This window comes from Vulpes vulpes, chromosome 9, assembly GCF_048418805.1.
Source record: "Vulpes vulpes isolate BD-2025 chromosome 9, VulVul3, whole genome shotgun sequence".
Taxonomy (NCBI): Eukaryota; Metazoa; Chordata; class Mammalia; order Carnivora; family Canidae; genus Vulpes; species Vulpes vulpes.
The window spans coordinates 78410468-79352753 of NC_132788.1; the positions used below are offsets into that span (position 1 = coordinate 78410468).

General features: G+C 40.5%; 2 protein-coding genes, 1 non-coding gene and 2 pseudogenes across 26 annotated transcripts; 3 read left to right on the top strand and 2 right to left on the bottom strand.

Annotated features, from left to right (window-relative positions):
- Positions 1–34877: 34877 nt before the first annotated feature.
- On the top strand, positions 34878–671789 carry MAGI1 (membrane associated guanylate kinase, WW and PDZ domain containing 1). Of its 24 annotated transcripts, none has more exons than XM_025985127.2 (25): positions 34878–35860; positions 422722–422838; positions 545257–545376; positions 559166–559372; positions 567574–567775; positions 574629–574711; positions 579731–579769; positions 585432–585489; positions 588028–588164; positions 590719–590811; positions 595719–595901; positions 596465–597085; positions 628732–628763; positions 639203–639419; positions 643278–643361; positions 646267–646358; positions 647931–648123; positions 651233–651526; positions 654589–654792; positions 662436–662529; positions 662679–662739; positions 663675–663818; positions 666540–666678; positions 668728–668816; positions 670747–671285. In XM_025985127.2, exons 1-25 carry the CDS (start codon positions 35551–35553, stop codon positions 670807–670809), a joined length of 3876 nt encoding a protein of 1291 aa, XP_025840912.2. In that variant the 5' UTR covers positions 34878–35550; the 3' UTR covers positions 670810–671285. The 24 variants fall into 24 exon arrangements, with proteins under 24 accessions (XP_025840912.2, XP_025840920.2, XP_025840928.2 ...); XM_025985135.2 differs by having other exon boundaries at positions 579734–579769; XM_025985143.2 differs by having other exon boundaries at positions 579734–579769; positions 654592–654792.
- On the top strand, positions 373303–376729 carry LOC140593792 (NADH dehydrogenase [ubiquinone] 1 beta subcomplex subunit 1 pseudogene; annotated as a pseudogene).
- A 226285-nt stretch (positions 671790–898074) lies between the features above and the next one.
- Positions 898075–898444, top strand: LOC112913235 (large ribosomal subunit protein eL27-like). Its single transcript, XM_072720517.1, has one exon. The coding sequence runs from the start codon at positions 898097–898099 to the stop codon at positions 898427–898429; it is 333 nt and encodes a 110-aa protein (XP_072576618.1). The 5' UTR covers positions 898075–898096; the 3' UTR covers positions 898430–898444.
- Positions 898445–913005: 14561 nt separating this feature from the next.
- LOC112913347 (U2 spliceosomal RNA) lies at positions 913006–913103 on the bottom strand (annotated as a pseudogene).
- Positions 913104–930541: 17438 nt separating this feature from the next.
- On the bottom strand, positions 930542–930675 carry LOC112913346 (U4atac minor spliceosomal RNA). The gene has a single exon (XR_003233674.1). It is a non-coding gene; the product is annotated as a U4atac minor spliceosomal RNA (small nuclear RNA).
- Positions 930676–942286: the final 11611 nt, after the last annotated feature.

Below are 942286 nucleotides of genomic sequence, written 5' to 3' on the forward strand. Positions count from 1 at the left end.
CACATGAAAGAGGGCACATCTTTCCTGACTGTCTCAGCAAAAACTCCAGGCTTCTCATGATCCCCAGCTGGGTCACAGGCCCATTCCTGAACCAATCACTGATCAGGGATGTGCACTGCTCCCTTGACCACGTCTGGATCATGTGCCTATCCCTGGGAAAGAGAAATGGTGTCAGATCGACCAAAATACATGAACCTAAGAATGGCATTGTTTCACAAAAGAAAATCAAGGTGTCATTTGCAAAAGTTATGAGCAAGAATGTTAGGTAGATGATGGGAAAAAGGGTCACTAATGACCTCTGTCCAGGTAGACTACCAATCCCTACCTCCTCCTCAATCCTAAAGGACAGAGAAAAGCTGGTGTTCTATCACTACACTTGGAGAATACTTTTCACCCAGAGAAATCCTGACATTTTCTCTCTCCAATCACTTTTAGAAATTAGAAGTTGTGGCAAGGGATTCTCTTTGCTTTCAAATGGAAAACTTAATGTGCCATGAACTTCTGGTCATAAGCCTAAGAAGTAAAAACCCTCTTTGGGCCTTTTAGAAATCATCTCTCCAACTTTATGTCTATGGTTTGTAATGTCGTAATTGCCTCCACGGTCGTGCTGCAGCTGCCTTTGCAAACAAAGTTGAAACCAGCAGGTCACCTTGGATTAACCGATGTATCTATCGTGTGTTCTTCTGATTGGCTGAACTGGAGTCATGAATACTTGCTCTGTCTTGCGCTGAAAAACACACAGACAGGGAAAACACACACTCACTCAAAACAACTTTGACTAAATCTGACAAAAAGGAGAAAAGCATATTGGAGAAATATGGCTCGGGTATGATTATTTTCCTGCATTTTGCTGAATACCATTTGTCTTCTGGGAAGCAGTGCAAACAGAGCTGTGACTTTCAGACTCTGCAAATATTATTGCTGTGCCTGGGAAGAGATTAACTTGCTGAAACATAGAAAAAGACAGAATATAAGGAATGGCATAGATACTTTCTGCTGGCAGATGCCCTTCTCATACCAGGTTATCAGAGCCAGAGTTTGGCTTTTTGTTTCTTTGGTTGGTTTGTTTTTAGTTATGGTGTTTTCCTTGTTTGTTTGTTTGTGTGTGTGTGTGTGTGTGTGTGTGTGTGTGATTTCTTAAGAATAGTTCAATTCAAACTGAGGGGTGCTTGGCTGGCTCAGTAGGAAGAGCATGCATTTCTTGATCTTGGGGTCATGTGTTCAAGCCTCATGTTGGAGGTAGATTGTAATTAAAATAAAATGTCTTTTTTTAAAAACTGAGGATCTCTGGGTGGCTCAGCAGTTTAGTGCCTGCTTTTGGCCCAGGGCGTGATCCTGGAGACCTGGGATTGAGTCCCATGTCGGCTCCCTGCATGTAACCTGCTTCTCCCTCTGCCTGTGTCTGTGCCTCTTTCTCTCGGTGTGTCTCTCATGAATAAATAAATAAAATCTTAAAAAAAAAAAAAACCTGAGATGGGCAGCCTGGGTGGCTCAGTGGTTTAGCACCGCCTTCAGCCCAGGGCATGATCCTGGGGTCCCGGGTTCAAGTCCTTCATCAGGCTCCCTGCATGGAGCCTGCTTCTCCCTCTGCCTGTGTCTCTGCCTCTCTCTCTCTCTCTCTCTGTGTCTCTCATGAATAAATAAATAAATAATGTTTTAAAAAATAAAAAAACTGAGAAGCGGCAACTTTGCTATGATGTAGGCACATTTATCACCTTTGAGAAACTGACAGTTTCCCTTTGATAACACTATTTAGCCTTGGGTTTAAGATACAAAATACGATAATTGTTACTTTATAGGTGCCACATATGGAACAAAGAAACTAGTGCTTTCCCCATGGCTTAGAACACTGTCCCTTCCCTCTCCTTTGGTGCTTTCTTTTCCAAGCTGTCTGATCTTGGCTTAAACGTCAGGCCATAGTTTCTTAAAAATTAAACATAAGCAAAATTAAATAAAGTTACCATACAATGGAGCAATTACATTTCTAGGCATGTGCCCAAGAGAAGTGAAAACATATGTCCACACAAAACCTTGTACATGAATGTTCATAGCAACATTATTCATAAGAGCAAAAAACTGGAAAACATCCAAAGATTTATCAACTATTAGCTCACAAATGGGTTCTTGTGAAAGTTAAATGAGATGATACACATATGTGCTGATATATATACAGGGCCTGGCCCATAGTAAGTGCCATGTAGATGGTAGCTATTATCCCTTCTATCCAGACAGATACAAATAACATACTCTGCTGGCCTTTTCACTTCCCAGAAGTGCTTGTGTGCACTCTAAACATACACCAACAACCAGCACTGGTAGTGCTCTTCAAGAGCAAGTGATGATCACCTTGACTTCTGAACAACCTGGTTCTTTGTGCTCCTTGTTTAATCCCTTGCCTCAGTTTCTCATGGAAGCAGGTTATCTGGTAGTCATGACTCATCAAACTCTTGTTTTCTTTCTTTCTTTTTTTTTTTTTAGAGAGGGAGTGCATGTGCATGGGCGTGAACAGAGTCAGGGAGTAGGGACAGGGGCAGAGGGAGAGAGAGAATCCTAAGCAGAATCCCTGCCCAGCATGGAGCCAGATATGGTACTTGATCTCATAACCCTGAGATCATGACCTGAGCCAAAATCAAGAGCCACCCAGGGGCTCCTCAACAAACTCTTTTGTGCTAGCATTTATTCCATTATTAATTCACTGAATCATTTATTTAGTATACGTGAATTGCATGCAACTCTGTGCCAGTGTCCCAGGAGATGGGGATTAAATACAGAACAAGATAGTCCTTGCTTTTATGAAGTTTATGGTCAGAATCAGAGGTTCCTAAACTCACTGAGCATCAGAATGACCTGGAAACTATAGGGTGATAAGGTAAGGCATAAACAAGAAAGATTTCAGCATTACTCCCCTATGCTATAACCTCCATCATAAAGCCTCCCACAAAGGCGCTTCTAATGTAAAAACGATTTTTTAAAAAGAGTTTTAAAAAATCCAATGTAATATCTGCATAAAAAACATCTTTAGAAATTCTGCTATTTTCATTGATCTGTAACATGCAATCAATTCAAAAGCATCACATTTGCTGTGCAAACACATGCTCAGGGAAATCTCCCAGGGGGGGTCACTCCCCCAAACCAACTCCTGAGTTTTCCCAATTTAGAAATTTTAGAGCTGTCATCAAAATAGGAGTCTTTGTTCATCTACTTATTTAAATCAGTATGGTGGTGCATTTATAAAATATAGATCCTCGTTCTGATTCAGAATCTCCAGAGGTAATGCTCAGGCATCTGTATTTTTTTTTTAAGATTTATTTATTTATTTATTTATTTGAGAGAGAGAGAGAGAGAGAGAGAGAGAGAATGAGAGCACGGATAGAAATGGGGAGAGAAGATCTCAAGCAGACTTCCTGCTGAGAGTGGAGCCCAACACAGGGCTTGATCCCACCAACCAAGATCATGACCTCAGCTAAATTAAGAGCCAGACACCTAATCAATTGAGCCACCCAGGCACTTCAGGCATCTGTATTTTTAACAACCTTCCTGAGGTTCAATTTACCTGCTTTGGGAACCAGTGCTTTAAGTCATGGATGGCAGGGAAGAAGAATGGAATATACTAAAGGTGGAGAGATCAGTTGGGTGAGAGATGAGGACGAGGGAGCCAGCCTAGGAGGTGAGGTGAACTGAAAGACAGCCTTCTAAGATTTCCACATCCTAATTCCTTGAACCTGTGAGTGTTACCTGACATGGTGGAAAGGACTCTGCCGGTGTGATTACAGATCTTGGGCAGCCTGGGTGGCTCAGCAGTTTAGCGCTGCCTTCAGTCCAGGGTGTGATCCTGGAGACCCAGGATCGAGTCCCACATCGGGCTCCCTGCAGGGAGCCTGCTTCTCCCTCTGCCTGTGTCTCTGCCTCTGTGTGTGTGTCTCTCATGAATAAATGAAATATTAAAAAAAAAAAAAAAAAGATCTTGACAGGGGAAATTATCCTGGGTTATCTGAGTGGGCCCTAAATGTAATCACAGAATCCTACTAGGGAAGGGGAGAGGGAATTTAACTGCAGAAGAGAAAGAAGACCACCTGACTATGATGCAGGGAGGGTAAAAGATAGTATGTTTGGAGGAATCAGCCATAAACCAAGTAACGCTGCTGTCTTCCTGAAACTGGAAAAGACAGGGAAATGGATTCTGTCCTAGGGCCTCCAGAAGCAACCAGCCCTACTGGCACCTTGATTTAAAAAAAAAAAAAAATTTAAGGATTTTTTTTTAAAGGATTTTATTTGTAAGTAATCTCTACACCCAACATGGGACTCGAACTTACAACCCTGAAATCAAGGTACATGCTCCACAGACTGAGCCAGCCAGGCACCCCTGGCACCTTGATTTTAGATCTAGAAGACTCATTTCAGATTTCTGGTCTCCAAAATTGTAAGAGAGTACATTTGTGTGGTTTTAAGCCACTACTTTTTTTGTATGTGTATGATCTGCTACAGCAGCCATAAGAAACTAATATAGAGGACTAAAAAAAATGAATACAGATGCACCTAGCTGGTTCAGTTGGTAGAGCATGGGACTCTTGATGTCAGGGTTGTAAGTTTGAGCCCCACATGGGGTGTAGGGATTACTTAAAAAATTTTAAAAATTGTATAAAAAATGAATACAGAAATACATAGAAGTGAAACCATTACGCTGTGGCAAGTAACAGAATGTACAAAGTAAAATAAAAAAGAGAGGGGGGAAGAAGGTATCAGAATGAGCTTAGATTTCTAATCATAGATGGATGCCATTGATGTCAATTAAAAGGAAGAGGTTGGGCAGCCTGGGTGGCTCAGCGGTTTAGCACTGGCTTCAGTCCAGGGCGTGATCCTAGAGACCCAGGATTGAGTCCCATGTCGGGCTCCCTGCATGGAGCCTGCTCTTCCCTCTGCCTGTGTCTCAACCTCTCTCTCTCTCTCTCTCTCTCTCTCTCTCTCTCTCTGCGTCTCTCATGGATAGATAAATAAAATCTTTAAAAAATAAATAAATAAAAGGAAGAGGTCAAGAACATAATATTTGGCTGGTTGCTTGAGGGATATCTGGAGAAAGATGGTCAGCAGGCTGTTAGATGTAAAGTTTTGGTTCTCTCACTTGCAAAATGGACAGAATAAAATATTCCATGTCTGGTAGTTGTGAGGACTAAAGAAGACAGTGTATGCAGAAATCTGGCATGTGCAGGTGTTCAACAGAGATGAGAGAAAACAGTTCCACCACTACCTAGTCCCATGATCTGGTGCTTGGTTCGCAGGCAAGGCTGGCTATGAGACTCTGCGTCCTACCCCCACCCCACACTGACCAGTCTATTCCACAGGATGCAAAATACTCCCTGGAACAGTCGTTAAAATAATCACTGATAGCAACCAGATAGCTCTGAGCGCTTGGCGTAAAGTGCCTCTATTGATCATGGAGGAAGACGAAGGCTAATGCAGCAGGTCAATATTTACTCAAAATTGTGTAAAGCATCATTAATTGGGACAAAGGCTCAATGGAAGTTTATGTTTTCCTCTTTTTAAAGAGAAAGAGTTTGGAAAGCAAATGAAGAGTTTAACAAGATTTCCAGAGGGAATATTTAAACTGCTTAGAAAAACAAACTGCCTTTAATCACCTTCAAACACTTGAGAAGCACCACTTGCAGTCCAGCCAATTTGTGAATTACAAACTATTTCTAATTTTTTTTTAATTTTATTTATTTATTAAGGAGAAACACACACACAGAGAGAGAGAGGCAGAGACACAGGCAGAAGGAGAAGCAGGCTCCCTGTGGGAAGCCAGGCGCCAGACTCGATCTCAGGATCCTGGGATCACGCCCTGAGCCGAAGGCAGATGCTCAACAGCTGAGCCACCCAGGTGTCCTTATTTCTAGTTCTTTATTAAACAAGTGCCTGGTGCAGTTAAGGGGAAAATTCTATAGCCTGGTTCCTCTTCCTCAAATTAATGAAATTGTTTCCTTTAAAATATTTCATCATTCTGACCTTCTGCTAATTCTGACCGGTTTTCCTCTGACAAGGAATCAGATGACTAGGGTTTGACAGATCTTTTCCTTCAGAGCTCCTCCACTACCATCTACTCTTGCCATGTATTTTTGGGTTCCTGGACTCAATTCCAATGTATGAGTGTGTATGTAGACGGGAGGGTCCACCCACATTACTAAGCAATTCTTGGACATTAACTGGGTGCCTTAAAATTCAACTCAATTCAACTCAAATCTCAAATTCAACACTGTCTACCAGGAGACAGCATCATATTCCACAAGTTAAGGATTCATTCCCATAAGACCGCAAACCTCCCTTCCACTTCCTATGCCAGCCACAAACCTGTGCTTCTGACTGACCAGTTACACAGTGTAGGTTCTAATGTCACCCTCCAACTCAAGATGCCAATCAAAGTCCAGGTTGTCCCCAACTGGCTACAAACCAGAGGTTCCTGTGATCTCCTTCTTGGGTTAGATTGATTTGTTAGAGATGTCCACAGAAGTCAGAGAAACATTTTACTTACTAGGCTGCAGGCTTATTATAAAAGGATATAACTCAGGAACAGCCAGATGGAAGAGATGCATAGGGCAAGGCTTGGAGAAAGGATGGGGAGCTTTCAGGCCTGTTTCAGGTCAGTCTCTCAGCACCTCCATGTGTTCCTTAACCCAGAAGCTCTCTGAACCCCATCCTTCTGGGGTTTCATGGTGGTTCTACTACATAGGCATACTGATTCAACCTCTTCCCTCCCCAGAGGTCAGGGGATGGGACTGAAAGTTTCAACCCTCTAATCACATGGTCGCCTCCCCTAACAACCAGCCCTCATCCTTAGGTGGATCCAAAAATCGTCACTTCAATATAATAAAAGACATCTTTGTTTGCTCTCATCACTTCGGAAATTCCAAAGGTTTTAGCAGCTCTGTGCCAGAAACAGGGACAAAGACCAAATTATATTTCATACCATGCCAGGGAAAAATTCAGGGTTTATCCTCATTACTACCCTCTCCCACATGTACCTATCAAATCCATCATTAAGACCTGAGCATCGGGCAGCCCCGGTGGCGCAGCGGTTTAGTGCCGCCTGCGGCCCGGGGCGTGATCCTGGAGACCCTGGATCGAGTCCCGCGTCGGGCTCGCTGCATGGAGCCTGCTTCTCCCTCTGCCTGTGTCTCTGCCTCTCATTTTCTCTCTCTGTGTCTCTACGAATAAATAAATAAAATCTTAAAAAAAAAAAAAAAAGACCTGGGCATCTGGGCAGCCCCAGTGGCTCAGCGGTTTAGTGCTGCCTTCAGCCCAGGGCCTGATCCTGGAGACCCGGGATTGAGTCCCATGTCAGGCTCCCTGCATGGAGCCTGCTTCTCCCTCTGCCTGTGTCTCTGCTGCTCTCTCTTGCTCTCTCTCACTCTCTCTCTGTATCTCTCATTAATAAATAAATAAAATATTTAAAAAAAAAAAAAGACCTGAGCATCTCCATCTACTCACCCTCAAAATTCTAGTCCATAACATCCATTTGTGTAAAAATTTTCACAACGTGCATATGGAGGGGAACATACTTTAACATAATAAAGGCCATATATGACAATCCCACAGCTAACATCATACTCAATGGTGAAAAGCTGAAAGCTTTTCCTCTAAGATCAGGAACAAGGGATCCCTGGGTGGTGCACCGGTTTGGTGCCTGCCTTTGGCCCAGGGCATGATCCTGGAGACCTGGGATCGAATCCCACATCGGGCTCCTGGTGCATGGAGCTTGCTTCTCCCTCTGCCTTGTCTCTGCCCCTCTCTCTCTCTGTGTAGCTATCATAAGTAAATAAAAATTTTTTAAAAAAATTTAAGATCAGGAACAAGACAACGGTGCCTACTCTCACCACTTTTATTCAACAGGATGTTGGGAATCCTAACCAGAACAATTAGGCAAGAAAAAGAAAAAAAAAGCATCCGAACTGAAAAGAAAGAAGTAAAACTGACTATTTGCAGATGACGTGACATGATGTATAGAAAACTCTAAAGACCCCATCAAAAAACCATTAGAACTAATAAATGAATTCAGTGAAGTTGCAGGATACAACACCAATAACAAAATCAGTTGCATTTCTCTGTTCTAATAATGAATCACCAGAAAGAGAAATTAAAACAATCTACTTTAAAATTGCATCAAAAATAGGAATAGGAATAAATTTAACCAAAGAAGTGAAAGATTTATGCATTAAAACCTTAAGATATTCATGAAAGAAATTGAAGACACAAATTAATGGAAATATATTCTGTACTCATGGATTGAAGGAATATTGTTAAAATCTCCATACTACCCAAAGCAATCTATAGATTCAGTGCAATCCCTAACAAAATTCCAGTGGGGGCAGCCTGGGTGGCTCAGCGGTTTAGCACCGCCTTCAGCCCAGGGCCTGATCCTGGAGTCCCGGGATCGAGTCCCACGTCGGTCTCCCTGCATGGAGCCTGCTTCTCCCTCTGCCTGTGTCTCTGCCTCTCTCTCTCTCTCTCTCCCTCTCTCTCTCTGTGTCTCATGAAAAAGTAAATAATTTTTTAAATTACAATGGTATTTGTCAAAAAAATAGAATAAATAATCCTAAAATTTCGATGGAACCATTAAAGACCCCAAATAGCCAAAGGAATCTTGAGAAAGAAGAACAAAATGGAGACATTGTTCTTCCTGATTTCAAACTGTATTATAAAGCCCACAGTAATTTTTAAAAAAGTATTTTATTGGCATAAAAACAGAAATGTAGATCACTGGATCAAAATAGAGAAATAAACCCATGTGTATATGATCAATTAATTTACAATGGATCCAAGACTATACAAAGAGGAAAGGACAATCTCTTCAATGAATAGTGCTGGGAAAACTGGAATCCATTTGCAAAAGAATAAAACTGGGTCCCTATCTTACACCATACACAAAAATTATCTCAAAATGGATTATAGACTTGAATGTAAGACCTGAAACCATAAAACTCCTGAAAGAAAACATAGGCAGTAAACTCCTTGACATAGGCCTCAGCAATGATTTTTTCAATCTGACACTAAAAGCAAAAGCAACAACAAAAAACAACAAAAAGAGCAACAACAACAACAAAGTAAAAGCAAAAGCAACAAAAGCAAAAATGAATAAATGTACTACATCATACAGAAAAATTTCTGCTCAACAAAGGAGACCAGGGCAGCCCGGAGGGCTCAGCAGTTTAGCGCCACCTTCAGCCCAGGGTACGTTCCTGGAGACCTGGGATGGAGTCCCATGTCAGGCTCCCTGCATGGAGCCTGCTTCTCCCTCGGCCTGTGTCTCTGCCTCTCTCTCTCTTTCTCTCTCTCTCTCTCTGTGTCTCTCGTAAATAAATAAAATCTTTAAAAAAAAAAAAAACTAAGCTGAGGTATTTATTTATTTATTTATTTATTTATTTTAAGCTGAGGTTTTTAAAAACAACAACAACAACAAAGGAGACCAATAAAATAAAAAGGCAACCTACTGAATGGGAGAAAATAAAAAAATAAAATAAAAAAATGAATGGGAGAAAATATTTGCAAATCAGATATCTGTTAAGGGTTTAATATCCAAAATATATAAAGAACTCACAAATATCAATAGCAAAAAAACAAATTGACAAATGAGTAGACGATCTGAATAGACATTTTTCTAAAAAAGACTTACAGGTGGCCAATAGGTGGTACATGAAAAAGTACTCAACATCACTAATCATCAAGAAAATAAAAATCACAACCACAATGAGATATCATCTCACATCTCTTGAGAATAGCTAGTAACAGAAAGGCGAGAAATAACAAGTGTTGGTGAGGATGTGGAGAAAAGGGGATCTTTGTGCAGTATTGGTGGGAATGTAAATCAGTGTATCCACTCTGGAAAATACTATAGAAGTTCCTCAAAAAATTAAAAATATAACTACCATATGATCCAGCACTTTCATTTCTGAATATTTATCCAAAGAAATAAAACACACCACCAAAAAAATTTTTGCACCCCCATGTTCACTGCAGTTATTTATAATACCCAGATATAGAAACAACCTAAGTGACCACGACAGGATGAATGGATAAAGAAGACAGGATATATTTATACAATGGAATATTATTCAGCCATAAAGAAGAATGAAATCGTGACATTTACAAGAATGTGGATGGACCTCAAGGATATCATGGCAAGTGAAATAAGTCAGGCAGAGAAAGACAAATACTATATGATATCTTTTATATATGGAGTCTAAGACACACACCCCACACACAAACACCATGCTCATAAATACGGAGAATAGAATAGTGGTTGCCAGTGGTAGGGGGTGGAGGGTGGGAGAATGGATTTTAAAAAAAAAGGAATTAAAAAATTCCAGTTCCAGTTGTCATTACCTCTTACCTGGACTACTGCAGTAGGTCCTTGTAGAACCTAGTTTGCAGAACCATTCAATCCCCTTCCAATTCACCCTCCTGATGACTGCCAGTGACTGTGCAGTGACTGATGACTGACAGATGACTGCCAGGCTGTCTGTGCAGCCTCTAGAGACACATTAAAGGGAAACATTCGCTGTGGAGCTTTCACTCATTCTCAGCCTTTCTGAGCCTCACTGTCTTCATTTGTAAAACTGATTACAACAGGGGCGCTGGTTGGCTCAGTCCATACAGCATGCAACTCTTGATCTCAGGGCTGTAAGTTTAAGCCCGACATAAGGCAAAGAGCTTTCTTAAAGAAATAAATAGATATATTTTTTTACAAAATTGATCGTAACAATCACTGTCTCCGAGGTTTTAGGTGAGGATTAAATGAAAGTGAATTGCTTCCCTCTATGCCTGCAAATAGCAACTGCTCAGTAGTTACTAGGGGCACTTACTACCACCACCTGGCCTGTCCACCAGCCACTCAGGACAGCATCATGCCAGTTATTGTAAACATGCACATATTTATTATACCACACTCATTCATCTGTTTATATAGATAAAGTGCAAAAGGAGGTTTATGTCTTCTTTTCTTTCCCATAATTTTTGAGGCCAGGACAATTAGGAGAAAATTCATATAACTTAAATGAAATCAATCATACTTATGGATACTTAAATCACACACATAGAGACGCCTGGGTGGCTCAGCAGTTGAGCGTCTGCCTCTGGCTCAGGGCCTGATTCCGGATTCCCGGGATCGAATCCCCCATCAGGCTCTCTTCATGGAGCCTGGCCTCTCCCTCTGCCTGTGTCTCTGCCTCTCTTTCTGTGTCTCTCATGAATAAATAAATACAATCTTTATAAAAAAATAAAAAATAAAAAAGGAATGTTTAAAGTATGAGTCGCTGGACCATTTCATGATCCTTCTTTAAGACAATATAATTCCTTTCATACTCTTAACAGACTCTCCCCAAAATGTGTCCCCCTATGGACCTCAGTAAAAAACAAACCAACAAACACTTAAAGAAATAAAAATCAACTATAAGTAGAGTGGGCTATTAAGTGTCCAGATGGGCACTTTATCTGAATATGAAGAAAGAATTTAATCCTTAGCTGACCAAAGAGAAACAATGACAAATCAGAAAGGGAGGCTATCCTGCAAACTCCACTGTAACTTTCTCTTCACAGAAATGTATATTTTTCTATCAGGCAATTCTCTTTATTTCTGGAGCTGTTCTAATTGTTCCATAAGTGCTCTGAGTCAGGGAATTCTAAAGCAAAGTCTCTCACGACTGTATTTTGCAGGAAAAATTCATTAACTCAGTGTGGGGGAAGCTTTCTCTAAAATAATAAAAAGAATATTTTTAAGTAAAATGATGTTTTATTATTTTTAAAGGACCCAAACCTGGATTTAGAACTTTATGAGGCTCTGAGCATTGGAAAGATTATGATGATTACTTCTCACACCCCACCTACTACTTTCAAAATAAAAAATCACCTTAAGACAAGTGAATAGAAGACCAAAATCCTACTTTTCCCACAATACTACATTGTTGATCTCCTTAAAATAGCAGTTTTTAATTCATAAACAATCTTTTTTAGTGAGGTCACTTTGCATGTGCGTGAGCACATATAATTTGCCTCCTAGAAATCCAGCACTGTTAGGACGCACACCATGCAAACCAATCTGGCACACAGTAGGCCTAGCCAGGGTGGGATTTAGAGACGTATTCAAACCCCTGCTAGGCTGCTTACTCGCTGTGTGACTTGTAGGCTAATTCCTTCTCTATGAGCATCAATCATCTTGTCTCCAGTTGAAACATGGCTGTGTGTACAAGTAAACAGAAACACAGTCCCCCCCCCCCATTTGATCCCTACATTTGGTAACTGCATAATAATAGTATACTGCTATTTGCAATGAACTCCTCCCTTGTTTGTAAACAGTACCTAAGCAGGGCGCTATTGATTTCCTTAAGTAAGCTAAATGGCCATCCTTACAACCCTTTAGCTTTTAAGAATTGCTTAGCAAGTTCAGCTGACAGAGAACATTTCAAAAACTTCACAAATTTCAACTTAGCAGAATGTAAGTTAATGAGTTTTGAGCATCCTAAATTTAGTGTAAAGAGAAGGAGTGAACAAAGATGACAGTAACAAGAACCACAAAAGCTACATTTCTCAAAAAAATTTTTTTTGTAATCTATTTAAAAATGGACTTGTGTTCTTCAAAAATGTCAATGTTGGGCAGCCCAGGTGGCTCAGCGGTTTAGCGCCACCTCCGGTCCGGCCCAGGGCGTGATCCTGGAGACCCTGGATCGAGTCCCGCGTCAGGCTCCCTGCGTGGAGCCTGCTTCTTCCTCTGCCTACATCTCTGCCTCTCTCTCTCTCTCTCTCTCTCTCATGAGTAAATAAAATCTTTTTTTTTTTAATGTCATTGTCATGAGAGTTAAGAAAGGCTGAAGAACTGATCGAAATTAAAGGAGACAGTAACAAAATGTAATATGCAATTTTGGTCTGAATGCTGTACCAGAGAAAAATGCAATAAACGTCCTTAAAATGGATGGGTCAACAAAATTGGAATATGAACAGTGGATTAAATAAAAATGTTGATCAATGGTTAATTACCTGAAGGTGGGAACTCTAGTGTGGTTATGTAAGAGAATGCCCTAGTTCCTAGGAAATACACATTGAGGAATTTAAGGATAAGGCAACATGATGAATGCAACTTAGCTACAGATGGCTAGGGAGAAAATTTTACATATGAAAATGACAAGTAAATGGGCAAAACATTAACAATTGGTGAGTCTAGGTAAGGGATATATGCAGTACTTTGTACATCTTATGACTTCTTCTTGATACCTATAATTCTTTGCGAATAAAGTTTAAAATTTTGTACGTCTAAATGTAAGATCTGTCACAGCACAAAGGTAAGGATGAAAATTCCAAGCACATACTCTCTGCAGCTGGGTATCATTAAGAATGATGTCCTGTTGTGACCAGATATTAAAAGTTTGATCCGCCATGGTGAATTTCTATGGATTTGGGCAATAAAATGGAACATTCTCCCAGTCTAGGATTTTATTATCATTCCTTTGAGAATGTATACTTGGTCAGATATTCTTTATTTTGGCTCCAGGTCACCTACATTTTCAGAATGTGTTCTGAAGTCAATTCATCTCTTAGGCCATTCGAATATTGAAAATGTCATTAAAATATGAAGTAGAACTGAGACGATTTTTGTCTTGAAAATCTGCCAGTCAGTTCCCATTTCCACGCATCACTGGGGAATTTCTACTTGAAATCTAAAATCTCTAATGAGCTTAGTCTCCTGATAGCTCAAACATTAACTCTGCCCTGATGTAAAGTTTTCTTTAACAACGTGATTTATGTGCTAACTTACACGCATCTCAGGAGGTGAGGGATTCAAAGAGCCGTCATGACTTGGGACTCTGGGAGAAATAATTTTATGTAGGCTCAGTTATAAATGGGGAAAATAATTCTTACCTCAGAGGGGATGATGTAAGAGATAATTATCATTTGCAAAATGCCTCAAGGTCTTGAGATGAAAGGAGCCATTTTGGTGTATCAGACTGTCGTTTTTATTATGGGTTCTCTTATATTTCTTTTACAGTATGTAGAACACAATCATTTTAAATGGATTGTTTCCTCAGAAGTCTGTGAAGGTGGTTGCCTCACTTCACTGATGAAACAGACTAAATGATTTGCCCTTGGCCACAGGTAGTATTCCTATCAGTAGAATGAATAAAGAAATTCCTAGCCATGTTGCTTTTCCTTCCTTTGCACTGGATTACAAAATGAGCTTTTGTATTTTCAATATATTATTTTACTTTATGTCCATGTTTTTAGTTTAGTTTTGTTATATAAACTACTCTTGACTTAGTACATTTTAATAATGGATATATGGCCTGATGAATTCAGTTCCAGCCTTGGTCTTGCTTGGGCTGCTGAACCAAAGTACCATAAATTGGGTGGCTTATAAATAACAGAAATTTATTTCTCACAGCCATGGAAGCTGGGTGTTCAAGACCAGGGTGCCAGCAATGGTCGGGTTCTGATGAGCGCCCCCTTCGGGGCCATAAACTGCCCTCTTCCCATTGTATCCTCACATGGTGGTAAGTGGGCAAGGGAGCAATCAAGCCTCTCCTTATCAGGATGCCAATTACATTCATGGGGGCTCTACCCCATGACCTAATTAGCTCCCAAAGTCTCCACCTCTGAATTCCATCACGTTGGGGATAGGATTTTGAGGGAATACAAACATCAAGTCCAAAACATCCACCAATATTTACTGCATACCTGTTATGTCTTTTAGGCATTGAGGAAAAATTGATGAGCTAATGGATCTGCTTGCCGATCTCATGAAGTTCAGAGTCTAGTATTCATAAAATAAATATTTCCTTTTAAAGTTTGACAAAAGACATAAATAGAAAGTAAAGAATGAGACCTGAGATTATAAGGATAAGGCCTTATATACACTAACTTCTAACAGGTCTTCCTACTTCCATTTGTAATAAATGTGATCTCAGATTTCCTCATAGGTAAGACATTTTATTTTATTTTTTTTTAAGACATTTTAATAACATACTAATTGGTCAGAAACAGTATATCTAGGTCACAGGAAGAATTCAGTCTGATTTTGTGAGCAATGCTCCTTATTTTCTCAGAGTTTTAGTATGTTTGAGGATATGATGGAATGGAACATTGCACCTGTAGAGAAAATTGCAAATGCTGAGACAAAATTGCTTCTTATATACTTGATGGTAAGAATCAAGAGGAAATTAAACATTTTTTAAAAGAAAAATACAAAATAATGTTGCAATAACAAATTTAGGGATAGAATATTTATAAGATTCATTGCGATTCCTGAGAGAACATCTAGTTATCATTTATTGAATGATTTCTATCTGTACAGAATAAGGGCTCAATATACAATAGCTGTGACTGTATTCTAGTTGTTAGGCTCATATTGTGGTAAGGATTCATTCGTATTAGCTCAAATAATATGGAGATGTTATAAGGCAATCAGGAATATCAGCTTTGTGGTACAATGGTATCACAGGGATTCAGAAAATGGAACACTCCAGCCTAACAGTAAGAACAGGACCCTTAAAAAAAAAAAAAAAAGAACAGGTCCCTTATGCTTCACAGAGACTTGAATGGGTGGAAGATTTCTCTAGAGTAGTGGTTCTCAAATTGTGGTCCTTGGAATCCCAGCATCAGCACCAACTAGCAATTTGTTGGAAATGTAAATTCTTGGCACCAACCCCTAGATCCACTGAATGAGAGATTCTGGTGGTGGAACAATCTTCTGTGTTTTCACAGGCCCTCCAGGTGAGGACAGAAAACTATTTCTGAATTTCATGGACCCTACCATGTAGGATGATATGTGTTAACCAATAACAGAAGTTTCAATGTAAACAATAAACAGGACATATGGCCTTACTTAATGAAATAGTCCAGAGGCAAGGACTGCCTGCTCAAGTTTGAGAACGGTTGCCCTAAAATTAAGGTAAATACTTGACTTGGTTAGCTCTGGGTAACCACAGGGTTTGAAACCATAGGGTTTGAAAACATTGACTACAAGACCCCAACAGTTACATGACTCAGCCACTACTCTCTTTTGGGTTATGCTTCCTTAGCTAAACATTTATTCTGTTTTCTCTGCAGCTCAACTCAAAGAGAGAATCTGATTGGTGCAATGTTGTTACCATCATTCCTTGTGGGCAAAGCTCTAGAGCCAGGCCAGCTCATACGCCACCAGTCAACTTATAAAGTGGCTGCCTTTAAGTCCATGTCTTCCCCTGATCCAATCAGGCTTGGTGGGGAAAGCAAGAGCCAACAAATGGCCTGGAGCCGTTTCTTGAAAGTAAAGGATCTTGTGGAAGGTTCTCTTTAGAAGGCACTATTGGTTCCTTGCTTTTCTCACTTAGAAATTATCCAGCACTGGGACACCTGGGTGGCTCAGTGGTTGAGTATCTGCCTTCGGCTCAGTGTGTAATCCTGAGTCTGGGGATCGAGTCCCACATCAGACTCCCTGTGAGGAGCCTACTTCTCCCTCTGTGTCTCGAAGGAATGAATGAATGAATGAATGAATGAATAAATAAAATCTTAAAAAAAAATATCTAGCACAGAAATGACCCCTTCAGGTCCAAGACTGAGTTACTTTGTTTTATTATGTTTTTAATGTTCTATTTATTTGAGACAGAGAGTGAGAGAGCACGAGCAAGGTGAGGGGCAGAGAGAGAGAGGCAGACTCCCCGCTGACCAGGTAGCCCAATGCCAGCCTCTGTCTGGGGACTCTGGCATCATGACCTGAGCCAAAGGCATATGCTTAACCGACTGAGCCACCCAGATGCCCCCAAGACTGAGTTGGTTTGTACTGAAGTTAAGTGTGAAGCTGTTAAAACCAAAATCCCTTAGATATTAGAGTATCTAAATGACCACAGAGGACTGTATATTCATTGGACTTTCCTCCCTTCTTCTCAAATGAACATATGTTAGTTGTTAGGCCTTTGAGGTAAGAACCCAAAATATTCCCTGGCAAGGAGTGAGTACTTAATAAATATTTGTTGAATAAATGAATGAGTGGGTCAATGAATGAGAAAAAGCAGTCCATCTATTTGTAGGGGGGAGGGTTAAATGCCCCCCCCCCCCAAAAAAAAGCCCAACAAAACCAGATTTTGAATTCTTTTGTTCGGGGTCTTAAATTTAAAACTTTTGGTTCAACGGCGTCTATTTATACAGACTGTTGTTTAGGACATTTTATGCAGTTTTCCAACAAAGGAGCATACATAACATTTGTTGACAGCTAAAGGTTACAATCTAAATGACTCTCTATAGGAGATTGGTTTAATAAGTTACAAAACCGAAACATGGGATAGTTTGGCACTGTTTAATAATTTTAAATGGATTTCCTCAGAAGCCTGTGAAGGTGTTTGCTATTATTGCTTCACTATGCTGATTAAACAAGCTTAAGTACTCCCTGTTTGCAGGTGACAATGAAATGAACCAAAAATTCTTTGCCATGTTGCCTTACATAAGAAGCAGCTGAAATATTTTCTGATAGGGAACAAACTCTGAGATATGTTTCTAAGCCAAAGGCTGACAGCACAAAACACCATTTTGTAAACAAAAAGGGAGCTCTATGTACAGAATCTCTTAGGAAGTATACACAGTAAGTTAAAAAGTGTAGTTAAAATGTTTCCTTTGGGGAGGGGAGCTGAGATGGGAGGATGGAGACTCTCCTTTCACTGTATACCTTTCATACTGTTGGCATTTTTAAAAAAGATTTTGTCTATTTGAGAGAGAGAGAGAAGGAGAGCATGAGTGGGGTGGGGGTGTGGAGGGAAGGGCAGAGGGAGAGGGAGAGGCAGATTCCCCGCTAAAGCAATCCCAGGACCCCGAGATCATGACCTGAGTGAAAGCAGATGCTTAACCAACTGAGCCACCCAGGTGGCATTTTACTACTGGCATTTTAAAAGAAAATACATGCATTTTTACTTATTCAAAATTTCATAAACATATTTAAGGCATTAACTCTTGGAAGATCTCACCGAAAAAAATTAAGAGAAGATGGATTTGCAGAAGTTCCACCATATTCTCATTTCTTCCAGGCAGCCATATTTTTAGAGGGCAGAAAATTGTTTCTGGATTTTCATCACCTTTATCATCTACGATGAGCCACCGATTACAGAAGTCTCAGTTTAAACAATAAACAGAATGTATGGATTTACCTAATGGAAGAGTCCAAAAACAGGACAGAATTCAGATGTGATTTGATTGCAAGGTCCACAGTGTTTTGGGGGCTGCACTGCTCTTCCTTTCAACCTGTCACCTCTGGCCTCCTCTTAATGAGCGCTGGCCCCAGAGGGGCACAGCAGGTTGGTGCAAAAACGTGCACTGCTGTTCCAGGCCGGATATCTGCAACGCCACCACACAGCTCAGACTGAAGGGAGCATCTGTCCCCGCGTTGCATGTGCAAGGCCTGGGGGCCCGTGTGAAGCCCTGTACCAGCAACCGTAGCCAGGTGAGCCAAGTGGACCTATTACCTGCGCCTGCCCTAGGGAGGATGGCATTCACTCCCTCAGAACCACAGCTCTGCTGAAATGGAAGTTGAGGGCTTCTGGGAAGGAGGCGAGGGAGACATGGAGGCTGAAGAGACAGGTATGAGGAAGGGTCTCCAAAAGGTTAATCTTCAGGCTTACACAATGAGGGCTTGGCTAAATCTCTGCACCTTGTCCCACAGAGTTGTTACACTTTTTATTCCCTCACAGTGAAGATGTCTTGGCAATCAGTCTACCGGGTGGGTTTCAGGTAGCTTAAGTAATACCACACATGATCCTGAAATAAAAGAACAGTATTGTTTTCATATCTGACACTTGTACTCTTCAACACTGTGCAAATGAGCATCCATCCGAGAAGAGCATGATGGCCAAGTCGAGATGAAATCTCTGCCCCACCTCAGTATGGCTAAGATAGAAAAGTGCCATTTAGGGGCGCATCTGCCCTCAGCTCAGGTCATGATCCCAGGGTCCTTGGATTGAGCCCCATGTGGGGGTCTCTGCTCAGTGAGGAGTCTGCTTCTCCTTCTCCCTCTGCCCCTCCCCCTCCTCGTGCTTGCTCTCTCTCTCTCTCTCTCACCCTCAAATGAATAAATAAAATCCTTCTTTCTTTTTTTTTTTTTTTTTTTTTTTAAGTGCCATTTGGATTTTGCTTCTCAGTGGGAGGAGTTGTCCAATGTCATGGTCAGTTTCTATCTATGATTTTGAAACAGAAATCACAGCTCTGAATACTGCCGAGTTGGCTTGGCCTTTTCTAAACCCTGAATCTGGCAGAGCCAGCTGTGCACAAAATGTAGGCTGCAGTTTCACTCTTGAGGCTGGTTTGTTGTTAGATGACTGGAGATGTCAGCAAGCAAGCCAGCCAGTCGGTAAATACAAACCCGTGCTGTGGGCCACATCCTGGGCTTGAGCTGGGGACCCAGTAGAGAACAAGACAGGGTCCCAGCCCCCTGGAACTTGCTCCAGCAGGGAAAGCAGACAGTAAGCATAGTTCCTTCAATGATTAAGTAATTACAAACTGTAGAGAACCTGGCTGATTTGTCCCCCACTCACATCTTCCAGCTTATCAAGGATGCGTTCCTCTTCATTCTCTGCAAGGCAGACCCCTGGATATTTTATTTCTTTGAACTAGCCCTGTTCCCTTCCACCCCTTTGAATACTCACTGCTCCCTGTATGGGAAATACCCTCCCTAACACCCCAGAGTCTTAGTCCTCTTCACTAAGTTAACGTCTCCTTCTTTGCATTTCAGTTTAAACCACATTGTTGGGGACACCTGGGTGGCTCAGCAGTTAAGTGTCTGCCTTCGGCTCAGGTCATGATCCTGTGGTCCCGGAATCGAGTCCTCCACGCTGACGGCCTGCTTCTCCCTCTGCCTGTGTCTCTGCCTCTCTCTCTGTGTCTCTCATCAATAAATAAATAAATAAAATCTTAAAAACAAACAAAAAAAGAAACCATATTCCCTAAAGCAATCCTTCCCTCAACTTTGATCAGGTGTCTTTGTAGGATCTTCCAGCACCATCTGTGTATTCTTCTTGGCACATAGGTCCCCTCGGATTTAGACAAAGGAATATTTGATTCCTATGCCCTACATTCCATGAAGGTAAAAGCATGGTCTATTGTATTTCCCTGCCACACCAAGCACCCTCCCACCTCGGGGCTCTGCCCCTGCTGTTCCCTCTGTCTGGAACACTGTCTCCAGGCCATCCTCTTGGTCCTGCGTCTCATTCTGTCAGGATTCTGCTCAAATACAAATTTAGCCAGGAGGCCTCCCGGACTCCCTTATACATAAGAGCAATCCCCAACCCGGGCCTCACAGTCGCCTCTTCCCACATTGCATAGTACCTATGCTACTCACAGACTATATTCTCATTTTTAAATCACTCCACTAAAATGTAAGCTCCATGAGGATGGAGCCTCTGTCCATTTACTTGCTCACTTCTTCTCTCGTAGGTCAAATGCCTGATGTGTGTTAGGTGCACAATCAATATTTCTTGAATGAAAGGCTGAATTAGTACCCAGCACTTAGCAAATTGTCGGTCCATAGTAGGCACTCAGGAAACATTTTAGAAGGAAGAAATGCCTGAAAAAAGTATAGGTGCCACTAAAATGAACACAGGACATTCCACTTTGTTGGAGGAGTCAAATAAAGAATACAGAATAAGAAAGAGGGGTTCAGCTATTTTGATGGTTTTAATCCGGTAGGGCAGTCAAACTTCATTACCATTGTTAGGAAGACCAGAATGTGTGAGCAGGGATGGGAACTCTGCTCAATCTTTCCCTCGTCAGATATCCATCTGACTCCCCCGCCAACCACCCCTCCTCGAGACCTTGGACGAAGATTCACTCAGCTGGCAGCTCTTGTCTTGCTGCAGCTCAACGCCAAGAACGGAGATTGAAAATGTCCCATAGAGAAATCAGCATCGGGGTTGACCAACTGAGAGCCAAACCCTGCAGCTCTTTTCAGCATTCCTCAACTCCCTGGAGAGCCAGAGAGGAAAAGGAGCAGAGGCTACAGGGCAGGGTTCTAGAAGTGTCATTGTCTTCCTTACAAGGCTGAGTTGTGTGGGTGGAAGAATTGTGTATGGTGGAGGGCAGAGAGTCTTGTGTTTGAACCTTTTGGGAGATGAATTCCCTCTGCCTCTTTAAATGGTTTGGCCTTTCTGTTACTGGTGACACTTAAGGAGCTATAGGCTTTCTGCAGGAGCTATGTCAAGATTTGCTCCATAAATTACCTGGGAGGATGCCATATGCAAATAGAAGAAGAAATAGCAGTCTTGATATTCACAGTGACAGCTTAGTTATCCTCAAGGGGAAGGGAAGGAAAAGTAGATATCTTTTTTCTTCATAGAGTCTTTTCCATCAATTCCTAGATAACATGATTATTCTTACTTAATAATAGGTTGGGACCACTCTAGAAATTTTAGTAATAGCAATTTAGCCTAAATTTCAACATAGCCCCAAATAATAGTTATAGTGGATTGTTATTCTTCTTTGGAAACTACGTTATAAAGACCTGTTCACAGGATACATATCCTAGGATGTAGAAAGCCACATGTAGATATAAAAAATGTGATTGTTATCTCCCCAAAACCAGATCATTTTGCTTTTAATGTAATGATCACCAGGTAGGTTAGCAACACTCAGAACAGATACAAAGGAAAAAGAGGAGGAAGTATGCATTCAACCTCCTCATCATTATCACTTTTATGCTGACAACTAATAGAAAAAGCATTTCACCATGCCAATGGCACTAATACACAGTTTATGAATGAGGACAGTGAGTCTCAGGCAGGGTATAAAACTTAACTAAGGATATGTAACCGTGGGGATCCCTGGGTGGCTCAGCGGTTTGGCGCCTGCCTTTGGCCCAGGGTGCGGTCCTGGAGTCCCAGGATGGAGTCCTGAGTTGGGCTCCCGGCGTGGGGCCTCCCTCTCTCTCTCTCTCTCTCTCTATGTCTATCATGAATAAATAAACAAAATCTTAAAAAAAAAAAAAAAAAAGGATATGTAACCGTGATGTGACACGCAAGGCTTTAGTTCTAGAGCTGCCAATTATGAAAGTCCATGCTCTGCAGCTAGGTGCTGTACCGAGCGCTGGTTTTCATGGAATAGTTAATTCTTTTGCTTTCTACATTATGTTGTCTACTCCAGCACATTCTATATAATTATAGTATAATCACAGTTTTTTTAATGCTGTCAGAGTATTTTTTTAAATTTAGGTAAAATTTAGACAACATAAAATTCACCATTTTAAACATTTTAATGTATATAATTCAGTGACATTTAGTACATTCCGTTGTGCAACCAACACGACTATTTAGGTCTAGAACATTTTCCTCCCCACAAAAGGAAATCACATAACCATTCATGGCACTTCTGCTCCCCTCAACTCCTTGCCTTCTAACAACCTCTAATTCATTTCCTCTCTCTATGGATTTGCCTATTCTGGGCATTTCATATAGATGGAAATGTAGAATATGTGGTCTTTTCTATTCAGCTTCTCTCACTTGACATCATGTTTTCTTTTTTGTTGTTTTAAAGATTTTATTTATTTATTCATAGAGACACAGAGAGAGAGGCAGAGACATAGACAGCAGGAGAAGTAGGCTCCCTGACTGATGCAGGACTCAGTCCCAGGACCCTGGGATCACGACCTGAGCTGAGGGCAAGTGCTCAACCATTGGGCCACCCAGCCATCCCTTGACATCAAGTTTTCAAGGTTCTTCCATGTTATAGCATGTATCAGTATTTTGTTTCTTTATAGCTGCATAGTATTACATTGTATGGATGACCACATTATGTTTCTCCATTCATCTGTCTACAAACATTTGGGTGGTTTCCACCTTTGGCTATTGTGAATGCTGCTATGAACATTCATGTACAAGTTTTTGTTTGTACACTTATTTTCAATTCTTTTGGGTCATAAATGCCTACGAGTGGAATTGTTGAGTCATATGGTAACTCTGTTTAACTTACTGAGGGAATCATTAAACCGTTTTGCACAGTGTCTACATCATTGAGAGTCCCACCAGCAACATATAAGTGTTCGGATTTCCACACATCTTCATTTGTTATTTTCCATAAAAAACAAAAAAAAAAAAAAAAAAAAAAAAAACAAAACTATACCCATCCTGGTGGGTGTATGGTAGTATCAAACCCTCATTGTGGGTTTGTTTTGTTTTTTAAGATTTTTATTTATTCATGACAGACCCAGAGAGAGGCAGAGATACGCAGAGGGAGAAGCAGGCTCCTCACAGGGAGCCCGATGTGGGACTCGATCCCGGCACTCAGGATCACACCCTGGGTCGAAGGTGGCGCTAAAGCTCTGAGCCACCCAGGTGTCCCTCATTGCGGTTTTGGTTTGCATTTTCCTAATGATGAATTAAACATTTTTCATGTGCCTCAGTGGTTTTTTAAAAATAAACTGTTAATTTAATTTTATTTTTTTGTAAAAGGTTTGTTTATTTATTTGAGAGAAAATGAGAGAGAAAGAAAAAGAGAGAACGAGCTGGGGTAGAGGCAGAGGGACAAACAGACTCCTTGCTGAATGGGAACCTGAGGTGGGGCTCAATCCCAGGACCCTGAGACCATGACCTGAGCCTAAGTCAGATGCTTAATCTACTTACTGAGCCACCCAGGCACCTCAAACCTGTTAATTTAAATTTTTTCAAACTGTTAATTTTAGAATCATTTTAGATATATAGAAAATTTGCAAAGATTATGCAACAACATTTTAATAACACAATCTTTATATCAAATGTACTAAAATACATCTCTATACTTCCTCTACTTCTTCCACTTTGGGTTTTGAATTTTTTGATAGAGAAATATGTGATTATAAAACATTACAGTTATTAATGAAGCCTGTGATGCATTGTTTATTTTGCCTGAAAAACCATGGGGTATTACAGTGGCGTTAAAAATTAATAAATGGGGGCAGCCCTGGTGGCGCAGCGGTTTAGTGCCACCTGCAGCTCAGGGCGTGATCCTGGAGGCCCAGGATCGAGTCCCACCTCAGGCTCTCTGTATGATGCCTGCTTCTCCCTCTGCCTGTGTCTCTGCCTCCCTCTCTCTCTCTCTGTCTCTATGAATAAATAAGATCTTTTAAAAATAATAAATGGGGTGCTTAGCTGGCTGTGAATTCAAGCCCCATGAATTCAAGCCTTGTGAATTCAAGCCCCATGTTGGCTGTAGAGATTACTTAAACAAATACACTTTAAAAAAACCAAGAAATTAATAAATGGAGGCACATGGCATTGTGATTATGTGGAATCAAGTCAAATGTGGGACTTGATTCCAGGACCCAAATGTGGGACTTGATTCCAGGACCCCAGGATCACACCCTGAGCCAAAGGCAGACCCTCAACCCCTGAGCCACACAGACGTCCCGTGAATACTGGTTGTTTTATCTTAGCAAGGTACTTAACCTCTCTGAACCTCAGTCTTTTCTGCAAAATAGGGATAGCACCTGCTTCCTAGTGTCATTATGAGGGTCAAATGAGAAAGGGTATTGAAAGCACTTACATGCACTTTTTGGCACCCAATAAATGAGACATTTACTTTGCTTGTTTATTTATTTTATTTTTAGAGAGGGAGTGTGTGTGTGTGTGTGCGCGCGCATGTGCGTGCAAGCAGGGGGAAGGGCAGAGGAAGACAGAGAGAGAGAGAGAGAGAGAGAGAGAGAGAGAGAGAGAGAGAGTGGAGCCTGACTAAGGGCTCGATCTCAGGACCCTGAGATCATGACTTGAGTGGAAGTCAGATGCTTAACCAACTAAGCCTCCCAGGTGCCCTGTTTGCTTGCTTTTTAAAGCACAGAGGAATCAATTTATCTGTGTCCCCATAGTTGGTTAGAATCATAAGAAATCATCATTCTATCCCTGTATCCTTCATCCATTCATGTGTGTATTCATTCATTCTTCAAATATGTGTCGGGCCCATCCTATGTGTCAAGTTGTGGTTAAGAAGCTGCAAACACCAAGAGCAGTAAAAACCACAGATCTGGAAGCAGAGAAGCCTAAGATCAAATCCTAACTGACACTTCCTAGTTGTGTGAAACTGTGCAAGTTACCTAGCCTGGTTAAGCCTCGGTTTCTTCATCTGTAGAATGGGAATACTAATACTCCCTGCCTCACAGAGTAGAGAAGATTAAATAAATGCAACATCTAAAGCATTTACCAGGGCACCTGGGTGGCTCAGTCGGTTAAGTGTCTGCGTTTGGCTCAGGTCATGATCCTGGGGTCCTGGAATCAAGCCCTGCATGGGGCTCACTGCTTAGAGGAGGGCCTGCTTCTCTCTCTCCCTCTTCCTGCCATTCTGCCATTCTGCTCTCTCTCTCCCTGTCAAATAACTAAAATCTTAAAAAATAAATAAAAATAGATTTACCAAAATGCCCAGCACACTCAAAACTCAAAAACTGTTAACTAATTTCTATTATGTTAACCATTTCTATTATGGCCATGATTTTGATTAGCACAAAGACAAATTAGTATAAAGATGTAATGAGATAATAAATGCAAAGATTAAGGGTTCATGACATTTTTTAAATATGCCTCAATATAGATGTTATTCTTTTCATTTGTTTTTCAGTCATTTATACATGTAAGACAGTCTTTAGCTCATTGGTGATGCAGGGAAAGGTTAAAGGGTAGATCTGGCTGTGGGCCATATTCCCCTTACATAGGGCATCCTATGCAGAAGGGAGAAATATAGTTTTGTGAAACTTTTGTTTCAATCATATGTATACATGTGTATGTGTGCTAGATAGAGAAACAAAATGCATTTCTTATTTGAACAACATTCAAAAAAGTTCGAAAACCCTAGCCTAGAGAAGCATCAGGAAATGCCAGCTTGCCTTAGCAAGTGGATCGTATAGCTTTAATAGTTTTGGGCTTTAGTGATGTCAATTAAAAAAGTAAAGTCAGCTTGAGGTGATATGTTAACATAAAATTAATAACTGAAGGGGAAATTGGGTCTACTGTGAAATGGGGTAACACAGGATTTAAATGGGGAAAAAAAAGAAAACAAAAAATGATTTGCTGTCTAGTTTCTGCTCCCATCACTCAGCTCTGTGAGTGTTCCCAGAACTCTCAGGATTCTAGAGGAAAGGTCACAAGATCAAGGTCAAATATCTGAAAAATGCAGATGCTGTGAGTTTGGAAGGGGAAACATTCCCAAGCATATGCCAGCTTGTGCATTCGCTAAAGCAGAGGGCTAACTTAATAATTAAAACTGCAGTGTCTTCCAACACTTAGCTTAATTCAGCAGTTCACTGCTGCATGTAAAATCCTTGGGGTACCCAAACTCAGGCATGCTGAATTTCTCAGCCAGTTAATGCTAGAAATGTTCTGGATGCAAAGACTCCAAATTTGGGCACTGACTCCCTGGGGAGGGGGGTGTTGCTCATAACCACTCTGGGTTTGGCTAAGGCTCCCCTTACCTGGGCAACAGTCCATAAAAATGAGTTTAAAATTCTAGGAACGTGCTAAATTTGGAACGGGAATAATAACATTTTTTGGGTCTTCATTCATCTGGCTACAAGATTTCCTGGGGAACAATTTTCCAAAGATGGCACAGTTCAAGGAGCAAGGTTGCTTAGATGCCAGATTGCTTCATTATCCTGAGTCATCTTCTCAAACCCCACCTAGTGTTTGCTGGATCAGCTTTGTGGCAAGACAGAGTTGTGCTTTATAGAACTATATATTCGCATTGTGGGTGACTGTAGCTATCTGAGAACTCTATGAATGGCTCCATAAAACACACCTTCACATACCATAATGTGATCATAAAACTGGACTTTGTCTTTCAGTTCTTAAAATACCCTTAAAATAAATTAGAGGGGGAGGAGGCAAGAAGTTCTCCTAACAATGGCACCTTTAATTTCCAAAGCCATGTTTACAAATCACAATCTTCCCTTTTAAAATCTCCTTCAGGGGGCTCCTGGGTGGCTCAGTTAGTTAAATCTCGAAATCTTGGTTTCTGCTCAGGTCATGATCTCAGAGTTGTAGGATCAAGTACTGCACTTGGCTCCAGCCTGTGCTGCGTGTGGAGCCTGCTTAGCATTCTCTCTCTCTCTTCTTCTTCATTCCCTCCCACTGCCCCCTCACTTAAAAAAAGAAAAAAAAAATGCCCTTCAGGATCCACCCTGAGCTCCCTGTAACTAAACTTACCAAACACTATTGAACTGGTTTCTTTTCTTTTCTCTTTTTTCTTTGCTCTTCTCTTTTAATTTTCTTTTCAAAGTAAATTCTATACCAGTATGGGGCTTGAATTCACAGCCCCTAAGATCGAGAGATGTAGGCTCTACCTACTGAGTCAGCCAGGTGCCCCTTGTCTGTTTTCTTGTTCCAGTATCTAGTTAGGAGGCAAGCTTCCTCTAAAGGAAAAAAAAAAAAGTGTATCATTTAGTTCTGTATCATTAGTGCCTAGAAGGGTTGACAAAATAAGTATTTAATCAATCAATATTTGTTGAATGAATGAATGAATGAATGAATGAACCATCATGGCCATCTTGGAATATATAATTCTTTTTTTAGTTTTGCCCCAGAAAAACCAGTTTCAGAGCATTTGAAACTGATGTTAGGTAGTTTAACAATTCATCTATATTAAACAAGTCTTACATCTGACAGGCTTCCTTTGCAAAGGGTTCCATCCTGCACTGTTGCCAGCTTCAGGACCAACCACTGCAGTTGGGGTGGAATAAAATTCCTACAACTATTGGAATTCTTGGATGTCTGAGGTCACTAGAAAAGGGGATCATGATAGCAGTCTACAGAGGAACCCAACTTGATGGGATTTCTTTAGTCCCAAGGTCTAAACACAGACCCTGGCCAGGTTTGACAGGCAGCTAATGATGTTTGTGATGGACTTGTGTTTATTGCCAAAGCCACTGCAAGGGAGGTAGACTTTACCTGTACTTTGAACAATTGAAACTGAAAGCTTTAATACAAACTGAAATTTCCCTGATTGCTTTTTCCATCTGTTACTGAAAATCTCCTTTCTTCTGGGATTGCTAAGTTTGCATAGTGAAAGCTGTTTCCTGGCTGTCTGGAGAAGGCCAATCTGGATGTGGTTGGAGAGGCTGAAGGCAATGGAGGAAAGCAGAGCCAAGAGACCGAGGGAGAGAATGCCAAGAGCATGGCTTCCAGCCTCTTCAGCTGGCTGTGCTGAAAACTAGTTTCACCTCTGGGCTTGCAAGTTACATGGGCTAATTCACTTACAGTTTTTGCTTGAGCTAGTTCAACTGGGTTTCTGCCACTGGCAATCGAGACATTCTAATACAAATGATGACTTTAGCCCCACTGAGAATCTTAAAGGATCAGTAACAGGGCATTGGTTAAATACCTTTTGGAACATTGAAAGAATAAAATATTGAAAAATAAATAAATATTGTTGAGCTACTAAAGTGGTAACTATGGGTTTATGTTTACAAATAGGAAATTGACAGCATATTGGTGAGTGAAAAGGCATAAAAAGGATTACTTTATTCCATAAAATAATTATAACTTCTGAGTGGAAAGAGAGAGAACCTAAGAGGGTAGACTCTGGGGCACCTGGGTGCGTCAGTGTTGAACGTCTGCCTTTGGTTCAGGGCATCATCCTGGGGTCCTAGGATTGAGTCCCTCATCCTCCATTGGGAGCCTGCTTCTCTCTCTGCCTATGTCTCTGCCTCTCGCTCTGTGTGTCTCTCATGAATGAATAAATAAATAAAATCTTAAAAAATAAAGAGGGGTAGATTCTGTATGTGCGCACATGTATGTGTATCAGTATGTTTGTATTGGCTAAAGTCCAGGAGAAGACCCACTCAAATGAAAAATATTAACTTTTGGGAACACGATTTCAAATGACTTAATTTAATTCTGCCTTTTTAATATTTTTAAAATTGTTCTGCAAAAACAAATATTACTGGAGTATTTTAAAAAAATATGGGCATCCCATGGGGTGGGCACCTGGGTGGCTTAGTCAGTTGAGCATCCCACTCTTGGTTTCAGTTCAGGTCATGAGATCAAGCCTTGTGTTGGGCTATATGCTTAGTGCAGAGTCAGCTTAGATTCTCTCCCTCTGGGCAGCCCGGGTGACTCAGAGGTTTAGCACTGCCTTCAGCCCAGGGCGTGATCCTGGAGACCTGGAATCGAGTCCCACGTCGGGCTCCCTGCATGGAGCCTGCTTCTCCCTCTGCCTATGTCTCTGCCTCTCTCTCTGTGTCTCTCATGAATAAATAAATAAAATCTTAGAAAAGAAAAAAAGATTCTCTCCCTCTGCCCCTCTCTCCTCCTCATGCTTATGCACTCACACATATGCTCTAAATAAATAAATAATAAATAAATAAGTAAATAAATAGGGGCACTTGGGTGGTTCAGTTGGTTGAGCATTTACCTTCTGCTCAGGTCATGATCCCAGGGTCCTGAGATTGAGCCCCACCTCAGGTTTCCTGTTCAGGGGGAGTCTGATTCTCCCTCTCCCTCTGCCTTTCTCCACCCCCTCCCCATGCTTTCTCTCTCAAATAAATACTCTTTAAAAATAATAAATAAGTCTTTTTTTTTAAAGATTTTATTTATTTATTCATGAGAGACTGAGAGAGAAAGAGAGAGAGAGAGAGAGAGAGAGGCAGAGACAGAGGAAGAGGGAGAAGCAGGCTCCACGCAGGAAGCCTGATATGGGAGTCGATCCTGGGATTCCAGGATCACACCCTGAGCCGAAGGCAGATGCTCAACTGCTGAGCCACCCAGGCGTCCCAAAAATAATAAATAAGTCTTAAAAACAAAGTGATGTCAAAAGACAGAAACATTAGTTTACAAAAAAATATGGGCATCCTACCCTAGGTTTCAAAGTATGTTTTCCTCTTCTCTCAGTTCTGTTTTAGCACAGTAAATTGTTAAAGATATAAAACAAGAAATATAGAGTGCAAACAACTTCAATAACCAAATCCTGTATTATTTAAGCATCTACCATATTCAAATGACTATATTTTCAGAGTCAGTGGGAAATAGAAAGGAGATAAAACGTCTGTTATCAAAGAATGCAAATATCCTGTTCCCAAGAAAATTAACAATACCATCAGGTGTGTTGTCAGGGGAATTAGGCAGGAGGATACTTTGTGTTTTATATAGTGGAACCATTTGTGAAATTTCAGGAGAGAGTCCCAAGACACATTTTTGGGTTTCTCTGGGTTCCTCAAACCCAACATCATATTTCAAATTTTGTAGTTATCAGTTATTTTTCACATGGAAACAAACTGCAACAGTAGCCAAGATTAGACCTTCCAGGATTTCTTTTGGGGTATTAAAAGAATAGTTCATGTGTGATATTTTGAAAGAGCCTAAGAATTAACATTTTATTTACTCTTGCCCATCTGGAAGTACTGAAGGAAAGAATACTAGGATCAGAGAAGACCACCCATCTGCCTCCCCATGAGGAAAAGAACAAGTTATCAAGTATATCATAAAAGTGCCTCCCACAGATGACTAAGAAAATGGCTCTCATTGCCATTTCCCTTCTTTCTCAACTAATGGCTTCAACCTCCTCTGCTGATCCTCTGCTCTAAATCACCCGTATGGAGTCAGTTACCTTATTGAATACAGAGTATTTATCTTGATATCTCTAATTTATGCCTCTTGATGGCATTCTTCAGAAATTAAAAGATAACTGATTTATATGTCCTCCTTTGCCCCAGAGCTTGACCAACTCATTTTCCATCCTCACATTATCAGAAAAATGAAGTAAAATGCCACTTTAGACTGCTATGATAAATTTCTTTGGGAAGAAACGTATTTGGGAGAGAGAAAAGAGATGCACATTATTATCTTTGTGGGTTTTTTTTTCCCTTCTTTCCCTTTAGTGGAATCAGTTGTATGAAAATAAGATTTTTTTTTTTAAAGATTTTATTTATTTATTAATGAGAGACATACAGAGAGAGGCAGAGACACGGGCAGAGGGAGAAGCAGGCTCCATGCAGGGAGCCCGATGCGGGTCTCAATCCCGGGACTCGGGGGTCCCTTTGGCCCTAAGCCAAAGGCAGGCGCTAAACCACTGAGCCACCCAGGGATCCCCCCCCCTTTTTTTTTTAAGAAAATAAGATCTTAATTTGCATAGAGTTTATCGTGTTACAGTTTACTTCCCATCTGAATATATTGTGCTTATTAAGATTTCATTGTTAAAATGCTTGTGCAATAGCAGTAAAAGGATGTTTGGCACGTCACCTGTACCACAGCCCACAGATCTCCAAACAATTTAGAAATGTTTGCAAATTAATCCTCTTTACATCCCAGTGTATTATTCATTTTGAGTCCATGGATGGGGAACCGGGGGTTGGATTCCATAGTGGAACACCATATTCCAGCAGATTACAGGGAAAAGATAGGAGGGTGACTTAATTAGGGTCACACACTATGTGGCAAATTCAGGAGCCAAAAAAAATGCTATTACTTAAATATGCTAAATGGCAGATGGCCACATCCTACACTCTCACAGTGTGGTGGTTCTGAGTGTGGACTTTGGATTATGCCCCTGGATTCATATCCTAGCTTTGTCACTTCCATGCTTGGGAGCAGGTTTCTTTACTTGTTTTGTTCCCCAATTGTAAAGTCAAGGTCCTTCATGTAAAATCCAAGTCATATCTCCCTCACACAGTTGTGATGATTAAAAAAAAAACAATATACAGAAAGATCCTGGCACATATGGTAAGTCTCAAAGTTAGATATTTTATATTATTTTCTCCATTGGAATATATTGCCAAAGTCATAGCATAAGTGAAAGAAGCCAAAGTCATAGCATAAGTGAAAGAAGCCAAGAAAGAATAGAGGTTTCTTGAACCTCTAGTCAAGAAAAATCTACTTCAAGATAACTATAAGCTTTTTCAAGAAAGCAATCTATAAACAACTTAATTCTAGCTACCAAAACTAAATGGGTTTTGTGTCAAAGGTCTTATAGTTTAATGTCACACTTTTTTTTTTAAGCAATCTCTACTCCCATTGTGGAGCTCAAACCCACAACCCTAAGATCAAGAGTCATATGCTCTACTGACTGAGCCAGCCAGGTACCCCAGGTTAATGCCATACTTTATCCATGCATTCATGTACTCACTCAGCAAGTGTGTATGGGGTACACTCTAAGTAAGGCATGGGTTTACATGCTGAGGACTCAAAGTTTGGATAGGATAGATCTGATTTCTGCCCTGCTTCCAGACTGGGACATTGGAAATGGACCAGATGTAATGGCAGAGATATAAAAAGTCATATGAGGAGCAGAAAGTTTGGGAACATCATAAACTTAGTACCTGGAAATTGGTGGTTTTAGCTGCTTTGGAGGTTCAAGTTACTTATGTTCCTGGATTTATAATGTGTCTTTCTATACCTCTCTCCATTCTGCCCTCTGTACTCTCAGGTATCTCTTCTTTTCTGGGGTTTATTCCACATCTGAAATCTGAGGGATGCTAAATTCCTGGTCCTTTCCTCTCTTGGCGGCAGAGATACCTGGAATCCTAGAGAAGGAAGATGATATTGCTGCACTGGGAGGACCTGCAGACCACTTGGTCTCAGCCTTCCTTTAGAAGGCTCCAGGTGGGAGTGAGAGTTGAATGGGGAGGTAGGAGTCATTGATTCCAGGCAGGTGGGGCATTCTTGGCAAGAGATCAGACTACTAAAATACGGAGTAGGGAGGAGGGGGAAACATAAGGTCAAGCTTACCAGTGATTTGTAGGGGCATCTGTGACTCCACTTTAAGGTGGTATGCAAAAACGTGCATTTTTGTGGGGAGATTCATTCAAGGAATCCTTTGAGAATTAACTAGGTACAATACATGCTGGGAACTGGGGACATGTTAGCAAACCAAACTGCCAAAGTTCCAGGCCCTCCTGGAGGTTACACTCTAGAGGATGGTGTGGACCCTAGTTTTTTTTATCCAAAAGGTTGTGCTTTAAAAATGCTCAGGAACCAAGATGCTAGACTTGTAGTCCTCAGTGTTGTGTACCAGCACCACTTGGGGGGTGGTGGGGATCTTAAAAGTCTAGAGGCAAGAGCCCATTCCTAAGATTCTGATTAGGTGGATCTGTCTGTGTCTGGGCTTGGGAATAAAGTTTTGAAGCTCCCACTCATTCTGATTCAGTTAAGTTTGAGACAAACTGCTTCTTTGCAAAGAGAGTGGAGATGAAGTTTCCCTCATTAAGAAGAGCCAGGAAAAATTGGCCACTTGCTTCTTCCACAAATACTGGACAATGGGATTTTCAGTTCTGATACCCAGGAGAGAAGCATCAACATTCTTCCCTTATTTTTAATAGCTTAGAAGAGTGACCTACAAAGAGTGTTTCCAAAACATTTAAGTGTGTGCCAATATATTTTTAAGCTATAGAAAGAAGAGGAGGAGTCATCATCGTCATCTTACTTGAGGCCCCCCCAAATGATTTCCTAATTGTTTTCCCCAATACTACTACTACTAATACAAGTTTTTATTACATGGGACTTTACAAGTATTCGCTTTACAAGCTGGGCACTTTACAAGTGTTCTCCCATGTAATAATACTCCCAAGAACCTTGCAAGGTATTGTTACACTTAACAGGGGAGAGAGGAAGGCTCTGAGGGGTCTTGGGGCTTGCTCAAGGTCACGTAGAGACTGGACCCGTGGGAACCTAAACAACCATAGCCTGGCTTTCAACCTCGACTTCTGCAGCATCCCATCCTTTCTGCGTCCCCCTCCCTTGCTTTGCCCTTGGAACCTCTTCTGTGACCCAAGATGAACATATATGTTATAAATCACCGAGAAAAAGATATGGCTTAGGAGACTCTCGATTTGGGTGTTATTTGGGTAGGACAGCCTTCCCCGTGCAGGGTATTCTTTCTGTTGGAGGCCCCTGAGAGCTCATTCCCAAACCTAGCGGGGACAGGCCCTCCTGGGCCCGCACCCCAGGGCGGCACTGCTCCCGGGGGTGTGAATTCCGGGACGCGGCTGCTTGGCCCCCGCCCCCGCCCCCGCGGGCGCCTGGGCGCGCTTGCAGCTCCAAGACCGGTGGGTGATCCTCATCTCCTGGCCCCAGGGCGGGTCGGAAGGAAGGATTCTGGGCTCAGCCAGGAACTTGAGCCTGGGGCATATGACTGGCTCCGGGAGTCTTTGCTGTTAAAAGGCAGTGAAAAAGCTAGGTCCCTTTTAGGTCGAAGACCTGAGCCCCCCCCTCCAGCCATTTGGCTTCTTTCTTGTGCCTATAGTTTTCCCTCGTGTCTTGAAAAGTTGGCTCCAAAGTTTAAGGGGATCTCAAAGTTCCCAGGGATCCCAGGTTGGGGGGGGGTGTACCAGGGGACCCAGGGTCTGCAGAGATGCTGGCAGTCCCGGGTCCAGGACCCGCACCGGTGCGCGCAGGCTGGCGAAGAGCAGGCGCGCGCCTCCGGGTCGGGGCGGGTCGGGGCGGGTCGGGTCGAGCTCCGGTGCTGCAGGGAAGTGCCGCGGGCGCTGGGGGCGGGGTGACCGACAGCGTGGCCAGCCACTGGCCGAGGGCGGTGAGAGGCCGGGGCCGGCGTGAGCGCGTGCGTGTGCGCGTGACTGCGAGCGCGAGGGTGAGGGTGAGGGTGAGGGTGAGTGTGAGCTCCCCAACCCCCACCTGTTGGAAAGGGTTTTAAAACGCCAAAGGCGAGGTCGCCCCTATTTCAAAAGTTGCAAAGAGTGGGAGGAAAAAAAAAAAAAAAAGCACGTGCGCATCCCCGCATCCCCAAGGGATACGCTGGCTCTAGGGCTCGGAAAGAAAAGGAGGAGTAAGACGGGTGCGCGGAAGGGGGCGGGGGGCGAAGTCGCCTCTGGAGGGTCGGCTTTAGGACCCAGCGGGAAGCACACTGGAATCTCTCCCTCCGGGAGGGGGAGGCGGGGCCGGGCCGGCCGGCAGGAGGCCGCGGGGCGCATGCGCGCGCGTCTCCTCTCGCCGGCCGCTGCGCTCGGCGGCGCGGAATAGAATGAACTGTAACAAAACAAGCCGAGCCTTTGTATCTGCTTAAAGGGGCCGCAGGCGCTTCCCTCCTGGGCCCCCCCCACCCCCGCTCTGCAACCGCGTCTCCAGGGCTCCCAGCAACTGGCTGCAAGGGCTGCCCTCACCCTCTGGAACAGCCCGCCAGCGAGGACAGGCGAGCCAGGCGGGAGGCGGAGAGGAGACACCGCATTTCCAAGAGGCAAGAAAGGAAGGAAGGGAGGAGGAAAAAAAAAAAAAAGGAAAAAAGAAGAAAAAAAAAAAAACCACCCAAGCGGCGCAGAGTGGACTCTGGTCCCGGGGAGAACGTTCGGGCGCCGGAGCGCGGACCGAGGAGCCCCGGGATGCAAACAAAGCTCGCGGGCGCCTGTGCAGGGCTCGCGGGGGAGCCCAGAAAGTTTGTTTTATGATGGCTTGAGTGCGCGAGTGTGTGCAGGGGAGCGAGGCTGCCAAGTTTCTCTCTCCCGTGGCGTTATTTTGGGGGAGATGTCTCTCCCATGAACCAGCGGGGGCCTGGGGGCTTGTGCGGTGGGGGGCACCTGTCTCTCATTGCATTATTATTATTATTTGTGTGTGTGTGTGTGTGTGTGGGTGTGTTGGGGGGTGGTCGTGGTGGTAAGGAGAGGTGCAGCCCATCATGTCGAGAGTGATCCAGAAGAAGAACCACTGGACTAGCAAGATCCACGAATGCACCGTGAGGCGGGGACCCCAGGGTGAGCTGGGGGTGACGGTGCTGGGGGGCGCGGAGAATGGGGAGTTTCCGTACGTCGGAGCGGTGGCCGAAGCTCCGAAGGGGCTTCCCGGCGGCGGCGAGGGCCCTCGGCTGGGCGAGGGGGAGCTGCTCCTGGAGGTGCAGGGGATCCGGGTGTCCGGCTTGCCCCGCTACGACGTGCTGGGAGTCATCGACAGCTGCAAGGAGGCCGTCACCTTCAAAGCCGTCAGACAAGGTAAGACGGGACGCGCCTCCGGGAGGTGCCTGCAAGCCGGGGAGCGGCCTGCGGGGTCCCCCCACCCCCGCCCCAGCCGCCGCATCTCGATTTCCCGCGTTCCTCCTGCGAGCGCAGCTGGGAGGGGAAGTTGGGGCCGTGCGCCCTGCGGTGGTGAAATAAGCAAAGTTGTTGAGAGATTGTGGGTCGTGTGCCCACCTGCGTTGGAAAGAGGTGGTGGTGGTGGTGGTGGTGGTGGTGGGGGGGGTTGGGTTTGCGCCCGCAAGCGGGGAGACTTTCCCCAGGCCTGGCTTGCTTGCCAACCTGTTATCCCAGCCACCAAGTGAGGCGCAGCTTCGCCTGCGGGAGTTGGGAAACTGAGGCAGGGGTGAAAGTGGACGGGCTCCGGGGCTCCCCTGGGGAGCGGTGCAGCCGATGCAGCTGGCGCAGCCGCTGCGTTCTTGGGCCACTTCTCCGTTTCCAGACCCCGAGAATGGGTATGAACGAGGGGTCTGTGGTTACGGACGAGGAATCAGCTTCACCCGGCATCCCTCCAGGTGGGTTGGGGCAAGACCGCCCTGCGGTTCCAGTGCACGCCCCGCCGCCTGAAGATCCTGCATTCACCCCAGAGCTGGATGACGCATGTGTCTCGGTCGTGTGGCCCAGCCCCAGGCGTGGGGGGAGGGAAAGAAGGAGTATTTTCGGTCAGCGCGAAGGAAGCCCAAGTTCATGCTGCCTCCAGCACCACTATCATCCTTATCGTTGATAATGACAGTGGTAGCTACTCTTCACTGGTGGCTCACTGCGTGCCGGGCTCCGTGTGGCATGCTTTCCTTGGCTGTTTTGTTCTGATTGACAGTTCTGAGAGCGAGGTGAATTTGTAAAACCTCGGGTTACAGGTGAGGAAACTGGGACTGACATTGGATAAGTTACTTGCCCAAGATCACACAGATATCCAAAAGCGAGGGTTTCAGTCCTTAATGCAAGCCGGGTGGGAAGAGGTGAGTGTGTGTGTGTGTGGGGGGGTGGGGGGTGGGATGACCCTCCTGAACTGGAGGGCTTGATTTCTGGGAAGGAATGAAGGCAGATTTCTCTCTTAGAACCTGTAGAGGAGTGCCTACCGCTCTAATGACCGCAGGTGTGGTGGGGAGTCCCTCCAGTCTCAGTTTGGTGCAGGCAAGGGGCTGTCCCCAGATCAGTCCAACAGAGGACTTGATTCAGGTAAAGGATCACTTGTACCACCAAGTGCCACGACACTGGTTCTCCCCCATGAAAGCACCAAGGGGGGGTCGCAGAGTTGAGCGTGGTGAAAAGTTCCCATATGTGCCTGAGGGCCTAGAAGGGCTAGCAGCAGCTGGAGGAATGTGTTAAAGGAAAGGAGGGCTGGGCTGGGCTGAGCAGGTTCTTGGAAACAGGCCTGTTCCAGATGAAACTGGAGGGGGCAGAAGGAGCGGTCAGGCCTTCTGGTAGTTTGGGGAGCAATGGACTGACAGTTATGAAAAGCTCCCACTATTTATGTCCTCATCTTCCAGTTGGACACCTCTTCCAGGAAGCCCTCCAACATCCCACCACGCTGAACAAACCTTTCTTCTTTTGGGCTCCCCTCAGTGTGTGTACTTTGTAGTTTTTTTTTTAACTTATTCTGAGCTATGAGTTATGACCCTCCTCTCATTTCCATACAAGGTGGTAAGCTTATTGCAGAGAGGCTGTGCCTTATTCATTGTGTATCTCCTCAGGCTTTGCTTGAGGTCTAACACCTCCTTCACCTGAGAGTGTGTCCTCATCTGTAACCTGGCTTTCATTTGGGTATTACATAAGCTAATAACTGGAAAGTGTTCAGAACAGGGCCTGCCATATAGTAAATGCCCAATAAAGATGAGCTGTTATTATGGTTAATTGAATTTGACTGGTGATTTATTTCTAAGCCTAGCTTTTAGTGTTGGGAACCTGGATTAGAATTCAGTGCCAGTACCTGGATTGTTAGGACTTGATAGAACTGTAGAGGAAACACTCTGTCAAGGCATTTGATGGGAGCACCCACAGGTTTCAGCGCAGGGCCCTTTTGGAGAAAGGGTTGGCGGAGGGTCAGGCAGGGGTACCTATCCACCTATTATCTGCTTAGTGGGTCCTGTATAGTCCTGTTCTTAATGTGTGGTATACTGTCTGTGGCTGAAACTCTTCTATCCACCAATAAGCGAAGGTCCAAGAGGCATTGTGCCAGGGCTGCCTCATCATGGAACCGAGGAAGGGTGGGTCAGATAATCAAGTGTGTTTGGAATCGGACACTCCTGGATGGAAAGGAAACTGTAGTGTCTCCAAAGTGTTATTTCCCTTTATCCAGAACCATTCTGTGTACTGCACAGGATTGTTCCCAGCAGGTGCATTTGTGTGTGTGTGTGTGTGTGTGTGTGTGTGTGTGTAAATCTACTTGATCTACTCAGAATAGCATAAAGATGTGGATGGAATCCACCGCAGTGTGAAAGCTACTATTTTATGTAATAATTACATGGGCACAGTTCTTCCAACATCTTCATTTTAGAAACATGGCACTAGAAAGCATTTCACTAGTCTTCGCTTCATAGCAAGAATATGATTTAAATTATATGACAATTGCTGTTACTATGTCTTCATTACTGTGTTTTAATCATATTAGATAGGCTCATCCTTGGTACGTGGTAAAGGAAAATGTTATGTTTGTGTTATCTGCACCCTGAGCTGGCCACTCCCAGGGACCCAGGGCACTTTGGGTGCCGTCTGTATGGAAATGTCACGGTCTTCTTGTGGGAGAAGATTCTGCTGTTTCTATTTCATGGCAGCTCCCTGGGAAGATGCACAGACCAAAATAGTCTGTAGCAAATGGTATTATATGAAGCAGGACTAGATTGTGAAGGAACCAAGCTAAATGGATCTATCAGATCAGACTTGGTTCATTTTAGATGGAGAAGACAGTCTTTTGTCACAAAGTGCCTAAAAAAACTACAGATACATATGTATGTTACATAAAATATGTTATTTTGCATATATAACATAACATATACTTTATACTTTGTAAGTATATATTTACTTGTAGTGAAAGCTCGGATCTTCACTATATAGTTTGATAAGTTTTGACAAATGTATATGTTCATTTTATCTTCACTTGAATCAAGATATAGAATGTTTCCATTACTTTAGAAATTTCCCTCCTGTCCCTTTCCAGTCAGTTCCCCACCCATCCTGCAGAGGCAAAGGCTGTCTGATTTCTTTCACCGAGGATTAATTTTGTCTATTACTGAAGTTTGTATAATTGAAATAATGCCGTATGTACTCATTTGTGTCTGGCTTTTTTCACTCAACAAAATATTTTGGAATTTCATATTGTGTCACTGTTCTTTTTAAGTTTATGTATATATATTTTATTTTTAAGTAATCTCTCTACCCATTGTGGGGCTCCAGCTTATAGAGTCACATACTCTACCGACTGAGCCAGCTGGGCACTCCTCATTGTTCTTTTTTATTTTATGTTTTTAAAGATCTTATTTATTTATTCATGAGAGACACAGAGAGAGGCAGAGACACAGGCAGAGAGAGGAGCAGGCTCCATGCAGGGAGCCTGATGTGGGACTTGATCCCGGGACCCCAGGATCACACCCTGGACAGAAGGCAGGTGCTAAACCGCTGAGCCACCCAGGCGTCCCTCATTGTTCTTTTTTAGTGTTGAGTAATATTCCATTGTAGGTATACATATCAGTTTTTACTTTTTTATTTTTATATTTTTAAAAGATTTTATTTATTTATTCATGAGAACACACACAGAGAGAAAGAGAGAGAGGCAGAGACACAGGCAGAGGGAGAAGCAGGCTCCATGCAGGGAGCCTGATGTGGGATTCGATCCTGGGTCTCCAGGATCACGCCCTGGGCTGAAGGCAGCATTAAACCGCTGAGCCACCCGGGCTGCCCCCTACATATCAGTTTTTAAATATTTTTGCTTGTCAGTGGATATTTGGACTATTTACTGTTTTTCGCTACTATGAATATAGGTGCCAAAAATATTCCACTTGCTCCACATTTTTGCCAGTCTTTCATCTTTTCTGCTATTTGGATGGTAGCCATCCTAGTATATGTGGAAAAAGAAAAAAGTAATTAAGGAAACTTTGCTATAGGATATAAGCTAAGCGCTTGCTTCAGAATGTGCCAGGCCCTTGGTAAAGCTAGTACTTTATGGACATTTTGTTTTTTATTTCTCGCAGCTGGATGCAGATGTCAGAAACTGAGGTCCTTAGAGTTTGAGTACTCTTTCCAAGAGTCATGCAAGTGGTAGAAGTCTAGCTGGAAGTCAGTGGTATTGCATTCCAAAAGCCCCTGCTCCTGTTTCCTGGGTCAGCGTGTCTCAGAGTAGGACCCAAAGACCCGTGGCCATAGTCACCTGGGAACTGGTTAGACATGTACATTCCTTGACCTCACCCCAGCCCTCCTTATTCCAAAACTCTGAAACTCTAGAGGTGAAGCCTGTGGAGCATTTTTAAACAAGCCCTCAGGTGATTCTAAGGCCTGTGCTCGGTCTTGAGAATCACTGCCCTAAGGTATAGACACATTGAGAATATGACCCATGACACAGGCCACATGTGTTTCTAGAGCAAGCTTTGTCGGCTAGTGCTGTTCTCCCTGGCAAGTCACCCTCTTTGGGCCAATGTCTCTTCATTTGTTCATGCCAGAAATAAAATGGGCGTGCCCTTTTGGTCCTTTGCACTCATAAAATGCTGCAATTCCATGAGTAACCCCGACTCCAGAAGTTGAAAATGGTGTGACTGTAGTTTCCCAGAGTGGTAATATTGTAGGTCATGCTTACAGATTTTTGTAGGTGAAGTCTGTGGATTTGCAAATTACCTGGAAGCCAAAACTGTCCCCGTTTGACAGAACCGGGGAAATAAATAAGACACAACTTAAAAATCACACCACCACCACCAGACCCTTTCCCTCACCGTAATGAGGGAATTATGACCACATACAATGGAATATAGTTCTTTGTGGTTTTTTTGTGTTTTTTTGTGATGTTGGGTGTTTATTTTGACCAATTGAAATATACTATGACAGCTCTGTAACAAAGCAGTTCTCACTTTAAAACACAGGGCCTTGGGAACAGGTGAGTGAAATCCAGGAATGGTAGATAAGGCAGCCTTAGCAAATACTGTACATTGACAATCTTTCTATTGGTAGGAAAGAGAAAGAAAGGAAGGAAGGAAAGGGAAGGAAGGAAGGGAAGGAGGGAGGGAGGGAGGGAGGGAGGAGGAAGGAAGGGACCCCTGGGTGGCTCAGCAGTTGAGCGTCTGCCTTCCTCTCAGGGTGTGATCCCGGCGTCCTGGGATCGAGTCCCACATCGGTCTCCGTGGAGGGAGTCTGCTTCTCCCTCTGCCTATGTCTCTGCCTTCTGTGTCTCCCATGAATAAATAAAATCTTAAAAAAAATAAATAAAACAGGGCCTTGTCTTTCTTGGCATCCCTTGAATTCTGCTTCAGGGCCTCTGGGTTTGCTTATTCTTCTCCCCAGATGGCCACAAGATTGATTCTTTTCTCTAGTGTCCCTTAAGAGAGAAGGTCATCAGGTAGTGTACTGCTAAATGGTTAACAACTGGCTCTGGTGGAGGCCACCTGTGGATCTGTAGTGTATCTGGAGTGGAGAAGAGCCAGTGTGAGCTAGTCCCTGCACGCCACTGACCCCCTGTAAGACAACTCCTGAGTCGTATGCTGTCCCTTCATCCTGCTTTGTGAATTCATGGCCTTGTCACCATTTATTTCTTCTTCTTCTTTTTTTTTTAAAGATTTTATTTATTTATTCATGAGAGACACAGAGAGAGGGAGAAGAGAGAGAGAGAGAGAGGCAGAGACACAGGCAGAGGGAGAAGCAGGCCCCATGCAGGGAGCCTGACTTGGGACTCCATTCCGCGTCTCCAGGATCAGGCCCTGAGCTGAAGGCAGCGCTAAACTGCTTGGGCACCCAGGCTGCCCCATTTCTTCTTTATTTAATTAATTTTATTTTTAAAGATTTTATTACTTATGAGAAACACAGAGAGGCAGAGACACAGGCAGAGGGAGAAGCAGGCTCCCTGTGGGCAGCCCGATGTGGGACTCGATCCCAGGACCCTGGGATCACACCCTGAGAGGATGGCAGACGCTCAACCACTGAGCTACCCAGGTGCCTCAAGTTAATTTATCTTTTTGAAGTCATCTCTACACCCAGCATGAGATTCGAACTCCTGACACCCTGGGATTAAGAGGCTCATATTTTACCCACTGAGCCAGCCCGGGGCCCCTTGTTTCTTCTTTTTTGTCTGTCTCTCCTCCCCTGAAAATGAAAGGTCTGTGAAAACAAGAAGCTTTTCTCACTTGTGAGATAAGGACCAAAGAAATGATTATAAGTAATGGATTACAAAAAAAAATTTTTTCCTCTGGCCTAAAATAGTACCAGCAGGGCGCCTGCCTGGCTCTGTCTGCTTAGTTTTTGCCTTCGGTTCAGGTCATGGTTCATGTCCCAATCCCAGGGTCCCTGGATCAAGTACGCATTGGGCTCCCTGCTCAGCCGGGAGCCTGCTTCTCCCTCTCCCTTTACCCCTCCCCCTTGCTTGTGTGTGCTCGTTCTTTCTCTCGCGTGCTCTGTTCTCTCTCAAATAGATAAATAAAATATTCAAAAAAAATAAAACAGTACCTGGCAAAACCTTGGTACTCATTACAATTTGCCAGACAGATGAATGAATTTTACTTTGTTGCTTCTCATTCCTAAGATAAGTGCAGACCAGGCCATCTACATCCTTCCCCCTTTCCTCCCTATTCGTCTTTTATTTCTCCTGATATAGGATCCTCATATGTTCATTTTCCCTTTGCCAGATCTTCCAATCAGCTGATTCCTCATGTCTAATAATTTATACTGATCTATAAATAAATAAATGACCGACAAGGCTTAATGAATTATATTGAAATATTTCTGCCTGTTGACTCTTACTGGAGTTGAAGAAGGGAAATTTCAGATGCTGAGCAGGCAGAATGGTGGGGGGTGCTTTTCTGTTTTCTGTTGATGTGCGATCTGTTCTATGTCAGCATCCGTAAGAATGACGCCTTACCTCCGTTTTCTTGTAGCATTGTCCCTCTGTATGGTTTTTCCAGCCAGCAGCAAATCAGGTCTTCGCTTCAGAAAACAGTCTGATTTTTGTCCTCTCTTGCTCTTAAATTGTGCTTTGTGTTTATATGTCTTTTTTTCTTTGACTTAAACTTTCAAAGTCAATCTTTTTATTCTTCATGCTAAGAGACCACTTTCCGAAGGATATTTTTAGGTTACACTGTGGAACATTCCACAGCTTTTAGAAAAAAATAATGCAAGGACAGGCAACCCAACTTGTCCATTGTTTCCAGTGGCCACCCTTCGCCAATGGCTGTGTTATTTAAAAACAGATTAACTTGACCTTATGATGCAATGGCATACTGTTGGCTTACTACATTTGTTGGCATTCATTACCCAGCTAGTTCAGGATAGCAGAATTGATGATATCCACCAAGGGGAATTAAGTGGTTTATAAGAGAAAACATTCTGACATCTCCTTACCACAAGGGTTTACATGAAGGATGTTGCTTTATAAACGATGGTTATTTAATGCAAAACACCGGTCTCTGATGTTAGTGGTCTCTTCCTTGAGTTTGTATATATGTGTAACAGGATATACTGATTTTGTATACACTGAGAATAAGGGCTGTCAAATTCGTTAAGGGCTGACATTCACATCCTAAAAAAGTAGGTTACTGCATTCTTGCCTGTCTTTATGCAGCTTCTATGTGAGATCTATAACCTTGAAAAATCCCTCGTAAACACTAGAGCTTTGCTGTACTGTACCCCTATGGATGTCTGCATCAATATAGTATTTCTTGTGAATTTGTTTTGGTGTTTCTACAGCTGGACTCCCACAATCTCAAGGCCATGCCTATCATATTGATGGCTGCTTGACTATAGTAAAGTGTCCTAGGGAGTGTCCAGTCTATTCTGGATGCTAACCTTTCTTGAAGGCTTGTCGCAAAATTAGAAGAGGGAATTTGAACAGTGGTTTTTACGATTAAATAATTCTCTTCTCTTTTTATGGCTAAGTAATTAAAGAATGATGTAATCCATTACTTCTTAAAAATTTTTTTTTTTGTAATCCATTACTTATAATCATTTCTTTGGTCCTTATCTCACAGTGAAAACCGACATCCTCACAGTAACTCACAAGGCCGCCCCCCCATCCCATCTGGCCCATTGAAGTTCTTTACTCTCCCCATCCATGTCCTGCCACTCCCCACCTCGACAGCTAGAAGGCCTGCTCCCTCATGAACTTCAAGTCTTTCCCAAATGTCACCTTCTCAGTGACACCTTCTTTGACTTCATTATTGAAAGCTGTCATCCCCTGTAACCTTTCTCTGCTTTATTTCCACTCCATTTCAGATAGATCATTTCAAAATAAGTAAAATCCTTATTTTGTCTCTCCTAGAATAGAAGCTCCGAGAGGGCAGGGATGTTGTTGATCTGTTTGCTGCTGCATCTCCAAGTACTGAGGGTAGTGCCTGGTACATAGTCGTTGCTCGAGTATTTGTTGAACGTCTGCTGTCAAATTGAGAATGAGAAATCTCCCCTGAGCTCATTTGCCTCTGAAAATTCCCATATTTGAAAGTCTCTGAAACTGTGGGTAATTCATGATGGATCACATTAACCTTGATGAGGGTTTGTCATTTTGCAGTCTGCGAGTGTGGCTGAGTAGAGCTTAGCTGATTGATGGAGGAATATTCCTGAAGGCAGCATCGACAGCCAGTTTCATATGGTCTTCATGTGACGGGTTTCGGGCAGCACCTGAGAATGTCAGGGAACTTTGCAAACTCTTCTCACCCTCAAATGGACTGTGAGAAGTTCTTCTGGGCACTGCCCTCTGTGTGAATAGACTTTTTCTGTTACCACCTCCAGTGTCATGAGAAAGAATTACAGAAGAGAATTACATTCTCACAGCTCAGGTGTCAACCCCACCATTATTGCCATTGGAGGCATTTGTGTGCACCTTTAATGGGACACAGTTATGTTTTTCATAATAAGGCTAATCTTTGAGCTTGTCATGAGACAAGACTCTAAGCTCTCTTTATGGACAGTGGCATGATGGGGCAATTAAAAGGCGATTATGCCCTGGTTATAAGAGCCATATTTCAGAATTATTGCTATATACAGTGTTAACAGGATGATAGTGGTGCTTGTAAGAGAACCTGGAGATATCAATTTATTGATGTATAATAGATGTATAGGTTTTGGATTTAAGCCGGCCTGGATTTAGAAGCCAGATTTTTAAAGTTACTAGCCAGGTGACTCAGGGCAAGGCACTTCACCTTTGTGTCAGGGCTTCACCTTTGTGTCAGGGCTTCCCCATCTGAAAATGGGGATAATAACGATACCTCCTTTCTAGAGTTGATGGCAGAACAAAATGAGGAGGTTTTAGGAAACGACATGGCATAGGGCCTGGCACATAGTGAGTGCTCAATATATGTTGGCTTCTGTTATTTTTTTTTAATGTTCCTCATTTGAAAGCAGTCCAGAGAGAAGAAAGAATCTCTTGAGAGATAAAAATTGTGGGATAGTTTCCTGGAGAGCTTTTTAAAGTCTAGAAAAAGGCCTCATTTTTCTGCATGTTTCAGATGCCACTTTTTTGAAAAGACTGTGGTTGGATTAGTTCTGACAAGTGAGAAGGAAACTCTGGATGTCACCGTCTGTTGGTAGAACTTCTCTCACCTTGTCACACTGGTGGTGACATATTGATCCTAATTATTGTCATTAGGTCCCATGTTGCATGAAGGTATAGAGGAAGGGGAAGTCATCTCTCTATTTCCTGGAGGTCCCAGGCAGAATGATCCTTGAGAACTTGACCCTGAGGTCCTCTGACCTTCCTGACACTGTATCTGGATTCTCCAATCACGAATGGCAAGGGAAGCAGTGGGACTTGGGATTATAAGGGTTTGGAGTCAGGCTGGTTGGGTTCAAATCCAGGCACTGCCGCTTCATTTTTCCCAGTTAGAAATGAGAATAATACCTACCACATTGGCTGGTTGTGAGGATTAAATGGGAAAATGTACCCAGAACACAATCCTCTGCTTGGTCCCATAGGTAGGGCTTACCAAATACCTACATAATAGCAGCTGTGATGATTTTCAGTTGCGAAATGGACACCTGTGGGTGAGTTCCTCTATAGAGGTGATTTAAAACTGAGGGTGGTTTTGCCCCCTTGGGGAACATTTGGCAGTGCCTGGGAACATATTTGGTTGTTATGACTCAGGATGGAGGAGTGCTACTGGCACTTAGGGAGTAGAGGCCAGAGAGGCTGCTGAACATCCTACAGTGTACATTACAGTCCTCCCCCACCCCCAATCAAGAGAGAATTATCCAGCCCCAAATGGCCATAGGGCTGAGGTTGAGAAACTCTGCTCTAATGTATAACTTCAGGGTAGAGACTGGGCATCTGAATTAGGAGGAGTAAACTAATCATAACTGTTACTTATTGATCTTCTGATAGGTAGCTGAGACCCAGGTTAGGGTTTTTTCTGGGTAGATGATGTCATTCTCATTTTCGCCATGAGAAAATTAGCTGGAGAGGTCAAGTAATTTACCCTCACCCCCAGGCACCTGATGCAGGTGAGATTCAAGGTCAGGTCTGCCCGCTTCCAAAATTCTTATCCTAGGTTTAACACACTAGAAATGTGTTGACTTTGTAGCCAGGAGCCCCTCTGCCCTTTTACTGGGGGAGGAGGGGATCACTGAGGATGCACCTCTTTTAGGCTGTACCATTGCTGCCTGAGAGTGTACAGTATGCTTAGTGACCCCGCTGGCAATTGGCCTGGGAATAGAAATGGATTCCCAAAGTGTGTATGGGCCAGAACACAGAATGTACCGCTCCATATTGTTAAGCTCTTCTACTCATTCGCCTTCCTCTGTTTGCCCTGTTCTCCCTCCCCCAACACCGTTGATTCAATCCTTCCTCCGTGCCCTCTTTTTTTCCCCTACATACATCATAATTTCAAGACAATAGTGTCTTGTAATTGTAGATTTGCCTGTCTGTCTCTCATACTGGATTGCATGTGTCTTGAATTCTTGAAGGCAGCGTCCCTATTTTCTCTCTGTTTGTAATCTCTGTCCTCTGTAGGTGCTCAAGAAATATCTGTTCAATTGAAATCTTTTGAGGGTAACAAGTAAGCATAACTTTTAAATAAATAAAGAAAAGTCTTGCCTAAGATCTTGTTGGCTAGAAAATCCGTGGCTTATTTTTAAGGCATATTAAATATACTTAGCCATATGTCTGATTTTTCCGTGATGATTTAAGATGGTTCTCTGCCAGTTGTTGTAGCATTTTGAACTGTAGAGAAAATATTGAATTAATTGTGTTGAAGGTCTTAGAGGGCCTGTATTCTGACCAGATGTGTGCAGTGATTGTGCCTGTTGCTTATGTAATGTGGCCACGGAAGGCATCACTTTGGCTTGATTTAAATAGAGTCAGTATTTTACCACCTGGACTCTTGGCCAAACGTTAGAATTTACATCTGATAGGGAGAGAGCATGCTCATTTCCTCCTCCAACTATCAGCCTGTTTAAGTCTGTGTGACTTGGTTAAGAATTCAAAACTCCAGATCAAGTTGTTAAAAAAGAACTTTCCTTGGTGTTCGAGCATGTGGGGTTTTTTTTAAACCAAGCATTGGCATCTAGATCTTGGTTTCTAATCTTTTAAAAACTCAAATATTATTGTAACCTTGTAGAACTGTCAATCACTATTTATAGTTAGTGTGTGCTTCCACAGCTTATGTTTTTTCCCCTGTGAAATTTATTTTTTCCTCATTTAAACAATGTGTACAATTCAGAAAGATGTGAATATGAAAGGAAAATGTATCTACATTGTCTGTAATCCCACTCAGAGAAATACACATGTTCATACTCTATTTTTTTTTAAAAGATTTTATTTATTCATGAGAGACACACAGAGAGAAGCAGAGACACAGGCAGAGGGAGAAGCAGGCTCCATGCAGGGAGCCCGATGCAGGATTCAAAACCGGGTCTCCAGGATCATGCCCTGGGCAGAAGGCAGGCACTACACTGCTGAGCCACCCAGGGATCTGTGTTCATACTCTATTTTTATCCAAACACACCACACACACACACACACACACAGTTTTTTTGGTAGGTTTTTTAGGAGGGTCTTTTTTTTTTTTTTTTTTTAAGATTTTATTTATTTATTCATGAGAGACACACAGAGAGAGAGAGAGAGGCAGAGTCTCAGGCAGAGGGAGAAGCAGGCAACACACAGGGAGCCTGATGCGGGACTCGATCCTAGGTCTCCAGGATCACGCCCTGGACTGAAGGTGGCACTAAACCTCTGAGCCACGTGGGCTGCCCAGGAGGGTCTTTTTCTTATAAAAATTGGCTAATACAACATAGGCTGTTTGTGGATTTTTGTGTGTGTGTGCACCTAACAGTATATCATAGATGTTTTTTCTATACTACAAATATATCTGTTTTGTCATTTCAGTGGCTGTAGAATAATTTCAGGTTGTGCTATATTAAACCATGCTCTGAGGATAAACATTGAACATTTAGGTTGCTTTCCCTTCCTGTTTTACACAACACATTGATGAATATCCTTATACTTAACATTTTGGTGAACTACTTCGGATATTTTCCTTGCATAGATGCCTAGAACTCTTGGCTCACATGAATTTTATCCTCTTATTTATTAAAAATATTTATTTGAGGCAGCCCTGGTGGCTCAGTGGTTTAGCACCGCCTTCAGCCCAGGGTGGGATCCTGGAGACCTGGGATCGAGTCCCATGTCAGGCTCCCTACATGGAGTGGAGCCTGCTTCTCCCTCTGCCTGTGTCTCTGCTCTTTCTCTCTCTATGTCTCTCATGCATAAATAAATAAAATCTTAAAAAAAATATTTATTTGAGAGAGAGAGAGAGAGAGAGCAGAAGGAGGGACAGAGGGAGAGGGAGAGAGAATCTCAAGCAGACTCTGCACTGAGTGTAGAGCTTGACTTGGGGCTCAGTCTTAGGACTTCAAGATCATGATCTAAGCTGAAACAAGAGTTGGACGCCTAACTGACTAAGCCACCTAGGCACTCTTGAATTTTATCTTCTTAAGACTCAGAGAGCATATCAACTTGTTGTATCCCTGGTGCCGGTATGTGGGAGTCCTGTATTTCTTCACTTACCTCAGTTATAACACATACTACCTAGCACTGGGACTATTATTATTTTTGAATAATAGTACTCACAAATGCAAATGCTGAGTGGGTATTTCAGAGGGCATTAGGGACGGCTGAGGACTGGGGTAAACTAGAAGGACACAATTTGTTCAGAGGGAGCAGTTGTGACTTAGCTTCAGCCTATTGCTGACATGTTGGGAGCATTGGCTAGTGATGCCAGATTTTTCAAATGTTCAAGAGACTCCAGAAGCTTGAATTGTTAAAAAACGCACTTCGACAATCTAAAACTGTTGGTTCAGAGTTCTTCCAAAAGCATGGATGAACCAAACAAAACACATCTGGGAGCCATATTTGGTAGGGGCGTTGAGCTTACAGCCCCATGTTTATGTGTTTGTTTCTCTCACTTGATGTCTTTCACACTTTATTTGTTTAAGAGCCATAATCTCATTTCTTACTCCTGTCTGTATTTTCAGGGCCCAGGATAGTGACCAATTCACAGTGAGGGTCAATAAGTATGTGTTGAAGTGAATAATAAGTTCCAGAAGCGGTCCAGTTTGTCACTGTGGTCTGCTTGTGTTTGTTGGAGGCTCAGCTGGTGACAGTTCCCCCCTTCCAGTTGTGAGGAGCTGGGGAGAGGGTATATTTTGACAGCTGATCATAATTTTTGGAGTATTCTGTCTCAGGGTCCTGGTCTGCTGAGTCTTTGAACTGGGTGCAAAATGGCCTCTTGACGATGACATTTAAAAAAACATTATTTATTCATGAGAGACACAGAGAGAGGGAGGCAGAGATAGAGGCAGAGGGAGAAGCAGGCTCCATGCGGGGAGCCCGATGCAGGACTGATCCCAGGACCCCGGGATCTTGTCCTGAGCCAAAGGCAGATGCTCAACCACTGAGCCACCCAGGTGCCCCTTGACGATGACATTTATATGAATATGTACTGGGAATGGTATATGTGCTCTACTCGGAGATGACCTTACTGTGAAATGTGTGGCCTTACAAATAAAAAAACGAATGAATCATGTATTCCTCTAGGTTTTAAATATAGCAGGAAAGACCTCAATACCACAACTTTCTTGGACATTCTACAGATAAATTAGGACCTTGCCCTTTTTCCAAGAGTAGATGCTTTTAGAATACGATTAACCTCTAAGACCAGTGGGTATCCGTTCTTCAGGGCCAGGGTTATATGGTAGAATTTTGTTTTTTGAAAACAAAGGCAGCCCTTCTTGCTTTTCTGCCTGCATAATGGATCGTTCTGCATTGCATAATTCATGTCAGGCACCAGGTTTGCTGTGCAAGGATGGGGAAGGGGTAATTATTTAGGTAATTCAGGTTACAACTTCGGTCAATGCAGTTTTTCTGTCAAAGAGCAAAGCAAGGGAAGACCTCTATAAAACGAAAACTATAATGTTGGCAGCAAAAGCCCAAGATGGTGTTCAGATTTTGCTAGGTTTGGATTTGGACTGTGTTTTTTCTCTCCTTCCCTTGTCCCCTTCCTTCTCTCCATAACTGATTCAGAATAAGAACATTCTAATAGCTTGCCTAGGATTCAAATCTTATGTTATTCTCTATGTCATCCAGGACTTGGGATGGGAGAGAGGAATTAAGGAGAGTTTTCATCTTGAGACTACTATAAGCACTGATCCACTTCCTGCGTTATGGTACTTTAGGGGGCATCCAGAATTCTCCCAAATTGGCACGAAATTTGGGTTCCTTTCTACTTTATTTATTTTTAAAGATTTTATTTATTAATATGATATGTATATATATGTATATATATATATATATATATAGAGAGAGAGAGAGAGAGAGAGAGAGAGAGAGGGAGGGAGAAGGAGCATAAGCATAAGGGAAGCAGCAGAGGGAGAGGGAGAAGCAGACTCCCCGCTGAGCAAGGAGCCCAATTAGGGGCTCCATCCTAGACTTATGACCTTAGCCAAAGGCGGATGCTTAAATGACTGAGCCACCCAGCTTCCCCTGAGCCACCGAGCTGCCTCTCCTTTCTACTTTAAAATGTTCAAGGTTAAGATGTGGCTGGAAAAGCTTATATTCCGTGATGTTTTAGGCTGGGTAATCCTTGACAAGATTCCTGAGCTTTTTAGTCTTTGGTAAAGTGAAGGAGAGTCTCTAGCCATATTGGATGATACCATAGTGCACAGTGTTAGTTGGGTACCTCCATAGTGTAGATTGAAAGTACAGTGTTATCTCAATATTGATATATTGCCTGTGTTATGGCATTATTTATAAGAAAAGTCAGAGAGACAGGATGCTCAGCAAAGGAAAAATTCACACAGCCATTGCCTATTTCTAAGTCTGTGGGAAATACTACCATAAGGAAGAAAGGCCTTGGCTTTCATAAGCAATGTGAGTCAGTTTCTGATACTTCTTACCTAAAAATATAAGCTCAATGGGCACCTGGCTGGCTCAGTCAGTAGAGCATGTGAACCTCGGTCCCTGGGTCATGAGTTTGAGTTCCATGTTGGGGGTAGAGGTTACTTAAAAGAAAAAAAAAAGTCAGCTTAAGCTCTTCCATGTGAAATAATTATCTCTAAGGAAGACGTTTGTGGGAAGAGGGCATTAATGGTAATGATAAGTTGTTTTTTACTCTTGGAGTCTTTTTTTGGTAGAGGGAGCCTATTCCAGGGATTTTAATAAAACCTGGTGAGTCCCCCTATTGCCTGAATTCCTGAGGGAAAAGAGACATCAAGAAAAAGTCTGTGGGGGGCCGGGGGTGCAGAAGTGGAATTTACAGCCCTTTGCACCTGTTACCAGGCACTTCTATTCACCTGATGGCTGCTAACAGATTGCAGGCAGAGCTGCTTGGGGAAAATGATCAGCTTTGGCAACAGTGGCCCATAAATTGGGTTTGGGTGAATGGAAAATGCATCAGAATTACCTGGGAGAGTTTCAAGCTTTGGACATCTGTGGTTGACTTCATTAGTGATTCTGAGTCATGTCTTCCTGCCCAGTGGAGTCTGGATGCCCCAACTCTGAAGAACAGTCCACAGGACTGCCACTGATTAAGAAACATCCAGGGTGTTTATTTAATGTGGGGATTACCTCTGCATTCAGAATCCTGGGGGGTGGGCCCTGTGAATCCACAGCATTTATACAAATTCTGGCTGGTTTTGGGAAGTCCAGAGTTGGAGGCTCGTGGCTCTAAAACACCGACCTTTTCAATTCCAGTTGCCTAATACGTGTTGGTAACAGACCCCATTCTACTCTCGAATGAACGTTGACTAGGGAAGGGAATCAAGAATAGAAAGACTAATTGAGTTATTTGAGCTGAAAGTTCTTCTAAGGTGGCAACCACTGGCTGTGTGTATATGTGTTTGTGGAAAGTCATTTTCTTGCTTCAGGATTCCAGTATCAGTCAGATAATTGAGAGAGACCTCTTCCCCAGCACCGCAGTTACCATGTTAAAATAGAAAGGGAGCTCTGGAGGAAAGATGACACTCTCCAGCAGAAATGTGTGCAGTGACAAAAATGTTGTTTATCCACGATACCCAGTGTAGTATCCACCTGCCACTTGTGGAGATTGTATGCTTGTAATGCGGTGAGTGTGGCTCCCTGTCACTAGCCATATGGTGAAAAGGAAAACTTGCATTTTATTTAATTGTAATTAATTTAAATCTAACTCTAAGTGGTCACATGTGGCTAGTATCTACCAGATTGAACAGTGCAGGAGATGATACCCTTACAAATGGTGACGGTAGTCATGGTGCCTTGGTGTCACATCGACTTGCTCCAAGAGGAAGAGGCCAGAGTGACACTTTGGGTTGATGCTTGTTAAATGTGGAAACTTGGGATAAGTAGTTTTGAAGTGTACTTTGATGATTTGGGTCACTGTGTTTACCGATGAGATTTTTTTAAAAAAAGATTTTATTTATTTATTCATGAGAGACAGAGAGACAGACAGAGGGAGAAGCAGGCTCCTCGCAGGAAGCCTGATGTGGGACTTAATCCCTGGACTTGGATCACACCCTGAGCCAAAGGCAGAGGCTTAGCTGCTGAGTCACCCGGGGATCCCTGATGACATTTTTAAAAAAGATTTTATTTATTTATTTGAGAGAGTGAAAGAGAGTGAAGGAGCATGAGTGGGGTGAGGGGGAGAGGGAGAAGTAGATTTACTTCTGAGCAGAGAGCCCAAAGTGGGGCTTGATCCTGGGACTTGGGGATCATGACCTGAGCCAAAGGTAGATGCTTAACCGACTGAGCCACCAAGGTGCCCTGATGACATTTTTTTGTAAAGAGCCTCAGTTTATGGCAATGTGCTAATTCTCTTAAAGTACTTTATATGGAACAGATTATGTTCTTTGAGGCTGGGGATGATGTTTTTTCTGTGGGCTGCTCTGTCTCCAGCACCTTATATATTGGGATGGTTGAACAAATCCTTTCAATCTGAGTATTTTATCCAGAGAGGGAGACTCTGAGTTACCCTGGGATGGCAGAAACCATTTTATCACCTTGATGCTTTCGGTTATAAGTAATAAAAAACAACTCAGATGGCTTAAGCAACAAAAGGGATTAGCTGATGCATATAATTTAAGAATTTCAGATGAAGGTAGGAGCTTCAGGTATGGTTTGATCAGGGCATGGGTCCTGTTTCCCTCATTTGCTTCAGAGCTGCCACTAGCCCATATTGTGACTTTGTTCAAACTAGAAAATAATCTCTTGGGCAGACACCATTCCAGAATGGCCTGGAGAGGTGAGTGTGGGTTATATGAAGACAGGACCTAGATATAGTAAGGCACAGACTTGATCTCTTTAGGGCTGCTCTCCTAATTGTGCAGGCTTTGGCCTTACAATGGATTCTGCTGATGGGTGACTGGCAAAAGGGGGTCACATTCCTGCTTACTTACAGCCAAGTAGAGAGAGACCCAGAGGAATGCCACATTCTGTATGCTGAGTCACAGCATACAGCATGTGATGATCCCTGTGGCTTGAGCCCTCACCTCCCCACTTGTCATATACTCTGCCTGTTGGGCTCCAAGGATGGAAGTGAAAACCAGGGAAAGAAGACTAAAACCCACGATGCCAGCAGTAGCAGATAAGTGCTTGTCAGGTCATGCTATGCTCTAAAGGCCACATGTGCATGGTCTTTAATCCTTGGGGCGAGCTGTGAAGTGGTGTTCGAACCTCCCATTTTACAGGTGAGGACACTGAAGCTTTAGAAGTTGTTGCTAGTGCCAGGTTACTGAGCGGATGAAGTGACAGTGAGGAGCTTCCTCATGCTTGGCAATGCTCCAGGTTCTCCCTAGGATGCTGCATTAGTGCCTTTGTAGCTTGTGATGGGAGTCCCTTTAGACTCTACTGCTTCGTTGTGTGAATTTGGAGCATGGAACTTGCTGGAGCGTGGTCTGAGGAAAGCTGGAAGCTGGGGCCTCATCCTGGCACCTGGACAGGCTGCAGTCTCTATGCCCTGGGGGCAGGGGGCTTGCAGCAAGGCTGGCCCGTTGCAGCAGTGAGCTTCTTTCTCTTTTTTTTTTCTTTTTTAAAGATTGTATTTATTTATTCTTGAGAGAGAGAGGGGCAGAGACCTAGGCAGAGGGAGGAGAAGCAGGTTCCCCACGGGGAGCCTGATGCGGGACTCAATCCCAGGACCCTGGGTTCACAACCAGAGCCAAAGGCACACGTTCAACCCCTGAGCCACCCAGGTGCCCCCAGCTGTGAGCTTCTCCGTTTGTCTGACTGTGGATGCACCGTGTGCAGGTCCAGACTTAACTGCCTGTACCTTCCGGCACCGATGAACACAACTTTCTCCTCCGACACAGCCCCTAAGTTCTGGGCGTGCTTAGAGACCTAGCACAGTTGTATTCAACCTAGCAAAGATTGTGGTAACATAGACGTCACATACGATTTGCCATCTTAGCCAGTTTTTAAGTGTCTGGCTCAGTGGCATTACACACATTTACCCTGTTGTGCAACCGGCATCCATCTCCAGAACTTTTTCTTCTTCTGTTGAAACCTTGTTCCCACTGAGCAGTAACTGGCCCTTCCCCTTTCCCCCAGCCCCTGGCAACCACCATTCGACTTTCATCCTGATAAATCCCCACTATAGGTGCCTCATGTAAGTGGAACCATTATGCTATTTGTCCTTTTGTGATGAGCCTGTTTCACATAACGCGGTGCCCTCAGGGTTTGTTCATGTTCTAGCACATGTCAGAACCTCCTTCCTCCTACAGGCTGAGTAATATTCCATCGTGTGGACAGACCCCGTTTCGTTTTATCCTTTCATCCATCAGCGGACGCTTGGGGGTTGTTTCCACCTGACCGTCTTCCCCTGCCTTCAGAAGCAGGTGCAGTTAGGACTTCTTGAGGCCTTTGGCTTCCTCCCTTCGCGTTCTTCCCCTGCCGCAGCCTGGCCTGACCCTTCCCGGGGCTGTCAGGAGTACCACTGGCCAGTCTTCTCCAGCTCTGAGGATGGGAACTATGTTGCCTTGATGGAGTTTTGCCAGAATGTGTCCTCGTCATCTCTGTGGCACAGAGAGCATTCTGCAAAGTACCGGTATGCGTGCTGGTCGTCCAGCCTTAGGGGCGTCAGTCCCACCAGCAGCCCTGCTCTGGCCAGCTTCCCACCTTTCTGGGTTGGAGGCCATATGCTCCAGGCTCACAGGCTTTGCATTTCAGATGGGCCGGTTCAAATCCAGATTCTCTGCTTACTTGCTCCATGGCCTTGGGTACATGATTTTACACCTTGTCTGGTTGTTGCAAGGATGACGGGCAATGTGGCAGCGAAGCTCTCAGCATGAAACATAGAGCAAAGGCAACGCTGGATAAACGGTAGTTATTATTACATTAAGTTTGTCAGTTTTCCTCTTTTGAATCTGATAACTTTTGATTTTAGGTTTGCGGAGGCGCCGAATTGACTGCGTAATTGACTCAAAACACTTCTGTTTAACACTCTGGGTTTTAATCTTCTTTCTTGGCACTACCACCTCCTCTTAGATTTTATGGAGCTGAATTTGTTGGACCAAATTATATGGAGCAGCTTTGATGGAAACACATTCTATACTCTTTATGTCTTCATGTTATTTCCCTTAGATTTCTTGCTTAAAGTAGGATTTAGTCACCACTCTGTAGGAAGCTACAAATTATTATAGAGCAATTAAATGATTCCTGGATCTTTAGAATTCTAGAATGATTGGTATAACAGTAGAAGGATAGCAAATGCATACAGGCACTTTCCAGTAAACTTTATACCAGGGTAATTGCCTGGTTTGTTCAGTTTTCCTATCTGCTGATTATTCCAGGTGTGAATTTTATCAAAGGGGAGGCACTAGACATTTATTGCTTATAGAAATTTTTGTATAATTTTCTCTCCTTTAGTCCGTAAAAGCCCTTATTGTGTGCTATGCGTTGCTGTAAGGGCTGTCTATTAACTCATTTACTCCTCAAAGCACTCCATGAAGTGTAGGTGCTGTACTCATTCCCATTTTACAGAAGAAGGCATTGATGTGCAGAGAAGTCGAGATGTTCTCTGGCGCTGCTGTTAAAGGCAGAGCTAGGATAGACCAGGTTCTCGGGTCAGGAATGATGGGTGCTCTTACCTGCACTGGGAGGTGGTTGCTTGCAGGGCCTAAGGCCAGCTGAGCCGTTTATATCTAGGTCTTTTATGCTACGTTCTGAACTGATTTTTTTTCTTTAAGATTCTTATTTATTTTTTTGATAGAGACAGGGAGAGAGCAAGCAAGCACAAGCAGGGGGAGTAGCAAAGGAAGAGGGAAAGGCAGATTCCCCACTGAGCAGGGAGCCCCACGTGGGGCTCCATCCTAGGACCCTGGGATAGTGACCTGAACTTAGGGCAGATGCTCAACCAACTGAGCCATCCACGTGCCCCTCCTGAGCTGATTTTGATTGACCACAGCTACCTCCATTTATCAGTTAGTACACGTATATGAGGTCTTTTCTTTCACATTTTTCCCTATCAAGAAAGACCATGGACATATGACAGGGGCAGTTAGGGGAAGCCCAGCAAATGGTGCCACAAATTGGTGTGGCTTTGTCAGGAAAACATTGTACTTCCTGGCTGTCTCACTTTATTTCTTCTTTCTTTTTAAAAGATTTTATTTATTTATTCATGAGAGACAGAGACAGAGACACAGGCAGAGGGAGAAGCAGGCTCCATGCAGGGAGCCCGATGTGGGACTCGATCCCGGGTCTCCAGGATCAGGCCCTGGGCTGAAGGCGGTGCTGAACCGCTGAGCCACCTGGGCTGCCCTATTTCTTCTTTCTAATCATTCAGGACTCTTGCTTTATAATGCTTATGCCTCAGTTTCTTCACCTGTAGAAAGAGCGGAGTGCTGTATTTACACATGTGAAGGCCAACCCCTAGAATTCGGTGAACATTTATTTTTTTAATTTTAATTTTTTAAAGATTTTTAAAAAATATTTATTTAAGTAATCTCTACACCCAAGAGGGGGCTCAAACTCATGACTCTAAAATTGGGAGTTGGATGCTCTTCTGACTGAGCCATCTGGGCACCACTCAGTGAGCATTTATGAATTGTGTGTCTACCAAGCCCAAGCAGGCTGTCATGAGGACATGGTCTCTCTGCTCCTTCAGTGCCAACAATAGTGGCCCTGTGGGCTGAGAATATGCAGTAATCCACTGTGGGGCATGAAGTTTCTGACCTGGTGCTTGTGTGCAAGGCTCACTTTTGAATTGTCCCAACTGCCGCAGTGCCTAGTCATGCTTCCTGTTCAGAGCAGCACTTTGCAGTAGGACACTTTGCTTGGATCTGAAGGCTTCCATGTGGGTCAGGTCCAGGATGCAGGATCCAGAAGAAGCCTTCACTGGGCCTTGCCTTAGAGACCTGGCATTCTTCCTCTGTTAGATTTTTTTATCTGTCTCTGCTCTCTGTGCTAATTTTATTTTTAAAGTAAAGATTTGGTTTCATTGGGAGAGAGATACAGTAGAGGGCTGGATGAATAAGGGTAGTAATTGCACTAAGCAGCAGGGTTTAACCCCCTTTGAAAATCCAGGCCCATGCCTATATATATATATATTTTAAGATTTTATTCATTTATTCATGAGAGACAGAGAGAAAGAGACAGACACACAGGCAGAGGGACTCCATCCCGGGACTCTAGGATCACGCCCTAGGCCAAAGACAGGCATGAAACCACTGAGCCACCCAGGGATCCCCCCAGGCCCACGCCTATAAAAGGTATTTATATTCTACGAAAGATTTTGTTTGTGAGAAAGAGTGGGAGTTTTTAGAACTCTGTTACTACTTCTCTCATGAACATGATGCTTGATCAGCATGGGGTACAGCTTAGGGGCACAGATTCCAGAATGTGTTAAGGGTAGGACTCTGGAGTGAGGGAGCTGTGGGTCTGAACCTCCTGTCCCCTCTGGCCTTGGGTAAGATTTGTAACCTCTTCACACCTCAGTTTTCTTATTTGTTTAGTTCCTACCTCCTAGAATTGTTTGTGAGGCTCAAAAGAGATTATGCATGAGACATTATTCTAAAGAATACTTAGTATATAGTAAGCACTTAATACATAGTAACTTCCATTATTATTATGATTTGATCCAGTGAGCAGCTGTGATTAAACACCGCATTCAACAAACACATGTATTCTGTGATTTCTTTGTACAAATTAATGTGCTGGATTTGCATGAATGAAATATGCCCTCAAAGGATCAGTCCTATGAACACAGTAATACACTGTTAGCATCCCCTTATCGTCTCCTCTATGTTAATGGCTTTCTATACATTTTCTCACATAATTTTCAACATCATATAACAATATAAGTATTTAGGGTAGGTTCTATTTTAAAATCCCCGTTTTACAGATAAGGAAATTAAGGCCTGGAAATTGGGTCAGGCTATGTCTGTGTGATTTTGTGCCTGTGCATGCCTATAACCACTTGTGTCTAAGTCCCCACGATGTGTCCCCATGATTTAGGAGTGACTGTGGACTTGATTCAGATTATGGGGTGGGGTGCAGCGGGGGGAATAAACAGTGTTATATGGGCATCCCCAGGAGGAAGGGATGATGTGAAGACAGTTTGTAGTCCGGCTTGGGACAGGCCTGAGGAGGAGGTTGTATTTGTCATGAGTAGGATATTTATAGCGATTGTGTGGAATGTTATTGTAAGTGGAGGGAACAGCAGGAGCAAAGGCCTAGAGCAGGAAATTTTCAAGTACGCCCACGGCCCAGACTGTCTGGAGTTAAGAGAACATGCAAGGCAAGAATGGAATGAGCTAGCATGCTCCCTTTATCAAGCCTGGCAGAAATTCAAAAGTGTTCATTAACTGTTGGTCTTGATACGACTTGATAAAGACTTTGCGGAGAGTGTTGGGGAAGGGCCCATCATAAGGGGCAACATTTGGACCTAGCTTCCTCACCGCTTGAAGCCCATTCTCTGGAAATACTCAAACTCATAGAAGTTCTATTCTCTAGCCCTCTGCACATAATGACAAAAATCTGAGGTTGACCTCTAGGTGTTGTGGGTGATTGAAAAATTATGGCACCACCTCCAAGTGGCATATTCTGTATGTAGTCAGTTGAAAAAACGGAAATGGCTCTCTGTGCTCTGACATGTAAACACACCAGAATCCATTAAATAAAAAATGCAAGAGACACAACAGTGTGTATAGGATCCACCCCGTTTGTAGGACTTGTTTATAGCTGACCTGAGTGGGTGTGTTTGTGCGTTAAAAGTAAGAATGTCTGGAACCACATAGAACCTAAGGCTACCAAGAGTGCTGGTCGTATGTCCCAGGGTGCTTGAGAAATACCTGGTCTGTACCTGTTGTCCTGGTGTAATTATTAATAGTACCCTCTTTCAGTCTTCGGTGTCCTGGCTTGGACAATGAATTGTAAGTTACCCTAACCTTCCTCTGAGGATTGGAAGTGGGGTAAGAGCAACAAGAAGCTACCTCTTACGTAAGTGACTTGGCATTGCTTACAGCAGGCAGGTATTGTTTTCCTAAGGTAAATTGAGGATTACCACCTTCATACATTAGGTAGTGGTTTACAGCTGAGCCACCAAGCAGGGTCATTAGCAAGGAAGACATTATCTTTTTTTCATTTCATCAGATAATCTGAGCACTTACTTAGTTTTACTTATATAGGTCTCCAGTTAACTCTGTGAAGGTATTCATGGCCTGAGGAAAGTGTGCATTAATTAACATATGCCACTAACAAGCTTTTCCGAGACCTACTGGGGATTTTTGCATTTCCTTCTTTGATTTGGCTCCTAGGCTATTGAATTGAAATCCTCCTTTGGAAAAACAACACACCTTTTAAAAAAATGTAAAAGTTGCAGGCTTCCCCACCCCCAGGTTCCTCAAACATAAATTTAGACACAATAGAAGTCAAAATTATTAAAGGAGCTCCATGTAAACTATTGACCTAGAGTGGGCTTTAGAGTTGGCTGGGCTCCTCTTTTCTTTGCTTCCCCATAAGATCCTAGAGGAAATGGGGATGGGTGGGAAATCGCTAGAGTTGAAACAGAGCAGTGATTCACATTTACCAGACGTCACAGGCATCTTTGATGTGCCAAGCACTGTGCTAGCTCATTCCTCATCTGTTCTCTCATTTATTTTTCACCCAAACTCTTCCAGAGTATTATCAGCCCATTTTATACACATGGAAATTGAGGCTGAGAAGGGCTAGTAAGTACCTGACCAAGGTACGTGGGACTCAAACTGGGATTTTGACCTTTGGTTTGCAATGTTAGTGTGCCCTCCACTCTGCTGGAGTTTCTTAACCTTGGTGCTGTTGACATTTTGTGCTGGTTAGCTCTTCACTGTTCGAGGCTCTGGTGGGCGTTGTAAGATTTTTTTTTAAATTTTATTTATTATTTATGATAGTCACACAGAGAGAGAGAGAGCGGCAGAGACACAGGCAGAGGGAGAAGCAGGCTCCATGCACCGGGAGCCCAACGTGGGACTCGATCCCGGGTCTCCAGGATCGTGCCCTGGGCCAAAGGCAGGCGCCAAACCCCTGCGCCACCCAGGGATCCCAGATGTTTATGTAACATTCTTGGCCTCTCTAATGAGTATTAGATGATTATGAGCCCCTCACCCCCTGTTGTAATAACCAAAGAATATCCTTTCGATATTGCTAAAAGTCCCTTGGAGGGCAGAATAGATCCAGGTTGAGAATGAGTATACGCCAAAATTGAAGAACATCATAGAATTCAGACAACTCAAAAGTTAAGAAGTGGTGCAAGCCAAGGTAGAGGCTCTCCTACTTGACAGGTGACATTTTCTTCACATGCCGTTATTGTTTATAACCTGGGGAATCAGGAACAAGTAGTTGAGAATCATACTGGTTAATGATGCCTCTAGTGGAAATGCTGAAAATATTGAACTAGCATAACATTTCTTAGTTTATCAATCTCACTCATCCTCTGTTCCTCTTTGCCTGCTCGATCAGGGATGTGCTCTGACCATGAAGGCTCTTATTAATGAATTCTGCGTGACTCCATTCACAGTAAGAGGTTTAAAAAAAAAATGCCACTTAGAGCATGCTGTGAAATTATTCCAGTGATATTTGGCTTTTATGCCATGCATTTCTTTTTTCCTTTTGGCGGTGGTGGGGGGGCGGGGGTACAGAGGTAGAAGGAGGGGGGAATCCTAAGCGGGTTAGATGTCCTGGACGGAGCCTGACACAAAGCTCGATCTCATGACTCTGAGATCATGACCTGAGCTGAAATCAAGATGCTTAACTGATTGCACCACCCAGGCCCCTTCGTGCCATGCGTTTCTTCTTAAAGACTGTACAGGCTGTTGCTCAGCCAGTTAATGGCTCATTTTTGGGAAATCCTCTTAAAGTGAGTTAACAAGGTGTTGCCATCTAGTCTTCTCTCTCATCCATTTCCACTTCTGCTCTTTGTAATTACCTGTTTTTTACTGAACCTCAGTGTCTTTGTGTTTCCAGGCAAGGCTGGTGAGAGGCAACTTTTAATACTATCTCTTCTCATATTTATATTCATAAGAAAAACTTGGAACGAATGTTTAATAGTATAAATTATATTTTATCTAGCAAACTGTTATGGATTGCAGTGTAATTTCTTCTGTTACCCTCTGTTAAAAAAAATATTTCTAAGCTATTAATGGATTACTTATCCATGAGAAATTTTGTCTAAGTTTTGACAGATTAAAGCTGGTCTACATTTTAGAGTTCACTGTTTCAGGTTAGCTGACTATAGATTGTGTCAGTCCCTGTCATTCTTTTTTGATTGAAAGGATATAACTGGAACACCTGGGTGGCTCAGCGGTTGAGCCTCTGCCTCTGGCTCAGGTCATGATCCCAGGGTCCTGGTATTGAGTCCCACGTCAGGCTCCCCACAGGGAGCCTGCTTCTCCCTCTGCCAATGTCTCTGCCTCTGTGTCTCTCATGAAAAAATAAAGTCTTTTTTTTTTTAAAAAAAGGATATAACTTTCAAATTTCCACTTTGCTCTTCATCTTAATTAAAACGACAAAAGCAAATCTGATGTGGACCAGTTTGTGTGATGTAGGGGGAGTCAGGACTAAGGCAAAAGGGAATGTTGAGTGTCTGTTTAGTATCATATTAGCCTTTTAGAAAAGTTAGCTTTAGAAAGGGTGGTTTTTTTTTTTTTTTCATATTTGCATTTCACTTAACTTTGTAAAAATGACAAACCAAATAGTATAGTACTGTGAACTGGTCATAGTTCACGGTCTGTTCTCCAAGTTGGACAGAAATTACCACCCAGGACTCGTGTTAGGAAATACTCTAGGGGTCCACTCCCCCGCTTTTTTTTTTTTTTTTAAAAGATTTTATTTATTTATTTGACACAGAGCAAGCACATGCAGGGGGAGTAGGAGAGGGAGAGGGAAAAGCAGACTTCCTGCTGAGCCCCAATGCAGGCTCCATCCCCGGACCCTGGGATCATGACCTGAGACAAAGGCAGGTGCCCAATTGACTGAGCCACCCAGGCGCCGCTCTAGGGGTCTATTCCTCTGGTGGGATGGCTGAAGACAAAGTTAGGTTGTGAGTCATTAATGCTTAGTGAACGCCCCAGCTGACCCACAGGAAGCTCCGAAGTTGAGATGGTTTTGCAGCATTGTCTTGAGTTAGAAGACAGAGTTGTTCCCCCCAGTCCACATCCCCATGTCCAGTGGCCATTGGAAGCGGCTCTTCTGGAAAGGGGATGTGACTTTGGGGAAGGTGGCTCTCTGTAGTCAAGACAAGCACTGCAGAGGGATTCTGGAGGGAGGTCTAGCACAGTGTGCACTGTATATGAGCATGGAGTGCAGGTGAGTGTGTGTGTACTAATTTAATAAGTGGCACTTTATTCAGTATCTTGACCAACAACACGCATCTGGGAAGTGGATGCGTTTGGATTTGAAATCACGTGTGACTAGTTCCCAAACCCACAGTTTTGCTGCTCTATGACTGTTACAATGTTAGTTGCCATCGAAAAGAATACCTTTGGCAGTCCCTTTCATTTTCCATGTGGCTTTACGTCTGCTGCAGTGTGGGGACACCCTTGAAGTCTGCTGAATTGGCTTTCTCCAACATACCTTTTGTCACAGGGGATTGAAAGGAAAGGTAAAATCATTTGTCCTAAATGAATCATCAGCCAGAACAGAAGCCTGAACTCTAGCCCTCTATTATGTTCCCAGCCAGGGGTGAATTTGAGCAAATTGGTGTCTCTCCAAGTCCCTGGGGAAGCATTTGACTCAACAGGCCCCTTACCATTTAAATACCACGTGTAACACTTGGCTTCCGCCGAGAGAGCTTTTAGGCCCTGGACCTTTGCTTACAGCTGGCTGGCATTCTGCACACCCCCTACAGCACTAGAATAGGACCAGCCATAAAATATTTCCTCTGTGCTTTTATCACTGTTTGGAAATCCGGAGGGCAAAGGTGCTTTGTAAATACCAAGCTGGTAGTGAGTGTGGTGTGCAAAAATTTTGGAAAATAAAGCAGTTCAGTTCATGGTTGAAATAAAGCAGGGATTATGCATTTCCTCCAAATCCCCCAAATAGGAAATTTAGAACCAGGAGTTACGTTTTCTATCAAAACTGAATCTTTCGGGATTTTCAGGTAGGTAGGTGTACTAAGGGCACTGGAATCCAGCCAAGCCCAAGGAAGCCTCTCTTCACTAGAAAGGCTTTAACTCCTGGGAAGTACACCTGTTTTAGCCTTTCTTACCATTCACTTGATTTTGAGGGCCAGATTCTTTAAGTGGACAGTTTCCTTCATTCAAGCTTTTACTTGGGGGCCTGAATTTGAGTGCAGCAGGCCTTGCTGAGGATCAGTGAATACCGTGCCAAGAGTCCCAGGCTTCAGAGGAGCTTCCCGGTAGTGAGGGAGCCCTTTGTGAATTGCCAACTTATTGCTTACAAGGTTAATTCCCATTTGGGAGCCCTGAGGGGTCATGGAAGCCTGCTTAGAACCTGGGCTCACACTTTGTGCCCGAAAAGCCTTGCGTCCTCTCTGCAGCTCACTGTAAAATGGGGTTGATAGTGGTAACCACTCCATAGAATTATTGTGATGACCTTAAGAAATAATAAAGGTAAAAAAAAAAAAAAGAAATAATAAAGGTGAGGTGAGGGCTTAGCACTGTATCTTAAGCATTTGCTACATGCCATTTTTTAAAAAAGATTTTTTAAATTTATTATGAGAGACACACAGAGAGAGAGAGAGAGAGAGAGAGAGAGAGAGAGTCAGAGACACAGGCAGAGGGAGAAGCAGGCTCCATGCAGGGAGCCTGATGTGGGACTCGATCCGGGACTCCAGGATCATGCCCTGAGCCAGAAGGCAGATGCTTAACCACTGAGCCACCCAGGCTTCCCCATCTACATGCCATTTTTAAACAAAGAAACCATTTGGTTTAGCTTCAAGAGTTGATCTGCACAAAAGGGTAGAACAATAGCAGTATATGAAAATATCTTTCATTGAATACCTACTGTGTATTAAGTGCCACATGCAAGGCTTGTAGACTCGACTTTATCAGTATCCTTGTGATGTGGGCATTATTATCCCCTTTGAATAAAGAAGACTCAAAGAAGTTACGTTGCCCTGGTGGTAGTGGTAGAACCAGGTCTGAATTCAGATATTCTTTACTACTCAGAGTCTTCAGTACTATTCAGCACTCTCAACATCCTTGGACAGTCATCCAGGCTTATTCTCTAGCTGTGTGTATATAGTCTATCTGTTTTATCACTGGGGTACTGCTTGCCTATTTTTTTGGTAGGAAAAGGACTCGTTTTGTTTGTGGGTTTGGTGGGAGGCCAGATACAGCTTAGGATCACAAGCAAGGGAAGTTAAATTGTACAAACTGGGTTGTCTGGGGTCTCACTGACTCTTGCTTCCTTAGTAAAATCCTTAGATCTACCCATTTTTTCTTTACCCCCCCCCCCCCCCCATTTTTCTAACTAATTAAAAACCTGTCAGGGGGCTTCCCTCGGTTCTTAGAATCAAATTCTTCATGGAACTGCAAGAGCCTGCATGGTTTGGCCACTGCCTCCCTTGGCAGTCCTATTTTGTACATGCAGTTTCCTGTTGTTATTGAATGTGTGGTCCTTCTTGCCACAGGGTCTTTGCATATGCCTTTCCTCTCTGCTTGGATGAGGAGAGGCATCCTCTTCCTTTTCCTCTTCCTTTCCCTCCATACCCAGGTTACGTTAGTATCTAGTGCCTAGTGTCTGCTCATTTTGCAGATCTCAATTTTGTCATCACTTTCTCCAGGGAGCCTCCTCTGACAGGCTCTGATCCCCTTATGTTATGCTCTCATAAGACCACAAGTTTCCCCTTTGTGGTACTCATCACACGGTGGTACTTTTACATGTATCGATGGTTGTATGGGTTGTATCCCCTCAGTACTCAGGTGTAAGCCACATGAGAGCCAAGAGGGTCGCTGTTCTCTACATCACCACCTTATCCCTAGTACCTGCTGGGAATGGTACCTGCACGTAGTGGGTGCTCAGAAGTTGGAGATGAGCTGAAGGAAGAGATGAAGACAAGACAGAACTATCCAGCTTCACCAAATGGTGCAGGGCCCAGCATAGTAAATCCATGGGTGGAACATGCATGTCAGTTGGCTGGGGATGTGGATTCTGCCAGGAGGCCCTGGTTGGGCATCTGGAGCAAGGTCCCGGGTGGTGCCGATGATGGTCAGAGTCTGTGGAGCCAGTGGAGATCCGGAGAACAGGTATGGCTGTGGCTTTGCCCCCCACCCCCCCATTTTGTGCCTTTTATTCTTTTCTGCTCCTGAGGAAGGGGGAGTGGATACGGCGGTTACTGCCACCCATGGCTTGTCACATTTAGTCCTCTTTCCCTTCTCATTTTTCCCTCTGCAGTTTATTTTCTCTTTTGTATGAAGCTCATCCATCTCGCCATCCCAGCACCCTTGCTAAATGGCCCTGTAATGTTTCCTCTGAAACATGGCAACCACAGACCTTCCTGACAGCAGCTTCTTTGGATGCAGTTAGGAATTTGTCCTCAGGATCTACACTGTTGTTCCTACTTCTGCACATTTCTGCATTTGAGTCCCTCCTTCCTTCATCCCCCCCCCCCCCCCCCCCCCAATCAGAGTTGGACTGCGTTGGTCCCATGCTACTAGCTGCTGATTTCTCAGGCACTGGTCAGGCCTCATGAGCAATTGAGGATAAGGGGCTCAATGAATCCATAGGTTTCTGTTTACCTGGCAGCGTGATGCAGTGGCCAATCACAAACTTTAGTGACAGGCAGCATTGACTTGTTGCTTTACCAGCTCCTGACCTCTCTGCACCTCATTTTTCTCAGCTGTATGGAACTCCAGGAAATCCAGAGATCCTAAGTGACCAAGTCCTGGAGTGCATCCAGGGAAATGGAGCCCAGGAGCCAACAGTAGAATTGATTCCAGTCTTTTATCTCTTGAAGAACAGTTAGAGGGACTCAGTTCTCTTCTACAACACGTAGAGTCTTGCCTTTTCCTCTGTAATCTAGTTCTAAGTACCTGGTAGATGCCTCGATGGTGTCCTCATTGCAAGTCCATTGCTCTTTACCACATCCCGCCCTGGACGTCACGCCACCCTTCCTCCTTAAGGGTCTCTTCTGTCCTTTCATTTAATTTATCTTCTAGTTGCTACTTTCTTTCCTTTTAAAAAATTATTTTATTTATTTATTCATGAGAGATAAGAGAGAGAGAGAGAGGCAGAGACCTAGGCAGAGGGAGGAGCAGGCTCCCTGCGGAGAGCTTGACACAGAACTCAATCCCAGGACCCTGGGATCATGCCCTGAGCTGAAGGCAGATGCTCAACACCTGAGCCACCCAGGTGCCCCTAGTTGCTACCTTCTAATCTCCCTTTGCTTTCCTGCCCTCCACTCATATACACTGATTGTCTCATATTAAGACAAGGGGACAGGGTGGATGATTTAGGAATGGGGTTAGCACCTAATGGGCAATGCCAGAGATTCTCTTAGTGGGTGAGGAGAGGCAGAGAGGCTCTGAATGATGATTACCGAACAACCGAGGTTGGACTGTTACTGATAAAATACCTGATAGTGATGCTGGTCCTGGTTAATGATGGAATGAAAAACCTAGGAGGTGGGCCTATTACATCCTTAAAATGGAAGAAGAGGCTGGAGTCTGGTTTTTAGATTTAAGAAGGGGAAGTACAAGATACTGAAAATCGAGCTATATAATATTCATGGTCAATCATCTCTGCCTCCCCTCCCCTGCCGTCACAGAGAACAGGACTGCTACGAGATGCTGCATTATTGAAGGCTGAGGTCTCCCTTGCAACATGTCCAAAGATCCATAGGTCACATCAGCTCCAAATTAAACCCAACCCACGGCTTTGCGTATGTGGCTGCTTTAGAAACAGCGGCTGTCTGTATTCCATTAAAAATAAAAAACCTATTTAACATGGTGAATTCGTAGTTTCATAGATTTCATCTCAATGTCATCTGAACTTTGGAATTGTAATTCAGCAGATGTTTTAATACTTTTGAACATTTAAATCAAATGTCAACGGGATACAGAAGGAACCAAGCTGTAATAAAACAGCAAAGGTGTACAGTATGTCTTGAGGACCCTTCTAATTGTTATCGGGATTAGTGTTTGTAGTCAATGGCTTTACAGGGAGCTTGGGGGGCTTCTGTGGCTAAAATCCCATTCCTCTAGCTCTTGGCTATGATCTTTTGCCTATCAAAGTGTTTGCTTTAAAACTCCAATGGTCAAAGATGCCCGAGACCCAGATTTTTTATTTTCTGTTCTTGGGATTTTTTTTTTTTTTCAGTGTAGCAGATTGCACTGTCCACAGATGGCTGCAAAACTATTTCCCATCCCACATGCTCATCTTAAAAGACCTTGACTTTGCCACAGAGTATGGAGGGGGCATCCATATCTTCTCCTCTTGAACCTGGCCAGACCTTTATGACCATTTCCACCAACAGAGCACAATGGAAGTCACACTCCTGTGATTTTTGAGGCAAGACTAAAAATGCTGTGTGATCTTGCCTCCCACTCTTGGGGTGCTTGCTTTTGGGATGCAGCCACCATGCTGTGAGGAAACCCAAACTAGCCTCTGTAGGGAGACTACAGGAGGGGCCTTGTGTAGGAGTTCCCAGCTGACAGCCGATGTCCGCCTCCAGACACGTGAGCAAAGATGGCTCTAGACATCCTAGACCCCAGCTGTCAGGTCACCTCCCGCTGAGGCCCCAGGAATTGTGGCATCCTACCAGTTCCATGGTGCCCCCACCTGAATGCCTGACCCCAGAATCTGTGGGCATAATAAAATGATTGTTTGGGGGTGGTTTGTTCTGGAGGAGCATTAGTAACTAGGGAGAGGAGATTGGAAAAAGGCATTCCCTTCAAATGATATGTGAATAGGATTCCCCCCCCCCACATTTCTTTTTTGGGAGCATAAAGCATCACCTTATAAATTGTTTTAGGTTGCCCCCCACCCCCCAAGTATAAAGCATGGTCACATTTAAAAGAAGGTAGAGGTAGACTACTGGGATGTACTCACCTTCTCTTGATACTGTTCTTTTTTAGAAACAAACAAAAAGTGAGCATCTGCTCCAGGCAGTTACCAGGTTAGCCTTCAGAACAGGTGAGGCTTCTCCCTAGCTTGGGCCTTGAAAGCATTTGGTTTCCTGACATCCCATAGGACCTGTTGTGTTCCTGGTTTCAAGTTACTATCTTCCTATGAAGATAATTGTTCTAAACCAGATTTGACAAATATTTGGTAGTAGAACATTTTCTGGTCAAGAGTCTTGGGGCTACGAGGGACCTTCGTACTTACCTCATCTGTTAATTTTCTGTGACAGAAAGATACCGATGCATCGAGAGAAGTGACTTAGCTGATGTCATGTAGCTAGGATGTGGGAGAGCAGAGCCTGGCCTTCTGGTCTCAGGGCTCTCAGGCCAGTGCTCTTTCTGGAACACCACGCTCTCCTTCAAGTGGAAGTGGCCTGAAGCTGGATGTTGTGTCCATGAAGGATCTTTGCATTCATAGGAGATGTATGGGGATGAATGTGTTCCTTTCTTTCCTAGTATAGGAATGAATGAACATGTTTAGAAAATTGTATCTAGGGATCCCTGGGTGGCGCAGGGGTTTGGCGCTTGCCTTTGGCCCAGGGCGCGATCCTGGAGACCCGGGATCGAATCCCACATCAGGCTCCCAGTGCATGGAGCCTGCTTCTCCCTCTGCCTATATCTCTGCCTCTCTCTCTCTCTCTGTGACTATCATAAATAAATAAAAATTAAAAAAAAAAAAATTAAAAAAAAAAAAAAAGAAAAAAAAAGAAAATTGTATCTGTCAGGGCATCTCAGTTGATTAAGTGTCTGACTCTTGGTTTCCGCTCAGGTCATGATCTCAGGGTCATAGATTGAGCCTGCATCCAGGTTCTGGGCTCAGTGTGGAGTCTGCTTGAGATTCTCTCGCTCTCCCACTCTTCCCTCCATCCCTCTCCCTGCTCATGCTCTCTTTCTTTCTCCTTTTTGTTATTTTTTAAAAAGATTTTATTTATTTATAAGACAGAGAGAGAGAGAGAGAGAGAGAGGCAGAGGGAGAAGCAGGCTCCATGCAGGGAGTCCAACGTGGGACTTGATCCCAGGTCTTTAGGCTATGCCCCAGGCCGAAGGCAGGTGCCAAACTGCTGAGCCACCCAGGGATCCCCCATCTTTCTCCTTTTGGAATAAATAAAATCTTAAAAGAAAAAACAAAAAAGAAAATTGTATTTTCTTAAAAGAAAAAAAAAAAGAAAATTGTATTTGTCTATAATCGATGGTAACAAATGATAAGACAGTTGATTTCCCCTATTCTCCAATATAGGAATTGTGTTCTTTTGTGTCTGCCCTGTTTGAGCCTTAGGAATTGACAGGCATATCAACACTTGCCCTGTGGCTGGACCACCACTGCCGCAGTCTGTCCTGGTCTTCATACACAGGGGAATGGCTGGCGAGGAAAGAGAAAGGCAGAAAAAGGAGAGTTTGGATTTGACTTTATGGCCCTCCTGTGATGTTGCCGTTCGAGGGGGAGAGGGTCTTACAGTTTGCCACTGACCGTCCTGTTGGTCTTTACAGTTTTGCAGACATCATCAGTTACCATTTCTCCTCCCGTATGTTCATGGCAGACAGGTCACAGGAGCTCGAGGGACATTTTGCCTAATCTATGAATCCTGAGCCAGTATCTTCTCTATGTGTGTGTGTGTGTGTGTGTGTGTGTGTGTTTCCATTTCTTTATTTATTTAAAGATTTTATTTATTTATTCATGAGAAACACCCAGAGAGAGAGAGAGAGAGAGAGAGAGAGAGAGAGAGAGAGGCAGAGACACAGGCAGAGGGAGAAGCAGGCTCCATGCAGGGAGCCCGATGTGGGACTCGATCCGGGGTCTCCAGGATCACACCACCCTGGGCCAAAGGCAGCGCTAAACTGCTGAGCCACCCCAGCTGCCCTGTGTGTTTCCTGTTAATTGCAGCCCTGTACCAAGTCTCCTGGTAGTGTCTGCCATTAGATGTCATTTACCTACCGGGGCAAGTGAGCCTTCCCATGTCTCCTGTACCTGAAAACTGGGGAGGCTAACTTTGAAGTGCAGAGCATGAGCAACAGCGCTTTTGAAAAACAGTCCCCATGGGACAGAGTCTTGGGAGAAGACACACATCTTCTTTCTGTCTCCACAGTGTCTTTATTTTTATTTTTTAAGAAACTTTTTTTTTAAATTTTTTTTTTTAAATTAATTTATGATAGTCATACAGAGAGAGAGAGAGGCAGAGACACAGGCAGAGGGAGAAGCAGGCTCCATACACCGGGAGCCTGACGTGGGATTCGATCCCGGGTCTCCAGGATCGCGCCCTGGGCCAAAGGCAGGCGCCAAACCGCTGCGCCACCCAGGGATCCCTCCACAGTGTCTTTAACCTGGGCTGTTATTCTAGCCTTGAACTTGCATCCTTTACAAAACCAAAAACAAACAAACAAACAAAAAACCGGAGCTATAGTGTTGTCTCCCGTCTGCTCACATGAAGAGGAAACAAAATGTCAAGTGATGAAAATTGGTAGCTTAGGGAATTCTTTATTGTAGAGACGTCTAATATAGTCAGTTCTTACTTCCCCAGCCAGACATATTTTCTCTCTTCTGCAGATTTGCCCTTTGTTTCCAAAAATGCCAATTAAAAATGCTTTCTTTCTAAGCTACTTATTGAAGTTAATGTTTTGTCTGAGGAGAACGGAGAGGTCCCTTTACTGGCAGGAGCTTTCTGGGCTGGCCATTTGTTTTTGTTTACGAGCCTCACTCTGTGAAGGGGAGGCAGCAATCCATGTGAAATGGCCTCAGAGGCTCTGACACACAGGGGCCTGTGAGATATGGGGTGGGAAGTGGTTTCTCAGACCTCAGCTTTCTTTTGGGAACAAGTACCTAGGCCAGGGGAAGATTTGGACCTTGACAGTCATTGTGCTGGGAGCTTTTTGTTCTGTATACATGAAAGCTTTCAATGTCCAGCTTTTTCTAACGGCTTTCACAGCTTGGCCTATGGGCAAGCAATTATTTCATTAAAATTGGCACAGATGGCCAAAATTTTCCATTTGTCTTCAGACTGCTTGTTTTTGATTTGGCAGGCGCATTTTTAGGAACTGGACAGGAGGCAAACCTGAAGGGCAGATAGGAGCAATCTTTAAGGGCCTGACGATGGAAGTTTCTGCAATCTATAAAAATGAAGTCTAATCACTTACTTGCCATGTTATTTAAGCTCTCTGAGCCTCCATTTTCCCTTCTATAAAGTAGGAATAATGAGAGAATCTACCTCCTTCAATTATGAGGGTTCAGAGAGACCCTGCCCGTCAGGCATTTATGACAATGCCTGGCACATAATCACGATGGTCTTGAGCTGTTCTATACGTTCCTTGAATATTCAAAGTTGATTTCAAAATTTTCTTTGTTGAAAGCCCCATGGAGATGATTTCTTTCTTCCTGGAAGGTCTTCATCCCTCGTTGTCTCTGCTACCCCCATCCCAATCAAACCAACCCTTATTTGTTCTTCAAGACTGAGCTCAAATACCCAGGTCTTGGGAACCTCTACCCCCAGTACCAGCCTACGGACCTCCTCTAGACACCCTTCACTTGATTCTCAGTTCTTAACTACTTTCATTTATTGCCTGAAAACCTTTTTGGGACCTCTGTATGATAGCAGGACCCTTGAAGGAAATAATCCTATTTTTTTTTTTTTCACTTTATCATCCCTGGTGTCAGGACAAGGTATCTTCATACTGTCATACCACATGCTGACTGCAACTCTGGGACCTTTAATTTCTTTCTTGCTCACTGGATCCTTGGGATGATGATCAAATGAAATAATGGGGTATGAAGCACTTTAGATAGGACTTAGCCTGCAGTGGATACTCCTTCACATGGGTGTACTGGGCAAATAAATAATTGCTGTATTTTTATAAAAGCCTGCTATAAAAGATTTAGCCTATGATACAGGGAATTGCTGTCTTGCTGACAGGGAGTAAACCTTCATTAAGGACCTAGTTTGGGTCTAGCCCCTTGTGCAAAGTCCTTCCTCTCCAGAGGATGCATGAGGCTTAAAACGTGTTCTCAGCCCGCCTGCATCATTATTCAGATACTCTGATTTGGAACACCTTTCATCTTGTCTGGTGCTTTTTATTTTTGAAAGATTTTATTTATTTATTCATGAGAGACACAGAGAGAGAGAGAGAGAGGCAGAGACACAGGCAGAGGGAGAAGCAGGCTCCATGCAGGGAGCCCAACGTGGGACTCCATCCCAGGTCTCCAGGATCACGCCCTGCGCTGAAGGCGGTGCTAAACTGCTGAGCCACCTGGGCTGCCCTTATGTGGTGCTTTTAGATGGCCTTAGGTTTCATTCCCCACAAGGCCCATCCTGTGCATTATTGACAGTTGGTAAATAACTAGGCTAGAAGCATCGCAGTGTGTGTACTGGGAGTATTTTTGTCTCAGTCTTACTGTTTTTTTTTTTTTTTTTTTTCCAGTCTTACTGTTTTTTAAACCTACTTTTATTTCAGTAAGGAAATGTAATTGGGATGGAAAAAAGAGAAAGGGGAAATCAGGATTAAAACTCGACACCGGATCCCAACCCGGTTTCTTAAGTCTCTTTTGAAGTCCTTAAAAGGCCTTTGAGGAGGGAATCTCAAGTGTTTTTCAGTATTAAAAGAGAATAAAACCTACTGGACAAGAAGAGTACTTTTTTTAAAGATATGGTTACAGAGGTTAACTAAAATGTCAAGTTTTGTTGCTTTTAGATGGAACTGGCTCAACTCTGTTGGTTACACTGGCTATCCTAAGGGCAGATAAGTTACTCATTATTAGTTCATATGTGCAGTGGGGGAGCACAGACTTCTCATGATTGGGCTGTATTTGTGAAACATGATGCACATAGATCTCGACAGCAAAAGGATTGTGGACCACTAGTCTATCCTATCAGTGCTTATAAAGGAAATTAGAAACTTGTTAAAAAGAAAGGAGTGAATCAGCATTACTGCCATGTATCAAAAAGTGATTTGAGCTTTCTGACATAGAAGGTGGACTTCCCAAAGGGGCCTGGAATGCATTTTGGATTTATCAGAATTTTAGGTCATTAAAATACATGTTAAAAATAGACTTTTTTTTTTCCACTGAATATTTCACCATATATTCACCATAAGGCCTGGATACTCTGTTAGGTGCTTCTCTCATATTTTTTCACACTTGGAGGGGGTGGGGGAAGGCATTGATAGATTATAACCATCTGCACATATGAAATTTTGTCATTTCATATGCTTGGCACATTCAAATTAAGCATATCAATACCATAGATGGGGAACATATTGGTTTCATATTTTATTGGTCCTGTCTCCTGTCTGTTCTCCACCCTCTCTTGAAATTGTAATTTCATTAAAAAGAGATTTCTTTTATAGCCATTGGCTTGAGTGATAAAGGGTCAGAATGAAAAAGTACTTATGTGACATGGTTTCACCCCCATTTAGATGTGATTCTTTTCTCTGTTAAGAAAGGAAGTAATTGTAAATACAATATTTAAGTGAATTGTAAAACTACTTACATTAAATGTTTAAAGTAATGGAAATACATCAATAGTAACCCTATGAAGCTATATGCCTTAAAAGTTTACAGCCTCAATTTTATGAGCTTCAAGGCTTTTTGCACTAGATGAAAGGAATACTACCCTATAAAAATTGGTGTCTTGTGAGCTTGAAGCTTTCACCACGGTATCAGGACAGGAGAGGGTAAAAAAAATCCCATCAGTGGTTTCAGAGTACAATCTACAAATGGAAGAAGTGTTCATTATCTTTTGGCTCTGGCTAAAGAAGGAGGGCCTAAAACATTAGTCTTGGTCTCCTAAGTCCCAATATCTGAATATATATTCCTTATTACACAAAGGAGTACATTTCAAAGCAAAAATCAGGCTTAAAACTTGAGGTCTTGCAGAATTGTCACAATTAATGAATCTTTGAAAGTACTAAGTATAGTGAAAGTTTTTCATTTGATAATTTAACAAATATATATTGATAGCCTTGCTGTATCAGTCATCTGTTGGCACAAGAATGCTGTGTAACAAGTCACCCAAAAGTCTGTGTCTTTTGACATATTTATTTTCATACTCTCAGGTCTGCAAGTTGTTTGGGGAGTTCTGTTCTAGAGGTCTCATTCTGGGGCCCAAGCTGGAGGTGGCAGTGGTTATCTGGGGGTGGGATTCATTCATTCATTCATAGAAAGGGAGAGCACCAGCAGAGCAGAGCAGAGAGAGGGGCAGAGTAGAGGGAGAGTGAGAATCTCCAGCAGACTCTGTGCTAAGTGCAGAGCCTGACGTAGAGCTTGATCTCATGACCCTGAAATCATGATGGGAGTTGAAATCAAGAGTTAGATATTAACTGACTGAGTCATCCAGGCACCCCTGGGGGCAGGTTCTTTTTATGGCAAAAATCAAAGTTCCTAGAGGGGCAAGCAGGAACAAGCACAGACGAGCCTGGGTTTTGAACTGACATGACCCTGTCATTTCAGCACATACCCAATGCACATTAATGGTGTAAATTACTCCCATGTAGGTTGGAGGAGGAGGAGGAGGGAGAGAATATTTGCCAAAAAACAATGAAATCCACCACAGCTACCAATTGCTCTGCCTTGTGCAACTAGAGTTACTCTGGTGAACAAGACTGATGAAGGCCTAGCTCCCATGGGTCTTACATTCTTGTTCTGGGGGTGGAGGTGGATGGAAAAGATCATAAATACAAAGAGTTAAAATAATTTCAGATAGTGGGTAGGGTAATGTAGAATGACTGCTTGAAATGTAGCATCTATATTTTGTCTTTTTTTAAAGATTTTATTTATTTATTTATTCATGAGAGACAGAGAGAGAGAGAGAGAGAGAGAGAGAGAGAGAGAGGCATAGACACAGGCAGAGGGAGAAGCAGGCTCCCTGCAGGGAGCCCCATGTGGGACTGGATCCCAGGATTCCAGGATCATGTCCTGGGCCGAAGGCAGACACTCAACCACTGAGCCACCCAGGTGTCCCTATATTTTGTCATTTTTATTGGGTTCTGTCGGGCTGATACTCTAAGTATGACATTGCTATAGTTTTATAAATCTTGGCACATCTGAACTTTGGTCTGTGGATAAGTTGGTAGAGGTTTTAGTGGTTTGGATCTTGTATGAAGTTTCACGTATGCTGGCGAGTGTAAGTGAGGAAGTGTGCTGGCAGACCGTGTCCTTCAAACCAGAGGTGCGTACAAATACACATTCGTAAGTACTCCTTAGAGCCCAAACTATTCTAGGAAGTGTAAAGTGCTGGTGGCAGTGTAACCTGAAGAAAATCTAAAAAACTATATATCCCAATTAAATTTCCAGTTCCACCTGAGCAAATTGAGTCAGCAGGGGAGTTCCCTTTCAGGTGTGAGAAATTGGGAGCAGGACACCCAACAAGGTGTGTTTTGGAGATGATGTCATTTGATACCGTGTACAGCTAAATAGCAGGTGCTTAAGATGCAGGCTTGTGAATTGTTGGGTGGTTGAGCCTTTTACCCGTGCTGGCTGGGGTCCCCTCACAGTTCTGGGCACCGATGTCATTGGGAGTAAGGAGAAGGAAGGGTATCAAGCTTCCTGAGTTCCTAGTTCCTTGTCCCAGCTGTCCAGCAGGAGCCTGAGTGTCTCTCGCTTTACCTGGCAGAGCATTCCCTGTTCAGCGCAGGAAATGTGGGACTTCACCCGGCCCTGGCAGGCGGGAGTGGAAAGGAGCAAGGCTACAGGAAGCTAGCGGAACTTCATTTTTGGTTTTCAGACTGTCAGACTGGGAGGGTGACGTTAAGTTGGGATTTTTTTTTTCTTAGTTTTTCATTTATAGTTATCACTAAATATATTCCAATGATGGAAAATTACGGCTTTTTACTTGCCATTTGGCAGCTGCGTCTGTATCTCTTTTTTAGTTTTTGGTGTATATTTTAAATTCAGTTAGACTTGAATGGGGTGGAATTATGAGACTTAAAAAAAATGAAGTGTCTGTTAATTTAGGGTTAGGTGCGGTATAAAAAGACAAGCTATAATAGTAGCTATCAATTATTGAAAGCTTAGGGGGTCCCATGTCCTGGGCAAAGTGCTTGACTGACATGATACCATTTTTATGTGTTTTTTTTTTTTTTTTTTTTAATTCTCACCATCCTATGAGATGGGTGCTATTATTATTTCCATATTACAGGTGAGGAAACAGAGGCTCAGAGAAGTTCAGTAGTGGCCCAGTGCTAGATTCCATTCCACACTTGTATGGTCTGGGTCCCAAATTCTTAGAACTGGTTTATTTATTTATTTTTTTAGAAAGCAGAAAAAGAGCCTTTTGAATCATTGCACAAACCTGTGTCGGTATCTGTTCCCAGGATTCCCAGAGTGTGGATTTAGATAGATGTTGAGTACTATGGAAACGCATGCACCTAAGTACTTACTAATGGGAATAAAGGGTCAGCAGAGCCGTGCACTCTCAGCTGGAAGAGATTATGGCAGGTTGTTAAATTGGCCAGTTTAGGAATGTGCTTGCTGGTTCCTTCATTTCCTCTCCTTCCCTGACTATAGCTGGAGTAGGATTTGAATTCGTTGTTTGGAGCCTGGTGACTCACTTTAGATCTGACCCCTATCTAGGATAAACCTTTTTTTTTTTTTTTTTTTAAGATGTTATTTGAGAGCGAGAGAGAAAGAGTGGGGGGAGAGGCACAGGGAAAGGGAGAGGCAGACTCCCCACTGAGTAGGGAGCCTGATATGGGGCTCAACCCAAAGACTCCAGGACCATGACCTGAGCTGAAGGCAGGTGTTTAACCAACTAAGCCTCCCAGGACCCCTGAAATAAACCTTTAAGGGAGCTGTAAATCTCTGCAGGGAAAATGGGCGCAAAGCGTGTCCCTTGTTTCTTTCAACTGTAGTGTTTAAAAAATATTTTCAATTTCTAATAAACTTGAGCTTGCAGTGGAACCAAGTCTGTCGTCTTATTATTTCTCGGCTCGCTGTGTTGGGACTCAAGCCACATACCTACTAATGACTTACTGTAATTATTGACTATGGCCAAACCCCTCTGGACTGGCACCTTCTGTCCAGTAGCACATCCATCCTGAGACAGTATTGCATTTGTTTCTTACATTGCTGCTTATCTCAGCACCTTTATGGAAATGTGTTTCTACTGCCTGCACCAGAGAGATGTTGAAGCTAAGGGACTCGTTAAAGGGTCACAGTTCCTTAACGTGTTTGGGGACTGTAGTGCATGAGCATTGGGGGTTAGTGGGGAGCAAGACCATGTTCTTGCTCCCTAAAACTTATACGTTGGTGAAGGAGCTTCTTGTCTGAGGACTCTTTGGCCCTTACATTTAGCACCTGACTACCCCTTTCTAAGCCTATCAGACTCAGCTGCCTCAGCCATTCTAGCTGGGACTCCAGACTGGTGAGTGTGGAAGGCGTCTTGGGTGCTCTAGCTTCAGCAGATACCACAGGGAGCCAAGATCCTGCTGTTTGCTGTTCAGATTCTGAATTCACAGAATGGTGAGAAATAATGAAATGGTTGTTTCTTCTAAGCGACTAAGCTCTGGGTAGTTTGGTATAAAATGGGTAATTGAAACAAATGCATTCAGGAGATATGTAACATCAACCATGAATCCATCACTGGGATAGTCTATCTCAAGGAGCTTAGTATATGGGTTGGAAGAAAGATATATATATATATATTTAAAGATTTTAGAGAGAGAGCAAGAGAAGGGGCAGAGTGAGAGGGACAGAATCCTTGAGTAGACTCTCCACTGAGAGCCTGACATGAGCTCCATTCCAGGACCCCAAGACCATGACCTGAGCCGAAACCAAGAGTCGGCTGGCCACTTAATTGAGCCACCCAGATGCTTTGGGAAAAAAGATACTTAAGAAATGTTTCCAAGTTAAAAATATTTGGGAAGGACAGTTGGCTTCCTACTGGGTGCTGAGTTCTAGAGCATTTTGTGTTGCGAGCGTTCACTTAGGCTTACCGTTGGTCCTTTTATGTTTGTTTAACTGCCTCCCAGCTGTGGGTTGTTCTCCGTTTTTTATGAGATGATAAACTTGAGGGCAGGTAGGGAATTGCTTTTCTCCTATGAGGAGGGAACACAGGCTGTAGATTAAGAGCATGGATCTTGCAGTCAGGTGGGATTTTGTTACATTTCCAAGGTGTTGGCGATTACTAGTTGTGTTACTTGGGAGTTTACTTGAGTACAGCCGGAGAGCGTGTGTGTATGTGTATATGATCTCTTAACTATGGATGTTTACCTTGGAGTCTGAAAATTAAGATGATGAATGATGTAGCACAGGGTCTGATGCGATATTATTTCAAGTGCCTAACTCACAGGCCTGTTGTGATCAAATTTCATTCAATTCAATGAAAAAAAGAAGTGTGTCAAAAGTGAAAAGGCTATCGTGGTGAACAAGTTTTTAAGTTCAGTCCATGGAACCTAGAACAGTGCTTGGCCCACAGTTCTTGCACTCTAGTGCCTTGCAAGCATTTGTTGCATGAGTAAGCGTGAAATCTGTTTGGATGTGAGTTACTCTTGATCATTAGGTGTTCAGTAAGGGCTCCCTGGTTCTCCTAACTGCCTGTGGATTCCTATGGCCACTCACCAGTCTCTAGCTCCATGGTTTCTTGTTCTTCTGCTGACGTAGGGCCACACTATGCAGGGTAATGGCAGACCTGTCAGTTTAAAGCGTCAGTGGGGAAAGCATCAGATGGGTTGCTGGTAAAATAATGAGAAGTAAGCAAATTAGTAACGTGTCATGATAACCAACTTCATGAGGCCTGTCACAGTGGTTCTCCACTAAATGGGATGTTGGGATGTTCTGTTAGACATTTTGTTCCCTGCCTGGAACATCTGGAAATAAAGCTGGAATGTTGGCCAGACTCTTGGAAAGAGGAGGGAATCTGCGAAGTCCTCCTAATGTCTATGCCCTTTCTTCCTTTGTTCTCCTTGCTGGATCTGGAAGGTGTTGGTGTTTTTTAGGGTTTTGCCACTTAAAATGCTTTCCGTGGACCAAACAGCAGCCTCAGCGTCTCCTGAGAGCTTATTAAGTATGGAATCTCAGTTTTCTTCCCACACCTATTGGATGAGAATCTGCATTTTAACAAGATCCCCAGGTGGTGCCTTGGCACGTGAAACCTGTGCTTGGGAGGGCCCCTGGAAAGTTTCATTTAGATGGTGCTGGTCTTGAAGGGAAGGCAAAGCTGGGGTCTGAAAGAGAAGGGACCACTTTTGGACGGACAAGACACAATTATTACTGCTGTAAAGTGAACCTGATCGCAGAGCTGTTCTCTGTTTTTGCTCAGTTTTCTTCAGGACAAACTGCACTCAATCCATGTTATTTCATTATAGAGAATGAAGGACCTGGGGAAGGAGAGTAAATACTTGCCCTAAATTATTAACGGAGTGAGTGTCTTTGTCGGTATATTGGTGAGGTGCTATTTCCTTAACTGCATAACTCCCTCAAGAGAGGGAATGAGAGCGGACATTATGAAGTGTCTATTTTATGTCAGTGCGAGGCGTCTTCTGTACATTATTTCATTTACTCCTCTTAGAACTTACTAGAGGTTTGATGAGGTTAATTAACTTGCCCATGATCAAACTTCACATTGCTCTGGCGTCTAAATCCTTCTGTGCCAAACACCCTGCCATGGCAATGGGCTATGTTTTTTAAGCTGATGTCAACATACCACTTAGGGAAGAATTGAAACAATAAAGAGCCTACACCAGGACTTCTATTTGGTCACTCAGAGCAAAGTCTTAAGTGCAGGTATGGTTGGTAAATATTTGAATTTCATTGCACCAGAAGCAGGCTAGGAGACAGTCTGCTAGGATTAGCTCATCCAAGTTATTTCTGCAGTTTCCTGGGAATGAGAAAAAGTAATGTCTAGTTCTGCATTTCCAACACCTACATTTTGTAAATACACTGAAGCAGTAGAGAAACACTTTTAGAATGCTATTGAAGAAGATGACTAAAACATGGGATCTGGGGGGCACCTGGGTGGCTCAGTCAGTTAAGCGTCTGCTTTCGGCTCAGGTCACCGTATCGGGCTTCCTGCTTAGTGGGAAATCTGCTTCTCTCTCTGTCTGCCGCTCTGTCTACCTGTGCGTGTGCTTTCTCTCTGTCAAATAAATAAAATCTTTAAAGAAAAAACAAACACGGGATCTGAAGCAGTAGTCCTCAAAGGTGGCAAAATCATGCTTTTTGCCATATTCACATATTATTACTGGACCATTGGCCTTTCCTCCAATAGCTATTTCCCTTTTAAAAAGTTGTATTTAAAAAAAATAAAAAGTATTTTTAGAGCAAATTTTATATCACAAAAAGTGGAAACCTAGTGCTCTATTCATAAATACAAGCTTATGAACCCGAGTCCTGTTGTCCTTTCCTTAAGAGTGCAATTAACTACTGTTAGGTGGAAAAACCTCCAGTAGTTCCAAACTGTGACCTTCTGAGATCCAAAATCTGAAGGGTGGAAAGAATAAGAAAGGAAATAAGTCTCTCAAAATGTGATTCATTATTATTTCTTTTCCTGTATACCATCTATATTCTTCTTCACTTTGGCAAATATGAGTGAAGATAAGTATAGTTGGGAGTTCTGTTTTGAGAATACATGGTCCAGTTTACCACACGTGGGCTTCAGAAACATGTTGTATTGAGTTCATAGTAATCAGGAGGGAAACTGGCTCAAAGAACATAGGGCCATAGCAGGAACTGAATTTAAAGAATGAAACTTGAAGTGTATGCTGGAGAATGGCCTGACAGCTATGCTCATGTGGTTTTAGAAGTTGGTGAAGGGCACCTGCTTGGCTCAGTGGCTTAAGCTTCTGCCTTTGGCTCAGGTCATGATCCTGGAGTCCCAGGATTGAGCCCTGTGTGAGGCTCTCTGCTTCACAGAGAGCCTGCCTCTCCCCCTCCTTCTGCTCTTCCCCACCTCCCATTCTCTCCCTCTGTCTCTCAAATAGATAAATAAAATCTTAAAATTTTTAAAAAGAAGCATTGGCTAGGGAGAGTCTCCTTTACCATGGGGCCAGTGTTTGGCAGGTAGCCATGTTAGGCGGTATCATCCTCTAGGAACTTCTAGATTTTTTGTGTTGTTGTTGTTGTTGTTGTTGATCTGTCTAAGGGAAGAAGCTGGAGCTCTTGATTTAAAGGTTGGTGTTTCATTAGTAACCTCCTTAATCTTGACCTTTTCCATTTCTGCCCATGGTGGAATGTTTACTGAACACCTATCAGGTATGTATAATACTTGGAGCAAGATAGAGAACTTGACTTCATTATCTTGCACTTAGTCATGGTTGACTTTTGTTAACTCTTCCTCTTCCCACCTCAGCTCACTCCGCAGATCCTGGCAGTTCCTTCTCCTATGCCTTCCTCTTCCTCCTCATCCCCTCCCAAGATCTTCCTCAGCTTTTATCATCAGATATCTAGACTTTGGTCATTCTGGAACTACTTTTGTAATTTATTCCTGTGTACCACCTGTACCTTATATTTTTCTTTCAATCACAAGCTTTTAATTTTAATTTTTTAAAGATTTTATTCGTTCATGTGAGAGAGAGAGAGAGAGAGAGAGAGGCAGAGACACAGGCAGAGGGAGAAGCAGGCTCTATGCAGGGAGCCTGATGTGGGATTCGATCCCGGATCCTGGGATCATGCCCTGAGCCGAAGACAGACACTCAACTGCTAAACCACCCAGGCGTCCCTCAGTCACAAGCTTTTTAAACTTTAGTGTAAAAATAGGTAAAATCATTAGGTTTATATGACAGCCAACTTTTTCTAAATACTTATTAAAACGAACATACAACGGTTAACATTTAAAAAAAAATTGTATATGGGGCATCTGGGTGGCTTGGTCTTTAAGTGTCTGCCATCAGCGTGGGATGTGTTCCTAGGGTCCTGGTATTGAGCCCCGCTTTGGGCTCCCTGCTCAGCAGGAAGGCTACTTCTTCTGTCCCTTCCCCTGCTTCTGCATTCTCTCTCTCAACTGAATGAATAAAATCTTAAAAATTTTTTTTGTGGGGCACCTTGGTGGCTTGGTGTTCAAACGTCTGCCTTTGGCTCAGGTTGTGATCCCAGGGTCCTGAGATCGAGTTCTGCATCAGGCTCCCTATAGGGAGCCTGCTTCTTCCTCTGCCTATGTCTCTTTTTCTCTCTCATGAAGAAATTAAAAAAAAAATTGTGCATGGTATGACAATATCATTTCACTTAGCATTCCTTGCCCATATATTATTGGTACCTTTGACCTACAGCGGTGGTTCTTAGCTGAAGCATTACATTAGATTCATGTGGGAAGGTGTTTTCAAAAAGCAATGTTACAAGATTCACCAATTAAGCCAAAATTTTGGGGGAATATAAGTACAGAGAGTTTTTTTAAAGAGTTTTTCAGATGTGTGTAATGTATAGCTGAAACTGAAAAACACTGAGCCTAGAATATGGTAAAATACAACGTATATATATTTTCCTGCCTTTGTCTTTTTTTTTTTTTTTTTACTTTTTAATTTTATTTATTTGACATACAGCACAAGCAGGGGGAACTGCAGAGCCAGAGGGAGAAGCAAGCTTCCCCCACTGATTACTGAGTCTCACACAGGACTCAATTGCAGGACCCTGGGATCACCACCTGAGCTGAAGGCAGATGCTTATTAGCCCACTGAGCGACCCAGGTGCCCCTATTGGTGGTGATTTAAAAAAACAACTTCTTGGTAATTACAATTCTAGAATCCATCCCATATTTTCTTCACTCTTGGACTGCTCTTAATTCTCAGAATGGGACAGCTGGGCTTGTCTTAATGCTTGAACTGAACAGTGACTGCTAATTACAACTAAAACAAAAAACACAGGCTGGTCTGATTATGGTGCCTAGAGGTTAGACTCCCTTTCACTGTATCTCATTGTATTTGTTTTGTTTTTGCCACAGTGAGTTTGCTCTGGATTTGCCCTTACTTATGGGTAGTGTCCTTGGAACTTGAACATTTCCACATTATTGGTAGAGATCTAGATGCTGACAGTTCAGATGGAGTTACATGGGTGAAGAGAGACATCCACCCTCTCCATCTCCCACTGAATTTAGGGGTGTGGTCTGGATTTCTCCTTTACTGCAGTTAGTTGCTGACATTGTCAAGAACACAATTATGCCTGATTTAGCCTTCATCTCGAAAATAGCTGGCCACTCTGGCTTCTGGGAATTCTAGGCTGAAAAAAAAAAAAAGGAATCTCATAGACCTAAATGATTATCTTGAATTTCAGGACGAGTGTAGATTTGAGTGATTTGGAGAGTTTCCTGAATATTTCTCTTACTTACTGATTTAGGTTTCTTACTTGATTGGAATGTTCTAAGTCCCCACTAATCTGAAAAGTTGAGAAGTTTTTGGTTTTGTTTTTCAAACTTCAAACAGTATGTAGATAATAACTTACACTTGTCTTATATCTTCAGTACATTTTCAGTTCCATGATCTCATTTTACCTTTATAACACTATGAGGTAATTGGGAAAGGAATTTTCTTTATTGGACATGAGTAAATGGTGCTGGCAGGTGAAGGGCCAGCTGTAGGATGGGTGTCAGAAGGCAAGTGTCTTGAATCATGGCTCCTGCCATTTATTAGCTGTGTCCCAAGGGCAAATTGCTTAGCCTCTCTGAGCCACATTTTCGTGGATTCTAATAATATAGGGTATATAAAGACGAATAGAGTAACATGTGGAAATTATTATGAATTAGCACAGAGTTGCTAATTAGTAGTTGAGGTTCAGGCTGGTTAAATGATGAGTGTGGGTCAGAGAACTAGTTGGTACACAGGACTCCTGATGTTTGATAATGTGGAAAGAGCTCTGGCCTGAGTGCCACTCAGTGCTCAGTTACCAGCGCCAGCCCTCTATGGATCATGGTCTCTAGAGCTTACCCTGCCTTATGTTTATGCTATTTAAATGTAGATAATTACAAGCAAATGAATTACAGTAAAATAAATATACAAATTTGCTTCCATAGTCACATTAGCCACATTTTAAGAGCTCAGTAGCTACCCATGGCAGGTGTCTGGCATATTGGATAGCATCACTATGGAACATTTCAGTCATCCCTGAAAGTGCTATTGGACAATGTTGCTCTAGCAGGTGGGTGAACCTGACAGCATGTAGTTTGCCTTTGGGGGAGGGGTTGGTAAAACAGGGCCTTTAAGAGGATGATCTTAGAATTATGCTGACTTCCTGTTACCATCTTGGCTAATCCGACAGACCTTTGACAAACTGCTTAGCCTCTTTGAGCTTCAGTTTGATCATCCATAAGATTGGGATCATGAAAGCCCCCTACATATTTGTAAATATTACATGAGATATGGTGTGTACTAAGTTACTCCGGAGATGGTATACATGTGTTTTATGAATAACTTAGTGCTTGGCTCTGGTTTCATAAGTGGGGGCCTCTGGCCTTCAGAGCCTGCCCACTGTTCAAGCACCCCTACAGTGCAGCCCCGTTCTGTACTTGCTGGAGTGGAGACCTTAATTATGTAATTTAAAATAAGCAAACAGGGGCACCTGGGTGCCTCAGTGGTTGAACTTCTGCCTTTGGCTCAGGTCCTGATCCCAGGGGTCCTGGGATGGAGTCCTGCATCAGGCTCCCTAGGGGAGCCTGCTTCTCCCTCTGCCTATGTCTCTGCCTCTCTCTGTGTCTCTCATGGATAAATAAATAAAATCTTAAAAAAAGCAAACAAAGGGATATTTTTCCTGCAGTACGGTTTTGGCTGGAGGTAGATTTAATCTGAAGACAAGTGCCTGCATCTCTTGGCCCAGTCCCCGGGCATCTGGCCCTTTCCCTAAAGGCTTTGGGAGGAGATCTTGACTTAGGGAGAAGGTTTTCATGATCACTTCAGCGTCAGACTGGCCTGGAGTTTAACTTTGACCCTCTGCTTTCGTCTAGGGCTAAATTTGGGTGAGCCGCATGCTCCTTGTCTTGTGCTAGATCTTCATATGCAAGGTACATCTTAAAAAAAAAAACCCATATCCCTTGGTGACCTTTCTCTTCCCTGCCAATGAGATGCCTCATACTTGGGGATCCCCGGGTGGCGCAGCGGTTTGGCGCCTGCCTTTGGCCCAGAGCGCGGTCCTGGAGACCCGGGATCGAATCCCACATCGGGCTCCCGGTGCATGGAGCCTGCTTCTCCCTCTGCCTATGTCTCTGCCTCTCTCTCTCTCTCTCTCTGTGACTATCATTTAAAAAAAAAAAAAAAAAAAGATGCCTCATACTTTGTCATGTGCAGAAGTCAAGAGACACTGGGGCAACGTCCATGGTCATTCGCAATAGGAAGAAATGCCAAAACGTGGTTATAAAAATTATGGTATATTTTAAATATTTATGCCTAATCAATTCGTGTGTTTTTTTTCTCCAAGATTTTATTTATTTATCCATGAGAGACACAGAGAGAGGCAGAGACATAGGCAGAGGAAGAAGCAAGCTCCTCAAAAGGAGCTCGATGTGGGACTCGTTGTGGGACTCGATCCTGGGGACTCCGGGATCACAACCTGAGCCCAAGGCAGATGCTCAACCGCTGAGCCACGCAGGAGTCCCTCATTTAGTGCTTTTAATGCATATATGCTATGCCGTGTGGAGTGACCACCATCATTTACATAATTATGGGTGTGTAAAAAATACTGTCCATGTCTTGGAGGATGTGTGGTCTGGTAATGGGGCTTATGTGTAAAGTTGTAATGACTGCAGAGTAATTTCAATCCAATCAATAGAGCATAGTCCCCGTGTGTCTAAGCTCAGCGTGACACAGTGCCAGGAACCTGAAGCTGAAGCTTTCTGTGACTCACATGCCCCGGGGCTGAAAGCTCTCAGAAGCCCTCTTGATAGGCCCTGAGAGTTCAATTTTTGTCTCATAAAAACTTAAAAAGAAAGTTTTAGTAGCAAAGAACATAGATATTCTCGTGCATGGAGTTTCTTAGAAAAGAGGAAGAATCCGGGATATATCATAAAGAAAAACTTGTTTGCTCTCTGGCATACACATTTGCTTCGCTTTTCTTTATTATGTGGACTTACTACTTACTTCCCTTGTCTCGCTTTCTGCTTCAGTAGTTATGATCTGTGAACCGTGTTTACTTGCGCTCCCCTTTGAAGTTGTGAAAATTAAAGTCCGTGTCTCCAAATAATGTTGAGTGCAGTGCGCTTCTCTGAGGTCTCTGCGAAATGCCTTTAAAACTACTGGTGAGCGTTGCACTTCGGGGGTTTTTCATCTCTTAAAATTTGCTCACATCATCTGGGTTAAAAGAATCTGAACAGAAAACACGGTTAGACGGTGTGATTCCAAATTTGGAGGCTTTTCTGTAAATACCTTTTCTTTTTTAGATGAATATTGTGTCTGTTAAATCATATGGAAGGGTTTGGTGGCCATTTCTTGGTCCCCCCTCTTACCCAACCATCCTCTTCTTCATTCATGCCTCACCCAGCACTCTGAGAATGGATAGTGTTAGTTGGGTGCATTTCCTATGTAGCTTAACTTTGCCAGATCATATAACCTCTCTCTTAGTTTTCGGGATTGGTAAAAGAGGAGTAGTGATGGCGCTAGCCCCAGAAGGTAAGTACCCTAGGTATAGTTTATAGGTTGGTGAGAGGGTTGAAAAGTTAATGCATCAAAGTACTTTGAGAAGTACCTGGCAGCCAGGGTATCGTCTGTACGTTGTCATTATTACTTCTTTGTTATTAATTTTATCATCCTTTCATTCACTTGCTCCCTGACTCATCAAATATCGAATGCCTTCTTCAAAAGGAGTGTGCCAGCTACTGAGGACCTAGTGGTTAACACAAAGATGTAGTTTTGTGTTCATGGACCTTTAAACTTAGCATTTACTTTCTTTTTTTGTTGTTGTTGAAGTTTACTTATCTTTTTTTTGTTTCGCTTTAGTAATCTCTACACCCAACATGGGGCTCGAACTCATGACCCCTAGATCGAGAGTCACATGTTCTCCTGACTGAGCCAGCCAGGCACCCCTAGTATTTACATATTCTTAAAAAACTCTTTCATATGGGGTGGAGGTAGAGGTGCTTAATGAAACTGATGGCCAGTTTGCTTGTTTATACCCGTCTTTTCCTTAAAAAATATTTTAGAATAGTTTTGTGTTCAAAATATAATTCTTTTTCTCAGATTAATGTGGTATCCTAGAGTAGAGGAGAGGCCTTACCTTCGTTTGCAGATAGAGCAACCTGAGGACAGAGTTTAAATTCTTGCTCATGGTTTCCAGTGAAGTTGAGGCCCCAGGCATTTTAACTGCGAGTCCTATTCTCTGCAGTAGCCCTTTTAACCCCACTTTTAGTGGTGATGACCATCCCATCATGTCCTCATTTGTTGAGCATGTGTGACTTTCAAAAGACTCCGTTAGCCTGTCGAGTTCCATGATGAATTAGATAGCCATGCTCTCATCCTGCGCATGTAACTAGAAGCATGCTGCCTATTGGATGGAGTTTCAAGTGTTTCAGGAACATATGTTGGGTTGTTCTTTATATCATTTGAAAAGGAGGTGGTGGCAGGTCAAGGAGATAGCATTTAAGTTGAGATCTTGTTCATGAATGGCCAAAATGACCACAGTGGCCAATTTGGTAGCCTATTTTGGACATATGCAGATATAGTTAGTCTCAATAGCTGGTTGGAGCTAAGTGATGTGTATATAGGCTCCTTTTTGTTGGAAATGTATGTAATAAGCAATCAGGAAAAGGTGGAAGTGCGTGGAAATGCGTGTCCCATGCCTCCCTAAAAATTTCTATAGTTATCACATTACAGAGGATTCGATGGAGGGACACCTGAGTGGCTCAGCAGTGAGCATCTGCCTTTGGCTTAGGCATGATCCTGGATTGAGTCCCGCATCGGTCTTCCTGTGAGGAGTTTGTTTCTCCCTCTGCCTATGTCTCTGCCTCTCTCTGTCTCATGAATAAATAAATCTTAAAAACAAAAACAAAGGATTTGATGGAATCAAAAGTTTTTGGACTATAAGACTAATAAACTATCTCAGGAATCCCTTGCTTTTTTACCCCTTGTACTCTGGGAGGCTAAAATAAACTTCATTTCCAGTATTTGATTGTTTGTTTACTACCTATTTGTAGGAAATATCATTTTGTCCCAGAACAATGGGGTCTGTGGTCACAAGAGGGTGGGGAGTTAACCACAGTGAGTTAGGATCCACCCACTTTGGCTCAAAGTTTTTGCATCTCTGAATGCAGGTGAAAAGGAAAGCTGCATTGCAGAAGATTTAGGAGAACTGGAAATGGAAAATTGAAACAAAAGTAAAAATTAAAATAGAGCCCATTTTGGACATGCTCCATGACTTAGTCTAGAGCTGTTAGTCAAGAATGTATTAAATGTAAAGATGTCTACCCTAGTTCATAGATTCTTATCCTCCATTGACTTTTAATTTCTGTGTGTGTGTGTGTGTGTTTAAGATTTACTCACTTATTTTAGAGAGAAAGCAGGGGAAGGGCAAAGGGAGAGGGAGGAGGAGAGAAGCCGACTCTGTTGAGTGGAGAACCTGATGCAGGGCTCCATCCCATGACCCTGAGATCATTGCCTGAGCCAAAATTAAGAGTTGAGGCTCAACTGACTGAGCCACCGAGGTGCCCCTCTTGGCTTTTAGGTAATCAATTCAAGGACAAGCATTTAGGATATGTGGAGCAAGTTTGATAGCTATCATTGGTCATTGCCTCCCCATGCCCACAGTGGTTAGAGCTAAGCAGTCACGGCACATTTTCCCATCAAAGGTATTGGTTTGCAAAATTATTATTTTTAAAACTATTTTATTTGTTTATAGACACACAGAGAGAGGCAGAGACATAGGCAGAGGGAGAAGCAGGCTCCCTGCGAGGAGTCTGATGTGGGACTCGATCCCAGGACCTGGGGATCGTGACCTAAGCCAAAAGCAAATGCCCAACCACCCAGCTGTCCCTGCAAAATTGTTCGTAATGTATTGGAATTGGCACATGAAATGAAACCTGTTTACTATTCATCATACAGGATATTGTTTTTTCTATTGATGTGGTCTAGATCTTACCTGTATTCAGTTAACTTAAAAACAAATGATTGCCTTATCTTTACAAGAGTTAATATTTGCAGAGATCCTTAGGTGCAGCTGAAGAAATAGATTCTATAAATACATTTACAACCTATACTAATTTTATCCATAGATGAGTTGGGGGTGTGCACCTGAATTTGTCTCTCGGATCTGAATCAGGGCCAATCTCTAAGTTCTGTTAGCAGAAGTATGTAATTAAGGTAAAGGGATTCGAACCGGCCAGCCAGTCCTAAAATTAGCTCTTGCTTTAATGTTCCCCAGGTGCAAGTGTACCCATCCCTGGTCCTTTCACCTTTAATGCACTTGATTTCTTTTTTCGTCTGTGTGTGCCTGCCTTACCAGAATTGCAGCAAGTTTCTGGGTTCTGGCTCAGGTGGGAAACTGAGATTGTTTTCTCATGTGGTTCATTTACCACATTTCAAACATCATTTGGAACCTTAGAAGCTTGTTTGAATATTCTTCTAAGGATAAGCGTCACATTTCTTACGTTTAGCGAGGATTGTCCAACAAGCTATTTCTTTTTTCAAGCTGTTTTGAGGCTGATACTTTGAGAATTATGTTGTATTCATTAGCTGCCTTTGCTTTTAAGTGAAGGCAGGCCGTATAATCAAGGAGGGGGTTTTAAGTTTACCTGTCCTGGAATACCAAGTGTGGCTACATATTCTGCTGCGGCTACTTTGGGAACGGTGTCCTTGGACTCTGCTATTACTGGTGTGCACCTTGGGCCAGTTTTGCAAGCTGTCTTGTGCATTAGAACCCTGAGTAAGATGGAGACAATAGCAGTGCCTCTCTTACAAAGTTTACGAGGATTAAATCAAATGACACAGCAGAGATGAGTAAATCAATTGGCACACAAAGCTTCAGATGTAAGCAGTGACTCCATAGAGGCGGGATGTCAGGGCAGGGACAAGGGAGAGGCAGGTGAGGCACTTGCCTTGGGCACAAAATTTAAGGGCAGTAACAGCTTCAGTAATCAAGGTAAAAAAGAGTTTAACGCAATATTTTAGGAAGTGAAAATTCGTGAAAAGAATTTATGATGGAGAATATCAACCTTATTTTTTAGATTTTTATTTTTTAAAAGATTTCACTTATTTGAGACCTAGAGAGAAGGAGAAAGAGAGAGAGAGAGAGAGAGAGAGAGAGAGAGAGAGAGAAGTGTGAGTACACAAGCACAGGGGAGGGGCAGAGGGAGAGGGAGGAGCAGACTCCCTGCTGGGTAGGGGGCCCAGTGTGGGGCTCCATCCCAGGACCCCAAGACCATGACCTGAGCTGAAAGCAGATGGTTAACTGACTGAGCCACCCAGACACCCCTCAACTTTATTTAATTTTTGTTTTTCAAAATATCAACTCTTTAGCCCAGCAGCCAACCCTGCACCTGTGTGGCCCCACCTCACTGCTCTTGCTCTAATCCCAGTCCTGGTAGCTAGTCACTCAGGTCACCAGGGCCATGGGCTTGGCAGCTTTTCCAGGAATGGCCATCAGTTTGTGCTGACCAGTTCCTCTTCAGTCACCAGCGCATACTTTCAGGATGACTCTCTGGGGCCGGGGGTGCAGCTGGATCCTGGGATATTGCTGAGCTCACCGTTTGTAAGAAGACTAATTGTATATCCTTGGTCTCATGGCCTGGTGCTTGAACTGTCTGAGCTATGCAGTGCCAGACATTGGAGTCATTGGCATGTCTTCATAACATATAAGCTGTTGACTTACGAAGAACTCCTTTGGGCCCTGTATCAAATTTATCAGTTGAGCTCTTTAGGCAGGTGAGGTATAGTTCCCGGTTCCTAATGCTGACTTGTACTCTGAAAACAAAATGAGGAATGGGGAAGAGAAAGAATATTACAGAAGAGACATCCGTTTTTGCCCTGATTTCTCTGGGTATGTGAAGGCTGTAGTCAAAGAGAGGTGCAGAGAGCCAGGAGTTGTACAAGCACATCCCCACAGAAGTTAGTCAAGTTTCCTTTGGGTTGCTGGGCTACCTTGCTTTGAGGAAAAATAGTTGAAACCACGTGTCCCAGTGAGCTCTCGGCCAACTGCTCCTGAAGGAAACTAAACCTAACCGCTAGGAAGGTTTTTGTTGGATAGTGTTTTGATGAAGCAACAGGCTACTTCCCAGACCTAGGAATGTGATCTCTTAAAGATAGAAATACTATGGCCCTAATAGAAGCTGGGGGTAGCCACAAAGGCTTGTAGGCTGAGGTTTGCCTTGTTTAATAAATTGTTGTAAAAAAAATAAATTGGGTTTAATGTTCAATTCTTATTTATTGTCACAGAGATCTCGAGATCTCTGTGACATAAAATTGGCTGTTCTAACTTGACTCCTTTTTCTGGAATTTAAAAAAAAGAATTGAGTGAGTCAAATGGATATTTGGGCTCTGAATGAAGAAAGCTGTTTCCTGGATTCTTTTTTTTTTCTTTTTTAATATTTTATTTATTCATGAGAGAGAGAGAAAGAGGCAGAGATACAGGCAGAGGGAGAAGCAGGCTCCATGCAGGGAGCCCAACCGGGTACTCGATTCTGGGACCCCAGGATCAGGCCCTGGGCTGAAGGCGGTGCTAAACCACTGAGCCACCCCGGCTGCCCTGTTTCCCGGATTCTTAAAATCATTACCTTGTGAATGAAGAAGTGTACAGCAGAGCTGCTCGTGTTGTATGTTTTCACATCACACTTGGAGTGAAGAAACAGTACACTGGTGGGGTGGAGGATAGGATCCCTGACTTAGAAGGATTTGGAGGTGATGGGAGAAAAGGCAGATGATCTGGAGTAGGCAATGAGTTAGCTCTCTTCTTCTAGCTCTCTCTCTCTAAGATTCATTCATTCATTCATTTCAGAGAGAGAGTGTGCACACAACCATGAGCATGGGGAGGGACAGGGAGAAGCAGACTCTCCGCTGAGCAGGGGGCCTGATGCTGGGCTCAATCTTAGGATCCTAGGATCATGACTTGAGCAGAAGGCAGATACCCAACTGAGCCACCCAGGAGCCCCTCTAGCTCTCTCTCTCTCCTTTTTTTTTTTTTCCCCCTCTAGCTCTCTTTGTTAAGCATTCCAGGCTCTGGGAGATTCAGCACTCAGTAGAGCAGAGAGGGTCCCTCTTCTGATGGGAAGGCAGCAAGGTGTGATGATTAAGAGCATGGATTCTAGAGCCACACACTTCTGGATTTGAATCCTGGCTTTACCACTGAGTAGCTGCGTGTCTTGGGTGAATTATTTAACCTTTCTGTGCTTTAGTGTTCACATTTATAAGATGAGGATAATACTGGTACCTGCCAAATTGTTTTTGTGAGAACAAAGGTACTTAGAAATATGCCTGGCCTTAGTAAGTTTAAATACACATTATAAGCCCTAATTTTTATGAACTACTATTATTATGGACCTTATATTCTTATGTGCACCCATATGTCAGGTGATCCCTGGGTGGCTCAGCAGTTTGGCACCTGCTTTCAGCGCAGGGCGCGATCCTGGAGTCCCTAGATCGAATCCCACATCGGGCTCCCTGCATGGAGCCTGCTTCTCCCTCTGCCTGTGTCCCTGCCTGTCTCTCTCTGCATGTGTATCTCATGAATAAATGAATAAAATCTTTTAAAAAAATAATAAAAAAATAAAAAGCCACTCTAGGGCAGCCCGGGTGGCTCAGCAGTTTAGCGCTGCCTTCAGCCCAGAGTGTGATCCTGGAGACCCAGGATCGAGTCCCACGTCGGGCTCCCTGCATGGAGCCTGCTTCTCCCTCTGCCTGTGTCTCTGTCTCTCTCTCTCTCCTCTTTGTGTATTCTCATAAATAAATAAAAATAAAATCTTAAAAAAAAAAAAAAGCCACTCTGGATCCTCTCTACCTGTGTGTGCTCTCAGGATGATGTCAAGTGGAATGCCTGCAGGTTGAGGGTGACGATGTCCCTGGAAGTAATGTTGATAGCCTTCCGAGTATGCCATTTGTGGGGGTGAGTTTTGGGGGGCCAAGGGTCAGACTCTATGAAGAACCTCTGATCTCCTTTCCCATACTGAGATGCACAAATTAAATGAAAAGAAGCCCTATAATGCCACCATCACTGCCAAGCAGGTATTGAGCATCACTGTGAGGCCCAAGGTTAAGCACTTTAATTGACATTTTGGTTTCCTGGAATTAGAACTTGAAAGATTGCTTCCTGGAGTGGTTTCCATTTCTTGTTAACTTGAAATAGTCAAACAGATTTCTGCTTCAAAATACCTGTGAGGGATACCACTGAGAATGAAGGTGGTGTTTGAGAAAGCCTCCCCGCCTTTGTTTCTTTCAAACAAAGCAAGTGTAAAAATGTGTAATTTGAATTAGGGCAGGGAATAAAGCTTCTACTAAGTGAAGATCTTGCTGCAAAGCTTGTAATGCATCGTCATGGTTTACCCGTCCCCCGAGCTACGTAAGTTTTGATTGATTTTTGTATGTAATTGCGTTTATTAGTTCAATAGAGTAACAAAGTCAAATGCAAGAGTAATTAACTCTAGAACATGGTCAAAATTTTTTTTACCAGCGATAAATCCCTGACGAGAAAGGTCTTTTACATAAATTTTGCATGACACCCCCGTCCTCCCCCCTGAATGTTTAAAAAGTAGTCACACACAATAAATTCTATCGTTGATGGTGTTGGTGATGATTTACTTTAGTTGCGAGTATCTTGTGACTCAGCAGCTCTCACAGTATCATCTAGTGTCACATATGGGCTGACTCAGAGGAGCAGCCTGGAGTGACAACCCATACAGAGACACTACTGAGTTTACCAAATGCTCTTGGCTTCATAGCACTTGGAGTGGAAGCCTTTGCAAAGGGTAATTGTGAACGCACCGGGATAGGAAGCAGCCATAAATAAAGACTGCTCTTGGGGATAGAGATCCTCTCCATCATTCAGCAGTTCCTGAGTTCAGCCTGGCACTTGTTTCTCCTTCATTCCAGCCTAAAAACATAATTGGAAGTTCTTTATATTAATACATGCTGGCTGCTGCCACCATCCTCTGGAAACGTTTAAAACGAGGAAGAATGTGCCAAACATGGATATCCAAGGACTTGATTCAGTCATGGAAGAGCTCAGACTCAGGAGAGTCAACATCTGTCAGTTATGACTTAATTAAAGTCCAAGTTTGAGTGACATTTGATAACAGATGCAGAAACAGAAATCAACACAAAGCTTTTGGTGATGTAAAAATCAGCCTTCCAAATCAGACTTGGATAATAAGGCATTCTAGAGAAGTGTTTGATTCTATTTGATGCTGTATGAAAAATGCAACGTGTTTGTGTGAGGGCTGGAGATGAGAGACCATTTTGTGGTCTGAACTTCTCTTTCATTTAGAACCAGCATGTGCTCCAGAAAGGGAGAGATGTGATTTTGGAAATCTGCCTTCTGGGCACTGATGTGTTTGCTGAGTCAAGTCCTGAATTTTTAGAATGAAAATCACGATAGCTATGAGTTGAAAGTTAGGCAGCAAGAGTATTTCAATCATTTTTGGATCAAGAAGAAAATCAGCATGGACATTTCTCATAGTTTGTTACCTTTTCTTATTTATAGATACATCCCTTTTTACCCTAGCAACACAACCTGAATGATTTGTATATTTTTACAAATGTGCAAAAATACTTGCCTGTGTTGCTGTGTTAATTTGTCACTGTCTGAGCTTGGCTGCAGGATTTACAAAATTTGATGATTTCAGAGTTTATCATCTCCAAGATGTAATGATTCCTGGTATCTACGCTCTTACCCTGTTTTCTTCCGCACTGTCAGGGTTGGTCTGTGATGGTCTATCACTTCCAAGATTAGATTATAAAAGTTTGCCTTCCATCCTGGCGTTCTTTCTCATTCCCTCTCTGTTGGATTCCTCATTCTGGGGAAATCCACTGTAAGCAGACCTACAGAGAGACCCATGCTGTAAGGAACCATAGCCACGTGAGTGAACTTGGAAGAGTATCCTTCAGACCTTGTCATGCTGCAGATGACCGCAGTTATCTAACCCACTAACTGTGAGATAATAAATGTATGTTGTTTGAAGTCAGTAAGTTTGGGGCATTTGTTACATAGCAGTAGGTAACTTATACAAACTGATAACATTAAATTGGCTAACGTATGCACCCATTCATATACCCGTCAATCCACCTACCCACCCATTCACCTGCCCAGTTATGCACCTATCCACCCACTTTATCCATCCATCCATCCATCCATCCATCCCACTCTTTATGCTTTCAACAGATGTTTGAGCCCTGTTCTGTCCTAGGCACTGTACTGGTGATGAGGATGCTAAGATGAATGCCACAATTCATGTTTTCAAGGAACAGAATACCTTGTTTTCTCTAGCAAAACTATAGTTGAATGCTACCTTGCCACTTCCTTAGGATTAAATTTGAGTTTGTTTGTTTATTTATTTTTAAAGATTTTATTTATTTATTCATGAGAGACAGAGAGAGAGGCAGAGACACAGGCAGAGGGAGAAGCAGGCTTCATGCAGGGAGCCCGACCTGGGACTCAATCCTGGGTCCCCAGGATCACGCCCTGGGCTGAAGGCGGCGCTAAACCGCTGAGCCACCCGGCCTGCCCTATTTTATTTAGTTTTTAAATGTGAGTTTTAAAAGTAAACATTTAAAGAAAGTTCTTATTTTTCTGTATCTCTTTTTTAGTGTTCTTTATGCTAATTCAGAACAGGGAACAATAAGCATCAATTTAAATCACATTTGGTTTACACTATAAAAATGGATTTTAGATGAAATTAATGCAAAATGCGTTTTATGGCATCAGTATTTATAAGTTGTATAATGCTTTGCGTGGATTCCTCACATTCATTGTATATATTTTTTTCCTCATTATGTGAATTGTTCCATAAATAAAAAAGTTCTAAGCAATTCAAGAAAGAAAATCTGATTTGAGCCAAATCAATACATAATAGTAAATACTAATATTGATAGAATGCCTTCTCTGTGCAGCTTCTGTGGTAAGCAATTTATGTACATTTCTTCTATTAATACTCACAAAGAATTATTACTATTATCCTTTTTTTGGGGGGGGGTAATGAAGCTAAGGTTTAGAACAGTTAATTAGTACAAAAATCCAAAAGTCCATAAAGGTTGAAGGTGAGTTTCAAACCCAGATCTTAAGATCTTATTGTGCCATACTTAAATGTACATATGCTTGTGTATTGATAGACAGTACCATGCTGCATGTTTCAGGAGTTTATAGTTTTTCTAGGATACACTCAGTTATAATGTTTGCGATGTATCTATCAACAGAGACATTTAAAGCAGGGTTTGGGGCAGCCCTGGTGGCTCAGTGGTTTAGCACCGCCTTCAGCCCAGGGTGTAATCCTGGAGACCTGGGATCGAATCCCATGTTGGGCTCCCTGCATGGAGCCTGCTTCTCCCTCTGCCTGTGTCTCTGCCTCTCTCTCTCTCTCTCTCTGTGTGTGTGTGTCTCATGAATAAATAAATAAAATCTTAAAAAATCAAGGTTTGGCCAAATTTGTATTAAAATATCATGGGGACTGCAACAGTCAGAACTATCTGTCTGTCTGTCTGTCTGTCTACCTACCTTCCTACTTACTTACAGTCAGAACTTTAGATGGGGTATCTTATCAATTCCTGTGCAACCCAAAAGAACTTTCTGGTTCTTCCTTCATAAAGGTGCTAAATTTGGGGGTGGCATGGGGAAAGAGAGAATCTACTAGATTAGAGGTCTCCTGAAGATTTACTTCCTCTCATTATATTTCTATCACTGTCAGGATAAAGAGCAGAGATGAGTGGACTAATATCTCCTGGGGAGAGGACAAGTCTCTTACATTTTTTTTTTTCTTCAGAAAACTGTATTCACATACTTAATAATTGTTGACTGTTGGGTCGCTTTTCTTTATTTTTTTTCCCCCTTTCCTCTTCATCATTGCCATCATCATTGGCAGCCTTTGTCACCCACTCTGAACCTTTCAGAGGTTTCATAATTATTTTAGCAAGAAAACATGAGATTTCAGGCTGACCAGAGACTTTAAATAAAGATTAGGGAACAGAAATGATTCTAGCCAAGTGAAGGTCAAGTGGTGTTGACAGCCTGGGAAGTTACATAATAGAAACTGAGTGAAAAGGAATACCTACTTAATTAACTCTTTATAAGTTAACTAAAAGGAGCAACAAATGTGTACATCAAATGCATACGACACACACATAGGGTAATGGAATGTTATGCAGCAGAACATGTTTAAAATTGCCAGCAAAATTTCAACGGTTGGTGAATTTCTTTCTCAAGTATTTATATTCCCTGTGCTTTTGGCATTTGTTAATACTTTGAATTTAAAACAATGGCGTATGTCATAAATCTTTCTTTTAACGATCTTTTCTCATACTTCTTTGCTGCCGGTCTGTGTGCTCATCCTAATCTGCTGCCTTATGCCCTTGTCACTTTTTCAGATGAGCAATGGGAACTGCTTTGGTGTATGATATGCAGAATTAGAGATTGGTTAGGCAACACAGATAGAGCACTTGAGCCTCAGAAAGCCTCAAATAACTTCCCTCTTTTCCCCTAAAATCAGTCTTTTCCTGGCTGCTATCCCTCTCATCCCCTGGATAGAGTCTTTTCCCATTTGCCTTTGGATTCCTTCTCATTCCTGCTGGATGTGGCATCATGATTGAATGTGCCCAGAGGAAACTATATTGAGCTTGGGACATAACAGGGTAAGACGTTTGCTCTGGAGGAAAAAGAACTCCAAACCACTCCCCATGTTTGGTCATTTGATGTAGGGGTGAAGTGATGCCAGAGAAGGGCATGCAGCCTGTTAAAGCCCAAAGAAGCACATCAGGCAAGAAGCTGGGATGGCTTCCTTTCAGCAGGGTGCAGGAAGGCATCCGTGTCTTTCAGAAGAGATGGTGCGCCTGAGTCTTCTTCATGAATCTTTGTCAACGATGACAGGGCTTCTGTGAGTTGTCTGATTGTTCATGGTTTAGTTCCTTTGAATTGGATAAAAACATGTGCTTGACTTGGATGCAAATTTTATTTCCTCCCGGGGTGAAGGGGTCTCAGATAGTAGAGTATATTGGCCGCTCTCTCAAAATGACTGCCAGGGACTGCGGAAAGTAGAAATTTTAGAAGGAGAAGGCTGAGTGAGGCCTGAAGTGCTTCAGGGAGCGTTTCAAGTTGGATCCTTTTGAAATGAGATGGTCTTCTGGGATGATGATGAGTTATGAGAGGTGCCAAGATTTGTTTTCCTCAGATTCTACACCATTTAAAACCATAAGCCACAGGCCTTTAAGGAATGTAGCAGAATTCCACATTGGACTCACCTTCTTCCAGGTTCTGATGCCTAGTGGGCCTTTTAAATAATGATTCCTAACAGTTCATAGTTCAGGGCATTATATTTAACAGAACTGATGTATCTTTAATTCTAGAAGGCAGCTGATCCTGGAGCACTTTTTTGGCTTCCGCTACAATATTCATTATGCTTTGATGATTCTCGTGGTGGAAAAAGCCATGACCATTGAAACTCATTGTGTCAGGTACCTCTTGCTATTAATGTGCTGTGTGACAAACTGCCCCCCAAACTTGCAGCCTCCAACAAGGTTGCCCTTCTCTCAATCACAGGTTTATACAGTGGCTTTATGTCAGGCTGTGGGTTGGTTGGTCTTGTCTCTGGAGATTGGGGTTGAGGTTGGGTTTATTGTATTTCCTCTTTCTTCTCTGACTAGCAGCTACTCTGACATATTCTTACAATGGCGAATCACCAGAGTTTAAGAGGCCAAGACACACTACAAAAGCACAGTTGAAGTCTCTGCTTGTATCATATTACGCCTGGCCAAAGCAGGTTGTATGGCCAAACTTTACATTAATGGTGCAGGCAAGTATGCTCTATCCATATTGGAAGAAACTGCAAAGTTACATGGCAAAGAGCATGGACATATAATTTTAATTAATTAATTAATTATTTATTTATTTATTTATTTATTTATTTATTTATGATAGTCACACAGAGAGAGAGAGGCAGAGACACAGGCAGAGGGAGAAGCAGGCTCCATGCACCGGGAGCCCGACGTGGGATTCGATCCCGGGTCTCCAGGATCGCGCCCTGGGCCAAAGGCAGGCGCCAAACCGCTGCGCCACCCAGGGATCCCAATTTTAATAGAGACAACATGCATCATGGGCAATGATTCAGTCTACCATACTGTATTAAGCTTTCCTGGTTCTTCCCTCTCTTCCTCCCTGCTTCCCTTGCTTTCCTCTCTCTCCTTTCCTTCTCTGCTCTGCTCTTCTCTCTTTCATAATAAAATATATATAATGTAATAATTGCCATTTCTACCATTTCTGTGCCATTAATTACATGCACATTGTGATCCAGCTATCCCCATTATCCACCCCCGGAATTTTTTCAGCTTTCTAAACTGAAACTCTGTACTCAGTAAACACTTACTCCCTCTTCCCCCTCCCCTGGACTGCCTTTCTATTCTGTGTGTCTATGAATTTGACTACCTTAGGTATCTCTTTAAGTAGAACTGTGCAATAGTTATCCTCTTGTAACTGGCTAATTTCACTTAGCATAGTGTCTTCAAGATTGATCCCTGTTGGAGCATGTGTCAAAATTTCTTACCTTTTTAGGGTTGAATAATATATTCCATTTTATACACACACATATACACCCCCATCCCCATTTCATTTATCTATTCATCCATTAATGGATACTTGGGTTATTTCTACTTCCCTGATTCTTTATTGCTGTGTTTTCGTTTTTCATATGGCTGGAGCAATCTGACTTTGTCTAATAATCTTTTTCACATCAGATCCTGGGGCCAACCTTGTCCATTCATTTATTCATTAATTCAATAAATACTTGTTAAGCACCTACTATGTGCCAGGGGCTGTTGTAAAGGAACCTGAAATCTCTCAATACTTAGAATTATGCTGCCCTGTTTGGTAGCCAATAGTTACACGTGGCTGTTCAAATAGAACTTAAAGTGAAATAAAAATGAAAACTGCAGTTCTTCAGTTGCAGTAGCTGCATTTCAGGTCACCACCTGTGGCTGTTGACTATTGTATCAGACAGCACTGACTTAGAGAGTACAGGTGGTGTAGTACAGAGAGTATAGTAGCAGTGATTGTGATTGACAACTTTCTCTTTCTGGAAACCTCTCTTAAACCGCAAGACTAGGAAGGGGTCACCTTGTGAGTGCAAGTTTGCCATAGTCTATTTGTCCATGTTTGCGCAACAAGCCAGCTAATCAGTGCTGTTTCTCAACACTTAGGGAGGGTAAGTTGAACAATTGAGTTTTTCTAGGTCAGTGGCACTTTTACCTCTAGGAGGCATTTGACAATGTCTGGAGGTATTTTGATTGTCACAGCTTGGGAGGGAGGGAGGTGTTACTGGCATCTCATCTAGTGGGTCAAGGCTGGGGATGCTACTAAATATTCTGCAATGCACAGGGCCATGCAAACAAAGAACTATATGGTCTCAAACGCTAATGATTGGAAATTTGAGATATGTTCCTGCTCCTGGTAAATTACAGATAATTGCTGGGGACTGAGAGCTTTCACCTCCAGCATTCAGAAGAAGCTGGTGTGTAATCAGGGAAAATGTATAGAGAGGGAGAGATTCTGATGTGGGTCCAGTCTCCTGTTCCTGTGTGCCTGAGACCAGCCTTTTCCCTTTGCTTGGCTTTTGAGAAAGGACCTCAGAATTATAAAACTTTATTCTTTCACTTGAATTATTTTGAGATGTTCATAATACAGCGAGTTATTCAGCAATTTCTTCTTTTAGTTCTTTTTCTTATATCCTGTCTAAACTGGGTATTATGTTCAAAGCAGTCCGATGAAATGTCCATCACATACTCAGAATGGCATGTCCTGCCAGCAAGCAGAGGTATGGGGATTCAACTTCAAATAAACTGTACATTTCCTGTGAATCAAATATTTCAAACAAGCAGTGGAGCCTCATCATATTTTACTGGTGGCCTTGTGACTGGTGATAGTCCTGTATGTTGTTGGTGGATACCAAAGCGCTTCGGTAAAAAGGGCTTCAGTAAAAAAGGCTTCAGTAAAATGTCTCTCCAAAATAGTTTTTTTTAAAGATTTTATTTATTTATTTGAGAGAGAGAGAGCACGTGCTTGTGCCCTGGGCTGGTCGGGGAGCAGAGGGAGAAAAGTCTTATGGGAGACTCTGTACTGATTGTGGAGCCTGGCGGGGGCTTCAGTCTCAGGTCCTGGAGATCATGACTTGAGCCTAAACCAAGCATGGGCCACTCAACTGACTGCATCACCCAGGTGCACTGGCCTTTTCAAAATCTTATCTCAGCATGCAGAGGCAGCATCTGAGGGTTTTCTGCACTGAATCACCTGTAGGGACTGAAAGCCCTCCATGTATCTTCAGAGGGCCTGTGATTTTAAAGGAGAGTAACTTTTAATCACTTGCAAACTGTATGAATTGCATGATTTCTAAAAATCAAGATAGCTCAAGTCTTTGATTTTATCACTCAAGAAATCCTTGAAGAATGTCGATGGGAGTGATACCTCCTTGTCTTGGAGATTTTAATCATGAAGAATTAATGCATACCAATAAGAACTTTAAAATCCGACATAAATTTATGTAAAGAATTTTAGGATAGGCTACTAATTATCATGTCCCCTAGGAAATAATTCAGTACGAATTTACAAACAATACAATAAATGTACTGTGAAATCATTAAAAAAAAAAAGTCATTTCAGTGGTCTGGTTTAGAATATACATGGTTGGGATGCCTGGGTGGCTCAGCGGTTGAGCGTCTGCCTTTGGCTCAGGGCGTGATCCTGGTCCCGGGATCAAGTCCCACATTGGGCTCCCTGTGAGGAGCCTGCTTCTCCCTCTGCTTGTGTCTATTCCTCTCTCTGTCTGTCTCTCATGAATAAATAAATAAAATATTAAAAAAAATAGAATATCCATGGTGGCTATGAAACCAACATGTTTAAAGAAATAAAATAAAAAAATGTTTTCCTTAAAAAATTCATATTTATTTCCTTTCATTTAAAGTGGAAAAAGAATAGAGATGAATAAAACATTCAAACAGTAGAAAGGGTAGAGAGTGAAAAGTCTCTGATCTCCTGACTCCTCCATTTCTCCCAGAGCAAGTCGGGGAGGGATGGAAGGGAAAGGAGAGAATCTCAGGCTGACTCCATGCTGTGTCAGAGCCTAAATGCAGGGCTTGATCTCAAGCCCCCGAGATCGTGATCCCAGTGGAAATCAAGAGTTGGAAGCTCAACCGACTGAGCCACCCGGGTTCCCCATTGGTATCTTGTTCTAGAAATTGTTTATACTATATAAGCATATTCCTTTTCCTCTTCCATTGCCCTCCTTCCTTTTAAAAAAGATATGTGCAAGAAAATATATATAGAAAAGAGTGTGTGCATGTGTGTATATATATATCATGTATTTATAATATATGGTGTCTTTGTGTACATATACACATGTACACACTGATGTATTTTTTGGTGATTTGTACATACCAGCTTCTGTTCCTTGTTACTTACAACTAATATTTGCACCTCTCTTTTGGAGTTCTTTTTATATTAGTGCTGAGATTGGTTTCATGCTTTTCAGCGACTTGGAGTTTGCCTTCTTGTCAGTGTTCCATACATAATTTATTTAACTGGTCCCCTGCTGATGAACATTAAGGTTCTTTCCAGCCTTTGGTTTTTACAAATCATGCTGCAGTGAGTAAGATATCCTTCCTTGTACCTTGATCTTTATGTACATATAATTGTATTTGTAAAATAAAATCCCAATAGTTTTCTGGTTCAAAAGGTAGACACATTTTATGTTTTGTTATATATTGCCAAATTGCCCTTCCAAAAAGATGCACCATTTTCTATTTTTCCCAGCTGCATATGGACATGCCTAAAATTCCATCCCCTTCTTTCCTCACCATCCTTTCCTTTTCATTTCTCTCTCCAACTTCCCTTCCTACCCCCAGACCCAGTCTAGCAGTTGGGACGCCTTCAGTGGAAGGGCTCACATCCAAGTATGTAGAACACAAATTGCAGGAGCATTCTTGAAAGATACAAACCTGCCCTCTTTGTGAGCACTGAGAATTTCCTCCCTGGTGGGGGTTTGCAGTGCTGGATACCAGTTCCCCCTTCCCCCACCCCTTAGGTGATGGCTCAGCCTCGTCCTGGGGAGTTCCCCTTTCCATCCTTCATTCCCTGGGAGGCTTTTAAGAGCTGGTCCTCATCTGTAGCGCCTGAGAAGTCGGTATCTGTTCACTTGTCTTGGGTGCTTGCCAGTACTTAAAGATAGGCATGGCTGGACCCTTGCATTCTTGCCATTTCAGAAGATGTGGTATCTGTTTGCATGTACAGTGTCAAGCAACGGTTTCCAGATGACTGCTTTAGTCTGGCATTTCCATTAACGCTTTCAACCGGGAGATGGTTTCTCTAGCTACTCTGGCAGGGGACCCAGGTTTTCATCCCACTTGCTCCTGTATCTTTCCCAGCCTTTGACCCCAGTTGGGGTCACCTGTAACTTGATTCTCTGTTCTGTGGAGTTTAACTGGGACACTTAAAAAAAAAAAAAATCCTTTCACCGTGGCATTGTTGGCAAATCCTCTCTAGTGCTCTTCTATTTTTGAGCAGGAAATGACATTCTGGGCTCTTCCTTGCTCTCCTCCCAACATTTTATTATAAAAATTTTAAACACACAGCACAACTGAAAGAATTTTATCATGAACACCTGTATGCCCGCTAATTGATTCTGCCATAAACATTTTACTGTATTTGATTTATTGCATAGCTGTCCCTGTATTCATAGTTTGGGGCTCGTTTCATGATCCCTCTCTGGCACTTCAGAGGCAGCACGGCTTGTTAGGAGTGTGATCTGTGGAGCCAGACTGCCTGGATTGCAAGCCTGGCACTGCTGTTGACTAACCCTGTGACCTTGGGCAAGCTACTAAGCCTCTCTTTGCCTCAGTGAACTCATCTATAAGATGGAAATAATAGTAGTGGTGCCTTCATGAGCTTTTGTGGGATTAAATGAATCGGTACATCTATAGCATTTACACCAGTATGGCTACAAGATATTAAGCATTTGGTACATAAATCCTTTTCAATTTCATGGATTTTTAAAAATATTTTTATCTTTAAAAGTAATAGATTTCATGAAGTTTAGGGAGGAGCAACTGTGTCTGGTATGTGCCAGACAGTTTATGTATATTGCCTCATTTGATTCTTGGAACAACCTAAGGAGATTATTCCCATTTGCAGATGAGTAAACTGAGGCTTTGTGGCAGCAATGGAATTTATTTATTTATTTATTTATTTATTTATATTATTTATGATAGTCAGAGAGAGAGAGAGAGAGAGAGAGAGAGAGAGAGGCAGAGACATAGGCAGAGGGAGAAGCAGGCTCCATGCACCGGGAGCCTGATGTGGGATTCGATCCCGAGTCTCCAGGATCGCGCCCTGGGCCAAAGGCAGGCGCCAAACCGCTGCGCCACCCAGGGATCCCCGCAGCAATGGAATTTAATCACAAATCTATTGTACTTCAGTGGTTATAACCTCCTGGCTTTGCTCTCTCTCTCTCTTTTAAAGATTTATTTATTTATTTTAGCGTATATGAGGGGAAGGGGCAGATGGGGAGGGAGAGAGAATTCTCAAGCTGAGCAAGTAGCCCGATTCTGGGCTCGATTCCAAGACCCTGAGATCATATCGTTTCTCGGCCTTTTGGCTAAGATCAAGTGAAGACCCTGAGATCATGACCTAAGCTGAAATGAAGAGTCTGATGCTCACTTGACAGAGCCCCCCAGGTGCCCCTGCCCTTTTTCTTTTAATCACAAGATGAATTCCAGGATTGTAGAAGGTGGCAGAAATTTCCATGGTCAGGAAAAAATACCATCATCTCAACTTAGAAAACAGGTACCAGTACCTAAGCTTTTATCACTTCGGTATGACCTTGAGCTGTCAAAGGTCAGTCATGCAGAAGAAAGAATACCCTGCTATTTTTTGTATCTTGTTGAAATACTTTCCTTGCCCATTAGCATTTCCAGTTCTGGGTCCTCTTGCTATCTGGAGTTCTGGGTGACCTCGCTTGTGTAGGAATTACCTTGGGGTTTTCTGGCCTTGTTGTCATTTGTGAACTCTTAAACATCTCAGATGCTAGAAGTTTCTTTCCCCTGGTCTGCTATTCAAAATTGTTTGTGAAAAGAAGGGCAGAAAGTGGAAATCAGTATGACTCCCGACTCTGGCGTGGACCTGGGTGTTTGGAGAGGAAGCCTTTCCTCAGTTGGTCATGTGACGTTGAAAGTTGTCACCCTGATAGCATCTGTACCCGAGAAACAGTCTTTAGGAAGCTATCTACTGTGTGTACCTCAGGCCGCAAAGAAGAGGTGGAAATAAATCCCTCAGCTTTTCTCACTGGAGCTCCTGCCTCAATTCAGATTCAGTCCTTTCCCCCTTTCCATGAAAGCACATTCCGCCCTGCATATTTGCTAACCTTCCTTTCTGATTGAGAGGCCATAGTTTTTAATGTCATCATTTTGCTTTCATTGTATTTGCTTTTGGAGTTATCTGATTCTTCTGGCAGCTGATTCTATATGTCTACTTACAGGAGTGATAGAAAGTTTCCATTTAAAATACATTTAATTATATGCAGAAGAACTGCTTTTAAAAAAAAGGCTAAAATGGAATTGTACAGTGAATGGTTCTCAGATGTTGTAGAAGTCATAATGATGGGATGGAAATGATAGAGACTTTTTGTCTCTAAAAAGATGAATCTATTAGAGAGTGTGCATGGAGAGTAGGGGGAGGAGCAGAGGCAGAGGAAGAAAGCGAATCCTCCCTGCCTGCTGAGCCTGATGTGAGGCTCCACCCTGGAGACCATGACCTGAGCCCAAATCAAGAGCTGGATGCTCAACTGACTGACCCACCCAGGCGCTCCTCGATAGAGCCTTTTTAAAACACCAAATGATCCTCAGGGCTGTCCGTCTAGCCCCCACCAACAGTGGATGCTCTGGGCAGAGGGAACAGGTATCGGGTAGTTGTATCTGTGTTGAAGATGCTTGGAAAATCATGTACACTCCGCATCTGTTTCTTGGCTAAGAAAAATAGACTCTGTAGGTCCTGGCTTCCCTGGAAGGGTTTAGAGCAAGGCTAATTATGCCTTGGGGCTTTGGCCAAACTTGTTTGTTTTCGTGCAATTGTCCTTGGTATCATCAGCACCCAGAATAGGTGAGTTGAATGCAGACTATTTCCAGCTTCTCATTGAAATGCTGTTTTTTTTTTTTTTTTTAAATTGTGGTCAGATATCCAAGAAATGGGTACCATATATCTTTTAGACTTAGAGTGGCTTCAGAAGTCAGGAACATCACAAAGGGGCATCCTTAGGGAGTGCCTAAAAGTGAATTCAGGGTAAGCCTGAGGATCTGCATGATCCTAAGGGATTCTGTTTAAGGAGATATAGGTGTGCATCTGCTCAAAAGATCTGTCTGAGCTGAGTTAGCGCTAAATAACCTTAAGTTTGGAAAGGAGGAAAGGTAAGGACAAGATCCTTACCTTGGAAAGAGAACCAGGTAGGTCCTCAGGTAGAGCTCGTTGGTGATTCATGGAGCCCTGAGAATAGGAGCAAATGATTGAGTGTGTTTGGGAGCTGGGGAAAACTGGGAGATGTATAGGAGTCTAAAGGATAACTCCTTTCTTCATATCTCTTGGTAAGAGAGGAGCCAGTGATTCAAGCTCCTGCTTTATGAAGAGTTCCCTTTGATTCACTCCCTGACACAGGGATATTAGGCCCTGTTGGGATATCAAGATGAGCCTATCTTCCCTTTTTCATCCCGTTGTTTCTGCTGCTAGTGTCTGATTTTGATAGAAGAATGGAAATAACTTCCTCTAGCAGTTAGGGGCTGAGGTATCAGCCAGCAGGGGTTGGCTTCTCTCAAGTCCTGATGGTTTTTAGACCATTTCCCCATTTAGATCCATTTCCCCATGGATCTGTGACCCTAAGGTAATTCCTGGGGGCAGAGGGACACTGGGAAAGAAACAGAGAAAGGGTAAGGAAAGACAGGCAGGGACAGTATTGGGTTAATGTGTGAAAATTGTATCTGTTTCTCAATCTGCAAGATGGGATCTCGTGGCTGCCTTGTAGGGATGTGATGTGCTAAGGATTAATGTTAACCCCCTTAGAAGGACTGGACTCACAGAGTGGTTACATGTCAGGTTTTGGAAATCCCACAGCCCTTCAGTAGAACTGTGGCTTATTCACTTACCAACCTGTGGTCTGGGACAAGTTGCTTGAGTTTTATGAGCTACATTTGTCTAGCACATGAAAAAATGTTAACCTTCCATCAAGAGATTTTTTCCTTTCCTTTTCTTTTTTTTTTCCATCAAGAGATTCTCTTAAATACTCACTGTATGCCTGGTGCTGTGCTCAATCTTGAGATAAACAGATGAAAAATACAAGCTAAGCTCTCTGCCCTTAGGGAATTATCTCCCCTTCCCCCATTTTAGGATTGTGAGATTTAAATAAAATAGTCTATGAAAGAAAGCTTGGCATAGACTCTTCTTAAAATTATAAGATAATTATTATGGAAAAGTTATGAAATGCCTATTCATTGGGCATACATTGGGTTGTCATTATTTAACTCTGGGAACAAACTACTTCATTATTTTATACACAGTATTTTTTTAAAAAAACCATGATATTCTTTGAGTGTTCTTTTTTTAGCCTACTCATGAGATGAAATCTAATTTCTCTGCCCATTATGTCATGACATTTTAAAACAAGAGTTAAAATTTTTTTTATTTGAAAGAGAGAGTGTGCACAGCAGTGGAGGGGGTCAGAGGGAGAGGGAGAAGCAGACTCCTCCCCGCTGAGTAGGACTTGATCCCTGGACCCTGAGACCATGACCTGAGCTGAAGGCAGATGCTTAATCCACTGAGCCACCCAGGCGCCCTGATTATATAGTGACTTTTTAATCAATGTTTTGATGTAACAAAGCTCTCTTCTTCAATAACTGAGTTGGAAAGTACATTGTGTGTGTGTGTAAAACCCCTGGGAAAACTTGAATACACTTGACTGATACAGTTCAATGTCCATGAGAACAAACATGCTTTAAATATGCTTACTTCTTATCCTGAAACTACTGATATGAGAGAATTAGTAAAAGAAAAACAACCTCTTGATGAGTATTATGCCAATTCAAATCATGGAAACTGTCCCACTTGGAGAAATAATCTTTTCCAAATAATTTAGTTGATTGCTCAGGTGGTTCCCAAGCGTTCAGCTCCAACCAGGCAATTTCATGTAAGCTTCTTTCTTCTTAGTACAATAGAACATTCATGATGTTTATCAGGCAGAAACTTTATTAAGGGAAGCCTGACAGGAAGATTGGGGGCAAGAGGAATGGAGGCTGTCTTTGTAGGAAAGCTTGTTTTTTGAAACACGTAGAGTGACATGAACAGATACAGTTTTGTACTCTCAGTTTGGCTTCTGACTGTGTTGGTAATGAGGATACCTGTTCTCTGTAGAGTGCCTTTGGAGGCACTGTCTATGCAGCAGACCTTCCTTATCTCGTTGGTGTTTACAAAAGGGTTCCATCTTCATACTATTTCCCGAGATAGCGAGGGTCGCTTGTATCCAAAGGTATTTCTGCCGTGTTAGCCAGCCATGTAGAATGCACAAAATATTCAAAGGATTTTTTTTTTGTTTTATTATTTATTAATTTTTTTGGTTAATTTACGTAAGGAATCTTCAAGATTCATGACACTTATTCTGTCCTGACAGTGCATAGTTCACTTATGCACGTGTGTTGCTTAGAGAACTTGAGTTAAAGATAACCGTAGTAACTGTTAAGAAGGAATGGGTTGAATCCCTGAAGGAATTCAAAGAGGAAAGGGTAAGTGCACGCTGGGTAAGTAGCACCAAGGTCAAGGTGACTTGGATTTCTGTAGATTTGTGTTGAATATTTTTTTTTTTACTGTACAGAGACCAGTTCATTTCCTGTTTGTTTGTCCTGCTTCTGACTGATCTCAGCCAGTGGAAATAGGCTGATGTAGGGATATACCAGAGGGAAACAAAAATATCCCCACCTCTCCTCGTCTGGAAGCATAGTGTCTTGGAATCTCAAAAGGTTATTCTGGGATTTCATGTTATTGCAAAGTATAAGAGGAACCTGATTCACTTATTCACCCATTTGGTCTCCCATTATTTGTACGTGTGCCATGTTGGGCTGGCCTATGCTCTGTGCTACCTATAGCATGGAAAAGATGAGTTCCAGGACACCTGGGTGGCTCAGCGGTTGAGCATCTGCCTTTGACTCAGGTTGTGATTCCAGGTTCCGGGATCGAGTCTTGCATCGGGCTCCCTGTGGGGAGCCTGCTTCTCCCTCTATCTATGTCTCTGCTTCCCCCTCTGTGTCTCTCATGAATAAATAAATAAAATCTTTCAAAAAAGAAAAGAAGAGTCCCTGTCTGCTAAGAGCTTATAGCTTAGAGACAAGGTAGGGAAAGTCAGTAAGAGTGGTGGGTTATTAATAGACAAGGAAGGAGTGCATGTAACTGGCAGATTTAAACTTCTTTCTCAGAATATTTTCCCTTGCAGCCACACAGGAGGAAGGATGGAAAATTAAATGGAAACCAAGATGGTGGAAGTTATATTGAGAAGTGAGAGAATTGAAATGGGTGAAGGCTACCCAGACACCATCTCTATATAGTTCTTCTCAAGGGCAACCTTGTATATATTTGTGTGGACAATGAGACCTGTAATTCCAGCTTCAAACCTGGGTGATTTTCTCCTCTGTGATTCCAGGGTAAAATATTGTAATTAAATCACGATTAGGTACTTTTTCACTTCTTTGGAGTCATTCTATAGGACAGACCTCCTTTTTGTTTGGTGATCACAGGGACCAGTGACATCCTAGTCTTCTTAGAATTGTTTGTACTTATCGGTTTGTTAGAAACGACTCTAAAGACAGATGTCTGCCCACCCTTCCCCCAGCTCTCTTCTCCAAAGATGTCAGAACCCTCATGAGGAATCTGTGAAATGTGAACTATGACTTGGTTATATGAAGTTCAGTGAAATAGCTGGAGGTTTTCCCAGCAGAAGGCTGAAGCAGAATTGTGTAGACATCACTTTCTCTGTATCTAGGCAAGCCTTTCTGGGAGCTTTTCCACATGGGGAATCCAGGCTCAAAGAAAAACCAGCTTGACTGTCTAAAAGCCCATCTGGGGTGAATTTAGATCACTCCTGAAACGCACCAGGCTGGCGTTGCTGGTTTGAGAAGAACACAAACATATTTGCTTATGTTGTTATTGTTGGTATTGAGAAAGAATTTATACATTTGTGTGTTAAGATGTTATTAAGTACCTGCTATCTTCAGATGTCTTGGTTAGCCCTGGGGAATTGCAGATGGGCAGAAAAGTGATGTTCTTTGTGGTAAATGAAATAATTGTGCAGATAAGATAAGTTTGAATAAGAAATAGCATTCTAAGGGAGAAAATGAAGGGACTCAACTCAACTCCAACACAATGGAGGTCAGGGGAAGCTTAGAAGCCATGTGCTTGAAGTGAGTCTAGAATATTTTTAAAAAAGATTTTATTTATTTATTAGAGAGAGAGGGATGAGGGGGGAGGGGGGAGGAAAAGAATCTCAAGCAGACTCTGTGCCAAGTGTGGAGCTCAACACGGGGCTCAATCCCACGACCCCAAGATCACAACCTGAGCTGAAACCAAGCCTCGGATACTTAACCTATTGAGCCACCCAGGCACCCCAAGTCTGGAATATTTTTAGGAGGTCTCCAAAAGAAGGGACTGGAGAGTCCCAGGTTGTATGTCTTTGGAGCTACTGTGCCTTTCCTCACAGGCTTCTGGAGAGTTTGAAACTTTATTTGTGCTTTGGCAGATGTGAGAGGCACTAGAATTCTTTGCACGCTGGCCAAGGGACAGAATGTGTATTTTTGTTCCCTAGGACCATGGGTGTTGGCTTTTTACCTCACATATCTCGGTCATATTATGTAGAGTCCTGTTGTCTTCTGTAGGACTGTTGGACGTCCATTTATCCCCATGGAGGAGGACATTTAAGGACAAGCTAGCCCCTGTTTCCCTAAGTAACCACTGCAGAGGATGTTCAGTTTTTACCCTACCTCAGAGTATTTTATGCCAAAAGAGTAAATGACTTTATCATTGCAACAAGAGAGTTTACTTTCAAATGCTAGGCATTGTATGTCTATGCCTCTCTTTGAGATGGGTTGTACATGTGTCTCTTTGATGCCACAATGAGCAGGTCTTTATTGAATATAAACAGTTTAAAATACTGCTGAGGTGATTTTCCCATGGTGTTGCTCCTGAATGTTAAGAATATTGAGTTAGGTTTAGAATGTCTTCTGTTGTACCTGTTTTTTTCCTGTGCATGTCTTAAAAGCCTGGTTTAGATTTCAGGGTTTTACGAATTTTTTTGTGTGTTTTGGAAAGGAGGGAGAAGGAGGAAATCTAAAAGTTTCATACATCCTAAGTATATAATAGATGAGATATCAAAAACTCAACACACCTAAGTAATCCAGCCCAGTCCGGATCTAGAAGACTTTGGCAACCAAGAAGCCACCTTTTGGGTTCACTGTCTCCTCCCCAAAGGGAACCTCATTGTCCTGACCTGTGTCCCACTGATGAGTCTTACTGTTTTGGGGACGTTGTGGGTTCGTTCAGCATTTTTAGTCTTTGTACCTGGCCTCATCTCTTCTTCCATGCTATGCTTCGGCTTTGTCCATGTTGCATATATCAGTAGTTCATTCATTTGCATTTTTGTATAGCATTATATGTAGCTTGAAGATACCAACATGTATTCCACTTTTTTTTTTTTTTTAAGATTTTTATTTATTTATTCATGAGAGACACAGAGAGAGGCAGAGATACAGGCAGAGGAAGAAGCAGGCTCCAGGTGAGGAGCCCAGTGCGGGACTCAATCCCAGATCCTGGGATCACACCCTGAGCCGAAGGCAGTTGCTCAACCTCTGAGCCACTCAGGCATCCCATGTATTCCACTTTTTATGATATTTGTGTTGCTTATAATTTGGGATTATTATGAATAATGTTACTGTCATTATGGCCATTCATGTCTTTTGGTATACATGGAATGTACTTGCATTTCTCTGGGGGGTAGCTGGAGTGGAAATGCAGGATTGAGGCATAGACTATGCATTTATCTTGTTCCACTAGATGGTTCCAGATAGCACTGCAAGGTGCTTGCTCCAGTTTACATTTTGAACGGCAGTATATGAATTTCCTTTGCTTAACACTCTCAGCAGCTCTTGGTATTAGCAGTCTTTTAATTTCAGACATTTAGAATATGCCTGCTTTAAATGTTTTAAGTTGATCATTATGGCGTCTGGGTGTTTTGTTGAAATGCTTCAACAGCATTTAGCTTCAGTCCTGAGTGAAGGGCTACAGGGTGACCTCTTGAAGCCTTAACTGAATGTGGAGCCGGCGTCTTGGGACCTGACTTAGTCTCCAGAACCTGACAACCAGGGTCTCTGAGCCAGTGGCAAACCGTGTGAATTTACACAGCTATTCCACCTCTGTGAATCTCAGTCTCTTCATCTGCAAAATGGGAGTAATTTTAAATTCCTCCCAGAGCTGCTCTCAAGAATGTGTGAATCAATCCACCAAAAAGCACATGGTTTCTGGCCCATAGTTGACATAACAAAAGAAGTTATGAGGTTGCTGTGAGTCATAGGAAGAAGTGGCTGGCTGCATTGCTTTGGAACACTCCTATATTTATTTTTGTTTATCTTTTTTTAGGGGAAACAAAGTTATTTCACTCAGAGCGTTCGACGTCAAAACCTAATATATCCCTTCTGGAACCACCTGGTTGGTTTCATGTGCGGGTGGCTCCGTGTGTTGTTTTGAAGGATGGCATGTTTACTGCTCAGCAGGGCCATAAACACTCCTCCAGCCTAGGGCTGCTCTGGATTTGTGAGCAGTTGACACGAGGGCAGCCGGAGAAGGAAATCATCCTCAGCTTGGGTTTTGACACAGAGGAGTTTTGTTTTTCCTTTGTCAACCCTCTGCATCCTCCACCAAAAACAAACAAAACACTCCAGCAATGGTAAATATTGTGATGGCAGCCAGCCAGCCAGCGACGTTTCCTTTTCTTCCACGCAGGGTGACCGAGGGTGGCATTTTAAAAGACCAGTGGCCGTCATTCTGATATGTGAAAGAGCGCCGGCGCAGTCCCAGAAATGAAAAAGCAAAGTGCAGAAAGTGACGAACCACAAAATCAGTGTTTCTTTTAAGGGAAGTTGTGAGCATTTCAAGAAGGAAGAAATGGAGGGGAATGATGGCTGTTTGCATCCCCCCCGATCCCCAAGGGCACCCAGATTTCTCATGCCACCCCTCCTGGGCCTAACGAGACACCCCTAAGGCCCGAGGAGCTTCCTCCCTGGTGGATTTGTTGGTGGCTTTGCTGTGAGCATGGCTTCAATCTGTGTCATGTGCCCTGCTCGGCCAGACTCTTCTCCAACCTAATGGAGAATGAGGAGAATGAGCCAGGCCAGGAGGGTAGGGGCTGGGGAGCCCCTTAGCACACAGCTTCCCAGAGTTTGACTTGAATTTTGTCATTGAAGTCACTTCCATTAAATGAAGTATAGACATATTTTCTTGACTTTTCCTACCCCCCTTTTTTTTGAAGGAGAAAGTAAGCAAAGAAGAGCCAGACAAGAGAGGGAGATTAACACGGCGGGGCTCTTGTGTTCACAGAAAGGTGTGCATCCTTGTACGTAGTTTCTTTTTAGTTATATATTTTTAAGTACTTTTAAAAATCTTTTTAAACTAATTCTCTGTGCCCAGTGTGAGGCTGGAGCTCACGACCCTGAGATCCAGAGTTGTAGGCCCTCCTGACTGAGCCACCCAGACACCCCTATAGTTTCTTTTTAGTTGTCCAATTTGGAGCAAGTTCCTTCAATTCTCCAAGACTCACTTCTTTCCTCTCTCCACGGAGGCAGCAGTCCTAGCATTTATTATGAGGGTTATATTAAAAATGACAAGTGTTGTGAAGATTGCGCCCAAGTGCCTGGCCTACGTCCATTCGTTAGTCCTTACAGCAGCCTCTAGGGTGTGTGCTCCCATGTACAGATGAAGACACTGAGGCAGAGAGTGTTTAAGTGATGCGACTGTTATAGATTACTCAAGTAATTAGTGGCAGGGTTGGGGTTTGGACAGGAGGTAGTGTAGTTCCAGGTTCTGTGTCCTTAATCCCTGGATGGCCATTTCCCACTGTTCCTCCAAACCACGCACCCCACCCCTCATTTTTCTCTCTATAGATAACCGTTTTTTGCAGTTTGGCATAACTCTTAGTATGTAATTTGAAGCGAGAGGCCTGGGATCCTGCAATCCACTCTCTCTGTGCGTCTTGCCTGTGGCACAATATGCTGTGTTACAAGTGTTTTCCATGTCCATACCTATGGCTCTACCTAGGTCAAAAATTAACCACCTTGGTGAGAGCTGGCCATTTAGCCCAGCCTCAGCGGGGGCTGGCTTTCTTTCAGAGCAACCCGGTTTGAGCTGGCTTGCTGCCTAGGAACTGGCTTTCTTTCCCACAAAGTAGCTTCTGAGAAAAACTGTGGGAAACAAATGACTTCAGAAGTTTTTAGAAACAAAAGTGCAAACTCTAACAAATTTCATCTGGTCCAAAAATGTTATTACCCCAAATCTTGAAAATATTTTCTTATAGGATTATTCCCCCAAGGTTGTTAATCTGAGAACGATCCAGGCCTATTAGGTCTGACTTTTTGCCCCTTGATATTAGAGTCCTGTGTATTTGAGTGCCAGAGTGTGGGGGTTGAGGTAAAAATATTTCTCTGGAGGAAATGAGGTCATTTTATTTAATATTATAGCGACCACTGGGACTCTATCATTTCAGAAAGGGGATGGCAGTTCACATAGCCGAGATGAGGCTTTTAAATTGGTCCAGGGGACCTTTTAAAAGGTAGCATACGGTTTTGTAGCCATAAATGTTTACTGATTGTATCTGCCCTAAAGATTCTTGCTGTAGGTAAGCTTTACCAAATGAGCATTGTTTTTCTAAATAAATGTTTCTGTAACATTACTTTCCTCTTTCTTTTCCTGGTAGACTTTCAAAGCCCTTTTACCTTAGCTATTACAGAGTGGCAGCCAGCTGACATGTTTCTGTATTGAGATTATTGTGTGAGGGAGGCTTATCTGGCCCTGTTGAGCCCAGCACAGCGTGGAGACAATCCTTCATTTGTTCACAGAAGGCAAGAATGTGGCTCTGTAAACCTGCCTCCCTGGATACACCTGTAGGGCTGGTTTCACCGCTGAGCTCTTGAGTTTACCTTGCTCTGGCAACGGAGTGTCAACAGTGACTGGACCCCAAGGTCCCTAGGTTTCTGTGTCCTTCTCTTGCTGGTTAAGTCTCGAGTGTGTGTGTAATCGCTGTTAAGCTGATGTGGTGAAGTCGAAACTTGGCTTATCGCTAGGCCTAGATTCTCCTGGAACATAGTTTAGATAAGAGTGGAAAAAATGCCAGGCCTAGTAGCATTCATTGCCCTAAGATACTGAGGAGCTTTGTTTTCCCTCACAAAGAAAGCCATTTGTTTTAATTTTGAAAACTGCTTGTGAGTAGGCCGGAAGATACATAGTGGTCTTCCTTACCTCATCTAGCTTTGATTTTTCAGTGAGTGATTTGGAAGCCGGGAATGAAGGTGGTAAGGTGATGACCTTTGTTCACTTGCAGTGACTAGAGTCTTGGGGTTCCGTTACCTTGTCATAGGCATCATAGACAGTTGGTCTCTGTCAGAAGCCCAGCTGTGTGACCTTGGGCAAGTTACTTAACCTCCGAGGCTCAGTTTTCTCATATGTAAAAAGAGTATAATACTAATGGCACTCAACTCATAGGATTGTATTAAGGATTAAGGAATTAATACCTGTAGTCCTTTGAACAGTACGTAGGACACAGTAAGTGTTGTAAATAAAAACAGACTGGGAGATATGGAATACATTTATATGAAGTGTCGCTGAAATTTATGTGGTCTTTCTGGTTGCTGAATATTCTGACACACAGAAATGAATCATTAACTTAAAAGAATTGGTTTTTTTTTTGGTACATAGTTAAGATCCCTCCCCCCCTTTTAAGTATATATTCCTTTTCTGCTTTTCCTGTTCCCTTTGGAGAGCAAAAGTATCGGACAAAAACAAGTGCAAGCGCTTCCTTATAATATTGGTTTGGTCGTAGTCAAAACAGGAATTGTGAGTCATGAACTCCAAATTAACAGGAATGAGCCAAGGTGAAATGACATCCTAGAATGGGATCGTCTTTGGCAAACAGACTCAGGAATTCATCAGGTATTAAAACAGCGTTCTTAACCTGGAATCTCTGGATAGAAGTCAGGGACCCGTACACCTTTGGTAGACTAAAGATCACATCTACATTTTCCCTCCTTACCACTAACTGAATGTAAGCATTTCCTCCGGTTACACACAGCAGCAGAATGGTACCCATGGCTTTGTCATCAGTAGAAATCTCAGATATTTTGATATGGCATTCTGGTTTCATTTATGTGTATCATTATGGAGAAATTACAGTAGTTATTGGACTCACCACTATTTATTTCCTATTCAGTGCCTTCATTAAGAAAAAATACCTAAATGTATTTTTACAGTATTCTGTTAGTATGTTTCAGCATAATTGATTTCCTGCGTCCTCTTGCACATTTTATTTTACTCATTTATAAACATCATTCCATCATTCTCAGAAGGGCCTGTAGACTTCATCTGACTGCCAGAGGAGGCCAGGCACGAAAAAAGATGAAGAGGGAGTTTTAAAGCTGAACATACAAACTGATTTGAAACTCCAGAGCTATCCAGTCTAAATATAATGTGAACCGCATGTGATTTAAATTTTTCTAGTAGCTACTATAAAAGGAATAAAATGGAACAAGCTTAGTGTGTATTAATAGTATAATCTTATTTTGTTATTTGTTAAAAAGGAAATACTTTTTTATTTAAATTGTTAGCCAACGTATAGAAGAATGTAATCTTATTGTAATAAGTAAAAATTCAATTGTAATTAATCAAATTAATTGTGATCTATTTAATGAAATCTGTTCAAAATACTATCATTTCAACGGGTAGGTAGTCAATATCAAGTTACTAATGAGATATTTTACATTTTTCTCTTCATCCCATCTTTGAAATTAGGTGTATATTTTGCGCTTAGAGTAGCATCTCACTTTGGATGCTGCAATTTCATTGGAAATACTTGATCTCTGTATATGTTTAACAGGATTTTGTTGGAAAAGTAGACTCAGGTCGGAATACAATGAAAATGTTTCCATTAACTACATTGTCATTTAAATTGCAATCAATGAAGAAGAAACTCAAGTCACACTGCCACCACTGTGCCAGGCAGCCCAGCTCCAATCTGGCTGGACACAGAACCTTGAGAGAGAGAAACATGAATAGGGCACTAGGGAAGATTTCATTAGGATAGCATTTGCTCTTCTGTTACTTTGTTTAGTGACTCAAATCCTGGTTTGAGACCCTCTTTCTTCGAGGTTCTCCTTATCCTTCCACCTGTCCTTGAGTAGACCCTCACTGCTATAGTGACAACACTGAAGGCCGAGCTCTGGCTGGGGCTTTGTGTGACTTACAAGAGGCATTTCCATTTCAGTGGTGACTTTTGTAGATCCCCTGGGGGTGGAATTTTGTAATTTCCATTCCAGCCTGTTAAAGGGGGATTTACAAATTCTGGGAGAGAAAAAAAGAGTCTAATTTTTTTCCCCTTGGGCAATTCTTTGGCCTAACAATGGGATTTAATTTACATTGGGATTTTTAGTAGTTGTTTGTATTTTTCCCCCTCCTGTGGTGTCTTGCAGGAATCAATTTAATCTTTTATCTTAGCCCCTGCTTCCTGGATTCACAGTTTACCTTCTCAGGCTGTTATTCCCCTGCTAGGACAGGCACAACTCTGGTGGTTTTTAGTTTTCTGGATCCTTGAGAGAAGGTGCAGATCCATGTGGAGTACCTTTACCACAGAGTTGAGCCGGGCTACATGTTTCCCACTGTTGGCTACTGTTGTTAGATCTTTTCCCTTCCAGGAGTGGATGTCTGCAGTTAAGCTAGGTAGTTGCAGCCAACTCTAAGCTATGTACTTGGGCGGTCTTGCTGTACTTTCATATCCTCACGTGCGTGTCTCATTTTTGATACCGGATGTGGCTTTTCGTTTCATTTGCTGGAAATTGTTAAGTTCTAGAAAAAAAATTATGAACCAACATAGTGACCAGGCCTGATCTAATTGACTGTTTCCGAGAGAAAAGTTGAATTATTTGGGGGTTTAGTAGATACGAAAGGGCCATCAGCTACTGTCAGTAAGTGAATTCTGCAAATGAGTGACTTCCTGATGCGTTTGGCACTTTTGGATAGAATGTTGAACTGTTTGGGATCTTAGAAACTTGGAAGCCTGTCTGTCTCATACCTCAGCTGAACCCTGGGCCTGAATGTTGAATATTATACTGCGCTCATCCTTCTGAAGGAGCATACAAGGTGCATTTCCTGCTCTTGAAAAGTTGTAGACTTGGTCAAATGAAGCCATAAGCTTGGACAGGTCTAATGGTTGATTGAGATGGGGAAGGTACATTTGTCAGTGGATTCTGTTTTGGTTTTAAAAATTCTATACCAAACAGAAACGTAGTCATTTCCTGCCAAGTAGTAGTGATAACAACAGAAATAGCAGTTGGCATTTATTGATTCATTCAGCCAGGGTTTAGTGGGTGCTTACTATGTGTCAAGCGCTATCCTAGAATAGAGCAGCCAACACAACGGGCCCAGAGTGTGCTTGGGTTTATTATGCAGGTGTTGGGAATGTATCTGATGTGACACATGCACACTTGCATTTTAATGAGTTGAGTGAATAAAAATTTATAGCTGAATGTCATCACGGCTGCAATGGAAGTATGCGCAGGAAGTGATAAATGCTTTGAAGAATACCAAATGATAGGTCTGCTGAGGACAAACTTGAAGGAGTGACAGTTGCTTTCTTTACATATGGTTCTCTCTGGGCTTCATTCAGTCAGCTCTAGTCATCTTCTCGGATCATGAGTGGGCAGTTGGAGGAGTGTGAATGATTCAGTGCGGTCATTTTGCTTTTGAGCTGCATGAACATGGGCAGTGTGTCTGTACCATCATCCTCATACTGAGTAGGCTTTGTTTTCTCAATGACTGCTAAGAGAGAGTGAGGCTGACCAAATGATTTTAGTCTCATCTCAAAGTTACTGATGTAGGAGAGATATGGGGGTCCATAGCCAATGGCCAAGAAAGAATTCTTGAGACATCTTTGGTGTGAAAAGGTGGTTTTTATTAAAGCATGGGGATGGGACCCATGATAGAAAGAGCTGCAATAGGGTTGTGAGGGGTGGTGATTATATATTTTCAAGTTAGGAGGTTGTTAGGGGTAGCATAAATCTTTAAGGAATTTTGTAAACAAGGTTTCCAGGACCTTGAGAGGGCTAGTTATTGTTGGGGAAAGGGTCATTTATTGCTGTCTAATGAAACCTTGTCATGAGACCCTTTGGATATATGTCAATGGATCATACGCTTAAGGGATGGTTGCGAACATGTATCTTGCAGGGGGGGTGGGATTTTAGTGATAAAGAAAATTTCCAAAATAATTTTTATATGTTGGAATAGACTTACTGTATCCTGGGGGGTCGGGCTATGATTGGCTTTTGCCCTTAGCAAAGTATTAACATCAAGGCAGCTGAGTTCCTAGAGGAAATGTCACTCTGCCTGTTTCCAGGACTTGTTTATGGAGTGTAAATAGTAAGGAAATTTAATTTTTTTTCCTTTGCCTTTGTTTCCCATGTCAGTTCCATGAACCCCTCTTGGGCAAGTTGGACTCTATTTTAATGAAAGAGCCAATGCACCTGGCATTTTATTCAGACTGTTGCAATAGAGAGAACTTGCATTAGTGAGGAAAGTCTCATAGTAGAGAGAGAAAACTTACGGTTTTATATAACAAGGGAATCATTAAAGAAAATGGGAGGTGGATCTCATCCCAGCATATTCCAGGACAGAATGGTCCTTTGCATGGAGTCTTTGCTCTGAACACAGAAGGGTCACAAAAGGGGGGTAGTGTGCCTTGAACAGGGCTCTTTCCCTTGAGCATGGGCTCAGATAAAGTTCAACATTGTCAGAACACGCATTGGAAGTATTTTTAAAAGGCTATTGCTGATTAAAGCTTTCACTTAAAAGCTTCAACAGTTAATCAGAAATGTGCAATTTATAATTAGTGTAATTTGAGCATAATGATTTCATGGTAACTATCTCAATGTAGTCATTTGATGATTTTAAGATATAAACATGGGGCTTTTAACCCTCACAAGTTATTTGATGCCAGAGCTAAGAGAAATGCTGTTGTTTATTCCCCCATCTTAGGTCAGTCATATGATTTTTGTGTGTCCTTAATTGTATTTAGGAGATATTTATGCCATTGCATGTTCTGTTTACAAATTTGAATCCCAAAGTTTGTATAAATAAAACAAGAAATATAAAAGGACACAGGCCTGTTATCTTACCAATTTTTTAGTCTGCTTTCAGGAACTGTTTGCTAGGGTTTACAGATCTAATTCCCTTGCAATACCAGGATTGGAGTTTTCTTTAGGGAATGCAGAAAGCATAAACTGGGGAATTATTTTACATAACAATCGGGATAAAGTGTTATTTATTTATAAGTTACTTGGGGCCTAAAGGCCTTAGGGCACCAAACATAACACGATATAGAAAACAAACCAATTTTCCTTGACATTTAGCTGTAAATTAAAATTAATTCATATAAAATACCTGAGATGAAACACTTTAGCAGTGGAATTTGGGGTAGTGCTTAGCTTTCATGGTTTTGTCGTTGTAGATTTAACTTCAAAACTGTGTTGTATAATCTCATTTGCTAGATAAAATTTTCCGGCTATCCACTTTTTATTCTACTTTCACACTCTGTAGGTGAACAAATATTTTAGTATTTAAAATTCTTACATGTTTTTTTCTTTTTCCACATGGATTGTATCTTTTCTGTTTTTCATTCCTTTGTACATGGTCCTACTTATTCTGGAGCCAAAGCTGGCCAGGGGTGCAGTGTGCTGCTGTATATGTCTTTGTGTGTGTCCGTGTCCGTGTCCTTGTGTTTATGTGTGGTCAGGATACCATTTTTGGGAAATGGATGACTGCAAAACAGCGAGGCCTGCCCACTTGTGGGCAAATGACATAACCGACAGCTTACTGAATGCCTTGCCAAGACAAATAGGATTGAGTTGTCCCCATTGGTGGCTGCCCCCACCCATGCTAAATTTCATTCCACCCTTGGCTCTGCCTTCCTGTAACCTGGAGAAACTTGCTGAAATTTGTACCCATAGGGGGTGGGGGGAGACCAAAACAGGATGTAGTGAAGTTTAAATGCGCCAGATGAGGAAATCAATGATAAAATGCAGAAAAGGCAGGGAGCACATTCTACCTGGCACAGAGTTCAGAGGTCAGCATCAAAATCTTGAAGGAGGCAGAGAGGAATTGGAATTTCTAAAAGTTCCTTAATTTGTGTTTCTTAAGAAATGAGGTAACACTTTTTTTTTTTTTTTTTTTTTTTGTTCTCTGCCACCACCATTTCTGGTTTCCAGCAATCTCCCTTCATTCTCTGGGAAGGGCATACAGGAATGGCAGGAAATGCTAAGGGCCTCCTTTGTGGAGCCCCTCTCCAGGTGGTGGCTAGCCCTGTGTGGCCAGCTAATACCACTCCCTTCCAGTGTCCATGCCAGAGGCTGACCTGAAGGTCAGAGCTGTCTCATGTGTTTTTCCTCTTATGTAAAAAATAAATTAGGCGGGGAAATTTTGGCTGTTGAATTATTTTTTCAAATTCTTTTGAGAAATGTCATTTTAAATGTAAAGAATTAAAAAAAAATTACTACTACCCAAATGGCTGTTCCTCAAGTGTGGTTTTATTTACTGCTCGGATTTAGCACCTAGAGCAGGATTTGGCATGTAGGTAGCCAGTAAATTTTCATTGAATTCAGGTACATATGGTCCATAGACCACAGGCCTTGAAGCTCTTGGGTGGTCATTACAAATGCAGGCTCTCAGGCACTCTTTGGGCCTTCAGAATCAGAATGTCTAGGAGAGAGGCAGGAGAATCTGCATTTTATTTTATTTTTTAAAAAATATTTTATTTATTATTTATTCATGATAGAGAGAGAGAGAGGCAGAGACACAGGCAGAGGGAGAAGCAGGCTCCATGCAGGGAGCCCGACACGGGACTCGATCCCGGGACTCCAGGATTGCACCCTGGGCCAAAGACAGGCGCTAAACTGCTGAGCCACCCAGGGATCCCCAGAATCTGCATTTTAAAACAGGCTTCTCCAGCAGATTTCTGTGTGCCCTAAAATTTGATAACTGCTGTGCTAACACACTAAGGATTTCCACTTGTTGCTTTTCATATACATTGTACAGGAAAATTTTAGGTTCAGTTCTCCTAGCCTAGCCATCTATACTCCTCACCTCACCATAGCAGTATTACATAACATATATTTTCCCAGTTATACATTAATTTTTTTTCTTGATTCACTTCTTCTTTCTTCTTTCTTCTTTCTCCTTTCTTTCTTTCTTTCTTTCTTTCTTTCTTTCTTTCTTTCTTTCTTTCTTTCTTTCTTTCTTCTTTCTTTTCTTTCTTCTTTCTTCTTCTCTTTTTTTTTTTTTTTCCCAGTAGGCTCCACACCCAATGTGGGGCTCGAACTCACAACCCCGGTGTCAAGTGTGGCAAGGTTTACTGACTGAGCTAGCCAGGCACTCCCATCCAGTTATACAATACACTTTAATGCTATCTGACAAAATTGAAATGTGCCATATACCTATTTCCCTCTTGTTGGAGTCTTCCTCCCCCACCTCATTATTCTTTAATGCTGTAGTGAGTCATTTAGTCATGTATAGCTATTCTTTCTGTGATTTGGGGTTTCTTTCTAGAAGTTTCTAGCAGAGAGGAGATAACAAGATCTAAAGGGTTCCCTTCATGGCTTTAAAATTGCTATTTATTTATAAGGCTTTATTTTTAAAAAGGTTTTACTTATTTATTTGAGAGAGAACATATGTGCAGGCTGGGAGTAGGGAGAGGGAGAAGCAGACTCCACACTGAGCAGATAGCTCAATGTGGGGCTCAATCCTAGGACCCTGAGATCATGACCTGAGCCAAAATCAAGGTCCACCCGCTAACCAACTAAGCTGCCCAGCCACCCCAACTTTATTTATTAAAAAATTTGTGAACTATGTATGGTGATGGATATTAACTTATTGTGGTGATCGTTTTGCCATATGTACATATAATCATTATGTTGTACATCTTAAATGAATTCAATCTTACGTGTCAGTGATGCTTCAGTAAAACAGGGAAAAATACCCGCCCCTCCCCCCCCGGAATATTTCTGGCACCTTAGTACAGTGTCTGGCATGGAGTAGATGGTCAATAAATATTTAATAGATGACTGGATAAATGGGTGAATGAGGCAAAAAATAAAAAGAGTTTTGGAAGCTATTAGCATTTATATAGCACTTTCAATCTTTGCTGTCTTACTTGCTTACCTAGTAAATTCCTTTTTAAGGAAAAACCATTCCAGGTCACATTTCATTAAATATTACTAAAGAAATTGCAAAACTACTTACTGGGGATGACCAAGGATTCCTAATTACTTCCTTTGAGTTAGGCAGGAGAGCTAGGTAAGAAGGCACGAAGAATGTTTCTCCCTAGGAAGTTTTTTCCCCCTTTCATTTGAGAAATAAAAAAAAATTTTTTTAAAAGATTTTATTTATATATTCGTGAGAGACACAGAGAGAGAGAGAGAGAGGCAGAGACACAGGCAGAGGGAGAAGCAGGCTCCATGTAGGGAGCCCGATGTGGGACTTGGTCCCAGATCTCGAGGATCACGCCCTGGGCCGAAGGCAGCCCTAAACCGCTGAGCTACCCGGGCTGCCCTTGAGAAATACAAAAATTAGCTATGATTCCTCACACTATGTGACACTCATCTTTTACAACAGAAGTAAGGAAGATCCCAGTTCCCATGTAAGTTTGGGGCCTTTTGAGTTCTACATAATTAATACATTTTTTAAGCCTTGTTATTTGAATATACAAAATAAACTGTTTCCCCAATTAATTTTAACTCAGAATCCTTTCCTTAATATCTCTTGAAATTTTTCTCCAGAACAGTCTCTGAGGAATACTTGCCTAAAGTAGTGTTTTTCAAACCAATAGTACAAAATTCATGGTTTGGGTCATGGAATTAGTGTATGACCAGAATTTACATATATTACGTATACATAAAAACACGATTTGTGTTTCCTGTAAAACTTGTTTTTAAAGTGTGTGTGTGTTCTGAGAGCTCAGAGACAGATGGCTACACTTTGTTTCTTTTTTTATGATTTATTTACTTATTTCAGAGAGACATGAGAGAGTGTGTGTGGGGAGGGGGGTGTGGAGTGTAGGAGAGTCGGGGCAGGAGCAAAGGGAGAATCTCAAGCAGATTCCCTGCTGTGCAGGGATCCCAACTCTGGGTACTATCCCACGACACCAAGACCATGACCCGAGTTGAAATCAAGAGTTGGACACTCAAGCCACCAAGCCACCTAGGTACCCAGAATGGTACATTTCACAAGATTCTTTGTGTGTCTCTTCCCACTAAAAGAAAACCAAAATGGCACAAAAGCACAGTCAATTTAATATGAAGAATGAAAACATTAACATTATTTCTTGTTCAAATAACAGAGCAATATTAATTTTATTTAACAAGAACATATTAGTACTTAATATGTGCCAACACTATTGTGATCGTTTTACAAATGTGAACCTCATAATAACCCTGAAGGTATATGTGCTCTGATTATCCCCATTTTATGGATGGGAAAGTAAAGTACTTAGTAGCATTCTTTATAGTAAGTTAACTGTAAAATCGGAAAGTGACAGTAATAATTCATATACATAACTTTGACCTCACATTTAATAATGGTAATTAAAGACCAAAACGGGAAGTGAAGCTAACCATATTATATTAGAGTTAGGATCATGCCAAATGTTCTTTCTGGCCCCATGGCAATGGGGCTTGGGGACAAATCAAATTATGTTCAGATCCTAGAAGGATAATCTGTTTGAGGGCTTTTAAAAGATAACAGTTCTCTGGAACATGGATAAAATGTCTTCAGATATTATTTGCTCATTTATGGCATCTGGCCACTGCGTGTAATGGCAAATCATCCACTAAAAGGAATATTTTTGTTTTATAAGTGGGCATTTCTCTAGTGTCAGGATTACTCCTTTTGCTGGTTTTCTTCTATCTTTCCTACAGATGGTATAAACCATTTGTAAAAGTAACACTTGTCACAGACTGTACTGTGTATCTAGCAACATGCTGAGTGGTGAGGCTCCCAGCCACAGGTGTGGAAGATGATGGGTTTCAAGACCCACTTCCCCAAAATATGACACCTTGGCATAGTGCATATTTTAAGTTTAAGGAGTTTGAGAAATGCAAGTACAGGAGGGATGCTGTGACTTTGCCCTGATACAGTTGATATGACATTCATATGACAGATGCCCTTCTTATACCTAGAAGAAAGGATCACCCTTATTTCCTAAGACATAAGAGAAATTCAAATTAACAGGCCTTCCTAAGTTTCCGCCAGTTTACCACCCTTAGCTCATATCCTGTCATGTTTGCCCATAACTTTCCACTCTTCATCAAGGCCAGTGTAAGAAATACTCAGGTTTAACCACTTCTTGGGTCTTATTTCCTTATGAAGACTATGGGTGGTCATGCAAAAGTTATATTAAATAAGTATGAATGTGTTTCTGTTGTTTATGTTTTGTTACAGAGCACCAGCCAAGAACCAGGAAGGGTAGAAGGAAAGGTTTTTCTCTCCCCTATAAAGTGGTATTTTCTAAGAAAGTTAATCATCTTCCTTTAATTCCCCCAGAGCCACTGGGAAACCATTTTTGTTTCTGAAGAGGTTATTTTATTCACTTATAAGAGCAGCCACACCCAAGGGCTTCAGACTTCAAAGCTGTGGTTCTCATTTCAGTGGTTTTAGTGTAGTGTGGTTTTCAGTAGGGTTAGCATCATCCCTTGGGGACATCTGGCAATGTCTGGACGCATTTTTGGTTGTCACAACTGGGAGGGCGCTGTTGACATGTCGAGTGGAGAGGTGAGGGATACTGCTTAAACGTCCTATAACATACAGAACAGTTGCCCCCACAAAAAAATTACCCACAAATGTGAACCCTGCCAAGGTTGAGCAAGCCTGCTTTGGAGCCGTTTGGTACAACTGTCCGTCCCTCAACCATCTTGGTTTAAACTAAGGGCAGTAGATTTTGAGTTCTTTGTGACTTGATTCCATTAACATTATTTCTCTCAGATCTCTTCTCATGACCACATGAAAACATTACAGATGTTTTATGGGGAAGCTGGAGTAGAGACAAGAGGCAAAAGATGGTGTCTGTTGCCAGAAGAACTGTGGTACTTAGATTTTCTTGAACTGTTGAATTTTGGAGTAAGAGGGGGCTTTGGAGTTTGCGAGGTGTCAGAAGCTCTTCCAGAGAAACATGCTGTGAACAAACTAAATCATGGTTAGTATGTCTCAGGTTGTCTCTGGGTTGGGCAGTGTAACCAACCAATGGTTCACGTGTATTGTTTTGCTTATTCATAATATCCAGTAAAATAAAAATGTCACCTTTTTAAAGATGGGGAAAGGATCTCAGCAGTATAGTAACTTCTCTAATTTCTTGTTGAAGCATGGCTTAAATAATACATTGTTTGGCCATTCCTAAGTTACTTTCTTTGTGAGCTCTGCTTTGCTTGTGATAAAGAGAAGTGAGGTTTGGAGAACTTTCTGAATGTATTCTGGTGCTTTCAGACCTTCCCTCCCTGCTGTGTGCCTAACCTAAGACCTCCCATCTGGTTGCCAGTGATATGGAAGGTCTCTTACTTAGGGACAGAGATGTAGAATAGACAACATTTAGATAACTTGCAGCCTCTACCACCCTGATACTTCAAGATTCTCCCCTGATCTTTTCATTTTTGTCTCTTAAGATTCTTCTTTCTCATTTTATCCTTTCTTTATCCCCAGAGACTATAAAATGATCCAGAAACTTAGTAATATCATGAATGACCATTTATCAAGTGGCCATGATCTGCTTACTTACGTGCAAAGGATATAAGGAATGTCAGTTTTGTTTCCAAATCCTCATTATCTCCAAACTACTTGATACCGTGCTTGCTTGTCTTTCACTCCCCAAATCAATCACCCTTTTATTTCTCATAGGGTCTTAGGTGCAGAGGACACATTCTAGGGAATTTAAGGCATGGTCTGAGTGATGGGGATGTAGGAGATGGTATTTCATGTAGCCTGTGTCACTCCTACTGACATAATTCAGGTGGGCTCATAATTCAACATTCATCATTGAAATATTTTCTCTGAAGTTAGAAAATGAACCATCTTCACGACCACTTGACAGTGTTTCTTTGGGATACGTTTTGTTATCAAGTATGTCTGTGAGTAATTCAATATCATTTGTAGCTGTCTACATTTAACTTTTTAGAATTTGTCCAGAATTAGCTTTGATGATCTGTTTGGTTGTTGGTATCCGCCCCCCCCCCCTCAACCCCCCAGTGAACATGAAAGAGTATGAAATAATGAGCTTGGTGGTAAAACAAAATTTGTATGTTTTTAAATAATAAAGATTATACAATTTGCTATGAGATTGGTTTTCCTGCCCATAATAATAGACATGTGGAAATCTGCAGGACTTGGAAAAGGCAATTAAAAAAAAGGGAAATAAATAAAAAGACTCTTCATGTCCAGCTGTGAGGCCGCAAGTTCAAAAGAGTGTATTTCATTGATGATCTGAGTACACCACTGGATGTGTGATCTGTGTTAGTTTAACATATTAGCAGACTGGTTTGCATTTTTCTTTCTAGCTACATAGCCATAATGAAATGATTTGAGGGGCGGTCACAAAAGAATTACTAATGCTAGTGTTTACTCTAGTGACTTAGGGTCTCTTAAATTAATGAGTTAAACAGGACAGGATATAACATCAGAAGAGGGTTTTTGCTGTTTACCTACATGATTGCATCCTCAGTGAAAAAACATGCCCAGCCCTCTGCTACAAAGACAGTAGGCAGAACTTTGTTCCTGCCTTTGAGGACTGGTTTCCCCCACCCCCTGCTCTCCCTGCCTCCCACGGTAAAATGATTTCAGTGACATGGTCTCATTTCAGGAAATGTTTCATGAGTCTTAGGAAAACTATAAATAAATCTTATGTCACTGTGACATCAAGGAACAAGTACATCTCCAGGCCCTAGATAATTAGGATGTCCACCTATATTCATTAGGAGTCATCTGCATTCAGGGGATGCATACTTGTGACTTTTGATTTCTGTCTTTCTGGGCTTCAAATTGTCCTGTCTAAATGCAGAAAAGGGAAAGGTGTCAGTGAATGTGAATAGTGGGGAGGTTGTCAGGTGAATGATGGATGTCCTCAAAAGACTGAAAGGGACATCCAGAGGCTGGTCATCTTGTCCACTCCCAGCCTCTGTGTAGTTAGTACCTGAATCAGTTGAGAACAGAGCCTTTGTTAAAGAAGCATGCTTCAGAATTTCCCCTCTGAGTCAGACGTAAGTGAACTAAGCTAAATTGAGAGGAATAGTTCATTTTTTCTCATGGCAACTCTATTTTTATTTGTAACTTGGATAGTTGAAAAAAATCCTCAGTGGCCAGAAGTTTGTTTTCCTTGTACGTATTTGAACTTGAGAGGAAGGATGATGATACTGACATTTAATATGGAATATACTTCTTTTTTTTAACAAAATATGGAATATACTTCTTGAGGTCAGGGTATGTGGTGAAATATTTTGTCCTTGGAAGAATATTACTGCGTCTGTATTCTTTTGCTTCTGACAGCTGCTCTTTTTGTAAAAAATAAAACAAAATGGAAAAACCAAAATGCTGAATACATTAAATAAAATTAAATAAAACATAGAAGAATTGCTATTTTTTTGTGTTTCCTTGAATTGATTGATAGCCTGACTGAGCCTATTTATAACTCTTTGGGCTAAAGTAATCAGAAGAGTGTCCTTTAGGTAAAAATCTTATTTAATTTTGAGGTAGTTTAATTATCTTCTCCCTTTAAGTTTCTTCTCCTTTCTTAGAATAAAACGTCACCTTTTGCAGTAGCTCTCCCATTTGTCAGAAGTTTAGAAAACAATAAAATAAAACAAAAGGTGTGGCCTAAAAATTCTGCTTGCAGGTGAGGGATAGTGAGCTGTGGTTTATGCTTTCCAAAGCAAGCCACATAGCAAGCACACAGTGTACTCAGGTGCCTCATGCTACAAAGACTGCCTGTGGCCATGTGGTCAGACCACATGAATTGTCCTTGAATTGGCTAGCCAGGGGAGTGCTCTCAGCTGCAGAGACATCCTCCCTCTCTCCCTGTGGGCAGTCGGCTACCTCCAGGAAAAAGCTGACTTCCAAACAATTTCCTGGTGAGCCAGCTGGGGAAGGAGGGGATTTCCTTAGTTGGACACTGTGCACTGCCATTCAAAACAGACAAAGCCAGCAAGTCTTAGTAATTTGAGGGAAAAGGGCAAGGGAGATGTGACAAGGAGGGGCAGGCTGGGGTCTCCAAATTGGTTGAAAGCATTTTCAAGGCATTTGTTTGGCTTGCCATTCTCTTGACAGCTCTTGGAAATCTCAAACAGTAGTAAAACTGGTTATTAGAATTTATTTATTTATTTAAGTTTTGAAGATTTTGTTTATTCATTTGAGAGAGAAACAGAGCACAAGCAGGGGAGAGGCAGAGGGAGAGGGAGAAGCAGGCTCCCCCCTGAGCAGAGCCTGATGATTCTGGGCTCTATCTCTGGACCCCAGGAACTTGACCCAAATTGAAGGCAGACGCTTAACCATCTGAGCCACCCAGGTGCCCCTGGCTATTATAATTTAGATTTCAGAATATAAATCTTCCTCTTTTTGCCAGTTGACTTTCCTAATGAGATTTTCTCGCTGCTATAGCCACACTGGTATAGGGTTTGATTTTGGGGAAGCTGCATAAACTTGCCCATCATCAGGATGAAAGATATTGTCTAGAGAAAATTAGATAGAGACTTTTTAAAAAAGTAGTTACACTGAAATTTTGCTGAATTTTCTTTATTATATTTTTGGCTTACAAGGCAAGTATACTTTCTTCTTTGCTGTACTGATAGATCAACCTACTGCTGCAGTGAGTCTTTTTGTCTGTTTCTTGCTACTCACTTCTGAGCTTTTTTTTTTTTTTTAAGATTTTATTTACTTATTCATGAGAGACACACAGAGCAGAGAGAGAGGCAGAGACACAGTCAGAAGCAGGCTCCATACAGGGAACCTGACGTGGGACTCGATCCCAGGTCTCCAGGATCATGCCCTGGGCTGAAGGCAGCCCTAAACCGCTGAGCCATCCAGGCGTCCCTGAACTCTTCTGTTTCCATCTTTGCCTTTTAAAGATAGGGAGAGTCCCCTCTCCATGACTAATCAAACAAATAAATATGTCTGATTTTTAATTCAAACACTTGAATTCAATATTTCCAGATGAAAAAGAATATATGTTACCACACAGGAATTGGTTTGCAGTTGACCTGCTCTGGATTGCATGGTTTGCAGTTGACCTGCTCTGGATTGCAGTCATCTAGTAAAACATGAGTGCATTCTGATTCTGTCATTTTTGTTTTGTGTTTCTTAAACCATCCCCTTCCAGCCACCTTGTTTATGAGATTTTTTTAGGCTTTTGGAGAGCTTTTTGGCCTAGGTACTGTGTCTGTGGTACTAATGGATTAGGCTTATGTTATTCCATTCATAAAACCCTTCCGTGGCTCTCCATTGATCTCAGGATAAAGAGCAGTGTCCTTAACCTGGAGCCATATGACCTGGCCTGTTTCTATTTGCTGCCTGACAAAACTGCCACAGTTTAGTGGCTTCAAAAAAAAAACACAAAACCCACAACTCCAATAATCTGTTATTTCTCATGATGTTTTGGGTTAGCTAGATAATTCTTGGGCTGCTTTCACATGGGCTCACTCATGTCTTATGTCCAGCTGGAAGGGAGAGTGGGTTTGGCCAAGGTGGTCTCCTTTATGTGTTTGGGCAGTGGGGGCGTATTGGTTCTCTTCCACATGGGCTCCTGTCCTCCATCAGGCTAGACTGGCTTCTGTACCTGGTGGTTTTAGGAATGGCATTTCAATAGAGGGAAGGTGGGCAGGCAAGGTCTCTTGATGCCCAAGCTGTAGAGGTCACACACTGTCACTGTCAGCACATTTAATTGTCAAAGCAAGTTGCCAGGCCAGCTAGCATTCAAAGGCAAGGAGACAGACTCTACTTCTTTCTGGGATTTGTTGCAGAATTCAATCAGCCAAAAATATTCCTCTCTCCTATTTCCACTTACCCCCTTTCACTGTATATTCTAGTCACTAAACTTCTTTCAATTCCTTAAATTCATCTTGTTCTCTAGTTTTTGGCCTGAAAACATGTATTTATCTCTACCTAGAATATTCCTTCTTGCCTATATCATCCCCCCCGCCCCAACTCCTACACAGACTTCAGATTTTAGCATCATTGTCATTTAATCAGGTTGTCCTTCTTTGCCCATATCCTAGATTTAGGGAAATACCATTTCTCCTCTGTCATCTAATTGTTCCCTTTGTTTTCCTTGTCATAGTAGCACTCATCATTCCTTTATGAGAATTAAAAACAAATTCTTTTTTTGGGGGGGGCTTGCCTAATATAAACTCAAAAACTGTAGGTGGCAGGACTGGTAGCTGTCTTATTCTCACTGTGTGTCTCGTACCCAGTACAGTGAGTGGCTTATAATAGCTGGTGTTACATAAACACTTATAGAACAAAGATCAAATTGGTGCAGATTCCTTATTGGAGTTTGCTCACAAGATAATTTTGATGTTTCCCTTTGGAATACCCCTTGACTTCCTTTTCGTGAAAAATCTTTTCTGTGGGACGCCTGGGTGGCTCAGCAGTTAAGCGTGTCTGCCTTTGCCCACCGCGTGACCCTGGGGTCCCAGGATCGAGTCCCACATCAGGCTCCCTGCATGGAGCCTGTTTCTCCCTCTGCCTGTGTCTCTGCCTCTCATGAATAAATAAATAAAATCTTTTTTAAAAAAAGTCTTTTCTGTCAGCCCAGCAATCTAGCATCAAGAAAGTAGCCCAAAGGGCGCCTGACTGGCTCCTTTGGTTAAGTGTCTGCCTTCAGCTCAGGTCATGATCTTGGGGTCTGGGATTGCCCCGCTGTGGGGCTCCCTGCTCAGCAGGAAGTTTGCTTCTCCCTCTGCCCATCCCCCTTGCCCACTCTCTCAAATAAATTAATAAAATCTTAAAAAAAAAAAGCTCAAAAGAAGAGGGACTTGGTTATAATTAGGTTGCAAGCCTTTTTTTTTTTTTAATATTTCATTTATTTGAGAGAGAAGAGCTCTAGTGCACAGGAGCAGATGAGGAGCAAAGGAAGGGGGACAGGCCAACTCTGCTGAGCGCAGAGCAGGGGTGGGGGCTCAATCCCTTGACACTGAGATCACGACCTGAGTGGCAATCAAGTCAGAAGCTCAACTCTGAAAAAGGTTGCCAGCCTTTTTCTTAGACTAACTGATCCATTAGACCTGGTAAATCACTTGCTTAAATTAACATCAAGCGAACATTTGAAAGAATTTCTACCTGTATTATATAAAGTAGGTGGCTAAAGTGTTAACTTAAGGGTGCCTGGGAAGCTCAGGTGGTTAAGCATGGACTCTTGATTTTGTCTCAGGTTGTGACCTCAAGGTCCAGGGATTGAGCCCCCTTTGGACTCCATGCTGGTTGTAAAGCCTGTTAAGATATTCTCTCTCCCTCTGCTTCCCCCAGCCCCTTGTTTGCATGCACATGCGTGCTATCTTTTTTTAAAAAAAGAAAGATACTAACTGAAGCTAAGCCTTTGTTTGTAAAGCATGGACAAAGACCTTCCCTTAATTCATCCACCCTATTAGTCCTTATTTTTCTGAACCTGTACTGCATTCAGAATCAGATTGTCAACCTAGTTGCTTTCTAATTAATTATTCCACATGTAGGTCTCAGTTTCTTGCCTAGACTCAATTCTTGGAAGGAGTAGGAGCATGTTTTATGCCCAATTGATTTTCTTCACTATCATAAATAACTAATAAACATTGGCTTATCCAAGATGCCTTCCTCCTTTTTTTTTCTTCTAAGCACTATATTTGGTGTTAAGAGTTTCAAATGGGAATATATTCTGCTATAGCCTGTTATGGTAGCTCTACTCCAAGATGCCCTCCCTACCTCCACAATTCTCACCTCCTTGTATTCATGCCCTTATAATAGTGCCCTCTCACACTAAGTAGGACTGATATTTGGGCCAATATGATTTCATAGAAGTGACAAGGTGTCACTCCCAAAGGTAGGTCTCAAAAGACATAGGGGCTTCTGCTTCTGCTTTGCCTTTTTTGGGGGTGGAGTGGGGCTTGAACTCACCACCCTGGAATCAAGACCTGAGCTGAAATCAGTTTGGGTTGGATGGTTAACTGAGTGAACCACCCAGATGCCCTCACTTTGCCTTTTTTGATTACTTGCTCTGGGGTAGTCCAGCTGCTCTGTTAGGATATGCAAGCAGCCTTCTGGAATGGGCCACATGGTGGGGAACCTAGATCTCTTGCCAACAGCCATATGAGGAAGCATCTTAGAAGCAGATCCTCTAGACTTGATCAAGCTTGTAGCCCTGGCCAACATCCTGAGTGCAAGAACCACCTTGCTAAACTGCTTCCAAATTCCTGACCTACAGAAACTGTCTAAGATAATAAATTCTTATTGTTTGAAGCTCTTACACATGGGAGTTATTTGTTACACAGAAATAGAGAACTTCCATATTAACCACTTTACATTTTCTTGGGACTCCCAAGAAATGAACATGGAGTTTTTAAGTGCACTGACTGAGTTTACCCCTGATGGACACCCTTCCAGTCATACATATTTACACAGTGTAACTTGTACTGAGAGATGTGTAAATATAGCCTTTGCTGGCTGTCTAGTTTTCAGTGGAATTTTTCGTTAGGTGCTACTCAGAGGCAGATGTGATTGTATTGTTTTCATATCATCCATACCTCATAAGATCAAAATTTTGAAAAGATAGAAATGTTAACTAAGTGATGCCTGGTATAGAATAATATGGCCCAGTGCTTTGCCTAAACTTAATTTTGGATCCGGTTACTAGGTTGCAAGTAACAGGTAGCATAGCAGGAAGGAGAATTTATTCTATCGGAAAAGGAATGTCTCCTGAAATCCCAGGGTAAGATGGGAATGGGGCCTCAGGAAATGTCTGGAGCTGGAATAGATACTTGCAAGGACTTCATCTCTTCTTTGCTCTGAATGTCTTTCTTTCCAGACAATCTTTTTCTGAATTTCCACTGACAAGGTGGTATTTGGGAACCCTATAGCCCCCTAATTTATCAGCATGCAATTTGAGTCACACAGAGGTTCTTTGTTGCAGTTCCCTCCAAAGAGAGAATTCGATTGGTAGAGCCTCACTCCGCCATCCATTCCTGGGGCAAATCAGCTATTGCCAGTTGGGAGGGACTCCAGGGTTGTCAGGAGCACAGTCCTCTTGATGGTCTATGTTTGCAGAGGGGAATATCCTGAAGGGGAAGATCAGGTTCAAAAGGAGGAACCCATGGAACAGATACTTTAAGGGCGTGTGCTACCATAAAGAGAGAACTAATTTTAGGGAACATAATGTATTATCTTAGCTTTATGAGGCAGCAAATTCTGAACCCGTTGTTCCACAAAGCAGCAATTGATGATAAAACTATGAATGTGATTTTTCCTCTTCTCTGTTATTCCCCACTTAGATCCTGACTTATAAATTTTACTATCAAGAGCTTTAGTGTTTTTGGGTAATGTAGTGCCTTAGTATGCATCCTAAAAGGCAAATTCAGACACTATCTTGGTAATGTACTGTCAGCAAGAATATCCTATGCATCGAGGTTCTACTAGCTGGACTGAGAATCGAATTGACATGAGACAGATTAACAGGAGAAAATAAAATTTAATAGTGTGTGTACGTATGGAGAATCCACACCGACATGGAAACCCCAAAGACAGGCATAATGAAGTATAAATGTCATTCTGACCTATGAAGAAGGGGCTAGGGGTCTGGAACTTCAAAGGGAAGGAATGCAATTCACAGGAAGATGGAAAAGAGTAAATGTTTGGTAAGCAGATGTTTGTTGGGCCACTCAGAAACAATGAGACTTAGAGGACTTTGATCAAACAGGCCTTGCCTACTTCCTCCCTGTCTACCATACCTAGTTCATAGTAAGGTGCTGAGAGCTCTCTTCCTAGAGCAGATTATTTAAATTCTTTTTTAGGCAGTGGAGAAGAGAGGTAAAGAGCTTTTCCTGAATCTGCTGCGTTTGATTGTTTCTTTTAACTCAGTCTTCATGCCATGGTGACCCATCTTGAGGCAGCTTGTTCTTGGCCTCTATAGTATTTGTATGGCATCTATAAAGAAAGTCATTGTTCATGTCTATTCCAAATCATCACCTGTAAATATGCATTTGAAAAACTACAGCGAGTCAGAGCAAATGTCCATCTTCTGGTCAGTGTAAACTCAAGCATTGTCTTTGAATTTGGGCTGAATACAAGTGGCAATTCTGATGTCTTTATTTACCACATACAACTTTTAGGGTCAGGATGTCTGAAATACTTCCTCCTTGAACAGTATAATGAAGTAATTGGAAAGAGTGTAATCCACAGGTGTCCAACAAGGGTTTTCAGTTGTTTTAAGAAAAAAGGAAGAGAAAATGAGAACACACATACAAAAATGAGGTACCAATCAGATTAAAAGTTGGAGGCATTCTTATGGTTAGTGGGATTATTTTGACCTGTTTATAACAGTTTGTGCCCACAAAAAGATAATTTAATGAGGTTTCTTTCTATTCCAAAATGCTTGACTTCTCAATCTCTTGATTTCTCTTGTTTATTTTCTAGAATATTTGGATACTTCAAGTTTTAATGAAATATTCTTACATGTGGTGGTATTCCAATGAGAATGTCTTTTAAAATACAATTTAATTACTGTCAAAGTTTTTTTTTTTTTAAGATTTATTTATTTATTCATGAGAGACAGAGAGACAGAGACATAGGCAGAGGGAGAAGCAGGCTTCATGCAGGAAGCCTGATGTGGGACTCGATCCCAGAGTCCTGGGATTATGCCCTGAGCCAAAGGCAGACCCTGAGCCACCCAAGCATCCTATGTCAAAAGTTTTTTATGAGAGTATGTACTTAACTCTAGTTATAGTGCAATGAAATATCAATTGTAAGAAAGCTAAAGTGGGGGATTTTCACTGTATCCGATGCAGAATTGGGTTCAAATCTACGTGTAATGGCAGATTTTTATATGTTCTGGGTAAAAATGCATAACCCATTTTTTACACTTTAATATAACTTGAAAAGAAGTCAAAGAGCATAAAAATGCAAACAGTCTTTTTGATAAATACTCTGAGTCTGTGTGGCTCAGAGAAGCTAATAGTGAAGACCAAAATGCAGTTGGAAAAAACTGATGACTATGTTAGATACCAGTACCGTATACTTTTTTGTTATTCAGAGTTTGTTTTTAAAGAACTTACGTTGTCATATTTTAAGTGATTTGCTCTTCTAGGGTAGGTGTGAGGTACACAAGGAAAGTATTTTCCTCTTCTGTTGATTGAAGGAAACCACCGCTTGCCTAATTGCTTGGCCAAAGTCAATAGCTATTCATTAGTACCACAAAGAATGGACTAGAACGTGGGATTTCTGACCAAACTCTCTTCCTATTCTACAACCTTTTGGTCCAGCTTCTCACCCTGAATTATTACCCTGAGATGGTTTTCTCTGAGGCTTCCTGGTTTGTGGTATCTTGTGTGTGGGGATTTGTTTTAATTTTTCACCTTTATATTTGTAACATAGAAAGCCGTCAGTTACTTGAGGTAGAATTATCCAGTGTCTTATATGGATTACATTGAATTCTTGATATAAATATTTTTATTTCATCTATGTTCTCTGTGTGGTGGCTGGGTTTTTGTCAGTTGGGGAGTGGATTCTGTATGAAATGAATTGTTGGTTACATTGAGGAGAAAGGTGAACAAAGTATGGATGGGTTGAAGGACAATGCCCACAGTTTGACTGTCAGGCTTTTTTTTCATTGAATACATTGAAAGGCATCAATGATAACTCATGTCCCACCCACTCATTATCTTGGTATCTCTGGAAACTCATGCTAATGACATCATTAATTAAAGCTGTTTCAGTCATTTTCAGGATCCTTTTGAAGAACAAAATGATTTCATTGTTTTGCTTGGAGGCTGGAATGATAAGAACACACTCTAAAGTGTGGTTGTCTTTATGTGATAGCTCCCATTGTTGCATTTTTATTTGATAGGTAGATTTTAGAAGGAGTAGCTATACCTTTCATACTTAAGAGAAGGCATTGACCCATTTTCTCTAGTAATCAGAACCATGGAAATTAGGCCTCGTGAAGTATAACATGTGTTATAGAATTTAAGAGTCATGAGGGTAGAAGGGAATGATAGAACCCAGCCACTATATGCATCATGCTTGCTACAGCAGCAGTTTGGGAAAGGGGAGTTGTAGGCAATTCAGGTTCCTGTCCTTAGAGTCCAGTGGGAAAAAAGGGGCATTAATTACATGTCATGGACTCCTGACGGGTGATGTTCAGTTTCTGTTTAAACATGCTTATGGTTCCAATGTGAAGAACTCTCTCACCTGTAGGTTTGTCCTTACATTGCTGTTGCTCTTACTGCTCTTAACTCTGTTCTCAAGTGTAATCGGTGTTGTGCTGGTTAATGGTTAACTTGCTCTGGGGAGGAAACATTAATTTGTAATTTGCCAGTTTCCCTTTTGTAAATACTCCCACCAAGGCCAATAATAAGTGACTAATGTCAAGGCACTGAACACAAACTTGGGAGGGATTCCACACAGCTGGCTTTTTGGTGTGCATACCAGTGGCTTCTGCCATCATGGAGCTCCATAGGCAGTGAGGTATCATGACTACTAATAAAAACCATAAGGGATCCCTGGGTGGCTCAGCAGTTTGGTGCCTGCCTTTGGCCCAGGGCGTGATCCTGGAGACCCGGGATCAAGTCCCGGCATGGAGCCTGCTTCTCCCTCTGCCTGTGTCTCTGCCTCTCTCTCTCTCTCTCTCTCTCTCTCTCTCTCTCTCTCTCCCTCCCTCCCTTCCTCCCTCTCTCTCTCTCTCTCTCTCTGTGTGTGTCTCTCATGAATAAATAAATAAAATATTAAAAAAAAAACCATAAATGAGGATAGATAATGGTTCATTGAGATCTGGAGTTTTAAACGCTCTTTTATACACATTATCTTGCTTCACTACTCCAGTAATCTTGGGAAACAAATGCTGTTACCCTCCCATTTGAATATAATCTCTATTCTCAAGTGTCTGGGTTCTCAATCTCTTTAGGTATCTCTGAAAATTGAGGTCATCCCCATACTCAGAGTGTATTGCTTATATGCAGCAGGTCTGAGATTCAAACCTGTGTCATTCTTTCCAGGGTCTGCATTTTTAATTATTGTGAGATCTAAATAACTATTCAAATGTTTAAAAACTGCCTTGCATTTCATCCAAGCTTTCTCCTTTCTGGTTGTAAGCATCCACAATTCTTATGAAATAATTCAGTAATTCATTCAGGTTACTGAGCATCTGTTATGCGTCGGGCACTGGCCTAGGCAGTAAGCATCAAAACAGTCAAATATCTTCATTCTCATGTAGAGTGATAGACAATAAATTCATATAAAAGCAATGATCGTTGTACATTAGGAGGTAAAAATGCTATGAAAAAGAGTAAAACAGAGTAGGGGGTATTATGTATACTGGAAGGAACTTTGTTACAGTTTTAAATAGGGTGGTAAGATTCCTCAAATGACTTCATTTTCAGACCTTTTACCACTACTGACTGCCTGTTGTGGAAAGGACCTGCTGTGTTCAGTCGCATTTCCTGTGGCCTGGTGTGGCTCACAGCGCAGACTTGGCTTCCTTTCTTCCCTTGATTTGGTCTCTAACAAGTTAGAATCGCAGCCTGAGGCCCTTCCCTCTACTTGGACCCATGTCACATTCCTGGCTGGGGTTGCTCTTGTGGTCATGTCTAAACCACAAGTCCCTTTCTGCAGGAACACCTGTCAGCTGAGCCAGGTTTCCCTCAGCATATCATTTTACCATTGATGGATTGAATCTAGAAGTAGTACTTTACATTTATCTCTGTGGTTTCTCATTATGTAGAAAACTCATAGGGGCAACTTGATTTATTGGCAAATAAATCTGTATTTGTGACATCTCTAGTTCTTAATGCTCTTTGAAGCAGTTTTTTTTTTTCAGAATGTGGGACCACCCTTGATCCATGAAAGGATTAGCCATGAATATTAAGGTAAGATGGTCATTCCCTTCAGTGGATCTTACTGTCTTGAGACGCGGTCTCATTTTGGTGCCCTTGAGTCTTTGCTATCTTTTAGCAGTTGCTGATCTACCTTTTCAGAAAAGAGAAAGAGAGAACTTAAGTCTTGAACCCTCTGTACATGACGTTTTTAAGCTAGAAATTAATAACATTCTTTTATTGATATATATCTCTTTAGGGCTCCCTTTTGCTTGGAGTAGATGATACTTGTTTTCCTGATCTAGGGATGTTAAAAATGTGTTTATTTAATAAAGACATATGAAATAAATAACAGGTGTTTTTCAAGTGTGACACATTATGAAGGTGGCTCTTCAGTGTCTGAGTTTGTTTAATATTTATCTAAATAAATTTGCAGGGTCAGGAGTAGTTGTAAATCCTTTTAACAGCCCAGGTCATAAAATAAGCAACAAATTTTTAAAACTTAAAAAAAAAATACCTCATCAGAGCATGACCTTTGGAACCAGACTCTTGATTTGAATCCCTCTTTTACTAGTTGTGTGGTCTTGGGTAAGATACTTTATGCTTAATGCTTTAATTTGCTCATCTGAAAAAATGGGTATAAAAGTATTTACCTTGGGGCACCTGGTGGCTTGGTCTATAGAGCATGCAACTCTTGATCTTCGGGTTGTGAATTTGAACCCCATGTTGGGCATAGAGCTTACTTAATAAAAGTATTGAGGTGCCCAACTGGCTCAGTTGGTGGAGTGTGTGACTCTTGATCTCTAGGCTGAGTTTGAGCTCCACGTTGGGTGTAGAGATGACTTACAAATAAAATCTTTTTTTTTTTTTTTTTAAGTATTTTACCTCAAAGGGTAATTGTGTTAATACATAAAGGATAGTTCCACGTGTGTAAGTGTGAGCTATTTTTATTTTTTTAAGACATCAAGGTTCTTCGTCACTATCGGTCTAACAAATGTGTTTCTGGTTGTTAAAGAAGTGTTATTTAACGTTCTAGGTTATGTCCCTAGAAAAAGGGATAAATAAGCCGTGTTGTGGTTATTTTTCTCCCAGCACTGCATTGGGGCATCATGTTTTCAATGGCCTGGGTTGTTTATAATTGTCCTTGTGGGGTCAAGGTGGACTTTTTTGCACTAAGTCCGGGCAAGGTGCCCTTTATTGTCATTTCACTTGACCTTTCAACCAATTTCTTATGTATAAATAACACATAAAAACACCACCTGGACTGAGGCCTTTTATTACTTTGGAATTAAATTCCAAAGGAAGTATCAAGGACAATTCACTGATTGAGAGACCAGAAATGCAAAGGTGGCTTCACTATGTGTCTGCCTTTTCTTCTTTTGCCATCTCATGGTTAAATTATAAATAAAGTCTCCTTCAGGATTACTGGATGAGCAATGGAAATAAATAAGGCAGAGACACGTGGCTCAGAGCACCATATCCTGTGATGAGCTATGTAGGGCTTCAGCTCCCCTAGTGATAGAAGAGGTTTTATGGGGAGATAAAAGGATCCAGTGGCCAGATAAGTTTGGGAAAGACAAATCCATAAAGGTGAACAGATTTATCTATCTGCATGTCTTCTCAGTGGGTTTTATGTATGGAAATCTGGTATGATGCCCTAAAAATGAAAATAATAATAGCAGTTCATGTTTATGTGCACTTACTATGTGCCTGATACAGTTCTGAGCACTTTTTCCATGTATTAACTTGTAAATCTTTGGAACGGTCCCCATGTCTATTCATTCTCATTTGATATATGAGGACATTGAAGCTTGAGGTGTAGTTTGTGAGGTTCCATAAACTCATCCAAACAGAGATTGGTTTTGAGATGTGCCTTGTGTGATTGGGCCAGTGGGAACTTGTTCCTACGGTCTGAGCAAACTGACTCATAGGTCGGTAATTGTGGAGGTAGGATGGCCTCACTCTGGTTTCTGTTCGGGAAATGATGGCTTCTCTGAGAATCCCCATGTTATATAGATTTGTCTCCCTGTGATAGTCTCGCTTGATGTGATACTAGAAATTCTTGAGATGGAAACTCATCTATCTTGAAGTGGCAGGTTTAATTATCCGACATCACAGTCTCATGGATGGGGAGAACAGATCTCCTTTCTACAGACAGACCCTTTGTCATTTGAGCATTTTACTAGGTTCTCTGGAAGGCAAGAACTTGGTAGGTGGAAAGGCAAGACAGGTTTGAATGGAGCCTGTGATCCCACTTTAGTCGAGTGAAAGAGCATTAATAAACCATTGAAATCCTCCCGAAGTTAAAAGAATGAAAAAAAAAAACTTACATTTTTCATCAAGGTTTTAAATGCACATCAATTGGTAAAGAGCCAAAGTGGCATTTTTACAGATGGTCTTAGTTTCAATTATTTATATATTTCTTTGAATTATTTCAGTATTACACAAGTGATGAAATCATGTTGGATAAATTACTGCCTCTGCTCCCCTAGACAGCTGATTCTAATATTTTAAAAACTCTACAGTTATTTCCCATTACTTTTAATATAAAATACAAATTCATTAATACTGCCTATGAGATCTACCCTTGTCCTTTACAGCTTCAGGGCCAATCCTAGTTCAAATGGCTTTTTTGTGCTAATAAGATAATAACACTCTTCTAGTTAGATTGTACATATGGAAAGTAATGTATTTTAGCCCCTGCATGTTCCTTGGCCAGGTGCCCTTGGGCAGTGCACAGCTTGAACAGTTGCACATGCCTGACCCCCCCCCCCCATTTCATATTTCCTATAACATCCTTCATGTCTTCTTGGTGACTCTCCTCCCACTTAAAATGACTTGTTGAATGTCTCCTAGTCTCGCTAAAGGATAAACTCCCTAAGGGATGGGCCTGTATTTGTCATATTTACTATAGTATCTCTAAGAATGAGCAAAATGTCAGGTACCTAGTAGGCTCTTTATGATGTTTGTTGTTTATGATGTTCTTTGTTTTTGTTTTTGTTTTTTTTTTAGAGGGAGAAGCAGGCTCCATGCTCCATGCAGGGAGCCTGATGTGGGACTCGATCCTGGGTCTCCAGGATCAGGCCCTGGGCCAAAGGCAGTGCTAAACCGCTGAGCCACCCGTGCTGCCCCTTATGTTCTTTGAATGCAGGCTTCACAGTTGTCATGCATGGGTGGGTGGATGACTACAAATGGAAGGAAAAAGCAAGCTTAGATCTTACATGGAAGAATCAGAAATATTTTGCTAGGGCACATGAACCTGGGGTCTTAGAATCAAACTTCCAAGTTGATATGGAATAATCAAGTTTTATCTAAGCACTTCTCAGCCTTTAGGGAGGCTATATTTTGCAAATCTCTGTTGTAAGTCTCTTGTGTTGTGTTTGGATAACCAGATGTTCCTGCTATCAAGAAAAAATGTTATGTTTCCCCATTATGTGCAATGCTATCAGAGCTCATAATAGACATAGCTGCAAGCTGGAGCTTCCAGTGACCATTGGGAGGGGCTAGGAATACACCAGTGGGTATTATTTGATCCTAACCTGGTGATCTTTTGACATGCTGGTTTCCATTACTGTTTCTCTGTTCACAGATTTTCTTTGGGATGCAACACTGCATTGAATCATTACATTCTCTTCCCAGGTGTATTGGTTTCCAAGGGCTACCATAACAAACTACCATAAAGTGGGAGGCTTATAACAAGAGAAATGCAGTCTCCCATAGTTCTAGAAGCCAGAAGTCTAAGATCTGTCTGCAGAGCTATGCTTCCTTTGAAGGCTCTGGGGAAGAACTCTTTCTTATCTCTTCCTTGGTTGCTGGCTTTCCTTGGAATTCCCTGATTCCTAGCCTCCTTCTTCACATGGTTGTCTTTGCTTGTGTATCTGCGTGTCCTCTCTTTTCTTTCAAGGACACTAGTTCTACTGGATATAGGCCAGTATGACCTCATCTTAAATAATACCTGCAAAGATTCAGTCTCTAAATGAGGTCACCTGAGGCTCAGGTGGATATGAATTTTGGGGGAATGGGGACACTCTTTAACCCAGTACATGAAGGTTCAACTCATAGGCTTCTAGTCTGTGAGTTAGGTCTATGCTCCATTGTTCTTTGTGTGACCTTGTGCATGTCATGTCATCTCTTAGAGTCTCATTTTCTTTAAAAAGGGGCTAGTTACAGTATCTGTGTTTTAGGAGGTTTTCAGGATTAAATGAAACGATGCAGATAAACTGTGTAAAACCTAGCCTGCACATGGTAAAAGCATTTAATGCACTCATTATTATTTCTTTCCTTCATACCTATCCTGAACCAAAAAATTTGTCTGAATTCCAAATCAATTCTGATTTTCTTTGGTGCTTTAATTTTATTATTTTTTTTGGGCGGGGGTGTGCTTCCTTAATTTTTATTATGCATCTGTAGCTAATGATCAGTCATTTTGATTGATTTTTCTTGGGCAGAATGATCACTCCTTGAGGAGGACTGGGTTACAAGAGAGATAAAAGCCTTTGTATTAATTGATGATTACTCCAATATATTGGTAAAGTTCTTAAGAAACATGTAAGTCAATGCTAAAACAAAGTGCATTAAGAAAATTCTTTTCAGGGGCGCCTGGGTGGCTCAGTGGTTGAGCATCTGCCTTTGTCTCAGGTCATGATCCCGGGATCCTGGGATCCAGTCCTGCTTCAGGCTCCCTGCAGGGAGCCTGCTTCTCCCTATGTCTCTGCCTCTCTCTGTGTGTCTCTCATGAATAAATAAATAAAATCTTAAAAAAAATTATTTTCAAATCAGGTTTGTTTGTTTGTTTTTTTTTTTGATTGCACATTGGCTTGAACAAATATTGTGTGGTAGGGTTCTTCCAACTTGGCAAAACCATGTTAAATAATTTCTGTAGTGGGTTGAAATGGTAATAAAAGTCAAAATCATATGTTTGCATTTTCTATGCAATTATAATTTGAGCTGAACTTATTTGGCAGTGGAGTAGATTATAAGTGTAAAATTGCAACCTAGTTCCATTTTGTACTTAGCAAATGTAAATGTTGTAATATAAATTAAAACCCATGTATAAATAATCATGAGGGATAATTCAATTTAGTTAATTTTCATTTTCTTCTGAAATGTGAAATGGAATAAATGTTGAGAATCTCTCTGAGAAAGGACAAAATGGGCTAAATTAAATTATACTGTAATTGTTTTAAAAAATATTTTTTAAGTCCCAGGAGAGAAAGAAGTTTATAAATATGGAATGCCTTAAGGTGATTGATTCCAAGAGAGGAGAGATTAGGTTTTACCTGACCTTTACCATGTACTGCAGCCTTAAAAAGACATGGCTCAGGATTAGAAATTCATACAGTGTTTGTATGTGACAGAATTTGATTGAAGATCCAATATGTTCTGTTCCACACTGCTTAAAACTAAAAGGAAGGTAATTTTAAAGCCACTTGTTCTTGAATATCATTGTGTCTTTAATGACAATTACAAAGATCTTAGTGAAAATGAGGACACAGTCTGGGGTATTTAGTTGAAATAAATTAAAACAGCAGAATGGATGTGGAGACCATCCCTATAAGTGGATGGAAGGCTAAGTGGAATTGAAGCTCTCTTTGTTTTCTGTGGCCCAAAGAGATGTGAACAGAGCTACGGGAGCAATTGGTGACATGTGAAGCTCCCTAAAATAAGATGTGGCCACCTAGAAAGATGTTCCATTCATTGACATATGTGCTCTCTCCAAGCCTAGGGTTGGTTGTACCAAACAGAAGTTGTGATTTGATTCATGTTGGATGAGAGGTTGGACCTGAGATCTCTTTCATTTCTGAATTTCCAGGAATCCTGAGTTAATAGCCAGTGGGTTATGATTGAAAAATTGAAAGGGACGAGGTGATTGAAGGTCTGGGATATTTGGCTAAAAATAGAGTTTGATATACAAAGTACTAGCTGGATATTAGGGAGAAGCTAAGAGTGTATATGAGGAAAATGAGTAGTACTTAGTGGTCATTGTTAACAAAGCCTCAGATGGAAGAAAATCACCTTTTTCTAATTTGGCATAATGAGAGGGTTGAGGGCATGGAGACCTAAGAGAGATTGAAATGTGGAGAGAGAGAAAAAGTATGAATAAGAATATATCCAAGTTCCATCCTGGACACCTCTTGTGTAAGCAAGGTTAAGGAATGGAAAATCAAGTTGTTCTTACATATATAGTTTCAGAATGAGAAGTCAGCATTTTATCTCCTGGATGGAAAGAAAAATCTCAAATTCAGTGGCATTAATTCACTCTTCTCCAAAGGAAAAGCTGACAAAATTCTGTTGAGCAACAGTCATGAAGACAGTCTCCAATCAATGTTTACTATATTGCCTGATTCCATGTGCCATGTGCACCCCAGTAGACACACTATTGTCTGCCAGAATAATAAGGGACTCAAATCTTATACCTTTGCAGCTAGTTCTCATTTTGCTTTGGTTGTTTTATTTTTTTGGAAAATGAAGATTATTAGCCTCCTTTAATAAAAAATGGGTGTCTTTGGGGTGCAGTTTAACTCTTTTTTTTTTTTTTGGCCTTAAAGATTTATTTATTTTAAAGAGAGAGAGCATGAGTGGGAGAGAGAATCTCATGCAGACTCTGCACTCACTGCCCACTGTGGGGCTAGATCTCATGACCCTAAGATCACTACCTGAGCCTAAACCAAGAGTTGGACACCTAGCCGACTGCACCACCCAGGCATCCCTGGGATGCAGTTTAATGCTTAAGCACTTTTTATAATCATTCTCCTTACCTTGCATTTTGTTTATTAGTGTGACAGTTTGTTTTTTATTTTTATTTTTTAAAGATTTATCTATTTATTTTAGAGAGAAAGAAAGAGAGTATGCACATGAGCAAGGGAGGAGCAGAGGGGAGAAAGAGAAAGGGAGAGGGAGGGAGAGAAGCAAACTCAATCCTAGGACCCTGAGACTGCAACTTGAGCCAAAACCAAGAGTTGGATGCTCAACTGACAGAGCCACCCAGGTACCGCATTAGTGGGACAATTTGAAAAAGAGAATAATATTTTAAATATTCTGATTTTAAGGTAAAATTAATTTTAACTTGACAGGTTTAGCCACCAAACAATAGGATGAAATAACTCATTTTTTAGTAAGAGAAATCAGTTGAATATTATGGAGCTTGATATTTCCATAGATCCTAAAAAGAGTGCAATGTGCAGGTGAACATTTTCAATTCCAGATTTGTAATCAAGATCAACAAAGATAAAGAGTCCAGAAAGTTAACCAGTTATAATTATTAAAATTCTTTTTAAAATTACAAGTCTCCTTCTGGGCATTTAATAAAAATGCTTAAGGATAGGAATTTATTTGTAATGATTCTGACTCTACCTCAGTATATAACCTCTCTCTTTGTCATCATAAAAATAATCCAGTCTTATTCTGTGTAGCTTTTTAAAAGTAGATTGTGGTTTTTATAGCAGTTTTAGGTAACAGCAAAATTGTGAGTAAAGTATAGAGGTTTCTGGTAGACCTTGTCCGCATGCATGCACAGCCTCCTTAGTTATCAGCATCCCCTACCAGAGTGGTACATTTGTTACAAATGATGACCCTATATTATTATTATCATATATATCATACATGTGATGACCCTATCACATTATTATCATCAGAGTCCATAGTTTACATGGGGGTTCATTCTTGATGTTGAACGTTCTATTGGTTTGGGTTAAATGTATGATATAAAACCATCATTTGAGCATCATACAGAGTATTGTCACCGACTCAGTGATTCTGTGTTGTTCTTATTCATCCCTCCCTCTCCCCAGCCCCTGGCAACCATTGATCTTTTTACTTTCTCCATAATTTTGCCTTTTCTAGAGTGCTGTATAGTTGGAATTACATAGTATATAGTTTTTTTCAGATTGACTTCCTGTGCAATTAAGGTTCCTCCATGTTTTTTTCATGGATTGATAGCTCATTCCTCTGTAGTGCTGAATGATAGTCCATGGTCTGGATGGACCACAGTTTATCCATTTACCTACTGAAGAACATCTTGGTTGCTTCTATGTCTCTGGAATTGTGAACAAACTGTGTGTGGGTTTTTGTGTGGATTTATACCAGGGAGTGTGATTGTATGGTAAGACTATGTTTAATTTTGTAAGAAACTGCCAAACTGTCTTCCAAGGAGGTTGTACCATTTTCTTTTCCCAGCAGAATGAGGGAGAGCTCCTGTTCTGCATCCTCACTAGCATCTGGTGCTATCAGTGTTCTGGATTTTGACCATGCTAATGGATATGCAGTGGTGTCTCAATGTTGTTTTTCTTTGAAGTTTTTTATTTTTTCATTTGAAAAGGAATATTATTGCAGAAGTGTAGAGAAAAAAGCAAAACTACTAGCTCCAGGTAACACATCCTTAGAGTTAATGGTCTGATGTAGATATTTTTCAGTTCATATGCAAAAAAACAAAAAACAAAAACAAAAACCCAACCAAAACCCCCCCAAAAAACCCCCAAACATACAAACAAAACAAATAAAAATCTGTGGTTATGTTTAAGAAATAAAAACAGTTGTACCTGTGTGGCTCAGTCAGTTAAGTGTCCAATTCTTAATTTTGGCTCAGGATATGAGCTTGTGAGATTGAGCCCTGCATTGCGCTCTGCGCCGGGTGTGAAGCCTGTTTAAGATTTTCTTTCTCCCTCTCCCCTTCTTCTGCTCACATGTGTTCACTCTCTCTCTCAAAATAATATAAAAAAAAATACAAACAGATTAAACACTTTTGACATGAGTAATTTGAAATGTAAGAAGACACTTGGCAGTCCAGATAAATTAAAAAACCCAAAGGTACATTTTTAGGGCCATTACTATATTCATTAGGTGCACAGTTTTCAAAAGATAAAAAGGGTCTACAATGAGTATTTGAGCTGGCTTCCCTTCACCTGCATCATGGACTTTCCTAGAGGCAGTGACAGGGAGTTAGTATGTGAAATACATGGATGTATATATATGATCCAAATGGTAACACTGGACACAAGTTTGCATCTAGCTTTTTCTCTACTGACAGTATACTTTGGTTCAATATAACTCAAAGCATGATTTACTAAGCTTTGAGCCTCTTGCTTGAAGGTTACTTAATTATTTTTAGAATTAAGGAAATACAAATGGACTGGGATGTCCATGGGGAGGAAAACCAGGAAGCAGAAAATACCATTAGTTACCTGATAGTCATCATTTTACCAAGCTAGGAGAAGGCAGTTTTCAGGAAAGCATATGGAATATGGCTCTTGATGGAGCTACGTGCCATTTGAAGGATACACGTGGATAACCCACAGGGATGATTCACTACCAGTGCAGCTGTAAACTTCTCATTTAATTAGGTAGGAAGCACCTGTGTGTTATTACTTCGTCATTTTTCCTCTTCCCCGTCCAGTTTCTTCAGGGATTAAAAAAAGAAGAAAAACGACCCAACAAGTTGGAATTTAAATTTTTTGTAGGGGAGAGCGTTCAGTGCTAAAAAAAAGGGCAAGTATGAAGATCATCTGCTTGAAGAGGAGGCAAGAATAGTCACATTAATGGGTGTGAATTGTGGAGGGCAAATGACTGTACATTGCAAGGTGTTTGGCAGGAAGCTGTGTATTAGCATCTTGTGTGTTTGGATTTGCTCTTTTGAGTGTTTAAAAATATTTAACAGAATTAATGCTACATGTGTTCAAGCTGTTGTTCAAATTTGAATACCAGTACGTTTGTTGTTGTTGTTGTTGTCTCCTGGGCTCTGAGCATTTCCATGAGATGGCGCCAGGATCTTTATGTGGCTTCTGGAAGGTGGCTGAGATGGGTCACACAATTGGAGCACTTTCCAAGGCCTGATCAGCATCATTTACATGACAGCTTGCCTATGAAATTCACTCTGTCCTTACATACATTGTTCTAAACACCACTTAGGATAGTTACCAAAATATACATGTAATAAAAGTTAACTACCATTTAATCAAGCACCTGCTATATGCTGAGAGTGTTATAAATGTATTATTCTTGTATAACCTTCATTACCAAAAGGGGCTGGTATTATCATCTTCATTTTATACATGTGAGAGACTGAGGCCCAGAGAGGTGGCATACCTTGCCCAAGGTCACTCAGTGGGTTACTTTACTTGTAAGACGTTCAGCTCAGTTGTACAGTATTGAAAGTGTATTACATTTGTACATACACCTGCGAATATTCATCCAGTATAAGCAAATTTATTTGACACATCTGGGTTGATGATATTCTCAAATTGGTGATTTGTAAATTTTTATGTGCTCATCAGGCATTTGTCGAAGTCCAGGTTCAGATCCTCTTAAGGTTGGTGGCTCTCCCAGAGGTCTCAAACTGGCAGCCTGTGAACTGAATTTGGACTGCACCTGTTTTGTTTTGTTGGGTTGCGGGGAGGGAGTGCTGTGTTTTAATTGAACTGAGCACAAATGTCTTGAGTTTGGCTTGTATTCTCAGATTGCCTCTTAGTTCCCTTAACTCCCTAATTTCTTAAGCTCTGCCTGCTTCACTCATTAAGGTTTTCTACATGGCCCATGATGGCATTTGAATTTGTGCTTCCAGAAACCATTAAACCAGGAAGTATCCCAGTGAGGATGTGTTCTTTTGGGGGTGCAGATTAATTAACAACATATCGATTTTTGCCCTGAGGTAAACATTGCTGGTGTTTACACTGCTCAGTATAAAACAGTGGGTTGGCTTTATTACCAATTCACTTTTAACATTTTTCACAGAAGGGCCTTTGTTAGTAGAATTCCCTACCTCATTTGTGTTTGCTGAATGTATGTCTGCTGACTTGTGGATAGAGTCATATGGTTTATCTTCTGAAGACTTATCTTTGGTTGAGGTTAATAGTATCCTGAGGCGATTTTTATCATATGTGGAAATCTGGGGCGCCTGCCTGAATGAGCCTGTGGAGTATGCAACTCTTGATTTCGGCTCAGGTCACGTTTTCAGAGTCTTGAGATTGAGTCCCACACTTGGTGTAGAGTTAACTTAAGAAGGAAATCTTAGGTGTGCCTCGATGGCTCAGTTTTGGATGAGCGTGCGATTCTTCATTTCAGCTTAGGTTGTGATCTCAGGGGTCATGAAATTGAGCCCCAAATCATTCTCCATGCTCAGTGGGGAGCCTGTTTATCCCTCTCGCTCTACTCCTCCCCCTGCTCTCTCTCAAATAACTAACTTAAAAAAGATAAAACGGTAAAAAAATTACATGAACTCTATTGAAAAAAAATGAAAGCAAGTTAGTTGTTAATCAGCATTAGTATTAAAGGAGACTCCAATGATTCTTTTTTTCCTCCCTGCCCTCATTCCTTCTTTACTAATTGACTCTTCAGCTGTGGGCAAATGACCTTCTGGTCCCAGTTGAGTGTCTTCTAGATTATCAGGAATATTCAAGAGATTTAGGACTCCTTGACTAAGAACCAGAGAACATAAGGCACTGGATCAGTGGCGGAATTCCTGCACACAACTATTTGTGTACATTGCTTCTCAAAATGCAGTATGCTCTGAAGGAATTCCTATGACATGTATGTCTTTTTTTAAATTTTTTTTTAAGATTTATTTATTTGAGAGAAAGAAAGAGTGGAGGGAGGAGGGCAGAGGGAGAGGATCTCAAGCAGACTCCCTGCTGAGTGTGGAGCCCCACACAGGGCTCAATCCCAGGACCCTGAGATCATGACCAGAGCTGAAACCAACAGTTGGCACCTTAAACCACTGAGCCATCCAGGTACCCCTGTATTTCTGTCATTAAATGTCTCCTGCCACGTTTTCAGTGTGTATCCCATGGAACACTTGCCCATAGGATGCTCTGTACAAGTAAGCTTCAGAAATGCTTCATATTCCAACACCTGTGTAGGAATGTGAACTACACAACTTGTTAAAAATTCCAAGCAGTACTGTATTCAAGGAACATATTTTGTTTTGCCTAACACAGTGTTGCCCAAACTTAGTTGACCACAGAACCCCCTCTAGAACCTGTTTCTGTATACCTTATTTCTATCTTCCAAAACCTTTTAGGTATCTACAGAATATACTTTGAGAATATACTTTGAGCCACTCTGTTGAAATTGTGTAAAAACATGGAACCTTATGTTTTTGACTATTTGTGGGAAGGTGGGGGAGCTTAATCCCAGTTCCACTGAAATGGCTTTATTTTGTGAAGCGCCAGTCAAATATGAAACAATGATTAATGAAGAATTCAATTTCATGGGTTGGTAGTATTTAAAACGATCAGAATAAATATGAGTTGATGTCATTCTTCATGATGTCTGGTGGGTTGCTTGGGAATACAGGGACCGTGTTTCTTTCTATTTTGGTGACTTGTAGCTGATGCTGCAATTTATAGCTTGTTGGACAAACGTGTCTAACTATAGACTCAGATGCTTGGCCTGCTCTGCCTCCTCTGGGTATATTTGTTAATATCTTGTTACAGTGGTAAATCTTTTCCACAGAAATGATTTCTTTGATTTGCGTAATGATCTTGTGAGATAAATACAAAAAAATGTATTTCCCCATTTTATTAAGGAAACTTTCTAAGAGAGTCAGTCTCTTGTTCAGGGTCTCCTGGTGAGTTAATTTAGTGGATTAGGTTTTCTAGTGGCAGGTCTTCATTCCCAAAACTAACCCCTTTGTGTACTCCTGGTGGATGTCTGAAACTGTGGCTAGTGCCAAACCCTATGTTTTTTGGTATAACTACACACTTATGATAAAGTGTAATTTATAAATTAGGCACAGTAAGAGATTAACAATAAGAACTAATAATTAAATAGAGCAATTATAACACTACTGTAATAGAAGTTATATGAATATGGTCTCTCTTTCATATCTTACTGTACTGACACTTCTTGTAATGTTGTAAGATGATAAAATGCCTGCATGATGAGATGAGGTGAGGTTAATGATGTAGGCATTGTGACGTAGTATTAAGCTACTTTTGAATTTGTCCTGATTCAGCAGAAGGAGGATCATCTATTCTGGACTTCTGGACCTCTGTTGACCATGAGTAACTGAAACTGGAAAGTGAAACCACAGATGAGGAGGATTGCTGTGATTTGTGGGGATTAAATTCAACAATGAATGGGAAGTCCCTTAGCACAGTGCCATACACATAGGAAGCACTTAGTAATGGTAGGTAATGAATTTTGTCACCTTCCAGGTGGCAGATTTGATGCTGGAAAATCACATGTCAGTGGCATACAACATTATGATTTTATATTTTATTTGTATTTTTTAAAGATTTTATTTATTTATTCATGAGAGACAGAGATAGAGGCAGAGACATAGGTAGAGGGAGAAGCAGGCTCCATGCAGGGAGCCTGATGTGGGACTCAATTCAGGCATTACAAGATCATGCTCTGAGCTGAAGGCAGATGCCCAACCATTGAGCCACCCAGGTGTCCCATGATTTTATATTTTATTTGGAGAAGCATGGCAAGTGAAAAATAAGAGTCTATGATAGGACTTATAAAAGCTTTGAGGAGAGATGGTCATGCTGTTGGAGTGGTGATTTTGAGGGTCTTGAAAATAATCATAGAGTGGATTTGGTACCAAGGTACGGGAATGACCTTGGTAAGCATATGAGTTAGGATACTTGGGTTGCAAGCAGCAGAAAGTCTATCCTGAATCTACCTGAAGTAGAAAGTAAATTCATTAAAAACAAAGAGCAGAGACATGGGGTAGCTCAGGTGTCTGAGGGACACCTGAAAAGTTGAGTCAGAAGGGTGAATACCCATCGGCTCCAGTACTGTTGGGTGGAGGGTACTGATGAACTACCTTTGTTGAGTGCCCCCTGGAGGCTGAATCAACCATTTTCAATCTTTTTCTTCTTGAGATTCAAATTCTGTGAGCAAATGTCCAGATGGCCCAGTCTGGGGAGCCTGGGTTCAGTCAGTGCAGCGTGCCGCTCTTGATCTCAGAGTTGGGAGTTTGATCCCTATGTTGGGCTTAGAGATTACTTAAAACTACAACAATTTCACAAACAAATGCCTCAGTTTGGAGAAATGCCCACACAGAGTACCTTGACTGGTGATACCAATAAATCATAGCCAGTGAAGAAGGAGCTCTTTCCTTCAGCAAAACAGGATTGCTCCTTCTGAGGGCAGGGGAAGTAGATGCAATGGCAAAAGTCCACCATATAGGAGAAACCTGGAGGTAGAAATCTATCCGTAGTGTTGGTTGGATGATAAGCAGAGATTTGACTAGATCAAGGCCTTTGTGCCAGGAGGATGCTGGGAAGTAAAGTTGGGGGAATAGTTTGAGATTGTGTCCGAAGGGTAATGGGAAGCCATTGTAGAATTTTGGTGGAAGTTGAGGGTTACTTCTGTGTTTTTACAGTGAGATATCCTAAATAAGTACCTCCTTAAAAAGTAGTAGTGACTCTTAGATTAGTTTTTATCATTCTTCCCAGCTATATCACACCTCCACGTCCCTGATCATATTAATTTTTAGCATTGGCCTGCCAAGGAACTGCTTTGATTAATATATTAAAAAAGATACAAGTGGTGACATATTTTATTGTTTTTTACTGATTCATTTTGAAGCGTGTTTATTTTTCCTTGGAATATGCGTTTGAGAAATTGTGTGTTTTCAGTATATGGTATTTATTGTCATTTTCTATGTATTTGCTTTGAAATAACTGGTGTATTCTTTTCATGGGGATGAAGGCATCCCCAGATTTGACTTTTCCAGTTACATCTGTCTCTTAACAAAGCTACTCCATTAAGTCTTTAGTTTAATAGCAAAAACTACAAACAATATTGTTTTACATTGAGTTATTCAGTATAACTGTATCTGAACACGGACATATGGTTATGAACCAGCATTGTGTAGATTTAATCTGGGTTTGCTTATCTCACTAGGGATCCCCAAATCCCTGAAATAAAGCTGACAGCAGCTACTTTGAGAAGAAGTGGGTTGTAGGAAATAGTTGTGACACAGGCCCTTTGTTGATGGTGTCAGTGCAGGAAGAGAGATTTTGTATGTGTGAATACAACTTGAAGGGATTCTTGAGAGGGGAGGAACTGTGAGAAGAAAGCATCCCATAATAAGAATTCATATACTCTCCTTGGAAATAGGCACACTTTAACTTGACTCCCATTTGTGCGTGGGGTTGGCATTATAAAAGGCCTAGAAAATGGACTATTTTATCACAGCTGGAAGTCATCCTCTATATTTTTAAATCATAAACTTAAAAAAAATAAATTTTAAACTTACCACTTTTATTAAAAAAGTGTTTTGCATCAGCATAACATGCTGGGAGTGAACCAGCTTCTGAGTCCCAGCCCTACTGGGTTGCAGAGGGAAACGAGGGACCCATGATGGTTTATGGTTAATGACCAAGAGAATCCTGCCATGATAAGGCCACTGGAGCGTGGCCCGGTTGGGTCTGTTGGAAAGACAGATCCAAGCTTTCCGGAAGGGAAGCTGCCTAGGGAGACTTTATATATTTTCTGTTGCACTGCTTAGTTATCACTTTTTCCTTCACTGATTTCTAGAAACTAACTGGTTCCAAGAGGGTGTGGTCCAGGAGATAATTTGTAGCCACAGTTTAAAAAGTTGTTCATTTTAGAAATGTCAAGGATCATTGTGGACAAGGTTGGTGGAGGGAAGAGTGTTGAATAGCAGGAGGAAGAGGTTGGAGTTCTGTTGTTTGGTGAACATTTCCTATGAGTACCACGTTTAAATGTTTCTTACTATGTGCTGTATGTGAGCTAGCAAAATAGTCAATATTTAGTCTCCTTATTTTGAATTTATTTACTAGGAACTTCCCCTCAGGGTGTGTTTGTTTATGATATGTGTGACATCTGGTTTATTTTTTTCTGTGTTAATGTTGATTCTTTTTCTCTTTTTGAGCTGTGCTCATGTGGAGTTTGCATGTCGAATGAATAAGAATCTCAGCGAAGAGCCCCAGCAAGAGGGTAAAACTGGGGAAGCCCAGAGAGGGAGAGAGGGTGGGTGGGTGGGGGACATGTGATGGGCCTTCTGGAGGTGGTGATGTTTGAATTGAGACACAAAATACAGGGTCAAGCCAGGCATATGGATTTGGGGCAGAGTGTTCCCTGCAGAGGGCATGGCAAGAGTCAAGTCCCAGAAACAGGAACAAGTCTGAAAAAGCCCTGGAGGTTTGAGGAAGGTAATTGGGGTGGAGAAGGAATAACTTGAAACCTGCTCCAAGGACATTAAAGTGAAGTTACCTCGAAGGATTAATGGTGATTCTAAATGAGCATTCAGGGCTGGGCAATGTGAAACACCAGGTCCTCTGATCTCTTCACCCTGAAAAATGTTGAACTTTTTGATTAGTTATTTCCAAAGAGCAGAATATTTCAGATTTAAAAATAATAGGTGCTTTTGCTTTTAATGGGTCCTCTTTTTTCAAATTTACTTACATTGCAATAGCCAGAGCTTGACTGGCTGAGGATCTAGAGAGGAAGCAGGAGTGAAAGCATTTCCCAAGTGGTGACCTTCAAAGGACCTGGCACCAGAGATGTGAGTTTGAACCTTAGTTTTGTTACTGACAACCTGAGGTAATGTCAACTCATTAGGCCTCAGTTTGTAGAAAGATGATGATACCCAACTGTTAGTATTATCTGAGGGATCAGTGGGAATGACATAAATAAACTGTTCATTGTTATTAATATTACATATCATGTCATATTTGCAACCAAAAGGACCTAAGAAATAATATTCTTGGCCACTTGAAGAATCTAATTGAGGGCTGTCTTTAGTCAGTAGAGCAGAACTAATTTTATTTTTGTAATGAAGCTATTTCTTTTTAAAAATCCTTAACTTTCATTAAGAGGAGCTTCTGGGTGTGTTTTTTTTTTTTTTTTTAAGAGGCAAGATTATTCTCAGTGAATTTGTGCATCAATGCTAGAGGCATTGGAAATCTCATTTTTTCCCACCATTCTTCAGGTGCAGAAGTACATTATCAAATTCTGTATAAAAACTTACTAGGCAGACCGTGGACTTTGGCTTAGATCATATTAAAGTTTGTCTTTGTCTTTGGTATTTCCCTTGAGAGTTTAGTAGAAGCATTGGCTTTGATGGACACTCAGGGCAGGAAGGGGGGCACCCGGGTGGCTGAGTCGGTTAAGTGTCTGCTTTCGGCTTGGGGCATGATCTTAGGATCATGGGGTCCAGCCCCACGTGGAGCTCCCTCCTCAGTGGGGGGTCTGCTTTTCCTCTTTTTTTTTTTTTTTTTAAGATTTTATTCACTTATTCATGAGAGACACACAGAGAGAGACAGGCAGAGGGAGAAGCAAGCTCCATGTAGGGAGCCTGATGTGGGATTCGATCCTGGGAGTCCAGGATCATGCCCTGGGCCAAAGGTAGGCTCTACCGAGCCACCCAGGGATCCCAGCTTCTCCTCCTTTTCCCTCTCTCTCTCAAAAAATAAATCTTTAAAAAGAAAAAAAGGGCAGGAAAGAATGGACCTCGTGCTACAACTGGCCATCTTTGTGCTGCAGTCTCTCCTTTCCTCAATCTCTCCATCTAACCCTAACGCCCCTTAAGTCCCACCCTAGTGCTCCTTCTACCTGAAGTGTTTCATTCACCTGCTCTTCTGACCCACCTGGATCTCTTCTCCCCTTGAATAGCTTATATGCAGTGAGTCGCCCCTTCTTAGTTTAGTCCTACTGCAAGTGATAAATTCTCTTTATTTTTAAATGCTGTCATTTTCAGTATGTGCCATCATGATAACAGTGTTGTTTTTGGGGAAAGATGACACACCTCAACATTCTTAGGTAATGCAAAACACATGTTCAGATACAGAAATGTTACCCCCCCCCCACCAAAACCCCCAAAACCCCAAGTGGACAAAAGCAGGTTATATTTTTAAGAAAAAGATATTTTAATTGTGCATAAAACATCCCAGAAATTCCATTCTTCCAACATTCTTTAAACTCTGAGAAAATTCTTTCCCTGTGCCCAGAAGCAGCACAAAATCTGTTAGATGACAAGTCTGTCCTGATCCTTATGGCATACTCCCTTGTTTGGATATGTAATTGTTTACTGCTGTGTAGTATAAATTGAATGGTGTGCGGTTCCCCAACTAAGTACTTAGATTGTATTTTGTCCTTTTTCTGCACTCTCTGGGCATTGATATCCTGAATGTCCAATGTAGACCAATGGAGGTGCAAACTGTTTTTGTTACTAGTGCATTATGGGTGTAAATGCAGAAATTGAGGGTAAGCATTTAGAAATTGAATAATTTCACAGAGCAGTTGTACTTCTGTCAAGTTTAATAATAAAACAAAATTTGAGGCTTGTATTATGTGTTTTCCTTTTATTTTTCTAGTAATTTATTTTTTTTTAAACATATTTTTAAAAATTTTTTTATTTATGATAGTCACAGAGAGAGAGAGAGAGAGAGAGAGAGAGAGAGAGAGAGAGGCAGAGACACAGGCAGAGGGAGAAGCAGGCTCCATGCACCGGGAGCCCGATGTGGGATTCGAACCCGGGTCTCCAGGATCGTGCCCTGGGTCAAAGGCAGGCGCCAAACCGCTGCGCCACCCAGGGATCCCTCTAGTAATTTATTTTTACTTGTATTTTTGATACTTTTGGAAATAACAAACAAATGTGCTTCCCCACAAATGGTATGAAGAGCAATTCTCTAAAGCGGTGGTTTTTGGGTACCTGTGTGGCCCAGTTAGTTAAGTGTCTGCTTTCAGCTCAGGTCATGATCCCAGGTTCTTGGGATTGAGCCCCACATTGGGCTCTCTGCTCAGTGAGGAGTCTGTTTCTCCCTCTCCCTCTACTCCTCCTCCCTGCTCTCGCTTTCTCTCTCTCTCTCTCAAATAAATGAATAAATAAAATCTTAAAAAAGAAAAAAAATGGTGCTTTTCAACCCTGATTGCACAGAGACTGACATGGTGGAGTTTTGAAAGAAATGCCCATGCTCAGCGCCATACTGCATATTAGTGTATTTTTCTCTTTCTAAAGTATTTTTTTAAAAGCCCCTGTGTTTGTAGTAATGGGGAGTTAAGTTTGAGCATTATCTTCCACCCTTTGCAGGTGCCAGGTGCTTTCTATTCATAGGTATCAGCACATGGGCCTGTCCTCACTGAGCTTCCAGTTTAGTAGGGTGGGGTCACTGGCTGTAGAACTGGCTGTAGACTGAATGCTTAGGGGACTTGTATTAGGGCAGGTGGTCTAAGAGAATGACAAGGAGCTAGAGATTGGAATAACAGAGAAAGGACGGACGTTCTGGACTTAAGGATGGTGGAAATGAAGTGGGCGGGATTTGGAAGATTGGATGAGGGTGGGCTCAAGGAGAGTGGTGGGAAGTGGACTGGGAGGGGCATCCAGTGCTTCTAAAACCCCTGAAGGCCATGCTAAGGGGTTTGGATTTTATTACAAGGGCAGTGGCCAGCTGTTGTGAGATTCTGTGTTTCTTATTTATTTTTTTTAAGATTTTATTTATTTATTCATGAGAGAGACACATACACAGAGAGGCAGAGACACAGGCTGATGGAGAAGCAGGCTCCATGCAAAGAGCCAGATGTGGGACTTGGTCCCTGGTCTCCAGGATCACACCCTGGGCTGAAGGTAAATGCTAAACCTCTGAGCCACGCAGGCTATCCTGTTTTTTTGTTTTGTTTTGTTTTAAGATTTTGTTTATTTATTCATGAGAGACACAGAGAGGCAGAGACCTAGGCAGAGGGAGGAGCAGGCTCCCTGAGAGGATCCTGATGTGGGACTCGATTCCAGAACCCCGGGATCACCACCCAAGCCAAAAGCAGACACTTAACCACTGAGCCACCCAGGTGCCTCCATTCTGGGGTTTTAAACAGGCAGTGGGCTTCCCATCACCACTTTGACATTTCAGAGACTGAGATGTGGTAGGTGAGAAGGGCCTTGAGATTGGGTGGCCACATTTTGCCTTTTACTCCTGAGAATCTGATTTTGGGTAAAGCAGGCAAAACAGAAAATGAGGTAGTTCCAGCCACTCTGGCCCTTGCCAGCTGTCCTTCATGCCAGCTCCATAGTTTATAGCAGTATCTGCCACCAATGTGTGGTGTTGCTGCTCTGTCTGGTGTTGGAAAGGTACGAGCTGAATCAAAACGTTGTACAGTCCAGATGACTTCCCCAAAGATGAAGTTTTCTGTGCTCCTTTCTAACTCCTGAGATTTACATGGTTTCAAGGAATTTAAAATGATTTTCTGTGCTCGATTATAGGCAAATTGAAAATTGGGCCACTTATAAAAAATGGCCCACTTAGGAACTTTGATTAAAGCAAACCAACTGACAAGGAATAACAGCAAAAACCTTTCAGGAAATACCTTCTTTTCTCTCTCTTGAGGAAACTGATCTCTGGGGAAAGGGTGTATATTTGTGTGTGTAAAGTCTCTCAGTTTGTATGACGCTTAATCATGACATTTCATGAGTACTTTCTGTGTGCTAGGAATCCCATGCTCACTCCACCCTATGGGGTGGGAACTACAATTATTCCTGTTTTGTAGATGTGGAAACTGCACCCTAAAAAGGAGAAATGACTTGCCCAAGGTCACACCCAGCTAGGAAATGGCATCATGGGCATGCGAACCCAGTCCCATCCCTTAGCTCTTACTCATTGCTCCTCCAACACCTCAAGACTTCAAGCTAAGGATCTCTTGCTAAATGTGGATAAACATCATTGCTTTTTTTTTTTTTTTTTAACCCAATTGACCCTGTGGCCTTGTTTCAGCCATTTCCAGATGCCCATGGCCTCCCTTTTGTTCTCTTTGTTTCATCTTTAATTTCTGATTCTCTTAAAGCTCCTTAGGGCAATTTTAATTTTCTCTTATGTTTCCTGAGGTTAATAGTAATGTTGGAAGGTCAGTGCTGCTGGACTGGTCTTACTCTCTTGTTTGAGCTGAGAGCGTGCGTGCCTGCCCAGTGCTTCTCCCTGGTGGGGAGCATGCGCAGTTTCCTGCACTCAGGTGCAAGCAGAAACTCAGGCAGTCCCGCCCCATTTGCAGAGTTACTGGGAGAGCCCTGGCTGTGTCTCCCAAATTGGAATAAGGGGGAGGGAGCCGCAGGCTGGTACAGGTAAGAGAACCCAAGCTGTGTTTCTTCACAGCTAAAACTCAGCCCTTCTGCTTGTGACTACAGCAGGGCCATGGGTGCTTCCTGCAGGAGTGAATGTCTCCATGTGGGGGTTGACTTGTGACATCTTCAGGGGGCCAGAGCTGTCCTCTGCTTTCTGAAGTCAGCCTCTGTGGGCTCTCTCTTCTTGTATTGCTTGGAATTTCATTGTGAAGGAGCCATCTTGGCTCTTTTGCTTCTATTCCACTCTTTGAAGCTAGACTTCCATTTAGATGGGTGGCAGTCTGTGGCTTCTGTCCTTGTTGGAGACTCTGGAGGTAGGAGTGGTGTTCCAGAGACCAAGTTCTCTGTGAAGACAAGGCTCAGAGAGATGTAGGAGAGTTCCCTCTCCTTCGACTTTCCTCCTTTGCCTTCCTTCTGTTTGTACAGGACTAACTTACCATCCTGTATGACTTTTCAGCAAGCAGAAGTAAATCCAGACCCTCATGCTCTGTATTGCTATATTAAAAGTTATCATTAATTCATATCAGAGGACTTTCACAAAGAGATTTTATGATTGCATTCTTTAGTGTTTAGTATCATGGGGAAAAATTAAGAAATGTGCTGTCCTTTAGGGGAGAAAGTCTTGGTAGTTCTTTTTGTATGGTGAAAATGGTGCTTTTTAAAAATAATGAATTTTGAGCCCTGGTGGGTAGCTTCTGAAGCAGAATGAACACTGGCAAAAGCGATAATTATTGGAACTCGGTGGGATAGCAGGCATTTATGGGAATTTTTAGGCATTCTTGGATACATAAATGCAAAATCGTGGAGGTCGCTTAAGAAATGAGAACAGTAGAATTAGTCTATACAAAATTTGCTGTTTTCCCAGAAATGGGGGATTGGACCGGAGCCCTGGTATAGCTCGAACAGAAGTTATTTGTGTATGTAGATAAACGATTTGCACCATTCTGAAGCTTAACAGAAATATTTTTTCAATAGGAAAAAAAAAGCCTCTTGCCATCGCAGTTCTTTATTTTCCGCAGCGGTGGCAAGCAGCGAGTGAGAGAATGTTTTTAATTGAAATCACAGAACTTCATCTCAGCCAACTTTCAATTGCTTCCCCTGTGCAGCATTTTGCCAGAGTTTCAAACAAGCCTGTACAAGAAAGGAAAAGAATGTGGTATTCACAGATACTAAAACACTGTGAAAACAACGCTGATATCTCTAGCTAATTTAGTCCCTGTGCTTCGCTCTCCATTCCACAGAGGCTGAGCAGAACTGTAATTCATGCGCTTGCTCCCAGCTCCCCCGTCTCTGAGCTGGCCCTGCGCGGTGAGACTCTTCATCTGTGCAAGCGCCACCCTGGCTTACGTGCCCCTCGCTGTCTGTGGCCTTATCTTTTGCTTTCTTGTCTGTTGATTATTTTTGTTACCGAGTCTTTGATGTAGGATACGGAGTTGCAAGTAGTAAGTGCTCGTGAGCAAAAATAATAATAAAAAAATAAGAAGAAGGAGTATGCTTTAAGGGTATAAGGGACCTGAGAGTACCCAAGTTAAGGGATTTCGTCAAGCCTCAGAAACACTCTGGCATGCAGGACTTTGAACTTCGTCAGGTTTCTCTGTAGATGTCTTTCCTCCCCCCTTACCCCCCCCCCCCCCATGTGCCATTGCTTCATTTTTCTATTCTTCTCTTAAAATAGACTGATCTACCTTCCTGAACAGAGACTGTCTACCCGCAAGTCTCCACCCACAACTCTCTGCATATATTTCTTCCTCTCCCAGGCTCAGGCAGACCAGGGCTGGAATCTCTTGGTCCTTGTTGTACATTTCAGGGAGAAGGACCATGATTGGTTCATAAGGGTCTGGGTCAATAAACTGGGGCCAATGCAATGGAATTTCATGCAAATAGGGTGGCTGGAAGCATGTCTGTTTTAACCAATAGATTGGAGTGAGATCATGGCTAGATAAGTGTGTAGGGGGGGCACAGAGTATTTGCCAGGGAACCCAGCTGTGTTCTCCACAGTTGGATATTTTGCTTGTTTGTTGGACCCCTTATTAACTCTCCCCATCTCAACTCCAGCTTCAATAGAACCTAGTCAAATTGTGATGAGTATTTATATGCATGGTGTTGGACAGCCAGATACAGCAAAGTAATTGTGTCCAGTATACTATTAGTAAGTATTTATTGAGTGCCTACTGTATGCTAAATCCTATTTCTAGTCTAAGACGACTAATACATGCCTCATTTTTATCTACACCTTCATTTCCTCTTCCCAGTTACAACCTGTTTTCTGTTTACCTCTCACTCATTATGTTCATTGTAGTGAGTGAGAAGTTATTTTGAAGGTTGGTTAGCAAAGAAAAAAAAAGAAGGTTGATTAGTAATGTTTGAGTTAAACCTTTTGTGTCCTGTTGGGGTGATTTAAAATGTTAATGAATTCAATGAAGCCTGACATAGGAAAGATTAGAGTAAGAAATGCATGTCTTTTTACAGTAATATCCAAGGTATAATGACTGGGTACATACTGCCCATCCCTTGTCCCAAAGACATGCAGAGCAAAATTTCCCAGTAAGATGGAAAACTCATTATATTGTTGGTCCAGGTGATTATAATCATGGGGCACACGATAATGTGAAAGCTGATCTGAAATTCTTTTTTCAACCTTAATTATTCTCTTTGATCTAAGTGTACATGTGATTAACTCCAAGATATGTGATAAACATTCATTTCTGTTTTTCTTTGGGAACAAGATGTGGATTTCCACGGATATGAGGCCATTTTTGCACTCTCATTTTGGACTTCTATGGTATCTGGAAAATTTAATGCATCAAGGAGAGTTTGTTTTAATTTGCATTCCTTAATCCATTTTTAATTTTAATCCCCCTTTGCAAGTCTAATTCAAAATGTAAGCAAGTTAGCCGAAGTGTATTAGAAATTATATTAAAAATCTCTGTGGGGTCTTTCGTGTACGTACGCAGAATTAACACTGATGCCAAGTTCCTTGCTATAAATTAATTTTCCAGCATAAAAAATGAGGAGAGCTTGTAATTGTTCCTTCTGTTTCCAGCCTTCTTCATTTTATTCCTCTACTGTTGTCTATAAGAGATTTTAATGCAGTCATGTCAAAAGGGATGGTAATTTTTGGCATGGGTCACAGTTCCACTATCCATCAACGCTCCCGAATAGATCTCGTTTTTTCCTTTTTTTAAATTTTTTTAAAATAATTTTGTTTTAAAGATTTTATTTATTTATTTATGAGAGACAGACAGAGAGAGAGAGGCAGAGACACAGGCAGAGGGAGAAGCAGGCTCCATGCAGGGAGCCCGATGTGGACTCGATCTCGGGTCTCCAGGATCAGTCCCTGGGCTGAAGGCGGCGCTAAACCGCTGAGCCACCCAGGCTGCCCGATCTCGTTTTTTTCCTCAGGTTGACATTCTTCTGTGTTTCTGTGACCCGTTTTCATGTCATGGTAAGCCTGATTTTCTTCAGATGAATGACCATAAAGGTACATGTTATCAGAAAGAATTATGGAGAGGAAATGGAACTCCATAATTGTGGATTTCCTACCTCTGATGGCTATTTTCATGGAGTCAGATCCTCTTGCTGTGGATTTCACAGTGTGAATGCATTTTCTGTTTCTGCAAGACGTTCATCTTACCTCGAGCATTTATTCTAAAGTATTCTACAGAGAGTAAGAGCTATTTATGGATATATCTTGAATTAAATATTTGGATTTAGGCTACAAGTTAATTTAGGGAGCAAATATTTGTCTTTTCTGAAAACAGTATGCCTTTAAAAGTGGCTCATGTGTTAGAATGTTGGGGAAGTGCTTAAATGCTATTCATTAATTTTCTAATGCAAGAGTGATACATGTTTATTACAGAAATATTAGAATGAACAGACCTCCCACAATTGCATATAATCCCACCAGTCAAATATAACCAATAGTATCCTTTCAGAATACGTTATTCTAGATATATTGTGCATATGTGGGTAAAGTTAAAATTTATATCGAATTGTAATACACTTTGCTACTTGAATTTTTACTTCCTAATAAGTCATGCATGTATTGTCTTGTCAAAAAAACACAAGCCCACAGGATTTCGCACTGTCGTTTTAAAGGTTTGCTAAGGGGGATCCCTGGGTGGCTCAGCGATTTAGTGCCTGCCTTTGGCCCAGGGCGCGATCCTGGATCCCCGGGATCGAGTCCCACATCAGGCTCCCAGCATGAGCCTGCTTCTCCCTCCTCCTGTCTCTCTCTCTCTGTGTCTATCATAAATAAATAAATAAATAAATAAATAATCTTTAAAAAAAAAAAGGTTTGCTTAGTATTGCATTATATGACATTATTAATGTAACTTTTATTTCCAGTTATCTTGGTTATTTCCAGTTTTTTGTGCTTTAAACAACTCTGTGATGAACATCCTTTGGCCAAATCTTTGCCCGCATGATTAATGATTTTCCTGGAAGTGCTTCCCAAATGTGGAATTGCTGAATCCAAGGTTTTTCTAAGGTTTTGGTTTTTGAAATCGCATTTAACCAATGTGTCCTCTGTTGAGAGCTTCCCATCAGCTCTGGGCATGGTTGTGCTTTTATTGTTGTGACTACTGTTGCTGCTTATTTTTATTATGATTATTAGTTGACATTCTGGTGGTTTTAGTTTTGACGAGGACTCTGTTTTTTTTCCTTATCCACGTCTTTTGCTTGTGCCTGATTTTGAGATCTGTTGCAACATTGGCCTATGGCCATTGGTCATTGCCTTTAGGGCGAAAAATATCACAGCTGGTACAAATGTGATCTGGCTGGGGCTTCCTCAGCTGGGCTCCTGGCTGTTACTGATCTGATCCTCTTGGATTATCCCTTCTGAGTGTTGCCGGCATGCACTAGTAGTGAGTCAGTGTTCCTCTCCACACTGGAGGAGCGCAAAAGTAAGTGCTTCCATTGCAGAGCAACCAGCCTCTGAGGCAGCTAGGTAAATGCTGAATAATTAATTGGTTCCAGGGAGATATTAATTGCTATGGTTGGATATTCTTTTGAGCTTAATGCCAAACATAGTTTGATTATTGAGATGTCCTTTTAGAGGATAAAGATGTTTAGAAGTGTATCGATGGCATTGATATGCATTGTTTTTCAATATTAATATGGAGGGTAATTTGGCTTAATTTTGGATGAGGCTTCACTATCTAGATGACTTTGATTTTAGCCATTAACCATGCACTTGGCACTTTAAACTGTAATTAATTTAGCTCAAGTTATCCCTTTAAAAAAAAGAAGCTGCAGGATAAGTGGTCATTAATCATATCAAGATTCTTTGTAGGGGTTTGGAAAGAAAAAATTTGATTACCGTGTGCAGACAAAGGTAGTGGCTGCTGTGCTTTGCCTTCTGGAATGAATGATAGTAATTTTGAGAATTCTGGCCTCTGACTCTGAGGTGGCAGTTTGATTCTGAACCCTCAAGATACCACTTATGCAAACCCAGATCAGCAAATCCTATGCATATATCATGTTGGCTTTTTTTTTTTTTTAATCTCAGTATCCAATGCAAGCTTGAACTCATGACTCTGAGATCAAGAGTCGTGTGCTCCAGTGACTGAGCCAGCCAGGTGCCCTCACATTTTGTTCTTTAATGTCTCAGTTAAAGCATCCAGCGCAGAGAAAAGGGATTGACAAAGAGGTACTGAATTTTTCTATATTTTTATTTCATTTTTTATTTTAAAGATTTAAAAAATGTATTTATTTGTGTGTGTGAGAGAGGGATTGTATGCAAGAGCATGTGCACGCAAGAACCAGTGGGAGGGGCAGAGGGAGTGGGAGGGAGAATCCTGAGCAGACTCTTGCTGAGCATTGAACCTGATACTGGGCTTGAGCTCATGACCCTGAGATCACAGCCTCAGCCAAAACCAAGAGTTGGAGGCTCAACTGACTGTACCAGTCAGGCTGAGTGCAGAGTCCTATGTGGGGCTCTATCCCTGACCCAGGAGATCATGACCTGAGCTGAAACCAAGCATCCATGCTTAACCAACTGAGCTGTCCAGGTGCCCTGAGGTACTGAAGTTTTCAATAAGGCATTCTGCCTATTGTACTAGCTATGAACCCATCTACGGAGTTAGTGCTGCTGGCACTGCCCACTTACAAGACACATCTGTGGAAGAGGTATGGTATCTTTTACACCTGGCATTTTACTCAACCCCATCATGAAATGAAGGACTAATGGATTTATTGTCAAGTTTGACAAGATCATGTACATATTGCTAAGTCTTCCGTGATGATACAAATAGCTAAAAATGAGATGTCTTGATTTTTTTTTTCAATTAATAACATTATTAAGTGTCACCATTTCCAGTCCTTGTTATTGTTCAGTCCTGTTTGGAAATGTCACAGTGATGGGTGTGTGTTATTTTGGTCTCATGTGAAGGTTCCATGACAACAGTAAACATTCACATGGCAGGTTTTCATAAGGCAATAAATCTAGATGATGCAAGCAGGCTCAGCCTCCAATAAAGATATATTGTGAAATTTCTCATGCCAGACAAGACACTCATAGCTGGGATTGGCACTTTCAAGGCCACTGATGATGGTGACAAAACTCTCCTTTTGGACTTGACATCAGATGGAGTTTGTGGCTTGTTGGGTTCTGTGTTGTTTGGCTATGTCTTATTTTGGCTTTATTGGATGGTTTACACCACTGACCTAGGCGTTTCCTCTTCTCAAGGAATCTCTTTGCAGAATATGTTCATTTTTTTTCTTATACTAATCCTCAACTAAAAAACGAACAAACAAAATCCTCCCAAAACAAACCACGGCATTCAACATCATTGCTGAGGCTAAGAATACTTTACAGTAGGATTTCCAATCAAGATTGCTACCTTTCCAAAATCTGAAATTTAATTTGTGTTTGGATACTGTTTTGCCAAAAATTTCATGGGATGATTTCTTTCTTTAAAGCAAGCAAGCAAACAAAGGGGCACCTGGCTAGCTCAGCCTGAAGAGTTTGCAATTCTTGGTCTGACTCTTGACTCTGATCATAAGTTCAAGCCCTCATGTTCGGCGTAGAGATTATTAAAAAAAAAAACTTATAAGAAAATATATGGGTCCCAGCTTTCACCAAAGAACAGCACAGTATTAACGGCATGTTTTACTAGTATGGTATAATGGAAATCACAACTTATGGAAGTCACATAGGCCTGTTTTAACCTCCTTGTACCATTTGGTATTAATTGTATGACTTTGGGCAATTCACATAACCTTCCTAGAACTCTATTTTTTTCACTGTTAGAAATCTTAATATTCATGTGTATTAGGGATTGTGGGAGAAATTGCAGTATTATCTCCCATATTCTTCTTAGATTGTGACAGGGACCCTTCTTCCTTTGGGAGGTAGGGGGTTTTGTGTCGGTGTACCTTCTCTTTGCATCACTTTGTGCTTAGGGTGGAAGTGGTACTGTGGAAATGCCCAGATGTGGTCATCAAAAATGATAGAGCTTCCATGTGCTTGTCTTGGGATATGATTTTGGAAACCAGCTGATAGGCTGTGAGAAACTCAGGCAGCTACCATGAACGCCAAGTGTTCGTGGGTGTTGCAATGGACAGCCTCAACTGAGGTCCCAGATGATTCTAGCCCCTAACTGTGTATTACCTTCATTTACCCAGATGAAGCTCCAGAAGTCAAGAAACAGAGACAAGACATTTCCATTGTGTTCTATATAAAATCTTGACTCACAGAAATTGTGAAAGAATTATTGTTGTCTTTTTTCTTTTCTTTTTTTAAGTGAACTATGCTCAATGTGGGGCTTGAACTCAAAACCTTGAGATTAAGAGTTGCATGCTCTGTGACTGAGCCAGCCACATTATCGTCTTTTTTCTAGTGACATGTCACTGACACAGAACATTGTTTTAGTTTCAGATGGACAGTGTAATGATTTCCTGTTTGTGTATATTGTGAGACCATTACCACATAAAGTCTAGTTAACATACATCACTATAGATGGTTGAATTTTTTTTCTTGTTATGAGAACTTTTAAAATCTATTGTAGTTGTTTATCTTAAGCCATGATATTTTGGGATCATTTGTTATGTAGCAGTAGATAAGCATAACAAGTTTATTATGAGATTCAAATGAAACAGTAATATCTTTCTAGGCTTGATGGCTATGTGACCTTGGGCAAGATATTTAACTTCTCTGTTTTTTTTTCACTCTTAACTTTAAATGGGGCCTATAGTACCTCCCTCTTAAACTTATTATTATGAGAAACAGTGATTTAATACTTGTGAGGTACTCTGTAAATGTTAGTTGTCATTTTCTTTTAACTTATGTTGTTGGAAACTGAGGATGTATGGAGAGACTTATGTTCATTGTATTATGATTTTTAAGTGAATAAATGAAATAAGTTTTGTGTAAGTACCTTTCTCTAGGCAAGAAACTGGTGGGGCTTTTGGATGTCAATGTTTGAATGTGATTTTCATGAAATAAATAAAAAAAATTAAAAATAAATCTGTTATCTACTATTTGCCAGACATTTATTTTATATAAATACATATATTTTTAAGAAGATTTTATTGACTGATTGATTGATTTATGAGAGAGAGAGAGAGAGAGAGAGAGAGAGCAAGAACAAGAACAGGGAGGAGGGCCAGAGGGAGAGGAAGAAGCAGGCTACCCACTGAGCAAGGAGCCCCAGGTGTGGCTCTACGTGGGCTCATCCCAGGACCCTGATATCAGGACCTGAGCCATATGCTTAACTGACTGAGTCACCCAGGTGCCCCTATTTTATATATTTTACCAAGATTGTATATGTCCAGGAACTTTTGGCTTCCATTGATGGAAGGAGGCATAAATATTCTAATAGAGAACGTCAGTAGAAAAAGGGTATTTGAAGAATGGGAGGTAGGAAGGAAATCTTACTTTATTCATATTGCATTCCAGGAGCTGCACTACAGGCTTTTTACCAATGTCTTTGACTTAGATACTCTGAGGCAGACATGAAGGAACTAATGGTGTGTTACTAAGTCTTTGCTGTCACTGAAGGGGGGTTTGTGTATATCCTTCTCTGTTGCATTACTTGAGGAGAGAGGAAGTTGGCCTTAGGCAGTTTTACTTTGAGGCTATAAGCTAGTGTCTGAGCTCACATTTGTGTTTGTTTCTTGCCTCTCCCTTCCAGTAGCTTGGTGACCTCTATGCCTTTTTTTCTTCTCTTGTCAAATGATTAAATGAAGGTAGTTATCAAATGGGTGGTCTGACTTCCTAGGGTTTTTAGGAGGATTTCATGGAATAACCCACTATTTCCCAAACTTGCCTGATTGTAAGAATCCCCCTAAAGCATTTGTTAAAATATTGGGCCCCATCCCAGACTGACAGAATCTGTATTTCCAGGGTTTCTGTGATTTTTGAGTACACCAGATATGTCTTATGATTAGACTTCTCTGGGAGACAGTAAGAAGAGGCATGTAAAGCCTATTAGTTGAGACTTAAGAGGCCCCTGGGGTTCTGGGATCGAGCCCCCCATCGGGCTCCCTGCTCATTGGGGAGCCTGCTGCTTCTCCCTCTCCCTCTGCTGCTCCCCCTTCTTATGCTCTGTCAAATAAATAAAAATAAAATCTTCAAAAAAAAAGACTTAAAAGTATAGTATTTATATTTATTGTAATGTTTAGGTATGCTCTTTTAAGTTACGTTCTGTAAGTTTATTTCTGTAGTTCTCTAACGATTCCTGAAAAAAGAAACCAGGGAGTGTGTATAAATGTTGATAAGCCAGTTAAATAAAATCTGTTTCTCCTTTTATTTTAATCTCATTATTTTTCATTAAAAAGTTATGCTTTTTCCTTTCTTTTTTGGGGCATGGACTATTGTAAGCAAGTTAATGAGTTTCCTCTCAACTACCCAAGCCTTTTGAGGCTCAGCAGCAACACGGATTGAGATTTTTTTTTTTTCCTGTAAGCTAATTAAAGAAAAATAGCTTTGTAGTTAGGGTCACTGAATCTGGAGGGAGTTTACCCACTGGCTACCCATCTGGCTGTGACTGGGAGTCTTCATGTTGTATGTTATATGATAATTAGATTGAGAATAACTATGTTAGTGACTCTAATTAAAGACAGTGTGTTTTCTATATAATGAATAACTTATAATGAGTTTTCTATATAAAGAATCTGTTTACATTACTGTGTGTTTGTGTGTGTGTATCTCATTGTTTGCCATAATCTTGTTATAACTAGTTACTTGTCACAAATTTCAACTACAACAACATGGGTTTATATTAGTCTTAGAACTTCCCAGGACTTGGGACACCTGGGTGGCTCAGTGGTTGAGTGTCTGCCTTATGCTCAGGTCGTGAATCCCGGGTCCTGGGATCGAGTCCCCTACAGGGAGCCTGCTTCTCTCTACCTATGTCTCTGCCTTTCTCTCTGTGTGTCTCTCATGAATAAATAATAAATAAATAATCTTAAAAAAAAAAAAAGAACTACCCAGGACTGTGTGTTGCTGAGTACTTTGACTTATGGTTGGGTTTGTCATCATTGGTTACATTGTGCATCACATTGTCTTCTGCTACATAATGAGGAAAAGTAACCCTGATGTTATATATAATATTGTATATATATATCATTAAATATATTGTATACATAATATAAATCATTATATATTATATTTTATATATTGTATATATGTCATTATAATGTATATATAATATAAATCATTATATATTTTATATATTATATTGTATATATATGTTATATATAATGTATATATATTGTGTGTATGTGTATATATATATATATATATATATATCATTATAAAGCAATGAATACTTCTGTCTCTTAATTTAATATTTTAATTTACTGGATCTTAATGCTCTAGTGGCCTAGGCTTGTCTTAGGTTTATTTTACTTCATCTTTCTATAGTTTTAAAATTTGAGCTTTTTTTTTTTTTTAAAGATTTTATTTATTTATTCATGAGAGACACAGAGAGAGAAGCAGAGATATAGGCAGAGGGAGAAGTAGACTCCCTGCAGGAAGCCTGACATGGGACTTGATTCTGGGTCTCCAGGATGAGGCCCTGGGCGGAAGGCGGTGCTAAACTGCTAAGCCACCAGGGCTGCCCTAAAATTTGAGCTTTAATGGTGCTATTGATTATACTCCCCTATGGCCTAGTTCAATGGTTGGCTAATAGTGGATGCTAGGGCCTGTTATATTGCCAGATTTAGGATACGAGCTCAATAAATTATTTCTTGTCATTATAATTGTCTGCCTTATTGTTTTTAAAGAACAAATCAATGTTTAAAAATTATAAATGCATTATAAGAGATTTTTTTTGTTTAAACAGTCGAAGTGATAAATTTCATTCTGTTTTCTTTCTTAGTTTATTTGTAGTGTTTCAACTAATTGTTAACAAATATAGTGTGAGGAGGTCAGTTGGTGTAGCTTGCTGGGGTAGTTCTAAAACTGAGAGTTAGGTTGCAGTTGCAACCTTATGAATGGCCTTGGGCAAATTCCTCAACTTCAGTGGCCTTCATTGTGAACATTTAGAAGTGGGTGGCCACTGTCTTGTGTTTATTTCAAATTATAGTTCTTGGCTAGGTGATTCTGCTTTACCTCCTGTTTGGGTTGCATATAGTGTTGAAGTTTGAATGTTTGCAAGTCCTTTGGTCTTTTGGGAAGTTGGTTCTCAAATATTGGTCCTTGGATCTCTGTTGGGTCTTGTTCAGATGTAAATTTGGTGAACGTGAGACACAGGCTGCACTTCTGGCATGATGTTTGCGTGTGAGTGCATGTGTGTGTGTGTGTGTGTGTGTGTGTGTGTCTGTATGTGTCTGTGTGTCTGTGTACATCAGAGGGCATACAGTGAGTTTTAAATGTCAGTGAGGGCTGGGACCTGACCTAATGTTGCCAACTTTCATGACTCTTTTTTTTCTATGAACAGCGTGAATGGGCATTAGGATTGCAACCTGGTGAAGGCTATAAAGCTGCTTCTACATTTGTCTTTCGTAAGGAGCACTGCAGTGAACATCCATATACATGTGTGAACATCCCCATACATATCCCTTGTGGACAGATGCCAGGAAATTCACATTCTGCTCAGGCTTTTGATGTCAGCCTAGCTGGCACCTCCTGTAGGAAGCCTTACCTGACAACTTGTTCCAAATCCTCCTGCATCCCTTTTTCCTCTACGTTTGACGCCCTTTCTGTGCTTCAGTTGTGCACCACACATATCTTTATTAAAGTATATCTCCTTCTCCCACCCCCCCTTACTCAAAGACCATGTTCTTTGAGAGTAGATGTGTCTTCCTGCATATTTATATCCCCACATGACATATCATAGAGGGATGGATTTAAGGATTGTTAACTAGGAGCTAATCTTCATGTCCGACTTCACCTTCTACTCCTTCTCTTACATATTACAAAATCTATTCAGAATATAGATATTTCATCATGAGGTTGCTGTTTTTCTGATGTTTTTTTCCTCAACTTATGTGAAACTCAGGGAGGCATTTCTCATACTCTTCCACTAAGTTATTAAGAAATATAAATGGGAGGGGCACCTGGGTGGCTGTCAGTTAAGTGCCGGACTTGGGCTCCTGTCATGATCCCAGGGTCCTGGGATCAAGCCATACATCAGCCTCCCTGCTCAGCAAGGAGTCTCCTTCTCTGCCTCCATCTGCACCCCCTCCCCTGTGTATATTCTCTCTCTTTCTGTCTGTCTTTCTGAGATAAATAAATAAATCTTTAAAAAAAAGGAAGAAATGTGAATGAGATAGTTTGAATTATTCAAAATGGTATCAATTTGGGACGCCTGGGTGGCTCAGTGGTTGAGCATCTGCCTTCAGTGTAGGACATGATCCTGTGGTCCCGGATGGAGTCCCACACTGGGCTCCCCGCAGGGAGCCTGCTTCTCCCTCTGCCTCTGTCTCTGCCTTTCTCTCTCTGTGCCTCTCATTAATAATAAAATCTTTAAAAAAAAACCCTATTATTTTATTGACAATGTCTCATTAGGAAAATGGGTAATAAAAGATTCTTTAATTCCAGTGTGAGGTTATTAACTCTTCACACATTTTTGTTCAGTCTTCAAGTAAAGTTTTATTGCCAGTTAGAAATTAATCAGTCTTACAATTCTGTTTTGAGTGATGATTCAGAAGTTTTTGTAGTCCTTTAAAAAAATAATGTGCCTTTTTTTCTAATTTCAAAAGTGATAGAAGTTGATTGATAAAACTACAATTATCTCGTATTTTATCACTCAGTAAAGATCACTGTGAACACGTTTCAGCATTTAAGAAAACATGCCTTTGATTATTATCCTATCAAGATGTTCTTTAGAAGAATTCTCTTGGGAAAAAAAAAAACAGAAGAATTCTGTTGGTGAACAGTTTTTGAAAATGCTGCATATATTCTAGAAAGCCTGAATACACATTAGCTAGCATCTGACCTCCAGGAGACTTCTAGCCCTGTCTCTCTCCCCCATTTTAGCCTTTATTAAAGTGCCAGGGAACTAGTATTCCCTGGAGTTGACTTTGAGAAATGCTGGTATGGCACTACGTTTCTTTTTGGTGTTTTAAAATCTATGTGTAATAAGCACCCATTATAACATAGGTTCATTTACTTTTAAATTTACTTTTAAACAAAAACAAATTCATTCCTTAGGTACTGTTCCATCTCCCTTTTTTATTTTATGATTCCTGACCATCTTTCCTGTCAATATATGATCTTCTACAACATAGTTTTTATAGTCATGTAGGACTTTATTCTGTGGCTTACTTCATTCGTTATTCAAACAATCCTCTATTGTTGAAAATCTAGGTTTTCGAAAATGTCTGTGAACAACTTTGCAGTGCAAATCTTAATTTCTTATTTCTAGTGACTGTAATTACGTGTGTGCTAGTGCTGAAAGCATGTTGCTGTTTCATCACCTTTCTCAGAGAAAGGTATCTTTCCTAGCTCATTGATAATTTTTGTTTTTGATATCTGGCTCTCCCACTGGTTAGATTATTCACAACCGTGTTGCATATACTAGCTTAAGCAAGATGAAATTCAGAAAAGTGGTATTCCAATATTTGCTGTGGAGTGACTTTTGAATAATATGCTCTTTCATCATATGGGAAATAGAATGTTGCCTGTTCTGTGAATTCCAGGGCAAACATTAACAAAATGGAGAGTCCATCAGTGGTTTTTCTTGGCTCGTTTTCTTACTCCTCTGCATCGCATGTATTTAAAACTTGTTTGGCATAAGTTTAGAGTTTGTTGGAAGTCACTAATAGTATGCAAGAGTGGTCATCACCATGACTCATTGGATAGTTGAAGAGTTAAGAGGACAAAGAATTAGCACCCTGGCCTGAAAGTAATGAGTATATTGCAAAGCCCAGAAGAGGAAAGTCTCTCTGTGCTGATTCCAGACTGGCAGCACCAACTGAACCTCTAAAAACAGTAGCAGTAAAAGAGAATTCTTGCGTTTTTAAATTGATGGATCTTTCTCTTCTCCTTTCACACATTTTCCAATAATATGAGATGATTGTGGCCATTGGTAAGTTAATACAGACATCTTACTCTGACCTAGGGCTAATTTAATCACTGTTTCCATCTCTCAGGCGCTCTATTATCCAGGTCAGCTGAAAGACCACTCAGGATAAGGGTTCCTGCAGAGTCTGTATTTCAAAAAATTTCAGACACTCAGGATTAGTTAATATTACTTGTACTTTCAGGATCTGTTTGTTTTGGAAAACAGCTATGAATCCGGTAATGCCTTTTCTATGTTATGTGTGTGTATATGTATGTCTAATATCTACATTGTAATCACATTATTTTTTTAGTATACAAATAATTCTTGGATGTTCAAATAGAATCCCATATGCCTAGGAATAACTGTTTTCTATCAGATTTTGTGACCAACAGCTTATGGGGAGCATTAGATTGGAATATCTTGAGCATCTTGGGCAGTCTTTATGTTTTCTTGTTTCTTTTAGATGGGGTGATTAAAGGCTTTTTAGTTCTTTATAATCAGTATATAATTCTTGAGGTTTTTTTTTAATCATCAAGAATATTGTTTTAGTGTTTTAAAATTTATTATCTGCGTGTGTGTATGCATTTAAGACTGTTGTGAATTGGTTTTCTGGTTTGTGGTTTCTAAAACTGATTTCACAGGCTTCATTTTCCTATTTACTACTTGAATAATTTTATTTTCTTAATTTCTGCCCATAGTAATTCACAAGATACACTTGGTTTTTCTTTCTTCTCAACTTAGCCTCATAGGAGTTCATTTGGACCTTTTTTATTTTCTTTTAAAGATTTTATTGATTTATTCATGAGAGACACGGAGGGAGGCAGAGGGAGAAGCAGACTCCCTGTGGGGAGACTGATGTGAGACTAGATCCCAGGACCTGAGGATCACATCCTGTGCCAAAGGCAGACGCTCAATCACTGAGCCACCCAGGTGCCCCTCATTTGGACCTCGAGGGTTACATTGTGTCTCGAACAATTTTCTTGCCAGCACTAGACGTTTACCTAGTTTCTGCTGTATGCTCAACACTTCCTTGGTTCTGACTGTGGAGACAAAAGATAAACTTTTTTTCTTTCTCCACCACTGTTCAAACAAACCTTTGGATTTTTGTAAAATTGTTGAGATGGCTTCTAGATGCTTAATATAGCTCCTTAGATTATAAGTCCCATAAAGATTAGGAGTACTTTTTTTCTGAGGAAACTTAATGTTGATTGTTTCATACACAGGTGGCTATTCTTTTACCATGAGACTGGGTAGTGAGAATTGTTTTTGCAGTAATGAGAATGTGATTTATCTAATTATCTGGGTACCTTTTATAAAAATTGGGTGTTGCTGATCTAAAGAAGTACTTCTTTGATGGCATGTTCTCCATAAAATACAAGATGCTGAACTACTTGTGGCCTGAATGATATAGTCGGTTACTGCCACTGTATTATACAGGCTCTAGTATATGCTAATATTCAGTATATGTGACATTACTGTGTGATGGGCATTATCATTCAGTGTAGTGTAGCTGTGCTGTTCTGAGGTAGGAATAAGTACTTTGCAGTGAATGATGTTATCAATGCCCAAGTTGGGTCATGGGCTCCCCACCACGTCCTTGGGAGGTCTTGGTAGCCTTCAGGCATTGACTGAGGCACACAGATGAACTGACTGAACATCCAGTTGGAAAATGCTGTGCCTCAGATGCCAGTGGTGGCCCGTGATTATTAATGTCTTAACCAGACCTAGAATGTTTATTCTTCTGTCTCCTTAATTTTGCATTAATTTTCCTTTTTCTGTTTACTGTTTCTAAGAGAATATTGTGTTATCCTTTAAAGGCAAGGAAGGTCAAGAGATAGACTTAAGTTTTGGGGTGTTCTATAGTTTTTTCTATGTAGTAAAAGTTAGTTTTATTAACTTTTATTCAGAAGACTGAGGTTTTATTCATAGATGGCGATTCCAGTGCCTCTCCCTGCCCTTGCCTTTTTTTGTTCCAGTGTCACAGTGTTCTAATATGTCCTTTATTTTTGTAGTTTTTATTTTATTTTACTTATTTCTTTTTTGAGAGTGAGAGAGTGTGTGTATGCGCTTGTGCACACACGTGTACGAACAGGGAGAGGGGACTGAGGTTGGGGCAGAGGTGGGGGGAGAAGCAGACTCCCCATTGAGCATGGAGCCCATTGGGCTCCATCCCACCACCCTGAGATGACGACCTGAGCTGAAATCAAGAATGGAAAGAAAACGACATTATTTTTGTGATCTGCCTCTGCCCCTAACCCAAATTCCAATCCCTCAGAGGTAGCCAATTTGAGATGTATTTTTTCAATTTTTCCACAATATAAAACATGCATATGATATTTGGATTATTTTTTTTTATCTAGATGATGGATATCTAGTCTTATTTTACTTCTGTCTGAAAATCTTGCATTTGAATTAGATTATCCTTTTTTTTTTTTTTAAGATTTTATTTATTTATTCATGAGAGACACAGAGAGAGGCAGAGATATAGGCAGAGGGAGAAGCAGGCCCCATGCAGGGAGCTTGATGTGGGACTCCATCCTGGGACTTGAGGATCAGGCCCTGAGCCAAAGGCAGAGGCTCAATTGCTGAGCCACCCAGGCATCCTTGAATTAGATTATCCTTTGTCAACATTTTATTGTAACTACACCTGGTACTCTGTATATTTGCACAGAAGCCCTTGATATTAACTAGGTACTCTGTTTTCTTAAGTGATTAAGGAGTGACAAGTGGCATAGTCCCATCGTGAAAGGGTTTTGGGAGAAGAGGTGTAGAAGATCAGGTTGGAGACTTGAATGGTTCAACTGTATTCATGTTTTCTGTGTATCAGCCAAAGTACATTAACAGAAGCCACCAGATCACAGTGGCTTCACTATCTATCCTTCATGTTCATTTCGGTCTTACATGACAGTCCAGCCCTAGAAGAGTCCAGGGCTAATGTGGTTCTGTGGGGATGGGAACTTGTGTTCCACTCTATTTATTGCTGCCATTATGCCTGGCATTCCTGTCAGTGGGAAAGGGACAAGGGGAGGTCTGTTGTCTTTACAGACAAGTCTTGGAAATTACACACTTCACTTCTGCTCACATCTCATTAGCCAGACCTCATTCATATGGTCATAACCAGATGTAGTGTTGTAATCAGGGCCACCATATGCTCAGCTGAGAATTTGGAGAAAGGGGAAGATGCATTTTAGGAGGCAATTCAGTCTTTAGTGAAGGGTATGACTCTCATTTTGCTTAAAAGGAAGCTTGGGACATAAATGCTTATTTGAGATGAAGTGAGAATCCCATTGATGTACCAAATTCAAGTTAAAAAGAGTAGTTTTCCATTTAAATATTTTCCTTATTTTTATTGATTTATGTAGTTTGACCAAAACTGTATCATGATTTTGCTAATAATGGGTCCTTTACATATGAATATTCTGCAGAACAGGTGTGAAGCAAGATTTTATTTGGTAATGGAATTTTGTAAAAATAGATTTAGAATATAATAGTTCATTTCTCAATCTAATGAAAGGTTGACCCATTACAGTTCTAACCTTTTTGTAAGTATAGCACATTATCCTTGTTAAGTTGTTTTTGCTTTAACTTATCTAACTTGTTTGCTATAGTTAGAAAATCTATATAAAGCTATAATACCATACACTTGATTTTTTAAAAAAAGATTTTATTTTTTAGTTTACTCATGAGGGACACAGAAACAGTGGCAGAGACATTGGCAGAGGGAGAAGCAGCCCCCCGCTGGGAGCCGTATAGGGGACTCCATCCTGGGACCCTGGAATCATGTCCTGAGCCCAAGGCAGATGCTCAACCACTGAGCTACCCAGGTGTCCCATACACTTGATTTTTAAATAGCATTATATATATGAATGTATATACATATATATTTACATACACACACCTACATATGGCACTTACAGTTCATGAGCATTTATCCCATAGATTTTAAGTTATAGCCTGAATTTTTTTCTCACATGATGTAGATTTAATAGGGAATGATGTTTATAATACCTCTGAATACCATTTTGTACCCACTATCCCGATACTCATTTTATAGATGTTTTATAACTGAGTTAATAAGTTCTGTTGTTGAATATTTAGGTTGTGTCTGAACTTCCGCTTTTATAAATAATGCTGTGATGAATATCTTTGTGTATATATAATGTTATCTATTTGAATATTTCCTGAGACAAATACTTTTGCATGCAGAATTGCTTGGCGATGGGATTTACACTATTTTAAAGTTTTTTGTTACACATCGTGTTAATACAAATTTCATTATATTCTGCATATCTCGGGAGTTTTATCTTTTACTTAAATATTTGTTAATTGGGTAACAAGATTGGTTGTTTGATCAGTATTTTATCAGTCAGGGAATTGATTCAAGTTGTCTTAAATTTTCTCCCTTTAAATTTTATCCTGGGGCTCCTGGGTGTCATAGTTGGTTGAGTCATAATTGGTTGAGTACCCAATTCTTGGTTTTGGCTCAGATTGTGATCTCGAGGTCATGGGATTGAGCCCCATGTTGGCTCTGCACTCATTGTGGAGTCTGTTGAGTTTCTCTCTCCCTCTCCTTCTGCCCCTATCCCTGGACTCTCTTTCTTAACTAACTAATTAACTAACTAACTAAATCTTTAAAAATTTTTGTATTTCAAACTTTGGAGCTATGTCCTTTAATCCTTTGAGGAAAGTACTTTTGTTCATTGTTTATACCTATTTTGTGTGTTCCTATGTGGTAGTGTAGACAACTTCTCTCTTTTTCCACCCCATGTGGTATAACTCATTCATTCATTTGGTAGTAAGTCTGTACTTAGATACCTCATGTTCTGTATGTTGGGTCATTAGATCCCTTTTGTATCTAAGGATAGGCAGCAGATGGCAGGGTGGTGGGGAGAGGAGGATGGTAGACTATGTGGGTGTATTTTTTTCTGTTGCATTGTGAATTCAGAATTGCATTAATTGACCATCACCTTTAGAGCTCTTTAATGTTTGGTTGGTGTCTTTTCTCTGTCCTCCCTTTTTCATTCTCATTCTTTTCTCTATCTTTCTTTTCTCCTAGAATCTCTCTCTCTCTCTCTATCTCCCTCTTTGCCTGTTTAGGGCACAATTCTGAAAGAATTCTTTTCTTTTTCATTTTGGTAGACTGAGGAATTAAGACTGAAAAGCTTATTTCTTTCTGATGAACAGGAAATGTACTGGCCCCATCAGTTTATTTGGGGAGTCACAATTTACCAAATGCCCATGGGCAATTCATGTATACACAAAACCCAAAGTAAACCCTTGGTATTGTGGCAGGTGTCCTTTCTTGTTCTGAGAGTGGGAGACAGGGAGAGGGTTAGAGCAGTGGCAGTTCTGGAATGTATCTTGTTGTCCCACCACTGAATATTCTGATGCGAACGTTTAAAGCAACAACTCTCAAAGAATATCTTTTGAAAAGTGTGAATATTGGTTATTCAGTAATTGACACATTCCACGTAAACTGGGTGGTCTTTCAGAAATAGAATCTTAGAGCAAATTGCCAGTTTCAGTGGAATTCCAAAATGAAGTCTTTGTTATAATTGTTGCAAAGAATTATTTGTCTAACACGGATTAAGTTCTTTGCTATGACCCAACCCACTTGTAAGAGATACTCTCCATTCTTGAGGGCCACACTTCACAATTACTTGATTTTACTTCTTTTAGGCAAAAGGTTTCTAGTGCATCTTTTACATGCATATGTTTTTTGAAACACTGTGACTTGTTTAGGTAACACATAATGCAAGTACAATAAAGATTGTGTAATGAAATACTTGAAATCTTTTCTTTTAAATGGTTTTTGCAGGCTTTTCAATTCATTTTTAATACATGTGTTTTAATTGTGCTCTTTTCATGAGGGTTGACTTCTAGCCTGCATTTCAACTCTTTTCTTGGGGCTCGACCCACTAAGTGATTGGGATGTTAAAGAAATTGGGAAGAGAAACAGTTTTGTAGTTTGCTGTTGTAGGCTACTGAATTGCTTGTGAGATGCACCAGTGTATTTTTCAGCACACAATTTCTTTTCTTGTTTTCTTTCTTTCCTTCCCCTCCTTTTCCTTTTCCTCCCAACTCCCCCCCCCCCCCCCCCCACACCTTACTCTCCCAATTGGGGAATTTTTCTGTCTTTTTTTTTTTTTTTAATTGAGGATAATTGTCTTACAATATTCTATTAGTTTCAGGTGTATATCATAGTGATTTAATATTTTTCTACATTACAGAATGATCTCCATAAAAGTCTAGTTACCATCTGTCACCATACAAAGTTATTACAATGTTATTGGCTATATTCCCTATGCTCTACATTATATCCTCATAACTTATTTTATAACTGTGAGTTTGTATCTTTTAGTCTTCTTACCATTTTTTGCCTACCTCATACCCCTCCCCTCTGTTCCGTGTTATTTATGAGTTTTATTTTGTCTGTTCCTTGTTAGATTCCTCATGTAAATGAAATCAGATGTCATTTGTCTTTCTCTGCCTGACTTATTTCACATAGCATAGATCCATCCATGTTGTCACAAATGGCAAGATTTCATTCCTTTATATGGTTGAGCAATACTCCATTGTGTGTATATATATACCACATCATCTCTATCCATTCATTTGTTGCTTCCTAACACAGATTCTTCCATTCATAGATTGCTTCCAAATCTTGGTTTTTGTAAATAATATTGCACTGAGCTAAACAAATGGGATTACATCAAACTAGAAAAGCTTTTACATGTGAAGGAAACCATCAACAGAACAAAAAGGCAGCCTATTTAGTGGGAGAAGATATTTACAAGTCTTAAATCCAAAAAGGAGTTAATATCCAAAAAATAAATATTTCAATCTTAATGGGATGGTCAACCAAGGTTCTCTGTCTAGCAATAAGAGAACATGTAATTTAAGCCAGTCAATCAGACACACTCTTCCTGAAGTTGAATATGGAACAGAGTGATGTCAGAACTGTTTGCTTAGAGGTAAGAAAAGACTGGTAGCTCCTGGTGCCTTAATCTTTAGAGAGTTAACTTTGGTTTTTGTCCTTTCTAAGGCTTCTGTTTTTTCCTTTATTTTGTGGCTACATAATAAACTTCTTTTTTTTAAAAGATATTATTTATTGGGGATCCCCAGGTGGCTCAGTGGTTTGGTGCCCCTTTCTTTTTTCTTTCAAGTTAGCTAGAGTCGATTTCTGTTGCTAACAAAAAGCCTATCTGAAATGTATACCTCATATGGTTAAGGGAAACTTGTATAGCAGCCATATGGCTTTCCAAGGGTATTTACCCAAGTGCCAGGATCAAACTCATTAATTCACCTCACAGAGAATGACATGCAAATTAGAATGATCATCTTATGGATTTATTTTTTAAAAAATAAACAAATCTTAACCATTGGAGTAGAATGCTTATTGTAGCATTTTAATGCATTCGTTTTTTCTTGGCAAGCCAATGTAGGAAGTCACAATTTTCTCAAACAGAATGGTTACTTGGTGAATGGGGTAAATTGGTTGTATGACCCATGATTGAAACATGGTCTCCTTTTGGCAGTGCTTTGATGGGTACTAAACCTCTGGCACTTCCTTTGCGTAATTTCCAGAGGCCCTCATGACTTCTTGACCACTGTCTGCTTAGGTGAGGGAAAGAATTCTGAGCTTCCTCTGTCACCTACCTGACTTATTAGAAAAAGTCCCTAGATGAATTCAGATGCCAGGAGCTGAGGCCCTCCACCATAAATTTGAGAACACCTCCTGTATACCTAGACTTTCTTAAGGCTAAGTACAATCATTTAATGAACTTTGCTGCAAATGTGAGATGAGCTTATTACATGCTGATTTTGTCTTCCTAGGATCACAACCAGACCACCTGGATTAGATTTTGAGTGCTTCTGAATTCTTCAGTACACATTAGAGACAATCTCATGTTCCTACTATTAAATGGCTTTTCACAGCCATTGACCAAGAAGAACAGTTTTATTCCCTGCCTCCCCCTCCACTTCTTTCAAGTTCTTGGTGGAAGCCTGATAATAACACTCTTGATTACAAGTTGGTCAAAGGACCCAGTTTTCCCAGAAAATAGCTAGACTTGATTTCCCCAGATGTTTTACATTATGTGTTTGAATCTGGTAAGTGTTAGGAAAGGTTGGTACTACTCACGCTATTACTTTCCCTTTCTTGTGAATTTCTCTATGGGGTTTTCCTGGTTTCTATGATTTTAGTCTCCTCCTTTTAAGGAGTTTTGTTAATAGGATCAAAATAATTTTCCCAAGAAATTACTTTGATTTAGTATTCTCATGCTTAACAGTATTAGAGGGACTCCTTTTTTCTATGGAGGGGCCATTGTAGCATAGTGATCAAGACTGCAGGCTCTGGGCTTTTGACTGCCTGGGTTGACCAGATGTTCCTTCAAGTAAATGACCCTGTCAATAATTTCTTCACTTATAAAATGGGAGACAGTAATAGTACTCATATGGATATTGGGAGAATCCAGTGAGTTAATATATGTTGGGGGTTTTGAATATTATTCTTAATTTTGACTCCGTTTCCTGGCCCAGTGAGATCTATGCTTATGGTGGGTGCTGAATCAATGGTCATGGGTCCTCAAAGCAGCCTATCTTGTTTTCATTTCTAAGGTTAAGGTGATTACCACTTTTTGAACATCTGGAACGAGCCATATACCATGCTAAGCTTTGTTTATATATCATGGAATTGTCTGCAGTCTTGAGCTCCATTTCTACATGGTATGTGTTGGAATGGTTAAGGCCCACAGTCATGCTACTTAGCTAGTAAGGTGGTGGAGGATAGATTCTAAATGCCACCTTCCATTTTCAAAGCATAGCTCTGTGCAACTCTTGTTACCATTGTACTCTGGAGTTCTAAAGCATGGGGTCATGATCATTGGGCCAGTAGTGCGTTACTTTCAAGTTTTCAGTTGTTGCATGACTTGAGAATTGGACCATTATTATTTTTCCAATTAAGGTAAATGCTCTAGCAGAGATTTTAAACTACTTAGATAAAAAAAAAGACATGATCTTTTGGAATAAAATTCCTCGACATCAACAAATCAAGCAAATTTTAAGTACTTTAAAACAACTTTTTAAACAGTTTTTATTTATCTGAGAGCCCAGAGAGAGAGCATGAGATGTAGGAGAGATAGATGGAGAGGGAGAGACAGACTCCCTGCTGAGCAGGGAGCCTGGCGTGGGGCTTAATCCTAGGACCCTGGGATCATGACCTGAGCCAAAGGCAGATGCTTAACTGACTGAGCCACTCAGGTGCCCCTAAACGATTTTTTTAGTTGAGTATATTGCTGAATCACTTTCAAGCAGATTCACTGGTACATCCTTTCAGATCTCATAAAATTCCAGTGTCTTTAAGAAACAGGGTCATTCTGGATAATCATTTTATAGACAGAGAAGTGAAGACATAAGGTCGTTTATCAACTTGTCAAAGGCCACCTGGTAAATTAACAACAAAACTGGCATTAAAACACAAGTTCCCTAAATCCTTCTGTGCAATTTTTACGCTGAGATCATCTTGTCCTTTAAGATAAGAGAGTGATTTTAAATTTATGTGTGTTGCTTCCTGGGAGACTGTTTGGAATGGTATTTGGGAGGAATTGACACATCTGCCAGGCAGGATCAGGCTGCTATATGTGGAGCGTAGTGGTGAAAGAAGAAGGGGTGAAGGAAACTAAAAATTGGTTTCTTTCACAACTATTAGACGCCTACAGTGTGCTCGTTATTCATAATCTTGACTCCAGGTTTGACATAAATCTGCTGTTCCTTACTCCTGAGAGGATCTACATCTTTTCTGGCTCACATCCTCTTCAACCCACCTATCTGAGTCATAGTCATAGTTTAGATCTCAGAGATCTCAGCGTAAAACTCTTCCTTGGGGAACACTTTGCACATTCACTACTCTAATCCTTCCTCATTTGACTTTGGTTGTGTTCTTTAAAAGTCTCCTCCAAAATCTTATTCCAGTTTTCCCTCCTTCTTTTGGTCACCAAAGGTCAAAGCTTGACTTTGAATCATTGCTGTTGACTGTACTTCCCCAAACATACTTTTCTTGTTGGTGGAGTCATGGTCATTGAACTCGTTGGATTGAATACATTGTACTCCTGATCCAAAACATTTAAAACATTCCCAAATGTGCATGACCATATGGAGAACCTCTTTCAAGGGGCATTACCCTTCTTGCTTCCTGCAAGCATTCCTCCTCACTTAAATACATATTTCACCTTATGATTCCATACCACCCATCAGTATTTGAATAATTCTTTAATGTGACTTTTCCCTTTTAAGAGTGAAGACTGCATTGGTGGAAGTTCAGTTTCTGTCTTTGTCATTGTTATATCCTCAGCATGTGAAGTAGGAGCTTGGTAAATATTTGTTGGGTAAATTAACATTTTAATGACTATGTAGAAATGTGCAGGGTGTAGGAGACTGGGGATGAAGGGGAGAGAATGGGAGACTAGAAAGATGAACCCAGCCATCAGGGAGCTTCCAGTCCAGAGGAAGAGAAGGGAGGTGAGTGATAACATTTATTACAGGATCGAGTGAACCACAGATAACTGACAGGTCAAGGAAAGGGCTGAATTGTTGACATAGAATAAGAAGTGATTGATCTCATCTGGGCAGGAGGAAGATAAGGTAGACCCCATGGAGGAGGTTACATTTAATTTGGCCTTGAAAGACAAACTGATTTAGTATGGCAGGGAAGGTGGCAGGCATGACAAATCATGGCTATGTTTCTGCAGCTCTGGAGCACTCATATAACTATCTCTTCAGTCAGGGTAGTAGAAACATCATAGGATTGGGAACTGGGAGATCTGAATTGGCTCCTATCTCTGGGATATTGCTCACTGCTCTTGACATGAGTTTATGTGTCACAGAAAGGTGCATATGACCTGGAATGACTCTTCCCTAAAAATATAAAATTCTATGGATGCCACTTTGTTCTTGATCACTCATTTGTATGAAAAATGTAATTTTGTGTTGTTCCCTTTCTTTCTAGGAACCAGGGAAAATGTCCCTGAGGAATTAGGGAGATGTCATTGTCCTCTCTGTGGCCTGTTGACTGAGAACATGTTTTAGGGTCTATCTGGCTTTAGTTTAATAGATGAGGGACACCTGGCTGGCTTAGTCACTAGAACACACAATTCTTGATCTCAGGGTCATGAGTTCAAGCCCCACACTGGGCATGGAGCTTACTTAAAAAAATAAAATAGATGAGATTTGTGCTTATATCATAGAGCATGTGGTGTAGCCACAAATGCTTGACCTCTGGTTGGATCACTCCAGGCATAGAAGCCAGGACTTCATCAGATTGGGTTGGACCTACTTGATTTGGGGGAATAGTGATGGCAGGCAACCATGTTTTACCCATTGATCTAGATCTCATGGCTTAGGTCTTTACCACTTCCTCCACGTGGATTTGGGAATCCTGGTTCACTTGTACCTGCTGAAAGACCTTCTTGTACGTGAATTCCTATGAGAGATGTCAAGTTACAGGGAAGATAGAATTTAAGGGTATAAAAAAGCAGTAAAGCAAAATTGCACATATATACAGGGTAGTAATGGCTTGTCCAGATCTAAGGTCAGTTTGTGTTAATTATGTTATGTTCTGAGAACAGTGAATATGACAACGTAATTTTGTTTTCTCATGAAATTGCCACATCTCTGCTTTTACTCCATTGCTAAAATGTGACATTGGGACAGTAGATAATCTTTGATATTGTTTAGTTACGAAGTTCTGTCAATTTTTTTTTAAGGTTTTATTTATTTATTCATGAGAGACACACAGAGAGAGAGAGAGAGGCAGAGACACAGGCAGAGGGAGAAGCAGGCTCCATGCAGGGAGCCCGACATGGGACTCAATCCCGGGTCTCCAGGATCACACCCTGGGCTGAAGGCAGGCACTAAACTGCTGAGCCAACCAGGGACCCCCCAGTTCTGTCAATTTTTTAAATGAAGACAGGAGCATGGGTGAAAAAATTGGCAAGGGAGAAGCATCTCCTTTTTGTTAAAATTTTATTAGCCATCCTCAAAAGAAGTCTGTAATTACCTCTAAAATCTCATCCTTAGCATTCATCTGTTGTTGTTGTTTTCTTTTTTTTCCTGGCCTACTGGAAATAGCAGTCTTGGATTTAATCTCTTCTCCAGTGTTTACCCTCAAGGAGTTTGCTTTTTGGGCAGAAAAGAGGAATACCAGTGATGAGCTTCCAGGTTGTAATATTAAAAAAAAAAAAAGTCACTGGTTAATTACCTTTTCTACTATGTGGATTCTTTTGTCTCTCCAGGAAAGAAATGTTCAATATATATACAGAAAATTGCAGAGTTTGTGTTTTTGCCTGTGTGTGTATGATTTTAGTTTCATTTAAGTCCTCATTTATGACGGTAGGCATCTGTTTGGGAAATTGTGGCAAATATTTTTTTTTTTTTTTTTTTATGATAGTCACAGAGAGAGAGAGAGAGAGAGAGAGAGAGGCGCAGAGACACAGGCAGAGGGAGAAGCAGGCTCCATGCACCGGGAGCCCGATGTGGGATTCGATCCCGGGTCTCCAGGATCGCGCCCTGGGCCAAAGGCAGGCGCCGAACCGCTGCGCCACCCAGGGATCCCCATCTTTTCTTTTTTTTTTTTAAATTAATTTTTATTGGTGTTCAATTTCAAATATTTTTTTCTTTGTTTAGTCATGAAGTACTTACTGAGTATGAACTTTGCATTTAAGACTTGCAAATTGTGGGGATCCAAAGAAATAGATTGATCTTTCTGTAGAGAAAAATAGTAATGATAATCAGGCATCCGTTTATTTACTGAGTCCTTAGTGTTTGCCCGTTAAGAGATTTAGATAAATGATTTATGCATTCAGCAAATATTTATTATCTACCTATTATGTGCCAGGCATTGTTCTACATACTGAGTGTATAGCCATGAATAAGACTCGATCCTTGCTGTTATAGCAATTAGGGTGCAAAACAAGAGCTAAAATCAGTCCCAAAGTCATTTTATTTGCCATAAAAATGTAGAAGTTGAAAGTGATGTGGCTTTGTTAAAATGTGTCCCTGGCCGAGAGTACTGTCTTAACCCCTCCTTTTTTTAAATCCAGGAGCAGAACTCTTACAGAGTTACAACTCTTTCTTTGAATTTTACCCTCAGTGCAGTGACTTTGCTATGATGTTCTCTAATGGAGAAAAATCAAGGCCATTTCTTCCTTGCCTTTAACGCTCTGGTGTGTTAGCAAGGACTGGCTCTCTAGTCCACGGTTGTCCACTGTTCATCAGCTCCTCAAAAGTGAAGTGTGTGATGCTTATTATATGACACGGCCATTTGATATGCTGGTCCTTCCGCCCTGTCTGTATTAAGGGCCCTTGTTTTGGGACTGTTCAACTGTATTTCTTGTTAACAATTGTCCTGCCAATACATAGCTCTCTTTCTATGCTACCACTTCGAAATTTCTGATGTTTTTGCTTAATTTTGACATGGGGAGTCTCTCCTAACAGGAAGTGTGAGATGTTGAATATACACAGCCCACAATGGCACACCATAGGTCACTGACTGCTTACTACTAGGGTGATGCCAACAATAAGAAAAACAACCATTTTGGGTGCCTGGGTGGCTCAGTTGGTTAAGTGTCTGCCTTCACCTCAGGTCATGATCCTGGGGTCCAGAGTTTGACCCCCATGTTTGGCTCCCTGATCAGCAGGGAGTCTTCTCCCTCTCTGCCCTTCCTCCCATTTATGTGCTCTCTCTCTCTCTCTCTCTCTCACTTTCTCTCTCAAAGTCTTTAAAAAAAAAACAGAAAGTAAAAAGAAAAGAAAAGCAACTATTTCAAGCAACTATAGCTCAAGGATAGAGCATTTGCAGAAAAACAACCATTTCTTCTATTACTACAATCTCAGTCTTTTATATGTAGTAGGTTTTATCCAGATTATCTCCTTCCAACATTTTAACTCCCCTCTAAGTTGTAGGAATCAGGATTATTTCCAAATCACAGATGACTGAGCACAGAGAGGTTAAGAAATTTGCCTGTGGACACATAGCCTGAATGGAGGGGAGCTTGGATGGGGACACAGGCAGTCTGGTTGCCTAGGGCTATTAGAACATGTGAAGCTTGGTGCATCATGTCCCTTCGTACATTGTAATATTTATTCAGACTGTAATAACATGATCACAAGCTGGTTTTACTCACAAAGGGGACCTGCTTCTTCCATAATGCAGGTGGCCATAACTTCTCTGCAAAAAGCCTTGACTCCTATCTTGAAATTCTGTGTGCTGCAGCTGGAGGTCGGTTCACTCTTCCACAGTCCTTCAAAGCAAATGCAGAATGATCACTTTTGGGGAGTTTAGCTTTGGAGCCTGGAACTCTCAGTGAACTTAAATTATTTCTATTCTTCCTGTGATTCCATCTTAATTTCTGGCTTAACATCAACAAGTTGAGAAATGTTCAGTAAGGTTTCAGCCAAAATCTCCAGTGCATTGATGAGCTGACTCACCCCCAATTAGGCTGTGGGTCTGCCTGGTGGGGATACTTTTGTTTACTGAGGAGCTTTTTTTTTTTTTTTTTTTTAAGGTGGTTTGATGGCATGGAAGCCATGCCAAAGCCAGACCTGCATAGACCTTGATCACTCCAGCATCTAACTGGAAGAGCCCTAGCCACAGTGGCAGGTGAAGGCTGCTCAGATAGGGTGAATGATGAAGCTTAGAGGAGGAACCTCTCCTATGGAAAAAACATTCCCACCCCCTGCTCCTCCCTCACCTGCCCACCTGTTACATAGATAAATTGGAGGCAAGTTCTGGTCAGAGCTGGTCATTAAATCAATCCAGGCAGCCTTCCTTGGGGCTGTGATGAGGAGCAGGGCTCTGAGCTATTTGTAAATAAGCTGACAGCCTTAAAGTGAAGTATCATATTTAAACTGTCACAAATGTAATATGCCACGATGGGAGGAAACCTATCCTTTTTGTCTCTTTGATTTGTCCTTTAATTTCTTCCTTTTAATTTTGGGGTATAATAAACACTTATTTTAGAGAATGATGATTTTTATTAATAAACACTTATTTTAGAGAATGATGATTTTTCTCTTTATTTTGGACAGCTAAAGAATGGACCTACATTTGTGTATCCAAACTGTTGACATGAAGCCTGAAGGTTCTGTTAGGTTAAAGATTTCGTCAAAAGCCAGAGTGGCTTTGTGTGATATACCATGGTCCTGTTTTGTTGTGGGCTGTGCTATTCTTGAAAGTTATGATTGTTTTTGTTTGTTTGTTTGTTTATTTTTTTTCCTGATGACCAGAAAGCATTTAAAGATTGGTTAACTGAAAAATCCAGGTGACTGTGTTGGTGGCTGTTTCAGGTGAAAGTATTTATCCACCTTATTAATTCCATGCCTGAAACCTAAGGCACTTTCTTCAAGGATGAGATGTGCTCTCTGCAGCTAGATATAAGCAGAGGTAGTCTCTGGGGAACCTGTCCCCATGGGTGGAAGGAGAGAAAAACACATTAAAATATCTGCAGGCTTTTGAGAGCTGCTCATACTTGCAGGGACACTGCCAGTGTTTCTGGCTCTGCCTTAATGACTGGTGTTACTCATCCCAGTTAAATGTTGGTAGGAGTTGAGCTGAGGGCTCCATCTCTTTTCTGGAATGAATGAACTCATATTAGTGACTATGTAAAAAATGTCTTAATATATAAAGGTGTTTTCTAAGACCTTGTCAAGAGCATTTTATATAAATTCCATGGGAGCAAAGTCCCATAGGTGAGATCACAGAATATGTTGGTCGTTACTTGGATTTTGGACTTCCACCAACATTTGAATCCCAGCTCAAACTTGAATAAGATTTTTGTTTGGTTTTAACTTAATTTTTATTAAAGACTCTAAAGTCATACATTAGATAATTTTAAGATGCTCAAAAAGTACTTTGATAAAAAACATAGGTGTTCCCAGCATCACCCTCCCCACCTTTCGATAGGACCCCGGAGAGGGACCATACTTGACTCTATAAGCTGTTTCTTCTCATACTTCCTTCCAGATTTAGAAATCATGTTTGTGTTCCTACTTCTTGCAGTTTCAAATGTAGGTATTATCTATCATTAGTGACCCTTTTCCCTAGTAAGGAAGTTAAGGACTTAATTTTCTCACTCCAATTAAAACTTGTTTTCTTTCTTCTGTCTTCTTAATATCTACATATCAGTGTCAGCATATCCGCATTTTTGGATTAACATTCATAGTTGAGCCACATAGTATACTATAATCATATTGCTTTCTATTGAACACTAATGATACCAGACTTTGCTTTTCTGTTGCTTTAAGTTTTTTGTTTTTGTTTTTGTGGCCATCTCCAAAGTGTCCTCAGACTTTCAAGAAGAACTGAAAAATGCTCCTAACATAGCCAGACTACTCAAAGAATCCATCTGTTCCTTTTTAAAAAATAATTATTGAAGTCCTCTACTATTGTTTTCCTGCTCTAAGTCAGACTGGTTCCTGTCTATGTCCTTTCCACAGTTGTCATCCTAGAATTTCCCTTCATAATATCTTTGAAAGGCAAAGTGTCTTATGCCTTCCCCTCTGGACTCTTCTGTGGAATGGGGTGAGTATTATGTATTCCACAAGATTCCTGGTAGAATTGAATGGTGCTCCTTATATAGAAACATATACTAAAATTGGAAGAATTGAATGGGCTAATAATTGTAAGGCAGTGGCATGAAGTAAAAGCTTGATCAGTTTTAGTTACTCTATGTTTTTCCTCTTCCTTATCATGTAATGATAGGATCTGTAATGCATTTTTAAGAATCAGGAAAGAATAGAGGTAGAGGAGAAGTGAGACATAACCCTTCATTTCACAAGGAGACCCAGAGGAGATGTGCCTTTCCCAAAGTCACAGGGCTGGTTAGATCAGCGGAGATTCAGCCCTAGGTCTTTGCACCACTAACTGAAGTCGTAGTCTTCTGCTCATAAAGCTTCAGTGGCCTGTGAGGTTTTTTATTTTGTTTTTTATTATTTAATGTCATAGCCATTTCTTCTCCCTTTTCCTCATTTCTTTCTTTAACAAAATATATAACAGCTCTATGGAGATATAGTTCATATACCATACTATTTACCCACTTAAAGTTTATAGTTCACTAGTTCTAATATAGTCACAGAATTATGTAACCATCAGCCAAATCTTTTTTTTTTTTTTAAAGATTTATTCATTTATTCAGAGAGAGAGAGAGAGAGAGGCAGAGACACAGGCAGAGGTAGAAGCAGGCTCCATGCAGGGAGCCCAGCGTGGGACTCGATCCCGGGTCTCCAGGGCCTGGGCCTAAGGCGGTGCTAAACCGCTGAACCACCCGGGCTGCCCCCCATCAGCCAAATCTAATTTAACATTTTCATCATCTCCAGATAAAGCCTGTACCTGTTCATGATGACTCTCCTAAACCTCAGCCCTAGGCAACTACAAATTAACACTGTCTGTATAGATTTGCTTGTTCTGGATATTTCATATAAATGGAACCTACAATATGAGGTCCTCTGTGAATGCTTCTTTTACTTAGCATAATGTTTATGCAGTTCATCCATGTTGTGGCATTTATCAGCACTCCATTCCTTTTTATGGCTGAACAGTATTTCATAATATAGATATACATTTTGTTTATCCATTCCACCAGTTGGTGGACATTTCGGTTGTATCTACTTTGGGGCTATTATGAATGCTGTTGCTATGAATATTTATGTATAAAGTTTTGAGTGGACATATGTTTTAATTTTTTTGATGGGGAGGATATACCTGAGAGTGGAATTGCTGGTTCATATGGAAACTCTATGTTTAACTTTTGGAGGAATTGCCAGACTGCTTTCCAGAGCAGCTGCACTATTTTACATTCTCACCAGCAGTGTATGAAGGATCCAATTTTGTCACATCACCGCCAACATGTATTATTACTTCAAGTGTATGAAGTACACTGATCTCAAGTGTATGAAGTGGTATCTCACTGTGGTTTTGGTTTGTATTTCCCTGGTAGTTAATGATCTTGAGCATCTTCTCCTGGGCTTATTGGCCATTTGTGTATCTTTTTTGGAGAAATATCTATTCAGATGCTTTCCCTATTTTTAAACTGTGTTATTTCTGTTATTGAGTCATAACAGTTCTTTTGGTGTTATGGACACAAGTCCCTTATTGGTTTTTAATTTGCAAATATCTTCTCCCATTCTGTGGAGGCATATTTTAATTCTTGAGATGGTCTCATTCATAGTACAAAACTCTCTGTAACTTTTCGTTTGTGTTTGTGCTTTAGGTTCATGTTTAAGAACGCTTTGCCCAACACAACAGCTGTGAAGATTTACTACTCTAAGAATTTTATAGTTTTTAAAAGAGGTTTATTTATTTATTTATTCTTAAAGATTTATTTATTTATTCATGAGAGACAGAGACATAGGCAGAGGAAGAAGCAGGCTCCTTGCAGGGAGCCGGATGTGGGACTCGATCTTGGATCCTGGGATTACGCCCTGAGCTAAAGGCAGACACTCAAACCCTGAGCTACCCAGGCATCACAAGTTTTATTTATTTAAGTAATCTCTACCCCTAATATGGGGCTCAAACTGAAAACCCTGAGATCAAGAGTCGCATGTTCTTCTGAGTCAGCCAGGTATCCGAAGAGTTTTATGGTTTTAAGTCTTATATTCACATCTGTGATACGTTTTGAGCTAACTTTGTGTGTAGTGTCAGGAAAGGTTCCAACTTTGTCCTTTTTGCATGTAGATATAAAATTGTCCCAGCACCATTTCTTGAGAAGACTCTTCTTTTCCCATTAAATTGTCTTGGTACCATTGTCGAAGACCAAATCTAGAAGAATTTTGAAAACTTTTGTTGTCCAAGGGAATCAATATCTTGCAAGAATGCATTCCAGGTCAAATAAGGGGGAGATAGAGAACCAGAGTATCATAATATTCCAACAAAAATCCATCAAATGTGCCAGGAAATGTGAAGTAGGAATTAATTTTGAGGGTTACCAAAAGAACATGATGTAGAATAAGCATAAACAAGCCAGCTGTGGATGAGCTGTGTTTCAGTTTTTGCTGCAGATCTCTGCAAGCCTGAGAGCTTGCATCGGGGCCAAGAGATGCAGAGAACAGCAGATGAATTTGGCTGTGACCCCGTTGGATGTGCCCTGATCTACAGCATTCTCATTTCCACAAATAAGGTTGTCTCAGGTCTCAGCTAAGAGGCAAGTCAGCACTTCTCTTTGAATAGCACCAAAGCCCACCATGTTGGCTGCTGCCTCAGAACCCTGGAGACTTCGGCCATGAAATGAATTCAGATATTTTTATTACCTTTTGTTCTTTTAAAACTTTTTTTATTGAACACTAGAATACCCAAGATATAGAAAGTGCAGTAATATTAAATACAGCTCTGTGACCTTTGAACCTGAAGCCATACCCCAGATTGAGATCTAGAAGTACCCCCATAGGTTCCTTGGTGCTTCTTTCTACTTGGTGCTCTCTCTAAAGAGGTCACTGCCGTGCTGGCTTCTATTACCATACATTTTTTTGCCTGCTCTTGAATTTCAAATAAGCAAAAACTGTATACTGTATATTCTTTTATGACTGGTTTAACTTGTTTAACAGAATATTTGTGAGCTATATCCTTTTTGTTGTATGTCTCATAGTCATTTACTATTGCTTGTGTAATAGTCTATTGTATGCAAATACCATAGTAGATTTATTCATTCTTCTATTCAAAGGCATCTGGGTAGTTTGTAGTTTGGGGTTATTTTCAATAAAAATTCTGTATTTATTCTTGTCGGAGTGTTTTAGTAGACACAAACGCTAATTTCTTTTGTGTATTTACATAGGTGTGGAAAAATTGGGTTGGATGGTTGGTAGAAGACACACCAAATGGAGTCTGATTTTTTATCTTCTTTTCCTTTTTACGTCTCATGTTTGAGCTCTTCGGCTCAGAGTATGTGTTTGCATCCTTAGATATGTGTAGGCCAGAAAGAGGACAGTAGAAGAGGAATAGATAGAGGAATAAAGGAATAGAGGTATGGGGTAAAATATATTAAAGCAAGATAGTGAAAGAAGTGGGAAGACCTGGAGAGAATATAATTATGAATTGGGAACATGAGTTTTCAATCTGGATTCAAAACTCTGGCTCTGCCATTTATGTCCTAGCTATTTAGCTTTGGGAAATTTACTTCACTCCTGAGACACGTTTTTGTAAAATGGAACTAATAATATAAACACTTGGATCATAGGGTGATTGTGAGCAGTATATGAAGCACTGCCTAAAAGAAACAACTTTTTATCAAGAGCTTCCTATGTACTAATCACTGTGCCAATGGAATTAACTAGTTTAATGCTGATAGCAACCCATGAGCTCTGTACTGTTACTTTCCCTGTTTTCCCAGTTAGGAAGCTGGAGGTCTGAAGAGACCAGGTTCCAGCCCCCATTCCCCCCCCCCCCCTCCCCGTCCCCCAGCTAGTAAGTTAGTAAGTAGACTGAGAACTGTGATTGCAGTGTGTTGATTGCAGAGACTCTGGGAGGCAGACCTGACGTGAAAGAGAATGTTCTTGCTTATAGACATAAACACGTGGGAACTACTGTGGATATTGCTGGATCACATATGCAAGAGTGATTTATCCAGGATTTTCTGGAATAGTTCAAGAAGGATCACTGATTCACTGGGGTGAAGGAAAAAGGAAGGGTGGCAATCCCTTCCCATATATATAGCTTTGTCTTCAAGGCAAGGCTTTGTTTCTTTCCCAGCATTCACTAGAAAATTTTGCATTGAGGTGGTGCTGAGTAGCCCAGATCCACCACTAATGTCTGAAGTCCTTTGTCCTGTCCTGTTCATGAGTCTGGTCCCAGGTGAAAGGGTCTTCCTTATTCCTTTCTCTGCACCTTACTCCACCTGCCATATTTCTTTCAGGCTGTGCTGGTTTGGCTGGTGGCCACTTGTTCCCCCTGAGATCAAGTACTTGCCTAGTGGGAAGTACCAGGATCCCCTAATTATTTTGTCCCTGCTGCAGTTGTTATGTTCTTTTCTCTCAGTGCTGTGCTCTCAGCGGGATGGATCCTCTGTTTCACAGTCCCCATAGCAGAGCCAGTCAGGCATGACACAAGTGCTTGAAGAAAAAGTTCTGGCATTCTCTCCCCCTCCAGTCTCAAACCTTTGAGTCCCACCCCAGGCATCCAGTGTTACCAGGATGATCATCTCTTCACACCTATAGGAAGGTATAAAAGCATAAAGACCACAGACTTTTTATTTCTTTATTTTTTTTACTAAAATGGCAGTCTCCCTTATGCACACAATCCTGTTCTCCCTTCCTTTCCTCTCCTCCTCCTTCCTGTCACCTTTCCACCCTCTTTCCCACCTGTCCTCCCTAGACATCCTTACTCTCTCCCTTTCTTCCCTCCCCTTCCCCCCTGCACTGCCACCTCAGGGAGTACTGCTGCTTCAGTCCAGTCATCTTGCTGGGGCCAGGAGGTATAAAGATCCATTGAGATATTGCCCTTACCCTCTGGAAGATCAGGGTCTTGTGGGAAGATCAGAATGTGAATACAAGCATACATTTGACACATTGCATGTTCATTAGACATATTGTGTGTTCAGTTCCGGATCACTCCAATAAAGTAAGTATCATAATAGAGCAAGTCGAATGTAAGTTTTTTCTTGGTTTCCCAGTGCATATAAAAGTTATGTGTATACTATACTGTAATCTACTGAGTGTGCAATAGCATTATGTCTAAAAAAACAACGTAAAGACCTTAATTAAAAAACACTTTATTGCTAAAAAGTGTAACCACCTGAGTTTTCAATCAATCATAATCATTGATCACAGGTCACCATAACAAATATAATAATAATGAAGAAGTTTGAAATATGCAAGAAATTACAGAAATATGACACAGGTGACACGAAGGGAGGGAGTGGCTGCTGGAAAAATGGCACCCATAGACTTGCCTCATGCAGCGTTGCTGCAAACCTTCCATTTCTAAAAACGCAGAGCTGCAAAGCCAGTAAAAGGAATATGCTTGCACTTGATTGTTACAGAGTTTTTCTTTATTACTTGGATAGTCCCCCTCATTCACTTGGATTGAAATTGAGGAATCAGTGGAGGCCCAGACTGTCTACCCCAGTGTTGAATTGACCTTGAGCCCTGGAAATTTTTATTTTACACACACACACACACACACACACACACACATATATATATATATAAAATATATAATTATATAATAATATATTATTATATAATTATAATATGTATTATATATGATATATATTTATTTATTTGTTTATTTCAGGGTTCAGGCAGCCTATTAAATTCCATCCAGTCCCACCTTTCCATATTTGTTTACCGATCATTACAGACATTTGTCAACATTATAGACTTCTATCTGCAGTATAAAGAAATAAGTTCTCAGCATCCTTCATAGAATAAATAGCTCTTTCTAAGAGGCATTGTACGTAATGAATAATGCCTCTCCCAACCTCAGAAATGGCTTGACTCATGGCAAGAATAGCAGTTAGTGGCTCAGTCTATGAAGCCTGGTACAGAATACAGCACAGATTTCATTTTATGGGTAAAAGAATAGGCAAGAAGTACTGAATGCTCACCGTGTGCCAGGCCTTATACCAAAGCTCCGCATATGTCTCTTGACCTTGCTTTCTCATGACAGTGCACGGAGCTGGCAGTACTAGAACTGCTAAATTGAAGAGGAGGAATTTGAGGTATCAAACAGTGAGAACCTTCATTTCGGCTCAGCACGGTTAGAGATATATATTGAATGCTTCTCCACGCCAGGCTCTGTTGCAGCCCTAAGAGTATATTGGTTAAAGAAACAGACAAATAGTCTTGCCTTTGGGTACTGTATTCTAGCAAGGGTAAGCAGGTAGGGTAAGACAGTTGGTAAGCTATCAATTGGTAATTTTGAAGTATATTAGAAGTTGATAAGGGTTTTGGAAAAAGAGTAGGGTCAGGGCATTGAAAATTCCCGGGGTGTAGTAGATTATAGTATTTAATTTTTATTTTAAAGATTTCATTTATTTGTCAGAGAAAGCACAAACAAGGGGGAGTGGCAGGCAGAGGGAGAGGGAGAAGCAGGCTCCCCACTGAGCAGAGGGCTTGATCTCAGGACCTCCAGCTCATGACTTGAGCTGAAGGCAGATTCTTTTTTTTTTTTAAAGATTTTATTTATTCATGAGAGAGAGAGTGGCCGAGACACAGGCAGAGGGAGAGGCAGGCTCCAGGCAGGGAGCCCAACGTGGTACTTGATCCCAGGACGCCAGGATCACACCTTGGGCTGAAGGCAGTGCTAAACCGTTGAGCCACCCGGGCCTGCCCCCGTGAAGGCAGATTCTTAACCAACTTAGCCACCTGGGTGCCCTAGTAGATTATTATAGTATTAAGTGGGATAGTCACAGTGGGCTCATGGAGAAGTCAGTAAAACATGCAAAAATATTTAAAAGGCCATTCTGTCCTATAATCTAGCTAAAAGGGTTTAAGAAGTCAACGAGTCTTTGTCAAGCTGGGTGATGGCAGGATGGTCCATCCTGTCACCCAGGCCCCTTGATGGTTCGTAGTTTTTGTTTTTTTTGTTTTGTTTTGGTTCGTAGTTTTTTTTTGAGGGAGCTCAGTCCTCAGGAAATGATTAACTGCTCAAGTGAATGGTGTGGACCCATTTCCAGTGGCGTTTGGAGGAGGAAAGACTGGATGTCCCCGAATGCTCTCCAAGTGATAGATGCTAAGTGCACTGTGTGTGGGGGGGCCCTGTGGCTGATACAGGGACAGCCTGACAGGTTTTCCCACAGTATGGAGACTGTCTCTGGGAAGTTAAATGATGAAGTGATTAAGGGCCTTGTCTTTGGGGTCAAATTCCTTTTGGAATTTGAGTGCTACCATTCGATGTTTGGCGTGTTCCTTCACTTCTTGGAGATGTGCTTTCCTCCTCGGTAAAATGGGAATATTAAGCCGAACGGCTTGTTGTTGGGTTGGTATACGGATGGTGAACATTGTGGAGGGTGGAGTCTGACACACGTCCTACCAGTGGTTGCTATTGTATATCCTGGTCTGTGGGATGATTTGAGGTTTGGCCTCAAGGTAGGGCTTACGGGCCTGATGGCTGAGGTAACAATTCTTTGTACAAAGACTCCCAGGCCTGGGCCAGGTGAGATGCCTGTGGTAGGAAGGCATTTCCCACTTCTTCTGACACAGGGCCAACTTTCCAGAACAGCATATGGACCAAAAAACCTACAGTGATTTTTCTCAGCAGGGAGATTCATAAACAAATGACAGGGCAGGGAGGAGTGGCTTCTAGACTCCTGATAGATCAGCAGTTACATGGAGTCACCCCTGGGACAGCCATCTGTTTTCCTCTTGCCCACACTTGCCATATCCCAAGTGTCCAACCAGAACAGAATTCCAAAAGCGCAAGTAAAAGGCAGAGGCTCTGGGGGCCGCCTGCAGGGCAGCCTGACCAGGAGCTGCTTCCTGTGGAGCTTATTCATGCCCTTGATGCTGGGTGGGTCTGGGCTGGTGATGCAAACAGGACTTGGTGGATCCTAACTAGTTAGGAATTATTCCCTGATTGATTCATGCATTCAGGAAACACTGGTGCCCGCAGTGTGCCTCCTGCTATCCACTGTCATGCCTGTGGCCAGGCAGACAAAGCTAGTGGTGTCATAGGCCCTGTGCTCAGGGAGCTTTGTCTCCATCAAGTAGTGGTCTTTCCGGATAGCCGGTGGGGGGTGTTGATTGGATAAGGATTAACACTCAGGCCTCACCTTGGGCTGGGTAACTTTCATTCTTTGTTGTTTAAAATACTTTATTTATTCATGATAGAGAGAGGGAAAGAGAGAGAAAGAGGCAGAGAGAGAGGGAGGCAGAGACATAGGCAGAGGGAAAAGCAGGCACTGTGGGGAGCCTGCAACTTGATCCCAGGACTCCTCGATCATGACCTGAGCCAAAAGCAGATGCTCAACCACTGAGCCACGCAGGTGCCTGGGCTGGGGAACTTTCTAAGCACTTTGTACAGATCGCCATTTAACTATCACAACAACCCACAAGCTACCTAAATAACTCACCCATGGGTGCACTCGTTTAGTAATGGCCACTTCAAACATCCCAGAAATCTGAGTTTTCAGTTGTTCCTTGAAAAGATCTGAAGATGGGTAGACACTCAGGTCCTGCCTGGTGAGAGCTAGGAGCCCTTGAGTGGCTCGCTGCCCATCCTGCTGGTTGGCCACAATCCCCATCATGGATTGTTCCATGTCTTACCCTCTCACCTGTTGTGCTGACTGCCTAGCCTCTTCCACAATTGGTAAGCAACCCCAAGTTAGGTCATTTTTCTAGTATTTGATGAACATGGTAGCACTCCACCCTTAGAAAACAGCCAACCTTAGGAAAGAAGTAATGTTTACACACCTGGAGGGAATGGAGAGGCAGGGAGGGGCACTTGTAGAGGGGAAAGGGTTTTTTTTTTATTGTTGTTTGTTTATTTATTTATTCATGAGAGACACAGAGAGAGGCAGAGACTTAGGGTGAGGGAGAAGCAGGCTCCCCATGGGGATCCTAATGCGAGACTCCTTCCCATTACCCCAGAATCATGATGCTCAACCACTGAGCCACCCAAAGGCCCTGGTCATTTTGCTTTTAATGTAATGATCACCAGGTAGGTTAGCAACACTCAGTACAGATACAAAGGAAAAAGAGGCGGAAGTATGCATTCATCCTCCTCCTCATCACTTTTACACTAAGTGACAACTAATAGAAAAAGCATTTCAAAAAAAAAAAAAAAAAGAAAGAAAAAGCATTTCACCATGCCAATGGCAGTAATACGCAGTTTATGAATGAGGACAGTGGGTCTCAGGCAGGGTATAAAACTTACCTAAGGATATGTAACTGTGATGTGACACGCAAGGCTTTGGTTCTAGAGCTGCCAGTTATGAAAGTCCATGCTCTGCAGCAAGGGGCTGTACCGAGCACTGGTTTTCATGGAATAGTTAATTCTTTTGCTTCCTACATTATGTTGTCTACTCCAGCACATTCTATATAATTATAGTATAATCACAGTTTTTTAATGCTGTCAGAGTATTTTTTAAAATTCAGGTAAAATTTAGACAACATAAAATTCACCATTTTAATCATTTTAATGTATATCATTCAGTGACATTTAGTACATTCCGTTGTGCAACCAACACAACTGTTTAGGTCTAGAACAATTTCCTCCCCACAAAAGGAAATCCCATAACCATTCATGGCACTTCTGCTCCCCTCAACTCCTTGCCTTCTAAGAGGCACTAATTCATTTCCTCTCTCTATGGATTTGCCTATTCTGGGCATTTCATATAGATGGAAACGTAGAATATGTGGTCTTTTCTTTTTTAAAAAAAACTTTTTTAAAAAACATTTATTCATGATAGAGAGAGAAAGAGGCAGAGACACAGGCAGAGGGAGAAGCAGGCTCCATGCCGTGAGCCCAACGCGGGACTCGATCCTGGGACCCCAGGACCGCGCCCTGGGCCAAAGGCAGGCACCAAACTGCTGAGCCACCCAGGGATCCCTATGTGGTCTTTTCTATTCAGCTTCTCTCACTTGACATCAAAATTTCCTTTCCTTTTTTTTTTTTTTTTTTTTAATATTTTATTTATTCATGAGAGATGGACAGGCAGAGATAGAGGCCGAGGGAGAAGCAGGCTCCCTGTGGAAAGCCAGATGTGGGACTTGATCCAAGACCCCGGGATCACGCCCTGAGCCAAAAGCAGATGCTCAACCACTGAGCCACCCAGGGTCCTATATCACTTGAATTTCTACACAATGCTATGAAAGGAGGTACTCTGGTAATCTCCACTTTTACCGAGGAAGTGCAAGACACTCAATTGCTGAGCCATCCAGGCGTCCTGAGGGGAAAGGTTTAGAGGGGATGCCCAGGGTGCAAATACTGTCTTGGCTCTGTGAACATGCAGACCATACCCAGTATCTCTTTATGTTCCTTGGGTTCTGAGCCCAAATTACACAGGTTATTCTGATGGGACCTGGTTTCTCAGCTGGCTCTTCTAAATCCCAGCTTAGGGTTCTTACTCTCCCTTTTCCCTTTATAGTTTCCTTTCTTCCTTACCACCTTTTTTTTTTTTTTTTTTTTTTAAAGATTTTATTTCAGGACACCTGAGTGGCTCAGTGGTTGAGCATCTGCCTTTGGTTCAGGCCATGATCCCGGGATCCCGAATTGAGTCCCCCATCGGACTCCTTGCAGGAAGCCTGCTTCTTCCTCTGCCTGTGTCTCTGCCTCTTTCTCTGTGTGTCTCATGAATAAATAAATAAAATCTTTAAAACAAATAAAGATTTTATTTCTAAGTAATCTCTATACTAAACGTGGAGCTTGAACCTACTTCCCTGAGATCAAGAATTGCACGCTCTACTGACTGAACCAGCCGGTGCTCTGGTTCCTGCCTTTTTTAAAATTTAAAAGAATTGTTCATTTCTGTGCTCCTGGGTAGCTCAGTCGGTTAAGCGTTTGACTCTTGGTTTCAGCTCAGATTGAGATCTCGTGGTTGTGGGATTGACCCCTGCATTGGGTTCCACACTCAGTGGAGTTTTGGCTTTAGATTCTTTCTCCCTCACCCTCTGCTCCACCCACATGGGGTGGGTGCTCTCTGTCTACCTCTCAAATAAATAAATCTTTATAAAAAATTGTTCATCACATTTTTAAAGAAAAAAATAGAAAATTAAAAAAAGATGGAAGACAGCCACATCAATAATCCCTCCTAACCACAACTTCTCTTTCCATTTGTATTATACTTTCATTAATGTTATAAAATATATTTTATATAAATAAAGATAAAACCTATATTTTAATATACTGACATTACCTTTATATTAAAGTATATGATTGTTTCTAAAAATTTAATCAAATAATAGTGTTTCAAAACTTGTTTCTCTCTTAATATTGTATCATGAACATCTTTCTACATTCACAGCTGCATTTGCGGTTTTAAAAGCTTAGAGTGCTCTGCTTTTTGGTGTACCATTAGTCCCTTAGTCACAGTGTAGGATATTTCCCAGTTTTCATATTGGCATATATCCTAAATGATTTATTTGATAGATTTTCAAGGAGAAAATGGTTCCATCAAAGGGCAAAGAATATAAACCTATACTGCCTCAGTTTGTCCTGTTTTTGATTTTTTAATAAACATTACCATACATATCCTTTTCTACATATGTGTATGACAAAATTACAGGTGTACTTATCCAAAGTATCGAAGGGAAGTGCTGCTTATGTCTACCATTATGATAATGATGAACATTTGTATGTATTCCTTAATCCCTGCCAGCCTTCCAAATAAAAAAAATCTTGATTTTTCTATTTTTTGCAGCTTTAGTAAAATATCCATATTGAGCCTGTAGTTTGAACAGTGACTGAGTAGGTGGGACTTTCACATTAGTCCAGTATTTCCAGTAAATCACCATGAAAAGCCACCTGGTTCTCCCCCAGACATTCTGCAGGGACATGACAGGGTAAGGACGTAGAGTATTTTTGCCTCTTTCATTCTTCATCTTCTCCTCTCCATGGTGAATCGGCTCAAGCTGGGAAACTAGAATGAAAAGCCCTATTTTTCTCAATTCTGATATGCAGCTCGCTCTGCAGTGCCAGATGTGGCTGGTCTAGCACTCTGCATGTGCCCTGGGCTCTGACATCTTGCTGTGGCTGATGGTGGCTAGAATGGTCCAACTTCACTTTCCTATCACAGCTGTTGCTTTCATAGTTGGTGAACAAGGCAGAGAAGCAGGCTACCTCCTCCTCCTGCTCACAGAAGCTGTCCATTCTGACCATTACTCAGGGGCAAACTACCCTGAACTGCACCAAAGAGAAAGAAGAACCTAGAGTCTTCAGAATGAAGTCAGCATCACCCCACACAGATCTTTTAACCTTTGCTAGAAAATTCATATTTTGACATCTTGGTGAAGCACCTTCCAGAGGTTCCTCTATGTGTGTATGTGTGTATGTATGTGTGTGTGTGTGTGTGTGGACATGTGCAGCTGAGTATAACATTTTTCCTTCATAAAATAGGATTATGCTGAACATGCAATTATGTTATCTTTTTTTTAAAATCCACATTCTTTTTTTCTTATTAAAGATTTTGAGAGACAGATAGTGACAGAGCACAAGTGGGGTGGACAGGGAGAAGACTCCCTGCTGAGCAGGGAGCCTAGGCTGGAGCCCAGGGCCCCAGGATCATGACCCAAGGTGAAGGCAGATGCCCTACCAACTGAGCCACCTAAGTGCCTGCACATTATTTTTTCATGTCAATATTTGTTGAAAGTTCATTCATTGATTCATTCATCTTTGGTAACTTGTTTAAAAATTGAAAAAGACATTTTTTTCCACTGTCATTCACTTAGTACTTGTGGGAGATACAGACTGTAATCAAATAATCATACCAGTGAATGTGGCAGAACACCAAAGGAAAGTTACTTGAGTACAGCACAGGGGTCCTGATCCTCAAGAATAGGGTTTACCTTATTCTGAGGACTAAGATGTAGAGGTTGAATTGCAATGGGAAAAGTGGGTCTGTATCAGTTTTTATAGTTCTAGAATATTCCATTTGTGGATATGTTATACATTATGTAACAAATTATTTAGGGCACTAATTTCCCCCCCGGTTTTATTGAGGTCAAAGAGAACATTTAGATTATTGCTGAGTTTGTTTTCATTCATTTCACTCATTTTGATGGCTGAATTACAGGATTTGAGCTTCTGGTGTAGCAGTGGAGTGGATTTGCCTGAGTTTACCAGCATTCTTGTATGGCTCCCTGGTATTCAGTGTGTTATTTTTTTTTTTTTTAAGATTTTATTTATTTTTTCATGAGAGAGAGAGAGAGGTGTATTCAGTGTTCTAAATCTGCAAATATTAGACTGGGCTATATATACACAAAGGTAACTGACCTGCCAAGGAATTACACTACGGAAGTGGCTACCCTTTTGGGATATTGAGACCAAACAGGTGCACTGGGGCATACTACCAACTGATCCCTAGAATATGCCCTTGTTAATTTTTGCATTTATGAATTTACTCATATGATACTGAGTCCCTACTTATGCCAGCTAGTGTGTTAAGGGTTGAGAATGTGAAGTTGAAGAGCTCTTAGCCCTTTATTCTCCAGAAGCACATAGGAGATGTGGACATGCCGAGGTAAATTGTATTTAAATAGTATATAATAAATAGTATTTCTATACTGAAGGAGTGAACCTAGTCTGTTCTTGTTTTTCTTGGAGCCAGAGTACATGGTGACCAGCTCCACATGGGCTTCTCAAAGTAGGTGGTGAATGAACTCATCCTTGAAAGCTAATCAGAATTTTGTCAAATAAAGAATTTGGGACCGTCTGATAGAAGGAATTCTAAGGGTACAGATGTCAAGGATTGAGGAGGTCTGGTGATGCCTGGTACTTACGGAAAGTAATGGACACATTATTGGCTTTTAGTGGGATATGGGCTTGGAGAGTATTTTGGGGTTGGACTGGGGAGACCCTGATCCAATTCTTTAAAGTCAGGTTTCATGTTGTGCATGATGGGGAGAGAGTAGTCTCAAATTTTATTATGTCAGGGTAATGTTAGGTGCTGAACTGATGAACTCTGGAGCCTCTGTATCTTCATGTAACAGAAGCTAACTTCTTCTTCACAAATGTCTCGAAGGATTGTTTCTAACTGGCAGGTGACTCTCTTCCAAATAGTGATTCAGGGCCCTAGGTCCGTCTAAATTTTTTCCTCTGCCATTTTCAACATGTGGCTTCCAAGTCACTTTACATATCTGCAATAAGCTGATGGAAGAGGAGAGAACATGGAGTATCATGAAATTTTTTTTATACGTCAGGCTGAGAAATGGCTTTCTATCACTCTACGCAAATTTATTAGCTAGAATTCAGTTTACTGGCCCCACCAAGCTGCAAGGGGGAACCTGCAGAATGAAGTCTAGATGTGTTGCCCATGATAAAGAGAAACCGCATAGCTGACCCTGCTACGTTGCTATTTTGGACAAGTGAGTTGTGGTGGTGATGATATTAAGAATGATCTAGAGGAGGGGGAGCCCAGAGACAGGGAAGGAAAGGGGAGCAGGGTGAAGGCATGAGTAATTCAGGTTAGCCTTTACTGAGTGCTCCCTCTGTGACAGGAGGTGTTAAGTGCTTCAGAAGCATCAGCCCTAGGAGAGAGGTGCAGCTATCTCCTCATTTTCCAGGAGAAAAACCTGAGCTGAGGTGTAACTTGCTGAGGATGGGAAGGTCCAGGGTTTAACCACTGTGAGCTGACTCTTGTGAGGCATGCCCTTTCTGGAAATGTGGGAGGAAACAAAGGAGCCATGTCTGAAATGAGGTGGCCAGCACCTCATTAGACTAAGGAAAATAGAGGAATAAGAGATGTGTCAGACTTGGGAGCCTAGTGGTGGTGCCAGTTTCTCTAGACACAGTATCTCATGTGTGACGTTTGGGCCATCTCCCAGTGCCTGGCCCTGATTTAGCATGTGGTTTGCACATGCCTGTTAACATCTTGATAAATGCTTCATAATAGTTTTTATTGGTTGCTCTGTACTGGTTGTTAAAGTAAAGTTAGATGTACAGTTTAGGTGGGCACAGTCCCTGTGACTTAGGCCTTGACTCATGTAGGTTTGTCCTTGTGTGAATGTTTTGTCTCCCCTCTACAAGCTCCCACTCACCTTCCAGGCTGAGAGCGGATGGCCCCTCACTTTGAAATTTTCTGTAAATTCTTTGGGCAGAATTCATTTTCCCTCTTTGTTCATGCTGTATGGTTAATGATATTTATTTATGATGAACTATTCTGGAGTCTGTTTCCCCTATTAAGGTATCATCATCTTGTTTCTGGGGGTTTTATACCAGAGGGGTTAGAATAGAGGTGATATAATTTTTGTGTTGTTTTGTTATTTTTGTATTTGAACATACAAAATGGGGGTGGCAAACACAGGGAGGTGATATAAGAGTGACACTGATTTGGCTGGGTGTCAGAATTGGTGGGGTGGTGGCTGCACAGGAGAGTACATACCTGGTCTATGAAATACTCAGGATAGAAACAAAAAAGCTGGGACACTTGGGTGGCATAGTTGGTTGGGCAACTGACTCTTTGTTTTAGCTCAGGTCGTTGATGTGGCAAACAAAGGCAGAAAAGAAATTATTAAGTTTCCTTACTACTTATAGCCCACTGACAAATCCTTGAAGCAGGAAGAGTGACATTCCTTTAGGGACTCAACTTCCTCCATGTTGATACTTTGCTAAGGGCAAAAGCAATCTTGGTCCAACCCCCAGGACCTTGTAAGTCTACTTTAACATATAAATATGCCTTTGAAAACTTCTTTTATTTCTATCCCCCAAGATACATGTTGGCAATCATCCCCCAAGCATATGACCCACTGATAAACATTTGAAGGGTCTCATGACTCAGGTTTTATTAGACAGTAATAAATGATCTTTTCCTAAGAATAGGTAGCCCCCTCAAGGTCCTGGATTCTTTGCTTCCAAAATTCCTTAGAGACTTAAACTACCCCTAACCCCTTCCAACTTGAAAGTATATAATGGGCCACTCATGACCCCAGTGCAACTCTTTCTGCCCAAGGGTCCTGTCCTCGCACTTTAATAAAATCACCTTTTTGTAACAAAGACGTCTCAAGAATTCTTTCTTGTCCTTTTTAAAAAAAAAAAAAAATTTTTTTTAAAATTCTTTCTTGTCCTACATCAGTTGTGATCTCAGAGTCTTGAGATTGAGCCATGCATGGGGCTCTGTGCTCAGCATGGAGTCTGCTTGGAGATTCTCTCTCCCTCTCCCCTTCCCCACTACATTCTCTCTCTCTCTCTCTCTCTCTCTCTCTCTCAAATAAATAAATAAGGGCACTTGGGTGGCTCAGTGGTTGAGCATCTGCCTTTGGCCCAGGTCATGATCCCGTGGTCCTGGGATTGAGTTCCCCATCGGGCTGCCCGCAGGGAGTCTGCTTCTCCCTCTGCCTATGTCTTTGTGTCTCTTTCTTGGTTTCTCTCATGAATAAATAAATAAAGTCTTAAAAACAAACAAATCTTTAAAAAAAAAAAAAGCCCTGAAAAACATGGTTTTGGCAGGTAATATATTTACAAGGAATATGTTCATTCTCCGGGTTTGTGACTTGTGATAAGGAATATAGCTTATTGGAGAAATCTTTGAAAACAAGGAGCAGCATAGAGAGATTGTAGTCAGGTCTTTCTCTGTAGCTGAAAAAACTATAGTTAAGGGGAGCTTGCTTCCTGTTGCTTTTAAAATAAAACAGGGCATGCTGTGACCGTGTCACATCCTCAGACATGCCAACCGTCATTAAAAGGACAACATGTGTCACATTTATTTGAATTCTGTGTTACTTTAGAGGAAATGAGAAATGAAGGGAAAGTAATGATTGTCTGCTACTTTGAAATGGCTCAGAGTATATTTGTCATACCACCCTAGAAAGGACAGTTTCATTTCCTAAAGGAGTTGACCAAAAGGGAAGAAGAGGGAACAGTTTTCACTGTAAGCCTACCATAGTACACATCCTGCTTTTAGCCCAAGAGGACTTCCCTTCAGTGGCCCTAGCTGCCCTTAGGGAGGGCAAGCTTGTGACAGGATCCTAGAGGGACCTTCCCTGTGGCACCTGGCTGAAGATGCCATTACCATGGCAAATACTCTTGGCTCCTGTTAAAAGATTAGTACCCAGAGATCCCTGTGGCCTCCCCCGAGGACTTCTCCCTCATTTGAGTTAGTGTGGAGGGAGGGAAAGGTGGTTCTGTCAGTATGTGCCTACAATTTCTGGAATAAGAACTAAATAAAGTGCCATCTTTAAGCCAGAGAACAAACCACCTGGCACATAGCCAGCATCCAGTATATAGTTGATATTCTCCTGCTTGTGGTAAGAATTTCTTGCTGTGTAAGTCAGAAGACTTCAGCTATATTCATGGGGGATGCAGAGAAATTTGGTGTTAGCTGATTCACAAGTGAACATGCATTAACTCAGAAATAATAATATAAGTCAATGAGAAAATAGGCTTTGATTTATTGCTATTTTAATTCATATGCAGTTGGAGATGATATATTTGCATAAAATAATTCTTGAAAATTGCAGCATCGTCTCATGCCATGTTATCACAGACGAGGAGTTTCTTGCAGAAATAAGAAGAGCACGCCCTTAGTGGTTTTAAAAAGCAGAGGTTTAGGGTCACAATGCAGTCCTCCTTCCCCTTTCCTCTTCCCAGAGGACAGAGAGAGTTACAGTTATATCCCAGGAAGAGATAAAGAGTACAAATGAATTCAAGGTAAAGGAATTTTCAGTTCCTGCTGGGAGGAAGCAGTGATTTAGTTTTCTCTTATTAGAACTTTGTAAATCCTGGTTCTCATCTTTTCAAAAATTCTAATAGCATTACCCAGCCAAGCGTTCTTACAAATCTATAAGATTAAAAATTAGTTGAATGCAGCAGAGACCCATTGATATATTCTCTCTGTAACAGCTGGCCTGTGTTCTAGTTGTGAGTCACAGAACTTTTTCCTAATCACACTGTTGAACTCTGTAAATTATAACATAGCTTCATATCATGTCAACACGGAGCAGTGAGTTCTTTCTGAAGTCATCTGGAAGCTTCTGTGTCATGAATTTTTGTTCTATAGTAAGGATCATATTTATGCTTAAGCCATTATTGAAACATTGTGTTTGTTATCCCCATTTTAGAATTAGTATTGTTGAAAACAGTAGGGTTTGATGATTTTTTTTTTTTTTCAACACCCAATATGGGACCTGAACTCACAACCTGGAGATTCAGACTCACGTGCAGTAGGGACTGAGCCAGCCAGGCACCACACAGGGATCTTTATTAGTCACTGAAATGTTGTCCTGAGGCCAATTCCCTCCTGCCTTTCCTTTCTATCTCCTTTTAAAATGCCTAAGGGTGTTTTCAGGTTTGTGCCCCCCCCCCCCCCAAAAGAATGGCATACTGGTGAAGCAGGAACTGTCTCAATCTGTCTCATCTATGTGGGTGGCTGACTATAGCACCACCTAACTAGCTTCCTAGTGCAGAGCAGTAGTCAGGATTTCCTGAAAAGAGTGTCCCCGATTTATACCAGTTTAGGTTTGTGGGGGAGAAAAATAATTTTTCCTCTTCCCTTCTAGGTTCTTGGCTAAAATCTCCTACAATAAAAGACAGATTAACAGGAGAAAAACAAAGAATAGCACGTATGTATTCTGTTTACAAAAAGGAGACCCAGGAAAACTAAATAACTCCCTAAAATGCAAGCCAGCACCTTAAATACCCTCTCCAGCTAACAACGAAAGAAGGATGTTGGGGGAAGGGGAAGCCAGTTGTGGGAGGTACCTGGAGGAGGAACGCCGTAAACAAGGATAACATTGTTATGCAGATTTAAGTCCCGGGCCTTCTACATTGATTAGAATTTCTAGAGACTTAGCCATTCCTCGCTTCCTGGTACAGAGAGGAAGACACATCTCTGAATAGAGATTTCCCTTATAAATGTAAATATCCCTTACAAAAGAGTGACTTCCACTTAGTTTTCAGAACTTTATATCTGCTATTTCTTAAAAATAATCTGCTCAGGATAATCCTTTGCCAGAGGAGTGTTTGGGGGTGTTACAAACTGCTCCCCTGTAGATTCTTTTCTGGAAGAAATACTCAGGAAAAAAACCAAAAACCACAGTCTTGCTGACCAACTCCCTGCAGTGTGATGAAGCAAATATCCCTTGTGGGAGGTCATAGCTCCTGGGACTTGCCTTGACCCTTGATTCTTGTTTCTTCCCATATGAATTGGGGATGGTGATATCTGCTGTGCTCAGAGCAACGAGAGGATTAACAGGTGTAAATTAGAGATAGCCCAGAAAGGGTACTGATTTGCAAACAACCGTAGGGTGATAATTACACAATTGCATTCATTTTTAAGTTGTTAAAATGTGAAAAATAGGATATATCCAAAATCATAGATTATGTGACATTGTTTTGTGTTTTGTTCATAAAGTCTAACACAGTTTTATTTTTTTTTAAAGATTTATTTATTAGAGAGAGAGAGAGAGAGAGAGAGAGAGAGAGAGAGCGCCCTCTTGTGTGGTGGGAGGGGCTGAGGGAGGAGGAGAAAGAGAGGGAAAGAATCTCCAGGAGACTCCCCACTGAGCCTGGAGCCCTACCCAGGGCTAGATCCCAGGACCCTAGGACAAAACCAAGAGGTGGATGCTTAATTGACTGATCCACCCAGGTGCGCCAACAGCCTTATTTTAATTTAATTTAATTTTTTAAGATTTTATTCATTTGAGACAGAGACAGAGAGATAGCCCAAGCAGGGGGGATAGGCAGAGGCAGAGGGAGCCAGCCAGGAGTCCCAAATCTAAAACAGCCTTAAGCCTTGAGTTTGTGAGTGCTCTTGTGTTACCTCCTTCCAGGAGACCACTTGCCAGTCCTCAAACTAGCTCTTTTGTTTTTTTAAATTTTATTTTTTTAAAAGATTGTATTTATTCATTCATAGACACACACACATACACACACACAGGCAGAGGGAGAAGCAGGCTCCCCATGGGGAGCCCAATGCGGGACTCCATCCCATGCGGGGCTCGATCCTGGGTCTCCAGGATCACGCCCTGGAGTGAAGGCGGCGCCAAACCGCTGGGCCACTGGGGATGCCCGACTAGCTGTTTTCTCTTCTGAATGCCGCTGACCACGACATTATCAACCGACCCTCTGAAGAAAGGCCAACTCCCATTGAGAAACAAGACTTCCTATCTGTCAGGTGTAGTGCGTGTGTGTACAGTGGCCATAAGCCCCGCTAAGCCCCATTACCTCTTTGGGCTGGCTGAATCCTGTCCAGTGAACAGGGCAGTCAGGTTATCCTGGTTTACACGTGATTGCTGAGTTTCTGGTAGCTGGCTGACACCTTCTAATATGTCACTCAGTTGAGAGAAAAAGAAGTGCAGCCCCAGGGGCGATTTGAGTTCCCCTCCATTAGATGTCTTGTAGATTTTGAGGCTGCTCCAAAACTCCCCTGGAAAAAGGAAGGTACTTTTCCTTCATGCTGCTGACTGCAGTGAGAGCCAGTCCAGCTTTATAATTGGGAGGGAGATTATAAGCTCCCAGCTTCTGTGTCCCAGGTGTCACGTAATGAGGACATTATGACCTCTTGAAAAAGTGCTGTTGACACAAATGTTTAGCACATGACATCCGTACTCATCTGAGATCTGTTAGAATGGAGACGGGTAAATCCTGGTGTTCTCTTAGATTCCTTGTTTTCTGTGGTACCGCAGCATTCTTTCACCTGATGCAAGGTGACCATGTCATTCTCTGTGCCAGCATGCATGGGAAGGAAACAGTACCAGGCAGCATGCAGTCTGGACCGAATTGGCTTGGGTAGCTGAGTTCATTGACTCAGTGCTGTGGCGGACACTTGAATGAGTAGGACCTCCAGTGTTCATAACAATCTGCCATTCATCTTTTTTTAAAAAAAATATTTATTTATTCATGAGAGAGAAAGAGAGAGGTAGAGACACATGCAGAGGGAGAAGCAGGCTCCCTGTGGGGTACCCGATGGGGAATTCATCCCAGGATCTGGAGATCACACCCTGAGCTGAGGGCAGACACTCAACCGCTGAGCCACCCAGGTGTCCCTCTGCCATTCATTTTTAACTTCTGCCACCTGGGAGGGCATGTTACAGGATTGGGGGAGGTAGGAATGGAGAGGCTTGAGACATGAGCTATATTTAATTGGCCCAGAGAGTTATGAGTATATAGGGGAGTGTTGAGCTAAGTCTGGCAGTCCATTCCTCCATCGTCTTCCATCTTCCTTGCTTGTCCTTGTCTTCTTCCAAACCTGAGGGCTGCATCTCAGACATGCCTAGACCTGCACCATCCAGTGTGGTAACCATTAGCTACGTATGGCTATTTAATGGGACATATAAGTTAATTTAACTACAGTAGGGGTGCTTGAGTGGCTCATTTGGTTGAGCGTCAGACTCTTGATTTCAGCTCAGATCATGATCTCAGGGTCATGGGATCGAGCCCCATGTTGTTCGGGCTGCGCGTGGAGTCTGCTTGGAATTCTCTCCCTCTGCCTCTGCCCCTCCTCTGCTCTCTCTCTCAAAAAAAAAAAAAAAAATTCAGTAAGAAAACCCTAATCCTTGTATCACAATAGCCTTTTCCAGCACATGTGCCTGCTCACTATCAAATGTTCAGTGCTGAACGAGGGCTGCTTGCCCCTGAGAAGCTCCCAGTGACTGTCCCTTACATGAACAAAGTGCAAGAATTATTGAGTGCATATACGTGAGTAAATGAGGGAAGGGATGTCACTCCACATGTGCTAGGCTTAACCTGTCCTACATCTCCTGGCCTAAGTTGATGAACCTGCTGGGGGTAATGGCTCTTTAGGCTTGGTTCTTAAAAGTTTACATGTGCCATCTGCCCCCTTCTGGCTTCCTGTATTTGATTATGTTTCTCCCAGTTCTTTAGTGCCCTTGGGCTCCTCCTGCCTACAGGTCTCAGAGCAAATGTTTCACAAACCATTTTCCATCTTGTGGACTCACATGGGTTCCTCCTCCTAAGGCCATCTTTTACTGAGCCCATCCTGTATGCTGGCTAGGGTGCTGAGTGCCTCAGGTAAATAGTTCAGTGTGATCCTTGGGTTCCTCTTGGGAGGTGGTTATTACTAGAGCCTCCATGGCACAGCTGAGGCCTGCCAGGTTAAGAAGCTTGCCCCAGGCGGGCCAGCTCCCTAGAACATGGCAGAGCCATTGGTTGGTCATATCTGTACCCAAGATTCCAAAGCCACCAGGCTGGTCTGCCTTTCACTGTGCCTTCATTGCTTTCATTTCTATCAATATTCTGATTGATCTTTGAAGCATATAGGCCAGGATCCCTGGGTGGCTTGGTGGCTAAAGCACCTGCCTTCAGCCCAGGGCGTGATCCTGGAGTCCTGGGATTGAGTCCCACATTGGGATCCCTGCATTGGTGCCTGCTTCTCCCTCTGCCTATGTCTCTGCCTCTCTCTCTATGTCTCTCATGAATAAATAAATAAAATCTTAAAAAAAAAAAAAAGTAGTATGTAGGCCTATGTATCATTTAGGAATTGCACTGTAATGATAATGCAGAGAACCTAAAATTGAGGCCTAAGCCACATTGGTTTTTCTCCCAGGAAATGAAAAGTTTGGGAGAAGATAGTCCAGTGCACCTAAAGCCTATGGCAACATCACAAGTTTTCTCTCTTTTCCATCCTAGATCAGGCTCTTTGTCCTCCCCTCCAGTAGGGCTTCTAGATAGAGTTCCAGGTGGGAAGAAGTGAGAGGGAGAGAAAGGGGATAAGATCAAATGACAGCTGTCTGTCTTCTTTTAAGAAACTGTTTTGGAGGGCAGCCCGGGTGGCTCAGCGGTTTAGCGCCGCCTTCAGCCCAAGGCATGATCCCAGAGACCCAGAATCGAGACCTACGACAGGCTCCCTGCATGGAGCCTGCTTGTCCCTCTGCCTGTCTCTGCTTCTCTCCCTCTCCTCTCTGTGTTTCTTGTGAATAAATAAATAAAATCTTTAAAAAAAACCAAAAAACTGTTCTGGAAGTTACATGCACGGGCTCTACTGGCACCTGACTGGCTGGGCCTCCCTGCAAGGGAGGCTAGGACCTGTGGTTTTTGGGCTGGACACACTGCCCTGCGGTGAAATTGGGCTGCCACCAACCAGCACAAAGAGAAGAGTGAGCACTGGATGGGCACCTTGCAGCCTGGCACCACTGCATATCTATATATCCGTTTTAGAGGTTGTGAACTCATTCCCCATGAATTTGGGCAGGTGTCTTTTACTGACACAGAGCTTAACTACTCATTTTTGTCCTTGAGGTCTGACATACCCTCTCTAGCGACAGTCAGCACTATCCTCTCTTATACAATGCCCGACAGATGTGCTTATTTATGTTACTTCCTGGTCCCTGTAGACGTTTGCGTCTCCAGGCCCTCATCAGAGGAGGATGTTTGTATCTCCAAGGTGCCCTACCTCTCCCTCAGTTGCGGGCTCTTAGGTATTTCCTTTTTCAGTGGTGTGATCATTTGTCATGGCTTGTCACCTGGGAGTTGTGTGGTAACTGTGGGTTACGGGTGGGGGGGGGGGGGACCAGATGAGCCTGGAGACGGAGCAACCCGTGTAGCTGGCAGACGCTAGAGCCAGTGTGTGTCTCCTAAGCATAACCTACATGGCTGAGCTCCGCTAGTGGGACATTTTGTGCACATGCCTCCCAACAAGGCCCTGGAGTGGTCTTTTTTTATGAATATATTTGCAAGTGACCAATTTTGCAGAAAGGATGGTTTTTCTAACTCTGGGCTTTGAAACCACTTTTGTTTATTTGGTGTGCTCTTCATACAAAACGTATGGAGATGGTGATTGTGGAGCTGCTGCTATAAGGATTCTAAGCTTTCTGAGAGTGGTCATCATTCAGTCATTTACTCAAAGGTCAATTTTTTTTTTTGTATATGCAAAGTACTGCCCAAGTTACCGGCATGGCAAAACACTAAAGTGAAAAAGAGAAAGTATGTTGCATTTGCTTATGTTTGTTTCTGTCTGCTTAAATAATTATTTCTAAAATTTTAATAAAGATTTTATTTATTTATTTGAGAGGGAGAGTGAGCAGGGGGATGGGCAGAGGGAAAAGCAGACTCCTCTCTGCCGAGCAGGGAGCTGATATGGGGCTCGATCCCAGGACCCAGGGATCATGACCTGAGCCAAAGGCAGTCGCTTAACTGACTGAGCCACCCAGGCACCCGTAAATAATTATTTTTAAGAAAATTTTAGAATTTTTACATAACCATTCTGTTGTCTATTTCTGAGGGTTCTTGCTCCAGGAGACCATTTTCTCTAGCCACTTTCAGCGTTAGCAACAAAATGCATCAGGCAGAGAGCATTTTAAAATAATTTAATAAAATGTGGTCTTGTGTAGATAGAGACTGCTTTTGATTCCTTGTCATCTGGTTGCCCTCTTTGGAAACATCTTAAGGTTTATTATTGATCTAGAAGTTCACTGTATGTTTCTGTAAGATTATGTTGATGGGGAAACTGTGTGGGTTGAGCAGAGAAATGAGTTAAGGGTTTAATCTATCAGAACTTCCCAGCAGTGGAGAGGGAGGGAGTGTGGTGTTTTTGACTTTGGATACTGCAGCATTTGAGGGATGGAACTTGTGTTAAAAATTTTATCAGCACAGGGTAGTACTGAAGAGTGAGGGAAGACTTCACCCTGTGAGGAACTCACTTATCAATGCAATAAATATGCACTTATAAAACTATTCATATCACAAAGCAAGGCAGTGTTTACAATTTCCATTGATCTGTTTACTACCTCCGTGTTGAGTTGGGCTATTTAGAGAGTGTCATAAACACCACAAGACTCCCTTTTAAATCTCGAGTTATGAATCAATAAAGGATGCTGGTGGTGGTTGTCAGACATGTCTTCTAACATTTTTTTATAGTAATGGATGTATGTGTATACATACATGTCTACTTTTTTAAAAACCTATTAGTTAGAGGTTTACATTTTGATCCATCATCCTAAACATGAAGTTGGGCAGTGGTAAAAAGTTAAAAATGTTTGTTCGCTATCCTCTTCCTTTTGTGGGTAGGTGCAAATCTGTTGGTGGCCAGGGGCAGAGAGCTCCTCAGGCAGTAGGCTGTTCGAGTTACTAGATGCGATATCACCTTGTGGAAGTCACCAGAATAACCTTGGCCAGGATTTCTTCCATAGGATATGCCCGAAAAGATGCAGATATAGGCAGTGTTGTCCCACAGACACTTGGTGTGTAGGCTAGTCCCACCCCCACCAGGTAGAAGAATGCCAGGCTTGCCTTGGGCCCTAGTGCTCTGGAGCCCTCCTCTCCTGGCTCAGTGAATTCTGTTATCCCCACTTAAAGACCTTCCCCATATAGTCTCAGCATTTGGCTATCATCCACATTTCTCTCAAATTCTTGCGCTGTTCCTTTTCTTCTTGGAGGTGAGAATTGTAGTCTCTTCCTCCTTATGATGCTTATGTCTTCAAACTTTTTTTGATTAAACTTGGTTTTATTTTATTTTTATTTTTTAATTATTTTTTTTAAAGATTTCATTTATTCATGAGACATAGGCAGAGACATAGGCAGAGGGAGAAGCAGGGTCCCTGCAGGGAGCTTGATGCGGGACTCCATCCCAGGACCCTGACCTGAGCCAAAGGCAAGATGCTCAACCCCTGAGCCACGCAGGTGCCCCTAACTTTGGTTTTACCTTTGTGAGTGTAAATATTTGATTTCTGTCGATATATTTTAGAAAATATTCCCAATCATATGTGGCCATCTATGTGTGTTGTCTACACATGCACATATACACTGATACATAAAATTTAGCCTAACAGATTTTTCCCCCACTCAAGTTTACAAGTATATCACCACTAACCATCAAAATCCAAATAAGGCAACAACATAATATCCATAGCTCACCGAATGGAAGAAAATATGGTAATAAAGAGCTTTGTAGGGGCGGCTGGCTGGCTCAGTGGAGAGTGCAACTCTTTATCTCAGGATTGTGAGTTTGAGCCCCATGTTGGGTGTAGAGATGACGTAAAAGTAAAATCTTTTTTTTTTTTTTAAGATTATTTATTTATTCGTGAGAGACACAGATAGAGGAGCAGAGACAGTCAGAGGGAGAAACAGGCTCCCTAGAGGGAGCCCGATATGGGACTTGATCCCTGGACCCAGGATCACGACCTGAGCCCAAGGCAGATGCCCAACTGCTGAACCACCCAGGCGTCCCTTAAAAGTAAAATCTTAAGGAAAAAAGACAGTGTTAAAAAAAATTTGCAAGCACTTCCACTTCTGTGATCTGCTAATAACATGGACATTAGTTTCATGCCTGGCTTAGAGAAAACCCATTTAATAAAACCTATCTTGTGATCTTGTGTGTCAGGTATAGTTCTAGGTACATGATGCATAGTAGTTAGCAAAGCAAAGTCCCTGCCTTCTGGGGACAGTGTTTTGAAATAAAGGAAATGTGACTGGGGCACAGAAGACTTGCTTGTAGCAAGTAGAGGTAGGGAAATGAACTTTATCCCCAGGTGTTTTTAGGTCCGTGGCATTTTTCTTCCATTCTTACTCATTGGTCCTTCCTTTCTGTGGTGCCTACAGGGGGTGTCTGCCGATCAGATGGGGTCCCCAGATGTGGGGTAAGGATTAGGTGAAAGAATTCCCCTGAGACAGAACAAAGGTGATAGCAGTTTATGGAATGCACCTCCAGGGAGTGGCAGCTGGACCACAGAGGAGAGTCTGTTGGCCGGAGGCAGTGGGTGGGGGCCTTTTTTAAAGGGGGAAGGTGACGAGGCATGACAATGTATAGACTTATCCCTCTTGGTATGGGTACCTAGTTGTATGTAGCCTATTGGTTAGTTAGGGCTCTGGATGTTTCCATTGGGTCCCCGATGGGCCTGTGTGTTTCAGCCAGGTGGGTGATGTGGTATATCTGCATTCCATCACTCAAGCCTGTTTGAGGATGACTCTTTTACATCATGTAAGAGTTTGACATTAAAAAAAAAAGTTTAGTACCCACCATTTGCTTTGACATGGATGGAACTGGAGGGTATTATGCTGAGTGAAATAAGTCAATCGTAGAAGGATAAACATTATATGGTCTCATTCATTTGGGGAATATAAAAAATAGTGAAAGGGAATAAAGGGGAAAGGAGAAAAAATGAGTGGGAAATATCAGAAAGGGAGACAGAACATGAAAGACTCCTAACTCTGGGAAACGAACTAGGGGTGGTGGACGGGGAGGTGGGCGGGGGGTAGGGGTGACTGGGTGACGGGCAATGAGGTGGGCACTTGACGGAATGAGCACTAGGTATTATTCTACATGTCGGCAAATTGAACACCAATAAAAAATAAATTTATTAAAAAAAAGTCTGATATTAGATATGATTTCCACCTGTGTACCCCTGTGAAACAGGACAGAAGGTTCAACATTACCTGGATCGCTTACATTTTTTTTCCTGAAAATTCATCTGCAGTATATGTAGTATTCTATTATATATCTTTGTCTTAATACCGAACTCTTTTAGGTGATGTAAAGTACCCCCTGTATCTTTATACTGCAGGAAGATTTGTCTTGCTTATTTGACACTTCAAGGATGTCTCTGTATTAGGGTGACCAGCCATCCTTGTTTGTCCTGGATTGAGAGTACTCCTGGGGATGTGGAATGTTCTTAGAACTAAGACAGTTGTAGACTGTCTAGGTTGGCCTGGGACCGAGTACTTTCCTGGGTTTACAGTTTTGGTGCTAAAATTGGGAAAGTCTTAGGCAAAATGGGACAAGTTGGTCATCTTAGATCGTATACTGGAAATCCACCGAAAAGTATTGCATGACACAAGCACACTGGTTGAAATTCTTAGAACATTCCTCACGTGGTTACCTTTAAGTTAGCATTATTTTTATAAAGAAACAGGGTGTCCAAATGGTTTTGGTTGATGATATTTTATTTCACTTCTCACATCAGTTATTTAGAAGAAAAATATGATGTGACTGAACCACAGTGGTGCATAATTGATAAATTGACTTATATTCATGCTTTGTGCTCTACCATAAAGTAGCTTATATACCTGCATTGCAGAGAAATTTTCTAGTTTGAAGTTAAATCTCAAAGGGAGAGCTGGTTTTTTGGAGTTAAATTTCTTTAGGTTCCCAAATACCAACATCAGATCTTTAGTGTAACCTTGGAAAAAAGAAAAAGATTTTTTATTGATATATATTTCAGTTAAGTTCCTTCCTTATTAGGTGTAAAGAAAAAAATATATCTCCAAAGTACTCCTGGAGTACTGTTTAATCATTTGGTACCTGTCTAGAAGAAATGCTTGTTTCTTACAAAAAAAAAAAAAAAAAATCAATCATTCACTGAATACTTATGGGCATCTTAACAGCATTATTTCATTTACTGCTGCCATCCTTCCTCTCTTCACGATAGATTTTCATCTCTTAATAAATTCTGAGGTCACTTTTTCCCCTTCAATAAAAACTGCACCTAGAAGGAAAACACATACACAGAAAACTGGGTAAGTTGGGTAACTACCAAAAAAAACAGTTATTTTTATGTCCACACTGTGCCTCAAGTTATTTTCAGTTCATTTTAATTAAGGATTGCCTGTCAGCTGTTTTAAGTGTCGAATTATCGAAAGCTGAGCAATAATGGGTCCATGGGGCTAGGAGTAAATGTATTGCAGTGCTGTTGTGGATTCCCAGTCCATAGGAGGTCAGAGTGAGCATCTTATTAAAATTGTCCAGAACTAACATGGGACATGAAACATTCCAGGTCATGTGGCTTCTGTTTGCTCACTTTTTTTTTTTTAAAGATTTTATTTATTCATGAGAGAGAGAGGGCGGGGGGGGGGGGGCAGAGACACAGGCAGAGGGAGAAGCAGGCTCCATGTAGGGAGCCCCATGTGGGACTCGATCCTGGGACTCGATCCCGGGACTCCAGGATCACGCCCTCGGCTGAAGGCAGGCACTAACCGCTGAGCCACCCAGGGATCCCCCCTGTTTGCTCACCTTTTTAAATCTCCCATGTGCTTCCCATTTGGTTTTCTCTACCTGGAATTTCGTCCAAGATAACACACAGGTCCCACAGTCATCGTATATACTTCTAGGAGCCTAGAGACACATGGTTGGATAAGTGGATTCCTTCTGACCTGTTTCTTCTCCTTGATGCTGGCTGCAAGTTTGACAAATGCCCATCCTATCCTTTGGGTAATTCTGACCCTCTGGCTGTCTCCTTTGTGCTTCTGTCTGTGAAAAGCGTTTAATGCTTCAGAGCTACCCAGGGTCAACTGAACTTGAAAACTAATTAGCAAACGTTTGAGCACTTGTTATGTGTCCAGTACAACTGCATCTTGACTTGGTAGGATTTCCAGCAAAGGAAAATTTCAGCATAATTTATATTAGTTTAATGAGGTTTCAAAGTGGGGCTTTTCCATTTTCATGCAAATATGTTAGGATTAATCAGCATCATCTAGTCATGGCAGAACAAATGGTGGTACAGTGAGGACTATGAGAACAGATAAAACTGCATTTAGAAATCCCACGTCTGTAATTTACTAGTTCGGGGACATGTTCCTAATTTAGACTGAGCCTTGGTGTCCTCACGTGTAAAATGGTGAAGAGCCCAGTATCTATTGGAGTTAGATCATCAAAAGCACATTTAACTTATACACAATCATCTCTTTATCCCCAGCATGAATGAATGAGTGAATGAGTGAGTGAATGAATGATATGGATAGTTCTCTATGTTGTATAAGGTCAGGCAGGGTTGCTCAAATGGAACTAGGTATGAGTCTTGGGGATTGTGAATTCCTATGTTTCCTTATAACTTCTATATTTAAGAGAATACTCTAGAGATGAGAATTTCTCCATATGGAGAAATACTAAATTTGTTCAGCATTTTAGTTGAAATAATATGAATAAGACACAAAGTTTGCTTGCTTTCTTACGTGGTTAACTTTGACAACAAGAATATCATCTAGATCTTAGGTTTATGGTTCAAGGGGAGTTGAGAGGGAAAAAAGAACCACCAGGTGGTGCCAGCCATTTTCTAATCTAGAGAAAAGAAATACAAACGCAGCTAGGGAATCTCCATCCCATCCGGGATACCCTTAGCAATTGGGATTTCTTAAGCCATTCAGCCATCTGCCTCAGATGTAATGTTATTAAGTACATTGAAATTCTTGAGCTCTAAATCCTCTTGTAGAAGCCTCTGTCTCTGATTTGTGATTTGTCATGCTACACTTTTTTGGCCTATAGGATTTTTGTATTTACAAAGAAAAAAAAATTGCCTGTTGTGAAGAGCTGTTGTATTTTGCACTGTTATTTCATTATGTGGTAGTGTTTAAATAAGTACTCACCCTCAGGGTAGTAAAAATTTGGGTCAGGAAATAATCGTCTTAAAATCAGTATAAACAAATTAGCTTGGTTTTTAGGAAGACGCTTCTGCTCCTGGGATCTGAAGGGAGAACAAATCAGTGTTTTCCCTTTGGTTTGGAAGGGGAGAAAGAAAGTCCCAGAGGGTGAAAATGCAAGATAATTGTATTTGTCAACCCATCCATCCTTTCACAAATATGTATTAAATGCTTCCTCCGGGAGGCAATGTGGTATAATGGTGACGGCCTGAGGCCCTGCAGTCAGACTGCCTGGATTTGAATCCTAGCACCAGCATTTCCTGGCTGTCTTGCTTAGTCTCTCAGCCCTACAGTTATCCCATCTGTCGTGGGGATAATAACAGAACCTACTTTGGGGTTGTTATGAGGCTAGAAACAAAAAACACATATTTTTTACAGACTAAATGCTCAAAACATATTGGTCACCATGAATATCAGTACTTTGAGCCAGTTGGCTACTTAGGATTGATCAAAGGCCTCTCCTGGAGCTGGAGGACCCATCCCAAATTCACTGCCCTACTGCGCCCTTGGTGGCAAAGCATTGTTGACCTCTTAACAGCCTAGAAGATCCAGACCAGGATTCCATTTTGCAAATGAGGAAATGTTGCTTGGGAGGTTAAGTGCCTTGTTAAGGTCACTCAAAGGCCCAGGGGCTTCCAGTGACTTAAACGTTGCTGTAGAGCTGCAGTGTGAGAGTCTGAGTTGACATTTCCCTCTCCAGCTATTATTTCCCTGAGACTACATCACATTAGGTCTTGTATCCCAGAATGACACTAGTTTTCAAGCAGCCTCTAGTTGAAGTTAGAGATTCTAGTGAGCATCTTGAAATTAGCACTTTTGCATAACCGCTGCCTTGTGAGTGTGAGGATGGGGCTGGCGGATGCTGCATTTATAGCTGCCTTATCTCCCCTCCCCTTGCTTGGTGTACGTGCCCACATGCCAGGTCCATTTCCCTGGGTTCCAAACTGACCATCTCAAGTACTAAATGTGGCAGTGTTCCTACTGGTTTGTAGCTCTGATGCCCAAATTTTATGACAGGAAGATTTAAGCTTTTTTTTAGCCTGGTCATCTGCCTACTTTTCATCTTTGATGGAAGCAAAACAGCAAAGCTTACCTTTTGTAGGTGACAGTGCCACTTCTAGAATTGAGGTGGTGGTTGTAGCACTGTCTGCAGTTTGGAACCTGAGAAGGTTGTGACAGATGTGGTTGAAACAGGTGGGGGTGAAGAGCTAAGAATCGTCCCTTGAGAGTGAAGTGAAAACCTCAGATTCTTTATCCTGGCAATGCAAAGGCATAACAAGGACAAGAAATCTGTGCAGTTGTGAATGATGTGGTTGAGATGTGTTGAGATGATGGGAGTCTGTTAGAAACTTATATTGGTTATTTTAAGATCTGATGCATTGGATGGTGATCACAGTAGCAGTAGGTGGCATTTATTGGGTGCCTATTCCGTGCCAGAAACTGTGCCAAAACTAAACATAAATTCTCTGTCATCCAACGAGCTAGGTATTTTTATCCCTATTTTACAGATGAAGATAGTGAAGCTCAGCAAGGTTAATTGACATGTGTTGTAAGTAATGGAGCCAGAAATCAAGTTCAGAGTTACTCCAGGACTCATCATCTTAACTACTATGCTGTATATCCTTCAAAATTCCACTTAGCAGGTAAAAAAAAAAAGAACGTGGAGGTCTCCCTAACGTTTAAATCTGAACTGATCGTGATCTCATGGTGTCCTGGCCTGTACTTTGGAGGAAGGTTGGTAAATCATAATCAAAATTACTTCATTAGAAATTGGATTTTCATGCTTTTAGAGAAGGATCTGATTTGCATTGGGAAACACACTGTAAAATAAGACTCAAGGCTTGTGTGAATTAGGTTTTCACTTCCATTTCAAGCTGCACTTTGAGAACTGGTGTTCTGGACCCTTGTTCTCCATAGTATGTCATTCAGAATGTTACTTCAGTAGGATCTTAATAAAAGATTGAATTGAAGCAGAGTTTTGTTGCGGGATTTCTTTTTCTTTTTTTTTTTTTAATTTTTTTTTTTTTTTATTATTTATTTATGATAGTCACAGAGAGAGAGAGAGAGGCAGAGACACAGGCAGAGGGAGAAGCAGGCTCCATGCACCGGGAGCCCGATGTGGGATTCGATCCCGGGTCTCCAGGATCGCGCCCTGGGCCAAAGGCAGGCGCCGAACCGCTGTGCCACCCAGGGATCCCTGTTGCGGGATTTCTCAAAGCTTTTAATAGGCTAAGAAATCTTCAGATTTTCCAAGAAGAGGGCATAGCTTGCGTTCTTAAACACTTTTTATTCTGAGTATCTCTTTTCTCAGAACTTCTCTGTGGCTAGCATTCAAATCTTACCAAAGGGGCACCTGAGTAGCTCAGTTGGTTAAAGACCTGACTTCTCAGATCATGATCTCAGGCTCATGGGATCAAGCCCCTCATTGGGCTCCACACTGAGTGTGGAGACTGCTTGAGGTTCTCTCTCCTTCTCACTGTGCCCCTCCCCTCCTTGTGAGCTCTCTCTTTCTAAGTCAATAGATAAATAAACTCTAAAGAGAGAGAGAGAGAGAGAGAGAGAAAAGAAAAAAAACCACTGACCAAAAATCTCAACCTTACTATCTCTTTCTTTCACTACAGTTTGATTGCTTCAACATGAAAAACATTCCACACAGTCGAAGTCATGGTGATGACTTATTTCCTTCACCTAATGAGGATAGCTGTAGCAGGGGATCCTCTGAAATCGCATGCTCTTTGTACATGAATGAGCTAAATGACCATTGATTATGTATTTTGTTGGCTGTAGATATGTCCAGCTGAGAAGGTATATTAGGTATCTATGGTAGTGTAACAAGTTACCTCCACTTTTTTCAGTTTACAACAGTAAATATCTGCTTTTCAGTTTCTGTGGGTCAATAATCTGAGCACAGCTTATCTTGGGAACTTTGGCTCAAGATTTCTGAGGAGGTTGTAGTCATAGTGTCAGGTGGGATTGCTGGCTCATCTGAGGTTTGACTGGGCTGGTGGGGGTGCTCTTCTTCCAAGATCACTTTCATGGTTGGCAAGCCGTGGTCCCTCACCACAGAGACCTCTTCACACAGTGGCTACACAATATGGAACTTGGCCTCTCCCAGAGTAAAGGATCCCGGAGAAGGTAAGAGAGAGAGAGAACTTAAGACACAAGACATAGTCGTTTTAAACCTTACCTTTGAAATGGTATCTCATCACTTCTGCCCATTTCCTTTAGTTAGAAATGAGCCATAATGTCTCACACACATAGGAAAAGGATTATTTAAGGGCATGAGCACCAGGAGGGTGTGATGATCACTGAGAGCCATTGTAAGGCTACTTAGCCCAGTAATATAAGGGCCTTGGATAGAGTTTTCCTGATACAGAAGACATCTTTCAATTTTTCAGCTGTGGTAAGGAGACAGAGGACAGTTTCACAAAAAAAGCTCCCACCTCCCCCTGTGAACATCATATTTCTTGGTCCAGGAGTAAGCAGGGAAAAGTAAGGTGCATAAGGAAGTAAATCAGGAACAGTTGGTCTCCATGATTTTGCCCCTGGGAATCTCTGTGGGCTCTGAACCTCGTTAGAAGGAAGGAAGGAATTACAGAGAGGCATTTCACTGTAGTCCAAATACTTCTTTTGGCAGGAAACAATATTAGGTTCAAACTACACATTTATAAAATTCTAGAGAGTACCAAAAAGAGAGCGAGAGAAAACAGGTGTGAATTTGTTTACTTGATTAAATAACCTTTTATACCTCCTCCCTTACTGGAGTATAAATTGTGGTGTTGCAAAAAGGTGCTATTGTTTATTTGCTATCTCTTAAGACACCCAGGAGGGAAAATCAGCTGCTTCCTGCTCTAAAGGAAACAGCTCTATAACTCAGGGCTGTGACATCTGTTTTGATGTTAGAGAAATGGCAATAAAAATTTGATTGAAGCAAAACCCTGCTATGGGGAGAGGTCTGGAACAGGAAATGGAAAGGTGGAATGATAAAAATGCTCACACTGATATTTAAATATTTAGCTATCTAAATATTTCATTACTGGGATTGGCTTTTTTGTGTGTCTTTATTCTTAAACTAGATAATGAACCTGTCCCTCAGGCGTTTTGAGTTGACTCATTTCAGGCCAGTAGTAATAGGGGTCATTTGTTCCACAAAAGTGAAAACAACCCCTGCCCCCAAGGGAGCATATTTTATCAAGTCTGGAGGAAGTTTTGATGGTCACAATTGGTGGTGGTGGAAGGTGCTACCTTAGAGGCCAGGGATGCCATTAAACACGCACAGCATAGCCCATCACAATAAAGAATTATCCAGCCCCAAATGTCAGTGGCCTGAGTTTGAAAAACACAAACAAAGTGCGAGATTTGGGGTTATGCCTTTACAGAACCAGACATAATAGGAGGCACAGAAGATCAACATGGAGTAGAATGCTGACAAAAACCATTCCTGGGCAGTCTGGGTGGCTCAGTGCTTTAGCGCTGCCTTCAGCCCAGGATGTGATCCTGGAGACTGGGGATCGAGTCCCACGTCCGGCTCCCTGCATGGAACCTGCTTCTCCCTCTGCCTGTGTCTCTGCCTCTCTCTCTCTCTCTGTTTGTCTCTCATGAATAAATAAATAAAATCTTTTTAAAAAATTAAATAAATAAAAGATTTTATTTATTTATTCACAGAAGACACACACAGAGTGGAATGGCAGAGACACAGGTAGAGGGAGAAGCAGGCTCCATGCAGGGAGCCTGACGTGGGACTCGATCCCGGGTCTCCAGGATTACACCCTGGGCTGCAGGCAGCACTAAACCACTGCGCCACCAGGGCTGCCCCATAAATAAAATCTTTTAAAAAAAATTCCTGTGAAGCTAGAGGGAAAAAAAGTATAGCATAAGCATAAGAAAACCAATCAGAGTTGCTTTGTGCTTTATATTCATATGTGGTTTTTGGATCATAGGTAAAATGCTCACTGTTACCAAGCAGCAGGAGTTTGGCTGGAGCTGGGGTGAGCAGCTGGTTGCACTGGCTGGATATTTTATATAAGCAAAGGACGAAGGCATATACTAGTTGTGGGATTCCCTTGTGGTGAGCTGGAGGGATAGATAGAATGGGGGTCTGACCCTGCAGGTGTATGGCATCAGAGAATGTGGCCGGGAGACATCCAGGAGCCCTGTCCTACCTCTGCAAGGCCATTGTACTCCCCTGAACCCCCAGCCCTTACCATTTCATGATTGTGCCCTATCTTCTTACCCTTAGCAGGCATGGAAGCTCCAGCTGGCGCTGACCTGAGGGGCTGTTCAGCCAGCTGCTGCAGAGACTACAGAGGGCTCAGGATGGAGGTGGCAAGGCTAGGGAGGCACACATGTGCTTTGAAACTACCTTTTGCCTACGATTATTTGTGGCCCGAATTGGCTCTCCTATCCTGCCTGTTCTCTTTGGACCTGAAGTATCTTAGTGCTTCACAAGGAAACCGATGTGATTCAGTCATCATCTTTTTTTTTTTTTTTAAGATTTTATTTATTTATTCATGAGAGATAAGCAGAGAGAGGCAGAGACATAGGCAGAGGAAGAAGCAGGTTCCCTGTGGGGAGCCTGATGCAGGACTCATCCAGGGCCTTGGAATCATGCCCTGAATTGAAGGCAGATGCTCAACCACTGAGCCACCCAAGTGCCCCCCACCTTTTGAGATTTTATTTATTTATTTGAGAGAGCAAGAGAGCGAGAGCAAGAGAGCACAAGCAGGGGGAGCAGCAGAGGCAGAGGGAGAAGCTGGGAGCCTGAAGCAGGGTTTGATCCCAGGACTTTGAGATCATGACCTGAGCTGCAGGCAGACGTTTAACCGACTGAGCCACTCAGGCACCCCCATCCCCCAGTCTTCATTTTGAACTTCCTTCTCTTTGACCTTTAGTTGCTGTCCCTGTCACTAAGCCAGCGGAGGCAAGGAGATCCTTTGTTGAAGGAATCCTTTATGAAACTAGAAAAACTCCAGGGGCATTACCCTATGCCTGCAGAATTAGATGACTTTCTTTGTTACCACTCAGTTTTTCAGTGGATAGAGCTGTTCACTCTCCTGATAGTCCTCTTGCATGTATTTGTGGGGAAGTGCTAGTGAAAAGATTCTTTCCTCGACTTCATCGTGTTATATGCTGTACTTTTTACCTCCTTCTTTTTTTTTTTTTTTTAAGATTTTATTTATTTATTCATGAGAGGCACAGAGAGAAGACAGAGACACAGGCAGAGGAGAAGCATGGCAAAAGCCAGCAAACGAGCCTGTCCTGATGCTGGGTCCTAGGATGGAGCAGGCCACACCCAGATTGTTTGCAGTGATGGGGACTTCAGTTCTACTCTCGTCTACATGAGACACCAGTCTTATAATTAGAGCAGGAAAACAAGAAGCCTAATGTAATCTGTAAGGGAGAAACAGGGTGGCTGAACAGAAGGGCTGCATTCTGGTTGCAAGCACAGGGCAGAAGAGTCTATATATGGTGCAGTGGGTGCTAAAATTATAAATGTAAGTCATTAAATCTGCCAGATAATGGCTTATAAATACTTAGTGTAAAATAAGAACGTTCTTATTTACATTTAAATAGTTTGGATTTCTCAGATTTCACTATAAAAAATGTAATATTGATGCAAATGTTGTTTGGCAATGAGAGTAAATACACCAGACAGAGTTATTAATTTCTTATACACAGTCATCCATTTTCAAATATTGGCTTACCATGAATGGCCCTTATCATACTTATGAGTTCTGTTTGTTAAAGTGGTAAGAATCAGATACTCAGGAAGTGCAGATTCATGGAATTAGATAATGCATTGGCTTTGGGCTTAAAGGGAATCTTTTCTGCAATTGCTTGATATAATGATAGAAATTAACTTGCTGGTACATTTGTCATTGCTATTAAGAGTCCCTTCTGACACTGTTTTCTCTTCCTGCCAGATACATCAGAACCAATGAATTTTTAAATATCTTTATGATATAACTGTATTCTCTTATTTCCTTGAAGTGAGTAGTTATATCATATTTTGCACCTAAGTCCCTGGACAAAAATAAAATAAATATTGTACCAAAGCGACACACCCCAAAATACCATAGACAAATTAAAATGGAATTGTAAAAAGTGTTCAGGGAAACCACACGAAGGCAAGAAAAAGAAAAATGAGGAAAGAAAATAGGGAACAAATGGAACACCCCCAAAATAATATGGTATACTTGAGCCATAGCACATCAATGATTTTATTAAATGCTGATGGTCTAAGGTCACCAGTTTGAGGGCTGGCATAGTGGAATGAAAACACGACTCATCTATTCACTGTCTTCAAGAAACTGACTTTAAATAAAATGCTGTAGGCTGGTTCAAGGATAAAAGATAAAAGGATGGATGGAGCAAGGTATATTCTGGAAGATTAACCAAAAGAAAGAAAAAGTGGATATATTAATATCAGAGAAAGTTGACATCAGAGCAGATAAGTAACTGGGGAGGGGGACACATTTTATAATCATGAAGGGGTCATTTCCACCAAGTTGATGATTCTAAATATCTGTGCACCAAACAGCAGAGCTGTGTACTGTGTGAAAGAAAAACTGGTAGAGAGGAAAGGAGAAAGAGACAAATCCATAGTTCAAATTTAACACCCCTCTCTCAGCAGTTGAGAGAACAACTAGAGAGCAGACCAGTAAAGATATAAAAGAACTCAGCAACACCATCAATCATTATGATCTAATTGACATTTATAGAATATCCTACCAGACGAAAGGAGAATACACCGTTTCTTTTCAAGCACCCATAGATTATATGTCACAGAAGCCCATATCCTGAACCACAAAACCAGCCTCACTAAATCTGAAAGATTTGAAATCATACAGGATATGATCTTCAACGACCCTGGAATCAAAACAGAGATCATGAAGAGAAAGATGGCCCCATACTCTTGGGCTTCCTCTATTGTTCTTGAACATATTAAGCCCATTTAGACTTTGTGTGGTTTCTGTCTAGAATGGTCTTCCATCAGATTTTTTTCCTGGCTATTCCTTCTGAGCTCTGAATTCAACAGCAGCTCAGAAACTTCTGTAATTACCTAACTAAAGTAACCTCCACATGGCCTCTTCTTGTTACCATCTTTCTGTCTTCTCCACTCCTCAAATTTTGTATCACCCTATTATTTTCTTCTGAGTCCTCAGTATCTGAAGTTGCTTTTTATTTGTTTATTTATTCACGAGTCACTGGTACACACAAGAATAATGAGCTCCAGACAGGCAAGAATAACGTGTTTTGAGTTCATCACAGTTTCCCCAGGCCTTAGGACAGATGATGCTGAGTAAGGATTTGTTGAATGGATTGTAGATTTCTATCACCTAGCTAGCCACATGTGCTAGTTATCTAAGGATATTCTCACTACTGCAGAAAGCCACCAGGGAACTTGTGAAAGTTAGTAAGCAAGCTCTTTCCTGCATGCCAATGACAGAAAAAGAACTACCCTTTTTCTGTTTAGCTAACCTTTGGTTTCATATATTTGTTTACCCAAGTATGGGAACTCTTGTGGGAGCTTGGATTGAAATAGGTTGAATGTGCTCAAAAGCTTTCAGAAGCCTGCAGGCTTAACTTGTGGAAAAAGACTGTGAGTTCCCTAAAGCTCATTGTAATGATGAAGTAAAAATCTCACTTCAGTCTGGAATTTAAGAATAAAGATTCTTTATGTCATACAGCGTAACAAAAACTTGCAAATAGGTAAATGGTTACCAGTAGTGGTTGTGCTCATAAGTAGACACCTGAATATATACAGGTGCATTATGTGAAAGGTCATCCTCAAGTTTTTTGGTCTTTCTCTTTTCAGTTGGAGATGTGCATATGCTGTTGGGTAGCTTGGAGGTTTGTAAAGTATGAGTTTTAGAAGTTGGGTAGATCTGGGTTCCAGTCCTTGCTCTGACACTGATTTTTTTATTAGGAGACAAAAAATCATTTGCCCTCCCAGGCCCTAGTATCTACTCCTAAAGAATGGGAATGAGAACAGCACAGCTGTAGCCTTGTTGGGAGGATTTTAAGGACCACCACAATAATAATAACACACATGTAAGCTGTTCCCTTGACACAGTCATATACTGAGTGAAAGCGGTGAGGAGGGCTCAAACCTCCCCCACACTGCATAGAAATAACCAGACTTACATACCCAGCAGTATCTGTAATGGTGTGCCATTTTTCATCAAAGTGGACAGAGACCCTAGTGGCTACATGTAAGGCAGATGACTTGCTTAATAACTTGATGGTCATGGAAGTGAATATTAAGTATCTCTTGTGTGTCTCAGATGGGACTAGGCTGTGGAGGGGAAGAAATGAACAGGAAGCTCAGGTCTTCTGTGAGAGATGGCCAGAAAGAAAAAAAGAAGGAACAACTACAAAGCACATGGAAATTGCTGGAACAAAAGCTATGGGCACTTTTGTGGCATGGGGAGAGGAGCTGTAGCTTTATCCAAGAGTCTCGAAGGATGAGTGACTCTTCACCTGATAAGGATGGAGGAATCTGGTAGAGGCAACCTACAAGACAGATGAGCATGGAACACCCATTCAGAGAGTTGATAGCATTTGGGTTATGAAGAATTGCCTGTAAGCTTTTTATTTTTGTGATTTCCCAATCCATGAGAGTTTTATTTTCAATGTGTTTAGTTTCATTATATGTGCTAAAAGCACAGTGAAAGTCTTTCACTATTGTTTTGAAGAATCTTTCTCAGCTCCTCCCTCGGCATAAGTTTTAAAGGGCTTAACCAACTTATAAGGCACAAGGACAATACAGAACCAGCTGCTTTTGCAGGCACTGAGTTGGGAGACGTCAATTCTGCCAATTAAATGTGGTGGTTAATGGATCTACCATATGGTGTGTGCCGAAGGCTCTACAATTGTTCTCTTTCTAGCCATGCTTAAACATCCATCCATGGGCAGACAAGAGAGGTGCTCTTGAGAAGAGGGATGGTTGGGAACATCAGAGACCAAATGGCATTGGGAGTGATGACAACAAAATGGTAAAGACCTCTTGATAAATGACAGAATGGAATCTTGCAAGGGAGCATTGGCACGATATTAAAAGCAAGTCCTCCACAATTACGCCTCACAATTCAGAAAGTCTAGGTGTGGATAAAGTATGTTCATTAGAATTCTGATGGTATTCTCCTCACTGTAACCTTGTGTCTCACATATGTAGGGGCATGTTTTGGATTTACCTTTTTCAGTTTCATTATCTGCAGTAAAGACTTTGAATACCTGCCACCTTTCCCTTCTTGTTTTTAAGTCAGTATAGTTCAGTGTGGCATATTATCTGACACATGTCAGTATGGCATATTATCTGACACATGTGAGTAGGTTTTCTCCAGTAGGTGCTTTTTAAATTCTTGCTTGCCAAAAATCTTTGTGGAATTTTGTTTTGTTTTGTTTTGGCTTTCCTGCCTGAATCCAAAGACCAGGAGTCATTTAGTTCTTTGCTGCTGCTGCTGCTTCTTCTTCTTCTTCTTTTTTTTTTTGTTCAAAAACTTGGCATTCTTTATTATGGTTCCATGCCAACTGTCAAGGGTCAGAAGCCATTCTTCAAATCTATTTTATGGATTAAGTGTTCCATTTTGTGTACTTTGGAAGAAGAATGTCAAGTTCAACAGTGTACTTGGTTACAATGAGATGTTTTATCTTTATTCTTTTCCCCTCCACACATTCCCCCCCCTTCTTAAAAATATAAAGGAAATCGAACTCACTGGCTTTGAGCTTTATTTTATGCTTGTTTTAGTTTTTATAAACAGTAATGCTACTTGGTTATATAGAAATATCTCCCCAAGTGGCTTTGCTTTACCTTACTATTAGAATAGGAAGCGTTTAGCAAAGGAAAAACTGAAGCTTCTTGGGGAACATACTTGCTAGAGGTTGTTAATTAAATCAGGGGCAAGATTAAAGCAGTGTGCTGACTTCTAGCTCGGTGTCAGAAGTAAGGAACTAAAGGTCAAACTTGGGCAATGCTAGTCCACATAGCATTCATGAATTTAGAATGTAGAGTTAAATGAGACCAGCTCCCTCATTTCACAAATGAGAGGGGAAATCACTTCAGCTCAGAGAGGTCCAATTACTTGCCTAAAGATGCACAGCCGATTATTCATAGAATCTAAATGCTAGTCTAGTGTTTAGGTTTTAAGATACCACGTAGCTTTCTAAAACCATCAAATGTCACCCCCACTCCCCATTTTACAGGCTTATTTGCTTCAGTTCAATAATAGAAACCTTTTCATTTATCATCATTACTTGTTACATGTAGGATTCATGATAAACAATGGAAGTATTGTCATCTCTGTATTTTAATTACCCCCTAATATTGAACCTTGATAAGCTTTGGTAAGTGTTCCAATGTTTAGTCATATGGACACTTGATTATTTTTAAAGGATTGCATAATATAATACTGTTAATTATAAACCATATTGGCAATTGATCAACAGTGTAGGACAGCCTTGAATCATTTGGCTGTAGCCCATAGGAGACTGAATTGATAAAGAGTGTGATACAAAGCCTAGCATGGTAGTCTGGGGGAAGTCATTTCTACCGAGAGAAAATGTGATTGGCAGCATATTTTCCCAAGTACTGTTTTTTTGTAGTTTAGTATTTATTTAATTTTTTAATTTATTTTTTTTTAGTAGGCTCCACACCCAGCATGGAACCCAATGTGGGGCTTAAACTAACAACTCTGAGATCAGGACCTGAGTTGAGACCAAGAGTCAGATGCTCAACCCACTGAGCCACCGAGGTGCCTCTGTGGTTTAATATTTTGAAAAATGATTGAATCCATTTCCCTTTTAAAATTTCTTTTATATTTTCCTTGTAAACTTCCACTGGAGTCATGGTTCAGCGTCATGTGTTGGTGATAATCTGAACCATGGCAACTATAACTACTACTGTAGGCTTTTGAGGGGGGAAGAAGCTTTTTTTGATAGTTATTCTTTTACAGTATTGTTTTTTAGCAGTGTGTCTTTAGCAATGCATAAGTAGCCTCTGGTGGATTTGTGATTATTAAAAAAATCTTTAAAAGGTTTAAAAATCCTTAAAATGTTAAAAATATGTTCATACTCATCCTTAAGATAGAAAGTAGAAAAACTGTGATGTCCCAAGCAAAGGTACAGTGACAGTGTGTGCCAAGATCCTAATGGTTTCCTTAGTATGACACTGGTTTCCATATTATGGGTCTAGGCAGTGCTGGTGGTCAGGGTCCAGAAGGACGTTTGGATCCATATTTGATTGTCTCACGTGTGTCTGGAATACAATTTTTCACCTGTATGTAGATATTGAATTCAGAGTAGATTTGGGGATTATGTAGTTTATCATTCCACACTTACTGAAAAAACAACTGTTCGTGTAGGAGGTCTGTGCCAATTTTTTTTTTTTTTTTTTTTTTGCCATTTTATAAGCTTATACTTGAAAAAAAAGCTTGGGATTATTTTTTTTTTTAAGCTTGAAATTATTGATCAAAGTTAATTATCTTTGTCTTTTAGAATAGACTGGGATGATTTAATATCTTTGGTAATAATCTCTTGGAGACTTTGCCCAACACCAGCAGCTGTCTGTGGGGTTGCAAATGTGATTCTGCAGCAACTCTTCCTAAAGCACATTTGTAAACAGTGAACTCTGTAATTAGTTCCTTTTGATTTTAAGACTGAGAGCCTAAGATGTTCAGAAATGGGGTTCATTTTGCTTGAGCCTATATGTTAATTTTCTATTGCTGCTGTAACAGATTGCCACAAACTTAGTGTCTTAACACAAATTTATTTTGTTTTTGCAGGTCAGAAGTCTGACACAGGTCTTACGGGGCTAGAATCAAGGTATTGGCAGGGCTGCATTCCTTTCTGGAGGCTCTAGGGGGAAGATCTGTTTCCTTGTTCATTTGGGTTGTTGGCAAAATTCAGTTTGTTGTAATTATAATAGGGAGATCCCCATTTTCTTACTGAGAGCTGTTCTAGGCTTCTAGAGGCCACGCATATTCCTTAGTTAGTGGCCATCATTTCCAACTTTAAAGCCAGCAGCAGGTTGAGTATTTGCCACTATTAGAATCTCTCCTCCTTCTGTCTCATCTCTCTGACCAGGAAAGTTTCTCAGTTCTTAAGGACTCAAGTGACTAGAATAGGTTTATGCAATAATTCAGGATGATCTCCACATATCAAGGTCCATATCCTTGGTCGTATCTGCAAAGTCCTTTTGTGGGGTATTCACTGGGAGTCAGAATGTGGACATCTTTTGGGGACCATGATTCTGCCTACCACAGACTATCTACTCTGATTTTAAATTCGAAATCATATTAATGGGCTTAGATTCCTGCTCTTGTAGTTTGGAGAGTACACCATTAATCATTAACTAGGCATCCACAGGCATGGTACTTACCCAATTTCTTCTAGTGCCCCATCTTAGTGCTTACTCTTTCAAGAAGTTCTATCTAAAGAGATGTAGCCATAGATTATATATCATATTACCCCAAAGAACAACAACAACACATAGCTTGTTTTAGGTCTAGAGAAGTGTTCACATTAAGATTTGATGGTGGGGCACCTGGGTGGCTCATTCCATTGAGTGTCTGACTCTTGGTTTCCTCTCGGGTCATGATCTCAGGGGTGTGAGGTTGAGCCCTGCATTAAGCTCCATGCTCAGCGCAGAGTCAGCTTGGTATTTTGCCCCTCCCTTTTCTCTCCCCCTCCTAATGAATGAATGAATAAATACATGTGGTTTTTTAAAAAATTTTATTTATTCATGAGAGACACACACAGAGAGGCAGAGACACAGGCAGAGGGAGAAGCAGGCTCCATGCAGGGAGCCCGATGCAAGACAATCCTGGGTCTCCAGGATCGTGCCCTGGGCCAAAGGCAGGCACTAAACTGCTGAGCCATCCAAGGATCCCCCAATAAATACATGTTTTTTAAAAAAAGATTTGATGGTGAAAATTTTGTTGTGGAATTGGCTTCCTCTCTCTTATAAATGTTGAACTCCAGAGTTAGACTATGATGCTGGGTGCTTGCTGTTCACCCTGTTTGTGATAGAACTTGATGAATAAGCAGTCTTCCTCTGGCCTGCTGAAGAGATCTGTTAGGATGCTTTGAGCTAACAGTAAAAAATAGGGCTAGATAAGAACTTTCCAGATTGATGTGCACATAGAAATATTCCAGGCTCTGGTCTCCCTGAAGCTGACTTGCAATCCATCTCTTCTTTGGTGCCAAGAAAGCAGATGGGCTCTTGTCACTGCAGAGTGAAGCTATGTTAATTAATATATTATGAAGCCAACTCTAGTTGAACGTGCACTTTGTATAAGTGAGTGGTTACTGGTTTATCTGGAAGGGAATACTCAGGGAAATTTTTGGATCACCATTGTCATGATAGATGAAAAGATGCTATTTATTTTTATACATGACTCTTTTTTAAAAAATTGTACTGCAGGCAGGCGAAAGTATTTGGTGATAAAATAACTTACATGTTGGCATCAATGTAAGTAGAGTAGAACTGTACTTCTGAGTGCTGAAATGAGACAGGAGAAAGCTTATCCCTTCTCTGAAATAATTATGTCAGCGATCTTATATAACTTTCTCCATGCCAAGAGTGTGTAACTTGGGAGTTAGAAATGTAGCCTGTGGTAGAGGGAGTGCAGATGAGTAGCACTAGAAGTAAAACTGCATCTGACAAGTCTGCATGTGACTACCTGGACTCAACCATCCTAGGTCAAAGGCATTTTAAGGTTAAGACCAGGCCTCCTTGGAAGCAGAAAAGTCTAATGCATAAGAGAAAGGGCTTTGGAACAGGGTGATTTTAGTCCATGGCTAACTAACCAGTTGTGTGTGACTTTGGCATTATCTCATTTTGCTGAATAAATTCCATATGATAGATAATATTGTCTCCTGAAGGGAGTTTTGAGCTTTGAGAGATACTTAAAACAATTAATATTCTTTGTTCTGTGCCTGACATATGGTAAATCAATTGATAAATGGAAGTACTTGTCTTCTTCATGTCTTCCCCACTTGCTGTCTTATTTTCCAACTCAGCATTAACTTTCTAAAGTTAAGTTTCTGGTAAGTCTCTTAGGCTCTTGGTCATGAATACTGCTGTTTTGCCTGTATTAGGGAGAGGAAGGGTCAACAAAGAGAGCTACCGAATAGTTAGTGGTAAAGACTGAATTTTTTTTTTTTTTAAAGATGCATTTCCTTTTTCTTTTTTATTTATTTATGATAGTCACACACACACACACACAGAGAGAGAGAGAGAGAGAGAGAGAGGCAGAGACACAGGCAGAGGGAGAAGCAGGCTCCATGCACCGGGAGCCCGACGTGGGACTCGATCCCGGGTCTCCAGGATCGCGCCCTGGGCCAAAGGCAGGTGCCAAACCGCTGCACCACCCAGGGATCCCCTAAGACTGAGGTTTATAATCAGTAACAGGTTCCTTGGGACTAGAGGAAGGAAATCCTTAATTTTTTAAAAATTGTTTTGTGATTAGTACCCCCTGGCGCTCTATAGTGTGGTGACCCTGGAAATGCAGACATTTGTGTAGGAAATTTTAGAATCCTAGAACTATGGGGCAACCATTGAAACTGAGAACCTATAAATTTGAGAGAAATGAAATATTTCTAACATAGTTGAACGTGCACTTTGAATGCATGAGAAAATCCTAGATCTCAATTTCTCATATTTCGGTGTAGGCTGAAAATAGAAAAAGCAACAAAATAAAGAATAGTACTGGATTATGGCCCAAAGAAGAAAATGATTAATAATAGTTAAATGACGAAATAGATAGGTAAGTAGGAAGAAGACTCAAATTTTCTTTACTGAATTCCAAGTACTACATACTGATACTTTTACCTCCAGAAGGCGGGGCTTAATTTGCTCCCTCTGAAGTGCGGAGTTGATTTAGTGACTCCTTTCCAAGGAATGGAGAATGGAAAATAATAACGACTATATAGTGGAGAAGACCTGACAGATACAACCTTAACTAAGTAATTCAAGGTCAACATCATCAGTAATTAGCCATATTGACATCATGTATGCCTAACATGATGCAACCAGAAGGGCATCTTATCCTTTGGTATTTTTGAGAAAACATCAGACAAACCCAAATTGTGGGTTTTTTTATTTGTTTGTGTGTGTGTGTGGTGTTTTTTTTGTTTTGGTTTTTTGTTTGTTTTGTTTTGTTTTTAATAAAACACCTGACTTGTACTCCTCAGAACTCTCAAAGTCATGAAAAACTGGAGAAATCTGAAAAACTTGAATAAGAATAAGCAAAACCTGATTTTGAAGCCTTTAGTCAGATGGTTCCCCAGGAATATGGCAAGTGAACCCCAATATGGGAGATGGTGCTAATAGGTAGCTGGGGCCAGGGTCCCCAACAAGAAAATACAGAGTCAGGAGAGCTAAAATAAAGCTGCATAACATCTCGTTCTGTAGCTTAGACAGGAACACACGAATATTCTGCTTTGCAGCCTTTGCAGAAATGACTCCTGTAAAACGTCCTAACGTAAGACAGTTAATCGCAAAGCGTTTGTCAATATCATGGGCAAGAGACAGCTAAGACATAAGCCCCCAGATGTCACCAAGAAAAGACCATTAACACCGAGACATTAACTTAATAGGTAGTCAGGTGACCAAAGCCCTGATTGGCATGACTCAGCACACCCGGATTGTTTAAGATTGTCCTGCAAAGGAGCTAATATAAACTCCTAAAGTTATAATCTCCAGGGGTAGCCCTCTCAGCCCCTGTCCGTCTCCGGGACCTTTATGTTCTTGCTCAGTAAACTCTGCTTTGCTGCCTGCTACTCTTCGTCTGGTCTACCTTTTCATTCTTCCAAACGGCATGACCAATAACCATGGGCATTAATAGGACACAAGTCCTGTAACACTAAGGGCAGGGCTAATAGAATGGATTAATTTCCTCTTACTCCTTTTTAAAGGCTTTCTTATTCCTCTCACTAATGTTATCGTTGATAACATGTTTGAAGGGTGCTGGGAAAAACCTCAAAATTTGAAATGGGAAGTTGGTCATATTTTCCATCTTTAAAATCTACTGCAAAGGAATTCTGGAGGATCTGAGATTATTAGAGCTTCCCAATGGCAAAAGTGTTGACATCTCAAAACGATGCCCTGAGTATAATTAGATAATTAAAAAAACAATTCCTGCTGGTAGATGTCCGGTTGGTCTGGTCTTTTGGATTAGGCACAAAATGTACCAAGTGTTGAATGACGTAGACCAGTGTGTGTAATGATAGGAAGGGTCACTAAGAAAGATAGTGTTCTTAATTATATATTAATTTATTTTTCAAAATTTCATCAGACTGGGTGGCCATATGTAATTAGCCCATAAGCAGAAGGCTCATTTAGGCAAGAACAATTTTTGAGAATTTACATAGAACTCTGCTAACTAATTCATTTCAGCACATTTTAAAAATAATACTCCCCTCTACATCTTATCCTAAGCATCTTCATCTAGAAGTAGCTCATCATGGTAGCATTGAAATGCGTATGCCCATGTTAGTATAATAATTTCTTTTTATTTAAGTTTTGTTGTGATCCCCTTCCCATTATGAAATCATAGCTATTTATTCTAAAAACTTTGGAAACTTTAGGAAAGATCAACAAGTTAGAACTTACTCATATTCCTACCATCCATTAATAATGTGTTTCTATCATTTTGATGTGTATGTTTCTAGATTTTTTCCCTATACATGTGTACAGGTACATAAATATATTTTATTGAAATGGCATCATGCATATAAAATACATGTGTTTGTATATATGTATGTAACTTTTAAATTAAATGTAATTTTTTAAAAAAGATTTTATTTGGGCAGCCCAGGTGGCTCAGAGGTTTAGTGCTGCCTTCAGCCCAGGGCCTGATCCTGGAGACCCGGGATGGAGTCCCACGTCACACTCCCTGCATGGAGCCTGCTTCTCCCTCTGCCTGTGTCTCTGCCTCTCCGTGTGTGTGTCATGAATAAATAACTTAAAATCTTTTTTTTTTTTTAAAGATTTTTAGTTATTTATTCATTAGAGACACACACACACACACACACACACACAGAGAGAGAGAGAGAGAGAGAGAGAGGCAGAGACACAGGCAGAGGGAGAAGCAGGCTCCATGCAGGGAGCCCGATGTGGGACTCAATCTTGGGGACTCTAGGATCACGCCCTGGGCCGAAGGCAGGCCCTAAACTGCTGAGCCACCCAATTAAATGTAATTTTAACTTAAAAGTGCTGTGGAAATCTTTACTCATTAATAAATATATAGTTCTATACATACTAGCTTCCAAGGTGTTTTGGAAAGCATTGTACAATTGTGTAGTAATTTATAACTCCTCCCTTTTTGAGGGACATTTAACTTCAGTAGTGTTTAACAGCCGGTTCACTGATTTTTAGCATTTCCTCAAATTTCTACCATGTAAATATACCCACCATGGCTGAACCCAGGCTACCAAAATGAAGTCATTGAAGAAGGATTTGGGAAGAGATGCTCTTGTGAGCCAGTACTAGCCAGCCTTGGCACTCCTCTGCTAAGGTGAAAGTTTTAACAGTTGACTTTAAAGCTACTTCTTTGTTTAAATGCTACACAGATTCTAAACATGATAAGAGCCCCCCTCAGTTTGGGGGTTAAAAAATATGTGCCCTTGGCCAAAATATTTAATTGACCAGCTATAAACTCTTTCCTATTTATCTCTTCTCTCACTTTTTCCAAAACTAACCTCAGGCTTTGATTTTTCAAAGATTATCTTTTAAAGATCTTAAACCTGTATTCTCTTTAAAGTGGCTAATGTGCCTTGGTGCTGTTTGAAGATGGTACTGTCTCCTCTTTATTTTAAGCCATCTGTGTGTGTATGTCTGGTGGTGTGGGCTTAGGGAGTACAGGTCTTGCTCCTGTCTGGAAGCATCTGTAAGTATTTAGTGTCCATTTAATTTTTAAATATTTTAAATATTCCCACAAATTTGTTGGTGTTGAGTAGCAAAAGATATTTGGGTGTAGAAAAACATGGCATTTTGCAGCAAGCAGATATTGCCTGTAACTTACTAGGAGTTTAAATTATTGATAGACAAGAGAAAAAACATGGCTTCTAGTATTACTGCCTTCCTGAATAAAAACCGAAGCCCAAAATGCTACATTAGAGGTGAAAGGTATTTAGGTGGCTACTTTCAGGAGGAAGTGGAAGGTGGTTGTGTCCGTTTCTTTGTTCATGAATCCATTAATGGTGGAAAAAGGATCGGTCAGCTGAGAGCAAAGGACTGATTTATTTTTTAAGATAATGGACCTTACGCGAAACCCTTCCAAAAACCCATTTGGCTTTTCTGTGCAGCTTTCTTTAGGTCTCCATCACTGGTCATATATATATATATATTTTTAAACACCTTGGAGTTTGGAAACTTCCCTAGGGCTTCTAGACCCCACTGGGCCTTTTGCTTTCTTCCATCCCTGCAGTGGGATGCATTCATTTCCCTTGTGCAGCAAAGGCACAGATAAGACCTATTGCTTTGAAACTCCTGAAATGTTCTTGGCCGCCAAGGAGTTGGAAAGGTTTCCAGATGTGATGTGCAAATAAGTGCCACTATTTGCACATCTGCACCTCTGGCAGTGAATTACTTCTCTCCTCCAAGATCCCACAAAGGCTTAGGGAAAAGGCAAGACAGGTATTCCTCAAATCATGTCTGCATCTACATTTGCAAGGGTAGTGGGGACATATGGTGCCTTGGCCAAACAACTTCTAATCCTCTTTTAATTAAAACAAATTAATTTAAAATTTTTTCCTAAGGAAAAAAATTTGATGCAGCATTCAGTAATTTTAATGAGTGTTCAATACTGGGCATTGTGATCAGCACTTGATTTAGTATCAACAGCAACTCTAAGAAGATTTTTTCTTGTTCTCCGGTTTATCAGTGAGGACACTGAGGTGAAGAGAGTTCAACTAATGCCTGTGATGTCCAGTATCTGGGAGTGGTAATACCAGGATTCATACCTGGTCTTGTAAATTTTAGAGCTCAGTGTACCCTGCTGTCTCTCATGTGGTGAGATTGGAGAAGGGTGTGCTAGGCAGGTGTCCACCACTAAAAGTGTGAGTGCAGGAAGCATCCCCAGTACTTAGATCAGTTCTGGCACATAGTGCAGGCCCAGTAAGTATCCACTGTTTTAAAAAGAAATAAGCAGGTCGCTTTGGATAGGGTTTATTTTCTCACTTTTATTCCATTCCCATAAAAATGGCAGTTATGTGGGTCCTGAGCTGTCAGCACCACAGGAGAAGCCACCTAGAGGTTTAACAATAGTGACAGAGAGGAAGTTGGTGAAGCTGCTGCTGACCACAGCAGTGTGTGTGATGTTAGCAGAAGCAGCCTGGGGAAGGTTTTATTGAGCTTTAGATGGTATTCTGCATTGCTCCTTCTACCTTTAGATTAGTGAAATGAATAATAGGAACTAAATGGACTGGATGTAGTGGGAGTGTCCTCTCCTTCCTTCAACAGATACTTATGGAGCCTTTTTTTCCCCCCTTTTCAGTTGCACTTCACTGATTGAACCCCTTTTTTAAAATCAGGAACTGTGCTTGGGCCTGGGAATAGGACCTACAAGATGGTTAAGACCCATGCTTTTGTGAAACCTGTTTTTCCCTCTTGTCTCCAGAGACTAAAATGGAACATAGAAAGAACAGACAAAAATATAATGAAGCCCAGTGTGCCACTATATACTCTCAATCCTTTCCTCTTTCCTGTTTTATTTTGAAGCAATTCATAGATGTTCTATCACTTGGTATATATGTATTCAATATGTGCTGGGAGAGAGAATTTTTAAAGTAATTAAAAATTTTTAAGTTAAAACAATTAATGGTAATACCTTAGTCATCAAATATCTAGTCAATATTCATATTACTAATGATCAAATGCCACAAAATCTTTTTTCTCTTCGATGGTGTAAGAATCTAAATGAGGTCCAGGTGGGGCATGTGGGTGCCTCAGTTAGTTAAGTGTCTGCCTCTTGGTTTCAGCTCAGGTCATGATCTCAGGGTCATGAGATGGAGCCCCTGCAGAGGGGCTGCGTGCTGAGTGCGGAGCCTGCTTGAGATTCTCTCTCTCCTCCTCCCCCCACTCATACGCACTCTAAATATAAATTAATTAATCAATTAATCAAAGTCCATGTATTGAGATATTTATTGATGTATTTTGACTGCCTCCTTGATCTTTTTTTTAAGTAGGCTCCATGCGCAACATGGTTTTATTTATTATTATTTTTTTAAAGATTTATTTATTTATTCATAGAGACACAGAGAGATAGAGGGGCAGAGGCACAGGCAGAGGGAGAAGCAGGCTCCCTGTAGGGAGCCCGACGTGGGACTTGATCCAGGGCCCCCAGGATCACACCCCAGGCTGCAGGCGGCGCTAAACCGCTGCGCCACCGGGGCTGCCCTCCAACATGGTTTTAACTCACAACCCTGAGATCGAGTTATATGCTCTACTGACTGAGCCAAATAGGCTCCCTATCTTTTGTTTCTTTCTATCTGTTTAGTTTCTTCTCTATTCCCACTGCTCCATCCTGCATCCCCACCCCATTCCTTCCCTCTCTCTCTATTTTTGAGGAAATTGGATTGTCCTATAGTTTTCCATAGTGTGGATTAGCTGATTCCATTCTTGTGGTGTCTTTTTATGTGTTTACATGTTCCTCTGCTTTCTGTATTTCCTTTAAGTTGGTAGGTGCACAAAGACACTTGATATCTTCTTTCTTTGCGTGAATGAAAAGTAGTGATTTGGTCAGATGGAAATGGTTGCCTTGAAATGTAGAAAAGAAATTCTACAAAGGAATATTTGTCTCAAGGTTTATTAAATTTATGTAAGCCATTGTTCCCCTGGAACATGCCTTAATAGGAGCTGTTTCCTCATTGTTAAGTATCTTCTAACTTTGCCCTCTGGTGGGTTTTAGGGGCTTGTCCTTAAATTCTGCCCAGTCTAAATATGTTAAGTCACAGGGGCACAGAGAAAACCCTTTCCCAAGCAAATAATGACAGATTGTATTGTGATTATGTTGCTTCTTTTTGGTTTGGCATTTGCTGTAGGTGGTGAACGATTTTTATTCATTTTTATTCATTATTTTGATATCTGTCTATGCTCCATGTGGGCGAGTAAGAATTGGGTCCCTTATTATGTAATATCTTTGCTGAGAAGGTTGGATTTCTTTAGTGGCTCATTGGTAAGAAAGAGCATTTGCAGGTAAAGATCCAAGAAAGTATTCAGTTGTTTTAGTTATGTTGCTATTTATTTAATTTCTCATTCAAGAAACACTTACTAACTTCAGGAAGTGTGCTAGATGTGGAACAGTACCAATGTGGGAGTTGCCTACATGAAGCTTATAGTCTTGGGCAAGATACTAGTCCTATAACTATATACCCTGTGGCTGAAGTACAGGAACTCTCGGTGCCTGAACAGTACAGGGAAATGATCCAGTCCTGGCATGTCCAGAGAAGGACCCCAGGGCTATCCCCAGGAGTCCATGTCCATACTTTGAGAACTACTGTTCTAGTTCACTATGTTTGTTTCCTTGAGTTCTGAGATTCTGTGATTCTCTGATTCTAATGCAAAAGATAAGTCTACTTAAATTCAGGGTGTAGATCAGTTTATAATTAGCACCCACATCCCTGTCTTCCAGCAAAAGCCTTTTAGATTTTCTTTTAACTACTACCACCACCACTACCACCACTGCCACCACCACCATTTCCTCTGCCTATTTCTCCTGGGATTGGTGGCATTGTGGCACAAGAGTGAGCAATCAAAAAATCCCATCTTCCTGGCTATGGTGGTTGATTCACAAATGGGCATGTGACCTGATCAGAAAGCAGTAGAACTGATACTGTGAGTATTGATGTGGTAGGAAAAAGAGTACCATCACCTGTCCTTCATACTTGAACTGGTGATGCAGTTGGCCTGGAGCTGCTGGCCACTTATGTCAATGTTACATGGATCCTAAGAATGAAGCCCACAGAGATGAAAGAAACAGTCTTGATGATACAGACTGTACATTCTGATTCCAGTTGTGCCATGTTATTCAGTAACACCTTAAGCATTATTTCTGCAAGACAATAGATCCTGGAAGGTTGGGGGGCTTGAGTTCATGTGACTTAGATCTCCTGTTTCTTGGAACCCAAAGAATCCTCACTGGTCTAGATGTATTTGGGGGTCTGTGAATGAACTTCACAAGTTACATTCAAGATGTTGTGATTTGAGGGAGTCATGACTCCATAGGCTTTTGACCTCAAAGGTTAGGGACCCCTGAAGAATGTGTTTCTGAATTAGAGTGGAAGTTGTACTCCTTAATGGAAGCAGATGAGATCACTATCCCACCACTTTCCTGCTACACATGGGCCCCTTGACATGGAAGAGGACACCGCAGATGTAACTGGGATGGCAAGTGATCACAGATTGGCTGTAAACAGCAAGAAGATGCTAGAGAAATCTCAAATAATAATGAGCAGGCTTCCAAAACTCATCCAGGGGTACCTGGATGGCTCAGTGGTTGAGCATCTGCCTTTGGCTCAGATTGTGGTCCTGCAGTTCTGGGATCAAGTCCCACATCGGGCTCCCTACAGGGAGCCTGCTTCTCTCTCTGCCTATGTCTCTGCCTCTCTCTCTCTCTCTCTCTCTCTCTCTCTCTGTGTCTTATGAATAAATAAATAAAATCTTAAAAAAAACACAAACTCTTCTTTTGTGACAAAAGCACTAGGGAATCATCTCTGAGAATCTCTCAGGAAAGGGTAATTGTATATAATAGAAGTTGAAAGGCAGAAAAAAAATTGCTATGGTAACACTATCTTCAAGTATGGTGGGTTTTCCCCCCCTTACTTTGAAATACTTGCTTGCACAGCGGTAAAGATTTGTTTCTGTTTAGGTGTTGATTGTTGGATAGTCTAGTAAGTCTGTTTAAAGGTCAGTCAGGTGATTGATAAACTGCCATACTGATGCCCACTGTTGTCCATTGGGAAGTTTCTTGGGATACGTACCTGTGGAAAGCAGTGTATTTGCTTAATGTGCAGATACGTAATTCTGTCCAACAGTTTCTCAGTGGGTGAGCTGTCTACCCATGCTGTCCTTATTCTTGACCTTTGCTTTTTATTGTATTAATGCTGGGGTGGAGTCTATCACTCCATGTGATGGAATCACATGTTCTAAAAATGAGTTGACTTCAGGGGAAGATCGTGTATCTCTAACTCTGATCTTCCACTGTGTAGTTGAGTCCATTGATCTTTAGGACAACCAATGTGAGGCTGTTGGAAGGGAGATGGAATGCATACAAATCAGGACAAGCTAATGCAGTAATAAAAGACAGCTCAAATCCCATATTCTCGTGTTGGGGAACATCTACATTGTTAGTTAGGAATGATAGAAACATTTTTTTTTCTGAGTGAATGGGCAAATGGATATGTTTTCCAGCGTGAATTAAATTGAATCAGCATTATTGATCTTGCATTGAGGCCTGTTAAACTGCATCCGGGGAGGCCATCTGCTTGGGGAGGCTCCTGCATTCTGCCTTCCTTCAAATTCCAATACCCTCTCTCCCAAGGCTAGCGATGTTTGTCGAATGAAACTGGGATCAGGCTCCACTTGCTGTCAGGATAAGAGGTGAAACTCCTTAACAAGATGTATAAACCCTTTGGTGGTTACCTCTGGCTCATTTTCTGGCCTCATTTTTTTTTTTTTTTAAGGTTTATTTATTTATTAGAGAGAGAGAGAGAGAGAGAGAGAGCGCCAGAAAGAGAGGGAGGGGAAGGGGCAGGGGAACAGGGATAGAGAATCTTTTTTTTTTTTTTTTTAAGATTTATTTATTTATTTATTTATTTGAGAGAGAGAGAGAGAGAGAGAGAGAGAGGCAGAGACACAGGCAGAGGGAGAAGCAGGCTCCATGCCAGGAGCCCGACGTGGGACTCATCCTGTGGGCCCCCAGGATCATGCCCCTGGCCAAAGGTGGAGCTAAACCGCTGAGCCACCCAGGGATCCCCAGGGAAAGAGAATCTTAAGCAGACTTGTGCTAAGCACAGAGCCCAACCTGGGGCTGGATCTCAGGGCCCTGAGGTCACAACCTGAGATGAAACCAAGAGACAGATGCTCAACCAATGTGCCACCCAGGTACCCACCCCCCCCCCCCCCCCGGCCCTGTCTTGAACCCATTCCCCTCCGCTTGAGTTTACTAAACCCTGGCATCTCCTTCATTGCAGTGCTGTGCCTCCCACTCAGCTGTTGTTCTTTTTATTTCTTGGGCCAGCCATGCACTGGCCCAACTTTCCCTACCCTCTGCTTCTCTGCTGCTTCTGTTGGCCAGTTTGGATTCATTCTTCAGGTCCTTCTGGAAAACCTTTTCCCACACCCACGTCCAGGCTGGATACTCCTTCTTCATGTTGTATTGATAGCTCTGTGTACTGATCAGCACTTATCATCACTTTATTCAGCTGTAAATCTATATATTGTCCCATTGGACCACTAAACTTAACCATGTTCAGTCAGATAGTCAGCATCTGGTATGGTGCTCAGCAATGGAACCTCAATAAATCCTCGTTGAATGAAATGTGGAGATAGAAGTACAAGTACAAAATAGTACAGTGCATGGTTAGATAGAAAAATGTATAACCCATGGGGAATTAATTAACCAATATTTTCAAGACCAGGCAGTGTTTGAGTAGTAGAGAATATTGTGTTTAAAAAAAAAAAAAAAAAAAAAGACTGCAAGTCTTTTAAATTCTATTTGAAAAAGGGAAGAGAGACTGCTAATTTCACTTAGTTATTCTTTGCAGTTAATGTGTTCCATCTTTTGGCTTTCGCCATATAACTAGAAAGGAACAATTAAGAGATAGCATGGTCGTTTGCATTGCAAATGGCTATTTTAGGCCATTATCATAGTCCAAATTTCTTTTAAGATTTGTTTTTCTTTTTTATTAGACCGTTGTGTCTTGTCCTATTACATTTGCTGTGTCATTAGCCTGAAAACATGGGCAGACTCCTCCTTTTCATTACTGTCATAAAAATCGAATTTACTAAGGCCAGAACAGTACTTATTACTTAGATAATAGAGAGTAGAATAGGAACAATCTGGAAGAATTGTGTCCTCAAAGCACTGAGCACATGTGACACATTTTCAGTGTCATTGATCACTTGCTTTGTCTCTTTTCACAGAGCTCCTCAGTTGTTAACCTAGCTGCATTTTGGAAAATACAAGTTCAAATATAGACCTGGGTTACTGAGAAGTATATCAATTAGTGTTTTGGTTTTTATCAACAGACAATTTAATTTACCAGACAAGGCTTTATTTTTTCCCCCCAATTGGTACCATGCCCAGGCTTTACCATTATGGTATTAAAAAGGTTAATGTAGAGCCACAGATGATGTTTCCTTTTTGCACGTGCCCTTCAAAACATGATAAATCACTTCAAACTATGGAGGCATTCACACTTGCAATTAGCTAAGTATAATTTACTGCAAAGCATTTCTAAATTAAATTAAATTCAGATATAAAATATGTTAACATCTGATATGCAAAGCTCAAATAATATGAGGCTTTTAAAAAAGCATATCATTTTATGGCAAAATTTGGGGAGATATATACAAAATGCTAAGCAGGATTGAATTTGAATGCTCTTAGCAGGTGTTCTGTCTTGAGAAATGAGCAGGGCTTGTGGTAGCTCCCTTCTTCAGAGCAATCAACAACCAGTTGGAGGAGGCCAGATCATCTCATTCCAAGACCTGGTGGAGGCCAGATCATCTCATTCCAAGACCACCGTGTGCAGTAGTCTTATGAGAAACTCTGTCTAGTTCCTTGAGTCACTGAGACCACCACAAGTTTCGAAGGGGAGGGTGTGAGCGAGGGGCAGATACCAAGTCTGTGCTATGCTGTTGGCTCCTGGAACCCTTGAGATAAGGGCAGCAGCTGGCTGAGGACTTAGCAGTATGTCAGTGCATCTCTGGGTTGTTTCCCAAGTGGATGATCTTGCAGTTTTCCCAAATCGAAACTAAATGCAGTTATATTTTATGAACTTCATTCATCCTTTTCCTCTCTGTAGACATTAGTTTTTCTTTCAAAAGGTATGTTTTCTTAAGGCACCTATTAAAATGCCAAAGCTCTTAGCAAGTGGTTATATAAATGAGCCATTTTATGTCTGTGTTTTAAAATGATCAAATCAAATCACTACAGAAATGAGACCTGAATTAGCACCATTTCTCAAAGTCATAAAAACACGACAGTCATACTCTTCTCCATAAAAGGTTTCAGTGTTGCTCTGAGTGTTCTTTGAGTAGTCCTGTGGTTGTGGTTAACAGGAGTGTCCTGTTGGGGTTGTAAGTAGGGTTATGCAGTTGCTTAAGAAATGAAGTGCTTACTTCCTTAGCTGCAACCCCCTGTCCCCCAAAACTGTACAGTTCAAAGACTGGAGTCCTTTGTGGGAGCAGTCATCTTTTACCAGCTAAAAGATTTGGTTTTATGGATGCCTTCTAGGAGTTCTGACCTGGTGATGGTTTCGAGTCCTGCATGAATTGGAAGTAGGACTAAATCCTGGCTCCATGTGAACTTCTAAGCTTTAGGCTGATGTATATCAAAAGAACTTCCATCATGGAATATCTTGTACCAGGCATGGAAGTGAAACACTTTTAAATGCATCTTCTCAATTAAATTTCATCACCATCTTAAGAACGAGATTTTAGGGACGTCTGGGTGGCTAAGTGGTTGAGCGTCTGCCTTCGGCTCAGGGTGTGATCCCGAGGTCCCAGGATCAAGTCCCGCATTAGGCTCCCCACAGGGAGCCAGCTTCTCCCTCTGCCTATGTCTCAGCCTCTCTCTCTCTGTCTCTCATGAATAAACAAAATATTTTTAAAAACCTGAGATTTTATCATTACTGCCTCATGCAGATGTAATTAAAAGAAGGTTACACCATTATTAAGAATTTATATGTATGGTGTGTGGCAGGACAGTCTATGCCTCTAAGTAGTAGGTGTTAAAGACTCAACCTTCGCTGGAATGTCCTAGGTACTTGGGACCTAATTACCCTTCTTAGCTTGGATATATTTATATATAACTTGATTTGTAATGGTTGTGTATTAGTCCTTATTGTCCAACCATTCTTTTTGTTTCTTAAGTGGTAGAACCATTTCATGACACTTCATTTTAGGAGGATGTGTACTGTGTGTAATGCAGGTTAAATTTGGGATGAACCGGGAAGAAACCCAGCCACTGAAATTCCCTGGTTACTTTAGATAAAGTACCCAGGGGGACTTTTAGATATGTGAGCATTCCTGGAGCTTTTCAGAACAAGATTTAAAGAACCCTGGACTTAAATCTATGTTTGTTTTTTTTTTTTAAGATTTTATTTATTCATTCATGACAGAGAGAGATAGCGAGAATGAGAGTGAGGCAGAGACGCAGGCAGAGGGAGAAGCAGGCTCCATGCAGGGAGCCAGATGTGGGACTCGATCCTGGGACTTCAGGATCACTCCCTGGGTGGAAGGCAGGCACTAAACCGCTGAGCCACCCAGGCATCCCTAAATGTATGTTCTGTTTTCAGAGAACCACTGCATTATTATGGAACCTTCAGATTGATGACATTTTTTCTCTATTAGAAGCTCATTTTTTTCATCTTCTTTGTTCAGAACACCTGTGTACCCTATGCACTCTGCATCTTTCTGATTATTTCTGTGGGATAAGTTTCTTACAGTGGGATTGCTAGGTCAAAGACTACGTGTTTTTGAAAGACATGGGAATTGGCCACCACTCCCTCTGATAGGTTGAAACAAGGTATCTTCCCACCAGTCAAGTCTGGGTTGGCTCTTCTTCTACATCCTCACCATCACTATGTAGTATATATTTTTTTCTGAGCAATTGCCAATCCCATAGGTCTCAAAAGAATCTCACTGTTTCAATTTGATTTGTTTAGCTGTTAGTGCAGGGGATAATGAAATCTTACCACTTTCCTTTTTCCCTTTGTTCCCCTTCTTGGCCCTACGTCTGCTTTTGTTTGAGGGTAGTCATGTTTTGCAGTAGGATTTCATAGAGCAGGTGGATAGTGAACACTCAAAGGACCCTCAGCTGTTACAGGTCTCACTCAGCCCAGGCTAGATCCATGAAGGTGCTGGAAGGAATGTGAGTGTGAGACTTGGTGAGATTCAGAGAAGGCAGCTTGAAAAGGGGTCTCAGTGCGTGTGCAAATGCCATCCCGACATCTTGTTCCTTCTGGATTCTTGCCAAAGAAAGAAGATGCTTTCATTTTCTCAAATGCCAATGTGACTATATGTTTCTTGTATTGTTTTTAATAGATACACATTTACAAAGTTCCTTTTTAAAAATGTAAACCAAGGATACCCAGGTTGCTCAGTGGTTAAGCATCTGCTTTTGTCTCAGGTCATGATCTTGGGATTGTGAGATTGAGTCCTACATCAGGTTCCCTGCAGGGAGCCTGCTTCTCCCTCTGCCTATGTCTCTGCCCCTCTCTCTCTCTCTCTCTCTCTCTCTCTGTGTCTCTCAGGAATAAATAAGTAATATCTTCTTTAAAAAATAGATAAAAAATGTAAACCAAGACTAGCCAGTCACTTATGTTGTTAATTTTTCATCATCTTGAATTCCTTTGGAACATAGAGTGCCACATTTCATTGCTAACTCTTAGAGTTATCCTGCAATTTTAATCAATCCTTGCTCAGGGAAGATGTTTTTAGGGTCCCAGCAATGTGTGTCCCCTCCCCTTGCCAGTTCCACTGGGGAACACTGGGTCAGAAGCAAGTAAGTGATAATCATAGCAGCAATAACAACAGTGAACATTTCTGGAACACCCACTTGGTGCCAACTTTTTTCTTTTTTAAAAGATTTTATTTATTTATTTTAGAGAGCAGGGAGAGGGGCAAAGAGAGAAGGAGAGAGAGAATCCCAAGCAGACTCCAGACTGAGCATGGAGCCCCACACAGGGCTTCATCTCCGAATCCTGAGATTGTGACCTAAGCCCTAATCAAGAATCAGATGCTTAACTGACTTAGCTACCCAGTCACCACTGTGCCAACTTTTTCATTGTACTTACAGAGTCAGAGATGTGATAAGAATAGCCAGCTTGGGACACATTATTATTTTTCCCTCTCCACTTAAGTTATCATTTGATTAGGAATATGTTTCCTGAAAGCTCTTTGGATAGCTTGGCTTTGAGTTGTAAGGATACACAGATCAGTTTCAGGGTGGATTAATTCAGAAATCATGAGATTACCTCTCTTCCCCCAGAGTTTCTGCGGGAGAAATAGTTTGGTGTTTATAGCTGCGTATATGCCTGCTCACACATGGGCGTATGCAAATATACAGAAGATTTTCATATTCTCAGTGGATTGCAGCATACATATGAGATCACAGTACACGAGGTAACTAGCATCGAAGCTGACTTAAGTAAAAAGAAGAAAAAGAGGGAGTCTTTATGATATAGGGGTCTCTTTTTTACTTTCAGGATCAGGAATGAGCTGGTACTTGGGAATGGGCTGGAATCGGGACCTGGAAAGCCATCAGCACTTTATTTTTCCCTTTGTTTCTGCTTTTTTGTTCTTTGCTACATTCTCTCTTTCTTTGCAGAGCAGCTTTCATGTGGAATAAAACATGAATAACCCCTCACTCCTTCTACAGCCACCCACGGAGGCTGGCTAGCTGGCTCTCAGTCACAGTTCCACATTCCCTGGAAAGAGTCTGCTTTGCCAAGCTTGGGTCACATGACTGCCCTTGGCCAATGAGTGGAGCTTGGACTCCTGGCGCAATAGTGGCTGCCTAGGGCCCCCCATGGAGGTCTGGCAGGATGCTTCCCAAGAAGACGGTTGGCTTCTGGGCTTGGCAGACAATCCAAAAGATGTCCAATGTAATAAGAAAAAAGCAACCCAGGATTTAGACATTAATCTCCTAGACTCTAACCGGAAAATGTTAGCAAATGTAGATTTAATCATTTGGTCATGTCTGTGGGGGCTGAAGATGAAAAAAGTTCCCATAACAATAAATGCTCAACAAATATTATGAGGTTGTGATTCTTTTGTGAAATTACAAGCGATAAATAATGAATGTGTGGCAGTGTTTTGTTTTCCCATATAAATATGTATTTTCTGCAGTTAGTTTCTAGTAGCTAAACATCAGTTATCCATTGAGAAGAAAAATCTTTCTTTCCTTTGTCCATATGTGTTATGGACTGAATGTTTCTGTCCCTCCAGATTTATGTGTTGAAGCCTTAACTCCTAATGTGATGGTTTTTGGAGGAGGAGCCTTTTGAGGTGATTTGGTTTAGATGAGGTAATGAGCATGGAATCCCCTTAATGGGATTAGTGTCCTTGTAAGAAGGGAAAGAGAAACCAGAGCCTTCTCTCTGTCTTCACCATGTAAGGATACTGTGATAAGGCCCCCATCTGAAAGCTAGGAGGACAGCTCTTACCAGGAACTGAGTTAGTTGACACCTTGACCTTGGACTTCTCAGCCTTTGGAACCATGAGAAATTTCTCTTGTTTAAGCCATCCATTCTATGGTATTTTATTATGACAACTACAGCTGTCTAAGACAATAGGTAGCTGTTCATTAAGTTATTTATCAATCCCCTGTTTTAAACCAGTAGGTTAATTCCCCAAACAGTTGCTTACTTGTATGTTAGGTATTTACAAGGTGATAAGGGTAATGCCTGGTGCCATCCTGAAATACACAGTTTCTTGGAAGAGAAAGGGGAGGGAGACTGAATGCATATGCAAATAGCAAAGCAAACACAATTACCAGGTATGTAGGTGCCACAAAGGCCATAAATAGGTTGTAGTTTACAGTCAGTGGAACTGAGGAGGCAATAGGACTATTTTCCATAGTAGTTTTTCTAGGCCATGAGAAAGACCTCTCTGACAAAATGACACTTGGAATTGAGACTACAAGAATGGAAAGAACTGGACAAAGACCTTTCCAGGTAGAGAGAAAGGCAGTGTTGCATTGCCGGCTTACAATGGGCAAGGCAGATTGTGGTGCAAGTGAGCCGATGTCATGAGGGCCTGGTAAATGGTGAGTTTTAATTTTTTCCCAAATGCATCATAGCCCATTTTGGAATATAAGACAGGTATGGCAATAGACAGGTGTCTCTGGGAATGAGAGGTATGGGGGTCTGTGGGGTCACAGCAGAGGCAGCATCTATACTTCTCTGGAAGGAGGAAGCCATGCAGGGGAAATCTGTGACCATTCCAGTCTACTGAAATGTGTCAATAGAAAGTCTCCATGCCAGAGGTTTCAGTTTCGTCTAAAGCATGTGAAATGTTTTGTCACCAAATTCAGAGGTGTGGATTGAGAGAGTTTTGGGGCATGGGGGGTACCACTGAAACTTGAAGACAGATGTCATGGTTGACCTTAAAAAAATCTGTAAGCTATAAGAAAAGAACTTGAACAAGTGTTTCCTAAGAAAGCTGATATGTCCTTCCATGGGTAACAGTATTTGTGAGGTATCCTGCAGTTTGACTCAATATGTGGTTGTATGTTCTTGAACTTGTGGGTGTATGTGTTTATGTTGTGTAAGTAGCTGAGGAGAAGGATTTGAACTTGTATTTCCTGGAGTTTGTCAAAGTGGAGAGAAATCCGTTCCTTTCCATATGTTGAGATTGGCCTATCCCCCCTTTGGCTGATGGAGGAATGCAAGAACTCCAACAGAGGGCTGCCTTCCTCTTCCCCTGAGACCAACTCTTTAATATCACTGACAGAGAGGGAACCTTCGCTGGATCCTCGGAAATTAGAGAAGGCAAATACCCGACAGTTCATTTGATTCTCTCTGGGGAGCCAAGTTGGAGTTCATTTTCCATTTGTTGTTGTAGTTACTAGTTTCTTGTCTGGAGCAGTTTCTGACTTGTGTTCCTAATCAACACTCTAATGGAATTACTCATGTTTCATTTAACAGTCTGTCTTGAAATAACCTTTTGGAAGTATTACTTTTCCAAGGAGAGGCATCACTGGCACACTAATTGGCCTTTTAGGTGAATGGGGTAAAGATTAGGTAAAAGAGAGTCAGTCTCCTGCAGGGTAGATGTCAGAGGCCTTCTCTATCTCTGTGGCATGATTTCAAGGCCATGAGGAAGAAAAGTCCTCTTGGTATCCCCGAAAGTGCCACAGTATCTGCAGTTTTATTGATAGCATCCGTGCCTTCAAGTTGTGATGTTTTTCCCTAACATGGGGTGTCACAGGCAAGGATGATGCTGGTGGCACCTTTTGATGAATGAAATCATGTACTGGCTCGGGTTTCTGCTATAGATGAAATCAGAAGTACTTGGGAAAAGAGGAGATCCTGAAATGATTGCAAATGAGAGAATAGAGAGGAATGTGTGTGGGTGAGGAGGGGAGGGAAACTTCAAGAAATGAGTGCGTAGTAGGGCAGGAGAGAGGAAAGGGACCTGGGTAAGCTTTGAAACCTGACTGAAGTTTTCTAGAAAGTGGAAGTGGGACATGTTCGCCATTATATATGCACAAGAAGACTGACGTGAATGCCAGCATATCTGTTCTTGCCTGCATGGCATCCATTCTCCATTGCTGCGGTCACCAGTTACCACTTTTCCTCCATTTTCCTCCAAACAAATGCTGGCCTTTTCATTCGTTTCCAGGCTCCAAGGCTAGGTGTGTGAGTAGGTCAGAAAACAAGAGCATCCTGTTTTTAGCTAGAGTTGGGTTTGCCATCATAACTAAAAGGGTTTTTGGATTGTTCACGATTTCTACTGGATGATGGGACTAAGTGGAACAAAGTGAACAGCCCAGTGCAAAGTGTTTCTGAAAGACCTCTGATTTGAATTGTTCTTTAATTTAATGATGTCTCTTCAGTGTCCATTGATGTCTCTCTCTGCCACCTTTATTGCCTCCAGTTGTTTGATTTGCCTGAGCCCTATTATTTCCATATTGCAAAGGAACATAAAATGGATGACATCTGAGAACTGTATTTCTGTGATCCTGGTAAACGTTTGTACAAAATTCTCTCACCTACTTATTTAACCTCCCCTTGGAGATGGTGACAATTGTTCCTGTGTCCTAATGGCCTTACATTTAAATTTATCTTTTCCATGTGAGCTGCTGAAGTGTCCAGAAACAAGCTTAGGGTCCCAGCGTGGTCAATTATCCCAGCTATTAGAGCATATCATCACTGTCTGTGATGGGAGTGCTGTGTGAAACCTCAAATAGCCTTTTTACACCGCTCTGGTGTATGCGTGTGTGTATGTAGCATTGTATTTCAATGTAAATGCATTTCTTAATAACAGCCCGTGGGTCCTTCTGGACCATAATCATGGTCTCAGTTCTCTTTTGGAATTCCCAGTATCCAAATATTTCTCTCAGATTAAATATCTGTACTTTAGATTATTCCCACTTTGGGTATTGCTCTCATTTTTCCCACCATAAATCTCCTTTTGTTTCTTTCCTTTCCCCTTTGGATTATCCATGAGACACATTGTCCATGTACCTCACATTCCCACCTGAGCTTCAGCTGTGAATTCAATATTTTTGTGAAGGGAGAATTCACTTCCCAAAATAAAAAAAAATCTGGATCTACTTAAATAAGATATAAAAAGCCAAGAGCCAAGACCCATATAGGATATAAGTAGATCCAGAGTGATAGGACACAGGAAGAGTTTCCAGTTTGCGAGGTGATTGGAGCATGAGGGTAGAGTTCACTTGGTCTTATGAAAGTCTCACCATGCAGTGGGACCCAAGAGCATTTAGCCCGTGTCAGTTACTGCTAATAGTATGTTGGCATGCTGGCTCTTTATTATTGTTGCTCAACCCATAAAATCATTGTGCTCCAAGCAATTGAGGTTCAGCCATGAGACCAATCTTACTTTAAACCATGACTCCATCTGGAAAGCCAACTATTTGACCATGGATCATTTACTCAATCTCTTGGTACTCAGTTTTCTTACCTATAACATGGGAATACTGGTATCTATCTTGAGAGATTGCTCTGAGGAGTATTGAGATCCTATATAAAGCATATGTTACCGAAAGAAGCCACATGAGATTTTGCTGTCCATTGGCGGCCTGCTTTCTCTGCCACTGGACATGGTCTGTATCCTTTGGCTACCATGTTGTACATTTACTTGTTTGGAATAGCCTGGTACTCTGTTCAAAGAGCACTCTCATAATTCTATGTGGAGATGGCAATATATAGTACACTGGTTGATATTCTAAATTTAAAAGTTAGGCTTAGATGTAAACCTCGGGTCAGCCTCTTACTGTGTGACCTGTAAGAGGACAGTTAACTTTTCTGAACCTCAGTTCTGTTATCTGTAAAATGTAAAAAACTATAGTACTTATCTCAGGGTTGCTGTATAGAATGAAGCGTGTATAAAATTCTCAGTGCAACAGCCAATATAGAATGCTGTGAACAGGTAGAGGTTGCTTTATTATTATTATTGCTATCATTTTTACCACCACCACCACCACCATCACCATCATCATCAGTGTCTTCATTATAAATCAGTGGTTCTCAACCAGAGGTTATTTCACCTCCCAGGGGACATTGGCAATGTCTGGAGTTTTTTTGTTTTGTTTTTGTTTTTGGTTGTGACTACAGGAGGATATGCTACTGGCATCTACTGGGCAGTGATCAGGGATGTTGCTATATATCCCGCAATGCCCAGAATAGCCCCTCAAAAAAGAGAAATAGCTGGTCCCAAGTATTAATGGTGTCAAAGTTGCAAAACCTTGATATAAATAAATTGTCCACACCAGTCAGTGATGTCATCTAGAAATCGTTCCTCTGTTTTAAAGTTCTGGCATTACCGTGTCCCTTTTACTAAGCTATCTGAAAAATTCTGTTTTGCAAAATGATGAATTCTCTGGAACTTTCTGTTTTTCTTATTTGTGTTCTGTGCCAAACAGAGTCTGTGCCAGGCTGTGTTGAGGAGCTAATGGTGTGATACTTCTCTGGGCTTCTACATTGATAAGACAAGTGTTTGTTTTTCATAGTTCTTGAATGTTATAAATGGGACTTGAATGTTCTTGGAGTTGTCCCAGAGAGAGATGGAGAGTGGATTTTAGAGATGCCCCAAATAGTTTGTGCTAAATTCTTGTTAATTTATCATTATTGCCTTAAAGGTTTAAGAAGTCTCTATGGGCCTTGGTGACTTTTTTTTTTTTTTTTTTCCTTTGGAAGCTCTCATGTTTCCTGTGTAAGAAAAGGTCTGAGGTATTTTGTCCTTGGCAAAATTTATTTAACAAATTATTTTGCCTTATGACATTCTCAAATGATGGATGGCACAAGGTTTCAAGAAGGGAACAATTATAAGATGAGAATTTTGAGGGGCACATTGTGTCATATCATGTCACATCTATTTCTTGGGTGAATCTTTTATTTATAGTCAGTAAACATGTAAATTAAAATTATTTAAGCATCGAGTATTGAGAATAAAGGTATTTCAGTTAGAAACCTTTAATATATTTTCATATCCTTAATGCACTTTACAATAAATGTCACCAAAATCATTTTAGTTCAGTGTTAAATTTTCATTTTCTTATAGAATACTACTAGATTTCTCATACTACTTTTTGTCTATATCACTTTATTAGATTAGAGATTTTTGGTTTCTCTAAGTAAAAAAATGAACTTCTTAGCTGTTGTCTTATTCAGAACCTCTTCCACTTTGCAAATAGAAAAAGAAAGAAACAAAACAAAAAGTGAGTGAAGTTGTGGTTTAAAGAATGAAAAGAGGTGGTATTGAAGGAGTCTGTTGGGGTACTGGAACCTTCTTTACTTTCATATGCTTAATGGTTATGTGGGTGTATCCATCAGCAGACAATATCCAGGTGTAGAGTTGAAACCTATGCTTTTCACTATGGGTAAGTTAGATGTCAGTGAAGTACACACACACATACACAAGGTGATCCTTTTAGGGGAGTCTTGGAGAATACATTGGAGTCACCACAGAAGAAAAAATGACCAGGCATTATACTTGAGACAGGAGACTCCATTTTCTCGTGCCCCCATTCTCTCAGTCAGCATTTGAATAATTACTCATTTGAGTGTTAGTTAACTGCTGGGTATTTTGTACTTGAGGTTCCAGGGATGGACAAGAGAAAGATGGTCCTTGCCTAAGGATTGGCATCATTTTACTAATTCTCATTGTTATGAACAATTGGGTAGAGTCTGTGGTTTTTGATCCCCATGTGCAATGTGGGGTTATGTAGTATCTCATATTCTTAGGAGGTCTTAAGGTAACTGCAGAGGGCTTTTAGATTTTCCTAGACATCTCTTACACAAATGCTTCACCCACCCTCTTCCTGTTATTTTTAGTTACATGAGTAATTCATGAATCCATTCATAAGGTCAAATATTAAAACCCCAATGAGAAAGGAAGACTTGCCTCCATCTCATCTTCACTCCTTCCCTCAACCAAAGACTTTCCCTATCAGGAGGAACCATTTTGTTCAGACCTTGTCTGAGAGGGAGTAAGAGAGAAGCAGAAGAGAAAGTTTTCTAGGGCACAATTTGTATCTCCAGTTCTGCAAACAGTGCCTAGCACAGTGTAAGAGTCAAATAGATTTTAATGAAATGACTCTATTTTTAAATGAATACAGATGCTTTGGAGGTTAATAACATAAGAAGTCTTTTAGTGGATTTCTTCTCAGTTTTGGTTGATATGTTTCTTCTTCTTCCTCCTCCTCCTCCTCCTCTTCCTCTTCTTCTTCCTCTTCATGTAATTACTATCACATTAGGTTCCAGTATACTTTGAAACCTATTTACGTATTTGGAAAAGTTGGGAGCAATTAGGATGAGTGGTAGGTGGGAGTTGTTAGAAAATGAGGCGGGCTACTGCGGGGATAGACACCAGACATGTACCTTGATAATGTGGAGCTTTCTCCTGCCAGGTTGCCTAAGATGCTATGTCTGCTTAGTGATCCAAGTGAAGAGATTTCCTCCCACAAATCTGGTAGTCATCTTGATGAACACTAAGATCTGGCATTTATCTAGAACCTATGACTTTGTATCTAATCTCAAGACCTAGCTACTTTTACCAGTTCAAAGCTTTAGATATTTGTTGTTGTTGTTTTTAACTATGAAGGTACATTTGTTAGATCTAGAAATACTCAAGCCATTGGTACTGATTGCATCAGTGTTTTTGTATAACTGAATTCTAAATGCCTGCTGTTTTTGAAATCTCATTTCTCCCCCTGACTTTCTGTGTTTTTTTTTTCTTGCCATTTCAGAAATGAATATTCCACTGGAAACCTTAGATTCACAGTGTAAGCATAGGAGAAGTTTACCCAGAGTTGTTCTTTATTTCTCTTTTTCATAAACATCTGAAATAGAAACCATTGTTATTTAGCAGTGTGCAAAGAAAAGGTGACCAAGAAGAAGAATTAAATAAGAACTTCCAGAGAGGGATCCCTGGGTGGCGCAGCGGTTTAGCGCCTGCCTTTGGCCCAGGGTGCGATCCTGGAGACCCGGGATCGAGTCCCACATCGGGCTCCCTGCATGGAGCCTGCTTCTCCCTCTGCCTGTGTCTCTGCCTCTCTCTCTCTCTCTCTCTCTCACTGTGTGCCTATCATAAATAAATAAAAATTAAAAAAAAAAAAAAAAGAACTTCCGGAGAGATATACCTGGGGTTATATACCCTCTTGCCTCCAAGAAAAGACAAAGAGCTTTGTAACAAATTTGTTTTGAGACAAAGGAAGTAAATACAAGAGTAAAATGCCAATTAGTTCCTGGGAGAATCTAAGAACATCAAAATACTTGGAAACCATAGGAATGGATACATTTTTATTTTTTATTTTTTTATTTAAGGTTTTTATTAATATTGCTCCTTCCCAGAGACAATATGGGATGTATTGCCAAGATGGCAGTTTCTTATATAACAGTTTTTTCTCCCTAATTAAAAAACATTTTCCATGATGGGAGTACCTATTATAGTGGATGCATTTCAGATCTTTTTGGGCTATTCTGCTTTGCCTCATCGAGCTCCTGTTCACTGGGCTGCTGGCTGGATGATAAGACTGTGATAGTGGTGTTTTGGACTAGTTGACACCCGAGGAATGGTCTCTTGCGAGATTTCCCTCTATCTCCTGGGGATAAGAAGAAATTCAGAATTACCAAAGAATACTCTTCAGTTTTAAGTGACCCTGTGGTAATGAAGCATTGATTGTATTTAACACTCTATCCTCCTGATTTTATGTACTCTGACATTGAACAACTATGGTGCCTTTCATTGTGAAGAGTGAAAATTAATGATGATGATGATTAACACTTATGAAGGGCTTACTGTGTGCTGGGCATTGTTCTCTCTGCTTTCCATGATGAAGTCATCTGTTCTCCCCTAGAACCCTAATTGGGACAGGCATCATTAGTATCTATATTTACAAATAAGGAAACTGAAGCATCGGAAGATCAAGTAACATACCTAAGATCATACAGTTAAGTGGTAGACCTGGCATTAAGAAGCCTGCATCTTCATTCAGAGTATCAAAAAATTGGGAAAGATGGTTATGCAATTATTTTTGAACAGTGTGTTACTTGTGCATCCAGATAATACAGTTGATTTTTTTTTTAACTACTAGACCATTTAGATGTAAAGCATTGGCTACTATTAATAATCTAGGGGAAAATGTGTAATATGCTACAGCATTTCTAAAGACTCTTGAAGTCCTGGCCAAAAGAATCTACTTTTAAACAACATATAACTATGGGTGTTAATATCCATTTAAAACTATAGTCCACTGACTTGTGAACTGCCCTTTTAATGTAGCCGTAGCATTACTGGAAATTCCTTTAATTAAAGGAGACCTCAGTTCGCAATGAGGGTTGCCTTAGATCTTGGGAATATTTATTTTGACTGCAATCAGCATGAGTCTGTAGAGTTTAAAGAAACCCAAGGCGTTCTTCCAAAGCCAAGATAGAGAGGCAAGAACTGCAGAGCTGTACACCCATCTTGATGTGAGTCCTACTGCTGAAGTCTTTGGGAGTTCAGAGTGGCATTTTGATGTGTGTTTCAGAATGATGTCTGCCCTATGGGTTCTCGTGACTTATGTATCCTGTGAGGTAGAAGGGCAGGGAAGTGTGGTGAGGTCCTTGTTCAAAGCGTCTGGGGCTCTGTTTATAAGGCGAGGAGTTGAAGATGTGTTCTAGAAATTCAGCTGTGTTCTACCCCTTTCAGCAGCTGTAGCTCAAGAGGTATATATACTGTCCACAAACCATTATAGGTTCTCCCAGTTCAAGGATGCACTTGGCCATGGTGCTGCGTAATTTTCCAACATACTGAATAAACTCCAGTAGACACTTGTTGTTTTGCCTGTGTCTCTATTCCGACTAAAATGTGAAACCAGATGTTTCAAAGTTGAAAATGTAAAAAATACCAGTTAAAATATTAATATTAACAGAAACCTGGTTTCTGTTTTGTTTTTATTTTAAATCTGTTTAATCAGAAGCAGCAATTGCCAGGCATTTATCAGAGTAATTAAAAAGCTTTTCTAGAATAATGCTGTTAATCCTAGATTCTCTCAAGGCACCTTGTCCCTATTAAAGCTTTCCTAAGGGATTTTTAATTTAAAATTTTTTTTTTTAGTGTTGTCTGTGCTACAGTGTTTATCTATCTCCACTCTTTCTTTTGAAAACTTGAGAGACCATTGAAGCTGTGTAATGGCTTGTATTGTCCATTCTAATTAGGCTTGGTTTGTATCTCTGAGACGGAGGGTTTAAATTTTTTTCCCTGAAGTTCAAAAATCACCAGCAAATAATCACTTCAGCTTCTGTGTATAATGAATAATCAAACTCATGAGGCATAGCCAAGGTTTTCTTTTTGCATCCACTTATTTTTCTTCCCCTGCAAATGGCTTTCTTTATTATCACATGTACATGGAAAAATGGCCATGGCAGGCTGGCTTTATGGGATGTTTCAGCAACAGGACCATACCAAATACCTAGAATTTATGTCTCAATTCTGAATAGTGGGGGACAGCTTGAGTCAGTCAGCTGTGATGGGTAGATCCCATGTTCCTCACAGAAGGCTGGCTCAGTCTTCAGGGGCTTGGTGTGAGAAGTTGACAGTCATGGAGGAACGAATGGCCAACACAGTGAGGCTGTCTGTTGCAAGAGGGTCACATGTTAGCCTGTGGATTCGAACACTGTTTTATGATATTTCTTATCATCATAGAATTGAATGGTTCTTCCGTCTTCCCCTGGGAGGCTGAGATTTTTAGGTTGAAGCATCATGATGCTTTGAGTCCAGGTTACCGTTTCCTACTGTATTAGCTAACGCTTAACAATTTTTATCTTGTAGTCCATTTAACAGGGCAGGTCAGATGTTAATCAGTTGAGATCTAACTTTATGTGTTTTGGCAAAAAATAGGGTATGTTTTTGTCTGACTTTCATATCTTCTGCTTAACCATTAGAATGGCTACCCATTTTGGCTTTTAGTCCAAAGGAGGACCATTATTAGACATCATAGGGTTGGATTAGAAACTTGCTGAGCCGGGAGCCCCAGTGGCCCAGAGGTTTAGTGCCGCCTTCGGCCTGCGAGTGTGATCCTGGAGAGCTGGGATCAAGTCTCACGTCGGGCTCCCTGCATGGAGCCTGCTTCTCCCTCTGCCTGTGTCTCTGCCTCTCTCTCTCTCTCTCTCTCTCTGTGTGTGTGTGTTTCATGAATAAATAAATAAAATCTAAAAAAAAAAAAAAAAAAAAAAGAGACTTGCTGAGCCTGTGTTAATAAAAGACTAATTTAGGCAGAGCTGTGCTGAGGACATATTTTCCAAGGAGGCCTCAATGGGCTTCCTTGTCTTTTTCCTTTATTTGTCCCCAATTCTGTGAACTGTTGTAATTAAGAAGGCAGTAAGATCAAAAGGTCAAACAAAACCTGTTTTGTTTTCCTTTTTCCTTATTATGGTGCAGTTGCCTTGTTGTTGTTCTTAATTTTGAATGCTGCATTTTTATTTTTAGTATTTTAAATTTTTTAAAAGATTTTATTTTTTATTTTTTATTTATTCATGATAGACACAGAGAGAGAGAGAGGCAGAGACACAGGCAGAGGGAGAAGCAGGCTCCATGCCGGGAGCCCGACGTGGGACTCGATCCTGGGACTCCAGGATTGCTCCCTGGGCCAAAAGGCAGGCGTTAAACCGCTGAGCCACCAAGCAATCCCTAAATTTTAAAATTTTAATTGCAGTATAGCTAACATACAGTGTTGTATTAGTTTAGGTATAGGATATAGTGATTCAGCAATTCTGTATATTACCCAGTGCTCATCATGATAATGTATCTTGAATTTTAAATGTTGGGTTTGGTGAAATTGAGGGGAAGCATAAGTTTGTTTTGGCTCTTAGGAACATTAGAACTAGTTTGCTTCCCAGATACTTATTTGCTTTTTAAAAAGAATAATCTTTCTTTTAGTTCATCTTGACCCAGCAAGTTCTGAAATGGAAGGCATGCAACATATTTATTACATTAAGAAGGACTACATATGATTATGCTTCTAATAATAATATTTCTTGTTCAGAGCGTTCTGGAAAGAACATCATCTTGAGGACTTGAAGATTTTCCTTTGTGTGCATGATGCTTCCTTTTTGGGAAAATAGAACAAAGACAGGAAAATTTGATGAAATTATTGAGACTATATATTATTCAAGGACTTTTTTAACAGTAAACTTTGTGATCCTCTCCATAGTGACCTGAGAGATTAAAGTATGGAAGTACCTTGTATGCAAAATGATAAAAGTGACTGTTAGGACTCAGAGATTTGGGTTTGATTTCTGAATTTTCCTCAGACTGACTAGTTGACCCGACTTCACTGATTTTAATTTGCTTCAGGGGTAAAGTGGGAATGAGTTAATGACACCTCTTAGGTTTGGACGACGGATTAACTAATACTCAATATTTTGTGGAACTAAGGAGTCTTACAGCTAAGCAAAATATTCTGTGACTTGTGACTATACAGGAAGGTATTTTAGCATCTGTGCCAATCGCTTGGCTGCAGTCTGACTTCAGAGGGCTTTGGTTAGCCTGCGGGAGCTCAAAAATTGAGGAAGATGAAGCATCCTTCTAGAACAGGGGTGAGGGAAGATCGCCACAGGCTGGTACAGCCTCACTGGTGTCTCTCCTTGCCCACTGACAGGAGGTTTTTGATCATTGTTTTGTTATGTTGGTTTTCCTTTTCCTTTTCCTTTTCCTTTTCCTTTTCCTTTTCCTTTTCCTTCTCCTTCTCCTTCTCCTTCTCCTTCTCCTTCTCCTTCTCCTTCTCCTTCTCCTTCTCCTTCTCCTTCCTTCCTTCCTTCCTTCCTTCCTTCCTTCCTTCCTTCCTTCCTTCCTTCCTTCCTTCCTTCCTTCTTTCCTTCTAATTTTCAATTGGTTTGGTGCTTGGGAAATAAAACAACCTTTAAAAATTTTCCTTTTATTCTCACTGAGCAACCCACACACGTCATTGTATAAGACATCTGAGATGAATGTGATTTTCCTTTGAGGTTACCTCATTTGTCTGAATATTGATTTACTTTCTGAGATGCTTCAGTTTAGTGAGAGTAGCGATACAAAGAAAAATGCAAAGTAGAGCTCATTTGTAAAGAATATTTTATTTTCTTTAAAGTAACCTCCAAAACCAGTGTGAGGCTTGAAGCTGCAGCCCTGAGATCAAGAGTCATACTCTCCCCTGACTGAGCCAGCCAGGCACCCCAGAACTCATTTGGAGAGAAATCCTCTAGAGTTGATTTTCTTACAACAGAGGGTCTTGAATGCACGCCAACCCTGAAACTCTGTCTTAGTGGTCCATAGACCATTAACCCCTACACATAGCTGGTACTAGGGCCTATGAGGAGTGAATCCAGGTACAGCCAACTGAAAAAGCAGCTCCCTAAAATAGCTTGGAATTTTATCACTGGAAATGCTTAGGGAAGAGTGGTCATAACTTATGTACGTGCTAGCAACTTGTTCACAGAGGGAAGTAGCTGTTAGCAAACAACCAACCAACAAGAGAACCAGGGTTCTTGTCCAAGTCTTGTTGCCGAGTTCATAGTCTTGGCTAGTCCATTCTTGTTTTTGAATCTCAGCCATATTATTTGTAAGTTTGAGATGAGAACACCTACCTCTGAAAACTCTTTGTAAAACTTTAATATACTTTTAACCTACACCTGACTTGTGAATCTTGCTCAAATGCACTTTTGGAAAAGTTCTCCCACTTGTTTCCTGTGAACTTGCTTGGGCACAGTTGAGTGACAATGTGGGTTAATCACTTTTTAGCGTTTCTGGTTTGACCTCTAGGAAATTTAAGAGAGACTAGAATGTGTGTATGTGGAGTGGGAATGCAGCCTCCAGACTTGCAGGCCATTGCAGAGATGGCTCCCTAAGGATCTAGCCTAAATGAGCATCTTTCATGATTGGCCTGCCTTTGCCTCCTTAACCCCTCTTTGTTCCGTACTCTGCTTCTACTGTATTGAACTCTGTCTTATTTCTTGAATTTCCTAAGCTCTCCTGCTTCCAGACCTTTGCACAGGCTTTTCCTTCTATCTGGGGTGCTGCTTTTTTATTTACTTCATTGGCTACCTCCTGCTCATAAGCTTCAGCTGTATTATCACATCCATTTATAGCTATTACTAACCACCAAAATTTAAATTAGGTGTTGAACCCCTGCATTCCCATAACACCACGTGCTTACCCCTGACATTCCACTCTTTTGTTAGTGCCATTTGTATCTGTCCATCTGGTCTACCAGGCCCTGAGCTCTTAGAGGACAGGGAATGTGCCCTGTTTGCTGTCATATTTCCAGGCACCTCATATAGTCTCTAGTTAGTTACATGGAATAATTTTTAGGTATATAAATGAGTGATGTGTGAGAGTTGGTTCCCTTGTCGCTCAAGTACAACGTGTTTTGGTTTTCTATTTAAAGTTTCTGGGCTGCCTAGAACTGGCTAAGCATAACATCTTTGTTTTGACAGTAGACTATGCGCTAAAAAATGGCAGAGGAGGACTTTTCAAGTTGAGTTTATCGTTTGGTGATCCGGTTTCTTGTAGAGTGTGTTGCTATGAAAATGCTCCAGTGCCTGATAAACTCAAGGTGCCTTAAAGATGATTATGGCCTGTGTGTGCAGCAGCACATCCTTCACCCATTTGTTAATCCCAAATGAAAAAATCTGTCTAAAAATCATGTATAATTTTTATTGTGACTGAGCTAAGAGTGCTATAGAATTTTTGCAACTGTATATGGCTTCTGGAGAGGATAGATAGTTGGTATTATTACTATTACAGATGCTATTCTGATGTCAGATCATTTGAAATATGAGATGGATGGAGTAGAATGTGGTTTCTTCTAATGAAATGTTCTGTGCTTGTGGTTTATTAAGAGGTGCATTGATTAAAGAACTTTAAATAGGAAGACCAAAAAAAAAAAAAAAATAAATAAATAGGAAGACCAAAAATGATGCATTAGGAGAGCTGTGTCTGTCAATATTAAAGGATGCCTTGGCCAGAGGAATTATCCTTGACACCACAGAATGTCTCTGTGAACTCGTTTGGGAGATATTTATTCAGTGACATGACTGTGTAATGTTTTATTCATTTGTGTTATGGATCAAGGGAAATATTTTGATCTGGTTTCCAAAGCATAGTAGATAAACATTTTTTTCCTGAAATTTAAGAAGTGTAGAATGAACTTGTCTATTCATTTATCTGATTCATTTAATAAATGTTTATTGAGTACCATTTATATGAGGCTTTGTTCTGGGGCTGGACATGGAGAGCAAAGAACCAGAGCCCAAGTATTTATAACACATTTCACATTGTGTAATGATTTCTCTTATCTGGCTGAATTTTATGCTAAATAAATAACTTTGTATAATCCGTTGTGTGACAAGAAGGGAAAGAAAATGAGTGCAATGCAGTGTCTTCTGTAGTTTCTGTATTATTGAAGTTTAAACATTTACTTTTTATCTGTGTTTGTCATGACTTTCTCAGCCTGTTGTCAATTTTGGTCACACTGTTGGCTTAAATGGATGAGGCGAAACATACTAATTCCCTGCCCCTGCCCCTGCCCCCTGCAGCCTGCCCCAACTAAAAAGAGAGAATAAAATCAAACTGATAAATAGTACTCAGGTAGTCTCCTGGTTCTGTAGCTGTGAGCAGCGCGCCCTCTTGTGGTTGACCATGGTTGGTTTACAATTATTTCTCAAAATACCTGCTTCCTCATATAAAAACTGTAGCAATTCATGAATGCATGTGAGTGTAGAGGTTAAATCAGACTGGAAACAGCTTTATTGATATGTAGTTAATATGCCATATAATTCATTCATATACCATATAGAATTCAGTGTTTTTAATAGTTCCCAGAATTGCCACAATATAATTTTAGACATTTTTTGTCCCTTCCAAGACGAATTCTGTACCCAATAGTAGTCACTCCCTGCTCCATCCTTCCCTGTACCTCCAAGTCCTAGGAAATCACTCATCTACTTTCTGTATGTATCAATTTGCCTATTTGGGACATTTCATATGAATGGACTCTGAGAACATGTGGTCTTTTGTGACTGGCTACTAGTTACTTTTCTTGTTTTCAGATTCATCCATGTTTTAAGATTATCCATACTTTATTCCTTTCTATTGCCAAATAATATTTAATTGTATGGATGTACCACTTTTTTTTATGCATTCATCTGTTGATGGACACTTGAGTTATTTACACTTTTGACTCTTAAGAATAAGGCTGCTTTGAACATTTATATACAAGTTTCTGTATGTACCTGTGTTTTCATTTCTCCTGTGTGTATATCAAGGAGTGGAATTGCTGGGTCATATGGTGACTTTACGGTTAACTTTTTGAAGAATTACCAGACTGTTCTTCAAAATGGCTGATCCATGGATGTTCCAATTTCTGCACATCCCCACCCAAGCATATTATTGTGCTATTTTATTTATGCTATCCTAGTGGGTGTGAGGTGGTATCTCATTGTGGTTTTGATTCGTATTTCCCTAATGGGTAATGATGTTGAACTCTTCTCATGTACTTATTGGCCTCTTCTTTAAAAAAATACCTACTAAAATTCTTGATCTGTTTGTAATTGGGCTGTCTTTTTATTGTTGAGTTGTAAGAACTTTAAAAAATATGTATTCTGGATAATAGATGCTTTTCAAACAGTTGCTTTTGCAAATATTTCCCCCATTCTGTAGTCTGTCTTTTCACTTTTTTGATAGTAGCCCTTTTAACACAAGTTTTCAATTTTGATGTAGTCCAGTTTATCTGTCATATATCAGTGAAGGTGAACCTCTTTCATCTAACTTGTGATGTTAAAAAAAAAATCCATGTAATTCTTTTTAATCTTCTGGTTTTGAAAAAACTCAGTAGTTACTCCCTGTACTAGTCTTCTTTTTACTGCTATAAAAAATTATCACAAACTATCTTAAAACATACAAATGTATTATTTATTACATTTCTGTGGGTTAGAAGTCTGATGGATCTCACTGGGCTAAAATCAAATTGTTGACTGTGCTCTGTTCATTCCTAGAGGCTGTGTGGGAAAATTTGCTTCAATGATGTTTCCAACTTCTAGAGGCTCCTTTCTTATATCATTAAAGCCAGCAATGTGGCATCTTTGTCTGCCTTTCTTCCCTAGCCACATCCCCCTCTGGTTCTTCTTGTCGCTTTGTCTTCCATTTTTAAGGGTCCTTGGGGTGCAGATTTGGTTCACATGGGTCACCCAGGATAATCTCACTATTTTAATGTACTTGTAATTAGCATCCTTAATTCTCCATTGCCATGTAGCATATTCATAGGGTTCTGGGGAATAGCATGTAGACATCTTTGTGGTGGGGGAGCCGAATAGCAGTATAATTTCTGCCAACTGTGACTATGGAGTATTTCACTTGGATAGCCTTGGATTCTGGATTTGGGACATGTGTTGTACCGATGTGAAATACATCCCATTCCAACTCCATGAGACAGTGAAATCTACCTGTCTGCCCAGAAAAATGCTCTTTCCCTATGTGTCTGTTTTTACAGAACAGTCTTATATTTGCATTGAAGAGGCTCTTCAGTAGGATGGTTTGCCTCCCACTGGCCTGGGACTCCAGGAAAGCCACCTCAACCATGTTTTTGAAGCCTCAGAAGGAGGGGCAGGGGGATGGAGATGAATCAGAATTGAGCTAGCACTGTTAGCAAGTCGCTTTCTTGCTTGCTGTTGTTATTACAAATATTGCCAAAATCGGCCCCGGAGCAGTTATGATTCTGTAACAGCCTCTCAGTCATGAGATGCAACTGAATTATCTATAATATGAGTTTAATGTCAAGTCAATTTCATTATATCCTTGGTCTTTGAAAAGCTGCAGTTGCTATATAATTTGTATAATAATTCTTTTAATGAACCTATTTATGTGAAACAAACTATTCAGTTAGAAAAGAAAAAAAAAAAACCAACAACCCACATACTAGTCTGTCTATTCCCTGATCTGGTAGATAAGGCCATCAGGAAGATGAAACCATCAAATGCCCAGATGATTAAATGAAGTCCTTAGCCTTGGTGGCTGGCACATAGAAGTGCTTAATGAGTGCTATGAAATATCTTATGGTGTACCAGTGTTTGTTTTTGAGGATGCTATTAGCAGGTACTGTTCTGATTTTCTTCTATAAACTTAGAAAAACAAAATACGGAAGTACTGAAACATAAAAACTGAAAAAGACTTAAAAAAAAAAAAAAAAAGTAAAAGTCAGCCATAGTCATACTTCTTAAAAAGTACTAGCAGTGCTAATACCTCCTTCTGCCCCAGGTGGGCTACATTCGTTTTCTCTCTCATCAGCCCCCTTCTGTGAGCCACTTGTAATAAGTTGGTTTCCATCCTTCCTGAATTTTTCTAAATTCTTATAAACAAATCCACACATGCTTTTAAAATATGCACTGGGTTTATTCATCCAAGTGATCCACTTAAAGATTTATTTTAAATGTTAGAATCTTTTTAAAAAACTAGATTCTTCCCTCAAAGAGGAAACTGTAATTCAGCTTTTAAGTTTCTTACCATGTGTCCTCTTGAGTCTGAGTGTTAAAACTTTCTGCGACTAAAGGCACAGATGAGCCCTCCAAGACTCTTCTTTTCAATAGGTTCAGATCTGGTTGCTTACCCCTTTCAATCTCCTCGGTATTGTGGTTATAGAATGCTTACTTTAAATCTTTAGTTTTGTGAGGCGCCTGAGTGGCTGGGGTGGGTTAAGCGTTTGCCTTCTGCTAAGGTCATGATCCTGTGTTCCTGAGATTGAGCCCCACCCACATCGGGCTCCCTGCTTGATGTGTATTCTGCTTCTCTCTCTCTCTCTTCCTCTGCTCCCCCTCCCCCCCAACTTGCGCTCTCTCAAATAAAATTTTAAAAAAAATTTTTAAATCTTCACTTTTGCATGTCTTTAGGACAAGTTTGTAATTTTAGAATTAAGTACTGGTTTAAATACATCAGTATGTTTAGAGGGGAAGTATTATTGCCCTCCCGCCTGCGTATTTGGTGATACCTTTGAGTGAACCGCCTTTCCTTCTTCTGGAATCTTCATGAGACACATTAAGTTGACAGCATGATCTCAAACGGCACCTCCACCTTTTCAGATTAGTCAAATGTGTCACAGTTGTCATTTTCCCCACCCTTAACTGCTTTGTTTGCTTGATAGTTCAAGACCCCTTCACAGGTAATCAGTAACAGATCATCTCACCAGTAAGAAAAAGGTAAGAGTTGCTACTGCCTTGGCTTAACAACATACTTGTCATTTCAAAAGATAGATCTTTTTTGGAGATCTTAAGGAATCAAGACCTTTTACCCTGTGGTGTAAAGTTCATTAGACTGTGACTTTAAAAAAAGGCTTGTGTTCCCACAGGAGAACATTCATCTAAGTAGACCCATAAATTTAAATTGAATATTTTGGGGAAGGGGCAGAGGGTATCAAATTAAGAGATAAATCTATCAGATGACCATACAGTTTCTGCTCTTAGAAAGGAGATTCAGTTTCACCTTTTCAAAGTTTAATTTTAAATGATTTTCCAGTTCCTTATGTCAGAAAGCACAGGTAAAGGAAAGCACATTGCGTGAGTTGAAGATGTCTTACATCAGGAAAAATCTCGAGTGTGATGCTTTATGACATCTGTAAGAGCTGCTCTTGACTCTTCTTTCCTTGACTGAGCCCTTCCAGAAGCTAATAGGATCCTTCTGTGTCAACTGGAGACCAGCATTGGTCCATTTGTTCACTTCTCCATGGAGAAGAGGGCCACCGGCATGAATGTTGACTGAGCCCAGCAGAGGAGTGATGGAGGGGTCATGTAGGCAGTGATGCGTGTTGAAGCCTGACCTTCACACTGAAGAAAAAAGTGAGCATGCTCAGTGACTATTCTTGTGGAATTCTAGAACATGACCAAACACAGGACAATGTTTTGGAAACTCAGAAAATTCTCATTTTATTGGTTAATACAGGATTTTTTTTTCTTTAAACCTTACCACTGTTGGGAGTTTTGGACTGGATAATCCATTGTTGTGGAGGGCTGTTCTTTGTTTTGTAGCATATTTAGCTGCATCGCTGGCCTCTACCTTTAGACCCAGCAGCAGCTTTCTGCTTGTGATGACTATTAATGTCTCTGGACATTGACGGTATTCCCTTGGGGCATAAATACCACCAATAGAAAAAAAAATACCACCAATAGAGAATGTTTTGAATACACTGGAATCTTGGGGTATTTGTTAATAGCTGCCTGAGAGGAGCTGAGAGTTGTCTTTTTAAAAATTGCTAAAAATGAAGATATGTTTTGGCTGGCTTTATTCATTTTTGTCTTTTCTGGTTAAGCAAATTTTAGAGAGATAGGCATAAGGCCAGGTAGATCAGAGTTTGAATTGTGGCTTTGTAACCTGTGTGGTTTTGGTAAGAGTTTAACTGCTGCTTTCCTGACTTGTGCAGGTAATGTGATCATCTTAATTTTCTTGGTATATAGTAATGCGGATGAAATCAGGATGTATATGTACAGGGCTGTCTATGAGACATGAAATATGCTTGATATTCAACAAATGTTACCTTTCTTTTATCCCTCCTACGCTTCTCAAGAGCTTTTCTTTCAATTTTTAAAAGAGATTTATTTGAGAGAGAGAGCGAGCAAGAGCATGAGTGAGAGGGGTAGATAGAAGGGAGAGAAAATCTCAAACAGATTGAGTGCAGAGCCTGATGCAGGGCTGAGTCCCAGGACCAAGAGATCATAACCTGAGTGGAAACCAAGAGTCTGACACTCGGCTGACTGTGCCCCCAGGTACCCCTTTAAATTCATTTTTTTAAATGGAAGTTCCATAGACTGTGTTCTACATGGCTGTTGTGGGGCTTTGCAGAATATGCCATCTAGAATTCCCTAATGTCATGTAAGTGCTCAATAAGTATTTTTTCCCAATAAGTATTAATACATGAATAAATAATATGCAACATACAAATTATTATACAGTACCTACTTGTTATGATGTTACCAGACCATTAAATTGCTATTTAAGATAGCAATGGAAGTGTTAGTTAAAATGTATGTATAATTAACTGTCAGGCATCTTGCTAAGTTCTTTACAGATGTTACCAATCTTTAGAAAAAAATTTATAAGCTGGGAATTATTATTATCATCTGCATTTAAATATTGTTTACACAGAGGCCCAGAGATTATACAACACACCAATCAAACAGGCAGGATTTGAAGCCAGGTGTGTACATTTGTTCTTCATCTGTTAGAGACTAATCATACATTTATTTTTTTAAAAGATTTTTCAAAAAAAAATATAAAGATTTTATTTATTTATTCATGATAGTCACAGAGAGAGAGAGAGAGAGAGAGAGAGAGAGGCAGAGACACAGGCAGAGGGAGAAGCAGGCTCCATGCAGGGAGCCCGACATGGGATTCGATCCTGGGTCTCCAGGATTGTGCCCCGGGCCAAAGGCAGGCGCTAAACTGCTGTGCCACCCAGGGATCCCATACATTTCTTTTTTTAAAAAAATATTTTATTTATTTGAGAGAGAGCTTGCATGCATGCACAGAATGTGGTGGGGGAGGGACAAATGGAGAGGGAGAGGGACAAACAGACTCCCTGCTAAGTGTAGAGGGGGCTTGATCCCACAACCCTGAGATATGACCTGAGTGGAAACCAAGAGTTGGCCTCCCAGCTGACTGTGGCACCATGGTGCCCCAAGATTGAACATGGTTTTCAAATCTACTTGGTATTTATGCTAAGTGTGACCCCTGTGGCTTTTTTTTTTGACCCCTGTGTTTTAATAAAATAGTGATAATGCTCATTGTCTCTTTCTTATTCCCTGCCCTTGCCTTGCAGCATTTATTCTGTTTCATTTACTCTGCTAAGTACTTTATAAGCAGTAACAAGTTAGCCCCCATAACACCTTCCTGAGGCAGATATTATAATATAACTCTGTCTAGTTTACCAATGAGGAAATGAAGTCCAGAGGCTAAGGAATTTCCCTCAGGTCATACAAGAATGGGGCATATTATCTATTCATGGTTACTTCTAAATGATAGAATATAGAGATCCTCAAAAGCTTGAAAATAGAACTACCATGTGATCTAATAATTCCACTTCTGGGCATATATTTAAAGGAAATGAAAACACTAACTTATAAAGATATCGGCACCCCCATGTTTGTATATGCATTGTTTATAATAATGGAAACAACTCAAGTGTCCATTGGCAAATGAATGGAATATTACTCAGCCATAAAAATGCTGAAATTGCCATTTACAACATCATGGATGGACCTAGAATGGATTATGCTAAATGAAATAAGTTAGACAGAAAAAGAAATACTATATCATCTTACTTACTTTTAAAAATAAAAACAACTTGTAGGTAAAGGGATTAGATATGTGGCTACCAGAGTTGGAGGGTCGGGGAAGGGCAGATTGGATGAAAGGGATCAAAAGGTACAAACTTCCAGTTATAAGATAAATAACTATTAGGGATGGAATGTACAATATGGTAACTATATGTAACACTGCTGTATGATATTTATTTATTTATTTATTTTATTTATTTTTTAATTATTTATTTATGAGAGTCATACAGAGAGAGAGAGAGAGAGAGGCAGAGACACAGGCAGAGGGAGAGCAGGCTCCATGCACCGGGAGCCCGACGTGGGATTCGATCCCGGGTCTCCAGGATCGCGCCCTGGGCCAAAGGCAGGCGCCAAACCGCTGCGCCACCCAGGGATCCTGCTGTATGATATTTATAAAGGGTGAGAGAGTATATTCCAAGAGTTCTCATCACAAGGAAAAATATTTTTCCTTTTTATTATATCTATATGAGATGATGGGTGCTCACTAAGTTTATTGCAGTCATAACTTTACAATATGTGTAATGCAGACTGTTACACTAACCAACTTAAACTTATATGCTCTTGTGTGTCAATTATATTTCAATAAAACTGGGAAAAATGGAAGAAAAAAGTAGAATATTTGCTTTAATATATGAAGTAATTTTAGAATCAGAAAAGTCTTCCAATTTTTGATGTTTGCTCTTTGTTTCTACATTTTTGATCTATTCACACTTAACTCATCATCCACTCTATCGACCCATAGCTTTTTGCTGAACATCTGCTGTGTGTCCCAGGCACTGTGCTAGGCTCAGGCATGTCCTTCAGGGACTGTAGGAAAATTAAAAGCAAGGAGAACGTAAAGGTCTTATTGGAACCAGAGGTACAAGTCAGGAGTAAAGTTGGGCACAGATATAACCAGGGTATGAATGAAACAGCAAACGATGGACATAAATGTAGCTGAAATGCAGAAAAGGTCTAATGGAAGAGTTTGAATGATTCTTTGTTCATGAATCACACAAATGTCTTTCAGCTGCTCTAGGCTAGAGGTCTCATGGATTCATGTTTTACATTAAATCCGTGGTTATTTTTTGGGGGGGAGGGGTGCCATTTTTTTGTTGCTGTCATGAATTTTTTTTCATTATGTTGCCTGAAAGCTGGCATTAATTACTGTAGTGGTGTGTCTGCCCAGAGATTTCCTGCAGCTGCCAAGAAAACCAAATATTCGAAGAGAGTCAAAAATCACCCCAGATGTGTTCTATTATAATTTAGAAGTCAGTCTTTACAAAACTGATGTCCAATTTATAATTTAATATGTTTGACAAGGAGATGTGTGTGTGTGTGTGTGTGTGTGTGTGTGTGTGTGTGTGTAAATAAGCATAACCATTTAAAAAATTGTGTTTTCTGGGATTCCGGGACCTTGAAAAAATTTTTGGAAATACATCTTACCTTCTTTCGCTTCATTACTTTTGTTGACGTTAATGTTTGTGTGGCTTTTCATAAAAAAAAATGTTGAGAGTAGGATTTAATTAATGGAAGGTAAGACATTCAGAAGCCATGAAAAATACAGCTGTCTACTGCCAGTCGTGTGTCATGCTGCATGTAGTAAAGAATGCTGCATTGATTTCTTTTATTCTTTCTGTACCACCTGTGGGGAAGACAGGCAAATTCGTATATTTCAAGGAACTGGTAAAAATTGAAACTGTAGATAGATGGCAAGGGTGTTCAAATCAAAATGCATTCACATAATGTAGTCCATGAGATTTTGGACATGCTGTAAGTTGGTGGTTCATGTTTTATTTCTTTTATGGGAGCAAAGTTTGTTCAATTTATTTCAGAGTTCATCAACAGCTAGAACATGCTGCTAGAAAGATCCGTAGTCAAACCACTCCTTATAACCACAGTGAACACTTTGGTGTAGATTATAACAGAGTATCCATTCACATACAGATATGTTATATCTATTATTATTTTCTAAAAAGTTTTGTTTATTTATTTGAGAGAAAGAGTATAAGAGACAGAAAAAGAGCACAAGCAGGGAGAAAGGGAGAAGCAGGCTCCCTATCAAACACGGAGCCTGATGAGCTCGATCCTCGGCTCCAGGATCATGACCTGAGCCGAAGGCAGCACCTAACTGACTGAGCCACCCAGGCACCCTTGTTTCCTCTGTTATAAGATGCTATCTGTTGTAATATTTATCACTGTTCATGAAAATAAGCAGCAGTACTTTTGCAGGTAGTGGGGAAAGGGAATATTTTGTGTTATATCACAAGATCCCAGAAAATGAAAAAAAAATGCATTTAAGATGAATAGATCTGGGGTGCCTGAGTGGCTCAGTTGGTTAGGCATCTGACTCTTGATATCAGCTCAGGTCATGATCTCAGGGTCGTAAGATCGAGCTCCGTGTTGAACTCTGTGCTCAGTATGGAGTCTGCTTGTTCCTCTCCGTCTGCTCTTCCCTCTGCTCTCTCTCTCAAATAAACAAATAAATAAAACCTTTTAAAAAATAAAATAAATCTGTATGTTACATTAATGTGGCTCCTTTGGATAAGAAGAATGATAATGGTAATGAAATTATAGTTACTATTGTTGAGCTCTTACTGTATGCCAGGTACCATGAACTTCATTGTAGAATTGTTTATTTATATTTTCACTTATGCTGATGCGAATATTATTATCCCAACTTTATAAACCCAGGAAACTGAAACTTAGGAAGGCTTAGTAATTGATTCCTCTAGTTAATCAGTATGAGAAACAGCGGTGAAACTGTGGCCTATCTGGTTCCAAAGGCTGACTTCCTGGTACTGTCTCCCTGCTTGCCCAAGTTGACTGGAGTCCTGGCACCTTTCTTAGATACAGAATGTATGCTCAACACCAGTTGGCCCTTTGGTTGAATTTCTCTGTCCCTTACAGAATGTCACTGGTGATCTTTAAATTCCATGTAATTGTTCATTACTGAATGGGGAAAATATATTAAACGTGCTCTTTCCCTTAGAAGCAGGGGCAGATGAATGTCAAGGTCAAGAATAGCTCCACAGACTCTTGAGTTTGTAGGGAATACATGTCAGGGGCATTTTGGGGTACGTATGTGAGTACTGATTATCCTGTTCCATCAAAACCTGGGTGTTCAAAATAAGAAGGAATCCTTCACCCCAAGAAGATTTTAAATGTAGAACAAATTTGGATGACAGAAACTAATTATCCCAGAAGCGTTATGGCCCAAAGATTGTGCACATTTTAGACACATCTTCCGTAAATTCATGGGTGAAAACAGTCAGAGGGAGGTGATAGAAGAAACACTGCTATCGTGATAAATATCTTCTATGCCTTCGAAAGCCGCATCAAAAATGATTACCACCATTTGACCCTGCTTAGAACTCCTGTTTTGTTAAAAAACAGAATTTTGGTTCAGCTGGAATTTTATGTTGTAAATAGAAATTCGTAGCAGTGAACATTTCATCCAATATGAAAAAAATGTTATTATATACTGATTTTTTACTTTTGTTTATTAGCTAGAAAATCTGGGGCTATGGAAACAAATGTCCATGTGCCACTTAATGATTGGGTTGGTTACATTTGCGGATTCTGTAGTGTGTAATTTCTGCAACAGAGCTATTTGTCCTTTGGTATTTTCTCTCTTCCTGTGAACTCTTCCTCTTCTTTGTTCTTTGGAAGAAATTATTCTAATTTGTAACTCGTTCAGCAACCACAAGGAATTCATATTAAAAGGAAAGTACAAAGGGGTATAAAAAATTCTAATCTTTGTATCTAATTATAAAAATGTCGTTAAAATTAATGACTTCAGTGTAATTAAGGCATAACCAGCCTAGTCAAGGCAGAGACCCGAGAATGGCAAATTAGAATATGGTTATATTTTCCCCCCGAATTCTCCGTATTCTCCAGAAGGCAGTCTTGTGAACTTCTAGATCATAGAGCAAATTCAGAGGTGATCGCAATTCAGAATTCCAAGGCTCGTCTACCAGCCTACCAGCATCGCTGCTTGTGGAACTTTCCAAGAGGGTGGCTGACTTTAAACCATCACAATGACGTTGCTCCATCTGGTGCCAGAATATATGAAGTTTGTTTGCCGGTGATCCACCCTCCACCCCTTTAGGTGACTCATCTCTTCGAGGGGTTGGCTGTTGTTTTAATATGTTGTTCCGTGGTCCTAGTGATTCAGGGTCGGTGAGAACTTGAGAGTTCATATTTTCTCTTCAACTTTACATTTTATGGGAGTAAAGTAATAACAGCTAACATTTATGGAGAGCTACTCCGTGCCAGATACTTTTCTGAAAACTTCCTACATATGATTTCATTTATTTCTTACAATAGCCCTGCCAGGCAGGTAGACTTTTCCCTTTTAACGCATGAGGAAACTAAGTCTTAAAAGATCCAATAGGGTTTTTTTGTTTGTTTGTTTTTTGAGTAAAGGAGGCAATGGCTGGTAGGAGGCAGTTTGGATCTTAACCCGGTTCTGCATATCTCATGACCTTCCAATTCCTACCATCGCACATTGTTTCCTCTTCCTAAATTCTCACATTGTTTACTGCTTTTTGTTCATCTTTTCTGTCATCCTGCAAGATAAGAAATCCCTACCATCCTGTTCATTAATCAGGAAGTGGGTCATATAATCAGGTCCCAGAAAACATGTCTTGTCCCATACAGACTGATATCCAAATACCACCCCTGGTTTCTCTGAGGTTTGCTAGCTTCCCGGTTTGGAAGGTTTTACTCAGGACTCATCAGTAATCTTGTCTCTGTTCCTGTGTAGTTCCCTGCTTGTTTTATTTAATTTTTATTATTATTGTATTATTTATTATTATTTTATTTTTAAAGATTTTATTTATTCATTCATGAGAGACACAGAGAGAGAGGCAGAGACGTAGGCAGAGGGAGAAGCAGGCTCCCTGCGGGGACCCTGATGTGGAACTTAATCCCAGGAGCCTGGGATCAAGCCCTCAACAGAAGGCAGCAGCTCAACCACTGAGCCACCCAGCTGCCCCCTCTCTATTTGTTTTAATCCCAGGAAAGTGTTCTCCAGGTGACAGCTCCAGGTTTAATTCTCATACCCGAAGATCATGAGGAAGGAGGTACCTCTCCCTACCAGCATCCTTATCATTCTCTGAATAAACCTCAGTTGGCACAGTTGGGTACTGTGCTTATCTCATGGTTGATTAGTGGCAGGAATGGCAGGGTTTTGAGATGGACAACTCTGCCAGAGTCTCAGGAAGTCTGGGCGGAAGAGATGAAGAGGGAATAAGCTTCCTCAGTCTGTCAGTAGTAATGGGTAGACCTTTGAGCATAGAATCATAGAGCCTATTTTGATAAGGAAAGAAAAAATTGATCCCTGCAGGGAAGGAGTCAGGCCCAGTGAGTTAGATTATTTTTTATTTTTTATTTTTTTGAGTTAGATTCTTTCTAATTATTCACAACCATAAATTAAGATCTTACATGATAGGGAATCATAAAATGGACTTCAGATGCCATCTGGTTCCTGGTTCTCATGGCACATTCCAGCCAGCCTTGGGGATTCATGACTTGGGCTGGACTAGTATAAACAATGTAAAAAAAATTAACATCCATTAAGCTTTCCCTTTTATCAATGTGCCTTAACATTTTGGTGTTTACTCTAGCTTACTTACTTTCAAATGCTAGCAGAAAATGAAACTTTATGAGCTAATAGTAAATCATTTACCACATTTGAAAAAGCCTGGTTCTACCTTCTTTTGGTAGCCGGTATTTTTTTCCAAATTGCAGATATGGAATCTGATAGTTCTGATTTTATATTAGTTATCAGATTTTCTTCCTATTTAGGATGTAATGGAATATCTCCATATTTATCCATGTTCTTTGAATAAATGCTTATCTCCAGGTGCTCTGCCACCTGAGAAGTTTGAAGACCACCTTTAGTGTTTCTTTTCCCCTATTCATATATCATGAGCTGATATTTGCTGAATAGTATTCCTTCAATTGACTTTCTTAAAAAGTAAACAGTTTATTAAAAAAAGAAAACAGACCTATATACAAACCGCCGGTGTTTTTCCTGATGCTCATTACCTATCAAAAGCATCTCTCTTACCCCTTCCCCTGACCCTCGGTGTGAAGTGTACCCCACTTTGAGAAGTAGTTGAGGAGTCTATGTCTTTTACATAAGAGTGACCTGAGGCACATGGGCTGACTTGCCCTGTTTGGGGCTACTGGGCAGGATCAGAAAAGGGCTAACCAGTGGGCTTTCTCTCAGTTCTATTTCTTTTTTACACCCGGCAAGATGGATCGGAGATTAAATTCACCAGGTACTGTCCCAGGGTAACGAAAAGGGCAGAGATGAATGCATGTTAGCATTTTACCCACACTAATAGTGCTTGAGCACATTCCTTATAGGGACTGGGAATCCCAATTCTAGTTTTCTCAGAGGCACTCTTCTTGGGAACTGGCAGCAACTATACAATCTCCAGAAAATGGTGATGGCTTCAGAGGTCTTGTCCTGGGGGTTGTATTTCTGCAGGCAGGAGATTAGAACAAGCTTGTGGAAGAGAGAGGGAGCAGTTTGCCCAGTGATGTATTTTCTTCAGCTTCCCTCACCTTCCTTACATCCTCAATAATAGGGTGCATGAAAGCTATAATAGTGTCAAGGGCCCAGGGTGGCAGTCTCCCAAGTGGCACATAAATCTGCAAGTTGAGACTTTGATGGGCGAATTTTGGACATGAACATCGTTGCCCCAAGGTCCCTGTTGGATACAGTGACTTTCATTAGAGTTTGTGACAGGAAAGGCCATCTCATTGGAGATGTTTGAGGCACTTTATTGGACAAGTAATGCAACATGGCCAAGCTGTTCCCCACCATCCTGCACCACCCTGAAAGGGGGCTTTTAAACTCACTATGCTTCTGTTTCCTCACAGGTCGAACAGGTCGAACATGGAATTTATTTATTTTATTTTACTTTTTTAGGGGTATGGAATTTATTGCACCAAGATTAAATAAGATGGATAGTAAAATCAAATAATTGCTTACTGTGGTTTGGCACTAGGTGTTTTTTTTTTTTTTTTTAATTGTGCTTCTCTTTTCACAGCAGTTGAGAGGTAAATAAGACATGTTATTGTCTGTGGATGTGCTCTCAATAAAGCAGAGCACACTATTTTTTTAAGACATTGTTATGTAGACACTTTACAAGTTTAAAACAAGGCACCTGCATATTTTTGTTGTTGTCCAGAGATGTGTATTACCCTCTCTGGATCTGGACCTTCTGACTGAAGAATAGGGATTGGTGTTTTATTAACCATTTTACAGCCTAGGGCTTCTCTGACTTTCATTTTTTTACAATCCCGCACTCCTGCCCCAAATATCCTTAAAATGAAACTTGTTCCTGGGGTGGGGCACGAGATTGTGTATTTTTAATAAGCTCCATGTGATGCTGATGCACTTTGAGCAGCTAAACCAAGGGCATCTCCAGGGTGAACCCATTTTTGTAAAAAGATCAAAAGGAAACAAAGTCATCTCTATATATACATGTTTAGGATTAGGTACACATAAGTAATTATTTGACCTTGTCATCAGAATAAAAGATGGACAACTTTGTTTTTTAAAGAATTTATTTCATTTTATCTATTTATTTTGTGTGTGTGTCAAGATTTTATTTTTAAGAGAGCTCTCCACTCAATGTGAGGCTTGAACTCACAACACCAAGATCAAGAATGACATGCTCTACCAGCTAAGCCAGCCAGGCGCCCCCGGATTTACAACTTTTAAAGAGTGTTTTCCTATTTCTTTTCTTCAATGAAGAAAGCAAATATTGAGTTTGCGTTTTGCAAATTTAATTTCAAGGCACTGCTTCTTGTTAAGGAGTCGTTGGCTTTAAAACTGAAATACATCGATTTAAGTCACCAAGAGGTTATGTGCTGGTTTTAAGTTTCAAGGAATTCTTAGCACTGATTTTGGATAGATCTGCTTTTTCAGGATCCCAGTAGGCTACAGTAAGATGGCACTGGAAAATTCGCCTTGTCTCTGGAGTTGAAAGGGGAAAGTATTATTCTCTGTGTGGCACAGTTTTTATCTTTTTAAAACATGTTTCTCACATTTTCCAAAAGATAATGATTTCTTTTAAGTAATGCCACTGTAGAGTTGTCTAAAGCAGAGATGTTAAAAATTAAACTCTAAGAAGGTTCAAACCCACACTTCTGTGTGCTCTACCTTAACTGGAAAAAAAATGGGCCTCCATTTTTTGCTGCATTTCGTCTTTGTCATTTATTTAATAGGTATGAGTAAAGGTATTCTATCCCACAGCTGGCTTTATTATGTGAACCCTGCAGGAGTGATTAGTTTTTCAGGAAGTATTCTAACTTTATGCTGTTTGATTTCAATAGTTTTTATCCCCCAGTAGCTGTGTGTGTGTGTACATGCTATAGTAAAGCAAAAAAAAAAAAAAAACCAAACCAAAAAGATTAAAAAACCTGATTGAGCAAGTGACCTTTGTTTTACCAGTTCTTGGATTTGATACTGTGAAACCAGCATCCTTAAATACTTTTTTTCTGCAGTTGATTTCCAGTAGGAAGAGGATGCTTGGTCTTCTGTTGTCAGAGCTTCATTCTGGGGGGTACTTTCCTTGGTGGAGGAAGTGGATGGCTTTGTGCTTTCTAATGCTGTAAAAATACTCTCCAATTTAGGATAACAAGGATTTTCAAAATAGTTTGAGGAAAGTATTAAAAAATAACCCAAACTGTGGGTGACTCAGAAAGAGAAAGCATGATTATTTTTGGATCTGGAAGAAATATTCTATGACTTAGGGATCACACATGGGTCAGACAGGAATGCTAAGTTTGTGAATAGGTGATTATTTGGTAAGCTGGAGGTCACAAGCTGTGGGGATCTGGAGTGCATGCTGGCCAAACAGAATATGTGTGCTGGTGATTTTACACATCATCATTCTGCCATCCTGGCTAGATAATCTAGACCAAATACTCATAGAAGTGGAGGATCTGACTTACCCAAGATGGTGGTCTGTTGGACAAGAGCCCAAGCATCTTTACCCTCAGGCTAGTGTGTTTTGTGTTACTCCACCAGTGTAATGGCCATGACGAAGATTTTTCTTTTCTTTTCTTTTCTTTTTTTTTTCCCCTTAATATCAGCAGGCCATATTCCCCATAGTCTCTGTTTTACCAAGAGATCTCCAGTTTGTTATTTTCTTCTGTCTCTAAAGCTCTTGCTGGTGATTGGTTGCCAACCATGGTGAAAATGATAGATCATTGATGTTTAGACCCTGTGAAGAAACTTGAGCATCTATTCCCTAAACATACTTATTAGAATGTGAATATCTGTTTAAACTCCAAGAGGGAGGCACCTGGGTGGCTCAGAGGGTTAAGCGTCTGCCTTTGGCTCAGGTCATGATCCCAGGGTCCTGGGATCAAGCCCCATGTCAAGCTCCCTCCTCACCGGGGAGTTGGCTTCTCCCTCCCCCACTCATGTGCTCACTGTCAGTCTCTCTCCCTCTCAGATAAATAAATAAGATCTTTAAAAAAAAAAAACTGTAAGAGGAAGGTAAATGTAACATATCAATTCCAACTATTTGACTATGAGACCCCCTCCCCCCATACCTTTTTCTTTTGGTGTATCCCATTAAACTCCTATCTTGAGCTAATTTAAGGAACACTGTTTGAGTGTGTGTGTGTGTGTGTGTGTGTGTGTGCGCTGCTTGAAGCAACTGTAGACTTCCTTTTAATCTGGTTTCAAATTTCTGTCATTCGTATCACATTTGGACACAATTCATTTTATGTTCCTCTTAAAATTGGACACCCAAAATGGATTGCCAACCATGGTGAAAATGATAGATCATTGATGTTTAGACCCTGTGAAGAAACTTGAGCATCTATTCCCTAAACATACTTATTAGATGTTGGCCAGCAGAGCAGGACTCCTACTCCCTTCTTCTAGAGAATATACTACGTTGAATGCAACCAAAGGTCATTAAGAGCACAACCTGAGTTGGAGCAGGTATCCCCTAGTACCCAAAGGAAGTGTTCTGAGGATTAATTTGTTAACTTGTGCTATGCCTTGTAGAAAAAGCTGTGCTGAATCTGTGAGTTTAATTAGTACTAAATATGTTAGGAAGGCAAATGCAAATATCCATAGCTGTTAATTAAACAAGCAGGAAAATGTTAGGCATAGTTCAGCCCTGCCTATTCATCTCAATTTAATAAAGTAGCAAGAAGAAAGCCACAGATGGGACTGAGGGTTGAAATGGTCAAATTAAATTATTTAGTTAAGGGGAGCAAATATTTTGGTTATATGATCAGGGTCATGCACATATTAACCATTTAGGCAGGTTTTGCAGAAATGTGATTATTGTACAGGAAGGATCATTGTCCTGCTTAGAAGTGCAGTAGAGCAGGACAGAAAATCTGAATGTCCACCCATGTTGAGGATTGTCCATTGACTTGCATATGGAAAACCTGAATTGATTTCATAGGGAAGGAATCACTGGCATTCCCCAGCCAGTGATTAAATTCTCTACACAATTAATACCAAAAGGCTATGTAGCTTCTAGTTGGATATTTCTAAAGACCATCTCAAAACTTTTCCAGACAACTTTTTGGGGATGGAGGACAAGCACAATAGCTTAATGGATTTGGTGTTAAGCTGTCTTGGGCTTGAATCCTGACTCTTGCAAGTTTCCAGCTGAATGTCTTTGGGTAGACTCCCTAAATATCTTAAAATTAAATTTTTCTTTATTATACAAAATAAGAGTTAGTAATATACACTTTCTAAGGTTAAGAGCACTAATGGGCAATAGTTCGAATACACTCAAACTACTGCAATCTATTTTTTGTGCTTAATAAGCACTCAAATATTACCAAGTCTATAGTTTCACCACCACCACCACCATCACCACCATCACCATCACTACCACCAATTGTTGAGATAGAGCCATATGTGGCACTAAGCTAAATAAAAATCAGGGCCACCTAATTTGCAATCCTGTTATTGGTTGGATAGTCTTTACGCTTAGTATTAGTCCATTCTCTAACACCAGAGCTATAAATGGGATATAGGCACCCAAAGAGTTTCATTTTACAGGAATTGTTCTCATATATTACTTTTTAAAAGGAACAGGCAAGTCGGTTGTTAGTTGCTTAGTATGTTGGACTAAGGACACCACATTGGGGGCTATCTGTTGACCTTTACAATAGAAGGTGTACATTGTGTACCTTTTATGAAATCCACCTCACTGTTTGGTTGACTTAATTTAGTACCTATAATGCTTTTGAAGAATAAGTGCCCGTTTTTCTGCCATATTCTTGGCTCACTGGTGAAACTCTAAGGAAATAATAGTACAGAGTCTGTTGCCATGTCACTTTGTGAGGCAAATAAAAAGGATGTGAAAATAGACAAATCAAGAAGTACTGTTTTTAGCTGTCCAGAAGAAATCAGCAGGCCAAGGCATATACAGAAGCTGTGTGTGCACATGTATGCTTACCCCAGAAACAAATTAATTTCTAAATTCCTTTCAAAAGTTATATTCAATGACACTGTTTTTCCTCACTATATCCTAAAGATGATGCTCTTTTTCTTTTTCTTCCTTTTCCTTTTCCTTTTCCTTATCCTTATCCTTATCCTTATCCTTATCCTTATCCTTATCCTTATCCTTTTTCCTTTCCTTTCCTTTCCTTTCCTTTCCTTTCCTTTCCTTTCCTTTCCTTTCCTTTCCTTCCCTTTCCCTTCCCTTTCCCTTCCCTTTCCCTTCCCTTTCCCTTCCCTTTCCCTTCCCTTTCCCTTCCCTTTCCCTTCCCTTTCCCTTCCCTTTCCCTTCCCTTTCCCTTCCCTTTCCTTTCCTTTCCTTTCCTTTCCTTTCCTTTCCTTTCCTTTCCTTTCCTTTCCTTTCCTTTCCTTTCCTTTCCTTTCCTTCTTCTGATTATAGTAGATGTCTGCTGTCTGCAAAATGTAGGGCTTTTGATAAATTTTTCCTCTAAGCAACTCTATCAAGTTAGGTGATCTTTCTAAAAGGTGTCTGTTGTTAGGCCTTCTTCAAAACTTTAGGGCAAATTGAACTTAGAGTAAAAAGTGAAGAACCAAGTTAAATAAAACTGACATTTCCTTTCTTCTTTTAAAGTGTTCGTTGTTTTGGAAATACAGCAAATTTAGTAAAATAGAACATCAGCAACCATTGCAATGTCAAAGCTAGACATTCAGATTTTCCTTTCCCTTTTGATTAGTGAGGGGAGGGAGCAGGGTAGTGGGGAAGAAGCAGAGAGAGAATGAATTACACTAATAAGTAGTATTATACTGGCTTGCATTAAATGTTTACCTGAGACTCTCTTGAAAATTCATTACCATTTGGACATCTCTGACATTTTTTAGGGGGAGGGAGCTAGAAATTCTGCTAAGCATATATAACTATTTCATGCTCCTTATAAAAAAGAAGAGGAAGATCTTCTTAATACCCAATTATAACCATTGTTAATAATCAGGAGATTTTTTTCTTAAGAAATACCTGTTTTAAAATATAACATGGAGGGACACCTGGGTGGCTCCGTGGTTGAGTGTCTGCCTTTGGCTCAGGGTGTGATCCCGTGATCCCGGGATCGAGTCCCACAAGGGCATCCCTGCACAGAGCCTGCTTTTCCCTCTGACTCTGTCTTTGCCTCTCTCTCTCTCTCTGTCTCTCCTGAATAAATAAATAAAATCTTAAAATATAACATGGAATATGCATACATGCCCAACAAGGAAACTGTGCTGTTTTTTGGTTTGTTTGTTTGTTTGTTTTTACCATTACTGTGGAATAATGCTTAGGAGCATAGAGTTGGAAGCCAGGCAGGCCTGGATTGGAACCCCAGCTATTGCACTTCATAGCTGTGTGATTGGGCAGGTAACTTTGTTTCTTTGCTCATCAGTTTTCTGGGGTTGTTATGATGCTCAAATGAATTAATACATGACAAATGACTAATGAGCAGTGAGTATGGTACAAATATTGTCACCATCACCTCGCTTAGCTCTGCATTTTTCTTTGAAAGGACTGCGTGTATTCCATTGTATGGCTCTTGCATCATTTATCGAACCACGCCTACTTTGGGGAATAGATGTTGTTTCCATTTTTCCATTCCAAATTGTGCCGCAATGAATCTCTTTGTATGTACATTTATGCCTGCATTTAGACCACATTATGGAGGTGGTAGAGTGATACATACATTAATACCATACAGAGAATGCTGCTCTATCTCTTTTTCTAAATGCAGGAAAGAGGGACTGATAACATTCTTGTTTCCCCAGAGCCCTGTTCTGGATTCTCCAGTGAAGGAATAAATGAGCAATGAGTGGTGCACTCTTTTCTTGGGATTATTATAAAGTAAAATAATGGCATCCTTCTGAGAGCTGTGCATTTTTGCTTCCTGTGTTATTTCCCCCTCCCTCTCTCTCTGCCTTCCTTGTCCATCTGCTGTGCCATAATGAGATTGCTCGGAGAGGCCAGTTTTTGGGGAATGAATAGGTGCCCCAGAGTCCGCTCCACCGCATGTGTCCTTTTTCCATCATCAGAGGTCTGCAACCGCTGTCCAGAATTTCTGATTTGGAGAAGAGAGAAGTGGAAGGTCAAGGAGCTGCCAATGGAAACCCCCTCTCAGGACAGCTGTGGCTTTTGTTGCAGAGGGAAAAAGGGGAACCATTTGAGCTGTGATCCTTCCTGAACTGCCTGCCTGAAAGGACCTGGGTATTTGAAGTGGTTTGTACCTTTTGAAATGCAAACGTTCTGGGTATTATAGGAGCACTGGATAAAGGATAGTTTCTGTAAAGGAAAAGGAGACATCCACCCCCCTCCACCACCACTGTCCTGGTGACCTCCTAAAACCTTCTGGGTTCACCTGCCAGTCTGCTCTATTGAGGTGTGGACCCTGAAGGGTTAAATAGTCTTCCTGTTGTCTGTCTAGGCCCATTTAGAACAAGATGGAAAATGCAGCTCTTTATCATGTCAAGATCATTTTTCATTTCCCGTAGCACTGGTCCCACCCGCCAGCCCCCCTCCCCCCAGGCCCTCCTCCCGCCACCACCTGACTTATTTTCACAAACACTTGGAAGACCAGCAACCCTGGAAGGAATGAGTGCAGTTGAGACAGATCACATTCCTACCAAGTGGTACTGAGAGGCAGAAACAATCGGCTTTTACCTGCAGCCATCATGGGCATCTGTTTTCTGTGATTACCACGAAATTGTGCATTCCAGGCTCATTCTCGGCTGGTTAATGAGGAGCAGGCTGGCTGACAGAATAAAGACTTCTTTTGTGGCATTCCGTATTCGCTTTGTGGCTTGTTTGAAACAAAATGGCTCTCTCCTCTTAACCTCTCTGCCTTTGCCACTAGAAAAGAGACAAACATAAAAGCGTTTTGAGTGGTTAGAAATGAAACCTCATGTAATTACTATAGGAAATGGCTTAACGAGGTTGGGACTGGATATTTTGCTCTAGTTCTGTAGAGTCCTTAGGACAAGACTACTCCTAGGCCTATTAGAAATATGATTTAGTCTTCATAAAAATGTTGAGCAGTGTTCTTAACTTGACTCCATTTACCTTCTCTAGCTGTATAAGAGTCTCCTGTTACAATTTTTTAAAAAAAGATTTTATTTATTTATTCAGGAGAGACAGAGAGAGAGGCAGAGGCACCTGCAGAGGGAGAAGCAGGCTCCCCGTGGGAAGCCTGATGCGGGACTCGATTCCTGATCCCGGGTTCATGACCTGAGCCAGAGGCTCAACCGCTGAGCCACCCAGGCACCCCTACGATTTTGTATCAAATAATCATGTCTCTGAATTTCGTTTGTGATCAGACAGTGAAGTTGTATGGCTGTGGAGTTGTAATACCTGAAAGCTGTTCCCCCTGCCAAAACATACCATCTTTTCTCTTCTACATCTCAGGGACACTCTGGAAATTGGACTTGCCCCATAAGAGTCTGGATGAGTTGAGGGTTTCAAGTCTCCTATGTTATTTTGCTGCATCTATCATGTGGAAACACTCCATCCTTTCATTCTTAAATATCTTTTTCAGGGATCCCTGGGTGGCACAGCGGTTTGGAGCCTGCCTTTGGCCCAGGGCGTGATCCTGGAGACCCGGGATCGAATCCCACATCGGGCTCCCGGGGCATGGAGCCTGCTTCTCCCTCTGCCTGTGTCTCTGTCTCTGTCTCTCTCTCTCTGTATGACTATCATAAATAAATAAAAAAATTAAAAAAAATATCTTTTTCAGTGACTGGGATCCCTGATTTCAAGAAATTTCTCAATCCCACTTTTACTTTTCCAGGGTTAAAAAGCCATGTTGTATGGTAGCTAAGGATGCAAGCTCTGAGGCTCAATCCTGGGCTCCGATCTCAGCTCTGCTACTTGCTAGCTGTGTGACCTTGGGCAAGTTTCTTAACCTCTCTGGTGTCCAGTTTCTTCCTTCTTTAAAGTAGAGGGCAATAATAGCTACTAGCTGATAGAGTGTTGTCTGGTAGACAGTAAACAATTCTTAAAAGTTTGCAATTGTTAATCAGACATTTATTGTGAGCCTTCTGTGAGCAAAGTATAGAGCTGGGCATTACAGATGTTGCTGCTGGTGTTGATAACCGCAACAACAAGAGTCATGATGATGAACATTAGTCTATGTATTCAGTATATGGGACCCTCTTTTAAGAGTTTGACATGCATTATATTACTTGAATTTCTTTTTGTTTTTAATATTTTATTTATTTATTCATGAGAGACACACAGAGAGATGCAAAAACATAGACAGAGGGAGAAGCTCCCCAGAGGGAGCCTGATGCAGAACCCGATCCCAGGACACCAGGATCACGCTCTGAGCCAAAGGCAGACCCTCAACCACTGAGCCACCCAGGGTCCTATATCACTTGAATTTCTAAACAGTGCTATGAAAGGAGGTACTCTGGTAATATCCATGTTTACCAAAGAAGTGCAGGGTTAGCAGTGTTACATAATGTTCTACTGGTCAGAGCTAGTAAATGGGTGAGGCAAGATTTGAATCCAGGCTGTCTGTTTCTAGGACCGGAGGTTTTATTTCAGTGCCATGGCACTCACATCAAAATGACCTCCATTTTGAGCCTGTTTCACCTACTTGCTCTTCCTTTAAGTAAGGGGATTTGGACTTAGTTTTTCTGTACTAGAGATCTCCACACATATGTTAGCCATAACTTTGCCCCATGGCTTTGTGTCTTTAATGGCAGAAAAGGAAATACCGATGAATGCCAAAGACTTCTGTTTGACAGTGTACCCATTATCACCTGAGAGCAGCTTTCCTACTCCCTGTGTTCTTCTGCTTGCTTGGATAGTATTTTTTAATAAATACTTCTTATGTTGGGGGTGCCTGGGTGTCTCAGTGGGTTCATCTCCCCACTCTTGATTTTGGCTCAAGTCATGATCAGGTCATGAGATTGAACCTTGAGTCAGGTTCTGGGCTCAGCAGGGAGTTCTGCTTCGGATTCTCTCTCCCACTGTCCCTCCCCTGCTAGTTCTCTCTCCCTCACCTCTCAAATTAATAAATAAACTGTTAAAATTTTTTTCTTGTGTTGGCTGAGCTCTCAACATTTTTGTTGCTTGTTCAAATATGATTCTGCTATTATTACACATACTGGCTTGGGGGCTCACAGCAAGAATAACCACAGCAGCTGCTTGTTCTTGAGAGCTCCTCTGGTACTAAGTATGGACCAGAGGAGCCTTATCTCATGTACTCCTCTCAATACATCCCCATTTTTCAGGTAAGGAAACTGAGGCTTGCACAGGCTAAGTAACATCTGTGAATGTTTGACATTGGTGGTTACAGTCTTAACAGCTCAGTTTGGTATTTATAAAACCATCCTGGAAGGGAACATCATTGTAGTAGGAGGAAGGACAGCACGGTCAGAGATGAGACTGAGCTCTGTTTTCCTGGGTATGTGCTGGGAGAATCCAGACAAATGGCTTTACTTCCTTCATGCTCAGCTTCCTTTCTCCATAGTGGGCATGATGCTTTTTTGGGGGGCTGCAGTAAGGTTTCTGTATATAAGATACGAGGTAACATATAAGAACACTTGCCAGTAGTAGATAGACTTAAAATGGATTTACGGAGGTGCCTCAGTGGTTCAGTCATTTAAGCATCTGCCTTCGGCTCAGATCATGGTCCTGGGGTCGAGCCCCCACATTGCATTGGGTTTCTTGCTCAGCAGGCAGTCTGCTTCTCCCTCTGCCTCTCCCTCTGCTTGTTCTCTCTCTCTCTCTCTCTCTCTGTCAAATAAATAAAATTCTTAAAAAAAAAGTGTGAATTCTTACATTCACATGTGTATCTATTCACTGAGTGTATTATTTTTTAAATGCAGGTATTAAGTAAATATTTGCCTATTTTTCAGACTTCTTGTCAGGGTATGTTGGAGTCATTGAAGAATTTTTTTTAAAAGATTTAATTTATTTATTCATGAGAGACACACACACACACACACAGAGGCAGAGACACAGGAAAATTTACCCTTTTGAGAAACGTTGCTCTCAGTGAGTAATGGCAGCACAAATATGGTCATTGATTTCTCTAGTGTAGTGTTTGTCAACCTGGACCCTGTGGACATAAAGGCCAGGGACTTGTTGTCATGGTGGGTTTGTGCATTGTAGAATGTTTAGCAATATCCTTGACCTCTATCCATCAGATGCCAGCAGCATCCCCCAAGTTGTGACAGCAAAAAATGTCTCCAGACTTTGCCACATGTCCTTTGGGGAGCAATACCACCCTGTTGAGAAGCATTGTTCTGGGATTATATGTTGGTGACTAAATCATTTAAAAAGACATATACCACCGACTGGATAAAATGTGATCATGGACCTATGTGGATAGTTTGCAAAATCTGGCTCACTGAAGACAGAGGAGATTTTTTTTTTTCTTTTGTCCACCTCCCACCCCCATGCATTTCAAGAGTGCCTTTCTTGGGAATGAACTTCATGTGATCAGAAGAAAAATGAAGTGAGATAGACTGGCTGTCTCATGTTTGGAAACTTTGGAATATAAGAAAACCAATAGGAAGAAGCATCTTTGGAAAGGATAAATACCCTTTTCCCCCATCCCTTTGTTTTATTTATAAGTCTTATTCTGCTCCCTCCCCTCCCCTCCCCTCCCCTGTCTTCCTTCCTTCCTTCCTTCCTTCCTTCCTTCCTTCCTTCCTTCCTTCCTTCCTTCCTTCCTTCCTTCTGATTTTATTTGTTTAAGAGAGAGAAAGAGCACTAATGGGAGGGACAGAAGCAGAGGGAGAGGAAGAGGACTCCCCACTGAGCAGGGAACCTGCATGCGGTTCTATTCCAGGACCCTGAGATCAGGACTTGAGCCAAAGGCAGATGCTTAACCATCTGAGCCACCCAGGTGCCCCTCTAGATTGTTGTCTTAACATGGAAGGTGATTGGTTCAACAATTCCATTTTAGATGGTCCTTATTTGCTTAAGAGACTCAACTAGGATGGGGAGATCGATCTTCTCTAGAGTCATTGCATTCTTGAAGTCAGCAAGTGTCCTTTTTTTGGTTAGAACCCACTTATCCAGGCTCTAGGGGTTCAAGTGCCTTCCAGCTCTGCGTGTGCAGGGTGCTGAGACATCACACAACAGGCCTCTCAAGCCAGCTCTTCCCGAGAGAAGTTTCTGGCAAGAGAAGAACTGCTCTGAAGTATCTCCCTGGAACAGAATGCCTATCTCTTTTGTTCAAAGGAAATTAGGTGATTCGTTTAGTTAAAAGTCAAGTGTATTTTGCTTTCTGTTTCAGAGATGAAAATCACAGTTTCTAAACTAGGGGGACTAGAAATGAGTCGCGTCCTCGCCCCCCCCCCCCCCCCGCCACCCTTATAATTTCTGAAATAATTTATTCTGGAGTTCATTATGGATCAGGTGGCAGAGAAATCTAAAACTGAAGTAGTGAGTTGGTCCTGTATAATGAGAAGATGGTTCAGTCACTAGGAGGGTAGAGTTTTATTTATAGAAATATAATTTACACTACATTAAAAAAATCAACAGGTTTATGTGGATGTAGTGGAGTCTCTTTGCTTTTATGTTTCAGAAGGTCTCTTTTCTGTAATCTTTCTCCGTCCCCCCACCCCCCAGCTTCAGAGCGGTTATAAATCAGGGCTTGTTGTGAGCTCAAGCTTAGTGGAGATTAAAAGAGACACAATCAAATAGGTTTTTCTCTCCAAGTTACTGCTAAAAAATAGCAAATGGAAAGCTACATAATTGGAGAAGGGGTTTTAAGTGATTTTTTAAAACTTTGCATTCAAAAAGGTAACCACCCAAAGCTATGATACATTATGAGATTCTGAAGTGTATCTCTTTAAGTGCCTGAAGTAGAATTATTTCATTATTCATTATGGTTTTAGAGGGTTTGTTTGGTTTTTTTTTAAAACTGAAATGCCTTCAAATTTGGCCTTCTGTGTGCAGATTCAGATGTAAGTTCCTTATTATCAAATAAATTCTATTTTCCATCAAGGGTTGATAATAGAGTTCTGTCTCTGATTTGTATGATGATTATGTTTGTGTATATTATTTTTAGTTAAGATGGAAGTGTAGGCACTGTGCGTAGCTTTCATTTTACTGCTGTTCTCCGAGTATTCTGTGTTGAAGATAAGAATATCTACCAGTGACCTCAGAATGTGTCATTTGGGAATATGACCATAATTTTTCAGAAATGTAGTTTACAGAGAGAGAGTATGCCACCATAATTTACCTCAGAACATGTAGAGTGGGCAAAGGACATATCTCAGGATGAACATAGATACTTATGAAAGGCTTGACAGCAGGTGCCGGAGGTTGGGACAGACATGTAATATTTATAAGGCCATGCTCTTGCTGTCCAGTCTTTAAGTAGCATTGCATTTAAAGAAGCATGGTCCCAACAAGAATTTTTTTAAGATTTTATTTTTGAGTAATCTCTACACAAAACGTGAGGCTCAAACCCACACCCCCGAGATGAAGAGCCTCCCGTTCTACCGACTGAACCAACCAGCAGCTCCACGCTCCCACCAAGAATTTTGACCTCTACGTGTATTTTTATGAGATACTGTAGGTGGTCCCAAATCACCACCTCCGTGACTACTCTTACTGAAATCTTCTGGCTTCTATTTACTCCACAACACCTGACAACCTTGCTGTCATTCAAACCATCATGTCCTGCCCTTTCAGTTCCTGAGCTGTGCTGCACAAAAGCCTGCACCATTTCTTCCCCATGGATCACGTTCCCCCAGTGGAATGCAGCCTCCATTCTAACTCCTTCTTTCCCTCAAGTATCCAATGGAGAAAGACTACAGATTGTCATTTTCCTTTTCAGCAGGTGGGGGTAGAGAGGAAACTCAGTTGGAAGGACAGAGGAAAAACTCCACGAGCATCCCCTGTACTGCCCATGTTAATGTTTATTAACCACATGAATTGTGTAGATGTTCCTAGGTTTAGAATATCTTTGGAGTCTTTCATTGTGAAAGCTGAAAGTAGTTTAAAGAGTTAAGGGCAGAGCTTATTCACAGGTGGAAAAGTGATAATGGTAACACTATACGAATTTAACATGTAAGACATCAGAAATGACAGATTTTGAATTATCCAGGTTCAGATTATTCATTACTTGTATTATAGCATAATAATGCATGAAGTTGCCTCTGGGGTAATGGTTTTCTCGAATTGGTGCTGTCTGAAATAAGTTGGCAGAGGGTTAATGAGATTTTATTTTAATAATTATGGTAACTTTGCAGAATAGCTGTTGCCTTAATTTTTTTAGACTAACTTGATTGTGGGAAGTTAATTTCATTATTCACATGAGAAAATATTAAAGCATTACATTAACCTTCCCGAAGGCCATAAATATATATAGTTGTATCTTTGGGTCTCATTTACATTTTCTTAGAAGACATTCATTTTATATGCCTGTATGTAAATTTATGTCACCTCATGCTGGATCCTATCATAGACTATATGGAAGAACATAATTCTAATACCGCCCACACTCTTTTTCTGCCTCCTGCATGACAACACAAAATGGTGGTTTTGAAATTTAGGATAAACACCTGTTTGTGCAAATATGCTAATATCAGAGACCACAGGTATAGGGCAAAGAGTAAGGCTGGACCTGGGCAGAAATGACCATGAACCCAGTCAAATTAACTTTTTTTTTTTTTTAATTACTTAACTTTTCAAAGCTCTTTTTCTTTAATTGTTGAAAGGGCATAACTACCTCCTTGGGTGAATTGTTACAACATTAATTGAGTTAATGTGTAAATTGATGAAGCTACTGTGGAAAATACTGTGGAGATCTTCCAAGAAACTAAAAATAGAAGTGCTGTATGATCCAGCAGTCTGACTTTTGTGTCTGGGTATTTGTCCAACAAGAATGAAGCCATTGTCTCGAAAAGACTTATTCACTGCCGTGCTCTTGCAGCAGCATTTACAATAGCCAAGACATGGAAGCAACCTAAGTGTTCATCATGGATAGATGAAATTATAAAGTAATGTGATACACACACACACACACACACACACACACCATGGAATACTACTCAGCCATAAACACAAGAAAATCTTGCCATTTGTGACAACATGGGTGGGCTTTGAGGGCATGATGCCATGTGAAATAGAGAAAGACAAATCCTGTATGATCATGCTTATATGTGAAATTTAAAAACTGTACTCTTAGAAACAGTATATACAATAGGTTGCTAGAAGAAGGAGGGGGAGGGGAGGGGAAAATGGGTGAAAAAAGTTGAGATAATGTGAATACCCTGTGTCTTGGAGGTGTAATAGGTGTTTAAATGGTCCCCCACCACCGCCTTTTAAAATAGTAGTCAACTGATCAGTACTCCAAGTTGAACTTCCAAATTGGTTGACTAGTAATTTGCCATGTGTTTATCTGTAACTAGGCACATTTGGTTTCAAATAATGGGAATAAAGAATTTACAACCTGATGGACCTTCTTCAACATTTTGTTTCCTTCCACCTGCCTGGAATTCATACTATCTTTGAGGGGGAACAACCACTTTATACAAAACTGTTTTTCTTAAAGCCCTGCCTTTTATAGTGGTGCTGATAGAATGGTAAACTCACCCTTATCAACAAGTACATTGTGAAATAATACATCTAACAAAATGCTGTTTGGGGAGCTTGTGAAATTACTTTCTTGCTCTTGAAAAATGATGATGAGGGTAAAAATCTGAGAACCAGAACCAGTGAGTGAGCATAAAATGGGGTGAATGTGTTTTCATCTACCCTGAATATTAATAAGTCTTTGAGAGATGTTTTAAATACTTAATTTTTTCATTTTGTCACTAATTAGCTCTTTTTTTTCCCCCTCTTGCAACTGTCACTTGAATGGGAATAGGAATGAATTTTTCATATGCCATTGTTTTTACATTAGATCCTGGCATATTTGCTTGGCTCAGTCTTTGTGGTGGCGATCACGATTCTGTTTCTTAATGATACATAGGGAAGTTGGGTTTTGCTTTTAGGCTTTAAAATAATTAGTAAAAAGTTACTGTATTATAGCAGTAGCTATTTTGTGCTAGATTTCAAGTGAACAGTGAATGGCATTAGGGAGGGGAAGAAGATTCTCTCAGGGAATATTCAATTCAAAAGAGAATATGAGAAGGATGTGTGGTTGTAAGTAGTGTGAAGGGCAAACTAATACATTCTGTTAGACGTTGTCTATTTAAAGATTGCCCACGTTCATGGGGGCGGTTCTTATGCCTGTGCTGTTGGGATGGGGGTTCTCTAGTGCTGGGTCCTCCCTGCTTCTCCTAGAATTGCAGATTTCCTTTTCCTCCTTCCTCCTGAATATTGCTCCCAGGAAGTCACCTTTGTGTAGTAGTGGTAAGAATGGGCTTGGGAATCCAACTGCCTGGGTTCCATTCCAGGCTTTGCCATTTTTGAGCTCTGTAACTTGGTATAGATTACTTTTGTGGGCAGCCTGGGTGGCTCAGCGGTTTGGCACTGCCTTCAGCCCAGGGCCTGATCCTGGAGACCCGGGATCGAGTCCCGCGTCGGGCTCCCTGCATGGAGCCTGCTTCTCCCTTTCCCTCTGCCAGTGTCTCTGCCCCTCTCTCTCTGTGTCTCTCATGAATAAATAAATAAAATCTTAAAAAAAAAAGATTACTTTTGTAATTGTTAGTTATTTAAGAAATAAAATGGGGATAGTGATCATACGTATGTTAAAGGATAAACTGAAGCACATTACAATTTTTTAAGAGTTTATTTGAGCAAAAATCGATTTGATTTGGTCATAGCCAATCTGGATGTGCTTATGAACACTCCATTGGGAGCTATAGGAGATGCTTTTCCAAAGAAGGGACAGGAGCAAAACAAGGAAGTTGTTTGATTGGCTGTAACTTAAGCACTTGTCTTGTTGAGGAAAGCCTGGTGGGCCGTGTGTGATTGGTTGTCCCTTGGTTTCAGTTTCTGAACCTTGAGGCATTGCAGACTTAGGTTTTAGGTAGCTTATGGAGGTGAAGGCTTTATGGGCACCTCAGTCTGCTGGCCTCCTTGTTTAACACAACACCAGGTTAGGTTTTCTGGGATGACTCCGATAATTCACGTAAGCATGCTTCCCATTAGTGCTTTCTCTTGTTTTTTCTCATTGGCAGTGTGTCTGGGCTGCTGCAAATTCCAATGAGCCTGGACAGTTTAGGCCTCTTTACTCCACTGAGAGAGAGAGAGAGAGAGAGAGAGAGTGTGTGTGTGTGTATGTGTACGCCTGCGTGCATGTGTGTGCGTGTGTGTGCGTGTGTGTGTGTATGTTTGTAAGAAAAGCTGCTCCCCTGTAGTTCTCAGGCACTCATTTCCCTTCAGTATATGGTGGCTTTTCCTGATGTTCTTATGTCTGTTTCTGCCATCCTTGTCACCGCCCTATGGCATCAGCTCATGCTTTCTCTCCTTATTTCCCTGTGACATATTGTTAAAGAAAAAAAAAATTGATGCTGACACTTGTTAAAAAGTTGAGGAAGACTTTGTTCAGGACGATTACAGTAAGTGTTTTCAGTAGGGGTGAGAGATTGGGCTCAACTCCAACTACAGGAAGGACAAGTGGGAATTTATATAACCAATGAGCAGAGTAGGGGGAACAGTGGATTGAAAATTCCTAAGAGAGAAAGAACATCAAGAGTAGGGAGATTCTTGCTGAATCTATAGGACTCTGGCTGAACGCAGGTCAAGGCAATCAAGTATCAAGGGTGGTGAGCGACCTAGGGATTCTTTGCCAGAACGGCACTGGGCAGGCCAAAGATAAGACAGGGACCAAGATGGAGGTCTAGTCCAAAAGAAGGCTCTGAGGAGCCTAGCAGACATTTAATGAAGGATGTCAACACACAGAGATACATCCAAAAATAGGTGCTTGTTCCCAGCCAAAGATGGATGCTTGCAAGATGCATCCCCACAATAGCATGGTTCTGTGTGCTTAAGAATCCTACGTTTGGGGCTTGTAATTGTAACTTTTTTAAAAAAAGATTTTATTTATTTACTCATGAGAGACACAGAGAGAGGCAGAGACATAGGCAGAGGGAGAAGCAGGCTCCCCATGGGGAGCCTGATGTGGGACTCGATCCCTGATCCCAGGATCAGGGCCTGAGCTGAAGGCAGACACTCAACTATGAGCCACCCAGGTGTCCCTGGAATTATAACTTTGTAAGATCATTTCTAAAATTTTGTGGAGAGCAACCGTTACTTTGGACTAATTCCATGATTAATTTAGCCTTTAAATTACATTTATGCGATTTGCTGCCATTTGTAAAGCACTTTTCTGTACATAATTCATTTACTCCTCATAAGAAATCTGAGAAGGCATTTCCTATCTTAATAGGAGAAAATTGAATTCAGAGGTTAAGCGACTTGCCTAACACTGTACGAAAGGAAATGGTAAAACTTGGGTTTTGAATCCAGGTCTTTTTTTTTTTTTTTTTTTAAGATTTTATTTATTTATTCATGAGAGACACAGAGAGAGAGAGAGAGAGAGAGAGGCAGAGACACAGGCAGAGTGAGAAGCAGGCACCATTCAGGGAGCCTGATGTGAGACTCGATCCCGGGTCTCCAGGATCACACCCCGGGCTGCAGGCGGTGCCAAACCGCTGCGCCACTGGGGCTGCCCTGAATCCAGGTCTTAAAGATTACCTTTAAGTATCTTTAACGATAAATCCTTAAAAAAATATCCTTCCATAAAGAATTCTGTATTTGTAAAAGGCTGAACAGAACAGAGAAATATTAAAAACAACTGGTTGGTGATCAAGTCTTTTGACTCTAAATATTATACATCTTCTAAACTATAAAAGGGTTGCATAAACGTAATAGAATTTGTATGTATTTCAATTAGGGAAAAAAATAAGTCTAATATACGCATGCATATACAAACACACACACACATCCTTCCGCACGTGTTGTCCACATGTGACATTTGGAAACTGCCTTTGTCATCTCTGTCTCTTTCCTACAGCCACTATTCAATGGCATGATCATTGTCTTGTCCTCTTCATAAGAAGGACTACTAGCCTCTAGAAAGTGTTTTTTTCCGAAGGCAGCTTATCAGAGCCGTGTAGAACAGTGCCCTTTTCTCTGGAGGTCAGTGCGACATCATAATCTTAGATTGAAAAGAGACATCAAACTAGACAAACAGAGACACCGTTTGTTCTGTGGAGCTGACCCTGCCACACATTGAGCCCACTCTGGCCTGGCTCTGATGCTAGAACTGGCTCCCTTCTCCCTCCCTCTGTGAATCCTCCCTTGGCCAGCAGGGGGCAGGACAGTTTGTTTCTTGAGATGCCAACCAACCGAAGCCTTGCTTTGACTTTGGAGACTAGGGCAAATTTAAGGGCCAAAGGGTAATCAATGCTGTTCTCCTCTTTTGAATGCAGGACTGTTTATACCATTTTAATCGGATGTTGCAAAAAAAAAAAATCAGATGTTGTAACCAAATAATTATAGCTTATACTCATCAGGCACTTTCTATGTGCCTGGCACTGTGCCTAGTAAACGTGTTAGCAAGGTCAGTCCTCAAAGTAAATGTATGACGATATTTTTAATCCCAGTTTTAAGGATGTGGAAACTGAGACTCAGGTTAAATAATATGAGCGTTGCATCTTGTGTAAAGGAAGTTTCAGAGATTTTTATAAGCTTCTTGGAAACTCATTTTCATGTCCAATGATACTTCCTATTGTAAAATTCTTTGGCTTAGTAAAGTTCCAAGTAGTCGAGCATTTTATCTCTTGTACTGAGAGCAGTTGAGTACGTAAGAATCCTTCTTTTAAGATCTCCTTGCTTTCTCCCCCGGTGGTTTTCAAATTGCATTTAATGTAAAATACTGTGCAGGAGGCTTGTGAAAATTTCCCATTCCTATGACCCAAAGATTCTAATGGGAGGGGTCTTAATTTGAGCCTTAAAAAGGGTGTGTTTCTCTCAGATACCTCAAGGGAGAGAGAAGGAGGCTGTCTATTGACCCCCACTTGGTGAAATTCTGATCTGCCTAGCAAATTTTGAACTGATTATGCTTCTCAAAGTCACTGACTATGTTGTGTAGATTTCTATGATGTGTATAAAGCAGCAGTTGTTAAATAAATCACAGTTTAGGGGACCCATGCTGTCAGGTCTTTTATAAACTTTATGACTCATTCTGTCATTCATCTAGTTTGTTAATTGATTTTTAATACCAGATTTTGTGTTGGAGGGAGCTGCAGCTCTACATGAGAAGGCATAGTAAAGGTTCCTCTCTTACCTCCCTAGTTATAAATCCAGTTCCTCAATCCCTTTTTGAAAAGCCTATTTTCGGGCACCTGGCTGGCACAGTCGGGAGAGCATGTGACTCTTGATCTCATGCTTGTAAATTTGAGCCCTACATCGAGTGTAGAGACTAATTAACAATAAAATCTGAATTATAGGGCAGCCCAGGTGGCTCAGCGGTTTGGCGCCGCCTTCAGCCCAGGGTCTGATCCTGGAGACCCGGGATCGAGTCCCATATCGGGCTCTCTGCGTGGAGCCTGCTTCTCCCTCTGCCTGTATCTCTGCCTCTCTCTCTCTTATGAGTGAATAAATTAAAACGTTAAAAATAAACAAACAAACAAACAAATAAATAAATAAATAAATTCATTCTTGATTATAAAATAAATGGACGAGGCACCTGTGTAGCTCAGTCAGTTAAGCATCTTCCTTTGGCTCAGGTCATGATGTCCTGGGATTGAGTCCTGGCTGGGGCTCCCTGCTCAGCTGGGAGACTGTTTCCCCCTTTCTTCCTGCTTATGCTCTCTCTCACAATCTCTGTTGCTCTCTGCCCCCCTCTCTCTCAAGTAAGTAAGTAAATAAATCTTAAGAAAAAAAAAAGTATTTTCCTAGCCTAGTTTTTAAAAAAATACTATTTATTTTTGAGAGAGAGAGATAGAGAAGGAGCAGGGGGGAGGGTAGATGGAGAGGGAGAAGCAGACTCCTTGCTGAGCAGGGAGCTCTCAGTGGGTGGGTGGGGGAGCTGGATTCCGGGACCCTGAGATTATGACCTGAGCCGAAGGCAGATGCCCAGCCGACTGAGTCACCCAGGCACCTGGGTGCAGCCTCTTTGGTACATATGCACCTTGCCTCTGCATATGCCCTTCAGGATCTTCAGATTTCTGTCCCTGCCTCCATAAGCACACTTTGCAGTATCACAGGCTGTTGATCTACTGTCCCCAATCATCATTTTGCAGATAGCCACTCATCTTGTTTGGTGTTTGTGTGCAGGCTTTAACCTTTTTCTTCTTCTTTTTTAAAATATTTTATTTATTTATTCTTGAGAGACACGCGCAGAGAGACAGAAAGGCAGAGACACAGGCAGAGGGAGAAGCAGGCTCCATGCAGGGAGCCCGATGTGGGACCCGATTCCGGGTCCCCAGGACCACGCCCTGGGCTGAATGCAGGCACCAAATCGCCGAGCCACCCAGGGATCCCCTAGACCTTCTGATTGGAATCTGTGGCATGTGTCCCACTGTGGTGGCAACCGTTGGACCCCTTCTTTTTCTGCCTGCCCTTAACAGAGCCTTGGCCTCGGGTGGCTGGATTTTCCTCATTTGTGGTACAGTCTTCCTCAGCCCGTCTCCCCTGCGTCACTGTCTGGACTTGAAATGCTCACCCTAAGGTTACGGAGCAGGTGGAAAGAGTGTGTGCTCTGTTTGTATCACCTGAACTTTGCCTGAGGACATTAAAACAGAACTTGCATTTTGAAATCAGGATTATAGAATGTAAGTGGAGGCCACCATTTGGTTCAGTAATAGCTCTTCCTGGATATAACCTTCACCCTCACTCCATAATAGAGGATTGGCCAACCGTGCAGTTTTACAGCTGATTTTGGTCACGTTTTACATAGAATAGAATCCAATTCATCTGATTGGTTTGGCCTGATGCTCAGTAGTAAGGACAGCTATGACAATAGTGACTAACAACAACTTTTACAAATTGCATTTTTCAGGCGCTTAGAGACACTGAGGATTCTTTTATTTAATCGTGGCCACTAGGGTTTGCTGGCACCTTCCCCTCTTAGGTGACTGAGTCTTAGAAGCCTGTCAGCTCTTCCACATAGAACATTGGTTGTTCATGCTGTGCTCCTCTCTTTCATCTCACGCATCCAGGTGTCACCAGAGCTCCATCAGCGCAATTTCGAAATACCTGGGAACCTGTCTCCTCTCACCCTGCTGCTGGCCTAGTTAGGGATGCCATCTGGACTGCCATAGTCCATCCTGTCTATTCTCCTGCTTCTAATGTAGTCCCTCTTCCCAGGGATGCTTTGGGATCCTGTGTTGCTTCTGCTCTTGGCCACATGTGGTCCCCTTGGTCTCAACAATGTTATGCGTTCTATCCTCCACTCTTCACTTGCCCAAACCATGCTTGTCAATCAGGCCTCAATTTGGATAGCATCCCCATCCTCACGTCCTTCCTTTGGGCATTTATGGCATTCTTCCTTTCTCTCGTAACATATATCAAACTCTATAACTGTGGTCTTTTTTTCTCTTGGTTCCTCCACCTTGATCACCAGGCCCTTGATACCAGTTTTGGGAGGCAGTAGCTATAATGTCAGTTGTAAGAATGAATGGATAGGGAAACCTGGCAGGTCTTTTACTATGAACCAGTACTTGGCAGTAGCTATAAATATGTATCATCCTGTGTCTGAAATGATACATAATTGCATTTCCCTTATATTCTGCATTGCTCAGTTTTTAAAAACCCTAACCCAGAAGAGAACCAGAAGTTCCAGAGGCTCATACCTTATCTGGGTCTTGCATTAATCATCTCCAGAAGGCTTGAACTTGAGAATGGAATGTCTGCACCCATAGCTTCGGTTCCTTCTCTTTGCCACAGGAGAAGTAACTTTTGTAAACACGCGCTGACTTCGTGCAATTCTGCTCAGTGACTGTTTGAGGACACTTTTTGAGTTACCTGGTGTGTGTTAAAATAACAGCAGAATCTCAATTTTAATCTTTAAGAGCAAACCTGAAACCCTTCATGTCTAAATTCTACTAAGATGCATGCAGGTCTTGGTTGCAGCTTGCTTGTCTTTGAGACTTTTATGTTTTCTTGGTTCCTTTTGGCTATCATAATAGGAGAAAGAGAGTCCTTTTCCGGCAGGCATGCTGTGAGCATTATCTTGGTAACAGTTTTCTTTAGAGCTACACCTTTGTTCTAGTTACCATTACCTCTTACTTTCTCACCTGGTGCTCTGCTCACTGGTTTCTCTCTGCATCTGTCTCATGAGCTTCAGTTTTGCTTTTCCATAGGCCAGTGGTTCTCAAACTTTTTGGCTCTTTTATACTTTCTCTTTTTTAATAGACTTTGGTTTTTAGAACAGTTTATTTATTTTTAAATTTTAAGGAGGCTCCATGCCCAACCTGGGGCTCAGACTTATGTCCCTGAAATTAAGAGTCACATGTTCTATTGGGCGAACCAGCCAGGTGTCCTAGAGCAATGTTAAGTTTACAGAAAAAAATGCACAGAAGACACATAGAGTTCCCACATATGTTTTTCTTCACTCATTCTGCAGTGATCTTGTGTTAGTATGTACATTTGTTACAATTGACTAACCACTATCAATGTGTTATTTATCTAAACTTCAGAGATTATGCCTTTACAATTGTAAATATATTGGAGAACACTAAAGGGCTTTTGTTTCATGTGTATTTATTTTTCTAGAATTTGAAACTGAGAAATTAAAAACTATTAATAGCATTTCTTCACAATTTTGCCAATTTCTTTATGATCTAGTTTAATAGAAGGCAGCTGGATTCTCATAATTGCTTCTGCCTTCAATCTGTTGTGGTGCCACTAGTCACATAGTCTCTGGGAAATACCACTGTATACTCAGAAGAAAATGAAATGAGGGTAAAAAGGCATGTTTGTGCTGGTGTTACAAGGAAATCGTTTGAACTTGCGGATCCTCTGGAAGGCTCAGGAGTCCTCAGGGGTTCCCTGGCCACACTTTGAATACTACTTCTATTTACCAAAGTGATACTTCCTTTAAAAACTGCTCATTCTTGAGGTTTTAGTTTAGATGTGTGTCATCAAGAAGGCCTTCTTTCACCTCAGACTGCATCTCTGTGTTCTACTCTCCAACCGTGCACACTTGTAATGTATTTGCTACTAGACTGGAAGTTCCCTGAGGGCAGGAAGTAGAGCTCTGTTCTCTGTTGCATGGTGTATCCCCAGCACAGATGTTATGGATATACTTATTGAATCAATGAGCAGAAGAAGTAGAAACTAATGTAATTTTTTTCTCAGGAGTTTACTAATAAGGAGAGAAGAAGCTTGGACATAATTTATTTCTGCATTAGACTGGAATCATGCTTTTTCTATGTGTATCATCAACAGACATAGTTTGTGCTCATTACATGTCGTGCTGAGTGAATGGATGGATATTCAACCAGCAAATAGACGGATGCAGGGGCTGGATAGGATTTCAAGTGGGAGTTGAGAGTCCATTTGATTATGTAATTATTGTGTCCTGAAAATGACTAATTGCACTGTTAATAATTGCTGTCAACTCTAGGTTATGTTTGATACAGTGATTTCATATACTTGCATTAGGAGCATTACCAAACGTACATCTGAGATGGGAGTGTTTACATCAAAACAATCTTGAATTAGGGGGGAAAATGTGCATTGAATTAAGAATTCAATATCCAGTTGCTATTGCCAGCCTGCCATGAGAAGAATGAATAATTGATTAAACATGTGGCTTAAACTACTAAGAAAGATAAAATTATGCCAATTGAATTTTAATATGTGTTATGTGTTTATGTTTTTCAGGTAAGGAATAACATTTGGTTCTGCCTGGTTTCCTATGGAACTTGACAGATGCTGTCTTCTTGTGTTCGTTTGTAACCTGACAAATCATGCAAAATATGCTTGCCTGCAGTATTAGGGCTTCAATTGTAAGTAATATGCTTTGTGCTTTTGCCGGTGGAGCGGATCTTGTGGTGAGAGCTTTGCAAGATACTTTGGGTTTTATATATATTCTCTGTTAGGCTGATTTCACAGGAGCATTCAGACTTACTGACCACTGATCATTAGCACCGCTGCACACAGCGCTGTGGAGACGCTGCACCATGTATCATCTGCCCTCTGCACCTTTGCCTGCCCTGTTCTTCCCACTTTGGATGACTTCCTTTTCTCTTCTGTTCACTTTACCTCTCTCATTACTTAAAACACAAAGCCTAATGATTTCCTATATATAACATTTCCATTATGTAAAAAAAGAATCAGATGTACAAAAATATATTTTAAAAATCCTGTAAATGAACCTTGAAAATATTATACTAATTAATTAAGCCAGACACAAAGGGACCAATGTTATAGGATTCTACTTTTTTTTTTTTTTAAGATTTTATTTATTTATTTATTCGTGAGAGACAGAGAGAGAGGCAGAGACACAGGCAGAGGGAGAAGCAGTGGAGGCAGATGTGGGACCCGACCCTGGAACTCCAGGATCACGTCGGGGCCGAAGGCAGGTGCCAAACCGCTGAGCCACCCAGGCTTCTCCTAGGATTCCACTTATATGAAATCTCTAGAATGTACAGAAAGTGGACTAGAGGTTACCAGGGTTTGGAAGAGGAACAGAATGTAAATCTGTTGCTTAATAATTATAGAATTTCTGGGGATCCCCGGGTGGCGCAGCGGTTTAGCGCCTGCCTTTGACCCAGGGCACGATCCTGGAGTCCAGGGATTGGGTCCCACGTCGGGCTGCCGGCGTGGAGCCTGCTTCTCCCTCTGCCTGTGTCTCTGCCTCTCTCTGTGTGTCTCTCTCTATCACAAATAAATAAATAAATAAATAAATAAATAAATAAATAAATAAGCAAGCCTTTAAAAATTTAAAAAAATTAATTATACAATTTATGTTTGAGGTGATGGAAATGTTTTTTCCCTCTGGGTTTTATTGAGATATAATTAAAAGAGTTTTGGAAATAGATAGTGGTGATAGTTGTATGACACTGGAAATGCCACCCAATTACATACTTAAAAATGACTAAAATGGTTACTATATATATATAGAACTACAATTTTAAAAAATGTTTAAAAAGAAATCAGCCATAATCCCATTCTTTAGAGATTTCACTCTTAATACGTGGGCACATTTTCCTCACTTTAGTAAAATGTTTTAAAATTTCTTGATAGTCTTTCTCATTAGGAAGTGAAGGAGATAGAGTATAGCAAACTCTGCATCTTAAAGGTTTTGTTTTGTTTTGTTTTTTTTCATCTTAAAGGTTTTGATCAACCTTCTTCCATGCATATATTTCCCATCCCATTGGTACTGTTCCATCAACACTGTCAGCTGCATAAGATTTCATTCTAATCAGATACATCCATTAAAGACCGAGAACCATTGGATCTTTCTCAGCCTGCTCTTGTTTACACTGACGTCTCCATTTCCTAATTCTTGAGCACTCACTATGCACCAGTGACGCTTCTGGGCCCTCTGAGGGAGCGGAAGCCAGTCATGGGGCTTGTGGAGTAGAGTCACATCACCTGATCTGTGCAAGCTGGTTCTGGAGGGGTGTATTTTGGGAAACACTGGGTTGCATGATGATCTCTGATTCTAGACCATTCGTTGAGTCCCAGCATTCTCTGATATAGGACATTCAAGCCTGACACCTGAAAGCAATCTGAAGGTAACCTGGCCATCAACGAAATATTGTAAACCTTTTCCAAAGTCAGCTCTCTCATTTCTTTGTCAGTCAATACTCAAGATGTTTTTTACCTCTCCTAAAAACTGATTTTTAATCCAGTTGACTCTTGAACATTGGGGGTTAGGGGTGCACGACCCTCTTTCTCCTCCAGTCAAAATTGTGAATCTAACCTTTGACTTCCCCAGAACTTAGTAATAGCCTGCTGTTAACCAGAAGCTATACAGGTACCATAAATGGTTGATTAATACTTTTTTGTATGTTATATGCATTATATACTATATTCTTAATATTAATTTGAGAAAAGAAAATGTTATTAGAAAATCATAAGGAGAACCACATTTCCAGTAATGTACTCTGGAAAAAATGAACAAACCATGTATAAGTGGATCTGCTCAGCTCAAACCCATATTGTTTCTGTAATGAACAATTTGAAAGAGTTGTAAAAAAAAAAAAAAAAAACCAACCAACTCAAGTGCATCTCCTTACCAGAATTCTGATAAAGGAGCATGAAGTCTCATTTTTTAAGAAGTAGAAGGACAAAGCCCAGGTACAATAACGGTGTCTTGGTGAATATGTCTTTTTGATGTGTAAATTAATTCTCCTCAGACTTCCTTTTCTTGTATTAAAATATATCCTACTCAAGATTTGAGAACAAAACATAAAAAAGTATATACTAAGTATATCCTAGATACAAAAAAGCCCTGATTTTAACAAATGAGACTAGTGGAAATGTGTTTTAGACTTTATAAATACTGTCAGAGACTATGATTGCTTCAGAAACATTTTTCTTGCTTGACTTACAAAGGGGATGATGGAAAATGAAGCCCTGGATGGACAAACTCTAGGAATCTTCCAGACTGTCTCCTTCTTATATACCAGCTACATAGTAGAATCTTGATTTGCAGTTGCATAAATGAGTAGGTTTTGAAAGGATAGAACTTTTATGCTAGGATATGAATATTTTTACCACAGAAATAAAGACATATTTTTTCTTTTAATACATGATCTGAAGAAAATTGAAGTGTTAATAGGAGGATGGTGTGAATCATGCCTGTATGCCTGTATGTATGGAGCAGCCAGGAATATGTGGGGATACCTTTGTACATAGAAAGGATATAGGATTGTTTTTTCAATGGTGGATAAAATAGTGCCTACTTCGCCATACTTCCCATTTTACCCCCTTTCTTTAAAAGCTAATTTTCAAATCTGTTTTCAAACTTTTATGTGGGCAGATGTTTCAGAGTTTGTTTGCAAACATCACCCAGACATAGTGTCAATCAGCAGGTTTCTTCAATTAATGGCAGATTCTTCAGTCTGTTTTCTGCATTCTGATTGGAGGGCAAATGCTATAGGATTTTGTAGATGTGGAGATAGAGAAATTCATCAGCTTAGCAGAATCTAAGGGATATCAGGCAACGAATCTTAGGAGAATTTGTGTAGAATGGATTCATTAAAAGGCTGAAAACACATGAGGTAGCAAGGTAATCAGCCCTGTTGATTAAAAACCATCCCCAGCAAATCCCAGATAGGTGAGGCTGCTGCTGTTTCTGGTAACTTTTCTTTTAGATTTGAAATAGAACCATAGGATGAAAGTCCTCTTGTGGTTAAGACCCATGTAAAACCATAGAAGAGTCGAATGATAGGAACAGAGAATGAGGGGTAGATGACCTACCATTTCCTCTTTGAATTCATGTTAAAAGATGTGATTCTTGAAAATTTGTTATCTGGGCATTTTAATTGATGGAGAGGGCAGCCTGGGTGGCTCAGCGGTTTGGTGCCTGCCTTCGCCCCAGGGCATGACCCTGGAGACCTGGGATCGAGTCCCAGGTCGGGCTCCCTGCCTGGAGCCTGCCTCTCTGTCTCTCTGTGTGTCTCATGAATAAATTAAAAAAAGTAAAGAAAAATAATTGATGGAGAATTTTAGGTAAGAATAATGACTTTGGGGGCATCTGGGTGGCTCAGTTAAGCATCTATATTCTGCTCAGGTCTGGGAGTCCTGGGATTGAGTCTTACTTACATCAGGCTTCCTGCTCAGTGGGGAGCCTGCTTCGCTCTATACTCCTCACCTATGCTCCTCACCTCGCTTGAGCTCTCTCTCCTGCACTTGCTCTCTCTCTATTAAATAAATAAATAATCTTTAAAAAAAAAACACAATAATGGCTTTGGGGGTAAAGATGTGGGGTTCACTTACAACTTGAGTATTCACTAGTGGTATGACCTTGATTGGGCCACCTTTATGGGCATTATGAAATCTGACTGTGGGTTTAAGAGCAGCAGTCTCACCAAGACATCCTGTGGGCATCATGCCTATAAAGTGCTGGCACATTCTTAACACTGAATGGATGATGGCAGTTCTCGTTACTAAACTCTTTGTATGAAAATGTCTAATTTTTTTTGTTGAAGTGAGGATTAGTAGAGATTTTTTTAATTGTGGAGCTTCTGTGGTCATCATGTGTTGCCTTTTTTTTTTTTTTTTTTTAAGTCTTTGGTAGGCTGTTGATAATAATCATCATTGATTTACTGTTCTGGGGATTGGGGGTGGTGTTTTCACTCCAGCTCAGGAAGTTTCCCTGGGTTGGAATGATCCTTAACAAGAGCTGTGGATAACCACATTGTGCTCTGTCTGAGCATCAGCTGAGTCTTCAGATTGCCCTTGACCTTTGGGCAGCATTACCAATGACTATCACTCATAATGTACACACAATATGGCAAGTCCATGGAACCCCACTGATCCTATACTTTTTATTGGCCCCTGTGCTACTTCTTACTGTTTTATATAACCTTAGGTACCACTTCAAATATTTATATTTTCTATAGACCTCCTGTCCTTAGAAAATTTTTAAATGGGTTTTATCTACTTTTAAAATGAGGGACCAAAACAGTACATAAATTCTGCTTCCGTTTGCCTATTATTAGAACGCTTGCAGACAGCAATCGATAGAAAATTTTAAACAAAGCAGTCTGCAGGGCTGTCATTCATTCATTTTCAAGGAAGAAATTAAATGCTAGGAATATAGCACCATTCCATAGGGATCTGAGGAAATCTTGGGAGGTTAAATGACATCCACGGTCTTTAAATTTAACTTTGTATGTCCTTCAGGAATAATTTATTATTAAATAATCAATAATGATTTGGCCAGGTTTTCAAGTAAATTATATGCACAGGGATATACATTCTTTAATATATAGAGAAGAACTCTCCTGTGAATTGTAGTGATCGGTAGAATAATTTTAGGATTTGTTCTCTCTCACTCTCTTGCTCTTTTAGTCTCTCTCTTTTCCAGAGCTGTAAATCCAGATATACTCAGTTTAGCCCCTGGGAATCTCAAATAAATGCCTAAAAATATTCAAAGGGATTGGGTCCTTTTAATTAGATTTTAGGAACTCTGCTCCCTTCAGGAATTTTCAAAGGTCATATACTTGAGTTGGGAAGAGTCACTAAGGAGTTTTTAATGATGCTGAAATAGAGATTTGACTAATGATAGCAAAGGTTATATAGATAAGACAATGTATTTAACCTGCAAATGAAAATGAGTTGGCATCTTGCCAGCTAATCCTCATTTACTGGATCTGTTCTACGTCCTTTGGTCTGCCAGCTATGGAGAAAATGGATGGGGAGTTTGTTTTTATTTTTGAAAAAGATAAATGGATATAAGGAAGAAGGGCCATGATTCTGATAGAAGAGTAGATTTTAAAGAATTTAAGTTTGACCCAAGATGGGGGAAAGTAACTGTGGGAATTAAGGCTGTAACTTTTCTGTTTAACCAGACTTGTACTGCTCTTTCCTGGGAGAGGATTCCTAACAGCAATAGTGATATGTCTCCTACAAATATGAAGGCTATTCCATTGTCTCTGTTTCTTCCTTGGGACTGTCCATCTGTCTTCTGAGTTTTTGGACTGAGCCATGAGGGGAAAAAATAGCCCAGACTATTGGAATGATTTATTTATACTTTAATATGCCATATAAAGCCACTTTGTTTCCAAATTAAGATGAAACACCCAAGGAAGGGACTGGCTAAAGATTTAAGCAGTCTTCAAATTACCACATCTGCTACATCTGTCCCTATTAACCAGATGGTTTTTTGATAGGATGAATCTCATTGTAGGAGAGATGGATGAATTTTCCTTCTCTCTTTTTTTTCTTCTTGTTGGTTTGCAGGTGCCATCTACAGATGATCTCCTAGCAGAGATGTCTGCTATGGTGGGCTAACTGCTATCTATTGTCATGATTTCCTTTTCCCAGTAAAGTGTTTTGAAGTAATTGAAATATCTAATATGGAGATTTTTCATAAAACTGTTTTTGAGCTTTTCTTTTTTTAAAAAAATTAGTTGATTTTGCAACCTTGATCCCACATAGTCACCAAGAACTAAGTAGATCCTTACCCCCTTAGTGGATGTGAGATCTCCAGTTTGCTACAGTCTTCACCATTCCGTAATGCATTATACTAACATAGCTTATTTCACTCATTTGGGTTTCTAATCAATAAATTTGAAAATCATCAAGTCATTGTTTTTTAAACTTAGAGACATATCATCTAACCCCTTCAGTTAATGGACATGTAAACTCCAGAAAGTAGACCAGACCTGGGGGCTCTGGGGGATGGATTAGTTATTCTTAGTTGAGATGTATAGTCTGTGGCAAGATTTTGCGAGGTTTTTTGATGATAGTCGAGATGTAGAAACATAAGTCTCTAAAGAGTTCTGAGTATTATATACAATAATTCCTCATTTTAAATCAATCTTACACCCTTGTTTTCTAAATCATCAGAAATATGTGAAGAAGTGTGTGATGACATGGAAGTTTAGCCACCTGACTTTTTTCTTTTCCTGCTGTAAGATTGAGATCCTCTAGAGGGCAATAGAGAGCAGCTTGATGTTTGAGTCTGAGACAAGGATGCTGGTTTGGAAAAAATTAAAAACCTCTGCTTCTTCCTGATTTCTTTCATGGCAAATCCTGTGATGGATTTAGGGATGGAAGTATTATTCTCTGTTGGACATTGTTTATTAGTCTTCCTTGGAATCCATCAAATAAGAAGTGTGTGAGTACAAGTATTTGCAGGTTTGGGGGTCTTTTGTAACGAAGTAGCCAAATACGCCTGCACATGTGTTTTGTTTGCCTGCCAAACCCACTGGTCTGTAATCCTAACCTAGAGATACTGAAAGAGAGGCCAGAGCTTTACCTTTCTTGATTCTGTTGTCTCTCTTAGGTTTGTGGCTTCATTTAATTCCTCAGTAGGTTAGCAAGAACTAATTTGTTTAATTGGTTTACATGGTTATTTACTACCAGGAAGCAATATAATTTAAAAGGGTAGGATTTTTCACGAGACTCATTATAGAATTGGTTAAATTGTGACTTTTTATTTTATTTTCTTAAGATTTTATTTATTTATTCATGAGAGACACACAGAAAGAGAGGCAGAGACAGAGAGAGAGAAGCCAGCTCCCTGTGGGGAACCTGAATGCAGAACCCGATCCTGGGACTGAGGGATCACGCCCTGAGCTAAAGGTAGCTGCTCAATCGCTGAGCCCCTCAGGCGTTCCTAATTGTGATTTCAAAAAAAAGATTTTATTTATTTATTTGTTTGTTTGTTTGTTTATTTATTTATCTGAGAGAGAGCGGCACACAGGAGCCATGGGGTGGAGGAGGAAAAGAGGGAGAGGGACAAGTAGACTCCAAGCTGAGTGAGAAGCCAGAGGCAGGGATCGATCTCATGATCCTTAGATCATGACCTAAGCTAAAACCAAGAGTTGGATGTTTAACCAAGTGAGCCACCCAGGTGCCCCTAATTGTGACATTTAATTATCATCTTAACATTATATTTGAACCCTGAATAATCATTGCCAACAGTATTTGGCAGTTTCTAAAATTTGGAGACTCGTTTTGCCCTGTGCTTGTAAACTTAGCAAGAATGGAGATTACACCTTATGTAACATTTTTGCCTATTGTCAACATTTAACATTCATCTCCATGTCAGTTCTTAGTTCCTGGGCATAAATATGCACGGTTTGCTTATTGGCTGAGTTTTAAGAAGTGCCATTTACTATTTAAAGCACTAAAAATTGCTAATTTATGCGTGATAATGTAAACTTCTTTATATGCTGCTAGAATTCAATTTTAGCCAGACTGCAGGCAAATGTTAAGGTTGGCTGTGCAATGGTGTTTTTAGCTATAACATGGAAATTACTTGTATGTGTGTCTGACTTGGCAAACAAACATTTGATATTTTCTTTGGAGCATTCACACTCTGAGGACAAATTTCTTTCATGAGAATATTTTTAAGTTTTACCTTTTCTTTATATACTACCCATTATATCATTGGGGTATATGTTAAACATTTAAAATGGACTTTTAAGGGGATCCCTGGGTGGCTCAGTGGTTTAGCGCCGCCTTCGGCCCAGGGCATGATCCTGGAGTCTCGGGATCAAGTCCCACGTCGGGCTCCCTGCATGGAGCCTGCTTTTCCCTCTGCCTGTGTTTCTGCCTCTCTCTCTCTCTCTCTCTCTCTCTCTCTCTCTCTCTGTCTCTCATGAATAAATAAATAAAATCTTTAAAAAAAATGGACATTTAAATCACCTTCCAGGGAAACTGGATGAAATATCCCGTTATCCTGTGGTTGCTTTTTGAGTTATCCAATCACTGAATTTTGTGGCTGGAAGATATTTCCAGAAGTGACTTGAGTCACCTTGCTTCCTTTTAGTGGATATGGGAAAACTCGGTTTGGAGATGACCACCTTTCATATTAAAAATAAAGACCAAACAATCCAAGGAGTATAGTTACATAATCATTCATTCTATGCTCCAGCTCTGGCAACACTTCAGCTTCCCACAATATTTAGGCTTTAGAGAAAACAATATATGCTATTTATTGCTTTTCTTTTTTAATGGCCATTTGTTTGTTTCTTCATAGATATTTCCATTTTGTGAAACGTGGCCTTTCAGCAGCTGTCTCCCCCGTTCTTACTAACAGAACCCTGATTTTGTGTTTAGCCGATACAGTTACTTGACCTTGGGCAAAGCAGGCCTGTCCAGAGTCACGCTTGATGAATTTTGATTGGTATCAGCTGGTCTGGTCAGCCCATTCTGCTTCAGCACTGATTGGTCTGGAGTTGTACATGTGAGCCAATTCTGGCCAATGAGGAATTTTTAGAAGTGGGAGTGATTCCCTTCCTGAATGAAAATGACAAGTCACCCATGAAGATAAATCCTTTTGCCTCTGTCTTGCTTCCTGCTTTGAGTGAGGATATATTTATTGCTTGGAAGTACAGCAGCCATCTTGTAATAATGAGGTGACAGTCTGGAAAACATGCTGAGAGGATGGTGGAATAGAAGGAGAGAACTGTGTCTTGGATAGCATTGTTGAATGGCAGAATGGATCTCTGGGACCACCTCCCTCCATTTCTATGAGAAAAGTAAACCAGTAATTATTTAAGTCACCGTAACTTGGTATTCTCTTATTTGCAGCCAGAAGCATTCCTAACTGATAAACCACCTAAAAGGCAAATTATGTAATGGAGATGTTCAGCAATTCAACCAGATGAAAAGGCAGCAGTATATTTTGTCTCAATCTGTTCTTCTGTAAATATGATTTCCTTTTGGCCTAGAATGAAAGACAGATGTTGAGAAATGTAATTAGACTCTTGGTATACGTGGCCAAGTTTTAATTTTTAATTGAACACGAGGCCCCAAAGTGTTTGGTAACAGAAAGAAAATAATGCAGCATTTCTTATTTAATTAAGTCATACTGTACTACTGTATAGCCAAAGATCAGAGCTAGCAGGATTGCATTACATGGTGATTTTAGTGTTGCTGTCTTTTGTTGCTAACCATTGTTTTAAAATCTAGTCCAGTCCACTGCTTAGACTGTGGTACTGTATTTACAGTAGACTTCTTTAGAGCTTCTCCCAGGAGACTCTGGTTATGGCTACATTCCCGGAGCAGCTGAAAAGGTCAGGAGGTAGAGTTCACTTTCGTTGGTGATGGGGCCCTGAAAGATGAGTTCCAGGGAGAGCAAACGCAGGTTTGCTCAAGGAATTTGGCCTTGCTGGACAGTTGTTTTGTTTAAATAAAGCAGAATTAGCAATAACTCCTCTCTGAGTTGGATTCAGCGTCATTTCTAAACCCAAATGACTGAAGGTAGATCTACTTTTAAATTCAGATAAAACTAAATCTATAATGACTGGAGAAAAGATGTCCATTTAGTATTATCATTTGTACATAGTGTTATATATCCAGAATGTGAAAGCACTCTGATTTCACGTGAGTCTAGCCCACCTCAAACTTTTATACTAATTTCTATTATAAGGTTAGCTGGAATTACTGAAAACTTTGAACTAGGAAGTATTTTTCAATGAATATATTTATTTGTTAAGATATAGGTGCAGTTAACCTCAAAGGAGGCTAAAAATGTAGTAGAGATCTCTAGCTGGCTTGCTATAATGAGTAGATAAGCAATTTGTAATTGGTGTTGTGGTTTTTTTTAAAGATTTTATTTATTTATTCATGAGAGACACACACAGAGAGAGAGAGAGAGGCAGAGACACAGGCTGAGGGAGGAGCAGGCTCCATGCAGGAAGCCTGACGTGGGACTCGATCCTGGGTCTCCAGGATCATGCCCTGGCTGAAGGCGGTGCTAAACCGCTGAGCCACCCGGGCTGCCCTGGTGTTGTGGTTTTGTATAAATATATTTCTATTTTGTTTGTTCCTTTCCTTTCTATTTTGTTTGTTCCTGCCCCCCACCCCCCGTCTTGTTAATTACTCATTTGTAGAACAGATTTTTTTTTTTTTTTAAATGGGGTAAAGCAGGATACAGATTCAGGTTACCCAGGTCCACATTTTCACAAAATATGATTTAATAAGGTTAGAATTAACCAGGTTTTATTGTATGTCATTTCTTTTTCATTTCAAGAGTTTGTAAACATGGTAAGTTATCATTTTGTGTGGAGATGTCACGGGATATTGATTAAGAATCAAGGTAAAGCCTTACCTATTTTTAAAAATAATTGGCTTCAATATACACTTGAGTTCTGCCAGAAGAATATGCGTATGTAGTTAAAAAGTTTTATCTTCAAGTTTTTTTTTTCCTTCAAGTTTCAAAGAAGGTCATTAAGAATAATGTTGCCCCAAATGAAATAATGTTGAAGCAAATATGTTTTTTCTTTGCATCATTTCTTTGGGATGACTGTAACTCTTCTAACACTTTCGTTTGAAAGGTAAAAGTGTCTCCCTGAGACAGAACATCTGTTTAGTCCTTAGCTTGGTGAACATCAAGTTTGACTCATTCCTTCAGCATTTGGAATGTAGGGCCCTGAGGTTTGAGGAGGTGACTACTGTGTTTAGGTGTGAACTATTCTGCTCCACTTCTTTGGGCTTTTCTTTAGTCTTCAGTGTTTTCCGCAGAGCAGCTCCCCTTTTTAACAACAGAAATCCTATTGTGGCATTTTTCTGCTAAAAGCTACTTCCTTTAGATGAACATCCACATTCTTTACTATCAATGGGCTCCGTGGTCCATGTGATCTGTTCACTTCTGTGTTTGCAGACTCATCCTTTGCCACCATTTCTCTCTCAAAAGGCACTCTAGCTGCTATGGTTTGGAGTTGTGTGCCACCACCACCCCACAACAGTTCAGGGCTGTCACAAAGCATTTGTACCTGTCATTTGGCTGGTGATGAAATCTGTTTTCCCAGGTCTTTGCTTGTCTGACTTCTCATAGTCCCAGACTCAGTTCCTTTGTCACCTCCTAAGAGTAGCCACCCCCAGTCTTTGTCACATTACATAGGTTGACATACCACACTTATAAGTATAACATAATTTCACTTCTGAATTTTTTTTTAAGATTTTATGTATTTATTCCTGAGAGACACAGAAAGAGAGAGATGCAGAGACACAGGCAGAGGGAGAAGCAGGCTCCATACAGGGAGCCCAATGTGGGACTCGATCCCAGGACCCCAGGATCACACCCCGAGCTGAAGGCAGATGCTTAACCACTGAGCCACCCAGGCGTCCCTGAATTTATTTTTTATATCAACATTGCTTTTAATCTGTCTCTCTTTAAGAAGATGGAAGTTTGATGTTGCCTACCTTGTTCATCTGTCTTGTCTGTCTCTCTAAGGGGAACTGGATTCCTCAGTGCCTAGAGTACATAGTAGTCACTATAAGTTCCTCGAAAGAAATGAAATGAAATGAAATGAAAAGAAATACACAGTGTACAAATACACCTGGAATACTTTAGAAGTCAAATGGCAGAATTAATTTATGTCATCCAAATTTGTCATTATTCCCTTCTCCTAGATCACGTACAGTCCTTTTTTTCCTGAAGTACCTACCTTATTAGGAACTCCATCTGGAATAATTCCCCCTTTCTTTTTAAGGTTTTTTTTTTTTTTTTTTTTAATTATAGTCACAGAGAGAGAGAGAGAGAGAGAGAGAGAAGCAGAGACACAGGCAGAGGGAGAAGCAGGCTCCATGCACCGGGAGCCCCACGTGGGATTCGATCCCGGGTCTCTAGGATCGCACCCTGGGCCAAAGGCAGGTGCCAAACTGCTGCGCCACCCAGGGATCCCCCTTTTTAAGTTATTTTTCAAAAATAATTCAGATGTGGGAAGCCTGGGTGGCTTAGTTGATTAAACATCCGACTCGATTTCGTTTCAGGTCATGATCTCAGGGTTGTGAGATAAGGCCCCAAGTCAGGCTCTGCTCTGCATAGAGTCTGTTTGGGATTCTCTCTCTTTCTCTCTTCATCCCTGCCCTGCTCACACACACTCTGTCTCTTTAAATAAATAAATAAAATTTAAAAAATAAAAATAATTCAGATGCAACTCAAATGCCTCATGAAGACCCTTCATCAGGTGACAGAAGTCAAATGCTTAAAGCAGTCATTCCCAAACTGGATTCTACACATTTGTAATCCCCTGAAACTCCGTTAAAATGAATGTGCTGTTAAATATATTGAAATACAACAATATCATATTCCTTTAGCATATTCCATGAACATATTAAATAATTTTTTTTTGAGGTGGAGAAACCTCTTATTTGTCTATTACTATACTTACAGGCCACAGACTCTTCTCCATCCCCATGTGTTTTGCTTTCATCCAAATTCCTCTTAATGCTGTGCAAAACTCTGTCCTCTCCCTTTGTCTCCCATCTTTTCCAGTCATGGCTGAAATGGACAATGGTGATATTTGCATGGCCCTTTGGAGGCAATTTAGAGACGTGACAAGATGCATGTAGGATGAGATCATCCTGGGTAACAGTTGCCCATGTCCCCACCCAGGGCCCTGGGGGCCAAGGGCATTAGTTTCTCTAGGAACACTGATTGAGAAGCTGTGCTACTCATTTCTCATTCATGCCCATTTATGGATGATAGTCTAGAGAATTATGGTTTCCTTTCAGATCAGTGTGTATAGAAGACTGTAATTCTCTCTGGCTCTTTTCGAGATATCATCTGTGAACAGAGAATGGCATTATTCAAAGATATCTGGGCTTTCTGAATGTGGCAGAAACTTGGTGCTCTGACAAGAAAACATGGCAGTATATGCCTGCTTTATGGCATGATTATCAAAGCTTGGTAGAGTTTCTAAATCCACTTCCCAACACTAGGAAAATGTTCATCGCACTAGTTAACCAATGTCAGAGACTCAGCATTTTTTTCCAGATTGAATGGCTAGCATCCCAGACACTGAATATTCTATTATCCTAGACTCCCATTTCAGCATAATTTAGTTCAAAAGTAAGGTTTTTCATTGTGAAATATTAAGCCAGGGTGTTTTATATAAAAAGCATTGAATTATTTTATTCTCCAGGTGGCACAGTTTAAATAAGATGGAAGTGTAAATCTAATCAACTATGAGACTATGTCTATTTTATACTGTGTAGCTTCTTTAAAAAAGACTGATTTATATGCAGCAGTAATTCATTTAATCTCAACAAGTTTTTGCATAACTTTATATTCTTCTACTCTACTCTTTTTGCCAAGAATATGTTCATATAAATCACTTTTCCCCTGCTAAAGTGACTTTGGAAAGTATCTGAAAAGCAACTAGAGTATTAACCCTTTGAATAAGTTTCTTTTTTCCTTTTCTTACCATTATTTTTATTGCTAATTAAATTACCTGTGTCAAGTTTTCTGAGAGGTTGAGTTTCCACATTTTTTTTTTTACAGTGCACAGACTTTTCTAGTATCAGAGCATCCAGCTTGGAGAGTCTCAGACTCCTCACTTCCTGATCTTTTGTATGTGATCATTGACTTGTACTGCTTCCATTTTTTCTTTTCTTTTTTTTTTTTTAAGATTATTTATTTATTTATTCATGAGAGAGAGAGAGAGAGAGAGAGGCAGAGACACAGGCAGAGGGAGAAGCAGGCTCCATGCAGGGAGACTGACGTGGGTCTTGATCCCAGGTCTGCAGGATCAGGCCCGGGGCTGAAAGCGGTGCTAAACCGTTGAGCCACCCGGTCTGCCCTGCTTCCATTTTTTCAGTTGGATGGAATGAAGTGTACTGCCATTCATTCTGGAATCTGGGCAGAACACGAAGGAGAAGATTTGCTAATTCCTGGTTTTCAGCCCCCTTAATTTTGTCTCACTGACATCCCTTGTATTTCTTCTTTTCTGAGGAGGTTCAGAAAGCTAGCCTGCCTGTTTGCTTTCCAGCCTTAATTTTTGAATAGCTGATGGAGGTGTAAATCTATTTATTGTGGTGTGATCCGCAAGAATTTGGTAGAGTTTCTAAACCCACTTCCTAACTGTAGGAAAATGTATACCAGCTTTTGCATAGTTCAGACAGTAGAAGTGTATCTGATAATTGTCATTTTGCCTTCTGTGCAGTCATAAGAACTGGTGGCTATTTGCCCTTTTATCTATAGGGTGCACCCAGTTACAACAGCTAACATTCAAGGTAGGTGCTGTTACTCAACTTTTCAGATGGAAACACTGAGGACACAGAGATGAAGTGGTCCCCTTAAAGTCATGCCATGATAGAACCAGGATTCAAACCTAGGCTTGTTGTTTTCAGAGTCTACACACTTAACTATTGCACTGTCCTGTCTCAATTGAATGACCTAATGATAACCAGAAGGGAGAAAGAATCAACCTGTGTTGCATAGGAATCTTATTTGGAGTTCTTCAAAGCAGAGAAAAGAGGTAAATTTTTTCTGACCGGTCCTCAGTCTTGTGACCTTAAATAATATATGGAGGGGCACCTGGCTGGCTCAGTGGGTAGAACCTGTGACTCTTGATCTTGGGGTCTTGAGTTCAAGCCCCACATTGGATATAGAGCTAACCTAAACAAAATGAATTAATTAAAATAAAATAAAGTGAATCTTGTAAAAAAATAAAGTATGGAGATTTGAGCTGTTTCATAAGTGCTGTGTGTTTTATAGTGATCATTCATTCGTTTATTTAACAAATATTTATTGAGTGCCTATTATATGCCGGGAATTATCCTAGGCAATGGAGATTCAACAAAGAAGACAGGGGAAAAAACCCTCCTCTCAGATAGCATCCAGTCTAGTGGGCAGTTCTGATTGATCTGAGCCAGAGAAGCAGCAAAATTCATTACCCAAAGACTTGGCAGTTAGGGCCGTACTCAGGTGATTGAGAACAATCGGAGTCCTTTGCCTGAAGGATTTAGTTCTGGAAGGCTGATGGATAACTTGAGCAAGTCATTCTGGCAAGAACCTGAGAGATGAGATAGAATCACTCAGACGTCTCCAGTGTGGTGGCGATTTTTGTTGCTATGGTAACCACTTCTCTTAGCATCCCTCTCCACCACTACATCATAATTTTGACAGGACAATGTGAGTGAGTTTATGTACAAACACATGTGCTTTTATAAAGCCTGGTCAGGGTAGAAGAAAGCTCTAAATATGTGTATTGTCTTTTCAAAGATACACAGTGTTCAGGCTAATTAAACCTGTCTGTGCAGGCTTCTAATTGTTGATGCTTCACTTGGAGGATCAAATTGCTGTGTTTGGAATGATGGCATGTCTGCAAAAGATGGGATTTTTATAATAGATACGTTCACAGATACATCTAGCTAATTCTCACTTTTCCTAATCCAAAAACATGCTAATTTTGCACACAAAGTTCGCTGACATTCACAGTGCATCTCGGAAGATGAAAATCCTCGAGGTTCTAATGAGGCCCTCCTATGTGATTAAGATTTCGTTGTTCTCACTTTAGCCTAAGTTCTTCACCCAAACTGCGATTATGATGTGCATTTCTCATGTCAAAATCACTAGTTTTGTCATCCTTTTGTTGTTGTTGTTGTCAGCTTCCCAACATTAATGAGAAAGCCGTCCTTAAAGAGGAGATATGTGTTGAAGAGCTAGAGATTCCAGTATTTATTACCTATGATGGCTGAAGTTACTGGTATGTTACAAGTATGGCATCTACAGAATCTGGTTCCCTTCATGAGAAACTCTGTGAGCATGGAAAAGGGCTTGGGAGACTAATTTTGAAGAGTGTAAAGGGATCCAGAAACTTTGAGAACATTCAGATGTGCCAAGATAAGACCCCTCCTGTTTCTGCCATCTGGATATTCTGAGCTTTGCTTTGAAGCCACCTTGGGTTGGAGGAACATTGGATGTTGGATGTTCTGCACGAACCATCCAATATTAAAGCTTTTGGTAATGTAGCTTTTTTTTTTCCTCGCACATACCCACCCACACTCACACAGTATCTCTCCTTGTTATATCTGTAGTGCTATAAGGGAGTTCACTACTAAGTAGATTCTGTCCCAAATTGTCCCGTCTCTCAATCCATCTAGGTTTTGCTGAGGACTGGTCACTAGTGTAGACTCGAAGGTAGTTTTAGCCTTGGTGTCCTCCCTGACATCTTCAACTGACCAGTGCCCGCATTCCAGACAACACCATTCCATCAGGGATGTCCTACTGTCATTGTGCCTGTTCAGACATCTCTGAGTTCCAAACTCTCTTTTACAACCCCTTTTATAACTGGATACCTTCTCCCTGCATCTATAAAGTCAAAGATACTATTCAAGTGTCACCCCACCCCCGCCGCCCCAATAGGTATCCAATTCTAGAAACAGAAGAGGCTTGGAAACTTACATGGTGATGGTCCCTGTTCCTTTCCAGAAATGTGACCATCTGGAGGGCTGAATTGTGTTTGTCCATGTGAGACTTCTGCTAGCATTTAGTAAGAATTTCTTGAGGCTTTTCATGTCATGCTAACATTTTGGAATTTAGATAAAATTTAGTCTTCATTATCAGAGAGTTTAGCATCCAGATAGAAGGAAAATGGGTCCAAGGTAATTTGTTGCATTCATCCAGCCCCACAAATGTTTGCAAGAGTTGTTATGTTCAGTATGGCATTTAACCCTTAAAAACAATCAAACAGGCACCCCAGAAAGGACCAGGTAGGGTGACTCTGATGAGGACACCTGGGTTAGAATGCATGTACCACAGCTTACTAAATTCAGTTTCCTAATTTGCAAAATAAGGCTACTACTCTATTTCCTTCTCAAGATCATTGTACAAACTGATTGACGTAGTTCTCAACTTGTGGAAAGTGCTTTCATTAGGCACTAAACAGGCGAGTCCTATGGAGGGAACACCGACTGTGAGTGGGGAGATGGGGGAGAGGGCAGAGGGCAAGAACTTTTAGGGCAGAGTGAGATGGTTTCAGTGAGGGCGTTTCAGGAAGCAGACACAGCATGAGCAAAAGCCCAGAGTTGAGAAACACCATGGCTGGTGACAATTAACAAGTTGTTTAGGAGGCTTTCAGTGTGGGCTTTATTTTACCTCAGGCCTCTTCAGTAATTTTCAAGTCTTTTGTAATCCCACTTCCTTTAAACACAGTAACAAAACCCAACAGAACCAAAAAGTAAGAAATCCAACGGGCAAGTGTACATGGATGTTCCTTGCTACATTGTTTAATATAGCATAATAAAGAGGGTGAATCATTTTGGGTTCATTAATATGCTTTTCTGTTTTATATTTGTGTGTGTGTGTGTCCACCTTCCTTGTCACCCAGAGGCAACTATTTGCTTCAGGAGATTAGTATTCTTGAAGCAGGAAGGCAGGAAAAATCAGTGTTCAACTTCTTTTTTTTTTTTTTTTTTAGAATTTTTTTTTTTAAATTTTTATTTATTTATGATAGTCACAGAGAGATAGAGAGAGGCAGAAACACAGGCAGAGGGAGAAGCAGGCTCCATGCACCGGGAGCCCGACGTGGGATTCGATCCCGGGTCTCCAGGATCGCGCCCTGGGCCAAAGGCAGGCGCCAAACCGCTGCGCCACCCAGGGATCCCCAGTGTTCAACTTTTTGTCTGCCAAATAAGATTTTCTAAATCCCTTAAGCCTCCATTAGCATATCAAGAACTAGGTCCATTGGGTTTGAGTGTTGGGTTTAGTATAACTAGGGTGACCACACTTACTAGCTTGCCTGGGACAGTTCCAGGCCATGTCCATTGTCCTGGCCTAATTATTCACTCTCCAACGCGTTCTGGTTTGGATGATACATTATAGGGAAGGTCAATCCCTGCTACAGAGGAGGTGGGCTAAGATGAGCCCAGCCCTTCAAGGCATAGTAGAGTGTGGGAAAGGAGAAGAAGATGGGAGGGGAGGGCAGTCAGCGTATCTATCTGTGTCATCCTTTCTCCAAATCAGAATTCCAATGATGGTATATTTGGGGTTTTATTGGACATCTTAGCTGACAGCAGCAGGGTTTTTTAGCCTCACAATGCCTAGAACCCTGGGAAGGCTATAATACAGGGTTCACCCATGCAAGACAGGTTGGCAGTATCATAATAAGAAAAGCAATACACTGGACTCAGACAGAGAGAGAGAGAGAGAGAGGCTGAGAGATCCTATCAATCCCGAGCTTCTTGACCTCCCACCTCCTGTGAAAGAAAAGTTGTGACACATTCCTCAGGGGGATGGATACATATCTGAGTAGAGAACAGCCAATTTGCTATGGGGGATGCCTTAGTGAGCCTGAGGTACAGTGGCCTGTACCATCTCGGGGGGAGGGTATAGGCCAAATAGGCCGAGACAAGGATTGGTTGGAGGATAGGACCAAGGCCCAGATGGTTCATCAGAATATGAAGGAGTTCAGGCAGGAAGGCCCTGAGAAAGGAAGATGTGGGCTCAGTCTGAGCTTAGAGAACAGAGAATAGTCACCCAGGGCCAGCCTCAGTGTCCAGTGCCCATGGAACACTGAGTAAGCTGGTAGGTAAGGTGCTTCAGAGCATGGGGCAGAGGACTCAGTGGCCAGCACAGGTCCCCACTCCCCAGTGCCATGGGATTGTGTAAGCCTCCTGTATACCTGCCTGTTGGCTTGGAGGTTAGCAGGGATGGGGAGAAAAGGAAGGGTGGAGTAGGCATTCTCATGAGGGAGATAGATCCTTGCATTGAAGATATATTTATTATACGTTCATCATGTCCCAGAACCTGCTCTATATCCTTGTGGATGCAGCAGTAGGTAAAAGTGACCAAAATCTCTGCCTTCGTGGAGTTCACATTCTGATGCCTTTACCCAAGGACTACATTTACACTGGAAAAATTGGAGTACTGTTAACAGTACATTAATACTATTCAGCTACAGGTGAGGAGGAGAATTCGTCAGGTCAGCTAAATAAACTATAGAAAGTTAGGAAGCTGCATTTAGTTTTGTCTGTCTCAATAGTAGCATTTTAAAATTTGATGCTACAGCGACGCCTGGGTGGCTCAGTGGTTGAATGTTTGCCTTCAGCTCAGGGCATGATCCTGGGGTCCTGCATCAGGCACTCTGCATGGAGCCTGCTTCTCCCTCAGCCTGTTTCTCTGCCTCTCTCTGTGTGTCTCTCATGAATAAATAATTAAAATCTTAAAAAAATTTTTGATGCTAAAATTATAAAATTAGCAAAAACCTAAGTGTATAAGAATAAAGGACTGAATAGGTAAATTATGGTACATCTTTAATAAAATACTAAATATTAACAATGATGTCATAGATGAATATTCATTGGTATAGAACAGTGTTCATGATGTGTAGTGTTAAGTTGTATGGAGCAAGTTACAAAACATAATATTCCACTGATTTTTAAATTTAATACGTACATTAAATGTAGTATGCTTTCTCTGCTTTACAAAAGTGGAATTAGATATAGTAAGTCCATTTATGTATGTGTATGTACTGAATATATCTTATACACATATATGTGTACATGTATGATATACAGTTAAAACTAACTTATAGCAATATGTTTATACTGGGTATCTTTATGTAAGTAGACTACTATTTGTGGAATTCTTTGTATTTATCTGTGTCTTCTGTTTTTTCTTTCTTAATATATAACATTTTGTTTTAAAAGTTATTTTTCAAATGAGTTTTAGAAAACCATTTTCAGTATCTAGCAATTTAGTGCACTTGCTTTATGACCTTTTCTTTGCAGAGTTGTATGCTACTTGGTGAATATTCTGAAAGTCAGCATGAAGGGTGGAGTGAGGAGCAGAGAAAGGGCAGGGAGAAGGAATTAAAATATTTCTTGGTGGTTTTTGGAAGAAGGAAAGAAGGAGAAGCAAAGAAAGGAAGGAAAAATACCGTGTCCTGATTTGAAGGAAGAGATGTAAATTTGTAAAGGATGCCTAGTGATATCTGACTTGGGAAACATGAATACAAGCATGACAAATACATTGTTTCTGGGAGATTGATATGAAAAAAAGAGGATTTTATTCATCTTTTTATGTTGTCCTTCTTAGTGTGATAGCAATTTCTGTGATCATCTATCATGTTTGTCTGTGAAACCTGCAGGAATTTGACTTCAGTATGTGTTCAGAAACTTACATCATTCTTGATCACAGGTCACTTTGACTATTTATACCACAGTTTTGAAAATGTGAAAAAATTTGAAGGCATGGCACATCACTAGTGCTTAACTAAAGTGACCTGCCTCTGCTTTGCAGAGAACGGGTAATAGGAAAAGTAGATGTAAAAAGATAAAGCAAAGGCTCAACATTCCAGGGCTTGGATTGAGGCATTGAGGTCATTTCTCTTTCTTCTGTCTATTGATATGACTGATCAAAGATTAGTTCTAGAAACATGTACCATGAAGGGAATTGCATCAGCTTCTCACAGTAATCTTTTTTTTCAATCATTTTAGGACGCTTTTTTTTGGATCCAGGTATAATGCTTTTGGCAATTCATTAGAGCTTATTTCTACCATTATAGAAATAAGTGCTTGGTCATAGCATTCTTAGAAACACTTTGTATAGACCGAACTCATGTCATATTAACCTCAGATAGCAGAGTCTATCAGTTGTGTGTCATTGTGGTCTCTTGAAAAACACGTTGAATAGTTAGAGTCATAGATTAGTCAATTCAAGAGTCCCAAGAGGAGTGTTGGAGGTACAGAGACCTGTGTATGGAAGATAGTTGTTATTGTAAGTATTCACAAAACCTTCCATAAGAACTCATTGTTCTTTTGGTCAGATGGTCTACTGCAGTAACAGACACTTAAAAAAACCCCAACTCTCTTACATTGTTTCCTTCTGGTAACCACCCTCTGCTTTTGGCTTATGATTTGTGTGGAGCTGAAGCTGATTCAGCCTCTTTGGCCCTCAGGAGAGGGCATGTGACCAAGCTTAGCCAATCAGGCTAGTGTTCCATCCTAAGGATAACTGATTAGTTTAGGAGTCAGGGAGTGATCCTCGCTGAGTCAGTCTGAATTAATCCAAGGACTTTTGCCAGATCTATTAAAGAAGGGATTTCTGAGATTGAAAGTTGTATGCTTGAAGCTGTTTGCAGCCATGTTGTTACCATGGGAAGAGATCTTACCTGAGAATAAAGCCAAGCCAAGCCAAGATATAAAGACAAAAGGTGTTGAAGACCAAGAACTATTGACATTTGGGGATGGATAATTCTTTGTTGTGAGACACTGTCTTATGTAATGTAGGATGTTAAGTAGCCTCTACTTAGTAGATGCCAGTAGCACCATCCTCAACTCCCCAGTTATAATAACCAGACAAATTTCTAGGTATTACCAATATCCTCTGAGGGACAACCTTGTTTTCAGCTGAGAACTAGTGGTTAAGCAACTAGGTCTCACTGGATTTGAAGTCAACTCTGTTTAATTATTTGTAGTTTATTAGTTTTCTATTGCTGCTGTCTGTTTGACCTGCTTCTATTGTTATATCTTTATGAAAGGAAAACTTTTCCTCTTTTAAGGACTCATGTGAGTACAGTATCACAGTCAAAAATACATTAAAAGGACCATTTTCCCACGATCAAGTAGATATATTCCCCAGACATAAGGATGGTTCACTAGTTGTAAATCAATCACCATGATACATCATATCAACAAAACAAAGGAAAAAAACTTATGATCATCTCAGCAGATGCAGAAAAAGTATTTGACAAAATTCAACATCATTGATGATAAAAACTCTCAATGATGTGGGTTTAGAGGGAACATACTTCAACCTAAGAAGGGCTCTATATGAAAAACACAAAGCTAACAACATCCTCAGTGATGAAAATGGAGAGCTTTTCCTCTGATATCAGGAGCAAGACAAATAGCCACTTTCACTTTTGTTCAACATAGTGCTGAAATTTCTAGCCAAAGCAATCAGACAAGGAAAAGAAATAAAAGGCATGCATATTAGTAAGGAAGAAATTAAGCTGTCACTATTTGTAGATGACATGATCCTCTATGTAGAAAACCATGAAGACTCCATCAAAAAATTATTAAAAGTAATGAATTCAGTGAGGTTGCAGGATACAAAATTAATACCCAGAAATCAATAGCATCTTATACTAATAGTGAAACAAGAGGAAAAATTAAGAAAACAATTTCATTTACAATTGCACCAAAAAAGAATAAAATACCCAGGAATAAATTTAACCAAAGAGGTGAAGGACCTATACTCTAAAAACTAGAGTATTTCAATGAAAGAAGTTGAAGATCACTCAAACAAATGGAACGATACTCCATGATCACAGATTGGAATAATTAACATTGTTAAAATGTCCATAGTACCCAAAGCAATAGTACAGTACATAGTACAGAGTCAATGCAATTTCTATCAGTTTACCAACAGCATTTTTCACAGAAGTAGAGCAAATAGTACTACAATTTGTATGGAACCACAAAAGACCCTAAGTAGCCAAAGCAATCTTGAAACAGAACAAAGCTGCAGGTATCACAATTCCAGATTTCAAGATGTAGTACAGAGCTGTAGTAATTGAAACAGTATGGTACTGGCACAAAAATGGATACATAGATTAAAGCACCTCAGCAGCCTAGTCAGTTAAGTGTCTAATTCTTGATTTTGGCTCAGGTCATGATCTCAGGGTCCTGGGATGGAGCTTTACACGTTGGTCTCCCTGCTCAGTGGGGAGTCTGTTTGTTTCCCTCTGTCTCTGATCACTCCCTCCTGCTTGTGCTCTCTCTCTCTCTGTAAAATAAATTAATTTAAAAAATAGAAACACAGATCAATGGGACCAAATAGAGAGCCCAGAAATAAACCCATGCTTCTATAGTCAATTAATCTATGACAAAGGAGGCAAGAAATGTAATGGGAGAAAAGACAGTCACTTCAACAAATGGTTTTGGGAAAACTGGAGAACGTCATGCAAAAGATTGAAAGTGGACCACTTTTCAACACCATGCATAAAAATAAACTCAAGATAGATTAGGGACCTAAATATGAGACCTAAAACCATCTAAAAGAGAACATAGGCTATAATTTCTCTTACCTCAGTTGTAGAAACATATTTCTAGTTATGTCTCCTAGCTCAGGGGAAATAAAAGTAAAATTAAACTGTTGGGACTGTTTCAAAATGAAAAGCTTTTGCACAACAAAGGAAACAGTCAACAAAACAAAAAGGCAACCTGCTGAATGGAAGAAGATACTTGCAAATGATATATCCAATAGGGGCTAATATCCAAAATATATGAAGAAGTTATATAATTCAACACCCCCAAAACTGAACAATTTGATTGAAAAATGAGTAAAGGATCCAATATAGACATTTTCTTAAAGAAGGCATACAAATGATCCAAGAGACACATGAAAAAATGCTCAACCTCACTAGTCATCAGGAAAATACAAATCAAAGCCACAGTGAGTTATTACCTCACACCTATCAGTATGGTTAAAATAAGAAGTAACAAGTTTTAGCAAGGATGTGGAGAAAAAGGAACTCTTGTGCACTGTTGATGGGAAAGTTAATTGGTACAGCCGTTGTGGAATATATTGTGGAGGTTTCTCAAAAAAAATTAAAAATAGTAATGCCACATGATCCAGTAATTCTACTGCAGTGTACTTACTCAAAATGAAAACACTAGTTCCGAAAAATAATATGCACTTCTGTGTTTATCAAATTATTTACAGTGGCCAAAATATGAAAATAACTCGTCTATCAATATATGAATGGATCAAGAAGATGTAGTGAATATGTGTGTAATGGAATATTATGCAGCCATAAAAAGATGAGATCTTGGCATTTGCAACAACATGGGTAGACCTAGAAGGTATTATGCTAAGTGAAATAAGTCAGACAGAGAAAGAAAATACATATGATTTCACTTATATGTGGAATCTAAAAAATAAATGAAGAAACAGAAAGAAGAATCAGATCTCTAAATAGAACAAACTGAGGGTTGTCAGAGGGGAGCAGGGGGATTGGCAAAATGGGTAAAGGGGAATGGGAAATACAGACTTCAAGTTATGGAATGAAGTCATGGGAATAAAGGGCACAGCATAGGGAATATTGTCAGGGATATTGTAATAGTGTTTATGGTGGCAGGTGGTAGCTACACTTGTGAGCATAGCATAGTATATAGAGAAGTTGAATCGCTATGCAGTACATTGAAACTAATATTGTGTGGTGTTGGAGAATAGATGTATACACAAAAACAAAAAAATCAGGACACCTGGGTGGTTCAGCGGTTGAGTGGCTGCCTTCGGCTCAGGGCGTGGTCCCGGGGTCCTGGGATCGAGTCCCATGTTGGGCTCCCTGCATGGAGCCTTGCTTCTCCCTCTGCCTGTGTCTCTGCCTCTCTCTCTGTGTCTCTCAGGAATAAATAAACAAATCTCAAAAAAAAAAAGAAAGAAATCCATGTGACTAGATTGGCTCCTCAAAATAGTCCAAAGTAACCTCTCCATTTCAAGGGCCTTCACTTAACCACATCTGTAGAATGCCTTTTGCCATGTAAGGTGACATATGCATGAGTTGGGGGAGTACGACATGGACATCTTTGGGGAGGCCATTTTTCTGCCTACCACATTCACTGATTAATTTCTGTTTTGGTCGAACTAACACGACTTGACTTTCAAGTCTTGTTTCAAGTCATTCAACTCTTGCAACCAAGAGTTATCCCTAAAGGGTTTGAGACCTAGTATGCAAAACCTCTTCTCAATCATACTATGGTTAATAGAATCCTTTTTTTTTTTTAACTCCCAATTCCCTAACACAAAGCCTCCACATGGACTCAAGGCATATAGGTTTATCCTTTCCATTTGTCTTGCGTCCCATGAAGAAGAGTTTTTAGAGACTCTACCACATGAATTGTTAAGCAGGACTCTGAGAAAGAGAATGCAGAGAAAAGAAGTAAACATTCCCTGCAAAGAGAAGCAATTAAGTGATTTTAAAGAGCTGGGGATTTTAGAATCAGGTAGCAAGGAAGGAACAGCAGCTCCCCACTGTTCCTACCACTCTGTGAAATAAGATAGTCTGTCTTTGTGTTGGCCTAATTGCTGTGCTCTTTCTTCCCTTTGTTTTTTGGGCGTTGCACATTGAGGTAAGTGACTGATAAATCAATCCTGGGTAGAGAAGAATATATTCTTTTTATTTTCCCTCTCAGCGCAGTTTCTCAAGATACAATATATCATGTTCTTAGCCTTGTGTATTCTGGAGTGTGCAGGTTTTCTAACTGGGAGATTACACAAATCTCTTTGGGATTACAATTCACTGGCCCGTAGCATATCTGGCAGTCCCTGTGATTCCTTCTGTGTCCTAAGAGACTCTCCCCGATTTGCAGGCTGGTCCTGCATCTGATGCGGTGCATCACTCCTGGGAAGATGGTATCTGACCTGGCAGCCCCAGAGATGAGGACCGGAGGATGCTTTTAATTTAAAACAATCCAAGGGAGTGTGAGTGATTTAGTTTAGAAAATGGTCTCTTGGAATCCATTTTTTATTTTGCTTTGTTTTCAAAGGCCTTAGAGAAGAGAGAGACCTCAGTCTCCGGTGCCTTTAACTGTAACACAGAACTTTTGAACATTCTAACAAACTGCTTCCAGCACCTCTGGTTGCTCAGAGGACATCTCCATTGATATGGGAACTGTCCTGGCTTTGGTTTACTAAATTTTTAAATCCAGGCCACAATGAATTCTGCAACCTAAACTCTTCCTGCTTTTTTTTACTTAAGCAGCACAAAATCTTGGTTATAAAACAGAGTGTTTTCTTATAATGAGTATACATAAATATTTCATTGATGCGATTATCCTTGACATGAAATAATTCCACAGCATGGCTAGTGCCTGGGTGAAGTGATAAATCTGCTTCCTTTCCCCAAGTGATTTCTTATTTTAAACAAACAAGACGTGGGTCTGAAACTGTGGTTTGTATGTGTACGCATGTCTTTGTACCTGCTGTTTCATTCCCTGGAATGTGCATATGACTCCTAGGAGTAAGTGATAATGAGGAAGGAAGGCCATGTTGCTTTTTTTCATTTAATAGGAAATAGACAAATGCTGGTTCAGTCGGAATTTCCAAACTCTCAGCAGTATACTCAATTAAAAATGCATTTCAGATTCTGAGCTTTTGCCATACATAACGAGAGTTAGCAAATTCAACTTACATCTTGGCTTTTAAAATAAATTGGCCTGGAGAGAAGGAAGAAAGTGCTTTAAGGGGACCAAGAAAACCTTTGTGACCCTGCTGAAATGATAACTGCCGCCCGTGCATTTTTTACTTTTACTTGGGATACAGAAGATTATTACACACCATTTTTATCATCTGCTAAAAGTGGTGTGCCCTTGACAGAATGCCTTTGTGCAAAGCATTGCTGATTAAAGCTTACTTAATATGAGATCATTTTTCTTCCTAGATAGGTCTCCATTTTGAGAGCAAATCTATATACTATATAATATTTGCAAATTGGCCACCTTCTTTGCTTTATGATCTCTTAGCCATCTCTTTTTTTTCTCTTTCTTTTTTTGCATCTTGCATCTTTGTTACCATCCTTTGTCTTGTATGCTGATTTTAAAGGTTTTTTTTTGTTGCCCTTCCTCTTTCTGACTTTCTGGGAGAACACATAAGTACCTGTAATAGTTCTCCAGTGATGAAGAACGAAAGAAACTACCAGGCTCAGTGGTAGTAGTCTACAGAAATTTGAAATGATTTGGATTGGTGTTGTGTTGTGTGTCTGTCTACGTGAATGTGTTTCGTGATGGTACCTAAGAACTGTCATCAAAAGAAACTACCGTGTCAAGGGTGAAGTTACTGAAGACTTGCCTGTTTTAAACAAAGTTAAAGGTCACTGGTGATTCTTGGGAAGACACTGTCAGGGTTTGGGATTTTACCCTTCTTACCAGCTAATACATTTACCTGTTAATTACCACTTTGTGCATGCTGGCAAAAATCATGTGACTCTTGGGTCGGCCGTAAAGGGCTTCAGCACTCCTGGCACAGCAAACAGCATGAGCATTATGTTTGTGTCAGTATTCTCCAAGCTCCCCAAATCCCAAGGGGTAGATTTCAAGGGAAATCTGGATACTCTGGATCCTGGGATTCCATCGAAGTTGAGGAACCCTGAGTTTGGGGAACCTGCCTACTTTGTGGCAAGCCTCTTTTCCCTGGGGGGAGATGTGATTTTTATCCCTCAAGATTGCTCAGCGATGGCTGGGGGAAAGAGCAGTCAGGGCTTAGCATGCTTACTAGGGACAAGCGGGCTCAGGACCCATGGTGGGTTGCACTCTCTGGGATCACCCAGTATGCTTTCATAGATGATAGTAATGACAACACTGGCTGCTGTTTACTGAACATCCCTGCATGGCAAGTGTGATACACATGCTTTGCATGGGGTCATTTGCAACAAGCCAGTGTAGTGGCATGCCTGTTTCCAGACAGGGAACCTAAGATGACTTAAAGAATTTAAACACGATTTCCTGCTCTGACTACTGCCCTTAAAGTAAGATTCTTATTTCTTTCTTGCTTCCTTTTTTTTTTTAAGTTTTAATTAATTCCAGTTAACATACGGTGTAATATTAGTTTCTTGTGTATGATGTAGTGATTCAACACTTCCATATATCAGCTGGGGGTCATCATAAACACCCACCTTCATCCCCATCGCTCCTACCCGCCTCTCCTCTGGTAACCAGCAGTTCTTTATCATTAAGAGTCAGCTTCTTGGGTTTGCCTCTCTCTCTCTCTCTCTCTCTCTCTTTTCAAGACTCAATTTTTGGGACACCTGGTTGGCTCACCGGTTAAGCGTCTGCCTTTGGCTCAGGTCATGATCCTGGAGTCCCATGATGGAGTCCCACATCGGTCTTCTGCATGGAGCCTGCTTCTTCCTCTGACTGTGTCTCTGCCTCTCTCTCTGTGTGTGTCTCATGAATAAATAAATTTACAAAAGACTCGATTTTTTTTTCTGTTTTAGCCTCCCATGTTTCTCTTTCATGGCTCTTATAACAATATGTCAAAAAATTTAAAAAAAAAATGTTTTTACTGTCTCCCCTGCTAAAATGAAAGCTCTTTAACACCAAGGAGTTGATTTTGTTCACCTTTGTTTTCCCAGCAGCTAGGTCAATGGTGGTATGTGGTAGGCATGAGGTACATATTCCAGGACCATGTCTATTTTGCACCTTAAGGTTTTCTCAGTGTTTAGCAAAACATCCATGAGCTAATATTAAGGCACACAAAATACTTTCGTTGAGTGAATAGATAAATAAATGAATGGATTTTCTCAGCTGCTGAGTAATGGGATCAGGACTTGAACTGAGGTCTGTCTGAAAGCTTATATTTAATTATATTAATTTATTTTTAACATATTAATTTAGCTTATATTAATTGCTATCCTTCACTGGTGGTGGAATCAGCCCAGTGCTCAAAAATCCTTGTGGCTTAGGTTTCTCTATGGCTTGTTTCATAGTCCCCACAAGGTAGGTCCTCATTATTATTTTGGAAGTCAGTTAGAAATGAAAATTTCATTTTTTCTTTCTTTCTTTCTTTCTTTCTTTCTTTCTTTCTTTCTTTCTTTCTTCTTTCTTTCTTTCTTTCTCTTTCTTTTTTGTTTGAATCTCTCTTGTATCCTAGTAGGGAGAAAATAATGGAAGAAGGGAATGAGTGTCTCTCAGAATTAGAAAAAACTGTTTTTACTTAAATACAAGCCTCTCCTTCCAGCATTCCCTGTGGCTGACGGCATAGAGGGTTTGACCAAGAATGTTGAGCTTCTTCCCAGGCTCGTTTCCATGGTGATAGTTGCAGCTTTCATAGGGTTGGGGTGACTGGGAGAGGGAGCAGAAGGCAGGGTGATGCTGCATCACAACATTATCAAAATCTTTGTGAACACTGTCTGCAGCCAATGACCGTGGACAGAACCTTACCCAGAAGCCGAAGAAATGGGTCCTGAAATGCTGTTTTTGTCTCTACAACTTCTCTCATTCTTGCATTTTTGAGTGACTTGGCTCTCTTTGGGTTCAAGTGTCAGTAGGGTTATTTGTCTAATTCTGACTTTCATGAACGGACATTTCATTGGAGAGCTTACCATTAGGTGAACGGTGCTCACCTGCTCAGGGTCCCAGAGACATCCCAAAGCACTTACGGACATTTGTAGAAATAGCCCAGAAAGAATTCCATCGAGCACGTATTTAGAGGGTGCTGTTCAGGTGACCCATTAGTGCATAACAAACCATCCCCAAACATAGTGTCTTAAAATGGCAGTTTTATTATTATCTCTCATATTCTAGGGCTGCTGTGGCTAGTGGTCTATCATGTCGCAGGTCAGGTGGTGGCCGCCCCTGGTGCCATCCCGCAGGATTCCTAACTCGCAGGGCTGGCGTTGGCTGCTGGCGATGAGCTGGGCCCTCGGCTGGGCTTGTCAGCCGGAACGCATGCTCGTGGCCTCTCCACATGGCCTGCTTTTCTCTCCGCATGGTGGCTAGGGTCCAAGAGTGGGTATCCAGGAGACAGGAACTAGAAGTCTCGTAAGCCCTCAGCCTGAAAACCGTCACAGCATCGCATCTGCCGTGTCCTGGTTCCTGGTGGTCATGTTGTCCAAAAGCCCGCAGTGAAGGTGAGGGACATAGACCCTAACTTTCAGCGGAAGGAGGGTGAGTGAATTTTCACGTTGCATTTATAAGTCACTACAGCTGCCAATTCTACCCTCTTTCTGTCATCATGGAGTGTATAGACTGGGGGATCGAAAATCACACCACTAAAGATCAATTGCAATATGACAAGGCCATGAAGGGGGTGTGCTCTGAGAGTCTTAAATACAGGGATGGTATTAGCTTGCTTGGGCTGCTATAACAAAATACCATGGCCTGGGTGGCTTTAATAACACAGATTTGTTTTTTCACAGTTCTAGAGGATAGCAGTTCAAGGTCAAGGTATCAGTAGATTTGGTTTCTTCTGAGACCTCTCCTTGGCTTGCAAGTGACTGCTTTGTCCCTGGGTGTCCTCACATGTTCTGTTCTCTGTGCATGACCTTCTATATCCTAATCTTTTCTTTACATAAGGACACCAGTCATGTTGGATTACAGGCCATCCATATGACCTCCTTTTACCTTGCCTCCTCCTTACAGGCCCTGTCTCCCAGTCCAGTGGTATTCTGAGGTACTAGGAGTTAGGACTTCAACAAAAGAATCTTAGAGCGACACAACCTCATACTAGGGATATGAATATTTAAAGTATTTTTTATAGAGCTTTTTTCTGTTGAATTACCTTGCTATGGATATAAACTCAAATTGCCAAGTTTTAGATTGTTTGGGATACTCTTTATTTTTAGGGGCTGCCTTTTAATTCAGTTTTGTTTTACATTTAAATAGATGTTTACATGGTCTCCAAGTAAAACCTCCAATGTAAAGTATATTCAGAGATATCTAGCTTCCAACCTCTTTTCCTCTGGAAGTCATTTTCAAATTTTTATTTATTTTTATTTTTTATTTATTCAGAGGCAGAGAGAGAGAGAGAGGCAGGCAGAGGGGCAGAGACACAGGCAGAGGGAGAAGCAGGCTCCATGCACGGAGCCTGATGTGGGACTTGATCCCGGGTCTCCAGGATCACACCCCAGGCTGCAGGCGGCGCTAAACCACTGCGCCACTGGGGCTGCCCTGGAAGTCATTTTCAGATTGATTCTGGCTATATACTCATAAAGAATCTGTTCGTTCCAAGACCATGACATTATGGAGTCTATAGTAATTGTTTCTCCCCTGTAAGACTGCAGGTTCCATGAGGGCAGGTACTTGTCTTCTCTAATTTCTAGTATCGTTCCCTGAAACCTAATATTGTGATAAGAACAAATTTGGCATTTGGTGAATATCTGTTGAGTGAATGTGGTGCTGGAAGTACAGTCACTTGAAAATTATCTACATCGGTATCCCTGGGTGGCGCAGTGGTTTAGCACCTGCCTTTAGCCCAGGGCGTGATCCTGGAGACCCGTGATCGAATCCCACGTCGGGCTCCCGGTGCATGGAGCCTGCTTCTCCCTCTGCCTGTGTCTCTGCCTCTATCTCTCTCTCTCTCTCTGTGTGACTATCATAAACAAACAAACAAATAAATAAATAAAAAGAAGCCAATATGTTAAAAAAAAAAAAAGAAAATTATCTACATAGAGGTCATGAAAATGGACATTTATTATAGCAGTTGTCTCATGTAGCTATGGAGGCTGAGAACTTGCTTGATCTGTTGTCTGCAAGTTGGAGAACTAGGAAACAAATGGTGTAATGCAGCCTGAGTCTGAAGATCTAAGAACTAGGGCATCCACTGGGGTAAGTCCTGGAGTCCAAAGGCCCAAGAACCAGGAGTGTGGATGCCCAAGGGCAAGAGCAGATGGACATCCTGGCTCAGGACGAGAGAAAACGAATGTGCCTTTTTTTGTTCTATTCAGACTCTCAACAGATTGGATGATGCCCACCTACATTGGCGAGGACACATCTTTTTTACTCAGTCTACTGAATCAAATACTATTTTTTTTTTTTTGTGGAAACACCCTTGTTGACACACTCAGAAGTAATGTTTTCCCAGCTCTCTGAGCATCCCTTTGCCCAGTCAAGTTGACACATAAAATTAATCATCACACCATATTTAGGGGATAGAGCTAGGAGAGTGAGCAAGGAGAAAAAGCAACAGTCAGAGAGATGGCAGGGAGGTAGGATTCCAAGAAGGGCTGTGTCTGTGGACGTCCAGAAAGAACATAATCAGGATGGAGCTGTTGGTCAGGAAGCCTGTGGTTGAAAGGAGTGCCTGACTGGAAATTAGAAGACATTGGTTCAAGTTTTGCTGCTACACTTAATTCATTATATGACCTTGGTAACCTAGTCTCTCTAAAAATCTTAAGTGAAAAAACAAAAGGATCTTCTAAACCTCCCTGCTTTAAGCCTTCATCTTTTCAGTTATACTTTAGAGGTCTCCTTTCTGTAGCATTTTGCTTTTCTAAACCAAGCCTCAGAAAGCTTATGAAATCTTGGGCAATGAGTTCTTTTTTTTTTTTTTTTAATTTTATTTATTTATGATAGTCATACAGAGAGAAAGAGAGAGGCAGAGACACAGGCAGAGGGAGAAGCAGGCTCCATGCGCCGGGAGCCTGATGTGGGATTCGATCCCGGGTCTCCAGGATCGCGCCCTGGGCCAAAGGCAGGCGCCAAACCGCTGCGCCACCCAGGGATCCCTTGGGCAATGAGTTCTTAGCATACTTTCTTTAATGACAAAGTGATTTACAAAAGAGAACTTTCAAAAGGCGAAACTTAGGCTTTTTATGTGCCACAGTTTCCTATTTCCTCATCAAGCAGGGTTTTGGGAGTAGCTTTGATCATAAGGTTACTAGTTTCGGACACAGCTATTCCTCATAGCTTAAAGTACACCAGGTATTCCTAGGTGGGAGTGTATCAAGTATGCTCTGATTTACACCAGTTATAATTAGTGTCTCAATTAATATGGAAGCTAATGCCGTAAGTAAATTGGAGCCTTTCATATTCTTTTCATATTGCTTGCCAAAAGCATATGGTGAATTTTTAACCTGTTACATGCAACGCCTGAAATAAGCACCGTTCTGATTTGCTGATTGAAGTGGCAAAATTGGGTATCAGCATGCTCATGTGCGTATCTGATGGATACAATATCCAAAGGAAGGTATTACTTGCAGCTGGTCTTGCTAAAAGTACATATTGGCAAGGAAATATGGTAAGAAGACTCGTTTTCACAGAACTCACCTCTGGTGTTCCTAAAAGAGGGTTAAATATTTTGTCCTCCCATCTGTTTGTTTGTTTTTCCAGTAGCTCTTACAGATGGAAAGAGACCTCAGAAGGAGAAAGAGATAGAGGTGGATCAATCATCTCACTTTTAGAGACAGAGACTTGGCAAAAGACACAGCTTCAAGGATGAGTTTTCTTGAAACTTTTGAGAACTCTGTAATCCAGTGCGCTAAGCATTAGACTGGAAACAAAGAGATAGAAGGTTTTCATTTTTGGCATGTCACTAACCGCCTCTGCCTCAGAGATTGGTTTAAGAAATGTGTCAGGCTGCATATTCTTTTTCTCATCCCTTTTCATACTTGGGAAAAAAAAACGGAGAGATAGTGATGTGAATGCAGAGCACATTCTTCTCCCACAAAAAGGACAGAGATCTATTATGTATAATATCTATCTCTCTCTCTCTATCTTTATTTGAAAATGACTGACTAGTTTTAAACTTAATTTCTGTCTTGCCAAAGTTGAGGTGTGTTTGTGTGTGTGTTGTGTGTGTGTTGTGTGTGTGTGTGTGTGTGTTTCATCTTCTGGGGTTTAGTTAAATTAAAACAATTTGTTAATTCTTACGAAACTGCAGATTTTCCTCTGTAAGGCCACAGATTCTGTAGAGCTTTGACAGACAGGGCCAGTGGGTTGGAAATTACTCTCTTTCCTTGTGCTGGATCTCCCCTCCTTCCCCACTGCTCATATTTTTCAGATACCTTGGTGTTTAGTGGGGAAGAAGAGAGTATAAAGGAAGGGCTAATTGACATGAATGGCAAGGTCTCTTTAGAAGCTGCCAGAAGGAATGGAATGCTATTTTCTGGCTGTTTCTCGTCTTTGCTTTCTCTTCTCTTTCTCTCTTTTCTCTTATTTCTTCCCTTCCTTCTTCCCTACTCCCATCCTTCTACTCTTCTCCCCTTCCTTCTTCTCTGGAGTTATCTTCCTTCTACTTTTTTCTCTTCTCTGCACTACAAATAATCCACTTACCAGCCTCACTGTTTACTTAAGCCCTAATTAGAGGAAATGATTGAACACTTCTTCACAAATTTAAGAAGATGAAGCTTTTCTGAATTAATGAGAGACTGGCATCTCTTAGCCAGTCTTCTTTTACTCCACATATGAGGCGACTCTTTTCCTCCATCAGTGAACACCCATGACTGCTCCTCTGACCACATTCTCTCTCTTCCCATGGGGATAGAAGGGCTCTGCCCAGACTCCTCACATTGACATGCAAGTAGCCAGATGATACTTATTTCAGTGAAAGCTGACCTTCCTCCTCTTGTTTTTTTTCCTTCCTCTTCTACCCTCACTATCTTCACCTACTTTTTTTTTTTTTTCAATTTTCATATTTTAAGTGGGATTTTTAAAATTATTTTTTATTTTAGAGGGAGGAAAAGCCAGATTGATTCTCATCTGTTAATGGATGGAGCATTCTTGAACCTCTGGTTGGAGAATATTTAATTCTGAGAGAGCATTGGTTTTGTCAGACTGGTTCTAAAGATTATTTTTCAATTTATAGAAAGTCGGTTACATTTACAGGGTTGATATTTTGATAATTAGACTATATGTAAAATGTGTCCAATTCTGTACTCTTTGATGATGAAATCCTTTTTATGTGTCCACTGATACTTTGTGAAATGTTGCTTGATTCTTTGTACCTATTGGTTTCTTTATTTTTCACACAATCACAAACAAGCTTCATGTTGGATTTGCATGGCCGCAACTTTGGGTTTTTATAGGCCTTCTAATTGTCAATATTTTATTGACTTGATTTCCTCTGGTTCAGCTATTGATGGAGTTTTAAAGGCTTTACTGAGAGAGGAACTTGAGAGGGAAATTTGAAATCCATGGCTAGTGAAATATCTTTTATCTTTATGACTTTAATAACTCTCTCTTCTCCAGGGATGCCTTTGCCATCTTGAGTGCTTATTTTGGTTATTTACAAAGTGCTTCCATGTGGCACAGCATCAACCCCAAAGCATATGAGTAATGAAATATTTAATTTGGAAGGTGTGAAATGGAAGGTTCAGTTTGAAAGTTATGCCTTGGGAGCCCTGCCAATCAGCAGTGAAGAAAAGTTTCTTACATCTCAGATTTGGTCATACTTTTGGGATAGGTCTTCCTACGCCATGTACAGTAACTATGGCAAATATTTCATGTTTGATCAATGAGCTGTCAACTCCTCAAATCCTTTGGCAAGCTTTTAGTTTATCCTGCTGCCATGCTGAGACAGTGGTTCACTTGGAATGACGAATGAAACCCACAGTTTTGGTAGGGAAGTTTTTTTTGGAGGAGAGAGAGGGCAATCCTTTGGGTATTTTTGTTTACATCTAGTGAAGATGGAATTATAGGACTGGATTTAAAGCAAATTGAACATCCTGAATAAGGGCCTTCAGTGTCTTCATGTTGAAATGAAAATAAAATGCAGAAACTCATTATCATGGTCACTAGGGCCCTGTGGTACTCGGCCCTTTCCTGCTTTTTCAGTTCCATCAGATCCTGCTTTTCCCACCCACCCATCCATTCTACTGTAAGCAATAGAAAGGCAGTAGAGCTGTCTGACCTACTTTGTTGTAGGATCTTTGCATTTCCATTTCCTCCATCTAGAATCTTCCCTTTTCCTCTCATTCCTGGATCCTCATCATCTTTCACTTCATGCAAGGCTATACCAGGTTTCTTCCTAATACCTCAGGCTTCTCTTGGCCATGCAGGGCTATACCAGGCTTCTTCCTAATACCCCAAGCTTCTCTTGGCCATGCAAGGCTATACCAGGTTTCTTCCTAATACCCCAAGCTTCTTTTGGCTCTCATCACTTGGCAGATTCTACTGTAATGCTGTCTGTTTCCCAGCTTGTGGAAACAGGGGACCTTGGCTCATATTTGACAGCTTCTCCGTTTGTAGCACTATGCTTGGCACCTAAGAGGTGCTCAGTACACAATTTTTTAATCAGCAAATGGAGCTTGGATAATTACATGGAAGACAGAGGCTTTAGTATGGCTCCTTATTCTTTCTGGAACAGTAGCTAAATAGTCCAGTGAGGCTTTAAAAAATGCTGCTTAGATTTTGCTCATTCATGTCAGCAGTTGCCATGGTTTGCCATTTCAGAGCATTAAAAAAAAAACACACACACAACAAACCAACATAAATTTTGGTCTTTTCAGACAGAGCCATCAATCTGATAAATACTATATTGTTTTAAATCCCATCTACAAAGCAAGGAGGATTGTAAGCTTCCTATGTACCATCTATTAATGGTTTCCTTGACAAAACATAGCAAAGGTGCTAATATTTTCATGACATCTTTCAGAAAAACATTTGTTTGAGGAACTCAGTTTGGACCTCTTGAATTGTTAAATAGGAAACGATGAAAGGCATATTGTTACAAACATAGTCGGAGTTTGTATTTTTAGTGAAGAATTTGTTAACTCATGGACTCAGGATAAGGTTTTATGCTAAAACTACAATTCATCCACAGAAATATAATGCAGATAAGGAACAATCTCTCCACCACAAGAATTTTTCTTTGTTAATCAATAAGAATATCCATGCTAACCCCCTATTAGATCCTGTATTGAGAAGATAGATAGTTCTAAATCTGTATGTTAGCCCTGTCTGAATAAGAAATGTGAAGGTTCATTCTGCATTAGTTAGCTTAAAGTTCAGTAGTCATTTGATTTTGAAATCCTCTTTCCACATACAAATAGTATTTGGGATGAGACAAGTTAAGATCTAATCATTGACAGAGTATGAAGGTGTTTCAGATCTATTATGATTTAGGTTGGGAGGATGATTCAAAGCTATACATGCAGGTTTTGTGATTGATTGTGATAGTCATAGGCTGATCCGCATGTGAATAAAACATCATCATCAGTTTGTTTAGACTTTGTACGTTGCACATTTGTGATTTTTAAAAATCGAGCAAAAATTCACATAACAAAATTATTTAAATCCAATTCAGTGTATACACACAATTGCATCTTAAGAGATTAGGTGTCATTAGTATGACTCATCTTTGCAGTTTACCAAGACCCATCTCCCTTAAGTTAGAATTTTGGTAAATTGGAAAAATACTTCCTAGCTGGCCTTGGTGTGCCACTGAATGCCAATCACTTTGTGACATTTCATGGGGCCGAAAAAAATATTCACTTAACACACTCTAAAAAAATTGAATTACTTAAAATAACACTTTATTATCCAAATGTAAGCTTAGAAATCATCTCTTCACATAGACCTTGATAAAAACGTAGCTTGACTTAATACCATGAGAATGAGAGTTTTTATAAAATCTCCTGAAATTCTCTGCATCAGTGTCCTACCCAGTATTTGTGTGCAAGTAATATGAGATGAGTTGTGGCTGATCCTTAACCTCAGCAGAGGTCTCTGAAAATTCAGCCAGGCAGAGCCATTTTTAATTGATTGGGGATTTGAGAAAGCCACAATGGAGTTTGTGCAGCTTTAGAAAGCCTTGTTTTGAGTCTAAAAGGAAAAGAGGGAGGATTGGAAAAGGCAGGTAAATATGAGAAATAGCCCACAGTACACGTCTGCAGAATGGAATGAGATGGGGTCTAGCGTACAACTCACGTGGAGGAGAAATATTTAGCTCACCATACAGGCACATTTCTACAAAGTGTTAACACTGATGCTCCTTGTACCATTAAAAAATGGATCTCTGCAGAGTAATGCATTGCAATGCACAGGAATTCCCAGGAACAGATGAAGATGACTATAGAAAAAAGAAAACTGACCTAGAATAGGATTCCTAAATTTAAAAACCACATAAACCCCATTGACTCTTTTGTCAAATGTGCAAATTCTTGGTGCCAAGTTAGATAAGGAAAAAAAAAAGGCCAATTCAGAATAATCTGTCTGGACAAAGAGAATTAGAACCTGAGTAGATCAAGGGCGGGAGAAACTTGACAGGGGTTAATGTCCGGAACATCCCGAGGAAGTGTGCGGAAATGAGGCATTTTAGGGACAGCCCTACTGGTTGGAGCCTCCTACTGCTGAGGATGGATGAGTGTCCCTGGGCCAACGGACTGAGTTGATACCTGGGCCGGTGCTTGCTTGTTTGGTGGCAACTGTGTCTAAGAAAATGAGAAAGATTTGAAGCTTGCAAACTGCAAATGAAGTGTGTCTCCTAAGGACAACAGAGTTCTGTTCAGGGATGGGGCTAACAAAACCTATTTGTGTTGGTGAACTAAACATAAATGAAATGAGGTAGAACATATAGCCAGCTGGACTTGGACAACGTTGCTTGAGACGTGGTATTTTCCTATGAGGATGAGTAAAAGAAAACAGTGGACCGGCAGCCCCCTTGCTTCTTCTGTCCCTCCTCATCCTCTGTGCTGGAAGATCCTTCATTGACTGAGACTCTTACAAAATGACTGAGACTCTTCTATCCCTCCTCATCCTCTGTGCTGGAAGATCCTTCACTGAGCATTAAAGAGCTGTGCACGTGGTACCAACTTCTCCCCAAACTCACCAAAATGTAGTCAGTTAAATGTCTTGAAATGACTCTAAGCCCATCATTGCCTAAGAAATCCATAGCTAACACTGAAGTTAATGATTCCCAGGTTGATGGGAAGTTGGGTGGCATTTTATTGGCAGTCTTCACCATGTCTGCTCTAGAACTCATTTACCTGAGGTCCATTGACCCAAGCAAATCAGTACAGTCATACCTTCCCTTCCACCTTCCTACAGGTATCCCCGTCAACGAGGGGAAAAGACTATGTGTATTCTTTGGTGTCATAGAAACCTGAAATCAACCTGTCACTTTCTATCAGTACGACCGTAGACAAGTTTTGCATGTTTTGAGTTTGAGAAGCCTGCAAGATATCCAAGTAGCAGTGTCCAGGGGTTGGTTGGCTATATGGTGTGTTTGTAGGTGGGGAAGCTTAAAAGAAAAGTCCAGCCTGGAGGACTCCTCGGCATCAAGATATTAATTGAAGCCCTGGGTTTGGATAGAACTGCCTAAGGACACTGTATCTAATGAAATGAAAAAGGGCACCAAGTGTGTATTTAAATTTTCTTGGACAAGTTTTTATTGGGTCTTTATTCTAATCAGTGAGAAAAGTTGTCCCGGTCAGCCTTGCTAGCCTTTGGATAGATAATTGACTCACCAGTCATAGGTCCTTACCCACGCCCACTCCTGGGTTCAGCAAACACCCTCCTGGTGGAGGGCTCACTTAACACTGGAGCAGCTGTCAGATTTGCTCATCTTCTGATTTCCTAGTCATACAACATGCACCGCAACAAAGACTGAAGGCCAGCCCTCCTCTGCCTGCATGGTAGGGAGAAGCACATCATATCTAGAGGCTTGAGGCAGATTTGCAAGTGTGCTGTGGAGTTCCTGAATTTGGAGCATGGGCTGCCTCTCTTGCCCCTCGCCCCAGAGTCTCTGCTCCAGATTCTGCTTGGAAGCATTCTAGAAGGTAAGTGCCTTCCATCATTGTTAAGACTGAGGAAGCCCTGTTGTTTGGGGATCTAAGGAATAAAGTTTTTCCAGTATATGTAGAGCCCAAGCTTTTAGGAATGGAAGTACAAAAGGGAAGTGCTTATTTATTCATTTCTTTGGCAAGCATGCAGTTAAAGACCAAGGCTTTGAAGATACCCTCTGTGCCAGCACAAACAAGGTCCCTGCTTTTAAGGAGTTGAGATTCTGGAAGAGATGGATAAGAGAACTAAAATAATTATAGGTGGTTGAAATATTTTTCTAACAAATGATGGGGTGGTCTTGATCTAGGGAAGGCCTTTCAGAGTGGGTGACATTTAAGCTGAATCTTGAAGAATGGAAAGGGGATAAATGTAGGAAAACCAAGAGTGATGAAAGAATAAATGAAAAGGCCATGCAGGAGAGGCCTTGGTAATCCTTGGAAATGAGAGGAGCTTCATGGGTGAAATGTCTCTTGGGATAACCTGTAGATTGCTCTGTGACAAATTATAGCAGTGGCCCAGAAGGCTATGGTGGCATTGGGCTTTCTTTGGTTTCCATTATATCCTCATTTCAAAGGCACTGAGTTCAATTGTGAAAACCATTTCTATCTAATGAGTGCATCCAAAGAGATGGTTTGGGGAGTGTGTGTGTGTGTTGATTTTTAAAGAGGCAGGGTGGCAAGAGTCTGCCTCTGACTCTAACTGGACTGAGGGTTTTTAATCTGACACTTAAAAAATATTTGTATACAAAGTCTTCTTGATGTTTGGATTTAATGCTGCCTTTGTAAAAGACCAGTGGGCTCACCAGTGAACATCTGTACCAAATACTGATCAGAAACTTGCCTCGGATTTGTCATCTCCACTACAGTAAATGTTCCATCCAGAGCGCTGAGCCAGGAGGGCTATCAGAGCTCTGTTGTTTCTGCTTGGATTTCCCAAGGGCCACATCCTCGGGAGAGGGGGGAGGAAAACAGACAGGCTGGGGGAATATATGCAGGCATTGTGTGAACTCTGCATATGATTTGCATAGTGCTTGATAAGCCGAAATCTGGTCTTAGAAAATGTTCAAATTAAAATTTTATCATGGCTACCAGTGCAGACATTTCTTAATATTTCCACCCCCCCTTTTGGAATTCTTTTGCTTATATTGACTTTCTGTGATTCACATATCTTTTTGTTAGAAAGTTACAGCTGTGATTCAGAGCATCCATGAAGGAAAAAGGGGAAAATCTGGATCCACCAGAGACCATTTCTTGGTAAATGAAGTTTGTGTTCAAGGCCTTCCTAGGCATATCTTTCTCAGTCTTATAGTAAAAGTGCCTTTATTTGGAGCCTATCTTGGAAGCTCAAGGGAGCCATATGTGTGGTAGGAAAAAAATAAAAAAAGTCAGGCTTGCATTGAAAGCTACTTGGATTCAGTTCAGGCTTTATTCTTATGAATTGTGCAATTTTAGATAAGTTACTTTTTCTTTTGGGACCTCAGTTTCTTATAACTGGGGATAGATCTAAACTTCCTAGGGCTATTGTAAAAATAAAACAATATGTATGTAACAGCACAAACCCAGCAATTAATATTGCTAATTTGTTTATATAAACTGTCCTTGAGCCATATTATGTGCATAGTTTTCAACTCCAGAATATGGTAATGAGTGCCTGTGTGCATTAAGAAGGGGATATTGACTTAGTAACTTTGGAACCCAGCCCTCCCTGTTCTCTAGACTTGGGGAGTGACCGAGTTCTTTGGTGCTCTGAAGAGCTATGATGCATCTTATAAGTACTCGCATTTGCATTTAATAGTTAATTAACACATGCATCGACTTCATTAGAAGCAATTAAAGAAACAGCTTCAGGTAAAGGCATTTTGTGAAATTTCTGGATGTAGAGCTGTTACACATTCACATTTTCTATCCTTCGAGGGTTTCTTATAGGGCATTTTCCTGTCATTTTTTTAAATTTGCAGATTCCTGGTGATAATCAGAACTGCTCCCTAAAACAATTACAACATTAGGATGAAATCAGATGTGGTTGTTCAGTTTTATGTATAAGTAGTCCAGGGCAGCCCTGGAATACAAAGCTTGATTTAAAAAATATATTTAGGGGCACCTGGGTGGCTCAGTTGGCTAAGCCTCTGCCTTCAGTTCAGGTCATGATCTCAGGACCTTGGGATTGAGGCCCGCATCAGGCTCCTGCTCTGTGGAGAGTCTGCTTCTCCCTTTTCTGCTCCCTCTGCTTGTGCATGCGTACCCTCTCTCTCTGTGAAATAAATAAAATCTTTAAGCACACACACACAGACATTTATATAAATTTCTAAAATATCATGTCTTTGTTCAGGGCAGTAGTTCTCAAACTCAAATGAGCATCAGTCCTTTGGAAGGCTTGTAAAAACACAGATTTGTGGGTCCCCACCTTCAATGTGTTTGCTTCAGAGTGTCTAGGGTGGCACCCAAGCATTTGCATTTCTAGCAAGAGCTGGTGGCGTTCTGGTAGTGAGTTCATGGATCACATTATGAGAACCACTACTTTAGGGGAGATTTGCAAAGGGCCTGCAGGAGAGTTCTCCCCCTCTTGTTTCTTTATTACGTGTATTTCATGGTGAGATACATTGCTCTTTGCTGAGAATCCAAGTGTGTATTTCTCTTAGGCTTTTCACCACAGTTGTTTCAAATTGGGAGATTGAATTTGGGTGCCCTCCTACCTGGTAGGAGGGTAGCAAGATAGGAGGCTCATATGGACATGTTTTATTGGGTGGGTAAGTTGTTCTTTAGATGAAAATAAGCCTTAATCATTTAAATCACCCCTGGAAATTAATTCAGTCATTCATCCAACACATATTTTATGGGGGACTCCTTATGTACCAAGTTTTGTTCTTAGTGGGTGCTCCATAAATAAATAGGACAAAATTCCTTCTGTGCTAGGATTGTAGGCGCCAGGAGCAGGCCACTCCAAGATGGACCACTTTGGCCTGAAGATGACTTTGAGTTAAAAAGCAATCTACTCAGCAGATTCAAGAAAAACTTTTTACTTTCCCCATCAACTCCTGAAAAAAAATTTGAATAGAGAACCTGCTTCAGGAAGAGAGCTATCATCATAGATAATGACATTATGATATAGACTAGTTGTGGTATGTCTAGGGGCGAACCTAACAAGGCCTGATTAATTGAAGTCCTTTCTTTGTCCCATTATTTCTGAGTAGCCCACCAAACATTTGTTTAGGAAATATTTACTCTGTTTTCATCTTCCTGTAACTTGCATTCCTTTCCTCTAATGTCCCAGGGCCACCACCCCGTCCTTGGGTCAGAATGACATGTATACCTCATTTTGCCTGTTTTTGGAATTTGCTTTTTTTTTTTTTTTTTTTAAGATTTTATTTATTCATTCATGAAAGACACACAGAGAGAGGCAGAGACACAGGCAGAGGGAGAAGCAGGCTCCATGCCAGGAGCCTGATATGGGACTCAATCCGAGGTCTCCAGGATCTCGCCCTGGGCCAAAGGCAGGCGCTAAACCGCTGAGCCACCCAGGGATCCCTGTTTTTGGAATTTCCATGTCTGTGTGGATTCCTTGCAGGTATGCTATTCAATATTTTCTCCTGTTCATCTTTTTAATGTCAATTGGAGTCTTAGTCCAGCCAGAAGGACCCTGAGGGGTCAGGATGTTCATCCCTCTCCCCAACACACACACACACAGGGTTTAGGTAAAGGATGAGACATGGTAATGAGTGGAGGGAGGAAATGGACAATAAATAAGTAAAGTTGGCCCTTGAACAACACAGGCTTGAACTGCACAGGTCCACTGATCCCTGGATTTTTTTTTTTCAATAAATATGATATATATATTGTAAATGTATTTTCTCATGATTTTCTTAATAATATTTTCTTTTCTCTAGCTTACTTTATTGTAAGAATTTAGTATGTAATGCATATAACATATCAAATACACGTTGTTAATCAACTGTCTATGTTATTGGTAGGACTTTCAGTCAATGGTAGGCAGTAAAGTTTTGGGGGAGTCAAAGTTAATACGTGGACTTTTGTGCATGTTTGGGTCGGTGCTTCTATCCCCTCTGCTGTTTAAGTGTTCCTTGTATATGTCAAGTAGAAAATGTTCTAAAGAAGAATAAAGCTGGGTGAAATTATGGAAAGTGATAATGAGGAAGGGCTATTTTACACAGAGTGAGCAAGGGTGGGTACTTGGATAGAGTGGTACTTGGATCTCTTACTTCCAACTCACAGGAAGTAAGAGATCTCTGCTCCAGGGTATTGAGGGAAGAACGTCTTTCTGATGGAGGAAAAATGCTTTTGTGACAGGGAGGCAGGAGAGTCCTGGTTGCATTGTGAAGAACAGGCAAGGAGGCCAGTTCAGTTGGAACCCATTGGGTAAAAGAGGAGGTGGATAATGAATGGCTGCTTGATTTGATTCCAAGTGAGAAGGAGTGTCATTGTAGGGTTTTAAGAAGTGCAGTCATGGGACTTGCCTTGCCTTCAGAAGGAGGGACATTCTGACTGCTTAAATAGAGTGGAAACCGGGAAAGGGTCCTAGGTCATGTAGGATGAGCCATGCATGGGTGAGTGAAACCTGCACATACATGTTGCCATACTCGTGGCAGACCTCATAAATTGATTACAGAGCCCCTTCCCACTGGTCTGACAATTGACTGGGATGACATCCCAACACAGTGTGCAGCCAGAACTGAGCTGTACGATGCTGCACTTGAAATGAGATCTCAGCCTTATCTATCCTTACAAGAGGTCTGGGAATCTGCTCCAGATTCATTCAGTCATCCACAATGTATATTGTGTACTGTGAGGCAAACAAAAAGTCTATGAGTAAATGAACTTGATAGTGTCAGATCATAAGGGCTGTGAAGAAAAATGACGTGATTGAGACCTGAAAAATGAGGACTTGGCCATTTCAGTAATGGGGCAAGGCATTCCAAGCAGAGGGACAGTGGTACAAAGTCCCTGCAGGGAGTGTGTCCAGGGCACATTTCCTGTCTTGTCTTGGTTCACACATCTTTTATAGTCCTTGTGGAGGGTGAGCTCTGCAGTGCTCTCCCTGACACCATTGGCAAGTCTCTGTGTTGCTTGATGGGAGTGATGCTGGAACTAGTTCTGGGCTTTCTCTTAACATTCTCCGACCCTAAATACCTCCCTTCTCCTGTACTCATTCCATCTTGTCTTCCTTTCTCTAAGGCAGTTATCTCTTAGCCACCTGTTACCTTTTTAAAGAGGATTATCTAGGGGAATATTTTAGAATGGATTTCATATGGCAATTATGTATTTATTATGTAAGCTTATTAGTTTGGGGACCTTCCCCCTTCCCTCTTTTCTTCCATAATTATTTTTTTGTAATAAATATCTACCTAATTTGCTGAATTTCTCTTTGAGCACAGGCAACCTTATATATAACAGAAATTTCTCATTTGGAATCCTGATATAGTGGTTTCTAAAATGTACACACAGAAAAAAAATCACTCAATAGGAAAAAATAAAACATAAAGGAAACCAATTATTTTATCTGTTCAGAGAATCATCCGGCCATAGTAGTGAGTAGTAATTGCAGTATTTTGTCATGCAAGTCTTTGGTTGTAAATAATAGATTTCTGCTTTTGCCCACACTTGTTTTATTGCCCATTAGAAGGCCTTGCTTTGAGAAGTGCAGCTGAGGGTTAGTCCCAGGAGCTGAGATAGGGCGACGTGATAGGGCAGCTGTATTTGCAGCAGAAGAGTTTCTAGGGTGGGCAAGAGCAGAAGACTCAGCCAGAATCAACTGATGTTGTCAGTATCTGTGTTAATCAAGTGTCTTGACAGTGAGTCCTTTTTGCCCTCCAACTCCTGAGGATAGCTCAGCAAGCTTTGATTTATGTGTCTGTGAAATGATTTGATTAAACCTACCTTTCACTTTGAGGATGAACCCAGGGTAGTGGTGATGGAACAGTTCATACTTTGAGCACTTTCTATCTGCTAGGCATTTTCTGGAAGCACTGTTTACATGCCCTTTCATTTAATCCTCACCATAGATGGTGAGATAGACACTTCTGTCCTCTTCTTCCTGTTGAGGAAACCATGACATGGGAAGATGGACTGCCCAAGAACATGCCACTTAGTGTGCTGCTGGACACACATTAAGTGTTTATATCAGCAGAATAACTGCAGTTGCTACTGTTTAAATTAAAAAAAAAATAAAGATAGTTTGAATATATTAGAGTATAGGAGATAAGATTCTTAATATCTCTTGTTTTCTGTTTGCTTAAGTTATCTGGCTCCATTTCACAACACTAATTTATGTCTTTATGATTTTCTGATGATGAAAAAATTCTGTGAAAAAATTTTAACCCATTTTTCCATCCTGTAAATGCTCTGAATATGAACCTCCTGTCAAAGTACAATCAATACCTGTTGGTCTTCTTGGATCAGGTCTTCTTTGGGTCTTCCAGGAAGATTCACCTTGATTCCCCTTTGATGGCAGAGAGTCAACATTTCAAATAATTCAACAAATCTGGGCACCTGGGTGGCTCAGTGGTTGAGTATCTGCCTTTGTCCTAGGGTGTGATCCCGGGGTCCTGGGATTGAGTCCCACATCGGGCCCCCTGCATGGAGTCTGCTTCTCCCTCTGCCTGTGTCTCTGCCTCTCTCTTTCTCTCTGTCTCATGAATAAATAAATAAAATATTTTAAAGAAAATTATGCAAATCCTCCAGAAATTATGATGATGAGCATTCTCTCACTCTTCTTCTAATTATCCGTGTCTTCAGAATCTTGCTTGGCTTCCTTGAAAGCATGGCCAACCTGTGTGCTATTTTTCATGTTCCAGGGTCCACGTCTTATTTCTGTATTTAAAGATTGCATGATCTTAGGCAAGTCTCAACATTTTTAGATTCTTAACTCCCATATCTCCAAAGTGAGCACAGTGATGATGATGATGATACTCATCTCATAGGGTTATATGGACTATATAAAATTATGTTGCTGAAGTCAAGACCACTGTAGGCTTTTATTTTTTTTCTCAAATAGTATACCCATTTTCTATGTGTTCTACTTTTCCCTCAATATCTAGTTTTCTCCTCAGTCTCCAACTTGGTCTCCAGCTCTGAGCCTGGGTGGCTCAGTCGGTTGAGCATCTGGCTCTTGATTTCAGCTCAGGTCATGATCCCTTATAGGGCCTCTGAGCTTGGCAGGGAGTCTACTCAGGATTCTCTCTCTCTCTCCCTCTCCCTCCCTCTGCCTCTGCCCCTTCCCACTGCTCTCTTTCTCTCTCTCTCAACTAAATCTTTTTGAAAAAAATAAATAATATAAAGATAGGATAAGCAGGATTTCTGGGTGGCTCAGTGGTTTAGTGCCTGCCTTTGGCCCAGGGCGCAATCCTGGGGTCCCGGGATCGAGTCCCGCATTGGGTTCCCAGCATGGAGCCTGCTTCTCCGTCTGCCTGTGTCTCTGCCTCTCTCTCTCTCTGTGTTTATCATGAATAAATAAATAAAATCTTGGGGCAGCCCGGGTGGCTCAGTGGTTTAATGCCACCTTCAGCCCAGGGTGTGATCCTGGAGACCCGGGATCGAGTCCCACATCAGGCTCCCTGCATGGAGCCTGCTTCTCCCTCTGCCTGTGTCTCTACCTCTCTCTCTCTCCCTGTGTGTGTCATGAATAAATAAATAAAATCTTAAAAAAAAATAAATAAAATCTTTAAAAAAAAGATAGGATAAGCAATTAGTGATGTCCTTTTATGAAAAAAAAAAGCAATGAATCTTATGATACACTCAGGGAGCTGGTTTAGAATATTCTGAACATTAGGCTGGGATGCCAAGAAGTAAGATATGCTTGTTATCAGCTACTATGTCATGGCCATATAAATGTTAATCTATATCATGATCATCTCTAAGTACTTTTTTTTTATTTTGTTAATTTTCTGTCTACTCTCCTCAGCTCCCAATATTTTTTGTTTAATGCTATAAGTACAGCTGTGTCCTCACTGTCTAAAACAGTGCCTGGCACACACTGAACACTGAACACATACTTTTGAATAAATGAAGTGAAACTTAACCTGTAGGGAAATTGAGAAATGGATGATCCTACAGTTTGTGAGAACCTGGGGTTAGTTAATGGTTTTGACAACACAGAATAACAGGAGTACCCTGTAAGAAAATAACCATGACCGGTTTTCAAATTATGGTCTCTGTAGATTTAGGAGTTTCTTATAAGTGTGTCCAAATTGATTGGGAGGAAAGAGAAATGCTGAGCTAATGTGATTCTGGACTCCACACCCAGCTTCAGTAGGAGTGGTTCTGCTTCTATGATTTATGTATCTGCCTTCTACTTAAGATCTGATTTGAAAAATGGTTTCCTCTACTAAAAAGTTTCATATTAGGTTAGGATATTCTTCAAATGTGGCACTGCTCTTGCTATCCTCTATTTTGGTCACCACTCTGACCCCTTTCAAGTATTCTGTGTTAGAGCCAGAAGGATCTTCAAAGCGTAAACTTGACCATCATCACTCCCTCAACTTAAAACACCACAATGCATTTTCATCAATAATAAAACAGTATCTGCTATTTATTAAGTATTCCTAAGTCTGAGCACCATTTAAACATTTTGTATGTATCAACTCATTTGATCCACTGTACTGGATAGAGAGAATATTATCAATCCTCATTTCACTAATGAGAGAACCAAGGCTTAGAGGTGTTAAAAAACTTACCTAAGTGACACACTAGTAATTCATCTTCGAATAAAAACAAACCAGGAACCTTAAGAGGTCCTAAATTTCTGTGCCTGGACCCTCCTGACAGTCTGGTAAAGCCTATGAGACCTTCTCAGAATACTATTTTTAGCTGTATGAAATAACATAACAAAGGAAACAATTCTATTCAAAGTTAGTCAAATTTTTTTCTTTTTTTTTTAGTCAAATATTTTTTAATAAATATGTGCTACATGGATCATAGGAGTAACATATGAGCTTCTTTAAATGGGTTATGTAACAAAGCATAATAACTTAATAATTTCAAAATAGTAATGAACACAAATACATTTCAAGGTGTCTGCAAAAACCCTAATGTGATCTGAAAATACTTCTAATTTCTATTGGTGAAAAAGTTGCAGATATTGCTATAATATTTTCAAAATCTGTTATCAAGATTCATAGTAGATGGAAATGCTGAGTTTTAGTTAACAGTTAGTGAAAATCAGAATGTAGCTTTTTCCATCTAGATTCGTAGACCCTTGGAATATGATTGTAATAATAACTCCTTCCTTTTTTAAAAAATTTATTTATTCAGGAGAGAGAGAGAGAGAGAGAGAGACAGACAGACAGACAGATAGACAGACATAGGCAGAGGGAGAAGCAGGCTCCATGCAGGGAGCCCGATGTGGGACTCAATCCCAGGAATCCAGGACCACATCCTGAGCCAAAGGCAGATTCTCAACCCCTGAGCCATCGAGGCATCCCAATAACTCCTTCCTTATCTTGAACAATGTGGCTTGGCCTTTTACTATCTGCCAGCGACATATCATCTCCTATGGCACTTCCTTGCTTTCTGCTCCCTCGCCATGCTGCTTGCCATTGGTCCCACATATTTTCCACAGGGCCTTTGCACATCCTGGTTTTTCTGCCTAGAAGGTATGTCCTGTCTCTTCTCACCTTGCTACCTCTTCTCCTTTCCATCTCAGTTCAGGTATGCTTTCTTGGGGAAGGAAGGCCTTCTTGGTCTTCTCTACTAGGTCATTCTCTTCTCTTTCAGCTCCTTTTGTTGGGTCACACTGCACCAAGTCAGAGCTACAGGTCTGGGTTTATTTGTGTGATTAGTTGATCAAAGTCTGGCTCTCCAGGGGCAGCCCGGGTGGCTCAGCAGTTTAGCGCTGCCTTCAGCCCAGGGTGTGATCCTGGAGACCCAGGATCGAGTTCCACGTCAGGCTCCCTGCATGGAACCTGCTTCTCCCTCTGCCTGTGTCTCTCCCTCTCTCTGTGCCTCTCATGAATAAATAAACAAAATCTAAAAAAAAAAAAAAAAAGTCTGGCTCTTCAGATAGAGTTTAAGCTTTACTTTTTAAAAATATGTATTTATTTATTTTAGAGAAAGAGTATGTGGGAGCATGGGGAGGGGCAGAAAGACAGAGAAAGAGAGCATCCCAAGCAGATTCCCCTCTGAGTGCAGAGTCCTACTTGGGGCTTGATCTCACGACCCTAAGATCATGACCTGAGCCAAAGCCAAGAGTTGGATGTCCAACCTACTAAGCCACAATTTGAGCCCAGAGTTTAATCTTTATAAATGTATTAATTTGTTAGGGCTGTCATGACAAGGCATCACAGATTAGGTGGCTTAACCAACGGAAATTTATTTTCTCACAATTCTGGAAGCTATAACTCCAAGATCAAGGTATCAGCAGGTTGGTTCTTTCTGAGACTTCCTTTCTTGGCTTGTAGATGACTGTTTTTCTGAGTCTCCACATGGTCTTGCGTCTGTGAATGTCTATGTTCTAATTTTCTCTTCTTATAAGGAAGGACACCAGGCGTATTGGAGTGAGGCTTACCCTGATGACCTCATTTTAACTTACTTATTTAAAGACCCTGTCTCCGAATACAGTCACATTCTGAGAAACTGAGGGTTAAGACTTCAACATACGAATTTACAGGGTTGGAAGTGGGAGCACAATTCAGCCAGTAACCTGAGAGAAAGAAGAAGTCTGATTTTGCTCACCACTCTCTTCCTATCACCTAACATAGCACTCAGCCCAGGATAGGCCATTAGCAATCTATTAAATAAATGAATATGCATACAAGTATGAATGAATGATACCATACTTTGTTGACCATTGAAACATTTAAGACATGCATTTGTATCACATGTTCTAACATTGAGTTTATTCTTTGAGCTCTATTTTTCACTGTTTCTGAGTAGGCATATCTGATCCAGGAATACCCAGATTACATTAAAAAATAAATCTTCTCTGCCTAGACTTATCTACTTGTTTCAGCTCAAATAGTGTTAGGGTCGTGTGATTAAATCACAAATACAGAATTTTAAATTTCAACTCTAGAGTAATTAGCTATAACCTGAATTTTATTCTGTTCAGAAATGTAACACTTTGACTTTGATTATTAAATCAAGTACAATTTGTCATAGAAAGCAGTCTTAGCTTCTTTGAGAAAGTAATTAAGTTGGGATTGGTTTAAACACTTATTTTCTGGGGTGATTTCAGTTACACATACCTTTCTTTTTGCTTACACACGAGCACAAGTAGCTCCAACAGCTCCAAATACAAGATTAATAACTGTAACACAGTGCTGACAGCATAACTTCTGGAAATGTATTATCGTGAGATATGCTGAGAGAGTGAGATTTACATTCTGTTAGGTTTTGAAAATCAAGGTTCTTACATTGTACCCATACAACAGCAACCTGGCAAGAGCAGGAATAGTGACGGTGCTAGTAGATCCTGGAGTGCAGTGACTTCCTAGTGAAATGTTACTGGCTGTTGCTAAAAATAAATAAATAAAAGTTATAATAATAAAAGAAACTTAGGAGGTCAGAGAACACTGGGAAGCAGGTTTCTTAAATACGTAAGTTCCAGTGCCCTTAAAAGGCTAATTAGACACCCTGATTTCTAAGTAGTGAACATAGTAGGCAGGCTAGCACACACATTTGCCCCCAAACTCTTTTTCTTAAGGGACTGGTGTCTTGAGAAACACTCTTTGAGAATGGTCTTTCTGGACAGTCCAAAGTTAGTTCACATGTTTTGCTGTTTTTGTAAGGGGGGCGGTATACTTATCAAAATTTCATCTCTTCCCATATAGGATACCCTAGTATTGTATCATGGGATTTCACAGGTGTCCTAACAAGGATCCATTTTTAACATAGACCCTTATTATAGTGGTTAAAGTTTTATAGATTTGGTTGGAAGTCTTTTTTTTTTTTTAACTAAATTTGGCAATTAAAATGAAATAAAACTAAAAACAATAAATGAAATGAAATAAAACTTGAAGCATTTGTATTTTTTGTTGCAATTGTCAGAAAGTCAACTCCAGTCACCTTTGGCAAAAAACAGGGCAAAAGTATCCGGAGAAGGATTTTCTAAGAATGTGTCAACAGGATTCAGACCTGCTCTGTCAGCTGGATTCCCTTTTCCTCACCAGTCATTTGACTCTCAAGGAAGATCTTTGCCTGTGTGAGCAAATGGACTCCAATAGGTCTACTCACTTAGCATTAGCAGTAGAAATTGGACTTCTCCTTGCCATTCTTCCAACAAAGTTCCAGATTTAAATCTCAGTGTTTTGATTTGGGTCCCGTGATTCCCTTCTTCCCACCTTCTTAGACCTGTGACAGGCAAAGCTAGATAGTGTGCTTTTCTTATGCCAGGGAATAGGGTCAACCCAGTGGAAACCACAGACACTGAGCCAGAGAAGGGCCATGGGATATGCATTCCTAGAAGAAAATGACAGTGCTGTGACCCAAAGAAGCAGAATGTATGCCTGGCATGTAAAAATAATGGATATGCCATTCACCTGCCTTTAGCTTATTGGTTTATGGAAACCTCTTTTCCTGTAATTTGGACGAAAAAGATTTCAGTTAATTGAGCTTCTAGTTAGTGAAGCTGCAACTGATTACGTTTGTTAGATAATTAGGTGCTGATGGAGTAAAAAAATGGAACAGATGCCTGAAAAATAAAATGAACAGGTCCTGACAGTTCAGTCAAGGTGGGAAGCTAGTAAGAGGCAGGATTCAAGGATGGCTTTACACATTGTGGATTTCCTTGTTCATGAGCTTCTCTACTAGGGAGACTATCTGTCTTTCATCTTGTTGTCACCAGGGCCTGGCACATAGTGAATTCTCAGTGATTTTCTTTTTTTTTTTTTTTTTTTTTTTAAGATTTTATTTATTTACTTATGAGAAACAAAGAGATATAGACAGAGGGAGAAGCAGGCTCCCTGTAGGGAGCCCGATGTGGGACTCTATCCCTGGACCTTGGGATCACGACTTGAGCCAAAGGCAGATGCTCAACCACTGAACCACCCAGGTGCCCCCTCAATGATTTCTTTTTCATTATTGTAGAACCAAGAGCTTGGGTCGGTTTACTTTTGGGGAGGGGGCAGTGTCATTACTGAAGGAACAGAGCAAAAGAGAAAAAACAAGTTGAGGTGAAGATACTTGAGTATGATTTTGAAAGTCAAATGCTCGTTTGAGCTGCTTGTGGGACAATTTGGCAGTTGGGAACATGGAGCTCAGGTCCCTTTGACAGTATTCTGGGACCATCCAATCTTGTTTTTACAAGCATTTCTGTGATAAAATCATAGAGATATTTCCCTATGAGAGCACTAGGTGTGGACTTATTTATCAAGTAATAAGACTGTTCAGGAGAAGGGTTCATAGATTATTTGTTTTTCCCTTAAAGGCATTGATGTCTGGGCCTCAGAGGGAATATGTTTCCACATGTTTACATTTGTGATTGGCAAATTGCACTTGATGCCACATTTTGGTGACATAGCACCACATTGCCTCTATAAGGACAATTTGGGGCACAAAGATCAGTCCAGGAAAATCATATTTGTTTCCTTTGTAGTCAGCTGCAATTTGACTATTTTTTTTTTTCTGGAGCTGGAGTTAATGTAGAAAAACCTGACAACAAACAGAACTGGTAGTGTGTAACTTATTTCTTACTTCGGGCTTCTCAACTCAGTGACTTCTTGTTTGATAATAAATATTTTTAGTGTTCTCCTTATTATCCTCAAATGAAGTTAATGGATAATGCATCTTTTTTAAAAAAAAAAAGAATTTATTTATTCATGAGAGAGACAGAGAGGCAGACTCCGTGCAAGGAGCCCGATGTGGGACTCGGTCCTGGGTCTCCAGGATCACGCCCCGGGCCACAGGTGGCGCTAAACCACTGCCCTAATGCATCCTTTAATATATCCAATTCTCTAAGTCCTGTAGTGACCTAACTAACTATAGAAAATAAAAATCAAAGGAAAGAATTTCTAATAAATGATGCTTATTGCCATACGTATAATATACTCTTGGACTTGAGTTCACTAGAGCCGTGCTTCTGTTGGGAGTCTTGTTAAATGCAGATTCCAGTTGACAGCTCTGCTGGGAGACTTGAGATACTGCATTTCTAGCAAACTCCCCATTGAAGTCAGTACTACTGGTCTTAGACCCCACTTTGAGTAGCAAGGCTCTAGAGGACACAAGGAACTATCAGGTGCTTGCCCTTCTACGCGGAACCCCTGTGAATGCTTCAGCTATAAAACTCACTGCTACAGACGGATTGAACGGGCTATTGAAAATTAGAAGTAGCATTGCTGCCGGTGATGCAGCTTTCTGAAATGGTTAACAATCCTTAGCAAAGTTCCCAACAAACCAAAGTAGCATTTTCTTCTCATTCTGCAGAATTTTGCGTGCGGCTTATATTAAAAATACATTAAAAAATGCTTTGCATTTATGTGAACCAAAGGAAGGTTCTAGGCTTAGATGCTTGGCATTCCATTTGCTGACCACTGGGGCAGTCCTCAGTTACATATGCCATAACACAAAACTTGGAGACCCCTTGCCCACTGAGTGCCGGTTTGCCTTTCAATTGCTGTGACAGCTCCCTTTGTCTCTATATTCAGAAAACACCCCCAGATATATCCTGCCGGGAGGAGGTGCCATCTGTTGAGAACTTCTGAACCCAGAGACCAACAAATGGGAAGAGGTCACAGGGGGGTTCATAGGTGTGTTTAGACTCTAAAGTTTCTTTCGGCAAGCTGTCCTACAAACCAGGGCTCAAAGGAAATAGTCACAGTCATTGCACAGCACGTGACAGCAGTGTGGCACATTCTTTTTGGAGGTGTTTTCTCTGCTGTTCACTTTGTTACCCTAGTAATTGGGGAAAAAGTTGCTAGGGCCATATTTGCAGCAGACAGATTTGTTTTGTACTGTGTTGAGAAAGGGTGTTAAATGCAGGCCGGGGAAGAATCTGAAGCAAATGGAGAGAGTTTTTGGGAGAAAAAAAAAAAAAAGTGAGTCTAACTTCCTACTGTGAAAAAAAAAACACAGAAATTCCACTGAGTAAATTTAAAGATCAAATTGGCTTTATTCAGTGATTCACGAATCGGGCAGCATCCGATGGAAAGGAACTCCCAAGAGCTACAGGAAAGGGAAGGTTTTTAAAGACAGGGAGGAGATGGGAAAAAGAAGCTTATAAGCAGAGAGTGGATTGTTTCTGGCTTAGGTCACCTCTCCGTGCAGGTGGAAGGGTTCCCATCGGGAATGACCTCACCGTGCTGATCAGGTAAGTCCATGTTGACTGGTTAAAGGTGACTAGTTCCTGGGAGAGGTTAAAGTTGCAACTGTGTTAGGGATGAAGTCTTGGTTTGCTGACGTGAGGTTTCACACATGTGACTCCATTGGGTCTCTTGCTCCTTTTTAACACTAGTAACCACAGGCTCAATTGTTTTTCCAGCTGCTTCTACCTCTCCCAGTGGTCCTGTATTTCGAGTGTCAGTCTGGTCAGACTTCTCCTGACACCAGAAAGTAAGAGAGCTGTTTTTCAGGACTGCATAATCCTCTCCCTTGGCATTTTATAGTTCTACTGAAAGCCTCTCTAAGAGAAGATGGGATTGGCTGTGTAAAAATATGAGTATGTAGAAAATATGAATATGTTTCATTAATTATATCACAAGAGGCATTTCTAGTCCAGGGATAATCATTTCTAAATTCAACATTCCCACCTAAAATCGCTTAACTTAAAATATTTTAACCCTCAGAGAAGCTGTGTGTTTTGATATTGTTTGGTAAGAAATATATACGATATGGGTGATTTCTTTTCCCCTTTTGATATCAAGTATTTTTAATACTACTGGAGCATAAAAATGATATGTTTGTTATAGACCACTTGAAAAATAAATTAAAAACTTGAGAAAAAAGTTGAAAACTCCTTACACTAGTTGAAAAGTAAATAACTATCTGTAAAACCAGCACCTAGAAATGACAAGTATTAGAAGAAAATACAAGTAATTTTTTAAAAAAGATTTTATTTATTTATTTGAGGGAGGGAGGTAGAGAGAGAAAGAGAGAGGAAGCAGAGGAAGAGCAGAGGCAGAGGGACAAGCACTCCATGCTCAGCACAGAGTCCAACACGGGCCCGAGACCATGACCCGAGCTGAAACCATGAGTTGGCCTCGCAACCCACTGAGCCAGCCAGGCGCCCCTCCAATCTGTTTTTAAATGTAGAAATACATAAGCACATGCTTACATTTTAACAAAATTAGAATAGTTTCACTAGTTTTGTGTGCTAGTGTTTTTACTTAAAATTAGAAAGTATACCCTGTTATGATGTTTCCTATTTCAACAATATACTAGGTAACTGTATATTCGCATGCAATTGTGCAGCATCAGTGAGATCCCTTGTACCCTTTGCCGGTTTCCTCGCAAGGTAACATTTTACAAAACTATAGTATAATATTGCATCCAGGATATTGAAATTGATATAGTTTGTCTTATTTGGATTTCTCCGATTTTACTTGTACTCATTTGTATGGGTGTATACGTTTACTTCTGGGCACTGTTATCACCTGCATAAGTTTGTATGTCCACCTCCAAGCTCCAGATCCTGAACAGTTTCCACATTACAAAGTGTCACTGTGACTGTCTTTTTACAGTCACGCCTATCTCTTTCTTGCCTCCTTGGCAATCTGTTCTGAATTTCTAAAATTTTGTCATTCAAAAGTTTGATGTTAATGGAGTAATAATACCTGTTAACCCTTTGGAATTGGGACTGACTCTGGAGATTTATCCAAGTTGTTGCCAGTATCAGTGGTCTGTCCCTTTTTCATTGCTGAGTTGGGTGTGTCATCACACACACACACACACACACACACACACACACACACCGGTGTGTTTACTCACCTGTTGAATGGTGTCTTGGCTGAATTAGGTTTTTGGCTATTACAAATAAAGCTGCCATGAACATTCGCAAATGGGTTTCTAGTGTTTTCTTTCTGAATAAAGATTTTCCCTTTTTGGGGGGGATAAATTCACAGGAGTATAATTGCTGGTCAAATGTTTAGTTTTATAAAAAACTGACAAATTGTTTTCCAGAGTGGCTATACCATTTTATATTCTCACCAGCAATACATAAGCATAATCCAGTTTTTTCATATCCTCACTAGCATATGGTGTTGTCACTATTTTCATTTTCTTCGTTCTGATAGGTGTGAAGTGATCTCACTGTCGTTTAAATTTGCTTTTTCTGAATGCAGTAATGTTGATACAAAATAATACATGCATACGTAATAATAATGTTGAGCAATTTTTGTGTACTTGCCATCTGCACATCCTTTTCAGTCAGATGTCTGTTCAGGTCTTTTGCCCCTCCCCCCCCCCTTTTTTAAGATTTTATTTTTAGGTAATCTCCCTACCCTATGAGGGCCTTAAACTCACAACCTCAAGATTGAGAGTTGCACACTCCTCCAACTGAGCCAGCCAGGTGCCCATTTTTTGCCCATATTCTAATTGGTTTTTAAAAAATCTTGAGGTTTGAGAGTTTTTTATATGTTCTGGATAGTAGTCCTTTGTCACATATGTGATTTGCAGATCTAATCTCCCAGGCTGGATGTTGTTTTTCTCATTCTCTCTACATGGGCTTTCATTGAGCAGAAATTTTTAATTTGACAAGGTTCAAATGATCAAGTTTTCCTTCTGTGTATCATGCCTTTAGTGTCAAGCATGATAACTCTGATAACATTAGCCCTCGATCCTACAAAAATTTTTTTTTTTTAATCCCTTAAAGTTTTATAGTTTTACATTCTCCATTTAAGTCCATGGTCTGTTTTTTTTTTAAGATTTTATTTATTCCCCCCCCCCCAAGAGAGAAGTGGGGAGAGAGAGAGCACATAGGCACAAGCTCGGGGAGGGGCAGAGGGAGCAGCAGACTACCCACTGAGCAGGGAGCCCAAAGCAGATCCTGATCTGAGCCAGAAGGCAGACACTTAACCAGCTATGCCACCAAGTGCCCATCATGGTCTGTTTTGAATAAGATTTTTGTAAGAGGTATGACGTTTAGGTCAATATTCATTTTTTTCTTTTGCATATGGATGCCCACCTCTTCCAGCACCATTTGTTGAAAAGCCTGTCCTTCCTCAATGGACTGCTTTTTGCAACTTTGTCAAAAATCAGGCATGTTTGTGAGGTCTGTTTCTGTGTTCTGTATTCTGTTCCATTGATTTATGTGTCTATCCCTCTGCCACTACCACACTGTCTTGATTATTGAAGCTGTGTAATAAGCCTTAATACTGGGTAGAGTGATCCCTCCCTCTTTATTCTTCTTTGGCAGAATTATTTTTGTCAGACTCCTTGCTGTGGTTGGATCTTCTTTTCTGGTTTTGCCTTCATTTTCAATCCTGGACTCATTACCCGAGTATCCCTCCAAGAAAATATTTTGTTTTACTGTTAAAGAACAAAATTCAATTGAGTAAATTTGAAGATCTAATTTTCTTTATTAAAGGATTCATGAATTGGGCAGCATCCCATCTAGCAAGGAGAAGGGAGTGCTGAGGAGTTGTACAAAATGGAAGGTTTTAATAGGAAAGAAGGTGGGGCAAAAAAAGCTTTTAGCAAAAGGAAATGATTGCTCCGGTGGCTTTCCCTTAGGGAAAAGAGCAAGAAGTCTGTCATATAGATTACTTCATCTTATTTTGGGGATGGAGAAAGCCTGTGGGGCAGATTCATTGGATGTGAAGATTCCTGATTGGGCTATTAAGACTACATTTTGGAGGAGAGGTTGAAACTGCAGTTAGATTAGGCATCAAGCCCGGGTTTTTGGACTCAGCCTAAGGAATGCCATTCTAATGGGGCTCGTGGTTTTCTTTTTAACATTTACTAAGGGAACATTTTCTCTTCCCAGGGGGTTTATCTTTCTTTCTTTCTTTTTTCTCTGAGTTCCCTAAAAATTAAAATTGTAGATGTGTATGATTGTATTTATGTCCACCTAACCCTGCCAAACTCAATACCTTGCCATGGACTTGTTCTGCTTTTACATCATGTACTCACATGGGCATCATCTAATCTTTAAAATCTTTTTGTTTTGTTCAGATTAATCTACATGATTGTGGATGGGGGACAAGGGATGGAAATTATTCACTGGCCATCTACCAGTGTTCTGTTCAAAAGCAGGATGGCTTTGCATTGGAGTCTTAGTGAACTTGAGCATAAATATAAGTGCAGAGGGTCTGCGGTGCTTATTTAAACAGAAAGTTTTTTGGAGTTATCTTCTTCAGAAAATGTTTCCAAACACTGTGACAGCAAAATGATAGTGTAAATTGTAATGTCTGTCCCAGTTGGGTATATAAACATATGAAGAGTCTTTTTCTTAAAAATGTTTGGGTTGTTCATTTACAGTGAAAACTCTCTAACTCACATTCAAAAATATGGGCAGGGTAAAATAATGATTTTATCTTTCAGAGTCATATAGGTCCTTTGTTACTTTCAAGGAATTCTGTGGGAATGGCTTGTTTGGGATAGATGCTTCTAGATTGTGGGTTATGAGTAAGAACAAAGCCTTTGGAAAAGAGAAGGAATAAATTCAGAGACAGTGATTTAGAATTATTCTTAATGTCATAAATAATGGAGTGGATGTCCTTAAGTGTCTTTAATGGTGTTTTAGCCTATAAGCTAAGGAACACCTAAGTTCTGTTCTCAAAGTTCCTGAGACATGTGTGCAGAATGATGAATCAAAGTATAGATGCTTTGTCCCCAGACCCCACCACAGATTTTGATTAAGCACATCTGGACCTATGGACTTAAGGAGAACTCCTTTCGTGAGCCTTGTCAGTGAACCAAAACTGCTTAAAAACCAATGTAGGCCAAAACCAATCCTTTATCCTTCCCAAAGTTCAAACTTGAATATCTAATCTTTCCAATCTGTTATGAGAAAACTCATACCATAATTTCCTGGTTTGCCTGGGACAATTCTAGTGTATATCCCTCACTATAATTATTAAAATACTCCCTTCGGCCCTCAAGAATTGTCCTGCTTGGATGGTAAATTATTTGGTAACTACAGTCTTAGCACACTCAGAGACAAATCCAAAAGAAGGAATGAGTAACAGCATAGGTTTACCTAAATGGTTGGTGGAGGGCAGCCCCGGTGGCTTAGCGGTTTAGCGCCGCCTTCGGCCCAGGGCGTGATCTTGAGACCCGGGATCGAGTCCCACATCAGGCTCCCTGCATGGAGCCTGCTTCTCCCTCTGCCTGTGTCTCTGCCTCTCTCTCTCATTCTGTGTCTCTCATGAGTAAATAAATAAAATCTTGGGATCCCTGGTGGTGCGGTGGTTTGGCGCCTGCCTTTGGCCCAGGGCGCGATCCTGGAGACCCGGGATCGAATCCCACGTCGGGCTTCCGGTGCATGGAGCCTGCTTCTCCATCTGCCTGTGTCTCTGCCTCTCTGTGTGTGTGTGACTATCATAAATAAATAAAAATTAAAAAAATAAAATAAAATCTTTCAAAAAAAATGGTTGATGGAGAGCTACCTTAGGCAACTGTCCACTGGTCTGTCTTGGCCAAGGGGAGTTTGAGGTATCCAAGGGAGATACTTCATAGATTATCCTACCTAATTTCATGAGAGAATGGAAAGCATATAAAGAAAAATGTTGAGGTGTAAGGCCTTTTTCTCTAGGATGCCATTCTAGCTTCCTTACCCATATTTAAAGGGGAGAACACTTTGGGATCAGGATGGGAACTAGGCTCTGTCTGCCTTTCATCCCACTTCTCAGGAGAAGAAAGAAGGCCATAATATCTATGTCATCTGGACCTGCCCTTGTCCTATAACAGCCTTAACCCTGCTATGGCTCAAGAATCTCTTTGAAACTATGGAGATCGGAAAGATTCCACAGCCCCGGACTCAGACAACAGAATGAAACACCACCTGGTCTGGAGACCACTAACATGCTCTTCCTTCTCTCCAACCATTACAGTACTTTTCTTTCTGGTGGGTAGAGGGAAGAGGGAGCAATGAAGGATTTTCTTAAAAGCTACACCTATCTCTTGCTCTTGATCGGTTATTCTGGGGCCTGGTCATTCTTCTGCCTCTAACAAATGTGTGACATGATACCTTTCCATGGCAAAAATTAGAGTAACATCACCATTGTAAGCTCTAAAATTTTTAGCAGTATTTTTTTAAGCGTGTAAGTAATGATATCAGCAATTTATGTAAAATTCATTTTAGAAGAAAATTAAATTGAGATCTTAAAAAATTTCATTAGTGTCTGTTTGTTACTATGGGTTCCAACATAAATAAGGACTCTGTGGAACACTTGACATTTTAGTTATAAATTCACACATTTCTCATTGAACTCAAGAAGACCTATTAGAACGCAGATCTGTGTGGACCTTTTTAATAAGAATGCCCCCAATTCATTCTACTTTATTGGAAAAGTAGAAAATAATTTGCAAACCTGAACACTCGGTGATTTAGTTTCCTGTGACATTCCCCCTCCATCCCTTGTGGATAGTCAGTGGGGTTTGAGAACTGCTGGCCAAAAATAGAGATGTTACCTGGTTGTGAGCCTTGTGTCACCTGTACAAGTAGGTAATGGGCAACCGTCTGAAGGATGTCTGGGGTTGTGCTTTGGGTTTGTTCTCTTTTCTTTTTCTTTTTATGTGTGTATGAATGTATTTATTTGAGACAGAGCGAGAGGGAGGGAGGGAACGAGAGGGAGAATGTGTGCAAGCCAGGGAAGGGGCAGAAGGCAAAGGAGAAAAATAATCTCAAGCAGACTCTGCACTGAGCCTGACGTGAGGCTTGACCCCACCACCCCAAGATCACGATCTGAGCCAAAATCAAGAGTTGAATACTTAACTGACTGAGCCACCCAGCTGCTCTTGTTCTCTTTTCAATTTTATGAGTTTTCTGATTAGTCCAAGGGAGACTTTCGTTAAGCTGTGGGGATGGTCTTAAAGAAATAGTAAGATTTATCAAAGAATCTCCAGGGAAACATGAACTCTACAGTTCTTATCACCTTGGATGCCTGTACAGGGATGGTCCTACGATGAAGTCATCCCTGCAAGTTAGATTTTAAGACCTGGCTCATTCTGTGTTAAATTTATGTGTCAAACACAATGCAAGTGCAGAATATTGGAGACAGTTGAGTATACCACGTTCATATCTTTGAGCTAAAGGATGTTGGCAGGGTAAATGGAAAGCCTTCACTGCAGAAATGACACGGTCTAGGGAAAAACTGTTTTGTTTGTCCACAGATATGCTTAGCTAATGAGAAATTAGGCAACGTGATTGCAGAGGAAAACCAGAGCAAGTGAAACATGGAGATAAAAAAAGAGTCCTGTCACCACTTAGGCCATTATGCACTGTGGAAGATTGGATGGCTCTTAATTATTCATTTGGGTGTCAATGAGGATAGAAAATAGCTATCTTAGAAGTAAAAGGGACAAGTTGAAGAGATTCTCAAAATTCACAGAATAAGTATGTGTGGAATTTTGCAGATTTTCAGAGGCCTGTTGAGTTTCAGGGTAGGAAAGAGATACTACACCACTTGACAGTTTTCTTGTTCACAGTGTTAGCACAAGAGGCTAATGAAAATCTGGAAAACAAAACAGCACTGGGAGCAAAAGAAGGGAAAAAAAAACCAAGATGGTCCTGAGCTGCCAACATAGCAAAGCAAGTCGTAGGTCAGTGACAGTGTAACCCAATATGCCTGTGCTTCCCAGAGTCTTTTTAAAGTCCAAGAACAGAGTGGACACAAGGAGGTGTGGATTATCCACTCCCTCTACTTAGGACCAGAGGACCTCTGTATGTTTCCCTTAATCCCATTATGTTGTTATTTGAGCTCATGTAACACTCACTTTTATTTTGTTAGCAAGGAAGACTTTGATTTCATTTCTTGATCCACACAGTGGTTCCTTAAAACACAAAAATACTCTCACTTTGCAGTATGAGTAACTAATGTTTTTAATAGGAAGGGAACACACATAGCCTGCCAACAGTTCATAGAATTTTGAGCTTTTGTTCTGACAAGTGACATGTTCTCTGATGTTTTGTTCTGTAGTTCACACCTTTGCAGATTTGGATTAGGCAGAAATGGGTCACTTGGCATTTGAAGGGTTGTACCTTTTGACATGGGTACAAAGAGTGAGAGATAGGAATGAGTGAGAGAAGTAGAGAAGTCACCCCCCACCCACACTTTGACACTAACTGCAGAAAGTTGTAAGGTGTAGAAAGGGAAGAGTCAGCACTCAGTTGTGATTCCCTCTCCCAAGGGATAAATTTGCGTCCCATTTGACTTTTTTTTTTTTAAACTCAATACTCTGGGCATCTGCATGGCTCAGTGGTTGAGCATCTGCCTTTGGCTCAGGTCATGATCCTGGGGTCCTGGGATTGAGTCCTGAATCGGGCTCCCCACAAGGAGCCTGCTTCTCTCTCTACCTGTGTCTCCGCCCCTCTCTGTGTGTTTCTCATGAATAAATAAATAAAATCTTCCAAAAAAAAAATAAATAAGATCAATACCCAATGTGGGGCTTGAACTCATGAAGCTGAGATCAAGTAGCATGCTTTACCAACTGAATGAGCCTGGCTACCTCCATTTTGAATTTTTTTTAAAGATTTATTTATTTGAGGAAGAGAGAGAGGGAGAGAGAGAGGGAGTGAGCTAGCAGGGAGGGACAGAGGGAGAAGGAGAGAGAGAATCTGAAGCAGACTCTTCACTGAGCACGGAGTCCCATGTAGGGCTCAATCCCATGACCCTGAGATCATGACCCGAGCCTAAATTAAGAGTCGGCCACTTCACCAACTCAACCACCCAGGTACCTGAGACCCATTTTGCATTTTTAAACTGTCTTCCTGTTTGCTCTTCTTGACATGGTTTCTTCTCCATTACCTTAAGCAACCTTCTCCAATCTAACATTTTCCTTCACTGTTTCTGTAATGGACCAAAACATGACCTTTTGTCGTGGACACCCAAACCTTGTTGGTCTGTCTCAAACCAGGTCAGATCTTCATTGATACATCTGGGCCACTGCCCCCAGCCCAGCTTTTCCGCAGGGTGCCTCAATGACTGCAGAAATTTCTTAGACTTATTGTTCGCCCCAGCCTACTTCCCAGGCTCTTCTTTTCAAAGCTTGCTGGACCTTTGCTGGCAGATAGTAAATATCAAAAGATTTTATAAAGGGGGGGATCCCTGGGTGGCGCAGCAGTTTAGGACCTGCCTTCAGCCCAGGGCGTGACCCTGGAGACCTGGTATTGAGTCCCATGTCCTGCTCCCTGCGTGGAGCCTCCTTCCCCCTCTGCCTGTATCTCTGCCTCCCTCTCTCTCTGTGTGTCTCATGAATAAACAAATAAAATCTTAAAATATAAAGATTTTAAAAAGAAAGGCAAAACAAAACAGTAAATTTTGAAAAAGTCCTGAAAGTTCTCTGCACCCTGTTTATCCAAGGCTCAACTCTAAACATCTTGTTCATACTTTGATAATACTAATAGGGCAGCCCGGGTGGCTCAGCAGTTTAGCGCCGCCTTCAGCCCGGGGCGTGATCCTGGAGACACAGGATCGAGTCCCACGTCAAGCTCCCTGCATGGAGCCTGCTTCTGCCTCTGCCTGTGTCTCTCCCTCTGTGTCTCTCATGAATAAATAAATAAAATATTTATTTATTCTCATAAATGAATAAATAAAATATTTATTCTCATGAATAAATAAAGTATTATTTTTAAATAAAATTTAAAAAAAGATAATACTAACAGTAGTACTAGTAGTAGTAGTAAAAATGAGTACATTCTCCTAATTATTTTTTTTAAGATTTTATTTATTCATGAGATAGAGAGCAGAGACACAGGCAGAGGGAGAAGCAGGCTCCATGCAAGGAACCCGATATGGGACTCAATCCCAGGACTCCAGGATCACGCCCTGGGCTGAAGGCGGTGCTAAACCGCTGAGCCATCCACCCAGGCTGCCCCATTCTCCTAATTAATCATAAAGTACTCTGAATTATTTATCCCCTTGTTATCATTTTCTTCCTCCCAACCATGAAATTTTACATTTCTAAAGGACCCTCCACAACTCATAATAAAATACCAAGTGCATGGGAGACACTGAATTAATACTTGTTTTTATTAAATTAAATATATCTGATAGAGCGCCTTTGATTAGCTCATTAGTAATGAAGTCTGGTGAGTTGCCATGTGAAGAGCGAGCTGGGATATGTCACTCTGTATTGTCAAACACAATACTGTCCCTCTGGAAAAATGCTGTTGGTTTTGTGTGATTCATTGATAAATTCAAAGGATGATGTGACCATCTGTTTTCTGTAGCTCCTGAGGAAAGTAGAAAAGGATTGGCCCTGAGCTGAGACTGAGGAGAAGGGCATAGATAAAAGGCATGTTCACCGATGAGGTTGTTTAGCAATTGCCTAGATTATCCAGGAGCTCTGCCCTCGTGCCCTCGTGTTCCCCAGAGTCTTCAGAATAAGGAGCGTTGTCTTTGATGGAGGTGATGGCCATAGCCTTCCCTGGATGACCTCTCTGCGCTGGTTCCCATTCTGTGTTTTTAATTCAGATTTCCCCCCTTTATCCTTCATATATATATATATATATATATATATATATATATATATATATGCCCCCATTCTTTGTAATTATATATATAATTACAAAGAAAATATGTTCATTTAAAAAATCTGAGATTTCAGAAATTTATAGAGTAAAAATGGAACCTCTGCTCCAGTTTTTTTCCTCAGAGCTAACCACCTGTAATTGGTTGCTGTATGTCTTTCTCCCGTGCTTCTTACTTTAAATATAGACAAATATATACATGTACATGTATACATTTTATAAAAATGTGACGATAGCTTCCATCCTGTCCATTATAATTTTCCTCTCATTATTGTGTGTAGGTCTTGTCCTTTCTAACGGTTATGTAGAATTTCTTTGTATAGATATAGCATCATTTTTTAATTACAGCTGCTGTCACGCAGTTCCCACAATTCACTATTAAATATAATGCTGTAAATGTCGTCATGCTATACTGAAAGTGCGGCAGTAATATGTGTTGTTCAGACCCCAGCAGATCTTTTTACTGTACTTTTCTTCACTTTTGGGATTAAGTAATACTTGGTCCCTGGTGGGTTTGATTTTTGTTTTGTTTTTAATACACCATTGAATTCCCTGTGCTGCAATGCTATATGCGTTCACTTGAGTTCACCTCTGCTTATTTTTTACACATTCCACAACACATAACTTTAAAAAAATTGAAGTATAATTGATGCATAATATCTTATGATGAGTTTCAGGTGTACAGTATGTAACTTTCATATGTGTGCTCTAATGTGATCTTGCTAAACGTTCATGTATTTTTCTGGCACTTTAGCCCCTGTTTTTAAATTGCCATTTGCACTTTGGCAGAGGTTACTTTGAAACTGATGACGGCAAGTTTTCTGAATTGGTTTATTCTTACCAAGCGTCTTTCCGTGATCCTTGAAGTGTGGAGGCCATGGGGGTTTCATTTTTAAGGCCAGTATGTTGCTGTTTTAAATTATACTGCAAACTCCAAACATATGGGGTTTTTCATCTATCCTTCGATTGCACATGTCCCTGAATATCATAATCGTATTTTTATTTGGCCTCATGAATCTCCCTGCCCACATGATGTGATCGAGACTGATGGTGTGGTTGAAGGTTCGTTAGGGGGATCAGAGAGCATCAAGTCAGAATGTTCGCCCCCTCTAATTTCTGATTCTTTCCTCTTCCACGATACAGCCGAGCCGGCTGCTCTAATACTTGTGTAGTGCAGCCGTAGAATATCGATGGAGCTCTCCCCCTCCTCCTTATTAGGAACCAGGGGCGAGAGCAAATTGGGAATGCACTTTACAGTGTCTGCAGGAAGTTTGAAGTTTATTTATTAACACTAAATGCATCCGTCAGGCTGCAGTGATGAGATTAATCCTCATTTTTAATATTTGATTTGCAACTGATTAATCGCTTGAAACTCTTGTAGTAGTACAAATTTAGACTACTGATCTGACTGGGAAGTGTACCAGAGTGTGAATTATACAGCAGGGTGCATGAGGGGGCCAACTTCTAACTGCAGAACACCTGGAGCAGGGCTGGAGGGGGAATCCCGAACAGGTGAAAGGCACACTGGGATTCTGGTTTGTGTTTTCGGGGTTTTCTGGTGGTCACTTTAGGGGAAAGGTGGTGTTGGAGCTTGTCTGGAAATAGCTGCTGTAGAACGAGGGGAGGCTGAATTGTGTCTATGAAAGCGGGATGGAAGGGATTAGGCTGGTGATACACAGTCTCTTCTTACACGTTGCACTTTTTCCTGAAAATAGAGTTGCCATATGTAGAGTTTCATTGGCACCTTGAGGGACTGGGAATATCTGTGATCAGAGGGAAGAAATACAGTGACTCGTTTTGTTCTTAAAAATACATTTGAGGGACGCCTGGGTAGCTCAACAGTTGAGCGTCAGCTTTCAGCTCAGGGTGTGATCCTGGAGTCCCGGGATTGAGTCCTGCATCGGGCTCCCTGCATGGAGCCTGCTTCTTCCTCTCCCTGTGTCTCTGCCTCTCTCTCTCTCTGTGTCTCTCATGAATGAATAGATAAAGTCTTTACAAAAAAAAAAAAAAAAAGAAAGAAAGAAAGAAAAAGAAAATACATTTGAAGGCTTGCATTCTTCAGGGTTTGCAAGAATATTAGCAAAAGGCTCATGCTCATCAGGCTTCTCTGTGCTGGCGCATTATCTTGTTGGGCTTGTCAGAGTGTGAAGAATCCACAGGCCACCACGTGGGAAAACCAAAGCTGCTGAACAATCTTTCTTCTTTACGTACACACACATTTTGTGAAGAGTTTCTTTTTTTGAACAGTTTTGGGTTCACAGCAAAATTGAGAGGAAGATAGAGAGTTCCTGTATCTTCCCCACCCCCTCTTGTAAAAAAGCCTCCCCCACTCTCAGCATCCCCTACCAGGGTGGGACACCTGTTACAATTGGTGAGCCTGCATTGACATGTCCTTACCACCCAGAGTCCATAGTGTATGTTGGGGCTCGCTCTTGGTGCTGTACATTCTGTGGGTCTGGACAAACGTGTGATGACATGCATGCATCATTGTAGGAGTGTTTAGAATGTTTGCACTGCCCTAGAAATCCTGTGTGCTCTGCCTGTTTATACTTCCCCTCAACCCCAACCCCTGACAACCACTGATCCTTTGTCTCCCTAGTTTTGTGTTTTCCAGAATGTCTTATAGTTGGAATCATAGAGGATGTAACCTTTCAGATTGATTTCTTTCATGTAGTCCTACGCATTTAAGGTTCCTCCATATTTTTTCATGGCTCGATAACTCATTCCTTCTTTTCGGTTAGTTGTTTGATGGCACATTCCTTTTTTACACTGAATAATATTCTACTGTCTGGAGGTACCACAGGTTATTTATCCATTTATCTACTGAAGCACATCTTGGTTCCTTCCATGATGTGGTGGCTACAAATAAAGCTGCCATAAACATCTGTGCAGAGTTTTGTGTGGACATAATTTTTCACCTCCTTCGGGTGAATACCAAGGAGTGTGATTGCTGATACTATGGTAACAGTATGTTTAGTTTTGCAAGAAACCTCCAAACTGGCTTCCAAACTGGGTATACTGCTTTTCATTCCTATGAGCAATGAATAAGAGTTCCTGTTGCCGGACGCCTGGGTGGCCCAGTAGTTGAGCATCTGCCTTCAGCTCAGGGCGTGATCCTGGGATTCCAGGATTGAGTCCCTATTGGGCTCCTTGCATCATGGAGCCTTCTGCCTCTGCATCTCTCTCTCTGCCTTTGTGCCTCTCATGAATAAGTAAATAAAATCTTAAAACAAAACAAAACAAAAAACGAATTCCTGCTGTTTCACATCCTTGCCAGCAGTTGAACTTGTCAGTATTCTAGACTGTGACCATTCTAACAGGTGTCTTCTTGTTTTGATTTGCATTTCCATGACAACACATGATGTGGAGCACCTTTTCATTTGCTTATTTGCCTTCTGATGTGTTTGTTAAGGTCTTTGGTCCATTGTTAATTGGGTTGTTTTCTTATCATTGAGTTTTTAGAATTCTTTCTTTGAGATCTCTTTTGATGTGATTATTGCTTGAGTCTTCAGCATCAACTTTTGCTCCACTCTTGAGCTCTTAAGTCTATCCTTTAAAAAAAATTTTTTTAGGGGGATCCCTGGGTGGTGCAGCAGTTTAGCACCTGCCTTTGGCCCAGGGCACGATCCTGGAGACCTGGGATCGAATCCCACGTCGGGCTCCTGGGTGCATGGAGCCTGCTTCTCCCTCTGCCTATGTCTCTGCCTCTCTCTCTCTCTCTCTCTCTCTCTCTATGTGACTATCATAAATTAATAAAAATAAAAAAATTAATAAATAAAAGGTTTTTTTAGGGGATCCCTGGGTGGCTCAGCGGTTTGGTGCCTGCCTTCAGCCTAGGGTGTGATCCTGGAGTCCTGGGATCAAGTCCTGCATCGGGCTCCCTGCATGGAGCCTGCTTCTCCCTCTGCCTTTGTCTCTACCTTTCTCTCTCTCTCTCTCTGTGTCTCTCATGAATAAAAAAATAAAATCTTTAAAAAAATAATTTTTTTTGGTAATCTCTGCACAACCCAACATGGGGCTCAAACTCACCACCCTGACCTCAAAAGTTGCACACTCTTCCGAGTGAGCTAGCCAGATGCCCTTCTAAGTCTATCCTTATTGAGTTATAATGTGTGTAGATATGAGGTGTGTTGATATTGAGTTACAATGTGTGTAGATATGAGGTGACCCCACAGGTAAAGCATTTCCCCATTTTGCTAATGAGAAGAATGGGGGGGAGCTTGTATTTTGCCAGCTTGAATAAAAAGCCTTTAGGAATATATATGAGATAGGGAATGCCTATTTACAATGTTTTATTAATTTAATTTTATATTATATAAAATATTAGAATTATTTCATTTTTCTGACCTTGATCGCGGGGTCGTTGGAGTTACCCAGGCTCCAGCACTTAAGATAAACGTAATTCAGATTGTTGGTGACCATTGGGTACGTATACTTGTGCCTATGGGGTTTGTCCTTGGATGTTACGTAGACAGAAAGAATGATGAAAAGCTAACTGCCTTCCGGAATAAAAGTTTGTTGTTTAGAAGGGAACTGAGACCCAATGAAGAAGTCACCTGGAAGTAAAGGCCGTGACTAAATTACAGAATGTTCACATTTTAAAAGTTAGGAGAGAAATAAAAGCACATTAATTATTTTTTTAAAAATTCCATTTTTTAACAGTGTGCACCTGTTGCTCACTAGCAGGGAGAAGAGTAGAGCTTGCCTTTGCAGGTCTGATGGCCATTGTTGCAGAGGTGACCAGCGCTGGAAGCTCCCTAAGAGTTCCTGTTCAAGATCCTTACATTACACATAAGGAAAATGAGGCTCAGTGTAGGCACAGAGCAGACTGTGGCAGAGGCAGACTTGAATTCATGCTTATTTTTCTTTTTTTAAAATATTTTATTTATTCATTAGAGACAGGGGGAGAGAGAGAGAGAGAGAGAGAGACAGAGAGAGACAGAGACACACAGAGACACAGGCAGAGGGAGAAGCAGGCTCCATGCAGGGAGCCTGATGTGGGACTCGATCCCCAGACTCCAGGATCATGTCCTGGGCCCAAGGCAGGGGGCTCAGCTAAGCCGCTGAGCTACCCAGGGATCCCCCATGCTTGTTTTTTTTTAAATGGGGCAAGAGTATTTCTGGAGGTTGTAAATATCCAGGATAACCTGAAACCAGGGGCTGGGCTAAGTATGGTGTTCTCAAATGAATCCTCAATTTAGCCTGAATATTTGGTGGTAAAACATAAGTGGTCAAAGTATAAACACTCTTTAAACATTTTTACATAGAACCGGACATGGATTACTCTAGTGTACCATGCAAAGTCATATGAATTTTAAGATAAAATGTGAGGCATCAGGAAATTTGAGGCAATTATTTTAGGTTTTACCTCCAGATCCCTTCAGAGAATTCATTTATTGTCTGGTCATATAAGGGATAAAATCATGAGAAATATTTCGGAATATCTGCAGTATACCATTACGAATGGTCTAAAGATGTTCTTCCATTTGTAAAATCCAATTAAGGAACTTTGGGGTTTTTTAAATTTAAATTTTAGTTAACATACAGTGCAATATTGATTTCTGGAGTAGAATTCAGTGACTTACAAACTTACATTCACTTACATACAAGAATTTACTTATGTACAACACCCAGTGCTCATCACATCAAGTGCCCTCTTTAGTACCCATCACCCATCTAACTCATCCCCTACCAACCTCCCTCTATCAGCCCTCAGTTTGTTCTCTATTGTTAAGAGCCACTTGTGACTTGTTTCTCTCTCTCCTTTTTTTTTCTTTTCCCCTTTCCCATATGCTCATCTGTTTTCTTTCTTAAATTCCACATATGGTATTTCTTTCTCTAACAGACTTATTTCACTTAGCATAATGCCCTCTAGTTCCATCCATGTTGTTGCAAATGGCAGGATTTCATTCTTTTTGATGGCAGAGTAATAGTCGTGTGTGTGTGTGTGTGTGTGTGTGTGTGTGTGTGTGTGTGTATGCTACATCTTTTTTATCCATTCATCAGTCAGTGAACATTTGGGCTCTCTCTCCATAGTTTGGCTATTGTTGATAATTCTACTATAAACATTAAGGTGCATGTACCCCTTCGGGTCTGTATTTTTGTATCGTTGGGGTTAACTACCTAGTAGTGCAATTGCTAGATCATAAAGTAGTATTTTTTTTTAACTTTTGAGGAACCTCCAAACTGTTCTTCAGAGTGGCTGTAGCAGTTTACATTCCCACCCACAGTGCATGAGGATTCCCCTTTCTCCACATCCTTGCCAACACCTATGGTTTTTTGTGTTGTTAATTTTAGCCATTCTGACAGGTGTGAGTTCGTATCTCATCATGGTTTTGATTTGTATTTCCCTGATGGATGAAAGTTCTAAATGTGAGACAGGAGACCATCAAAATCCTAGAGGAGAACACAGGCAGAAGCCTCTTTGACCTCAGCCATAGCAACTTCTTACTAGACACATCACCACAAGCAAGGGAAGCAAAAGCAAAAATGGACTATTGGGACTTCATCAAGATCAAAAGCTTCTGCACAGCAAAGGAAACAACCAACAAAACTAAAAGGCAGCCTATGGAATGGGAGAAGATATTTGCAAACGATGTATCTGATAAAGGGTTAGTCTCTGTAAAGAACTTATCAAACTCAACACCCAAAAAAACAAATAACCCAGTTAAGAAATGGGCAGAAGAAATGAATAGATACTTTTTCCAAAGAACACATCCACATGACTAACAGACACATGAAAACATAGATACTCAATTAAGGAACTTTGATCCAATGTGAACAAAGAATCCTGCAAGCCTAAGTAAAAGTTCAATCCTGCCTGCCACCAACAGATGGCAGTAGGAGTCATCTAGGTGATGCCCTGTTGGGCTTGGACACAAGTATTCTTTAGCACCTGCCTTCTCAGAACCCATCTAACACATCAAATGAGAAGCTGGGATAGAAGAAAACAATTTTTCATTCTTGATCACAGCCTAGTGGTATCTCACTTAAGATCAATAGATTCCCTTCTTCTGTAATTCCATACTCACCCAAAAAGTTGGAATAATTTTGTTAACACTTTAATATTAAGTTGCCCTGCCCTTCCTAGAGTGTACTGGTAGTACATATTTAAAAGGGTGATTTGAAATTACAGCTATAGATCTGTTTACTGCGTGATCAGTTTCTCATAAGTTGATTTAGTGTTATCAGGGTCATCTCTCATTTAATTGATAACATACAATTTCTGGGCAGAAGGCTATATCATGAACTCCTAATCCAGGAAATTTCCCACTGTCCCCTGCGACGCCCTTCCGTTCAACATTCTTGTAAGGAATTTTTTCCCTCTCCTTCTTGAAGAATAGTTATTCTCATTTTTGCTTAAACAACTCCAGACACTTTCCAATGTAACCATTTTCATTTCATTTTTACAAACAGGCATGTAAAGTAGAAGTGATCTGAACTGATGTAACCTGCAGATTATTCACAAATTGGTAAAAGCAAAGGAAAATGTCTTCTTTTAAGCTGTTGCTTTGGGTCATCAGCAATTTTCTCATTTTGGGCTTAACTAGTATATACAGGTATTGCAATGATGGTTTGATTCTCTAAAGTTCTTACTTGTCATGGAATGAATTCTGTCCAGTTGGGAATTGGATGTGGGATTTTCAGATGAAGGCCTGCATATCTAGGGTATAGAAAATTTCCATGTTTTTCTTTTACATTTTATTACATAAATAACACAAATGCAGTTCATGAATCTGAAAGCATGAACACATTTTCTGGTGTCGCTTCAAGTCATAGATTTCTAGTGAATACACATTATGGTGATCCTGGTTTGGGAGATTTTTTTTTTCTCATGGATGCAGCAAACATTTTGCCTAATCCCATTTCTCATTTGGGATTAAGTTTTTACTCTCTTCAATGTGAAGTGGAAATCAGCCTTTTCCTAGCAGTGATTCTGCACTGGATTGGGTCTACAAGGAATAGATTGTATTTCTGTCAAGGATCTGTCCTTGGCAAGATTGTTGCATAGTCATATAAAGATTGGAGTTGTACATACTTCTTCCTTTGAGGATTTGGGCTGCTGTGTGCAGTGTGGAATGGAAGCCTGTCAAGGAGAAAAGCGATGGGTGTCATGTGATTTCACAAAATGGATTGTTAGCCGGCTGTGGAGAGGTCTTACATATAGTCTAGCCTTGTCCATTCAATTTATAGATAAGGGATTTGAGGCACAGAAAAGGCGAGTAATTTCCCAAGATGACGTGACTAATTGGTGTTCAGCTGTTTCCCCTAATAGTTTTTCCAGGACTATTATCCTGGGCCCCTATAAATTCTGATTTTCTGAATCAGTGGTAGAGCCTGGCATCTGCATTTTTAATCTTATTTTTGAATGTATCCTTTAGGCATTTCTAATATATAGCCAGATTTTGGAATTCCTCTACTCTATTTCTCTTAATTTTTATAGAAGTAGTTCTCAACCAATGATGATTTTTGGTCCAGAGGGGATTTTGGCAAACTCATATGAATGAGTTTGCTTCTTACTGGAGACACTTAATTGTTACAAATGGGAATTGCTAGGGCGCCTGAGTGGCTCAGTCACTTAGGCATCTGATTCTGGATTTCAGCTCAGGTTGTGACCTTAAGATTCAGGCTCTGTAGGAACCCTGCATCAGGCTCTGTGCTCAACACAGAGTCTGTTTGACATCCTCTCTTTCTCCCTCTCTCTCTGCCCATTTCTCCCCATGTTCTCTCTCTCTCTCTCTCTCACACACACACACACATAATTAAATAAATCTTTTTTTTTTTTAAAATGGGACTTGCTCCTGATACCTACTTGGTTGAGGCCAGAGATATGTTAAACATACGTAACACATAGCATTGCAGAGCAGGGAATTACCTAGCCCCAAATCCCAGTGGTGCAGAGATGGAGAAGCACCTGACTTATAGTCCCAGAGTTCTCAAACTCCAGATCAAATTTTAGTTCACTCCAGCTCTGTGACAAGTTGTGTAATCTTTTAAAGCTTAGTCTTCACGTCTGTAAAATGGGAATATTAACAGGATATGTCACAGGGTTATGAGGAGTTAAGTGTAATGGAGTATTGGAAAGTACTTAGAGGAATGTGCATGGCTGATGGTTAATTCTCAATAAACATTAGGTGTTATAATTAACTCTCATTACAGTCTGACTTTCAGTTTTTTCTTAAAGATTTTATTTATTTATTTTGAGAAGGAGAGAGAGAGCACTAGCAGAGGGGAAGGGCAGAGGAGGGAGGGAGAAACAGACTCCCCACTGAGCAGGAATCCTAACATGGGACTCAATCCCAGGACTCTGAGATCATGACCTGAGCTGAAAGGCAGACTCTTAACCAACTGAGCCATCCAGAAGCCCCTGACTTTTTCAGTTTTGATGTATGATAAGATGTGGCTAAAAACAGTGAATGAATAGCTTCCAAAGGTAGAAAGTTACTAAAAGTACTTTGACACGTTCTAAGGGCTGATACATGTTTGTTGATTTTTATTAATTTGAAAAAGATGTAAATGTAGGTGTGGCTTGGGTTTTTTGTGTATGTGTAGTAGGAGAGATGAACAGCAAATACAGCTTCAAGGCAATGGCTGTATTTGTCCACATTAGCTGAGATTTCTGGGCACAGGGAATAAGATCAGACAAGCTCTAGTGGCTCCAAGGAAAGCAGTGCCCACTAACTATTTGGTGCCAGATTCCTACTCGTTCTTCCTTTCCTGTGAAATGAGTAGGAGGTAATGGTGCAGGTGAAATGGGGTGAGTTTGGGTCTTACTTCAGCTATTATTTTTGCAAAAAATCATAGCTAGGTTGTATGCTCCTTAGGCGGGCAAGACCCTTCACCATGCTTTTTTTGTAGCCCCAGTGACAACACCTGTGTCACACTTGTTGCTGGCACCCCATAAACATTTGCAATTTGGAGCAACCTCAGATTTTTCATGTCATCTATATCAAAGCCAGGAATTCAAGATTCAGTCTCTTTTGGGGGCACCGGGCTGGCTCAGTCACTAGAACATGCAACTCTTGATCTAGGGGTCACGAATTTGAGCCCCATGTTGGGTATAGAGTTTACTTAAAAAAAAAAAAAGATTCAGTCTCTGGTTGAGTCACACTTAAAAAAATCGTAGTAATGATAATAATGATGGCAAACACATTTGTATATATGCCTGCCCATATACACGTGTATATGTACACACTTAACACGTGTGTGTGTGTGTGTGTGTGTGTGTGTGTGTGTGTGATATGTCATAAATTTTTAACAACTGACTCTCAATGTTTAACAACTGCCTGTGGCTTTGGTGAACAATGGCTGATATCAGTGAAGATGGAATTGGGAAGGGTTTGGATCTCATGAGACAGTATGAGCCAGCTCTGGCAACATGACTGCTTAATAGTGCTTGCATGTGCCAGGTACTGTGCCAAGTGGTAAGTGCTTTAAATGCTCATTTAAATTTCATGTCAACCCTTTGGAGGTAGATGTACTATTAACATCTCCATTTTGCACATGAAAAACCTGAGGCACAGAGAATTTAAGCAAGCAGCCCAGGTCACACTGAGTGAATGGGAGAGTTGGGATGGGGATCCAGGCAACCTGGGATCAGAATTTATATTGTATTTCAACATTATAGCATTATTACTTTAAAATCTCTGTTACTAATTAAAATTTTCCATGAGTGCCCCAAATTACTTACCCACCCCCCCTTTTTTTTTTAAAGATTTTATTTACTTATTTGAGAGAGAGCAGAGCTAGAGAGAGACAGCACAAGCGGGCTAGCAGGGAGGGTGGTAAGGCGGGCGGGGGGGGGGAGGACAGAGGCAGAGGGAGAAGCAGACTCCTTGCTGAGCAGGGACCTCGATGTGGGGCTCCATCCCAGTACCCCAGGATCATGACCTGAGCTGAAGGCAGATGCCTCACCAACTGAGCCTCCCAGATGTCCCCCTGAAATTACTTCTGAAAATTCACTCCTTCCTCCTGGCTCTCTCTCTTCTCCCACACATGCAGTCCTTCCCTCCCCTGCATCACACTCCTGCAAGAATGTCTCCAGTGGCCTCAGAAAGTATAATTAAGTTTTATCTTCTGGCTGCGTTTCTCACAGGAATCGGCCACCGTGGAATTCTGATGAATCAGACTCTTCTCCCTGTTACATTTGTTCATTTTCTTCAAACTACATCGAAGCATGCCCCTCGTGTCAGCCCAGCCAGCACATATACCTGCATACCCTGGTCTCACTTAATCCATTTTTGAATTGATACCTGAAGTCTAGCCCCATGCTCCCTTCTTCCTAGAGGCCCTTCTAATATCACCAAATAATTGAGATAAAGGCCTTTTGAAAATGAAAATGTCACAATTTGAAGACTTTTCTCCTCTCTTCTCCTACTTTTTTCTCCTACTTTTCCTTGTAGGGAGAAGGAAGCCGTTTTTACTCACTGTGAACAAACAAGACAGTTATTTTTATTGGATCAGAACATTCTTTTCTCATGCTTGTCCCTTTCAGTGGGATAATTGTAGGTGATTCTAAAAGGCTTAACTGGGTCCTCTGGTCTAGTTCGGGATCGATATTGTCATGCAGAAGCGTTTCATGAGGCCCAGTGTGCATCTCCTCCTAACGATGGCTCTTACTTGTGGTCATGCAGCAAATGGTGCAGTTTTTGAATTTCCAGTGGCGGGGGCAAAAGCTGTGTGGTGATTGATCTGGAATGCCCCCTCATACTGAAGAAGCGAGAGTGAGGATCTGTCAGTGCACTGAAGGAACATAGTGCTGGATTGTTCTGTCTTTCCCTGTGGCCTCAGCCACCAAGATATTCAAACATTTCTCAACATTGTTCCCTGGAATTTATAGGCGTTTAAAAGAAATCCATCGTGAACTCGGTCAGGGAACTGCTCACTGAAACGTATTTTCGGCATGTTTCATTCCTCTCTTCCCTTCCGGGTTTCTCAGAGCTTCTATTACAGTAATATGTGATTGAATGTCTACAAAGTTTTATCCAGTCTTTTCCAGACTCACCTGCCATAGAATTTTTTTTTAAAAAAAGCATTTTACGTGACCTGTGTTCAGCTGAGTAGCCTCTGGGAATTCTATATTAGAGATACACATTGTTGGACGTTTGGGGATGACCCTAAGATCCCACCTGGAGCCAGTCTTTGTTCTCTTAAGAAATTCTATTTCCAACTCACTATTCATAATCATGTGATTGTCTCTGATTATCTTTCGTTTCTTTTCTTTTTTTTTTTAATACTTTATTTATTTATTCATGAGACACCCAGAGATGAGAAGCAGGCTTCCCTTGGGGAGTCTGATGCAGGACTTGATCCCAGGACTCTGATCACGACCTGAGCAGGTGGTCAACCACTGAGCCACCCAAGTACCCCTCTGATTATCTTTCATTGCTAAACATTTTTCTAGATACTCAATGCTAAAAAATTGCTCTGGTTAGCAATGTGATAGTTTGTGGTAAACATACACACAAATAGAAAGTTTCAAAGACGTGGGAAATTAAAATTTAAGGACAGTGATAGAGAGTCAGTGACAAACCCCTACTGTGTATTGATCAGCACAATTACTGTCACTATAGTCAGTTATAGAAAGGCTTCTGCCTCAGTGGGTAGACTTCTGGCTAGAATATGTGTGATGTTACTTTTTGAATAACCATATGAAGGGTGATTGGAAATTTTTTTTGTCTAATGGTTTAGGGAAATTGTTGCCTATAAGCAAAAATATAAACCAAATCATTGTACAGCATGAGCACTGTAGGACTGTGGGCCCCTCTCCATGCCATACAAATAAAATTTGAGGTGATGCCAAAAGTGAGGATGGATAGTTAAGTTTTGTGAGAGAACATCATGTATCACAATGATTAATTAAACACAGGTTTATGGATGAAGAGCTTTAAAACATTGTTTTCTAGGTTCCACTGCTGAAAAGTTTAATTCAGGAGCTATGAAGTGAAACCCAGAAATATGGGATTTCTAAGAGTAATCCAGGTACAATGTCTTTATTCACTCTGTAGAGTTGTCATGCATGCTGAATTAGCAGATTCTGAGCCATTGTTCCAAGGGGTAATAGGGGCATAACATTTTCATCATTCACTCAGTACATAATCTTGTTTTATTGTGGTTCTATTTCAGATACTTTATTTAATATCTATTCCTTTACAAATCATATATGTAGTATATCTTTAAAATAAAACAGTGAATGAGAAAGATTTAACATTTTCCTGACCCGGGTAATGTGACTATAAATGTCTTTGGCTCTTAGTCACAAAAGAACAGGGACCACTGTGATTATATATATATATATTTGGTTGTCATCTCAAGAATCCACATATTCAGCCACTTTTCTGATTTTTTTTTTCCCCATAGCTTTATCCTTCATCCAATGTGTGATCTTTAGCACTTTATGGATTGGCCACATGTATAGATTGATGAATTTTCTCTTCCTTTTTCTGGGTGTACCATCCTTTTTGTTTATTTACATTGATGCCTTGGCCAACAGCACTTTAACGTATGCCTGAACAAAGCTTATCTTTTGTGTGTTTTCTATGTAAGGAAAACACAGCCTTCTCGCACATAGGAATACTAGACAGCACTTTCATGCTTGATGGTCATCTAAAATAGAGAAATCACCCAAACACAAACATGTGAAAATATGGCAGTAAATAGACAATGAAAAGGGCACTTGTTTTATATATCAAGAGTAAAAGATGAGGGCAGCATGGTGGCGCAGCGGTTTAGCACCGCCTGCGGCCCAGGGCATGATCCTGGAGATCCTGGATCGAGACCCACGTTAGGCTCTCTGCATGGAGCCTGCTTCTCCCTCTGCCTGTGTCTCTGCCTCTCTCTGTGTCTCTATGAATAAATAAATAAATAATCTTTAAAAAAAAAAAAAGAGTGAAAGATGAGGCCGAGCATCACCCTATTTGGTCCCTTCTGATAACATGCACATTGGGTGACCAGAATATCTCACCAGTCTATGCATGTCTGCAAATACATGTCTGCAGAAGTGTGGCGAGTGTTAACTTTCAGTTTACAAATACATTGCAGGGGCAGCCCAGGTGGCTCAGTGGTTTAGCACTGCCTTCAGCCTGGGGTATGATCCTGGAGACTAGGGATCAAGTCCCACGTCGGGCTCCCTGTATGGAGCCTGCTTCTCCCTCTGCCTGTATCTCTGCCTCTCTCTCTCTCTCTCTCTCTTTCTCTCTGTCTCTCTCTGTGTCTCATGAATAAGTAAATAAAATCTTAAAAAAAATACATTGCAGAGGGGAAGTAAGTTTGTAAATGCATACTCCATGAATAATGAGGATCTACTGTGTGTCTACGTATGAAGCTTGATTCGGGAGCCACTATAGTGTGGTAAAATTTAAATCCCTCTTCTGCTTAACGGTGCTGTGACCTTGGACATGTTATTTAATATCTCTTAACCTCAGTTTTTTTGTCTGTAAAACGTGGCAATATTAGATGTTCCCTAATAGGATCATAATGAGCATTAAATGTGAAAATGGTCTTAGAATAATAGATTATGTATATATGTACTCAGTAAATGTTACCTTTTGTGTTATTGGTGGTGATAATGATATTACCTTTGTTTTCTCTTCCTTGTAGTGCAAAATGCAGTAATTCCTTGGCAGGGCTATTGTGAACCTTCCATGACATACCACAGGTGATGGCATCTGGTCAGTTCTAAAACCCAACACAATTGGGAACTGTGGGAATGTCATGGAGCAGGATAAATGTAGTCCACCATTTTCCTGACAGTCATTGTTACCACATAGTTGGATTTTTGTTTTTTCACAGACCCCTTCCTGCACTGTTTGGCATATTATAGTTCTTGTTCACTGTAATTAGTCTTTACTTTGGGCCAGTGGTTCACAGTGGAAGTCATTTTGATGCTTAGGGGGCATCTGGCAATGTCTGGAGGGCTTTTTAGGTTTTCTCAACTGGAGAAGGTGCAACTGGCATGTAGTAGATAGAAGCCAGGATGCTGCTAAGCATACTACACAGTATAGGACAGGATGGCCGTGCACAGCAAAGAACTGTCCAGCTGAAAATGTCAGCAATGTCAGTGTGAAAAACCCTCAACCAAACTGAAAGCTCCCTGAAGGCAGCAGGCACTGTGACTTATACTTCTGAGCCTTGGCCCAGGAACGGGTACTTACCTGGCCCATAGCAGATACCTCTTGGATGAAAGAAGCTTCACATGCCTCCCCTTTTTGGTTGGCATGTCAGCAGATTGGCTTCATGGCCTCCAAATGTTCAGATTTAGTCTTCAGTTCATCTCTTCCTTCCTGATTTTATTGTTTTAAAATTTTCAGTTGTGCCATATTTCAAAAACAAGGGGGGAAGTAACCCCCTAGAAAACAGTATCCCCAGGGCTCAAAGTATGGTCTGAGGACAGGTGCCAGTCTGCAAACTGTTACCAGTCCAGAAGGAGGCCCATAGAGAAAATGGGAGTAAGAGTTGAGACATTTTTATAGCAATTGCCCAATGCTGTGGTCTTTGTTTTATATATAAAAGTATCAGTCTGCAGCGATGTGGAAGTTAAAGGCCCTGGTCCTTCACCTCCAGTACTCTGAGAAGCACAGATAACCAACTCAAGACTGCCACTTCCCAGATTTCACAGATGTTGACATTGGTATCTTAAAGTCATTTGTATTTGCACCTGTTTCAATCTCATTCTGTCACCTTGCCTCTTATTTATTTATTTTTTAGTACAGTGGGAGAGAGGGGGGAGCAGATGGAGAGAGAGAGAAATTAAGCAGGCTCCATGCTGGGAGCCCTCCAGGGGCTCCATCTCGGGACTCTGAGATTGTGACCTGAGCTGAAAATGCTTAACCGACTGAGTCATCCAGGTGCCTGGCTCTTTTTAAAAGAAATAAAGCATCTCAGAAATATGTATTGAGCTCCCACTATGTGATCAGCATAGGTTGGTGCTCTTTGGAACAGGTTCTTCAGAACCCGGCCCTGTACCCTACTCCTCTGCTCTGCTGTTCATTCCCTGCCCTCAGTTGTCAGGGAATTTCAGGAAGTGGACAGAAATCCATCTGCTAGAAAAACAACAAACAATACCAAACCTACCATTGGGGAGCCTGGCCAGCTCATTTGGTGGAATGATTTCGAAGTGACTTGATCTTGGGGTGGTGAGTTTGAGCCCCATGTTGGGTGTAGAGTTTACTTGAAGAAAACAAAAACCTACCATACTGACTTCTCAAACTTCTGTTTAGATCAGGAATGGGTACACTACCTGTTTCAGTTAAGTTTAATTGGAATATATCCATGCTTATTCATCTGCTCGTTGTCCGTGGCTACTTTCATGCTGAACAGCTGATTTGAGTAGTTGCTACAGAGTCCTAATGGTCTGCAAAGCCTAAAATAATTACAGTCTGGCCTTTTACAGAAAATGTTTGTTAATCCCTGATTTAGACAAGTACTTTTTCAGGTGAAACCAGTCTGGGCTACCCATTTGCATGTCAGTTATAAACAATTTGGCTTCATGGATTGGTGGAGAGGGAGTGGATCCAGTTTTCTGATTATTTTTATTTTTTTCTCTTATAATTCACCTTTTGGTTTGTTCTTTTTGAGCCTTTATCCTGAATTTGATAGTAGAGTTCTTGGTAATTCCTGCTTTTTTTTTTTAGAATGTCAGTGGCCTTCTTTCTTAGTAGCAGCACTAAAGATACACACAAAAGATTATTATGAGGATGGTGATAACAGGTAACAACTACTAGTTCCAGGTGCCACACCATGAACTTTATGTGCTTCACATTACATCCATTGTTCCACTGTCCAAGATCTTCCATCTTAAAAGGAGCAGGGTGGGGATTCCAACTCAAATGTCTTGACCTGAGCCCAGTTTTGATACCAGTTTTTTGCAACAGGGCCTACTGGTCATCAATGTGTTACTGTGGTTTGTGTTGCGCTATGTATTTTAGAATGTTAATTTCCAAGCGTTTTTCTTGAAAAACCATGATGTCATTTTAAATGGCTGTTTTCCACTGAATTTGTTCTTGTTTAAATATGAAAATGAATTGTGTGTTTAATAAGATGCCACTTCCAAAACAACATACAGCATTCATTTTGTTGACAGGAAATCATTTCTTCTGTAATTTACATATGATAATGGGTGTGTTGTTTGACATTTGCTTTGCTTCTCACTCATTGGAGATTCTAGACGAGGGATGGAAGAAGGCTGGTTTTACCCCCTGGGGGGATATATACTCACAATTAATCTAGTTGCAAACCATCCTGTGAGCAAATGTGCATAAGGGTATGCATTTGGGCTTTTCAATTTGTGTTTTACTTTCTAGAGCTCTAAAATAATGTCAGGAAAGATGACTCCGTGTCCTGAAGGGTGCCTCATTTACTTCAGAAAATGAGTATTCATGCTGGAATCCTGGGGTGTAGTTCAGTGTTCTGTATGAAGTGCCTACGAGGTGCCAGTTTGATGAGTGTATTTTTGTTTGAACTTGATGCTTTTCTCCCTACCAATCTTATTCCCAGAATTAAATTCTAGTAATAATTGGTCCTTTGGCGTCGTATGGATGATTCCAACGTGTTGTAATAGCTTATTATGGAAGACGAGACATCATGGCCTCCCATCGAGATGATGTTCCCTGTTCATCTTGTTTCATTATAGCCAAATTTGTTTAATCTGAAAGTGGAAAGAATCATTAGAAGACAGATGTCAGGAAACTTTCTGACACTCCAGCTTTCTGTGATTTTAAGCATGGCTGAAGTAATCATATGATAAGAGTAGAAATCTGGCCCATTTTCCCCTAATGAGATCTGGAAGCTTTTTGCAAAAGACAATAATGTTCTTTGTTCCCAAGGAATGTGTTGATAGCAGAGCTGTCTAGGGATAGTTGCTTTGTGTAGCCAGTCCCTCCCCAAAACATTAATAAATGTGGGTGTTTGAGTATTTATCCTAACCTTGTCTAAGTTTTCTAGGAAGTTATTCCCATGCCCATAGACTAAGCCAAGTCTCTTGGAGCATCTTGTCCATGATCCTTATTGCATTCATCACAGTTGTGAATATTTGTGTAATTGCACATTTAATGTATGTCTCCACTGCTTGACTGTGAAGTCAGAGAGGGTGAAGCCTTGTTCCACATGTTCCCCTTCACACCCCTAGTATTCTACAGAGTGGGTAACAGGGGGCGGTCACTGAGTGAATATTTGTGGAATAAATGAATAAAATCAATGAAGTCTTGCATCACTGAAAATACTGAGTTCCATTGTAGGTGAAACTACACTGTCTCTTTCTTGTGTTTACCCCACAACACAGCATAGAGGAGTCATTTTATAAGTACCAGTTAAATTGGAGAGCTGAGTGATTTTGGTGTGGCCAACTTATAATTTGTGTCTTTTCAGTATTGTTGTGGGCAGGCTGTAGACCACAGGCAGGATCTCACATGTGGAGAGACTACAGCAAACCCTGGGCACCTGCTTCCTTCACTGTCTACTCCTGTGTAGATTTGGGGCTGGGAAATGTGGGGCCGGAGGCTGGCATCTCTGGCACAGGGAGTAGTTTGGTGCTGTTTTTCTCCATAAGCAGAACTAGAAGTTCTGGAATAATTGTACATCATAGCAGAGTAGTTACAAGCATGGGCTTGGAAGTCAAGCAGACTCTGTAATTCCTATCTGGGTAATATTAGTCCAGTTACATAATCTGGATGAGCCTTACTTTGCTTTTCTACAAAATAGGAATCAGAATAGGACCTACCTGGTGATGGATGGGATCAGGAGAATATAAAGGACTGGCATGAAACACATAAAAATGGAGCAACTATCATTAATCCTTGAAAGGAGATGTGGTTATAAGTGCTGGTTGATTTCTACTATCATTTTGTCTTCAGCCTGAGGGAGTCATATCGAAGCACCCAGCAAGAAAGCCCTTAGATTTAGACCCAGCACATTTTTGTGCATTGTTGGCATTTTATTTAGTTTTGGCTTTGGACAGAAATTTCCTCTGAGTAGGCAGGTGAAAAGTGGCTTGTGAGCTGATTAAAAAAAAAAAAAATCAGAGTTGGATTTTTAAAAAAGAGAGAGAGAATGTTGGATAACTTGTGTCCTCTAGCTTTACTACTCAAAGTGTGGCCCATGGACCAGCAGCACTAGCATCACCTGGGAGCTTGTTAGAAATGCAGAACTTCAGGGTTTACTTCAGTCTTAGAGAACCAGAATCAGCATTTTCACCCAGGCCCTAGATGATTGAGAGACACATTAACATTTGAGAAGAGTGGTTCCAAAGAATTCATTTGTTTAATACTTTGATTTGGTGCTAGCAAGCTGGAATCTTGGGGCTTACAGACAGTATTAGAGGAAAGAGAAGGCAAATACATTTTCAAAGTTCAGTTTGAAGCCAAACTATCATTAAATATAGAATAATATTTTTAAGCAGTGTTCAATTCCAAATCTTATGCATATCAAATGTTATGAAATAGAAAAGAGGCTTATAGGTTAAGGTCACCACTAAAGGTAAAAGGACACTGGAATCTTCTAGTACAAACTTCTTTATTCCAGGGGGGAAAAATGAAGAGGGGCTATCTAACAAAAGATGGGGATAAATGAAACAATATCTATTATGTTCTACTGCAAGCACAGGATCTGTCTGGGGATACCAAACAAGAAGCACAGTTACAAATATGATGATAATGAAGCTAAGGATAATGATATCAATAGCTTGTGTTTTGGAATACATACCCCCTGCCGAGTGGTGTGATAAGAACTTTATAGATCCCCACGTTCAAACCCCACACCATCTCTAGGAGGTAAATACTGTTGTTATCACCAACTTAAAGAGAAGGAAACCCAGCCAGAGGCAGACTAAGAATCTTGCCCAAGGTGTAGTGTGAGTGTGTGGCTGGGATTCAAACTCTAGAGCCTGTGCTACTACTGCCTCCCAGATAGAACAAATAGAAGGTATGCCTTCGGATTAAGAATAGTGAGGGAAAGAGCCTTCTGTCTTGTATATACAGGAGCAAGGAATGTGGAAAGTTGCATGCAACTAGTTTATTTAAAGAGCAAACTGTACTTTTTCCTCAAATAAACACCTCTGTTAAAGGAAACATCTTTGTTAAAGAGGGCTTGCAGTTGGGGAATGGCCTTGTCTTGAAACTATTTCAACAGCCTGGTTGACCTTTGGTTTCTATGAAAATCTCTACATAGCTGCATGCTTTAAAGATATGTTTTTTGTATTTAATGATGGTTTGGCATATGGAATTTACTCCCTTTGGATCTGAGATATACTTTGAATATTGACACCAGGATTTTACCTAATTTCCAATATGAAGCCTCCTGGGAAGCCAACTGGAAGACCCAAGCAGAACAGACCCTTGCTGTGTTCAGTGTCGCATGTAGGCTTAAAGGACCATAAAATGCATCAAGGCACATGGGCTCTGAAATGGATGCAACATTTTCTAACTTTTGATTAAGAAGAAGGGATTTTGGGGCACTTGGGTGGCTCAGTTGGTCAAGCATCTACCTTCAGCTCAGGTTATAATCCCTGGGTCCTGGGATCGAGATCCATGTTGGGCGCCCTGCTCAGTGGGGGGTCTGTCTCTCCCTCTCCCTCTTCCCCCACTCATGCTCTTTCTCTCACTCCGTTTCTCTCTCAAGTAAAGAAATAAAATCTTTAAAAAAAAGAAGAAAGAATTTTGTCAATATATGGCCTGAAATTTCCTTGCTGATACTGAGGGATTTTTTTTTAAACTAGTCATGAAACTTCATTTCTCTTTCCCTGATGCAGACTTGGTGACATTAGAGGATTGTATTTCTATTACACAACTGAAATCTGGAAAGAAAAGATTATACTTACTGTTGAGCATAACATAACATATAGAACAATATGGAGTGGTTCCAGAGGGGACCCACACTGTTATGCCCAGACAGCTCTCAAGTCTTTGACACAGAGCTTTCTGTGTTGAACTCCAGGTAGAACCAAGAGCTTTGAAAAGAGACTCAAAACATAAAACAAAAAAACGAGGAAAATTATTTCTTTGTTCAATAAGAAGACTTTTCTCAGAGAATGAAGCAGCGCCAGACAGTGGAATTTTGCTGCCCACGTTCCAGTCCGATTTCTGCCTCTTACTAAGCTTGAATGAACTTGGATAAATTTCTCAACTTGTCTTCCATCGTTTTCTCGTTTCTAGACCAGAGATAATGATAATTCTCATTATCATTATCATGGTGAGGATTGAACTAAATAATGTGTGCCAGCGCCTAGCACAGTCCCATAATAAATTGTGGTCACCATGTGATGGATGACAAAAAGTCAGAGTTCTCCAACATGTGTCCGAGTGAGCAAACTGGAAAAACTCTTTGAACTAATAAATCTGTGTGAATTCCTTTGTGCCTTCAGTAGAAGGAGGAACAGAAAAGCTCTGTTTTCTTATCTGCGTTTTGCTGGTGTTTGAACCGGTTCTGTTTCTGAAGTCACAGTTGGTTGCGTATGGAATAATCTGTACCACGCTTCATGCAGCTGAATATAGATTTTGTTTCCTTTTAACTAGTGCATCACTGTCTGTGTTTTTTAAGCCTTTCTGGATTCTCGGTGAAGTGTCTTCCATTGCTATCTGGAACTGCAGGCAGTGAAATGTTGTCTCCTCTTCTCTCCTCCCTGTGTCTGTGTTCCCAGTCACAGTCTGTGTTCCCAGTCACAGTGCTAGAGTGCCAGGTAATAGAATGAGATCCCCCACATCCCCGCCTCTTGCACCTTCCACTCCCCACCACTGGCCTTCATGCTGGTTAGAAATATATTATGGGTAATAGAGGGCGCTTTTAAAGGCCCCTGTGACAATTGGAACTGGGTTTGCTGTTCCAAGGCAGGAGACAATTTTCATCTCTTGAAATTGATATGAAAGAAATGGGGTGATAGCAAGAGGCATTTTCATGTTTAATTGTAAGTTGACAATTGCAAAATGTATATACTCTGTGAGCAATCTACACTTAAGATTTCACATTTCTAAAATAACTGTCCAATAAAGTCAATGTAGCTTATATTCTTAATATTTGAGATCCAACACTCAAAAATTTAGGAATAGAAATGCAGTGGGCAGGAGACGGAGCAATCCGTGGTCCCTACAGTGATGTTCGTTTCATACCCTAACCAAGACTCATACTGTGGCTTTTGGGTAAATAGAGGTAAGAGTAGATACGATTTAGCAACTTAGTATTTAACTACACCTATAGTGAAAAAGACCTTCTTTGGTGCATGAAGTAGGCAGTCACTGCTTCTGTTTTACTAGCACAGAGAACGGAATTCAGTAGTATGTGTTGAATGAACCTGTGAATTTGGAACTTTTACTATTCATGGAATGTTTGATTTGAAAGTGGCAGGAAAACCTTTCCACTGAATATTATATGGTGGCCACACTTCAAAATTATACTTCTCCCTTTGTTTACATTCAGGCTGGGTTAGCATTATACAGAGCTCTCTACGCCTTTAACATATGCTGACTGTCTACTGCAACCAGTTAAGGATTTTTTAAAAAGGGCTTTATTTATTTATTCATGAGAGAGGCAGAGACAGAGGCAGAGGGAGAAGCAGGCTCCCTTAAGAGAGCCCGATGCGGAACTCGATTGCAGTACCCTGGGATCACAACCTGAGCCAAAGGCAGACACTCAACCACTGCGCCACCCAGGCGTCCCCCAGTTAGGGATTTTACTGTACATTTCTGAGCCCTCAGTTTTGTGTATTTTTCTTTGTGTATGTTAAAAACCTTAGAGATGATTGATTTGGGGAGATAATTTGTGAAATCACCAAATAACAATTTCCATTCTGTGCTCACAAAGATCTATAGCCTTAGAAGAAAAGGACAAATGGTAAATCTTTCCATTCCAAAACAATTTGATGCTACCTTTGCCATCTGTTCTATATCTAGGCACATATATATAATTTTTAAAAGAAGTATCCTTTTAGGGGCATCTGGATGGCTCAGTTTGTTAAATGTCTGCCTTCAGCTCAAGTCCTGGGATCAAGCCCTGTGCCAGGCTCCCTGCTCAATGGGGAGCCTGCTTCTCCCTCTCACTCTCTATCTCAAATAAATAAATAAAATCTTTTTAAAAAAGAAGTAAACTTTTAGAGTTTTTATTTATTTTTCTTATTGCATTATTGATGGCAGAAACCACATGGAAGTATTAAGAACCCAATTAATCATTTCTAATCTCACTATCCAGAGATATTGCTGTTACCGTATGACTATTTCTTCCTAGTTCATTCGCCTTGTATAACTCTGTGTATAACAGCCCCTCCTTCTCCTGCCACCCCATGGAAATATAATGAGTATGTGTATGTATATTTTGAACACAGTTGGAGCTATGTTTTATATAATGGAGTCACAGTGTAAATAAAGTAACTTCCCAATCTCTACTCCTGCCAGATTTATACTAGCCCTGGCTTAGCTCGCTCTCACTGTTTCAGGGAAAGGAAAGGCACATAGACATTCAGAGAGAAACTAGAAAGGTTGATGCTTGGCCTTTGAACTTCCAAAAATCCAGGCCCTGGCAGTTTAGGGGGAGTTTTATTTATAGTTTGGAGTATCAGTGGTCTGGCTTCTTTGACGCTTTTAGTAGTAAGCCCGGAATAAGATATGATTTCATTACACATGACATTGTTTTACGTGTCTCTCCCTTCCCCTCATCTAACCTTAAATCATGGCCCAGATAACACTGAGACCTGAAAGCACTTGAATTTCATTTAAGCACATTAGGAAGCCCATGAAGGAATACAAGCCAGAGAAAGGTAATTAGACTTGTGGTTTTGAAAGATTGCTTTATGTCCTTTGGAAGAGGCCAAAACTAAAAAGGGGGTGACTGGTTAGAAGGCGTTTGTCTGTAATAGTCCAGCAAGGAGAGGTGTGGTGGGAAGAAGTGGGCCTGTTCCAGAACCATGAGGCATGGAATTGATTGGTGTGATGTGAGGTAGTAAAGATAGAGGGAGACGAAGATGACTTTGAGGTACAAAAAGGTACTTTGTCTTCCTCCCCAACTTGTGAGTTTCATGCAAATTTCCATTGGGAAGAGAGAGAAGAGAAGAGAAGAGAAGAGAAGAGAGAGAAGAGAGAAGAGAAGAAATAAAAAAACAAAATAAAAAAATATTGATGTCCGGGGTTGTATACCTCTGATATTATTTTGAAAACACTGGTGACCTTTGGATGCTTGTTGGGTGAGTGAACTCACCTGGTGGATTTCTACTCACATTTCCTGTATTCCAGCAATTTAGATTAATGGAGGTTCATATTTTTTATGGTAACATAGGCCAGGACTATAGCCTACTTGCCACATTTGTAGACCTAGTGACTTCTTTAGTTACACTTCATAGTAATTCTAGTCATGGGCTTCAGACTTCAGAAGTATATCTTCATTCTCTAGAAAACCAGTGACCAGTTACCACTATTATTTCAGTACCTCTAAAGCTGGGGCTCTTCATGTATGGCCTTGTATGGATATGCTAAGACTTAGATGATTCCTAAAATGGGGTCAAGAAGCAGAATGGTGGCAATCATTTTGTTGGGTTAGCAAGACACTGAACCCACAGAGGTGAAGAGAGAGTTCAGCTGTTCTCAGGATTCAACGAGGCTGCTGAATGCTTACGTTAAAGCAGTGCTTCTCAACTGAGGATACTTTATTTCCCAGGTGACATTTGACAATGTCTGGAAATGTTTTTTTTGTTTTCACAGCTGGCAAGAAATGAGTATTGGCACCTCGCTTCTAGTTGATAGAGACCAGGGATACTGCTAAACATCTTACAATACACAACACAGCCCCCTGCTCCTAACAACAACAAAAAAATCTGGTTACATACATCAATTGTGATAAGGTTGAGAGCCCTGAATTAAAGTAATATTTTATTTTTTCCAGGTGTTATTATTTTATTTCTCTCTTCTGTTATTCCCTTGAATGACTATGCATCCTACTTTCTTTTTGAAATATTTAAGTAATGGCAGGTGACTTCATATTTAGAAGTAAAAAAATTTCTTAGAAGATTATTTTGTAAATATTTTATTTATTTGACATAGAGAGTGCACAAGCATGGGAAGCAGAGGAGGGAGAAGCAGGCTCCCTGCTGAGCTCGATCCCAGGACCCCAGGATCATGACCTGAACCAAAGGCAGATGCTGAACCCACTGAGCCACTCCTCTTAGAAGAGTATAAATATGTATCTACACTTTAATAATTAGAATTTTAAGATATTTAAATGATGACGTCACAGCATGAGTTTGACTAGTATAGAAACAATAATAAGACGCATTTAGTTTTAACTTTGGATGGCATGTATATAAATAATTGTTGAAGTTTGGAAGTAGATATTGTTCAGCCAACTTGGCATTCTCTCTTTAATTAAAACGTTTGTTTTCTCTCACCACCACTGTAATAGTTAAAGAAGATAGGTTGTTAGATGTTTACATATAAATATTCCCAGAACACGTTTGAACTGGAGCACTACATTCTCTAAAGATAGGCTGAAAACTTCATATAAAATGTCATTTTCAAATGGGGGGGAGGGGGAAGTTGGCTTTTAGTATAAATCATTTGGAGAATTAACTTTGAGGTTGAGTGAGGCATATTGTTGCTTTCAAATATGTGAAAAAGATTGTCTCGGAGTCATTGAAAATCTGGTTGTGTTTTCTTGGTGCCATTTACAAGGATGCATGCCTGGGATGTCTGCCTGCAGAGAGAAAAAGGAAAATTCTCAAAGAATTTAAGAGTTGACTCACTGATGAGCAAATGATTTCATTGTCTGGTATTGCTTATCCTTTGTGGCCAAAAAAGTGGGCTTAATGTGCAAGTACATAGGCTACAGCATCCAGGGAACCCGCTAACCACTATCATAAGCAGAGCTCTGAGCATTTCCAGTGGGCACTGGGTCCTAACTGCCAGATCTGTATCCTGGCACAAATGAGGACCCATAGATCAGGATGTGAAAGGAGATTGACTATACTGGCTACTTGACCTTATCTCCACAGTGCAACTGAGCTGCTTTGGTTCCTCTTCAGATGAGAACTTCTGAACTATTATTTTGTCTTGTTTATGAGAGATATTGGTCTTTGTTGGTACGTTGCCTTTGTTTTGTTTTGATATCAGAATAATACTAGCTTCATAAAATAAATTGGGAAATGTTTCTCTCTTTTCAGTTTTCTGCAAGAGACTGTAGAATTGATATTAATTCTTTGAACATTTGGTAGGATTCTCCAGCAAAACAGTGTGGGCTAGGAGATTTCCATCTTGGGTTTTTATTTTTATTTTTAAAGGTTTTATTTATTTATTCATGAGAGTCACAGAGAGAGAGAGGCAGAGACACATGCAGAGGGAGAAGCAGGCTCCATGCAGGGAGCCTGACTTGGGACTCGATCCCTGGCCTCCAGGATTATGCCCTGGGCTGAAGGTGGCGTTAAACTTGCTGAGCCACCCAGGCTGCCCACCACCTTGGGTTTTTAGTTTGCAAATTCAATTTCTATAATAGTTACAGGGTAATCCAAATTATGTATTTCATATTGGGTGAGTTGTGGTAATTTCCATTTTTCAAGATCTTTGTTCATGTAATCTAAATTGCCATTTATACCTCTATAGAGCTGTTAATAGTATTCTCTTGTCCTCTAGATGTATGAAAGGTCATTAGAGATATCTTCTGTTTATTTCTTGTTATTGACAATTCATGCCCCCTTTTTTGCGTAGCAGGGGTGAATCTTGTTAGAGATGTGTCAGTTGTTCTTTTCAAAGAAGTAGCTCTTTGTTTCATTGATTTTTCTTTGTTTTTCTGTTTTTAATTCTATTGATTGTTGTTATTTATGTTTTTCCTTCTCTTGGATTTATTTTTGATTTCTTTTTTTAGATGCTTGGGTAATAACAGATTTTTTTTAAAGATTTTATTTATTTATTCATGAGAGACATACAGAAAGAGAGAAGCAGAGACACAGGCAGAGGGAGAAGCAGGCTCCACACAGGGAGCCCAATGTGGGACTCGATCCAGGACTCCAGGATCATGCCCTGAGTTGAAGGCAGATGCTCAACCACTGAGCCACTCAGGCAACCCATAATAACAGATTTTGATTTGAAACTTTTTTTCTAATACAATCCTTTACTGCTGTAAATTTTCATCTCAGCACTGCTTTAGCTATGTCCCAAAATTTTGTTATATTCTATTTTTATTTATGATCAGTTTAATGTATTTCATTTCCCTTGAGATATTCTCTTTGACCCATGGTTGTTTTGTTTTGTTTTGTTCTTGTTTTTTGAGAAGTGTATTGTTAGGGGCCTGTGGGTAGCTCAGTTGGTTAAGCATGCCACTCTTTAGCTCAGGATCATGGGTTCAGACCCCAGCATGGAACCTACTTGAAAAAAGAAGTGTATTTTTAGTTTTCAGTGTTTAGAGGTTTTCCTTGATCTTTCTTTTGTTGATTTCAAATTTGATTCCATTGTGGTTAGAGAATACCCTGTATGATTTCAATTATTTAAAATGTGTTGAGGTTTGTTTTATCATCTACACAATGGCCTGCCATGGTATGTGTTCCATGTATATTTGAAAAGAATGTGCATCCTGCTGTTGTAAGATGTTTTGTAAATGCCCAATGATCCTGTGTTTGAAGGTGAGTTTTTCTTCATTTTGCTGATTTTCTGTCTAATTCTTCTGTTGAGAGAGTAATGTTGAAGTCTCCAACTATAATTGTGCTTTTGTTTCTTTCTCCTTTCAGCCCTATCAATTTTTGCTTTATGTATCCTAAAACTCTTGTTTGGTACATATACTTTTAGGATTGTCATGGTGGTTTGACCCTTTTGTCATAACATGTTTCTCTCTGTGTTAACTTTCTTTGCTCTCAGTTCTACTTTATCTGATATTTATATAACAACTCTACTTTCTTTTGATTAATGTTTGCATGATATATATTTTTTCCATTCTTTTACATCCTTTTTACATACCCATGTTATTGTATTTGAAATGTGTTTCTTATAGATAGAATATAGGTTATGTTTGTTCATCTACTCTGCTAATATCTGTCTTTTAATTGATATAGTTGGACCGTTTACATTTAATGTAATTACTGACATTTTAGAGTTTAAGTCTGACTTTTTAAAAATTTTATATTTGGTCTTTCTATCTGATTTGTTTTCTTATTCCTGCTTTCCTGAGGGCTATTTGAACATTTTAAAAGCGTTTTGTTTTGATTTATCTCTAATGTTTTTGTATCTCTTTTTATGGACTTTGGTTGCTGTATATATACATACACGTATACATGTAGTTATATATATTTTCATTTATATTATATATTTATTTATTTTTAAAAAGATTTTATTTATTCATTCATGGGACACAAGAGAGAGGCAGAGACATAGGCAGAAGGAGAAACAGGCTCCCTGCGGGGAGCCCAATACGGGACTCCATCCCAGAACCCCAGGATCACAACCCAAGCTGAAGGCAGATGCTCAACCACTGAGCCACCCAAGTGCCCCTATATTATATATGTTTAATCACAATCTATTGTTGTTGTCATTTTACCATTCAAGCGAGTGAAATTTTTGCAACTTTGCCTCCGATTACATTCTTCATAATAATATCATTTGTCTTAAGTATTTCCTCCTTGTACACTTAGACCCACATCAAGACAGTGTTATACTTTTTTTAGAAAACTCAAGGGAACTAAAACTATATATTTTATTCATCCATCTTTTTGTTCTTTCCATTGTCTTTTCTTCTTTACTCTTACACTAAAATTTCTCCTTTTTGGGCAGCCCCAGTGGCTTAGTGGTTTAACGCTGCCTTCGGCCCGGGGTGTGATCCTGGGGACTGGGGATCGAGTCCCGCATTGGGCTCCCTGCATGGAGCCTGCTTCTCCCTCTGCCTGTGTCTCTGCCTCTCTCTCTGTGTGTCTCTAATGAATGAATAAAAAAAAATCTTTTAAAAAAATCTGGACATTTTGGATATTTTGTTATCAGACTCAGGATCTTATTTAAATTTTCTCTTTCGGGATTCCTGGGTGGCGCAGCGGTTTAGTGCCTGCCTTTGGCCCAGGGCGCGATCCTGGAGACCTGGGATGGAATCCCACGTCGGGCTCCCGGTGCATGGAGCCTGCTTCTCCCTCTGCCTGTGTCTCTGCCTCTCTCTCTCTCTCTCTGTATGACTATCATAAATAAATAAAAATTTAAAAAAAAATAAAATTTCTCTTTCACTTAGTTTGGTTTGACACTGCTTTGGCAGGGGAATTATGGATGACACCTTGTTATGGCTGCAGCCAGGTAGACATCAAGGGTCTTTATTCTTCCATTGACACTTGATTTGGGCAGCGGCTTTTTATTACTGCTGTGTGGGACAGGAGTTTTGGCTTATGTGGGGTTTCCACATATGGGGAAGGGACAGAGTAGGATGGAGAAAGGATTCATTTTAGCCCAGAGGGGTTGAAAATTCTCTCTCTCTACTCAGTGTTCTCTGGCATCACCCTGGCATAGGGAGAAAAGATTGGGGTCTACCATCATAGAGTAGGGAAGGTAGAAGTCCAGGGTTTCAACTTGGTCATTTCTGGATTGCATGTTGCTGGGACCCTAGGTTTTTATTTTGTTTGGTTTCCCTTTGATGTTTGAGCTAGAGCAGTTATTGTCTAACAGTTTTCTGTCTTGCTTGACTACTTCTTTCCCAGTTCTTCAGGTAGAGAGAGTAGGCTTTTGTTGGACTTTTCTTGTTTGTACCTATCATCACTTACTGGTTGTTGGCTTCTTCAGCTCCAATTCTGGGATATATGAGGCATAGGGAAAACTCATGGAACTCATTTCCATGCAAAGGTCTGTCCTAAGGTTCCTGGCTGGTCTGGCCTTCCTCTGTTTACATTTCAGAGACTTCTTATTTGTTTTCTAGATGACATCCAAGGTCTGTTGTTGTACTTAGTGGGAGGAATAGGGAAACGTACATCTGCCCCATCTTCCCAGAGTAAGTGTTAACCTTTTTAGGTTTATAGACAGCAGGTTAGACATTGACTTGGCTCTATGATCCAGAACATTTAATAATGAGAGCTGTTGAATTGGCATAATACGTTTGCCATCAGCATGATTTTAAAGGGGGTAATAGTCACTAACAAAACTGATGATACACCTTTATCTAATTCTTCTCTTTTCAGCTCTTCTAAGGGACCCTGAACTGTGAAGTCACTAATGGGCAGGCAAAGCGTGTGAGGAGCTGAGAAATGAATAACCTACCCCACCATCTGGCCTGCTGTAGTTCAGAGAGTCACATGGCACCACCCAGTTAGTTTTTTTCTGTGTTTACTTGAGGTGCCAAATGCTATATTTAAGCCAAGAACTGATTTTGAAAATATTTTTCTACTTCTGTTTTGTCAAACGTATTCCTTGGCATATTCTGTTAGGGCTTGTTCTGCTAAAGCTTAGCAGAGCCTTCTGTTTTTTCAAGCTGATTTGGCTTGCACAATTCAAACATTAGACCCTCATTTTGGAACAGAAGGTCTTCTCTAGAGATAGCACCAAGTGTGTTTTAATTTTCAGGCAGGTAATACCTATCAAGTGAGAGATGGAGCTTTTATTCATTGCCACTCTTTCCTATATCAGACTTTTAAAGCTACTTTTTGCTCAAACCTGTTTGACTACATTTTCTCTTTCCAGAATCTTTCTAATTATGGGGAGAAAAGCAAATGTTAAGCTAGTCATCTTTTAACAAGAAAAAGGAAGGAAAGTGTTATTGCTTTACTTTTGTAATTTGATTTAGCTTGAACTTTAAAGATAACAGTGTGATTTCAGTATATATAAATAAAGCCTACATATCAAGGTTATAGATAGGGTACATGTCAAGATAAGCTACTCTAGAAGCACTTTATGGAATATTCTGGTATCTGGATGAAGACAGGGTTTTCTGCTGGCCTTTATTATTTTTAGTTTGGTGATGGAACATTTTTGAAGCCTTTTCACTTATTTCCTGGGAGTCTTTTGGAGAGAGGGCATGATCGTAGTAGCTCCTGTATCCAGTGGTGGAATAATATCTCATTAAATGAAATCGATTGTTTCCATGAACAGTAAAGGGCTTGATATGAAAATGAAAGTGACTCAAGGTATCAACTGGTGCTGGAGCTTGAGGAAACCTTTGAAGGGAGCGTGTGGTTCAGTGTTCATGTGAGTGTGGAATCCCATCAACAGAATAATTACCTGGTTCACAGCAGTCACATTTGAGTTGTGTTTAATTTGGGGGAGACTTCTCTTTGTTCTTTCATCTTCTCTAGATCTTTCTAAGTGTGTTGGTGCTTTATCCCACTTCAGGAGTCCTCCTGTGCCACTTTGAAGACATCAGTGTTTTCCTTTCAGTGTGGGAAAGCCCTGCATTTGTGCCATGAGCACGCCCTTTCTCACCTTGCTCTTTGTCATCCATCACAGCTGGGCAGAAACCTTGGTGCCCCTATCGCCTATCCCACCCTTGCTATTTGATGTATGTTCTTCAAACTAAATATAAGTAACTCATGACTTCTCTCAAGAATAGGTGTGAAAGCGAAAAGTGTACTGAGCTGCAGTGAGAGACATCAAAGTACGGGTCACCCGGAGTCCCCTGATCCTTTGAGATGAATTTTCTACCCAGCTAATTTGAGTTTGCTTCCTCAGTCAGGGCAGGCAGAAATGCAATTTAAATTCCCAGAGCTGTGACTTTAAGAGGGTGTGAGAGGTTTTTTTTTTTTTTTTTTTTTTTTTTTTACCTCCCTTTCTCCTTGATGTTCATTCCTCCAGCCCATCCCACCCTGCTACTGGTTCAGAGTCTTACATTTCTACTTTGAAGCTCAAAGTACTTCATCTTAGGAGATCCTAGAGGATGCTCTATAAACAGAAGGTTCTGCATAGATAGTCTCACAATTGGTGAGTCCCCTGAAGATTCAGGATCAGAGAACTGGGTTGGACTTCGAACCCTGGCTGCACATTGGGATCCCTGAGGCGGGGTGGGGTGAAGGGGGGGGTAGTGAATAGCAATGCCTAGTCCCTCCCTCTAGACACTTAATTTGTCTGATGTGGAGGCTGAGGCACCAGAATTATTTCAGATGTGTCTGCAAGTGATTCTATCATTCAGCAAGGTTCAGGTCCTTTTGAGAGAATGCTCAGCTACCACTTAAATTCTGAATACTCCTGGCTGGTTGCCTGTTATTGAAGAACATTCGACAACCTAAAGAGAATGTAGCTCTCTGCTTTTGCTGTTAGGGCCTTGTGAGGGAAGCCCAGCAAACTGAATTCCTTCGGGTTCTCATTATAACTCCCAATCAGCATCACTTAATATTTATTTATTTATTTATTTATTCATTCATTTAGATTTTATTTATTTATTCATGAGAGATACACAGAGAGAGGCAGAGTCATAGATAGAGGGAGAAGCAGGTTCCCTGTAGGGAGCCCAATGCAGGACTCAAGCCCAGGACCGCAGGATCATGCCCTGACCCAAAGGCAGATGCTCAATTAGTGAACCACCCAGGTGTCCCCATCATTATCTAATTTTAATACTGGCCTACTACCAAGTTAGAATTCTCAGTTGTGATTCGGCATTCCTCTAGGGTATAGGGGAATTTGAAAAGGCATGGCAATATTTACTTAAAGTCATCTTAATTTCTTTTTTTTTTAAAGACTTTATTTATTTATTCATGAGAGACAGAGAGAGAGGGGTGGGGGAGAGAGGCAGAGACACAGGCAGAGGGAGAAGCAGGCTCCCTGCATGGAGAGAGTCCCGACGTGGGACTCAATCCCGGGACCCCAGAATTATGCCCTGGGCCAAAAGCAGGTGCCAAACTGCTGGGCCACCGGGGATGCCCAAAGTCATCTTAATTTCTAAAGATAAATTTCCCTCTCCTAAGGACAGGTCTGAAATCAAGCAATGAAAAGAAGGGTGTCAGAGGTTTCCAAAGGCTGAGGTGTTGGGATGGTTCAGTTTGTTGGTCTGACAAATGTTGGATCCTCTTCAATGTTTTGGTAACTGTGGAGTGTCAGGAGTTTGCTTGCCTGAGAATGGCAGTCAGTAATTGGGTTTATTGGGTCATTTGGCATCTTTGTTGCAGTGTTAAAAATGTTTATCTTAGAAGTGGGGCGAGCATGTCTGTTAGTGATGTGTTTATAGGAGAAACAGAGAATTCCGCAGCTAAAATCCCTATTGTGAGTAAACCCTCAACTTTGAACTGTTAGCGTTGCCTCCACACAGTGAAGCAGACAGGCCGTAACAGGTTTGTGTGTAGCAGGCGCCTGTTAGAATTACTGCTGAGTTGATTAGCCTGGAGGATGTTTGGTCACTGTTTCTGAGAGGCTCAGCCAGATTAATTTTGGAGGAGGACAACCAAGGGAGAAGGTGTTTCTGGGTTAGAAAGGTTGGGACTGGGACGCCTGGGTGGCTCAGCGGTTGAGCGGCTGCCTTTGGCTCAGGGAGTGATCCTGAGTCCGGGGTCGAGTCCCTGCGTGGAGCCTGCTTCTCCCTCTGCCTATCTCTCTGCCTCTCTCGCTGTGTGTCTCTCATGAATGAATAAATAAAATCTTAAAAAAAAAGAAATGGAGAGATAAAAAACGAACACCAGATTCTCTGATGTCTGGTGCTGAGCTTCAGGGTGGAAGGTAGTTGTTTGGTACTTTGTACTGTTGTCATTCATACCAACCTTGAAATCCTGTCCTTTGCTCACACACCTTCAGCCATACAATGTGCTATGTACAGAAGTAGGAGTGTGCAAGCAATCTGGGGATAACACATAGGTTTTAATTAGTTTGCAGTCTAGCAAGATGGGAAGGCTGGCTTGTTTCACTTGTTTGTTTTATACATTTAGTTGTAATCATGAATCTTAAAAAAAATTGCACTTCTCAAGAACAAACAGAATTCCATGAAAGGTATTTTTGAAATAATGTTTCTTTCAAGCCAGATGATGATGGGAGGGGTAGCTACCGTTTATCGAGCATTACATTGCATGCGCTCATGTGTTCCTCAGGACAATCCTGTTTGGATTAGGTGCTCTCATTATCCTCACTTTCTTTCTTTTTTTTTTTTTTTTTAAGAGGAAGACACATCAGAGCTTTCTCTTTCTTTTTTTTTTTAATTTTTAAAAATATTTTATTTATTTGATTGGGGGAGAGAGAGCACAAGCTGGGGGGTGGAAGAGGGAGAAGCAGGCTCTTCACTGAGCAGGGAACCTGATGTGGGGCTCAATCCCATGACCTGAACCAAAGGCAGCCACTCAACCAACTGAGCCATGTAGGCACCCCTATACTCACTTTCTTGATAAGGAAACTGAGATTGAATGATTTAGGAAATTGCCCAAGAACATAGAGGTAACTAATGTCAAAGTCAAAATGGGAGCATCTGTCTGCTTGGTTCTTTTTAACATTTTTTTAAAGATTTTATTTGTTTATTCATGAGAGAGACACACACAGATAGAGAGGCAGACACACAGGCAGAGGGAGAAGCAGGCTCCCTGCGGGGAGCCTGATGCAAGTCTCTGTCCCAGGACCCTGAGCCAAAGGCAGATGTTCAACCACTGAGCCACCCAGGTGTCCCTGTCTCCTTGGTTCTGGTTTAGCTACCACTTGTGTAATTTTAACTAGTATTATCCTTCATTTCTTAATTTAATTTAGTTACTGTGTCTCAAAAGGTTTGCTAAGTCTATGACAACTCCTCCTCTATGCAGAGATGGGCTCAGCTCTCCTAGAAACTCATGGTGGCCGAGGTAACCGTTAATAAAGAAAAAGGAAGATAAATCGTTTCAAAGAATGATATGGCTATGAATGCAATAAGGCAAAGCAATGGGAGACATGCTGATGGAGGGCCTCTGTAGTGATACTTGTCAGAGAGGGAGGGCCTCTGCTGAGTCATGTGAAGATGAGCTCAAACCTCTGATTTTAGTTCTGAGCTCTGCTGCCACTTGGTGAGCAGCCCTACCCTAGAAGACATGTATGCTTATGTATGCATGACCGTATCACACATATAATCTTAGCAGTTTGGAACCATCCCCAACATGGTCCTTTTTGCATTTTTCTTTTCTAATATGCTCTTGGATCTAAATGGAAAAAAAACAATTCTATAGTTAAACATGAACTGTCTCTGATTGATATTCATTTACTTGTCTCCCTGGGATGGGACTGTCCTGCCTGGGTTGGTATAGTGACTGGGGAAAATTTCAGATTTTATCTGTGAAATGCCAAGAACGGGGATGCTGATGTCCAGAGGGTAAACCCCAGCAACAACAAATTGTCTTGCCCACAGTGCTAGTGGTACTACTGTTCAGAAACATTTGATGAATTCTAAATAGGCTTATGCTTGTGTACTATAGTGAAGTCTCATGAGTTGAGTGGATGAGATTTGGTTGGCTAAGTCTTTTGTTCTTGGATTTCATTAGGTCTTTCCCATTATGCGACAATGGGCAAGACTTGGACCTGACGGAGTTTACGTTCTGTACTCCCCCCCCCCCCCCACCATTCTCTGGGTACGTGAAATCCCAAGGCAGGAAATGGTTTGTTGAGTTTGTTTTTCTTTCTTTGTATATAAAACTTCAAAAGCTTGAAAACTTTGGCTTGTCAGTCTGTTTTCTAGTCAAGAAAAAGATGGCCATTAAGAGCAATGTTAATGTGCAACTAGAGAGCCTGTCAGAGGCTGGCAGATGTGATGGGGTTGCCTTACATAAATCACCTTCCATTGTTGAGGTGGGCATATGGCCAGTGAGTGTCCTAATTATTGAATGGCTTTTATAGCCCTATTATTTATAATCACTTTTGAATAACAGCCGAAAGACTGCAGTGAGATGGAATGAAAATAGTTGAGTGTGAAAGTGATCATTGCTTACAGAATTATGGAGATTAAAAATCTCTGGTGACCAGCCTATGAAGTAAGAATGAACGCTTCCAAATATTTTTTTAACCAGGTCTGCTACTACTGCATTCTGAAAATGGGGGCTGTGGTCAACCCAGGAAGGGAAATCTCTTAAGAATTCTTACCTGAATAGATTTGCAACATATAAAATAGCCAAGAGCCATGTACACAGTCATATTCCATATAATGGTACGCTGTATATATTTTTTAGAAATAAACTCCATTTTGGAATATTTGAGATACATAAAATGTTTGCAAAGACAGTACGGAGAGTTCCTGAACCTCGTGAAATTTTCCCTAATGCTAACATCTCGTATAACTACGATCCATTTGTTCCATTGGAACATTACCTCCAATCTTAATTCAGATTTCCCCATTTTTCTTTTTCCCCACTAGCATTCTTTATGACTCTGAGTCCCATGTAGGATACTATGTTACATTTAACCTCCATGTGTCAGACTCCTCTAGTCTATACCACGTCTTAATCTTCCCTTGTTTTTTCCATGACATTGACAATTGTGAAGAATATCAGTATACAGACTTTTTTTTTTTTTTAAGATTTTATTGATTGATTTGAGAGAGAGAAAGAGACAGAGAAAGCATGCAGTGGGAGGAACAGAGGGAGAAGAGCAAGCAGACTCCCTGCTGAGCACAGAGCCAATGCAGGGCTCCATCTCAGGACCCCAAGATCATGACCTGAGCCAAAATCAAGAATCAGAGGCTTAAGTGACACAGTCACTCAGGTGCTTCTCAGTATACAGTTCTAATAAAACAAAGTTTCACTCTTTGGATGAGTGAATGAGTACCTCATTTGGAGTCACAAAGGTGGAGACAGGAAAGCGTAGAACTTTGGCAATAGAACATCTGGTTCTAGCCATGCACCAGGAGTCTTTCCCATGTGTTTTAAAGTGAGGATGATGCCACCTCCCCCCGCCTTCCACCACCACCCGGGTTGTAGAAGGATTGAGTGAGGTAATGATCAGAAAAATAATTTATGAAAAAGCATGAAATTTACAATCATTGAAAGGAAATCTGTGTTTATAATCTATGCATTTTTCCTATTCTGTATTTTTTTAAAGATTTTATTTATTTATTCATGAGAGACACAGAGAGAGAGAGAGAGGCAGAGGCATGGGCAGAGGGAGAAGCAGGCTCCATGCAGGGAGCCTGATGTGGGACTCGATCCCAGGACTCCAGGATTATGCCCTGGGCTAAAGGCAGGAACTAAACCACTGAGCCACCCAGGGATCCCCAAGTAACATTTTATTCCAGGAGTCATTTGATAACTTTCCCTGAAGGCTAGCCAGGTCTTTAAATATGTGAAATTATTCTACTTTATAGAGGATATGGGATGGGTAGCTTTCACCTGTTGAGCATTTTTGTGATAGCCCCATCTGCACAGACCCATGACTTCCCTTCCTACTCCATTTCTGAGGGAACGGTTCACATACCCAGAGTTACCTCGACAGGCACAGGTGCATAAATCCGCACACCTCTGCCAGTCTTAGGAAAGTGTAACATGTTTTATGAGAGAGACATAATCCTCTAGAACAGGGAGTGACAAACTACAGCTTAGGGCCAAATCTAGCCTGCTGCTTGTTTTTGTGATGAAGTTTTATAAGAACACAGCTATGCAGTCATTACTTGGTATCTTTTCCTGCTAAAAAAAGCAGAGGAATTGGTGCATAGGCCTTACAATCTGCAAAGCCTAAGGAATTTACTGTATGACCTCATGGAAAAGTTTTGCCTACGTATATTCTAGAATCCTACTGATGCCTGGCAGCCTGACATGTTTTCCTTTCCATTCTCACCTGTCTCAGACCACATACTTGTGATTCTCTCTTTTGTCCCTAGCTTTTTTTTTTTTTTTTAAGATTTATTTATTTATTCATGAGAGACACACAGGGAGAAGCAGAGACACAGGCAGAGGGAGCAGCAGGCTCCTCGCAGGGAGCCCAATGTGGGACTCGATCCTAGAACCTGGGGATCATGCCCTGAGCCAAAGGCAGTTGCTCAACTGCTAAGCCACCCAGGCATTACAAGGAAAACCTGTCTCCAGCTTTGAAAAATATTTAAAGAGGGGTGCTGTGCAAAGAATACTCAGAGGGACGCGTGGCTTATGGGAAACGGTCTCACCTTTTTCAGACCCATGAAATGATGGGATGTTGCTGGTGGTCTCTGTCCTCCTGATCCAGCAGAAATTGGAGTGGCACGCTCAACTGTAACCCTGTTTTGTATGAGATTTCTTAATATAGGTCAGAGCCCCTGGAACTCTGGCCCCAGCCTATTGGTGCGTGAATGATAGCAGACCATATTAGGATATAGTTTGTGACCCAGATTATCCATTCCTGTCTGAGACTAAATTGGGCAAAGGCTCAAAGTCTCACAGGGTAGGGGCAGAGCTGTGCTAATTACTATGGATGTTCCCAGCCTTGGGATGCTGATGGGATCTGTTTGCATTTGCATAAAAGCATTTAAAATACCTTACTAATCAACAGTGTCCTAAGAGCCAAGAGGACAGGTTCTGGTTCCTGGAAAGAAACTTTGCTTGGACTCCCTGGCTGAATGTTCTTTGGAAGTCAGTGCTACTCAGATGTCACTTTCTTGGTTTCTACATATGCTGAACGTCGAGAGGATGTTGGAACAACTGTGTGATTGTTTAGATGGGAAGTCAGTCTTTGGTATGTATTTATTTATTTAAAGATTTTATTTATTTATTGATGAGAGACACAGAGAGAGGAAGAGACCATAAGCAGAGGGAGGAGCAGGCTCCCCGGGAGGAGCCCGTTGCGAGACTCGATCCCAGGACCCTGGGATCATGCCCTGAACCGAAGGCGGATGCTCAACCGCTGAGCCACCCAGGCACCCCAGTCTTGGTTTTTATATTGAGATGCACATAGGGGCAATTTGTGCCCAATTATCTGAGTGGTGGGGCTGTCTGTGAACCTCAGTTTATTCTTCTATAAAATGGGATTAGAAATAGAACCAATCTCGCCGGGTTGGGATGAGGATTGTAAAGTTAAGGTTTAGCACTGTATTTGGCCCATCGAAAGTGCTCACTTAATGTTCACTGGCATCACTTGAGTCCAGCAGGTCACCTGAGCAGATTCAGTTAGATCCCAATGAAGTATCTTTTTAAGAATTTAGTGTCTTCTTGGCACACCAGTCCAAAGAGCACGCGCGACTCCTGATCTGGAGTCAGAAGTTCAATCCTCACATTGAGTGTAGAGATTACTTAAAAATAAAGTCTTAAGGGACGTCTGGCTGGGTCAGTGGTTGAGCACCTGCCTTTGGCTCAGGTCGTGATCCCAGGGTTCTGGGATTGAGTCCTGCATCGGGCTCCCTGCATGGAGCCTGCTTCTCCCTCTGCCTGTGTCCCTGCCTCTCTCTCTTTCTCTGTCTCTTATGAATAAATTTTTTAAAATCTTAAAAAAAATAAAGTCTTTTAAAAAAAGAATAAAGTGTCTTCTTGAAGAACACAAAAATGTCTTCAGATTCCACTCAGGGTTCTGAGCGTGGAAACATCTGACTTCAGCCTTGCTGTTGATTAGCTCATGTCAGCTATATTACTTTGCCAACAGAGCAACATTGTCTTTTGCCTTTCCATATGTAAATCTTTTATTTTTTTTCTGAACAGATGTTATTCTACTATACTAGTTTAACTGAAATAAATATACGAAGCACAAAAGGCTGGAAATAATGAAAAAATAGAGATGATGGAATTTAAACTGTACTTTTCTTTCCATGCTTAATTCAAGCCTTTTCTCACTGTGGGATGAAATTTGTTATAAAAAGATTCACCAGGAGAAAAAGAGAGAATACAGGCAGAAAATAATAATAAAGTAGATGTCCTGAAGTGCTAGCAGAATGTTTTGTGCTCATCCATGTGGGGAGTTAAATGTAAATAGTAGTTTATAGAGCTTTATCCACATTCACAAATCTATCCTGCAGCTTCTTTTTCCCTTCCCTTCCCTTCCCTTCCCTTCCTTTCCCTTCCCTTCCCTCCCCTTCCCTCCCCTCCCCTCCCCTCCCCTCCCCTCCCCCTTCCCCTTCCCCTTCTTTTCTCTTTTCTTTCTTCTTTTCCTCCTCCTCCTCCTCCTCCATCATCATCATCATCTTCTTCTTCTTCTTCTTAAGTTTTACAGAAACAGGACTGAAATAACAACTGTCTTTGTGCCACTAGGGGAATGGACTCAATCTCTGCACGTTTGATGACATCCCACCTTCCTGGAGTCATTTGTGTTGTGCTTGTTATTGTAAAGTGTTATTATTAGCCTGGGAGGACTAACAGCACTTGTGGTTTGCAGAGAGATGGAGACCATTGGTGACAATAGGGAAATAGGCCCATTTTCAGAGCCTGGTTCCCAACACTTTGTTAGGGGAGCTTTGCTTTGGTTTAATGACCATTGGTCACAAATTTCAGCACGTCTTAGAATCATCTGGAAGGTTTATTAAAACATGGATTGCTGAACTGGACCCTAAGAATTTCTAATTCAGTAAGTTTTGGGTGGAGCCCAGAAATGCAGGTTTCTGGGTTATCCTGCAACGGCTACCCTTGGAGACAATCAATGCCCTCTACCCTAAGAATTATATAAGAAGAGTAGCTCACCTGGACCAGCATCTAGGTGAGGAGTTAGCAGACTGGTCGAAGGGACAAATCTGCCAAATCTGCTGCCCTTTTTGGTAAATAAAGTTTTATTGGAAAAAACCTTCTTTACATATAATCTATGGCTGCTTTCATACTATAAAAGCAAACTTTATAGTTGGACAGAGTCCACAGGTGCTTCCAAAGGTGGAAAATACGTGCTTTCTGAGCCTTGCCTCTTTATAGAAAAATTTTGCTGATCCTTCATTGTAACCAATGCTTGCATGTCATTTGGAAGAAGCAGGTTTGGAAGTAATTCTGTAAGAACTGGCACACTGAGTGTTCTCAATCTGTGTGTGTGTAGAAGCAAAGGGTTTTGTTTGTTTCTTCATTTTACTTAAATACATATGATAATGGAATTCATCCATTATTTTGCCACAGGCCATTCTCCACATAAATTTTCTCATTGCAACCAGCAGTTTCTCAAAATGAAAAGAAACATATTTTTACCATCCATGTTGCTTGTATAATATGATGTTGGCATGTTTGAATTATTGGTGGAAAATTTTTTAAAATGCATACTTAAGGATGTGTGGCTAGCTCAGTTGCTAGAGCATGTGGCTCTTTTTTATTGGCTTAACTTTTTTAATGCTTCTTTTACATTTTTTAAAATTTATTTTTATTTATTTATTTTTTTAAGATTTTATTTATTTATTCATGAGACGCAGAGAGAGGCAGAGACATAGGCAGAGGGAGAATAAACAGCCTCCATGCAGGAGCCTGATGTGGGACTTGATCCCAGGACCCCGGGATCACTTCCTGAGCTGAAGACAGACATTCAACTGCTGAGTTACCCAGGCATCCTACATTTTTAAAAAAATTTAAATTCAATTTTCCCACATATAGTATAACACCCAGTGCTCATCCCATCAAGTGCAGCTCTTGATCTCAGGGTTGTAAATTTGAGCCCCATGTAGGGTGTGGAGATTATTTTAAAAACAAAACAAAAATGCATACTTAGAAGGGGAAAAATGATCCTCATTTTGACACTGGACTTGTCAGATTAGTGATATGTTACTTGTTCTAGACTTTAGTAGAAGTTTTTCTGGGAAGCAATTTGTTAATATGTTACTAAGAATCTATAAAGTAATATTCATTCTCATTATTCTAGTAATTCCACTTCCAGTAGATTTCAGCAAACATACATATTCAAGGTTTTTCCATTACAGCATTGTTTAAAATAATTTTTTTAAAGGAAAGACATCAAAATGTCTGATAACATAAAACTGATAATATGATGATGATTCCACATTACTATTTTGGGGCCATTTAAAATCAAACTGGATAAGAGTCTTTTGGGGGAGAGTTTGTATCATTTGTATGCTTTTTGTTCTAGTATTTCCATTGCAAGGATTGTGAGAAAATAAATACAGATAGATTTATCCAAGAAAGATAATCACAGTAGAAACAATTCATTTGCTTACTAATTGGTAATAGGTAATAGATTGTGATGGAATGAGATGATGAAATACTATGAATTATTAAAACTTTTTTTGAGCACTGCTAGTAGGTTGGAAATGTTTGTGAATTATTTGTTAGAACATTTAGATATAAATCCACATATAGGGCATGATCCTCTGCATCTCATTATTTTTTTAAAAGATTTTATTTATCTTTTTGGGAGAGAGAAAGCACGGCCACAAACAATGGGGAAAGGGAGAAGCAGACCCCCTGCTGAGCAGGGTGCCCGACTTGGGTCTCCATCCTAGGATCCCCGGATTATGACCTGAGCCAAAGGCAGATGCTTAACTGCCTGAGCCACCCAGGTGCCCCCACATCTATTTAGTAGGTATCTGATGGAACTTTGTATTCTATTCCCACATGGTCATCAACAGTTAAGCTCAGACACTGGAGACCCTTTTGAATCCTCTCTTGCATTTGATATCTTCCCTCATCACTTGAACAAACCTTCAGTTCCAGCTTGAAATGACATCTCCTCTCTGCCCTCCTGCCCTCCGTCTTCTTATCCATTTCCTTTGTCTAGGCCACTTCCAGTCTTGTGTCATCAGCAACATTGGCTGCACCCTATCACCTCCCTCTGCCTGCCCTACTACTACCCAGCTGCAAGAGGGATCTCAGAATTCAGACCAGGCCTTCCTTAGCTCCCTGAATGACATCACTTCAGTGCATTCCTACTGAGTTTGGAATAAAATGCAAACTCCTTATCATGGCCTGTGAGGCACGGAATGATCTGCCCCAGCTTCTCTTTTTAACCTCAGTGTGTGCCATCCCTGTCCAAGCTCCATACTCTTTCTCTAACAGGCCAGCCTCTTTTCTATTTCTGGACATTTGCACATGTGGTGTCTTCTGCCTAGAGCACTGGTTACCCGACACTTGGCAGAGCTAACTTGCTTCTTATCTTCCTTTTACTTCTCATCTTAACAATGACCTCTGCCTAGAGGCCAGCCCTGTGCAGTTTTCCTAAAACACGTGTGTCAGTCCCTTCTCTGTGTTGTCAGGCCCACAGATTTTTCTGGCTGTAGGTACTTACTAAATATTTATTGAATGAGTGAATGAATCTCCTCAAATGTGTGCGTGTATTATATAAGTTTATCTGTGTGTATGTTTATGTGTACGTACACAGGGCATTCAGTACTAGCATGAATGGTGATACAAACGAAGTTCAGTTGATTTTTAACTTTCTTTGTCATACTTTTGTGTATTTTCATAATTTATTTTACCTTTTTATTGTGGTAAAATATCTATAACAAAATTTATCATTTTCAGCATGTGAAGTAGGCAGTTCAGTGGCATTAAGTACATTCACACTGTTGCGCAACCATCACTACCATCCACCTACAGAACTTTTTCATCTTCAGCTGAAACTCTGGACCCATTAAATACTAACTCCCCTGTAATTCATATTTTTTGTACAGTAAGAAAAGTGTTAGGAAAAATGTATTAGAAACGCATAGCAAAATCTTTTTCAGACAAAGCTCATTAAGTGTATTTCAGATTGTAAGTTTAAGTGACAATAAAACTAGCTGATATGTATTTCAATTTATAATTTTGGTGTTTTTTTTTTTTTTTATAAAAAGCCCTATCCTTTATAAATGTAAAACTGCTAAACTGACACAGATTTTTTTCCTGTAATAACTCACTGCAATACAAACCATTTGTGTTGCTTTAATAAATACATCTTCCCTACAACTATAATCATTCCTTGAAGAAATTGTGTGCTAACCATTATCACCTGAAAGTGCTATTAATTTAATATCCTTACACAAGTTTTCCTGGGCAATGAAAATTTGAAATGTATTAAAGTCGAAATTCTAGTTGTAATGAAATACTGTTCTTTGACCTTCTCGAGGTAGATGTTCTGGAGCTTATACGACACAGAGAGAGTTATGTTTTGCCTCCTTGGTTGGATAGAAATGGATGATTCAAGAGAACTCACAAGTAATAGCTCTGGACACCTAATTTCTTGACTGTGAAGATTATTTCTATTGACTAGTATTTTCCCTTGGGATCTGTACTCTAGGAGATAGAGATGAGACCAAGCAGAGTCCCCTCATAATCCATCACTTTGAAAATGATGCTTCTAGTTGATTTGGCAGAAAGCTATCTAGCATGTGAGTAGAAAGTTTGGAAAAGCTACACAGTTATGTTTAAGGGATCATTTCATGTTTAAGCAGTAATAGGCAAAATTTGCAATTTAAGTAACTGATAAAGGAATCATATCCAGAATGTATAACGAACATCTTACCAAAAGTAACAGGATGGCCCATTAGAAAAATGCACGATGAATATATGAATATGAATAGGCAGGTTACAGAAGAGGAAATGTAAAAGAAAAAATATAGTATATGAGACATACATGAAATAAATATATGAGATGTGTGCGTGTGTGTGTGTGTGTGTGTATGATAGAATGCTCAGTTGTCACTAACACTATTGTCCCCCCTTATCTGTGGGGGATATATTCCAAGACCTCTAGTGATGCCTACAACTGTGAGTAGTACTGACCCATGTATATATACTATGTTTTTTCCTGTATATACACACATTTGAAAAGAAAAGAATTACAGTGACATTTATTATAGCATTACTGTATTGACAACAACATTCAAAATAGCCTAATTCCCTACAAGGGATAACTTTTTTTTTTAAGATTTTATTTTATTTATTCATGAGAGAGACAGAGAGGCAGAGACACAGGCAGAGGGAGAAGCAGGCTCCAGGCAGGGAGCCCGAATTGGGACTCGATCCCGGGTCTCCAGGATCACACCCCGGGTGAAAGCAATGCTAAACCGCTGAGCCACTGGGGCTGCCCGATACATTTTTTTTTAAGTGGAATATTATACAACATTTAAAATAATTAGCAAAAATTACATCAGTTGATATGGTTAAGTTTCTATAAACTAATGTGAATGGGAAAAGCAGCAGTTATTGTAAATTTAAAAGAGACAGAATTTCAGATACATTGATATGAAAATAGAAAATAATGGCAAATCCAGGACAGAGAGTAAGCTTCATTATTGTCAATGAAATTATAAAATTGTCCTAAAATAAGCTCTGAATCCTTTCCTTAGAAAGAGTTCCATATATTTCTGACCTATGTTTTCTTTTCCATTTGCAAAAACGAATCTTGTATTTCAAAGAAAGTGAAGATGCTATGACAAACTCTCTAGCAATTTATTATTTCATTGGCTCACTGCCTTGACAATTAGGAGAAGATTTATAGACATAACCCTGGAATAATTGGCAATTAATTTGAGATTAGATGCCAAAAAGTACAGTATTCTTAATGTAATGGGAAGGTTGAGGCTTTTCGCTTACAAATGTCACAGAACACAGAGTAAATGTTAACCGGCAGCATAGTTAACCCTGCCCTTTTGCACATCTGCAGTAGAGAGGAGTTTTAGTTTGATGATCATAAACTTTAGCTAGCTTGGCTAGTTTTAACGTAAAGCTCAAGTGTAAACCAAGAGTGCCTATGTCTTGAGAATGCCTTCTAATCTATAAGCTCCTGGTTTATCTTGATAGGTACCTGCTTGTAATCCATAAGAATGTGTAAACCTGTATTCTATATAGGGTAAAGAGATACTGTAACCTGAATCTTCTTTGGGATGTTGCTTTTGACTCAAGCAGTATATTTGGATCCCATAACATCTTTTCTACTCATGGCTCAGTGTCTTTCTAACGTATAAAATTGGGCCTCCTAAGGGAAGTATAAACTCTAGGTCCTAAACAATGAAGATTTTGATGGTAAACATTGTTATTCTTTTGGTCAAATTCCAGGTTATCTTATACCTAGAGATAGAGGTGATAGGTGTGACTATTAAATATCAGTGATTTACCAGTTAGGTTCATTTCAACTCCAGCACAGTGCCAAAAATAAGTGTGCACTAAATGCTAACCAATTTACATATGTCTAGACAATTTTAGCAGAAGCAGAGTTTTATTCCCTTCCAGAAACTCTAGAAATATCTTTTAATCCAAATTTCCCTATGCCCGCATTTTGTGTACAGCTTTTTCTAAGTAATAGAATGGATTTTACGCTTATGCATTTTCAAAAAGAGTAGAGGCCATCTTTGAACTAACTTCGGGTATATCCCTCCTCACCTTAACAGTTGTCCACTCTACATTGTCATGACAATTTCCATCTTTCATTGAGTGATTGAGTGCTTTTTCTTTGCAGGCACCACTGGAACCTCATTTAATCCTCGTGACAATTTTGTAGCAAAGCTACTGCTTTGGGTAACCCTGGTGGCTCAGTGGTTTAGCACTGCCTTTAGCCCAGGGCATGATCCTGGAGACCCAGGATCAAGACCCACGTCAGGCTCCCTGCATGGAGCCTGCTTCTCCCCTGCCTGTGTCTCTGCCTCTCTCTCTCTCTCTCTCTCTCTCTCTCTGTCTCTCATGAATAAATAAATACAAATCTTTTTTAAAAAAGCTACTGTTTTATCAGTGCTCTATTTTTGCAGATGAGATTCAGATATGAATCAATGTGCCTGATTCACTAGCTAATAAATAGTGGAGCCAGACTTTAAATCCAAGCTTTAGTCTTAACTGCTACCAAGATTTACTCTATTTTTCTTTTAGTTCATCTCTCCAATGGGAAATTGATAATTAAGCATTTAAAACAGTGCCTATGGGATGCCTGGGTGGCTCAGTGGTTGAGCCTCTGCCTTTGGCTCAGATCCTGATCCAGGGTCCTGGGATCCTGGAATTGAGTCCCACATCAGGCTCGCCACAGGGAATCTGCTTCTCCCTCTGCCTATGTCTCTGCCTCTCTCTCTGTGCCTCTCCTGAGTAAATAAATAAATAGTCTTTAAAAAATAATAAAAACAATGCCTATGACATAGTCATTCTGTAATTATGTATGTATTTTTAGACATTTGAAGTCCGTTTTAGAATAGTGTCATATACATACTATAGATTATACACACGCCAATGGAATATTACTCAGCAATTAGAAACGACAAATACCCACCATTTGCTTCAACGTGGATGGAACTGGAGGGTATTATGCTGAGTGAAATAAGTCAATCGGAGAAGGACAAACAGTGTATGTTCTCATTCATTTGGGGAATATGAATAATAGTGAAAGGGAATATAAAGGAAGGGAAAAGAAATGTTGGGAAATATCAGGAAGGGAGACGGAACATAAAGACTCCTAACTCGGGGAAACGAAGTAGGGGTGGTGGAAGGGGAGGAGGGCGGGTGTTGGAGGGGAATGGGTGACGGGCACTGAGGTGGACACTTGACGGGATGAGCACTGGGTGTTTTTCTGTATGTTGGTAAATTGAACACCAATAAAAGTTAATTAAAAAAAAAAAAAGATTATACACACGCACACACACACACACACACACACACACACACACACAGTTCCCTAAGTTTTGATAAATGTATAAACCCATATTATCACTGTCCCAATTCAGATTTTCTGTATTGGCATCTACTTCAAAAACTTCCCTTGTGGGCAGCCCCGGTGGCACAGCGGTTTAGCACCACCTGCAGCCTGGGGTGTGATCCTGGGGACCCCGGATCGAGTCCCATGTCGGGCTCCCTGAGTGGAGCCTGCTTCTCCCTCTGCCTGTTCTCTGCCTCTCTCTCTCTCTCTCTCTCTGTGTGTGTGTGTGTTTCTCATGAATAAATAAATAAAATCTTTAAAGAAAGAAACTTCCCTTGTGTTCCATCTTTAAAAAATCTTTTTATCTCTAGGCTCTCAGGAAGGTATAAAAAATAGTATAGAGATCCCCTGTACCCTTCACTCAGTTTCCTCTCATTGATAACCTGTTACATAAGTATAGTGCAGTCACAAAGGCAGAAAATTGACATTGGTGGAATCCCAAATCTTACTCCCCTGTGTACCTTTGCAGTCTGTCTCTGCCTGCCCTCAGCCTCAGGTAACCACTAACCTTTTTGTCACTATAGTTTAGATTGTTCTAAACTTTTTATATAAATGGAATCATACAGAATGTTGCCTTTTGTGTCTAGCTTCTTTTGCTCAGTATTCTGTGTTTTAGATGCATGAATATTACTGTGTGTTAGTAATTTGTTTCCATTAATTGTTGTGTAGCATCCTATTTGAATATAGTAATTTGCTTACCTGTTTGTTGATGGACATTTGCATTGTTTCTAAGTTTAGATTATTATATAGTGAATGAAGTTGCTGTGAAGCACTCCTTTTCTTTATTCCTTTTTACACAAAAGGAATCAGACAGTCTGCACTACTCTGCATATTTTCCTTTGACACCAACACATGCAGGTCTAGCTTTCTTGGAGTAGTTACGATATGAATGAACTGTGCTTTACTCATCCATAAGCTTTGTGTGTTTGTATGTGTGTGCACTTATTTTAAATTTTTTTTTTTTTTTTTGCATAAATGAGAGTTGAAATGCTGGGTCATTTTGTTAGTGAAGGTTTAGCATTGTAAGAGTCTGCTAAATTCTTTTCCCAAGAGAATGATCCATTTAAAACATTTTTAAAAAGATTTTATTTATTTATTTGAGAGGGAGAGAGAGAGAAAGAGAGAGAGAACACGCACGTGCACAAGCAGGGGGAGGGTCAGAGGGAGAAGCAGGCTCCCCACTGAGTAGGGAGCCCAACATGGGACTCAATCCCAGGACGCTGAAATCATGACCTGAGCCAAAGGCAGACACTTAACTGACTGAGCCACTCAGGCACCCTGAGAATGAACTGTTTTATACACCCACTGACAGTGTGTAAGAATTCCTTTTTTTCTACATCTTGCTAACAGTTGATACTGTCAGTCTTTTAAATTTTTGTCATTCTAGTAGTTATATAGTAGGATTGCACTGTGGCTTTTATTTGCCTTTCTCTGATAATTAATGATATTGACTATCTTTTCATGTGGTTAACGGTCACTCAAATATATTATTTTGTAAGTTGTTCAGATCTTGTGCCCATTGGGGGGAAGGGTGGTCAGTGAATAGATGGATGTTTGTCTTTTATTCACCAAATATTTGATGAGTAGTTGAATATTTATTAAATGACCTAAAGTTGACTCAAATATATTTGTTTTCCTTTTGGGTTTTGTTAGTCTCTTCTAAAATGATCATCTCGGGGATCCCTGGGTGGCGCAGCGGTTTGGTGCCTGCCTTTGGCCCAGGGCGCAATCCTGGAGACCCGGGATCGAATCCCACATCGGGCTCTCGGTGCATGGAGCCTGCTTCTCCCTCTGCCTGTGTCTCTGCCTCTCTCTCTCTCTCTCTCTGTGACTATCATAAATAAATTAAAAAAAAAAAGATCATCTGTAATAGGGAATCTTGTTTTGAACATGATATTTAAATAAAGATTGGTAGTTTCCTGCCCTGCATGGGACATATCATCATCTTAACCATCACTGTCATTCTCATGATTGACTCTTTTTGACCATGGGGAAGTTATCATCTGAAGACATGAATTTTTGTGGCTCACATAGATACTGCATTGCTACATTGTTTCTCTAAGGCTAGAAATGCGCTTACCTAATTTTTATCTGGTCTAAAAATGGAAGGACGAGTTTAGCCTGGTTATTTTTAGCTGTCACTGAACCATCTTTCTCCATTAAGAATAAATGTGAGCTAAGTTGATCTACAAGCCTTCTGTTGATCCTGTAGACTATAATTTGTGTTTGTAATTGAAAAAGAACATTTGGTTACCTTCTCCTTTCTGTGACATTATTTCTGTAATAGTAATATTTTTAGCTGTTGTTTTGTTAATGTAGAGAATTACAAAGAAATACACAGACTCACTCAGGTAACTGTTGCTTGTACAACAGCAATGAAAAAGCAATATGTATCTAGTGTTTGGAAACCAACACAGCATAGTAAAATCTCTGTATCTCTGTCTATGGAATGAAGAGGGACATCTTCACCCTTACTTCCCAAGCTATGTCCTTCTACCCAGAGGAAACTGATGTTAAAACTTTGTGATGATTCCTTACATCAATGCAGTGTCTCTCCTTTTCTTTATTCCTTTTTACACAAAAGGAATCAGACAGTCTGCACTACTCTGCATATTTTCCTTTGACACCAACACATGCAAGTCTAGCTTTCTTGGAGTAGTTACGATATGAATGAACTGTGCTTTACTTAGTTGATCCCTCGTGGTTTTTTTCCAGGTTTTTTGTTTGTTTGTTTTTTGTTTATTTTCTGTTATAAAAATGCTGCAATTAGCAATACTGGAGATGTTGCAGATTTTTGCAAGTATATTCATAGGGTACCTTTGTACAATTGGATCCCTGGTCAAAGAACATTTTATACATTGTTTTCTTTAAGATTTCAGCCATTTACTCTCTTTATTTTATTTTTATTTTATTTTATTTTTAAAAAGAGTTTATTTCTTTATACATGAGAGACATAGGCAGAGGGAGAAGCAGGCTCCCTACTGGGAGCCTGGTGTTGGGACCCAATCTCAGGACCCGGGGATCATGACCTGAGTTGAGTCAGAGGCAGATGCTCAACCACTGAAACACCCGAGTGCCCCTACTCTCTATTGTTTGCAAGTGTCTGCAGCACGCATTTTAAATGTAATAGCCAAGATTAAATTCTTTGTTATTTGAGCTTTCTAGTGTTCAGGAAAACCTGGAGTTCTCCTAATGACTGAGGTGGACTGGCTAGAATGGCTTCAGGTGGCATTCCTACACACAGCTCTCCAGCTGCTCAGTCTCTCAGAAGCCCAAATGTTGATGTGTTCTTTCTATTTTATATATTGCTTACAGGAGGAAAACTGAACAAGGATCTGCGACATTTTCTCAATCAGCGATTCCAGAAAGGGTCTCCTGATCATGAGCTCCAGCAGACCATAAGGGATAACCTTTACCGCCATGCTGTGCCTTGTAAGTAGCCAGTTCAGGGCATCTAACTGGTGGGTGGATGCGTGCAAAGTTGAGGGAGCCAGAAGAGCTCACAAGCTGGTTCTGGAACACTGTTCGGCTTGATCACATTAGTGACTCCCTAAGTCCAGGGAATCATAAATGACCATGGGACATATAGCATAGCACAAGGTAAATTACTTGACTTTCGGGTTCTGGCTCTGCCACTTGCTTATAATGCCAGGTAAATTAGTTGTCCTTTGTAAGGGCCGGTTTTCACATCAGTGGAAAGGATGTCTGAGTGTTACTAATTCAATAGGACTGCTAGGAGGAGCCCATGGGATGAGGCACGTAAGTGCATTTTGCAAAGCATGGGCATGGTGTAAGCCTGCGTAAATGTTAACTATCACTGTTGTTAATGGGGTGGACCAGGCCAGAAGCTTTCAGATTGACTTCTGCAGAGATCAGGGAGTTAGTTCTTCATGGCCTCTCAGCAGAGTGGATGCCTCAGTGGACCCTCTCTTCTTCCCCAACATGACCCAATTCATAGATCTGGATTTCATGCATAATTTCATTTGAGGAAATGGTTTACACCAATTAAAAAGTCAAATCTCACAAACCCATTAGATCAGACCAAATCTGAGAAAGTGAGACATAGAACAGGGACTGTGAAAGCAAGGTTTTTGTATTGAGGGAAGGAAGGATGAAAGGAGGAAGAGAAGGAGGAAGTCAGTCTATGGGGCCGGTAAAGTTGCAGGGAAAGATTACCGTGCTTTATCAAGCTACATCCCTACATAGCTAAATATAAGGAAACCTGGGGGTGGGGGGTGGGGACTTACAATTATTTCATTTTATTTAAAATTAAGAAGAAAGGATGGTTTTGGTTTTAGTACTTGGCATTTTACTTTTATTACCACTTCCTTCAAAACTTGAAATTTTATTTTTTTAGCAATAACATCTTTTAACTAGCAAAAATGAGAGGAATCATTTGGAGTTGAAGGTACCCTGCTTATTACTGTGATTTGTTTGCCATAAAGGCTTTCTTTTTCTTTTTTTTTTCTTTTTAAGTATTTTTAAAAAATGGTGCTAATGGTGTGCTGGAGTGCTAATATTTCCTGATACTACTGCAGAATGATAAACAGAACTTAACGTAAGGCACCATAGATCTTCAGGGACTTAGGCCAGAAGTCTAGGCTGGGACTTTTAAAGATAAGCTTTTAGAACAGCCCCTTGCTCTTCATTTTACTTATTAATATAAGCAAGGCTCCAGAGGGTAAGGAACTTGGGATAGTGCCCCAAGGTTGTCTCTTTCTGCTGAGAGGCAGAGCTACATTTGAACGAGAAAATGTTGTGATAATGCATTCATGTGAATCTCTGGGCCTCAGTTCTTATAGTCTTTCAGCATTGGAATCCAACACTGTAGCCTTATATCCTAGTAATAATTCTTTACACTTGGATTAATAATAATTCCTCATGTAAATCGCATGGATTGTGAAGGGATTATCATTCTTTTTATGGATCAAGAACCCAGGGCACCAAGGTAAGCCAGTAAAAAGTCTGAAGGTGACCAGGACTTGTGGTCTCCTGAGTCCACCATTGTTCTGACTCTGATATACTCTTTGAATAACTCTTTGAGGTTGGGATTTTTCATACCCAATTTACAAATGGGGAAACAAGTCATGGGGACATCAAGTCACTGATAACTCAGATCTGGGTCTTCTGGACTCTCCCCATCCAGGGCTGCTCCTGTAGCTGTATCATAGCTGTTCTGAAGTTCTGGGATGGCAGTTTGAATGTAGTTTTGCAGAATTTGGTACTTGCAGAATCATGAGTGTTCTCTGTGTAATTTTTCCCCTACTTAGATTCCAATTTAAGAAATGGGGAATGAAGCAAATGAGCACACCATTTCTTGACGCATCTGTGGTGTTACTATGGTTACGTTTTGGCATGCTTTCCCATTTATTTTTTCCACTGATTTATAGGACCTGACTGTGAGCTAAATGGCTTGATTTTAAGCTTACCACTATATAGGAATTGGGGCAAAAATGACCTCAGCCTTTTAAAAACAGTGGAAAATCATGTTTTGTCTTTGCATGTATAAAGCCCTTGCTATTAATGTTTCATTTCTCTGAAACCCTAAGTCAGGAATTGAGAAAGTAGAAATGGTCTTTCTCCTGAAAGAGAAAACAAGTAACATTTCATTTTACATTTCCTTCATAAAATGGGAAGGGAATTTCAGAAGGGGTCTGTTTCTGAGTCTGGCACAGTGTGGGTACCTTTGAACATGAGCAGACCAGGGGTGACTTGGGATTCTGATATAGGCTTGGGACAACTCAAGCTATGCTTGTGTTTATTTTGATTCTTCAGCCCATGTGATTGGTAAAGCAGAACTTTCTCCCGACCTTTTGTGCCAACAGATTAGGAAGCCCTTCATTTGGAAAATACATCCTTCTGATTATGTTGTAACGGTGCCACAGGGAAGCAAGCTCATGTAATCTGTGTTTTCCAGAACTTCCTGCTGCTGATATTTTAGTGACTTTCAGTATTTTGAGAAGGGATGACCTCATGAACAGGTGTTTGAGAGTTGCGGTAGACGTCTTTTCTTATACATTTTAGGAGGTTCATGTGTCACTGGAAATTAATAAAGCCCCTTTGTTCTCAAGTTCTTTTTTTAAAATTTTATTTCAAGTTCTTTTTTCTGAGATTTTATTTATTTGGCAAAGAGAGCAAGCACAAGCAGGGGGGAGGGGGAGAGGGAGAGGGAGAGGGTGATGCAGACTCCCTGCTGAGCAGGGAGCCTGAGACAGGGCTCAATCCCAGGATCCTGGGATCATGACCTGTGCCCAAAGCAAATGCCTAACAGACTGAGCCACCCACCCAAGCACTCCTCAAGTTATTTCTTTCCTCTCCCTTCCCCCCTCAAGTTATTTTTTAGTGTCATCATAGCATCACAATGTATTTTATCATTTGAGATCCCATCTTATGTTAATTCCTTGGCACAGACTGTGCAGGTAATAGTACCTCGATTTTACAGGTAAGGAAATGGAGCAGCAAATGTGACTTCCTGAAAATCCTACCGCTCCTAAATGCCACATTGCTCACTTCACTTCTCACCCAGTACTATTTTAATTTTTCTTATTTTTAACAGCTTTATTGAGATACAATTCACACACCATGCAATCCACCCAAAGTGTTCATCCAGTGCTATTTTTGCTACAGTTCTTATTATGCTTCACTCCCCTTTTATTTTGTCTTTATTCAAAAACTTTTATTATTTCCACAGTGTGAAAAAGGTCATCAGAGTTGAAATTTAATTATATTTACCATTGAAAATCATCACCCAAAAAAAAAAAAAAAAACAAAACAAAAATTAAAAAACCCAAACCATAATTGTGACAGAAAGAGAACTGGATTGCAGAGTGAGTCAGAAGCCCCGGTGTGAGGTCTGAGGGCTTTTCTCTAGCTGTGTGGTCTGGTGCAAGTCATGTAACCTCTCTGAGTCCCGTTTACTCTTTTTTTTTTTTTTTTTTTAAGAAAAAGATTTTATTTATTTATTCAGGAAGAGACATTGGCAGAGGGAGAAGCAGGCTCCCTGAGGGGAACCTGTTGTGGAGCTTGGTCCTAGGACTCCAGGATCATGCCCCAAGCTGAAGGCAGGCGCTTAACTGCTGAGCCACCCAGGCATCCCTCGTTTACTCTTTATTAAAACGGAAATAGAAAGACCTATTTCAAGCTTGTCTCACCAAATGTCAACAGTGTCCCTAAGAGATGGGTCTGTTAGAGGAAACAGAGGCTCAGAGAGGTTAATAGCTTGCTGAGGGTCACACAGGTTAACAGGTAGCATGGTCAGAGTTAAACCAGTTCTGACTCCTGTGCCGGGCATCATTAATAGTGGTGTGATTAGAGCAGTATGACATGGACCATTGAGAGGGAAGAAAGCAAAAAAGGTTTCTCATTGCTGAGTTTTATAGTTGTAGCTATGTAAATCAGGGGGTCTTAATGGCAGCGAGGGCTATGTAATGCACCATACCTTAAAGATAAGTATCTTCTCTCTGATTTTCAAGTAATTCACTGATAGGTGCCATAGAATTTTCCTAATTCTTTAATGGTAACTCAGCTTTCAATAAAACATTGTAGGATTTTTTGGGATATCTTGGTTTATCTTACTCTTCACTGAATCTCTTCTTAATATACCTGTGGAAAACCAGCTCTAAATAAATGGATTTGAAATCCAGGTACACATCATCTGTGTTGCTCACTTCTCTCATTCCTTAGAACCATCTGCATGATGGTCTTGTCTCCTGCCCCTCAAATTCTTATACATGCCCAGTGCCCTTTGATGCTTCAGTCATGCAAATTTCATCTATTCCCCAGACATACCTGTTGCCTTCTTCTGAGTGGGTACATACTGTTCCCTCCTCTCGCCCTACCTTGCCATTTGACCAGCACACAGACTTCTTTTAAGCTCTAACCCAGATGCCACCTCCTCCACAGATTGGGCCTTTCGCCCTCTTCACTACTGCCACAGCTACCGGCCGTGACCCGCTTCTAGCACCTGTGCCCGCTTGCAGTGCCTGCCTGTCCTATTAGAATCTGACTGTTGCAAAGTCAGAGACTGTATTTTCCTCAGTGACCAGCCCACACCTAGCTTAGGGCCTGGACCATAGAATAAATGCTTGAATGAATGAACAAATGAAGAAATGGATGAAGTTGCTCTTTATTTTTCTGGTTTTATTTTTTTTCTCACCTACGTAACGTTTAGCAGAAAAAGCAGAGCTGCTTTTGCCATAAAGCTTTCAGAATTAAAGGCTGCTCAGAGACTTGAGCCCCGAGATGGCTGATAAGGACTCCAATGATTACTTGGCTGGTAATCCAGACCCAGAGGAAAGAGTCAAGGCTCCTACGCGCTTGGAGCTGGAGTACCCATTCTCAGCTCCTCCTAATTACAGTCTAGATAACACTGTCCCTCCCGCATTGATAGCCTTCTGCTTTATGACTTCTTGTCCTGGCTGATGTGACAACATCTGAGATTCTTGCTTTGGCATAGCCGCTTTTCCAGTGAAGATAAATGTGTTACCTGACAGGGCTTGTCATTTACTATACTGCTGCTGTCAAAGCGAGATACAACTCATCCAGTAGTACTGGTTCCGTGGAATGCTGAACACTACCCCTTCCATTCTGTCTCCCTTTTCTGGGTTCAATCATAAGGGATTCATCTTTCTTTTCAAGCAAAGGTCATCTGAAAGAGGAATGAGATAGTTTTGTTTTGTTTTGTTTTGGGGGGGGGGTTTGAAGATTTTATTTATTTATTCATGAGAGACTCACAGAGAGAGAGAGGCAGAGACACAGGCAGAGGGAGAAGCAGGCTCCATGCAGGAGCCTGACATGGGACTCAATCCCAGGACCCCGGGATCACACCCTGAGCCAAAGGCAGATGCTCAACCACCGAGCCACCCAGATGTCCTGAAATAGTTTTGTTCTGTACTTTAACACTTTGTGTATTTTTTAAAGAAAGATTTATTATTTACTTTTGAGAGAAAGAGAGAGAGAGAAAGAGAGAGAGAGAAATCTCCGGGAGGGGCAGAGGGCGAGGGAGACAGAATGTCAAGCAGATTCTCTGCTGAGCATGGAGCCTGATCCCAGGACCTTGAGATCATGGCCTGAGCCAAAATCAAGAGTCAGATGCTCAAACTGACTGTGAGCCATCCAGGTGCCCCTGTACCTTAACACTGTTGATCAAGGCTCTCACTGATACCAAAACCATTGTATCTTGTGTAAGAGGCATTGATCAGTGACTTAAAGAAGTTTACAAAGAGATTAAAACTGTTTGATCTATAAGACACTTTAAATTTGATGTGGTAAACATAGGTGACCCCGGTCTTTCTTTGTAGAGGTGCCATATTTAAACAGGCACCTTAGCATCTGTTAACAGTTGGCATCGTTGTTATCTCGAATGAGACTGCGACATCATAGATTCTTTGAACCTATGAGTGTCTCTTAAGCACAGCCATCTGCATTACTTCTTGCCCAGAATCAAACCATTCTGCAATTTTTTAAAAAGATTTTATTTATTTATTCATGAGAGACAGAGAGAGAGAGAGAGAGAGAGAGAGAGAGAGAGGCAGAGACACAGGCAGAGAGAGAAGCAGGCTCCATGCAGGGAGCATGACGTGGGATTCGATCCCGGGTCTCCAGGACTCGATCCTGGGCCGAAGGCGGTGCTAAATGGCTGACCCCCCGGGGTGCCCCACCATTCTGCAATTTAAGCTGATGATATTAACTAGACCAATTTATCCGCAAGAAGCCAGGACAAAGATCTGAGTGTTGAAGAATTCCTTCTCTCCTGGAATGTGCATCTCTGTGTTCAGGTTTTGTTTGACACAAGTGGAATGCTTCAGGTCATAATTCATGAGCCAGATAGTTTTGGAAGCATCCCCGAGACTGTTCAGGTAAGAGTCACGGGAAACTTTCTCACCGTGGTTATTGCCCTTGTCCTATAACCAAAGTAAGTGCTGTCTCAAATAAAAAAGGATTGTTTCAGGCTTTACTAAGCCTGATCTCTTGTGGAAATGTGGCTGGTAACTAACACCCATAGCAGCTCTCTTGTTTGTGGACTCCTGCTGTGTATAAGGTGCTCTGCTGTGATGCTCGTGTATGTGTTGTCTCTCATGCTGGCCTCATTGAGGACACACAGAATGTAGTCATCTGAACTCAAGCCCATTGGACTGGTAAAACTTGCCTCTTTTCTATTTGTTTGCAAAGGTTTGCTGGCTGTATACAATCAGTATCTGCCATCATCTCTTCTCCATCACTTATCAAGTCTTTCCCCCTTCCTTACCTTTTACTCATTGGTATTGTATTTTCCCATGTATTCCCAGCTAGTCTGCAGTCTGGGGACCCCTCCCACTCATTGACTATCCTGGTACAGCCTCCACTTGACCTTTCCTTCCACCTCTGTCAAAACTAATTTGTTCCAGGGATACCTAGTTGGCTCAGTCAGTTGAGCCAACCATGACCTTGGTTTCAGCGCAGGTCATGATTTCGGTGGTGTGAGATCAAGCCCTGTGTCAGGCTCTGTGCTCAGCAGAGGGAGTCTGCTGAGATTCTCTCTTCCTTTCCCTCTGCCCCCTGCTCCCATGGTCTCTCTCTCTCTCTCTCTCTCTCTAAAACAGTAAATAAATCTTTTTTTTAAACACCAACTTACTTGTGCCAGGCCGGCTCAGTCAGTGGAATGTAGGACTCTTGATCTTATAAGTTATGAGAATTCATGAGGGGTCGTGAGTTTAAGTTTCCTGTTGGGTATAGAGCTTGCTTTAAAAAAATCAACCACATTTAATAAAACTTAAAGTAAAAAAAAAAACTTATTTGTTCTACATTGATTAACTATTGGGTTGTCCTCAAAGAAGCCAAGAATAGGAATGAAGAAGTGAATCATTCATATTGTGGCATAGGGTCCTTTATCTTCCATATTATGTATCTTTTAGCAGGTGACTTTAAAATGTAGTGCTGCTAGAAATAGCCTATAAAATGGGAAGTCTGGCAAAGCAGACCAGACAAAGCCGGTTCATGAGTAGGGTTAGATTCTTATGCTTTTGATGTGTTTTTGTACTTTTTATAGTGGTTAACACAGTGTTCTATGCACAGAAAACACTTTAAACACAAGATTGTATCAAGGGACCTATCCCCTGTGCTTGCTGCTGTATCACTTCTCATATATAGTTCAATTCTACCAAGTATAAGCTGGGATAGGATTTGTATTTAACAAAGTAATGCTATAGTCTAGGCAAAGAGCGCTATGGCAAATTAAAAAGAGAATGGGACTAGAAAACATACTTTTGTTTAGATGTAATTTGGAGTTAGAATCTAGATTCAAAAAAAAAAAGAATCTAGGTTCAGGTAATTATAAACAAATTTTCATCAACATGAATGTCTGGTGGGGAGTTGAAGGGCTGTGAGGGAAGTGGATATGTTCTTTGTTACTTTGATAACACCTGTCTGATAAAAGCCAGGTGCACACCACAGGTTTGTGACAACCCAAAACAAAACACCACTTCTCATTCCTGGAGTGCCCCTCAAGGAGCATTGAAACCACTAGTGTGGCATCTATTCTGCTTCTCCTTACCACAGGAGAGGAGAGCTGTTCCATCAGCAAATTCATGAGAAGGACCTGGTCATTCATGAATAGGACAGTTCTCTTCTCCTCGGGGTTAGAACATTCAGGTATGAGGGGCTTGCTGGAGTGGTGGCCTGGAGAGGCTGGCAGGCTCTACCACTTAACACTTTTGTCAACCTGGGCAGATTACCCAGGCTTTCTGGAGCTCCACTTTCTCGCTTTTTTTTTTTTTTTAAAGATTTTTATTTATTTATATGACAGAGAAGGAGCACAAGCAGGGGGAATGGCAGAGGGAGAGGGAAAAGAAGCAGCAGGCTCTCTGCTGAGCAGGAAGCCTAATGTGGGGTTCAATCCCAGGACTTTGGGATCATGACCTGAGCTGAAGCAGATACTTTAACCGACTGAGCCACCCAGGCACCCCTCTCACTACCTTTTTTGGTATTTATAAGAAGTACCTGAACACCCAGCAGTGTCTATGACACTTCAGAGGTCCGCCAGAAATCCTCTGTTGGGGACAAGCTTCTTTCTCTCATACCCTTTCCTTCTCATTTTTATTATTTTTTATTTTTTAAATTTTTTTTTTTTTTTATTCATGATAGTCAGAGAGAGAGAGAGGCAGAGACACAGGCAGAGGGAGAAGCAGGCTCCATGCACCGGGAGCCTGACATGGGACTCGATCCCGGGTCTCCAGGATTGTGCCCTGGGCCAAAGGCAGGCGCCAAACTGCTGCACCACCCAGGGATCCCTCCTTCTCATTTTTAACATCATGACTTGTCCAGTCCAGCATTCTCCCTTTTTTCTTTGCAGTTTCTTTTTTATTTTTAAGATTTTATTTATTTATTCATGAGGACACACACACACACACACACACACACACACACACACACACACACAGAGGCAGAGGGAGAAGCAGGCTCCATTGCAGGGAGCCCGAGTCCCTGGATCCTGGGACTCCAGGATCACGCCCTGGGATGAAAGCGCCTCTAAACCACTGAGCCACCTGAGCTGGCCTCTTTGCAGGTTCTTATTAAGCTTTGGGCCTTGTTTATATGATTATCTTTTTAAACGATTGTAATAACTTATGGAATTCTTTTCGAGAACACAAGCTAAGTTTTCAAAAATAAATTTCCAGGGGTGCCTAGCTGGTTCAGTCAATAGAGCATGTAGCTCTTGATCTTGGGATTGTAAGTTTGAGCTCCACACTGGGCATAAAGAGTACTTAAAATCTTAAAAAAAAAAAAAAAAAAAAAAAAAGATTGGGCAGCCCCAGTGGCGCAGCGGTTTAGCGCTGCCTGCAGCCTAGGGCGTGATCCTGGAGACCCGGGATCGAGTCCCACATCGGGCTCCCTGCATGGAGCCTGCTTCTCCCTCTGCCTGTGTCTCTGCCTCTCTCTCTGTGTCTCTCATGAATAAATAAATAAAATCTTAAAAAAAAAAAAGATTTTCTGACATTGGTTGAGTAACAACCCAACACTGAATGCTAGACAAAAACATACTGAAGATTAATAATTGGATGATTTAGCCAATAATAGGCATGCTTGAAACAGCATTCTCTGCACATTCCCAACATCAGCTAATTCCCCAGTGTTTTTTTTCTCTGTATTTCTTATTATGTGTTGTTAACCCTAATCACCATTGTATATTTGCCATGTGGATGGAGTCCTATTGGATGAAACAAAGGAAAGAGAAACTACAAACTTAAAGGCTCCTCACACTGCACTTGATTTATACATGTTCATTAATAGCCTCATATAAACATGGCATGACTCATGTTCTTTGTTGTAAAGTTCTCAAGGGTGTAGGAAAAAGGAAAACCGCAGGAGTTTAGATTTAAGTTTAATTAGAGTTGATATTATTGATAATCTTCTTATGAAAATATGTTAGGCCAGCCTTACTGCTTATTAATAACCTCTATCATTAATCCAGTGTTACTATACGTACCAGTCACTGTGCTCAGTGATTTACAAGTATTGTTTCTTTTAGCCCTCTCCAAACCCTGACAAGTATGATGTTTTCATCTTTGTATTGTGAGTGTGGCAGTTGAGGTGTGGAGAGCTTAGGTAAGTGACTCAAGCATTCAAGGATGCAGTTTAATAATGATAGAACCCAGATTCATTCCAGTTCCAACTGCTCCCAAGAGTCCAAGTTCTTGGTTTATTTTCTGGGTGCATCACCTTAAAAACCACATTTTAAATTAACCTATTGGATTTGAAAGAGTCTTCTCTTAATACCATATGGATTAGTCCTTGGCTGGGTGTAGGATACTAATATATCTATTTGGCAGACATGTTAATTTATTTAATTGCTTTATAATTCTGGCTGAGATTTTTCATCAAGATGTGTTGCAATTATAAAGCAATTTCCACAGCAATTTATGTAGGGACATGGAAGTTTTCACATTATTTTTGCCATTTATTATTTTAAGAGAAGGTTTTATCAAATTTACGCTTCCCAAGAATCATGGGTCAAGAGAATGAAGTACATATATTTTTAAAGAAACCTCCTTGTATCAGACATGTTAGTAAAAATATGTACAAATAAATATTCCAGCTTCTGTAATGGATTATGTGCATTTACGCCAAGGTCCAAGTGAGGATACTTAACCAGTTATGCCCTGATGGGCTTATCTAAATGACCTACCCAAAATGATGACCTTAAATTTAAACAAGAAAATGTCACTTGTATTATTTCAACCATAATATGAATAAACTAGACTTATTAACTGCTCAGGGACGTATTTTCCTCTTGTATTTAAAATTAATAAATTGGGGATCCCTGGATGGCTCAGCGGTTTGGTGCCTGCCTTTGGCCCGGGGCACAATCCTGGAGACCCCGGATCGAGTCCCACATCCTTGCATGGAGCCTGCTTCTCCCTCTGCCTGTGTCTCTGCCTCTCTCTCTCTCTCTCTATGTCTATTATGAATAAATAAATAAATCTTTTAAAAAATAAATAAAATAAAATTAATAAATTATATGTGCCTATTTTTAGGAAGTACACTCTAACGTATTTAGGGGTAGGGGGCCATAGTGAATGTACCTTAATCTCAAATGGGTACACAACATTTAAAACTATTAAAAATATATTATGTGTTGGGAGAAAGGGAGAAAGAACAGATGACAAGCCAGTGGGTTTAAATATTAATAATAGACTGAGTAAAGGGTATACAGTGTTCTTTGTATTATTCTTATTCTTGTAACTTTCTTTAAATTTGAAATAATTCCCAAATCAAATATTTTTAAAATAGACCCATGGCCCTCAAGAAGTTAAAAAAGCAACCAATATAGTTGGGAAAAAGGAACTGATTATATATGAATGTTATGTTTTGGGTTTTTTTTTCTCCTTATAAATGTCAGTGTTTTTACCCCCGAATTGAGAATCTGTTAGTACTTTGTTAGACCTTGTGTATTGCAGTATATAGAGACTAACCTGGAAGACATTGTGCGCATATGTATTAAGACAAAAATTTAACACTTCTGGAATGCCAAGTATATGCTATGTGCTTTCTTTATAGTTTCTCATTTAATCTTTGTGAGATCCTAGGAAGGATGTACTACTATTATTCTCCTTTACAGATTTTTTTTTTTTTTTTTTTTTTTTGAGGGAGAGAGAAAGAGATTGTGTATGCATGCAGGAGGACGGTGGGGGTGGGTGGGGAAAGTGGCAGAAGGAGAGAGAGCGAATCTTAAGGAGGCTCGATGCCTGGCACAGAGCCGTTTGTGACGCTGGATCCCATGATCCAGAGATCATGACCTGAGTCAAAATCAATTGTCTGATACTTACCTGACTGAGCCACCCAGGCACCCCAATTTTCTTTACAGATGAGAAAACTGAGGCTTACTAAGATTAAGTGTCTTGCCTTCCATTTGTGAAGAGACTGGAACCCAGGCTGTGAAGATGAATACTCCAAGTCCCACTAGCAATCATCATGTTTTCTTTGCTCAGACTATGTATGTGTACATCTACATGCTTAGATACATATACACCCACTGAGCATATTTAGAAAATTATTTTAAATGGATTCTAAATACCTGCTAATGAGATTCTGGATCAATACAAAAGTATAATAAAATTATTATTATTATGGGCATATATTGAACTCTTGCCATGGGTGAGGTGTTATTCTTTCTTCAAAGTGAAATAACTTCTCAAGATGTCACAGCTAATAGGTGGTAAAGCTGTGCTGTGTTTTTCTAGAAGTTTCACTCCTAACCAGTGGCTTATATTGCCTGTTACTTATAGCACTACAGAATGTTTTCAAAAAAATAGAGGGGGATGCCTGGGTGGCTCAGCGGTTGAGTGTCTGCCTTTGGCTCAGGGCGTGATCCCAGAGTCTCAGGATTGAGGCCCACATTGGGCTTCCTGCATGGAGCCTGCTTCTCCCTCTGCCTATGTCTCTGCCTCTCTCTCTCTCTCTCTCTCTGAGTCTCTCATAAATAAATAAATAAAATTTAAAAAAAATAAGAGGAGAGAATCAGTAATTAAGCATATTCCTTTTCTTGGTGAGGTGGGATCCCATCAAAGCGCCACATTAGGGTGCCTGGGTGGCTCAGTGGTTGAACATCTGCCTTTGGCTCAGATCGTGATCCTGCAGTCCTGGGATTGAGTCCCACATCAGGCCCCCTGCAGGGAACCTGCTTATCCCTCTGCCTATGTCTCTGCCTCTCTCTCTCTGTGTCTCTCATGAATAAATAAAATCTTAAAAAAAAGCAAATAAAAAGCACCCCATTATATTGATTCCAGGGGGGCACTATTCAGTTTGCAATCTATGTGAATGGGGCCCTCAGTGGTGGGAAGCACTCTGCCTACGTGATTTATGCACTGGCTAAGTACCAGTAGTAGATACTCAGGGAGACATAAAGCCTGAAAGATCAAATTGCCATTCATCTGGGAGGTACATGTCCCAACCATGCTTTGCAAATATGGTTACTCCAGTGAGGAAAATATCCACTGGATACTTTAATGCCAGAAACCTAATCCAATCCAGTTACACAATCTCTTCATTTTTAATTCAGCTGATTGAAGGATGGAGACAGTATTAGAATTGGATCTTATTGGATAGTAGCTATTATTTCTTTTATTTTCCCTTCCATCAATCCAGTGATCCATCTACTCAACCAACCAACCTCCACTTACTTCACTTCTCTGTCCATTCAACAAACATGTATCGAATGCCATCGTGAGCAGGTCACATTGTTAGGTGTTCAGCAGTTAGGAGTAAACTGGTTACATTTCCTGTTCTAAGAGTGTTTATAGTATAGTGGGGAAGACAAACAAGAGGCAGCTGTAATAGAATAAGGTAAATGCCTTGGTTTAGTAAGCCTAGGACAATAGGACATGGAAGAATGGACACCAGGACACCAATGAGTGGGTGTGATGAGGAACTGAGGTAAATACGAAGGGAGAAGCAGAAGAAAAAGCAGAGCATCCTTTTTTCCAGGGAGAATCAGGAAGCATCTACTTGTGTGACTGTGGTCAAGTGACTCTACTTAACATCTCTAAGCTTAATTCCTCAGTTTTAAAATATTTTATTTATTTATTAGAGACAGAGAGAGAGAGAGATTGAGAGAGAGAGGCAGAGACACAGGCAGAGGGAGAAGCAGGCTCCATGCAGGGAGCCTGACGTGGGACTTGATCCCGGGTCTCCAGGATCACACTCTGGGCTGAAGGCAGGTGCTAAACCGCTGAGCCACTGGGGCTTCTCTAATTCCTCATTTAAAAAAGAATCTGGGGATCCCTGGGTGGCACAGCGGTTTGGCGCCTGCCTTTGGCCCGGGGCGCGATCCTGGAGACCCGGGATCGAATCCCACATCAGGCTCCCGGTGCATGGAGCCTGCTTCTCCCTCTGCCTGTGTCTCTGCCTCTCTCTCTCCCTCTGTGACTATCATAAAAAAACATAAATAAATAAATAAAAAATAAAAAAGAATCTGTTTATTAGGAACAAAATAGACACATTAACCACCCTAATCTCCCAAGCCCAGTCCCAAGGTAATGTGGTCTTTTTTGGACAGTGCTTGCTCCTTAGAACCTCTTTTTTTTTTTTTAAGATTCTATTTATTTATTCATGAGAGAGAGAGAGAGAGAGAGAGAGAGGCAGAGGCAGAGGGATAAGCAGACTCCATGCAGGGAGCCTGTTGTGGGACTCGATCCTGGGAGTCCAGGATCATGCCCTGAGCCAAAGGCAGATGCTCAACCAGTGAGCCACCCAGGCATCCCTCTTTAGAACCTCTTAAGGATTGAGAGACCATGTATATTTTTGACTTCTAAAATATTTGAAAACAATACCACCACCAACAAAAAACAATACTCCAGCAAAAGTTAGGACATGGTTTTAATGTTTGTACTTAATTAATGCTTTTAACATCCACATAGCAATGTGGTATAATTGTGCTATTCACTAATTGCAAGATGCATAAAATACTAACTCCAGGTACACTAAGGACAGTGTAGTATGGTAATAAACACTATATTTAAATATCTTTCATTCCTTTTAGTGTATCTTTACAACTATAGACATAACTTTATTTGAAGAGAACAAAAGTCTAGATTCGAGGCCCCTCATGGAGGCTTAGGGCAAATGATTTAGCTTTTCCATTCCTTGGCAACTTTGATAGGTATGGAAGGATAAGCGATGATGCCTTTGGATGAAGGCTTGGCTGTTTCAGATACAGCTTCCTATTGTTTGTTATTGGAAAAAGTCTAAGCAGAGTAAGTGACTTCATACAGGGACTATCTAAGCAAACAAGATGAGTCCTACCAGAACCTCAGTTTTATCAGGGTACAGCCTTCTCATTGTGTTTCTCTTCAGCTTCAGTCGTTCAGAGGAAAACTCTTTATTCTTTGGACCATTTCTTCTGAGGTTGCCATATCTCTGGTTGGGGCTTCTCTACCCTCATGACCTGCCTACTAGAAGTGAGGCCTTGTTATTGTCTTAAGTGTTTTGCTTTGAAAAGTGAGACAAAATTTGGTTACACTAGAAGTAAAATCAGTGTAGTTGTTATGCTTAAATGAACTTGACATTTTTCTCATTTCCCATCTCATGAGATGAGATCATTACAAACATATCTTACAGGATTATTAGGAGCTAGTTTGCACCATTAATTGATTTGAGGGATGCAGGTTTCTTCTTTCCATCTCTCAATGGTTTTGTAGTCTCAATTTCCCTTAACTAGTGATTCTGTTGGGGGAGGGGCCACACCACATCTTTCTCAATGGCATTTTAGAAAAAAATGTTGCCTGAGCTATAGATAAAATACTCTTTAAATGTATAATATAACTCGAAAATGAGACATCATATAAACTACCAAGTGGAGGGAAATTCAGCCTAAATTATGGCAATATTGCTTGGAGGGTTATAGCTAATTCCAGGAATCTCACGTGTTTCCTCCTAGTAGATAGAACTGTTTGTAGCCAATAGAGATTTGACTGAGTTTCATGTTTGCTGCCTGGCCTAGTCCCCCCATAGGCCACCTGTGGAGAGGTGGGCCTCAGCCTCCTTTATTGTGCTGGAGTTGGGCACTCCATGCAAACCCATTGTAGTTGGGAGGCCTGTTGAGGGATTTTGTACCTTCTCAGGTCACTGTAGATGTGGATCATCTAAACATTGAGAAACAAACTATCAGATATAACTAAAAAATATCATATTGCTAATATTGAGTAGTTGAAAAAAATAACTTGTCGATTTAATACTTGCTGTTTTGTTTTGAATTCTTATTACACGCTGTAGCAGCCTGGCCTGGCATAGCCTATAAACCTTCTCTCTCCCTCCCTCTGTTCTTTGTTTCCTTCCCACCTTCCATGTCCTTTTTTTCCACCACAAACAGATCCATTTCTTCCACTCGTTTAGATGCTGGCATTACGGCATGACAGTTTTGACAGTTATTACAAGCAGCATATTTGGGTTCTATCAGAGACCTTTTTAAAAAAAAAATATTAAGGGGTGCCTGAGTGGCTCGGTTAGGTAAGGGTCTGACTCTTTGTTTCAGCTCAGGTCACCATCTCGAGGTTGTGAGATTAAGCCCTGTGTCAGGCTCTGTGCTGTCATGGAGCCTACTTGGGATTCTCACTCTCCCCCCTGCTCCTCCCCCAACTCTAAAAAAATAAGTAAATAAAATAAAAATACATACAATGTGATATAAACTTTAAGTGTATAGCTTGATGGGTTTTTTTTTTTTGAAGATTTTATTTATTTATTTGACAGCACAAGCGGGGGAACAGTAGGCAGAGGGAAAGGGAGGGAAAGGCACACTGCCCACAGAGCAAAAAGCCTGATGCAGGGCTTAATTCCAGGACCCCGGATCATGACCTGAGCTGAAGGCAGACGCTTAATTAACTAAGCTTGATGATTTTGTGCAGAAACACACACACACACAGACGTGCACCCACCTGTACACACACACGTGCACCCACCTGTACACACACAGACATGCACCCACCTGCACACACACACACACGCATCCATGTAACCATTACCCAAAACAATATATAGAACCCATTAAGCATTCCACCAGGCTCCCTCCTGGTGCCTCCCATTGAATACTCGTCCTCCCTCCCAAAGGTAATTGTAATTCTGATTTATTACCCCAGATTAATTTTACCTGCTCTTGAACATCATGTAAATGGAATCATACAACATGTATTCTTTTGTTCTTATTCTTTTTGCTAGCATTACTTCTGTGAGATTCATCCATATTGTCTGCACTTCGATTTTTTTTTATTGCTGTGTAGTCTTGCATTGTATGAATATACCCTGCTCTATTTATCCATTCTTCTGTGAATTTGAATTGTCTCCAGTTTTTAGCTACTGCTGTGGGAACATTCTTACACCAGTGGACATATGTACTCAATTCCCACCTAGGAATGAAATTGCTGGATCAGGATGTAGGCATATGTTGAGCTGCAACAGATATTGCCAAATAGTTTCCAAAGTGTTTGTATCAATTTGCATTCCACATGTGTGAGGGTTCCAATTGCTCCTCATCCTCGCCAACATTTACTATTGTTAGTCTTCTTGATTTTTCCTGGTCCTGGTGGATGTGCATCACTATGTCATTGTGATTCTAATTTGCATTTTCCTGATGTAGAATAATACTGAGCACCTTTTCAAATGCATGCTGTCTAGTAGGATATCCTTTTTTGTGAAGTTCCTACTCAAGTATTTTACCATTTTTCTTTTTAATTGGGTTGTTTGTCTTTTTCTTGCTGATTCGTAGAAAGAGCTGGGTTTTAAAAATCCAACTCAGCTGCTTATTAGCTGTGCTTGGATAGGTTGCCTGACCTTTCTAAGCTTCCTCTATAGGACGGAGCCAGTAATACCTCTTTATAGGTTGTGGTGAGCATGACAGAAGGAAATGTATGTTAATCACTAAGCATATAGTTCCAAGCACAGAGGGGGCATGAGTGACTAGTATCTAAATGGGGTGTGTGTGGGGGTGTCCTGTCAATTCTCTTTATCATGACTAGCCCATTAAGATATTCTAATATTTTTTCTTCCTTCACTTTTCCTGTGTCCTCTTCTCTTTTTTATACTTGTAGTACAAAAAGAAAAACGGTGGCCATGTGTATAATACACAGTAGGCCGAAGTGACTCATCTTTTACAAAGGAAAACTAGAGGTCATATCTGTTCTCCTAAGGATTTTGTCCTTGCATCTAGGAAAAAATAAGAACCAGAAGAGAGTTTCTGAAAAGGTGAGAGTTAAGATAAAACGTAGAGATAGGCCCAATGATAGAAATCTATATGCCCTGGGTACTAGTGGGGAGTATATCTTTTATTTCTTCTTCCTCTCTTGTCAGTTTACTTTTCGGAGACTGTTTCCCCATTTTGCAGAATAGGTATCTTGAACCTCCTTTATATTATAAAGTTGTTGTGAAGCCTAGCACAGCCTCAGTCTTGTGGAAGCACTTCACATGTGAAGGGTGCTGGAATGGATCGTGGTCATAGTGATAGTGCTGGTGGTGATGGTGAGAATCCTGAAAATGCTGAATATGCCACTTCTGTTAACAGATAATATTGCCAGCCCTAGTGAAAAGCTTGCTTCAGGGGGGCAGAGACAATGTCCATGTCGAGGAGTAGTGTGACCTATAGCATGAAAGGGAAATAAGAAAGGTGCAAAGAATGCTCTGCTTTGGGAGAACCAGTGTAGGATGTCCATTTGTACACTGGATTCCTGTATGTTGGGGATGAATTGGACACTGGATTCCTGTATGTTGGGGATGAACTGGAAAGCCCAAACCATATTACAATGAGTTTTATTACCATGATTGAATGTATCTCTGCAATACATGGAAATCAGGTGGAAAATAAATCAGAGTGTCACGGGCCATCACTGGAACTTGCCCTAAGCATCCATAATGGCATTGTCCAGAACCTGGGTTTCCAGAGAACTGCCAGAGAGGCAACCTCTTTCAGCTCTCAGGGCACTGAAAGACACTGTGTTCTGCTTGCTGTGTAAACACAGGCTTGGGGGTATATAGAGAACTGGGTTTGACTCCTAGCCTCTGTGTTCTGTGGCTTCATGATCTTGGATAAGTTACTTCCCTGCAGTTTCCTGGTTTATAAAATTATTATTTAAAAAAAATTTTTTTTAAGATTTTATTTATTTATTCCTGAGAGATCGAGAGAGAGAGAGAGAGAGAGAGAGAGAGAGAGAGAGAGAGAGGCAGAGACACAGGCAGAGGGAGAAACAGGCTCCATGCAGGGGGCCTGATGTGGGACTCGATCCCTGGTCTCCAGGATCAGGCCCTGGGCCAGAGGCAGGCTCTAAACCGCTAAGCCACCCAGGGATCCCCCTGGTTTATAAAATTAGAACATGAATATCATCCCCATAGAATTGTGGTAAGAGGTAAGTGACATAATACATAAATAGCACCAAGGGAGGCCCCACACATAGTAGGTGGTCCAGCTATGGAAGTATATCCATGTGTCTGATGAGTATAGATGCACACTCTGTGTCCCTTTCTATGACAACTATAGTGAGCAGAGTGGCATGGTACAGAGGAGGAGGAAGGGTTCTCCCTGCCACACAGTAGGACTTGCTAGACCTCATCACTGTGTTGTGGGTAAAAATGGGTTTTATTGCAATTTGTCTCTAACTCCACCGCCAAAATGCTTGATATTTATGAGAGTAATTACAGTTCAGCTATATCTGTTGTATAACTAACCCCCCATCTAGGCTGTGTTGGACAATTATAATTGACCAACATAAGGCACACTGATGGGCACATTCAAATGGTAAGTGCATAGCATAGACTTATTTGTTCTTTCCTCTTCATTAACTGTGATCTGCTAAAAGCCCTGCAGCATGCTCTAAAGGTGGGACAGGCACCCCAGAATGGATTTTAGTTGGCCTACAAGTTTTGCCTTATTGCCACTTTTAGGGCTATCCATCACTGAGTCTTTGTATAGCTGCAGGAAGATGAGCACTCCCTATGGTGGTACATGGCCCCAAGAAGTACCATTACCTTTCACATCACACTCCCTGGCAAGTATCAGATCTGTATTTCATGCCTCCTTTGTTTAATCATTGTGACAGATTTACTCAGCAGCTTATTTGGCTGGTATATGAGTGTAGTGAAAAGTTCTATCATGCACATGGATGAATATACTTGGGAGTCCTCATTTGTGTCCCGCAGCCAGTGAAAGTCAAAGACAAAGGATGATCCCATAGGTTCATTGTAAGCCACAGTTTTCAGGACAGAGAGATGTGGTCTCATAAAACAGATCATTTGAAGAGAGATCAAGTCATACAAATTTATAGAGTTGATTTTGACAGCACCTCTTTTGCAATAAGAGTTTGAAGTTCCTGGCACTTCTGTCTTTGATGGTACCATTGCAGACCATTTTTTTTCTCTCATTAGTTCTCTTAAATTGCATGTTTTCATTGCATGAGCCATTTTTAGGCGTAACCGCTGGAAGCTTGCTTTTTTTCATTTTCTTGGAAAACCTGTAAAAAAGCTCACTTGGGTCTTATCCAAGAAGATGGTCATCTTTCACACCTTGAAGAGAAGTAATGCTAGAAAAGCGACTCTGTAAGAATGTTCCATGTGTGCTGAATTTCCATTTCTTGTTGAAATTTACAGTCAGAGGAATTCTATTTATTTCCCATTTGCTTTTTGGTTCCCCAGTTGACTAACAAAAGCCAGAGAATTGTCATCAGAGTTGTTTCTTCATAAAGGGGAGATTCCTCACACTGCCATGGCAATTCAAATTAAAATCCAGCGGGCAGTCTGGGTGGCTCAGAGGTTTGGCGCCTGCCTTCAGCCCAGGGCATGATCCTGGAGACCCAGGATCGAGTCCCACATCTGGCTCCAAGTATGGAGCCTGCTTCTCCCTCTGTCTGTGTCTCTGTCTCTCATGAATAAATAAATAAAATCTTTAAAAAAAAAAATTAAAATCCAGCTGGAAAACAGCATCTCAAGCTGGTCTGTTTTTTGGTTTGTTTTTGTTTTTTTAATGGTAGAAGTCAAGGGTTATTATAAGGAAAATACCCAAAGAGATTTATATACCCAAAGAGAAGCAATTTATCATTCATCTCTGATATATGCAAATCGTCATATTTGATAAGCCACAAAGAAATATCACCAGTAGGAACTGCGATATCATTCTTCTGTTACATGTTGATCTTATATTTAGCCCCTTGGTTAATTTCAAAAGCATCAAATATATTGAGGCACTTTTGTTTTCCTTCCTAACACACAGTATTTTCTTTAATAACCAAAAATCTTTTGTTATTTCTTCAATAATCTTTATAAACTAATGTCAGTGTAACCAAACATCATTTCCCGGGCAGAACGTTGCTGCGGAATCTAAACAATGCACCTTAAAGTGCATTGAATTTGAAGAGTGTTTTTCATTTTTATCATGGTCTCTTGTGGTCATATAACACCATTATTTCTTGATTCTTAGATAAGTATAAATATGAATCTAAATATGTCTCTGCATTTGGGTATTGTTGAACATAAATATACATATTTAATATGGTAGTTTTTTTTCCCCCCCTGAAGGGCTGTTGTTAATTCAAAGATATACCTTATAATTGATGATAACTTCGAGCTAAGGTTGTTTTGGTATTATAAGAATTATAAGGCTATTTCTATTTGTTACTTGTGTTTTATCTTTATATTTAGGCTTTCGAGTCCATCATTTAGGAGTCTGTAGTTCCAGGGCACCTGGGCGCCTCAGTCAATTAAGAGTTAAGTATCTGACTCTTGATTTCGGCTCAGGTCAGGATCACAGGGTCCTGAGATCAAGCCTGGAGTCTGGCTCTGTATTGAGCACAGAGCTTGCTTAAGACTCTCTGTCTCCCTTTACTTATGCCCTTCCCTTCCTCCTCCCTCTTAAGAAAAAAAAAAAAGAGAGAGAGAGAGAGAAAGAGAAAGAGAGAGAGAGAGACTACCTTAAGGGTTCAGCCTACAATTAGGATCACTGCTGTTAGGTGGTAGTACTGCTTTCCTCTAACCTACCCTCCATGCTTCAGTGAACCAGACAGAAAATTTAATACAGGTCTCTAGTGAATACCTGATGTTTTTCATGCCAAATAATTGTCAAATTAATTTTTCTCTTATGTAAGCAATACATATCAATCATTTGTTAAAAACAAAAGCCTTACAATGAATTCCATTGTCCTCTTTGACCATCCTATGCTCATGCTGTTTTCTTTTGTCTTCCCCAAAGGTATCCGTAAATCATCGCTTAAAAATATTCCTCTGAGATCTTCCTCTAATCATTCATAAATATGTATGAACCCATAGAAAATCAATAGTATGTAGTAGAGAGAGAATATATGTTTAGATTAACATAAAGGGTGCCACATTCTTCTTAAAGACTTGGTAAAATCCATCCATAAAATATCCTGGGCTGAGACTTTTTTCTTCATAGGAACTAGGAAAAGGAGGAAGGAGGTAATCCTTTATCTTCAATTCATTTTAGTTACAATCATTGCTCTACTCAGGATTCCTACTACTTCTTTAGGTAGTTTTCATAGGCAGTTTCCTTAATTTATTACCCTAGAAAATGATCCATTCTTTCCAGATTTTTAAATTAACTGGTATGAAACTGTACATGGTATTTTCTTATGCATCTCCCATGCATGAAAATAAATCTCTTGTATATTTGTAATGCCTCCTTTTTTTATTCTAAAGTTGAGTATCTGTGAATTCTCTGCCACGTGTTCATATTTGCCAGAGGCTTTTCATTTTCTTTCTTTCTTTCTTTCTTTCTTTCTTTCTTTCTTTCTTTCTTTCTTTCTTTCTTCTTTCTTTCTTTTCTTTCTTTCTTTCTTTCTTCTTTTCTTTTCCTTTCTTTCTTTCTTTCTTTCTTTCTTTCTTTCTTTCTTTCTTTCTTTCTTTCTTTCTTCTTTCTTTTTTAGAAAGAGAGAGCATGAACAGGGGGCAGGAGTGCAGAGTGCAGAGGAAGAGGGAGAGAGAGAATCATAAGCAGACTTCATGCCCAGTGTGGAGTCAAACTTGAGGCTTGATCTCATAACCTTGAGATCTCAACCTGAGCCCAAACCAAAAGTCGGAAATTTAAACAACTGAGCCACCCGGCACCCCAAGGTTTTTCTATTTTATTAGTCCTTTCATTGAAACAATCTCTTCTCTTGATTTTCTTTTTTCTTTATTGCCTACAGGTTTCTATCTATATTTTTACTTTAATTTCATTATTTCTTCTTTCTACATTTTTAAAGCAACTTTATGGTAATATAATTCACATACGTTAGCCCATTTTTAACAATTCACAGTTTTTTAGTATATTCACGTTTGTACAACTGTCACCACAACCTAATTTTAGACTGTCTTTATCACTCCAGAAGGAATCCTGCACCTTTGAACACTGATGCCTCACTTTGTGTAAACTTCCTTAGCCCTAGGTACCCAGTAATTTACTTTCTATCTATGAATTTGCCTGTTTTGGTTACTTCACATCAGTAGAATCATGCAGTGTATAGCACTTTGTGTCTGGCTTCTTTAACTTAGCATAATGCTTTCGAGGTACATTCATGTCCTAATGCTTATCAATACTTCATTTCTTTTTTATTGCCAAATAGTATTCTGCTATATGAATACAGCACATTTGTTGATTCATTTGTTTGTTGATGGACATTTGGGTTATTTCTAACCTTTTCCTATTATGAATAACAATTTGAGGAACATTCAGGTATAGGGTTTTGTGTAGGCGTATCTTTTCAATTCTCCTGGTGATACACCTAGGAGTAGAGTTGCTGCTGGGTCCTCACTAGTCCTTGACTTTATAATGATCGTTGCCCTAGTGAATATTATTTTGGTTTGGATTTGGATTTCACAAATGGGTAGCGATTGTGTACATCTTCTCAAATGCTTATTGTCCATCTGTCTTTGGAGAAATGTCTATTCAAGTCTTTTGCCCATCTTGAATGGGATTATTTGTGCTTTTATTGTGAAGGGGTTCTTTTTATATTCTAGATACAAGCCTTTTTTTTTTTAAGATTTTATTTATTTATTCATGAGAGACACAGATAAAGAGAGGCAGAGACATAGGCAGAGGGAGAAGCAGGATCCATGCAAGGAGTCCAATGTGGCACTTGTTCCCGGCGCTCCAGGATCACGCCCTGAGCTGAAGGTAGACGGTTAACCGTTGAGTCACCCAGGCGTCCAATAGATATAAGCCTTTATCAGTTATGTGATTCACAAATATTCTCTCCCATTTTGTGGATTATCATTTGGTAATATGGTTAGTATTTATAATATTTATAACCTTTACTGGTTAGTATTGTTTTTTGTTTTTTGGTTTTTTTAGTATTGTTTTTATCACAATTTTTTTTTAATTTTGTGTTTTTTTTTGGTTTTTTTTTTTTTTTTAATTTTTATTTATTTATGAGTCACACAGAGAGAGAGAGGCAGAGACATAGGCAGAGGGAGAATCAGGCTCCATGCACTGGGAGCCCGACATGGGGTTCGATCCTGGGACTCCAGGATCTCACCCTGGGCCAAAGGCAGGCGCTAAACTGCTGCGCCACCCAGGGATCCCTAAAATTTTGATACAGTATAACTTATCTATTCTTTTGTTGCTTGTGCTTTCAGTATCATTTCTATGTTTTCTCCTAAGACTTTCATAGTTTTAGATTTTAAATTTAGGTTTATAATCAATTTGAGTTAATTTTTGTACACGATAGCAAGTAGGTTTCCAATCCAGTTTATTTTTATGTGGATAATTGTCCCAGCACCATTTGTTGAATTTCCTACCTTTCTTTTAGTTTTAGCTTATTTCATTTTTTTTCTATAGCTTCATGAGTAGAAAGCATAATTCACTTATTTTCTGTCTCTCTTATTCTCTAATAAATGCATTGAAGGCTATAATTTTCTTTTGTGTAGGAATTTGGGCCCTTCCCACAGATTTTATTTTATTATTATTATTGTTGCTAAGTTTTGCCTTCTTTTTTCTATCAATTTCAATTTTTATTGCATTTTACTCAATGAATGTGGCCTGTGTGATGTCAGTTCAATATAATTTTATCCGAAGGGCATTTCTATTAAAAAATAACCATAAAACCTTTTTTCAACCCTTTAAATGTATTATTATGCCTCTTTATGATATCCAGCAGTGTTCTGTACTTGGTATGTGCTCAGTAGATATTTGTGGGAAGACATAGGCAGAGCAGGCTTTTTAGAGGAAATCCACACCTAAGTTTTAGAAGTGGTTGATGTGGTGGTCACAGCCAACACTTACTAACCACTTTCCTCTGTGCCTTGCCTGGTAAGTACTCACTTAATCTTTCTAACAATCCTAAAAGTCAGGAACTCTCTATTCCCATTTTACAGTGAGAAAGTAGAGATATTGCAAGGTAAAATCTATTACCCAATGATTCACACCAAGGAAAAGCTAGAAGTGGGTTTTGAACCCAGCTAGTCTGGCCCCAGATCCCACTCTCCTTACTGTAACCTTCCATGCCCTCCCACATGGTCACTTTTCCATGGCATTTATTTCTCCCACTCCTAATCATTTCTCTGATTGCTTTGAATATAATCAGTGAAGAAAATTATTGGCTCTCTTCTCAGTTGTTAAAAATTGCAAGTAATGAAGTGTTTGCCCCTCATTGCCATTCTAAACTGTGCCCTTAAGACACTGAATAGCTTGATGTGAAAGTTTAGAAGTCACATGCCCATGAAGGAAGGCTTGCTAGCCAGGACCTGTGGGTTTTAATTTGTTGTGTGTGACAAAAGAGAATTTTTTAATTTTTTATTTTTTTTAGATTATTTACTTATTTATTCATGAGAGACAGAGAGGGAGAGGCAGAGACATAGGCAGTGGGAGAAGCAGGCTCCCTGCGGGGAGCCCAATGCAGGACTCAATCCCAGGATCCCAGGATCATGACCTGAGCCAAAGGCAGATGCTCAAACCAGTGAGCCATCCAGGCATCCCTCAAAAGAAAATTTAGAAGAAATGCAATGAAACATCTTTTCTGGCTTCTGCTGGAGACCACACAAGCTCAGAGGGCTTCATTTTTTTAGATCAAGTGTGTACTCAGATAAAAACCAAGTGGGTTTTCATGGAATCTTCTCCTTGTGCTTCATCTATATAGAGAGAAACCTGCTCTTTGGAGCTCTGATTGAAAATAATTTGTTATTGTTAAGGGGTATTTCCAAACCAAATGAGGGCTATTTTTCTCCCCCATTGAAGATTGGAAAGCTATATCCTTGAATACTTAGTGAATAAAAGTTCTTTTCTTTCTTTCATAAAGAGAATGCCTTTTGTATTTCTTGTTCCTTCGATGCAGTCTCTGCAGTTTCCTTGTGAAAGAGCAGTTTAATTTGTACCGCACAATCATTTTCTTGTGGAAAACTAATAAAATACAAATTCCATTTTTTTTCACATGAGGTTGTGGCTAACAGCTTTTGAAAGTTTTATGTAGAATCTGCTTTTCTTTTTTCCCTTTTCTCTTTTTTGATGATGATGAGGAGGGGAAATGATGTAATGTTTCACACATATTATGTACACGGTTGATAAAGAATCTGTTCCCTAAAGTTCATTGTTTCTCTAAAACTGAAAACGTAAGCTAATATTTCACAGTCCCCTCTCAAGGCTTTTTTACGTTCCTAGAAGTAGATGTGAAACAAGAACGAAGCAAGAGAATCTGTTTTTCTTTCAAGGCATCTCATTCACTTTTTCTTTGTTTTAAAGATTTTATTTACTTATCTGACAGAAAGCACAAGCAGGGCAAATGGCAGGAAGAGGGAGAGGGAGAAGCAGACTCTCTGCACAGCAGGGTGCCAGAAGTGGGGCTCGATCCCAGGACCCCGGGATCATGACCTGAGCTGAAGGGATGCTTAACTGACTGAGCCACCCAGGCACCCTCATTCACCTTTTCTGACCGGTCGTGTGATGTCCAGGGGCAGGCACTGCTCTGTGCGTTCTGCTAACTGAAGCCCTGGGAGCCGTTCCAGTTTGCAGGTCCCAGCTGAAGTGGAAGATGGAGGCTTTCATTTTGTGGAGACACTTTACACAGAGATAAAGGCATAATAATAGGGGATCCCTGGGTGGCTCAGTGGTTTAGTGCCTGCCTTTGGCCCAGGGCGTGATCCTGGGGTCCCGGGATCGATTCCCACATCGGGCTCCCTGCATGGAGCCTGCTTCTCCCTTTGCCTTTGTCCCTGTCTCTCATGAATAAATAAATAAAATCTTTGGGGAAAAAAAGTCATAATAATAATAATGGTAGTCAGGATAGGTGACAGTTGGTGAGCCCCTTTTACATATGGTGAACTGGGCCTGGCACCTGGTATATTTATTAGCCTCACAACAAGTGGGTAGTTTTTGTCCTTCCGTTTTAGACGTGGAGAAACCACACAGCGTTGACAAGTAGCTTACCCACAGTCACACAGCAGGAAAGTGGAAAGCGCTAGACCTGAGAGTCTGACTTCCGAGTTGAGTCTTTTGGCCCTTGTGAGTGACCAGAAAGGGGGACAAGGAGCACCTGAAACGCAGTCCTTCCACACCGTGGGTTGTGCGGGGAACAGACAGTCAGACATACATGCGCACAATAACCAAACGTTTACTGGGGAGCAAATGTGAAGGAACAGATTTTGTTTTCTCCTCTGCTGTGAAATCCAGCTGAGAATGCTTTGAGGGAAAGATCTATTTTGCGTTGTTATTTGAATGCTTCTGCTGCCTTATCACCTTTTCCTCTCTCTCCTTAAGGCTGCCTTGCCATAGGGCCCCTGGGTGGCTCAGCCGTTGAGCGTCTGCCTTCCGCCCAGGGTGTGATCCGCCCAGGGTGTGATCCGAGAGTCCAGGGATCGAGTCATAGGGCTCTCTGTGGGGAGCCTGTGTCTGTGCCTGCCTGTGTCTCTGCCTCTCTCTCTGTCTCTCATGAATAAATAAACTCATTAAAAAAAAAGAAAGCTGCCTTGCCACCCCTGGAAGTCTGGTCATCCACCCATTTTTGGTCTAGGTTCTACATCATCCTTCTTCTCCCCACCTACTCCAGGAAGAGAAATGACCCTTGCTTCCTTCCTCCCACCCCCTTCCCTATTTTCTCGTCATTCTTCATGTCCGCACATGCTCCAGCCCCGCCATCTCCTGCTGCCCAAATAGCAGTAATGACTCCTTGGAGAAAGGTTGCACGTGGCTAAGTCACACCTGGGGTGGGGGAAGGCAGGCGGCGGCCTGACTCTCTCCCTGATAGTCTGTGGGCAGAATGCTGTAGGACAAGGAGTGGGTGCATCGGTCGCCAAGGACTGAGGGTGCCAAAGAGAGCTCGCCTCTGCAAAGCCAAGGGTCCCTCCAAAGTTTTCTCACTAAGGAGGGCGGAAGGCGCAGAGGAGGGATGCGTTATCAGAAACAGAGTAGAGCTAATACCACTGGGTTTTAAAGAGTGAGTTTGAATGACACAGAGATAAGCGGTGAGGAAGGCGCTTGATTCCGAACCAGATTCTACCCTTGATTCTTCAAGTGTCTGTTCCTTGAAAGTGGATCCTTCAAATTGATATTCTAAGCCTCTCCCTCCAAGGAAAGCTATTGTTTTAAACATGAGAGTTATTGTCTTTGCAGTCCCCTCGCCACTTGGGGAAGAGGCCCACGGGCAGCCATGGGTCCCCCCGGAAGGTGCTTGGAAACCTTGTGCCCTTTGCTCTTGGGAAGTCAGGGTTGCATCCCTAGCGGCGAGAGTCCCCCACCTTCCTTCCCCTCGCCTTCACTCACCCATCTACTCAGCCTCCTGCGGTTTGCAAGCGGATCAGCCCCATTTCCCGCCTTTCCGTGGCCCGGGGCTCCCCCCAGGACCAGCAGGCGCGGGCCACGGGGACCTGACCCGCCTGGTGGGAGAGGCAGTGCCCGCCTGGCTGGGCTCCCGCCCGCTCCGCAGGTGCGGCCCTAATCTTCCTGGCCTAGTTATCCGGCAGCCTCTAGGAACCAGGGCTCTGTGATGTAATGCTCTTTTTTCACACTCCCGGCTTAAATACAGATGGAAATTGTTGTCATGTGTTAGAAATGTCGCCAGTAATATAAAAGGCGCAAGCTTGGGCATCTTCTCTCGCTTCTCGCACCGTCAGCTGCTGCTCCTGCCGCCAGCGCCTTCTTCCCTCGCAAAATCGCTCTGTGGTCAGGTGGCCGAGGCGCCCCCAGCTCGCCTAGGAAGGGGTTCGGATCCCACCCCCCCCACACACCCCCGCCTCTCTTTACAGCCGCTGCAGAGCTGAGGACCAGCGTGGTGGGAGGCTCTTTCAGGCTCACAAAGGGAAGGATTAATCTTGACGATTGGGCTGGGGTTTGCAGGCAAGTACAAGTGGCCCCCGATCGCCTCCTCAACGCCCCCAGCCCACCCCTGGACTCGAACGCCCGCCCGGCCGCTGGAGGAAGCCTGGGGCCAGGCAGGCGGCGGGAGGCGCCCCGCGCCCCAGGTTTGCGCTTGGGTTGTGGGAACATCCATGGAGGTGAAGATGCCGTGTGTGGTGTGTGGACCGGGGAGGAGGGGCGGGGAGAAAGCGGGCCAGCCCGGGAGGGCCAGATGGCTGCGGCTGCGGTTTAATTCACCGGGCAGGCCCGTTTGGCCGGGCAGGGTGGGCGGGGGAGGGGAGAGCAGAAAAATCAGGGGTCAGTGGGTAGGGAGAGGCAGGGCTCCGGAGCAGATGCCTGGCGAACAATGGGGCTTTTGAAGGGGATGCTGGAGGAAGTGTGGCGCGCGCTTTGTATTGCCTCCTCCGCATTGCAGGTTGGAATCGGGCAGCTAAATTTTAATGAAGTGCATTCCAAAGTGTGCTCGTCAGCCTGGGCTTGCAGAGCGAGGGGCTCGGCTGAATGGGGACTGGGGGTGGGAGGGGGAGGGGGCCGGCGAAATGAGTTCCTGATGGATGGTAAAGGAGGAGATGAAAGCCTGCTCAGTGTGCAGGGCAGGGGAAGGGAGGAGGGGGGGAAATCAATACGTCCCCGTGCATATTAATAGGCTCCAGCAGGTGTTGGTAAATGTATGTTGCTGCATTGTTCCGGCGCCCTGGCGGAGGAGGGCGGGGGGAGAGAGCGAGCTGCTTCTCCCCCTGCACGGTGGGCGCATGCCTTTGCACTTTGGAGGGTTTTGCAAGCTCCCGGGAAAATAAATAAAGGAGGAAAAAGCTGTGATTCCCCCCCTCCCACTCCAGCTCCCCCCACACCCCATTTTTAAAAGAAAGAATGTACCTGCAGAAGGGGCTTTTTAAGTTTGCTTCCTGGAAATTAACATGTGTGTGTCAGAGCACTGTCTCATCTAGGTAAGATATGCATGTCTGTGGGCATCCAGAAAATAGAAAGCGGAATCTAGAGTCTGGCGTGCTGAGTGCTTGGGAGCAGGGATGCTGGTCTCACTCTCTGGTTCTTGTCAGTCAGTGAATGGGCCAAGCCAGGAAGGCTGGGGGATTTTTAAAGAGGCAGGAAGCCTGTCCCTCCCTCCCTTCCTCTTCCCAAGTCTTGAATCTAACTGAACAGGGTACCTGGATGCAAGGAAGCTGCATGTCTGTGCTGTTGGTACATAGACTTTGTCTCCTGCACAAAGGGAGTGGACCTGTGCCTGAGTCAAATTATTCCAGGGCATCTGTAGCATATTTACGACAATTAGGTATGTAGTGTCCTTTTCTCTTTCCTGGAGTACACTCGGTCCAGGGCTCTGTCCATTGAGAATCAGGCAGGACACTATACTATAACCATTGCTGGGTTTTGTTGTTGTCCGTTTGCTTGTTTTACTACTTCTCTTGAGGAAGTATTGAGTGCTTTCAAGAGGTTCAGATGTATTTGTTGGGGTTCAGATAAAACTGGAAGCTTTTGCATGAGGTCACGATGACTTTTCTGTATGACAGGTATTTAAGTGTGTGTATGTACACAGTGCACCTAAACCGGTGTATATGCACTTGGTAACCCGCAGAATAACATATTGTCTTTCTGGTTCTGGGAAAATAAATGCATCTGTTAGTTGAGAAAAGCTTGCCTTTTGTCATCTGTAAGGCTATTTCAGCCTGAAATTGGTGTTTTATGATAACTTTGGAAGCCCTCAAGTATTGATTGGATATGCTCTTAGGTTCTTTTTGTGATTTAACTTGCACTGTATCTCATCAACAAGACGCTGCTCATCACTTGCCAATGAATTTTAGTGCTGTTGAAAGCTTTAGCCGATTAATGGTATCAACAGGGACTTGATTCTTCCATTTCTCAACTGAGCAAACAGAAGCTGCCCGCTCTTGGCTCCGGAAGCCTTTCCCCATCTGGTTTTAGGAGAAGGGGCTGGGCCAAGAAGAAAATTCCCTGCTGAGGACGCTCCTCTCTAATCCCTGACACCCACCCTACCCAACCCTGGGTAGGGGTAGCCTAGTTCAACACTGAAGGCTACTTGTTTATAGTCCTATGTAGTTTATTTTTAAAGCTGCATATTTCAATGTGTACTTCTGTAGCAGCATTTAAAACAATATTTGGATCTTGCTGTTCTTGTAATAAAGAGATGTGGGCTCAACCTGTGGTTCATTTCACTTAATTATGGCTATCAAATGGGTCTGTTATTACATTTAGACTTGAGGCTTACCTGCTGGTCCTTGAGGAGCCAAAGCATGGGCAGTTGTGTTTATTAGAGGACCTACCCCAGGGGTGACCAGAGCCTCACTGCCTCTTAAGTTAACTGGCCAGAAGAGGCAAGTATGTAATGCAGTCCATGGTGTGTCTGCTAGTTGTATCAACCCATCGAACCCAGGTTCTTGAAAAACTTGCAGGTAACAGCTTTTCATTAATAGCAAGGACCTGTTTGAGCCACTGTATTTTCTTCTGATACCTGGGACTGTTTTGAGACAAACAACCGTAGGTGTTTGACACTCTCATGATAAGAAGAGAAACTATGCCCATGCACTAAAGGCACCATTGAAGCAATGACTTATACTTGCTATATTATTAAGACACATTTACCGGAGGCTTCTGATGAGACACTCTTCTCCCCCTTGTTTTCCATTTACTCTTGGCATATGGATGTGGGTAGAAGGGAGGAGAAAGAGGAGAGAATGAGATCTGCATACTCACAAAAGAGCTAACCACTGCCATTAACTAACACCGTTACTGAAAACTTATCCTTATTAATTTGTTTGACCCTATGCCCTGCATATAAAGCAGATAGTGTGATACCAACTGAAATTGCTGATTTAATGATCCCAATAAGTATGTAAACCCATGGATTTTGCTAATGTTGACTTACCAAAATTGCTGTAGGACAAAGAATTTGGGATCTGTAGCTAAAGGGGAAAGGATTTATACAGTTAAAGTAGAAACGATAGTACTAGGAAAAATGAAATAAAAGATTTCCCCCACACCAAGCAAAATACTCCAAAGATGTTTAAAAATGTCTTTTTTTTTTTAAAGATTTTATTTATTTATTCATGAGAGACACACAGAGAGAGGCAGAGACATAAGGCAGAGGGAGAAGCAGGCTCCCTGCGGAGAGCCTAATACAGGACTTGATCCCAGACCCAGAGATCATGACTTGAGCCAAAGGAAGACACTCAACCACTGAGCCACCCAGGTGCCCCTGATATTACTTAAAAATGTTTTTAAATAACCTCTACACCTAACTTGGGGCTTGAACTCAGGATCCTGAGATCAAGAGTCACACGCTTTAGGACTAAGCCAGTCAGGTGCCCCTCTCCAAATATTTTTTTTTCTTTGCCATTGCCATCTCATGCACAAACCATATAGCTGGGTAAGCACCATTTTCTCAGCATGTTTGTATTTTTTTCCCTTTTTCTTTCTTTCTTTTCTTTTCTTTCTTTCTTTCTTTCTTTTTTTTTTCAAGTCTTATGTTGATAATCAGACCCCAAATATTTGAATGTAAGCACATCCCTTGCAGTCATACTGACACCCTCTGGCACCAGAAAAACTGTCATAGCAATTTTTGAGAAATCTAGTGGGAAGAAAAGACAGCAATGCCAACCATTAATTCAGTAACTCTGCTGATGGTTGTGTCTGTCAGCAGGCTTGCCCTGGCTGACTTTTAGGCTTTTAAAGTGTTACACACACCAAGTACAAAGATCTTGCTTGCCTTCCCTTGCTTACCAGGTCTTGACAAGTTTCTGCCATTGTTGGCTTCTGGCACATCTCCGTGATTAATTTAGGATCCTCGTAGCTTGGAAAATTATGTGCCTTCAAATAGGTAAACCTCTCTGACATACAGTTCCATATTGATAACGATAGCACTAAATTGGGGTGCCTGGTGGGCTCAGTTGGTGGAGCCTGGGACTCCTAATCTCTGGGTCCTGAGTGCAAACCCCACATTGGGTGCAGATCTCACTTAAAAGACAAAAACAACAATAACAACAAAAATAAAGGCATTAAATCCATTCATTCCCCTCTAGTCTAGTGAGTTGATGAATGAATACTATCTAGGTATCTGTTTGTTTTTTCCCCCCATACAAGCCTTGAACTGTCTTTGCTGATATTTTTTTTAAAGATTTATTTATTTTGGGGAGGGGGCAGAGGGAGGAGGACAAACAGAGGCCCCATGGAGGGTTCTATGCTCAGACCCAGAGATCATGACCTGAGCAGAAGTCAAGAGTCCACTCACTCAACTGATTGAGCCACCCAGGTACCCCTGTCTTTGCTGATTTTTACTCCTTTTTCCAATGAGGTGATGATATCCCTTAAAGTTTCAATTGGATGTCAGATTCAAGTGAAAAAACAGAATTGGGGAATTGGGGAAAATATTACCTAACTTTTACTAAGATGTTAAGAAGATCTTAAGCATTAGAGCAAAGGAGAGGGATTGAGCTTGAAAATGAATCACTAGGCTGAACGTTCTTAAATGAAAAGAATTTTAAAGTTTTAACATTCCCCTAAAAGGGCAGCCAGTGTAATGCATTTACTCTGTGTTTTGCTATTTTTCCTATATCCCAGTTCCAAGTACAGTGCTTCGTAGCACATAATTATGTTGTTCAGTACATACTTGAATGTGTGGATACAACAAAAACTTTGGCCATTACTTTTTGGCCATTAAAAAAATTGAGCTATTTCACTATAGTCAAGTTGCCATTAGCAAAATAGAACAAAAAGTACAGCTCCATGAAAACTAATTTTTTAAAAATATTTATTTATTGAGAGACAGAGAGAGAGAGAGAGAGAGAGAGAGAGAAAGCATGGAGGAGGGAAGGCAGAGGGAGAAGGAGAGAAGTAGATTCTCCTCTGAGTGCAGAGCCTGACACTGTGCTGGATCTCAGGATCCTGAGATCATGACCTGAGCCAAAATCAAGAGTTGGATGCTTAACTGACTGAGCCACCCAGGCACTCCTTTGAAAAATCATTTTAAAAGTGAAAAAAGGAAACACATTTTCTTCTTGTATTTAATAACACATATTCTTTAGGACACCTGGGTGGCTCAGCGGTTGGGTGTCTGCCTTCAGCTCAGGGTGTGATCACAGGATCAGGGATCCAGTCCCACATTGGGCTCCTTGAGGGGAGCCTGCTTCTCTCTCTGCCTGTGTCTCTGCCTCTCCGTGTCTCTCCTGAATAAATAAATAAGATCTTAAAAAAACAAAACAAAACACAGGAATCCCTGGGTGGCTCAGCGGTTTAGCACCTGCCTTTGGCTCAGGGCGTGATCCTGAGTCCCTGGATCAAGTCCCACATCAGGCTCCCTACATGGAGCCTGCTTCTCCCTCTGCCTGTGTCTCTGCCTTTCTCTCATTCTCTCTATGTCTCTCATGAATAAATAAATAAAATCTTAAAAAAAAAACCACACACACACACACACACATTCTTTTCCACAAACCAGATAATGTATCCTGTAGTTCTCATGAACTTAAAAAAGCATCTAGATTTTCATCACAGTGTTTTTTTGTTTTTGTTTTTGTTTGTTTGTTTTAGAGAGGGTGAGGGGGAAAGGGAAGAAGACAAGAGAATTTTAAGCTTAGGCTCTTTGCCCAGTGCAGAGCCCAATTTAGGGCTCCATCTCACAATCCCGAGATCATGGACTGAGCTGAAACCAAAAGTCAGTGCTTAACCAACTGAGCCACGCAGACACCCCTTTACTCACAGTTTAATTGATCTTAAAAGTTGATGTCATTCTCTTGATTAAGGAATGTCGTTTTTCCACTACCTTTCCCCCTTAGTGGGCTGTGGGTCTGAATTATTGCACTGGGTCTATATATATATATATATATATATATATATATATATATATATATTGCTGCAATCAAGATTAGATCAGTGGGAATCTACAAATTTGACAACAGCTATATGAAATAACTTGCCTATAAGATAGTGCCATAATTTTCTAATTAATTGTGGAGCAGTGCCAAAGACAGTTGTTTTAGAAATACACAATGATTCTAAATAGAGACCAAAAAGGAAAGCAAAAAAAGTCTAAAATGTTGAACTCTTTTTAATGAGGCTTAATACTCCAGTTTATGGAGGCCTTTGCTATTTCTTTTTGTAGCTTTCTGGACCTTCTGATTGACTACTTACATTCTTACCTGGAGGTGATCTCATATTGGTAGAAGTTACTTTATAAATATCTGAATGCCTGCCGTGTACCAGGCACTTTCTGTGTATCAGGGATAGCTCAGTGAACAGAGCAAACGTACCTTACCCTCCTGGAGCTTGTATTCAAATCCATGTTAATTTAGTCCTAATAAGTTCAGCAATTAGGGAATAAGGTTGAAATAATTAGTTAAAATGAGTCCTTTCATCTGCGAGGAGTTTGTTCCTAAAAATGCCTGTGGTTGGCAAAATTGAAGTTTGCTTGATTGCTTGCATAAAAGTCCAGCCCAGTGGAACAATACGGTAGAGAATTGCACAGCAGCCCTCATTCACTCCTCAGTCCCACTTTTCAAAAGTATTATATATAGATTTAATTTGGTTTTCTCCAAACCTCTCTACATTAATATATATGCACACATCCCAGCTCTCTTCATATAATAAGTAGACTAGATTCATTCTTATTGGTCTCCCAGTTGGCAGCTTTCCACATCAGTATGTGTATACCCACTTCATTTTTTTGTAATAAGAACTAGAACCTATTGATTAGGTGGCTATTTGCTAAGGCTTGCTCATTTTGTTCTCACAAAACTCCAAGACCTGTTTATTCATTCAGCAAATATTTATTTAGCAACCTTTATGTGCTACGGGCTGTTTCAGGTGCTTGGGATATTATTGACCAAAACAGGTAAAGATCCCTCATGGGGTTTATGTTCTAGTCAAGGAGACACTAGATAGTAGATGTACTAAACAAGTATATTATTTTGTGTATTAGAAGATGGTAAGTGATACTGGAGGGGAGCCAAACAAGAAATGTGGTCAGGACTGGAGTCATGGGGTACATTGCAATTTTAAACAGGGTGGTCAGAGAAGATCTCACTGGGGAAGTAGTATTTAAGCAGAAACTTGAATGAGTGTGTCACTCAGTCAAGTAGAAGGGCCCTGTGGCAGAATTACAAAGGACCCGTGCAAAGGCCCTGTGGCAAAAGTGGTACCTGCTTTGTCTGAGGAACAGCAAGGAGTTCAGAGTGATTGGAAGGAATCAGGAGTGCAATGGCTAGAACTCTGGAAGGGAGAGGAAGGGAGAGTGTAAGAGTGTCAAGGAACCCAGACAGATCATGCCAAGCATTTTAGACCATTTTAACCCTTTTACTGCTAGTGAAATGGGAGTCATTGCAGCGTCTTGTTTGAGATGATGACACACCTCAGCATTTGAAAAGTCTTTCTTTTTTTTATTTATTCATTTTATTTTATAAATAAAATAAATTTTATTTATTTATTCATGAGAGACAGAGAGAGAGAGAGAGAGGCAGAGACACAGGCAGAGGGAGAAGCAGGCCCCATGCAGGGAGCCTGACATGAGACTTGATCCTGGGACTCCAGGATCACACCCTGGGCCAAAGGCAGGCGCTAAACCGCTGAGCCACCAGAGATCCCCTGAAAAGTCTTTTTTCAGGTAATGTTTTAAGGGCAAACGGAGGGGTGGAAGCAGAGAGCACAGTTAGGAAGCTGTTACTGGAAATCTTAGTGCTAGTTGATGGTGGCCAGACCAGGTGTGGTTGGATATATTCTGGAAGTTTACGCAGAATTGTCTGATGGATTAGATGAGGGATGTGAGAAAGAGAGGAGTTGAGAATGACACCCAAGCTTTTATAAAACCCCAACAGGTAGAAGGATGGCGCTGCCCTTTGGTGCATGGGGCAAGCTGGGCCTGTGACTTCTTATGGTTTAAGATTGGTGATTCATTCTTTTTTTTTTTTTTTTTTTTAAGATTTTATTTATTTATTCATGAGAAACACAGAGAGAGAGAGAGAGTCAGAGACACAGGCAGAGGGAGAAGCAGGCTCCATGCAGGGAGCCCAACGTGGGACTCAATCCCGGGTCTCCAGGATCACACCCTGGGCTAAAAGCAGCGTTAAACCACTGAGCCACCCAGGCTGCCCTGGTGATTCATTCTTGATTAAGTTTGAGTTGTCTCCTAGACATGGAAGCGGGTTGTCAGGAAGGCAGTGGGCATAGATTGTGGGAGGTCATGGCTATACCATGAATTTCATCTTTCTTCCTCAGTTTGAGAATGCTAGAGATGATGCTGACAGAAGCATCATTGCACATATACGTAGGTATCCAATTGTGCATCTTTCCAGGAGTTAAACTCCTAAAGGTGGCCTCACTGAATTATTTATTTATTTATTTTTAAAAGATTTTATGTATTCATGAGAGACACAGAGAGAGAAGCAGAGACACAGGCAGAGGGAGAAGCAGGCTCCACACAGGGAACCCAATGCGGGACTCGATCCCAGGACTCCAGGATCACGACGTGAGCCAAAGGCAGACGCTTAACCACGGAGCCACCCAGATGTCCCAAATTTAAGAATATGTGCATTTTAGCTCAGAAATACTTCCACATTACTCTACCCCCTATCCCACAATGGCATACTTTACATTTCCATCAGCGTATGCAAGAGTATCCGTTTCTCTTCTTCTTTACAAAAACTGAAAATAGTCTTTTTAAGTTTTGCCAGTTTTATCCATGATAGCTTTTCCTTCAAGCTCATATGTCTTCTGGCCTCAGAGTCCATCCAACTTCTAGAAGACATAAGAGTTTTCTGTTGTTTTGCCCATTGTGGGTACAGTGTGATGCAGGTCATGTTTGGTAAGACAAACTAATTGCTTGAGGACTTAGCTCCCTGCGAGAGGATGTAACATACTCAGCATTGTTCAAGCAGCTAATTAAAGACTAATGGGGAGACAGCTAAGTAGCAGTTTTAAAGTACATCTCCTTTAAAAGGGGAAATTTTGAATTATATCACCCTGAGAAAGAACAATTCCTTCTGACATTTGGACACCTTTTAATAGCACGTGTTGAATTAAGATCATTGGCAGAAGCTAGGTAGTTAGAACATTGAGTGTATTCCAATTTCTTCAAAGTTATACAATGTCAAATGAGCACCAAGTTGGAATTTTTGGTTTGTTTTTTCCTTTTACTAAAAATCAAACAAACAGTTGCTGTGACCCAGCTATGTCCTGTATGTCATGTTAGGTCCGGAGGATGCAAAGATGTACAGAACACAGCCTTTACTCTCATAGAGGGTCCATTGGCAATGGTGGGAGACACACAGATGGCCGGGGATAGTCCAGCATCATGTGGATTAAAGAAATATGTAAAGATTAGGGCACAGAGACATAGGCCTGCTTTATCCAGAATTTAGGTCAGGGAAGAGTTGGGAGGGACAGGCAGGGGGAGACACATAGAGGCCCTTGCTTGTCCTGACATGGAACCTGGAATTTGTCCTGAGGGTGGTGGGAGTAGAAGAGCTTAGGCAGGGTCATAACATGGTCTTTTTGTATTTGTCAGAAACCAGTCTAGTAACCTTCTAAGGCAGGGGTCATTAAACTATGGTCCCCAGACCACTGCCTGTTTTTATTTAAAAAGTTTTATTGGGACACAGACCTTTGTTTAGGTATAGTTTGTGGCTGCTTTTCTGCTACGATGGCGTATTGAATAATTGAGACAGAGATCCTTTTTATTTTTTTAATATTTATTTATTTATTCATGAGAGACACACAGAGAGAGAGGTAGAGACACAGGCAGAGGGAGAAGCAGGCTCCCTGAGGGGAGCCCAGTGTAGGACTTGATCCCCAGACCGGGATCATGACTTGAGCCAAAGGCAGATGCTCAACCACTGAGCCAGCCGGATGTCCCGAGACAGAGATTCTGTGGCCTCCAAAGCCTAAACTATTACTCTCTGCCCCTTTGCTGAAAAAGTTTGTCGATCCTTGATTTAGGGGATGAAATTAATGCAGAGAGGCCAAGAGGAAAGCTGTGGTCTAAGGAAAAGTTGAAGTTAAGGGAAAGCAGGAGGGGAGAGACCCAAGGGGTATTCAGGACAGAGTGATGAGTGATGGATGGGGTGGGGTCAGGGGGGGAGATGAAAGGGAGAGATGGCATCCGAGTTGGCAGGTGGGGTCTTGCAATGAGTGACCAGGGAGACTGGAAGGTCAAAAGGGACATCTAAGTGGAGATGCCCAGGACAATGTGGGATAAATGAGCCAAGGAGTGGCACAGATGTGTGTTCAACCTGGCAAGCTTGTACCAGTTTTCATAGTATTTTGTTAATATGTAGATGTTGGGAAACTCCTTATCCCTCTGCCCCATCTACTACCCTGTTCTGGAACTGAGTGTCCATTTCTACTGTTTTTAATCTTTCTTGACCAGTCAAGATTTGGCTTCATGTGCACATACTTCAAGAAGCCTTCCCTACAGACCACAAGCTGTGTACTCTGCACCCTTGTATAGCGTCAGTGGAAAGTCTTTATTGCTTCTGTGGTTCTTTTCTCAAGTACACATTTCTTTACTTCTGTAGAACGTAAGTTCACAGATAAGTCCAGTATCTCATACAGTTTTGTGTGCCTACTAGGTCTACCGTGAAATCACAAATTAGGTGTACACAATTTATTTTCTTAGTTACAGAACCTGATAGTCAAATGATAGAGCAGAGGAAACTTACTCTGCCTCTAATGTCATTCAGTCATTCAACTAACATTAATTTGTTTCTTTTTTTAAAAAAGATTTTATTTATTTATTCATGATAGGCACACACACACACACACACACACACACACACACACAGAGAGAGAGAGAGAGAGAGAGAGGCAGAGACACAGGCAGAGGGAGAAGCAGGCTCCATGCCGGAGCCTGACATGGGACTCGATCCTGACATGGGTCTCCAGGATCACACCCCGGGCTGAAGGCAGCACTAAACCGCTTGAGCTACCAGGGCTGCCCTCAACTAACGTTTAATTGAGCACTTTGTATATGCCAGACACTTTTCCAGGGACCAAGGATGCAATGATTGCCCTCATGGAAGTTATATATTAATAGAGGAAGACAGACAGTACGTTGCCCTAATTTTCTAATTCCTGCAACCCTGGAGCATAATATTGCAAGAGAACTCTGGGATTTTATTCCTGCTCCATTGGCTTATTTTACAGGTATCTAAACTGCAGAGAGATAGAACTTGAACTGCCCATCTCACTGCCCTCCAGTGGAGGGGAGGCTTTCATTTGTGTTGTCCAGGTTGGAACAGTGTGATTTGATTCCCATTCAAGAGCATAATAATTCATTGTTCTAATGCACTTTTAAATGCAGAGAGTTGCTTGACATCTTTACTTTGGTGAGCATCAATTCTGAAGTTTTTCTTTTTGCTATTAATGTAACCTTACCAGACCTGGCTTTTACTGCAAAAGCTCTGCCTTAATGGGGTCAAATTTAGGGAGGAATGCTTTGCCACTGTCCACATTCTTTTCTCATAGCCGCTATCTGTATTTGTGAAAACTGACAGGGAAAATGAAGGGACACAGAGTCTTTGGCAGCTTTCCGTTTTCAACTTTACAGGAGTTGAAAGCATCAATTTTCATTTCATGCTTTGAATTGCTTGTAATAGGGGTTTTTAGCAAATCTTTGGTAGGCAGATGAGCGAGAGTCTGGGGGCTGTTCACGGAAGGAGTGTCTCAGGCAGGCAAGAGAATGAGCCCCAGGGAGAGAACCAAGTGTGTGCGGGAGAATTAAGATCCAGGAGCATTGCTCCCCCAACTTTGCCAAGGTGAGTTTCTCTCTGGCTTGCCAGACACTTTGTAAAATTACTCACTGATTGAGTGCTTCTGTTTGGTTTCTTCGTGTTATAAATGTCACACAAAGAAGCGGAATCGAGGGCACGGTAATATTCCATTGATAGTAAAAAAAAAAAAACCCACAAGGTAAAGAGGGATTTGGGGCTCCAGGATCTCTTCTTGGGGAATGACAGAGGATGTCAGAGGACGTAAGTCACGATTTTGATAGCAGAGCACTTACCCAGCGGTAGATTGGGTTGGAAACTCCCAGGGCAATTGACCAGGTTATTCTTATGGTGTGTCTTCCTTAATGGGAAGCCAGCAAGCCTTTGGAAAATCACAGCTTCTGGGCAGTTTCTCCTCTATAAAGACACACATTAGCTACAGCACATTTTGTGACTTATTGCAGGCTGAGGAGAAACCTGCATCCCCCATCCCAGAAGCTTCCCTGTACCATGTTTGCATTTTCCAGCACGCAGAATGAAGGTGTTGGAGCGAAATGTTCTGCTTGCCAACCAGAGAGAAGGTGTTAAAAAAAAAAGTCTGTTACTTGCCAGTTTGAAAATATGTATGTTCCAACATTTTGTCATTAAGAAAGCTTCTTGTAGATTGAGGTGGCTTTAATCTAGATAAATTTCAAGTATTTTAATGTATGTGTCAGAGGTGTCTAATTTCACGTATTTAAATCACAATTTTTTGAAGTGAATTTTATTCACATTTGACCTTACAATAAAATTCACTTTTTGCTATACATTTCTCTGAGTTTTAACAAATACGTACAATCATGTGACCCACCAGGCCATTCAAGATACAGAATAGTTTTGTCACCACCCCCTCAAATTCTTTTCTATAGCCATTTTGTTTTCAACCCCTTTCCCAGCCCTCCCAGGCAATCACATATATCTTCTGTTCCTGATAATTTTGGTTTTCCGAATGTCATCAAAACGGAATCACGTAGTGAATCTTTTGGATTTAGCTTTTTTTTACTTAACTAAATGGATTTCAGAATCATCTAGATTGTTGCTTGTATCGCTGATTTATTCTTTTGTATTTGCTGCATAGAATTCCATTGTATACATGTACCACACTATATTTATTCCTTCATTAGTCATAGGGCAGTCAGATTATTTCCAGTTTCGGGGGATTATGAGTAAAGTCACTAAAGGAACTTTCCAAGAGGGGAAGACAATAGGCTGAGCATCCCAGAGAATCAGATGTGTAGTGGAGAGGTTTTGAGTAAACATAGATTTCCATTTTGCTTGAGTCATAGCCAAGAGGGAGCTTCTCTGGGTTATGTGGGGAGTATGTTTAACTTTGTAAGAAACTGTCAAACTCCTTCCCAGAAAGCTATACCATTTTGTGTTCTCCCTTGGCAGTGTGTAAGTATTTCAGTTGCTTTGCATCTTCACCAGTATTTGGTATTGTCAAATTAAAAAAAAAACAAGAATTTTTTAGACTCTAGACTTTCTAATAGTGTGGTGGTATTTCTTTTTCTTTTCTTTATTTTTTAAAAGATTTTATTTATTCATTCATGAAAGACACACAGAGAGAGAGGCAGAGACAGAGGCAGAGGGAGAAGCAGGCTCCATGCGGGGAGCCCAATGTGGGACTCAGGACTCCAGGACCACACCCCAGGCCGAAGGCAGGTGCCAAACCGCTGAGCCACCCAGTGATCCTGTGGTGGTATTTCATTGTGATTTTAACTTGCATTTTCCGAATGATTAAGAATGTGGAACATGTTTCTGTGTGCTTTTTTGACATCCGTGTGTCATCTTTGGTGAACTGTCTTCCATCCGTTTTTGAAATGGGGGATTTTTTTCAGTCATAAATGTTAATGAAACATACAAAGTATCACACAGCGCTGTTCACTGTTGGTTTGCCTGATTTTTAAAAAAATACCAAACGAAAGAAAAAACCAAGATGGTATTTTCAAACGTTATTTGTAAACCTCTTGTTTTAAACATCAAGCTTATGGTAGGAGTCAGACAAATCTGGGACAGCTTGGCTCTTGTCATTGACTGTCCAGGTCATTTTGGCAAGTCATTTGACTTCTGTAAAACTCGGTTACTTCATATATAAAATGGTCTTAATGCCTAACTGTTGATAGTTGTGATTAAATGCGTGCCTTGCATAGAACCTAACACATGGTAGACATTCACTAAATGATAAATCTTATCACAAATATTGTCAGTATTACTGATTCAGGTAAATTTATGTAGGGAGTTCCTTGTTAAATTCATTTACCTTTTTAACCTCAGTATCTATAGTACCCAGTGCACGAAAGGCTTGAATGAACTGGTTGCATGAATGAATGAATACATGAATGAAGGAAAGCATGCATATAGCATTTATGGTTGACCTGCCAAGAATATTACCAAAAGAGTTTTGTGATCCACTGCCCTGAATCTAGAAGTATTTGTTGAATTGTACCTTAGTTATATTTCCCATTTATTTTAGTACTGCAGTTATTGACAACTTTTTATCTACACACTTCAAATTTATTTTTAGGGAGGCCAGAGGGTGTAAGGATTTGGGATGATGTATATTTTCCTTTTTTTTCTTTTTTCTTTTGTATATTCTTTTTTTAAAGGCCAAAAGGGCTGTGAACCATGACTCATTTTTAGGTTTCTCTTCCACTTGAGTGTGATATCTGTAAGTAATTGCAGAGTAAATCATTGGCGTCTCAGCTCTGCCAAACAAACCCCGTTCTACTGGAGGTTGCTGCCAATTATTTCTTGGCTGGTGTTAGGATTGTGGGTGTATTACAGGCTGGTCTTGCCTTTCTTCAAGAAGGAGGGACTGTAGATACAGCATCTGGGCTCCTATGACCTGACCCCAATTTGAAGAAATCGCTGACTTTGGCAGGGTGCTCTCAGAACCTCACCAGTTCCAAGACTGGTCTCCTGAAAGCACTGTTCCAGCTGGACTCTGCTGAGTCAGCTCTTAGAACTGGGTCAGAACGTCTCTTTCTGTAGGCTGAGCGATACTTGAAACCAACCTTCCCCTGAAAGGGAGAAAGTTAACTTTAAGCCACTTTGCCTTCTTTTGCAAAAGCAGCTTTTTGAGGCCATCAGAATGGAAATAGGAGTTGAGAATGTCAGAGTCTAGGTGCTCTGTGATGTGTTAATTATTTCATGTTCCATCTAGGTAGGAACTTTACACCACTGTCACTGTGGAAAGTTCTCCAAATTGAATTGCCTTTCATATTCTGGTAATCCATTTCACCTTTGAGAGGCTAGTAGAAGCAATAATTTCATCCTCAGGGAGAAAATGACAAAGCTCTGGTACAGATTTTCAAAGAAACTCTCTTACCTGGTGAATTACTACCCAACCTGAATGTGTTTTTAGTTCTTCATCATTCAAAACTCGGTTCGAATATTCCTTTGAGTTCTTACAGAGGCTGGTTCTTCTTAAACCTCATCTTGGTTATACCTAATCGAACACGAAGAGCTGACCTGCAGGGCACACTTCTAATGAGAAGGTAAATGCCCTTGAACTTTCTCCCGCTCCCAGCATCCCTTCTGTTGCTGTGCAGTTTGTAATTGTTTTGGAAGTTGTTGTTGGCATAGCTATTTCAAACAGACATTGCAGTCAGCACACACTTGCCCTGTCATAAGAAACACCCCTATAACACACTTAAGAAAGTCCGTGGAATTCAACAAAACAGGCCCTAGTGAGAGGTCAGAGACACACACACCTATTATTTCCGACTAACAGAGGCAGGCCAGCTCTCTCATACTTGGCAGCCCATTCTCACCGTGACATCGCCTCATTGAACTGCCTTGCAAGAATCATGCTTTGGAGCTGAGAATAATGAAAGTGATGTCATGATAGGTTAGAAGACATTTTAACATTGGTTACAAGATCTTTCAGTGGTGTTGGTCTGAGAGCAATAATGGCATCCCGAAGGAGACAGAGCTTAAGATTGAGCCTTGTGCTTTCGGGACGGCGGCCACCAGCCACGCGTGCTCCCTAAGGCATCTCTAATGTGGCCAGTCTGGATGGAGACATGCTGCTGAAGTAAAGTATACACCACATTTTTGAAGGTTTAGTACGAAAAAAAGAAGGTGAGATATCTTAATAACTTTTTATTGATTGCGTATTGAAATTGTAGTAGTTTGATATGTTTATTTCATATTTCATACCATATGAAATGCATGCTAACATATTTCATAAGGTAGAGCAGATATCTTATGAAATTACTTTGTCTTGTTTCTTTCTACTTGCTTCCGTGTCAACATATGTGATTTAAAATTACATGTGTAGGGGACGCCTGGTGGCTCAGCAGTTGAGCATCTGCCTTGGGCCCAGGGTGTGATCCTGGAGTCCCAGGATCAAGTCCCACATCGGGCTCCCTGCATGGGGCCTGCTTCTCCCTCTGCCTCTGTCTCTGCCTTTCTCTCGGTGTCTCTCATGAATAAATAAATAAAATCTTTAAAAAAAAAAAAGATAAATAAAATTCCATGTGTGGTTTACATCATGTCTCTATTAGACAGCGCTCAAAGATTGAGTGTGACAAAGGAACCGTGATCCCAAAGGTTGTGGAAGCTGAATTCCTGTCTTGTGGTCACTTGCAAAAGAGGTGTATCCATGTTTGGAAAATTCTCGGTTGTACAGCAAAGCCTGGGGGGAGTTGGGGGCAGATCAGAGGGGCTTAGGGTACATGATGGCTGGGGTTTCTTGTCTGGGTAATTGGGCTCACGGTGGCCTTGGTGGGAAGTTCAGGATAGAGAAATGAGGTAACAAGGTCAAAAAGCGAGGGAAAACCCCAGCAGTTTTTCTGGAGAAGCTTGCCTTCTTCGAAAGTTTGATTTGACCTCATTTTCATGCTCAGAATCCTCATGTATGTCAACGTTGGTGAGCCTCTGATGTGATACACTTAATAGGAATTCCAAAAGGCTGCCACCTGAAGTTAAGTGCTTCTGTGACATATTTAAAATCATCCTTTTAGCTAATATTCCCAAGAATTTTGAGGGAGGCTTGTGTGTAATGTGGCCAACTATGATTTTTTTTTTTTTTTAAATCTGACTGTGAGAACAGGTTGAAACTCTCATCTGCCTGGTGTTCCTTCTAGTGCTGGGTATAATCAGAAACTCAGAATAAATAAGACCTAGATTTCTTGTCCACAGAGAGCTTGCTCACTCACCAAATAGTGAGTGCTTACTATGTGCCACATACAGTTCTACAGCCAGGGATAGAGCAGCAAGAAAACGGCTTAAAATCCCGGTCTTTAAGGAGTTTACATTCTCTTAGAACCTGTAATATAATTTAAAACACTCATCTGGAATGAATTTGTGAGCCACAGGGAGACCTGAGATTTTGTAGCTCAACCTACATTTAACAGAATAACTATCCTATTACGTGTTGAACCTACCATAGGGGCTAGTGCAATGCCTTATATATGGTAGGAATCAATTGTGTATCATTTATTCAACAGATATTTATTAAAGACCTACTGTGTTCTAGGCACTTTTCTAAGTGTTGGGCATATATTAGTATATATTCCCCCACAGAGGGAAGATTGCCATTCTTAAAGAGCTTAGATTCCATCTGGGGGGTGAGTAATACAGAGTCAGACAATGGCCATCAAATAGAAGTTGGTGATACAGTATATATCTGAAATTGATAAGAACTAAGAAAGGAAAAAGACAAGTAAAGCCAGGTAAGAGGTATTGGAAATATTGAGAGTATCTGTGGTGGGAAGGGGTGGGTGGGAAAACATTCCAGGCAAAAGGAACACCCAGTGCAAAGTCACTAAGTCAGGAGCATGCCTAACTTGTTTAAACAGCAGCAAGGGGATCCATTGTGGTTGGACCAAAGTGTATAAAGGGGAAGAAAGACTCTCAGAAGATTAAGTCAAAGAGGTAATAGGGAATTGGATGTTGTGGGAACATAAACATCATTTTTATTTTATTTTTTCAGATTTATTTTATTTTTATTTACTTATTTTTTTAAAGATTTTATTTATTTATTCATGAGAGACACACAGAGAGGCAGAGACACAGGCAGAGGGAGAAGCAGGCTTCCTGAGGGGAGCCCGATATGGGACTCAATCCCAGGTCTCCAGGATCACAACCTGGACCGAAGGCAGGCGCTAAACTGCTGAGCCACCCAGGGATCCCAGATTTATTTTATTTTAGAGAGCAAGAGAGAAGTAGAGAGAGAGAGAAAGAACGTGAACGAGGGGAGGGGCAGAGGGAGAGGGAAAGAATCCTCAAGCAGGACTCCCTGCTGAGTGTGGAGCCCAATGCAGGACTTGATCCTGGGACTCTGAGATCATGACCTGAGCTGAAATCAAGAGTCAGATGCTTAAGGGACTGAGCCACCAGTTCCCTGTGGGAACTTCATTTTTATAATACAGGGTTTAGAGCAGAGATCTTCTGTGGTCTGACTTATATTTTTCGTTGAACATTTTTTTAAATACACAGTAAAAATCTCCCTGATTGGCGGACAGTTATTTGAGCCTTAACAAAGGCACACAGTCTTGTAACCATCACAGTCAAGATACAGAGTCAGTCATTCCAAAAATCTCCCTCATGCTGCCCCTTTGTTGACTTAACATTTCACAGGACATTTCTAGATGCTCTGTGGATATTAGACTACAGGGAGGCAGGCTTGGATGCCAGAAGACCAGTTGGCAGGCTCATGCCGCTATCGAGGTGAGCGGTGATGGAAGCTTGCCCGGGATGTGCAGGAAATGGTCGGATTCTGGGTCTATTCTGAAGGCTGAGGTTTGATAGGAGGTGTGAGAGGAAGAGAAGAGAGAAGGATGACATCATGATTTTTGCCCAGAGCCACAAGGAAAGCTGGAGTCCTCATTTACTGAGATGAGGCAGGTTGCAGGTTTGATGGGGAAGATTGTAATTCAGCTTTGGATATTTTGGGTCTCATTGCCTACTAGCTACCTAAGCAGAGATATCGGTGGGCAATTCTGCTGAATTGAAATGCACAATGAATGTTTAGAAACCAGTGTGCAGGGACACCTGGGTGGCTCCACGGTTGAGCGTCTGCCTTGGCTCAGGGTGTGATCCTGGGGTCCTGGGATCGAGTCCCGTGTCGGGCTCCCTGCATGGAGCTTGCTTCTCCCTCTGCCTGTGTCTCTGCCTCTTTCTATGTTCCTCATGAATAAATAAATAAAATCTTAAGAAAAAAAAGAAAGAAATCAATGTGCACATTTTGGAACAGCTGGAAAAAAATCTGTGATTCTTACGGAAACGTCTTGTCAACCTTTAGAATTCAGAGGTGCTTGAGTAATCTGATACTGAAGATTGTTCTCAGCCACATCATTTTTATTGTCATTTAATTCATTTCCTTATCCATTCTTTGGTGGAAAGATAAATATCCTTTCTGTGCAGAAAACACACAAAGTTTAATACTACTATAATGATCCTGGTATTTACTTTATTTATTGATTTAAAACAATGACCTATGTTAAGTGCAAGGATGAACTGGTTCAGAAGGATTCTTTTTATTCCACCAAAAATTTTAAACTCCAGGAAGAACTCTTGATGTTTGACTTTGGATCACTGTGTATCGTTTTACTCACTTCTGGTGTCTTTAGCTGCCAGCGCACTTGAGTTGCAGAAGAGAGAACGGAAGGGAAGGCTAAAATTAACAAGATATGATGTTAGTTGGCAAAAAGCTAGGATACAAAATTCTATATATGGTTTAATCTCAAATTAGATTGAAGACTTGTATGTACACGTATGGAATACTTTCTGAACAGAATATCCCAGAACCGAAAAGCCACCATCTCTATGTTATGAAATCATGGGAGAATTTTGCTGTATTTAAAACATATTACCATGTTTTTGGGATTTATGAACAAATCCATTTTTCTTTTTTTATTTTTTCATTTATCAAATGTTTACTCGGTGTTAGATTTAGACTTGGACAGGGGATAGACTAATGAACACGACAGAAAGAGACTTTGCAGCTTTGAGATAATAGCCTTGTGAGATCGTTATCAAGTTAGAATTAGGAAAGACGATACATTAATTAATGAAGAAAGAATGCAAATCAACTTGTACAGTTTCATTGGGTTTTTTTAATGCACTTGTACTAAGTGAGGTTTTTATGAATCCCTCTCCATCCATGTTTCTCCCTAATAGAGGCTCAGAAGAGTGGGCATTTGTGATGATGTGACTCCTTGCTCTATTTCTGTAGCCACTTGGGGAATGTGCTTATAGTATATCCTCACCAGGAAGAGGGACTACATAGGGCCTGAACATGTGCCAACCTTGGGCTTCAGCGGTCCTCCCACAGGGCAGCAGAAAACATCATGGTCATCATGGTTCCTTGGCAGAAACTTTGGTGTGGGGCGGGGTGGTGGGGGATCACACCTGCTGTCAGTATTATCTAAGACACGTCACCTGGTTTTGCTAAGTCTCTGTTACCTCATCTGGAAAATACCAGGGCTGAACTGGTGGAGCCTAAAATGCAGTGACTCCAGAATTTACGCAGGCTTTGGTGGTGTTAAACAATGTCTGATTTGAATTTCAGGTATGTTCACTTCGTGAATATTTACATGAACGTAATTATCCAGCCTCCCTTTTGCCATGAGAGGCCTAGTGCCAAGTCCATATTTTGTATCAGTGACCCAAAAAATAGAGCTGATTTCAGAGAGCTTGCAGGAAATGTCTGTTCTTACTGAGAGACTTGGCCCAGGGAGATTTCATTTTCCCTCCATGACTGTTTCTCCATCTAAGCTTAAATATGTTTAATGGAATTGGCATCCAGCTCTCATATTAGTTAGTGACTGGCTAGGTGCCACAAATGGGAATAAAGAATAGAAGAGGCTATTTTGCACCTCAAGATTTGGAACCTTCAAGAGATGTCTTTTTGTACCTTCTCTGTACTGGATCTCATAGCTGGTTGAGTTTTACTTTCCTCTTTTTTTTCCTCCTTTCTTCTTGTGTGAAAATGTTGATATGGTGACTTCCTTCTAATTTTATCAAATACAGTATGTCCAGAAACAAAACAGAACCATGTTTCTGCGTGCGATTCCTGGCAGAAGTTGTGCGATTTCATCTTGGGATAAAACTGTGAATTTGTGGAAAGCAACATGGTATGGGTACTTAGGGAAAGCAAAAGAAATACATAGCCTGGCTGCCAGAGTCGCCTTTGTCTTGGCGGCTGGAGGAAGTCACTAGTGATTTGTGGGAGCTGAGGCTCCTGGGGATAGACAGTTGGTCAACAGGCAGGCATGCTGGCGAGAGCCATGGGGCAGGCAGTAATGCATTTCCAGAAGAATCTCATTACTTATGCATTCAAATTGCACAAGTCAAATGTGTGTGTAAGAGAGAGAGACAGAGAGACCAAGAGATAGTGAGACAGGGAGAGAGAGAGAAAGACCACAAACAAGAACAAGCATAGACGAAATAGTGCAGTTAGGCCCACCAGCTGTGCCTGGAGTCCTGGTGACATGGGACACATGAACCTGCTGTCCTCTCTTCCTGGGAGAGAACCTCCCACAGCCTCAGCGCCCCCCCGAACTGAGCATGAGACTCTGCTTCTTGAAGGCACGTATTGTGCATAGCACGGCTCCTATGACTTCTTCATCCAGGGCTCATCTGAAGAAACAGGGAGCTGTTCGAACACTGAAGACAAACGGACTGAGTTGAATTTATCGAGAGGAGAATATTGTTTTATGTGGACAATCTGTGGGATTTTTTTCAAAGGCAATGTTAGCTGTCCTGTAGGGCCGGCGTTAGGTGAAGCAAGTGAGGGACTCTCCTGGGGCACAGAATTTAAGAAGGTGCTAAACAATGTAGTGATCAAGAGAAATAATATTTTAATGTGTATCTTTTAAAAGATTAAAATCATTTTAAATAAACATAGGATTGGGGGGTGTTGTTTTTTTTGTTTGTTTGTTTGTTTTTTGGTTTTTTTTTTGGCCTCAAACTTTAATATGGCTTAGTATGGCAATTGAAGTTGTCTTTATTGAAAACTGATGTTTTTGGATGAAGAAGTTGTGAGATACAGACACACACACACACACACTAGAAGATTACTAAGCCATAAAAAAGAATGAAATCCTGCTATTTGCAATAACATAGTTGGAGCTGGAGAGTATTGTGCTAAGTGAAATAAGTCAGTCACAGAAAGGCAAATACCATATGATCTCACTTATATGTGGAATTTAAGAAACAAAACAGATGAACATATGGGAAGGGGTGGGGAAAGAGAGGCAAACCAGAAAACAAACTCTTAACTATAGAGAACAAACTGAGGGTTGCTGGAGGGGGGTGAGTGGAGGATGATGGGGATTAAGGAGGGCACTTGTGATGTGCACTGGGTGTGTGCCTAAATGATAAATCACTAATTCAACACCTGAAACTAATATTACACTGAATGTTAACTAACTGGAATTTAAATAAAACCTTGACACTACAAAAACAAAACAAAATGAAACTGATATTTTGTCCATCATGGGTTTTTTTTTTTTTTGCATTAAATTTGACTTTTGAAAATATGGTGTGAAAATAGTATTTCTCTTGATTACTGAGGCTTTGTTTTTTGTTTGTTTGTTTTGTTTTGTTTTTGGCACTTCCTTAGGATTGTGCCTCATCTGCTTCATCCATAGTTCAGCTCCAGTTTTGGTATTTCCTTTAATATATAACTTCAGAAGCCTTGAGTGAAATAGGATTCCAGGAGACAAAAGAGCACTCAGGGGACAGTCTTCCAGAAGCTCAATTCTTCTAGAAGAGTAACTGTGTGAACAAATTGAACCCCTTTTTAATGTGCCATGTTATATGAAAGACTTTATATATTTATTAAATAGCTATTTATTGAACACTTAGTATGCACTTGGGAGGATTCTAGGTGCCAGGGTTACAGTGATGTACAAATTAGAGAAAATCCCAGGATTTGCAGATCTTACTTCCCAGTGGTGACCAAACATCTTCTCTGTCCCCCACAACAACTCTGCAATATAGGTAGCAGTTCTACCGTTTTACCAGGGAGCAAAGTGGGGCTCAGAGAATAACCCTAGCAGCAGATAACAAAATACAACATTGTCTAGCACGGAATCTAATGTTGAAAGGACTCAGAGAAAGTCAAACTTATCATGACATGGGCTTAGTCAATAGGAAGCTTTCTAAAATACATTAGCCTTATATTGTCTTTTTTTTTTTTAAGATTTTATTTATTTATTTAAGAGAGAGAACACAATCTGAGGTGGGGGGAGGGTCAGGGGAGAGGGAGAAGCTGAAGGTTCCCCGCTGAGCACGGAGCCTGACTGGGGCTCTATCCCAGGACCCTGAGCTGAAGGCAGATGCTTAACTGACTCAGCCACCCAGGTGCCTCGCCTATATTGGTTCTTAAAGGAGAACATTGTAAACATATTCAAGTGTAAGACTAAGGGTAGACAACAATACAAGACACGTTTTCTGTGATTTGGGCAAAGCAGTAAAATGGCACAGAGAAAGCCAGGCAAAAAGATGAAGATACAAAAATATATCTACTTCAGTCAGCAGCATCCAATAAACTTCCAGAATGGCAAACAGTGTTGACTTTTTAGCCAGGGTACTAGGACTGGAAGCCCTTTATCCCGACTCAGAGAGGAGGAATACTATGATTGATTAGCAATATCTGTATGGAATTTTCATAGATCATCACTGGTTTCATGCTGGTGTGTTACAGTGATCATGATAATTGGTGTTGCTATGTTGATTATTCCAGTGCCCTGGAGCTCAATTTCCAGATAACCAGTGTTAGGATGCTTAAAAGGTATCATTTAATGGGTTTAATGATTGTTACATTTTTTGATGGAAGAGTTTGTTTATTTCTGCAAAACTGTATGGTGGGATTCCAACTGTGATTGCATTGAATATATAGATATAGATTAGTTTAGGAAGGATTGATATTTAAAATGTATTGATCATATACAGGTATTGACCATGAATCTAAAAATTTCTCATAATACACTTATATAGATTTTATAAAGTTCATTTACATCTTCTAGTTAGATGCATCTCTGAGTATTTCTCTTTTTTTGGTGCTATTAAAAATGGTATTTAGAATTTTTACTTTGGCTATAAATTACAAGTATATCGAAATATAATTCATTTGACCAGTTATTTTTGTATTCAAAGAGGCAACGCCTCTAAACTTGCCTGTTAGTTCTCATAGGTTCATTGTAGATTTTATCAGACTTTCTACATAGATCAGGAGTCAGAAGACTTTTTCTTAAGAAGCCAGATAGTATATTTTAGGCTTGTGAGTCGTATGGTTTGGCAGTTTCTCAACTTTTCCCCAATGTAGGGGAAAGCAACCATAGATAGTATATAAGTGAATGAGTGTGGCCGTGTTCCAATAAAACTTAATTTACAAAAAACTGTTGCAGTTTGCCATTCCCCGATTTGACTAATCATGCCGTTGGAGAAAAAATAGTTTTACATTGTCCTTTTCCAATCTGGATGCCTTTTATTTCCTTTCCTTGCTTTATAGTGCTGACTAGCACATTTAGTTAAAATGTTGAATAGAAATGGGTAGAGCATCTCTTCTTATCTTGATGGTTTTTTCACCATTAAGTATGATGTTGTAGATTTCTCACAGATCCCTTTTATAAGGTTGAAGAAGTTCCTGCTTATTTTTAGTTAGCCAAGGATTTTTATTAGGAATTGATGTTAGAGTTTGTCAAATGCTTTCTGTATGTCTATTGAAGTGATCATATAGTTTTTCTTTTTAAATTCAACTATGGCAAATTATTTTGATTTTCTATTAGACCAATCTTCTATTACTAGGATAACCCTACTTAGTCATGACATATTATTCTTCTTGTTATTGGATTAGATTTGTTTATATTTTATTTAGAATTTTTATATCAATGTTCATGTGAGATATTCAAGAATATATAATTTGATTCTACTTTGATGAAAAGAAACATACCCTTATGTATGTGTATACACTTACGTTTATATAGTTTTATATGAAAGGAGTAAATACAAAAACTGGGGTATTTACATTGTTATTTTAGACATGGCTTGGGGAGATAGGGAAAGAATAATTAAGTTTGCCTTCATGTATCTGCAACGTTTGCTTTTTTTTTTTTTTAACTGTGAAAAAAAATGTATACGTCTACAGTTAAATTCATGGGTAGGCTACACTTCTGGGAACTGCGTAAGTTGGAGAGAAACAGTCTGTTTTTTTTGGCAAGAGTTTGATCCTTCCTAAAACCTGTTGAACAGATCAAATGTTCCTATGGTCAGGTTGCTGAAGGTTGGAAAGGAAAGTAGTGTAGTAGGCACAGGTTTTTGTAACTAGACAGATCTGTCTTGGAATCCTGGTCCTGTTTCTGTCTTACTATGGGTCTTTAACTTTTATGTGTTTAAATGGACATGATAAGACCCACTGGACAATTTTGTTATAAGGATAAAGGCTAATGTAAGGAAACTAGAATATAGAACATTTTCAGTAAATGGTAATCTCTACTACCACTGCTCCTGCTGGTACTATTTATAGGATCAAAGAAACTTGAGATATCTAGTTTACTTTTACACTCAATGTCTAAGTCCTGTCTTCATCTTTGACAAGTCATTTCTTACTTCTGCTTAGGCACTCTGAAGGACAGGCATTCATGACCTTCCCCTGGAGTGGTTAGCAAAAACTCTCCAGCTATTTGTCTAGCGTCCCTTTATTTTGTGCCACATATTACACGCTAGCAATGTTGGCTTTCTCTCTGTCCCTCTAGAACATGTTAGCTTATTCTTAGCTTGTTACATTTGTATTATGGGTTCTCTTAGCCCAGTATGCAAATCTCACTCTCATCACTTAAAGTCATGTGACTTGGACCATTCTTTAACTGCTTTGTGTCTTAATTTACTTACCCATAAAAGTAAGATAATGGGGATGCCTGGGTGGCTCAGCAGTTGAGCATCTGCCTTCAGCTCAGGTTGTGATCTGGGATCAAGTCCCACATCGAGAGCCTGCTTCTCTCTCTGCCTGTGTTTCTGCCTTTCTGTGTGTGAATGAATAAATGAATAAATAAATAAAATCTTTTAAAATGAATAAATGAATAAATAAATAAAATCTTTTAAAAAAAAGAGAGAGAGATAATAATGGTGCCCTCCTTATAGACTGACATTGATAAGCTTATTACTTGTAAAGTGTTGAAAATGGTGCCTGGCATATAATAAGTTGTTCAGTACTCTAAACTGGATCTGCCTTACTCTTGTTAATCAAAGCTAAATAAAATTAATTTGTTAACATGTTTTTTATACCACTTCTCTGTTAAAGGATAATTCCTCCCTATTGCTTTCTTTTAAATGTTTTTCCCCCACTTGTGCATAGATGCTATATTTTTTCTTTTTACCCACCCAAAAAATAGGACTTGTATTTTTTATTTTATTTTAATTTTTTTTTAAAGATTTTATTTATTTATTCATAAGAGACACAAAGATAGGCAGACACACAGGCAGAGGGAGGAGAAGCAGGCTCCATGCAACGAATCCGATGTGGGACTCTATCCGGGTAATTCGAGATCACACCCTGAGCCAAAGGCAGAGGCTAAACCGCTGAGCCACCCAGGCATCCCTAGGACTTGTATTTTTTAATCTTTTCTTGTGAAGTTGGGTATAATTGTCTAAATAGACAAAATTATTTTATTTTATTTTATTTTATTTTTATTTTTATTTTTTTAAAAACATTTAATTTATTTATTCATGAGAGACACAGGGAGAGAGAGAGAGGCAGAGACACAGGCACAGGGAGAAGCAGGCTCCATGCAGGGAGCCCGACGTGGGACTTGATCCCAGGACTCCAGGATCACACCCTGGGCCAAAGGCAGGCGCTAAACCGCTGAGCCACCCGGGCCGCCCGACAAAATTATTTTAAATCTTCACTTTATGCATCAAATTACTAGCACTATCTTAGAAGTGTTTTTGATCAGCATGCCATTTGTATTTTCATTTAAGATATGCCAACATCACTAAAGGAGACAGAGTCCAATACAGAGACTGGTGACATTTTTTAAAATTGATTCATCAGTCATTATGGTTGTCCAGTCACCCACGGGTCCTCTTTTTTCAGGGATCTTTTCGGGGAAATCCTACCAAATGCATTTTGAAATCCAGATACCTTTTGCTCTATTTTTTGACCTATGATATGTAATGAAGAGTCTCAAGAATAACATTGGTTGTGTTTTTTTTTTTTTTACATGGAATATCCTAGTAATCATTATGTGCTTTTGAAGGGTACATTTAGTATTTGTCAGGTAGAAAGGTCTGCTTTAACAAGGTCTTCTGAAAAAAATTTTTTTTAAGATTTATTTATTTATTTATGACAGACACAGACAGAGAGAGAGGCAGAGACACAGAAGGAGGGAGAAGCAGTCTCCATGCCCGGAGCCTGACGCGGGACTTGACCCCAGGACTCCAGGATCACACCCTGGGCCAAAGGCAGGCGCCAAACCACTGAGCCACCCAGGGATTCTCCTGAAATTTTTTTTAAGTAATCTCTACACCCCACATGGGGCTTGAACTCACAACCCTGAGATCAAGAGTCACATGGTCAACCAACTGAGGCAACGAAGAGCCCCATTCTTCTGAAGTTTTAGCTATAGATTCAATTGAAGATCATTTGGATGCTTTTATAAATAACACTATGTACTTTGAGTGATAGGCCTTCAGTATATGCATTCATGATTTTCAAAACCATTTAAAAAACTCATATTTTCTTCTACCTTTCACTGAATTCAAAATTTGAGAATAAATTCATGTTGTATATTTTATATTGCCTTGGTAGAAAATTATTTGAAGTAATTTGCATACACTTGAGTAAAGGGTGGGGTGGAATGCTCCTTAGTTTCAACCATGGTGATTTTTAAAATAGAATTTTCCAAGCAATTAATCCCTAATGTGGGCAGGTGCATTTGGGTTTTTCATTTGCAAGAACATATTTCATGTTTAAAATTTTAATGAAAAACAATAAAAAGCAAACTGGTTCATAGGTTTCTGGAAAAAGAGATGACCTTTCTTTGTTCTCTTTGAGGTAACAAATTAGTAAATGCATCTGAGTTTTAAAAACACTGAAATCCACTTTTCTACAGATATCATTGGCAAAATTGAACTTGTTATTCAGTAGTTGACAGCTTGGTTTGCTTGCTTTTTTTTAAGTAGCTCTTTGAACCATGGAGTCTAAAAGAAATCCAAAAACAACTAGACAGCCAGAAAAAGAGTGGGATAATGGGAAAAATAGTTGTTTAGTCTCTATTCATTCCTTATTGTGTTTTCTGTTTTTTTTTTTCCCAAAGGTTTTATTTTTAAGTAATCTCTGCACCCAGTGTGGGGTTTAAACTTACAACCCCTGAGATCAAGAGTAGTATACTTTACCGACAGCACTCCCTTAGGTGTCCCCCACCAACAACTCAGTATTTTGTAAAAATAGTGTTGAGTCAACATTCGCCAGATAATGTTTTCTTGAACATTTTTCTTTTTTTTTTTTTTATTTATTTATTTTATTTTTTTTATTTATGATAGTCACAGAGAGAGAGAGCGAGAGAGGCAGAGATACAGGCGGAGGAAGAAGCAGGCTCCATGCACCGGGAGCCCGATGTGGGATTCGATCCCGGGTCTCCAGGATCGCGCCCTGGGCCAAAGGCAGGCGCCAAACCGCTGCGCCACCCAGGGATCCCTCTTGAACATTTTTCATCGTAAAGGATCTTTAAAAGAAAATATCCTGGGAGGATATAAACCAAAATAATGAGTGTGGTTATTTCTGTTACAAATGGATTTATATTTTCTTTTACTTATCTGCCTTAGAATTCTGATTTCCACAATGCACATATTCATTTTTATAAAGAGGAATGTTTCTTTTTTTAACTTTTATTTTGGTAAAATAATATGTGACAAAATTTACCATTTTAACCATTTTTAAATGTACAATTTAGTTGCATGAAGTGCATTCCTGCTGTTGTGCAACCATTGTCCCCAAAATTTTCTCATCTTCTCAAACTGAAACTGTTACATTCATTAAACAATACTTCCCTGTTTCCCTCTCCCTCAGACGCAGGTCACCATGTGTCTTCTTTCTGTCTCTGTGATTTTGACTCTGCAAGGTACCTCATTTAAGTGGAATTATCTATTTGTCCTTTGTATTTGGCTTATTTCGCTAAGCAAAACGCCTTCAAGTTTCATTGGTTGTTAACATATATCAGAATTTCCTTGCTTTTAAAGGCTGAATACTGTTCTCATTATATATAAAATCTGATATTTTAATCCATTCATCCATTGATGGACATTTGGGTAATTTTCATAAGGTTTTTTAAAAAATAACCCTTCAAATGTGTCCTTTCCTTCATAGTTAAAAAATACCTCTTTGATATCCATGTTTTATCTTTGAATCTCCAGAAAACTTTACAAGTGGACAAGGGTCACTGGCCTCACCTTACAGATGTGGAAACTGTGATTCAAAAATGTTACAGGTTTTCAGGTGAATATAAAGTATTCATATTTGCAGCCAGGCCTTGGGACTCCAGGTCTGGTATTGTGACGTTGGTGCATGAGTTCTGTATCCTAGGTCACATGATGAAATGGCCTGTAGGTGGCAGGTAGCTAACATACTGCTGTATGTTTTGCTTTGTTAATTTATTTACAAGTGAGAGAGAACTCATGAATGCATGAGTGGGGGTGGGGTTGGAGCAGGGGGCAGAGGGAGAAGCAGATTCCCCACTGAGGAGGGAGCTCAACCCGGGGCTCCATCTCAGGACCCTGAGATCCTGACCTGAGCCGAAGGCAGATGCTTAACCCACTGAACCACCCAGGCGCCCCCCAGTGTTTTTTCTTTAAATTGAGGACTTTATTGACCATCTGAGTGAGATGGTTCCATTGTGGGACATTATCCCAGGTATCAGAGATCCGTTAACATTCCTGCCTTTACACATTAAATGGTGGTAGCGCACCCAGTCCTCATTATGTGACAGCCAAAATCATATCCGCACATTTTCTCCAAGCTTCCTGGTTGCGGTGAAGATTGAGCATTACCCTTCCGTTAAATCTTAAGTGTCGGGCAGCCCCTGTGGCTCAGCGGTTTAGCGCCACCTTCAGCCCAGGGCCTGATCCTGGAGACCCAAGATCAAGTCCCACGTCGGGCTCCCTGCAATGCAGCCTACTTCTCCCTTTCCCTATGTCTCTGTCCCCACCCCACCCCCCATGTGTTTCTCATGAATAAATAAATAAAATCTTTTTTAAAAAAATTCTTAAGTGTCTAAGACCTACAGAACATTTTATTTTATTTTTTTGAAGATTTCATTTATTCATGAGACACACACACACACACACACACACACACACACACACACACACACAGAGGTGCAGAGAGATACAGGCAGAGGGAGTAGCAGGCTCCATGCAGGGACCCTGATGCAGGACTCAATCCCAGGACAACAGGATCACGCCCTGGGCCAAAGGCAGGCGCTAAACCGCTGAGCCACCCAGGGATCCCTACAGAACATTTTATATTCACTCTCCACGATTAGACATAAAATAAATGGAAACTGCCCAGAAGTAATCTTTTCATATGACTTCTGGTATTACAGAATTATTCAGTATAACAAAAGATGCTACAACATGAAATGAAATGGACATTATCTCTAGGTGTGTGCCTACAGTTCCATTAGTCACCATGGAGGAGAAGGATCTTCGAATTGCTTGTGGCTCCCAGGACCATCTCTGTGAACTGACTCTGAGATGAGGGCTCTGGACAGCATGAGATCCAGAACCTCTACTCAGAGACTGGCCATTCCAGTGTCGGGAGAGTGGAGGGTTGCATTCATTTCTGCAGTGAGATGGACTGTATTGAGCTGTGCAAGCTGATGGCTTTTCATCACTATTGAGTCTCAGTATATTGGTCTTATTCTAGAGGCACATAGTGCCTCTCTTACTTCCATCCATCTAGTTTTAGGCTTCATGTATTCAGAAATCAGGCATCTCTGGTATACTGACCAGAATAGGACGTGGTGTCTTTCTCTTGCCACACCCAGCTCTAATGCCTATTGCTAAGTTGCTATGGCTAGGACTGGGACTATGAGTCATAATTCATACCATGAACACTCTCCATACCCTTGTTGGGAACTCTGGACAGAAATAAATGAAATGCACTGTGTAGATTGACGACACGGATGGCAGGGACTTGGGAGAACTGGAGCACACAGAGGGAATATCACTGCTCTCTGTTCTAACCGTGTATGCCAGGCAGTGGGGCAGGCCCTGTGTTATCAGGTCTTCTCCATTTTTTGAGATAAACTGGAAATCTGTATTTTGTTTTCTGTGAATTGTCCCCATTTTTACATCATGGTAATTACTTGTTTTCAATTGTGCTCAAACACATAGGACATAAAATTTGCCATCTTAATCTATTTAGTGTACAATCTAGTCACATCATATTTATACTAGACGTACAGTATTGTGAAGTACATTTACATGGTTGTACAATCTCCAGAACTCTTTTCATCTTGCAAAACCCAAACTCTCTACCTATTAAACATTAAACTCTCTCCCTATCTCCCCACCTCTACCCTAACCACTGACAACCACTATTCTACTTTTTGTCTGTATGAATTTGAGTACTCTGGGTATCTCAGATAAATGGAATCATGTAAAATTCATCTTTTTATAACCAGTTTATTTTACTTAGCAAAGTGTCCTCAAGGTTCAAGCATCCTGTAGCATGTGTCAGAATTTCCCTCTTCTTTAAGGCTAAATAATACTCCATTATAGGTGTATTCAACATTTTGTTTATCCATTCATCCATGGAAAGATACTTGGGTTGCTTGGCAACCAATTTTTTAAAAAGCACTGAAAGTAGTGTGTGAGCTAGACAAAAAAAAAACATCCCAGCTGGCTGTGTTTAGCACATGGGCTGCCATTTTGTGTCAGTGGCACTATATGGGTAATAAAATTACGCATTGACATTATTATTAACTCATTGCTCTAGGTCATAGAAACCTTGAAGTGCAGAGGATAAAGTAATCCTGGAAATCACCCTAATGGGACAGGCCTCTTTCTACTTAAAGGCTTGGCTAATTCTGTAAGTGAAATTTATGGAGCATTATCAGAGACTTTTCAAGACACCTTGCACTTATATTTCATACTCAGTGTGGTTCAATTCTTAAAGCAAAGTTGGCAGCAGTCCTCCTCCCTTGGGATCCAATGTATAGCACAGAGCTTTGCCCAAGGAAGGAGCCCAATAGGTGTAGAATGAATGAATACATTTAAGTCCTGAGTTGGGCATTCCTTTTTATCCAGCACACTGCCGTTGGAATTAAATCTAATGGCAAGCCAGCCTACATGAGTGGAGCCTGGGTATAACGGAGTCAGAGCCCCCTGCTCCTCTGCAGTGGCTGCCTGACTTGGCATCTCACAAAGATGACTCCATTCTGTGCCTCAGTTTGATTACAAAAAAGGGTTTACCTGACAAACCATAATAGCGTATCACCCAGATTGTTCAAATGGATATTACAGGCGCTCTCTAAGATCCCGTGAACAACCAAAAAGAGGGGAAAATACATGTTTTCCTAAAAAATTATATTATTTTTATTATCACAAAGCTTGGAATGTGAACTGGGGAAGAGATGGGCTGTAGGTGGGGGAATGATTCCTCTAGAGTACCCTCAACTGTAGTGTCTGCTCTACTCAGATGTGTGAGAATTCCTTTTTTTTTTTTTTTAAGGGATTTTATTTATTTATTCATGAGAGACAGAGAGAGGCAGAGACACAGGCAGAGGGAGAAGCAGGCTCCACTCAGGGAGCCTGACGTGGGACTCGATCCCGGGTCTCCAGGATTACACGCCGGTTTGCAGGCGGCACTAAACCTCTGTGCCACTAGGGCTGCCCTGTGTGAGAATTTCTGAAGTTGGTCTCAGGGTGGGTGTTGAGCACTTCCAGTCTTTCATCTTAATTACCCCTCTAGTGTCCCCTTTCCCTGGTAAATAGTTTCCCACAAGACAATGCTTTTATTTATTTATTTATTTTAAAGATTTTATTTATTTATTCATGACACACAGAGAGAGAGAGAGAGAGAGAGGCAGAGACACAGGCAGAGGGAGAAGCAGGCTCCATGCCGGGAACCCGACGTGGGACTCGATCCCAGGTCTCCAGGATCACACCCTGGGTCAAAGGTGGTGCTAACTCTCTGGGCCACCTGGGCTACCCAGGACATAGCTTTTAAATGTCTCTCTGTTGGTATTGACATGAATGCTGATATCAGGGCTTCTATCCTGGCATCCCTTTGAAGGAAACATTCCATTCCTAGAGAGATTTGCTAGAATCCATTTTCAGTATAAATTAAATGTTGGGGCACCTAGGTGGCTCAGTCGGTTAGGCATCTGCTTTTGGCTTAGGTCACAGATCTCAGGGTCCTGGGATCAAGCCCCACATCGGGCTCCCTGTTCAGCGGGGAGTTTGCTTCTCCCTCTCCCTCTGCCCCTTCCTCTTGTGCTCTCTCTTTCTCTCTCTCTCTCTCTCTCTCTCACATAAATAAAGTCTTTAAAAATAATAATAAATAAATAAAAATTTAAAAAATAAAATGTCATTATCACATGGCAGTGGGATATATTTCAGCAGTCTATTGCTTCCCCTCCTTCTCTTCTTTAATTAGTCAATTAGATTTGATGAAATGGTAAAGGACATAGTTGCAGGGATTTCCACCAAATGCTTTTAGGAGTAGAGCATTTCAGAAGTTTTTAAAAAATTGTCTTAAAGTTTAGTAGCTGTCCTATAGAGGCACTTTTTATTTGAGAGGGGCAGAGTAACATATTACACACTTCCACAGCATCAGGGTGGTTGTGGAGCAAAAAAATGGCCTCCAATTTAGACCTTTGACTATCTACAAATGAAAGGTGACATAGAGCCATATAGGTATCTTCACAAGATTTTATATAATATATCTAAAGATAAACCACAATTTTTTTTGTAACCATGCCTGGAAATTTTGTACTAGAAGCCTTAAAAATCATCAGCCTCCTGGGCCTCTTTTGACATCTCAGAAGCCCTGTCAATTTTGCATGCTCTAGGAGAAGCACTGCTAATTAAGGCTATCTGTATCATACTTGGGCAGCTTTTGCCAAATGTGTAAATTCTTGGGCACAAGCATAGGATCCAGATCCCCAGACAAACAATATTCAGTAACTGACTTGGGAAAACTGACCTCTGCGTTAACCAGCCAAATTAGCTAAAGCCTCAAGTGACTTTGAAAACAATTTCCCCCAGGTTATTATGAAGTGTGTACTTTCTCCCTTTGCTACCATTTGCAGTTAATGTAACTATCACAGAGATCCATTGTGTTAATTGTGGGGAAAAAATACAGATATGCGAAATGGGGGTGGGAATCACCTTGAAATCCACGACTTAGTCACTGTTAATGATCTGATGTTGGTATCCTGTCTTTTTTTTTCTTAAAGATTTTATTTATTTATTCATGAGAGACACAGAGAGAGAGAGAGAGAGAGAGGCAGAGACACAGGCAGAGGGAGAAGCAGGCTCCCTGCAGGGAGCCTATACAGGCCTTGATCCTGGGACTCCAGGATCACACCCTAGGCTGAAGGTAGATGCTAAACCTCTGAGCCACCCAGGGATCCCCTCCTGTCTTTTTTCTGTGAGCATAGAGATGATGCATGTAGATATGTAACATGTATAGCTACATTAACCAAATTGCTTTTTGTCCTTTTATTCTACTTAAAATGTCATGACATTTTTCTCTCTCAGTACCTGTAATGGCCAAATAATTGCTATGGGCTCCCTCTGAATCTGTTGTGTGATAGGTTTTCACTTAACTTCTGCCCCACTATGGGCATGTAGATTGTTCCATGAATGTTTCTTAATGAGAATAGCATTGTCCAGACTGAACCACATTGTTAAGCCAAACAGAGTGAGGATCCGAGATTTTAAGTCAGCCCAAACACGTTAATCTAACAGCCATGAACCCAAATGGCCACTACATGATTTTCTTTTTTAAACTGTTCCTACTGCCTTGTGAAATATTGGTTGTCCATGCACATTCCTACATAGTTTCTCATTAATACTGCATGCAAGATTTAGCTACTTAATTATGTGTTAACAGCAAGGAATATGATAGGCTATTGATAAAAATATTTATCTTCTAATAGAGTTTGCCTGCATCTGATATAGGACACAGCATCTGTTAATTAGAAAAAAGGGAAAGGGACACCTGGGTGGCTCAGTGGTTGAGCACCTGCCTTTGGCCCAGGGTGTGATCCTGGAGTCCCAGGATCGAGTCCCGTGTCAGACACCCTGCATGGAGCCTGCTTCTCCCTTTGCCTGTGTCTCTGCCTCTCTCTGTGTGTCTCTCATAAATAAATAAATGAAATATTTAAAAAAAAAGAAAAAAAGGTAAAAACTGTCTTAAATCATGCACTTTTTCTTTTCTCATCTGTCACTAGAGATGTGCTTAAGTGTTTAGTGAATTGCTTGTCCCTGTAGGTGTGTGTCTGTACATGCATATTTGTACATGTGCATGTGGGTTTGTGTTGGTACCTGTTGGTAAGTATCCAGATTTGGGAGGAATGGATAATTTCCACAATATCTTGGCAGTTGAGCTGGCCTTCAATGAAGGTCTGTTGTTCTTATGTTCTCTGGGGAACCAGTACTCTGGATATGTAGCCTACTGGCTCATCTGTCTTTATTAGTCGTCTCACTTGGTCAGGAATCTTTGGAAATGCATGTGCTTCTGCCATTGATGAGGTGGATGGCAGTGAGGGACCGGTAAACTTATTCTCTCATAGGCATTTAATGATGATAAAACATTAGTGATGCACTTTAAGAGCATTTTTGACAAGTAGTCCCTCTGCTAAAGACTGGCTACAGGTTAGTATACTGTTCAATCATCAAAATATTAAACAAATCTTTAAATTATTATTGAACATGAGATTGAGATTGTTCCTGTTTTTGAATTTCCCAGGGGATTCTAGGATAGCCATTACATGGTCCACTTTTTTTTTTTTTTTGGAGTGGGGGTGGTCTTCATGTTGTTAGTTTTGTAGATAGGATGACAGTTCTTCTCCACCGTTATTTCAAGATTTTTACAGGGAGTTATTTATAAGGAATCTTTTTTTTTAAAATCTCATTCATTCTTATGCCATCTAATTGTCTCTTTGCCTTGGCTAGATCTATTCAGCGAACAAGAAAAATCAGAATTAGATGTGGAAGGCGGCCAGATGCAGGGGCAGACTATGGCAGTGGAAATACAAAATCAGGGCACTTATGAAGCACATTGTGATTGTAAAAGGAAGGAAAGAGTCTTTAAAATAGATTTGTTCTGCCTTTTTTTTTTTTTTTTTTGTCCCCTTAAAAGATTTGTTATCTATTTTTGTAGCCTTGCCTAGAGGCGAGGAAGCTGGCCCAGGATTCTTGAGGTCACTTGCCAGCCCTGCATTCCATTTCATTTGATTTTTAATGACCTCGTCAGGAGAGTGGCTTTGATAAGAGGGAAGGAATGGCAAAGGGTAAAAGCAGGATGTTGGGTGGTCCCTTTGGCTAGTGGGGCCAGGGTCATGTTCCCCAGGAGCTCAGCCTATAGTTGCAGTAGTGCTTGCTTATATGTGCTGTTGCTAGAAGCTGCATTTACTAAGTACTTAAGGACCATGCATCAGTACCTACCTTTGAGAGTAAGAAGATAACTGTGAAGGCTTACAACTATGATAATATGAATATAAAGCTTGGCGTAGTGGTCTGATAGAAGTAAGCATTCAGTACCTTTAGTTAGCAATGGTTGTATTGAATTCCTAACAACTCCAGGGGATCCCTGGGTGGCACAGCGGTTTGGCGCCTGCCTTTGGCCCAGGGTGCGATCCTGGAGACCCGGGATCGAATCCCACATTGGCCTCCCGGTGCATGGAGCCTGCTTCTCCCTCTGCCTGTGTCTTTGCCTCTCTCTCTCTCTGTGTGGCTATCATAAATAAATAAATAAATAAATAAATAAATAAATAAATAAATAAATAAATAAATAAATAAATTTTAAAAAATGAATTTATAACAACTCCAGATGACAACTCAGTGAGTTGGCACAATTGTCAACCCCATTTTACTGATGAAATCATTGAGTCTTAGTGTGGCATACCACACTAAAGGCCAAAGGCCACCCAGCTAGTAAGTAGCTAAGTCTGGGTTCAAACCCAAGTTGGAATGATCACAAAACTTACACACATAAGCACTGACAGTTTTAGTGATCAGTACCATTTGTGTAATGAGTGCTTTGCTGTTTGCAACTACTTTATAGACCATCTCATTTAATAATCTTTGTGACAACTGGGTAATGTCGTTCTTGTCTGACTTAGCTAGGATCACACAGCTTGTAGGAGGTGAGGTTGAGGTTTGAGTTCCTAATACTACCTTCTCTGGTGTCCTAATGATTCCAGTCTTGGAGGGTGAGGGACTGAAGAGTCAATTATCTGTGTTTTTACCAAAATTAGGCTTCTAATTTTGAGCTGGAGTTTAGCTCTGATTTCCCTCTTCCCTTCTCCCTGCGACCTCTCTGGCCTCCTTTCACCTGAAGTTAGCAGACAGTTAGAGGGAATATAACCATCTTAGAGAGTGAGCCACTTGAAATCCCCTGCTCTGACCAGTACCATCAAGAGAGAAAAGATAAAGAGAAATCATCCATGCATCAGCTACCCCTTCTTAGTATATAGTAGGAAAAAAATGGGTGCACCAAAGATAGGCTGGCTAAGCAATTTTGCTTAAATTCTTAATCTTCATGAGCTGTTTCCTGGTCTGTAAAACTGGTATGATAATATTGCCTTTGTAAGGTAAGAAATTGCTCATTTAGGTAAGAAATACAGTATATTCAGGACGCGTGAAAACCATGGCTTCTGTTTTTGTTACTGTCAATCAAATACCCACCCTTGCCCTTTTATGAATTTTGAGGTCTTAAAAACCTGTTTCACCTAATACATGCTCATAAAATACATTAGGCTACTGTTAAATTTCACAGAATGGATTTATTTAGCTAAGTCTTGGCCATGGGACTTAAATAGAATGTCAGTAGTTTCTGCTAATTGATTTTTTTTTTTAACATACAAAGATGGACTGGATTGAATATTTTGCAGTGTATGTAGTTTCTGGATCCTTCTTCCCATGTTTCTTCTGCCCCCAATTTCATTTGGTTCTGAAACAGATTTCCAGTGGGCCTCTGAGAACTACCGTTTGGAGCTGACAATTCCAAAGGCTGATCACTCCTTGATGTAGACCATTGATGCAGTAGAAGGTAGGAAAGCAGATGGGACTAAGGTTCTAGGCTGGAATCCACAGCAGGTGTTGAAATGGGATGTCTGGCTGGAGGTCCTGGCTTGTCCTCATGAAGACTGTGTGTACAACAGTGTGTTTGGTCTTACCCTGTCCCTTTTTCTTCTGAACTTCCATTTGTGTATGGAGCTTATTCATCATTTACCCAACCCTGTTGGGTAAGCACTGATAGTTTGTTGCTGATAGCCCTGTTGCTGGCTGGTGCCATTAACTCACTCTCTTAATTCATTACCCATCTTTGGTTTAGTACCTAACTGAGGAATTAGGAATGGCAACAACCTCACATACAAGTGATATTTGGTAACCTCCAGTAGTGTAGAAATCCAGATAACTTCTATGAAGGAACCTCCACTTAACCAACTTGTTCATTCTGAAAAAGTAACCTCAGCCTGCTTACTGCCCACATCAGCTTGTAGGCTGCTATATTTGAATATGTGACAAACTATCCCAAATTAATAAGCATGTGTTACCTCATATAGTTTCTGTGTATCAGGAATCTGGAAGTAGCTTAGCTGGGTGGTGATGGGCTGTGGTCCCTCATGAGATTGCAATAGAGACGTCAGCCTAGGTTGCCATTGTCTTCTAAAAGACTTGCTTGGGGCTGGATGATCCACTTCCCTGGTGTCTCACTCACATGCCTGGTTATTTCATACTTGTTGTTGGCACAAGGGCCATGTGCATTTCTCCCTAGGGTTCCTTGAGTGAACTCATGACATGGCAGCCAGCTTCCCATGAATAGGAAACCAAGGAGAGAAAAAGTGGGAAGTTGGAGTATCTTTTACCACCTATCCTCAGAAATCACCCTCCATTACTGCAGTATCCCATCAGCCCTAGGCCACGTGGGAGGGAGCTACACAGGAGCTTGAATACCTGGAGACTGCATCAGTGGGTGCCACCATGGAAGCTGGGGTGTATTTGATACTTGCTACGTGTGATGTTCCAGCTGTCTGTTGTTTATTCCTAAACCTGCTTATGCCTGTTCTATGTTGTTACTGTTGATAATAATAATTTAAGTAAATATTACTTAAACCAATGACATATAAATGTGGAAAAAGAGAGTTGCTATTTCCTTGAGAACTTTTGTGAATCCTTTAGAAAGACTCAATAAAGTTTGGTTACTCAAAAGCTGCTGTTAAATTAGGTGTAGGTAAGGACTATAAAATTTAAAGAGAAGTCATAAAAAAAACTAAAGCGTTCAAATTGCTTTGCAAGTATCTTTACATTATCACTCCATTTCAAATGAACCTAAATTGAAAATCATAGATGCTAAATGATAAGTATAGTTTATACCAAGAAAGATCCTATAGGATCCTAGACCAGGAACATAGACTTAAAAAATTTTTTCCTCAATCTACTTTAAAAGATAGATGGAAAAATGAACACTGTTGTGTTAAAATAAGATACTTTAAGTATGTATGAATAATTTTGCATGATTTCTTCTTTTGTGCGACTCTTGATTAACTCATCATTTGCCAGTTTCAGACATGTTGGAAAGAGGGCTTTTCATGTAGGAGATGTTCCATGGGCTCTTTCTTACCTGTTAATTATTACAAAAGAAAGTTTACTACATTCTGTTCCTTCAAGAGCCATATATATATTTTAAAAAGATCTTATTTATTTATTTGAGAGAAAGAAGCAGACTCTCTGCTGAGCAGGAAGCCCGTTGTGGGGCTTGATCCCAGGACCCTGGATTTATGACCTCAGCCAGAGTTAGACGCTTAACTGACTGAGCCACCCAGGCACCCTCACGAGGTGTATAAATCAAAGCATTACTTTTTGGCAGTATTGTTTTTCATCAGCTCTAAAGTGCATAGTTTTTCATGTTTTAACATCTCAGAAATTGAAATGCATTCTACCATCAGTAGCATGTTGTGATTTAATTGGCAGTATTTTTTTCTGCCTTATTGCTTTGTAAATTACAATTGGTACCTTAAATTTGATTAAACTTGGTATGTTTTAGGATTTTATTTTCTAAGAAGTATGTTAAGTGCATGTGATTGCTTGTTAGAACTGAGGTAGTTGTATCTGTTCAGCTATGGTTTGGCCAGTGGAGTCTGTCTAAATATATTAATCAAGTTTTGTAAAGCAGTGGCTTGATTTAAAAAGTGGAAAACTCAGCTTCCTTAAGTGAAAGTAGTGAACATCCCATCTGTGTGTCTCAGTTTGGGTGTGTGTAAAATGAGCTACTTGACAAAAATTATATCTAAAGGCCCTGTTATCTTGAACATCCTGATTCTTTGTTTTTTTAAGACTATCTATCTATCTATCTATCTATCTATCTATTTATTTAAGAGAGAGAGAGTGGGAGCTCAAGTTGGGGGTAGTGGGGAGTAGGAGAGGAAAGAATCTCCAGCAGACTCCTCACTGAGCCCAGCACAGAGCTGGATCTCATGACCCTGAGATCATGACCTGAGCTGAAATCAAGAGTTGTTGCTTAACCAACTGAGCCACCCAGGTACCTGGAGCATCCAAAGATTCTGAGTCTGTTCTAGAGGAAACCAGAACTTCATTCTTTTTTTGTTGGGGGATGTCCCATGTCTTTTATAGTACAATGAAATCTATCAACCTTCTCCAACAAAGAGTGCCCAGGAGGCCATATTCCCATAGTTTGCCTGTGATTTTATGGGGTTAGTGGATCCTCCAGAACCAGTTCCTAAACACTTGACAGTCCTTTGGCTTCAAGCCATGCTAAGCACATCCTTGAATTTTGCTTTTTTAGTTTGGATGTTTCTGTCTGGTGGTTTTTTTTCTTTGTAAAAATATGTAGAGTAGAACTTTTTTAATTTTTCTGAGTTCATAGATTCTTTCTTAAGGCTCAAACCTTTACTAGTACCCTCCACCTTGGTCTGGCTGGAGTCTCTGCTTTTCACTTGCCCTAGTCATAGATAATCTGAGTGCCCTGGTACTGAAGATAAGAGAGTTGAATACAAATACGGAGGGGGAAAAAGCTCTCAAAATGCTTTAACAAAATGATCTCTTCTGTATAACTCAAAGCTCTGCCAAATAGGGGAGTGTTGTTGATAGGGAAAAAAAAATCATTGTTATAGTTTCCAAGTTTTCTTAGTAGTGTTTGAAGATTTATAAAAGCTTTTTCTATTTGGAGGTATAAAGTCTTAATAAGACCCTCAGACACAGAGTCCATTAATGAAATAGGGAAAGCACCAGGTCTAACATTGAAGTGTCCTGAATAGCTTGTTTTTACCTTTTCTCTACATATCTGCCATACTTGTGTCAATGAGAATTACTACAGAAAGGATGCACTGGCTAGAATATTTTCACAATGTGGGCTTCATTTGTACCGATGCAAAAATTTAACTCTGTGAGTCACCTACTTTGATGTTCAAATCAGTGACTTCTGTAGTTTCTGTCTGGATTAATCACCCAGCATCCTGGACTTCCTGAGTGCTTGGAGATTTGCTACATGTATCTCCGTCTTGAGCGGGTGCCGTAGTGGGAAACTGTCCCACATAGGCAAGCCTCATCATTCTGGCTTTGTATGAGATAGGTTTCATTTGGTGGCTTTAATGTTTCCTTTGTGGTACTGTTTCTTGCAGGGACCCATTTTTCTGTGCCTGGTAATGTAGGGGTAAGACACAGTTCACATTTCCTTTAATCCTATTAATTAATTGCAGGTGGCTGGCTCCTTTAGCATCCGAAACTATCTTTAGAACTTGGTCTAGCAGTTGTGCCACCTGAATGGCTCAGGTGGTTAAGCCTTGACTCTTGATTTCAGCTCGGGTCCTGATCTCAGTTTTGTGAGATCGAGCCCCACATTGGGCTCTGCGTTGGGCATGGAATCTGCTTAAGAGTCTCCATCTCCCTCTCCCTCTGCCCCACCTCCCAGCCCTGTTCTACTCTCTGGTTCTATGTGAGTGACTATTTTAGATTCCACATGCAGAGGAGATAATATGATATTTGTATTTTGCCGTCTGGGTTATTTCACATAGCATAATGTTCTCCAGGTTCATCCATGTCATCACATACAGAGTACTGAAATATCCTATTATGGAATATTATTCGGTCATAGAAAGAAGGAAATCCTGCTATATAATTGTATACACACATGCCACATTTTCTTTATTGATTCATCCATGGTGGGTACTTAAGTTGTTTCCATATCTTGGCTTTTATGTATAATACTACGATGAACATGGGTGTGTAGATATCATTTTGAGATACTGATTTCATTTCCTTTGGATATATATACCCAGGAATGAGATTGCTGAAACATTCAGATTTGATTTAAATCTTGCTTCATTGCCCATGAGCCATGTGAACTTGGACAAGTGTTGTATACTCTCTAAGCCTCCATTTTCTGATCTATGAAAAGGAAGAAAAAAATCCCTCTTTTGTGGGGTTTTGGGGCAGATTAAAAGAAGCCCTGGATTAAATCACAGCACCAGACATACACTAAGCAAGCACCATAGGAATCTTAGGGATAAAAACAATGCAACAGAAACAAAAGGGAAAAGAAATTGAAGTACAAGTGAATTTAAGGTTGTATGTAGATAAAGATTTTCATGTAGATCATTTGTATTTTGAAAACTGAAAGTAATGTAGAATCAGCCAATTGCATAGAAGTATCCCTCAAAATTTCAAGTAGGTTTGTATAAAGTAGGCTGGAAGTATAGGTCAAAAACAGCTTCTTCATCATGAACCCTGATAAGAAACAATGGCAAAGAAACATGTAAAGAAAATGCAGTCCTTTACTTTGGAAACTATATTTTATAATGGTAAGTGACATAAAAAACCTCTCTGGCCATTTCCTCAAATGCTCAATTTCTGGAGGAGATATTTTCGAGGAGATATTAAAGTTGGTTCCTTATTTGTGAGTTCACTAAAGACAGTGAACCCCAAGGAGAGTATTGTTATTTTTATTGTTACGTGACTTTTTTTTTTAACCTTCATCTATTATGGAAAGGATTTGAGCTATCTCTAGTGTATTGTTATGTGTATAATTTGTTCCTTTTGGATCCTTTTTGTTTTAAAGATTTTATTTATTTATTTATTTATTTATTTATTTATTTATTTATTTATTTATTTATTTTTGTTTTTTTAAAGATTATTTATTCATGACAGAGGGAGATAGAGACATAGGCAAAGGGAGAAACAGGCTCCCCACAGGGAGCCAGATGAGACTCACCCCAGGACCCGGGATCATGCCCTGAGCCCAAGACAGAGGCTCAACCACTGAGCCACTCAGGCATCCCAGACCATGGTGTGTGTGTGTGTGTGTGTGTGAAGATTTTATTTATTTATTCATGATAGACAGAGAGAGAGAGAGAGAGAGAGAGAGAGAGGGAGGCAGAGACACAGGCAGAAGGAGAAGCAGGCTCCATGCAGGGAGCCTGATGTGGGACTCGATCCCGGGTCTCCGGGATCACGTTCTGGGTCAAAGGCAGGCGCTAAGCCTCTGAGCCACCCAGGGATCCCTGAGCATGGTATATTTTAAAACAGTGAATGATGGCCAGTGTGGATAGAGTGGAAGAGCTGGGGATCCTAAGCTAAATGATAATGCTGAAGAAGTTGGCAGGGACCAAACCATACATGTCTTTTTAGGTCAAATTAAAGGTTTTGTTCTTCAGGGACATAAGCAGGTGAAAGACATAATCAGATTTCCTTCTCCTCCCCTCCCTTCTTTGAAGATCTCTCTTCCTGCTGTGAGCAGAATGGATTATAGGCAGGGAAGCCAGTTCGGAAGCTATTATAGTTGTCCAGGCTAAAGTTCGTGGTGGATGAGAACATTGGGCAGTAGGGATAATAGTAGATGGACATGAAATGTATTCAGGAAGAAAATTTGTCAGAACTTAGAGAGATGCAGTAAAGGGGTTATTCAGAATGATTGCTAAGGTTCTAGCCTCTAGAATGGGATGTACGGAGGTGACATTCACTAATAGAGTGATCCCTGGAAGAGGACTAGGTACATGGAATACATGACAAAAATGACCTTAAACTTAGAGATATCATTGCATGCAGTGAGGAAGTATGTCACTGGGAGGTCCTTGCCAAGAAAAAGGTAGTTCCACTCTGATTCCCAAAAGCATGCTGCATTTTTAGGACCATATGACAGGTTTTGTTTTTTGTTTTAATTTAGTGTGAATAGCTAAAGTCTAGCAAAGTATGACAGGGAATTCTTGGTGTTTCTCTTTTGATTATCATTCTTGTCTTCTAGAGCAAGTTGTTGAAATCTTTTAAATCCCAGCTTAATTAGTTTTTGAAGTGTGAGGATGTATTGGTTCAGGTCTGTATTCCTCCCTTCCACTACCTCCAAAACTAATTCATTAACAAAGTCTCATGCTATCTTTCTTATGCACACAAACACACATATACCATGTGCTTTTATTTGTCGAAGAATTAAGTATGACCTATCAGAAAGTTAAAACATTTGAGAGTCTAAAGGGACCAAGAGCTGACTACTCTTGTATAGTAGACAATAAATATGTTGATTGAACACCTGCTTTGTTCTAAGCTCTGTGTCAGGGCTTCCATATTTTAAAAAATGGCACCTACTCTCACCTGTTAAAGATCTGGGTACCCAGCATGACAGGCATGTTTATGAGCCAGGCAACAGACTTAGGAGCTCTCCTCTCCCATCCTCTCCCCTGGGTGAAAGCTAGAGGGCAAGACCTATACCCAGACCATGAACAATTTATACTCCCACCCTGGGGGACATGAATGTGGCATGACAGTAGTAGACAAGATAAGGTCCATAGGTATTCTGAGGAGGAGAGAAATACCTAGAAGATAATGTTATCTATGATGTTAGGGATTTTAGTCTTGTTTGGTTCATTGCTAACATCTAAGCCATTAGAAGGGCCTAGCATGGGGGTTGGCCTTCAGGATACACGTATTACAAAAATGAAAGAACAAAACACTTTTATTTTTTAACTTTTTGTTTTGAAATAATTTAGACTTGGAGAATAGTTGCAAAAAAACAGTATGGGGAGTATTCCTATATATCCTCCACCCAGCTTCCACTAATGTTAACATGTTACATAACCATGGTATAGTGATCAAAGGCAAGAAATTAATATTGGGTCAACACTGTTAACTAAACTCAGGTCTATTTGGATTTCACTCTTTTCCCCGCTACTAATGTCTTTTTCTCTTTCATGATCCAGTCTAGGATCCTACATTGTATTTAGTTGTCATGTCTCCTCCAATTTGGGATGATTCTTCAGTCTCTCCTTGTCCTTTATGAACTTGATACTTTTTTTAAACTTTTTTTTTCTTTTAAAGATTTTATTTATTTATTCATGAGAGACAGAGAGAGAGAGAGAGAGAGAGAGAGAGAGAGAGGCAGAGGAAGAAGCAGGCTCCATGCAGGAAGCCTGATGTGGGACCCAATCCTGGGTCTCCAGGATCATGCCCTGGGCTGAAGGTGGCGCCAAACCACTGAGCCACCCAGGCTGCCCTAAAAGGTTTTATTTACTTATTAGAGAGTGAGAGAGAGAGAGAGAGAGAGTAGAGGGAGAGGTAGAAGTGAACTCCCCGCTGAGCAAGGACCCTGGGATCTTGACCTGAGCCAAAGACAGATGCTTAACTAACTGAGCCACCCAGGTGCCCTTGAACTTGACACTTTTGAAGAACTGTGGACAGTTATTTTGTAGACTGTCCTTCCGTTTATGTTTATCTGACTGAGGGCTGCTAAAGACTTCAGGAAGGAAGATCAGCTTTTGGTAGGCTTGGTGGAACAGTGAGACCCAGAGGGACAGAAGAGAAGACTTTTCAGGCAAGGAGACCTGAGTGCAAATATGTTGATCTGGAAGCACCTGTGTGCAAATATGTTGATCTGGAAGCACTTGGGTGTTGTCTTGGGTCTTCTTTGCTTTTGCAAGTGATGGGTACCCTTAGCTGACTATTAAGAGCTGTTGTCACTCTGTGTCCAGCTCTCTTGCTGCTGGTCTTGCCTTTCTGCCAGTAGCAAGCTGGCCTTCTTGATGCAGGTCCAACCCCAGCCTCCAGATGCTCAGGCTCTAGCTTCCGGGGTGCCAGAATTGATGGGCCTCATACCATCATTTTACCAGACTTTACGTCCTTCTCTAGTTTGGAGATACAGGATCTCATGTTGATTTTATTTTTCTTACTATGACTTTTCTATTTGCTAATATTTAACAAGCGCTACATGTCAGACTTTAGGCCATGCTTTCCCAATGAGGACCGATACCTCTAAAGGGCAAACACTGGCTCTGGGCAGGGTGTGGATCTTACTCCTTTTAGGTATTGTAGGGCTTATCTGTACTTTATACATAAAACAGACATACAGGACATCTGTAGAATTTAAATTACAAGGGAAGGGTAGTTGATTGGGGGGAGAAAAAAGTCTTAAAAAGGCTCATTGGTGGGAACAATAATGAAAAATAGTTTGAGAAACACTGTTCTAGACCAAATGATTTTCCTATATTATCTCATTTAATTTTATTATTCCTATCTTATTGTCCCCATTAAAAAGTCCAAATGAATTAACCGAGAGTTAGTGGGATTGAGTGACTTGCCCATGGTTACAGTGATGACTGGGGATAACCAACACAGGATGGGTAAACTTCAAAGTCCAAGATCTAAACAGTGAACATCTCTGTCAATGTGTAGCCTTATATTAAAAACCAATTAGAAAGTCAAGAGAAACAAATACATAGCCTATCCTAAAGCCAGGGAAAACTCTTCTGGGTTTATTCATTCATTGGAGTTTCCTGATACAGTATCTCATTATTAGGGTTATTAATTGTGGGTCAGGTCTCAATAGGTTTTCAATACTGAATGTTAGGATTCTAGTCAGGTACAGGTAAAAAAACCACATGAAGACAGGGCCTTTTGTCTATTTACTATTGCATTTCCAGTGCCCAGAATAATGAACACAACACCAGGAAGCACTCTAAAAATGTGTGTTGAATGAATAAAAGAGAAAAAGATGTTGTATTTCAAGAAAAAGATTTCAAAGCCAAAATGAATTAATTCTGTTTGTTGTTAGAGCCATGATGTTTGCACTTAAAAAAATAAATACCAACCATGCAAAATGTAGGACAAGGCTGATACCTACTACGGAGAAAATGAGTTCTGGGTGGCCAGTTGGGTTTAATGTAGAAACTGCCTCTAGCTACTCAAGCCCTAAATGTATGACTTAATATTGTTAAAGCAGGCATAGCAGGTAGAGAGATTAAATCAGACTCAATTTTGCCATCCATTTTGAGGGGCTCGGAAAAAAAAAAAAACCCAATACCTAGTATTATTGTTTGAGGTAGAATGGTGATGGTGCAGTTGAGTGAAATATAATGAAAGTATTTCTTTTCTTCTTTTCTTTTTTTCCCTTTTCTTTTTTCTTCCAATTGAGTATCAAGAACCTCTTGTTTATGTCTAAGGCAAGGACTAAACTTACCTGAGATGTATTGTTGTACTGAATGGATGAGCAAAACCCCAAATCGTATGAAGATGTAGTTTCCTGTCTCTAAGAAATTTCTCATTTACCATCTGTAAACAAGAATCTTAAATTGGTCAGCATATTACACAAAACTATTAATACACAATCAATTCATAATCCTTACCAAGGCCTGACATGTGCATCTGGTTGAGATTTAAGGGTAGCTACAGAATTGATTTCAATGTGCCATACTACCTCTATAGGCAAATGCAAATTTCAGTTTTCACAGGCCCTTACCAAAGTAAGCAATTCAGAGGATCAGGACTCAAAGGCTAGACTGCCTCTAAAGAAGCCCATTTTCATATATACGAGTGGAGATAGACAAAAGGATGGTGACATCACCACCATGTCCTCATTTTCTTGTTCCCAGTGGCATTTACCGGCAGCATTGAGAGGGCTTCTAAGAAAATCTACCATGAGTGCAAAGGAAATGAAAAGTTGTGTAGCTCAGAATCTGAGCGTGGTTAGGAATTTTGCTGGCTGCTTCAAAGGATAAGCCATGTCTCCACCCCCGTGTTTGAGGCAAACTTCTTTTGGATGTGGGTTCAAATATTTCTTTCTGTAAATCACATTTTTTAGAGTCCTATCAAGTGGCTTTTTTGTTTGTTTGTTTCCTTTTGCTTTTAATTCTTTTTTTCCCCCATCCCCTTTGAAGCTCATAAAACTTGGCATAGTTAAATGGTAATGTTGGGAAGCAGGGACATGCAGGCAGTCAGGCATGCTGCTGTGTGCACCTCAGAGCCCTATTACCTGGGCAAGCTGTACTCCAGTCCTCTTCATGGAGAGGTGGGTGCTTCATCGCTTCTAATTACAGGCTTTCTGCCTCCTAACACAGAGCCTTTGAGAACCCTCTCAGCAGGAACACCGTGTACTACAGACACTCCATTCCACACATTGAATGACCTAATATAATTATTCAGAATTGAAAATAACTTTGACTTCAACAGGAGTATATCAACCACCCCCGCCACTCCCACCTTTTCGGAGCTACTAACCTAGACATTTCTTTTCGGCATCTTATCAGAATCAGGCTTATCTAGTTCTCTGATAAGCTCTGCATAAGGAAATTGTACCAGCTTAGCTTTGGGGAACCCCTCATTTTAAATTCCACCCCCCCACCCCTTGGTTGCTTTAAAAAGAAAAAAAAAAGACACTAGCAAATGTAACATTACTTGCTCATTTGCCTAATGCATTTCCACACCCTTGAGGTCTGCATCAGACCTACATTGTGGATTTTATTGTCCTCTGCCTCTATAATTCATATGGAAAAATCACTTTGATATTATGTAAAGTATATCATATAATTGCTTTTTGGCTGCTTCTCTGGGGGATGATTTGCTATCCCAGGCAGTGATGTCAGCACACTGGGGGTCAGTCCCAAGATAGTTAAATTGATTGTTTTTTATTAATGCCCCATTCACTATTGCATGGTCCGCCTGAAATTAGAACTAAAATTTTAGATGAATCAAAAGGAAGAGGTGGCCTGAGGTGACAGGTTCAAAGGGGGCTCTACAGGATTTTTTTTTTTTTTTTTTGGCCAAGGCGGGGGGGTTGTTCCAATTTTTTTTTTTTTTAATTCTATCCTTGCCAAAGAAGGAATGAAGTATCTTCCAAAATTAAAAAAGCATGCCCTCCTGGCCTTAAAAGGCAATAGCATGAGGAGACCAAAATCTAGGACTTTGCACTTGGACTGGCTTGGCACATCGCCCCAAGCACTTCTTAGCTGAGTGACCTTTGGCAGTGGCTTAACATCTCTGAGCCAGGTCTTTCTCATCTTTCCAAGGGGAGACACATAGTTCCGCCTTTCTAGGGTTGCATGAGGGTGACATGCACCAGCTTTTGGACTGAAGGGTAGGGCCAGGATAGACTTTTTAAGGAACCTTGAATGCTAAGCCAAGGTGGTTAGCGTTTTAGTCTAGGGATTAGCACCAGTATAGATTTCCAGGGGCGTGAAGATATGATTGGGTTTGTGTTACCCAAGGTGGGGATGGTAGCAGAGCATAATTTGGCGCCTAATAATCACTTAGTCAAACGGCAGGTGCTATTGAATAATTGTCATTATAGGTAAAATAATAATGATGGTGACGGGAATGATGATGGAAAGTTCAGCTCCACTCCTGCTGGATTTTAAAGTAAACGCGACTCTCCTGTGGGACCTGCATCCGCGCATCCTTTGCCGGGGAGGTTGCAACCCCTAGGGGACCCGGGGTCGGACCACGTGAGCCTGCCCCGCTGGGGGGGCCCTGCGCGCCGAGTTCAGCCTCCACTGCCTCCCCCCGCCCCCCCCGCCCCCGGGCCCGGTGGACCCGGGCGGGCGGGAGGCCGCGCACTCCGGGAGGGCCCCCGGGAGTGAATAGAGCGCATTGACGCCGGCGGCCGGAGCCAGGGGCCGGGGACGCCGCGCAGCCTCCGCCGCCCGCCCCATAAAAGGAGCAGCTGCCGCGGGGCCGCTCAGACGCGGGGATGCGGCGGGCGGCGGCCGAGCGCGCGCTTGGGCGCCGCCAGTGACCGAGGCGGACCTCGGGGCCGCTCGGGGCCCGCAGGTAACCGCGCGCCGGCAGGACGGCGGGACGGCGGGCGGGGTTTGTCCTTGGGCTTGCAAGTGACAGCGGCGGGGGGGGGGGGGGGGGGGGGGGTCCGGGAGGCTGGAAGGAGGCGGCGCGGCGAGGAGGAGGAGGACGAGGGCAGCGGGGAGACGGGGAAGCGGCGGGAGAGGGCAGGCCCGGGGCGGGCGGCGGCAGCGCGCCGGGGAGCGGCGGGAACGCGCTGCACGTGCCCCGGGCCTGGCGTCCAAGTTCCGCGGCCGCATCCCCCGAGAGGCGCCCGCTGGTGCTCCCGCCGATGCTCCCGCCGATGCACCCGCCTGTTCCCCCCCTCCCCCCGCGTTCCCTCCGGTGCTCCCGCTGATGCACCCGCAGACGCTCCCCCTGTGCTCCCTCCGGTGCACCCGCCGATGCTCCCGCCCGAGCTCCCGCCGATGCACCCCTTAGAGCTCCCGCCGATGCACCCCTTAGAGCTCCCGCCGATGCACCCCTTAGTGCTCCCGCTGGTGCTCCTGCTGGTGCTCCCACCGATGCACCCGCCGATGCTCCCCCTGTGCTCCCGCTGATGCTTCCCCCCCCCCCCCCCCCCGCCGTGCTCCCTCCGGTGCACCCGCCGATGCTCCCGCCCGAGCTCCCGCCGGTGCTCCCTCCGGAGCTCCCGCCGGTGCACCCCCTAGTGCTCCCTTGGATGCTCCCGCCGGTGCTCCCGCCAGCCATGTTTTCCGCGCCCGCATCCCCGCGCGCACAGCCGAGCTGCGAGGCCCGCGCGCGCGGGGGCAGGTGGCGGGAGGCCCGCGGCCCGCTCGCTGGGAGGGCGGGGATGGGGGCAGGGGATGCCGTGGGGCGCTCCCGCCGGCCTCAGGGCGGGGCCCTCCCGCCTCCCCTCTCCCCGCCTCGGTCCCCGCCGTCCCCACTTCACTGGCCTGCTGCCACTTAATGAACTGTGCCCCCCCCCCCAATCCCCCATCCCTCCGGTAGCCTGGATTTCGAGCTTCGTTCCGAGCGGTGTTTGCAGAAAACTGGGCTCAGCTGGAGAACGCGGGGAAGGACTGAAGAGGAGGCCCTTTTGTGTGGCGCCCCATCGTGGAGCCATCTCCCTGCCCCCACCCCCTAGCCTGCTGGAGGTCCCCCGCGCAGAAGGAGGGGTAGTAGGGCACCCCAGATCTCCTCGGCTCGCCGTTTGTCAGCCTCCTCCTCCTCCTCCTCCTCCTCTCCCCTGCTGGGATCCCTCATCTGTGAGCAAAAGGTTGCTCGGCAGAGGGGAGGGCTCCACTTCACCTGGGATGCCCCCAGATGCCCCAAGCCTCCAGTTTCCATGGCTTCCCTGCCCGCGCACAGGAAATGCAAGTCTTGGCAATCATGCCTGTCTGCCAGAGCAGTTTCTTACAAGGGACCACAGCGGATCTGCATCTGTGGGCTGTAGGGATTGTAGCCTGGGGTGGGAGTGGGGGGTGGGAGGGTTTGTTGGAGACGTTGCTTGAGATGCTCAGGAGTAAGAGTTTGGGAGTTGCTCATTTATTCCTCTTACTCTTCAGTTGAGTGCTGTCCTTAATTTTTTTCCTAATAATGAAGCTTCGTAGGTGGCCTTTTCTACCCCATGTGGTGTGTTTTGACCTGAGGCTGTGCCCTGAGTTGGGCTTGTGGTGGTTTGTATATAGAATAGAACATATGTGAAGGTAGCCGCGGTAGAATGAGTAATGGGCAGCGTGCCTATAACATGAGGTGCAAGGAGTGTCCAGGCACCTGGCCAGATGCCTGTTCTCAGCTGTTTTCGTGTATTGGAGTCTTCAGTACATAGAGCCACCAAGAGACCCCATTTAACATAAACAAGCACAGGAAGGTTAATTTGCCCAGTGTCCACAGCAACCCCAAGGCGGTGGTGGGATGTGATCTCGGCAATATCCCTCCAGAGCCATTCATACCTTGCCTTTTGGCAGAAGGTGGGCAGTAAAACTTCTCCATGATATCATTCCTGGGGCACCAGGAGGTGGATAGAAGAACATTCACTGTGGAGTCAGATTTGGGTTGAATCTTGGAACTGGCATCTACAGAATTTGTGAGTTTATATGTATAAATCCTAATGGTACGCTACATAGTAATGAATATAAAATGCCTAGCACATAATTTACAAATAGCTTTTAGTAGATGTATTTTGGAGTTGCAAGAGCATAGTGGCATAACCAGTTATAGATTTTAATACAGAGGCTATCTGCATTCATGGTCAACTTTAGCCACTAGGGGCTGAATGAAGTTGACAAAATACCTGGACCTCTATAAGTCTCAGTTTTCACATCTATAATGTGGGTTGTTCTGCAACCAAATGAGAAATGTACTTAAAATAGCACATGGGCTGGCACACACAGGGTTCAGGAAATGTTCCTGCTGGGCTTAATTCTTTGTAGATCGATATAGGCTCCTGTATTGGGTTTGTTTTTATTTTGTAGTATCTTGAATTAGTATGGTTCAGCATTCTCCCTTAGGCTGTAGTGCATCATAAATCTTCTGCAAATCTTAGCTTAGAGATTGCACACTTGTATACCCACACTCATGTTCATGTGTGCATGTGCTTACCTACCTGCAACCCAACCCTCCTCCATACATGTAGCTCATCCAATCTACATTTGACATGATAAGAACTTAGTGAATTGTTTGGGAAGAGTCCTGTTTCTCTTGGCAAAGCAGTCACTGACTTTTAAGGGTTAGGGAAACTTCACATTTAATTTTAAAACTGTCTGAAAACCAGCTGGAAGAATTAGCACTACACCTAACAGTTGCAACAGGAATAAAATGGATTGACTGTGACATTTACTTTCTTCATAGGCTTTAAAAAAACTGTAACATATTTTGTTAAACTGTTATGAACAATTGCCTGGAATCTTAATTTAGTTAAACAATTATAAAATGAATATCTTCTCCAGTATGGTTTTATAGAGGTTGGTAAGTGGAAAGAAGTCACTGAATGAAACATTTTCAAAATACAATGTTGACATGGATTAACATGTTTTAAACAGCTGTTTAGTTTGGCCAAAATATTTGTTTATAAATGAAAAGGATGCTGTAAGCCCAGTGTTTATATTAAAAAAAGAATGTGTTAACTGGACACATACCTAAATGCCCATCAATAAAAGAGCAATGAAAGAAATTACTGCATATATTTACGATAGGATGAATGTATAGTTCCTGAAATAATGAGGTGGTGTTTATATGCTGATATGCATGGAGATATCAACTCCATGAAGGCAAGGACTTCGTCTCTTTTCCTCATCTTTTCAGAATCTCTTAGAACTGTGCCTGCTACTTAATAGTTGCTCAATAAATAATTGCATGAATGAATACTGTTTAGTCAGACAAAGGTATTGGACAGAATCTATAGTTCAGTGCTCTGCATGTTTTTAAATGAATGAATATGTGTATGTGCACGTGTATAGAAAGCAATGGCTATCTCTGGGGAGAAATGGGAAGTCTGGGGTTAGGAGGGGGTTTTGTGTGGGTGGGTAGGTTGGTTGGTTGGGTGATTTTGTTGTTGTTGTTCCATACCCCACTATGTGCATGTACTAAATAAGAATAAAAACGTTTAGGGGCCCTTGAGTGGCTCAGAAAGTTAAGTGCCTGCCTTTGTCTCAGGTGATGATCCCAGGGTTTTGGGATCCAGCCCCCTGCTCCTCCCAGTAGGGCTCCTGGCTCAGCAGGGAGTCTGCTCCCTCTCTCTGCCCCTCCTCCCTGCTCATGCATGTTCTCTCTCACAAATAAATACATAAAATCTTTTAAAAATATTAAAAACAAAAAAGCCTAGAGGACCTGATTTACCTGAGTTTGGATTTAAAATTTATTATATGTCACTCAGCCTCCCCCTTAACCCTTTACTACTGGCTGTTGAATTTCTTTGTCTTGTTAAAATACCTGCAACCCTTCGATATGGTGATGAGCATAAATTCATTTTGGAAAGGAGCAGAGTGTCAACTAGATGGAATTTCTGTATAAGTGGTGTATCCTCCTGCCTATGACATTGTTCATTAGGAAGACCCTGTTGTCATCCATTGGAGTAGTCTTTATGGACCTCCCATGCCCTGGACAGAGTATCCCTCTCAGGAACTCCCTAGATATTTTTAAATGCATGGATGGGTGCAGTGTGAGTCATCTAAGAATTTATAATTTTGTAGCAATAAGGGCATGTCTCAAAGTAAGCAATTTTTGCTTTGAGGTGGGTACTTCCTAGACTTTGAGAAGCATATTACACACCCTTCCAGAATTCTGACCTCTCGTATAGGTCCATAAGGCAGGTAGTCTCCAAACTGCAAGGTGGTTCATGAGAAAGAGGAAGAAGCTACTAGGGATTCTCTGTCGATACATTTTGAAAATGTTATCTTTTTCATATCATATAGATCCCAGATGTTAATTGTACATGGAATTTGCATTGTCTTTTGTTGTGTTTTGGCTGAATCGCTGAAAGTTAGTTGTTCACTTTATGCCACTTTACCTTTGCCTACTTTTTCCTTGCCTACTTTTCAATTTATAAGGTTGTTTTTTTTTTTAAGTTACTATGTTTTGGGATAGATGTTACAAGTTTTTAAGTGGATTTTTAAGGAATGACAAAGTTAGAGTTTGTAAGAACTCTGTAATTAAAATTTGTGTGTAGAAGTTTTAGTATGGGGATCCCTGGGTGGCGCAGCGGTTTGGCGCCTGCCTTTGGCCCAGGGCGCGATCCTGGAGGCCCGGGATCGAATCCCACGTCGGGCTCCCGGTGCATGGAGCCTGCTTCTCCCTCTGCCTGTGTCTCTGCCTCTCTCTCTCTCTCTCCCTGTGTGACTATCATAAATAAAGAAAAATTAAAAAAAAAAAAAAAGAAGTTTTAGTATGTGTCCATTCCTAAGATCTGGGTCTCTTTCTATCACCCTTGACCATCTTGAGGAATTAAAACTTAATGCACTAGTTTCTGTGGCAGCCCTCCAAAAAGACACCAACTCTTTTTTTTTAAGTTTTATTTTTATTTTTTTTAAGTTTTATTTATTTAAGAAATTTCTATACCCCACATGGAGCTCGAACTCACAATCCTGAGATCAAGAGTCTCATGCACTTCTGATTGAGCCACCCAGGCGCCCCACGATACTAACTCTTATGACCTGGAAGAGACTGATATAGTGGACAGCGGTGGTGAAGACGTTAGCCACATATTCACATGCGTGGCAGTTTGTAACTTGTACGTCACACTTACATGTGTTACTTATAAAATAACCTCATCAGGTTTGCATTGTGGTTATCATCAGAGACAACACTAATTGTGGTTTTTTTCCTTCATGTTCCTGACACCATATATATTCCTTGACATTTTGGAGCTGGCCTGCTACTATCAGTTTGGCCTCGGTCAGGGATCAGGACAAGACCACTTGTAATCATATCTTAGCACAGACAAAAACATAAACATTGTCCAGACCACAAAAATGACCCAATACTTTCCTCTCCTCTTAATACAACTGACTGGTGCTGCGTTATTTCTGCCATTCTAGTATAGTGTTGCTTTGTTCCTCCTCCATTTGAGGTACGATTTATTAGCTCTTGGCAAGGATAGAACTACCACCACTTCCAAATAGCATCAAGTCCAGAAGGAAGCTCTGCTTTCTTGAGCCTTCCCTCACCTGTAGTCCCCTGATTCATGCCCAATTCCTATTAAAAGTTCCTTGCAATACCCTCATACTGAGCCACTCCCATGTTCCCCATGGTGTACATTCTATCAGTGTAATGATTGATATACCAACTCATTCAATTACAAATTTGTAAGCAACTAAATAGAGAATTTTCATCAGTCTTTGAGTAATATTTTAAAATAACATACAGTATTTTTTAAAATATTTTTATTTATTTATTCATAGAGACACACAGAGAGAAAGAGAGAGAGAGAGAGAGGCAGGCTCCATGTGGGGAGCCCCATGCGGGACTCGATCCCCGGTCTCCAGGATCACACCCTGGCCTGCAGGCAGGCGGCGCTAAACCGCCACGCCACCGGGGCTGCCCCAGTATTTTAATTTTAAAATAGTGATTATAGACAATCTGAAAAATATAAAAAGGTATTAAGGATAAAAGGAAAATTGGGCAGCCCGGGTGGCTCAGCGGTTTAGCGCCGCCTGCAGCCTGGGGTGTCTCTCACGCATAAATAAATAAAATCTTTAAAAAAAAAAAAAGAATAAAAGGAAAATTCTAATTTCATAACCCAGAAATAGTCATTGTAAACATTCTGACATAGTACCTGTATATATCTATTGTTACATCTACTTCTGTTGTCATCTTTCCATGTGTGTATATAATACATTTTGTTTTATAGAGAAAACACATACCCCAAAGATCATCGGGATTATCTTTCTTTTCTTTTTTTTTTTTTTTTGGAGACAGAAAGCACGAGTGAGTAAGAGGGAGAGAGAGAATCCTAAGCGGATTCCATGACCACCGCAGAGCCTCACTTGGGCTCAGTCTCACAAACCCCTGATATCATGACCCAAGCCGAAATCAAGAGTCAGACACCAAATTGACTGAGCCATCCAGGCACCCCAGGATTATCTTGTTTATGTAGTTTTCCTCCTGCTTTTTTCACTTACCCTGTGATCATAAATATATCCACATATAAATCTGATTTTCCACGGAACGCCTGGTCGGCTCAGCAGTTGAACGTTTGCCTTCGGCTCAGGGCATGATCCCACGGTCCCAGGATTGGATGCTGCATCAGGCTCCCTGCATGGAGCCTGCTTCTCCCTCTGCCTGTGTCTCTGCCTCTCTCTGTGCCTCTCAATACATAAACAAAATGTTAAAAAAAAATCTGATTTTCCTCAAATACATATTTTTATTATTAAATAATATCTTGTGACACGGGAGTAGAAAGTTGCTCATTAATAATCTTCTGTAAAATGATGAGTTTTTCCTTTTTAAGGAGCTGTGATAAACATCTTCATGTTTTAACACAGGTTCCAATTTCTGTTGTCGTTTTACCCTAGAAAAAAGTGTATACTTGTAAAAAGTTCTTTAATATGTTTAGCCTGATTATTTCTCAAAAAATACTGTTGGTATTAATAACCATCCAGACTCAGGGAGCAGTTGGGAACCAGGGCTGGCAGCACTGCAGGGAGCCCTGAAGTCCGCTCAGCCATGCCCTACTCAGCACATCTGTTTTCTTCTTCCCTGTTACATTTTACCGACATGGCTGTGTTGGCTGTCACCAGGTGGAGGAAGGGACAGGAACAGTTTGCAGAGCAGAAATTATTGTGCATGGGTGCACCTCATTCTCCTAAAACCTCTGTATGGGCAGAAGCTTGCCTCCCCCTCAGCACCTCTCAGGCAGCTTCGTTAAATGTGCCATCCGGTGAATGTGCGTTGCCGAGATCCATGATAATCCTGTTTCAGATTTAAAGCAACTTGCAGTTTTAAAAAATACAGCTCTCTCCCCAAAACAAATATAAAAATGTATGACGCTTATTTTTTTCTGGCTTTTTAAAAATTTTTAAATTTTGTTTTTGTTTTGCTTATTTTCATCCTATCATCCTGCAAATATTTATCCGGGGGCTCTTTTTTGCCAGGCAGTGTTGTTATGGGCACTGGAGGTCTAGCAATGAGCTCAACCAAGCTTACATCATGGCGTGCGGATACGAGGGGAAAAAATGTAAAATGCCAGGGAGTGATGATATATGCTTTGATGGAAAATAATAAAGCAGGGCGAGGAGATGGTGGGGTGGGGGTGGGGTGTGGTTGAGGGGTTTGTAGTTACTTTGGATAGAATGGTCCAGGAAGACAAATATAAATTAAGGAGCAGTTTATCTCCTATTTATTGGATGTGATGGTTGATCCAGAATATTCATCATAGTTTAGATGTTCCTGCACATCTAACTACTGGTTGTCACTGTGTGTGGTTTGTGATGCTCCCTTTCAGCCCATCTCGGTGACAGAGATTTTCCATATGTTATTTTTTTATATGTTTTAATAGATTTTATTTATTTATTCATGAGAAACACAGAGGTAGGCAGAGACACAGGCAGAGGGAGAAGCAGGTTCCATGCAAGGAGCCCAATTTGGGACTCGATCCCGGGAATCTGGGATCATGCCCTGAACCAAAGGCAGACGCTTAACTGCTGAGCCACCCAGGTGTCCCTCCATATGTTATTTAATCTAATATTTCCACTGCTCCCATGGGAGAGCTCGTATGCCTTTGCTGTGGAAGTAAGCATACAGGGAGCGAGAGAGGTTAAGTTACTATACTAAGTTCACACAGCTCCTCAGTGGCAGAGCTGATTCCCACATCCAAACTTTGTGTAAAGCCCCTTGTCAGCCATCAGTGGCCAAGACTAAGAAGTCTAGAGTTGGTCCTTAGGTTGCTGAGGTTAAGAAGGAAAAGGCACTTGTGGTCAAAACTCCTGGTGAAAGGTTAATTAGAAACCATTGGTATGTAAACTCTGTATATTGATGACAGACGGCTTTTGTTTCCAGAAAGTGGGTACAGGCACGGGGCTCTCTTCATATGCTAACTAGTTGTACAAGTCTGCCTAAGTGCAAAGGAAGCCCGCTCCCTTTGTGTCTAGGAATAGCCTGGAAAGACTTGCTCTGCTTTTGATCTGAGTGGTGCTGTAGCGAGTTATTTAACATATGTTTCCTTACACCCCTGTTATTGAGCACATATGCTTTGGCCCGCGATCACAAATGTGGATACAGGTTAAAAGGACACAGGCATCCTTTTTTTTTTTTTTTTTAATTGTTTTTCTTGTTCTCTAGAGAGTGGGGATATCCATTTCAGCTGTCCCCTTGGCAAGATTGTTGGGAAGAAGGTTTTCTGTTGGACGGTAGTTAGTGCGTGTGTCTTGTTTCATAAAAGAAAAATACTGAGGACCAAATGGAGAGAAAGTGACCACTATGGGTTGGACTGCTACCCTACACACATCCCTCTGGTTCTGATACGAATCTTGCTTTATGAGAGTTAGATGGTAGTCCAGCATCTAGCAGATCTTAGCAGTGGAAGATAATGACATTCAGGCTGTAATTAAATAGCCCTAGTACTTTATTTTCCAGATATCGAAGAGCTTTCATAATAATTGCAGTTAAACCCAGTCTAACTTGGTATGACTCTACATGTAGGCGATTTCTAGATATGTGTATTTCTTTCAGAAAATATAATACACAAGACAAATATTTTTGGATGAGAGAGAGAGAAAGAAAGATAGTGTTTTATCACTCCACTGAAAGCGTAGTGTGTACTTTGAGTCTGCCCAAGGAGTTTCCCATTGAGCCTGTCCTAGTTAAAGCCATTTTATTGACTGTATTGAGAATGTGGAGGTCTTGAGGCCATTGCTTTCTTGATTCCCATAATTCTGATTTCTGATTTCATCTTTATGTGCCAACCTGTAGATTAGGGAAAATGGCAAAGGGAGAGAACAGTTGTGATCACATTTGAAAGATCAGCAACTTCATTCTGTCTTTAAACGTTTACCTTTCTTTCAAGGGTTTTAAGGAGAACCTGGAATCCTAATTTGACTGTTAGTTTAACAGGGTTTGGTTCTTTGAATTCATTTAATAATGTAGTGATGTTTCAACGTAAGGTAAAAGGTTGGGAGGTTATTTTGGAAATAACTAATTCTAGTTTAAATTCTTGCTTTTATTACAAGATATAATCAGGTCCTGGAAACTTGCATTCAGAAAACACCCCTCTTCTCTGTGTCCCCTTTTGTTCCTTTCTCCTTTCCATAATCGCTTATTGGATGTTAAGCTCTGAGGAGACAAAGACAGAGAAGTTATTGAGTAGGGACGTTCGAGCATGGGGGAAACAAATAAACTAATAACAGTAATCAGTGTAGCAAATGCCATAAGATGCTATCAATCATGGGAAAAATTCAAGGGGAACACATTGAAGGATATGGTTGTTTCTGCTTGTGAGTGTTGGGAATGGCTACCACCAGGGAATGGGTCTTGTAAGTATCAATAGTAGTTTGTCAGGCAGACAAAGGGAGGAAGGATCTCCTAGGGAAGGAGTAATAGGAGCAAAGGCTTGTTGGAATAAATGTACATGGTCTATAAATGTGCATGACAGTATTTAGTGGAGTGCCTCTAGAATTTCATGGAATGAATGGGAGATGATGGCACATGATGGGGAGTTGGGGATATACCCTGAAGGATCAGAATCTGGCAAACCTGTGTTGATCCTCAGTAACACCATACTTCACTTATAACTCTTTGCATTACAGTAGTCAGAATCTGAATTCAAAACTGCCTCACACGGAAGAAAGAATTTATTGGTTTACATATGAAAAATTCCAAAGAGAGCCTGGCATGGGTGGATCCAGGTATCCAAAGGTTGTTGTGAACTGGTCCCTGTATCTCAGCTCTGCCTTTTGCTTTGTTGGTTTTATTCACACACTCAGCTCTGGTGGGCATGGGACCATCCCTAGCATCTTTAAACTCCCATCTTTGCAGTTTATAGCAACATCCATGAAAAGTTATCTTTTGGGCAGCCTGGGTGGCTCAGCAGTTTAGCACTGCCTTCGGCCCAGGGCGTGATCCTGGAGTCCTGGGATTGAGTCCCACTTTGGGCTCCCTGCATGGAGCCTGCTTCTTGCTCTGCCTGTGTCTGTGTCTCTCATGAATAAATAAATAAAATCTTTAAAAAGAAAAAAGGAAAAGTGATCTTCTTTTTTCTTAGCAGCAACAGCCAGCATCCCGAGATTGAGTCCAGTCTGGATGAACCTGGGTCATATGACCATCCCTGGTCACTTTGGCTAGAGCATAACCAGACCATGCTGACTTCTGGAGCTGGTTGCTGGTTACCACAAAATGAGGAATGGAGGTGCCTGTGTGCCTCAGTCGGTTAAAACATCTGCCTTTAGCTCAGGTCATGATCCGAGGGTCCTGAGATTGAGCCCCGCAGCAGGCTCCCTGCTCCTTGGGAAGCCTGCTTCTCCCTCTGCCACTTCCACTGCTTGTGCTTATTTTCTCTCTCTCTGTGTCAAATAAATAAATAAAATATTTTTAAAAAGTGAGAAATGGAGACCAGATCAACCAAAACAGTACATTTCTAGCATAAATTTCCCTCTATCCTGTTAAAAGGAGTAACTCCTTTGAGAAGATGCTAGATTCCTTTTTGATTCATTTTACCTTCATAAGGGCGAGCCAGAAAGCTCATCTTCCTTTTTGTAGATACTTCTAGGAAGGGAAAGTTGTAGCAATATTTTCAGGTTTTTTATATATATTAAAAAAAAAAAAAACTATTTTACTAGCTGTCACTTTTTTCCCCACTTACATTCTCCAGTGCAAGGTTCCTGAGAACCTTCTCTGTAGAAAGCACCAGAAGCTAAAAACCTACAGTGTGCCCACAGTTATGATACCAAGATGTATCCTGGCTTCACAAGACTTAGAGCTCAGTGGGGGAGATAAGATGAGAACAAAAATAATGATGTATAGCAAAGAAATGAGTATATATCAAACACAAACTGAGTAATATTAATATAGGAAAACAACAGATATTTATATATATAGAAAAGCCTATAAATTATGTAGTCCATGCCATTCCTCACAGTGGGAGTGAGATCTGGGTGAGGAGGAGCTGAGGCATGCATTGCCCTTTTTCATTTGTTTCTAGTTTCCATGTGCCCCTCTTGGTGTGAGCAGCTCACCACGTGGGTGTGATTCGAGTGCTTGTTATGTATTTTTTAAAAATTCCACATGGTCCTTGAATCCAAGCCAGCTTCCTCAGCTGCTATTTAACCAGAGAAGCAGCAATCAAGGGTGATTTTGACTACAAGCTGTCAGGAAAAAAATACTGAGGTGTCATAATGAAGATAGAGATTACCTAACTGATCTCTATTTTAAGAAATATTAATTTTCACTTTGCCAAATACAGGCCTCAGCCGTTTTTCTTTGAATCAACCCTTGCAGGCAAGTGTATAAAATAGCTTTCAGCGGAATGAATGATGGTATTTGAACGTCACTGATTATTTTACTCCATTAAAAGAGAGAGAGAGTGAACATTTGTGTTACTTTCTGGTTGGAAAGGGTGACCGTGTTCTTTGCTGTCCTGGAAATTAACCCGTGTATAAGAGAAATACGGTTGAGGTGTTAATACAACCTGATGCTATTTCAGTGCTGCCTGCCTCTTACCTTTGAATGTAAACTTCAGCACAGGTACTGGTAGGATGAGACCATTAGCTTCCTTCCTCATCTGTCTGTTGTTGTTTGCCGCACCCGGACTGCACTCCCAGGCTTGTTTCAGAGCTGCAGGAGACAACGCCTCTCATCTAGTTCACCTGCCTTCTTTTACAGGAAGGGAGAAGGAGGTTGTTAAGCTTCCTCAAAGTGAACCATGATCTTCTCTGGAAGCAGATCTTCCCTTTGAAGAGTTGCTCATGTACCAGGCTCTTAGGAAAGGGGAACATTGTTTTAATGACCTGGCCTTAGAAATACCCACTATTGGAAGACTTCCTTCTCATCTTTGAAATCATTTTCAAATTCATGGTAAGGAATGACACCAAGAAGAAACTGACCTGGGCTGACATTTCCTACAAGCCACAGTGGATTTTGCCAGGGTTATTTTTGCCCTTGGCAGTCTTCTTCCTCCCTAATTGCAGGGCCATATGGTGCCTTGTCCCCCACATGGAGAGTTGGCACTTCCTCTCCATTCAGTCTCTGTTCTTTCTGCTGCACAAATTACCTGCCATGGTGATGGGGTTGAACAAACTCACCCCCCAGAGGCTCTGTAGCTTCTATGCCTTAAAAATCAGAGCTGGAGACTCCTGTAGATGCTCTCAATTGGTGACCAAGAATGAGAAAACTTAACTAGTGAAATGAGATTGAGTTTGGGAGACTGTCAGACCTGGGTTCAAATCCTGGCTCACTCTTGCCGTCATCGTCATTGTTCTTGCTGGCATCGTAGTGAGCATTTATGCCAGGCACTGCGATTTCCATTCTGATGCCATTTGTTTGTCACATCAGCTCTCAGGGAACAGGCTTGGGCTGGTTGGTTATTAAGACACCTGCCCAAGTCACGTGCCTCGGGCCAGTCTTCATACCCTGGACTTTCTCTTTCTCAATCCCATGCTCTTAACAATACTGCCTTTGAACTCTAAAATATGATCTGCTTTTAAATTATATTTTATATCATTTAGTGATTCTGCTTTTTATAGAACAGTCCAAGTCTGACCTTCACATGAGATCTTGGATAGTAGTGGAGAATTTTGGATTGGATGGACATAATTCTTGGGGTGGTTTCACAGCACTTTGCATGTTTAATTTCCAAGGCTCCCACCTTAAATAGAATTAGGCTGAGAAACTGTTGTAACCATGTGGGTAAGTCCGTATTCAAGGGCACAGAAAATGTTTTCATGGAGGAGATCTGTTAGGAGTTCCTCCCACCCCCATGGGAGTGCTTGGTCTTGCTACAAGGTCTTGATAGACTCCTACTTGTTATTGTTCCGGGGGCGAGGGGCTCCTCAAAGTATCTGAATGCTAGAAAGTGATTTTGAAGGGAGGATGGTACAATGACAGAATTGTCAATAACTGGGTGTTTAGTGACATTTTGAAGCTCTTTTGGAAAGTGTCCATATTTTGTGATAGTCTAAACACTAAAGTAATGATTGCATTGTGTTTCAAAACTGGTTCCAAAAATGAAAATAATGGGTAGAGTCTCAGCTTCTAAATATATACAAAGCAAAGCTGCCATCAACTTCCTTTTTATTCCTTGAATATCTAATGGTATGTTAAGATATGTGGAATTCATTATTGTCACCCTCTGAAGCCCCTGGGGGCAGTGACACTGCCTCATTTATTTTTGTCTCTCCAGTGCCTACCCCAGTGTCTCCATCAGAGTAGGTGTTCGATAAACGTGTAATTGAATTCACTAATTTGAGTTGAGAAAGAAAGTCACAGTATTTGGAAGAAACACAAAACCAAGCCATTCACACATTTGTACGTCAGATATGTATTTCATTCCTTTTGGAGCCAGGAGCCATTCTAAATGCTGGGGAGAGAGGGTAGAGAAGAGCCCCCAAAGGATTACCATTGGTGGAAGGAGAGATAGACAATAAGGAAGGAAATAAATGCTTGTGCTGTTGGCTGCTACAAAGAAGAAAGCATAGAGCTGTGCGGCAGGAGACACTGGAAGAGGGAAAGGGTCCTGCTGAACCAGGGTGGTCAAGGAAGGCTTCCTGAGATGGTGCCATTGGAGGGGACACTGGACTGATAAGAAATGACAGCCATGTAGGGATCTGTGGAGGAAATCAGTCTATAAAGAAATGAGGAGAGAACTCATTAAAGTAGCTTAAACAAAGTAGGGGTATATTGTCTGTTTCTCTCTCATGTTAGTAACACAGAGGTTAGTAACCTAGAGCTTGATGATCACCTGGACCCAGATTGCTTTTATATTTTGCTTTGCCCACTACAGCTTTTGGCTCCTTGTGTCTTGTTGCTTTTCTAAACTTGTGCTTCAGAATGACTTTCTAAGCCTCAGCCACCATGTTGGCTGACCAAGGAATTGCTGAAGAGGGATATGCCTTTTCAGGACTTTTCTTGAATTTTGCACATGATATTTTTGTTTTTTAAAGATTTTATTTATTTGATAGCACAAGCAGGGGGAACGGCAGCCAGAGGAAAAAGGAGAAGCAGGCTCTCTGCTGAGCAAGAAGTCCAATGTAGGGCTCCATCCTAAGACCCTGGGATCATGACCTGAGCTGAAGGAAGACACTTAACTGACTGAGACACCCAGGTGCTCCGATATTTTTGCTTTGATTTTGTTGGTAAAATGTATTCCCTTAGCTATTCTCGCCACCCCTCCCCACCCCCACCCCCCACCAAGGCAGGCTGGAAATGTCGTCTCTGTATTAGGACATCATGTAGTCATGAGAAAATTGGGAGTTCTAACACTAAGGAAGAATGGGAGAATGGATACTGAGGGTCAAGTAGCAATCCCTGCTACAATTAGTAAGTGCAAAAGCTCTGATATATTCAAAGCCGCTGTGGCTGGCAGCTAGTAGAAAGAGTACAGGCAGCTGGGTCAGAGAGGAAAGCAGGAGTGGGTTCACATAGGACATTTTAGGTCATCGTGAGGATTTGGTTTCTTTTAATTTTGCTCTCAATGGGAAGTCATTGCAGCTCTGAATGGAAATCATTGGAGTAGAAGAGAAGGTGATTTGATTTAGGTTTTAGAGAGTTTTACTCTGACTGCTATAGAAAATGAACTGTCGGAGAGCAAGAATGTGAGCAGACAAGTTATAGGGCCATATGCAGATTTATGGGAATTGATGGTGGTGAGTTATACTAGAGTTGTTGGCAGTGGAGAGAGAGCAAGAGGAGGTCAGGTTTAGACTACATGTCGAGGGTGGGTGTAAGGCAAAGGGAAAGTAATAACAATAATAGGTAATGACTTACTGGAAACTTGTGCAGCATTTGATGCACTTCAGTGTACTGACTCACTCGTTCGACCTTCGTGGTAGCTCCATGTCACGGTGCTATTTATTCTCACTTTATGGATAAGGAAACTGAAATATGGGAAGGTCAAGTAACTTGCCCAAAGTCACTGGGATAGAAATTGGAGAAGCCATGATCTAAAATTGGCACTTTAGCTTCCAGTGCTGCTCTGTACCACAAGAGGGTGATGCCTAAGTGCTTCATCTGAGTGTTGAGTCCACCACAGTCCATTTATGGACATGGTAAGGGAGATTGGGGCTGGAGAGCGAATCTGCAGTGGTTGAGTTTGGGCCATGTTAATTTTTACATTATACTAGTAACTTTAAATTCTGAACTAGTTTAAGGCTCATATAAAGTTGCATGTATAGTATAGAATGTTCCTGTTATATGCCTATCCCAGTAATACCTTAAGCATGCTAAATTGGTTCTAAGCTGTCTCTGAGAGATCTAAGTGGAGATTTCACATAGGCAGTTGGATAAAAGGCAAGTCTGTATCTCAGACTGCAACTCTAGCTATAAATTTGAGATTCATCTGTATGTACGTGTAAAGCCATGGGTCTGGATTGGATCATCTGTAATTGGTTTTCCCAGAAATTTTGGTATGCCTAAGAGAGTTTAGGGTAAAAAGAGGGATTTAGTTCCTATTTGGAACCTACTAATGGTAAGAAGTACCCTTGATTGCACTATCTTAAATTGCAATCCCTTTGAAGTGCCAGACACCTTAAGTATTTTACATGGATTTTGTCATTCAGTTCTCTTGGCAACTTGAAACTGTAGGGACTTTTCTCCTTGTTTTATTAGAGGGGCAAATAGAAGCTGATGCGAACGGCAAACAGTAACATGGCAAGCGGAGAATCCACTGCTGGTCTGCCTCCAAGCCTATATTTTTAACTACTGTGCTGTACCATTGTAGAGTTTGTGATGAAAAGGTAATTCGACAATATGAATGACATTGGTAGCAGGTATTCACTTTGAATAGATAGCACCCTGACCATTTAAGGTTGCACTCTGAACATGGAGTATGCCCTTCTTTGTTTTAACCTTGGATGTGATTAAGGAGCAGATGTCCCTCAGATGCTCACTGTATGCAAGGTATAGCTTCATATACTCGTTTTTTCAGCTAACACTTAACACCTAAGTGTTGGCACTCTCATGCATATAGAAATAATACATAAGTGGGTGGGATGTGAGGAGGATGTAAAGTTGTTCAATAGATTTCAAATGTGAAGGTAGGAAGGGTCAAGATCAGCTAACGATGGAGAAAGAAAGACCTCGATCAGAAAAGTATATAGCAAAAGCTTATTTGCTGTGTGTATGTGTGTTTAGTGCAGCCACTTGTTGATTTTATCTGTGTACTATGTATGTACTATACATGTGTATATGTGTGTTTTATGTATCTATAATACATATGTGTGTACATATGTTCAAAATCCTCAAAACCTATTCCACTCTTAGATATAGATACTCAAAATGATTGAAAACAGATGTCCAAAAATTTGTACATGAATGTTTATGGCAGCACACTATTCACAGTAGCCCAAAGGTGGAAACATCCCAGATGTCCATCAACTGATGAAATGGATAAACCAAATGGTATATCCATATAATTGAAATATTATTTGGTATGAAAAGGAATGAAATATTGATATACTCTACACAAATGAGGCTTGAGAACACTACATTAAGTGAAAGAGGCCAAACACAAAGGGCCCCATATCAAATGGTTCCATTTATATGAAATACCCAGAAGAGGCAAATCCATCGGTTCCCAGGAGCTGGACCAGGGGGGAATAGGACGTGCAAGCTTAATGGATACGGAGTTTGTTTGGGGTGATGGAGATGTTTTAGAACTACATGGTGGTGATGATTGTAGCATTGTAATGTAAACACTTCTGAATTGTACAGTTTAAAATGGTTCAGTTGGTCAATTTTATGTTATGTATATTTTGCCCACTATAAAATATATGTGTATGTATGTACACACACATACACAAACACTTAAAACCTTTTACTTTTAAAATGGGAACAGAAATGCCAGGGTTTTTTCCTGGAAAATAATGCATTCTAATTAGACATTAAGTAATGGCAGTTTTTGAATAGCCAAAAGTAACATATTGGCGCAGTGGTTACATTTATACCTTGGAAAGTGGGAAAGGAAATGGGAGTTGACATTTGCTGAGCATTTTGCCCTCCTCCAGGCCCTGTGTGAAGTGCTTAACTCCTTACCAAATTTAAATAATGGCAACAGCCCTTTGTCATGAGGGGGTTTTCTCCATATTGTTGATTCAGAAATTGAGGTGAGATGGTTGTGTAACCTGTCTAGTGCCTCACAGAGAGGTGTAGTGTCTCTGAGTGCCCAGCCCCCTTCTTCTTACTCACCTTTGGTGACCTTGGGGCCTGGCCCCACCATGATGTCTTACATCTGGTCAACGAGTGGATGAAAAATTCTCGCTATGTAAAGTAACACTGTGTGTAATGGCAATGACACCACTTTGAAGTAATCATTTGTGAAGAAACATGAATTTTGTGCTATTTGGTGAACCTATATCCATTGATATGGAGTAAAAGTAAGGGGAAGTTATGGTATTTATGTTTAAAAGAGAATCTAAGTTTAGATTGTTTAGTTTAAAACCATCTAAGAAAAAAAAATAAAACCACCTAAGTTTCCAAAAATTCACATTCTCAAGGTGTTTCAGTTTTTCATTGATGTTAAATGGTAGAAGAGGAGCAAGGAGGAATTAATAAGCAGTTTTGAATTAAGACTTATATGGTTCTCCTATAAAGTCTCTGTATCCTTTTAGTTAACAAAAGAAAGGCAGCCTATAAAAATGATTTTTTAAATTTAATAAAAAATCTTTTAAAGATTTTATTTTTTTAAAGAGATGGGGAGAGAGCGCGCATGAGCAGGAGGAGGGGCAGGGGAAAGGAAGAGAAAGAGAATGTCAAGGAGACTCCCGCCGGGCTCAATCTCATGAGCTGAGCCAAAATCAAGATTTGGAGGCTTAACCTCCTAAACCACCCAGGTCCCCTAAAAATTATTTTATGTGAACATCACTTTTTATAAAATTTCCAGTTGGTATTTATAGTCTCTTTGAAATAGAATTAACTATGAAAACAATATTGTAAACATCGACAAGTAAGACACTGCTCGATGTCTTTACGGTAACAACCCAAGCACAGCAGGCTGTGCAAGTGCCTAGGACCACTGGCTGGGACTTTGGGTTTCCCTGAAAGGAGCTGCTGGGATGTCCAGGGAGTGGGTACTTTCCCTTTGCAGCTTCAGCTCCAGAGTGGTGATTTAGCATGACTGTTGGTGAAATCTAGAAAATACCAGAGGAAAACAGAGTATGTGTGAAGATTAGCCTTCCTGAAATATAATGACCATTCTAAGTGGTTTAAAGCTTACAGTCTTGGCTTTATGCATGTGTTTTAGGCCTGGAATTAAGGGCTCGAAATTTTTTTTCTCTTTTCACACTCCTGCCTGCTGGTAGCCTTTGCAAGTCCCAGGACTTAATGTTAATCATTGATGGCAAAGCGAGGAGCCAAGAGCTGTGGGTTTGATGGCCATTTAATTTTTTAACCTTTAGAGGATTGTGGGAATATTTAATCACCCAATTATCCATGTTGTCAGTTGAGTGAGCACTTCCATCTCTGCACTGCAAGTGTCAGGTCTGTAAAAGGTAGCCCGAAAGTCCCCTCTTGGCTACTCTTGTATTTATTTAAAGCAATGTGGATTGGGTTAGTACAGGGTCCTGGATCAGCTCTCAATTAGGCCCTTTGGTTGGTGAGCGATTTTAGGTATATACAGTGGGTTATTAGAGTGATTGAACCGTGTTGCCATGAAGAGGATAGTGTCATTATCAGATTCTTGTTTTAATACTGTCATCATAGCAGCTGTACCACATATGAACTAATTTGCATGCAGATAAGAAATTCTGGACAGCTTGGTAGCATAATTACTGCATGACGTCTGTTGCTAGTAAGAGCTGGAGCTTTTACTAGAGATATGCTCCAGGGACCCATCTCCCTGGCTTTGTTGAGTTTCAAATGATATAGAAGCAAGAAGTAGCCATTTCAGTGATGCCCCATTTGTTTTACAGGCAATCACTTCCCAAGTTACCTTAATTTGGGCAGCTATCTTGACAAAAGATGGCAACGATGTCAACGATGTCAACAACACCTTCACAGTGAACTGAATGAACATCAAGGAGGGCAGGGCAAAAAAAAAAAAAAGGAATCAAATCTCCCATTCTGTCACTGAAGTGGAAAAGCACAATAGATATTACTAACTTGCAAGTCTAATTAATTAGGATAATATAAATTATGATGAAAATGGAGAATGTAAGAATAATTTTTGGGGAAACTAATTATATGCAACAAAAGAGTCTTTGTTGCTTTTGCAAAGATTAGGAAGCCTTTTTTCTGTACATATTTTAAAAAAAAACTGTCCTCTCCTCCTGTACCTCCTCCCCCCCTCTCACCCCCGCCCCTCACTGTGATTCAGTAAAGTCACTGGGGCCCCCAGGGGAGTGAGCATGTGGAGGACAGGAGACTATGTTTGCTTCACTTACACTGAGTATGGTGATTGAACATAGTAGGGTGCTCAGTGAATGTTTGTATAATGTGGAGTTGGATTCATATCATTGAACCTGAGGATATTAAGAAGTAGGCACATTCTGCTGTTAGTGACAAGATCATTGTTTTGTTCTTTTGCTTTTTCATACATTTTTACACATTAGAGATTCTTTGTATCTGTGATTGGAATATTCCATGATACTGGTCGCAAAAGATAATACAGTGGAACACATAGACTTATTTTAGACAGTAGAGAATGTTGTAAGTTAAGATGTTGTGTTACTTGTCTCTGTACTATCTACATTAATGGACTTGAAAACTCAGTATTCTGTACTCAGTATTTCTCTTTATCAGATTACTGTTGATCCTTTAGTAGAAACAGAATCTTTGGGTATCCTGTATTTAGCTTAGTTCTGCAAATTTTAAAAGTATTCCAGGGGTAAGCCAGTTGTTTGTAGATTATCTCACTATAGCAGATACTACCCTTTGTTCTAAATACTTTAAGAGGAAAGGGAGGGAAATCCTATTGAGAGTTGATGAAGTTTGTGATTGGAGTTGCCAATTTGAGGAAGATACTCTGTTCAGCACATGTTGGAATTTTCCCAGGAAGGTGTTCACAAATGAGGCAGCTTTGATGTCAGAGTAAAGGGATGGCCACATCTGGGGAACTTGTTGATTGATAGCTGTAAGTTGGAAAGGGAACCACAGACTCCTTGTAGGGAGAGGAGAATCTTCAAATTTTGGTGGACATGCAGCTCCAAGTAGGTGTTTATAACTACGTCTGAGAGAGGTGGGGCTGAGGGAAAGGATAAACATTTCTCATGAGCAGCACAAATGAACCTCTATTTTAAAGTAATTGTTTCTGGAAGACATATGTGAGGCTGTACCTCCCTGACCTGTGGTCCTGAGTGCTTGATCTGAAGGGCACAGTTTGCAGATTATTAACGGGCCTGGCTGGGAACACTGCCACTTGTCCTATTACATTTTTCTGGATCACAGCCAAAACCTCATAGCTAAGCTCCGACCTCCAGAGACAGCCCCACATTACTGAAACAGAATGAGGGTGACCACAAGGAATTCTGCATGGCCTAACTTTCCAAATATCCACTTGCCATGATCTGTTGTTTGGCTCAACTTAGTTCTACAGTAAGAACTACACATTGACATGATACTAGCCGTGGCTTTCACATTCACACAGCAGACCAGGATGCGTTGACACTGTGGAGCACACGGCATTTGCTCACTTTTTCAGTGACCCTCTTTTACTTGACCCCATTCCATTCTAGCAAGGCCAGCCATGGACTGAACCATGCTCTGAAATGCCTCAGCTTTTACTCTGGAAATAGGACAAAATACAGCTGCGTGCCTATCGCTTTTCTGTAAGCAGAAACAAAGTAATAGAACTTTGTGCATAAGGTTAAGTCCTGTGAAGTGCCACGCCCCTTGCACAAGAAATTTGCTATTTGTTATCTCTTAGAATTCTCAGGACAGTTTCATGAGGTGCTGATTAGAAAAAGCCCATCTGCCTCATTGTGGCACCTTGTTTTTCTTCTTATGAAATGTGTAAGAGACCCCATTGTCTCCATGTAGAATACATCAGATATTTCCAGTGGGCAGTATTATTGGTTTCCTTTGTATTCCGAGCCTTGTGGTTTGAGAGTATGGATTACAATTTTAGTTGCAAAGGTTGCTATAGAATAACAGAACTATCCCAAAGACCAAAATCAACTTTCCTTTTCTTCTTTTTCTCCCCTTTCTTCATTGTTTCTTTATTTTTTTTAATAGTCTTTTTTTTCCTAAAGATTATTTATTTATTCAGGAGAGACACACAGAGAGAGGCAGAGACATAGGCAGAGGGAGAAGCAGGCTCCCTGCAGGGAGCCAGATGCAGAACTTGATTCTAGGGCCCCAGGATCACTACCTGAGCCAAAGGCAGTTCCTCAACCACTGAGCCATCCAGGTGCCCCCAAAAGTTCATTTAAATGGAGAAACAATGACACTTTTTAATCTTGCTTCTTTCTGTGTTTTTTTTTTTTCTTTTCCTTCCTTCACTTTTTTTTCACTCGTTACATTTACTTCTATTTAATGTGTTTATCATGACTACACTCTAATTCTCTCTTGGATGTCCACAGTGGTCTAACCCAGAGTGTTGTCTCATTAAACAAGCCCGGCCTCTTAAGTGATGGGTATGCATTGGTTCATCAACAATTTGGTCATTACCACTGTGCACTATCATACATTCTGAGTGGCTACATATACTTTATTGATTGATTATGGTCTAAAAGATTCTTTACTAGATATGATATATGTGCGCCCAGACCCTGTCATCAGTCCCCAGGGAATAGATAGGCTGGTTGAGGAAACAAGTAAACAAGTCATTTTAATGGAGAATGGTAAGGCCTGTGTTGTGGGGATGGGGTGGATGCTATGAGAACCCATAGTAATGATACCCAGTCCAGCCTTTGTGTGTCAGGCAAGGTTTCCCAGAAGAAGTGATGTCTAAGCTGAGCCTAAAACCAGGAGAACATGAGGGAGTCTAGCAGGAACTTGTGGCATATGTGTTTTCTGATAGAGGAATAACAGGGTGGAATCAGGTCTCCAAGTGTAGACAGTCATGGTAGGTACCACCTTCAGCTAAATTAGCTGAGAGCTCTCTGCCTTTAGGTCATTTACTTAGGGGGGAGTTGCAGGGAAATGAGAGTACCAAAACCAAGATCCTGAGTGGTGACAGGAATGACCAGAGAGGACAGCAGAAGTAGGTCATGGAAAAACTACCAGGAACTCTTTCAAAAATTGGATTTTTATCGGGTCGCCTGGGTGGCTCAGCGGTTGAGCGTGTGCCTTCAGCTCAGGACATGATCCCAGAGTTCTGGGATCAAGTCCCACATCGGGCTCCTGCATGAAGCCTGCTTCTTCTCCCTCTGCCTATGTCTCTGCCTCTCTCTGTGTCTCTCATGAATAAATAAATAAAATCTTTTTTTTAAAAAAGGATTTTATCTTGTAGACTTTGGAAAGCCATTGCAGGACTTCAAACAGGTGGCTGATATAATTAGATTTCAATTTGCTGCTATTGTTTCCTGGGTCCAGAAGCTGCGTCTTGTCTCTTAAGTCATTGTGAGATTTCATCTGAAACGTGGCTCTATGTGGAAGAGAAAAACAAACAAAAAAGAACCTGGATCTTTTATTGATAATGAGTAACCATGAGTAAGCTGCCTAGGAGATTAAGAAAATGGTACTCAAATCTCACCAGCCTGTGTAGGTGTTTTTCAAAGTGTGCACCAAGGAGCATGAGTCCTGTGAAATGCCCAATGAAGAAAGAACTGGGTAAACACAGCATAGTTTATCCTTTCTGGAAACTCAACAAAGAGTATGAGCATATTAAAGACTTTAAAGGAGTCTTGCAGAAAGAATTCTTTTCAATTGGTTGAAACCCAGTTGCCTTCCAAATTTATTTGACTTAGACCTCTTCTTTGCTATTTTGTTAACATTTGGAGGCTACCCTGGGGGGGGAGAAAGCACTGTTCTTGAAGAAGACCATTTGACAGTGAAAAAGGGTCTTTTCTTCCTCTGTCATAGTAGGTCTCCTTATTGCTACCTGTCTGTACCCATTGCCGCCTTAAGCTTGTGTCACTGTAAAGAGCAGTGGAAATTATTGATAGAGTAACACATCCCAGAGACATTCCATCCTATTGAAAAAAGCAGTTAGATTGAGAGCCATTACCAGTTTTAATTTTTTTTTTTAAATAACCTTTGGTTTATGCTTCTGTAGATAAATGGTGGCTTCTTGGTAAAAATGATGTTTATGACTCTTAGGCAGTAATGACTTTCTAATGCATTTCAACATTTTGCAGTTTGAAATAAGAACTTAGCTCTTCATAAAAGCTCTTGTGCTTGAAATTACTCATTAACATATGGTAAGGGGTATAACATTTATCATAATCCAGCAACCACCAAATAGGAAGCTAATCACTCCAGAACTCAGGTATGCATATTTACATTAAAACAGTGAATTCTCATTGTTCATGAATATTCATTGTACTTTGTATTTACTCTGTAATACAGGCCTCGAGTCAATATTTTCCGAAACCTATATTTCACAAACTAATGGCATGTCGACATGCACATTTAAATATTTATTAAACCAGTTCTAAACATCTGTTGTACTTTCTCCTAAATTGTGGCATATTGATATTGTTTTTTAAGCAACATTCCTTTCCAGTGTCCATCCAGCGATGTATCTTGCTGGCTGCTTTTTTAATATAGAGATATATGGCAGTAGGTTTCTCTGTTTTCTTATAGCTGTTAGGTCAGAATTTTATTGCTTCTGGCTCAATGCCACAGAAAGAGTTTTACTCTTAAAATCAGCTCTCTATTCAGTGTAATCTCTGTAATGGAAATAGGATGTATCTCAAACAGCGATCTGTTATCAAGCCCAAGTTCATAAAGTGGTAAAGTGATTCCTGTGTTTGGAGTCCTTCCACTCTGTGGTAGACCTTACATCTCCCGTCTAGGGTTTTATCATAGAATTTGCACCCATTATCAGCAGCATGATTTTGGATACAATAATAAAATCATCTTTTTTTCATAAATTTACAGGTTCTCATAAATTGATGTTATAATAGTTTGCCATCCACTGAGTTGGCTGAACTCTCTGCCCAAATAGATGTGATGGTCTTAAAATTTGGGAAAGCTCTTATGCTGAGAGTCAGTTCTATTTAGTAGGGTCATTCCATTACTGCCATGCTTCACCGGTCATGAGAGTCTCCTGAAAAGCAACCTGGCAGATAATCATATGACGTCTTCATAGACACTGTTCATTCTTACAAGATGGGTAGTCAACTGTGGTTGTTTATTCCCTTGAGACTAATTCCTTTTGCATCTGGGCTTTTAATGTAATGGAAATCAGGGAGTCCTGCCACAGAAGTTTCCATTTCCAGAATGTTCAATGGTACCCTGCCTTTAAAAAAAAAAAAAAAGTGACAAATCAATCCTTTTGCTAGCTTAGTTTTGTTTTGTTTTGTTTAGGAGTACTTATTATGTGGCAGGCACTGGCCAAGTATTTTACATACATTATCTCAGCATAACCTAACAATACATCAAGGAAGGAGGCCCTGTTATTAATCTCATGTGCAGATGAGAGAACTGAGATTCGGAAAAATCAAGCTCTTTGCCTGCGGTCACCTGTTAAGTGATAGAGCTGAGTTCAAATACAAATATTTCTGACTCCAAAGCTCAGGTTCTTAACCATATTAATATAATGTCTCGCAAATAAGTGCTTAGGAACAGAGCTATTCCCTTACGGCTGGCCCAAGTTGCCATATTCTGAGAAACTGCAGAAGCTGCAGGCATAACACAGCATCCCTTCTGTATTCCCCTGGCCCAGCAAGTCACTAAGCAGATTCACATTCGAGGGGAGAATTGGATTCCATGTTTGAATGGGAGGGATTAGTGGCTCTTTCACCCAATCACAATCTATTACTTACGTTACTATAATACCCTCTTAACTATTGTTCCTCTTTCTCTTCTAGTCCATCATGGAGTTTGTTCTCAACTCAGTAGGCAGAGTGATCTCTTTAAAAGTGAAGTCTGTGAAGTCTCATGACACTGCTGGTGTAAAACCTCCTATGGTATCCCATTCATTCAGAGTAACAGCCAAAGTCTTTATGGTGACCAGCATCTACTTGTTGCCAAGTCTTCCTCGTATCTCTGATCTAATGTTTCACTGTCTCTGCTCCATACTGTAATATAGAGACCACGTACATTACTGCCTCAGGTCATTTCCATTTACTGTTACGAGCTGTGTGCCTAGAACACTCTGGGTTTTCTGTATCACTCCTGCCCTCACTTCCTTTACACCTCTGCACATGAACCTTCCCAGTGAGGCATTCCCAAACCACAGAAAGTTGTAACTCCACTCATACCATCCAGGATTTCTTACCATTCTTATTCTTTTTCCTCACTTACGCTGAATGAGGTACTTCGTATTTATCAGCTTAATTATCGTGTATCTCTACTCATTAGGGTATAAACTCCATGAGGACAGAGACTGGTTTATTTTTTGCTGTATCCTCATATCTCGAATACTACTTGGCACATAGTAGATGTCTAGTAAGTATTTGTTGAAGACACAGAGGAGTTTGATTTCAACTCATGTTTCAATTTTCATGGTATTGATGTTTATGATGTATTTTAATTTGTGAATATAACTTAATGCTTCGTAATGCTATGAGATTAAATCTGGTTTAACAAACAGCTGTTTGGGACTCCAAGTCACATTGAAGAGCCCCAGGATACAGGATTTCACTGAGGTCACTAATTCCCATCTCCTTCTACTTTTCCTTTTTCAGAATCATTCAAAGGACTTATCGTGCGATGTTAGTTAAGCCTCGGTGTACCTTTCTTTCAACGAATAACTGCCGCTACTGCATGCCGAGGTGTGCTGAGCACTGAGGATAGGGTGACACAGATGTGACCCTAGTCCTTTAAGTGTTTGATACTGTGGTCAAACAGACAACAAATCCGTGTACAGCTAACATAAGTTGTTACAGATTGTGGAGAGTGCCATGAAGGAAATATGCAGTGGTCTGTGAAGGAGAATTAACCAGAATCTACTTTAGAGCCAGGGAAAGATTCAGTTACAAAGTGGCCTTTAGGCTGAAATCTGGGGCAGGGGGATGTGAGACTCGGGGGAAACTTGAGAAGGGGTGGTGGTGGGAGAGAGAACCTGAGAGAGAAGGAGAACAAGAGTTCTTACAGGTGTCTTGTCCTATTAAGGCAATAATATCACGAGGGCTCGACACTCATGATCCCATCTAAACTTAATTGCTTCCTAGAGTCCCCACCTGCAAATACCATCCCACTGGGGATTAGGGCTTTACTGTATGAGTTTGAGGGGGATGCAGTTCAGTCCATAGCAGTGACATTTGAGCATATGCTGGAAGGAGGTTTGAGGGCAGTGATGAGGCTCTCTGGTGAAGGTGGCCGCTGGGACAAAAGTGTGGTAGGGATGGGATGGGAATGAGTTATAATAAGTGCAAAGGCCCTGAGGCAGGATCCTGCCTGGTGTTTTCTAAGAATAAGGAGATACAGAGTATGACATGAAGCATGTGGTATTAAATTTAAGAGATTAGGCTCCAGATTAAGAAAATCTGGGGTTTTAATCCCTGAATTAAGAGGTGGGGATCTTAATACTCTGCTCATGATTATGTTGAGATTTGAGAGGCAAAGAATGTAAAGTACTTGAGCAGTGCCTTACATATGGTAAGTGCTGAATAAATATTCAGTTGTGGCAGTGATAACAATAGATCTGTTACTTGCTATTACTGTTGCTTCTCCTTCTCTTGCTTTTGATAAATTTTGGAAGTTTCATAGTTCCAGTCCCTTGACCCCATGTAAAGATTTCTGAATTTTGCATCCATCAGTACTACTTTCTCCAATAAATTTTGTTGTGTCACTCTCGTTTTCAGGATTTGTGTGACCTGCAGCACGTGGGTGGCAGGTATCCAAATATGGTTGTAGAAAGCTACCACTGCATTCTTGTGCAGTACTAGCCTGTGGTTGTTGAGTGTAGATTGTAGTGACGCCTGCAGTGGTTCAGGACAGAGAATGTCCCTCACAATTCCAGGCCTCCATCCCTGGGACTGCAGTGGTGACTAGGGGCTTGGGGTCCTTCACTACTAATGGTATTCATATCTGGATTATGGGATGCTTGTTTTCTTCTCTGTGCTCCTCTATGGGTTCTGGAATTTTTATAGTAGATACTTTTTATGTCTGAAGAGAGAAATAAGGTATTGACAGTTATTAATTTTAAAGTTAGCCACTTCTATTCAAAATTTGATCAAGACCTATTCTGTGAATCTTCTCTCTTCCATTTCCATTTATTTTGGGTAAATGTCATTAACTGACTTTAGTTGGTATTCACTGAAAGATGTAGAAAATCAGTCTTTTAAGTGCCTCATTTCCTGTTTTACCTGCATAAAACAAAAATCTTCTTGTACAAAATGTTGTAAAAGTCTTTTAAAATGAAGAGCTTTAATCTCTTATTACTCTTTTCAGATATAACATGTATTACAAGTTGAGGGTAGAAGCAGCTTTCTGGATTTCCCAGGTGGCTCAATTAAATACCCTTTAATTTTTTTTTTTTTGGTTTGGTTTTGAGAAGCCAAGGCTGTGGAAGGCCATGGTGGTAGCTTCTGGATTTATTAAAGACTTTGACTCTTTGTTCCCTCTGGGCAAAAATGTGGTTTTCCCATAAGATGAGAGTATAACTTCTGGGTAAATAGGTTAAGAGGCAAGTGTGTGGTGAAAACTGCTTGTAAGAGCTCCAGGATCATCTATCACATCATCAGGTCTTCACCTGCTGACAGGAAGCTAATGGCAGTTATACCCTGCTGCCAACTGAAGGAAATAAAGATTGCCTCTACCCTCGCTTTGCCCTTGATCAGCAGGCTCTCTTGACAGGGATGACGAATTAGATGAAACCCAAGGGTGAGGACCAGTAAGCATCGTGTGATACGCCATTTAATTACTATGTGTAAAATAAAACATAAACAAGTAAAACAACTCCATTTTTTCTAAGAGATTGTTCATATGTCACAACTAAGATGTCATTAAATTGTCATGAATTGATTTTAAAATTTCTGTCTCTGATAAAAGTCATTGATTTGATCCTTGATTTGATTTGATCTGGACTCACAGTGGGTTCAGTTGAATAGCTGACAAGGGCATAATTTGCATTCTTGGGTTAAGGAGAATCTTGTAGGCTTAAAATGATGTAGCCATCTTAGAAGGCAGCCCACTCACACACCTGACATCTCTGAAATAAAGATGTTTGAAAAGAGCCAGTTTCTATTAGCATAGAATATTGTTTTATGTAGTAATTATTCTAAGTAACTTATAATCATGAAGATCTCTACTTGATTTTACTTTTTAAAAATTGGCCATTTTTCTTTTTTTTAAGATTTTATTTATTTATTCATGAGAGACACAGAGAAAGAGGCAGATATAGGCAGAAGGAGAAGCAGGCTCCTCGAGGGGAGCCCAGTATGCGACTGTATCCTGGAACTCTGGGATCACGCCCTGAGCCTAAAGCAGATGTTCAACCACTGAGCCACTTAGGCTTTCCCAAACTGGCCATTTTCCTAAGAATACCTTTGATACCTCACAAAGTAATATAATGAAATAATTCTTTTTAAAGTAAGTACGGGTGAAGACGGGATTTTTCAATTTAGCCCATCAGCACAGGCATACATTCATTGCTGTCTACATTTTCCAAGCAAATGTTTAGCAGCATTAATACTTGTTTTTAATTTCACCTCTGCAAGGTACCTAATTTGGCTTAAGAGTGAACAATAATTTATATGATTCAACTATCTAGGAAGTGTAGTCTGTAACATAAAATGAAGCAGAGTTGTGGTAAGAGAGGCACTACATAATATGAGGATATAATTGCTCATTGAGAAGTGAACTAATCAAAATGAGGGCAATAACAGTTAATCAGCTGGCTCTAGATCATTTTGCAGTTGCTCCAAGTCTTTTTTTTTTTTTTTTTTTTGGATGGTGACTTATAGTTATGGAGATAATTGGCAAGCATTAGATAAAGTAATGGATATTCCCAGGCTGGGAAGAAGTCAAAGCAGCAATTCAGTTTTCTGGGAATCTGCTGATGTCATCATTAATGAGGGAGCAGCATAAGTGTCTTATGAACAGTAGCAGCATCCCAAGAGTGAATTCAGCTGCCTGGGAACTCACCCTTGAGTGATGTTCACATGCTCGTGTTTTTAGTCTTTACTCAAGGCAATCTCTGAGTGTTAAGAGTTTTGGCTGTCAGCAAAGCCCTTACAAGATGAATGCTGGTATTAAAAACAGGCTGGGGGGAGGCACGTGTTAAAAAATAGAAAGAAATCACCAGTTTTTATGTTCTCTGCTCAGTAACCCTTCAATACTGTGCTGAAATATCCTAGAAATTGTACTCTTCCCACTATGATTTCCTTTATACTGTAAAGGCTGTACTCGTGTGTTTTGGTAAGGAAAACATAAGTAAATGAGAATATTCTAAAATATTCTAAAATCAGACAGTTACATTGGTTGCACAATTTTAGGAACACAATAAAAATGCTGAATTGTGCACTTTAAAGGGATGAATTTTATGGAAACAGCACTGTGTATCAATAAAGCTGTTAAAATTACCCTACTGAGATACAGAGATACAAAGTAGTCTCTGTCCTCAAGGATATTACAATTTAGTACAGGAGTTGTTATATTTCCATGAACAATATGTGCATTCTGTAACAATTTAATAGCTGCTTCCAGGAGTCCTCCCAAGATATGAACCAAGAGCAAGTATGAGATCAGAAAAAGAGTATCTTTGGTACAGACTTAATATGATAACTAACTCCTGTTTTTTCTTTTAGCATGTCATATCCCACACTACACAATATTCCCTTTGTTTGCTTTGACATAGCAGTTTGTATACTTGATGGAAGCCAAAGTAAAACATACATGGTGAGGACTAGTTGGCTGACAATTTATAAAGACTTTGAGAACTATCATGCCTATGTCAACTGAGAACCAATGTATTTATTAAGTCAATGCAAACCTCTCTTTTATTATATCCATCTTGAGTTGCTTTTATGATTGCTCTGTTTTGGTACTAAGTATCAATTGATTTCTCTCTTTATATTCAGCCATGTAGTATTTGTTCCATAAGTAAATATTACATCTTTCCAATTAGAAGCAGTTAATCATCTGAACAATTCCATGGTAACTTGGAATTAGGGGACTTGAGCTCCTCCAATTCCAACACTGTCTTCCAGTAAATAGGCATTTTCTCACAGGGAGATGCTGGTTATTTAGTGATAAATGATTGATGAAATTTATGATATTTACAAAAATGTTGACTTTGTGATTTCTTTCTCTCTCTCTCTTTTTTTTTAAGATTCTATTTATTTGAGAGTGAGAGAGAGGATGAGCCGGTTATGGGGGTGGGGGGGAGAGCCAATTCTCTGCTGAGCAGGATGCCTGTTGTGGGTTGTATCCCAGGACCCCAGGATCATGACCTTAGTTGAAGGCAGCTGCTTAACCCACTGAGCCACCTGGGCACCTCCACTTTGTGATTTCTTATCAAAAGATATTCCAACAAGTTGCAGTTGGAAGTTATGTACCTTCATATGAGAGGTTTTAAAACATGGTGATTAAGGACAGAAAGTTTTGTGAAAGTAGGGGGAAAACGCCTCTCTGGGGAGAAATGCATCCGACGTTAAGTATAGAAAACCTGAGTTCCATGTTAGCAGTTTATGAATGATCAAAAGTTCATTTCTTTTCCTTCTTTCACAGCTATTTCCCTTTATAAGCAGTGTGTGTTATGGTGTTGACAGTGATGGCGCTTCTCTCGTGATGGCCAGTGTTTGTTTAATTCATATTACAACCAGCTAACTATTTTTTATGTGTTGTCTTCTATAATCCTTACACATCCTTATTAGGCAGGTATTATTATTCCTCCCATTTTAGAGATGAGGACACCAAGGCCCAAATTATTTCACTTGGTTATGGTTGCACAGTTTGTAAATATTAGAGCTGGAATTTGAACTCGATAAGTCTGATTTTAGTTCTTATAAGAGTTTCTTTCTGTTGTTCTGGGTGAACTTTAGATGCCTGCAGTTTTTAGGAAAATGACATAACATGGTCAGAAATTTCTGATCTCATACTTGCTCTTGGTTCATATCTTGGGAGGACTCCTGGAAGCAGCTGTTAAATTGTTACAGAATGCACATATTGTTCATGGAAATATAACAACTCCTGTACTAAATTATAATATCCTTGAGGACAGAGACTATTTTGTATCTCTGTATCTCTGTAGGGCAATTTTAACAGCTTTATTGATACACAGTGCTGTTTCCATAAAATTCATCCTTTATTTTTTTAAATTCATCCTTTAAAGTACACAATTCAGCATTTTTATTGTGTTCCTAAAATTGTGCAACCAATGTAACTGTCTGATTTTAGAATATTTTAGAATATTCTCATTTACTTCCAAAAAGAAACCACATGCCCATTAGCAGTCACTCTTGATGTTGTTTTAAGCAAAAGAAAGGAAGCTGCCACATATTAGAAACATTCAGCCGTGGACTTACAAAGTCATCTAATTTCTGGAAACTTGATATTCTTAATTAATTAGAGCTTTTCAACAAAATAATAATTTTCTTTCACATTTGCTTTTGAAATTATCTGGTGGAGATTGTTGGAATTGGTTCATTCCGTCTCATACAGACAATTGCTGTCATTAATTCAGAGAAAGTAAAAAGTATTACCTGTCATAATGGAGAAAGTCTGTCTGATGTAATCCCCTTTTATCACAGACAACCTTTAGTACTAGGATATAGCATTACTGATTTGCAGAATTCCTTTCTGAACAAAAATGCCTCGAGATAATCCTCAAAAGTTGATTTTTGATAAGCGTGCATCTAGTATTGGAGATTCTTGTCCTTTATTTCCTGAATGCTGAATGTTTAAAGTGAATCACTGACAGCTTGAGAATTTTCACTTTACTGTTTTTAATGAATGCAGGGTTTCCATGAATTTATAGTTCCAGAGTTCCCTCCCCCGCGAAAAAGAGGAAGAATGGTCTTTTCAAGTTATTACCTGATTTCCCTGTTCACTGGATTGTGGCCTAATTTACCTCATTATTCTAGTTAAAAGTAGTAAGACATAGTTTCAGAGAACTCGGGTTTGGGATCAAAGAAGTCATGAGGGAGAAGCACTCTCCCCCCACACTGAACGCCATCAGCCCCCGTAGCTTTCTTCGACGAGGACAGGTAATGATTTATTCATCCCCAGGTAGAGAGCTATTAAGAGTCACCTGTCTCCCCCTACCAGTTTGTTTCCTCACCCCAGTATCTTCCTTGCATTTAGGAGCTTCCACTACTCTGTAGCCATAAGATCATGGGTTCAAACCTTGCCTCTGCCATTTACCAGCTATGTTATTTTTGGCAAGTCACCAAATCTCTCTGTGTAAGTTTTCTTATCTGTGTGGTGGGGATGATAATGGTACTTACTCACCTGCTTTGCAGCCCACTACTTTTCATGTTGTCTATCTCTTCATTCTTCGAAGTGGCCTGACCAAGAACCACACGCATTAAGAGGACACAAATCCTGTAACATGTAGTCTGGCAATAGTTATCCTCCTTGTTTTAAGGACATTGGCTGCCTTAAAAGGGATTTTTTGAAGGTCAGTCACAAATTTTACTTTAGTGGCAGAGCTGGAACTAGAACCCGATTCTTGTACCAAGTTCCTTCCTTTTGAAAAATTGCTGCCTTTGTTTATTATTGGGAGTCTGTTGCTTGCCAGAAGCTTCCATAGGCAAATCTATATCCTTTTTCTATATTGTAATGTGATATATACTCAGCAGTCTGCAGGTTCCACATTCATCCTTGATGTTGTGTGGATCTCCTTGAGAGGTGACCTGTTCAGACTTCTGATAACAGAGGACCTGGCCTCTATGAAGAGGATGCATGGGCAATTTGAGCAGTTGCTGTTAAGCTGTCTTCATCTTGGTGATTCACCTGGATCAGACACTCAAAACCTGTTTCTTTTCATCTAAGTCACAGTTGTAGAGAGTAAAGCTAGAAGTAAGATCACAAAAACCAGATCAGATGCTTCCCATCTCTGGTATCTAGGCCACTTTTTCAAATCATCAGCAGAGTGGAACAAATGCCAAGTCCTTATTTATTCACAGTGTTTTAGGTGTGATTCTTAAATGAGATTCTTGTGCCCCCATCACATGGTGTTCCTAAATGCAAGATGGAACCTGAAAGGATCTTCTGATACCGAGCCTGTGAGTTGTTCATGGCATGACAATGATTGTCTTTACACACCTACTGTTGTGCAGCTTGGCAGAATTCCATTCAAGACATAATTACTGAGTATTCTTTGTTATGATCGGGATAGAAAGATGAGGGTATTATTTTCTGACCTTTGTTATGATGGTTGAAAGATTTAGAGGGAGGGAATGCCCAATTAGTCAAAATGGTGCTTCTCGAAAGGATCAATTTGCATTGACCTGTGTATTAAGGTTCTCCAGAGAACCAGAAGAGGTGAGGGTAGGGGAGGAGGAGAGTATGTGGAGAGAGGGAGAATGATCTTTATTATAGGAATTGGCTCATGCATGCAATTATGGAGGACTAGAAGTCCTACAGTCTGCCCTTTGTATACTGGAGAATCAGTTAAATTTGTAGTGTGATCCTGTCTGAGTGCTAAGGTCTGATGAACCAGAGTAGCCAAAGCTGTAAGTCCTGGTCTGACTCAGAAAGCTCAGAAACCAGAACCCTACCCACCCCATAGTCTGAACACAGGAGAAGATGGATGTCTCAGCTCAAGCAAAGTAAATTTGCCCTTCCTCTGCCTTCTTGTTCTACTTAGAGCCCCAGTAGATTGGATGGTGCCCACGTACCCTTGGTGACAGTAGTCTTCTTCATGCTACTCTCTTTAGGAAACACTCTCACAGACACAGGCAGAAATAATGTTCTGCTAGGTAAGCAGGCATTTTGTAACCCAGTCAGATTGACACGTAAAAACAGCCATCGTACAGTGTGTATGACCTTCTTTGCTCACTAAGGCTTCCTTTGAAGTGAAGGAGTGAGTGGCAACTTGTAGAGCATTAAATAATGCATCAGCAGCTTCAAAATTTTGGTCCCTGTCCTCCTAGGATTATTAGGTTTTTTATTTCTTATTTTATAATATCCTACATGGATGTTACCAGTCAGGTCCCTTTTAGTTGTTTATAAGGAGGCATCGAGTTGGATTGGACACAGGGCCAATCAGATGCTGGGCTCTTTGAAGCCAACTTTGTTCTGCTGAAGACACAGCACAGCTGCTGTGTGTGTGTGTACGTGTGTCTGTGTTGCTCACTGCTACTAGCTGACAGTTTTATTCCTTGACCATTCCATTTCTGAGTGTGCTGAGCTGTCATATCTGAGACCATCAGTATTTTGGGTCTTTATCCTCTCCTTCTACCCCTCCTCTCTGCTCCCCCCCCTTTCAGGCTCACACACCCAGTAAGAGCCACAGAATACTTGCAGTACTTCCCAAGGCTCTGTGACTACCTCATACAAATGTTCTCCTCCTGTCACATTGTAATTTTTTCTTATTCTTTAACATACTCTTCTACCTTTCATCTCTGGATGTTCTCATTTTTAGGCCGCTCCCCTCCCCCCCTTTTGGGTAGGTCCCTTTGGTAGAAGGACTCTGAACCACCTTCAGCTTCTCCTTCATATCATTTATTGTTTTTTTCCCCCACAAACTTTAAGCTTTCTCAGGGTCTTGCTCATTCCTATCACCTGACGGATTATCCAACGCTTTAAAAATAATTGTTAGGAGAATGAAAGACTGCAAGCATGCATTAGAAAGTGCCGGCCTGGTGCAGTGGTGGGGGAGCAGCTCTAACAAACTTTGCTCTTATCCAAGCATCAGGATACTCTCCTCAGTGAAGCACACATACTTAGCAATTCCCTGGCACATAGTAAGTGCTCAATAAATAGCAGCCATTGATATTTGTGTTCTTTATTCCTTAATTAGGAGCTACTTTCAGTGGTCCTAACCTATGACCTAGCTTTAGTATGCTTCCTCAGTCTCTTCCCAAGAAATGTAGATTTGAAAGAACACAAGGATGAAGCCAGGTGGACTCCTTTTAAACGTATGCACATTCTTTCATGAGAAAAGATCAGTTTGACTTCTGTCTCCAGGACTTTTTTGGATACTTCATGTTAACTAGCAGTGTTGGTGATACAAAAGCTTCGATAAAAGTGAGTGTTTTTTATTGAAAAATCCAGGAAGATAACATGGAGTACGCATTCTAAAGATACATTTGGGTGCCATTGCCACATTGGAGGCACCATAGAAAAATTACTTGTGTTTGAAGTCTTAAAACATGGAAGGCTGTGGTCTGCATTCATGGATATGTTGTTTCTAAATCCATTTTGGGCATGAAAAGATTCATACCCTTCTCAAGGGTATATTAGTCTGTCTCCTTTCCATGATTGTTGGATCATATGGCGAATTTATGTTTAGTTTTGTAACAAAATGCCAAAATTCTTTTCCCAGTGGCTATACCATTTTGCAGCCTTACAACAATGTATGAAAGTTCTAGTTACTCCATACTTTTGCCAGCTTTTGATATTATAGGATTTTTATAAACTATTCTAGTAATTGTGTAGCAGTTAAGCATTTCTTTGTTACATGAATATAGTTGCATTTTTTTTTATAGTTTGATTTGAAGGAAAAGGTTGAGTAAATAGTACTGCACATCCTGAAATATGGCAAAACTTATGTGGGTAGGTGACCAAGAGAATTTGTAGGAACAATACATTCAACTGTGCTCCATCTCCATCAGCTCAGCTGAAAAAATGAACAGCATGAGGCTGTCCTGGATATCTAACAAATTTCAAGCAATGCACATAATTGCTTTATTATACCGAATGATTCTTCCTTAACATTGGAGATAGTTGAAGGGACTATAATTTTTTGAAGTCTCATTATTAGATTTTGATGAGCATGACCCAGATTAATTTAACAGCAGGTGAAACCATCGACTATTAACAATTTAATCTTAGTAGGGTAATGATTCTTCTATTAGCAATCTGGCCTTGATACCTTTTGGACAGGTGCTGAGTGACAGCTTGCCCGAATGCCTGATGGTACTGGGAACACATAGCAGGAAGAACTGGCATATCGTGTTCCATCCCTAAGATTTTGTTTGCTGCCTCAATTGGATATTTCACGAGAGTTTTTCAGATTAAGAAGAGAGAGCTAATGAGCTCCGAATCTACTTCTCTTCCTATAGCCATGGTTTATAGAGCTGAGTTGATAAAGGAAGGTCACTTTCTGATTTCCCTCAGCAAGGGTCAACTCAAGCCAGGTGTACTAAAAGTTTATGAACCATAAAATGTGCATAGGAAGCAAGCAGCCACTCAAGCTTTAAAAGGCGAACTTTTGGGGGCATTGCTAATTCATACTGAGACATTCAGTAGGGCGTAGCTCAAATTAATTTGTTAAGTTATGATCTGGTGGTAGGGTTGATAGTATTGACTATACCTGGTGAAATCTTATAGGCATCTTAACACTTGAAAAGGACTGTTAAAATGATGAACAGATTGAGGGGTTTTTTTTTTTTTTTTAAAGATTTTATTTATTCATGAGAGACACAGAGAGAGAGAGGCAGAGACACAAGCAGAGGGAGAAGCAGGCTCCATGCAGGGAGCCTGATGTGGGACTCGATACTGGGACTCCAGGATCACACCTTGGGCCGAAGGCAGGCGTTCAACCGCTGAGCCACCCAGGCATTCCAGGTGTTTTTTGTTTTGTTTTGTTTTTAATAAAGATGTATTTATTTATTTATTTGAGAGAGCAAGAAAGAGAGTGCATGAACAGTGGAGGGGCAGAGGGAGAGAGACAGGGAGAGAGAGAATCCTCAAGGAGACACGCTGCTGAACCCAGAGCATGATGCAGGACTCAATCCCAGAACTCTTGAAATGGTGACCTGAGCCTACATCAAGAGTCGGCTGCTTAACCAAGTGAGCCACCCAGGTGCCCCACATTGAGGTTTAAAAAACAAAGGCAGAAAAATAGTATCACCTTTCCAACTTTATATGTAGTATATTTCTTTCTTTTTTTTTTTTAAGATGATTTATTTTAGAGTGTGTGTGTGAGCAGGGGGAGGGTCAGAAGGAGAGAGAAGAGAGATAGAGAGAGGAGTCCTCAGGTAGACTCCTTGCTGAGTATAGAGCCCAACATGGGACTTGATCCCAGGACCCTAAGCTCATGACTTGAACAAAATCAAGAGTTGGATGCTTAGCTGATGGAGGCACCCAGGTGCCCTGATACGTAGTTTATTTCTATTCATTAGCCAAAGGCAAGTGGTGTTGGATTTCTATGACCTGGGAAACCTTGGAACATATTGTTTGATTCCCTTGGAGTCTATATTCCTATACACGCCTATATATGCGTGTTTTTCCAAGGACTAAGTTAATATGGAAGATATTTGAATAGGATACCTGAGAATCAAATTGTTCAAGATTCCTGAAATAATCATTTTATTCAATTTATAAAATGCCAGAACAGCTACATACCCATTGGTATGATTCAAAGTCTGAGAGGTGTTTAAAGACTATCATTTTGTCTCTTCCCATTTCTAAACCCACCCTCTGAAGGTTACCGCTGCTGAGGATTTAGTATTATTCCAGTCACTGAACTGTTTATTGACTCAAAAAATATGCAGCATCCATAGGGCTTTCTTTACCGTTTTTCAATAAAATGCAGCCATATTTTACATATGATTCTGTAACTTACTTGTTTGTATCACTCAGCTGAACATCATAGACATTCCTTCTGGTAACTGTGTGTAGATCTCACTGTTCTTAACATAGTGAAAAAATTTTCCTGAGGGTGAATCTACCATATTTCACTCAATCATTCCCATATGTATGGGCCCTCAGTTTTTAATTTTGGAGGACTGCTTTTGTTTTGTTCTTTTTATTTTGTTTTTGCTAAAAACCCTGCTGCCGCAAATATCTAAAGATATTTTTTTTTTCTAAGAGACCGAAGCTCTGCCCCGCTTACTTGTTATGTGACCTTGGGTAGTTACTTTTCCTTCTCTGACTCTCAGCTTCCTCCATCAATAAAATAAGTATAATTATAGTCCTTTTACATTTCTTATAACAATTAAATACAGTAGTATTGCTTTAGTGCTTAACACCTTGCCTGGGACATAATTAAGTATCCAGTAGATGGTGGCTGTTACTCCTTTCCTACTGTTTGATCATCTCTCACTCCTGTTTTTTTGTTTGTGTGTTTGTTTTTTGAAGGCAAGGAGGTGAGCACTGTGCATATTTGCTTAAAGCTAATAACTGGAAGATATTGTTGGCCCGATTTCTGGCTAGGCAAGCAGAAAGGCAGTGTTGTAGGCTGCAGAAAACCCCAGTTTGTCAGCCTGGTGATTATTATTTTTTTTTAATATGCTGTCCCTGAGGAACATGATAGAATTTGTTTTACTTCTCTTCTGCCAGGAAGTAACCCTTCTGGCTTTGTTAGAAGCGTGGTTTGTAATAATTGTACCCACCCCAGATGGCTCCTGAAAACCCTTTGAAATGCCATCTGCCAGGCGTGTGTCCAGCCGGCAGCCTGTCATTCTGCTAGAAGAAAAGAGGAGGCGGGGTCCCCTCCCCTGCCCTTTTCTCCCAGCGTCACTGAATGGAGCCTGGTCATGTTGGCCCAGACCCAGGGCGGGTTGCTTAGAGGGTAACTGGGAGTAAACCTCCTGCCTGCCTGCAGAGTAGGAAGGTTTTGTCTGGGTAATAAACCCTGAAGGTTTTGTGGGTGGAGACTAGCCCGCCCCCCACCTCCTTCCCCTGCAGCTCAAAGGCCACCAAACATATTTATTTACATGGCAAAATCGTATCCACTGGTTCCATCTTTCCTCTAAAATGTAGCATTTTTTTGGAAGTGCTTCATAATTTTGGATCCTTTCAGGAAATTAAGACTCAGGGGTGACTGTTGCCTTTAGAGTGACTCTGACAGATTGGTTCTCAAAACATGGTTGAAAGACTCAGGGAGGAAGAGGTGGCTCAAGAAGCGGGGGAAATAAATCCCACCATTGTCTGGTTTCAGGGAAGACTCTGAAAACCCCAACACATTTTGCACTGGTTTTATTTATCCTCAATTTTTTGAGGGGATGGGGATAGGATATGGGGATAGATGAAGTTAATGGAATTTTGGCGTGGAGGCTAAGAGTTGCCATATAGAATGCATTTAGGACAGATCCCTTTGCAGCAAGTTTCAAAGAGTTTCTATCCTTGCCCCACGCTGAGATTTCGCAATATGCTATAGACTGTGTTTTCCCAGTAGCAGGCTAAATAGTTTTTTTTCACTTGGTTCCAAGACATCATACCCTCTTCCTTTGCTCCTGCCTTGCTGACGGGCTACCTCTTAGTCTCCTTTGAGGATCTGCCTTGTTTTCTCAGTTCTAGAAATTACAGAGTTTTAGTGTTCAACCCAAACCTTTTGGCATCTTTTTATACACTCCCCTCTCCCCCAAGATTATCTCTCTCTTGCCTTCAGATGCCAGTGGTTTATTGATCACTCTCAATTTTATTTCCCAGTCTCCACTGTGTTCTTCAGGCTTATCTGGTGAGTCGTCCAGAGCCCTCCACATCTAGGTGTCTAACAGGCAACTCAAACTTTACACGTCCCAGGATGAACTCTTAATGTTTTTCCCCTGAGAACCACCACCACCCCCCCCCCCCCCCAACACACACACACACACTTCTTGATCTCTGTAAAGGACACAAGGCCATTTGCCCAGGGCAAAGAATGGGCTGTCAGTCTTTATCCCTCTGTTTTTCTTACACACTCCATCCACTCCCATCAGCAAGCTCTGTCTTCAAAATATAGACTTCATGTGGCTTGATGAGTTTAATATGTCTGTGCTGTGGACTGTGTCACAGCTATTTGAAATATTCACAACGTATGATAGAAATCTGATTGCTTCTCACTGCCTCCGTCCTACTCTTCTTGTCCATGACCTGATTTTCTCTCACATGGACCCTATAATAACCAACTCCCTGGTCTCATTGCTTCTGTTCATGCTGGTCTCCCCTTATTACTCTGCCCAAAACCTCTTCTCTGTCAAGCTCCACTATCTTTGTAAAATGAATCCTAGCACCACCCTGCTGAAATCTTACCAGTAGCTTTCTCTTCTTCCTTAGAATAAAATATAAAGTGTTTGCTGTAGCTTTCCTAACTGACCTCTTCCCTATTACCCTGTCACAGTTCTCTGGCCTTTTTGCGCTTCTCATATCCCAAGTCTATTCCTGCATCAAAGTTTTTGGCCTTTCCGCCTGCCTGGAATGCTTTCCCATCACTTTGGCAGCCCTCTCCATTTGGGTGGCACCTCCTTAGCCAGGCTTTCCCTAATCCCCATCTAAAATAGCTTTCCTCCTCTTAGGGCGTGGTTCCTTCTTCCAAGATACTCTTAAACCCTTTAGCCTACATTTCTCGCAGGCATTTTAATCTATGTTTCCTATGGAAGATTATTTCCACCTGAAATTATATGTTATCCTCACATACACATTTGTTTTCTGTCTTTCATAGGAAAATATACATTTCACTAGGGTAGAGGCTTTGTCTTGTTTGCCAGTTTTCCCTGGTGCCTGAACTGGTACCTGGCATGAATTGAGACCTCAATAAATATTTATAAAAAAAAATGAAACTTAGTGATAGATGTAATGAGATCTATAATATATACACACATATACACAATATAAATATATACATAACATTTGAATTATAGTGTTCTTTTTTTTTAAGATTTATTTATTTATTTATTTATGATAGACATAGAGAGAGAGAGTCAGAGACAACACAGGAAGAGGGAGAAGCAGACTCCATGCCGGGAGCCCAATGCGGGACTCGATCCTGGAACTCCAGGATCACACCCTGGGCCAAAGGCAGGCGCCAAACCACTGAGCCACCCAGGGATCCCTGAATTATAGTGTTCTATCAACTCATTTCATTCTACCAATGACATAAACTATAATATATGATGATGATTATTGAGCTAAGTCTTCTCAATGGTTTATTTCATTCATTCACACACAACAAACCTATAGTGTAGGTAGGTAGGTGCCATTATTATCCCTGTTTCACAGATGAGGAAACCAAGTAATAACAGAAGCTAAGGAACATGCCCAAGACCACAATTTGTTGGGAGGCAAGCCTTGAACTGTTTTAGATTGACATTGGAGATCTCAATTTAAAATTGTAAGCTAACCTGAAAGGACTTGTCATCATCTGCCAAGGGAGCCCAAAATGGGAACAGATCAAGAAACAGTACAAGAGTAGACTGTGGACATAAGCAGGCTTCTTTACTGGAAAGCTCCAGCATGTGGGACCTGATAAGCAAACGTATGCAATACAACCATACTGTATTGCATAAAACCATACTGTTTGCAGCTATTTATGACACTCAGATTTAGGGGCGTCTGGGTGGTTCAGTCGGTTAAGTGTCTGCATTTGGCTCAGGTCATGATCACAGGGTCTTGGGATTGAGCCCTACATCCGGTTCTCTGCTCAGTGGGGAGTCTACTTCTCCCTCTCCCTCTGGGTGCCGCTCCCCCTTCTTGTGCTCTCTCTGTCTCTGTCAAATAAATCTTTTTTTTTTTTTAAGTGGTCTGACTCTACAGTCAGACCTGATATTAAAAAAAAAAAAAAAAAAACAACACTCAGATTTCAGATATTAGAGAAACCAGGCTCAATTTAAAAAATATATTTTCCTGAAGTAAATATGCAACAAATGTTGAGTTTTTTTACTTTAAAGAATTCTGGATGGCCACAGTAGGTGTGTGGACATCACCATTCACCACGTAGGCAATAATGAGAGAACATTAGAGCCACAAGGTACATAGAGTTGGTTATTGAATTGCTTTAAAGTTTCTAGGATTAGGGGGGAAATCCTTGCTTATTAAGTTCCTAGGAATGTGGAAAAATCCCTGTTTATCATGTAGAAAAAGATCGACCTTAAAGCACCACAGGTAATGGCACCTTACAAAATGACTTACATTGATCATATCACCTAACTTGAATGTAAGAGCAGAAATCATGTGTTTTGTTCTTTTTTGGTCTTTTATAATATTTAACAGAAGATCTATCTTCTTACCCACTATCATAATTGCTTCTTGGTTTGTTTTCTTGGTTTGTGTGTAATTCACATTCCTTCTACATTGCTTCCACGCTTTTGGTAGAGATTAGGCTAAAATAACTTGTCTACCGCCTAGCCCCTGAGCTGGGTTACTTACATACATACTCCAGGGGCCCTACATTATTCATAAGAAGAATTGTTGTATTTATTAGTCATTGGGAGAATGACCATATTAACTCAAGGGGAGAACTTTCTAGGCAATTCAGTGCTCCTTCTTTCCCATCAGAACTTATGGGTGGCCTCTTTTCATCAAACATATTAATTACATGGGTAGAGCGGCGGCATTTTAATCCCTGGGAGATATCCAACCACCGATCTTGGGCAATTGCATTTCTCTAGTGATGTGTTTATGTAGTGGGTGTCATTTTCTTCAAAGGGCTTATTACATTGGAACTTGCCGGATGTACTTTGGAACACAAGAATTTTTGAGGCCTGTGTTAAAAAATATAAGCCCCTTAGGCTGTGAGCTTAAGGTGGATAACTTTTTAGTATTTACTGGAGTCCTAAAAGCTGCCAGTTGTGAATGTTGTCCATATAAAATCCAGTTTGCCTTTTTCATTCAGTGCACTTTAAGAAATGATAAAAAACTCACCCCAGGCTACCCAGCTGGACTTGGTTTGTGTTCTTTCTCCCATTTGAAGGTTCCCAGCACTAGAGGGTAGAAGTGAGGATGCTGTGCTGTTAGAAACAAGTTGTCTCTGCTGGGTCTCTGTTTGGGCAGATGGGTGGGCAGCTTTAGGCCCTAACTCCAGCCTACAGAACAGGTTATTCTAATTACGACTGAATGGGGAGCATCCTGTTTTCATCGACTGTGCGTTTGTCTTGTCGGCTGTAGGCACGACCCGATCTCCCAGAGAAGGAGAAGTACCTGGAGTGGACTATAACTTTCTGACTGTGAAGGAGTTCTTGGACCTCGAGCAGAGCGGGACCCTTCTGGAAGTCGGCACCTATGAAGGTGAGTGTGTCTATGTGACAGAGGTGAGGATGCCTCTCTCCTGGGCACTTCAGAGGATCCGGAACGATCGAGGCAAAGGGGTTTTGTGAACTAGAGAAATCTAATCAATGATAGGAGATTGCAGTTCACCTTAATATAATTGATAAAATATATGGAGTAAGTCTTTGTGGAGTTCTTTTAAAATGTCCCCCTCCCCAAGAGTTTTCTCCTTTATTAATTGAAGTGTGTGTGTGTGTGTGTGTGTGTGTGTGTGTGTGTGTTTTAGTATGGGCTTTCATGGTATTAGAAAAAAGAGGGAAAAGAATCATGGTCAATCGCAAAATGTGACCTTACGGTGTTTTTTAATCTTGAAGCAATGAAATGTCATTTTTTTTTTACGACTAATTGATTTTTGATGTATTTTTTGAGTAGATAATACATGTATATCCTTCAGGGAGCAGAATATTTCAAAAGTAGTAAGAAATTTCTTTCGTATACCTATCTTTATCTGCCTAATTTCAAATTCTCCTGTCTCTCAAAATTATATCCAGTGCCATTTACTTTTTCATTTTCCTTCTGCAATTTCTTAATGTAATTACAGGGACACATGTGCATTTGTGTTCTTTGCATGTGCTCTTATTTCTTCCCTATTTTTTTCGAAAAGTAGTATACAATACATGCTTTTTGGTACCTTGGTCTTTTATTTAACACTGTCTTACAGTTCTTTGCAATTTCAGTAATAGAAATTACTGTTTTGTCTTTTACAAGGCTGTGTAATCTCTTGGTATCAGTATAGCTGTGATTTAACTAGTTCCCTTTGGATAAATATTTTTAATATTTTAAAACACTACTTCATTGAATAACATGGACATAAATCATTTTGTAGAAGTGAAAATATGTCTATAGGACAAGATTCCACAAATAGGATGTCAAGGTCAAAGCCAAAGGTAGGGAAAAAAAATTCAACATACATTTTCTAAAATCAATATTGTAGCTAGATTGCTCTTCTGAGTGTTATTACTTGAGACAGAAGAGCATAATATGATACTATTAACTAAGTCAGATTTGTCCAAATTATTATGTGCATGTCTTCGTGATCTTTTAAAATTTGGATTTATGGGATCCCTGGGTGGCTCAGTGGTTTAGCACCTGCTTTTTGCCCTGAGACGTGATCCTGGAGTCCTGGGAATGAGTCCCACGTCAGGCTCCCAGCATGGAGCCTGCTTCTGTCTCTGCCTGTGTGTGTGTGTGTGTGTGTGTGTGTGTGTGTGTGTGTGTGTCTCGTGAATGAATAAATGAAATCTTTAAAAATAAATAAATAAAACTTGGATTTATTTGGTGACCACAGGGGCATTTTCAAGAGTAGACTTAAAAACAAAACGTACACACCAAGAAGACTTTTATTAGGGATATTAAAGCTTTGATATGATAACAGACCCTGTTACAGGCAGTGGCTAACAGGTAATGGTCATGGATCTTAGGTATATGGATTATGGTTTGATATTCTTTGGTGGGAGAAAGGGAAGAGCATCATCTTTGTACCTTCTGCTCATTTCCAAATTGTGAATATACCCTGGGCTGTGTTTAGATGTTAATCAAATTTCTGATTGTGAATTCAAGAATATTTCCCTCGAGTATTGCTAATTATCGGTTGTCTCCATTTCTGTGAAGTGTTGCGATACGATTGGTGTTTGGGGAAGTGGGAGGGGATCCAAAGGATAAGTAACTAAGGCCTAGGAGTGAGGTGAGGGAAGGGAGGGGGCTAAGTGGATGTACCAGGAACGTCTTCAAGGTTGTCTTGCAAATGTGAATCTAGCTAAAAATTCAGTTGGCCCAGAAGAGGGCAAATGTGAATCCTCTTTCATTAGCAGAAAGTGGATTGTCCTTATTTGAAATCAGGAATTATGCCCATCTGGGGAGCTTAAATCCCCTAATATAAAAAACAACCATTTGCATTTTTGGAAAGGATGAAGGGGAGAGTAGTTGTGCAATGCCAAAGAGTGTTGGATTGGAAAAGAAAAGCATGTGGTGTAGACAACAACTTGTCTGGGAAACAAGGAAGATAAACTCATTTTCTCCAGTTGTTTATATTACAAATGATTCATAGATGGAGTTACTTTGTTTCCTTTTTAATTATATTGCATTGACAGAGGTAACTCTTATCACTGAATTTTTAGATGGGTTTGCTGAGACCTAGCATTTAGGAACATTTTTGAGGTTGTATAGCTGGTGCTAAAATGCGGGAGCCTGGAACCAAACCCAGCTCAGTTGGACTTTCAGATCTCACACGTTCTTACCTGAGAACCCCAAGAAGAACATCATGAATGTAACTAGAAAGTCTTAGAAATAACTCGTCCATACTTGAACCTAACTCCATGGTGGGTAGCAACAGGGAAACGTTTTTCAGAGTGTCCAATCGCCTCATGTAAAACTGTCATTCTGTGACTGTTGCTCTGTTGTTTCGGAGTTGAAATTTTCTTAGGCCCAGCATTAATACATTCCATTTTTCAGCCGTTTGATTGTTCAGTGTTTGTCAGCCTTTGACCTTTTAGCTGTATAATTTCCCTACCATATGAGACAGCTCATACTTTTTTGGGACTAACTGAAGTGTATTATGTTGACTCTTATAAGCTGGAAGCAAAATGGAATTTTTATTAAATGCCAGATACTGTCACAGGAATAGAGCTGGGTAGATCTTGAGAGAACTTCCTCTGTCCTTGCCTCCCTCGGACTGGCCCCGACGGTGGCGGTCTGTCGGACACTAATGAGCGTGCAGGCTGGGCGTGCAGGCTGGGCGGCTGCCCTGCCTGGGATGGAATCTCAGCCCCTCTGCCGGCGAGCTGTGTGCCCTCCGGCAAGTTGCTTAATGCTCCGTGTCTCCATTTTCCCTTTGGTAAAATGAGGATAATAATAGTGCTTCCTCATAGGTAGGATTAAATGAGACAATAATTGGAAAGGGCTGAGCATAGTGTCTGACACATGTAAGCTCTCAATCAGCATTAGCTCTTATATTTACACACACGACTGGTCCGAAATTGCCACCCTGGTGGATTCCCTCCCCCTTCTGCTAGTCAGTAAACCAGTGCGGTTGCCAGTAAAATGTCTTTATTTACTTGCCAGGTACTCACCATCTTATTTTCTGCTCAGGCTTTTTTTTTTTTTTTTTTTTTTTTTTGCCTGTCCTTGTTCCAGAGAGGAAAAGTCTGGCATAAAAACACTCTTTTTTCTTTTTTTGAATTTTTAAGCTTATTTATTTATTTATTTATTTTTATATTCTCTACACCCAGTGTGGGGCTCAAACTCATGACCTTGAGGTGAAGTGTTGCATGCTCTTCCTACTGAGCCAGGCAAATGCCCCCACAACACACTCTTTAAGGCAAGCCACTTTGATCATTTTAAGTAAAAGGAATAAATGTACTTGACGAAATACTATAGTGAAGAACATAAACCTATGTAAGTCCATTTTGCTTCCCTTCCTCCCCATAGGGAGCCACCGTTAAAGGATCTAGTGTAGAGATTCAGAAAACTTGCACACAGGGCAAGTTTGGGGACACAGAGGGCATGTACCTACATACTCATGTTTATTTCACCCTATTCTTAGCCTTCCGACTTCACTTATCTTGGAAATTTTTCCGCATTACCCCATACAGTTCTATCTCACTCTTTGAAAATGCTACGAAGTATCCCAATGTATGCTGACCAGTCCTCTGCAGGTGGACATTCAGGATGTTCCCACCCCTCCCCCATTTTTGGTGTCTTGTAAACATGGCTGCAGTGAGCATCCCTGCACCAATACCTCACTACAGTGCTCTGAATAGGACTATACAAGAAGTTTCCGGCAGTGCAGTATTAGAGCAAGCCCGTTGGGACATACACAGTTCAATTCAGTAAGTATTTATTGACCGTTTGCTTTGCATTAGATTTTTTTTTTTTAAGATTTTATTTATTTGAGAGAGTGAGAGAGAATACAAGAAGGGGGAATGTCAGAGCGAGAAGGAGAAGCAGGATCCCCCTGAGCAGGGAACCCAATGCAGGACTTGATCCCAGGCCCCGGGGATCATGACCTGAGCCAAAGGCAGACCTTAACTGGCTGAGCCACCTAGGGCTCCTGCATCAGATGTTATTCTGTGGCAAAGGTGTTATGTAAAGGATGGAAAACCAAGCAGCTCTGCCTTTAAAGATGCTTATGGTTTTCATTTTTTATTTTTGCCAACACTGTCCAGCATATCCTATGTGCTGGATGCTCTTCAAAGTATGTTACATGCACCCACTCACTTAATTACTCACCAATCCTATGAGGTAGGTACAGTTGATTCCCCATTTTATAGAAGAAAAGCATGAGGTCAAGAGAGGCCAGTTATTTTTCTAAGTTCACATGGTGAACTGGGAATAGAGCTGGGATCCAAACTCATACAGCCTGGCTCCAGGGTTTGTACTCTGCAGCCCCTCAATATTATGAGGCAAATTAAACAATTTCAAGAGAAGCCACATGTGTTCTGAGAATGGAGACAGGGTTGCTCCAGAAGCATACGGCAAGGGTACTGCATCTCATCTCACATCAGAGTAGACCCCCTTGTGGATGTGACAGTTGAACTGAAGCTTGTCAGAGGACCTCAGGGGTTCAAATGAAAGACTGAGGAATAGGATTTCAGTTTGGAAGTCAGTACTAGTATTGAGGCCTGATTCCAGGGATAGTAAGTGGGATAAACCAAGAGAAGGTCAGAACATGAGTCCTAGAGAAGGAGGGACAAAGAACTATGCCTTGCTTGAGAACCAGTGAAGTCCAACAGAACCTTCTTTGGTGATGGAACCGTTCAGTATTCTGGGCCGTCCAACATGGCAGCCACTAGCCGCATGTACTTATTGTGACTAAGCAACTGAATTTTACATTTAGTTTAATTGAAACTGATTTTACATTGAATAGTCACAGGTATCTGGTGGCTGCCACATTTGACAGCACAGCTCGAGAATGAAAGCCGCTACAGGGAATGGTGAGCACCTACTCCAGATGGGCCCTCCCCTCTCAGCTGACTGTAGAGAGCTAAGCACATGCTTAAGAGTTAAGCTCTTTTAAAAAAGGATAATTTTGAATCCCCTCAAAGAGTGTGTTACTGCAGAGTAGTGGTGATCTTTTGTGGGCACATCAATGACGCATGAAAAGGTGGACAAGTAGAGTGAAGCAATAAAACCTCAGGGTGGGGTAACCATCAGCAAAGTCCTTAAGGGTCAGTATATGTATGGAGTGTAGGGTTGCAGGGTTATAGGATTTTATTTTATTTTATTTTATTTTATTTTTATTTATTTTTGATAGTCACACACACACACACACACACACAGGGAGAGAGAGAGAGAGAGGCAGAGACATAGGCGGAGGGAGAAGCAGGCTCCATGCACCGGGAGCCCGACGTGGGATTCGATCCTGGGTCTCCAGGATCGCGCCTTGGGCCACAGGCAGGTGCTAAATCGCTGCGCCACCCAGGGATCCCGGTTATAGGATGTTAAAGCTGGAAATGCAGTAGAGTCATTTCTTCAGAAGACAGAACTGAGATTCAGGGAGAGACTAGTCTAAGACACTAGAGTGAATTGGGAGAAAGCCTGGACAAAAGTGCATCGCCCAAGCTACGTCACAGGCAGGACAGCAATCCTTATATTTCCCATTCTGCTCCCTGGAAATGGACACCTCCTTTGTAGACTGTATGACTAGTTGGTTTCCTCAGTTGTTTCTTTAAACATAAAATGCTGAGCAAAACCAGATACGGTCACTGTCCTCCTGGGTCTTACAGTGCACAAGGCACAGTATTCAAATAGTCACAGAAATAAGTGTACAGTTGTGAGTGTGCAAAAGTCTATAGAGGAGACTTTAGGTTGAGGAGATTTGATCTCTCTGGAGTTGGGAAAAGCTTTCCTATAGAAGTAATCATTGAAGTGAATCACTCTAGAAGTGAGATTGCTAGATTTAACAAATAAAAATAGAGAACATCTGGCTTTGTGTTTTATCTGGCAACCCTAGATGGAGTCAGCTTTGGACTGTGGTGGTGGTGGTGGTGAGATGACTACATCTTGAGATATTAATGTGATTAAAAAGCTGGACTTGGTAAATGTATCAGTTATAAGAAGGAGGTATAAGATGCAAGTGATTGTGGTCCTTCTTTATGACTCCTAGTTTCTGTCTTACATAATTAGATGGATGCTGGTACCATTTGCTGAGATAAGGAACTTGGGAAAGGACCAGGTTTGGTGGTGGGGCTAGGGGCTGCATAATGAAACTTCCTGTGCCCCAGCAGCTATAATGCTGAGAGTAGCATTCACTCCACCAGTTAGTGGCTCTACCTGTCTACATAAAGAGCCTAACTATTGTCCCTCACAAAGCATAGAAGCTATTAGTGGAGCTCATCATTGATCTCTGTTTTGCAATTTGAACCAACGCCTCCTCCTGTCATTAGATAGATTTGACATCAAGGCAAAGAAAACAGAAATAAATGTGTCTTTCCTCCTTGGCTCAAATTCCTAATTGTGGCAGTGAACAAATTTATTTGATACGGTGCTTAAAATAAATCAGCTGCACCATCTCTCTTTGCCTTGCTTTTCTTTCTTTCTTTCTTTCTTCTTTTTTTTCTTGTTGACATTTTCACTCAGTGAGACAGGTTGCTGCCTCATCCAGCCCTTGGGACTTCTCTAGGAGAGAGTTTACAAGGGATGAACTATTCAGTGGGGGTGGTTCCAAACATGCCTGTTTTACAAATGCCTCTGGGTAGAAGAGGCTGATTATACACTTTGAGCATTGCAAAGGTTTTCCCTCAGCATGGAAGTGCAGTGCCAGTGTGACATTTTAAATTCGAGTTATGGGTTGCATATTTCTGCATGTTAATTAAGGAGAGGGATGTCGGCATTCAATAATGTTATTGTTCTTGCTTCCTAGAAGGTCTACAAAAAAAGCAGCTGCCAAGGGTATACTTTTTGGGGACACAGAGATAAAGCAGGGGTGAAGAGAGTTCTTGTTTGTCATTGAGGAAAACGAGACGGTCTGGAGTCCTGTTCTTTGGCAGGCCTTGGAAGCCGTCTGTTGTGATAAGCTCTGTTGGCAAACTCCACCATGGAATGTTCTCTGTTGATAATGAGAATAACCAAAGGGAATCTGTGCTGCAATAGGCTGTTCCTCTGCATATGAAGATGAAGAGGCTGGTGCCAGGGTAGTTTCGCTTAATTCCCTGCTTAGAGATCCACAGAGATTCCTGGAGTTGACAACATAAGTGTTGGGGACATGTCAATGCTAGTCCCCATTTACACATTGTGTGAATCTCATTGTCATCTGAAAATGGGAATACTGATGTCTCTTTTTCCATAGGAGTATTAATAAAGATTATAGTAAGTGAATGTATGGGTAGTGACATGAGAGGTACACAATAAAGGTAAATTTTCATTAATATTGTTCTTTAAATATACATTTGATAACAACACCCTGTTCTGTATTTTAGAGCTTTTATTGGTCTACAACAGTAGGTGCCACTTAAGACTGCTAGGGTTCATTACATGCTAACATTGTTCCAAACGCAGTGGTGAGTACTTTGTACACAGTGTCTAATTTCATCTACACAAAAAAACCTGCTAGATGAGTACTTTTCTTATCTTTATACCATGAGAACTGAGGCCACAAAGAGAGAGGTCCCTTACCTTGCTCAGGGTCACAAAGCTATTAAGTTATATTACCCTCTTCTGTTCAAAGCCAAATGGCAGTGGCAAGAACAAACATCTTATTATAGGACAGTGGCCTATTGTCCTTTGCGTGCAAATCATGTTTCTGTAGGGTGGAGCAGGTAAGAAAGGGAAGAGTAAAAAGAAAGCGATGGGCGTTTTAGGACTGATACCATCATGTGCTGAGCAAGCAAGTGGAAAGTGAAATAGTGCAGATCTGAGGTCATTGAGATGTGATTGATGGACTGGGAAGAAGCTGCCATGAGTCATGCTATTAAAAAACCAGATCCACAATGGAGGTATGGAGGAGCATCCCCGGCTGGAATTCCTGTGTGCTGTCTCTACTTGTTTATTTCCTCATTCTCAGAGAATTCCTAATTCTCTGGGCTGGCACTGCATTAGGCCTGGAGATGCAGTAGTGTACAAAAGCAGAGACTGTCCCTGCTCTCATGGTGCTTGTGGTCTAGAGGTAAAGACCGATACTGGTCAGTTAAACCATATGATGATTACAACAACAGGCATTGGGAAGGAGAGGTACATGGTTCCCTGAGGACATTTAAGGGTAGTTTTGATCTAATTGGGGGTGGGGTCAGAAATAGTCTCTGAGGACAAGTGGATGATAATGGCATGACTGTGAGGCTAGCAAGAACAGAGATCCTGGATGTCTATGGCCTTAGATACTATATATATATATATATATATCTGTGCTTTACACAAAAAAAGAGTAAGACTTTTATACCCTGCCACACCCCAAACCGACTTTTGCCCCCTTGGGGGTCATTTTGCCCCATTGAAGACATATACTATAGATTCCCAGCTATTGGTAGTCACTACCATCTTGTTCTTAGTTTCAGAAGCTTGTTCTATAGGAAGTGGACATATAAGTGTCCCCGGCTCCCACCCACCTCCTGCATAGAATTATAAAGTGGAGGACAAAGAACCTGAGTGCTTATTTAACCTGGACCAGCCAGTGACTCATAAGGCAGGCATTTCTACTGGCCTTGGCCTCTGTGTTCCTCATCTCCTAAAGAGCAATGGTGATCTAGTGCACCATGAGTACTTGTTAGAAATTCAGAATCTTGAGCCCTACCCTGACCCACTCAGTCAGAATCTCCATGCCAACAGAACTTTATTGTTTGCACGACATTTAAGAAAACTGAGGTAAGGGCGCCTGGGTGGCTCAGTGGGTTAAGCGTCTGCCTTCAGCTCAGGTTGTGATCCCTGGGGTCCTCGGTATTGAGACCCTAGTCGGGCTCCCTGCTCAGTGAGGAGTCTGCTTCTCTCTCTTCCCCTCTCTCCTGCTCATGTTCTCGCGCTTGCTCTCAAATAAATAAATATAATCTTTAAAATAAGAAAACTGATGTATGCCACACAAGAGCATTTATGAAGATCATGTTTTCATCCCCTTTTTTACATTTTATTTCTAGTGTCTGGCATAGTGGCTGGCAGAAAGAAAAATAAAGCTCTATAGTGAGATAAATGAATACTAGTAGAGTGAAAGGCTGTGTAGATTTGATTCATTCTGGCTTAAAACTCAGGGTTATGGTCCTCCTTAAATATTTTATCAAGCTCTAAAAATTGATTTGCAGTCCCCATTAATTTTTAAATGCATGTCAGAAAATATTTTCTTTGGCTTGGTCATGGCCAAAGATTGTGCCTGTTAATTAAGGCCAGCAGTGGCTTCCTCTTCTGTCTTCCCTTGCCCTCTCTTCCCTCCCCAGCCACCATCCCTGTTAAGTTTTATTGTAGAGCCAGTTTTGAAAATAGCCGCAGAGACACACACATTCCCACTTGAGAGGGAGCAGGCCACCTCTGGAAGTGTGTGTTAGCTAACGTGGAGAGTGTAGGACAGTTAGACTCATGTCTCCTAGAAACTGTAAAGGCTGTTAGGTGATAACCCAGTTAATTTTTTAATCACTTCTAATTCTTTATCTGATTTTTATTTAATACCGTCAAGTGATCCATGTATTCCTCACAGGAAGTCTGTTGCATATACTCTCTGTAAGTTTGCACTCTACCATGGCCAGGCTTGGCCTGATGATGACCAGCGTGGAAGCTTGATAAGGCAGAGAGTTTGCTGGCAGAGGGCAGTTGTAAGGGACATGCCCAGGGGCCAGGCAGCTAGATGTGGAAGGTGAAGAGGGCAGGTCAAAACAGTGAACCCATGGTGCCTGGCCCATAGCAAATGCACCACTCATCCTGCCCATCCTTCCATGGTGTAGACAACATGGGATTTCAGCATAATTCCATCCACCCAGAGTCCAAGGGACCAAAACCACATTTACCCAGAATCAAATCACTAAGACCAATCTGAGTTATCGAGGCCATTTTTGAAGTTTTAGGTTTTCTTCCCTCCCTTCTGTGTCTAAGCCCCTTTGTATGCCCATGCCTTTGCATTACAGCAGCCTTAGCAAAGCTCTTCTTGACTGGGGCCAAGATGTTCATCTAGCAAGGACAGGGACACCCCAAAGGTGGGAGAACAAGTTCTCTGCAGAAATCCTTAATGCAGGGGCACCTGGGTGGCTCAACTGGTTAAGCGTCTGCCTTCGGTTCAAGCCATGTTCCCAGAATCCATGTCAGGCTCTATGGTCGGCAAGGAGCCTACTTCTTCCTATCCCTCTGCTTGTGCTCTCTCTGTCAAATGAATAAATAAAATCTTAAAAAAAAAAAACAAAAAACACAACCCTTAATTCAATGAGTGCAGTGTGTTCCAGGTAAATTGGCTGTGGTCACACACATGTCATCAACACTGTCTGGGAGAGACGGAATCTAAGGAACCAGAATTTACAGTTTGTCAAGCAGCACTTCTCAGTATATCCAGATTTTAATCAGAAATATTCCATTTTTATATGTTAGTGACTAATTCAAGTTATTTTTTTTAAATTGGTGTGTGTGTGGGGGGGAGGTGGACAATGTCTTTGAAGGCAAGTTGAACCCTCTATAGTTAGAGAACTACTAGAAATAAACTTCTCCTTAAAGTTTGTAGGCAATATGGAAGATAAGAAATGCTGGAGGGATTTGAATAATTACACCATTTCCCATTTATAACTCGTTGGAGTTTACAGGATACCTTCTAGAAAGTTATAATCCTGTGAAGTCAGACTGGAGCTGTCATTTCTGTCACATGGGGGAAGGATTAGACTGAGGGTTAAAAAAAAAAAAAAACTTGCCCAAGGTTATTTGGTCATTGGCAAGTTTTGCTGCTTGTTCCCTTACAAGAGTAAAGGAATAATATTCAGTTATCTTGTGGGAGGCACCTCAGACACATTGTCTCATTAATCCTTCCAACATGGTGAAATGAGCTCATTTGAAAGATTAGAAAGAGAAACTATCAACATTAAGTAGCATTTATCAAGGCTCAGTGTAGTGGCCGACTTTAGTGTGGATTAAAGGCTTTCAATGGACCATTGCATTTTATCCTCAAAACAGGCGCTCTTGATAGAAACTAGGTATTCATAGAATCCCAGTTTTATAGAAGAGGACAAAGAGGTTTTGTTTTGTTTTGTTTTGTTTTTTTCTTGTTTGTTTGTTTGTTGAATGGTTAGATGCCTATGATTACGGAGCCAGTTAGTGGTGAAGCTAGGATTTGAAGCCCAGACGGTCTCTTCACCACCTACATGCCTGTACCTTAGATTAACCTGATGAGATTACTGCTACACAACAGCTTGTCTTCTACAACAGCCATTGCATGTGGTTCAGCCTAATAATATGTACTTTTTTTTTTTTTTTGGTCTCCAGTCAATCTTAAACTAATTTTCAGAAACAGTAAACAACTACGATTAAGTGGATTGTTTTAGGGAGTTTATAGTTGCATTAAGAAATCTGCTCCTCATTTATTAAGAAAGATTCTGAACCTGAAAACTGAGGAAAATCCACACGTAGTTGTCAAATGTATGGAGAACTTTTCTTTTCCCGATATTTATTTTTGTCCTAAACTGAGGGTATCTACATTTTCGTTGATTTTTTTAAGTGACAACAATTTCCTGAATGTTGCTTTGGTTTAATGGCCCTGAAAGTGAATGATAATGTTTGTAAAATGATAAAATTATAAATAAAGGGACCCATCCTTTGGTTCCATATTTTTGATGAAGTCGTCTTATGTAGACATTGATCTTTGTTTCACTTGCAACTCAAAAATGCACATGATACTTTGGTGTAATAGTGGTCAGAGGGAATTAGAATTAAATTCATTAGAGTTCATCTTTCTTTTTTTTCCCTGTGAAGATGAATTTTTAAATAGCTGTTTTACTTGCCTAAACTGCATTAACAGTCCTTAGTCCATGAAAAACTCAGCACTATGGCCTGCTTTCAACTTCAGCAAAGACGTGGGATGTCCTTAGATGTAAGCTCTGTGGAAATGCCTCTAAAAACATATATGGGATGGCTTTCTTCAGGTTGGTTATATCCCATCCCAGACCATTATGTTGGAAACTTGACAAGTTTTTTGAAGAAACTGATACCATCATCTTCTGTGAAAGAACTATGATGATTGAGTGGAGTACAAACCTCCAAAATGTCTTTCAGGTTTTACTCTGGTGTCCTTCTAACTCAAACATGGTACCCATTAGTCTACTATAGGTTTTAACTTGTGTGGTTAGTTTCCCTGCTGACTTGCACTGTCACACCACTGTCAAAGAAAGTGGTTGTGCATATTTGTAAGTGTGGTTTGACAAATATTTTTAAAAAATGATATTAATAAAAAAGAGATTTTAATAATAAAATAAAGGCTCAATGGAAGCCAGTTCTTGACCACCTGTGTGTCTCATGCACAGCAATTTGTTACTGTCTCCTTTTGCTTTTGTACTTGTGTAATAAAATGTCTACTTTATGTAATTATGTAGTGAAGTTAGACAGTGGGATGAATCCTTGGGAAGAAACAGTGTGTACGAGATTTGTTATTATGTATAAATTCTGCTTTACTAAGCAAAGAATTACAAACATTGCTTAGGATTTATTGAAGGACTCAGTGTAATTTATCTTCCTGGCCTTCCTTTAGAAGATGTGTGATGGGGATTGGATTAGTGGCATTCTAGTGCTATTTTTTTTATCATGTAGTCACTACATATTATTGAGCTGTATTTTTCAAACTTTGGCTGTTCATGAATCACCTTTATGGTTTTGTCCATATCTGAACATAATATCTATTATTTACTTGGAATATTCTTTAAAATAACTTATTTTTTTAACTTAAGTTTTCAAAAGGAAACTCTAATCACTGCCATTACTATTATTTATTCAGTTACTTATTTTTTAATATATATAGCTGACTTTTAAAACAAGAAAGTCACTTTTAAAAAGTATTGCTTTTTCACTTAATTTGAAAAGTAAACTTTATATTAAAACCATGACTTCGTAGCTACATTTTTTAATCCACATTAAAAATATACACATTTATTAAAATAATAAAATGTAAAAATCCATCCAGGTACTATTCAGAATCACTTAGTACACTGAGTCAAATGTGGGGGGAAACGTGGCTCAAAGTGAAATGGATATTTCCCAAAAGAGTGACCAGCGTGCCACCATTGACACAGTTTTCTGTTAAAACTTGGCAAGGGTTTGCTCCCACCCCACATGACCCTGAGAGTCAAGCCTGCCATTCAGTTAAAGAGGTGCCACGTGGTATTCACCGGCTTCCTTTTTAAATAGTGCCCTGGTTTCCTCTTAAGGAGTCCCCTTATTAAGGGAAGGTGACCTTGACTTTGTAGGCACGTAAAGGTGCTGGCAGTAATGAATTTTTTATTTTTTTGTGAAGCTAACTCTAAATTGGGTTTAGCATTATTCTGGTGCATATATATAAAAAGGTGACCAATTGAATTTCAAATGTAATGAGGAGGAAGTTTTGCTATTCATTACAGCCAGCTTTGTTTTTATTACTAGTAGGTTCTTTGCAACTAAACAATGCAGCTTTCCTCCTGACTTCTGAAATCACCATGTCTAGCTTGGTAGGAACAACATCTCTTGTAACCTATTCCAGAAATGAAATACAGTGTGTTCTGGTTTTCTAGTTAAAAAAAAATTTTTTTTCCCCAATGTGCTGAGAGATTCATGTGAAGCCTTGAAAAAAAACACAAAGTATTCTTTCTAAAACATGCAAATGTGTCTCTCCATCACCTAGGAAACTATTATGGGACACCCAAACCTCCTAGCCAGCCAGTCAGTGGGAAAGTGATCACAACGGATGCCTTGCAAAGCCTTCAGTCTGGCTCCAAGCAGTCGACCCCAAAGCGAACCAAATCCTACAATGATATGCAAAATGCTGGCATAGTCCATGCGGAGAATGAGGAGGAGGATGACGTTCCTGAAATGAACAGTAGCTTTACAGGTAAAGACCAGACCACCTTCCCCCTTGATGGACTTGGGATAAGGGGCGGTGAGAGGGTTTTGCAGAGAGCGAAGAAAAGGTATCTCTCGTCAAGAACTATTCGGAAGGGTTGACAAAATTCAAACTGACCATGCAAGGCTTGGGGAAAGGGTGGTCTTTTCCATGATCTATCTTCATGATTCTTTGCAAGAATATTTTAACTTCTCCCAAATATCTTAAAAATGTTAGAGGGAAATATCTATAGAAGGGAATCAAGAAGAATCAGCATTGTTTCCTTCACTTCAAAATGGTATGTATTAAGAATATTTGTGTTTTGTTCATTTATTTCTTGGTCTTGACACTGTTCTGTAATTATGCCTGATGGCTTATAAAGAGAAATATGAGGACTTGCTTCACAGTTTAATATCCTTTGATGCTGTATGGAAGGCTGGTGGCATCCTTTTATCTTCTACCTTTGTAAATAGAGATTACAGTGGAATTGTATAGTGTTCTGTTAACTTGTTCAATTTTTCTATATCCCCTAACTGGAGAAAGATGGAAACATAATGGATACTTGATTATATCTTTTTTTTAAAATATTTTATTTATTCATGAAGACACAGAGAGAGGCAGAGACACAGGCAAAGGGAAAGCCAGCTCCATGCAGGGATCCTGATGCAGGACTTCATTCCCCGGACTCTGGAATCAGGCCCTGGGCCGAGGGCAGGCACTAAACCACTGAGCCACCCAGGGATCCCTGTATTACATAGCATATAATACTCCTTGCATTATGCATTTAAACATGCATTCAGGGGCATCTATGCCCAAGCTTAGGTATACCATATTTTATGAGGGGATCTTTAAGGACAATGCCTCTGAGTAAGACTATACAGGTTGAGTATTGCACAATTCCTAGGGGTACCGTTCACAGAGACTATGGTGTATATTTCTTGGGTTAGTGTAGTGACCCAGAACTGTTCAAAGATATTTTTCACTATATGAGGGTTTGACCTTATATAGGGACTCACAACTGTGCAAGACATGAGTCACTCCAGTTTATAGTATTGTGACTTTGAAGAACAGCTGGTTTCTTCTATTTTTCTTCTACTTAAGTAGTTTCCTCAATATTTAGCATATCACTCTGGGGGAATTATCTATTTGCAGTATATGAAAACTTCATCTCTCTTAGTGAACTTTCCTGACATCACCATACTTCTGTCATTACTTGATTAGACTAAATTCCAATAAAGGGGGAATTAAGCTTGTATTTTCCTCCTTGCATTAGCAAATCGAATAGAATATTTAGGGAAATACTTGTATTAGTTGAATGCTTCCTAGAACCCATATAAGCCTCTCTGAAGTTTTCTTTCTTTTTTTTTAAGATTTTATTTATTTTTTCATGAAAGACCAAGGAAGAGGCAGAGAGACACAGGCAGAGGGAGAAGCAGGCTTCATGCAGGAAACCTGACATGGTACTCCATCCCAGGTCTCCAGGATCAGGCCCTGGGCTGAAGGTGGCGCTAAACTGCTGACCCACCCGGGCTGCCTCCTGAAGTTTTCTAATTCATTAAGCTCAGAAGCCTAAAATTCTTCAAGGTGACAATTAAAATAATTTCTGATGGTTTTATTGCCATAATAGTAACCCAATATTTCTGCAAGAAGCATTGAGTAAAGGGAGATCTAGTTTGTTATCCTAGCTTCTTGGTTCATGGGTAAGGTTAAATCATATCTAAGTTCTCCCTTTCAGCTCTAGAATCTGATTCCATGAAAATCTCCATTTTCTAGTTAGAATGGTTAGGCTAGGGGCTGACCCATAGTCATAATAGCTAGGAGAAATTTACCATCTTTTACATATGCATTTGTTGAGATCAGCTCATTTCATTTACTTAGAAATACATGATTCATGTATAGTAGTCCTTGCTGATAGAGAAGCAGATTATGAAGAAAAAGAGCTAATACTTCTTTTAAAAAGTAGCTAACATTATAATGTCTTGATCTTCTAATAAGTAAGGATAGCAAATGATAATATAACCCAAAGCATAGTTGTAGGCACAGAAATAAGACCTTCGGAGTGACGTGCACTGAAATAGCTCTGCCATGTGGACTGGATGGTCCCCAAGAAATGTGTATCCCTTATTTATCCTCTTTATTAAGTAGATTTCTTGGTATAAAGCAAGAACAAAGTAGGATTTATTGACTCTAGGTTTTACTGCTCTTCCTGTTTCTAGCTACCATAAATCTTGATCTCTAGAAGGCTTGCCTCAGAAACTGACTCCATTAGATGCTCACTTGAAATTCTGGCATCAAAGAAAAACTTTGGGGCCCAGGTCATCATTGCTAGAATCAGTTTGATCATTTGCTCTCCATACACCCACACAAAAGTCAAGTGGTAGCTGACTATCTTCTTTCGCTTCCTGTCCTTAACACCAAGAAAGCTGATAGGATGCAGAGAGAAATTATCGTCAGATACACATGTGATGGGCATCCTCAGTATCTTGAGTAAATGCCTCCTCACTTACCAAGCTACAACTATGACAGCTGACAACCTGTCATACCCTAACTCATATAAATTCTTTCAAATAATTGACACTACCCGGCCTATGATATGTGTATCAAACTAGCTATGTCAAAGCATTTTGCTCTCTGAACCACTTTAAGTAGCAATCCACCAGCTACTTGGTGCATAGAGTGACAATAACATAATGAGGTCTTGGCTCCTGGTTGGGAGAGTTATGATAAAGGAATGAGTGTTGTTTCCACATATAGAAACATGATGGAGCTATTAAAAATATTTACTGAGAGGGACGCCTGGGTGGCTCAGCAGTTGAGCGTCTGCCTTCGGCCCAGGGCGTGATCCTGGAGTCCTGATATTGAGTCCTGCACTGGGCTCCCTGCATGGAGCCTGCTTCTCTCTCTGCCTGTGTCTCTGCCTCTCTCTCTCTCGATATCTCTCATGAATAAATAAATAAAATCTTAAAAAAAAATTAAAAATAAAATTTTTAAAATTTATTTATGAGAGAGAGAGAGAGACAGAGACAGAGACAGAGACATAGGCAGAGGGAGAAGCAGGCTCCATGCACGGGGAGCCCGACGTGGGATTCGATCCCGGGTCTCCAGGATCGCGCCCTGGGCCAAAAGCAAGCGCTAAACTGCTGCGCCACCCAGGGATCCCTAAAAATAAAAATATTTACTGAGATATTTTAATTAACATGCTGTTGCTACTATCTTAGGTGACTTCTGCTTTAGTCTTTTGAAGGAGGTACAAAGTGTGTGAATAATATTGGGAATGTTTATAGGCAAAAGAGCAAGAGACTGTGGCAAGAAGCATCCAGGGGACAGCCTCAATTCTTTTCTGTCATCAGTGACTGAGGCAAGAGCTGAGCAATGAAGAGTCATCCCAGATACTCCCTGTGGTACTGACTGTTGAGCACAAAGCAATAGGCCAGTCTTTTATAAACTGTGCCCAAATTATTGGCCTAAACGAGCCTTTGAGAATGAACACTCTTCATGCATGCTTCATGAAGGTAGAGTTATACCACTGACCAAAGCACACAGTTATTTATACCAAATAAAAGCATTGGTATAAGTACCTTGTTTTAGACAGCTTGGAAAATCCGTAACAAACCACCATTCTTTAACTCCCTCTAAGAGACACCAAATGTTATTTAATTGTATTTTGAGGCTTTTCTTTTTTTTCTCTCAGCAGCCTCCCCTATTTTTGAACATGAGGTTGCTGATGTTTCTTTTCCATTAGCAGGCAATGATAAAGCATTGCTTTGGAATGTGAAGAGATGATATTACTATAAGAGCTAATGTTTCTCCGGCACTTTGTAAAGCTTTTTACACATATACTAGAGAGGTCTAATAGCTTGCCCAAGATCACAAAGCCAGTGAGTGTCAAACCCCAAAAGCTAACTTCAGAGCCTGCATGCTTATCCAGTGCTCTTTGTGTTTTAAATACAGAGTTTATTAGCTCTGTATGCAGTCAGAAATGCACCTAAATCTAAAAGTAGATATCCTATAATATAGGCTCTAGAAATGTATTTTTGACATGACCTTATATTCTCAAAGTCTCCTTTGGAAGCCCCCCAAGTATGTGTATGTATATGTAAATGCTTGGGAGCTTCTTATTTCCTTTAAGTGAAAAAGTAGTTTATGTTCATTTATGGTTTACAAGTCAATTTCACACAGATCCTAGAAACCACCTGGAAATGTTGAGAGCTAAGCAACCTAGGCATTAACTTTTCCATTTTGCTGTTGAGAACACCGAGGAATGGTGTGTACTCCCCTACTAGACAGTGGGAGAACCAGGCTTCCTTGTTCCCCCATCTATTCTGTATTCTAGTAATCCATTCTCCTATCCTGTTTGGATCCATTAGCAACCGTTCTAAGAAAGTTATGGCAGTACTCTTAAATGTTTGGTAAATCACATGAAAAATTTTATGAAATCAAATGAAAAATTTTCTGAAATCAGAGTATATGTCAAAGTCAAAGCCATGAGTAGGGCTATGAATTTTTAAGTCCGTATTTTGTCCCAGCATCTCATTGTTGGAATTCCTATTTTCTTTGAGAGAAAGTTGGTTTAAGGTTCTGTTGAACTGGAAAGAAGACACAGAAAGCCAAACATTCAAATTGTTTACTTTAAATGTCTATGGCTTTTTTTGTTTTTGTTTTTGTTTTTTTGGTTAATCAATTAGATGGGAGGAATCCTTTGACAATGTATACCCATATCAAATCATCATCATGATGTATACTTTAAATATCTTACCATTTTGTCAGTTTACGTCAGTGAAGCTAAAAAAATTCTTTTGATAAAAAATATCTATAGCTTTTAGTATGTCAATCATAGCTCAATAAAGCATTTTTTAAAGAAGACAAAATATATAACATACAAAATATTTGGATAATACAAAATAAGATCTAGTTGCTAGAAAGATTTTCATTTGTCTTTAGGAAATTACAGTTACTAAGCTATCTTGCCAGTGAGCTAATATTCCCTCCCCATAGTTAAGCTTTGGAACCCTGGCAGGCCTCTTTTTTTTTTTTTTTTTAACTGTACATCCTCAGTGTGAAGCCACATCATTTCACATTTATGTCCCACCAATTGCCATGCCTTTTTCCTGTTACACCCAGTTTCTATTAAAATGGGTTAATTAAAATTCTTTAGTAAAATTATCGAATGTCATCCATTGTCCTGGTACTTCTCTAGCTCTTAAATGTCGTGTTAAGAGATGATCACTGGCTCTAGTACATTGGCATTTCCAGTAGTAGGTTCCAGTCCTGAGTACCCATGATGCCCACCCTGAAGGCCAGGCACTTTGGTAAGCATTTTACTTGTCCTTAGTCCTTCAGTTCTCATGGCATGTGCATCTGTTTCCCCACTTTACAGATGAGGAAACAGATGCTTAGAAAGGTTCCAAAGTCACACAGCTAGAAATAGGCAAACCTATGATTGTAGTCTGATATCACATTCATCGTTTTTCTGCCAGTTTCCTAAAGGCCAGATGTGACATGGAGACAAAGGTTAGTCATAATAACTTTGATGAAGAAGAAACCGATGATGATGGCAGCTGACAAATGTTGTTAACCATATGCTAGACACTGTCCTGGCTTCTTTACTCATGCAGTCCTCCCCATAATCCTGTGGACTTGATATGATGATCTCCATTTTATAGATGAGGAAACCAAAGCATATAGAAGTTAATTGTGTTGCCCACATTAATAAGGGGTGAGGCCAGGCTTCAAAGTCAAGCAGTCTGGATCCTGAGTCAGTGCCTATAATCAGTAATATCTCTTTTTTTTTTCTCGCTCTCTCTTTTTTTCTTTTTTGGTTGTGCGATATTGCTTTATTTTTTTTTTTAAGGAATTGTGATTGAAATATTTGGAGTGTTTACCTAAATATACAGATTCCCACCTTCTCTTAAAAAGCCAGAGATCTAGAGATACTGAGTCCACTTTTCCTCAGGATGCTAATTACCTGGCACTGAGTTCCTTGCTCCCTTCAGACAGGCTGCACTCTCTCTCTAGTACCCCTTCTAAATGTATCATTTGTGCCTCTGGCAGATCGAGGAGTTTGTCTCATACTCTGGCCCCTTGGCAGTAGGACAAAACCCTTCCTAGAAGCTGACGGAGTCACTAGAAAATTCTTTATCTCTTTCCTGAAAGTATGATTCTGGTACTTGAATCTTCATCACTAGGTGCTTTAAAAATGCACTTTTTGGAATCTTCTCCCAAATCTTTTCTCTGTAGTAAGGAGTCAGAATCTGCATTTTAGCAGTCTTTCCAGGTGATTGTTATGTATCCTTCCATGTGAGATGTGTACATTCTAAAAATATCAGAAATGATTAAATGTTGGCTCCTAGAGACTAAGGGTGACTCTCTTAAATCTTGCCAAGTTTTGAATTTATTTTTTATTGATAGTAATTTTGAAATATTTCTTCCACGTTGGCCTCATTTCCTTTTTTCAAACTTCAAAATCCCAGTTGCTTTTTTTTTTTTAAGATTTTTTTTTTATTCATGAGAGACAGAGAGAGAGAAAGAGAGAGAGAGAGAGAGAGAGAGGCAGAGACATATGCAGAGGAAGAAGCAGGCTCCATGCAGGGAGCCCGGTGTGGGACTTGATCCTGGAACTCCAGGATCACGGCCTGAGCCAAAGGTAGAGGCTCAGCCACTGAGCCACCCAGGTGTCCCTCCAGTTGCTTTCTTAATCTCCAGTCATGGATACATATTGTAAAACCAACTCAAACTGGCTTAAGCAAGAATTTAGGGGATCAAGCAATTGAAGAGGCTGGGAGCACATAGAATCAATGGCCCAATCAAAGGTATGAGGTGACTTTACCTCTCATTTCTACTTTCCTCTGTGGAGGCTCAATTCTAAGGCAGGTCTTGCCAAGCTTGTCAAGATGGCCACCAGCACCTATGGCATGAGAGTCTGTCAGCTTCATAATTTCAGCATCAGGAGGGTAATTGCAGGCAATTTCAATGCCTGGTTTGCTTTGGATTATGTTCCTTATCTGATCACAGACAAAAGTGATAGTGCGACTTAGGCCCACCACATGGGCTAGGAATGGGTTTAAGTGAGCCCCCACCTAGACCACGAGGACTTTGAATGGATGTATTTCTAAAGGGAGGTCTGAGAGTGATTCTAGGAAAAGATGAGAGAGATGCATGGCAGCCTGCAATGGTGATGGATTTTTGGTGGAGGTGCTTACTAGGCTTAACATGTCCTCCATCCAAACTTTGAATTACGCTCATTCTTATGTGTGTCATTGAGCGCTACTCATTGAAGAAAGATTTGAAAACAGCCTTTTATTATTCCTCAGTCTGCTTTCAGAAATCAGAAATGTCTACAGGAGAATTACTGTGGGAGATAGAAAATAACTACAACCCTTGGTTATTATGTTTTAAAGCCTCATGGAGACTGATGTTTAATATTCTTGGCCTCTATAAAAATTCAGCCAGAATGTCAACAGTGCCATTTGTGGATACTTTGATGACATCAGCTCTTGATGTTTCTAGTTAATAAGGAGGCAAGGAGATTCATGTACTTAGAGTCTTCTTTTAAGGCCCAAGTCAAATTAGTCCACCCACATGATCCTGTTCTGGGGGTAACTGTCTTGGTTTTCACAGGAACATTCCCCTCACTTTTCCAAAAGAGGCTCGACTCTGACTCATTGGTATAGCTGTGTCTATATTCTAAAGTTCTGTATACTTTCCAGTTTGATATGCCAGTCTTTGATCTTTGCCATTGTCTACCAAAAATGTTTTAAATAATTGATACAAAAATGGATAATGATGCCACTGTACCTGTGTTTGCAGCATGGACTTTCTTCTTGCTCTCCAGGGACGTCTGAATCATGAAGCCAAATGATACCTAAGAGCAAGAGTATGGCTCATTCTGTGTTTTGATGGCCTTATTAATACAAGAGACTTGAGGTTTTGAGTCATGAATTTGTTTCTTCTTTGGCTTTTCCAAGATTTTGAGCAATGCATTATTTGAGCATGTCTATCTCTTCTTTCTTTTTAGGTCTAATAAATGTGGTATGTCATTTTGATGTTTTCTATTGAAAGAATTTCCATATAAATAAAACAGAATAGAATTGATGGTGAGCAATTAAGAAAGAGTGAGGGCTTTTAAGAATATAGACACAAACGGTAGTGAACTCCTTGGCTTGGGATATGATTGATGAATTTATTTTCTCTATCTCCCTTCAATTTAACAGCCGATTCTGGTGACCAAGAAGAACACACTCTCCAAGAAGCAGCACTACCGCCTGTGAATAGTAGCATCGTCGCTGCTCCCATCACGGACGCTTCTCAGAAGTTCCCTCAATACCTACCTCTTTGTGCAGAGGATAATTTAGGTCCTCTACCTGAGAACTGGGAGATGGCCTACACCGAAAATGGAGAAGTCTATTTTATAGAGTAAAGTATACCATTCCTCCTCCCTGAAGTACTTCTTTTCTGTCATCTCCCCTTCCTTCCTGCTCCCTAGTGGCCACACTGGTAAATTACATCTAAAAGGACCCACTACCTGCTTGATGGTATTCTTTTAGGCAATTTAACCAGCTTTGTCCAAAAAAGCAATTAGCATAGCATCTTAATCATTGGATCTGAGGAGCTTGAAGAAGCATAAGGTTAATAATTCCCCTAAATATCCCATTATCCCTATAATGGCATAGTATATAAAATATATGGAGCCATTAGGAAGAGGTAAATCCTCTGCTTATTCTTTCTTAATTGGATGAAGAAATTTTTGTTTTTTATTTTTGTTTTTTATTGTTTGGTTGTGTTTTAAGAATTCTTCTTACATTCTGGATATAATTCCTTTATCCTCTGTGGTTTGTCAACATTCTCCCCAAGCCTGAGTTTTCTTATCATTGTCTTGACTATGTCTTTTGAAAAGCCTGAAGTTCTTAATTCTGAGGAAGTCTGATTTATCAGTGTTTTTCTTTTGGGGTCTGTGCTTTTAATGTGCTGGCTGAGAAATTTTTGCTTAAATCAAAGTTATAAAGCTGTCGTTTTCTGCTATCTTTGTTGTAGAAGTTTTATGGTTTACATTTTACATTTAGGTCTCTGATCCATTTTGAGTTTTTTTTCTTTCTCTCCATGGTGCAAGTACATAGATTAAAATTTGAGAATACAGGACCACCCCCCACACCCACCCTTATCTGCAATCTCACTTTCCATGGTTTTAGTTACTCGTGGTCAGCTGTGTTCTGGAAACAGGGGATCTTCCTGACATATTGTCAAAAGATCAGTACTAGCCTAATGCTGCATTACAATCTTTGTATCATTCACCTCACTTCATCTCACCACATAGACATTTTATCATTCACATCATTATAAGAAGAAGGGTGAATAGAGTGCACTAAGTTATTTTGAGAGAGAGAGAGAGACTACATTCATATAACCTTATTTTATACTATATTATTATAATTGTTTTATTTTACTATTAGTTATTGTTGTTAATCTCTGTGCCTGATTTATAAATTAAACGTCATCATAGGTATGCATATATAGAGGAAGACATAGTATACTTAGGATTCAGTACTGTCTATAGTTTCAGGCATCTACTAGAGGTCTTAGAACTAAGCTCCTATGGATAAAGGGAGGCTACGGTATATAGATATGGAAAGTCTTTCAAAATTAAAAACCCTATATATGTATCTTATTTGTGTGTGTATATTTACATATATAATGCACATTGTTAAAGGTAGACATTTAGTAAATAACCTTTACTAAAAATTGAAAAATACACAGTTGTAACCATTCTAAAAAATCTAAGATAATATAACATTTTAACGAGTAATAGTCAATTTTTAAAATGCTGCTCTTTGGCTTTATTATCAAAATTCTCTGTTAAGATTTACCATGGTTTTTTAATGTACCACTAAAAAAGGAAAACAGAATGGCCAATTAAACTATAAAATAAATTAAAATATACGTAAATCTGTTATACTCAAATAGATTGAAGGTCTGTTCTTCAGTGAACAATAACAAGACAAAACTGACAAAGAAAAAAAAATTAAAAAGACACAAATTACTAGCATTAGGACTTAAACAGGGAACACTGCAGACCCTGAAGACATTAAAAGGTAATCAGAAAGTGCTGCCAGCAAATCTACACACATAAATTTGACAACTTAGATAAAATGGCCCAATTTTGTGAGAAGCATGAACTACCACAACCCATCCAATATGGAATAGATAATTTAACTAGCTCTATAACTATTAAGGAAAATGAATTTGTCATTTAAAAACTCGTGAAAAAGAAATCTCCAGGCCCAGATGGTTTCACTGGAGAAGGGCTCAAAGAATAAAATTTCTACAGTCTTCTTCTGAAAATAGAAGTGGAGGAAGGAACACTTAGCAAATATGTGTAGGAAGCTATTGTTACCTTGTTACCAAAAACGAAGATGCTCTAAGAAAAAAGGAAACTACAGAGTTGTAGCACAGGGGTGGCTGAGTGGGTGAGCATCTGACTCCGTTTCGGCTCAGGTCATGATCTCAGGGTCCTAGGATCAAGCCCTGCATTGGACTCCATGCTCATCTCAGAGTCTGCTTGAAATTCTTTACTTTTGCCTTGCCCCACTGGCATCTTCTCACAATAAATAAATACATACAATTTTAAGAAGAAAAGAAAAGAAAAAGAATTCTACACTATGACCACATCGGAATTATCCTGGGGATACAAAATTGGTTCACTATGTGAAACATTCATAAATATAAAGTACCATATTAAGATAGTAAAGAAAAAAATCACATGATCATTCATCAATACAGTAAAAGTGCTTGACAAAATTCAGCACTCATTCATGATAAAAATAACAGAGGGGAATTTTCTTGACTTTATAATATCTACCAAAAATAACATTATACTTAGTGGTAAAATACAAAAAACAAAACAAAACAAAACAAAACAAAACATTAATGATGATAAAAAAAGAAACTTCCCCTGCAAGATTGGGGTCTAGCCAAGGATATTAGCTCTCACCACTCTTTTTTTTTTTAAGGTTTTATTTATTTATTAGAGGTGGGGAGAAGCCAGAGGGAGAGGGACAAGCAGACTCCACACTGAGATTGGAGCCCCACTTAGGACTTGATCTTACAACCCTGAGATCATAACCTGAGCTGAAACCAAGAGTCAGTCGCTTAACCAACTAAGCTACCTGGGCATCCCGCCTCCCACCACTCTTAATCAACATGGTCTTGGAAGTTCTAGCCAGGATAATAAATCACGAAAAGGTAATAAAAGACCTACATATTGAAAAAGAAGGAATAAAACTATCCCTGTATGCAGATTACATGAGTGTACATAAGAAATGTACAAAATCACAAAAAATTTTCAAAAAAGTTTTAGAATAAGTGAGTTCAGCAAGATCACAAGACAAAAGATAAGCACACATGTATATCTATATGAACATGTGGACAACAAAATTCAAAATAAAATTCACATTTACTTGCAGAAAAACACCATTTGTATGTAAATCTAACAAAACATGGACAGGATGTTGTATGCTACAAACTACAAAATATTGGTGAAAGAAATCCAAGAAAATCTAAACAAATGGAAAAGTGTCCCCTATTCATGGATTGAAAGACTCAATTGTATAGTAAAGATGTCACCTCTCCCAAAATGAATATACAGGTTTAATGCAAATCCTGTCAAAATCTCAGTGAGGTTGTTAACATAGATAAGTTCATTTTAAAATTTATGTAGAAATGCAAAGGAACTAGGATAGCTAGAAAACTTTGTGGTTTGGTTTTGTTTTGTTTTAGCCCACAACCCTGAGATGAGAACCTGACCTAAGATCAAGAGTCAGACACTTAACCAACTGAGCCACGCAGGTGTTCCTAGAACAGTTTTGAAAGGAAAGAATAAAGTTAGAGTAAAATCAGTATACTGGATATCAAGACTTCTAGAACCTTAGTAACAAAGGCTGTGTGGTATTGGTGAAGAAATGGGCACGTAGGTCAACGAAACCCAGAAACAGATCTACAAATATATGCAAGTGATTTTCAACAAAGATGCCAAAACAATTTAATGCAGGGAAGATAGCCGTTTCAAGGAAGTGGTACCAGATTAAGCATTTAGCCAGAAGTAAATAAATTAACCTCAACCTCAACGTCACACCTTTATACAAAAAGTTAACTCACAATAGATCATCACAGAGTTAAATGTAAAGCATAATGCAGTTATACTTTTTGGGAATAAATGGGGTGCTCAAGGACTTTTGCTTTTTAGACTTGATATCAAAAACATAAACCCTAAAAGTAATCATTGATAAATACGATGTCATCAAAATGAAAAACATTTGCTTCAGGAAAGACCCCAAAAAGAGGATGAAATGCAAACTACAGACTGGGAGAAAATATTTGCAAATCCCATATCTGAAAATGGATTGTTATCTAGAGTATATAAAGAGCTCTCAAAACTCAACAGTAACATTAAAAAAATTCAATTAGAAAGTGAACCACAGACATTTCACTGAAGCCGATATACAGATGGCAAATAAGCACATGAAAAAATGTTCACCATCATTAGCCATTAGGGAAATGCAAATTAAAATTACAAAGATATCATTACATGCCTATTAAGATGGTTAAAATAAAAAAAAATAGTAATAACAGTAAATGATGGCAAAGATGCAAACTAGATCATTGCTGGTGGGTATGTAAAATTGTATGGCATTCTGGAAGACAGTTGGGGAGTTTCTTATAAAACTAAACATGCAACTACCATATGACCCACCAATTGCACATTTGGCCAGAGAAGTGAACACTTAACATTCACACAAAAAACTGGACATGAATGTTTATAGTAGATTTATTCCAAATAGCCAAAATCTGGAAACAACCTACATATCCTTCAGTGGGTAAACTCTGGTACATTCATGCCATGAAATACTACTTGCAATAAAAAGAACTAATTATCACTATATGCAACAACCTTGATGGGAATTCTGCTGAATGAAAGATAGCAGCAGACCCCAAAGATTATGTATGTTTGATTCCATAGAACATTTTTGCAATGAAAAAACCATAGAAATTAGTGAACATCGGTTAGTGATTGCTAGGGATTTAAAAAGGGTTTTGGGGGGCAGGGATTGGAAGAAAACCAGGTGTGGCTATAAAAGGGTAACATGAAGGATCTTTATGATGATGAAAATGTTTTGTATCTTGGCCATATGCATATCAGTATCCCAGTAGTGACATTGTACTTTAGTTTTGTAGGATATTACCATTGGGGGAATCTGGGTACAGGGCAGGTGGGATCACTCTTTTGTTGTTGTTGTTTTTCATTTTAAAGATTTTATTTATTCATGAGAGACAGAGAGAGGCACAGACCCAGGAAGAGGGAGAAGCAGGCTCCATGCAGGGAGCCCGATGTGGGACTCGATCCCGGGACTCCAGGATCATGCCCTGAGCCTAAGGCAGATATTCAACCGCTGAGCCACCCAGGAGTCCCTCTTATGTTCTTTTTTACAACTACAATATCTCAAAATACAAAAGTATTTTTTAAAATTCTCTTCTTTTTAAAATATATTTTATTTAGGGGATCCCTGGATGGCTCAGCAGTTTAGCACCTGCCTTCGGCCCAGGGCATGATCCTGGAGTCCCAGGATCGAACCCCACATCGGTCGGGCTCCCTGCATGGAGCATGCTTCTCCCTCTGCCTGTGTCTCTGTCTCTCTCTCTCTCTCTCTCTCTCTCTCGTCTCTCATGAATAAGTAAATAAAATCTTTAAAAAAATTTTAAAAATAAAAATAAAATAAAAATAAAAAATATTCTATTTAAATTCAGTTTGCCAACATGTAACACCCAGTGCTCATCTCATCAAAAGTATTTTTTTTAAATCATAAATAATCTTCCCAGCAATGACTATTTTTACTATCTTGCTGGTTTAGGAATAGTGCAGACCATGGGTTTTGGTGTTGGACTCCTGGGTTTGATTGCCAGTGTTGCTAGGTACCAACTAAGTAGCCTGGTACAAATTTCCTCACCTCTGTCCTCATTTTTCTCATCTTAGAATATATTAATACTTCCCTCATAGGGTTATTGTGATGGTTTGTAAATTGTGACATACGTGTAAAAGAACAGATTCTGCTAGTTGTAAGTGAACAAAGAAATAGCATCAGTGATGATAGTTGTTACTGTTTTACCTTTCATTAGCTTTTTTCCCCCTTTTTATACAGTTGAGGTGATTTGTATGTGCATTTGCATATTGTTTTTCACTGAAACCATTAGTGTTTTTGACAATAAGATTTGAATCTCAAATAATTGTCGCAATGTTTTTCAGCGTTTACAACCTAAACTTCAGATGTCCCAAAACAATTAAGGTTACTACCTAAACCTCAAAAAAAAAAATTTTTTTTTTTAATTTCTGATTTTCATTTCTGGTTGTAACTTGAACTACTACTGGCCTTCTTTGAACTTGCGCAGAGTGGCCTGGGAGTCATGGGGAACTTTGTCCCAGGGTACTGAGCTTTTTCTGGGCAGTTCCTCCAGATGTTCTCATGATGCTTCTAACATGGTTGCTGGGCAGTAACCTTGGGAATACTGCTGTACAATTTCAGACCGTCAAGGCCTGGCTCAGCATCTGTTGAAACACTTCATCTGGAGTTGGGCTGTGCCCTCCAGAAAGCAGACAGTTCAGCTGCTTCAAGCTTTGTGAGGTTTTTTGGCCCAAGTCCTATTTATGATAGGTAATTTCAAGTTGCCTTCACTCTGTGTGCAACGTAATTCAGTATGCTGTGATTAATGATAGGTATTAGCAGCTGTGAGCCAATTGCATGAATTGAGGTAGTTTCACAGTGTCAGGGGAAATCTTATGTAATATAATGAGTGAAATAGCAGCCTTCCTTGTGAATTCCAGCATCCAAGGTTTAAGACAGAGACAAATTTAAAGCAAATTGGAGTTTGCTCTTCTGCAAAGGTGAAGACATAAAATAAGTCTAGACAAGGAGAGACCGTATAGACAAAGAGTATCATTTGAAACTCATTTTTCAAAAATAAAACTGGTGTCACATTTTAAGCTTTTGGTAATGGAATGGTTATACCTTAGATAAGTTAAAAAGTCTACCTAAGGCCCTTCCTGAGCCTTTTCTAACTCTAAACTTGGGCTCTCTTCTGGGTTGGGCTTGATGTTGGAAAATAGCTTTGCTCTAGTTGAGGGGAAATGTTCAAGAATGTGTAATTCTTTTGCCGTTGAGATTTTTGCTTTTTTTTTTTTCTTTCCTTTTCAAATGTATTTGTTTTTGTTTCTCGATTTCAGCCATAATACAAAAACAACATCTTGGTTAGACCCTCGGTGCCTGAACAAGCAGCAGAAGCCTCTGGAAGAGTGTGAAGATGATGGTAAGGGACTAGGAAGAGGTCTTGGTTCAAGTGAGTTGGGGGCTCATTCACAGGTGTAAATTTTAAGGTTTTAGAGCAAGAGCAACCAGGTTTTAACAATTGAGTTTTTAAAAGGTAATCCAATTTCTAGTAAATGAACTGTAGTTTCCAAAAGCAGCAGGGGAATCAGAATTGTTTTTAAAGGAATGATTTGTTTACACATAAATACAGATTCATGCTAGTATCTCCATTAGAAATCACTTTAAGACAAACTGTTTCGGGGATCCCTAGGTAGCTCAGCAGTTTGGCGCCTGCCTTTGGCCCAGGGTGCGATCCTGGAGCCCGGGATCGGGTCCCGCGTTGGGCTCCTGGCATGGAGCCTGCTTCTCCCTCCCTCTGCCTCTCTCTCTATCATAATAAATAAATGTCTATCATAAATAAATAAATAGGTCTATCATAAATAAATCTTTAAAATAAATAAATATGTCTATCATAAATAAATAAATCTTTAAAAAAAATACTAAGACAAACTGTTTCACTGAAGATGTAACCTCTACCTTCAGGACCATGGAAAAAAAACTCTAGAAAAATCTCTGGGAGTAGAGAAAAAAAGATGCTCTGGTTACTTACCTATTGGATCCTAATCCTATATTACAAAGTCTCAAAGGAAAAAATCAAGACCTTTTATTGAATTCTACATGTTTCATAACTTGACACAGGGAAAGCAGATTGTGACTTCTTTGGGAATTTCTGTGTAATTTAGAATATGTCCTAATTATCTGAAAAGTACATTTTTCTAAGAAAGAGCCTGAGGTGTTACCCTTAGCCCAACTTTCCCTGTTAATCTCAAAAAAGAATCAATTGGCTATAAGAGTTACTATTTTGAAGATTTCATTTCAGGGTCTTAGGATTTCTAATTACTTTTCCAAAATGAAAAAAAAAATTAGAAGAAATATGTTTCTTTTCAGTACACCAAAGTCTATCCCAAGTTCTACCAAAATTACTTTTTTGACATGGATGAATTAAAAGGGAAATGGTTTGTTTTGCTACTCATTATTCATCTCTGGCATTTGAATTAGTGGTATAATTATGGAATATGCATTTTACTGTAAGATAATGAAACTTTATTAATTTGTCCTATGGGACAGAATTGTTGTATATATAAACTTGAGGTTTGTCTGAAAACATCAGTCAGTAAACTGTAATACTGCCAAAACCTTGTCCTCCTATATCCTTCTGCTGTACGTGGATTGCAGATACCATGAAATTAGCATAGAATTATGTGTTCGTATTTATCTGACTCCATATGCAAATACAAATCCTTCTGACTAAGGAGGCATGGCTGAAATGCTCATTTTATTTTGGTTGCTTAGTCTCATTCCTGAAGAAGGAATTGAAAATGTGTGGTCAGCTTCATTATTTTGCATGCTTAAGGGATAAGAAACTGTCCTGCTATTCAAATATTATATTTAATATGTAATATAAAAGTGACCAATTTTCAAAGATCAGAACATAAAAACATTCAACCATAAGATTTCAGGGAACAAAATTTAATCTTTATTTGATGCTTGATGATTGTGAAGGCATTTTAGACTTATTACCATAGGATCTTCAGTGGCGGTCTCCATTATAATTACACTGGAACATATGAAAATGCCTATTAATGTATTTTATAGATGGTAGAAGACTCCCAGTAGCTTTTACCAAGAGAAACTTTATTGAGTAAATGTTGAGTAGAGTTACTGAATGCTTTTGTTACCAAATCTAGTAAAGTTGACCCTGAACAACAGAGCTTTGAACTGTACTGGCCCACTTTTTTTTTTTTTAAGATTTATTTATTTATTCATTCAGAGAGAGAGAGAGAGGCAGAGACACAGGCAGAGGGAGAAGCAGGCTCCATGCAGGAAGCCCGACATGGGACTCAATCTCAGGTCTCCAGGATCACATCCTGGGCTGCAGGTGGTGCTAAACTGCTGCGCCACCGGTGTTGCCCATACTGGTCCACTTTCATGTGGATTTTTTTTCAATAAATATATTAGAAAAATTTTGGGAGGTTTCTGACTATTTGAGAAGCCTGCAAATGAATCTTATAGCTTTGTGAAGAACCAAAAATATTAAGAAAGATTAAGCATTGTTGTAAGAATACAGTATATAGTACTTACAGTGTACAAAATATGTGTTAATCAACTATGCTATTTCAAAGGTCTTCAACAATAGACTATTTGTAGTTAGGTTCTGGGGGAGTCCTAAGTTATACACAGATTTTTGACTGCAGAGAGTCAGCACTACCTAGCCCTTGTATTGTTTAAGGGTCAACTCTTATTTTTAATTCTTAGAATTCTTGCCATTGGTGTTAATGACAATATCTCTGGAACAAGTATGTATTCATACCAAATAGTGCTGGTTTATGAATTATACCTCCAGTGTTAGGGTTCACATATCCTTGGGGCACCTGGGTGGCTCAGTCGGTTAAGCATCTGCCATTGCCTCAGGTCGTAATCCCAGAGTCCTGGAATTGAGTCCCACATCAGGCTTCCTGCTTATATGCTCTCTATCTTTATTGCTGTCTCTTTTTCTCTCAAATAACTAAATAAAATCTTTTAAAAAAAAAAGGATTCACATATCCTTTTTTCTAGAAATTATATGCATGTCTGTGTCTGTATACACCAACAGTATAAATATATAACCAGATGTTACCACTCTGTCATTTATCAGTCCCCACACCTGCATTTTCTTTTGCCCGTTAACACAAATCTGCCTTGTGTTTATGTCATGATGCGAAGAAGAATAATGTTGTTGGTCACAGTCTTGCTTCTGTCTTTCTGTTTTCTGCAAGTCATAGACACATGGAATGTAACAATATAGCATCATTCTTATTGTAAAAATTCTATATATTCTGTTTCCCTAACTCAAAAAAAGTGATGAACTGGGATTTTGATCTTTTACCTTGCCTTTGGGCTCCAGGCCACTATTTTAATCTGCCTGGTTGATAATGCTTTTTGTCTGAAAGAGATTTCAAACTCAGTCCACTTAAAACCCAACTAATGATCTCTTTCCCCACAAAACCTGGTCCTCTGTAGGTGTTCCCTACCTTGGTCCAGGGTAAAATCCATGCATACCTCAGTCCCCCTTGACCTACTACTTACCTAGACATTCATGTCCACCCATCTACCCTCTGAATTTGTTTTGCCTCCCAGATATCTCTGGAATCCATTCAATATTTTCTTCACCACTTGTCACATCATAGTTGAGGTCACACTCATCTCTTTTTGTTTTCTTTTTTTTTTTCACACTCATCTCTTACCCACACGCTTTCCCACTCTCTTTACAGTGTACCCAGAGCAGTCTTAAAATGTCAGTGTGATTGCGTTATCACTGACCACTCCCTCAAGCCCTATTCACTGGTCATCTGTCCACACCGTTAATACTCAGCCCTCTCCCTAGCTGGTCCCCAAGCCCTAAGTGGTTTGACCCCTGACTTTTCTCACTCTGGTTTCTCTCCACTTGGCCCTTCAGCCCTACTGGTTCTCTCTTAGAATATTCTTACATTTCACAAACAGTTATTGATTGCCTTCTATATTCAAGTGTGTCCTAAGAACTTCAGATGTATCAATGAACACAGCAGTCAAAAATTCCCTGCTGTCATAAAGCTTAAATTCCAGTTATTTGTCACCTTCAGTCCTTTGTTAAATTGTTCATATCCTTTAGGTTACAGCTCAGGGACTTTTTCCATGACCTTGCCCCCAGATACGATTAGGTCACCCTGTGATATGTGTTACTTTAGAGAAATAATCACAGTTTAAATTATAGTTTTATTTATGGGAGTTTGAGATTTGTCTCCTCCCCCATAAGGATACTTGGTCTGTCACTTTGCACAGTGACTGGTCCATAGTAGGTCTCTCTCATTAAATACTTATTGGAGAAACGAATACATGCACCCCCCAACATTATTTGATAATATCTAAATGGGTATTTTCTTGAAAGATTTTATGTAAATAAGATTCCGTTTTTAAGAGAGAATGCCAACACCAAAACTTATTGTCGGCAGTTGAATCGTTTTTAAATCAAGACATGTTGATTACTAAAGTCAATAATCAAGACATCCATCCATCCATTTAGAAATATTTAGAACTTACCACGTGCCAAAAACTCCTCAGCACTGAGCATTTTACAGTAGTGAAAACAGTTTCATTCTCTGTGTTCGTGGAGCATACAGCAGAGGGAACAGCCACTTGCTCTGTAGCTGGAGAGACTTTACACATGAAATGATTTGTTATGTGTTGTCCCATGTTCTGTTATAATACAATGTTTTACTTACAGCAGGAGGAGGTCAAGAATGGAGAGTATCTTGATTGGTTTTTGCCCTCTGACTTACAGAGAGCATTTTCATTCTAATATTTCTGAGCTGTTTGACTTAGAAGTCCTATACAAACTAAACGATGGCTCCCCATACTCATTTCAGGGCAGCCTTCAAGCCTGCTTTCCTAACGTGCTGACATAATTCCTCTCTAACTCCCTCTGTAAGACCCTGGAGTGTAGCACATTTTACAATCTGCATTCTCAATTTGACCTCACCTTCCATTTTTCAGGCCGCAGTATTACTTATAAGTTAAGTAATGCTTTAATTGTGAGCATAATTGCCTCACTGACTAGAGGATTATTGCAGGATTAAAAGGTCTCCTATTGAAAGGTGTAACAGCTTTGTTTGCCCGAAATAAGGTCTGTAATAAGTGACTTCCCACTTAAGAACATTGAAACCACAAAGGTATTTGTCATCTTCTACAACCAATCAAACCCTATTCTGATGTGCAAGGAAATGAGCCATATAATTATGTTGCCAATATCAGCTCTTACCGTTTTGTGATTTACACTGAGGTCTCTGGTTTACTAGCCAAGCCAGTGAGACAGGCCACAATGCAGGTAAGGACAAAACAGAGTGATGTGTTTGCTGCTGTTTTTCTGAGGGGAGTTTTCTTTCTTGGTGTTGGTGTCTGAATTTTTCTCTTTCTTTTCTGTCTCATTCCTGCTATTCCTTTGGAGAAGAAGGGGTCCACACCGAGGAGCTGGACAGTGAACTAGGTAAACCCTCCCAGCCTGCTGCCTCTGCATGACTCACCCTGAATGCTTTTGTCTCCATCGAATTGCTTACTCCTTCAATTTCTTAAGTTTGCACTTCTTCAATGATGATTTTCATTTCGGCTTATCCATGAAAGGTCAATCTTATAACCCTTGTGTCTGACTTGCAGCCACCATGCAGAGTTGTACTAAATTGTGTCTACAAAGAAAATGAGTGAATTGAGACTAGAATGAGGGTTAGCAAATTGGTGCTAGGTAGTCTTGTGAATTGAAGATTGAGGAAAAGACTTGAGAGGATAGATGCTTTCTGTGTGCCTTTGTCTCTCGTATAACCTACCTCCACCTCATTTCTTCATTTGGTGCAGGTGGTTATCTACAGGGGTCATACAGAAAAGCAAAGCAAAACAAAAATAAAAACCCTCCAAACTCTTAAGGATCTTTGTAGAAGTAATAGCAATACAGTAATTCTCCTGATCAACTGAATAGTTAATAAGTCTTAGTCTTGTGTTATTAAGTCACCAGCCACACGATGACTTTGTAAATGTAGTGAATGGCTTGAAAACCAGATGTGGAGCTTATATGTAACATTTTCCTTGGGGTGTGTATATCCATGTAAATCAAGTCTAATTGTTGCAGTTAGAAATAATTTATATTTGCAAATAATGCCAAATGCTTTTATCTTTGCTGTTGGAATATATTGAATTATGTTCTATGCTAAGTTTTACTTTTAGCTTCGAACAATATTAAAATCAGTTTGCATTCCATCTGATGCATTTACTGAAGGATAGATTGGAAAACACAGTTTTTCAAGCTAAATTTCATATAAAAGTCTTGGCTTATTGAACATTGACCATCATTTATTTTTGAGATAGAAGATTGTTTAACATCAATATGAGTAGAACTGTCCTGAGATTATTGAATCAACCTAACTTTGAGATAGCCTTAAAAACTAAAAACATAAATGCTTAATAATACAGATTATTGTTTTCATTTGATTTTGTTTTATTTAGTAATCAGTCATGATTGATTGGAGCATGATGTAATGGAATTTAGCTCTGTTCTTGCTGTTTGGGATGTATCCTGTTGTAACTGATGGATATGCCAACATTGGTCAATAACTATTAAATGGCACTTATTTTTTAAAGGTATTTAATAAGTTGTCCTTGTCATTGTGGTAAGAAGGACTTGAGATTCATCCTGTGCATAGAACAATTTGAAATTTATTTTATCAAAAAAATTAATTGGTAATACTTGATAAAGTAATTGAAAAATCCAACTAGGTTTTTGAGACACACAATGAGTGCCTTAATCACTTACTGAACCAATTTATTTTTTTATTTTTATTTTTTTTAAAGATTTTATTTATTCATGAGACACACAAAAAAATTGTGTGTAATTTTTATCAAAAAAATTAATTGGTAATACTTGATAAAGTAATTGAAAAATCCAACTAGGTTTTTGAGACACACAATGAGTGCCTTAATCACTTACTGAACCAATTTATTTTTTTATTTTTATTTTTTTTAAAGATTTTATTTATTCATGAGACACACACACACACACACACACACACACACACACACACGGAGAGGCAGAGACACAGGCAGAGAGAAGCAGGCTCCATGCAGGGAGCCCGATGTGGGACTCGATACCAGGACTCCAGGACCACTCCCTGGGCTGAAGGCAGGCGCTAAACTGCTGAGGCACCCAGGTGTCCCTACTGAACCAATTTAAATCACTCTTGCTAGGTGATTGAAATGTTTGAATGACCACTGCTATCTGTGGGTGGCTCTTAGAGATAATATACATGTACAGGGAAATATTTGCCTCTATGGAAGTTTGAATGTTGACATTTTTAGGAAAAAAAGTTTCCATATTTTTCTCCCTATAACTATAATATTGTAGGAACTTTCCTATGCTGTTGAAGATTGAAAAAAGTAAGCATTACTGATTCCTTATATTATTTCTCATGGTCATAGTGGTAATTCTGGGAGATGGTGGAACTGTCTCTAGGGTCAGATCAGGCTTCCTGGCTTCTTGTCTGGGCTTTCCTGTTTATTGGCTCTGTGTCTTGGGCAAGACATTCACCTTCTCTTAGCTTCCCTTTCTTTATCTATCAAGAGAGGCTGAAAGAGGAGCTCCCATAGTATTTGTGAGGAAGCTTAATGAAAATGTGTCTTATTATTTGTCCCTGTAATCAGCACATATTGATGTTTCTAGTAGTTTTATTATTTATTAGCTAATTCCATCTTGTTGAACTTTTTAATACTCCTTGTGGTACTTTTTTGCCTTTAATATGAGTCCGGAGAAGAATGTATATGTAGATAGGACTCTCGGTTTTTGTCCACACATACCCACTGTGTAAAGAGTAGTGTATACACACACGCAGACACACACAATTTTCTCTTGCATTCATTCCAGATTCTATTGACAAGCTCACTGCCCATTTTCTTAACAAGAGGGTCCTAATTTCAAACAATAGCAACTGTCAGGTTTTCAGAAAACAATGAAATTCCAGATGTGACAAGGAAACCTTGTTTGTAATCTGCCTCTGAGAGGTGAGGGCAGTTGGCACAGATCATTTGATTATAGAGTTGTCATTTCTGAACTCTGTTGTTTGAGCTGGGTCAGTAGCTGCATTATGCACTTTTGGTTTGTAGAATTTCTCACATGCTCTACAGGCATCTTCCCAGGATTGGAGAGTACTCCCTTTTGGAACTGTAGGGTGTTTAGGTTCTCCCACCAGCTCGGAGAGGTAGAGACAAGGAAAATGGGGGTTCCCTCCCCACCAAGGCTAAGTCACAGTTTTGAAATCTATCTGTGATTGTGAACATGTCTCAGTCTATGTGCTAACACATCTCTTCTGGAAAGAACTTAGAACATTTGACTACTTCATATTTGCTTCTGTGTTGACAGTAAGTATGAGATTTTTTAAAGGCAGAGTTGGCTAGCAAGCAAGCCATATAAATCTTGTTCCTTTTCTGCTTTCTTAGAACCTTGCCATTTATTGAGCCTATATGCCAGGTGCTGTGCAAAATGTTTTATAGGCATCCTCATTTAATCCACAGTTGACCCTTGAAGTAAACCCAGGTGAAGAATGTGGTTGCAAGATACTAAGTAACTAGTCCGACATCAGATCTATGAAGTGGTAGAGTGAAGGTTCAGTTCCCAGTCTGGGCAACCCCAAAAGGGTCTCAGCTATAATAGCTGTGACAGGTAGTATATTCTGATCTGATGTCCAGCAGTTGTTAGACATAGGAGCTGACCTTTCAGACAACATCAAAGTGTTTAGTAAAAAGAAATTGTAATGCCATTATTTTCTGGGCTCTGGCATTTTCTGTCATTCTCAGCTTTTTAGAACAAAAAGACAAATTTGAGGATAAACATCTTTTTTTAAATCGATGACCCATTTCTATTTTAAGCATTAGGAGACTAATTCCTATTATTAAGCTAATCACCACATTGGAAGCGGGAAATCTGTCTTTTCAACTGAAAAATGACTTTTAGCTTGGAAAATTTCGGGAGTTTGCTCATCTGTCCCAGAAGATATGTTTAAATTTACAAACGTCCAGGAATATCAATTGATCTGCCATATTTTTCAACTCTATAGAGTTGTCAACTAGACAACAGGACAAGAGTCTAGGTGGCGTCTTTTTCTCTACCCTCTTCGGACCTCTCTCAAAGCACTAACTGTACGGTGTTTGAACTGTCTGCTTAGTTGTGTACTTGTAATTATCTTTGTGTCCCTGATATCTACCACACCCTCAGAAAGACAGTAGACACTCTCTAAATGTTTGACAAATCAATGATTGAATGAGTTAGCATCCAGTGTTCTGTTAGTTTCAAGTGTATAATATAGTGATTCAAAAATTCTATACATTACTCAGTACTCATCATGATAAGTGTACAGATGAGTTGAATTCTTTATAGTGCCCATTTTATCTAAAGATAGACCAAATATTCAAGGTTGCAAGTTTTGGAAAAGATTTGGTTCAATTAAACAGAGTGGTGCCCTTATACATACTTACCCACTCTTCCACCCCATGCCTGAACAAACAGGTGGACCATGCCCCAATTTGCATTTTTTTAATCTTCGATTTCTCCTTGGAAATATTTTCGTGGTTCATTTTCATTTAAATGGTAATTTCCAGCTTTGTAAGGGGAAACCATTTCCCGGGCATTTGATTTGCATCAGTTCGTAAGACTTGGCGGATAAAAATGCCAAGTTGTATCAACATCTGCAAATTGGACCTGTCTTGCATTTTAGTAGCTTATGTCTCCTGGAATTCAAGACTTCTTTAAAACCTGCTAAGTGTTTAAAAAAAAATAGAAGAAAAATGGGAAAACCTGTCTCTTTGTTTGCAAATAGATAACATGTGGAGCAAAAACCATGAAATTAATGTCTCTTGATATGCAGCCAAATCTGAGCAAAATATAAACTTTGAGTAATTAGCCTGTGTGTGTTTGGGTACACATGCATGACTCCGTTTCAGTACTGGACTGTTTGTGCCACACGTAAGCCCAATGCCTTGATGAAAGAATCATTCTTTGACAATGGTGACCCTAGGATTCCTCAAATTATAAAAAGGAATCTAGTATTTCAAAATAAGTGATATTTCAAATGTTTGTAATATTCCGTTCATATTAGTCCTAGTAGCTGACTTCTAGGAATAATGATTCACTTTGGAGTATGACATTATTCAAGCTTGCCGAAACCGTGTATGTATCCACATGGCTTTGAAATTAAGTGGAGGAATTGTTGCTTTGCTTGAAAGAATTGTTTAATGACACAAAACACAACCTGGTTTCTGCTTTCACCAAGTCAAATTATCTGGCGCACTGGGCTTTCTCACAGTAGATTCTTGTTGTGGCTGCACTCACTATTAGCTAGTTAATAACATTCCAGCCTTTGTAGGAAACCTTGCAAAGTGAAGTCCAGTAGAGCGAGGTTAGGTTTTCAGAAAGGCACACAAATTCCACAATGCCAGTTTACATCACCACAAAAAAGGAATAAAGTCTTCCCCCTTAACTAGTGAGTTCTCGGATGGCAGGACCTATGTTTCTGCTTTCACAAGCAAAGTGTTACTGAAGGTGGGCCTGGTTGAATCTTGCCCTCGAGGGATAGGTGCATTCAGTTTGAAAGCCCAACTCCATCTTTTACTTACTCACATTTTAATTAGAAACCAGGAGGAAATAAGATGCAAATTTTGTTTTATTCCAGGGAGAGCAAAACCAGCACTATTGTATTGAAAATGAAAAGAAACATTAATTTTCATCCATTTTTGTGTGTGTGGTAAAGCAGGCAGAAATAAAATGAGAAAACTGTAAATATTTAAGGTATAGACTAGGCATTCAAGGAGAATTTTAACTATATTATTGCCATTAAAATCTAATTTAATAGTTGATTTGGAACAAAGGCATCAGGGACTACATTTTATTAAGTTTTATTAGCTTGTGCAAAATATCTGTAAAGCATTGTTCCTCATGAAGAAAAATACACCAATAAATAAAAGACTGCCTTTTAGTTTGTTGTTTTTAGGATCCATAGTTTTAATTGGATTTAAGGAATTTTTATGAGCCTTTCTCTTTTTGCCTTGGTTGTTGAAAATCCTTAGGTTCTTGAAGAATATGCTTTCCTTGCTCTAAATATTCTTTTATTTTTCAGAACTGCCTGCTGGTTGGGAAAAGATTGAAGACCCTGTCTATGGTATCTACTATGTAGAGTAAGTGGTTATTAATCCATGTTTTAGTTTGTACTTCTCTACCATTATGTACTTTATGGTGAACAGAGTTTGTCATCATTATAAGGTATAAACTTATAATTCTAATAATAGCAACATCATAATTTTATAATGAAAATATATATGCATATTTCGGTGAATGAGAAAATATTCAACAAATCTGAAGACCGTATATTATATTATAAAATTCATGAGGGCAAGATCTAAGTCTTATGTTTACCACTAGCTTACCAGGACCCAACACAGCCCTGGCATATGGCAGCTACTCACTAAGTATTAGTTGAATAAATGAATGAATGAAAAAAGCAAAACAGATGAGTAGGGATTGTCTTCTGAAGAAGAGCCTGTTTGCCTACTTTTTGCCCCAGCCAGGTCTGAACTTTTCAGACTTTCTAAAAGGGCCAGACACATTTTAGTAATGTATGAAATGTCACCAGAATTAAGAAGGTAACTGGGCCAAGCTCAAGACCTCGTATGCTTCTTTGCCTCCCTTGCCTGAGGACCATCCACATAACTCCTATTTTCCATTTTTAAGACTCTTAAATCATCCTCATGACCTCTGTAGTTATGTACCTTATTCTAGTATGGGGCACTTTATCCATCCATTAGAACCATCTGTTGTTAGGATGATACTGAAAGAAGAGAAACCCAAGATACTGAACATTGAAGCAGATATGCTCTATTCACTTCCTCTGAGAAAGATGATAAATAACTAATAAAAGATTCTTTGAAAAAAACAGGGGTGCCTGGGTGGCTCAGTCAGTTAAGTTTCTGCCTTTGGCTCAGCTCATGATCCCAGGGTCCTGGGATTGAGCCCTGCATGGGCTTCCCTGCTCAGCAGACAGCCTGCTTCTCCCTCTCCTACTCCCCTGGCTCGTGCTCATGCACTCTCTCTGTGTCAAATAAATAAAATCCTTTTTTTTAAGAAAAGAAATAAACAAATGCTATATAAATATTATATCATCATAATCTTACCTGGTGCAGTGAAGATAACTAGCAAGCTTTCTATCCCTCGCTCTACTAGTAATGAAAAGTATAATGCCTGGCAATCAGAACATATGATGCAAATTGTAAAATGCTCAGCATCTTATTATAAAAAATTATGAGTTCAATATAGCAAGTGTCATTGGCCAGTATTCACATTGCTACCTCTGTACCTAACGAGAAGGATTTGGTGATTTGAGACATTAGAAAAGCAAGCTCCATTGCTTCTCTGACACTCATAAAATAAAATTCCATTGTGTGCCCAGCAGATCATCTTTCCTTCACATGTTTAGTGGGGTTCCTGTCTATTCAGGGTTCATTTTGAGGTCTCCCTCAACTAATTTGTGCATTGAGAGAAAAGGAAGGAGAGATTGCAGCTTTGTAGGATAAAGAGACCCGTTTTGAGGGGAGAATTTTGTGTTACCTTACTTACTATCTGGTCCTCCTCCCTGTGTCTTATCAGCTCCACATGCCTGTTATGTTAGGCCATTTCTTAGCATGAAATTGCCTAAAAGAATTAGCAAATAAGCAACTAGTCATAGGAATTAAAGGAAATTCGTCTATCCACCCTATTTGACAAGCCCACCTTTAAGAAATATTTTGAATTCTGAATACTGTAATCACATAATAGGTATGTTCCTGAACCTCTAATGAAGTATGATTTTGGTGGGGGGAAAAATGTATGTATGTTTGTGTAACATATGTGCATGTACACTAAGGCCATGGCAAAAAACCATGTATGTACAGGTATTCATATGTGTGCATGTGTATTTTTGATTTGCCATGGGCTTATTAGTTTTGGGGCCTTCTGAAGTATCTAGGTCTTTGTCACTTTGAACCATCACATTTGCTTAGGTTAGCTGCATTTGGAGTTTTTTTGCCTAAGGCTTATGCTTTTAATCCTGACTCCATGTCTATTGATCAAAATAGTTGACAGATGTTGGTAGAGCCCTTCTTTGAATTTTGGGTGAGTGCTTATGCTTCTGTGAACTGCTGTAGGAAGTCATGCAGCAGTCTGGCATTACCTGTTACACACAACATTGTATCTCCACTTTAATCTCATTTTTAAAGAATTCTGCAGTCTACTTTCTGTGGGATTAAAGTACCTCTCCCCGTAGGGTGCTATCTTGGACATTTAGAAGAGTCAGTGGTTAAAATCCTGGGATTTGAAAGCAGACAGACCTGAGCTTGCATGCCTCTTTATTATTTACTAGCTATTTTATGTTAGGTGAGTTATTAACCGCTCAGAAATTTATTTCCCTTACCACAAAATGTGAATTAAAATGGGACCTACCTCCTGGCCCTTACTGAAGATTTTAAAATAAAATGCATGAAAAACTGGTAGCATCTAAGCAGTCAGTATGTGGAAAGTATTCATTTCTTTTCCCTCGTCCTAACTGCATATGGTGACATGTGATAGTTAGCGTTTTAGACCACCTACTTGGCTCAGTTCTAATCAAGGGCCTTGGCCAGACTGGCATTTTGCTTGTGGGATGAAATGTTTCCTAACTGAATACTGTCTGCCTCCTGCTCCAGCCACATCAACCGGAAGACACAATATGAGAACCCAGTTCTAGAAGCCAAACGGAAGAAGCAGCTTGAGCAGCAGCAGCAGCCCCAGCAGCAGCAGCAGCAGCAGCAGCAACAGCAACAGCAGCAGCAGCCGCCAGAAGGTTGGCTTTTCCCTTGATGTGTGGGCAGAGGAGCTTGGGGTGCTGACACCCCCGTGTGGTCAGAACTGGCCTCTGTATTCACATCCTCCTGCCATCCTATAGACCTGATGTCCTGCAGGAGGTGGATGGCAGAGCTTCTGTTGGAGATCCGTGCCCAGAACCTAGACATCAGCTGGCGGGGGGGGGGGGGAGGCTGGCGTGGAGAAGGGGAGGGAGGGCAATCCCAAGTCCCCCACTCTCCACTGTAATTTAGAAAGAGGCTGTCATCAGACTGGAGGACTTTCTGTTGCCCCAGCATGTTTGCATACCAACTGGTGTCTAAATCGAAACTGCTTTGAGCACTTTAAGAGGAGTTCCTGCATAATTCTAACTTTCCCCCACTAGGAGGAAAAATTAGGAGTTCTAATTTTAGGAACATGACATGTAAGAATCAAAAAGAGCTGGTAATTTTGAATGCTTTTTAAAAACTATAAGTTAATTCATGCTCTTTATAAAAATATGAACAGCTCAAGAATAGAGAACATTAAGTTCTCCTCTGCTGGCCCCTGTCCCATTCTCAATGATAAACACTGTGCAGAATCTTTCTAGGATTGTACATAGATACATATTCTAACAAAAATCAGATCATAACTTTTATGTATGTGTGCATGTGTGTGTGTATATATATATATTATACACATATATTAGCTTTGTGACTTCATTTTCTCATTTAAGATTATTTCTTACATATTTCAAAGCTGATTAATATGATTTACTCAATTGTTTTTAAGAAGTGCATAATTTTCCATTTTGTGAATCTCTACTTCATTTAGCCACCTTTTTAATTAATAGATCTATTTATTAATTACCATCTCTTTATTAATAGTTTTTCTAGTTTTTCATTGCAGCCTTTTAAAATGATAGGCTTAATACCCCTTCAACATAATATGCAAATAGCAAACGTATGAAAATCAAATATAATACTTTCCTTATTGTAATATTGAATATAATAAATGTAGACCATTGAGTAGAAGTTGGGAAACCCTTTCTGTAAATGGCCAGTGAGTGGATATTTTAGGTTTTGCTATTCATAAAGTCCCTATTACACCTGTTCATCTCTGCTCTTAACATATTGAAAGGAGATATATATTAATATCTGTTAATAAGATATTAAGTTAAGATATAAAGTTAATAAGTGCAGCTGTGTTCCAATAGAACATTTTCTATGAACACTGAAATTTGAACTTCATGTAATTGTCATGTATTGCAAATTATTTCCCATTTTAATTTTTTGTGGTAATTAAAAAATGGAAAAGCCATCCTTGTCTCAAAAGTTGTATAAAGGGATGCCTGGGTGGCTCAGTGGTTAAGCATTTGTCTTTGGCTCAGGGCATGAACCCGGAGTTCCAGGATCAAGTTCTGCATCGGGCTCCCTGCATAGAGCCTGTTTCTCCCTCTGCCTATGTCTCTGCCTCTCTCTCTCTCTCTCTGTTTCTCTCATGAATAAATAAATAAAATATTTTTTTAAAAAGCTGTATAAAAATGGACATTAAGGCCAAATTCAGCCTATAAATTAAAGGTAGCCAGTCACTGCCATAGATTGTATTTTACTGTTGTGTTTTTTGTTTGGTTTGTTCGTTTGTTTTTTAAGTAAGTTCTACACCCAACGTGGGGCTAGAACTCATGATCCTAAGTTCAAAACTTGCAGGCTCTACCAACTAAGCCAGCCAGGAACCCCCTAGACTGTATTTCAGATAGAGTGTGTATGTGTGTATCTCTGTGTGTGTGTGTGTATGTGTGTGCACCTCTGGAAGAATTCTCCTTTCTACCTTCATCTCTTTTCTATTTAAAAAAATATCTTAAAATATTTTTTCCAAACTGGTGAAACTATTGTGTTAGAAAGTGCTGTTTGGGGAATGGAGGTGTACAGTTGAATATATTAGCTTAGCTGGAAAGTGACTGTAAATCTCAAGGGCCACTCACAGTGAGTTATTTCTGAGCTTCCAAGGTGAGTATGAGTACAGTTAGGACACAGGAGTATTGGTGATAGGTCCCATTCGGGTTTGAGAGATGGTAGGGGATAGCACGTAAGCAAACTGCTGAAATCACCTTTACCACCTCAGACAAGCAGGCTTCAGCAGCTCAGCCTGTGTCTCAACTGCATGAGAGAAGTTTTTCCCTTACTGGGCTGGCATCAATTGATTGTATTACCTTTCCTGATATTTTTTACTTGGTCTCACTTAAGGACTCTCTAGCCAGAGAAAATTGAAGTTTTTATTGTTTATATCACAATATCTCTTTCTTCAAAGGTCTTGGGAGGTAGAGACAGACAGTCAAAGGTCTTAGGAAAGAGACAATCAAAGGCCTTAAGAGAGAGAGAGAGAGACAGATACACACACAGGGAATCATGATGTCCTTAATAAAGACTGGGATCAGATACCAATTTTTTTTTCGATCTAAGTTCTCTGTGCCTGGTTTTATTGGTTTTGGTCATTGTATAATTAAGAAGGTGGATCCTGAGTGAGCTGACCTGCAGCTTGGAGGGAAAACAGTAAATTGTTTCTTTTTCTTATAGAATGGACAGAAGATCATTCATCGCTTGTGCCTCCTGTTATTCCAAACCACCCTCCAAGCAATCCGGAGCCAGCCAGAGAAGCTCCACTTCAGGGTAAAGTGTTTTTATAATGACCAGGTGTTTAGCTCAAAAATTTAGTTGTTTTTTTTGTTTTGTTTTGTTTTGTTTTAAGGAACTCCTAGCTCCCAAGTCATTCCTTTGATAGTGAAAACCATAATGTTAGAACTTTTAAATGTATTATTAATCAAACTTGTCAAGAAAATTGAAAGCTTTTTTTGTGTAAATTTCTTCAGCTAATTGTAATGCTCTGAAAATGATAACTAATTGCCATTAGGGTTTCTCAGCTTCAGCACAGTTGGCATTTTGGGCTAGATAATTCTCTGTCATGTGTGGAACCTGTCCTGTGCAATAGAAGATGTTTAGCAGCATCGTTTACTTCTGTACACTGGGTGCCAGTAGCAGCCTTCCCCTGTTGTGACCACTAAAAATGTGCCAGTCATTGCCCAATGCCCCGGTGGGGAGGGGAGGACCCCAGAGTTGTAAATCACTGATTTAGACACTACAGATGTTTAGTATTGGGCTCAAATAAGATAATTTGAAAAGGCACCTCGAGATATTTCAAGATCCTTGTCAACATATTTGGTTTTGACTAAGATTTTGTTTAGATACAAAATTATTTGATATTTTTATATTCTAAATACTCATCTCCTCTTCTTGCTGTAGTTTGGCATTTTTGCATGTTTTACAGTGTTTCATAGGGCCTTGCTCATTTACATTCACAAATGGTAGGAGCCCCAAAGAGGTTCACTTTTGAAAATTGGTATCTCCGGAATCTTGCTACTTTCAGGCCTCATTACTCTTAACTGATAGAGAAGATTTGGGAGGGTTTTTTGCTTATTGTTTTCCTTTAAAAAAAAGGAAAATAGAACGGGTGTTATATATGATAGAATTGGGGAATGTTTGTGGTACAGACCCATTAAAAAGACTAAAATTTATCTTTGTTCTCTGTACATTTTTAAAGAAGTATTATTGTATTAGATATAAAAAGTAGAAAAACTCTTTCATCTAATTTTCATTCCTACATGACAATTTTCATGAGAAAGAAGTTGTTTCCTCACTGATAATATCATGAGATTGGTGATACGACCAGTTTATATAAAATAATTTCTCCTGGCTTGGGTGCACATTTTTATGGTGCTAATGGTTTTAATAAAGATAAAACATAGCAGATAATAACATTAATAACAATATAATTGTAGCCTCCTCTGTATTTTTTAAATATAAAATTCCTTCTGCAACTTCATGCTGTCTGGCTTCTCTGCCTGCTGGTGAAGTGTCCTGATCCACCATCCTATAGTACTCTCAGGAAGAAGTGGAGTAGCTAAGTTGGTTAGACTGTTTGGTATTAATTTTACTATGTTCAATGCTCAGTGAAACTTTCCTTTGATCAAGAGTGCACTTCCAATTCCAGCAAATGATAATGTTCAAGAGAGTTGCTCTTAGGAAAACTCTCCAATTCCACCTGGTGCTTAAGAGATTTCTGTGGCCATCCCTCCACTACCATGACCATCTTCTAAAATAACAACACACATTTATTGGGCTGTTTTTATTTACCAGACACCTGCAAAGCACTTTACCTTTATTATCTGCCACGAGTATTCCTTACAACTCTCCTAAATAGTGAGGTTGGTATCATCATTACCTCTATTTACACATGTAACACTTAGGCAGAGAGAGCTTTAGTGACTTGCCCAAGGCCACACAGCCAGTAGGTAGTAGAGTACCCAATCTGAATCCTAATTGTCATTAGGAACAGTTAAATTTCTGGCTAAAACCCTTTTTGTTCATTTGTTTTTTTTTGTCTTTTTTTGTGTTGGGGGGAAACACCTCATTGCATAGTGTAAACCTGTGCTGTTCGGTACAGATGCCACTAGCTACATGCTGCCATTTAAATTCATTACAGTTAAAAAATTAAAAATTCAGTTCTTCAGTTTCACTAGCCACATATCAAGGGCTCAGGAGCTACATGTGACTAGTGACTGCCATTTTGGACAGTGCACATATGGAGCACCGTCTTTGTCATAGAACGTGCTACTGGACATCACTGGTCCATGGTATTCAAACACTGGTGCCAAGAATAGTGCCAGCCTGGCAAAGAAGCAAGCCCCTAAGGGTCATTCAAGAGCAGAATTTTAGGTAAGAACCCAAAGGACCCTGAACGAGTCTAGAGTAGCCCTACACATGAGCACCTTTAATAAAAAAGAGCTGATCAGGCGATTCTCCTACATAACAAGATTGTACAACTGGTGACTTGTCCACAGACTAGGATCTCTTAGAAAATAACATGTACCACAGGGCTGCAGCAGAGAGCTCCAAATGCCACTGCTTGAAGGTAGAAAAGCACTTCTTTTCCAAAGCTCCATTAACTGATGACCACTCATACATAAAACATAATAAAACGTGCATGAATGTGAAACCCTGTGATCTTCCCACCCTAGTTAAGCGTTAAAAAAGGAAGTCAGCGGTGTCATTTCAAAGCTCTGCTCGTGTCTCTATTAAGCTGAAAACATTCTAAGTTCACAATATGCTAATGGCTTTGAAAAAATTCATTCAGTTAAACTGCCAGGCACATTTTCACATTTTCTAACTTTGCCTATAATAAGGGTGAGAAGCTTAAACACCCAACCACCTCTTCCCGCCCTCTCAAAGACACGTTAAATCTCATTTCTTTGCGCTGTTGTTCCTTCGCTCATTTATTCAGCACAAATATTTGGAGCACATCAAGTGAAACAGGTAGAATTCTACACACCAGGTCTACAAGCAGAAATCCTCTGGAGCTTACATCACTGTGCTTGTGCACGTGTTCACATGCGGTGCCCCCGTGCACGGGGATGGGCAGGAAGGAGACACATCACCGAAGCAATACATACAACCTATGCTGTGTTGCATGGTGATAAATGCTAGGGATAGAAATAAAGCAGGAAAGGGCGGGGGGTAGGGGGTGATGGAGGAGGTATGGCGAGTTTTAATCAGATGCTCTGAGTAAGCCTCATTGTGAAGATGACGGCTGGTGCTGTCTCTGCAGAACTCAACTGTGTTTCCCTTCACGCTCTCCGAATTCCCTAGCTGCCCCTGCCTTAAGGATGTAGGCTATTCACTCCCGTCCTCAATTTTCCATCTGATAATTGCCGTGGCAGCTGTCTCCCAACAAGCCCTGAGTGCGCTTGACACCACCTTACTGATGTCTTGGCGGACAACCTTGCATGGTGAATGCTTCAAAGTCTTGCCTTTCTTTAGCCACAGTGACAGGGCTGTAGTTTGTCAAGCTTCCAACCAGCCCTGGGACTGCCCGGGCAAGGGGGAGGCTCGTGAGCAGAACTGAGAGTCTGGGCAATTTAAAAGAGCCTTTTTAAGACCCGGAAACTTTTGAAATATGCAATTAAAAATTGTATGTGTGCCCAGAGACCTTTTTTAAAAAGGCCTTTTAGCTACAGTTAACCAAAAATAACTTTTCTTCCTGGGTGCCAGGCTCTGGTGCAGGGGTACATGGAGACTTTTTCTCCAGGGTGTTTTTATTTTGACTAACACTTTGGATAGAAAAAAAATAGGGCAGGTAGGGAAGCCATGGCAAAAAGAGCAGGAGTTAGGAAGTATAATTAGGAGAGTTTAAAAAGTCTAAACGTGAAATTAGGTCCACTGTTTGGGATAGCCAGAGAAATTCTAGTAAGTCTCAATTATAGAGAAATGCCTAACAAAACCACAAATAAAATGTTTGGTTTGTGCACAAAATGTTATTGTGAATATCATTAAGAAAATTCAGTGAAACCAGAGGTAGCATGTTTGGAAATTATTTAGCTATATAGCTATTAATTTATTTTAAATAAGGCAACTGAATTTGGAGCTATTTGGCTTATTAGTACCTTTTTCATTTAGTTTAGATGTATTGGATTTTTTTTAAGATTTTATTTATTTATAAGAGAGGGAATAGGCAGGGGCAGTGGTAGGCCGAGGGACAGGGAGAAGCAAGCTCCTCACTGAGCAGGGAGATCCATGTGGGGCTTAATTCCAGGACCCCAGGATCATGACCTGAGCCAAAGGCAGACAATTAACTGAGCCACCCAGGTCCCTCAATGTTTTGGATTTAAAATATTCTAAACCACATGTCCTAAACTTTTTTAGACAATAAATTTTAGTAGTGGACATGTCTGGGCTATTTTACAAATTTTCAAAGATGAAAATTAATAGGAAAAATGACAAATTTAGAATTCAATTCAAAGTAATGACTTCTAATTTTGAAAGTAGTGATACTACATTTTTATCAAATTATTCTTTGTGACCATATGTTTCCTAGTATTTTCTATGTATTTTCTTTATTCATGAGAGATACAGAGAGAAGACAGAGACATAGGCAGAGGGAGAATCAGGCTCCCCACAGAGAGCCTGATGGGGGACTCGATCCTGGACCCCAGGATCATGACCCGAGCCAAAGGCAGATGCTCAACTGCTGAGCATCCAGGCGTCAGTGTATTTTCAGAATATGTTTTCTGTTTGATTAGAAACAAGTTTTTGCTCTGTTGGTTTTGCAAGTGGAAGCCAAGCCCAAGGCAACACATTGGATGTTGTATTGCAAAGTATAAACTATAGCAAAACAGAAGACACAAAGCAAAGACCCACTTCATCTTCTGTGAATGGTCTCAGGACAGCTCAATTGCTGCTAAACTATGTGATCTGAAACCAAAAGTGTTTCAGATGATGGACAGCAGTTCCATTTTTCTCTTCTGCCTTCTCTTGGATCTTCATGCTGAAACACGCTAAATAGGTACCATCTCCCCCTTCTTAAACAAAGGGATCAACCTTATTAGTGCAATCAAGAGAGGAAATTTCCTAAAAACCTTAAGTACAAGAGCTTGGAGAAGTTATCCATAAATTGTGTCATTTCTTATTTGACTCACCTTCTCACTCACAGGGACTCTCCTTATGCTTTTCTTGTTTTCGTCCAGGCAAACCCTTTTTTACACGAAATCCTTCTGAGTTGAAAGGCAAGTTCATTCACACAAAGCTGCGGAAGAGCAGTCGTGGCTTTGGCTTCACTGTTGTTGGAGGGGATGAACCGGACGAGTTTCTGCAGATCAAGAGCTTGGTCCTGGATGGTCCTGCTGCACTGGATGGCAAGATGGAGACAGGTAGAGATGATGCTGCCACGTGGTGGCCCCCGCATTTCCTGCCACTCAGCCCCTGGACAAGAGCAGACGGCATCAGGGGTGCATGACTTTCTAAATGGCTTTTAAAAGCTGTGTGCATCAACCAGATTCCTCCCCTCTATCAAGGCATTCCCTGGTAAAGATGTAGAACTTTGGAGCCATTTTAACTTTGGGGTACTGTTAGGATGCTATTGAATACCCATAAAGCAGTAATTTACTAAAAACTTATATCTGTCTGAATAGAAGAATTCTAAACTTGGATTTCTGCAGCGAGAATTTTTTTTTGAAGAAATCTCAATGTTCTTTCAATGATCATTATATTCTCATTAGCAGGGAAGGCAGGGAAGACACTAGACACTAAAAGAATGCCTTATTAGCAGTTAAAATAAGTAATAGAAGTAGTCTGTTTGGGCCCTGTGATACTACCCCCAAATCCAGTTTCAGTTCACATCCTGTTGGTAGGATTTTACAGTATCATGTTGTTAGAATTTTTTTTTGGGTACTGTTGGTTTTCCTTTTTAACCCCAAACTCTTATCTTTTGCAGGAGATGTCATTGTCAGCGTGAACGACACCTGTGTTTTGGGACACACACATGCACAAGTTGTGAAAATCTTTCAGTCCATTCCCATTGGTGCCAGCGTGGACCTTGAACTCTGCCGGGGTTACCCATTGCCTTTTGACCCAGATGACCCCAATACGAGTTTAGTGACCTCGGTGGCCATTTTGGATAAAGAACCAATTATTGTGAATGGGCAAGAGACCTATGATTCGCCAGCTAGTCACAGCAGTAAAACAGGCAAAGTCAATGGCATGAAGGATGCCAGGCCAAGCAGCCCTGCTGACGTGGCTTCAAACGGTTCCCATGGTTACCCCAATGACACTGTCTCTTTGGCTTCCTCCATAGCCACTCAGCCGGAACTCATAACTGTTCATATAGTCAAAGGGCCAATGGGCTTTGGGTTTACTATTGCAGACAGCCCCGGTGGCGGCGGCCAAAGAGTGAAACAGATTGTGGACAGTCCAAGGTGCCGTGGCCTGAAAGAAGGGGATCTTATAGTGGAAGTTAATAAAAAGAACGTGCAGGCTCTGACCCACAACCAAGTTGTGGATATGCTGATCGAATGTCCAAAGGGAAGTGAGGTGACATTGTTGGTGCAACGAGGAGGTATGTTGTAGCTTTCTTGTGTTCTGTGATTTTTTTTTTTTTTAACCCAGAATCTGTTGTTTAATTTACCAGACTTCAGGTGGCTTTTGGGGGCTTTTTTTAGTCTACTCTTTAGGATCATTTTTATTTAAATATTTGGAAACTATTCAAAATTCCTTCTATTTTTACCAAATGGTAGGCTCTATAGAATAAAGGTTATGTTTATATGTTAGGTTACACAAATGCAGCTAGAGTGATACTTTTTTTTTTTTTTAAAGATTTTATTTATTCATGAGAGACACAAAGAGAGAGAGGCAGAGACACAGTCAGAGAGAGAAGCAGGCTCCACTCAGGGAGCACAATGTGGGACTCGATCCCGAAACTCCAGGATGACGCCCTGGGCCAAAGGCAGGTGCTCAACCACTGAGCCACCAAGGCATCCCCCCAGAGTGATACTTTTTTTTTTTTTTAATTTTTTTTTTATTTTATTATTTATTTATGATAGTCATACAGAGAGAGAGAGAGAGAGGCAGAGACACAGGCAGAGGGAGAAGCAGGCTCCACTCAGGGAGCACAATGTGGGACTCGATCCCGAAACTCCAGGATGACGCCCTGGGCCAAAGGCAGGTGCTCAACCACTGAGCCACCAAGGCATCCCCCCAGAGTGATACTTTTGAACGTAAATCACATTGTGCTTTTAAAAAACCATTAATAAGGGTGCCTAAGTGGTTCAGTCAGTTAAGCCTCTGCCTTCAGCTTAGGACATGATCCCAAGGTCCTAGGAATGAGCCCTGCATCAGGCTCCCTGCTTAGCTGGAAGCCTGCTTCTTCCTCTCCCTCTGCCTGTAGCTCTCTCTCTCTCTGTCAAATAAATAAATAAAATATTTAAAAAACGTAAAAAACCATTAATATTTTTAAATCTCTATACTTATTCTCCTGAATCTGGCCTACATAATGTGCATGCAAAATGTGGCTCTGCGCCACTCTTCTAGCTTCATCTCACACCCTTCTCCACTTGTCACTATGCTCCAGCCACCTGATTTCTTTTTGGAAATGCCTTTAGTGCTCCAAGCCCTGGTTGTCTCAGGGCCTTTGCATTTCCTGTTCCCTCTTCTTGGAATGCTCTTTCCCCAGCTGTTCACTTGGCTGGCTCAAATCTCATTCAAGTCTCCTCCTGTGTGATGGTTTGTCTGATTGCTTATTTAAAGTAGTTCCCCAGGGTGCCTGGGTGGCTCAGTTGGTTAAGCATCTGACGTCAGCTCAGATCATGTTCTCAGGGTCCTGGGATCAAGCCCCTCATTAGGTTTCCTGCTCAACAGGGAGTCTGCTTGTCTCTTTCTTTCTCTGACCCTCCCCCAGCTTGTGCTCTCTCTGCCTCTTTCTCAAAGAAATTTAAAAAAAAAAAAAAATCTTTTTAAAAATAAGTAAAAATAAAGTAGTCCCCTACTTCCTTGTAGTCTTTACTGCAGCACCCCCATTTTTCATTGCCTTTATCACATCATTATTATTATCATTGCAAGTCATTGTTTTGTGTGTTTATTTCTTTGTTGCTCTTTTTTTACTAGATAAAAGATCCATAAAGTAGGCAGGGCCCACATCTACCTGCTGACATTGGATCCCTGCACTTAATATAATACCTGACTCCTGCTAGGCATTCATGAATGAAAAGATAATGAATGAATGAGTATGCAATTATTTATACTTGGTAGGAGCAACAGCTCTCCACCAATTATATGAGAAACATATGTCAACATACCCACATTTTAATGAAGTGGTGAAGGATCTCAGAGAAGTTAGGGATTCTTAATCTTGAGATGTTAGACTTTCTTCTTTTCCAAACCTGCAGTGCTTACCTCTGCCTCACCAGAACTCCCACTATCTCACACTGAGAAATACTTTCCACACTGTTGAAATGCCTTGCTCCTGGATATGTGTTTGTGACTGGTCTTGATTGATCTTGTTCAGTCAGTTTTTCCCAACACAATTTGTTTCATGCACAACATACTCTGACCATCTGAAAAGAGATCAGAAACTAGACTTTTATTTCCTCATGGTTCCATTGCAACAGAGGAGTTCATGTGTGTTACAGCAACTGTGTTCTCATGCTCTCATGAAGTTGTGTGTTCTGTGGTCAAAATGATTCAGGTCATTGGAAGGAAATCCAAAATTCAGAGCAACTATCTGTGTGAACTGAAATGCTCAGCCAACCCTTTTAAAATAGTTGTAAAAGCCATTGTGCAGATTTAATTTTTTAACCTGTTATCTTCTATGATGCCATTTTGAAAAATCTTGTACCTGGATCACTTGACTGCATAGGTCATTGTTTTTTCAGCAGTGACTGAGATGTAGTAGAAAGTGACTTGAGCTTCAGAATGATGAAGGTAGTGGTGGTGGTGGTGGTGGTAATGATGATGGTAGTGGCTGGTGGTGATGGTGGTGGTGGTGATGATGATGACAAGGACAATAAGTGATGCTTATGGATAAGCTGGCAATTTACAAAGCGCCTTTCATATTGGCATATGCTCTTATCTCACTTTTACCATGTCCTTGAAAGGTTGGAAGGTGCCAACCCAAAATATGACTGTGAAGTAAAGCTCAAATCTGTTCAGTGCTCTGCCCAACTTACTTCTCAATAACACAAGTTTTTGCATAATCACTGATTTCTATGGCCAGCAAATTGAAAACTTAAATGGTTCTTGGTCCATCAGGGCCCTTTCTGATTTAGCCACTGCTCATTTGATGGCCACAAACCACCCTGCTCTCCTACCTGATTTATTTGCTCCTTCATTTCGTTTGTCATTTCATTCTATTAGGTTCACTTTAAGGAGACCAAAAAATAAAGTCTCATTACAACATACTAACTACCACAGTTACTGGAACCATATTGTAATGAATATGCCCAAACTACCATACAACTGATTATAGAAACATACCCCTTGATTTCAAATATGTTTGCATTCTCTCTTCTTAATTTCTAAGACCTTTTTGTTAAGGCCATTACATTTTATAAACTTAAATTAATATGGAAAGACCCAGAATATATTGCCACATTAGTCAACATCTACACAGTTTATTCCAGAACCTGAGTAATTTAAAATCACTCTAACATCAGCAGTCTTTAAAATACACCATATGCCTTGTGTTTGATTTATGTATTGGATAGAAAGTTTGTACATCTGCATTTGGCAGCCTAGCACCAGCTACTATTAATCTTTCTAGAAAGCATATAAATATATTTGTTTCCACCATATATTAGCTATTGGAACTAGGGCTGACATTTTAATCATCACTCCTGTATGGTGGGGGTGTAAATGAGAAGGTTTAGTGAAGCAACAAAGACAGCATCTAGGTTGAATGAGAAAGTAAATGGCCACTTCTTGGATTCTTTCTAATGAATCTCATTTCTGTCAAAACTCCTGGTAAGCAGATTGATAAACTCATGATTCTTGTGAGTCTTGGGATTCAAATCTCGAGGATGAGGCTTTCTGTGCTTTAAAGAACTGGCCTTTTCTACTGTGGGACAGAACCAGCTACAGCGATATTTTGTTTTAATTCTTAATCTCCTCATTTTTTATATCTGTTCTTGTCAAGATTGGGGACATTTTGATTTTTGGTATTTTTTTCCCAAACTGGAAATCAAGCAGAAGTTAGAATATCATTTGTAAATTTCTGGGATTAGACAGTTTCCTGATTCAGGCATGGAGTTGGTGGGGTTGTCCATCCACATGCCCTGGCAGCTGGGACTATTACTGACTTATTTACAAGTCTCTTCTCTGTAAACACGTCCCTGCCTACTGGTCCATCAGTCATGTTCTTCATGGGGCACTACCTTCTTCCTAGGCTCAGCTTGCCATCTTCCCGTGGTGCTTCCTTTCCTCCTCCTCCCTCTGCTGTGCAGTCAAAAGAATGCTTTTTATTTATTTTATTTTTACATAGTATTTGCATTCAGATGCCTGTTGTGTGACACCGGGGTGAATCTAGAGGCCTTTTTTGTGGTGTTGGAAAATTATGCTAGAAGGTGATTACTATTTTTTTTTAATACTGGTTTTTTTTATTGACAAAAGATCATTTGTCCCGTAAAGGTTTTTGTTTGTTTTGTTTCGTCTTTTTGTAAAAAAAAAAAAAAAAGGAGGGGGGGTGGATATTATATGTAAAGAACTACCTGTGCCTCAGAGTATATTTGTTATATTTGGCTAATTCACACCAGTTGGTAGTTGGGATATCTTTAGGATGTAATACTGTATTGAGTCAGAATATTCTGTTTCAAGACTTGGCAAAACTTTAAGAAAATGGGGAACATACGTTTTGCTTTTGAGAAATAGTGTGTATTGAAAAGAAAGCTGAACTGGGGTGTCAAGTGGAACCCCCTAGGTCCACCTCCACTCTTAGCTGCTCTACATGTCTGTCCAGGTTACTGCTCCTGTCCTGAGACTCATTTCTTTATCAACAAAATGGATGTTTTGAACTAGATCATCTTCAGAAGTGACCCTTTTTGGCTCTACCTTTATGCACAAAATGATGTCATTAATATGTTGAAAAACAAAATTCAACTGAGTAAATGTTAAAGGCTTTATTGGCTTTCTTCGGTGATTCATGAATCAGGCATCCCACGTAGCAGAAGGAAAGGAACTCTGAGGAGCTGTATAAAATGGAAGGCTTTTTTATATGCAGAGAAGAGTGGGACATGGGAATTATACTACCAAAAGCAGGTTGGTTATAACTACCTTATTTGTTTATTTATTTTAAGATTTTGTTCATTTCTTTGACAAAGAGCGGAACATAAGCAGGGGGAAGAAGGCAGAGGGAGAAGCAGGCTCCTGACTGAGCAGGGAGCCCTATGTGGAGCCCAATCTTGATCCCAGGATCCTGGGATCATGACCTGAACCCAAGATAGACGCTTAACCACTGAGCGCCCCTAGGTTACCTTTCTTTAAGGGAAGGCAGGCATCTATCAGGCATGTTACCTTATTAGTGCTGAATTACTAGGTAACTCCAGGTGGAGTGATTAAAGATTACATTCCTGGGAGAGGCCAAAACTGTAGCTAAGATTTAAGTCTCAGTTTGATGATACGGTGCTTAGCATAAATGACTCCATTTTGGGCCTGGAGTTTCATTTTTAACAATTCCCCCCTTTTAATCAGATTCCCAGCCTAAGAGATGTGACCAAAGTTTTAAGGCATTAGCCCTACTCCTAATGACTGTTCTGAAGTTCTCACAGTTTTTGCTAATCTTCTGTGATGGTACACACAGGTCGTGACATCTTTTTGTTAAATCTCTGTGTGGTATTCACAGGTCACAAATTCAGGTTCACGTTTTTTAAGCTGGTCATTCTCTTTGTTGCTTTTCTGATGATCCGGTACTGGAAGATTATTTGCTTGGTGGTTAGCAGTTGCAAACATGCATTTAAAGCTTCTGAGAGAAAAAAAAAAAAAAGCTTCTGAGAGAATATAATGCACCAGGGAGACTGTTAGGATTATTATAAACAGGATAATTAGCAATGTCTGTAATGTACTTTGGAATCATGGTCCCTAAGACCCAAACCAGTCAGAATCAAATAAGTCAAGATCCCAGTGAAGAAGTCATTTTATTAGGGCAACTGGCTTTTTTTGGTAATCTTACATAGCTGAATTCAGCTAACGCAGAAGTGTTAATCCAGGTGCAGCAAGTGATACTGGCCATAGTACAGACACCTTCTTCATTAGCTAAAAGATAATCAAAAGCTATTCTATTACCAACAACAGCTTTGGCCAGAGAGTCTAGGAATTTTTGTTGGGCAGCTATTGCTTTAGTAGCAGATTCTATAAGATCTTGAAGAGTTAAGGAGAGTCCTAATCATAGCATGAGGGCATTTACTTCTAGCCAGGGGATCAGTGGTCTTCCAAAGGAAGCTAATCTTGAATCATGAGTGCCTACGTGGTAATTCCTGTTTTTACCCTTTGAACAAGCTGGTTTAAACAAATATATAAAGAAAAGGGCATAAGATTCTAGAGCCAGATGATGGAAATTTAAATCACAGCTTCTAGTTTTATTTGCTTTGTGACCTTAGGCAAGTCATCTGAAAAAATGGGAATAATAATACTTAATTTGCATGTGCCTGATGGAGATAAAATCATATAGCATTTGTGCTAATTGCTGGCATAGAAGTAATCACAATAAATCAGTAGTGTTTTACTGCTGTTCCCAATATCAGAAGCAATTAGGGCTGGCTTTTTATTTAAGAAAAAAGAGGGTGGTGCCTGTGTGGCCAAGTCGGTTAAGGGTCTGACTCTTGATTTCGACTCAGGTCATGATCACAGGGAATCAAGCCCCATGTCAGGCTCAATCCTCAGTGGGAGGAGTCTGGTTCCCTACTCTCCTTTAACTTCTCCCTCTACCCACCCCTCCAGCTTGCACACATATACTCTCTTTCTCTCTTTCTCTCAAAAGATAAAATAAAATCTTAAAAAAAAAGCTCTATCCAGATGTACGGTATATTAATCTCAGGGCATGACTGCCAGGCATTCTGTGTTTTTGTAGAAGCTCCATGGGTAAAATTTTTAAGATTTTATTTATTTATTCATGAGAGAAACAGAGAAAGAGAGAGAGGCAGAGACATAGGCAGAGGGAGAAGCAGGCTCCCTTCCTGGAGCCTGATAAGGGACTGGATCCCAGGACCTGGGGATCACGACCTGAGTTGAAGGCAGACGCTCAGCTGCTAAGCCACCTGGGTGTCCCTCCACAGGTGATTCTGATGTACAACTAGAGTGGCAACCACTCTTAGGCTCCTACCCTCATGGACCTTATCCATTTAGATTCTGTGACATCTCACTTGGAAAATTGGGTTATAAAACTAAACAATTATTTTCATTTCTGAATAATATTCTCCTTTTCAAGTCTACTGTATAAGAAGCAGGTTGCTCGATCTTCCCTAAGGTCCATCTCATTCGTAGTCATGCCTCATACCTTGACAAGCATGACACAGAGACATTGAAAGCCAAAAATTAGATATGGAAGTGGTGGTGGTGATGGTAATGACCATGTTCCTGCTCTCGTCGATTGAGTGCTCGCATGTGTCAGGCTTGTTACCATGGTACAGGCAATGCATAGACACACACTTAAATAAAACCTCACTGCACCCTGTTGTTGTGACTGCATTGCCCTGCCTTTATTTGCATTGTGATTCTGAGTAGGGTCCTCAGGGAAACGAAGGCAGTGATTGTTAGCCCCTCCACTAGGAAAACAAATGAAGAAATTATTTTTGCTTTCAGTGTTGAAATGCCACAGCTAAATTTGCTTCATATAAAGCAAAGGGGAGATTTCTGGTTTGGTTGGAAAAATACGTATAAGACTCTTCCTTGTTTAAACCACTTATAGTAAAACAGTAAACACTTCCACCATGTGCCAGGCAAAGTTGGCTCTAAACATTTTATATATCATAATTTAAAAGAGCCCCATGAGGGAAGTAAAATCTTAGCTCCATTTAGGAGCAGAGGATACAAAGCCCTGGAGAGAGGACAGTGATTTCCCAGAATCACACATCTGGTTAGTGGCAAAGCCAGGATGTGAACCCAGAAGTTTAGATTCTAGAGACTGGGCTCTTAACCACTATGCTAAGCAGCATCTTGGCTTATAGATGAGAGACTTCAATACCATAACTATTAAGGAGTATATCTTACATATAAAGTAACGAATAAGGTCTGAAGTCTGCGGGCAAATTGATGCCACTTAATTTTTCATCAAAATTTACTGATGATATTTAGTTCATTAAATCATCATTGATCCATATAGGAAAAGCAATATCTAATCTCATCATCTGAGCACATCATTAGCATTAGATCTTTGTGTGTACTTTTTTTCCTTCTGAAGCGATGCTAAACCATCATAGTTAGAACTGCAGTGAGCTGTGTGCCCGAGTTAAACCCAGATGATCAGGTGCCGCTCTTCTCTTTGCCCTCTGGTCTTGGACTGAAGAATGAATGGCAGATTGCACCACTTAAATGTTTGACTGCAAGAATCTTTCAGATTGAGCTGCAGGGCCTCTGAAAGGGGGAATCCAGGTTGGTTGCAGAGTGATATCCTAATAGTGATAGAATTCAGTGTATTCGCATCAGCAAGTTCCGTCACTTCTCCCTCTCAAAAGCCCCAGCTCCGTCGACCTCCCACTTTGTCCCTGGCCTCTGCCATCCATCATATGGTGCCTGGCCTGGCTATGGCCTTGCAGCCCATCTGAGAGCTTCCGAGGGTCCATTCTCCTACTAGAGTGATGGCAAGTCAATTGAATCCCAGCAGTCCTCGTGTCAAAATGACTTCTTGTCATCCCAGGTCGGCTCCAAGGTCCTGTATCAACACCCTAGCACTTGCCCTTCCCTCAGTCTGAATGTCTCTTCTTAAAGGGGGCCACAGGGCTCTCTCAAATCCTTCAGGCTTTGGCTCAGAGGTTCTATCCTCCAAGAAGCCTGCTGTCCCCTCCCCGTAGAAAATAACATCGAACCCTAGCATCCCTCTCTGCTCTGTGATTCTCCCTCATGGCACTCACACTTTCTTGTGACCTCCATGAGAGCAGAGCCTTGGTCTCACTCACTACTTCATCCATGCCACCTGAGATCATGTCTGGAGCATTGTGTGTATACAGAAGGTCATATATGTTAAACGAAAAAATACAAATTCATATCTGGCCCTTCATTTTTGTAAATGCTCCTCAAGAGAACTCTCTGAGGTGAGCACTGTGTTTTTTTTAAATTTTATAAGACTTTTTAAGTTTTTATTTAATTCCAGTTAATGGACAGTGTTATATTAGTTTCAAGTGTACAATATAGTGATTCAACACTTCCTTACATTACCTGGTGCTCATTGCAAGTGTACTCCTTATTCCCCATCACCTGTTTAACTCACCCCACCCACCTCCCCTTTGTGTAACCATCATTTTGTTCTCTATAGTTAAGAATCTGTTTCTTAATTTGTCTCTCTTTTTCCCTTTGCTCATCTTAAATTCCACCTATGAGTGAAATCATACTGTATTTGTCTTTCTCTAACTTATTTCACTTAGCATTATTCTTTCTAGCTCCATCTGTATCATTTCAAATGGCAAGCTTTCATTCTTTTTTTTTTTTTAAGATTTTATTATTTATTCATGAGAGACCCACAGAGAGAGAGAGGCAGAGACACAGGTAGAGGGAGAAGCAGGCTCCATGCAGGGACCCCGACGTGGGACTCGATCCCGAGTCTTCAGGATCACACCTTGGGCTGAAGGCAGTGCAAAACCGCTGAGCCACCCAGGCTGCCCAACTTTCATTTTTTATGGCTGAATAATGCACCACTATATATAGATAACCACATCTTTTTTTATCCATTCATCAGTTGATGCATGTTCGGGCTGCTTCTATATCTTGACTATTGTAGATAATGTTGCTATAAACATAGGGGTGTATATATCTCCTTGAATTAGTGTTTTTTGTATTCTTTGGGTAAATACCCAGTAGTGTGATTGCTGGATCATAGGGTAGATCTATTTTTAACTTTTTGAGGAACCTCCATACTGTTTACCACTGTGCCTGTACCAGTTAGCATTCCCACCAACAGTATAAGAGGGTTCTTTTTCTCCACATCTTCTACAGCACTTGTTTCTTGTGTTTTTTTTTTTTTTATTTTAGCCATATCTCATTGTAGTTTTGATTTGCATTTCCCTGACAATGAGTGATGTTGAGCATATTTTAATGTGTCTGTTAGCCATCTGTATGTCTTCTTTGGTGAAATGTCTGTTCATGTTTTCTGCCCATTTTTTAATTGGATTATTTGTTTTTTGGGTTTGAGTTTTATAAGTTTATATATTTTGGATACTAGCCCTTTATCACATATGTCATTTGCAAATATCTTCACCCATTCTGTAGGTTTCCTTTTAGTTTTGTTGATTCTTTCCTTCTCTGTGCAGAAGCTTTTTATCTTGATAGTCCTAATGTTTATTTTTGCTTTTGTTTCCCTTGCCTCAGGAGACATAACTAGAGAAAACTTGTGACAACTGATGTCAAAGAGGTTACTGCCCATGCTCTCTTCTGGGATTTTTATGGTTCTCACATTTAGGTCTTTCATCCATTTTGAATTTATTTTTGTGTATGTTGTAAGAAAATGGTCCAGTTTCATTCTTTTGCATATTGCTGTCCAGTATTCCCAACACCATTTGTTGAAGAAGCTGTATTTTTCCCCGTGGATATTTTTTCCTGCTTTGTCGAAGATGAGCTGACCACATAATTGTGAGTCCATTTCCAGGTTTTCTCCTCTGTTCCATTGTGTCTATTTTTGTGTCAATACCATTCTGTCCTGATCACCACAGCTTTGTAATGTAGCTTGAAGTCTGGAATCATGCCGCCAGCTTTGCTTTTCTTTTTCAAGATTGCTTTGGTTATTCAGGGTCTTTTGTGGTTCCATATATGTTTTAGAATTATTTTTCTAGTTCTATGAAAAATGCTTTGATTTTGTGATAGGGACTACAATAAATGTGTAGATTGCTTTGGGTAGTATAGACATTTTAACCGTATTTGTTCTTCTGATCCATGAGTATGGAATGCTTTCCATTTTGTTATGTTATTTTCAGCATCTTTCATCAGTGTTTTATATTTTATAGTTTTCAGAATATAGGTCTTTACCTCTTTGGTTAGCTTTATTCCTGGGTAGCTAATTGTTTTTGGTACAATTGTAAATGGGATTGTTTTCTTAATTTCTCTTTCTGTTGCTTCATTGTTAGTGTATAGAAATGAAATAGAATTCTGTCAATTGATTTTGTATCTTGCAACTTTACTGAATCACTTTATCAGTTCTAGCTATTTTTTGATGGAATCTTTCAGATTTTTTGTATATAGTATGATGTCCTCTGCAAATAGTGAAAGTTTTACTTCTTCCTTACCATTTTGGATGCCTTTTATTTTTTGTTGTTGTTATTGTATTGAGTACTATATTATTACAGTTAAGGAGATAGACAGTGGGAATTTCACCACCTCGTAACCACATAGCAAAAAGATGACAGAGCTTGAATCCCAATCCAAGTCTATTTGCCTATAAAAGTCTGTGTCACCGGCTGATCTACATGACAAGAAAATGCATTGATGGGCATGTCCGTAGCCAAGATCCTAGAACATCATTTCAGTGAGTCATATCGGTCCAGTTAAGCCTATTCTCTAGCATCCAGTTCACTAGTTACCAGCCACATGTGGCTATTTAATTAAAATTAAATACAATGTTAAATTGAGTTCTTCCCCAACTGGCCACATTTCATGAGCTCAGTAGCTACATGCAGTTATGGAACATTTTTATCCTCACAGAAAGTGCCATTGGTCAGCTCTGCTCTACAAGCTTTATTTTACCCTTAAAAAAAGGATGTTGAATATGCTCTATTTTGCCCTTCCTTTTATTGTCATACCCTTGAATGGAAAAAATATATAGAACTGAAGGCAAGTTCATGGGGAATAGATATCTTTTTTTTTTTTTTTTAAGATTTTATTTATTTTAGAGAGAGGAAGAGAGAGTGTGTATGTGAGCAAGGGGAGATGGAGAGAGAAAGAAGTCCCAAGCAGACTCCATGCTGAGCATGGAGCCTGATATGGGGCTTAATCTCACGACCCTGAGATCATGACCTGAGCTGAAACTGAAGAGTTGGATGTTTAACTGACTGAGCCACCCAGGTGCCCCAGGAATGGATATTTTTTATACAGATAATAGTAATAATAGGTACTATTTATTAAATCCTGCTCTGTCCCAGTGAGACAGCCTCATCAAGGCTTAAGAGGAATTACGGGGCCTCCACTTAGCCAAGAAGTGTCTCATCTTTGAATAGTAGACTGACATTGTCTAAGGAACTTAGTTTAAATTGTTTCATAATGTAAAGTATCCTTAATCCAAAAAGGGGAAGAAACTTTAAAACATGGGGAAATTCACCTTAAACTCTTATATATATATAAAAAATGTATAATCTGCCACATAGCTATCAGCAACTTCACAGTTTGGCAAAATTGTTTGAAAGGGAAGATATTGATGTCTCCTTGTTTTTGATTCAGTATCTCAAAGTAATTGACCTCCTTGCTTACCATGATGCTTAGTTTCTCCCATAGTTTTGGAAGTCGAGTCCTCTTTTTTTTTTTTTTAAGATTTTATTTATTTATTCATGAAAGACACAGAGAGGGGGGCAAAGACATAGGCAGAGGGAGAAGCAGGCTCCCTGCACTGAGCCCAATGAAGGACTCAATCCCAGGACCCCGGGATCACACCCTGAGCCGAAGGCAGATGCTCAACCACTGAGTCACCTAGGTGCCACGGAATTCGAGTCTTCTTATCAGATCCAGCACTCTGCCTCATTTCTTCCTAGCTGCTAAAAGTTGTTCATGTTAAAATTAGCAAACTTCCTAGCCCTTCCACAGTACTAAACAAGAGGGCATTCACGTTTGTGATTAAGAAGCCTTCTGGTCTTTATTACTAATGCAGTTTTAAGTTGTTCTTTTGGTTTATTGGTGTGGTTTAAAGTTATCAAATATTTTGAGAATTCAGGTCACATTTATATTCCAGATGATGTAGCAAGAGATCAGATAAATATAAAAAAGTGTCTCTGTTTTGGTTTGGTCTTTCATTATACAATGCGTAAAAATTACCTCTCAATTTCAGCATCTTTTTTTTTTTAAGATTTTATTTATTCATGAGCAACAGAGAGAGAGAGAGGCAGAGACACAGGCAGAGGGAGAAGCAGGCTTCATGCAGGGAGCCCGATGTGAGACTCGATCCCGGGTCTCCAGGATCACGCCCTGGGCTGAAGACAGCCCTAAACCATTGAGCCACCTGGGCTGCCCCACAGCATCTTAAGGAACTATGGATTTGGACTTAAAAATTTTTAACAGAATTTTGGTCTTATAATTTTTAAGCCTAAACAGGCTTCACTTATTTGCTCTCACATTTATACAGTTTTAGATTTGATTAGATGGTTTCCATTTTATTCCTGTTACAGTCATAATGCACAGTGGTAGATACACCTAACCTTCTGCCCTTTTTTTTTTTTTTTTTTTTTTTTTTGGTAAAGGAATGTCTCATCCTCCTTGAAGGTAAACTCAATACACTGAGTTATTTGCTTTTGTGCATTATTTATCACAAATGTGTGTTTGATTTATAATTCTCATTAAGGAGTCGGGACATCCCCTCTGCTTTCTCGAAGAGTATAGGAAATTCAAGTTAGAATTCTTGGCATAGTTAGCAGACTGTAGAATTATCAGTCTGTACTTCTACTGATGAATCAGGATGAATTTGAATGAGAAACAGTTGCTTTGTTTTCTCTTCTGAGGGGGACATTGCTAGGCACTGGGAATAGAGCCCAACAAACAGGCTCCTGATTTCATGAAGCTTTTATTCTAGAGGAAGGAGAGATAGGGCAGAAATAAACAGATGAACAGGAAATTATCAGTCAGAGATAATAAAGAAAATAAAACCAGGTGTAGTGAGCAGGAGTGGTGGGGTCCAAATGAAAGGGGTCCTTTTGATTAGGTGAGAAAATTTGAGCAACCACAGAAAGAAAATTTGAGGCAAGGAAACCACAGTGCAAAGGGAACAGCCATTCCAGGAAGAGGGGCCAGTTAGTGCAAAGCTCCTAAGGAAGAAATAGAATGGAGGCTAGGGCGGCTGCTGGAAGGTTAACGAGGGGAGTTGAGATGGCCTTGCAGACCGGGACCAGAAGTTCAAATTTTATTTTCAATGTAAGGGCCAGTGTCAGTGAAGCAGGGAAGGGATATGCTCTCATTGACAGTTTTTTACAGTCCCTCAGCATATATGTGTAGAACATATTCTAGAAAAACAGGTGTGGAGGAGGGAGTCCTCTCAGGGCCATTGCAGTGGTATGAGGATGTTGGCAGCTTGGACCAGAGTGACACCAGTGGTGAGAGAGGGAGCAGGGGATTTAGGATGGCTTCAAGAGAGTCAACAGAACTTGAGAGGGGGCTGCAGAATAGAGGTAGGTCCACAGACTTCTCCTATAAAAAGCCAGATGGTAAATACTGTAGCTTCATGGGCTCTACTATCTGTCACTGCCACTCTACTCTGTCTCTGTAGCAGATGACACATAAGCAAATGGACCACTTGTGTCCAAGAAAAGTAATGTTTAGTCCACAAGCCAACATCTCCTGAAGAAGGAAGGGAAAGGGAGCCAAAACGACCCCTGGGTTTTAGCCTGGGCACTTGGATAGATAGACGGGCCATTTGCTAGAATTTGGCTACTGAAGGAAGAGTGGGTAGGCCTTGAACTCAGGAATCCAGGGCTGCTTCTCAGACATGTTAATTGTGGGATACCCATGTGACCTCCAAATGAGCTGAAAAGTAAATAGCATTTAACTATTTAACTTACTATGATACAGAACAAAATAGTATCTATTGTGATTCCATTTCTTTGTCTATGTCTAGAGCCATCACCGTAGGGATAGTGCTTCTGGGATCAAGGAAAATTGATTATTTTTCTTCACGAGCAATTTTCTGGAGTCTGGGGTTCAGTTATTGCGAAGTTAGGGCAGAAAAGCTCCATTTATGAGCCATTTGTCATATCAGTGAGTGTGCTTCAGAGTGTGAGCTCTGTGTAGCTGTTTTTCTTCTCTGTTGAATTTCATAGTTCAAGTAATACTTGTGACAAGCTGCTTCCCAGCTGATTCATTCCTGGTCTTAATCAGGAATTGAGCACATCCTTTGTGCAAGCTCTAAGATAAGAAGAGAGAAAACAAGGGTACTCGTACTGTAATTAGGGAGACAAGATTAACACGTGAATTTTACCAACAGTAGCATGTAGTCTGAATCTGTGGCACAGATGTGAGTAACAGGTGACTTAGGGTGGAGGAGACATGATACGAGGCTAGAGCAGTGTCTCAGCTTCAGCACCATTAACCTTTTGGGCCGGATAATTCTATGTTGTCGGAGTCCATCCTGCCATTGTAGGATGTGTAACAGCATCTCTTGTCTCTACCTCATAGATGCCAACAGCATACCCTCCAACACCCCACCACTCCCCCAAATTATGACAACAAAAAATGTTTCTACATATTGACAAATGTCTATGTACAAGACAAATTTGCCCTGTACAAGAACTACTAGATTAGAGCTCAGAAGTATAATAAGTGTTTGGAGTTGTGAACTAGTAGTCCACAGGCAATACTCAGTCTGACCCACTCATATATTTTTCAGTAGTCTCTTAAAATTTTTAAAAATTTGAATGCATTTACTTGGCACCAACAATTCCACCTTGCCACTATCCTCCCATTTCTTTTTGTCTTCTATCCAGCCTGGCACACTGGCACACTCTCGCACGCGCCTGCACGTTGCCCATGGGCAGCTGAGTTTGAGACCCAAATACAGCGTGCATGAAGGCAGTTATGGAGGTGCACAGGCTTTGTTAGAAATTACTTTTTGCCGTCATCATCTCAAAATTCTAGGAACTGGCTAGCTTTCCTTTCTTTTTGATTTAATTAATAACTTTTTTTTTCCAACAAAAGAAATAAGGTATTTTCAGACTGTTTTTTCTTAACTTTATTTTAACTTTATTTTTTTTTAAGATTTTATTTATTTATTCATGAGAGACACACAGAGAGAGGCAGAGACACAGGCGAGGGAGAAGCAGGCCCCATGCAGGGAACCTGACATAGGACTCGATCCCGGGTCTCCAGGATCATGCCCTGGGCCGAAGTTGGCACCAAACCACTGAGCTACACGGGCTGCCTTTTTCTTAACTTTAGAGTTAATTTTCTTACTATCTTATTTTGGTTGCATGTGAAAATTAATTTATTAGTTACCACCTCCTTGGGATAGTCTCTGCTGTGAGAGATGTTATTATGGTAGCTTCTCTCTTCTCTGATAATAGCTTTGTGACCTCACTGCATTGAGTTTCTCTTTTTTGCAAGAGGTATCTTCATAGCCTCTGCACTAAGCATTTTTTAGTTCTGAACATTTCCAAAACTGTGATCTGAGGCGGTGTTTACTCTGTGTAATATTTTTTCCACCTTCCTTCATTTTCCTCAAATTAAATCACACGTTTCTTTACCACCATCTGGAGTTAAGTAGTTGACATAGTTTTGATTGAGCCTGTCTTTGCATTGCCACCTGCAGTTTTAAAAATGTTCCCTCATATATCCCTTACCTGGTGTTTCCCCTGCTCAGATATATTAATCACATCCCCTATCTGGGAACATAATCCTATTGGGTTCAGAAATCTTCATAACATCTTAATGTCTTTGAAAATAGCACTGGGTCTTTAGGAATCTTGTGTTTCTGCTGGCAACTTGGAACATGTCTTTTTTTGTGCCAGGTTGTTACTTGGGTTTATTTCATACTCATGTTCTTACTGTGTTTCAAATGTTCTCAACGTTTTTTTGTTTCTCACCATATGCAGTAAATGCTGTTCATTCTTCCTTCCATTCAGTGAACTTTAGCACTGTGCTAATCTCTCATTATAGATGAATGACATGCAAGTAAACATTTAAAATACACTGTGGTTAGCCACACCCTCCCCATTTTCTCATGGTTAATTCTTTTTCTAGAAATCTCATAGGATAAATTACCTTTGTCATGTAAAATGCTAATATATCTTTTTTGTGATTTTAATGTTTGTGACAAAGTTGTTTGCCCTATATCATAGAGTAGCAGCTGTAATAGCAAGGAAACTGCAACATGGACCAGTTAAAAGATTCCATCACGGAGGGAATCCCTGTCTGTCCCTTGTGTTGGCTATCAACTCATCTAATTCAACAACCTCAGTTTGTTTTAAGATAGATTCATTCATTCATTCATTCATTCATTCATTCATGAGAGACACACACAGAGAGAGAGAGAGAGAGAGAGAGAGAGGCAGAGACACAGACAGAGGGAGAAGCAGGCTCCATGCAGGGAGCCTGACGTGGGACTCGATCCTGGGTCTCCAGGATCATACCCTAGGCTGAAGACAGCACTAAACCACTGAGCCACCTGAGCTGCCCAGCAAACCTCATTTTTTATTAAACTTTTATTTTGGCAGTTGATATGTTCAAGGGCTCTGACATGCTGTATTCATCTAAAAAGCCATGTTTTAAAAAGCTTTTGTATAGTTGCAAAAACAGTAATCAGTTCTTTAAATCATTTGGAGATAGCTGGAATTAGGTCAGTGCTCCCTTAGATAGATACGTATGTTGGCTCTAATTTTTTAAATGTTCTCTGTGATTACTTTTGCCACAGATACCATGTACCAAAGGGGGAAATGATTGCATTAAAAAAATCACAGAACTGCCCATTGATTAATGGGTTTCTTTGTAGTTTGCCCCCCTGCAGAGCAACTTTCATTTAGATGTAGCTATTGAAAGGAAGAAACTTGTTTTTTTTTTAAGATTTATGTATTTATTTTAGAGAGAGAGAGAGAGCACATGCAAGCAGGTGGCGAGGAGGAGAGGGTAGGGGAGAGAAAATCTCAAGCAGGCTCCCCACAGAGCCTGACTCAGGGCTCAATCTCACAACCCTGAGATCATAACCTGAGCCGAAACCAAGAGTCGGACACTTAACTGATTGAGCCACCCAAGCGCCCTAGAATTTTTTTTTTTAATAAGAGAATTTCTCAAACTTTGTACTATTGAGATCAAGGACTGGATAATTATTTCCTGTGCATGATAGGGTTCTTGGCAGCATCCCTGGTCTGTAACCACTTGATGCCAGTAGCACCGTCTCCTCCCTCATGGTAATATCCAACAGTGTCTTCAGACTTGGCCAGTGTCCCCTGAAGAGGAACATCGACTTTGTTTGGGAAGCACTTCCTTTCATCCCTTTGGCACCCATCTTGTTTTCGCTATTGGAAATGCTATACTCTTTTTTTTTTTTTTTTTTTTTTTTTTTTTTACAGTGCAAATGAAATCAGTTTAGGGTTACTTTTCATTGCACTTGGATGGAAGAAATTTCATATGAGAATTCCCCATTTCTTCTCAGTCATTGCTTCTGCTCAGTAATGGAAGTAGCAGCTTGGCCAATTGTCAGAATCACACTCCTATCCTCTTCTCTGCCACTAGCTAGCAGTTCATCCTGGGCCAGCCATGGGCACTGTCCTTGGGCCTCTGCATTGCCATTTAATTGCACCTTCCTTAGCACTGTTGTGTGAATGGAACAAGAAGAGGGCATATAGTAGCTACAGTGCTGCCCTGTCCTAATGGAGGGTATTCTTGGTCCTTCACATTAGATAGAATTTAAGAGAAAGGAGGTGGAGGAGTTACTCAGATGGTCATGCTTCACAATACTTTTGCCATAATTTTCTGGGATAGAGAAGAGGTTAAAAAAAAAAAAAAGGCAAAAAGGAGGAACCTCAAGGGAAAACGTAGCTTGGGATGTGTTCCTTCTGATCGGTGATGACATGATTGGTAAACAGTGAAATGAGACAGAAAATGTGAAATCAGGACAACAGTACAAGTCACGAAGTTTTTCCAAGGTGCAAAGCAGTAGTCTCCCATAGAGATCATGTCCTTCCTGGGTGGTGTTTTGTTTTGTTTTGTTTTGTTTTCTCCTGCTGAAATCTACTTTTACTTAGGAATGGTATTTGATCATTACTTGACCCCCATTTTTAATATTCTTAGTTTGCAAAGTAAGAAATTGGCAAATTGTGGTCATTTGCTCACATCTATTTTACAAAAATTTGGTGGTTCATAAAATCTCAAATCTAGGAATCACTGATGCTGGGAAGGAATCCCTCAGGAGGCTGGGAAGACAGGATAGAAGGGAGCATGCTCTCAAGTGATGTGTGAGTGGGGTCTGGAATCCAAACCAGAGGAGAGGCAGTAGGCACTTTCCCCCTCCTCAGATCATTGCTTACATGGCCTCTTACTTTAGGTGGAAGCTAGCTTTGGGTTCAAGACCAACGATAGATTCACAGCTCTCCTTGGGCTTGCCTTTACATATTACTGCTTTATCTGTCATACTCCTCGACGATTATCTTTTGTCCTGAGAATGTCCCAGCAGCAAGAGAAAAATAGGGTGAACCCATGCATGCCCCCCCCCCCCCCCCGCCAAATATCCATGGCCGATTTCTTGTGGTAAAAAAGCAGCCTCAGAAACTTTATGATAGCTCTAAAAAAATCTGTTGCTAATGCGTTTGCTTGCATTAAGTTCTCCATGTGAGTTGACACCAAGCCTTATTAAAGCAATAGGAACCAGCCAAAATAGACAGGAGAGGAAGCAAAGGATGCTGGTATTCAGTCTCCACTGTGAGAAATTTGTTGAATATCTTCCTCCCTGAAAATACTGCCTGAGTGAGGATGTATTTTATCTCCAGTGTGAATTTCTGTTACTTACCCTTCCCTCCCATAAATGTAAAGTACTCCTCCAAGGCAGTGCCCTGTGATACATCTTGTTCCCAGATAGAATATTTCATTAAATAGCCTTGCAATTCTTGAATTTTCCCTGTACTTGACCTATAAAAATTATTTCTAATTGAGATTCATCTTGAGTGGGACAGTATGTGTGCTGAGGTGTGTGTGTGGGTGAAGCAGATTCCCATATTCTGTCTTTAAGCAAATGCATTTGGCAAAATGAGGATTGACGCATTGAAACCTGAAATCTAAGAGTTGAGCAAAGCCTCAATTTCCACTACTTCCCATAGCTATATGGGGCAGCAATTCATTAGAAATTGACGAAGTCAAGCAAACAGCTTTTTTTCTTTGAAATTCACATAATCACTTAGACCAGTTCAGATACTGTTTCAGCAAGAGGATTTTAAAGACATCTAATATCGCCATGGGAGATGAATGGGGCTGTTCATCACATGTCCTTTGCTCTTTGGAAAAACCTGACCCTTCAGTAAATGGCTCTTTAGGCCTGACTTCCAGACAGTTTGAATAATGCAGTGCTGCAGGACTCCCAAGTTGGATCGCCTTGGCATTGTTAGCCATGACCTGTCTTTTCTAAAGCTAATACGGTTTCCTAAATTTAAAAGATTGAAGTAAAGTTTGATATGGTGCCGGGTGGCTTCAGTCACAATTAAGCAGTCTGGTAATAAAGTTAATTGAAATGACCAAATTATAGACACCCTCACGGAGCAAATGGGAAAGTTTCCCTCCCATTTTGCAAAAGTACACTGTGACCGAAAAGTGATTGTCACGCCAATAAGGCTGTTAAAACTGCTCAAGAGATTCATGCATTTAGCTCAAGGAAGGGACCTGACATGTTCTTTTTCATCCGTGCTTGTTTGTTTTTTGTGGTGAAGGGGGAGGCATTTGGAGCCTTTAAACTCCATGTGGGCATAAAAGTTGCTTTTCTAAGGAAAGACGTGAAGATATCCTTCACTGAAGAATTACGGAGACTCTAGAAGAGTCCCTGAGAACATATCCATTTGCTGCAGCTGAGAGCTGTTGGGGGTTTGGGGTTTCTTTGTGAGTCTTCAGTGAATTCTGAGACCGGAGCCATCCGTTGTGATGGGAATTTAGAACACAAGGTGGCACAGCGGAACCTTGCTCTCCGCACGGAGGGAGGCAGCCACGAGTTGAGCTGAGCCTGGCAGCTCACCAGTAAATCAAGGAGCAGCCCAAGCTTCAGGAGCTGTTAAGTAGTCACAGCAGGGATGATGAGGATCAGAAGAAGGACCAGGCGGCCCCTCTCCTTTGCCTCATCAGCCCTCCCTGCAGCCCTCAAGATGCAAATGCATTTCATAAGCTCTGCACATTCACACATTCACTCCCAAGGTATTTGCTGAACTGGGGACCAGATACTGTTTTAGGACTGGAGATGAACCCTAGAGTCAGTTAGACCAGTTCCCTGAAATGGAGACAATAAGTAAGACAATGATAACAGTTAACAATATAAACAATAAACAAGTAAACAGAATAATCTCAGAGAATCACAGGGTCTATGAAAACAAAGAAACTGGGCTTTGTGAATAAAATGTGGTAAGAAGGCTCACTTGGAGGGGCACCTGACTGGCTTAGTTGGTAGAGCATGCGACTCTTGATCTTGGGGTTGCGAGTTCGAGCCCCACGTTGGGTGTAGGGATTGCTTAAAAATAAAATCTTAAAAGAAAAAAGAAGGCTCACTGTGGATCTGCTGATGGCATGGATCCCTGGAGTGCTCCTCAGATGTAGTGACATCTGAAAAGAGCCTTGAGTGATGAGAAGCCACATAATGTAGGTCTATAGGTCTACAGGCACAGTGTTCCAGGCAGGATGCACAAGCAGTGAAAATAGCCAGGGGACTGAAAGGAATTAGTCCAGAAGTGAAGAGTGCTGGTCTGGCTGGAGCGTAGACAAGGGGACGAGTAGTAGGAAATGAAATCACAAGGGCAGGCTGGCTGGCTCAGATTGAGGAAGGCTTTGTGGGATGCAGGGCAGCTTGTACTTCATTGAAACTGTGTTAGGAAGCCACAGAACATGTATCCTGCAGACCATATAATCTGATTTATGCTGTAGAAAGATGTTTCTGGCCTCTGTGTGGATAATGGATTAAAGGGGATGAAGAATAAAGCAGAGACCAATTCTTAGGTTCTTACAATCATCTAGGCAAGAAAAGCTGGTGACAGTGAAGATGGACTAACATGTTTGGGTTCAGGATACATTCTGGAAACCTATGTGGTAGAAAAGATAAGCCTTAGAAAGGGCCTTAAATTTCAGGGGTTGGTGTCCTATAAGGTTAAAACAATTCAGGATACTCTCCTGGATCTTTTTGTTGGTCCTGCGCCTTACTTACATCGCTAAAAATAAAGCAGCTGGGTTAAAAATCATCCTAAAAGTAACCCAGAGAAAAGGATCCTGGCACGTATTTTTTTAACCTAGAACTTCTCAACACCAATTACAGTGATAAGTTTCCCTTTGGGGCCAGTGGCCTTAAAATAAGGGCCTGCACAGCATTCTGAGTTTCCAGCCCAGAAAAGGAATCCTTATTGGTTTTTCAATGAGCTATTTTAAGCTCTTCTTTCATAATGTGCCCTACACATCCTAAGCAGCTAGAAGTCAAACTTTCAATGTTAGAGGAACTGCCTTAGAGCATCCAAGCTACAAGTAGTATTTCCTATCCTGGGGAGACCTCAGTGAGCAAGAGGGAGAAAAGCAATGAGTAACAGGCGCAGTCCTTAAATTAAGCATCTACACACAAAGCAATTAAATTTGAAATACAGGTGGTAGGAAAGTCAGGCTCTCAGCCTGGCAGGTAGTCTTCCTCAGAGGTAGGAGCATTTGTAGACTAAGATAAGACCCTATGCCTACACACCCAAATGACAAATATTTCCAACTAACATAGAGTTAGAGAGTTAGAGAGCTTCCCTGGAACCACTTGAGAAACTGGCTTCCTTCCACCTTTAAAAAGTAGATCTGGGTAGGAATATTCTCTGGAGATGAAAGATTGGCCTCATAGTACATCATGACAAATTAGTGGTCTTTTTCAGTTGACAAGTTCTTTTTCTTTCCCCTTCTGGAAAGAAGACACCATAACTCACTCTACTTCTGACTCATTCCATATTTCTTGCACCCAATTTTTAAAAAAATTGTGTTATTAAGTAGTGTTGGACTACATTTGCAAGGTAGAGAAAGCTCTCCCAACTTTGGAAACTGTACTTCATAGGACTTGGTGGTCAGCCACACTGTTACTTGTATAGCTCTGAAGACTTGCTTCATTGCCCCCAATTCAGAGACACATTTTGTTATTTTTTTAGTATGCATAGCCCTGAATGGTCAATGACTTAGTACTTAGGGTGACTTAGTGACTTAGGGTAAAATATCAGAGACCATGTTAAGAACCTGATTGGCTATCCCTAGACTCCCATGCTATCTCTAAAAAGAGAACTCTTGTCCTAAACCCACATCACAATTCTGGGTTCAAGATAGCATGGACTGTTGGCCTATAGGATGATATTCATGAAGCTGTAGGCAAAATTTTTATGAATGCATTTTTTTAATGTATAAACACCCTTTCATAATGAATGGGCTGTGATCTAAAATGGATGAAGCATCTCTGAAGGAGACTGTATAGTTCAATGTTTTTTTTTTATTTTTTATTTTTTTATTTTTATTTTATTTTTATTTTTTTTAATTTATGATAGTCACACACAGAGAGAGAGAGAGAGAGAGAGGGGGGCAGAGACACAGGCAGAGGGAGAAGCAGGCTCCATGCACCAGGAGCCCGATGTGGGATTCGATCCCGGGTCTCCAGGATCGCGCCCTGGGCCAAAGGCAGGCGCCAAACTGCTGCGCCACCCAGGGATCCCTCAATGTTAAAAAGCACAATCTTGGCGTTAGGCCACTGCTCCTCTCTGCTGCTCACCTGACTGTGTGACCATGGCCATGTTACTAAATCATCAGTGTCCCAGTTTTCTCATCTGTAAAATAGGGGTAAAGCTAGTACTTAACTCAGATAGCAGTTAGGAAGAGTAAGTGTGTGTCAGCAAAGGCAAGCTCTCAGTTCTTGTTAATTCTACTTTCAGCTCTAGCTTTTAAAGACCCTACCCCTTGTACTATACAAATGAGAAGAGAAGCCAAGTTTTTGACCCTTTATGGTGTATTTCACATGTTTTGGGGAGTCGACAACAAAAGCACTATCTGTGTTGTTTCATTGACAACATTTCTGAAGTGACCATTTATCTCTCACAGCAATTGTACGATGATAGTACTTTTGAGTAGCTCAAAATCTTAATGACTTTGGGTCTCTCCTCACCTGTGCCAGTTCAAGGCTTATGACTTTGAGGTGAAAGGCCCTGTAAACTATTAACAGCCAGCAGATTATAGCTATTTATTTCTCCCTGGGACATATTTATTAGGCTGTATGTCCTGTGTAATTGAAGCTGACTTTTCTGTCGCCGTAAAGCTGTATGACTCTGTTCTTCTTACCAAATGCCAACTGACACACACATCGGGAGCTACTCATTCCATAGATTTGAGACCCAATCATCTCTCTAAATTATGATGGCCAATATTTCCTAGTGACCATTATTAGGTCCCCCAAAGGAAAGAGTGTCTTCATCTTTTTGGAGACATTGAGTCTGATGCTCTTGTTCTTGGCAGTTGGTATCATATTTGCATTGAAATATTATGCCATAGGGCTGAGCATGGTATTTGACCAGAGGAAGAAGAAGGAAAAAAAAGCAAACATGTTTAAACGAGGGCCATTTTTAAATTTTGTTTTATGGATTCAATTTTGTTATATATAGCATTTGTAAGGTCCTTCAGTGACAATGTATTCTAGTTGAAACTTGGCCTTGAGTTTATGCTGGCACACTGATTTAGCTTTAAAAAAAAAAAAAACTTAAGCTCATCATCATTTTTTCATCAGGCGTCAGTCATGCCATATTGCTCCCAACTCCTGACCCTGTGCTTAAATGCCAGCCCTCCTTCAGTATTAAGCTCATCCCTCTCCGCCCTCTTCTTCACATTGGATTAACTTTCTTTTCTCATGCTCCCAGGAGCCATAGTGTTTCTTTTTATCAGGGTGCTTAGCACTGACCACGCTCAATTATACTATTGCTTTTTTTTTTTTTTTTTTTAAGACAGGCTATGAACTCATCCAGGTCAGGGCCATGTCTGATTTACCTTTATCTCTTCAGTAATGCTTCAGCAGGCATATGACAGAGCTCAATAAATCTTATATGGGTGAGTAGTCACATGGATGGTGCCTTCTCATGATTCAGGTCTTAGCTCAGATACTGGCTCTTCAAGAAAGATGTGCTTGACCACCCAGGATAACGTAGCTGTGCATCCCAGGCACAGCCTGTGCCATTATCCTGCTTCATCTTCTTCACCGAAGCTATCCCTCTGAAATTGTTTGCAAAGGTGTATATTCTCTGTTTTCCCACAGAATGTGAGCACTGTGAAAATAGGTCCTTGTAGATCTTATTCATTACTTTAATTCATGCCAGCTCTTGGCACATAGCAGGCCCTTAGCACAGTTTCGTTAAATGAGGCAGTGAAATTTCCCTAATTTCCTTCCTGTCCCCAATGGAAAAAGTTAGGGCTAAGTGTACCTACCTTCTTTCGGGTTTCTGGACTGTCCTTAGCATTTTATCAGTTTGTCAAGTACAGTTTAAATTTAATCATGATTTATATGTTTTGTATTAAACAAACCAAACAAATAAAAAAACTAATTGGTAGATTTGATGCAGGTAGCTTTTTAAAGAAGGGATTCTGGCCATTAATGTTAGTTGTTTCAAGTCACTGGTTTGCGTGAAGTAATCATCAATTCTGCGTGGGCTTTCCTGCACCCCTCCACATCTGTACTTCATACATTTCTTGTATTTTGATCCACCCTCATATTGCCCTCCACCAATAAAAGCATTACCCTACCAGGTACATAATTCTTTCATGCAGCAGCATTTTTGCTTATAGATATCAGTGTTCTGCAAAGTCCTTTTTTTTTTTTTCAAAGTTCTTTCTCTGTTTGCAGATGAAGTATTTTATATACACTGTCCTTATTACAGGCGCACACTTAGTGGAAGTCAACCTTGCCCTAGAAGTTGCATCTAACACCACAGCCATGTGCTTGGTTGAGATTTAATCTGAGGTTCATAGACCTTAGTAGAATTGGCTTCTCAGAGTTACTGGTCAAGGTTTCAGAGACTGCTTAAAATTATATGTGAAATTGTGTGCTTCTACGCAGCCTTGCTTGAGAGAGGCTCTAACAACATTTTTTATCCTATTTTCAATCAAGGCCATGGCCTGGTAATTTATAGCACAGACACTCGAGTAGAAATGGTAGTCATTGAGCTAAGAGAGAGCTAGAACACACTCCAGTTATGTTTTAATCTAGTACTGCACTAAAGCTAATAAATACATATCATTGTCCAAGCACAATGAGTGATGCTTCTCTGTTTATAATCATAGTTGTATGTAAATCACTTATTAATCCTAGCATTTAGAAATAATATTTTACTACATGTTCTTCTAGTCTTTAGGTGTGTGATATATGTGGGTGATACATACATATATCTGTTTTTTTAACAATGAGCTTATGTTCTATGTACAGGTCTATCCCTCTTTACACATCTTATATCTATCACTAAATGTTCTTCACTATTTCTATGGATTCATAATTTTTCATCCTGTTGCTATAACAATATGTTTACTCAGCTTTCTGTTCTTAAAAGCTCAGATTGTTTCCAGTTTTTACCTTCTTTAAATAATACTGTGTTGAACATCTTTTTACATAAATCTTTATCAATCTCTCTGATTATTTCCTGAATACAAACTTTTTAAAAAATTCTTTTTTTAAAAGATTTTATTTACTTACTAGAGGGCGTGGGAGAGAGAGAGTGCACTAGACGGGGGTGGGGTGGGGGGGGTGGGCATCAGAGGGAGAAGCAGACTCCCCGCCGAGCTGTGAGCCCAAGGGGCGGAGGTGGGGCTTGGTCCTGGGACTCTGAAATCATGACCTGAGCTGAAGGCAGACGCTTACCCGACTGGGCCACCCAGACGCCCTGAATACAAACTCTTAATGATGAGTTTATTGGATTAAAATCAGCTATAATTTTTGAGTCCAGCACTTAGGGTTATGTATTGATGTATTTTAGAATAAGAAAGTTAGTAGGGTCTGAAATGAACATGTGCTCAGGAGTAGTCTTCTTCTACTCATAGTTTGGAATCTATGAGTAGCCCCAGACCAAGTTCTCAGTCTTCTTTTTGTGGCTTTCAGTGATGTCCATAAACTATCTACCTGATTGCCTCAATCAATCAGTGAATCCATCAGTCTCTCTATCTCTTTGTCTCTCTCTCTCTCTCTCTCTCAATATATGTAACTGTTCTCTGCTCCTTGAACATTGCATTACTAATTTCAACACCAGTGCTGTTTTTAATCAAACATTTTGCAATGCAAAATGCTAAAGAATCCCATGTGTTCCAATGGCATGTGGATTAGTGACATAGCATGTGTTAGAATGCTAAGGAAGAAGCCAAAATGTTTCCATTGAAATGCTCAAGCCTACGGATCAAGTACAAAGCAGAATGAATATCACATTGAAAAAATGTGAATTGTTGGCATGGTACATTTTTGTTATTGTAGATCCACTCTGCTTATGGTAGTAACTTTAGAATTTACCTGTTCAAAGACTTTCGCATGATTTTTCTTCATTCTTCAGTTGAAGTTGAAAATTTCTTTAACCTGCAGGAAGTTAGGTCCAAAGAAGTCTGATCTCTTTTCCACAACTCAGGCTTGTTCATCTCCGTGCTGAAAAGGCAGTGCTCTCCCCGCCCCCACACCTCCCCGTAGCGTAGCTGAGCTATGGATGTCTACCCTATGTCCATTTAGTCAGCAGAATAAACACAAGTCTTAATCTCAACAGGGATACTTAAGTAAATTGTATGTATACATTCTTTTGAGAGAAAAGTTAGCAAATTTGGAGGATGCAGAGGTTACTGATGGCTCTTGAAATTTAAAAGTGCAGTTAAATGTTCTAAAATTTGCTGCATTCGTCTTAAGCAAAACTCAGTATAGGCTTTTGTTTTTTTGTGGTATCTATCTGTGTCTATGTGTATGGTCATAAATAAAGCTTTTCTTGTTGTAGAAATTACTACAATAGGTAATAAAACCCATCCATAATGCCATGAGCCAAAGAACAGTGTTTAGTTCCAGACTTTGCTTCCAAATGCATATATATTCCATTATATTTTTACTTTTTCATATAAATTGTTGCATACAACCATTATAAAATTTCAACAAGAATATCATTTGCCATTTAGTTCTATGAGAACATGTTCAGTAGCATAGTTTATGGTCTTGATATTTAAAAAGGAAGAGTTCTCTTCATGTTATTTGGTCAGATTCCAGTCAGTAGCAGAGAATTTGCCATTTGTTTTCTCCAAAAGGATATTTTTTTCATAGAGAACTTTGGGAATTCAGGTCCCAACATTTCTGACTTCCATAAATCACACTTAGATCCACACTTTGTACCTTCCCCTAAAAGTTTTCCGGGAACCCTTTGAAATAGCATTTGCTATTTTCTAGGCTCTAAGAGCAGATGGTACCATCCATAGACTTTTTCTTCTGCCTCTTCTCGGAATTTCCTTTCCTTTCCGTGAAGGGAACAGGTGAGCCCATTAAGACAGGTGTTGTTTCTTCGCATATGCCTAGTATGTAGTATGTGACACAGTGTATGCAACACAAGTTTCCTGCTGCCCCTGCGAACATAAAGTGTGCTCTGTCCTGGGAAGACCATTACCATGCTATGAAGTGTGGGATCATGCTGCTTTCTATCACCCATCCAGTGCTAGGTCTTGCAAAAATCTGATAAATGGTGACCTTTTCTGAGTATTTTCCATTAGGTCTCCCAGCTGTTTTCAAACCATCTGAGTAGTTTTGGCTAAAATACATTATAAATTGTAATCAGGAGCTTTGTTCCTGCATTCATATTCATTAGATTTTAAGATTTAATGACTATGTGGACTTAAAGCAAATCCTTGATTTCTTTTTTAAAAAGCATTCAAGTAGAGGCTCTCGAGTTTGGACATTTTGAATACTAATTTGTGGCCAGTTTTGGTTCTTGTAAAAGAGGTGGCTTTTTAAAAAGAAGATAGCAAAGAGAAACAAATATCTCACTAAATTAAATTTTTTTTTTTTGTAAAATACTTGTGCTGTCGATTGAGCTGGGATCTTTTGGAATGTTGTATGAACTACTTCCTCAGAAGAAGCAGACTATAACTGTGATCCCAGTATGCTGTCGACTGGCTGGTTTTGTACAATTAGTGGAAGAGCCGTTAATTAATGTTTATTTTTAGATAAATATTTTATTACCTCAGCAAGATATGAATATATGTTCTTGGTAAAGAATTCTAGATTAAGACCATGTCTGCTTAAACTCATCTCTCCAATCCCTGCCCCTCCTTGTCTACCAGAAACAGCCCAGTTATCCATTTGGTGTGGACAGTCATGGAGAGTGGACCCAGTGCATGTGTTTGTATTTAACACCTGTCTCGTCCTGTCCCTGCTGTTCTGCAACCTGCTGCTTGCATTCACCCTTGTGTTTTGGAGACCATACATGTTGCACATAGAGCTCGTTCCTTTTAATCTCTGCAGACTGCCTTATAGGTTGGCTATTCCACAGTTTATTTAGAACCTCTGGTCCTTTCCAGGTTTCCTTTCTACCAGCAATACTGCAGTGAGCATCCTTGTACCTGCACCTTTCAATGGGCAAGTGTTTCTCTATTATAGAGAAAGAAAAGTACCCTTTATTTTGTACATGAAATCTTAAGAGGGAATTTAAGATGGTCAAGGTTTTTGAGGGCTTTTTAAAGATTTATGTATTCATTTGAGAGAGACAGAGAGAGGGGGAGGTGGAGAGGAGCAGAGGGAGAGGAAGAGAGAATCCCACGTGGACTCCACGCTGAGCACCAACTCTGATGTGGGGCTTGATCTCACAACCCTGAGATCATGACCTGAGCCAAAAACCAAGAGTCGGACAAAAAACCAACTGTGCCATCCAGGTGCCCCTAAGATGGTCAGTTTCAAAAGTAATAAGCAGAATACAGATCAAAGCCATTTTCTTGGACTCTTCCTACCTAATTGGGGATTCTTGACACATTTTTATAGAGGGTCGCTGGGTGAAATGAGGTCAAGTCTGGTAAAAGGTAACTACAGTGAAACGGTGTTTCCTCTAGTTAGTTAAGAAGGTCAGTCTGAATTAGGAAAACCTTTGAATTCAAAGATGTAGTATTAAACAATTTTGAAGTGCATACAGTGACCAAAGCTAATATAACTTAATAAAATTCCCTAAGGGAATCACATTAATGAATACACAAAAGCACCTAATAATTTTTAAAAAATAATGACACAACTAAATTGTTCAACAGTTATTCTCATCCATAGATAAAATATGTCCCCTGCAGTGTTTTCTATATGTTACCATGTTAGGCAAGTGACTTTCCCTAGTTAGAGGAAGGTGACCATAACTACTGCCTTTCTGAATGGCGTAAATTCACAAAGTAAGGTGAAATGACTGACATTTGAGGGGTCCACTCTGTGCCGGGTATGAGGCTTTCAGAATGTGTTGTCTATTTAATTGTCCTAATCCTGTGAAGTAAGTCTGATTATCTCCATTTCATAAACTGAGGCACTGAAACCCACTGAAGGCTACCTGAGTTCATCTGACTTGAAAGAGTCATATTCTTTCTACTGCATCATAGTCTCCTTAAATGTGGTCCTCAGACCTCCTGTGTCGGAATCTCTCAGAAGATTTTATCATACTGCAGATTCCTGGGTCCCTCTCAGGGTCAGGCTTGGGATTCTGGATTTATAACAGTTCTTCATGTTCTCCGGATGTGCTCAGAAGTCCGAGAGCCACTTGGCCAGACCATGGTGACCCCGTTGTGGTGATGTGATGTGCCTTGCCAGAATGTGTCTCCAGTGTCTTTGGGGACGAGGAATCCATGACAAGTCATGCCTCACTTGCAGTGGGCACACTAGCAGTGCTCCTCTGGTGGCTTCCTCCTACTCATCCACTTCCGTTGCCTCATGTTCACTTGTGCTGAACTTAGCACAGCTCATGGTTTGACAAGTCACTTCCCAAAGCATTGAAATCATCACACTACATAGGGATCGTTTTCTAAAAAAGGTTGAAGTTGCCGGCGCAAAATCATCCGATCCCAAGTATATCTTTTGTACCCAGCGCAGATGGAATCTACATCTTGCATTCTAACCCTTGCTCAAACCAAAAATAAGAAATAAATAAAGAATGAGAGGGCAGCTTGCAGAAATGATTACCTTTGAAACACCATTATATGCTTTTATTTTCCTTTCTAGCCCTCTTTTGCTGCACTCCCCTGTTGGCAGATTTCCCATACGTCTGCCCCTAATCGCTGCTGACTTTTCGAGAAGTGTGAGGCAATCACCAGCCCCTTCCAGCTTTCACCCTCCCACGAAGGAGAGGGTTCTGGAAGAGCCAGCTAGGATCAGTGAATACCTTTCTCTCCTCTGCCTTTCTCATCTTCACTCAGCTCCATGAAATTTCTCATTCACTCTCCACCAATCTGCTTTCCCCTTAAGGATCTGACCCCAGCTAGCTTCCTTTCCAGCAAGCTAAATAGGAGTGTGCTTGGGTGATTGACATGCACGGAGAGGTGTGCCCATGATCTGGAAGGGGTCCTACACCAAGTTCAATTTGTGTTCCCTGCTGGCAAAAGAGCATCCGTCTTTTTTTCTTTTTTTTTTTTTTTTTGGTGTTCAGCTCATCCAAATAAAGAAGGCATTTCCTCTCCTGAAAAGCAGAGGGGGGAAAAAAGGGAAAGAAACGACCAAAAAAAAAAAAAAAAAGGAAAGAAAAATTTAATTTTAACCATGTACTCCTCTGCAACTAAATATACACCCCTTCCTCTGTCCTGATTGGTCCGCTTCAATTGACAAGTGGATCGTGTGGAAAGGAAATATTCTGGACTTAATTGTAAGTTAAGTCTCTCTTAATCCAGAAGAGCATTTGAGATTCTGTCCAAGTGTTCAATTTCCCAGGCCGCTGAGGTCTGTGAATTTCTTTTCCCAGCCTCCAGGCTGCTGCAGTACAAGCCAGCATAGCTAATGCAGATAGATCTCCTGCCTCTCGCTCTCCTCCTCCCTCTGCTTTGATTCGATATGAACAGCCTGGTAACTCCGATGCTGGGGAGAAATCTGACATAACTCTGCAGATGGCTAGGTTGCCATGAAACACCTGGGGATTGTTCTTTAAGGAAAAAGGTAACATTTATATGCTAATGATTTCTTCCCCTCTTCCCTCCTTGTTGCATTTTTTCCAGGGTTGCCAGTTCCCAAGAAGAGCCCAAAGTCGGTAAGGACTTATCAGTTACTTGGTTCTTGTTTGGGGAAGGGGGGGGGGGGGGGGTCCTGGTGGTGGAAAGAGACGCTGTCTGGCTTGACTTCATGAAATGTGTTTTAGAGTCAGTGGGGGAAACAGTAGCTTGGGCTCATTTTATTAAGTTCTGGGGATCTGTTTGATAGAGAAGGTATTGGGTTTATCTTTAACTGTCTAGTGATTTGTGGGCAGGCTGCAGGAGCCAGGTTAAAGAATGCATGTTTGGAATCTTCTCTGTATAAATGCATGACAACTCTCATTAAATGGAGGAGTTTCTTAGGTGTTTTAACTTGATACAAATGCTATTGTTTCCTTGGGGTGGGGGGGGAAGCTCCACCTGCTTCCTAAGTAGGGTTGCTCTTAACTGGTGTTTCCATCCATTCACTTGGGGAGATTCTTTCCCTGAGCTTTCTTATGCATTGGATGATGAATTATTTACAAAATTAAAAAGCCTGCAGGTTTAAAGAAGAATTGCTTTGCCCTGTATATATATCCATGCTCACATGGAACAATGTTCACTACCCCAGCACTGAGAATAAGACATTTCCTTGCTGTCGAAATGTCCTTTGTTGTTTTGCTAGCTTTAGCAGCATTATGCTGCAGGTATAGGATTCTTTAAAAAAAAAAAAAATCAATGTTTTGCTGTCCTTTGTAATCTGGTTTCCCTGAAGATGCATTACCTAGTTGACATGTTAGCTAATAGCTTAGAGGCTATGGTGTTTTGCTTGGTGGTGTGAGCTTCTGCTCCCAGGGCACTGACAACAAATTAAAATGCTACTTAAAAACTCAAAATCTGGAACTACAATGCCTGTGAAATTGATCCGGGAGAAAGAAGCTTCCCAATTCATTATCATTGGGATAAAGAGGGGTACTTCCACGTGGCTTAGAATATTTGGGGGAGGGAAAAATCTACAGCTTGCCGCCATCCAGGAAAGGAGAACCTTTCAAACTTTGCAGCTCACAGGGGCTGCGGCTGGATTCTTTTCCACCTGTCTCCAAGCCTGGCGGCGAGAGGCAGAAGTTTATTAAGGAGATGAGAGAGGGAGCTGCCTGCATTCTTAAGCGCCACTCCTAAGTTGTCCAAAGAGAAAAACCTGCAATAATTGATGTGATTCCAGTGGCACAGTGCTGTGGCGACTGGAGCATGTGACTTCAGGGCTGCTTCCCTTGTCAGTTTGTGTTCATGTTTAAGCTGAAAAGTGCTGGTAGGTGTCCACATCGGAACCAGAGATGCCACCGTGCGCGAGTGCGTGTGTGTGTGTGTGCATGCACGCACATGGCACATGTGTGTCTTCCTCCCTGGGTCATAGTCAGAAACCTGTTCAGCCTTGAGAAAAATAGAAGCCAATCTGGAAGATGTGTCACATGAGCTTCAGTTAGCCAGCATTTTTTCTTCTGCACCCTCAAGCATGCTTGCTGTGTGATGCGCGGACTGATTTTACACACCGCACAGGAATGGAGTCTTAACAAGGAGCAGACTGGGGGAGATATAGCGGTTTTTCACAGGGAGCATGACCTCAAGTAGCAAGGTGTTCTTTTTTGTTGTTTTGCATCCCCTTTAAACTTACTTTGCAGAAGGATTTTGGTGGATTTCATTTGGATCTTTTCTTCGCCAAAGTGTTTTGGGATTCACTGCTGAGCTCCAAGGATATCAAACAGGTATAGAGCCTGTATTCACCAAGTCAGTTAAGAGAATTCCCTATGACAGTTTATTTTTGTAGAAGCTGTGTCATTAGCAAGCGGCAAGCCAATTACTCCGTCTGCATTCCTAGGAAAAAAGCGTTCTTAACTGCTTTGCCCACAGTCTGCTGGCTCTTAATTACCACAAGCTAAGAGACTGGTCTGTTGCCGGGTTAGAAAAGAACAAGCCCCCAGCCCGGGGCTCATCTCTCCCTGATTTCTGTGCCAGGACAGGGATGATGGGTTTCACAGCATTGCTGGCACACTCTGGCAGCTGCTGTACAAAATTTGGGAACTCTCAGCCAAGGTCTGCTGTTGCCAGTAGAGCATTGCTAACATCTGTGATCCGTGGGAGCTCCGTACAGGTGGGTTGAAAGCTGGTTCCCTTCCCCAGTTTGAATTTTGATGATGTCCTGCCAGAAAGACAGCTGAGGATGGGATTTCTATGGTGGGGCTGGAGTGGGGGGAATCCACGGGGACACTGGATGTCATGGTTCCAGAAAGCCAGTCACATAATGGCAGATAGGGTCCCTTGTGCAGGCTACGTAATGAATGCATGCAGGTGTGCCTGGGTTGTGATATGTTGAGATTGACCATTAGCTCTGTGAATATGCTGTCTTAACCTGGGACCATGTTTCTTCTCTTCTTTGAGAGGCTCCTGACATTGTTGGCTTGCTCGTGTGACTGACAGCTTTCTTTTGCCCTCATACTTTTTTTTTTTTTAAGTGTTTTCAATAATTAAGTAGCTGGGTTTTTATTAGAACAAAAGGACTTTTTGATCTCATTTCCCCTCCTGGGCAGCCTCTATAGCTTACTCTTAATAAGCAGTTTCACCTACTAGATTTAGTTTAAATGTTGATTTTATGGGTTCTGTACTCATTGGGAACAATGGTAGTATCTTAATAAAATGCTATTAATTTAATACCTGGACAGCCATAACATTAGGAATTTTTCTGCCAAATAGCAGAGACAAAAATAAGACATATTTGCTGTCAGGTTTTAGACCTCACTTAGAAACGGATTCTGAGGCCCAGTTTAATCATCCTGACGGAAACTTACTTAACTGAGACTCTAGTTCTGAATCACACATGAGGATTTTGTAAATAAGAATTTAAAAACTCTAGGGGCACCTGGAAGGCTCAGTTAGTAGAGAGTGCAACTTCTGATGCTGAGGTTGTGAGTTCAAGCCCCATGTTGGGTGTAGAGATTACTACTACTACTAATAATAATAAATTTTTAAAAAGAATTTAAAAATCTAAACATACATCAAACCCCAATTTTTAAGCCTGTATTCACTTTTGTTTTCTTACTAGTTCATTTCCAAACTGTTACATCCCTTACTCCCTTCCTTCATCTATCCAACCATCTATCCATCCATCCATCCATCCATCCATTTATTTAGCAATTAGTATCGAAAATCTAGTGTCAGGCTTGGTGTGAGGCACTGGAAATACTGTGATAAATAAGTTGGTTGGTGCCTTTCTTCGTGGAGCTTACAAACAAATGATGTTTTGACTGCTTCTGTCAAAACAAGGACTTATCATCTCAAATTGTGAAAAAAATTTGCCCACTCATATCAGTGACATGTATTTATTGAGTATCTTTTATATGCCAGATCCAGTGCCAGTATACAACAGGATAGAAAACAAAACATTCCTGCCTTCATGCAGCTGAAGAGAAAGAAACAATAGCCATATAAACAGGCAGATGTATATGGATCCTCTTTGTGGGGCATAAAGTCTGAAATTTTCAAAAGTTCAAATAGCAGAAAGATTGGGGCACTTGGGTGGCTCAGTCAGTTAAGCATCTGACTCTTGATCTCAGGTCAGGTCTTGACCTCAGGGTTGTGAGTTCAAGCCCCACGTTGGGCTCCATGCTGGGCATGGAGCCTTCTTAAAAAAATAAAAATAAAAATAAAAAGCAGAAAGATAATGTAGAACCAAGGACAAACATAATGAAAATCACTCAGCTCTTAATTACAACAACATAAGTTATGTAGTCCTACAAAGCCATAGGAAGGACGTAAGGTTGCCATGATGGAGCCATGGAATTGTTCCAAGTTCCCTAGCAGCCTGAGCAATGTAGGAAACCATATCTACTTTGCTCTTATTGTTAGATCAAAGAAAGCATACCATATTCATAAAGAAGACAAAATTTTCCCAGTTAACTAAAAAACTCACACAGTTTTTACATAGGTGACACAAAATATTGGAAAAACCAAGGAAGCCTGTTCTCTTTACCAGTGCAGCACGCTGAAAGGGACAGGTTTCTGTTACATTGTCCTCAGTTCCCTTCCGCTGGGAGGTATCCTAAGGACATTGCTGACAACCAGTTGTTAAAAGAGATGTGTGAGAGAGATCTCTCTGGTAATGTGCCCAGCAAGTGGCCCCAGCCTGAATCACCCAGTTTTATGTATTCTGTTTTCTCAGACTCTTGTGGTTGTCTTAGCACCTCAGAGTCCTTTGTCCACAACCTGGCAATAGTACAATTCATCAGAGCTCCTGCAGGCTCTGAGGAGAAGCAGGGAGTAGTAGAGGGAAGGAGGATTAGAATTGCTTAGGTATATCTTATTGCTCCTCAACTTCTCACAGTGACTCATACCCTCAATCCCTTGGAATCTAGAATTTGCTTTTTGGAATTTAGACTTTTTTTTTTTAGAATTTGCTTTTTGGAATCTAGACTTTGCTTTTGTATTAGATTTCTTTAAAACATTCCGTGTGAACCCACATTAATTTTCATATCCAGTCGATGCCTTCCTTTTCTTCTCCATTAAATCCTCTCATCTGCTCTTTTAGAAGAGATTATTTGACCTAACACCTATAAATGTTAAAAGAGACAAGGACTGTCCTCTGCTTTGGTTTGGAGTTGAGTCTCTGATTTTTGCACAACCTTTAATGACATTGGCCTAATATCTCATCAGCACTTGGAGTTTTTCCTGTTGTCCATGTAAATCACTGCAGTGGCCTTCAGTCTTGGCAGATAAGTGAACTGTAAATAATTTTGCTTTAAAATGGATCGATTTGTCATTTTTAAGCCACATGAATTCTTTTCATCATTTAAGCTCCTAAGTGCTGTCTGTATTCATTTGCTCTTCCGAGCAAATATTTTCAGCTCACTTTGTAAGTACCTTCATTTTGAAATCATTCTGTGAAATACCGATGAGTTGACTTCTTTTCCCCCATTTCCATTTATAAAAACCATTGCATTTTCCCAATTTCCTTGGCCTGTCAATAGTTAAGAAGTCTTTCATGCTGGGAAATTAGTGCAGTTTAAATCAAAAGGTCTTATGACATGAGTTTATGGCTACTGTGTGGCCAAGGACTTTAATGAAGTTTTGAAAATTGAGCCCATTTCTTTCTTCCTGGTCAACTGATTTGATATTTATCTGTTTATTTTTTAAAGATTTTATTTATTCATGAAAGATACACAGAAGCAGAGACATAGGCAGGGAGAGAAACAGGCTACCTCCCAAAAGCCTAATGCAGGACTCGATCCCAGGACCCCAGAATCACGAGCCAATCGTGACACTCAGCCACTGAGCCACCCAGGCACCCCTTGATACATAAAAATAAAAATCTCCCTTCAAAAAGATCAAAATAGTGATAAGAGCTAGCATTGGAAATACCCATCTCAATATGTAGCACATCTTTCCAACTAGTCGCTCGAGCTGGAGAGCTGGGAGGTGGGTATCCATGTTTCCAAGAGGTCCTCCCCCTCCTCCTCCTCTTCCCTGCCCTCCACTCAGTCATTCAGCAATGCCTGTTGAATCTGAACCCAAATGTCTTTGCTTTACCTCGCCCCTTCCCTTCACCACAGCTCTTCCCTAGTGTAAACCACCTCAGGTCCCCATAGACTGTGCAGTAGCCTCCTGACTGGCTCTCTGCTTTAACTACTGTCCACACCAATCTCTTCACCTCTCAATAATCAGACCAAACTTTCTGGAAGTCACTTGGCTCCTAGCATATCTCTGCTTTAAATTCATTAGAGAATTTCTTCTCCTCTGAATTAAGAATGAGTCCCAGACTCCTTAAAGTAGCTCATAAAGCCCTTGTAGTATCTGATCTCTGAGCTCATCTCACACCACTCTACTCCTTTGCTGTGTCACACTACCTTCTTTCTCTGTGTTCTTCAGACACTCCAAACTCATTTTTGCTTCAAGACTTAGCACACGCTACTTCCATTAATGGCCTGTTCTTCTAGAAGCCTCTCCCTACCACCTATCTAAAGGACATTGCAATATGTTGTTATCAAACTGTTATGATTATTTGATTAACATCCATCACCCACACACCCCTAAATACACAAGTATAAATTCTCTAAGTTTAAGTATCATCTCTTTCTTTCTTATACATTGTATCCCTGATAATCTGGCTCATAGGAAGTGATCAGTATGTATTTATTGGATGAGTGAGTAAATGCAATGTGGGTAGTTGCTTAAGGGAGCCTTGTCTGGATGTTCTATCATTTGTGTGCTATGTGCTTACACACGGTACTGGTATGCATAGAATAACAGACTTGAAAATGTATCTTTAACTACAGATACTTTTCTTTGGGCCAGCTTCTCACCTAGAAAAATGAGGAGAAAGATGCAAATCTGATCCTGTGCTATAACTAGTTGAGAATTGAATTTGTCGTCATGCCCCATGCCCCAGATCTTCCCTGAGAGGTAATCCAGGAAAGGGGACAAATTGACTTTAATTTGAGAGATACATAAGCATGACTTTTCTCCTGGACAGTTCTGGGCTCTAACATCATAGCTAATTAGTATTCTCACAGAAATTGAAAGGCATTTTGAACTTTTGCACAGACACAGCGCATAGCTTCAAAAAACTTAGAGTACAAGATATTAAAAATAGAATGCATCTTCAAAATGAGTACTTTTCATAATTGAACTTGAGAAGAAACATAAAGTGAGGTTAAATCTTATCAGGGGAAAATCCAAATGGCTTCCAGATTATTGTGCATTAGCCCATTAGTGTGGGTTAGAATATGTCATTTAGTGACAGTTTTAGTGGCGGCATCGTTTTTCGAGCATATTCTCGGGATGCTGCTTTACTTTTATTTTCCAAATTTAGGAACAAAGTTTAGATGGCATTTAAATGGGCTGCAGAAATACAGTTTCAGAGACAGTTTTACAGACTCATTCCACATTCTGTCATTTTGTGTTAAATTGGACCAAAGTGAGTCATTTATTGGGAGGTGAGAAAGGGTGTTAAAATTTGAAAAGTGGCCCAAGCCATTTCTGGTAGACTTCATTTGCACACCCTGGTAATGGCCACGCCATTCCTTTCCGTTAAACCTGAGATTCCCAGGTCCTCCATGTCAGAGATTTGTTACAGTGGGACAACCATCGAAGAGTCTTGGGAAGCCATGAGGTGACAACAGAATCTGTGCATATGCATTTATGGACTTGTATGTAAAAGCACATGTGCATTCTCTGCAGGAGGAAAGTCTAGCCCTTTATCAGATTCTGTCAGTGGAGCAAGGTTGCCAGAGAGAAGCTATTCTCCAATTCAGGAAGAGGGGGTGAGTGGCACAGGTTATAGCTAGGTTTCCAGGGACGACAGAGTAACCCCGGGAAAGAAGAGTATGACATTACCTGCATAGATAACCCTGCTGTGCAGCACACTCTGGGTCCCAGTGAGGTTTTGTGAACGGTGGTCTCAACACGAAGGAGCCTGAAGCTGCGGGGGTCGATACTAACTGTGCCATGAATATAGTGTCTGTGGACCAATCCCACAATCTGGCATTTGCTACTCATCTTGAGGAACCAAGGTGGGTATTCGAATGGAGGGATACAATTCTCTGAGTGAGCTCAGAGGTCCTTAATCTGTTGAATTATTTGCTTTCATACTTAAAATACCTTTTTCCTCCTTTCCTGAGAGGAGAACAAAAACAAAACAGGACCAAAATGTGAAAAAGAAGGGCACCTGGCTGGCTCAGCCAGTGGAGCATGCAACTCTTGGTCTCGGGGTTGTGAGTTCAAGCCCCACATTGGGTGTAGAGACCACTTAAAAATAAAATCTTTAAAAAAAATGTAAAAAATAGAAAGTAAGTCTCCATGAATGTTCCTTATTACTAAGGTTTATTTCAAAACAGAGAGGGCTTTAAATTCTGTCTTGATTATAACAAGCATTATCTTTATGTTATAAGAAGTAGGCAATACAGGGAAGTGTAAGGGGGTTAGAAAGGCACCCTGAATCCCATTTTTTTTCTTTCTATGCTAGTGTGTGTGCACACCAAAAATGGGCTGGTGCTGCGTGTGCTTATTTATAATCAAGACCCTTGTAAAGACCACAGTGAAGAGAAACACAAATTTCCACCCACATGCAAAAGAGAGCAGGAAATGTATCTGTCATTAACATTTTTTGACTCGTAAAGTCTTGAGCATGACTCCAGGGGAAGCAAGAAGGCAGCTATTGAGCTTCTTGGGGCAGAAGTTGGATAGCTGGCCCCCAGAGCCAAGTTTGCTGTTGGAGAGGACTGTTGAAAGTTGGCAGGACCAGGTTCTATTCCAAGCCTTTGGAATTCTGATCCATCCTGGTCTGAAATGAGCACTTCATCCTGCAAAGGGAACAGTGGTGACATGAGGGATGGTGGTTGTCCCTGCCCAAACCTCAGTGTGTGTTCCTGGCATCAACACCAGAGTATATTGTCCCCTTGCATCTGAGTGAACTAAACCTCTCCTAGTTTTACCAAGACCTCTTTGCTAGTTTAGAATATGGGCCTCAAATTTCTCCTGCCATCACACCAAATACAATTTTAAGCGGTCTACTTGCCTTCAGTAAGTACATACCCGATATTCCTCAAATTTGAAACCTTGCCAAAATCTATATTCAAATCTGTAATAGTCAAGTGTAAATGAAGCTTTTGTCCTCCTTGGGCTCTCTTCAGACACTTCTTCAAAACAAAGACTGGAAGAGGAGGGAGTCAAGGAGCCTGAGATTTAAATGAAAGGGACCTTGAAAATTTCCGTGGAGATGGGGAGTGAAAGGTGAAGGATACATACATTCTGGAGAGACAGCAAGGAATGATTCTGATAGGACCGATTGTAAGACCAAGGAGAGATTTTGATGCTATCCACATCTTTAAGGGACTGAAATGCTGTGGGTCAAAGATCTTATAAACCACTTAAATAGCATTGCATATAGATTCTGTAATAGAGAATGGAGCAATTCTTGTCCCTTTTATGATGCTCTTAAGCAGGTAAGTATAGGGACAGAGCATCTATTAAGTAAGGGTCAGGATTCCAGAGGTTTTATTTTGAATGGGGGAAACTAAACATCTGGGCTTACCACCATCTTCTATTCAAGAAAATAAGAACTGAAGTTATTTCATATCCCACCAGGTATTTTCCTCCCGCTAGATTTTGCTTTCCATTTGATCAACATCCAAATAAAGACTGTTTCATAAAATAGGAAGGGTCTTTTGCTGAGCAGATTTTAAGGATAGGAATCTGCTTATTCTATTGAAATTTAATGAAACTCTTTCCCTTTGAATATTGCTTGGACTTTGGACGGGTTGCAAATCTAACAAGGCTGACCTCTTGAGGTCAACCCATATATAAAGTTTGATCTTGGTTTTTAAGCAACAGCAGTGTCGGGAGATCAAGAGGTGAAATGCAATGCCTGTAAAATTGATTAGCCAAGAATTATGGAAGCTCTTCATATGATAATTACTTATATGCTTATAAGTACCAGTGCACATAGAATGCTAGGCATGATTTTTTGAAAGGTCTGATCCGTTTTCTTTATGGTATAGAAGAACTTATGGCAAACCTTTAGGTGAAAGTTGGGCATTTTATTACTGAAAGATAGAAAGTGGGAAGTCCCCAGAAATATTTTCAGCCTTGATCGTACTTCTTTTGGATGTGATAGCCTTACATTTAAATCACCCCTGGTATTTTGCCTCAACATATTTTGCCCAAAAAATATGAGGATGTTGAAGTGATTGATACATGTTGTATCTCTTTCCTGAACTTCAAACTCAATGTACCCAGTTACTTATTGGACATCTCCAGATGGATGTCTAATAGCTCAAATTTATAAGCCCAGAACTGAACTCTTCCAACTGCAAAGGCCCAAATAATCATCCCCTTTATCTCTGTCGTATCAATAGAAGGCGACTTCGGTCTTCCAATTGGATCAGCGGCCCCCACTTTGAAGCCATCCTTGATTCCTTTTTCTTACACCTTCCACACAACCTGTTAACCAATCCCTTGGTTAAGGCTCGACCTTCAGGGATATGTCCAGAATCTGACTGCTTGTCTCCATCTCTGCCACATTACCCTGGGCCAAGCCATCATCCTCTCTCACCTAAATAATCACAATAATCTCCTAAGGTCTCCCCACTTTTACCCTTGCTCTAGGACCTTTGAAAACAATATCAGTGATAAAAATAAGGTTGCTAAATTGATACATCTTGTAATACACGCACCCGGTGTCTTAGCTGGGAACCTATGATGAAAATTGGATTTGTTTTCCGCTACAGCCCAGAGAGCAATATGGTTTGTGATTATGTCTTTCCATCTGGCCCGCCCCTGTCTCTGTCTGCCAATCACCTGGGGATTTATCTGCATGCAGCATTAGCTGGAGAAAGATGGAAGCCAAAATGTTGTTGATATATTTATGTATGTGTGCGTAGACATGCTGAACAAAAACAAGCTGATGGAAACACCCACTCAGAGAACCAATAACATTCTTTTCTTCTTGCTTCTCTCACTCGCTTGCTTTCAGCAACCACTGGAAAGAAAAGACAGCCAGAATAGTTCTCAGCACAGCGTTTCCAGCCACCGGAGCCTGCACACGGCCTCCCCAAGCCACAGCACACAGGTGCTCCCTGAATACCCACCTGCAGAGGCCCCAGCTCCAGATCAAACCGACAGCTCTGGGCAGAAAAAACCAGATCCTTTTAAAATCTGGGCCCAGTCCAGGAGCATGTATGAAAACCGACGTGAGTAGCACCCTGGCTTCTATCTTCCCAAGACCCCTGCCCAAGGCTCCAGCTGTCTTTTGAGGCTTCTTGAAAATAGACTTTCAGTATATGAATGGGGTAGAGGTGAAACACAGAGGTGAAAGCTTCTCAGAATAGTGATAGAATCTGCTGGATGTTCGTGGAGGATCCATTATGTGTTCAGTTTGGGGTGGACTAGATGTGGATGGTGGTCAAATAAAGGGTCTGTATTAAAATGGATTTATTTTTCCCTTCAGTTAAAAGAAGTGGCAGATAAGAGCTGCTTTCTCATTAATTCTTCCTCCCCGTGTAGAGATTGTGGCATGTTCTCGTGAAACAGCTCTGATGTACAATAGAACATAAATATGATTGGTTTAGATTGTAGGAGCAATAAGAAGAAATTAAATGCTTTCTCGTCGGTCTCCTAGTTTTTGAGAATACTGGTAATTTTTTTTTTTTTTTACTGTTATCTGTCTTTTTAAACATTCCCCTTAATAAGAAAAAAAAAGAAAGAAAGCAGTAAGTGATTTGTGCTTTAATTATTTATGCTGTGGTTAAGTGTGTTCCTTTGGCTTCAATATTTCGATAAATATGAACTAGTGATAGCATACATCCTAATTTTTTGGCTCTTATAAACCTGATATTGCCTTCATGTTTTATTTCTTACCTTTTGTTATGAAATGATTCTGAGGACTGTTCAGGATAAATAATAATCGTTTATCCTATACCATTATCAATGAAAGCTCCCAAGGTGCTTTCATCTTAGGGGATGCAGGCTAACTCCCTTTTTTGGCAGTTGCTATTGCTGACATTTTCTCATGAGTATGATTGGTCAGGATGAAGCCACTCTGGAGGAAGAACATGCACTTCATTTTCTCTTTGGGGCATGGGATTGGAGAGAATGTTTAATGAGGGAGAAGGCCTAGTCTGGTGAAGGGTCTGATGAATATTGGAAGAGAGAAGAGAATCATTCTGCTCATCCTCCTTATGGCAGCCCCAGCCCCAGCACAAGTTTTCTTTATAGCCACAGCTGTGGTTGTTTCTCAGGCAAAGCCCCCCTGGCTTCAGCCTCTTGCCCACTCACTCAGCCTTGACTATGAAGCCTTTGCTTTGCTGGCTGGGACAACTGCTCTGTGACCCAAGCAAAACAGGGGAGTGAGGCCAGCATCCCTACCTGAGGAAAACAACTGGTCACATTACTGGGTGAAATTCAGCAGTTAGGGTGCACAAGGCAAGTCTGGAGTCATGATGATTACAAAATTTTGGAAGTCACTCAGGAGTCCCTCTATCCTTTTCCTCCTCCAGGGAGAAATATCCTTGCCTCCTTACTGTAAGAGTGTGGGGAATTAAATAAGCTCTTTTGGCTAAGGGTGGACTATGCTCACAAAAGCCAGATAATTTGAGAAGGAATTTATTTAGTTCCCGGTCTCAGAAGACCCCTAGAGTATGCCTGAGGCCAGGTCAGAGGAGATGAAGTTCCATTTAGAACATCCCTCGTAAGCATTAGTTGCTAAGTATGAACATGGGGTCTGTTCTCACTGTGACTTCTAACTAATTGTAGTGGTTTCATTGAACAAATGCTTTCCACAGAGGTATATTTTCACATTCTTTTCACATTTCTCTCTAACCATGTGGCTTCTCCAATCAATGGCCCAACTTCAATTGATGCTGAGATGTTGCTTTATTGACCAAGCTCCTGCTTTTCTCAATACAGTATACATTTATGACTTTCCCATGTGTGAATCTTTTTGTGATAAAGTAAATCATGTTCTGAAGTGCTGGTGGGGCATGAGATTGACAGACAATTCTAACACATCCATTTAACAGGAGACTCCAGCTCAAATACCGTTTGTGCCTTGATGGAAGCAAAATTCCTTAAGAATTTGGTATTTAATCAAATTTTCCAAAAACTTTTTGCCAGAAAGAAAAGAAGTAAAATGTGTACTCTTACGACACAGCCAGATGCTTATTTAAGCACCTAAATTGTTCAAGTGACTATCAGACTGAAATATGTGGACTGGGGCCAGTTTTGTCTTCACTTTCTATAACATCTAAGGAACAGGATCTAACAACACAAATGAGAATCAATTTCTTCTTGGTGATTGGAGGCTCCATAATTGAGTGATCGTAGCAACCTAATTGATGTTAAGATTCACATGGATTTCTCTCTCATCACTCAATGAGCATAATGATGAGACGTTCCCTCCTCCCTCCAGTGGTAATTATTTGGTCTCTGTCACAGATTTTCTTCTTTTCACAGTACTACAAACAAACCCACATCAATCTTGTCTTAAGCAGTATTTTGCTTTATCCCAGGTCCGTTTCTCCCATTACCTTAGGTGGTTTTTAATCTTATCTTGCCCTGGGGTGAGGTGGTTGGAGGGTAGGGGGTGAGTGGGTGGGAAATAGAGCATGTAGCCTTGTTAGATGCGATTCCCTGCCCCTCCCCCAAGACATATTAAAATGAACAAAATACTCCAGGAGAAGTATTTTGAAGAACAAGAAGAACAAGGAAGTTGAAGTCAGGAATAATACTTTAATTGGACCCAGGTTATCCTCTTTTTATTTTGAAAACATATTTTTCTTATATTTCATTTTACTGTAAAGGGCATTGTGAAGATAAACACAATCTCTGATCAGATTCCTTCACATGGTCCAAATGCTGGGCAAAATACCATATTTTTGATAGGGCCATTTGTCAAAACACCAGTATCAAAACGAATCAATCTTAATTGCAGATGTGTTAATAAGTTCCCTTGAAGGGCTTTAACGTATAATTAAAAACAAAGGCAAGCATGGAAGACCTTTAAAAGCCATGTTGTCTTTTCTCTAGCAACATATCAATTTGCTAACATGTCTTTAAAAATGACCCTGATACGATCTTATTAGTAAATGTTCAGGAAGACCAACTAGTATCCACCAGTGTGTACTACAAAAAGTCTAAATAAAGTATGTGGTTGAAACAGTGCCTGTTGACAAAATAGTTTGGAAAGAAAAAAGTCAAAGCTGTTGTACCAACATTGTAAACCTGTCCTATTCAGGAGAAACATGCTCACACATTTGAAATCGGTCAATTGGATCCTTTATTATAGTGAGTTTAAGGAGCTTGGTTGCTTCTAGATGTTAAGAGCTGTTATAACAGTTCTTATTTTTGTTCAGATCTTGGCCAGATCTAATGATTTATGTCTCTAAATAAAAGACTTCTCCAGAGGTGCTTGGATGGCTCAGTTGGTTAAGCATCTGACTCTTGATTTTGGCCTGGGTCATGAGATCGAGTCCTGCATTAGGATCTGAGCAGAGTGTCTCGGAGCCTGCATGAGAGTCTCTCTCTTCCTCTCCCTCTGCCCATCCCCCCACTCTCCCTCTCTCTATCTTTAAAAAAAAGAAAAAAAGGACTGAATTGCCAAGAATTCACCTGAACAGCTATTAGTACAAGAATGAATTCTATTGGGAATCTGATACATTTTGAAATAAATAGTGTGGCAGTAACAAAAGTATACTTTTTTTTTTTTTTCAAAAGGAAATCAGGATTTAGACAAACCCAAAGTTCATGACATGATTAAAACAAGGTCATACGAAAATGTGTACTTTAGGGTATAAATATGAAGAGTCTAAGATGGTAATGGTAGTTGTATGAAACTCTCAGTGGAACAACTGTAAATACCAGCTTTTTGACAAGAAAAGCACCATGAAAAAAAAAAGCTAGAATCAAACTGTAGTCTTTTAAAACCCACAGCAGCCATGACCTTTACTGTGAAAGCTTAACTGCACGTTCCTTATCAATCAAAACTAAATTAAAATGAAGTAAGAGAAAGCACATACATTAAGCTTTGCAAAATTGTGAAATTAATATTCCAGCTATGTCACCTTCGCCTGCATCGGGATTGAGCAAGGGGGAGAGAGAAAGAGAGATCAATTCTACGAGTTTTGGAGAATGTCAGAGTAAGGATCCGCTGAAAACTTTTATTCCTCCATTATTATTCATACTGTTTGATGTTGTCATTGGTCCCGGGGGGGCTGGGGAGAAAGTCAGAAAAGGGAGGGAAGAAAGAGAACTGCCATGAACAGGAGTGTTATGGCGCTCCTGTTGACCAAGCATAGACCAAAGACAGGATGAAATAAAAAGTGATGGGCACATTTTATCTAAGTCTGGGCATTTGTGTCTGTAGTAATGGAGACACCAGGAGGTTTTTCTGCAAACCTGGTGATTCCATTCTCTGTAATTATCAAAGGAAGTCTTTTGACAGTTTTATTGAGTTATCGCTGGCATTACCAAAGGAGGTAACTGCTGACATTGCCCCCATGCAAGGGCTTAAAAAGGAAGGAAACTGGACAAAGTTTTCTTGGTTCATTTTGATTCAGTCTCCAAAAATAAGTGATATTAATATCAGAAAGATAATTCTCCCCTGCTGCCTCCTAAAAAATTCAATTCTTGTAAAATCTGCCTGAAATGAAGAAGAGAATAAACCATTTGGTGGGGGGACTGGTTTAGAAACTTCAGTGGCCCCTGGGAAGAAGTGGCAGCAGAGAACACAAGAGAGAAATTCTATAATTCTGTAACACGGTTTACTATTGACTTATCACTCAAGTTACATATTTGGGTACATGGAATTTGTTTGGTGGAAAGATATAATGGTTAAAATGCCAAAGTCAAAGTGCCAAAAGACTTTCTTTGTAACATGTTTGGGTTGGTGTATCATATTTGTGTCCGTGTTTTCCTAGCTCATCATTGGCATCTTCCACACCCTCAGTGTCCTTGAGCACCTTCCTTTTCAACAGGAAGCTCTTTAAATAAATTTGCCATTTATTTAAAATAAATTTTCCCATTGATTTTCAGAGAGACACAAACGCTTTTTTCCTATGGACTAAACTGTATGATAAGCCTAAGTCTTTTGGCCACACCTGCCCGTACCATGACAGCTGACACCTAAATGAGCGAACAAAGGCAGAAACTTGCTACATTTGGTGTCACTGTAGAAAGGGCACGTGTTCTTGTGTTAAATGATGCTGAGAAAAATGGGTATAGGCTGGATGTCTCTGCTGAGATCCTTCTCTTGTTTGCAAAGGGCTCAGCAGACTTAAGGCAGACTCTGCCAGGAACCCAAAGCTGGCCGGAAAGCACCCGTGGTCTATTTTGGAAATAATCCTCCTGCTTGAGTGAACTCAAGACAGAGACCCAACTTGATTTAATTTGTTGTTTCAGTGAGGCTATTAGAGCAAATACCCTTTAGCCAGCTACTCGAAAAGAAAGAAAATATTGTTACGTTAGTGTGCTCAAGAAAATATCATTCTCAAATTGTGTTTATGGGAGTCCTATGATGTAGCTAACTGCTTGTTCCATGGAGTCTTGCAGCTTAGCCTCCGCAATTATAATAAAAAAGCATTGAGCATAAAGCACCATTTAAAGCTCGCGGCATTAAGATAGCTCAGGCAAAAATATTGGATTCAAACTTCTCTCACTTGTACTTACCTGTTCATTTAGTTTCTTCTCTCTCGGTATATTATTCATACACTGTACATTTGAAGGTAGTGGGTGAGTCACTCTTGCCAATTTGAAATCTAAACAGCCGCCTTCTTCTTCCCTACCCCACTATACAAAATTGAAGAAGATGAGAATTAAGCTCTCAGGCCTACACACTCCTTCAATCCGGAGCCCAACTAATTAAATAAACTAGAAAGGATGTAGAACAGTATTTGAGAATCTCCTTTAGGATTCACTGCCACTAAAACATTTTTTCCTTTAAATAAAAGATGTGTCGTTTTAAAGACCATAAAACACACTTGTATACATTAAAACAAAGAAGAATTAAATAGAAATAAATTTTTTATTAACTTAGTTAAGTAACAGAGTGGTACCTAGAACAGTTTCAGGTACAGTGAGCACTGTCTTACAGAAATTACTTTTCTTTTAATAAATGAGATTTTTATTTTAAAGCTTGGACCATTACTGAGTTTTAAGAGTACAATATTAAGTGATTGGATAATAAGTTAATACTTATAATTTTAAGATATTATAGGCAAATTTTGGAGCAAAGCAGTCATTCAAGGAATAAAATAATAAAATATGGAAAATTGATGTTGAACATTTTTATAGATCAGATCACCATTCATGTTGAGAATATGGAAGACTGGCTCCTTTTTGGTAATGCCACTGAAATCACAATAAACTTTGTAAAAGTTTTTTAATATTAGGAAATATTAGGATGATCAAGAGTAACTTTTGGCAAAAATGATCTAACAAAATCAAATTATTAGGTTGCTGATCTTGATTAAGGGAGAACAAAGTGCCGTTTTTTAAAAAACTGAAAACTCTTGTAAGTCAAGCTATTTTCTTTCATACTCTACTTGGTATAACATCAGATGACTGACCAGGGATCAGGGCTTCTAATTTCTCAGAGTGAGCTTCTGTTTCCACGGTCACTGTGACTCAGCATCAGCTCTTTCCTCAGAGGTGGGCACCCACTTTATAGTCTAGCACACAATGGTTTTAATTGCCTTAATTTCTCTGGCAACATTACCAAGGACAGTGGTCAACACTGACTTCTGGTTTAGTCCAGGATAATGGCTTGGGCCTGATTAGGAGTTATCAAACAGTGATTAGTTCTTTGAAGAAACCTAGGGCTCAATGACCGGTCCCACTGTTTGTTTCCACCTTGCGTCCTCTGTTTTGTCATCCATCCAGATAATTCTGCTTCTTTCCATGTTGGAAAGCTGTCATCTGCTCAGGCACCATCAGGATTGTTCCTATGTGTTCACCTTAATTCCTTTTCTTTTCTTTTCTTTTTTTTTTTCTTAATTCCTTTTCTGAGAGAAATCACCTTCCTCTTCCTTCTTTGTTTCTCTGCAGTTCCAGACTGCCAAGAACAGGACATCTTCCTCTGGAGAAAAGAGACCGGATTTGGATTTAGGATTCTGGGTGGAAATGAACCAGGAGAACCTGTGAGTCTCTTGTCTACCTCTTCCCCCAAGGCTGTTTTCTACAATGTCAAAGCAAATTGGCAGCAGTAGCAAATCGCCAATATTTGAGTCCAGCTAGGTGCAACGCAGACTGTTTCATTTCAAATGGTGTGGGTTATTCATTGAGTTCTGGGGAGCTCTTTTTGTCTTGAAGAAGGAGAGACTAGTGCCTTTCTTTAAAGGTTGTATTCATGTGCATAAAAAGCATCTGGAACTCTCCATCAAAGGAAATGAAAAACAGAAAGCAAAATAATAGGCATCAACTAATAAAATGAGGGCCAGATCCTTCTGGCCAAATTTGTTAAATTGGCCAGCAGGGAGTGGGCTTTGTGCATCAGTAGCTAGTGCATAGAGAGCACTTGACAAGACATGAAAGATCAGAAGAGGTAGGACCACTGTCTTGACCAAAGTAGAAGAAGAACCCTGAACAGTAGTCAGGAGACATTTAACCTCCCTGGTCCTCAGTTCCCTCATCTTTAGAATAAACTTAGTATAACACTGCAGGAATGTTTTGAAAGGAGAAGAAAGAACTAAAGACTAATTAACTAATACTGTTAATTTCCTCATAATAAAAATAACTGTTATCTATTGAGCACTTCCTAAGTGCCAGACCCGATGCTAGTGGCTTTTAACCTACATTTTCTCACTTCTCCATCAAATCCAGGAATTTATTCCTGTGTTTCAAATGATCAAATAAAGACTTAAAAGGGTTAATCCACTTGCCCAAGATCATAGCATTCATAAGTGGAAGGACTGGAAAGGGTCTGATTTCAGAGTCCACATGCTTAATCACTCCTTTGTCAAAGCTCTTTATAAATTATAAATACTACGTAAAGGTAGTTACAGCATTATCATCTAGTGAGAAGGCAAGGAGAGCACAAATATTTTTGCTCAGGTTTAATAAATGGCAAATGTAACAAGACATTACATATAAAGACTGCTCTGCATGCACGTGCTAAAAGTACAGAAATGAAATGTCAAACCAGACTTTACTTGATTCAGTATTTATTTGCATTCCCTAATGCAAGGCAGAATGCTGGACCTTTAAAGAAAAGTAGTATTACTATTATAATTTCCAGAGTTTCCTGAAGGAGGGTTCTGAGGTAAACCGAGAAGGAGAAAAGATTTGCAAACAAAGGAGTAAAGTGATTTATTTCTGCAAAGGGGAAAAAGAGTGAGTCCTCACCTGACTCCAGATGAAGCCGAAGGAACCAAACAAAAGGTGGTTACTTTTGGGATGCCTCGCTGGGTCAGTCCAAAGAGCATGCAACTGTTGATCTTGGGGTATTGAGTTAGAGCCCTACATTGGGTGTAGAGATTACTAAAAAAAACAAGTAAACTTAAGAAAAAAAAAAAGAAATCATTACTTTTCCATCATTTAAGAATTGTAGAACTGTCAAAATGGCCTGGTACATAATGGGTGCTCAATAAATGTTTATGGCATGGATACAGACATGAATGAATGAATTGAATTGTTCTCAGAAATGTGAAGGCCATCAGTATAATAGTAAACCAAAAGGTCAACGTTTCATCCATCATCCAATTACTCAACAGATTTATATCGGTCACATCGTACCGCTGGGTGCTGCTGATACGGACGGCCGCCTGAGGTCTGGGGATGAATTAATCTGTGTGGATGGGACACCAGTAATTGGAAAATCACACCAGCTGGTGGTCCAGCTTATGCAACAAGCTGCCAAGCAAGGCCACGTGAACCTCACAGTGCGGCGTAAAGTGGTGTTTGCAGGTATGTTTTTCATTTATTCCTTTAGACAGTTCATTGTCATTTTATGTACAGAAAGGGCCCCCTTCCTGTGTCTGCCTCCTCAAGCATCTATTTTAGCAAATCTTTGCAAATGTGATTAAGCTCAGAATTTCCAGATGGTTTGCTTCTCTTAAATCCAGCAAAACTACTGTCATTCAAAAGTACTTTAATGTGCCATTCAGACACGCTCAGCAAAATCTTCTAGAAGAGGACTAGTTGAATATACCCTACCTCTCCTTCTCTCTCTGCCAACCAGAACTTAGTCACCTTCTTCATTTGATGTTAATTCTCAACAAAAGAGGTCATTATAAAAGACAGGAAAACTGTTGCTTCAAGTTACAACAACAATCAGTTTTGTGCCACCAAATAAGCTCATAAAAAAGTCAGTGATACCTTATTTTTTTGTTGCCTTTCATATGTAATAAGCCAGAATTTGTTTCCCCTGTAAGAAGGTGGTAGAACTGGCCAGTTCTAGGCCATCCTTGACTCGTTCCTCCTGTCTACAAGCTTTAAAGTACTTGAGTTTTCAAAACATACAAACCCTTTCCAGCTCAACTCAAATAAAACCTTCTCCGTGGAACCCTCAGAAATTCCCTCCTTCTTCCAACTGCCTTCCAATTTTGGCATTCCTTCCTTGCCATTTTTGTGAATCATGGTTTACTTTTGTATCAGGATCTGCCATTTTGAGACAGCTCATTGTGTAAGTATCTCCTTCCCATTCACCCACCGTCTTGAAAGCACCCACATTGGTGGTTCACTGTGTCTCCAGCCCCCGCCTCGAAATAGTCAAGAAAGAGTGCAGAAAAAGCAGATTGTTGTATCACTTGAATTACTGAAGAAATATGACATGAAATATTATCATTTCTTCAGAACTTTAATGTTAGTAAAACAGATACTTACCAAATAAACTGGCCCCTTGTTAAAAAAAAATTGTATAATTCATTTAAATGGCACATAATTAAGTATAGAATTAAGATATCAGATTCCAATAGGAGAGTCCTACCGTACTGAAACCGTGGAAAACGGTATTAATCAGTCATGGATTATACCCATAGAGCTCACTTATGGCCTCAGAATATTCCACACAGTCTGTAGCAGTCTGTTAGAAATGGCTTTTGAGATGGGATGAAAAGTTTCGATGTTACTGACACTCCCCCCCCCAATAATAGAGTAATGGCATTTTTGTTTCAGATTTATTTTTTAAATATTAAATATTTGGGGTTTTTAGCTTTGGATCAAAGGCATGTTAAATCTATAAGGAGACATTAGACTAAGTGCGGTAAGCCACTCACAAAAGGACAAAGTCTGTATGAATCTGCTTATATAACAGACCGAGAGTAGTCAAATTCATAGAAACAGGAAGCTGAATGGTGGTTGCCAGCGGTTGGGGGAGCAAAATGGTTCATTAGTGTTTAATGGGTACAGAGCTTCAATTTTGGAAGACGAAAAGGTTCTGAAGATGGATGGTGGTGATGGTTGCACAGCACTGTCACTGTGCTTAATGCCACTAGGCTATAAACTTAAAAATGGTTAAGATGGTCAATTTTATGTTACATATATTTTACCACAATAAAAAAGTATATGAAGGGAGAAGCTTCAAGAGTAAGTATCTTACCCAAAACTTGAACACACATTTTGTTTGTAGCGTCAAATGTGGGTCACTCCTGCTTATTATTTTGGCTATTTTGGTGTGCTTTATGTCACCTGATGAGGCAGTAAAACTGGCATTCTGAGGAAGGCTAATGTACCCAGGAGTGTGATCAGAGTAGACAATGACATCTGGAAGGTAGGAAGAGAAACTAAGTATACCTCTGCCGGGTGTTGTCAAGAATCCCACAATATGGTGATTTGAACGGTAAAGTCCACATGCACAGCCCTCTCTGCCTGATAGAAAAGCGGAAAGCAAAGCGGCCTGGAGAGCTGAGCAGAAGGGTGACTCTGGAGGGTGAGGAGAAGGTGAACCTGCGCCAGAGGCTCCGAAGTGGAGGTGGGGGTCCTCACCGTGCAGCCACACCTGCCCTGCTCCTCGCGGTCCTGTGGGCCATGCCCCGGGATCGAGTGCCGAGTGGGCGCCTCTGGCAGCCACGATGAGCCCGAGAGCCGGTGCTGACAGTCAGGCTGCTGCTGTGCTCTTGAGGGGTTTGCCCCCGGGCTCCTGTTCCCAGCTGCTGCCTGGGAGAAGGAGCTGGGGCTCCCTCGTCCTCGTCCTCGCTGTCCCCCGAAGCCAGGAGCCTCCCTGCACACTGGGGGGCCTGCGGGCAGAGCAGGGGCTGGCTCAGCCCGGCCTCTCTCTCTCTCCTCCCTCTCCCTCTCTCCCCCCTCTCCCCTCCCCTTCTCTGTGTGCCCCCTCCCTCTCTTCTACCCCCTTCCCCCTCTCTTCCTCGTCCTCCTCCCTCTCCACCTCCCTCTTCCCCCTTCTCCCCTGCCCCTCCCTCTCTGCTCCCCTCCCCCTCCCCCTCCCTTTCCTCCTCCCCTTCCCTCCCTCTTACCCTCTCCCCTCCCTCTCTGCTCCTCTTCCCCTCCCTTTCCCCTCCCCCCTTCTCCCCTCCCCCCTCCTCCCTTTTCCCCTCCCCCTCTCTCCCACTCCCTCTTACCCCCTCCCCTCCCCCTCTCTCCCACTCCCTCTTCCCCCTCCTCCCCCTCCCCTCCCTCTTACCCCCTCCCCTCCTCTCCCCCCACCCCTCTCTCTCTTCCCCTCTCCTCTTCCCTCTTCCCCTCCCTCTCTTCCCCTCCCCCCTCCCCTCCCTCTCTTCCCCTCCCCCCTCCCCCCTCTTCCCCCTCCCCCCTCTCCTCCCCCTACCCCCTCTTCTCCCCCTCCTCCCCTCCCCCCTTTCCCCTCTCCTCCCTCTGCCCTTCCCCTCCCTGTCTCCCTCCCCTCTCTCCTCCCTCCCTCTCTCTCTCCCTCCCTCTCTCCTCCCTCTTCCCCCTCTCCTCCCTCCCCCCTCCTCCCCTCTCCCACCCCTTTCTCCTCCCCCTTCCCCTCCCTCTCTCCTCCCTCCTCCCCCTCCTCCCTCTTCCCCCTCCCCTCTCCTCCCCCCCCCCCCCCGCTCCTCCCCTCCTCCCCCCCTCTCTCCCTTGCGCTCACATGCAGCCCCCAAAGCGGAGAACGAGGTGCCGTCGCCGGCCTCCTCCCATCACAGCAGCAACCAGCCGGCGTCGCTGACGGAGGAGAAGCGCACCCCGCAGGGCAGCCAGAACTCGCTGAACACGGTGAGCTCGGGCAGCGGCAGCACCAGCGGCATCGGCAGCGGCGGCGGCGGCGGCAGCGGCGTGGTGAGCACGGCCGTGCAGCCCTACGACGTGGAGATCCGGCGCGGCGAGAACGAGGGCTTCGGCTTCGTCATCGTGTCCTCGGTGAGCAGGCCCGAGGCCGGCACGACCTTCGGTGAGTGAGTGTCCCGGCCGCACGCCCCGCCCCTGCACCCCCGCCCCGCCCCCAGCGCCCCCAGCGCCCCGGGGTGCAGGGTGCAGGGTGCAGGGTGCCGGCCGCCAGGGTCGTGGTGCGAGCGAAGGATGGCCAAGGTCTCATTAACAGCAGTGCCTTCATGCTTTCCGCTTCAGGTAATCAAAGCCTTAGTTGGGGATGGAGAGTGTGTTCGGTAGCTTTTCCCCTCCCGAAGGCTGGAACCTTGCAGCTTCCGTGCAGAATGCGTGTTCACACGCACACAACCTCAGGTGTAAACGAAATTGGCATGACACCTGAAGAGCAGCCCCTTGACAGTGCAGAGTGAGTGAGAAATCCCGGCGAAGAAAGCCTTTGTGAGGTCCCGAGTTAGGATATCATTAATAGCGGGAGGCTCAGCAGGCCAGAGAGGTTTGGGAATAAGCTTATGGTTGTAAAAATGCCTAGGGAACCATACAGGTGTAAGGAGTAAAGGTAATTACAGGAAGTGCCCGGTGCACCTTATCTGTGTCCTTTCTCTGTCCCCATCTGAAATTTGTAAATGTTCAATAATACTTTTACCGTTGTCTGCTTTAGAATCTAGTTAAGACCTCCTTAAGTCTCTGAGGTGACTCACCTGCAAGTGAAGAGCCATTTGTCTTCACTGCCCTTGAATTCCAGCAGGGCTGATTTTCCCATCTCATCTGGATGTTGGGGGTTTCAGGAGAGTGTGGAGAAATCCTCTTGTCCCCATTTTGGAAGGCTAACTGATGGGGTGTACTAGCAAAGACAGGACCCACATGATTCTAAGAATGTCATAATCTGTGAATCTATTTCCTGTTAGAATGGATTCTAAAAATGTACTCCAGAAATGATCCATCTTCTTTATTAGATAAAAAAATCATCTGTTAATCCCCCAAGCACATGTGTTCATTAATACGGAATAGGATGGGGAGGCAGGTAGGGCTATGCAGGCTTTGAAATTTACTCAGTTCTATCCCCAAATGACTTGTCCACAAGAGTCTGATGACCAGGGGCCCATGTCACTGCCACCCCAGATCAGGCGAGGTGCTCCATACCTTCAGCTTCCTGATCCAGTAGAACTCCCTTTATCTTCATTTAGTCTCTAGAAGTTGCTTCCTGCTAAAGCCATTTCCCCTGAGGTCTGTTCATTAGGAGACTGAGTCAGTCAGGTCTATGCATGTGTGGCTGCAGTAACAAACACCCGTTACTAACCGTGCTTTTGTGAGCTGCATTAATCAAGTCACAGCATGTCATGAATGGATGACTGGACGTCAAGGCAAGGTTTTTTGGGTTTTGTTTGTAAATTGACTTGGGGGACTTTCTGCTTAATTTAACAATATAAAGAAAGGCAGAGGGGGGAAAGAAATCCCTTTGCTTTCTTCAGATCTTCAGTTTGATTGTCCCCATGTACCCCCGATAGTCTCAGGATTTCAGAATTCTTGGTTTCATTTTTACAGTGAAATAGATCTGTCAGGTGGGAGGCTATGTGTTATTTAATGAATATTGAATGTCTTTTCACAATTTGGTCTTTGATTGTTTTCCTCTGGCACTTACAATAAACAAATTCAGCTTTCCCTAATACCTTGCATGAGACTTCTGTTTCAAACCGTGCAGAGCTTTCCTCCTACCTGCTGTTTGATACCTTTCTCATGTGAGTTGTCCATGGAAATAGGCTAAACTTAATCTGGACCTTGAATTTGAGTATGGAGATAGAGTATACCAGACTTGCCTTTTGGATTCCAGAGGGCTGTTTGCTTCCTTAGAATTCTGTGGCCTTGACCTCATGTGCAATGATACACACTTGGGCAAATATGTCAAAATTCAAAGAAATTATAATGCCTTTCCCCTCACATTTTATCCTCAAGGTCCAAATGATAACAGAAGCACTTACTCGGTTAGTTACAGTGACTCCCATGTTCATTTTATCACCATTCCAAAAGGTGACTCACCTGCATAACTGCTTCACAGTCCTCAGAAAGATGAATTCCCACAATAGGTAAATACACACTTCACTGCAGACCCTATGTCAGGACTCAAAGCCAATTCCCCACCCCTCTTGAGAAGTTAGCAGTGCTCGTGGTTGTGACACAGGGTGCCTCAAAGTGCATTAAAAAGCCTCCCTCTTCAAATGCACTTTTCCTGGTTTTCACATTGTAGATGTGCAGTAACTGATCATGAGAAAGGAAATGATCAAAGGAAAGGGTTGAGGAAGGATTTGAACCTGGCTTTGGATCGCTGTCCTTAGCCTGAGCAGATACCAGGTTTTCAGAGTCCTTTAAGGGGATTTTTGTGAGAAAAGAGTTGGATATCAGATCTAATGAGCCATTTGGGTCCTACCCGGAAAGCATACATGATAGGCTGGCTGAACAGAGGTCACAGAAGGGAAAATAGGTGTCAGGGTAGGGTGCTTTATTGGCTCATGTCTTGTAATTATGCCTTTTTCCTAAAGCTTTCATCATTCTGGAGGGAAGGCAGAAAGACTAAGTGTTTGTCCATTAGGTGTTTGCAGAGGGAGTTTTGGTGGTAGCAGACTCTCATGCCTCACCAGACGCCTAGTGATTATTTTTTTCTAAATGGAGAAAGAACAAAACATTGGCAGAAGCTGAAACAGCAGCTGGCAAAAATGAAGTGACACGAACACAGAATGTGTAAAAGCATCCATCCCAGCTCTGGGTTTCACATTTGCAGACCCAAAATAAGCCAACGGCGAGTTATTTTGGGGCTCTTGAGAATCTCTGAAGCTGCTAAATATCACAGATTTTGTCATTGATCGAAGAAGGGAAGCTGGGGTTTCCCCCACATTTGGGCTGGGGCAGGGAGCGCAGCTAGGAGCAGTCACCGCACGGCGGCAGCTCCTCCTACACAGGCGCTGAGTATTGCCAATGTTTTGACCATCGGCACAGAGCTCTCCTTTAATAACATTTGCTTAATGCTTTAATTAATTAACACTTAACCTTCTCTTTCCCTTTTCAACCCTTTTTCTCCTCCCTTTGCTATATTCCCACGTAACTTAAAAAAAAAATAAAAACTCAATATCAAAGCAGGCAATGCATGTGTGGCTATGCCTCACAAAATAGGTCGGATTATTGAGGGGAGTCCTGCTGACCGATGTGGCAAGCTGAAAGTGGGAGATCGGATCCTGGCAGTGAATGGATGTTCCATCACCAACAAGTCCCATTCAGACATTGTCAACCTAATCAAGGAAGCGGGAAACACAGTTACCCTCCGCATCATTCCCGGGGATGGTAAAGTATACCTCTTGTGTCTCTCGTTCTCTCTCGAGCTCTTTCTGTGCCTCTCTTTCTCTTCTGTCTGTCTGTCTCATTAGGAGCCGTGTAATTGAGTAGTGTTGATTTAGAGGCAGCGTACCCATCCCTAACTGAGCATACCCATCATATAAGTGTAAGCCATCATTATTACTAAACCTTACCTCCCCTCTCCCCTCCCTTTACTTAATCATCTTGCCCTGTGACCTGTCATACTGCACATGCAGACATTGCAGAAAATCTTAACTTTCTCCATTTTATTTTGGTTTTGGTCCCCATGTCCTTAAAATGATAGAATAGTTTGAAAACAGGCAGTAAAGATCCTCTGATGTTCTACCTGGAAATGATTAAAGATTTAGAAAAAAAAAAAAAGAAAAAAGAAAAAAACCCTAAACTTTAACTGTATAAGGGGCACCTGGCTGGCTCAGTCAGTAAAGCATGTGAATCTTGATCTCAGGGTCATGAGTTCAAGTGCCACTTTGGGTGTGGAGCCTACTTAAAATTAAATTTAATTAATTAAATTTTTTAAAGTAAAATTTAACTGTATGATACAGTGACATCACAAAACCTACATAATGACAATTCAGAGCCAGTACTTTTTTTTTTCCCAGAATAAGTGAATATATGAAAGGTTTTTGTTGAATGAGAGATTCTCGGGGGTTTGTGCTTACTGGGTTTGTCTCTAATTTTTACACGTGGATGAAGAAAGAATAAAACCTCCCTGTGATACATTATACCTGCATTAAACTAGGCCTATTCTTGTTTGTTTGCTTGATTCTTTTATTGGTTAAATTCAAATCTTGTTTCTTTTACACCACTGGTATTTCTTTCCCTAGGAGACATTTGGCATTGTCTGGAGTGGTGCTAATGACATTTAGTGGGTAAAGGCCAGGGATGCTTCTAAACATCCTGCAGTATACAGGATAGCCCCCCACAATATAAAATTATACAGCAGAAAATACCAATACACATTATTCATATCTTTTTAAAGATTGATTTATTTATTTTAGAGGGAAAGAGTACAAGAGTCCACCAGTCAGAGGAGGGGGAACGGTGGGCAGAGGGGAGAGGGAGAGAGAATCTCAGGTGAATTGCTCGGAGCACACAGCTGATACACAGGGTTCAGTCTCAGGATCCTGAGATCATAACCTGAGCCAAAATCAAGAGCTGGTGCTTAACTGACTGAACCACCCAGGCACCCCACTCATTATTCATATTTAATAAAAATGAAGTTGATGCTCTAATGTCACTAAGTATAGAATCTTTAGAGAATTAAGTCCTGAATACTGACTTCATTCTAAGCAGCCTTTGCCTTTGGGTGGAAAGTGATACTTGTCTCAAATGTTTCAATGTCTTTTTGTTGTTGTTATTACTATACATGTTCTAAAACATATATTCTGAAAGTCAGTATTTTTCAAGAAGAAAATGTGGTTTAAGGAGATAATGTGATTAAAAATTCTGTGCCCTTGATCTGTAAGATAAGAAAATCAGAGGTATATATGAAAGTAATTGACCAAATGAATATTTTTATAATTGTTAGAAAGTGATCCCTATTAGTTTAAAATTCAAGGGGTTGTAAATGGTGCCTTTCAGAACAAAATAAATTGTAAACCAAACAATAAATATTTGAAAATTGTTGGTTCTAAGAACAGAGAATTTTCTCGGAGCCAAAAATACCCCATACCAAATGTGGAGGAAAAAATAGCTCCTTGATTGCTGATGTACTTCACCCTGCCTCAGATGCATGGTTAGTAATTTACCATGTGGTCTGGAGTCCATTCCACCAGTTCACCACTCTGGAAGGCAATTACAATTTAGGAATGTGATCACAGGATGATAGGACATAGGTTCCTAATGGAAAAGATGAAGGAAGCCAGAAAAATTAAGCGAGAAGTGGTTGAGAGAGCCAAATGTAGTATATAAATTTAGGCACATCTATCTGCATGCCCTACAGAGATTTCAAAACACTAACCCAGAAGAACTCAACACAGGCATTGACTTGCTGTGTCTATATTGGTCAGTCTTAATGTGGGAAGGATAATGTCCAAAAAAGGAAGGAAGGAAAGAATGTACTCCTTGAGGGAAGGGCTTAGAAAAAGAGCTTGAAATCAGGAATGCTATAAATATGCAGAAGCAAAGTATACTACTGTGCACATACTAGGTATTAATGAAGTACAGTGGAAAAGTTTTGGAACACCAAAAAATATAGGGCAAGGTGAATTATCCAGTAGCAGTTGTCAATAAAGACTTTTTTTTAAAACTTCAGTACTTAAAAAATATAAAATTCAGGTAGACACATCACATACTTTCTTGGCTAGAAGAAAGTAAACATTAATGCTGATACAATGTAGTTGAGGACCAATGTGCTGCCCGGGATGTGATTTCATCCCAAGATACTGCAGCAAGTCCTTGCCATGATTTAAAAAGCAAAAACAAAACAAAACAAAAAAACTCTTCCATCATTTACTTTGTAAATTTCAGAAGCCAGGGAATGGAAATCGGGTCTGACAGAGGGTGGATTTGTGATGCTCGTCTTTTAATGGAGCCAAAAATGGCCATTTGGAAATTAAAATTGAGGCAGGGGAGTCCGATTTCTGGAGAGATGCTGGAACAATCCAGAAGTTTGCAAACACCTAGAAGACAGAGCTTCCATTAATGAGGGTCTGATGAAGAGAAACACATGGCAGATCACTTCCTCTCTGGGAGGGTGTGTTAGACATGGAAGACTGTAGAAAAAAGGGAGTATGTTTCAGGCACCTCTGCTCTCCTTCATACCTTTCGCATTAATGTTTAATTCATCAAGTAGCCCAAAGATAGTTTGTGTTGTGGTCCTTGTGAAGAGACTAAAGTTCTTAGAAACCCACGTTATCCAGAGTACTGTTGTCAGAAACCCCAGGAGGCACTTTGAGAGCGTGGGAAAGTGTGCTCTCCTTTTGGCGGTGCTTAGAACCCACTCGGGATCCACTTCTTTCCCTAGCTCCTGCTGCCTGATTCTTTATCGTGTCATTGTTTACCTGGTACTTTCTCCAACTTACTTATGTCTGTCTGTACTTTCACTTGCTTCTCCCATTTCTCTGGGTCCTCCCTGGCCCCCCACCAGCCCTCTTCAATGATGACTCAGAAACGTGACTTTCCTTTATTTGGCTTGTTATGTTCCTAGAAGGCCCACCTTCACAGACCATGGACAGGCCTAGATCGGGGGTCCTCCCCATCTCTGCTTTTACTATCTTTGGGACCAGAGTGGGAGGTGCAAGTGGGGGCAGAACATTTTCTCCTATGAGATGTGGGCCAGGCCTAATAAATATGTAAGGGCAGCACAGAAAGGCCCAGAGAAGAGCTGACCATACTGAATCTGAACTTGAAATTGACAAGTCAAACCACACACGTTTCCTTACCTCTTGCCTTCTGCAGAAAACTGTGAAATCTGGGTGGGAATGAGACTTTAATCAGACAGGGCCTACCCTTGGCTTATTCAGACTGACAGAGAACCATTATGAATTGAGTTCTAGATAATGAAAGTATTTATAAGCTTAAAAATCAGTTACTTATATTAGGTCTTAAATTTGTACTCCAGATCATTCTGATTCCAAGTATTTGTTACAGAGTAGGCCAGGGCATAGCAACCTGGGTTGCCATTGCTATTTCCTGGGCCAAGGCATAGGATAGTATAAATATCTTAATAGAAGACTCTGTGGATATGATAGCTAGCAAAGGAATAGGGTGAAAGGAACAGGGTTCCAACCATAACACGTTTTTTTGAGTCTCCCAAAACTTCAAATATTTATAGAATTAAAATTTTCAAATACTTCCTTTAGATATTTATTACACATGTATTTATGTACTAAAATATTTATGAAAGAAATGATTGTATCCTTTGTTGATTTATTTGGCTTTGTAGTATGGATTCCATAAGGGAGGCTAAAGGTATTAACTTGGGGGCTAGGTTGGAATTGTAATCACTTGCCATGGAGATATATTGAAACCCAAGATAGAAGCTCCTGTCAGAAGTTAGTGCCCTGATTTAGCACAATACCGTGACAGTGCCTTGAGAGCTAAGATATGCTTTGCTTGAGACATGATTGCCATTGGAAAGTGTAGTAATATTTTCATTCCTCTAAAGGGCTAAAGTAGGTGTAAACACTGATTAATAAAGGAATAGGATACTTACTGGAATTTATCATAAAAATAGCCAAATAGTCCATCTGTCTTTGAGCTTTAAAAGTCAAATACATTGGCATCCATTCATAACACGGTGCTGGAGTAGGCTTTTTTTTTTTTTTTTTTTTTTTTTCTTTTTTAATCAAGGGCAAGTTTTACTTTGGGATGGAGCTATAGATTTGTGAGAATGGGCTTCATCTCTGTGTTTTAAAAAGCTAGAAAGAATTTCAACACCTAAAGCCTCGGTTTAATTCTAAACGAAGACCTAAAAGTTTAATAAAATAGGTATAACTTTATTGATATTTTAAAAGCATCCTGGAAATCAGGGTGTGCTAAAAGTTATTTTAAGTACTTGGAGATGGCTCATGAAATCTAGAATCAAAGCAGGGTATTTTGTTTTTTAATTCTGCTGTGATAGTTGGTGGTATTGATTTTATTTATTCATGAGAGACACACAGAGAGAGGCAGGCTCCCCACAGGGAGCCCTATGCAGGACTCGATCCCAGGACCCCAGGATTGCTACCTGAGCCAAAGGCAGATGCTCAACTACTGCGCCACCCAGGCTTCCCAAGAAATGGTAGTTGTTCATAGATTAAGAAACATAGCAATAGGAGGAAAATTCAGTGAGCTCAAATAATCATTTGCATATAAATGTTAATTTGTTAAATGCTTAAAGTTAATCTTCAATCCAAAACAGATTTGCATATAAATATGCAGAAAATAGAAATGAAGGATAGGCGGAAGATTAATAAAAGAATTGTATTTATATGTGTATTGAGTGATTATCTGTCATATCAAATCATGAAAGCGCAGAAATAAAGAAACTGTTTCAGAATGGGATCTGATTTGCCTAGAAAAGCCCTGGCTACCAAAAACACACAAGAACTCAAAAGGGGAACTCCTGCACAGTTCAGTAATTATAATCACTTTAATTACAAGGAAACGTTCTTTTTCGTATCCTGATTATGATTTCCCCATAGCCCGAACAATCTTGCGATTTCCCAGAGAGTCTCCATAAAATTAATTATGATAAGCAATGTGAATTTTTTAAAGGACCAATACATGGGTTGATGAAACGTCTAGTGAATTATATTGATAGGCAGTCCAATCTCTTAGTCCATTGTTCTGACACAGTGGGTATACTTTATGAGAAATCACATAGATTTACCACCTTGGTTGTGCTAGGTAACTGCAATCATAAAAATGTACTAATAATATGGTTTTAATATTGTGATAACAGTAGTAAATACATGCTCCCAATAAAAAAAAATGTGCTAATCATCTTTTGTATGGTTTTTATGTGCCAGGCACTATCCCACACACTTTGCTTTTCAGATAATCTTTACATAAGTTTTCTTAGATACTTTTGTTACCCTATATGTACAAGAGAAAACTGAGGCTTTCAGTTTTAGAAAGTTTAAGTGACTTTGCATAAGTCCCAACCAGTAAATTACAGAGCCAGGGGTACACACAGCCAGACAATCTGAGTCTGGAATCTGACCTTCTAACCATTATGCTAAGAAACCTGAGAAACACCACCTCCCCAGCTCAGGGTGTATTGGCATAGTAAAGGCTCTGAGGATGCTCAGAGGAAAAACAAAATATGCCCTCTGTTTCACCTATTGTTTCTCATCTTCAGTTGGCCACAGGTTCCTTTACCTCAGAATCTGTAGAAATAGTGGGTAAAACAGACCATGGAAAACTTGTCCTGTAACATGAATTGGATTCACTTTACAGTGTACTTGATCTAGTGTATTTGATTTTCTTATTAAACAGTGTACTTGATTTTCTTACTAAACTTGTGCCTAAGCTGTCAGCATCATGGGCTTTATAGGTGGAATATAAACTGTTAAAATCATAATTCAGCCTTTTCATTTTGCAGAGTTTAACTTAAGTTCCCATGGAAATAATTTTAAAAAGTAGAAGTGGTAGCAAGGGCCATCACTACAGTAAAGGTGTACCAAATGCTTACTGTATGCCAGGTACTCTACTAAGCTTTTCATACACTTTTATCAAAGAGAAGAATCGTGTTATTCCCTTCTATCAGATGAGGAAAACAAGGCATACAGCTAATGAGTGGGGAAAGGGGGATTGGATCTCAAGCCCATGATTTTAACTGGGCAATGAAATAATAGAAAGCCAGACCCAAGCTGAGTTAATATCCTCGGGAAATTAAAATGGAAGACAGACCACAAGTAATTGGGATTTCTGGGATGTCCGTCACCCAGAACTACAGTGGAGAACAAATGTAGTCCAGGTATCCCAAGTGGGACTACGTAACACATTTTCCCAATTGAAGCTTTCTTACACATTATAGGTGGATATATGTATTCTGTAAGCATTAGGATGCATACTATGAACCTCAGGGCTCCTAGAAATTTGTAGACTCCATTGCATACTATGAATTAAATTGGCATTCACAGGCTAATCTTAGAACCTAACGACCACATTTAGTATTTACTTGATGAGAAAAATTATGCCAAGTTCCAAGTAGTCAACCTAAAAATAAAAAAATAAATATTAAAAGTGCACCTTGCACATATATATAGTTGCTTGCTATCTGTCTTGATCTTAATGGAGAAATAATTAGTAAAAGAATATATAGCCATTACTATATAAATGATTAAATTTTAATATATGCATATTGGTATGCAGTCCATAGGGCATTCTCATGAGCATTTTCAAATTCTGGATCTCCAAACTTTTAGAGATTAATGAAGTTGCTTATGAATGTGGTTAGTGGAGAAGAAAGTCAATTTACATAAGAATGTAATCATATTCATTATATTAGGGTGGCTTCATGATTTATACAACTTATATTTACAAACTCTGGCTCTAACTAATGCCAAGTTTGGAAATTAATTTTTCATCAGTGATACTAGATGAGATCTGTGAAGAACTCTATATTTTCAGTTGTGCTTCATTAAAAGCAAAGGGGAAGAAGGTAGAGATTGTGTGTGTATGTATAGTTAACAAGATGTTAGCATACTTCAGATTTTAATATTCACATGAGGAAACCAAGCAGACTCACTAAATATTGCTGATAAACTGTAGGAAACAGTAGAGACATTTACTATCAGCCTGTAAAATTCTGGGGAGAAGCACTATTGGTGTGGTGCAGTGTCTTGATGGGACTGCCATTTTTAAGTATCAGGAAGGCAGGGAAAGACACCTACCTTGGCTACAATTTTAGAGTAGCATTTTCTGGGGCAAACTCTTTATTAGTTCATTTGTGGGGATATCAGTTGAGAGGAAGGTAATAAGGACATACATGCCTCATATTACAGAAGAGCTTAGAATGATTCTTTAAAGTCCTAATTTTTTAGAAATTCAAGTCAGAAGTGCTTCAAACAGTGACAGAGAAACCAGACTTGTCATTCAGATATGGGACTTCTACATCTTGCTTGGTTTGATGATCTCTTCTCTGGGGCCCTCATTCTGTTATGCTCTGTCTCTCCCTACAGAGTCTTCAAATGCCACTCTGCTGACCAATGCAGAGAAGATTGCCACCATCACCACCACACACACCCCTTCTCAGCAAGGGACCCAGGAGACCAGGTTAGACATAGCTTTCTTTCGTTGATCTTGTTAGGTTTAAGGGCAAAAAACTAACTCCTGGCCTGACGATTACTCGTCCTTATTTATTTATTTATTTTTTTTCAGTTTCTCCATGGTTTTTTTTACATTTATTTCTCTCATTTTGGCAGGAATACCACTAAACCAAAGCCGGAATCTCAGTTTGAGTTCAAAGCACCCCAGGCAGCACAGGTGAGGGGCATTCTTCTTTTTTCTCTGTTTGCTTTGCACATTTCCTCCCAATTTTCCAAAGCTATTTTTATGAGATATCTTTTATAAGATACCCTCAATTAAAATAAATAACCTCTTTGTGAGAGGATATACTAAGTATGTACTCACATTTAGTGATCTAGGAAATGACATTTTATTTTACTACCTTTGAAAAATATTCCTAGATACCCTTTTCTAGGTGGGAAAAAACAAAAAACCATAATTGTCTCAAAAACTGACAATCAGAGAAAGAGCAAAGTCACTAATATCTACTCATGGTATTCATAACTGTGTTTATGCTAAGAAAATGTCTTTTTTTGCTAAGGTGACTTGTGAATTTCAGGTGAGACCTGTAGAGCCAGTCACCTGTCCCACAAGGTGGTAGTAGGGGGATGCACAAACATTCAGGTGAAGCAAATTTGGGAAAGACTGGGGGATGGTTAAACCGGTTCATTTTGACTGGGCCTTCTCAGAGCTCTCAGCAATCCATTCACGCTTCTCTTCAGCCAGGGTGGGAGCCACTCCCCAGATATGAGGAGGTCGTTGTTGGTGTCCTGGTGATGGACACTGCTGCCATTTTTCAGGCTTGGGGCAGGGAGGCTGAACATCCCGCACTGTGCAGAATGGTATCGTGTAATGACTTCCTGCTATAAATACAATTTGTGGCCTCACTGATTAAATTTTAATATATGCATTTTAGTGTGCGGTCTACAGGCACACTCATGAATGTTTTCAAATTCTGCATCTGCAAACTTCTAAGATGAATGAATATATAAACAATTGAGAATCACCAAGAGAAGGATAAAGACTATGCCTTTTTGTCAAATCACCATGACAGAATATTTGGGAAGAGGTGGGAAGAAATACTTGTGCGTATATGCTCTCCCTGAATGATAGCATTTTGTTTTTTTAAACAGGAGCAAGATTTTTATACTGTGGAACTGGAAAGAGGAGCCAAGGGATTTGGCTTTAGTCTTCGAGGAGGCCGAGAATATAACATGGACCTCTATGTTCTGCGCTTAGCAGAGGATGGTCCAGCAGAAAGATGTGGAAAGATGAGGGTACGTAGGAAGAGGAGTCTGGGCAAATAAGTCATCTGCAGTGACTTTTTGACATTATGTGGCTAGAACCTTCTTATTCTCAAGAACTGCATTTTCTCTTGTTTTCAGGGCACTCTAAATGCATGATTCCCACCCTATTGTAAATGTCTCCCTCAAGCATGGTTGGTGGTAACTGTTCAAGTTAGGTGAGCTTTTCTAACTCTTCAGGGTTGAATGAAAGATTGAAATTACTTATAAATTTATTGAAGTAAATACTTTCTCAATCTTATTCCCATAGTTATTTTTTTTCTTTCTTATTCATGAGAGAGACACAGAGAGAAGCAGAAACATAGGCAGAGGGAGAAGCAGGCTCCCTGTGGGGAGCCTGATGTGAAACTAGATCCTAGGACCCCAGGATCCCGACCTGAGCCAAAGGCAGACAGTCAACCACTGAGCCACCCAGGTGCCCCCCATTCCCATAGTTCTTATACTTAATCTCATAAGGCAGGCATATCACAGGAAATCCTGGGTATACCAGAATGCTTACGGAGTAGGAAAGGCATGTAGTCATGTAGGTTCTGGGTGGTGAGCTCCATTCACTCTCCAGCTGTCACCTAGCCTCAGGAGCAGGTCAACTCTGCTTTAGTAAAGGACCAGCATCTCCGAGGCATGGATATTCATGGTTGGTCTATAGGAGTCAAAGCTGCAAATTTCAAATATACAAATGCCAAAACATTGGACAGCCTGGGTGGCTCAGCGGTTTAGTGCCGCCTTCAGCCCAGGGCATGATCCTGGAGTGCTGGGATTGAGTTCCACATCAGGCTCCCTACATGGAGCCTGCTTCTCCCTCTGCCTGTGTCTCTGCCTCTCTCTCTCTCTGTTTCTCATAAATAAATAAAATCTTCGAAAAAAAAAAAAAACAACAACAACAAAAAACAAAAAAGCAAGTTCCAAAAGATCACTCTGTTCTGTTTAGATATCTAATATCTATTACTGTGTATGCATATGTCACTTTCCGGCAGAGATTAGGTGGTTTAAAAAAAAAATCATCTTGTCATTATAGATCAGTCACTTAGACTGAGGTGTATACGTGGGGAGCAATTTGCAACAAATGAAAAGAAATCAAGACAGCCAGGTCAAGAAAGGAAAAAAAAAGTGCATGAATTCAGTCCAGAGCTAAAAGGAAAAAACAGTGACCTAGAGTAGGGAACTTAATATTTGTACTTAAGGCATAATGTTGATTTTTAAGTTTCTTCAGATTAAATTTTTCAAAAGATTGATTGATTAAGAAAGAACTAGGGAAGGGCAGAGGGAGACGGAGAGCATCTCAAGCAGACTCCCTGCTGAACGCAGAGCTGGACCCAGAGCTCGATCTCCTAACCCTGGGATCAACTCTGATCTGAGCTGAAATCAAGAGTCAAATGCTTAATCGATTGAGCCACCCAGGCATCTCCAGACTGAATTTTTAATGAGTGTTTTCTTTTTTAATGGAGAAAATAGACCATGAATATGGCTATAAAAAGGTAGTGGAAAGTGGTACATATTAGCATACAGTTTCCAAAATCAAGCTGTATTACCACTTTCTTGAATCTTATGCATTTAAGCACAATTTGTGCACAAAGGAATCGAGACACTGTGTATTCCTTTTGTTTAAATTTCAAACACATGGCATATGCTTTTCCATGTCTTTGGATACTGAAAAAAGTTTCTGATTGAATGAACTGTCATTAGCATGGTATTTTGTATTATGCTGTATAGTTCACAAGACATATTTACATGTATTATCCAATTTGGTCCTCCTACTTTGGTAGGGATGGGTTGTTAACATTTCCTTCTACAGATGAGAAAGTAAGTTCCGTGAAGTTAAAGGGTTTGAGCAAGTTCAGTTAGCTAATAAGTGATAGGAATTCAAAACTTTAATCTCCAAAGCCAGTGCTTTTCCTCTTCTGCCTTCTGGAAAATGAGCTCCATTAGAGCAAGGATCTTACCTGTCTTGTTCACTCCTTTATCTCTAGTGCCTAGAATAGTAGCTGACAAAGTAAATGCCACATCAGTGTATCAGCCAGGGTTGTGGTCTCATCAGAAAGCTCACCTGGGGAAGCATTTGCTTCTAAGCTCACTCACAGGATAGTTGGCAGGATTCAGTGCCTCTTGGGCTGTTGGGCCTAGCTCTCCTTCATTTCCTCATCATGGACTCTGTAGGGCAGTTCCCTATGTGCAACAAGTGAGACAACAAAAGAGGGGCACATAGAAGCCAAAATTACTTTGTAACCTTATCTTTGGATTGACATTGCATCACATTTGCCATACTCTGTTTATTAGAAGCAGGTCACTGATTCCAGCGCACACATGAAGGGAAGGAGATTACACAGCATATGAATACAGGAGGAGAAGATGGGGGGCGGGGTGCCATCCTAGAAACTGCCTACCACATCTTCTTTAACTCAACAATTAATATTACCCTTACTGCTTTATTTTTTAATCTCTTAGCACTTAATACTTTCTAACATACATGCATTTCTTTAATTTTCTTATTAATTGCCTTCCATTAGAATGTTGTCTCCATGAGGGTAGGGATTTTGTTTCTTTCACTGCTGGATCCTAAGCAACTGATTTTCTGGAAATATACTCCATGAATATTTAGTAAATCAATAAATGAAAGAATTTGAAATCATAAGGCACCTTGGTAGCTGGTCAAACCCTCGGTGATGTTCTCACTTTGTCTATCTCTTGCTTTGGCAGATTGGTGATGAAATTTTAGAGATCAATGGTGAGACCACCAAAAACATGAAGCATTCCCGGGCTATAGAACTAATTAAGAATGGTGGCCGCAGGGTGCGTCTGTTTCTGAAGCGGGGAGACGGCTCGGTACCAGAATATGGTGGGTCAAACTATGAAAACATTCCTTCCTTCCCTGGCATGACTCCATGAATTTGTCTCCAGAACTGCAGCAGGAAAGTCTTTTTGTTTTCCCCTATTCACCAGTGTCTTACCAGCCTTTCGCACCATGTGATTATTTGCCTCGCTTGTTCTGAAATCTCTACACATTTCATCCTTTTGCTTGCTTATGTGGACTGGGGCTTGGCCTAAGACAAGATCTTTATAGCCCTCTTTCTGATAATCAGAGAGAACATTTTGTCTAGTCCAACCAAGAGCGAAGGAATGTTTGCTTGAACTGTGCCAAACTGTTTCTCAGATCCAATTGTTAGCACAAAATGACTATACTCCTTTTCAGAAGCAGGAAAGCAGGTTTCCTGAGTGATATGTTGAGGCACAATTCTCCTTTATCTTTTCTTTTTTGATTACTTGATGTTTTTACTTAAGAGGCGGGAAATTTCGGAGATGACTTGGGGGCCTTGCTCACCCCCTATGCTCTGTATATGACACTTCCTCATCCCCCTTGTTGGTCCCTACCCCCAGTCAGACCACCTGAGCCCACTACTATAAAACAGACAAAACTGTTGATATATTAGCCATATGTTTTTAGATGAAAAAGGATGAAATACAATTCCCAGTGCTCATCATGAGGGAAACATGTTACTAATACCTTTCCTATGGGGAAAGCCAGGTTATACATAGAGTTCCTTTGTCATATGTGTAGACATGATTTGAGTAAACAGCAATGATCTTTACATAGCTTAGTGTTCTGATGGCAAAATATTGTATATTATAATGATTATGTCCTATTTATTTGAGAGTCTTGTTTAAAATTAAAAAGAAAAAAAGAAAAAAAAAAAAAAAGCTATGCCCTAGATGTAGGGCTTTTCTTCCCAACCAAAGGTCTACAGAAGTTTCTATAGAAACTGTGATTGAATGGTCCCCATATACGTTGGTCCCCTTTATTAGGGATTAATCTGTATCACCCTCCTTTCTGAAAGTCATTCTGCACAATTCCCAGTTGCATTTTAGACTTGATGATGAGATCTCCTTAATTAAGATGCAGCTCAAAGAGAAGGATAACTCATTTGAAGGACAGCCTTCCCAGGTGTTGGACACACATACAGGTGTAAAATCCAAGGGCCCAAGTTGGGGGGATGGGGCAAATCAGATGAGGCCCCTTTAGACATGGCCAACCACAGGGGAGGTATTTTGATGTTAGGATGCCACAGCTGTGCACTATACTAAACCTCTGACCGTAGGTGTATCAATGCCACTGAAACTGTGTAACATTGTCTCCCTTTTCTGTCTCCCCTATGCTTCTGTTGGATGTGATATTTCATTTGAGAATCATCGTCAGTAACCTGTGTACCTTCTCAAAACCTATGTCTGTTGCACTGAGGATGAAAATCCAACACTAACAAATGTTCTTTGGGCTAAAAATAAAGATCCTTTAAATACTCATTTTTCCAAGAAGGGTTGAACATGCCAGAGTTGTGCTGCTGTAATGTCTCCATGTGTCATTTGGACTAAATCTCTCTAATTCTATCAATTAGAGTCACAAATGGGTTACAATATGTTAAGTTCCAATATTTTTCTGACTTGATTGGAACCTGCTTCTCTGTGAGGCTATTTTTGTAATGAGTTTTTTGTACTTAATTTAACTGCCGCGGTCTTTGGGTGGGGGAGGGAGGGAACTTTGTTCTTTTGTTGTTTATTGTTAATGCTCTCCTATGCCAGCTTGTCATTGTTCCAGTTGTTTGAAAAAAAAAAAAAAAAAGAAAAAAGGATGCATCCATTGTCTGGGTTCTTGAGTCACCTTATATGGCTGTCTAAAAAATGTCACTGTTCTGATTGCGGTCTCTGCAGCCTTATTTGAGTGTTGCCTTAGACTGTCTGACTGGACAAATAAACTCTCTTTGCCCTATGTTAACAAATGCAGATTTTTTTTTCTTTCTTCTTTGTTATAGGGAATCTAAATGTTCAACTTTTTCTCTTTCTCTCTTTCTCTTTCTCTCTGACTGTTCTTGGTGCTGGGCCCTCCCTTCTACAGCGATGATACCTCCTAATATCGCTGCATGTATGAGAAATGAAAAGCTCGGGGAGGCTTGCTTCTACCTTATGGGCCATAATCAAACTACGGTTTGTAGCTCAATCAATACTAGGTGTTTCTGTGCTGTGGCCTAATTTCCTCATTGCTTCTGCTTAGCTCTATTTTGATATGTTTGGCAATTCATTCTGAGCACCCTGCGTTCTTTGAATTGTAAGTACACCACTGACCCTACTGAAGTCTTACTCTCCCTTATCTTAAAAGTAGGTGTGAGAAGCCCCAAGGTTAGATTCAAGTGCATGATCTAAGCACCTATCCTTACCCAAAGCTTAAAATGACTCTGTAGGCCCCGCTTTGTGTTAATTCTAGGCCCCAGCATTCAGAAAGAGCCAAACCTCATATCACAGAGCCCTGCCCTAGGTCCCTAAGGCTTTGTTGGACAGAAAAGTGACATTTCCTGCTCAGCCAGCTATCCCTTGGGAAACTGCAGCCCACAGGCCAAAGCTTGTTGACAAGCTGTTTTTCTAAGTAAAGTTTTATTGGCACATAGCCACGCCCATTTCTTTAATAAATTGTCTAGGGCTGCTTTTACACTATAGCCGCAGTTAAGTAGTTATCACAAACTTTGCAGCTGGCAAAGCCAACCAAAAATATTTACTCTCTGAAAATTCACAAACGCTGCTCTAGGCTATATGCCTATTTTTTATTAAAACCCATCCTAGGTTTTGGGAGATCATTCATGAAACAGATTGTTTAATGTTGACCTTGATGCCTCATGAAAGGCCCTTAAAGAGTTCCTGTGATTCCTTCGTCTCTGGGACTGTCACCCTCATTTGCCCTCCACTCGGCAGCACATCATTTCAGGTGTCTTGCCAGAAATAGTGTATGTAACGTGTATGACTTCTTGAGTTGGGTTGCAGCAGCGCATCCCTGCTTTCAAAAGAGCTCTCATAATATCGGGATGCTACCTAAAACATTGGCCGTGTCATTTCAAATAGTTTAATAATAAATAGGAGCGCCCATGGGCTTCTCTGCTTTTAAATCTATAGATATCTTAATGTCCTAAGAAGCATCACAGTGAGTCCTCAGCTCCTGGATGCAGTTAGGGATACCTGGCGTAGCATAAGGAAAACCGCCTCTGAAAGGTTTTCTCTAAACCCCATCTAACGTCAAACGTGCACCTGATAACCTTTCTTCCACTCCCTTTTGTCAGGCAGCTCCACATTTTGGGAATAGTTTCTTAAACCTACGCAAACTTAGAGCAAAGTGTTAAATAAAATTCACAAAGGTAGAGAGGATGTTCAGTGGACCCTCACGTGCACGTCCCATCTGCCAGTCATCAACATCTGGCCATGTGGCCTCTCTAAACAGCCCTTTGCCCACCACCCTAGAATCTTTTTTTTTTTTTTTTAAAGAAAAGTGTTTTAAAATAGAAGTATACTTTGCATTAAATGCTTAAAGCCTGAGTGTACAGCTCAGGGTTTGTTTGTTTTTTTTTTAAATCTCCGTATAAACACCCACTTTAATTACCCAGATCAAAATACAGACTCTATAACATTCCCCCAGAAAGCTCCCTCATCCCCCCTCTAGGTCAAGAACCTTAATGATTTTTAAGCGAATTAAAATATTCTTTAAAGAAGAGAATGTTTTCTTTGGTGGGGGCTGGGCGGGGAAGAAGGGTGGGCAGGGGAGGATGGGGGTGGGTGAGGAGGGAACAGCCAGAGGTAGTTAAGGTGGGGACTTTGTGCTGTCTCTAGATACACTGTCTGCCTTGTGCGTTTAAAGGCTAGAATCGTGACCCAGGCTGCGGCTCCTCAGTGACCTAGGTCTTGAGGGCAGCCGCGGGCAGCAGCCAGGTGCCACCTTTGCTTGGACCTTCACTAGTCCGAGGCCCAGTGGGCTTGGGTTCTGAGCGCTTTGACAGTTGTTTGTCGTGACTAATGAGACCCCAGGCGCGGGAGCGGGGACAGCAGCCCGAGGCCCCGATACCAAACTGTGGCTCTCGTTCCTTTGCCTTGGCAGACCCCAGCAGCGACCGGCACGGCCCCGCCGCCGCCGCCGGGCCCCAAGGTGTTCCGGAAGTGAGGGCCGCGCCCCCGGACCGCCGACCGCATCCGTCATTGGAGTCCAGTTACCCACCCGACCTTCACCAATCATCGCAGCATGGGGAAAAGCGGGCACACGGGAGAGACCCAAAAGGCAGCAGCAGAGAGTCCAGCAGGCAACCCAACGAGCATCACACCTGGAATGGCACTTCTAGGAGACCCGACGGCGGGGCTTGCCGACCCAAGGACCGGGCACCCGAGGGGCGGAGGGAGGCGCCCCCGGAGCGGCTGGTGCCCAACGGCCCCAAGAGGAGGTCCCCGGAGAAGCAGCGCCGGGAAGGCACCCGCAGCGCGGACACCACCCTGGAGCGCAGGGAGAGGCCCGAGCGGAGGCGCGAGCGCTCGCCCGGCCGCAGGAGGGACGGCTCGCCCGGCGCGCGCAGGAGGTCCCTGGAGAGGCTCCTGGAGCAGACGCGCCCCGCCGAGCGCAGGAGGGGGAGCTCGCCCGAGCGCAGGGCCAAGTCCACCGAGCGCAGGCGCGCGCGCTCCCCCGAGCGCAGGCGGGAGCGCTCGCTGGAGAAGCGGGACCGGGACCGGGACCGGGACCGCGAGGAGCAGCGCGGGGGCGCCCGGGGGCGGGCCGAGCCGGGGCCCAAGCCCGCCCCCTCGGGCTGCAGACCCGCGGCCCCCGAGCCGAGGAGGCGGCCCTACAAGGAATGCAGCACCGACCTCAGCATCTGAGCCGCGCGCGCGCGCCCAGCCAGCCTGGATGGACCGTGTGCGTGTCCGAGGGAGCGAGGTCGCCAACCTGAGATCATCCTCGTTTACGCACCTGGTGATGGTGACGCGTCTCACACCCGATGATCCGACGAATATAGCAACAAACATTTTATGCATTTGAAATCTTATAAGAAGAAGAAGAAAAAAAAAAGTATATATATACATATATATATATATGAAAAGTGTTGTGCCTGATGTATAATATTAAAAGAAAGTATTTTTAAATGCATACTTTTTTTTTTTTTTTTTTTTTTTGGAAATTTATTTGCCAAATGCTGCCCCGGAGGGATACAAGTTTTGTTTCTACGTTAAACTGTAGAGTTGTCCGGAATTGTTACCCCCCCACCCCCACCCCACACACTTTTTTTTTTTTGGTGGGGGGAGGGGAGGGCAATCTTTTTCTCTCCTGGTTTAAATAGGGCTGTCGATCATTTTTCTCTAAGGGAAATTCTTGATTCAGTTGATTTGATGTAGATTGTTACGTAGTGATGTAGTGCTGTAGTCAGGAGTCTTTCTTTAAAAAAGGAAAAAAGAAAAAAGAGCAAAAGGCAAAAGCTGTATGTGTAAAAGCTGAGGACTCTTTGGGATGGATTAGGATTGCCCATGATCCTAAGATGAAACTGTATGAAGAGACTACTATTGCAAATGAAGGATATTTATAGCTAAACTACACAGCACAAGGAAATGTGCCCTTCTGGAGTCATAGTTGGTTCAGAAAACAGTTTGGACTCTCCCTGGCTATAGAAAGGCGCGGAGAGGAGAGGTGGGCCTCCGTTTACCCAAACTGTAGCCCAAGCGCAGATGGGTCAGGTTCATTAGCATCACCACCGTCTAATAAGATCTCATTAAGGCAGCGCCGTCACAGCTTTGCTCAACTACTACTAGAGGGAACGGACAGCGACCACCTTCTGTGTTGTCTTGTCTGATGTGAGGCTGAATAGTGGACAGAATGGAGAACGATGTGCCCCGTGCAAGAGAGCCGTGAGAATCCCCAGTACAGAAAGTGTGTTCCTCCTTTTGTAGCATAAGCCCAAGGTTGCCCTTCGCTGAACTGGGGACTGGGGAGTGAGCCTTGGTGGAAGTTACCTCTCTGTTGATACTTAAAGAAGTGAGGGTTGGGGGTGCTTATTCCTAGAAGTGCCATTTCCCTTCGAAACCATAATAAAGGTCTCCAGGATGGTTGAAAGGGAAAGTCACAGTCCCAGTGGTTCTAGATCGAGTTGGCAAACCTTTGCCCTCATGACCCTGTCCTTTGAGTCTTTGGACAGCAGAACAAAGCATAACAATTTTTCTTTTTCAAACGACCCATTCTTTTGCAGTCCCTCAGGAGGTGTGTGGTTGGGTCGGCTTGTAGCCCCGGGATGTGGTTGAAATGGATTACTGCCTAGCTGAGCCAAACGTTTGCTTGTACCTGTTGGACCACTACAGCAAACCGCTGCTTACGATGCATTGTGTATTTCTGTAGTACTGTTTTGCATTTTCCATTAACAGACACAAAACTTTGCAAGTCAATCACTGTTATTCTCATGGTACTGTTTAAAAAAAAAAAAAAAAAAAGGAAAAAGGAAAAAAAAATGGAGAAAACCAGCCAATCATTGTCTGTACAGAGTTAAAAATTGTAATTAATAGAGCCTGTTTTAAAAATTAAAAAAAACAACTGTTGCCTTTTTTCTTGTATAAAAGAGAATTTATGACAAAAAAAATTTAGCTGTGAGGAATGTGATATGTGTTTATATTTCTGAATATGGAACAAATTGATTCATTGGGATATATTTTAATGTAAACTAAATCAGGTATGTAAAGCTGTTTTAAAATGGGAGACTATATAAGTAATTCTCTAAAGCTTTAGTTGGTTTGAATATCATCACTTCCTCCATGGTGAGCCTGCTTGTGAATTAGTAAGCACTTGTTCGCATTCTCTGTTCCTCACTCATTTCTTGCAGTGTGCTATGGACTTAATGCTCTTTCTGTATTGATGAAAAGCAGTATGTGGGCCAATCTTTTTATAAAACACTATGCATATATAAATATTACATTGTTCATAGCTTTATTTGACTTCTGGGTTGATACATAACATAGACTGAGTTCCTGTAGTTGTGTGGACCTGCACAAAACCAGTTCCTTTCCTGGAACAGAGAGACAATGTTCATTCGGTAGCTGAAAAGGAGGAAGAGGGTCTGTGACTGCTACTTTTATTGCCAGAGTTTTCCACACACACATTGAGCTGTGGTAGTAAGGCTGAGGGAGAACACAACTGAATAATGACGTTCGTTTTCATCAGTTTCCTAGGAGCCAATTTGGGGATTTTATTCCCCAGGCTCCACTGCTAGGAGTTTTCTTGCTATTTCTAGCAAAATCTGTGATGTTAAATGATCGATGCTCTCACTTGTGGTCCAGAGTTTTAAATAAGTGAAATCAAGGTGGATTCTTGGAGTACATCGTGAAGTTAACATCTTAATGTCTTTCTTGTTGTCAGAGGTGATATTTGACATTTTAAAATCTCTGTGCTACCCACCATCAGTCTGTGAAGACTTGATGTGGCGGTTTACTCGGAGTTCCACGCATCACATTTGCTTTGGAAATATTGTACTGTACAGGGACTATGCATTAAGCAGAAAGATAGTTTTCTCTGAACTACTGTAACCTTAAATTGGAGACTGATTCTTGTGAGCCTACTTTCCCTAATCCCCCACTTCATGTAAATGTCTTGATGAGAGATGATGGATGAGTATTTTGTATGATTAAATCAAACCATTGAAGAATTCCCCTCCCACCCATTACACAGTTGATGCCTGAGCGAATGTTGGGGGGGAGAACTCAACACCCTACTTGTATTTTTTAAGTTTCTTTTGTGAAAGATTTTTTAATGCATTTTTACTGTAAAAATACATGGAAATGTATGCATTCCATAACCACTATTGCTTCTGGATTGATATCTTTCTTGTCTCTGCGTTTTCTCAAATGTATCAGGGTCAAGTGATCAAGTGAGGGTGTCTGGCTCCAACTCAGTGCAACATCATGCCAGTCTGTCAAAAGATAAGGAAATATGCCTTCGCAGCAGTAGTACAGTGCCTTGCTGCTCGAAGTGTGGTCCGTGGACCACCCGCCTCATCATCACCAGCAAGGGTATTAGAAATGCAGAATCCCAGGTGCAGCCTAGACCTACTACATCAGAATGTGCATTTAATAAGATCTCCAGCTAATTCAAATGCCCCTGAAGTTTGAACAGCACAGTATAGTGTGTCAAGGAACCCTGGTAAAAAGCAAGACCTGCTAAGCTACATGCTTCATCACTTCCTGTGTGATCTTGAGCAAGTTCCTTAACCTCTTTATAGGCCTCACTTTCCTCCTCCTTAAACACATCTCAGATTTGGTAAGAATAAAGTGCAAAGTGCTTAGCACACCTCTGGCAATCAACAATCCTCAGTAGATGACACTAAAAAAAATTTTTTTTTTTGGAGGGGGGGGAGGAAGATGTTTTGCCTGGCAATGGATGTTCTCTTTCATTGTTCCAGTTTGTTTTCCAGTGAAAATGAAGAAATATGTTCTCCATAAAAATGGGGGGGGGGGAAGGCCACCTGTTTTAATTATAAAGTTGACAAACGGTGTGGCTCATGCTACTGCACTAGCCTAATCGCAGGTGTTTTGAAATATAAAACCGAGATGCTGTGTTGTGACAGTTAAGATGAAAATAGTCTCAAAGCATAAATTACAGAGATGTACGTGGAGTTAGACATGTGCTTAACTAGTCCTATCCGATGAAAAGATTAACCAGTTAGGGAGTGGTTTACCACATGTCCTGGTTGATCAGGTCATTTCTGATGACTTTCCAACTTCCTTCACCCAGTTTTTGGATTGTGGCTGTAGTATGACTGAGTAGTTAGGGTTTTCCTATACAACCTAAGTTTCTGGGCATCCAAAGGTATTGTGTTTAATAATAGCCCTGCCTACTACAGTACATCCCTTTTGCTGTATTTTGTTTTATTTTGTCACCAGCATGGTAATTACAGACACTGTTCACTTCCCCCAGGATCTCTATTGTTCAAGATGGCACCTAAAAACGGTCCCTGGCTTACCTGATCATTGTAAAGTCTGTATGTCCCACAAGTTCTTTGCCTGCCATAGTCACACTAAAAAGCATGTGCCGTGACTCAATTAGAGCTGGATAATATAGCTGGACTCTTCCTGCTAACGGGCAACACAAGAGCACTTTTGATGGTCTGCATGAATCCTGAAAGGAAGAGCCCTTTCAAGTTCCTCAAGGGGATTTTTCTTATAATCAGGCAACATCATCAGCATTGTGGGTGTTCAGCACCATCAGATTCTAGGGCTTTTGAAATATGCATCATTACAAGCTCCTAAGAAAGCAAATGACAAAACTGGACTCTTTCCAACACAATTATTTGGGGTGTTTTTTACAGGAGCAGTCCTCCTGCGGGAAATTTTGACTAGTTCCACCCATTGATATGTTTATACCTTGTGCTCCTCATCAGGAGCTGATAGTATGGTTTTTCTTCTCTAGTACAAGTATTAGAGGAATGCTGGATCGAAAATACAAAGATCTAAAAAAAGAAAATACAAAGATCTTTTTGAAAACATGCCTTTTAAAAATATATATATTTATTCATGAGAGACACAGAGAGAGAGGCAGAGACACAGGCAGAGAAAGAAGCAGGCTCCCTGCAGGGAACCCGATGTGGGTCTGGATCCCAGGGCCCTGGGATCACGCCCTGAACCGAAGGGAGAGGCTCAACCACTGAGCCACCCGGGTGCCCTGAAAGCACATGCCTTGAAGCAAGGTGGCATCAATAGTAAATAGGTGTCCCACGTGACTGCTACCCTCCACTATATCACTGCTCTGCCTAACTGGAAAGTCTTCACTGTCACATCCCTTGAGGAAACAACTTGATCTGCACGGCCTGGCTCTCTGCACACCAAGAAGCACTGTCCTTTTAAATATATTCATCCCTCAGGGAATAAAGTCTGATCTCCAAGGATCATAGGGCTGAAGAGAAAATAGCTCAGACAGGCTGCTAATTCTCACCTGTATAATAAGCAAGGCTTATCACTCATTTATTCCTCCGACACGTCCGGAGGACCAGCTCTGGGCCGGGTGCTCGGTGAAGCTAGAACTACCTGCATCCTGGTCCCCAGAGTTGATAGCTGGGTGGGAAAGGCAAACAAACGCAAGTAAACCACACAGCAAGCAGAAGTGCAGGACCTATGAGAGTAATTGATAGGGGATGTAGCCAAATCCTGGAAGGTTATGTGTAATTTGGGAAGGAGGAGAAGGAGTTAACTGGCGGAAGAGGGAGACAGGATAGTCTGAGGCAAGGGAGGGAAGTGTGGTTCAAAAGGGAAGGAGCTGCACCTTGAGGGGCTGGGCAGGTTTGATCCGAATTTTAGACTTAAGAGCAACAAGGGGCCTTTGAAGAATAACAGAGCTCCTGGTGAGGGGCCTGTGCTGCAGAACTGGGGTGGGAGCAACCAGCTTAGTTAGGCTTGAGCTGCAGGAAGGATCTTAGCAGCAGGGACAGTGGTCTAGGAAGGGTGGCAGTGACGCCCGCAGGCTCTAGCACAGTCCGGGCAGCAGCTCCTATCCTGCAAAACCATTCCAGATAAGGCAGGATTTCTCAGAGCCGAAAAGCCCCCAGGCCCGTGTTTATCATCCTATTACAAGAATTCATTTTCTTTCCAACCTAAATCCTTCTACCCCCTTTTCTCTAAACCTTTGTAAATACCTGCAGAACACTCTGTAACCGATTCTTCTCGTAAAGGCGATCATTCACCGTCCCACCTGGTTTTCTGAGTTTACAGATTCCCACCTCTCTACATCTTTTTTCTTCAGACCCTGCCTTGAAACCTTGTCATCTTGTTTGTCATCTTGTTTTTGCTTCTTTCTTTCTTTCTTTCCTTTCTTTTTTTTTTTTTTTTTTTTTTTTTTTTTAGAACACCACATTTGGGATCCCTGGGTAGCTCAGCGGTTGAGCACCTGCCTTAGGCCCAGGGCCTGATCTTGGAGTCCCGGGATCGAGTCCCACATCGGGCTCCCTACATGGAACCTGCTTCTCCATCTGCCTGTGTCTCTGCCTCTCTCTCTCTCTCTCTCTGTCACTCATGAATAAATAAATACAATTTTTAAAAAATCACCACATTTTTCTCAAGCCACAGAGCCCAATTAAGTATTATACAGTTTTTGCCAGACATTCCCTGCATTTGAGTGTTGAGAAAGGAACCATTCCTATAATAGCCAAAATAAAATGCAACTTCCTTCCTTCCCATCTGTCAATCCCAGTCCAAAGAAGTAACTATTATGAACGGCTTGATTCATGACATTTATGATCTTTTTCTATTTATATATAAATATGTATATGTTTTTATAGTTTGGGCTTTTATTTTTGTACAAAAAAAATGGACCAGTAAGTACATACAATTTTAGGCACTGTACCTTTATCTTCTATATTGTGGACAGTTTTCCATGTTAGAATATATAAGATTGTGTATATACATGCAGAATATAGAATATGAATCTATATAAAATCTCAAATACCTCATTTATTCTATTCCTGTCAGTCAGTCCCCTTTCCCTTCTCTCGTGGAATACTGCAACATTCTTACTTTTCTCCCTCCCTTTATCCTTGCATACCTAAGACTCTTCCACCCAGCAGCTAGAGTGATTCCTTTAAAACATAAAGTGAAAGGTCCAAGTCCTGACAACAGGCTACATTCGAAGCCTATGAGGTCCAGCATCTCCTTTCTGGGTGACCCTTCCTCACCGTTCCCCTCCAGCCACACTCCACACTTCCTAGAACCTTTGCTCTAGCGAATCCCCGTAGCATGTGCCTGGAAAGCTCTTGCCCAAATATTCATGGCTGGCTTCTCTATGTAAAACTGCCCCTGGATCTCCCCTCTCCTTTTTACCTCCTCCAAAGCACTAATACTTCTAACAGCTTGTATAATTTAAGTACTTACTTATTATCTTTCTGGTTTATCACCTGTTTCCTGCCTCTAGAATCTGGGCTGGTTTTGTGGACGTGGAACCTGTGCTTTGGTTCCACAGGGCCCTGCACTTAGGAGGGCCCTGTGCTTGGTGTAATGTTCCACCATCACCATCTTAAATTTTTAGTAATCTCTGCACAGGGAGAGCCACATTTTCCATTTGTACTGGGTCTTGCAAATTACATAGCTGGCCTTGTCTTGAAGGTAAGCTTCATGAGGACGAGGGTGTTTGTCCTGAACTCTGATGAATTCCCATGTCCTGGAATGGGATCATATCTATAGTAGGTGCACATAGTAGGTGCTCAGGAAGTAGAAGTATTCTGCTCTCTCTTAGTAGTTTCACATTCTGAAGTTGACCTCCATTTAATCTCCTAGTCCCTATGAATTAAAAAAAAAAATACATGCAGCAGTGAGGCAGTGAGCAACCTTATTTATAAAACTTGGTACCCTTGGGTGGTTCAGTTTAAATACTCTTGGAAGGAATACATAGTGGTGGTTCTTTTTTATTTCTGGTGACATTGATATTATTGAAACTTTGCATGCTTTCATTGGAAACAGCTGTTTTTAGCAAAGTGCTTGCAGACTCCAGACCTCTTTCTCATCCCATGAGAGTTACTACGCACAGCATAACCACCAAGCCAACTGTGGATAGCTTTGACCACATGCTGGAATCACCTGGGAGCTTTTGAGATGCTGAAACCTGGACCCACCCCCAGGGTTGTCATGTAACTAGTCAGGGATGTGGCCTGGCTTTTTAAAAATCCTTGGGTATTCCTGACAGGAAGCCAGAACATTCTTCATCTGCTTTAACCCCATAGACCGTGTGGGATGGAACGGGTCTGCTTTGCTTCTCTCTCCTTCATAGCTTCATAGCTTCCACTGGTAGCCTTCTTTAGTTTGCAATAATATAACAGCAGCTTTAAGGAAGGATGGCTAGGGAATCTTTTCCCAAAGTAAACTCAGAAGCTTTTGGGAAATTATTAGCCAGACATATGAATAATGGACATTATTTTGGGAAATTATTAGCCAGACATATGAATAATGGACATATATGTACTGATTGTGAATTCTATTCAATATTGCTGTTGCCACTAAACTTGTTCATTAGTAAGGATAATTGAGAGACTTCAACATTCTCAATGAGATCAGAGCATCGTCCTGCAAACCAAGATGTGGCCAGTACAAATGGAATTTACTTTCACTTAAATTCATCTGAGAATTATTTTAATGCTATTATTAAATTGGACATCCAATGTGAAAATCTAATGAGAAAGAGAGAAAATATTGAATAATTAAGGATTATCATTCGTAAGGACAAAAGATTGTTTTCTTAGAAATTCTTCCAAAGTATTTATGATGTTCCTCCCACCCCCCAACACCCGCACAACTACTTTTGGCAGACAACTTTGGGGCTGAAGAGTAATTGTGTCATGACTGAACAAGTGGACTGGGACATTCCTATGACCAAAACAACATACATGCCTTAAAATTTAAGGGGAACAACAACTTGGGGAAAATACTGCTAGGACTTACCGCAATCCACCTAGAAGCTCTGGTATTAGAGCTTCAATAAGAGATTCTAACACTGATCCAGCCCCACTGATATGCCTAACCCTCACTCAGGACCAGGGGGAAACTTAAAAATGTATTTTTTTTTAAAGATTTTATTTATTTATTCATGATAGTCACATACAGAGAGAGAGAGAGGCAGAGACAGGCAGAGGGAGAAGCAGGCTCCATGCATCGGGAGCCCGACATGGGACTCGATCCCGGGTCTCCAGGATCGTGCCCCGGGCCAAAGGCAGGCGCCAAACCGCCGCACCACCCAGGGATCCCTTAATCTATTTGAAATAGTCATGAAATCTAGAACTAGGTAATATCCTTCTTCATTGGCTGTGGAATGTGGCAAGACCAGTTAAAATGTCATGTCTCTCCAACCCATCAATTTGACAATCTTCCCTATAACTACTTCTTCTAGAAGGAATTTTATGAGGCAGATGCTCAACTTATCCTTGGAGATTATATCTCGGTAAGATCTTAACTCCTTCCATTACCTCCTGAAAATACAGCTTAGTTCAAAGCAGTCTGGTAGCAGATAATGTGCTGAGGACTATTTTCCAGGCATGGTGCTGGGCACTCAGCGGTCAAGCAAATATAACAAAACCTCAAACTTCCTGAAGTGTAGAATGGAGCCAGACAGACATTAAATAATTGCGTTAAATTGTCATAAAAGCTGTGGAGGTGTATGTGGTGCCCATGAGGGTCTTTAAAGAAGGGGACTTGGTCTGAATGGTGTAAAGAAGGCAAGGGGCTGAAAGGCTCTCCTAGACTGGGCAAAGGCCTCCTCGCAAAGGGAGTGGAGCTTTATCCCAGGAGTGGGGTTGAGACCCACAGGACTAGCGATCTAGGAAAGTAAGGAAGAGCTAGAAGCAAAACCTGGCAGGGGTCTGTGAGCCTTAGAGACAGAGATGCACTGCCTTTTCCCAAGGGGAGAGAAAAGAGAGACAGAGGAGCACTTTATAGAAGACCAAGTCACATCTCCCCCATTGCTAAATTATTTCCCACTACGAAAAACAGTGAAAATGGCCCACATTCAACATTTCTACAATCCTAAAACCCACTAGAATAACATACAAATATGTGAAGGGGGGGAAAATCACATATTGTTCTCCTTTTCACAAAGGAGCAGGCATTTTATTTATTCTTCCTTCAAAAGCCAGCACTTGGGGTTTAGAAAGCATGCTTGGGCTGGGAAGACTTCCGCTGCCAGTCACTTTGTGCTAACGGACAGGTGTTATTGGAAACTTGTAACACAGGAAAACATTTCCTGCCGATCGATGACCAAAATTATTGAGCAGTGTCATGAACCCCATGAAATCACCAGTCTGGCTTCTAACGTCTTTTCCCCTCAACCCTTTACAGTTTTATTTTAACAATCTATTTCATGGGGGTTTATTTTTATTTCTCTGGTATATTTCATCTGGATTGTTTGTGTTCCCCTCTTCATTTTTATTAAGCATTTGTTTTCTCTCTCTTCCCGAATTCCACTGAAGTGAGTTGAATGAGAAATCCCAAACGCGCATGCCTAGAGAATGAACATGTCGTTACTGTCCTTCTATTAATGAACTTTGATTTGGATTTTGAGGAAGATGGTGTTCCCCTGTGTGCCTCCTCCACAACACCGTGGAAGGTTATACTCAAATGTTAGGAAATGGTCTGGTCCATTTATAGAAGTCAGACCAGAAATAATTCCATATTCTCTACCATCTTAGGCCCCTTTTAGGAGGGGTTGGCAGTGGGCGTCACTGAGAACATGACTCAGACTTTGAAAAGACTGGAAAAGTAGATGAGACAAAAATCCTTAATTTTTTATTTGTTTTATGACACAAGTGATACACACTACATTAGCTTTGTTGAAAAGATCCTGATAGTATAAGAGAAAAGCTCCTGTTCACCACACCCATCTCCAATCCTCTTCTCCTAGCCTCGTCTCCTCTCAGAGCTAGCTGCCGGGTAGGGGCTCTTCTCCCAGACACATCACAGAATGTGTGCCAACGCCTGAAAGCCTGTATCCATAGTTTTTATCTAGAATAACAAGTGCCGGGGATCCCTGGGTGGCGCAGCGGTTTAGCGCCTGCCTTTGGCCCAGGGCGCGATCCTGGAGACCCGGGATCGAATCCCACGTCGGGCTCCCGGTGCATGGAGCCTGCTTCTCCCTCTGCCTGTGTCTCTGCCTCTCTCTCTCTCTCACTGTGTGCCTATCATAAATAAATAAAAATCAAAAAAAAAATTAAAATAGAATAACAAGTGCCTGATAATGTACATATTGTTTGGCAGTGTTGTTTTCTCCCACTTAATACATAATACATCTTGTAGCTATTACCAGGTCAGTGAGAATTCTCATAACTTTTTTTTCCTTTCTTTTTTTTCTTAAACCACTGAAAACTATTCTACAGTATCTGAATCTGCTCAGGTTGCCATAACAGAACACCACAGACCTGGTGGCTCAAACACCAGCAACTTATGTTCTCATTGTTGTGGAGGCTAGAAGGCTGGCCTCAAGGTGCCAGGATGGGCGTCTGGTGAGAGCTCTGTTCCCGGCTTGCAGTCAGCCACCTTCTCGGGGTGTCCTCACATGTCTTCCCCTTGCACATACACACTCCTGGTGTCTCTTCCTCTTCTTATATGAGGACAGCAGTCTTATCTGATTTTATGACCTCACTCACCTTTACCTTTCTAATGGCCCTAGCTCCAAATTACAGCCACACCGGGGTTCGGGCTTTAACACATGAACAGTGGGGGTACACAGTTGACTCCATAACATAACGGGGATGCACTGACTACCCGTTATTTAATCGCTTTCACTTGATCTGCCATAGGATATATTCCTTTACATCTTCTCTCAAGTGCATGATTTTGTCCCCTTGGTTTAAACCATACCAAAATTTTTCTTTGCCTCTGGGGCCTGTGGGAAGGCTGGGAGAGGTTCATGGAGAGGGGGGAGGATGGAGGATAGGGAAGTGAGAGATTGATTTCTAAACGGCTGATATCCAATTACTCATTCTCACAAGCCCACGGAGTTTTCAGCTGCTTCTCTCCTTGCTAAGAAAGTGGGAGAAGCTGGCATTTGAGGGTGCAGAGTTGGAGGAGGCAAGCAAGGCCAGAAATGTCCTGTGTGGGCTGCAAGACTTCCCTGAAAATTAGCATTGCCAGTGAGATGCCTGGGAAACTAAAAATGCTCCAGGCCGCAGGCAGAGACACCCCCCGCTCAGGTTCCAGCCACCCCACCCCCCACAAAGCTCTCCTGGGGGCTTTGCCTCCAGTTGCCAAGAAGCAACACTCCCCATTCAGCACACCATTTAGGAACCCCGTGTGTGCACGTACACCCAAGTCCCCTTATGCTATGGACTTCTTTGTCCATTTAGGTCAAGTTATCCTTCCTGGTTAAATCTACAAGGGCCCTCTGGATGTGTGCCGTACTGGAAAGAAATACTCTGACCTCTTTTCCAAGCCACTGGTTCTCACCCAGCAGCTGGCCTGCCCCCCCAGGGCACAGTAAGTGATGTCTGGAGACATTTTGAGGGTCACAGCTGGGGGAGGGGTGTGGAATGCTACTGGCATCTAGTGGGTGCCAGTGCTGCTGCTGAACATTCTGCTATGCACAGCACAGAGCCCTCGACAAAGAAACACTAGCCCAGGGCTTCCTGGCTGGCTCATTGGGTAGAGCATTTGACTCTTGATCTTGGGTTTGGGAGTTCAAGCAGTGTGTTGGGTTGGCAGTTTACTTTTCAACGAAATTAATTCATTAAAAGAAAGAAACATTAAAAACGTATCTAGCCCGAAGCATCAGTAGTGTCAAGCTTGAGAAAAGCTGCTCTAAGCCAAAGGATAAGATTTGCTGGCGTCCTGCAGCTGGAGAGATAACTTCAAAGAATATCGACACCTTTGTTTGGCCCAAGATGTAGTTCTTAGGTAAGCGTGCACTCCTCCAAAATTGCTAATTTGAGTGTTTCTTTGAAATGGTGAGTATGCCAGTAAACTGTTTCCTTCATGGTTTTCAGGTGACAGCTGAAGCGGTCTGTTCCATTTTTTAGGCGTCCAGGATTCTTGGGGAATGGTTCATGCCTTCCACAGCCAACTTGGGTTCAGTTACATATTCAGTGGGATTACTTCTCATTATCAAGTGGTCTTGATTTAAATTTCAGCCCCCCACTGAGGCTTCACCTTGAGTTAAATGATAATACTTGCTTCGAAAGGCATTATGAGAACTAATTAGTTAACTTTTGTAAGGTGCTCTAGAGATAAAAAAAAAAAAAATATCCGCTTTGAGCTCTAACTATCACAAGTAGGCAAATTAGGCACAGTTTAGCCATTACTGGTGGCTTTGATCCTGCCTGGCTTCTCACTCGCCAGAGCCCTTAATTCACTGGGAGGAAGGATATTGGAATAAGCAGTGGTGGTCCACAGTGCAAAGATGCAAAGCTCATTTGTGATGGCTATTTTCAGATTCTCTTTTAGTGGTAAGAGGAGGAGAGAAACATCCCCAAGGGAAATTAAAATTCCTTAGTAGTGTTGGAAGACTTGAAAGTATTACCTCTGAAACACCAATGAGGGAGATGGTGTGTTTCCTCATTCATATTCATCCATTCTGAGTGTTCCCCTCTCCCTGCTATGACACGTCCCCCCACCCCTTGGCAGGAGGAAAGCATCCTTCTCAGGCTCTGCTAAAAATCTCCCAAGCAAACCACAGCCTGGGTTATGAAATGCTCACGTTCTGTATAGACTCTTTTAACCCCTTTGGAGTTGGCTTCGTTCTTCCCTTGTAACAGCTGTCATTGTCACCTTCATCTTATATTTGCATAGCCTCTGTAGTCTGGAAAAAAAAAAATTGAAGCCAAGACAGGCCAGGCATTGTCCTGGGGGCTTCACGCCCCATCTAATCCTCACAATGGCCATCGAGATAGGTATGATTAGCCCCAATTTACAGATGCAGTAACTGAGGCTCACAAAAGCTGCTCTCCTCACTGTGGACACAGAACTGGGAAGCAACAATGTTAGGACTGATTGCTTCAAAGTTAATGTTGTATTCTTCCCAGAACCTCAAGCTTAAGGAAATTTCCTTGTACTCTTTTTTTTTTTCATCGGCTTTTGTCCTCCTGGGAGTCTAGCAGGAAAGGTGGCATTGCCCCTGTTCTTCGGATAAAGAGACAAGAGAGAACGAGTTTGCCTAGGAACACCAAGTCTATTGGTGAATCTGCTTTCCTGTCTCTCATACGCTCCATCCTCAGCTCCCACCACTGGGTTTTCACATTGACCCCTTGTGACCTTGAGCCCAAAAAGACCACCTGTCCTAACAGATGAGTCTAGTGCCCTATCCTGCTTTTCATCTCTTCCCTTTTTGAGGCCCTGAATTCACACAGCTGACCGTTCCCTCCTGGGCTCTCTACCTTTGCCTTTGATGTTTCCTTCCTCCTCTCCGACTTGAGCACCACCCGTCTTTGTTGTCTCCTTGTCCCTGTGCACCTTTCAGACACCAAGGTCTCCCCAGGAGACCATCTTGCACGTTCTTTTCTACTTTGGTGATTTCATCTATTTCCATGGCTTAAATCGACGGTTCCTAAACTTTGCTGTATATCAAAATCACCTGGGGGAGCTTAAAACATCCCAGTGCCCAGATGGCACCATAGACTCATTAGATCAGAATCTCTGATCATCAGTGTTTTGTGTTTTTTTAAAGCTCTCTGGGTAATTTCAAATTGCAGCCAAGTGTGAGAACCAGAGGTGTGAATCATTCTCTCTATGTGATTCTCTGGCACGCGCTTCTAACCGCCACCTCTCCCCTCCAGCTGAGATGTATGTCCACGGACACCTCCAGTTCAAAGAACAGGGTCCTAAAATGTTGCAAGTAAAAATGTGGAAGGCTCCATTACAGATAAACAATGAATAACTTTTTGGTAGAAACAGGTTCTAAGTATTGCATGGGACATACTTGTCCCCTTCAATTATTTGTTATTTACCTGAAATTCAACCATAACTGGGCCTACTGCATTTTATCTGGAAATTCAATGGAAGAGAAAATGACCTGTCTTTGACTTGCCTCTCTGGCTGCGTCCCCAGAGCCTTCGTTGACCAGTTCTTTCTCTTTCGGCACCACATCCAGTCATGGCTCTTTTGACTTTTGCTCTGCCAGCCTGAAATGCTTCTCAGATCTTTCCTTCTCACTTCTCTGTCAATGCTCCTGTCCTCGCTTGCCTTCGGGGTTATTATGTTTGCTTTGTACCCTGACCCCTTGCCTCTATACTCTTCCTCTGATCATCTTTCCGTGATTTCCAAAATGACCTTATACAACACAGTTCTGCTCTTGTCACTCTTCCCTGTGAAAGCTTCCAATGGCCACTCAATGCCAAAGACAGGGTGGGGTGCACCCCTCAGGACCAGACCCCCACCTCACTTTCCAGCAGCCACACCCCCACCCCCCATCCCCCAGAGCTCCGAAGCACCCAGTCCAAAAGACATCATGTCCTTGCACGTGCCTATGCGTGTCTTGGCTGCTGCTTGACCTACAATACCTTCCCCTTCCTAATAACAAAAACAAACAGAACAAATGCATCTTAGTGCCATCCTTGTCACTTTCTAACCCATGAATAATCCTAACCCATGTTGACCACTTCGATTCATCCTTACCACTACTGCTCTTTCCACATACCAATGTCTTGAGTCCGGACTAATGTAGTAGATTTCTAATTGGTCTCACTGCTCCTACACTTGCTCCCCTTCTAGTGTGGGCCTTTCTAGATGTAGGTCAGACCTACTGACCCACCTAGTGGTCCCTCCCTACTTCATTGCACCCACTGCACCCATCACTGAGTATGGCAGGTGACTGCAGCGCACAGCAGCTGGACTTCCTTTGGTGCCTGTGAGCTTTATTTGGCCAGGAGGGGCCTGTTCTTACTGTGAGCAACAGTCTGGCAAATACCAGGGAATTAAAGGTCCCAACCCTAGAGACCTCCAACCAATGCGTTATAAGCCTTTGGTATATGACCTACACTGTTTCTTAGAGTTCCCAGCAGGATTAAATAGGAACTTAAGCAAATGACCATATGGTGACTACTACAGAACCGATCATTGGTTCTTTTGGGTCTCTGTCTCATTTTCTCACTCCTCTATTTTCTTCATCTGGGATCACCTCCCAAGTAAGCTATTTGCCCTGGAATCCTTGATTCGGGGTCTGTTGCTGGGGATTGCCAAATTAAGACAGTAGTGAACTCTTAGTAATCTTTTCTTGGTGGCTTAGGTCATTAATAGCCATTAGTGTGTGAGGAGTAAGAGAACATAAAAATTGAAGGACTGCACAGAATCAAGAGAGTTTGAATGAATGTCTTTTTATAATATCTCAAGGTCAACCTATTTCCTCCTCCTCAGTGGAACTCATTGAAAGCTGGGGAGAATTTCTTTTCTCTTTCCTTTTTTTTTTTTTTAAAGTAATCTCTATGCCAAATGCGGGGTTCTAACTTACCACCTAGAGATCAAGAGTTGCATGCTTCACCGACTGAGCCAGCCAGGTGCCACTGGGGAGGATTTCTATCATAAGCATTTGGGGGATATGTCTGTAACTCCCTGCAAGCTTAAGTGCTCCTTTTAGCCGCAGCATGAGTACCCCCTGGGCTCTGTGTTTATAGTCTCTCACCCTAGTCACAGACAATTGGATCAGAGGGCCCTCTGATTCCAGTTGGACCAATAAAATCCACTCTCAGGAATGTGGACTTAAGGCTTAATCATTCTAGTTCAGTCTGAATTAAGAAAGAGAAAACACAGCAATAACAGGACAGCCATTTTCCAGCCCGTATCTCTTAAACACATGAGCTAGGTGACAGGAGATGCGAGTCTGAAGAGAGAGACTATCAAGGAGGCAGAGGCGAAAGAGATAGAAGACTATCTTGGTTCTGGGCTCTTCTATAGCCTCCTCCTGAAGCTTGGCTGCATCTCTGTCCCTGGGTTTTGATTAGCACCCTGCATCCTTATAGTGCTGTGTTGTTTTTAAAGCGTTACACAGCTCAAGTTGATTTCTGGTATTTGCCACCAAAGGGGTAGAATGAAAACAGTTTCCATGGAGCTTGCTACCAAGGAAGGTAAATGTCTTTGATTTAGTTTCCAGGTGGAAGATTTTTGTCCAGATCACTCATGTGGCTAAATTAAGCATCCAATGCCCCTAGGAGGGCCGTCTGGATGATGGTGAGGAGCACAATGCTCTGTGTTTCTGTTTCCGGATGATAGCCTTTTCGTTTTTCGAATTTTTTCCTCTTTTATTTGCCTACCCAGATAGAGTATTTTGACAGCATTTAATTTTTTTTTTTTTTTTTTTTTTTTTTTTTTTTAGCATTTAACTTCTTATGACTTCTTGTCTCTGGTAAATCCTAAATTTGGGAAAAAGTGTGTTCTATGGTGATCACCCTTGAAATTAGAAATTACTTCTCACAAGCATGGTTAAACAGAGGAAAGAAGCAATGCCATCTTTTGGCTATTCCAGAAATTTGATACACTGGGGGATGCCTGGCTGGCTCAGTTGGTAGAGTACATGACTCTTGATCTTGGAATTGTGAGGTTGAGCTTCATGTTGGGTGTAGAAATTACTTAAATTTTTTTTTTAAATCTTTAAAAAACAAATCATAAAAAATTGATATATTGGAACATAAGTTTTCAAAGAATTTGAATCAATCAGTTGATTTCTCCTACCCTTCTTCCCCTGCTTGAGTGATACCATGAGGTGTTCCAGTCCTGAGAAAGTATGCCACTAGTAACATGGTATTGGAGGGTCCACAGTGGTAGAGGCTGCATTGGTCTCTCTGTATTCATCTCTTTTGCTCTGAAACCTTATAGTTCCATTTCAGTATGATTCTGGGCCAGCTCGGTGACTTGTCTCAGCCAAATGAATGTAGTGGACATGATGGCACAACAGTTCAGAGCCTCAGTTTCAAGAGGCTTTGCATATATCACTTGTTTTCTTGCATAATTGGTCTTGCTTACTTTTGGACTCCAGCCGTGCCAAGAGAACCAGCCTTGGCTAGTGCTCTGAAAGATGAGAGACCACGTGGGGCAGAACCAACTTTTCCTCATCGAGGCTATGGGAGACCGGCCAGCCCCAGCCAACCCCCAGCTGACTGCAGACACATGAGTCTCCTGGCAAGATCAGCAAACCGGGCCCAATGAGCAGAGCCATCCAGGTGACTCTGGAGAAATGATACACTGCTGTTGTTGTTTTAAGCTACTAAGTTTTGTGGATATTTGTTATGTAATCTCATTGTAGTAATAGATATAGCTGGTATGCTACCAAATGTTTCTTCTATTGGAATTACAAATCCTTAAGTCTATAATATAAAACTTGAAAAGATACTACAGTTCCATCTACCTGTTACTATAAATTATCAACAGATTTGGAGGATATGTTCTAAATGAATGCCTCAGTATGGGCTATAGAGTATACATGAAAGTCACTCTACAGATGACTTGGTGTCATCTGAAAAAGATTAATTCTGCAGAGCAGAGCTTGATAGCTCTGGTCAGTTTTTGTAAATAAAATTTTGGGGGGGAACATATCACACTCATTTGTTTGCATGTTATCTATGGTTGCTTTTGTGCCACAGTGGTGGGGTTGCAACATTTCAACAGAGACTGTAGGGCCTGCGAAGTCTAAAATATATACCATGTGGCCCTTTATAGAAAAAGTTTGCCAACCCTGCTCCAAAGAATCTAAAACTAAGGTTCCATGTGGCTAATAATGGGAAGAGATGTGCCATATGGACTAAGACTGCAAGGGCAGAGAAAAAAGTTTTCAAATAAGAGGCAAAACTCTGCAGTTGCAGAGGTATATGCTCCAAATAGCAGCCACCCACTTGGGTGGAGGTGCTTTGCACATGGACACATGCATGCAGCCTGCGCCATGGAGGGAAGCAGCAGGGGTTTATTTAATTAATGACCAATAGCAATTTCTCTTCTCAACAACAGGGAGCCCAGCTTGTTCTAAATATAAGCATCATCCTTAAGCTCCTTGAAAACCACTTTTCTCTGTAGTCAACATCTCAGAGTCTGTGATCCTGCTCTCCGGAGTGCAATGTTTTTTTGGAATATAAGAAACGATAGAGAAAAAGATTGTCAAGAGATTGATTCCAACTAACTCTACTACTGATTTACTGTCTAACGAATAAATAGAGGGATAATTATGAGGATTTAACCTGGCTTCTCACAGGTGATGGATCCCAGATACTCAAGTAATTCTTCTCTTAACCTATTTTATCATGAAAATGTTGAGGATGAAAAGGTGTGGGTAAATGACATGGATAAAATGTTCTCTTTAAGTTTGTCCTAATTGGAATGTATGAGGGAAATACATAATCTAAAGGAACAGTTCCTAAGCCTCTGTAAGGTAGATAATTCTATACTGTGATCGCCCAGGTGCATCTGCTTTCCCCCTCTCCTTCTTGCCCATGGGCTGAACTCCTGCTATATGTCACGCATTGTGCAAGCCCCCTCCCACACTTGGATGATGGAGAAGCATGTCGAGATCAACAGGTGCAAGGTGGCACTGTCGACTGCTCCACCCAAACCTGTTGTGCCCAGTCCTCCCCAGCACAGTAAAATGGCAGCAGCCCCACTAAGTGCACCCCTAACTAAGCACTTCTTTGGTTTCTCTTTCCCTTATTTCTCCATCCAATCCATCATTGAATTCTGGAATTCTTTCCATCGAAATATAACCAATATCTGGCAACTTCTGCATATCCCTAGCGCCATCACCATCAGCACAGTCTCTGGCACCAGCAATCTCCCCTCATTGCCTGAGCATCTATATGTGATGAGCATCCGTTGCTTCCATTCTACCCTTTAGGATCAGGCTCCCCACAGCAGCCAGAGTGATCTTTTCAAGATTTAAATCAGGTCAAATCCTTTCCCAACTCAAACCAGTGGCTTCTCTTGCTCCTTAAATTCCAAACCTCTCAGTGTCATCTCTAAGAACACACATGACATCTCCCCTTGTCATTTCTCTGACTTGGCCTTCAGCCTTCAACTGGCTAGCCCTCTGGACTTCTTCCTTTTCTTCCACACCACTGGATTATCCCACCTCTTCAGTGCCTTTGCACTTGCTCTTCCTTTGGCCTGGAAGATCTGGCCCTGGACAACCTCACTGTTCTCTCCCTTACCCTGCTCCAGGAGTTCTGACCTGAGGGCAGTTTTGCCCCACAGAGGACATTTGGCAAATGTCCAGAGACATATTTGTCTGTCACAGTGGAGGAGGTTGCTACTGGCATCCAATGGGTAGAAGCCAGGGATGGTGCTGAACATCCTACATACATAGGTCAGCCCTATGACATGTAGTTATCTGACCCCCGATGTTAGCAGTGCTAGAGAAGCCCAGCCCACTCAAATCTTTGCTCATTTGTTTCCTCCTTAGAGAAAACTTAAAGAAAAATGTTTAGGGAAAGAGAGAGTATGTGAGCCTGGGTTGAGAGGCAGAGGGGGAGGGAGGGAGAGAATCTTAAGCAGACTCCAATTTCAGTGCAGAGCTGAACATGGGGCTAGATTCCATGACCCTGAGATCATGACCTGAGCTGAGATCAAGGGTCAGATGCTTAGCCAACTGAGCCCCTAGATGCCCCTCAGTTCATCAAAAAGAAAACATATATTTATGTTTCTTGTATCTCATCCCCACTTATATGTAAGCTCCCTAGGGCAGGAGCTTTGTCTGGTTTACCACTGGTTCTTCATTATCTAGGATAATGCCTGGCACATAGTAGGTCTCTGATAAATGATAGATCTCTGAGGTTTGGAGAGGTTAGCTAACTTCTCCAATGTCATAAATGGCGAGCAAGGAGCAAATGTGTCCATGTGTCTATTAGCTCCTTTAAGCTGCTACACAGATGCATACAATCCAAGGACAGCTTTCTGCTTTTTAGGCAAATGGAGCTTTAAAACAATTTTCTCAGCTTTCCTTTTCCAATTTCCACACTCTCCCCATGCTCTACTGTAATCCTCTCATATGTAGAAATTCTAGATCCATTAAAACCCAGATCCTCTGACCCCTTACAAATGCTTATTTCTTGTACGTTCCTGATTTCTCTTCTTAATCTGAAAATGGCTAATACAAGTTAGGTAAAAGTGTGAGGCAGTTGGGAGCCAGCTCACACATGACCAGTCCATCTATCAGCAAACCCCATTGTCAATATTGAATTAATTGCTTGCTTAACCTCCAGTCCTCTTAGCTTTTCCCTCCCAGACAAAATTACCAGTCTCCTTTGGCATCAACTTGGCAATAATAGAGGAAAACTTGAAATGATTATCCTAATTTAAAGACAGCATGGATTCCTGGCTCTTTTTTATGAACACAAAATGGTGTCCTTTGTTTTCACAAAAGCATGAGCTTTTTTTTGGAAAAAAGTCATTTTTTTCCCTTCTGGATTTTTCTGTACCTTAAAATAACTTCAGATTTGTATTTTTCAAAGAACTTAGCATTTCTGTATTTTAATATTGGACATTTTCTCTTGGCCTTTGCCCATTTCTCTGGATTTTCCTTGATTCCAGCTCAGCACCTGAGTCCACCTGCAGGCAAACGTGCCCACTCACGTGCGCGCACACTCACTGACTACTCATTTCTGATGCTGAGTAAAATAGCCGCTGTTACCATGGAAAGGATCGTGACCTGAGGATGCTGGATGTGAATGGGAGCCCCCAGCTGGACACTACTGAGGTTGGGAAATGGAGGATGCCACTTCCTTCTAGGATGGAGGATCTCAGATGTTCTGCCCTTATCAAGAGCCCTGTGCTTCTCATGGCACTGAAGCCTGGTCCTTAATGAATTAATTTCTTGGCAACCCTCTTAGTGTGTAGCTGAGCACTTCAGTTTCTCTTTTGGGATTTCCTGTCAACCTTGACCTCTCGTGGCTCTGGTTGGGGAAATAGCTAGCAGACTCGTCTGATTCCTGCCTCCCTTAGACAGAATTACCTCTTTCTTAGGAGACAAGCTGCATTTGTTCCCTCTCCATAATCCTTCTGAGGTCTTCAACTTGAGAGAAGCCCTGAAGCTCTTTGAATCACATTTGAGCAGCTGTTGTGTTGGCTGCAAAATTTAAATTAGCCAAGCCCAGGAGAAAGTGACTAAGGCAATTAATGTTTCAAGGAGGTAGTATATATTGAACATGAGGCAGGCTGTCATAGAGTGGAAAGAATTCGAGCTCTGGAGGAAGGCATTGGTTCAAATTTTATTCTGCTGTGTATGAGCTGGGGGACTCAGGCTAAATCACTGAACCTCTCTGGGCTCTAATTTCCTTCAGAGAATGGGATTTATACTACCTACCATTTTGGAGTTTGGGAAAAGATAAAGAATAAAGTATGTATAGTGCCTAATAAAGTCACACATAGTAGGAGCTTTTTAGTTTTACTTAAAATCTCAACTATGGGGTATTTGTTTTCTGTGAAAGCCCCAGTGTCTATGTTTGCATGTAGAGACAACATGATTGGTTCTTTTTTTTTTTAAAGATTTTATTTATTCATGAGAGACACAGAGACATAGGGGGAGAAGCAGGCTCCTTCAAGGGAGCCGAATGTGGGACTCCATCCCTGGACCCAGGATCCTGCCCTAAGCCAAAGGTAGACACCCAAACGCTGAGCCACATAGGCATCCCATGTGATTGGGTTCTATCAGCTTTCTTCTAATACCTACCTTGTGGCCTTGAATCCTAAGTGTTCCCTCCCTGGGTTCTGAGATGCCACTCTTTGAGGAATCTCAGGTGCCCTTTCGGTGTGTGCACTAATTTAGATCCTGTTGGTCTTGTGGCCTTGTGTGCACTCAATTATTTGAGTGGTAGACCAAGTGTCTAGCCTGATTCTGAGTACTCTGCTCCTGCACATGCACTGCATTGCCTCAGGCCAGCCAGTTCTGCTGGAAACCCAATGAAGAGCAATTACAACTGACTTTGAAAGACAATAGTCCCCACCTTTGCATTTGCAAAGTAATATGAAAATAAAATGTCTCATTTATAATTCCCCATAGCCTTGAGAGCTATATATGATCATTTTGAGCCCATTTTATACACGAGGAAACAGGCCTGGAATAAGTTTACTCAAGGGTGGCTGGGTAGAGGATTAAAGCCAGATTTCTCATCCCCATGGGCTGCCCCACTACAGTATGAGGGGTCTGTTGTCCTGAACCTCTGAGTGGTCTGACATTCTGCTGACTCTCAGCCTTATTAAAGCACTGCCTGCACGGCTTATATTGGATAATGTCAGCAAGCCACATCCCTTCAAATCTGTGTCGTTTTTCCTGGCTCTCTTCCAACTTACAGTTAGTAATGGTTTTTCAACCAAGGGCCTTAATGCCTTTTGGCAGAGTATGAATGGATAATAATGGTGACAATGGTGAGAATAATAGCACCTAATATTTATTCAGGGCTTGCAAAGGCACTGGGGTAAGTGCTTAACAGAGGTGACAGATTGAATCCTCATCTAATGAACTTTCTAACAGCCCTGTGCAGAACTTGGTGTGTCTATCCCTATGTGACAAATGAAGAAACTGACATAGACAGGAAGGGGACTTACCTAGTAGCACACGGCAGGTGTATGGAAGACCCAGATTGGAACTTGGCTCTTTTTTATTTCAGGGCCTATATGATTACCGATTTTATGCTACCCTTTCAATGGAGACCTAAACTTTCAGTGGACAAATCTATCCAGCAAAACTTTCCTATGTGTGTGCTAGGTGCCCAGTACTCTATTATGTGTTGGGCGGTTGTCACCACTGCCTGGAGAAGCTATGAATTTATCTGGAAAACAGACAATCAAGTTCAGTCCAACTCTGTAAATGAGGTATTACAGTAGATGGATCACAAAGCATGCAAGAATGCAGAGAAGGGAACAAGTAACTCTCTGAGAGTATCAGGGACTGTTCCAGAAACATTTGAAGAAGAGAAATTTATTTGGAGGAGAAGCAAAGTATGTTCCAAGTAAGAACAATAGTAGCTATAAAGGCATGGCAAAAGTGTAGCATACTTTTTTTTTTTTTTTTTTTAAGAGAGAGAGATAGGGAGCGAAAAGCATAGCATATCTTTTTAAATATCTTTTTCTTTTTTTTTTTTTTGGTGTGGCTGAAACACAAAGAATAGGGAAGAAAGAGGAAAGGAAAATCAAATGAAGAAAAAGAATTGGAGGGAAGACAGATTGTAGACCAATTTAGAAAGTTAGATTGACCACTTAAAGACATAGAAGTACAAAATGTTTTGAGCAGGGAAGTGCCAGGATGAGACCCAATTTTGGGAGATCATTCTGTTGTCTGGAAGACTGTAAAGAGGAGCGCGGGCAGAGAGCCCAGTGAGCAGGTGATTATCAAAGTCCAGCAATGATATGGGCCAGATCTACAACTATGGAAACTAGGATGCAAACAGAAGAAAATGTTGAGACACGCTGGATAGAGTTTGTTGATACAGAAGTCAGGTGGGAGAGATGAAGAAGCTGAGGTGATACGCATCCTCTGGCTTGGGGAGAGTGGGCAGATGGTTTTACTGTTCATCAAGATAGCAAAAACAAGAGGGGAAGGAGGCTCAAAAGGAAATACCACATTTGGTTTGGGTTTTATGATATCTAGTTGGGGATGTCCAGAAGGTATCTGAGAGTAAGACTTTGTTTTTATATCTTTAAGTAAGCTCTATGCCCAGCATGGGGCTTGAACTCACAACCCCGAAATCAAGTCACATGCTCTACCAATTAAGCCTGCCAGATGCCCCTGAGAGAAAGAATTTGAAGTGCAAGGGAGAAATCTTGTTAGTAGATACAAACTAGAATGGCTGCACAGTTCACCTCAAATTTCCTAATGGCCATGTTGGTTACCTGCCCCTGGTCCTAGCTAATTGTTCTAAGGCAGTAATTCTCAGGCAGAGATGGTTTTGCTATACAGGGGACATTGGGCAATGTCTGGAGCAGGAGCTACTGGTATTTAGTAGGTAGAGTCTGAGATGCTGATAAATACCCTACAATGCACAAGACAGATCCCTGTAGCAAGGAATTATCCAGACCAAATATTAGTACTTCCAAGGTTGAGAAATGCTTGTTTAAGGATGATTTCTTACCCAAGTAAGGCTAATGAGAATTTTTTTCTCTGAGGCATTTGAAGACTCAAATGGTGGTTCTTGCAGTGGGAAGGCCTCTGGACCCAAGTATATTTTGGCAATATCCCAGAAAGAAGGTGAATGTGTACCTGGCATTGCTGTCTTTAAGCTTCTCCAGTTGTTCTGTTCTTCCTTTGCTTTTGTGTTTTACCCTAAGATCCTTCCAAAAAATTTATTTTATGTTCAAGCTAAGCTTTTGTTTGTTCTAGTTTATTTATAATTGAAGAATTTGTATTCGTTGGTACTCTTGGTTGCTGATGACAGAAATCCAATTCCAGATTGTACAAGTTAAACAAAAAAACAACCTCAGTGGCTTATGGTCCTGGGAAATCTAGATATTTGCTGCCTTCAGGAATATTTGAATCCCAGATTTCAAGTATGTCATCAGACATCTATCCCCTCTCTCCTTAGGTTCTGTTTGCATTCAGTGTTGGTTTCAGAGATTTGTGTTCTGTGACCAGAAGAATGAGAGAAGGACGAGCAGAGACTATAGTTTCTATTCTCCTCTACAGCAACCGATTCTTGTTAGTGAAAACAACTGCCCCATTGTTTTTGTATGCAGGACTATTAATTGTTGGAAGAACTGAAACAATCCTAAGGGTCTGCTATTGCCAGATTGTGTCCACCTCAAGCAACTTGAGGTGTCACACACTGACGTCCATGCCAAAAGCCCAAATCCAGTGATTCTCAACCAATGACTCACTCCTGTGCAGCCATGCTGGAATCTTACTTGGTGGGAAAGGCCAGAGAAGCCATCCTGGAATCTCACTGTGTAGCTTGAGAAGTCACTCAGGAGACTTCCACAAACTCTCCAACCATGTTGTAGAAACATCCCAAGTCTCTCATTTTGACTCAGAGGCTTTGAGTTACTTTGTCACAGCTAGCCGCTAGGGTTTGAAGTCATGGATTTTGAATCAAAATCTGGATCAAGATCAGTTCCGTGGAAAAAACTGTTGACTAAGCACCAAAATTCTTACCTTCTTTTCAAGTACCACGAGATCATGAAATCAAGTTCTAGCCAATGGGCTGTTGGTAGAAGCTATGCTGTCCCTTCAGCCCTGGCCCAAAAGGCTCCTGCACACATTTCTCCAGGCTCTTTTCCCTGTCAGCTGGATCAATTGGAGACAATTCCCAGGCATCCATGGAAATTCCTTACTGAACATGGTAGAGTCTCTACAAGCCCGGGTCCCTAAATGACTGAATGGGAAGGACCTCCTGCCACTTGGTTTCCCTACCCACTTGGTTTTCCTGTGCTGTAATTTGTCCCTACAGCACAAATTAAGCCTCTATTGTGTTGTGCTACTCCACATTTTAGGTCTATTTGTGACAGCCTTAACTTACCCCAAAACAGAAGTTATTTATTTGTTAGTTTCATTTTCTCTACCATGTTCATTCTATTAGATGGGCTTTTGTAGGGTTACAAATAATACTTCCTTCTCTCAGTGCACAACAGAGGAATTCTGACTCCACAGTAGTCATATTTTGAAACAGGTATCATGCTGTTCAGCTCCCTGTTGAATTTCCTGTGTGAGTTTGACTTGTCCTGACTACAAAGACGACTAAGGAGAAATGACGTCATTTCTTCAAGATCTTCAGCAAGCTTCACCGAAACTTAAATTAGAAACAGAGAACCATGCGTCATTTTTGCAGGAAGCTTTAAATTTTGTCACAATAGCTTTTTTTTTTTTTTTTTTAATTTTCCATGGTCCTTGGTTTTGTTTCGAAGGCCTCTTCCCTTCAGGTTTGTTAGCATGCTGTTTCTATTTTTAGAGGAACTTCTGTTTCCCTCCTCCCTCAGTTGTTCCAAGAAAGACCCTAAATGAGTCTTTCATGATGCAAGGGGAGGAAGTCTTGCTTCTGAAATCCTTCACTGAGGAGAGTCTGCCTCTCAGGTAGGAAGGAGTCTTTAGAGGGAATGAGTGAGTTCATTACATAACAACAGCAGCAGCAACAAGAACACCAACCCCACCCATACCAAGAACACCAACTCCCCCACCACCCCACCAACACCAGTTACAACACACCCCCAGCACCCCCAGCACTGCCACCTCCTCCCATAATAACAACCACAGCAACAACAGCATAGCTTCATGACTGCTGCTGCTTGTTGAGCAATTCTGTGCGCCAGAATGCGTTTTACAGCATTGTATTGTTTGATCATCATGACTTTCTTTGAGGCAAGTATTAATCTCCCATTTTATGGGTGAGAAAACCTAAGGTCCTCGTGGTGAAGTAGCTTGTCCTGTTTCATCAGGGTATGGAAACCTGAAGTTGAAGCAGCTTTCCTGGCTCTGCAGCTTCAGCGCAGAAACACTCGGAAGGACTTCCCTCACCTCACCATGTGTGTGTTGGGAAGGCAAATGGGGGATTGAGTTTCCTGAGGTTGGGAATTTATGTTTGCAGAATACACAGAGGGAGGAGGGGAAATCTATAGGGCAAAAGGAAAACAGGCAGGATATTTTGAGTTGGCAGAGCTAGAGGTACTTGTTGATGGAGAGAGGTTCTGTGTTGTGCTGTGGTGCAGCGCTTTGACATTGACTGAAGCAGCAGCCCAGAGACGTGTCAGAGCCCTTAACCTTGAGTTTCTCTAGTCTGTGGAGCTCCCATGACCAGTTTGTACTTTCCGATTCTAGCCTTTGCGATGCCTGGATTGTATGTGTGTACTCTCCAAACAATGTGTTTATTTTGTACTTTTTAAAAAATGTTTATTTATTTATGATAGTCACAGAGAGAGAGAGAGAGGCAGAGACACAGGCAGAGGGAGAAGCAGGCTCCATGCACCGGGAGCCTGATGTGGGATTCGATCCCGGGTCTCCAGGATCACGCCCTGGGCCAAAGGCAGGTGCCAAACCGCTGCGCCACCCAGGGATCCCCTATTTTGTACTTTTTTAAGGTTGTTTTAGTTCTCCATTTTCCCTGTCTTTTTTTTTTTTTTTTTAAGATTTTATTTGTTTGAGAGCCACTGAACACATGAGAGAGAATGCAAGAGAGCACACGAGTGCGGGGAGGGACAGAGGGAGAAGCAGACTCCCTGATGAGCAGGGAGCTGGAAGCGGGGCTCCATCCTGGGACCCTGAGATCATGACCTGAGGCCTGAGCGGAAGGCAGACGCTTAACCAACTAAGCCGCCGAGACACCCCTCCATTTCCCCTCTCCTAATAGTCATCATATTTGTGAGTGTTTCAGGCTGCATTCCTCCAGAAGCCCACCATGCAGGGCAAGTAGTTTATTGGTAGGGTAACCCCAGGAAGCACCGGGAAGGTGATGAGGAAGTGAGACAGGGAAAAGAAGAAGGCTGACACGAAGTACATCAGTGAGGAGGCTACCTGTGGGGGCTGCTGGGCCTCAGTCCCGGGGGAATCCCTGGGGCACACTGTACAGCCTACCCCAGAGATGTCCCACCAGAAGTGAAGCCGTAGCTGAGCAACAATGCTGAGGGATGCAGGGGCAGTGAGAGCATCTGCTACAGTGAGATGCAGCCAAGCAATGGTGTCTGAGGATGAGGAGGGCTGTGTTCATGGCGGGTGAGTTCAGATGTTGTTAGAAGAACCCTAGACCAGGAAATATGGAGAACTATCCCCTTCTTTCCTTCCTTCCTTCCTTCCTTCCTTCCTTCCTTCCTTCCTTCCTTCCTTCCTTCCTTCTTTCCTTCCTTCCATTTATTTTAAAAGATTTTATTTACATGAGAAAGAGCATGAGTGCGGAGGGGTATACAGAGAGGGAGAGGCAGACTCCTCACTGAGCAGGGAACTCTCAGTGGATGGGTGGAGGGTGCTCCCAGGACCCTGAGATCATGACCTGAGCTGAAGGTAGATGCTTAACTGACTGAGCCACCAGGTGCCCCTGGAGAACTATTTTCTAATCCCAGTTCGGCCTCTACTAAACGGGTAAACTTGGACAAGTGACTTGTTCTCTCTGGGCCTCAGATTTTCTCTTCTGTAGAGAAAGGAGCATGGGTAAATGATCCTGGAGGCCTCTTCCAGCTCAGAGAGTTGATGATTCTTTGAATCAAAGTCCTTTGATAGAGTCACAGAAGCAGGTTGATGTTCCCCATCAGCGTCTTAACCAGAAGGGTGAATTATCTAACTAGCTTCTACTGAACATTTTTTCTGCACCGAAGACTAAAATGTGGACATGTGTTATTTTATTTTATCTTCTCCACAGTACTAAGAAATAAGCACTGCTTTTATTTCTGTTTTGTGGAAGAGGAAACGGTATGAAGGTGACTAATTTGTCCACACTGCATGAATAATAACTGATAGAGCTCATGCCAATCTGACTCAAAGACGCTATATTTTGCTGCCTCCCACTTTTGTGGTGATGGACCAAACATCTGTCCTGTGGAATCATCTCACATGTGGATGCCTATGTGGAAATACAGTGGAACACCTTGATCTGTAGTAGTGTGTAATAGGACATAAAAACACAATCCAGATCCATCCATATTACCAGCTATGTCCCAGGTTGGAATCTATAACTAGAGTACACTTTCTCCAACATCACCATCATTGTCATTCTCATCACACTCTCCAATCACTTTTTAATGACTTACTACATGACTGGCACTCTTCTCAGTGCTTTCCATTGGTCAATTTGTTCCATCTGAATAGCAACGGCACAGGATAGATACTATTATTATTCCCATTTGCATATGAGAAAACTGAAGCACAGAATGTGTTGGGTGACTTGGCTGGGTTTCACAGCCATGTCTGGTCCAGTATGTGGCAGAGCAAGGAGTATGACTTTAAAAATCATACTGGTTCCCTGCCGCTGCTCTACCTTTCCAGAGTCTCCAATATTAGCCATTTTGGCATTTACATTTGCTTGGTGGCCTGTTAAGTTAGAGCCCAGACTACATTTCACTGTGCTACCTAGAAATCACAAGAGTAATGAGAACCATTTGAGTCAAGGTTATCTGAGTGCTAACATGTGGTTTAAAAGGGAGCATTCCCTCCTTGTCTTTATTTCCTGGTATGTTTGATTAATCCAAATGCTTTTTGCCTGAAAAAAGTGGGTAAAGTCCCAAAGTCCACACTTTTTAATGTTAGCATTTTTTTTTTCCCTTTCAAGGACATGGCATTTGTCTGGGTCCTTACCATTGTCTGAAAGCTGTATTGCACACCACCCTGCGGTGTTTTCATAGTACCTTTCCTTCATCTGTTCCTAATTACCCCTGAGCTGGAGGCAAGTCATGTTATCCTATACACTAAGCAAGTCCCATTGGTAAGTGTGTTTCCAGCTGCAGAACCTGAGAGCATTCTTGAAGTGAAGACACACAGGCGAAGCCTGGTCATGCCACAGGCACCTGTGATGACCCTTCACCTAGTTACTCTGTCATCATTCATTCATTCCCATTCATTCATTCATTGAAGAATTGCATGCTTGTTCACAATCAGACTCTTTATGAGGCACTGCATGGAACACAAAAGGTGAACGAGACCTATGCAGAATCCTCAAAGATCCACTGGCCAGCTTCCTGAGATATGGAACGGAGGCACAGGTAAGGGAAGAACCAATTAATCATGAATGAGATTAGGACATGGTTGTATTATTCATGAAACACACGTTAAGCAGTAAAAAGTCACCATGTTAAACATTTGGTCTTCAGAATACAATAGGGACAGTTTGACTGTGAAATACCAAAGCTATTCTCCAGACTAGAAAAAGAAGTGGAATAAACATGGTCTGTTTTTCAAAACATATAACTTTTTTCAAAATATATAACTTTTAATTGCAAATTAAAAGACATCTTGAGCATTTTTAAAAAAAAAAAGTTTGCTTAATTTTTCCCCTATCATTATTTAGCAAGGTTAAAATTAGGTCAGGTTGAACTGGTAGTTCGTTTGAACTCAACCTCAGATCTTCGCGCTGAGGGATCTCAAGGCTCATTGTCAATTAGGGATAGGCTCAGTTCCTTAGAGGATCTGAAAGCAGTTTATAATTAAGCAAAAAGAGGGAGAGAGACTGAGGTTGTTCATAAAGGGGACATTACAAGTGTTGAAGTGCAGACTTCCCTCAGCAGGGACAGATCTGTTTGTCCTCTGGAAAGGGCACAGTGAAGGTAGGCAGGGGAACTTCCTTTCCAGGGAGGTTGGCCTACCCTGATGCCTGCAGGTGGCTTGCTGGATTATTTAAAGAGCACAAGAGGTATCAGTGATGAAGCAGTTCATGGGTTTCATGACCCACTGAGATAAAAGCTGATGGCAGCCATTCACATTCACATGCCTCTTCTCGCTGAGTTGCCAGGAATCTCAAACTGTAAATAATAAGTCTGCGCCAGGTTTCTCTTAGTTGTTTATCCCACACTGTGGATGTCATCTACTACTTATGTTGTAACGTTCTGTCCCCCTACCTTCCTCATTGGTCTATTTCCTTTCTTTCCATCCACTTACCCTCCTCCAATCCCAGCCACAAAGAGACTCTGTCCCAACCCTAGCTTCATTTCTGATAGTTGCATCTTGTGTCCTTTATCTTCAAAGACTGGCAAAATGGAATTCTGAGTTAAGGAGGCAATTTTTATATGGTAGAGGTGATACTGTAGGAACTCACTTATCTGTAGGCCATTTACCTGGCAAACTCATTGCTTCGAAACAACAACAAAAAGCCAAGATGAAGGAAGAAAAGATCCTTGGGGGTCAGGAAGTCCAGACTCTCAGTCTCCTGGGAGAATTCTTCAGACCTTGACTGACATATAGTTTGCTCTTGTTGTATATAGTTTTAGTATGCTGATTTTCTTGGCCTCTCAAATCAGTAGATTAATTACAGTATTTACTTTGGGGGAGCCACAGTGGGTGTTCTAGACTAGTGCTGGTCAATAGAACTTTCTGTAATGATGAGAATGTGCTCTGCACCTGTGTTATTCAATATGGCAGCTGCCAGCCACATGGGGCTATTGAATCTTGAAACATGGCTAATGTGATTGAGGAACTAAATTTTTCATTTATTTTTCATTAGTGTAGATTTAAATGTAAAAAGTTACATGTGGCTGATAAGCTAATGTATTAGTACAGCTCTGAACAGACTAATTGACTACAGTGAAGTAAACCAAAGCGTTATAGGGTCATTTAGTGTAGAGATAAAGTAGCTCTTCAAATACCAACAATCACTGGATATCATTGAATTATAGCCCTGATCATCTATTTGTTTATCTACTCTTCATCTGATGAATATTTATAAGCAGTCTCTAAGTGCTTGCACTGTTTTCAGTGCTGGGGGTATAACAGTTAACAGAATGGAGAGAAATCTTTGTCTTCATGCAGGATGTTCAGTGGAGGGATGTAGCCATTAAATAAATAAGAAATACAAATATATAGGATGTCAACTGATGATGAATTACAAGTGCAAGTCAAGGAAAAGGGATCAGAAGAAGGAAAACATGTGACAGCTGCAATTGTAAATAGGAAGGCAGAGGGAGGCCTCATTGAGAAGGTGAAGGAGGTTAGGGGTAAAGCCGAGTTTACTTGGTAAAAAAGCATGCTAATAAGGGGCACTAGGCTCAAAGTTCTGAGTTGGGAGGGTTTCTGGCAGGTTTGAGGAACAGGAGTTGGGTGAGCATCCATTCCAAGAGATGGAAACAGATGATGATGACTTACATGAGGATAGAAGCCATGAAAGTGGCTGTATGTTGCTAGTAGGGCCATTAGCATTTGCTGACAATTGGGATGTGACCTGTGAGAGCAAAAGACAAGCCCAGTATGCTTCCAAGGATTTGGCCCAAGCAAAGGCAATGAGGGAGCTATTGTTTACTGAGATGGTGGGTCATATTTACAATGTAATCTTGACTTAGAAGAAGATGTTGAATCAGACATGGTCAGCTGCCATTTCTTCAGACTGGGTCTATGGACAACATTAAGCATGAGCTTGAATGTGGCCTTGGAATCATTCCTAGCTTAGTTCTCCTGGAAGCCAGTATGTGTCCAAGTTGGCAATCAAGATGAAACCATGAACTGGATTCACTTATTCATATGATTCAGTCAGGAAGGTGGGAAAATGTATAACCCATCTCATGAAGAGCTCTAAGCAAGAAATGACTTAATTTCTATAAAATATAAGCAACTATAACCCATGTCCCATGCGTATCCATCTGTCTAGTGCTTGGATCACTGTAAGTGACCAATAAAGTTGGTAAACTTAAACGTCTTTGAATTAACAAAGAACCTAATTTTAAACTCACCATATTACATAACACCATTATGTTATGGTATGGTCATACACATACCTACTGTGTGCTGAATATGAGAAGTCTAGTAGTGTCAAATATGAGAAGAACAGTGTGGGTAATATGTAATTATCATTAACCTAGTATTTCTTGAGGACCTATTCCATGTCACATGCTAGGCTAGACATGGGTACAAAGAGTTGTGTAAGATTCCATTCTGTTCCTCAAGTGCTCAGGGTGTCATAGAGATGCTCTCCATCTAATCTAATGGCTTCATTAAGCATCACAGATGCACATAAGCATGAATCTTGGGCAGAGATCTCAGAGAATCATATCATCTGATTTCCTCTCCTAAGGCATGCAAATAGCATCCCACTCTCCAGGTAAACAACTGAAGGCCAAAGAGTATCAGTAGCTTCCCCAGGGTATATACCTGAGCCTTTGTAGAAAGTGTCCTCAACTGGGACAATTTTGCCTTCCAGGGTACATTTAGCAATGTCTGGAGACACTTTTGGCTGTCACACTGGGGAGGTGCTACTGGCAGCTGGTGAGCAGAGGCCAGGGATGCTATTAAACATCCAGTCACAAGACAGTCCCCACAGCAAAGAGTTGTATAGGCCAAAGTATTGGCTGCCACAGCTGAGAAACCCAGCTTTCTACTTACACTGTAGAACAACAGACCTGTGGCTCTACTTACTTCAAATCCAAAGAAGAGGATGAAGCAAGAAGCATAGCTTTAGAAAGACATATATGGCACAAAGCCTCCTGAAACTGTAAGGACTCCCTGTGTGTGTACTGGATGGTGGGGGGAATGTTTGCTTACACAGGTGCTCAGATGGCTCATCTCTGTTTTCATCTGACTGGGCTTTGGACTTCATTCTGGCTAGTGTTTGTGTGTTCTTAGTCAAACTGGGTGGTGTTTGTTCACGGAAAAATGAGGACGTCTGCTTAGAAAAAGAATGAGGAAAAAATATCCCTTTGTTGGCAACGTCTGCTGAACTCCCAAATGAAGCCAAGAGGAGAAAATGAGCAGAGGCTTCAACGCAAGGAGACTAGGTTCGTGGTGATGAACCCTGCAGTGTGAGTGTGTCACATGCTGATGATTTATAAATTCTCCTTCCTTTGAAACAGATGAAAAAAAATCTGTCAAAGTCAGGACAATGGTGAGGGTCAGAAAGGGGCTCAAAAAAACTTTGGTCTCTTCCTACATGACTGAGTCTTAAAAAGAAATCCTTTAGCCCTCCAATGACTTCCTGACACACCGAAGTTTCTTATGATGGTCTGCAAGGCCTTGCCAACCTCTCTGATTTCCTCTCTGTTTTGTTCACTTCCCTCATGCTGAACTGTCCTCCTTTTTCTTCCTTGAGCATCAGGCTTTGTCCTCCTCAGGGCCTTTGCACTTGCTGTTCCCTCTGCTTGGAACTCTCTTTCCCTGCATCCCCACATGGATTCCTGCCTCACTTCCTCATGGCCGCTCTCAGAGAGGTCTTCTTCGACCATTCCCTCTCTCACCATCTCTCTGTACTCTTACCTTGTCATCTGATATCATTTACACTTTTCATTTTGTCTGTTTGTTAGCTGCTGGTTCTGCAGCTTCCGGGACACTGTCTACCACATCATAGGCTTCCAATACGTATTTATCAAAAGGATGCATATGGCAGGATGGAGGACAGCAGCCACGTACATAGGCGGCTACCATATGCTGTGTATTCATGTAGAAATACTGGAAATGTTATGTGTATCTGTGTCTGTCCCTTTGCAGCTGTGCACCCTTGGATATAGGCAGCTTCTAAATAGCTCCCCACCGTCCCCACCTCCTGGTTTCAATGCTCTCATGTAATTCTTTCCCTTGAGTGAAGGTTGGGCCTAGTGACTTGCTTTCATGAATAAAATGTGGCAAAAGTGATGGCATAGCACTTACAACATTAGATTTTGAAGATGGGCTTCTTCTTTTGCTTGTACTTTTTCTCCTTGCTTCCTCTCACCTGCTCCCTCTGGTGCAACAAGCTGCCAGGTTGTGAGCAGCCCAATAGGGAGGCCTGTGTGGCAAAGGAGCAGGTGAAACAGTCACCAAGAAAGGGATGAGCCTCAGTCCCACAGCCTGCAGGAACCTTGTTCTGCCAACAGCACGAGTGAGCTTGGAAGTGGCCCCTTTCCCAGCGCAGCTTTGAGATGGGACTGCAGCCCTAGTGACTCTTTATTATAGCCTCGAAAGAAGTGAGCCAGAGATCCAGTGGTGCTCAGCTTTCTGACCCATGGAAACCATGAACAGTAAATATTGTTTTATGCTACTAACTTTTGAGGTAGTTTTTTTTTTAATTTAATGTAGCAATAGAGAACTAATACATCTCAAATGAATTCTTTATTTGCTTAAGTTTTATTAGTTCGTGTGATGTTGGTTTCTGGAATAGAATTCAATGGTTCATCACTTACATACAATACCCAGTGCTCATCACAACAAGTGACCTCCTTAGTACCCATCATGCATCTAGCTCATCCCCTACCCACCTCCTTCCATCAGCCCTCAGTTTGTTCTCTATTGCTAAGAGTCACTTATGGCTCATTTCCCTCTCTCCTTTTTTGTTTTAAACCCTTCCCATATGTTCATCTGTGTTCTTTCCTAAATTCCACGTATGAGTGAGATCATATGATAATTGTCTTTCTCTGATTAACTTATTTTGCTTAGTATATACACTCTAGCTCTATCCACATTGCTGCAAATGGCAAGATTTCATTATTTTTTAATGCCTGAGTAGTATTCTATTGTGTGTGGATAAAGAATATTCCATTCTTTATCCATTCATCAGTTGATGGACACGGGATTATTCCATAGTTTGGCTATTGTTGATAATGTTGCTATAAATATTGGAGTGCATGTCCCCCTTCAAATCTGTATTTTTGTATCCTTTGGGTAAATATCTTTTAATGCAATTGCTGGACTATAGGATAGCTCTATTTTTATTTTTTTTAAAGATTTTATTTATTTATTCATGAGAGACACAGAAGAGAGAGAGAGAGAGAGAGGCAGAGACACCGGCAGAGAGAGAAGCAGGCTCCATGCCGGGAGCCTGATGCGGGACCCAATCCCGGGTCTCTAGGATCATGCCCCGGACCAAAGGCGACGCCAAACTGCTAAGCCACTGGGGCTGCCCTCTATTTTTAATTTTTTAAAGAGCCTCCATACATTCTCCAGAGTAGCTGCACCAGTTTGCATTCCTCCCAACAGTGTAAGAGGGTTCCCCTTTCTCTGTATTCCTGCCAACACCTGTTGTTTCTTGTGTTGTTAGTTTTAGCCATCAAATGAGTTCTTAATCAGAGTTTTCTAACTTGTAAAATGTAGATGATAAATGAACCTCTCATGTAATGTTGCTCTGAGGACTAAATGAGAAAAAGATGGGTAAGAAATGACCCTTCCTATCACAAAGAGTACAGTCTAGTGGGAGTTTTCACGTCCACTCTGGAGCATCAGTATGGAAGTGATATGCAAAAGGCATCCCCAGAATGCAAAGCAGCATGAACAAAGATGGAGTGATGTGACCATGCACAGCAAGCAGTTTGAGGCTGAAGTGTTTGTGGGATGAGAGACTGGTGTTGCAGCAGGAACCAGGCCAAGGCCAAACTCCTAAAAAGACATTATGTCCTGAGAAGGGGACATAGAGAGTTTCCTTGGGGTAAAGGTGCCCTGATATACTCTGAACAATGGAATATGTTGGAAGTGGTTTTGGCCATAAAGGATTTTATGTTCTGAGACAACAGGATACACCCTTATATTGTTTTTATTTTGTATTTTTTAAAATGCATGAGCAGTGTGTGTAATCTCATTGTAAACAGTTAATTAATACAAAGTATAAATCACTCTATTTTTTTTAACCTTCATTCCCCTTCTCCTGAGGGCACCATAATTTTGATTTGCTGTATGACACACAGGACACGACAGTGATATATGCTCAAGCTGGCCCCTAAAAACTTTGTCTTCAGAGACATCACATTAGTAGCTTTAAATGGAAGCTTTATTTATTTGCACCATGGAAGCTGGCAAAGGCTACACATTAGAGCCAGCATCCCCCACCTGCCCCATAAAGCTTGCTTAGGAGGACACAACAGGTCATATGTATCTATAAAGACCCTTTTCTATTCATTTTCATTTAGAAATCCATTTCAGGCTGATAACTAGAAACATGCAGTAAGTGGTATAGGGGATGGACCCTACAGTCAGGTGGCTGGAGTTCCAATCTTGGCTTTTTCCTATGTTAAATGACCTTGGATGGACTCTTTAACTTCTCTGAGGCTTGGCTTCCTTCTCTGTAGAATGTAGGTAACAGCAATGCCTACCTCATAAGCTTATACTGAAGTGTGAGCAAATAAATGCTAGTGAAGGGCTTGGAACAGTGCCTGTCAGCCAGGTTCTCTCTATAAAAGTTAGTTAATATTGCCAATACAGGGGCACCGGGTGGCTCAGTGGTTGAGCATCTGCCTTTGGCTCAGGTCATGACCCCAGGGTCTTGGGATCAAGTCCTGATTTGGGCTCCCCACGGAGAGCCTGCTTCTCCTCTGCTTGTGTCTCTGCCTCTGTCTCTCTGTGTCTCTCATGAGTAAATAAATAAAATCTTTGTAAATATATATTGTTAATATAAATGAGGTTATATTGCAGGTAATGTTCTACACTTACAATTTTGAGCAATACATGTTGGAGAGCTTAGAGACACTATTCCCTTTTTTAAAAAGTTAAACTTTTAATTTCAAGATATTATAGATTCACATGCAGAAAAAAATCACACGTAGAGATCTTGTGTACCCTTTATCAGTGTCATCTGATGGTAATGTCTTGTAACACTGAAGTGTCACAAAAACCAAAATGGTGTCATGGATGCAGTCAAGGTCCAGGCATTCCCACTGCCCTGAGGACCCCTCATGTTGCTCTGTTATAGCTGCTCCTGCTTCCTTCCTGCCCCTGCCCCCTCCTTAAACCTTGCAACTACTTATCTGCTCTCTATTTCTGTAGTTTTATGACTTTAAGAATGTTACAGAAATGGGATAGTACAGCATGTAACCTTTCTGGGTTGACTCATTTCCCTCAGTGGAAGTCTCTGGATGTTCATTCAGTTGTGTGTAGTGATAGTTCCTTTTCATTACTGAGTAATATTCCACATATGGATGTACCATAGTTTAACTTTTTCATCCATTGAAGGGCATCTTGGTTGTTCCCAGTGTTTGGCTACTAGGAATGTTGTAAACATTCATATTCAAGTTGGGTGTTGACTTCTTCAGCTCCAATTTGGGGATATACAAGGTAAAAGGCAAGCCCAGGGCAATGACCACCATGTCCTTTGATTTTAGATTTCTGGTTGGTCTTGGTCTGTCCTTTTCCTTCCTTTGAGCATTTCCTTATGCTTGTTTTATATATAATGTCTAGGATTCTTGGTTGTACTTAACAGGATGAATAGGGATATATATATATACTATATATATATATATATATATATATATATATATATATATATATTTGTACCTGTGAGGGTATTTTTCTATGACATTACTTAGAGTGGAATTGCTTGGGCAAAGGGTATAAACTCTTATATTTTGATAGATAATCCAATTTTCCCTGAGAAAAGGCTTTCCCAATTTATACTCCCATCTATCCTAATGTGCACTGGATAATATCCTGTGGGCACTAGAGGCCAACTGTACACTCACCTGACGTTTAGTGGGTACAGGTGGAATAAAGTGAGGTAGATCTGTTGTGACCTAGATGTGGACTCAAACCTGGCTCATCTTTTCCTGCATTCAAGTATTGAGTGTTTAAAAAGGCCAGGTGCCTGATGAGATTCTGGTCTGAGAGCTGTTTGCTCCAGTGTGCCAATGGGAAAAGCCTTTTGAGTTGATTACAGAGTTGTGCCTGCTGATGGGAAGATCCATAATCAAGCCTGGACACTCCGGAGCTTGTGAGAGAGTGTTTGGTTATCTGGGGAAATCAGCTTGGGTTCAGAGCTGAGAAGAAACCAAACCACAAGTCTAAAGCTAGGGTGTCATTAAAGTTCAGAGAGATGCTAGAAATTGCTTTTCTTGTGGGAAGAGGAAGAGAATGGAGTGGTAGGAGGAGCGATGGGCTCAGGGAAGTGGGACTACAAAAACCATAACGAACTCCTCAGACAGAGGGAGTGGGTTATATAGATGCTTGTGTGAAATCATGGTGATCTACATGGAAGCATATAGAGAAGTCCCTGCAAGACAATGAGACCGTGTAGGAAAGGGATATTAAGAAGAGGCTAAAAATCAAACTAAGGATACCCTGGGATAAATTGTCAGCTTTTAGGTGAGGAATGAAAGAAGAAGACATTTTAGATCTGATTCTTGACAAATGGACAGGATTCAAAGAAGGAGGGAGAACATTCTAGAAAGAGAGCACAGTACTTTCTGCAATAGTTTTCTCTGCTGTGTAACAAACTTATCATCTTAAAACAACACACAATTACTATCTCACAGTTTCTGTGGGTCAGGAGTTTGAGCATAGATTGCCCAGTTCTCTGCTCAGGATCTCATAAGACTGCAGTCAAGAGCTGGGTTCTCACCAGAGGATCAACTGGGAAACAGTCCACTTCTGGGTTTTATTAAGAGGTTGGCAGATTTCACTTCCTTGGGGCTGTAGGATTCATGGCAACTTGCTTCTTTTGAGTCAACAATGGAGACAGACAGAGAGAGCGACAGACAGACAGACAGACAGAGAAAGAAGTGTTACAGAATGAATCTGCTGGCAATATGGAGTCCTACATACCATAACAAATCATGACAGTAACATCTTATCCCTTTGTCATATTTTGTTGGTTTGAAGCACACACTGAAAGGGATAGAATGATGCAAAGATGTGAATACCAGTCACACTGAGATCATGAGGACCACCTTGTAGCCTATTTGCCACAGTAGCAAAGACATGGAGAGTTCTTAAATCTCCCATGGGTTCAAGAGAGAGGAAGAGATTAAACTGGCTGCTGAAAAATATTGGAGATATTAGTGCCACATTCTGGGGAGCCTTGAAGTCCACGGTGAGAGGTTTGCCCTTTTGGCACTGTAAAACTTCTTTTACATTGTAAATAATATTGTCTTCTGTGGTCTCCTGTTACTTCCTGGCTTCCTTGCTTAGAGTCCCATTTTTGTTTTCAATTCTCTGCTCAGATACTCATTTCCCGAGCAATTGTTTCTTTTTAGGAGTGTTTTAGAAATGAAATGACAATTGCATGTGAAGTGAAGTATCTACATTGAATTCACCTTGCCCATTTTCTATAGTTTCATTATTTTGGGACTTGAAACCAAACACACAAACTCATCCTGCGTTGAGAGGCAAGACAATAGATAACCTCCCAACCTTTTCTCTAATACACCTCCTCTGTGGGACTAATTGTAGAGAATAGAATGTACCACTTGCTAAATGCATCATGTCTTTAACCTCTCTTCTGAGTGTCTTGTTAAGGAGCTATGCTAGAAAAGAGTCTTGTGGAAATAGGAAGGTAAAAATTTATGGAGATGGAGCTCATTTGGACTCTGTCATAAATAGTTCTTGAGTGTTACAGAAAAGATTGAAAAATCACAGCAGTACCAAGTGAAAAAGTTCCCTGTAGGCGGAATTTATGAGCCTCTAAAACAGTTATTTGCACTGTTTTAATTGTTAAAATGTTTTGTGAACTTCCATAAGATGGTGGGTGTATGCCTACTAGCATCTCTTGGTTAATAAGGTATATATTGACAAAAAGTAAAATCTTTACAAAAAAATTATAATTTTTTTGGATGCCTGGGTGGCTCAGTGGTTGAGTGTCTGTCTGCCTTCGGTTCAGTTCGTGATTCGGAGTCCTGAGATCCAGTCCCGCATCAGGCTCCTGCAGGGAGCCTGCTTCTCCCTCTGCTTATGTCTCTGCCTCTCTCTGTGTGTGTCTCATGAATAAATAAATAAAATCTTTTAAAAAATTATAATTTTTGAAAATGACAACCACATTGGTGATTAAATTCTTTTTCCTTCTTTTTGTCATGAGAACTCCTTTGAAAATCTTGTTGAAAGCGATGGACTTTTTTCTGGAAAAATGCTAATAGGCAGAAAATTGCCTACAGTTTCAGGGGTTCATGACATATATTTGAATTATACAGATTTGAAAAAAATAGTAAATTCAAACACAAATTATATAACCTATTCAATCTACACCCAACAATAGATGTACCTATGGATGTGAGGGTTTCTCTAGGGATATTTTGAATTATTAAGTGACAAGAAGGAGACTTCATTACATCTTTGGGTCCTTATGTCAAATCTTGGATGCAGAGGATAATGAAGAACTGCCCTTTTGTTTATATTGGAATTTTGTTTTCTAATGTATGGCATTTCTCTGTTTAGAAACTTGTTTTTCATTGTAATTGTCTGGGGGACATGTAACACTCTATCTATTGGGGTTAAAAACAAAGACAGGATGATAATGCCATTGGCTGTCTGTGTATGCATGCCCATGGATGAGAGAGAAAGAGACAGATGGAGAAATAGAGAGGGACAGAGAAAGACAGAGGGATGGAAAGCTCCATGGAGAGAAGAACATTAAGAGAGTGAGAGAGACCTGTGAACAGGAAGAGGCAGAGAAAGAGATGTCTGGATGGCTCAGTGGTTGAGCGTCTGCCTTTGGCTCAGGGCATGATTCTAGGTCCTGGGATCGAGTCCTGCATCAGGTTCTATGTGGGGAGCCTGCTTCTTCCTCTGCTTATGTCTCTGCTTCTCTGTGTCTCTCATGAATAAATAAATAAAATCTTTTTTAAAAAAGGAAGAGGCAGAAACAGAGACACAGAGTGATAAAGAAATTAAGTTAGAAGGAAGGAAGAGTGAGAGAGAGACACTGAGACACTCAATCAGGCAGCTTGTTTTGGAGGACAGATGAGCATGAGACAGGTAGAGTGAAAGGCAGAGAATCCCCAAGTCTGGGAGTACCCAGGGCACCCCTACCTGCTGACCATCCCGGGACACCAGCAATGTGCTTCATCATCACGCCTGGGTTGTGAGGACGCTGGTGGTTGATTAAATAGAGAGGCAAGTCCCCACTGGGCGAGTTCCTTCCTGGGTATGAATTAGACGATCTGGAAAGGACATCAATATAGACCTTGTGCCACTATTCATTAAACAGTCGTGTGGGACGCTGCTGCTGGCCTGGGAGGAATCAATATTTCTCAGCTTTCTGAGAGTTGTGTGGAACTTCTGAAAAAGTTTTTGGAAATGTGTTTATTTCCTCTCTCCGAGAATGAGAGGATGAACATCTGAAACAATACATGCTTTCAACTCTTCCCAGAAATTTGCTAAGGTTTTTCTGAATACCTGATCTGTGAATGTTACATAAGGCAAAAAAAGGTCGTTTAAAAACACATTATGCTAGTCTCTCCTGGGGGATCAGCCAGGGCCAGCATTAACGTCGAGAAAGAGATGGAGAACTTGGTGGCAACATCTTTGATGTACAGAGAATTACCCACCGGTTCCCCATGCAGAGGCCGGCTGTAATTCATGCAGTGAATGCTCAGAGCCTTTCATGTCTTGTAACATGAAAGTACTTGGAATTTAAAATCTTGCTTGGAAAAATGATAGCTCACATCCTAGCGCATATGTCCCTGATAAACATAGGCTTTGAGCAGATCTTCAAGCTTTCCTACCTGCTGAGTTGATGAAAATTCTAAAGAATTTACTGGAAAGCCCCCTTTTCATGTGTCATCAGCACATTGCCCCCAGACCTCATTTGTGTCAGAGGAATGACTTATCGTTCAATCATACTTTGACATGGAGAGTTTTCTAGCCACCAAAATTAAGCATCAATACTTCTGTCTGTCCTGAGACCCACTAACTTGAGAGACTATGGATTAAAGAATGGAAGCAGAAGTAAAAAAAAAAATCTTGATGAACCATAATCTATCACTAAAGATGGGAGTTTAGTGGATACTCATGTTATGGGCTGTCTTTAAGGAATGGAGCTTTAGCATTGGCTAGGAAAGTGCATGACATGAGAAGGTCTGGAAGACATTGTGGGCCATGGGTAGAGTAACAGCCTTGACCTAGGGTCATGGGCTTAGAAACTATGTGTATGTAGGTGATTTTATGTATGTATGTATGTATGTATGAGAGACACACAGAGAGAGGCAGAGACCTAGACAGAGGGAGAAGCAGACTCCCTGTGGGGAGCCAGACGCGGAACTCGATCCCAGGACCAGGATCATGACATGAGTCAAAGGCAGATGCTCAACCACTGAGCCACCCAGGTGCCCCTTTTGGTGATATTATTAAACATGTTTAATTCAGACCACTGCCTGGCTCATAGTAGGTGCTAACACCATGTATTTTTTGAATGAGTGGACAAATTAATAAAAGCAGTATTATGTTAAATGGAAATATGAAAGTGTTTAAAGAAGAACCTAGAAAATAATGCTGAGTACTATAGAAGTATTTTTTTACTTTTTTTTTTTAAGTTCAGGTATAGTTGACATACAATGCTATGTAGTAATTGGCCAAGTCTAAACATCTTGTTATGCTCCCCACAAGTGTGGCTACCATCTGTCACCATACAATGCTATTACAATGCCATTAACTATATTGACCATGATTGTTTATTTTATTTTATTTTATTTTATTTTATTTATTTTATTTTACTTACTTTAGAGCATTAAGACTATTTTAAGGGCATTTTCAGTTGTGCTGAAGAATTTTATTTTATTAAGTTTTTGAAGAATTTTGAATAGGTAAGTGACAATCTCATTTCAGAAGCTTACTGTTAGCTTTTGGAACAGAAAAGATTAGAGAGTGGGGTATTGCATGTAATCATATTTGAAGAATTATACAATGGACTCTTGGGCATATGTAGGTCCACTTATCTGTGGATTTTTTTTTTATAAATACCATACAGTACTGTAAATGTATTCTTTTTTCCTTATGATTTTCTCAGTAACTTTTTCTTTAGAATTGCTTATTTTAAAGAGAAGATGAAGTGAATATTGGGTTTTATAATACTGGCAGTTGAAAACACAAAGCAGATATATAACTAATTAGTGACTGAAAAAAGGATTTGAAGAATCACTTAATTTTTTTCTATACTTTCAGCCTCCATACTATTTGCTTAAATAAAACATTTTGCCTTGACGAGAACTGAGTCAGTAGGGACAATTTAGGGACCCTGACTCTGTTGGGAGAAAGGTAAGTCTCTGAAATTTAAATATACATGCAGTATGCAAAACCTTGACTTTTCTAATGAGATTTGTATTGTTCAGGCAATTGTCATAATTGTAGAAGCAGCTGTGAACATTTTCTGCTTAATCTGTGCTGGGCACTGTGCTACATATTTTAAAAGCTGTTATTTAATCATTAAAGAATCTGCAATGTTAGATATTATCTTTGTTTTTCTTGGGGAGAAAGGCTCACAGAGGCTCTGGAACCTGCTGAGGGTCACTTAGCTGTACTGGAACTGGAAGGTTATGTAGAAATTCATTTCATTACATTTTCAATTACTCTTATTTGCAAATGTTAACTTCAATGCTAAGCTAATTTGTATGTGACATAAATACTTCTCTGTCTGAGAGTGTTCTGGATTAATTCTTTTATCCTGTGCCATGAGGTATTTACATATATATCAGGGTTAATATTGGATTATTAACTCTTAGAGGACAAGCTGACCCTTTAAATGTTTTACAAGGTTCCTGGCTTTGTGTCCTCAAAGCCTAACACTTAGAATGCACTCAGTAATTTATCCAACAAGTAAATAAATGAATAAGTGTCCCATGTAAATTAGGATCTTTCTTTTGGGCACACGAAACCATTTCTAATATACAAATAAGCTTGTGCTTTACATACTCATTACACGCAAAATCAAAAGTTATCAGGGAAAATGATCAAAAAAGAACGTAATTCCACATCATAAAAGCTTTTGTAGTGCTGATGAGGTACATGGTTCTGCTCTCTCTCTTGGGGCCAGTGCTGGGATCTGTGGCTCATGTCTCATTTTCCAGGTTGAATGCTGGAGATTTCAGAGTTCTTTGGGGAGCAATTATGAAGGATTGCTTGGGAAGGGACTGGCAGTGTTTTCTCTACCTATTCCAAGAGTTTTGCTATAGCTATCCTTTGAGGATTAGCCAACATTTTAAGCCACAGTAGCCAATTTTCTTCACTATTCACTATTCTAAATGTAAAATTATAAGATGTAGGGACACCTCATAAAAAAGTATAATCTTAAATGAGACCTTGGGTTTTATTTATAGATATCCATGAGATGGTCCAGACCAGGGTTTAAGGATTGCCTCTGACTGGTTGTGTGATGGTTAATTTTATGTGTCAACCAGACTGGGCCACACGGTGCTCAGATATTTGATCGAACATTATGCAGTGTGTCTTTGAGTGTGTTTTGGATAGGATGATTATTTGAATCAGTAAACTAAGTAAAGCAGATTGCCCTCCCTAATGTGGGTGACCCTAATCCAATCAACTGAAGATATGAATGGGACAAAAAGGTTGACCTTCCTGTGATGAAAGGGGAACTCCTTCTGCCTGACTGGTTGAGCTGGGACAGATCTTTAGACTTGAATTAAAATACTGGTTCTTCTTAAGTCTCAAGACTGCCAGCTTTTGGACTGGAGTTTACACGATCAGCTCTGCTGGTTCTCAGGCATTTGGCGTTGGACTGGAATTAACCCTCTCAGTTTCCAGCTGGCCAACTGCTGAACTTGTATCTTCTCAGCCTCCATAACCATGCAAGCCAATCCATTATAACACATCTTTCTCTCTCTCTCTCCGTACATCCAGTTGGTTCTTTTTCTCTAGAGAACCCTGACTAATATAGTTTATAATGAAAAAAATCTATAAAACTTAAATTAGTGAGAGGTCTATTTGTCTCACAGGAGCACCTACTCTGTTCCGAGAGTAGGTAGTACTAAATTAACTTGGCAGTCCAGTGAACAAAGACTCAGGCTTCCTCTATGCTCCTTTTTTGCCTTTTGGTGTGTCTTTCTTTTCACGCTCAGAAGGAGGCTGCCACACATTCAGGAGTTATATCTGCATTCCAGGCAGGAAGGAGATGGAAGTGCAAAGGCTGAAGGAGCTTGTGGGGAACTCATGTGGCAGCAGAGCTAATACCTCATTGGCCAGATTTTAGAGAGAGAGAGAGGGAGAAAAAGAGAGAGAGAGAGAGAGAGAGAGAGAGAGAGAGAGATTGTGAGTGGGGGCAGAGGCAGAGGGAGAAGAGAGAGAGAAATTCAAGCAGACTCTGGACTGAGTGTGGAGCCTGACTCGGGGCTCTGTCTCACAACCCAGAGATCATGAGCTGAGCTGAAATCAAGAGTTGCCACTTCACTGGCACCCCTGAAAAACTATTTTAAGTTGAAATCATTGTTTATATATTTTTGGATGTCAGGTGCTCCAAAATCGGGGCTATAAATCTTTGAGAAAGCCTATCCATGGTTGACACACTTTCACGGACAATTATTTCTGTTTTCTCCTCCCTTTCTTTTCTCAGGCTCTGCTCAGTGCCAAAGTGCCATACTCTCCCTGAAAACTGCCAGGGTGCAAGGAGGTAGGTGGATAGACTGGTTATCTTTCCCTGAAGCCTGGCCCTTTGAGATCTCAGCTTAATGTGCCTGTGAGGTGGTTCACCAGACACACAGTGTGGAGCAGGCCCCATAATTTAGCTCTTGTACCCCCATCCCACAAGGCCATCCAAAGCACACATTGGCAAATGGCTTCAGAGTGAACGCAGCTCTGAACTTTTCCATTCACCTTTCTTACATTAGTGCTTATTTGGTGTTCCCTTTCTATTCTGTTAGCTCCTTGATGCTGTTAAAATAATTTCAAATGTTTGAGACGCCTGGGTGGCTCAGTGGTTGAGCGTCTGCCTTTGGCTCAGGGTGTGATTCCGGTCCTGGGATTGGGTCCCGCGTCAGGCTCCCGGAGTGGAGCCTGTTTCTCTGCCTCTCTCTCTCTGTGTCCCATGCATAAGTAAATAAAGAAATCTTTAAAAAATTTAAAAAATAAAATAATTTCAAATGTTTAATGCTGCCATTTCAGCCATTTTCAGTGGGAGAACTTGTCCAGATAACCTGGCTGTCATTGTGACCTCATAACTGTTTTAAAGAATCATCTTTAATTACTTTTTTCTCTTATAGTCAGAAAAAAAAAACCCACCCTGAGACATTCAGGAACTTTTCTCTCATTTATTTGACTTATGCCCTATTATTTTTCTTTCTTTTTAAAACATTCGAGATCATTTCTGACTTCTTGAGGGTCATATTTTTTTTTCTAATGGTATCACCAACTTGAGAGTGCTAAGGGGAAATGAAGTGAGCATATGGCAACTACTGCAGTGAAATTTGGACTTTTACTTTTGTCTATACTAGATGTGGGATTGCATACATAATCACCGTGTCTCCATAAAATCGACCAAATTGCCTAATTTACTTAATTTATTTAACATGTTTCCAGAAAGAAACTGATCTGCGCTGGAGTAATCCAGTGGAGAAACCAGAGATACCATGAAGAAGTAAATTAGGAGGGGAAGTATGAACCGCCCACTTCCTTAAAATGAATGCAATTCCAGATTACATGGATTTTGCAGGTTTTAACAGCTAACTTCCTTCACTTTGGCTTTTCGTTAACCTTTAGCTCTATTTTTTCATGCTTCAGGAAATGCACTTAGGAACTCTGTTTTGTTATTTTTGGAATGTTACCTTAGATGTGTTATTCTCTGTTTAATACATTTTTTAAGCCTATGACTTTCTCTCCATTATAAATATCTGTTTGTTCTTTTAAAAAAAATTCTCTGTGGTCCCATTTAGATTTTTTATGTTTATTACTCATCTGGCACATACACATTTTACTTGTTTTCTAAATGGAGATGCTTTTGCTTTTATTTTCTCATTATTTGGGTAATACATCCCTATAAAAATGTGGAAAACCAAAGCTCTTCTTTAATGACACCTTTCAGAGAGAGCTTCTATTCTCCTTCATTAAGAGTTTTGGTAAAAACCATTCCAAATTTCTCCTCCTCTCTATGTATATGCATACAAGTTTGTGCGTATAATATATATTTCTAACACACATATGCACATACATGCGAAGTGTATGCATGTGTATGTGCACACACATCCATCTCCACAAACCACGCTATAGAGATATGAGAAAGATGAAACTTGTTTTTACAGGTCAAACATGGACAGTAATATCTGTCTCTTTAAGGAGTGGTAACATTTCTTTGTTGAAGATCAGTTAAAGTTTCTTCTTTCTCTCTCTCTCTCTCTTTCTTTCTTTCTTTCTTTTTCTCTCTTTTTTAAGAGAGAGAGAGAATAGAGAGGGGCAGAGGGAGAGAATCCATGCTAGGCATGGAGCCCAATGCGGGTTGGATCCCAGGACACTGAGATCATGACCTGAGCTGAAATTAAGAGTTGGCCATTCAACTGACTGAGCCACCCAAGTGCCCCAGATCGGCTGACCTTTTGCTTAGCAAAATATATAAATAGGTCATTTATCAGTAAAATGGTGGTCCCTGTACAGGTCCTTAAGGTAAGAAATTAGACAAAGAGAAGTAAATTCTGCTCATAACACAGTATGAATCTGAGAGCCTTCAGGAGCCACCATGGAAAAAGAGGCAGAGGGGGCTCTGGAAGAGAGAAAGCTAGCCAGCAAATTACTTACGTGGCCAGTGGCAGGAGCAGAGGGCTTAAAAGAAAGAAAGAAACAAACAACCCCCAAAGCTGTGAGGGCCCAAGTCCAATCTAGTCAATTTCTAAAGATGCTGTGAGAACCAACTTGCCCACCAGTCCCCCCTCACTCTTTTCTAAACCATCTGGAGAGGAGCTCACATATTATCTTTGGTCTAAGGCACTTTGTGATGTGAAGGCACTGGGGTTGTATCTAATGTGATGTGGCATTCTCCAGAAAATCACAAGCAAGGTAGAGATTCAGAGCAACCACATGAGACAGAAATGGAGCCAAAACTGATGGGAAGACACATGAGCTAGGCCTCAAACTCAGATCTCCCCATCCTGTGCAACCTGCTACTTGGAGTCCAGCACCAGTATTATTTCCCAGCCCGCATTCCATTCCTGGACATTTAGGGGTTTCTCAACTCCCAGTATAACTGTATTTCCACCCCATATGTGTTCTAGAATTCTCCAAGATAGCTTTGACAGATGATCAGCCAATGCTGTCTCTTCCTTTTCATATCGTATGAGATAGGACACTTTGAGTCATTCTTATCATCATTCCAAAAACAGTATTTGAGGGGAACATTTGGTTGGTGGTGGTCTCAAATAGTAGAAATGGAAGTTAAGCTGGCTAACATGCCAGATCTACACTAAGCCCTAAAAAATAGTAACTACTTTTTTTTTTAAATTCTAAATTCATACAACAAGCTATTATCAAGGGCAGGGGTGAATAAAAGGGGAAATTGGTTGAAAAAAAATTATATGGTGCTACAAGAGGTCAGATTCCCTGCTCTGTTGGCGACGACCCCTGACAAAAGGCCGAGCATGTATTTTCTGTAGAAATTGAATGTGAGAAGTGGTTTATTTTGTCATCACCCTGCACTGCAGCTCCTCCCAAACCAACCCCATCCCTACACATAGGGACATCAATTTCCTTTTACAGCATCTCACTTTTTAGTAGGGGCAACAGAGAAATGCTACATCTTTGTGGAAAGCCTTCGGCTTGCCGAAGAGATGTTTTCATCTTCCTGGGAAAAAAAGAAACAAAGCAAGAACCAAGGAAAGTTTAAAAACCATAACATTAACAGCAGCAACAACAGCCACTAGTTAATATCCTCAGGGATTTTTAGAAGATATTGCATCCATGGCATGAGAACGAGAGGCTATTAAAAAGGGGGAAAATCTCAGGAAGAGAAAGAATGTTTGGAGATTCAATGCTGAAATGAAATGGAAACAGAGCTGAAATTAAAAGTGCATAGGAGGATATAACAAAAAAAGAAAAGGGCCAGCAGAGAAAAGACGAGAAAAGTAGAGGATGATTGCGCTAGGCCCAAGATACAAATCACAAAAATTTCAGAGAGAGCAAAACCAGAGAAAAGAGAGGGAAGGAAGACATCAATTAATTAAGAAAAACATCTGGAAGTGAAGGAGAGTTCTAGAATAAAAGGGATCCATGAACCCTATTAGTGTTAAATAACATACACCCCAAGTTTATTTTCATCTGGAACCCTAGGATGTGCCCTCATTTGGAAAAACAGTCATTAAAGATATAATTAATTAAGGAGCACCTGGGTGGCACAGCCAGCTGAGAGTCCAACTCTTGATTTCGGCTCATGTCAGGATCTCAGCATTGTGAGACTGAGCCTCATGGCAGGCTCTGTGCTCAGTAGGGAGTCCGCTCGAGATTCTCTCCGTCCTCTTCCTCTGTGCCTCCCCTTTCTCTCAAATAAATAAATGAATCTTAAAAAAAAAAAAAAAGGGATGTGATTAGTTAAGCTAAGATGTGGGCCTACTGGTTTACAGTGTGTCCTAAATCCAATGACTGGGGTGTTCTTATAAGAAGGCCACATGGAGAGACAGAGGAGATACATAGAGAAGAAGGCCATGTGACTACAGAGACATAAATTGAGGTGATTAAGTTATAAGCCAAGGAAGAGCAAAGATTTCCAGAAGCCACCAGAAGTTGGAAGAGAGGAATGGAACAGATTCTCCTTCAGAACCTCCAGAAAAACCAAGTTTGCTGACACTTATTTCAAACTTTTAACCTCCAGAACTGTCAGAGGTGAAATTTCTGTTGCTTTAAGCCACCAGCTCACAGTATTTTGTCATGGCAGCCCTGGGAAACTCATAGAAGTCCCCAGCCCTCAGGCTGAGATCTGACCCATATAAAAGTATACCATTTCTAGGTTTCAGAACCCAAAGATTGAATAGTGAGTACCACAAGCTTCAAGAGGGAAAAAATAAGTCGTGTGTAGAGTAGTAGGAGTCAGGATGGCATAAGATTTCTCATCATTAGTGACACTGAAAACCTGAGGCAATGGAGCAACAAAATTCTGAGTGAAAATGATTTTCTTTTGTTTTAAATATATATTTTATTTTTAAAAGAGTATTTATTTATTTATTTATTTATGTATTTATTTATGAGAGACACACAGAGAGAGGTAGAGACATAGGCAGAGGGAGAAGCAGGCTCCCTTTGGGGAGCCCAGTTTGGGTCTTGATCCCCGGATTAAGGATTACGCCCTGAGCCAAAGGCAGATGCTCAATTGCTGAGCCACCCAGGCATCCCAGATTTATTTATTTATTTATTAGAGAGAGAGAGAGAGAGCTCACAAGTGGGAAAGGCTGGGAGAGGGAGAGAAAAATCTCAAGCAGACTCCACACAGAGCAGAGCCCGATGTGGGGCTTGATCCCACGACCCCAAGATTTCAAGATTCTCTTGAAACCAAGAGCTGGATACTTAACCAACTGTGCCACCCAGGCACCCGTGAAAATGATTTTTGAGCTAGGATTCTATTCAGTTCTTCAAAGAAAAATGGACAGATGGCATTGTCATATTTGCAAGGACTCAACATATTTACTTTTAGGGCAGCTTTCCCCAGGAAGATTCTGGAGGGCGTGTTCTTATAAACAATTGGGTGAACAACAACAACAAAAGCAAATATGGAATTCAGGAGTACCAAAATAGGAGAATTGGAAAGGAAAAGACCCAGGATGTCAGCTGAATACCAGGAGGTCCAGAATGGAGTGGAGTGGGTGGAAAGCTCTAGGAGAAAGGGGTTTGAGGGAGAAAAAAATGGAACTGATGCATTTGAGTAAATGGAAAATATTATTCATTGGAATGTGGCAGGGATGTTGAAGCATTTGGGAAATATTAACAACTTGTACTTAGAGAACTTTACAACACTGAGGGAAAATGGTCTGTTTTGGAATCACCGAGCAATAGTACCATGATATAAAATCCAGTATTTTTGACTTTGAGTGACTTAAGAGATTTTCCATAATGATTCTTAGGAGAGGCATTTTTTTTTTCCCTTAACAATTAAGAAACTAATCCCACATGAGATTGGGACTTGACACCAATAGAGATTAGAGTTACCAGATTTAGTGACAACAAGCAAACAAGCAACAAACAAACAGATTAGGATAATCAGTCACATTTAAATTTTACATATATACCTTTTTTACTCTAATTATGTCTCAAATACTTCATAGGACATATTTATATGACAATATTGCTCATTCTTTATCTGAAACTCACATTTGAGTGTTCTGTATTTTATGTGGCAACTTTCATAGAGGCTCCGTAGATAATTGTTAGACTTCTTTTTTTTTTTTTTTAAATAACCCATTATGATCTGTCATCCAAGAATTATCAAAACCTGCTTGCAATCTATCTCTATTTTCGAGCTCTATCAGCTTTGGGGATTAATGAGTTCCATAAGGTGACTAACCACCTACAACTTCAGAAGAGTAAGTCTATCTGTGCTCCTCTGTCATAAATCTATCTGTACCTTGACAATGGCCAAACTAATGGCTTGGATGCAAAACCTTAAGGCCAAATTCAGGTACATATCATGGTAAACAGATCTGATAGCATTTATAAAACTTTGGGGGTTGAAGAAAGGATATATGAAATGGAATATCATATCTGAGTAAGTCGGTATGTACTTGGTAGAGGGTGATGACCTTGTCTACAGATTGTCAAACATAAAGTTGCTCTTGTCCTCACTTTGAACTCAGGCTCAACATCTTAATAGTCATGGCTGTCACCAATCAAGCTTTTATCCTCGGTCAGTCCATTTTTTTTTTTTTTTGTTAGAATTGTTCCCTGGGACCTCTTTCACCTTTAATATAATTGCAGAGTCATTCATTCTTCTTCATTGGCAATTAGCTGGTCAGTGTTGGTATGCACAGTTTTCAAATCCTTTCCAGAATTCAACTCTTCAAACAGCCTGGAGAAATCAAAGAAGCCATAAAGTGGTCAATGGCATGACTCTGTTTTTCAATTATTTCCAGCATGGGAAAGATTCTATCTGAAATAGACTTAGGGGTATTAAATCTCTCACTTTATAATGTGGTATTTTCTGGTTATCAAAGAACTTTTCCTGCGACTAAATGTATCTTAGTATAATTACTTCCCTGGCTTATGCTGCTCTTTTCTCTCCTTCTTCTCATTTTGAAAAGGCAGAATCATTTTCTCATCATAATTCCAACCTCTTTGATTTTCCATATCTATCCAAAACGTCAGTAAGCTTCTCTGTCCCAAGATTATTGGCTTCTAAAAGTTTTGTAGCTTCAGCAATTTTGCTCTTTTCATTTTTTTCAATGTATTCTGTTTCAGCCACTTTATTCACCCCAAACAATAAGATCCCAAAATGGTCTGCATTCCTGTATATACATGTGTGTGTGAGCAGGTGTGTCTTTCTAAAATAATGAATTTGTCGGAGGAAGACAGAGATACTGGAGTAGGTTGTTGAGTTTTGTTTAAAGAGTCTAAAATATTGAGGAACCTGGCTGGATCAGTGGGTAGAGCATGTGACTCTTGATCTTGGGGTTGTTAGTCAAGCTCCACGTTGGGTGTAGAGATGACTTTAAAAAAAAAACAACTCTTGGGGATCCCTGGGTGGCTAAGTGGTTTAGCGCCTGCCTTTGCCCCGGGGTGTGATCCGGGATTGAGTCCCACATCAGGCTCCCTCTCTCTCTCAATCTGTGTCTCTCATGAATAAATAAATAAAATCTTTTAAAAAATCTAAAAAAAAAATAAATATTCTAAAATATTATTTTGGGCAGATTTGACAGACAATGAAATATTTTGAAAAGCAGGCAAGCTAGAGAATATAAATATAGACACTGCAATTAAGTGCACGTGTTTGTGTAATTCTGAACTGGAAACAATAATCTCATGGTGGAAAGAGCCATACAGACCCAAACCTGAATCTTAGCTCAATTATTTTTTATTTATATAATCAACACACAACACAAAGACACTTTAGCTCATTTTTTTTTCACTTTAGCTCTTCTAATCCCCAAGTTCCCCAACTGTAAAATCGCGGCATCATTATCTACTAGGTAGATTGCACTCAAATGAGGTGAAGAGCACAATGTAGCATCTTCCACAGATTTACCACGCAATACAACGTAGCTATCTAGAAAGTGCTTCCACACAAAACACCATATTTTTTGGTCAACCCATGCCCATCACCCAAACTTAGGGTATTGGCCGAAAATATCTCAGCCTTAGCATAGATGCATTTCTTCATGCCTCAGAGCTTTTTGCTAGACAAACATGGCTTAGAATTCAGAATTTCTGATTTTCTTTGTTCTTCCTAACATTGCCACATCACCTCATGACTTCAACTGTAAGGAGATTTTTAAAAAAATCCTCTGCTTTCTCCGAATTAATTTAAAAATTCTTCTGTGTTGTGCTTTCATTTCCTCATCTGAGAAGGTCCTACTTTTCATCAAGTCTGTTATGTTTGTTAGTTTTTGAGAACTTGTACACTGTAGAATGTGTCTGGGGTCCCTCTGGCCCCCAGAAAATGGAAAACAGTTACAAAAAACATCAAACTTTAAAAATAATTTAAGGAATGATTTATTCTATGTTAGATGAGGATGTGTATGATACCTGTGGTTTAGAATTGTGAGAACATTTGTTGCCACCTACTGAGGGTGATAAGTAGTAGCCTGAATTAGCAGGGATGGACATAGTGGGCAGCATGGTCATAGGGGGTGGGGGGAGTTGGGTCAGAAGTAGGCAGGGCAGTCAGGGTATAGTTGGTTGAGTTGCAAGGTGGTTTTATTGCTTGGTGCCCTTTAAGAGCTTTCACTAAGGTAAAGCCAGCTATCTCTTCTCTGCCTGTGAGAGAGACCACATAAACAAGGTTAAGTGCTTCCAGTATTCAGGTGGGTGTTTGCCCAGGGGCTCATCTGCAATTTTCATATCTCTGATGTAGACGCAAGCAAATTATGGTAACACTTCTCAGTTGTCATGGACGTATTTTACTCTGGATGGATTTAACCTGGTAAGTGCATAACAAACAACCCATGTGTGATCGTTACTTCTTGGCGAGGGAATCCACTTGACTGGCAGAAAATCTCAGTTGCCTAAGAAAGACATTTCTTTTTCCTTAAAACAGAGCCCAGATTTTATTTGTTTATTTGGGTAGTAATGTGTCTAGGTCTGGGAGTGAATTGTGATTGGTTCACGCTATGCCTTTGCCTCCTAACCTTGCATTAATAGCTGTTGACGCAGCTCTAGACAATTAGGTGAAAGTGCAAGTCAGTTGAGGCATCTTGGGAAACAGAGCTGGTGCTACCTCCTTCTCCTTTCCTGAACTGTGGTCGTGATGCCAGAAGCCACAACACTCATCTTGTAACTACGGGGCAACAAGCACAAAGACAAAAAGCCAAGAGGTAACTGCCATAATCAAAGCTAGCAATTATCTACTGTCATACTTTTCATTTAAGACACAGAGAACTGGGTTTTCCACTTAAGCTAAAAGCACTCCTGATGGTCCCCTTTGGTTCTTGTCAGTGGGGTACATTTTGAGGCTTCTTTAGTCTTTCTTTCCTCACGTAATTCCAATTTTCTAATTCTTGCTTCAGATTAGTGTTCAAAACTCATATGCTTCCTTCTGGGTATTGGTGAGGCATCTCAGTGAAGAAAAGAAGCTACTGGATTTGGGAAAGCTTGAATGTGATTATCATCTGTTTCAGGGGCATGAGCATCAGTGAGTATTTATATCTTAAAGCCTCAGTTCTTTATTTCTAAGATGAGGATGATCATGACAATCATTAATAGTAATGATAATGGTAATCATAGCTAACGGGTATTGCCCATTTATGGAATGCCAGGCACTGAGTTAAAGAAATTTACTTGCTTCATCTTAGACTTCTCAACATGACTACAATACAGATATTTTGAAAATTTCTAGTATGTAGATGAGAAAGCTAAATTTGTAAAAGTTAAGTGACTTGTCTGAAGTTCTGTGAATTTCAACTCACCTCTTTCAGATATTTACTCAGTGTCAGGGTTTGCCAGCCTCCAGAAAGGTCCCCCATGAGCTGGCCTCCTGTTCCTCACTCCTTTGTGAGTGACCTCCCACAATGCTTCAGGTTGAATCCCTGAGACCAGGAAGATGCAGGAGAAGGACTGGCATGTCACTCCTGGGATCTGGTTATAAAGACGGGCTTTCTTTTTGGGTTCTCTCTCTTGTCTCTCTGTCTCTCATCCTTTGCTCTGGAGGAAGCCAACTGCCATGTTGTGAAGGGCTTTCAGAAGCACACAGAGAAGTTAGTGTAGTGAATTGAGGCCTCCAACAAGGATGGAAGCAGGTTCTCCAGTTCAGGCAAGGCTCACATGCCGGTGGCCCCAGTTAATAGCCTCCTCATGACAGACCCTGAGTCAAAACCACCCACCTAAGCCTCTCTCAGATGCCTAATCCATAGAAACTAAGTTTGTAATTTTAAGATGTAAAGTGTGGGGGGCAATTTTTGATGGAGCAAGAGACAACCAACACAGTCATCTTCTGGAAAGTCTTCCCCTGATGACTCTGCTTAAAAGGAACCCTCCTCCCCTGCTATCATAGATCTCCTCAGCTCCCTTATATGGTTTTCTTCTTAGCTATAAGCCCCACCTAAGGGCTTTCAGGACAGGATTCTGTTATCTGTTTTATTGACTGCTATATCCTGAGCACCCTGGGTAGTTTGTGGCACACAGTAGGAGAAATTAATATCTGTGGAATGACTGGATGAGTGTCCTCCATAATCTCCACTCTGAACAGCCTTGCTTCGTCTCCTACCTGTCTCATATGCAAAATTATATATGAAAATATTTACTGGAGTGTCTGGCTTTGTTTTTGAATCTGAATGACCTTTTGCAGGAGGAGAATATCAATTTTAAGGCATATGTCTGTCAGTGCTTACCCCTAGTATATATGTCTTCTCAGTCTAGAAATCAATAAAATGGAAGGCATTTTGGGTGGAATGTCTATTCCAGTGAGTAGATCTGAATTGCAATTCCAACTCTGCCTCTAATTTACTTCTGACTGTGAAGAACACAATCACTTCCTTCTTATTTTTTCTCAACACTTAAATTCCCTTTTTATTCAAAACATGTCTTATTCCACTTGGAGTTCTCTGCTAGGAAAAACAAACTCCTTGCATAGTTTTCTAAAAATTGTGTCTATTTCATCGTCATTTATGTTGTTAAGTTTTGCTTAATAACTTGATGATGATCTTAGGGGAAAATAGAGGCCAAAAGGCTCATAATTGCTTGCTCTTATCTCCAGGGCCATGAATTAAAGGAGCCTGAAAGTAGGTACTTGGAAGATTTACAGAATTCATTTTCAAGGCCTCACATTGACCACCACAATAGAATCTGTGGAAGATTCAAGGCCAGGGGCATCTACCCAAGGCTTTGACCTGGAATAATAACTGCTAACCCAGTGAGGTGTTTTTGTTGTTGTTTTTTAAAGAGTTTATTTATTTATTCATGAGAGACACACAGAGAGAGGCGGAGACATAGGCAGAGGGAGAAGCAGGCTCCCTGTGGGGATCCTGATCCAGGACTCGATCCCAGGACCACAGGATCATGGCCTGAGCCAAAGGCAGATTTTCAACCACTGAACCACCCAGGTGCCCCCGTAGTGAGGTTTTTATATTCAAGACATGATCTCACCCAACAGGCTTTTCTGTGCAAGAGAGTGGATTAGAGTGTGATGTGATGGTGCGGTCACATCCACAAGAGCAGTTTGGGAAAGAATTATTTAAAACATACTTCTTGGCTTCTCAATACGAGCAATGCTTTGTCATCTATCCTTCATTCTAACAAGTTTTCATAACATTTGTGTCATTCCCTGCTTTTGCTAATATTCAGTTCTTCTGTTTTAAATAGTTGTACTTGTCATATTTTTGAAAGTCCTTTGTCCAGGTATTGTGTTTGTGGCCATCTGGCTTCTTTCACCATTTACCTCACAGTCTTTATCCCCATCTCCTTCTGTGTCCCCTTCTCTGAGCCTTAGGATGATTGGATTATAAACAAGAACATCTCAATTCAAGCTTTTTCAGAAAATATGAAGAATTTACTGGCTGATGTAAGTGAAAATCTGGAGATAGAGCTTCAGATGTGGTTTGATCCAGAGTCTTCTGATGTCACCAGATACCTAGATATTTTTCCCTGGGATTTGTTTGATTCTGTACTCTTCTGTGCATCAGCTTCATTCTGATATTGGTTTTCTTACCATTGTAAAAATTACTTCTGTCATTCATGTGTCCAGAGGGAGAATATGCACCTGTTTTCCTGAATTCCAAGCCAAAACATGAGGTCACACGCCAGAAAGAGGCTACTGGTTGACTTCTACTTTCCATCCTCCCCTTCTTTCCTTGTAATAGAATATTAGCTAGGCACATCTATGCCTGAAAAAACCCACATTTTCCACCTCCCTTTGCTGCTAGTGTGGCCTCGTGACTGAGTTCTAGCCAATGAAATGTAAGTGAAAACATTGTGTGCAGTTTTGGCATTTTGTCCTAACGTATAGAAAACATGGGTGCTTTCCTTGTTGCAAGCAGTCTCGGGCCCATGCAGACAAGAGCAGAAGTCTCGAAATAGAGCTACAAGATAGAAGGAACTTGTGCCCCTGATGCATGCACAGAGCAGAATATTTACGCCAGCTTGAATTTTATGTGAGAGAGAAATAAGCCTTGATCTTATGTAAGCCACTGTTAATTGTGGATCTCTGTCCCATTCATAGTCACATCCTTTTTTAAACATCTCCTTCTTCCTGAACCAATCACTGATTTGGAGGATGGAATGTGTAGGTTGGCTTAGCTGAGGTCACAAGCTCCCTGTTAGAATGTGGGGTGCACTCAGCTTCCCAGTACCATGTGGGTCTCCAAATGCACATGGAAGGCTGTTGAGAAACGAAAGAGGAAGTAGGGCAAGCTTCCACCCACTGTTCGTTAAGCTTTATTTTCCTTTTTCTATCTCACTTATTCTGGTTTTAGATCCCATGGCCCACTGTGCTTTCAACTCAAGGATTGTTGTTGGCTTTAGGTAGCCCAAAGAGATAAACAACAGAAACTAGGAGGTTGCTATGACATCTTAGAAAGTAGTGATCCACAGGTGATGATTTGGTGACTGCCATGAAGGGCATGCTGCTCCTGTGGATGGATGAGGGCAGGTGGAGCTGAATGCCTTTTTTTTTTTAACTTTAGTTTTTTTTTGTGAGTAAAGACTGTGTCCTCATCACAGAGGATATGCTCAACTCATGTTTGTCAGTAAATGTGTTTAATCACTATGATATTGAGAATTAAATCAGCTGTACATGGTGAATCCTGAAGGTGCCATTAACAACAACAAGACAAAAACAAAAAACATAATAAAAATAGGGGCAAGGAATAGATTGTAAAAATGTGGAAACAAGTCTTATCAGAAGAGAATAATTTTTCCTGATGGCACAAAAGTCTAAGTTTCAGGACACATAAATAACAGCACAGTTATATTTTTCTCTCCGTACACATTTATGGAGAGAAATCACAAATAAGGATAGAAAAATCTTAGATATTCTCCATGTTTTACCCACTTCCATTCAATTTCCTGGTTTGCCCTTTCATATGTAATTCAAGGATGAGGCGTTTAATAGGCTGAGAATTTGTTTTAAATACATATTCCAGGGATATCTGGCTGGCTCAGTCAGTAGGACTTGCAACTCTTGAACTCAGGGTTGTGAGTTTGAGCCCCATGTTGGATGTGGAGATTATTTTAAAAATAAAATCTTAACAAAATAAAAATAAATACATATTCCAGGGCAGGTGGTGCAAGTATGGGGGGCTGGAAGGGCGCTCACTTTTCCACTTGTCCGTATACATCCTGAAGAGACCCCTTTCACAGAGTGAAGTCAATTGCCACAAAATAGCATTGCTTACCCTTGTGCCTTCCCTTGGGCAGAAAATAAGGTGTTCTTGTATTTCAAAGGACATCACTTCTAGATTTAGAGTTTAAGGTCTGTCTTTAATAGAATTAAAAATCTGTACTAAAAATACATCAATGACAGTGGAGGAAGTCCTCAAAAGTACACCATCAAGAAGGATGGAGTCAAGGCAATATTGCAGAAAAACCACCGGCAGAAAATGAGGAAATTGCTAGGAAGATGCTATGTTTATATTTGCATAAGAGCTCCAGCTATGTGCATTGTTTCAACTAAATATTTTATAATATGTCACCTTAGGCTGTATCACACATCAGTCAAAGCTTGGAGCTTTTGCTCAGTGTCTCTCTTTCCATTGTTGTGCGAACAATGTGCTTCAAACACTTGTCTAAACAAGGTTTATTGCTGCTGCGGGCGGCAGCAATGACTGCTGGGATATCATAGCAGCACAGGGGAAAGAGTTTAGCAGCTGAATGGTTCCACTGCATATAAATGCCTGGCCTGGATTAAACATTTACTGGGTTTGCATTGACGTTGAATGCTGTTGAGTATATTTGCCTGAGTTATTAATCTGTGGGTACGGGTTCCACACGCTTTGATGACTTGTTGAGGTCACATACTGAAAGTGATAGCTTTGGACTGAGCTGGCAGGCACATATATACAGCCCTGAGCTCTGGTGCTTTTTACAGAATATAGGTAACAACTTCCAGTTTGGGATAGATGGCCCACTGGGGACAAAGTTCACTCTCAATGTTTCCAGAAAATCAAGTAGAGCTTTTACTTGTTGGAGTGAGTCTGTACCAAGCACATAACAAGACCATTTAAGCAGTTAACTCCTCTGCTCTGAGCCTGCCCAGAGAATCATGGTGGGGATTTTTGGCTCCGAATCATATAAAGAGTGTTCACTATCTCCTTGACAATAATTGAGAGGCTGGTGCTCAACCATGATCTGGGGGATCAGGGTGGTCATTAATGGATAGCCTAACATTTTAGGAGGGAGTGGGGTAAATTGAGGGAGAGCTGGGGTCACCGACTTGATCAGTTGAGGAAGCTCAAAATATTTTAAAGGACTGTGGGCATGAGCTACAGCTTGTGATTTATAATGGAACTGAAATTAATATTTAAGTGGCCCTTAAGTCTGGGCAAAGGAAGGTCTTGACTTTGATGCAGGGAACTGGCACCTGGAATGATCCCTGCTTGCTGAGTTATTTGTGGTCCCAAATGAGTTAGTACTGCAGGGAAAAAAAGTCTCTGAAATTGGTGGAAGATGCAGCACTGTCTATTCTGAAGACTTTGGTGGTGGTTGGGGCATAGCTGCCACTGCTAGGTAGGGTCATCAGGATCATGGTCCTCTAAAGCTAGGGTTTCTAAATTCCTTCGAGCTTCAGAACCCCCATGGGATAGCTTTAAGTATACGGATTCATAGGCCTACCACAAGTTGTTGAATAGGAGACTTGGTTGACGCTTCTGAGATAAAATCTTTGGAAAAATCCATGCAGGATTTGAGGATTAGATAGCCTCAAGAACCTACCTTGAGCATGACTGCATAGTGGTAAAGCCAGGGGATTTTGAGTCAGCCTAAGACGATTAAACTCTGCTTTGCTACTTCTTAGCTGTGTGAGCCTAGATCAGTAACTTCTCTTGTACTTCAGTGCTGTTGTCCATTAGATGTCGTCCTCTCCATTGTGTGGTGAGTAAGGATTAACATGGCAAGAGCTCAGCATAATTGTCTGGCATGTAATCAATACTCTGTATGAGTTAGTTATTATTATTAGCAATTAGGACAATGTTAGTCTTTAAGAGTCAAATCTTTCAACACCTTCCCCATCCATCCACGCCCAGAACAATGATAGTAATGATAATAGCTAAAAGTTATCGAATATTTACAGTGTACCAAAAAACACAAAAGTCCTTTCCAGTAACTATCCCATCTCATCACAACTACTCCCTAGAGTGGCAGTACTGCTATCTATTTTGTTTAAAAGAGGTGTCTGGTACCCAAAAAAGTGAAGTCCTATGGCCAGAGTCTCATTTGTTATAGCTGATGAGAGGCAGTGCTGCGACTTGAACTCTGGATCATCTGACCTACAAGCTCTCATAACTAACAAGTGCTACCATCCATCTTTTCTGTACCTGTCCTGAATCTCTCCTTTAGAAGAAGAATTTCTAGAACTTTTAAAAACACATATTCCCCCAGTACTTTTCACTATCTTCTGTGGATCTGCACCAGCCATAAACATTTTAATAAGCTTTATGTCTGTGCGATGTTGAATGCTTTTTCAAATATCAAGCATCTCCTTCCTCTCTGCTGAAAATTACTGTCCTTGAACATGGTTTCACACCGCTGTGCCCTTGGATAAACTGACTACTCTTATTCTTTCTTCTGTACAAACATACTGAGCATTTTAAGGACAATGAGGGCGTTTTATGGTTCTCCTTTGGCCTCCCTCAGGGTCTAGCCCAAAACTGGTAAAATAAGATATCCTGGACAAATGCCCACAGTCTTTTGTTGGAAACAAACTGACCAATTTTGGGTTCATTTATAATTTTCTCTCTGAAATTTCTTCTTTTGGAGTTTAGATTGTATTCCCTGCTCTGGAACACTTACATTTTCTTATTCTTAGCTCTATGTCCATGGTCTATGTTGGGAAGCCTTAAAAGGACCCAAAAGAGTTGAAATCAAGATCTTAAAGAGATACCGGCACTCCTGCATTTATTGCAATATTATTCACAATTGTCCAAAGTGGAAACAGCCTGACTGCTCCTCATGGATGAATGGATAAAGAAACTGTGTTATATACATACAATGGAATGTTATTCAGCTCTTAAAAAAGGGAAATCCAACCATACATGACAGATTAAGTGGAAGAAATTTCACTAAGTGAAATAAGTTAGTTACAGAAGGACAAACACTGCACCATTGCTCTGTGTGAGGAATCTAAACGAGTCAAATGCATAGAAGCAGAGAGTAGAATGATAGTTGCTGGGGCTGCGGGAAGGGGAAATGGAGACTTGCTCTTCGGTAGGTACAAGCATTCAGTCAAGCAAGATGAGCAAGTTCTAGAGATCTGTTGTACAACATTGTGCCTGTGGTTAATCATATGGCATTGTGCACTTAAAAATTTAAGACAGTAGAGCTCATGTTATGTGTTCTTAACAATTAAAAAAAAGGAGGGATGCTCAAATACAATTGGGTACAAACTGCTTTACCTCGCTCATTTGATCTTCTCACTTCCCTTAGTGTCTCCAGAAGAGGACCCTCTAATGCTGTCTGACAGCAGCATCCTCTTTTACAGGTTGATATTCCCCCCCCCTTTTTTTTATAGGTCAACATTTCTAATCCCTTTCATGTCCAGGAAGTAGCCAGGTTGGCCTTCTTTACTGTCTCAAAGTGCTCTATATTTTCCTTCTTAGCACTCATCAGTTTTTCAAAATGTATTTATATCTGTGTATTTACTTGACTAATGTGTCCCCCAGACTGTAGAGTCCGAGTCTGTTTTGCACATTACAGTATCCTCAGTACCTAGCAGAGTGCCTGGCACTCAATAAATATTTGCTGAATGAATGGATGGATTTATTGTTCTTGTATTTGTGGAGGACAAGCATGGAGAGAAATACAACTCCAATGGACTAAGTCACGAATAGGGAATTAGTGACTCACAAAATTGCAAATCCAGGTGTAGCTTCGGGAATGGATACAAGACTGACTACCTCCAAATTTCAAACAGTGTGGATCAGAATCTGCTTTTTCCCTCTCTCAGCTCGGTTTCTGTTCTCTTCATGTATAGGCTATCTATTAACATTATGGGGAACAAACTGCCACCAGTTGTGGATGGTATCTTCATCACTGAGTCATCTGTATAGAAAAGCTACTTTTTCTCAATTTTTTCCATCAGAAGTCCCAGACTTGAGAATTATTGGCCCAATTTGGTTAACATGCCCATGTCCTGAACCAATCACTGCTGCCAGGAGGGAGGATTGTTTGAGTTGTCCAGGCTTTGGTCATGCCCATCCCAGGATCAGCAGAATGTGGGCAGCCCCACCAGCATGATGCGGTCTGAGTGTGGAGGAGATATTGTGCCTCCTACCAGAACCCAGATGCTACTTCTGGAAAGAAGATGAAAGGGTCCTGGACAAGCAAAAGTCACATTTTTTTCAGTGTGGTGCCAACAGACCTCTAAGTCTGATAGTTAAGAGCTGCGATTTATAATAGTGAAGGAGAGCACCTGGAGCTAGGAAGGCATTAGGAAAGGCAGTACAGCTCAGAGTAGGGCTTACCCAGTGCAAGGCTTTGTAGCATCTTGCTTCCTTAAGCATGAGTTAATCTGAGTCCTTCTCTGATGCCAGCACATCTCACACAGTAGGATTCTATGTATCCTACTAGCTGTGTTTTTGCTATGTTATCCTGGGACCCCAAGAAGTGTCCAAGTGATGGGAAGTGGCCCAGTCTTACATGTTTATGATTTAACTTCCTAGTAAAATTCTTCTTTAAAAAAATTATTTATTTATTTATTAAAGATTTTATTTCTTTATTCATGAGACACACACACACACAGAGGCAGAGACATAGGCAGAGGGAGAAACAGGCTCCATGCAGGGAGCCTGATGTGGAGCTTGATCCCAGGACTCTAGGATCATGTCCTGAGCCAAAGGCAGGAGGTAAACTGCTAAGCCACCCAGGCATCACCCCCCCCCCCCACTTTTTTTTTTTAATGATTTTATTTTTTTATTTGAGAGAGAGACAGAGATAGCAACGGAGATAGCACAAGTGGGGAGGAAAGGGGGAAGCAAGCTCTCTGCTCAGCAGGGAGCCTGATGCAGGGCTTGAGTCCAGGACCCTGGGATCATGACCTGAGCCAAAGGCAGACACTTTTAACTGACTGAGCCACCCAGTCGTCCCAGTAAAATTCTTTTGGTTGGCATCTATAACAGGGAATTGCAAGCACTTGACTTTCATTTTGGCACAGAGTTCATTCATATTCCTAATACTACCAGCTTTTTTTTCCTGGAGAATTACTCCTCCTCTGTTGGATGTGGGCTTCCCATGTACCACTGTCCTGCTATAAAAATTGGGGAGGGTGTTGGGAAGGAAAGCATATCCTCCCTTCTACCTGCTTTCTGGGAGAGCCAGGAGTTGGATGTGTGCCTTGAGCTTAGCCAATCAGACATTGTCTCCTGGGACTTTATTTTTGAAGTAGTGATATAAGCATAAAGAAAGTGTTTGAAATGATTTTCATGGCCATTGGTGGCAGTGGAATCACTACAAGTGCTGTCACCCACAGTGATCTGACCAGACTCTTTCTGAAGAGAGTTGCTGTACTTCTTGCTTCCAGAAAATCAGTTCTCAGAACCTTTGGCATTCCCAAATGACCCTTTCCAGTCACCCATTGATCCTGAGCCATTTACATCCTTCTGCATTGAAGGTAGTCACAGTTGGTTTATCTTGCCTGTAGGCAGGAATCCTAACTGATGCCTTTGTTTAAAAATTTTTTTTTGCTTTAACTGTATTTTATAGGTAAAGAATTCTAATTCCAAATTCATCCACTTGGTAGAAAAGCTTCTACCCTCAGGTAAAGCCACAGGGCCGAGAGTCAGGACAACTAAATTTAAGCACCAATTCCATAGGCATCGAGCTATATGATTTTCACCAAGTTGCCTAATTTCCATCTCAGTTTCTTTTCCTATAAAATGGGAATAGACAAGTCCTCTGCTCGTAGGGATATTCTGAGTGCCAGTGAGAGTGTGTGAAATGCAAAACTGCCATTTAATGATAAACGTGTGATATAATTATATGACTCATCCATGAGTGTGTGACTTTGATTTAATTCTTCAGTGTTGCAACTTTTTTCTGCCTGCACTTAGCACATGCTCATTACTGACATTGGGATTCACGTATGCAACCTGGAGATATTTATTAAGTGCCCACTATGTGCCAGGCACCGGTTTCTAATTAGCATTTTTTATAAGGAATTTATTATTTGTGTTGTGTCTGTCATCCTCTTCCAATTCTACTGAACACACTATTCAGATCTCTGTGCCTCCAGGAGGAAATCATTGACTAGTTTCCAGGTGTCTTGCCTCCTTTGCCAAGAGTCATTTTTTTTTTTCCTCCCGAGAGAAAGAACTGATGAAACAAGGGCAAAAGGAAGCAGCCCTTCTTTCTTGCAGTGCCCTTTCTTTTCCCTGGAGAGAAAATTTCAAGTACATAAGTGGTTTTCTTGGTGCCATATTATCCCCAGCAGCTTCTCAAGTTGTCCACACCGGCTGCAGGGGTGGTGGGGCGAGGCCATGATTAGCAAGCTTTAAGACTTTGATGTGGATAAGGATTGGCAGAACCAGCAAAGGGTCAGATGATCATTTCAAACATCAGCCCCAGCTAGCACTGCTTTTGGGGGGAAAAAAGAAAAGGAAAAGCATATAATGATACCATAAACACTTTGGCAGATAGAAAAAGCCACACTAGAATAAGAGCTATCCACAACTAATGGAATGTTTTTTCCAACTATCAACAAAAAATAAGGGGAAAAGGTGAGGTCTTTGGTTCAGTATAGTGCATATGTCCTGAAATCAAGTTTATTTGATGAACACTGAAACATCGCGTGACGAGCAGTACAGAATTTCAGAAGATGGTTGCAATTAACAATAATGACTAGGAAAGCTTGGCAAGTAGAGTTTATCTGGAATGTGCTAAGAATCACTTGTTCTTATAAGGGCCTGAGTAGACCCTTCTTTTCCCAAAAGTAAAATCAGTTTTGCTGGGAGATTTATTTGTGCGCTGTAATAGAACTATGAAATTATACTATCTCCAAGTGCTAATATCCAGCTAATTTCTCTGATTTTGGGGTGAGAGCTGAGGCGAAGAGCCATTTTTAATGTCAACTATTTATAATTCTTAAGAGAACACAAAAAAGGGAAAGTTTCATTGCTGCATAATTATTCGTGGTGATTCAACATTTCTGGAGTGCCAACTCTACCACGCGCATGTAGGAATGAGCACGAAAACTCATACTGAGAGGGTCCTTTTGCCTTTGTTTCACAAAGCTGATTGTTCTATGGGAGGTGGACAAGCCTCCCTCCACTTGACTAGCTTCAGTTTACCACTTAAAAGCAAACTTTTTCAAAATGGGATGCACTGAGATGTGAATTCACAAATTCAAGAACTGAAAGGGACCTTGGAAATCATCAATCAGCCTACCTCCTTTTTTCCCCAAAAAACTACAAGCTAGAGAACCTACCTGAATATAGAGATTGTGACAAATGTCATGCTAGAACCCAAGACTTTCAGAATTTCAAAACCTTCCCCACCCCTGCTATATTGTCTCTCCATTAATAAAAACCAAAAACTAACAGAACCATTTGAAGATATAGCACAGTTTGCATATCAGATTACAGTGGCTCTATCAATCTTTGAGGCAAAGTCTTTACATCTCCTTTATTATGAAGTATCTTGTTTATTTAAATAGATTGCTTTCTAAAGTAATGTGGAATGGAGGAAGGGACAAGCAAATGTCATTTCCCATAAAACATCTCCTGTGAGAACAAACAGAGAAGAGAAGCCTGGAGAGTGTGAAGGAGTCAGCTTCCTGAGAGAGGCTCAGTGGGCTTGATGACCTTGATATTCATGCTATGGTTGTTATGGCAACAGGAAAGTGAAATTATGGTTGCTAAGGGACACTGAACTGAAGTAATCTCCATCACTTACTGGTCACTCCACTCTGGGGCTCAGAAATTCACCCAGAGCAAGGATGAGTCAGCAAAACAAATTTTTAAAGATCGAGCTGAAATCAGGCTATATTTAGTAGTATTTGTTCTTGAAGAAAGTCCCAAGATTCTGTAATGTTTGGGATAATTGTTCTAAAAGCTTTACATGACATAAATGTGGTAAAATCTTCAAATAGAAGGAAGGTTCAGGTCACCATGTCTGCAAACCTCTCCACGCACCAAGGCACTGTTTCATTTATAAACAGATTATTTGAAACAGGTAATATACTCACAGTGTAAATCTTTGCTTCAAGAAAGGTCAACATAACTAGTGACGAGAAAGCTCAGGCTGTATGTGAAAATAACCAATGGGTCATTAAATAGAATGTTCCTCTTTATCACCTGGGAGAACTTTCAGTGACATCAATGTCCATATTCTTGAGCAGTGACTCTACCCATCCTCACTTCTGCCAGAATCCAGTGTGTCCAGGATGTTTGGTTGGCCAAACAGAGTTGGGGAAAGCATGGATACCAGCTGACAACAGGAGAATCGAATATCCCTGTGTTTCAATGCTCAGGACAGAGACCACATGCCAAAGGCGTGTGGAGACATTCGCTCTCCATCTGGCACACAGTAAGCACTCAATACATATTTATTAACTGTTGGTAGATGACAGGAAGGGGCAGACAACTGTGTATAGCTCATGGATGAGCATTTTTGAGCATCAGCTGTGTGCTGAGATACACCAAGAATGGTTCCTGTCCTTTAACCCTTCTGGTACTGTCCCATCCTGCCTTTTCTTCTTTCCTTCTTCAAATATTTCTTGAACATGTCCTATCTGCCAGGTACCCTGACAGGTGCTGGGGATACTGAAATAAATTGATGTGTGTGCCTGTAGCCTTCAAAGAGCAGATTGTAGCGGGATCCTGGACCTGTACACAACTATGAGTGTAATATGTGATGGAGATATGAAAAGATGCAGTGGAAACAGAGAAGAGCTAAAACTGTCTGGGGTGTCAGGTTAGCTTTCAGAGGGGCTTCCTTAATAGTGGATATGCACGTATGTGCACTCCCTTTTCTCTCATGGGTGTGTGAAATAACTTGGTATGACATTTTAGTCATCTATGACAGGCAGCTTCTTTGGGAAGTAGATGCTAAGGTAGAGGTAGAAATGTAAGTGATTTATTGGGTATAATATCAATGAAAGACAAGTGAAAGGAAGGAAGAATAGTCAGGAAAAGTGTTCAGACCATGAAGGAGAGCTGACATCTATGAAAGGTGAGGGGGAAGGAAAGTAGGGGAGCGTGAGAATGTAGGACAGCTCTGAGAATCTTGGCTAGCATTGGTACAAGGCTTACCTGTAGAGGCATCCAGTGTTGGTGACTCCTGTGACATTCTTGTGCCTTGTCATTGACTGGGGTATGTCTGAGGAGCTGAAAACTGAAGCCAATTCTGAAGACACTCATAGGAGACTCACAGTTAACTGCACTCCATGTGCCTCTCTCTCTCTCTATTGTGGTAAAAAAAAAATATGGAACATAAAATTACCATCTTCATCTTTTTTTTTTTTTTTTGAGAGAGATTGAGCATGCATGAGTGAGGGGCGAGGGGCAGAGGGAGAGGGAGAGAATCCTGAGCAGGCTCCATCCAGGGCTCGATCTCACAACCCTGAGATCAGGGCCTGAGCTGAAATCAAGAGTCAGATGCTTAACTCACTGAGCCACCCAGGTGCCCCAGCATCTTCACCATTTTTAAGTGTACAGTAATGTTAACTATGTGCACATTGTTTTACGGTGGATCTCTAGAACTTTTTTATCTTGCAAAATAGAAACTTGATATCCATTGAACAAATCCCACCCCTCCATACCCTCTGGCAATTGCCATTCTATTTTTTGTTTCTAAGAGTTTGACTACTGTAGATATGTCATATAAGTGGAATCATGCAATATTTATCTTTTTTATGATTGACTTAATTTACTTAGCATAATGTCCTGAAGGTTCATCCAGGTTGTAGCATGTGTAAGAATTTCATGGTTTTTTTCAGACTGAATAATATTTCACTGTATGTATATACCACATTTTTCATTCATTTGTCTCTTGATGGATATTTAGGTTGATTACACCTGGTGACTTTTGTGAAAAATGTGATGAACACAAGAGTGCAAATCTCTTTGAGATGCTAGTGCCTCTCTTGAAAGGAGATTTGAGTGGTGCAGCCCCATGACTGCAGCATTGTTTGAGTCCACATCTCTCTGTAGTTGATGGTCATAGTGCATACATGGAGATATCCATCATTGAGATGTTTGGGAGAAGCCAGATGATTAATATAAACATCCAAGTTTATTCCAGTGCTACTTCTGGGCTATTCCTTCCCTGGTAATGTGTCCCCCTCCACACACAAAGACACAACTCATTGCAGTTCATTATGTTACATAATTAAACTCCTTCATGACTCCAAGCAGATTGGATGAGGATAGTCACCCAAGTAAAGTGAGTCCTCCCCTTGGTTGGGCTCGCCAATCAGATGTTCTCACCTGGGAATTTGGAATTGGGACACAAGGATGATAGTGAGCTAGTTTGTGCTTTCGGAAGTGGGAAGCAAGAAAGAAGTTCAGGTGGTCATGTTTCAGTCTTCAGTTACAAAGGAGCAGAGAATAATGGCTTTGAGAAGAACGTGCACATTAGGGAATTGAGACACCAGGAGATAATGTGGTGGTGAAGAGTGGAGAAAAGCAAACAGATAACATGGCTTCCTCGATTTGGGCTAGTTTTTATGGTTCTTGGTTTCTTAGCAGCCTTGAGATTTTGTAAGATCTTGAACAAACAAGCAAACAAAACACACACACACACACACAAAAACCCAACTCCTTTTATTTAAGGTAGTCTGAGTGGGTTTCCATTTCTGGCAACCAAATGACTCTAAATGTTCTCTCAAGTAAAATTAACATTAATCTCATACGGTATTGGTGTATAACCCAGAGTTTCCCCCATGGATCTGACAGAAAGGTGAGCTGATTTTGAAATAACACTGTCCATTTGTGAACTAGAGGAAAAAATATTGGTTCTGGACTCACCAAATCTGGATTTTAGCTCCTATTCTGCTATTTTTTGACTGTGTGACTTTGAACAATCACTTATTCTCTGGGCTGAAGTTAACACATCCTCATGATGAGACATGTTCCTAGTTTATAAAATACCGTGTTTCAGTAAAATGTACATCGCAGTATGTACTAACAGGCTGTGATGGTTTGTACAATAACAGACATACTGCCATTTTTTTGGATGCATGGTTGATGGGAAAGCAGAGGGATTACCTGGTGCTACGTAATAGATGATGAGACTGAAATATATATTAGGTATGGCATGCAGTAAACACTAAACACAATTTTATTTTATTTTTTAATGATTTTATTTATTATTTATTCATGAGACACACAGAGAGAGAGAGAGAGAGAGAGAGAGAGAGAGAGAGAGAGGCAGAGACACAGGCAGAGGGAGAAACAGGCTCCATGCAGGGAGCCTGATGTGGGACTCGATCCCTGGTCTCCAGGATCACGCCCTGGACAGAAGGCGGTGCTAAACCGCTGAGCCACCCGGCCTGCCCTAAAAACAATTTTAAATGTTTTCAAGACCACTGTCTACTTCCTTACATACTTTATGTCCATCATGTCTTTTGTTGTATTTTTTTTAAAGTAAGCTCTATGTCGCATATGGGGCTTGAACTCACAACCCTGAGATCAAGAGTTGCATGCTCTCCTGACTGAGCCAGCCAGATGCCCCTCATCATTTTTTAATAGTATATTAATGAAGATTCATAAAATGACCGTGGTGTGCCTAGTATTGTGCAAGTGAAAATGAAAGAAAAACGATCCCTTATTAAGTGGCTATTGTGTGACTGATGATAGAAGTTTTTCAAACGGTACATTTAATCTCACAATAATTTAAAAAAGTAGGTGCCCGTCCTTTCATAGATGAGGAATCTAAGGCTCATAAGAGTTAAACAACTTGTTAAAGGTCAACTGTCAAGGAAGAGCCAAAGCCAGGACTGGGTCCTGGGTCTCTAGCCTTTTACAAGTGCTGGTAGGCCTCAAGATGGAGCGCTGACCCTCTGGAAACTTATCTCTAGCCTGGGGCAGAGTAAGATAGATTGGAGAATGAGAATGCCAGGCAGAAACCAAACAGGTCCATGCAAGGAATACCAGGAGAATGATATCTGACACTGTGAATGGAGTTTGGTGTACAAACCAGTCACTGCCGTAGTTCAGAGAAGGTCAATGTGGGTTGGAAGATTCTCAAAGGGCATGATGGAGAAATGAATCTGGATGAACTCTCATATCCAAGACAAGTCTCACTATTGGTAATATGGGAGTAACAATAGGTGTACTACTTTCTTTGTGGTAGTTTTGTGAGATCAGATCAGTTAAAGCACTTTGAACCATTCAAGTGGTTTTCATATGTGGGGGATTGGTTTTACAAATCAGAAATACAAATCAGAATACTGGCAGAGATAGGAAGGGAGAAGAGCATGAGGATAAACAGAAATAAGATCGTATCTTATATCTCTCCTTCCTTCTCCCCCACCCCCATCCCCTTTCTTCTCTCTCCCCTTACCTTCCTCCCTGAAAGAAATGTAAAAATATATAGCTATAGACACAGGAAGGAGTGAGACGTACAAGGGAGCATGGGGAAGGAAAAGGATGAGTGAGGGTGAGGAAACTCGCCGGATTTCATAAGAATTTTCTAGGATTTAAAAAACAGTACTATAAAGGTAAACTACTTGTAAATGGCAGTGTCTGATCTGGACATGAAAAATACTTGGGCATGACATGAACATATGTCATTTGCTTTGGTTACCTAATATCCATGCCCTGTCTTATTTATGACAGACTTTCCTATTAAGTGTAGTTCTTTTTGGGAAGCTGAGGAAGGCTGTCATAAGTTGAAGACAGACCCTGAAATAGTTATTTGCTTGTAGGAGCATTATTAGGAACCACACCTTTAATGGGGTGATGAAAACAGACCAGGAAAGGATGTAGTTGAACAATGATATAGTTTGCATTGACACGTTAGCCAACTCCGTGCAGAGCTCTGAGTCTGGGATGGCCCTTCAGAAATGTCACAAACTGAGGCACAGGGACCAGGACTTTGTGTTCCTATATCCACCAGCCATTGAATACAGGATGTCCCCTGTAGAGAATATACTTTGGGTGAGGTAGCTCCTCCGAGTGGAGGGTGATTACTTAGGAGGGATTCATCTGAGAGCCAGCTGCACAACATCCCCAGCTGCTGGGGGATGAAGGCCTGGGTTGTGAACAGAGGAGCTCGTAATGCACCATAGCATTCATTCTTGGGGCTAGTTTTCCTCTCTTCATATTGCCTGACTTCCAGGGCATGTGCACGTGAGCTAGCTCAGCCTGTCATATTCTTGCACCAAAGATTTTACATCTTGAGCTGAGGATGGAAAGAATAAGGGTCCATTAGCATTCACTTAGGTGGCAGCAGCAACAGTAAAAGTAGCTATATTTTAAGTTTTGTGGCAGTAGTAACTGCCCAAATATTCCCCAAACCCAGCTTCCCAGTGTTTCATGGTCCTTAACATTTTCCAATCCTTTTTCTTTGGATCTCTGGTTGATTCTGCGAGTTTCCAATTTCCATCCAATAAATTCCATTTTACTTCTAGACGTCGGGAGTTGGTTTTGGTTTCTGGCACTAGGAATTCTGATTGATATAGGGTATAAATGGCAAAAAGAGAAAGAGGGAAGCAGGAAAACTGGGTTCTAGAGTAATGCTTATTACCTCTACTCGTATTAGTATGATGAAATATCTTTTTAACGGGATATGGCAGTGGTAATAATGAGGTGATTTTAATTTTTCCCCCAGACTTCACTTTTTTAACCTGAGGAAGATGGTAAAAAAAAGAAGTAAAATTCTGTCTTAAAAATACACTTAAAAGCAACTATAGAAATGAAAAATTTGATGGATCATGTTTGGCAGAGAAGTGGCACCCATCATATAGTCACCTCTTTTGCATCATATCCTCAAGCATATTTGCAAAAATGAGTGAGTTTGTAGAAGATGAATCTGATCAAGTCTCATAATTAGTTGAGAAAAATGGGAAGCTGCCACAGGGCATATTAAAAGCTCTTACAGGGCCAAGATGGGTAGCATCAGATGAAAAAGTCTAGAAGTTGGTTAAGGCTATGGTGGCAATTCTGCCAAGGGCTCTGAGGACAGATAATTTACAGTTCGAGACTGAAGCTGTGTGCAGAATATGAGGTGAGATGGGGATGCCAGTGGTTCTTGGGGCAGATATCTAGAGGCAGCAACTCCCAGAAGTCATTCCAAGATGTGGTACAGAAGGGCAAGACATAGGAGGGTAGCTTAAGTATTAATGACAGCATGTTTGGGGTGTTGAAATCTTTGACTAATGGCTTAATAAATCATGGATTAATAGTGAAGTCTCCAGTGGGAAAATCAAAGTTCTCAACCAATCAACTTATATGTAGACAGAGTGCTCCCTAGGTTAGGTCATTAAAACTGTTAGAATGTACTTAGCAAAGTAAGTGGTACTAAATGTGAGACTAAATTGCCTTGCCTTGTTGACTGGATTGAAGGCAAATCAGCTCAAGTGGGTCCCCCGCCATCCAAATGCTATTCCTTTTGGAGTGTGCCTGTTGATAGAGGAAATGGATCCCAGCAGGAGCATATCTCCAAGTATTTAATCTCTCACTGCTACTGTAGCAGCATCTACAGCCTTGAGACAGCCAGGGTAAAAAAATTGGGGTTTCTGTTTCTCAGTTTCTTGAAACAAGCTAAAGGAGATAACATGCAATCCCTAGAAGAGGGTGTCAAAATGTCTTTTTGGGGAGATGATATTGCATGGCACTGGGCTTGAAGCAGAACAGGAATGTTCTTGGGATAAGGTAGTCAGAGAAAGGCTCACGGAGGAGGTCATCTTTAAGGTGAGACCAGCAAAATCAGAAGAGCCAGCCATACAAAGAAGTCAAGAATGAGGCTGGGAGGAGTAGGAAACAATGTCTCAGGTAGAGGAAATGGCATTGAGAGGAAAGAATTTAGTATGTTTAAGCAACTGAAAGGTAGCTAGTGTGGTGAAAATGCATGAATGGGGGATGACTGTGGGAGGGGGCAGTGGGAAGATTGGGCATCCAGACAGAGTCAGAAAAGCAGGAAGGGGCCTATTGTGCTTGGCCAACTGGACCATGATGCAAAATTTGGATCTCATTCAAAGTACAACAGGAAACCATTGAAGGGTTTTAAAGCAAGGGGTAACAGAATCAGATTTTTACTTATAAAAGCCCATATGGATTCTATAGAAGAAGAGATTGAAGTCAAGCAAACCAATGAGAGACCAATTACAAAAGTTTAGGGGAAGCACTGTAATGCGTGGTCTATGGTGGTGGTGCCAATGGAGGTCAAGAGAGGCTGATGGTCTAGGGCTATAATGAGAGGACAGTAATGAGGGGATCTACTAATGGATTAGCTCATGGGAAGGGGTAGTTAGAATGGGAGAAATCCAGAGTCACACTCAGCTTTCTGTCTTGAGCTACAAGTGGTATGTGCATGTATAGAGTCATTTTCTTGCTTGGCTTCTAGCTATTGGTCTGGTGTTATTCTGAAATTTCATTCCCTCGAGTTCTTATGTAGCAAAGTCTCAGTCACTGCTCTTTCTCACCCTCATGACTGCTCAGTGTTCAGAGTGGGGGAAATAGTGCCTCTTCTGAACAAATTGTGTCTCTTGCCAGTAGAATTGAAAAATGGAGCTCCTTTTTGGTTATCAGTGCCACATGACTAGCCTCTCTCACTTGCAGTGCTGGATTCCTGAATGATTTAGAATCAGCTCTTCCTATTCAGCCCTAATATGAATGCATCGCCTGTTGATTATCTCAGACACAACTTATTACCCTGAATTTAAGGCTCCTTCAGCGCCATTTCAATTAATGTGGCGATGAGTGTGTGCATTAGAATGGCCAAGCACAGCCAGGATTTAATTGATTTAATTTGCATATCTCATTCTGAAAGAATTATATGTTGTAAATTCACCCACCAGCAGAACCTGACCACTGCTGCCTCTGTTGTGAATGCAAAATGAGCTTTCCTGAAGGTTTTCCCAGACCTGGTCACCTTTGGATCACTTAAGGCTCCTAATGTTTGTTCCATCTTTTTAGGGGAAGGTTTTAAACTCTTTTAGGAAATGAATGTAAGTTTGAGGGAAGGCTGTAAGAATGACTGGATTGATTATGAGATGAGCAGGTGCCACTGAAACTGGAATCATGCCTGAGCCATCTCTAAGTGATCTTTGGGGGCCTGTTGCTTTGGGAGCTGAAGTCAGAGCAGGTGCTTCTTTGGTGGGAAGTATAATGGAAAGGAGAGTTATAGTGTCTTTACAGGCAAAGGTACATCTCTCAGAAGTCTGGATAACTGCCTTAATACCCCTGGAAATGTTAGGCTCTGAGAATGTATAAAATGCAAATTTATATTTCATACCTACACACGTGTATTAGCTATTGTACGTATAAATACACTTGTATACATAGATGGCTGGTAATTACCAATAGGCACAATTCTACTGGCTGATGAAATATTGAAATATTTGCATAGCACTTGGTAAATAGATGATGCCTTTGAGTGCTCCTCTTGCCACCCCTGGAACCTTTGATTCCACCATGATCCAGCAGCTGAAGTGGTAACACTTGGGTCATGGAAGGTGCATCCCTTCCACTGCCCCAATCCTGGAGCCAGCATCCTTTATGATTGGTTTGTGAATTTATGGGTTGTTAGCTATTTTGAAGACCATCTGTGTATTTTGCATTTGTGTTTGTATGTGTAAAATTATTCAGCATCTGACCTTATGTTAAAATTTCTTTCGTTGATTTATTCACTCAGCATGGACTGAGCGCCTACTATATGTGAAATGCTTCAGGTGATATGACAGTGAGTTAGATAGTCTCTGTGCTCAAGAGGTCAAGGAGTAGAGGCATGTAAGTGTGTAAGTACTGTGATAGAAGCAAAGGGAATTATATGATCATTGGGATCTCCTAATCCAGCCTGGAACTATGGTGATATGAATAGTCAGGGAAGACTTCTTAATGGAAGTAATCATTGAGCAGTCTTACAGGATGAGTGAAGATTACCTGTATGAGTGATGGAGGTGAGAAAGGATAGCTCCTGGGCTTCACTGGAAGGGAGTGTCCAGGGGAGTGTGAGAAGAGAGTGGGTCCAAGCCAGGGAAACCTGGTACATGCAATAATTGTTATTCTGTATGTACAGTATCCCTTCTGCTAGCATACATCTCTTTCTTTTGGGTTGCTGTACCCACAGTTAGACTGGTAGTCTGAATACAATTTACACCCACTCCCTGTTATCTGGGATGAGCATGTAATTGAGGTGTGGCTAAATATTTTTTCCCCTTTGGTGCAGTGACTGGTTCAGTCATGGTCTTGGACCTCAGTCAATCCAGTAAAAATTAGCCTTAAGATATATGATGGACATATTAAAAAAAGGAACTTTCTCTCTTTCTGCTTCTCTTACCTAGTAGATCAGCATCTGGTGGTCAACTTGCTAATGTGAGTAGAGCCAGCCACCACCTTGGAAAACAGAGTTCAGACATGACAAAAACTAATTCCTAATGGATGTCATCTGAGCATCTGAATTCCACGGTGCTGATGTCCATAGACATCTTGGCTTTTTGAATTACACAGACAATAATACCCCTTTCCAGTTTCATTCCAATCAAGAAGAGGTCTTGCCATGTTCATGTGAAGAGAACCAATACTGCATCTCTTCCAGCAGACTAAGCTACCAGAATTCTTGCAAACAATACAGATCAAGAGGCATGTGGATGTTGACTTTGCCAAGAATGTGAGGATGGAAATGTCAAGAGAAATGGGTGGAGAACACACACAGTTGCTTGTGTAAAGAGCTCTCTGCCAAGGCAACATGTTCTTTATTCTCTTAAGAATCTGAGAGCAAAGTCACCTTTGCATAACTGACTAGGCACACAGACTTCTGTTTCTCTGGAAGTTAGTCATATTCAGTCTATATAATCTGCTTTCTACTATTTTATTTGTTTAAAAATATTTCTTTTTGAAATCAGCAGTTCAAAGGGAAATGTTAGACACTGTCCTTAACACTACTGGATCTGAAGTAGTGGATTTTGATTTTAAAATGTTTTATCAGAATGCTTTGAAACACTGTACTTTCTCCTTTCTTCCTCCTTGGCTAATATCAGTTTGACAGGGGCCACTTCATTTAGTCATTTGTATTTTGGATTTCATGGCAAGCTAACTTAATAATAATGTGGTAGTATCAACAATAGTGATATCGGTGGCTTACTCCATGCAACCACCATTAACTCCATTTTAGAGATGAGCAAACTGAGGTGCAGAAAGACTGTGAAATGTGCCCAAACTCATACCACTAGTGAGTGACAAAGCTGGGCATTGAGCTCACTTTTACTCTACTTTTGTTGGGGAAAAAAAATTTTTTTTTTATTACATACACTCATATGGAAAACTGACTTTCAAAGGTCTAGATATTTATGTTATCTAACTTTCATTTTATTTGACTTTTAATTTCTTAATCCTTGGACTGTTTCATTGCTCTATATATCACTTTTATGTCAGTAATATATAGGGCCTCTCATTAACAACAAATAATAACTCTTTCTTCTGGGCAATTCTGATGACCAGTGTCTCTTGCCCTCCCCGCAACATGTTAAAAGTTACAGCCTTTCACGGATCATTTTGTGTGGTCTCTGCAACATTGCAACCAATATTTTATCCTTGGTTGCTTAATAAATACAATCAACACTACAGCCCCTACTCTTCCATGGGAGCCTCTCTCTGACCCCTCAGCAATGATGAATCTGTCTGCCAAAGGAACAGGCTGGAGGGACGCTATTTCTTATAGAATGGAATGAAAAAAAAATTTCCCCATAACACTAAACCAGAAAATCTGGGGCTTCCCTCAGTGCTATTTCATGATTTTTCACTGCTCAAATGGCTTTAAGCTCTGTGATCATCACCCTTCAGTGTCATGACAGAAGCAAATAATTTCTCAAGTGACTATGAAGAGACCTGGGCTTAGACCAGGTCAGATTTTTGTATTAAAAGTAGGCATAAGCTCCTCTGGAGGAGTGTTTTCTGTTTGTTTGTTTGTTTGTTTGCAAAATCCCAAAACAAGACAGATAAAACATGACCAAGTTTCTTTTTCCTTTAAAATTTAATTTCTCTGTAAGACATGTTTGAGTTGAACCCTCTCCTTATTTTTTTTTGTTACTCATTGAGAGAAAATTGTTTTCACCCAAAACACATCTTTTCTGCCCTGACGACTAAAAATGAAATATGACAGGTGAAAAAAAAAACAACACACAGGCTTCCTGGGAGAACCATTCCAGAACCTCTCAGGTTGTTAAGAGTGAGGAGAAAGCAGAGCAGTTGTTGTAATGAAGTCATTTCTAGCAGCTGCCTCACGTGTGAAAACTGCCTGTCTTCCCATAAAAAGAACACTCCTTGATAGGAGAGTTTGTCTGAGGAAAGACAAAAGTTCTTAGCCATTAACTTCCTCAAAATGGTTGGTTCATTCCTTAAGTGGACCTGGGCTGATTTTCTACCACTTAGGGTGAAAGAGTTGGAATGTTCTATATAAGTTTCTCATTTTCTGTTGAGTTTCCATATAGCCTGAATTAGACTGAGTTTGAAAAGCTACCTCTAGATTCCAGAAAAGTAATATGTCCCAGGATTATGGCAGATGTAGTAGTTTGGAACAATCCCTTTGCTGATGACAGCCAGAAATCTGGAGAAAATATTATATATATAGAATAATATGTTTGAGGACTTAGGAGAGTTAACAGGTTATGAGAAATTTTGGGGCCAAGATATAGGAGATAGAAGCACTCTAGAGAGTGAGACCAGCATTTTTGACTGCTTTTACCTGGATGCCCTTGCTGGCTCTGAACGGTGTACCTGGGGGCTTGTGTACTGGCAGTCTCATGGGGCCAGAAATACCAAAGTTAGAGTTCAGGACCCTCCAAGGGTAGGGGACTAGTAAAAACACTATGGTTTGTGTTGGAAACGTAAAGAGCTACTCTGCAATTAGAAAAATGTGAACCAAAACATTCTGAGGCACCTTACAACATTTGTTTTATAAAATGTGGACATTCCATTAAAAATGATCTTGAGGTACCTTGGTGGCTTAGTCGGTCAAGGATCTGCCTTTGGCTTAGGTCATGATCCCAGTGTCCTGGGATCCAGCCCCCCACATTAGGCTCCCTGCTCAGCCAGGAGTCTGCTTCTTCCTCTGCCCCTCCCCCTGCTCCTTCTCTCTCTCTCTCTCTCTCTCTCTCTCTCTCTCTCTCACCTACTCACTCACTCACTCTCAAATAAATAAGTAAAATCTTAAAAAAAAAAAAAAAAAAGAAAAGAAGAAAAATGTGAACCAGGAAACCTGGCCTCTTGATGAGTCCACGGCTCATCTTTGCATGATCTGGTGGTTCCTGAGAGGTGATCCTAGATTTCTACTGCCTCTAGTTGCCTGACAAAAGTAAAATAAAGATCCTCTTTAGAAGAAAGTAACAAGATTTGAGTTCTCAAACTATTTCTGAGGACACCTTTGATATTTATAGGCAATTGTATTTAAAGCCACAGATAATCACACATATAAGAGACTACCCTACCCACGACTAAATACAAACAGAGCAGTAGACACAATAAAGATAGGTCCTGCCTAGATGTTGGAAAGATCAAACACATTTTATTTATTTATTTATTTAAATTTTAAAAAGTATTTATTTTTTCATTAGAGACACAGAGAGAGGCAGAGACATAGGCAGAGGGAGAAGCAGGCTCCCTGCGGGGAGCCCAACGTGGGACTCAATCCCAGGACCATGGTATCACGCCATGAACCAAAGGCAGATGCTCAACAACTGTACCACAAGGCATCCTTCAAACACATTTTAAACTAGCTATGCTTGAAATGTTAAAAATCTTGTCAGGAGACTGGGAAAATGACACAATATATTTTAAAAAGAAGAGAATCAAATACAAACACAGGAATTGAAAACCATAGTAATTAAAATTAACATCTTAAGAGATGAGTTTAACTAGTTAGGTGTGGATGAAAAGAGCATTAGTGAGTGGTAAGATGTCAGAATAAAAATGTATATTTCAAACCACTGAGGCCCATCAGTAGTGGAATGAGCTCATGAGAGGTATATAATAACTGAATAACTGAACTTGATTCCATGATTTCATCATTTATGTTAAGAATACAGAACAAGAGTTCTTATAGAACACTATTCAGAAATTATGGTGGATTACTGCATTCATTGGCCAGGGTCCAGCTGTAGATAATAAAATATAACTGATTTAAATAGAAAGAGATTGAGGGGCACTTGGGTGACTCAGTTGGTTAAGCCTTCAGCTCAGGGCATGATCCCAGAGTCCTGAGATTGAGTCCCACATCAGGCTCCCTGCTGCATGGGGAATCTGCTTCTCCCTCTCCTTCTGTTGCTCACTCTGCTTATGTCAAAATCTCTGTCAAATAAATATATTAAAAAAAAAGAAAGGGATTGAATATACAAAGATGTAGGGGCTTACAAAATCCTCAGAAGGGCTGAAGGGATAGGCTGTCGGGCTCAGCTTTCATGGAAGTTCTCCAAAACTACATTACAGAAGTGCTTTTCCAAGGGAGCTACAACCTCTGCAATGATTAGACAGTCGTACCACTGCTGTTGACTCCGAGAAAGAATTGCCTCGATGGTGACCTCTACTAGCAAATTATTTGCCCTGAATTCTTTCTCTTGCTACCTATGAAGCTGGGGACAATCTATAATTATTTCACCAAAATGCCTCCATGAATTCACTTGCCAGAATAAACAACATAAGCTGCTAAATTTTGCATGAGTATGTCTGCTGGCAGAAGCTGCCCTGTGCACATCTGAGCTGTAAGGGAGTCTGGGATGGGTGTTTTAGCTTTCCCGCCTCTAGCATCCAGTAGGGCAGGCTACAAGGCGGTTGGAGCAGAAAACCATGAGCCAATTTGCAAAATCAATCATGTTTGTTGTTTCTGTTTGCTTGGTACTGCATCATCCTGTTTCTAATGGAAACACAACTTCTTTTAATTTTTTTCTGTGTGGAACAATTTACTCAATGGTAGACACTGATCCAAATTGGCCAATTAGATGAACCCACCTCTCTAGGCACTATGATTGGTTTTAGATGCATACTCGATCCATTTCAGTTCTGTAAGAGTCTTCTCCAAGTCTCCTCTGCTAGAGCCATGAAAAAAAGCTTGTTTCCACTACTGGAAATTCTAAACACGCAGGACATGAATGTGAAGCCACGAGTGATGGTTTGCCATAAAGAGATGATGTATCTGAAAATGCAGCTAAGCCAAACAGATTCAGGAAGATCTGAGAAATGGAAGGTGATACAGATTTCTTTGATTTTGCTTGAACCTCTGGTTCAAACTATGCCAGAGTCTTTGAACCTTTGGATTCCTTGGTTATATTATCCTATAAATTCCCTTTTGCTTAGACTAGTTATGGTTGAATTTCTGTCATTTGCAGTATAGTGTTCTGACTCATAAAGCATGTGAATTAATATATTTTGATGTGCCTCCTCCTGTATTTATAGTTAGAAACTATCTCTATAAAATGACCATAGAGATTGCAGCATTTCACAGCAATTCACATTTCTTATTTTTTGTAAAGATATTAATTAATTAATTAATTAAACAGAGAGAGAGAGAAAGAGGGAGAGAGACAGAGGGAGAGGGAGAGGGAGAGGGAGGAGCAGGCTCCCCGCTTAGCATGGAGCCAGATATGGAATTCAATCTCAGAAACTGGGGATCATGACCTGATTCAAAGGTAGACGCTTAACCAACTGATCTACCCAGGTGCCTCAGCAATCCACATTTCATGTGGTAAAAGGTCTGTGAGAGGGATGCCAAGAGGCTCACTTTAGACATAAATTGGAGCTCCTTGTGGATGGGAGTCTGGACAGTTCAGCCCTTTCTGAGAGTGGGGTGGCTATTGGGTAAATGAGTTTGTGTCATTTAAAACTATGGTGGCCACCTCAGCAATAAACATTCGATTCTGTCTTGGACTTTTCTCGAGATTCCTTAACAGTTACCCTTGTAGGGGTAGGACTTGATTATTTATTCATTTATTCCTTCTGCATTTTGGAATCTCAGTTCTCTAGATGACTGTGATTACCTTTCAGACAAAGAAGTAGCTATTCAACTCCACTGTTCACAAGCTTTTAATAGCTCCACATTTTTGGTCCTTCTCAATCCACTTCTAATCCATCCCTGAAGCCATAACTCCTACTATCCTTTCTCAGGAGCCTGTATAGCATGCATACTGTGACATTTTCCTCTTTCTTTTACAAAGATTTAAATTAAATTAACCAACATATAGTACATCATTAGTTTCAGCTGTAGAGTTCAGTAATTCATCAGTTGCATATAACATCCAGGGCTCATCACATCACATCATTTACCTCTTTTTTTTTTTAAAGCTTTTATTTATTTATTCATGAGAGACACACAGAGAGAGATTGAGATGCAGGCAGAGGGAGAAGTAGGCTTCCATGGGGAGCCTCATGTGGGACTCAATCTCAGGACCTGGGATCACACCCTGAACCAAAGGCAGATGCTCAACAACTGAGCCACCCAGGTGCCCTCATTTACCTCTTTCTTCTTCTTTTTTTTTTTTGTTAACATTTTTTATTTTATTTTATTTATTTTTTATCTTTTTAATAAACTTATTTTTTATTGATGTTCAATTTACCAACATACAGAATAACACCCAGTGCTCATCCCGTCAAGTGTCCCCCTCGTGCCCGTCACCCATTCCCGCCCCCCCACCCCCGCCCTCCTCTCCTTCCACCACCCCTAGTTCATTTCCCAGAGTTAGGAGTCTTTATGTTCTGTCTCCCTTCCTGATATTTCCCACACATTTCTTCTCCCTTCCTTTATATTCCCTTTCACTATTATTTATATTCCCCAAATGAATGAGAACATACACTGTTTGTCCTTCTCTGATTGACTTACTTCACTCAGCATAATACCCTCCAGTTCCATCCACGTTGAAGCAAATGGTGGGTATTTGTCGTTTCTAATTGCTGAGTAATATTCCATTGTATACATAAACCACATCTTCTTTATCCATTCATCTTTCGATGGACACCGAGGCTCCTTCCACAGTTTGGCTATTGTGGACATTGCTGCTAGAAACATCGGGGTGCAGGTGTCCTGGTGTTTCATTGCATCTGTATCTTTGGGGTAAATCCCCAACAGTGCAATTGCTGGGTCGTAGAGCAGGTCTATTTTTAACTCTTTGAGGAACCTCCACACAGTTTTCCAGAGTGGTTGCACCAGTTCTCATTCCCACCAAAAGTGTAAGAGGGTTCCCTTTTCTCTGCATCCTCTCCAACATTTGTGGTTTCCTGCCTTGTTAATGTTCCCCATTCTCACTGGTGTGAGGTGGTATCTCATTGTGATTTTATGTATTTCCCTGATGGCCAGTGATGCAGAGCATTTTCTCATGTGCATGTTGGCCATGTCTATGTCTTCCTCTGTGAGATTTCTCTTCATGTCTTTTGCCCATTTCATGATTGGATTGTTTGTTTCTTTGGTGTTGAGTTTAAGAAGTTCTTTATAGATCTTGGAAACTAGCCCTATATCTAATATGTCATTTGCAAATATCTTCTCCCATTCTGCAGGTTGTCTTTTAGCTTTGTTGACTGTATCCTTTGCTGTGCAAAAGCTTCTTATCTTGATGAAGTCCCAATAGTTCATTTTTGCTTTTGTTTCTTTTGCTTTCGTGGATGTATCTTGCAAGAAGTTACTGTTCCCGAGTTCAAAAAGGGTGTTGCCTGTATTCTCCTCTAGGATTTTGATGGAATCTTGTCTTGCATTTAGATCTTTCATCCATTTTGAGTTTATCTTTGTGTATGGTGAAAGAGAGTGGTCCAGTTTCATTCCTCTGCATGTGGATGTCCAATTTTCCCAGCACCATTTATTGAAGAGACTGTCTTTCTTCCAATGGATAGTCTTTCCTCCTTTATCGAATATTAGTTGACCATAAAGTTCAGGGTCCACTTCTGGGTTCTCTATTCTGTTCCATTGATCTATGTGTCTGTTTTTGTGCCAGTACCACACTGTCTTGATGACCACAGCTTTGTAGTACAACCTGAAATCTGGCATTGTGATGCTCCCAGATATGGTTTTCTTTTTTAAAATTTTCCTGGCTATTTGGGGTCTTTTCTGATTCTACACAGATCTTAATTTGTTCTAACTCTTTGAAGAAAGTCCATGGCATTTTGATAGGGATTGCATTAAACGTGTAAATTGCCCTGGGTAACATTGACATTTTCACAATATTAATTCTGCCAATCCATGAGCATGGAATATTTTTCCATCTCTTTGTGTCTTCCTCAATTTCTTTCAGAAGTGTTCTATAGTTTTTAGGGTATAGATCCTTTACCTCTTTGGTTTGGTTTATTCCTAGGTATCTTATGCTTTGGGGTGCAATTGTAAATGGGATTGACTCCTTAATTTCTCTTTCTTCAGTCTCATTGTTAGTGTATAGAAATGCCACTGATTTCTGGGCATTGATTTTGTATCCTGCCACACTACTAAATTGCTGTATGAGTTATAGTAATCTTGGGGTGGAGGCTTTTGGGTTTTCTATGTAGAGTATCATGTCATCGGCGAAGAGAGAGAGAGTTTGACTTCTTCTTTGCCAATTTGAATGCCTTTAATGTCTTTTTGTTGTCTGATTGCTGAGGCGAGCACTTCCAGAACTATGTTGAACAGCAGTGGTGAGAGTGGACATCCCTGTCTTATCCCTGATCTTAGGGGAAAGGCTCCCAGAGTTTCCCCATTTGAGAATGATATTTGCTGTGGGCTTTTCGTAGATGGCTTTTAAGATGTTGAGGAATGTTCCCTCTATCCCTACACTCTAACGAGTTTTGATCAGGAATGGATGCTGTATTTTGTCAAATGCTTTCTCTGCATCTAATGAGAGGATCATATGGTTCTTGGTTTTTCTCTTGCTGATATGATGAATCACATTGATGGTTTTACGAGTGTTGAACCAGCCTTAGTAGGATAAATCCTACTTGGTCATGGTGAATAATTTTCTTAATGTATTGTTGGATCCTATTGGCTAGTATCTTGTTGAGAATTTTTGCATCCATGTTCATCAGGGATATTGGTCTGTAATTCTCCTTTTTGGTGGGGTCTTTGTCTGGTTTTGGAATTAAGGTGATGCTGGCCTCACAGAACGAATTTGGAAGTACTCCATCTCTTTCTATCTTTCCAAACAGCTTTAGTAGAATAGGTATGATTTCTTCTTTAAACGTTTGATAGAATTCCCCTGGGAAGCCATCTGGCCCTGGACTTTTGTGTCTTGGGAGGTTTTTGATGACTGCTTCAATTTCCTCCCTGGTTATTGGCCTGTTCAGGTTTTCTATTTCTTCCTGTTCCAGTTTTGGTAGTTTGTGGCTTTCCAGGAATGCGTCTATTTCTTCTAGATTGCCTAATTTATTGATGTATAGCTGTTCATAATATGTTTTTAAAATCCTTTGTATTTCCTTGGTGTTGGTAGTGATCTCTCCTTTCTCATTCATGATTTTATTAATTTGAGTCTTCTCTCGCTTCTTTTTAATAAGGCTGGCTAATGGTTTATCTATCTTATTAATTCTTTCAAAAAACCAACTCCTGGTTTTGTTGATCTGTTCCACAGTTCTTCTGGTCTCGATTTCATTGAGTTCTGCTCGAGTCTTTATTAACTCTCTTCTTCTGCTGGGTGTAGGATCTATTTGCTGTTTTTTCTCTAGCTCCTTTATGTGTAAGGTGAGCTTTTGTATTTGAGTTCTTTCCAGTTTTTGAATGGATGCTTGTATTGCGATGTATTTCCCCCTTAAGACTGCTTTTGCTGCATCCCAAAGATTTTGAATGGTTGTATCTTCATTCTCATTAGTTTCCATGAATCTTTTTAATTCTTCCTTAATTTCCTGGTTGACCCTTTCATCTTTTAGCAGGATGGTCCTTAACCTCCACGTGTTTGAGGTCCTTCCAAACTTCTTGTTGTGATTTAGTTCCAATTTCAAGGCATTATGGTCTGAGAATATGCAGGGGATGATCCCAATCTTTTGATATCAGTTCAGACCCGATTTGTGACCCAGTATGTGGTCTATTCTGGAGAAAGTTCCATGTGCACTTGAGAAGAACATGTATTCAGTTGAGTTTGGATGTAAAGTTCTGTAGATATCTGTGAAATCCATCTGGTCCAGTGTATCATTTAAAGCTCTCGTTTCTTTGGAGATGTTGTGCTTAGAAGACCTATCAAGTATAGAAAGAGCTAGATTGAAGTCACCAAGTATAAGTGTATTATTATCTAAGTATTTCTTCACTTTGGTTATTAATTGATTGATATATTTGGCAGCTCCTACATTCGGGGCATATATATTGAGGATTGTTAAGTCCTCTTGTTGGATAGATCCTTTAAGTATGATATAGTGTCCCTCTTCATCTCTCACTACAGTCTTCGGGGTAAATTTTAGTTTATCTGATATAAGGATGGCTACCCCTGCTTTCTTTTGAGGACCATTTGAATGGTAAATGGTTCTCCAACCTTTTATTTTCAGGCTGTGGGTGTCCTTAGGTCTAAAATGAGTCTCTTGTAGACAGCAAATAGATGGGTCTTGCTTTTTTTATCCAATCTGAAACCCTGCGCCTTTTGATGGGGTCATTAAGCCCGTTCACGTTCAGAGTTACTATTGAGAGATATGAGTTTAGTGTCACCATGATATCTATTCAGTCCTTGTTTTTGTGGATTGTTCCACCGACTTCTTCTTAAAGGGGAATTTTAAGAGTCCCCCTTAAAATTTCTTGCAGAGCTGGTTTGGAGGTCACATATTCTTTCGGTTCCTGCCTGTCTTGGAAGCTCTTTATCTCTCCTTCCATTCTGAATGAGAGCCTTGATGGATAAAGTATTCTTGGTTGCATGTTCTTCTCATTTAGGACCCTGAATATATCCTGCCAGCCCTTTCTGGCCTGCCAGGTGTCTGTGGAGAGGTCTGCTGTTACCCTAATACTCCTCCCCATAAAAGTTAGGGATTTCTTGTCTCTTGCTGCTTTAAGGATCTTCTCTTTATCTTTGGAATTTGCAAGCTTCACTATTAAATGTCGAGGTGTTGAATGGTTTTTATTGATTTTAGGGGGGGGGGATCTCTCTATTTCCTGGATCTGAATGCCTGTTTCCCTTCCCAGATTCGGAAAGTTTTCAGCTAGGATTTGTTCAAATACATATTCTGGCCCTCTGTCCCTTTCGGCGCCCTCGGGAACCCCAATTAAACATAGGTTTTTCTTCCTCAGGCTGTCGTTTATTTCCCTTAATCTATCTTCATGGTCTTTTAATTGTTTGTCTCTTTTTTCCTCAGTTTCCCTCTTTGCCATCAACTTGTCTTCTATGTCACTCACTCGTTCTTCCACCTCATTAACCCTGGTCGTTAGGACTTCTAGTTTGGATTGCATCTCATTCAATTGATTTTTAATTTCTGCCTGATTGGATCTAAATTCTGCAGTCATGAAATCTCTTGAGTCCTTTATGCTTTTTTCTAGAGCCACCAGTAGCTGTATAATAGTGCTTCTGAATTGGCTTTCTGACATTGAATTGTAATCCAGATTTTGTAACTCTGTGGGAGAGAGGACTGCTTCTGATTCTTTCTTTTGAGGTGAGGTTTTCCTTCTAGTCATTTTGCTCAGTGCAGAGTGGCCAAAAACAAGTTGTATTGGGAAAAGGAGAAAAAGAGAGGAGAGAAAGAAGGAAAGAAAAGAGAAAAAGAAAAAAGAAAAAAGAAAGAAAAAAGAAAAAAAAAAGAAGAAAAAGAAAGGAAAAAAGGGGTGGGGGAAGCGAACAAATCAAAAAGCAAAACAAAAACAAAACAACAACAACAACAACAAAACACGGGGGGGGGGGGGTATCTTCCGATTCTGTGTACTTTAAGTCCCTTGACTTCCCCTGGAACTGGTCCGTCTCGCTGGTCTTCTGGGGGAGGGGCCTGCTGTGCTGATTCTCAGGTGTTAGCACTTGGGGGAGCTGCTCTGCCCCTGCCTGGTGCAGGGCTCAGTGGGGGGTGCTCACCCCGTGAGGCCCCGGGAGGAACAACCCCAGTGGCGGGGCCAGCTCTGGAGCCCTGGAGTCAGCTCCCGCAGTAGCTCCGGGGCTCTCCGTCTGCAGGGCCTGGAGGCTCCGGGGCGGGGCCGCTGATCTGCTCAGCTCGGGGCAGGAGCGTCCTCGCTGTCCTGGGCCCTCCCGGCCTCTGCCTGTCCCGGGGGGAGGCCGGATCCTGGGCTGTGTCCCGGCGCCCTGTGCTCCGGGGCCTGCGCTGTTGGATCCGCGCTCCCGCCCCGCAGCCCCCTCCGCGGAGCCGCCGCCCGAGCCCCTCCGAGCTGTTCCCGGAGCCGCGCCGCCCCCTCCGCGGAGCTTCTTCCTCCGCCCGAGCCCCTCCGAGCTGCTCCGGGTCCCGCCGAGCGCTGCAGCCCTTAGGGAGCTCGGGGCATCTCCCGGGGCGCAGTTCCTCTGTTACTGTCCCAGGGAGCCCGAGGGCATCACCGCCTTTCTGGGGATCCTGCTCCAACTCCCTGCGGGCCCCTTTCCGCCCGGGAAGGTCGGTGCAGCTCCTGCTCCTCCGGGACGGGGCTCTCCTGCCCTGGGGACACTCGCCCCTCGCGGGGCTCCTCCCCCTGGGAGGACTTTTGTGTCTTTATTTCTTTTTCCCCGTCTTCCTACCTTGATAGAAGTGCGAACTCTTCTCACTGTAGCATCCCAGCTGGTCTCTCTTTAAATCTCAGGCCGAATTCGTAGATTTTCAGGATGATTTGAAGGTTATCTAGGTAATTTTGTGGGGACAGGGGATTTGAGGACCCTACTCTTCCACCGTCTTGCCCCTCCTCCTCTCATTTACCACTTTCTTAACAAGTCTTTGTCCTGCTAATCCTAATACCACCACTGCCTTTATTTGTATGAATCTCTTGGATATGGATATACTTCCTTGCCTACTCATTTTTAAAAATTTTGATCAGGTGGCAATTATTTTATATCCTGATTTTTATATTAAGATCAAATCCTCCTTTGATCTCCCAATGTATTTTTTTTACATTTCTCTTATTGGACTTAACACACCATAATAAAGTTATTTTATATGTCTTTCCTTTCTTACATTCTGAGTAAGTGTATATTCCATTTATCCTTTTATCTGCACTGGCCCCAAAGCCAGTTCCTCTATTATATATTTTTTGTGACATTATCTATTTCTTTGTGATTTTATCTATCTATCTATCTATCTATCTATCTATCTATCTATCTATCTATCATCTATCTATCTATGTAAGAGAGAGAGGGGGTGAACCAGTATGAATGGGGCAAGGGGGAGGGAGAAGCAGACTCCCCACTGAGCAGGGAGCCTAACGTGGGGTTCAATTCCAGGACCCTGAGATGATGACCTGAGCCAACATGAGACACTTAAGCCCCTAAGCAACTCTTCTTTGCAATACTTATTACAATTTGAATTTTATAGTTATTTGCTTTTGGATTGATTTGTGTCTTTTTTTATTTACTAGATCAAAAGCCTAGAAGGGCTAGGAGCAAGACAAAAACAAAAATTTTTTTTTTCCTACATATCCCTATTGTTTAGCAGAGTCCCTGAGGTATAATAGGTGCTAAAATATTTCTTAAATATATGGGTAAAATTTTGTCAAATAAATGAATGAATGAATCATAGATAATAGAATGTGTTAATCCCCTTCAGTAGTTTAAAAAGAGGAGTCAAAAGAAGATAATGCTTTCTTCTAGTGGGATGAACTAGTCATGAACAGGACTACATGTTACATTTGGTTGCCATGTCTCTTCATTCTCCTTTTATTTAACAGTTAGATTGCTTCATAAAATAGACCTATAGTATGTGGACCTCCACTTGTGCTCTTGCCACAGCCCCACACATGTTTTTTGGTGGGCTTTCTCAGTTCTTTCTACCCATCCTACTCCTAGAATTTATGGTTACCTAGAGAAACTCAGAGATTAATTTCAAATTCCAGGCCTCAGAAAGGATTGGATTTATCTGTTCATATAGTAGCCACTGGCATCTGCTTTATTGTCAGACAGTCTTGAGGACTGTCAGGGGACTCCTGTGCATTCCATGTGTCTTCTTTCAAGTTTCAGTCAAGTTCTGATGACAATTGACAGTTAAAGCCAGGCTTTACCCAACAAGAAGGTTAATAAACTTCAAAATGAGTCCAGTGTTTTAGAGCTGCCAGCTTATCATTTAATTATCTCTCCACTGCTTGGCATTGATCTGTAGTACGGTGGTGTGTTTTTGCCCCCCAGCCCCTCCTATGAGTTCCTGTGGAATGGCAGTTTAAACAGTACAGTATGCAAGTGTTACAGCTCCCTCCCTTCCAGTAAGGGGCTAGCCTATTTTAAAAGTTGCCTCTGTTCTTCTACCCTCCCCCCCTTCACTTTGATTGTGTTTTTTTTTTTTCTTATCACAGAAGCAATACATGTTTATAGGAGGAAAAAAAAAAAAGATAAGCAAAGGGAAGAAAATAAAAACACCAAAAGCCCTGCCAGGCAGAGACAGCCACTGATAAGATATCAGTTTATATCGTCAGAATCACTTGGGGAGCTTTTAAGGAATACTAATGGCTGTACCTCACCCCTGGAGATTCTGATTCAAGTGGTCTAGAGTGGGCATGGGCAAGGATCATTTTTAAAGGTCTGATATGTAGGTGAAAATCACAGGTCTGGCCATATAGTATATAAAATATATTTTTACCAAAATGAGTGCTCTATAATACAGTTTTATAGCATGATTTTATCATTTAATAGTTAATTACAAACATCTTTCTATAGAAGGATAAGGTATCTAACCCATCTTTTTAGTGACCTCATAGTATGATTTGACTGACTTAACCATTTCCTTGGGTTGGACAGGTGGGATGTTTTCACCCCTACCAGGGAGCAGGGTGCAGGTGTTAGGGATGGAGGAGCAGGAAAGGCATCAGAAAGCTCACTGGTATGGAGAAAACTAAACCAAGCTGTCTTGGGTTATAGCAGATGACACAAAGACTGGAATTCCCTGGCTATAAAGCTAAGATTTTCAGTGGGTAGAATCTCTAAATAATTGCCTATTAGCCATAGACATACCCAGAAACTCCTTCAATTACTTACTTCCCATTCATTCAATCAATCAACACATACAGAACATTATGTAGGGCCTCCCACTGTGATTACAAGATGGCTAAGATTTTGTTCTTCACCTCAGGGGCTTATTATCCCTAAAAAGAGCTGAGAGAGATTTACAAATAGCTACATGGGTATTTATTGAGCACTTACACTGTTAGACTGTTCTGGGCACTTTTATTTTAGAGAGGGAAAGAGAGGAGAGTGTAGTGTGGGTGAGGAATGGGGAGAGGCAAAGGGGGAGGACCATAAGCAGGCTCCATATCCAGCACAGAGCTAGACAGAGGGCTTGATCTCACAACTCTGAGATCATGACCTGAACTGAAACCAAGAGTTGGATGCTTAACCAAGGGAGCCACCCCTGTGCCTCTGTTCTAGGCATTCTTTTAAGTGAACTTCCTCAATTAATGTTCACTACTACCTGATGAAGTCAATTTTATTATCCCCTTCTACAGAAGAGGAGATCAAGTCCCTGAGAGGTTACTTTGTCCAAAGTTACAAAGCTAGTAAGTGATGGAACCAAGAAATAAGCCAAGGCAGTCTGGCTCCAAGGTCCCCTTGGACCCCCTAGACCCTGCTGCATTGATGAACAATGTCAAAGGACAGTAGATACCATAATATAATTCATAAAAGAGTTAGTAGTGAACTTTAATGTGAGAAGGCAGTAAGGAGAAGATGTTTTAGGAATGCATTGAAGCTCAGAAAAAAATATTTAATTTCATAAAGGAAAATACCATGAGAAGGGAGGATATGTAGATGAATGCTATACATATCGATAGCATTGTAAATCCTATACATTTTCTCTCTACATGTGCTGTATCTGCAGGAAAATTAACTGAGGTAGTCTGGTAGCCTTTGGAGTGTGGGTGGATCCTCTGATGCATCAATCCTAGGTGGGACACGGGAGCCATAAGGCTGAGAATAATAGAATACTTGCAGTGGGAGACAGGCCAAGCTTCTGGTCCTTTGTCAAGGGCCAGATAAAAGTGTGTCACAAAGGAATGAAGAGTAGTGTCACAAAGGCTTTCCTCCTAAAGGAGGCCACTAGACCAAGAACACAGAAGATAAGACTCAAGAGAAAATCTAGTTTTTTGTTAGATCTGAGGGGACTTCTCAAGGAGCCCTGATCAATCGATTTATCTGGAGAAGTATTTCAGAATGCCTACTGTTAAATCCCACATTGCTTTAGCTCCTTGGTTGATTGGGAAAGGATGCTGGTTAGGAGAATTCACTGAACCCATCAAACAAAAATATCCACAGATGTAGGTTTTGCCAATAGGGAGCAGAAAAATCACAAGTGAGGTTTTGAAAGTAGACCATCCCTGGGGAGTGAAAAAAAAAAAAATCCTTCTATACTTCTATACTTATTTAACAGAGTGGGTCCTAGCCTTGGTTCTGTGAACATCTTGATGGGTTTGTTTACACAAATACAAAAGTAGGAGCTGTAAAGATATGAATTTCTTTTTTACAATGAAAAAAATTCCTAAAATTTTAAAATTCCTAAAATTCCTAAAAAATTCCTAAAAAAGGACTAAATTCCTTGAGTGCTGAATCAACCAACCCTGAAGTCCATCTATCTGTAGACTTCCTTTTTTTAAGCAAACTTTTTTTAAGCAAAAAAAGCAGTGATGTCTTGCTACTTGAAGTGTGGTCCTTGAGGTCAGAGCCTGGGCATCACTTGGACTTGTTAGAACTGCAGAATCACAGATCCCACTCTAGACCTTCTGAATTAGAATCTACAATTTATCAAGACCCTCAGGTATAATTTTTTTTTTTTAAATTTTTTTTTTTAATTTATTTATGATAGTCACAGAGAGAGAGAGAGAGAGAGGCAGAGACACAGGCAGAGGGAGAAGCAGGCTCCATGCACCGGGAGCCCGATGTGGGATTCGATCCCGGGTCTCCAGGATCGCGCCCTGAGCCAAAGGCAGGCGCCAAACCTCTGCGCCACCCAGGGATCCCATCCCTCAGGTATAATTTGATGCACGTTATAGTTCTTACTTCAAATGGACTTAAAGATTTAAAAAGTTTGCTTAAAAAAAGGAAGTCTACAGATAGATGGACTTCAGGGTTGGTTGATTCAGCACTCAAGGAATTTAGTTGTTTTATCAGTTTAAGTGATGCCACGTGTTATCTCTTAATCTACATGCACTGCTATAACAAAATACCATAGACCCGGGGCTTGAAAACCACACAAATTTACTTTTTACAGTTATAGAGATTGGAAGTGCAAGATCAGGGTACCAGTGTGGTCAAATTTTGTTGAGGGCCCTCTTCTGGGTTGCAGACTACTGAACTTGTATCCTTACATGGTGGCAAGAGGGCTAGCTCTCTGATCTCTTCTACTAGGGCATTAATCCCATTCATGAGGGCTCCACCATCATGACCTAATCACTTCCCCAAGGTACCACCTCCAAGTACCACCACTTTGAGTATTAGATTTCAACATACAAATTTGGGGAAGTCAGTCTATAACATGCTATACCAAAGTATTCTTGAGATCTTGGTGGCTTAACACAGTGCAATATTACTGTTCATTCATGTAAAGATTCTATGAAAATGGATACTTCTATCACATCCAAGGACCTTGGCTTCATCTATGCTGTAGCTCTGCCATCTTGAACATGGCTTTGGAAGCACCCTAGCATGACCTAGCCTGCAGATAGAGAAAGAGAAAGAATGTGGAGGATCAAGCAGGACAGTTTAGAGGCCAGGTCTAGAATATATATATAACATCCTGCCCTCAAGTAGCTCATAGGCTGTGAGAGAGATGAGGAAGTAGCCATAATACTGGTATCAAAGTATTCACAGAAGGCTTGAAAGCAGCACAGGAGTGTACTCACTCTAGATTGGCTGGGGACCAAGAAGACTTCTGAAGGTTTAGTGGAAATAATGCAGGTAAAATGTACAGACTGCAGGTGAAAAGTGATACTGGAAAAGGACACTGAAGGCTACAGCGTCTGTGAAGGCCTGGGGTCAGGAACGTGAAAGGTACCTTAGCAATACTTTGAGCAGTTAATCATGAGTGAAGTCAGAGCAATGACTGCTAACACTATGAAGGGTAACAAGGGGCTTGTTAAAAGCCCTTCATAGAACCCATCATAGAGATTCTGAACCAGTAAATCTGGGGTGAGATCTAGGAAGCCAGCCCTTTGAGAAAAGGCCCCAGGTATCCTAAGGCAGGTAATTGTATATCCACTAGGAAACAATGTTGTGTGATGTGGTGGGAGAGTATTACACGTAGGATGCTCAGAAGAAAAAGCAGTGATGTCTTGCTGCTTGAAGTGTGGTCCTTGAGGTCAGAGCCTGGGCATCACTTGGACTTGTTAGAACTGCAGAAACACAGATCCCACTCTAGACCTTCTGAATTAGAATCTACAATTTATCAAGACCCTCAGGTAATTTGATGCACGTTATAATTTGTAAAGCACTTCTACGGAGTTTATTGAGCAGGGCAAAATATAAGTGGTCTTGTCAGCAATAGATAGATGCTTTATTTAATAAGGGACGGCAAGCCGCTGAAAAGATACAGTTTAGGGAGTGGTGTGGTCAGATTTATTTTTTCAATTTAAGATACCAATTGAATATATATATATATATTTTTTTCTCAGTGTTCTCCCTATATTTTCCATTTTTCTCTGTTCCGAAAAGTCACCAGGTCTTTGATATTTCCTTTGCCTTTGTTTTTTTAGCTCCTAGATTGAGAGCCAATGCTGCCTGAAGACAATACTATTCTTGCATTTTCAAAAAGTTTGTAGAAGAGATGAGACTAAGGGTCCGAGTTTGTAGGTCAGAGGAAGACTGAGGTCAAGGATAGAGAGTAAGGGAGTATTTCTAGGAATTTGGACTTCCTAAACATGGTGAAGCTCACTGGGGACTGAGATTGGCAGATCCATCTAATGCTATATTCCTGGGTTAGGAAAGAGTGATGTCTACACAGGGAACCTAGGAAAAGGACCATAAGCTCCAAGGCTCTAAAACTAGTCTAAGATTGCTATACACACAGCAAAACAGGGCAGTAATAGAATCTCTACTTGGAGTTGTGTGCCATAGATGCCATAGCAGATGAACAGAGCGTCACATCACTCTCCTTGCTTGGGGCTGGATAAGACCCTGGGACTTTGGTGTTTCTGGTAGCCAGAAGCCCCAATAGTGACTGAGAATTTCCTGATCTCATGACAAGCTGACCACTGGGAATTAGACAATTTGATTTGATAAATAAAAAACATAGTATTTCTTGCCATCCTCTGATTAGGGACTAGATGCAACATTTAGAAGGCTTGATGCTTCTTTGGTTGTGAATTTCAGGAGAGGCAAAAACTCATAGTGATGTGAACACAGACTTTTTTAATGAGAAAAAAAATCACAACACAGTATACATTTCAAAAAGCTGATAAATACCCCAAACATCACATGGAATCCAGAAAAAGCAATGTACTTTTATTGGTTAACTGCCTGATGCATCTCTATAGTTAAGGTACTTTTCTAGTTTTGCATATTAAACCCTGGTACTTTTATTTTATTAAAAAAATTTTTTTATTGGAGTTCGATTTGCCAACATACAGCATAACACCCAGTGCTCATCCCAAGTGCCCCCCTCAGTGCCAATCACCCAGTCACCCCAACCCCTTGTCCACCTCCCCTTCCACTACCCTTTGTTCATTTCCCAGAGTTAGGTGTCTCTCATGTTTTGTCACCCTCACTGATATTTTCACTCATTTTCTCTCCTTTCGCTTTATTCCCTTTCACTAATTTTTATATTCCCCAAATGAATGAGACCATACAGTTTGTCCTTCTCCGATTGACTTATTTCACTCAGCACAATACCCTCCAGTTCCATCCACGTTGAAGCAAATGGTGGGTATTTGTCGTTTCTAATGGCTGAGTAATATTCCATTGTATACATAGACCACAGCTTCTTTAGCCATTCATCTTTCGATGGACACCGAGGCTCCTTCCACAGTTTGGCTATTGTGGACATTGCTGCTAGAAACATCGGGGTGCAGGTGTCCCGGCGTTTCATTGCATCTGAATCTTTGGGGTAAATCCCCAACAGTGCAATTGCTGGGTCTTAGAGCAGGTCTATTTTTAACTCTTTGAGGAACCTCCACACAGTTTTCCAGAGTGACTGCACCAGTTCACATTCCCACCCACAGTGCAAGAGGGTTCCCCTTTCTCCACATCCTCTCCAACATTTGTTGTTTCCTGTCTTGTTAATTTTCCCCATTCTCACTGGTGTGAGGTGGGATCTCATTGTGGTTTTGATTTGTATTTCCCTGATGGCCAGTGATGCGGAGCATTTTCTCATGTGCTTGTTGGCCATGTCCATGTCTTCCTCTGTGAGATTTCTCTTCATGTCTTTTGCCCATTCCATGATTGGATTGTTTGTTTCTTTGCTGTTGAATTTAATAAGTTCTTTATAGATCTTGGAAACTAGCCCTTTATCTGATAGGTCATTTGCAAATATATTCTCCCATTCCGTAGGTTGTCTGTTAGTTTTGTTGACTGTTTCTTTTGTTGTGGAGAAGCTTTTTATCTTGATGAAGTCCCAATAATTCATTTTTGCTTTTGTTTCTCTTGCCTTCATGGATGTATCTTGCAAGAAATTGCTGTGGCCAAGTTCAAAAAGGGTGTTGGTACTTTTCATATGATACTTTTATCATATTATTTTTAAGGAGAGGATACAAGGATAATTCAATGTTTTCATAAGCTTCTAGTTCTAAATATTTTAATTTTTTTCTTTTTCACATATTTGTGGTGTAGTTTACTATAGGAAAAGTTTATATTGACATATGACCTCTGGCTCAGTACCTTCACATTACTACATGGAAATGACTTTAAACCACATAAATACAATTCACTAAATCAAAATTAGACATATCTCCAAATTTAGTAGTATTCCAAAGATGCTCATTGTTATTCCAGTACTTCAAATAAAAGCAGAAATGTGATGGAAGCTAAATGGAAAGAAATAGAAACATAGAGTGTTTAATGGTAGAGTTTGGAGCATTACCTCATGTTCCCAAAAAGGCAGAAGGCTAGGGAGACAGAGCACCCACCCTCTTTCAGTTTGGGATAGTCAAGGAAGACAATGGTGTAGTCAGTGTTGTCGTCACGTTCACATCGTTCATCTGCCCTCTTCTCAGCTGAAAGTAACATTTCCAATAACAATGGGATATGCTTTTCCATTTTGTCATTTTGTAGTTCTAGAACTACAGGATCGTATGAGTTCTAAGCTTGCAACGGTATTTTCAGCCCTTTCCGTTGTCCATCAAACAGTGCTTTACTCTTGCTTGGTAGACTATCTGGTGCCTTCTTGCACATTTGCGTTTGGTTGTTGTCTTTGAATATCTCTAATATCCTATGCGGGGTAATTACCATGTTTACCTGGTTTCTTCAGTTAAGGATGACCAATACTTATATGCTTCTCTGGAGCTGGCTATATGGATGACATCACATATGTTATGCCCACGTTCATCTTAAAACTATGTACATGTAAAATGTCATCTCTTCCATGAATCCACACTCTCACTCTCTACAAGAACGAATAACCTCATACTTTTCTGAATCTCCGTACCTATCTAGCTATTGTAGTAGTTCTCAACCTTGGATACACATCAGAATCATTTGTGGGTCCTTTACAAAATCACAAATATAGGGATTTGTCTCTGACACATGGAATCAGGATCTCTAGAGGTGAACAGAGGCATCTGCATATTTTTAGAAGCTCTCCAAGTGATTCTGAGGCACGTTGATGGCTAAGAGCCACTGGTCTCTATCTCTTGGATGGTACTTCTTCTTTCTCCCCTTGTGCAGTTGTTATCTAAGGATATCTCCTTCTGGTTTTAAAACTCTGGATCTTATCAGTCTGTACCCCTTTCCTATTGTTTCTCCTACTCCACCACATGTATATGCTCTCTTTCAGTGCTATATATACGTAATAGCTAATGATTTCTTTGGCAAATGTGATCATTACTCTACATATAATAGTAATAAATGCTGCTGCAAAGGAAAAATGTGCATAGTATATGATAAAGGGAGTGAAATAATTTTAACATTCAAAATTTGCAAGTAAAGAAAAATTGCAAATATCTAAATCCTAAAAAATTTACTGAAGAATCCTTCAATGAATTTTTAAGTTTAAATTTAAAAAAATGTTGTTTTTAATTGCAAAAGCCTTTCATGTTTATTAACAAAAATAAATATAAGCCACTTAGAAAAGACAAAGGAACCCAACACATTCAGTGCCCCCTCCAAGATAAATACTGTCATTTCTGTCCAAGGCAGGCTACTTGATTTATGAAGTGTGTCTCAGTTTACTTCATGAGATAGTAAACTTGGCTTTTTGGTGTGCCAAGCTGGAGATCTGCATGTGATTCCGAGGTGAACAAAATGCATAATCCCTTTTACTTAAAATGCTACTGGGATTTGTTCCTTTGCCCTAAATCTTTATGCCATGGTCAAAATGCAAATGCTAGATAGAGAAAGCTATCTTGCTATGACACTCTAGGCATTCTGGGAACTTTCACAGTGTTGTTAAATTCTCATAAAAGCCTGGTGAGGAAAGCTTTACAAATCAGGGTGAGACTCTGAATTTGAACTCAGACCATCTATAGAGTTTATGGGCTTGGTAGTCTACAAAGACTTCAGAAACTACGTGGCTCATCAGCTTTTGTAGTCACTTCACCGTGTGACACGTTTTGATCAGCTGCATGGTTGAGATGTTACTTGATGGGTGGAGGGAGCTGCTGAGTGCAGAACTTTGTGTGCCTTGGGAAAGGAGATGCCAAGGATCAAGAACGGGGAGCCTGCTAATACATAGGTGAGAAAAGTTCTTAGTCTTTCCTGAAAAAGTCACAAGATGGATCTTCCCAGTCTCATCTAGTGACAGTCTCCTCCCTGCTTATTTGATTTTAACTATGTTTTAAAATCTGCCCAACACATTGAACTCCTTCTTCTATTCTGATTTTCACCTTTGCTGTGCCTCCCACTGGAAATGATTCTCCTCTCCTTCCCCTGGTCTCCTCCCCTAGCACCATCAAGGTCTGATTCCTCAGGGAGAGTGAGAGCTCTTCAGGGAAACGGGTCCCTACCTGCTAAACTAAGTAAGATGAGCTGATCATAACCTGTCCGAACACTTTTGTTTGTTGGTCATAGAACCCTGATGGGGTTCTGTGTGAAACCATGGACCAGCAGGGGGCACACTTAAAATATTAAAAACAAAAACAAAACTCAGGAATAAAAGATAAATGGAAATGGGGCTTCTGGGAGTTCCAGACATGGGGAATGTCCACAGCCCTCTGCAAAGCCAAAGCTTCTGAGCTTCTGAACTTGGTAAAAAGAGCTCATCAGAAAGCAAAGTCTGGCCTAGGAGGGGATGAGTTAAGGGTGGGTAATGCATATGGACTAGTTTTTTCTGCATCCCTTCTATGTACTCAGTCCTCAGACATCTATCACAGGCCAATGTGTCCATCTTCTGAGATAATCACAGAGATGGTGCTGGAGTTTGAAAACCAAATGGAAATGGAACAGTTCTCAGAAGCTGTGTCCCTGGAAGAGTGACGATTATACTTTCAGAGGCTACTTTATGCAGTCTCTATCTGTATCACCTTATCTCAGAGGTTGGCTTGGCTGCCTCCTCTCTGCTTCGGTGATTTATAGAACATCCAAAGTTTTCCGGATCACTTTCCTATCCATATCTTGCCCAGAGAGCTGAGTTGTGGCTAATCAAGAGAAAATTACCAAATCTCGATTTTTGAGCTAGGAGTAAGACTCAAAAAGTGGTGATTTGTATGTTTTTTGGTATTAGGTTCTGCCCTTACATTACTTATTCTTTACAAGTAATCTTTTGCAAACCAGAAGCACTGACCATCAATTTTATGAGACACACTGCTCAGAAATCTCCAGAGCATGCCACCATTTTTTTTTTTTTAATTCTCTGATCTGTCTTATTGAGTTTAGTTTTAGGCTGTGATTGGAACTCCTAATTAATCTCTGCAAACATGGAGATGTGGAAAGGAACTCAGCAGAAAAGCAATTAAAGAGCTCTCTCTGATTGTTTTTCCCATTAACCAAGTCTATTGAAATCACTAAGCCAGCTGTGGCAAGTCTATTTAATAACTTTCTTTTCATTTCCTGATTTCTTACTCAGTTTCTCCTGCACTCCTCATTCCTGGGCAGCCTGGATTATTGTTTGCTATTTCCGTCCATATGCTACTTTAAAATAATCACATGTGGATTTATGTTGAAGTCTGCCCCTTAGAGCTGATTTCCTTGGCCAGCAGTTAGCAATGATGGAAACCAATGTAACAAGAGCCTTGGCTAAATGATGAATGGAGGTAAACAAAAAATACACCCTTCCCTCCTCAGCATAATGGTTAATAAAGTGCTGAAATTATATGTTTTATTTTTAATTAAAAATTATTTCCCCCCCAAAAGGCCCCTCATGTGGTGAGGCACAAGGGGGCAGTGTTACGTTAAATTACATTAAATTAAACTTCATGAAGATGTGATTCCTTGTGGAAACCTGAAGGGATTAGATTAATCATGATGCTGGAAATGAGAATCCTGAGCTAGTGGCTGTAAGAATGTGAATAATGCAAAAGACAAGATCAGAACCCATCTTCCAGGGCTCAGATCCATGGACCATACTTCATTTAGCCAAAAGACAAAGCTGGGAAGAGATGAGAAATTAGTCCTCAGCACCAAGCTGTATCAGGTATATTGCAGGCCATGACACCTTGAATCTGTTCTTAATGGCCTTTGTATTTTAAAAGCCATACTTATATTTGGAATTTGATAATGTTCTAGAGGGCTCTAGAGAGATGGTGCAAGGCCAAGAAAAAACTGGAGATGGGGTCTGGGAGATAATTGAGAAGAAACTTAATTATTGCAAAGGTTTGTATCTCAGTGTCAGTGGACTTCAGGGCTTTCCTTAGGCATCTGACCAGCTGAATGTCTGATTCAGCTCTAAAGCTGAGGCATGTCAGTGTTTCAAGTTCTGCAAGGTGCTAGTCAAGGAGCATGATTGGCCTTGAATCAAGCTGTTTTCAGTGTCTGGACTTTGTCCCTATTGGCTTGCCTCATCTTCTAGCATCTTCCTTCTTCCCTCTGGTTACCATGACTTTGTTTTCCCTTGGCAGGGTATTTCCACCTACCCCTTGATGATTCCTCAAAAAATCTTTTCCTTGTTGTGTGCTTCATTTCTACACCTGTAGAAACTGGTCATAATGAAACTATAAGTCTTACATATGAAATAAAATGAGGGAAGTCCTTAGCATAATGACTAGCACATTTGCTTTTTAATAAATGGTAAGTAATTTTATTATTGCTATGATTCTTTCAAACTGTGATATACATGATGTTAAAAATGAGCTCAACTTCTTTTGCAATTTTAAGGTATTTTCAACATGAAAATACACAATTTTTAAAAAATTTAGAGAGGTTTACTAAAATTAGGTTGATTGTGTAATTGCTAATTTATCATTCAAGCTGGGATGCCTATGAAAGGAAAAGGTAATTCTTTAATAATTACACTGGAATAACAGGCATAACGTAGAACTATCCTAGCCAAATCAAGATGTATGGTCATGTTAATATAACGTACAGGTTTTGCTGAAGCAATAAATTCAGATTTGAAATGTAGGGAGACTGTCCAATGAAGCTTTATAACACGAACATGCAGTGAGAAATGTCTAGTGCAGAAATTGCAGAGAGAAGGAAACACAGCAATTGGAATTCTTTCCCCAATGTCATTGGAATAGAAGATCTATCCTTACGGTTTTTAGTATGAATATCTTCAGTACAAGCAAGAAAACCATGCCTGCCTCAAGTATCCTGTCCCAATGCCTCTTGGAGTCTAGGGTCCATGCCTCCTGAACCTCTTTTCTTCAGGCCAATTTTCATAGCCCTGAAAGCTGGATGGGGCATTTTACTCGTGTCCTAGCATCTGTAGAATGGCGTTTGCAAGTCCTGTTGGGAATGGAGCTGGACCTACAGAGAGGATACCATTCACACATCACCTATTCAGGCTGGGACTATGGGAACTCAGGCCAACTCAGTGCCCCACCTCCATGGTGCCACATTTTGCATTAGATTCTGGTCACATTACATTCTGTGTATTGTCTATTGAGGACAAGGAAATCTGTCTCATTCATCATTGTCACTAACTTATGAGGACAGAGCCTGGCACATAGTTCAATGTCCTTGAATTAAAGAGGGAAGAAAATAATGATGTAAGCCCTTGAAGAGTTAGAAAGGAAAAGGCTAGCCAACACACAGAAAGGACACACAAGTTCCTTCCAAGGAAGACATAAACATTGTAATTATAGCCACTAAACATTTATTGAACTCTTACTATGCACCAGGCCTTGCTAAGCACTTTACCTTGTAATTTCATTTAATCTTTCAACAGTCTTATTCCTGTTTTATAGATGAGAAACTAAGGCTTAGAAATTTTGAACAACTTGCTCCAAATCATATGGCTGCTAAAGTAACATAGACAAATGTGAAGGCTTCAGATGCTGCTGCTAAAGGAGTTGCTGAGAGGTAACACAAGGTATGGGCTCTCAAAGGTGGGTGAGGGCCACTCCCATGTTGCAGCTAACGCGGCACTGTCATTAACCAAAAATTCTATGATCATTTCCTTCTAAAAAATACAGACCTATCCATCAACCCATTTACTTATTCTTCCTCTGTTCTCAGAGAGTCTTTTTTTCCAAATAGTTTGGATTCTAGGTGACTTCTCCACTTTTAGGTGGTTTCTCTTTGGAGTAGTCACTTGAGCTCCTTAAAAAAAAATCCAATATGACTTACCAAGTGCCACTTGCCACAACAGGTAATGCTTGTGGAATTGGTGCAAAGGGTTTTGAGTAGTTATGAAAGATTTCCCCTAAGTAGGAAAGAGAAGTCATTTACTTCCCTGGTTGGTATTGCTGAATCTACTTGCCTATTAGAACTTCTCCTTGGAAACTTCCTGAAAGCCAGGTACATTTGTCCCCTTCCTTTGTCTCAGATTAATGGGCAGTGATCTGCCTTATAATGTGCTGGCTGCTTGCATCCCGCCTGCTGAGTCACAAACAATCTGCTAATAGGATGGATTTTAGCCTTTTACAAAGGTTCTTGCCAGCTGTTTTGACACTGGGATACTGCTTGGTGGATAGGAAAGAAGGGAATATGGCAATTGGAATCATTTTCCCAATACTATTTGACAGCACAGATATCTTAAAAGAGTGAGCACACTGTGTTTGGTGTTGGGCCACCAATTTAATTGATCATTTGAAACAAAAAAATCAGTATTTTTAGTTGGCTCTGATTGTGTGCTTGAGAGTTCCTGTTTAAGAATGGCCTAGGAGTTAAAACTTTATGTTTAAAGCTCTCTGTTATTTAAAGGATAGAGTATTTTTTTTCCTGCACAGCATCTATTTTTTATCCCTCAGGATGATCTAGATGTTGCTTTTATAGCACAGAACCCAATATCTTAGTAATGCATAACAAGAAAGGTTTATTTCTTGCTTAGATGCATGTCTACTGTGGTTTGTCTGGAAAGGTTGTTCTCAGACATTCTCTCAGAGACCCTGGTTAGGGGAGATTTCATCTCAATATATGCTTCCTTAGTTACTGCAGCTGTGGGAATGAAACAGAGAATCCGGTATAGCTCTACAAAGCTTCTTCAGGTGATGCTCACTCACTTTTCATAGGCCAAAGCAAGTCACCTGTCCATATCTAAATTCAAAGGAACCAGGAAGCATAAAGTCACCATGTAACTTGAAGGCAGAAAGCTAAAAATACTTGGTAGACAGAACTAATGGCCTTAATACCTTCTTTTTTCCCCATCAACTTTTTATCGTGGAAATTACAGACACATACAGTTATTGACAAATTATATCCTGGAGTGGATATCCAAATACCTTTCATTTCTAGATTTAACAATGGTTAATTGTTGGCATACTTACGTTTTTCTCTTTGTGTCTTTGTCTGTTAGTCTAGGGCTCTCTGCGTATGTATGTGTGTCTGTATGTATGTCCTGCCCTCTCATCATGATAAAATACATGAGTTTTGCTTTGGGAAAAATCAATTTTCCATTTTTTAATCATGGGATTAGATGATTGTAGGAGATTGATAGCTTGACTTCTTCCAAACTCCCTTGTAAGGGCTTCAGGAATAGTCTCTTCTTCCTTCTCTGGATCATATAGAATGAGGAGGTGATGCTGGAACTGCTGCAGCCAATTTTGCATCCATGAAGAGAGAGCTGGGAACCACCAAGGCCTAACATGTGAAGCCTGAGGGTAAAGCCTGAGCATAAAGGGAGGAACCAAACCAAAGATATAGGAAGGCACCAGGTCCTTGATGGTAGTTTTTGAGTCTACTCCAAGATTAGCTTTACCTCTGGACTTTTCATGTAGGTGAGAAAATAAATTGCTTTTTAAAAAATGTATAAGAATATAGGTAAGAGACTAGAGGAGAAAACTCCTGTGAGTACCGTGATTCCTAAGGTATGTTAAATGATATTTGACTTGTGGATGATGACAGACTACATAATACTTGTGTATCATGTGTATCTTTCTCATCTACCACCACCAATTTTGTGATAATACAAAGAGTTATAATTTGTATAAATAAAACTATCTTTATCTAGGCCTTTGATTTTTTATATCTTTTCGGATACTTGAAATTGGCCAATACTTAAAATGAGTACAAGCCAAACATGGCTCACTTAACTGTAAGCATGGTGGAGGGTCATGTTAGAGCAATGGCTAGTTGAATCCAGGGGTTCAAATGATATTTCCCTCATCCTATGTACAGGCTCTCCCCTCAAGGTAAGGAAAAAATGAGCTTTGACCATGTCAAAGTTATACTGTCTCAGTTAAGTCATCCCAGAAGGAAGAGGGACTTCTCCCCACTTGTGTCCATAGATGAGCACAGGGAAGACATCTGCTTGGATCACCTGCCCCTTTTGGGTCCATTGCTGTTGCAGAGAAATTCTGAAGTAATTTTGTTCTTGTGAACAGGGAGGGAGTGGGCAACATGGCTGACCACAGGTGGAATATGTGGTGATGGCAGTGGGTGTCAGTTCCAGAAATAAGGATGGTAAGCAGATGAAATCAACTAGGTCCTCTCCATCCACCAACCTACCCGTGCAGCCAGCTAGCCAAACAAATGAGAAGATATTTACTAAAAGTGTATTGTAGCTATAGTAATGTGCTGAGCCATGTCTGAGACTCCCAATGGCAGTGAGGCCAACTCACAAATCAAGACAGTGCGAGGCTAGAAGTGCTAAGTAGGGTAAGAGAGGCAGTTGAAAGCCTATGAATGTCCAGCTGAAGGAACCATTCCCTACAGCTAGGAGAAATTGGGGATGAGTTTTCAAATATACTATTAGCATAATGATGCAATGCATGTGTTACTGGCACTTAAAAAGTAGGATTTGATTTTGGCTCCAGTAGTTATTAGCTGTGCACCCTTGGCACTCTTTAGACTCATTTCACTGTCTCCAAAATGGGAGTAAGATAGTATCTGCCTCATAGGAGCAGGGTGTGGAGATGAGGCACGTGTGAGCTTTTAGCATAATGCTTGGCATGAAACAATGGGTGGCAGTTGTCATGGTTTTGTTGCAATTGTTTTGAGAGTTTTATTTGAAAAGTTGCACCTGGAAATGAAATGTGGCATCCTTAATGACATTTGTGAATGTCCTGATGGTAATGAAAGCTGGCATGATTATAAACAAGACACCAGGGTCTTGCTTGTAGGAATGAGGGAGGAAGGGATCCCTGTTTTTACATGATGGGCAGTAGCTGCATGGTGGGTGGCAGCTGGATTGTGTCATACCCAGTTGTGTGCCTGAGACTTTGTGTTTTCTATTGAAGAGGACAAAGAGACAATTGAAGAAAAATAGACATGAATTATAGGGAAAAGAGCACTGAGTCTGTTGTGGATTAGTGGAGATGAAATGGGTGGAAAACATTTGGTTGTTTGATCATAAGAAGAGCTATTTAAAAAGTCCCAGGTTTGTATGTTCTCCAGAATGTTTCTTCCTAGTAATAATGCCAGTGAAGTCATGGGATGTAGGAAAAAGTATGTAATTTAGACTTGGAAGAACGGGCTTTAGTCATGACCCCACCAGGTTCTGCTTTGTGGATATGGGAAGACTCACCTAGAGTTGTTGGCCTCATTTTCCTCATGGGCAATCTGGGGTGATGCTCTGCCTTCCTTGCAGGGTTTCAGTGGTGGGGAGCAGAAATGAAAGTGACCCAATGGAATATACTTTGTTGGAAGAGTCAGTAGCACTGTGGGACAGTGTACTCCCAATGTTCTCCCAGTGTATTGTACTCCCAATATTCCTTGTGCACAAGGGTACAAGGGAGTGTGTGGTGAAGTCAAGACAGCACAAGGGACCGTATCACTGTGTGGGGCTTTTCTAGCTGGGGTGTGTACCAAAGCTTGCAATTCATAGCCCTATCGTTAGGGGATGACTTGTTTCCTATGAGGGTATTTCAATATTGTGGTTTTCCTTTTGATGAAAATCTAACAAAACAATATAAGTGTGTTCTAAGTCATCTGGTTCTCCTTATAAACAAGTATTGCCATGTAGTGCCAGTGCCCACATTTGCATTGGTGTTTATGACTGTGTCAGAGCCCAAGAAGAACTACTTTGATTGTCCCAGGCTAAAAAGCAAAGGCAGACTTTACCCATAAATTATAAATTCCTGCCCAGAAAAGGCTACATAATATCATGGAGTACTGTATGGACAACTAAGTGAATTTACAAGTGGGGATTTTGGGTCAGCAGAGTCTTCACCACTCATATTATTATTTATGTTAGTGTACATTTTTAGTTTTGTTTGGATTTTTTTTAACCTTTAAAGATTTTATTTATTTATTCATGATAGACACACACAGAGAGAGAGGCAGAGATACAGGCAGAGGGAAAAGCAGGCTCCATGCCCAGAGCCCTACGCAGGACTTGATCCCGGGACTCCAGGATTACGCCCTGGGCCAAAGGCAGGTGCTAAACTGCTGAGCCACCCAGGGATCCCCAGTTTTGTTTGGATTTAAATTTTTTATCATCATAGGAAATTTATAAGTAAAAGAAACGTTTGCCTGGTTTTGTCCTGGTATTTTGTTAATATTATAATAAAAATAATTATTACTCTAAAAGTTATTTAACTAAAGTTTGGAGATGGGTCTGACTTTATCTTTACATTTAAAATGACCCATTTTGTATTTGTTTGAGAAACAGTGCTGTTGAATGTAAAAGCTTGCATATGGAAAGATGCTTAATATCATTAATTATTGGGGAGATGCAACTCCCCAATGTAGATTAAAACTACAACATGGTATCACCTCATGTCCATCAGGGCTGTTACAATTAAAAGGACTAACCTATACCAAGTGTTGGTGAGAATGCGGAGCAACTAGGCCTCTCGTGCCCTACTGGTGAGAAGGGAGAATGGAGCAGCCACTCTGGAAAGCAATCTGGCAGTTCCTCAAAAAGTTAAAAGTTAAATACATCATGAAATGGGCAAAAGACATGAACAGAAATGTCACCGAGGAAGGCATACACATGGCCAACAAGCACATGAGAAAATGCTCCGCATCACTGGCCATCAGGGAAATACAAATCAAAACCACAATGAGATCCCACCTCACATCAGTGAGAATGGGGAAAATTAACAAGACAGGAAACCACAAATGTTGGAGAGGATGTGGAGAAAGGGGAACCCTCTTGCACTGTTGGTGAGAATGTGAACTGGTGCAGCCACTCTGGAAAACTGTGTGGAGGTTCCTCAAAGAGTTAAAAATAGACCTGCCCTACTACCCAGCAATTGCACTGCTGGGGATTTACCCCAAAGATACAGATGCAGTGAAACGCCAGGACACCTGCACCCCGATATTTCTAGCAGCAATGTCCACAATAGCCAAACTGTGGAAGGAGCCTCGGTGTCCATCGAAAGATGAATGGATAAAGAAGATGTGGTCTATGTATACACTGGAATATTACTCAGCCATTAGAAACGACAAATACCCACCATTTGCTTCAACGTGGATGAAACTGGAGGGTATTATGCTGAGTGAAATAAGTAAATCAGAGAAGGACAAACATTATATGATCTCATTCATTTGGGAAATATAAAAATTAGTGAAAGGGAATAAAGGGAAAGGAGAGAAAATGAGTAAAAATATCAGTGAGGGTGATAGAACATGAGAGACACCTAACTCTGGGAAATGATCAAGGGGTAGTGGAAGGGGAGGTGGGCAGGGGGTTGGGCTGACTGGGTGATTGGCACTGAGGGGGGCACTTGGCGGGATGAGCACAGGGTGTTACGCTAAATGTTGGCAAATTGAACTCCAATAAAATAAATAAATAAAAAAATAAAAATGCAAAAAACCAAAAAGTTAAATACAGTTAATGTATGACCCAGCCACTCCACTCTCAGGTATTTATCCCAGAGAAATAAAAGCATATTTTCACACAAAGATACTGCAGGAATGCTCATAGCAGTGCCACTTGTAATCATCTCAAACTGGAAATAATCCATATGTTCATCCACAGATGAACTGATAAACAAATAGTGGTATAACCATACCATGGATGATTACTCAGCAATAAAAAGAAGTGAACCATTGATAAACCCAATGACAAGGATGAATCTCAACATCAATTTGCTGAGTAAATGAAAGCAGCCATAAAGGATACACAGTTTATGATTGCATTTACATAAAACTCTAGAGTGTAGGGACAGAAAGATCGGTGGTTTCCCCAGGGTGGGGTGGGTTCAGAGAGAGAGGAATGACAAAAAGCATGGGAAAGGTTTTAAGAAGGACAAAATCATTTTCTTGATTGTGGCCATGATTTCACAGATGTAGACACACTTCAAAACTCATTGAATCATGTCCTTTAAGTATGCAGTTTATTATATGTCAGTTATTGTTCAATAAAGCTGTTAAAAATATAAAAAAACACAGAGTGCCAAAACTTGCAATCAGACAGACTTAGTTTTTAATGTCAGCTTTGCCTCTCACTATTAACGTTAGCCTGGGAAATTGCTTAATTTTTTGAGAGCCATATGTGAAATGGATATATCTGCCCCAGAAGGCTGGCTTACAGTAAAATGAAATAGATGTGCCTTCTACCAAAATAGTTGGTAGCGTAGAAAATACTGAGGAAGGGGCAGTTATCCCGGAGTGGGGATTTTTTTTTTTTAAGGATTTTATTTATTTTATTTATTCATGAGAGACACACAGAGAGAGAGAGGCAGAGACACAGGCAGAGGGAGAAGCAGGCTCCATGCAGGGAACTCCATGTGGGACTTGATCCTGGGTCTCCAGGACCATGCCCTGGGCTGAAGGTGGCACTAAACCACTGAGCCACCTGGGCTGCCCTGGAGTGGGGATTTTACCTGGCAGAAAGCAATCTGTGTCATATGCGTAAACATCTACTCCATTGTTTCTGGAGATCATAGTACATTCTGTGCACTTCTGTGAATGCTTCAATATAAATGTGCTGCCATTCCACCTAAGAATCTTGTAGGTACGGGCACTAACAGTAAAAGCACCCACTGCCCAGGTTTCAGGCATTATTAGGGCAATCATAATTTTTGGGGGTGAAAACCAGGTATCAGTTTTTTAAGAGCTCCATGGTATCTCAGCTCTGTGGGGACATGTGAGAACTCTGTTGCTGTGCTACTCAAGGTATGAGCCTTAGACCAGCAGCATAGCATCTATGCATTCTTAGAAATGCAGCATCTCAGGCCCAGACCAAATCTGCTGAATGAAAAGATTCATTTTTAACAAGAACCCCAGGTGATTGCTGTGTACATTAAAGATTGAGAAGCACCAGGAGGGATGATCTCAGAGGGTCCTTCTATCAAATACTGTGCCAAGTTTTTTAGTGTGATGTTATAATATCCCGTTTTAAATCTTACTGGGAGGAATCAAGGAGACAGAAGATTATACTCCAGAGAGAGAGGAAGTTCAGAGAAAAATTTGCTAGAGGAATTGCTTACTTCCCAGAACAGAAGGCCCTCAAATTAGGTCTTTATAAAATAATAATTTGGGATGACTGGGGACAAATTGACCTCAACAGAAACTCTGTGTTTATATACATACCAAATGACTCCCTTTATGTGGTTTGTTTTCGGACACTTTCCAAATGCTGCAATTAACACTTAATAAATTTTTCTTTCAGAAACCCAATTTGATAGGTTAATATTTTAGTTTGATTATAATCAATCCAACTGAATTGTCTGAATGCTAGGTTTTATGCAAGAGATTTTACTGTCCTAATTGAGCCCCCACATTAAGCCTATGAAACAGTTACTATCAGTAAACTCATGTTTACATATAATGGCAGCATGGTATAGGGAGCTCAGTGATTTGCCCAAGGCCTCATCCAGCTAGAATTGGCAGCCCAAAGATTTGAACCCGTGTCTGTATAGATTAAAGCTTTTGTGTGTACCAAAGATAATAAAGCAGATTAGGTGAAGAGCATGACTTTGGAGTTGGCCTGCCTGGGTTGGATCTTGACTCCAGTAAGGCAAGTAAGCAGCTGTGAAAGAGGAAGGGAAGGATGGATGGATGGAGGGAAGGAAGAAGGGATGGAAGGAAAGGAAGGAAGGAAGGAGGGGTAGAAGGAAGGAAGGATGACTTTGCTGTATATAACATGACTGGGAAGCAGGAAAGAAAGTCCATAATGTTCCAGCTGACTAGCAGAGATGAAGTAATAATTCTTGTGAATAGGAGGGCAGCATGGTGGCATTCAACCCCCAACTCAGAAGGCTGGGAGTGGGGGGAAATAGTGTAGGTAGGAAGGAAGGAGTTGCAGGAAAGATGGTGGTGTTGATCACAGAACATGCCTGCTTTACATCTTTGCCTGAGTGATACAAATAACTATCAGGTGTGGCACATGGCCTGACATCTAATAGCACTTAAATGGTCACCATCACTAGACCTGAGGACAAGTCCATTATTATTATTTTCTATCAAATAAGAGCCCCTGTAGAAACCAGCTGCCTTAGCTGTTATCGCATGATCTCATTCATTTTTTTTAAAGTTTTTATTTATTTATTTGAGAGAGAGAAAGAGAGAGAGAGAGGGAGAGACAGTGCATGAGTGAGGACAGGGGGAGGAACAGAGGGAGACAGGCAGACTCTCTACTGAGCGGGGAGCCTTGCGCTGGCTCAGTCTCACCACCTGAAATCATGACCTGAGCCAAAATCAAGAGTTGGATGCCCAACCAACTGAGCCACCCAAGTGCCCCCCACCCATTATCCTCCTTTTCTAAAGCAAATCACTTTAAATTGGAAACTCAGGTCCATCCAGCACCAACCTAAAGCTTTATATTAAAGATTATGAAATACCTCTTTGCAATTGCTCTCCTATATTCTTTTCTTTATCTCACTTAATTTTTAATATCACTGATTTTTAAACATATTTTAATTAAACAAGAAATATATGCTATTATGGAAAAATAGAAGTATGTATAAGCAAAAGTAAGGAAAACCTATAACTCCAATATTTTATTGTTTAGTATTTGGGTAATTGGCAATATGTTACTATGATAAATAATATTCATATGACTATCCTCACCTGCAAATCTTTGTGCATATCTTTTGTTATTTTACTAGGATATATTTTGCAAGCAGAACCAACAAAGCCATTTATCACCCTCTTTGGTTACCTCTAGCACTAGATTCAGGGTAGAAACCCCAGGTAGAAACTTACTGCTGTCATTGCAGGAAATGACTTGCTAAGTGGTGAGAATGTGCCCTTCCTGATTTATAGCTAGTTTTCCCTGAGACTCAGTCTGCTCTGAGGTGTCTCACAGGTAACATTTCAAAATGGTATTTGGGAAACTCACCTAATAAAAATGCCCAAGGACTGCATTTTCAATTCTGCGGATTTTCCCCCCAGGGTTTTCTGCATAGCTGCCTTTGGGTTCAAGGTCTGAAATGCCAATAGGAACTGTGATCTCTCTATTGAGTACAAAAGTTTCTTCACCCTTTAAGAGAACTCAAACGACTATTTTAGATACATTTTGCACAGTCCAAATTTTGGAAGATTGTATCATTTTACCATCAACAAACTAGTTCAAATTGGTCATTCCAGTGATTAATAGAGCATCGGTAAGGACAGAAGCCAGATCTAAGCCAACTAATCACACTTATAACAAACTATTTTCTCTAAAAGCAAAGTGAAAATTAGAAAGACAATCAATTCTCTTTATTCAGAAAAGAAAGGACATAGAGGAACATTGTGAGGCTTACCATTGGAAAAACCTCACCTCTATCAAGATAACGTGATCACTGATGAATGAGTTTCCCACAAGCTGAGAAAAAGATGAGCATTGTGGAGGTCCTCAATCAATTTGGTTATAAGGACCTCAGATCATTTGTGCTGCATTTAAATTACTTATGAGAAAGGAGAGCGACATTGCTGCTGACTTGGAAATTAAGGGTTTAAAATCTTCTCCAATGGTTATTGGGGGAATTCCATAACATGTTTGTAGTAGTAGTCTCCAGTTTTGTGGCCAAAATGGACCTCTAGCCTCAACACTCAGCTGATTTGTGTTTGTTTAAGGTTCTGATCTGTCCAGCAACAAAGAGAGGTGGTCTAATCACATAGCAAAATAGAATTCCTGTTGTCGGCCTCTTGTTTACAGTAGGCCAGCTAAGACTTTTATCATGTGATCTTTGTAAAATACTTATGTGGAAAACCTGAAACTAAAAATGTGTTAGAGGGGCACCTGGGTGGCTTAGTGGTTGAGCATCTGCCTTTGGCTCAGGTTGTGATCCTCGGGTCCTGGGATTGAGTCCCGCATCAGGCTCCCTACAGTGAGCCTGCTTCTACCTCTACCTATATCTCTGCCTCTCTCTGTGTCTCTCATGAATAAGTAAATAAATAATCTTTAAAAAAATGTGTTAGAGATGGCAATCTAATTTTTTTTTTTTGTTAGATGGCTAGATGTGTAAGGCACTTCACAAAAGAGGATGACCAAATGGAGGGTCACTCTTTGAAAGTATTTGAAAAGTGCCCAGCATCATTCATTACCATAGAAATGCAAATTAAAATTACAGGGAAATACCACTACAAACCCACCAAAATGGCTAAAAGTGACTGCATGTCAGAAAACTGAATGCATATATGTATGTATGTATGATGACTCAGTAATTTTACCGTAAATGTGTTGAATATCCCAAAGAAATGTATTTACATGTACATTGTACATGTAAAGGCAGATATAATAATGCTCATAGAAGCACTATGTTTAATAGCTGCAAAATTAGAATGAACCCAAATTTGTTCAACACTAGAATGGATTAAAACATTGCATTACATTTACATGGAAATCCAAAAAACCCAAACCACTAGGCATACAACATGGATGAGTTCCAGAGATATAATGTGGGATGAACAAGCAGACATAGAGCAAATACTGCATAATATATATGCATTTTATATAGTCAAAATAGCCCAAACTGATCAAAAGCATTAGAGGTCAAGATAGTGGCTACCTCTCATGGGGAAGCAGTAGTAACTGGGAGAGGGCAGGAGGGAAGCTTCTAGAATGTTGGTTACATCCTTTTTCTTGCCCAATTACATGAAGGTAAATAATTTTGAAAAATTCATTGAGCTATACACATATATGTGGGGTACTTTCCTGTATGTATGTTATGCTTTATAGAAATAATTTACTTACATAAAAATTGTCACAAAGAGAGATGCCTGATAAATACACAGGTCATCTTTTTTTTACTAGGTGAAGAAAAGGATTGTAATTGATTCAAGGGCAATGGATTTTATAATTATATCTTATTTTGCTCACTAAATGTGAGATAAAAATTTGTGGGTAAACACATTTTGCTAAATTGAATCTTGTTTTTTAAGGAGACCCTGTGATGAATCAATTCGAGGAGGTCCTTACTCTCTAATTTATCTTGTCTATGAATTAAGACTTTCATTCATTAAGCTTGCTCCCAGAGGAGAGTATCTGAATGGCTTCTATTTTTATTTATCTGTCTTCCTATTTATTCATTTTAAGTGAAGCTATGTTCTCAAATAGTATCTACATTCACCACTGTATGAGTTTTCTAGGGCTGCCATACAAATCATTATAAACTACATAGGTTAAAATGTGTTCTATCATAGTTCTGGGAGACCAGCAGTCTAGATCAAGGTGTCAGCAGAGCTACACTTCCTACAACAGCTCTAGAGGAAAAAGTCTTTCCCTCTTCCAGTTTTTGATAGCTCTTGATACTCCATGGCTTTGGCAGTAAAACTGTAATCCCTGCCTCTTCTTGGACTTGTGTTCTGCTCTCTGTTATTCTGTGTTCTTTCCTTTTCTTAAAAGGAAGAAGGGCCACCATAAACCCAGGTTTTTATCTTGATAGTCTTAACTAATTACATCTGCAAAGATCCTATTTTCAGATAGGTCATAGTCTAAAGTTTTGGGTGGACATGAATTTGGGAGAGAGGAGACCCATCATTCAGCCAACTACAGTGGGCTAAGCTAACCACAGCCCTGCGTTGGGTGCTCTTGGCCACATGAACTGAGAGCTCTCAGGAGCCCCATCTCTCAAACACTGATTTTTAATTTCCCTCCAGTCATTCTCTATTTTTAAGTGTCTGCTATATGCTTGACATTACCCCAGACACAGAAGACAAAGAACTAAACTACTAATGTTCAGATGTGACTAGATGCCAGGATTTTAATCGTATAAGTCTCTGCATAATCCTGTCATTTTATACATGTTGTGATGGTGGTAGAAGACTGTTTAATTTTCTCAAAGTCACACAATTTATGATTAATTGAGCTCAGGTCTCTCTGCTCAAAAAAATCAAATCCCTGCTTTTAAGACTATACCATATGGCAGTGAGCATTAATTATATGCTCATTATGGGCCCTGACTGTAAAGCACAAAGATGAATGGCATCTCAGGACCCTACCTCTGAGAAACTCATGACACATGTACCTACTTAAACCGAGAGTATTGATGGCACACCCTTCCCTCAACAAATATGTTGTGAAAGCCCTGTACCTGTAAGGCATGGTTTTAAATGCTGGTGAGTGGTTGTCGAACATGACACGATCCCTGCTTTCTTGGAGCTTACAGCTTATTGGAGATAACAGGATAATAATAAGTATACAAAGAAGAAATAAGATATGTCGGCAGGACAATAAATATTGTGAAGGAAATGAGTTGGGAAATCTATAATGGTACAGAATCACTCCTTCCGGACAAATAATAATTTAGAAATGATCTTTGAAAGCAGAACCAAGTGTAGGCACTTGAAGTGATAAAGCCTCATGGTCAGGTTATAAAGCTTTGTATAAACCCTGGCAAAGGCACTCATGACCTCCTCTGTAGGGTGGGGATAAGAATAGTCCCATTTTATAGGGTTGTTTCACAAAGTTAATTAGAATTGAATTAGAAACAGAATTAGAATTGAAGAACTTGCATGGTCTCTGGTACATAGTGAGGGCTCAGCAACTACTAGGACTCATATTATCATATAGGAATAAGGTTAGAGAAGGGGATGGGGTGATAAGGAGTTGTTTAAACTCTCCTGCCTCTCCCTACCCATGAGTACCACCACGTATTTGACCTGCTTCCACTGCACAGGAGCCTGGATCTCCCAGCAAGCACACGCTCAGCTTCAGGAGACAATGGCAGACCACGAGGTGAAATGGATGCAGTGTGTTCTCTCTTTTAGAATCCAGCTTTTATTTGTCCTGACAGTTTATAGCCTTTAAACCAAGTTCTTCTCTCATCCTCTGGGCACTGAGACTGTTTCCACTGCATCAAAGCAGGTCACTGCCCAGTGGAGCCTTCCTGCCCAAAAGCCAGTTTTGTGTTGCGTGCACAGACATGGTGGGTAGCATCTCATCACACATCTAGGGGGGAACTTTGAATACTGACAGCAGTGACTGGTCGCTGGATACAGCCCACAATTGCAGGGCTGATTTCCTCTCTTTTTCCCTACAGAGATATGATAGATTTCATTCTGGGAGAGCTCCGTGGGCAAGATTTAAGTATGTTTTTCCCTGCTGTGAGTCTGGAATAAAGTCTTCACAGATTGCCAAAGCAGGTTCAGTGAATCACTCCTGCTTACCGGAGTTTTTCACTCCTCTGTATGGAGGATACAACCTGATTTAGTAAATGTCACTCTTGCCCTCCATTCATCACCAGCCTTAGACACACTGCCAGGCAGTGAAACTCAGGTGCAGATGTTCCTATCAGCCTGCCACAGTAGCGAAGAGCCTTTCCCTGAAGTGGCCCTTCCAAAGGGAGGTCATCCTTCTCCAAGGGTCATGCAGCATGCCATGGTCAATCTGTGGCCTAAGAGCTTAGTGATTCCTGAGCCCAATATGTAAGTATCAGCTCTGGGGAAAAAAAAAAAAAAAAAGCCTGTCTCAAAGCTGGTTATGGCTCCTGTCAAAATATGGAATATTCCTTTTTGTTAAAAGGGTGAGCTTTCTGCCTTGTTTGAACAAAAGATTTACAGGGGATAAAAATACTAGCTTAGGAATGATGTAGCTCACGTTTGACTCTCCTTGCTTACTATTTTTGTAGCTTTGGGCAAATTAAGCCTCTCTGGTCTACAGTTTGTTTATCTGCAGAATAGTACTTAATTTGGGGGGGTTGTTACATGGCATAATGTATGTAAAATGTGGGTCCTGGCACCTAATGAATTCTCAGTGAAAGGTAGTGGTTGGTAATGCTGCTGCTATTACTGCTGTGTTAATCTTATTATTGACATGATTTTAAACAAGACTAATAGTTAGCCCAACTTTGGCTTTTCTTTTAGTTTGGCTTTCCTGGAGAGGTTGGAGAGGGAGATGTGCTGTTTTATTTTTCTTTTCTCCCTCCATCTGGGCCGAATGTCAGGGAAAACTGTACTGGTCAGTTCGAACATTCTGGAGGCTATCCACCGTGATATTAAAAAGGGAGCACTGGTTTTCGAGTCAGATAATTTCATGTGGAACTCAAGCTTCTCCACCTATTGGAATTTAGGCAAGTCACTTAGTCCTTTTGAGCTCTCTTTCCCCCTCATGCATCCTTCAAATGGTTGCCGGGGGGATTGATAACAATGTATTATGCTCATTATTACAGCATCTTCTATCTATTGAGTGCAGGGTATAGCTTAGGCATTGTGCTGAGATTTTTACAAATGTCAACTTATTGAATCATCTCAACAATCCTGTGAGGTAGATACTATCTCCAGCCTAAGTATGACTCTAAAACCTTAGGTTGAACTATTCATTGTCTGATCAAAGGAGATCATGTCTGTAAAGATAAAAATTCTTTTTCTCAAAGACTTTTTTTTCTCAGAAAAAAAGACTTCTCAAAAGACTTTTGATGTCCTTGGTCCCTAGCATGACATTTAGGAAACTTTCAGGTCTGACCCAGGCCTCATTTCCATCCTCATGTCCTATCTATAGCTAGGATCTGTGTTCCCTTACCATAGCGATCATTTTTGGTCATTTCCCAGAATGTGCCATTCTCACACAGGCCTCTGAATCTTTGTGTGTCTGTTCCCTCTGACTGCAATGTTCCTCCCCTATTCTTTCCCCTGGAAAACTCTTATTCCCTTAGGACCAGAATAAGAAACTTCTTTATAACCTGTGACTCTGACCTCTCAGGTAGAGCCTGTCACCTTGACCTTTGTGTTTTCTGGGCATCCTGCATATGACTCTCATATAGCATATATCACATCATTCCAGGGTTATCTGTGAGAATCTGTGATTATCTCTGTTCAAAATATTGGTCAGTAAACTTTGAATTCCCACTACCATACACTGTGCCTGGCACAAAGTAGATGATTAATATATGCTTATGGAATGAATGAATGGAATGTGTCTGGTGGGGATTCTCCCTCTTTTCACCCCACTGACCTTCTCAACCTCACTTGTGATAGGAAAGAGTTCTTTCAGCTGTTAACACTGTAATGTATGTTAGAAGAGGAGATCTATATTATTTAGAAAAGATTGGCTTGTGGTATAATTACTCCCTTCTCATGCACAGAACTCAGGCAAATAGGTCTGGACTGGGGCTAGGGAATACTTGGTATTATATGTATCACAAGCACACATTTGGCCCTCAAATTCCACGTAAGAAATTTGTCCTAAGAATATAACCAATACTAGTGAAAATATTTTCTTTTTTATTTTTAAAGGTTTTATTTATTTATTCATGAGAGACACAAAGAGAGAGGCAGAGACATAGGCAGAGGGAGAAGCAGGCTCCCTGTGGGGGGGCCCCATGTAGGACTCCATCCCAGGACCCCAGGATCACGACCTGAGCCAAAGGCAGATGCTCAACTGCTGAGCCATCCAGGTGCCCGAAAATATTTCCTTTGTGATGTTCATTATTATATTTTGTATAATAGCAAACAATTTATGAAAAATGTCTAAATGTATTATAATGAAGAATTGGTTGAAATGATCACAGATCCATATAATAGAATTCAACTTACCCCTAAAAATATTATAGATGAAGATTTTTTAGGTAGGAAAAGTAGGTTCATGTGTAGAGTAAGAAAAGCAAATTATAATATGTATAGGATGTTCTCTTATTTACAAAAATATATGTAATTTTATAATATTTTAATTTTGTCATATTTGTAATATACATATCTGTGTGTGTGTGTGTGTGTGTGTGTGTGTGTGATATATACCAGGAAAATATTTGGAAAGTTATGTATCAAGGTGTTAAAAGTGCTTCTCTCTGGTGGGTGGAACTATAGGCATAAAATCCCTTTTCTGTAATAAAAATATTCTGAAGTTATAATTAGTATTAAAATATATTTGTATCTATATATAGCACTACTCAGTAGTGTTTGTTTTCTAAATGCTCACATTTCTATTACATTTAAACAGAACTTTTCTTCTGAAATGACCGTGAATTGACTGCAACTGATCAAAGTCTGCTCTCTATTATTTGTGCCCAGCTCTTCTGAAAATGCTGTCTTATGGACAATTCAGAATTGGATTGCTGGGGTGAAAAATTATCTTAGTATAGCTAGAAGGAGAGGGGGAATTATAATTGCTTCTTTAAATGGATTTTATGTTGAGAGTTCTAACTAATTGATTTATGGTTGAAATTAGGCTTTCAAAAAAGTTCTCCAAATATATCTGCAGACACAAATGGTTAACACATCCAGGCTCCAGAGATGGTATTATAATGAGACATTTAAAAATAGACATCGTAGGAAACTACAATTGCAGGCAAGGTGCCATCTGCAAGGCTAATGTAATTATATAGACCAAATCTCACATAGTTTTTCTCTTCACCAAAGTCCTCTGGTACTGGAGCTTTAGCCCTTGATTATGTGATGTCTTATACTCTTCCTTTCATATTATTTGGAATCAATTTACTTTTCCTCATCACATTGTAATTTTCTTAAGTAAGGATATGCCTTATACGTTTCTTTCCCATTAAAAAAATATCTCCTCAAAACAAAAACCCAGCTAGGGATTCATAAGTAGAAAGTAGTGGATGAAGATCCTTGACCTATTTTTAGTATTTCAAAATGTCAACCAGACATGGTATATTTTCCCCTTCCTAGAAGCAGTTAGGGTCACTAAAATATCAGTGTTCTTTGTCCTTGACTGGATCTATATAAACAGATTGATAATCTTAGTTATTTCTTGTTTCTTAGATGTGCCCATTGGCTTCTGAGGATGTTATAGAAATTTCTGGGATGTGTGTGGAGGACCAATTATCAGAGCCCAATAGTTGATAGTGAAAGAATTGCAAACCGTTGGCCAAGGACATAGATGAACACAATGTTAATGTTTAATATATATTATTTGGCTTGAGGGTTGGGGAAGCCTATTACATCAAGATAAGTTATTCACTTTGTTTGACATCAAATCAAGTAGATTGAATAGCAAGTTACTGGCTGAGATTTTCAATTCCACTTGTTTGTTTTGAAACAGTGGTTTCCCATAGGTTGCATCAGAACCACCTAGGGGAACTTTTAAATTACAGATTCTTCAGCTTTTCTTCACCCCCAAATTCTGATATAGAAGGTCTGGTGTAAGGCCTGGGAATGTGAATTTTAATGAGCCCCCAGGTAATTATTATGCACAGTTAAATTTAGGAACTGCTAATGTAGATCAAAATTAGGTAACTTAAAAATAGTTTAGGTCTAAAGCTTATTTTTAGGTCTATGAAAAAGTAAAGAAGCCTACAAGTGACCTACCTTGGATAATTGCTAGAATCTTCCAGTCCTTGCTGGCTCTTCTTTCTCCTTAATCTTATCCTCAAAGACAACTTCTGTGGAACAGTCTCTAAATGAAATGTGAAGACTGTGTTACCTGCCATGAGATTAATGAAGTTCTCTCCTAATGGTATGACTCTTTTCCCCCTGGCTTCAAGGATGTGGAGACTCTAAAGAATGGTTAGTATCAAAATGACAAGAAACAACAAGGGTTAGAGAAGATGTGGAGAAAAGGAAATCTTTGTGCACTCTCAATAGGAATGTGAAAGGGTGTAGCTACTTTGGAAAACAGTATGAAGTTCCTCAAAAAGCTAAAAGTAGAAATACCATGCGATCCAGTAATTCCACTTCTGGGTGTTTACCTGAAAAAAAAAAACCCAAACATTAATTCAGAAAGATATAATCAGTCTCCTATATTTATTGTAAAGTTATTTATAATAGCTAAGATATGGAAATGACTTAAGTGCCTATCGATAAACAAATGGATAAAGAAGATGTGATACATACACACACATATACACAGAATGGAATATATATATACTCAGCCACAAAAAAGAATAAAAATCTTGCCATTCATGACAACATGGGTGAACATACAGGGCATTGTAGGTTCAATGTGCTAAATGAAATATGAGACAGAGAAAGACAAATAGCTCATGATTTCACTTATATATGGAATCTGAGAAAACAAAACCAATGAACAAACAATAATAAGAAAAAAGAAACATTTTCATAAATACAGAGAACAAACTAGTGGTTGCCAGGAGAGAGGGGATGGAGGGAATAGAGGAAATAGGTGAAGGGGGTTAAGAGGTAAAAACTTCCAATTTTTATGATCAATAATAAATAGGTCATAGGGATGAAAAGTACAGTATAGGGAATATAGTCAATAATATTGCAATAACTTTGAGTGTTGAGAGATTGTCACTACATTGATTGTGGTGAACATTTCATAATGTATATAAATGTTATATCAGTTTGTTATTCATCTGAAACTAATATGCCAACTCTATTTCAATTAAAAACATTCTAAAAAAAGGATGTGAGGATTCTGAAGACAGTTAAGGGGGGGGGGTGAGGAAAGATAGCTAGATGGCTTTAATGCACATTCTTAATTCAGTTAAAGAAAAAGCATAATTTGCTTCTAGGCTATATGTGAATAGACACACATTAACCTATTATTCTCCTCTTCTTATAAAATCATTTGTTTTTCCAACAGTATAGGCAAGCCATACTCTTATCTTTGCTGGGTTTGAATTCAGGATGTTTTCCGGTTCAGAAGATGAACTCCTGAAAATGTTTCCTTTAATGTAATAATGCAGGGAGAAGTCCTATTGTTATGGGGAAAGTTATAAATAGTTATTTAAATAATCAAAACCAATATACTTTAATACAAATAGAACCTTAAATAAATTGGAGATCAAAAAAATAAATTAGAGATCAACACATGGAAATCCATGTAAAGGAATATTTGGAGTAAACAAAAATTTTTGGAAGAATGATTACATTTAAAATGTCCAAGATTCAATGCTAAATGATGAAATCAATTTAAAAATATATACTGGCCTGAACCACATTTGGGAGTCTTTTTGGTTCCTAAATCCAATTCCAGTGTGTGTGTGTGGAGGGGCAAGGGGCCTTCCTCAAACCGACAACATGCAAAGCTATTGACATCAACTGGGTGTCCTACAGTTCAATTCAATTCTGACAGTGTCTACCTAGAGAGATAACATCAGATCCCACAGTTTAAGAGTTCAGTCCTACAGACCTCCTCCTCTCCCTTCAGATGCCAATCACAAGCCTAGGTTGTCACCTCTGCTTCTGACAGAGCTGCTACAGATGGGAGGTTCCCATGACCTTCTCCTCAGGTTTGATTAATCTTCTAGAATGGCTCACAGAACTCAAAGAAAAATTTTATTTACTAGATCACCAGTTTCTTACACAAAGATATAACTCAGGTACAGCCAGATGGAAGAGATGGATAGGGCAAGGCCCAGGAAAAATGGGGAACTTCCATGCCCTTTTCGGACATGCCACTCTTCCACCACCTCTCTGTGTTTGGCCACCTGGAAGCTCTTTAAACCCCATCCTTTTGGCTTTTTTATGGAGGCTTCATTGCATAGGCATGATCGGATCATTGGCTATTGGTTATTGATCAAATCTCCAGTTACTCTCTGCTTCCCAAAAGTCAGGGGATGAGATGGGAAAGTTTCAACCCTCTACTCATGAGGTTGATTCCCAGGCAGCCAGCCCAGGCCTGTGAGTTACCTTTCCAAAAGTCACTTTATTAACATAACAAAAACACAGCTATGGCTCTTATCACAGGAAACTTCAAGGATTTCGGAAGTGGTGCCAGAAATAGGACAGAGACCAAATATATATGAATAGTCTCCCCCACCTTATCCGTGGTTTTGCTTTCCACAGTTTTAGTTACCTGAGGTGAACAGCAATCTGGAAGCAGACAGTTCTCTTTCTGATGAATCTGGTCAGACGGTCAATAGAAGCCTAATGTGATCCTCCTTCTGAGGAACCATCAGAAGGTCAATGGAAGCCTACTGTTACTTACATCTGTTGCCATGTCTACATCATTCACTTCACTTTATCTCCTCATGTGGGCATTTTATCTTCTCATTTGGTCAGGAGGAGGGGGAGTGTAGTGCAATTAGATGTTTCAAGAAAGACCACATAATTTTTTGTGACAATGTATTGTTATAATTGTTTCTTTTAGTCCTTATTGTGAGTCTCTTACTGTGCCTAATTTATAAATTAAACTTTATGAATAGGTAAGTGTGTATAGGAAAAACATAGTATATGTAGAGTTTGGGCCATCTGTGGTTTCAGGCATCCACTGGGGGTCTTATAATATATTCCCTGCACATAAGGGGGACTACTGTATTTCTTTATTACATATATATATATTTTTAAAGATTTATTTATTTATTCATGAGAGACACAGATAGAGAGAGGCAGAGACACAGGCAGAGGGAGAAGGAGGCTTTTCACAGGGAGCCCAACACGGGACTCCATCCCAGATCCTGGGATCACGATCTGAGCCAAAGGCGGGCACCCAACTGCTGAGCCACCCAGGCATCCCTGTATTTCTTTATTATAAATCACAATATCATAGGGAAGAATCCAAGTTGAAACATAAATTAGCTGGTAAAGAGCACTCCAAAATATTATAAGTGGTTATCTCTGGGGAGCATGATAGTAGTTTTAATCTTATTATATTTATTGTAATTTCCCCTTTATTTTCTAAATTTACTATGCAAAGTCCATAATAACTTTCTGATCAGAAACAGATTTTTTTAAAAAACTATCTGTGTATACATTGGATACTTACCTAACATTTATTTCTCCATACCTACACAAAGGTTTAAATCTTAGATAAAGAATACAGATCAATGTTTTATGAAAGATATGGAGCTTTGGGGTGCAATGAGAAAGGAGCTGAGGCCTGGGATTGCAAGGTAACAAGTATCTGGGTGACTTGGAGTCACCCCCACCCCACCGTATGAAACCCATTGCAGGCATTACCAACAACCTCAGCTGTCTTTCCCACAGAGCCCTGGCACTAAACGTCCCAACATCCCACTAGCTACGAGCAGTTGATTGGAGATGGCACACAGGGAGCAATCTACTCATCTTTGCTGGCTTAATATAAAGTCCTTGCCCCTAAGGCACTGAATCTAATTGGGAGACATGGCAAACACGAGAAAAATAAAGTATAAAGATTAATTCTCAGTTCAAAATAACCAAAGAAGAAATGCCAGAAGGCAGTCCGTGATTAATTATCAAATGAATCAGAGGAGGAGGGCATTTTATTTTGGGATGGTGAGAAAATCAAATATTTTCCAATATTTACCAACTTTGTCTATGTGATGTCAAAATATGTGGAAGAAAAAATGTCTTTACCTCCTACTTTGTAGGTCAGATTTCTTTCCACTCCTGGATGGTCAGAGCTGACACATGTCTACTTAAACAGTGACCTTGAGCATGTTGGTTTCTCTCTCTGGGTCTTAATTTTCTTTTACTTGAAAGTGAGTCAACGAGCCCTTGCTACAAGAGGTTGTGGCAAATGTGACAGTATGTAAATATTTTGAAACAATAGGAGAAAGGCATGACAGTTACTGAGTAAAAACCCTTTTAGAGCTTTTATTTTCAGGAACTCAGTTCATCGCACATTTCAAATAATGCCCCCCCTCCCCCCCACCTTGGGTCTGCTGTGATAAGGCATCTTTTCCACTCTGCTTGGGAAGGTTGCCAAATAGGTTGTGGGATGATAATTAAATTTAACCCCCTCCTTTAGGGTGTCTGTATTGCTTTTCATTTATATGCTGATAAGAGACATAGGCAGATAGTGGTGGTGACAGGATGGTTATTGAAGGTATGAACAAGTTGTGTTGCTTCCCAATAGTGGGCTTTAGTTACTTCACTTTAATTTGTAAAAGCACAGGATTTTGTCACGAGGTCTCAAACAGCAGAACATTTCATAGTGTTTTTAGACTGCTTGCCAGATGGAGGGAGCGTGTGAGCGTACAGATGCCTATAATATATATATATATACCATATAATGCCAGGATGGAGAGTGGATTTTTCCAGTGCGGTGCTGGGATTTGGAAGACCTAGGGGTTGGTAGTTGGAACTTGGCTTAGTAGTTGTGTGTCCTTGGGTGTTGTGAGCCTTTGTTTTTTTTTTCCCCTACCAAACACACACTTTCCCCTTCTTAGCGTAATAGCACTCCCATTTTTATGAGTAACTGCCCCTTCTCCTGTCAGTGTGCATCCCTGATTGAGAGGTGGGATATGAATACCCTTGAGGAATAAGAACAACAGGGATTGAGTGAGAGATGGCCTGTGATCCAAACTTGGCTGATTAGAGTGAATCCTTGAGACTTTAGGGAAGAAGGTTTTAGGGAAGAAGAATTCTCTTTCACACAGGAAGGTACTAAATCTATGAATGGCTGTCTTCTCACTCTGTGGATCACTTGCCTCAGAATGAAGCCAAACCAGAAGAGAAAAGGTGTACAAGAAGAGAAAAACATATCCTAGATGAATAGGATTTGATTACCTAGACTCAAACATTACTGAAACCAGAAATATCCCACTCAGGGCCTCAGGATCAGTATGTTAGTTGATTTGTTTAAGCTCTGAATTATGTTTTTATACCTTGCATCCAGAGTTCCTATCTTACTGGGCTATTCCCCTACAGGACTTCAGCTTTCTTCTCCTTAAAGGGCTAGACATGGGCAGCCCGGGTGGCTCAGTGGTTTAGCGCCGCCTTCGGCCCAGGGTGTGATCCTGGAGATCGGGGATCAAGTCCCACGTTGGGCTCCCTGCATGGAACCTGTTTCTCCCTCTGCCTGTGTCTCTGCCTCTGTGTGTGTGTGTCTCATAAATAAATAAAATCTTAAAAAAAAAAAGGGCTAGACATTTAAAAGAAAACAAAAACTTTATTTCACCATTTGATTAAAAAATACGTGAAAAAAAGTAATAGATGCTCATTGTAAAATTCTTACATTATAAGAATATTATTAGGTTGTGTCCAAATTTATTAGTTAACTGTTGCTACATAACTAATTGTACTGAAATCCAGTGACTTGAAATAATAAGTGTTTTTATTGCTTATGACTCCAAATGTTTAGTTAGTTTTGGTGATCTGGTTCAAGCTTAGGAGATCACTCTGGAGGTTGCTCACCTGTCTATGTGTCTATGGTTTATACCAGCTGGGGCTGACTGGTCTGGGATAGACTTATTTGCAAATCTGGGGGGCTGGCTTTCAGGTAGAGCAATGGGATATTTGGGTTCTATCTCTTTTATCACACAAGAGGCTGGTCTGGGGCTTGTTCTCATAGTGGTTGAGCAGAACCTTAAAAGGACAAATGGAAGCCTTTTGAGGTCAAGGTTTGTAACTGTCACAACGTTACTCCTGTTGCTTCTGTTGGCTAAAGCAAGTCACAAGGCCAGGCAAGATTCAAGGGGAGGAGAAACTGATACCACATTTTGATGGGAGGAGTTGTAAAATCACATTACAAGCAGCATACATACAGGAATGGGGAATAATAGGTGCTGTTTTTATAATCACTATATACCTGTAGTCTCTCAGAAATAATCACTGTTAATATCTTGAGGTACTTTATTCTAGATTTACTCAGAACACATATCTTCTATTTATTTTATTTTGGAGAATACGTATTTTCCAGAAAACATATTTTCTATTTGTTTTTATTTTTGCAGTTGTTTATGAAAAATGGATACTATATGTATTGTCTTACAACTAATTTTTTCAACTTGACAATTTATCTTGAACATATCTCTATGTCGATCCATATCAAACTCTCTACAGAGATTGAATGTAGATTATTTTTATAGCTTTGACCTTCTGAGAGTCTGGGATTCTACAACTCATCATGAGCCAAATTTCTTCAATCCTCAAGCTCATTTCTTCAAAATGGCAGGAGAAGTTTCAGATTCCAAAACAGCTAAAAAGTTGAGCCTCTAATCCTGGCTGAGAAGATGTGTCAGTTTTGAATGTTGGGTGATTTCACCCTTGCTGGTTAGAAAATCATTTATCATTATTATTACCAATTTTTACAACGATAATTACAAGACTGTTTCTACTCAGATTCCAGCAATTGACTTCCATTAACTCATGGAAGTAGATGCTCATTGTTCTGGATATCATTCTTGTCTTCTGTTTTGCACCAATGTAGCAAATGCTAAAATTAAAAGATAGAGCAAGCTACTATGAAAGGTAGCCTGGCTGCAGTAAGTTAAGCACTTGCCATGTCGATTCCACCACATTAAGTTAAAGAGGGATGATGCACAAGGATTATTGGGCTCTGGTTCTTTGGTTTTGAGAAGTCATGAAGTCTTGAGAGCTGCTCACATTTCTTCAAAGCATGCCCTCATAGTTCTTAAGCACCCTCAACCTGAAGACAGCTTATATTGTAGTAACTGACTTTGGAACCCTGAATAGATTTCTTTTGTGTTATGATTAAGATCTTTTGGGAAATTTTAGCTAATAGATGTTAGCTAAAGAATGTCAAGGCAGTTCTATGGTAAGTGATTCATCACTGAAATAGCTGCTTTCAATCTTTTTGTCCTTTAGCATAACCAACATGTAGCCATCAGTTACATTGACAGAATTGATCGAACCTGTGTGACACGAGCTAAGAGTAAGTGGACTTCTGTGTCTGTTATAAGGAAGAATTTCTCCATCCATTCTTTCATGTATTTATTCAAAAGTATTTATTGATCATCTACTGTTTGCTACAGGAATATAAAGATGAATACCAAAGTTTTTGTTCACAAGGTGTTACACTTTAGTAAAGAGAAATTGATACCTATACTGTGATTTGAAGAGTTCCATGGACAAAAATTGATATTATAGTCTAAAGGAAATTTGAGATGCCATACAAAGATACCTAAAATAATCAAGTATATTATACTTGTATAATATAATAGCACATGCTTATGTAGTGTTTATATTAGTCAGGTTTTTTCAGAGAAACAGAACCAATAGGAGAATGTCTATCTGTCTGTCTATCTATCTATCTATCTATCTATCTATCTATCTATCTATCTATCATCTTCTATTAGAAGGGAGAAGGAAGGAGGGAGGGAGGGAAAGTAAGAGAGAGAGAGTGAGAGAGAGAAAGAGAAAGAAAGAGAGAGATGGATTTAAGGAAACAGCTCACAAGATTTTGGAGGCTGGCAAGCCCCAAATCTGCAGAGCAGGCTGGCAGGCTAGAGACTCAGGGAAAAGTTGGTGTTTGCAACTCAAGTCTGTCTGGTAGCAGAATTTCTTCTTCCTCTGGAGACTCCAGTCTTATTCTCCTAAGGTCTTCAACTGATTGGATGAGGCCCACATTAGGGACAGTAATCTGCTTTACTCAGTCTACTGATTTAATTGCTAATCACATGTAAAAAAATACCTTCACAACATCTAGTGTTTGACCAAAAACTGCGCACCATGGTATAGCCAAGTTGACACATAAAATTAACCATTACAATCCACCCCTTGTCAACTTGGCACCTACATATTTCCTTAAACTATATTTAACTTCCAAATAAAGGCAATAACAAGGATATACACTTGTCTAATGTAATATACCTATGTTTCTTGTATCCAAAAAGCATGAGCCTTAGGGTGATGTTCCCTCTTCTTCTTGATATGTGACTTAAATACTATGATGTAGAGTTAATAATACTTAAGTATTATAATGTGAAGTTAAAATATCTTAGAATATATGATAAGGGAATGAGAGGGGGAAGAAAAAGATACTTGTTTACAATGTAGGCTTGCATTTGTAATAAAATGACAATTTTATTGTTTCTAATGACAATTATGGTTTCTATTTATTTGACTGGTCTTATGGTCATAACTGGTATTTTTAACCATCTTCCACCACTATCCATTCCATATTCCCTTTGTCCTCATCAAGCATTCAGCTGGTTGTGGTTCTTCACTTAGTGTGATGACCCAAACCTTTATTCTTGAAGGGACTAGGCCATTAGCAGTCCTGCTTGACTTTGTTATAGTCTTCCATTGACTTAAGCCACAAAGCAAGGTAGTACTATGGGACACTCTAAAGGATCTCCTATATTCAGACATACCCTTCCTTACCTCCATGTGGAGTTGAGGTCCAGTTTTCCTTTGGTTATCAGAATCAGTCACCCTAGCCACCATTCTAACTCCCTTCTTCTTGTTAATTTGGAGGCATGAGGAGCCCAAAGTGGCTGGGTAGCAGTCTTAACTTCCAATTAATGGAATTATTGTGTTTTCTGGTAAAAGTATTCCTCCCTCTGAAACTAAGGCCTCTAGCTCCACAGAGGATAAGATTTCAGGGACAGGAAGCCCCAAATTTCCTGGGAATCACTAGGGATATTTGCTATTGGATTACCCTTGATTTCTGGACCAATAAATCTTGGCTATGGAAGAAAAAGCACCATATATTAGATGCTAATTCAGAGCATAGTCTTCTGGTGAACCTTGTCTCAGCTCTGCAAGTTGGCACTGTAGTTGAATTTTTGAAAGGTCATTCCACCAGCCTGACAAGCTTGCCAATTCAGAAGAGTGAGGAACATGGGAAGACCACTAAATTCCGTAAGTGTGGGCCCATTTTTACACTTCATTTGCTGTGAAGTGAGTTCCATGATCAGAAGAACTGCTGTGTGGGATAGTATACATGTGGTTAAGGCATTTTTTAAGTCCACAGATGATAGTTTTGGCAGAAGCATTGAATGCAAGGAAGACAAATCCACATCTAGAATAAATGTCTATGCCACTAAAAACAAAATGTTGCCCCTTCTATGATAGAGGCAGTCCAATGTAATCAACCTGCCACTAGGTAACTGGCAGATCACCCAGAGAAGTGGACTTCTCAGTTTTGGTCTCTACTGCTGGGAAAGGTTAGGAGAGGTTAAGGTCACACAGCTAATAAGGGAATAAAGCTCCAAAGTCTTTGTCTTAAATTGCTACACTCTATCTGACCTGTAGCAATGAGAAATGGCCCCAAAGTGAGCACAAAATAAAATAGTTTTCAGGAAAACCCTGCTGTTGAGGATAAAGTACTGAATTAAACTTACGAGACCAGACTTTGATTGCAAGTCAGCCAGTAATCTTTTTTTTTTTTTTTAAAAGATTTTATTTATTTATTCACAAGACACACACACACACACACACACACACACACACACACAGGCAGAGACACAGGCAGAGGGAGAAGCAGGCTCCATGCAGGGAGCCCAATGTGGGACTCGATCTCGGGACTCCAGGATCTCGCTCTGGGCGGAAGGCAGGTGCTAAACTGCTGAGCCACCCCAGGGATCCCCATAGCTTTGTATATGACTTGAGTAGCTCCCTTTATCCTCCTGCGCCTCATCTATAAAATGATACTATCAGTCGAAATCATGAGTCTTCATATGATGTTATAAGATTTGCTTATTCCAAGATTCTAGTAGTGAGAAACTCTGAGGGGTAGAGAGGGCAAATGGGTGGTTTCTAAGTGGCTTTCCACTGCCATCTTTACTTCAACCAGAGAAACTTACCTTTCCACTAGTTTGATCTGTGGAAGTGTGAAGACCACTGAAACATAAGACCATGTATCTTTTGTCTTCAATAGTATAAAGGAATGGGATTGAAATTTAGTCAACATTTACTGTACTAGAAGTTCTACGTATAAGCTTTCAACCTAAAAACTATATTCAGTCTATATTGCTTAGTGGTTTAATACAACAACGTGTTATTTCTTATTTTATATTTATATTTATATTTATATTTATATTTATATTTATATTTATATATATTTTTTTGGTTGGTTGGCCAAGTGATATTTTGCTCCACATGGTATTGGCTCAGATATCTCATGAAGTTTCACTCAACTAATGACTAGCCTAGGATGTAAGGCTCCAGAAGCCCTGTCTCATGTGTGTGGTCTTGGTGCTGGCAGAGGGTTAGGGAGTCTTGATTCTTTACCTTGTGTTTTCTTATCCTCCATGGCCTCTACATGAGACCTTTCTCACAGCAGGCTAGCCTAGACTTATGTAGCATGGTGGCCTCTTTAACTGTCATTTATGTCATATATGGTCAGTATAAGTTGCAATGAAAGTCCAAGTTTATTTATTTATCTCTTAAAAAAGATTTTATTTATTTATTCATGAGAGACACAGAGAGAGAGAGAGAGAGAGGCAGAGACATAGGCAGAGGGAGAAGCAGACTCCCTGCGGGGCACCTAATCCAGGACTTGATCCTGGACCCAAGATCATGCCCTGAGCCAAAGGCAGACGCTTACCTGCTGAGCTACCCAGGTGTCCTGAAAGTCCAGGTTTAAATGGAGGATAAGTAGACTTCCACCTGTTGATGGGAGGAGTTATGTATACATGCAGGGAGGGAGAAATTATTGGCTTGTTTTTAGTTTCATTGATTTTCTTTACTAATTTTCTATTCTCTATTTCATTAATTTCTACTCTAATCCTTATTACTACCTACTTTCTGCTTGTTTTGGGGTTAGTTTACTCCCCCTGCCCATGTCTTAAGGTAGAAGGCTATGCTGTTAGTTTCAGATCTTTTTTTATTTTAAATATAGTCATTTGCAGCTATAAGTTTCTCTTTAAACACTGCTTAGCTGTGTACCATGAGTTTGGGTGTGTTATGTCTTCACTTTCATTCAACACAAAGTATTTCCTTTCACTTGTGATTTCTTCTTTAATCCGTCGGTTATTTTGGAGAGGGTTATTTAAATTCTACATATTTGTGAATTTCCAAAATTTCTTTCATTGACTGATTTATAATTTCATTCAATTGTAGTCAGACAACAAGCCATGTATTATTTCAATTCTTTTGAATTTATTGAGGCTTGTTTTGTAGCCTACCATATGATCTATTCTGGAGAATTTTTTGTGTTCTTGAGAAGAATGTACCTTCTCTGTTCTTTGTTGGTGTACTTCATTTATCCTGTTATTAAAGTCTTCTCTTTTCTTGTTGATATCATATTATGTCCATTATTGAAGGTAAACCACTGAAATCCCCAGCTATTGTTGTTGAATTGTCTATTTCTCTTACAATTCTGTCAGTTTCGCTTCTTGTATTTTAGGGCTCTGTTGTTAGGTGCATAGATGTTTATAACTGTTGTATCTCCTTTGAATTTAAAGTGTGTCTCCTATAGGCAATTGGGTCTTGTTCTTGTATGAGTCTGACAATCTCTACCTTTTAATTGGGTTGCTTAATCCATTCACATTTAATGTTATTACCACATAGTGGGATTTATGGGTGTCACTTTACTTTCTATTTTCTACATAATGCATGTTTTCCTGGTTCCTTTATTCTTTCTTTTGCTTTAAGTGAATATTTTCTGGTGAAATATTTTAATTCCTTTAATAATCTTTTCACTATGTATTTTTGGGTTGTTTTCTTGGTGGTTGCTTTAGGGCTTACTACATACATCTGAATTTATCAGAATTTATTTCTCTATATTTTTAAAGATTTTATTTATTTATTTATTTGAGAGAGAGAGAGAGACCGACAGACAGATAGAGCACACAAGAGACAGCAAGCACGAACAAGAGGAGAGGGAGAAGCAGGATCTCCACTGAGCAGGGAGCCTGATATAGGGCTCGATCCAAGGACCCCAGGATGATGACCTGAGCTGAAGGTGGATGCTTAACCCACTGAGCCACCTAGATGCCTATTCTATATTTGTTATAAATGTAATTTCAGTGAGATACAGACATTATTCTTATGTAGCTCTGTTCCCTCTTCCCACTTGTGCTATTATCATTATACATATAACATCTATACATTTTATAAACCCAGCTATACATTGTCATAATCATTACTTTATGTAATTTTTTGTCTGTAAACAAGCTTGAGAGGGAAAGGAGATGAAAAAATATAGAGTTTGTTAGATTAACCTTTCTATTACCATTTTATAGTTCTTTTCATTTCTGTGAATTCAAATTTTCATCTGGTGTGATTTGCTTATTCCAGTACAGCTTGACTCCGACCCACCACCTTTGTGATATGTCTAATCTTCTACACTTACACTTCTATGTGTTACAGGCCTATCTATAAAGCATATGCACATTTTTTGTATAGCTGATTTTTAAATTAGCTAAGAGAAGAAAGTAAAAGAAATAATTATTCATGCAATCTTTTATAACTACATTATTATCTTTGCTGGGATATATTTTGCTCTTTTGTGTATGGATTCATTTTGTTTAATAAAGATTTTATTTATTTATTCATGAGAGACAGAGAGAGAGAGAGGCAGAGACATAGGCAGAGAGAGAAGCAGACTGCATGCAGGGAGCCCAATGTGGGACTCGATCCTGGGACTCCAGGATCATGCCTGGGGCTGAAGGCAGACATTCAACCACTGAGCCACTAGGCATCCCTTGTGTATGGATTCTAATTACTATCTGGGAATACTTTCTTTCAGCCTAATGGACCTCCTTTAGTATTTCTGCTAAGATGAGTTAGTGACCAGTTTTGGAGACAATCTACCACAAATTGTTGTATAATTCAACAAAGCCATGTACTGGACCAGAAGTGTATCAACTCTACCTATCACCAACAGATGGCATTAGAGTTTGCATCAATAGCATCACAAATGCATTTATGATCACATTTATTGGAGCTTTAATTATAACTAGAGGAAACTTCAGTAATCCTGGTCAGTAAGCAAGATTTCTAGAGGGGGATCCCAGGCATGAGGCATGGGCTACAGCCTCATAGTGGTCAAAAGTGGCTACTTTGGTTGGTATGACCCACAAAACAGAGGAGAGGAGGCTTCTAGCTTTGGTTTCTTTCCAAGACAAAGAAAATATTCTCAATTATGCTGTGGCAGCTTGAAAATAGGTCATATCTACAGTCACAGCTATTTTGTGGTGACCCTGTAATCTAAACAAGTTCCTTGCTCTCTATTTAATTTGGAAAAATCATTAAAACAAAACAAAACAAGATCCCAATTAGGAAAGACCTGCTCCATAACAGATAATTACTGCTTTTCCAGAAAATGAATATCATTGGATATACCTGGTTTGAAAGAAGCAGTGCCAAACACCATAGGCTAGGCACCATGCTAGACATCATCAACAATTTTTCTCTAATGCTTAATGAAAACAACCTTGTGAGTCAGATGTTATTATCTCCTGTTTATAGAAGCAGAATCTGGAGCTCTGAGAGTTTAAGTAACTAGCTCCAGTTACATAGCTAGTAAGTAGAAGAAAGTTGAAATTCAGGTCTTTGTGTCCCAAATCTTGTGGCAATTTTAAGGGTCAAAGTGGTAAATTTGGGGTAGATGAGAGTACCTTTTAATTCTGCTTTAACTTGGATCATTTTCCTTCCTTTTTTCTTTTCTTTTTTCTTTTCTTTTCTTTTCTTTTCTTTTTCTTTTTTTCTTTCCTCCCTCCCTTCCTTCCTTCCTTCCTTCCCTCCCTTCCTCCCTCCTTCTTTCACTTCCTTCTTTCCTTACTTTTAGAGAGAGAGAGTGAGGGAGAGAACATGCATGAGAATGGAGGGTGAGGGTAGAGGGAGAGGGAGAGAGAGAATCCTAAGCAGGCTCCATGTCCAGCCTGGAACCTGATAAGGGGCTCGATCTAATAACCCTGAGATCATAACCTGAGCCAAAATCAAGAGTTGGATGCTTAACTGATGGCACCATACAAGCGCCCCAGCTTGGACCATTTTTGTTAACATCCTACCTTTCCCCATTCTGCCAATATCCAGTTTGTGTTCTGTGGTTTAGTCTGTCTTATACATAGACTGATGCCCTAGTTTAAGTACACATTCTATTTAATGATTCAGTTGTTTGGAAATTTTAGTATATTTGTTTTCTGTCCTCACTGATGGGAATAAACTTGTGGTCCACATTTCTCTTTTTACTTCTTGTGGTTTGTTGATACATCAAGTTGACTTGCAGTTTGTGACATTTTGAACATTTTCATGAGACCATTGCAACCAAAGGTAATTAGGGCACCTGGGTGACTGTTGGTTGATAATTGCCTTTGGCTCAAGTCATGATCCCAGGGTCCCAGGATTGAGCCCCACATTGGGATTCCGGCTCAGCAGAGAGCCTGCTTCTCCCTCTGTCCCTCACCCTGCTCATGCTCTTTCTTTCTCATTCTCTCTTGATTTTTCTCTCTGTCTCAAATAAATAAATAAGATTTTTTTTTTTTTTAAAAAGCTAATTAGATTCCTGGCTGGTGGGTAAAAAATATTGGCCTGGCTGTCAGGAGATCTTATTGCATCACTACATCTATCACAAACCAGTTGCATGACTGTGGACAAGTTATTTTGCCTTGCTGGACTTCCATTTCATCATCTGTAAACTTAGGGGATTGTATTTGATACTCCAAAGTTTCTTTGGCCTTAGGACTAAGACTTTTTTCTTATTGACTCCTAGAGGTTGGGGGAAGAATAGCTCCAAAGGCCCAGGAGCTGGTGTTTTCCTTGTTCATCCATTACTCTCACCACAGGACCCACAAGGCAATTGCCCAGCTACAGGCCCATTCAAGCTTTCTCACTCAACTTGTATAGTCTAATTTGAAATCTAATGCTTTGTTACCTTCTGAGGTTTCTTTTTTTTTATTATTATTTTTTAATGGTATCCCCAGAGTATTGCATTCCGGACTTTTTTTAAAAAGATTTATTTATTTATTTATTTATTTATTTATTTATTTATTTATTTATGATAGACATGGAGAGAGAGAGAGAGAGAGAGAGAGAGAGAGAGAGAGAGGCAGAGACACAGGAGGAGGGAGAAGCAGGCTCCATGCAGGGAGCCTAAAGTGGGACTCGATCCCAGGACTCCAGGATCGTGCCCTGGGCCAAACTGCTGGGCCACCCAGGGATCCACCTTCTGAGGTTTTTTTGTTTCTGAAAGTAGAGACTCACTTCCCATGACCTTGGTATAGCCAATATAATGATGGTACCTACTGCCTTATATCAAGCCCTACTATATTCTAGTATTATGCTATATTTTGATCATTTTGAGATGATCTCATCTAATCATTGCAACATGCCTGCAGTGTGGATACCATGATTATCCTCAATGTGATAAGATGAAGAAAATGAAGACCAGAGACAGTAAGACGCAGAACTAGTTGAGAACTCAGGCTCTCTGACACCATAGCCTGTATTTTTACCACCAGCCTGTCTCCTGTGGGAAGTGAAAGATGTCAGCACAACTAACCTGAAAGAGGTTTTGGGAATGTGGTACATTTTTGCAAACTGTATGTCTGCTTCCCAGTGGGGGAGATATGAAATGAATATTTGGAGATAACCATAATGTGTAATATGGGACTTTAGATAAAATTGCTAAAAATAATTTAAAATCAGATAGGAAGTTCTTTTTTTTTTCTTTTTTCTTTTTGTATAATTTTTATTGGAGTTTGATTTGCCAACATAAAGTATAACACCCAGTACTCATCCTGTCAAGTGCCCCGCTCGGTGCCCGTCACCCAGTCACCCCATCCCCCTGCTCACCTCCCCTTCCACTACCTCTTGTTCATTTCCCAGAGTTAGGAGTCTCTCATGTTTTGTCACCCTCTCTGATTTTTTCCCACTCCTTTTCTCTCCTTTCGCCTATGATCCCTTTCACTATTTTTTATATTCCCCGTATGAGTGAAACCATATGATGATTGTCCTCCAATTGACTTACTTCACTCAGCACAATACCAGTTCCATTCACATTGAAGCAAATGATGGGTATTTGTTGTTTCTAATGGCTAGTATTCCATTGTATATATAGACGACATCTTCTTTTTTTTTTTATATAAATTAATTTTTATTGGTGTTCAATTTACCAACATACAGAAAAACACCCAGTGCTCATCCCGTCAAGTGTCCCCCTCAATGCCGGATAGGAAGTTCTTAGTAGTTCATAACTAAGAACCACCTACAAGGTGGAGAGCTAGAATATAAAAATGGAAAGCGTGGTGTTCCCAAAGGTAGGTGGAAAGGATAGGACTCTTCCATCCAAATTGGAGGATCTAAGAATGAAGACCAATAAGCCAAGCATTTGGTTATCATGTTCCTGGTCACAGTTGCATCCAGTGGAATTGTATATTCAAACAGGCCACTTCAAAATGGCTTCAAGGACCATTTCCACTTTGGAGTTCCTGGAGTTGGGTGCCTATGGTGTTACTTATCTAGCTACAAGCCCAGACATCTTTTTTAACCAGTGTAGCCTCCTGCCCACATGAGGTGCCTTTTATGGACACACTGAGTGAGACCACAGAGTGGAGACAGTGTCTCCACTTTCTGACCTTCCTTGCATTCTTTGAGCTAAAGATCATAGGAAAAGAGAGGAACGTCCAAGCTACTTCTCACAGAAAACTCCAAGTCTTAGTCTTTGTGCTTAAATTGTTCAAACCCACCTTGGAAAGGAACATCAGGAGGGTTGATTATAATTTTGAAGGTCAGAACCAACTGTAAAGTATCAATTATTATATTGGTATTTTGATGATGGAAGCACTTTCATAGCAAAGCTTTCTGCTGACATATGGTATTTCTCTGTAGATCACATATCTTGGTTTAATAGGTAGATGGCAGGTTATTTTTTGTGTTCTTGAATGAATTTGACATGTACACAACTTGAATCAAGCTGAGAAAATTCTCTGTTGTTGCTTTACTCTTTACCTCAACTTTGGCCTTCCCACACAGAAAATATGCTTGCAAGAGAGATCTGCAGGCTACCAGCTAGTGCCCATTGTTCTTCAGGGGCAATCTAATATTGTCTTTATATAGGTGAGAAAATTGGAGGCACTTATTCAAGAATAAATAGCAAACATGCAAAATCTAGAATATCCCTCTCTCTGTGGAGGAAAAAGTAACTAAATGATGAATAATTCCATTTATAGATGCTTCTCTATAAAACGTATAACTATTTTTAGACTAAAGCACCCTAGAGTCTAAAGCTTCTTTTAAAATTATATATTTAATAATTTTTATCAAATTATTGCATTGTTTTCCTTTTGTAAAATATGTGTAATGATAGTCCCTTTTATTTTTTTTAAACATTTTTTTAAATCTTTATTTATGATAGTCACAGAGAGAGAGAGAGAGGCAGAGACACAGGCAGAGGGAGAAGCAGGCTCCATGCACCGGGAGCCCGATGTGGGATTCAATCCCGGGTCTCCAGGATCGCGCCCTGGGCCAAAGGCAGGCACCAAACCGCTGCGCCACCCAGGGATCCCTGATAGTCCCTTTTAAAAGCTTAGCAAAAGCTGTTCTACTGGTGTCATTTTGGTTTTACAGATTCATTTAGCTGGAGGAACATATTTACAATAGCTAAACAGGATTTTATGGAGTAATTAGTGGCTAGAAAGAAGAAGGAAGAAATATTTTTTGAAATGGGTGGGACTCAAGTGTTTCTGATAAGCAGATAGCTTGTGATTAAAAGCAGATAGCTTTTAATTCCATCAGATTCATCTACTCTGCACTATAGCTACCATTCCTGCAGACCCGAAGCATACCTGTATTCTTAAGTAGTGGGACCAGATAATAGAAACTCTTCTGGCACGGATGAGAAAGTATTGGTCCAAAGCCAATCTTCCTTCAGACCAGGAACTTTTTGATGCTGGCATACCTGAGGCTTGGGGAAGATCTAGTACCATCATAAACACCACCCACCATTCGTACTCTTCAACCATTTACCAATAAACTACAAGGAAAGGAGACCAATCTAATTTTCACTTTCTGACACTACTGTTGACCAGAATCCTATAATATATGGAAATTCTGAATTGGTCTAGTTTTTAGAAAATCCTTCCCTTCAATTTCCTAAAAGGATTTTTTGACCACCATCAATTTCTGTACCAACTCTATCATAAGACATGTGTGGCTTTAAGTTTGGCCTCTCAGTTTGGAGTGAGAGTTTCCCTGTAGGTATATTTAGCTCCTAAAATGCTCTCAATGCTCCCTGCCTCCTGGTATTCATGCCCTCGTGTAAGACTGGCCTGAACCTAGTGACATACTTTTTAGAGTAGAATAAGGCTGAGTGCTTATGAGTCATCTCTGGGATTAGCTTTTAAAAGACTATAACTCCTGTCTTGCCCTTACTCTCTTCTTTCTAATTTGGTTATCCTGATAGTAGCCAGCTACCATGTTGTGAGCTGCCCTTCAGATACGTTCACATGGCAAAGAACTGAGAGTGTCCTATTGCCAATATTCAGTAAGGAACTGAGACTCTCAGCCCATAGCCCATGAGGATATAAATCTTACTAGAACTTATATAGGTGAGGTTGGAAGTGGATCCTTCCCCACTTGATCCTTCAGATGAGACCTCAGCTCTGGATGACACTTTGATTGTAGACTAAGAAATACTGAGACAAAAGACCCAGCTGAGCTGCTCCTGGATAATTGACTCATAGAAACTGTGAGGTAATAAATGTTTTCAACTACTAAGTTTTGGATCTTAAAGTAACATTTGTATCCTAAAGTAAAATAATTATTAAGTCAAATTCCAATCTTTATCCTGACTCTTCAGTTTTGTAGTTTTATTCCTTTATTTTCACTTGGATTTAGTATGTTAATGTCTATTAAAAATGAATTGCATATTTTGTTTTTCAACATTGGCATGTAACATTTGTATGAATAATTATAATTGTAATTAATTTCTGCTAAAATTCTATCTGTCTCTTTAGTTCTTTCCTGACCCCTTCTTTCTAAAAGCATACTTAATTAAACAGTGGTTTTTTTTTTTTGCAAGTGTCAGAAACCAAACTCAAGCTAGCTTAAGCATAAATTAGGGTTTATTAATTCCCATGTGTGAGAAGTCTAAGGAACTAGAACCTGGCTTCATTATGACTAGACGCAAGGTTTTTCAGGCCTCATGACTCAGTTGCTCTCTCTGTCTCCTTTCCTCAAACTCTCTGCATTCCACACCTCTATCTCTGTACTCTGCATTCTCTTGTCCTATCTTTATTTCTAGGACAGCTCTCTACTTCCTGTCTGCAAAAATGTCATCCCACAGAGAATCTAGAGAAAAGGCAACATCTCTTTCTTCTAGAGTCTGCATTGATTCCCCCATGGGTCTCTGATTGGCTCTGCAGGGTCACACATCTCCTGGCTTGGACTGATCACTATCTGCAAGGTGGGCTACTCTGATTGGCCAGATCGGGCTACTATCTGTCCCTGGGGCTGAGAACTCCAAGTCACCTGGTAGACAATTCCAGAAAAATCACATGGAATTGGGGAGGGGAAGAGTTCCTAAAAGGGAAAAAAATACCAGGCAGCTAAAAAATACCAGAGATCCACCATGTAGAAAGATAACAATTTATTTCTCAGGATGTTATGGATATTTATTGCTATAAAATAAATCATCCCAATTTGATGGCATAGAACATTAATAATAATTTATATTATGTCTTTCACAGTCCTGTGGGATGATAGGGATGAGCTAGATATTTCCCACTTGGGGTCATTAAAGCAGTTAAAACAGATGGTGGCTAACCTGGGGTCATTTAAAGGCATCATCACTCATATATTTGGTGTCTGGGCTTGGAAGACTCAAACAGCTGGAATTTCTTGCTCATCTCTCTCTCTTTCTCTCTCTCTCTCTCTCTCTCTCTCTCTATATATATATATATATATATATATATATATACTTATATATATACACTATATATATACACTATATATATATATATAGTGTCTCCAGTATGGCGGTTATAAGGTAACCAGACTCTTGCATGGTAGTTTGGGGTTCTCATATATATACACTATATATATACACTATATATATATATATAGTGTCTCCAGTATGGCGGTTATAAGGTAACCAGACTCTTGCATGGTAGTTTGGGGTTCTCAGCAGTTTAGCACCTGCCTTTGGCCTAGGGTGTGATCCTGGAGACCCGGGATCGAGTCCCACTCAGGCTCCCTGCATGGAGCCTGTTTCTCCCTCTGCCTGTGTCTCTGCCTCTCTCTCTCTCTGTGCCTCTCATGAATAAATAAATAAAATCTTAAAAAAAATTAATGAAAATTCATACACACCCAAGTATGTGTGTGTGCTTTTAAAAAATTTATTGACTTCAGTGATCCTCACACTGAAGGGAGGGCGGTGTGCTTTGTCATTTATAGACCATTGTGTTTCCTGTGCATTCAGAAGCTCCTAAATATCTTTAGGGGCTTGTTTTCTTGGGTAAATCAGAATTTTTATTGAGAAAGATATTCTGAATTGTTGAACTGTTTTTTGCTTTCTAAGTTTGCCTAATCTTCTTTCATGCCATTATTTATAGTATATCTCCAGAGGCTTTCTAAACATACAATTGTGTGTGTATGTGTCTGTATGTGTAAATAAATGGTTTAAAATGTTTTATTAGCAAAACCAAATGAAGCAGATATCCTTTACTGTCTGAGAAAAACTTTAATGGCTGGCCTTATCAACTCTTTTTGCAAGAGTTTAGATTGTGACTTTACGCAAGTTATGTCATCTTTGCTTTATCTTCTTTGTTTGGCTACATTGGGCATGGAGTATAATACATTCAGGAACTCATATCTAAAACCCATAAGCCTTAAAACCAGGAATTCAGCTTCACACATACAAAACAAAAGCCCTCCTATATATGTATCTTACCAAAGTCCTAGATGTGCCTAAGCCTCATAAACATGAAAATGGATGTGCTCGGCTTCTCAGTAATTCCCCACTGCCTCTGTGTCACTGCCATATGTTTCCACTCTCCTCTGCTGATAAGATATAGGAAGAGATGGGGCATGCAAGATGGACTTTATGATTATCCCATTCCTCTACTGGTAGGATATAGGAAGAGGAAGAAAAGCAAGCTGGTTTCATGATATCATCTGGGGGTTACCTTCTATGGGAGCAGTCAAAATTTGAATTACATAACCTCGTAGTGCTGAGGCTAGACTTTTACTGGTGTATCTCCATTGGGGAGGTAGGGTGAGGACCCAACCAAACAGGAGAACACACCTGTGGGCTCAGGCAGGATGTATCTGTGATTGGGATGGTGAGAATTGGGTTCAGATACTTTCTGACTGCCTCTGAGTATACGCGCCTCTTCTGAAGTTGAAGTAAATAAATATTGTCATTTCCTAAAGTTAGGATATTCTTGTGATTTGTTCTTAGACATTGAAGTCTGTGAAGCATCCCCTCAGGACTGAAGTTCTCCTATGGAGTATGTGGCCATAAATGCAGGGAGAACAATGAACCAGGCTGACCCTTAGAAAGGGAATCCTCTTAATGCCTTTTATCTATAAACAGAGTCCAAACTAGGGCCACCTCTGAGATCTTTGTCAGCCATAAGCCTTGCTTTCAGAATCTTATTTATCTACTTCCTAGTACAGTGCCCATCAGAGAGTGAGTGCTCAGTAAATATTGGTGTATTTATTTATTTATTTATTTATTTATTTTTTAAATATTGGTGAATGAATTAGTTTATCCAAGCAGCAAGAAGTGGTAGAAAGAATGTGGTTATTGGAGGTACACAGACTTGAATTTCAGTCCCAGCCTTACCTCTTTTGACTATGACCATGGACATGTTACATATGGTCTGTGTATCACTTAGGATCCAACCAGAAAAACAGGACACTTTAGGTAATATTTAAAATCAAGGGGATCTAAGGCAGAGAATTGGTTATATGGGTGATGCAAGAGAGACTGAGAAGCCATTAGGGGGTTGACAACCAGACAGCTGCTGTAGGAAGCTTGAATATCCTCTAGCGGGGAAGGACAAGGAAAAGAGGTAGAATTACTGAGCTTCAGGGTTTAGGGTCAACTGGCACAAGGCCTCTAAGCAATAAGATTTTGGTTGAGCTTTAATTTCTTTAGTTTATACCATGAAAGTAATAGGGTTATTACCCATATTCTTTTTTCAAACTACTTATGACCCTCCCCCATCCAGCCTACTTCTAATAGCTTCATCCTATTAAGAATCACTGAAACAAGTCAATTTTAATCAGTGAATAGTAAGCCTTGTTCATAGCAGATGCTTAATAATATTTTTAGCAAAATGAAATTGTAATGCAAACGTGTGGGAGAGACAGCAGATAAGTTGCCATCAACTTGAGGTGAAAGATTTTATATGGTCCTTTCTGTATGTTGGGTGATAGATGGGTATGGTTTCCCCTATGGCTCCTTATTCAGAGGAACATAAAGAGGTCAAATCACCTTAAAAACATGACCAACCTAGATCTTTTGGCATAATCAAATGACAAACATGTGGCCTGAATTCTCTCATCTATACAAAAGGTATTGCCTGACAGGGAATTCCTTACTCTAAACTAAGCTTTGATATGTGTAACTCATACACATTTTTTTAAAAGATTTTTTTTTATTCATGAGAGACAGAGAAAGAGAGAGAGAAAGAGAGACAGAGACACAGGCAGAGGGAGAAGCAGGCTCCATGCAGGGAGCCCCATGCAGGACTCGATCCTGGGTCTCAAGGATCAGGCCCTGGGCTGAAGGCGGCGCTAAACTGCTGAGCCACCCGGGCTGCCCCTCATGCACATTTTTAAAGATTCTTTAATACTATCTCTCTCTAATAAAAGGAAATGAATCCAGTAATGCTGAGACTTAGAGTAACCATGAATTAGCATTTAGTCTCTCTGAGGAAAGGCCTCTGGGCTGTCTTTTTTAATTCTTCTAGAGAATTAGGCCTTCACTTCTTTGCTCTGTAAGGCAGGCTTTTCGATATTGGTCAAGATGACACTTCATTTGCTTAATTCCTATTTTCTCAAAGGGTTAGAGACAAACTTAGACTGGGAGAAAGCATTTAAAAGGTCCAGGTAAAAATTTTCCTGGGGGCTAGAAGAGGGATGGATTAGCAGTTGAGGCTTTCTTTTCCTCAGACATACTGTCTTTCATAAAATACCGATTGGCCCCACATTTCTTACTACAGAGAATGTTTATGCTCATAAGAGAGAATTTGTAAATCCATAAGAACACAAAGCTTTTGCCTAGTTTTATAAAATTCAATGAACATCATTAGAAAGAGAAGTGTATTTTTTGTTTCCAGAAAGAAGCCAGCAATAATAAATTATTATAAAATTATTAAATATTTTTTCCCTGTTGTTTCTCAGAATTGCCAAACCCAGTCCTATCTCAGAATCTTTTGTTTATGTCCTGACGGGAGCTCTTTTCTGCTAGCTTGATCCCTTGTGTCATTTGAGGGTCATTAAAGTCTCAGCTCAAATGTCACCTCCTCAGAGAAGCTTTCCTTGGTCACCCTACAAAGTCTCTGCTTTCTCAGAATTGACCTTTTATGGAGGATGGCAAATAAACCGATGGACATTTAATATTTAATATAACAAGAAAAAAAAGTAAGGATAAAGGAGACAGAAAAATCTGGATGAGAGGCTAGAAGAGGACCTTATTGGCTGGCCAGTCAGCAAAGGCCTCCCTGATCAGTGGATATCTGAACCAGGTAAGGAGAGGAACTTGCTCTGTACATTTAAAGAAAAGAAAGACAACCAGAGGTCTGGGTCGGAGTCACTGAGAATGTGAAGGGAGGAGATGAGAAGTGTGAGGTGGCCATGATAAAACTTTGGATTTCATGATTCTACACTGAAGGGTAACATGGCCCAATTTCCATTTGATGATTTATGGAAATTAGACTGCAGGACAGTAAGGGAGGAAACAGAGAGACCGGTTAGGGGGCTCCTAGTTGACATTTCTTTGGGTGACTAAGTAAAGGATTCATGTACTTGAATTCCCTTTTGATTTCTGGGCCGTACTTCTTTGACTGCCATTCTGTAAAGTCTGGCTGGCCATAGCAAACTGCAGGATTTTTCTGGTTTACATGTGCCTCAAGCACTCCCAATGTATCTGCCTCTATGCCAAGCACCAGGTTGGGTGGGTGGGTGGGATGTAAGAACTTGGTAACCCACAGTTATTGATAAAACTAAAGGATGGCATGATCCTGAATAGGGAAAAGTCACAATGTGGCTATTTCAGCCAATGATTTCTTAGTTGAGGCTTATTTCACAGAAGATATCTAAAGGGGGGGAATGGGAGAATGAGCTGCTTTGTTTCTTTCCCTGCCATCCAACTTATAAAAATGTTTGCGAGACACGCATATGGCCTGAACATCAGAAAGAAGATTAGCAGAAAGGAGGAAAAATCAGATTCATCCTCTGAGTCATCTGGCAATGGCAGAGAGGTCCTGAGCTCAAAGGAGGTTCTTCTGCCTGAAATAACTCATTCTGTTGGCTCAGTTCAATGGCAGGAAGATTTTTTGAGGCCACACTTGGGTCCAGGCTTCAGTTCACTTGAGGGAAACCTCTGGAATTATTTCTAGCAGGCACACAATTTCATTGGTTCAATTTGGGCCTCAGAGTGCCAAGGGAGAAGTATTCGTGTGGTGTGAATATCATTTCCAGGCTCCAGTGGCTGGTAGCCAACTTAGTAGCATCCTGTTGCATGACAATGAAGCGAACACACCTCCTGTGACATCCAGGGATGGCAGGAGGCAAAAGGACCCTGAAAAGACCAAGCTGTAAAGCTTTCCAATGTTGTGTGTAATATTGCAGAGCCTGATGTCTTGAGCCTATTTGAAACAGAAAACAAATTGCAGATGGATTTGTGAAAGAGCCGCTCTGGAAAAAATGCCGTTGGAATCTAAGAACATTCCTATGCCCCCTCCTTTGCTTGTTATCAGCTGTTAATGCAATGGCTTGCATTCATCCCGGGTATCATGTTGAACTGGAGTTGAAAAGTATCTGCAGTCCCACCAGAACCAACATTTGGGGAGATAAAGACAATCAGGGCACCAAGACCAACAAATAAATTAAATACATGTCATGGTTACTCTGTTTTGCTAACACGGCCCGGTGCTCAGGTTAAAATTCCTCATGTGGAGCTTGTCAGGGTCTTCATTCTGACTGAAGGCTTAACATCCCAAGATGTAAAGAACTGACTTTTGTGACTCATTTTGCCTATTTTTCCTTAGGTGGGGAGCTCAGTGCTTTGCATAATGCTAGGTTAAAAGTCCTAGGAATCCAGATACACAGATGTTTTATAGAATAAGAATAATCTGTGCCGTGAGGGAAACCAGACTAGGAAAGAGATTTTATACACTGACCTCAAGACTTTACCTCTGCTGAGTCTATTACTTCTTTCTTTTCTGTTCTCCATTTTTTTTTATTTTTTTAATTTATTTTTTATTGGTGTTCAATTTGCCAACATATAGAATAACACCCAGTGCTCATCCCATCAAGTGCCCCCCTCAGTGCCTGTCACTCAGTCACCCCCACCCCCCGCCCACCTCCCTTTCTACCACCCCTAGTTTGTTTCCCAGAGTTAGGAATCTTTCATGTTCTGTCTCCCTTTCTGATATTTCCCACTCATTTTTTCTCCTTTCCCCTCCATTCCCTTTCACTATTTTTTATATTCCCCAAATGAATGAGACATATAATGTTTGTCCTTCTCCGATTTACTTACTTTACTCAGCATAACACCCTCCAGTTCCATCCACGTCGAAGCAAATGGTGGGTATTTGTCGTTTCTAATGGCTGAGTAATATTCCATTGTATACATATACCACATCTTCTTTATCCATTCATCTTTCTGTTCTCCATTTTTAAAAAAATTTTTAAAAATTTTATTTATTCATTCATGAGATAGAGAGGCAGAGACATAGGCAGAGAGAGAAGCAGGCTCCCTGTGTGGAGCCCGATGTGGAATTTGATCCCAGAACCCAGGATCTGGCCCTGAGCCAAAAGCAGATGCTCAACCCCTGAGCCACCCAGGTGCCCCTCTGTTCTCCTTTTGAGATATGGGAAACATATACCACAGTACAGAGCAGATAATCAATCTATCAGGATGCAACATAAACCAGACATAGCAAGGTGACATCGACTGGACAGCTCCTAGAAGAATGTGAACAGAGGCTATCTGTAAAGTGATGACTCACTGACTTGGGGAAAAGTGCAGACTCCAATCCAGTCAATCTGCTGGGCACATGAATGCTTTAGACGAGAATCAAACCCCTCTGTTCCCAGTAGCATCCCATTCACCTTTGATTTGACTCCTGTCTATTTGGGTTCCACTTCTCATTTAAAGCCTCTTGTTAATGGATAGGATGGAGCCAGGCTGCTCTCCTGGTCCGACTCCAAAGCCCACCATTCTCAGTTTAGTCTATGACAGTCATTCTTGGCCAGGGTTGATTTTGTCCCAGAAGACATTTTACAATGTCTAGAGTCTTTTTAGATGATCACAACTGGGAGGGGAGTGCTCCTGATATCTAGTGTGCAGAGGACAGGGATGCTAAACATCCTATGAAGCACAGGACAGTCCCCACAACAAAGAATTTTCCAGCCCAAAACTTCTATAGTAAGAGGTAGAGAAGCCCTGCTTGACATGGATGATTTAATCCCTGCCCCCCAAACCAGTCTCCTTCACTGTAGTATCTTCCAAGGTGGCCCTGGGAGGATTCAGGACAGAAGATATGCATGCGCTTGCTTTTGCTTTAAGATTATGTTTAATAATCTCTGTCCCACAGGGAATACTGAGTTGATCCTGAGAATGAATAGGCTTTTTAGTGGAGAAAATCGGGTTCTCCTCTCTGAGTCTGCTGCACACTATCTATATTGGCCTTGAGCAAGTATGCTTGACTACTGGGAACTCAGTTTCTTCATTTGTAAAATGAAGGGAATAATATCTGCGGTGAGAATTAAACAAGAAAATGGATAGAAAACACAGAGAACCATGCCTAATACCTAGTAAGACTCGACGAGTGGTTGTTTTATAAAGAAGCTTGAGCTAGACTCCATAAGCCAAACCTGGTAACAAGGCGCTGCCAGTAAGCATCTGTGCTAAGCAGACCGAGTGATTGCTGCATTTCTTATTTTTATTGTTGGTGATTAGGAAAATATATGGCAGTTTCTGTGTCACATAAAGATCCCTTGACCGCTATGCCCTCTGGGGAAAAACTTTGCTTTATGTATGGTATATGATCTTTGGCATGGAGGCATTGAAATCAAGATAGAAATACAATTATAAACAAAAGCAACTGAAAGAAGAAACACTGCACCCATAAAAAATTAAACAATCACTTGGATTCTGTGGTGATATTTTGGAAAAACTTTAATTGAAAAAGAAGTGCTATTTTAAGGAAGCATTTCTTTTATCTTGAACCATTTAATTTAATGATCCTGGCCTGTACCCCCATCCCCAACCTGACTCCCTAGAAATTTTTCTGAGATATCAGAATTTCCAAGCAGATTTCTCTGCATCCACATGGGTAGGGCTTCTAATAGGATTTTGAGAATGCCTTCAATATGGCTTATGATAGATGTCTGTGATGGAAGGCCCCTGTGGTTTTCATTTTGGACTTGACTTAATCAAAAACAATCATGCTAACAAAAGAGGGTGGGAGGGAGTCTGCCTCTCCCAATTTTACTATTGTGTGGCCAATTTAATGTCGGACTTTTCAAAGGGCTTTAAAATATAAGACAGCAGGAAAAACAATTTAATATAGAAATGCCAGCATGAACTAAACTTAAGTAGAGTAAATCAAGCATGAAGAAGTAGATTGTCTTAAGGGTATAGATTTTGCTTTTTTTTTTTTTTTTTTTAATTTCAATGCTCAACAGCACAGTACCATAGAGTTTGCTTTTCCATGCATGAACATAACTGCCTGTCTGGAGAAGGCTTTCATCAGACACACCCCAGCAAGTACTAGACTACCTCTCATCAGTGTCTTCAGCCAGTCTGATTTCCCTGTTGGTTAAATACAATGAGAATTTAAGATAAAATGCTGGCATCTCATGCCTAGATAGAAGAAACTGATTACATCATGTGATATCCAAACTCATCCAAAATATTTCTTCCACTAAGCTAGAGTACCTGAATTCCTTTGTAAAATTTTCTTTAGAGCTCAAGCATTGTAGACCCTGAAGCACTGATACGGTATTCCACTTGGACACAGCAACCCAGTAGTTATCAACCTTGGCTGCATATTAGAATTACCTGGAGAGCCTTAATATTTATGCCATTCAATATCCATGAGAAATATATTTGCCATAGGGTAGAACTGGACATCAGTATTTGTAAAAAAAAAAAAAAAAGAAGAAGTTTTTCACACAATTTTTTAATCTGCAACCAGGCTTGAGAACCATTGCAATACCAATTTAGGCTCTGGTTCTTGGATATTTACTTCTGAATCAAAACACCTGCAGGTTGCCACACATTTTTTCATTGGTCACAGTGATTCACTTTGGCATTGGTTACTGAGATAGAATCTTGGGTAGGGGTACCTAAGCAGAGAGACTGGAGAGGAGAGAAGGAATGGCACTTGGAACTTGCAGAAGCTCCACATGCAGCGAGGTGGTAAAGTATTTGACAACCAATATGGCATGGACACTAAACTGTCAGAGCAGATGCTATTTAATACCAGGTCCACTCATTGGGATACCCCTAACTTTGAGAACCTGGATATGGGGAGACTGGCATCTACTGACTCTTTTACACTGAATTCATTCTATTATCAGTGGTCTCCTAGCAAAAACCAAAGAGGGGAGGAGGCAGTAAAAAGTATTTGAGGACGAAGAAAACAGGGTGTGGGAATGGGCTATCTAGTTGGGGAGGGAAGGGTTTAATAATAGAGCAGCACTGGAATGATAGATTTGGTATAGAAAAACAGATGTTACCTACTTCCCAAAGTTGCCTTGGTTCAGCCAAGTTCCTGGGTGTTGAGATGTCTTATAAACATAGTGCCCTTTATAAAAATTCTAGAGATGAACCATAAAAAACTTGGAGCTAAAAAAAAAGTCTTTTAATGAGAACTAATGGTTTTCAATAAACTCCTCTGGGTCACAAAACAACCAAACTATAAATTGTAGAGCCTGAGACCCAAGGGAGCGGTCACCATGACATTGTGTATGTCTTTAAACTAGTGACCTTCTGCCTGCCTCTTAGTGGCCAGGGGCCTCTCTCTTACAGATCCAATCAGCTGTTCTCTGTGAGCCTAAGAGGTTCCAGGAAAAAAAGCAGTCCTGTTTTCAAGTGCTCTTCCAACCCCAGTTTGGCTCTACTCAGCATGCCCCCCACTCTGAAACCTTTTCTTTGTCAATCCTGGTCTGTTGCTATAAGGCAAAAGTCGGAAATACAAGTTGGTGTATAATTCAAAATTCATACCTGAAAATCCAGTGTGTCATTGTCTTCCCACATGGAAAATTTGACTTGTCCCATGTTAGTCAAGTACACTCTTTGACATTAGGCTACCTTTGACTCATTTCAACTTGATTTTTTTTTCAACTTGATTTGAAAAAAAAAATGATGAGCATTGAAATAGATATGTTCTTGCAGATATTGAGCATACTCAAGAGTTTAAGATCAGAAATCTAAAAATCAATTTATGCCATGTGCCTTCAGACACATTTCCAAGCTGTAGTGATTGATTAAAACATTTGCCAGATATTTTCTTGTTCCTCTTTCTCGACAAATGCTTAACTGCTCATGGACAAGATTTTCCTTGACAACAATGAAGCATTACATTGCTGAGCTGTTATTTATATGATTTTTGAGGTCAAGAGGATATTTGATTTCACCATCACTACCACCTTCAAAGAAAAGGAGAGTTAATCTTATTTCCTAGCATTCTACTGGTAAGTGAAAAATATCCCAGTGACAAAGATAGGCTGTTATTAAAAGGTCATTCCAGTTTTTCTGTAAAACAACCTTCATTTCTGGTTCAGAATCAGTATTTAATGTCTGTACAAATGATTAGTGACAGGTCTTTCTTCTCAGCCCAGGACCCCTGGCCCTTCTAAAACTGCAGCTGTGTAAGTCTTTTACTTATTTATTTAAAAAAAATTGTTTGTTATTTTGGGCCTCCAGCAGAAAGGCTTCAGTTAATTGTACTCAGCAGTTGGTGCCACATTATCATCATTGTTCTGTGAAAGATCTTCTGTTTTATTTGTTCATCACTCACTCCATTTCACTTATACATGCTCACTCCCTTTTATGCAAATGGTACTTTTTGTGATTTTAGAAATAATCTATTTTCTACCTTTATCACTAAGCATTGTGCATTTAAGATTTGATGTCAACTTCAGGATCCAGTGTTTTCTTCCTGTTAACTGAAAAAGAACTGGCTGGGGCTGGGTGCTCCTCTCCTGTCCCTTAGTGGGATAGGTTGCAGCCACCCTCATTTTCACAAAAAGGTTCACCGGATACCATTAGCATGGGCATGCAACCCCCATGATAAACCAGCGCCTATACATGGGTTGCTTTCGCCTTCTTTTGCCTGCATGCAAAGCAGCTCTCAAAGCCCTGTAAAAATGGAGAGATCTCCCTCCTGGAGCATAACCTGTGATACATCTGGCTGTGCTCTGGCCCAAGAACATTTCTACATGAGATACTGTGATAAAGGGAAAGTGAGTCTAACACCTTTCTGCAGCTCTTCCCTCTAGGACTTCTACTGTGTCTCTATGAGGCCTACAGTGTATGTGAGAGCACCTGCACACAACAAAGATCTCCTGTCTGCCCGTGTGCAGTCCTTTGCTTGTAACTGCTGCATAGTACTCTGTGATTTGGATCCATTAAATTTTACTTAACCTCCTCTCCCAGTAGTGGACATCCAATGCCTTGCCTCTATAAACAGTGTACAAAGAACATCCTTATTAATGTCTTCTTATGAACCTGGGTGAAATTTTCCTTGGAGTAGAATTTCTAGGTCACTGGAAATGCATATATGTAATTTATCTGAGTACTTTCAGATTGCTCTACAATGAAAATTCGCCCCTGTGCTGAAAGCTGATTGGTAGTTAGATTCCATTTGAAAAGTGAATCAGGAAAGGTAGTCTTTCTCATCACTTGGATTGGAACCTGCAAACTTGTGAGTTGTGGGAGTGGCCAGTTTCTATCACATGCCTAGAGTGACAGAGAAAGCTGCTTTACAGAGACAGAATGAAGTCAACTATACAGAAATACAGAACATCATGCAGCGAGAGGAAGAGATCCAGCAAATGGCTGTTTAGTTCTTGTGTCCCATCCTCCCTTAACTATTTCCTGCACTTGAGTTCCACAATATATTTTTGTTCTCTCAACTCACAGCAACATTCAAGGAATTATTGCTACTTGTGACCAAAACGAGCTTTTAACACAGAAGGGATAAATCTTTCTAGAAATTGAGGACAACACTATCAACAACAACAAAAGCATTAAGCTGAATGCTTTGCTAAGTTTGCAGGAGACTGTGTTCTAGAGATTTTTGGAAATGAAGTTTTGGTTTTGACGGAAAGTCAAGTTTTATTAGTAGTTTTTCTCATGAAAGGTGGGATCCTTTCATCAGATAAAAGCAATTCTTGAATTTCTACTCAGGGATTAAAAAAATAAGGTAGTAGTGTACATCGGAGAAGTTTCATAGGCTGAGGACCCTACAGAAACGAGATCGCAAGTTGCTAATGTGAAGACCGCTCTTTTAATGTCTGACTTTCAAGTACAATTTTTGGCATCATGCAGGCATAGTATATATATATATGATGAATTCAACTTTACTTCTTTAGATATTTTGGATCATAGTATAAATTGCTCTCCTGTATTTAATCATGAATTTTAGCATAACCTTAAAATACTCCTTTGGTCACTTCACTCTGCTCTCACTTGTCCTAGATGGCTTAGATGGGCTAGATTTGAGTTTGAGTGGACATTGGTTTCCATGACATTTTTTTTTGCAAGGCTGGTTAAAAATTTGTCAAGTGATTTACATTTCAGGGAAAATGCAGGGTTGAGTCCAATGCAGGGAGTTGGTGGATTTAACATCACTGAAAATCATTGCCTTCTTTTATGACCAAAAAAGTATACAGAGAACAGAAATCCTTGATGGCAGGACATAAAATATGGTTGAAATAATGCCAAGGTATCTCTTTCTCTTCTCTCCTTCTGGGTTACAATAACACTAAAGGTAATGCAGATGTTCCTATAGATTTATTAAGAAAATATTCTTCATCATTTAGAGTTACTTGTCAGATCATTTTTTGTTTTCTTGGGACTACCTCTTCCATCCCCATAATCTCTTACCTGAGAGTTGTTCTGTCTTCTGTGTGGCTTTTGACCCAACACTGCATTTTTTTCTCCCCTCTCCCCATTGTATTTTTCTTGGTTCATAGCCCATCTGTTGTGAATCTCAGATAAAATGTAGTAAAATTCAGATTTATGGCAAGGGAAAATCAGAATCGGGTGGTTTGCAGTTAAAGGAAAACAAACTTGTAATGGCAAAATTTTTCCAAAATCATATGTAAACCTAGAATATATTGGATCTTCTTCACAGAAAAAAAAATAAGAAAGATAAGGGGAAATGGCCTTGATTTTTCAGTCCAACATTTCTATGTGGTCAAGACATAGATTGGTAAAACAGTTGAGGTTGTGAAGAAGCAAGAGCCAAGGTCCTATGAGTTCACCAAGAAGAAACTTACTTTTTCCAGTTTGTAAGCACTTGCTTTTCCCATGAAGATGAAAGGCAGAATTTCAAAGCCACAATTCTTTTGCTCCCAGGAAATGTTTTTGTGTTCATGCTATTGTTACAAAGTTTAACTTTTTTCTTTTTAAAATGAATTGCTGGGCTTATACCACATGTTTAAATTTGAAGCCTCTTTTAGTCATTTAAACTTCATGAAATGAATCAGAAAAAGTGGATGTGGGAACCCCGGTGTCTGGGTTTTAGCGCATGGGAGAGCCTTCTTCTCTGAGTTGGGCTTATATGGATAGCCTTAATAGCTTGCTTTCTGAAAGCAGGGGTCATGGGGGGAGACTGTGAGTGTAACCTGTCAGCAACAAAGCCCTTTTTCCTCTGTGAGGGTAAATAGGTGGGACTTGAGGGAGGAGCTTCCTGGAGCAGTCTCCTAAATGGCCCACATTAAAAGTTGCCAAAAAATATTTGGTCAACCTAGGGTTTCAAGAAAATTTTAAATTTCGATGCATCCTCCAACACTCCATTTTACTAACCCCCAGCTTAATTCACATATTTATGTTATCTGCTTGGCTACTGCAGGGGTTTTGTGATGCTTGGCCTAGACAATAGACAAATGGCACCTCCCATCGTTTATTCATTTATCCATCCATTCATCCATCCATCCATCACAAAACTTTACTTAGTACCTTCTGTTTGCTAGGCACTGTGTACATGTTGAGGATGTAATGGTGAGCATGAAAATATCAAGTCTCTGCTGTCCAAGAACTCGAGTCTGTACAAAAGACAGGCATTACTCAATATGCACTCAAATATGAGTACATAATTAGAAACATTTAGAAACGTAACTGAACCCTGAAAAGGAAAGAAACTGCCTCTGGACACAAGAAGAGGATGTGGTCTGTGAAGGCTGTCCCCAGTGGAGCAGTTGAGCTGGAATCTGAGGAACGAGCAGGAGTTAATGGGACAGAAGGGGGTGAGAGAGTACTGTGGCTTGAGGGGGCATTTGTGCAAGGTCGTGTGACACCAAGGGCTTGGTGTGGCCACAGGACAGGAAGATGATCTGGAGCTGGCCGAGCACATTGGGAAGTGGCTCTAAATAAAGTGGGTCACGTGCACAGTGGCTATACCAGGGCACCGTAGACCAATTAAGGCTTTTGTTCTTTGTCCTAAGAACAGTGGATGTCACTGAAGATAGGACTGTAGTGGGGTAGATATTTCATATGACACTGAGCCACTTTGGCTGCTAAGTGGAGGCAGAGGAGCAGCGGGGAAGCAGTGAGACCAACTAGGAGAAAGTTGCTCTTGGGAAAGAATAGTGGCTTGGACTCGGGCCCTGTAGGGGACTTGGAGAGTGGTTGGCAGAGCAGTAGAGAAGATAAAAATGACAGTCCTAGGTGATGGGTTAGATGTGAGGGTGAGGGAGAGACAGGCATCAGGAATGATTCCTTGATTTCCGGCTATGCCCCAGAGGGTGATGGTAAATATTAACAAGATAGATTATTTTGGAAGAGGGACCACCCTACTGCCTCTTGGTCGTTAGTGTTTAACAACCTCTTTCTGGTCTTCTGTGTTTCATCTCCACGTCGGTATACACTGGCTACAACTTGAGAAAGATGGTGTGGTGGGGAGACTTTGAAAGGTGACAGGTAACAAAAGAAACAACACATTTTCTTACCAAGGGACTTAACAATACGCCAAGCAATGAGTTAAGCACTGGGTTTTTGTAGTAAGGAAAATTAGATCATGTTCCTGCCCTTTTAGAATGCCTAGTCTCACAGGGAAGACAAACAACAAATAATTAGAATTACTTCATTAATTATTTTTGTGTCTGTGATAAATATCATAAACATAAGATGAAGTGAACTAACCAGGTCTGGTGGGGAGGAGGAGAGGGGACAGGGTCAAGGCAGGCACCCAAGGAGGGATAAGAACTAAAAACAAAACAACACAAAACAAAACAAAAAAAAAAACATTCCAGGAGGAGGAAATAAACATTTTTTTGAAGAACTGAGAGAAAGGGATGTCCTTCCATCTGGTGAAAACAGAGGGGTATAAGTGTGACAGAAATGGGGTGGAGACATGGTCCTGGCCATCAGGGCTTCACTGAAACCGTTTACCTAGGCCTCTTAAATGTTTTTGTTTTTGTTTTTGTTTTTTTTAAAACAACTTCCCATTCCTAGAACCCAAGGGTAAAATGAGGAACTGAATGGGAGGGGTGTGGTGCCCATGAGGCAGAAACTGTAACTACACACTGGTGGAAGCAAGGAGAGTGGTCTAGAGGAAGAGATTTGAACTTCATCTGTATCCTGACTCAAGCTCTGATTCATCCCTTTTGTTTTTCACACTCAGCTCCTTGGTCTGGGATAATTTTACTTTATCTTCCTTTAGTTCCCATTAGTTCTTGAGGTTACTTTAGGACCAGGGTTATAGAAGACGTGCCAGATGGTAACCAACTCCTTCAAGTCCCCCATGCAAGTGTTTTCTCCCTTGTGCTTACCTCACCACATTATCCAGAAGATGTAGGTGTCATTCTTGCCCTTGATGAGAAAGGAGGTTAAGGGGTTCATAAAAAAATAAGATACCACAATGACAGTCTTTGTGGTATTGTGTACCCTGCCTGCCTTCTGTTGTAACATGTATTTTGGTAGGAGAGAATCACAGATTCTCTCCTTCTTATTTTTTGTTAAAGTTTCCCCATTCTCCTTTCTTGGCTTCAGTGTCCTTTGCCCTACATAATCAGTACCCTTTCCTCATCTTATAAGTTGCTTCTGTGAACTACAAGAAAAATAGGCCTCATAAAGAGTTCTGTCTCATTTAATAACTTGCTTGAAAGGAAGAAAAGTATCAAGGAGCATTTTAATCTTTCCCATTTTCTAGATACACTCAGCTGAACATTAATTTGAGGTATCTCTTTAGAAAGGAGATGATGGCTTTCTTATCTCAATGGCTTTTGTGATAATTTCAGTTGCGTGCATGTTCTGTTATTGGGAGTTTCTTCTTGGGCAGTTCTGGGGGCAGCATGATTGGCTCTATCTGGGAAATGAAATAATCTCCCACTTGTATATTTCTGCCATCACAGATGTTCCAGCAATAGCTTTTCTTGGTCTGAAGGCAGAAAAACATAAATAGCTTTTAGATTTATTTTGAAACAGATTAGGCACCCTAGATTTCACCTGAAATGGTGTGTGTGTGTGTGTGTGTGTGTGTGTGTGTGTGTGTAGGGGGAGGGTGTCCAGGAAAGCATATAAAACACAGGGCTGTGGAAAGAATATAGAACAGAGAATTCAGAATTTCAAGTTAGAGTCTTGGCTCTCTCTGCCCCCACACCAGGTGTATAACTCTGGGTGCGTGGTCTCAGTTGTGAAATGGAAATTAGGATCATATTCCTACCCATCCTCATCAATGTGCTGATTTGAGGATATGAACAAATATTTTATGAACATGAGGAGATTATTATAGAATTGTCACTTCTCCCCCTATGGGCTAGTCTTTCATTTATTGGTTCATTCATTCAATAATGGTGGAGAGTGACATGGCCTGCCTGGCTAGGTGGAGGGTGGCTGGAGGGGTCATGAGTGAAGGAGACAGAGGAGACAAGGAAAGAAGTAAGAGTAGCTTAAACCCGGGTGGTGACTGAGAAAGTAGCAGGAAGTGGATGGTTTAGGAGATGCAGTGGACTGATCAGAATCTTTATGGAGGAGATAAAACTAGAGTACAGGATGAGTTCTTGGGAACAAATTATAGAAAGGTAAGCTCCAAGAAGGAATAGGTCAGTGAGGCTTAGGTGAGAACTACTTTTTTGTTTTCTTTTTAATTCTCAAAATCATGTATTTAAACAGGCAAAGGAAAAAAGTTGCTTTCCACATCAAAGATCACAAGCCATCAAACTGATGGTTTTTCATTTTATGTAACATATGGCATGAATAATTTCTTTCTCTATTAACTTCCAATTACCTTAAACTAATTTCTCAGGGTGTGGCAATAGCAACCTCAAAATCCCAAAGAAACTTGAACCTTGTAGCATAGTTCAAAATGACTTTTATGTTTTATTGAACAAAGGCTGACTTTTGGGAGAATCACAATACCCATGGAATGTGTTAAGACACAGACTCACAATGGAATGGCTGACACTTTCATTTGGCTGTTACACATTCATTGTTAACTGATTCAGAATAAATACATCAGTACTGGTCTGTGCAATAAAGCCTGTATTATAAATCTGCATAATGGTAATAGGCTTGTTGCCTGACTAATTTATTCTCTCTCTTTTTTTATATTGCTGAGTGACAAATGTACAGCACGTGCATATGAGTTATGCTGTTTGAAAATATCACAACAGCAGACAACAGTCTGTAGGGACCGTGATTGAATTGGATTGACTATAAAAAGTATGTCTACTTTCGTTACATCCTCTACTTCTAGAAGGGCTAGTACATATTTTTTATGAAAGACATTAATATACCATTATTATTTCATCTAAGCAAATGAAGGACACACATTTATATCACTTTTCATCCACAGAGTACTGTGCATTATCTAGCTTTATTTTGGGGGAGTCATTTATTCTTTTAGTTTCCCAGTTATTCATACATTTGGTGAGCATTTGTTTTACCATGTGCTAGTCATTGTTCTAGGCATGGGAATTCATGGAGGACAGGCAGACATGATTTCTGCTCTTCCGAATTGGAAAGACTGACACACACCCAAAAATTAAACATGGGCATTAATACAATATTTGCAAGTTGTAACATCATGCAGGACCCAGTATATTGTGGGAAGGATTTGAATTTTAGTTTAAGGGTAATGGGGTAGCTTTTTAATGTTCTAGTCAAAGAGATATTGAGACCTTGTATAGGTGAACGATGATCATTTTCCCTACTGTGTAGGGAATAGATTGAGGAGAATAAAATAGCCAATAAAGACAATAATAGTTCCTTAATATCATTTGTCATTAGGGAAATGCAAATAAAAAGTATGAGATAGCATTTCTCATTCACTGGGAAGACTGTAATCAAAATGAAGGATATAATAAATGTTGGCAAGGAGGTAGAGCATTAGTACTTCATATATTGCTGGTGGGAACGTAAAGCAGTGTGGCCGCTTTGGAAAACAGGCAAATCTTCAGAATGCTAAATGTAGAGTTGACCATGTGACCCAACAATTCTGTTCCAACCAATATACTTAAGACAAATGAAAATATGTGTCCATAGAAATATTTGTACATAAATATTAATAGCAGCATTACCCACAATAGCCAAAAAGTAGAAATAATCCAAATGACCATCAGCTGATCAATAGGTATATAAAATGTGGTATATCTGCCCAATGCAATATTATTCAGCCATTTAAAAGAATGAAGGACTAATACAGTAAGGATGAATCTTGAAAACATTATGTTAAGTAAAATGAGCCAGTCAGAACAGACTGTATATCATAAGATTCCTTTTTTTATGAAATGTTCAGCAAGTCTATAGAGATGGAAAGGGATTTATGTTTGCCCCAGGATGGAGGGTGGGGTGAGAATTGGCTTCTTTTTTTTTTTTTTTTTTTGAGAATTGGCTTCTGATGACTATGAGGTTTATTGCTGGGTTGATGAAATTGTTCTGGAGCTAGACAGTGGTGATGGTTGCACAAGTCAGTGAACATACTAAAAGCCACTGATTTGTGCACTTAAATGGGTGAATTAGGTGGCATGTGTATTTCATTTCAATAAAGATGTCAAGAAAAAGAACAAAAATAAGAGAGGAAACCAGTAAGAACGTGGACTACATGAACTGGCCTCTCTTCTTGCTACGTGTCTGAATTGGCCAGGCCTTGCAACTGCTCATGGGGAATGAAGGTGCTTACGACATACAAGCTAGCAGTTGGGGTTCACTCTGCACCTCACATACCAGCTCCACAAAATGACCTCTATTCCTTAGAACCAGTCATGTACTTTTTTAAAAAAGATTTTAGTTATTTATATACAAGAGACACACACACACACACAGAGGCAGAGACACAGGCAGCAGGGGAAGCAGGGTCCTTGCAGGGAGCCCGATGTGGGACTTGATCCTGGGACTCCAGGATCACGTCCTGGGCCGAAGGCAGTCTCTAAACCACTGAGCCACCCAAGGATCCCCCCAGTCATGCACTTTTAATTTTACTTGCTTTTGTTCAGTCTGCTGTGATTTTCTTCTCCTTCTTTTTCATCTCTATTAGAAAAAAAACATTCCTAATTCTACAAGCTCAGTTCAAATTCCTCCTTGAAACTCTCCTTAGTTGCCTGGCCCTATACCATTCTTGTTTTCTCTGGGCCTATTACATATGGCCTGTGCCTCAGTAAGAACTCAACCACAGAGCATTTCAAAGACCCACTTATTTTGTTTTGTTTTTTTCTTTTTTTAAGTATAATTAACATGCAGTGTTATATTAGTTTCAGGTGTACAGTGTAGTTATTCAACAATTCTATGTATTTTTCAGTGCTCATCATGATAAGTATGCTCTTAATTCTCTTTATTTCACCCATCTTCCTACCAACCTCCCTTAAGACAACCACCAGCTTGTTCTCTGTATTTAAGAGTCTGAGTTTTTGAGTTTTTTCTCTCTTTTCCACCCTTTTGTTTACTCATTTGCTTGTTTCTTAAATTCCACATATGAGTGAGGTCATATGGCATTTGTCTTTATCTGACCAATTTATTTCACTTAGTGTTATATCCTCTAAGTCCATCCATGTTTCACAAATGGCAATATGTGAAATTCTTTTTATGGCTGAGTAAATTCCATAGACATTTTCTAAAGAAGACCTACAGATGGCCAATAGACACATGGAGAGATGTTCAACATCACTAATTATCAGGGAAATGAAAACCAAAACCACAATGAGATACCTTTCATCTGTCAGAATGGCTAAAATTAAAAAAAAAAAAAGAGAGAGAGAGACAGTCAACAAGTATTGGTGAGAATGTGGAGAAAAAGGAACCCTCATGCACTGTTGGTGGGAATGCAAACTGTTTATAACCACTGTGGAAAACAGTATGGAGGTTCCTCAAAAAATTAAAAATAGAATTACCACATGCTACAGTAATTCCACTCCTGGATATTTATCCAAAGAATTCAAAAACACTAATTCAAAAAGATATGTGCCACATGTTTATTTCAAAGATCCACTTTGAATTCACTTTCTTTCCCTTCTTCCTCCTTTCTCTTTTCCTATCTCTCCTCTTCCTTTCCTTCCTCTCTTCTACTCCAGCCCCTATTCCCTCTCTCCTTCCATCCCTTTTTGACAATTAGGAGGTTTCTGTGACTTTTAAAGCCTCTAAACTTTTCTTCTATGCTACAGATCTACTTGCAAGTGGTTTCCCAAGGCTACTTGTAGAATAGATACTCCTCAAGATGCCTGAGTGGCTCAGTGATTGGGCATCTTCCTTTGGCTCAGGGTGTGATCCTGGGGTCCTGGGATCAAGTCCTGCATCAGACTCACCACAGGGAGCCTGCTTCTCCCTGTGCCTATGTTTCTGCCTCTCTTTCCTTGTTTGTCATGAATAAATAAATAAATAAATAAAATATATATATATATATATATATATATATTTTTTTTTTTTTAAGAATATATGGTCCTTTTATAGAGATTCACCTTATTCTTATTACAACATTCCCTTCAACTTTTGCTGGAAGTTTCAAAAAAGGATAGGACAAGCAAATTTTTTCAAAATCAGTTCAACAAAACTTCCCAACAGATATTTGTTGAGCAGCTACTGTGTGCCAGGCACTAATTCCTAAGGATAGAACAGAAATCAAAATAGTTAATTTAAAGTCCTTGATATTATTTAAGATCAGAAAATGACAAGCATACTGCAGAGATTTAAACTAGGTGATGTAAAAGTGAATGAGAGGCATCTTGAGGTTAAATGGCCAGGGAACGTCTGTGGGGAGATGTCATTTGAGCTATGATCTAATGAGAAGAAGGAGCAAAAAAGCATTCCAACCAGAAGGAACAGCTCCTGCATAGGGCCTAGTGATTGGAATGTTGTTATTGTTGTTGTTTTAAGATTTCATTTATTTATTTAATGGAGAGAGAGAGAGAGAGAGAGAGAGAGAGAGAGAGAGAGCGGGCGCGAGTGAGCGCATGAGCAGGGGGAGGGGCAGAGGGAGAAGCAGACTCTCCACTGAGCAGGGAGCCCAATGTGGGGCTCAATCCCAGGACGGATCATAACCTGAGTCCATGGCAGCTGCTCAACTGACTGAGTTACCCAGGTGCCCCAAAGGTGCTTGGAGTGTCAAAGGACTTGAAAAAAGATTTGATGTGACTCAAGTTTGGCAGGTGAGAGAGAGAGAGAGGCAGCAGGGCAGTTGGAGAAATAGCCAGAAGCTACTCTTTTGTGGGTTTTGCATGTCGGTGTGAGGGGTTGAGATTTATTCTAATTCCAACGAGAAACCACTAGAGGAAATTAGGCATGTGCATGGGTTTGTAAATGTATTGAATTTTGGGGGATTTCATCTGAAAAAAATTTTTTGGCCTACAAAAAAGTAACATTCTCATTTAGAAAGTGAAAAAGGAAAGTGGAGAGATCATCAGGAGGAGTTTGAAGCTCTTCACTGTTGCTGAGCATCGAACTGGTGAACAGAGAACTATACAAAATCCTGAGCTTCAAGTAGTAAAAAGAGAAGGTCTAGGGATGTTCTTGCCAGACGTTGCACAATAAGTATTGAGGGTATCATATTTTTGCATAATTCATTTCCAGCTTAAGGGCAACAGGAAAGGATTCTTTTTTCTATTAGAGCTTTAAAAGCCTTTCCTATTAAAAACGTAAACCAAGATGGCCTTAAAAAAAAGCTCTTTCTATTGCCACACAGAAGAGAATGTAGATCTTACAATAGAACTGAAAAAGGATCCTGTTGCTTAGAGAAACAAAGAACTGTAGCAGCATGATTTCCAGCCAGAATTTTAAAGAGAATTTTGGAAAAAAATAATGCATTATAATAGATATCCATTGAATATACCAAAAGCTTTAATAACATTTATTCCCCTTGGACGTTGAAAATTCCATTCCTAGGAATTTACCTTAAGGAAAACATCAGAGATCTGCATAAGCACTTAGCTCCAAGGGTGTTCAATGATTTTTTTTTAAAAAACAGTAAAAATTTGGAAACCTTCTAAATATCCAGTAATAGCAGCACGATTAAATAAATAATCTGAGGCAATGTAATATCTTGCATTAGGCACAATAATGTTGTAGGGGAATATTTAATGACAAGAATTTTTTTCTACAAAGTACAATTAAGTGAAAAATATGACATTTCAAAAATCGGTACTTAAGTGGAAGCAAATTAGGTTACAAGATACCCTGTATACATTAGCTTTAGTTAAAATTGTCTGTTTAAAAAGCAAATTGGAAGAAAAAAAATTTCAAAATGGTAACTGGTTATCTCGGGAGGTTGGATAGCAGATGATTTTTAATATTCTCCCTTTTAATTTACCTTGAAATTTCTAAGCTGAATATAAATCTAAAAAGTAGTAGGAGGAATCGTTTAAACAAATTAATTAATAAAAAAATAGCTGTAGATTACCTGCTGCGTGCCAGGCACTAATCACTTTCTCTTTTTTGTAGATAAGTTTATTTACTGCTTTATAATTATCTACTGAGACAGGTGCTATTCTTAACTTCATTTGCTATTGACAAAACTGAGGCACAGAGATGTTAATAACACACCCAAGTCACACCTCTAACAAGTACAAGCACTGGGTTTAGGATCCTAGGCAGTGCGATGCCAAGTCCACCCTTTTAACTATGATATTATGCAAATACCTAAACGGAAGTAGAAAGTTTCTGTTACCAGACATAGAATGGGAACTGTTTCCTCAACTCTATTTTTCGAGTCATCAATTCCTTAGTGAGGGGTGGTTAGAGACCATCTTTTATTGCCAATTTTATAGAATGTAGGTTTCCTTATAGAATACAGAGTCCATCATTGTCTATGAGCCTCTCTGATTTGTGACTAAAAAACAGATGTGTATTCTTGAATATGTAGACACTTGGGCAAATGGATCGTACGAGATCTTATGAGTCAGGATTCCAATGACTCTCCAATGGGAAAAACCAGGTAAGCTGACTTTTTATAATTGTCTTCACTAGGCTTCTATCTCCTAGGGTTGGCAATGGCTATGGAACTTGTATTTACCATCACCTTGTGCCAGTTGGTTTGGGCTAGCTCTTGCCATGTGTTCTTTTCATAAGGCTAGAGTCTATTTTAGGAAGACATGATAAAATAAGAGGCATGGAAGAAAAGTTTACACTAGGAATAAAGCTAGAGTGAAAGGTCGAAAGAAGCCATAGTGAGAACGGTCTATACCCATGGTAGTAGCACATATCATCTAGTATATGTTGTTAACAAGTGCTTGCTAAGTGCTAGGCATTGTACTCAGTGTACACGACATACATTATTTCCTTCATTCTTCACAATAATCTATGAGATGGGTGCTATCATTCTCCCTACTTTACGTAGGAAGAAGCTGATTCATGAGCTAAATTGGCCAAGGCCCTGCAGCCAGTACTAGTCCTTTTAACCACGAGGTTATTTTTTGCTGCCACAAAGGCAAATGGCTTCTTTTGTAGTCACCACTGTCTCCTTCCCTAATCTTTTAAAAAAATTTTTTTTTATTTTTAGGATTTTATTTATTTATTCATGAGACACACACACACACACACACACACACACACACACACACACACACAGAGGCAGAGACACAGGTAGAGGGAGAAGAAGCAGGCTCCCTGCAGGGAGCCCAGTGGGGGACTCAAGGATCACTCCCTGGGCTGAAGGCAGGCGCTAAACCGCTGAGCCACCCAGGGATCCCGTCCCTTCCCTAATCTAAAACCACAAGTTATTATTTTTATTAGTATTTTAGTTCTACTAGAAATAAAGGTGAAGAACTTTAAGCTTTTTTCTTTTTGTGAGCTTTCAATGTTCTTTGTGAGAGAAAGAATCCTTTCCCTCCTATTTATTATAAGAACTCTGCACTGAAATGTTTGTGTTCCTTTGGCCGTCCCTGGGGATTCGGGATCCTGAGTTGTGCTGGCAGCAAATGTGTTGCTTCCACGTAGAGGGATCTGGGAATAGTCTGATCCTTGAGAAATGATTTCAGTAGGCACTGAGTCAGAGTGACTGGAAGCCTTTGGAATCTGACAAATTCACACCCCTTTTTATTTACCTGTCACTGTGGCTTACTTGGGGTATTCCCAGAAAACAGGGCTGACGTCCCTGTTACTCTTACATCTGAAAATGACGAACAGGCTTTCTTGCTTTGCATCTGTCTTGCCTGTCCTCTGTGCAGCATCTGAGGCTGCCAGCAGGGCAAGAGCCTGTCACTGTCAGAGGACTGGGTTCTCTCTTGGGCTTCTGGGAGCTCTGAGCCCTGTTGTGTGTGGGGACAGCCCCTCTGTCTCTGCCTGCTGCTTGCCAGAAATCCCTAACTGCTTGTCAGCCCTTAGGCTGTGATGTGATCATTTCAGCTTGGGTATTTTCAGCTGGTTTTTAACATGGCACCTTTTCACCATTGGCATTCGATACTGATCTCTAGTCTCATGTCCTGAAAAAGATAATCTCTTTCACCTTCGCTGTTTAACACACACTCTAAGTGATTACGGTGTCTATAACCTCACTTTCAGCTTTGCCTTTCTCGTTTAGCTCATCAGTCCGTAAATTATAATGTATTTTAAAAGAATCATCACTCATTCCCTTAACATAAAAAACAATTGATATTCATTTTTTTTCAGTAGAAGAGGTAAAATGAGGAAATGAAGATTACATGCAATTGAGGTGGCCAGAGATGACTATTGTCATTATACAAGTGTCTTTCCTTAGTATTGGCACAGATATCCTATACTTTATGTGTAGAGGTATACATATAGCCCTATAGTTCTGAAAATTTATTTTAAAAGTTGACTGCAGCAGCTGAGGAAGATAGACATATTCACCTGAGATAATTGTTATTTTGTTTTGGCTGATACTGATTTTTCTCCTTTAAAATGTGCCTACAGGGCACCTGGGTTACTCAGTCAGTTAAGTGTCTGCCTTTGGCTCATGTCACAATCTCAGTGTCCTGGGATCAAGCTCTGCGGCAGGCTCCTTGCTCAGTGGGGAGTCTGCTTGTCTCTCTGCCTCTCCCCCTGGCTCGTGTTCTTTCTCTCAAGTAAATAAATAAAAAATAAAAAACCCATGAACACATTATAGTATGCAAATACTCAGTGCATAGTTTGACGAATTCTTATCTATCTATCTATCTATCCATCATCTATCTATCTATGTCTATATAACAACTATTAAGATTGAGACAGAGCGTTCTGAGCACTCCCACAGCTCCAAGATTTGGTCCTAACCCTTCTCAGTCTGTAACTCCCTCTCCCTTAAGATGAAACCACTGTTTTGATCTTTATCACAGTAGGTTAGTTTCATAACTTGTTGAATTTGAACTTCATAGAATCGGAATCATACAGTAATTACCCGTTGGTGTCTGATTTCTTTTGATTAATGCCATGTCTGTGAAAAGTGATCCACATTGTTGAATAAACAGTAGTTTTTTTGTTGTTGCTTTTTGTTTTTTAGCTGCATAGTATTCTTCATCTGAATATATCACAATTGATTTTGTTGATGGACAATTTTGGATTGTTCCCAGTCTTTAGGCTTCTGTGATTAAAGATGCTAATCTGAATAAGGCTGAGGCTTTTGTAGTGATTACATGGTCACCCAGTGTCTCCTTTTGCACAGTCCCGTTCCCCACCACCATCAATCTTGAGGGACTCCCTAATAATCTTCTCTTCTAGTAATTATCTCCACCTTGCAGTCTGCTTCCTGGGACCCTGACTTGTAACAGCAGCCTTGATGGATATGTTATATCAAAATGGCTGTGCTGTTTTATTTGACTCTAAGATGTGGACAAAACTGAACCTTGAAAGTCCAGTTTTCATGAGGCCTTGATCACAAAAGGGATAGAAATGGGCATGCCAGGGGCACTTTGAGATTGAATGTCATGGTCAAAGGTACTTCTCCAAACATGAACATGTCTTCTCATGATTTTTCAGCAAAAGCTTCAGGTAAAATGAAAAAAGTTATATTTTTAGGGGGTGTAATCTGGTTTTGTATGTACAAAGTGAATTGGAGAAGAAGTCTATTTTGGACAATTATAACAGTTCTAACATAAGGAAATAATAAAGGAAGGAGGGATGTGAGAGCCTTTGTGGAGAAAAGAGGCACAGTTTGAGGGCATCACAGCTGTGTGTAGGATTGTCAACGAAGAAAATGGAAAAGTTAATGATGACACCAATACTCTCAACCCAGATGGCCAAGATTGCATGTGTTGTTCCATTCATTTGGGCTTTGGAGTAGAGGAGAAAAGAGTGTAAAGGAGCAAGCTTTTGAAAAATATAGACATCAGGACAAAATACTGGTGTGGAGGTAAGGATGAGAACAGTTTAGTTTAAGAGCATAAAGAGTTTTTTTTTTTTTTTATGATGGAACCATAAAAAATATCCATCAAGGAACAGGAGATGTGGACCTTTCATGTATGAAAAGATTTTAAAAGAATGAGAAAGATTTAGAGGTCATATTATATTGTATATTAGTTACCTATGGCTCTACGACAAATTGCCACAAACTTAGCAGCTGAAAATAACAATATATTTATTTCACAGCTTCTGTGGGACAGGAATCCAGAGAACTTAACAAGGCCCTCTGACTTTGGGTCTATCATGGGGCTGCAGTCATCCCAAGGCTTATCTGGGAGGGATTTACTTATAAGCTCATTCACTTTCTTTTGAGAGTGTTCAGTTCCTTTTGGGTCATTGGACTGAGTTTTAGCTTCTTCTGTGCAGTGGACCACCCTCAGTTCCTTGCCACCTGGGCTTCTCCATAGGGCAACTGACAATATGGTAGTATGGACACAAAAGGTGAGAGAAAATACCAGCAGCAGAGAGAAAGCCAGTAAGATGGAAGTTAGACTCTCTTGTAACTCTATCATGGAAATGACATCCCATCACCTGTGCTAAATACATATACATATGTATTTTGCTAGGAGTCAGTCACAAGGTCTGATATACACTGACACAAAGGGGTTACACAAAGATGTGGGCACCAGGAGGTGGGGCTCATAGGAAACCCCAGTGATCATTATCAGAAGCTGCCTACCACATTTAAATAAAGTAATGTTTGAGGACATGGTGATGATACACCACAGGAAAGTTCTAAGCATTTTTTACCACCTATAACTTTGCAGTTAGCAACTTCCATACACATATTAGAAATGTTTTCCTTTGATAGGAGGCCATATGTCAGTGGAGGTGTTTTTGGCATTTTACTAGTGCACTCAGTAACTTGATTTGAAAAGTCAACTGTGCAATACTGTATAATTTCAAACACTTTTCTAGCAAAAATGTATTACTTTTAATTAGACTTATTTAAAGCTGTTAAGATTCTTGTCAGAAATAATTTTTAAGTGGATGTGTCAAGATAAAAACAGCAGTTGTCAAGTGAAGAAAGCAGTAATTTGTGCATGTACTGTCTGGCTTATGAGCAATTGGATCTTTAAATACTAACTGAGCATTTGTGCTTACAATTTCTTTTCTAGAAGCCATTCTGGCAGTTAGAGATTCAAACCGTTGGAATGCTATTGTTTGTGGTAAATATTTGTCCTATGACTGGGGAATTAAATTTGGTTCCTACCCTGTAACATAGACAAAAGCAACACTAAGAATAAAAAGCATTTAAGCAATCCAATTCAGCAATTGGTCAAACACATAGCATGAGCAAAGCATTCTGGGTGATTACAGAGTGGAATAGTCATAATAATAATGAAGACCACTCTTTGAGGAAAGTAAATCAGGTGACTTTCTGTACTTGAAAAAGCTTAAATTCTATTTGCGATCTTTTTAGGCTATTAATTACTTTAAAAAGCTTTTGCTGTTGGGTGATGAAAAGAAGGGCTTTTTTTTTTTTTTTTGCCTGATCTGTAAGGCAGGATTTCTTAGTACTGGTACTTGATATTTGGCATCAAGATTCTTTGTTGTGGGGGGCTGTCTTGTGCATTGTAAGATATTTAGTGGCATTCTGGGCTTCTACTTACTAGATGCCAAAGTTCTGTTCCCCTCACCCCTGTTGTGGCAATGAGGTATATTTCTAGACATTACCAGATGGATCTGGGGGTGCAGAGAGGCAAGCAAAATCACCACCCTATGGGAATTAACACAGCTTTTGAATTAGGGAATCCTAAATTAACAAGATGTGTTATCTTACTTTTATCTATAGCTTTTATAAATCTGTTATCTTTTCTCTTGGTCCTCAAAAGCAACATTCCATATGTTTTATAAAAGATCATTCATTCTCCTATTTGTGGATTCCATAAACATTCATTGAATACTTACTGTATGCAATCGGCTTTATCTTGGCATTATGAAAGATGTGAAAAAAATAAAAGACATGTTTGTCCTCAAGAAGCTTGAGATCTCAGAGGCAGCGGCATAGAGATTTAGGTCATGTATATTATGTATAACTGTAGTGCAAGTAGAAAGCATTGAGTCTGACAAAAGAACCAGGTAAAATGTATAAGGTGTTTTAAAGAAGAATTTTTATATTTCCTTTGCAGACAAGTAGTAGGTTAGAAGTTCATCCTTGAGCTGGGGTTCTGGAATCTGAGTTTAAGAGGGTGAAGTTGACGTATAGTGTGACGTATAGTGTGAGGCTAGATCTGGCATTGGAGCTAGACCTCTGAAACAGAACATTACATTTTATGGGCTAGGCAGAAACATAGAAACCCAGTCCAAAGCCACGCGTTCTCAACCAGACATGGTAAGATAGAGGACATGCATTTTTAAGAGGACTAAAAAAAAAAAGGGAGGAGCTTGGAGAAGTTTCCTGAAATACCAATAAACAAAACTTGGTCCTTTTTGTAGGAAACTGCTAACAAGCCCAAGGTGCAATAGGAGCTGTGAAAGCCTAAACTAGTTTTATGGGAAGGAGGCCTTGCAGTGGGCTCACAGTTATTTCCCTCCTACCCATGGTGCCCAATATCTCCACAATTTCAAATGGAGATATTGTTTCGTTTTAAGACAAATAGTGGTGATGATCACTAGTTATCAGAGGATCCTGTTTCCAAGTATGGAATGCTGGCCAGCTATGTGCCTAACATCTTCACCATTAGAGCTTTGCTGCTTGAGGGAGACTTCCAAAAACACGGAAGCTCTCCTGAGATGGCATTATTATCCACAAATCTCTTAGCATTACAATGCTTGAAGTACAACCCAAAGACTGTTAATAGGTGTTACCTTGAGGAATTTTATCAATAAATTAGTTTTTGAAATGCCAAGCAAAATAAGTTAAACATCTTCTTTTATTGTAGAACTTGTCACAGTCTTTAAGATGCATCATACATCTCAAGTAAAGGGATATAATATTAAACATTTTCCAAACTTATTTAGCTACAAAGCCTTGTATTGTGTAACATTTCATGAGAATATAGTCTATGTTACATGCTTTGTATAACTGCCAGGTTCTGAGTGAGTTGCTGAAATGAGTGGCTGGACTTGAAGTGAAGAGTGTAGAATCAATCAACATGCAAACATTCACAGACCTATCCCTCCATCACCTGTTGAAGAAAAACCTGACTTTGCCAGCTTGGTTCCAGGACTTCTCCTATTGTACCAAGTAGGTTTCTGTCATGATCCCTGGCTTCTTGATCTTTATTACTCTTCACTTCCAATGGTGAGACCTAGAGATCTGGAGATTCTAGAAAGGACAAAGAACAGATAGTAGGAGGAAAATAATAGATATATTAAGGGGAAAATGAAAAGTGGGGCCGATTAGGAGAGCAATTGTTGGTGTTAGAGCAGGGCAGGTGCCTGACCTTGAGATCCACCCTCATGTATCTTGGAATTTGAGAAAGAGGGAATGTTCAGAAAGAATATTTTTCTGGGAGTTACAAGAGTGATTCTTGAATTGGTATTTTTCCATATCAAAATGTAGTGAACATTTAATTTGTTTTTATTTACTTGTGGTTGCTAGGATGAATTTCTTTAAATATGAAAATGAGGTAAAGTGAGGCTTTAAGATGTGGTCCAAAAAGTCTGTCTTTATAAGGGTTATAACAGGGAATATTTAATGGGAAACAAAAGTCATCAATTAAAGTGCAAGAGGGTCAGAGTGTGTGACTATCCCAAAAACAAAGCCTTAATGAGATAAGCTGGTGAAGAGATGCTATTTTTGTTTTCCCACCCACCTTCTGGGAACACCAAACACACCTCTTTTTTGTGGGAACTGTTCTGGTTGTGAGGAGTTGCCAATCACAAGACCTAGCCCTGTGGCTGCAGGCGTGAGCCCACAAGTAGGCCTGGCCAATCCTAGTTAGCTGTTTCCATCGCTGCAGAAATGAATGCATGACCTAGTTCAGGCCAATCAGAGTCCTTTCCTGCAATTTTATATAGAGAGATGCTCTGGAGTGACTAAGCCGAGAGGATAGAAACCTGGAGGTTTTCCGCTTTCTTTATCATTCCAATCACTGAGCCTGGCTACTAAGAAGCAGCCAATCTATAGTAAAGGAGGATAGACTCAGAGTTGGGAGATGTAAGGGGATGGTAAGATGTAATCACGTTGTCTATGTTACTGAGCTCCCTCTGAGGCCAGTTTAACTTCCCCATTACTGGACCCAAATGTTCCAGTGTAACGTAACCAATTTAAGTTTACTTTCTGTCATTTGTAATCAACAGAGTACCAGCCATTTATCTAGCAATGTGCTTAGTGCCTTGAGGACATAAAGGTGTAAATGGTTAGGATGAGAGGCCATGAAGATGGAGATAAAGGGTGTTCCAGTAAACTTTCTCGTGAGCTTCGTTTGCTTAGAGCAAAACCTGATGGGGAGCCTGATGGGATGAGGAGGGAGAGGCAATGGCAACGTGAGTAGGAGCTGAGAAATTAATTTCTTCTCTTTGCCCTGAGTTGGCTGTATTCCTGAGGTGATAAGGCAAAACGAACTGGGTTCTTTGGACGGTGATTTTGAACTACCTAAATTTATGCCCTAAAGATTGATTTCTTTTCCCTCTCTTGTCTGTTTCATCACTGTGGTTGCTATGCTGTTTTTGGGTAAAACAATATAGACAGGCCCACAGTTTTATCAGTTTGTTTTAACCACTTCTTTATGGTTAGAAGCAGCTGTGGGTACAAAGCAAATATGGTGCTCCTTCATGATGCATCTGGCATGGTGTTTGTGCTGTCGACTTGAGTGGGATGAAATAGTGCTAGAATCTACCTACACCCGCGTAGCAAGATTACTCACATCATCCAGGCAAGGTGGTGTGCTTTACTGCATCGGTATCCACAGACTCTCCTCGTATACACTCCCCATATATTCCTTTTGGAAATTCAGTTCATGCCACAGAAATTAATGTCTTGCTTTGTGTCTTTGTGAAAGGCAGTAACTAAGCAGATGATATGCTTTGAAGTAGGAAGCATTTGGGATCTTGAAAGAAAAGACAGAGACCATATTGATTTTTTTTGCTGTGAATCTGAAACACAAATGAGAGTACCACATCAGGTTTTTTGTTATTTATTTCTCCAACCTTCTGTTAAAAAGAAAGTTCTTATGTAGCTGCCCCTGGCCTTAGCTTGTCATCTACCTTCTCTTTAATTCCCTATACACCTATAGGGTTGATGTAGTAGAAACTTAGGTTGAATTAGAAATCCATTTCTAAAAGCAACTGAACCAGGAAATTAACTTACTCTTTGGTCTGTGTGCATGGGTATGAGGTGTGGGCATGGGTTAGTGGAAGGAATTTGGGCATGACCTGTGGTCCTGGTCAGTAAGCTTCTCACAAACTTGGCAGGAGGATGTTGGTTAAAGACACTTGGAGTGTGTAGCCAAGTGATTGGAAGGAACATGGGGAAAGAGATGATGCTGATGATGACAATGATGACTAATATTTATTGAACACTTACTGTGTATAAGAAGGCACTTAGAATCACTCTACACGTGTTCTCATTTACTTGCTACAGTGGCTTTATGAGGTTGCTCACCTCTCAGATGAGGAAACCGAGCCTCTGAGACAGAGCTCACACAGCCAAGTGTGCCATAGAATGGTATTTGGACCCACATTTCTATGACTCCAGGAGCTGACTGGGATTCAGCTCATGAATGATGATTTGGTGTACTTATCAAGGGGATGATTGTCTTTCCAGGCTGTTCCTGGAGATGTCCAAGCCTAGGTTGGGGGTTATTGTCAGGGAAGTTGTAAAGAGAATTTTCGTATACTGGGTAAAGAGAGTAAGATGAATACTGGAGTGGAAAAGCACCACATTGGGGGAGCGATGTAAGAATTTGGACCAATATCCGGGGTCAGATACTATTCTAAAGATTTGGTGTCTCAAGCCTAAAAGCTGGAGGAAGTATTCAGAAAGCTGGAAAGGGACTTGCATTTTTGCAAGATTACACCACTTCACTGTAAAATGGACTTGAGTGGCCAGACTGGGTGCCACAGGAAACCTGAGGAGGTCATTCCATTGATACCATTGACACAGGAGAGGTAATCATGGCTTGAACTAAGCTCCTTGTTTAAAATAAGTTCACCAAGTTAGGCAGTATCATCCCCAGATGTTTAGTCTGCACACTCCCATCCATCCCTCCTGCCTTGTGATTTTCTCCATTGCTCATCACTTTCAGCTGGTCTGAACACTTGGGGAATTTTCTGAAGAAGCCACTTGTCAGATGTGGGTAGGCAGGGAGGACTAGCACAAATAAGTGACTTAATCTTGGCCCCAGATGGAGGTGTCTGGGTGGGTGAAAAGACAGTTATGTCTTTAACTGAGATGGAGGAGAGTGGGTCTGGGAGAGGACTGGGTTTGGCTGAGCTCAAGGTAGAAGGATTGGAGTGACCCTCTGTTCCCAAGTCAGGCATCTCTGGGGACTAGAAAAAGCTGTGAACTGAATCGGGAGGCATTGTTTTTAAACTCTGGGACCTTGGCCATGTCACTTAATTGCCTTAAGCCGGTTGCTTCGTCTAGATAGTGGGAATAATAATAATGCCAGCCCTCTGTTTCTCACAGATTCCTGGAGGTAGCTAATCCAATGGCATGCATGGAAATGCTCAAAAGGTCACAGATCATTCTGTATACATTAACTGTCATGTCCCTTCAACAAAGTGAGAGAACAATTTCTGATGCACAGGAACCCTTACGAGGAAAGCAAGCTCATTTCAAAATTGCAATTGTCTTAAGTATCTGAGTATTTGATGGTCATTTCTGGAGTCCGATTGTGCTTTCTTTTCTTTCTTTCTGTTTTTTTTTTTAAAGATTTTTATTTGATTATGCTTTCTAATGTAAGTTGTTACTTAACTGGCATTTCTGTTTTGGGGAAGCAGTACTGCAGAGTGCTAGGAGCATAGATTTTGGAGTCAGACAGATATAGGTTCAATTTTATACTCTGCTCTTAGATACCTGTATAACTTGGTGAAATTACTTGACTTCTTTGAATCTTAGTTTCCTCCTCTGCAGAATGGGTCTAGTAGAACTGACCTCGTAAGCCTGTTTTGAGAATTTTTTTTTTAAGATTTTATTTATTTATTCATGAGAAACACACACAGTGAGAGAGAGAGAGAGAGAGAGAGAGAGAGAAGAGGGAGAAGCAGGCTCCATGCAGGGAGCCTGATGTGGGATTCGATCCTGGGTCTCCAGGATCACACCTGGGCCGAAGGCAGGTGCTAAACCGCTGAGCCACCCAGGGATCCCCTGTTTTGAGAATTAAATGAAATGTTACATGTAAGGTTGTTAACACCGTGGTTAGCCTGTGGGAGGAACTCATGATGTAGCAGCTATTACTATTTCTATGTTTTAAAATTTTTACAGGGCCCCCTTTAGCTGCATTTTCTCATTTGATTATTCTTAACATCATCAATGGAAGGAGGACGGGAGGCCCCGACTGTTACCCACCTACTTCATTTATCCACTTAGGTGGGTTCCACATGGGCACGTCTGAAGGGTCCCCCTGTCCCCATCATTCCCAGCCATTTTCCCTAGGAAATGCTCCAGGCGAGGGAATCAGACGGGGGGGGACAGCTGTCGTCAGAAGGCATGATGATGAGAGCAAATGGCATCAGGCTACTTCACATTCGTGACGTTCCCAGCCCCCCCCCCAGCCCCCCAGGACGCTCCAGGGGAGCTCCCGTCGGGTGGCATCATCCGCCAGGGCGCTGCAGCCCCGTGGGAACGCGCGGGTGATGCTGCATGATGCCAGCATCCCGGGTGATGCTGACGCACGGCTGAGCCCTGGTCCAAATAGGGCCGGGGAGGGAGGCCTCGTGATGTCACAGAGGAATCTCAGGCCTTGGAAGGCGGACAGAAGGCCTTTGCCAGCGACGCACTGCAAGTCAGGGGGGAGGTCGGCCTCTAGGAAGCACGCTCACTGCAGCCCGGAGCCACTCAGAACCAGCGCAAGGCTCTGAGCCGGCTTGGGTTTATTCTGCTGAAACTGAGAAACATGCGAAAGGGACATCGTCTCACGCGGAGTAATCCCCGCTGGTCCTCTCTAAGCAGACGGACTGGTGATGAGGGGCGAACCGCAGCTCAGCCTAGTATCTGACCCGTGGGTTCCCTCCTCCTTTGCCAAAGCCTCGGACCTTGGGTGCAGCGAAAACTGTAGGGGGAGCTATTTTGTTTTGAATGCACAGTGTAATCTGCCTTTTCAAGCAAGCAAGGTATGAAAATGGAAACGGCCTCTCAGAGTTTCTTTTTGCAGGACAATTTCATTTCACTTTCCGGGGGCATTCTGGAAACGCTGTAGAAAGAAACACTGGTCCTTATGTAGGAAACGTTCTGCAATATGCATTAGTGTGAATCTAAATTAGGAAACGAGGCCCATGCTCTCCCAATTATATCAAATGGCATTGGGGCATTTTGAGGCTAAGGCAAAAAGCATAGATAGGCTTTGAAGTGAGATGGACCTGGGTTCGGATCAGAGCTCAGCTACTTACTTACTTTTTTTTTTCTTTTTAATTTTTATTTATTTATGATAGTCACAGAGAGAGAGAGAGAGAGAGGCAGAGACACAGGCGGAGGGAGAAGCAGGCTCCATGCACCGGGAACCTGATGTGGGATTCGATCCCGGGTCTCCAGGATCGCGCCCTGGGCCAAAGGCAGGTGCCAAACCACTGCGCCACCCAGGGATCCCAGCTACTTACTTTCTAATCAGCCTTGGGCAAGTTGCTTTGAAACCCTGGAAAAAAGGAAAAAAAAAGGAAAGAGGAAATTCTGGGCGACCTCCTAGCCAAAATTCTTATTCAGATTTAATTTGATGATGCATTTAAAGCTCATCCCGTAGTCTATGCTTAACAAATGGTTTTCCTGCGCTCCAGATTTCTCTATAGTGTCATGTGTCATCCTCATTCATACCCATCTATGCATTTTGCATTTCTAATTGGTTTCTTGCCTTTTACACAGAAGATGTGATTAGGCTCACAAAATAGGGCACACACTCAAAATTAGTCCTTGCTTTGAAGTTAGACGTCCTCTGTTCGTTATTTTGATGGGATGGTGTCAGGATGGAGTCTCTGCACAAGAGTGTTTGATGCTGTAGGGAAATGTATTTGTGCTGGAGTACAGGGCAGGGAGAAAATAATGACAGAGTGGCATTTGCTTCTGTGGAAAGGCCTGGGCAGTGACTTGAAAATGATTCTTGAGCAAAAGCATATTTCCTGGTATACCATAGATATATGGTTGTGGCAGCCCAGGGACTGCTCGGTTCCTTACTCAGACATAGAATATTCTGCTCAGGTTAAGCCTCCTCCAGAACCCAAAAGGCCAAACGATTCAGGAAGCCAATTTCTCTGCCTCCAACAAAACAAAGATTGCTTTGGAATCGGCCTTCTAAATCACAAATGGGGCTTACTACTAGGCCAAAGAAACAATTAGTAGTTAACCAGTAAGTGGAATCAAGAGGGTAAAAATACCGACCCACAAAAGACACCACACCAACATATGCCAAGGGAAAATGTTCTGCATATTCTCTTCTGTACTGGGCCTGGAAATCTTAATGAGGAACTGTATTCTCTCAGGATAGTACCTCAGAGAGCTGATCGGAAGTGTTGCTAAGAAGTTGCTGTCTTAAATTTTTTCTCTAGCCACATGTATACAAGAGAATTCCATATTTGACAGCATCCTGGTACTTCCTTTATTTAACAAAGGCATCTTAATCTTTCCATGACGATAACATTTAAATTGCCTCATATCCAGTCTTAAAATAGTTGTTTCACTTAAGGAGTATTCTTAGAATAATGCTGGAAGGAAACATGGAGACAATTACTCTAATTCCCTCATTTTAAATGTGACGACTGGGGGCTAAAGTTTAGTGTCTTCTTAAGGTGACACAATGACTGGGGTTGAGGCTGGGTTGAGAACTCAGATTTGTATTTCCACACTGATGCTCCTTTTTTTGGTACACATAATAATTTGGGTTATCCTTGGTAGTAGAAAATTTAGAACATTAACAGCATAAAATTTAGAGCACAGTGGGCCCACTGTGGAAATCACTGCAGAGTATTATAGAGACCACAAAGACCATGAAGGTTACATTTTTTAAAAAAAATTCTATTTGTGAGAGACACACATAGAGAGGCAGAGACATAGGCAGAGGGAGAAGGAGGATACTCGCAGGGAGCCTGATGCAGGACTCGATCCCCAGACCCCAGATCACACCCTGAGCCGAAGGCAGACACTCAACCATTGAGCCACCCAGGCATCCCCATAAAAGTTACATTTTAGGCAAAGAAAATGTGACAAGGAGAAGTTGAGTGACTTGCCCAGGACAACCTAGCCAGTAATGACAGAGTCCACATTTGAACTCATTGTATCTGGCATATCTGGTACTTGTTAGAATATCAGCTGGAGTTGGCCAGGGGTTGTACTGGACTCGTCTGTGTTTAGAGTGTTCTGAGAGATTTCCTGTCCCTGCTTCAGTGGGCTGTGAGCAAGTTTGCACTTTAGGAATATGTAGGAGAGGCTGGAAGTCAGAATTCTGACTAGCCTGAAAGGAGAAAGTTTTCCAACTTCATTTCCATCCCTAACTACATGGGAGAATGGTTTGGCATAATAGCAAGACCCTCAGTGACTTTGAAGTGTGTTTAGGTATTATGGTGGGGACTGTGTTATGCTTGAGAGGTCTATGGTTTTCTCTTTTGCCCTTCAGCTTTCTGAGACTCCTGCCTTACAGCCCAGAAGAAGTCATTTTCATGGCTCCTCTGACCAAATAACAGGTAGACACAGATGGACCCCCTGAGAGCCTCTCTTCAGGGTTTTTGCAATCAGGCATAGTGATTGGATTAGTTAACTTTGGAGGGATGAATTGGAAAGTCACATAGACTTGTGATCTGAAGCCTCCATGACTGGGGCACCATGATCTGACATGGATTTATAACCAGGAAACAACCGTGTGGAGAGAAAGAGGGATAGATAAATGAATGAATGGATTGCATGTGCTTTCTTTTCTTCTCTCCACAAGGGGTACTTGAACTCTAATTTTTTAGTGTCACCAGGAGTATTCTGACCATATAGCCAACAGGGTGGAAATGACAATTTGTCTTAATAATATCTTTTGCCTGGAATCTAGTTATGCCCAAAGCCAACCTCTATCCTGGGCATTTCTGAAAAAGAGGCCAGTAATTTCTCTTTTTAAAAAAATTTTAGTCAGTTCAAGTTGAGTTTTTATCCCCATGCAAGAGAAAGAGTTGTAACTGACACAGGAGCTTCACTTTGCCAGTAAATTGCTTTGTTTTGCAGAATGTGAAGCTAAGCTTCAAGAAAAAAGAAAGGAAGTGCTGGATTGGCTGCTTTTTGATTATAGTTGTTTCATTTATTTTTTGTTTTGTTGTTTTTGTAAAGAACATGTAAATACGGGGATCCCTGGGTGGCTCGGCGATTTAGCGCCTGCCTTTGGCCCAGGGCGCGATCCTGGAGTCCCGGGATCGAGTCCCACGTCAGGCTCCCGGCATGGAGCCTGCTTCTCCCTCCTCCTGTGTCTCTGCCTCTCTCTCTCTCTCTCTCTCTCTGTCTATCATAAATAAATAATCTTAAAAAAAAAAGAACATGTAAATACTCTCCAACTAAATGCCACGTGGTGCCTAGATCCTGATCCTTATGAAGCAAAAAAAAAATTTCTGTTCTCTGGATGATTCTTGGACTGTAGTTCTAAAGACTAAGAAGACATGGAGACGGCTGGCCAGAGTAAAATTTGAAAAAAAAAAAAAAAAAAAAAGAACCTGAAGGGAGTGGAAATAATCAAAGCAAAAAAAAAAAAAAAAAAAAGAGCGGAATAGATTAAAGATGATTTAATTTTCCAAGAGCTCCTAGCAAATTGAGAAGGTAGCCAAAAGCTCAATAAGGAAAGGCTTGCTTGAGAAGGTAGGCATCAATTAAAAGCATCCCCCATGGAAACAAAAAGTCTCTCTTCCAAAATGGAATCCTGGCATTGAAGCTCACTGGCTATAAGCAGCCTGGATTGAACTTTGTTCACTCTTGAACGAATCACTATATTCCCAGGGATATGATGCCGTGATCGGTCACACTTGAATCATTTGTCCTCTCCTGGAGCTATGGAGATGATGGACGTCATCCTGCTGAGATGATGGAAAGCATGGTACAGGGAAAATGAGGATGCAGAAGATGAGTGAATGGAAGTCAGGCAGGTAATAACAGAAAACATCAGAAGAGAGTTGTCTTGAAAGTGGGCACCGTATAAAATCCAAGCTTCTTTAAAGATATATATATATATATTTATATTTATATATATTAATATATATATAAGTTTATTTTAAAGATTTAATTTATTTTAGAGAGAGAGTATGCAAGTACCAGTGGGGAAGAGGGCAGAGGGAGAAGGAGAGGGATAGCTAACTGGGACCCTGGGAAAACAGGGTCTATCCCATGACCCTGAGCTCACGAACTGAGCTGAAAACAAGAGTCAGATACTTAATTGGCCACCCAAGTGCCCCTATTTATTCCTTTTAAAGTGGGATGGAGAGAGAGAGTGAGCAATAGGCTGGGCAGAGGGAGAGAGAGAGAATCTCACACAGACTGTGAGCTGAGCACAGAACACTACTCCGGCTCAATCTCATGACCCTGAGATCATGACCTGAGCTGAAACCAAGAACTGGACGTCTAACTGACTAAGCCACCCAGATGCCTCAAAGACATGTTTCTTTCTTTTTTTTTTTTTTGGACATATTTCCAAGTGGAACATTAGTGTCTAAGATAAGCATTTCTGTGAGATTTATAGAAACCTATCTCTTTATCTGTGTTGGAAATTTCACACTAATAGGAATAGTTCTGAAACACTTAAAATATTAGAAACCTGTAGAATACTTCTGTTTCACAAGTATACATAATACTGAGAAAGCATGGGTTGAATATTATGAAATCATAAAGACGTCCAATTCAGTTATTTGTTATATGGCCTTATAATAGACTCAATATTTTCTTCAGAGTAATATAAATAATTTCAGAGCCATAAAGACTGTAATTTTTTGTGAAACTATCAGCCTTAGCCTCTTTGAATGGACCACATTTGGAAATTTCTCAATGATGCAGCTACAGAGAAAAAAACACTAGCTGGGGTGACTAATTGGCTCAACAAGAATGATTCTTGGACTCACTTCACCACCTTTCAGGAAGGTTCCATAAAAACCGAAAAATATATATTGTGTCTATTCAAAGATTTGGTTTTGATAATTTTCTCGTTGTACTCTTCTTATTCCTTTCCGAAAATTTTGATGCATTGGTAACTTATTAATTTGAAAATCTTCCCTCACGTGTAGAAAAATGCTTCTCATTCTAATATGGATATTCCCAACAAAAATAAAGCACGTGAAAGATAAATAGATGTTGGATAAATGCAGTGTTGGAAGAAAACAAGATGGTGGGCATGCCATTCTTATTTGACTTTCCCTTCTTCCACTTGATGCTTCACCTTGATGCTTCAGAAATGGGTAAACATGCCATCCATCATATTTTCTATTTCCTTTGTAGTAAATTTTACTGGTTTTAATCACCATGTTCTGTTGACTTGATGTAATATGCAGTATTTAAGTTGAAAGGGACTTGAACAACTAAAATGACATCTCATTTTTTTAGGGATCTTTTTTCTTAAACACAGGAAGTTGTAAAATCTCCAATAGCAAATTTCTTTAGTTTTAGGCCATGCTATAAGCGATGGTATTCTATTTAGTCAATGCCTTGAATGTGAGTTAGGAGATTAACTATTGTGGCAAACTGTCCATCTTTACTCCTAAATTATGGTGAGTAGCGAATTTTTTGTTCTGGCTTTGAAGTTAAATTATTCTCTTCACTCTTTGTCAGTCAGAAAAGAGATTTGTCTTCTCAGCTGAGCTCTGTATGGTTTTCTTTAGGTAATTAATATCCACCCCCCCCCATATGCCATTACTTTGTTATTATTCTCATTCATCAAGTCCCAAATATTTCTTTAAAATTCTGAGGGGCTTGACAAGTTAAACTGTATCCCATTATTGATTATATTAAACAACACAGTCCGAAAATTTGTCTTTAGGGTTTCTGTCAGATTTTCAGTAAAATGTCATTATATTTGCATCTTTATTTCTTTAAGAGAGAGAGAGAGAGGTCATTCAGAATCACTTGATAATGCTCTCTACAACATGTTTTTAGACAAAAAAAAATATGGTTTAGGAATGAAGAAAAGAATTATTCTTGGAGAAGCATTCTAAAATACCCATTGTCAACAGGCATAAGAGCCTAGTGCACACAAATATTTGTCCAAGAATGTTCATTGCTGCCATATTTGTATCTGCTAAAAAAAAAAGAAACAACCTAAATTTCCAAATAAATGAAAAGTTAAATAAGCCATGCACAATGTAATGTTATATATGATTTAAAAAGTACAACGTTCATTTACCTGGACTCATTGAAATGGAACTTATTTAATATTGTTAGGAATAAAAAAGCAATTGCATATAAGTCCATATAGTAGAATCATTTTTTTTCTGGTGAAATATGTGTCTTTATCTTATATATATGAGTGCATAGGAACTGTTCTTTGCAGTTACCGCTGAGTAGTGAGATTTGTCAGTAATGAGTTGGCAGTGGCTTTTGCTGTTACCTCAACATACGCCTGTGTTTTTTAATGATAAGCAGGTATAAAGATTTAAAAATACATGTGGACAAAGTAAAATACGTTATTAAGCGCTCTCATTTTCTGGAACTGAGCATGGAGAAGTTGAATGACTTCCTTACCCTAGCACAGCTCATTCAAGCAGAGGTAGAATTTGAATCCAAGTCTTTGGACTTCCACTTCTATATGATTACTCCTGTTTGTTACTTCTCTTCCTTACGTTAACTAGAAAAAATAGTTTTAATCATCAACATCAACATCTTTGAAATTAAACAGAAACAAAACCCTTTCCCACTCTGTCAAGAAAACCTTGGAATTTAAGTGTTAGAAACTTAGATCTTACTTTTCTTTACAATAGCTATAAATGTACTTTCTCTTATGAATTAGAATTAAATGCTTCTCTTTATTTTTCAGAGGAGTTGTATTATCATTAATAAATAGATGAACCTCTGCACAGGGAAGAAATTTTTTAGTTAACCGAAAACTGAGTAATCAGTCTGCAAAATTAAGAGGAGGAGTGCTGGGGGCTTGGAAGGGAGAACTGCATTTATGTTGCTTTGTGTCATAGTGTAATTACACAACACTAGAAAATGTTCTATGGCTCAGTCTTCTGACATTGTAGTGATGCCTATGAATCGACTTTACAAAGACCAGCTATCCAGGTAGGCTTCCCATTGGGCTGTTTCTTCTGCTTTTTTACTTGGTCTCTTTCCTTCCTTCCTTCTCTGGCTACCCACAAAAAGTGGCTCCACATAGATGCTCCAGCACCTGGGTTCTCTCTACTGAGTAATTTGTTCATTATTTCTTCTAGTTTTCTTTCAATTGCTGACATTTAGACTTATTAAATTGTTGATTCTCTTTCTTTCTGGGAGATGTGAACTCTTTGACTGCTGAGGAAGGAAACATTGCAAGGGAGAGTGAAAGGAGATGAGCAACAGAATAGGCACTTTCTGAGCTAAGTTTCAATATCAGCTAGTGGTCACTGTCCTCTTCCTTACCAGTCATCAATTCTTGTCATCATCAGAGCTACCAATTATTGGGTGTTGATTAGGAGCCAGCACAGGGGTAGGGCGCTTTAAATAAACCTATGCCTCAGCAATCCTTTGGGCTGGGTACTATTATTATTCTATTTGTATATAAAGAATGGAAGCAAATAAGGCTTCGGTGACTTGTTCAAGGTCATGTTGGCCAAGGATTACCTTGCCTGTTTCAGAGGAAAATTGTCTTTTCTCAGGATTCAGTCTTTGAACTAAAAAAAAAGCCCAAGGGATCATAATAAGACTCTTCACAGAAGTGGAGTCCTCCAGCACATTCTGTTCCCCAGTGTGTTCTGCTTATTAGTATATAGGGGAACTCTGAGTTTCTAAAAACATCTATTGGTTTCCTTGTGTGTAGAGATTTACAGAGACAATTTGTAGGCTCCGGATGCCATTGCAACATTCACTGCTTTGCTGTGGATAGGAAGGATGTTTGTGAAAGAAGGCCAAGTAATGTCATCATTTGGCCTCATTTGTGAAATGGATGGCTGTGTTCCTGGCACTGAGAAGGATGCCCCAAAGCCATTTAAAAGATGAAAGGGCTTATCTTGAAACAAGGTTTTCTGGAAGATCACAAACCAACTGTCTAAAATGTTAGTTCAGATAAAACGAGAGCAAAGAACTATTGGAATCTTCAAGTTGAAATTTCTAATTAGGATTTTAACAGCATGTACAGAAATTATCTTTGCTGCAGCCTTTGGAATTGATTCTTCTTGAAGAAGGGGAGAAAGTGTTCTTATCCCTTGTTTATGGACTTCAAAGATATACAGTGATTAGAGTGTTTTCATTTTGCCCCACTTTGGTATCGGGGCGTTCCTGTTGGATTCTCTAGTCAAAATTCTTGTCTGCAGCTTGGGGCTGATTTTAATATAAATAGCAGGTTTGTCCTATCTCAGGTGCTTATTAAAATGTCATTCAGCAATTAGCTGAATCAAGAAAGGAACATAGTACACCTTTATTCTGCCTCAAAGCTTATAGATATCTAAGTTGAGAATCTCACTTTGCTTCCATCACACTGAAGCAGCTGTTGGTTTGGGTGCCCGGACTGTAAATTTAGGAGCAAGTGTTGCTCTTTGGAGATATCTGAAGGGGAGTAACTTCTGCTACCCTCTCTCTATGAACATCACCAACGAATTTCCAAAGTGATAACAATCAATTCCCCAAGGCCATCAGCTGCTACGTAATATGCTATTAAATACGATAATTATATTGAAATATTCTACAAATGTTTAGATTTCACATAACCTTGAAAGTTGGGTATTAAGTGCTATCCTAAAAGACAGACAGACAAAAAGAAAGAAAGAGAGAGAGATGCTTTACCCCTATAAAATCCAGACTGCAATAATGTATGTATCACTATTAGCACTGGCATTTTTTTTTTTTTTTTTGTCTCCTCTAGTGGATTTGGAGACAATCTCCGAGGTGTTACTACCATATAAAGGGTTAAGATTTTTAGGACAAGTCTGAAAGAGTTTAATTTTCTCAGCACGTTGCCTCATCTCTGGTAGCTGCCACAACATGCCTCATTTTGGTAGCACAGCAATTGACACATCCTTTGGGCATGGAAAAAGTAACAAAAATCAGGAATCTCCCCTCCTCATTCTCACTAGTAAGTGCCATGAAGAAATATAAATAAGCATTTGCATGCTTAGTATAATGAAAATATCATTTCCAATCCTGTTTGGTTCTGAATTAGTGATAAGTTGAAGGGACAAGAAACTCAGTACAAAGAGTGTGCTGTGCCCCTTGAAAAAATTTCAATAATTTAGGTTAATGGGCACATTGATTTTTCTTGTTATTTTTTTAGAATTGACAACTACTCCACTTGCCTGCTTCCTATTAAATACATTTTTTTCTCCAAGGAAACTGGCTCAAATCTTACTTTTGATTATTCTTTTCAAAATTCTGGATTAGGAATCTCCAAAAAAAGGGGAGGGGGCACTTGGCCAGCTTCTGGAATGGTTGAATAAGGACCTCCAAAAATTCACTGTTCCATAAAACAAATGAGAACACTGCCAAAAACTGTCAAAATCAACTTTTGGGGATCTCTGGAATTAATTGAAAACTTGCAACAATCTAGGAAGGGTTTATTTTAAAAAATGGCCAAATCTTGGCAAGAGCAGCAAGATTTATGGCATTTTAAAACTTGTCGTAATTCACTCTCTTCCTGAACCCGGTAGCCTTGAAAACCAACAGGCTTGCACTGTGACAGCCCCTGGAGGTGAGAAATGGCTTTGGAGCTCTCTTAAAGCTTAATCCCCATTCAATTTCCACCATTTGGTCTGTCTGTAAGTTGGCTTGTTTGTTTTAAATCATAGTGATGTGTACTATTTAGCACAAAGTTCTGAAAGAATATTCTGTGGCTCAATGATAGTATTAAAGGCCCAAGATTTTTCCATCAACCCAAGTGAACTGATTCATTTACCTTGTGTTGGTAACCTCATGGTCACAAGATGGCTGCCAGTTTCAGGCGCTATGTCCCTAGCATCCTTTGCAGATGTATGCAGGAGAACAGTCACCTTTCATTAGTGGAGAGAATTTCAGAAGCTCAAATGATGTTCTCTTATGTCTTATTTATCAGAACTGGGCCACATAGCCACTCCTAGTTGCAAGGAAGGTTGGAAAAGAGAATATGTATTTGACAATTTAACATGATTTACTCAGAAAAATTATGACTTATTTCTAGGAGTTTGATACAGTAAAGCCTAAACAAAAAAAAAAAAAACAACAACAAAAAAAAATAGGATTTTCCCTTTCTTCTTTCTTACTTTTTTTGTTTTTTAAATCTGGGAAGACTTTGAGTCAGAAGGAAACTAACAGTGTTAATCACAGCAACGACTGCCCCGGACTCATTTTTTTTTTAATTGAATTATAGTTAATATATAATATCCTATTAGTTTCAGTATATATCATAGTGATTTGATTGTTTTATTCATTATGAAATGATCCCCACAATGAGTTTAGTTGCCATTTGTCACCATACAAAGTTATTGCAATATTGTTGACTATATTCTCTATGTTGTGTTTGTTATCCCTAGGAGTTTGTACCTCTTAATTCCCTTCACCAATTTTGCCTGTCCCACTCCCCCACCTGTGAAACCCTTCTCCCTGTGATAACCAATAGTTTGTTTCCTGTATCTATGAGTGTGTTTCTGTTTTGTTGCACTCATTCATCAGTTTTGTTTTTTAGATTTCCATATAAGTAAAATTATACAGTATTTGTCTTTTTCTGACTTATCTCACTTTGTATAATATCCTCTAGGTCCATCCATGTTGTTACAAATGGAAAGAATTTATTCTTTTTATGGCTGAGTAGTATTCTTTTGTATATAGATACTACTTCTTTATCCATTCATCCATCAGTGTACAATTGGGTTGTTTCCATTTCTTTGTTATTATAAAGAATGCTGTAATGAACATAGGGATGCATAGATCTCTTTGAATTGATGTTTTGTTTATTTACTTAGAGAATGAGAGAGCGAGAGAGAGAATGTACAAGCAAGGGGAGGGACAGAGGAGAGGAAGAGAGAGAGAAGCAGACTCCCTGCTAAGTGCAGAGCCTGACACAGGGCTCCATCTCAACTCTGAGATCATGACCTGAACCAAAATCGAGAGTTGGATGCTTACCCAACTGAACCACCCAGGGGAATATGTCATTGGTGTTTTGGTGGGCATAGCATTAAATCTGTAAATTGCTTTGGGTAGTCTGGACATTTTAACAATATTAATTCTTCTCGTCTATAAGCATGGTATTTATTATCTTTCCATTTATTTGTGTTGTTTTTAATTTCTTTCATTGATGTCTTATAGTTTTCAGATTATAGGTCTTTCACCTCTCTAGTTAAATTTAATAAGATCGTTTTCTTAATTTCTCTTTCCAATAGCTCATTATTAGTATATGGAAACACGATTTGTTTCTGTATGTTGATTTTGTATCTTGCGGCTTTAAGAATTCATTTATTCCAATAATTTTTGTGGTGCTTTTAGGTTTTCTATATATATAAGAAGTTGGTATATGTATACAATGGAATATCATTCAGCTACAAAAGAGTGAATACCGGTATATGTTACAACATAGATGAACCTCAAAACATCAAGCTAAGTGAAAGAAGTCCATCCAAAAGGCTACATATTGTAGCATTCCATTTATATGAAATGTCCACAGACAGATTTGTAGAGATATAAGGTAGATTATAGCAGGGGTGGAGTGGAGTACGAGGTGGGGAGTGACTTTTAGTGTTTAATACATGGGGATTCTTTTGGGGGTGATAAAAATGTTCTGGAATTAGATAGTGGTGATGGTTGTACAACTTTGTGAATATACTAAAAACACTGAGATGTACATTTTAAAAGGGTGAATTTTTTGATGAATTATATCTCAATAAAGCTGTTATTAAAAAAAAAGTCACTCCCCAGCTGTTTTCAATTAATGCTCTCAGGGCTTATGTGTATGAATGACTCAGCAGAACCCAGTTGTTTCTAACTTATATTTTTAAGAGAGCCAAACTATTTTGCAACACAGCAAACACATATTAAACAAAATATAAGCATCACATTTCACTCTTATAAACTAGGTAAATAAAACAGATTTCTTCACTGGCACCATATGGAGATGGGATTCACCCATAAATACATCCAAGTTGCTTTGGTCATTTTACACTGCACTTGGGTTGGCAGAGAAGAAGAGAAAGGGAAGTTAAGGCAGAATAATCCACGCCTGACGATTTTATACTTTATCAGCAACCATAAAAAGGCTTTTGTTAGATTCTTAACTGACCAGTCTGGCTCCCTTTTACTGATTACCTTCAACAGATAATAGTTTCTTGGCTAGGTACTGGTAATTATTTTAGATGTTGAGATTTCACTGTGATTAAATTAATTAAAATCTGTCTTCCTGGCATCCTAAATAAAGACTATACCTCTCAGAGTTTAAGCATGGTTTTTTTTTTTTCTTAAGTTGGAGAATGATTAAAAAGAGATTGGTGTCTCCTTGAAAAAGAAAAACTCAGACGCCTCTACCAAGTATCAAAATAAAACATAATAATCAACAAAGCAGTTGAGCTTTTGGCAATGAAGATGACTTTGGACCTGAACCATTCCTTTGTATTTTTTTGTTGGTTTGGTTCATTTCTCTCTAGGTAAATATTTTTGTTTATTTAATGTTCACATTTTATTCTAACATTCCAAAGTTAGCGTTTTATTCCCAACCCCTGGGATGCACAAGAATATATTATGAATAGATAATATCCTGCTGGGATGCTTTTATTTTTTTATTTTTTTTATTTTGGGATGCTTTTAAATGCAGTTAGAAATAACCAAGTGCATCTTTAAAAAGAGGGTCCACATAAGAAATTTTAACGGTTTGAGTTTTGAAACTTTAGTTTTTAGGTGTTCATATGCACAATTATTTATATTTTGCTCTGAGTTTGCTAGTAAGTCTTACCTGCTCATATGATCTTGCTATAACCAAGGATGTATACCTGAGGAAATGTAATTGTGAAATAGAATTGCAATTTAAATATTCCATGGGAGCATACTAAGGATATTGTTTATGCCAAGGGTTGACAAGTTATTTCAGGAAGAGGTTGAAACATAGATCAAGTATAACTCTTTCTCCCGGTGAACCTCTTTTGCTACTTGACAATTACTCTACTTTGGACATATTTATATTAAGTTTGTCACAAGAGGACAAAGAGGAAGGCTCTGAACTGTCATCTGCAAACTGAATAATCTACATCATTTTTTACATTTTAAGGAATCTGGGGGCAAAACTTGTTTAAATCTGATTTATGTTGTGGAATTCCCATGTAGCTATGAATATGGTAATATTGAAGGGTAATTTAGATTTTTCTGTTGCTTTTTCCTAGTGACTAGTTTTGCTAAAGAATGCATATAAATTACAAATTAGGAGGAATAATCTCTTTAGAATTGTGAACCTGTATTGGTAACCAAAGTAGCCCAGCATTGTCATAAACAACTGAAAGTTTTGAAAATGTTTCTAAATGAGGTGGAATGCTATTGTTCCAGATCTCAGCAATTTGAATCCCAAAAGGAAGAATTAGATTGGTGGGAAATTGGAGGTGGCCTCATTTTGGAACAAATGCATTAAAAATGGGAGTGCTTTTTCAGACCTTGATCAGAATTGAACTAATCTCTGAATTAATCAAATTAATCCAATTAATCTCTAAAAGTTTTGGAGATTAAATCCAGGAGTTTTAGGGTGACAGGTCCCTATGCATGCATGAATGGATGATAACATTTCCATATCTCATTCAGTACAGACATCACTAATGGGTTGGGATAAACTTTACTGTTAAACCCCAACATAAAACACAACAGCCAGCCTCCAAGATGTCCCCCAATGATCCTAGCTTCCCTTGTGTATCCATGCCCTTCTGTAGTTCCATCCCATATTGCATAAGGCTGGCCTGTTTGACCAGTAGGATACTGCAGGAGTGAAGTATAGAAAAAGTGTGTGACTTCAAAGGCAAAGTTATAAAAGACATTGAAATGACTGCCTTGCTCTCTCTTGGATTCCTTCTTCTGGGGGCAGCCAACTGCCATGGCATTAGGACCCTCAAGCAACCCTATGGAGAATTTGATATGATGAGACCTCTCCCTAACACTCAGCATCAACTTGGTAGCTATCTGAGTGAACTATCTTAGAAGTGAATGCTCCAGCTTCAGTTCATGTCTTCAGTTGACTAAGACCTCATGAGAAGCCAGGAGCCAGAACCACACAGATAAGTTTCTCTTGGTTTCCTGACAGGAACTATAAAAGATAATCAATGTTTATTGTTGTTTTGGGCTGCTGAATTTGTTACCAACCAATAGTCAACTAATGCATAATGTGTGAAAGGTGATCCCTGCAAGCTTCAATGAATGAGTGAGGAAAATGAGTGAGGGAAGACAGGTAAGTCCATAAAGGGTATGTAAATGTGGGCAATCCGATTCAGTCCCATCAGAGAAACGTTGAAGATTATTGTTTGTACCTGAGAACTGTGTGACAAAGGGAACAGGAAGTTTGCATATCTTTACACCAAATCCTATTCCTCCCTCATTGGATGAAGATTGCCCAAGTAGTCATTAAATCATCAATACTTCCTGGCTGCTTTGCCCCTGGCCTTTTAAAGAATTGGAAAATTCTCAGATAAGCAGAAAGCTCCAGGTGTTTGAAATGGGAGGCTGTCAGCCTATTAAAGAACTGTCCACTGAGATCATAGGTGAATTCAAGGCAGGGGCAGATTGAGTGGATTATGGGGTGGATTATAGAGTGGGATTTCAATAATGTCTTCAATGGAGCTTCATTCTTCTTCCCTGCCACACCTCGAACAGTCATGCCCAATCAATTAGAGTTGGGATTTGAGATGAGATCCCACTGGTCTTCTCTAGCCTTCTAGTCTAGAATATACTCCCCACTCTTTGTTCTGCCCATTCCACTCAACACTACTTTCCACCTAGTGAGTTCTTAACCCTCAAAGAATAGCTACCCAAGGAACCTTCCCTAATAATGCCTTGTTTGCCTAAGTTAGCCTTCCTTTCTTTGTTGGTCATTGCTTTAAATAGTCACATGGATGGTAATCACTTCTTTATGTGTTTATCTCCTTGACTTCCCTGCTGGTGAACTTTTGCTCATCTTTATACTCCCAGTGTCTGGTATGTATTATAGGCCCTCAAAAAATACGAGCTAAAAGAGCAAGACTAGAGGCCTTGAGATAAAGGCACAAACCTCAGTGCTCCACAATATTCCCTCAGAGCTGCTTCTCCCACAGATGTACCTACAGACATGTGTTCTACTATGGGTAAAAGAAATGTATTTACATACTTTTGGATGTACTTGGATTGCTCTCTATAGGAGTAAATACAAATGAGAATAAAGATTCTGTCAAACTGGGTTTAAGAAGATAAAATTTCAATCCTCAAGCCATACAATACTTGAATTTACTTATTTTTTTTTGAATTTACTTATGTGTCTTTTTAAACTGTTGTATTCTACTGGCTAGGTAGAGGAAAGTTTTTACTTTTAAAAAAATGGGCTCTCCTCGGCAAAGTCACTGAATGGCTATGTTGCCATGTTAAGTGTGGCATGAGGTTTGGTTCTTATTATTAAAGTTTGAAGGATATTGTTTATATGGGGAGAAGGGGAGGAGAAGTGACCAGCACTGTTTCAAAGCTGGCATTGTTTCTAAAGGTCCTGAGGGAGTGTTACCATCCCCAAACATTAACAGATGTCATTCTCCTGTCCTGGGTTGACCTAAGGCCTTTACCCACGGTTTCCTTGTGCAGTGAGTTAGCCTGTGTGGATTTCGTCATCTTTCCCTCCAGGGCAGGAGGAGCAAAGAGAAATGAGTTTCATTTTACCTCATTTTGTTTTGTTTTTCTCTCATCACAGCCACTCCATGGCTTATGTTTAGAGCATCTAATAGTTACTGGATCTGGAGGATCCCTTCTTGTTGGATGCCAAGAGTTAAATGGATTCAGTGCATTATCCAAGGGGCATTATGAAAGGTGCTAACAGATGTCGATTTCAGCTTTGTCATTAAAGTGCTTCTCAAAAGCCACCTGATGTCTTTGGGTTAGAGCTTTTCTTTCAGCCTTTTCTCATTACATTTTAGCTCTGTTTTGTGAATAAACCTTTGAAGAAATCTGAGAGCTATTTTGGAAACCCAAGGAGTAGAACACTTGAAATGTCTAAGCTCTGAAATATGCGTTTGACCTTATTCCTCATGCCAATGGTCCAGAGAAGGCAAAGGCAGATGCTAAGTATTTTTCTGTGCTCTGAAAGATGATATTTCTTTAAAAAATTAACCATAAATTTTATCATAATTACATATATGCACATAATATTCCACTGTGGCCTTTGTAAGAAAAAGAATCTTAAAATTTGGTATGTACAATTCTTGTCCTGTTTGGAGGCTTTGAATGGTTTTATTTAGCCTAAAGGTGGATATAATAAATCTAGTAATATGCATTCAAGTACTCTTTCTTTCTATAGTTACCTGTTGTAGAGACAAGGAATAAATGCTAGTACAGCTTTACAATTTGCATTTTCAGAAATGGTTTGGGACCAATCTCACTGCAAGTAAAACATAGAAATCTCTTAATTCAGCTGATTTCATTTTATCTCAGTTGTAGTAGACACAACCTAGTTTTGTTGGGGTTTGATTCAATCAGAATTGCATGTGATATTTGACTTTTTACAACAGTAGACAGACAAGTGGTATTCTGTGTATCTCTGAGAGTGGCCTTTTACGTAAATAGCTCCACTTTCAGCAAGTAGGAAATGACTTGGTACAGACATGAAATGTCAAGGATATATCTTATATTTGCTGGTCAAGCATTCCTGCTCCTTTTCTTAGATAAAAGAAGCCCAAGTATCCATGTAGGAATAACCAACCTCTAATTCCCAGTCTTTATCCCAATCCCCTATGTAGGGATGATGGTACTTTGAGGTTCCTGGAGTGGGCACAGACTCAAGCGAGGCAAATCCAAAGACCCAACTTCTCCAGATTACAAAGATTATTTCAGGGATATATGGACATCTGTCCTAAGTCAAGCCTTCCTGAGAACTTTTGCTGGAATTATCAGGTAAGAGTTGTACATATTTTAGGATCTTGGATGTCAAGAAATTTAAATTCAGAGTTGTCAGTGTCCATGGTGGTAGAATCTGCCTTCACTAGGGAGCAGATCAGAGGAAAACAGCCAAGAAATGATGAGAGTCTTTTGAGACTTAGCCATGCCAGGAACAACTGACCTTAGCCGTCCCTCATAACTGAGCCAGTAAGATCCCCCTTTTTTGTTGTTGTTGTTGTTGTTGTTGTTGTTTAAGCTCTGTGAGTTGGAACCCAAAGCAAACTACAGAGCTGCCTAGGAGATCTTTTGGAGGGTGGAGTGTAACTTCCTGCAGACTTGACTGGCTTCTGGGAAGTGAGGTAAGGAAGTCCATAAAGAGATACCCCGCTCTGGCTGTCACTCCAGTTCTTTGCCTTGAACAGGCAATTACATTTTTATCCATTTTTTGGATGGAGAAAACCAGAATGAATGCAGAACATGTACCTGGGTTCTCACCCCTGGTCTATACTAACCCTTATGCAAATCCTTTGCAGCACTAAAAGCTCAGCTTCCCCTCTGTGCGCTGCAGCTTTTTAAATGTTGAATAGAGGTGGGTACATTTTGAGCTGTATTGAGGAGCCCTGGCCTTGAGGTCCTGGGGAGGAAATAACTTTAGGAAATAAAGGAGATCAAGTCATCACAGTTAGTTTCCCTACTGCATTTCCCATCCTGTTCAAACTGCAAGTGATCTTTTACGTATTTTATGTTCATAACTGCATTTAAAGAAGGAAAAAAAGCCTTTTCCTAAACAGTGTTTGAAAACCACTTACGTCTCTAAGTTTCCTTCCTGCTTTTTTTCTCTGACATCTTCAAGATATTAATCCCTGAGAACTTCATGTTGAAGTGCCTAGAGCCTAGTCTGCATGTCACTTGAGCTAAATCTCTTGATTGATGTGTAGAGCCAGAGATGCTGATTTAATTCTCTCCCATTTCTACATTTCTGGTTTGCTTTCTTGGTGATGTAAATGATGTTCAGATCACTGACCTCCTCTCTCAACAGGGCCTATTTGGTGTATGGCTTAGTGCATTTCTTTCTTCTTATGGAAATTGTTAATTTTTTAAATCACAGAAACAGTACTTACTCATTATTAGAGATTTTAGAAAATCAAAGTACCAAGGGGGAAGTGATCTTCCATAGTCACGCTACCCTAAAATAAGCCACTTTCCTGCTGAAATCTCCCTGATAGCTTTCCATTGCATTTTTTTGAATTTAAATTTTAGTTAACATACAGTGCAATATTGGTTTCTGGAGTAGAATTCAGTTATTCATCACTTACATACAATACCCAGTGCTCATCACAAGTGCCTTCTTTAGTCCCTATCACCCATCACCCATCTAGCCCATCCCCCACCCACTTCCCTCCATCAACCCTCCATTTGTTCTCTGTTGGTAAGTGTCATTTAAGTGTCACTTATGGCTTGTTTCCCTCTCTCCTTTTCTCATTTCCCACTTTCCTTATGTTCATCTGTATTCTTTCTTAAATTCTACATATGAGTGAGATCATGCAGTATTTGTCTTTCTCTGTCTTATATCATTAGCATAAAACACTAACTCCATTCACATTGTTGCAAATGGCAAGATTTCATTCTTTTTTGATGACTGAGTAATATTGCATTGTATATATGTACTACATCTTCTTTGCCAATTCATCAGTTGATGGACATTTGAGCTCTCTCCATCTTTGGCTATTGGTGCTCTAAATATTGGGGTGTATGTACCCCTTCAAGCCTGTATTTTTGTATCATTTGGGTAAATACCTACTAGTGCAAATGCTAGATTGTAGGGTAGTTCTATTTTTAATTTTTGAAGAACTTCTAAACTGTTCTCCAGAATGGGTGCACCAGTTTACGTTCCCAGCAATAGTGCAAGAGGGTTCCTCTTTCTCCACATCGTCACCAACATCTGTTATTTCTTGTGTTGTTAATTTTAGTTATTCTGGAGGTGTGAATGGTATCTCATCATGGTTTTGATTTGTATTTCTCTGATGATGAATGATGTTGAGCATCTTTTTATCTGTCTGTTAGCCTTCTAACAGACATGTTAGATGTCTTCTTTGCAAAAGTGTATATTTATGTCTTCTGTCTTCTTTGCAAAAGTGTATATTTATGTCTTCTGTCTTCTTTGCAAAAGTGTATATTTATGTCTTCTGCCCATTTCTCTTTTTTTTCTTTCAAGATTTATTTATTTCAGAGAGAGAGAGAGAGAAAGAGAGAGAAACAGAGGGAGAGAATCCTCAAGCAGACTCCCTGCTGAGTGCAGAGTCCCATACAGGGCTTGATCCTAGGACCCTGAGATCATGACACGAATTGAAATCAGGAGTCAGACTCTTAACTGACTGAGCCACCCAACTTCTGCTCCTTTCTTAACTGGGTTGTTTGTTTTGTGGGTGTTGAGTTTGATAAGTTCTTTATAGATTTTGGATACTAACCCTTTATCAGATATGTTGTTTACAAGTATCTTCCCTCATTCTGTAGGCTGAATTTTAGTTTTATTGATTGTTTCCTTTGCTGTGCAAAAGCTTTTTATCTTGTTGAAATCTCAATAGCTCATTTTTTGCTTTTGTTTTCCTTGCCTCCGATGACGTGCCTAATAAGAAGTTGCTATATCAAAGGTCAAAGAAATTTCTGCCTGTGTTCTGTTTTAGGTTGTTGATGGTTTCCTGTCTCACGTTTAGATCTTTCATCCATTTTGAATTTGTTTTTGTGGATGGTGTAAGAAAGTGGTCCAGTTTCATTCTTCTACATGTTGTCCATTTTACCCAACACCGTTTATTGAAGAGACTCTCTTTTTTTCTATTGGAAATTCTTTTCTGCTTTGTCAAAGATTAGTTGACCATATAGTTGTGGGTCCATTTCAGGAATAAGACAAGGATGTCCACTGTCACCATTACTATGCAACATAGTACTGGAAGTCTTAGCCTTATCATTCAGACAACAAAAAGAAATAACAGGCATCCTAATTGGCAAGGAAGAAGTCAAACTTTCACTACTTGCAGATGACATGATGCTCTATTCTATATAAAAACCTGAAAGACTCTAACAAAAAATGCTAGAACCCATACATGAATTCAACAAAGTTGCAGGATATAAAGTCAATGTGCAGAAATTTGTTACATTTCTATGCACCAATAACAGAGCAGCAGAAAAAGAAATCAAGGAATTGATCTCATTTGCAATTGCACCCAAAACAATATGAAAGCTAGGAATAAACCTAACTAAAGAAGTAAAAGATCTGTACTCTGAAAACTATAGAATACTGATGAAAGAACTTGAAGAGGATACAAAGAATTGGAAAAGCATTCCATGCTCATGGACTGGAAAAACAAAGATTGTTAAAATGTCTATAAAACCAATTTATACATTTAATGCAAGCCCTATCAAAATGCCACCAGCATTTTTCACAGAGTTACAACAAACAATCTTAAAATTTTTATGGAACCATGGAAGACCTGGAATAGCTAAAGTAATTCTGAAAAAGAAAAATGAAACTGGAGACATCATGATTCTGGATTTCAAGCTATATTACAAAGTTGTAGTCTTCAAGACAGTATGGTACTGGCACAAAACCAGACACATAGATCAATGCAACAGGATAGAGAGCTTTCCTTTATATTTGGAATTAAATCCCCTCTACTGAGTCTGGACTACCACCTCCCCCTGTGCCCCTTGAACACACCTGCTGGCTCCTTTGCATTCTATGACTTCCTTGATTTCTTTTTAGTTCTTTGAAAAGGCTCATTTGCTTTTACTTCCAGACCTTTGTACTTGTTGTTACCCATGTTCTTCACTTTGCTAATTCCTTCCTGCCTTAAGATCTCAGCACAGGTGGCCCTGCCTCTGGGAAAGTTGCTTTCCCCAAAGGGGTCTTTGTTAGGCATACACTTCCAGAATATCTTCTACTTTCCTGAGCACTACCCCACTTTAATATTGTTACTTGTTTATTTATCTTTATTTCCCCATAGCTTCATGATAATAGAAACTAACTGAATCTTTTTCACCATTATACCCAGAGTGCTTAGTTCTCATCTGGTATGAAGTTATTCCTCAAGATAGACCAGCTGAATGAATCAATGTTACTCAACAATTTAATTTGTTTTAAATTAAGACTTTGTTTTTTTAAAGATCCTATTTATTTATTCATGAGAGACAGAGAGAGAGAGAGAGAGAGAGAGAGAGAGAGAGGCAGAGACACAGGCAGAGAGAGGGAGAAGCAGGCTTCATGCAGGAAACCGGACATGGGACTCAATCCCAGGTCCTCAGCATCACAACCTGGACTGAAGACAGCACTAAACCGCTGAGCCACCCGGGCTGCCCAAGACTTTGTTTTTTCTAAAGATTTTAAGTTCCAAGTAAAGTTGAAAGGAAGGTACAAAATATTTCATATATCCCTGCCTCCGTATTTGCACAGGCTACCTGATTATCAGCATGCCCCATCAAACTGGTACATTTGTTACAAGTGATGAATCTACATGGGCACATCATAATCCCAAAGTCCATAATGTACATTATAGTTCATTCTTGGTATTTGGACAAATGTATAATGACATGTGTCCATTATTATGGTATCACACAGAATATTTCCATAGCTCTAAAAATCCTCTGGGCTCTGCCTATTTATTCCTCCTGCCTCCTTCCAGGAGCCACTGATCTTTTTACTGTCTCAGCAGTTTTACCTTTTCCAGAATGTCATATAGCTGGAAAGATATAGGATGTAGCCTTTCATATTGGCTCCTTTCACTTGGCAATACGCGTTGAAGTTCCCTCCATGTCTTTTCATGGCTTCATAGCTCATTTCCTTTTAGTGCTGAATAATATTCTGTTGTCAGGATGGACCAGTTTATCCATGCATGAACCAAAAGACATCTTGGTTGCTTCCAAGTTTTGGCAACTATGACTAAAGCTGCTATGAAGATCCAGGTGCAGGTTTTTGTGCAGACATAAGGTTTTTAACCTTTTTGGCTAAATACCAAGGAATGTGATTCTTGGATTGTAGGCTAAGAATTGTGTTTAGTTTTTTAAGAACCTACCAAACTGTCTTCCAAAGTGTTTGTACTTTGTGTTCTGGATTTTGGCCATTCTAATAGGTGTGTAGTGGTATTTCATTGTTTTTTCAGTTTGTATTTGTGTGATGACATAGGATATGGAGCATCTTTTTACACACTTATTTACCATCTACATATTTCTTTGGTCAAGTGTTTGCTAAAGTCTTTGGCCCATTCTTTAATTAGGCTGATTTTTTTTATTATTAAGTTTTAAGAGTTCTTTGTATATTTTGGATAGCAGTTCTTCATCAGATGTGTCTTTTGTAAATACTTTCTCCCTGTCTGTGGCTCATCTTCTACTTCCCTTGGCCCTTTCTTTTGCAGAGCAGAAGTTTTTTTTTACTTTTAATTCTTTCATGGATTGTGCCTTTGATGTTGTACCTAAAAAGTTATCACTATACCAAAGTCATCTAGATTTTCTCCTATGTTACCTTCTAGGACTTCCATAGTTTGCATTTTACATTTAGGTTCATGATCCATTTGTCTTTTACTCCATTATATTTCCTTTGCTCCTTGTTAAAGATCAATTGACTACATTTGTGTGGGTCTACTTCAGGGCATTCTATTCATTGATCCATTTATTTACTCTTTTCCCAATACCACACTGTTTCAATTATTGTAGCTTTATAGTAAGTCTTGAAGTCAGGTACTGTCAGTCCTCCAACTTTGTTCTCTTTCCATTTGTTGGTCATTTTGCATCTTTTCCCTCTGTATGTAAACTTTAGAATCATTTTGTTAATATCCGTAAAATAACTGCTGGGACTTTTATTGGGATTGTGCTGAATCTATGGATCAAGTTGGGAAGAACTGGCATGACAGTACTGAGCCTTCCTATCCATCAACATGGACTATCTCTCCATTTATTTAGTTTTTGTGAAATTTTTGAGGTATGTGTCTTTGGTCTTATTTTTTTCTCCAAAAATTATTTTTTTAAACATAGCTGTACCAACAGCTGAAGCTTCTGTCTTTCTTTGTGCATGTTGTTAAACATTAATGTAATAGGTGAAAACCATCTCTTCTGGCTTTAGTTACCGTCTCTTCTGTGCTGGGACATTACTATTACTTATGTGCCCTGCCCCTGCCAGGCACTGTGCTGGGTGCTTGTCCAGACATGATATCTGGTATGTTACCTAGGACTATGGTTTTATCACTCCCATTCTCTAGATTAGAAAATAGAGGCTTCTAGAAGTTAAGTTACTTGCCCAAGGACACACAGTGGTTAAGTATCTAAATTGAGTTCTGAACTGGGATTCAGATGTATGAATTCAATGTATTGCTTTACCCCTATGATTATTCCTGGCCAGGGAACAGGCCAAAGAAGAATTTGTTGGTTTGTATTCAAGTTTTCACTGTATTCTAACAAAATAAAGAGCTTAAAAAAAAAAGGTAGAATATTTTCCTAATTCCATCAGCTTATCTTTAGGGTGAGTTTGCATACACAGTACACATGAATTGTAGGTAAAGTTTGCCACATTGTAACATGGAAAATCTTTTGTTGTTGTTGCTGCTTTTGCTTTGGAAGAGGTTGTTCAGCTGACCTGAGAATGAGATATCTTCCTGAAAGAGGACAAATAAATATTTCCTCACTTCCATGATGTGAGATTAAACAATTTTATTTTAAAAACCAAGCCCTCCCTCTCCTGAAGGGAATGGCAACTAAATTTTGGCATGCTGAATTTAGATTCTGCTTTAAATAAGGCAATAGTTTTCTGGTGGGCCAAAGGCTTTGACAGTGGTGGGGAGTTGAGTGTTAACCTATGGGAAGAAAATCACAGAGAAAGGAGCCTAAAACCTGTGGCTCTGGGATTTGGCAATACCTAGGAGCTGTTGAGGAGGTGCTTGGTGAATTGGCCCTCCAAGAAGCACTGGATCAGAACATTTATTAACACAGCGCTCACTCCCACAAAATTACTAACTTCACATGGCATATGCCAATAGCTCCAGCTGACTGACAGTCTAATCTTCAGGAAAGAGTGTTTGAAGTACCCTTAGCAGGGACTATCTGGCAGGAACAATTCATGAGTGCACCTTCCCTTACTTCTCCCAGAGCCCCTATAAACTCAAGGGGACCCCTGGAAAGAAGACTGAAATAAGCACCCTCCTATTTGTGAAATGGGACTGAGCACAGAGCAGACATGTCTCTTAAGCCCACTTGTGTGTTCTGATGAGGTTATTAGTTACTTTGGCTTTTAGCTTTCTGCTTCCTCAATCTACTCACCCTTTGAGATTTTGTCTTATGTTTGATCTTAACGTGAAGCTCTCACTCTGCTTTTTCCATGAAAAGCCCATCATCCTCAGTATTTTGTGAAACACAGTAATTTCCTTCAAGAATTGGGATGTACACCAGGGAAAGGTGGTATCAGTTATCCACAGCTAATTACTGTGACCTTCAGATACTGCAAATAACCTTCCTTGCAATGACAGCCATCTGTGAAAGCTTGCTTTAGTTCCCATTTACCCACTGTTTCACCTTGTAGATTTATATCAGTTCCTGGCACTGTACCCATAGCTCCATCCTCATTTATTGAATGAATTAATGAATTTGTGCGTATATGCATGAGTAAATAAAAGCAAAGAACCGGATGTGAAATTGGGAAGTTTAGAACTTTGCAGAGTGAAAAGAGGAAAGTTTTTCCTCTTATCTGAAGAGTAAGTTATTTCCTCTTATCCGAAGAGTCAACTAAATACACCAATGACAAGCAACATTGGCAACTGCCTGCATGCTTCAAAGGTGTGTGAATACCCCCATATAACCACACCAGGCCAGTTTTCTTTGTCCCGCTATGCACAGGTAGGGAGTGTCCTAGGCAGCATTTGTAACAGTGACATTTCTCACTGCAGTGACATCACATTTACCACTTCAATCTCCTATCTAAGTTTTATAACCTGTGCAATTTTGGTATCTAGACTGGCCTCGCATTTAAAGAGTGGGTGTAGGGGGGATGAGGTGGTGTTAGCAGTGCCACAGCTAGAGGGGGAATTCCTTTATTTTGCCTTTTGGTTCAGAATCTTTTCCTCTTTTATATCTTCTCCTTTCCTCTAAATTGGGGCTGAAAAGTTCAGATGCTTTATGAAGTTGCCATGGGAAATAGAAATGAGAGAATATTCCTGTATAAGGCAATAGGGAGTGGTAGTGCTTTTGGCCAACTCAAGTCCATGCTCCTATCTAAAGGACAGACCTGTAGTTTAGCTCTAAGTGTTGCACGAGGGGGCATTGACAAACCGGCTTCTCTTGGAAAAGTCTGAAATTTGGGACTGAGTATAAAGCAGATATGTCTCCTAAGCCTATGAAAATGTAAAATGTTCAGCTTTTACATTTTGGCAGCAGATTTTTTTAAATATGTGAAAATATTATGTGGACTAAATAGCACATGTAATTGAGAACTGCTTATAGTCTTTCACTGGAAAAATTCTGCTTTATACCTTCCACTGAACTTGACTGCAAAGCTAGGATACACATGTAGAAGTGGTGTCTCAAGTCATTTGATATTTTTAAAAGTTTCTATTTAATTTCAGGTCATTAACATACAATGTTGTATTAGTTTCAGGTATATGATAGAGTGATTCATCACTTCCATGCATTCCTTGGTGCTCATCACAAGAAGTACACTCCTTAATTGCTACCACCCACCCCCTCCCTTCTGGTAACTATCCGTTTGTTCTCTATAGTTAAGAGTCTGTTTCTTGGTTTGCCTCTCTCTCTGTTTCCTCTCCCTTTGCTTTTAAATTTTGTTTCTTAAATTCCACATATGAATGAAATCATATAGTATTTTTCTTTCTCTGATTTATTTTGCTTGGCATAATACTCTCTAGCACCATCCATGTCATTGCAATTGGCAAGATTTCATTCTTTTGTATGGCTGAGTAATATTTCATTCCTAATATATTTCAATATATGTTATTTCATTTTATACACACACACACACACACACACACACCACGCACACACATCCCCCACCTCTTCTTTATCCATTCATCAGTCAATGGACACTTGAGATGTTTCCATAATTTAGCTACTGTACATAATGCTGCTATAAATATTTGGGTATATGTATCCCTTTGAATTAGTATTTTTGTATTCTTTGGGTAAATACCTAGTAGTGCAATTAGTTGCTGGATCATAGAGTAGTTCTATTTTTAACTTTTTGAGGAACCTCCATACTGTTTCTCAGAGTTTGCATTCCCACCAATAGTGCAGGAGGGTTCCCTCTTCTCCATATCCTCACTGAAAATTGTAGTTTCTTGTGTTGTTGATTTAGCCATTCAGGTGTGAGGTGATATTTCATTGTGGCTTTGATTTGCATTTTCTTGATGGAAAGTGATGTTGAGCATTTTTTCACATATCTGTTGGCCATCTGGACGTCTTCTTTGGAAAAATGTCTATATGTGTGTTCTGTCCATTTTAATTGGATTATTCATTTTGGGGGGTATTGAGTTTTATAAGTTCTTTATGTATTTTAGATACTAATGCTTTATCAGATATGTCATTTTCAAATATTTTCTCCCATTTTAAGTCACTTTTTAGTTTTGTTGACTGCTTTGCTGTGCAGAAGATTTAAATCATTTGGTATTAATCTGTGCCTCTCTGTGCTAATATCTGAAGATAATTTCATTTCTAAAAACATGTTCATGTGAATTCAAAGTTCTCATTCTAATGCTACCTCTCATTCTCTTGTGTTTTATTAAGAGAAACAAGGATGCAGTTACATTTATTTCCCTTTGCAAACAGGAGAGTTAGTGGTCAAGAGCACAGTGTCTGGATATTTTGTGCCTGGGTATTATGGGATCTTGGGCAAGTTACTTAACTTATTATGCTTCAGTTTCTTATATATATCAAATGGAGATAAAAACAGTCCATACTTCATAGAGATGTGCAGATTAATAGATTTATTTGTAAATTTCTTAGAAAAGAGCCAAGTACGTCATAAGCACACAGTAATTTTTGCTATTTTTAGGATTATCTTGTTAGTACTGCTAGTGAATTATGCTTATCCTTGGATCTACCCAATGATTTTGTCTTTCATGTGGATCCCTGCTGAATGAAGTTTGGTTGTATGGACTGCTCTTTATAACATGTTGGCAGATAAGGTTTATGTGTAGCAAATGAAATCCCCAGGTATTCTCATTTGGATGTCCTCTTGTGGGGATCAGGAAGCCATTCAGACATGCAGAAGAGAAAAGATAGAACTGGGAGTTGAGATCTTCCAGAAATAGCTTCTGAAGTTTTGAGACAGGGGCCCAGGCTGATTTAAAACTGAGATCTCTTTTATACTGGACTGTCATACTTCTGATGTCATCACCAATATGCTACAAAAGCAGCAAACTCTATGGCTCTGATGGGTTATTGAGCTATTCATTGTTCTTAGAATTTCTACATAGATGTTTTAACCTTTTCTGATACTACTGCCTTTTACTAACCTCATCCTTTGTCACTGAATTTAGTCATTATCTTGCAGCATGTATACTTAAAGCATGTATTTCTTAAAGCAAATACTTTCTAGCTGGCTGAACAGCCTAGAACCTCCTGCTCAGGTAGAGGGAAAAAAACCCATTTTATGTCACAAAGAAGTGTTTAGAAAGATATGCAATATATTATTTGTGTTTCTACAGTATACATAGAAGGGATATTCTAGCTGCTGGGTATTGAGTGATGGTAGGACTGGCTCAGGGTCTGACCTTAGGAACATCTCAGAGTTGGATTGTGTGTCTCCCTACCTGCAGCATGCCTTTAATTTGAAGCTACCTTGATATGTATAGAAACCTTCTCAGGAAAGAAGATGAGCACATCTATCCAGGTGGCACACAGGTGTAATAGGAAAGGAATGTGGAACATGGGTTGTTCCCATGATGTTGAAATTGCTGCAATTTCTCTTTGAGCTGTAAGAGAGGCAATGGTGATTTTTGTATTGAGAGAGGTTCTTAAGTAAGGCTCTTTCTTAAGGTGTTCTTTCTCTGACCCCTTCCTTTGTATGGATCATCTTCTCTTTCATTAATCTCTTTTTTCTTCTTTTTTTTTTCCCTTTTCAGAGAGAGGGCTTTATAGATGGAAGAAATTTACTGAGGTATACTCCTCCCATACTAACAGTTATGAGACAGAAAGAAGAGAACTTGGGGAGTCCATAAAAGTTGATGTAGAAGACTGAAGGATATGATCATTTCCCAAAGCGGAGGACGTCCTGACAGGGCAACTGTAGCAGGTACCCCTGGTATTCACAATCTGCACTAGGAACTCACTTGCTGGTGGGTTATGTCTGTGAGATAAGGCATGGCTGGACAATAAAAGGCCACTGGGCTTCCACAATGACCCCTTTAGGTTTACTTCCAATACATATTTGTGCCTTATCACTTTCATTGGTCAGCCCTTTCTCTTACTGTAAAAGGTTCAGTGGGACCCAAAGTCCATATTATCCACACCTCTGCTCAGCTGCACCATGACCATATTATTCTTGGGATTAAGTGATTTCTTTAAAAGTTTTGGGCTTTTGTCCAAGACTTTGTCCTTTTCAATGTCTTCTATGATTTGTAGGAAACCAAACTTATTATTTCTCTATTTTGATTTGCCTTTTCTTGAAGTCTGATTTCCCTCTCAGTTGAGACAGGAATGATTTGCTTATTATGTGCTTTCCCCTTCCAGAAATGTTATCAAGATTAGAGACATCGTGGGCTGTCTCTTGGGCATTCATTGTATAATGTCTTCTTGATAGGCCAATTACAGTGAACAAAGCATTTTAGGCGACATCTCACTGGAGACTTGTAAACTATATTGTCACTTTGATTTCTGTTCTATCACTTATTATTGTATTTTCTTTGTTTTGCTATAGTCCTCCATGTGGTTTTTAATCCATCCCAGGTGCTGAACTTTTAAAATGTATTTGTGTGGTCAACATGTTACACCAGAATGGCCTCTCTTAATCTGGAGTGAGTTTGGGGCTCATTTTACATGTGTTTGTACCAATTCTTGTTTCTAAAATTCAAAGGCCTTTCCATTTTTATGGATACTGTTAAGGAAGCTATTCATATCCTGGTAATCATATGATTAATACACACTCCATTTCATGGCTTCTAACATATACAACTATAGATGAAAAATTTTAGGTAGCTATGAATTCTCTATGAATTCTATTTGAAGTTGTGATAAGAACTGACTTTTATGTTTGCCATCGATAAAGGGATTTTTTTTAAATGCCCATTTACTGATACAGCATTGGAAATTATAAGCTGAAAAGAAAATAACACACCCTTGACATCTTGGCCTCTGTTTCTGCAAAGTCTGTACCTTAGGCCTTAATGCAGCCAAGGGTGGTGACATTACTGTCCAATAGAACTTCTTATAATATTAGAAATGTTCTATCCTATTCTGGCCAATATAGTAGTGCAATTAGCCACAGGTGACTATTAAGCATTTAAAATGTGGCTAGTGTGCCTTAGAAACTAAAGTTTTTGTTTCCTATTATTAATTTAAATTTAAATAGTAACATGTACTCTAGTAGCTACCTTATTGGGCCATTCGTAATATTTATGAACATTAGGTTGATTCTTGAGACTTCTGTTAAGTTTATGAATTATTTTCCTGTTCTTCCTTGCCTTGTGTTTAAGTCTACCTTGAAAAATTCATAATAATGGTGATAATAACATTTTTGAGTCCTTATTATGCTCTCTGTATTGTTTGTGCTATGTGTTTTAACCTTTAGTTGAAACTATAAGGGAGCTACTATTACCATCTCTACTTTTTTGTTGCTAAAGTGGAGACAAAGAGAGTGGAATTAACTTGCCCATGGTCACACAGGGAATTGGTGTTACAGCTTGAGGCCAAGTAATTCCACATGGGTGCTTTTCTATTTCTACCAGACATTAAACTATGTATGCTTCTCTCTTGTTGATGATGTGTCTAAATGGGAATTATATTAATTCCTGAGGGTGGCTGTAATAAACCACCACAAATTGGTGGCTTAGAACAACAGATATTTATTTTCTCACAGTTTTGAAAGCTAGTGCCCACAGGGCCCTGCTCCCTCTGAAACCTATGGGTAAGAGCCCCTCCTTGCCTCTTCCTAGCTTCTGGTGGTTTATTGACAATCCTTGCCATCCCTGACTTGTAGATGCAGCACTTCAATCCTAGTCAGGACATGGTGTCCTCCCTGTATGTCTCCGTGTTCATGTGGCTTCCACCTTATGAGAACAACAGTCATATTGAATTAGGGGTCCATCTTCCTCCAGTATTACCTTATCTTAACTAATTACACCTGCCATAATGCTATTAACAAATAAGGTCACATTATGAGGGATTTGGGGTTAGGACTTTAACATATCTTTTTTTGGGGGACAAATTCAATATGAAATAGGAGACTCTTTTGTTAGGATTAGGGGCTTTTCTACATTCTTATATAATTTTATACTTCATTCTTCTAGAAGCACAGCATTGCAATGGGAAGAACACTATATTGGGAATGAGGAGACCTGAGTTTGAATCCTTGGAATACTTTAGTCTCACCATTCCTTGGTCTTCTCATCTGTAAGATGGGGTTTGCAAAAGCAGGAGTCTGGTTTCTCATTCTCCTTTTTTTCTGGCACATCTTGTCTAGTGAAGGAAGCATAGAGGCCGCGACCAGCACAAAGCCATTTCTTCTACAGGCTGAGCCTTCCTATTAGTGGTGATGGCTCTCTTGCAGCTCTCATTCCCATGCAAATGTCAGGACATAGCCCTTTCCTTGAGTTCAGGAGAAGACAGAGAAAGGTAGTGGCAGAAGGCCGCCACCCAGGTTTTCAGGACTCCCAAGGGATACTTTAGTGTTGCTCAGGGGGTGGTCCTGGTGGAAGAGAAGGAAGCAATGGGGGGGGGAGGGGAGAGGCACCACTATGTGGCATGATGCTGTGGAGAGAAGGCTGAGCAGCAGAATGCCCTGCTCTTGTCATTAGCTGTCACGGTCCAAGCAGACCTGCTCAGATTGTTAGAAGATGGCTATGTGTTTCTATTCTCTGCAATTTAGTTTTTAAAGAAGCTGACTTGCTGAGAAGTATCCAGTGCTTTGAAGAATTTTTTTTAATGATTCCCTCTTAATGGACATCTCTTAATTTGTTATGCAGCATTTCTTCTTAGAATATGATTTTTCCCTTCAAATATTTTGCTTAAAATATATACGGACCTTGATCCTCCTCACTTAGAATTCTTGAGGGAAAATTTATCTTCCAGTTATGATTATGTCAATTTCCTAAATCATGCAATAGCATTTTAGAGAAGTTTAGTAACTGTTTATTTAATATGCAGCCCTGGATTAGGTTGCATTTAGATGGAAATAACAGAAAAAAATCCCCAGACAGCAATGGCTTAAAGAAGGTTGAAGTAAATTACTTTTTCATATTTAAGAAGCTAGAGGAAGTCCATCCAGGGACAGTATGTGACATCAGAGAACAAGGTTTCCTCTATACTATTTTCCTGTCACATGTAGTTTCTTTTTTCATGTACATCTCATGGTCCAAACTGGCTGCTCACTTTTAGCCATTACATAAGTATTTTAGCCAACAGTAAAGAGAAAGGAGTCACAAAGGGCACTCTCTCTTTTAAAGAAACTTCTTATAAGTTGCCAAACCACTACTGCTTATATCCCATAAACCACTTAGGGCCAAGGTTTTAACTAGTTGTAAAGAGGGCTAGGAAATGTGGATTTTACTTCAGGTTGCCTGCACACAGCTGAAAAAGCAAGTGTTCTTTTATTAAGAGAAGAATGAAAAGGATTTTAAGAGAACAATTAGAGCCTTTCCTCAAGCAATGTAACCCAAGCCATGTGGGTGCTAAATAAGCAGAAGACTGTCCCAGCCTGGACTAAAATTTCTCCATTGTCTAGTCTCTGCTTACCTTTTGAGTCTCATCTTTCAATAGTTTTTCATGACTTTTCCAAGGTCCTATACACTGACTCTCAGTTCTTCATAGTGTTCTTTACTGAAATTGAACCTTTATCTGTGCTGTTTCTTTGGTCTAGAATGCTCTCCTCTTTTCCCACCTTGACTTCATATTACACTGTGACTTGTCATCTAGATTTTGTTCAAGTTCCAGATTTTCAAATAACACTTCCATGGCCCCATCCATGTAAGGTTCTATCATCAAATATTTTCATAGAACCTTATTCCCTTTCCTTAGAGCATTGAGCACTGTCTTCAATTTTATACCCATTCATGTCTGTCTGATGACCTATGACCTCCCATTTCCACTAGACTCCTTGAGGTAAATACTCCTTGAGGGTAGAGATTATGCCTCTGGCTTTCATTGCTAAACCCAGTGTGGCTATCAGACTGCTCAGCATATTATGGACAAATAACAAATATATGTTGAATGAGTAAATATATCAATAAATTCTCTGATACAAAAATTTAGTAGTTTCACTAGGGTGAGATGATGTTCAGAGTTTACTTGGTATATTCATGAAATACATGCAAATGTCTAAAATCATTAAAGAAAAAAATTGAGGGTGAAGCAATCTAGTGAATCAGTGTATCTCTATGAAAGATTCCAATTTTCCCTTCTACCATGATTTTTTTGGTTGTCATTTAGATTTAGTATAATAGTAAATCTTCATATTAGTGATAATGGTGGCTTTCTCTCAGTAATCATTTTGCCAATAAGCTTTACATTTTTCCACTGCACCATGTTGGTCTTGTTTTGATCTGATGATTCAAATGAGGGAATATGGTTCTGTTCCCACCTTGTAAACATGGCTTTAGTCTTGGTGCACCAGCTTTCTCATTTATAAATGGGGATGATAAGGGCACCTGTCTCTTAGGTATATATTGATTTGGACAGGTGGTGTCACACTAACAAATTCTCCCAAAAGTTAGGTGTTCAGTCCAACAAGGGCCTATTTCTCATTCACACAAAATCTGCTATGAGTCAGAGGCTCCCCTGGGCAACTGCTATCCATTCACTGGCTCAGCAGTGATCCAAGTCACCTCAATCTTGTGACATTGCCACTTCAATGCACACCTTCCAGGAAAAGGAAAGAGAGCTAGAAGAAGGGGATCATCACTACTCACCTCTTAAATGCTTCAGATTGGAAGAGACACATGTCACATCTGTTCATACCCTACTTGTCAGAGCTAGTCATGCAGCCCACTCTTATGTAGAGGACAGGAAAATATAGGAAAGCACAGTGGGCAGTGAATGTATCAGCCATGGGGCAACTGCACCAATTAATTGTTGATGGTGATGATAATGACAATAATGTTCTGATAAACATTTCCTTAAGAGTCAAGTTTCATTTCCCTATATGCTCCCTGCCTCTTCAAGCAGACAGTAATTAACACCAAAAGTACCCTGAGTAATGTGTTTGCTTAATAAGAGAACACACAAAAAATAACTTAATGAGTGATAGCTGTATTGATGATGATAGTATTCTAATGAAGGAGCAAGAAATTGTAGCTAGATGTACCAGAGATGTGTCCATAGAGATACTAAATATATTTGAATTGGCTCTGTGGATCAAACAGGATTTCAAGGAGTAGAGGAATTTGTCAGAAGGGATGATGTCAGGTATTCCAAAGAAAGGACTAATAGGAACAATGCCTCTGAGGCATCACAATGTTACCTGTGCTGAAGGGGCATTGTACACAGCCAAGTCAGCAGAGAGGGAGTGAGGTGGACATGAGAATCCTCATGAGGGGCACGTCTGGAGTGCTGAATTTCTGCTAAGAAAGTCATCTTCAACTAGAAAGAGGCTGCAACATTTCTATCACCAGATTCCTAATCTCTACCTGACTCTCCTTCTCTGCCCCAGCTTTCCATGCATCAGATGCCAAAGAAAGGAAGACCTTCACATTTTTTTGTGATCTGTTCATCTGATATTCTGTGAACAAAGAAAATATTTTCCTTTAATCCCCAGGCCTATCCTATAATTTCTATACACTTTGTAATAAAAATATGGAAAATGGCTTTGAAACAAAAATATCTTATTATTTTTCTGATACTTTCATTGACTTTCCTTATTATCCCAGTAGTTGGCAAGGTTGGGTTATCTCTATCTGGGCCTCCATCTCTCTCATCTGTTTGAGGAAAATAGGTTTGTAAGAGATTTTTGATTTGTCTTTTCATCTGTTGTTTTTCAAGTTTTCATAGAGTGAGCAAATGTCACTGGATTTAATTCCCTTCCTTTCCTGAGTAACATGTCCTTTCTATCTCTATGGAAACCCTCTGGAAGTGCTACCAGTATTGTTGCTGGAAGTGACTGATGTTTTGTGCTATAGGAATGATTTCTTCCTCTTGGAAATGTGAAGCATTGTTACTTGATTGGGCTAGATTCTCTTAGAATGTTTCTTCTAAAAGTTAAGTTTCTCATAATATCCCAAGAAGAAGGAAAAGATAAAAAATGCCTGGTGAAATCAAAAAGTGAGGAATGGTTTTCAAGACAACCCAGCTCAGAGGATGAAGCTCCAACTTGAGTCTGAGGAAACTCAGGGAAAGAAGATCACCCCAAGCAGAATGTGATGATTACTAATATTGTACATCATGGGCAAATCTTCCTAAATGTGATTAGGAACAAAAATGAAGGCTCCTGGAGTAGATTGGTACATCAGTCGAGGGAACTGGGATCCTCATGCTTTCTTCATGCATGCTAGAGTAAATGAAAGTAAAAAACAATCCATCACACCCACTCCAAGTTGCAGGCACCTTGCTTGGAAAATGAAAAGCAAGGGAAAAGAATTGCATCTGGTGGTAAGGCATGTTGTTTTTGAACCAGCCAAATTAATAGTCCTTAGAAGAGGTCTGGCAGCCAAGTGAGTTGTCAGCTTGTTGGTATCACTCTAGTGGTTGGGGAATTTGAGATAATGGGAAAAGAAAGGGAGGACAGGAGCATTACAGGCTAAGAGAGAGCAGACTGTATCAGAAGCCCATGGGAGCAGAGAGCTTAGATGTCATTATAAAAAAATGACCTGACTAGCAACAAAGATTGATGATAAAAGAAGAAAGGAAAGAGACGGCCCTTTTGAAAGAGCTTTTGCCTTGATCAGAGGGTAATTTATTTACTGTTTAACATGGCAAGAGATGCGAAATGAGATTCCTGGATTGGTTAGGGGGATTTCAGATTCAGGAGTCCGTTGGGGACTTAAAATAGAGCTTTCTGAACCTGTAGGCCAAACAGGTATGGCAGTTTAGCAGTGTGTGCATGACGAGAGGTTACCCTACAGCCATGTGGGAGGACAGACATCTGGTGGCTGCCACTGCACATGGATTTGGAAATAGAATGTGGAAAATTTGAGACCAAACTGAATAAGGTACACTGCCAAAGATGTACAGTAGAATGTCTCTGGCCAGAGTGTGAAGTAGGTCCTCATCAAATAATAACTCTGAATTTGCTGAGATTTAACAAAAGTATATTTATTATTCGACTTAATCCTTATAACAAGTTTTGAGTTAGACAAAATTATTATGGCTCTTTACAGATGGATAGAGGAAGACTCAGAGGTTTAAATGGTGTGACAAGAGCACACAGCTAAGATGAAGGGGTTTGAGATTGGGGATACTGAACTCAGAGTTCACGCTGCCTGGTTTATGGGATTCCTAAGGGATAGCATACATGCTTAAAGATTAAGTAAAACATTTCCTGCCCCACACAGGGGTTAAAGGGCAAAAATACACGTCGAAAACCATGCTGTTTCCTATATACTTTTCTTGATTCTATTATCTCATATCCCTGGCATGATCTTTTGTTTTGTTTTGTTTTGTTTATTATCTTTTCCTCTTTGTTTATTCATACCTGCCTCTTAGACTGTGGTTTTGATCTACCTTCTCATTCTGCTTTGCTTTTTGTTTACAGCCACAGAATAGTGATTAAAGGTGTGGCTTCTGACGCCGGGTTGCCTGGGTTCAAATCCCAGCTTTGCTGCTTGACTAATTGTGGTGGCCTTTTATGCTTCAGTTCCCTCATCTGTTTTATTTATCATGGCTATATAACAAGCCACCCCACAACTCAGTGGCTTAAAGTAACCACATCCACTTAGTTGTTCACAGTTCTTCACATTGACCAAAGCTTGGCTAGTCTCTGTTCCCTGTGGTCCTCTTAACTGGGGGTAGAGGAGCCAAGAAGGTCTCATACACATGCCTTGAAACCTCAGGTTAGGTAGATGGAAGGTAGGGAACAGATTGACTCTCTCTTTCTACCTCTTCATGGTCTCTCATCATTCAATGATAATGCTTCTTCACATGGCAGCTGGATCCCAAGAAGGCAAAAGGAAAATCAGCTGTGTCTCTAAGGTGCAGGCCCAAAAGTCACATATGTCACTTTTGCTGCATTTTTTGGTCTGAGTATGTCATGAGGCCAGTCAGTTTCAAGGAAAGGGAAATAGACTCCCACCTCCCCATTCTGGTGGTAAGAATGGCATGTGTGTCAGGGGTAGGTGGAACTATGGGAAACTATTTTGCAGATAATCTATCACAGAGAGATCATTGGATTGTTGAGATAGGTAAGTCATATTATTAGTGCCACAACTTCACGAGATATCAGAAGAAAAGTGTGACATGGTATAGATTCTGAGATTTTTGTTTTGAGAGAAAATGCAGTGCAGATTTGAAACAGGACATGAATTTACTCGCAGTAAACCCTCATTATAGCCAACTGAATATACTAAAGTAAAAAATTAAATACCATTTAGGTGACATTTTGTTTCCTTCAAGGGCAGGGGCATGCTAAGCTTTTCCAAATAGCTCATTCACCCATAGCCATATAAATTATAATTTGATCTTCATGAAGGTTTAAAAAGATTATTATTATATGAATGAATTGAAATAAGGCCGACTTGCCTAATAAATCAGGAGTTTACAGGTCTTTCTTGTAAGTAGCGTATTATAGACAACATGAAATATTTTTCTATCGACTGCTTTGACAAAGCCTGTGTCACAGTATGTTATGTGTTTCATAAATATGGGGACCTAATCAGTACAGGTGCACTCATGATGATGATCATCGAGATGTATCAAAACTTCTGAAGAGCAACTCGTGAGTGATGGGATATATAAAGTTATACAAGGTAGAATCAGACAGGATCCTCAACAAATCCAATAAGCTAAATATCCTGAATCTCATGTCTTATTATAGATATGAACAGATTCATTTTTATTTTATTTTATTTATTCATGAGAGACACAGAGAGAAGAGAAGCAGAGACACAGGCAGAGGGAGAAGCAGGCTCCATGCAGGAAGCCCGAAGTGGGACTCGATCCTGGGTCTCCAGGATCAGGCCCTGGGCTGAAGGCGGTGCTAAACTGCTGAGCTACCGGGGCTGCCCAACAGATTGATTTTTTATTTTTTGTGTGGAATCCTATAAAGCTCTTCTCTAAAACATCCCATGCTCCACTTCATAGACACAGAGCTAAGCACTAAGTTCTCTAGGCCACCTCCATGGATGACCATTATATGTCCACCTGAATTACATGATTTTAAGCAAACACAAGATGTGAGGCCCCAGTTGCTTTACATAACTGGCAGTGGATGAAATTTGTCCAAATATAAAGGCAAAACACGGAGGAAGAATGGGTAAATGATTTCAGGGGTTTCATCAACATGTACAGTGATATCTGACACCTTGTTTAGGAGGTAATTAAGATTTCCTCATACTCTGAAGGAATTAAATTGAATTGTTAAAAGTCTATGGGAAACATTGACTATTATGGTGCATTCTGAGTGATCTAGATGATTCAGGAATTTCATCCTTAGATGTTAATATCTTGGTAAGACTAGGCTCTACCTCTACACTTCTATTATTGTACTTAATGTACTCTATTAAGTCTGCCCCGCCCCATTTGGATATACGTTAACTTGCAGTAACAGAGAGAGACCCCAAATTATAGTGGCTGAAATAAGATGGAAGTTTTATTTCCCTCTCAGAGAACAAACAATGAACAGTCTATATTGGCTATACTATCCTAACCATGGAGCCTCTATCTCTAGGTCCAAGGAAGTGGCTCTAGTTATTGTTATCTCCCAGCCACCTGGAGGGGGAAAAAGGGAAGACAGGGGCAAACAGCTTCTTTAGAAGATCATAGTATGAAGTTGTATCACTGAAATTCACAGGCTTTTGGCCAGATTTTGGTCACACATTCATACCTGATTAAAGGGAGGCTGCAAAAAGTAGTTTCTAGCAAGGCAGCCATGTGCTCCACTGACGCTTTGATAATCTATTAAAGGAAATAGATAATCTATTCCTGGTGGATAATCTATTATTAAAGGAAAAAAGTAGAAAATAAACACTGCAAGATGATTAGCAATTCATACTCCATATTACACTGTGAGCTCCTTGAAGGGTAATGCTTTTACTCATCTACAAAAAGCAGATGCTTATTAAATGTCTGTTTAGTCCAATCAGGTATCATTGCATAGTATTTTCCTGAATGTGCATTTATGCTTATTTGTCTTTGTTAGAACATTAGTTATATGCGAACAAAGAATAGTTATTTTAGTTTATTCAGCAAAAGCTGCACATAGCAGTTTACACAAATTAGGCATTCATCCATAGTCAGCAGGTATTTACAAAGTACGATGTGCTATATACTTTTCTATGCTGTGGAGATGTAGCAGAGAATAAGACTGATATAATCCTAGCCCTTCAGAGTCTTCTTCCAGGGAAGATGGCAGATACTTAATAAATACTTATAAGTCATTAAATAAATAATTTTAAGAGTACATAGTGTCACAAAGGAAAAGTTCAAGTTGCTATGGAATATATAATGAGGATACCAGCTCAGTCTAGAGAATTAGAGAGCTCTGTCTGAGGAAATACATGTTAGTTAAGTCAACCAGGAACTAGTTTCTGAGTATCTCCTATACCTTGAGTACTTTTCTAGGAGTTGGAGTAGAAAAGGAATAAGATAAGAGTAGGGTAGATGAGGAGGAACATCTTAGGCAAAGGAAATGGCATGTACAGTGACCTGGAGAGACCTGGAGTGTTCCAGGAACTGAGGAAAGTCAATATCATTAGAGCTAAAAGAAAGAGGGAACAGTGAAAGGATGGAAGACTGGCATGGTGTATAGGATTCCGATCATACAAGTCTTTGTAGGTCATCTTAAAGTTTGGGTCTTCATCCTACAAGCAATAAGTCTTTGTATAAGCCAAGAAATGCTTTCATTCATTCATTTTCAGTGATCAGATGGCTTTTTGGACCTTTTTAATAGGCAAACATTAGCCAGGTCTTAGGTAGAGAGCAACAAATAAGACAGGTATGTTTGCAACTGCTAATTGCACTCTGGTATTAGTTTGCCCCTTCTTCTTTAATGTGTTTTGGGCCTGTTCAGAAATAAAGACTACATTTCCCAGCCTCCCTTGTAGAAATTATGTCCATGTGATTCAGTATAGGCCAATGAGATACAAGCAGGTATAAATTTAAAGGAAGGGATGGCATTGCCTCTTTTCACCTAGTTATGCTTTCTACTGGTTGAAACGCAGAAGTGACTGAAGCTGAAAGCAAAAAGGCAGAAATTTGAAAGATTGAAAGAGTCTGAGCACCTTGAAGATCTTGTAGCCACCTGACCAGCCCTGGAATGCTTACTTCTGGACTTCCTGTATGTGAGAGAGAAATACATTCTTATCTAGTTTAAGCCACTGTTGGTTTTGATTTTCTATGATCAGCAGAGGAAGCTCATCCTAACTGGATCTCTGCTTTCACAGAGTTTATACTCTGTTGTGGGGAAATAGAACATAAATGTAAGGGAAAATAATTTGGAGACAAGGACTTTGAAGAAAGTGTTGGATGGCTACTTTAGATTAATGGTTCAAGAAGGTCGCTTTGAAGAAGTGACAGCTAAGCTGCAGCATGGTAGATTTTTTGCAGAGGTGTAGTAAATGGGTTATAAGTCCCCCTCTTTGAACAAAGAAAAAGGATAGAAGGTAAAGATCTGATTTATGGTGGCTTCCTAAGATCAGTCCCTGCATACTTAATGTAACGACACAAAATATCTAATACACAAATACCATCTTTGAACAGTACAAATAGTCTAATTTACAAATACCTCAAATGAAAGTCTAGAGAGTCATCAGCTCATCAAACTTATATCCCCCACTCATTTTAGTTACCAAAGTGTTCCTCTCACCTTCCAGCCATAGGAGTAGGCTGCCCTGAATCTGAACTGGTGACCAGAGGTGAGTGCATTTGTGTTTTGTTTAATGACAGACCTTGTGGTTCGGTTCACTCTGCCAATCTCCATCTGCAAATCATAGATTTTAGACTTGCACAGTGACCTTTGGAAAGGGTCAAATAGATACTTGGGAAGAGAAAGTAATGATTTGGGGGGCCCTCTTTTCACAGAGAAGTTGTACTTTATCTGCCAGCTAGGATACTCTTATATCAACACTCTGAAATTAAGACTTTTGTTATTGGACTACAGGCCACACTTAGAGCAGTTGATATATAGGGTTTGTTTTTCCTGACTAGGTTTTCCCTTTCTCCCCCACCACAACGTCATTCTGTCTCATTCCATGGGACTAACAGACTAAGATGCTTTTTTGATTGACTAAGCAACAGATTGAGTCATAAGAAATCTTGTCCCGTGGACAAAGTAGAATAGAATACCTTACTCCTTTCTTCTTCAAGATAGCATGGGTTATAAGAAGGACTTGGGGTAACTAGGGGTTGGAATCTAAAAGCCCTCTGATTTGACTGTGATTTTTATCCATAACTTCTCACTTGTCCCATTGTAATGGAAAAACCACACCATACTTCTCCTTTATCAGATTAGTTTCTTTCTATCTAGGTTCATATCATAACCTATTATTTACCAGGGAGCCATGAGCAGGTTACTTGGATGAACTTCATAGAAGAATGGTTAGTGTCCTGGATAAGGAATTTGTTTATCTATGGGGAGAAACCTGGCCTGGGAGTCAAGGGACTCTTGTTTTAGTTTTAAGCTCTTTCTATAATTTATTCATTTAAGGACATTTAATCATGTTGGTAATGACTCCAGCCCACTTCCAGGTCTGAGGATAGGATATAATAATGTTTATACTCATTGAACTATTAGGAAGGCTAGAACTATGAGTAATTATGGACATGGGGGTTGAAAATTGATTACATTAATTCTTTCACTATAGCTTCTTATTTATTTATTTATTTATTTATTTGGACTTTATTTATTCATGAGAGAGAGAGAGAGAGGCAGAGACACAGGCAGAGGGAGAAGCAGACTCCATGCAGGGAGCCCGATGTGGGACTCCATCCAAGATCATGCCCTGAGCTGAAGGCAGACGTTAACCACTGAGCCACCCAGGCATCCCTATAGCTTCTAGTTTAAAAGGAGATATCAAACAATAGTTAATCCTGGACTATGGAGTCAGATAAGTTGCTCTGCCACTTTTAATTGTGTGAACTTGAGCAAGTTTCTTAACCTCTTTGAGGCTCAGTTTCTTTATCTACGAGAGAAGAATGATGGGCAGCCTAGAAGCAAACTATATTGTTTGCCTTCTTTCCTATGCTTACCAAAAAAGAAAAAAAAAGTCCTTTTACTCTTTAGAACTCTGCCTTCACTGATAATTCCTTCAGGAAAGAGAACCTTCTCTCCAGCCAAAGGGTGAATGTTTATTTGTTTGATCTAATCAGGAATTCCTCTCAGAAATAATTTTAGGAATAAGCATGAAATCTAGAACTGGTCAATAAAGAATGAGGATAGGCTGTCTAGAGGACTTCTCAGAAAGAACTTTTCCAGAAGGTTCTATTTCACTCTTTAATTAAGAGGCACTTTTTTTTTTTTTTTTTTTTTTTTGCTATATCTTGTTTAATCCCCATATGATAGTTGGAACTGTGTGGCAGCTTTCTTGTGATTATGAGGAGAGCTATTGACTGCTTGAGGACCAATTATAGAAACCCAGAAATTATCTGTTCTCTTTAGGAGGCAAATTATCCAAGAGACAGGAAGTATCTTCTTGTAAATGAGCAGTAAAATAGAACAAATTGTTCAAAACCTGAATACCTGGATCATGTGTGTGGCATACCATGATAAACACACACATGTATGTACATAACATTGATACCTTTACTGAGTATGGGATCTGATCACAGGTCTACAGTTAAGAAGGAAATATATGGTTGATATATTTGAGTGTTTTGACTTTTTTTGTTTTGTCTATGTGATTTACCTGAAAAGAAATGAAAACTGATCTTTATTCTGGGGTAACTTAATAAGAATCACCCAAAGGAAATGATTTCTTATTCTTTCTCAGGTAGTATTAAGCCTAGTAAAACCTAATAGAACTTAATTCCTTTTAGAGTAGGGGAGAGCATTTATACCATTGTATCCCCGCTTCATAGGTGAGATACAGATTTCAAATATTTTAGGCCATAGTAATAAATGGAATTCAATGTGGAAACTCAAGAATGATACTGTCTGTTTCTGAACACTAGCAAGCTGCTCTCCAAACTCAGATATCACAAGGAAGCCATCTTTTGGAGTTTCAGAGATCTAACTGAAGGGAGAATAGGGACTATTCTATTCTCTTATCCTTAGGTTTTTGCTATTTTCCTTTATAGGTGTGATCATGGGGCAGGCTATGAAAATTGAGCAAGTTTCTGAGCTCTGTTCATTAGAATTGTAATTTTAGAGTATTATACTTAGTAACAGAGATGAAAAAAACCTTAAAAGTTTGTGGTTCCAAAATCTCACCAGTGGCTCATCCAATGATTAATCAAACCAGAAAGCAATAACATCAAAAAGGGACTATCAAACCAACAATTTAAAGATGTAGTGGGAAATATCAGAAGGGAGACAGAACATGAAAGACCCCTGACTCTGGGAAACGAACTAGGGGTGGTAGAAGGGGAGGTGGGCCGGGGGTGTGGGGGTGACTGGGTGACAGGCACTGAGGTGGGCACTTGACGGGATGAGCACTGGGTGTTATTCTATATGTTGGCAAATTGAACACCAATAAAAAATAAATTTATAAAAAAATAAAGATGTAGTAATAGCTAATGTAAAAGCACCTCCCTTTAGAGGTTGTGTGAGAAATATGTAGGTCCAATTTTTGTTAGTTGCAAGGATTGAGAGTACCTGTGGCTTTTGTGTGCCTATGCACAGATGAAATCAGCTGACTCCTCTATCATGAACTGTAGTTTAGTATCCAAACATGCAGATATTGAAGTGTGTAATATATTATGACAAGTGACTTCTCCTTTATATTTCAGTTAGGGCATATTTATTTATTTATTTTAGTGATAGGTTGGTGTGTTATATTATCTGTGAATTCTATTTCAGAATAGTCAAGAGGGTATTGCAAAAGAAATGGCTCATAACCACTGGTTTACACAAAGAGGAAACTTCCTTGTGGTTCACCAGAATTTTTCAGCTTTATAACCAGTCAATACAGGGTCATGTGGATATAACCTTTCTCCTTTCAGAAAGCATTTCATCAGTGCCAACTCCTTCTAGCTCCAAAAGCATTTGAAGAAAAGAAAATTCATTTACTGGCAAATAATTTGGTAATGAGTCAATGGGGAGCTGGTACATTAGAAGAACAATTTAGAGGACAGTTTTGTGTGTTTCTGGATACTCAACTAATCTGTTTCACAATTTACAGTACTATCAAAGTATATTTACAACATGTGACTGTTTTCCTTTCCTCCCAGGTTATTTTTGTATATGAGGTTTATTTCTTAAGCTGTGTTTCTTGGTTACCAGTTTTTAAAAGAGCTGAAATCTGCATGAGTATTTGATGTGGAATGTTGAACTAATTTTATTCAACAAAGTGCACTGTAGCAAAAATTGCAACCCAAATCTTTGCTGTTGGCTTACAAGATGCTGGCCTCTTCTGTGCATAGGTTTACAGTTCATTTCTTATAAGACTATAATCCTAAGGTCACAAGGCTTTTTTTGAGTACTGCTTTCATCAGTAAAGAAAAAGTCAGACTTCATTTCCAGGGCTGATATAATAAGGTGGGACTGACCATTTTGGCATGATGCAATGAGTCATAAAACTATGTGTGTGCATATGTGCATAGAAAAGTCTATTTCTCATGCTTTTTAGAGCCCCAAATTTGAGTTAAAATGTAAATATACCATGTAAATAAAACTCACGAAATTCTCACTTAGGCTTACCTTAATACAAATTACTTACAGAATTAGCCTGGAGATTGAAACACACAAAAAATGAGGCATATTACAGCTGAGATTGAATTGAGTGTTCAGGGTCTACTCCTTCATGTATAGGTAAACCAAAAAAAAAGGGGGGGGGGGCGGGGACCCAAATCATTAGTTAAAAAACTCTAGCAAGTTATGGGGCAAAGTGAGCAGTTCTAGATGAATTCTTCCAATATAAAGCACATAGTGGAGGACAGATTGTGAAGAGGTCGCTTGTGCCCTTACAGAACTTCACATTCCTGTGGAAGGCTGCCCTTTTGATATTGGTACTCTTTCCTACCACAACCATGTCTTTCTTGGAATGTGAAATAAAACATTTCCTTCTATATACTTTGGGGTGTCCCTTTTAGTGATGTCAACATATGGATCATTCCAAGGGTAAAAAGGAACTAGAGAAATTCAGGAAAGAATTCCTTTAATTCTTCAATGAGAATTGCCTAATTACAAAGCTGTAGCACTGGAAGGTATCTTAAATTGCCAACTTATCCATAGGACCAGAATCAAAAGATAGGCGTTTCCTTAAACCAGAACCAGTAGAAATAGGGGATGTGACTTATTTAGAATCTCCAAGATTTCTTTGATAGAGAGAGAGAGAGGGAAAAATGATCTTTAAGTCTCTAGTCACGCACATTGACAGTCCAGTTCATCTCAGGGAAACAAAAGTCAACACAAAAATATGAAATCACCTTTCCAGGAGATAATTAATCATTTGTGCTTATGGACAAAATATGCTGCCTTTAATTTCGTAAGTGTACCTGCCCAGCCTATCAATTTGTATAAAGGAAACTTTTCAGGTTTGCTACTTAATAACTGGTTTTGGTGAAAATGTACTGGTACACAGTACTCTGGTAGTATTCTTTAATTTGAATTCTAATTGAGAATTTTCACTTTAAGTTTGATTTTTTAAAAAAAGCATCCATATATACTGAAACCAGCTGTAATAAGCAATACTGCATTGCTCATTAGGGACTTGGCTATAAAATGAGAAACATCTCCCTTGCTTTACTCTATTGGAAAGCAAAACATCTCAAGACAACAAAATATCATATCAGTACAATGTCTACCCTTGGGTTTTCTGACTCAATTTCTGAAGTGAATGGGTGCTGCCTTTGTTCTCAGCTTTGCTGGATGTGAGATGCTCTGGAGAAACTAAATTTCAAAGTTGTGAGTAATTCAATATTTCAGGGCAAAGGCAATGGAGGATCAAATAGAGCCTAGAGTCTTCTTAGAGGAGCAAATCGAAAATGCCACAAGTCTACCTACCCTAAGACAGATTTATAGCTTGGTGTCTGGTGAATCTTCAGATTAACACTCTCCAACCCCTATTGTCTATACCTGGCAAAGGCAGAAGATTAATATCAACAAGCAGGCAGCCTATGCTGGATGTTGGAAATACAGATCCTACCTCTGACTGGGCTATAGATCAAAGAAGCTTGCCATTTAGACAGCCCCTGGAAGGAGATTTGCAAATCAGAGAAAGGCATCCCTGTCAAGAGAGAAAAAAATGAGGTGCAGAAAAGAAAAAGAAAGTGTATAAGGACTCAAGTTGAAGAGACCAGCAGTCTAATATTTTAACCTGGGCAACTTCTGGCTTTTGGATTATAGTTGGATGGAAGTAGAGGCAAGAATGAGAGTATAGATCTTGTCTGTGTTATATCCTTTGTTCAGTGATGACAGACAAGGGGGTCACCTCTGAGATCTCACGGGCAAAAGTAGGGTATTTGTTTACCACCATTCAGCTTCCACTTCAATGTATGGGTTTGAAAATTTGCTTTCATCAGGAGAAATTTAAAGGGGATGTTTGGAGAGATCATTTACCATTTCTCCTCCTCCAGTACAACGTTTACATGATTTATGTCTATGGAAGGTAGGAGGATTAAGATTAATCATAAAATGCACTCTGTCTGAAATATGAGCACATGACTGGCTGACATCCAGAACAGGAGTGGTCAGTGGTTCTGATTTCTGACTCAAAGGGTCACAAATGGATGTGGAGTGAATTTCTATGGGCTATAAGTCACCCCTGGTTTTGACTCATTCTTTGGTGCTACTGTTTATTGCTTCTTCATTGTTAATTTCATTCAACAACGAAGTATCACTCTCCCTTTAGTTCTGAGCTTGGCATTGGGTTTTAAAAACTTTATTGTCTGTTAGAGTGGTTCTCACCTGCTGCCATTTGGCTTCCTTACATTTCATTCTTCACACAGAGCCAGAGTGAACTCTCTAAAAATATAAATCAGATCAGATCATACCTTAACTAAGACCCTCTAATGCCTCCTCCTCTCATTGAAAATAGCATCTAAACTCCTCCAGCTGACCTCTAAATCCACAGGAGCTGGGCCTTACCTAGATAAGTACCACATTTACTGTGAGTAAATGACTCAAGATGAGTGAGGACACCAGGGTAAATGTGTGTGTGGTGTTAATAAACCTTAAATTTTAAGATAAAAATAAATATAAATAAGATAGATGGAGAGTAATACAAGATGAATTTAGAGAGGATGGAAAGACATTTTAGTTAAGGATAAAAGTTTTGCTTTATCCTAAGTGTAAGGAAAATCAATAAAGGAAGATAAGGTCAGATCTGTTTTGTAAAAGTTCCCTTGGGCTGACATGTGGAGGATGGATTGAAGAAACTAAGGATACAAGCTGGAAATCCAGATAGAAGATTGTTGTAGTAGCTCAGGTAATGGGAAATGAGTGAATTAAAAATGTATTTTGGAAGTAAAATTAATAGGATTTGATTTTATTTTGGAGATTTATTGGACTTGACTTCAGATTCTGTCAAAGATATTCCGACATCTTTTTTTGTGAATGTGAAGGAGCATTTACTAGGAGGTTTAATTGCTTCCATTTTCTCTCCAAAAAGCATAAGATTGTCAACAGAAGTGTATTAATGAAAAATTCTTCACACAGTCTAAAAATTTTTTAAAAACCCCATTAAATATTAAATATAAGAGGGTTGGAGACTTTCTGAAGGGGACTATTTATTGAGTACAGCCAAACACATTTTGAACATGTTTTATAAAAATACAAAATGTCAGCAATAAAATATCTGCAATGTACAGTTGAAAGCTGTGGCATCATAACAACACTTTGGGTGAAGTTCTTGTAGCTTAGGACAAGACCACTGGCTAAGGCCCATCTTGCAATGGTACTTGTACAATGTCTTTTCACACTTTCAATTAAAATGGGCTAATAATTTAGTCTCACAATCTGGTGAGACTAGCCTAGCAAGTCCTCCTCAATAAGTCTGAGTTTTGCATGTGAACAGTTAGTCATTAGTCTTAATTTTGTACCACTTACAGCTGGTCCTCATATTGTTCAAAGCAAGTGACATCATTAATTTTCTCAAGAATCATTAATACCAGTGGTAATACATTGGTTTCTAACTATTTAAAATCCCCTCTGAAGTCCTCTATTCTTTCCCCAAACACGTATTAACCCGAAATCAAAATTATTAATGGTTTGAATATTACCAGCAGGAATTTTAGCCTTCTGTTTGTCTTTATAAAAACAATTTTTTAATCAGTATTATTTATAATATGCTGTCAGCATGCCACATTTGTTTGGCATGCACTCCAAAAGGATTGCAAAAGGCTTTTCTTCTTCCAAAGGAAGGTTTTAATCATGAATTTTCTCTTGCATTTATATTTCATCTAACTTATTTTAAGGACTTCCTAAAAATTATCTAGGTAATGACTAGCTTTTGAGACCTTAGAAATTCTACCCTTTGTTGTTTTCCTTTTCTTTTTTTGCCATATACCTACCTTTTTTCCTTCCTCTTGTCATCAGTCTTCTGTCTCCGTGTTTTCCTCCTATGTGTCTGCAAGCAGTTTATCTTTGAGATACCTTATTTGAGCCAAGCCCTGAGCTATACGTGAAGGCAGACAAAACTCTCTGCCTGAAGATCATACAATTAAATGGAGGAGACAGTTTAGGAAATTATAATATTGGTAAGAGGGGCTATTAGAGATGTACAGAGAAAGTATAAAGTACAGATAAAGATGTAAAGTAAAGCTTATGGAACTGACTCATCTCTTCATTCATTCAGTTAACAAATATTTCTGGAGTCTGTATATGACAGACACACTCCTGGGATTAAGAAGCTTAAAGCCTAGGAGGAGGCAGTCAGAAAGAACAATTGCGTATATAATAGTATAACAGCAATTGTGGTATATGTTATTAGGGGAAAGGTAGAGTTCCATGATCACATAACATAGGGAACTGCTTTGAGTGTTGAAAGTGGACTTCTCCCGAGGACTTGATGTTTACACTGCAACTTGAAGGATGAAGGAGAGTTAGAAAGGCAAGGGACAGTGATCTAAACAAAGACCCCCATGGTGGGAGAAAGCCAGTACTGCTGAAGAGCGATAAGCTAAGGGAGAAGTGGGTATAGCATGAACTAAGGAGCTGCCAGGTTGTACAGGACTGTGCAATTCATCCTAAAGATTTTGACCTTAATCCCAAGAGCCATGAGAAACCATTTAAGCAGAAAAGGAACAGGATTTGTACCTCTCAGCATTTTATTTTCTCTTAAAACTCCCTGGCCTTGACTTTTGGCCAATTTCTGCAATGGATTTGGTGGCTGAGGGATTGAAGATCAGTACCTAGGATTAATGTATTAACTGTAATTAGAATTCATATGCTAACACCACAAGCCAAAAAACACTGGGCCAGTGAAGCATGGCCTGAGGATTTAAATGTCTACTACAAGACACAGTGCTGTGTCTTGGAGGTTTACATAGTTAGCTTCGAGAGTAGCAATCAACCTAACATATTTTTTTTTTTTGCTTTCACTATGTTTGTATTATAACCTGTGAAACACTTGAAATATTATAACCTTGATAAGGTCATTGGAAAGAACACTCAGATCAGCAACCTCCCTTCCTCACTCTATCCCTCTCCTCTATTTTTAATCTGAAGGACTTTAGTCATATCTATGCCAGGAATTAGTGATAATAACTCTTAATAAAAATTGAGTACTTATACCATATCTTGGTGAAGTTCAACACTCTTCTCATCAATGGTATATGTGGGGCATGTGTGTGTATGTGTACGTATGTTATAAAGGCTTTTTTCCATGGGTAAATTAAATACCACCCCAGAGAGAAAGCGTGCCTAGTCTTATAAGGATCTCTGAAATTGTGCTAATGTTAAATGCATAGTAATATATCTAAGTCAAACAGGATCACATATAGGTAATGCAGTGTCAAAGACTATCCTTAAAGTAAAACTAAATTCTTTGTTTTTATTGTCATAAAAATACCCAACTGTGAGCTCAAATCAAACAAGCATCAAAAAGAGCAAAAGAGCCAAGAAAAGTTTCTCTTATTGTTTTTCCTAATCTGAAAGCTATTTTAAAAATGTATTTTATGAGTTACTTTCTAACTTTTTTCCCACCCTACAGTCTAAAAAAGGTCAAGGAAAGCCCACAAATATGTGACTCATCTCAAGCTGAGGTCCACACTGGCCCCTTCTCTCCTAGTTTCACATAGAAGAATCACCAGTAAAGATACCTGAAGACAGTGAAAAAGAAATGTAAATCTTTCTGAAGGCTCTCAAAAAATGGCTGATGGACAGTCATTGAATGGTGCACAGCTATTCCTCAGATTCACTTTCCCCATCTCTCTCCATATTTATTTACAGCTGCCCTCCATCTCTCTCCCTTCTTGCACCCCCTTAAATGCACCCACAGAATCACCCTGCTCACCTCTTTCTCTTTGCATCTCTGCATTTCATCCCTTTGCTCATCTCTTCATTATGTGTACCTGCTCAGCCCCTTCTACCTCTCTGTTCTCTATTCTGTTCATTTTAGACAACATCAAAGATGAGAAGACAGAACAAGTAAGGAGTTCTTCTCCTTCATAGGGTAGGTAGATAGAGCTTAGATCCTTTGTTCCAGGTTTGAATGTTCATATGTACCATGTGGGAAAACCTTGTTTGAAAAGCAGATTTTGATTCAGTGGGCCTTAAATTGGGCTTCAGAGTCTTCATTTCTTATCAGCTCCCAGGAGAGTCTGTTGCTGCTGGGTCCTGGGCCACACTTTGAAAAACAGCACCTTAATAGAACAATCAAGCTAGGTACCAAGAACGAGAAGAATGTAAAGAAATTAGCTAGTCTCCCAACTCCCTGAGGACCATGATTAATGACTGCCTTATTTGCCTCCATAGTACATGGACTGACATAGTCCATCATATTCAGCAGATATATATTCTTTCATAATGAATGATCTAGAATACAGCAAGCCCTGAATGTTCCTGTCTTTTCAATCTTGTCTTCTCTTAACATTTAAAATGCTGTAGTAGTGCCACACTTCTTGGGGTAACCCCACTTATTCCAGACATTCATCTGGCATGTGATTTACACTGAATCCAGAGGCACTAAAGTACTTTTGTCTGACCCTTGCTGTTTTCAGAGATCCATTCTTCACTCCCAAGTACACTCATACCTCACACTTGGCCATAGCTCACTTCTGACAGGTTAGTTTGGATCTTAATCATGGCTCTCAAAGTTTTAGTTAACATAGCTTTATCCATGAACTTAATCAGCAAGCTCTCCACTCTATCATTTCAGCCATTGATCAAACAACAGCCACTAAATCATAGAGCACCCTGGCGGATCCCTGAAAACTAGACCCATTCTTGAAGCTGAGCCATTGATGGAAACTCCTTGTATATTGTCTTTTAACCACTTATTTACCAGTTTCATTTGAACTGGATTATCATAAAATAACTTGTTAACAGTGTCTAAAATATTTTATTTAATAGCCAACGTGAATCTAGCTTTTTATCTTTAAAATACAAACATTTTGGCTGTAGGCTCGAGTGGCTGGTGTCGAGATGGGCAAGTTCATGAAACCTGGGAAGGTGGTGCTGGTCCTGGCCAGAGGCTACTCCAGACGCAAAACAGTCATCGTAAAGAACATTGATGATGGCACCTCAGACCGTCCCTACAGCCATGCTCTGGTGGCCGGAATTGACCGCTATCCCCGAAAAGTGACAGCTGCCATGGGCAAGAAGAAAATCGCCAAGAGGTCAAAGATCAAGTCTTTTGTGAAAGTTTATAACTACAATCACCTCATGCCCACAAGGTACTCTGTGGACATCCCTTTGGACAAAACTGTCATCAACAAGGATGTCTTCAGAGAGCCTGCTCTTAAACGTGAAGCCTGACGAGAGGCCAAGGTCAAGTTCGAGGAGAGGTACAAGACTGGCAAGAATAAGTGGTCCTTCCAGAAGCTGTGGTTTTAGATTTCTTTCAGTCATTAAAAATACATTAAAAAAAATACAAACATTTTGGAAGTGTATCATATAAAATGTGGAATTTGTGTCCATTCTTTCCCTAATATGACTTCCCTTCTCAGAGATACCCATTAAATATTGTTTTTCCTTCTGAAATTTCTTAGTTGCATTTTGGATAGTGTCAGAAACACTTACTGCTAACTGATACCCATGTGCTCTTCCCATTTTAAATCTCTTTGTAGCTCAGATAGGCCATACGAATAGCTTAGGCTTTTGTTGTAAGCAGAAGTGACATGTGTCAGCTGGGCTGATGGATAAAATAGCAGTATGAGTTCTCTATGCTTTCTTCCTTTCTTGCAAGGATTGAGAAGACCCCCTGTTCCAAATAGTGCAGACTCAAAATGGTGGAACCTCTGTCAGCCTGGGTCTCCAATGATTGTGGAGATTAGAGCTCTCTCTTCCTGCACATCTGTGTGATTCATGTACTATGAGAAAAACATACCTTTGTTGTATTTAATTACTAGGATTTCAGGGTTAATTAGTTACCACAGCAAAACCAATCAGCTCCTGACTAATGTACACATCTACAATTATGTTTTCTTTTTATTTAATAAGGTCAAACTGTGTATATTGTGCATCTTATTTTTTTTCATTTAACATTTCTAGACATCAGTCCTTATAAGTATACAATTATCTTGAAGTTATAAACAATCATCTTGATAATCATCTACTTCACATAGAGTCTGGCAAAATTTATCTATAAGGTAAATATTGAGTATATACCTGTCAGCATATATATATATATATATGTCATGTAGTCATTTGTAAGTGCATTTGTGTATAATTTAAATGTAAAACAATATAATATGACAGATTTTGGGATATCTAAATAACATTATCATGCAGAAAACATATTGAAAGAAATTTTTTTCAGATTAAAAAATTAATGTCATGAGCCAAAAGCAAAAAGCATCACTCTGTTTCTGCGTGAAAAAATTTAGGATATCTAATTCTTAAAAAGTAGGCATAGTATAAAACACAGGAAAACATAAATATAAAAGCTAAAAAAAAAGACTAAAAGTATAGCTAATTTCAAGGGATGAAAAATCAGTGTTTTTATGTTTTTAATGGGAATTTTAAGAAGAGTTCAGTTAATCTAGGAATTTATTGTAGGAACATATAGCATAAGAAAAATGTGTTGAGCTTTTATTAATAGTCTTGATCTGTGAGATGAAACCAGGGGAAATTTTTATTTATTTATTTTTTTTTTCAGGGGAAATTTTTAAAAAATCATTTTTAACAGACCTTTGAATATTTATTTTAGGATCCTTGCTTATCAGTTCTCTCTCACTAACTTGTGAGTGGCTAGAGTTCAGTGTAAGATAGGACTGACTCAAAAAATCATTTCTGTTGTCAACATATTTTGCCTTTTTCCATTGACTCTCTTTTGCCTTTTCTGAGAGCACCCTGATTTCCTTTCAGGGGACCCATTGTGTGCTGTCTTATAACAGTACCTTTTGTTGTAAACCTCATTTTTTTGCTGTCTTGGTGGGATAGAAGATCAAGTTGTGTATCCCTCTTAACATGGGAGCGAAGGGAAACGTGGAGGTCTCTTCTGTCAGCTTCTCTTCCTCACCCCCACCCCTCCCCTGTGGCCTGGGAAAAACTGAGAAAGAAAAGAAATTGGAGGCAATGATGGGTTAGACTCTAAAGACAGGTTTGGAATGTGCTAATCTCCACCCTTGGAAGGACAGAAAGAAGCCTCCATCTTCTGTGTTTCCTACTTCCTTTCCTCTCTTGTATTTTCTCGTTAGTATCTTCTATTCTCTTTCTCCAAAATTTCGATCACTTTTTGTTTACTCCCTTCTTCTTGGTCATTCTTTCCTTTTTCTTCCTGCCCTATACTTTGGCTTCATTTGATACTCAAAGGATCCATTCCCAGAAATCTCTGTTAACATATCTTGTGTCTCTTTTCTGCCTGGTCACCTGACAATGTTTGTGTCTCTAATAAAGTTTTCCTTTCCTCCCATATCCTTATCCCCTCATTAGGCTAAGATACTCAAAGCAAGAAAAATGTCTTGGCTGTGTTTTCTACAATTCAAACTAGATATAATCTCACTGCTAAGGAAAGAATTTCATGTGACTTTGCAGGGATTTCCTTGTCTGGATGTTTTGCTCATCACTGACTACTCTCCATGGCTGTGCAGAAGGTACACCGTGCTCAAACTACATTGTCTGCACAAACATTTGCAACAGAGTTTGGTCCTGAGAACTCCAGTCTTCTGCACATAATGATTGTTTTGCTCAGTTCTCTGAATCTAATTTTCATAGATTTTTTTCATTATCTCAAGTGAATTCTAGCTGGAGCTGCAAAACCCACAAAAATTTAAATGGTTTTGTCAATTGTGGACACAAGGCCAAATAGCTTCAAGCATCTCCCAGCCCCCTCAACTGTAACCTCTATTTCCTCTGTCTTATCCCTTCTCTGTCCCCTTCCTGCTCCCCAGCACACTCTCCCATTATATTTTACAGTAACAGTACTGTTTGAAAGACAATACATAAAAGCATATTCTATTGGAAACTATAAACCACTAATCTGGCCATCAGAAGACCAGTATCATTGGTATTATACAAACGTCTATTATTTTTCAGCAGAGAAAGAGATGTTGTCAGAAATTCTTATTCTGCGCACTCTATAGAGACAATGAGGTTATACAAATGCATAGACTCAAGAAATATGATCAACGCCCTTGTGGTTTGTGTGATCAGTTTCTGTGATGAATGGCAAGCCACTGAGCAGGATCAGTTAAAGTAGAGGGAGGAAACCTTGGGTTTATATTAGGTAGTGGTCCTTTAAGGTCAGCTTTGAGTATTTCCTTGTGCATTCCATCATGAATCTGATTATAAGCCCTGCTCTTGATGATATATTTTGACTACCTCAAAGAAATATTGGACACATTATTATTTGATCCAAATAAATAGAAAATACATTTAGAGGGACATTCTAATACCTGAAAGAAGTCCAAGATGACTTGGTCCAACTCCGTTATTCTTCGACATAGGATCTGTGGCCCAAAGAAATTAGAAACAGGTCATGCAGGCACTTCTAGATGAAATGAGGTCCAGAATTGAGCTCTCTGGTCTCTGTGATTTGTGTCCTTCCCTCTTTGAAGTTCACATTTATGTAATTTTTCCTTATGATAACTATATTTTTATGTTTTCTACATCTTAAATCCTTTTTGGTAATTGTAATAAATTTAGCAAATATGTATGTGCAAAGAATTGTGCCTGTGGTTTGAATGGGCGTGGAGGGAATGTAAGTTGTATTAGTTTTCTATTGCTGATATAACAAAAAAAATGACAAAAATTCATGAATTAAAACAGCACAAATTTATTATCTTACAGTTCTGCAGGTTAGAAGTCTCACAATAGTGGTTAAGTGTTTGAGTTCCAGTCCCCAATTGGCTTGGTTTGAATGACAGCCGAGTGACTTTAAACAACTTACTTAACTGTTCTGTAACTTAGTTTCCTCTTCTGTAAAATGTGGATGTTGATGGTAACTGCCATTTAAAGCTACTGTGAAGATTATAGGGGTTAACCCATTAAACATATAGAGCAGTGCCTGGCACATGGTTAGTACAAGAGTGAAAGATAGAGATGATTCTTGTTATTATGTTATTGCAGTTAAGAAAACTGAGCAATAAAGTTTCTGCTACTTAGGAGCAGACAGTTGAGTTGTCAGGAATTGTTACAGTATGGATTATCTAATTACTTATATAATTATAATGTATTAAGATGAGTGGGCTTGGTGTACAAGAGAAGACAGGACATTTTAAGCAAGAGGCAGTAAAAGAAAGGTCTTAATCCAAAAAGAAAGTTGCATCTGAGTGTGGTTTATCCAACGAGTAAGCTGCATAAGTATCACAAATGAACCTAACGTGTTCGTTGACATTTATCAAGACCATTCAGTAAATGTTGGTAACCTTTGACAATAAAAGCTGAGTGGGAAGTGGATATCTCTTCACTTACTTATACATTTTTCTATCAGGTGGTATGGCATTATTGAGAGCATGGCTCAAACCAATTTCTGCCCCATGTGTGAACGTTTACAAACAAGCCTGTTGCTGTTTCTTTTTTAGGTTCTCTGGCCAACATCCTCAGCAAAAGAGTCACTCCTAGACAAATATGGTGTGCCCTGATGGTTAGGATTAACTGACCTCATTGTATCAGGTAGCAGAAACAGCCATGATATCTTACGTACACGATGTATGTATAAATATGTGAATGCTATCCTTATGGTAGCGTTGTCAGGCCCCTGGGCTTACGGGATTCTTATACCCTGCCTTTGTAAGGGTGAAAGCTCCTCTGTAGCATTTGAAATCTACTACATATCTTGAATATCATTCACTTCACCAATGAAAAATTTACTTTTAACATCTGTTAGGCTGATTGATGTAATTTTGGTGTAACTTTACATAGAAACACTTCACATGCTTGCTGTAGAACTCTTCAGTTATGGACTTCTATTAGGGTTTTTCAAGTGTTAACTAACCTGATTAGTATTCTTCAGATTTAATCTACCTGACTTAAGATTCTAGATAAGATTTAATTTATACTCTTACATCTGTATATTACAAAACCTGTTAAAATATTTTCAAGTAAATTACATATAATGGAACACATGGCTGTGGTTGGGGGTTTATGCTTTGGAGCAATAGACAATAAGTTTACAAATGGTCTTTGCCTCTCTGGTGCTCCTGTTATTCCTGACATCACCAAAATATCTATTAGATAAAACCTTCATCATGAAAACATACTTTCAAATCTTTCATTAGAATAAAATCTTTGCTTGTCTCTACCTTCTCTGCTAGCTCTTACTTCATTTTTTGGTTTCCTTTCATAAGCAAACTGTAATAGCTCCAGTTCTCAATTTTCCTCTCGCTTTTTTCATGATAAAATATTTTTGAAACTTTCAAATGTATATTGCATATGTGGAAGGGTATATAAAGTGTATGCATACAGTTTAAAGAATAAAAATAACATAAACACCCATATACCCATTTTCTAACTTGAGAAGTAGAATGCTGTACCTTTCATATCTTAGAATCTTCTTATGTGACCTTCCTCAGTCTGGCCCCTCTCTCCCGTCCCTGCTCCCAAAGTAAGCATATAATGACTTTTGTGTTAATTATCCACGTATTGTCTTTTATATTTATCACACTTATGTGTATTAACCTGTTGTTTGGTTTTGAAAAACTCCGAAGCAAACATAAGCTTTGGTATTTGAGCAAAGGGCAATGTTGTCATTATTAGAGGAAGGGCTCAGGAAAGAGAGGCCCAATAGCATTTCTGGGTCATAGCCTGGCTTTAATTTTCTTAAAAATTTATAAGAGTCTCTTCTGTAAAATAAGTGAACAAGGTTAGCAGAGAGCCAGGAAAACAGGGCTCCCCACATTGGAGCATTGGCACAGATTCTAGTATCAGTAGAAATATGGTCAACAGATTTGGGTTGCTCTGTATATTCTGCTTTTAAGTGAACCATGACCTCCCTTCAAGGAGTATGTCAAAGCAGAATTATTTTGTATGGTGAAAAGTCCTCAGCTGATCCATGTGTCAAGGACAGAGGGGAGCAGGAACTCATCAGAACATTGCTTACACTGGCCAAGTACAGTTAAGAATCTGGGGCATTCCATCTTTCGTTCAGGATAAACTGGCAGTGGGTATCTTGGTAATGGCAGCCTTAGGATTTCCGTTTCCATAGTCACACTGAACAAATCTGTACTCACAGATTTCTTTGTTTGGTGCTTGGCTGTCACCCTGGAATCTCCCATCCCTGACATCCCAGGATTCTTTCCTTAGTCTCTCTCCTGTGATTGAGTCCTCTCTTAGTTTATTTTCTCAATTTTGATGGAACTTATCTTTTGGTAGCTTTTGAAGAAGGCTTATACGAAGGTACCTTTCTTGGAGGATGTGCATATTTAATTATGACCTTCCTATTCTCATTCTTGACTCCTAGCTTAACTGAGTGCAGAATTCTAGGTTGAAAACAATTTTTCTTGCTTCCGGTGCTACTTTGAGAAGTTCAAAGTCATTCTGATTTCTAATGCTTTGTTTCTTACCTATTATTTTTTTTTCCTGTTCTTTATGAAAATGCATAGATTCTTTATCCCCAGTGATGTGTTTATTTAATCTTTTAATATTGGCATTCAGTGAGTCTTTCAATTTAATTACTAATGTCCTTCAGGAAATCTTGAGTTATTTTGTTGAAGATTTCTACTCCTTTCTTTCATCTATGGCACTCCTATTTCTTGGAAGTTGGACTTCCTGGATTTTTTCTTAGTTTTCTTGTTTTTTCCTCTTCTGTTTTTCCTCTGTATATATATTTTTGCTATTTTTTTCTGAGAGATTCCCTTAATTATATCTTCCAATTCTGCATAATATTTAAATTTTTATTAACATGTATTTAATTTTTAAGAGCATTTTGTTTTGTTATGAATGCATATATATGTTTATATATATATACACACACATTTTATTTTTATCATTTGGAGGGTATTAAAAATGGTAATTTTTTGAAGTTTACTTTCTGTGTAGTGTCCATTTCCTTCAAGTTGCTTTTTTCCACTATATATTTTAATGGTCTCTGTCTTCCATATATCTTGACCATATGCTTATGATTGAGAGTTGGAGACACTGACCAACTGGATACCCTGAAAGCATGGCTACACTTGTCAACTTTGAGCTGTAGTTCAGGGCATCCTGGTGGGTTATTTTTGCATGAATCTTCAATGTAAGTATCTTTAGGTCTTCTTTCCCTTGACTTGACCAGGTTCCCTTGGGAAGAGTCTCAAGGAGTAGGTTCTGGATCCCTGTGATCTTGGATCCAAGAAAGAAAAGAGAGATAGGGAATCTCTTCATTCAGCATTGAATATGCATATGGTTATTGGTTATTTATTTGAGAGAGAGAGAGTGAGTGTGACTGGGCTCAGTCTTACACCCATGAGATCATGACCTGACCCAGAGTCATGAGTCTGATGCTTAACTGATTGAGTCAGCCAGGTGTCCCTGAATATGCATATGGTCATTTAATCTGCCTTGTGTTCATGAAGCACTGGTTTTCTCAACTAATCCAGAGAACTTCTGTTTTATTTTCTATACAGAAAAATCCTCTAGACTTCTATAGAGGAGGAGAAGGATAGTTACTCAACAAGGTAAAATGGAGAGAATCTAGGCATTTGCTTTTCAAACTTTGACCCAGTCCTTTTTGTTTTAGTAAACTTCCCAAATCCTTTAGTTCTAAAGTTACTAGCTATTGCTAATTCCTGTGTTTGTTGAGGACTCTGCAGTGTCAGTTGGTTTGTGCTCAGATTTTCTCATGAGTAGCTTGGAATTCAATTTTCCTGCATCTGCTAAGCCAGTTGCCACTCATCTCTCGCTTTCAAGCTTCCAAATTGTGTTGCTGTTATCTTTTCTCCAGTTCTCTCCATCCTTCTTGGCTTGCATATTTTAAAAAAAACAACAAAAACAACCCTGTTGTTGTCTTACTAAAGTTTTGAAAGGAAGTGAATTAGATATGTGTTCAGTTCAACTTGGCCTAGATAATTCCCATTATTCTTCAACTTGCTTTGATTTGGTTTCTGCTTCTATTGCACCAAAAAAAAGTGATCTTATTTAGGTCACTAGTGACCTCCACATTGTCTCATTCAACACCCATTTTAGGTATTCATTTTATTGGACCTTTCTATACCGTTTAACATTAATATCCATTCCTTGAACCCTCTGTCTTGGTTTCTGTGGTATGGCCCTTTCCTGATTATTCTCCTATGTTTTTGAATTAACCCTATTTACTGGCTTCTTCACCTCTGAACCACACTATAAATCATAGTGTTCTTTCGTTCCTTGTGTCTTGTACTTATTCTGTCACCTTAGGTCAGCAGTCTGTTTGTCACAGCCTTAAGAAAACACCTGTATGTTGATTCCCACCAATTTTCATCTCCACTATTGATCTCTCCTCTGAGTTTTTTTTTAAAGATCTTATTTATTTATTCATGAAAGACACAGCGAGGGAGGCAGAATCATAGGCAGAGTGAGAAGCAGGATCCCTGGGAAGCCCAATGCAGAACTTGATCCTAGAACCCTGGGATCATGACCTGAGCCAAAGGCAGAGAGGCTCAACCACTGAGCCACCCAGGTGCCCCTCTCTTCTGAGTTATAATCTTATATGTCCAATTATTAATTTTCCTTATAGCATATTCCATTTTACATTTTATAGTATCCTGCATATATAATTATATCCTCATTTGCTTCCTACATTCTGAAGCCTATTAGGAAGAAACTCTGTCTTGCTCACCATTGATCACTTAGCACAGCACTTGTCTCAATGTTAAGTATATTGGATTACTTAATATGCATGCATGCATGAAATAACAAATGAATGAATGAATGAATGAATGAATGAATGAATAAATAAATAAATAAGAATTAGTTAGATTTTGGCCCCATATTCATTCCCTAACATATTATGTCCTTTCTCTAGGACTTGAGCTGAGGACTTTTTAGACCAGTGAAGGCAGGCATGGATCACTTCCTTTGTTTTATTCTTTTTAATCACCCTTCTTTATGTGCCCTAATCAACACCTTAAAAGAAAGACTCAGCCACTTGGTGACATACATTTGAAATCAGACTGATGAGGAAAAAGTGATCAATTACATTAGGAGAATTGAATATGAGTTTATTTCTAAAGCTTCCATTCAATTTGTGAAAAACAAACCCCAAATTATCAGCCTTTAATTTCTTGACAAAAATCACATTTAAGAAGAGCTGTGCTCCTTCTTCTTCTTTTTCTTTTTCTTTTTTAATTTTCCATAGTCTTCCATAAGGGGAAAAAGCATCATGAGATTAATCAGACACCTAATCATGTTTTTTTTTTTCCCCAGTTCTGGAGTCTACATTCACTCCTGACATCTTTATTTGTTAAAATATCATTTTGGGGATCCAGTTAGAGCACAGTTGCAAACCAGGGGATTTCCACCAGCCTCCTGGCTCAAAGTTTCCCTTTTAGTTTTTCACATTGCCTAAGGATGGTAAGCCAAAGATTATTGAAAAGAAAACAATGATTTGCCAGGTAGTGTGATATAGAAAAACCAGTGTTGGCTGTTTAGGGAATAGCACCTCCCACGCTGTTGAAACAGCCTCACTTTATCATGTGTTGAAATCATATTTTAGATTCTCAGCCATGCTTCCATGTCTCTGGTGGCTAAGCCTGTCTCTGAAGTGAGTTCAACTGGGCCTAGATTAAAAACCAACTCAGTTCAAAGAACATTTCCAACTATATACTAACTATACCTGGCTAGTGAAACAACCCCTTGGGAGTTGTTTCCTGTTTTTAATGATTTTAAAAGACAGAATTAGCTTGATAATGATGATACTACTTGGTCAATAAAATAATCTAAGACATTTTATTCACATACATTTTGAAGAGTTACTACTCTACAACAGAGGCTGTTCTAGTTACTCTAGATATTGTAGCAAACACACCAAAATTTTAGAGAAAGATATAAAATTAGCAAATTAAAAATATGGAGAATCCAAATAATTTTTGAAAGAAGAAAATAGTGTTATATGATATAAAATGTCTTAAAGTGGATATGTGTATAAAGGTTCTTTAGACTGAGGTGATCATGGAAAATCTCTTTGAGGAGATACTTTCAAGGTAAAATTTGGATAATAACAAGCAGTCAGTCCTTCAAAGATGCAAAGGACATCATTTTATATGGGGTAAATAGCGAAGGCCAAATATCTAGATCATCAGAGAGCTTGATGTGCAGGCAGAATGAAAAAACCAGCATGACTGGCTGTAGTGCAGAAACTATACTGCACTGTGATTGTGTTTGGTGATAATGTCAGAAAGGTGGGTGAGATTGCACCATGGAGGATATCAAGCCTCAAAGACTACACAGAATGCCCAAAGCCATTCAGAGAGCCCACCACATTAAAGTGATTTTTATAAGAATACTTAGGGTTATTTGTATTTTTCACTTCATTATCTCATGAACCTATGAAAGTTTTCCAGAGGCTACACACAATTTTTCTTGAATCCCTCAAATGCGTGAGGATTTGGGACAATGAAATTATCTGAAATCTAAGGAAAGACAGGTGCCTCCAATGAGAGATGGTACATGAACAATACAAGCTGATAAGAAAAATGACAGATGGGATCCCTGGGTGGCACAGCGGTTTAGCGCCTGCCTTTGGCCCAGGGCACGATCCTGGAGATCCAGGATCGAATCCCACGTCAGGCTCCCAGTGCATGGAGCCTGCTTCTCCCTCTGCCTGTGTCTCTCTGCCTCTCTCTCTCTCTGTGTGACTATCATAAATAAATAAAAATTAAAAAAAAAAAAGAAAAATGACAGATACAATTTTTAATAAATGGGATAAAGGCTAGGGATAGCTAATATGGAAGTATAGAAAGCCTGGGAGCCTCTGAATGAAGACTTGACACCTACTCACAGGGTCTTTTTCATAGACCTCAGTGGGTACTCATGAGAAAGACTGAGGGCAGAATTAGAGTCCAGGGCAAAGCTCCTTTGTTGTGCATGCCTGGAAGAAGGGAACAACAACCTCTGTGGGAAAGGCATGAAGCCTAAACCAGGACCTTCAGTTGAAACTATCAAAAGGGATTTAACATTAATATGATTAATATGTTAAAGGTTCCAGTAGAGGTATGCCTGGGTGGCTCAGTGGTTGGGCCTCTGCCTTCCACTCAGGGTGTGATCCTGGAGTCCCAGGATCAAGTCCCACATCAGGCTCCCTGCATGGAGTCTGCTTCTCCCTCTGCCTTGTTTCTGTCTCTCTCTCTGTGTCTCTCATGAATAAATGAAATCTGTAAAAAAAAATAAAGTTTCCAGTAGAAAAAAATTGACAATGTACAGTATCATATGATGAACTTCCCCAGAGAAATGGAAACTAAGAAACAATCGCATGGAAATGCTGCAGATGAAAAACAGAGAATACCTTTGATAAGTTTATCAGTAGAATCAATAGAGTTTGGAAAAGAATCAATGGGGCAGCCCTGGTGGCGCAGCGGTTTAGCGCCACCTGTAGCCTGGGGTGTGATCCTGGAGACCCGGGATCAAGTCCCACCTCAGGCTTCCTGTAGGGGGCCTGCTTCTCCCTCTGCCTGTGTCTCTGCCTCTCTCTCTGTGTCTCTATGGATAAATAAACAAAATCTTTAAAAAGAAAAGAAAAGAAAAGAATCAATGAAATTGAAGATACTTGAAATATATGGCTGAGAATTTTCTAAAATTAACAAAGGATGCCAAATTATAGATCTAAGAAACTTAGGGAACACCAAGTAGGAATACAAAACAAAATCAATCAAAAAACGAAAATGTAGAAAATGTAGACACATTGTACTCAAGCTTCTGAAAACCAAAGATGAAGAGAAAATCTTAAGTGTAGTATAAGAGTAAAAAGATACATTACATAAAGTGAAACAAAGATAAAAATTAAAAGAGACTCCTTATCAGAATTCCATAGGGCAGAAGACAATGAAATTATATCTAAAGCACTGAAAACAAATGTCATCCCAGAATTCTATACCCAGCAGACATTATTGTTCAAAAATAAAAAAGAATTAAGGACTTTTTCAGACAAATAAAGCCTGAGAGAATTCATTACCTGTGAATCTGTTTTATAAAATATGTTACTGGAAGTTCCTTAAGCAGAAGAATCTGATTCCAGATAAAAACTTGGCTCTCTGTGAAGAAATGAAAAGCACTAGAAATGGCATTAGCGGGGATCCCTGGGTGGCTCAGTGGTTTAGCGCCTGTCTTTGGCCCAGGGCGCGATCCTGGAGTCCCAGGATGGAGTCCCACGTCGGGCTCCTGGCATGGAGTCTGCTTCTCCCTCCTCCTGTGTCTCTGCCTCTCTCTCTCTCTCTCTCTCTCTGTCTGTCTATCATAAATAAATAAATAAATCTTAAAAAAAAAAGAAATGGCATTAGTGAACATAAGTATCAAGTTCTTTTTCTTCACTTTACATTACTCTGAAAGATAACTTATTGTCTAAATCAAGTTGTAATGTGTTTATTTATGAAAAACATAGAGGAGTAAAATGTATGAAACAATAGCAAGAAGGAGAGAGGAATTAGAAAATACGTTTGTAACTTCCTTGCATGCCATGTGAAGTGGTATAATATATTTTGAATACAATATAAATTCTAGAGCAACCATTAACAGTTATTTTAAAAGAGACATAAAAATATCTCATATTTAATTTGTAATATGATAAATGTCAGTAGCTCTATCTCAGCTTTTGGTGTTTCTCATTAATTTTTAGGAATGTAACTTTTGGTCCTCAGACCAAAAAGGTTTAAAGTTCCTGATGCAGCATCTTGGAGGTCTTGGTAAGGAATTTGAGTTTTATTCTACGTGTGATTTGAGATTAGAAACTATCTGAGAGTTTCAAACAAAGAAATAAGATCTAGATTTACATTATAAGAACAGATGTGGAGAATGGGTTTTATGTCGGAGGAACAGAATTAGAAGACTAGTCAGGAGGCTACCATGGTCATCAGGCCACATGTGGTGGTGGTGGGGACAAAAGTGGTAGTGATGGGCAAGAGTGGATGGAATGGGCTGGTTTTTAGATGTTGGGTGGATCACACATATAAGCTTGGGATGAGAGAAAGGACTAATTAACTTAAACTTTAATCAACTTATTAATAAACTTCATTCATTTAAAGTGTTCAACTAGATGAGGGTAGACAGATGTTTACATCTGTGAAACTACCATTAAATACAGAAATATAGAATATTTCTGCCAGTACTAAACAATTCTTTGTACCCCTTCACAGGATTCCTAGATTTTTTTAGTTAAGCAACTGAAAAACTTGCAATTCCCTCTCTCACACTTACTGGGTTGGCACATTGTAATTGCTTGTTTATTCCCAAATATAATGATCTCCTTGGAATAATGACTGTGTATTCCTGCATAGAGTCTGGCACATAATGAGCATGGAATAAATGCTTGATGAATAAGTGAATGTGGATGATTCTCAGTTTTCTGGGATTTCCCATCATATTAAGATGGAATTCTTTCTGACTAGGATACGAAATACCCACTACCATCCCCCAGCTGCCATGTGGGCTGTAAGTTATTGTTTCATTGGCAAGATACCTCTTTCTTGGTCTGAGTCTGGCTTTTTTGAACAGTAGACAATATCTATAAGTGGGTTGGCTGGAACAACAAAGGCATTCTAGGACTGGAGTGATGATAACTGATCAGCAGAGACTTCAGACTCTTGAGCTCTGAGTGTTGACACAAGGAGCCCAGACAACCTTCAAAATATGCTCCATCCATATTTTCTGTAATGTGGTACTGCCTGTGGGAAGAACATCGATGGTGACTTAGACTGTGTATCACGTTCTAAAAATTGATGTGTAACATATATATAATAAAGGACACAATTAATTTTTACACATGTATTCACCTGTGTAACTCTCACTCAAATCAAGACACAGAACATTTCCTATATTCCAGACTCAAAGAGTAAAGAGAGGCAAAGTGAGTGGTCAGTCTGAATTAATGAGAATAGACCGGAATGGAGAGAATTGTAGCTCAAATTTAGTTTCATTTCCATGTATTATATAATAAAAGCAATTTAAATGCCATCTGACATGCCATGTGATGCACTTTCCTGGTATTTGAAGGTAGATTGACTAATCAAATATGTATATTGCAAACCTTCGGGCAAGCACTAAAGAATTTTTTAAGGAGTTATATAACTTTAGTGATTGCCTATATTTAATTATTACATTTCTTGTTCTGTTGAATGGGAATGTATTCAAAACTTATAAAAAATTTTAAACTTTCTCCTCTGAGCTCTTATTTTACTTATACTCTCATTTGCTTAAACAACTAGTTTCACCACAGAGAACAGAAAGAAAAGCTTCAGCACAGACTTGGCTGAATAATTGAAATGTTCAAATTAGTGTGGCCTGAGCTGAAAAGGTCATACAGGTAATAATAAAGAGTTACTTTCTGCATATCTTATCCTAGTCAGTTGCATTACAGATAACTGGTGACTGTGTTTGGAGGACACCACACTGCTTCATTTCAGTACCTTATGGATTCACTCACTAATTTAAAATATGTCAACACTGAGAGGATAGAACAAATTATATGAAAATAATGCATTTCATTTAAAGTCAGATTTACTGAAAGTTAAGGAAGGAAGCAAACCATAGGAGAGTCTCAACTATAGAGAACACATTGAGGGTTGCTGGAGGGGAGGTAGGTGGGATGGTGTAACTGGGTGATGGATATTAAGGAGGGCACATGATGTAAGTAGTACTGGGTGTTATATGAAACTGATGAATCACTAAATTCTACCTTGAAAACTAAGAATATAGTATATGTTAATTAAATTGAATTTAAATTAAAAAAACCCTCTACTCCTGAAACCAATTTTACCCTATATGTTAACTAAAATTTAAAAAAAAACTTGAAATATTTTAAAAAATCTTAAATAGAAAAAAAACTTAAATATACTGATAAGAACAGATACTACACTTGATCTTAGCCAAAAGGTCAAGAAGCAATAAAAATCTTAAACAGAACATTAAAAAAATAAAGGCATAACCCATTTCTCTGGGTGTATACTGTATAAGAGATTGACTTGTATTACATAGCTAATATTCTTCCAATACTTGTATTTATAAGAGGCTTTTAGGGGTGTCTGGGTGGCTTAGGCAGTTGAGCCTCTGATTTGATTTCTGCTAAGGTCATGGTCTCAAGGTTGTGAGATTGAGCTCGGTGTCAGGCTCCATGCTGAGCATGAAGTCCGCTTGGGATTCTCTCTCTCTCCCTTTCTCTGCCTCTCCCCTCTAGTACTCTATTTCTTAAAAAAAAAAAAAAAAAAAAAAAAAAAAAAAGACTTTTAACTTTTCACTGGTTTTTATACATATTCTCTCATTTAAGATCATTTTATATGCCTAAAAAATACATAAATGTTGAATTCCAAACCTAGATGAAATTTGCAACTGATTTTGAAGTAGTGGTAAGTTGCTACAGATGTACCCCGAAGAACACGTCTTCCATAACGAGAACAGCGTGTGTCTTTAAACCTCTAGTGTAAAGAGACTGACAGTTGATGTATTAGTGTAAGAGGCCAGCTCTTTTCCAAGCCCTCCCAGGGATCATGTGCACGTTTTTCAGATATGGAGTGTTCAGAATTGTTTTTAATTTGGAGCCAAGAACTTTGTCTTTTCAGCTGACTCCTTTTCTTGTTTTTACCTGTATCCCCTTAAGCTGGGATTGTAAGGAGAGTGATTAAAATCAAACAGATCCCTTCTTTCTGTGGCCAGGGAGAGAACATTCTGTAAGGCAGGGGGAGAGAACATTCTGTAAGGCAGGGGAATTATTGGTAAAGGGAGCAGCAGATTTTATGTAAAACCTTCCACTGTGAGGTTAAACTAGGCATTGGGTGGGGGAGGGGTATCACTTGAGGGGATGACAATGTTGGGGAGAGGTGTATGTTTGTGAATCCAAAAATACTGGCCAGGGAGAAAAATGGTTAAAACTTGTGTAGGTCTATCTACTGTTGTTCATAGTGAATAACCTGAGAACACAAAGACTGAAGCTAATTGTATAGTTACTATGGTAGGGCTTAAGAGCTTGAGTTTGGGTTAAGACTGAATTATGTTTGATTCCTAGGTCAGTGACCCAGGGTGACTACTTACCTCTCTTGGGCCTCTCCTTATAAGACGAGGATGACTGAGTCCTCCAAGATCATAGATTCATTCAAAGTTTAAGTGAAATAATTTACATGAAACATTTAGCATTCCATTTGGCATACAGTAATTGCTTAATAAATGCTACCTATCATCAGGGATGAAATTTAACTGGTATTATCAGAATGATTGCTTATAAATTAAAGAGGCTAAAGAATGAAAATGGTGGTAGGTCAGACTGAGGTCCTGAAATACCAAAATGAAAGAGGGAGGTTGCATGTATTTCCCAGTTAGTCAGGGACTCTGAGATTGGCTAAAGCCTTGCTTCCTTATTTAGGGTTTCCTGCATTAACAAAATGGTAGAACATGTAAGGATGAATGCAGAACTGCTAATTCTTTGAGACATAGAAATGTCATTCTACTAGAGTTTGATTTTTCCACTGTAATCTGGATTACTGAACATTTATACAAACATGATAATCATACATTTTGCATCAGTCACTTTACTTCACACTTGTTTAGGTAGCCATGGGAATTTTTAAGAAAATCAGTGAGATTGGAATTAATAAGATTTTTGTCATACTGAATCAATTGTTCTATCACTTCTTTTCTAGGAAAATTTTTGAAACCTTTCTTTCTCCTATCTCATGCATTTAAATTAAATGATTCTCTATTGGGGTTCCAGGCACCATACATATATTGGCACATATTTAATATGGTGATGATGACATTATTATTAAGTGACTTTTTTTTTTTTTTTGAGAGAGAGAGCACAAGCAGGCAGAGGGGAAAGGGGTAGGGGAAGAGAAAGAATCTTAAGCACGCTTCATATTCAGGGCGGAGCCCCATGTGGGGCTTGATTTCACGACTCTGAGATCATGACCTGAGCCGAAATCAAGAGATGACCGCTTAACCAACTGAGCCACCCAGATGCCCCTATTGAGTGACTTTTATGTGCCAGACACCATGCTCAGCTTTTGAAAACGAATTCCTTTAATCCCTGCAGCAACTCTGTGAGGCAGATACTGCTATTACAAGTGGGAAATCTTAGCACAGTGTGGTTAAACAACCTGTCCAAGAGCAAATGATTAATAAGCAGCAGCATTTGTGTTCAGACTAGGGAAGTTGACTCTAGAGCCCTAACTTGCAGCCTCCGTGGCTTGATCAGGGCCAACTCGTGCTTGGCATGGTTTGGAAAAGCATTGTTTGCTTTTGGTAGAGAGCCCGCATGTCCCAATTTGTGCAAGACAGTCTGGTTTATGCTTGGTATAATTATTAATAGTGTCTTAATTCACTTCCAAATTGTCCTGGCCTTGTTGGGATGATAAATTCCATGGTCTTCCTAGTCTGAATCCTCATCTCTCAGGGTTCAAACCTCTATTGATTACCACTCCCCCAGATGACAAGAGCTATGTGATGCCTGCTGGGAGCCTTCTCCACTCCTCCACTTTGGCATGAAAAAGTTTCATGCCAAAGTGTCTGCAGTACTATAGGCTCTTGGAGATGCTGTAGTTACCCGCCCTGCTCACCATGACACCCTTTATTCATTTTTGGGTTTTCCTGCACACTCTGTCACTATGCCTTGACGTGCCCTGCTTGCCTAGTGGTCCTAGTTTGTGGATGATCTTTGTCGTCTCTTCTAGTATTTTCCCCTCAGCATCATGCTGCCATACCTCATTCTATAAAATTCTCTACTTTGGTGCTAAGACATCCTGGCTCGGCTTAGTGGCTTTATTTCCTTTCAGGAGGAACTGATTATCACAGGTTGTAGCATATGTTCTCCGGCTGGGCATCTTTCCTTAGAAATATGCTGTTCACCTACTAACAGGGAGGAGACCATTGAATAGACCCACATATTCTCCATTGAAAGTCTCTTTCATTTACAAATCATTCTTTCACAAAGGTTATTTCATATAACTGTGTGTATGTCTCTAAATAGATTATGAAAAACTTGTCTCTGATGTTTGGAAAAAAATAAAAGAATGAGAGATGGGGACAAGGAACCTATAATTTTTACCAGTTCAAGGAGGTAAACTTATCCCCATTTGCTCCCATTCTGCACTCTATTGTGTATAGGCCAGGACCCAGCTATGGTGCAGGAGCACCTCTCTTATTGTCCTCCCTTTTGTTGAGTGAACCTGCTCCACATCCACACTGGGGCCTGAGGTGAAGATTCTGTGGTAGAGAGTGAGTGGGTAGCCCCTTTATTGTAGTCACCTTCAGAGCTTCATGTCCTGCACCTTCTGTTAGTTTTTTTTTTTTTTAAGATTTATTTATTCAGAGAGAGCGAGAGAGAGGCAGAGACACAGGCAGAGGGAGAAGCAGGCTCCATGCAGGAAGCCTGACGTGGGACTCGATCCCGGGACTCCAGGATCACACCCCGGGCTTCAGGCGGTGCTAAACCGCTGCGCCACCGGGGCTGCCCCTTCTGTTAGGTTCTTATCAGAAGATCCAGAGTGGGAGAGTAAGATTGTAAAGATCATTATCATGAGGGACACCTGGGTGGCTCAGTGGTTGAGCCTCTGCCTTCAGCTCAAGGCATGATCCCAGGTCTGGGGATCAAGTCCTACATCGGTTCCATGCAGGGAGCCTGCTTCTCCATCTGCCTATGTCTCTGCCTCTCTCTCTGTGTCTCTCATGAATAAGTAAATAAAATCTTAAAAAAAAAAAAGATCATTACATGAGAAAGGAAGTACTGTGTACTTGGTAAATAACCACTTTTCCCCTTCAACTAAAGTGATGTTTAAAGTGGTTCTTCCTGGAAACAATTTCCAAGAATCATCCAACAAATTCCAGAAGCATTTAAAGATTCTAATGATAATCCATATCTCTATCCCACTTACAACCTTATTATTACCTTACTTACCCTGTGATGTAAATAATATGGTTTTCAATTTCATCGGGCCAGTGCCTAGCCCAAGCTAGCCATCTGACTACGGGAGACTGAAATCGGATATTCTTTCCCCTCTCCTCAGCTTCCTTCAAATTTCTCTTCACTTCTTTACAACAGAAACCTTACCTAGCCAAAGGAAAAAAATGTGGAAAATCCAGTGTGTGGAAAGGGATATCCTTTTTAGACAGCTTATTCAAAAGGCACACCCAGTACTGCATTTAAATGAACATTCTGGCCTTCATTTATATTCAGGCCAATCCAATATGCAGAAGTGAAATATAGAGCAGAGAGTATGACCATTGTCATGCTGTGTTCATCTAATACATCTGGACAGCTTTAGAGATACACACAAAGAATTTGGCAAATGTAAACGCCCTCTGACATTTTAGGCATCTGACTCCTCAGCTTCATTTGCTTTATTACTGAAAATATACTCTCCCTATCCTTTTCTTAACCAGTTTAAGAAATTATATTAAGTTACTTCATATCTTTTAAAAAGTGTTAGCACACTTTTTGGAGAGAACAACAGGACACTAAGCTTAGCAAAAAGTGTCTTTTATATCAATCAACTTGGGGAGTGTAAAAATCTGGAAAAGAAAAAGTTGGGGAGAAAAAAATACTTAAAAGCTGATTCCTTATACCTAAAAGAATGTTTTAAAATTAGTAAGCTTCATTTTTACAGTAGTTTTGGGTTCACAGCAAAACTGAGTTGAAAGTACAGAGACTTCTGAATGCCCCCTGCCCCCTTCCCTGCCACAACTCACCCCACTAGCAACATCCCTCATCAGAGGGTGTACTTACGGTAATCAGTGAACCTGTGCTGACATATCATTATCAATCAAGTCCATAGTGTACATTAGGGTTCACCCTTGGTGGACATTCTATGGGTTTGGACAAATGTATAATGACACGTAGCCGGCACTGCAGTATTGTACAGAATAGTTTCACTGACCTGAAAATTGTCTGCGTTCTATATATCCCTCTTACCCCCAATCCTCTGGCAACCATTGATCTTTTCATGGTCTCCATAGCTGGTAATGGGCTTTTGGGCCACATGATTTGACCCATATCATAACCTCAGTATGTAGTGAGCTTTCCTCCTTTTCCAACATCTTGAAGTTTTGCATTTTTGTCCTAATCGGAGGTGGCTGATTTCTATAAAGAGAAACTCTCAAGCTTGTGCAAGTAAAGGGAAAGGTCATTGATGGATACAAGTAATATAGTTGGGTTTGAGGGTGTGAGCTTTGTCAGACTGAATTGAGTTTTAACCCTTTTGCTACCAGTCACCAATCATGAGATGTGGGAGGACAAATTACTTAAATCCCTCTAAGCCTCAGTCTTGTCATCGGTAAAATGAGAATTATAATAGTTCTTCATAGGGTGGTTTAAGGATGAAATGAAACAGTGTATGGATAATGCCTTGGATTGGTGCTTAGAAATACTGACCACTATAAGTCACAAATTTGGATTTCAAATCTTTGTGAGATAGTAGGTGGCAATTGGTTAGGGATGGAAGATACTTCTGTATCTCTGAGGCCGCACATTTAGCCTTATTGTGTTCTTCAGGTCTCCCCCCATCACCCTTTTTTAATCTTTTTTTTTCCCTCTCTTGACTAACTTCCTTAGTTTTCTCTTTCGGTGTCTTTACTGACATGGCCAGTGTGACCACTCATCCTAAAATCTACTTGACTTTATATTCCAGTGCCATCAGCAATTGACTAGTGATTCTGAATATCTCAGATCAAACTCTCATTAATGACAGCCTGATTGGTTGCTGGTCAGCCCATGGGTGGACACATTGGGTCAATTTTTCACTCACAGTATAATTAAACTAATGTCCAGGTTGCTGACTTCCAACACCAAATAAGTGCTACAGTTCATCCTACTTTGAGTTTGAAAGTGGGTTTCAAAGTGTTTTGTTCTATCATCCCTGATACTCTGGCTTTCAGATTTACGGCCTTGAAAAAAAAATGCTTTCCTTGTCTAAAATCCAAAAGATCTGCCACTTAATATGTTCAGGCTTCTTGTAAGTTCTGCAAACCTTTCAAAGGGACATTTCGAAAGCTTCTAGACAAAGATAATTGTGTCAAAAGGGAAACAGCTGTCTCTGTATTTGCTGAGGAGAATAAAATTAAACAAATAGCAGAGATGAGACTCACGTATAATTAAAATGGGATTATTGTGGCATTTGACTCACCAGCCGGGAGCTGGATTCCTCTGCTTCTGTATCTATTCTCTTTCTATTCCTTCATTCCCTCATTATATCTCATCTTTCATTCAGCATTTTCCTATTATTGAACCAGAACGCTTTTCGTCCTGTTTCATATCATGTGTCTCCATACTTATACTTCATCACCACTCCTCCCCTCCAGCATCTTTTGTTCTTTTGTGTTCTGTTTGTTTTGTCCATTTTATTGCTGTTTTTGTTATTGTTTTGTTTTGCTAAGAGAAAAATATGATGCATTATTACATTATTTTCCTTTTATTAATTTCTGGGAACAATGATTTTAGCTTTTTGTGTGGTGAGATCTCTCAGGACTCATTAAAGTCAGTTTCAAAAGCATCGTATTAATCTCTTGCTGTTTACATGTAAGCAATTTCAGCCAGTTTTCCAAATGTTTACATACGTGGTCAGAAGCTGTGGTTTACCTCCCGACTTTGTTTGGGAAAACCAAACTAAAACAGCAAGGCTTTTTCTCTTTTGCCTGGGTTCATGACCATAAAGTTTTGTCCTTGAAGAGGATTGACATTGTTCTGTTGTGTTGTGTATGTTATTAATTTACAAAGTAATTCATGCTGAAAATCTCAAAAGTCATATCAGTCAGAAAAGATTTATGTGCATTTAAAAAGGTGCTAGCATTTTAATTTTTATTGTCTTTAAAAAATTAAATCCAATAATTAACATAAGTGTATTACTAGTTTCAGAGTTCAGTGATTCATCAGTCTTATATAACGCCTAATGCTCTTACATCAAGTGCCCTCCTTAATGTCCATCATGCAGCTACCCCATCCCTCCACCCCCTTCCCTTCCAGCGACCTTCAGTTTGTTTCTTGTGATTAAGAGTCTCTTATGGTTTGTCTCCCTCTCTGGTTTTGTCTTGTTTTATTTTTTGCTTTCTTACGCTATGCTCCTCTGTTTTGTTTCTTAAATTCCACATATGAATGAGATCATATGATAATTGTCTTTCTCTGATTGACTTATTTCACTTAGCATAATACCTTCTAGTTCCATCCACATTGTTGCAAATGGTCAGATTTCATTTTTTGGATGCCTGAGTAGTATTCTATTCTTTCTCTCTATATACCGCATCTTCTTTATCATGACATCGGGGCCTTTCTACAGTTTGGCTATTGTGGACATTGCTAGCATTCTTATTCATTAAAACATCACAATAACTGATCAGTAGTATTTTTTATTGGTTCATGCCACAAATATTAGGTGAGTGTCTACGAAGACCTAGAAGAAAAAGAGGTGAGAGGGTATAAGATAGACACAACCCAGCAGCCATTTAGTGGAAGAGTCAAACGATAAATGAGTAAGCTATAGAATTTTTTGAATTTCCCATGTTATTGCAGAATATCTATGTGAAGGATTATTAGAAACGTTTACACATTGATTTTATCCTTAGAAGGGTATCTGAAAATCACTGAATAAATGAGTTGTGGTTTTTTTTTCATTTTAAAAAACTAAATGAATTTCCATCTTGACCTGAAATTTCAATTTATGTCCACTTAATCTTTACTCAGATATTCAACAGATATTTTCTGAGCTTCTCTTCTGTCTGTGCTCTGTGCTGCAAATATAGTGATCTCCAAAAATAATAACAGAGATGTGCTGTCTAATATTGAGTCACCTATTAGGCAAGTAATTACATACTTACATATTTGTTTACAAATTTAATTCCATACTATGAAGAAAAGTACAAGGAGCTATGAGAGCATTATAGGGGACCTAATTTAGTTTGTGGCGTTATAATACAGAGCAGAGTATTTAATTATATAGGAGCTGGAATCAGACCTAGGTTTTGATTCTGACTGTGTTACTTACTAGCTTTACAATCACAGAAAAGTGACTTAACTTCTTTAGTTCCCCTTCTGTGAAATGGGCACACGAATTGGTACTTCCTATTTCAACTGCTTGTTGCAAGGCACCAAACAAGCTCTTAAACATAGAATGAGAGCTTTTAATTTATGTGTTTTTAAAATTTTTAAAAATATTTTATTTATTTGACAGAGAATGAGAGTGAGAGAGAGTGAGAGAGAGAGAGAGAGAGAGAGAGAAAGTACAAGCAGGGGAGCAGTAGAGGAGAGAGAGAAGCAGGCTCCCTGCTGAGCAGGGAGCCCAATGTGGGGCCCAATCCCAGGATCCTGGGATCATGATCTGTGTGAAAGGCAAATGCTCAATTGACTGAGCCACCCAGATGCCCCAGAATGAGGTCTTTTAAAGAGTAGCCTTCATTGGTAATATTAATGCACTTAAACACAGAGAATACCAAGTAAGAAAATAGGCATTATTTGGAAGGCTCTGTGTGCAAAAAACCACAGTGCAGCATGGTACTAAGATTTTACTATTAACCCAGGAGCTCTGAATAGTGGGTGTCATTGAGACTTCTTTCATTCTGTAGCACTCTGTCCCTGTTTTGAATGCTGTGGCTCCATTTCCTCTTGATTCTGAAGCAGGGGGAGAACTCTGTGTGGGCCTGGTCATGAGTCTACCTGAGGTTATGTTTTACATCCATTTCCACTGTTATCTGCACGTCATCGATCTTGGTCCCTGACATGCCTTGAAATATGAGCTTTGCCTCAGCCAGGCCTCTCTTCACGTCCTCCTTCTCAAAGCTAGGAGCAAAATAATTGCTTTTAAAGTGTATTTAAGACTTCAGGAGGGTAACAGAGTGGACAGCCTGAGACCCAAATGCCCTATTGATTTACAAAGCACACAACTCAGTGGCAGGCAGGCCAGCTGCTGCACCCTGCCCTTCAGTGGGTCACATGTAGGAGGCCTTCCTTGCTCCCCAGTCCTAGGAGATGGTTTTGCAAAACATGAGCAAGAGTAAGGCAGCTTCTTCACTAATCAGTTTCTTCCTACTTCTATGTCAGAGTTCTCAGAAAAGATGGGGGAAGAAATATGTAGACTTGGAATTCTGTATACGTGCTGATTGTATTCTGCATCAGTTTATGGTTCAAGAATAAAAACAGCAGCAGTAATAGCAGCCAATACTTTCAGTATCTCTACAGAGTGCCTAACACCATGCTAAAGGGCATCCTGACATGTCCTTTGTTGTTGTTGTTGTTGTTGTTGTTACTACAATCTTATGGGGAAGGAACTATCATTATCTGTCTTTCAGGGATGAAGAGGCTGAGACTCAGAGATTGTCCCTTGTCTAAAGCCACGTAGCTTGTAAATGGCAGAGTTAGTGTTCCGGCCCAGGTCTTCCTGATGCAGAGTCATTGGCACACAAGACAATTAGATTATATGTGTAGATGTTTATATTCAATTGTTCACTTATTCAGCACTGATTGGTGTGTATTTATCACCTGCCTGGACAATCTAGGCATCAGAGATAAAGCAGCGAGGAACAGGCAAAATTTCCTAACCTCATTAAGCTTATATTCTAGTAGAAGAAGACAAAAATAAAATAAGTAAATTTTATAGTGCAAAGTGATAAAGGCTAAGGAGAGAAATTAATGAGGAAGGAGTAAAATTTTAAATAGGGTGTTCAGCAAAGGCTCACAGAAAAGGTGACACATTACAAACATAAAGCTTATCATTCAGGGTGTGGGACTGAGCATGTACTTGAGGTCAGTTCTTTTCTTTCCTCTTTAGAGAGCCCCAGAAGGTCTTCTTCAGGATCTCTGAGCAAGCTGTGTGTACATTGACCCAAACCAAACACAAAGACCTTTGCAAACATACGGAAGTAATCTGTTCTTTCATAAGCACCTCACTCTTGAGTCATTGGGTATGGAATTCAGCAAGTGCTTTGGTCTTAGAAATTCTATTAAGACTCTTTTATGGTTAGGAGTTGATGCTGAAATAGGTTTGGGTATGAATATAGTTCTCCCATCCAAAATAGCTTTAGGGATCTATCTATCATCTATCTATCTATCTATCATCTATCATCTATCTATCTATCATCTATCTATCTATCATCTATCATCTGTAAAACAGAGCTACCAGATGAATTCTCTCTTAGCTTAAATGTCACCACCAAATTCATTTGTGAGTAAAGATCCTGGTCCTGATGCCCATAGCTTCCCAATACACTTAGGAAGAAAAACACAAAATGATCAGTTGGAGGCCAGACTTGCCTCCTAGAATTCAGTCTTTTCAATCAAGAAAGTTACAGCAAATGGATATGGAAGATGTAGTATATATAAAATAATAGAATATCATGCAGCCATAAAAAATGATGAGATCGTGCCATTTACAATCACATGGAAGGACCCAGGGGGTTATGCTAGGTGAAATAAGTAAGAGAATGACAAATACCATGTAATTTCATTCATATGTGGAATCTAAAAAAAAAAAAACAAATGAATAAACAAACACAAAGCAGATTTATATCTGTAAATATACAGAACAAACTGTTGGTTGCCAGAGTGGGGGCAGGTGGATGGGCAAAATGGATAAAAGGGAGAGTGAGATATGAGTTTCAAGTTATGGAGTGAAGAAGTCACAGGAATAAAGGGCATAGCATGGGGAATACAGACAATGATATTGTAATAGTGTTGGATGGTGACAGATGATAGCTACACTTGGGGTGAGCACAGCATAGCATATAGAAAAGTGGAATCACTATGTTTACACCTGAAATAAATGTAACATAGTGTCCCAAGCATAATAAAAAATTTAAAGTTACATAAACATAAAAGAGGGCAAGAATACATTTTACACATACATACATACATACATGTTTTAGTTTTTAGCTTTTCTCCAATTATAACTAAGAACTTTTAAGATCATTGTGACAGCTTCAATACGTGGACACAGGTATTATGAAATTTGTCACCCAGGAGAGAGCTTGGGCTATAAAATTCTTTCCTACCATTTTTGAAGAAAACCATCACATAAACAGGCTAGAAAAGATAGAGTTATATTTAGTTTTTTAAAATCAAACTATTTTACAGTGATAGACACAACCTGAGTGGCAGCCCCAGGTGTGTAATGAATGTGCCAGCTACAAATGATTTTACCCTTTAGCAGATGCAGTGGGACCTTCCTGTCCTTGAAGAGTCATTTGCGGTGAGTCTTTGCCCTTGAAAGCAATACTACTATCTCTCCTTAAAAAGTGTCCACACTTCAGATTTTACGGTGATTCTGAGGAACCAGCACCCCAGTTATTTCTAATTAGAGAGATTTGCCACGTAGAGGCTCTGCTGTGTTTGTGTGTGAGTGGCCTACAAATGCCTGGTCACAGGTGCTTTGCACCAATAGTCCATTTCCCTTCAAGTGCCAGTTTTTAACCCCACCTTGGCTTTTGCTAGTTTCAAGAGTTAGGTAAGTAGGATTAATTTCTGTTTCAATATCTCCAGCTGTTTTTGAATCATTAATGCTGCTTTTACTGCAGTATATTTCCTATTCATTACAGAATAAAAATGAACATGCCTTGGGGCATTTCACTTTCTCTCAGCCTTCTCAATTTTTTTTTTTTTTAAATCCACTCCAAGCCTCCTAAAACTTGATGTATTCTTTAGGCTAATTCATGTCTAGTGGTGATATGCCCATTTTGCTAAAATCGAGATACTTCCCAGTCTTGACATTTCATTTAATCAGCTTAAAATTTCCAAGCCAATCTAAAGCAGATCAACAATTTAGACTATAGTATGAATCATACAACAAGGTAATTCTGCACTTTTGCTGAGAAACTTAACTTCCTCCCAAAGTTTTATATAGTATTATATCACTCACCCAGGAACCATTACAGTTCTTATGGAAAAACCTGTCCTTCCACTGGTGAAATGCAGAAAGATTATGAAGTAGTTGGAATTAACAGGACAGTCGTGCTAGAGTTGAAGAGTGATTTTGGAAATTAGATAGCAGTGGTCAAAACCCTCAAGTCTCTTCAGGGGGTTTGCCAGCAAATTAAAATTGTCACCCAGGCAAAAGATATTATAGAGCGACAGGCAAGGTTGCACAGAGGAGAGCAAGTGTTCCATTTCAGCCATTCATGTTCAACTTTTAAGAGCACAGCAACAAGGAGCAAAACCCACAAGTCAACAAATCACATCTGAGTCAGGTTCAGCCTGTGGGCTGTCATCTTAGAAACTTGGTTACCGGCAAAACTAGTTAGCTTGTAATTGCCTGGCCAAGACAAACAATGGGTAACCAGATGCTGATTTTACAGATAACCAAGTCTTAAATGACTTTCCATATCACCTGCATTTGTCTTTGAGGTGGGATATTTATTTATGTAACTAGTTAGGTTACTCAGTGCCTTTAGCATAGGACTTTTTATAGAGCATAATAAAATGGCACCCCGATGTTATAAATTCATTCTACTTAATGTGGAAAGGTCAGCCAAATGTTAACTCATGTGGTCCTCTTTTCTGCATTGGAAGCCCTCCTGTCCTGTAGCATTAATCTGTTAACTCTCTTTTGAAAAGAAGTTATATATATATAAATATAAATATTATTATATATAAATATTATATATATTACTATATATAAATATAAATCACTATATATATATCATTATTCTGCTTACAGATAATATTGCCCGTTGTATCCACATATGGTTTTGAAAGAAATTGCCTTTTCCCAATATTTCTTTAAACTTTTGCCATGGATCTATCCAATGGACAAGAAGGCTATATTTCAAAAAAAAAAAAAAATACTCAGGCTTTTTTTTTTTTCAAACGTGTTGGAATCAGACTCATGCAATTGATGTGATTTTAATCATCCTATCAATTGAATGATAGCATATCATTATCTGTAAGGTTGGAATGTGCTTCACAGACCAATGGGTAAAAATCCCCTGCAGTGGTACTCTTCTTACTGTTAGCACCCCATGCCTTTAGAGGGTCACTGTCTTAAATGTTGCTTTTCACTTCATCAGTAATGTATTCAAGTCATCACTCTGTGGTCTCATATTTTACTTTTTCTTTCCACTCAATGGTATCAGAAGCTACTGAATCTATGTTTCATTTCTCCAGCCCCCTGTGTGTCTGGATGTGTTACTCATCCTAGGGAGCATGTCCACATTTTAAGGCAGTGTGAGAGAACCTTCCTGGCCGGCCTTAAATTGAATCTATATAATCAGTGACTATTCTTTCTAAGCACAGGATCACCTCCAACAGATACACAGTGCAACATAAAGGAATATTTCTCTCCCAACCAAATAACCCTTAGAACTAGTGGTCTTAAAGTATAGCTCCTAAGTCAGCAGTTATCAGCTGGGGTACTTGTTAGAAATGCAAATTCTTAGGCTTAGACCCAGACCTACTGAATCAGAAACTGTGGGGGATGAGGTTTAGAAATCTGTGTTTTCGTAAACCCTCTTTGCAATTCTGAGGCATGTTAAACTTACACATCCGCTTTAATATATTTTCCTCCAAGCTCTATAAGCAGCCTGAATTTTTCCACCAATCTCCCCAGCTAGGCTAAATTCTAAAAGAGTAGGGAGCTCTTCTGCTTGTTTATCATTAAATCCCAGGCTCTAGCATTAATGCCAGGCATATAGTAGGTGTCCATTATGTACTTGTTGAACGTATGAAAGAAAGCATGAGTGATTGGCTAAATGCCTCCTCCTGTACTTGGTATAAAGGCCACAGCATTCCCAGCCCATTGCATTGGTTTTCTTAGGAGCTGTACTGCTTTGATTTAAATCTTTGCTCCCCCCATCTGTCAACTGTATGTCCTTTGGCAAATTGCTTAACCTCTCGTCTCGATTTTCCCATCTCTAATATGGAGATGAAAGCAGTACATCAGCCTCATATAGATTTCTATTTGTTCTTGGTTTTGATTAGATTAGTTGTGGTGGTAACGTTTGTTATTATATTACCAATAGGTACTCCTTTCCCAAGTGGCAGGCAGGCCACTCTCCATCCAACCTGCAGAGACTCTGAAAAAGGTCTAGATAGAATTTGCTCTGCCCCTTCATTGACATAATATTTGGAAGACTGGATCCTGCAGACATCGTTCCAACTCCGAGCTTTGTTATCATCATCATGATTTATTATCTCATTTATTACTTTCACTAATATTTGCATTCAAAATAATGCACCACAGGAATACTTAAATGGCCTTTCATAATTTGGATGTATACATAGTATTGATGATCTGATATGATATCCATGCTGTTGCTTCCCTCTGGTCCTTCCTTCCTTCTTGACCTAGGCCTACATTCCTGCTACCTTTACCAGGACCTCCGATGGTTGTCATGGTCAAATTACTAAAATACAAACAAGTTGTTGTTTTTTCTTTCTTTTTCTTTTGGTTCTGCCACATGCAGTAATGTGCTATTTATTATCTGCTCTGACTAATCCTCACTTCATTTCTAATGCTCAGCATTTTCCTTTCTGTGGAGAGCCATACATTGGCAGGAGTTCAAGGAAAGGCTGAAAATGCTTCGTAGAAACTATTTTAATCCCAAACAGTTAACGTTTGGAGAACAGGTTGAAACATATGTAATATAGGCACCAAAATGTAGGCAATTATCTCCACAGGGCAAAAGGGGACAGAGAATAAAGGCCATGCTGCCCTGAGGTCGAGGGTAAAGAACTGAAGAAACACCTTCCTTGGCTTTCCAAGGGTCACAGTGTCAACCAAAGAATGAAATGATAAGACAAATGGAACAGCTTGATAACAACCAAATGGGTGTATTTCATTCGCACAATTCAAGCCTGACTACTGGAGTTCTTATCCTGTCCACTGACAGCCATTCTGAGCATTGTAACAAGAACCAGAACTTGATGTCTAGAAATTCCTAATGGTACTCTGTACAAAGTGGATGAAAGGTGACAAGCCAGAGGGAATGCGTGCAGAAATTTTGACTCAAAAATCCTGTGACTTTCAGTGATTCTTTGTGTTGGCTTCAACCTTTGAACAATGTAAAGACAATAGCTGCTGCCTAATGTTTCTGAAGATAGAAATGGATGTCCCAGAGTTAGAGAGTAGGTTTTGTTTAAATCATGTTGTGCTGTTCTTGGAGCATTGCACAGGACACAACATGCTGCCTCTCTCATGGTTTCATCTTGTCATTTAATCATGTGTATTCTCATACACACGCACACACACACACACACACCATCTTTGGTAAAGCACTATATGTTACATTGCTGTAAGGCAGCATTATTATTCAATATCTACCATGCAGCTATTATGCAGTGTGATTTTCAGAAAGGAAGAACACTGTCAGAAGCTTAATACCACCTTGCAGGATCAGTTAGGGGAAAAATATGAGCTAAGGAGGCGGAAATCCTTGTTTAGAATTACAGAGAAATTATGACAAGCTGTGAAAAGTTCCATAGGCTTTTGTAGCACTGAAATCTTTCCTCTAGGACCAACTTCTATGAAAATATACTACGCCTGGAATTTGCCCTGTCAAAGCCAGACATATTTTTTTAATTGAATCTTGCTCTGAGAGTAGTGAATTTTTTTCCCCATCTGTAATTTGCTTTTTATGTGAATGGAGAGATGTTCTGTTTCTCTTCTTTGGAGGGTTGTCGTATTCCTGTAAAAACAATCAATGTTGGGCCATTTATCTCTTGCTTCATCAAACTGTGATGTGGGCTATAAGTACGTGTATGTTCGCAATATAGATTTTTTATTTCTGTATTTTACAGTCATATTATTGGCAAGTGGCTCTCATTTATTTTCCAGAACATTTCTAAGCTGATGACAACTCTTTAGTCTTTGTTTGTTAACTGTGTCCTGTCTGTCTACCTTTTCATGTAATAATTGCTTTCAGGGAATAAAACAGAAATGGGGTATTGCTTTGTTTAATATTTTTCAAATCAAATACCCCATAGCACAACCATCTGTGAAAATACATTTCAGCTTTCATCAAATTCTGCCAAGACTTTTTTGAGGATTAATAATCCCTTCATGTGGCATGTTTCTATGGCTAATGTAATTTTGTTGGGCAAAGCCTAGGTTATATTTATGTTCTGACTCAGGTTAAAAAAAAAAAAAAAGGCTTGTTGAAGAGAGAAAAAAAAATGAATATTTTCACTCCTAAGTTTGTGTTACTAGCAGAACAAGTGCCTTTGAAATGGAAAATATTGTTGAGAGGCTTTTCTTGGTGGAAAATGTGGAAGTAAAAGCTATATTCATTATTCTTATATGTGGAGTCCAATTCTGTATCAGTGAATGGCCCTTAACAGAGCTACATACATATTAGCAGAACATGGACTGCCTGGTGCCTTTCAAAGTTTTTCTTTGATTTATTCTGGGGAAAGGGTCTTGTGCCTCAGTTATTTCCTCTCAGCAATTGTGACCTTGTCCTTCCTGCCCATCTTTATTTTTTTTAATTTTTTTTAATTATTTATTTATTTATGATAGTCACACACACACACACAGAGAGAGAGAGAGAGAGAGAGAGATAGAGGCAGAGACACAGGCAGAGGGAGAAGCAGGCTCCATGCACCAGGAGCCTGACGTGGGATTCGATCCCGGGTCTCCAGGATAGCGCCCTGGGCCAAAGGCAGGCGCTAAACCGCTGCGCCACCCAGGGATCCCCCTGCCCATCTTTATGTTCTACATATGATTTTCCCACTTTCCATTCCCTAAAGCCCCAGTAACACAGAGCTGTTGCATGTCAGGGGAAGTGAGGCAGGTTGTGGCAGGGACTCCAAAATAGGATACAACATGAAGTAACTAGAATTTTATTAAGGCACTCCATTGTCTTTGAGTTTCTTGGCTACTTCTTCCCATAGGAATTTCTTAAAGGGTATTTGTAGTCTCATGTTCTGGATTCCCACCATATTGCTAGAGCTCCTGTCCCCAGACTGTCCTAATTCTCTGCATTTGGCTGGGAAACAAGACGTACTCAAATGTGGTCATTGAGAAGAATGTAGTGAAGGCACTCTTATTTATAAAGCCATAGGCCAAGTGTAGGGAAATAAACTACGTACAATCAGTTCTGTTATAACACTTGTTTTGAAAACACCGATTTATCCCAATGCCATTGGTATCTCCTGGAACATTCTGGGCCTAGCTTTGCATTTGCTTATGTGTGATTACATCCATGAAAAGCATTTGGTGAACGCAGAAATCTGCACCCAGTTGAACCAAACAGTGGAGAAACACACAAAATGCACACTCCTTCCCTTAAACATCCACTTTACATCTCAGTTCACCACCTTGTCACATGCCACACCATTCCCACCTGCTATAGGAACTTCCTTTCACATTTCAAATTCGCTTCCTGCTGCCACTATGCAACAGTTCCCAAGCTGCAACCCACATGAAATGTACTTCCAAGCAAACTCCAAGATCTTTTCAAGGTAAAATATCTATCGTCTCTGAGTGTTTCTTGTTAAGGCATTAGCAGTACTGCCCTCACTAGGAGCTCATTGGACAGTAGTGCAACCTCAAGAAAAGGATGATTTCTCTGCGTGTTTCTTAATCATGTCACAAGTGTAACACTGTCAACTATTTTTATTAGATCCCTGTTTTTAAAATGTCATAGATAGTTTGTGTCTGTGTGTGCCTTCCATTTCTCCATAAACCTCTTGGTAGTTTTTGCAAAATTCTGTGTAGCATGATGATTTTCAAGAATACATATGTTGCTTATAGCAGACTGCATGTTGGAGCACCCTGTGGCTGAGAAGAGCAGGGAGCTGTCATTGCTTTTGGGCCAGAAGGGCCAGGACAGAGAAACAGTCTCTGGACCCTGAGGGGAAGGGGCCCTAGAGCAGAGGGTTGCTTAGCATCTGCTAGCCAGAGGCCTAGCATAAAGATAGCCTAGGGAATAAACACCCTGTACTCACTCCGCTCCCACTCTCCAGTCTTTGGCAGTTACCTCCTATTGGCAGAACCCAACTGGAAGCCAGGGGGTTAGGGAGTCTGTTTATTGCCCTCCACAGAGGACAAGTTAAACACAGTGCGTAGGGCAGGACCAAGGAATGGATATGAAGTCATCCTCTTACCCAACACCATTAGGGAAGTTACTTTTTAAGGAACCGTTTTTATTTTATTCCCTAAATCAACTTTATTCTTCTCTTTCTGGATCTCTTATCTAGGCTGGGGGTTGAGGACATTTATAAAGGTGTTTTTCTAAACAAAGGAAAACTTTCTGCCAAAAAAAAAAAAAAAAAAAAAAAAGAGAATCTGCACTCCTTCTAATCCACCAATTGAAATAGCCAATTTAAAAAATAACACATTTCTTCCCACTTCTCATTATATACTCACAAATAACTGTATCCGTCATTTCCACTTGAACCCCCTTCGAAGGGCAAACATGTTTTCACCTTTAATATTTGAATTTTGCCCAGATTGGTTGGATACTGTTGCATAATTCACTACTTTTTGTGCTTGGTCAAAAATAAGAATATCAAATGGATGGTATAACTTACTTGCTGATATATTGCTCTACAATTTGGAGACTGGCTTTTCTTATAGTTCCATTAAAAGACAATTGGCTATTTTCTTCTCATCTGTAAGTACTGGAATGAGAAGAAGGGGGCTTGAAATGAGTCTCTGTAGGTACTGCCCATTTTCCTGATGCCCCAGCTTGATCTGAAGTTCAGAAAAGACTGTGAGTTCATAGTCTTAAGGGTAATTATTCAACAGGATGTTAGAGCTTAAATGAGTCAGTTCGTCATTTATTAGGATATGTCTTCCCTGCCTAGAAAGAGCCTGCAAACAAAAGGAAAGATATTCATGTGTCCTATAGAGTTCAGATGTTTATTGGAGAAAAACAATACAAAAAATGTCAAACTTCAAAAGAAGGGTAGACATATATATTTTTTTAAAATTTCCTCAAAGTTTCCTTTTTTTTTAAAAAAAGAGGCTCAAGTCTTATTCTTTCATAAGTAAAATTAATTGCAACATTAGCCATAATTCACTTTGTTTCATGCTAAAATGGAATTGATTGCTTATACTGGTTAGCCTATCACTGGGGAAGGAAATTTGATGATGTAGATAATGTTGACAGGGATAATGGAGATGAAAATTTAGATCCTACTGCAGGCTCATGTACTTTTAAAATGGAGATATATAATTCATACATTATAAAATCCATCCTCTTGCAGTGTACAATTCAGTGATTTTTAGCATATTCACACAGCTGTACAACTATTACCACTGCCTAATTTCATAATATTATCATCACCCCAGAAAGAAAACCCATATTTGTTAGCTGTTACTCTCTGTTCTTCCTACGCCTAACTCTTGACAGCCATCAATCTATTTTCTGTTCTACGCATTTACCTATTCCGGACATTTCATGTAAATGAGATCGTGTCATATATGGCTTTTTTTGCATCTGACTTCTTTTCTTACCACGCTGTTCTAAAGGTTGATCCATGTGTAGCATGTTTCAGTACTTCATTCCTTTTTATTGTCACATAATATTCCACCAAATACCACATTTTGTGTATCCATTAATCAACTGATGGACATTTGGTTGTTTCTACTCTGGCTGTAGTGAATAATGCTGCTGTGAACATGCATGTACATATTTTAGTATGGATATACATTTTCAGTTCTCTAGTAGTGCAGGTGCTGAGTCATGCAGTGACTCTAAATATAATCTTTTGGTGAACTACTAGACCATCTTCCAAAGTGGACACAAAATTTTGCATTCTTACATTGCATATGGGGGTTCCAATTTCTCCATATCTTTTCCAAGAGTTGTTAGCATCTATTTGATTATAGACATTTTATTGTGTGTGAAGTCATCTTTCACTATGATACATCTTTCACTGTAGTCACACACATCTTTCCTTTTTCCCTCCAAGTTTTTGTTTATTTATTTGATGGAGAGAAAGGGCACAAGCAGGGGGAGCTGCAGAGGGAGAGGGGAAGGAAGGAGCGGGCTTCTCATTGAGCAGAGAGCTGACATGGGACTCAATCCCATGACTTCAGGATCATGACCTGAGCTGAAGGCAGACATTTAACACACTGAGCTGCTCAGCTACCCCTCATTATGATTTTCATTTGCATTTCCCTGATAGGTAATAATGTTGAAATCTTTTCAGTGCTTGTTGGCCATTGGTGTATCTTCTTTGGAGAAATGTCTACTCAGATCCCTCATCATTTTCTTATTGGGCTATTTGTTATTTTATTTTTGCATTGTAACAGTTTTTTTCTATACTCCATATATGAGTATCCTATCAAATATATGATTTGCAAATATTTTCTGTCATTCTGTAGGTTATCTTTTCATACTCTTAATGGTATCCTTGATAGCACAAAAGTTTTTAAATTTTTGAGGAATTTTAATTTATCTACTTTTCTTTTGTCTTTTGACAACCTTGTTAAGATCATTAAATTTTTTCTCCTATATTTTCTTCTGGTGGTTTTATAGTTTCATCTCTTACATCAAGATTTGTGATACATTTTGAATTTACTTTTGTGTATGGTATGAGGAAGGAGTACTTTATTCTGTTACATGTGGATATCAAGTTGTCCCAGGAACATTTGTTGAAAGACATTGAATTGTCTTGACACGCTGTTGAACATCAATTGCCTATAAATATATGGATCTATTTCTAGACTCTTAATTATATTCTGGGCTTATAGACTTTTAGATAGGCCCTTCCAGATCATAGAGTGTAGGAGTCACACATTCAAATGTCTGCCAAGTATAGTCAGACATAGATGAATAAAGGTATACTTGGGGAATATGGGCTTTACCCAGTGGTTGTCATATGGAAATAGAAGATAAGGTTGGTTGTATCTTTTGATTTTTCAAAAGAAGCCAGAAATTGTATTTCTTCTTCTGGCAAAATGTCTAGAGTTAGAGTCAAGCAACTAATTTAGTTAAAAAAATGCTGACTGGCCAAAGAAAACACATCTTTGGACAGCAATTGGCCCATTATCCACCAGTTTTCAGCTTCTGAAACACTTCAACTCTTTCATTTGTAGAGATAAGATTGCCAGGTCTCAGTTTAGATTGCCAGGTCTTTAAATTACATGGCTCTTTGTGACAAATTCAGATGTAGAAATTAAAATCCATGTTTTCTACCTCCCAGTCTAATGTTACTAATATACCAATATTCTAACAAGTCATTATTTTTCTAGTAATATTTTCTTATTACCATGACCCAATATTGTGTCTTTTTTTAATTAAAGCAAGAACAACAACAATAAACCAACCAAACAAAAAAAAATAAACCCTGTGAGACCTAAATACATGTTTAGGTGGAAGCTGTGTTATTAACAATTCTCCACTGTAATCATTTAAAGTAAGATATTCTAACCTGTTTTCAGAAGTGTAGTAGGAAAACTTTGTTTTTGTCTGATAATAGATAGAAAAGCAGTGCACAGCTCTCACCCCCAGGAACAAACACACACACACCCTCTGCATCCAACAATGAGTAATGCATGCCTCTGAAAGTCTTGCCTCAGTTGTCATGTTTGTAAATATACCACATGTGGAAGGATTAGAACTCATCACTCCCAATTTTATCTGCTCTGTTTTGTGTTCAAGGCCTTTGTCAAGAGCAGATATATTTCATTTACTGAGATCCTCTCAATGACATATTTTCTCATTCCAATAACCACTGCAGGAGGGATGTTCCCAACTCCTGTGCCAGAATCTGTTGAAGAAATATTAGTCTCCTGCAGTATTAATGCATGCATTTCCCAACTTTTTCACATTTGATTCAGTTCAGCAAATGTGTGATAAAACAGATATGCCAGGAATAATTATGGGACTACTAACATGAATAAAAAGTATGACAATCCAAAAGACAAACATACTAAGCAGAAAGAAATATGTTATAATTAAAGCTGCAGGTGATAGATGGAAGTGGAATACAGCAATGACTTCTCAATGGGGGAGTTATGCAAGAATGCACATTATATGGACATTTGTACATCCAGGAGAAGCGATTAGCACACACCAAGACAAATGTGTGCAAATATGCAGAACTTCAGAGCTAATAGATTGCATCTACACTAGGTTAAATCAGGCCAAAGATTAATGAAAAATTTAGTAGTCCTGAATTCTTAACCTGCTTATCGTCAAACTCCAGATGTTTGATATTTAAATAAAACAATTGGATAATTGATGGAATTTTATTTTTCATTCAGTCATTTGGGATAGTCAATAATATGCAGTTTGCCAAATCTTGAGAGAAAATGTTGTCGTCCATCTAATTTATTTCCAAATGGCAGGAGAGAATTTGAAAGTGATCAAGAGGTTATTTAGGGAAAGTAAAGTATAAGATTGTCAAATCTTTGTTTCACAGTTACCTTGGGTAAATATGTTTATGACAAGATGCTTTAACTACTTGTTAAGATTCTTATTTTTCCTTACTTTGCCAGTGGATCTCATTGTTCTGGAACTTTTGTGAAAAGATGGTGTATTAGTCTGAGAAGCAGTTGCCAAGATGGGATTAAATGAGCAAGAATTTAATTAGGAGGGACATCTGGGAGAGAGAATGGGGGAAGAGCTGGTAAGATTTGGAGTGCCATAGGATGGCAAAACCATCTCCCCCAAATGAAGCGAGGAGAAAGGGAGTTTGATGGAACTCAACATCTGAGATTGCTGTGCTGTCTCAAGAGCTTTGATAAAGCCATTGAGGAGTCCTTTAGCCAAAGTTAGCTGTTAAAGGGGCTCCATGTCGCCCAAGAATAAACCTTCTTTAGTATCCCTGCCACACTCAGATTGTGGGAGCACCTTGTGGGAAGTGAGGGCTGGGTGCAAATGTGGTAGTGGATTTCAGATGGTAGCTTCTGGGTTTTCAGTTAATTACTCTCCCTGGAGTTTGAAGTCTTGAGAGTGCAGTTTCATGGCAGACAAAAATGGTAATTTTGTTAGGTTATAGATTAGCTTTAGTAAGAGATCCCCAGAATATGGTGGCTTATACAAGACAGAGTTTTATTTATCTCTTAAATTAGGATTTCAAACTAGATATTGGGGATCCAGGCTCCTTCTATCTTGTAGTTATACCCTCCTGGCATGTTCCCCTTATTCAAGAATGGGTGGTAGTACAAGATGGCTCACCAGCACATTGGCATTGCAGCCAGTTGGACAGGGGAAAGAGAGAGGGGAAGAAGTTAAGCACCTTTCCCTTAAAGGGCGAGAGCTAGAAGCTGGACACCTCCATTTCTGTTCATATCTTATTAGTTACCTATGGCAGCTGTAACATCACCACAAATTTAATCTGCTCTGTTAGTCTCCACAAATTTAATAGCTTAAAACCATGGAAATTTATACTTTCATGGTTCTCAGATTCACTGGCTGAAATGGAGGCATCCACACAGCTGCACTCCTTCTGAAGGCTTTAGGGGACGATCTCCTTTCATCCTCTCACTTCTGGTGACTCCTAGGCTATGACTGCATCACTCCAATCTCTGCATGCTCACATTGCCTTCTCCTGTATGCAATCTCTCTCTGCCTCTATTTTATTTATTTGTGCTTGTTTATTTTTTTTCAAGTTTTAGTTTTAAATTTTAGTTACTTAACATACAGTGTAATATTAGTTTCATGTGTAGAATTTAGTGATTCATCACTTACATAAAATATCCAGTGTTCACCATAATAAGTGCCCTCTTAATGACCATCACTGATTTAACCCATCCACCCCCCCCCCCCACCTCATCTCCAGTAACTCTCAGTTTGTTCTCTGTAGCTAAGAGTCTGTTTTCTGGTTTGCTTCTCCCCTTTCTCCCCTATGTTCATCTGTTTTGTTTCTTAAATCCCACATATGAGTGAAATCATTGGTATTTGTCTTTCTCTGACTGACATATTTCACTTAGCCTAATACTATCCAGGTCCATCCACATCATTGCAAATGGCAAGCTTTCATGCTTTTTTATGACTAAGTAATATTCCATTACATATATCTTCTTTATCCATTCATCCATTGATGGGCATTTTGGCTCTTTCCAGAATTTGGCCATTGTTGATAATGCTGCTATAAACATCATGTTACATGCATTCCTTCAAATTAGTATTTTTTGTATCCTTTGGGTAAATACCTAGTAGTGCAATTGCTAGATTGTAGGGTAGTTCTATTTTTTTTTACTTTTTGAGGAAACTCCATACTGTTCTCCACAGTAGCTGCACCAGTTTTATTAGGACATTTTATTAGGACACTGGTGATTGCCTTTAGGAACCACCTGGATAATCCAGGACAGTCTTCTCATCTCAAGATCCTTAATTCAGTTATATCTACAGTCTTTTACCTCATAAGGGAACATTCAAATGTTTCAGAGACTAGGACCTGGATATCTTTGGAAACCATAATCCAGACTACTACACCAGTCATATGGCTACACTTGAACAGCCTGGGAAATAATAGTCTTTTGTGGACTGCTATGCTCCTATCACAAGTTAGGGGGTGATAGAGATTTGTTATTAGTAACAAAGTAAAGTAAAGTTTAGTAAAGTTTAGTAAAGTTTAGTAACTTTATTACTAAAGTTAGAGTGGGAGAATGGATATTGGGTTCCAATCAGCCATCTCTTTTTCGGAAGTTTCTTAAAAATATTGTGGTTTGAGCCTTACAGTAAATAAAAACTTTACATCATCACTTCTGAATTATATAATGTTTGGAGTACTTGAAATCCAAGAGAGATTGAACTAGAAGTGTATTTTTTTTTTTTTTTTTTTGCCTGACCACTGTTTATCATGCATCTCCTGGCCTAATTTTCTGGTTACAGCCCTAATTTTCCATTGAGTGAATACCTCCTCTCAAATTTCAGTCCATCTGGGGTGTGATGCATGTACCCTAGATCTGACCAACTTACATTTTTTATTAGTTCAAAGTTGGGTCTGAAATCCACAGAGTTTTTCCAAAGACCATGGGACTTATGGAAACAACAGGGAAAATAATTGTCTCTTTCCAGTGGGATTGCTGAATTGATAGACATAAGCTGGAACTGCTGATAACTGTCTTTGCACAGGATGTGAAAAGTCTGTCCATGAGTGGCGTCAGCCTACAGGAAAAGGGATGTGGGGGATAAGGAGAAACATGTTCTTGATGACCTTATTTGAGTACCTGCATCCAGCCACACCTGAATATACTCAATACCAAATATACTCAATACCAATATACTCAATATACCAAACTGACTTTTTTATGTGAGTCAGTTAGTGGCTCTGTCCTACCTCTGCTCCACTGTTCTTTTACCACTTGGCTTGAGTTCTATCACTTGAAACCAAGAGGCCTGACTAATGCAAAGCTGAGCAATATGCTGAAGAAAATGTGTCAAGTTATAGGCAAAGTCAAGGCTACAATTCAAATGTCCTTCCTTTTAAGCTACTCTATTGAGTTGCCTTTCCTTCTTTTCACATAATGGCTGTTGACCAATTTCTTTTGATTCCACTATAAAGTGGAAGTCATTTAGTCCCTTAGTCAATCTTGATTTAAAAAAATGGCTTGAGTTCTTACGTGATTTCTTCTCATCTGGCCTATAAGTTTCAACAGCTTATCAAAGGAACATCACTGACAAATAGAATTTGTGACAACGTTGAATATCCTGGTTTTGTTTGGGAAACAAGGAAGGAAAAGAGGGTAATTTCAAAATGCCAAGAAGAAGTAAGGAAGAGATTGACGACCCTTTTTGTTGTTGTTTCCGGCAGATTTATAATGCAATAAAAAGTTTGTTCTGCAATCATTTAGCCCATGTGGTTGATATTAGATTTTTCAGTCAAAACTGTTCATGTCTTCAAGAGGTTCTGAAGCTTTTTATTTAAGTGAAGGATGCTGCTAAAATGTTGAACTCAACATTCCCCCTGAAGTTCTTTCAAGACTATTATGAATAGTCCAGTTTTAAGAAATTCCAGATGAATTGTGCAAACTAAGATGAAAGGCAGAGCATACAAGCAGCTGTGCACAGGAATTATGCAGAAGTATGCAAATTTTGACCCCAGTGATGATGGAAATGTTAACCTTATGTTTTAGTAATAATAATAACTACTCTGATCTAATAGTGAGCTAAGAGGTGCAAAGGGCACTTGGAGTCGAGAATTAATAAGTAAAGAAAGCTTTTTTCCCTCCATGACATCAGGTTGTCTGAATACCTTGTTGTTCAGTGCAATTCACCATAGAAACAAATATTAACAATGACATGTTCATAGCACAGGAACTTGTCATTAAATGTAAAGCCATTTTATAAAGAACTTGAACCTTAAGCTTCCATAAAACAGAGAACTGATTTTTTTCTTAGAAGCTGAATCTTTAAGCTTAAAGAAACTTATGACAGTGTTAGAATTTGGTGGCAAGCCTAAGTCAAGTCTTCCCCTGTTGGGCAGGGCAAAAAGGGAAAGGAAATTCATGGGCTTGAGACATTGGCAAGGAGAAGACTCTAGGTCTGGGTAAATGATACAAAGTTCTAGAAATAAGAATAGCAGTCACTAATTGAGTACTCACTATGTGCCAGGCATAGTAAAGTACTTTATAGTTACAGTGTCATTAAAACCTCAGAATAGCCCTATGGGTTAGGGAAAACAGAGGTTTCTCTACAGTTTCAAAGCTGGGAAGAGGTGGGGCAGATCTATTCAAGTCTATCAGAGCTGGTAAACACACTGCTGCGACTACCCTGCTACCCTGTGGGTGCCCTCAAACCTCACCCTGTACTACTCACCATGCTGCTGTCCAGGATGCTACATTTAGCTCTTATGCAACCAGAGCCTGCCAGGCCAACCAGAATATATTCTGCTCTTCCATTTAAAAAAAATGTATTGTATGTTTTAAAAATCAATATTTAGGGGCACCTGGGTGGTTGAGCGTCTGCTCGGGTCGTGACCCTGTGGTCCTGGGATCGAGTCCCACCTCAGGCTCCCCAGAGGGAGCCTGCTTCTCCCTCTGCCTATGTCTCTCCCTCTGTCTCTGTGTCTTTCATAAATAGATAAATAAAATCTTAAATAAATAAAATAAATATTTATTTTGCAAATACTATATCAATCTGTAAAAAATAAAACATTGCAGGTAAAGTTAGAATTTGCTTTGCCTATCACTACTGGCATTATTCCTTCCCTGCCTTTATAGTAGGCACTTGGACTCCATGATGAGCAGCTCCTATGACTCACCCTGATCATGTTTGATGCCAATTTCTCAGGCAGGGAAAATCTAGAGAAGTTTTCCAAGGAAACTCTAATTAGGTCCTGTCTTTCTCAGAGCCTTTTAGCTTGTTGCCATCCTCAACATGTTCTTTTCATCTCATGGCCCCATGTAACTTCCAGCTTCAGCCATCCTGCTGACTTGCCAATAGGGAAGAAGAAAAATGGAAGAAGAGGGCATGGTCATTCTTTTTAAAGATATGAGTTGAAAGATATGTGTATTGCTTGTGCTTACATCTCCATTGTTCAAAGCAAGATCACATGGGTTCATCCCCTGTGTGTTTGTAGTTTGTATGGAATTATGGCAGATATTGCCAATAGTTTCCCAATATCTATTCTTCACACTCTTTTCATAATGGACTCTGCAAATTTTAGCTGGTAAAAGTCTACCTTCCCCGGCCTCACCTGTAGCAATACTAGGATCTAGCCAGTACCATTTCTTGTACTCTCTTGGCCTGACAAACAGGTTACAAAGCTGACCAAGCATTTACATGACTGACCACCCTGGAGTTTCTGTAACTCATGTCTGCTTACAGATTGGACCTATTCCTCAAAAAATCCTAGAATAATGTCTTAGGAGCCTTGATCTCTACCTGTTTCCAAAATATAGCCATTGCAGCTGCAAGAGAAGCTAAGAAATATTATCCTTATTTGGGATACCATATGCTTACCTAATGATTGAGTGTTTTGTTGTTGTTGTTGTTTTATTTTTAAAGGAATGAGGGCAGGAAGGAAAGTGAGGACAACTTAAAATCTCTATTACAGTTAGTTAAAACATATGCAATACAGCTAAATCAGTACTTAGAGGGCACATTGTGTATATTAAAAAAGAAAAACAATAGAAAAGTAATGAGACCAAAATTCAAGAGTTAGAAAAAGAATAGAGTAAACCCAAAGAAAGAGAAGAGAAGCTAATAAAGATAAGAGCAAACATTAGTGAAACAGAAAACAAGCAATAGAGATGATCTGCAGAAACAAAATATAATTCTTTGAAAAGGTTAATAAAGTGGACAAACAATAAAGAAGAAAGGCACACAAAAAACATAACTGAAGAAAAAAAGGATATCATTAAATAATAGTAACTTAAAATATCACAAGAGATTATGAATAACTATATGCTAATACATCTGATAACACATAAGATTATGGTTTTCTTCTAGAAAAAATATAAATTACCAATGTTGATTTGAGTGGGAATAAAGAACTTATAGCTATTAAAATACTTGATTTGGGAGTCAAACCTGTATGCAGTCTCCTCCCTCTCCCTTCCTCCACTCATGTCCCAGATGGTTTTTAAGTTTTACCACACCATCAACAGAATAGATAACTTCTAGCTTCTGCAAATTGTTTAACACTGTACAGAAGGAAAACCTCCTCAAATCCTGTATTGAGGAAAGCATATTCTTGATTACTGTGGTGGACAGTATGGCAAATTTCCCAGGCCCCCCCCCTTTAGGACCAAAGCATACATTTCCCCAGATGCTGGGATTGGTGGCTGCTGGCCACTCACAGCTGAGTGCCTTTCCAGGAATGTCCATTGGGCCCACATCCAAGACCAGTAGATGCAATGGTACAGGAGCCCTGCCCCACTGAATTACATTGGGACAGCTTGGAAAGACCATCCTATTTACATTGTTGAGGCCTCTGTGGAGGCTGCATTACAGTTCTGCTCTGACTCTTGTCCTTGCCCCCATAGGAATTGATCATGAGAGCCTCCCCAGTAAAGTTCTTGCACATAAAGCTCTATCCCACAGTTTGCTTCCTAAGGAACATGGATGAAGACAATAATAAAACCAGACAAGGATGGTATGAGAAAGGAAAATTATAGGCCCAGCTTCAAAAATAAATTATGATGAAGTAGATTTTTCTCAGGACTCTGTATAACATTTGAAATCTGATAATGTACTTAACTGCAAAAGCAAATTAAAGAGGACTATATGATTGTCTCACTAGCAGAAAAATAATTCATACAATTCAACTCC

Excerpts from the sequence above, each read along its gene's own strand:
- MAGI1 (XM_025985045.2), top strand. The coding sequence starts at position 35,551 with ATGTCGAGAGTGATCCAGAAGAAGAACCACTGGACTAGCAAGATCCAC. Across the intron at positions 628,764-639,202 it reads CCAAGAAGAGCCCAAAGTCG|CAACCACTGGAAAGAAAAGA; the intron begins GTAAGGACTTAT and ends GCTTGCTTTCAG. Across the intron at positions 646,359-647,930 it reads GAAATGAACCAGGAGAACCT|ATTTATATCGGTCACATCGT; the intron begins GTGAGTCTCTTG and ends ATTACTCAACAG.
- LOC112913235 (XM_072720517.1), top strand. The coding sequence starts at position 898,097 with ATGGGCAAGTTCATGAAACCTGGGAAGGTGGTGCTGGTCCTGGCCAGA.